The 988,864-nt window shown below is 43.1% G+C and overlaps 2 protein-coding genes across 11 annotated transcripts; both read left to right on the forward strand.

Moving 5' to 3' along the window:
- The first annotated feature begins 192,049 nt into the window (after positions 1 to 192,049).
- LOC137325201 (receptor-type tyrosine-protein phosphatase F-like) lies at positions 192,050 to 713,418 on the forward strand. 8 transcript variants are annotated; one of them, XM_067990027.1, is made up of 35 exons: positions 192,050 to 192,401; positions 258,743 to 258,816; positions 334,519 to 334,671; positions 383,219 to 383,364; positions 387,497 to 387,638; positions 474,074 to 474,262; positions 508,817 to 508,927; positions 531,136 to 531,405; positions 531,958 to 532,539; positions 536,921 to 537,054; positions 538,760 to 538,904; positions 548,339 to 548,644; positions 557,869 to 558,062; positions 568,979 to 569,005; positions 573,535 to 573,652; positions 583,295 to 583,873; positions 584,975 to 585,072; positions 592,421 to 592,674; positions 594,306 to 594,396; positions 595,834 to 596,046; positions 600,760 to 600,917; positions 607,431 to 607,543; positions 623,669 to 623,701; positions 627,435 to 627,532; positions 647,079 to 647,202; positions 662,275 to 662,450; positions 679,352 to 679,471; positions 680,537 to 680,691; positions 684,704 to 684,989; positions 689,804 to 689,982; positions 698,212 to 698,338; positions 701,934 to 702,059; positions 704,327 to 704,481; positions 704,717 to 704,852; positions 711,975 to 713,418. In XM_067990027.1, the coding sequence occupies exons 3-35, from the start codon at positions 334,596 to 334,598 to the stop codon at positions 712,041 to 712,043; spliced, it is 5,730 nt and encodes a 1,909-aa protein (XP_067846128.1). In that variant the 5' UTR covers positions 192,050 to 192,401; positions 258,743 to 258,816; positions 334,519 to 334,595; the 3' UTR covers positions 712,044 to 713,418. The 8 variants fall into 8 exon arrangements, with proteins under 8 accessions (XP_067846128.1, XP_067846127.1, XP_067846129.1 ...); XM_067990026.1 differs by lacking the exon at positions 258,743 to 258,816; XM_067990028.1 differs by lacking the exon at positions 258,743 to 258,816 and having other exon boundaries at positions 600,763 to 600,917.
- A 39,789-nt stretch (positions 713,419 to 753,207) lies between these two features.
- Positions 753,208 to 815,238, forward strand: LOC137325203 (lysine-specific demethylase 4A-like). Of its 3 annotated transcripts, none has more exons than XM_067990036.1 (22): positions 753,208 to 753,318; positions 756,179 to 756,335; positions 759,483 to 759,658; positions 761,258 to 761,372; positions 762,572 to 762,765; positions 767,647 to 767,696; positions 770,423 to 770,526; positions 772,160 to 772,297; positions 775,390 to 775,667; positions 781,660 to 781,868; positions 782,537 to 782,850; positions 788,840 to 788,963; positions 789,858 to 790,036; positions 791,209 to 791,425; positions 797,005 to 797,081; positions 798,419 to 798,474; positions 800,284 to 800,392; positions 803,498 to 803,686; positions 804,837 to 805,007; positions 809,635 to 809,754; positions 810,442 to 810,534; positions 812,188 to 815,238. In XM_067990036.1, the coding sequence occupies exons 2-22, from the start codon at positions 756,198 to 756,200 to the stop codon at positions 812,326 to 812,328; spliced, it is 3,192 nt and encodes a 1,063-aa protein (XP_067846137.1). In that variant the 5' UTR covers positions 753,208 to 753,318; positions 756,179 to 756,197; the 3' UTR covers positions 812,329 to 815,238. The 3 variants fall into 3 exon arrangements, with proteins under 3 accessions (XP_067846137.1, XP_067846136.1, XP_067846138.1); XM_067990035.1 differs by lacking the exon at positions 753,208 to 753,318 and adding an exon at positions 753,583 to 753,777; XM_067990037.1 differs by lacking the exon at positions 753,208 to 753,318 and adding an exon at positions 753,583 to 753,760.
- Positions 815,239 to 988,864: the final 173,626 nt, after the last annotated feature.

A 988,864-nucleotide genomic window follows, 5' to 3' on the forward strand; every position in this document is an offset into this window, starting at 1 on the left:
CATGCGTTGGCCCCACCCAAAAGGATGAGTTTTATATCTGTTGGTGTCAATGTCTATGCTGTTCTACAGCTCAACCTCAAGTAGTGCATAGAATGGAGTGACTGGCTTTCCAGCTTTGTGCTTGCCCATGAGAGCACGGTGGAGATTCAGAAGACGGTGAGAGGGGACCAAGGGCGCAAAATCAATTCTACCACTGCACTATAGTGCATTGGAAAACCAATATGCTCCTAAACTTGTGAGGGGCGATTTTAACCCACCCTCCTGGCAGAAACCGAGCAGTGAGCAGCTAAAATTGGCTAGGTGTCTTACCTGCCGACGTCCTGCACCGATCCTACCATCTTCAATTTTAACTTGCTCTTCTGAGCTGGCGGGATGGATGCTCGCCTGAAGTTAGGAGGGTCCTTCTTTCAATATGCAGATCAGGCTCCGATGATGTAATCGGGCCTTGGCTGCAATTTTACTTCCCTTGTTGAGCCAGGAAGAGCGGGAGTGCTGCAGCTGACCAGCAAATGAGTCCCCAGAGTTAAAATCGCCCAGACCTCACACTGCTGAGGTTAGGTGGGGCTTGGCGCTTGCCTTGCCGCCCGATTCCTGCTCCTGGTTAAAATCGGGGCTGTAATGTTTACTCAGTATGCTTCAACTGTAAAGCACATCATCTGATCTGGGTGTCTTGCTCTGACCTTAGATTGGCATAATTGCAGCATAAATTATTCAATAAATCAATTACAGACATAATGACACACTTAGAACTTTACTTTAGTTGAAAGAAATCCATTAACTGTACAATCACAGAGCAGTAAATCACCCTTTATACCATCGTGCCAGAGAATAGGTTCAATAATCTTGTTTCTAGGGAATAATGTACTGCTACAATGGCACCCCCTTAAAATGCGGACTGATTAAAGCATCAATGCCCCATCGCTGGTGTGTATTAATGTTTGTCTTTTTGATGCATTTGGTGTTACTTTTAGTGAGGCACATCAGGACGAAGAACAGACAACTTTGCTATTTTTACAACAAACTTCAGAATCAAGCATTGCCAGGTCAAGTAAGGAGAGGCTAGAAGCAGGATTAAAGCTCGTTAACCTCAACATCAGAAAGATGCCTTATTATACATTAAACACACACCTTCTTTCTGAGACTGCCAGTTATACAGTGCATTCAAACTCCATGGGACAGATTTTTCCTGTTCCTGTGACGGGGGATATTGAATCACCTGGGTACAGCGAATTGAGGAAAATTAGAAAAGGAGAATCATAAGGAAATAATGGAGGCTGCTTAATTTTCCGTCCATTTAGACGCAATCCTCCTCACCCAATTTTCCAGTATTTGCTGTACAAGGTGATCCAATATGCCCAGCTATAGGAAGAGGAGAATCTGCTCCCACAAGTTTAGCATGTAAACTGGGTGTGAAGACCTGAACTGACTTCAAAGCAGAGTGAGACTCCCTCTTCCAAGTCGGACCTTGGGACAGATTCAGATTGCAGTTGTAGTCTGAATGCACACTTTAGGGTTGATTTTAAGTTCCAAACCCCGCCCAGTGGGAACAGTGGGGATGGGTGGTTAAAGTCACACCCTTCCCGCACCATTTCCGGCCCCCCGGAACTGACCTGTTTCTGGCTGCGTGTCAGGCAAGCAGGGTCCTAATTAAAAGGTCAAAGTCATGTTCCAATGACGTCATTACCACCCGCACTGTATTGAGCAGAAAGAACCCTTGAGATGCTTGTGGCCGGTCCTTTCTGGGTGCACAAGCCTGTGAGGGCCCGGCCGCAGACTGCTGCAACTCAACTGCTGCTGGAGAAGTCTGGCCCAGCTGACTTGCTGGCACCATGGCAGGTATTCATGAGCGGAGCAAATGTGCAGACATCCTGAGAGAGGCCAGCATGTACTGCTCTCATCACATCAATGCCGCTCCCTTGGAACTGAACCTCATCATTTCCAGTCATCTGTGCGAGAGCAGGTTGCAGAAGATGACCGACGCCTCCACTGTGGAGTCCAGCGTCTGCTTGGCAACCCTTTGAGCCTCCACCACAGCTGCAAAGCATGTTAGCATGGATTCCTGCTGTGAGGGCTCCGCTGTAGCATTCCTGGAGGCTACCACACGATCCAGGGTAGACTGGATGTGGTGATGACATGTGAGATGACACCACAGAGCTGGATACGGACTCCTCCACGCTCTCCGCCATTGTGGTGTAACTCCTTGTCACACCTTCCAATACCTTGTTCAGCTGTCTGTTTTCTCCTCATGGTAGGACCCTGGAAGTCCCCATCTATCGTCCTCAGCAGAACTGGGAGAGGGCACCGGTCTCCGACGTGATCTCTCCTGTAATAACTGCCACCAGTTGTTGCTGCTGCCCACTGGTGCTGGGTGCTCCAACAACAACAACTTGCATTTATATAGCACCTTTAATGTATTAAAACGTCCCAAGGCGCTTCACAGGAGCAAATATCAAACAAAATTTGACATCGAGCCACATAAGGAGATATTAGGACAGGTGAAGTAGGTTTTAAGGAGCATCTTAAGGAGGAGAGAGAGGTAGAGAGGCGTAGAGGTTTATGGAGGGAATTCCAGAGCTTAGGGCCGAGGCAGCTGAAGGCACAGCCGCCAATGGTGGAGGGATTAAAATCGGGACAAGAGGTCAGAAAAGGAGAAGCACAGAGAACTCAGAGGGTTGTAGGGCTGGAGGAAGTTACAAAGATAGGGAGGGCCGAGGCCGTGGAGGGATTTGAACTCAAGGATGAGACTTTTAAAATCGGGGCATTGCCGGACCGAGAGCCAATGTAAGTCAGCGAGCACATGCAGACCCCCCGCCAGCTTCTTATTTAGCTCACGCGGATTGCCCATGTTTGAGCTGGTGCCTGGGAGCAATGGAGCGCATGATGCTCAGAGGGATTGTCCTCCTCCGTGGTTCGTTCTTCTGCAGGAGCCTCTTTGTGTTGAGAAGACCCGAGAACAAAGAGAAGAGGAAGAAGAGTTAGGATGGGAAAGAGAAGGTGCACATGATCAGATAGCAGTCTTGAGAATGCAGGTTGAAATTGCAAAGTTTGCAGCATCTGTGCTGAGTGGAATGAAGGAATACAAGTAATATGTAGACACCCTGCTTGGGTATGTCACCAGCCTGGTCCAGTGATCTCCAGGGCTTCTTGCTCTGCCTGTGTGAGTGCAGTGATGTTGGGGACTCCTCCACCCGAACTGTTCCTCTCCCTGGCATTATGTGCTGTCTTGTCCTGTAAAAAGAGAATGCAAGAGTGAGTGTGTGTTGAGAAGGTGAGTGGAGTTGCATGGGGCTTGTGCATAAAGTAGATGTGTTGAGAGGTGTAGAAGAAGCAAGATGGAATGAAGATGGGGAGGTGATGAATGTAAAGGGAAGTGTGTGTGATATGAAGTGAGGAAGGAGTGCTGGGAGGAGTTGGTGGATGTGCAAGTGCTAGGATGCGAGGAAAGAATGATGTTAGTATGTGGTGTGAAGAGTGGAAAGGTGAATGCATTTGAAATGAGCAAGAGAGCTGTCTTAGTGTATCCTTGTGATTGTATGTTAAGAGATAATGGATGAGAGGTAATAGTTGAGAGTGATGGGGGATGAGTTGAGAGGTGTGATGGGTGTGTTCTCAAGTGGTGTTCAGAGAGGTGGAGAGGTGAAGAGGTGTACTCATCCTAACTGTTCTTGTGAGGTCTTTAAACTTCTTTCTACATTGAACCCAGGTTCATGGGCTGATGCTGCTGGCACTGACCCTATCTGCCCAACAGTGGTTTGGGAGATACTCCTCATTTGTTCCACTAGGACCTCTGGGGATACATCAGGAAAGCGAGGGGAAGCCCTTTCACTGATCTTTGCAGCCAGCAAGTATTCCAGAATTGTTCAATTAAAATGCAAGCAGGGGATGCAACCTCGCTTTAAGAGAGAGATCTCCACTTTAAATACAGTTGGGGAACTTGCCAGAAATTGCACGGGTCACGTGGGCGGGCTGCCTGATTATCGGGAGGACAGCTCGCCCTACAAATGTTAATGAGACCCAGCGGTCATAATGGCCCATGCCTCCGGCCTACAATATCATGGGAGCTTGCCACCTGCCCCAACCCTCGCAAGCACAATACCCACCCCCAGTTAAAATCATGCCTTCAGTGCATTAGTGCCAGGTCCCATGCAGTTTTGTGCTGTGGGCGCTGGGAACTGCAGCAAAACTGATGCCACTTAGAATCCATTCAACAGACAAGACTTACATTTGTAAATCTGGACTGGTTTCAAATTCAGAGGTCAAAGGACGGTGTTCTAATCCATTGTACCACCCAGACAATATTTGGCCTCTTTTATACTGTTAGTCCTACCTTAATTAATATAATGAACATAATATGAAGCAGGTGGTTTGGATTGAACTAGTTCACAAATATAAATTGTTTTGCACACACTTTAATATCCACATGCACATTTTCAAAAATTGTTATTTATAGTAATGCAGTACTGAGAAGATTATCGTTATGAAATTTTAGCACTCTGCCATGTGTGAGTCATCTGTATATTATAATTATTTATAATGGGAAAATAACATGGTAAAATGCATCATATCATAAATCTAGCATTACATTTTCAATCGCAATAAAAATATTTGTGTGTCTTAAAAATCATGCATGTTTTAAACCTGGTTTCTTCAATAGTGAAGTCAATGGGGGATCATGATTCCCACCCCCCCACCTCATCCCCCCGCCCCCCCAATCATTTTGAAATCAGCTAACACAGCTTTGGAGAACTGCCTGCATTTCGCTCCCAGGAACCTCCGTCACTCATCTTTGGCCTCCAGGTTCAGCCCACAAGTCTGTGCTATACCCAGCTCGGTCTACGGATTGGGTAAGTCAGCCTTCCCCAGTTCCCAGCTCAGCCTTCAGACTGGGTGAAGCATTCCCCAGTTCCCAGCTCAGCTTTCAGACTGGGTGAAGCATTCCCCAGTTCCCAGCTCAGTCCCCTTCTTGCCAAGTCGACCAAATATTGAGTTCAACTCCCCCGACCACCGCCCCCCCCCCACCCCCCATCCGCCCCCACCACCCCCGGTCGTCCAAACCTCGTTCCGCCACTGAGTTTCTTTGAACAACAACAACTTGCATTTATATAGTGCCTTTAATGTAGTAAAACATCCCAAGGCAATTCACAGGAGCATTATCAAACAACATTTGACACTGAGCCACAGAAGGAGATATTAGGACAAGTCACCAAAAGCTTGGTCAAAGAGGTAGGTTTTAAGGATTGTCTTAAAGGAGAAGAGAGAGAGAGAGGCACAGAAGTTTAGGGAAGGAATTCCAGAGCTTAGGGCCTAGACAGCTGAAGGCACATCATCAATGATGGGCCTTAAATAAGCAGTGGAAGTTTGCACTCATGCTGAAGAACTGAGCTGTGTCTACATTTGATTGGATAAGCCCTCCAACAATGACTAAAGGGGGGTTATTTTAACTTTAGGCGAACAGGTAAAATTAGCTGTCCATAATACACCTCTCCTGATCTTCCTTTCCATTGAAGTCAATATTGACCGTTTTACACTTTCACCAAAAGTTAAAATTCGTGGCATCTATGAGGTTATTGGTGAGTAAGTGCCCCTTGATAGCACTGTTGACGATACCTTCCATCACTTTGCTGATGATTGAGAGTAGACTGATGGGTGGTAATTGGCCGGATTGGATTTGTCCTGTTTTTCGTGGACAGGACGTACCTGGGCAATTTTCCACATTGTTGGGTAGGTGCCAGTGTTGTAGCTGTACTGGAACAATTTGGCTAGAGCATGTGGGCCAGCAGCAGCAGAATTGTATTCCAGCACAATCTGTAACCTCATGGCCTGGCATATTCCTCACTCTACCATTACCAACAAGCCAGAGGATCAACCCTGGTTCAATAAGGAGTGTAGAAGAGCGCGCCAGGAGCAGCACCAGGCATACCTAAAAATGAGGTGCCAACCTGGTGAAGCTAGAACTCAGGACTACATGCATGCTAAACAGCAGAAGCAACATGCTATAGACACGATTCCACAACCAACGGATCAGATCAAAGCTCTGCAGTCCTGCCACATCCAGTCGTGAATGGTGGTGGACAATTAAACAACTAACGGGAGGAGGAGGCTCTGCAAACATCCCCATCCTCAATGATGGCGGAGTCCAGCACGTGAGTGCTAAATACAAGGCTGAAGCATCTTCAGCCATCTTCAGCCAGAAGTGCCGAGTGGATGATCCATCTCGGCCTCCTCCCGATATCCCCACCATCACAGAATCCAGTCTTCAGCCAATTCGATTCACTCTACGTGATATCAAGAAACGGCTGAATGCACTGGATAGAACAAAGGCTATGGGCCCTGACAACATTCCGGCTGTAGTGTTGAAGAATTATGCTCCAGAACTAGCCGCGCCTCTAGCAAAATTGTTCCAGTACAGCTATAACACTGGCACCTACCCAACAATGTGGAAAATTGCCCAGGTACGTCATGTCCACAAAAAACAGGACAAATCCAATCCGGCCAATTACTGCCCCATCAGTCTACTCTCAATCATCAGCAAAGTGATGGAAGGTGTCGTCGACAGTGCTATCAAGCGGCACTTACTCACCAATAACCTGCTCACCGATGCTCAGTTTGAGTTCCACCAGGACCACTCGGCTCCAGAATTCATTACAGCCTTGGTCCAAACATGGACAAAAGAGCTGAATTCCAGAGGTGAGGTGAGAGTGACTGCCCTTGACATCAAGGCAGCATTTGACCGAGTGTGGCACCAAGGAGCCCTCGTAAAATTGAAGTCAATGGGAATCAGGGGGAAAACTCTCCAGTGGCTGGAGTCATACCTAGCACAAAGGAAGATGTAAGTGGTTGTTGGAGGCCAATCATCTCAGCCCCAGGACATTGCTGCAGGACTTCCTTAGGGCAGTGTCCTAGGCCCAACCATCTTCAGCTGCTTCATCAATGACCTTCCCTCCATCACAAGGTCAGAAATGGGGATGTTCACTGATGATTGCACAGTGTTCAGTTCCATTCGCAACCCCTCAGATAATGAAGCAGTCCGAGCCCGCATGCAGCAAGACCTGGACAACATCCAGGCTTGGGCTGATAAGTGGCAAGTAACATTCGCGCCAGACAAGTGCCAGGCAATGACCATCTCCAACAAAAGAGAGTCTAACCACCTCCGCTTGACATTCAATGGCATTACCATCGCAGAATCCCCCACCATCAACATCCTGGGGGTCACCATTGACCAGAAACTTAACTGGACCAGCCATATAAATACTGTGGCTGTAAGAGCAGGTCAGAGGTTGGGTATTCTGTGGGGAGTGACTCACCTCCTGACTCCCCAAAGCCTTTCCACCATCTACAAGGCACAAGTCAGGAGTGTGATGGAATACTCTCCACCTGCCTGGATGAGTGCAGCTCCAACAACACTCAAGAAGCTCGACACCATCCAGGACAAAGCAGCCCGCTTGATTAGAACCCCATCCACCACCCTAAACATTCACTCCCTTCACCACCGGCACACAGTGGCTGCAGTGTGTACCATCCACAGGATGCACTGCAGCAACTCGCCAAGGCTTCTTCGACTGCTCCTCCCAAGCCCCAACCTCTACCACCTAGAAGAACAAGTGCAGCAGGTACATGGGAACACCACCACCTGCACGTTCCCCTCCAAGTCACACACCATCCCAACTTGGAAATATATCGGATGTTTCTTCATTGTCGCTGGGTCAAAATCCTGGAACTCCCTTCCTAACAGCACTGTGGGAGAACCTTCACCACACAGACTGCAGCGGTTCAAGAAGGCAGCTTACCACCACCTTCTCAAGGGCAATTAGGGATGGGCAATAAATGCTGGCCTTGCCAGCGACGCCCACATCCCATGAACGAATAAAAAAAAACTGCATAGAAAACGCTTTCCACCCAAATAGATGTAAGGTAGAATAATCACATTGGCAGAAAATCAACAAAAATGTAGACTTCTGCCAAACTCTAACATTCTGCCTGATGGGAACTTTACCAAAACCTGGAAAAGTGTGCTTTTAATTTCCCCCCACTATCACCACTGAAAATACAGATCATAAACAATTACCAAATGTCTTACAAGGCCTGCATCCAACAAGCTGCTTTGGAAACAAAGTAGGACTGATCGCGGACACTACTGAACATAAAACTCTATGGTTACTGAAATGCTTTGCTGACAGAAACAATAGCAAATCCCGGCAGGGTCAAAAGATTAGATATAAAAACAGAAAATGCTGGAAATACTCAGAAAGTTAGGCAGCATCTGTGGAGAACGAAACAGAGTTAACGTTCAGGTGGATAACTCTTTGTCAGAACTGGAAGAAGTTGAAGGTTTAACAGTTTTTAAGCAAGTACAGAGCCAGGGAAAGTGAGGGAGGGAGGGGAGGGGAGGATAGAACAAAAGGGAAGGTCTGTGATAGGGTGGAGGGCAGGAGTGTTTAAATGACAAAAGGGATGATGATGCAAGGCAAGGAGGGTGGTAATGGGGCAAATAAAGAAAGAAAAGATGAGTCTAGAGGGGCTGTAAATGGCAACAGCAGAACCATTACCAGCACTTGCTATCTGAAAAAATGGGAGCAGTGGTTATGATCTGAAGTTATTAAAATCAATGTTGAGTCTGGAAGGTTGTAAAGTGCCTAAACGAAAGATGAGGTGCTGTTCCTCGAGCTTCCTTTGAGCTTCATTGGAACAGTGTAGGAGGCTGAGGACAGAGAGGTCAGAGTGGGAGTGGGACGGAGAATTAAAATGACAAGCAACCGGCAGGTCAGGGTCACGCTTGCAGACTGAACGGAAGTGTTCAGCAAATACCTCCACCATTTTAACAGTTTCCAGTTCCCCGGCCTTAACTAGCCCTTTTCACCATGGACATCCAGTCCCTCTACACCTCCATCCCCCAACAGGATGGCCAGCGGGTCCTACCCTTCTTCCTTGAACAGAAGCCCAAGTAGACCCCATCCACCACCCCCCTCCTCCGCCTGGCTGAACTTGTTCTTACATTGAACAAGTTCTCCTTTGACTCCACTCACTTCCTCCAAAATAAAAGGTGTCGCTATGGGAACCGATATGGGTCCCATCTATGCCTGCCTTTTTGTGGGATATATGGAACATTCTTTGTTCCAGTACTACTCAGGTCCCCTCCCTCACCTCTTTTTCCGGTACATTGATGACAGTATCAGTGCCGTTTCCTGCTCTCACCTCGAACTGGAAAATTTCATCAACTTTGCTTCCAATTTCCACCCTTCCCTCACCTTCACATAGTCCATCTCCGACTCTTCTCTTCCCTTCCTCGACTTCTCCATCTCCATTTCTGGGGATAAGCTGTCAACCAATATCTATCAGCCCACTGACTCCCACAGCTACCTTGATTACGCTTTCTCCCATCCTGCTTCCATTCTCCCAGTTTCTCTGTCTCATCTATTCTGACGATGCCACCTTCCACACCAGTGCTTCTGATGTGACTTCCTTTTTCCTCAACCGAGGATTCCCCTCCACTGTAGTTGACAAGGCCCTCAACCGCATCCGTCCCATTTCTCGCACTTCTGCCCTCACCCCTTCCCCATCCTGCCAGAACCATGATCGTGTCCCCCTTGTCTGCACCTTCCACCCCACCAGCTTCCACATTCAACGGATCATCCTTTCACCATTACAGCCTATGCATTACTGATCTGTTACAGCATTACAACCTGTTCAGCTGGCTCACTTCATCCTAACCAACCTATGAAATGCTGGTTTATTTCATTTTTCCAGTCTGTGTTCTGGTGGCAAACTTGTGTACTGATTGTGGGATACCTCCCTGTCTGGCAGAAACCATCCTGACAAACGTAACAGCAATGGTAATTTGGAAATACAGTCCCCACTGCTTATAGCGGGTGCATTGGCGTTAACACGATTTGCTATTATTCACAGTAGCCAGTAAAACCATAATTGCTGTAGCAATGAAACAGCGAACGTAGCCAACAGCACATCCACACTGAACACCCCATCTGGCCATCAAGATATGGTTTTGCATGTATTGGAAAAAATTCACATGCAGATTTTTTTAAAAACAGGCTTGATGCAGAACGACTGAGATCTCCACTTTCCAACTGCCTCTCATAATTGTTAACAGTTGCGTCCGAATCAATACCAATGCTAAGAATCTCATCACTAAGGTAATCGCGATTTAACGAGGTGTGAACAGCTGATTGAAACTGCATGAAGACCTGACTTTGCCTGAAATCAGCGGAGCTTTTTAAATCAGTAAGTACAGAAAACTAACGAGGTGCGAAGAACTTATTGAACTGCCAGAAATAGCCGGTGCGCTTAATACATTATAAGCGGCATCTTTGTAATTGAGTCCTATGCTATTGGCAAATGGTTAGTGCTATTTGCCCGATATAGGAGAGAATTTTAGCTATCAGGAAAGATTGGACAGGCTGGGGTTATTTTCTTTGGAACAAAGGAGGCTGAGGTGAGATTTAGTTGAGGTTTATAAAATTATGAGGGGCCTCGATAGAGTGGATGGGAAGGACCTATCTCCCTTAGCAGGGAGGTCAATAACCAGGGGGCAAGTAATTTACCAGTAATTGGTAGAAGGATTAGAGGGGAGTTGAGGAGAATCTTTTTCACCCAGAGAGTGGTGGGGGTCTGGAACTCATTACCTGAAAGGGTGGTAGAGGCAGAAATCCTCATTGCATTTAAAAAGTACTTGGATATGCACTTAAGTGCTATAACCTACAAGGCTATGGATCAAGAGCTGGAAAGTGGGATTAGGCTGGATAGCTCTTTTTCGGCCGGCACAGGCACGATGGGCCAAATGGCCTCTTTCTGTGCCATAAATTTCTATGATTCGATGATAGGCGGCTGCCTGTGATAAGCGTGGATGGAATAAGTGGTGGGAGCTGTACTGTGGAAGCTACGGTTTTCTAATACTGCAATTATCTTTCAGCTTGGACTGTGCTCAGTCAGATACAGACCATAAGCCATTTGTTCATGTCTTGGAAGACTTCCAAGGTATAGAGAAGGTCCATTATATTTCAGTGGTAATTATTTTCTGTTTTAATCTCATTAACAAAGAAAGTCATGCCCAACTCCAATAAATACCAGACTTCATCTATTAAATAACTTGACTGTGCCCCTAACTCATATGATCTATACTTATAATATTTAATGACCCATAATGGAGCCCAGACTTGGAAGAGGGTCCCTCAAGATTGTCAAAGGTACTTACTTTTCCTTGGTGAACAAATGGCAAAAAGCTGAAGTAGGAGGTTGAGGATTACTTGTGTGATAATAACCGAGTAATTAGCAACCAGCATAGCAGCACAAAGGGAAGATCTTGCCTCACCAACCTTCTCGACTATGTTGAGGAAGTGGCATTCTAAGTGGACAGTGGAAACCCTTACAAAATGATGTACCGGATTTCCAAAAATCTATTGAAGAGGTTCTGCTTGCAAAGCTGCATTTAAGCTTAAAGCATTGAGAATTTAAGATAAAACATGGGAATTAATAAGAAATTGTCTGAATGGTGTGGACTTGTAAGGGGAATGATGTTGAAATGTGAGAAGTGCTGAGTGGAGTGCCGTAGAGATTGGTGTTGAGACCTCTGTTGTTTCTAATTTACATTTACACAATGGCAGAGCAAGTGGAGGTGCGGGATTGGGGGTGGGGTCATGAACCCCCACTCACTTTGAGATTGGCCAATTCTGTATGTCAGGACTTGGCCAAATAATTTACTCACTTAAGTTTTAAATTCCCGATCCCGATTACCTTGCCGTTTTGAGTCTGATGCGAAAGCCAATGGGGCATTGGAGGACGTCATCGTGGCTCTGCTAAGTCGGCCAAATCTGGACTTCGACCACAGCCGCCACCCCCCCGCCCCCCCAACACGCACACCCCACTTCTTCGACCTTAGCTCCGCCCCTGCATTTACAATGAACATATTGACATTATTGACCTTACACCGATCCGGCTTTGAGCAGAAAACGAGCATGAAATGTGCGGAATGAGGTTATAGCACGTTTCACAAAGATATACCACTGAAGCTAGGTAGAAGAATGGTATTGTTAGAATCATAGAATGTTACAACACAAAAAACAGGCCATTGGGCTCATCAATTCTGCACTAGTGTTTTGTTGTACATGAGCCACCGGCCAGCGGGCAAGTAGTTCTGGGGGGGGGGGTGGCGAGCCCAGCACGGAATCAGTCAGAAATCTTGTAGAACCTGGAGGAGCAATGAAAATGAAATCAAAAAAGATTTGGGCCTATGTTTTGAAATTATCACCGAGACAAACAGCAGAGTGTCTGCAGTGCATGCTCCGCACATTTGCCCCTTAAAATAGTAATTGGGGTCCGATGCAAATCACAAGATCCCTATTTGCATATTAAAAGCGCCTATCACAAACATGCTCCAGTCACCCATCAGAAGGCCCCTTCCAAGGCGGCAGCAGCCAGCAAGTGGGGCCACTATCACCTCATTTATATTGGGCGGGTTGACTTAAAATCAGCTGCATAATATCAACCAACCACTCCTTTTTTGATGTATCTTGATAAATACATCTTCTCTCCCTTTTTTTAGTCTTGGTATTGTCCTGCACTATGGGTCTTGGTCTATAACCTAGCTTTCTCTTTGTAAAAAATGACCACATATAGCCTTTACTATTTCTTCTTTTATCTCTTTCTTTTCGACATTCCTCACCCCCTCCACTGCTCCACACATTCACCCGACATCTTCTGAAAGATAGGACAGTCAACACTGGATAAATCCTCACTGTGAAGCTTATTCAAATCCCTCCCACACCTTGGCTAATACAGACTTCTAATATTTACTTTGATCACTGCTGTGGTAACCTTTAACTGATTGACACCACGTCTGGACTAAAAATGCTCACTTTTTGATTTGACTGTTTAGTTGTAGAATGCTGCTCAAGTTCCTTATCAATGACCTTAATAAAGCCTTGACAAGCACAAATCTTTTTTCTGAACTTTTCCTTCATATTTGTCAATCTTGATTTAAAGAAGGCCAGTGGAGTTGTGGGATTGAGGAAGGTGAACCCCATCAAGGCAGAACAAGGGTGTCCTGTTAAAGGGGTGACATCTCCATAATTAAAGAAAACAACCGAACAGAAATAACTCAAATTACAAAATTAAAACGGAAAAATAAAATCATGACTAACCAAAATTCCATGCAGTGCCCGCTGAACACAGAACATGTCCAATGAGTCAGAAGTCACTGTGGGGTAGAAATTCGTCTGGGCCCCTTTAGAATCAGTGCTGTGCTCACAGCGCACGCTCCAACTTTTGGGCTGGCCTCGGGCCTCATTTCAATCATTTAGGTGAGCCATCAGCCGGCACCTTTCACACCTTCACAGGCAGCTCGCCCATTACGGCACATGAATGTCGGGCCGCAGCCCTCAGTTAAGTGCCTTGGGTGGGGGGGGTAAGGGAAGCAGGAGGGGGGAGGGTCAATTGGAGCGCTGAGGAGCCAGTGAACTTTTAAGAACCACAGGGTAGATTTTTAACTTGGACCACCTGGCACAATGGGGGCAATGGTAGCATTATAAAACTGTGCAGCATTTATCACCCCATTCACACCAACGTCCCGGCTGCCGCCATCCTGAAAGGGGCCGACCGCTAGGCAGCCCATTTAATATGAGAATCGGGGTCCGATGATGTCAACAGTTGCCCAATTGCCATTTTAGGACTCAACTGGGTGGAGTGTGTCCCTCTAGGCCCGACAAAAATAACCTGGGCTGCTGCCATCCCGAGCTCACCCCCACCCCCAACTTCACGATCGCGAATTCTCTGCAGGACTTACCTTGCTGCCAATATTCTGCCAGCATAATTCAGCGACCTACTTCAGGAGCCAGGAGTCCCAAGATAGTGCGTTACCCAACACTCGCTCTCATGTTCACAGTTAGACGGCAGTTTCCATTAACAGACATATCCTTTATGAACTTCATTCTCCAGTCGCTGGCAAGGCCAGCATTTATTGCCCATCACTAATTGCCTTTGAAAAGGTGGTGGTGAGCCGCCTTCTTGAACCGCTGCAGTCTGTTTTATGAAGGTTTTCCCACAGTGCTGTTAGGAAGGGAATTCCAGGATTTTGACAAAGCGACGATGAAGGAACGGCGATATATTTGCAAGTCGGGATAGTGTGTGACTTGGAGGGGAACGTGCAGGTGGTGTTGTTCCCATGTGCCTGCTACCCTTGTCCTTCTAGGTGGTAGAGGTCGCGGGTTTGGGAGGTGCTGTCGAAGAAGCCTTGGCGAGTTGCTGCAGTGCATCCTGTGGATGGTACACACTGCAGCCACAGTGCGCCGGTGGTGAAGGGAGTGAATGTTTAGGGTGGTGGATGGGGTGCCAATCAAGCAGGCTGCTTTATCTTGGATGGTGTCGAGCTTCTTGAGTGTTGTTGGAGCTGCACTCATCCAGGCAAGTGGAGAGTATTCCATCACACTCCTGACTTGTGCCTTGTAGATGGTGGAAAGGCTTTGGGGAGACAGGAAGTGTGTCATTCACCACAGAATACCCAGCTTCTGACCTGCTCTTGTAGCTACAGTATGTGGCCAGTATGGTCCAATTAAGTTTCTGGTCAATGGTGACCCCCAGGATGTTAATGGTGGGGGATTCGGCGATGGTAATGCTGTTGAATGTCAAGGGGAGGTGGTTAGACTGTCTCTTGTTGGAGATGGTCATTGCCTGGCACTTGTCTGGCGTGAATGTTACTTGTCACTTATCAGCCCAAGCCTGGATGTTGTCCAGGTGTTGCTGCATGCGGCACAGACTGCTTCATTATCTGAGGGGTTGCGAATGGAACTGAACACTGTGAAATCATCAGCGAACATCCCCATTTCTGACCTTATGATGGATGGAAGGTCATTGATGAAGCAGCTGAAGGTGGTTGGGCCTAGGACACTGCCCTGAGGAACTCCTGCAGCAATGTCCTGGGGCTGAGATGACTGGCCTCCAACAACCACTACCATCTTCCTTTGTGAAGATGGTAGTGGTTCGTCGGAACTGTCGATCGACTCATCGATCGACAGTTCCGACGGGCCACAGCAAAAAATCGCATAGACCTCCTCAGGAGACTAACACGGGACGCAACCAACAGAGTACCCTTTGTCGTCCAGTACTTCCCCGGAGCGGAGAAACTACGCCATGTTCTCCGCAGCCTTCAACATGTCATCAATGAGGACAAACACCGCGCTATGGCCATCCCTACACCTCCACTACTCGCCTTTAAACAGCCACCCAACCTCAAACAGACCATCGTTCGCAGCAAATTACCCAGCTTTCAGGAGAACAGCGTCCACGACACCACACAACCCTGCCATGGTAACCTCTGCAAGACATGCCAGGTCATCGACACAGATACCACCATCACACGAGAGGACACCACCCACCAGGTGCATGGTTCATACTCCTGTGACTCGGCCAACGTTGTCTACCTCATACGTTGCAGGAAAGGATGCCCCAGAGCATGGTACATTGGCGAGACCATGCAGACGCTGCGACAACGGATGAACGGACACCGCGCAACAATCGCAAAACAGGAGGGTTCCCTCCCAGTCGGGGAACACTTCAGCAGTCATGGACATTCATCCACCGACCTTCGGGTAAGCGTACTCCAAGGCGGCCTTCGAGACACACGACAACGCAAAATCGTCGAGCAGAAATTGATAGCCAAGTTCCGCACCCATGAGGACGGCCTCAACCGGGATCTTGGGTTCATGTCACGCTACACGTTACCCCACCAGCGAACAAATGTTATCTGTTTTTAATATAACGGGTCAGTTGCTGTCTTTTCTATGTTTCTACCTCTCTATCTCTGTTTTTTTTTGTTTGTTGTTTTTTTTTGGTGATTTGTACATTCTGAGACCTGGCAGGTAACACCTGTCTGTCTGCACACTGATTGCCTTGGCAACGGGCAGTTGAAAAAACTGTCTGTACTCACCAAGCATTGTTCTGTGAATTATAAATGCGATTTCATCTCGAGGATTTCATTTTCACATCGTTCACCTGACGAAGGAGGTAGCCTCCGAAAGCTTGTAAATTTAAAATAAAATTGCTGGACTATAACTTGGTGTTGTAAAATTGTTTACAATCTTCCTTTGTGTTTGGTATGACTCCAGCCACTGGAGAGTTTTCCGACTGATTCCCATTGACTTCAATTTTACTAGGGCTCCTTGGTGCCACACTCGGTCAAATGCTGCCTTGATGTCAAGGGCAGTCACTCTCACCTCACCTCTGGAATTCAGCTCTTTTGTTCATGTTTGGACCAAGGCTGTAATGAGGTCTGGAGCTGAGTGGTCCTGGAGGAACCCAAACTGAGCATCGGTGAGCAGGTTATTGGTAAGTAAGTGCCAATTGATAGCACTGTCGACGACATTTTCCATCATTTTGCTGATGATTGAGAGTAGACAAATGGGGCGGTAATTGGCCGGGTTAGATTTGTCCTGCTTTTTGTGGACAGGACATACCTGGCAATTTTCCACATTGTCGGGTAGATGCCAGTGTTGTAGCTGTACTGGAACAGTTTGGCTAGAGGTACGGCTAGTTCTGGAGCACAGGTCTTCAGCACTACAGCCGGGATGTTGTCAAACCACTTATTGGAAAATAGGTGGGGTGTCCACCGCATGCTCCCGTCACTTTTGAAGGCAGAAAATTACATATCGCCAGACCAGTGCTCACAAGGCTAAACCTACTTGGTGAAATTTATTTACAAGTTAAATAATACACTAAAAGAAAAAGGCACAGTCCTTGAAAACTGCACTTAATAATTGATATACCCATTTCAGAAAATGACTTTTTTCAGTCTCTGGTAACAGCAGTGGCTTTGGACGGAACTATCTGCTTTGTTTTATTCATAGTCCTTCAATGACAACATGAGTTCCAGTTTACCCACAGAATTCATTGCTCTTGCTCAAGAACTGAAAACCAGCTGTGCTTTTATGCCATGGTGCATACACTGCCCCTGGAATTCCATGAGGATTCTGCCAGTCTCCCACCATAATTCCAGCAGAAAACCAGCAGAATCCTCAGTGAAATGGCAGAGACTCAGTTGCACTGGTTCTCCATCATTTTTGGGGGTTTCCTCATTGACTTCTAAGGGACAGAATATCTTGTCCACCAGTACGAAGCAAATGATGGGTGGGGGCAAGGGTGGGGGCAAGGGCGTGGATACCATAAGCCGGGAGTTCCCCTTCCTGCTCCACAGTTGGGTTCTGGCTTTTATATGACAGCTGCTACGGTGAGTGGGTGGAGGTGGACTGGCCTCCACAAGTCACATGTGGGCAAGTTACCTGGACCCTTGAAGAATGTAAAAAAATTGTCCAGATTGACTCCATTGCTCAGAGGGCCAATACGAAAATTACCCCTTCCCCCAGTGGCAGAGCAACACCAGGATCTCCATGGGCATGGGGCAGGCGGGCACCAGACATGCACCCAAAGTGCCCTCCCACTGATCCTGCAAACTCTGGCAGGATCAGTCCTGGAGGGCACTGTCAGGCATGATCCTGGTGCAATCGCCAATCCTGGTATAATCCTGGGATCATAACCCAGGAAATTTCGGAGCCCCTCAATTTTAAAGTAAACTGGCAAGCAAAAATGTTAACCATCTTTAAACCCTAGGAGACAAGGTGCTAATGGCTGCAAATTGCAGCTTCATTTGTTTCTTTCTCCCTGGACTGGGTTTTACAACTTCCAATAGATTTTCCTGATGCCTCAGTACCCAGTGGAATAGGATTGTCTACATCCCTGTCAATCAAAGGGAATTTTTTTATCAGTTAGATTTTCCCCACAGGCTGAATATCTGTCTGCTATTTGGAAACTAAGTGACAGTCTCCATTTTAGACCTAACTATTTGAAAATAGAAATGATTGTTTCTGAAACACCCAGGGGATGAATTTCCTCAGGGCTTTTCTTGCTCTGCCTCAGGAGAACATTGGTGGAAGTTTGGCAGAAACCCCATTCATGTGCATAAACGGGGGGAGGGGGATGGGCAATTTTAACCTCACCCGCCAGTCAGGAAACTGACAGGATTGGGTGCAATGCTGGTTTTACACCCCGCCCAATTTACTCTCCATTAAAATTAATGGAGTAATCGTGGGCAGGGTGAAAACCAGAGTTCCAACCGATCCCATGGGTTTCCCGACAGGTGGGTTAGGTTAAAATTATTCCCGGGGTGTCTGCTGAAGTTATGCGGCCCGAGGAAATTCATGGCCCCAGTTTATGGTCCAGTTTATGATTATTTTATGAGGGTTTTATGTGTTTACCATGTGATAAATTTTATTTTTAGGGATATATGGATTCAAGGGGGGAGGGCTCAGGTGGGGTGAAGTTTAGATTGATAAAGAGAAAAGACAAAGAAGTAGTGCAGGAAAGTGATGGGGGTAATGATAAACAGAGTGTGTCAGGAAGGGACAGAGCGTACAAACATAAGACTGCACTAGCAAATGAGGCCGGGGTAGGAAAGAATGGTAAAAAGACAAAATTAAAGGTTCTTTATCTGAATGCACGCAGCATTCGTAATAGGATAGATGAATTGACGACACAAATAGAAACAAATGGGTATGATCTCCCCTCATTACAGAGACGTGGTTGCAAGTGACCAAGATTGGGAGCTAAATATTCAGGGTTATTTAACATTTCGGAAGAATAGGAAAAAAGGTAAAGGTGGTGGGGTAGCTCTGTTAATAAAGGATGAAATTGGTATAATAGTGAGAAATGATCTTGGCTCAGAAGATCAAGATGTTGAATCAATTTGGGTGGAGGTAAGAAATAGCAAGGGAAAGAAATCACTGGTGGGAGTAATATATTGGCCCCCTAACAGTAGCTACACTGTAGGGCAAAATATAAATCAGGAAATAAGGGGGGCTTGTAAAAAAATGTAATGCAATAATCATGGGCGATTTTAACTTTCACACAGATTTAACAAATCAAATTGGTAAAAATAGCCCTGAGGAGGAGTTCGTAGAATGTATTAGGGACTGTTTCTTAGACCAATACATCAGAGAACCAACCAGGGAACAGGCCATTTTGGATCTGGTAATGAGTAACAAAATAGGATTAATTAATGATCTCAAAGTAAAGGATCCCTTGGGAAGCAGTGATCATAACATGACAGAATTTCACATCCAGTTTGAGAGCGAGAATCTTGGGTCTGGAACTACTGTATTAAACTTAAATAAGGGCAATTATAAAGGAATGAGGGCGGAATTGGCTAAAGTGGACTGGGTAAACAGATTAGATGGTATGATGGTAGATAAGCAGTGGCAAACATTTAAAAAGATATTTTATGACTAGCAACAAAAATATATCCCTGTGAGGAGGAAAGACTCCACAAAAAGGGTGAACCAACCATGGCTAACTCAGGAAGTCAAGGATGGTATCAGGTTAAAAGAAAAAGCATACAACATGGCAAAGATTACTGGTAAGCCCGAAGATTGGGAAAACTTTAAAAATCAGCAAAGGATGACTTAAAGAATAATAGAGGGAGAAAATAAATTATGAGAGTAAACTAGCAAGAAATATAAAAATTGACAGTAAAAGCTTCTACAAGTGTATAAAAAGGAAGAGGGTAGCTGAAGTAAACATTGGTCCCTTAGAGGATGAGACTGGGGAAATAATGATGGAAAACAAGGAAATGGCAGAGGAATTGAACAGATATTTTGTATCTGTCTTCACAGTGGAAGACACTAATTATGTACCAATAATGGTAGAAAATCAAGGGGCAAAAGGGAGGGAGGAACTAAAAACAATCACTATCACTAGAGAAAAAGTACTAGGTAAACTAATGGGTCTAAAGGCTGACAAGTCCCCTGGACCTGATGGCTTGCATCCGAGGGTCTTAAAGGAAGTGGCAACAGATATAGTGGATGCATTGGTTATAATCTTCCAGAATTCACTAAATTCTGGAAAGGTCCCAGCGGATTGGAAAACCGTAAACGTAACACCCCTATTCAAGAAGGGAGTGAGACTGAAAGCAGGTAACTATAGACCAGTTAGCCTAACATCTGTCATTGGGAAAATGCTAGAATCCATTATTACGGAAGTAGTAGCAGGACATTTGGAGACTCATAATACAATCAAGGAGAGTCAACATGGTTTTATGAAGGGGAAATCATGTCTGACAAATTTATTAGAGTTCTTTGAGGAAGTAATGGGCAGGGTGGATAAAGGGGAATCAATGGATGCAGTATATTTGGATTTCCAAAAGGCATTCAATAAGGTGCCACATAAAAGATTACTGCACAAGATAAGAGCTCATGGTGTTGGGGGTAATATACTGGCATGGATTGGCTAACTAACAGAAAAGAAAGAGTCGGGATAAAAGGGTCATTTTCAAAATGGCAATCTGTAACTAGTGGGGTACTGCAGGGCTCAGTGCTGAGGCCTCAACTATTTACAATATATATCAATAACTTGGATGAAGGAACAGAGTGTCTTGTGGCCCAATTTGCTGATGATACAAAGATAGGTGGAAAAGCAAATTGCGATGAGGACACAAAGTGTCTGCAAAGAGATATTGGCAGGTTAAGCGAATGGACAAAAATTTGGCAGATGGAATATAATGTGGGAAAATGTGAAGTCATCCACTTTATTATCCACATTATTTGAATGGAGAAATACTACAAAATGCTGCGGTACATAAGATCTGGGTGTCCGCGTACATGAAACACAAAAAGTCAACATACAGGTGCAGCAGGTAATCTGGAAGGCAAACAGAATATTGGCCTTTATTTCTAGGGGATGGAGTATAAAAGCAGGAAAGTCATGCTACAACTGTACAGGGTGCGTACAGTTCTGGTGCCCTTATTTAAGGAAGGACATACTTGCAGTGGAGGCAGTTCAGAGAAGGTTCACTCGGTTGATTCCGGGTATGGAAGGGTTGTCTTATGAGGAAAGATTGAACAGGTTGGTTCTATACTCATTGGAGTTTAGAAGAATGAGAGGAGATCTTATTGAAACATACAAGATTCTGAGGGGACTCGATAGGGTAGATGCTGAGAGGATGTTACCCCTCATGGGGGAATCTAAAACTAGGGGACACAGTCTCAGAATAAGGGGTCGACCGTTTAAGACGGAAATGAGGAGGAATTTCTTCTCCCAGAGGGTCGTGAATCTTTGGAATTCTTTACCCCAAGATGCTGTGGAGGCTGAGTCATCGAATGCATTCAAGGCTGAGTTAGACAAATTTTTGATCAGCAAGGGAGTCAAAAGATATGAAGAAAAGGTGGGAAAGTGGAGTTGAGGTAAAAATCAGATCAGCCATGATCTCATTGAATGGCGGAGCAGGCTTGAGGGGCCAAATGGCCTTCTCCTGCTCCTATCTCTTATGGTCTCTTATGGTCTAAGAACATTTTAAAGCACAGAAGGTGGTCATTTTGCACATTGTGCCCAAACTGTCGTGGCAGCAAATATGTCAGGAAGAAATTTCTTTCTGGAAATTGAAAATGGGGAGAAAGGTTTTGTGCCTTATGATTAGTGAATAGCAAAAGTAGGAAATAACTAACAAAGAAGAAAAGAATTGACAATCACAGCGTGGGCAACAGACTCAATGACAGATACGAGAAATTTATTAAAAATATGAATCCACTGTTGTCCTTGGATATGAGGCTTTCTAAACGCTATATTTGACAGTAAATGGAACAATCTTAATGGAAAAATCATTCCCAATAAGGCCCCATGTAAATATTAATTTTTTTTATTTGCGCTTCACATCTCAGCCAGTTTTTGCGGGAAATTGGTGTGGTTTGTGCCAGGAGTGGAGAGGGAACTCAAACTTTTGCCCACCTTGCCATGTCATTTATTTGGAAATGATTTCCATAACAAATCAAATCTGTAAATGTTCTACTATCAACCCGTACCTTAATAAGCACAAAATGAAATTAATGAAGAATAATAATTAGCAATTACACTGCAGTCAAACTCTGTTGTTTAAACGAGCAGGTGCTCATTATGAAATCTTCAGTCAATTCAGAGGTAACAGCAGGAGCTTACTTACTAGAGATTGCTGCAATAAAATGTGATGGGGCCAATTATTGTTTTTGGGGGCTCATTGTTTGGGTGATGGGCAGAGCGATGGCATTGCCCACCTGATGAAGCTCGCTGAAGGCCCGAACCACCTTAATGGTCAGGCCTCATTAGAACAATATCATTGAGCTGCCAGCATTGAACGAGCGGTGAAGGGCAGCTCACCAATCGGGTGGTGCCAACAATGCTCTTCTGCACAGCTGAGCTGGAAGTAAGCCCTTAAAGGCGGGGACGGGTGGGGGAGGCATTCTCGCGAGATGGGGGTCCACGGAACGACTGACAGCGGGCGGGAAGAAAATCATTGGCAAAGCGGATTTTTTACTTTTGCGGAGAAGCCTACAGCAGTCCCTTTAAGAATCGCGGCTCACCATTCAGTTCCACTGGACGGAGCATGTCCTTCGACCAGAAGGAGACCAGAATTGCATCAGGGTCCTAAATAAGGTGTATGATGCCGATCAAAATATTCTAATGAGGCTCCCACCTGTTTCAGGCAGGAGCGCTAACTGCCTATTTCAATGCCTGCTCGAAAATCACATCAGGTGGGCCTCGGGCAAGAAGACAGAGGTAATTAATAAAAAAACAATTGTCCCACTACCAACCCGTTCATGCTGAAAAATGGGGCGGTACTGAGATGAAGATCACCTCCACTGTCGCTTTTGTTGTGCATGTGTGCTCATCACAGAGACAAATGAGGAGAATGTCGGGAGCTGCAAGGAAACAAATAAATGTTATTAAAACTTTGTGGTGGTAATCCGTTTACTGTCTCCTGGTACAGAATCAACTTGTACTGCATGCTCAGCCATGGTTGGTTGACTTTAGACTATCTTAAAGGCTGTGTGCATTTGTAATTGAATGGCTGATTAGACCAATAAAGATGCAGGCATGCAGTGATCTTTATAGTCAATGTTTTATGACTGGTGCAAAGCTGTAACCTTTGTATCAAAGATTTTGTTACAGTGCTGCATACTTAAATTATTCCAAAGGGTCAGTTAATAGCAGATTCATTCTTGTAGTTTGAGGGGTGGGGTTTGGGGATTGTACTATTATCTATCCCAAAGCTGTAACAATGGTTCTCACAAGACCTTGTCCTGCATACTGTGAACCCGCAGAGGAGTGTAACTGATGGTTATTGTTGGAAATATGTGATTATTAATGCTACCAAGGGTTGTTAATCCTTCTTTAAAATAATTTCCACAAGTGTGACCGAACATTCAAGCTTTATTATAGGCATAAGAACAACATTCTAATGCGGTTATACCAAACAACAAGTATTTCGATAACAACATTCTAACACAGTTATATCAAATAAACAAGGATGGTACAACCTGTCCTAGGAAGTTTCAAGCTAATCAGGTCTGGTATCGTATGGTGTGTGGGCCTCCGTCGCCCTAGAAGCTGCTTCTAACTGTAGTGGGACAGTGTTCCAGTTTAAAAATCTTTCTGAAGCATATTTGCTTCTGGTAGCTTAACAACATTAGTCCCATGATGTCATCTGTCCCCGACATCCATTTCATTTTGTGCTTATTAAGGTACGGGTTGATAGTAGAACATTTACAGATTTGATTTACAGATTTGATTTGTTATGGAAATCATTTCCAAATAAATGACATGGCAAGGTGGGCAAAAGTTTGAGTTCCCTCTCCACTCCTGGCACAGGGTGCCCATTGCTCCAGATATCTTTATCATTCTATGGTGTTAACTGTTGTCCATTCTATCTATCTTATGTAAGGAATCTTACAACACCAGGTTATAGTCCAACAGTTTTATTTGAAAATCACAAGCTTTCGGAGGCTTTCTCCTTCGTCAGGTGAAGTGTGGGATTCAAATAAAACTGTTGGACTATAACCTGGTGTTGTAAGATCCCTTACATTTGTCAACCCCAGTCCATCACTGGCATCTAAACATCCTACCTATCTTATGGCGGGGGGACATGTCCTTATCTTTCTGTGTATTTGGATTGTTCGGATGCAGACATTTGAGATGTCTCATCCTATGCCAGTCACGAAAATTACCTAATTATGTGAACAAAGCTCCTGCAATTAGCATAACAGGATTAGTCTGTGCCCAGATCCTGAGTCTTTGATTATGCCTTGGGATGTTTTGTTATCTGTTTCTGACAATTGGTCTTCAATGTGACTGTTCACAGCTTTATTGTCTTTGCAATATTCTCAATCACTTTGCCTGATGTCAGACATGTCATTTCCTGTGGGATGCTGGCTCCCTTTGTATTCTCACAGACACAGGGTCTGCCCACAGCCTCGCTTTTTAGCCAAGCACCTAAAGCTTTGCAGGATGGGATATATGACAATGATTTGGTCCAGAAATTGTATTTCTTACAGTTATCAATCACCCAATTGCAATTATCTGTTTACTGAATTTAACATAGCCTCGTACTACACAGCCTAGATGTTTACAGATGTTTCCGGTTATTTAATGAAATAAAATGCAATACAGAATCGGTTTATACCCCTGAGGGGCAAGAACTCTACTTGCCAAAAAAAACAGCCATGGACAACTAAAGAGGTAAGGGACAGTATAAGACATAAGGAAAGGGCATACAAAAAGGCAAAAAATGGCACAGATCCTGGCGAATGAGAAAGATACAAAGATCAACAAAGGGTCACAAAACAGATAGTAAGAGCTACAAAAAGAGAGTATGAAAAGAAACTCACAAGGGATATCAAAACCAATACGAAGAACTTTTATAGTTATATTAGGAAAAAGAGGGTGGTCAGGAGCATTGTTGGCCCCTTAAAAACTGAAAGTGAGGATATTGTCATTGACAACGGGGAAATGGCGGTCATGTTGAACAATTACTTTGCGTCAGTATTTACAGTAGAAAAAGAGGATAGCATGCCGGAAATCCCAAGAAAACGAATATTGAATCGGGGACAGGGACTCGATAAAATTAACATAAGTAAAGCAACAGTAATGAAGAAAATAATAGCACTAAAGAGTGACAAATCCCCAGGACCAGATGGTTTCCATCCCAGGGTTTTAAAGGAAGTAGGTGAGCACATTGCAGATGCCCTAACTATAATCTTTCAAAGTTCTCTAGATTCAGGAACTGTCCCTCTAGATTGGAAAATTGCACATGTCACTCCGCTTTTTAAGAAAGGAGAGAGAGGGAAACCAGGGAATTATAGACCAGTTAGCCTAACATCTGTTGTGGGGAAAATGCTGGAGTCTATAATTAAGGATAAGGTGACTGAACACCTCGAGAATTTTCAGTTTATCAGAGAGAGCCAGCATGGATTTGTGAAAGGTAGGTCGTGCCTGACAAACCTGATTGAATTTTTTGAAGAGGTGACTAAAGTAGTGGACAGGGGAATGTCAATGGATGTTATTTATATGGACTTCCAGAAGGCATTTGATAAGGTCCCACATAAGAGACTGTTAGCTAAGATCGAAGCCCATGGAATTGAGGGAAAAGTACAGACTTGGTTCGGAAGTTGGCTGAGCGAAAGGCGACAGAGAGTAGGGATAATGGGTAGGTACTCACATTGGCAGGATGTGACTAGTGGAGTCCAGCAGGGATCTGTCTTGGGCCTCAATTATTCACAATATTTATTAACAACTTAGATGAAGGCATGGAAAGTCTCATATCTAAGTTTGCCGATGACACAAAGATTGGTGGCATTGTAAGCAGTGTAGATGAAAACATAAAATTACAAAGCGATACTGATAGATTACGTGAATGGGCAAAACTGTGGCAAATGGAATTCAATGCAGACAAATGTGAGGTCATCCACTTTGGATCAAAAAAGGATAGAACAGGGTACTTTCTAAATGGTAAAAAGTTAAAAACAGTGGATGTCCAAAGGGACTTAGGGGTTCAGGTACATAGATCATTGAAGTGTCATGAACAGGTGCAGAAAATAATCAATAAGGCTAATGGAATGCTGGCCTTTATATCTAGAGGACTAGAGTACAAGGGAGTAGAAGTTATGCTGCAGCTATACAAAACCCTGGTTAGACCGCACCTGGAGTACAGTGAGCAGTTCTGGGCACCGCACCTTCGGAAGGACATATTGGCCTTGGAGGGAGTGCAGCGTAGGTTTACTAGAATGATACCCAGACTTCCAGGGTTAAGTTACAAGGAGAGATTACACAAATTGGGGTTGTATTCTCTGGAGTTTCGATGGTTAAGGGGTGATTTGATCGAAGTTTATAAGATATTAAGGGGAACGGATAGGGTGGATAAAGTGAAACTATTTCCGCTGGTTGGGGATTTTAGGAGTAGGGGGCACAGTCTAAAAATTAGAGCCAGACCTTTAAGGAGCGAGATTAGAAAACATTTCTACACACAAAGGTTGGTAGAAGTTAGGAACTCTCTTCCGCAAACGGCAATTGATACTAGCTCAATTGCTAAATTTAAATCTGAGATAGATAGCTTTTTGGCAACCAAAGGTATTAAGGGATATGGGCCAAAGGCAGGTATATGGAGTTAGATCACAGATCAGCCATGATCTTATCAAATGGCATGAGGGGCTGAATGGCCTACTCCTGTTCCTATGTTCCTATATCTGTGTCAGTTTGACTCAGTTGCTAACACTGTTGTCTTTGAAGTAGAAGGTGGTAGATTCAAGCACTGTTCCAGGACTTGAGTACACAATGCAGAGTAACACTTCAGTGCAGTACAAAGTTGTTGCAGATTTGTCAGAGGGGCTGCCTTTTTGGATGGGGTGTTAATCTGAAGCCCTATCTGCCTGTACAGGTTGGTGTTAAAGTTCTTATGGCAGAGAGTTCTCCCAGTATCCCTAAATCAATACGACCAAAAACAGATTACCCGGTAAATTTATCTCATTGTCTGTGGGATCTTGCTATGTGCAAAATAGCTGCCATATATTTGCCTACATAAAACGTCATTTCACTTCAAAGTAATTAATTACAAATGAAGTGTTTCCGAGAAGTATGATAATATCGAGTTACATCGAAACTACAGCTCAGAAACAGGCCATTCGGCCCAGAGTGGTTCCACATTCTTACCATTCTTTGGGTAAAGACATTGCTCCTGAATTGCCTATTGGGTTTATTAGCGATTATTTTATATTTCTGACTTCTAATATTTGGCATTTTCTAAAAACAAAATATATAAACATGCACATAATGCGTAAGTCTGCAATGGATCAAGTACATTTCATAAGACCAGCTTTTGATTATGTTCAAAAGTTTCTGTGAAATAATGAACAAAGTTCTTAGTTCAGCATAAATTCAGCCTCATTCCATCCTCTTTTTCTTGCATCTTCATTTACCCTCAAGCATTGGCTTACTTCTCACAGAACTCTAATTCAGTTCAATAATTTTCAAAATAAACTTCCCTGCTGTTTCTAACTCTCCTGCTTTTAACCTCTTAAGTATTAAACAAATGCATCTATTGACTTCTTTTGATAACAATGATCCCAGATAAATTCAACAATACTTCATGCATATATACAATTAACAATAGGACACCAGATGTCACAAATATAGCGATGATTATCTACATCACTATGTGGAAGATAACAAAAATTTGCACATCTGTTCTGAACACACAGGCCCCGGAAATCCACAGCTGTATCAGTGGACTCCAGAAAAAGAGACTTGTTAGCCTTTCACGACCTCAGGACGTCCCAAATCACTTTACAACCAATGAAGTACTTTTGAAGTGTAATCACTGTTGTAACGTAGGGAAACACAGCAGCCAATTTGGGCACAGTAAACTCCCATAAACAGCAATTAAATAAATGACCAGATCATCTGTTTTAGGTGCTGGTTGAGGGATAAATATAGGACACAGGGAAGAACTCCCCTGCTCTTCTTCCAAAAGTGAGGTATTTTCTGTCCACCTGAGAAGGCAGACGGGACCTCGATTTAACGTCTCATCTGAAAGACAGCACCTCCAACAACAATGTCAACTTGCATTTATCTCGCACTTTTAACGTAATAAAACATCCCAAGGCGCTTCACAGGAGCGTTATCAAAAAAAAATTCACACCGAATCATATAAGGAGGTATTAGGACAGGTGACCAAAAGCTTGATCAAAGAGGTAAGTTTTAAGGAGCATCTTAAAGGAGGAGAGAGCGGTAGAGAGGCGGAGAGGATTAGGGAGCAAATTTCAGAGACAGCTGAATGCACGGCCTCCAATGGTGCAGCGATTAAAATCGGAGATGCGCAAGAGGCCAGAATTGGAGGAGCGTAAAGATCTCGGAGGGTTGTAGGGCTGGAGGAAGTTACAGAGATAGGGAGAGGCGAGGCCTTGGAGGGATTTGAAAACAAGGATGAGAATTTTAAAATCGAGGCTTTTCCGGACCGGGAGCCAACGTAGGTCAGCAAGCAGAGGGGTGATGGGAGAACGGGACTTGGTGTGAGTTAGGATATGGGGCAGCAGAGTTTTAGATGAGCTCAAGTTTATGGAGGGTGAAAGATAGGAGGCCAGCCAGGAGACCATTGGAATCGTTCAGTCTGGAGGTAACAAAGGCATGGATGAGGGTTTCAGCAGCAGATGAGCTGAGGCAGGGGCGGAGATGCGCAATGTTATGGAGGCGGTCTTGGCGATGGAGCAGGTATATGGTCGGAAGCTCATCTCAGGGTCAAATAGGACGCCAAGGTTGCAAATGGTCTGGTTCAGCCTCAGACAGTGGCCAGGGAGAGGAATGTAGACGTTGACCAGGGAACGGAATTTGCGGCAGGAATCAAAGACAATGGCTTTGGTCTTCCCAATATTTAGTTGGAGGAAATTTTTGCTCATCCAGTACTGGATGTTGGACAAACAATGTGACCAATGAGGGACAGTTGAGGGGTCGAAGGAGGTGGTTGTGAGGTAGAGCTGGGCGTCGTCAGCATACATGGGAGATCTGACGTGTTTTCAGATGATATTGCCAAAAAGCAGCATATAGATGAGAAATAGAAGGGGGCCAAGGATAGATCTTTGGGGGATTCCAGAGGTAATGATTTCGGGAACGGGAAGAGAAGCCATTGCAGATGATTTGCAGGCTACGACTGGATAGATGAGAATGGAACCAGGCGAGCGCAGTCCCACCCAGCTAGATGACGGAGGAGGGGCGTTGGAGGAGGATGGTTAGGGTTATCTTTCCTGGAATAGTGAGCAGTTTTGGAAGAGGAGAGCAGGACCTGATAGTGCTTTATGTGGTCCTGCGTGTGTCTGGCGATGAATGGCTCAGCCAGTTGTCCACCATAAACGTTCAAGTCTAAGTTCCTTGGACTTAAGAGGGCGGCGATGAGGTCCATACCAGGGGGAATGACCAGGGTGAGATAGAGTAATGGTTTTTAAGGGGACAAGGGCATCAAAGTGGGAGGCGAGGATGTGATTGAGCAGATCGGTAGCTGCAGAAATGTCATGGTGAAAGGCTAGACTGTTGGGAATTTGAAAATGCTGTTGTGTGACTTGGGGGAGAGTTTTTTCCAGGGGCGAACACAGAAAGAAGTGGGGTTGGGAGGGCGAAGGGGGATGTGGGTGGAGAGGGATACAAGGAAGTGATCAGAGATGGCCTTATCCATGATTGACCCAATGGGAGTAGAGAGGCTACGTGAGATGGCAAGGTCGAGGGGGTGGCCATGAATATGGGTAGTGGAGTTTATATGGAGGGAGAGATTAAGGGAGGATAGGAGGGCAGTGAACTCAGAGGAGAGAGAGTATGAGGAGTTGAGATGGAGGTTGAAATCACCGAGGATGAGAAGTCGCTCGGTGCAGAAGCTGGGGGGAGGAAAGCAGTGAAGATATCTCGGTGGGAAATTTGACGTGGTATTTGGATGGGCGGTAGAGAACGAGGATTTTAAAGGAGAGGTGAGAGGGATGGAATAATGTGAGATGCTCAAAGGAAGAGAAGGTTCCAGAGGAGTAGGGGGACAGACCAAGGTATGATTTGGTGATAAGGGCCACACCGCCACCGCAGCAGTCTCGGCAGAGCAAGTGGTGGAAGATATAGCCAGGCAGGGAGGCTTCATTCAGGGGGAAGATATCATCACCCATCAACCAGGTTTCCGTCAAGGCCATGATGTCAATGCAATCATCCACAATAAGCTCATGGATGGCAAGAGCCTTGTTCACAAGTGAATGGACAGTCTGGAGGGAGATGCGGAGAGGGGCAGTGATAGCTGATCCGCTGGCAGTCAACAGTGCAGCACTCCCTCAGTATTGCACTGGAGTATCAGCCTAGATTATGCGAACCCACAACATTCTGACTGGAAGGCAAGAGTGCTACCACTGAGCCATGGCTGACTCCAGCTGCAACTTTGGTGGAAGACCACTGGAACAGCAGGAAACTAGACCAGGATATGGATACAGAGGCTCCCATGCTTACACATGTTTTGGGCAAGGCCTTGTGAAGGCAGAGCTTCCCCTGTCCAAACGTCAAAGATCCTACACCACAGACCTTCACTGGAATCTGGCATATGGTTGGTATAGGTATACCTGTCGGACCAGGTATATCAGAAACCCACCCTTTGTGAAGGGGAAGCTGGGATGAACTGAACTTAGTTTCCAGGGGAGGGGAGTGGGTGGAGGTAGGCCTCCAACACACTTCATAGCCAAACCATCTTCACCAGGCTTTCCAACAAGCGTAGCAGAGGTCTGGGGCAGGTATATCTTGGCACAAAAAGCTGAGATGTATCATCCTATGGCCACATCAGAGGAGAGTTGCTGCTATCTAAACCAAGGATATAAGTCAATTTGTTTTTTTGATCAAATACACAGGCCTAGAAATTTGGGCGGTGCAGGGTCCATGCTCTGCGCCTGAATGGCAAGGCCTGAGGCACCCCCGATATTGGACCATGGGCGTCATTACACTGGAGCTCGTGTGGCGAGAACAACTCGCCCGCAAAGAGGAGACCAAGATCAGGCACCCATAGCATTGCAGTGGTCATAGGATAAGTGAAACCAGAGGGTCGGATCGGAGGCAGGAGGGGGAGACTATAGGAGGCCGGGGAGAGGGGAGAAGATCGAAGAATGGAGGCCGAGAGGGAAGGATCGGAGACCAGGGGCTGGAGGCCTGCAGGGGTTGGGTGGGGGGTGGGGGGTGTGGAGGAAGGATAGGAGGCTGGGGGGAAGGATCGGACAGAAATACGCTCGTGCTTCCTGCCCACCATATTGAGGGCTTAGTAGGCCAGCTAGCACCCCAAAAACAGACACTGTGCAGTCAAATTTATAGGCCACAATCTTTATGTAAATGAAACAAAAAATCCAAGCTTTGCTGCAGGTGTATTGCCATCCCCTTCATTTTCAATTTTATCACTCAGCTCTTATTTATGCTGTTCTAAGCTTTTACTACAATCATATCGTGTCCCAATCCTGTCCCCTCCTATGAGATGCTACACAATTCTTAAAGTAGTCTTTACGGAGTTGATGTGAACAATTTCAGTGGAATCTCTGGAGAAATGAGATGGTTTAAATGTGTCCTTTCCACTCTGCCTTGATGCTGGTGAGAAGCTAGAAGCATGCCATTATTAAAAAGGTTTTATGTATTTCCAGATTGTTGTTCTTAGGGGAAAAGGCAGAGTACAACTGAGATGGGATGAATGCGCTGACATGATAATTTGTCAGTTTACGCGTAACTGTTTATTCCCTGGGGCCTAAAGAGGCCTTTCAGGACCGCATCACTGCGTCCCACAAGGTCAGCGCTTTTACAGTCTCTTCATAAAACAGGATTAAAAAGGCTGTGTGCCTATTGTCAGGCCCATGGGCTGTATGTAATAACTGTAAAATCACATACAAACTAGAATGTTACATAAATCAACCTCCTCTGAAATCCTCGAGAGGTTTATCTGTACAGCGTCAAAGAAAATGACAATGGCATAAGGAAAATAGACATTGAATCAATGCCACCTTTTTAAATGTACTTTCTCTTGTTTTTCTTCTCATTATTTTATTGATAAAATAAAAATTGTGCCTATCATTTAAATTGAAGGAGACTTGTGCCTTTTTTTCAATCTGGTGGCTGAATTTTTACAACAGTTAAAAACGTGTTCTTCATGTACTTGAAGGCAGTATTGTAGAGTTTAAGACATTTTCAATGTAATCAGTCAAATAAAATGACAGCAACACAGCAGAACTCAGCTAGTTCTGAGTTCCTGATATACCTACAGTTCCAAAACTGAAAAAACCATTACGAGTTGGTACTTAAAAAGAACCTGTTGTGATTTTAGACAGTGTTGAATTTGAATTTTCAGGAGTTAAACATTAATTTAATTCAAGTATCCTAATTGAACACTGTGGTGTTTATACATTTCAAACATTAACTATTGCAATGTGCCACATTTACTTGAATGACTGTGAATTAATCCATACAATTCCATTTCTGTCACCTTCACACAAGATTCCCACACACAGCTCCACTCCTCTCCACATGATTCCTCTCCCTTCAAAATGACTTTTTTCTCCTTGTCCCGATTTATCCTCCAGATAGCACTCTTCCCTTCACATAGCTCCTTCATTCCAGGCAAATCTCTTCCCCCTCCACATGATTCCTCTCCATCTGATTCTGTTCCACAAGATTCTGTCTTCCATTTGACTCCTTCAATTCAATTCCTGTCCCTCAATACATGTACCTTTTACACGTCTCCTCTCCACATGACTACCCTTCTATCAAAGATCTCTCTCTCTCTCTCAGGCCTGTATAAAACTCTTACTTTGTTTCATGTGAGCATGTGAACTTTCGAATAATGAGAGAGAAAAAGATCCTCTGGTCCTTCCAGCCTGTCCCACACAATTGCGATGTCTTGAGGAAGGAGAAAATCTCCGAAAGCTTGTGAATTTAAAATAAAATTGCTGGACTATAACTTGGTGTTGTAAAATTGTTTACAATTGTCAACCCCAGTCCATCACCGGCATCTCCACATCACAAAACGGGAACAGGGAGATCTGTAGGAGTGGTCCTGGGGATGTGAGGAGAGTGGGAGCAGGGAAAGCAGTGGGGGAGGACCAGGGTGTGTGAGGAGAGAGAGAGAGCAGGGAGAGCAGTGGGAGCAGTGGGAGCGGACCTGGGGGTGGGAGGAGAGTGGGAGCAGGAAGAGAAGTAGGAGCGGACCTGGGGGTGTAAGGAGAGTGGGAGCAGGGAGAGCAGTGGGAGCGGACCTGGGGGTGTAAGGAGAGTGGGAGCAGGGAGAGCAGTGGGAGCGGACCTGGGGGTGTAAGGAGAGTGGGAGCAGGGAGAGAAGTAGGAGCGGACCTGGGGGTGTAAGGAGAGTGGGAGCAGGGAGAGCAGTGGGAGCGGACCTGGGGGTGTGAGGAGAGAGAGAGCAGTGGGAGTGAGAATCCCTACGTGGTCAGTTTTCGGTAAAATATTAAAATGCCTACGTGGCAAAGAAGCAGAATGCAAAATGGTTAGAAAGGGTTAATTAGTTAGTAACTGAGATTGGTACAGGTGGCCTGGCCTCCTGCTGGGCCATATGTTTGCGTAGTCAGCAGGTTTGCATTGTCTCATCAATGTAGAGTCTTTGATGTGATTCAAGGACTGGTCTGAATGTCTCCATGTTTATGGCAGATCAATATAGGTAACGAGCTTAGCCAAAGTTGAAAGACATTCCAAGTTGGGAGATAAGGAACAGAAGGAACAGGGAAGAACATTCCAGGTTGGAAGGTGAGGAAGTATCCCCTTTGATGTCTAACAGCAACATGGTCAGCACATGGACGATCTATGATTGGCCGGCAATAATGTAACCTCGTATGGCAACCTGTGCCCGGCTTATGATTGGTGTTGACTCTTGTGTTAATGATGTTCCAACCCCTATCGATCTGTATAAAGGTATGAGTTTTTGTCTTTGTCTTTGTCTCCTTATTCTGTCGATGGTAGTCATGATGTGGAGATGCCGGTGATGGACTGGGGTTGACAATTGTAAACAATTTTACAACACCAAGTTATAGTCCAGCAATTTTATTTTAAATTCACAAGCTTTCGGAGGCTACCTCCTTCCTCAGGTGAACGATGTGGAAAATGAGCAGCGTTCACCTGAGGAAGGAGGTAGCCTCCGAAAGCTTGTGAATTTAAAATAAAATTGCTGGACTATAACTTGGTGTTGTAAAATTGTTTACAATTCTCCTTATTCTGTTAGAATCGTTCGGATTCTCTCAGGAATCTGAATTGAAGCTACAGACTAAGACCTGCTATTAAAGTTGTGATGAACTTTAAAATGTATTCGATTTCAGTTTTTACTGAACCAGACTGAGGGGAAAGAATCCGGATCGTCAGGAGCGGACCTCGGGGTGTGAGGAGAGTGGGAGCAGGGAGAGCAGTGGGAGCGGACCTCGGGGTGTGAGGAGAGAGAGAGCAGGGAGAGCAGTGGGAGCGGACCTGGGGGTGTGAGGAGAGAGAGAGCAGGGAGAGCAGTGGGAGCGGACCTGGGGGTGTGAGGAGAGAGAGAGCAGGGAGAGTAGTGGGAGCGGACCTGGGGGTGTGAGGAGAGTGGGAGCAGGGAGAGCAGTGGGAGCAGACCAGGGGGTGTGAGGAGAGTGGGAGCAGGGAGAGTAGTGGGAGCGGACCTGGGGGTGTGAGGAGAGTGGGAGCAGGGAGAGTAGTGGGAGCGGACCAGGGGGTGTGAGGAGAGTGGGAGCAGGGAGAGTAGTGGGAGCGGACCAGGGGGTGTGAGGAGAGTGGGAGCAGGGAGAGTAGTGGGAGCGGACCAGGGGGTGTGAGGAGAGTGGGAGCAGGGAGAGTAGTGGGAGTGGACCTGCGGGTGTGAGGTGAGGCGAGGGGGAGCGGGGAGAACAGGGGGAGTGGACCTGGGGGTGTGAGGCGAGGGGGAGCAGGGAGGGCAGCAGGAATGGCCCTGGGGGTGTGAAGTGAGGGAGAGCAAGGAGAACAGGGTGAGCGGACTGAGGGTGTGAGGCGAGGGGGAGCAGGGATAGCAGCAGGAGTGGCCCTGGGGGTGTGAAGTAAGGGAGAGTGGGGAGAGCAGGGGGAGTGGACCTGGGGTTGTAGGGTGAGTGGGAGAGGGGAAAGCAGGGGGACCAGACTTGGGGGTTTGAGGTGAGGGGCAGCGGGCAGAGCAGCAGGAGTGGCCCTGGGGGTGTGAGGTGAGGGGAAGTGGGGGAGCAGGGGGAGTGGATCTGGGGATGTGAGATGAGGGGGAGTGGGGAGAGCAGGGGGAGTGGACCTGGGGGTGTGAGGTGAGGGGGAGTGGGGAGAGCAGGGGGAGTGGATCTGGGGGTATGAGGTGAGGGGGAGTGGGGAGAGCAGGGGGAGTGGACCTGGGGGTGTGAGGTGAGGGGGAGTGGACCTGGGGGTGTGAGGTGAGGGGGAGTGGACCTGGGGGTGTGAGATGAGGGGGAGTGGGAGAGCAGGGGGAGTGGACCTGGGGGCGTAAGGTGAGGGGGAGTGGACCTGGGGGTATGAGGTGAGGGGGAGTGGGGAGAGCAGGAGGAGTGAACCTGGGGGCGTAAGGTGAGGGGGAGTGGGGAGAGCAAGAGGACTGGACCTGGGGATATGAGGTGAGGGGGAGTAGACCTGGGGGTGTGAGGTGAGGGGGAGTGGGAGAACAGGGGGAGTGGACCTGGGGGTGTGAGGTGAGGGGGAGTGGACCTGGGGGTGTGAGGTGAGGGGGAGTGGACCTGGGGGTGTGAGGTGAGGGGGAGTGGACCTGGGGGTGTGAGGTGAGGGGGAGTGGACCTGGGGGTGTGAGATGAGGGGGAGTGGGAGAGCAGGGGGAGTGGACCTGGGGGCGTAAGGTGAGGGGGAGTGGACCTGGGGGTATGAGGTGAGGGGGAGTGGGGAGAGCAGGAGGAGTGAACCTGGGGGCGTAAGGTGAGGGGGAGTGGGGAGAGCAAGAGGACTGGACCTGGGGATATGAGGTGAGGGGGAGTAGACCTGGAGGTGTGAGGTGAGGGGGAGTGGGAGAACAGGGGGAGTGGACCTGGGGGTGTGAGGTGAGGGGGAGTGGACCTGGGGGTGTGAGGTGAGGGGGAGTGGACCTGGGGGTGTGAGGTGAGGGGGAGTGGACCTGGGGGTGTGAGGTGAGGGGGAGTGGACCTGGGGGTGTGAGGTGAGGGGGAGTGGGAGAGCACGGTGAGTGGACCTGGGCATGTGAGGTGAGGGGGAGTGGACCTGGGGGTGTGAGGTGAGGGGGAGTGGACCTGGGGGTGTGAGGTGAGGGGGAGTGGGAGAGCAGGGGGAGTGGACCTGGGGTGTGAGGAGAGTACGACAAAATAAAAAAAAAGTTAGTGGTGATGTCTCAGAGGAGCACCAAGGGAAGTCAGTGAGTATTTAGTTTATTGGTAAGTGTTTTTTATTGGTTATTGTGTGGTTAGTGTCTTTAATGGTTGGTAGTGTTCTTCGTGGTTAGTGTGTTCGTGTTTGTTAAAAAGCCTTAAAGCTAAACAAAGAGTTAAAAGGAGCGGGAAACTGGAGGAATTAAACAAACCCAGGGGAAATTCTCAAAAGGTGACATCATAGTCAGCACAGAGGGGGAAGCAGTGGAACCTGAGGAAATTATACAAAGTCTTTAATTTACTAAACGCACTATATTTTTAACTATAAACTATAAATAAATAGTTAAATAATTATTCAGAATAATTACTAATTAATTTCTAATCAAGCTAAAATCCATCCACTAAACAAAATCTAGACTTTAAGTTCTAGAATTAAATTAATATTAACAAATTAATAAATGGCCATGCAGGCTATATGTTGGGACTGTGGTATGTGAGAGTCTGTGGACAGCGAGACTGTCCCAGATTGCCACATCTGCAATCTCTGCCATTGTCTCTGCCTTGAGACATTCCAGTTCAGAGTCCTTAAGCTGGAGTGCGAGTTAGAGACACTCCGACACATAAATCAGCAGGATAAGGGGAACCAAGGAGAGGTAGAGAAGGTGGTCCCGCAGACACTGGTCCTATCGAACAGGTACAATGTACTTGCTATCTGTGAGGATAAGGATGCAGGCTGCGGGGTGGCCAGCTAACCACGGCACCATGGAGCAGGAGGCAGCAGAATAGAAAGGTTGTAGTCATAGAAGTTACAACATGGAAATCATAGAAGTTACAACATGGAAACAGGCCCTTCGGCCCAACATGTCCATGTCGCCCAGTTTATACCACTAAGCTAGTCCCAATTGCCTGCACTTGGCCCATATCCCTCTATACCCATCTTACCCATGTAACTGTCCAAATGCTTTTTAAAAGACAAAATTGTACCCGCCTCTACTACTGCCTCTGGCAGCTCGTTCCAGACACTCACCACCCTTTGAGTGAAAAAATTGCCCCTCTGGACCCTTTTGTATCTCTCCCCTCTCACCTTAAATCTATGCCCCCTCGTTATAGACTCCCCTACCTTTGGGAAAAGATTTTGACTATCTACCTTATCTATGCCCCTCATTATTTTATAGACTTCGATAAGATCACCCCTTAACCTCCTGCTCTCCAGGGAAAAAAGTCCCAGTCTGTCTAACCTCTCCCTGTAAGTCAAACCATCAAGTCCCGGTAGCATCCTAGTAAATCTTTTCTGCACTCTTTCTAGTTTAAAAATATCCTTTCTATAATAGGGTGACCAGAACTGTACACAGTACTCCAAGTGTGGCCTCACCAATGCCCTGTACAACTTCAACAAGACATCCCAACTCCTGTATTCAATGTTCTGACCAATGAAACCAAGCATGCTGAATGCCTTCTTCACTACCCTATCCACCTGTGACTCCACTTTCAAGGAGCTATGAATCTGTACTCCTAGATCTCTTTGTTCTATAACTCTCCCCAACGCCCTACCATTAACGGAGTAGGTCCTGGCCCGATTCGATCTACCAAAATGCATCACCTCACATTTATCTAAATTAAACTCCATCTGCCATTCATTGGCCCACTGGCCCAATTTATCAAGATCCCGTTGCAATCCTAGATAACCTTCTTCACTGTCCACAATGCCACCAATCTTGGTGTCATCTGCAAACTTACTAACCATGCCTCCTGAATTCTCATCCAAATCATTAATATAAATAACAAATAACAGCGGACCCAGCACCGATCCCTGAGGCACACCGCTGGACACAGGCATCCAGTTTGAAAAACAACCCTCTACAACCACCCTCTGTCTTCTGTTGTCAAGCCAATTTTGTATCCAATTGGCTACCTCACCTTGGATCCCATGAGATTTAACCTTATGTAACAACCTACCATGCGGTACCTTGTCAAATGCTTTACTGAAGTCCATGTAGACCACGTCTACTGCACAGCCCTCATCTATCTTCTTGGTTACCCCTTCAAAAAACTCAATCAAATTCGTGAGACATGATTTTCCTCTCACAAAACCATGCTGACTGTTCCTAATTAGTCCCTGCCTCTCCAAATGCCTGTAGATCCTGTCCCTCAGAATACCCTCTAACAACTTACCCACTACAGATGTCAGGCTCACTGGTCTGTAGTTCCCAGGCTTTTCCCTGCCGCCCTTCTTAAACAAAGGCACAACATTTGCTACCCTCCAATCTTCAGGCACCTCACCTGTAGCGGTGGATGATTCAAATATCTCTGCTAGGGGACCCGCAATTTCCTCCCTAACCTCCCATAACGTCCTGGGATACATTTCATCAGGTCCCGGAGATTTATCTACCTTGATGCGCGTTAAGACTTCCAGCACCTCCCTCTCTGTAATATGTACACTCCTCAAGACATCACTATTTATTTCCCCAAGTTCCCTAACATCCATGCCTTTCTCAACCGTAAATACCGATGTGAAATATTCATTCAGGATCTCACCCATCTCTTGTGGTTCCGCACATAGATGACCTTGTTGATCCTTAAGAGGCCCTACTCTCTCCCTTGTTACTCTTTTGCCCTTTATGTATTTGTAGAAGCTCTTTGGATTCACCTTTGCCTGATCTGCCAAAGCAATCTCATATCCCCTTTTTGCCCTCCTGATTTCTCTCTTAACTCTACTCCGGCAATCTCTATACTCTTCAAGGGATCCACTTGATCCCAGCTGCCTATGCATGTCATATGCCTCCTTCTTCTTTTTGACTAGTGCCTCAATCTCCCGAGTCATCCAAGGTTCCCTACTTCTACCAGCCTTGCCCTTCACTTTATAAGGAATGTGCTTACCCTGAACCCTGGTTAACACACTTTTGAAAGCCTCCCACTTACCAGACGTCCCTTTGCCTGCCAACAGACTCTCCCAATCAACTTCTGAAAGTTCCTGTCTAATACCATCAAAATTGGCCTTTCCCCAATTTAGAATTTTAACTTTTGGGCCAGACCTATCCTTCTCCATAGCTATCTTAAAACTAATGGAATTATGATCACTGGTCCCAAAGTGATCCCTCACTAACACTTCTGTCACCTGCCCTTCCTTATTTCCCAAGAGGAGGTCAAGTTTTGCCCCCTCTCTAGTCGGGCCATCCACATACTGAATGAGAAATTCCTCCTGAATACACTCAACAAATTTCTCTCCATCCAAGCCCCTAATGCTATGGCTGTCCCAGTCAATGTTGGGAAAGTTAAAGTCCCCTACTATTACCACCCTATTTTTCTTGCAGCTGTCTGTAATCTCCTTACATATTTGCTCCTCAATTTCCCGTTGACTATTTGGGGGTCTCTAGTACAATCCTATCAAAGTGATCTCTCCCTTCTTATTTTTCAGTTCTACCCATATGGACTCAGTGGGCGAACCCTCGGATATATCCCCTCTCACTACTGCTGTGATGTTCTCCCTAATCAAGAACGCAACTCCCCCTCCTCTCTTACCTCCTGCTCTATCTTTCCTATAGCATCTGTACCCTGGAACATTGAGCTGCCAGTCCTGCCCCTCCCTTAGCCATGTTTCAGTAATAGCTATAACATCCCAGTCCCATGTACCCATCCATGCCCTGAGTTCATCTGCCTTGCCCATCAGACTTCTTGCATTGAAATAAATGCAGTTTAATCTAGACTTCCCTTGGTCTTTGCCCTGCTTTCTCAGACCATCTGTCCGGTCATGTTCTGTACACTCTCCCTTACTGCCTTTTGTTTCTGTCACCACTTTATTTCCCACTGACTTCCTGCATCGGTTCCCATCCCCCTGCCACATTAGTTTAAACCCTCCCCAACAGCACTGGCAAACACTCCCCCTAGGACATTGGTTCCAGTCCTGCCCAGATGCAGACCGTCCAATTTGTACTGGTCCCACCTCCCCCAGAACCGGTTCCAATGGCCCAGGAATTTGAATCCCTCCCTCTTGCACCATCTCTCAAGCCACGTATTCATCTTAGCTATCCTGTCATTCCTACTCTGACTAACCCGTGGCACTGGTAGCAATCCTGAGATTACTACCTTTGAGGTCCTACTCTTTAGTTTAACTCCTAACTCCCTAAATTCAGCTTGTAGGACCTCATCCTGTTTTTTACCTATATCGTTGGTGCCTATATGCACCACGACAACTGGCTGTTCACCCTCCCCCTCCAGAATGTCCTGCAGCCGCTCCGAGACATCCTTGACCCTTGCACCAGGGAGGCAACATACCATCCTGGAGTCTCGGTTGCGTCCGCAGAAACGCCTGTCTATTCCCCTTACAATCGAGTCCCCTATCACTATAGCTCTGCCACTCTTTTTCCTGCCCTCCTGTGCAGCAGAGCCAGCCACGGTGCCATGAACCTGGCCACTGCCACCTTCCCCTGGTGAGCCATCTCCCCCAACAGTATCCAAAACGGTATACCTGTTTTGGAGGGAGATGACCGCAGGGGACCCCTGCACTGCCTTCCTACTCTTCCTCTGTCTGTTGGTCTGTTGGTCACCCATTCACTAGGAGGTTCGATAATTAGGGAGATAGATAGCATCCTCTGAAGTCAAGATCGAGAGTCCAGAAGGGTGTATTGCCTACCTGGTACAAGGGTAAAGGATATCTCAGAGCAACCGGAGAGGAACTTGGAAAGGAATGGGGGAAGTTCCAATTGTCGTGGTCCATGTTGGGACCATAGGGAAGAAAAGGGAGGAGGTCCTGCTAAGAGAATATCAAGAGTTAGGAACTAAATTAAAAAACAGGACCTCATGGGTGGTAATCTTGGGATTACTAACCGAGCCACCTGCTAATTGGCATTCTGACAGATCAGAAAGGTAAATGTGTGGCTAAAAGGCTGTTGTGGGAAGGAGAGGTTCCATTTCATGGGACCAGTACTGGGTCAGGAAGGAGCTGTACCGTTGGGACAGACTCCACCTGAACCAGAATAGGACCAGTGTCCTAGCAGAAAGGATAAACAGGGCTGTCAATAAGATTTTAAACTAGTAAGACGAGGGGAGGGATCTGATGAAAATAACATAAGTCTAAAGATAAAAGAAATAGGAAATGAGAGTAAAGATCAGACCAAGGTAAGGAATAAGGGTAACATAAACAATCAGGCAACAAATACAGTTATAGAACATAAGTACAAAATGACTGTTAAAAATAAAGTAAGAGAAACAATTATTAAAAACAAATTGAATTGCCTGAACTGCAATGTGCACAGCATCCAAAACAAAAGAGTGGAACTGCTGGCAATAATTTGTAGCAAATAACCAGATCTTATTAGCATAACTGAAACATGGTTACATAAGGAATGTGACTGACAGTTAAATATTGCAGGACATAACGTATTTAGAAAGGATCAGGAAGGAAGGGGGGTGGGGTAGCTGTACTAATTAGAGACTGATAATGGCAATAGAAAACAGGGACATAATTAACATTGATAGAAACAGAATCCATATGGATTGAGACAAAGGATAAGAAGGGATTGATCACGTCAATAAGTATATTCTACAGACCACCTAATAGTGGATGAGAAGTGGAGGATGAAATATGTAGACAAATCTATGAAATGAGTAAAAAACATTAAATAATAATCAAGGGAGATAAAACTGGCAAGAAGAGGTAGAGAAAGAGGAATAGGGCATGGAGTTTTTACAGTTAGGACAGGACTCCTTTCTTACTCAGTATGTGAGAAGCCCAACAAGAGGGGAATCACTGCTGGATCTAGTAATAGTAAATGAACCAGAGCAGATAAGAAAAGTAAGCATAAGAGACCATCTAGGCAATTGCGATCATAACATGATAATGTTTAAAATAATGATTCAAAAGGACATAAGTAAGACAAAGACCAAAGTAATAGATTGGAAGAAAGCTAATTTTGAGGGGATGAGAGTGGAACTAGAGAAGGTAAACTGGAAAAAAATTTTGACAGGCATCGAGATAGAGCAGCAGTGGGAAATATTTAAAATGGTGATCAACAGAGTTCAGGAGAAATATATTCCTCTAAAAAACAAGAACGAACTAGCCAACAATGAAACACCATTGATGAATAAAGAGATAAGGGTAAAATTGAAACTAAAGAAAAAAGCAAACTCTAAGTACATAGACAATAAAGGAGAGGATGACAAAAGGGAATATGGAGAGTTTAGGAAAGAAGTAAAAAAAAACAATTAGGAAAGCAAAGAGGAACTACGAAATTAAATTATCAAGGAATAAAAAAAGAACTAGCAAAGTATTCTTCCGACACATAAATAACAAAAGAAAAATCAGGATAGGGATAGGGTCACTAAGGGATGCACAAGATAAACTCATAGGTAATGACAGTGAAATGGCAGAAATTTTGAACAGCTACTTTGCCTCAATGTTTACTAAGGAGACTAACAAGATGGGCATGACATTAGAAGAAGAGATCAAAAAAGATATAAAAACATTTAAGATGGAAAGGAGGGAGATAATTGATAAACTAATCAAATTTAGAGAGGATAAAACCCCTGGTCTGGATGGATTGCATCCACATACATTAAAAGAAGTTTAGGGAGGAGATAGCAGAGGCATTATTACATATATAGAAAAATTCATTAGAAAAGGGAATAGTGCCAGAGGACTGGCGGACAGCTAATTTTATTCCTACATTTAAAAAGGGAGATAGAAGAAGCCCAGGGAACTATAGACCAATTAGTTTAACATCCGTGGTAAGAAAGATAATGGAAACTTTATTCAAAAATGTAATAGAAAAACAGCCAGAAAATGAAAATATAATAAAGAATTGTCAGCACGGATTTCAGAAGGTAAAGTCATGCTCGACCAACCTTACTGAATTCTTTGAAAAAGTAACAGGAAGAGTAGTCAAGGGTAATGCAGTAGATGTAATATATCTGGATTTTCAATAGGTCTGTGATAAGGTACTACATTGTAAACTCATGACTAAGGTCAGGGCATGTGGAGTCAAGGGACATGCAGCAGAATGGATAGAAAGCTGGCTGCAAAACAGAAAACAGAGAGTAGGGGTTAAGGGTAGCTACTCAGACTGGCAAAAGGCGGGAAGTGGTGTTCCACAGGGATTGGTGCTGGGAACACAGTTGTTCACAATTTACATTAACAATTTGGATTTGGGAATCGGAAGTACAATTTCAAAATTTGCTGACGACACCAAATTGAGGGGTGTAGATAATACAAAGGGGGAATGCGTCAAAATGCATGAGGACATTAATAAACTTGCAGAATGGGCGTGTAATTGGTAAATGAATTTTGATATAGATAAGTGTGAGGTGGTGCATTTTGGTAGGAAAAATAAGAAGGTCACATACTGTTTGAATAATAAGAGTCTGAATGGGATAAAGGAGCAAAGGGATTTAGGGGTGCGGATATACAAATCACTAGCAGTATCGACGCAGGTTAATAAGGACATAAAAAAGGCAAATCAGGCTCTGAGGTTCATTTCTAGAAGGATAGAATTGAAAAGCAGAGAGGTTATATTAATCTTGTATAGAACCTTGGTTAAACCAAACTTGGAGTAATGTGAACAGTAAGGGTCTTCATACTATAGAAAGGATATTGAGGCATTGGAGAGGGTGCAAGAAATATTCACAAGGATGATACCAGAACTGAGAGGATATACTTAACAGGAAAGGCTGTACAGGCTGGGACTCTTTTCTCTAGAAAAGAGAAGGCTGAGGGGTGATCTGATAGAGGTCTTTAAGATAATGAAAGGCTTTGATAAGGTAGACGTAGAGAAAATGTTTCCACTTGTGGGGGAGTCCAAAACTAGAGGTCATAAATATAAAATAGTCGCTAATAAATCCAATAGCGAATTCAGGAGAAACTTGTTTACCCAGAGAATGGTGAGAATGTGGAACGCACTACCACAAGGAGTAGTTGAGGCAAATAGTATAGATGCATTTAAAGGGAAGCTAGATAAGCACAAGAGGGAGAAAGGAATAGAAGGTGATGCTAATAGAGTTAGATGAAGTAGGGAGGGAGGAGGTTCGCGTGGAGCATAAATGCCGGCGTAGACCAGATGGGCTGAAAGGCCTGTTTCTGTGCTGTAGTTTCGATGTAACTCGATGCAATTCTACACCCCACCCGAAATCATGTGATCTCCTGGGCGAGACGAGAAACCAGATGAAAACACAGGCTAATTTGGGGAGGAAAATCTGCAAAATTCTCCCCGACCCCCTTATGCGATCGAAACTCGTTCAGGCGATCGCTCTGGCCCTGATAATGCTATGAAGCACCTACCTCTTGTATGAGGTGATTTCCCCCCCCCAGCCAGAAATAGGTCCAGCTCTCGCTTGAAAGAATTTAGTGAAATGGTGCTGGCTGTAGGGCCGACACACCAGTCCCCAAAGTCGGGTGCAGGCTGCATGTTGGCCTCTGACGAAATGCAGTTAATTAGTTGTCACAAATGGGTTTGGTTAATGAGATGCCACAATAAAGTTTGGTTAATCATTTGCTGCATGAGCCAACAGCCTGTTCCACAGATCCATTATTCCTGACATCTACTCCAGATCTGGCCTTATACAACATAAAATTGTGACCCCTGGTCCTCCCTAACCTATTTAGTTGGAACAAACTGTCTACTTGAACACAATCTCGTCCCTTCATCGTCTTATAAACCTCGATCAAATCACCCCTATGTCTATGCTTCTCTAATGTGTAGTGTTCCAACTCTTTTAGCCTATCTTGATAATGAAGATGCTTAAAACTGGGAATTAATCTGGTGGTCCTCCTCTGCACCCTTTCCAAAGATTTCAATATCACCCACCATGTGAGGAGACCAAAACTGGACATGATAATCTAACTGAGGCCTGAGCAAGGTCTTGCACAAGGACAAAAATAGTATCCTTTGTCTTATAGTCAAAACTCGCTCTTCAAGACTTCAATTTAGTGGCCTGATTTCCTTCTGATACACTCTATGAAACCGTTTTTTCTATCACGCCTCTCAACCACATCTTGCTTCTCCCTATTCAACTGTCTTTTCCTTCTCTCTATGTATTACCCTGCATTAATTCCAGTTGACTCCTCTTTGCTTCTCATTGCTCAATTCCTTTTTACTTCATCTCTTGATGAGTAAAAATAAAGGACACTTCACTCTGCATCTGGCCTATATTGTAACCATCGTAGGAGTATTTCATGTTCACAATAGATGCCAAAAGCAGAAAAGTATTCATTTCCCCATCATTGACTTTTTTCATCTCGTTGCACAAAAAAAAACTAAATTTTATAAAAGAAAAATAGGAAGAAATGGCTGTGTTTTTCAGAATGATATGATTTTGATATAATAGATTGCAGTAATATAGTCCATGAATATAACATTTCAACTTGCTTTCAAACTACTGTTCAGAGGTATTTTTAAAACCTACACTTTGCAACTGAATAGCTTTTCTTTTTAACCGACAAGTGGTTTATTTTCTATTTTTGAGAGTTTACCGGTGAAGTTAAATTCTGGAAAGCCTGCCATTCACACTACATTTGTTAATAAGCTCTCGACTCATACACACTCAAGCTGACTTTTGCACAGTAATCAATTTCCCTGTATAAGTAGCTTGTATAAGTAAACTGGAAAAGAATAGCTGATCCGCTTCAGGCCAGACTGCATTAACTTCCATGTGTTCATATTGTTCCAGGTTCAGTACATAAGAATCGATCCACATGCTTATCCATTTCAAATAATCAATACCAAGTCATGCATCAAGAGTAATTGATTTCAAACTCTATATTGATGCTAAATTAGCCTTCATCTTCAGTTTCTGCTTTGTCACAAAGAGAAGTTACAGATGAAGAGAGCCATTCCTCCCATCTAGCTCATCCTTCGACACAAACGTATGACCCTAGTAATTCGTTGGCGACGCATCCATTTTACAGGCGTAAAATGGGCGCCTAAGTATCCAATATGGCGGGAGGTAAGCAGGCGCCCATCCCGCAATGGAAGCGCGCCCTATTGGATCAGGCCACTCTGTAGGCGGGAAGGCCGTGTGCCGGAAGTATTTCAAACGGTAATTAAAATATTTAAATAAGGGTCCTATGCTTGTTATCAGAACCTTTTGTGAAATTGGCTGTCCTGAAATATCTTTTATCAACTTACACCCTTGTCCTACAGTTGCAGTTTAATTTAAAATAATACCACAGATCTACCTATTCTATTCTGCTTTACATCTTATTTCATTCTATATTTCATTTTACTCCTCTTAAGGCGAAAACAAAACTAGTTTTTCCAGCCTGCCCACATGACTCAGTTGCTTGACACAAGGAGTTAGCTTCATGACCCTTCTCTGCAAATCCCCCTGGCCTTCGATGTTTCTCTTGTGCCTCAGTGACCAGAACTGAACACAGTATTCACGGTCTGACCCGACCAGAACATTGCACAATTTCATTTTAATGGCCTCAGACTTGAACTCCACTGATATAACTCAGCATTCTCTTTGCTTTGTTGGTTGCTGCTCACATATGTCTGGACATGGTAAGTGTTGAGTTTATTATCTCACTCGGCCTCATTCAGCATCTCTCTTAGCCAATTCAACTTCATTCATTTAGTAAGTATATCTCTCATTCTTTTTCCAATGTGTAAAAACTTGCATTTATTCATATTAGATTTCAACTGTGATAAGGACTGCTTCAACAATCATGGCTGTAATGACACTGACATTATTTCACTCCCACAAGACTTAGTGCTACAGGAATAGATAGCTGACCTCGCTAAAGCCGGAGCCGGGTGCGTTCAAGGTAGCCCAATTTTGCAAAGGGGGGCCTCAAACTGGCCTTAGGCCCCCTATTTGCATATGTAAAGAGCTTAATGCCTGTTTCAGGCTCAGACACTGGACGCCTCTTCCTGCTTTTACCAATATGGTGGGAGGAGCACCTCCGAGCATAATAAGCGAGCACCGCACCCCGCCCACCATATTGGAAGCTTAGGCTCCTGTTTTGTGTTTAAAAACTGGTGCGGCACCATCAAATTACTAGGCCCAAATGCCTCAGGTGTAATCACCTTTCTTACATCGAGTTACATTGAAACTACAGCACAGAAACAGACCATTCGACCCAACTGGTCCATGCCGGCGTTTATGCTCCACATGAGCCTCCTCCCTCCCTACTTCTTCTAACCCTATCAGCATCCCCTTCTATTCCTTTCTCCCTCTTATGCTTATCTAGCTTCCCCTTAAATGCATCTATACTGTTTGCCTCAACTACTCCCTGTGGTAGCGCATTCCACATTCTTACCACTCTTAGGGTAAAGACGTTTCTCCTGAATTCTCTATTGGATTTATTAGCAGCTATTTTATATTTATGACCTCCAGTTTTGGATTCCCCCACAAGGGGAGATATTTTCTCTACGTCTACCCTATCAAATACTTTCATTATCTTAAAGACCTCTATCAGGTCACCCCTCAGCCTTCTCTTTTCTAGAGAAAAGAGCCCCAGCCTGTTCAGCCTTTCCTGTTAAGTATATCTTCTCAGTTCTGGTATCATCCTTGTGAATCTTTTTTGCACCTTCTCCAATGCCTCTATATCCTTTCCATAATATGGAGACCAGAACTGTGCACAATACTCCAAGTGTGGTTCAATACAAGATTAACAAAACTTCTTTGCTTTTCAATTCTATCCCTCTAGAAATGAACCCTAGTACTTGATTTGCCTTTTTTATGGCCTCATTCCCTCCACAGAAACTTTTCTTCCTCCTCCAAATTTAGCATGGCCATAGGAATGCCAAAGGAATTCCCATTCTGAATAATTTGCTGTCAGCACGACTGTTGTGGGAAAATGATTAAGGGGGAAACATTCTTGCAATGCAAAAAAAAAAGTAATGCCACAAGGACTATGCAGAAATAAATATTTGAAAAAGCAAAACAAAACAGTACCTGAGATTTCCGTGGGGTCCACCAATGGGTAATCAGTGGACCCCTCAGAGAAACAGCATAAATGGCTAAAAAGGGCCATTAGTGCACTTTCTCTGTGTGTTCGGTGCATCATCCCAGCTCAGAATCACTCCTCTAACTGGTTTTTACTGCTTCTCTTTCAGCCAATTCCTGATCCATTTCCTGGTATTATCATGGATACCCATTGCCTTAAGTTTGTTTAGTAGCCTTTCATTCAGAATTTTATCAAAACCTTTCTGTTATTTAGAAACCTGGCCCACACTGTGCATCATTAGCATCAGACTATATACATCAATGAATCTTTCATTTTGGAAGGGGATACATGTTTGCATTTATCAAGATGAAGGATATTAGTCCTGAGAATGGGGCACTTTTCTACTTTTGGCATCTAGTTTTAGTATTAATCACCCATTTTCAGATTAGGTATTGGGGTGGGTGGGGCGGGGGGGTGGGAAGAGAAAGAATTTCCAAAGGCTTCTCCTGATCTACTGCTGTAACTTCAAGATCAACAGAAACCCTGGGGAAGTGGCCGTGTTCCTCCAGGGGTTCTGCTGCATTTCATGGCTGTTATCACTGCCTCCCAGGGCCCACTGCCTTCTTCCCCAAGGCAGCCCCAAGAATCAGCACTAGCACAAACAGAAAGAAGGAAAATCTACAGGGGACCCAGGCCCTGCCCCCCGACCAACATCTGCATGCGGCAGTCCGGGGAAAGAGTGAGTAGTGACGGTCTCAGTGAGGGCGAGGAAGAGAAATTCCAGTCAGAGCAGTGAGAGAGCAGTAGGTCTCAACATTCCATTTCCCTACCACTTCCACCACAGTCCTACCCAATGGGACTGCGGAGGAAAATGCCCCTCTAAATCTCCCACCACACTGCTCAAAAATGTGCTTTAACCCCTGTGTTTGAGAGAATGCCCTTCTGCATCAGTATGAGTTTGCCAGTGGGACACCCTTTAATGGGACAGCCATTACAGATAATGGCTCTGACTTTTCCCCATGGTTACAAATCACATACATTGTATGAAGAAACAAATAAACCATTTAGCCCTGACGGGGGTGGGGGGCTGTCTACCAGCAGTCACTATAAACAAAGGTGAGCCATCATCCATTGAAACTGGCCCCCAAAACTCTATGATGTGGAGATGCCGGTGATGGACTGGGGTTGACAAATGTAAACAATCTTACAACACCAAGTTATAGTCCAACAATTTTATAGTCCAACCCAAAACTCTTAGGTTTTGTGTATTCCTTCCCACACAAAGATAAAAAGAAAGTCTCTTCACAGTACTGCCAACAAATGCCCATTTTTTAAATTGTCACAATACTCACAAATTCATATCAAAAGATAAAAACATAGACTTCCTGACATTCTTCATCAGTTGATCAGCAAGAAAATGCAAATGGGGCTCACGAAATCAGTGAGTAAGCCTTAGGTCTGTTTTTCACCCAATTTCTTCTCCCCATGATTTTCCAGTGACATGTTTAAAAGTGCCCTTGTATATTTTGTGCAAAGCCTAATTATGTATAATATGCAAAAAAATACTACCTGACACAATTCATCACGATCATGTTGTCTACCATCAAAGCCCATTTTGAATGGGTTTTAGGGAAACGTTATGTGCAATGGAGCTCTTAAAGGAACACAGTCTCTGTCTGTTTTTCTTCAAAATTTTTACAGCATGTGTTTAGTATTGTTTTTAACCAATATTTTGAAGTTTTTAAGAAAAATACATGTATTTTTGTGCTGTTTTTCTGCAACAAATTTTAATTAGTCATAAGAATAAAGGAAGAAGAAACACTGCACAAGACAATTGTGGATGAGAAAGGCCATTCAGCCCATCCATCCAGAAAAATTTCAACACCCCATCATAGCATCCAACTTTTTCTTAAATAATTCCACATTCGTCCCCCCATCCCACCCCCCATTACTCTATCTAGAAGTTATGTTACATGCTGATCGCTCTTTGTGTGCAAAAGAATCTCCTGATATCAGTCCTAAAGTTGCATTTTACTAGTTCAATCACATGTACCCTAGTTCTACATTATGTTTTCTGCTGATTCAGAGAGAACAGGAGTAGAGTGTGGCACACTGTCAAGAAAGAGAGAAAGAACTTGCATTTCTAAAGCATCTTTCATGATCGCAGGGCGGCCCAAAGTGCTTCAGAGCCAATGAGTTACTTTTGAAGTGTAGTCACCGTTGTAATGCAGGGTAACTACTATTTCTAGTGCATACTCTAAAAGGTCTAAGGGCTCATTGTTTGCCTTGCAGCCTGCTATCGCAGTCATATTATACATAAGGTCAAGTTTAAATTCTTTATATGTGATTCTTTTTTTAAGTAAGAGTATGTACTTTCTTTAGATATCCTGTTGTCCACTATCTCACCGGAAAAACAACTGTATGTGAAGTACTTTCAACGGGAGGAGGTATTGGCAGTTTTAGCAGGCCTAAAAATGGATAAATCCCCAGGCCCGGACGAAATGTATCCCAGGCTACTGTGTGAGGCAAAGGAGGAGATTGCGGGGGCTCTAACACATATATTCAGAACCTCTCTGGCCACAGGGGATGTGCCAGAGGACTGGAGAACCGCTAATGTAATACCATTATTCAAGAAGGGGAGTAGGGAAAAACCGGGGAACTACAGGCCAGTGAGCCTAACATCAGTGGTAGGAAAATTATTGGAAAAAATTCTGAAGGACAAAATTAGTCTCCACTTGGAGAAACAAGGATTAATCAGGGATAGTCAACATGGCTTTGTCAAGGGAAGATCATGTCTGACTAATTTGATTGAATTTTTTGAGGGGGTGACTAGGCGTGTGGATGAGGGTAACGCAGTGGATGTGGTATACATGGATTTCAGTAAGGCCTTCGATAAAGTCCCCCACAGGAGACTGGTCAAGAAGGTACGAGCCCATGGAATCCAGGGTGCCTTGGCACTTTGGATACAAAACTGGCTTAGTGGCAGAAGGCAGAGGGTGATGGTCGAAGGTTGTTTTTGTGACTGGAAGCCTGTGGCCAGTGGGGTACCACAGGGATCGGTGCTGGGTCCCTTGCTGTTTGTGGTCTACATTAATGACTTGGATATGAATGTAAAAGGTATGATCAGTAAGTTCGCTGATGATACAAAGATTGGTAGGGTGGTAAATAGCGAGGAGGATAGCCTCAGTCTGCAGGACGATATAGATGGGTTGGTCAGATGGGCGGAACAGTGGCAAATGGAATTTAACCCGGAAAAGTGCGAGGTGATGCACTTTGGAGGGACTAACAAGGCAAGGGAATACACAATGAATGGGAGGACCCTAGGCAAGACAGAGGGTCAGAGGGATCTTGGTGTGCAAGTTCACAGATCCCTGAAGGCGGCGGAACAGGTAGATAAGGTGGTAAAGAAGGCATATGGGATACTTGCCTTTATTAGCCGAGGCATAGAATATAAGAGCAAGGAGGTTATGATGGAGCTGTATAAAACACTGGTTAGGCCACAGCTGGAGTACTGTGTGCAGTTCTGGTCGCCACACTACAGGAAGGATGTGATCGCTTTGGAGAGGGTGCAGAGGAGATTCACCAGGATGTTACCAGGGCTGGAGCGCTTCAGCTATGAAGAGAGACTGGGAAGATTGGGTTTGTTTTCCTTGGAGCAGAGGAGGCTGAGGGGGGACATGATTGAGGTGTACAAAATTATGAGGGGCACAGATAGGATGGATACTAAGGAGCTTTTTCCCTTCGTTGAGGGTTCTATAACAAGGGGACATAGATTCAAGGTAAAAGGTGGGAGGTTTAGAGGGGATTTTAGAAAGAACTTTTTCACCCAGAGGGTGGTTGGAGTCTGGAACTCACTGTCTGAAAGGGTTGTGGAGGCAGGAACCCTCACAACATTCAAGAAGCATTTGGATGAGCACTTGAAATGCCATAGCATACAAGGCTATGGACCAAATGCTGGAATATGGGATTAGAGTAGACAGGGCTGATGGCCGGCGCGGACACGATGGGCCGAAGGGCCTCTATCCGTGCTGTAAAACTCTATGACTCTATGACTCTATAACTCTCCAGCAGAATAGATAGAGTAGTGGAGACAAAAGCTGTCAAATCAATTAAGAAAAAATTGGATGCTACAATGGAGGGAAATGGGAATTCGGATTTTTCTGGATGGATGAACTCTTTTGGGCAAATGGCCTTCCTTGTTCGTAATTGTCTTGTGAATAATTAAAATTGCTGCAGAAAAAATATGCAAAAATACATACTTTTCTCAAAAACTTCAAAAATATTGGTTAAAAACAATCGAATCATAGAATCGTTCAGCACAGAAGGAGGATGGAATGGAGGATTGCTGCAATATAAAAGCGTCATGGCAGCTGCCAGGAAAGTGAGAACAGACCTGCATGATGCGTTGATAGTGATCACACACCAGTTGCACATTACTGGAATGGAAGCCCTTGCGATTCATGAAGGCAGTGAGGTCGTGTGAAGTATGCCGCAGTGTGCCATGGGTGCAGTCAGAGGCCCTGGACCTGAGAGAAGCCCACCATCTGTGCAAACCTCAGAGCCCTATCTGACTGCTTCTGGATGTCCATGGAGAAAGTGATGAAGGTGCTTGCTGTAGCAAACGTGCATCAGTTACCTGCTCCAAGCAAGCATGGACTGTAGACTTAGTGATGTTACTGATTCCCCTTTGGCAGCCTGGAATGAGCTGGAGCAAAGACGTTGAGGTGATTTTGACTGTAACAGGCAATGCTGTGCTAGCTGTGGCAGTTAGTTGCAGATCTTGTTGCAAGAAGTGCCATAATGCTGTGACAGTCTCTCCAGAGAAGCACAGCCTCCATGGCCTCATCCCTCCCTGTAACTTCCTCCAGCCCTACAACCCTCCGAGATCTCTGTGCTCCTCCAATTCTGGCCTCTTGCGCATTAACAATTTTAATCGATCCACCATTGGCAGCAATGCCTTCAGCTGCCTAGGCCCAAAGCTCTGGAATTCCCTCCCTAAACCTCGCTGCCTCTCTCTCCTCCATTAAGATGCTCCTTAAAACCTATCTCTTTGATCAAGCTTTTGGTCACTTGTCCTAATATCTCCTTATGGCTCAGTGATAAAATTTTGTCTGATCATGCTGCTGTGAAGCGCCTTGAGACGTTTTATTATGTTAAAGACGCTATATAAATGCAAGTTGCTGTTGATATTCTTATTGTTGTTATACACTGCTCCTCAGAGAACTGCAGGTACATTGGCCTGGGCCTATACACTCTGTTGGAAGATTAAGGATTCTTGCGAGCACACCTCCTTCTATTTGGGCTCCCTGCAGTTGCACTGTGCTTCCTCTTTCCTCTTGCTGCTGCCCCTCCTTCTCTAACAAAGTGTAATTGGTAATTGCCAGGCAGACCTCCATGAAGGAAAAAGTGCATTGCCAGAAGCTCCTTAAGAGTTCAGAATGTTCTACAGCAACTAAAAGCACTTTGAAATCCTCTAAGTAGCTAAATGGCACTATATAAACAAGCAAATAGTCCCCCAAAACGTTCTAGCATTTTACCTCGGAGTAGCTGAGGATCCCTTTAAATATTGCAGGGAATCGCTGTCTCCTGATTTCTACAGCCCATGGTTTGTGGGCAGGGTCAGGAACTGGCAGTCGTAATGTAGGCAGAGACAAATATGTCATCCGGGGTCGTAACTACATCATCTGACTCCAATTTTCATTTATTAATGAGGCCCCTGTCTGAGTCTGGTGAGAGTTCTGGCCACCTGGATCGAGGTCTGTCCGAAAATCGGGACAGGAGGACAAGCAGTAGGTCAATGCTTTAATGCTACTCATGATTTTGGTTTCCTAGCAATCTATTAGTCTGTTTGTTTCTGACATTTGACAGTAGAAATTGAAACTGCAACCTGGGTGGTGGAAATGGACGCAGCATTAAAAAATTGTCTAATCCACTATATATTATTCCACATGTATTAACATTTTAAATAAAAGGTTCCATTTACCAAAGCGACTTTCACTCAACTGATTCCTGATTATTGTATTGGCTATTTACCCTTAAACAGAGTCAGTGGCCCTCCACATTCAATTTTGGTAAGGAAAGACAGCTTCAATTTTTAACCAACTGTATCTTACTCCAACTGACAATAATTTAAAAATACACAGTCCCAATTTACATCTTGATCAAAAGGTTAAATGACTCTCAGGCAGACAAAACACCTCTAAGCAGCCATTTTAGATTTAAGAAGGTGAGTGGAATCCATCTTATTTGGGTTACCATAGTTTTCAGGCATATGGACAAGTCTAATAGGACAACATTTAAGTATGCGTCACACAGAGATTATACCACACAGTGATTTGCCATGAGGTAAAGTGACATTACAAAATTATGATTAGCACACTTTCAGTTAAGTTGATATTTTATCCTGCTCCTTTTAAGCTCTTGTAATAGTTTTGAAATAGTTAAAAAAAAACATTAAATCCATTATTCTATATGCCACTTGGACGTTGGCTTTCTAATACTGGCAGATTCTATCCACTTCTCTTCCTCTGAAACATCTGAGTCATATTCCTCCTCCCCCTCAGACATGATGACAGGTTCTTTGAAAAGTCAGCTATTGTTTGGGATATAGATGAATCATCTGTGAAGATAGGAACACAGAAATGATGAATTATGACTCTGTGGGTAATTTTTTCAAGTTCACTCCCTTGCCTACTGGGAGCATATATTAGAAACATGATTTTCTGTCCATTAAAATTAATATGGCTTCTAAGATGGTTTCATCTCATGGCAAGCCACTGAGTGGTATAACCTCTGTGTGGCAAATAGTGAATTTTGTGACCTGATTGACTTGTACATATGCTTGTAAACTGTGGCAATCCATATATAAAATGGATTCCACGCTCTTAAATCTAAAATGGCAGCTCAGAAAAGTATCTGCACATGTGTAATTTCCTGACATCACTCCTGGCGGGCAAGCTTCTGCACAAAGAGCATACAATTGAAAGTTTGTGTGTCATCTGAGGAGGTTTTTCTTAAAAGCTGATGAATAATACTAGAAACTATTCATTTTATAAAACTTTCTGCAATACAGATATAAGAGGGCAATAAATATGATCAGAAATGAAGGGATAATATGCTGCTTATTGTGTTCTGTGACATGGGACCAGCATTGTAATTGCTCTCAGGTATCAATTATATATTCCACATAAATTTCCTTTTAATTTTTGGGTTGGAATTTAGCTTTTTAATCATTCCCAGAATGTTTTTAATTTGTTCTTGGAATTTGGGTAATACTGGCAAAGCAAACTTTATTGGCCATCTGCTGTTGCCCTGAGGGCATTAAGTGTCAATCACGTAGCATGGAAGTGGAATCACATGTCGGCCATTCCAAGTAGGGATAGCAGGTTCCATCCACTGAAGGACATTAGTGAGCCAGTTAGGTTTTTACAACAAGCTTTTATGGTCATTTTATCTTTTTTTTTATTCGTTCATGGGCGTCGCTGGCAAGGCCAGCATTTATTGCCCATCCCTAATTGCCCTTGAGAAGGAGGTGGTGAGCCGCCTTCTTGAACTGCTGCAGTCCATGTGGTGAAGATTCTCCCACAATGCTGTTGGGAAGGGAGTTCCAGGAGTTTGACCCAGCAATGATGAAGGAACGGAGCCAGTCCACAAATTACCAAACTTATTGAATTCAATTTCCCAACTTAACACAATGGGATTTGAATTTACAGCCTTTGAGTTCCTAATCCAATATTATAATCACTGGTTACCATATCCATGATCTTTAGCCTTTATTTATTTTCTTTTCATTAAGTTAACTTTCTTTTGAAAGTCATTTTTCAAAGCTCTCTTAATTTGGGAATTGTGCCGTTAGATTGAAAATTTGCTATTGTCACTTCATTATTTAAGAAGGGTGGGAGAGAGAAACTAGGGGTATGATTTTATCATGGCTGCAGGATCTCAGTGGTGGGGGAGGGGGGTCAATGGGAAAAAATTCTTACCTCTCTCCACGCGATCATGACATAATTGGGGACCCTTAATGTTGCTTCCGGGTTTCCCACACAACAGGCAGCCAAATTGACAGGCTGGCTACCTATCAGCAGTGAAAGGAACTGCAAATCAGAGAGGGGGGCAGGAGAAAGAGAGAGAAAGCTCAAGGGGCTTGGGAAAAATTGGAGGGGGTGGGGATGTGGAGGGCTATCGGGGAGGGGTCAGCGGTCATTGGGGGGGGTCATGTGCAGCTCAGGCATGGGGAGTTGGAGATCGGAGAATGGACATCGGGAGTTGGAGATTGGAGAGTTGGTAGACATCGGGGAGTTGGAGATCGGAGAGTGGACATCGGGAGTTGGAGATCGGAGAGTGGACATTGGGGAGTTGGAGATCGGAGAGTGGACATTGGGGAGTGGACATTGGGGAGTTGGAGATCGGAGAGTGGACATTGGGGAGTGGACATTGGGGAGTTGGAGATCGGAGAGTGGACATTGGGGAGTGGACATTGGGGAGTTGGAGATCGGAAAGTGGACATTGGGAGTTGGAGATTGGAGAGTAGGTAGACATCGGGGAGTTGGAGATCAGAGAGTGGACATCGGGAGTTGGAGATTGGAGAGTTGGTAGACATCAAGGAGTTGGAGATCGGAGAGTGGACATCGGGAGTTGGAGATTGGAGAGTTGGTAGATATCAAGGAGTTGGAGATCGGAGAGTGGACATCGGGAGTTGGAGATCGGAGAGTGGACATCGGGGAGTTGGAGATCGGAGAGTAGGTAGACATCGGGGAGTTGGAGATCGGAGAGTGGACATCGGGAGTTGGAGATCGGAGAGTGGACATCGGGAGTTGGAGATCGGAGAGTGGACATCGGGAGTTGGAGATCGGAGAGTGGACATTGGGGAGTGGACATTGGGGAGTTGGAGATCGGAAAGTGGACATTGGGGAGTTGGAGATTGGAGAGTAGGTAGACATCGGGGAGTTGGAGATCGGAGAGTGGACATCGGGAGTTGGAGATTGGAGAGTTGGTAGACATCAAGGAGTTGGAGATCGGAGAGTGGACATCGGGAGTTGGAGATCGGAGAGTGGACATCGGGGAGTTGGAGATCGGAGAGTAGGTAGACATCGGGGAGTTGGAGATCGGAGAGTGGACATCAGGAGTTGGAGATTGGAGAGTTGGTAGACATCGAGAAGTTGGAGATCGGAGAGTGGACATCGGGAGTTGGAGATCGGAGAGTGGACATCGGGAGTTGGAGATCGGAGAGTGGACATCGGGAGTTGGAGATCGGAGAGTGGACATCGGGAGTTGGAGATCGGAGAGTGGACATCGGGAGTTGGAGATCGGAGAGTGGACATCGGGAGTTGGAGATCGGAGAGTAGGTAGACATCGGGGAGTTGGAGATCGGAGAGTGGACATCGGGAGTTGGAGATCGGAGAGTGGACATCGAGAAGTTGGAGATCGGAGAGTGGACATCGGGAGTTGGAGATCGGAGAGTGGACATCGGGAGTTGGAGATCGGAGAGTGGACATCGGGAGTTGGAGATCGGAGAGTGGACATCGGGAGTTGGAGATCGGAGAGTGGACATCGGGAGTTGGAGATCGGAGAGTGGACATCGGGAGTTGGAGATCGGAGAGTGGACATCGGGAGTTGGAGATCGGAGAGTGGACATCGGGAGTTGGAGATCGGAGAGTGGACATCGGGAGTTGGAGATCGGAGAGTGGACATCGGGAGTTGGAGATCGGAGAGTGGACATCGGGAGTTGGAGATCGGAGAGTGGACATCGGGGAGTTGGAGATCGGAGAGTAGGTAGACATCGGGGAGTTGGAGATCGGAGAGTGGACATCGGGGAGTTGGTGGACATCGGGGAGTTGGTGGACATCGGGGAGTTGGTGGACATCGGGGAGTTGGAGATCACATCATGAGTTGGACATCAGGGGTCGGACATTGGGGCTCGGACATCGGCGGGGGACGGACAGCGGGAGTTGGGAGGTCAGACATTGGGGGTTGGGGGGCTCAGACATCGGGGGGGGGTGGGGGGTGGGGTCGGACATCGTGGGGGTCCAATCACACTAGGTAGGTTTGCTGGGCCTGGATGAAGCACTCCTGCTACTCTAGGCCCACAAGCAGTGCAATAAAGGCACTGACCTCATGGATCAGGCCCTTCCCACCTGCTTTCACCTGATGTGAATCAGAAGCGATGGGAAACCTGAACAGGTAAGGTTAAATCATTTTAGTGTCCAATACACAAAATATAAAGTACCTTAAGTATGTCAATGAGATACATTGCACCTTTAAGTATTGGCCGTCTGAATTTAAGTGGGGGCGGGACTTCCTGGTGACTGCACACCCACGCAGATCTGCCTGAGTTAAACCCAAAAATGGACCGGTTGGAGGCAGGGTTTCTGCCCACTCTCAAAAACATCGATTTTCTCTGCCTCCTCCACCCCCAACCCACCCAATCTTGGGGGCTAAAATCATGCCCCAGGTAACTATAGGCCTGTCAGTTTAACATCAGATGTGGAGAAGCTACTAGAATCTGTCATTAGGAATAGAATGACTAAGCACTTGAACTGATCAGAGCGAGCCAACAGGCCTTTGTTAAGGGTAAGTCATGTCTGACTAATCCAGTTTAATTTTTAGAGGAGGTCGCTAATAAGGTAGATAAGGGAGTGTCCATGGATGTTATCGAAATGGACTTCCAAAAGGCATTCGATAAGGTTCCACACAAGAGACTATTAGCAAAAATGAGAGCGCACGGAATTGGGTTTTGTCTTGGGTTGGAAATTGGTTGGGAGGTAGGAGACCGAGAGTGTGGATTAAGGGAAGGTACTCTGATTGGCAGGATGTGACAAATGATGTTCCCCAGGGATCTGTTCTGGGGCCTCAACATTTCACCATATTTATATATAATAACATGGATGAAGGAATAAAGAGTTGTGCATCCAAGTTTCCAAAATACACTAAGTTAGGAAGGATAGTAAGTAGTGCAGATGGGAGCAAGAAGTTGCAAAGGGAAATAGACAGATTGGGAGTGATTTTAAACCCCAAGAACGGGTGAGTTGGGGGCGGGTGGGAGGTGAAAATAGTTGTTTTTTGGGTCGCGACTGCAACCCGGCTTTATTTCCAGGTTTAACATCGGCGCATAAAAGTACAGGCTTCCCACTGGGAATGCAAAGTCTGAAAATTTTGTGATTGTGACCCAAAAAAACAACTATTTTCAACTCCCATCCGCCCCCAACACACCCGTTCTTGGGGTTTAAAATCACCCCCATTAAGTCTGTGGGTAAAATTATTGCAAAGATACAAGATTCTGAGGGGGCTTGACAGGGTAGATGCTGAGAGGTTGTTTCCCATGGCTGGAGAGTCTAGAACTAGGGGGCATAGTCTCAGAATAAGGGGTCGGCCTTTTAAGACTGAGATGAGGAGGAATTTCTTCACACAAATCTTTGGAATTCTCCACCCCAGAGGGCTGTGGGTGCTGGGTCATTGAATATGTTCAAGGCTGAGGTAGATAGATTTTTGGACTCTAGGGGAATCAAGGGATATGGAGACCGGGCAAGAAAGTGGAGTTGAGGTCGAAGATCAGCCATGATCTTATTAAATGGTGGAGCAGGATCGAGGGGCCATGTGGCCTACTCCTGCTCCTATTTCTTATGTTCTTAAATGGAGTTCAATGTGGGCAATTGTGAGGTCAGCTACTTTGGACCCAACAAAGCTAAATTGGAGTATTTTCTAAATGGTAAGAAACTAGGAACTGTAGGGGAGCAAAGCGATTTGGATGTCCAAGTACACAAATCATTAAAAGTCAGTAGACAGGTACAAAAAGCAATCAAAAAGGCTAATGGAATGTTGGCCTTTATCTCAAGGGGACTGGAATAGAAAGGGGAGGAACTTATGCTTCAATTGTATGTTCTGTTTTGGGCACTGCACCTCAGGAAGGATATATTGGCCTTGAAGGGAGTGCAGCACAGAGTCACCAGAATTATACCAGGGCTTAGAGGGTTAAATTATGAGGCAAAGTCGCATAAACTTGGCTTGTATTCCCTGGAGTATAGGAGATTGAGAGGTGACCTGATTGAGGTGTTTAAAATGTTAAAAGAATTTGATAGGGTACATACAAAGAAATTATTTCCTCTGGTGGGAGAATTAACAACAAGGGAGCATAATCTTAAAATTAGAGCTAGGCCATCCAAGGGCGAAATCAGGAAGCACTTTTTCACACAAAAGGTAGTAGAAATTTGGAACTCTCTCTCCCAAAGGCTGTGAATGCTTGGACAATTGGAGCTTTCATGACTGAGATAGAAGATTTTTGTTGGGTAAGGGTACCAAGGGATATGGAGCAAAAGTGCAAAAATAGAGTTGACATGCAGATCAGCCATAGTCTAATTGAATGACGGACCAGAACCAAGGGGCTGAATGGCCAACCCCTGTTCCTAATGCTTCTATGTTCTATGTTCCTTACTCTTTCAGTGTTGATAAGGTAAAACCTCCATTTGCAATGCTTTTTCTATACTGAGTTGTTTAGGTGGTTTTACCTATATTCTGAAAGAGACAATTGCAGAGCAAACATGTCTCACCCAGAATCTACCAAGCACCCTTTCCCCAAGTCACTCAAAAAGGAGCAAAAATACAAGTCTTTTGGTGTAGGATTTAGGCACCATTTGCATTGTCACAAATGCCAGAAAAATTGGGCACTTTGGGGCCGATTTTCGGGTGACGGAGCAGGTGCATTGGGGGCTCCTAAAATCGCTAAAATGCCAAGCGGGTTCGGAGCCCGGCGCCAACCCGCCGACTTCCGGGTTCCCCAGTGATGCCTCCGGGTGAGCGGGCGCCTCCCGAATGCGGGAGTTCCATCGGCAATTAAAGTCGGCGGGATGATAATTTGCAGAGTTTGTCCGATAGTTGAGATACTTGACTTCTTGATTGACTTGACATTTTGACAGGGGTGCGATTTTGAAGCATCCTCAGCATGTTTCCCGTGCTGTGGGAAACACTCCCTGTTGCAACAGACGTGTTTCAGCCAGCAGCCAGTGGGAGATGCAAATGCTAATTTGACAGGTGGGGAGAAAACGGCATTTATTGCAGCAGGGTACTCTGTCACTTCAGACAAAGTTTTGGCTGCAAGACCTTTGTGTTTTCACGCAAAATTCTTACTTTCCATCCAAAACTCTGCTGTGCAAACATACTTAACTACTTTGCGGACCCTCTCAAATTCAAACAATCAGGATGGTGGGAGCATGGCTGCATTCACCAGTACATCCGAGGATGAGCAACATCACCAGCTTCACCAGGCATGGCGTCCACCTCCGCCACATGGAGCTCCACAACACGGTGCTGCACCAGAGGCACCTGCACAAGAGCACGGAGGGCAACAACCGAGAGAGCGACATCGCAGGAGGCACTACCCTCGCCACAGGGTCTATAGACCGATGCTCAGCTTCCTGGCCCTCTCTGAGGAGCAGTGCATACGGAGGCTCAAAGTCAGTCGCCAGGTAGTCGCAGACATCTGCAGCCTCCTTCATGCCAAGCTGCTCCCGGCTGGGCCGAGCAGCATCTCCTTACCTGTCACTGTCAAAGTCACCACTGCACTCAACTTCTTCGCCTCTGGATCGTTCTGTGTCTGTGAGGACAGTGATCTGTTGCAACCCCCTCCAGTCCTCGCCCTCTCCCGGGCATTCTGGGCTCTCTTCTATAAGGGGAGAAAGTAGAGAGGCGTAAGTGAGTGATGGTGATGTGACCAACCGATGAATGCATTGGTTTGGGTGAGGCTGACCGTGAAAGAGATGCATCACAGGGTGAGTATGAGACAGAGCCATGACATTGTATGAGGATTGGGTTGAATGGTAGTGGTGGGGTGACTAATGGGGAGGTGAGGAAGTGCAGGTAGCCATGATGTGGAGATGCCAGTGATGGACTGGGGTTGACAATTGTAAACAATTTTACAACACCAAGTTATAGTCCAACAATTTTATTTTTAATCCCACAAGCTTTCGGAGGCTTCCTCCTTCCACACCGTTCACCTGAGGAAGGAGGAAGCTTCCAAAAGCTTGTGGGATTAAAAATAAAATTGTTGGACTATAACTTGGTGTTGTAAAATTGTTTACAGAAGTGCAGGTAAGTTGAGGATGAGCTTTCAGTGGGTGTGAGGAGTGATGTGATTGAGTTGTGTTGGCAGTGCAGAATGAGTTGTGGGGTGGAGGTGGTGATGTGGAAGACAGAATGTAGGAGAATGAGTAAGTGTACTCACTTTTGCTGACCTAGTTAGGTCATTGAAGTGCTTCCTGCCCTGGATCCAGGTGCGGGAGATGTTGCTGCTGTTGGTGACCTCCTCTGCCACCTCGAGCCAGACCTTCTTGGTGGCAGAGGCAGGCCACTTCCTCCTGTCGGCCGGGTAGAAGACATCCCTCCTCCACCTCACCCCATCCAGTAGTACCTGGAGTGAGGCATCACTAAATCTAGGAGCAGCCTTTCCCCTGTGCTTCTCCATTGTGCTGTGTGGGTGTATGCTCCAGGAGCAGCCATTGCAGGACTGCCCCTTTAAGTAGAGCTCCTCCAGCTGACGACCTGTGATGCGGGTGCGCAGTCTCCCCGCCGCGCGGCTTTCGGACGGCAAAGCCAGAAGCCACTTTAAGTGGCTCCAATTTACCTGCGATCACGTGGGGAATGGACAGATTTTATTGGGCGGGTTACCCACGCGCCCAATCGCCCCCCCTCCCCCTGGCTGCCATCCCGCCTCCTTGCCAATATCAGGGCCTTTATGTTTAATCAGTTTAAGGGGTAATGTCACATATTTTAATCTCTTGTTTTTTTTGTTGTTGTTCAGACAAAAGAAAAGAAAAAGGGCAATGCAAGAGGAAAAAAAAATCAATATTTAACACTCAGTATTCAGAGTGCAAGCTGCTCTGTTTGAATAGACATTTGGGCAGACTCCAGCTGAGAGACATTTTTTGCTATGTTTCATTTACAACATTTACTTTTTTCTTGATATCAAAGTAAAAATTGTTTACATCAATGAAGGGAGCATGATGTGGGCTGTTAGCTGAGCTAGGTATTCACATCTGGAGAACTGAATCCAAGTTTTGACTCTTTTTGACTCTTCCTCCTACAAATTTCTACTCCAGCTTCTTACCCAAAGGAAGTGCATGTGCTTATGTTAATTCCAAGTCCTCTGCTGCTCATCCTAGCTGCTTTGAATGACCTGACACTGATCTCCGAACAATACCTTTCAAATCAAAAGAAAATACTGCAAATGCTGGCAGCCTGAAACATGAACAGAAATGGTGGAAATATACAGCAGATCACTCCGCATCTGCAGGGAGAAGAGTCAGGTTAATGTTTCAGATGGAAAACGTCAACAAGTATTTTAATAAAATCAAAAGGGGACACCCCCCAAAAAAACAACAGATATCAAATCATCAAGCCGAAGTTAATGGATTGAATGACCTGCAACCTGTTAAAAGGAATAATAGGAAATTGTTAGATGATATAAAAGATCAACTTAGTGAGACAATGCAAAATGCAATGCAATAAAAATAACAAATGAATATGCTAATAGCAAATAAGACTGATGATGCGTGAAAAGAAAGATTCACAGAAGTTGCACCTGTGTAATATTACCCAGGCGAAAGGACTCCCAAAACCCGGATTTCCTGAGGTCCATGCCTGGGATGCCCAGAGGAAGGGGCAAACCAGCCTCATGGATGGTGGAAGTGGGGCCGACATTGGAGGTCCATGCCTGGATCATGGGCCCAAACCCCAAAAGAGGTAGTCAGTTATCTTTGTGAAACTTTTAGAACAGATCCTTTGGGAAGAATGGGTCTCATATTTCCAGAAGGGCCTCTGACACCTCCATCACCCACCACACATCTCCTACCACATACCAACTCTCTCTCCTCAGCACTGGCAGCAACACCACATTTTGCAGCTTTTGAACCTCCCACCACTACCCCATTACATTATCAGCAAGTTTGTTGAAAACAGTCCTAGGAGATAATGGACAGATGTCCACTACTAATCAAGTACTTTGGTTGATATCTTCCACTTGACACTTTGCATAATACAGGTGCAATTATCACGGGGAAAAGAAAACGTCTTAGTGGACAGTTCTGTTCTGAGCCGCTTTGGCAAAGAGCTGGAAGCAGATCACTTGGAAATAGTGTATGGAAAAGAGAAAACTCTGGAATACAGATAGAGTACAATTACATTGGTGCAGAAAGTATTTTTTAAACAAACAACCTCAACTTTCCACAAACTTTAGTACCTTTATTACAATCCTGTGTTTTTCAAAGTGAATGCAGCATCAAAATACTCATTTGATAAAGAATGGGTTTAAAGTTTTGTTGCACATAATGCACAGAGGAAATCTTCCTCATTGATAATAAAGGAACTGGGACAGGCGAAGGAGGACCAGATGTTGACAAATCCAGTTTGTTCTTTAGCCAGGTTACTGTCTTTTGGCATTATCCAGTTTCTCCTTTGTCTTAGTTCCTAAACATGAAACAACACGTTGCATTTAACAAAACACACTTTGATTTTTAACTGGAAGCTATGTCTAGGAACATAGGAACAGGTGTAGGCCATTTAGCCTCTCGAGCCTGTTCCACCATTCAATGAGATCATGGCTGATCTGTGTCCTAACTCCATATACCCACCCTAGTTCCATATCCCTTAATACCTTTGGTTAACAAAAATCTATCAATCTCAGATTTAAAATTAACAATTCAGCTAGCATCAGTTATGGAAGAGAGTTCCAAACTTCTATCATCCTTTGCGTGTAGAAGTGTTTCCTAACTTCATTCCTGAAAGTCCTGGTTCTAATTTTTAGGCTGTATCTCCTAGTCCTAGGGGGTGATTTTAAACCCCAAGAACGGGTGGGTTGGGTCGGGTGGGAGTTGAAAATAGTTGTTTTTTAGGGCGCAACCACAACATTTTCGGACTTTGCATTCCCAGTGGGAAGCCTGTACTTTTATGCGCCGACGTTAAACCCGAAATAAAGTCGGGTTGCGGTCGCAACCCAAAAAACAACTATTTTCAACTCCCACCCGCCCCCAACCCACCCGTTTTTGGGGTTTAAAATCACCACCCCAGGCTCCCAACCAGCGGAAATAGTTTCTCTCTATCTACCATATCAGTTCCCCTTAATATCTTGAAAACTTTGATCAAATCATAGGAACATAGGAACAGGAGTAGGCCATTCAGCTCTTCGTGCCTGCTCCGCCATTTGATAAGATCATGGCTGATCTGTGATCTAACTCCATATACCCGCCTTTGGCCCATATCCCTTAATACCTTTGGTTGCCAAAAAGCTATCTATCTCAGATATAAATTTAGCAATTGAGCTAGTATCAATTGCCGTTTGCGGAAGAGAGTTCCAAACTCCTACCACCCTTTGTGTGTAGAAAATCACCCCTTAATCTTCTAAATTCCGGGGAATACAACCCTAGTTTGTGTAATCTCTCCTCGTAATTTAACCCTTGGAGTCCAGTAAATCTACACTGCACTCCCTCCAAGGCCAATATATACTTACTAAAGTATGGTGCCCAGAACTGAACAAACTACTCCTGGTGCGGTCTAACCAGGGCTTTGTATAGCTGTAGCATAACTTCTGCCCCCTTGTATTCTAGTTCTCTAGATATAAAGGCCAGCATTCCATTAGCCTTTTTGATTATTTTCTGTACTTGTCCATGACATTTTAATGATCTATGTACATGGACCCCTAAGTCACTTTGGATCTCCACTGTTTGGAGCTTTTCACCATTTAGAAAGCACTCTGATCTATCCTTTTTAGATCCAAAGTGGATGACCTCACACTTGCTTACATTGAAATCCATTTGCCACAGTTTTGCCCATTCACTTAATTTATTAATATCTCACTGTAATTTTATGCTTCCATCAACACTGCTTACAATGCTGCCTACCTTTGTGTCATCGGCAAAGTTGGATATGTGGCTCTCTATCCTGTCATCTAAGTCGTTAATAAATAGTGAATAACTGAAGCCCCAACACAGATCCCTGTGGGGCACCACTAGTCAATCCTGCCAATTTGAGTACCTGCCCATTATCCCTACTCTGTCTCCTGCCGCTCAGTCAATTTCCTAACCGGGTCAATAATTTGCCCTCAATTCCATGAGCTTCAACTTTAGCTATCTGTCTCTTATGAGGGACTTTATCGAATGCCTTCTAGAAGTCCTTATAAACAACATCCATAGACATTCCCCTGTTCAGTACTTTAGTCACCTCTTCAAAAAATTCAATCAGGTTTGACAGGCATGACCTACCTTTCCCAAATCCATGCTGGCTCTCCCTGATCAGCTAAAAATTTTCAAGGTGTTCAGTCACTCTATCCTTAATTCAAGTTGTTGGAGTCATTAGTATATTAGAACAGACACCATGCAGGCAATACCTTTTATAATACATATATTGAAAACCACACTTGAACGTTAGAGGCTGAGATTCTGAAGGCAATCTGCAGTGCAGATGAGCTGGAGTCATTGTGTTAGTCACAAATAATGTGCAGATTCTGTTCGGGATGCCTTTCAGAGAATTGTAATTTGATGAAGTATTCTGCAGCTGTTCAATAAGTCAATTTATTTACAAAATTCTGCAAGATTGTATCACTGATCTCAAAGCTTTTCAAGTGGCAAAGCCCTGATTAACTTTCAGAGTCAGAAACAATATTCATAACTCCCAAAACACCATTTATTGTTGTACCCCAATGCAAAAAAATATTTTTGGTAAGCATCTGGCAGTGAACAATGGGAAAAGAATCAGGTGTGCAAACAAAACCACAAGCATTTTTGATCCTGCTTCTAATATATTTTCACCCTCTTTATTTTATCATGCCAACCCCAACTAAAAATATGTTCAGGAGATTCATTCCCAGGTCTTTGCCAATAGTGCCGTGCAACTACCAAGGCCCAGTCAAGAACATGAACTTGACATATGGGAAAAAGAGAAGCGAAAACATTATGTCATGCCAATTCAAGATGCAAAGCACTGGAACACTAGGAACATAGGGACAGGAATGGGAATAATGCAAGCGGTGAGGCCCATTGCCACTTCACACCTGATCTGTATTTCCCTCCACCTGCTCACGCCAGGACCATCGCTGGCCTCTCCTTCCCCACCCAGCACATGTAAATAGGCCCAGGTCCCCAGAGGATTTCCTTCCCATCCACATTCGTTACCATTGCTTCCCATGGCTGTCATGGTGTAAGTGGGAGGTGGCAGGCCCCAGGAAGGACATGATAATAGCCTTGAGGTTGCCTCATGGAGAGGGCCTAGTAGCAGACTCCTCTCCCCCTTATTCCGGCTCCCAACACTTGCCTGCTGAAGACACCGGTCGTGGCCGAAGCCTTCAGTAGGACATGAACTCTGACCTTTGAGGTGCTTTTGTCCCTTTCAAATCCCTCGCCAACTATTCTGAGGCTGCAGCACCATCGAAATTTGCTCTTCTGACTAGTGGGCTCCCACTTGGTGGTGGGAATCCTCCTGGGAGCCCACCATTCAACTCTGATAACTCTCGACCCAGGGAAATGGGTCGGGTTGGGGGAGATTCAGAGGGGCAGATACAAGTCCTACCCCATCAGAACTCTGCCCGAAGATGAGAATCCTGGCCTATGTCCTGGATTCACCTATTAAAATGAAGGAAGACTTGTATTCTGCTGTAAGACAGAAATCTGCCCACAGAACAACCTCAAACATTCAACATCCTATCGGAAGAAAATTTTATGATTTGGAGGTATTGAGGATACCAATAATTACAGAAAATGAAGATCGAACAATGAACTTTCTTTTTTACAAGCTCTGCAGAGTAAAGCTTCTTAATAGTATTATTTGGAGACACACATTTCAAGTAAGTTATAGTCAGTAGTGTGTTATAATATTTATTTGTTCTATCAGCATGAGTCATAAGCACCATGTCATATGAGAGCGGGTTGTAACAAAGGTGTCCTGGAATGTTACAGAGACTATTTTGTATAGTTTTCCTGTTAGAGAGGAAGCCATAAACAACATGTATTGTAAACGCAATATGGAGATCATGGCATAGGATTTCCTCGTGAGTTCGTAACTCTGGTGAGAGTCTGCTGGAACTTTCTGAAAACAGGCAGAGGCCCAGATACACCGGGTCTGGAAGTTCCTGGTCAGGGCGGAACCTTTGCCCACTCATTACAAGGACAATGACGCCAAAGGGGCTGAGCTGGGGGCATGCTGCAAGCTCCCACCTCCCCAGTCCAGAAAAGACCTACAGAAGGCCGGTGCACCAAGAGAGATGAGGTGTAATGGCCTCCAGAGAAATGCCAATTGGCCTCACTCGAAGGCTCCCAGCCCAAATAAGCAGTCTGGACCCTGAAGATAAGGGGGAAAAACTTAAGATATGGATCAGTCGCCTTACATAGGGGACCAAGAGGGATACCATGGAATGTGTAGGAGGGAGCCTTGGCCAGATATCCTTGCAGTATGTGGCAGGTGGTTGCCGGAGATGTGCCCATAGTTGGCAAAGGCACCTGCCAAAAGTCCCTATTTAGAGTTGCTTATGAAGAATTGCTACTTGGGTAAAGTACTAAATGAGATAAAATTAGTGGGCAATTACAAAGGCATAAGTTAATCAAGGATAGCCAGCATGGATTTGATAAAGGCAAGTCATATTTGACAAGTTTAATAAACTTTTCTGAAGGAGTGAGCAATTTGTATAAAGGGAATGCAGTAGATGTGCATATGGATCTTCAGAAGATATTTGATAAAGGTGTCTTACAAGAAGCTTATTAAAAAAATTCAAGTGTGTGGCATAAGATGAAATGTAGCAGTATGGATAGAAAGTGGGTTAACAAAGTTAGGGTAAATGGCTGTTGCTCGATTGGAGAAGGGTTGAAAATGGTGTATCCCAGGGGTCGGTGCTGTGTCCACTTTTGACTTGGACTTTGGTATAGGAAACACAACTTTGAAATTTTCTGACCACATAACGGAGGGGAGTTTGGCAAATAGTGAGGAGGACCATAAAAGGCTTGGCAGACTGGGCAGACACGTGACAGATGCAATTTAATGTGGAAGACATCGCGGCTAAAGCCAAAGGTGCCTTTGGTCAGCACTATACGGACAATGAGGTAATGCCATTTATTTATTTATTTGTTTGTCTTTTCTCCTAACTAATGGACCAGGAAGAAAACTAAGCACTTCGGAATGGGAAGATAGGATCTGGCAATCCTAGATTCGTTGAGATTTTTCACCAAGAATCGCTGCGTGGAAATACTTTACTGTGAAAACAACAAAAAGAATATTTTTTCAATGAATAGAGAATTTTTTTCATTAATATCTCCTTTGAAGCACCTTGGGACGTTTTACTACGTTAAAGGTGCTATATAAACGCAAGGGGCTGTTCTTGTTGTTGTTGATAAGTTCATCGTCCAGCTGGGTGGGACTGCTCTCACCTGGTTCCATTCCTTTCTATCCAGTCATAGCCAGAGAATCACCTGCAATGGCTTCTCTTCCCTCTCCCACACCAATACCTCTGGAGCCCCCCAAGGATCTATCCTTGGCCCTTCCTATTTCTCATCTACCCTCAGCAACATCATCCGAACATAATGTCAGATTCCACTTGTACGCTGACGACATCCAGCTCCACCTCACCACCACCTCTCTCGACCTATCCACTGATTCTGATTTGTCATGCTGCTTGTCCGATATCCAATATTGGATGAGCAGAAATTTACTCCAGTTAAATATATAGAAGACCAAAGCCATTGTCTTCGGTCCCCGCCACAAACTCCGTTCATTAGCCACCAACTCCATCCCACTCCCTGGCCATTGTCTGAGGCTAAACCAGACTGCTCGCAACCTTGGCATTCTATTTAACCATGAGCTAAGCTTCCGACCCCATGTCCACTCCATCACCAAGACCGTCTACTTCCACCTCCGTAACATCGGGGGTCTCCGCCCCGCCTCAGCTCATTTGCTGCTGAAACCCACATCCATGCCTTTGTTACCTCTAGACTCTACTATTCCAATGCTCCCCTGGCCAGCCTCCCATCTTGCATCCTCCATAAATTTCAGCTCATCCAAAACTCTGCTGCCCGTATCCTAACTCGCACCAAGTCCCGTTCACCCATCACCCCTGTGCTCACTGACCTGCATTGGCTCCCGGTCCAGCAAAGCCTCGATTTTAAAATTCTCATCCTTGTTTTCAAATCCCTCCATGGCCTTGCCCCTCCCCGAATCTGTAACCCCCTCCTGACTTATAATCCTCCGAGATCTCTGCACTCCTCCAATTTTTCCCTCTTGCGCATCCACGATTTTGTTCGGTCCACCATTGGCAACAGTGCCTTCAGCTGCCTAGGCCCTAAGCTCTGGAACTCTCTCCCTATACCTCTCTGCCTTTCAACCTCTCTCTCCTCCTTTAAGACACTCCTTAAAACCTACCTCTTTCACCTGTCCTAATAGCTCCTTATATGGCTCGGTGTCAAATTTTGTCTGATTAAGCTCCAGTGAAGGGCCTTGGGACGTTTTACTCCGTTAAAGGCGCTATAGAAATGCAAGTTATTGTTGTTGTTCTGATGCAGCAACTGTAAGTGGTCCAACTATCACGCACATACAGTAAGAATGTTAGAGAGTCATAGAAATTGAGAAAATTTACGGCATAGAAGGAGGCCATTTGGCCCATCGTGTCCGTGCCAGCTGAAAATGAGCCACCCAGCCTAATCCCACTTTACAGCACTTAGTCCATGGCCTTGTAGGTCATGGCACTTCAAGTGCACATCTAAGTACTTTTTAAAGGGGTTTCTGCCCCTACCATCCTTCCAGGCAATGAGTTCCAGACCCCCACCACCCACTGGGTGAAAAAAAATTTCTTCAGCTCCCCTCTAATCCTTCTACTAATCCCTTTAAATCTATGCCCCCTGGTTATTGACCTCTCTCATAAGGGAAATAGGTCCTTCCTATCCACTCTATCGAGGCCTTTCATAATGTTGTACACCTCAATTAAATCACCCCTCAGCCTCCTCTGTTCCAAAGAGAACAACCTCAGCCTATCCAGTCTTCCCTCATAGCTAAAATTCTCCTCGTAAATCTCCTCTGTACCCTCTCTAGTGCAATCACATCCTTCCTGTAATGTGGTGACCAGAACTGTACACAGTAGTCTACCTGTGGCCTAACCAGTGTTTTGTACAGTTCCAGCATAACCTCCCTGCTCTTATATTCTATGCCTCAGCTAATAAAGGAAAGTATTCCATATGCCTTCTTAACCATGCTATCTACCTGTCCTGCTACCTTCAGGGATCTGTGGACATGCACTCCATGGTCCCTCACATCCTCTACACCTTTTGGTATCCTCCTGTTTATTGTGTATTCCCTTGCCTTGTTTGCCCTCCCCAAATGCATTACCTCACACTTTTCTGGATTGAATTCCATTTGCCACTTTTCTACCCACCTGATCAGTCCATTGATATTTTCCTGCAGTCTACAGCTTTCCTCCTCACTATCAACCACATGGCCAATTTTTGTATCATCTGCAAATTTCTTAATCATGCCCCCTACATTTAAGTCCAAATCATCAATATATATCACAAAAAGCAAGGGACCTAGCACTGAGCCTTGCAGGACCCCATTGGAAACAGCCTTCCAGTCACAAAAAAATGGTTGACCATTACCCTTTGCTTCCTGCCACTGAGTCAATTTTGAATCCACCTTGCCACTCTCCCTTGGATCCTATGGGCTTGTACTTTTTTGACCAGTCTGCCATGTGGGACCTTGTCAAAAGCCTTGCTAAAATCCATGTAGACTACATCAACTACCCTCATCGACCCTCCTTGTTACCTCTTCAAAAAATTCAATCAAGTTAGTCAGACATGACCTTCCCTTAACAAACCCATGCTGACTGTCCTTGATTATTCCGTGCCTTTCTAAGTGATGGTTTATCCAGTCCCTCAGAATTGATTCCAATAATTTGCCCACCACTGAGGTTAGACTGACTGGCCTGTAATTACTCGGTCTATCCTTCGCTCCCTTTTTAAACAATTGTATGTTAGCAGTCCTCCAATCCTCCGGCACCATGCCTGTATCCAGTGAGGATTGGAAAATGATGGGCAGAGCCACACAAAATAATCAATGTTGTAACTATTGCCTTGTAGACCTTAAGTTTTGTTGCCAGTTTAGTGCCCTTTTATCCCATAACTTCACAGGGAGCCTTCTAAAAGGCTTTAAACAATCTGTGATTTACTTCATCATTTAGGAGTACATCGTGACATGGTGCTTCCTAGGTAGGTGAACCTGACAACTGCAGACAGCCTGTGCCCTTCAATGGTAATATATCAAGTGGCACATAATGTTTTCCAGGGGCAGGCTTGTTCAAAACGTACTTCCGTTTGCTTCAATACGTGGTGCAAAGAGTGACTTGCCTTTCGGCAATTAATCTTGTTACAAAATATTAATTGCACAATTTCAGTTTATGTTAATATATTAGAGCTCCCTACGTGTGTCACATAAAATAATCAAAGTTGGTGGTTTAAAACAGTCACACATTGCTTCGGCTACTTACATTACACCAGGCATAGTATCATTATTCCACAGTTGCATGACTCAGTCGATTCAATTTCAACAAAAAAAACTGCAGCAATTTGTGATAATGTATCCATGAAACAAAGGGGGGAAACATTACACACATTTCAAATGTGGTTTAGTGAGTGCACATTAAGTAAGCACTTTTAATGGTAACTAATCATTAACCAGGCGCAGTTATCATTGATTGTTATCATACAACTCACTTACCACCAGCCATCATCTAGGCGATCAAATGGGACGTCTACTGAAATTATTCAGATTTACTGCTGAAACAAACACAAACTAAGCTACTTGACCCGTGCAAAAGATTTTGGCTTATTGTGCTGTGACAATGGAAAGCAGAAAAGTGCAAAGTACAATAACAACCATGTTTTAGGGAGACAGAGCTGTATATTCCAGCAAACGCCTGTATAAAACTGACACCAAATAAAAATGTCTGCCAAATAGGACTGTGAAAAGGCACAGGAAATTGTAGTCCACAAAACCAGTAAAGTTTCAACAATTGCGTGTTGTAAAGAACTTTGAAAAAGCACAAATTGTCTAAATGTTTGTGGCTAGATTCAAAACAGCACATAATGCATAAATAGAGGGCTAAAGGCTTGTCACCGAGAAGGTTGAGAGGGGAAAAAATAGATTGTAAATCTGTACAAAATTGTCAGTGAGGAAGCCAACACGTGCTTTGCCTTTTCAGATCCTAGTAAGTGACATACACTGTTTCTTAATAAAATCGGGGCCATTATATTTGTTTTGCTAGACTCTCTCATTTGTATTAAACAATCCAGAAATAGTCCTGTGAAGGATCCTCAACATCACAGTCAAGAAATTGGACCACAGATTTCTTGTCTTTTGTTGTTCGTTTTGCTAGATGTCTCATCATCATCTTTCCTCTCCTCCTCCCGTGGCCATGGTGCCTTGTAATGACGGTCCTGCGCCGGGGTGAGAAAGGGGCAAACAAGGGCGTAGAATGGGCTGAGTGTACTTACTGGCCCCAAGTCGTTCTGTTTCCGTCTGGTGGCATTTTAATAGCAGGTGAGTTTCTTCAGGGACGAAGCTCTTGCTGCAGACAGACGGGAGCTTCATGAATACTATGTAAATCGAGGTCCTATGATGCAATTCGGACTCCAATGTAATTTTACCTTACAGAACGCAGAAGTCTTGCCCATTAGCAAGCACACCAGGATTGGCTCTCCAGTCAACAGGCTGCCGGATTTAAAGGAGCTGTGACCTGCACCAACTCAGATTCGTTCCAGGTGCTGTAATTGGTCATTTTGTGCTGTGACCTTGTTATTGTGTATTTGGTTGGATTTCTGCACTTTTTTCAACATGCTGAACCAACTGCAGCCTGAAAAACTAAGCATGGATGCTGCAGCACTGTACTGAATGGAGGAGGAGGAAGAAGTGCAGCAACAGGGGACTCAAGAAGAAGCAGGAGGTCTCAGTGACGACAACAGGTGAGGGGTATGCTCGCAAAAGGCCTTACCTACCTCACAGGGTATACAGATCAAGGGTCAGCTTCCTGAACCTGTCCGAGGACCAGGGCCTCAGGGGGCTGAGATTGCCCAGGTGATCGCTGACCTCTGCATCCTCATGGAAGAAGACCTACTTCCTGCTGGAGCGTGGCTCATGGTGGGGGGGGTGCCATGCCATGCCAATGTCACTACAAGTAATCACTACTCTCAACTTTTATGCCTCTAGATCGTTCCAGGCTGCCACCGGGGACATCTTGAGGGTATCTCAGTCAGCCGCCCACAAGTGCATCAGCCAAGTCACTGATGCAATATTTGCCAGAGCCAAAACAGTCAGAATGAGGGAGCCTAGGAACTGCGTCTCCTGGGTTTCTGTCAGGTCAGTCTGGCCCAGCCGGCTGTCAAGCACCATCTCGGGTATTGGTTGAGGGGTGACAAAGGAGCAGACATGCTGACATCCTGAGAGAGGGCAACAGCTACTGCGCCCATAGCATCAAACTCCTGCTCGTGGCGCTGCGGCTCATCATGCCCACTGACCTATGGGAAGAGCAGACTGCAGGAGATGAGTAACGCTTTGAAAGCCACCTATCTATTCGGTTCATCATTTCCACCAAGGTGGAGCAGACGTCGGAGCCCACAGTCTGTATGGCAGCCGTCTGAGCTTGTATCAAAGCTGCAAAGGATGGTGACACGGACTCGTGCTGTGAGGGCTCGGCTGCAGTGTCCCTGGAGGTGGCCACACAGTCCAGGGTAGATTGCAGAGTGGAAATGTCCTGCGATAGCTCCCCACACATGCTGGAAGTGGACTCCTCTATCCTTCCCGCCAGAGTGAACAAAGTCTTTGGTGGGCTTGCCAATACCTCGTCCAATTGCTGGTGTATTCCTCAAACATTTTCTTATTCATGGCCGGGCCCTGGAGTTCCACACATCTGTCCTCCTGAGCAGAGTTAGGGGAGGACGGTGCCCTCCGGTGCTTTGTCCCCTGGGCTGTCCCTCCCACCACTATCCGCTCCTGCTGACGGGCTGTGTGACTCACCAGGTGCAGGTCCCTCTACCTCGCTATCAACCCCACACAGAATGCCAATCTCTGCGCTGGTGCCTGGGAGGGATGTAGTGCATGAAGATGGATCCTCCAAAGAGCCTTTTTCCGCAAGAGGCAGCAGTTGTTCTTGGTGATGAGAAGGACCTGGAGGGAAGAAGGAAGAGAGAAGAGTTAGAATAGTAATGTGAAGCTGGATAGGAGCACATGAAAGGCTTGAGCATACTGGTTAAGGTCTTGAAGTTGGCTGAAGGTGCAGTTGTTTGTGGTAGATGACATGGGAACAAGTGAGAAACGGTCACCCTCCTCAGCGGACCCGCCAGTCTCGCCATCTCCAATGCTGGTAGCGCTGGATGCCCCACTAATCTCGAGTGATTCTTCCTCTGTCTAGGTAAGGGTCACAAACTGGACCGTCCTCCACCAGTTCTGCCCCTCTCCCTATTATTATGCAGTCTCCTCTCCTGCAAATGAGGTAGGAGAGAGTTATAAATGTTTCATGAAGATGTGCGGTGCTTCTCGATGTAGTACATAAGGTGAGAGGGGAAAGATGGTCAGAGAGTGGGGACGTCATTTGTGGGGAGTGTGCAGTAAGTGGTTTGAGTGTGAATTGAGAAGGAGTGATGAGAGGAGATGAGAAGAGGGTGGCACGAGTGGCAGCAGTGAAGGGAGGAAGCGAGAGGTGAGTGTGCATCAAGAGTGAGGGTGAGAGGTGGTCCAGTGTGCAGTGGTGAAGGGGTAGAGGAACTGTGACCAGGTGCACTGCAAGAGTTGGGTAAAGGAGAAGCTGTGCTCACCTTTCCTTACCTAGTGAGGCCATTGAATCTTTTCTGACACTGGATCCTGGTCCTCTGGCTGATGCTCCTGTTGCTCACTTCTTATGCCACCTCCAGCCATACTTTCTTGGTCAGAGTGCTCAGCTTCTTCTTCCCACTTCTGGGGAATAGGACATCCCTCCAGGCCCTCATGGCTGACAGCTGCACTTCCAGGGAGGCATCAGAGAACCTGAGGCCTACCTTCCCTCTCTTGCAGCTTCCGTGTAGCAACTTCCACTGGTATTTCCCTTCAGTCAATGCAGCCTCCCTTTAAGAGGTGCATTCAGGCTTTAAATACTGGCCAGAACTCCCACACGAAATTGTGTCCTGTGGGCGGGTGGGCAGCCTGCAGCCGATGCAATGGGCCCACCCGCCTGCCAATCTTACGGAAATTAGGCCCGGACGTTTATATCGTCTCTCCTGCTTCAGGGCTCATGCGCATCATTCCCGCCCTCCCGTTAAAATCGAGCCAACATTACAGCCTTGGTCCAAACATGGACCAAAGAGCTGAATTCCAGAGGTGAGGTGAGAGTGACTGCCCTTGACATCAAGGCAGCATTTGACTGAGTTTGGCATCAAAGAGCCCTAGTAAAATTGAAGTCAATGGGAATCAGGAAGAAAATACTCCAGTGGCTGGAGTCATACATAGCACAAAGGAAGTTGGCAGTGGTTGTTGGAGGCCAATCATCTCAGCCCTAAGACATCGCTGCAGGAGTTCCTCAGGACAGTGTCCTAGGCCCAACCATTTTCAGCTGCTTCATCAATGACCTTCCCTCCATCATAAGGCCAGTAGTGGGAATGTTCGCTGATGATTTCACAGTGTTCACTTCCATTCGCAACCCCTCAGATAATGAAGCAGTCAGTGCCCGCAAGCAGCATCCAGGCTTAGGCTGATAAGTTGCAAGTAACATTCGCGCCAGATAAGTGCCAGGCAATGACCTTCTCCAACAAAAGAGAGAGTCGAACCACCTCCTCTTGGCATTCAACGGCATCACCATTGCCAAATCCCCCACCATCAACATCCTGGGGGGGGGGGGGGGGTCACCACTGACCAGAAACTTAACTGGACTAACCACATAAATACTGTGGCTACAAGAGCAGGTCAGAGGCTGGGTATTCTGCGGCGAGTGACTCACCTCCTGACTCCCCAAAGCCTTTCCACCATCTACAAGGCACAAGTCAGGAGTGTGATGGAATACTCTCCACTTGCCTGGATGAGTGCAGCTCCAACAACAATGAAGAAGCTCGACACCATCCAGGACAAAGCAGCCCGCTTGATTGGCACCCCATCCACCACCTTAAACATTCACTCCCTCCACCACCGGCGCACTGTGGCTGCAGTGTGTACCATCCATAGGATGCACTGCAGCAACTCGCCAAGGCCTCTTCGACAGCATCTCCCAAACCCGCAACCTCTACCACCTTGAAGGACAACGTCAGCAGGCGCAAGGGAACATCACCACCTGCACATTCCCCTCCAAGTCACACACCATTCTGACTTGGAAATATATCACCGTTTCTTCATCGCTGGGTCAAAATCCTGGAACTCCCTTCCTAACAGCACTGTGGGAGAACCTTCACCACACGGACTGCAGCGGTTCAAGAAGGCAGCTCACCACCACCTTCTCAAGAGCAATTAGGGATGGGCAATAAACGCTGGCCTTGCCAGCGACGCCCACATCCCAGGAATGAATAAAAAAAAAACATATCCATCTCAATAGAAATATATATAGCTTCTTAATCATCCCCAATCCACACCCATAACATGCGGGAACAAAGCACTGCCTGAATACATCAAGCCATTAGGACATGTAGCTTTCTGTAAGTTCATCATTTTCAACAAAACCTTGCATTTATATAGCGCCTTTAATGTAGAAAAACACCCCAAGGCACTTCACAGGAGTGTAATCAGACAAAAATGGACAAAGAAAGAGATATTAGAAGGGATGATTAAAAGCTTTAACATGAGATATACTCATCAGTGCTTTGTACAAAGCAGAAACAAAAGCAAGTCAGCTCAGCTAGCAAGTGAAGCTTACATTAAGGCACTGATTTCAGCTTTCAATATTTTCGATACCCTGTCCGGCTGTCAACATAAACCTCATCCTGCAATGTGTTGAAAGGCTGTGTGTTGGGTCAGTGCTTGACAATTTTGTGCACCTTTATTGCATTTCTCAACAATCCTGTTTAATGTCACATTGAGCTTATGTTTAATGCCAGGATGTGCTGATTAAAACAGGATCATTGCCAGTTATGCAATGGCCTTATTATGTAAAGATAAATAAGTGTGTTCATATACCAATTTACACCACCCATCTCCAATTGTATCCCAAGAGTCATTTATTGCAAAAAGTATCAAACTTATTCTGAACTAAAAGAATAAAAACACTGTTGAATAAACAGTTACAAGTATTATTATCTGTATCATACAGTGCTCTAAAGGCTTTTGAGTGGCATTACTGACATTTCTAATATAATTTCAAACCATTTGACCTGGCACACTAGATTCCTTTCTGCATGTTTTCACTCTAAAAATAAATAACCTCAGCTCTATCCTTTTCCTTTAATGGGTAAGTAATTTGTCACTGCCTTTCTCAAGAAAATCTCACTCAACTCAATTTCACTATTTCCAAAGTTCTCTTCAAATTAAAGAAAAATACAGTTGTCTTTTTAAACATTTTTTCAATTCATCATGCTGAATTCAAAAGTTGCTTCACTGACACTGTGGTGAAATGTCACCGTGCATGGTATTGTAATCTAATGGTGGATTTCCCTGGGTTCTGTGACGATAATGCATGCAAGTAAAATGTAGGCTGGCTACTAATAGGAATTCCATTGACCCAACCTTCTCTAATCTCCTTTTGCAGATTATGGAGCAAGAATCAGAACCTGATCAGATGCACAAGTATCTAATAAAGGTTTTCACTGTAAAGGAGATCTGGTTACCTATTTTCAGTCGTCTTTTGTTGCTTTCCGTGCTTCTAACAAAGTTTAATTTTAAGATGTTAAAATGTTTTTGCTATTATTACTGCCAAATCAGCATTCAATACAATGAAATATTCACGGTTAATGCAATACACAAGTATTTAATCATCAATTAATAATAATTTACAGAGCAGAACAGGCATAAATAAATCTATTAATAATATTGCACCACTTTTAGTGTGCTAATAATGTGCGCAATTAGGCACATTGGAAGCTGGTTTTAATACCTCTTCTTTGTAATAGAAACACTTATGGCCTCAATTTTATTTCTTCCTGCCTGATGGAAACCAGACAAACAGGCAGTTAAAATGAAGTGGGGGACCTACCCACTCCTTTCACTGACTGACTGTAAATTACAGGCGTCAAGAACACCTGCCCCAAACCGACGGGGTCCTCTTTAAATATGCAGGTCGGGCACTGATGACGGCATCGGGGCCCGAACTGTGATTTTAACCTGAGGCCTGAACGGAGGAGCAGTGGTGTTTTCCCCACCAGGCCAAACCTGCCGGGAACAGGAGCCAAGGTCAGAAAAGATCCCATAAGGTAAATATCTTGTTTTGTTTTTAGTTTCCTTGTGGGCCAGGTAGAGCAGGAGTGGCCCTCTGGGCCCCACAAGGAAATTTTGGGCTTCCCCTGCTCTGGGATTTCCTCACCCCACCGCCTATCCACTTACCTTAGTGCCGGGGACCATGCCACCTGGTCCCCTGCGCCTGCCTCCAACCAGCACGATTTTAACGGCAGGGCAGCTGCTTCCCACCAACTTCCCTGCCATTTTGGTCGGGAAGTCAGCAGGCGGCATGAAAATGATGCCCAGCTGTTAAAATCGGCCAAACCTGCCTGTTGTCACTCCTGTACGGGCACACTGCTGGCTTTACTGCGTTCCTGCCTGGGAATAAAAATTGAGGTCTTTAGTCTAGAAGCAGCCAATGTGCTCAGATATATAGGACTATACTAATTCATCAATATTGAATAGGATGCAATCAGAGAGGAGGTTAAGGATTTATAAGCAATGTATGATGTTTATAGCTGCAATGCTCAAATTACATTCCACAGCATGGTCAAAGAGACAAAAACGAATATTACATAAATGGAAAATGTACTTTGTCCAAGCATTTCAGTGAACTAACTAGCACAGTGCAAGCCATCTTCCACACATGCCCATTAAGGAAATGCGATCTCAGAGCATAAAGGCAAATTGTATTTGCCGGATCATTCCAGAAAATTAAAGTGCATGGTAAAGGGCCGCCTTCTAATATTGAATCCACAAGGAGGAAAGATATCTTCTATTCGCGATTTGTTGTGAAATCCTACAAGTGTTCCTTATGCTCATTATTAAGATTTTGCTACAGTGAACAGAGGAAGTCTTCCCCCAACATGCTTTATTTAATTTATTTTGATGTTGGTGAGATGATCTCTCATTGTGAGGAATGAGTATGAGGGGAGATGTGACAAATTTACTTAGCACACGGACAAAATGGCCTTGATATTTTAAAGTCTAAAGGGCATCATCTTTTCTCTTCAAAACAAAAATAAATAAATTGCCTATTTTATTAAAGAAACCTTATTTCCAATTCAAAACTGACAAGGCTTGTTGGTCATGAAGGGGATCCTGAAACACTTTAGTTCATTTTAAACTATCTCATCTCCCACGCTCAGAGGCAATTTTTTTTTCTCTACTGGACCTCCAGTGATGAGGTCAGAGACTACCTCACAGGAACAAAAAAGCAAAGAAAAAGGCAAAAGGAGAAATGCATTGAACTACTGCAGAGAGAAAATCGCTTCAATTACAGCCTGTGAATTAACACAGGATCACATTGAGATACAGCAGCCATTCAGAGGAAGTAATTGACCACTTTTTGTCCAACTATCAGAAACATCTTAGCATCGGATGGTATAATAAATCAAAATTATGGAAATAATTATTCCCTGGGCCTTTGAAACTGTTACAGGAAAACCACAGACCCTCGCAAGCACCAGTGTTATTATAGAATTTCCGCCAGATGAAAGGGCGAGTTGCAAAATGACTTCCTGTGTGGTACAACTGTGAACCAAGCACTTCCGCTGCTGTATCCAAGAAGCACTGGGAAGGAACAATTCAATTACTTTGCAAAACCTCACACCCAAACGTCACAAATTATTAACAGCTTTGTTCACTTGAAAGCGTCGTCTTCAAAATAATGAAAAGCTAACAACCTATGAGTGATTGTAAATTTAGATAGACAGCCCATTTTTCTAATCCCTTTTACATCTCATCATTTAAATTCTCCACCCCACAAATGCAGATCCCCTGCAGACAACTATTCTCAATAAAAAAAATTCTGTAGTTGTTTTCTTATATGTTTCTTTGAACGTTAGCAAACCGTAGTTATTATTTTTGTGTTACTCCATATCTTCTGCCCCACAGATGCGGCCCCGCTCCACATACACACAGCCTTGCACCCAAAACACACTTTAAAAATACGAGGACGCCCGCACAACTCTCTTCGTTGGACCTCACTGTCTGACCATGAACACTGATAACTGAGTGTCATTCATGCGGGCACCAATTGAGTATTGCCATTTATTGTCCCTCCCCTCCCCAAAGGAACTCATTATTAGTGCAGGCGTTACATGTAGTAGGCATAGCTTGGAACTGATGGAACTCAGCGATCTGAGATTGGCTGGTACTTAACATCATAACCTTAAAATCACAAGAACAATGGAATAAAAAATGGCCGTCCAACAAACTTACCCAACTTTTTCAATCTTCTGAGACAAATTGATAACTACAGGTAAAACTTCCAAGAAGAGAAAACTGTGATATATCACCTTCACTCCTAAAGGTAATCTAGCAAAATCTCTGGAACATATCACTTTTACAATGTTATCAAATATCTTACTCACAATCATTTCAATTTAAATTACCAATTTTAACCAATCCTACCCAGTGGAAAAGGGGTGGCTGGAGGCTCATTGCATCCCTCCCGCACCAGTCCTGTCCCCCACTATTTTAACTCACCAGTTCAAGGCGCGTGGCAGGCGTCTGCTCCAGGTAAGAAGGATCCTAATTAAAGTCAGGAGGGAGTGGCCCTGGGAGTCCTCAACATTGACTCTGGACCCCATGAACTCTCATGGCATCAGGTCAAACATGGGCAAGGAAACCTCCTGCTGATTACCACCTACCGTCCTCCCTCAGCTGATGAATCAGTCCTCCACCATGTTGAGCACCACTTGGAGGAAGCACTGAGGGTAGCAAGGGCACAGAATGTACTCTGGGTGGGGGACTTCAATGTCCATCACCAAGAGTGGCTCGGTAGCACGACTACTGACCGAGCTGGCCGAGTCCTGAAGGACATAGCAGCTAGACTGGGCCTGCGGCAGGTGGTGAGCGAACCAACACGAGGGAAAAACCTACTTGACCTCGTCCTCACCAATCTACCTGTCGCAAATGCATCTGTCCATGACAGTATTGGTAGGAGTGACCACTGCACAGTCCTCGTGGAGATGAAGTCCCGTCTTCGCACTGAGGACACCATCCAACGTGTTGTGTGGCACTACCACCGTGCTAAATGGGATAGATTCAGATCTGGCAGCTCAAAACTGGGCATCTATGAGGCACTGTGGGCCATCAGCAGCAGCAGAATTGTATTCCAGCACAATCTGTAACCTCATGGCCCAGCATATTCCTCACTCTACCATTACCAACAAGCCAGGGGATCAACCCTGGTTCAATGAGGAGTGTAGAAGAGCATGCCAGGAGCAGCACCAGGCGTACCTAAAAATGAGGTGCCAACCTGGTGAAGCTACAACTCAGGACTACATGCATGCTAAACAACGGAAGCAACATGCTATAGACAGAGCTAAGCGATTCCACAACCAACGGATCAGATCAAAGCTCTGCAGTCCTGCCACATCCAGTCGTGAATGGTGGTGGACAATTAAACAACTAACGGGAGGAGGAGGCTCTGCAAACATCCCCATCCTCAATGATGGCGGAGTCCAGCACGTGAGTGCAAAAGACAAGGCTGAAGCATTTGCAACCATCTTCAGCCAGAAGTGCCGAGTGGATGATCCATCTCAGCCTCCTCCCGATATCCCCACCACCACGGAAGCCAGTCTTCGGCCAATTCGATTCACTCCACGTGATATCAAGAAACGGCTGAGTGCACTGGATACAGCAAAGGCTATGGGCCCCGATAACATCCCAGCTGTAGTGCTGAAGACTTGTGCTCCAGAACTAGCTGCGCCTCTAACCAAGCTGTTCCAGTACAGCTACAACACTGGCATCTACCCGACAATGTGGAAAATTGCCCAGGTATGTCCTGTCCACAAAAAGCAGGACAAATCCAATCCGGCCAATTACCGCCCCATCAGTCTACTCTCAATCATCAGCAAAGTGATGGAAGGTATCGTCGACAGTGCTATCAAGCAGCACTTACTCACCAATAACCTGCTCACCGATGCTCAGTTTGCGTTCCGCCAGGACCACTCGGCTCCAGACCTCATTACAGCCTTGGTCCAAACATGGACAAAAGAGCTGAATTCCAGAGGTGAGGTGAGAGTGACTGCCCTTGACATCAAGGCAGCATTTGACCGAGTGTGGCACCAAGGAGCCCTAGTAAAATTGAAATCAATGGGAAACAGGGGGAAAACTCTCCAGTGGCTGGATTCATACCTAGCACAAAGGAAGGTGGTAGTGGTTGTTGGAGGCCAATCATCTCAGTCCCAGGACATTGCTGCAGGAGTTCCTCAGGGCAGTGTCCTTGGCCCAACCATCTTCAGCTGCTTCATCAATAACCTTCCCTCCATCATAAGGTCAGAAATGGGGATGTTCGCTGATGACTGCACAGTGTTCAGTTCCATTCGCAACCCCTCAAATAATGAAGCAGTCCGAGCCCGCATGCAGCAAGACCTGGACAACATCCAGGCTTGGGCTCATAAGTGGCAAGTAACATTCGCGGCAGATAAGTGCCAGGCAATGACCATCTCCAACAAGAGAGAGTCTAACCACCTCCCCTTGACATTCAATGGCATTACTATCGCCGAATCCCCCACCATCAACATCCTGGGGGTCACCATTGACCAGAAACTTAACTGGACCAGCCATATAAATACTGTGGCTACGAGAGCAGGTCAGAGGCTGGGTATTCTGTGGCGAGTGACTCACCTCCTGACTCCCCAAAGCCTTTCCACCATTTACAAGGCACAAGTCAGGAGTGTGATGGAATACTCTCCACTTGTTTGGATGAGTGCAGCTCCAACAACACTCAAGAAGCTCAACACCATCCAAGATAAAGCAGCCCGCTTGATCGGCACCCCATCCACCACCCTAAACATTCACTCCCTTCACCATCGGCGCACTGTGGCTGCAGTGTGTACCATCCACAGGATGCACTGCAGCAACTCGCCAAGGCTTCTTCGACAGCACCTCCCAAACCCGTGACCACTAACACCTAGAAGGACAAGGGCAGCAGGCACATGGGAACAACACCACCTGCACGTTCCCCTCCAAGTCACACACCATCCCGACTTGGAAATATATCGCCGTTCCTTCATTGTCGCTGGGTCAAAATCCTGGAACTCCCTTCCTAACAGCACTGTGGGAGAACCGTCACCACACGGACTGCAGCGGTTCAAGAAGGCGGCTCACCACCACCTTCTCAAGGGCAATTAGGGATGGGCAATAAATGCTGGCCTCGCCAGCGACGCCCACATCCTGTGAACGAATAAAAAAAAATTAAAAGATTCAAGTTGCGTTCCGATGACGCTATTACCATCCCCACTGCATTTTCACTCCAAATCGCAGATGCCGTGTCCAGTCTCAGACCCACCAGCAAAACCAAGTGGGATCGGTGTCTGAGAGCTCCTGAAGCCATATAAAAGGGGGCTCTCAGCTGCAGCTCAATGGATCACAGGCTGTCTGGTTTACCAGGTGTGTTTCCAGCTTTCATAGCAGGAGCCATTCTTGCCTCTTCTGGATGGAGCGAGGCTTGGAGTGGGAGGAGCAGCAGCCTCAGCAACCACCACCAACAGCGCCCAGGTGCATAATCAGAAATTGCGCTGGAAATTGCATGGGTTACGGGGGAAGGCTGCTCAATTACAAAGGCGATCGGGAGGGCAGCTCGCCTTTCAAATGTTAATGAGATCCTGAAATTAAAATGGCCCAGGCCTCACACTGACAACATCATGGAGGTTTGCCACCTGCTCCACCACCACCTCCCCCCAACCCCCACAAGATTCCCACTCTGTTAAAATTGGGGCTTAAATATTTCACTGATTCATCCAATAGCATAAAAACAACCTGCATTTATAATGAACCTTAACACCTCCCAGGTAGTCCCAAAGCACTTTATAACCAACGGAGTATTTTTTTAAAATTCTGTCACTGTTGTTATGTAAGTAATAACAAAAATGTGCACAAGGTTAGTAATATAGAACAATTCGATTGGTTTCAGGCTGACTTAGATGTGTTGGATGAATGGACTCATGTGTTACACATGTCATTTAATGTGAACAAGTGCAGTGTTACGGATATAGGTGTTAGAAAAGTTCAGTCATGTCCATACCATGCAGGGATACCCTTTAAAGGAAACAAATCAGGTAAGCGATCTAGTGGTGGTAGTTGACCACTTGTGAGAGATGCATGAGCAGTGTGCCATTGCTACAAAGAAAGCAAATTGAGTTAAGGACATATAAGGTAGCCAAACTTAGTGGGAGGATAGAAGATTGGGAAGTCTTCAAAAGACAGCAAAAAGTAACTAAAGGATTGATTAAGAAAGGGAAGATAGATTATGAAAATAAATTAGCAAAAAATATAAAAACAGATAGCAAGAGTTTCTATAGTTATATAAAAAGAAAAAGGGTGGCGAAGGCAAACGTAGGTCCCTTCGAGGATGAGACCGGGAAATTAATGGTGGGAAACATGGAGATGGGAAAAATGCTGAACAAATATTTTGTTTCAGTCTTTACGGTGGAGGACACTAAGAATATCCCAACACTGGACAAACAGGGGGCTCTAGGGGGCGAGGAGCGAAATACGATTAAAATCACTAAGGAATTGGTACTCAGTAAATTAATGGGACTCAAGGCGGATAAATCCCCTGGACCTGATGGCTTACATCCCAGGGTCTTGAGGGAAGTGGCAGTAGGGATTGTGGATGCTTTGGTAATAATTTTCCAAAATTCTCTGGACTCGGCAAAGGTCCCGGCAGATTGGAAAACTGCTAATGTAACACCGTTATTTAAAAAGGGTATTAGGCAGAAGGCTGGAAATTATAGACCAGTTAGCCTAACATCTGTGGTGGGTAAAATTTTGGAGTCTATTATTAAGGAGACAGCAGCGGAACATTTGGATAAACATAATTTAATAGGACAAAGTCAGCATGGCTTTACGAAGGGGAAGTCATGTCTGACAAATTTGCTTGAGTTCTTTGAGGATATAACGTACAGAGTGGATAAAGGGGAACGAGTGGATGTAGTGTATTTAGACTTCCAGAAGGCATTCGACAAGGTGCCACATAAAAGATTATTGCTCAAAATAAAGAATCACTGGATTGGGGGTAATATTCTGGCATGGGTGGAGGATTGGTTATCTAACAGGAAGCAGAGAGTTGGGATAAATGGTACATTCTCGGACTGGCAACCAGTAGCCAGTGGTGTTCCGCAGGGGTCGGTGCTGGGTCCTCAACTCTTTACAATCTATATTAACGATTTAGAGGAGGGGACCGAGTGTAACATATCAAAGTTTGCAGATGATACAAAGATGGGAGGGAAAGTAGAGAGTGAGGAGGACATAAAAAACCTACAAGGGGATATAGACAGGCTGGGTGAGTGGGCGGAGATTTGGCAGATGCAATACAATATTGGAAAATGTGAGGTTATGCACTTTGGCAGGAAAAATCGGAGAGCAAGTTATTATCTCAATGGCGAGAAACTGGAAAGTACTACAGTACAAAGGGATCTGGGGGTCCTAGTGCAAGAAAATCAAAAGGTTAGTATGCAGGTGCAGCAGGTGATCAAGAAGGCCAATGGAATGTTGGCTTTTATTGCTCAGGGGATAGAATATAAAAACAGGGAGGTATTGCTGCAGTTATATAAGGTATTGGTGAGACCGCACCTGGAATACTGCATACAGTTTTGGTGTCCATACTTAAGAAAAGACATACTTGCTCTCGAGGCAGTACAAAGAAGGTTCACTCGGTTAATCCTGGGGATGAGGGGGCGGACATATGAGGAGAGGTTGAGTAGATTGGGACTCTACTCATTGGAGTTCAGAAGAATGAGAGGCGATCTTATTGAAATATATAAGATTGTGAAGGGGCTTGATCGGGTGGATGCGGTAAGGATGTTCCCAAGGATGGGTGAAACTAGAACGAGGGGGCATAATCTTAGAATAAGGGGCTGCTCTTTCAAAACTGAGATGAGGAGAAACTTCTTCACTCAGAGGGTGGTAGGTCTGTGGAATTTGCTGCCCCAGGAAGCTGTGGAAGCTACATCATTAAATAAATTTAAAACAAAAATAGACAGTTTCCTAGAAGTAAAGGGAATTAGGGGTTACGGGGAGCGGGCAGGAAATTAGACATGATTTTAGATTTGAGGTTAGGACCAGATCAGCCATGATCTTATTGAATGGCGGAGCAGGCTCGAGGGGCCGATTGGCCTACTCCTGCTCCTATTTCTTATGTTCTTATGTTCTTAATGGAATTGTTTTCTGACTCCAAAAGTAACTGAAAAAATCCTAGCCATCACTAGTGCAACTGTTCAATATCCCTTTGACTAATGTCATCTTAGCATTCCTAGCATTGACCTTCAGCTATTCTCAGCTGCTCTTTATACTTGTCACTACTTCTTTGACAATTGAGTACTAAACAAAGAATACTATACTTAGGTTATATGAGGCTCTGGTACGTCCACACTTGGAGCGCTATACCCATACCTGCTGAAGGACAACAAGGGTCTAGAGAGGGTGCAGAGAAGGGCAATCAAGATTATATCAAATTGTCAGGCTCTTAGTAGTGAAGATAGATTCCAAGAGTTAGTGTTATTTACTTTGGAGAAATGCAGACTTAGAGGGGATATAATTGAAGTTTGCAAAATGATAGAAGGCTTGGACTCATTCCAGTTAGATAGGTAATTTGAAATGGATAAAGATTATAGAACTGGAGTTCCGCGTGGGAAAGAGTTCGCTTGGATACCAGCGAGTATTTCTTTTTAAACTGCCGAGATGTGTGGTGAGGGGTCATTGCAGTCTTTTGAAAGGAAACAACAATTTTCTGATAGAAGAGGACATTTCCAGTTATTACGGATTAATTAAAAGTAAATTACTGCAGATGTTGGAAATGTGAAACAAAAACGGAAAGTGCTGAAAACACACAGCAGGTCAGTCAGCATTTGAGAAGAGATCAAGCAAGTTAACATTTCAGGTGCAGGTTCTTATTCTTAGTTGCTTGTTAGTTGAGATTATGGAGCTTGTTGGATTGCCTTGATTTCTCAGAGTATCTCCTGAATTAGCTGCAGCTTCTTTTTGCTTTTTATGCCTCTCCAAGGAACAGGTGATGGGTGGATTTGTGCAAAGCTGCTGCTTCAACCAAATAGGACGGGCCTGATGAGCCCATTGGTCTTCTCTCACATTTTTGGTATATTTGTATGTTCAAAACTGTTGGGTGAAAATAAATTCACATCTAATCTGTGGTAAAGTAAAAGGTGCAGTTAATTAAAACAGAGCTCTGGGAGAAGGGTCTCTGACCCCACGGTCTGTGCCAGCACCTTCTCCCTGATCAACAAAATTCACAAGCTTATATACAGTACAAGACTGGAGCACACCGATAGCAGTTACTACATTATTTATTCCTTAGCCAATCCGGCTCCGTGGCAACATTCAAAAACAAACTAATTATAACTTTACATCGTTAGCTAAGCCCTTTCTTTTAGTTCTGTCTTTTATCCAGTTATCTGGACAGCAGGGTCCATTTTTGCTATACCATGGCTTTGGCCGATCTGAGTCAGTGACTCGTGATTGGACGTGGCTCAAAGGTTAATCAAATATACCCTGCATACACCCACGTGACAGTTGCTACTTCGTAACCCGATTGTTCTGCAAATTTTAACCCCGTCTCCACATGCTTAATCACTTTGTCTCAACTGAAACTAGGTTGTCATGCTGTGTCGCTTGACTGCAACATTCAGCTGGTTCAAATTCCAACCCATCAAAAATAATGCTTGAGCTTAGGACTCAGCCAAGGAGAGTCCACTGCAGAGGAGCCTGGAATGATTGTGCTTTCTCTATGGTCTACAGCTTGATCAGGTGTTCATCCAGCACTGCACAGATGCAAATCGTGGACTCCTCTACAGACGTCCAAACAATGCAGGCTGCTTGGAACAATCTCAAATAATTTCTTGATAGTGAGCAACCAAAACTGTGTTTGTAGGCAGGCCCTCAGCCATGCTTTAACCTCCAGACTCGACTAATCCAATGCTCTCCTGGCTGACCTCCTACCTTCCATCCTCCCCAAACTTCAGCTCATCCAAAACTCTGTTGCCCTGCAGAACTACATTATCGGTCCCATACAAAGTATCCTAACTCGCACTAAGTCCCGTTCACCCATCACCCCTGTGCTCACTGACCTACACTGGCTCCCAGTCCGGCGACGCCTCAAATTAAAAATTCTCATCCTAGTGTTGAAATCCCTCCATGGCCATGCCGCTCCCTATCTCTCTAACCTCCTCCAGCCCTACAACCCTCTGAGATCTCTGCATTATTCCAATTCTGGCCTCTTGTGCATCCCAGATTTCCATGGCCCCACCAATGGGTGCCTTCAGCTGCCAAGGCCCTATGCTCTAGAATTCCCTCCCTAAACTTCTCTGCTTTCCGCCTCTCTCTCCTCCTTTAAGGCGCTCCTTAAAACCTACCTCTTTGACCAAGTTTTTGGTCACCTGTCCTAATATCTCTTTGTGTCTTGGTGTCAAATTTTGTCTGCTAATGCTCCTGTGAAGCACCTTGGGATGTTTTACTACGTTAAAGGCACCATATAAATGCAAGTTGTTGTTATGAGGTCTGATACCCTGCATTCAGCAGCTGAAAGAGCCCTCATGTTGACCAGTATATTGTCCCTCCTCACCTGTGCTTTGTGCTTCACCAAGTGCACCCTCCTTCAATTAACTGACCTCCCCCCAGAGCGGATATTCCTGTCCTTGCCACTATAGATTGAGTGATAGAGGGTGCAGTGAGAGTTCTCAGTTGAGACCAGACATTGGGCTTCATCATTTTGGAATGCCGCCAGTAAGACACCTCTTGAAACAGAGTTTACATAGCAAGACATTGAGGTGTGTTATGCTGCAGTGCTACAGCATGAGCCTGTGCATGAGGGAGTGAACGAGTGAGGAGGTTAAGAATGAAAAACAGTTGATACTAGTCATAAGCATGTGGGAGGCTTCTGACATCATATTCTATCACTCCCTTTATTGTCACAGACTCAAAATTTCCAGGTCCTCCTTCTTGTGAAACATCAATGGTCATAGATTGGGTGAGCCCCCCTCCCCCATTCTGCACATGCTGGCACTTGTTATGAGCTGCCATCTCCAGCAAGTAGATAGAAAAGAGGCATTTGTTCCAATGAAGAATGAGAGAAAATATTTGTCATCCAAGTACCCAGGAGCGGGAGGAGGTATTGGCGGTTTTAGCAGGCCTAAAAATGGATAAATCCCCAGGCCCGGACGAAATGTATCCCAGGCTACTGTGTGAGGCAAAGGAGGAGATTGCAGGGGCTCTGACACATATATTCAGAACCTCTCTGGCCACAGGGGATGTGCCAGAGGACTGGAGAACCGCTAATGTAATACCATTATTCAAGAAGGGGAGTAGGGAAAAACCGGGGAACTACAGGCCAGTGAGCCTAACATCAGTGGTAGGAAAATTATTGGAAAAAATTCTGAAGGACAAAATTAGTCTCCACTTGGAGAAGCAAGGATTAATCAGGGATAGTCAACATGGCTTTGTCAAGGGAAGATCATGTCTGACTAATTTGATTGAATTTTTTGAGGGGGTGACTAGGCGTGTGGATGAGGGTAACGCAGTGGATGTGGTATACATGGATTTCAGTAAGGCCTTCGATAAAGTCCCGCACAGGAGACTGGTCAAGAAGGTACGAGCCCATGGAATCCAGGGTGCCTTGGCACTTTGGATACAAAACTGGCTTAGTGGCAGAAGGCAGAGGGTGATGGTCGAAGGTTGTTTTTGTGACTGGAAGCCTGTGGCCAGTGGGGTACCACAGGGATCGGTGCTGGGTCCCTTGCTGTTTGTGGTCTACATTAATGACTTGGATATGAATGTAAAAGGTATGATCAGTAAGTTCGCTGATGATACAAAGATTGGTAGGGTGGTAAATAGCGAGGAGGATAGCCTCAGTCTGCAGGACGATATAGATGGGTTGGTCAGATGGGTGGAACAGTGGCAAATGGAATTTAACCCGGAAAAGTGCGAGGTGATGCACTTTGGAGGGACTAACAAGGCAAGGGAATACACAATGAATGGGAGGACCCTAGGCAAGACAGAGGGTCAGAGGGATCTTGGTGTGCAAGTTCACAGATCCCTGAAGGCGGCGGAACAGGTAGATAAGGTGGTAAAGAAGGCATATGGGATACTTGCCTTTATTAGCCGAGGCATAGAATATAAGAGCAAGGAGGTTATGATGGAGCTGTATAAAACACTGGTTAGGCCACAGCTGGAGTACTGTGTGCAGTTCTGGTCGCCACACTACAGGAAGGATGTGATCGCTTTGGAGAGGGTGCAGAGGAGATTCACCAGGATGTTACCAGGGCTGGAGCGCTTCAGCTATGAAGAGAGACTGGGAAGATTGGGTTTGTTTTCCTTGGAGCAGAGGAGGCTGAGGGGGGACATGATTGAGGTGTACAAAATTATGAGGGGCACAGATAGGATGGATACTAAGGAGCTTTTTCCCTTCGTTGAGGGTACTATAACAAGGGGACATAGATTCAAGGTAAAAGGCGGGAGGTTTAGAGGGGATTTGAGAAAGAACTTTTTCACCCAGAGGGTGGTTGGAGTCTGGAACTCACTGCCTGAAAGGGTTGTGGAGGCAGGAACCCTCACAACATTCAAGAAGCATTTGGATGAGCACTTGAAATGCCATAGCATACAAGGCTACGGACCAAATGCTGGAATATGGGATTAGAGTAGACAGGGCTGATGGCCGGCGCGGACACGATGGGCCGAAGGGCCTCTATCCGTGCTGTATAACTCTATGACTCTATGACTCTATGACAACAGCCACCTTATATTAATCTGTGAATGTGCAGCATGTCTTGTGTTGGCTGTGCGCTTTGTGTGCTGCTTCCCACATTTAAGTAGCCACAGAACAAACCCAATTCAGAGCCCCCTGGTGAAACCTGGGCATACCTCTTTAATTAGAAAGTACCTGATCAGTTACCAAAGTGCTGTGCATTCTCCCTGTCTGATATTCACCAAGTTTATAGTAAAATGATCTTAAAAATGCATTGGAAGATAACGTGAAATAAAACAAATCTGAGGACACTTATATTGGAAACTTTACAAAAACCAACAGATTACTTCATCACCTGCTTCCAAATTTGGTGCACATGTGAGACAGCATTTACTCTTTCAGTCTACTCCATCCAGGCTGCTCTGACACTGAAGGGTGGCTCTCTGTTCCAAAAAGGACTACACTTCTTTGCCTTAAGTCCAAAGCTGTTGAGAATGGAGCAGTTCTCATGTGTGCCTTTGTTTCAGCCATTTCTCTGTCACTTCAGTTGCAGGACAGCTTTAAGGGTAACAAGCAGCCCTTTAATAGCTACTGGTACCAGATAGTCCAGCCCTGATGCACACCCAGTGTGCCATGTACTGTATGCTGGGAATGCCTCAATAATATATGAATGAGCTGACCTCACATTATAGTGCAAGGTCATGCAGCACTTAAACAGCAGTGGTGCCAGTGCCTCTGCGGCAGAACTACATTATCAGTCCCATACAAAGTATACAAGGTAAATAAGCAGACTGCTTGAAACATAACGAGTAACACGACAAGTGGAAAAGTTCAGTGAAGAAAGGTTTAAAAAAGACTTCGATGCACAATTCTTCTGATATTGCTGAAAGAATTCTGCACCAATAAATTTGTGCACTGCTGCAGGATTCTTTTATTCTTGATCGAAGACATCAAGGATCTTTAGTATTTGGTAAATGTCCCCCAACCTTTCTTTAACAGCAGAGCATTATCTATAAATCAGAGAAGCATTTATTTGAGGTGTCAGATTTATAAAGTGCTAATTTATGGCTGGAAGAATCTAATTGGCGCAGGTTTTACAGCAGTACACGCACAGAACTGTTCCAATCGCCTTGGTTTACTGCAAGAAATTACTAGCGAAAGGCCAGCTTCTACATCACATGTTGTCTGTTGTCATGGTGATGGGTCCATGACATATCTGTGGCAGATTTTATAGTTTGATTCCACTGTGATGCTTAAATATACAGCGAAAATAAACTGTTCGCACATTATTCAGACATTAAAGAAATACGTGTTTTGTAGACACAAAGATCTAAATATATATTAAAGTCTCCATCAGCATTAAACATTTGATACATGGGATGCAATCAGCAGTCAAGGACGGAAGCGGCAAATTTTATTTTATTTCATTTTACAATTTGGTATTTTCTGCATTTTTTTTCTTTTTTTATCCATTAATTTTTGACTATCATTAGACAACTTGTCAGGAGGTGCATTTCACTGGGACAAAAGGCTTCCCTACTTCCCAACCCTCCCCTCCCCCTCGCCCCCCACCTCCTTTGTTGTGCAGCTTGTTCTCCATTCTACAAATGATCTTGTCCATTGGCAGGAACATCAGATACAAGTCTGAATTGTAACTTAGATACAAATTTGGGTCCCAGCTGAGAATTCAACACTACAGCATTTTAGCTCAATCTTAAAAACTGTGAGGCGATCCAGTCTGGCGAACCCTTCACTGCCGCACATCCTCCTCCAGCTGAGAGGGTGAGATGACCCGAAGAGCCTATCTCAATCATACATCTTCCTGCAGCTATTGAATGGGGGAGTGAACACATCCTGCGGAGACACTCACTAGGGTTGAGTTTAACTTGGCCAAATCAGCATTAACGAGGCGGTTACTGCCTCAAAATGAAGTCAACGGAAAGGAAAATCGAGCAGGGTGTATAACGACAGCTGATCTGCAACCACCAGTCTTCTGCCCTGCCCAAAGCAAAAGTTACCCCCGTTGTTTTTAATTGAGTGCTGTTTCCCTTCACATTGTGAAAGGGAAAAGCCAACTCCAGCTGTGATGTATGACTAATGTAATCCAGCAACTCAACAGTGTTCCCAAGTTCACCGGTGAGATTTATCTCTTCTGCATCAGGATTTGGCTTCATTTAACTGCTCAATATTTTACATAAATATTTAAATTAGCAGCAAACTATAGAAAATGATCACGTGACCTAGAATTTGGAAGGAGCCTCAATCGGGCCGCTATCCTGGTGCAGCATGCGCTGCACGCACTAAAGAGGTCAGCGGCAGGATCATGGTAAATTGGTCCACCAGCCTCTCAATTGTTTATTGCCAGTGAGCTGCAGGCGCCAGTCGTGGCCCAAGAGGCAGCTCGCCAGTTGCAGGGGAGGGCAGCAAGTTTTGCCACGGGAATGCCGGCCAGGGACCTACGGTGAGTCCAGGAGGGGATGGAGGCAATCAGCATTGTTCGGCAATGGCCAGCAGTTTTAATGTGGAATCAGGAGGAGCACCCCTGCTCCTCTCGGTTCCACAATCGGGTAATCCTAAACGAAATTAGGCCCGATGCCTGCTGCGTTCAGTGTAAACCAATTTCCAATTTGGGTCCTGGAATTAGGCCTAGCTATTAGGCCCCTTATTAGTATATTTAGGGCTGCCAACTCTGATTGGAGTTATTCCGGGAGGTTTGATCATGTGACATCTGACCACATGACATCTGATCACGTGACATCTGACCGCATGACATCTGCAAATGTTATTGCATTTACCTTATAAAAGTTCAATCCCTTGTTGAGTATCTTTGCTTGTGGTTTCGCGCCAGTGGCTGTTGTGCAAGAAGTTCCGAGAAACAGGGGGCCACCCACGAACAGGCGAAGAAAAGAAACCGAGACAATTCACTTTGCAGCTTATGAATATCTCCCTGTCAACTCCCATACATATACAGAATAGAGCAGCTAAAAGGGATCCTCATTCATACCAGGCTTGGCTTATAAAAATATGAAATTAAAATTCTTCATTTGGACAATCAAGTCTGCTCCTTACAACAAACTACATATAAAATGTGCACTGCTATTGACTCTTGCTTCTTAACAATACACTTCCTTTTAAAAAAAAGTACGACACAGCATGGCATCAATTTTAAAATGGTGGCTGTAGCAGTCTAACATTGCATGGGTACCATTGAGACTCTCTTTGGGCTCAGGTGCAATAGTCACCTAAAGAAATAAAACACAAGTTACAGCAAGGCAGGAGTGCGGTATGCTGAATGGATTTAACTTTCATAGGGGAGTTAAGATGTTATTCTGATGAATAAATATTAGGAAATGTTAGGGAGTGAAATTTATGATCAAAAAGTATGAAACAGATTGCAACCCCATTTGATTATGTGGAGAGGCGTTCATTTTTAAAAGTGGATACATCAAAATAGGTCATATTTTAAGGCAAAGAGTGATATTTAATGGGTCTGCACTCTGCCATGATTATTTGCATTTGTTGACAGTGGTCCCACATAAAGGGGATCTCCTCTTTTGGTCATGGGATAGTGACTCGTTAATTTTGTTATAAATTACTCTTTTAAGCCACAGTCCAGGCCAACAGCATGACATTACAAGGGTCAAACAAGTCTTACCGCCTTCCAATCATTGTCACTAGTAGACATTGACTAGCTGTGTACCTGTTTCCCCAGCCCAGATAACATCAAACCCAATACCATGTTCACCTATGACTCCAGACTCTCAGACCTTCCAACAGTGCAATAGCCATCAGAGGCCACTGAAAAGACAGAAGGATTTCTAGGTATCTACTCAATCATCGAAATGTTATGATGTAAGGCTGCTGCCTAAGTACATTTAAATTAACAAATTAACACTGTATCTATAATTCAAACTAGTCAGGCTGTGCAGATGTGCAGGTTAATTTAGTAAATATGCAACCCATTTGGACAATAAATAAGATGTTAATCCATAAAATTAAAAGCTTTCTATCCAGCACATGTCACACTTCAAATGTATGGTCACATCATAAATCATCCATTAGTTAACCATGCTGATTTGCTCAAAATATTCAATTATCATCAGACAGGAAAAAGACTTCCAATCATGAACCAGCAAGCCTCACAAAACCAACCAATCAAATGCCTGAAAAAAGTTCTCCAAGTGCTTTCAATGCCCGATTCCTTCCCTACAAAGCCCACTCAATACAACTAAAAATAACATTTATAACATAATAAATACATTACAAAAATATAAAAAAAGAAAACAAACCCAGCAAGTCAACCAATGTATGTTGATTGTGTGTGATTCAGGAAACTCCTCTTCTCCACCACCAACCATCTTCTCAGGCTTTCTTCCACCACATCCTCTACACATAGCTCAGACATTACACAGATCATTTTAACCTAACCCGCCCGGCGGGAAGCTGAAGGGATTGGCTCTGTCACCTTTTTTATAACCCGTCCAATTTTACTCTCCGTTGATGTTAATGGAGAGTAAAATCATGCAGGCTGTAAAATGTTCAGCTGATCCAAACTCAATGCCCTTAAATGCAAGAAGCTCATGGACTTCTCATGTCCAAAATCGCAACCATCTGCATAGCTTCCTCTGTTTCCTCATATCAATCCTTTGCCCGCCTCCTTCATCTCCCCAGCCCTCCTTGGCCCTTTCCCTGAACAACCCACAACCATTCCCAAAATTCTACAGTTTCTCCTACAACTCCCCCTCAGTTCTCATTAAAACCATCTCATCCATGAAGCCCCATGATACTTTTCTGCCCCAGTTCCTGACCACCTACCTTTGCTTCCTTAACCCCTTGCTCACCAACATCAACCTGTCTGTATTGTCCAGCATTGTTCCTACCTGCTTCAAAACTCTTGCTCTCACCCCCTCCTCAAAAAAACACCCCCAATTCACTCCAACTATCATCTTATCTCTGGTCTTTTCTTTCCCTCCAAAGCTCCAGAACAATTGTTGCTTTACAACTACACTTCCACTTCTATCAATACTCCCTGTTCACAGCTTTCCAATCTGGCCACAACACTAACACTATACTGATCAAAGCTATAAATAAATCCATACATGATTGTCACTGTGACTAATTGTCTCTTCTCCTCCTTCAACTCTCTGCTGCCTTCAACACCATCAAACATTTCATCTGTTCCAACTTCTTTCCTCTGCAATCTACTGATGTGACTCTGGTTACTCATGGTTCTACTCATACCTGTTGCAAAGTAAACTTTACAGGATAAATTCATCAATCCTGTGCTCCCAATGAGAGTGTGGGTTGGAGGTAGGGCTACAACTCTGAAGCACCAAGGCTCTGATCCATGCTCATCTCTCTGCTGCAGCATGGGATTGGTGAATTTACCTTTACATCTCATCCAAGGGGTCCTCTTCTAGTCCTGACATATTTACCTTTGATGTACGCTAGGATTTCATCCTCAGTCCCCTCCTTTTCATCCTCATTTATATGATACCTTTCAACGATATTATTCAGAATCATGAAGTGAGCTTCCACAGGTATGCTTATGACACCCAGTTTTATTGCTCTGCCTCCTCCATCAATTTGATGCCTGCTGCTATGCTCCCCAAAGGCCTGTCTGAAATTTCCTCCAGCTTAATGCCAATAAATTCTCTGTCTTCCCCCACCATCCATGTACCTCTGGCCTTGATTCCACAAACACCCCTAGCTACCGCCTCAGATTAATTTCAGAGGCTGGCGAAATGGAGGGGTTGCTGCATGAGGTGGATGTGAGGAAGGTTTCCCTGTGTGACATTACAAGACACTCTCCTCAGAGGAAAACAGTGCAGCACCTTCGGCAGGTGATAGTGAGCAGGTTTAGCTGCAGGTATCCATAAAGGAAATGGGAAACCTGCTGAGCCAGAGCCTGCTGAACCAATTCCCCACGGTCATTGTCAAGTAGGTGTCCCAGACTCTGATGCCTAATGATCTCTTTAGAATCATACAGCACAGAAAGGTTATTTAGCCCTTAGTGCCTGTGCCAATTCTTTGAAAAAGCTTTCCAATAAGTCCCACTCCCCTGCTCTTTCCCCATAGCCCTGCAAAAGTTTCCCCTTCAAGTATTTATCCAATTCCCTTTTGAAAGTTACTATTGAATCTGCTTTCCTTTCAGGCAGTCCATTCCAGATCATTACAACACGCTGCATAAAAAAATCTCTCCTCATCTCCCCTCTGATTCTTTTGCCAATAACCTTAAATCTGTGACCTCTGGTTAGTGACCATCTCTTTGGCATGCCTGCTTTCATTTTGTACCACATCAACCATGAAATACAGTATTTGTGTTACTTCAAAAGCCATTGTTAATTTTAACTTGATTTTCGAACTACCTTGGTCTCCATTTAAAATGCTTTGTCATTCCTTGAGCTCCTATGAACGTTTGCATTGTAAGAGTTCCTTTTGTAGCTCTTCTTGTGCTGCTGAAGTCTTGAAAATACTTCAATTGCAGTCAGCTTTCCGATGAATCAGCAGGCAACATTCAGCTATTTTAAATTCCACATAAACATTACCTGCTGCTGAAAGAAAGAAATATAGATGAAAAACATTTCATAAAAAAATCCAACAAAAGTCAATAACACAAGCCAATACTAAAAGAATACTACAAAACTCAGAAAAAAAAGGTTTAAAAGGTCTTGAATCATTTAAGTACTGATGGTTGAAGAGAGTGCCCAGCCCAATTCTGCCTAAAGCAGATGGAAGGTCGTGTGAGGCATCATTTCAATGCATTATAATATTTAAACAAAGCTAAAGCTCTTTTTTGGCAAGACCAATTTAGGCTGGTCTAAAAGACCAGCTGGAACATTCCGTTCACACTAAAGTGGCGCAGATCCGGCTTAACTTATAATAACATAACTTATCCTACTGTTTGGGGAACCACTAAATGGCAAAGCTGTGGCATACAACTCCTTGGCACAGTGCTAAAACATTCCAATTTACTGCATCACAATGCTGACAATTTAATATTTATTATAGAATCATAGAAAGGTTTCAACACGGAAGGAGGCCATTCGGCCCATCAAGCCCACGCCGCCTCAATGCAAGAGCAATCCAGCTAGTCCCACTCCCCCGCCCTATCCCTGTAGCTCTGCAAATTTTTTCCTTTCAAGTACTTATCCAGTTCCCTTTTGAAGGCCATGATTGAATCTACCTCCACCACCGCCTTGGGCAGTGCATTCCAGATCCTAACCACTCGCTATGTAAAAAAGTTTTTCCTCATATCACCTTTGGTTCTTTTGCCAATCATCTTAAATCTATGTCCTCTAGTTCTTGACCCTTCTGCCAATGGGAACGGCATTCTCATTCTCTCTATCTACTCTGTCTAGACCTTCATGATTTTGAATACCTCTATCAAATCTCCTCACAACCTTCTCCGTTCCAAGGAGAACAACCTCAGCTTCTCCAGTCTAGCCCTCATCCCTGGAATCATTCTAGTAAATCTCTTCTGCACCCTCTCATAGGCCTTCACATCTTTCCTAAAGTGCAGTGCCCAGAACTGGACACAATACTCCAGTTGTGGCTGAATCGGTGTTTTATAAAGATTCAACATAACTTCCTTGCTTTTGTACTCTATGCCTCTATTTATAAAGCCCAGAATCCCGAATGCTTTTTTAGCCGCTTTCTGCACTGCCACCTTCAACGATTTGTGCACATATACCCCCAGATCTCTCTGTTCCTGTACCCCTTTTAGAATTGTGCCCTCTAGTTTATATTGCCTCTCCTCGTTCTTCCTATCGAAATGTATCACTTCGCATTTTTCTGCGTTAAATTTCATCTGCCACGTGTCCTCCCATGCCACCAGCCTGTCTATATCCTCTTGAAGTCTGTCACTATCTTCCACACTGTTTACTACCCTTCCAAGTTTTGCATCATCTGTAAATTTTGAAATTGTGCCCTGTACATCCAAGTTATTAATATATACATATATATTATTTAGGGATTTATGGTTGGATTCCATTTCCCATGGTGAACTTTTTGACTTCAAGCCAATCAACTCAATTCATATATATTGTTTAAACACCTTCTACTAAAACAAAGAATGCATATAATGTAACATCTGACAAGTAATTCTCATTTAGAAAACTTGTTATATATTCCTAGTGCAACATTTGTTTTTGGGCCATTTGTTGGTCTACTTTCAAATATTTCCTCCTAAGCTTTCTTTTCCAGTGATTTATTTGTGTTTATCTATGTGAAAGCATGGGAAGGGAGACCAGAGCTGAAAATCTAGCCCAAAACCTCTTCCTGTTTTTGGCAGTCCTAGGTCAGGTATAGCATTTATTAAATGAAGCCCAAAGCTTCTTTTACACTGCTCCAGCAATGTGTCGTAACCCCAACCTCAGAAGACTCCAGTGTTTACTTTTACCCACTTCCCACGCCAGTCAGTTTTGTGCAGTGGGCCCAGACCCACAAGATAAGGATGCACAAAGTCATTTCATATAAGATTCATACAATATCTAGAGAGAAAGAAAGAACTTGCATCTTTCACATCTTCAGGACATCCCAAATTACCTCACAGATATTTTTGAAGTGTAGTCACTGTCATTGTGTAGGCAAATACAGCAACCAAAGTTCCACAAATAGCAACGAGATAATGGGGGTGAAACTGGACCCGGGCTGGGACACAAAGCAGATGGTATTGCATCATTCACCTGTTATATGCTGCTCCTGGTATCCACTTCCATTGACTTCAAAAGGGCTTGAATATCGGGCATTTCATATAACGGTCAGCAAATGCGATTCCGCCTGTTTTGTGTCCCTGTCCATGTCCAAATTCAACCCCCAATTAGTGGTGTTGACTAAGGGATAAATGGTGACCAGGATACCCTCCTGCTCTTCTTCAAACAGTGCCATAAGATCTTTTACATCAACCTAAGCAAGCAGCTAGGGCCTCAGTTTTATTATTCCATTCAAATGTCAGCACCTCTGAGAGTACAGCACTCCAGTATTGCAGTAAAGTGTCAGCCTGGATAACATGCTGAAGTCTCTGCGATTGCAGTGGGGCTTGAACCAATAACCTTCTGATTCAAAGGCAAGACTGCTACCACTGTGAGAGAGAAAGATAAAGGCCCCGAAATTACCAGCGAGGCGGGTTGACAGCGGGGGGGGGGGGGGGCGACTGGGCGCGGGGTAACCCACCCAGTAAAATCAGTGCGTTCCCCACTCGATCGCGGGTAAATTGAAGTTATTTACCTTGGCTTCGGGGTTTCCCATTGGAAACCTGCGCAGCGGGCGGACTACGCACCCGCATCACAGGCTGGAGGAGCCCTGTTTAAAGGGGCAGTCCTCCAATGCTGCTCCTGGAACAAACAACCAAAAGAGCAGCATGGAGCAGACCAGAGGAAAGGCTGCTCCCAGGTTTAATGATGCCTCATTCCAGGTGTTACTGGATGGGGTGAGGAGGAGGAGAGAGATCTTCTACCCGGCGGACGGGAGGAAGTGGCCTGCCTCTGCCACCAAGAAGGCCTGGCTCGAGGAGGCAGAGGAGGTCACCAGCAGCAGCAACATATCCCGCACATGGATCCAGTGCAGGAAGCACTTCAATGACCTAACTAGGTCAGCAAAAGTGAGTACACTTACTCATTCTCCTATACTCTGTCTTCCACATCACCGCCCCCACCCCACAACTCCTTTTGCACTGCCAACACTACTCTATCACATCACTCCTCACACCCACTCAAACCTCATCCTCAACTTACCTGTACTTACTCAGCTCCCCAGTCCTCATCCCACCACTACCACTCAACCCAATCCTCATACAATCTCATGGCTCTGTCTCATACTCATCCTCTGGTGCATCTCTTTCACGGTCAGCCTCACCCAAACCAATGCATTCATCGGTTGGCCACGTCACCATCACTCACTTACGCCTCTCTACTTTCTCCCCTTATAGGAGAAGAGAGCCCAGAATGCACGGGAGAAGGCGAGGACTGGAGGGGGACCGCAACATCAGGTTGTCCTCACAGACATGGAGCAGGAGGCTCTGGAACTGAGCTGCACCCTTGAGTGCCTGTCCGTCGGGGACGCCGAGACTGCCACCCGACTAACGGCTGGTGACAGAACTTTAACATTCAGCACTCACAATAGCAAATGATGTTAACATGCCTTGCCATCTTCAGCACCTCAACATCTGTCATCATGCTTAATATTGCCTTCTGTTCTCTTACAGGGCCTTTGGCGACTGCCGTGACATCTGAGCGAGCCATCCAACAGTGCAGATACACACACCTCGGTGGGTCCCTGCCGTCACTTAGTTGGGATTGCACATGGTGAGTCACCACACATGAGCAGACACTGGTGCCAGGGGCAGCTATGAAGAGTCCGCTTCGGTGGGAGCACTCTTCTCCAGGTTCTGCTCAGCTGGACACAGATGCTGAACCCTGGAGGCCATCCATGAAATGGAAAATGATCGAGGCGCAGCAGCACATTTGCAAGGTGCTGGAATAGGTGCCATGCGCACTCTCCACAATCGCGCAGAGGATGGAGGAGTCCAACTCCTGCATGAGTGGAATACTGTCACAGCGACATGAGGGCATCTCTGAGATAGTGTCACGGGTAAGTCTGCGATGGAGGGAAGGCTAGCCTCCATCGAGCTTCAAGCACGGCTCAACAATGTAGTCATTGAGGACCTGATGACTCAGGGTGAGCAAATTTCTGCCGCCTTAAACAGGCAGGCAGATACACTAGCACTGGCCTTACAAGGCTTCACACATGTCCTCCAAACTGTCGTCCAGCAGATGGTAAGAGTGATGTGGGCCTGGCCCAGGAGAGGGAAGATGGCGAAAAGGGACATGGAAGTGGGGACGCCACTGAACGTGCTTCAACGTCTTACCCGTTGCCCCCCTCTCAACCATTACCCACAATGCTGCCTCCTCTCCAGGTGGGCAAGTCTGCCCCCGCACAGGTGCAGGTGGAGCAGTCTTTGGAGGGGCCCTCACGAGCACTGAAACGCAGAGGGCATCGGCCCAAAGCATCTAATCAGTCAGGGCATGAAGAAGAGCAATCTGCCACTACCTCAGCTGCAGCCACAGGGGAAGCACCACGTAGGAGTAGCTGGAAGCGTAAGGTGAAGGTTTTGTGAGCACAAAGGAGATGCACAAGGGTGTTTGACAGTTTGTCATATTTTTTATTTATATTTGATTTTTTTTCCCACTCACAATAGATCTTATTATCATCACCACTACTGCCACGTCTTGCCCATTCTTGACTGGCTTGTGTAATAAGTCCCTTTCATGATGTTCACCAAGAACACCCACACTTTCGTAATTATTTAATGTTAATGAGAACCTGCACTCCTGTAGCACAGCCTAATTTTCTCTCCCCAAATCGTGTTGCAAAGTGCAGTACAGTGTGCAAGCCTCTGCCAGTGGCAGGGAGCTTCTTAAAATTGGAGCTTATGCTGCTGTCTTTTTGCTGGTTTTGTTGTGTAGTGCAGTTTGTTTAGTTTGAGTATGGCTTATACATCAAATAGCAGCTTTAATTACTGATTTTGACTCATGAATGGAAATAAGCTACTCGCATTTTCAATCTTTGCCAAAAAATGAAAACCAGTATGCACATCAGCATTGTGCATAGTATTGTGTTTTCTGCATATACGTAAACTAGCATCAAATGCTAGGACTCAATTTAGCCTTCTTAAGGAGTTTATGAAAGATTTAACTTGGATTTTACAGCAGCAGAGGATCACCTACCTTCTTTTTTTCCTCTCCTTCCTTGCAATGGATTCACTTTCTCTCATTTTGGTTCTTCCTTTGATGGTACTGAACTGAAATTAGATCACACTAGATAGAATGTCTGGAAATGAAACACATATTAAATATATATATTCATCACATCTAGAAACACTCAGAATTTATAAATCACGCAACTTAGAATCTCATAATATTGACACCACAGGGTTTTTTTTTTAAACTTTATATATTTCTCCAAAAATCATGCAAAGATTTACTTCAAATATAACACTGTTAAAAAATAGAATTACAATCATAGTAGCCACAAGAACACATCAATCTGTTATATACTACAAATGCTCACAGAAGAATATTGGAAATGGCATCATATTTTAGCCTTGAGATCAAAAAAATTAAATACAGTAATTAGGTTCTTTCACATCTACAATGGGACACCATTTCCATAGCATTGTGTCTAAACTGACAAACACAATAACAAATCGCACCTTGATGGAGGTTTTGCATTTCATCAAACATTCTGTCCTAATTTTAAAATTGTAATATGGATTTCATTTTATGATACAGTAGATTTAAAGGGACAATCCAAGAGTTATATCATTTGAATTTCATATTGTCATTTTAGAGTCATAGAGTCATAGAGTTATACAGCACGGATAGAGGCCCTTCGGCCCATCGTGTCCGCGCCGGCCATCAGCCCTGTCTACTCTAATCCCATATTCCAGCATTTGGTCCGTAGCCTTGTATGCTATGGCATTTCAAGTCCTCATCCAAATGCTTCTTGAATGTTGTGAGGGTTCCTGCCTCCACAACCCTTTCAGACAGTGAGTTCCAGACTCCAACCACCCTCTGGGTGAAAAAGTTCTTTCTCAAATCCCCTCTAAACCTCCCGCCTTTTACCTTGAATCTATGTCCCCTTGTTATAGAACCCTCAACGAAGGGAAAAAGCTCCTTAGTATCCATCCTATCTGTGCCCCTCATAATTTTGTACACCTCAATCATGTCCCCCCTCAGCCTCCTCTGCTCCAAGGAAAACAGACCCAATCTTCCCAGTCTCTCTTCATAGCTGAAGCGCTCCAGCCCTGGTAACATCCTGGTGAATCTCCTCTGCACCCTCTCCAAAGCGATCACATCCTTCCTGTAGTGTGGCGACCAGAACTGCACACAGTACTCCAGCTGTGGCCTAACCAGTGTTTTATACAGCTCCATCATAACCTCCTTGCTCTTATATTCTATGCCTCGGCTAATAAAGGCAAGTATCCCATATGCCTTCTTTACCACCTTATCTACCTGTTCCGCCGCCTTCAGGGATCTGTGAACTTGCACACCAAGATCCCTCTGACCCTCTGTCTTGCCTAGGGTCCTCCCATTCATTGTGTATTCCCTTGCCTTGTTAGTCCCTCCAAAGTGCATCACCTCGCACTTTTCCGGGTTAAATTCCATTTGCCACTGTTCCGCCCATCTGACCAACCCATCTATATCGTCCTGCAGACTGAGGCTATCCTCCTCGCTATTTACCACCCTACCAATCTTTGTATCATCAGCGAACTTACTGATCATACCTTTTACATTCATATCCAAGTCATTAATGTAGACCACAAACAGCAAGGGACCCAGCACCGATCCCTGTGGTACCCCACTGGCCACAGGCTTCCAGTCACAAAAACAACCTTCGACCATCACCCTCTGCCTTCTGCCACTAAGCCAGTTTTGTATCCAAAGTGCCAAGGCACCCTGGATTCCATGGGCTCGTACCTTCTTGACCAGTCTCCTGTGGGGGACTTTATCGAAGGCCTTACTGAAATCCATGTATACCACATCCACTGCGTTACCCTCATCCACACGCCTAGTCACCCCCTCAAAAAATTCAATCAAATTAGTCAGACATGATCTTCCCTTGACAAAGCCATGTTGACTATCCCTGATTAATCCTTGTTTCTCCAAGTGGAGACTAATTTTGTCCTTCAGAATTTTTTCCAATAATTTTCCTACCACTGATGTTAGGCTCACTGGCCTGTAGTTCCCCGGTTTTTCCCTACTCCCCTTCTTGAATAATGGTATTACATTAGCGGTTCTCCAGTCCTCTGGCACATCCCCTGTGGCCAGAGAGGTTCTGCATATATGTGTCAGAGCCCCCGCAATCTCCTCCTTTGCCTCACACAGTAGCCTGGGATACATTTCGTCCGGGCCTGGGGAATTATCCATTTTTAGGCCTGGTAAAACCGCCAATACCTCCTCCCGCTCGATGTTAATATGTTCGAGTATATCACAGTCCCCCTGCCGTATTTCTATGTCTACATCGTCCTTCTCCATAGTGAAAACAGATGCAAAAAATTCATTTAGAACCCCTCCTACATCTGCCGGCTCCACACACAGATTGCCATTTTTGTCCCGAATGGGCCCTATTTTTTCCCTAGTCATCCTCTTACCCTTAATATACTTATAAAACATCTTAGGATTTTCCTTTATTTTGCTCGCCAGTGTTATTTCATGGCCCCTCCTTGATCTCCTAATTTCTTTTTTAAGTATCCCCCTGCACTTTTTGTACTCCTCTCGGGCTTCCTCCGTCTTTAGCCTTTTGTATCGGCCAAAAGCCCTCCTATTTTTCCTAATCCATTCTCGTATATCCCCTGACATCCAAGGTTCCCTGGAGTTCTTGGAACCACCCTTGACCTTTACGGGAACATGTTGCCATTGTATGGTCTCAATCTCCCTTCTGAAAGACTCCCATTGCTCCGATGCGGATTTTCCTACAAGCAGCTGATCCCAGTCCATTTTGGCCAGATCCTGCCTTATCCTATTAAAATCTGCCTTCCCCCAATTTAGAACCTTTATTTCCGGCCCCTCCCTGTCCTTTTCCATGACCACCTTAAATCTCACCGAATTATGGTCACTGTCATCAAAGTGCTCACCTACTAGCACTTCTTCCACTTGGCCGGCCACATTCCCTAGAATTAGGTCCAGTACCGCCCCCTCTCTTGTAGGACTTTCTACATGCTGGCTCAAAAAGCTCTCCTGGATGCACGTTAAGAAGTTATGTTAAACTTGTTCCTCTATCTCCCCCTGACAAATTAATTTGCCTTCTATGCCAAACAAAAATCAGGATCAAGAGGATGAAAGACCCGTAGATACGCCAGAACACTCCAGAAACTAAAGGTACAGTGCACAGGGTCACCTTGCAACCTGTTTACTTTTTAAATATGAAATGGTGACTGGTTGCCTCCATCAAAGGGAAAGGGGCTGATTGAAGAAGCGATGAAAAGCAATGTTTCATTCTACAAGTTTTCGATATTTATACAGAGTGAAAGATAAGAGTAGTAGTTTATGGCACTGCTTAATTATACATTAAATTAACATTCTAATCAGTATTGGACGGATGTGTATAAGAACTTGAATCATGTATGCAGCCTCCATATGATCAGTCTCAAAATAAAGTGACAGATCAGTCATGGTGGCAATCAGGCCATTAGTGCTATCAGCTGCCCACTGGAGGACTTCATGGAGCTCAGAATTGGTTCAATCCCTGAACTGCACAGAGGTTGGTACATAGAATTACATAGAATGTACACAGAAACAGGCCATTCAGCCCTACAGGTCCATGCCGGTATTTATGCTCCACACGAGCCTCCTCCCTCCCTACTTCATCTAACCCTATCAGCATATCCTTCTATTCCTTTCTTCCACATGTGTTTATCTAGCTTCCCCTTAAATGCATCAATGCTATTTGCCTCAACTACTCCTTGTGGTAGCGAGTTGCACATTCTAACCACTCTCTGGGTAAAGTTGTTTCTCCTGAATTCCCCATTGGATTTATTCGTGACTATCTTATATTTATGGCCCCTAGTTCTGGTCTCCCCCGCAAGTGGAAACACATTCTCCATGTCTACCCTATCAAACCTTTTCATAATCTTAAAGACTTCTATCAGGTCACCCTTCAGTCTTCTCTTTTCTAGAGAAAAGAACCCCAGCCTGCTCAATCTTTCCTGATAGATATAACCTCTCAGTTCTGGTATCATCCTAGTAATTATTTTTTGCACCTTGTTATAATATGGAGACCAGAACTGTTCACAGTACTCCAAGTGTGGTCTAACCAAGGTTCTATACAAGTTTAACATAACTTCTCTGCTTTTCAATTCAATCCCTCTAGAAATGAACCCCAGTGCTTGGTTTGCTTTTTTATGGCCTTATTAACCTGCATTGCTACTTTTAGTGATTTGTATATCTGTACTCCCAGATCCCTCTGCTCCTCTACCCCATTTAGGCTCTTATTATCCAAGCAGTATGTGGTCCCCTTATTCTTCCTACCAAAATGTAATACCTCACACTTATCTATATTGAAATTTATTTGCCAATTACACGCCCATTCTGCAAGTTTATTAATATCTCCAGTATTTTGTCGCAGCCCTCCTCGGTATCAACTATACCCCCCAATTTGGCGTCATCCGCAAATTTTCAAATTGTACTTCCAATTCCCGAGTCCAAATGGTTTATGTACTGCTCTTATGTAAATGGTGAACAACAGTGGTCCCAGCATCGATCCTCGTGGAACACCACTTCCCATCTTTTGCCAGTCTGAGTAACTGTAACTATCTTCATCCCTTACTCTCTGTTTTCTGTTTTCTAGCCAGCTTGCTATCCATTCTGCTACTTCTCCCCTGACTCCACATGCTCTGACCATAGTCACGAGTCTACTATGTGGTACCTTATCGATGGCCTTTTGAAAATCCAAAGGATTGTAGTCGGCTATTGACCAATGTCGTCAGAAGGCTGACTATTTAGAGAACCTACTCAGCTAATTGTATCCAAGCTACATGTCTGCTATTTGTAAAGATGTTATGTTGTTATGCATTTCCTCTTGTCCAAACCAGTTGACTCATTTTCCTCCACCTCACATAAGATGATAGATTCTTTCTCCAAAGATTCAGATATCTATTAGAAAATATGAGTGTGGTAATTGTGAATTTTATGACTTAGTAATGTGCATCATTTCTACAGAATATTTTCAAAGGCTCCAGCATAAGATTTTCAACTTTTTTAAGGTTCCACCAGTGCAGAAATGAGAGAACAACTAATATTGTATATGTGTTACAATATGTGTTCTATAAAGCAAAAGTAATATCCATCTCAAGTACATGTGGTTGTTCCTTATAAATAGTAAATGTGACAGTACACCTCTACTTTTACATTCCTTTCCAGACTTTTATTACAGGTCACTTTTAAACATGCCACCCTTTTTAGGTTCATTCATGACGTTTTTGCATTTCTCATTCTTTGTTACAATTGAAATTCCTCACCAATTTTGATGTATCTGGGATTTACAATTGGAAATTTGGGCAGAAACCATTTCTGCTGGTTTTCAGACCCAAAATTGATGCACCCAAGTTTACAATCGTGGCTTGGTCCTCCCGAAGATCCATCTGCTGAGTTCCCACAAACCTCGATTAAATAAATTAAAATGAGGGCCAGTGGTGCTGACGCACTAAGGGGGCAATTTTAACCTAACCCGCCATCGGTAAATTGACGGGATCAAGTGCAACGCTGGTTTTACACCTCACCCAATTTTATTGTCCAAAGTCAATGGAGAGTAATATTGGGCAGGGTGTAAAATTGGCGTTCCACCCAATCTCATGGGTTTCCCACCCATCGAGTTAGATTAAAATTACCCCTAAGACTCTGGAAATGTTACTTGCAATGCACTATGGGTAATTTAAGACAAGTTTTCTACGGCATAGCTGAGACTGGCCCACCGTTTTACACCAATGCCTGTACCAATGGTATGCAAATGAGCAGACACAGGAAACTCATGTGTATCTCCCTCTACAGGCCACCAGCAGATGCAACATATTTTTTAAAGTTATTTTGTATTTCTGAACATGAAGCATGGAAGCAATTGGAAGGCAGATTATTTAATATCTGTGTCTTTTGGTCTGCTGAAAAAATGTCAATTTTCTAACAGTTTGCTTATTCAATGATTGCAGTATGGCCAATTCAATGAAAACACTTTGGTGGCAAAAAAATGTTGTTACTGAACTATATTCAGATAACGCCTGTGCTGATCTGAGGTAGAGAGAGAGATACCGTAGAGGAAGGAAAGATAACAAATGCAGAAACACAAGTCAGAGTGCCCATTAGAATTGACTAATTTTATACCGGAAAGTCAAAGTGCCTGATTCTCCCCTTTCCTGTGACACTGCCGTGAGATGAAGCAATGCCAGCACAGGCTAAAGAAAAGAAAGAGCAGTACTGGTGTGTCCTTGAATTGGCAGAGGGGGTAAACATCTACTAGACTGGTGAGTGAGGGTCCACTTCATTCAGCCCATAATTCTTTCCAAAATAATTTTCTTCAGCCTAACCTTGCTCCACATATTAAGGAAGGGGATGACATAGATGGATTCTTAAGAGCACTTGAATTGTTAGGGGTCCATCTTAGACTGGGGAGAGAAGTATGGAGAGAAAGTTTGGTAACGCCGCTTGGCAGAAAGGCAATTACTTTATTTTCTCAAGTAGATCTGATGTGTAGTCCAGCTTATGAAGTAGTAAAACAAGCACTTCTCAGTTCTTTTGACTTTGAGTCAGAAGCATATAGAAGTAAATTTGAAATATTATGGAAAACTCAGGATGATGGTTAAAGAGAACTGCCAATAAAAATGAAACAGGTAAAGAAATTGTGTCTGAGGGAGAAAATATAAAGACTTTTGATAAATTGTGTGAGCTAATCATAAAAGATAATTTTCTGGACGTCCTTCTAGGTGATTTAAGGTTATAGTTGTTTGGCCAAGAGACCAGGACCCTAAGCCAGATGACTGAGAGAACCAAGCATTTTGCAATCTCATGAGTGCCAGGAATCTGATGAATGATGAGAAGACAAATGTACCTAACCAGTCAATTGGCAGGCAATTCACCAAACCTGATCAGCTGACACTTCATGAGCCAGTGATTGTACAACACAAAGAAATAATTCTAGGGACATTAAGGACTGGATTTTCCTTTGAATTACGGCCCATTTGCGGGCAGTTTTGGGGCATTAAACTGAATAAAATTTGGGGGTATGGCCTACCGCCTCAAATCCACCACCAAAAAACTACAGCTGAATTGCCCTCTTTTAAAAAAAAATGACATTCCCCTTCAATGCTCAGCCAGAATTTCCCTGCTATATTTAAGTTGAGATGAGTGGACATGGCCAATATTGCCAATGCATTTTCCCCAGCTTCTGTTCCCCAAACCATACTGTATAAGTGGCAGTATGAGAAATACAGTGGTATCCCTGAGGCAGATACCACATTGAAGAAGCCATTTTACTTACTGGCGCTTTATCTTTGCCTGCATATTGGTTTTAGCTGGTGCTGTGGAGGTTCTGTCAATACTTTTACTACTAAATTCATTTGATGCCGCAGAAAGTAGTTTTGGACTGGGGACATGAATTTCCCAATGGAATTCCCTCTATTCCTATGTTTTGAAGGGGAGAGGAGGAGGAGGATATGGACGATGCTAGATTGGAGGCACATGGAATGAGGCATCACAAAATATGTTTGTTTCCTACGCATAGATACCCACTCATCAGAGTTTACAGGCTAAAAGGTCTTACTTAGATTATTCGCCACCTCATAGTTTAAAAGGGCAATTGGGAGGATAACCTATAGTGCACTTCCAACAGGAGAACATCATGTCAATACCAATCAAAATCAACAATGCCTTGAGTTTTTTTGCAACTGGATCCTTCCAGGCAGCATCTGGTGATCTTTGTCACATTAGTCAGTTAGCGAAGATCACTGATACTTTCTTCAGGTAGGGTCGCACAGTTTAGTTCCTTCTCATTGAAACCAGCTAAATAAAGAAAGTGAGCTATCAAATTCTACAAACTACCTATTTCCTTCATAAGTCAGCATTTCTCCAGCCATCCTACAACTCCAAGAAGTTACAAGCATACACAGAAATGCACTCTGAATTCTGTGGTCAATTTGTGTTTACTTTCCAGAATAACTTTCACCAAAAGGTCCCAAAATATCCATACACCCTATCTATAACTATTTCTTACCACCGTTGGTATTCTTTGCATCAGCTAACTTGCTTGATCTCGCTCCTAATCTACTACTTCGACCAGATGCTCCCTGTGTGAGATGTGATTAAGTGATGGATAGCTGGGAATTCCCCAGGAGCATTAGAGACCTGAGGTGACTCTTGCCAAAGTGAAGCACTCCATCGTATGAAAAACACAAGGCACATTGATGCAGATGTAGACAATTAATATTCTGCTTACTTGGTCCTATTGCAGATAGAATGACAAAAATCGGAATCTAATTAATAGGGAACTGCTTTCCACAGGAGTTTGGCCCATCTCAATTCAGTTCCCATAGGAATGCAAATATATAAACTACCCTCAGGTTCAGATACTCATTTGTCAGTTGCACCAAGGCAGGCCATATGGACAGTTCATGAAATGTTACATTGGTCAGAGTTCTCCTTTGAGCATGGGATTGAGACACATCTGTCAGTTTAGGGTGAAAGTACAGTGCCCTCCTTTTAATCTTTAAAATTATATTATCAGATCGAGGAGTTACTTGAAAATAAATGGTCTAAATTTGAACATTTTGAGTTTAATCATGAAACCTCAAATCTACTTTGCTATTAGAAAAGGAACCACTGAATCATGCTGCTCTGCCATCAGAGATGAACACTCGTAAAGCAATTTAGCAATAGGCATGCTCAGAGTGGCAACATCGAGAGAACGAACATATAATAAAGAATAGTCAGCACGGATTTCATAAGAGAAAGTCATGCTTGACCAAACTTATTAAATTCTTTGAAGAAGTAACAGAAACAGTAGACAAGGGTAATGCAATAAATGTAATATATTTGGATTTTCAAAAGGCCTTTGATAAGGTACCGCATGTAGACTCATGGCCAAGGTCACAGCATGTGGAGTTGGGACAGGTAGCAGAATGGATGGTAAGTTAACAGAGAGTAGGGGTTAAGGGTAGCTACTCAGACTGGCAAAAGGTGGGAAGTGGTGTTCCACAGGGATCTGTGCTGGGACCACTGTTGTTCACAGTTTACATTAACGATTTGGATTTGGGAATCAGAAATACAATTTCAAAATTTGCAGTCGAAACCAGATTGGAGGTTATAGTTAATATAAAGGAAGAATGTGTCAAAATGCAAGAGGACACTAATAAACTTGCAGAATGGGCGTGTAATTGGCAAATGAATTTCAATATAGATAAGTGTAAGGTGGTGCATTTTGGTAGGAAGAACAAGGAGGCCACATACTGCTTGGATAATAAATCTAAATGGGATAGAGGAACAAAGGGATCTAGGGGTACAGATACACAAATCACTAAAAGTAGCGAGGCAGGTTAATAAGGTCATAAAAAAGGCAAATCAAGCACTAGGGTTCGTTTCTAGAGAGATAGAGTTGAGAAGCAAAGAAGTTATGTGAAACTTGTATAGACCACACTTGGAGTATTGTGCACAGTTCTGGTCTCCATATTACAAAAAGGATATAGAGGCATTGGAGAAGATGCAAAATAGATTCACAAGGATGATACCAGAACTGAGAGGATATCCTTATCAGGAAAGGCTGAATAGGCTGGGGCTCTTTTCTCTCGAAAAGAGAAGGCTGAGGGATGACCTGATAGAGGTCTTTAAGATAATGATAGGGTTTGAAAAGGTAGACGTAGAGAAAATATTTCCACTTGTGGAGGAGTCCAAAACTAGAGGTCATAAATCTAAAACAATCACTAATAAATCCAATAGGGAATTCAGGAGAAACTTATTTTTCCATTATGCACGGCCATCACTTTTTCGCATTTGTATACTCAGGAACTCAGGACTATTCCTCCATACACTCTTATATGCATGACTATCTCTCCCTAGAGATTTGTACCAGTGAACATCATTCCCTGCAGCTGCATACACACAACTATTGTTCCCTAACATTAAGTATCCATTGACTCAGTTTGTAGCACTCTCGCTTGTGAGTACAGAGGTTAAGAGTTCCAAATCCCACTCCAAGATTTGAGCATGCAATCTATGGGAGCCACATCAGTACAGTACTGAAGGAGTGCTGCATTGTCAGAGATGCTGTCTTTTGCATAAGATGTTAAACTGAGGCCCTGTCTGGTGAATGTTAAATAGTCCATGTCACTATTTTAAGAAGAGCAGGGATTTGTCCTGGATAACATTCTTCCCTGAACCAACACCACCAAAAACAGATTATCATCTCATTGCTGTTTATGTGATCTTGCTGTGTGGAAATTGGCTGCTGTGTTTATCTACAAATTGCAAAAGTAATTGGTGTAGAATGCTTTAAGGTGTTTCTCTGGGATGTGATAAGGTGTTGCATAAATGTAAATCTCGATTTGTTTCTAATTAGGACAACCCTTCCTGCAATAATATGCAGTCCCTCTTATCAGTCATCTACAAAGGATTCTCTCTACAGCTGTATATGTACAACCACCACTCACTGCAACCATAGACACAGGACCACCTTCAGTCATATATCAAAACTATTCTGACCTACAACCATATATGCAAAATCATCCTGACCAGCCGTTTCATACGCAGGATCATCCCTCCCTATAGCTGTATATTTGGATTATCCCCCTGTCATCATATATGTATGGCTATCCCTTTGTAGTGCTGTTTAAACACAAAATGCAAGCATGCCAATTTTTTAAGGACTATAAATTGGAATGGTGCAATTATAAGGAAGACGACAGGACAATGTGACATAGTTAATGGTGTGAGTTTGTCCACATTGACTATCACCTTGAGATAAAGGGAAATTCAATTGCATTTTGGCCAGTTTTCAGGCATTGAAACAGCGTTTCACATACCAATTTTGCGGTGGGATGTCTTGCGCCGCAAGTGTGCACGAAATACGGTGGCCGCCATTTTGGTTTAGATGCTCCTTAAGCGCCCTAGCAGCTGCCTGAAATGAACACCGGATTCATTTCAAATATTAAACCGGGGTCCTGTCCTATATTGGGACCCTTTTGGGAAATTGGTGCCGAGGAGTGGTTTGATTTTCTGCCACTTGCTCTTCACAATTGTTTTTTTTACAAATTTTCTGCCTAGTTGTCACCCAATATTTGTAGTCACAATGCACATTGGGTATTGTAGTTCCACAAGGGAAGATGAAAAGTACAACTCCTATGATGCATTTCACACATAGACACACACACTCTCACTCTCTCACACACACACGCGTTTTCTCAAAAGAAGCTGGAATCAGTTAAAGAATTGAAGGCCTGCGCATAAGAAATTTCTTACGAACAATTTTAGTGCATATTGAGCTAACTTTTCAATAAATTTAGTGTTTTTCTTCAAAATTGCAATATTTTAATTGCATTTATTGTGGCATGAATTTACTTTTCAGCTATATGTACTGGGATGTGTTAGAATACAAAACACTTGAAGAACTTCAAGCAAATAAGACTATAAAAAAGCTGATGGGATACTGGATTTTATGGCAAGAGGAATAGAATATAAAATTTGAGATGTAATGATGAATTCTTATACCTTCATGATGTGGAGATGCCGGTGATGGACTGGGGTTGACAATTGTAAACAATTTTACAACACCAAGTTATAGTCCAGCAATTTTATTTTAAATTCACAAGCTTTCGGAGGCTTCCTCCTTCCTCAGGTAAATGTTCAGGAGCTCCTCGAAGCCTACGCATTTATACATATAGAACAATACATGGTATTTACAGAATGCCCCTGCAACTGCCCGTTGCCAAGGCAATCACCGTGTTCAGACAGAGAGGTGTCACCTGCAAAACCCCCGAATACACATTCAACAAAAAAACAAACAGGAAAAAAAACAGAGAGAGGCAGAAACATCCAGAAGGCAGAGAAAGCCAGCAAATGACCCATTATATTAAAAACAGATAACATTTGTTCGCTGGTGGGGTAACGTGTAGCGTGACATGAACCCAAGATCCCGGTTGAGGCCGTCCTCATGGGTGCGGAACTTGGCTATCAATTTCTGCTCGACGATTTTGCGTTGTCGTGTGTCTCGAAGGCCGTCTTGGAGTACGCTTACCCGAAGGTCGGTGGATGAATGTCCATGACTGCTGAAGTGTTCCCCGACTGGGAGGGAACCCTCCTGTTTGGCGATTGTTGCGCGGTGTCCGTTCATCCGTTGTCGCAGCGTCTGCATGGTCTCTCCAATGTACCATGCTCTGGGGCATCCTTTCCTGCAACGTATGAGGTAGACAACGTTGGCCGAGTCACAGGAGTATGAACCATGCACCTGGTGGGTGGTGTCCTCTCGTGTGATGGTGGTATCTGTGTCGATGATCTGGCATGTCTTGCAGAGGTTACCGTGGCAGGGTTGTGTGGTGTCGTGGACGCTGTTCTCTTGAAAGATAGGTAATTTGCTGCGAACGATGGTCTGTTTGAGGTTGGGTGGCTGTTTAAAGGCGAGTAGTGGAGGTGTGGGGATGGCCATAGCGAGGTGTTTGTCCTCATTGATGACATGTTGAAGGCTGCGGAGAACATGGCGTAGTTTCTCCGCTCCGGGGAAGTACTGGACGACAAAGGGTACTCTGTTGGTTGCGTCCCGTGTTAGTCTCCTGAGGAGGTCTATGCGATTTTTTGCTGTGGCCCGTCGGAACTGTCGATCGATGAGTCGAGCGTCATATCCCGTTCTTACTAGGGCGTCTTTCAGCGTCTGTAGGTGTCCATCGCGTTCCTCCTCGTCTGAGCAGACCCTGTGTATTCGCAGGGCCTGTCCATAGGGGATGGCCTCTTTGACGTGGTTAGGGTGGAAGCTGGAAAAGTGGAGCATCGTGAGGTTGTCCGTGGGCTTGCGGTAGAGTGAGGTGCTGAGGTGCCCGTCTTTGATGGAGATTCGTGTGTCCAAGAAAGAAACTGATTCTGAGGAGTAGTCCATGGTGAGCTTGATGGTGGGATGGAACTTGTTGATGTTATCGTGTAGTCTCTTTAGTGATTCCTTGCCGTGGGTCCATAGAAAGAAAATGTCGTCGATGTATCTGGTGTATAGTGTTGGTTGGAGGTCTTGTGCAGTGAAGAAGTCCTGCTCGAACTTGTGCATGAAAATGTTGGCGTATTGGGGTGCGAATTTGGTCCCCATGGCTGTTCCGTGTGTTTGGGTAAAGAACTGGTTATCGAAGGTGAAGACATTGTGATCCAGGATGAAGCGGATGAGTTGTAGGATGGCTTCCGGAGATTGGCTGTTGTTGGTGTTGAGTATTGATGCTGTCCTATTGATGCTTATACCTTCATAAGACCACAGTTGAAGTACAGTGTGCAATTTTGGGCATCACACTTTTGGAACAATGTTGAAGCAATACTGAGGGTACAATGCAGATTCACTACGATGCTGCCTGGTATGAGGAAATACAAATATGAAGAAGTAATAGAAAGGCAATACCAGAGTGAGTGATTGAAGCAGAGACCATGTCAACATTTAAGAATAGGTCAGATAGGTTACTGAAGGAAAATGGAATAAAAGAATATGGAATAGATCAGACACATGGGATTAGGACTACTGCTCATGTGGAGGATAAACACCAGCACACACTGGTTAGGCTGAATGGTCGTTTCTGTGTTGTAATTTCTATTTACAAAAATTATTGGAGCAATTTGATTGGTTGGTATTGTGGTAGTTGTTGGTTCCTAATTGTTAGCTTTTTCTACTGGTCTATAATTGACCAAATCAGCATGATATACTTAAGTGATTTTTTTTTCATTAAAATATACTTTATTCATAAAATTTGAAGCAATACATACAATACTGTTGTCATATCACATTCCAAACGTACACAATGCGGATTATACAATTTGCAGGTTACATCAAGTACAGTTCAATGAACACATTGTACATAATTACAGTTCATGACACTCTAGGGTGCCTCATTGCATTACACTCAATACAGATTATTGATTACAGATTCATTACAGGTACATTACAGATTAATTACAGGTACATTACATCAATTTGAATTTCACATTCTGCCCGGGGGGCGTTTTTCCCTGATTGCAGCCCCTCGGTATACAATGGCGGGAAGGCTCTAAATGGTTGTCTTTCCCCACAGAGCCTTTGTGGTGGCTGCACCCAGCTTCAGTGCGTCCCTGAGCATGTAGTCCTGGACCTTGGAATGTGCCAGTCTGCAACACTCGGTCGAGGACAGCTCCTTGCACTGGAAGACCAGCACGTTTCGGGCAGACCAAAGGGCGTCTTTCACCGAGTTGATGGTCTTCCAGCAACAGTTGATGTCCGTCTCGGTGTGCATCCCCGGAACAGCCCGTAGAGCACAGAATCCTGTGTTACGGAACTGCTCGGGATGAACCTGGACAGATACCACTGCATCTCTCTCCAGACCTTCTTTGCAAAGGCACATTCCAGAAGGAGATGGGTGACGGTCTCGTCTCCACAGCAGCCTCCTCGGGGACAGCGCGTGGTGGCGCTGAGAGTCCGGGAGTGCATGAAGGATCTGACGGGAAGGGCTCTTCTCACCACCAGCCAAGCTATGCCTTGGTGCTTGTTTGAAAACTCTGGCGATGAGGCTTTCTGCCAAATGACATTGACAGTCTGCTCGGGGAACCAACCAACAGGATCCATCATCTCCTTTTCCCACAGGGTCTCGAGGACGTTACGTGCGGACCACTTACTGATCACCTTGTGGTCGAGGTGTTTTTTTGCATAAACTTTTTAACGAAGGACAGGTGGGGCGGAACGGTCCAACTGGATGGAGTGTTCTGTGGCAGCGTGGCCAAGCCCATCCTTCGCAACACCGGGGATAGGTAGAACCTCAGCACGTAGTGACACTTTGTGTTTGCGTACCAAGGGTCCACGCAAAGCTTGAAGCAGCCGCACACAAAAGTGGCCATCAGGATGAGGGCCATGTTGGGCATGCCTTTCCCCCCTTTCTCCATAGATTTGTACATCGTGTCCCTGCGGACATAGTCCATTTTTGATCTCCAGATAAAGTGAAAGATGGCTCGGGTGACTGTCGAGGCATAGGAGTGAGGTATGAGCCAGACCTGTGCCAAGTACAGCAATTCCGAGAGCACCTCGCTCCTGATGACCAGGTTTTTGCCCACGATCGAGAGGGATCATCGATCCCACAGTCCCAGTTTCTGCTTCACCTTAGAGATACGCTCCTCCCAGTTCTTGGTGCATGCCCCGCCCCCCCCCGAATCAGATCCCCAGCACCTTCAGGTAATCCGACCTGACGGTGAAGGGGACAAAGGATCAGTCGGTCCAGTTCCCAAAGAACATGGCCTCGCTCTTGGTACAATTTACCCTGGCCCCTGAGGCAAGTTCGAACTGGTCGCAGATGCTCATCAATCTGCGGACCGACAGCAGGTCCGAGCAAAAGACGGCGACGTCGTCCATGTGCAGGGAGGCCTAGACCTGAGTCCCTCCGCTGCCTGGGATCGTCACCCCTCTTATGCCTGCATCCCTCCTGATGGACTCGGCAAAGAGTTCGATGCAGCACACAACAAGATGGAGGAGAGAGGACAGCCCTGCCTGACTCCAGATTTGATCAGAAAGCTTTCTGATTCCCACCCGTTGATTGAAACGGCGCTACTGATGTTTGTGTAGAGCAGTTGGATCCAATTGTGGATTCCCTCCCCAAACCCCATTTTGGAGAGCACGTCCATCATGTACGTGTGGGATATTCTGTCAAAGGCCTTCTCCTGGTCCAGGCTGATCAGGCAGGTGTTCACCCCCTGTCCTGTACGGAGGTGATCGTATCCCTGAGTAGCGCCAGGCTATCAGAGATCTTCCTGCCGGGTACAGCGCAGGTCTGATCGGGGTGAATCACCACCTCCAGGGCTGACTTGACCCGATTGGCGATGACCTTGGACAGAATTTTGTAGTCCACGTTAAGTAGTGAGATGGGTTGCCAATTTTTGATTTCTTCCCTCTCCCCCTTCCGCTTGTAGATGAGGGTGATGATGCCTTTCCGCATGGAGTCTGACATGCTGCCTGCCAGGAGTATACCCCCGTACGCTTCCAGCAGGTCTGGGCCTATCCAGTCCCACAGAGCCGAGTACAACTCCACCGGTAAGCCGTCGCTTCCGGGAGTCCTACTCTTCTCGAAGGAACGGACGGCCGTTGTCAGTTCTTCCAGAGTTAGCGGGTGATTCAGACTCTCCTGCTTGCTGTCGTTTAGCACCTCCGTGATAGACGACAAGAAAGACTGGGAGGCCGCGCTGTCTGTGGGCTTCGCGTCGTACAGTCCGGCACAAAAGGATTTGCAGATCCTCAGAATGTCGGGCTGCGAGGATGTGACCGAGCCATCCTCTTCCTTCAGGCTGCTGATCACAGAGCTCTCTCTGTGCACCTTTTGGAAGAAGAAACACGAGCAAGTCTTGTCCTGCTCCACGGAGCGGACTCTGGACCGGAAGATGATCTTGGAGGCGTCGGAGGCAAAGAGCGAGACTTGCTGGTCCTTCACCTCTCTGAGTTCCTCCCCGACATTGATCCCCATCGACTGCAGCAGGAGAAGATTCTACATGCTTTCCTGCAGTCAGGATGTTTCCCTCGGCCTCTCTCTCGCCTTCTGAACACCTTTGAGGATGAAGAACCTCTTGATGTTCACCTTGATGGCTTCCCACCAGTGCACTGGGGAATCAAAGAGGGGCTTTACGGTTCTCCGAGCTTTGTAATCCCTCTTCAGCTCCTCAATGTTTCCCAGGGTCAACAGTTTCACATTCAGCTTCCATGTCCCCCTGCCCACTCTCTGATCGTCCTGTAGGTGACAGTCGGCCAGGAGGAGGCAGTGGTCAGAGAAGAACATTGTATGTTACTGGTGAGCTGCAGGCACCAGTTGCGACCCTAGAGGCAACTGGTGCTATTTGAGCTAAGCAATAAAGTGTAATATATGCGTTTGAAGAGTAACGTCTTGGATGTGACGCTCTGCATACATTTTTAAGATGTAGGCCTAGAAATTCGATTGTACAGAATCTGTTTTTGGGCGAAAAATTGGTGCTGCAGGGCACAATATTGCATGCGGCCTGCACGCGCTCACTAGGATTGTGCAGCACACCATATTGCTTAAGGCACTTTGTAGTCGCCCAGGGCACACGCCTGAAACTGGCGATAGGCCCCTGATTTGCATAAGCAATTCGCCTAACGCCAGTTTCAGGCCCCTTTGTGAAATTGGTTTGCAACTGATCGCAGCAAGTGCCGTTTTCTCTGGCGCAGAACAGCCAAACCAGTGGTCCTTAAAGGGACAGCTGGAGGTTGCCACCCAAAGGTACGTTAAATGTTTTTTACTTACCCGAATGTAGAGCTAGGAGGAGCATATTCCACATTAAGACTGATGGCTGCTGATGGCCTGCACTCTCCCGCCTCCTGATTGCCTCCCCTGTTCCCCCCGAGACTTACCTTAGGCCCTTGGCTGGTGTTCCAGCATGCGACTGGCTAGCTGCCTCTAGGGTCGCAACTGGTGCCTGCAGCTCACCAGTAACATACAATTTGCTGTGGTCCTGATGCACCTCACTTCGGGCACAATCCAATTTCTAGGCCATGATATCTAGAGCGTAATGTCACTTTTAAGGTGCATGCTAGACAGAAGACTAGTAATTACATAGATATTAATTAATGTGGCTTAAAATTTATGACGTCTGTCCATTTAATGAGGCCTCATGCGTATGACAAGACCTGCAGAGCAATAAGTGAACGAGCTTATCCTAAATCTGTATCACAAGTTGTAAAGCCTGTCTATAAGTTGCATGTTATTGACAGATTTTTTTTTTATTCGTTCATGGGATGTGGGTGTCGCTGGCAAGACCAACATTTATTGCCCATCTCTAATTACCCTTGAGAAGGTGTGGTGAGCCATCTTCTAGAAACGCTGCAGTGCATGCGGTGAAGGTTCTCCCACAGTGCTGTCAGACAGGGAGTTCCAGGATTTTGACCCAGCGATGATGAAGGAACAGTGATATATTTCCAAGTCGGGATGGTGTGTGGCTTGGAGGGGAACGTGCAGGTGGTGTTGTTCCCATGTGCCCGCTGCCCTTGTCCTTCTAGGTGGTAGAGGTCGCGGGTTTGGGAGGTGCTGTCGAAGAAACCTTGGCGAGTTGCTGCAGTGCATTCTGTGGATGGTACACACTGCAGCCACGGTGCGTCAGTGGTGAAGAGAGTGAATGTTTAGGGTGGTGGATGGGGTGCCAATCAAGTGGGCTGCTTTGTCCTGGATGGTGTTGACCTTCTTGAGTGTTGTTGGAGCTGCACTCATCCAGGCAAGTGGAGAGTCTTCCATCACACTCTTGACTTGTGCCTTGTAGATGGTGGAAAGGCATTGGGGAGTCAGGAGGTGAGTCACTCGCCGCAGAATACCCAGCCTCTGACCTGCTCTTGTAGCCACGGTATTTACGTGGCTAGTCCAGTTAAGTTTCTGATCAATGGTGACCCCCAGGATGTTGATGGTGGGCGATTCGGCGATGGTAATGCTGTTGAATGTCAAAGGGAGGTGGTTAGACTCTCTCTTGTTGGAGATGGTCATTGCCTGGCACTTGTCTGGCACAAATGTTACTTGCCACTTATCAGCTGAAGCCTGGATGTTGTCCAGGTCTTGCTGCATGTGGGCGCGGACTGCTTCATTATCTGAGGGGTTGCGAATGGAACTGAACACTGTGAAATCATCAGCGAACATCCTCATTTCTGACCTTATGATGGGGGGGAAGGTCATTGATGAAACAGCTGAAGATGGTTGGGCCTAGGACACTGCTCTGAAGAACTCCTGCAGCAATGTCCTGGGGCTGAGATGATTGGCCTCCAACAACCACTACCATCTTCCTTTGTGCTAGGTATGACTCCAGCCACTGGAGAGTTTTCCGCCTGATTCCCATTGACTTCAATTTTACTAGGGCTCCTTGGTGCCACACTTGGTCAAATGCTGCCTTGGTGTCAAGTGCAGTTACTCTCACCTCACCTCTGGAATTCAGCTCTTTTGTCCATGTTTGGACCAAGGCTGTAATGAGGTCTGGAGCTGAGTGGTCCTGGCATCCTCAGCCCCATACCGCTCTAGACTGTAGCTCAGAAGAAACAGAAAAGTTGTTTTGAGTAAGCTTGTGTACAACATGAATGGTATGGTGCATTATGTTGGCAGGTATATATTCTAGATGACAGACTGTTACAATATGGATTTCCTTATGTGATTTCCCACACTCACCCTAGCCTCAGTGGAGGGGAGCAATTTCCGTTCATAGGAAAGGAAAATCTGAAAGTCATCAATCCACAAGGTCTGTGTGATGTGTTACTGAGCCATGCAGAATAGGAAGATTCTAGAAAGAAAGAAAGAAAGAAAGAGGCTTTCAAGACCTCAAAACCTCCCAAACTGCTTTACAGCCAATTAAGTACTTTTTGAAGTGTAGTCACTGTTGTAATGCAGGAAACATGGCAGCCAATTTCGCACAGCAAGGTTCCACAAACAACAATGAGATAATGACCAGATAATCTGTTTTAGTGATGCTGGTTGAGGGATAAATATTTGTCAGGATCATTTGAGAGAGCTGACTTGATTTAACGTCTCATCTGAAAGATGGCTCCACCGACTACGCAGCACTCCCTCAGTACAGAGAAGCGTGAAGTACTGCATTTTGATTGGAAGAATGAGGAGAGGCAATATAAATGAAATGGTACAATTTTAAAGGGGGTGCAGGAACAGAGAAAACTGGGGGTGCACATACACAAATCTATGAAGGTGGCAGGACAAGTTGAGAAGGCTGTTAAAAAAACATATGGGATCCTGGGCTTTATTAATAGAGACATAGAGTATAAAAGCAAGGAAGTTATGCTAAATCTTTATAAAACACTGGTTAGGCCTCAACTGGAGTATTGTGTTCAATTCTGGGCACCACAGTTTAGAAAGGATGTCAAGGTCTTAGAGACGGTGCAGAAGAGATTTACTAGAATGGTGCCAGGGATGAGGGACTTCAAGTTATGTGGAGAGATTGGAGAAGCTGAGGTTGTTCTCCTTAGAACAGAGAAGGCTAAGGGAAGATTTGATAGAGGTGTTCAAAATCATGAATGGTTTTAACAGAGTAAATAAGAAGAAATTGTTTCCAGTGGCAGAAGGGTCGGTAACCAGAGGATGCAGATTTAAGGTGATCGGCTAAAGAGCCAGAGGCGACATAAGGAAACATTTTTTTTTATGAGATGAGTTGTGATGATCTGGAACGCACTGCCTGAAAGGATGACGGAAGCAGATTCAATAGTAACTTTCAAAAGGGAATTGGATAAATACTTGAAGGGAAATCATTTACAAGGCTTTGGGGAAAGAGACTAATTGGATAGCTCTTTCAAAGAGCCAGCACAGGCATGATGGGCTGAATGGTCTCCTCCTGTACTGTACCTATGATGATACTACACTGAAGTGTCAGCCTGGATTATGTGCTCAAGTCTCTGGAGTAGGACTTGAACCCACAACTATTTTGACTCAAGAGGTGAGAGTGTTATCGACTGAGCCACTGCTGACACATTAAAATGTAGAAGACAAAACATATAGATTGACCTTTTCATAGCTTTGTTACAGTACTAACGCTCACTTTCTCAAGGCAGCTCAGAGAGTAACTTAAAATTAAATCGAATCATCTATAAAGATCTCTGTTTCCATTGTTGCTTTCCTGCACATCAGACTGCAGTTTAATTGACTGTAATGCATATACTGGAATAGGATGTGATTGAATTGGATCAACATGATATGAATTGAATAAACCCCAGGTGCAAACAGTACATTATGTTTACTGATGCATTTGAAGGGTCCATTATCTTTTTATATAAAGTCCTTAGAAATCCTCAGTCGTACTGCTATCACTTAAAAAAGTAAATTGTAGGGGTTTAAGAAATTGCATATTTTAAAGGTCTATGAGACTTAAATCAAACTAGTTTTTCTAAAGAGTTTAAAAGACAGTCCAGGGAAAATGTTTTTTCTGCCAACAGGTGAAAGCATTCAAACTTACTGTTCTGACCACCAATATACCTAAGGTGCCAATGGGTTCTGCTCCTCCTCACTCCCTCCGTCATCACCATGGGAATGGACTTCAGAGAAGAAGCTGAAGGGAACCATTTTTCGAGGTGCAGTCCTGATTGACTTTAATTGGTAAAACTGGTAGACTTGAAACTTTGAGATGTCACTTTTTTTTCTTGCTAGCTGTTACGAGGTATTAAGGGAAATTGATGGTTTGAGACCACACATATAATTTTAGATAAGAGAATGTGTACTGGTACATACATGCTTTTGAAGCCACTGTGCGTTCTATCTGTATCTCTGGATGAAAATCAGTGTGGGTTGTGGAGTCACCCATTCAAACTTCCTGCTGTCTCACCAACCACATCTCAGTCTTTATGTGTGCAAGTTAAGCAACTTAAGTCCTGCATTCAACCAGAGTCCCAATTGAGACAGAAGGAGGAAGAGAGGTTGCATAGCTCCAAATTGTATGTTACTAAACTACTGCTCTTCTCTCTTCCACCTACACTGATGGAGTTTACTGATTGTTGCTTGGTTGGATAATATTGTAGGTCAGACTGAGCAGCAGACAGTGTCTGCAAGTATTTACAAATCAAAGACAATTGTTCACTCCCTATCGCACATTTTTTAAGCATGGTGTTCAGTAAGAGAAGTTTATGATGAGTTTTTTTTAACCTGGTCTGCTTCAATTACATGAAAGGGTTAGAGACACCACATGGGAAAGTGGTGTTAATTCGTCAAAATTAAGGGTTACATTATTTAACTCTACAATATGTTAAAAGTATTACCACCAAGTTATATGTGGACAGTCACTGTTTGGAATGCAGACTCTGCTTGTCCACATTTGAAAATCAGCAAGAGTAACATTCCCATTAAATAACTCACACTCTGGGGAGTTAGCCCATCACTCACCCTTGTTTTATACTTGTACATGGACACCAAAAGATATGATGCTATCAAAAGTAGAGCTCAGGGCAGCCTGATCGTGGCTCCCTATTTGCACTAAGATCTATCAGGCATTTTAAATTGGTTGGGTTTATTGAAATGTATTTCAAATAGAAATACATTACAATAATGTCGGTTCTCAGATCTCAGTTCATAAAATCAACATGGTTATGTACAAAGGCAAATTAGACTTAAACAAAAATGTTTTCATAGATTAAAAGAATGTGGTTCTCTGGAAACAAAGATATTTATCATGAACAATTAAAAGGGAACAAAAGCTGTTATTAGAGCAACTAAAAGGACACTGGAGAAGAGGATAGTAGACAATTGTGGTACCAATGGTAAAAGCTTTTTAAGCTGTATTAGAAGACTGCGTGGGGCCACTGTAAGAGTCCCAGCAACAGGTCCGAATGGACTTCCAGAGGAAAGCAGAAGTATTAAATGATCTTTTCATCTTGAAGACAATTCTCACCTATTACCAGGAAGTTGGTCTGTTAACAATAACATTGTAAATGTTAAAATAGATGAAGATATCATCTTAGACCGAATTAGAAACCTTAAAATAGATCGGGCTGCAAGCCCAATTATATTTAATCGAGGGTCCTAAAAGAGATAGGACATGTGCTTTGCGAGCCCTTTGCCCACATATTTAACAACTCTCTAGAGTCAGGGTCTGTTCCCTCGAACTGGAAGGATGCTCATATAATTCCAATTTTCACAAAGGGTGACAAGGCAGTACCAGGAACTATAGGCCTATTAGTTTGACTTCAGTTATAGGAAGACGCTCAAAGGGATCATAAGAGATGTTATATAGGATCACCGTGGCAGTTAAGGAGTCATTAGGGACTCCCAACACGGCTTCTGAAAAAGGTCATTTCTTACTAATTTGATTCAATTCTTTGAAGAAGTCACTAGGTTGGTGGATGAGGGTAATCTGATGTACATTGTCTACCTGGATTTTCAGATAACATTTGACAAGATATCTTATAATAGGTTACACCACAAGATAGAAAGATAGAATCCTGTGGAATTGGTGGGAAGCTGCTACAGTGGATAAAGAATTGGCTGCATGCCCATAGGTAGAAAGTTGTTATCAATGGTAGTGGACCTGTTTAGAGTCCTGCAGGGATTGGTGTTAAGGCCTTTGCTCTTTACTATCTATATTGATGACCTAGATGAAGGTGTTGGGGGAATGATCATAGGAAAATTTGTGCAAATGTTAGGACTGCGGAGGAAACTAAACAACTGCAAGCAGATCTCAATGTGTTGGGGGAATGGGCCCACATTTGGCAAATGGTATTTAACTTAGACAAGTGCATTGTTATGCATATGTGCAGGACCAACATTAAGCACGGTTACACCTTACAAGGAACTGAACGAAAGTCTGTGGTGAAAGAAAAAGATCTTGGTATCATAGTTCACAACTCTCTAAAGGTTCACTACCATTGCAGAGAAGCTACAGCTAAAGCAAATAGGGTACTGGACTGCATTCACAGGATCACAGGACTATCATTACAAAATGAAACGTACCATTTTGTCCTTGTACAAGACCTTGGTTAGGCCTCGTTTATAATACTGTGTCCAGTTCTGGTCCCCTAACATAGTAGGTGATATTGAGGCTTTGGAAAAGGTTAAGAGGAAAGTCACAAGAATGATTCCCAGTTTAACACCTTAGCTACCTAGATAGGCTTAAGAAGCTGGGTTTATATATTTAGTGATGCGTAGACTCAGGGGCGATTTGATTGAGGTGTATAAAATAATGAAAGGGCTCTATTGAGTGCACACTGACAAATTATTTCAATTTGATAGGTTGGGGAGGACTAGGGGTCATGCAGATAAATTACACAAGGAAAGAAATAGGTTAGAGGTTAGGCAGTTCTACTTTTCCCAGAGAATAATAGATGTGGAACAGGCTACCAGCTTGTGCAGTGATTGCTGATTCACTGTGCGCCAATGAGAGAGCTGGACTGGTTCTTGGCTGGGGCAGTGATCGCATCATGCAAGAGATAGGTACCAATTAATATATCACGGTCTCCTGGACTAGTTCCGATTGCCTCGAGAAATCGAAGAGAAATATTCCAGATTTCTTTCCCCTAATTGGCTTTGGATGTTTTGATCTGATTTTTCACCTCTTCCAGGAGGCTACATGGCACCTAGAGGGTAGGAATCTCTTCACATGATGCACATAAGGCATTATAATTGAAAGAGACAGGCTAGATGGACCAGCTGGTCTTTTCCTGTCCGATGTTTTCATATGTACGAATGTGTGTTCTAATGAATTATAGAAAGTTACAGCATGGAAGGAGGCCATTCGGCCCATCGACTCCATGCCGACTCCATGCAAGAGCAATCCAGCTCGTCCCACTCCCCCGTCCCATCCCTGTAGCCCTGCAAATTTTTTCCTTTCGAGTACTTATCCAGTTCCCTTTTGAAGGCCATGATTGAATCTGCCTCCACCCAACCCCCCAATGGAAAGAAATAAACCCAGTAAACTTTTATTAAAGTCTGTACAGCCACCTTATCTTCATATTTAAAATATTGCTAACACATGCTAAACAAATTTTTGGCTTGAAAGGTAGAATTACAGTACACTCCAAAATGTTGGAAAATGCCCCATATAAAGGCCGGGGTATTCTGATTTTGTGCACACTAGCCAATAATTTTCCGTCCATTGACATAAATAGGAGGAAAAACAGCTGGCTGCAAAGAACAGATTTTGAAAATCATGGTCACGCTGTTAAAAATCAAAAGCCAAAATTCCAGAATCCCCTAGAAAATAAATATTGTGATGTTAGTGCTACCTCTTCAGAAATTTCTAAACCTGATACTACTGCAAACCTCACTTTTATGTATTTTACATAATTGTTGAACGTATTTGCAACTTGAATAGGACAAGCCTGTGTCCCTTTGCACTTTGTGTAACTACTCAATTTCATGGCCTGGAAATTTAGTCACCTACCGCCCATTTTTAAAGCACTAAATGGCTTCCTTAGCCTCCATTATGGAGGGCAGAAAGTGCGTGCACAGTTCCGTCCAGAAGTGAGTCACCCACCATAATGTATAGCAGGAGACCCGACCCCACATTAAAAGAATGTGGACCACTGCCATCTGCAACACCTCCCCCCCACTCCCCGCAGATTACCACCGCTACCCCGTCCCGCTGATCCCCGCCTCCCGCTGATCCCCACCAATCTCTGCCGCTGCCCAACCCCCTCCCCCACCGGTCACCAATCACTCTCCCCCAATCTCAAATCCCCCCAATCTCTACCACCCACCCCCCAGGGGCAGATCTCCATCTCCCCCCCCACCACTGACTTAAGATCACTTCCTGAGCTCCATTCCCCCCTCCCCACCGTGACCTTTAATTACCCAAGGGCCAGGCCCTCAGGTTCACTCTTCGCCGGCGCACCATTCAGGCACAGAGATCGCACCGTGCGTCCCGCACGCGCCCAAAAATGGTCGCACCCATATTTCTAGGCTCCTATATCATAGCCCAATAATCAATTATTTTTTGAAATGTAGTTCCTGGTATATACAGATGATCTGGACTTGGGCATAGAAAATACAATCTTGAAATTTGCTGACAACACAAAAGAAAGAGCAAACAGTGAGGAAGACTAAAAGACTTCAGCATGACGTATATAAGTTAGCAGAAAGAGGGGCAGTGGGACTAGTTTTGGATTGCTCTAACATAGAGCTGATGCAGACACAATGACCAAATGGTCTCCTTCTGTAAACCTCTATTATTCTATGGTTCTGAGCTGGAGGGGAAGAGCCAGGAGCAGAGCTATAGAGAGGAAAAGGGAGGAGAAGCCAGGAACAGTGCTTGGCAGAGAAAAGGGGGCGATACCAATGTTTTGGAAGAGAGAGGGGCGAAGCTTGGAGCAGCAAATTGGTGGGAAAGCTGGGAGCAGTGTTAGGGAGAGGAGAGTGCCAGCATTAAATGATAGTGCAGCCATCAACTGGGGGAGGGAAGAAAGGGAAATGCCAGTATTAACTGGGGTAGAAGAATGACAGCTTGAATGAGGGGCAAAAAATGCTGAGTGAAGGAAGAGAGAGTAATACAAGGTTGAATTGAGGGGGAGAATGAATAGAATGCTAGAATGCATTGGGTTGTGGGGGGCTGTCTCTGGTAACTGGGTGGAGGGATTAGATGGTTTACAGAGGGGTAAATTTTCATCTGGGCTCGTACTCGGGCTGAGACTTGGCGCTGCAGAGGCAGCACATGCCCAAACCGGGAAGCCTGAGGATTGCCAGGAATTGGTCCTCAGCCCTCATCTACATATTTGGGTACAGCTGCCAGTGTCGGTTGTGCCTCCACAGCCAGCTTGCCTGATGAACAAAATCAATTTTTAAGGTAATTGGCAAAAGAACCAGAGGCGAGATGAGGAGAAATCTTTTTACGCAGCGAATTGTTTTGATATGGAACGCACTGCCTGAATAATAACTTTCAAAAGGGAATTGGATAAATACCTGAAGGGTATTTACATGGCTTTGGGGAAAGGGCAGGGGAATGGGACTAATTGGACAGCTCTCTCAAACAGACGGCACAGGCACGATGGGCCAAATGGCCACTTTCTGTGCTGTATCATTCTCTGATTGATTCTATGAATTTTGGACCGCCTGCCTCACCTGCAGCGGCCCTCAGGTGAGTTCCAGGAGGGGCTGAAATGGGCAATGGGATGGGGGGGTGGTGAGGCGATTGCGAGGAGTTGGGAGGAGCGCTCCTGCTCCTCCTGGCTCCACAGAAATGTTTTTTTTAAATCTGCTCATCAGTAACAACAGGCTTTAGGCTCCGAATTTACATAAGCAAGGGGCCTAACACCTGTTTTAGGTGGCCGCCCAGTCACCTAAAAAATGGGCCTGAAAAATTTAGCAGTGGGCCCAAGGCCTGCACAGATTGGACACAAATTGTCCCACTGCTAAATTGGTATGCTTTGCGCCCATTTTACGCCCAGAAAATGGGCACAACTTATTCCAATTTCTACCCCAGTGTCTCTATGAAGTGGCTCTGAATGGAATAGAATACCTCTGTGAATTTATGAGCAGGAAGTTTTGAGGATGGGGGGGTGGGGAGAATGACCGTTGAGGTAGTTTAGAGGAAGTTGAGTCTGGTTTGTCTGCTGAAAATAAAAATGTCACTTTTTGATTAAAAATCTACCAATTGTGAGGTATAAAAGTATTTAAAATTTACCAAAGGGTACCATTTTAATATAAGAATTCAAAATTTTCCAAGAGACCATGCCTACATCCTCCCAAGAAACATAACACCAATTGGTGTGGGGGAGGGAGGCCACATTTGGAAGCACTGTGTACAGTTCTAATTTTGCTGCCTACAATCCTGACTGGAATATTCCTGTGGTTAATCAAACAGCTTTGAATCCTCTGTTTGCTATTTGCCTAATTATTTTTAAAAGAAAATTAATTAAAACGTTTTCCCCCAGTAATAGATAACCTGCTGCTATTGGGAGAAACATGTTTTAAAATTTAAAGAAAAATAATTAATTCTCAAAATGACAAACAGAATAGTTTTCAATAAAACTGAGGAAAAGTTCCTTCCTGTTTAGAGGGGAAAAAATGCAAGGCCCATGTTTCTTGAAGATCTTTACTACAATTATAGGCAAATCTTTTGTCTGATTTTCTTATTTTACTTGGACGTTTATTTTTCCAAGGGCCAGCAATGGGTGTCCAGAATAACTTTTCAGTAAAATGTTGTGTTTTTGCAGGGCAATTTTTGGAGACTTTTCCTCATATGCTTTGGATGACATAATAGTTAGCACAGCCTCAATATCCAATTCAAATTCACCTTTAATACCTTCCAACCAGATGGGGACCACATTTTTGCATTGCCCCTTTCCTGTTATGGAATATTCAGAAAAATGTGTCTCCTCTTCATCTGTCTTACCTTGCAATACGGATTCTTCGTCAGGTTCCTCATTGGAATCAACATGGTGGACACTGGATTTTCGTCTTTTCTTCTGTTGATTCCTCACAATACTATTATAATACTTGGGGCTTCTTTTCTTCTCCCTGCCTCCAATCTGGCAGCACCTGCTGGCTTCCAGCAACACTTGGCTAAATGGCCCGATTTTGGTGAATTATGACATTTAACCTTCTAATAGAAACATCGGACTGGATGATGATTATTTGTACCACATCTCCAACATGGTTAAACAACTCTGTTCCCTCCGGAGCTGTTGGACCCATGCTGTGGAAATCCCTCCCTACACCACTCACCCTCTCCACTTCCCCCTCTTCCTTTAAGACCCTCATTAAAACCCGCTTTGACCTAACTTTTGGTCACCTCTCCTAATATCTTCTTCTTTGGCTAGCATCCATTTTTAACTTATGCCTTTGTGAAGTGCCTTGTGACATTTTTTGACATCAATGGTTGCTATTTGAATGCAAGTTGTTGTTATTAGTCAAATAAACGTTATTCCAGTAGTTAATTTAATTGCTTTTTTTTAAGAAAAACTTTGATGTTGGAGAACTTGTGGAGAATTCTCACAACAAAGATCTTCCATAAGGTCAATTTCAGAGAAGTGTTGCCTTAGCACAGTAATATTCGAGGCTGCCACGATATTAACACAGGGTAGGCTTTCAGCTGCCTAGGCCCTAAGCTCTGCAATTCCCTCCCTAAACCTCTCTGCCTCTGTACCTCTCTCTCTTCCTTTAAGACGCTCCTTAAAACCTACCTCTTTGGTCGAGCTTTTGGTCACCTGTCCTAATACCTCTTCATGTGACTCAGTGTCAAATTTTGTTTGATGATGCTCCTGTGAAGCTCCTTGGGACGTTTTACTATTTTAAAGGGGCTATATAAGTTTGTTGTTATTGTTGTTGTTGGCTGTCAGAGGACTCAAAGGAAGTCTGAATGGCATAATTTATGAGCTACATAGAGAATGTTGATAGTTAGTGGATGAATGCAATCAGTAGATTCATGAGACAGCTACCTACCCAGAATTAATTTACATATTGTAATTTAAAGATTTCATAATACTACTTAGTTGCTGCCAATCTGCACAGCAGTAATAGAATTTACATATCAATAGCACCCTATCATGTCCTCAGGACATCCCAAAGTGCTTCCAATCAATGAATTAGTCTTTGAAGTGCAATCACTGTTGTTACATAGGCAAATGACATTTTACCATCCTGAGCCTTCATGGAACACCTGTCTTTTGCTGCTTCAAGCTGTGGTCAAATGTAAGGAATCTTACAACACCAGGTTATAGTCCAACAGTTTTATTTGAAAATCACAAGCTTTCGGAGCTTTTCTCCTTCGTCAGGTGTGTGAAGGTTTCCATAAAAGCACCACATATATAGTCACAGAACAATGCCTGGTGATTACAGATAACCTTTCCAACTGCCCGTTATCACACCTCTGCATGGATGGTGTTCAGACAGGGGAACGTTACACCCCAGACCACTGAATACGCAAGCGGTCAGATTACAAAGAGAGAGAGAGGGAGAGAGACAAAGAATGGCCAGTTGTCTTAAAAACAGAGAACTTTTTTCCCCCCTGGTGGGGTTACATGTAACGTGACATGTAGCGGGATCTTGGGTTCATGTCACGCTACATGTAACCCCATCAGGGGGAAAAAAAGTTCTCTTTTTAATACAACTGGCCATTCTTTGTCTCTCTCCCTCTCTCTCTCTTTGTAATCTGACCGCTTGCGTATTCAGTGGTCTGGGGTGTAATGTTCCCCTGTCTGAACACCATCCATGCAGAGGTGTGATAACGGGCAGTTGGAAAGATTATCTGTAATCACCAGGCATTGTTCTGTGACTATATATGTGGTGCTTTTATGGAAACCTTCACACACCTGACGAAGGAGAAAAGCTCCGAAAGCTTGTGATTTTCAAATAAAACTGTTGGACTATAACCTGGTGTTGTAAGATTCCTTACATTTGTCCACCCCAGTCCATCAACGGCATCTCCACATTGAGCTGTGGTGTTGAGGGAGGGAGGTGGGAGAAAATCTGGTACTCTTTCTGGTTATGTGAATCCAAGATCCTATTTTGGGAGGTGACCTGGTGGAGCTAAAGTTCTTTACTCTAGGAAGTTACTTATGTTCACTGTCTTGTATCTTTCAAATACTGGATTACATTTGTCAAAGCCATTGGTGTCTATTCTTTCTTTTTCCTTCTCCTCCAAATTTGCATCCTACTCTTCAGGCACAATAACAATGGATGTGTTTAAAATGTCAAACATTGTTTCAAACACATAGCACAGGGCACTCTAAAAACAAGAACATTGATAAAATAAATTTGGGGATCAGGCAGGAAAGTGGAGTTGAGGTCGAAGATCAGCCATGATCTTATTGAATGGCGGAGTAGACTCAAGGGGCCGTATGGTCTACTCCTGTTCCTATTTCTTATGTTCTTATGTTTTTAATACAGCTAGCAGTCAACTAGAGTTGAGGGTTTATGGATTGAAAGCTTATATTCGGCATACATTACAGACAATAAGTAAATAATAGTGGGGTTGTCCAATGGGACATACTTTAATATTCAAATTCCGTAGAGGAATCCCAAATAGACTATGTAGTGCAAGAATGGTTATAATGAGATTGTGGTAGAACATTGTTTTGCAATGCTGGCATTAAAATGGAATTAGGGTGCTACTAGACAGATACTAGAGTGATACTAGGCTTGATTGAGTACAATACAGACAGCTAGAGCAAATAACCTCTTTGCCCTTGTTTTGAACTGACTGTAGGTGTTAATATTCTGAATCCCATCTGATAGAGTATTTCAAAGTGTGCATGCCTGCAAATCAAATAATCTGGAGTCTGAGCAGGTCCCAGCAAGGATTGTGTAGCGAGAAATGTGAAAGCAAGTCAGGTAATTGTGGGTGCATTTAAGTGGGTTTATTCAGCTAAGATGGAATGATTTCCACACAGGAAACAGATAACAAGAGAGAATCTGTATATGAAAAACTCATCTGTATTAAAGCAAAATGGAATTGCTTGCTCATAGGGGTTGATCTGAATGAAGCATGAACATGGAAATGCGAATAAACTGAGTAACATAGACAACCGAGCGCTATCCTTTGAAGTTAGGAACCTAGATTTGAATCCAGCTCAAATTAATGAAATTACATTTTCTTCTCTACGACAGCTTTAAGAGTCTTAATTGAAGTACATTTGGGGGTACTCTCAACCCAGTACCAGGCAGGGCCAAGTCCGTAGCACAAACCAATCAACAAGTTGGCATAAATTAGCAATCTTATTTAAATGGGCACACAAAGCAACTAGGTTATGTGGGAATGGAAATGTGTATTTACAGTCGGTGAGTTTAGGAGATTAGAGCTAAAGTATCCTGCTGGGAACGTGTAGAAAGAATTTATCCAGCATCTAACCTCCGTTATTTCTGATCTGGGAGTTGGTCATCCCGAAAGTAGGTGGTAAAATATTCCATTCCCAAGCAGTAACATCCCTGATGTAAATAAACACAAATATTTTCTTGGAAAATTGAATCTAGAAATGCCATTTGACCTAAATGAAGCGATTGCTGTGACAACTATTTGGACAACATAGTTGGTCTTTGATAATTAAAACATTTGTTCAGTTTATATGTGGAGAACGTAACTAAGAAAATCCTATATTCAGTCAATATAAAATAAAGTACACTGTCAGGCACAAAGTGCCAGTAGAGGGAAAATCACACAAGAACAAACAAGAATTCAATATCTGTCTTCCATTCTTTATGAATTAAATCCAGATGTTTGGTAACAGATGACTGATTCTCTTTGTAGAGACACTATGGATCTTGTGTTAAATTGGGCTCCACAGGACAGTTGTTAACATCAATTTGCTCTCATGCTCTATCAAAAAGGAAGCAAATCAGAGAAATTTAACATAAATTGCTGTGTGTTTAAATGTTTCAGTTATTTGAGTTGATATATTCATATTCCTTAGCAACTGGATCAATTATGTTAAATGGTTGGTTAATCGATCAGCTGCAGTACAGACTGAACTTCTGTTAATCTTCAATCCCTGGATGAAACCTGGGAACCGAATCTTATAAAATCAAAGAGGGTTATTAATGACAGTCTGAGCACTGAGTTTCGTCATTGACTCCAGGAGTCAGCAATACAGCAGCAAGACTGTTAAATGCATGATGTCTGTGCAAAGTAATTTAACGCAATGAAAAGTGTTATGGGTCTGAGAGTGAAGCCCATTATATCAGGAGATGCTGCCTGATACTCGGCATTTTAAATAGTGAGATTAATTTACAGAATTCTTAAAGCATGAGGTGCTTTTACAGGATTTATAAACTGTAAGAATGATTTAGAGGAATTTTTAAATGGTAAAATTAATTGACATGGTTTCTGAAGGATGAGATTTATTTCAACATCGTGCTTTTAGGGGGAAATTTTTAAAACATTATTTTTTTACATGATCCTTAAAGCATGAAATTAGTTTAAAGAGAATGTCTCAACATTAGGATCATTTATAATGAGTGAGATTCATCGCATTCTCCTCCATCTGTGAGAGTAAGATCGCTATGCATCTTTCTCCATGTGGAAGGGTAGGATACTCTACGGTTCTCACTTATTCTCATACTCCTTCAGATAGTCTGCACATTTGATTTATCCATAGCCACCATTGATACCGGTCTATGATCAGATGGTTTCAAATATAGATAGCTGTATTGCATCTATTTCTCCTTCTCCAACACTAGATAAAATAACTAATTGTCATGTGTCAGCGATGTAACCAAGAACTAACAGATCTTTTCCTATGTGATAAAGGAGTCTGAGTTGCAGCATGCTCCGACATTTAAATTTCTCTAGATACAAATTTCCCAATTTTGGAACTCAGGTCTACCCAAATGAGATGTATGAGTCTTAGTAACATGCTGTCCTGGAATTGAGCTCCCACAATGCAGGCAAGCACATCTGAGTAATGCTAAATTGTTCCGAAAGAAACAAATCTTAGAGATAAGCCACTGTGGTATTCAAACTCTTCCAATGGAGGTGAATCTCCATTGATTCTGAATGACAGCCCCATAGGACCTGAACTTCACTACCTGAGGCAGGCAAGTCTAATTGACAGGCTGCAGTGGAACATGAATTCCGCCAACTGTGCTAAGCACCTCTAGCTGAATAAAGCACATCTCAGTGACGGGCCACCATCGAAATCAGACTCCCCTGTAGAAATGACCAGGTCTGAGCAACAGCTGCACTGGACCTCAAACTCACCTAATGTTTGCAGTACCAAGTCCTGCAGTTCAAGCTTCTCCCAACTGAGGCAAATGAGACTGAATGGTGACTTATTCAGGAACTTGAATTTACCACCTCTTGTAGGGAACAAGTGTCCAACCCCTTTAGTTGTTGGGCCAGCAACTGTAAAGTGTATGGGGGAAATTTTTAGGTTGAGTGCCAAATGTTTGAAACATAGGAACGGGCTCAGTATCGGCGAGCAGATGACGGGGGTTGAGAATGGGTTGGCAGCAGACAGGAAGATTTTTGTGGGGCACTCCTACTCCTCTTGGCCCCACAAAAAAAACAAAAAACTTACATTTTGTGAGACCTCCAGCAGTCCCTTAAAGGATTGCTGGTTAAGCCTCTCGACGTCTGGAAAAAGTGAGACTGCCATGTGCACGCCCTTTCTTTCTTGAAAGTTGCAATCAGGGTCCTACATCAGGCGTATCACCCCTATTTTCATATTATAAAAGCCTCCTTGCCTTCTTTGGGTCCATTTAAACGCCTTCTTGAAAGTTGATTCAGGTGGGCAAATGGGTGTATAAGGTCTCAACCAGATCAATTGTGGTTGCCAAGGAATACAAGCCCACCCAATTACTATTATGTTTAACATCCATTTGTAATTGTCAGCAATTAATACTCCAGTCTGTTTTATTATATTAATCCTATTAAGAAGCACAATCCAAACTAATAAAACTACGGAAATTTACAACACAAAAGGACACTTTTCGGCCCCTTGTGTTTGTGCTAGCTCTTTGCTAGAACAATCCAAACCTAATCCCATTGCCTGGTTCTCTCCTCAAAGCCCTGTTTCATCCTTTACTTCAAAGATTTAAACATCTTTTCTTAAAAGAGGCAATGGATTTGGCCTCAACCATTCTCTGTGACAAAACATTCATAATCTCTGTTTAAAGAGATTTCTCCTAATTGCTCTCCTCACTCTCTTAGTAATAATTTTAAATTGATGACCTTTCATCACTGAATCCCTAACCAGAGGAAAATATCTTACCCTATTCACTCTATTAGAACTTTTCATAATCTTGAAAACCTCTATTAAATCTACTCTTAGTCTCCTCTGCTCTAATGGAAATAGTCCCAGTTTCTCAAATCTCTCCTCCGAACTATAGTTCCCCATCCCTTGCATCGTGTTGGTGAAATAATGCTGTACACTATAGCCCCGATTTTAACTGGAGCAGGAACAGGCAGGGCAAGTGACAAATCCCCCTGATGTCATCGGCGGGAAGCCCAGGCGATTATAAGATTAACGAACTGCCCACCCAATTGCTTCAGCAAATGGGAAGCACGCCCATTTTCACTGCAAAATTTCCGACGGGCAGCCCGAGCCCTTTTTAAAGAGGGAATACACCTCTTAAAGTGAGGTTGCAATCCATGCTTTCAGATTTTGTGGCAACTCTGAACACAGTTCTGTAGGCAATAATGAGTTGGAGGGCCACCCCTAAATTTTCTGATGCGTTCCTGGAGATCCTGGTGAAGGAAGTCAGGGCAAGGAGGGAGGTACTGTTCTTCAGCCCCTCAAGAAGATCCCCAGGAAGACCATCCAGCGGGCCTGGACAGAAGTGGCTGAGAGGGTCAGTGCCTGCAGCATTACCCCCGGGGACCTGGGTACAATGTAGGAAAAGGTTTAACGACCTCATAACAGCAGCAAGAGTGAGTACAGTTCTTCATCTCTCTCAACAATGCCTGCTAACATTGTTTCACCCCTCTCCCAAAAATCTCAACAATTCCCTCCCATCCATCACACCCTTCAACAAGGACACATTGCAGCACCTCTTTTTCTCATTCCAAACACAGTCACTTCTTCTTTTTCTGTCTTCACACCAGACACTAACAGCATTCTCTGTGCACATCCTAGCACTTGCAGAACAAGCAACTCCTTCCAGGACTCCTTTCTCACTTCACATTCCACACACTTATTACCTTCCCATCCCAATTCCATTTTGCTTCTTCTCCAATTCTCAGCACATGGACTATAAACACAAGCTGTGCACATCTCCACTTTCCTTTTCAAGAACCACTCACTAACTCTCTTTCTGCAGGACAGAACGGTACATAATTCCAGGGAGAGGAGCAAGATCAGGAGAGGAGATTCTGACATCATAGCCTTCACCCAAACAGAGCAGGACGCCCTGGAGGCCCTTTTCTCTTTTCTTCAGGTCCTTCTCAGCACCTGGGCCTGCAGAAGAAGACCATCAGGCACTGTATCACTCCCAAACTCTAGCATAGAGATTGACAATCAATGTGTGTTAGACAGGGAACTAGATAGGTCTCCACATGGTGAAACACCCAGCAGGAGTGAGCACAAGCAAGTATATGTGGCAGGGACATCCCAGGACACAGCTGGAGGGTGAGTCCTCTCCCAGCTCTGATGAGATAAGAACATCAGAGGCCCAGCGATGAAAAGAAACTGTTTGCCTCCCACAAGCAGTTCTATCAGGTATTGGAAAGGTATCATCTCGCATGGCATCAGCACTCTGCAGTCTTCCTTGGAGAGTGTAGCCACCTCCGGGGTCACTGCATTTGGGCCCTCACAAAGGGAGCCAATGTTATCAGCCTTTGCAGCTTTGGTGGAACTCAAATGGCTGCCATGCAGGCTCTGGGCTCCACATTGGAGAGACAGGTGTCCACCTTGGACAAATTGGTGGACCGAATAGAATGGGGCTTTCAAGAAATCACTCATCTTCTGTAGTATGCTCTCCTGCAGTGGAAGTGATGAGCCCAGTCCCACGGGAGTGGCTGTGGCATTATCTGAGCAGTACATGTTGCCCTCTCTCAAGATGTCAGCCCTCAAACAAAACCCTGCCATGGCGCCAGGAAGTCAGCTGGGCCAGACTGTCCAGCGGTAGCAGAGGTGCAGCAGTCTACAGCCGGGCCCAAAAGTCTCTGGCCATGAGTATCTCAGAGCTCAGGAATGAAATTTCATTACTCTGCTCAAATTGATACTGTCAACATACACAATAGCCCAACTGGCACAGGAGAAAAGTCTGAACAAAGAGATAATCACAGCCTTTTTGTAATTAATTAATTATCTGTTACTGGCTCAAACTGACCCACAGTTACGGTACTAAGTAAATAACTGCAAACACCTGCTTGTAATAAACAGCTAAAATTAAGTAAATTAAAGTAAATTTAAACTCAAAATACAGTAAAATATACAAATAAAAATGTCAATACTCACATCCCAATTACTCCCTTTGAGTCTAAACTCCACGTTCCTTTGGTCTTTCACACTCTCCATTGGCCTCTTGCAATTTGAGATTGAGCTCTCTCTACTATGCTCACGCCTGGTAGTATACCATGGAAATAATGGTATAAAACCATTACACTTCAATCGTATTGTAAAATACCTGTTTAACCTAAGTAAAGCCATTTGCTGTTCTCCTTCAAAGTCCTGTCAAACTCCTAAGATGATTTAAATAATTGTAATCCTAATTATTAAGTGGCAGTGATACTGCCCGCATATTCTACTGTATTGATCCCATTTAAGCAGGACACTTGTGGGAATTTCAAGAACTTGCCTATAAAGTGGTAGAAATGAATTATCATCTTCATTCAAGACTCTGCAGCAAGCAAACTAAAAACCCACCATTCACACACATTTGTGACATGAATCAATGTTTTTTTTTCCCTCAAAGCTGGTGTCGGCTTTTCGGTTTCCTCTACTTCTCTCTCACCCCACAGCAACCCTAGTGTGTCAGACAACAATCCACAGCAAACATACAACCTGTTCCCAGGTAGCTGCCATAGCTGAGGGGGAGTTTGGTCTGTTGGACATTAATTTTTCCTTACCTCCAAATTCTAAGCCGCATTTTGTCTGCTCCAGAATGGACTATATGTTAATCCCCAAAACACCATCATTATGGCACTGAACAATTGGACGGAATTATATTTTTTCATGTTTGGTACCTGGACAAATCTGAGAAGATCCGTGTATAGAATATAAAAGCCAAGAGATAATAACGAACCTATATAAAACCTTAATAAGACCTCAATTACATTATTGTGTGCAGGATTGGGCTGCACACTATAAAAAGGATGTTAAGACTTTAGTGAGGGTACAACACAGATTTAAGTTAGCCTTTGGCATAGTGGTAGCATTCTGCCTCTGAATCAGAAGGTGGAGGGTTTCATCCCCACTCCAGACAGCCCTGGCGATTGGAAACTAGAATATGGGACACGATTTTAAAAGGGTGGCGGGATGGCAGCGGGGGTGGTGAATGGACATTCGGGTAACCCGAATAATAAAAACTTACCGTTCCCCAAGCGATCGCGACTAAATTGGTGGCCATTAACCTTGTTTCCGGGTTTGCTGTCCAAAAGCTGCGCGACGGGCGGACTGCACATCCACATGACCTGCTGTCAGCTGGAGTGTCTGGATTTAAAGAGCATTGCTGCAATGGCTTCTGCTGAAGCAAGGAGCAAAAAGACAGAATAGAGCAGCAGAGGGGTAAGGCAGCTCCAAGATTCAGTGATGCCTCACTTGAGGTGCTGCTGGCCGGGGTGAGGAGGAGGATGGAACTATTTTACCCAGCCGACAGGAGGAAGCGCCCTGCCTCTGCCACCAAGAAGGCCTGGCTCGAGGTGGCAGCAGAGGTCACCAGCAGGAGCAAAATATCCCCACCTGGATCCAGTGCAGGAAACATTTCAATGACCTAACTAGGTCAGCAAAAGTGAGTACACTTATTGATTCTCCTGCATTCCTTGGTGCACATCACCCCTCCACCCCCCCAACTCATTCTGCACTGCCAAGACTTCCATCACATCACTCCTCACACCCGCTTAAGGCTCATCCTCAATTTACCTTCACTTCCTGAACACTTCCTCACCTCCCCATTTGTGACCCCACCACTATCACTCACCCCAATCCTCATCCAATATGATGTCTCTGTCTGATACTATCCCTCTGATGCACCTCTTTCGTGGTCAGCCTCACCTAAAGCAATGCATTCATCGGTTGGCCACTTCACCCTCACTTACTCACACATCTTTCTCCCCTTGTAGGAGGGAGGCCACAACAAATAGTGATCCTCACTGAGGCGGAGGAGGAGGCCCTGGAGATCAGCCGCACCCTTGAGTGCCTGTCCGTCAGGGACACCGAGACTGGCACCCCACAAATGTCTGATGACACAACTTTAACATTCATCACACACAACATGAATTGATGTTAACAGTGATTGGCATGTTGAACACTTCAGGATGCTCATCGCAACATGAAACATCTGTGATGATGCTCAATATTGCCTTCTGTCCTCTTCCAGGCCCTTCAACGCCTGCAGTGATGGGAGAGGGCGATTCCTAAGAGGAGCTTCCGGCCTCTGAGGCGCACCATCACATCTTAGTGAGACATTCACCAGTGCAGATACTCACACCTCAGTGGGTCCTAGTAGTCAGTTAGTTGGGTTGGCATCTGTTGAGTCACCACACACAAGTGAGCACGAGCAGACACTGGTGGCAGGGGCAGCTGTGGGGAGTCCGTGTCGGTGGCCGCACACCTCTCCAGGCTCTGCTCAGCTGGATGCAGATTCTGAACCCCAAGGGCCATCCTTTAAAAGGAGAATGATCGAGGGACAGCAGCAACATCTGCGAGGTACTGGAATGGGTGCCACGCACACGCTCCACAATAGCGGAGAGGATGGAGGAGTCCAATTCCAGCATTAGTGGAGTGGTGGGACAGGTACATGCAGGAATATCTGAGATAGTGTCACAGGGATGTGGCGTAGGTATGTGCAGGAATGTCTGCGATGGAGAGAAGGCTAGCCTCCATTGAGCTTCAGGCAAAGCTCACAAATGAGTCCATTCAGGCCCTGACAACGGCTGTTCGGACTTAGGGTGAACAACATTCTGCCACCTTAAATAGACAGACAGAAACTTTACAACTGGGCTTACAAGGCATCATACGTGTCCTCCAAACTGTTCTCCGGGAGGGTGGTAGGAATGATGTAGGCCTGGACCAGGAGAGGGATGATGGCGAAAGGGGAAAGATGATGGAAGTGGGGACGCCACTCAAAGTGCTCCTACATCTCACCTGTTGCCCCCCTCTCAACCAGTACCCACAATAGTACCTCATCTCCAGATGGCCGAGTCTGCCCCTGCACTGGTGCAGGTGGAGCAGTATTTGGAGGGGCCCTCACAGGCTCCAAAACCCGGAGTGGGGTAGGCCGAAAACATCTAAGCAGTCAGGGCATGAACATGAGCAACCTGCCCCTACCTCTGCTGCAACCATAGGGGATGAAGTAATAGGAAGAGAAATACTAAGGATTTGTGAGTACGAAGGGTGTCTGACAGACTGTCATGTTTTTCATTTATATTTGGTTTTTGTTAAAGTCACATTAAATGTTATCATTCTCACCACTACTGCCACGTCTTACCCGTTCTTGACTGCCTTTTGTGATAGCGCCCTTTCATGTGCTTCATCGTGAACGGCGAGACTTGATGCCACCCAGTGGGTGACTTTACAGTGGGTGCATGTGTAGTTGCAGGACTGTTTTGTGCTGGGGGTGGGGGGAATGGTGTTGGCGCTGCTCTTTCCAGGTGGTGTGAGGATCAGACTATTCTTACTTTGTGATCTCCTTATGAGATTGGTTCAAATATTAGTGACTCTCTGGCCTCACGAGCAGCCAGGTGAGCGGCTGCTCTGCCGATGGTTCCTCGTCCTCCTCCTTCTGCTCCTCCTCAATGTTCATGGCAGGTGTGGATGCTGGATGAGGGCATAGGGCCTCATCAACCGGTAGCCCTCTCTGCTGCGTCTTGTTATGCAGGACACAACACACTACTAAAATTTGACCCACTCTCGCTGGTGCATATTGAAGCGCTCCCCCAAAACGATCCAAGCACCAAAATCGCATCTTCAGCAGTCCTATCGCATGTTCAATTACAGACCTGGTGGCGATGTGGCTGTCGTTGTATCGACGCTGTTCCTCGCTGATGGGGTTCCTCAGAGATGTCATGAGCCACGTGTGCAGGGGCTATCCCTTGTCCCCGAGGAGCCAGTCCTTAAGGCTGTTTGGTGTGTGAAAGAGGGCCGGGATGTTGGATTCCCCTCAGAATGAATAAATCTTGGCAGCTGCCAGGGTATCTCGCACAAACGTGAAGAAATCTTTTGCGGTGGTCACAAACGAGCTGCGCGTTGATGGAGTGATAACCCTTTCTGTTGATGAACAATCGTGGCTCACATGGAAGTGCTCGGATTGCTATATGCATGCAATCGATTGCACCCTGTACCCATGGGAAGCCAACCACCAAGTGGAAACCCACTGCCCTCTCCGTCTAGCTGAGGTCGTCCATGCGGAAGTTGACGTATTGCGACACCCTGTGAAACAAGCCGTCGGTGACCTATCTTATGCACTTGTTGACAGACGACTGAGAGGCCCCGGCGATGTCATCAGTGGCACCCTGGAATGATCCGGAGGTGAAGAAGTTGAGGAGAGTGGTAACTTTAACTGTGGCGGGCAATGAGATGCCGCCAGGCCCAGCCGGGAGTAGCTTGGCATGAAGGAGGCTGCAGAAATCTGCGACCACCTGGCGACTCACTCTGAGCCTCCATATGCACTGCTCCTCAAGAGAGGTCCAGGAAGCTCAGCCTCGGTCTGTAGACCCTCTGATGAGGGTAGTGCCTCCTGCAACATCGGTCCCTCTGCTGTTTCCCTCTCTGCTCTTGTGCAGGTGTCTGTGGCGCACCATTGTGTTGTGGAGCTGCAAGTGGTAGAAGTGCACGCCCTGCCTGGCGAGGATGGTGATGTTCCTCCTCCTTGGACGTACTCATGAATGCAGCCATTGCACCCCCAATCCTGATTTTTTTTAAAAATTTGTTCATGGGATGTGGGCGTCGCTGGCAAGGCCAGCATTTATTGCCCATCCCTAATTGCCCTTGAGAAGGTGAGCCGCTTTCTTGAACCACTGCAGTCTGTGTGGTGAAGGTTCTCCCACAGTGCTGTTAGTTAGGGAGTTCCAGGATTTTAACCCAGCGACGATGAAGGAACGGCGATATATTTCCAAGTCAGGATGGTGTGTGACTTGGAGGGGAACGTGCAGGTGTTGTTCCCATGTGCCTGCTGGCCTTGTCCTTCTAGGTGGTAGAGGTCGCAGGTTTGGGAGGTGATGTTGAAGAAGCCTTAGTTGGTTGCAGCAGTGCATCTTGTAGATGGTACACACTGCAGCCACAGTGCGCTGGTGGTGAAGGGACTGAATGTTTAGGGTGGTGGATGGGGTGCCAATTAAGCGGACTGCTTTGTCCTGGATAGTGTCAAGCTTCTTGAGTGTTGTTGGAGCTGCATTCATCCAGGCAAGTGGAGAGTATTCCATAATACTCCTGACTTGTGCCTTGTGGATGGTGGAAAGGCTTTGGGGAGTCAGGAGGTGAGTCACTCGCCACAGAATTCCCAGCCTCTGACCCACTCTTGTAGCCACAGTATTTATGTGGCTGGTCCACATAATGGTATCAGTTTGAGGGGGTCTGAAAAGTTGGTAAATATGTGTAAACAGAACAATTCTGAGTGTGAACCAAGAATTTTCAACCTAAACACAAAGCTCTCCCAGCCAAAAATTTGTCTGAGAGAACTGAATGCCCTGCTGCAATAACTCACGTTTTATAACCATCTGTCAAACATGGCAGCCGGCTGAAACCCGACTACTTTCCCATGCCGTATTTCACACAGCATGGGAAACACATTGAGGCAGCATTGAAATCACTTGCCATCATTCTTGATTGCATTTATGCACATTTCAAGTACTTTAAGTACTTGAATCGCTGCTTTAAATATCGTCTCACCAGCACTTAAAGCCGGCGGGACTTCTGGATTTGGGAACGGCGCACGCACCCAGATGACTCTGGGTCATGCTCATTTTTCGGCGGGCTGGAGCCGGGATTCCTTCCCGCTCCAGAAAATCCCAATTTTCTTTGCCCCCCACCATCAATGCACCCGCACTTTCATTTTAAAATCATGTCCATGGTCTCTAAATACTGGGTTGACACCCAGCAGGGTACTTGTGTCTGGAATGAATGACCAGTGACTTCGTGGTAATATTCCTGACTCTGTCAGAAGGGTTGGGTTCGGACCTTACTCCAGATAGCCCCAGAGAGCGGTGACTGAAGTGCCAGTTCTGAATACTAGGTTGACGTCTAGCAAGATAGTTATGTCTGATGGATGCGGGTCTCCTCTTATATCATAAAGTGTAGGTGGGGTTCTTTAGCCTTGGTTGCAGTGCACCTAGGAGAACATATGAAATTGATGGGCAGAAATAGATCAGCTGGTTCATCAAGTCTGCACCACAACAGCGATGCCTGGAGCATAACGATTAGACACCTATACCCATCAGCACACCAGCCTACCATCAGTCATGCAATCTCCAGGGAGGGGCAAAAAAAACAGAAAAAAGCCCAAGGCCAATCAAGAAAAAAAAATGACCCTCTTAGACGACCGAAAATAGTCCATGAGGCCACATAGACTACGCATTTAGCACCTGGTATTTTACCTAGCTTTTGTAAGACGTGGGCCCCGATATTACCAGGGAGGCAGGATAGCTGTGGGGGGACAACTGGGCGCGTGGGTAACCCGCCCAGTAAAATTCATCCGTTCCCCACGTGATCGCGGGTAAACTGAAGCCACTTACCGTGGCTTCCGGGTTTCCCGTGGTCAATCTGCACGGCGGGCGGACTGCACACCCGCATCACAGGCTGTCAGCTGGAGGAGCCGTATTTAAAGGGGCAAACAACCAAAATTATAGAATGGAGCAGCCCAGGGGAAAGGCTGCTCCCAGATTTACCGATGCCTCACTCCAGGTCCTACAGTATGGGGTGAGGAGGAGGAGGAATATTTTCTACCTGGCGGACGGGAGGAAGAGGCCTGCCTCTGCCACCAAGAAGGCCTGGCTCGAGGTGGCAGAGGAGGTCACCAGCAGCAGCAATGTCTCCCGCACATGGATACAGTGATCAGCCAAAGTGTGTACACTTACTCATTCTCCTACACTCTGTCTTCCACATCACCGCCTCCACCCCACAACTCCTTCTGCACTGCCAACACTACTCAATCACATCACTCCTCACACCCACTCAAACCTCATCCTCAACTTACCAGCATTTACTCACCTCCTCAGTACTCATCCTACCACTACCACTCAAACCAATCCTCAAACAATGTCATGGCTCTGTCTCATACTCATCCTCTGATGCATCTCTTTCACGGTCAGCTCCACCCAAACCAATGCATTCATCGGTTGGCCAAGTCACCATCACTCACTCAAGCCTCACTACTTTCTCCCCTTATAGGAGATGAGAGCCCAGAATGCACAGGAGAGGGCAAGGACTGGAGGGGGGCCACAACATCTGGTCATCCTCACAGACGCGGAGCAGGAGGCTCTGGAACTGAGCCGCACCCTCGAGTGCCTGTCCATCGGGGACGCCGAGACTGCCACCTGACAAACGGCTGGTGACAGAACTTTAACATTCGGCATTCACAATAGCAATTGATGTTAACATGCCTTGCCATCTTCAGCACCTCAACATCTGTCATCATGCTTAATATTGCCTTCTGTTCTCTTACAGGGCCTTCAACGACCGCCGTGATGGCGGAGGGCAATTCCTCAGAGGACCTGCCAGCCTCTGAGGGGGCACCGTCACATCTCAGCGAGCCATCCACCAGCGCAGAAACACACACCTCGGTGGGTCCCCGTCCTCACTTAGTTGGGGTCGCACATAGTGAGTCACCATACACATGTGAGCACGAGCAGACACTGGTAGCAGGGGCAGCTGTGGAGAGTCCGCGTCGGTGGGAGTACTCTTCTCCAGGCTCTGCTCAGTTGGACACAGATGCTGGACCCTGGGGGCCATCCATGAAAAGGAGAATGATTGAGGGGCAGCAGCACATTTGCGAGGTGCTGGAAGAAGTGCCACACGCACTCTCCACAATCGCACAGAGGACGGAGGAGTCCAACTCCTGCATGAGTGGAATGGTGGCACAGGTAAGGATGGAATCTCTGAGATACTGTTATAGGGACGTGAGGGCATCTCTGAGATAGTGTCGCAGGTAAGTGCAGGAATGTCTGCGATGGAGGGAAGGCTGGCCTCAATGGAGTTTCAAGCACGGCTCAACAATGAGTCCATTGAGGCCCTGACAACGGCCCTTCGGACTCAGGGTGAGCAACATTCTGCCGCCTTAAACAGGCATGCAGATACTCTGGCACTGGCCTTACAATGCTTCACAAATGTCCTCCAAACTGTCGTCCAGCAGAGTGGGAGGAGTGGTGTGGGCCTGGCCCGGTGGGGGGGGGGGGGGGAAGATGGCGAAAGGGGAAATGGAAGTGGGGACCCCACTCAAAGTGTCCCCACGACTCACCCGTTGTCCCCCTCTCAACCAGTACCCGCAATGCTGCCTCCTCTCCAGATGGCCGAGTCTGCCCCTGCACAGGTGCAGGTGGAGCAGTCTTTGAAAGCGCCCTCACGGGCACCGAAACCCAGTGGACGTAGGCCCAAAGCATCTAATCGGTCAGGGCATGAACAAGAGCAACCTGCCACTATCTCTGCTGCAGCCATAGGGGAGGCACCACGTAGGAATACTGGTAAGCGTAAGGCGAAGATTTTGTGAGCACAAAGGGTGTTTGACGCTTTGTCATGTTTTTTATTTATATTTGATTTTTGTTAATGGCACATTAAATATTATTATTGTCACCACTACTACCACGTCTTGGCCATTCTTGACTGGCTTGTGTAATAAGACCCTTTCATGAGGTTCACCATAAACACCCACACTTGATGCCACCCATTGGGTCACTCTACAGTTGGTCTATGTGTAATTGCATGACTATTTTGTGCAGGGGGCAGTAGGGCGGGCTGGTGTGGCCACTGCTCTGTCCAGGTGGTGAGGACTGGACTCTTCACACTGTCTGATGTTCGGAGAACCGTTCACATATCAATGACTCCCTGGCCTCATGAGCAGCCAGGTGAGCCACTGTCCTGTCTGTGGATTCCTCCTCCTCCTCTGCCTCCTCCTCCTCAGCCTCCTCCATATGGGTGGCAGATGTGGATGGGGCCTCCTCCAGCGGCACCCCTCTCTGTTGTGCCATGTTGTGCAGGGCACAACACACGACTAAAATGCGTCCTACTCAGTCTGGTGCTCAGTATTGAAGCGCTCCCCCAGAACGATCAAGGCACCTGAAGCGCATCTTGAGCAGCCCTATAGCCTGCTCAATTGTAGACCTAGTAGCGATGTGGCTGTCGTTATATCGATGCTGATTCTCGGTGGTGGGATTCCTCAGAGGTGTCATGAGCTACGTGTGCAGGGGGTATCCCTTGTCCCCGAGGAGCCAGCCCTTGCAGGTGTTCAGTGCGTGGAAGAGGGGTGGGATGTTGAACTCCCGGAGGATGAAGGAATTGTGGCAGCTGCCAGGGTATCTGGCGCACACGTGAAGGAATCTCTTGCGGTGGTCACAGATGAGCTGAGTGTTGATGGAGTGATAGCCCTTCCTGTTGATGAACAGTCCTGATGGTGTGAGTTTGATGGGGTCCGCAAAGTAGGTAAATGTGTTTGCACAGCAGAGTTTAGGGTATAAATTAATAATTTTGAGTGGAAAGACAAAGGTGTTGCAGCCAAAACTTTGTCTGAAGTGAGAGTGCCCTGCTGCAATAAATACCGTTTTCCCCCCACCAGTCAAATAATCCTTTGCATCTGCCACTGGCTGTTGGCTGAAACACGTCTGCTTCAACAGGGAGTGTTTCCCACAGCACGGGAAACACGCTGAGGATTCTTCAAAATTGCACCCCTGCCAAAATCTCCACTCAATGAGGTCTCTCAAGTACCTCAACTATCTGACTAACTATCTAAAGCAGCATCCCGCCGGCTTTAACTACCGGTGGGAGTCCAGCATTCGGGAGCTGCGCACACACCCAAACGTGTCACTGGGGAACCCAAAAGTCAGCGGGTAGGAGCCGGGCTCCAACCCGTTCCAGGATTCTGCCATTTTAGAAGCCCCCCCGACCCCAACGCGCCCGCTCGGCCATCCGAAAACCGGCCCCGTGATCTTCTTTCCAATAAGAAACTGGTCCAACACTCTCTTGAAGGCACACAGAGGGTTCAATTTTCAAATGGTGGTGATATGGCAGCGGAGGTGGGGGTGAAGGTGCACGTGGCTAACCCTAATAAAAAAAACTTACCGTTTCCGATGCGATCACAATGTAATTGATGGTGATTAAAGTTCTTTCCAGGTTTCGCAACCGGCAGCCAGCCTGATTGACAGGCTGACTGCTGACAGGAGCTGCAACACCGAGGGGCGGGGGGGGGGGAAAGAGAAAAAGAGCAAGATGTCATCCGGTGCTGGTATGGAAGATCGAGGGGGTGGGGGTGGGGGGGAGAGTGGAAGATCGGGGGGAGGGGAGAGTTGAAGGTTACCGGGGGAGAGTGGAAGATCAGAGGGGAGGAGAGTGGGAGATGGGGGGGGGGAGGAGAGTGGGAGATCGGGTGGGGGGAGGAGAGTGGGAGATCGGGTGGGGGGGAGGAGAGTGGGAGATCGGGTGGGGGGGAGGAGAGTGGGAGATCGGGTGGGGGGGAGGAGAGTGGGAGATCAGGTTGGGGGAGGAGAGTGGGAGATCGGGGGGGGGGGAGGAGAGTGGGAGATCGGGGGGGGGGAGAGTGGGAGATCGGGGGGGGAGGAGAGTGGGAGATCGGGGAGGGGGAGGAGAGTGGGAGATCGGGGAGGGGGAGGAGAGTGGGAGATCGGGTGGGGGGAGGAGAGTGGGAGATCGGGTGGGGGGAGGAGAGTGGGAGATCGGGTGGGGGGGAGGAGAGTGGGAGATCGGGTGGGGGGGAGGAGAGTGGGAGATCGGGTGGGGGGGAGGAGAGTGGGAGATCAGGTTGGGGGAGGAGAGTGGGAGATCGGGGGGGGGGGGAGGAGAGTGGGAGATCGGGGGGGGGGAGAGTGGGAGATCGGGGGGGGAGGAGAGTGGGAGATCGGGGAGGGGGAGGAGAGTGGGAGATCGGGGAGGGGGAGGAGAGTGGGAGATCGGGGAGGGGGAGGAGAGTGGGAGATCGGGGGGGGGAGGAGAGTGGGAGATCGGGGAGGGGAGGAGAGTGGGAGATCGGGGGGGGGAGGAGAGTGGGAGATCGGTGGGGGGAGGAGAGTGGGAGATCGGTGGGGGGGAGGAGGAGAGTGGGAGATCGGGGGGGAGGAGAGTGGGAGATCGGGGGGGGGAGGAGAGTGGGAGATCGGGGGGGAGGAGAGTGGGAGATCAGGGGGGGAGGAGAGTGGGAGATCGGGGGGGGAGGAGAGTGGGAGATCGGGGGGGGGGGGAGATTGGGAGATCGGGGGGGGGAGAGTGGGAGATCGGGGGGGGAGGAGAGTGGGAGATCGGGGGGGGGGGAAGAGTGGGAGATCGGGGGGGGTGGAGAGTGGGAAATCGGGGGGGGGGAGGAGAGTGGGAGATCGGGGGGAGAGGAGAGTGGGAGATCGGGGGGGAGGAGAGTGGGAGATCGGGGGGGGGTGAGGAGAGTGGGAGATCGGGGGGGGGAGGAGAGTGGGAGATCGGGGGGGGGAGGAGAGTGGGAGATCGGGGGGGGGAGGAGAGTGGGAGATCGGGGGGGGGAGGAGAGTGGGAGATCGGGGGGGGAGGAGAGTGGGAGATCGGGGGGGGGAGGAGAGTGGGAGATCGGGGGGGGGAGGAGAGTGGGAGATCGGGGTGGAGGAGAGTGGGAGATCGGGGGGGAGGAGAGTGGGAGATCGGGGGGGGGAGGAGAGTGGGAGATCGGGGGGGGGGAAGGAGAGTGGGAGATCGGGGGGGAGGAGAGTCGGAGATCGGGGGGGAGGAGAGTCGGAGATCGGGGTGGGGGAGGAGAGTGGAAGATCGGGGGGGGAGGAGAGTGGGAGATCGGGGTGGGAGGAGAGTGGGAGATCGGGGGGGGAGGAGAGTGGGAGATCGGGGGGGGAGGAGAGTGGGAGATCGGAGGGGGTAGGAGAGGGGAAGGTCAGGGGGAGATCGGGGGGACATTGGGGGAAGAGGGGGAAATCGGGGGGGTAAAGAGGGGGAGATCGGGGGGACATTGGGGGATGAGGGGAAATCGGGGGGGAAGTGGGGGAGATCAGGGGGACATCGGGGGTGGTGAAGATGGGGAGATCGGAGCAGGGTGGAAAGTTAGGTTGATTTTGTGTTTTAACTTTGTGCAATGGTTTGTTATTTAATTTATTTCATTTCTTTTTGCCTGATCTGGTCCTTCACATCTGGTTTCACCAGGCATGAACCAGAAGTCAAAAATTGTTCTAACTACCTAATATGTCACAAGTAAAGTGCCTTAAGTACCTCAATGAGGTACATTTGGTTCTTTAACTCTCATCCTGCCGGCTTTAATTGCCGGCAGGACTTCCGGATTTGGGATGCCCGTGTGGATACAGGTGCGTCTGTGGGAAACTCGGAAGTCAGCAGGTTGGAGCCGGCTTCTGAACCCTCTCAGGATTACTGCAATTTTCGCAGCCCCCTCCCGCCGTCCCCAACGCACCCGCAATTTAAGTTTAAAATTGAGCCCAGAGAGTCTGCACTCACCACATGAGCCAGTAACTTGTTCCAGAGAAAATAAAAACTGTGAAAAAGGCAATGGGAAACCATCTCACTTAAGCACTGGCAGATCTGATAGAACAGCTCCATTCGTAATCTTCATAATCTCATACAGCACTGCTGCAACGCTAAAAGTCAACAATGAACAATTACAATCTAAAACATCATTGTTGAGCTGGGGTCAGGAGGAAAGGATGAGGTGCAGTGTTTTCCTTGCTTCTTTTTCAGTCATGCACTATAAATGGAACAACTTTAATAAATAGACAATTAAAAGTCCACTAATCTGAATGAGCAAGACTTTACAGAGTCCAGAAGCATGTGATAGGTCTTCTCTCCAAACTGTCAAACAGGATGCAAAGTTCTACCATAAGCTTTGTCAGGCCTAAGTAGGTCTAAGATTTCTTAATCTCCTACTAGCTTTTTCAGCCATATTGACCACTTATTTCTTTTAAAGAAAATACCAAACCAAGGATCAAGGTTGGCCCAATTGTGCAAATAGATTTGACTAATCTTTCGAAGCTGTCTTAAAATAATGTTGTTTGAAACTGATTTTGGATTTGAAGTTCTACAAGCACTGCAATACTACTTACAATCTGCTCAATTTGAGCCCAGTTGAAGTCTGAATTTTTTGACTGATAGATAGATGGAATGCTGGTCGGAGATAGCAAATTCCTGCTTGGCACTGCAACATTCAGCCCAACATACAGTCAAACTTCATGGTTAAATTTATTTTAATATAGCAATAAAGGACTACAAGATTATAAATGGTGATTTGTTGAATGTTCACAAGTGATCAGAGAATTCAGTCAATGCAAGATCTAAGTAGTTAATACCTCTGGTTGGAAAGTATGCCAGCTGTAGTTTAATAATCATTATTACCAGGCAACACAGTGTAGATTCTGCAACTGCCCAACTGATGAATATATGTGATACCTTCAATATATTAATATACCTCTATCTATTTCCTGATAGTTTTGCCTTCAATTTCATTTCTTTCAGAAGTCTATGATTTAATTTAGGTTTAGGCACAGAAGGCTGTGTTATTGCTAGAATCATATGGAACAAGGTCCTGGCACTGAAGGAAACTCCTGTAGTGATGTTCCAGTTTACCATCATAAGATTTCAACCTCTAGCTATTTGAAAGAGAACAGCACAAGCTGTAACATAGATTCTATTGCACATCTGTGGTCAAAAGCAGAAGTTCAGTCCAAACCTCTACACAATATGCTAGCTGAGGCGTCAATCTGGATACTTTCATACATATGTTTTGGCTTTGCTTCAAAGTTCCCCTCAAGTGGTCCAGTAATCAGTCAATAATAATGAACGTGATCAGTTCCCAAATTGTACTTGACTGAGGCCCCTTTCTGATAAAGCATCTTTTTAATTACCTTCTGGAGATGCTCACTGCTAAATCAGTCATTTTCATGCTGATTTTAGCTAAAAAGTGTAGATCTTCCCTCTAAAAACCAGTAGTTTAATAGTACATGGAACACTATATAATTAGATAAAATTACCAATGTCACTAGAAAAACAAACAGACCTTTTTTAAAAAAAACACTGGGCACTATGTTTAGAGTTAATGGATGAATTTACAAATCTGATATTCAGTAAGTATGACCCTGCTTTATCAAAATGACAATACTCTGGATCCCCACACCCCTTTTTTCCAATATTTCCCCAGCTTGTAAATCCAGTGACAGATATAGAGCAGATACAACACAGCTCTCTGATCACAGATAACTGTGGGCACTATGATAAAAGGAAAATAAAATATTGATTTCAAATAAACTGAAGTGAAACAATGGAATAGTAAGAGGCTCACATTCAGCTGCTCTTCGCGTATAATTGATGACAGTAAGCCATTTGACAATGTATATACCCTGTATGTTGCAGTTGATTGTTTTGGCACTGTTTAATGTTCTTTCTTCTATGTGTCTCCACCGGAGGACAAAATGTACAAACAATTATAATCTAAAACATCATTGTTGAGCTTGGGGTCAGGAGGAAAGGATGAGGTGGGAAGTGTTTTTTTTTCAGTTGTGCATTAAAAATGGAACAACTTTGATAAACAGACAATTAAAAACGTTAATGTCATCGTGCAGCTGGGTCAAGAGTGAACCAATCGAAAGTGAATCAGTTTGATCCCTCCAAAAAGTGTTTATTTACTTTAAGCCTCAAAGAAAGAAAGAATTTGCATTTATATAGCACCTTTCATGTCCTCAGGATGTCCCAAGATGCTTCACAACCAACCAATTACTTTTTTGAAGTGTAATCACTGTTCTTATGTTGGCAAACACGGCAGCCAATTTGTGCACAGCAAAGTCTCACAAACAACAATGAGATAATGACCTGTTAGTCCATTTTGGCGATGTTGGTTGAGGGAGGAATGTTGGCCAGGATACTGGTAGAACTACCTGATCTTCTTTGAATAATACCATGGGATCGTTTATGTCCACCTAAACAGGTAGACGGGGTCTCGGTTTAATGTCTCATCCAGACATTATTTCCAACAATGCAGGAGTCCCTCAGTACTGCATTGAAGTGTTAAGCATAGATTATGTGCTCAAATCCAGGTATGAGACTTGAACCCAACACTCTGCTGACTCAAACTTAGTTATTGTCTTTTATGCTTATTTGTACAGGATACTTCTATGAAATTATGGGCTTAAAACAAGTTTGAGTCTATGATTCTGCAAGAGGGAATGTACCAATGTGTATACAGGTATAAATTTGTGTCTCAAAATGTTTGAATATGTGTATGCAAAAGTCAGTGAGTGTGCAACATTTGTGTAAGTGTTTTCTGATTCATGTCTGCCAAGCGCTTTGGGACATTTTTCTACATTAAATGTGCTGTATAAATGCAAATTGTTGCTATTGTTTGTAAAATGGTCAGTATAGAATCATAGAATCATAGAAGTTTACAACATGGAAACAGGCCCTTCAGCCCAACATGTCCATGTCGCCCAGTTTATACCACTAAGCTAGTCCCAATTGCCTGCACTTGGCCCATATCCCTCTATACCCATCTTACCCATGTAACTGTCCAAATGCTTTTTAAAAGACAAAATTGTACCCGCCTCTACGACTGCCTCTGGCAGCTCGTTCCAGACACTCACCACACTTTGTGTGAAAAAATTGCCCCTCTGGACCCTTTTGTATCTCTCCCCTCTCACCTTAAATCTATGCCCCCTCGTTATAGACTCCCCTACCTTTGGGAAAAGATTTTGACTATCTACCTTATCTATGCCCCTCATTATTTTATAGACTTCTATAAGATCACCCCTAAACCTCCTACTCTCCAGGGAAAAAAGTCTCAGTCTATCCAACCTCTCCCTATAAGTCAAACCATCAAGTCCCGGTAGCATCCTAGTAAATCTTTTCTGCACTCTTTCTAGTTTAATAATATCCTTTCTTATAATATCTGTATGTGATGCAGTATAAATGTTTGCATGAGTGTGTATGCAAATATGAGTACACAATTTTGAATATGCAAATAAAAACATGTGTGAAAATGCATGCATATGAATATGCGTGTGTGTGCGAGAGAAAAAGAGTTTGGGATTGATATGGTTCAGGATATTTTGACCAATTTTCCACAAAGAATTTGAAAAAAAAGAGTTACTTTAAATTTTGTGTTTTAAAAGCATAATATATTCCTACAAATAAAAAAAGTGTCTGAAATGGTAGGTAGTTAAGATACTAATGATCTAGCTTTGATGTTGTTTCATCATAAACTGTAAACAATATGAAATTCAGTAGCTTGTCTCTGTAATTAATTATCACTTCACACCATTATGTTTGAAGGTTTTTGATCTCTTTCTGACCAGTCAGGAGTAAAGCAGAATGTCAGACACCTTAAAAACTTAGAAAGCAGTCTAGCTTTTGCAACAGAGAAGCTGATGAGGCAGAAAAGCCCCATTAAAGCAGGCTCAATCCGTCAGAATGCAGAAGAGTAAGTCTGTTTAAGTCAAGCAAAGATGACCTACTGAAGTTGGGTAGTGTCATGTGCTCATTATTCTTATGTTATAATGTGCAGGTTAGTTGTATTGATTGCACTAAGTGAATCTGATCATCACTATTGTTCTATTGGTTACCTTACTGTGGAATAATGCAGCTTAACGATTCAAACCAAGCATCACCTCATCCAGTGTCAACTCAGTCCCCCATTGGAGTGATTCAAGAAATGCATATGAAAAAGGCAGGGTTATCCAGTTCAGGTCACAAGGGGGCTCCACTGTTATACCCAGGCCCAACTGTCATACAATTAGATAGAGGGCAGTGTGAAGCCACCCCATTAAAGTAAGACGCTCGGACCCCCCGCTTGCAGAGGCAACTAATGCCACTGAACCGGAGGAGGTATCTACAGCATCCCGAATCTGTAATAGAGAATAAATGAATCTGGTAACAAACTACGTAAAAATAAATTCACAATTTGACTCTTTGCTATTACTAAGATCTCTATGCTGGTAATATCCATATACTATACCACAAAATACATTCACTTTAAAGAGTGAGTTATTCATTCAGATAATTTACATATGATGTAATCTCTTGCTTATTGAATTATAGCACTGTGAACAAGGCTACACCAGTGATTATGTCCTAATCTTTCTTGCATTTACAACCCAAGCAAGGATATAACAGATTCAAATTAAATAAAGAGTAAATGGGGCAAATCAAATTAGCATGGAAACAGAACTCCTCTTCACTGCTTGACATAAAGTATTCATATCTAATACATAGGACTCATATATAATAGGCTATTGCAATCTGAATTTATAGTATTCATACATGAATATGCGGTGTTCATATATGAATATATAGTAATTGTATTTAAGACAGTATTAAAATCTGAATATACAGTGTTCTTTCTGAATAGAGTACAAATCACATATGTATGAGCCCAGCATTATTAAAGGTTCATACATCACCAGGTATAAAACTTTGTTTCTGACTGTTCAAGCATTCAAATCAGAAACAGGGGCAGACTCAACACAGTAATTACAATCTATCCTAGCAGATTCCTACCTTTCTTCTATGTCCCTATTCATTTTCTGCTTCTTGCTTTCATTCCTGATATCATTCTGTCCAAGGTACTGATTCTTGCTCTCCCACCTAACAACATTATGTCCACACTCCCCATCGCCTGCTCTTCCAGCTGCTCTCTTTCCATTGTACCGTCATTAACATTCCGCAGCTGCACAGTGCTCATTTCTTTAAGCAGCCACATCTCATCACTTGTGTATTTCTAGGCTGTCTTTGCATAAAAAGTGCTGTCAGAAAAGACTAAAATATATAATTACCTTAATGTCTTCAAATATACCTCAGTACCACATTATCTGAGATTATGAGTAAGAAATGCAACAGGAATCAGTGGTCTGTGCCTAAAATAACAACCAGTGACACACAGCTTCATAACTCATTTATCCTTTGGGCTCATCAGTTAAGCATCTAATATCATTTAATTTAACCCTCCTGTCGTTTTTTTTGTATAATCACATTTTCACACACATTCAAATTTCGACATGTGCATTCATAATTATACTCACTATCAGGTCCATAGTAATTATTATTCGCTCTTGATTTTCCACATTAGTTTTGGAGTGGTTCTGAGGCTAACTCAAAGCGACCTTTAATATTACTGCAAGTAGTATATTTTTTAGCAAAATCTGTTCAGAAGGAATTGGACTTTTATCTCCAGCAAGATAGGACACCTGTAATTGTGAACAAGTGTTTTTTAAAAACAGGTATATCGCCCATCATTACCATCCTGGATTAAATATAATCATGCACACTCATCAGTGGGTCTCATGATTTCAGTCATAACACAGGTGATTCTCATTAGCAGAGAATTAAAATATTTGTTTTGTATCATCTACTTGAAATAACCTGGGTAGCAAACCAAAAAATTTCTTCCATGTAGTTTTAGTTTATTACTGTGGGAAGAGAAAGAGCAGCTTGCGTTGTTCAATGGGAATTGATAGTGTGTACCAATTTGGAGTTTACTGAAGGTATATACATTTATAAAACATGTGACTGATTAGAGATTTCCTTGAAAAGTCAATTGGATCAGCAATCAGTGTTCAGGTCAATAAGTATACAGTTCATCAGCAGTCTCAAGGGATGAAGAATTTAACAGAAATGTTTTTGAAAATGGAAGAAAGCATGGAATAAAAAAGGCTATTCCTCCGATCAAGTTGATTCTATGCATAGCCCAAATACAATCCACTCTAACATGAACTTTGTCCAACCATTTAATTTCCTGAAGGAAGGTTCTGCACAGTTTCTCCAAATGTAAATCAAATTCCAGTGTATCTATTTAATATCATGCTCCCAGCAGCGCAATAGCCATAATGTTGCACAAAGTATTTGATCATCCCTTGTTGTACTTATCCTTAAAATCTTCAATCGCATCCCTAACCAGATACTTATCCACCTATTTATGTCTGTTAATTGACACGTCACTACCTGCTCTCCTGAAAAGTGACAAAAAGTCCCTCTCCATTAAAAGTCCCTGTTACCCTCTTCATTATGCATTAAAGAAAGTGAAACTATTCAGCCAACCTTTATATCAGTGATATCCTGACAATGCAGACGAACTAGCTGCAATGAAAAAAGACCATATAACAAACTCCCAAATGTGAAAAAGATGATGAATTTATTAACAAACAAAAGATTGAGCTAAAACCTTTTGATACCCAAGTCCTCAACCTATAGTGCTTTTCTTAACAGAAGGTTTCCTCACTCTACTATCCCTACGAGGAGCTTCCCCAGTTGCTTCAACAGAACTGGTGAACGGTGAAAATTGGGCAGGGTGCATAACGAGCAGCCGATCAACTATTACCTTTTTTGCGCCATTTGACAATGGGTCTTCATTCCAATACAATGGGTATGCAGGGAGGAGGAAGAACATTTAGTATGGCATGTTTGCAGGTTAGGAGGAACAAGAGAGGAAAGTTCAGGGTAACACCAACTATAGTAATATCACATAAATAGTAGAGAGACAAGGTTATGATGGAAAGTTATCATTTATTATTTATTGATTATTAATGGCTGTAACAACTCAAGTTTCACCAGTAACAGCCTACAAAGGGAAGGAAATAGATATACCACATTAACAACAACAGCGTACATTTATATTTAGCATCTTTCATATACTGAACATCTCAAGATGCTTCATAGGAGATTGAAGGATATCAAGCTGGAAGTGGGAGAGAAGTTAAAGGTTGGAAGTAACTAAAGAAGTAAATTTTGAGGAGAGGATGAGGGTAATGAGCGATTTGCAAGGCTAAGGAGTTCAGAAGGAACATTTCAGAATGCAAGGGTATGGTGGCTGAAGACGACATGTGCTGGGAAGTAGGGCTGCAGTAGGTTGAGAGGCAGAATGAAGTGAGGCCATGGAAATATTAAAAATGTGAACAAAGATTTTAAAGTTGATGCACTGTGGCATGTGCAGCCAATGGAGGTCAACAAAAGCAAGTATGATAGGTGGGACATAATATGGAATTGAATATGAATGGCAGAGTTCTGGATGAGTTGGAGTTTATGTAAGATGGATCTTGAGAAGTTGGCAAGGGCAGCATTGGAGAAAACAAGCCTTGAGGTGACAAAGGAATGAATGAGAGTTTTAGCAGAGGTAAATTAGGGACATAGGCATCATTGGGGACATACAGTGATCTTTGTGACACACCAGATATGGGGTTTGTAGTCAGCTCAGTGTGGGACAAAACAAGCTTCAGTCTGTGCAAAGTGCTGCCTGTTTTCAGGTGGGAACAAAATAGGAGGGCTTCCATCTCCCATAGGTTGAATTTACTCAGGGCTTGATTTCTGACAGGCAACCAAACAGCAGTCATAGAACAAGGATGGTGGGGGAGAGGCAAAACTGGGTGGCATAGCTAACTTTATGCTTACAGGTGGTGTCAGCCTGGATTATGTACTCAAATAGGATTTGAACATACAACCTTCTAACTCAGAGGCAAGAATGCTACCAACTGAATAATTGAAACAAGCTGACACTTTGTAGTAAATATATTTATTAAAAAGCATTTTGTCCATACCACAGGAAATCAAGTAAAATTATCATGCTGTTTCCTGCAGCAGTTCAGATGCATTTTTAGTTTGTGATGTTGAACATATCTGGTTAGCTGCCTTACATATTCAGAATTCACTGCTGGGCAACACCTTTCCCTGAGGTTTGAATCGAGAGCAAGATGCAATCATGGAAATCAAAACAGTTTATTGGCACAGCCACATGGCTTTCTGTAAGTAATTTATTCTTACAAGGTACAACTTATGCCTGAACTGATACTAGATATATCTATATATATCTATCTATATATATATATAAATGCTCATTACTGAGTATCTCTACATTCTGATCCAACTACATATGATTGAGATTACAGACAGGCAGACACAAAAAGAGAAAGTGAGAGAGGAGAAAATTACACTGAAATATTTCCTTCCCCCCAGTAATTCTTTCACCAGGCAGAGTCCACAAAGCATCAGATTCTACAAATTATAATACATTAAAGTAAAGTGACCTCACCTACATTTATCACTACAAAAGCCTAATGCGCCCATCAGGTTCCTAGTCTTCTGTTCCTGTAGCAGTAATCTCCCTAGCCATGCGTGACAACAATTGTGCATGACAACAGCTAACCAGGCACCCCGGGACAATGGAGGGTGACATACATTTCCTACCACCCATCAAGTAAAAACTTCTTGCTAATTGCATACCAATTGCATCATTCATGAAACAATATAATTCATCTGGAAACAACAATGAGGTTGATTGTATATTCAGGTATTCTGTTACAGGTTAACATTCCTAAGAAGTAAAATTGTATGGCTCATTCTTGTGCTATTTTATTGTGCCCTGATTGGTAATAGCTTGTTGTTATGCGTTAGGTATAATTGGAACTGTCGTTGCATGCAACCCAACTGATTTAGACCAAGCCCTAATCCCCTTTTTGTACCAAAGTCAGAAAGCGTGTATACACAGTTTGGATAAAATAAAGTGTGCTTTTACATTGCTAGTCTGGCATCAGTGCAAAACAATTTCAGCTTCAGACCGATGCTAACTTGCATTGTAAATCCGGAGTCAGGGTTTAACCTTTTTATTTTTCAAAGTTATCAACAGGGAAAAGTAATGACATGCTGCAGGTTACTGAAAGATTTCTGCATCTCTCACTTTATTGGTATACATAGCCTGATTTTATTGATCATACAGTGCAAAGTACAAAATATCAAAATGTTTGTTAGACAAAGCACATTGTCTCTTACTTTTTATTGGACCAATTACATGACTTAAAAAAATAAATGTTGGGTCAGAAGGCAGTGTATTGATAGTCTAACATACTGTAACATGTAAGTAGTCGCACAACACCAGGTTATAGGTTATAGCTTTGCTCCGAAAGCTTGTGATTTCAAATAAAGCTGTTGGACTATAACCTGGTGTTGTGCGACTACTTACATTTGTCCACCCCAGTCCATCACCGGCATCTCCACATCATGGATACTGTAACATGCCATGGGAGGCCAGGACATGGGTCCTCCATTGCAATTCCTCAACAAGGTGAGTTTCTGGTCATGGAGAGGCCAGATGGGAAGCAAAAGGATAGATTTTCCTGGTTCTGTGCCTGACTGCAGTGAATATAGGTAGGGAGGAGCGCACATCCGTAAGGGAGCTCGCCTGATTTTTCCTTCCATTTAAATTCATGAGCAGAAAATTGGACAGGCTCCATTACAGGTGTACACTCCTCCCCATCCAGTTTTTAGAATGTTCATTCTGGGGACATGGATGTCGCTACCAAGGCCAGCATTTATTGCCCATCCCTAGTTGCCCTTGAGAAGGTGGCGGTGGGCCTTCTTCTTGAACAGCTGCAGTCCGTGTGGTGGAGGTACCCCCACACTGCTGTTAGGTAGGGAGTTCCAGGATTTTGACCCAGCGACCATGAAGGAACGGCGATATATGTCCAAGTCGAGGTGGTATGTGACTTGGAGGTAATGGTGTTCCGTAGCACCTCCTGCCCTGGTCCTTCTAGGTGGTGAAGATTTGGGAGGAGCTGTTGAAGATTTTTCTGTATTTGGCCAGTCCAGGCGACGCAACAGGCTCAGGAGCAAGTCCAGGAAAATTTATGCTCATTTGTTCTCTGGAGGGAAGGAAGGAGTTACTGGAGTAGGAGTCATGCCCAGTTCTCTCATAGTAGATGGGTCAAGAGTTGCATTGACAGAGATTGCCAACTGACTGCCTTGGTCGGAGAAAGGTGAGAATAAATTGAAAAAGACCACAACAAAAACAAAATGTGTTAGATTTTAACTTTGGGTCGGTTGACCGGTGGAGCGCACTGCCCGGCCACCTCATACTGCCAATGGGAGGTCCACTCCATTTTGAAGGGTGAGCCTCATTACCCTACCCCTGGCGGGCTAAGGGTAGAAATAGACATTCCGGGTCAGCCCATCCGGCTTTGGGCAGGTGCAGTTTTGGGTAGCACAGAGGCCGGGTCAGTCTGAAGAAAGGTAGGTTGTTTGGGGGGGTGGGGTCCATTCGCAGGCCGGGGTTAACCCAGGTGTAGATTTTAACTCGGAGTAGGATCGGTACGTGAGGGGCCCAAAACGAGCGACACACCTGTAACTCTGAAAAGTTGCGAGGCACAGGCGATTTTAACAGTCAGGCCTCATTTTAATATTTGAAATTGGTGGTAATTGGGGTGGGAAGCTGTCGCTGCTGGGGACCCTAGGCAACAGTCCCTGGCATAAGGTAAGTGCTGGAGGTGGGGTTCCAAAAAGATGCTGCTATAGGGAGGGCTGTGGCTGCTCCTCCTAGCCCCCAGGGAATCCCCCAAAAGAATAAAATATATTATTTACCTTGCTCTCTTCGAGTCACTCTGCTGCATCCTGCCAGGTTTCTCTGGTGGGTTTAATACCGTGTGGACCTCCCCTCCGAGTCTTTGCAATAGTCACATTGCGGGGTTGATGGCATCATCAGGCCACAACTTTTAGATTTAAATTTGGCCCTGCCTGTTTGCAACGGGAGTCTTGGTCGACTTCAAAGTCAGCGAGGATAAAACCAGCCGGTAAATGGACTGGGATGATTTTAATCTAGCTCATGCACCATTCCCACTGGGCAGGAGGGGGATTAAAATCAACCCTTCCCCCAAGTACAGCAGTGACTCAGTTAGTTTTGTGCAGCTTCAAGGCATTCCTGTTCCTCCTGGCTCCATGAAAATAAATCAAAACTTAAAAAAGAGAGTTGGGGATTTTATTCAGCAAAATGACAATTAATCTATAGAATGCTGCTAACCATGAAGCATGATTTCCAATGTGCAAGTATATAACTAAATGATAAATCCGTTCTTTATAAATCAATTTATGGTATAGTTACATGTAACACACAGAGGAAACGTGTGCCTTACTGAGTTCATTATGAAGAAAGATAAAAATATTTTGAATATTCTGAACAAACAAACAAACAAACCATCTAAATTCCATAGAGGCTGTTCTCAATATCCTTGTTAATAATACTTTTCAAGTAGCATTGATTAGCACTTAATTTCTTAGTTGGAAAGCTAATAGCAAGGCAATATCTGCCTTACGCTTTTCGATACAGTCAATTTCCATTATTATTTTACAGGAAACTCTTTATCCTCACCAGCTAAAAGCTTCACAGTTCTGTCCTCAATTGTATTTTCTAAGGAAGAAACCAGCTCCTAAGAGGAAACTATTCAAGAATGATTTAGTTGCTATGGAAACAGCTCAAGCCAGCGGTATGGCAGCTCCACAGGCTTAGTAAACAGATGGTATTGTAAGTGGAAGTGAAGATCTGAATTCAGATGGATAAGTTTAATAATGTATTTACACCTACATCCAAAGCAATTCCAATGTGATTGAAACTAAATACAACTAAGATGAAGACCTACGTGTACGCTGCAGATCTTGGGCTACACACCAGCTCTGTCTTGGACTACAGGTTCCAGGTCTCTCATACTGTCTCTCCCGCTGTCCTCAGTTTACAATCAGGTCATGTCTCTCCTAATCTTTGCCATACCTATGTAACCGAGATTCCTTCTGCATCCATTTGTGTGCACATTTTAGCTGCCACTACAGACCCAAGCCCATTACTTGTTTCTCCCATTTTTTCTTCTCTTGTCCCTCTTGGGTCCTTCTCTTCTGTCTCCTCCAACACCCCTCCCCATTCCTGTCACCCAGTCATGCCACCTTTCATTTCTCCCCTTCCGAGTAATTCCCCCAAATCCCTGCCCCAACCTGTCACTACTCCTCTGTCGTTTTGCTCTCCAGCCGCCATCCAAGGCTTGAATCCCCTTTGATAAGCCCACAGCTACCCTCTGTGCCTCTCTTGGCATTCTCCTAAGGGCCCATTGAGGCACTCGTAGCTGCCTCCTTACAAGCAGCAACCCCAACTTCCCCATCCTCCTCTCTCACCGACCTTAGCGCACAGCGCATCCGCTAGGAGCTAATCTCACCAAACTCCTTCTACTCCCACTCACCCTACCCATCATTGTCACTTTGGACTCTGCCAGCAGATCAACAATCACTGCCCTTTTCCACATTTCCCTACAGAAAGTCGCACACCCTTGCCATGCAATCCTTATTGTGGATGATTGCATTGACATCATGCTTTTGATGGAAATTGGCTCACAGGTGGCAACACCTTGGCTGTTACTAAAGCTTCCCCACCTTGCTTTCATCATCTGTCCCGCCCAAACTGCTGCAGTGGTGGTGTGAGGACCTTATCATCAAATCACACCTTGGTCTCTGTCTCAGTACTCTCATATCTTCCACCCCTCTCATCTCTCCTTTAAAATCCTCATTCTCTGCTGCCCCCCAGCCCCAACCTTTGTTTCTCCAACATATCCTCCCTCCTTTCCTTTCGATTGGTACAACCATTCCCTCACCTCCACCTTTGAAGCCCTTGCCCCCAGTAAAACCCTTACTCTCTCCCACCTTAGTCTTTTCACCTCTGATATGGCCCCCATCTTCACTCCCTTAAGTCCAAGGATCACAGACTTGAGCGTATCTGACAGCTAAATTTTGACTATGCATGTTTTTGCAAGAAGTAAGTACTGAGAATGTTACTTTGTTAGTAGAGTGAAAAATAAAAAGCAGTGAATCACAATGCAGTTGTATACATTGCCCATTTTCAGTTTTCAAGCAGCTAATGATCCCCCAAGGATCTATCATTGGCCCCATCCTATTTCTCATCTACGTGCTGCCCCTCGGCAACATCATCCGAAAAAATGTCAGGTTCCACATGTATGCTGATGACACCCAACTCGACCTCACCACGACCTCTCTCGACCCCTCCACTTTCTCTGATTTGTCACGCTGATTGTCCGACATCCAGTATTGGATGCACAGAAATTTCCTCCAACTAAATATTGGAATGACTGAAGCCATAGTCTTTAGTCCCTGCCACAAACTCTGTTCCCTAGCCACAGACTCCATCCCTCCCCCTGGCCACTGTCTGAGGCTGAACCAGACCTTGGCATCTTATCTGACCCCAAGATGAGCTTCCGACCCCATATCCGCTCCGTCACCAAGACCGCCTACTTCTACCTCTGTAATATCACCCGTCTCAGCTCATCTGCTGAAACCCTCATCCATGCTTTTGTTACCTCGAGACTCGACTATTGCAATACTCTCCTGGCCAGCCTCCCACTTTGCACCCTCCGTAAACTTGAGCTCATCCAAAACTCTGCTGCCCGTATCCTAATTCGCGCCAAGTCCCGTTCTCCCATCATCCCTGTGCTCGCTGACCTACATTGGCTCCTGGTCCCGCAACGACTCAATTTTAAAATTGTCACCCTTGTTTTCAAATCGCTCCATGGCCTCACCCCTCCCTATCTCTGTAACTTCCTCCAGCCCTACAACCCTCCGAGATCATTGCGCTCCTCCTAGTCTGGCCTCTTACGCATCCATGATTTTAATTGCTCCACCATTGGCGGCCACGCCTTCAGCTCCCTGGAATCCCCTCCCTAAACCTCTCCGGCTCTCTACCTCTCTCTCCTCCTTTAAGACGCTACTTAAAACCTAACTCTTCGACCAAGCTTTTGGTCACCTGTCCTAGTATCTCCTTATGTGGCTCAGTGTCAAATTTTGTTTGATACTGCTCCTGTGAACCACCTTGGGACATTTCACTATGTAAAAGGTGCTATATAAATGCAAGTTGTTGTTGTAATGAGCCACTTAAAAGTTAGTGTTGGAAAGTTTGTTAATCCAGCTGCGCAAATGTTTTTGCAGAATGGTATAACATAGCATGAAAGACCTCATTTTCATATCAGACCCCCGACATGCTGGTAAATGTTGATATGGAGAAACCTTTCGTGGGGAAGATGGCCTCCAAATATACAAAGCGAAGGACAAATTTGGCTGTACATCACACAAGCAATCAATGCAATGCTAAAGACTCGGAGGACCAATTTGGGAGATGTGGAAGAAGTTTCATGACTTAAAGGGTACAAAGCATAAATATTTCTCTAAATTAGCAGGACAGAACATGTATAGACAAAACAACATTAGTTATTAAAGATGTAGGCTTAAAAATGCTGCATTGAAACAGAAGAAATGCTAGCAAGGATTTTGTAAATAATGGGTTAAATTACAAGGAGAGATTATACAAATCAGGGTTGTATTCCCTGGAATTTAGAAGATTAAGGGGTGATTCGATCGAAGTTTTCAAGATATTAAGGGGAACGGATAGGGTAGATAGAGAGAAACTGTTTGCGAGGAATCCAGGACGAGGGAACATAGCCTAAAAATTAGAGCCAGGTCTTTCAGAAGTGAAGTTAGGAAACACTTCTACATGCAAAGGATGGTAGGAGTTTGGAACTCTCTTCTGCAAACAGCAGCTGATGCTTGCTCAATTGTTAATTTTAAATCTGAGATTGATAGGTTTTCGTTAACCAAATTAACAACCAGTTCGCAACCAGCTGGACCAGATGGTGCAGAAAATAATCAATAAAGCAAATGGAATGCTGGCCTTTATATCTAGAGGACTAGAGTACAAGGGGGCAGAAGTTATGCTGCAGCTATACAAAACCCTGGTTAGACTGCACCTGGAGTACTGTGAGCAGTTCTGGGCACCGCACCTTCGGAAGGACACATTGGCCTTGGAGGGAGTGCAGCGTAGGTTTACTAGAATGATACCCGGACTTCAAGGGTTAAGTTACGAGAAGAGACTACACAAATTGGGGTTGTATTCTCTAGAGTTTAGAAGGTTAAGGGGTGATCTGATCGAAGTTTATAAGATATTAAGGGGAACAGATAGGGTGGATAGAGAGAAACTATTTCCGCTGGTTGGGGATTCTAGGACTAGGAGGCACAGTCTAAAAATTAGAGCCAGACCTTTCAGGAGTGAGATTAGAAAACATTTCGACACACAAAGGGTGGTAGAAGTTTGGAACTCTCTTCCGCAAACGGCAATTGATATTAGCTCAATTGCTAAACTTAAATGAGAGATAGATAGCTTTTTGGCAACCAAAGGTATTAAGGGATATGGGCCAAAGGCAGGTATATGGAGTTAGGTCACAGATCAGCCATGATCTTATCAAATGGTGGAGCAGGCATGAGGGGCTGAATGGCCTACTCCTGTTCCTATGTTCCTATACCCCACCACCTGTCCCAGGTGGAGAAGTTCCTGAAGAGGAACCCTTTCAACCACAAGGCTGTCAGGCATGAAACATTCTAAGGGTCCTGCAGGGAAACGAGAGGGTGGATCAGACGGTCGAAACCACTTGGCAGAATGTCTCATCGCCGGAACTGACCAACAGGCATCAGGATGTAGCTCGGATGGTGGTGAGAAGGGCCTTTCCAGTGCAGTCTTTCCTGTACGCACGGCATCTCAGCGCCACTGCGAGCTGCCCTCGAGGCTGCAGCGGTGATGAGACCATCGTCCATCTCCTGGTGGACTGCCCCTTCACGCAGAAGATGCGGAGAGAGATGCGTTGGTATCTGTCCCGGTTCATCCCCAACAACTCGGTAACACAGGACGCTGTGCTCTACGGGCTGTTCCCTGGGATGCACACTGAGACAGATATCGCCTGCTGCTGGAAGGCCATCAACTCGGTGAAGGAGGCCCTTTGGTCCGTCCGAAACCCGCTGGTCTTCCAGCTGAAGGAGCTGCCCACGACCGAGTGTTGCTGACTGACACACTCCAAGGTCAAGGAGTATGTGCTGCGGGACACTCTGAAGCGAGGTGTAGCCTATGTAAAGGCCCTATGGGGAAAGGCCACTGTGTAAGGCCATCCCACCTTTGTATTGTACATCATGTATTATAAAATATGTACTGTGTTTTGAATTGTAATATTGGGATCGTATTGTGTACAATCTATATTGTATTGTTTTTGAATTGTATTGCTTTGGAATTATGATATTTACATTGAAGTGTGTGTATCCTTAGATTCTATGAAATAAAGTTTATTTTGAAATTAAAAAAATGTCATATTACTGATGTCATGGATGAATTGTTGGTGGCACCTCAGTTTGCTATTGTGCATGTGGCAACGCGAGCAGAAGTGGAGTACTCAGTTAAGCAGATCATAGAAAGCCCGTCTCTTATGAATGTTCCCAATATTGCTACAGAGGCAATGGGATTCAAATTCTAAAATGCAAACTTACCTGGCTTCAATTCACTTGGAGAACAGGTATCGGCAACTGTGAAGGAATAATTCTAAGACCTCATGTATGCCTACTCTTCTATGCTGAGCTGGATCAACAGGCCTCCAGTGGACTCCACTAGCAGCACACGTGCAGTGGCTTAGGAGCATCCAGTTGAACTTATAACAGTGGCCCTCTGTGCCTTCATTCAGAAAAACACTTGCATTTATATAGCGCCTTTCACAACCCCACGACGTCCCAAAGCGCTTTACAGCCAATGAAGTACTTTTTGAAGTGCAGTCACTGTTGTAATGTAGGAAATGCAGCAGCCAATTTGCACACAGCAAGGTCCCACAAACAGCAATGTGATAATGATCAGATAATCTGTTTTAGTAAAGTTGATTGAGGGATAAATATCAGCCAGGACACCGGAGAGAACTCCCCTGTATAAGTTACAGTAGCTGTTGCTTCTGAAAGCAATAAGCCCATAGCAACTCCAACAAAGGACACCACTGGCACTGTTGCAGGTACATCCAAGTTAGTCACTAATAAAGGTAGCAAGTTGGATGCTTGGCAGTTGCTATGTAACACCGACTTCATTCACTGGTCATTCACTTAGTAATATGGCATATGCAAAACCAGCATGGAGATGCTCATGATACAAAATAAAACAAACATAAAGCACACATTACACAGGTACACCATTACCACTGGATAATTTTATTATCTCTTTCAATTTGTGATTCTCAATGTTTGGAAAAGGAAGTGTCAGATCTCCTAAAAACAAATGATCAAAAAGGTTTGACCTCTGAAATGTCTCCTTTGGATGCCTGGAAGGGCAGTGATGACCTGCTTTTCAGATGGCTAAGTGTCCTTGCAGGTGTTCATGGTCTGGTTGGCACATTTCAGTCACAGCCTCCTTATACACTGCTTCTTTCCCACACCCAGGTAGCTGCCGGTTGTAGTAGATCTGCTGCCTCAGGTAAATTTACTGCAAGCTGTGTTCATCCTTTCACCTCTGTGATCCCAGCCCTCCCTTTCTTCCGTCTCCTCAGCAATATACTTGCCATGTCCACTACAACCATGCTGACAAAATGTACCATTCACATGTCACTGCTATGGTGATAGCTTGAAATCTTCACATTTGTTAAGCTCATTAACTTCAGATCTGATCTGGAGTAAAATACTCACTTTTCTTTTCATTGCACAATCATCAATAATGTCTTTCGCAAGGTTAACAACAAAAAACAGACTTTCTACTCACTTTTCACGATTTTTCGTAAATCCATTTTTGGAATGCTAGAATCCTCAGATCTGTATTTAACAAAGAATAGTGCATTTGCACTTTCTATATATATTTTACCACTCTTTACTCATTTTTTTTTGCTAAACTTAGCAGAAAGGAAAACACGATTAGATATGAAAATGGTGGGTGCATAATAACATTCCACTTCAAAATACATTGAAAAATCCCATGTCGACCTGGCCATATGGATAATATCATTATAAAGGTGTCCCAACTTACCTGCAATACCTGTAGGTGATACTGTGATATGGGTTTAATTTGCTAATCTTATTAACACCATAATGCCTTATCTCAAGAACCAACGTACAGAAATTGGTACCTGTTCTTAAATGAAGAATTCTTGCTATTATAGGTAGGCAAGTCTTTTTTTTAAACAACGGGGTCTCTTCAAACTTTAAATATTGGAACCGCTTGACTGTTTGAAAAATAGGGGCCTATTTATTATACCTTAAAAACGGTAGGAATGTCACAATATTCAATTTCAGAATACATTGAAAAATCCTGTGTCAACCTGGTCCCATGGATAATACCACGATAAAAGTGCCCACATTTTACCTGAAATACCTGTTATGCCTGTTGGTGGCACTGTGAAAGGGGTTTTCAATGCTATACTTTGCAAATGTCATTAACACCATAACACCTTATCTCAGGAAAAAATCTGGACAAATTGCTGCCTGTTCAGAAATGAAGAAATATTTGCAATACATGTGGGCATCTCTGGTTTATATGTGGGCATCTCTGGTTGTTTAAAAAAAAATGGGGCTCCTTCAAACTTGAAATATTGGAACCTCTTCACTGTTTAAAAGACCTATTTATTTTTTTAAATATTGGGGCCTGCGTTCTGGACAATCCGGACCTGTGTTATTTTAAAAATATCAGAACTTCTTCACCTTTACAGGTTGGACATAGTCATGTCAGCTATGGCTCAGTGGTAACACTCTCACCTATTGAGTCAGAAGGTTGTGAGTTTAAGTCCCACTCCAGGGACTTAAGCACAAAGTCTAGGCTATTTTTTTATTTGTTCATGGGATGTGGGCATCGCTGGCAAGGCCAGCATTTATTGTCCATCCCTAATTGCCCTTGAGAAGGTGGTGGTGAGCCGCCTTCTTGAACTGCTGCAGTCCATGTGGTGAAGGTTCTCCCACAGTGCTGTTAGGTAGGGAGTTCCAGGATTTTGACCCAGCGACAACGAAGGAATGGCGATATATTTCCAAGTCGGGATAGTGTGTGACTTGGAGGGGAATATGTAGGTGGTGTTGTTCCCATGTGCCTGCTGCCCTTGTCCTTCTAGGTGATAGAGGTCGCAGGTTTGGGAGGTGCTTTCGAAGAAGCCTTGGCGAGTTGCTGCAGTGCATCCTATAGATGGTACACACTGCAGCCACGATGCGCCGGTGATGAAGGAAGTGAATGTTTAGGGTGGTGGATGGGGTACCAATCAAGCGGGCTGCTTTGTCCTGGATGGTGTCGAGCTTCTTGAGTGTTGTTGAAGCTGTATTCATCCATGCAAGTATGGATGAGTGCAGAGTATTCCATCGCACTCATGACTTGTGCCTTGTAGATGGTGGAAAGGCTTTGGGGAGTCAGGAGGTGAATCACTCGCCTCAGAATACCCAGCCTCTGACTTGCTCTTGTAGCCACAGTATTTATGTGGCTGGTCCAGATAAGTTTGGTCAATGGTGATCCGCCCGGGATGTTGATGGTGGGAGCTTCGGCGATGGTAATGCCGTTGAATGTTAAGGGGAGGTGGTTAGACTCTCTTGTGTTGGAGATGGTCATTGCCTGGTACTGTCTTGTGCAAATGTTACTTGCCACTTATCAGCCCAAGGCTGGATGTTGTCCAGATCTTGCTGCATGCAGGCATGAACTGCTTCATTATCCGAGGGGTTGCGAATGGAAATGAACACTGCGCAATCATCAGCGAACATCCCCATTTCTGAACTAATGATGGAGGGAATGTCTTTGATGAAGCAGCTGAAGATGGTTGGGCCAAGGACACTGCCCTGAGGAACTCCTGCAGCAATGTCCTGGGGCTGACCTCCAACAACCACTACCATCTTCCTTAGTGCTAGGTATGACTCCAGCCACTGGAGAGTTTTCCCCCTGATTCCCATTGACTTCAATTTTACTAAGGCTCCTTCCATCTTCCTTTGTGCTAGGTATGACTCCAGCCACTGGACAGTTTTCCCCCTGATTCCCATTGACTTCAATTTTACTAGGGCTCCTTGGTGCCACACTCGGTCAAATGCTGCCTTGATGTCAAGGGCAGTCACTCTCACCTCACTTCTGGAATTCAGCTCTTTTGTCCATGTTTGGACCAAGGCTGTAATGAGGTCTGGAGCCGTGTTGTCCTGGCGGAACCCAAACTGAGCAGCGGTGAGCAGGTTATTGATGAGTAAGTGTCGCTTGATAGCACTGTCGACGGCACCTTCCATCACTTTGCTGATGATGAGAGTAGACTGATGGGGCGGTAATTGGCTGGATTGGATTTGTCCTCCTTTTTGTAGACAGGACATACCGGAGCAATTTTCCACATTGTTGGGTAGATACCAGCATTGTAGCTGCACTGGAACAGCTTGGCTAGAGGCGCGGCTTGTTCTGGAGCACAAGTCTTCAGCACTATACCCGGGATGTTGTCGAGGCCCATAGCCTTTGCTGTATCCAGTGCACTCAGCCGTTTCTTGATATCACGTGGAGTGAATCGAATTGGCTGAAGACTGGCTTCTGTAATGGTGGGGGGAGGAGGCCAAGATGGATCACCCACTCGGCACTTCTGGCTGAAGATGGTTGCAAACGTTTCAGCCTTGTCTTTTGCACTCACGTGCTGAACTCTGCCATCATTGAGGACGGGGATGTTCACGGAGCCTCGTCCTCACGTTAAGTTGTTTAATTGTCCACCACCATTCACGACTGGATGTGGCAGGAATGCAGAACTTTGATCTGATCCTTTGGTTGTGGAATCGCTTCGCTCTGTCTGGAGCATTTTGCTTCCGCTGTTTAGCATGCATGTAGTCCTGAGTTGTCGCTTCACCAAGTTGGCACCTCATTTTTAGGTACGCCTGGTGCTGCTCCTGGCATGCTCTTCTACACTCATTGAACCAGGGTTGATCCCCTGGCTTGTTGGTAATGGTAGAGTGAGGAATATGCCGGGACATGAGGTTATATGATTGCGCTGGAATACAATTTTGCTGCTGCTGATGGCCCACAGCGCCTCATGGATGCCCAGTTTTGAGCTGCTAGATCTGTTCTGAATCTATTCCATTTAGCACGGTGGTAATGCCACACATGTTGGATGGCGTCCTCAGTGATTTTGTCTTCACGAGGACTGTGCAGTGGTCACTCCTACCAATACTGTCATGGACAGATGCATCTACCACAGGTAGATTGGCGAGGACGAGGTCAAGTAGATTTTTCCCTCGTGTTAGTTTGTTCACTACCTGTTGCAGGTCCAGTCTGGCAGCTATGTCCTTCAGGACTCGGCCAGCAGTGGTGCTACCGAGTCACTCTTGGTGATGGACATTGAAGTCCCCCACTGAGTACATTCTGAGCCCTTGCTACCCTCAGTGCTTCCTCCAAGTGATGCTCAACATGGAGGAGGACTGATTCATCAGCTGAGGGAGTGCAGTAGATGGTAATCAGCAGGAGGTTTCCTTGCCCATGTTTGACCTGATGCCATGAGATTTCTTGGGGTCCGGAGTCAATGTTGAGGAGTCCCAAGGCCAATCCCTCCTGACTGTATACCACTGTACCACAACCTCTGCTAGGTCAGTCCTGCCAGTGGGACAGGACATACCCAGGGATGGTGATGGAAGAGTCTGGGACACTGGCTGAAAGGTATGATTCTGTGAGTATTGCTTTATCAGGCTGTTGCTTGACTAGTCTGTTGGAAACTATTCCAATTTTGGCACAAGTTCCCAGATGTTAGTGAGGGGGACTATTGCAAGGTTGGTTGGGCTTGGTTTGCTTTTGTCATGCCTTGTGGTCCGTCCGGTTTTATTCTCATTATGACTTTTTGTCGCAAGATTGTACAACTGAGCGACTTCCAGGCCATTTCAGAGGGCAATTAAGAATCGACCACGTTGCTGTGGGTCTGGAATCACATATAGGCCAGACCAGGTAAGGACGACAGGTTCCCTTCCCTAAAGGACATTAGTGAACCAAATGGGTTTTTACAACAATCCGGTAGTTTCATGGCCACCATTACTGATACTAGTTTTTTTTAAATTCCAGATTTTATTTAATTAATTGAATTTAAATTCCCCAGCTGCCATAGCAGGATTTGAACTCATGACTTTAGATTACTAGTCCAGTAATATAACCACTATGCTACTGCACCGCTGACACTCCAGTAGGAGTCCTGCACTGTCGGAGGTGCTGTCTTTCAGATGAGACGTTAAACCAAGGTCCTGTCTGCCCTCTCAGGTGTACGTAAAAGACCCCATGGCACTATTTTGAAGGAGAGCAGGGATTTCTCCCTGGTGTTCTGGCCAATGTTTATCCAACACCTAAAAAAACATATTATCTGGTCATTATCACATTGCCGTTTGTGGCTGCCACATTTCCTACATTACAGCAGTGACTACACTGCCAAAGAGTTTCATTGGCTGTAAAGCACGTTGGGACATCGTGAGATCGTGAAAGGCACTATATAAATGCAAGTTCTTTCTTTCAGAAAAATCAGGGTCTCCTTTCCTCCTTCTTCCCCCCCCCGCCCCCCCCACCGCCCTCCACCAAGGTACTTTTAGAGCCTTCCCCGCTGAGGGACTTTTCTTACCACCCCACACTAAAGTAATACCCACCACCCCCAAGCTGAGGTACTTCTACTCACCAAGCAACTTTTCTAACCCCCTGCCCTGCTGAGGTACTTTTCCAAACGCTTCCCACTAAAGTACTTTTTCACCGTGCCCCACTTCTGCTAAGATATTTTTCTACTGCACCCTGCTAACGTCCATTTCTAACACCCCCAACTGAGGTGTCACCCTAAGAACTGTTAAATGAATACAGTATTTGGCAAGTACAAAACAAAGTGTTCAGTTGTTCTTACATTATCAGATATTTTTCTGATCTCCTCCCATTGAGATATTTTTCCAACTCCCCACACTGAAGTACTTTTCAACTTCCCAACTGTGGTAACTTTCACTCACCTTTGTGGAGGTACTTTCCAACCAGCATGCTGAGAAACTTTTCCAACTCCCTCCCCCTGAGGTTCCTTTCCAACCTCCCTCCTCACTGGAGTAGTTGGTTCCTAATCCCTGCTGAGGTACTACTTCTACACTCCCACAGGTAGTTCCCCCCCACTTTTCCAACTCTGCTCCAGCTGAGGTACTTTTCTTTCTCTCCCTCGCTGAGATAGTTTCCCCCACCCCCTCCTCGTTGTCCCTTCCCCTCTTCCTTGGTCGAATTATCCCCTCTGCTTTTTAACCATGCTTAGCCTAAATACAGTACTTGGTCTTGACTATTTGTATGCACCACGGGAGATTGATACATTGTATTTTAAAAATTAGAAAACCATTTAAAATCTGAAAATCCAAAGCTTCCCTATAGAAAAATATTGTTTTTGTTTTTAATAAGTACAAATAAAAACTCCTTAATGAAAATCAGAAAATTTTATTATAGGTAGTTTCATGCCAGATTTAAAATAGATGAAGCTAGTGCTCCCCAGGTGGTTGCAGAGGGAATTCCCAAATGTGTCATGAAACTCAATCATAAGGAAATCCTCTTACCACCTGCACAGTCCCTTTCTTCCAAGTTCAATTCATTAAGAGAGGATTGAAGAGATATGGTGAGAAGATGGAGTTGAGATGAGAAAGAAAAGAGCAGTCTTGTAAGGCCAAATTACTTTTCCTGTTCCCAAACTTTCCCAAGAACTGATAAGGCAAAAAAGGAAAGCTTATGTCAGACACCGAGAGCTCAATACTAGAGAAAGCCTAGAGGAGTATAGAAAGTGCAGGGGTGAAATTAAAAGGGAAATTAGGAAAGCAAAGAGAGGGCATGAAAAAAAAATTGGCAAGTAAAATCAAGGAAAACTCAAAAATGTTTTATAAATACATTAAGCGCAAGAGGATAACAAAGGAAAGAGTAGGGCTTATTAGAGACCAAAAAGGTAACCTATGTGCGGAGGCGGAAGATGTTGGTATGGTTCTTAATGAATGCTTTGCGTCTGTCTTCACAAAAGAGAGGGACGATGCAGACATTGTAGTTAAGGAGGAGGAGTGTGAATTATTGGATGGGATAAACATAGTGAAAGAGGAAGTATTAAGGGGATTAGTATCTTTGAAAGTAGATAATTCACCAGGCCCAGATGAAATGTATCCCAGGCTGTTAAAAGAAGCAAGAGAGGAAATAGCGGAGGCTCTGACCATCATTTTCCAATCCTCCCTGGATACAGGCATGACGCTGGAAGATTGGAGGACTGCTGACGTTGCACCGTTGCTTAAAAAGGGAGAGAGGGATAGACCAAGTAATTACAGGCCAGTCAGTCCAACCTCAATGGTGGGCAAATTATTGGAAACAATTCTGAGGGACAGGATAAACCATCACTTAGAAAGGCATGGATTAATCAAGGACAGTCAGCATAGATTTATTAAGAGAAGATCGTGTCTGACTAACTTGATTGAATTTTTTGAGGAGGTAACAAGGAGGGTCCATGAGGGTAGTGCATTTGATGTAGTCTACATGGATTTTAGCAAGGCTTTTGACAAGGTCCCACATGGCAGACTGATCAAAAAAGTACAAACCCATGAGATCCAAGGGAGAGTGGCAAGTTGGATCCAAAATTGGCTCAGTGGCAGGAAGCAAAGGGTAATGATCGACGGGTGTTTTCGTGACTGGAAGGCTGTTTCCAGTGGGGTTCCACAGGACTCAGTACTAGGTCCCTTGCTTTTTGTGGTATATATTAATGATTTGCACTTAAATGTAGGGGGCAAGATTAAGAAGTTTGCAGATGATACAAAAATTGGCCATGTGCCTGATAGTGAGGAGGAAAGCTTGAGACTGCAGGAAGATATCAATGGACTGATCTGGTGGGCAGAAAAGTGGCAAATGGAATTCAATCCGGAGAAATGTGAGGTAATGCATTTGGGGAGGGCAAACAAGGCAAGGGAATACACAATAAACAGGAGGATATTGAGAGGTGTAGAGGAAGTGAGGGACCTTGGAGTGCATGTCCACAGATCCCTGAAGGTAGCAGGACAAGTAGATAAGGTGGTTAAGAAGGCATACAGGATATGTTCCTTTATTAGCCAAGGCATAGACGATAAGAGCAAGGAGGTTATGCTAGAATTGTATAAAACACTAGTTTGGCCATAGCTTGAGTACTGCATACAGTTCTGGTCACATTACAGGAAGGATGTAATTGCACTAGAGAGGGTACAGAGTAGATTTATGAAGATGTGGCCAGGACTGGAGAATTTTAGCTATGAGGAAAGATTGGATAGGCAGGGGCTGTTTTCTTTGGAACAGAGGAGGCTGAGGGGTGATTTAATTGAGGTATACAAAATTATGAAGGGCCGAGATAGAGTGGATAGGAAGGACCTATTCCCCTTAGCAGAGAGGTCAATAACCAGTGGGCATGGATTTAAAGTGATTGGTGGAAGGATTAGAGGGGAGCTGAGGAAAAAAAATTTCACCAGGGGGTGGTAGGGGTCTGGAACTCACTGCCTGAAAGGGTGGTAGAGACAGAAACCCTCATCACATTTAAAAATACTTGGATATGCACTTGAAGTGCTATAACCTACAAGGCTACGGACCAAGTGCTGGAAAGTGGGATTAGGCTGGATGGCTCATTTTCGGCTGGGACAGACACGATGAGCTGAATGGCCTCCTTCTGTGTCATGGATTTTCTATGATTCTATGAACTGCCTCAGATTCTATTCCCTACTCCAATGGAATCAAATTCTGTCCTCATAGGTGTACAAGTAACGTAAAATCCAGCTGATCTCACCTTAATAGGAAAACAGGCATGGAACCACCATTACTTCTTGAGAAGCTTGGAAACACTGGTTGTACTGTTATTTTGCTAGAACTTTTTAAGTATTTCAAAACCAGTTATTATTCAGTTAACTTGCAATTTAAAATACAGATGTCATCAGACTGAAAGCCTTCTTTATTTGTTTTGTAAATGTTCAATATTTGCAGCATGTTAGAGTATGATGATTGTATACATATCACAATGTATTCTTGTACATATGAATATCCAGTAGTCCTCCTCTGTCCACCTCCATGGATCTTCTACTACATACACATTTTCTGCATCACCCTTCGAAAAGTTTGGTCCCTTGTAAATAAGGCTTTTGATCTCCATGACATTATTCTCGATGAGTCCATCAACATCTGGGCCTTATAGATGGTGACTCCTTCCCTCTTACTGAGACCACCCTTGCATAGCTATACATTCCACTACATCTCCCACTGAAATTGTTATGGCAGTGAAGTGGCCATGTTCCATTTCAAAGTGTCCCCTTACTCATCTGACAGCTATTCTGCCTTTCAATCTGGCAGCTATTCTGCCTTTCTGCCATCTCATCCTTGACTAACCCTTTCACCTCTCCTTCAAAATGCCCTTGTCTAGCACCCTCCCAAATACCCTGGCAAATTCCTAGCGAAAATCTCTCTCCTCTCCTCACTGAACTTCTGTACTGAGAAACTACACATCCTCGGCGATTTCAACATTCGCCTAAATTCCCTTAGGTACCTCTCCTCGATTTCTCTGCAGCCGGACCTCACTCAACTTCATGGTCTACATAAATTCCCTGAGCCATGACCACTCCAAAATTATAAGGTAAGGACAAGTAGCACTAGAGTAAAGTGAAGTTCAGAAATAGGAGGGATTAGACTGGGGGCAAATGCGAGGCAATCTAAGATGAGATTGGAGCACATGTGCGTAAATGCACGTAGCTTGGTGAATAAGGTTGGTGAGCTGCAGGCTCAAGTCACCACACGGGACTATGATATATTGGCAATAACAGAGACCTGGCTTAAAGAAGGGGAGGATTGGGCTACTTAATATTCCTGGCTACAAGGTATTCAGGAAAGATGGGGAAGGAAAGACAGGAGGGGGGCAGCAGTGTTGATCAAAGAATCTATTATAGCACTGGAAAGGGATGATGTAGTTTTGGGGTCAAAGACAGAATCTATTGGGTCGGAAATAAGGAACAATAGAGGAGCTATTACGCTCCTTACAGGTTCCTTGGTTAGAAGTAAGGAACTGTAGAGGAGCTATTAAGGGTGTATACTATAGGCCGTCAAATAGTGGGAAGAAGATAGAGGAGAACATTTACAGGTAAATTACAGAAAGAAGCAAGAACTATAGAGTAGCGACAATGGGGGACTTCAATTATCCCTATATAGACTGGGACAGTAACAGTGTAAAGGGCAAAGAGAGGGAGGAATTCCAGAAATGTGTTGAAGAGAAATTTCTGGATCAGTGTGTTTCCAGCCCAACGAGGAAGGAAACAGTGCTGGATCTAGTTCTGGGGAATGAAGTGGGGCAGGTGAAGCGTGTTTCAGTGGGGGAACTTTTGGGGAACAGTGATCATAATATCATTAGGTTCAGAGTAGTTATGGAAAAGGACAAGGAACAATCAAATGTGAAAACGCTTAACTGGAGGAGGGCAAATTTCAGTGAGTTGAAAAGGGATCTTGCCCAGGTGGATTGGAACCAAAAATTGGTAGGCAAAACAGTAATTGAACAATGGGAGGCCTTCAAGCGGGAGTTGGTTCAGGTACAGAGTAGACACAACCCTATAAGGGGGAAAGGGCATCCAAAGCTAGAGATCTCTGGATGACCAAAGATATAGAGATTAAACTGAAACAGAAAAAGGAGTCGTATGACGAATGTAAGGTTCATAATACAGTAGAGAACAAGGCTGAATACAGAAATTAGAGATCTAAAAAAGGGAATAAGAGGGGCAAACAGAGAGTATAAGAATAGATTAGCAGATAACATAAAAGGGAACCAAAGTCTTTTGTAAACATATAAATAGTAAAAGGGTAGTCAAAGGAAGTTTGGGACCGATTAGGGTCAAAAAAGGAGATTCTCTTGTGGAGACAGAAGGCATGGCTGAGGTATTAAATTAATACTTTGCATTGATCTTCACTGAAGAAGAAGATGCTGCCATTGTAGCAGTAAAGGAGGAGGTAGTAGTGATATTGGATAGGATAAAATAGATAAGAGGAGGTACATAAAAGATTGGCTGCACTCAAAATAGAAAAGTCATCTGGTCCAGATATGCATCCTAGGCTACTGAGGGAAGTAAGGCTAGAAATTGCAGAGACTCTGGCCACAATCTTCAAATCCTCCTTAGGTAGGGGGATGTTGCCAGAGGACTGGAGGATTGTAAATGTTACACCCCTGTTCAAAAAAGGGGAGACAGATAAACTCGGCAATTACAGGCCAGTCAGCCTAATGTCACTGGTGGGGAAACCTTTAGAGGCAATAATCCGGGATAAAATTAATTGGCACTTGGAAAAGTATGGGCTAATAAATGAAAGTCAGCACGTATTTGTTCAAGGAAAATTGTGTTTGACTAACTTGATTGAGTTCTTTGATGAAGTAACAGAGAGGGTTGATGAGGGTAGTGTGGTTGATGTTGCGTATATGGACTTTCAAAAGGCATTTGATGAAGTACCACATAATAGACTTGTCAACAAAACTAAAGGGATTAAAGGGACAGTGGCAGCGTGGATACAAAATTGACTAGGGGAGGGAAAGCAGAGAGTAATGGTGAACGGTTGTTTTTCAGGCTGGAGGGAAGTATATAGTGGTGTTCCCCATGGATCGATATTAGGACCACTGCTCTTTTTGCTATATATTAATGACCTGGATTTGGGTGTAAAGGGTATCATTTCAAAGTTTGCAGATGACACAAAACTCGGAAATGTAGTAAACAATGCAGAGGATAGTAACAGACTTCAGGAGGACATAGACAGACTGGTGAAATGGGCAGGCACATGGCAAATGAAATTTATCGCAGAGTAGTGTGAAGTGATGCATTTTGGCAGGAAGAATGAGGCGAGGCAATATAAACAAAATGGTACAATCTTAAAGGGGTTGCAGGAGCAGAGAGACCTGGAGGTGCGCATCCACAAATCTTTGAAGGTGGCAGGACAAGTTGAGAAGGATGCTAAGAAAGCATATGGGATCCTGGGCTTTATTAATAGAGGCAGAGAGTACAAAAGCAAGGTTTAGACAGAGTAAATAAGGAGAAACTTTTTCCAGTGGCAGAAGGATCGGACCAGAGGACATAGATTTAAGGTGATCCACAAAAGAGCCAGAGGCGACATGAGAAAACATTTTTTTATGCAGCGAGTTGTAATGATCTGGAATGCATTGCCTGAAAGGGTGGTGGAAGCAGATTCAATAGTAACTTTCAAAAGGGAATAATTGAAGGGAAAAAATTTACAGGGCTACGAGGAAAGAGCAGGGGAATGGGACTAAATGGATAGCTCTTGCAAAGAGCCGGCACAGGCACGATGCCTCCTCCTATGCTGTACCTACTGTGATACGATGAACCACAGGCTACCCTTCCGGGTGAAAAACTGCCTCCTGCAACACTGTTCTTCTGCTCACCCTCTTCATTTCAATCTGCAAATGCAAAGCGCTTGTGGATTTCTTTGTCTCAGTGATCTGATCATCAACACAGCTGTGCCCTCCCCCTCCTTCTCACCTATCTAAGACTCACCCCAGCCCTCCCATGCTCTTGTCCGGACCACATACCACCCTACAGCTTCTCCCCAACCTTTCCTCAGTCATTCGCCAAGCTAGATTGATTCCTGGGATGAGAGGCTTAAACTAGAGTGGCAGGGGGATGGGAACCTGAGTGGGGAGTCAGAAGGGAATAAAGTTGAGAGCAGCAAGAGAGGGGAAGACCCAGGGGAAATTTACAATAAAAATAGTATAAACAGTTGTTCAAGAACAAGTGAAAGGGAAAAGCGTAGAGCAACAGAAAGAAAGTGTACTTTAGGCACTACAGATAAAGTGAAAACTAGAAGGCGTAAGACGATTAACCCAGCATCAAAGCTGAAGGTCAGGCTAGGGTGTGTGGCCCAACTAAGAGTTCTAAAAACAAATGCACTGTGTATAAGGAATAAATTAAACGAACTACAGGTTCAAATTTAAATTGGAGGGTATGACGTGATAGCTATTACTGAGACATGGCTGCAGGATGGTCAGGATTGGGAACTAAATATACCGGGTTATAAGGTCTACAGGAGAGACAAGGAAAATGGAAGAGGGGGAGGAGTAGCCTTAGTGATTAGAGATTAAATAATTTCAATGACAAAGGAGGATATAACGAGAGGTAAGCAGCCAACAGAGGCCCTATGGGTTGAACTGAGAAATAGAAAAGGATCTAAGACTATAGTGGGAGTTGCATATAGGACCCCTGGCAGCAGCTCTGAAGTACTAGATTGTATAAATGCAGAGATTAGACAAGCATGTAACAAAGGCATTGTGGTCTTAATGGGGGACTTTAACCTTCACATAGATTGGGAAAAGCAGACTAGCAACTGTCAGAAAGGTAGTGAATTTCTTGAATGTGTCCGGGATAGTTTTCTACAGCAGTATATCTCAGAGGCAAAAAGGGGACAAGCCATATTAGATTTAGTAATGAGTAATGAAACAGATTTAGTTAACAGCTTAACTGTGCGTGAACATCTATCCAATAGCGATCATAACATGATCGAGTTCAATGTAGTGTTTGAAAGGGAAAAAAGTGAATCAGCTGCTTAGATTCTAGACTTGGGCAAGGCCGACTTCAATGGGATGAGTCAGAGACTGTCTGCAGTAAACTGGGCAAATCTGTTAATGGGTAAAACGACTGATAATCAGTGGGAAATGTTTAAAGAAACATTTAACATGATACAGAATCGGTTTATACCACTGAGGGGCAAGAACTCGACTTGCCAAAAAAAAAGCCATGGACAAGTAAAGAGGTAAGGGACAGTATAAGACATAAGGAAAGGGCATACAAAAAGGCAAAAAATGGCACAGATCCTGGTGAATGGGAAAGATACAAAGATCAACAAAAGGGTCACAGAACAGATAGTAAGAGCTATAAAAAGAGAGTATGAAAAGAAACTTGCAAGGGATATCAAAACCAATACAAAGAACTTTTATAGTTATATTAGGAAAAAGAGGGTGGTCAGGAGCAGTGTTGGGCCCTTAAAAACTGAAAGTGGGGATATTGTCATTGACAATGGGGAAATGGTGGACATGTTGAACAATTACTTTGCGTCAGTATTTACAGTAGAAAAAGAGGATAGCATGCTGGAAATCCCAAGAAAACTAATATTGAATTGGGGACAGGGACTCGATAAAATTAACATAAGTAAAGCAACAGTAATGAAGAAAATAATAGCACTAAAGAGTGACAAATCCCCAGGACCAGATGGTTTCCATCCCAGGGAAGTAGGTGAGCACATTGCAGATGCCCTAACTATAATCTTTCAAAGTTCTCTAGATTCAGGAACTGTCCCTCTAGATTGGAAAATTGCACATGTCACTCCGCTTTTTAAGAAAGGAGAGAGAGGGAAACCAGGGAATTATAGACCAGTTAGCCTAACATCTGTTGTGGGGAAAATGCTGGAGTCTATAATTAAGGATAGGGTGACTGAACACCTCGAGAATTTTCAGTTAATCAGAGAGAGCCAGCATGGATTTGTGAAAGGTAGGTCGTGCCTGACAAACCTGATTGAATTTTTTGAAGAGGTGACTAAAGTAGTGGACAGGGGAATGTCAATGGATGTTATTTATATGGACTTCCAGAAGGCATTTGATAAAGTACCACATAAGAGACTGTTAGCTAAAATAGAAGCTCATGGAATCGAGGGAAAAGTACAGACTTGGTTAGGAAGTTGGCTGAGCGAAAGGCGACAGAGAGTATGGATAATGGGTAGGTACTCACATTGGCAGGATGTGACTAGTGGAGTCCAGCAGGGATCTGTCTTGGGGCCTCAATTATTCACAATATTTATTAACGACTTAGATGAAGGCATAGAAAGTCTCATATCTAAGTTTGCTGATGACACAAAGATTGGTGGCATTGTAAGCAGTGTAGATGAAAACATAAAATTACAAAGCGATATTGATAGATTAGGTGAATGGGCAAAACTGTGGCAAATGGAATTCAATGCAGACAAATGTGAGGTCATCCACTTTGGATCAAAAAAGGATAGAACAGGGTACTTTCTAAATGGTAAAAAGTTAAAAACAGTGAATGTCCAAAGGGACTTAGGGGTACAGGTACATAGATCATTGAAGTGTCCTGAACAGGTGCAGAAAATAATCAATAAGGCTAATGGAATGCTGGCCTTTATATCTAGAGGACTAGAGTACAAGGGGGCAGAAGTTATGCTGCAGTTTTACAAAACCCTGGTTAGACCGCACCTGGAGTACTGTGAGCAGTTCTGGGCACCGCACCTTCGGAAGGACATATTGGCCTTGGAGGGAGTGCAGCGTAGGTTTACTAGAATGATACCCGGACTTCAAGGGTTAAGTTACGAGGAGAGATTACACAAATTGGGGTTGTATTCTCGAGAGTTTAGATGGTTAAGGGGTGATCTGATTGAATATTAAGGGGAACAGATAGGGTGGATAGAGAGAAACTATTTCCGCTGGTTGGAGATTCTAGGACAAGGAGGCACAGTCTAACAATTGGAGCCAGACCTTTCAGGAGTGAGATTAGAAAACATTTCGACACACAAAGGGTGGTAGAAGTTTGGAACTCTCTTCCGCAAATGGCAATTGATACTAGCTCAATTGCTAAATTTAAATCTGAGATAGATAGCTTTTTGGCAACCAAAGGTATTAAGGGATATGGGCCAAAGGCAGGTATATGGAGTTAGATCACAGATCAGCCATGATCTTATCAAATGGCAAAGCAGGCACAAGGGCTGAATGGCCTACTCCTGTTCCTATGTTCCTATTTCATATGTTCTTATGTCTTCCACAAGACCCACTTCCTGCAACCTCTACTTCTTCCTGATGCAATTCCCCACCACACAATTGCCTCAAAGCTCGCTGACATCGTCAATGGCTGCCTCTCCTTGGGCTCTGTGCCCCCACCTTTAAAAACAGTCATTACACCCACCTCAAAAAAATACTGCTACCCTTTGTTCTCTCCTACTACTGCTCTATCCACAACTCCGATTTCCTCGAATGTGTTATTGCCACCCAGCCTCAAACAATTCCTCTTCAAATCCGCTCTGTATGTTACTTGACTGTGCCGAGCTTCAAATTCCACATACTAGCCACCATCAAGGCTTATTTCCACTATCACCACCCCAACCTCACCCCACTGCTGCTGAAATGCTTATCCATACCTTTGTGGATGAATTGGTTATGATCTTCCAAAATTCTCTAGATTCTGGAACGGTTCCAGTACACTGGAAGGTAGCAAATGTTACCCCGCTGTTCAAGAAGGGAGGGAGAGAGGAAACAGGGAACTACAGGGCAGTTAGCCTGATATCAGTTGTCAGGAAAATGCTGGAATCCATTATTAAGGAAGTGGTAACAGGGCACTTAGAAAATCATAATATGATTAGGCAGAGTCAACATGGATTTATGAAAGGGAAATCGTGTTTGACAAATTTATTAGAGTTTCTTGAGGATGTAACTAGCAGCGTAGATAAAGGGGAACCTGAGGATGTAGTATGTTTGGATTTTCAAAAGGCATTTGAAAAGATGCCACATAAAAGGTTGTTACACAAGGTAAGGGCTCATGGGGTTGGGGGTAATATATAAGCATGGATAGAGGATTGGTTAAAAGACAGAAAACAGAGAGTAGGGATAATTCTCAAGTTGGCAAGCTGTAACAAGTGGGGTGTCGCAAGGATCGGTGCTTGGGCCTCAGCTACTTTTTTATTCGTTCATGGGACATGGGCGTCACTGGCAAGGCCAGCATTTATTGCCCATCCATAATTGCCCTTGAGAAGGTGGTGGTGAGCCGCCTTCTTGAATCGCTGCAGTCTGTGTGGTGAAGGTTCTCCCACAGTGCTGTTAGGTAGGGAGTTCCAGGATTTTGACCCAGCGATGATGAAGGAACGGCGATATACTTCCAAGTCGGGATGGTGTGTGACTTGGAGGGGAACATGTAGGTGGTGTTGTTCCCATGTGCCTGCTACCCTTGTCCTTCTGGGTGGTAGAGGTCGCGGTTTGGGAGGTGCTGTCGTAGAAGCCTTGGCGAGTTGCTGCAGTGCATCCTGTAGATGGTGCACACTGCAGCCACGGTGCACCGGTGATGAAGGGAATGTTTAGGTGGTGGATGGGGTGCCAATCAAGCGGGCTGCTTTGTCCTGGATGGTGTCTTGCTTCTTGAGTGTTGTTGGAGCTGCATTCATCCATGCAAGTGGAGAGTATTCCATCACACTCATGACTTGTGCCTTGTAGATGGTGGAAAGGCTTTGGTGAGTCAGGAGGTGAGTCACTAGCCGCAGAATACCCAGCCTCTGACCTGCTCTTGTAGCCACGGTATTTATGTGGCTGGTCCAGTTAAGTTTCTGGTCAATGGTGACCCCCAGGATGTTGATGGTGGGGGATTCAGCGATGATAATGCTGTTGAATGTCAAGGGGAGGTAGTTGGACTCCCTCTTGTTGGAGATGGTCATTGCCTGGTACTTGTCTGGTGCGAATGTTACTTGCCACTTATCAGCCCAAGCCTCAATGTTATACAGGTCTTGCTGCATGCGGGCATGGACTGCTTCATTATCTGAGGGGTTGCGCATGGAACTGAACACTGCGCAATCATCAGCAAACATCCACATTTCTGACCTTATGATGGAGGGAAGGTCATTGATGAAGCAGGTGAAGATGGTTGGGCCAAGGACACGGCCCTGAGGAACTCCTGCAGCAATGTCCTGGTGCTGAGATGATTGGCCTCCAACAACCAGTAGCATCTTCCTTTTTGCTAGGTATGACTCCAGCCACTGTAGAGTTTTCCCCCTGATTCCCATTGACTTCAATTTTACTAGGGCTCCTTGGTGCCATACTCGGTCAAATGCTGCCTTGATGTCAAGGGCAGTCACTCTCACCTCGCCTCTGGAATTCAGCTCCTTTGTTCATGTTTGGACCAAGGCTGTAATGAGGTTTGGAGCCGAGTGGTCCTGGTGGAATCCAAACTGAGCATCGGTGAGCAGGTTATTGATGAGTAAGTGTTGCTTGATAGCACTGTCGACGACACCTTCCATCATTTTGCTGTTGATTGAGAGTAGACTGATGGGGCGGTAATTGGCCAGATTGGATTTGTCCTGCTTTTTGTGGACAGGACATACCTGGGCAATTTTCCACATTGTCGGGTAGATGCCAGCGTTGTAGCTGTACTGGAACAGCTTGGCTAGAGGCGCGGCTAGTTCTGGAGCACAAGTCTTCAGCACTGCAGCCGGGATGTTGTCGGGGCCCATAGCCTTTGCTGTATCCAGTGCACTCAGCCGTTTCTTGATATCACGTGGAGTGAATCGAATTGGCTGAAGACTGGCTTCTGTGATGGTGGGGATATCGGGAGGAGGCCGAGATGGAGCATCCACTTGGCATTTCTGGCTGAAGATGGTTGCAAACGCTTCAGCCTTGTCTTTTGTACTCATGTGCTGGACTCTGCCATCATTGATCACGGAGCCTCCTCCTCCCGTTAGTTGTTTAATTGTCCACCATCATTCACGACTGGATGTGGCAGGACTGCAGAGCTTTGATCTGATCCATTGGTTGTGGAATCGCTTCGGTCTGTCTATAGCATGTTGCTTCTGCTATCTAGCATGCATGTAGTCCTGTGTTGTAGCTTCACCAGGCTGGCACCTCATTTTTAGGTACGCCTGGTGCTGCTCCTGGCATGCTCTTCTACACTCCTCATTGAACCAGGGTTGATCCCCTGGCTTGTTGGTAATGGTGGAGTGAAGAATATGCCGGGACATGAGGTTACTGATTATGCTAGAATACAATTCTGGTGCTGCTGATGGCCCACAGCGCCTCATCGATGCCCAGTTTTGAACTGCTAGATCTGTTCTGAATCTATCCCATTCAGCACGATGGTAGTGCCACACAATACGTTGGATGGTGTCCTCAGTGTGAAGACGGACTTGTCTCCATAAAGACCGTGCGGTGGTCACTCCTACCAATACTGTCATAGACAGATGCATCTATGACAGGTAGATTGGTGAGGACGAGGTCAAGTAGGTTTTTCCCTCCATTTGTTTCGTTCACCACCTGTCGCAGGTCCAGTCTGGCAGCTATGTCCTTCAGGACTCGGCCAGCTCGGTCAGTAGTGGTGCTACCGAGCCACTCTTGGTGATGGACGTTGAAGTCCCCCACCCAGAGTACATTCTGTCCCCTTGTTACCCTCAGTGCTCCCTCCAAGTGGTGCTCAACATGGAGGACGACTAATTCATCAACTGCAGGAGGGCGGTAGGTGGTAATCAGCAGGAGGTTTCCTTGCCCATGTTTGACCTGATGCCATGAGATTTCATGGAGTCCGGAGTCAATGTTGAGGACTCCCAGGGCCACTCCCTCCTGACTGTATACCACTGTACCGCCACTTCTGGTGGGTCTGTCCAGCTGGTGGGACAGGACATACCCATTGATGGTGATGGAAGAGTATGTGACATTGGCTGAAAGGTCAGATTCTGTGAGTATGGCTATGTCAGGCTGTTGCTTGATTAGTCTGTGGGACAGCTCTCCCAATTTTGGCACAATTATGGGTACGGTAGCATTGTGGTTATGTTACTGGACTAGTAATCCAGAGGCCTGGACTAATAATCTGAAGTCATGAGTTCAAATCCCACCACGGCAGCAGGGGAATTTTAATTTAATTGAATAAAATCTGGAATAAAAAAAAAACTAATATCAGTAATGGTGGCCAAGAAACTATTGGATTGTCGTAAAAACCCATCTGGTTCACTAATGTTCTTTAGGGAAGGAAACCTGCTGTCCTTACCCAGTCTGGCCTATATGTGACTCCAGACCCACAGCGATGTTGTTGATTCTTAATCGCCCTTTGAAATGGCCTAGCAAGCACTCAGTTGTACAATCTCGCTACAGAAAGTCATAATAAGAATAAAACCGGACGGACCACCTGGCATCGGACCACTAGGCACCGGACATGACAAAGGGAAACCAAGCCCAGTCAACCCTGCAAAGTGCTCCTCACTAACATCTGGGGACTTTACAATCTATATTAATGACTTAGATGAAGGGACCGAGTGTAATGTATCCAAGTTTGCTGATGATACAAAGCTAGGTGGGAAAGTAAGCTGTGAGGAGGACACAAAGAGTCTGCAAAGGGATATAGACAGATTAAGTGAATGAGCAAGAAGGTATAATGTGAGTGGGCAAATGGAGTTAATGTGGGGAAATGTGAGATTACTCACTTTGGTAGGAAGAATAGAGAAACAGATTATTTTTTAAATGGTGAGAAACTATTAAATATTGGTGTTCAGAGAGACTTGGGTGTCCTCGTACAAGAAACACAAAAAGTTAGTATGCAGGTGCAGCAGGCAATTAGGAAAGCAAATGGCATGTTGGCCTTTATTGCAAGGGGTTGGAGTACAAGAGTAGGGAAGTTTTCCGCGACCGGTGGGCACCGCTGGGACTGGAGTGCATCATGGACCCATATAATAAAATAATAATTTGACATTTATTTTGTTTTTTTTTTATTTACTGCACATAAACACACCCTGACCCCCTCTTCTTATAAAAGGGGGGGCCTAAAAATAATTTTTAAAAAGCTGACTGCACGTCCATTCCACACACAAAAAAAGAAAAAAATCAAGAGTCACCAAGAAAAAAAATAAAAAAAAGAGTATGGAAGTGTTACTCCAGTTGTACAGGGCTTTAGTGAGACCTCACCTGGAGTACTGCGGACAGTTTTGGTCTCCTTATCTAAGGAAGGATACACTTGCCATAGGGGCGGTGCAATGAAGGTTCACTAGATTAATTCCTGCGATGAGAAGGTTGTCCCATGAGGAGAGCTTGAGTAGAATGGGCCTATACTTTCTGGAGTTTAGAAGAGGTAATCTCATTGAAACATAGAAGATTATTAGGGGGCTCGACAGGGTAGATGCTGATTTTTTTCCCCAGGCTAGAGAGTCGAGAACTAGGGGGCATAGTCACAACATAAGGGGTCGGCCATTCAAGAATGAGATGAGGAGGAATTTCTTCAAGCGGAGGGTTGTGAATCTTTGGAATTCTTGACCCCAGAGGGCTGTGGATGCTGAGTCATTGAATATATTGAAGGCTAAGGTGGATAGATTTTTGGGCTCTTGGGGAATCAAGGGATACGGGGATTGGGCGGGAAAGTGGAGTTGAGGTCAAAGATCAGCCCTGATCCGATTGAATGGCGGAGCAGGCTCGAGGGGCCATATGGCCTACCTCTGCTCCTATTTCTTATGTCCTTAGTCACCTACAGACTTGATTACTCCAATATTCTCCTTCCAATCCTCCTGAGCTCTGCCCTTTACAAATTGCAACTTGGCCAACACTCTGCCACCTGCATCCTACACTTACTATATCCAACTTCCCTATCATCCCTGTCCTTGCCAACCTTCATTGGCTATCTATTCCCCAATGCATTGATTTCAAAATACTTACTTCTCAAGTCCTTCTGTCGCTTCACCCATCCCTACCTCTGCAACCTCCTTCAGCCATATATTCCTGCATGTGCCCTCTGCTCTTCAAATGCTGCATTCCTTTCAATTGCCCCTCTCCGTCTGCTCCACTATCGGTTGCAGAGCCTACAGCCATGTTGACCTCAGTTTGTAATTATCTCCTAAAACCCCTCCACTTTGCTGCCCTCCTTTTTTCAAGATGCCCCCTTCAAAATCTACCTATTTGATTATTCCTTTGTTTAGTATCTGCTTATTTTCATCTCTGTGAAGTGTTTTAAGCTATTTTATGATAATAAAGGTGCTAGATAATCACACGTTGTTTTACATTATATATGGCACAGTTTCACAAGCAAAATATCATTCTGAATGACTTATGGATAATATTTGCAATTTGTACTATTTAGTATCTATCTGTGGCCACTTCAGTAGGACACCTTGTGGGCTACAGCGGGCAGAAAATTCAGGAGTTTATTGGGATCACCATGGAAATTCTAGTAGGTCCGCCCCAAATGGCGTGATACTTAACTTCAGTTTAGCTTCCCCAGAAGGTGGGTAAAGGTATATCTATAAAGTTGTGCAGGATCGTTGTGCCCTTTTCACCAGATTTTCCAGCTCAATTTTATTTCTGCTTTGTTGGGTCTGTTGTACTTGACTATACGTTTTAAGATTGTATTTTAAAACTACAAATGAACTGCACAAGGACATTCTTTAAAAAATGCTAAAATACTTAACCACCAAACAAAATAGCAGCACAATTTACAATGCTTGCATGTCCGGGAGCCTTTCTGCATCTGCCGATCCGCAGAATATTTAAAGTCATGGATACATCAGGAAGAGACTGAGCAATTGAGTAGCCTGTTATGGAGGTGGAATCTCATCCAGTTCTCTCGAAAGTGCTTTGAAAATTTTCGGTTTATTCGCCTTCCTCGAGGTCTCCCAACCCGGCGACGTCACAGTAGCAGCATTGTTGAAAGGAAGGCGGCGCACGACGTCCTTTTTTTTTGTTCTTTGGGGCAAAGACTTCACCTCCCGCGAGCGCATTCAGTTTGGATGACGCCATAGCGGGCGATGCCGAAGTTTCCCGAAAGCGTTCGGACGGACTCGGCAGTAGGCGACGGTTTGGCTTGGTGTCCGTGGAAAGTGTGTTAAGTAGCGCTTCGGAGTAAAGAGACGCGGCTGGTGCGGGCGGTGAGGTTGAGCGCGCACCGGGTGTGTATGTGTGTGAACGAGGGAGGGGGAAGAAAAAAAAGCACACAAACGCACAGAGGAAAAAAAATAAACTTGAAAGATAAAGGAGAGTTTTTTTTTGGGTGCGGTCCGATCGATCGAGAGGTGAGAGAGACCCGGTTGTGGGTGCCCGTTTGCCTGGGGTTTGAGTTACGGGCATCGTGAGCCGGGCAGCTGGACATTATGCATGGAGCTGAGAGAGACTTGAGGCGACCGTGTGCGGTGAGTAGAGAAGCACAAAGACCTGCGGGAGGAATAAAAAAAATTGGGAGAGTTTGACTTGAGTTTAGTGATTTTTTGTTGTTGTGTTGAATCCGCAAACCCTCAGGTGAACCCGGGCTCCCGTTTCTCTGCAGCTGGCTGCCGCCTGTTGAAATTGAGCTTTTATCCTGTTGTGAGAAACTGATTGTTTTTATTTTGATTGATGGATTTCCAACCCCCACCCCCCCCCCCCCATCCCTCAAATTAACCGCTTTGTTTATTTGATTCGAGGTTTGTCAATTTTTGTTGGTGAAAGAAAGAAAAACAAAACCCCGAACCCAAACTCCGTCGCCTGTTGAAAGCGAGAGAATCGAAGCCGCGGTTGAACATTCAGCCGAATAAACTTAAATTTGAAACACAAAGGGAGCCCGCAAAAATCGTACTGGTAGAAAATAACCAATTTTACCTGCTGGCTTGTTCGGTCTGTAAATCCCTTTTTTGGGATTGGGATATAAGGGGGGGGGGGTGTCCCAAAATGATGAGGTTTAGGAACTGGAGACGACCCGTCTAAGTGTGATTTTAATCTTAACTCTATACTCATGTCCTTGTGAAGGAAGTGGGTTTGTATCATTTTGTTTTTTTCCCCCATCGCGTTTACTAAGTGCGATCAGGTCGTCTTTTGATTTTATATAGACACTGGCTTCAGGCGCCACAACGACAAAAAGGGGGTACAACACTATGCTTCGGGACATTAGATTCTTAATTATTGGAATCAAAAGTATGCCCCTGATTTCAAAATAATTTCCAAGCGAAGAGGCTTCTCGTTGTGTACATGTTTTATTGAGTTTGAGGAAGGGGTATTTTTTAAAAAATGGTGAAAGAAAATGTCAGAATCTGCTAACGAGAGCAACAGCAATATAATTTTCTTTTACGGATTAGCAATATCTGCTCGCTCTTTGCAACCCTGAATTAGGAATGTTGGATTTAAAAAAAAATATTCGCTTAACAAGCGAGAATTAGCAAAGATTTTTAAAGCCTGATTTTTTTGCATTTAGATTGACTGGGTTTGATCTATATTTACAAAGTATTCAGACTTGTGTATGGGTGGTTTAATTTTTGTATTAGAATTGGTAGTGACCCAAGGTTTTGAAGCTGACCGATGCCGTATTTAACCCCGATCTTTGAAGTTTCTTGTTTTTCTTATTAAAATGTGAATTGACCATTCTCATATTTTTTCTGATTTTTAAATTTAGATTTGTGAAGGACTTGATTTTATTTTTCTAGTTCCCCATTGAATTGTAAGTGTGTTTCAAATGGTGGCGTCGGTTCCTCCGTAGAGACCTCAGAGATTGTGAGTGAGCTGGATATGAGAGGTTGTGCAATCGGGGATCAATGTATTTGATCGGTTGGAGACGCTCCTTACTCGGAGACTTGATCCTTTACAAAAGCTTAGAGTGTAATTTTATCCTGCCGTCCAAAGGTTGAATCAAACCCATTTTAAACCTATGGTGAAAAGCGACTTTAGGCGGGTTGGTGTGTTTTGAAAATACATGATGATTTTTGTAAATGTTTTTTTAACGTTCAGGCACCCCTTTAGAAATTTAACGTCGTTCAGTCTGATTAATTTGTGTATTTAAGTTTTTGGTGTGTTCTGTCATTCACATGCACTCAAGTGTTAAATATCATAGGGGAAAGGTAAAAATGAAAGCATTTAGAGTTCTTCTATCCATACACTCTGAGGAGCCTGGTTATATTGTGCAGTAATACTGTACTCTGGTTATGAATTCTGACCTCGCTTTGTGTGAGGATGATCAACTGGTTCGTAAGGATACCTGGTGGAAATGCATTGACTCTTTTTTGTTTAGATTACGTCTATTTGTAGCTGCTGCAGCATTTCATTTTTGGTATTTACCAATAAAAGAAACAGAAGATTTCTATATTTTAAAAATACTTGTCAAATATATAAATGCCCACATTCCACATGTCTCAACACTGTACTAGTATAGCTTATTAATAATGTTCTACTTTATAATTGTCCTGGAAGCCTTTCATACTGTATAATGAATTTTTTCTTGAATTATTAGAATTTTTATCCACTATCAATTAAACATTTTTTTGGAGTGTTGAGAATTGATTTTTGAAAGTCTGATTTTCTGCAATAGACCTTTACTATAAGGAGCCATCTTGTTCTCAACTCATTGCGATTATGTTTGACTTGTATCAAGCTTGCCAAGTACAGCAATTGATTCATACTCAATAAAATGACTTGAGAATGGGATGGTTCTTCAGAGTGTGATGGTGCATTTTTTTTCTCAGTTACAACATTATTTACATTTTTGTGGGCTTTCTTTTAATGAAGTGAACAATTGCATCCACCTCTCCCCCCCCCCCCCCCCGACCATTCAAAGATGAAACACAGTTAGCCAAATAAAATTGATATGTTCTGATTTTGGCATAGTGATTGTAAATGGGATGGTATTGGCCAGAATAGGAGGAGTTCATTACAATAGTGTGTCTTTAGTTCTGGAGTGCAAAATGCACATTACATATCATCCTCTTTCCCCGCCCCCACCCCCCCAAACCACCACCACACTTTTATTTAAAAAAAATGCTTTTGGTTAAAAACTGCTCTCCCAAGTTTGTAAAATGTAAACAATATATGAAAGTATGACATAAACCATTAAGGACATTTTAACTTTCTGAATGTACAGTCCTGTTAATACCTGTGAAGATCAGAGCATAAATAATCTGTTTTCAGACTTTTTCTTCCTAAATTCTATTGAAGTAAAATAATTTTTTCACTTAATATCATCCCTCTAAGTTGCTAGAATAATTCTCATGAAGAACAGCACATTTATGAGTAGTGGTTCATTTTGCTATAGCAGGCTGTTCTAACCTCTCGGGACTTGAACACTTTTGCACACAAACTAGCCTAAAGTAAGTTACTTTCCAGACTTGATCAGCTGAGAGGCAAAACAGCTTGTGAGTATCAGAGCCTTTATCCCTACATCTCTGCTCCTTTTACTATTTCTCTGAGTGCTTTCCTTGTGTGTCTGGTGCTTTTTGGTCTGCATAAACTAGTTGCTGATCTGTACCAAAGGCATAATGTTTTCAGGAATAATTTTCTCTAGTTTTAAAGATCAATTAACATTAATTAGCAGTTAAACAACTTCAATGAAGAGTTAAACATTGAGAAGATTGGAGCCATCAACTTCAGCCCCACCACAAACTCTGTACCCTTGCCACCAATTCTGTCCCCCTCCCAGGTTGAACCAGGCTGTTTGCAACCATGGTGACCTATTTGACCCGGAGCTGAGTTTCTGACCCTCATATCTCCTCTATCTCAAAGACCCCCTACTTCCATCTGTAACATCGACCGTCTCCGCCTCTGCTTCAGCCCATCTGCTGCTGAAACCCTCATCCATGCCTTTGTCACCTCCAGACTCAATTATTACAATGCCTTCCTGGCCGGCCACCCGTCCTCCACCCTCCATAAACTTCAGCTGATTCCAAAACTCTGCCGCCTGTATCCTAACCTGCACCAAAACCCGCTCACCAATCACTCCTGTGCTTGCTGATCTACACTAGCTCCGGGTCCCCAAAAACCTTAAATTTAAAATTCTCATACTCGTGTTTAAATCCCTTCATGGCTTCACCCTCCCTATTTCTGTAACCTTCTCCAGCCCTACAACCCTCCGATAAACCTGCATTCCCCCAACTGTGACCTCCTGTGCATCCTCCACTCACTCTTCTCCTTTTAAGCGAACAATTATGCCTAGACAGCAAAGGTCTGTACAATCAACAGTCCATGACCACGCTGTATGGATTCATTCCAAGCATCACAGAGTTCCAATGGATCATTGCTGATCTGATATAGCTAGGTTAACACAGGACAACTCCATGGCCACCTCCAATCTCTGAGCATCTCCCTTCCTGACCTCGATTGCAATCTTCAGTTCCCAGGTTATGGAAACTTTCTCTGAGATGGACAAAGTAATCAAAGTGTGCTTGGCGGCGACGATTAATGATGCCTTCAGTTTTCTCAAGTTTGGTCCTTATTACATCTGTTGTGGATGAAATCGAGAATGCATATGAAATTCTTCCAATCTCTCGATGTCTCGCTTAAGCAGCGTCCATGTTTCATATCCATAATAAACGTATTGGAAGGACGCAGGTTTGAGATAGGGATTTCGTAGGGATTTTCACCTCTTGACTTCAGACCCTGTGCAGGTTCTTCATTGCTAAGCTAATTCTCCTCTCAGTGTGGGCTGCTCTGATGATAGTTTGCTACCTAGGAGATAAAGTCATCCACTGCCTCCACATTTTGTTAGTCAACTTGAATGTCGTACATCGCAACGTGTGTGCAACACTCTGGACTTTTGCTTTGCCCAAGAAACCAGCAGCCCAAAGGGAGCTGGCTCACCCTGAAAGCTCTTCAATGCCCTCCTGAGATCGCTCATGTCTGGACCAAGGGCAATATCATCTGCATTCCAGATCGGGAAAAATAGGTCTGATCGATGGTAATATCAATATTTGAAGAGATGCAGTCGAGAATCCAGTCCATTGTATAACAAAAAAGTATTGGATATAGGATGTATTCCAGCCTTACTCCAGATCTGGTGTATGAACCTCTCAGACTTGTGGCTCTCCGGTCGGACCCTTACTCCTGGATCGTTACATAGATCTTGACTTCGCCGCAGGAGGATATCATGGACGTCAATGTCAGGCTCTCCTTTCAACCCTCCTTAAAATCCACCTCTTTGACCAAGCTTTTAGCCACCTCTCCTGATATCTCTTGCTTTGACTTGGTGTCAATTCTTGTCTTGTTGCACCTCTGTGAAGCGCCATGGGATTTTTTTTTCTAAGTAAGAGACGTTTTATAAATCTATGTTGTTGCTGTTAATGTGCCAAAACCTGTTAATTTATGTTAGCTTGGAACAGCCTTACTTACCCCTTAGTGAGTAACACTTAAATCTTCTTTCTTGTATTGGCTCTTCACAGGTGTTTGGCTGTGTGCCCAAGAAATAAAGGAAGAACCTTTTGTAATTTCAGTGGGTGGACTTTTGGGACACAATCTTTTTAAACTTAGCCAGCCTTATGCTGCAGGGAACTGGATAAGTACTTGAAAGGAAAAAAAATGCAGGGCTACAGGGATAGGGCGGGGGAGTGGGACTAGCTGGATTGCTCTTGCATAGAGCTGGTGCGGACTCGATGGGCCGAATGGCCTCTTTCTATGATATGTTGTGGACTTAAGTGTGCTTCTGTAGACCAGGGTGTTTCTTTTTTTATTATGGAGTGATGATAATTCTATATCTAACATGGTATTCTCTTTGCAAATTATTTCCACAACGTCTGACAAAAGCTCTTCGACCTGAAATGTTAACTCTGTTTCTTTCTCCACAGATGCTGCCTGACTTGCTGAGCTTTTCGAGCATTTTCTGTTTTTAGTACAAATTATTTAACTGGCTAGCAAGACTTAAGGCAATAAGATTTGGGGAATAAAATGTAGTAAAACCCTGATAAGGAATGAATTAGGATTGAAAAACAGTACTTCTAATAAGACTTTAGTATAATTTAACTAGTTCTCAGTCTGGAACAAAGTTGGATTTCAGATATTTGTTAAGTGGACTTCCAGTCATAGTAATTGAGTACTCTTAGTTTACTGTGTCACATTTGCATATTTGACTACCAACACCATATCATGTTATGGTCTAAAATAAGCTTTGTTGATGTATGAAACTGCAAAAAAATTACTTTTCCTGTGCTCTGGACTAATTCTGCCTGTCCCCATTTTCTCCTTGGCCTGCTTCAGAATATATTTTTATACATACAATTATGCCTCAGCATGAAGTGTGGCTATTCCTACTCCAATGAAGAAATGAAGACTGTTTTCCCCACCTGCATTGGATTTGGTTCATAATTGAACCTGGAAAACAGGAAAGGCAAATTAATTTCAATCACTCCAACACATCTTTAATTGAACCTCAGTAAAATAATACATATTTCCAGGGAAACTTGGTGCTGAGCTGTTTGCCTGCAATTTTCTCTGGTTAGTTACTTTACAATGAGAGCTTTTCTGCATGCATGTGTGTGTATATATCTTTTAACTTGAAAATTCACCATTAGGTTAAACAAGACCAAAAACAATGGAGTGTACTGGGGTGCCGTTCCAAGCCTTCTGATTAGTCTTGATGTTCGCAAATAATCGTATGTATGGTCAAAGAAGAAAATAATTTTCTAACAATATTGGAGAGATGTTATCTGTGACTTATCAATACAGTACAACGTTCCTAGCTATCCTGAGTTGTAAAAATGAAATTTGAAAGGATACTGATTTTATTTTTAAAAAAAACTCAGTTCAGTTGTCTAATATTACATCCTCTTGGTGACAGACTGTTACTGGCAGGCCATTTCTCTTTGATACACCTCATGCTAATTCTGCTGATGAATGGTATACCGTTTCTAAGTAAACTAGTAAGGTTTTTGCCAGTGTTATCAAACAAAAATCAAGCAAAAGAGCCCCCTTTTTAAAGGGGCACAACTAATAAAGAACAATCATGAAAAACAAAGAAAACTTATAAACTTATAATATTGTTGCTAGTATCCAGTATACACTCCAATCCCTGCGGTGCCCACCGGTTGCAGAAGGCCCCAAGCGTATCGGTGGACACCATGTGCTCCTTCTCCAGGGCCACCCAGACGCGGACAAGACCACGGAAGAGAGGCGGGCAGCTAGAGTGACCATCCTCACGGGCCGCATCTAGCCTGGACCTGTAGATGGCTACCTTGGCCAGGCCCAGGAGCAGACCCACAAGGAAATTCTCTGACTTGCCTCCCACCCCCCCACCCCACCTTCTGCACTGGGTGGCCAAAGATCAGGAGCATGGGACTGAAATGGAGCCAGAAGTTAAGGAGCAGCCCCTTCTAATAGTGGAAGAGGGGCTGTAACCTCGCACAATTAACAAAAATATGGAATGCGGTCTTGTCCAGGTTGCAAAAATTACAGGTAGCCGGGGAGTCTGTAAAATAACTTTTAAAAAACCTATTGGCTGGGACTGCTCTGTGCAATTTAGGTGTGAGGGCAACAAGTATTACAGCAGGAATTTAGGTACTGATCACAACATACCAGGAGCAAAGCAAGCATCCTATTAAATGCTTTAGTGAGTGCCATTCAGTTTAGTGAATATATTTGGCCCATGGATTTGCAGTAGCCCTATTGTACAAGGTAGTTTATTAATGAGGTTCAACACCAGCCAATGAGTTCACAGCTTTTATTTTTATTTGTTGTATGGCTCATCAATATTTCACTGTAATATGTTGGGATTAGGGGGAGGTGGAAGAAAACTCTGCTGCCAAGGTTTCAATTGAAGTAAACATTTTGCTCTCTTTTTAAATGCAAAAACTCACTAAAAAGTACAACACTATAAAACACCAACTGTGGGTTTTGTATAGAATAAACATCAACTTGAGCACAGAGGTTGGTAAAGAAGTGAACTTCTAGCGGAGTGAATGAGGACTTTCAACTGGAATTTGGAGGACAAATGTAAGGAGTCTTACAACACCAGGTTATAGTCCAACAGCTTTATTTGGAATCACAAGCTTTCAGAGCTTTCCTTCTTCGTCAGAAGGAGGAAAGCTCCGAAAGCTTGTGATTTTCAAATAAAACTGTTGGACTATAACCTGGTGTTGTAAGATTCCTTACATTTGTGCACCCCAGTCCATCACCGGCATCTCCACGTCATAGTTATTTTGAAATCAAGCTAACTTAATTTATTAAATATAATCTAGATCTCATATGATTCTGTTAGTCCTAGAAATAAACTACTGATTGAATAAATTAAAAATAGAAATTGCAGTACAGTCTGTGTGTCAGCACTGTAATATGTGGGAATTTGTGGACAGTGAGACTGGACCAGATTGCCACATCTGCAGTAAACGTCTCTGGCTTGAGACACTCCGGCTCAGAGCCTTTGAGCTGGAGTGAGTTAGAGACGCTCCAACACACAGGGAGGGAGAGGTAGAGAAGGAGGTCCTGCAGATTCTGGTCCTATCCAACAGGCCCAGGGTACTTGCTACCTGTGAGGATAGGGATAAAGGCTGCGGGGAGGATGCCCAGAATGCTAACCATGGCACCATGGAGCATGCAGCAGTCCAAGGGGGGAGGATCAGAACAGAAAGGTTGCAGGCATAGGGGATTCTATAATTAGGGGGATAGATTGTGTCCTCTCGTGACACAATAGAGTCCAAGTGGGTGTGTTGCCTACCTGGTGCAAGGGTAATTGATACCTCAGAGCAACTGGAGAGGAACTTGGAAAGGGAGGGGCAGGATCTAGTTGTCATGGTCCATGTCAGCACCAATGACATAAGAAAGAACAAGGAGGAGGTCCTGCTAAGGGAATATCAGAAGCTAGGAACTAAATTAAAAAGCAGGACCTCAAAGTGTGGTAATCTCAGGATTACTACCTGAGCCACGTGCTAATTGGCATAGAGATAGGCAGATCAGAAAAGTGAATGTGGCTGAAAGAATGGTGTGGGAAGGAGGGGTTCCATTACACGGGACACTGGCACCAGTATTGGGACAGGAATGAGCTGTACTGCTGGGACGGACTCCACCTGAACCGGAATGGAACCAGAATCCTAGTGGAAAGGATAAATAGGGTGGTGCATAAGGCTTTAAAATAGCAAGATGGGGCGAGGGATCTGGTGGCAATAACAAAAGCCTAAAGATAAAAGAAACAGGAGATCAATGTAAAGGTCAGATCAGGGTAAAGAATAAAGATAACATAAATGGTCAAGGAACAAATACAGTTATAAAACACAAGTATAAAAGGACTGTTAAAAATAAAGTAAAAGGAACAACTATTAAAGATGAATTGAACTGCCTGTACAGCAATGTACACAGTGTCCAAAATAAAACGGGGGAACTGGAGGCAATAATCAGTAGCGAGGAACCAGATGTAGTAGGAATAACTGAAATATGGCTTCAAATTTATCTGGTCTTGACTCGAGAACTATTAGAACCTTCTAGTCTGATACCTTTAGTATTATATTGTGCACTGTATTTACCTATAAGGTCATTGTGAAACTCCTCATCTGAGTTTTATAGACAAGTTTTGTCTTTTCAAATAGCCCTTAAAACTCTTAATCTTTCATACACTACTCAAACCCATGCATTGGTTGAGTTTTAATGAAGTCAGCATGAATATCAGTTCAATAGGCTTGCAGTAGTTTCAAGGAAACCACTCCCGAATATGTGTCTAAACACCAATTCGGGTTTGGACAGAGTTGAATTATGCATTATGAATTAACTCTTGCCAGCATAAATCTGATCCATATCTAGGTTGTTGCGTCTTTACAGCTGGTGCTGATGTGACTAGGTGGCAGTTCAAGCTAGTGATTGTTTTCTGAATGGACTCTTTTTCTGTGTCCTATGAGTGTTGTCAACGTTATGTGTACACATAAACGGAGTACCCATGTGAATTCAACTGTTATCCTAGATCATGGCATTTGACTTCAAATTGAATGATGTATTGGTAGTCTCTTTTTAAAAAAAAATCAAATCAGCTTTTAATCGTTTTAATGTTGTCTCTGTAATTGGAGGAACTGGTTTGGAATGTGAGTCTAATATAGTCATACAGATAGAAAGGAAAAACCGTACATTTTTATAGCGGCTTTCATGATCGCAGGATGTCCCAAAGCGCTTTACAGCCAACGAAGTACTTTTTTTTTGAAGTGTAGTCATTGTTGTAGTATAGGAAACGTGGCAGTCAATTTGTGCTCAGTAAGGTCCCACAAACAGCAATAAGATAATGACCAGATAATCTGTTTTAATGATGTTGGTTGAGGGATAAATATTGGCCAGGACATCAGGAGAACTCTCCTGCTCTTATTCAAATAGTGCCACGGGATCTTTTACGCCCACCTGAGAGGGCAGATATTACATTTCAATCTAAAGACAGCACCTCTGACAGTACATTACTCCATCGGTACTGCACTGAAGTGTCCCGTCTGGATTATGTGCTGGAGTTGGACTTGAACCCTTGTCCTTCCGACTCAAGCGAGAGTGTTACCACTGAGCCAAGGCTGACATCTTATTATGGACTCAGATGCACCCAGAGTCCATAATCATCTATCATCTTTTATATATGTTAATTATGTTCTTCTGCATTGTCAGGCTTGGAACCCAGTTAGTTTTCCTCATGCAATAGGTCCCTGTTTTTTTTAAAATTCAAGCATGTGAAAGATTTCCAAGAAAAGTTGAGAAAGTTAACATATAATTCTTTGGAAATTTCAAAAGGGGTCTTGATAGCTCGCAGTGGGTCAGTGGGTAATTGTATCATGCATTCTTCTGAGCCATTAGGCCAGGAAGTCTCAAACTTGTTCCCTAATTTCTTAGTTAGTTGATGTAACAGTGGGCAACCACAATTAGCCTCCATCTCCCTGAGCTAGAGAGAGAGAGAAACGTCAGGCTGGGTTCTCATTCTTGATGTGCATTCAATACTCCTGGAATGTCAGGTGAGGACAGATTGGATTTAGTTGTGACACTTCTCCCTACCCAACCCCTGGTTCATCATTTAGCCTGAAGTTGTTTGTACCAGTTTACTCATGAAGAATGGTTACTTGATGCAATGGAATCATACTCTAGCATTAGTCAACACATTTGGAGGGGGTGGATCCTGATGGCAAGATTCTCTCCGGAGTGGTAAATACAACAGCTGATCCTTTTCTGTATTTTGTTTCCTCTTTCCTCTTTCCTCCCCCTGTACCCCCCCCCCCCCCCCATCCAATCCACACCCCCATCCCCAAACAATATTTTTACTTAGTAATGTTGATTCTATATATTTAGGTTTAACTAATCAAGATCTGATTTTACGAGCCTATTATACCGAAGCAGTAACACTTCATAATGTTGTGTTGTGCTTTTATAATTGTTTTGCGTTCCTAGGGTGTTTGTTTAGTTGATATTAAGTCTTCGTATGCCCCCTTCCCCAGACGATATTACATTGCAAACTAATTTCAATTTTGGTATAAACTCTATAACCAGACTTCAAGCGCAAAAATAATGTAGGGTTCTCAGAGATCTTTGTAAACACTTGCAGTTGGATTCATTATAGTGAAATAGTGAGCCACACTTAATTTAATAATTTTACCTGGAAGTTGTGGAATCTGAGTTCATACGAACTCAGATTCCACAGCCTTGTACTCCACCCCTGGCTCTGAGGATTTTGGCTTGCCAACATCAAAAGTATAGTATAAAGTTACCAGAGCAGGCTGGAATTGGTAAGCGAGGTAGCTTTCAAGAGATTCTTTTGCATTTGTATTAATTACTGTGAACTTTTTTTTCAATAATTTTAAAACTCTGGCAGCTGGATGTCATACAGTTTCTAAAACTTGCAAAGAGTTGAGTTGAGTTGGGCGGGCTATTTGTGGGCAGAAATAATGGGACCAAAAGTTGTTTGCCTCACTAAATGCACCAGTATACATTTACTGTAATTAGTGCTATACTTTCAGTGATGGGACAACCACCCCTTGAGGTGGACTCTGCTGTTGGAGGCAAAAGTGTTACCTCCTTTGTAGTACACCATTTTAATATGCAGTATTAAATAATTTATATATTTGAGGTGCATAGGGTGAAGATCCTGAATTGTTCTATTCCATGATAGTCAACTGTTTGGAGCAGGCAGCTGGATCCTCATTGAGGGGCTGCATGTGATTAAAATGCTATGGGGTCAGGCAGAAACATGCTTAAATACCATGCCTGACTCAATCAAATCAATATCTGCAAAGTCCAAACCCACAAATGTTAAAATCCAAGCCAGCCACTCTTCCCAATCACAAAACAATGTGAGTGCCCCATTAATGAAAATTCATGCCTTCTCATATGCTAAGAATCTCTTGAAAGCTACCTCGCTTACCAGTTCCAGCCTGCTCTAGTAGCTTTATACTATACCCCCCCCGCCCCATACATTTAAAATTCAAACCCTCCCTCATGAATTGAGATCCAATACAACCTTTCCCATACAGATGCAGAAGTTGTTAATGGTTCTGCCTGTGTGGTAATGATCGCTATCCTAGCCTTGATCCTTTTGGAAAGGGCACATATGTGAAAGTCAGTGGGTACAACATTGGTTTTGGCTGTGATGCCATCTTTAGTTGAATAGCTTGCGAATACTTGCTTTCCGACTACTGCATGAAGCTATTACTTGATCAAGTTACCAGAAGCCTTTAGAACGGAACCCAGTTATAAGAACATAAGAAATAGGAGCAGGAGTAGGTCAATCGGCCCCTCGAGCCTGCTCCGCCATTCAATAAGATCATGACTGATCTGATCCTAACCTCAAATCTAAATTCATGTCCAATTTCCTGCCTGCTTCCCGTAACCCCTAATTCCCTTTACTTCTAGGAAACTGTCTATTTCTGTTTTAAATGTATTTAATGATGTAGCTTCCACAGCTTCCTGCGGCAGCAAATTCCACAGACCTACTACCCTCTGAGTGAAGAAGTTTCTCCTCATCTCAGTTTTGAAAGAGCAGCCCCTTATTCTAAGATTATGCCCCCTCGTTCTAGTTTCACCCATCCTTGGGAACATCCTTACCGCATCCACCCGATTAAGCCCTTTCACAATCTTATATGTTTCAATAAGATCGCCTCTCATTCTTCTGAACTCCAATGAGTAGAGTCCCAATCTACTCAACCTCTCCTCGTATGTCCGCCCCCTCATCCCCGGGATTAACCGAGTGAACCTTCTTTGTACTGCCTCGAGAGCAAGTATGTCTTTTCTTAAGTATGGAGACCAAAACTGTATGTGGTACTCCAGGTGCGGTCTCACCAGTACCTTATATAACTGCAGCAATACCTCCCTGTTTTTATATTCTATCCCCCTAGCAATAAACGCCAACATTCCGTTGGCCTTCTTGATCACCTGCTTACTAACTTTTTGATTTTCTTGCACTAGGACCCCCAGATCCCTTTGTACTGCAGTACTTTCCAGTTTCTCGCCATTAAGATAATAACTTGCTCTCTGATTTTTCCTGCCAAAGTGCATAACCTCACATTTTCCAATATTGTATTGCATCTGCCAAATCTCCGCCCACTCACCCAGCCTGTCTATATCCCCTTGTAGGTTTTTTATGTCCTCCTCCTCACTCTCTACTTTCCCTCCCATCTTTGTATCATCTGCAAACTTTGATATGTTACACTCGGTCCCCTCCTCCAAATCGTTAATATAGATTGTAAAGAGTTGGGGACCCAGCACCGACCCCTGCGGAACACCACTGGTTGCCAGTCCGAGAATGAACCATTTATCCCAACTCTCTGCTTCCTGTTAGCTAACCAATCCTCCACCCATGCCAGAATATTACCCCCAATCCAGTGATTCTTTATCTTGAGCAATAATCTTTTATGTGGCACCTTGTCGAATGCCTTCTGGAAGTCTAAATACACTACGTCCACTGGTTCCCCTTTATCCACCCTGTACGTTATGTCCTCAAAGAACTCAAGCAAATTTGTCAGACATGACTTCCCCTTCGTAAAGCCATGCTGACTTTGTCCTATTAAATTATGTTTATCCAAATGTTCTGCTACTGTCTCCTTAATAATAGTTATGAGTCTGTGTCTTTAGGAAAGAGGTGGGGGTCAGCAGAATCTATCTTAATTATTTTTGAAGAAATCTTATTTGTTGAAGTGTTCATTGTTAAGTTTATGTTTTTATTTAAAGTGACATCATCTTAACTATATGGAAACAGGCCTTTAAGCTTCAAGACTGTGCTGGCATTAGCCAAGCAGAGCTTTGAATCTCTTGCAACCATGTTGAATCAAAATGGCTATTGGAGAGTTTGCGGTCAAGCATGTGTTTTTTTATGACAGGAGAGGAGGATTTAGATCGGGGCAGAAAATGGTAAGTGAACTCGCACAAAGCTTTGAAGCTGAATTTATTTTTTCTAGCTTCAAAGCTGTATGAAACAAGTGATGCCCTGAAGTTCTGAGGCTGCTCATCTTCTCAACCGTGAATGACTCCTTGTGACATTGTTGGCTTGGCAGGCATGCAGCCCTTCCTCTTTTGACTGAAACTAGCCTTGCTCACTTGTTATGATGTTTGACTCTGGCGATTTATTATCAAAATCTAATTTTTTAATACTGTTCTTATTTTGGGAATATTTGGAAAAGTATCTCTTCCCTGGAATAGTGACCAGAATTTCAAACGGCTTAGCCTGCACAACCGAATACGTTGTTGTTTCAGTTTATATTCTTATTTAGCCCATGATAAATGTCACTGGGTTAAATTTTGCTCAACTAATCAGTAGTAAGGTATGTAATAAGTGTTATAACTTTGTAGAATAGGGTGAGGTATGGGATGCTCTTACTGTTATTTCACTAGAGCATCTAGTGACAATTATTGCTATATTTAGTTTTTAAAAGTCCATAGTTATTTTTTAACAGAAAGAACGTTCATAATTGTACTTTTAAACTAGTGCTTTTTGTGACAATTATTGCTATATGTGGTTTCCAAAAATCCATAATTTACTTTTGGTGGAAAGAAAGTTGATAATTGTACTTTCCATGTCTCTCTACTCGAGACCCGTATAATGTGGTTAGCAAGAAGTGCTAGTAAAATATTAATACTGTAGAAGCAATGGAATTTTAAGTGTAGCGACTACCTTTGGGGAGACGCTGCATTAAAAACAGGCTGAAGACATCCATTGCTTCCTTTGCTACATTGACAATGTTGTGTGTGTGTGTGTGTGTGTGTGTTCTCCATCCCATTTCTCGACCTGTCTGCCACTGGTCTGCTGTCACTTCAATCTGTTATTTCTTGCCTGGCATAGTTTTTAGTGTTTAGGTCATCCTAACAATTGTGTGGGTTTAACTTTCTACAGCATCTACCTGTGCTGTAACACAAAATAAATGTTGGTGGGGAGAGAGTAAATATATGCTTAACCTAAAATTAATGTAGCTCTGATCTGCTATAAGCAGCAGCTTACTTCCTAAGTGACAAATGTTGTGATTCAGTCCTAACCGAGCAGTGAAATGTATTGGGATTTTGTACAAAGGGATCCTCTAAACCATGTGTCTGTACTTGAGCAACAGCTTGCATTGCAATTGAGGCTAGTGATGCTTTAATCCTAATATAGCTGCAGTAAAAATCCACTGGGACTTTTTGCAAAGGGGTCTTCCAATACTACATTGTTATTACCTTTTGTGAAAAGTCCCAATGAACTTTCCTGCTAATATAAACTTTGTTTTGACTTGTAATTATTTTTGAAATGGCAGTGTTTCTCTGCTATTTATGTTGAGGGCTGAGTCTGTACTTGTCAGTGTCTCATTGCTCGTTGATTATACAAGATTTTGACAGACCTTGTTTGACACTTTTTTTTCTTTTACATGCCTCACCAGTGGGTCATAACCCACAGTTTGAGAACCACTGGATTATAGTGATGTATTCTGTCACATATACTTTGACATATATATTCTTTTTAAATAGAAATTTCATGGCCAGGTGGTTTTGTGAAGAGTGAAAGAGGAGAAAGAATGCATTCATACCATTGTTTATACAGAAGAATTCAGTATTGGCTCTATTTTCACATTAACAAAAGCAGGGAGGCACATTTTCATCATGTGCTCACATCACTGGCGTATGGAAGGCAGAGTTTCACCCATGTGCATAGTCAAATACATGCACAGAGTGCTGCTTACTGGCCTCCCACTGCCAGTGCAGTTTATAATGATCAGAGGGATCTTAACTTTTTTGTGAAACTCTGCAGCAGCTGATTTTATACAACAGCTAATGCTTATTCTTATTTGTGTAAAGGAAATTTTACATTAATAGTGTGTTGCTGATGGCAGGAGCATAGTACTTCCACTATAGTTGGTACACTAATTTAAAACAAATGAACTCTGCTTCCGATGGCACCTCGGACGTAACTTTGGCCTTCCTCACTCTTCCTCCTCCTTTCCTCCGCAGATAGCAAAAGCTTTGAAGTATTGTGCTATGGGAATTGGGGTTTGATTAGCCATGTCCAATAGAATATACATATCTTTTTAGTCTTCGGGTGACCATGATCGTTTTGAGGAACTACTTGCATTTGTTGTGCAATTTGTAAGCTGGACTCCTGATTTCAGGGGTTTCATTTCAAATTCTTTAAAAAAAAATTCTACTTCTGTCTTTGGACGTTATAAAAACATGTAAGAAGGTGCAACTTCACTAGATGGTATTTAATATTTTCTTTAATGCCAAATATGTGTGCTATGAATTCATTTATTTTTTGCTGTGCCACTTACTGATACTGATATTGATGAGTATATGGGGGCAGTAACATTGAAAAAGACCTATATTATTTCTAAACATTTTTTGTCATAAAAGATGAAAGGATTTTTTTTCAATTGTTCAGGTCAAACATTATTTTTGTTAATATAGTTTGAATATGTTTTTGCACAAATTCTGAAACTCCCTACCTAACAGTACTGTGGGAGAACCTTCAACACACGTACTGCAGTGGTTCAAGAAGGCGGCTCACCACCACCTTCTCAAGGGCAATTAGGGATGGGCAATAAATGCTGGCCTTGCCTGCGACGCCCACATCCCATGAACGAATTTTAAAAAAAGAGCCATTTGCTGTTGGGAACAAAACCAAAAATCTTGTTGAGGCACTTGCATCATGCCATATTACTGTGTGTGTAACATCCTTTCAGTTACTTTTCACAGTTTGTACTATCGTGAGCATGCCCACTGCATACCTCCAAGAAATTAAGCTTTGTTTTTACATATTATTAAGGAAAAAATCTAGGTAGTTCTGAGCGTACAGTTCTTTAGTTCATGGATCTACTGATGTCCATAAATTGATTGAATGTTACAATTATGATTTTTATCATCTAATTGTTAAATTTGAATTACTACTTCCATGAAAGTACACAGCTAGCTAGCTATTACTCTATTTTACTTTGCAGCCATTCAGTACTTTTGATTATTTTTGAAGTTTAAGTGATTGATAGAAAATGTCAAGGTTACATACAACCTTGAATTTATGGTATCATAACAGCCGGAGTTCTTGGGGACTCCAGTCTTTGTCACTTACACGCACAATTGTCTCAGGGATGTGTCTTGTTCTTTTTCTCTCAGCCTATCGATTCCACTCGCATTTATCCTGCTAAAAAGAATTTCAAATGCACAAACTTATTTTGTAGAAGATAATTTACAACAATGCTCTGTGATAATACTGAACTTGGAAGTGGAACATGATCTAAGAACATGAGACATTGGGGCAGGAGTAGGCCATACGGCCCCTTGAGCCTGCCCCGCCATTCAGTCAGATCATGGCTGATCTTCAACCTCAACTCCATTTTCCTGCCTGGTCCCCATATCCCTTGATTCCCCTGGAGTCTAAAAATCTATCCATCTCAGCCTTGAATATACTCAACGATTCAGCATCTACAACCCTCTGAGGTAGAGAATTCCAAAGATTCACAACCCTCTGAGTGAAGCAATTCCTTCTCATCTCAGTCTTAAATGGTCGATCCCTTATCCTGCAACTATGCTGTCCAGCCAGAGGAAACAACCTCTCAGCCTCTACCTTATCAAGCCCCCTCATAATCTTGTATGTTTCAGTGAGATCACCTCTCATTCTTCTAAACTCCAGAGAGTATAGGCCCATTCTGCTCAACCTCTCCTCATAGGTCAACCTTCTCATCCCAGGAATTAATCTAGTGAACCTTTGTTGCACCACCTCTAAGGCAAGTATATCCTTCCTTAAATAAGGAGACCAAAACTGTACGCAGTACTCCAGGTGGGGTCTCACCAAAGCCCTGTACAATTGTAAGACTTGCTCACTCTTATATTCCAACTCCCTCGCAATAAAGGTCAGCATGCCATTTGCCTTCCTAATTGCTTGATGTACCTACATGCTAACTTTTTGTGTTTCTTGTAGCAGGACACACAAGTCTCTCTGGATACCAACATTTATTAGTTTTTCAACATTTAAAAATATATTCTGTTTTTCTATTCTTCCTATCAAAGTGAAGGACCTCACATTTCCCCACGTTATACTCCATCTGCTACCTTCTTGCCCACTCACTTGACCTATCTATGTCCCTTTGCAGACTCTTCGTGTCGTCCTCACAGCTTACTTTCCCTTGTTCTTGTTCATTCTTAAAATTGAGAGTTTGTGTTGTAGGTACAGTATTATAAACTGACTGTGAATGAAAAGAATACATATAATTGTCCAAATATTTTGAAAATTTAGGTTCTGCTGCTCTTTATGACCATACACATTTTTAAGCAAAATTAACGATTAATCACAAGGAACTACATAGAATTTTACAGCACAGAAGCAGGCCATTCGGCCCAACAGGTCTATGCTAGTGTTTATGCTTTACACGCACCTCCTCCCACCTTATTTCATCTCACCCGATCAACATATCCATCTATTCCTTTCTCCCACATGTACTTACCTAACTTCCCCTTAAATCCCTCTATGCTAATCACCTCAACCACTCCATGTGGTAGCGAGTTCTGCATTCTCGACACTCTCTCTCTTGAGCAAAGAAGTTTCTCCTGAATTCTTACTGGTTTTATTAGTGACTGTCTTACATTTACGGCTTACTTTTGGACTCCCCCACAAGTGGAAACATCTTCTCTATGTTTACCTTATCATATCGCTTCATAATTTTAAAGACCTCGATCAAGTCACCTCTCAGTCTTCTCTTTCCTGATAGTTGTACCCTCTCAGTTCTGGTATCATCCTTGTAAATCATTTTTTGCACTTTCACCAGTGCTTCTATATCATTTTTGTGTTGTTGAGACCAGAAGTGTGCACAGTACCTTAAGTGTGCTCTAACCAAGTTCTAAATAAGTTTAACATAACTTCTCTGCTTTTGAATTCCATTCCTCTAGAAATGCACCAGTGCTGTGATAACCTGCATTGCTACTTTTAATGATTTGTGAATCTGTACCCCTAGATCCCTTTGCACCTCTTTCCCATTTAGACTCTTATTTTCCAAGGAATAGGTGGCCTACCAGAATGCATCACCTCACACTTAGCTATATTGAAATTTATTTGCCATTTACATGCCCATTCTGCAAGTTAATCTTTTGTATTTTGTCACACCCTTCCTCAGTATTAACTATACCCCCTAATTTGGTGTCGTCAGCAAATTTTGATATTGTACTTCCGATTCTTGAGATCAAGTCATTTATGTAAATAGTAAACAACAGTGATCCCAGCACCGATCCCTGTGGAACACCACTTCCCATCTTCCACCAGTCTGATTGATCACCTTCAACTCCTACTCTCTGTTCTGTTTTGTAGCCACTTTGCTATCTATTCTGCTACTTGTCCCCTGACTCCACATGCTCTGACCATAGTCGTGAAACTGCTGTGCGGTGCCTTTATCGAAGGCCTTTTGAAAGTCCATGTATATTATATCCATTGCATTACCCCTGTCTACTCTTTCTGTTACTTCTTCAAAGAATTCAGTAAGGTTGGTCAAGCATGACCTTCCCTTTTCTGTGCTGACTATTCTTGATTATATTTTCTGTTTCTAGATGAATTAATGGAAGTTTACCAGAAAATGTGCTGCAAAGATTGTACTGCTGTACAAATCTCTCAGTTTTTATGTAAAAGTTTTGCAATGTAAGGTACCCCATTAGCCCTTTTGCTACATATTTTTTGTGTTTTTTTAAAAATGAAGGTATCTGACTTGTACACCAGTTCTTATTGCTACTTTTCAACTTTTATTAATACTTTTCAACTATTATTAGTGGATCACAGCTACCTGCTAATGAAGTCTTTTCTTTTAGCCAAAGTATATGTAAAACATTTCTTGTTGAAACCAAAGGAACCATTTTGAAGTTTGTAGACTTTTCTTCCTTTCTTTCATGTACATTCCCTTAGAGCTCAGGAGTGCATTGCAGATGAAATAGAAAGCTTGCTGTAAGTGGCATTGCAAGCTTATATCAAAATATAATGTATATATTAATCAAGGAAGAGTAATCTGTATGCAAATTTGTTTTTGTTCTTGGCGAACAAATACTCCATTTATTTTACAGACTTGTCCCCATAATATAAATGATACAGTGCATGTGCCTTTTGGAGGCAGGGAACACAACCTTTTAAAGGTGATTCATTACCTGCTTCTGCCACCAGAAGTAAATAGTTGTCACCAATACTGCCTCCAATTGGGACCATGACTTTGAGGAGTTTTTACATTTTGTTGGGTTTCTGGTCTCAGGAGTGTGACCGACACATGTGCTGCTCTCCTGTGTTTATATGCTTTATTGGAACTGGTCATGATGTAGTGTGTTAACCAGGGTTCAGGGTAAGCACATTCCTTATAAAGTGAAGGGCAAGGCTGGTAGAAGTAGGGAACCTTGGATGACTCGGGAGATTGAGGCCCTAGTCAAAAAGAAGAAGGAGGCATATGACATGCATAGACAGCTGGGATCAAGTGGATCCCTTGAAGTGTATAGAGATTGCCGGAGTAGAGTTAAGAGAGAAATCAGGAGGGCAAAAAGGGGATATGAGATTGCTTTGGCAGATCAGGCAAAGGTGAATCCAAAGAGCTTCTACAAATACATAAAGGGCAAAAGGGTAACTAGGGAGAGAGTAGGGCCTCTTAAGGATCAACAAGGTCATCTATGTGCGGAACCACAAGAAATGGGTGAGATCCTGAATGAATATTTCACATCAGTATTTACGGTTGAGAAAGGCATGGATGTTAGGGAACTTGGGGAAATAAATAGTGATGTCTTGAGTGTACATATTACAGAGAGGGAGGTGCTGGAAGTCTTAACGCGCATCAAGGTAGATAAATCTCCGGGACCTGATGAAATGTATCCCAGGACGTTATGGGAGGTTAGGGAGGAAATTGCGGGTCCCCTAGCAGAGATATTTGAATCATCCACCGCGACAGGTGAGGTGCCTGAAGATTGGAGGGTAGCAAATGTTGTGCCTTTGTTTAAGAAGGGCGGCAGGGAAAAGCCTGGGAACTACAGACCAGTGAGCCTGACATCTGTAGTGGGTAAGTTGTTAGAGGGTATTCTGAGGGACAGGATATACAGGCATTTGGAGAGGCAGGGACTAATTAGGAACAGTCAGCATGGTTTTGTGAGAGGAAAATCATGTCTCACGAATTTGATTGAGTTTTTTGAAGGGGTAACCAAGAAGATAGATGAGGGCTGTGCAGTAGACGTGGTCTACATGGACTTCAGCAAAGCATTTGACAAGGTACCGCATGGTAGGTTGTTACATAAGGTTAAATCTCATGGGATCCAAGGTGAGGTAGCCAATTGGATACAAAATTGGCTTGACGACAGAAGACAGAGGGTGGTTGTAGAGGGTTGTTTTTCAAACTGGATGCCTGTGTCCAGCGGTGTGCCTCAGGGATCGGTGCTGGGTCCGCTGTTATTTGTTATTGATATTAATGATTTGGATGAGAATTTAGGAGGCATGGTTAGTAAGTTTGCAGATGACACCAAGATTGGTGGCATTGTGGACAGTGAAGAAGGTTATCTAGGATTGCAACGGGATCTTGATAAATTGGGCCAGTGGGCCGATGAATGGCAGATGGAGTTTAATTTAGATAAATGTGAGGTGATGCATTTTGGTAGATCGAATCGGGCCAGGACCTACTCCGTTAATGGTAGGGCGTTGGGGAGAGTTATAGAACAAAGAGATCTGGGAGTACAGATTCATAGCTCCTTGAAAGTGGAGTCACAGGTGGATAGGGTGGTGAAGAAGGCATTCGGCATGCTTGGTTTCATTGGTCAGAACATTGAATGCAGGAGTTGGGATGTCTTGTTGAAGTTGTACAGGGCATTGGTGAGGCCACACTTGGAGTACTGTGTACAGTTCTGGTCACCCTATTATAGAAAGGATATTATTAAACTAGAAAGAGTGCAGAAAAGATTTACTAGGATGCTACCGGGACTTGATGGTTTGACTTACAGGGAGAGGTTAGACAGACTGGGACTTTTTTCCCTGGAGAGCAGGAGGTTAAGGGGTGATCTTATCGAAGTCTATAAAATAATGAGGGGCATAGATAAGGTCGATAGTCAAAATCTTTTCCCAAAGGTAGGGGAGTCTATAACGAGGGGGCATAGATTTAAGGTGAGAGGGGAGAGATACAAAAGGGTCCAGAGGGGCAATTTTTTCACTCAAAGGGTGGTGAGTGTCTGGAACGAGCTGCCAGAGGCAGTAGTAGAGGCGGGTACAATTTTGTCTTTTAAAAAGCATTTGGACAGTTACATGGGTAAGATGGGTATAGAGGGATATGGGCCAAGTGCAGGCAATTGGGACTAGCTTAGTGGTATAAACTGGGCGACATGGACATGTTGGGCCGAAGGGCCTGTTTCCATGTTGTAACTTCTATGATTCTATGTAGGTTGGATTCAAAATTGGAAACCCACTTAATTGTGTGAGTGGGTGTTGTCATTTTTGGAGACTCTTGTTAGACTGAAATATTGATTACATGACATCCGTAACATATAACATCATGATACCAGCCTGTAGATGTGCCAAATTTGGCTTCACTCAACTATTGGCAGAACTCAGAAGCTCTGAGAACTGGTGACATATCAGGAGTTGCAGCAAAAACAGGATTTCCAATGCCAACAGATTTACAAAACAAATGCACTTACTTTTAATGCAAAGTCTGGTTTGCAAATCTCGCACAGGCACAATTGTGCTGGTGTTGCCACCTAGTCTGCAAATTTGCCCTGCAGTATAATTGGGATAAATCATGAATACAGGGAACCAGATGATATTGCAGAACTGCATTGGTGGTGGCTCCAAAATATAGCTGGGGTATAATAGAATTAGGTAGGGGTCTATTCGTAACATAATTATGTGAGAATATGGTTTTAAAATTCTTTTATAGTTCAGGCTGGTTTATAGTAGATAGTATTTCAATTTCTTCTGCTTTTGTTGAATTACAAGAAGAGATTTTTTTTACTACAATTCGTTTGTTATTCTATTTGTTGCCATAAGCATTCTTAAATTGTACATTTTACATTCATCCTAGCCAGATACATCTCAATCAGTAGCATTCCAAATCTGAGGTTTAGATGCAGGCTGACTGTCATTTTGGAACAGATGATTGACCGTTTAGTTCAACTTCAATTATTTCTGATTTGGTTTTAAAAAAATCTCTCCTTAGCTTTTAAATGCTGTTGGAAGCTATGGAGGATATCTGCTTTATCATTGCTGTTTACGTTTGTGTTTGATGTATGCAATTCCCAAACATGCAAGTAGGTATCTATGAACACATATATCTTTAAAATACTACGGTGTACTTCAAAAGTCAGTAGCTACATGAAGAATATTATGAAGCTGGTTTATTTAAGAATTCTTGTAGCATTGAGTGTTTTTAAAAGAAATGCAGTTTACTGGGAATCTTTGTTTTGCAGCTAATTTGTAAATTAATACTGGATTATTCTGTTTGCGGTCTTGATCTGCTTTGCTCCTTCGATGACACAGGTGCGAGAAAGGGCCCATTGTTTGCTTTCTACACATTGTGACTTTTGGAAAATTTGTTTTACGGGTCATTGGAATCTCCTAGCAAATAAAGAGAAGTGAATTTGGATTGAACTCTTTGGACGTTCTCCAAGTACTGGGTAAATGTGGTAAAACAACAGGATTATTACCAGGTACATGGGGACCAGTAATGAAGGAAACATTTGATCAAATGTATCCCAGCAGATTTCCAACTTGGTTCAATATATAATGCATTACGTAATAGGCAATTTTAAAAATCTTTAATTTCTGCACAAAAATGCAGATGGAAAAACTTAACATTTGACTGAACTAGAACATTTGTTAAATGCTGCTGGAAAAGAACAACAGAAAGGAGCTGCTGGAAAAACAACTCTTTGGGATAGCACTAGCTACACCAAGCAATTCCACGACAGCTTAAAATTAATTACAGTCTTTTGCCTTCTTTCAAAACATAGTCCTATGTGTATGTTTCCTCCCGCAGGCCTTCTTTTAAGAAAAGGATGTATTTTTCACCCCCCCCCCCCCCCAACTTTTAATATTGCTGAGCCGCGTACCTGCTGTGGACAAAAGGCCAACTTGCTTGCAGGTCTCTGACAGCACATGGCTGAGTTTGGAAACTCAGCAGAGTACAGAATTGAATCTGTGGGCATGATTTTTACTTGGAGCCTGGTAGAGAGTGGGAAGGTAGATTTTTCATGTGGGAAACCCGGAAATAAAGTTGGCGGGTTGGAATGTGTGATCGCGGCCTAATTGAATGATTACAATTTTACTTCTGGATTTCCCACGTAACTGCCAGCCTAATTTACAGGTTGGCTGCCTGTCGGCGGGACAGCAGCAGCTGGGGAGCGGATTCCAGGTAAGTCTGACGTTGCTTTGGGGGACGGGTGTCGGTCAGCCATCCAGGGACGGGGGGTTGGATATCGTGGACGTCAGAGGAAGTCTGTGGAAGAGGGTTGGCGACATTGTGGGGAGAGCCGTGACCAACGGGGATGGGGTGCGGGTGGTCTGCCGGCCGATTGCAGCAGGTAAGCTTGTTGGACCTGGAGGAAACACTCCTCTCCTGGCCCATAAGCAGTGCAATTAAGGCATTTACCTGATGAACCGGCCCTTCTCTCCTCCCTTTACTTGGCGCGATTCATGAGCGCTGGGTGGGAAAGCCATCCTGGAGGCGTTAAATTTAAAGTTTAGTTACATTCATTTATAAAAACGCTACTTAACGTCTTAAGGACATTAAGCGCCCCACTAAATGCACGTCCGCTGGGACTAATTTCAAATGCAACCTCCGGCATTTGGCTGCGCGCATGCCTGCGTTAAATCCAGAAGTGGGCGCGTTGGCAAAAACTAGTATTTTCACCTCCCACCTGACTCCAGCCCACATGTTCTAGGGGGTTGAAATTCCCCCATGTCTCATTACGTTCAGATTCCCCAGTGACTTTCCTTATGAAGTTTCTCACACATAAGATGTGCCTTTTTGCTGCCGTTTATCAATTAAACTGCAGCTACACTCCAATTGATCAGATGTATCCAAATCAATTTTGAGTAAATTCACTAGGTATTTTTAAAAAAATGCTTGATGATAAGCCCATTTCCAAACTGTTAATGGCGTTTAAAATCCAAGCTCAGTAGTGTAATAACTTAGGTGGCTAGTCCCCTAGCTATGTTAATAATTATTATGGGAATAGTGCTGGGATCCAGAAATGCTAAACAGAATGATATATCTGAACTTGTTAGCCACTAGTTCTTTTTAATTTTTTTTGAGATTTGTTTATATGTAAATATTACAAAATTTGATAACTGCATGTGGATGTTGCGTATGCGAAGCTATCAAATCTTTGCTACATTTAAAAAAAAATAAAAACATGAACAGGAAAAAGAGTGCAGTAGGAATTCTATACAAAGCAAAAGAAACTGATACTTGAATGGCAGATGGTCTTTAAAATGTGACTAATTAGTTTCGTTTTTGAATGAAAATATAAAATGTTGGAAACCCTCAGCAGGTCAGCCACCCTGGTCCACTCCTCTATCACCCCTAACACCTGCTCTCCATCCCCCGGCACCTTCCGATGCGAGCGCAGGAGATGCAACACCTGCCTATTTAACTCCTCCTATACCACCGACAATGGCCTCAAAAACTCCTTTCGGGTGAGGCAGCAGTTTCCTTCTACTTCTTCCAACCTGGTATACTGGGATGCTGCTCACAATGTTGCCTCCTCTACATCTGGGAGACCAAATGTAGATTGGGCGATTGTTTGCTGAACGCCTCCGTTCTGTCCCAAGTACAACATTGAGCTCCCAGTCGCTTGTCACTTTAATTCTGTGTCCCACTTCCACTCTGACCTCTCTGTCCTTGGCCATCTACATTATTCCAATTGAAACTCAATGCAAGCTCGAGGAACAGCATCTCCCTCGTCTTTCTACTAAGCACTTTGCAGCCCTCTGGCCTTAACATTGACTTAAACAACTTCAGGCCTTAACCACAGCTCCCATTTTCTCTCTGACAGCAGGTGCTGGTAATGTTGGATGGGTGTACCAACTCTTCTGGGGATGGGGGAGGTTGTGCGTTGGTGCTTGGGATGGGGATCCTCTTTTGGCATATGGCTGGCAGGTTGTGGTCCACACCCTTGCCTTTTTCTTCCACCACACTCCTGGGCCCTTCAAGCCTGTTCCGCCATTCAGTTAGATATTGGCAGACTTTTACCTTAACTCCCTCACCTATCTGTGCTCCATATCCCTTGATACCCTTACCCAACAAAAACGTGTCGATCTCTCAATTGACCTGGCATCCACAGCCTTTTGGGGGAGAGTTACAGATTTCTACTACCCTTTGTGTGGAAAAAGTGCTTCCTAATTTCATTCCTAAATCGCCTAGCTCTTATTTTAAGATTATGTCCCTTGTTCTGTATTCCCCTGCCAGAGGAAATAGTTTCTCTGCTTCCACCCTATCGAATCCTTTTATTATTTTAAAGACTGATTAAATCACCCTTCAACTGTATAAACGCAAGGAAAAACAGACCAAGTTTATGCAACTGCCCTCGTAATTTCACCATTTAAGCCCTGGTATATATGTGAATCTGATCTGTACCTTCTTGGAGGCCAATATATCTTTTCTCGGATTTGGTGTTTGCGAGATGTTCCCTTACAGTCAGCTTGTTAATTAATTCTGGTTCGTTACCACCCAACTTCCCTTCCTGGCCCCCATGTAAGCTGATATTGTTAATGATTCCCTTTCCTCAGGTATTGTCCCCCTCCCCTTCAAGTCTGCCGTCATCACCCCCTCCTTAAAAAAAACACACCCTTGACCCCTCTGTCCTTGCAAACTACCGTCCCATCTCCAACCTCCCTTTCTTCTCCGAAGTCCTTCAACGTGTTGTTGCCTCCCAAATCCATGCCCATCTTTTGTGCAACTCCATGTCTGAACCCCTCCAATCAGGTTTCCTTCCCTGCCACGACACTGAAATGGCCCTTATCAAAATCACAAATAACATGCTCTGTGACTGTGGTAAACTATCCCTCCTCATCCTTCTTGACCTGTCTGCAGCTTTGACACGGTTGACCACACCATCCTCCTTCAACGCCTCTCCTCCGTCGTCCAGCTCGGTGGGTTTGCGCTCATCTGGTTCCATTCCTATCTAAGCGGATTTTCCCGTTACTGTCACAAGAAAAGGGTTATTAGTCCTTCACCAGTAACTTCCGTGTGATTCGGGCCCAAGTGGTTTTTCAACAAGTTTTAATATTGACTTACAACAGAATTGAGCTACAGCTGTTTTCAACATTACGTTAAATGACAAGCAGTTCATACAACCTGGACTCAAGGTGACTCGATCTCCATAGGCTTCCTTTCTGGGCTGTGGACTTCCAACTGTCCTGAGAGTTCTAACTTTTGGAAGGGAGCATGCCCTATCTTTATACTGTTTGGCTGCTTTGTTCTGCACGTAAGTATCTCTGTCCTTATCTCCTAGTTGTTAATTATTCCGTCGTGCTGACGCCATGCTAACAACTCAAGATGAGCTGTTTTACGTAACGTAACTAATGACCTCAACCTTCAACTCTGATCTACAAGCTGTTATTGTTCTAAGGAATGTGTAGTTCCTTCTTTATCTGTATGTCATGGCCTTGCGTGTTCTGTTTTGCTTCAAACACAGAGACACAAACTCCCCACCCAGCATCCCTCTCTTGCCTAGACGCTACATGAGACGGGGTACTTGACCATGCTTATTTCAACCCATATTCTTATACTATCCAGTCATAGCCAGAGAATCATCTGCAATGGCTTCTCTTTCTGCTCCTGCACCATTAACTCTGGAGCCCCCCCAATGACCTACTCTTGGTCCCCTCCTATTTCTCATCTACATGCTGCCCCTTGGTGACATCATCTGAAAACACAATGTCAGGTTCCACATGTACACTGATGACACCCAGCTCCAGGTCTCCACTGCCTCTCCCGACCCCTCCACTACCTTTAATTTGTCACGTTGCTTGTCCGACATCCAGTTTGGGTGAGCAGAAATTTCCTCCAACTAAGTAGTGGGAAGACCGAAGCCATTGTCTTCGGTCCCCACCACAAACTCCGTTTCCTAGCCACCGACTCCATCCCTCTCCCTGGCCACTGTCTAAGACTGAACCAGACTGTTCGCAACCTTGGTGTCCTATTTGACCCTGAGATGAGCTTCCAACCCCAAATCTGCTCTATCACCAAGACCGCCTACTTCCACCTCCATAATGTCATCCGTCTCCGCTCATCTGCTGCTGAAACGCTCATCCATGCCTTTGTTACCTCTCGACTTGACTATTCCAATGCTCCCCTGGCCGGCCTCCCATCTTCCATCCTCCATAAACCTGAGGTCATTCAAAACTCTGTTGCTCGTATCCTAACTCGCACCAAGTCTTGTTCACCCATCATCCCTCTGCTCGCTAACCTACATTGGTTCCTGGTCCGGGAACACTTCGATTTTTAAAATTCTTATCCTTGTTTTCAAATCCTTCCATGACCTCATCCCTCCCTATTCCTATAACATCCTCCAGCTCTGCAACCCTCCAAGATCTCTCTGCTCCTCCAATTCTGGCCTCTTGCGCATCCCCAATTTTAATCAATATACCATTAATGGCCGTGCTTTCAGCTGCCTATGTCCTAAACACTGGAATTCCCTCCCTAAACCTCACAGTCTCTATTTCCTATTTTAAGACGCTCCTTAAAATCTCTTTGACTAAGCTTTTGGTCACCTATCCAAATATTTCCTAATGTGGCTCAATGTCAAATTTTGTTCGATGACGCTCCTGTGAAGTGCCTTTGGACATTTTACTGCATTAAAGGCACTATATAAATACAAGTTGTTGTTATAGAAAACTCTCCTGAATACATTCTAGAAATTCATTGCCTTTATTACTTGAGCAGATACCCTTCTCTGTGAAAATTAATATCTCCCACTATAACCACATTTTTCGCTACATGCTTCCCGATCTCTGTGTTTATACAATTTCTCTCTTCTTCACCCCCCCCCCCCCCCAACCCTGCATCACTACTATCAGGTGCTCTGCAGACAATTCCTACCAGAGCTTTGCATCTTTTTCTGTTTCTTCTCTACCCATGGTGCCTAATCACCCTTACTGTTGCAATTGTGTCTTTTAGCAATATTGCTTCACCCTCCTTTTCCAATTTCCCTGTCTGTTCTAAAAATCCTAAAGACTGGAATATTTTGCTCCCAATCAAGCCCAGCCTGTAGCCAGGTCTCTGTAATGGCCACTATATCATACCCCTGAAGCTAAATTCGTACTTCTAACTCACTTGTTTCATTTATTATGCTAAGTGCATTCATGTACAGAACTCTTAGTTTTGGGTAACTGTCTACATATCCTTTTGGCTTAGGATGGATTTTCCCCTCCCACGTTGCTAACCAGATTAACTTTGCAAGTTTTTCCATGCTTCCCTTCTGCTATTCTGCTATAATTATTCACACATCCTCTGGGTCTCATATATTTTTATTTATCTCATACACCCCCTTTTGTCTTGTTCTATTATCACTCCGGTCATTTAATCATCTCCTGTTTTCCACCTTATCCCTCTACAGATCTTGTTCTTTTCTTGCGTATGTGGTTATTTTTCCCACCCCTTTTCCCTTGTTCTGTCCCCCTTATAAACTGTTCATCTCTAACATCTTTCAGTTCTGATGAAGGGTCATAAGACCTGAAATGTTAACTTTTTTCCTTTCTCCACAGATACTGCCTGACTTGCGAAGTGTTTCCAACATTTTCTGATTTTTATTTCTGATTTCCAGCATCTGCAATATTTTGCTTTTAATTTTTTGAATAGTTCTGAGGTAGAGTAGAAATTCTATTAGTTATAGAATTCATTGAATCAGCATTGCTTGGAGCAGAAGCAGGACAGGTAACTTTTACCATTTCCAGAAATCTCCACCTGGCTTAAGCTTACTGTGTAGTAAGGTAATTTTGTGGGCCTGCCTGCCTTTGAGGAGACCACTGATGTCATCCAAAAGAATGAACAGAATTTTGTTGCTATTTATGACCATGACTGTGTGTGTGTGTGTGTGTGTGTGTGTTTGTGTGTACACACATTCCTCCATCTTTAAATTAATAATATAAGAAGTATATTTTGTTCTTTAAAAAATTCTTGAGATGCACCCTCATTTGTGTGACATCTATATTTTGTTCTTGACCTGAAATTGATAACCATTATAATTTTCACAAAAAATCAGCCATTATAATATTGTCACTGTAACTTCAGTATAACTTCTAAATTTGAGCTATGTTTAAAGGAAGCATTATGAACTGTGTAATACCAGGGAAATATTGTTAGTAATTGCAGAAGTAATTTGAGGTTATGAATTAAGATCTTGCAAAAAGCATGTTGGGCCAAAAATACATAAAGTTGTTTGGTGATCTTAAGATCAGACCATATTGTGATTTTATTCAGTAGTATTTGACTCTGGTAACTTTTTAAAAAAAACACTACTGTCCAGATCACAACTTCATTTATCTCATTGCAAGATTTACTTCAAATGCCATTACTGGTTATATACTTTTTTTCAGCAAAGCCAGTGAGAGACATTGTTTGCCTTGTTATAATTTGAAATGTTTGTTGCATATTTTTCTTCCAAAAGCATATTAGAATAAAATATTGAACATGGGGGTGTGGCGAGGACCAAGAATGTCGACATGTAGTATGTGCTGAGGAAATTTCAGAACAGTTAACGCTGACTGCTTTGAATTGAGTGGGTTGGTTTTGAGGTCGTAGGAGGGATTTCACTCTTGGGATGCAAACTTGTTTGAGGGAGCAGTTAGTGTCTTTTGAGAATATTATAGCACTTCAACTTATTATCTATTGATTGAATTATTTAGGTGAAAGTTGGTGATAGTGTATGCATTAGCATTTAATCCACATCAAAAGTTGATTGAGTTAACATTGATCCTGACTTCTGATGTAAGTTGGGGTGGTCTTTGTTCTGGCCTGGAGGCGTCGAAGGTTGAACAGTTTCCCGCTTGTCCTGTAGGTTAGCTCCACTCCGGCAGGGAGCTTCATGGTGGTGGGGTGGAGTGTTGCACCGAGGAAGATGGGAGAAGAGCGTTGGTGCGATGACGCCCTGCTTGACCCCAGTTTGCACTCGTATTGGGTCTGTGGTGGATCCGTTGGTGAGGGTCACGGCTTGTATGTCATCCGTGGAGCAGGCAGGCAGGTGACGAATTTCTGCGGGCAGCCGAATTTGAGGAGGTTGCTCCACAATCCCTCACGGTTGACCGAGTCAAAGGCCTTTGCAAAATCGAAAAGGCCATGTAGAGAGGTTGATGCTGCTCCCGGCACTTTTCCTGTATTTGTCGCGTGCTAAAGATCATGTCCATTGTGCCCCTTGATGGGCGGAAGCCACTTTGCGACTCAGGGAGGAGCTCTTCGGCCATTGGAAGGAAGCGGTTGAGGAGGATTCTCGCGATGACCTTTCCCGTGGCGGACAGTAGGAAAATCCCTCTGTGATTTCCGCAGTCGGACCTATCTCCTTTCTTGAAGGTGGTCACAATTACGGTGTCTCTGAGATCTCCCGGCATGCTCTCTTCCTTCCAGACAAGGTGATAAGGTCGTGTATTCGTGTAAAGAGTGCCTCTCCGTCGTATTTTAGTACTTCAGCGGGGATTCCATCTGCGCCAGGGGCCTTGTTGTTTGTCAGCTGTCGAATGGCTTTTTCAACCTCAACGGGCTGGGGTTGTGCAGAGATGGTGGCGGGTTGCGGGACGGTGTCGCGGGCACTTATGTCGAGGACTGCGTCTTGGTTGAGGAGGTCCACGAGGTGCTCGCTCCAGTGGGCTTTGACTGCCTCTCTGTCTTTGATGAGCGCCTCTCCATTTTTGGCTCTCAGTGGGGTCGGTCCCTGGGTACTCGGACGGTAGATGGCTTTAATTGTGCTGAAGAAGCCATGCACATCGTGGTTGTCGGTGAGTTGCTGAGTTTCCTGCGCTTTTTCCACCCACCATCTGTTCTTCAGGTTACGGGTTCTTGATTGCACCTCGGCTTTCAGTTGCCTGTAGGCTTGTTTCCTCTCGCTCGAGTTTTGGTGGAGCTGCCAGTTCAGGAACGCCTTGTGTTTGCAGTCTAGGAGATCCTGGATCTTCTGATCGTTCTCGTCGAACCAGTCTTGGTGTTTCCTGGTTGAGAGACCGAGCGTTTCCTCGTAGGTGCTGACTATGGTGGCTTTTACGGCAGACCAGATGCTGTGGGCACTCTGCGGCTCTGGTTCGTTGGTCGTCATCGGGTTGGTTGTAAGGCAACGGCTGAGTAGGACTTCTCGGGCTTTGAGTCCAGCGACATTAAGTCTCCTGCGGCAGAGTTTTTTCTGCCGCTGCCGGTTTGGGGCTAGGTTGATGGAGACGGTAGAGCGGATTAGTCGGTGGTCAGTCCAGCAGTTGTCGGCTCCGGTCGTGGCGCGGGTGATGCGAACATCTTTGCGGTCCCTCGCTCGGACGATGATGTAGTCTATTAAGTGCCAGTGTTTAGAGCGGGGATGTTGCTATGAGGTCTTGTACTTGTCCCTCTGGCGGAACAGGGTGTTTGTTATGACGAGGTCATGTTCTCGGCATTTTGTCAGGAGGTGGACTCCATTGGGATTTGCTTTCCCTACGCCTTCCTTGCCTAGCATGCCTTTCCAAAGGTTTGCATCCCTCCCGACTCTGGCATTGAAGTCGCCGAGAAGGATCAGCTTGTCTCCCTTCGGGATACGGGACAGCGATTGGTCAAGGCTAGAGTAGAATGCCTTTTATCTTGTCTGTTGCATCGAGGGTCAGGGCGTAGGCACTGACGACTGTGGTGTGCTGCTTCTGGGCTAGGGTGACCCGTAGGGTCATGAGGCGTTCATTTACCCCGCGGGGGGATTCGTTGAGACGTGCAACCAATTCGTTTTTTACGGCAAAGCCGACCCCATAGAGACAGCGTTCTTCTTTTGCTTTGCCTTTCCAGAAGAAGGTGTATCCGCTGCTAAGCTGGCCTTCTCCTGCCTGCCCTGTCTCGCTCAGGGCAGCGATGTTGATGATGTAGCATCGGAATTCCCGGGCTATGATGGCAGTGCTGTTGCTGTTGGGATTGTCCATAAGGGTCCTGACGTTCCAGGTCCCGAAATTCATTTGGGTGGGTAGGGTGGGGTTGGGGTGGAAGATGCCTGTGCGTGGATTCTTTTAACGTGGGGTGGTTGTTGCACACCAACCACCACACGGTCCTAGCGGAGCAAGGTCTTGGCCCAGTGGCAGGAAAATCCAATACGTTTGGAGACCAGGCTCTGCTGTAGGACGGAGACTAACAAACACATCGTCCACCAATCCACTGGAGCAGCGGGAGTGGCGAGGGAGGAGCAGCAATGGCGAGGACCTGACCTGGGCAAGGCCAGGCGGCAGCACGGGGCCTACAAAAGACCCACAGGGAGCCAGGAGCAGCGGAAGTGGCGAGGGAGAAACGGCAGCGGTGAGGACCCGATCTGGGCGAGGCCGGGTTAAAAATATGAATTAAATATAACACAATAACCTTAAAAAAAAAATTAAGGTTAAAATAGACTAAATTAAAAAAGAATGCATTTAAATTTAATCAATGAATCTGTTAAAAATAAGTTCAAAAATGGGTTAAAAAGCCACCGGAGCCATGGATAAAAACCCGGCCCCTTTGATGTAGCTGGTGTATAAAACCATGCTGAAGCGCCTGCCTGCGATGGGGGTGAAGGTGAAGACCTTCGGCATCGTCTTCGACAGCAAAGGGGTGAGCAGCTGAAGAGGAAGGGGATGCGAGAATGTTGAGTATACTGGACCTCAAAGCCTGAACCACCTTATACTTTTTGGTTGGTATTGCATAATATTCTGACCTGTGAAACTTTTTATAAACTGTTGATAGTTTTGTTGTTTGTTTGTGCCATGCTAGATGGCACGCATCATCCTCAATTCATTCACATTTTCAAAATGGTAACAGAAAGATCTCCTTTACAATGAGGTTAGTGTGGCTTGTAACAATCGGTGGCTTTTCTTCCCTTCTGCCTTTCTTGTCTCTTCTCTTTCCTTCCCCTCCCCTCTGTGGTAAGCTGTGTAATTGCACTCATAAAATTATTAACTCATGAAATTGCTGTAGTAAATTTAGATAGTTTTCATCTGCAGTTTTACAAGTGATGTATTTTGAAATTGAACTGAATATTATGACGACTATAGTTCTGTTAAGTATGTGATGTAGATTTGAGCCAAGTGCATGCATGCCCTGAGAAAGGACCACCCAAAGCCTTCAAGGGCATATTGTCAATATGGAACATTCATAACCTGTAACTAACTTGGCTGGAAGGTAGAAGGAAACATTTTGTAGAGGTAGATTCAATATATTAAAAAGTAGGGATTGTATGATTTGATTTTTTAAAGAAAACAAGTGGACAGGCACAAGCCTAGTACCTATCCTGTTTCAATTGTAAACAATTTTACAACACCAAGTTATAGTCCAACAATAATAAAATTGTTGGACTTTAACTTGGTGTTGTAAAATTGTTTACAATTGTCAACCCCAGTCCATCACCGGCATCTCCACATCATATCCTGTTTCAAAGCAGTGTAGCTGCAGCTTAGTCTAAAGTATATTGCAAAATTGGTTTCTACTTGTTGTCCTGGACATATTTTATGAGTTTATGATGTCTTAATGTGGATTCACTTCCAGTGATGGAGCCTGGAGAACCAATAAGGGAAAAAAAGTAATAACGCACTTATTAGAGAAAGGAAGAATTGAAGACTTGGATGCAAGACAAAACAGGAAAATGGGAAGGAGGAAGGAGACTTTAAAAAATGCAGTTATATTACTACTGATTATCATTACAACTTAAATCCAGCCACAGAAGTTGACTTTGATATTTGAAATCTTGGAAGCTGAATAACATGTAAATTTGTATCCAGATACATCTTTGAGTACTATATTCATAATGTTATGGACTTCAGACTAAGCATCAACTGTACAGACCTGGAGCAATGATGGAGAGTGCATAGTGACATTACTTCACCCTTTGATGTCCAGATACATCTTAAGAACATCTGAAGTGCTATAACCTACAAGGCTACAGACCAAGTGCTGGAAAGTGGGATTAGTCTGGGTGGCTCATTGTCAGCCGGTGCGGACACGATTGGCTGAATGGCCTCCTTCTGTGCCGTCAATTTTCCATGATTCTATTAAGAAGATAAGAAATAGGAGCAGGAGTAGGCCATACGGCCCCTCGAGCCTGCTCCGCCATTCAATAAGATCATGGCTGATCTTTGGTCTCAACTCCAGTTTCCCACCCAATCCCCATATCCCTTGAATCTTGTGTCAAAATTAGTGTTTCTCTGATTTCAACATGTACCCGAAAGTTCCACACAAAAAATTACTAGTTCAGCTCAATTTGATTTTGACTTGTGTTTTTTTTGCTTTTCTTTTTGCTGATTTGGAATCCAAAAAGCAAACTCTGCATCTGGCATTTTGAAGTCCGCTACCAGCTTAGTATAGATTTCTTTCGTTTTGATAAATTAGTTAGAAGAGCGGGAATGTTTTATTTATTTAACTTGCTGCAGTGCAGTACAGTGATCTAAGATGGCGTCTTGTTGTATGTCCCATTAATCACCCAGGGTGGCTATCTAACTACTATTCAGAGTGACCAGAATAAATGATTGTTACCACTGTGGCTGTGGAATTTACCAGATGAGTGTCTGTTTATCTAACTAGTCTATTTATCTAACTACTATTCTGCCAACAGCAGCCTAGACTTAGGTGGCACTGACGTAAAGTAATGAAGGCAGTGGAGCGCTTGGAGAAATGGAGACGAGCCTGTAACTGTGGTTTTCCTGGATTCCTCCAGCAGTAGCAGTACTGGCAGCAGCACATCCAAATCTGCTACTGGAAGCACAGGCTAATGCTTTCTCTGGCCATAGGTAGCTTAACTGTACAGAACAGCAAAGCTTTCTGATTATGAAGCCTGCTTGCCATCATCTCAACAAACGGGTCAAGTCAGCAGAGAAAAGGAGCCTAGTTGGTATACAAGAAAAACCATTCATACTCTTTCACTAGTTATATATGGGGTCACAGTAGAGTTTTGTAAATGTAAAACATCTTGTTTGTCTTCAACCCTCAACCATCATCCTTCATCGGGGGGGATCTTCCTTCCAATCCTCATTTTCCCCCACCCCTCAGCTCTTTTACAAGGTGTCAGTCTTGGCTCAGTGCTAGCACTCTTGCCTCTGAACCAGAAGATTGTGGGTTCAAGTCCTACTCCAGAGATTGAGCACATAATCTTGGTTGACGCGTCAGTGCAGTACTGAGGGAATGCTGGACTGTCTTTGGGTGCTGTCTTTTGAATGAGACATTAAACTAAGACCCTGTTCTGCCCCTTCAGGTGGACGTAAGAGATCCCATGGTACAATTTGAAGAAGGGCAGAGGAGTTCTCCCAGTGTCCTAGCTACCATTTATGTTTCAACCAACATCATTAAAACAGATTATGTGGCCATTTATTTCATTGCTGTTTGTGGGACTTGCTGTGCACATATTGGCTGCTATGTTTCCTACATTACAACAGTGATTACAATTCCAAAGTACTTCATAGGCTGTGAAACACCTTGGGACATCTTGAGATCGTGAAAGGTAGGCTTATATAAATGCAAGTTCTTTATCAGCACTTTCCTTGGTTCACCATATATTATGATAACCATCTCTACCAATCTGTCTTTGTGTCTACTTTTGACACTTGTCCTGCTTCCTCACAGTTTCTCATTCTGGCTGTTGCTTTGGTTCTGCAACCGCCTTTGTGTTCCTGATCTCTCTCTGGCCAAATTGTCTTATTTCTCAGATTATCCAGGAGGAGAAGTACAATCCCAAAATTCTCTTCACCACTAACTGCCTCCTTTGGTCTCTTTTCCCTTATCCTGGCATCTGGTGTGAGGACCTCATGGATTTCTTTGCATCCAAAAGTAAGGCTGTCTACTTGTTTGCCTTCGGCTTGCTACCAGGCAGTTAAATGGACTTGGACTGTGTAAAGAGATTTGTTGCAAATTTTAATCTTCGTTTTTTTGGTCCTGTATTATAACATTACGTATCTGCTCTAGTGCTAGTTGATAAATTCATCTGTCTTATATTTTGAGCACTGTCGAAAAGTAATGATGTGATCTATCAGCCAAGTTAAATGGCATAACCTGCAGGCAATTGCTGCTAAATTTTATTCTTAGTTCCTATAGAGGTATCTTTAGATCATCAGTATTTACCTTTTTCTGTATGAGGGCTGCTTGCAAATATTAATGCATTCCCAGGGACATTCTGCCTTAACTTTTGAAAGAAGGCAAAACAGTGCTGTTATTGCAAAAAGTGTGTATTATTAGCATATAGCAACAGAAATGCCATCCAGTAAGACAACAAATAAAGAAAAATTCAGAAATCTGGTGATCTCGGGCACCCTCAGATCTGAGGTAGGGTCAGATGATTCATGTTTGAATACCTATGCTCTAGATTTAATTGTTGTCCTATTACTTTTTTTCTCACACCCACCCACTCAACAAAGCAGTTTTAATATTAATGTAGTTAGTCAGCAAGAGCTTCTTGTGCCCAAACAACTGCAAGTGAAGGTGAGTTTGTAAGCTGAAGGAATGTAAGAAATGGACCTATATTATAGAGTTATGAGGCTGTCTGCAGCTGTCAGCATGCTGTAAGTCATGCCACTCTATGAATATGCTTTTCGATGTGCTTTGATAATGGTGGTCCTCTGAGACTGAGGTTGAATTCTTTAAAAGCTGTACTTAGTTTTAATATATGGCTATATTCAGAAGTAGTGCTGCACTGCAATCCAAGTGTACAGCGTTTGCTTTATCTGCTTCAGTTGCTGATAAACAGCTTTGACGAAAACAAAAAATGTTATGAGAGAGAATTGGCACTACTAAATTTTTAATGAAGGCGAGTAGGCTATTTCACAGAGGCAAAAATACTGCATTTTAACTGGACCAGGAATGTTGGAATCAGAATTTTACAGCACTGAAGGAGATGATTATGGGATATGGAATTTGGTAGCAAATTGGATTAAAAATGTTTAGAATGGAGGAAACAAAGTAGGAGTTAAAGACAGGTTCTCAGAGTGGATGGAAATGTGCTGTGGTGTCCCAGAGAGAGTCTGTTCTGGGACTGTTTCTGTGCACTGTGTACAGCTAATGATTTGGATAGAGGGCTAGAAGGTGTGGTTAAATTTGAAGACAATACTAAAATAGGAGACATAGTAAATAATTCTGAGGACCAAAGGAAGCTGCAAGGGGATATTGATGAGCTGCTGGAATTGGGCAAAACAATAAAGGAGAGGATGACAAAAGGGAGTACAAAGAGGTTAGGAAAGAAGTTTTAAAAAAAACAATTAGGAAGGCAAAGGAGAACTATGAAATTTAAATTATCAAAAAAGAAATTGTAAGGTATTCCATAGACACAAAAATAACAAAAGGAAAATCAAGGTAGGGATAGGGCCATTAAGGGATGCACAAGATAAACTCTCAGGTAATGACAGTGAAATGGCAGAAATATTGAATAATTACTTTTGCCTCAGTATTTACCAGGGAGACTAACAAGGTGGACATGACATTAAAAGAGATCAAAAAAGTTATCAAGACATTTAAGGTGGAATGGGGGGAGATAACCTGCTACCACATAGAGTGGTTGAGGTGAATAGCGTAGATGGATTGAAGGGGAAGCTAGATAAGTATATGTGGGAGAAAGGAATCGAAGGATATGTTGATAGGGTGAGACGAAGTAAGGTTGGAAGGAGGCTCATGTGGAGCATAAACACTGGCATAGACCTGTTGGGCTGAATGGCTTGTTTCTGTGCTGTAAAAATTCTATGTAATTCTAACAGTTGTAAATGGAATTCAATATCTGTGTTGAATGGCTAGCCAACTATTGACAGTGGGAAAGATGTTTTTGATTAATGTAATGGTCATGGCTTGATTTAAAAAAAATAACACTTTGTCCCAGAAACTCACCTTTTGTAGTCCTGTCCAAACAACTTGTCTGAGCTGATGGCTTTTCTTGTGTGTTTCCTTGGGTGTTAACTTAAACATTGTTTCTAGAATACAAATTAAAAATTCAACAGATAAATGTTGACTATATTTCCACATTGCACCCCCTTGGAATGTGTGTTTTTTGTCTAGAGAGTAGAGTTGTAATGAGCTGAATATTTTTGCAGAAGAGCACTATGGGCTGAATATAAGAATCCATTTGCAATGTCTTTTCTGTCCAGGTTGGGATCTTTGAGAAATCAATGTAAACTTGTTGCTGGTTCCATTCTGCAAGTCATAAAAAGTCATTTTTGAAATAGGAAGTGGACTAACAAAGAAAATCTGATTTTTCTAATAATTTGTCAAAAAATTCAGAGCATCTGGTATATGTTAAATTTAATCATTGCACTTTGAAATTTATTACCATCCAGTATATTTAAGGTCACAGAACTGTAATCTTTTGTATCAAGCAGTCATTTGTGTGCTGTTAATGAAGTTACTGTTTGATAGCAGAAGCAAACACAGCTGTGTTTTGGAGAAGGTAGCACTGAACATGTAAATCTAATTAGTGTGGATATGGAACAACAATGCATTTGGAGATTGTAATGATTAAGTTTAATTATTTTATATATAGTGGCTGATGAAAGTTGGAACATTTTAGAAATGATGTTAACCGAAATAGTAACTTAAACAAACACTCAGCAATATTTAATACTTTTTTTTATTCGTTCATGGGATGTGGGTGTCGCTGGCGAGGCCGGCATTTATTGCCCATCCCTAATTGCCCTTGAGAAGGTGGTGGTGAGCCGCCGCCTTGAACCGCTGCAGTCCGTGTGGTGACGGTTCTCCCACAGTGCTGTCAGGAAGGGAGATCCAGGATTTTGACCCAGCGACGATGAAGGAATGGTGATATATTTCCAAGTCGGGATGGTGTGTGACTTGGAGGGGAACGTGCAGGTGGTGTTGTTCCCATGTGCCTGCTGCTCTTGTCCTTCTAGGTGGTAGAGGTCGCGGGTTTGGGAGGTGCTGTCGGAGAAGCCTTGGCGAGTTGCTGCAGTGCATCCTGTGGATAGTGCACACTGCAGCCACGGTGCGCCGGTGGTAAAGGGAGTGAATGTTTAGGGTGGTGGATGGTGTGCCAATCAAGCGGGCTGCTATGTCCTGGATGGTGTTGAGCTTCTTGAGTGTTGTTGGTGCTGCACTCATCCAAGCAAGTGGAGAGTATTCCATCACACTCCTGACTTGTGCCTTGTAGATGGTGGAAAGGCTTTGGGGAGTCAGGAGGTGAGTCACTCGCCGCAGAATACCCAGCGTCTGACCTGCTGTCGTAGCCACAGTATTTATAATGGCTGGTCCAGTTAAGTTTCTGGTCAGTGGTGACCCCCAGGATGTTGATGGTGGGGGATTCGGCGATGGTAATGCCGTTGAATGTCAAGGGGAGGTGGTTAGACTCTCTCTTGTTGGAGATGGTCATTGCCTGGCACTTCTCTGGCGCGAATGTTACTTGCTACTTATGAGCCCAAGCCTGGATGTTGTCCAGGTCTTGCTGCATGCGGGCTCGGACTGCTCCATTATTTGAGGGGTTGTGAATGGAACTGAACACCGCAATCATCAGCTAACATCCCCATTTCCGACCTTATGATGGAGGGAAGGTCATTGATGAAGCAGCTGAAGATGGTTGGGCCTAGGACACTGCCCTGAGGAATTCCTGCAGCAATGCCCTGGGGCTGAGATGATTGGCCTCCAACAACCACTACCATCTTCGTTTGTGCTAGGTATGACTCCAGCCACTGGAGAGTTTTCCCCCTGATTCCCACTGACTTCAATTTTACTAGGGCTCCTTGGTGCCACACTCGGTCAAATGCTGCCTTGATGTCAAGGGCAGTCACTCTCACCTCACCTCTGGAATTCAGCTCTTTTGTCCATGTTTGGATCAAGGCTGTAGTGAGGTCTGGAGCCGAGTGGTCCTGGCGGAACCCAAACTGAGCATCGGTGAGGTTATTGGTGAGTAAGTGCCGCTTGATAGCACTGTCGACGACACCTTCCATCACTTTGCTGTTATATAACACTCAACAGAATTACAAAAACTGTATATGAAACATATATTACTTGTTTCTATACAACCTTTGTTAAATTCATGTTATAACTAATACCAATGCCCTCAGCAAATTTGACAGTAAATCTAATAATCGGGGTTTAGATGAACATCAATCAATTTAGTTTCTCAGAATGGCATTGACTGAATTTCTGCTTTATAATTCACCCAGATATTAGAGTACTACATCTTCTCTGTAATTGCAATTTAACTTTTGCAAATCATTTGCTCATTTCAGTTTAAAAATAAAAAAACAGAAACATTATGCAATTAAGGCTGAGTATCAAACTCAAACTGCTATTCTCTCAAAATATATTTGAACAGAAAATGAGAAAATAGCAATAAATATGTAGCTCCTGTAAAAATGGAGCTCCAAATGGATATTAAAATGAAATTGACTTTAAGGCAGCATTTGTCGGCTTGTGACATCAAGACTAGAACCTAGTAAAACTGAAGTCAACGGGGATCGTTGGAGAAAACTCTCCAAAGGCTGCAGTCATACCTGCCACAAAGAAAGATGGTTGTGGCTGTTGGAGGCCAATCACCTCAGCCCCAGGAAATCGCTGCAAGTTTCTCTGGGCAACATCCTAAGTCCAAACATCTTCAGCTGCTTTATCAATGATCTTCCCTCCACCATAAGGTCAGAAGTGGAGCTGTTCACTGATGATTGTACAGTGTTCGGGTCCATTCATAATTCCTCAGATAATGAAGCATTCCATGCCTGCATGCAGCAATACATAGACAACATTCTGGCTTGAGCTGACAAGCAGCAAATAACATTCACGCCACACAAGTGCCAGGCAATGACCATCTCCAAAACGAGAGCGCCTAACCACCTCCCCTTAACATTCAATAGCATTACCATCATTGGGTCTCCCACCATCAACATCCCGAGGGTCACCATTGACCAGAAACTCAAATGGACCAGCCACATAAATGCCATTGCTACTCGATAAGATCAGAGGCTAGGTATTCTGAGGACAGTAGTTCACCTCTTGACTCCCCAAAGTCTCTTCACCACCTAAATGGCACAAGTCAGGGGTGTAATGGAATACTCTCCACTTACCTAGATGGGTGCAACCGCAACAACACTTGAAGCTCTGCACCATCCAAGGCAAAGCAGTCCGCTTGATCGGCACTCCATCCACCAGCTTACACATCCACTCCCACCATCACCTGTGTAGCATGGCTGCAGTGTGCAACGCACCACGGCTTCTTCGGCAGCACCTCCCAAACCTGCGACCTCGACCCCTAGAAGGACAAGGGCGGCAGGTAAATGGGACCACCATCCAAATTTCCCTCCAAGCAACACACCATCCAGACTTGGACACATATCGCCATCCCTTCATCGTCACTGTGTCAGCATCCTAAAACTCCCCACCTATTGGTATTGTGAAAGCACCTTCACCACACAGACTGCAGGGGCCCATCAGCACCTTCTCAAGGGCAACTAGGGGTGCCAACCTTGCCAGCAACATCCACATCCCAGAGAATTAATAAAATAAAAAAGTTTAATGTCATGCCTTCAATCAGGACATCAATTGCCCTGCATATTTGAAGAGGGGTGATTTTTTTTTTTAATTGACCTGAATAATAGTCAGACATTACACTTTTCCACTAAAATCTTTGGGCAGAACTAATGCACTACACAAAGGCTACTAACAGGATATTGCTCTATGTAGAGGGAGATTGTGAGCTTTAATTGTATTGTCAATGATGCTCTGTTACAAATCATTACAGGCCAACGGCACGGTTGGAATTGGTCTGTTTTAACTCCAAGTAAAGGTCTGTTGTAAAAATAGTAAATGATGTCAAATGCAAACCACAAGTTGCAAACAATTACTGTAGCAACAATCCAGACAGAGCTAATTCACAGCAATTATTTTATGCTTTTGTCCAAAGTTTGTGATAGTATAAAGAACTGCCCTTTTCTAACTTATTTTTCGAATCAAGACTCCTCACATAGGCTCCTGCTCTAATTGATTTTTATTTTGCCATGACCTAAAAATCATAGAAAAGTTACAGCACGAAAGGAGGCCATTCGGCCCATTGAGTACGCGCCGGCTCTATGCAAGAGGAATCCAGCTAGTCCCACTCCCCTGCCCTATTCCCACAGCCCTGCAATTTTTTTCCTTTCAATTGCTTAACTAGTTCCCTTTTGAAGGCCATGGTTGAATCTGCCTCCTCCAATCTCTCGGGCAGTGCATTCTAGAACCTAACTAAAAGTTTTTCCTCATGTCACCTTTGGTTCTTTTGCCAATCACCTTAAATCTATGTCCTCTGGTTCTTGACCCTTCTGCCAATGGGAACAGTTTCTCTTTATCTACTCTGTCTAGACCCTTCATGATTTTGAATACCTCTATCAGATCTCCTCGCAACCTTCTCTGTTCCAAGGAGAACAACCCCAGCTGCTCCAGTCTATCCACGTAACTGAAGTCCCTCATCCCTGGAATCATTCTAGTAAATCTCTTCTGCACCCTCTCTCAGCCCTTCACATCTTTCCTAAAGTGCGGTGTCCAGAACTGGACACAATAGTCCAGCTGTGGCCAAACCAGTGTTTTATAAAGGTTCATCATGACTTCCATACTTTTGTACTCTATGTCTCTATTTATAAAGCCCAGGATCCCGTATGCTTTTTTAACCGCGTTCTCAACCTGCCCTGCCACCTTCAACGATTTGTGCACATATACCCTCAGATCTCTCTGCACCTGTACCCCTTTTAGAATTGTGCCCTCTAGTTTATATTGCCTCTCCTCGTTCTTCTAACCAAAATGTGTCACTTTGCATTTTTCTGCGTTAAATCTCATCTGCCACGTGTCCACTCATGCCACCAGCCTGTCTATATCCTCTTGAAATCTATCACTATCTTCCTCACTGTTTACTACCCTTCCAAGTTTTGTGTCATCTGCAAATTTTGAAATTGTGCTCTGTACACCCAAATCCAAGTCATTAATATATATCAAGAAAAGCAGTGGTCCCAGCACCGACCCCTGGGGAACACCACTGCACACCTCCCTCCAGACTGAAAAATAACCGTTCACCACTACTCTCTGTTTCCTGTCACTTAGCCAATTTTGTATCCATGTTGCTACTGCCCCCTTTATTCCATGGGCCGCAATCTTGATGATAAATCTACCATGTGGCACTTCATGAAACGCCTTTTGAAAGTCCATATGCACCACATCAACTGCATTGCTTTCATCTACCCTCTCTGTAACCTCTTCAAAAAACTATCTCAAGTTAGTTAAACACGATTTGCCTTTAACAAATCCGTGCTGGCTTTCCCTAATCAATCCACACTCATCCAAGTGACTGTTAATTCCGGATTATCGTTTCTAAAAGCTTCCCCACCACTGAGGTTAAACTGACTGGCCTATAGTTGCTGTTCAAATAATTGAACTCTTTCCCTTCCTCAATCTTTCCTTTCTTCTACAATTTTCAAAGTTGAAGCCATAGGAACAGGAGTAGGTCATTCAGCCCCTCAAGCCTGTTCCTGCCATTCAATTAGATTATGGCTGATTAGTACCTCAACTCCATTGACCCACTTTCGATCCATATCCCTTAATACCCTTACCTAATAAAGATCTTTCGATCTCAGGTTTGAAGATTTCAATTGACCCAACATCCATAGCCTTTTAGGGGAAAGAATTCCAGATTTCCACTACTCTGCATGGAAAAAGTGCTTCCTGATTTCACTCCTGAATGGCCGGCTATAATTTTAAGATTGTGCCCCCTTATTCTCCCCAGAGGAAATAGTTTCTCTGTATCTGCTCTATTGAATCCTTTTATCATTTTAAACACCTCAATTATATCTCCCCTCAATCTTCTGAACTCATGGGAATAAAAGCCAAGTTTATGCAACCTGTCCTCATAATTTAACTTTGATGAATCTGTGCAGTACTCCCTCCATGGCCAGTATAACCTTTTGAGTTGTGGTACCCAATAGTGAGTGCAATACTCTGACCAAGGCTCTATATAACTAAAGCATAACTTCCTTCCCTTTTGTATTCCAACCCCCTTGAGATAAAGGCCAACATTCAATTAGCCTTGTTGATTACTTTTTATACCTATGCACTAGCTTTTTGTATCTGAACACCCAAATCCTTCCACTGCTCCCATCTACACAACTTACTGTGTCTCTTAACTTTGTGTCACTTTCAAACTTAGATATACGACTTTCTATTCCTTCATCCAAGCCATTGATATATAGAGTAAAACGCTGAGGCCCCAATACAGATCCCTGGGGGAATGCCTCGTGTCACATCCTGCCAGTCACAGTATGTTCCCTTTATCCCTACTTTCTGTCTTGCTACCTGTTGAGAGAGGGAGTAGAAGGGATTTACTAGAATAGTACCAGGGATGAGGGACTTCAGTTATTTGGAGAAGCTGGGGTTGTTCTCCTTAGAACAGAGAAGGTTAAGGGGAGATTTGATAGAGGTGTTCAAAACCATGAACTTTTTTGATAGAGTAAATAAAGAGAAACTGTTTCCAGTGTCAGAAGGGTCAGTAACTAGAGGACATAGATTTAAGGTGATCGGCAAAAGAGCCAGAGGTGGCATGAGGAAACATTTTTTTACTCAGCGAGTTGTAACGATCTGGAACGCGCTGCCTGAAAGGATGGGGAAGCAGATTCAGTAGTAACTTTCAAAAGGGAATTGGATGAATACTTGAAGGGATAAAATTTACAGGGCTATAGGGAAAGAGCAGGGGTTTGGGACAAAGAGCCGGCACAGGCACGATGGTCCGAATGACCACCTCCTGCGCTGTACCTACTGTGATACTATGACAGCTCAGCCCAGTTCCTTCTCATCCCTTCAAAATTTGCCTTACTTAAATTTAAAGTCTTGGTTTCTGCTCTTGTTACTCCCTCTTAAACCTAATATCAGTCATATTATGGTCATTATTTGCAAGCTGTCAGATTACAGTCAGATTGTTAACTAATTCTGGTTTGTTACTCATAACTAAACATCATATGGTATGTTCCCTGATAGGTTCTAAAACTCATTGTTTTGGAAAACTGTCCCCAAGTACATTCTAGAAATTCATTGCCTTTATTACTTTGGCTGAGAAAAGCAGAATAGCTCATGTGAAAACGAAAATCTCCTATTATAACCACGTCGTTTCTGTTGCATGCTTCTCTGATCTCTGTATTTATACATCTCCATCCCGCTTCTTCCCCCCCCCCCCCCCCCCATTACATCACTACTTTGAGGTCTATAGACAATTCTCCTTTACATAATTGCAACCTTTACTGTTCCTTAGTTCTACCCATGCTGTTTCTACTGCTGTAATTGTGTCTTATCAATTGCTACTCCTCCTTTCCCAATTTCCCTGTCCAAGCTGAAGATCCTACAGCCTGGAATATTTAGTTCCCAATCATGCCTAGCTTGTAGTCAGTTCTCTGTAATGGCTACTACATCATGCCATTTAAGCTGAATTTGTGCTTGTAACTCATTTGTTTTATTTCTTGTGCTACATGGATTCGTATTCATAACTGTCCCTATCCTATCCCCATATGCCATGATGGTGTATTTCCCACACTTTTTGACCTATCACACTTCTGGTTGCGGATGTTCAGTACATTGCTATACAGGCCATTTAATGTTTTTTATTTTTTATCACTTGTTTTATTATTACTTCTTATAACCTTTTACTATATTATCTTTATCTCCTTTTGTACCTTTGCTCTTTTGCCTTCTTTTATCTTTATTATTTTTTTCTGCCTGGACACCCCCCCCCCCCCCCCCCCCCCCCCCAAACACCTTATTGGTTTAAAGTCCTTTCTACAATCCTATTTATCCTTTCCACTCGGACCTTGGTCCCAGCCCAGTTCAGGTGCAGCCTGTCTCAGCTCCTTTCTGTCCCAGTACTGGTACCAGTGTCCCTTGAAATGGAACCTCCTTTCCACATCAATCTTTCAGCCACTCATTTACTTTCCTGATATGGTCTCCATATTATAAAAAGGATATGGTGGCACTGGAGACAGTGCAAAAAAGATTTACCGAATGAAACCAGAACTGAGAGGTTATACCTATCAAGAAAGATTGGGCAGGCTGGCGCTCTTTTCTCCAGAAAAAAGACTTGGGTCTTTAAGGTTATGAAAGGGTTTGATAGGGTAGACGTCGAAGATATTTCCACTTGTGGGGGAGACCAGAACTAGGGGCCATACATATAAGATAGTCACTAATAAATCCAATGAGGAATTAAGGAGAAACTTCTTTACCTAGAGAGTGGTTAGAATATGGAACCCGCTACCACAAGGAATAGTTGAGGCAACTGGCATAGATGCATTTAAGGGGAAGCTAGATAAACACATGAGGGAGACAGGAGTAGAAGGATGTGCTGATAGGTTAGGTGAAGTAGGGAGGGAGGAGGCTCGTGTGGAGCATAAACACCGGTATGGACCCTTTGGGCTGAATGGCCTGTTTCTGTGCTGTAAATTCTATATAATTCTATGTTTATCCCAATGCAAATTAGCACATGGCTCAGGTAGTAATCCAGAGGTTACTACCCTCGAGGTCCTGCTTTTTGATTTAGTGCTAGCTCCTGATACTCCCTTAGTAGGACCTCCTTTTTGTCCTTTCCTATGTTATTGGTTTCAACAGGTCACAACAACTGGTTCTTCCCCCTCCCTTTCTGAGTTCCTTTCCAGCTGATTTGAGAAATCCCTCACCCTGGCAACACACACTCTTGGAGACTCTATCATGACTGCAGAGAATACCCTCCTATCCCGCTAATTATTGAATCCCCTATCCACTACAACCTTTCTAATTCACACTGCTTAGTGTTCAGCATTTCTGTACAGACGAAACCTAGTTTGTTGCAGAGCCACCCAGTGATGGGTTGTTGTGCTGAATAGATACTTAAAACTCCAGTCTGGAAAAACAGGTGTACGTAACATTACATGACCTGTTAAAACAATTATCTTTGCTCCACCTACAAGTGTTACAGGTATGCATAGATTTCTGTGACCCACCTACCTTTTCAATATCGATGAATAGATACAGATTTATTTCTCTATAAACTGTTCCTGTCTCAATTTTGTACTCGAACTGTTTTAATGCTTTTTATCCTTTGTATTTGTATTGCTATTACTTCCCCTATTCCTTGGAGATCTGTTTTGCTAGGATCTTCCTTCACTTTAGCTGAAGCATAGGATGGGTCATAGGATCTTATATTCTTTGTAGTCAAAAGGTTATGGGTTCAAGCCCCATTCCAGGACTTGAGCACATAATCTTAAACTGACAATCCAGTGCAGCACCAGGAGACTGCTGCATCGGTTGAAATGCCGGTCCTTCGGACGGAATGTTAACCCGAGGCCCTGTCTGCACATGCACATAAAAACAACATGGTACTGTGTCGTGGGTTGTTTTACACCCACCTAACAAATCATTTTGAGATGATCTCTGAGGACCTGGTATCTAGGCCAAAATTCCTCCTTCAACCAACATCAAAAACAGATTAACTGGCCATTCATCCATCGCTGTGTCTGTTTGTGGGATCTTGCTATGCACATCTATGCTGCTGTGGTGTGTTTGTTTATATAATAATGATGATAACACTTCAAAAATAATTTAGTGGCTGTGAAGTGGTTTGGGACATCCTAAAGATGTAAAAGGTGTAGTATAAATGAAGTTTTTTTTGTAGTCAGTTTCCCATAATTTAGTGCTGTTTACTTATAAGATGTGTTCTAACTTGCTTCTGCATGTCAACACTTGCTCTGGCCACCTTGTTAATAGGTGATTTAATTCTCCACCCTTCATTCTATCCCTTAAAAAAAAATATTCTTAAATCACTGAGTGATTGATTGATTCAGTGACTAAAGGATATGTTTTAATTATAGGTTCAAATTGAAGAGATGAAATGCCTTGTTCTGAAGGGCTTGAAGTGCATTGTGATAGGTGACTGACTCCCTTTGGATCACTCAAACTCTCACAAAGCAGTGAAAGGCGTGTTCATTCAGCTTGAGGTTGTGTGAGGTCCCGCACACAATCTGTTTTAAGAGCTATTTATAAGGAAACCCAGAGCACCAGCAATACTGGAGACTGTTTATTGTGTTTACTAATACCCAACTTGAAGTTAGCAAAGTTGTGTGGAATACAAAATGGAATCCTTGGGAAGTTATTAGCCTTGTTACATTTCCGTGGTGCTTTTTTGTGGCTCTCCGGATCTACCTCTTCCATGGGTTCAGTTAGCAGTAGGACACCTGTGACAGACTGCAAATATAAAAGCAAGAAGAACATTTTGTAATGCAGTCCCAGGACTTGGATTGCAGTGAGTCATACCATATTAGTGCCTTATAATGAAACAAGCTAATCTGCTTTTATAGGTTTATGTAGCGCTGGGGAAAGTCCAACATAATTCTATTTCATTCTGTCTTTCTAATTATAAACCTGAAATAATACAAATTTCACTAGAAGGCACTTGAAGTTTTGTGTCTTTTTCAATGGTGGAGGGAATTGTTAATCATGACAGAAATATGATTGCAGGATGTATTCTTTGGAATAATTTGACAGTTGGGAAAGTATCAGATGCTATAATCCCCAGAATAGTTTTATTCTAATTATTCCACATAAAAGAAAGGAAGAACTAACTAACCTTGATATAGCATATTTCATGACCTCGGCGCATCCCAAAACGCTTCTCAGCCAATGAAGTAATTTTGAAGTGTAGTCACTGTTTTAATGTAGTGAAATAAGGCAGTTAAACTGTGCACACCAAGGTCCCACAAACAGCAATGACATAAATGAGCAAATGATCTGTTTTTGGTGGTGTTGGTTGAGAGATAAATGTTACAGCACTGAAACAGGCTATTCGGTCCAACTGGTCTATGCCGGCGTCGATGCTGCACACGAGCCTTCTCCCACCCCTCTTCATCTAACCCTATCAGCATATCCTTCTATTCCTATCTCCCTCGTGTGCTTATCTAGCTTTCCCTTAAATACATCTATGCTATTTGCCTCAACTACTCCATTAAGGAAGTGAGTTCCACATTCTTACCACTCTTTGAGTAAAGAAGTTTCTCCTGAATTCCCTATTGGATTTATTGGTGACCATCTTATATTTATGGTCCCCAGTTTTACTCTTCCCCCACAAGGTGAAACATTTTCTCTACGTCTACCTTATCAAGCTCCTTCATAATTTAAAAGGTTAGGTCACCCCTCAACCTTCTCTTTTGTAGAAAATAGAGCACCAGTCTGTTCAGTCTTTCCTGATAAGTATATCCTCTCAGTTCTGGTATCATCCTTGTGAATCTTTTTTGCACCTTCTGTAATCTTTCTATAATATGGAGATCAGAACTGTTCACAGTACTCCAAGTGTGGTCTAACCAAGGTGCAATACTAGTTTAACATAACTTCTATGCTTTTCAATTCAATCCCTCTAGAAATTAACCCCAGTGTTTGGTTTTCTTTTTAGGGCCATATTAATCTGTGTCGCTACTTTTAGTATTTTGTGTATCTGTACCCCTAGATCCTTTTGCTCCTTTATCACATTTAGACTCTATTATCCAGGCAGTAAGTGGCCTCCTTATTCTTCCTACCAAAATGTAACACCTTACACTTATTTATATTGAAGTTAATTTGCCAAGTACACGCCTATTCTGCAAGTTTATTAATGTTGTCTTGTATTGTGTCGCAGTCTTCCTTCGTATTAACTATACCCCCCACGCCGTGACACCAGAAGAGCTCCCCTACTTCTACTATTGCTGTGGAATTTTTTTACATCCACCTGATGGGGCCTTGGTTTAACAGCTCACCTGGAAGAGGGCATCTTTCACAAAGCAGCACTCCCTCAGTGCTGCGCTAAAGTGTCAACCAAGATAATGTGCTCAAATATCTCGAGTTGAGCTTGAAACCACAACTTTCTGACTGCGATGTGAGCATGCTACCACTGAGTCAAATCTGAGATTTCATTTCTCCTCTCCTGATGGCAGCAATTCATACTGATGCAGTTCCATGGTATCACACCCAAGTAGCCATTTTTTTGCGATGCTGCGCTAGGCTGTTGGGTAATGAGATTTCAAAACTGTAGATTGTGTACCCAGGCCACAAGGTTCAGCTGATTCGTCCAAAAAAAATCTATTGCGTTTCAAGAAACTAGATTGCAGCTTTCTGAAAAGGGTGTCTAAATCCCATGTGGACTGATTATAGTGTTCTCATTTGCCTCTTGTGCTGTTTAGTATTTTACTTATGTTTTCACTTCTATCTTTTATTTGTTAATAAGTCTAGAATGGTAATTTAGCCTGTATAAAGTATAAATATTATTACAATGTAATAATTTCCATTATCTAGATTGTCTGAAGACAAAGCTCGAATCATACATATTTTCTAGTAAACCTTTTACCGAAATGGGCTTGATTGTCAGATCTGTGCTAAACCAAATATGACAGACCTCTGGCTGCTTATAGAAGCTGTCGTTAAGTTGGCTGCTTACATGAGACAGTGTTGGAGGAAGGGGCCATGAATTGTAACAGGTTCAGTAACATACCCTCCACAAAATATGTTTTGTTTCATGGAGATAATGTCACACTTAAGAATGGGTAGCACTGTGGAAAAAAGTTCAGGGTAATGTCACTGGGACCCATCTACAGATCAATTTGCATCTAATTTTGATATTTATTATCTAATTTGTGCTATAAATAATATATGCTGAGGAATCATTCGTTACTATCTGTCGAGTTGTCAGTTTTCAGTAAAATGTAATGGAGTGCAGCCATCTACCTAAATATAAAGCAGTGCTTTCATAGCTCTAGGTTTTATCACTTCTGATTATGAAGAATTTTTCTCTCATAAGATAAATTATGTATCTTCTTGGGAATGGGATGACATAGTGGGTTAGCATACCTTTTCCACCTCTTGATCCTGGGCCCAAATGAGGAAAAATACTCCTCTCTCTGCCAGCTGTAATGGTTTTACTTGAAATTATTTTGGCAGACTCGTTCCTAAATTGATGATGTGATCTGCAGTAAGAGGATGGGGGCAAGGTGAGGACATTTTGGTAGATTTCTTTTGTAATGTTTTTGTTATCTTTGTTTTTCCATTCCTTGCCTTAGTTTGGCAAGAGATCTTTGTAGGTCACTCTTCTGTCTTGAGCGGGTCCATTTTCTGCACAAATGCATAGTCAGCAGCAGTGGTGATTTAAAAATTACAGAAGGGGGATACGAATGCTGAAAGCATAAGAGTTGCTTTTTATTGTGACATTCTCCCCCACCCTCCAAGGTATGCCCCATCCAAAACAAAAGGATAAATGTAACAACCAGTTATCACCTTATCAGATTCCTTCCAATCATCAGTAATTTGATGAATAGAGTCATCAATAGTCCCATCAAGCAACATCTACTCACCAATAACCTGCTTACTGATGCTCACTTCGAGTTCTGTCAGAACCACTTGGTTCCAGACTTCATCCATGGCCTTCATTCAGACACCCCCTTGATTTGGGAGGAATCTGATAGGGTGGTAATTGGTTGTTGCATTTATCCCTTTTTTCTGGATGGTACATACTTGGGCAATCTTTGACTTTGTCAGTTAGATGCCAATGTGTGTGGGTGTAGAGGAAAGTAATCAAGATGGTTACAAAATCTTAGAGCTCTTTGCTGTGACAGTAGGCGCCAAGAATTAGGGCTATTTGCTTTGGAGAAATGCAAGGTTAGAGAGGATGTGATTGAGGTTTAAAAATGACGATGGGATTGATAGGTTATTTGAAATGAATAGGAATAAAATAGAGTGGCTAGAGATCATGCCCATAAAAACTGCAGTTTGAGAGTTGGGTTAGATGCACACAAGTATTTCTTTTCACAGTTATCAGTCTCTGGAGCAAACTGCCAAGATGTGGTGAATATGACATTGCTACAGTCGTTTCTGAAAAGGAAATTGATAAAATCCTGAGAAAATAGGGTATTTGTAATTATAGAGGACAAGTTGCTAGTTAGTTGAGATTGTGATGAATCACCAGCATTCACTGGTCTTCTGGAGCTTGCTTGATTGTATTAGGGAGTATTACGTAGAATTACATAGACTGTACAGTACCGAAACAGGTCACTTGGCCCAACTAGCCTAGAGTCGGTGAAATTCTTGAGTTTTTCCTTAAGGCACTTTTTTTTGTTTGTTTTTGCCTGTCCGAGAAGATAGCTTGGTCAGGGAATGGTGAATGGCAGGAAGCTGCACTTCTGACTGGATGGAATGGGTTTAATGACTGAAGATTGCCCCCTGCCTCCCTTCATCTGTTCCTACTATGACTAAAACATGCAATATTTAAAGCTGAGTATCCAAAATGTGTATATACAACTTGTAACAATGCTTATTTTTCACACGCTTATTCCACTGAGGGGATCCTATAGTAGCATCAGGTCAAAATGCATAAATTTCCCTCTAGTGTTCAAAATGTGGGAAACCTGCCTCTGGAAAAGACTGACACTCTTCCTTTTGTTAGGATTTTGTGATTCTTTACACACAGGCTGCCTTGTTCAAAAAGCAAACTGAATTCCAAGTAGGACTTTGAAATGGAACTGCTGTACTGGTGTCATCTGCCCTGCATAGTTGATACAAGCAAACAAAAAATAGTGACTGCTTTACAAAGCAACTCTGAGACTTGACCTCAAGCCTTCAGCAGCCAACTTAATGAAATTCCAGCAGCCTCTATGGAAATGGCAGCAAATGTATGGGAACCGGATGTTGACTCTTTTATGTGTTGAGCGATAAGTATAGATAGATTTTGTTGGTTACTGCTTGAAAAGTAGGGTTCCAATTTCTACCAGAAAACACCATTTTAGCGTAGAATGCAAACCAAATTTTGGAACTAATATGAAAAAATGAGATGTAAACTATGAAAGGTGATTGAATTATATGCCTTCTGGTGAAGGTGGGATTGTTTTCTGTAGTTACTATGCCTAAATCAATGACATGATATATTTGATTAACGTAGGTTTTTCTGTACTACAGAAGGACTAAATCTACCATTAGTTTTGCTTCAAACTATAATTACTCATTGTTGGCTGCGATCTGTCCATGGGTACGAGGACTGTATGATATTTGAGATGTGAGATTTTTTGTTCTTGTGTATTTGTGAATTATCACTTTCAGTACTCCATAAAACCTCATTTGATTAGCCAATGTGATTTCATAATGCTGTTGTGTTCTTTGTGAAAATCAGTTATTCCTTTTTTAAGCCAGTGATTATGCTACTTTGTGCCCAGGAGAAAACTCATTCCTTTGCCATGAGGTAATGCAACTTGCTCTGCACCAGGTGAAAATTAATTGTTTAGGAGTTGGAAGTTTAGTGTCATCAAGTATTAAATTTCTGGCTTGAGTGGATAAAATTTATGATTAACTTTATAAAATATAAAAATGAATTGGAGTGAGATGCAATTCTAGAACATGTCTGATTACAGACATGGGTGTTCTCTCAGTTTATTTAAATTGCCTGGTTTTAACTTTGTACTCAAGTGCTCTCTTCATTTTCCTTTCAAAGTGTAAGTACACATGTGCCTAAAAGTGTAAGTACACATGTGCCTAAAATTGTATTTATTTGATTTCCTTGAAATGGTATCTGTCCAGTGTGACATTTTCAAATCTAGTTGACATATAATTATTGCTTTAAAGAAGAATCCTGTGCTCTCAATGACCAAGCAGGTCCTGGAGATAGATTAAATTTGCACAGTGCGCAGTACCCGATTAGAACTATGTTGATTGGGGAGGGACTGCCTGGAGATTGTATTGTCTCCCAGTAAGTGGTAGAATAATATTGGAAAGAAGAGTTACATCTGGGTGGCCTCAGTTCCTGTTGGAAGCTGGTTACAGCAACAATAACAGTAACCTAGAAGCAGGTTGTGTACCAGCTCATGTGGACAAAGGGGGGAAATTCATTTACCAAAGAAAGGTGTGAAGGCAGTGTTGTCCAATAGAAATCGCTGACTAGCCATAGGCATGGCTATGGCGACATCATTTTAGCCACATGCACTAATTTTAGTAGAAAACACTGTACATATAATACAGGTAAATGTTCTTCACTTGTATATTTACTTAATAAACATCTACCACCATTCAGTGTGAAAGTTTGCAGTCTTTCTCTCTCTAAAGTTTGGAATTCCGTCATGAATTTATCAGACACAGCACAACTTAGTGCAGCTTCTAGTTTTTTGTCTAGCCGTTGCAAGCAGTAATTTGATTTCATCAGAGTAATTGCTGAGAATGTTGGCTCGCACGAAAGACGCACCAGACCTGCCCCTGCTCTCCATCCAGAACGCGGTTGGATGCTACTTGTCCTTTGCTATTACATGCCTCGTTGAAGCTGCTTGTTAATGGTTTGGGGCTTGTTTTCTTCTGCTGGCCTGGAGTGGTTATTTCAATTGGCTGAGCTGACCACGCTGACCTGCATACAATGTTGCTGGTAATTCCATGGTTCTGAAGTCTGGTGTTTTTACCTGGTTTGCACACCAATTTAGCAGATAACCAATAACCAGTAATGAACGAAATAGGGCACACACAACAATCAAAAAACACTCGCACACTGCTTTTTGTCTTGCCATTTTATGAAATACACAGAAAGGTGAAAGTACATGTGCGTATAAGTATCAAGATCACCTGTCTAATCAAAAATGTAATGAGCCATATCAGAATTCACAGTGTGCCACATAGTGGCTAAACTATTGGATAATCCGATGTTAAGAAGACTTTGGTAGTCTTGGTGATCTACTCAGAATTTCAGTTTTTGCCATTAATTCCCATTAAAACTCTTAGGATTTCTTCTTTTCTAGGTTGGAAGAGAAGAAAGAGGGGATGGAAATTTTCCTCTGTAAGTAACTAGGTATTTCACTGGAATACTTTGAGAAGCACTTGACCAGGCTAAAGGTAATTGGAGGCATAGACCCAAAAGTGATCTTCCTGCACATATTGCTTGATGCCCTGTCCCTGTCAAGAGTGGGTGGGGGGTAACCTTGTACCAGTCTCATCAAAATGAAGTGGCAGTTCCTGACAGTATAACCAGAGGATACTGTTACTATACTTGTACTCATAAATGTGGTTTGTTTTCGACATGCAAAGAGCCTGCTTTAGTTCATAAAATAATTTTGCAGGATTATATCCACAAAAAACATTATAAATGTGCAGAGTTTTCTATGGAGATTATCCAACTGAGTATTAGGTTATAGTAAAGTATTTTAAAGTGCATAGCACTGCCGTTGGTATATACTGTTCTCATATCTCTAGTATTGTGACTAAAAATTTCAGTGAAACATGGTGCAATTGTGAAATTTTTGTACGGTAACAACTTGAACTGTGGAAAAACACCCCACACTACAGTTACAACTTGTGGAGAAAGAATTTTGAGTTGTATAGTGTGGGAAACTAGTTATAGGTCTGTCACAGGTGGGAACAATTTAAAGTGATGAATAGTACCAGCCAAGAAACATATCATACAGCATTAAGGTACGTTAGCATAAGCGCAGTTTTTTTTCTGCAGCATGTTAGTACCACTTCACTAAATATGTTCAATGATGACAATCCACTTTTCTCCTCCCACCCCCTTTGACCATAAACACTAAGATCAGTTGCAGTGAGTGTTACATTATTTCTTGACCTGAAAAACCTAGCAAATATATTTTGAATTTTTTCCAATCAACATTATATTCCTTTTCCTCTCAAGTCCTTGAACGTGTTGTTGCCTCCCAAATCCATGCCCATCCTTCCCGCCACTCCATGTTTGAACCTCTTATATCAGGTTTCCGGTCCTTCCACAGCATTGAAACGACCCGAATCAAAGTGACAAATGACATCCTACGTGACTCTGAGCGAGGTGCACCATTCCCCCTCATCCTTCTCGACCTGCCTGCAGCCTTTGACACGGTTGACCACACCATCCTCCTCCAACGCCTCTCCTCCATTGTCCAGCTGAATGGGACTGTCCTCACCTGGTTCCATTCTTATCTGTTCAGTTGTAGCTAGAGTATCTCCTGCAATAACTTTTCTTCCTCCTGGCACAGTTACCTTTGGAATCCTCCAAGGATCTATCCTTGGCTGTCCTCTTCATTTACATGCTGTCTCTTGGCGACATCATCCAAATACACAGGTTCCACATGTACGCTGATGACACCTAGCTCTACGTCACCACTACCTCTCTCAACCCCTCCACTGCTTTTTGTGTTGTCGGGCTGCTTTTCTGATATCCAGTATTGGATGAGCAGAAATTTCCTCCAGTTAGACATTGGGAAGACCGAAGCCATTGACATCGTCCCCTCTTTCCCCCCACCCCCGGCCACAAACTCCATTCCCCAACCTCAGATTCCATCCCCCTCCTTGGCCACTGTCTCAAGCGGAACGCGACTGTTCGCAACCTCGACGTCCTGTTTAGCTGAGCTGAGCTTCCTACCCTATATCCTCCCCCATCACTAAGATTGCCTACTTCCACCTCTGTAATATTGCCCGTCTCAGCCCATCTGCTGCTGAAACCCTTATCAACGCTTTTGTTACCTCCAGACTGGACTATTCCAATGCTCTCCATGCTGGCCTCCATCTTCCACCCTCCATAAACTTGAGCTCATCCAAAATCCTGCTACCCGTATCCTAACTTGCACAAAGTCCTGTTCACCCATCACACCTGTGCTTGCTGACCTAACCTTCAATTTAAAAATTCTCATCTTCGTGTTCAAATCTTTCCATGGCCTTGCCCTCCCCATCTCTGAAACCTCCTCCATCACTACAACCCCTGTGAACTCTGTGTTCCTCCAATCTGGCCTGTTGTGCATCTCCTACTTCCTTCTCCTTGCCATTGGTGGCTGTGTCTTCAGCGGTCTATGCCCTAAGTTCTGGAATTCCCTCCCTAAACCTCTTTGACCAAGCTTTTGGTCACTTGTCCTAATGTCTCCTTTCGCTCGGTGTCTTCTATTGTCTGATTATGCTCCTGTGAAGCTCCTTGGGACATTTTACTATGTTAAAAGCGCTATATAAATGCAAGTTGTTGTGTTGAAAGGGCTTTCAGTGTGGCTGCCAAGTCTTTCTGGAGAAGCGTGTTTCTTTTTATTCGTTCATGGGATGCGGCTGTCGCTGGCAAGGCCCTTGAGAAGGTGGTGGTGAGCCGCCGCCTTGAGCCGTTGCAGTCCGTGGTGAAGGTTCTCCCACAATGCTGTTCGGTAGGGAGTTCCAGGATTTTGACCCAGCGACGATGAAGGAACGGTGATATATTTCCAAGTCAGACTTGGAGGGGATCGTGCAGGTGGTGGTGTTCCCACATTATGTAATCACATGTTAGGTGGAATTATTTAAGGGACCTCCCACCCTCAGGTAGTCTCAAATTTTAAAATTGTAAATGTAATTAAATATTTTAAAAAGTAGTACAAGTAGAACATGTTGTGTTCAGCCTTATCATATGATTTATTACCAATTGATAATAGGTTTGCCGACTTTGGTTGGATGTATTCCTGCAGGTTGGATCATGTGATCAGATGATATTCAATCATTTGACCACAACCTCAGAACCACCTTGATGAAGGTAAAGGTTTAGTTAAATTCCTGTGAACTCAAAACAGAGGCGATCAACGTAAAATATGCAAACAAACTGAGCCAGACGGACCAGGAAGGTCAACAGTTCGATCCCTGCTCTCTGACGAGTTGGCTCAGATGAGCCAGGGTGGCGGGGGGCCCTACACTTAGCATCAGCTGCCCTGGGTTAGGTGCCAAGACATGACTTCTATCCACCAGAGAAACTGGAAAGGGCAAGTCAGGCTGAGAGAAAATTCCTTAATACTTAAGTTGTAACTGATGTTCTCAAAAGGTGTATAAAGTCAAAGGTATCTGCTGAAGCACAGAGCGAACGGAGTGCATTGAGAACAGAGTGGAAACTTGAGAATTTGGTGAGGGGGGAATTAGGTGTTATGGGGGAAGGACGAGCTCTGAGAGCAGCTGAGGTGGGGACCAGAGTGGCAGAAGCAAGTAAATAAAACTCGGGGATCGAAGGCTTCAACTCACTCGAAGCAGCGGAGGCGGTAAGCCTTCAGGATAAATTCGGTGGGATTGAAAAGAAAAAATCAAGGAGTGACGTCACAGGATGATTTAGGTGATTTATTGGTGAATATTACTGTTTTTTCTCTGTTGGGGCGGGGTTTAACTAAGAGCTTGAATCAATAACATAAACTGCATAAATTAATTAGTTAATAAAACTAGGAATAGCGAGAGATTAAAAAGTCTAATGAAGTAAATAAATAAATTCTGGTTCGACAAGCCTTGACAGGGCAGGTGGTGTGTTATAACTGCAGTATGTGGGAGTTGGTGGAGAGCAGCATGATCCCAGTCAAACACATCTGCTGTAAGTGTTTGCAGCTCGAGGAACTTAAGCTCATGAGTTGTTGAGCTGGAGTCTGAGCTGCAGACATTGCGATGCATTGGGGGGGAGGAGGAGAGGTACCTGAACACCGATTCAGGAGGCAGTCTCACCCCTTAGATTAGATAGTAGTTTAGATTCATTCAATGGTAAGGGACAGAAGGGTGTGATAGCGAGTCAGGCAGGTATGGGGACCCAGGATCTAGTGATAGAGGAGCCTCAGCCCTTGACCTTGTCCAACAGGTACAAGATACCTGCTACCTGTATGGATGAGAGCAAAGACTGCAGGGAGGATGGACAAACTGACCACGGCACTTTGGTACGGGGGGCCATTCAAGTGGGGGGAGTAAAAAGGGATGTAGTAATGGTAGGGGATAGTATAGTCAGGGGGATAGACACTGTTCTCGGCAGCCGCGGCTGAGAGTCCGGAAGGCTGTGTTGCCTGCACGTGCCAGGGTTAAGGACATCTCCTCGCGGCTGGAAAAGAACTTGGAGCATGAGGGAGAGGATCCAGTTGTCGTGGTCCATGTAGGAACCAATGACATGGGTAGAACGAAGAATGGGGTTCTGCTGAGACAGTTTGAGGAGCTAGAGTTTAAATTAATAAGTAGAACCTCAAAGGTGGTAATCTCTGGATTACTACCTGAGCCATGTGCAAATTGGCATAGGGACAAACAGATCAGAGAGTTGAATGTGTGGCTCAGAGTTGTGTGGGAGACGGGGGTTTCGATTTATGGGGCACTGGCACCAGTACTGGGGAAAGAGGGAGTTGTTCCATTGGGACGGGCTCCACTTAAACCAGGCTGAGACCAGTGTCCTGGCGAATCGAATAACTAGGGCTAGATAGGGCTTTAAATTAAAAAAAGGGTGGGGAAGGGGTCAGGTGAGGGAAAATTTAGAAATCTAGTGAGAAAAGTCAAGGCAACAGAGCAGTGTAGTGATTTGGGTAAAGACAAAGCAGTGTGTGGCAGGAAGGGACAGAGTTTACCAATAAGAGAGAATCAGCAAATAAGGTCAAAGCAGGAAAAAATGGTGGAAAGTCAAAATTAAAGGCTCTTTATCTGAATGCACAGAGCATTCGTAACAAGATAGATGAATTTGTTGCACAAATAGAGATAAATAGGTTTGATCTAATAGTCATTACAGAGACATGGTTGCTAAGTGACCAAGATTGGGAACTAGATATTCCAGAGTATATGACGTTTAGCAAAGACAGGCAGAATGGAAAAGGAGGGTGTGTAACCCTAATAATAAAGGATGACATAAGGACAGTGGTGAGAAAGGATCTTGGCTCGGAAGATCAGGAAGTAGAATCAATATGGGTGGAAATTAGAAATAAGAAAGGTCAGAAAACACTGGTGGGAGTAGTTTATAGGCCTCCTAATAGTAGCTATACTGTTGGACAGTGTATTAATCATGAAATAATAGGAGCTTGTAACAAAAGTAATGCAGTAATCATGGGGGACTTTTAATTTTTATATAAACTGGGCAAATCAAATTGGCAAAGATAGTTTGGAGGACAAGTTAATGGAATGCATTTGAAGACTGTTTTCTAGAGCAATATGTCATGGAACCAACCAGGGCACAGGCTAGTTTAGATCTAGTATTGTGTAATGAGACAGGGTTAATTAGTAATCGCACAGTAAAGGATTCTCTGGGAAAGAGTGATCATAAGATAGAATTTCACATTGAGTTTGAAAGTGATGTACTTCAGACCGAAACTAGAGTCTTAAAATTAAATAAAGCCAATTACATAGGTATGAGGGGCGAGTTGGCTAAGGTAGATTGGGAAATTAAATTAGAGTATGATGGTTGAAAAGCAAAGGCATACATTCAATATTCTCAACAAATATACATTCCATTGAGAAATAAGAACTCCATGGGAAAAGTGATTCACCTGTGGCTAACTAAAGAAGTTAAGGATAGTATTAGATTAAAAGAAGAGGCCTACAATGCTGCCAAAAGAGTAGTAAGCCTGAGGATTGAGAGAGTTTTAGAAACCAGCAAAGGAGGACCAAAAATTGATTTAAAAAGGGAGAAAATAGAATATGAGAGTAAACTAGCAAGAAATATAAAAATAGATTGTAAGAGCTTCTACAAGTATGTAAAAAGAGAGTAGCAAAAGTAAACATTGGTCCCATAGGGGCTGAGACAGGAATCAGGAAATGGCAGATGCGCTAAACAAATATTTTGTACCTGTCTTCACAGTAGAAGACACAAAAAGCATCAGAAATAGTGGAAAAAGCATCAGAAATAGTGGGGAACTAAGGGGCTAATCAGAGTGAGGAACTTAAAGTAATTATTATCAGTAGAGAAAAAGCACTTGAGAAACTAATAGGACTGAAAGCCAATAAATTCCCTGGACCTGATGGCCTACATCCAAGGGTTCTAAAAGAGGTGGCAGCAGAGATAGTGGATGTATTAGTCTAGAACGGTCCCAGCAGATTGGAAGGTAGCAAATGTCACCCTGCTATTCAAGAAAGGAGGGAGAGATCAAACAGGGAACTACAGGCCAGTTAGCCTGACGTCAGTCGTCGGGAAAATGCTGGAATCCATTATTAAGGAAGTGGTAACAGGGCATTTAGAAAATCATATGATTAGGTGGAGTCAATGTGGATTTATGAAAGGGAAATCGTGTTTGACAAATTTATTAGTTTCTTGAGGATGTAACTAGCAGTGTAGATAAAGGGAAACCTGTGGATGTAGTATGTTTTGGATTTTTAAAAAGGCATTCGATAAGGTGCCACATAAAAGGTTGTTACGCAAGAAAGGGTTCATGGGGTTGGGGGTAACATATTAGCTTGGATAGAGGATTGGTTAAAGGACGGAAAACAGAGAGTAGGAATAAACAGGTCATTTTCAGGTTGGCAGGCTGTAACTGGTGGGGTACTGCAAGAATCAGAGCTTGGGCCTCAGCTATTTATAATCTATATTAATTACTTGAATGAAGGGACCGAGTGTAATGTATCCAAGTTTGCTGATGATACAAAGCTAGGTGGGAAAGTAAGTAGTGAGGAGGACACAAAGAGTCGGCAAAGGGATATAGACAAGTAAAGTGAGTGGGCAGATGGAATGTAATGTGGGGAAATGTGAGGTTATTTACTTTGGTAGGAAGAATAGAAAAACGGAATATTTTTTAAATGGTGAGAAACCATTAAATGTTGGTGTCCTGAGAGACTTGGGTGTCCTGGTACAAGAAACACAAAAAGTTAGCATGCAGGTACAGCAGGCAATCGGGAAAGCAAATGGCATGTTGCTTTATTGCAAGGGGGTTGGAGTACAAGAGTAAGGAAGTCTTACGACAGTTGTACAGAGCTTTGGTGAGACCTCACCTGGAGTACTGCATACAGTTTTGGTCTCCTTATTTAAGGAAGGATATATTTGCCTTAGAGGCGGTGCAACGGACGTTCACTAGCTTTTAATTCCTGGGTTGAGAGGATTGTCCTATGAGGAGGGGTTAAGTAGAATGGGCCTATACTCTCTGGAGTTCAGAAGAATGAGAGGTGATCTCATTGAAACATAAGATTCTGAGGGGCTTGACAGGGTAGATGCTGAGAGTTTGTTTCCCCTGGCTGGAGAGTCTAGAACTAGAGGGCATAGTCGCAGGATAAGGAGGTTGACCATTTAAGACTGAGATGAGGAGGAATTTCTTCACTCAGGGTTGAGAATCTTTGGAATTCTCTACCCCAGAGGGCTGTGGATGCTGAGTTGTTAAGTATATTCAAGGCTTGGATAGATAGACAGATTTTTGGACTCTTGGGGAATCAAGGGATTGGGGATCAGGCAGGAAAGTGGAGTTGAGGTGGTAGATCAGATATGATCTGATTGAATGGTGGAGCAGGCTTGAGGGGCCGTATGGCCTACTCCTGCTCCTATTTCTTATGTTCATGGTAATAAATCAATTAATTGCCCAAAGAATATCTTTAAATAGGGTTTCATTCTTCACTCAAAGATGGCAGCAATGTAAAGAAATAATATTTTATCGATAGAAAAGAACCAGACTTTTCCTGAAATATTTTTTGCATTAAAATACAAGTCTGAGACGTTTCCTCAAAAGGAATCTGAATACATTTTTCAGTAACTGTTAAAATACAGATACGAATGTTACTCAGTGTTTTAAAATGACACGCAATACACTTCCAGTAATAGTCACTGGTCAGGTGATACGAGGAGATAGTGAGGTGCTGGCACTGTGATTTTGTTTTAATCTTCCCTCCCTCTTCAATTTTTTTTAGAAGTGAAATTTGCTGCACTCTTTCTCCCTCAGACAGTTCTGAGTCCTCGGTTGATGGGAATGACTGAGGCAGAAGACAGGCAGGCTTCTTGAGCACCAGGAAGGTAGAACACTGGGGGCGGGTAATGTAGCTCCAGCCTATAGAGATGCACAGATGTGGACTGCCTGTTAAAAGTACTTATTTCCCGGGCTTCTAGCAACAGCGCGTGGAAGATCGCTCCTCCAGTTCCCGGAGACTCCTGCCCTTTCCGGGAGGGTTGGCAACCCTAATTGACAGGCTGACACAACTTGGTAAATATTTTGAATGCCATTACATTGCTGCTTTTCATCTTCCCTTGTGGGCTAGCAATTATAATATATGAAATAACTGTTTAATTATTGTCTGAACCCCAGCATATCATAATTTCTCCAGGGTGTGCATGTGAATTTTAAAATGTTTTTTAAATGCTGACCCCAATAGTAAAACATGTTAGTGCAGCTGTATATAGTTTAATTGGAAGTGGCGGGTGGGGTTAGAAGGTTGCACGTTCAGTCCCCTATGCTATTAAGTTCCAAACTCAATATCACTCATTTGGAATAGCATTTGGGAAGGCCAGGTGTTCCCTGTGGTGGAGAAGTTAGAGGGAAAATTGGTTCTGCATGGACAAGTTGCTCACCCCTCAGCCATAGTTGTTTAGGAGAGAAAGTAGGATTTGAAATCCTCAAAAAAAAAGCTGAAGCTGAGCGTATTTCACGCTTGTCTGATTATAACTTGATGTGTTGGACAACTTCCACACTTAAGGATTAAAAGAATTCATTTTCTGTTATTTGCTAATATTAGCAGAAATGCCTGTATGAGTATAAAGCAAGTTTCCCCACTTGACACTCGGACTTTGCTACATACTTTATAATGAAAAAGTATGGCAATATATGTAATGCAATCACTGCATTGATGTGGAGTGCATGGGTTGTCCTTATCAGTCCTATTGCATTCACAGTGTAAAGGAGGAGATTGCAAAGGTTTGGGGATCTACAAATGTTGTAATTGTATTCAATTCAGTTTCAAGCTAAATGTGATTTCTAATGATTGACACTCGAGCTGCACAAATTTGTTTTCTTTAAATTACAAGCCGGTCTTTCTCTGTAAATCTCGTGTAATTTTTTTTTTCACCAACTTAATATTGAGTTGATATTCAATGTTGAGAGTTCAGGTAAGTTACTTTGGATCACTAACCAGATGAGTAAATGTATTACACTTAATCATTAACTGCAAATGAGCTTCAGATTTATATTGTACAGTTCTGCTGTTCAGTTGTAAATGAGGTTGTACAGACTCTGGCCTGAAGATGATTTAAGTCTCTGTCCTTGATTGGTACCATTTCACATTTTAAATGACTGTTGATGGACAGCTACTTAATTAAATTTGTAGCTGTATCGAATTAGTTTGATTGTGTAAGATAACAAACAGTGCAATTTGTTTACTTCACCTTAATATAGTTTATTCTTAAAATGTAAAAAACACATACACATTCAATTTTTCATCCACTCATTTGAAATTGGCTACTGGATGGACAGTTAAAAGACTAAGTTTTAGACCACCAAATTTGAATGTAAGTGGAGTATAAACATCAAATAACTCACAATCTATTTTAAAATCTATTCCACAGACTCCTTTCAAAATGTTCCACCTGATCACCTAGTCGTCACCTTGGGAGTTCCCCAAGGATCCATCCTTGGCATCCTTTACCTCTTATTTACATTCTGGACCTTGCCCACATTATCCACAGACATGGAGTCAGCGTCCACACATGCACTGACGACTCCCAGCTCTACCTTTTCATCTTCTTTCACCACCCCTCCACGGCCTCTGTGCTGTCAGACTACTTGTCCGACATCCAGTCTTGGATGAGTTGAAATTTCCTCGAGCTTAACATTGAGAAGACCAAAGCCATTCATTGTATTCGGCCCCTAGCACATACTTCGTACCTACAACTGACTCTTCACTTTGCCGGTCACGATCTTGGGTTGAATCAGACTATGCGCAACCTCAGTGCCCTGTTCAATCCTGAGATGACATTCTGACCCCATATTCTCTCCATCACAACTATTGCCTACCTTCATCTTTGTAGCATCGCCTGCCTCTGCCCATCTGTTGCTGAAACCCACATCCATATCTTTGTCACCCCCACACTCAGCTATTCCAGTACACTCACAGCCAGACTCTCATCCTTCACCTTACGTAAAGTTCATCTTATCAAAAACTCTGTTGCTTTTTCCTATTCTGCACCGTTAGCCCGTAGTCCTAGATGACATGTCTTGCCTCTGAGTCCCCCAATGCCTTGATTTAAAATTCTCATCCTTGTGTTTAAATCCCTTCATGGTCTTACAACCTACATCTGAACATTCTGTTCTTCTGATTCTGGCCTCGTGGACTCCCCCACACACCTTCTTCACCCCATGATTGGCGATGTGGATTCAGCCGCCTAGCCCTCCTCCCCATTCTGGAATTCCATCCCTAAACCTCTCCATCTCCCTTTCCTCCTTTTAAATTTCTCACTAAAGCCCATCTCTTTGACTAAGCTTTTGGTCACCTCTCCTAATCTCTTTTTGGCTCGGCTCCCACTTTTTTCCTTGCATCTCTGTGTCCTAGGACCTTTTACAATGTTAAAGGCGCTGTTTAAATGTCACTTCTTGTTAGTTGAGTGAACGAGGCTTTTGTGGTGCAATTTTTTTACAGCTATTTTTACTTCTCTGCAGCAGACAAGGGATGCTACAGGTTAGGTGATCTGGCGGCCTAAGAATGTTGACTGTTCTAAGAGCTGAGCTGAGAACAGGTAAACAATCATTGGGGGGGCAAATAAGTAAATGTCAAGTGAAACTCTGATTTGAAATCCAGATCCCTTGTTTAGTGCCAGCAGATTTTGTTGTTAAATCTACTATGTCAGCCTATGTTTGTTTACCATGGTGCATGCAAAGAGCAATAGGGCAGAGAAAATGTGGATGTTGAATACTTAGAAAGATTAGGAACTTATTTTTGTTCTTGAAGTGATAACTGATCCTGTAGACTCACATCATGGGTTGGAGATGAAATTGTTTTTTTTCCCCTACCATAATTATATTGCAAGGCAGAGTTATTGAGTGTCCTTAAATTCTGGCCTGTGGGTTAATGTGAACTGGATTACCAGGAAGTGCCAAATTTGTGTCTCATTAATATTTTTTGTTTTGTGTGAATGGCCCAATATTATAGTTGATGGAGATGACCCATTCATTATATTGTGCTTATTTTAGTTTCCCCTTCCCATCCCTGTCCTTAACTCATCCAATTAAAAACAGGTTCTGTCTCCCTTGGGTTGGTTGCTTTGTGATTTTTGCATTACTGGCTGTTATAAATGGCATTTCATTTACTTTACACAACAAAGCCCCAACTGTCCCTTCTGCCACTATTGCAAAGCAAGCAGGCTTTTGAATGGCAACCATGGTTGGTAAATGGACAACCAGGGACACGTTCATCTGTTGATACAATCAGAGGAACCAGATGTTTTACTGCACACATAGCATGCTTAGAAATGATGGCTGTAATTTTTATTCAGTAGTAGTTTGCTGTTCTTAGTTTGCTGTAATGTGTGAGCTTTACTACATTTTGATGTTTGTTTTCCATTTTAAAATAATCAGTGATGCACTTAACTGGCTTCCAGATGCTTTTCACCACAAGACATCTGTTTTGAGGGAAATTTAATTATTTTTCCTGGTGTGGACCAAGGATTTATGGCAGTTTTAAAAAAAATCAATTTTGGGCTCATCAGGTGATTGTTAGTCAAAAGCAAAACACTCCGGATGCTGGAAATCTGAAATAAAACCAGAAAATGCTGGAAATACTCAGCAAGTCAGGCAGCATCTATGGAGTGAGAAACAAGAGTTAATTTTTCAGGTCAGTGACCCTTCGAAGGTTCATCGATCTGAAACCTTAACTCTGTTTCTTTCTCCGTAGATGCTTCCTGACTTGCTGAGTATTTCCAGTATTTTCTGTTTTTAGGTGGTTGTTAGTGCTGGAAATGGAATTCTTCCCTTGGAAGGTAGCAAATGTAACCCTGCTATTCAAGAAAGGAGGGAGTGAGAAAACAGGGAACTATAGGCCAGTTAGCCTGACATCAATAGTAGGGAAAATGCCAGAATCTATTATTAAGGACGTAGTAACAGGGCACTTAAAAAATCATAATACGATCAGGCAGAGTCAATACAGTTTTATGAAAGGGAAATCATGTTTGACAGATCTATTAGAATTCTTTGAGGGTGTAACTAGCAGGGTAGATAAGGGGGAACCAGACCATTGGATGTATTATATTTGGATCTTCGAAAACTATCTACAGGTGGCCAGTCAGAATAGGAACATCAGGTTCAATAAGAATATTCCACCCCAAGTGATATGGATGGGACACAGTACAGGGCATTGACACTGGGGTGATCCATTCTATGTTTACAGCAGACTGGAAATAATATCAATAATTAGCCCACTTGGAAATTGGCCTATAATATATGTGTATGTACTCTTAGGGGATATCTATGGACTGTGTTCAAATGGAACCTAAACCTAATGGGGAAGATGCAGAGTTATGAGGTTGTTACACAAGGTTAGGGCTCATGGGATTGGGGTTAATATATTAGCATGGGTTGAGAATTGGTTAATGGACAGAAAAGAGAGTAGGGATAAACTGGTCATTTTTGCGTTGGCAGGTTGTAACCAGCGGGGTGCTGCAAGGATCAGTGCTTGGGCCTCAGCTGTTTACAGTCTATATTAATGACTTAGATGAGGGGACTGAGTGTAATGTATCCAGGTTTGCTGATGATACAAAGCTAGGTGGGAAAGTAAGCTGTGAGGAGGATGCAAAGAGGCTGCAAATGGATATAGGCAGGTTAAGTAAGTGGGTGACATGGTGGCAGATGGAGTATAATGTGGGGAAATGTGAAATTGTCCACTTTGGTAGAAAGAATAGAAAAGCAGAATATTTTTTAAAACATGGGAGACTAAGACATATTGGTAGTCAGAGGGATTTGGGTGTCCTTGCACACGAAGCACAGAAAGTTAGCATCCCAAGCAATTAGGAAGGCAAATGATATGTTAGCCTTTATTGCAAGGGGTTGGCGTATAAGAGTAAAGAGGTCTTGCTACAATTATATAGAGCTCTACCACACTTGGAGCACTGTGTATAGTTTTGGTCTCTCTACTGAAGGAAGGATATACTTGCCTTCGAGAGGGTGCAATGAAGGTTTACTAGATTGATTCCTGGGATGGGAGGGTTGTCCTATGAGGAGAGATTGAGTAGAATGGGCCTATATTCTATGGAGTTCAGAAGAATGAGAGGTGATCTCATTGAACCATACAAAATTCTTAAAGGGCTTGACAGGGTAGATGCTGAGAGGTTGTTTCCCCTGGCTGGAGAGTCTAGAATTAGGGGTCATAGTCTCAAGATAAGGGGACGTCCATTTAGGACGGAGATGAGGAAAAATGTCTTCGCTCGGAGGGTTGCGAATCTTTGGCAATTTCTACCCCAGAGGGCTGTGGATGATCAGTCGTTGAGTATATTCAAGACTGAGATCGATGGATATTTGGACACTAAGGGAATCAAGGGATATGGGGATAGGGTGGGAAAGTGGAGTTGAGGTAGAAAATCAGCCACGATCTTATTGAATGATGGAGCAGGCTCGAGAGGCCCATGTTCTTATGTTCAGACATCTGGTCTTGGCACGAGCATTCCCATGTTGTTGCTGTGCTACACGTAAACTTTTTAAAAATTCGTTCATGGGATGTGGGCATCGCTGACAAGGCCAGCATTTATTGCCCATCCTTAATTGCCCTTGAGAAGGTGGTGATGAGCCGCCTTCTTTTACCGCTGCAGTCTGTGTGGTGAAGGTTCTCCCACAGTGCTGTTAGGGAGGGAGTTCCAGGATTTTGACCCAGCGATGATGAAGGAACGATGATATATTTCCAAGTCAGGATGGTGTGTGACTTGGAGGGATCGTGCAGGTGGTGTTGTCCCCGTGTGCCTGCTGCCCTTGTCCTTCTAGGTGGTAGAGGTCGCAGGTTTGGGAGGTGCTGTCGAAGAAGCCTTGGTGAGTTGCTGCAGTGCATCCTGTGGATGGTACACACTGCATCACGGTGCACTGGTGGTGAAGGGAGTTAATGTTTAGGGTGGTGGATGGGGCACCAGTCAAGCGGGCTGCTTTGCCCTGGATGGTGTCAAGCTTCTTGAGTGTTATTGGAGCTGCACTCATCCAGGCAAGCGGAGAGTATTCCATCACACTCCTGACTTGTGCCTTGTAGATAGTGGAAAGGCTTTCAGGGAGTCAGGAAGTGAGACACTCGCCGCAGAATACCCAGCCTCTGACCTGCTCTTGCAGCCACAGTATTTATATGGCTGGTCCAGTTAAGTTTCTGGTCAATGGTGACCCCCAGGATGTTGATGGTGGGGGATTCGGCGATGGTATTGCCGTTGAATGTCAAGGGGAGGTGGTTAGACTCTCTCTTGTTGGCGATAGTCATTGCCTGGCACTTGTTTGGCATGAGTGTTACTTGCCACTTATCAGCCCAATCCTGGATGTTGTCCAGGTCTTGCTGCATACGGCACGGACTGCATCGTTATCTGAGGGGTTGCGAATGGAACTGAACCCTGTGCAATCATCAGTGAACATCCCCATTTCTGACCTTCTGATGGAGGGAAGGTCATTGATGAAGCAGCTGAAGATGATTGGGCCTTGGACCCTGTCCTGAGGAACTCCTGCAGCAATGTCCTAGAGCTGAGATGATTGGCCTCCAACAGCCACTACCATCTTCCTTTGTAAACAATTTTACAACACCAAGTTATAGTCCAGCAATTTTATTTTAAATTCACAAGCTTTCGGAGGCTACCTCCTTCCTCAGGTGAACGATGTCCTTCTTCACCTGAGGAAGGAGGTAGCCTCCGAAAGCTTGTGAATTTAAAATAAAATTGCTGGACTATAACTTGGTGTTGTAAAATTGTTTACGATCTTCCTTTGTGGTAGGCATGACTCCAGTCACTGCAGAGTTTTCTCCCTGATTCCCATTGACTTCAATTTTACTAGGGCTCCTTGGTGCCACACTCTGTGAAATGCTGCCTTGATGTCAAGGGCAGTCACTCTCACCTCACCTCTGGAATTCAGCTCTTTTGTCCATGTTTGGACCAAGGCTGTGATGAGGTCTGGAGCCGAGTGGTCCTGGCGGAACCCAAACTGAGCATCGATGAGCAGGTTATTGGTGAGTATGTGCCGCTTGATAGCACTGTAGGCGACACCTTTCATCACTTTACTGATGATTGAGAGTAGACTGATGGGGTGGTAATTGGCCGGTTGGATTTGTCCTCCTTTTTGTGGATAGGACATACCTGGGCAATTTTCCACATTGTCAGGTAGATGCCAGCGTTGTAGCTGTACTGGAACAGCCTGGCTGGAGGTGCAGCTAGTTCTGGAGCACAAGTCTTCAGCACTAAAGCTGGGATGTTGTTGGGGCCTATAGCCTTTGCTGTATCCAGTACACTCAGCCGTTTCTTGATATCACATGGAGCGAATCGAGTTGGCTGAAGGCTGGCTTCTGTGATGGTGGGGATATCGGGAGGAGGCCGAGATGGATCATCCCTTCAGCACTTCTGGCTGAAGATAGTTGCAAACATTTCAGCCTTGTGTTTTGCACTCACGTGCTGGATGGGCTCTGCCATCATTGAGGATGGGGATGTTCACGGAGTCTTCTCCCATTAGTTGTTTAATTGTCCATCACCATTCACGATTGGATGTGGCAGGACTGCAGAGCTTTGATCTGATCCTGTGAGTGCTTGCTGCTAATAATGGGTAGCTAAAATGGTTAGAGTTTCATTTCCAACACCAACATTCTTCGTCCGATGAACATAGAAAGTCAGGAATAGCATAGCAGCAACATGCCTCAGCCCAACCCAAGAAGTGTATCTGCACCAATGTGACATTTTTTTCCACTTCCTATCCTGTAGCCTCTCTGAATAAGATTGCACAATTGGTAACGATTTTGTGCTGTACGCCAATGCCAAGTGTGAACTGGATTGAGATTGGCCAAATTAATTTTACATGCGGCCCTTTACAAGCAACAGACAGAAGATATTTTTCATCCGTCAGTGTGGTCATATAGTTTATATTGCTATTTATAAATCCCAAAATGCTGTTGACCTTTTTATGGCTTTAGCTACCTCTTGCTCTCAAGGAATTATGTATTTGCATCCCTAGGTCTCGCTGTTCCTCCACAACTTTCAGTATCTTTCAGTTGAGTTCATAGTCCCATTACTTTTATTTCCTTTCAAATACATTACCTCAACTTTGCATTAAACAGCATCTGCCACCTGTCTGCCCATTCTACTAACCTGTTTGCCAACCCTTCTGAGCAACCCTCAAGTCTAACCCTTTGTTTCTTGTTCTTCATTGAATTTACTATACATGCTGTTGCATTTCCTCTTATACTGTGGGCCTGAAACATTCTGACAAATCACCTTTTAAATTTGTATACTCTACTACAATTGCATTTCCTTTACCTATATAGTCAGTCATTTCTTTAAAAAACTCTATTCGTCAAACATGTTTTACCTTTAACAAATCCGTGCTGGCTGTTATCCCACGGTATCTCTAAATGCTCAGTAATTTGATCTTAAATTATGGCTTCTAAAGAGTTTGCCTATATGACATTTGACTAACTGGTCTATTACCTTGTTTATTCATCTCTCCTTTTTTGAACAGAAGTGCTTCATTGAAATGGAGTCAAATGTACAGCTTGACTAAGCTTCAAAAAATCTCTTCAAAACAGTGACTGATGCTTGGGTGCAGTTCTATAGGCACTAGCAACACTTTCGTACCGGGTTTCAATGTCCATTCCTCACGTGTGGGCCTAGGCAGTGAGTATGGGTAGGAAGAGTTTCATAGCTGACTTTGATCTTGTCCTTATTTGACGTTCACAATGTATTTTCCGGCAGGGACCACTGGAGAGCATGTTGGGAGTGGCCGACTGTGGCTATAACTTAGTCACAATTCCCCATCCTTGCAGTGAACAGGCCAAGAGTAGTGACCACACTGGTGAAGAACCATCATCCCATAGTTCAGTAATAAACTTTTCAGAATCAATGGGGGAGCTCAAGTAAAACACTTTTATTCATTAAAAAAGTGTTACAAATTTCAGGTCTGTTAGATATTCTCTAGTTCATTGGCGCTGGCCATTTCTCTAAATGGTCCCCACCTCTTGCGTTCAGGCTGCTGTATCCTGGATATAGACCTGTGGTAAAACTGTCTCAATGGGTCTGCAGTCATGATAAGGGAGACTGATTTAGTATCAATGCTGGGAGCTGACACACATACACCAGCCTCCTGGGATCTGAACTAAAAGTGGCTCTAGTTTTACAGATTGACAGTTTTTGAAGGAGCATTGCATCTGTTGTTGTGTATTCTTTATACAGAATAGTTTTGTCTTGCTCCACAAGTTGTTACTTTTTTTGGGGTGGGGATGCGAGATTGAAAGAGAAGGAAGGAAGGGAAACTTCATTCCACCGCTATCACCTCTTTAAGTCCTCATGCTGTGCACCATCATCTGATTTGAGGTAGTGAGCAGAAGACCTATTCTGAGACATCTGAAAAAGCTGCTGAGAGAGGCAGGGAGAGGAAAATATTTCCTTTTTTTGTGTCACATTCAGTGGCATATTGCATTGATGGATCAGTGCCTTGTGTCACAAGATATTTGTTGTTTTCTTTTAGTGTTGAATATTAAAGCAACTCCGTTTAAAGGTAATGGAACAAGTTGCAAATCTGATTTACTTTTTGCTTAAAAATTTCAGAATTAAATCTTTCCAGTTGTGCTAAACGAATGGGTTGAGCTTGTCAGCCAGCTCAGCGTCGGAGCCGGTCAAATTCCTCCACTCCCCGACTGGCGAGTTGCAGTGGGGCACCTGTTTAGGCCTGCAGCTTGCCACTGGTATTTGAATAAGACCCAAAGCCGAATTTGGCGCGGGCCTCCGGCCAGCGTGGACCAGCGAATGAAGCCTTCGCTCTGACAACTTTGTGCCCATTTTGGGCGCAAGTCGACCTTCTCTCCCATTGTGGCTTCTGTTGATCTCTGCCTTGGGTCTAGTTATGTTTTTTATCTGATTCATTTCAGTATGTGCAAATGGTTCATTAAATCCCTGTTTACACTGGCATAAAAATCTCCTTTCACTCTGATGAATTTGTAGAAAATTACCAACCAGAATGAGAAGCGCATTATTGTGGACCCTTTAATGTGATGTTCTTTTTGAACTTCTGCAGAACTTAACAAAACCTCTGGTTTGCAGTTTCTTTTATTCACCAGTAATTACTGTAACGAACTTCGTATCAGGCTCTCTTGTGATTACAGTCTGCCTTAAAGAAAAAAAAGTATTGTGGATAGCTGACCTTTTGAAGTTGGCTGTTTTAGTATAGGTATGAATGATAACCTTGATAAGCTAGTTCTGTATTTATATGCTGCAAGTCAGGCACACTCATCGCTTTATACACTGATTATGGCAGTGTCTGGAAAACGACAGTAGTCATATAATGGAGAATCGGTCGGGTGAAGTGCAGAGCATCAAACTTAACCGTTATAAGTATTTTACATATCATTTAATCTTTCTTCAAACAACCTCCCATGCTTTCCTGAACACACATGACAGTATGTCAACTGACAATAATTTGACCCCATTGTCCTTGAAAACTACCGCACAATCTCCTTTGTATGCTTTGTTTTGTAATGTATTGTCCTGTAAATACACCCTCGCACCTGTTCATCCTAGCTGTCGCTTCACGGCATTCATGTAGAGATCTATGCAATAGAAAACCCAGATCTGTCTTTTTCCACCGGCTTTAGTTCTTTTCCCTGAAGGATGTATGTATATTCAGCATTCTCACTGCCCAAATGTATAACACTGCACTTTTCTAAGTTAAACATCATTTGCCAGTGACGGGCCCAATCTCCCAGCACATCTAGATCTGCTTGCAGTAGTCAAGCATCATCTACAGTCCTCACTCTTACACATATCTTAGTATCATCTGCACCCTTGCAGATCATTCCCCATCACACCTACATCTAGATCATTAATGAAAATAGTAAATAGCAGTGGTCCGAACACTGATCCCTACGAGCAACAATGGTGACCGATCTCCACTCGGATCCAAATCTATTTACAACTACCTTCTGCCACAGACTTTCAGCCAGTTCTCAATCGAGCATAGTAGATCGCCACAATATGCGAGGCTTCAGTCTTGTAGAGAAGCTTCTTATGCAGTATGTTATCAAAAGCTTTTGAAAGTCTAGGTAGACAATGTCTACTGGGTTTCTGTCATCCACTATCTTGATGACTGCTTCAAAAATACAATCAAATTAGTAAGGCAGGACCTCCTTTTTCTAAAGCCATGTAGATTGTCCCTTCTCTGTCTAAGTAGTCATATAGTGCATCCCTCATGATTCCATTGTGCATCTTCCCTGTTACTGACATCAAGGTAAGGGGCTTATAGCTACCCGGATCCATCCTTATCTCCCCTTTAAATGATTGCAACTACATTAGTATCCTTCTAGTCTAATGGAACAGTCCCCGACTCCAGCGAGCTATTAACGATACGGGCAAGAGGCACGCAAAGCCCTGTCCCGTTTCCTTCAGAACCCGTGGCTAGATATCATCTGGACTGGCTGCCCTATTTATTTCAAGGTTCCTAATTATATCTAAAACAATATATCAATTTATTTTAATAACAGTTTTATTGTTAACATCATTAAATTCTGCCAGTTGAGTATAATCTTCAAGAGTGAAGATTCGTTTAGTATCTCTGCCATGCCCTGAGAGTCCTTTTTAACCTGTCCATAAATGTCTTTTAATGGCCCAATACATCTTTGACAGCCCTCTGACTCTTCACATAACATCTTCAGCAGTGGAAGCTACTTGATAGCAGTTGAGAATTTATTTTTCTCCCTCCCTAATCCTGGGATGCTGAGGATATTTGAAACCCCTAATATACTTGCTGAGACCTAATTCAATATAAACTTTTCAATTATGTATTGCCAAGATGCACATTTGGCAGACAATTTACCAACTGAGTCACCAGTACGTAACCTTAAAATCAGAGCCAGGCCATTCTGGAGAGAAGTTAGGAAACACAACTTCACTCAAAGACTTGTGGAACTTTCTCCCACAAAAAGCAGTAGCTGCTTGCTCAATTAATAATTTTGAATCTGAGATTGAGAGATTTTTGCAAGCCATGGGTATTAAGGTATATGGAGTTCGGGTACAGATCAGTCATAATCTCATTGAATGGCGGAACAGGCTCGAGGGGCTGAAAGGCTTACTCCTACTCCTGTTCTATGAAGCTCCCAAGAGAAAGTTCCTGAAGGTTAAGAATCATGGGGAAATACTTTCGTTCAAACTGCTCTTTCCCCAGCTCTTATTTTGTTGTAGCCAAAATTGGTAAATCAAAAATCCATTTTTTTTAATATAGTCTGAGTGGCACACAGTCCTCTTGGCTGCTTTGTGTTCTCACTGATGCAGAGTAGCCCATTATCCTCGAGCTGAAATGTCTCTGGCATGGGAAAACTACAACCATGAAAGCTTGCAGTGCCAAATGGAAGTTTTGTGCACAGGTGCTTAGACCATAATAGTAACCACTGAGATGTGTTGCTCAATAAGGGACTTTAACTTGGTAAGTATTTAGGCTGTTGGTGGAAAATCCATTTGGGAAATAGCACAAGGTATGAAGATTCATGAAAAACACCTGGAAGGTGAGCCATTCATTTGGTAGTTAACTCCTGCCTGGGATTTGAATTTGGTTCTGAGGTTTGTTATAATCTGAAATTTTTTTTAAATTGCAAAATTGTTACTTTGACTCTTATTTTTAACTTGGAGGTTGAGAGAATTATATGGATTTTGGTTAGATTTATATGCTTAGCACATGGATAGAACAGGTATTGTAACCACAACATTTTTGCTGAAAATTGAATTTCACTTATCTTAAGAAATACTTGAAATTTTATCTGTTAGTTCACATTTCTTCCATTGAAACAAAGTGCATAGAGCTTTTGCTTTGTTTTCCCAAATGAAGAGTATTCACTGAACAAAGTAACTTTTCTTTGGTTTACCCAAGGACTTTTCCCCCCAATCGTGAAACAAATTAGCATATTGGAAGTAGAAAGGTTACTCTGACAATGCAGGAAGAAATTGGAGTTCACGAGTTTTATTGTAGCTACTTTATAAGCCAATGTACAGAGCGCTTCTCTTGACACTTGGAAGCTGTCTTGCAGCTTAGAACAATTTACATGCTTTCACCAAACATCGTTTTCTTCAACTGAACACTTTGGCTCTGAAGTGCTCCCAGTGAGCCTTACAAATGAAGTCACCTGAGCCCTACTTCCTGTTTTTGCACTTTCTTAGTACACTATTATAATGTACGAAATAGAATACTGGATTACTTGTATGGTTTTCCTCTCTCTTTGAAAAGGATACAGTCTTCACATGCAGACTTACCACTTGTTGTTATTTCTCTTTCTGATTTAGTCCTAGTTAAAGAAATTTCGTGTAAAATTTTGCTTGTCATGATCTGAGGTCCTTATATTTCCAGATAAAAAACTGAAACAAGGCTTTGGATACATTGGTGTACATCACAAACACTTGACCATAATTGTAGTGGGGGAGTGGAATTTTTGAATGAGTTGCTGATTTCCCTCTTTCTTGCTCTCTTTCCCCCCCCAGAACGATTGCAAATTCCAATTGTTCATGATATACTTTCAAAGTGTAACGAAGCTTCCTACTTACAGTCGGTAATATTTTTAAGGTCCATGTTCTTTTGGTGGTTAAACACTTTCTTCGGCTAGAATTTCATAGAGCAACAATTTTTGTGTGACATGCTCCCCTTTTGGAATAGTAAGACTAACTGCTGGTATTTTCTGGGACTGAAGCATGCTGTTACTTTTGCAAATTGTGGCTGTAGCTGGGCACTCCCTCAATTATCCTGTGTTCACCAGCTTAAATTCGATAGATGTTTACAACTCCCTCACTGCCAACCTTGAACACAAGATCTCATGAGAGTTGATCTCATGCACCATTGTTAACAGCAAAATGCTGTGTGGGTTTGCTACAAATGTGGAGTGATTTTGTTGAGTCTGTGTGACCTCCACTGACTCTGATGTTTCCCTGTGAGCACCCCCTCAGGCAGCTTGAAACAAAAACAATCTACATGCTGTGAAGCGTTTTGGATAATGCTCTAATATCTCATTTATAATAAAACAGAATGTGCCATTCAGCTGCTATTTGCCAATATTATTTGTGCAGTCTTCTACAGTGCGAATGTCCAAAGAATGAACACAATTCCTAGACTTTGTTTTTAGCATAGCTACCTTTTACCATGGGAGGAAACAAAGACAGGAGAAACCAAAAACCTGGTTGCCTGAAGGCTTATTTTCTCCCCTACTTCATTCCTCTCCGTTGATTACATCTCATCTACATGCTGCCCTTCAGCGACATCATCCAAAAACACTACGTTAGGTTCCACATGTACGCTGACGACATCCAGCTCTATCTCACCACCACCTCCCTCGACTTTCCACTGTCTGATTTGTCACACTGCTTGTCCGACAGCAAAATTTTTTCTCCAACTAAATATTGGGAAGACCGAAGCTATTGTCTTCAGTCTCTGCCACAAATTCCATTCCCTAGCCACTGACTCCATCCCTTTACCTAGCCACTGTCTGAGACGGAACCAAACCGTTTGCAGCCTTGTCGTCCTATTTGATCCTGAAATGAGCTTCCGACCACATATCTGCTCCATCACCAAGACCGCCTACTTCCACCTCCGTAACATCGCCCGATTCCGCCCCTGCGCCAGCTCATCTGCTGCTGAAACCCTCATCCGTGCCTTTGTTAACTCTAGACTTGACTATTCCAATGCTCTCCTGGCCAGCCTCCCATCTTCCACCTTCCATAAACTTGAGCTCATCCAAAACTCTGCTGCCCGTATCCTAACCAGCACCAAGTCCTGTTCTCCCATTACCCCTGTGCTCGCTGACCAACATTGGCTCCAGATCCGGGAATGCCTCCATTTTAAAATTCTCATCCTTGTTTTCGAATCCCTCCATGGCCTCTCCCCTCCCTATCTTTGTAACCCCCTCCAGACCTACAACCCTCAGAGATCTCTGTGCTCCTCCAATTCTTGCCTCTTGCACATCCCCAATTTTTAATCGCTCCACCGTTGGCTCGGTGCCAAATTTTGTTTGATAACGCTCCTGTGAAGTGCCTTGGGATGTTTTACAACGTTAAAGGCGCTATATAAATGCAAGTTGTTGTTGATTATAGGGTAGGACATTCACAGTTAGCTATATGATCATTTTCAGATTAAAGTGGCTTTGCAGTTGCAAATGAGTTTTTTGGTGGGGGGGGGGGGGGGGGTGGGTGTGGATGCTACAGTCCAAAATCTCAATGCCTAATTGCCTACAGAATAAAAGCTGTGCTGTATTTTTGTAATCATCCCATTTTTTTCCCCCTTTCTGATCTCTTCCCCTTCCACTTCCCAAATCTTGACTCCTTCTGGGTAAAGTTCCATGGGTGACAGCAATCCTTCAGTCATTATTCATGTATGAGCCTAGATGGTGTGTATTCAACTTTGGGATCATGGCAGCCAAGTCCAAACAGGTTTTTTTTTAATATTCATTCATGGGATGTGGGTGTCGGTGGCGAGGCCAGCATTTGTTGCCCATCCCTAATTGCCCTTGAGAAGGCAGTGGTGAGCCGCCTTCTTGAACCGCTGCAGTCCGTGTGGTGAAGTTACTCCCACAGTGCTGTTAGGTAGGGAGTTCCAGGATTTTGACCCAGCAATGATGAAGGAAAGGCGATATATTTCCAAGTCAGGATGGTGTGTGACTTGGAGGGGAACGTGCAAATGGTGGTGTTTTCATGTGCCCTGCTGCCCTTGTCCTTCTCGGTGGTAGAGGTCACGGGTTTGGGAGATGCTGTCGAAGAAGCCCTGGCAAGTTGCTGCAGTGTATGTTGTGGATGGTAAACACTGAAGCCACGGTGCGCTTGTGGTGGAAGGAGTGAATGTTTAAGGTGGTGGATAGGGTGCCAATCAAGTGGGCTGCTTTATCCTCGATGGTGTCGAGCTTCTTGAGTGTTATTGGAGCTGCACTCATCCAGGCAAGTGGAGAGTATTCCATCACACTCCTGACTTGTGCCTTGTAGATGGTGGAACAGCTCTGGGGAGTTGGGAGGTGAGTCACTCGCTGCAGAATACCCAGCCTCTGACCTGCTCTTGTAGCCACAGTATTTGTGTGGCTGGTCCAGTTAAGTTTCTGGTCAATGGTGACCCCCAGGATGTTGATGGTGGAGGATGCGGCAATGGTAATGCCGTTGAATGTCATGGGGAGGTGTTTAGACTCCCTCTTGTTAGAGATGGTCATTGCCTGGCACGAGTGTTACTTGCCACTTATGAGCCCAAGCCCGGATGTTGTCCAGGTCTTGCTGCATACGGGCACGGACTGCTTCATTTTCTCTAAGCCATATGTCCATTTCCATTAGGGCTGCTCAATATTGATCAGTAGTGTTTGGCTTTTCTTACATCTCCCCTGCCTCCACAACCAGAATCAGTCATGCCAGTTCTAGCATACACTGCCTCCTTAATTAACCTTGCCTAACAGCACAGTTCAGAAATTGATCCAAGCTTCTTCTTGACCAGTATAGCACATTGGTGCAATTGTTATTGGAGGAGTGCATTGATGCATTCAGGTTCCTTGAATTGACTGCTTACACTTAAGAGCAATGTAGCTCAAGAGCTCAAGGAAGCTTATTTGGTCATTGTTTCTGGGATGTAGTTAGACCTGGGATGGATTTGGAGGACAAAGGCCCTGCAGACAAGTGATCATCTTAAAGACATGCATTTATATATGCATATATATATCGGGATGTCCCAAAGCACTTTACAACCAATGTAATATTTTTTAAAGTGTAGTCACTGTTGGACTGTAGGAAACATGGCAGTTAACTTGCGCACAGCAAGGTGCCACAAACAGCAACGAGGTCGAAGATCAACCATGATCCGATTGAATCTTATGTAATGAGATAATGACCAGATAATCTTTTTTTTAGTGATGTTGGTTGAGGAATAAATATTGACCAGGTCACTGGGGATAACTCCCCTGCTCTTCGAAATAGTGCCATGGGATCTTTCACGTCCACTTGAGAGAGCAGATGAGGGCCTTGGTTTAACGACAGTACAGCACTCCCTCAGTACTGTACTGTCAGCCTAGATCATGTGCTCAAGTCTCTGGAGTGGGACTTGAACCCATGGCCTTCTGACATAAGGCAAGAGTGCTACCAACCAAGCCACAGCTGACACTTGTGTCAGTTGCAGTTGTTGCCTTTTCTGGTTGCTGTGCTGTCATATTTTGAAAGAAATTCTTCAAGTAACTCCATGATTTTGAAGTGCTTGTTTTCAATCTAGAAGATTTTTAAAAATCTTCCCCACCATGCCACTAAATGATAACCTGTTTCTCCAGGTCTCTACCAATGATGAAGTGAACTGGTAACTAGATGTGCCATTGGTTGATTTATCCTCTGCCAAAAGACATGGGAAATACTATAGTGAATTCCTGATCAGTTGAGACAATAGCAAACACTGTGGGGGGAACTACTCTGATAGTGTAATTCTGAAGTGGATTGGGTTTGCAGTTTTAAAAAAAAATTAAAAAGGTAAATTGTATTTTAAGTATCAGGGAATATTTTTATAATCTGAAGATTATTTGTAAATTGAAGGACAGTTGTTTTGGTGAGAATTTATTGAGGATCAAGTAGTACTGATGCAGGTACATGTAAATACAGGATGTATGTACTGTAATAGTTGTCTCTTAAACTGTTCAGTGGGAATGGAACAGCTTTAAAATTAGTTGCACTCTTTCTTGTAATGGTCAGGTTATGCTGGATTTAACGTGAGCGATAACGGTATTCGATGAGCTGAAGTTTGCGGAGGAGGATAGGAGGCCGGCTTGGAGACCATTGGAGTAGTCCAGTCTAGAGGAGGTGGGTGATGCTGCGGAGGTGGAAGTAGTATCGCCCACCTCAGCCCCTACCGAACCCCATTTGCTGCTGCAACCCTCTGTTATAAAGGTTTTGTGATGGATGGGATATGCCTACAGAAGCTCAGCACAGAGTCAAATAGATCAACAAGCCACATCAAACCTCTAGAGGTATCTGTGCCTCTACATTTATGTTACCTTGCTGTCTCCAGAGGTAGTTTAACATAAATGGAGTGTGACAAAAATGAAGCATTTTGTACAAGAATTAGCATGGTAATGGCTTCTTCAATTCTGTCCTGATACACAAGGGTGAGAAACGAGTTTCACTAATGGAAATTATATCCCAACTTAACTTGATGCAGCTGGTACACATTTTATTCTTGTCTGTGCCTGATGTCCATGAACGCGGCCCTGCCATTCAACTCAAATGCAAGCATCTTTTGGCATTTGCTCAAATATGTATGATATAGCATTTATTTTTTTAAATTAACCTGACAGTTATTTAAAACTACTTGGCCCAGACACTTTTTTGGAAGGTGTTTATCAGCCTGTCTTCAAATTGGTGAGTATCTATTGCCTTTGAAAAAGGATAATCAGACCAGATTCGCAGGGCCTGTCCATAGGGGATGGCCTCTTTGACGTGGTTAGGGTGGGAGCTGGAAAAGTGGAGCATCGTGAGGTTGTCCGTGGGCGTGTGGTAGGACAGGCCCTATGGACAGGCCCTGCGAATACACAGGATCTGCTCAGACGAGGAGGAACGCGACGGACACCTACAGATGCTGAAAGACGCCCTCGTAAGAACGGGATATGAGGCTCGACTCGTCGATCGACAGTTCCGACGGGCCACAGCGAAAAATCGCATAGACCTCCTCAGGAGACTAACACGGGACGCAACCAACAGAGTACCCTTCGTGGTCCAGTACTTCCCCGGAGCGGAGAAACTACGCCATGTTCTCTGCAGCCTTCAACATGTCATCGATGACGACGAGCACCTCGCTAAGGCCATCCCCACACCTCCACTACTCGCCTTCAAACAGCCACCCAACCTCAAACAGACCATCGTTCGCAGCAAATTACCCAGCTTTCAGGAGAACACCGTCCACGACACCACACAACCCTGCCACGGTAACCTCTGCAAGACATGCCAGATCATCGACACAGACACCACCATCACACGAGAGGACACCACCCACCAGGTACATGGTTTATACTCCTGTGACTCGGCCAATGTTGTCTACCTCATACGTTGCAGGAAAGGATGCCGGAGCATGGTACATTGGCGAGATCATGCAGACACTGCGACAACGGATGAACGGACATCGCGCAATAATCGCCAGACAGGAGGGTTCCCTCCCAGTCGGGGAACACTTCAGCAGTCAAGGACATTCAGCCACCGATCTTCGGGTAAGCGTTCTCCAAGGCAGCCTTCGAGACACACGACAACGCAAAATCGTCAAACAGAAATTGATAGCCAAGTTCCGCACCCATGAGGACGGCCTCAACCGGGATCTTGGGTTCATGTCATGCTACACGTAACCCCACCAGCGAAAAAAAGTTATCTGTTTTTAACACAACGGGTCATTCTCTGTCTTTCTCTTTCTTTCGGATGTTTCTCTCCCTCTCTCTTTCTGTTTTGTGTTCTGGCCGTTTGTGTATTCGGTGGTCCTGTAGGTAACGTCACTCTGTCTGAACACTTTGATTGCCTTGACAACGGGCAGTTGGAAAGATTATCTGGAATCATCAGGTATTGTTCTCTGAATATAAATGCGGTAACCTTCCATGGAATCCCACACTTGCTCACCTGACGAAGGAGAAAGCCTCCGAAAGCTTGTGATTTTCAAATAAAACAGTTGGACTATATAACCTGGTGTTGTAAGATTCCTTACATTTGTCAACCCCAGTCCATCACTGGCATCTCCACATTCTAAGTAGAACAGACTAAGGACAGATCTAGCAGTCCAAAACTGGGTGTTCACAAGGTACTGTGGGGTATCATTTGCAGCAGAATTGTATACCACCACAATCTGCAATCTCCTAACCTGGCCTATCAAATCAGGAGACTTATGCTGGTTCATTGTGGTGTGCCAGGAGCAGCACTACTTTAGAATGAGGTGCCAATGTAATGAAGTTCCTACATAGGGTTAACATGCTAACTAACAAAAGCAGCAGGCTATAGACAGAACTAAGCTGTCCCACAACCAACATATCAAGATTTTGTAGCCCAAGCACATCAAGTTGAGCATTGTGGTGGACAACCAGGCAATTAAAAGGAGGAGGAGGCACCATGAGCATCTCCATCCTCAACCATAGTATAGCTCAGCATGTGAGTGCAATGGACAACGCAGATGTGTTTGCATATGCCTTCGGCCGAAAGTTGAAGACTTTGCTGACGATCCTACTTGAACTCTTCCCAGAATCTCAACCATCGTAGATGCCAATTCCCATCCAATTTGGTTCATCAGTTGAGTGCACTGATGATACAGTAAAGGCTATGGGGCCCTGATCAGATCCAGGCTGTAATGCAAACCTAGCAGCTCCCCTAGCCAAACTGTTTCAGGACAGCTTTGACACTTCGACACCCAACAATGTGGAAGATTGCCTGGGTATGTACTTTCCACAAAAAGCAGTATAAATGTAACCCAGCCAATTGCCATCCTATTGGTCTCCTTCCAATCATCAGTAAACAGATGGAAGGAGTCATCAATCGTGCCATCATGTGACACCGATTCACTAATAACGTGCTCACTGACACTCAGTTTGGGTTCTGACAGAACCACTCCGCTCCAGACCACATCACTGCCTTGATTCAAACATGGACACAAGAGCGGAATGCCAGATGGGAGTTGTTGCCCCCATCATCAAGGCATCATTCGACTAAAGATGGCACCAAGGAGCCCTAGCAAAACTCAAGACACAGTGCGTCAAAGGAAAACCCCTTTGGCGGCTAGAGTCATACCTGGCACAAAGGAAGATGGTTGTGGTTGTTGGAGGGCAATCATCGCAGCTCCAGGATGTCGCTACAGGAGTTTCTCAGAAGCATCCTCAGCCCAACCTCTTTCAGCTGCTTCATCACTGACCGTCCGTTCATCATACGCTCAGGTATCGGGCTGTTCACTGATGATTCCAGTGTTCAGCTCAATTCATAGCTCCTCTGATAATGGATCAGCTAAAGCCAGCCTATAACAGAAACTGGATAACATCCAGACTTGGGCTGACATGCAGCAGGTAATGACCATCTCAAACAACAGAAAGCTCAACCACCTCCCCCTGACCTTCAATGGTGTCGTCACTGAGATCCCCATGATCAACATGTTGGCGGCCACCATTGACCAGAAGCTTAACTGGACCAGCTACCTCGATGCTGTGGCTAAATGAGCAGGGTAGGGCCTGGGTGCTCTGCGATAAGTGGCTCATCTCTTGACGCGTTATAGCTTCTCCACCATCTACAAGTATCAAGTCAGGACTGTGAAGGAATAGTCACCACTTGCCTTGATGGACGCAGTGAAACAACAATCGAGAAGCTTCATGTCACGACCATGGCTGTTTTATTTGGTGAGTCGAGCTCTTGCCCCTTAGGGGTATATTCTGGTCCTGTATTAAGCGAAATTCTTTTTTAAAGAACTGTAGTTTTACCCGGTAACAGTTTTGACCAGTTTGCTGTTGTCAGTATCTGTCACGTCCTGTTAAAGATAGCCACATCAAAATCTAAAATCTTAGTAACTGTGTTACATTCTCCTTCACAAACCTAATATTGAATGCGATCATATTATGATCACTGTTAGATAAATGTTCTTTTACGGTTAGATTATTAACTAAGTCTGGCTTATTACTCATTACTAAATCTAGTGTGGCCTGCCTCTTGTTGGTTCTAGAACACATTGCTCCAGAAAAGTATCTTGAATGCACTCAAGAAATTCACTACCTTTCTGACTTGAGCTATTCCGCTCTTTCCAATCTGTATGAAAATTAAAGTCTCTCATTAAAACAACTCTGCTTTTGCTACAAGCCCCTCTAATCTCTGAATTAATACATCTTGCCACTTCATTGCTGCTATCAGGGGGCCTGTAGACAACTCCCATTACGGTGTTAACTCCTCTTTTATTCCTCAATTCTAACCAGTCTCCACTGATTGATTTCCCATACCTATGTCCTCTCGTAATAGTATCCTTAATCAATAAGACTAACCCTCCTCCTCATCCAGTTTCCCAATCCTTTCTAAAGACCTTGTAACCTGGAATATTTAACTCTCAATCATGACCAGCTTGCAGCCATGACTCAGTACTGGCCATCATGTCATACCCTCTAAAAAGCCGTATTTGTGCCAGTAATTCACTCAATTTATTTCTTATACTCCATGCATTAGTATATAAAACTCGTATTGGGCCGTGAGCCCCTTACCTGTCCTTCTGCCCTGATGCTGTCTTTCTCTCGCCATTTAATTTCATAGAATCATAGAAAGGTTACAGCATAGAAGGAAGCCATTCGGCCCATCAAGACTGTGCCGGCTCCTTGCAAGAGCAATCCAGCCAGTCCCACTCCCTGCCCTATCCCCACAGCCTTGCTAATTTTTTCCTTTCAAGTATTTATCTACTTCCCTTTTGAAAGCTACGATTGAATCTGCCTCCACCACCCACCCCCCCCCCCCCCCCAGCCCCGGCATTGCATTCCAGATCCTAACCACTCGCTGCGTTAAAAAGTTTTTCCTCATGTCACCTTTGGTTCTTTTGTCACGTTTCTTTTTTAAACGTTTCTTAAATGTATTAAATGTGAACAAAAAGAAAGATACTGCAGATGCTAGAAATCTGAAATAAAAACTGGTCAGGCAGCATCTGTCGAGAGAGTGGTCTGCAGTTTTGGCGACTACCTGCTTTTTCTTCCATCAGACTCCTACGTGTGCTCCACTTTGCCAGTTATTCATGCTTCCCTTTCTGCTTACCTAGCCCCTTTACCTTTTTTTGTTTGTGGTTTTAAATATAATGCTTTATGGCATGTATAGTAAGAGTGACGCATGATCGACCTTTTTTTCTCCCAACCGTGTAATTTTCCTCAGTCCTGTGGTATTATTGTATCTGCCTCCCTCCATGGGAACTGCTTGGAGGCTGACTGTCAAAGTCTGGAATGCTATTAAAGCTAAACCCCGATTTTATTTTTTACAAACAAAAAGGCAGTGGAGTAAAATAGGTTTTGTCCTTAATTTTGTGTCATATTGTGTATTTGGAATCAGCCTGTCTTGTGGAATTGTTGGTGGCGAGGTTGGGTAGAGTTGTCCTTGGCAACGAGAACAAAGGGTGCGTGTTTAGTTTTGTTTCTGTGACTTGGTTGCTCTTTACTCGTTTTCAATTGCAGTATACATTCACTCTGGTCTGATGTCACTGAATAGTTCCTCCTCCTTGGTGCTCTGACTTTTTTTGTATGCAGTCACTGCTTGGAACTTGTCAGAGCGAACATGTATTTTTGTATTTGCATTAAGGACATGTTTGGACGCTCAAGACTCAGTTAACTCTAGGAACTGCAACGAGCTGTTTTCTCTAGCTGTCATTCTGGAACTATCAGGAAAGTGACTTCAGTTGCATTACTCAGTCCCCTTACCCAAGGCATCTAAAGTACTCATAAAGAATTTTTAAAAGTGCATTGTACCTGTTGAGGGTTTTTACACCAATGGATTTATAAAGACTGACAAATTCTAAACATTAATTCAAAGAAGTATGAGAAGATCTTTCTGTAAGGTTGGTGCTTTCAACTCCAAACTAGGATGTGAGTTAGATAATTGATTTATTCTGCCTGGACCTACCATAATTTTAATTGAACTGGAATAAAAGTGTGGAAACTCGCAGCTGCTGAACGCTGTGCCACTTACTGGCAATTTACATGTGCTTTCCTGTTCTGGTTCTGTAGAATAATCTTGGGGCATTGCCCAATAGGTGATCCAGAACCACTATGTTCAGAGTTAATTTTTAGCTACAGAGCAGCTTAAACGAAGTATTAACCTATTCTAATGCAGGATCAGTATGCTTAATGCCTACAGGTTATTGGCATGGTATACCAAATTTTGTGTTTTTATTCATTTTTGAGACTTCTCCTGGACACATTGGAGGTAAGGTCAATATACTTTGCTGCAAAATGTCTGGAGACATCCTTTTTTTCCTCCCTGTAGTTTTGATACTGCAAATAGCTTTCAATCAGCATTGACTCATAACAATGACATTTACTGAATATTGTTGAGTTATTCCTGTGTTACCAATCTGGAAAAAAAAATGAGGAAGCAACAGTGAGGCATGTGTACCCTTAAACACTGCCAATTGTTAAGACTGAACTGTTTGGGATGCTTTTCTCGAGGACGGAGAGGTGACTTGAGTGAGGCCTTTAAAATTACGAAGAGGTTCGATAGGATAGACATAGAGAAGATGTTTCCACTTTTTTTTGGGGGGGGATCCAGAACTAGAGGCCATAAATATAATACAGTCACTAAGGAATTCAGGAGAAACTTCTTTGCATAGAGAGTGGTGAGAATGTGGAACTTGCTACCGCATGGAGTAATTGAGGCAAATAGCATAGATGCATTTAAGGGGAAGCTAGATAAGTACATGAGGGAAAAAGGAATAGAAGGATATGTTGATAGGGTGAGATAGGAAGGTAGGAAGAGGCTTTTGTGGAGCATAAACACTGGCATAGACCTGTTGAGCCAAATGGCCTGTTGATGTGCTGTAAAATTCTAAGTAATGCTTTGTAAATTAAAACCTGCTTGTTTTGGCAAAGTAATTACAATATGTTCTCCCTTTAAAGATATTCAGGGACTTTCAACCTTTTTTTCTTTTGGTCAGCATATAAGCTGCCAGGCTTGAAAGTCTCCAAACCAAGCTACTGTGAAATCCATACAGGCAGAGTATTTGCTTGTTCAATGTGGAGTACACACTGTCTTTCCACAAGGAGATGGATTGAAGTCCAGAGAGCCTGGGTGCAGCTTGGCACTGAACTTAAATGGGGTTTCCACTGCATTTTAAGTGAAGTTACGGCAGTGAAGCAGGAATTGCCCCAAGGAAATTCCCAGCCAATGCTTAGGGATCGGTAAGCCACCGGTGGAATTAAATCTCCTAAACTACAGAGCTTACCAGTATAGGGTGTTCCTAATACACATCACAGGTCACATGACACGCCATGTTGGCGTGCAAGCGTGTTGTATCTGCAAATGTTCTTTGTTATCACTAAAAGCAACATGTGTGATTCTTGTATAATTGTTCACAGCATTGCCTTATCTGGTCAGCATTCTGTCAATTATTCTCAAACTAAATACACCATTTAACTGTTACCCTGGTCATCTTGTACCATTCTCAAAAACTGCCCGTCCATTCGGCAGGATTAAAAGTGAGGTAGAAAAATGTCACCTGATGTGCAAATGGAGAGTTTAAAATTTTGCATGTGCAAATTTGCCCATCCGGTGTTTCTGTCATAATTGACTTTTATTTGACAGGTTCTTTTTTAAAAAAAAGAGTCCATTCTGTGCGAAACTTTCCAAAAACTAATTTGTGAAATCTGTCACTTGAAGCGCTGCCCGCCACTGATGAGGTGCTGGTTAGCTTGTAATTAAGAATATTAGCCTTCCCTTGTTTGCTACTTTTGTAAAGAAAAATGTTACATTCTTTAAATAATGTAACCACCCCGCGTCGGTTTTTGGGAAGCACACACATTACCATCCTAACTCTGATAAGTCCAAGTTTATTTTTCAATATAATAGATCTGACCTCCAATTTGTAAAACTCCGCTAGTACGATGTAAAAGACATAGGATTTCTGCTCAGTCCCCCTTTAATTGTGAAATAACACTGAAATATCTGAAGTGAACTAAAATGCAAGAGTGCTGTGAAAATTAGCAGTAACGTTATACAATTATGGAGTGGGTTATTATGATGATCATAATCTAGCAGAAACTATTTTTGGTATTTTAACTCACGACACTAGAAGGAATTGGGTTTGCAGTTTAAAATAAATTTGCTTAAGGTCCTGCCAAAAAAAGTAATTTACTTTGTTGAGAATTACATCTTTAATCTTTTTAATCACATTTAAAGCATGCACTTCTTATTTTGTAAGAGATTTGTTCTGAATTTGAAATCTTCCTCACTAAACACATGTAGGATGACTGGCGCTTTAATGTATACACACAGCCTGAAGTGGTGCTGATTTTGTGCACTTTCATTTTTGGTTGTTGCAATTTATTGTATGTGTCTTGCAGATTTGGTGTTCATACATTTCTAATGAATTTTTGCTGTAAGTATGCTTTATTAAACACCCCTAACTTTTGCAAACTAATATTGTTGTAAAATATTTAACTGTACTGTGAAGAACTGATCTCACCACCTTAAACAAATTCAGGACAGTTATTTTGAATCTGTATTAGGTTAAAAATAAATAAAGGTTTGGCACAAACATTTTCCTACCTCAGCTGTATATCTGTGTATGCTTTCTCTTGCACTTTAAGTTTTAAAAAAACAGTAGTTACTGATTTCTGCAACTTTACCAAATAAAATTGCCATCACACAGAACATAATACTTTGTATGATACTGAATGGAAATTGATTACATTTTGTTCATTGCCTATGAATGGGTTTTTTTCTTCTTGACAACCAACTGTTATATTAATGTGAGAAGCAATTACAATTCATTGTATTACAAATAATTGAATGATTTTGTAATGGTGACATGTTGTCAAAATGATTTGAACCAAAGGTAACTGGATGCCTTATAAGCAGTCAACTGTTTGGAAAAGAAAATAAGGAATTAAATGCTATAACTCTGTATGATTGAATAGATTCAGTTGTCCAGAAGATCTTGCTTAATTCAATGTGCCATGCAATGGCCCAACCTAACCTCCAGTCAACAAAATAATACACACAACTGTATTTACATTATCACTCTCCAGACACACATATGGTAGCAAATCCAAAAAACTGGACATATTGGGAATTTGGTCCAATATATGTCCAACAGAATCATAAAGATAGTTCTATTAATTATGATTTAATTATTTTAACTCTGGCTAACCGTTAGCAGTATATCAACATAATGTACATTTTTAGAAAGTTATGTGTTGCAAAGTAACTTCTTTGGGCAAAAGTGAGAAATCACAATCATGCCGATAATGGAAAGCTTAATTTTAGTTTTTCTTTTAAGAACAGATGTCTTCTTCATTTAAATCTTGTGTGAACTGAACGTTAAGGGAAAATTTACTCCTCTGAATGTATTGAGGAGAAGCGGCAATATACAGTGATGTTGCGCCTGCCTAAGTCAATGTATCATAACGCAATTTTAATATTTCAGCATATGATCTATATACAGCTTCTGGTTGTAATTCATTTTTAGCATCATATTGTCTCATGCGCGTAAATTTCTCGGCAATTAATAAAACAGTTGGAAAAGTGGCACTGGTAAGAATCGGTCTGATTTAGTTGCTTTTCATTGATCTTTATTCTCTTCACCTTTTGTTATGCTTTCCTTTACGCGCATGAGACAATATGATGCTAAAAATGAATTACAACCAGAAGCTGTATATAGATCATATGCTGAAATATTAAAATTGCGTTATGATACATTGACTTAGGCAGGCGCAACATCACTGTATATTGCCGCTTCTCCTCAATACATTCAGAGGAGTAAATTTTCCCTTAACGTTCAGTTCACACAAGATTTAAATGAAGAAGACATCTGTTCTTAAAAGAAAAACTAAAATTAAGCTTTCCATTAACGGCATGATTGTGATTTCTCACTTTCTTTTAAATGGAAAATGAGAGTTTAACTAGGATACAACTTTGTCCTTTTAAACTTACTCTTTTCAAGATGTTTTCATGGGTTCCTTCAGACACCTCGGATTTAACGCTTGTAATCCAACATGGCCACTGGAAGTTATTGAGTGACGTCATTAGGAACACCCTACAAAGAACACTGGTAAAGCTTCCAGCTGTTTTCTTATCTGATTGGCATGCAGGCTTATCTGAAGTGGGAAGAATATCAGCCCTCCGTGTCAGATCTACCTCTCCAGATTCCATTCGTGAGCTAGGCTGGTTGGTTCATCATTGATTGTGCCTTGAAGTACTGCAGACCTGTCTGGATCAGGTATCCATCCATTTAATCCATGATGAATTTTTAAAATCACAATTCCTGTTTTACCAATCAGCAAATTTAGCTGCAGGGAGAGATAAACAAGTAAAGTGCCACAACTTGTTGGAATAATTAGTAATTTCTGATGGAATTTCAGGTTTGCTGAAGTGATAATGATCAGATTATTGTCTCAAAGGGTTTATTTGGTTTCAATCTTTCATGCCCGGACATTTCATCTTAAGAGAAGTCTGATACAAGCAATCCCATTTTACCTCTGCTTCCACAAGGAGACGGCCACTAGTTGATTATACTTTGGCAATGGATTCAAAAGCTCGGGACCTGGACAAGTGGCAAGTAACATTGGCGCCAGACAATGACCATCTCCAACAAGAGAGAGTCTAACCACCTCCCCTTGACATTCAACAGCATTACCATTGCCGGATCTCCCACCATCAACATCCTGGGGGGCAGCATTTACCAGAAACTGAACTGGACCAGCCATATAAATACTGTGGCTACAAGAGCAGGTCAGAGGCTGGGTATTCTGCGGTGAGTGACTCAACTCCTGACTCCCCAAAGCCTTTCCACCGTCTACAAGGCATAAGTCAGGAGTGTGACGGAATACTCTCCACTTGCCTGGATGAGTGCAGCTCCAACAACACTCAAGAAGCTCGACACCATCCAGGACAAAGCAGTCACCTTGATTGGCACCCCATCCACCACCTAAAACATTCACTCCCTCCACCACTGGCGCACTGTGGCAGCAGTGTGTACCATCTAAAAGATGCACTGCAGCAACTCGCAAAGGCTTCTTCGACAGCATCTCCCAAATCCATGACCTCTACCACCTAGAAGGACAAGGGCAGCAGGCGCACGAGAACACCACCATCTGCATATTCCCCTCCAAGTCACACACCATCCTGACTTGGAAATATATCGCCGTTTCTTCATCGCTGGGTCAAAATCCTGGAACTCCCTACCAAACAGCACTGTGGGAGTACCTTCACCACAAGGACTGCAGCGGTTCAAGAAGGCGGCTCACCGTCACCTTCTCAAGGGCAACTAGGGATGGGCAATAAAGGCTGGCCTCGCCAGCAACGTCCATATCCCATGAATGAATGAAAAAAAACAAATCTACTTCTCTATATTGAGGTTTGATTGATACAATTGTCTTTGTTTTCTTAAAGCTGAAGATGGAAACCATACAACATTACTACTATACCTGCTTTTAAAATCCCACAAATTGTTGACTGAAATTAAGCTGCTGTAACTGTGGTGTTGCTAAGTGGCTGACATTTATGTACTTCTGCTTGCATCATAGCATTGTCTCAAAGTGAGAAAGTACTTTCTATATTTATGATGTCCAACACAAAAAAACACGGAGAAGTTGTAATGTTATTTGGGAGTAAATGAAATGGGATTATCATGGTTTGGTGGCAGTGGGAGAGAGATATAATAGAACTAGGGGAAGTCCCGGGTGGGAGGGGGGCCCCGGGATTTGGCAGGGCCAACAATGTTACTACTTCTCCCAGTGTTCTCACATCACACAACCCTCCTCCTGGTGCTCTCTGATCTTTGGACCTCCCTGCAACACCACCAACCCACAGTGCCATTTCCTCAATTTCCTAGTACTGCTACAAATAGTTCCTACAGCCTAGATGGTACCTACTGGCAAGATCTTCTCTACCATCTACTTTATCCTGTATTTCAACAAAAAACTTGAGCTAAAATTAACTAACTATCATTAACCTAACTTGTAAACTTTAATACCAATCAAGGCCAATGATTTACAATTTTCACACAGAATTTGAGCCTGAAATTATCACAAACCATACTGTAATAAAAATGCAATTTGTCTTATTCATTCACTGTATATCTTTGGCCCTGGTAATATATTGTATGTTACATAGCAACTCATTAAGCAGCACCACAGGTATCCGCTAATAAGTTATATTTCCCAATGCTATTCCATTACTTTGTTTTACTGCATAGAAGAATTAAAACTCCCTACTTTTAACTTGGTCTGGTACTGGTCAGTTCTTCATAAGATTAACCCTTGATAATGATGGTGTTGATCAGCGTGACTTGGTAATGTTTGACTAGTCATTTAGCATCATGAGATTTTTAATATATATAAATAATTAATTTTCAAAATAGTGTTGGTGGAAGCCTGGTAATAGGCCATCCTTTGGATGTGCGTACCCTTGGATAATCAGCAGATGGGTAATTAAAAGAAACTCAAAGATAATCCGGATTAATCACTTACGAGGTGATAGAAACAATTTTGTGTCTATTAATTGAAAATACTGACCATATTTTTATTTGTAATTGTGCACGTTCAGAAAGAGCTATTGTACTTGACTTCATTTTTTTGAGGGTGCTGAAGATAAACCAGAATATTTTCTTCGACAAGTTTTGTGAATGCTATTCAGTAATGGGACAGAGACCATGGCGAAGCAAGAAACTAATCTAGTGAGTTGACATATTTTGTATGGCTAGGATAGTGACTGGTTTTGCTGAAATAGGGCTGACCAATTCTGAACTGTGCTGACTGACCAGTGTGCTCAGCAAAACTAATCAGCATTCTAAATGCGGAAGTTGAGACTTGGTGAGTCCTTTGTCATTCACTGACATTCATTGCCTTCTAATTGCTAACTTCAGTTAGGATGCTTAGGGCCAACTCACCCGTTCTATAAGGGCTGCAGTTGCATTTCTGCACTGCATTGCTAAAGATGACAAGGTTAACGGCATTTACTTGGCAAATGTTATTGAAAAAGTAAAATTTTGCTCATCAAAATACACAGGGCTGTAATTTCCTCGATCCAACGTGCGCTGAAACGAACACTGATTTCTACTAATCTTGCCAACGGCAACTTATGTTGAAATTTCCTGAGAATCTCTTCAGCGTATGCTGTAAAAAAATAAGCATAAACAGTCGAGGCCCAAGGAAAGCGAGGAACATACGCCATCTTCTCCTTTTCACTCCCTGTTTATCCTATTCATGTTATAAAAATTTAAGTTTGAAGCCATCAAACCATCATTTAGACATATTAATCACAATATGTTTCAGAAAATGCAATTGTGCAAGTTTTGGTAGAAATGGATGAAAGCAATTGATCGAAATTTGGCAGTCAAAAGTGGGAAAAGGTAACACTTAAACGGAAACCCAAGGCCACCGTGCGGCACTCTCCCTGGTTCACATAATCACTAACTGCTGCCCGTTGGAGGCCTATTTGAAGGGGGGGAGGGAGGAATCATTGCGTTATGACACACACACAAAACATTGCAGCAGAGAAACAAACATTTTGAGTCCATGTATGTAGTTTAATTCGTGTCAGCTTGGTTCGTCTGGTGACATTGTCACGTCTGATTCAGAGGTTGTGGATTCACGCATAACTCCACGACTTGAACTCTACGTTGACACTCCAGAACAAAAAAAATTGCATTATCAGAAGTACCATCTTTTGGATGAGACATTAAGCCAAGGCCCCCATCTGCCTGCTCGGGTGGACAAAACAGATTCCGTGGCACTGTTTGATGAAGATCCGAGTATTCTCCTGGTGCGGACCAATGTTCCCCTTTCAACCAATGCCACCAAAACAGATTAACTGGTAATTTATCTCATTTGTTGTTTGTTGCACCTTGCTTTATGCAAATTGGCTGCCATCTGCACTTTTAAAAAATTAACTCCACAGATATTAATTGCTTGGCGATGTACTGAGGATGTGATGAGGTGTGATATAAATGCATGTTGTCTGTTCATTCTTTTAAAAATTTGACAATTCTGTTTGGTTTTGTGTTTTGCATATGAAATTAATGTAGCTCAAATACAGTTAGTACGTAAAGCCAGTTCTGTGTAGCTACGTGCTTGCATTATGATCCGCTGATTATACAACAGATCACGACACTCTGATGTCCTTGGAATTCTGGAGGTCACATTGTTCATATTTGCTGTGTGAACAATGCATTCGCTATCAACAGATTATCAAGGCAGAAGTACCTAAAATGGGTGTTGAATTGTTCAAATTGATTGGGAATATGGCTCACTACTTAACAGATCTTTGTTGAATTCACAGTTGGGAAAGGCAAATGTACTTGTCTAGAGCGCCTCGTAGTTTTGAGATTCTGTACACTTATATAAAAATTGGCCTGTAGCATGCAAATCCTTTTCCATAGCTGTAGAACACATAATATTGTATGTGTGTATATGAGTATATAGGAGGATGTGGATGGTGAGTGACTCAAGGAAGTGGTTAGATTTGGCCTTGCCTGTGATTGTGACTGTGAGTAGAGGGGCCACAGGTGATGGCAAGGTAAAGGGGATATTCATGTAAAACTCTGCTGCAGGTATCCTATGCTGCACCACTGTCTTTGCTGACCTACTTAGGCTCCCTGTACCCCATAAATTTAAAATTCTCATCTTTGTATTTAAATCTCTTCATAGCCTCGCCCCTCCCTATCTTTTATGTCCTCCAGGCCCCTCCTGCCCCCCAAATTCTCTTGCCTTTAAAATAAAACAGAAAATGCTGGAAACACTCAGCAAGTCAATCAGCACCCATGGAGAAAGGAAAGTTGGGTTAACATTTCAGGTCTCTGACCCTTTGTTGGAAGAGTCAGAGACCCGTTAACCCTACCTTCCTTTCTCCAGAGACTCCCTGACCTGTTGTGTTTCCAGTACTATCAGCATTTTTCCCCAGATTTTCAGCATCTGGATATTTTGCTTTCTGCTCTCAGTTCCTCCAACTGTGGCCTCTAATGCACCCCCCCCCCCCCCGCCACACCCCTGCTTCACCTCATCATTGGTGGCTGTGCCTTCAGCCATCTAGGCCCACTGCTCTGAAATTACCTCCCTAAACCCCTCTACCTCTCCACTTCCCTTCGTCCTCTAGGACCTCCTTATAACCCATGTTTTTGGTTGCTGCCCATAATATTTCCTTTGGCTCAGCACCATATTTTTCTGAATATTCCTTTGTGAAGCACCTTGGGACATTTCACACTCAAGTTGCTATATAAATGCAATATTGCTTTTGGAGAAGATCGGTGAATGGGTTTAAATTATTCAAGAGTACCATGCTGAGCCTGAGGACATAATTCCTGTTCTGTTGCCTGGATATACAAATTTTTAAACCAACTGGTTTACCTGGCCGGATGAAGAAGGGTGGGCTTTACAGTGAGTATGAGCCGAAAGCCATTTCCCAATGGAAGATAATGGTTGTGATTAAGTGCACCTGGTAATGACCTCACTACACTAAAGATACTTGATCCACTTTCGTGTATTGATTGCAAAGACAGGCTTGTATTACTAAGAACTCAGATCCCTTCTACAAATCATTTGTCCTTGATGAAAGTAGAGCAGATGCTGAAAGAATTGCAGCTTCCTGTTTGGATGTGACCACAGAGCTGTGTTGCGCAGGGCTGGTGATGTAGGGAATAAAAACAGAAAATGCTGGAGAAGCTCAGCAAGTCAGGCAGCATCTGTGGAGAAAGAAACAGGGTTAACGTTTCAGGTCGAAGACGTTTCGTCAGTACGGACCCGTTTCTCAAAAGGTCTTCGACCTGAAACATTAACTCTGTTTCTTTCTCCACAGATGCTGCCTAACTTGCTGAGCTTCTCCAGCATTTTCTGTTTTTATTTCAGATTTCCAGCAGCTGCAGTATTTTGCTTTTGACTAGGTGATGTAGGGAACCTCTCCATGATCTGTTTTAAGTGCAAGGATTCTTACAACACCAGGTTATAGTCCAACAAATTTATTTTAAAATCACAAGCCTTCGTCAGATGAATGAGTGAAAAGGTTCTCAAATCGCATATCTTATACTAGGCTGGGACAGCATCACACCAATCAAAAGGTGTCGTTGTTATTCAAACAGGCCAGTCACGGAGAACAGCACGTCCCAGTACACTGGATATACATTGTGTCAATTACACAGACAGACAGAAAGAAACCCAAAATGGCAGAGAGAGAGAATATTAAAAAACATAATTTTTTCCCCCCTTTTTGCTGGTGGAGTTACGTGTAGCGTGACATGAACCCAAGATCCCGGTTGAGGCCGTCCTCATGGGTGCGGAACTTGGCTATCAACTTCTGCTCGACGATTTTGCGTTGTCGTGTGTCTCGAAGGCCGCCTTGGAGAACGCTTACCCGAAGATCGGTGGCTGAATGTCCTCCGCAGCCTTCAACATGTCATCGATGACGACGAACACCTCGCTAAGGCCATCCCCACGCCTCCACTACTCGCCTTTAAACAGCCACCCAACCTCAAACAGACCATCGTTCGCAGCAAGTTACCCAGTTTTCAGGAGAACAGCGTCCACGACACCACACAACCCTGCCACGGCAACCTCTGCAAGACATGCCAGATCATCGACACGGATACCACCATCACACAAGAGGACACCACCCACCAGGTACATGGTTCATACTCCTGTGACTCGGCCAACGTTGTCTACCTCATACGTTGCAGGAAAGGATGCCCCGGAGCATGGTACATTGGCGAGACCATGCAGACACTGCGACAACGGATGAACGGACACCGCGCAACAATCGCCAAACAGGAGGGTTCCCTCCCAGTCGGGGAACACTTTAGCAGTCAAGGACATTCAGCCACCGATCTTCGGGTAAGCGTTCTCCAAGGCGGCCTTCGAGACACACGACAACGCAAAATCGTCGAGCAGAAGTTGATAGCCAAGTTCCGCACCCATGAGGACGGCCTCAACCGGGATCTTGGGTTCATGTCACGCTACACGTAACCCCACCAGCAAAAAGGGGGGGGAAAATTATGTTTTTTAATATTCTCTCTCTCTCTCTGCCATTTTGGGTTTCTTTCTGTCTGTCTGTGTAATTGACACAATGTATATCCAGTGTACTGGGACGTGCTGTTCTCCGTGACTGGCCTGTTTGAATAACAACGACACCTTTTGATTGGTGTGATGCTGTCCCAGCCTAGTATAAGATATGCGATTTGAGAACCTTTTCACTCATTCATCTGACGAAGGGGATAATCTCCGAAAGCTTGTGATTTTAAAATAAATTTGTTGGACTATAACCTGGTGTTGTAAGATTCCTTACATTTGTCCACCCCAGTCCATCACCGGCATCTCCACATCATGTTTTAAGTGCAGTATTGTTGTGCTGCAAGTGGTAATTGATAGCCTGAGAGTGGCTTGTGCTACGAGTAATGCTTGTCTTTCATTTTGATATAGTGGAATTTTGTATGGGCAATAGGCAGGAGCTATAGGGAAGAGATTATCTCAGCTGAGCAAACCGTCCTCATAGCTGCATTTGCTTCAATGTAAATTTGCCAACAGATGAAATGAACAGCTTTTAAAAAAAATTGCTGAACTAGCTCATTTTAATAAATGCATTTTCTTTTAAAATAAAAGATGTTCTAGGCACAAGTATTTGATCTTGGTAATTTGACCACCTCCTCTTCTTTCGCACCCCTTTTGTATACTAGGTGGGATAATAACATTGTACATCTCTCTTTGTTGCACTATGAATGATCTTGGTGGTTGTGGAAACTCTCTACCTTGAATATGAAGAAATCCATAAGCACCTCAGAATTGGTAAGAGGTGAGGGTGAAGTAGGGTTTAAGGAGTTGGTTGGTAGTAGAGAAAAGAAGCATGGGACTATCTTTGCCCTCAAGGTTGACCCTAGAATCATGAGTGGCTTTGGCAAAGGAGACTAAGACCCAATAGAATTTGATGTGGTCAAACCAGATCTGGTGATGGATGGCTAAGCTAGTTGTATGCTAGGTATGTTCAAGTTTGGACCGCTTGGATTTGTGGGAGTGAAGATTGGTACTAGGGGAATGATTGAGATGGGAAATGATGAATGTTTTGCTGGCGACAGGGGCATCAGAGGTGGAGGGGAGAGAGTGTTTGAGCAAATCGATAGTTGCAGAAGCATTGTGGTGAATGAAGGGTCAAAAGTCTGGCCAGCTCAGATATAGAAAGTGCAGTTGTAAATGGCTTGGGGGAGAGATTTTTCCACAGGCAAATGTAGAAAGGAATGGGGTTGAAGGAGGGGAAGGAAATTGCATGATGAGGGCTACAAAGAAATGATCAGAGATAGCTTTGTCAGTGTTCATGTCAATCAGAGTGGAAATGGCAATGTTGAGGGGATGGCCATGAATATGCATAGAACACTTATTTGAAGAAAGGTTTAGAGGTAGGAAAAGGGCAGTGAATTTGAAGGGGAGCTGAGATGGAGATTGAAATCACCAAGGATGAGGAGTTGCTTGGCACAGAGGCTATGGGAAGACAGAAGGGATAGTATCGGATAAATTTTGCATGGGGCTTGCAGAGGCAGTGGACAACAAGGGGTTTAGTAATTATGAAAGGTGTGTAGATAAGTGGCTGGTATGGGATCCATAGGAGAGATATCTGTAGACGGACTAAATAGAAGGAATCAAGGGATATGAGGATCAGGCAAGAAAGTGGAGTTGAGGTTGAAGATCAGCCATGATCTTATTGAATGTTGGAGCAGGCTCGAGGGGCCATATGGCCAACTCCTGCTCCTATTTCTTCTCCACTACTTAAGAACATAAGGTAAATTCAATTTTCATTGGAGGGAAGTCTAATAGAGGCCACAATGGGTTACCATAAGGAGGGCAGGGGATAAGAGAGGCAAGAAGAGCAGTTCAGAAATGGCACTGGAGAATCAGGCACAGGCACTCCTGGATGCCACGTGAAAATATCATGAGGTAAATGAATAATATTGGTTTTGCTAAGTGAGATAACTGAGCAGCGATGAAATGAGGGTAGTTAGAGAGAAACTAGTTCCTCTGGTGGCGGAATTCAGAATAAGGGCGCATAGCCTTAAAATAGAGCTAGGCCATTCAGGGCTAGGAAGCTCCTCTTCACATAAAGGGAAGTTGAAATCTGGAATTCCTCCCCCCCCCCCCCCCCCCCCCCCAATAAAACCTTTTGGGGGCTAGGTAAATTGAACATTTCAAAACTGAGATTGATAGATTTTTGTTAAGGGATATGGAATCAAGGTGGGTAAATGGGTAAGTGGGTAAGATACGGATCAGCCATGATCTAATTGAATGGCAGAACAGGCTTGAGGGACTGAATGGGCTACTCCTGTTCCTATATTGCTATATGTAGGGCCACTGACTTGCATGAAAACTTTTTGATATTAGAAGAGTGAATGAGAAAAGGAACAAGGGAGATTTCCACTCGCCCACAGAAACTACGAATGCCCAGGTGGGAAGGACTGTAAGCTCATCAAAATAATGCATAGCTGCTTTCTCATTCAAGTGAGTCAGGGAGCCTATGAGAACAGCTTTCTCCTGGACTCGATTCACTTGGATCAGACATTATTCAGGCAGAAGAAGCAACGTAACCAGTGGGGTAATGATCATATTGTAATCATATACATTGTAACTTATATTTGTCTAATGTAAGTCATGCCTTTAAACTGTAAGAGTATTTGTTGGTGTTAGTTATATATTTTGAGCTTTTAAAATGAATTGTATGCACATGACACGGGATTTAGTGAGGTATAAATTTGTCTTGGGCGGTAGTGCAAAACAGGCAATAGCGGATCAACGGATTTGGGGATAGGGCGGGAATGTGGAGTGGAGGCAGAAGATCAGTCACAATCTTATTGAATGGTGGAACAGGCTTGAGGGGCCGTATGGCCTACTTCTGCTCCTATTTCTTATGTTCTTAAAATCAAGTGGAGTGCAAAACAGGCAATAGCGGATCAGCAACCTGTTTTGCACTCCACTTGATTTTAAGAACATAAGAAATAGGAGCAGAAGTAGGCCATACGGCCCCTCAAGCCTGTTCCACCATTCAATAAGATTGTGACTGATCTTCTACCTCCACTCCACATTCCCGCCCTATCCCCAAATCCGTTGATTCCCTCATTATCCAAAATTCTATCGATCACAGTCTTGAATATAATCAAGGTTATATAAGGTATTGGTGAGACCGCACCTGGAATACTGCATACAGTTTTGGTGTCCATACTTAAGAAAAGACATACTTGCTCTCGAGGCAGTACAAAGAAGGTTCACTCGGCTAATCCCGGGGATGAGGGGGTGGACATATGAGGAGAGGTTGAATAGATTGGGACTCTACTCATTGGAGTTCAGAAGAATGAGAGGCGATCTTATTGAAACGTATAACATTGTGAAGGGGCTTGATTGGGTGGATGCGGTAAGGATGTTCCCAAGGATGGGTGAAACTAGAACAAGGGGGCATAATCTTAGAATAAGAGGCTGCTCTTTCAAAACTGAGATGAGGAGAAACTTCTTCACTCAGAGGGTGGTAGGTCTGTGGAATTTGCTGCCCCAGGAATCTGTGGAAGCTACATCATTAAATAAATTTAAAACAGAAATAGACAGTTTCCTAGACGTAAAAGGAATTAGGGGTTACGGGGAGCGGGCAGGAAATTGGACATAAAGCTGAGTTCGGATCGATCAAGGCCCTGTGGGTGGCGGAGCGGGCCCAGGGGCTGAGTGGCTGGGTCCTGTTCCTACTTTTTGTGTTCTTTAGATTTGAGGTTAGGTTCAGATCAGCCATGATCTTATTGAATGGCGGAGCAGGCTCGAGGGGCCGATTGACCTACTCCTGCTCCTATTTCTTATGTTTCTTATGTTCTTAAGACTGAGCATTTAAAGCCCTCTGGGGTAGAGAATTCCAAAGATTCACAACCCTCTGAGTGAAGAAATTTTTCCTCATCTTGGTCCTAAATGGCCAACCCCTTATCTTGAGACGATGATCCCTAGTTCTAAAAGAAAATAGGGCGGAGTGCAAAATGAGCTGCTAATTCGCTGTCGTCCATTTGCACAACTGCCCAGGATGAATTTATACCCCAAAATTGTCTTCAAGAAAGGAGAAGAAGGAAGGGGAAAAGTGGAGAGAGAGAAAAGTAAGTTTATGCTTCCTCTGATACTGGCCTGAAGCGGTAGCTTTCTTTTGCCTTTTTTACCAGGATGCCAAGTTGCAGTATAAAAACAGCATAAAAATGCCTTTGTGTTGTCGTCATTGTTGTTTGTTTCAAAGTTCTGCATATCCTGATAAACAGGGCGGGCCTTGCTCTACAGGTACGAGATAAACCAACTACATTTATGGGGCTAACTTTAGTGACATTACGTCATTCTTACAGTATTTACAGATACTTCACACGTTCCAATATTAGGGGATCTGTGGATTAATATTAGTTTCCCTTTAATATACCTGTAAACATTGTAGTAAACACCTGAGAGGTACTTTTGTACTTCAGAAACTTTTCCAGTAGAGAAAGATGGAAGGTATGTCCTGTTCCAGGATACCTAAATCAGCCCAAATGTCCCATAAAGTCCCCACTGGAGAGCACATGTCTTCCATGTTTACAGTGTGTGGATAGTTGACTAGTGTCTCAGATTTGTAATGCCAATAAATGGCACAGCAATTTCTGATGCACCCATCACTAAAGTGGCACTTGTGTATTTCCCAAAATTTCTGCATCAGCATTTGATGTTTGGTGATGTTACATATCTGATGGAAGTAACTGAAAACCTCTGGCATAACAACATGTACAGATCCAAAGACAGCTTTTTAAAATCCATTCCAGTGATGCAGGGTTGTGATCTTCTGTAAAATATTATAAATTTGTTCAAAACAGAATTTTTTCACTATCCAATACTTGTTAAAACCTACTGATTCTGTAATATATTTGCTGTGTTGATAGTAAGGCTCTTATAATTCGCTTTTCCTCTCTCAGGTATTGGTGTCTCTGTTTAGCATTCTATTTGATTGAGCTGTTCTGCACAGGGACTAGGGTCTTGTCTAATCAGTTTGGTTCTGATTGCTTCCATATATCCGCAGGTTGTGTCTTCTGCTTAGTGTTTTGCATTTCAAATTCATTCTCTGGAGACGGGAGAATATATACACCATCTGCTGCATCTAGTTTTGGCCCTTTCAATGAATTCTGTTAACAGGTGAATTACATCCCACTGAGATGAAAGCTAATATGTCAGTGAAGGATCGAAGAGGTATGACTGTAGTTAACCAACACCTACTGTTGTCAGAAGGGCATTTTCCTGTCTCGTTTACATTTATGTTTTGGAGAATCACTTCCTGAAGCAGTTGCAGATAGTTGAAACGGCTCTTGGGCTGGCAGCTCCTTAATTTAGCTTCTCTCCTGTACAACTCTATCCATGGGCGTCCTTTACCCTTTTCCCCCAGTCTCTGCTCCTCCACTGCTAAAGATCCTCTGGCCCTAAAAGTGGGTGAATTTTACCCTAAATTACAAGTTCAAGCTACAATTTAAATTGTCCATCCCCCGATCCTGCTTGTTTTGTTTTTACTGTGCTCTTTTCTACGTCTGAAACTCTGCTCAAATTTGATTTCACGGACCCGTGGATTCTTCTTCTGTCATCAGGATTACGTTACTGTGCTGAACTACTGTAAGACTCAGCTGACGTGACTCTGCTCTGCTACTCACTTGCTTCAAGTCTTAAGGTAACCTTTTCAAACCTACAGCCACCAACCACCTCCGCCCCCCCCCAACCCTGCTGCTGTTATCTGCTGAGCTTCCGACTGTACTTCAGTGAACTGCTGGTTTCTCCGATTTACTTGCTGCTGTGTGTGTCCTGGACAGAAATCCACTTTCTCCTGGGCCGAAGTCCATTAACCGCTGACTTTGGGACCTTGTAGTGACCTACATCGTCACTGCCGCTTTCTACGGAGACTGCGTTCTCTGCTCGGCTGCTTCTATTCTAGTACCTGGCCTGCTCGTGCATCCTCAGTTTTCTGCCTTCGGCCGGTAATTTTTCATTATGCTGAGCCACCTCAGGTCTGCTCCTGCGGGTTCCCATCCTGCTCTTGATTCTGCTCCAGTTCTGGTGAAAGATCTTTACTTTGTTGCTTTAAGCTTGTTTCCCATGCCCGTTGACTCCACTCGTTCTTCAGAACTCCTCCGTCGTCCTTCACTGGACTGGTTGGAACCGGCTACTCAAACTCCTACATCTTGTGTGCTCCTCATCACCCTACAGCTGTTCCTTGGACCAGATCTCTCATCTGCACTGATCCTGTGGATTTACCTTTAACCATTCCATGAGCTTTGTTGCTCTAGGCCCTTGGGTTTCACTCCCACTGCTCCTCACTCCTTTGTTGGTATATTGGATCTGCTGGTGTGCACTACTAATCATTGGGGCGACTACTCCTCCGCTGGATCCCTGGATCAAACTATGTTGACTCATGGTTTACTCTCCACACCTCCTTGGCTCTCTGTTTTCCACAGGACGACTTCCAGCAGTGAACCCACTAATATTCTTGCCCCTCAAACAGCTCCTAGACTCGCTTGCCCTTCACAGCTGTCTCTGAACCTGGACGTCGGTTTGTTGATGCTCCAAGCTGACTCCACAAGTCAACTTCATCTCACCACAGGACCTTTTGACTTTGATTTTGGAATCTCTCTTATTGTCTCCTCCCTATCTTCTATTTAGAGCTAGGATACATCTATCTTAATCTTTGCCATGCCTCTGTAACCTAAATTCTCTCTGTGTCCATTCATGTGCACATTTTGGCTACCACTCTGGACCCAATCCCATCACTTCAATCTCTTTTTTTCCTGTTGCCCTGGGCCCTTCTACTCCCCTTCCTGTCGTCCAGTCATGCCACCATTCATTTCTCCCCTCTCTGATACTCCCTGACCACCGCCCCCACCCCCCCCCCCCTCCCCAACCCAACACTTATCCTCTGCCTACCTACTCTCTTGCCACTGTCCCAGGCTTGAATCCCCCTTTGGATGAGCCCACAGCTACCCTATGTGTGTCTCTTGGCATTCTCCAAACAGCCCCATCCTCCACTAACGCCAATCTTCCCACCCGGGAGCTAATCTCATTAACTTCCTTCCCATCCTGCTAACCACTCCCAACACTGACCCCTGGATTCTACCAGTAGATTAACAATTACTGACCATCCTGCATTTCCTTCCAGAACGTCTGTTCATTTGCAAACAAGTCCTTTGCTATCCACAATGTTAATGTGGTTGATTGCATTGACAGTGTGGCTTTGACAAAACTGGGCTTACAGCTGGTGACACCTTGCCCCTTGAAGCCTCCCCGCCTGGCTAAAATTTCCACCACCTGCCCTGCCCAAACCACCGTGATGGTGGTACAGCCATTATCACCAAATCACACCTTCAATTCCATTGAAGTCAAAATCTAACCCAAGGAATTTGACACCGTCCAGGACCAAGCTGTTCGCTTAATTGGTGACCTTGCTACTGGAATCAATATCCTCCTCATCCATCACCGGTGCATTGTGGCTGCAATTATGTATACGAACTACTGGATGCACTGCAGCAACTCACCAAGGTTACTTTGACAACATCTCCCTCCCCTGCTACTACCAAGGAGAACAAGAACAGCAACATTGTGGAAACACCATCTCCAAATTCACCTCCCAAGTCATACACTATCCTGTCTTGGGCATATAATGCCATTCCTTCTTAATTGTTGATCAGAATCCTGGATTTCCCTACCTAACATTATTGTGGGAGTAGCATCACCGCAAGGACTGTAGTGGTTCAAGGAGGAGGCTTGCCACCATCTTCTCAGGGAACTAGGAATGGACAATAAAATGTGGCCATGCCCACGTTGCCCACATCCTGAGAAATTAAAAATAAGGTTAAGACTGTTGACTTTATATGTTGTGGAGGGAGATATTGAAGCAATGGGAGGGTGGAATAGGGAGGATTGCATTCATATTTATGATTTTCTTTTTTGGTTGGCTGAATTATGCAATTGTTTATATTTCATGGTGTATTGTAAGATTGTTAAGGAACTGTCACGGTGGCTGTATTGTGGAAAAGGAGAGAAACTTTTGTTGCAATGTGATTGGGCAAAAAAGGTTACGTTAACCTGATTGGCCCAATTGACACGCATTCACTGCAGGTAAAACATTTTAAAAATGTTTATAGAAGTATATCGCTTTGTGATTTTTTTGTTTAGGTTACTAAATTTCTCCAACCTGAAACTCAGGACCTGATCTGTGTAGAAAACATCAGACCAGCAGGAAAGCTACTACATTTGGTTCAGTTCTCCTGGGCTGGGGAGAAGAACAGCAGCTGGGGTTCCTGCTACTGATTTATGTTTGATGACCATTCCTGGAATGTCATGGGAGGGGCGGATTTTATTTGACTGAATGCCCTCTTCTTTCCTGCTGGTAGTTCTGATCTAAATTCGCACCTAAAGAATGGTTATGTTGGCAAGTTACTGGAAGGCTGCTTGTACTCCTCAAACTCTAGGTAAGCTTAGTTGATGATTATGGGACAGAAGATGGGAGAATCATGGACTTTTGGAGTAAATTAAAATTAGATGTCTTCAGGTAATGTTGTTTCCACTCATCTCGTCATGTTTTACATATTTCTTTTAAAAACTGTGTTGTTTGGTTTTGTTCAGTGTCTTTGTGCATGGAATTCTTACTCGTATTCATTACTAAGTGAGAGGGAGAAAGAAAATACATTTGTCATCTAAACATGATGATGCAAAGGTTAGATATCACTGGCTTTGTGCCAAGTCATTTACATAGTCTGAGGTTGGAACTGAAAATCCATAGTTCAATTTTAAATGCAGTTGCAGATTAAATGGTTTCCATTTTTTTAAATTAAAACTTTTCTGACTTATTATTACCTTTTGAAGAAAAAATGTTTTAAAAATGTTTCCAGGTGATACAATTGAATATTTTTCTTTACCAGTTTGCTTTGGTATAAAGCATGCTTTTAAAGGGAAGAACAAAATAGACTAAATTGAGTGGATTATTCAAGAGATTGTACATAAAATGAAATTGAAATCTCTTCTGTAACTCGATTCAAATGTAGATCAAGCATCCCTTATATTTGTTAACAAATTATAAGTCACAATGATTTTATTTTTTCTTGCGTTTTAAAAAAAAGCCAATACATTACAAACAGATTACGAGTTGAAACAGGAAAACTGTCGTATTTAACAATTAATGGTCTGGATATAAACAATCACATTTTTAAAAGATAGTGTGGTAGCATGAGGGTGAAGCTCTTTTGTGTAGCCACGATTCTGTGAGTAATAAGAATATAAGAAACTTGAATTTTCCTACCCCTTGCTTGGTCTGGCATTCTGAATTATTGCTTACTAAGTAATTTATTTGATTTCCCGCAAGGTCATTTGAGCAACACACCATTCCAGAGGTCTGCTAATGCTGTTGCACTAGCCACCAGTTGCAGAAAAAAGCCTAGTCTTCAAGACTTTTCCATCTCTGGCAAAGCACCTGGTACCTCCCTGTGATCCCAGGCAATTAGCCTTGTGGTGAATCATAAGTGCAAACCCACATGCTAGCAATTTGTGATGGAGTGCAGTGTCCCCACAGTGCTCTGCATGCCAAGTAAATTAAGTAATTTGAAATTTTCACGTCATCTGAGAAAATCCTTGATGACCAGATGCTCATAATTCCAGTGATTGATTTGACCACTTTGTCTGTCGAATAATTATTGGCCATTTATGTCTTTTCAAGACCTATAAACATATCATCATACAAGCAAGTAATTAATTCTTTTCAGTCAGGTATGCTGGATGTTGTCTTTCACTGGCTTTATACACTGCAGTTTCATTAGACTGCATTTGGGAGGATAGTATATTGCAAGCTGTAATATGGCTTAATTTATGTAGTCCATAGTCTAGTTTGAAATGTCACAGTGCAGGTAGCTGTATAATGAGAGTGGGATGTTGTTACTATTTATGTTGAAAGAAACTGGGGGCAGTTGTTATCGTGCCTTGAGAGGTAGCTCTGTACTATAAATGAGACAACATGCCTACCTCCAAAAGCAGTAAACATCATCTTGTAAAGATAGTTTCATTCTCTCCTAGGGACAAAATGCTAGTGGCAAGAAAATTAAATGGTCATTCCACTGGTCTTCGCTATTTGGTCAAATTTTGCTGTGGTCACTGGTCTTAACCAGAGTTCTTAACCAGGCCTATGTTCCACATTGGTAGCTTATCTGGACCTTTCAATGTTTGGAGATGGTCCAGGATCAAAATGTGATTTTTGAGCAACTGGGCATGCATAAGATTGTGTATGTTCAATTGTTTGAAAGTTGCCTGAAACACATGCAGATGTTCCATGGTTGCTACTGCTGCCCTTGATTCATCTTGCAGTGAAAATGGGGAAAATTCAAATTACAAACAGCCATTTCATAGTGGAACAAAGGCAAAATACTACAGATGCTGGAAATTTGAAATAAAAACAAAGTGCTGGAAACACTCAGCAGGTCAGGCAGCATCTGTGGAGAGGGGAACAGAGTTAACAGTTCAGGTCGATGACCTTTCATCGGAACTGGAAGATGCTAAAGAAGAACTTTAAGCAAATACAGAGGCGGGGAAAAGGGGGGCAAGGAAAGAACAAAAGGGAAAGGTCGGTGATGGGGAGAAGGGGAGGAGTGATTAAATGACAAAAGGGATGATGGTGCAAGGGATAATGGGGCAAACATGGAAACAAAAGATGGATCCAGAGGAGGTAAATGGTTACAGAAGGTCCAAGAGAAAGTGAGAGCAGTGGTTAAGATCTCCATATCGGACACTGTTTTGAAATACATGCTGCTTTCATATTGTAAGATTTGTATTCGAGATATTGGCTCCCAGTGCAAATCTTGTGCAGCTAGCTAAGACCTGAAAGTGAACATTAGGATTCGCTAATGCCAGCAATACAGAGACCCAGTAAACAGTTTTCCCTGATGGAGGCATTGTGAGGAGTTACATTCTATAAAGAAAAATTTAGTGCTGAATAGGTGGAACATTCATTGTGTTCATAATACAGATTTACAGTGGTACACTGAGAGAAGCTAGCTAGATTAAAGGCTTTTGAACACAAATAGACCTTTACCTTCTTTAGTTTTTTTTGGCCAGTTGGCAGAAATATAAAATATTTGAGAGTTTGTCTCCAGCATTGCCAAAAGTTGAGATTCTAGAAATTCCTGCATAACGCTTGCGGGTTGGCACTGCATTACTGTAAGAATGAATCTTAATCTATCTACCTTAGCAACCAACTCAACCATGCAGATAGAAACACACACCCGTTGCTAAATTGTGACCGTGTTTAGCTGTAGGCAAGAGAGGGTTTCAGAACTTTTTTTGTGACCTTCAATAGATGATGAAAGGAAGGCGTTCATATTCCCTGGGATTTACTTGAATGAAGATCTCCAGAAATGAGTGATATAAGAATCGAAATAATGTCTTGTCCATGTTTTTGAGGTATTTTTATGGGACATATCAAAATGCATCACTTTCTTGACATTAACTGCTTGATGCATTATACAATGGCTTATGTTTCCCATAGTAAGGAATGCAGTTGAATTCTTTGCTTAGTAATGCATTTTAGACAGAGTTGTAATAAATATTGGACAAGTGCAGTGACTTACTGATAAAATTGAAATCTCTGCTGTCCCTTTCTGACCTATCTTATCCTCTGTAGTGGATTGTAGAGGTCATATGATGGGCATATTTTTTCACTCAATCAGGTACGTCCCAAAATGGTAACTTTGCATTTTTACTTAAAATTAGAAGCAAATTTGTTGTTTGATATCTGGATTTTATATGAAGTGTCAATAATAAAATGAAAAATGGTGAATGTCTTAACATTCCAACAGTATTGCGCTCGAAGTTAGCGCAGAAAGCATAATGTTACGTGACAGAACCACCAAAAGCAAAATTGGAAAGCTACTTATGGTATAATGCAAGGGGGGAAGAAAGAAAAATGGGGAAAAGGTTAGTTTAAAAGTTGATCCTTATCTTAAGAAAATGAGCATATATTAGAACGGTGAAAAGATTGAGAAAGATAATTCAACGAATAAGATGAAAGACATTGGCCGGCTGTGACCGTGCAAGTCCTAACAAAGGACGGTCGCGTTGTACATCATAACTGGAAGTTACTTATCTGTAGAGCAAGAGAGAGAGTGGAGGATAACAAGGAAGATAAAGAATAATTCCAGGTTACTGCGGACTGCACCACAGCAGTTTTCACGAGACTGGGCGCGGGAAGGGTTTGGTTTCAGAAGCTGTTGCACCTTACGCAAGAAGTTCTTAGAACCAGGAGGCATGGGCAGATGGTGAACTCTACCTCCATATTCTCTTACACACCAGAGTTTCTCAGAACCCGCTTTCTGCGTTGTGCTTCCTTGACAGTGAAGGATCAGTGATGAAAAACCCTTGGTTCATATTCGCGATCCAGCTCTCAAACAACTCGGGTTGCTTGCAACAGTGCCCGGAGATCACAAGGCCCCATATTTAGCTGGGGCTCCTGGGTACAGGCCCTGTAAGGCTGTGTGTTAATCTGGCCTTGATAGAACGAAAATAGTGGGTTTTAACAGGACCAACCCAATGACTGCAACGGTGAACCCTGCTAAGAAAACATTGCAAAGCACACCTGTGACCTGTTCAGGAGTAGAAACACGAACACCCCGCCCCCTGCCCCATTGAATCATAAAAAGGGATCGAATCCCCAAAGTTGAGGCAGTAAACTGGCCACTTCAAGACTTAAACCTACGGGTAAGACAGAAATCGGAGACATAGAACTTCCCATAGCTGAGCCAGAAAAAATGTCTAAATTGCTCCCCTCTGGCTGAAGCAGAAATTGGACTTCTGACTGCACATTTCCCTCCACACCCCAGCAAAGGCAAAATTTGATGGCTGAAGCCCCAGACTCCTCAGAAGCAAACGTTGAATGCTGCACCCCGTCTTCTCCTATCCACATTAATGAGACAAAAAGTGAATGCCAGCACCTTCCCCTCCTCACTCTCCTCCTTTCGTCCCCTCAGCCTCCCTCTCATCCTAACCCACTCCTCTGCTCTATTCTGACGCTGAAATTGGATGCCAGACAACCCCATCTCCTCCCATCCCAGGTTAAGCCAGACATAGGATGCCATTGACACTTTGTCCCCCTCGCACCTCTCTCCTCCTGCCTCCCTCTCCCTCTTTCCCCCTCCCATCTTTTCTCTCCCTCACCCTTTCCTTTCTCTCCCTCACCCTCTGCCCTTCTCTCGCTTACCCTCTGCCCTCTCCTCTCATCTCTTCCTCCTTCCCTTTTCTCCTTTCCTCCTCTTCCTCTCCTCCACCCTCCTCGCTCTCCTTTCCCCTCCCATCTCTTCCAATCTGTCTCCTCTCCTTTCACCTTTTTTCCCTCCAGTGCTTGATTCAATTATCTTCCTGCAGTTTATCCTAGTGCGCTTGGTCTTGACTCCGTGTGTGCAATGGCACAGGAGATCAACTAGTGTGTTTAAAAATTGGAGAAATACACATGTCCAAGCCATGATTCTTAGTAACCTAGACTCATCCCGGTGAATAAAAATTGTCAGTGTTTTGGTGGTAGGAATGGTCATTGTGACAAAAATGATACATTTTTGTCTAATGTTGTTTCAGTTGCTTACTTTAACACTCAAGTCATTCTGCAAAGGGAATGTAGCAGCCAACTAAAGCCAAGTCTGCAAAGTTTATTATCGTCTCCTTAGCAACACAATTTTCAAATAAGCACAGACCAGGATTGGTTCAGTTTGCCTTTGACTGACTCAGTTCCTTTTCAAATTTGAATATTCAAAATCCAAATTCCTGGTAATTTGCAGATATGGAAAAGAGACTATTCTTAATCGGAGGCAGTTGGAAGGTTCTGTGAAAAAAGTTAGTTGGAGAATCTCGAAGACGTAATTTGGAAACCTTAGAAGAGACAGGTTTATATTCAGGAAAGTTAAAGAAGAAGCACTGTCCTAAAGTTAAAAGTCAAATTAATTCTTAGAATTGCAATGTATTTTTTTGTCTACTCAAGAAATTAAAAGGCATCCTATTGTAAATATAAAACTTAAGTCATGGTTAAATTATTTACTTGTTTGTTATATGTTTAATAAATGAAATTCATAATTTGAGGTCTGCTGTAATATTCTACTGCTTTTGAAGACTTAAAGTGGGCTAATGCAGGCATAACAATCCATTACATACATAAACGCGATTACCAAATGGAGTTTGCTGTTCACTTGTTTATGCGCATTACTGAACACTTAGATCTCAAAGTAAAGATAGACATTCTTGAAAGTTTAGGGAGTTGGCACTCACCCATGAGAATGATTTAAGACGCAAGAATGAAAATAAACTGGGATAAAAATGTTTTAAAAGCCCCCAAAACACACACGTCCTCAATTCCAATATCCTATTAACCACTTCTACAATACTCTGGTACGGAAGTGTCAATCCATTTGGGTGGAGGACTGACTCCTGTGCCGCAACTAGTTAACGAGCTGCATATAATTAAATTGCTTTTGAATCTTACAGAATCTTGATTTGCACAATATTGCTTAATTAGTCAAATTTAAAAAATACACTTCTAATTTGTCACTGGATTGAATTTTACTTATTACTTTTTGTTTTTTGTAACTACTGCTGCGTGTCTGGAAATCAGTATTCAACGTGTTGAGTGATTTAAAAAGACACACATTACTTTAGTTTAGAACATTGATGCATTGGATGTAATGGAGGATACAAAATAAGTTTTTAGACTTGCTACTTAAAATGAATTAATGTTCAAGGGTCTGTTTGCTGACAAATATATTTTATCTAAAAACTGCTTATTACACACAATTTTAGTAATTGCACAAATTGAATGTATAATATACTTATCCCAAAGCATAATTACAACATTAAAAGATAGCTAACATTTATATTTCTGGTCTATTACTGGACAATCATAATAAATTCCTTGGTTGTAGGCAATCAACATGAATTCAGAAGGGGAAGATTCTGTCCGACTAATCTCTTTTGACTTTTTTGAGGAAGTGATATTCCTGTTGTGCTTTGGGAAAACACTTAATATGTGATGCACCTAGACTTCCTAAATGTATTTGACAAAGTCTCCACGAAGGTTTACTGTTTAAGCTCAAAGTGTTGGGGATTAGAGGTAAACCATGGGGTCAGTTTCCACATGTACACCACTGACACCCAGCTCTACCTCTCCATGGCCTCTCTCAGCCACTTCACTGCTTCTGTGTGGTCAGACAGTAGTCAAAATTCAGTGTTTGATGAGCCACAATTCCATTAAACACCAGGAAGATCGAAGCCATCATCTTCGGCCCTTGCTAAAAACTATATACCTTTGCCACCGATTCCATCCCCCTCCCCAGCTACTGTCTCTGGTTGAATCCGACTGTTCGAACCCCAGCTGAGCTTCCAAACCCATCTTTTCTCCATCACAAAGATACCCTAATTCCACCTCTAACATTGCCCGCCTCTGCCCCTACCTTAAACCCTCTCCCCCCTTAATGCTAAAGGGATCAAGGGATAGGGGGAAAAAGCGGGAACAGGGTACTATCAGCCATGATCATTATGAATGGCGGAGCAGGCCCGAAGGGCTGAATGGCCTACTCTTGCTCCAATTTTCTATGTTTCTAGAACACTGTTAACTCTGATTCTGGTCTTTTATTCGTTTCCCCCCCCCCCCCCCCCCCCCACCTTCGCTCCACCATTGGTGGCTGTGCCTTCAGCTGCCTAGGTCCCACGCTATGGAATTCCACGCTGTGGAAAAACAGAAATGCAGAGTATTTCTTAGATTGAGAGATTGGGAAATGTTGATGTTCAAAAGGACCTGATTGTCTTTGTACATAAGTCACTGAAAGCCAACATGCACATGCAGCAAGCAATTAGGAAGGCAAATAGTATGTTGGCCTTTATTACAAGAGAATTTGAATAGAGGAGTAAAGATATCTCACTGCAATTATATAGGTCCTTGGTGAGACCGCACCTGGAGTATTGTGTACAATTTTGGTCTCCTCACCTAAGAAAGGATATACTTGCCTTGGAGGGAGTGCAACAAAGATTCACCAGGCTGATTCCTGGGATGGTGGGATTGTCTTGTGAGGAGAGATTGAGTAGATTAGGCCTGTATTCTCTGGAATTTAGAAGAATGAGAGGTGATCTCATTGAAACATACAACATTCTTGCGGGGCTCGACAGGGCAGATGCAAGGAGGATGTTTCTCCTGACTGGGAAGTCTAGAATCAGGGGCCACAGTCTCAGAATAGAGGGTGGGCCATTTAGGACTGAGATGAGGAGAAATTTCTTCACTGAGGGTGGTGAATCTTTGGAATTCTCTACCCCAGAGGGCTGTGGAGGCTCAGTCATTGAGTACATTCAAAACAGAGATCGATAGATTTCTAGATATTAAAGGCATCAAGGGATATGGGGATAGTGCAGAAAAATGACGTTGCGGTGGAAGATCAGTCATGATCTTGTCGAATGCGAAGCAGGCTCGAGGGGCCGGATGGCCTACTCCTGCTCCTATTTCTTATGTTCTTATATTCTAATTTGATTATTTAGAAGGATAATCTTATAGGTTATTGACTGCCCTGCAGCAGAAGTGGATGCCATGACATGGAAGCATTTTTAAAAAAATCAAAGATTGTATATTTGTTTAAATACTGGATTAGAAATTATTACACTAACATTTGTTAATGGCAGTGTCAATGATTTTTCGTTTGTTTTCTTTAATTTTACAGTAAAGCAAAGTGTTGCTGAAAGGTAGCTAAGGCAGCCCCTTTTTCATTTCTGAAGCTCTGCAGTAAAACTGTTTTATACTGTAATTATTGTTGGCTGTATGCCAGAGATATGGGAATAGGATTTAAATTCCTCAAAAGAATACTCACCTATGAAAAACATAAAACAATTCCATAAAATTGATAGGAAGATGTTAACCCTTTGAATGCTTCTATTGTTTTAATGCTGTCAAAATATATATTGCAATGGATAGGATTCACTGCATGTCTAAATATTGGGACTCTACCAGTAAGATAATCATGATGTGGAGATGCCGGTGATGGACTGGGGTTGACAATTGTAAACAATTTTACAACACCAAGTTATAGTCCAGCAATTTTATTTTAAATTCACAAGCTTTCGGAGGCTACCTCCTTCGTCAGGTGAACGATGTGAAAATGAAATCCTCGAGATGAAATCGCATTTATAATTCACAGAACAATGCTTGGTGAGTACAGACAGTTTTTTCAACTGCCCGTTGCCAAGGCAGTGTGCAGACAGACAGGAGTTACCTGCCAGGTCTCACAGAATATACAAATCACCAAAAAAAACAACAAACAAAAAAAAAACAGAGATAGAGAGGTAGAAACATAGAAAAGACAGCAACTGACCCGTTATATTAAAAACAGATAACATTTGTTCGCTGGTGGGGTAACGTGTAGCGTGACATGAACCCAAGATCCCGGTTGAGGCCGTCCTCATGGGTGCGGAACTTGGCTATCAATTTCTGCTCGACGATTTTGCGTTGTCGTGTGTCTCGAAGGCCGCCTTGGAGTACGCTTACCCGAAGGTCGGTGGATGAATGTCCATGACTGCTGAAGTGTTCCCCGACTGGGAGGGAACCCTCCTGTTTGGCGATTGTTGCGCGGTGTCCGTTCATCCGTTGTCGCAGCGTCTGCATGGTCTCGCCAATGTACCATGCTCTGGGGCATCCTTTCCTGCAACGTATGAGGTAGACAACGTTGGCCGAGTCACAGGAGTATGAACCATGCACCTGGTGGGTGGTGTCCTCTCGTGTGATGGTGGTATCTGTGTCGATGATCTGGCATGTCTTGCAGAGGTTACCGTGGCAGGGTTGTGTGGTGTCGTGGACGCTGTTCTCTTGAAAGCTAGGTAATTTGCTGCGAACGATGGTCTGTTTGAGGTTGGGTGGCTGTTTAAAGGCGAGTAGTGGAGGTGTGGGGATGGCCATAGCGAGGTGTTTGTCCTCATTGATGACATGTTGAAGGCTGCGGAGAACATGGCGTAGTTTCTCCGCTCCGGGGAAGTACTGGACGACAAAGGGTACTCTGTTGGTTGCGTCCCGTGTTAGTCTCCTGAGGAGGTCTATGCGATTTTTTGCTGTGGCCCGTCGGAACTGTCGATCGATGAGTCGAGCGTCATATCCCGTTCTTACGAGGGCGTCTTTCAGCGTCTGTAGGTGTCCATCGCGTTCCTCCTCGTCTGAGCAGACCCTGTGTATTCGCAGGGCCTGTCCATAGGGGATGGCCTCTTTGACGTGGTTAGGGTGGAAGCTGGAAAAGTGGAGCATCGTGAGGTTGTCCGTGGGCTTGCGGTAGAGTGAGGTGCTGAGGTGCCCGTCTTTGATGGAGATTCGTGTGTCCAAGAAAGAAACTGATTCTGAGGAGTAGTCCATGGTGAGCTTGATGGTGGGATGGAACTTGTTGATGTTATCGTGTAGTCTCTTTAGTGATTCCTTGCCGTGGGTCCATAGAAAGAAAATGTCATCGATGTATCTGGTGTATAGTGTTGGTTGGAGGTCTTGTGCAGTGAAGAAGTCCTGCTCGAACTTGTGCATGAAAATGTTGGCGTATTGGGGTGCGAATTTGGTCCCCATGGCTGTTCCGTGTGTTTGGGTAAAGAACTGGTTATCGAAGGTGAAGACATTGTGATCCAGGATGAAGCGGATGAGTTGCAGGATGGCTTCCGGAGATTGGCTGTTGTTGGTGTTGAGTATTGATGCTGTCGCAGCGATGCCGTCATCGTGGGGGATACTGGTGTATAGTGCCGAGACGTCCATCGTGGTGAGAAGTGTTCCTGGTTCAACTGGTCCGTGGGTACTGAGTTTTTGTAGGAAGTCTGTAGTGTCGCGACAGAAGCTGGGGGTTCCCTGTACGATGGGTTTCAGGATGCCCTCGATGTATCCAGAGAGGTTCTCACACAGGGTTCCGTTGCCTGATACGATAGGACGTCCGGGTGTGTTGGCTTTGTGTATCTTTGGGAGGCAGTAGAAGTCTCCCACGCGGGGAGTACGTGGGATGAGAGTGCGTAGGATGCTTTGAAGGTCTGGATCGAAGGTCTTGATCAGTTTGTTGAGCTGGTGGGTGTGTTCTTTGGTCGGATCTGCGGGTAACCGTCTGTAGTGTTCCTGGTTGTCCAGTTGTCGGTATGCTTCTTTGCAATAGTCCGTTCTGTTCTGTATGACTATGGCTCATCCGCTTCATCCTGGATCACAATGTCTTCACCTTCGATAACCAGTTCTTTACCCAAACACACGGAACAGCCATGGGGACCAAATTCGCACCCCAAAACGCCAACATTTTCATGCACAAGTTCGAGCAGGACTTCTTCACTGCACAAGACCTCCAACCAACACTATACACCAGATACATCGACGACATTTTCTTTCTATGGACCCACGGCAAGGAATCACTAAAGAGACTACACGATAACATCAACAAGTTCCATCCCACCATCAAGCTCACCATGGACTACTCCTCAGAATCAGTTTCTTTCTTGGACACACGAATCTCCATCAAAGACGGGCACCTCAGCACCTCACTCTACCGCAAGCCCACGGACAACCTCACGATGCTCCACTTTTCCAGCTTCCACCCTAACCACGTCAAAGAGGCCATCCCCTATGGACAGGCCCTGCGAATACACAGGGTCTGCTCAGACGAGGAGGAACGCGATGGACACCTACAGACGCTGAAAGACGCCCTCGTAAGAACGGGATATGACGCTCGACTCATCGATCGACAGTTCCGACGGGCCACAGCAAAAAATCGCATAGACCTCCTCAGGAGACTAACACGGGACGCAACCAACAGAGTACCCTTTGTCGTCCAGTACTTCCCCGGAGCGGAGAAACTACGCCATGTTCTCCGCAGCCTTCAACATGTCATCAATGAGGACAAACACCTCGCTATGGCCATCCCCACACCTCCACTACTCGCCTTTAAACAGCCACCCAACCTCAAACAGACCATCGTTCGCAGCAAATTACCTAGCTTTCAAGAGAACAGCGTCCACGACACCACACAACCCTGCCACGGTAACCTCTGCAAGACATGCCAGATCATCGACACAGATACCACCATCACACGAGAGGACACCACCCACCAGGTGCATGGTTCATACTCCTGTGACTCGGCCAACGTTGTCTACCTCATACGTTGCAGGAAAGGATGCCCCAGAGCATGGTACATTGGAGAGACCATGCAGACGCTGCGACAACGGATGAACGGACACCGCGCAACAATCGCCAAACAGGAGGGTTCCCTCCCAGTCGGGGAACACTTCAGCAGTCATGGACATTCATCCACCGACCTTCGGGTAAGCGTACTCCAAGGCGGCCTTCGAGACACACGACAACGCAAAATCGTCGAGCAGAAATTGATAGCCAAGTTCCGCACCCATGAGGACGGCCTCAACCGGGATCTTGGGTTCATGTCACGCTACACGTTACCCCACCAGCGAACAAATGTTATCTGTTTTTAATATAACGGGTCAGTTGCTGTCTTTTCTATGTTTCTACCTCTCTATCTCTGTTTTTTTTTTGTTTGTTGTTTTTTTTGGTGATTTGTATATTCTGTGAGACCTGGCAGGTAACACCTGTCTGTCTGCACACTGATTGCCTTGGCAACGGGCAGTTGAAAAAACTGTCTGTAATCACCAAGCATTGTTCTGTGAATTATAAATGCGATTTCATCTCGAGGATTTCATTTTCACATCGTTCACCTGACGAAGGAGGTAGCCTCCGAAAGCTTGTGAATTTAAAATAAAATTGCTGGACTATAACTTGGTGTTGTAAAATTGTTTACAATTGAAAAAATGAGAGCAGTGGTAATGATCTGAAGCTATTGAAATCAGTGTTGAGACCAGAAGGTTGTAAAGTGCCTAAACGAAAGATGAGGTGCTGTTTCTCGAGCTTACGTTGAGCTTCATTGGAACAGTGTAAGAGGCTGAGGACAGAGAGGTCAGAGTTGGGAGTGGGACGGGGAATTAAAATGGCAAGCGACCAGCAGGTCAGGGTCACGCTTGCGGACTGAGCGGAGGTGTTCAGTGAAGTGATCATCCATTCTGCGTTTGGGCTCCCCAAAGTAGAGGAGACCGCATTGTGAGCAGCGAATACAGTGTGCTAAATTGAAAGAAGTACAAGTAAACCACTGTTACACCTGGCAGGAGTGTTTGGGGCCCTGGATAGTGGGAACGGAGGAGGTGAAGGGGCAGGTGTTGCATTTCCTGCGCTCACAGGGGAAGGTGCCGTGGGGAGGAGAGCAGGTGTTGGGGGTAATGGAAGATTGGACCAAGGTGTCGCAGAAGGAGAGGTCCCTTTGGAATACTGAAAGGGAAGGGGAGGGGGAAGATGTGTTTGGTGGTGGGATCGCACGAGGTGGCGGAAATGGCAAAGGATGATATGTTGAATGTGGAGGCTGGTGGGGTGGAAGTCAAGGATGTCGGGGACCCGATCATGGTTCTGGGAGGGAAGGGAAGGAGTGAGGGCAGAAGTGCGGGAAATAGGACAGACACTGTCGAGGGCTCTGTCAACTACAGTGGAGAGGAATCCTCGGTTGAGGAGAAAGGAAGACCTATCGGAAGCACTGGTGTGGAAGGTGGCACGTCAGAACAGATGTGACGGAGACAGAGAAACTGGGAGAAGGGAATAGTCATTGCAGGAAGCAGGGTGGGAGGAAGTGTAATCAAGGTAGCTGTGGGAGTCGGTGGGCTTATAATAGATATTGGTTGATAGCCTGTCCCCAGAAACGGAGATAGAGAAGTTGAGGAAGGGAAGGGTCGGAGATGGACGACGTGAAGGCGAGGGAAGGGTGGAAATTGTTTTCTTTTGTTTTTTGAAAGGTTACAGCATGGAAGGAGGCCATTCGGCCCATCGAGTCCTGCCGGCTCTATTCAAGAGCAATCCAGCTAGTCCCACTCCCCCACCCTAGCCCCATAGCCCTGCAAATTTTTTCCTTTCAAGTACTTATCTAGTTCCCTTTTGAAGGCCGTGATTTAATCTGCCTCCACCACCCCCTTGGGCAGTGCATTCCAGATCCTAACCACTAGCTGTGTAAAAAAGTTTTTCCTCATGTCACCTTCAGTTCTTTTGCCAATCATCTTAAATCTATGCCCTCTGGTCCTTGACCCTTCTGCCAATGCGAACAGTTTCTCTCTAACTACTCTATCTAGATCCTTCATATGTAAGGAGTCGCACAACACCAGGTTATAGTCCAACAGCTTTATTTGAAATCACAAGCTTTCGGAGCTTTGCTCTTTCGTCAGGTGCCACTTCACCTGACGAAGGAGCAAAGCTCCGAAAGCTTGTGATTTCAAATAAAGCTGTTGGACTATAACCTGGTGTTGTGCGACTCCTTACATTTGTCCACCCCAGTCCATCACTGGCATCTCCACATCATAGATCCTTCATGATTTTGAATACCTCTATTAAATCTCCTCACCACCGTCTCTGTTCCAAGGAGAACAACTCCAGCTTCTCTGGTCTATCCACGTAACTAAAGTCACTCATCCCTGGAATCATTCTAGGAAATCTCTTCTGCACCCTTTCTAAGGCCTTCACATCTTTCCTGAAGTGCGGTGCCCAGAACTGGACACAATAATCCAGTTGTGGCCGAACCAGTGTTTTATAAAGGTTCTATGCCTCTATTTATAAAGCCCAGGATCCCGTATGCTTTTTTTAACCACGTTCTCAACCTGCCCTGCCTCCTTCAATGATTTGTGCACATATACCCCCAGATCTCTCTGTTCCTGTACCCCTTTTAGAATTGTGCCCACTAGTTTATCTTGCCTCTTCTCACATTTTGCTAGGAAGAACATCACTTCGCATTTTTCTGCGTTAAATTTCATCTGCCACGTGTCTGCCCATGCCAACAGCTTGTCTATATCCTCTTGAAGTCTGTCACTATCCTCCTCACTGTTTACTACCCTTCCAAGTTTTGTGTCATTGGCAAATTTGGAAATTGTGCCTTGTACACCCAAGTCCAAGTCATTAATATATATCAAAAAAAGCAGTGGTCCCAGCACCGACCCCTGGAGAACACCACTGTCCACCTCCCTGTAGTCCAAAAAACAACTGTTCATCACTACTCTCTGTTTCCTGCGCCTTCGCCAATTTTGTATCCATGTTGCTACTGCCCCCTTTATTCCATGGACTGCAATCTTGATGATAAGCCTACCATGCGGTACTTTATCAAATGCATTTTGAAAGTCTATATACACCACATCAACTGCATTGCCCTCATCTACCCTCTCTGTTGCCTCATCAAAAAACTCTATCAGGTTAGTTAAACACGATTTGCCTTTAACAAATCCGTTCTGGCTTTCCCTAATCAATCCACCCTCGTCCAAGTGTCTGTTAAGTCTGTCCCGGATTATCGTTTCTAAACGTTTCCTCACCACTGAGGTTAAACTGACTGACCTATAGATGCTGGGTTTATCCTTACACCCTTTTTTTGAACAAGGGTGTAACATTTGCAATTCTCCAGTCCTCTGGCACCACCCCTGTATCTACGGATGTGTGTAAGATTACGGCCAGTACCTTTTGGAAGCAAAGTTAAAGAAATTTTCCCATTCATGGCAAGAACAGGAAGCAGCACCGACTATAGTCATCATTGTACCAGAAAAAGAGGTGAGGAGGATTCTGAGTAGGACTGCAACAAGGAATGTTCGACGTACCCCACAAAAAGGCAGGCTGGGACCCATACGGGTTCCCATAGCGACACCTTTTATTTGGAGGACATGAGTTGAGTCAAAGAAGAAGTCGTTCAACGGAAGAACAAGTTCAGCCAGGCAGAGGAGGGTGGTGGTGGGTGAGGACTAGTTGGACCCCTGGTCAAGGAAGAAGCGGAGGCCGTCCTGGTGGGGGATGGAGGTGTAGAGGGACTGGACATCCATGGTGAAAAGGAGATGGTTCGGGCTGGGGAACTGGAAACTGTTAAAGTGGCGGAGGGTGTCGGCAGTATCGCAGATGTAGGTTGGAAGAGACTGGACAAGGGGAGAAAAGTAGAGTCGAGATAGGAGGAAATAAGTTTCGTGGGGCAAGAACAGTCCTTTTATACTGTTATTTGTTTAGACAGGATTCTTCGAGACAAGTATCTATGAGCCGGCTGCGAGCATTTAAACTAATTCTGACTTTCTTGTCTCGGCATCAGAGTTGTAGGCCTAGTTTTTTGTGGATCAGCATTAAAAAGTACCGTGAAAGTGGCTTATAAATTGCATCTGCTGAATAGGTGTTGGCTGTGGCTCAGTGGGAGCACTCTCACCTCTGAGTCAGAAAGTTGTGGGTTCAAGTCCCGCTGCAGAGACTTGAGTACATAATCTAAGCTTGCATTCAGTGCATTTCTAAGTGCTGCACTGTTGGAGGGATGAGACGTTAAACCGAGGCCCTGTCCGCCCTCTCAGGTGGACATAAAAGAATCCACGACCCTATTCGAAGAAGAGCAGGAGAATTCTCCTGGTGTCCTGGCCAATATTTATCCCTCAACCAACATCACTAAAACAGATTATCTGGCCATTTATCTCATTGCTGTTTGTGGGACATTGCTGTGCGCAAATTGGTTGCCGTGTTTCCTACATTACAACAGTGACTACACTTCAAAAGTCCTTCATTGGCTGTAAAGCGCTTTGGGACATCCTGAGGTCATGAAAGGCGCTATATAAATGCAAGTTCTTTTCTACTTCTTTGTTGGCATGGGGGAGGGGTGTCGTGATTGCTGCTTGTTGCAAAGCAGTTGATTAAAATAATTGTGTTTGGCCTTAATCACCTGGCTTGCAACTGAGTATCCAAGTGAAAAAAAATAAAATTAAGGCATTGAATGCATTTCCACAAGCTGCAAGTCACATAAACAAATGTGTTGTGGGCAAGCGTGAGCATCACGATTCCACGTGGGCAGTTGTTACTTTGCAAACCTAGAAATCACTGGACATAGATTTATAGTAATTAGAGCACAGAAAGAGGCCATTTGGTCCAACATACCTGTGCTGATGACAGGTCAAGTATTGAAGGATAAAAATCATGTAGCATGCATTAGATTGTGTTCAAATCTAGTTGGAGGAATCATTATGGGGTAGGGGGAAGTAATGAATGGAATGCCCTAGGCTGCTGGGACTGCTTTACTACTTATATTAATAACTTGGATTTAGAATCTCAGTGCAAAGTGGCTATCTTTGCAGACAATATCAAACTAGAATGGGCAGCCCAGAAAATACTGAATGACTTAAACAAAATATGTGAGTGGGCTGAACAATAGCAGATAAAATTTAATGCTAACAATTGTAAAGTACTGCACATAGGAAGGAAAATTGGGCAACATACAATCACACATGAATAGCATTGAAATAGTTAAGAATGAAGTTGAAAGAGACCTAGGAGCCTTGGTAGACTCAACACGTCCAACCAATGGAGAGCAGAAGACAACAGTCAATGGAATGTTGAACTGCATAGCCAATAGTCAAAGGAACTTGTGATCAAACTATACAGTGCTCTGGTCAGTGCATACTGTGTCCAGTTCTGTTCGCCAAGAAAAATAAAGGGATACATTAAAGCACTGGATACAGGCAGAGAAGAGCCATGAAGCTTATCTCTAGCGTTCCGAGATCTGAGTTATGAGGTAAGACCCGAGAGAAATGGGATTTTCAGCAAAGAAACACGGCATCTGAGAGGTGGGCTTATAGAAGTATATAAGATTGTAAATAGTATGGAAAAGGTTAATCCAGAATACCATTAAACTGTGGGCTGGGACACAGATTCAAACTAATAAACGTTCATTTTAGGACTAACACTGGGAAGTTGTTCTTCATGCAGACAGTGATTAACACTTGGAATGGATTTCCAGAAAGAGTGGTAGAGACAAAAACCCCTGGAATCATTCAAGAAACAATTAAATGCAGCAGTGGATGGAGGGGGGTGGGAGGAATTGTTGGATCTTTCTGGATGAATGAAGTCAGATGGCCTTCCTCATACTTAAATATCTTGTAAATGAACACCGTAGCCAAGTGTGATCCTGTCTTCACTTAGCTTCTACATATGTGCACTGTCCAGCAGGATTCATTGGATATTCGGAGTGGAAATCTTAGGTCACTTTTTTCCACACGAGCTTCCTATTGTAAGGCCACAAGACAATTGTAATGCCCCCACCACTGGCTGAGATCAGATAAACTTAGCACAGATTAAAACTAGAATCTCTCTGGGTGCAGCAGTGGTGTATTCACTCACTGAGCTGCAGGAAAGGTGATGGCATGCAGCTATTTTAAAATCAACGCTTCATAAATTTTATGATTTAGTTCCTAGTCTCCTAGCCTACAAACTTCTTCTGTAGAGGATTTTCTATTTGTGCCACTGTAAAGAAGAAAAAGAACTTGAATTCATATACTGCCGTTTATAATAGGGCACGCTATCGCATTTTTTAGGCATTAGTGACAGCCAGTTTACGTGTAGCAGGGAATCTCAAACAGCAGTGAAATGAAAGACCAGTTAATCCTGTTTTGGTGGTATTGATTGAGGGATAAATGTAGGCCATGTTACCGGGACAACTTTGCTCTTCTGAGAAAAGTGATTTGGGATCTTTTATGTCCACCTGTACAAGCAGATGGGGTCTTCTTTAACATCTCATCCGAAAGATAACACCTCTGACAATGAAGCATTTCCTCAGTATAGCAAGCAATTAGGAAGGCAAATGGTATGTTAGCCTTTATTGCAAGGGGGTTGGATTATAAGAGTAAGGAGGTCTTGCTGCAATTATATAGGGCTCTAGTGAGTACTGTGTATAGTTTTGGTCTCCTTATCTAAGGAAGGATGTACTTCTCTTGAAGAGGATGCGATGAAGGTTCACTAGATTGATTCCTGGGATGAGAGGGTTGTCCTATGAGGAGAGATTGAGTAGAATGGGCTTATATTCTCCGGAGTTTAGAAGAATGAGAGGTGATCTCATTGAAACGTATAAAATTCTAAGAGGGCTTGACAGGGTAAATGTTGAGAGGCTGTTTCCCCTGGCTGGAGACTAGAGAACTAGGGGCCATAGTCTCAAGATAAGGGGGCGGCCATTTAGGACCGAGATGAGGAAAAATGTCTTCACTCCGAGGGTTGTGAATCTTTGGAATTCTCAACCCCAGAGGGCTGTTGCTGTTCAGCCGTTGAGTATATTCCAGACTGAGATCGATGGATTTTTGGACACTATGGGAATCAGGGGATATGGGGATAGGGCAGGAAAGTGGAGTTGAGGTAGAAGATCAGCCATGATCTTATTGAATGGCAGAGAAGCCTAGAGAGGCCGTATGGCCCACTCCTGCTCCTATTTTTATGTTCTTATGTACTGCACTGGTGTCAGCCCAGATTATGTGTTCAAGTCCTGGAGTAGGGCTTTAATTCTCAATATTCTGACTCAGAAGTGAGAGTAACTTTCTGCTAGAATACACAGTAAATTAAGTTTACCAGCAGTTTATTTTAAAAGATCTGGATATTGTGCTTTAGTAGTTCTTTTTATGCTAGTTCTGACTGCTGTACCCTGAATAACAGCAAATACCAAAAGCAAATACATTTTTTAAGAGGCCTTTTTAAATGTTATAACGGTAGAAATGTTGCATTGTTGATATTTTATACTGATGATATATGAGGAGAGGAAAATGATTGTATGAGCTCTCTTGTTGATTAATTCTTATTACTTCCTCAGCAAGGTAGTAAAAAATGTAGTTAAGAAGCCCCAATTGTCCCTGACACAAAACTGCTGGTAGGCATGCTTGCAAACAGCAAGTAGAGGACAAAATTTCCCATCTGTCAACAACCATTTAATTTTTAAATGCCAGGGGGTGTCATTGAATAATTCTCCCATACTTTTATACACCGACAAAATATAGATCTCAGTGGAACTGAGATGTACAGTTGGTCCTTTAAAATATAAGTCTGCACTGTCTGTGTTACAGGTTCCAGTCAGAGCTGGACACAGTGGATAAATTAATGATGTACATTAAAGGTGTAATAGAAACAAATTAATGTTTTTTTCTGCAGAATTTGTATGCTAATTGGAAATGAGTGGACTGCATTGATCTCCAGTTTCCTATTTTAGCAAAGGTTCAAACAGAAAGACAGCAAACAACATGAGCACAAATAATGATGGCCCAAATTAAATGACAGGTAGTTTAAGACTAGTAAATCTACTGGTATTATAAGCATCTCCCTGTCTTTAATGACACTTCCAAGGGAAACAATTCCACAATAAAGCAAGTGCAAGATTCTCAAGTCCTGTCCCTATCTTGACGTATGCAGAAAACTTTACTCAGTCGTTCACTAGATATTGATCTGGAGCAGGGACTCTCTTTCTCCACTACATTGGCTCAGATCATCTTGGAACCAGTCTGGTCTCTAAATGAGTACACAATCATTAATTGAATTTGTCCACTGATCCACAAAAAGCACCTAACTGTTCTTTAATGTCACTGCTTTGCAAATAATTATTTAACATTTGTTACTCTGGGGATAGTCTGGAGATAAAGTTTTTTTTTGATGCACATTGGGAAGTGTGACAACAAGTATATACAGATAATTTACTGGAATGATACGCGGGATGAGGGAATTCAGTTATGTGGGGAGACTAGAGAAGTTGGGATTGTACCTCTTAGAGCAGAGAAGGTTAAGGGGAGATTTAATAGAGGTGATCAAAATTATGAAGGTTTATGATAGAGTAGATAGGGAGAAACTGTTTATACTGGCAGGAGGGTCGGTAAACAGATGATGCCGCTTATAAGATAATTAGCAAAAGAACCGGGCCGGGAGGGTGGGGGGGCAATGAGATTTTTTTACGTGGCGCGTTGTTATGATCTGGAATGTAACGCCTGAAAGGGTGGTGGCAACAGAGTCAGTAGTAATTTTCATAAGGGAATTTGACACATACCTGAAAAGGAAACATTTGCAGGGATATGGGGAAAGAGCAGGGAGTGAGACTAATTGGAAAGCTCTTTCAAAGAGCTGACACAAGCACGATGGGCCAAATGGCCTCCTGTGCCATGAGATACTATGGGGGTGATTTTAGATCCCAAGTACGGGTGGGTTGGGGGCGGGTGGGAGTTGAAAGTACTTGTTTTTTGGGTTGCAACTACAACCCGGCTTTATTTCCGGGTTTAGTGTCAGCGTGTAAAAGTACAGGCTTCCCACTGGGAATGCAAAGTCCGAAAATTTTGCGGTTGCGACCCAAAAAAACAACTATTTTCAACTCCCACCCACCCCCAACGCACCCGTTCTTGGGGTTTAAAATCACCCCCTATGTGTGTATGTAATATGTATATAAATAGTGTAAGGGAAACTTACTTATAGAAGTGCTGTTGCAATGAACAGTTGGCACCAATGGATTGGAAGAGAAGTAGCAAAATTATGATGCTAGTTATTTTAATGTCGAATTACATAACAGAAGTTTTACTTGGAAGAATTATTACATTGTATTTTTATGGTTGTATGTTTTGCACTTCAAGCTGCTTGGTGTGACTAGTGGCCTTTATGTGTGCTCCAAATGTGCATTTTTGGCATTAATGTGCTCGTGATTAGAACACGATATACCAGCAGTTTCTTTCCCAGTAAATTTTGTTGGACGTTCCAAAGAGAACTCATGTTTCATGCTCTGTTTTTATCCATTATAACATTATTATAAGGTCCTGTTAAGAGAAATGGGTGCCTGACCCACTGCATGTATGTACACTGTGGTAAATTTCATTTCCATGAGTCTTTTTAGCTGCTCAACATGACAAATTGACCCTCAGAAAGGGCAGGTGTTTCTACCAAGTGCTTTATGGGGGTGTTAGGGAGAAATGCAAGTTTCTCATAGAAGATGGCAACGTGCAAGATATATTAATAGTGGTCAATTTTGCTATCACTGAAATACCAATCCTTTGGGAGCCTGTAGTGCTTCTGGAAATGATGCAACAATCTGGCATCACATTTCCAGTGCCGAACTATGTCTTAATAGTGTTTTCAGTGAGCTAATGTCCTCAGAGAACAATGGACCTGTGTCTCAGATGAGATGGTACTGCTCTGTGGCTCTTAATTCCTCTTACACTGCATAATAGGGTGAGGAGAAGTTTAGGGCTATAGTTGTAATTGATTTAGACATGTTGGATGAAATTATTGCTTGATTTTCCATCCTGGCTCGAATGCAATATGCTGAATGTATAAAATGGAAAACGTGTTCTTGAATTCCTGTTTGCAATGCACACAAATACGATCCAATGGTATGATTAACATTTTTTAAAAAAACACACCCAGTGGAACATATATATGGGTCATGTTTATCTTCAGCGATGAGTGCAGCTCACGCGTGCTAAGCTTCCTTTATCTGGCTCATGGACTTGAACAAGTGCATGCATTGATGCTTTGTGGCAGTATCTAAATGTGTGTGTATGCATAAAGTATAAAAGTGTGAGCGTCTTTAATTTTTCATATGCTTTATTGTCGCTGTGTAATAGCTCAATTCATCAGATTAATGAAGTCAATCTACCAGTTCGCTCTCTATTTACACATTGCCCTTCCACGCAGTACTGTAATATTGCAGTGCAGTGCTTCATCGAGTGGGCCATTGAGATAGCAGACCTTGAATGTTAATTGAAATTGTACATCCTGAGTTTGGAGTCCACTGGGGTAAATCTAAAAAAGACTTTAGTTCCAGTTGAGCGCTAAATAATTTAGTTAGAACAGAACTTCAATTCAGTAGTACTTTAGTCACAATATTAAATGTTGGATAACCAAAGGATATGATTAAATTCTCTTGACCACAAATGCTGTTGCTTAATACTCGATAATGCTTTTCAGGGGTGTAATTTGCAGAAACTTCTTGCAGTTCTTTTTCTTTAGATTATTTTGGGATAGAACTGAATTGAAAGTGTTGACTTAGTAGTTTTCATTTGTTCTCTTCAACAATCAGGCTCTTTACCATTTTCTCATAGGGCAAAATTTTTGTTAAGTTTAGTAAACAATCAAGTAAATCGAGGCATGGTAGGGCAGCTCACACCTTCGAATGCACGGCCTATGCCAAGTGGGAACTCCAGGACGCTTCCCGTGTCCTGGACAACCAAAGGTGCAGGAAGTGTCGCCAGCTGGAGGAACTCGAGCTCTGGATTTCAGAGCTTGAGCAACAGCTGGCATGACTGCAGTGTATCCGTGAGGTTGAGAGCTACGTGGATAGCATGTTTCAGGAGGTGGCCACCCCGCAGCTTAAGAAAGTGCAGGCAGAGAGGCACTGGGTGACCACCAGAAAGACAGGGAGGACCAGACAGGTAGTGCAGGAGTCCGCTGAGTGCGTCTCACTCTCTAACCAATATTCGGTTCTCAATGCTGTTGGTGGAGAGGGTTCGTCTGGGGAGTGCAGCCAGAGCCAGGTCCACAGCACCGTGGATGGCTCAGTGTACGGGGCGGGGAGGATAAAGGTCAGGAGAGCAATAGTGATAGGGGATTCCATTGTTAGGGGAGCAGACAGGTGTTTCTGGGACCGCAGATGTGGTGCCAGGGCCATGGATGTCACTGAGCGGCTGCAGAATATTCTGGGAGGAGAGGGTGAACAGCCAGAGGTCGTGGTCCATATCGGTACCAACGACATAGGTAAAAAGAGGGATGAGGTCCTGCAGGCAGAGTTTAAGGAGTAAGGAAAGAGATTAACAAGTAGGGCCTCAAGGGTATTAATCTCCGGATTACTCCCAGTGCCATGCGCTAGTGAATATAGAAATAGGAGGATAGAGCAGATGAATGCATGGCTGGAGGGACGGCGCAGAAGGAAGGGCTTTAGATTCCTGGGGCATTGGGACCGGTTCTGGGGGAGGAGGGACCTGTACAAGCCGGACGGGTTGCACCTCAACAGGGCAGGGACCAATATCCTTGCGAGGAGGTTTGCTAGTGCTGTTGGGGAGGGTTTAAACTAACTTGGCAGGGGGATGGAAATCTGAGAGGAGATTCAGAAGGGAGAGTAACAAAGCTGGAAGTGGAAGGCAGAAAAGTAGTAAGTGAAATTGGAAGGCAGTGGAAACACAGGCCAACAGCAAATAAGGTCAAAATAGGAAAAAATGTTAAAAAGGCAAAATTAAAGGCACTTTATCTGAATGCATGGAGCATTCGCAACAAGGTAGATGAATTGATGGCACAAATAGAAGTAAATGAGTATGATCTAAATGCCATTACAGAGACTTGGCTGCAGGGTGACCAAGGCTGGGAACTGAATATTCAAGGATATTCGACATTTAGGAAGGACAGGCAAAAAGGATAAGGAAGTGGGGTAGCGCTGTTAATAAAGGATACGATCAGTACAATAGTGAGAAAGGATCTTGGCTCAGAAGATCAAGATGTAGAATCAGTTTGGGTGGAGCTAAGAAACAGCAAGAGGCAGGAAACATTGGTGGGAGTTGTTTATTGGCCACCAAACAGCAGTGGTAATGTAGGGCACAGTATAAAGCAGGAAATTAGAAGTGCATGTAACCAGGGTAATACAGTAATCATGGAGGACTTTAATCTACATATAGATTGGGCAAACCAAATTAGCACTAATACTGTGGAGGACGAATTCCTGGAATGTTTGAGATGGTTTTCTAGATCAGTATGTTGAGGAACCAACTAGGGAACAGACTATTTCAGATCTAGTATTGTGCAATGAGAAAGGGTTAATTAATAATCCTGTTGTAAAAGAGCCCTTAGGGAAGAGTGACCATAATATGATAGAATTCTTCATTAAGTTTGAAAGTGATGTAGTTCAATCTGAAACTGGAGTCTTAAATCTAAATGAAGAAAACTCCAAAGGTATGAGTGAGGTGCAAGTTGGCTCTGGTTGATTGGGGAACGACATTAAAAGGTATGACAGTAGACAGGCAATGGCTAGCATTTAAAGAATTAACACATAATTTGCAACAAATATATATTCCTCTAAGGCACCAAAACCCAACAGGAAAAGTGGTCCAACCGTGGCTAACAAGAGAAATTAAAGATAGTGTTAAATCAAAGGAAGAGGCATATAAAGTTACCAGTAAGCCTGAGCATTTTAGAATTCAGCAAAGGAGGACCAAGAAATTGATGAAGAAAGGGAAAATAGAATATGAGAGTAAACTAGCAAGAAACATAAAAACAGACTGTGAAAGCTTCAATAGGTATGTAAAAAGGAAAAGATTGGCGAAGGCAAATGTGGGTCGCTTACAGACAGAGACAGGAGAATTTATAATGGGGAATAAGGAAATGGCAGAGAAATTAAACAAATACTTTGTTTCTGTTTTCACGGAAGAAGACACAAAAAACCTCCCAGAAATACTAGAGAACCAAGGGTCTGACGAGAATGAGGAACTGAAAGAAATTAGTATTAGTAAAAAAAAGTACAAGAGAAATTAATGAGACTGAAAGTCGATTAAATCCCAAGGACCTGATGATCTACATCCCAGGGTTTTGAAAGAGGTGACTACAGAGATAGTGGATGCATTGGTTGTCATCTTCCAAAATTCTATAGATTCTGGAACGGTTCCTGCAGATTGGAGGGTAGCAAATGTAACCCCACTATTTAAGAAAGGAGAGAGAGAGAGCAAACAGGGAACTACAGACCTGTTAGCCTGACATCAGTCGTGGGGAAAATGCTAGAATCTATTATAAAGGATGTGATAACAGGACACTTAGAAAATAATAATAGGGTTTGGCAGAGTTAACATGGATTTATGAAAGGGAAATTATGTTTGACAAACCTATTGGAGTTCTTTGAGGATGTAACTAGTAGAATAGATAAGGGGGAACCAGTGGATGTGGTGCATTTGGATTTTCAGAAGGCTTTCGCTAAGGTCCCACACAGGAGGTTGGTGAACAAAGTTAGAGCACGTGGAATTGGGGGTAATATACTGGCATGGATTGAGAATTGGTTAACAGACAGAAAACAGAGTAGGAATAAACAGACCTTTTTCAGGTTGGCAGACTATGACTAGTGGGTACCGCAGGGATCGGTTCTTGGGCCCCAGCTAGTCACAGTCTATATCAATGATTTGGATGAGGGGACCAAATGTTATATTTCCAAGTTTGCTGATGACACAAAACTCGGGGAGAATGTGAGTTGTGAGGAGGATGCAAAGAGGCTTCAAGGAATATAATGTGGAAAAATGTGAAGTTATCCACTTTGGAAGGAAAAACAGAAATGCAGAGTATTTTTTAAATGGTGAGGGATTGGGAAATGTTGATGTTCAAAGGCACCTGGTTGTCCTTGTACATGAGTCACTGAAAGCTAATATGCAGGTGCAGTAAGCAATTAGGAAAGCAAATGGTATGTAGGTCTTTATTACAAGAGGATTTGAATACAGGAGTAAAATGTCTTACTGCAATTATATAGGGCCTTGGTGAGACCGCACCTGGAGTATTGTGTACAATTTTGGTCTCCTTACTGATGAAAGGATGCACTTGCCATAAAGGGAGTGCAACGAAGGTTCACCAGACTAATTCCTGGGATGGCGGGATTGTCATATGGGGAGAGATTGAGTAGAGTAGGCTTGTATTCTCTAGAGTTTAAAAGAATGAGAGGTGATCTCATTGAAACATACATTCTTACAGGGCTCGACAGGGTAGGTGTAAGGAGGATGTTTCCCCTGGATATTGAAGGCACCGAGGGATATGGGAATAGTGCAGGAAAATGACGTTGCGGTAGAAGATCAGCCATGATCCTGTTCAATGGTGGAGCAGGCTTGAGGGGCCGGATGGCCTACCCCTGCTCCTATTTCTTATGTTCTTATGTTCTAATTTGATTATTCAGAAGGATAATCTTATAGGTTATTGACTGCATAGTCTTTTTAGTAACACATTTTGAATGTTTGGCTCTTTACCTTACATGTGGAGCAGATGGATTTTTCTCCAGATGCCAAAACTAAAGTAAGTTTCGTTCCTTGCAGGTGGCCACATTAGGGGTTCCAATGGCTTTTAAATGAAAATCAGTATTCTGCTCGTGAAATTATAAAGTCATGAATGACATTACAAATATGTCGTCTAACCTTCCCCAAGTTGGTACTGCTGTTTTATCCACTCACATCGTGCATTTGTGAAGCATCCACTTTTGAGTAGATGCATGTGCAAATGAATTACAGAAGTGAGTACAATTAACTAAACTGAATCAAGGATATTAGGCCATGCCTCAAGAAATCTCTTAGCCCGTGGAAAGAATTCTACCAGTCCTGATTGGAGCACAGCTTGTGGGTTTCAGTTTTGCCCATCATTTGTGCATCATTTATCTCTTGGACGTCACCAAAAGATTCCCAAGTTTTTGTCTTTTACAGCCATAAAGTTGGCATGGTTCCAGAAGCACATGCACGAATGTGTTCTGTAGAACTCAGTATGATCCGAAGTATTTATCTGCATGGCTTTCACTCGTTCGTCACAAGATCTTTGTTCAACTTTTTTTTGACTGGTTAATTGATGTAGGATTTACTGCTTATGCCAGGAGATATTTCCACATATCTACTCCATATTTTCAGTGAAAGCAAGGTACTTTTTGTAGCCCTGTATTCACAAGTTAGAGCACTTGGTCCAGGGATCTTCCTTTTGTCTTTTCGAGTTTCTTAGTGCATCAAGGTGCTTTTGAAGGCACAGAGCCACAAATTACACCCAAATATTCTGTGTGGCTTTAGTAATATTCTCTCGAGGGTTTCAATCTGTTTTGATTTGGATTCAAATATCTCTGATGTATCTCAACACTGATGAGTGTGATCTGTATCCATAATGCTGTCTTCAAAGCACATGCTATGTAGTATGTTTGGATTTAGAATCATACAAGGTTTTCAGCACGGAAGGAGGCCATTCGGCCCATCGAGTCTGTGCCGGCTCTATTCAAGAGCAATCCAGCTAGTCCCACTCCCCGCCCTAGCCCCGTAGCCCTGAAAATGTTTTCCTTTCAAGTACTTATCCAGTTCCCTTTTGAAGGCCATGATTCAATCTGCCTCCCCGTCCCCCACCCCCCCTCATTCCAGATCCTAACCACTCGCTGCCTAAAAAAGTTTTTCCTCATGTCACCTTCAGTTCCTTTGCCAATCACCTTAAATCTATGTCCTCTGGTTCTTGGCCCTTCCGCCAATGCGAACAGTTTCTCTCTATCTACTCTGTCTAGACCCTTTATGATTTTGAATACCTCTATCAAATCTCCTCGCAACCATCTCTGTTTCAAGGAGAACAACTCCAGCTTCTCAAGAAAACTAATAGTGAATCGGGGAAAGGGACTCTATAAAATTAACATAAGTAAAGCAACAGTAATGAAGAAAATAATAGCACTAAAGAGTGACAAATCCCCAGGACCAGATGGTTTCCATCCCAGGGTTTTAAAGGAAGTAAGTGAGCACATTGCAGATGCCCTAACTATAATCTTTCAAAGTTCTCTAGATTCAGGAACTGTCCCTCTAGGTTGGAAAATTGCACATGAAACTCTGCTTTTTAAGAAAGGAGAGAGAGGGAATCCGGGGAATTATAGACCAGTTAGCCTAACATCTGTTGTGGGGAAAATGCTGGAGTCTATAATTAAGGATAGGGTGACTGAACACCTCGAGAATTTTCAGTTAATCAGGGAGAGCCAGCATGGATTTGTGAAAGGTAGGTCGTGCCTGACAAACCTGATTGAATTTTTTGAAGAGGTGACTAAAGTAGTGGACAGGGGAATGTCAATGGATGTTATTTATATGGACTTCCAGAAGGCATTTGATAAGGTCCCACATAAGAGACTGTTAGCTAAGATAGAAGCCCATGGAATCGAGGGAAAAGTACGAACTTGGTTAGGAAGGCGACAGAGAGTAGGGATAATGGGTAGGTACTCACATTGGCAGGGTGTGACTGGTGGAGTCCCGCAGGGATCTGTCTTGGGGCCTCAATTATTCACAATGTTTATTAACAACTTAGATGAAGGCATAGAAAGTCTCATATCTAAGTTTGCCGATGACACAGAGATTGGTGGCATTGTAAGCAGTGTAGATGAAAACATAAAATTACAAAGCGATATTGATAGATTAGGTGAATGAGCAAAACTGTGGCAAATGGAATTCAATGTAGACAAATGTGAGGTCATCCACTTTGGATCAAAAAAGGATAGAACAGGATACTTTCTAAATGGTAAAAAGTTTAAAAACAGTGGATGTCCAAAGGGACTAAGAGGTTCAGGTACATAGATCATTGAAGTGTCATGAACAGGTGCAGAAAATAATCAATAAGGCAAATGGAATGCTGGCCTTTATATCTAGAGGACTAGAGTACAAGGGGGCAGAAGTTATGCTGCAGCTATACAAAACCCTGGTTAGACCGCACCTGGAGTACGATGAGCATTAGTCTGGACACCGCACCTTCGGAAGGACATAATGGCCTTGGAGGGAGTGCAGCGTACGTTTACTAGAATTAAAAACCGGACTTCAAGTGTTAAGTTACGAGGCAAGATTACACAAATTGGGGTTGTATTCTCTAGAGTTTCGAAGGTTAAGGGGTGATCTGATCGAAGTTTATAAAATGTGGAGATGCCGGTGATGGTCTGGGGTGGACAAATGTAAGGAATCTTACAACACCAGGTTATAGTCCAACAGTTTTATTTGAAAATCACAAGCTTTCAGAGGCTTTCTCCTTCGTCAGGTGAGTGTGGGATTCCATGAAGGTTACTGCATATATAGTCAGAGAACAATGCCTGGTGATTACAGATAATCTTTCCAACTGCCCGTTGTCAAGGCAATCAGACAGAGAGACATTACATACAGGACTACTGAATATACAAGCGGTCAGAACCCAAAGACAGAGAGAGAGAGAAACATCCGAAAGGAAGAGAAAGAGAGAGAATGACCTGTTGTATTAAAAACAGATAACTCTTTTTTCGCTGGTGGGGTTACGTGTAGCGTGACATGAACCCAAGATCCCGGTTGAGGCCGTCATCATGGGTGTGAAACTTGGCTATCAATTTCTGCTCGACGATTTTGCGTTGTCATGTGTCTCGAAGGCCGCCTTGGAGAACGCTTACCCGAAGATCGGTGGCTGAATGTCCTTGACTGCTGAAGTGTTCCCCGACTGGGAGGGAACCCTCCTGAATGGCGATTGTTGCGCGGTGTCCGTTCATCCGTTGTCGCAGTGTCTGCATGGTCTCACCAATGTACCATGCTCCGGGGCATCCTTTCCTGCAACGTATGAGGTAGACAACGTTGGCCGAGTCACAGGAATATGAACTATGTACCTGGTGGGTGGTGTCGATGATGACGAACACCTCGCTAAGGCCATCCCCACACCTCCACTACTCGCCTTCAAACAGCCACCCAACCTCAAACAGACCATCGTTCGCAGCAAATTACCCAGCTTTCAGGAGCACAGCGTCCACGACACCACACAACCCTGCCACGGCAACCTCTGCAAGACATGCCAGATCATCGACACAGATACCACCATCACACGAGAGGACACCACCCACCAGGTACATGGTTCATACTCCTGTCACTCGGCCAACGTTGTCTACCTCATATGTTGCAGGAAAGGATGCCCCGGAGCATGGTACGTTAGCGAGACCATGCAGACACTGCGACAACGGATGAACGGACACCGCGCAACAATCGCCAAACAGGAGGGTTCCCTCCCAGCCGGGGAACACTTCAGCAGTCAAGGACATTCAGCCACCGATCTTCGGGTAAGCGTTCTCCAAGGCGGCCTTCGAGACACACGACAACGCAAAATCGTCGAGCAGAAATTGATAGCCAAGTTCCGCACCCATGAGGACGGCCTCAACCGGGATCTTGGGTTCATGTCACGCTACATGTAACCCCACCAGTGAAAAAAGAGTTATCTGTTTTTAATACAACTGGTCATTCTCTGTCTTTCTCTTCCTTTCGGATGTTTCTCTCTCTCTCTGTCTTTGGGTTCTGACCGCTTGTATATTCAGTAGTCCTGTATGTAATGTCTCTCTGTCTGATTGCCTTGACAACGGGCAGTTGGAAAGATTATCTGTAATCACCAGGCATTGTTCTCTGACTATATATGCAGTAACCTTCATGGAATCCCACACTCACCTGACGAAGGAGAAAGCCTCTGAAAGCTTGTGATTTTCAAATAAAACTGTTGGACTATAACCTGGTATTGTAAGATTCCTTACAGAAGTTTATAAGATATTAAGGGGAACAGATAGGGTGGATAGAGAGAAACTATTTCCACTGGTTGGGGATTCTAGGAGAAGGGGGCACAGTCTAAAAATTAGAGCTAGACCTTTCAGGAGTGAGATTAGAAAACATTTCTACACACAAAGGGTGGTAGAAGTTTGGAACTATCTTCCGCAAACGGCAATTGATACCAGCTCAATTGCTAAATTTAAATGTGAGATAGATAGCTTTTTGGCAACCAAAGGTATTAAGGGATATGGGCCAATGGCAGGTATATGGAGCTAGATCACAGATCAGCCATGATCTTATCAAATGGCGGAGCAGGCACGAGGGGCTGAATGGCCTACTCCTGTTCCTATGTTCTCTGGTCTATCTACGTAACTGAAGTCCCTCATCCCTGGAATCATTCTCGGAAATCTCTGCTGCACCCTCTCTAAGGCCTTCACACCTTTCCTGAAGTGCGGTGCTCAGAGCTGGACACAATACTCCAGTTGTGGCCGAACCAGTGTTTTATAAAGGTTCATCATGACTTCCATACTTTCGTATTCGATACCTCTATTTATAAAGCCCAGGATCCCGTATGCTTTTCTAAACTGCCATGTCAACTTCAACGAATTGTGCACATATACCCCCAGATCTCTCTGTTCCTGTACCCCTTTTAGAATTGAGCCCTCTAGTTCATATTGCCTCTCCTCGTTCTTCCTAGCGAAATGTATCACTTTGCATTTTTCTGCGTTAAATTTCATCTGCCACGTGTCTGCCCATGCCACCAGCCTGTCTATATCCTCTTGAAGTCTATCACTATCCTCCTCACTGTTTACTACCCTTCCAAGTTTTGTGCCATCTGCAAATTTGGAAATTGTGCTCTGTACATTAATATAGATCATGAAGAGCAGTGGTTCCAGCATCGCCCCTGGGGAATACCACCGTATACCTCTCTCCAGTCTGAAAAGCAACCATTCATCACTACTCTCTGTTTCCTGTCCCTTAGCCAATTCTGTATCCATGTTGCTACTGCCCCCTTTCTTCCATGGGCCACAATCTTGATGATAAGCCTACAATGCGGCATTTTATCGAACGTCTTTTAACAGTCCATATACACCAAATCAACTGCATTGCCCTCATCTACCCTCTCTGTTACCTCGTCAAAAAAACTCTCTCAAGTTAGTTAAACACGATTTGCCTTTAACAAATCTGTGCTGGCTTTCCCTAATCAGTCCACACTCATCCGATTACTGTTTCTAAAAGTTTCCCCACCGCTGAGGTTAAACTGACTGGCCTATAGTTGCTGGGTTTATCCTTGCACCCTTTTTTGAACAAGGGTGTAACATTTGCAATTCTCCAGTCCTCTGGCACCATCCCCATATTTACGGATGTTTGGAAGATTATGGGCAGTACCTCTGCAATTTCCACCCTTACTTCCCTCAGCAACCTAGGATGCATCCCATCTGGACCGGGTGACTTATCTACTTTAAGCACAGCTAGCCTTTCAAGTACCTCTTCTTTATCAATTCATCAGTTTATCTTCCAGCATTAGATGGAGATGCTTTGCATTGTATGAGACCATCCTGCAGAAGTGAGACTGAATTATAAATTGCAGAAGGACTTTGGTCACTAAAATGAGAGGCCCAATTCTTCCCAATGCATCATTCCTGTTCTGGTTTGACTTCCTTAGCACTGGCTGATGCTGCATGTCATTTGAGTTCCCATGACAGCTGCAGCCTGATATATAAAGGGCATATTCAATTCACATTTCATGCTTTCTTGTGCATGCCATTACATCCTTCCCATTTCCAATGACTGTTGTTGACAGCCTCGTATTTGAAAATGCTTTGGCGGCGATCAGTGCCAAGTACCAAACGTGAACATCTTCTTAGTATGTGGCCTGATAACACCCGGAAGGTGGGACCTTTTTCCAAAAAGATATTAGCTGCTCCATCTCCCCCACTTTCCTGTGCTGAACTGTTATTCAAATCTTTCTACCACCACCTAAGACTTTTGAATGTAATCACCTTCATAACAGCTTTGGACTCCAGAAAGAGGTGGTGAATCCTTGGATCATTCTCCATCATCAACTCCAAATGTTGATGGTTTATGGAATTGGCTGTGAACGTTATCCTTTTGGTTCTTTCTGTTACTAGAGTTGCAAAGCCCTTGCTGAAAGTAGAATCAGAAAACCTCCTTCCATTCTCTGCAAATTCAATGGGATTGGATTTTTCTAACCAGATCTGAGGAGGACTTTCCCTTTCTTCTTGAGCCCCTTTAATGACTGCTAACTTGGTCATTTGACACATTTTAATGCAAAAGTTCCCAAAAACTGAATGTGTTTTACCCTGGAAGGTCCTGCCTCAGTTGTGGACTTTCAAACTCTCATCATTCTCTTTTGCTTTCAGACATTTGTTTTGTTGCTCTATTTTTGCAGCTTTTTCAATGTACCAGTATCACAAGAAAGCAGAGAATAGAAAAATAGAATACTTGGTTAAATTGGACAGAAGACAACGGAGCACTAACACATACAGGTGCAGCAGGTAATCCGGAAGGCAAACGGAATATTGGCCTTTATTTCTAGGGGGATGGAGTATAAAACCAGGGAAGTCATGCTACAACTGTACAGGGTGCTGGTGAGACCGCACCTGGAGTACTGCGTACAGTTCTGGTGTCCTTATTCTTATACTTGCATTGGAGGCAGTTCAGAGAAGGTTCACGAGGTTGATTCCGGGTATGGAAGGGTTGTCTTATGAGGAAAGATTGAACAGGTTGGGTCCATACTCATTGGAGTTTAGAAGAATGAGAGGAGATCTTATTGAAACATAAAAGATTCTGAGGGGACTCGATAGGGTAGATACTGAGAGGATGTTACCCCTCATGGAGGAATCTAAAACTAGGGGGCATAGTCTCAGAATAAGGGATCGCTCGTTTAAGACAGAAATGAGGAGGAATTTCTTCTCCCAGAGGGTCGTGAATCTTTGGAATTCTTTACCCCGAAAAGCTGTGTAGGCTGAGTCATTGAATACATTCAAGGCTGAGTTAGACAAATTTTTGATCAGCAAGGGAGTCAAAGGATATGGGGAAAGGCGGGAAAGTGGAGTTGAGGTAAAAATCAGATCAGCCATGATCTCATTGAATGACGGAGCAGGCTCGAGAGGCCGAATGGTCTACTCCTGCTCCTATCTCTTATGGTCTTATGTAGTGGCCCCTTTCTTTGTATGTAAGACCATGTAGGATTACTTCATCATGTATATGATCATTGTGAGAACTGGGTGTTCTACAAAAGTTAGCAGAAAATAGCCACTTACTACTGGGTCAGACACGCACAATATATGGAGGAATGCAAAATGAAAATGTACAGTTACCTTGCTTGTAGAGTCTTCCTCATTCATCAAAGAAAGCATTTTTCTATGGATCAAAATCCCGTACAGAAGATTCATTGCATGTGGTCATGATGTTTTCTGCTTGTCTGGAAAAGAACTGATTAGCTGGCCTTTCCTTGTACTGTTGTCACGAACGTCAAAAATGCCTTTTACATCGAATTACACTGAATGTACAGCACAGAAACAGGCCATTCAGTCCAACAGGTCCATGCTGGTGTTTATGCTCCACATGAGCCTGCTCCCTCCCTACTTCATCTAACCCGATCAGGATATCCTTCTATTCCTTTCTCCCTCATGTGTTTATCTAGCTTCCCCTTAAATGCATCTATGCTAGTCGCCTCAACTATTCCTTGTGGTAGCAAGTTCCACATTCTAGCCACTCTCTGGGCAAAGGAGTTTGACCTGAATTCCCTATTGGATTTATTAGTGACTATCTTATATTTATGGCCCCCGGTTCTGGTATCCCCCACAAGTGGAAACACCTTCTCTACGTCTACTCTATGAAACCCTATCATAATCTTAAAAGATGGGGGAGAAACTGCTCCTCATCTACAAGTTTACAAGAGCCCAAATTCAAGAATAGGGGTGAGACTGATGACCTGAAATGGTAACTAATGAATGACTTCTTTTTGTTTTAAAAAAAACAAGTAACACGAGAAAGGCCTTTATTTCAGTTTTTATTTTATGACAAATAATGAGCATGGAACTGGAAAATGTCCAGGATTTATCAAAACATCATTTTGAAAAATCTCAAAAAATTAGCTTTGGATGAAAGTATATATACCACTTGTAGAGAAGTTACTTGAGTATTTGTGTAACCATAATCAAGTTCATTTAAGATTTAGTCTGAAGGAAATCTAGTGCTGTTATTTTTGCATTTTGAATTGAGATTCGTATTGAATCAACTCAAGTCTGCCATCTTTATACCGTTTTCTTCAATCCTGTTTGCATTTTGATTTGAGATTCAGTTCAAATTATCATGTTAATATTCTGTAACAGCAGATACAATACATGGAGATTAATGCTGGCTAGAAAGATATATTACAGTTTCTGAACATCTTGGCTTTAGCCTGGAAGTCACTATAGCTTAAAGGCTGCTTGATAATCAGTTACCATAAGTAATTTATAATAATCTATTACATTTTTATGTGCAGGTATGAGCATCTGAAAATCAACAACTGGAAGGATTGGTACCTGGACTTGAGTAAAAGGACTGTCCCCACCCTGGAATATGGTACCTCAGTGTTGGACAGCGCTACCAGTCATGGTGATCCTAAGTTATCTGGCACAATACATCCAGGCAGACAGTGAGTAAAATTAAGTTCTGTTACTAATTTTTCTCTTTAAACTACCTTGATATGTGTGAATTTGTTTGAATGTAGCGGATTGATAAATATGAACACTAACAACTTGGAAGGAGAAAAGAATTGCAACATATGGTCACTGCAAACTTGTATGGTGGACTCCTCAGATTTAAAGGGTACTCTGAAATGACACCAACAGCATAAGCAAAGTAGCAAAACAGAAATCTTGTCTGAGTGGGTAATCTTTCCCTTCCACAATTTTTATGTGTGAAACCATTCATGGCAGTCAGTGGGAAAAGTAGAATGACGACAAACTCGAAGTAATGAGAAGAGTTTGCAGCAAACATATGTATCATCAAAAACTACCTTTTCTTTATTACAAAGAGATACTTAAAATTTACCCGGAAAGGGCTTGAAAAGATCCAGTTTGTTTTGAATGTGATTAGCTGTACACTTATCACTTTGAGATTTGAGAATTCTGAATGATAATGGCAAAATAAATGAGGCTTTCACTTGGGATGGGAAGAGGGCCTAAAGTTGAGAGAGGTCAACTATTTTAAATTAATGACTGAATTATGGCATTTAATAATGGCTCTAGTTGGGCAGTCTAAGCATTGGTCTGATTTTGGGTTCTGGCTGTGAAGAGGTGGGTAAAATGTTATTTAAAAAATGATGGGCAGAGCCTGAGTAATATGTAAATATAAAGTAGAAAATTCTTAGTGTACACACTGCAAACATGAGCACCTATACTCTTTTAATGCTGGTCAGATAAGTTGGGGGTTTCTCGAGGTTTTTAATTACAATGATTTTTTTTCTAGGTTGAGCTGTTAAATCTTTAGTGAAAAGAGCTGTTATGCCCTATTTTTAGATGTTGGAAAATCTTGATATAAAAAATGTCACCAATTACACACTTTTTAAAGGTTCATTTTCACTTTTCATTCTTGAATACATGATAATTAATCTTTGTGTGTCACCTATGCTATATAATTCTGGCAAAATAATATTTACTATTATGAGGGAAAAATAAGCAGAGGGAATGGTGTTTATAGGGTTGTACTGAGCTGCAGTATTTCAGATAGATTCTGACTGCTTGTGGCCTGTCTTCCTTGACCTTTTTTTAGCTGTAATTAAGAGCCCAAGATGTTGTGAGCCGAGACAGTAGATAAATGGTGATCTGTCCAATTCTTGAATTGCACTACATTTGGTGTTGCATTCAGTTGCAGTTAAGTTACTGGGAATACAACATAATTTATTTATGAAGGAGCCAAAAGTGGTTTTGAGAGTTTGTAGCTTCTTCCTACTGGTGAAACCACACTGTTCATGCTAGAGGACAGTCTCAGCAACTGGAGCAGGAGAAAAGATGGGGGCCAGCACCATCCTTCTGCTCCTCCTCTTTCTATTGGCCATACCACAATTAAAACAGGACATAGTCAAAAGCAAAATACTGCGGATGCTGGAGATCTAAAATAAATACAGAAAGTGCTGGAGAAGCTCAGCAAGTCAGGCAGCATCTGTGGAGGTTCTGACGAAAGGTCTTCGACCTAAAACGTTAACTCTGTTTCTTTCTCCACAGATACTGCCTGACATGCTGAGCTTCTGAAGCATTTTCTGTGTTTATTTTAGAGAACTTAGTATGGCTCCTTTCTCTATGTTCATATAAAGTAGACAATCATGAATGTTTCCAAAAATATATAATGAATGACAGTTATAACTAGACTGGAGAACCATGATGCTCAAAATCCCAAAAAGAGCTTTTGATTATAGTGGATGCTGGTAGTATTCATGTTTCTGGCTGCTGCAAACTTTGCCTTTGACAACCAAGTTGATTGTAGAGGAAAAGTGAAATTAACATCACTTTAGACACATCTTTCTTTGCTGGATATTCATACTTCTTTCATCAGAACTGGAGAACTGCTCTTGTTTTTTAATTAGTGGGTTTGATTTTCACATCTGTGAGGTTTTAAACTTGTGGGAAATAAAATGGATTACAGTACCTGTGGAATAAACTTGGCCCCAGGACGTGGTTATTGGTAATATCTGTGTGAAGATCTGGTTGAATAGTTCCAATTTCAATATTAGGCTCTCTACTGCCAAGCTAAACTATTCTTAGTTATGATTGGTGGATTCATTGCATCATCTGTCAGTACGAAACAATTGTGTGCTATGCTTGAAGAAGCTCAGATCCCAAATTATAGGGTGGTAATAGTAGGGGACTTTAACTTTCCCAACATTGATTGGGACAGCCATAGCATTAGGGGCTTGGATGGGGAGAAATTTGTTGAGTGTATTCAGGAGGAATTTCTCATTCAGTATGTGGATGGCCCGACTAGAGAGGGGGCAAAACTTGACCTCCTCTTGGGAAATAAGGAAGGGCAGGTGACAGAAGTGTTAGTGAGGGATCACTTTGGGACCAGTGATCATAATTCCATTAGTTTTAAGATAGCTATGGAGAATGATAGGTCTGGCCCAAAAGTTAAAATTCTAAATTGGGGAAAGGCCAATTTTGATGGTATTAGACAGGAACTTTCAGAAGTTGATTGGGAGAGTCTGTTGGCAGGCAAAGGGACGTCTGGTAAGTGGGAGGCTTTCAAAAGTGTGTTAACCAGGGTTCAGGGTAAGCATATTCCTTATAAAGTGAAGGGCAAGGCTGGTAGAAGTCGGGAACCTTGGATGACTCGGGAGATTGAGGCCCTAGTCAAAAAGAAGAAGGAGGCATATGACATGCATAGGCAGCTGGGATCAAGTGGATCCCTTGAAGAGTATAGAGATTGCCGGAGTAGAGTTAAGAGAGAAATCAGGAGGGCAAAAAGGGGACATGAGATTGCTTTGGCAGATAAGGCAAAGGAGAATCCAAAGAGCTTCTACAAGTACATAAAGGGCAAAAGAGTAACTAGGGAGAGAGTAGGGCCTCTTAAGGATCAACAAGGTCATCTATGTGCAGAACCACAAGAGATGGGTGAGATCCTAAATGAATATTTCACATCGGTATTTACGGTTGAGAAAGGCATGGATGTTAGGGAACTTGGGGAAATAAATAGTGATGTCTTGAGGAGTGTACATATTACAGAGAGGGTGGTGCTGGAAGTCTTAACGCGCATCAAGGTAGATAAATCTCCAGGACCTGATGAAATGTATCCCAGGACGTTATGGGAGGTTAGGGAGGAAATTGCGGGTCCCCTAGCAGAGATATTTGAATCATCGACAGCTACAGGTGAGGTGCCTGAAGATTGGAGGGTAGCAAATGTTGTGCCTTTGTTTAAGAAGGGCAGCAGGGAAAAGCCTGGGAACTACAGACCGGTGAGCCTGACATCTGATATGGGTAAGTTGTTAGAGGGTATTCTGAGAGACAGGATTCTCAGGCATTTGGAGAGGCAGGGACTGATTAGGAACAGTAAGCATGGTTTTGTGAGAGGAAAATCATGTCTCATGAATTTGATTGAGTTTTTTGAAGGGGTAACCAAGAAGATAGATTAGGGCTGTGCAGTAGACGTGGTCTACGTGGACTTTAGCAAAGCCTTTGACAAGGTACCGCATGGTAGGTTGTTACATAAGGTTAAATCTCATGGGATCCAAGGTGAGGTAGCCAATTGGATACAAAATTGGATTGACGACAGAAGACAGAGGGTGGTTGTGGAGGGTTGTGTTTCAAACTGGAGGCCTGTGACCAGCGGTGTGCCTCAGGGATCGGTGCTGGGTCCGCTGTTATTTGTTATTTATATTAATGATTTGGATGAGAATTTAGGAGGCATGGTTAGTAAGTTTGCAGATGACACCAAGATTGGTGGCATTGTGGACAGTGAAGAAGGTTATCTCGGATTGCAACGGGATCTTGATAAATTGGGCCAGTGGGCCGATGAATGGCAGATGGAGTTTAATTTAGATAAATGTGAGGTGATGCATTTTGGTAGATCGAATCGGACCAGGACCTACTCCGTTAATGGTAGGGCGTTGGGGAGAGTTATAGAACTAAGAGAGCTGGGAGTACAGGTTCATAGCTCCTTGAAAGTGGAGTCACAGGTGGATAGGATGGTGAAGAAGGCATTCAGCATGCTTGGTTTCATTGGTCAGAACATTGAATACAGGAGTTGGGATGTCTTATTGAAGTTGTACAAGACATTAGTCAGGCTACACTTGGAATTTTTTCACTCAAAGGGTGGTGAGTGTCTGGAACGAGCTGCCAGAGGCAGTAGTAGAGGCGGGTACAATTTTGTCTTTTAAAAAGCATTTGGACAGTTACTTGGGTAAGATGGGTATGGAGGGATATGGGCCAAGTGCAGGCAATTGGGACTAGCTTAGTGGTATAAACTGGGCGACATGGACATGTTGGGCCGAAGGGCCTGTTTCCATGTTGTAAACTTCTATGATTCTAACGCGGTAATTATGCCGTAGCTATCTGGCTCCAAGGAGCTCTGAGCTTGTGTGCTTACATGTATATGCGGAACTCCCCTCTCTGTGGTTGTTAAAATTATGTTTAGATTATGAGAAGTAACATCCACAATTTGTAAATATTGACGCTGCCTTCAGGTCAGACCCACAGCAATGTGGTTGATTCTTAATTGCCCTCTGAAATGGCCTAGCAAGCCACTCAGTTGTAAAATCTCGCTATGAAAAGTCATAATAAGAATAAAACCGGACGGACCACCCGGCATCGGACCACTAGGCACTGGACACGACAACGGCAAACCAAGCCCAGTCGACCCTGCAAGGTCATCCTTACTAACATCTGGGGACTTGTGCCAAAATTGGGAGAGCTGTCCCACAGACTAGTCAAGCAACAGCCTGACATAGCCATACTCACAGAATCATACCTTTCAGCTAACGTCCCAGACTCTTACATCACCATCCCTGGGTATGTCCTGTCCCACCGGCAGGACAGACCCACCAGAGGTGGCGGTACAGTGATATACAGTCAGGAGGGAGTGGCCCTGGGAGTCCTCAACATTGACTCTGGACCCCATGAAATCTCATGGCATCAGGTCAAACATGGGCAAGGAAACCTCCTGCTGATTACCACCTACCGTCCTCCCTCAGCTGATGAATCAGTCCTCCTCCATGTTGAGCACCACTTGGAGGAAGCACTGAGGGTAACAATGGCACTGGACTTCAATGGACTTCAATGTCCATCACCAAGACTGGCTCGGTAGCAGCACTACTGACCGAGCTGGCCGAGTCCTGAAGGACATAGCTGCCAGACTGGGCCTGCGGCAGGTGGTGAGCGAACCAACACGAGGGAAAAACTTACTTGACCTCGTCCTCACCAATCTACCTGTCGTAGATGCATCTGTCCATGACAGTATTGGTAGGAGTGACCACCGCACAGTCCTCGTGGAGATGAAATCCCGTCTTCGCACTGAGGACACCATCCAAAGTGTTGTGTGGCACTACCACCGTGCTAAATGGGATAGATTCAGAACAGATCGAGCAGCTCAAAACTGGGCATCCATGAGGCGCTGTGGGCCATCAGCAGCAGCAGAATTGTATTCCAGCACAATCTGTAACCTCATGGCCCGGCATATTCCTCACTCTACCATTACCAACAAGCCAGGGGATCAACCCTGGTTCAATGAGGAGTGTAGAAGAGCATGCCAGGAGCAGCACCAGGCGTACCTAAAAATGAGGTGCCAACCTGGTGAAGCTAAACTCAGGACTACATGCATGCTAAACAGCGGAAGCAACATGCTATAGACAGAGCTAAGCGATTCCACAACCAACGGATCAGATCAAAGCTCTGCAGTCCTGCCACATCCAGTCGTGAATGGTGGTGGACAATTAAACAACTAACGGGAGGAGGAGGCTCTGCAAACATCCCCATCCTCATTGATGGCGGAGTCCAGCATGTGAGTGCAAAAGACAAGGCTGAAGCGTTTGCAGCCATCTTCAGTCAGAAGTGTCAAGTGGATGATCCATCTCGGCCTCCTCCCGATATCCCCACCATCACGGAAGCCAGTCTTCAGCCAATTCGATTCACTCCACATGATACCAAGAAACGGCTGAGTGCACTGGATACAGCAAAGGCTATGGGCCCTGACAACATCCCAGCTGTAGTGCTGAAGTCTTGTGCTCCAGAACTAGCTGCGCCTCTAGCCAAGCTGTTCCAGTACAGCTACAACACTGGCATCTACCCGACAATGTGGAAAATTGCCCAGGTATGTCCTGTCCACAAAAAGCAGGACAAATCCAATCCGGCCAATTACCGCCCCATCAGTCTACTCTCAATCATCAGCAAAGTGATGGAAGGTGTCGTCAACAGTGCTATCAAGCGGCACTTACTCACCAATAACCTGCTCACCGATGCTTAGTTTGGGTTCCGCCAGGACCACTCTGCTCCAGACCTCATTACAGCCTTGGTCCAAACATGGACAAAAGAGCTGAATTCCAGAGGTGAGGTGAGAGTGACTGCCCTTGACATCAAGGCAGCATTTGACCGAGTGTGGCACCAAGGAGCCCTAGTAATATTGAAGTCATTCGGGGGAAAACTCTCCGGTGGCTGGAGTCATACCTAGCACAAAGGAAGATGGTTGTGGTTGTTGGAGGCCAATCATCTCAGCCCCAGGACATTGCTGCAGGAGTTCCTCAGGGCCGTGTCCTTGGCCCAACCATCTTCAGCTGCTTCATCAATGACCTTCCCTCCATCATAAGGTCAGAAATGGGGATGTTCGCTGATGACTGCACAGTGTTCAGTTCCATTCGCAACCCCTCAAATAATGAAGCAGTCCGAGCCTGCATGCAGCAAGACCTGGACAACATCCAGGCTTGGACTCATAAGTGGCAAGTAACATTCGCGCCAGACAAGTGCCAGGCAATGACCATCTCCAACAAGAGAGAATCTAACCACCTCCCCATGACATTCAACGGCATTACCATCGCCGAATCCCCCACCATCAACATCCTGGGGGGGTCACCATTGACCAGAAACTTAACTGGACCAGCCACATAAATACTGTGGCTACGAGAGCAGGTCAGATGCTGGGTATTCTGCGGCGAGTGACTCACCTCCTGACTCCCCAAAGCCTTTCCACCATCTACAAGGCACAAGTCAGGAGTTTGATCGAATACTCTCCACTTGCTTGGATGAGTGCAGCTCCAACAACACTCAAGAAGCTCGACACCATCCAGGACAAAGCAGCCCACTTGATTGTCACCCCATCCACCACCCTAAACATTCACTCCCTTCACCACCGGCGCACTGTGGCTACAGTGTGCACCATCCACAGGATGCACTGCAGCAACTCGCCAAGGCTTCTTCGACAGCACCTCCCAAACCTGCGACCTCTATCACCTAGAAGGACAAGAGCCGCAGGCACATGGGAACAACACCACCTGCATGTTCCCCTCCAAGTCACACACCATCCCGACTTGGAAATATATCGCCGTTCCTTCGTTGTCACTGGGTCAAAATCCTGGAACTCCCTTCCCAACAGCACTGTGGGAGAACCGTCACCACACGGACTGCAGCGGTTCAAGAAGGCGGCTCACCACCACCTTCTCAAGGGCAATTAGGGATGGGCAATAAATGCTGACCTTGCCAGCGACGCCCACATCCCGTGAACGAATAAAAAAAAGGTATGTTATATTTTTTAAAAACCAGGACATCCAGCTGAATCAGTTTGGGACCCAACTCCAGATTTATACTGCAAATTTAGATCTACCTCAAGAGGATATAGACAGGTTGGTGGCATGGCTGGACATGTGGCAGATGAAATTTAATGCAGAAAAATGCGAAGTGATACATTTCAGTAGGAAGAATGAGGAGAGGCAATATAAACTAGAGGGCACAATTCTAAAAGAGGTACCGGAACAAAGAGACCTGGGGGTATATGTGTACAAATCATTGAATGTGGCAGGGCAGGTTGAGAAAGCAGTTAAAAAAACATACAGGATCCTGGGCTTTATAATTAGAGGCACAGAGTACAAAAGTATGGAAGTCATGATGAACCTTTATAAAACACTGGTTTGGCCACAACTGGAGTATCGTGTCCAGTTCTGGGCAATGCACTTTAGGAAAGATGTGAAGGGCTGAGAGAGGGTGCAGAAGAGATTTACTTGAATGATTCCAGGGATGAGGGACTTTAGATACGTGGATAGACTGGAGAAGTTGGGGTTGTTCTCCTTGGAACAGAGATGGTTGCGAGGAGATTTGATAGAGGTATTCAAAATCATGAAGGGTCTCGACAGGGTAGATAGAGAGAAACTGTTCGCATTGGCGGAAGGGTCAAGAACCAGAAGACATAGATTTAAAGTGATTGGCAAAAGAGGAAAAACTTTTTCACACAGCAAGTGGTTCGGATCTGGAATGCACTGCTCGAAGGGGTGGTGGAGACAGATTCAATCATGGCCTTCAAAAGGGGACTGGATAAGTATTTGAAAGGAAAAACTTTTCAGGGCTACGGGACTAGGGTGGCGGAGTGGGACTCGCTGGATTGGTCTTGCATAGAGCCGGTGCAGACTCGATGGGCCAACTGGCCTCCTTACATGCTGTATCCTTACTATGATTCTATGAACTTTCGTATTGCATTGAATACTTCGATGATTTGAAGGGATCGGTCCAAGGCAGTGAGGATATGAAATCTAACAGCTCCGAAGTTCTTTTGATGAGTTTAATTTCTTTTGTATTTATTGATTGGTCCATTGTTAATCATATTCCTTAACCCAAAAAAATGGCTGGTATGAAGAATTTTTTTTAAATGGAAAACTTTTCTGACCGTAAAAGCATTATTGAATTTCGAAGTCCATGATGAGCAGCTTTTTAAAAAATAATTGCCTCCCCCATTTATATTGTATTTCTCATTTATTTAAAGGATATTTTTGCAAAGTAGTAATATGGTAAGCAATGCTTAATCTGTGATTCAATTTCTTTTTAAACGCACATTTGGTCCAATAAGTGTTGATTTAGAATCATGGAAACGAGTGGTTTTAAATCACTTCTTACTGGACCAAAAGTTATTTGGGGAAGAAAACTGATGTGTGAAATGCCAACTGTCCTGGGCAAAGGTGAAGAAAAACTGACCAAGAATGTGAAGATTTGCAACACTGCAATGTCATAATGCAATCAACTATTAACCTCCATACCATAAGAGTAAAGGCTGTTTTTAAATGACTTAACTTCATATCTTAGCAATTGATATAGAATTGGAGCTTCCAGCATTGATTTATAACATTAGTCTAACTTACAGTAAAAAGCAAATGTGTTGCTTAATTATTCATGGACGATGTATTATTGCAGGAAATTAAGATATCAGGAGCAACTAAAAACAGTTTAACAAGTGAGCCAATAAACAGATGATACAGGACACCTGAAATTGCTCTGCTAAAATGGACTCGATGTTTTCACATTAATATTTTACAGCTTAACAAAATGTACATAAAGTTACCACTGAGTGTTTACCTATTTACCTACAAGCTGGTCACGTTCAATATTCTGATCTAATAAGGGATCCCTTGTTGGCAGGTTGGCAAAGCTGGAATTACAGCAGGCTTGAATTTCACAATTGTCTTCAGGTACTGCACCCATTCTTCACGAGTGAGTTTAGGCTTTAAGTATCGATGGACTGTTTTATCACAAGTAGTCTGTACACATAGATATACTTTCCAACAGATGGAACTGGATAGTAGTTGGGAACAGGAAATTCAGCTGTTTTTTTTTCTGAACCTTCATTTTGCTTACCCCCTTGCCTAGGGACGCTGAGACCAGCGGTAGCCTCCTTATTGTCACCTCAACTAACAATTAACTTGGTACTGGGATTGAAACTGGGGTTTTACTGATCTGTGTATGTAAGAAACCAAAGTGCAGGCCATCTCTAAAGTTGAAGAGGCAAGTTTCAGGAGCTAGGAAGGAGACTAAAGAGCAGAACAACAACAACTTGCATTTATATAGTGCCTTTAAAGTAGGAAAACGTCCCAAGACGGCTTCACATGAGCGTTATCAGACAAAATTTGACACCACGCCACATACGGAGATATTAGAATAGGCAACCATAAATTTGGCCACAAAGGTAGGTGTTAAGGTGCGTCTTAAAGGAGGAGACAGAGGTAGACAGGCAAAGAGGCTTAGGAAGGGAATTTCAGAACTTATGGCCAAGACAGCTGAAGGCATGACCACCAATGGTGGGGTTAAGGAAATCGGGAATGCACAAGAGGCCAGAATTGGAGGAACGCAGAGTTATCGGAGGGTTGTAAAGGTGGAGGAGGTTACAGCGATAGGGAGGGGGGATTTGGACCAACAGGTGAGAATTTTAAGTTTGAGGACCTCAAAAGGTGGTAATGTTTGAATTACTCCCAGTACCACGCGCCAGTAAATGTACTAACAGCAAGTTAAAGCAGGTTAATGCGTGGCTGGAGAAATGGTGCAAGAGGGAGGGCTTCAGATTCTTGGGGCATTGGGACCAGTTGTGGGGCAGGAGGGGTAGACGGGCTGCACCTGAACAAGGCTGGGATCAATGTCTTCAAGGGGAGGTTAACTAGTGCTTGGGAGAAGGTTTAATCTAATTAGGCAGGAGGAGGGGGTCCAGGATGAAGCATCAGAGAGAAGAAGCAAGGTGCATCGAGGACTGGGAGAGACAAACAACATTAGAATAAAGAATAGCCCAGAAAGAGGATGGATCAGACAGGGGAGAAATACAAAAGCAGACTAAGGCGGGTTTGGTGTGCATGTATGTAAATGCACGGAGCGTGACAAATAAGGTTGGTGAGCTGCAGGCGCAAGTTGCCAAATGGGGACTCTTGAGATGCTCGTGGCCGTTGACTTCTGGAAGCGTGAGCATGAGAAGACTGACTACAGACTGCAGCAATTTAACCTGGTGCCGGGATAGTCTGGCTCAGCTGGCTTTCTGGCCCCATGTTTGGTATTGGTTGAAAGTGTGGTGTGGGAGCTGATGTGCTGACCTCCTGAGAGAGGGCCGCTTGTGCCGTTCCTGTTGCGCCACTGCCACTTCCATGGGGCTGGGGCTAATCACTTCCACTGATCTGCAGGCAAACAGATTGCAGAAGATGAGTGACTCCTTGAAAGCTACATCCATGTAGTCCACCAATTTGTTATCTAGGCTCATCATTCAGTAGAGGTTTAATGTAACTAAATTTAGGGAGGGAGAAATGAGCTGGGATTCTGGAAGCTGGGTACAACCAAGTGAGGCCAAAGTGGTTTAGGCCGGGTATAGTTAATTGAAGCAACATGGAGTAACACTCATGCTTTCCTGCGTGTTTCAGAAGAGATTTTGGTTCATAGTTGTCATAGAGGGGCTTGGTGAGAGAAAGAGAGCAAAGTACCGAATTGTTGCTATTTCTGCTGTAGGAGTAATGAGTAGTGTCTGCAGAAAATAAGTTTGTCATCTTTCAGTCTTCCACCATTGCTCCCTTTGTTTTAATGGGCACACAAGAAGTTCAGAGATTGTAAGTAAATAATTAATACTTGCACACTAATTTGGGGATTTTTTTTTCTGAATATAATGCTTGAAATAAAAATTATAGCAAAAAAAATGTCAAAGCAATGAATTCTTCATTTATTTATAGCACTCAACCAGATGAATTGCTGGGGATCAAAACTTCTAAAGTAGAGTCTGTTCAAATTATTCATTGATTTTTAAAATCCTTGTCAGTAGACTAGCCCTTAAATTCAGCAGATATTTTTTTGGTTGGATACAACAAAAATATTAACCCAAAGTTTGAAGTCTTTCCTGTCGTGGACCAGTGGACTGCTTTCGGATCACTGAATCAGAATTTCTACTTCAGTGTTCGAAAGCTATTGATCTCCTTTTATTTATATTTTACGCTTCACATTATTGTCTGCTAATTTGCTAAATGGTTGGTTCTCCAAGACACAAAAGAGGGATTTTAACACGTGGATATGGGTAATGACAACAAAATGGCAGAAATATTGAATAGTTATTTTGCCTCCATATTTACCAGGGAGACTAACGAGGTGGGCATGATGTTAGAAGAAGAGATCAAAAAAGATATTAAAACATTTAAGATCGAAAGGGGGGAGAAAATTGATAAACTAATCAAACTTAGGGACAGACTTCAGAAGGGAAACTCATGCTTGACCAACCTTACTGAATTCTTTGAAGAAGTAGTAGTAAAAGTAGACAAGAGTAATGCAGTAGATGTAATATATTTGGATTTTCAAAAGGCCTTCGATAAGGTACCACGTTGTAGACTCATGACTAAGGTCAGAGCATGTGGAGTCAGGGGACAGGTAGCAGAATGGATAGTAAGTTGGCTACAAAACAGAAGAGTGTAGAGGTTAATGGCAGCTACTCAGACTGGCAGCAGGTGGGATGTAGTGCTCCACAGGGCTCTGTGCTGGGACAGCTGTTGTTCACAATTTACAGTAACGATTTGGGATTCGGGAATTGGAAGTACAATTTCAAAATTTGTGAATGACACCAAATTGGGGGTGCAGTTAATACAAATGAAGAATGCGTCAAAATGCAAGAGGACATTAACAAATTTGCAGAATGGGCATGTAATTGGCAAATGAATTTTAATACAGATAAGTGTGGGTGGTGCATTTTGGTAGGAAGAATAAGGAGGCCATATACTGCTTAGATAAGAGCTTAAACGGGATAGGGGAGCAAAGGGATCTAAGGGCACAGATACACAAATCACTAAATGTAGCGAGGCAGGTTAATGAGGCCATATACAAGGCAAATCAAGCACTCGGGTTAATTTCTAGAGGGATAGAATTGAAAAGTGAAGAAATTATGTTAAAGTTGTATAGAACCTTAGTTAGACCACACTTGGAGTACTGTGCACAGTTCTGGTCTCCATATTATAGACAGGATATAGACATGATGTGGAGATGCCGGTGATGGACTGGGGTGGACAAATGTAAGGAATCTTACAACACCAGGTTATAGTCCAACAGTTTTATTTGAAAATCACAAGCTTTCGGAGATTATCTCCTTCGTCAGGTGAGTGAGTGAAAGGTTCTCAAATCGCATATCTTCTATTAGGCTGGGACACGATCACACCAATCAAAGGTGTCGTTGGTGTTCAGACAGGTTAGCCACGGAAAACAGTACGTCCCAGTATACTGAATACACAATGGGTCAGATTACAAAGCCAGAGCGAGAAAGAGACCCGAAAGGCAGAGAGAGAGAAAGAGAGAGAAAGAATGTCCAGTTGAGAGAATGTCCAGTTGTATTAAAAACAGATAACTTTTTTTTCCTGCTGGTGGGGTTACATGTAGCGTGACATGAACCCAAGATCCCGGTTGAGGCCGTCCTCATGGGTGCGGAACTTGGCTATCAATTTCTGCTCGACGATTTTGCGTTGTCGTGTGTCTCGAAGGCCGCCTTGGAGTACGCTTACCCGAAGATCGGTGGCTGAATGTCCTTGACTGCTGAAGTGTTCCCCGACTGGGAGGGAACCCTCCTGTCTGGCGATTGTTGCGCGGTGTCCGTTCATCCGTTGTCGCAGTGTCTGCATGGTCTCGCCAATGTACCATGCTCCGGGGCATCCTTTCCTGCAACGTATGAGGTAGACAACGTTGGCCGAGTGACAGGAGTATGAACCATGTACCTGGTGGGTGGTGTCCTCTCGTGTGATGATGTGTCAATGATCTGGCATGTCTTGCAGAGGTTGCTGTGGCAGGGTTGTGTGGTGTCGTGGACGCTGTTCTCCTGAAAGCTGGGTAATTTGCTGCGAACGATAGTCTGTTTGAGGTTGGGTGGCTGTTTAAAGGCGAGTAGTGGAGGCGTGGGGATGGCCTTAGCGAGGTGTTAGTCGTCATCAATGACGTGTTGAAGGCTGCGGAGAACATGGCGTAGTTTCTCCGCTCCGGGGAAGTACTGGACGACGAAGGGTACTCTGTTGGTTGCATCCCTTGTTTGTCTCCTGAGGAGGTCTATGCGATTCTTCGCTGTGGCCAGTCGGAACTGTCGATCGACGAGTCGAGCGTCATATCCCGTTCTTACGAGGGCATCTTTCAGCGTCTGTAGGTGTCCATCGCGTTCCTCCTCATCTGAGCAGATCCTGTGTATTCGCAGGGCCTGTCCATAGGGGATGGCCTCTTTGACGTGGTTAGGGTGGAAGCTGGAAAAGTGGAGCATCGTGAGGTTGTCCGTGGGCTTGCGGTAGAGTGAGGTGCTGAGGTGCCCATCTTTGATGGAGATTTGTGTGTCCAAGAAAGAAACCGATTCTGAGGAGTAGCCCGTGGTGAGTTTGATGGTGGGATGGAACTTGTTGATGTTATCGTGTAGTCTCTTCAGTGATTCTTCGCCGTGGGTCCATAGGAAGAAAATGTCGTCGATGTATCTGGTGTATAGCGTTGGTTGGAGGTCCTGTGCAGTGAAGAAGTCGTGCTCGAACTTGTGCATGAAAATGTTGGCGTATTGGGGTGCGAATTTGGTCCCCATGGCTGTTCCGTGTGTTTGGGTAAAGAACTGGTTATCGAAGGTGAAGACATTGTGATCCAGGATGAAGCGGATGAGTTGTAGGATGGCGTCTGGAGATTGGCTGTTGTTGGTGTTGAGTACTGAGGCTGTCGCAGCGATGCCGTCATCGTGGGGGATACTGGTGTAGAGCGCCGAGACGTCCATCGCGGTGAGAAGTGTTCCTGGTTCAACTGGTCCGTGGGTGCTGAGTTTTTGTAGGAAGTCTGTAGTGTCGCGACAGAAGCTAGGGGTTCCCTGTATGATGGGTTTCAGGATGCCCTCGATGTATCCAGAGAGGTTCTTACACAGGGTTCCGTTGCCTAATACGATAGGTCGTCCGGGTGTGTTGGCTTCGTGTATCTTTGGGAGGCAGTAGAAGTCTCCCACGTGGGGAGTACGTGGGATGAGAGCACGTAGGATGCTTTGAAGGTCTGGGTCGAAGGTCTTGATCAGTTTGTTGAGCTGGTGGGTGTGTTCTTTCCAGCCTAATATAAGATATGCGATTTGAGAACCTTTCACTCACTCACCTGACGAAGGAGATAATCGCCGAAAGCTTGTGATTTTCAAATAAAACTGTTGGACTATAACCTGGTGTTGTAAGATTCCTTACAGGATATAGAGGCATTGGAGAGGGTGTAAAAAAGATTCACAAGGATGATACCAGAAGGGATGAGGATATCCTTATCAGGAAAGCCTGAACAGGCTGGGGCTCTTTTCTCCAGAAGAGAGAAGGTTAAGGGGTGACCTGATGAAGGTCTTTATGATAATGATAGGGTTTGATAGGGTAGGCATAGAGAAAATGTTTCCACTTATTGGGGAGTCCAAAACCAGAGGTCATAAATATAAAATAGTGGCAAATAAATCCAATAGGTAGTTCAGGAGAAACTTCTTTACCCAGAGAGTGGTAAGAATGTGGAACACACTATCACAAGGAGTAGTTGAGGCAAATAGCATAGATACATTTAAGGGGAATCTGGATAAGCACATGAGGGGGAAAAGGAATAGAAGGGTATCCTGATAGGGTTAGATGAAGTATGGAGGGAGGGAGGAAGTTCGTGTGGAGCATAAATGCCGGCATAGACCATTTGGGCCGAATGGCCTGTTTTGTGCTGTCCTTTCAATGTAACTCGATGGGTTGTTTTATATGAAGTTTCAAATTCCCACTGCTCCTGAATTTTGGGCCAGCTGATTAGAGTGTGGGATAGCTTATTTAATCACCCTGAGCTTGAGGGACTATTTATTAAAATCCATTTTAATTCTTTCTAATCTTGGTCTAGTTAATGTTTAATTGCTTGCTTTATTTCATGTGTTTGCATGCTGTTTCTCACGCACCCTCTGCTATTCTTTGTGAGGAGGTTGTTCAGTTGCCTCCTAAAACGGCTAAAGTGTATATGCAGTTAAGAGAAAGTGGGGAACAAGTGAATATTTTTCTGGACCTTCAAAAATCACTTACGCACCCTGAAAAGCACTGGTTCTGGAACAGTCCCAGTTTCTCAATTCCACACACTATTAAATAAGACAAAGAATAATATGTGTAACAGTTGCACTTCAGTTTATAGATGAGCTATTAATTTCCGATTATTGCACAAGTCAAATTACATTTGTTACATGCGATTCTGGAACTTTTATATTTTAGGGATTGCTTTCTGCAATTCTGTCCATTTACAGCCAGGGGTATTGGTTTATAGTGACTAAATAGGACATATTCTATTATTACATGGGATTCTGGGCATTTTGCTATCGTTTTAGGGTTGAATTCTGAAATTCTGTCAATTTTTCCATGAAAAGTGCAAACCAGTGGCCTTGTATGTAGGAATAATTGTTGCTCGATGGGAACATGGAACAAATGACATCCTTGACATGTTACCTCTAAGTCTAATGTAGACCCAATTATTTATTTTTTAATAATTTAGGCATGTAGAAGTGAAGCCAGCTCAATTAGATCTGGGGAAATCATGCTGAGCATTCACATAAATTGGAGATAGCGGGTGCCACATGTGGCCTCCCATTCCTCTCCTACATCATAAAAGCACCATTGTACCTGTTCAGTTTTCCCCAACTTTCTGCTGTTTGCGTCCTACTTCTCACTGTTAAATTGAGAGAAATTTTTCAGTCTCTCCACAGAAGTAAATTAGATTAGATGTTTATTATTCAGTTTTCTCCTACATTTACAGTTTTCTTCTACATTTTGTTCACAACCAACTGGTTCATATTTTATTCTTTTCAAATTTTATTGTAGGAATTAGGGTATTGGCATTAGTTGCCAAGTCTTTAGATCAAATATCAACAAAAGCAATGCTGTTGTTAGGGACGCTATGAATACAAAGAAAAAAAAAGTTTACAGGCTCAGCTGTGACAACTGCTTTTCCCAGGTTATGTAGCAACAACTACTGACCAACCACATGCCCTGCAGGTGGCCAAATGAAAGGGACCCATAAAATCAGACACAAAGAAACGGCACATATAAGGCGACTGAGACACAAAATTTGAGTTTATCACTCGACTCGGAGAGCTCCCACCTCAGATGTTCTGTACATGTGCTGGCACTGACCTATTCATTAGTCTGCCTGCAAAAAAATAAAGTCAACTATTTTTACAGTTGGGACAATGGATCGATAACAGCTTCAGCCAAGATTTTTTTAAATACTATGCAAAATGCAATTGCCTATTCATAATTGCAGATGAGCACGATTTATGTATAAAATGTTTGTCTGCCATATTTGCCTACTGTTATAAAACCCGCGAAGAACTACTAATCTGTTTGATTCGTATTATTCCCCCCCCCCCCCCCAAAATAAATTTAGCAAATCAGGGGGTTAAATCTGGACTAGCCAAGCTCTGCATTTCTAGCCAAACCCAGTTAGGCATTGTCAAGAACTCACCAGAACCAGTCGTATCATAAAAAGTCACTGTACACGCTTTCTGCCCCTGAGGAAGAGGACTCTCGAGCGAAGAGATTCTGGTCACAGCCAGAAAAAAAATATTGGCTTCTCTGATAATTATTGGATACCTTTTGGACTATTCACCCACAGAGATGGTCCAAATACAATGTAAAACTAAACATAAATATCCCTTGTGAAATTTATCCTTTGTGAAAGAACTGAGAGAACCACTAAACCACTCGTGAAGGGATCTTTTATAAATCTAGCTTAGTCCTAGACTGAGTATCCTATAAACTGAGAGTGAGAAGCACTTGTAGATTCATTTTTTGAGCTTGAAAACAATTTTAACCTAGCATATTTTTCAAGATAATATGCATTGAGGTCATTGAGGTGCATCTCTCCATGCACACTGCTGACATGCTCTCTCCAGTTCCTAAATGAAATCAAAATCCAAGTAAAAGTCCTCAGTGGGGTAGCCAGATTTCTACAGCACACCCTCTCTGCACATATGGCTTTAAGCATTTCATGAAATCCATTAATCCTCTAGCACATTCAGCTGGAGCCATGATCCCTCCTGTGGGTGGGGTGAGATTAGCTACACTTTCCAACCAGTGAATCCATGGAGGTCCACTTGGGAGTTTCCCTATCAATTTGCAAATAATTGGGAACAACAGTTGCTTGTGGAGATGAAAGACTGTGCCAAACTCTCCGAATTCCAAATTGATAGACGTTCAATGTGTGGGTTGATCCAAGTCTTGTATTCGATTTAGGGGTATATGACCCTGGAATAGATTGCTTCCTTCAAATCTTATACAGCATGCACCAGATGACTCATAAGATTTTTCATTCCCACATCCTTTTTTGGCTACAGTCATGGCTGTCTGGGATGGTGCATGTAAGTGACCAGGATCTGTCCCCAAAATAGATAAAAGTTTCTTGGATTCACTGGGAATCAACGGCACCCTTACACAGCGGAAAATTTGGCATAAGTTCTGATATTTCGTGGCATGGGAAACCCATTACAATGGACATTCATCCCAAGCTCCCCGACTGTGCTTAACTTATGGGGCACTCAGTTGATAAATCGATCTCCAAGGACGGCAACCGACCAAGTCCCTTGGGCAGAGTTTATTGAGTAGAGGACCATGCTATTGTAGATAACCACAGGGTAGGTGACTGAATTCTTTCATAGTCAACCATTGTACCTCATCAAAGACCAGATGCCATGGACATGGTGATTCATATCTTTGGCACAAAGTACCATATCTACACCTGTCTTCACATCCATAAGAGTTACCACATCAACTGATGCATCTACCTTTAATGGGAAGGGTATCTTTTGCAGACAGTGGACAATTCATTTGAAGCAGAATTTGCAAACAATTTCACAATGGCTATGAAAAGCAGAAGGCTTTGTGAAAATATTTCTTGGTCCAAGCGATAGGTTATAATGAATCCTAATGCACTAACGGCCCTTTTGTGGCACTAATGCTTCCAAGTCCCATAGCCAAGAAGCTCCCACTGTAGCTCATGCCATATCTCTGAATCTTTCCCAGCATCAAACCAATAACTCCCTGGAAATTACCAACCCACCCAGAACTCAGGCGGATGGGGAGGAATTACTATGGATAGAATATGGATACAAGTCCTAGAGACCTTTGTTGAATGACAACTATTTCAGTTCACAAGCACATCAGAGGTTTTGCCTGTTAACGATGGGTGCCTGCTGAGATTGACAGATTGCTCGCAATTATGAGTAATTGTAAAAGTTCCCCAAGCAGGAGCAAACCAGGTTCTAATCCTGATATTCCGTTGTCCTCTGTCTGGTACCAAATCTGAGTTCTGAAACCAGTTCCTTTAAACAGGAAAAGTTCAAAATAATCACACTGCCTCAGATTATGCAGCCAGTAAATCGTCTGTAAACCGAAGGATGCCAACTTCAATCTTGCAAGTCCTGTTGCAAAATGTTAAATATTGACGTAAAAGCACTAACAAAAATCCTAACAGGAGGTAAGGAAGTTCTAGGTGGCCTGCTAAGTAGGCTGTTGTGGTCATCCATCTGCACTCAACTGTCTCCTTATAAGTGGACACCTCGGGAGTGATTTTAAACCAAAAGAACGAGTGGGTTGGGGGCGGGCGGGAGTTGAAAACAGTTGTTTTTTGAGTCGCGACTGCAACCCGACTGTATTTCTGGGTTTAGTGTCGGTGCATAAAAGTACAGGCTTCCCACTGGGAATGCAAAGTTTGAAAATTTTGCTGTTGCGACCCAAAAAAACAACTATTTTCAACTCCCACCCGTCCCCAACCCACCTGTTCTTGGGGTTTAAAATCACCCTCCCGATCTCAACAAGGACAAGTCCATTATCATCATTAAATGTGGTGGAAGCTGTCATATGGATTCCCCTGCAGGATATTGATCTTGCGATCACAAGGTTGGATCCAGAACCAAAACCTTATCAGTGCTATGTGTGAGGAGGCCAATGACTCAGAAAGCTCAACTGAAGTAGTTGCAAAAACAAATGACACAGAGAACTAGAATGGTGGATGGATGCTGCCTTGAGGCCTCATATCCATAAATGGTTTTTCACGGAGCTTCACATCCCTTCTATAAAGGGAATAATAGATTCTGGAACATCACGCAAGATGGTCTAGAATCAGAAAGACTTTTTGCTGGATAGTTCAGAATGACACCATCCCCCCACCCTGCCAAAGAACATTAGATTTGGCATGTGTTATAGCTGAGACTTCTAATTGACTAAGAAACCTGGTTCCTGTTCAAATAAATGGTTCTGGTGAGCCAATCATATAGATAGAGATAAACATGTCGATGCTGCATTTTGAGATGCACCTCAACCATGGATAGGCACCTGCAATGGCATGAACCAGTTCACTCACTCAAAGTGCTTTTTCAAAAAATGTTGCTTGCCATTTTTAACTCCGTAACTTGTGCTCATTTTCCACCTCCCAACTTCAAATCCATAAATTGAGGCCAGGTGTGGTTGACCGACTACAGTCCCAGCTGAGGTAAGCTAACTTGGCACAGACCAGTAATTGAATTTAGGACCGGCTTGGTCTGTATGTCTCAATACTGTATGGGACATTTAGCCACTGAGTCATCAAGAGAGCCAACCAGAAGTTTTTGTTTGTTTGGCTTTCATTATAAGAAAGAAAACCAAACTGTTGGCGAATATGCTATGCGCAACATTGTAATTTGAAGTAGTACTGTATATATTACTCCTGGTCTCAAAACATCAAAATTAGTTTCTGAACATCTGTTTTGCTATTCGTGAGATGGCTTATCTTGTTAAATATTTCAAATTGAACATATTTCATCTGTTAATGATTGCTGATGTCTTCATTTACGATTTTAACAGTAATGTTTGTGGCAGGATTGATAGTCCACCTGTCTTAAGACTACACAAATCAGCACAGTCCAAACTCAGGTTATGCATATGGTACAAATTGAGTTATTAGGTGTCTAATTTAAATACATCCTGCTTTAAAGAAAAATGTAGATTGCATTGGAAGCTATTTAAAGAGTAGTATTGTCATTTATCCTGTTAAACTTTTTTAAAAAAGTGATTCAACCTGCACACAGCAGAAGAAAAGGTCAGTTAATGCACAAAAGTTATTTATGCCTTAATTCCCCATTGGCTGTATTACCTCTTTATTAAGCTATTTCATCTGTCAGCACTTGCCAACTCTCTTTCAGTAGTATGTTGTCGGAGCCAAGAGCAGAGACAGCAGTATCAGCTTCGAGAAAATGGGCCTATATTGGATTGTATAATTTGTCTGATAAATTGATTTATGAGTGTGTTGAATCTTTAGGTCATTATGTAGTTTGCACTTCAGTCTTCTGCTGGCTGCTGTTTCTTCTAGTAATATCCTGTTGGGTTGCACGCTTTTAGTATCACGTCACATTAAACATATCTCAGTCATGTAGATACAGTGTAGAATTAGTGATCAGGCAAGTGTCAGCAATGAGTAGGAGACATAAATTTTTCCAGACCGATCAATGTGTCTGTGCACTGTCCTTGAAGATGGAATAATCCAATGTGAATTTGAAATGACTTTGTATAACACTGTGTGAATGGCTATACTTCAAGATGAAATGTGTATGTTCAACTATTGCCTCTTTGAAGATACTTTAAGGTACATTTGCTCCAGATCTTGGGAAACAATCTATTGTGCCTCTCCCCCATATCTTGCACAATAAGGTGGAGCCACCCTTCCTATAGATTATCTCCTGAAATGGAAAACCACTGTTTTGCTCGTGGAGAAGAACCTTTAGCATACAATGAGCTTTTGAGTACTGCACATGCATGAATGTTTTAAGTTTAGCATCACAAAAACCATCTTTGACACTGCATGCATTATGACACATAACTATTATGATATAAACATAGATACACTGATCTAACTCAGCATATTTACAAGGCAATTTAGGAAACTGAATGCTAGCAGTAGGTCTGGAGACCGTGAAAGTTTGGGTTTCCATGACAGCTTACTCAACGTGGGCCAATAGCTTTATCTTTGATAGAGTCATTAACTACATCGTATCATCATATTGGGAGTTAATTTTGCAGTAACATAAAAGCTGGGAGTGTAGTGGAAGATGAAGTTTATATCATGTTTGTGTTTTGTTCTCTTCCTTATTCTTTGATTATTCACTTTTACTTATTGGGCTGAAAATTGATATTGCAGATCGGCTTGCAGTTTGGAGTTGGAATCACCATACAGTGGTGAAGTGCAGGGTACCTAAAATGCAAATCATTGTCCAGTTCTAGACTGTGAAGCTATTTTGTTTCAAATTTACAGGGTTGTAAGGTAGGCTCACAGATCTGTGGTTGTGTATAGAGCCAGCTTGAGCACAGGTTGATTAGCCTGGATATAGGGTTTTTGTATGAACGCTTTCATGAAGGTCAATATGATAAATGACTGGCGATTTCTAATAATGACTAAGTGGATCTCCCATTTTATTGCTCACAGTAAGTCAGGGAATGTGAAGTTTTATAACAACAGGAGCGTTTACTCTTTAATGCATTAAATTGTATACTACTAAGTGTTTCTGTCTCTAACATTTCCTAATGGTATAAAGAAAATGCTTTCATAAAACTGCCAGAGTAGATCAGTGTTTAACTAAGTTGTCTCTTTAAGGCCACAAAATGTACTTCCTGTGGGAAAGTGCTCTAATTAGGCACACATTGAAGTCAGAGGCTAATTGCAGTTGCTGAGGAAAGTTTTGTCTCGATTTTCAGCTGCTTTTAAATTCCCACCTTGGAGAGAGTCCAAGTTATTAAAGTCAGTACAATTCACCAGGAAACTGCTGGCTTTCTCTGAGATTGTTCAGTTATGATTTGCTATTTTACAAATGATATCAGGTACAAGTGTTTTTTTAAAAAAAGGCCTTGTTTACCATAGTATCATAGAAGCTTACAGTCCAAAGTAAGTCATTCGACCTATCTCATCTGTTCAGGCTTATTGCCGTGTACAAATTTAACATAACCCCATGACTCTTGTACTGTATACAACAACAAATTGCATTTATATAGCACCTTTTAATGCAGAAAAACACCCCAAAGCACATCACAGCGATATAATCAAAAAATGGATGCTGAGCCAAGGAAAGACCTGTTAGGAGGGGTGAAGATGTGGGTTTTTAGGAGGGTTTTGGTGGTTTAGTGAGGGAATTTTAGAGCATGGGCATGGCGGCCACCAATCATGGGGCAAAGGAATGTTGGAGGCACCAAAGGCCAGAGTCAGAGAAACACAGATTTCAGGTGGGGGCGTGTTGGGACAGAGGATGTTACAGAGATAGGGAAGGGCAAGACCATGAAGGGATTTAAACATGAGATTGAGAATTTTAATTTTGAGACTTTGGAGTGGCAAGAGCTAATGTAGGTCATTAAGGATAGAAGTGATGGAGAGAGAGAGACTTATTGCAAGGTCGGAACAGAGTTTTGAATAAGCTGAAGTTCACGAAGGGTGGAAAATGGGAAGCTGGTCAGGAGAGTATTGGAATAGTCAAGCATGGAGATGATGGTATGGATGAGGATTTCAGTGGAAAACAGGCTGTTTCTTTTCATAAAAGACTATTCTTTAATATTTCTTTATCAGAATTTCTTTATGGTGTCTTATACTCGACACAGACCTGCAGATCCTCCCAACTTCTGCCAGGCTCCAGTTTTTGTGTACCAGCCTGCTATAAAGTGGGCAAAGCAAAGCTTTTCACAGAGGTAGCTTGGACCAGCAGCTGAATAATATTCCTTGTATTCCTCATCACCCACATCTCCTGCCCCTTTGAACCCCACTTCCTTTTGCATCATACTTGGGGGAAAATGACTCCCCCCCCCCCCCCCCCCCAAGTCATTTACAACTGTACTTTCAAACTCCCAACTGCCCAGTCTTTGGCTTTCCATTCACCATGCTACATCTGCAGCTGTCGATTTGCTCAACCACTTTCTTACCCCCACCTTTGATGCCCTTGTCCCGAGCAAAACCTTTACACTCTCCCTTTCTGGTTGTTCCCTTGATATGGCCCCCATCCTTTCTCCCTTAAGTCTAAGGGGCACAGACTTGAGCGTATCTGAAGTACAAGGGGTCTAGCCATCCATCATCAAATCTGGCTGGACCACATCAAATGCTATTAAGGCCTCATCTCGTCTGCCAAAACCACCCAATACTCTATCACCCCCGATTTCCTTTCTACACCACTAACTGTGTCCTTAAACCCCTCTCCCCCGCACCTTCACCTCCAACATAAAGTGCGTGGACCTCATGTACTTTTTTGTCACTAAGACTAAGACTATCCATTCAGTTGTCTCTGCTGCTTTCCCCCTTTCCCCTTTCCCATCAAGCCAAACGTCTCAACATATTCCCTGTCTTAGTACTGAACCTACATTTCTCTCTATCTACTTTCTCTCCCATCTCACCTCATGCCCTTTATGACAGCCATAGCATTAGGGGCTTGGATGGAGAGAAATTTGTTGAGTGTATTCAGGAGGAATTTCTCATTCAGTATGTGGATGGCCCGACTAGAGAGGGGGCAAAACTTGACCTCCTCTTGGGAAATAAGGAAGGGCAGGTGACAGAAGTGTTAGTGAGGGATCACTTTGGGACCAGTGATCATAATTCCATTAGTTTTAAGATAGCTATGGAGAATGATAGGTCTGGCCCAAAAGTTAAAATTCTAAATTGGGGAAAGGCCAATTTTGATGGTATTAGACAGGAACTTTCAGAAGTTGATTGGGAGAGTCTGTTGGCAGGCAAAGGGACGTCTGGTAAGTGGGAGGCTTTCAAAAGTGTGTTAACCAGGGTTCAGGGTAAGCACATTCCTTATAAAGTGAAAGTCAAGGCTGGTAGAAGTCGGGAACCTTGGATGACTCGGGAGATTGAGGCCCTAGTCAAAAAGAAGAAGGAGGCATATGACATGCATAGACAGCTGGGATCAAGTGGATCCCTTGAAGAGTATAGAGATTGCCGGAGTAGAGTTAAGAGAGAAATCAGGAGGGCAAAAAGGGGACATGAGATTGCTTTGGCAGATAAGGCAAAGGAGAATCCAAAGAGCTTCGACAAGTACATAAAGGGCAAAAGAGTAACTAGGGAGAGAGTAGGGCCTCTTAAGGATCAACAAGGTCATCTATGTGCGGAACCACAAGAGATGGGTGAGATCCTGAATGAATATTTCACATCGGTATTTACGGTTGAGAAAGGCATGGATGTTAGGGAACTTGGGGAAATAAATAGTGATGTCTTGAGGAGTGTACATATTACAGAGAGGGTGGTGCTGGAAGTCTTAACGCGCATCAAGGTAGATAAATCTCCGGGACCTGATGAAATGTATCCCAGGACGTTATGGGAGGTTAGGGAAGAAATTGCGGGTCCCCTAGCAGAGATATTTGGATCATCGACAGCTACAGGTGAGGTGCCTGAAGATTGGAGGGTAGCAAATGTTGTGCCTTTGTTTAAGAAGGGCGGCAGGGAAAAGCCTGGGAACTACAGACCGGTGAGCCTGACATCTGATATGGGTAAGTTGTTAGAGGGTATTCTGAGAGACAGGATTCTCAGGCATTTGGAGAGGCAGGGACTGATTAGGAACAGTCAGCATGGTTTTGTGAGAGGAAAATCATGTCTCACGAATTTGATTGAGTTTTTTGAAGGGGTAACCAAGAAGATAGATGAGGGCTGTGCAGTAGACGTCGTCTACGTGGACTTTAGCAAAGCCTTTGACATGGTACTGCATGGTAGGTTGTTACATAAGGTTAAATCTCACGGGATCCAAGGTGAGGTAGCCAATTGGATACAAAATTGGCTTGACGACAGAAGACAGAGGGTGGTTGTGGAGGGTTGCTTTTCAGACTGGAGGCCTGTGACCAGCGGTGTGCCTCAGGGAGGGACCAAAGAAATATGAAATTGTGAGTACATGGGATGTAGTTTCCTACCGCAGCAAGCACAAGTGGGTCGAGCAGAATAGTATAATCACGTGGAAACTGAAATTCCCTTTAGTCTGGAAACAACATGAGAGCCGATATGAGTATGGACTAATGGTGAACTGGGATGCTCAGATGGAATAGAAAAAGACCCAGAGAATGGACATGTAGGTATTAGAACTCATCAAGCACTGTATAATGTGTGTTATGAGATTGTACCAGTAATTTTTAATCTGTCAGCTGTAACTATGCAGAACTCCAATGTAATCCATTGTATGAATATTATTTTATGATTCAGGAAATTGTGCATGAATTTAATTGGAGAAATGCAGGTAGAGATTTCTATGAACCATGTCCTCCAATTTTGAACGGAAAACAAAATTAGTGATTTAGGAGTTTGCTTAAGTATAAAAACTACTGCTTGAATCTGAATTGAATCATTGTAGGAGCATGATGAGGCAATGCGGACTTCTGAAGGGTATACACGCTCAGTGATCGTATAACTAAATGGCTAAAACTTGTGTTATGAATGAGGAGTTTCTTGGTTGCTTGTAAGGGTAGAATGCCCTCCTGCCCTGTGGGAGCAGCAAATGATGTCACGAGGGAGCAGCTATGGGTGGGGACTCAAGATAGAAAAGAAACAACGTAACTATATATATTGCCTTTAACGTAGTAAAACATCCTAAGACATCAACCTCAGGACATCATAAAGTGCTTCAGATAGTGAAATGTACTCACTGTTTTAATGTATGGAAACGAGGTACCAAATTTGTGCACTACAAGGTCCCACAGAACAGCAATGAAATAGACGAGCTCATCATCTGTTTTTAGTAGTGTTGACCAACACACTGGTAGGATTCTCTTGCTCTACTTTTGAATGGTGCCATGGGGTTCTTTTACATCCATCTGAGAAGGCAGATAGGACCTCGGTTTAATGTCTCATCCGAAAGATGGCATCTCTGACAATGCAGCACTCCCTCATTACTGTACTGAAGCGTAAACCTAGATTAGGAGTCAGTCGTTCTCTCACCTTGGGCTCGTTTGGGACCCAAGGGGCCGAGGGGAATATGGCTGGAGTGGGGGTGGGGGGGAGGATCTGGGTAATCATCCCCCCCATCCACCCAGGAAATGGTAGATTCCAGGTACCTACACAGGCAGGTATCAAAGGTAATGCTTGTAGTGTTAATTGTGCCCTCCTGCTCCATGCTGATTTGTTGCCTGATGGCACTGTCCCATCAAACTCCAGCAGGATCAGTGCTACAGAGCAGCAGTGTAACTGCTGGGATCACACCTGAGAAATTTTGGTCCCGAGTCTTCAGGAGAAGAGGGATAAGGAGAGGAAATGGTAGGAGAGAAAGATTAGAACAATCATAGTTAAAACTGACTGATGTGTATGCCATATAGTTCAGGATCATTAGTTGAGTGCTCTTACTGATGCATCGTACCATCAGGTGATTCTTTGCTTAGTTTTGTTGAATTCTGACAAGCACACTTGAATTGCCAAGAAATGTTCTGCCTTGTTCACAATATACAATTATCTATAAGGAGACTCACATAACACCACCCCCTTTCAAGCCCAAAAATCCCTTCAAACAATAGCAGATTCAGATTTCTGCAGAAGCTCACTTTGCTACACTGTGTCCTCTCCTTTGGTGTTGTGTCTCTTCCCCCTATTTCTTTATTTATTTTCTTTTTCCCTTTTTTTCCTCCCTCATTTTTTATTTAACCCCCCGTCTGCTCTCTTGCCTAATTATGCTCGGAATATGGCTTGGAACAGTCTATACATCACTAAAATCAACTTTCCCATTCTTTGATTAGTCACACTACAGTAGCTAGGAGGATGACAGCAATGGGAAAATCTTGCATTCGTCCCTCCCCAAACTTTCAACCCCTTCAATAGTAACTTAAATTTCACATCCTGTATGCAAGTAGATGTAGTTGGAATGTGTGGAATGGTAGAAAGTGGTAGTGGTGTAATGAATGATGTCATTACTTTGTAAGTGAAGTTTTTTTTGTCCCCACCCCACCCATTTTCCTCTTTTGTCCTGACTCTGGTTTTATCATTACAAGTGACTATATTTCAAAAGTACTTGGTTGTCTGTGAAGCACTGTAGGATGTCTTGAGGCTGTGAAAGGTGCTGTATAAATAATGCAGGTTTTCCCTCCCCCTTTTTTTCTCCATTTCTTTTTCTTTCTTTCTTGCTATCTTTTGTCCTGAAACATTATTCTAAGGATATTAGCAATCTTACAGAACCAACTCCATTTTTCATATGTGAGCCTAGACGGTGAGTGGCGAGTTCTTTGAAGTGATGGCAGCCCAGCCAAACCATATCTTCTCACTTTTTCTTGTTTGGTGTTCACGCAGTTGCACTTTTCAGTGGTACGAGGTAGTGATCAGGAATAGGAACTGTGGTTCATTATTTTTGTATTCCTTTGTTAGTCCAGGGACACTGAGGTGAATTGTAGTATCTCCACCTATGCCTTGGTTTAGATCAACGAACTCAGCACAGAACAGGGATTAAACCTCAACCTTCCTAGTCTTTCCCACATCACGCAGTGCATTTAGCCCTCGGGGGAACCTTTCCTATTTGCTTGTGATACTGATGTACTGTGTCGAGCCCAACCCAATGTTGGATGTTTCCTCTCCTGCTGCTTTAGAGTCTAGCATAGCAAAGCACCAATTGAAGTAAATCCATTTACCTAAAGTGGATCAGCACGTGTTTTCTCTGTATGAAGCAGAACCTGTAATTTTCCTAAAAACATTAGATGTGATAAGATCCAGCTGTTGCCTTCGAAAGTACTCATTTGATGGCCAGCTGTGTTATTTACTTAAATGGCTCAACTTTTCAGCTGCTGAGCAGCTTGTCTTTGTTATGCTAATCCACAGCACTCAGAGTAATCAGATTGGAGATAGTGCTATCTTCATAGAATCCAAATTCCCTCTGAGACTCTGATCACTTGGATTTCTAGCCATTATCCCTTTCTGTGGTGGTACATGTCCTCTAGCCCATTAGACGTAATTGATCAGGAGAACCAGCTGATCAGAATCTCTTTTACAGCTGTATTTTAGATGTATTGCTGCACTTTGTTAGCCTTCAGGCGTACTTTCTGAAATCCTAGGTTTTGGAAACCCGACATATGCTGCTTCTATATTTGTGCAAGATGTGCTTGTGCTCCTGGCTCTGAACACGCGAGTCTCGTGTAGCTGGTGGCAACCCTAAAATAAAGTTGCTGAAGCTTCTTAGGCCAGTTTTAAAATGTAAAACGATCTTCTGGCTGCCAGCATTAGTGAACTTGACAAGGTTGCATAAGACAGAAGCTGGCGGCACTAACACAGTATTAACCCATTATAAAAGAAGTTTTTACATTTTCTTGCTACTGCTTTCCTTTTATTCCTATCTTTCAATTCCATCTCTCCCTCCCACCTTGACCCACAAAAGCATTTACAGTAAAATAAAAAGGAAAAACTGCAAATACTAGAAATCCGAAATAAAACAAATGACTGGAAATACACAGCAAGTCTGTCAACAGCCTCCGTAGAGATTATGATGTTTCAGGTGTGTACCCTTAATCAAACTCATGAAGTACATGCAAGTCTGATGAAGGGTACACAGCTGAAACGTCATAACCTGCCTTTTTCTCGACAGATGCTGACTAACCTGCTGTGTATTTCCAGCATTTTTTATTAAATCTCCCCTTAACCTTCTCTGCTCTAAGGAGAACAATCCAGCTTCTCCAGTTTCTCCACATAACTGAAGTCCCTCAACCCAGCAAAAACTATTTGCAGGAGTGACTACAAAATGTTTAATAGTCATAACTTTTTTTTTGGATTTCATGCATACAAAACTATTTACAGTGCATGCTGATGATTGAAGTTTCCCCCCAGCAGGCTTACTTTAAATGTCTGTTCTGGTCAGCCATTACACATTATTTAACCATCTCCATCTACTCATCAGTGGGAATTCATTTTTATCAGTTGCTGTCATGCTCCCTATCATTGCTTCACTGTAGTGCAGTAGTGGCGGTTACTGCTTCAGGATACTGACTCAAGCAGTAATATTCAAATTTTGAGTCTGATTTTCCTGGACCTAAGGAGTCTATAATGGAGTTCCTACGATCATCAGATTTGTGTCTTTTTCTCTGTTTGTTGACTTGCTTGTTAACTTAATATACTATAAATTGAATATTAATGTAGAAAAAAGATTCAGCAAGAATAACAATTTTCCTTTTAGGTAGTTGACATCTTATAGAAGTTAGGACAACGTGAGTGTACCAAGATTTACAGGCGGTCTCTCAGATAAGTTTGAAAACGATCGATGTAAAGGCAAGATTTCTTGATCTTTGATATATTCCCGATCAAAGAGGAAGATTTCCTAATTCATTTTCTTATCTCTAGTTGTGAAGGAGGAGGAAATATTTTAAATTGTTTCTGACGTTGTTTGTATACCTAACCCTGCTCTGTTCTAAGAATGTCCACACAATTCTGAGCATATACACAGATGCTTCACATTTCCATATTGGCTCAACTGCTAGTAAAAATAGATTACCAACATCTCACTGAGGTGGAGGAGGGAAAAGAAGAGAAAAGTCGTAATTCAAATCCTTTTGTAACCAGGTTATCTTCCTCAATCTACTCTAGGTCCTCAGTTCTTTTTCTCCTGTTGTGAATATTAGAGCTTTTCATTGTCACCTACACCGGACAAATTTAATCAAACATTGAAGTTGGTGATGTCATGAAGCAGAGATGCAATCTGGCAGGTCTTCAAGTAAAGATTTGATGATTTATAATACAGGGTACAGATACTGGTAAGTCTGGGGGCAAAAGATAATTTCTCCTCCCATTTTCTGTCTTTTTCTCTGCCTCATCTTTATTTCTCTTTTACTGATGCTTCCCTTTTGTGTATGCCTTCCACACTCCTTCCCTTCTGTGTGTGTCTCAGCTTCCATTCTTTTTCTTTCTTTCCCTCTCTCTCTCTTCCCTAATATCTTCACTTCTCTGTGTTTCTCTCTGCTCCTTGTCTTTTGTTATCTCTCTCAACTCCTTGTCTTCTGTCATTCTCTCAACTCCTTGCCTTCTGTGTGTGAATCTCTTTCTCTCTCCCTCCTCTCTCTCTTTCCAGTTTGCTTTTCATCCTTTCCTGGTTTGCCATTTTCTCTGCCTCCTCCACTCTGTTTCCTTTCTCTCTCTCTGGTTTGTGCTTTCTCCCCTTTCTGGTTTGTCTGTCTGTGTCTCGCTCGCTCTTGCTCTTTCTCTTCTCGCCGTTCACTCTTCTCCTGCCATCCCATTCTCTGGTTCACTCTTCGCTTTTCTGATTTCCTTGGGCTCTCTTCTGCCTCACCCTCCACTCTTCTCTGCTTATCTCTTCTCTTTCCCCATCCCTATTTCTTATCTCTGCCGTCTCTTTATTTCTTCATGGGCACTGCGGGGTAGGAAGAAAGCTGGCTCTTAAATAAGAAAGAGAAAGGGCTAGAACGCGGGGCAGCAGTACGAACTAGCCAGGACTGTTGTTGGAAGAAATGCTGACGAGGGGAAGAGCTAACCATGAACCTGATTTGCTGTCAATCCAATAATATACAAACTCGAATTTGTGACAGCAATCCCAACCTTACAATGTGTATGAGCAGGCTGTTAGATTGTGGGGGGCATCACTGCCAAAGCCACCATCCTGCCTTCACCGAGCATAAGCACACTTCTAGTAGGGTTTCTGGATTACAGTTAGGAGGGGGAACCCTAGCTGTTCCTCCTCCCCCCTTCCCTACCCCAGTGACAAAGTACTTTGGTGGTTCTTTTTTCAATTAGCCTCATTTATATAGTACCTTTCATGTCCTCAGGATGTCCCAAAGTGATTCACAGCCAATTAAGTACTTTTGAAGTGTAGTCACTGTTGTAGGGAAACAGCAATGAGATGATGACCAGATAATCCATTTTAGTTATGTTAGTTGAGAGATAAAGATTGTACAGGATACCAGATGAATTCCCCCGCTCTTCAAAATAGTGCCATGGCATCTTTTACATCTACCTGAGAGAGCAGATGGCACTTCGGTTTGCTGTCTCATCCGAAAGACGGCACCTCCGACACTGCAGCACACCCTCCAGTACTCCAATGAAATGTCAGCCTCGATTTATATATTCAATTCTGAAATGGGGCTTGAACCCACAATTTTCTAACTCAGAGGTAAGAGTGCTACCACTGAGCCAAGACTGACACCTAGAGTCCTTACTGCTACACTGTACACAGACCAGGGATTGAATCTGAGACTTTTCTGATCTGTATGGCTCAGTTACTCACTGAATAAATCTACTTTACTGTTGCGGATGCTCGAGATAATTTTATGAAGATGTAGTTTTGAATATAGAATACTTTGAATTAAAAACTACTCTTTCATTCTTTCCTCACATTTAAGAGATTATTGAGCTGCACACTTAATCTTGTTTGCTGTATATCAAACATGAAATCTAAGAGTAGATTTTGAGTCTTCGCCTATGGCAAGATATTTGGTTCTCCACGAGCGCAGATTCAAACCAATAGAAGGAAAATTGCAGACAGCACACTTGCAATTTTACTTGCAGCACGCCAGGTACTTTGCCATGGCCGAGGGCTCGGAAAATCTACCCTCAAATCTGATCCATCTTTTGTACTGAAGATTTATCCAAGCTTTATTTGTCTAAGAAATGAGTGCTGAATTTTTATCCATGACCTCACATTTCTATCATTGAAGTAGACGTGCACAGGGCTTTAACCTTTTTATGTAAATGGAATGAAAGATTTTTCTCAGTCAGTAATCTAAACCGCAGCTGCTTGTGATTTGTGTTATTAGTTTTATCATTTGTAGACATGACCTGTTTTAGTCCTGAATGACTGTATAAATAATACTACAGGTTGCTTCACCTATAAAATATGATGCCATGTAGACAGCACTGCTTTTTTATGGCCAGTTTGGTAGTCTGTTGAAAGCTCACTTTTAGTTATGATTGCTTATTATATTTTTTGCTTAAATTGAATTTTTAATCCACTTATTGAATATAAGCCATCTGATGTGGGTATGATGTAGTATGGTAGAGATTTTAATCTGTTCAGACCATTTCAGTATTGGGTGTAATTTGTTACTGTAATCCCACAGAATGGATTTTAATAAATGCATTACAGTTGGACATGCGAGCAGCCAGGAAGCTGTACTATTTACTGAAACTGATTCTTCAATTGAATACTTCAATAATGGATTGCAATGTTTAGTATTTCAGTCATTCTCCAAGCAGAAGTCTGAAAAGTCTACTTTACATGTAGTTTTGGATCTCGCAATTTACCTGCAGTAAGTTGGATGAGTAAAGACCTAGTGGCTAGATTTGTTGTTTGCCACTTCTTATGCAGCTTTTCAGACATTTTTCAGATTATTAGTGCCCTATAACCTATAAAGTCAGTTGTAGACTCTGTTAGGAATTTTACATTTTGGTACATTCCTTTTTGCTCTTTGCTTTCTTTCTATTACTCACGTCAATTTAAAAAGGAACATACAAAACTTTGCTGTGTTGGAGATAACATTTTTATCTTCCTTGAATACCCAGTTAATTACACTTTCCTGTACCTCCTTAATCTGACAGACTTGAGCTGGATGTTGCATAAGTAGAAATAGCAAAGACATCTTTCAGTAGAAGTTTCTGTTATTCATCCATAGGCCTAGGAGCTTGTGTGTTCCGCCTAGAAGAAATAAACTCACGGGCCCAAATATTTATTTGGTGGTGGGGGGGAGAGGGGGGACTTGTAGCGGCCGGGAAAAGTGGAGGTCCTACCGAATTTAACGCAGGACTTCATTTGATTTTTTTTTCTCTCCATTTCCGGGCTGCCTGCAGCACAAGGCTGCAGCCGGGGACCGGAGGGGAGGGAGGGAGAGATCACAGGCGGGAAGAGATCTTGGATCGGCCTGGGAGGAGGACTGGGCTCAAAGGTAGTGACACTTTGCCCCTTACTGAAGCCACCCTGCTTGGTTAAAGTTTCCACCACCTGCTGTGCCCAAACCACTGCGATGGTGGTGCAGCAGTTATCACCAAATCGCACCTTCAATTCAATTGAAGTTGACAAAAACAACTTGCATTTATGTGGTGCCTTTAACATCGTAAAATGTCCCAAAGCGCTTCACGAGCGTTATCAAATAAAATTTGCCACCAAGCCACATAATGAGATATTAGGCCAGGTGACAAAAGCTTGGTCAAAGAGGTAGGTTTTAAGGAGCGTCTTAAAGGAGGAGAGGGAGGCAGAGAGGTTCAGTGAGAGAATTCCAGAGCTTAGGGCCTAGGCAGTTGAAGGCACGACCGCCAACGGTGGAGTGATTAAAATCGGGGATGCAAGAATTGGAGGAGCGCAGAGATCTCGGAGGGTTGTAGGGCTGGAGGAGGTTACAGAGATAGGAAGAGGTGAGGCCATGGAGGAATTTGAAAACGGATGAGAATTTTTAAAATCAAGGCATTCCGGACTGGGCGTCATTGTAGGTCAGGGAGCACAGGGGTAATGGGTAAATAGGACTTGGTGCGAGTTAGGATACGGACTGCAGAGTTTTGGATGAGCTCAAGTTTGTGGAAGGTGGGAGGCCGGCCAAAAAGATTAACAGATGATTTGAATTAAGAGGGATAGTCTGCATTTAGTGTCCCCAGTACATATTTACCCAAGGTAGTTAAGTGTATAACATTTTGCATTTTATCTTTATTATCAGGGGTCCGTGCCCATTTTTGGGGGATCTAAAAGGCCCATGGCCCAAAATGCAGCACGTTACACTTGTGTTTGTGAAATGTTTATTGATACTCTCTTTCATCTCTAATGTTTCATTTAAAGCTGAGCCGAAAATGGTGTCAAACCTGAGAGGCAAGGTCTGATGGTGGTTAGTGACATAAAGGTGAGTCTGGCAGAGACTTCCCTTGAGTGCACTCACCTTCACAGCTGTCGTGGTGTATAATAGACATAGTTCTTTTCCTGTCAAAAGCTTGTGATCATGGCTTTTTCTCCCACAACATACAGTGCTGTCAGTGGTTTTAAACAGGAATACATCTATCTGACAGCAGTAATCATGTTTGAAAAGACTTGGAGAGTAAAATTGAGGAAAAAAATCTACCTGGTAGAAGTTATCCTTAATTGATTCCCGTTTTCCTCTCTTTCTTCCATTCCCTAGAGTGGAGACACACCCTTTTGAATTTGGAATGACTGCAGGTAACACCTCCAAAGAAAGACCCTGGAACTGATCCTGAAAGTAATGGAGCATAAAAAAAACTCCAAAATGCAGATCTGTTGCCACAACTTGTGGTACAGGTCAATTTGTTGCAATGTACCATTATCCCAGTGTCAATTGACAAATGGGCACCACTCTTTCAGACTCCAAATCATTTACCTTGCCAGGAAAATGGGGACACCTGAAGGACTTAAGAGCAGGCACAAAACCCTGACTCTATGCATAATTAAATGAATGTGGTGTAGTGCCATCAGCTACAGGGTGTAGCATCATTGATGATTTGGTGCTACAATTGAATAGAGTTTGAGGTACTTTGCACAGTACAAGAGAAATTTAAGACCACCTGAATTTATATATGTCCTAATGGATCTCCTGTGTTTTTGGCTATGGTGAAAAATGTGACTGTTTATGGAAATTTAAATTTATTGTAAAAATTGAACTGTTTCTTTTCTTGTGTAATTTCTTCCCTTTTTTCCCCACTGTTTTTAAGTTTGCTATTTATTCTTCATTGAGTTTATTGAAGCTTTCTTGACTATTTAATTTAGCTAGTTCAGTTTATTTGCTTTGTCTTTTCACTTTATTTCTATTCTCTGGTTGCAGTTCTGGCCCGCTGTAAATCATTGTTTTAAGCTCATCATTACTGAGAGCAGAGCAGGAGCTGATGCTGAATGGGGGTGGTGATACTGCAGGAGGCAGTACTCAACAACTAGAGCTGAAGCTCGGTGGGAGGGAGCGAAAGAGATGGCAATCAGTTTATGCAGTACCATAGCAATCAATGTAGGAAGAGAATGCAGCAGGAGCTAGTACCCAGTGGCAATCTGACCTGAGCAGCGAGAACTGAGACTTTAAAGGGGGATTGGAAGCTGATCCAGGGAGGGAGATTGAAACAAAGCTGGGGATGATGAACGATAACAATCATTAAGAGTGCAAGATCCATACAGGTCTCCTATGTTGGCGCTTATTGAGGTGTTCATTATTTTCAAAGCATTAGAGAAACACAGGGAAGGAAAGAAAAGAGGGAGGTGGCAGTATTGATCAATGAAACTATTTTGGCATTGGAAAGGGATAACGTAGTTGAGGGGGTCAAAGATGGAATCAATTTGGTTAGAATTAAGGAACAATAGAGGAGCTATTACGCTACTGGGTGTATACTATAGACCACCAAATAGTGGGAAGAAGATAGAGGAGCAAACGTGCAGGCAAATTACAGAAAGATGCAAGAACTATAGAGTAGTGATGATGGGGGGTCTTCAATTATCTAAATACAGACTGGGATAGTAACAGTGTAAAGGGCAAAGACGGGAAGGAATTCCTGAAATGTGTACAAAAGAACTTCCTTGATCATTGTGTTTCCAGCTCAACAAGGAAGGAAGCAATGCTGGATCTAGTTCTAGGGAATGAAGTGGGGCAAGTGGAGCATGTTTCAGTGGGGCAGCATTTGGGGAACAGTGATCATGATACCATCAGGTTTAGAATAGTTACGGAAATGGACAAGGAACCGTCAAGTGTAAAAATACTTAACTGGAGGAGGGCTAATTTCAGTGAGTTAATAAAGGATCTTGCCCAGGTGGATTGGAATCAAAAAAGGGTAGGCAAAATAGTAATTGAACAATGGGAGGCCTTCAAGGAAGAGATGGTTCGGGTACAGAGTAGACACATATTTCCACGAGAGGGAAAGGCAGGGCATCTAAAGCTAGAGCTCCCTAGATGACTAAAGTTATAGAGATTAAAATGAAACAGTAAAAGGAGGCTTATGACGAATATAAGGTTCATAATACAGTAGAAAACCAAGTTGAATACAGAAAGTACAGAGGAGATCTAAAAAAGGAAATAAGAGGGATAAAGAGAGAATATGAGACTAGATTAGTGGCTAACATAAAAGGGAACCCAAAAGTCCTATATAAAGTTAAATAGTAAAAGGTTAGTGAAGGGTGGGACCGATTAGGAGATCTTCTTGTGGAGTCAGAGGGTATGGCTGAGGTACTAAATGAGTACTTTATATCGGTCTTCACTAGAGAAGAGGATGCTGCCAATGTAGCTGTAATGGAGGAGGTAGTTGTGATATTGGATAGGATAAAAACAGATAAAGAGAAGGTACTTAAAAAAAAATAGGCGGTACTCAATGTCACCTGGTCCAGATGGGAAGCGTCCTAGGCTACTGAGGGAAGTAAGGGTGGAAATTGCAGATGCTCTGGCCACAACTTCCAATCCTCCTTAGATATGGGGGCGTGCTAGAGGACTGGAGGATTGCAAATGTTACACCACTGTTCAAAAAAGGGGAGAGGGATAAACCCGGCAATTACAAGCCAGTCATGCTAACGTTGGTGGTGGAGAAATTTTGAGACAATAATCTGGGACAAAATTAATTGGCACATGGAAAAGTATGGGCTAATAAATGAAAGTCAGCACAGATTTGTTCAAGACAAATCGTGTTTGACTAACTTGATTGAGTTCTTTGAAGTAACGGGGAGGTTTGATGAAGATAGTGTGGTTGATGTGTATATGGACCTTGAAAAGGCATTTGATAAAGTACCACATTATAGAGTTGTTAGCAAAATTAAAGCCCATGGGATCAAAGGGGCAGTGGCTGCGTGGATATGAAATTGGCTAAGGAACAGAAAGCAGAGAGTAGTGGTGAATGGTCGTTTTTCAGGAGGGAAGTGTGCCATGGTGTCCCGCAGGGGTCGGTATTAGGACTGCTCTTTTTGATATATATTAATGACCTGGACTTGGCTATACAGGGTATAATTTAAAAGTTTGCAGAAGACACAAAACTTGGAAATGTAGTAAACAATGTGGACGATAGTAACAGATTTCAGGAGGACATAGACTGGTGAAATGGGCACTCACGTGGCAGATGAAATTTAACGCAGAAGTGTGAAGTGATGCATTTTGGTAGGAAGAATGAGGGAAGGCAATATAAACTAAATGGTAAAATTTTAAAGGGGATGCAGGAACAGAGAGACCTGGAGGTGTGTGTACACAAACCTTTGAAGGTGGCATATAGGATCCTTGGCTTTATTAATATATGTACGGAGTCATACAACACCAGGTTATAGTCCAACAGCTTTATTTGAAATCACAAGCTTTCGGAGCTTTGCTCCTTCGTCAGGTGAGTCTCACCTGACGAAGGAGCAAAGCTCCGAAAGCTTGTGATTTCAAATAAAGCTGTTGGACTATAACCTGGTGTTGTACGACTCCGTACATTTGTCCACCCCAGTCCATCACCGGCATCTCCACATCATGTTTATTAATATAGACAGAGAGTACAAAAGCAAGGAAGTTATGTTCAACTTTATAAAACACTGGTTAGGCCTCAGCTGGAGTATTGTGTTCAATTCTGGGCACCACAGGAAGGATGTCAAGGCGTTAGAGAGGGTGCAGAAGAGATTTACTAGAAGGACTTCAGTTATGTGAAGAGACTGGGAAAGCTGGGGTTGTTCTCCTTAGAACAGAGAAGGTTAAGATGAAATTTGATAGAGGTGTTTAAAATCATGAGTGGTTTTGATAGAGTAAACAAGGAGAAATTGTTTGAAGTGGCAGTGTCGGTAACCAGTGGACACAGATTTACGGTGATTGGCAAAAGGACCAGGGGTGACATGAGGAAACATTTTTTACGCAGCGAGTTGTTATGCTCTGGAATGTGCTGCCTGAAAGGGTGGTGGAAGCAGATTCAATAGTAACTTTCAACGGGGAATTGGATAAATACTTGAAGGGGAAAAAAATTACAGGTCTATGGGGGAAGAGCACGGGATTGGGACTAATTGGGATAGCTCTTTCAAAGAGCTGGCACAGGCATGATGGGCCAAATGGCCTCCTTCTGTGCTGTACCATACTCATAGAGTCATAGAGTTATACAGCACGGATAGAGGCCCTTCGGCCCATCGTGTCCGCACCGGCCATCAGCCCTGTCTACTCTAATCCCATATTCCAGCATTTGGTCCGTAGCCTTGTATGCTATGGCATTTCAAGTGCTCATCCAAATGCTTCTTGAATGTTGTGAGGGTTCCTGCCTCCACAACCCTTTCAGGCAGTGAGTTCCAGACTCCAACCACCCTCTGGGTGAAAAAGTTCTTTCTCAAATCCCCTCTAAACCTCCCGCCTTTTACCTTGAATCTATGTCCCCTTGTTATAGAACCCTCAACGAAGGGAAAAAGCTCCTTAGTATCCATCCTATCTGTGCCCCTCATAATTTTGTACACCTCAATCATGTCCCCCATCAGCCTCCTCTGCTCCAAGGAAAACAAACCCAATCTTCCCAGTCTCTCTTCATAGCTGAAGCGCTCCAGATCTGGTAACATCCTGGTGAATCTCCTCTGCACCCTCTCCAAAGCGACCACATCCTTCCTGTAGTGTGGCGACCAGAACTGCACACAGTACTCCAGCTGTGGCCTAACCAGTGTTTTATACAGCTCCATCATAACCTCCTTGCTCTTATATTCTATGCCTCGGCTAATAAAGGCAAGTATCCCATATGCCTTCTTTACCACCTTATCTACCTGTTCCGCTGCCTTCAGGGATCTGTGAACTTGCACACCAAGATCCCTCTGACCCTCTGTCTTGCCGAGGGTCCTCCCATTCATTGTGTATTCCCTTGCCTTGTTAGTCTCTCCAAAGTGCATCACCTCGCACTTTTCCGGGTTAAATTCCATTTGCCACTGTTCCGCCCATCTGACCAACCCATCTATATCGTCCTGCAGACTGAGGCTATCCTCCTTGCTATTTACCACCCTACCAATTTTTGTATCATCAGCGAACTTACTGATCATACCTTTTACATTCATATCCAAGTCATTAATGTAGACCACAAACAGCAAGGGACCCAGCACCGATCCCTGTGGTACCCCACTGGCCACAGGCTTCCAGTCACAAAAACAACCTTCGACCATCACCCTCTGCCTTCTGCCACTAAGCCAGTTTTGTATCCAAAGTGCCAAGGCACCCTGGATTCCATGGGCTCGTACCTTCTTGACCAGTCTCCTGTGCGGGACTTTATCGAAGGCCTTACTGAAATCCATGTATACCACATCCACTGCGTTACCCTCATCCACACGCCTAGTCACCCCCTCAAAAAATTCAATCAAATTAGTCAGACATGATCTTCCCTTGACAAAGCCATGTTGACTATCCCTGATTAATCCTTGCTTCTCCAAGTGGAGACTAATTTTGTCCTTCAGAATTTTTTCCAATAATTTTCCTACCACTGATGTTAGGCTCACTGGCCTGTAGTTCCCCGGTTTTTCCCTACTCCCCTTCTTGAATAATGGTATTACATTAGCGGTTCTCCAGTCCTCTGGCACATCCCCTGTGGCCAGAGAGGTTCTGAATATATGTGTCAGAGCCCCCGCAATCTCCTCCTTTGCCTCACACAGTAGCCTGGGATACATTTCGTCCGGGCCTGGGGATTTATCCATTTTTAGGCCTGCTAAAACCGCCAATACCTCCTCCCGCTCGATGTTAATATGTTCGAGTATATCACAGTCCCCCTGCCGTATTTCTATGTCTACATCGTCCTTCTCCATAGTGAAAACAGATGCAAAAAATTCATGATACTGTGATGCATAAAGTATTCACATAATATGTAAATATTTTTACTTTTGGATACACTGGATCCCAGTTTGCAGCACTCAAAAGATTATAATGAATTTGCAAATGTGCTCAGGACTAAATACAGTTGAGTCTAACTAACTCTGTTGGACTGGACAAAATTATAACATTATACATTAAATAACTTTCCTTATAAACACTTAGAAACACTTCCAGACTATTTTGAAGGCATTTACAATTTCACGGATAAGAAAAATACATAAAAAGTGCTATATTTGACTTTAATCACTGCAATAAAGATTTTTTTTGACTGTTTTGTCTTCAAAATTGTATCACAAACTCTTGTTTCTTGAATTTTTGCCAGCCCAGCCAACATTTGTGAGTAAAACAAATCGCTAGACGAGCATTGCACATAATATCAAATGTCAGAGAGCATCTTGAGACAAGCTTTTGGAGTTGAAGGATCAGGAACAACATTCTTCAAAATTCTCGCTTTCCTCACTAATTTCATGATTTAATTCTGGGTCGGGGCAGCTCAAAGCTTTGATGGTAGGTTCAGGCGATCAAAGAGTCATCAACTGTGATATAGTCAGATTAAGGAACAGCAGGGAACAATTCTCCTTGCTGAAGTCTCACCGAAATCTTAATGTCGCCTTTAATTTCTTTGAGCTCCACCAAATTCTTCTCTTCTTTACTGACCATACGTGTGTGGTGAAAACAGTTTGCATTGTTGCTCTCAGTCACAAGAGCCCAACTTCTCCATTTATTAGGCCAGAAATTACAGGATGTGCAGGGTTCTTCTCTATAATAATTAACATGCTTTTACCATGGGCTCAAAAATTTTTGTCCAGAGATCGAATGTACTCCTCAAATTGTAGAAGTCTTCCAAGATCATTGATTGAAGCAGTAAATGCTACCTGCAGGGACAGGTCAAAAATTTTTGAAACATCTTGGCTGCTCACTTTTACAGATGAACAGAAGAAGCTGTTTCTCAGATACAATAACAGCAACAATTTGTATTTATATAGTGCCTTTAATGTAGTCAAACATCCCAAGGTGCTTCATAGGAGCATTATCAGACAAAAAATGACACCGAGCCAAAGGAGGCTAAAAGCTTGGTTAAAGAGGTGGGTTTTAGGGAGTGTCTTTAAGGAGGGGAAAAGAGAGGTTTAGAGAGTGAATTCTAGAGCTTAGGGCCTAGACAGCTGAAGGCACAGCTGCCAATGATGGGCGAAGAAAGTGGGGGATGCACAAAACGCCAGAGTCGGAGGAACGTAGTTCTTGGAAGGTTCTCGGGCTGAAGGAGGTTACAGAGGTAGGAAGGGACAAGACCATGGAGGGATTCAAACATAATGATTAGAATTTTAAAATCAAGGCATTGGTGAACCGGGAGCCAATGTAGGTCGGTGAGCACAGGGGTTATGGGTGAATGGGACTTGGTGCGTGTTAGAATAGAGGCAGCAGAGTTTTGGATGGAGGAAGACAGGAGGCTGGCGAGGAGACCATTGGCATAGTCGAGTCTGAAGGTAACAAAGGCATGGATGAGGTTTCAGCAGCAGTTGGGCTAAGCCCAACGTGGAGATGGGCGACATAACGGAGGAGGAAGTAGGCGGTCTTTGTGATGGAGAGTATAGGGGGTCGGACGCTTAGCTCAGGGTCAAATAGGACGCCATGGCTGAAACAATGACTAGGGAGGGAGATGGAACTGGTGGCTAGAGAAGAGAATTCGTGGCGGGGGCTAAAGACAATGGCTTCAGTCTCCCCAATGTTTAATTGGAGGAAATTTTGGTTCATCCAGGACTGATGCCGGACAAGCGATCTGACAACACATCCGTCCAAAAATGCATGTATATATACTGAGTGTTTCCAGCATTTTCTGTTTTTATAACACATCTGTCCATATTGGTGCCTAGAAGAAAAGTCATGAACTCTTTCCTGTTCCCACCAATACACTTCCTGTCGTGAAAGTTGTGAGTACCCCCTGGTAGAAGCTTTTAGGAAAGTCCTGTTTCATCAAGTTTGAACACATGACAAGACTGGAGTAATGAAAGCTATTCGTTTGTCAATTGAGGGGTTACTTCAATGGCTTTTCCAAACATTTTCTTATGAGTTATGGCATGAACTTTTTCCATCTCTTGATCCACCCCAAGTTGACTTCAGATATATATATATCCACTTAAGTATGTCCCAGCATGAGCCATCACCTCCGAGAAGAGAAAAGGTGACGGAACCAAATTTGGGTGGGAGAGATTTGCTTTGTAGTCTTGCTGGAGGTTTTACAAGTTTGTACATGCATCTTTTTGCCTTGTAATCACAATTTGAGTTAAATAAACCAGTTATATCCACATAATAAGTGCCTTTCTGCTTTAACCGTTTACTGAATTTATATCTGATCAATCTCTGCTCTAATCAGGATGTCCCATCTATCAACCTATTCTTAGTATATTTTTCTTTAGAATTTATATATTTATTTGTTTTTCTGTTTTTCAAAGTGAGAGCGTGGTTAGTGCTGGGGAACAGAACAGATTTCCATTCTGGGCACTCGTTTTCATCATTAAGCATCCTGTAATCAGAGTTCTGACAAAGGGTTATGCATGAAGCTTACAACTTGGCTTTTCTCTTTACAGATGCTGCTAGACTTTCTGTGCATTTTCAACAATTTGTTTTTATTGCTGGAATCAAATGCCAGCTTAGCAGAGTAATTGCTCCATCTACCTTGCCTCAGCTTCGCCACTGCATGAACGTGAATCTTTTCACTTTCCATTGGCTTCTGCAAGTGAGATTGCAATTTGTTCTCAACTGTGGATCAGCACCCCTAATTCCATTATCTATCCTCAGAATTGTTTTGAGTTCTAGAATCATCTTTGTTGTCCCTCTCTGAAATATAACATCCTTTTCAGAATAAGTGGGAATATTTGCACATAATATACAAAATTAGTTAGATTTTAGCATTTTCTCATTCCAGACAGAATGTTCAAAGCTGGTACTTATGTATTGAATCTATTCCTGCGGCATGTATATGGCGTATATTGCACTCCTGACTTGCTAAAGGACGTGTGTATGTGACACAATCAATTTTTGCTTATTGTAATAATTGTAAAGCATCAGATCCTGCCCTTGCGTAAAGGAGCAGCTTTTTCTTTAATTATTACGATGAGCTTGTATCTTGCAGTATACAGTCCTGGTCTGTCTATTCAGGCATTCGTGGCCTTTTACAAACACTGCTTGTCCTTTTCGGAATGAATAGTAATTATGTTTTGCAAACATTTCATTTCTAATGCTGTCCCTGGAGATATTTTTGTGTTTATTGCTGTGGTTCCAGTGTTTCAAAATCTTTTAATGTTCTTTATTGGGTGATGGGGGCGAGGAATGAGTGATCATTCTTTCTCATTTGTATTTTGCCGTGTTTAACTGACATGCTCTTGAAAAGAGCAAGGCACGTTTTAAAGTTTATCATACGACTGTTAAATCTGATTTTGAATAAAATATATAAAATATTGGAAAGGTCCACATTTTACTCTTTCACTCTCAAATTTTCAAACCTCTACCATTTGAGGCAGTTCTGCAATGTGCTGTAACTCTTGCTGGCCTTGAGTTCACCCTATTTAAATTACAGAACAGATTTAAGATAGCTGTGCATGTACAACCTTTATAGCCAAACCTGATGACTGCATATGTGCACTTTTCCTTTATTTCACATTATTTCCCTTTTCACCCGTGTCAGAGTTACTTTCCTACTCGGCCGTCAACCAAGTCGAAGTGAAGAAAAAAATCTCTTCAAAACACTCCTGTTTTCTCAATACACTTTTCCTTTAAATAATTCTTTGTATTTTAGCCCTTTCCATACAGTATTTCATCACCTCATGGTCTGCTTTACTGAACTCCAATTTCTTAATAGCTTTTATCCAGTATGTCCTCATTTCAACTTTTAAAATGAATAACTTTGTTTACTGGATTCCAAATGTTCCCTTACTTGAACTTGACTTACTATTCCCTCATTAGTTATGACCCTTGCGGGTTCCTTCTTGAAGTACTTCAATAAACTCCCACTTGCGTACAGATGGTCTTCACTGGAACTCCCAGTCTATGTCAGGAAGTTTTAAAAAAAAACCTATGCAAGAAGTTTCTGCTTGCAAAGAAAGAGCTGCAAGACCAATGGCAAGCTACTGCATATGCAGTGATATGGAATATGCAGTAATATTCTCTGTTCTGATGTGCACTCAACTGGCACTGAATTTTTTTCAGAAAGCGTTCAGAATAGGAAACGATGCTGATCTCCATTATTTCTTCTGGATCATTTTCAAGGAAGTCAAAAAATAATGAAACTTCAAATCTTGTGCAGGTCCATCAAAATTATAGTTTTGATTCTGGACATGTGTTGTGTTAGCTGATTTCAGCCAGTGCAACAGTGAGGATGCTTTTTTTTTTATTCGTTCATGGGATGTGGGCGTTGCTGGCAAGGCTGGCATTTGTTGCCCATCCCTAATTGCCCTTGAGAAGGTGGTGGTGAGATGCCTCCTTGAACCGCTGCAGTCCGTGTGGTGAAGGTTCTCCCACAGTGCTGTTAGGTAGGGATTCCAGGATTTTGACCCAGTGACAATGAAGGTGATGAAGGAAATATGCAGGGCTACGAGGAAATGCTACAATTGGCCTCAATGTCTCTAGGCTAGAGTGGGCAAATATTAGCCAGGGCTGCTGATCCTGATTGCTGTTTCTAGTAGTAAATGCATTTGTGGACATTAGGGACAGAATTTGAACTCTGAAAAATGGGTGGGGCTGGGGGGAGCATTGAAAATTGCAACAATTTGCGACCTGCCTCCAACCCACCCATTTCCAGTCTTCACCGGGGCAGGACGAGGGGCGGGCAACCAACCTGCTCTCAGGAGGTGGGTCAGTTGCTATAACCTTTCAAGAAGGCTGCAGGCCTCCATTTTGAAAGGTTTTGTGATTGCAACCCCTGGGGACCAGGATTCACAGGCCGCCTCCTTCACGCCATGTGAGAGGAGGCAAGAAAGCCCGAAACTGCAGGTAACTGCCTTTTGTGGCACAGCTTGTGGGCCCGGAGGAGCAGGAGTGCTTCCTCCAGGCCCAAGAAGCCTAGCAGCAGCAACCACCCACCCCCACCCCCAATGATCGTGGACCCTCCCCTCCCGATCTCTGATTTCTCTTCCCCCCCCCCCCCCCCCCTCCCCAAACGATCACGGACCACTACGATGGCTCATCGGTCCCCCCATGCCCCCCCCACCCTATTCATATGATCTAAGACTTACCTTTCCCCATCCTCTTCCTTGCTCTGCTCCCATCCGACTCAGGCCAGACTGTCAATCAAATCAAAATCATAAGGACATCCGAGAAACCCGTACCTCTGGGTTTCCCATTCGCGATTTGACCCGCCCCTTCCCGGCTCCGGATCAAAATACTGGCCGAGGTGAGGACAGGGTCTGGCTCTGGCAGATTAAATTAAATAGGTGGATAAAAGAAAAGGAGATGATAGGATTTGGAACAGGGTGGGTAAAGGTTATTGGGGTTATTTGCTTATGTGGAGAGTGAAGAATGATACCGACTGGTTGGGCTGAATGGGTTGTTTCCGTGTTGTAGCTTCTATGTATTTCTATGTATATATAAAAAATGGATACTTGGGCGAGATACCAAAGAGGTGCTGCTACCCATGGAGCTACAGCCTAACAAGAGCTGCTACCTACAAAAAGAACTTGAATTTATATGGTGCTTTTCATGACCTCAAGTCTTTCCAAAGCACTGCACAGCCAATGAAGTACTTTTGAAGTGTGTAGTCACTGTTGTAATACAAGGGAAATGTGGCAGCCAATTTGTACTCAGCAAAGTCCCACGAACAGTAATGTGATATTGCTTGAGGAATAAAAAATTCTCAGGTCACAGGAAGAATTTCCCTTTGCTTCTTGGAATAGTGCTTTGGGATCTTTTATAAGATCTTCTGAGAAAAAAGACAGGGCCTCGATTTAATGTCTCACCCAAAAGGTGGCACCTCCAATGGTGCAATACTCCCTCATTACTGCACATTAGTGTCAGCCTAGATTGTGTGCTCAAGTTTCCAGAACCCACAATCTTCAGACTGAGTCAAGGGATTGACGCTGGAGGGGAGAAATATTCAGGGAAGGAAGGGAAACTTTTTTATTATTATTATTAATTCTTGGGATGTAGATATAGTCGTGAGAGGGAGACTGCTATGTAATGACTTGATTTTGGGAGTGAAGGCTCCCCCTTAGATTTAAAGTACTGTATCTAATCAGAAGTGGATTTCTTTTTCTCTTCTGACCATTTGGTTATGCAAATCTTAAACCATTCAACTGGAGACAACATTTTGACACATTTGCCAAAGAAATTTGTCACAGGGAATTCATCAAACGTTTCTGTTACAATAATCTAGGTATTTTATAATTCACAGCTATAATGACAAACAGTAAGTTTTATACCATGTAGCTGTCTTCAAATGGAATTGCTGCTTTAAAAAAGATCCGAACAACCCAAAAGTAAATGTGTTGAAGCATTTGCAGTTTTAGCATGGGTTTGACTAATTCTTTATACATCTAACTTAAATGGTTGAATTTTAGCAGTTCATAACCAAAGCTCATAAATCAGTAAAGTGACATTGCTTAACTTGGTACACTTGAATTGTACCTTTTTGTTAATTCATTCGTGGGACGTGGGCATTGCTGGCAAGGCCAACATTTATTGCCCATCCCTAATAGCCCTAGAGAAGGTGGTGGTGAGCACCTTCTTGAACCATTGCAGTCCGTGTGGTGAAGGTTCTCCCACAGTGCTGTTAGGTAAGGAGTTCCAGGATTTTGCCCAGCAACGATGAAGGAACGACGATATATTTCCAAGTTGGGATTATGTGTGAAATAGAGGGGAACGTGCAGGTGGTGCTGTTCCCATGCGCCTGCTGCCCTTGTCCTTCTAGATGTTGGAGGTTGCAGGTTTGGAAGGTGCCGTTAAAGAAGCCTTGGCAAGTTGCTGCAGTGCATTTAATAGATGGTACACACTGCAGCTACGGTGCGCCAGTGGTGGAGGGAGTGAATGTTTAGGGTGGTGGATGGGGTGCCAATCAAGCGGGCTTCTTTGTCCTGGATAATGTCGAGCTTCTTGAGTGTTGGAGCTGCACTCATCCAGGTAAATGGAGAGTATTCCATCACACTTCTGAATTGTGCTTTGTAGATGGTGGAAAGGCTTTGGGGAGTCAGGAGGTGAGTCGCTCGCCGCAGGATATCCAACCTCTGACCTGCTTTTGCAACGACAGTATTTATGTGGCTGGTCCAGTTAAGTTTCTGGTCAATGGTGACCCCCAGGATGTTGATGGTGGGGGATTCGGCGATGGTTGAATGTCAGGGGAGGTGGTTAGATTCTCTCTTGTTGGAGATGGTCATTGCCTGGTGCTTGTCTGGCATGACCTTTTGACAGTTGATCTCTAAAACAAATTGTTTTCCTAATAGAGATCAGCACAGACCCAGGATTGAACTGTGGACCTTCTTGGTCTGTAAGGCTCAGTGCAGCACTGAGCCATCCAATCCCAAGTCCTGAATTTACATATCCTTTATCTCCTTAGAGCAGAGATGGTTAAAAGGAGATTTGATAGAAGTATTCAAAATCACGAAGGATTTAGATAAAGTAAATAAAGAGAAACTGTTCCTGTTGACGGAAGGGTCAAGAGCCAGAGGACACAGATTTAAGGTGATTGGCAAAAGAACCAAAGGTGACATGAGGAAAATCTTTTTTATGCAGCGAGTATTTATAATCTGGAATGCGCTGCCTGAAAAGGTGGTGGAAGCAAATTCAAAAAGGAATTGGATAAATATGTGAAGGGAAAAAATATGCAGGGCTACGAGGAAAGAGTGGGGGAGTGGGACTAACTGGATTGTTCTTACAAAGAGCAGGCGCAGGCTCAATGGGCTGAATGGCCTCCTTCTGTCCTCCTGAAAACCATTCTGTGATTACCATAGTGATTGCTTTAATGGGGATCATTCTACTTGCAATGTTCTTGATTCTAATTCTACATGAACGACTTGTGTTTAGGTTCTAAGGTAGAATCTCGGCTGTTGGACTAATCTGCAACACTGACATTTTGCAGCTGTGCCAAGTTTTACCCGAATCCCTGTGGATCAGATTGGAATTTCTGGAGGAGTGGCGTCATTTGTGTGCCAAGCTGTAGCAGAACCTAAACCTCGCATCACCTGGATGAAGAAAGGGAAGAAAGTCAGCTCTCAGCGCTTTGAGGTAAAACTATGTACCTTAAACAATTATAAATTTTTTTAAATGGTTGAAAGAAAACAGACTGAACCACTTGGGAGAGCCAAACATACAGAATGTTAAGTTACGTGGTGGAACTGTGACAGTAACTGCCCCTTTTTGGTCAGCTGAGTGATGTGTAGAAACCTATCACCATATTTAACAGTCTCCAGATCAAGTTACTATGAAACCTAAACCCAACTAAAGTGTTTGTTCTGCCCAATATGGAGTACACAATATGAATGAGTTGTATTTAGGTTTGCATATGTTTTAAGGTAGAATCTAGGCTGTTGGACTAATCTGCAGCACTGACATTCCACTTAACAAAGTCCAGAAAATGTAAGTTCAGGTTGGCAGAACCTGAGACTTAGGGACCCTCAAGTGAGTGCAGAGGTACTGCTGGCATTTGACCAGCTGAAACAGTACAGCTTACCAGAGCTGCTTCTTGCTGCTCATCCAACTAGGACCACCCTACACATTGGGACATTGGCTTGGAGGATTATCTGGAGCCAAGTGTGAAAAATCCCAGCCCCCTGTGACTGGTTTATCCTTCCATGTTCCATTGCAATTAAGGACCCTGTGGGTCAAAGGCACAAGCATGGTGCTATTGCAGAATCATTACTTGTGCTGCAGGGGGAGTGGGAGTTAGGTGAGGCAGGTCGTGTTGTTGCTCAGTAAAATGACCAGGTTATTATTGACTGTCAGTACTTCGGGAGTACACTGGTTGGAGGCTGCCCCTCCTAACAATGGTGCACTCTTACTCTTTGGAAAAGAAACTAATTGGTAAGGTCAGGGTTGCCTAATAATGAAGGCATGGGCACACAAGCAATAGAATATTTTCAGACAAGTGAAACAAGACAAGCTTAAACAATCTCCATGCAGATGGGTCCTTACTAAAACCTGTTAGGTTAGATGGCAGCTCCAGCCCTCATTGGCCTGTTGGAGAACATCAGACTTGTCAGTCATTTGCACTAGACCAGAGGAACTGGTTGGCAGGCTGTAACTAGTGGGGTGCTGCAAGGATCGATGCTTGGGCCTCAGCTATTTACAATCTATATTAATGACTTAGATATGAAGGGACTGAATGTAATGTATCCAAGCTTGCTAATGATACAAAGCTAGGTGGGAAAGTAAGCTGTGAGGAGGGCACAAAGAGTCTGCTAAGGGATATAGACTGGTTAAGTGAGTGGGCAAGAAGGTGGCAGATGGAGTATAATGAGGGGAAATGTGAGGTTATTCACTTTGGTAGGAAGAATAGAAAAACAGAACTATTAAAGGTTGGCGTTCAGAGAGACTTGGGTGTCCTCGTACAAGAAACACAAAAAGTTAGTATGCAGGTACAGCAGGAAATTAGAAAAGCTAATGGCATGTTGGCCTTTATTGCAAGGGGGTTGGAGTACAAGAGTAGGGAAGTCTTACCACAGTTGTACAGGGCTTTAGTGAGACCTCACCTGGAGTACTACGTACAGTTTTGGTCTCCTTATCTAAGGAAGGATATAATTGCCTTGGAGGCAGTGCAACGAAGGTTCACAAGATTAATTCCTGGGATGAGAGGGTTGTCCTATGAAGAGAGGTTGAGGAGAATGGACCTATACTTTCTGGAGTTTAGAAGAATGAGAGGTGATCTCATTGAAACATATGAGAGTATAAGGGGGCTTGACAGGGTAGATGCTGAGAGATTGTTTTCCCTGGCTAGAGAGTCTAAATCGAGGGGGCATAGTTGCAGGATAAGGGGTAGGTCATTCAAGACTGAGATGAGGTGTAATTACTTCACACAGAGAGTTGTGAATCTTTGGAATTCTCTACCCTAGAGGGCTGTGGATGATGAGTCATTGAATATATTCAAGCCTGAGATGGATTGATTTTTGGACTCGAGGGGAATTAAGGGATATGGGGATTGGGCGGGAAACCAGAGTTGAGGTCAAAGATCAGCCATGATCCGATTGAATGGCGGAGCAGGTTCGAGGGGCAGTATGGCCTTCTCCTGCTCCTATTTCTTATGTTATTATACTAGGTTCGTCAGAGATTAGTCAGATTCACAAATCCATGACTCCCAAGTGGAATAATCCATTTGAAAATTATTTGTCTTTCAACTGCTGCTTTTGTTGTTCTGATTCCTTCTGTTCAATTATGGAAGTCATCACAGCCAAGCTTGATCCTGTTCTCACCCACAATGTCCACATACAAGTACTTTACAGCAGATATCACCGGCTAGCAAGCAAGAGTGAACTTCAGAATGTTGAAGCTGTGGCTGAGGCAGTTCCATTACCCACGAATCCATTAAAGGGCCAATAATCCAGAAATGGTCTAAACCAATTTTTATTGCTGATTGCACATGTAGCCTAACGAGCAATGTTTCAAAGTGTTTGCTGAACATATCGCTATACAAAGCCACCAGCCCGTGTTGATGCTTGGCTAAAGTTGTGAATAATTTAATAGAATAATAGAAAAGTTACAGCCCATCGAGTTTGTGCCGGCTTTATGCAAGAGCAATCCAGCTAGTCCCACTCCCCCGCCCTATCCCTGTAGCCCTGCAAATTTTTTCCTTTCAAGTACGTATCCAGTTCCCCTTTGAAAGCCATGATAGAATGTGTCTCCACCACCCCTCGGGCAGTGCATTCCAGATCCTAACCACTCGCTGTGTGAAAAAGTTTCCCCTCATATTACCTTTGGTTCTTTTGCCAATCACCTTAAACCTGTGTCCTCTGGTTTTTGACCTTTCCGCCAATAGGAACGTTTTCTCTGTATCTACTCTGTCTATTCCCTTCTTGATTTTGAATGCCTCTATCAAATCTCCTCTCAGCCTTCTCTGTTCCAAGGAGAACAACCCCAGCATCTCCAGTTGATCCATGTAACTAAAGTCCCTCACTCTGGAATCATTCTAGTAAATCTTTTCTGCACCCTCTAAGGCCTTCATATCTTTCCTAAAGTACGGTGCCCAGAACTGGACACTACGGCCTTGATTTTCAAAGGAAATTGTGGGGGCAGGGGGGCTGCGAAAATTAGGGAAATCCCGAGCGGGTGAGGGAGTCGACCGCAAGCCCCCGTCTTTCGGGTTGCTTGCGGACGCGTCTGTATGCGTGCGTGCCTCACGAATGCGGAAGTCCCACCAGCAATTTATTTCTGACGTATATAGTTAAAACAATTTTAAACTTATCAGGGTGGCTTTCCCATGGCGTCCGATTCACGCCTGGTGAAGGGCCAAATCAGGCAAAAATAAACAAAATAAATTAAATAAAAAAACCATTACACAGAATTAAAAAAACAAAATAAACCTACCTTTCCACCCTCTTCCGCCGTCCCCCCGGTCCCCCTCTCAGCTCCCACCTGCCCCCACCCCCCCGCTGTCCCCCTCTCCACCCCAATCTTCAGCGCCCTTCACTCTTTGTTCCAGTGCCGGATGACATCTCGTGCTCTCTCTTTCTCTTTCTGTCTGTCCCCCCTACCCTCCGGCATTGCAGCTCCTGTTGGCAGTCAGCCTGTCAATCAAGAGCTGCCGGGCACGAAACCCGGAAATAACTTTAATCACCATCAATTACATGGCACGAGATGCGCATTCCACGGGAGTGAGGTACCCTGCCATTCCTCGATTTATTATATTAAAAAAAAGTCTTAAAAGAAGCACGCATCAGCTATTCACCAATCAGCTCCTTCCCGTGTGCTGTCGTCACTTTTTGTTTTTTACTTTCTCCCTGACATTTGCGCTCCGACTCCCTCTCCTCTGCTCTGCCGCCTCAGCTAATCTCAGGCCTCCAACTCCTGCCTTTTTACGGACCGCTCCCTCTCCTGCTCTGCCGCCTCAGCTGATCTCAGGCCTCCGCCTCCCGCCTATTTATGGGCCATTCCTTCTCTCCTCTGCTGCCTCAGCTGATCTCGGGCCTCCGACTCCTGCCTTTTTATGGGCCATTCCTTCTCTCCTCTGCCACCTCAGCTGCTCTTGGGCCTCCGACTCCCGCCTTTTTGTGGGCCGCTCCTTCTCCTCTCCTCTGCTCTGCTGCCTTAGCTGCTCTCGGGCATAATATTGAAGGAAAATCTTTGCTCAGGCTCCAAATAGAGAGGTCACCCATCACCCCTTCCATCAGTTCTGCATTTAATTAGATGTTGTTTAATTGATTTTTAGGTTATAGAATTTGATGATGGCACTGGATCAGTGCTTCGAATTCAACCGCTAAGGGCACCACGAGATGAAGCAATTTATGAATGCACAGCAACAAATAGTATTGGAGAGATAACAACAAGTGCCAAACTAACAGTGCTAGCAGGTAAGAACTTTTTTTTTCTTGTGTTGCAGTGTTTAATTTATTGATGCAACATCAAATCTCATTATGGTACCAATAGATTCAGTATATCACTGAAGTGTAGTTGTTAACCTGACACAGGGGCCACACAATTAATGATGTGAGTGGTTAGTTAAAAAGAAAAGATTGAACTTGGTATAATAATGGGATGTTATACAGAATTCAAAGGAGACAAGCTTATTAAGGACAGAAATTAAAACCATGAAAGCAACAGAAGAGACAGAAAAAGGAGGATTCTTCCTGCTCCGTTTTAAGAACATAAGAAATAGGAACAGGAATAGGCCATATGGCCCCTCGAGCCTGCTCTGCCATTCAACAAGATCATGGCTGAACTTCTACTTCAACTTCACTTTCCCGCCCTATCCCCATATCCGTTGATTCCCTTAGTGTCCAAATATCCATCGATCTCAGTCTTGCTCATGTACTCAACGACCGATCATCCCTAGCTCTCTGGGGTAGAGAATTCCAAAATTTCACAACCCTCTGAAGAAATTTTTCCTCATTTTGGTCCTAAATGGCTGACCCCTTATCTTGCGACTATGGCCCTAGTTCTAGACACTCCAGCCAGGAGAAACAGCCTCTCAGCATCTACCCTGTCAAGCCCTCTAAGAATTTTATATGTTTCAATGAGATTACCTCTCATTCTTCTAAGAGAGTATAGGCCCATTTTACTCAGTCTCTCCTCATAGGACAACCCTCTCATCCCAGGAATCAATTTAGTGAACCTTCATTGCATCCCCTCTAAGGCAAGTACATCCTTCCTTAGGTAAGGAGACCAAAACTGTACACAGTACTCCAGGTGTGGTCTCACCAAAGCCCTGTACAACTGCAGCAAGATTTCCTCACTCTTGTACTCCAACTCCAGGTGTGGTCTCACTAGAGCCCTATATAATTGCATTAAGACCTCCTTACTCTGATTTTCCAACTCCCTTCCAATAAAGGCTAACATACCATTTACCTTCCTAATTGCTTGCTGTACCTGCATGTTAACTTTCTGTGATTCGTGTACAAGGACAGCAAATCCCTCTGACTACCAACATTTCTTAGTCTCTCACCTATTAAAAAAGTCCTATGTTTGGTGCTACAAGGGATCTTACAGCAGGAGTGTCCATTCACATTGTAAGCTGTTCAGCCTGTTCAGATTGCACAGATTACCAAGATATCTAAAGCTACTTTGACCTTATTGACTGTATGGAGCTAACCTCTATTATTTAGTTCATCTCTGAGAATTGTACTTTCTAGTGATGCGTTCATTGATTTGAATGTATGAGCCCATATCAAGAATTTGGACTCATTGCATGGAGTCTACATGAACATGTATGGAGTTAGCTTGCAGACCAAGCTGGGGACCTATTGCATTTGTATATATGTAGTTGTCTATTGTATTGATGATGTTTTCATAGTGAGAGGTTTAGGTATACAGGGCAGCATGCTTTGTGGCCTATCCAGTTTAAAAATATGGAGTATACTTCTCATGCATGTGGATTAGAATGATGTTTGATTTGAGTTTTTGCATGTTTACTCCAATTAAAAACAATGCTTAACAATATTAAACAAGAGCAGAAATACACAACAAATTAGTCTGCATTTACAAAGCAAATGTAAATAGGTGAACTTTCCAGGTGAAAAGCTTTGTGGGGTACACCTGAAATGTTAACTGATGTTCTGTGTATTTTCAGCATTTGTAGTTTCTTTTTTTCTTCTTCTTTTTATTTCAAACAGTAACATCCTTTTTGTTAACTTCATTCTGGGACTGATTTGGAATGCAAGCATTTTCCTTTTATGTTGCATGTTGGTGATTGTCCTTAGCAGACATTTGGTCAACTCTGACTTCTGCTTGTATAAACAAAGCATTCCATTTAATTCAGGGATTTAGAATTTAAGATCACACATTGCTGAAGTGAATAACAACTGTACTTGTATTAAAAAAAGTATAATTTATTCTTCATGAACATGCATTAGTTTTGTCCTTTGAGTTTTACCTGCAGTTATTTGCCTTTTTGAAGTGACTGAATAAGATGAGGAAGTCACAAGATAGATACAAATGAAGGCAGCCACATAACCCACCTTATTCATAAAGAAATACAATCCCCAATTGTAGCATCCACCTGTTAAATGAATTTAGGTCCACTGTCCTACCCAGAAGTCTATTCCAGCCATTGATCATTCTTTGTGAAGATTTGAACTTGTGCCCCCTTCACCTGCTGTCATGATTTAGTTTGAAGTAATGTTCTGTATTTATCTTTTCTATGCCATTTGCTATTTTGTATCGCTTTATGAGGTCCCCTCTCAGACATCTCATTTCAAAGTTATTCTTTGTTTCTCCTGCCTTTCCACATAACTCAGTCTTCAGATACTAGGGAACATTCTCATGACTCTCCTGCTTGAATATCTATCTTGTGTCTCTGTGACCAGAACTGAAGTAGTACTGAGGGTGTGGTTTGACCAGAGCACTGTTCAGTTTAAGCACAGCTTCTCTGACTCTACTTCTTTGGCTATGTAGTTCAACATTCTACTTGCTTTATTGATTGTTGCTGCACAGTGACTTGGCATGTTAAATGCAGAGTCTACTACTGGCCCTAGGTCTTTTCAATTTCACCCCCTCCCATTTAACCACCATTCATGTAGTAATTATGCCATACTAAATTTCATCTTCCAATATTGTGTCTACTTAGAAGTTTTATTTAGGTCTCTGGCCACCATCTCTCAAATTTTACTAGTTTGCATTGAGCTTCAGAGTTCAAGTTGTTAACATTAATTAGATGCTGTAGGAGTCCCAACACCAATTCCTGTACACTGTCCTGAGTATGGGTTTATAACCTGCATTTACACTGAAAATGCAGGAGGGCACAGTTTGTCATAACTTAAGCTGCAGGTATAGCCAAAGTTTCATAACTTGCACAGCATAAGATTGTAGCATAAATTGTGGGGTTTTCCTCCATTTCTTGGGGAGAAATTGCAGGCTATTGTGGATATGTATTGGCACTCTCATGCTAAATCTGAGTAATTGTTTATACAGTGACACAGTGAGACAGAGGTAGCTGTTGTCTTTCCCATCCCACTCTGTACAGTTCATGATGGCACTCAGTCTCCATCCCATCCATTCATACACTCATTGTTCTCACAATTCCTCTCAGTTCATGCTAACACTTTTTTCTCCTCCTCTAGGAACATAAGAACAAAGGAACAGGAGTAGGCCATTTAGCCCCTCGAGCCTGTTCCACCATTCAGTGAGATCATGGCTGACCTGTGACCTAACTCCATATACCTGCCGTAGCCTCATATCCCTTAAGATTTTTGTTAACCAAAGATATTATCAATCTCCGATTTAAAATTAACAATTGAGCTTCCATCAACTGCCGTTTGCGGAAGGGAGTTCCAAACTTCTACCACCTTTTGTGTATAGAAGTGTTACCTAACTTCACTCCTGAATGTCCTGGCTCTAATTTTTAGGTTATGTCCGCTAGTCCTAGACTCCCCAAACAGCAGAAATAGTTTCTCTCTATCTATCCTATCAGTTCCCCATAATATCTTGTAAACTTCGATCAAATCACCCCTTAATCTTCTAAATTCCAGGGAATAGAACCCTAGTTTGTGTAATTGCTCTTTGTAATTTAACCTTTGGAGTCCAGGTATCATTCTAGTAAATCTACGCTGCATTCCCTCGAAGGCCAATATATCCTTCCTAAGATGCAATGCCCAGAACTGAACACAGTACTCCAGGTGTGGTCTAACCAGGTCTTTGTATAGCTGTAGCATAACTTCTACCCCCTTGTATTCTAGTCCTCTAGATATAAAGGCCAGCATTCCATTAGCCTTTTTGATTATTTTCTGTACCTGTTCATGACATTTTAATGATCTATGTACATGGACCCCTAATTCTCTTTAGATCTCCACTGTTTCGAGCTTTTCACCATTTAGAAAGTACTCTGATCCATCCTTCTAGGTCCAAAGTTGTTGACCTCACACTTGCTTATTTCCTTCCTTCTCCCCCCCCCCCCCCCGGAACAGCAATTCACACTGTCACTCCTCTTCCGAGTGTCGGCTTAGCTTGGTGATAGCACACTCAGCTCTGAGCCACAAGGTCGTGGTCAAAATCCATTCTAGGACTTGATTGCATAATCTAGGCTGAAACTTCAGCCCAGATGAAGATGTCATCTTTAAGATGAGACATTTAACCAAGTCTTGATCTGCCTGTTCAGGTGGCCGTAAGAGTCCATGGCACTATTTGAAGAGCAGGGGAGTTCTGTCAGTATCCTGGCCAACATTCATGCCTCAACCAATACCACTTAAAACAGATTATCTGGACGTTTATCTAATTTGCTGTTTATCGGAGCTTGCTATGTGCAAATTGTCTTCAACTTTTGCCTATTGACTGTTCAAGAGTAATTTATTGGTTGGGAGGTGCTTTGGGACGTTCTGTGGGGTAGGCTTGATAGACTAGCTGATCCTTTTCCTGCTCGTTAATTTCGTATGTCTTGAGGATGTGAAAGGTGCTTTATAAATGCAGGTTCGTTCTTCTCCCCACCTCAGTTCAAGCTATCACTCTTCTCCCCTTCCCCTCAATTAACGCTGTGACACTCTTCTCCCCCCTTCCCAGCATTCATACTGCCCCTCCTAACCATACCCCAGTTTATGCTGGCACTGTACTCCTGACACACACACACACACACACACACACACACACACACTTTAGTCAGATGTGTTCAAACTTAGCCTGCTTTGGTTTGCATGCTATAGCGTCTAAGAACAACTCTTGAATGTTAATATGCAGCCCAGGGAGATTGCTACTCAAATGGAGATCCATGATCTATGTGTACTGCATTGCCTGTTTGTCACTGCTCCTGAACAAACCTCACCATTGCAAGTTAAGTAGTAACCAATTGCAGCTTATGAGATTGACAAAACATGTGAGTCTTTCGTGCATTTGAGACTCCTGGGGTAATTTTATACTATTGTGCTGTCAGTGGTGAAAGAGCCATGTGCCTTTTGTTTGCAGCACTCTTAACATAAAAGTGCCTTGTGTTTACATCTATGTTTCACTTTGAGTAATGGATGTTTGTAACTCTCTTTGATTGATCTGTGGATCTGGCCACTATTGGGGATTTATTGTTTGTTTTTTCCTTTGGTTTCGTTGTATATGCTTTAACTTTTCTGAATTTGCTTTGTTGAAAAAATATAAGTTTAAAGTTATTTTTAAATAAAATTGTAACAACCAAAAATAAATGAAGTTTCTTCAATACTAGTATGACCCAACTGGTACTATAGTCATTCTTAAATGCTGCTGCTTGTGTGCTGCTGGACCCATAATCCTGTTAGAAAATGCCTCCATACGCAGTTGACCAAAGTATCAGATGATCTGCACTGATCAGGTGATGCGGGATGCCTGAAATTGTACACAAGGGAAAATAACGTTTCAAATACATGTGTGATCTGCAGTTCAAGCTTGACCTGGTGGAAATTAGCTATATTACCGGACAGTTCTGCTGAGGTGCTCACCCTTTGTGTTAGTGCAGAATGACTGTTGGTGCCCCCTTGTGGACAGAGAGGGAATCTGCTTTTTTTTCCAGACTGGAGGAAACAGTACCATAAAGTTTTAAAAACTAAAACAAAATTTAAGTTGTGACTTTTTGTGAGGGGTGGGGAGTTTAAATACTTCTACATTCTTCAAGGTAAAAGTAAGAAATGTTTATCGTATCCAATTCTGCAGCACAAAATGTATTGAATAGATTGATTACATTGGGCAATGCATTCTATTTGGTTATTTCAAGCCCTAAAGTTTTTTTTCAAAAACAAGTATGCTGTAAAGCTATGAAAGTGCAGATCAACAATGCAAAGTTGATCTGTTGTGTCAACAAAAAGAGTGAGACTTGGTCACCAAACTTTGCCTCAACGTCATGCATATCTGACACTGAATTCTATAGATGTGTTAACCCAACACCTTGGAAGGGAACAGAACAAAGCATGACTGTTTTGATTTGAAAGCTTAGGGCAAGCCTGCTCTAGGGCGCTGCTATGCCCAAAGCTGGCCTAAAGATGATTGTGATCCTCAGAACCCCTTTGCCAGTTTTTGTAGTACTTTGGCACTTTCCTATTTGCACATGGAGGCTCAATGAATGAACATATTAGATTACCAGCTGTAGGTTTGGCCATTCTCTTTTGGTGAAAGAAGTTCAACCTTTGTATATAAAATTTCGCCTCAGTATACTTTTTGATTTTGTTGTTGATGTAACTTGGAGCTTTTCTGTTTCACTTTGTTATGTTTCAGTGTGCTTATTATCTGCAATAACTGCCACTTCCACATAAAAGATTGAAGACTTGGTTCAAATCAGGTCCTTAATACTATAGAGGGGGAGACTGCACAAAGAGTGAATATCTCAATTTTACTTTGTCCTCCGGTGGTGGTTTTCTCCTGTGGTATAACAGCAATATTTTATTTGTCTTCCAAAGGATGAAAAATTCCATTCCACAGTAGGTTAACTAAAATTAATTAATTCTGCTATTGTCACCTCTGGATTCCATATTGTGTACCAGTTCTCTTTGTGTAGGCAGATTGTTCCTTTTGCTAACATCCAAGTTGAAGCACATTGTGTTGCAAGGAAAATAATGAAGTATGGTTATTTATGAAGTTTAAATTTGCAGTCTTTAAGTTAAAATCGTTAGTCAGCTGATTACACCCTATCAATGTCCCTGCCTCCAAAGGTGAGTGTGCATCGTGATTACATGTTCAGTTAACACTCTCTTGTTTGGGGTAGTTTTAAAAAAAATATTGGTTATGCATGTTGCAGCTATATCATTTGCAACCTGTTTTTTTGCTGTCCAGAGGAGGTAGGAACATTACGAACAGAAGTAGGCCATTCAGCCCCTCGAGCCTGCTCCGCCATTCAGTTAGATCATGGGTGATCTTTGCACCTCAACTCCATTTATCTGCCTTTGCTCCATAATCACCTAATACCCCTTCCCTAACAATATAGAAAGCTCCAATTGTCCTAGCATCTGCATCCTTTTTGGGGAGAGTGTTCCAGATTTCTACTGCCCTCAAACTTTATCATGTTATGGTCACTGTTTGCAAGATGTTCCCTTACTGTCAAATTCTTAATTAATTCTTGCTCATTACTCATTACTAAATCTAGTATGGCCTGTTCTAAAACATATTGTTTCAGAAAACATCCTGGATACACCCTAGAAATTAATTGGCTTTACGATTTGAGCTGTTTTGCATCTCCTAGTCTATGTGAAAATTAAAATCGCCCATTATAACTACTTTTCTGATTCTACATGCATCTCTGCTCACTATATTTATGCATCCCACTAGTCCGTCACTGCTGTCAAGAGGTCTGTAGATAACTCCCACCAGAATCTTGCATCCCTTGCTTTTCTTAATTCCACCCAGAGTGTTTCCACTGTCTGATCTCCCTTACTGATATCCTTTCTTTCAATTGCTGTAATATTGTCTTTTAGCAATATTGCTACTCCTCCTTTCCCTAGTTCCCAGTCCTTTCTAAAGTCATGCACAGTTTGTAGCCAAGTCTACTGGCTACTATGCTATGTGCTTTGAGCTCAATTTGTGTTTCTATTTCTCTTGTTTTATTCTTTACACTACATGCATTTGTGTAGAGAACTCGTTTGGTTAACAGTCCCCGCCCTGCCCATATGCACTGATGGTGTTTTCCTCACAGTTTGTAACATCACATTTTTTCATATTTTGCACATTCCTGTTTTATTTATATCAGGGTGTATTAATAATTTCTGTGCTATTATCTGAACTTGAATTATTTATATTCCTTTTTGCACTCTGACTTTTGCTTTCATTGCTTTTTCTCATCTTTTGGTTGTTATCAGTTGGACCATTATTTCTAGCTGAACCGGTGTCTTTCCCCCCCCCCCCCCCGCCCCCCCACCCCCAGCTACTTGATTGCTTTGTCCTTTCTACAGCCCTATTTATCCTTTTAGCTAGGACCTTGGTCCAAGCCCAGTTCAGATATCTCAGTGGTACAGCTTCTTCCTGACCCATTTCTGGTTCCAGTGTTCCATGAAATGGAATTCCTCTTTCTCACACCAATCTTTCAGCCACGCATTTACTTTCCTGATCTGTTTGTCCCTATACGAATTAGCTCGTGGCTTGGGTAATAATCCTGAGATTACTACCCTCACGGTCCTGCTTTTTAATTTAGCTCCTAGCTCCTCATGCTCTCTTAGCAGGACTTCCTTCGTGTTCATTCCTATGTCTTGGTCCCTACATGGACCACGGCAACTGGTTCTTCACCCTCCCTTTCCAGGTTCCATTCCATTCATTTAGAGATATCCCTTACCCTGGCACCAGGTAGGCAACATACCTTTCGGGACACTCAATTGTTTTTTGTAAAAAGCTGCGCATTAGAAATGAAGCAATTGTGACTCAGATGTTTTGTAGAATTACACAGGATTTTTTTGAAAGCAACACACCCCTAGTACATGTTCATGCAGGCACAGCAATTGAAATAAAAAATATTGCATGCCATGCAATATACCATAATGGTCTTGACATCAACATAATTATCAGTCAGACCTATTGTGCTTGACTGGCATTAAGTCCAATTGACTGATCAGCTTTTGCAGTAGAGGCACTGGTTACTCTGGCAACAGCATGCACTGTTACCTTTTAATAATACATAACAGCAGCTGTAATGAGTGAACTTTTAGTGAATTGTGTAAATACGCTCCAAGAGATTACTCTGATAAGATACTTTCACACGGGATGAAAACATAATTTGTAGCCTGTAAAGATTAAATCTGTACCATGTTTTCAGAAAGCAGCAGGGTTGTGGGTAAAAATCTTTAACCTTTAGTTGACTGCTGCAACAGAAGAATTCATAGGATTAGCAAGGTTCAGAAACTTGATTGTTTCTGCATTCACAGCTTGCATCTATTTGGAATGTTCTAATTATACATGTTATCTTACAACATTTTACCAATGAGCCTTTCAGTGATTCCCGATGAAAAGGGAAAGTACTTAGGGTATGTCAGGGACATAGCCCGCCATTGAAATGTCAACATGAGAAAGGTCTATAGAATGTAGGGAATGGATACTACAGTGAAGTGGTGACTCCTAATAATGTACTACTTGTCAGCAAGTTCCTCACAGTTCTGTGTGCATACCAATTCAGAAACATTTTTTTCCTCAAATTTAGCACCAGAAAGACTTTCCCTGTGTGTGTCTCTAGTGGCTTTCTAGTGCATAAGGCCCAATATTACAACAATATGAAAACCTGCATTTATCTAGTGCATATTAGTAGAACATGTCCACTTTTCAGCCAGTTCTCTCAAACAACAGCTTCCAGGACTGTACTGTGGATTCCTTGTGTTGGTGATTGTTTTTGAGTTGTGTTTTAGACTGTGTGACAAGAAAAAAGCTTTTTTGTTTAAGATTTAGTATGGTATTGGCATCTTTAATGGTACTAAAGGCATTAAAAACCAGCTTCAATCACAGAAATCATATTCCAGTTTAAAATACAAAACATACAAAAATATAATTTAACCGTTATTTAAATCTGCTCGTCTATGTAGCCAAAACAGTAGAATATAAGTTATACAAATTAATGATCAAACTATACAGTGCTCTGGGAATACCACACCCTGAGTACTGTGTCAGTTTCTGGACACAAGGCAGACATTCAAACATTGTTAACAGTGCAGAAAAGAACCACAAGCCAGATCCTTAGTCTTAGTTATGAAGAATGATTGAAGAAATTTGAGCTTTTCAGCCTTGAAAGGTGCGAGGTGGTCTTATAAAAGTTTAGAAGATTGTAAACACAATGGAGAAGACAAATCCAGAAAATTACTATAAATTCAATTGCAAGTGTAGGACAAGGGGCTACAGGTTCAAACTAAATGAAGGAAAATTTAAGATTGAGGCCAGGAAGTTCATCTTCACATAAAGAGTGATCATCACGTGGAATAGACTCCCGGATGCAGTAATGGAGGTGAAATCAAATTGGGTGCTGCATTGGGGGTGGGGAACTTTTGGGTTATTCTGAATAGATGAATCTAACATGGGCGGAATGGCTGTCTTCATCTGTAATATTGTAAAAAGAGCCACTATAAAAAAATTACTTGCTGCATAGTCTAGTAGTTTAGCGCAATAGTTGCAAACCATTTGCTGTTTTCTATCACATGAAGAGGAGCTAAGCTTAGCAACTGCTGTAAAAATATAAATTGTGTTTCTGTTACTATTCTTTTATTATTTAATACATTTGTTCGTCAGTTAAAGCCTAAGTTAAAGTCTAGTGTAGTCTTATTCTGCCGCCTTCTGAAGTCAAGGAGGATTACATGAAAGCATGGGATAAAACCAGTTAGCTGAAACAAATTTGAGGGTTCTGTTTTGTTACTTGGGTATGCTACAAATTGACCTTTATTTGTGCAAGGGAAAACACTCCCTCTGGGACATAAGGAGCTGGGTTCCCCTATGAGAGTAGTCTGCAACACAGAACAACATCTTGAACAAAAGGCAAAAACATCTAAGTGAAGAAATTTCACAAATGTAACATTGTACCCTCTACAAGGATTTTATCTTTAGCTACTTTTTCTCTTAATTATACATCATTGCTGCTATTAAATGCACAAGGAAGATCAGTTACGTATTACAAATGGTGCAATATTATTCATAAGAAATATATGTGCCTGCTTTGAGAATTAATTTATTTTGTGCTGTTGACCATGGTCGGTGCTTTCAATGAGAGAGAAAGATGTTTTGAAAAAGTTAGCTTCAAGTTCAGATGACTTTTACGTCAATTTGACACAGTCTGAATAGAAATAATGGCCTGGTAGGTAGAGGTTAAAGTTCTGTTTACACAACAGAAGCAAATTTATCTTTGTGTCAAATTTACAACATATTTTAAGCTGATCTGAATAAACCTGTGTGTAACATTAAGAGCTGTTGGGTGGACGAAAATGTTTTTGCCTTGGTATGTTAACCGTGTTCTAAAGTAGCTGTATTCAAAACTGGTTAAGTTTACAACATGCTTTGTGTTGTGCTTATATTATATAGAATTTACAGCACAGAAACAGGCCATTCGGCCCAACTGGTCTCTGCCGGCGTTTATGCTCCACACAAGCCTCCTCCCACCCTACTTCATCTCACCCTATCTGCATATCCTTCTATTCCTTTCTCCCTCATGCACTTACCTAGCTTCTCCTTAAAGACACCTATGCTATTTACCTCAACTACTCCATGTGGTAGCAAGTTCCACATTCTAACCACTCTCTAGGTAAAGAAGTTACTCTGAATTCTTTATTGAATTTATTAGTGACTATCTTATATTTATGGACCCTAGTTTTGGACTCTCCCATAGGTGGGAAAATCTTCTCTACGTCTACCTTATCAAATCCCTTTATAATTTTAAAGACCTAATTTAGGTCACCCCTCAGCCTTCTCTTTTCTAGAGAATAGAACCCCAGCCGGTGCAGTCTTTTTTTGATTCTTGTAACCCCTCAGTTCTGGTATCATCCTTGTTAATCTTTTTTGGGCACCTTGTCCAGTGCTTCTATATCCTTTTTGTAATATGGAGATCAGAACTGTACACAATACTGCAAGTGCGGTTTAATCAAGTTTCTATACAAATTTAACGTAACTTCCCTGCTTTTCAATTCTATTCCTCTAGAAATGAACCCCAGTGCTTTGTTTGTATTTTTATGGCCTTGTTAACTTATATTCTGGTACAAACAATTCTGTAATATGCTGTGCCCCCCTGGTACTGTTGAATCTGTTTAATCCATTTTTGGACAGATTCCATAGCAGTATTTGCAACAGATAAAACAGATATTCACCTGCATAGTTATTTAAAAGTTGCGATTTGAGATTTTACTTCTGACTACTGGACCTTTCCAGAGGCTTCGGGATGGTCTAGCAGGCCAGCAGACAGGAAACAATATTGCTCGCCTGTAAGGGTAGACAGAGTCCTCAACCTATTTGCTGCAGAAAATGTGGCAACTGACACAGCCAGCTACATTTATTTTATTGTTACTTTAGAAGTCACTTGGGAAACAAATTCTTCAGTTTTTTTTGCATTTCTGGAAACATTTTCTCATTTTCTTTACAGCGTTATCTCTGAAGTCGTGGCTGTGGTTAGTTGTAGCAGCACTGTGAGGTGAATACAGCATCACTGATGACACTTCACAGCGTATATGCCAGAAAATAATTTCAGAGGCAGAGCCAGCGCCAGATATATCAGTCCTCTCCTTCCAACAATCACTTACAATGCTCAGTTGCTGTTTTTCGTAGAGTACCTAAATCAGCATGTCTACGTTAATCTCAATAAGTCTGCAGTTAATGTCATGCGTAAAGCATCCTGTGATAAGCAGTGCAAACAATCAGATTTGAGTAAATCTAGCCTATTTTGTACCATTATGTACAGTAGAAATGATTTGCATAGATGTTTAATTTTGTTCAGATTGTACTTTATGGCAAGGAATGTTCTTGGTTTAAAAGCATTGCATGATATATGGATAGCAATAGAATGTGTGATTTGAATCGAGGCCATGCATATAGTGATGGTAACTCTTGATCTTGGTGTAAAATATTTTTTTTAAGCTAGTGTTTGCTCATGGATTATTTGTGCAATGTCATTGGTGGCAATTAATATAAAATAATCTGATTTAGTAGTTCCCAAAATGTTTAAATTAGCTCTCTGTACTTGTTAATACCTTTCTTTCCTCCTTCCTTTCTAACGCATCTTCCTTTCTGTCTCTCTAACCTCCCCTGCCTTCCTCTCTCTCTTCCCCCTCCCCTACCCCTCGCCCCCCTTTTTCTCCCAGTCTTCTTACATAAGAACATAAGAAATAGGAGCAGGAGTAGGCCATACGGCCCCTCAAGCCTGCTCCACCATTCAATCAGATCATAGCTGATCTTTGACTGCAACTCTGCTTTCCTGCCCGATCCCCATATCCCTTGACTCCCCTAGAGTCCAAAAATCTAACCATCTCAGCCTTGAATATATTCATGATGTGGAGATGCCGGTGATGGACTGGGGTTGACAATTGTAAACAATTTTACAACACCAAGTTATAGTCCAGCAATTTTATTTTAAATTCACAAGCTTTCGGAGACTTCCTCCTTCCTCAGGTAAATGTTTCAGGAGCTCCTTGAAGCCTACGCATTTATACATATAGAACAATACATGGTGTTTACAGACTGCCCCTGCAACTGCCCGTTGCCAAGGCAATCACCGTGTTCAGACAGAGAGGTGTCACCTGCAGAACCCCCGAATACACATTCAACAAAAAAACAAACAGGGAAAAAAAACAGAGAGAGGCAGAAACATCCGGAAGGCAGAGAGAGCCAGCAAATGACCCATTATATTAAAAACAGATAACATTTGTTCGCTGGTGGGGTAACGTGTAGCGTGACATGAACCCAAGATCCCGGTTGAGGCCGTCCTCATGGGTGCGGAACTTGGCTATCAATTTCTGCTCGACGATTTTGCGTTGTCGTGTGTCTCGAAGGCCGCCTTGGAGTACGCTTACCCGAAGGTCGGTGGATGAATGTCCATGACTGCTGAAGTGTTCCCCGACTGGGAGGGAACCCTCCTGTTTGGCGATTGTTGCGCGGTGTCCGTTCATCCGTTGTCGCAGCGTCTGCATGGTCTCGCCAATGTACCATGCTCTGGGGCATCCTTTCCTGCAACGTATGAGGTAGACAACGTTGGCCGAGTCACAGGAGTATGAACCATGCACCTGTTGGGTGGTGTCCTCTTGTGTGATGGTGGTATCTGTGTCGATGATCTGGCATGTCTTGCAGAGGTTACCGTGGCAGGGTTGTGTGGCGTCGTGGACGCTGTTCTCTTGAAAGCTAGGTAATTTGCTGCGAACGATGGTCTGTTTGAGGTTGGGTGGCTGTTTAAAGGCGAGTAGTGGAGGTGTGGGGATGGCCATAGCGAGGTGTTTGTCCTCATTGATGACATGTTGAAGGCTGCGGAGAACATGGCGTAGTTTCTCCGCTCCGGGGAAGTACTGGACGACAAAGGGTACTCTGTTGGTTGCGTCCCGTGTTAGTCTCCTGAGGAGGTCTATGCGATTTTTTGCTGTGGCCCGTCGGAACTGTCGATCGATGAGTCGAGCGTCATATCCCGTTCGTACGAGGGCGTCTTTCAGCGTCTGTAGGTGTCCATCGCGTTCCTCCTCGTCTGAGCAGACCCTGTGTATTCGCAGGGCCTGTCCATAGGGGATGGCCTCTTTGACGTGGTTAGGGTGGAAGCTGGAAAAGTGGAGCATCGTGAGGTTGTCCGTGGGCTTGCGGTAGAGTGAGGTGCTGAGGTGCCCGTCTTTGATGGAGATTCGTGTGTCCAAGAAAGAAACTGATTCTGAGGAGTAGTCCATGGTGAGCTTGATGGTGGGATGGAACTTGTTGATGTTATCGTGTAGTCTCTTTAGTGATTCCTTGCCGTGGGTCCATAGAAAGAAAATGTCGTCGATGTATCTGGTGTATAGTGTTGGTTGGAGGTCTTGTGCAGTGAAGAAGTCCTGCTCGAACTTGTGCATGAAAATGTTGGCGTATTGGGGTGCGAATTTGGTCCCCATGGCTGTTCCGTGTGTTTGGGTAAAGAACTGGTTATCGAAGGTGAAGACATTGTGATCCAGGATGAAGCGGATGAGTTGTAGGATGGCTTCCGGAGATTGGCTGTTGTTGGTGTTGAGTATTGATGCTGTCGCAGCGATGCCGTCATCGTGGGGGATACTGGTGTATAGTGCCGAGACGTCCATCGTGGTGAGAAGTGTTCCTGGTTCAACTGGTCCGTGGGTACTGAGTTTTTGTAGGAAGTCTGTAGTGTCGCGACAGAAGCTGGGGGTTCCCTGTACGATGGGTTTCAGGATGCCCTCGATGTATCCAGAGAGGTTCTCACACAGGGTTCCGTTGCCTGATACGATGGGACGTCCGGGTGTGTTGGCTTTGTGTATCTTTGGGAGGCAGTAGAAGTCTCCCACGCGGGGATTACGTGGGATGAGAGTGCGTAGGATGCTTTGAAGGTCTGGATCGAAGGTCTTGATCAGTTTGTTGAGCTGGTGGGTGTGTTCTTTGGTCGAATCTGCGGGTAACCGTCTGTAGTGTTCCTGGTTGTCCAGTTGTCGGTATGCTTCTTTGCAATAGTCTGTTCTGTTCTGTATGACTATGGCTCCTCCTTTGTCCGCTGGTTTGATGACGATGTTGCGGTTGGTCTTGAGAGCGTTGATGGCATTGCGTTGTGCTCGGGTGACATTCTGGACTGTCTTCTGAGTGCGGCTGATGAATCTGGCATTGACGCATTTCCTGACAGCTTGAGCATACATGTCCAGCTGAGGGCAGCGACCCTCCGGAGGAGTCCAGTTTGACTCTTTCCTCTTCGGTTGCTGGACCGCGGATCCCTCTGTCTGCTGTTCCGGATCGTCGATTGTCTCATTGGGTTCGCTGCTGAAATCTTGGGGTTTGTGGTAGAATTCCCGGAGCCTCATTCTCCTGATGAATTCCTCTGTGTCCGCCGCGAGACTAGTGGGGTCCATTTTGGTAGTGGGGCAGAAATTGAGCCCTCGGCTGAGAACTTCGATTTCGTCTGGTTGAAGGGTGTGGTCGGATAAATTGACAATAGACTTCCCTGTGGTTGCAACCGTGGTACCAGGGGAAGCTTGGTCGTTGCTGGTGGTGATGCCGAGTTTCTCAAGCTTCCTGCTCTTGGTTTTCATGCAGGCAGCGTAGTTCCGTTGCCTCGTCTGTTTGGCGGTATAACGTAGCTGGTCTGCTGTGTCCTGAGTACAGGTTGAGAGTATGGACTCTATCTTGGTTTCGAGGTTGTGGCGTCTGCTGTAGAGTTGGTGTATGAGATGGTTGCGGAGTGTGCGAGAGGTACGGCGGCAGAGTCTCTCAGCGTAATCCGAGTTGTATGTGGACTTGAGTGGGTTCGTGATCTGGAGTCCTTTCGGGATCTTGTCTGCTTTCTTGCAGCTCTGTAAAAACTTGATGTCTGTGTCTAAATGCGCGATCTTCTTTGATATCCTTTCCACTGTGAGCCGGCAGTTTGTCGTGTCGATGGTAGTCATGATGTAGAGATGCCGGTGATGGACTGGGGTTGACAATTGTAAACAATTTTACAACACCAAGTTATAGTCCAGCAATTTTATTTTAAATTCACAAGCTTTCGGAGACTTCCTCCTTCCTCAGGTAAATGTTTCAGGAGCTCCTTGAAGCCTACGCATTTATACATATAGAACAATACATGGTGTTTACAGACTGCCCCTGCAACTGCCCGTTGCCAAGGCAATCACCGTGTTCAGACAGAGAGGTGTCACCTGCAGAACCCCCGAATACACATTCAACAAAAAAACAAACAGGGAAAAAAAACAGAGAAAAAAAACAGAGAGAGGCAGAAACATCCGGAAGGCAGAGAGAGCCAGCAAATGACCCATTATATTAAAAACAGATAACATTTGTTCGCTGGTGGGGTAACGTGTAGCGTGACATGAACCCAAGATCCCGGTTGAGGCCGTCCTCATGGGTGCGGAACTTGGCTATCAATTTCTGCTCGACGATTTTGCGTTGTCGTGTGTCTCGAAGGCCGCCTTGGAGTACGCTTACCCGAAGGTCGGTGGATGAATGTCCATGACTGCTGAAGTGTTCCCCGACTGGGAGGGAACCCTCCTGTTTGGCGATTGTTGCGCGGTGTCCGTTCATCCGTTGTCGCAGCGTCTGCATGGTCTCGCCAATGTACCATGCTCTGGGGCATCCTTTCCTGCAACGTATGAGGTAGACAACGTTGGCCGAGTCACAGGAGTATGAACCATGCACCTGTTGGGTGGTGTCCTCTCGTGTGATGGTGGTATCTGTGTCGATGATCTGGCATGTCTTGCAGAGGTTACCGTGGCAGGGTTGTGTGGCGTCGTGGACGCTCTTCTCTTATATATTCAATGACTCAGCATCCACAGTCCTCTGGGGTAGAGAATTCCAAAGATTCACAGCCCTCTGCGTGAAGAAATTCCTCCTCATCTCAGTCTTGAATGGCCAAACCCATATCCTGCGACTATGCCCCCTCGATTTAGACTCTCTAGCCAGGGGAAACAATCTCTCAGCATCTACCCTGTCAAGCCCCCTCATAATCCTATATGTTTCAATGAGATCACCTCTCATTCTTCTAAACTCCAGAGAGTATAGGCCCATTCTACTCAACCTCTCTTCGTAGGACAACCCTCTCATCCCAGGAATTAATCTAGTGAACCTTTGTTTTACTACCTCCAAGGCAAATATATCCTTCCTTAGATAAGGAGACCAAAACTGTATGCAGTACTCCAGGTGAGGCCTCACCAAAGCCCTGTACAACTGTAGTAAGACTTCCTTACTCTTATACTCCAACCTCTTGCAATAAAGGCTAACATACCAAGTATACTATTGCTTTAAGAATTCACATGTATTTAAATGACTAATTTTGATAGATCCGCCTTCTTTTTGTCCATTAAGGTAAACCTCACCTTGAATTAGTGGCTGTGGTTAGGTACAATGTGTAATTACCAGTAATTAACTTAAGTAGTTCAGGGTTATTTTTTCAATTGTCTGCACAAAGCAACAGTTTCTGCTTCCTGTACTTATCAGCTGAATTTGTAATTTTTCATTGCATAATAGTAAACCCCAGGCAGAAAGCATTGCATAAGGTTAGAAGCTGGTGCACCATTCTGCTTTAGATCAGCCCTTTCACCAGTTAATCTGTTAACACCACTTTATGAAAAATCTCAAAACTTTGTTTTTTCACCATCCTTTGGGGCATCATCTCTACTATTTAATAATAAAAATCCAATTTTTAAAAAAACTTTTCAATGCTGATGAATTTTTCAATTGTCCTTTAGGTTCCTCACTGTATGCCATTCCACCGCATAGGGCAAAGTTTGCCCCCAAGCCTTCAGTGTAGAGAAGTTGTAAACATACTCATTATGAGCACATTTTCAATTAGTGCACAGAGGAGATCTTCGTCACAGAGAAGCAGGCAGGCTAACTGCTCCTTGGCTTCTGCCAATACTGCAACCACCACTGGGAATTCACTGCCGTTCAATTTTTTCTCCGAATAAAATATTTTTTCCTCCAAGCGAAGTGCCTAGCTCTCAACTGACTTCCTCTCCATTAAGCATAAAAGAAATTCTGATTTACTTTCACTGTAACAGTGTTGAGATTGGGTAACTCTTCATGTGGAGAATCACAAGTGTGAACCTTTATCCACTGCTTTGTGATGCACCCTGTTGGCACACCAACCCTCCTGACTGCCTTGCAGTTTACGTCATAATCTGAGAGCATTTCTTTGCCCTTGCATCTATTTTTAAGTTGTACTGACCCTTTTTTTTAACCTTCTCCTCTCTTCTTGCGTAATGTTAATGTATACATGGTAGAATTATGGAGTTGAATTAGCAGTTGCAGATTTCATTGTTAGTGATAACTCATTGCAACTGCATTGTACTTTTACTGTGGTTATTAGAAGTTGGACACACAAGATCAATAGAAATGAAAAATGGGAATAGAGGGAAGGAATGGATATGCAGAAGCATTTATATATAAGAAATTCTGATTTACTTTCACTGTAACAGTGTTGAGATTGGGTAACTCTTCATGTGGAGAATCACAAGTGTGAACCTTTATCCACTGCTTTGTGATGCACCCTGTTGGCACACCAACCCTCCTGACTGCCTTACAGTTTACGTCATAATCTGAGAGCATTTCTTTGCCCTTGCATCTATTTTTAAGTTGTACATTTACCTGAGGAAGGAGGAAGTCTCCGAAAGCTTGTGAATTTAAAATAAAATTGCTGGACTATAACTTGGTGTTGTAAAATTGTTTACAATATGTAAGAAGGGTTGAGTTGGTTCCATGAAGTATCTGTTAGAAATATCGATTGGTACAAAATTTAACATTTGTGACCAATGATGTTGAACCCAATTCTTTGTAAGCTTGGATGTCTATTTCTTATAGGTGAACCTGTGATACATTCTGACCCCTTTGTCTTATCCAAATTTAACATTTCAGATGTCAACAGGTCCAGAAGATATCAATTTTCAGCTCATACAATGTCATGTTGAAACTAATATTTCAGTAATAAAGCTATTCAACTGTCGGGAGTACTTTCAGTGCTGTAATATTTAACCTAAACTACAAAATAAGTACCTAAGACACAATCTATATATTAAAAATGGTGTTGCCATGGAGCAGAATAATATTCTCTGCCTCCAGTGTTGTCAATCATATTGGTACGGGCTAGTTAAAAATGGATGGTAGGAAATTGTAATTACAAGTTCAAATCAGCATTGTAAAAGTTTCCTCCTGTAAAGCTTAAATGGAGACTTCCTATTGGATATTTTTCCTCCAAGCTCCCCTCATGCCTTGGATTCCTGTTTTTATCCTCAGACCTTTGGTCCCGCTCAGAGATCCTTGCCTCTGAAAAGGTCACAGTCAAGGTGGTGGGCCTGCCATCACTCTGTAGTATATAATCGGTGCCAACTCCACTGTCTGGTCTTCCAACTCACCTTTGCAGGCCTCTTCTGCAACCCCACAGAGGGCTCTCCAACTCCCCACCCAATGAGCAGCAAATGCATCTTTCCATTAAAAATGAAGTGTGTAATAATTTTCCTCATTCCATTGAGATTACAATTGGAGTCTTTGTGGAAAAAGTTAAAATTCCAAAGCAACAATAACTTACTTTTATAAAGCACCTTTAATGAAGAACAACGTCCTAAGGTGTTTCACAGGACAAGTTTTATTATTTACTTCTGAAGGCTACCAAATACATCCACTCAGGAAATGTCATTCACTGGCATGAGAACATGAAACATGTTCAACCACAGGTAAGTATTCCTCATTGGGTCCCCATCTGTCACACTGTATGTACAGTGAACTTAAAGATCAGATAGATGTCCATATCACCCTGAAAAATATTAGTAAGTAGTGGCTGGAAGGAGCATTATTTAACACAGCCCTTCTGTGTCTCAGAACCATTTTGTGAATCGTACTGTATGTTCTATGCAATCTTTACCATCACTACCTCCTCGAAAATTCAGTAAAACTGCAGGCCCGAGTAGAGGTAACTGTAATCTTGCCCTCCAGCTGATATTCGGCATCCAGAAGGAGGTGAAAGCCTTACCCCATCTTCCCTTGGGAAGAAAATAAGGGGCCTACAAGAGTAAGATCTGTCATATCGCATCCCGTATGAGAGAGTTTGCCAGCCCTCACTGCCTCCCCTTATTTCACACATCCCCTCCTTCCCAGTATCACCTATACTCCTCTTTTTGTGTCAGTTCAGAGGTTAAACGCACCATGATCTATGGTATTAAACCATAGAAACTAAATACATTTAGGATTGTCACCAGGATATTGATAAAGCATAGTGATCAGCATTGCCTGAAGTTGCACATCACCATCCATTGTTGGAACATTTTATATTTTTTTGAGTATTTGAACTCAAGGCAAGGTAGTTGTTTAGGTCATTTAATCTTTCTGTAACAATACTGTTTCACATGAGCAGCACAAAACTGCCTTTCTTTTAACGTTCTCTGACCTAAAAGTTACATTTTGTTTTCGCCTACAAATGAGACCTGTTGTTTTTTTTTGATAACTTTATAATGCATGCTTCCATCATCGCTGGGTCAAAATCCTGGAACTCCCTACCTAACAGCACTGTGGGAGAACCCTCACCTCACGGACTGCAGCGGTTCAAGAAGGCGGCTCATCACCACCTTCTCGGGCAATTAGGGATGGGCAATAAATGCTGGCCTTGCAGTGACGCCCACATCCCATGAACGAATAATAAAAAAAAGAAAATCTGACAGGACATTTAGCACTGCATGCTAGTAATTTCAATGAAAGTTGCTTACCAGGCACTCTCTTTTTAAATTTAGCATGTTAAAAAGTAGACACCTTGCTCTGATCACCAATTATCTTATTTATTTCCCCCCCAACTCCCTCCTTCCCCAGATCCTACACTTAATCCTTCATTGAAGGCTCTGCCTTCCTGCTGGAGTACAATTCCACAGGAACCAGAAGCCCCCAGTATTTCACCCATGTGGCTATTATTCATGCAAGAATGTTGACAGTGTCAGCAGACTGTTTGACCGTGGGAGCATCACAGCCAAGCCCAGTACCATCCTCGTTTCATGTCCATGCACAGGTGCTTTCAGCTGAACAGTAGTGAGAAATGGGGGAACTCTCGAATCCAGTAGTGCTGATACCTAATGTAGCCCCCCCCCCTCCCAAAATTATTATCTGGCCGAGATCAACTAATGCAGCACAGACCGGGGATCAACTCTGTACGGCTTAACTCACTGGATTAACATATTACATTTTTAAAAATTCTTCACATGCCTCAATACAAAAACAGTGCAGTCAATGTTCACCAACCATTCTGATGACTGTGTGTTGCAATGTAAGACATACTTAAGTGGAAGTTGCGCTAGGCAAGTAGTCTTATACCCCTGCTACATATATTTCTCTCTACCTTTGCTCTTATGAGCTTAGTATTAAATATAGAAATGCTAAAGCATATCTTTATGTTGTATGAATCAGGATGTGTTCTGAAGCGTTACAACCTGTAATTCAATCTTGGGGTCCAAATAACAAACAAGGTGCTTGAATTTGTTGTCATCGTTTAAAGTGTTACTTGAGCTCCTTATGTAAATCCAGTTCTATGCATCTAGTATCTTGGATAGGTTTCTTGTTTTGCATTGTCTGAATTACATTTTCTGAGGTAACCTGAAACTGCAGTGATAGAATTATTCACTTAGTATGAGCTGGTAGATGTAAAGTTACTTGTCCAGACTAGCTAAAGATCAATCAGTGGTCTTACCAGATAATGAGGACTTCTGTTTATTCATTACTTTGAAGTGTAGCTCGTCGTGTAACATAGTTTTGTGGTGCAAGGCTAGACCAGAACCATTAATGCTTTGAGAGAAGCCATGTTAGAAATCCATGGGTTTTTTGTATTCATTACACTATTCGCTGGAGTGACTGGTGATTGGGAGAAAATGCAGAACACAACACTTAACCTTGTTTGTTAACTCATTTGTGCCACACATTTTAAGTTGGCACACAAGTACTGCCAAATAGTTTACAGTGCTGCCTTCCTTTATTGTAGTATTTGACATCTGTATGGCAAACTGTGATTGATTTACAGAGTAAGGTTATGCTATTCTCTGATTTGTGTGTTAAACTCAGTTAAAAGCTCCACACTTAAATGCCCCCTTTTCCTTTTTATGGAAGCCTGTTCCGTTAATTATGTATTACCACTTCTCTAATATTTTTTATTTGCCTTTTTTGCAGTTCCTTTCCCAATTCTTCCTATTGTATATGTTCAATTGTATGCAGATAAACTACATTCAAGCACTTAGAATCATAGAATGATATAGCACAGAAAGAGGACATTCTGCCCATCATGCCTGTGCCAGCTCTTTGAAAGGGCTATCCAATTAGTCCTATTCCCCTGCCCTTTCCTCATAGCCCTGAAACTTTTTTCCCTTTCACGTATTTGTCCAATTCCCCATTGAAAGTTATTATTGAATCTGCATCCACTACCCTTTCAGGCAGTGCATTCTAGATCATAACAACTCGCTGCATAAAAAATATTCTCCTCACCTTGCCTCTGGTTCTTTTGTCAATTACCTTAAGTTAGAGTAGTAAAACGTGAGGGTCTTTGAGTTTGTGCTGCTGTCTGGTTCATTAGAGGAAAGAGGTGAGCAGAGAGGCTCTGAACTTATTTTGACCAGAAAATGGATCTTCAACAAGAAAATAGGTTTATATAATGTATACCATCTTGGTTTCATCAGAAAATGACCTTGAACAAAGTAAATAACTGGTGTGGACTGCATTCTGATGGCTTGAAGAAGGTTTAGTTCTTAAGCTGAAAGTGATTGCACTGGAAATATGTCGAAGAACACTCCCACATGACAGTGAAAGCTGAATAATTGCACAGGCTTTTGATGTTTGTTTAAGTTTAGCTATACAGAATTATGCTAGGCATCAAACATTCTGACCAGGCTTGCAACTAACAATTGTACCAGCTTGTTGAATTGAGTGTTTTGGCCTGTGTGGACTCCACAGGTAAAATTGCTGTGTAGTGTATTGCCTGCTATGTGGCAAATCTTACCAATAAGCCCGCCTGCGAATGCTGGAAATCTGAAAACACTCTACATATGCCTACATAGGAACATAGGTAGCTTACCTTATACCAGCTAGTATGTATAAAACTAATTAATTGATTTCCTGTAACATTGCATGTGGGAGTCATGACCATCTTCAGTATTTAGGTCAATCAGGTTAGAAGGTGGTGGGAAACTAAACCCAGGTGGGGGTGGAAGGTCAGGAAGGAGGAGATAGATGGGAAGGGAGAGAATGGAGATGGATGGAAGAGGGCAGGAGGAGGGGGTGATGGAGAGGGATCAACAGATGACAATTAAGAAGAATGTGACCGTTGGGCCAAGGCCCATTTCTTCACAGTAGACAGGGAAGGGGAGATGGGAGGTGGATAAGAGGAGGAAGTGGATGGAAAAGTGGAGGGGACAAGCAAAAGTCGATGGGGATGGAGGAGTGGGAACAACAGTGGCTAGGCAAGGAATGAGTGGTATTGAGCTGGGGCTAATTTCCCTCAGTGTGAGGAGGAGCTACATAGACCAGGGACCAATTGCATTTCCTTAGGAGGAGGGTGGAACATTACTGGGGTTAGGTTTTCTGAGCGGAGTGGGAGGTGATGGAGTTATTTCTGGCTTGGGGAATTTGCTTCTTCTTGGGTGCTGGGTGAGTTACTGCTCATGGGGGAGAAATATGCCAGAATTTGTTCTGTGCCGGGGGTGGTTAGGGGGAGAATTACTTCTTTGCGGGGAAGACTCAGTGGGTGGAGGGGGAAGGATGCTTGTAGGGTGGGGGCTGAGTTTTTCTCAGTGTGGGGTGGTGGGACAGGACAGTCTTTGTCCTCAGTGCGGGGTGGTGGGGGAAGGATCGTCTTTGGCTTCAGTGAGGAATGGGGAGGAAGGCCAGTTTTAACTTTGGGGGGGAGCTTTGTTCTCAGTGGGAGGCAAAGAAGGCTGAACTTGCCCTCAGTCGGGGAGAGGGTTTTATTTTCTGGAGGAGGAAAGAGGGGAGGATGTTGGTTGGTGCCAGAGTTTGAGCTCAGTGCAGGTGGTGGTAGCCGTGGCATAATTCCTGGTGAGTGCTGGGGGTTGGGGTTAGTGCGATTGTTTCTGCTGGTTGGATGAAGGTTGATGACTATATTTCCGCTCAATTGTGTGCGGAGTTGTTGGTGACCAGATTTCTGCTTGGTTCAGGCTGGTGCCTCCGATTACTGTGCTGGCATTGGGGTGGAGTTGTCCCAATTTTTGCTCTGTGCAGAAGGGGAAGGTACCAAGATTTCTGCTCATATGATTGCAGAGGGTTTGTGCCATGATTTTTGCTCATTGGAGAGAGTATGGTTTCTGACATGTTCTCTACTCAGTTTTCAATGGGGTGGGGATTTATGTCATTTTTTTTCTGCTAAATGGGTTTTTGGCTGGGATTCATACTTAGTCGGGAGCGGAGGAGTTATGCTGTGTTTTCTCTTGTGGGTGGTTTGCTGCCATTTGCTTTTATGGGGATGATAGTGAGTTATGCTCACTGGGTTCTGTATACTGCAGGTATTGTGTTGTACCATGATAGTTCATGTTCCTTTGGGTCCATGTTTTACACTTTATTATCTTTGGTCCAGAGGGAAGGCTACTGAGTCACTATTGCACTTTTGTGTCTGGATTCTTCCACTTCCAAATTTTTTACACTTTTTTATTCTGTGCTCGATTACATTTCGTTCAATGGCACACCTGTTTTTGTCACAATTTTTCCAATTCCATCACGGCTCAGCTCTGAGGCCACGTTCAGTAGATTCTCCAACAGGCAACCCAGGATTTATTTTCATGTGATTCATATTGTTCACAGGTGAAGGCTAGCGAGTTCTGACTACACAGGTTGTTTTACACTATTGTCTGCTTGGCTGGCCCCTTGGAGATAGCAACCCCATTTTTTTTAAAGGAGTACCTGGGAATTATTGGGGTACATTTCTGACTGTCACATAACGTTGGGTGCTGCTCCATTGTAGTCAGTTAGTCATATAACATTACAGTTAAAGTACCACCTGCCGGTACATACCTTTGGACTCTGAGACTACACGTTTTCAATATATAAACAGATATATTAAAAGTCTTGTTTATATGTGCATTTTCTGTAACAATTCCCAATCATGTTGCTTCCAGCATGTCTAAACTATACCTATCTACAATAACAACTACTTGCATTTATATTGTGTCTTTAATGTAGAAAAGTATACCAAAGAGTTTCACAGAGACATAATCAAAAAAAGAAATGCACCCAGAGCCGAAGGAGATATCAAGAGGGGTGACCAATAGCTTGGACAAAAAGGTGGGTTTTAAGGAGGGTCTTAAATTAGAAGAGGCGAAGAGACTTGGGCAAGGAATTTGTGTGTGTGCCCAGGTGGCTGAAGTCATAGCTGTCATTGGTAGGGCGAAGGGAGGGGAGGATGCACAAGAGTCCAGAGTCAGAGGAACGGAGAGTTTAGAGGAGGTTGTTGGGCTGGGGAAGATTACAGAGGTAGAAGGCCATGAAGGGATTTAAACACAAGGATGAGAATTTTAAATTTGAGGCGTTGGGGAACCAGGTATCAGTGTAGGTCAGTAAGGACTACATATTTAATTTTGAATCATTCAAGCTTCTGTCTCCAAGGTTGATGGCATTCTGCTCAATCCTCGACTTCTCTCATCACCCAGCTCCCTCTAGCACCAGCACCTACGACCATGCCAAGACCCCATCAGATCATACCCACAACAGCTCCTGAACCAACACCAGGTCCCAACAAATAGCTAGTATGGGGAATTCCTTTAGGGAATCCCACCTGTGCAAGAAGAGATGCTGTGTTCCTGGTCATGAGAAGCCAGAACCATTACTGTTCTTAAATTTTTTGCTCACAATATCCCACTATTTTAATATAAATGAATGCAACTTCTTCCTTTCCTTTATCGTACTTTGCCCATTCCCGGAGAAGTCTGCCTTTCTTGAGCCATTGCCAAGAAATGTGCACTATTACCACTTCATAAATTTATTTGCTGCTGTTTTTCCCTATTCTGTGTAAGGACTTCTTCAATTTATGAAGCCCACTTATTTATTAAATTTTTTCTGCCAGTTTTAAAAATAATTTCACCTGATTCTCTGTTATCACTTTTTAAAATTTATTAAGACTGTGTTTAATTTAATTTACTAGTTGCTGACTTTTACACCCCATATCATTTAAATTATTTCACCAAATCTTCCATAAAAAGTGCTCTAATTCATTATAATTGTTTTTAAATATAAAAAAGGCCACAATGCTTTACACAGAATAATGCAGCTTTGAAATTTAATTCACAAAACACCACAAAATCTCACAATACATGTAATGAATGTGGAATTTCATTTATTCAGTATCACGAATCAGCATCCCTCATAATACCCCTATTATAAAGCACCATATCCTCCAATTCACTGTGAGCAACATCACAGGAGATCTGCTAGTGTGTACATAATGTCTTGTCTCTTTTTAGTCCCCCTTAATTACTACTTCTAATCATGCTAATTTTATCGCGCCGGGCTGTCATGCTTCTAATTCATTTTTACACTTGTACCTTCCATTTACATCTGCCTAGCAGCGTCTCCAAGGCAGGTGGTGTTCCACAACACCAACGATTCAATTTAGCCTCTTACACGCCTTGATATTGGCACAGGATTCCCAGGGTGAACCAGTGGCAGGAACCCAGCTTTTGTTCGTACAGGGGTGAAGTTCCCACACGAGGTAAAAGCCCAGTCTTATTTCAGTCTTTTGGGGGATGGAAGCCCGAATTCTCTTTCACCTCTCTTCCCCTTCTACTCACTTTTATCCTCACCCACCTGAGCGTCCAAACTTCTCCCCTATCGTCTCTCGGCACCCTCCACACCCACTTGCCCTGAGCATCTATGCCTTCCCCCCTCCCCATTGGCTCCTCCTGTGTCTCACCAACCCCGTGCGCAACATGCCATCTCCTTCTCTGTGCTCTCTCGTACTATGTCTTGCTGCTCCTGTATGACTGCCCTTGCTTTTTCCCATTCCTTGATGCCTCTTTCACCTCTCGTCCCCACCCACTCTTGATTCCCGTGCACTCCCTTCCATGCCCCCTCAGTGCTTCATGTTCCCTGCTGCCCCTACGTAAACCTCCATCCCAAACACCAAAGCTTCCTCACCTGCTCCATTTCACTGCTCTTAGCCACCATCTTCTACCCTCTCCACCAACCTGTCAGTGACATAAACTCCTTCCCAAATGTTGCCAGATGCCACGACCGCTCTCCCATTTCTCAAGACCCGCACACCCAGCCCAATGCTTACATGTCCCTTTACCCCCATTCCCAAAATGTTGACCTTTTCAGTACTACTATACCCCAGTCCCAGATGTGAACACCGCATCCTAGCACCAGCTTTTCAGCACTGCTACAACCTGCATCTCCATTCATACCATTGCTAAACCCTGACTAGCTAATTCCGGACTTCAGACCCCAGCAGTCCTTCCAAAAGCCATCACCAGTCACTCAACACAAACACAGCCTTCTCCCCAGCAAACAAACTGCCCCCCCACATAAAATTTCATAAATATTTTTGTTCTATCTGTTTATAAAATACAAATTCTATTGAATACACAGATTTAAAAATATTTAATATACCAACAAAATACAGTATATAACCCCCCCCCCCTCATTATCAAAACTGACTACAATGGAGCAGCACCCAATGTTGTGCGATAGCCAGAGATGTGCCCCCAATAATCCCCAGATATCCACACGATCATTTGAGCGTGATAGTATCACTAACACTCTCATAATGCTCACAGTAAAAATGCACTTTGAATTATTCAGTCATCTGAGATCAGTGACCCAGATAAAATGTTGTATGTTACATGGGATAATGCAATGTATCCTTCATCTCACCACATGCAAAAGCCATGGGAGATGTGTATATACTGTACGACCATATTTTTCCCCAGACAGAGATGTACTTTGAACAGCATTCCCCAGAGGAGACTTTCTTTCCCCTTTGAAGAAATACCAGATACCTGTAAGTCTTGTGAATATAATTTGTGTGTGAATGAGAGGTGATCTCATTGAAACTTGCAAAATTCTTACAGGGCTTGACAGGATAGCTACAGGGAGGCGGTTTCCCCTGGCTGAGGAGTCTATATCCAAGGGTCACAGTCTCAGAATAAGGGGTAGGCCATTTAGGACTGAAATGAGGATAAATTTCTTCACTTCGAGGATAGTGAATCTTTTGAAGTCTCTATACCAGCGGGCTGTGGAGGCTCAGTCATTGAGTACATTCAAAACAAAAATCGATAGATTTCTAGATATTAAAGGCATCAAGGGATATGGGGATAGTACAGAAAATTGGCGTTGAGGTAGAAGATCAGTCATGATCTTGTTGAATGGCGGAGAGGCTCGAGGGGCCGGATGGCCTACTTCTGCTCCTATTTCTTATGTTCTTACCTGGAGCAAATATTCCTTTCAAGAGGAATGTGAAAGACATTGCCTTTCTTTGTTTAAAATGGGGATCAATATTAACAGCTTGAGGCGACCACAATATCACACCGACGACTAACTTTACAACAATAGAAGGATTTTACGAACAATAGAAGGATTTGTCTAGTAAAGAACCAACATCTGTTCTATGAGTGCCTTTGGTTTCCACAATAACTTTAAATTTCGAGTTAATACTTAACATGTACTTAAAATGGGAAGGTGCCAGGAGAAGGAAAGAAGATAGTAGGATAATGGAAGAGTAAACCAGGGTGTGAGAAGGAACATCCCCTTTGAAATGCTGAGGGCAGTGGAAAATGTGTTCAGTGTTGAGATTGATTCGGAGCCCACTTTCGCTCACCTACCACCCTACTCACAACATGATCAATTCCTGTGCTGCTCTGAACTCCATGCCAACTCCGTATATTTGATGAGCCTCAGGAAGGAAGCGCAGGGATTTACATCACCTATAAAGCTCCAAGTCTGACATATTCCAATCACCCATGAGTAGCAATGGACATTGCAAGGCCATCTAGCAATATACTTAGTCTTTAAGCTCCTTTGGCATTTAGCACCATGCAGCTTCTGAGTTCTGTAAATAGATCCTGCAAACCAAGGCCCAAACCCAATAGGATTATTTTTGACCAGACAAGATTGGTTGAGCACTTCACAGATTTCACTGCAAGCAGCTGTTGATCGGTGATCACAATTATATCTGGGCTCTTCAACTACTTGGAAATCATGGAACCTTATGTGATGATTATTAACCATTTCACAGGTTTTCTGTGGGCAAGCACATGAATCCATTCCTGAGAAAGAAGTGTGAACTCAGACTCCTTGCCACCCAAGGAGTTGTAATTTTTTTAATTTGTTCATGGGATGTGAGCGTCGCTGGCAAGGCCAGCATTAATTGCCCATCCCTAATTGCCCTTGAGAAGGTGGTGGTAAGCTGCCTTCTTGAACGGCTGCAGTCCGTGTGGTGAAGGTTCTCCCACAGTGCTGTCAGGTAGGGAGTTCCAGATTTTGACCCAGCGACGATGAAGGAATAGCGATATATTTCCATGTCAGGATGGTGTGTGACTTGGGAGGAGAACGTGTAGGTGGTGGTGTTCCCATGTGCCTGCTGCCCTTGTCTTTCTAGGTGGTAGAGGTCACGGGTTTGGGAGGTGCTTTCGAAGAAGCCTTGGCGAGTTGCTGCAGTGCATTCTGTGGATGGTACACACTGCAGCCACAATGCGCCGGTGGTGAAGGGAGTGAATGTTTAGGGTGGTGGATGTGGTGCCAATCAAGTGGGCTGCTTTGTCCTGGATGTTGTTGAGCTTCTTGAGTGTTGTTGGAGCTGTACTCACCCAGGCAAGTGGAGAGTATTCCATCACACTCCTGACTTATGCCTTGTAGATAGTGGAAAGGCTTTGGGGAGTCAGGAGGTGAGTCACTCATCCAGAATACCCAGCCTCTGACCTGCTCTTGTAGCCACAGTATTTATATGGCTGGTCCAGTTAAGTTTCTGGTCAGTGGTGACCCCCAGGATGTTGATGGTGGGGGATTCGGTGATGGTAATGACATTGAATGTCAAGGGGAGTTGGTTGGACTCTCTCTTGTTGGAGATGGTCATTGCTTGGCACTTGTCTGGCGCGAATGTTACTTGCCACTTATCAGCCCAAGCCCGGATGTTGTCCAGGTCTTGCTGCATGCAGGCACGGACAGCTTCATTATCTGAGGGGTTGTGAATGGAACTGAACACTGTGCAATCATCAGCAAACATCCCCATTTCTGACCTTATGATGGAGGGAAGGTCATCGATGAAGCAGCTGAAGATGGTGGGGCCGAGGACACTGCCCTGAGGAACTCCTGCAGCAATGTCATGGGGCTGAGATGATTGGCCTCCAACTACAACTACCATCTTCCCTTGTGCTGGGTACAACTCCAAGCACTGGAGAGTTTTCCCCCTAATTCCCATTGACTTCAATTTTACTAGGGTTCCTTGGTGCCACACTCGGTCAAATGCTGCCTTGATGTCAAGGGCAGTCACTCTTACTCCACCTCTGGAATTCAGCTCTTTTGTCCATGTTTGGACCAAGGTTGTAATGAGGTCTGGAGCCGAGTGGTCCTGGTGGAACTCAAACTGAGCATCGTGAGCAGGTTATTGGTAAATAAGTGCCGCTTGATAGCACTGTCGACGACACCTTCCATCACTTTGCTGATGATTGAGAGTAGACTGATGGGGCGGTAATTGGCCGGATTGGATTTGTCCTGCTTTTTGTGGACAGGACATACCTGGGTAATTTTCCACCTTGTCGGGTAGATGCCAGTGTTGTAGCTGTTCTGGAACAGTTTGGCTAGAGGCGCGGCTAGTTCTGGTGCACAAGTCTTCAGCACTACAGCCGGGATGTTGTCGGGGCCCATAGCCTTTGCTGTATCCAGTGCACTCAGCTGTTTCTTGATATCACGTGGAGTGAATCAAATTGGCTGAAGAACGGCTTCTGTGATGGTGGGGATATCAGGAGGAGGCCGAGATAGATCATCCACTCGGCATTTCTGGCTGAAGATGGTTGCAAACGCTTCAGCCTTGTCTTTTACACTCACGTGCTGGACTCTGTAAATATCCCCATCCTCAATGATGGCAGAGCCTCCTCCTCCCGTTAGCTGTTGAATTGCCCACCACCAATCACGACTGGATGTGGCAGGACTGCAGAGCTTTGATCTGATCCGTTGGTTGTGGAATCGCTTTGCTCTGTCTATAGCATGTTGCGTCCGCTGTTTAGCATGCATGTAGTCCTGAGTTGTAGCTTCACCAGGTTGGCACCTAATTTTTAGGTACACCTGGTGCTGCTCCTGGCATGTTCTTCTACACTCCTCATTGAACCAGGGTTGATCCCTTGGCTTGTTGGTAATGGTAGAGTGAGGAATATGCCTGGCCATGAGGTTACAGATTGTGCTGGAATACAATTCTGCTGCTGCTGATGGTGCACAGGGCCTCATGGATGCCCAGTTTTGAGCTGCTAGATCTGTTCTGAATCTATCCCATTTAGTACGGGGGTAGTGCCACACACCACGTTGGATGGTGTCCTCAGTGTGAAGACGGGACTTCGTCTGCACGGTGCTCACTCCTACCAATACTGTCATGGACAGATGCATTTGCGACAGGTAGATTGGTGAGGACAAGGTCAAGTAGGTTTTTCCCTCGTGTTGGTTCACTCACCACCTGCTGCAGGCCCAGTCTGGCAGCTATGTCCTTCAGGACTCGGCCAGCTCGGTCAGTAGTGGTGCTACCGAGCCACTCTTGGTGATGGACATTGAAGTCCTGCACCCAGAGTACATTCTGTGCCATTGTTACCCTCAGTGCTTCCTCCAAGTGGTGCTCAACATGGAGGACGACTAATTCATCAGCTGCGGGAGGGCGGTAGGTGGTAATCAGCAGGAGGCTTCCTTGCCCCATGTTTGACCTGATGCCATGAGATTTCATGGAGTCCGGAGTCAATGTTGAGGACTCCCAGGACCACTCCCTCCTGACTGTATACCACTGTACCGCCACCTCTGGTGGGTTTGTCCTGGCAGTGGGACAGGACATACCCAGGGATGGTGATGGAAGAGTCTGGGACGTTGGCTGAAAGGTATGATTCTGTGAGTATGGCTGTGTCAGGCTGTTGCTTGATTAGTCTGTGGGATAGCTCTCCCAATTTTGGCACAAGTCCCCAGATGTTAGTGTGGAGGACTTTGCAGGGTCGACTGGGCTTGATTTGCCTTTGTCGTGTCCGGTGCCTAGTGGTCTGATGCCGGGTGGTCTGTTCGGTTTTATTCTTATGACTTTTTTTTGCGAGATTGTACAACTGAGTGGCTTGCTAGGGCATTTCAGAGGGCAATTAAGAATCAACCACATTGCTGTGGGTCTGGAGTCACATATAGGCCAGACCGGGTAAGGAAGGCAGGTTTCCATCTCTCAAGGACATTAGTGAACTAGATGGGTTTTTACGACAATCCGCTAGTTTCATGGCCACCATTACTGCCGTGGCGGGATTTGAACTCATGACTCCGGATTATTAGTCCAGTAACATAACCACTATGCTACCGTACTCGGTATTGCAGATGATAAGAGGCCAGATCTTAGAAAGAAATCTTTATGATTCCATGATAATGTTATTTGAAGCAGGTTGTGAATGTCAAGTATAGTGGATGCTGGACAGTAGTGATCAGAATGCACGACCAGCTGAGATTAGGAAAAACTCCATTAGTGCTTATACAATAGGGCTGCAGTAATGAGGCAACCTCATTGATCATATGGAGAGGGGTCCTGGAACAGACGTCGACATATGATAAAACACATCAGAGAAAATCCCTGAGAACCCTACTGACTCCAAAGCAGTTCTTACCCCTGGTGTTGTGATAAAAGCATCTGGCAGTAGCGAGTCATGCATTCTTGATGGTTATTGAGTCTAATTGAGTGTGCATCGTTGTGAGAGGAAGTGAATTTTTTCATTTCTGTATTTTCAGACTTAATAGATTTTTACTTTTGGCCATCTTTAGTGGAGTTGACTGTAATGCCTCAAAGTAGTTTTGAATTTTGTCACCTGGTGTTGCTGCAGGGGAGTGGGCAATGTCATCTGTGATCATTCAGCCATTGTATAATGGTGACAGTGTGCAGATGCTGTCATAGTTGGATCTTTCATCATCTTTGCAAGGCTGGGCACTGTCTCTTTCTTCACTGATCACAAGCACAGCACTGCTGCTATGCGCTCCAATCTGCTGTAATTAGAAGCGGGAGATGGCTGGCACGGCTGCATCTCCTCCCGTTCACTAGTCAATCAACCTCCCTATTAGAACCTATCAGACTCTGTGTGAAATACTGAGATGGAGAGAATTCCGCTGCCAGCTCTTGCCTCTTGCGGTCACTCTCAAGCACACTGCTGATCTGATTGACAATTTACTGTATGCAGCAGCATGTCTGTCCCACTTACAAAATAAAATAATAGCTGTGTTCAGAGGTAATACTGTGTCAGTTTATTGTTCTCAGTGGGCTGCAGCATTTGGTCATAACCTTTTCAAGATGAGATGCATTCACTAGTACATTAAATTTTGTTTATATAAAAAATTTGACCAGGCTAAGCACAGAAAATTTTAGTGCTGTGTCAGTAAAATAAAGTTGCACCAAAATATTAATTCCAGATTCTTCTTCTGCTCAGCCTCCACCTACAAAAATATATTGCCATTGTTTAGAAGGGAAAATCACTTCTAAGCATTGTTCCTTTAAAAAAATATAATATCTTGCATGGTCAAGTGATCTTTCCTTGCTGCAGTGTATTATAAGCGAATTTTCGATTTCCATTAGTTTGGTCACTCACCAACTGGTACAATTGGGCAGAGTGTGCATGTTTGTACCTGAAAATTGAAAATTTTCAGAATGGGCGGGAGGGTAGTAAAAAAAAAAATTGTTGATTTCTTCAGTGGAATCAAAACCCGGCTCCAACGTGCCGACTTCCAGGTTCAACCGAATCGCGTTTGGATGTGTGTGCGTGGATCTGAAACCCAGACGTCGTGTTTCCTATTAATGCCGGTGGGCAGAGTGTTAAAGGAGCAATTTACCTACTTCAAATACTTAGGGCAGCTAATTTTTTGTGGATTCTGAACCTGAAACCAATGTAACCTTACCTGCACGAGTTTTCCATGGCTTCTCAAACTCGCCAATGAAACGGAGGCGAGATTCATGCAGAAGTTGATTTGGCCCTTCAAACCTGTGATTGAAACATCGTATTAAAGCTCAAGAATTGCAGCTTGTCTCTCAGTTCTCTCAGGCAAATGTTTGCCTGAGAGTTCTTACGAATCATAAGAAATACAAACAGGAGTAGTTCATACGGCCCCTTGAGCCTGCTCTGCCATTCAATAAGATCATGGCTGATCTTCGACTTCAGCTCCACTTTCCCGCCCGATCCCCATTTCCCTTGATTCCCTTAAAGTCCAAAAATCTATCGATCTCAGTCTTAAATATACTCGACAACTGAGCATCCGCAGCCCTCATGGGTAGAGAATTCCAAAGATTCACAAACCTTTGAGTGAAGAAATTTCTCTTCATCTCAGTACTAAATGGCTGACCCCTTATCCTGAGACTGTGCCTCCTAATTCTTGACTTTCCAGTCAGGGGAAACAGCCTCTCAGCATTTACCCTGACAAGCACTTTCAGAATCTTATATGTTTCAATGAGATCACCTCTCATTCTTCTAAACTTCAGAGAGTACAGGCCCATTCTACTCAATCTCTCCTCATAGGACAACCCTCTCATCCCAGGAATCAACCTCGTGCACCTTCGTTGCACTGCCTCTAAGGCAAGTATATCCTTCCTTAGGTAAGGAGACCAAAACTGTACACAGTACTCCAGGTGTGGTCTCACCAAAGCCCAGTACAATTGCAGCAAGACTTCCTTACTCTTGTATTCCAACCCCCTTGCAACAAAGGACAACATACCATTTGCCTTCCTAATTTTTTTAAAATTCCGTTCATGGGATGTGGGCGTCGCTGGCAAGGCCAGCATTTATTGCCCATCCCTAATTTCCCTTGAGAAGGTGGTGATGAGCCACCTTCTTGAACCGCTGCAGTCCGTGTGGTGAAGGTTCTCCCACAGTGCTGTTCGGTAGGGAATTCCAGGATTTTGACCCAGCCACGATGAAGGAACGGCGATATATTTCCAAGTCGGGATGGTGTGTGACTTGGAGGTGTTGTTCCCATGTGCCTGCTGCCCTTGTCCTTTTAGGTGGTAGAGGTCGTGGGTTTGGGAGGTGCTGTCAAAGATGCCTTGGCGAGTTGCTGCAGTGCATTCTGTAGATTTTGCTGAACCTGCATGCTAACTTTGTTTTGTGTATAAGAACACCCGCATTTAATAGTTTCTCACCATTTAAAAAATATTCTGTTTTTCTATTCTTCCTCCAAAGTGAATAACCTCACATTTCCCCACATTATACTCCATCTGCCACCTTCTTGCCCACTCACTTAACCTGTCTATATCCCTTTGCAGGCTCTGTGTCCTCCTCACAGCTTACTTTCCCACCGAGCTTTGTATCGTCAGCAAACCTAGAAACATTACACTCAGTCCTTTCATCTAAATCATTAATATAGATTGTAAATAGCTGAGGCCCAAGCACCGATCCTTGCTTCACCCCTCTAGTTACAGCCTGCCAAACTGAAAATGACCCGTTTATTCCAACTCTGTGTTTTTTGTCCTTTAACCAATCCTCTATCCATGCTAATATATTACCCCCAACCCCATGAGCCCTTATCTTGAATCACAACGTTTTGTATGGCACCTTATTTAATGCCTTTTGAAAATCCAAATATACTACATCCACTGGTTCCCCCTTATCTACCCTGCTAGTTACATTCTCAAAAAACTCTAATAGATTTGTCAAACACTATTTCCCTTTCATAAAACCGTATTGACTCTGCCTAATCATATTATGATTTTCTAAGTGCCCCGTTATTACTTCCTTAATAATGGATTAGAGTATTTTCCCAACGACTGATGTCAGGCTATAACCAGCCTGTAGTTCCCTATTTTCTCTATCCCACCTTTCTTGAATAATAGTGTTAGATTTGCTACCTTCCAATCCATTGGGACCGTTCTAGGATCTTGGGAATTTTGGAAGATCACATCCAATGCATCCACTGTCTCTGCAGCCACCTCTTTTAGAACCCTAGGATGTAGGCCATCAGGTCCAGGGGATTTGTCACTTTTAGTCCCACTAATTTCTCCAGTACTTTTTCTTTACACTGTGGGAGAACCTTCACCACATGGGCTGCAGCGGTTCAAGAAGGCGGCTCACCACCACCTTCTCAAGGGCAATTAGGGATGGGCAATAAATGCTGGCCTTGCCACCGACGCCCACATCCCATGAACGAATTTTTAAAAATTAATTACTTTAAGTTCTTCACACTTATTAGACCCTTGATTCCCCACTATTTCTGGTATGTTTTTTGTGTCTTCTCCTGTGAAGACAGACACAAGGGGCCCGATTTTACCAGGGGTGCGGGTACTCGGCGGGTAGGCCAGCCGCGCCCGGTGAAATTAGTGGGTTGCCCGCGCGATCGTTGCAGGCAACACACTGATTGGATCCACTTACCTGCTCCTCCGGGTTCCCCGATGCTGATCTGCGCGTTGGGCGGGCTGCGCATGCGCAGTAAGATCTGTCAGCTGGAGGCGCTCTATTTAAAGGGGCAGTCCTCCACTGACAGATGCTGCCACGAACAGCAAAAATTACATCATGGAGCAGCCCAGGGGGAAGGCTGCTCCCAGTTTAATGATGCCTCACCCCAGGTATCATTAGATGGGGTGAGGAGGAGGGGGAGGACAGAGATCTTCCCCCCGGCGGGCGGGAGGAAGCGGCCCACCTCTGCCACCAAGAAGGCCTGGCTCGAGGTGGCAGAGGGGGTCACCTGCGCCACCAACATATCGCCCACCTGCATACAGTGCAGGAGGCGCTCCAATGACCTCAGTAGGTCAGCAACAGTGAGAACACGTAGTCTTTCCCCTACACTACGCCTGCCACAACACTGCCCCCACCCCACATCTCCTTCGGCACTGCCAACACTACTCTGTCACATGACCCCTCATACCCACTCAAACCTCATCCTCAACTTACCTGCACCTACTCACCTCGCGAGTACTCACCCCGCCACTACCACGCAACCCAATCCTCATACAATCTCATGGCTCTACCTCATACTCACCCTCTCATGCATCTCTCTCACGGCCAGCCTCACTCAACCTGCCACCACCTGTGCTGCAGCCACAGGGCATGCATCACATATGTGCAGTAGGCAGCGTAAGGCAAACGTGTCGTGAGCATGAAGGGGATGCACAAGGGTGTTTGAGGGATTGTCATGGTTCTTACTTCAATTGAATTAAAGAACAACTCACATCACACATTACATTGGCACCACTACTGCCATGTCTTCGCGAATCCTGTCCGGTTTGTGCAATAATGCCCGCTCCTGGGTATCCCTATGAGGACCCACCACTGATGCCACCCAGTGTGTCACTGCAGAGTGGGTGCAGGTGTATTTGCAGGGTTCTTCTGCGCAGACGACTGAGAGACATCGGGGATGTCCCCGGTTGCAGCCTGGAAGGCTGTGGAGCAGAAGTTCGGGAGGGCAGTGGTGACTTTGACAGCGACAGGTAGGAAGATGGTGCACGGGCCAGCCAGGAGCAGCTCGGCATGAAAGAGGCTGCAGATGTCCACGGCTACATGTCGAGTGACTCTGAGCCTCCGTGTGCACTGCTGCTCAGAGAGGTACAGGAGGCTGAGCCTCGGTCTGTGGAACGTGGGGCGAGGGTAGTGCCCTCTGCGACGCATCTCTCTCTGCGGTAGCCCTCCCTCCTGCTGTGCAGGTGGATGTGTGACAGCACTCTGTTGTGGAGCTCCACGTGTCAGAGGTTGACGGCGTGGATGGCGAGGCTGGTGAGGCTGGCGATGCCGTTCGCCCTCCGAGGAGGTCATGACTGCAGCTACGGCGGCCCCCATCCGCAAGATGTACATCTGAGGGGGTCCGCAATGTAGGTACATGTCTCCGGACCCCGGCGTAAGTGTGCAGGTTGGTGACTTCGACCATCAGGAGGAGGGTGGTGGAGGCCAAACTTTGTCCCAAGTGACAGAGCGGCCTCCTGCAATGGCTGAGGGTCTCCCCCCACCCCACCTGTCAAATGGACCTTTGCAGCTGCCACAGGCTGACGGCTGCAACACGTCCATTTCAACTGGGACTGTTTTCCCCCAGTGTGTGAAACAGTCCCATGTTTATCCAAAATCACACACAGTCCCTTAATCAGGTCAGTTAATGACCTGAACAACCAAAGTTAATACACTCAAGTGGCATCCCGCTGGCTTTAATTGCCTGCGGGATTCCCACCAGCGGGGGCTGCGCAAGCACCCCCGCACGTCAGCGCGGAACCCGGACGTGGGCGGGATCGAGGCGCGATCCGGTCACGTGCCTGGATATCGGGATTTTCGGGGCCCCCCCGCTGGAAACCCACAGGAAACCCGACGGTAAAATCGAGCCCAAAATATCTGTTCAACGTCTCTGCCATTTCCTTTATTCCCAATTATAATTTCTTCTGTCTTAGCCTCTAAGGGACCCATGTTTACTTTCGCTACTCTCTTCCTTTTTACATACTTGTAGAAGCTCTTACAATCTGTTTTTGTACTTCTTGCTAGTTTACTCTCTCTTTTCTCCCTCTTCATCAGTGTTTTGGTCATCCTTTGCTGGTTTCTAAAACTCTCCCAATCTTCAGGCTTACAACTCTTCTTGGCAACATTATAAGTCTCTTCTTTTAACCTAATACTATCCATAACTACTTCAGTTAGCCACGGATGGATCACTTTTCCCATAGAGTTTTTATTTCTCAATGGAATGTATATTCGTTGAGAATAATGAAATATTTCTTTAAATGTTTGCCATTGCTTATCTACCGTCATATCTTTTAATCAAATTTCCTAATCAACCTTCGCCAAAGATTGACAATGACCCAGAGAACAGCAGAGAGGGTGCCAACGTCACAGGTGGCATTACCCACGTGAGAGGGTATACATTGCAGAGGCTGAGCTTCCTGGACCTCTCTGAGGAGCAGTGTCCACACCGGCTCAGATTGAGTCGGCAGGTGGTTGCAGACATCTGCAGCCTCCTTCAGGAAGAGCTGCTCCCTGCTGGACCTGGTGGCCATGCATTGCCCATCACAGTTAAAGTCACCACTGCCCTTAATTTCTTTGCCCCTTATACCCATATAATTGGCTTTGTTTAAGTTTAAAACTCTAGTTTTAAACTTAAAGTTTGTCGCTCTCAAACTCAATGTGAAATCCTATCATATTATTATCACTCTTCCCCAGAGGACCCCTTGCTATGAGATTACTAATTAACTCTGTCTCATTACACAAGACAAGACCTGAAATAGCCTGTTCCCTGGTTGGTTCCACGACTTATTGTTCAAGGAAACTGTCTCGAATGTATTTTTTTTTATTCGTTCACGGGATGTGGGCGTCGCTGGCAAGACCGGCATTTATTGCCCATCCCTAATTGCACTTGAGAAGGTGGTGGTGAGCCGCCTTCTTGAACCGCTGCAGTCCGTGTGGTGACGGTTCTCCCACAGTGCTGTTAGGAAGGGAGTTCCAGGATTTTGACCCAGCGACAATGAAGGAACAGTGATATATTTCCAAGTCGGGATGGTGTGTGACTTGGAGGGGAATGTGCAGGTGGTGTTGTTCCCATGCGCCTGCTGCCCTTGTCCTTCTAGGTGGTAGAGGTCGCGGGTTTGGGAGGTGCTGTCGAAGAAGCCTTGGCGAGTTGCTGCAGTGCATCCTATGGATGGTGCACACTGCAGCCACAGTGCGCCGGTGGTGAAGGGAGTGAATGTTTAGGGTGGTGGATGGGGTGCCAATCAAGCGGGCTGCTTTATCTTGGATGGTGTCGAGCTTCTTGAGTGTTGTTGGAGCTGCACTCATCCAGGCAAGTGGAGAGTATTCCATCACACTCCTGACTTGTGCCTTGTAGATGGTGGAAAGGCTTTGGGGAGTCAGGAGGTGAGTCACTCGCCGCAGAATACCCAGCCTCTGACCTGCTCTCGTAGCCACAGTATTTATATGGCTGGTCCAGTTAAGTTTCTGGTCAATGGTGACCCCCAGGATGTTGATGGTGGGGGATTCGGCGATGGTAATGCCGTTGAATGTCAAGGGGAGGTGGTTAGACTCTCTCTTGTTGGAGATGGTCATTGCCTGGCACTTGTCTGGCGCAAATGTTACTTGCCACTTATCAGCCCAAGCCTGGATGTTGTCCAGGTCTTGTTGCATGCGGGCTCGGACTGCTTCATTATCTGAGGGGTTGCGAATTGAACTGAACACTGTGCAGTCATCAGCGAACATCCCCATTTCTGACCTTATGATGGAGGGAAGGTCATTGATGAAGCAGCTGAAGATGGTTGGGCCTAGGACACTGCCCTGAGGAACTCCTGCAGCAATGCCCTGGGGCTGAGATGCTTGGCCTCCAACAACCACTACCATCTTCCTTTGTGCTAGGTATGACTCCAGCCACTGGAGAGTTTTCCCCCTGATTCCCATTGACTTCAATTTTACTAGGGCTCCTTGGTGCCACACTCAGTCAAATGCTGCCTTGATGTCAAGGGCAGTCACTCTCACCTCACCTCTGGAATTCAGCTCTTTTGTCCATGTTTGGACCAAGGCTGTAATGAGGTCTGGAGCCGAGTGGTCCTGGCGGAACCCAAACTGAGCATCGGTGAGCAGGTTATTGGTGAGTAAGTGCTGCTTGATAGCACTGTCGACGACACCTTCCATCACTTTGTTGATGATTGAGAGTAGACTGATGGGGCGGTAATTGGCCGGATTGGATTTGTCCTGCTTTTTGTGGACAGGACATACCTGGGCAATTTTCCACATTGTCGGGTGGATGCCAGTGTTGTAGCTGTACTGGAACAGCTTGGCTAGAGGCGCAGCTAGTTCTGGAGCACAAGTCTTCAGCACTACAGCTGGGATGTTGTCAGGGCCCATAGCCTTTGCTGTATCCAGTGCACTCAGCCGTTTCTTGATATCACGTGGAGTGAATCGAATTGGCCGAAGACTGGCTTCCGTGATGGTGGGGATATCGGGAGGAGGCTGAGATGGATTATGCACTCGGCACTTCTGGCTGAAGATGGTTGCAAACGCTTCAGCCTTGTCTTTTGCACTCACGTGCTGGACTCCGCCATCATTGAGAATGGGGATGTTTGCAGAGCCTCCTCCTCCCGTTAGTTGTTTAATTGTCCACCACCATTCACGACTGGATGTGGCAGGACTGCAGAGCTTTGATCTGATCCGTTGGTTGTGGAATCGCTTAGCTCTGTCTATAGCATGTTGCTTCCGCTGTTTAGCATGCACGTAGTCCTGAGTTGTAGCTTCACCAGGTTGGCACCTCATTTTTAGGTACGCCTGGTGCTGCTCCTGGCATGCTCTTCTACACTCCTCATTGAACCAGGGTTGATCCCCTGGCTTGTTAGTAATGGTCGAGTGAGGAATATGCCGGGCCATGAGGTTACAGATTGTGCTGGAATACAATTCTGCTGCTGCTGATGGCCCACAGCGCCTCATGGATGCCCAGTTTTGAGCTGCTAGATCTGTTCTGAATCTATCCCATTTAGCACGGTGGTAGTGCCACACAACACGTTGGATGGTGTCCTCAGTGCGAAGACGGGATTTCATCTCCATGAGGACTGTGCGGTGGTCACTCCTACCAATACTGTCATGGACAGATGCATTTGCGACAGGTAGATTGGTGAGGACGAGGTCAAGTAAGTTTTTCCCTCGTGTTGGTTCGCTCACCACCTGCCGCAGTCCCAGTCTAGCAGCTATGTCCTTCAGGACTCGGCCAGCTCGGTCAGTAGTGGTGCTACCAAGCCACTCTTGGTGATGGACATTGAAGTCCCCCACCCAGAGTACATTTTGTGCCCTTGCTACCCTTAGTGCTTCCACCAAGTGGTGTTCAACATGGAGGAGGACTGATTCATCAGCTGAGGGAGGACGGTAGGTGGTAATCAGCAGGAGGTTTCCTTGCCCATGTTTGGCCTGATGCCATGAGATTTCATGGGGTCCAGAATCAATGTTGAGGACTCCCAGGGCCACTCCCTCCTGACTGTATATCACTGTACCGCCACCTCTGGTGGGTCTGTCCTGCCGGTGGGACAGGACATACCCAGGGATGGTGATGGAAGAGTCTGGGACGTTGGCTGACAGATATGATTCTGTGAGTATGGCTATGTCAGGCTGTTGCTTGACTAGTCTGTGGGACAGCTCTCCCAATTTTGGCACAAGTCCCCAGATGTTAGTAAGGAGGACCTTGAAGGGTCGACTGGGCTTGGTGTTTTGCCGTTGTTGTGTCCGGTGCCTAGTGGTCCGATGCCGGGTGGTCCGTCCGGTTTTATTCTTATTGTGACTTTTCGTAGCGAGATTGTACAACTGAGTGGCTTGCTCGGCCATTTCAGAGGGCAATTAAGAATCAACCACATTGCTGTGGGTCTGGAGTCACATATAGGCCAGACCGGGTAAGGGCGGCAGGCTTCCTTCCCTAAAGGACATTAGTGAACCAGGTGGGTTTTTACGACAATCCGGTAGTTTCATGGCCATCATTACTGATACTAGTATTTTAATTCCAGATTTTTATTTAATTAATTGAATTTTTAAAAATTAATTAATTGAATTTAAATTCGCCAGCTGCCGTGGCGGGATTTGAACTCTGGATTTTAGTCCAGGCCTCTGGATTACTAGCCCAGTAACATAACCACTATGCTACCGTACCCGTATTCCATGAACTCGTCCTCTTCACTACTTTTGCCAATTTGATTTGCCCAGTCCATATGAAGATTAAAGTCCCCCACGATTACTGCATTACCTTTGTTACAAACTCCTCTTATTTCTTGGTAATACTCTGTCCGACAGTATAACTGTTAAGGGGCCTATAAACCACTCCCACCAATGTTTTCTGACCCTTGTTATTTCTTATCTCTAGCCATACTGATTCGATTTCCTGATTTTTCCGAGCCAAGATCCATTCTCACTACTGTCTTTATGTCATCCTTTATTATCAGGGCTACCCCCCCTCCTTTTCCATTTTGTCTGTCTTTTTGAAAAGTCAAGTACTCTGGAATATTTAATTCCCAACCTTGGTCACCTTAAAACCACGTCTCAATAATGGCTACTAGATCAAATGCATTTATCTCTATTTGTGCCAGTAATTTGTCTGTCTTGTTACGAATGCTTCATGCATTCAGATAAAGCGCCTTTAATTTTCACTTCTTACTATTTTTCCCTGATTTGATTTCCTTGATTCTTCGTGTTGAGACTGAGAGTTCTTTGTTGAGACAAGATCTGGATGGGGGGCGGCCGCAATGGATGTATTGCAGAGTACACCTGAGGAGGAGGAAAATGAACATCTATGTCAGCCACCTCGTGCTGTGTTGGGATTTGCTGGTGCACAAGACGGAGGTGTGCAACAATGACCCAGAGAACAGCAGAGAGTGTGCCAACGTCGCAGGTGGCATTACCCACGCGAGAGGGTATACATTGCAGAGGCTGAGCTTCCTGGACTTCTCTGAGGAGCAGTGACCACACAGGCTCAGATTGAGTCAGCAGGTGGATGCAGACATCTGCAGCCTCCTTCAGGAAGAGCTGCTCCCTGCTGGACCTGGTGGCCATGCATTGCTCACCACTGCCCTCAATTTCTTTGCCTCCAGATCCTTCCAGGGCGCTACCGGTGACAACTCCAGGGTGTGTCAATCGTCTGCACATAAGTGTATAAGGTGACGGATAGCTTGTTTGTCAAGGCATCCGACTACTTGAACTTCCCCTGCAACGACACTAGCCAGTATGAGCGGACAGTGGGTTTCACTTCTCTGGCTGGCTTCCCACGGGTGTAGGCGCAATCGATTGCACACGCGTGGCAATCTGAGGACCATCATGTGAGCCAGGAGTCTTCATAAACCGAAAGGGCTATGACTTAATCACTGTGCAGCTGGTGTGTGACCACCAGAAGAGATTTCTACAGGTGTGCACCAGATTCCCTGGCAGCTGTCCATAATTCCTTCATCTTGCGCCAGTCCAACGTTCCAGACAGGAGACAGACTTAAGGGCTGGCTTGTTGGAGACAAGGGATAGCCCACTGCAAACGTGGCTCATGACACCTGTGGAAAAACCCCACCAACAAGGCACAACAGCAGTACAACCAGAGCCACATGACCAGGTGTGTCATTGAGCGAGGTGTCCAGAATAATCGTGATGTGCTGCGTCCTGCACAACATTGTGCAGCAGAGAGGGTTACAGGTGGAGGATGACAATGGCGCTCATCAAGCATCCTCTGCTGACAGCAACATTGAAGAAGGAGGAGCAGGAGGAAAATGAAGATGTGGTACCCATCGTCAGACCTGCCGCCCACATTGCTGCCCGTGATGCCAGGGATGCTCTCATCTCTAACAGGTTCTTATAGTGAGAGATGTAAAGAATTTGAGATACTCAGACTGCCTGGAACAACCACCACCAGCACCACCTCCCCAACTCTCCCACTACTCCCCCTTCCCTTTGCACAAAACAGTCCTTCAACCACGCATACGCCCATTGCACACCCTGCCAATGAGTCCCATCATGTCTTGGCAATCATGATAAAGCAAATGAAAGGGTGACTTCACACTCAGGACGCAATAATGGCCAAGGTGTGGAAGAAATATAAGAAAAATGATAAATTAACTGATGAGGTAGCAGAGAGGGGTGATGAGGGCAATGCGGTTGATACTGTGTTTATGGACTTTCAAAAGATTTGATAAAGTGTCACACAATAGGCTTGTCAGCAAAATTGAAGCCCATGGAATAAAAGGGGCAGTGGCAGCATGGATACGAAATTGGCTAAGTGACCAGTTGTTTCGTGGACTGGAGGGAGTTGTACAGTGGTGTTCCCTAGGGGTCAGTATGAGGACTGCTGCTTTTTTTGATATATATTAATGACTTGGATTTGGGTGCACAGTGCACAATTTCAAAGTTTGCAGATGACACAAAACTTGGAAGTGTAGTAAACAGTGAGGGGGATAGTGATAGACTTCACGAGGACATAGATCGGCTGGTGGAATGGGCAAACACATGGCAGTTGAAATTTAACGCAGAGAAGTGCAAAGTGATACACTTTGGCAGGAATAACAAGGAGAGGCAATCCAAACTAAATGGTACAATTCCAAAGGGGGTGCCGGAACAGAGAGACCTGGGGGTATATGTGTACAGTCGTTGAAGGTGGAAGGACAGGTTGAGAAAGTGGTTAAAAAAAGCATATGGGATCCAGGGCTTGATAAATGGAGGCATAGAGAACAAAAGCAAGGAGGATATGAAGAACCTTTATAAAACACTGGTTCGGCCACAACTGGAGTATTGTGTCCAATTCTGAACACCGCACTTTAGGAAGGATGTGAGGCCTTGGAGAGGGTGCAGAAAGATTTACTAGAATGGTTCCAGAGATGAAGGACTTCAGTTACTTGGATAGACTGGAGAAGCTGGGGTTGTTCTCTTCAGAGCAGAGAAGGTTGAGAGGAGATTTGATAGAAATGTTTAAAATCATGAAGGGTTTATCTAAAGTAAATGAAGAGAAACTGTTCCCATTGGCGGAAGGAAGGTTCAAGAACTAGAGAACATAGATTTAAGATGATTGGCAAAAGGACCAAAGGTGACATGAGGAAAAACCTTTTTAAGCAGCGAGTCGTTATAATCTGGAATGCGCTACCTGAAAGGGTGGCAGATGCAGATTCAATCATGGCTTTCAAAAAGGAATTGGATAAATACTTGAAGGGAAAAATTTGTAGGGCTACGGGGAAAGAGCGGGGGAACGGGATTAACTGGATTGCTCTTATAAAGGGCCAGGATGGGCCGAATGTGCTGTAACCATTCTATGATTCTATGAACGACGTGATATTTCTTCAAACACTCTTGTGCATACCCTTGGTGAACTACAATTGCTTAACCTTACACTTTCTACCGCTTCTATATGGTGTGGAAGGTTGCTCAGATACCTGCCCTGACTGCTCAAATGCTCTTGGCCTATGCCCTCTGGGTTTTGGTGCTCTTGAGGGCCGCGCCAAAGATTGCTCCACCTGCACCTGGGCAGGTGCAGACTCGGCCATAGGGAGAGGAGGCAGGTACTGGTTGTGGTGGGGGGCAGCGGAGAGACGTGATAGCGCTTTGAGTGGAATTCCCACTACCATGTCCCCTTTTGCCATCCCCATTCGCCACATCACTCCCACCACTCTGCTGGACAGCAGCTTGGTGAACAAATGTGACGCCTTGTAAGGCCACAGATACTTTATCTGTCAGCCTGTTTGAGGCAGCAGACATGTTGGCATCCAGAGTCTGCACGACCGTCGTCATGGCCTACATAGACTCATTTGAGAGCCATACTTGAAGCTCAGTGGAGGCTGCCACTCTCTCCATTGCTGACATTCTCGCACTTATCTGCGACAACAATCCACTAGTGTTGGAATTGGACTCCTCTATCCTCTCCGCTATTGTGGAGAGTGTGAGTGGCACATTTACCAGCATTTTGAAAAGGTGCAGCTGAATCTCAATCATTCTTCTCAATGATGGCCCCCGGGGTTCAGCATCTGTGTCCAGCTGAGCAGAGCTCGGAGAGGAGTGCGCCCTCTGACGTGGACTCTCTGCAGCTGCCTCTGCCACCAGTCTCTGCTTGTGCTCGTTTGTGAGTGGTGAATCACCAGGTGACAACCCAACAATCTGGCTAACAGGATCCAGTGAAGTGCCAGTATCTGCACTGGTGCATGGCTGTATGTCACGTGATGGTGCACCCTCAGAAGGAATGAGGTCCTCTGAGGAATCGATGTCTTCCATCTTACCTAATTCTTCTTGAACTTGTGATGGCCCTGGAAGAAAACAGAAAGCGATATTAATTATTCATCGGAAAAGTGACAATCTTTCTAGTGACCATACTGAGGTCTGTCACAGTTCACTCATATAGAAATAAATTCATCATGTGTGTGAAAGATGTTGAAGGTCTGTCATCAGCCATCTGCAAGTTCCCAGTCCTCCTATCTCCGATGGATAGGGATGCAACTGTCCCACTTATTTCCATGGCCTCCTCCTCCGCATCTGTTAGCTGTACTATCTGTGGTCAACCACCTCCAGTTCCCATCCTCTCCCTTGCGTTTTGCATTCTCTTCTCCTACATTGCTTTGACAACGGGTAGTTGGAAAGATTATCTGTAATCACCAGGCATTGTTCTCTGACTATATATGCGGTAACCTTCAAGGAATTCCACACCCACCTGACGAAGGAGAAAGCCTCCGAAAGCTTGTGATTCTCAAATAAAACTGTTGGACTATAACCTGGTGTTGTAAGATTCCTTACATTTGCCTACAAGAGGAGTAAGAATAGACCTGTGAGTGACTGAAGGTGCCTTATTCACCTGATGAATGATTGCTTTCGTTGAGGCTGACTACGAAACAGATTCACCAGAGGGTGACTATCAGACAGATGCATCACATTGCATCAGGATTGGGTTGAGTGGCAGTGGTGGGTGAATAAATGGGGAGGTGAGGAAGTACATAGAAAGTGAAGAATGGTTGATGCTGAAACTTAACTATGTGTGAGGAGTGATGTGATGGAGTAGGCATGTCAACACAGAGTTGGTGGGGGTGGGGGGGGGGGGGGGTTGCACATCACAGGATGTGGGTGAATTAGCATTTGTACTCACTTTTCCTGACCTGATCAGGTCATTAAAATGCTTCCTGTACTGCAGCCAAGACATGGGCAATACGCTCCTGCTGCTGACCCCTTCAGCCACCTCCAGCCAGGCCTTCTTGGTGGCAGAACCAGGCTTCTTCCTCTGATCAGTTGGGTACAGTACCTCCCACCTGCTCCTCTCAGCACCCAGGGGTACTTCAAGGGATGCGTCCGAGAACCCGGGTGCTGCCTTTCCTCTTAGTGCTTACATAATGTTATTTCCTCCTTTCTCCTCTAAAATCCATTTTTGTACTGGCTTTTTAAATAATGGAGTTCAGATCGTGTCATGCGGGTGTGCAGTACGCCCACTGTGCAGCTTGGAGACACAAAACCCGGAAGTAAAATTAGGTGCCTTCAGTTTAGTTGCGATTGCAGATTTTGACCCGCTCAGATGACATCCGGGTTTCCCACACAATTATCTATCCACCCGCTGAGTTCCCACTTCCAGGTCAAAATTATGCTCAGTGTCACTACATTCGGTGTAGGACACCAATTTCAATATGTAAGCAGGTGCGCTGCTCGCCCATTGCATTAGGCAGGCCTTGTGCGGCTGAGGTGCCCCACCTGATTTTCAATCGCTGGCTGCCCGTTTTTCAGCTGAGAAACGGACAGCTGACAGTTGAAAATCAGCTCCCATTCAGTGCGCGATGGACCCACCTTGCTGGGTATATATGGAATTTCTCAGGTTCTGTCTTTGCTAAGATTGAATCTGAGTTCTGCTTATCTCAAGAGATCACATTGCTAAAATTAGAATCATAAAGTACAGGAGGAGGCCATTCGGCTCATTGTGCATATGCCGGCTCTATCCAATTAGTCTCAATCTCATGCTCTCTCCCATATCCCTGCAAATTTTTCCTTTTCAAGTATATATCCAATTCCCTTTTGAAAATTACTATTGAATCTGCTTCCATCACCCTTTCAGGCAGAGCATTCCAGATCATCATAACTCGTTGTGTAAAGAAAATTCTTCTCATCTCCCCCTGGGTTTTTTTGCCAATTATCTTAAATCTGTGTCCTCTGGTTACCGATCTGCCTGCCAGTAGAAACAGAGTAGACAGGGAGAAACTATCAAAACCCTTCATAAATTTTGAACACCTCCCTTAAAACTCCCCTTAACCTTCTCTGCTCCAAGAACAATCCGAGCTTCTCTAGTCTCTACATAACTGAAGTCCCTGATCCCTGGTACTAATCTGGTTCACATGCACAAATAATGCATGTGAACCTCTGGGTCTCTCTGTTCCTGCGTCCCCTTTAAAATTGTATCATTTTGTTTATATTGCTTCTCCTCATTCTTCCATCCAAAATGCATCAATTCACACTTTTCTGCATTAAATTTCACCATCTCTGCACCCTCTACAAGGCCTTGACATCCTTCTTAAAGTGTGGTGCCCAAAATTGAACACAATATTCCAGCTAAGGCCTAACCAGTCATTTAGAAAGGTTTAGCATAACTTCCTTGCTTTTGTACTCTCTGCCTCCAGTTATAAAGTCAAGAATCCCATATGCTTTTTTAACAGTCTTATCAACTTGTCCTGCAACATTCAAATATGTGCATGTGAACCCCCAGGTCTTTCTGTTCCTGCACCTCCTTTAAATTGTACCATTTCATTTATATTGCCTCTCCTCATTCTTCCTTCCAATATGCATCACTTCACACTTTTCCCATTTAATTTCACCTGCCATATGACTGTCCATTTCACCAGTCTGTCTGTGTCCTCCTGAAGTCTGCTACTATCCTTCTTACTGTTTCCGACATTTCCAAGTTTTGTGCCTCCTATACCCAAGTCCAAGTCATTAATATATATCAAAAAGAGCAGTCATCCTAATCCCGACTCCTGGTGAACACTACTGTACATTTCCCTCCTGTCTGATAATCTTACCCAATTTTGTAGCCATGCTGCCTCTTTAGTCCCATGGGCTTAAATTTTGCTAACATGTCTATTATATGGAACTTTATCAAAACCTTTTGAAAGTCCATATGCACAATATTAACTGCACTACCTTCATCAACTCTTTTGTTATTTCATCGAAGAATTCAATCAAGTTTGTCAGACATGATTTGCCTTTAACAAATCCTTGTTAGCTGTCAATTGAAAATTGATAGTGAATTGTTCTTATTGCAGCAAACTGTTAAGACCCTGTTTGTAACAAATCTTTTCCTTTTGCACATTACCTCACCACTGGTTATCCATAATCCATTAAGGGAAGTAGGTCCGAAACCTCAATTTAAAAATTGGTTTACTTCACAGGTTTGTAATAATGTTGAACTGTTAGGTGGCCTAAAGTGAAATAGTGATGGTGAGTGCCATACTATTGCTTGGAGAAAAAAAAAAGAGAATTTAAAGGATATGGTGAGCAAGTTTGTGCTGTAACATTCTATGATGGCTGCCACGTTTCTCTGGATAAGAACAGTGATTGAATTTAAAGTATCTAATTGTCTCAAAGTGCTGCACATACAATGTGATAAGGCATTATGTAAATCTAAGTTTCTTCCTTCCAATTATTAACTCAAACACTGTACTTCTATGGACCTAGTCTTATGTTAAATCTCGGACATGTTGAGCAGCATATAAGCATACAAAAAGATCACAAAGATAAGTACAGGTTAGAGAGGCCATCTACCTATCCTAACATCCAGCCGCTATCTCTTCCATTCCCCCCACCAGTCATAGAAATACGGAAGTTACATTACGAAACAGGCCACTAGGCCCAACTGGTCCGTGTCGGCATTTAGCCTGCATGCGAGCAAATAATCCGATCCCATTTACCCATTCTGTTCCCATATCCTTTCAAACCTTTTTCCTGCATCCACCAATCCAATCTAATCTTGAATGTTGGCACAGTTTCTGCCTCAACCAATAACCCTAGAAGTGAATTCCACAGCCCCTCAAGCCCCAGTGTAAAGCAGTTTATCCAAATCAATGATCAATCCCAGAGAACAGAAGTGGCCCTGGAACTGAATCCTGTGGGCACCACTACCCACTTCCAACCACTCTAAATTAAAACTGCCCCTAACTCCTACTCTCTCTCCCTTCTAACCAATTTTTATCCTGTTCACTCTCCTCCCCATTAATTGCATGCCCCTTAATCTTTTCCACTAATGTCCACTGTTGTCAAATGCTTTCCTAAAGTACACTACATCCACTGCATTTCCCCATCTACCATGCCTTTTAACTTCCTTAAAGAATTCTGAGGTTTGTTGAGCATGATCGGCCCTTTTAAAATCCGTGCTGACTGTTTCGAACTATTTTCTCTTTATCTAGATAGGTGGTCATTTCATCCTTAATTAAAGACTAACATTTTGCCTATCACAGATGTTAAGCTAATCGGCTTGTAGTTACCCAGATGAGCGCTCTCTTCTTTTTTAAAATCAGGTACAACATTGGCCAGTTTCCAGTCCTCCAGCATATATCCAGACTCAATAGAACCCTGAAATGTGAGGCTTCGGCAATTAGCGCTCTCCTTCAGGATCCTAGGATGTTTTCTATGGGCCCTGGCGCTTTGTCTTCCTTTAGCCTAACTGACTTATCTAAAACAAATTCTTCTATCTGTCATAATATCACACATCTCACTCTCAACCTCGAAAGGATTCATCTCCTCTCCGATATCCTTCTCTTTAGTAAAGATCAACACCAACACAGCATCTAATTACCTCGGATGATTTATTGCTTCCACTGTCCACTCAGAAGAATAGTCCAAGTATGAATCACTCTTTGCGTGAAGACATGCCACCTGCCATCGGTTTTGAACTTATGTCTCCTTGTCCTGGTTTAACTTTCTATTCTATTGAGTATCTTGCACACCTCTCTATTGGCCCCTCTCCTTTGTTCAGTTTTGAGCCAAATTAGTCTGCTTTCTCTAACCTTTTCTCATGACTCAGCCCTCTAACACTAGAGATTAGCCTCATGGCCGTTCTGAGTATTGGATCCAGAGCTTCGACATTTCTGTTGCGCTTTGGTGATCAATTCTGAATGTAGTACTTAAGGTGTACCCTGACCAGCGTATATTACAGCTTTAACACAATGCCCACAGACTTGGACTGTATTGGTAAGTGTTGCATATGTTAAGTGTTGAGTCTGCTATTACTCTCAGATCTCTTTCAGCCTCTTTGCTAGCTGGTTCAACACCATTCATTAAATATCCTTCCTATTTTTTCTTCCAATATGTAACATTTTATTTGTACTGAATTTCAGCTGCCGTGGTTCCAGCAGTTTGCTAATTATGAAGTTCCTTGATTGCTTCATCAGATGCGACAAAACTCCCACCCACCTACCACAGCCAGGTTCAAGTTTATTTTCATGTGTATTTAACCAACATGCATTAAATTGCTGAACCCAGGACCTTTATGTTGATTAGAGAGAGTAAGGGCCTAGCTCCACTCAGTACTCCACCGCCCCCCCCCCTCCACCCAGCTGACATCACTCCCATAAAAAGTGCTCATTATTTCCTCTCCTTCAGCCAATTACTTATCCACTGTCAAGTTTTTCCTGATACCCACTGTCTTAAGCATGAAAAGCAGCCTTTCATATGTAAAGATCTGAATCAATCAAGCAGCTAAGCTAAGAAATAGTAGATAGATTTTAATATATATCTATATAAATGTATACATATTGGAAATGACATATGTTAGGTTTTCCTTTAGGTTTTCCTTAGTGGTTCAGGGGGCCATTCAAGTGGGGGGAGTAAAAAGGAATGTGGTTGTAGTAGGCAACAGTATAGTTAGAGGGATAGATACTGTTCTCTGCAGCCAAGAACGAGAGTCCCGAAGACTGTGTTGCCTACCCGGTGCCAGGGCTAAGGACATTTCCTCAGGACTGGAGAGAAACTTAGAGTGGGAGGGGGAGGATCCAGTTGTCGTGGTCCACGTAGGTACCAACAACATAGGTAGGACTAAGAAAGAGGTTCTGCTGAGGGAGTTTGAGCAGCTAGGAACTAAATTAAAAAACAGAACCACAAAGGTGCTATTCTCTGGATTATTACCTGAGCCACGAGCAAATTGGCATAGGGTCAAAAGGATCAGAGAGATGAATGCATGGCTCAAAGATTGGTGTGGGAGAAGTGGGTTTCGATTCATGGGGCACTGGCACCAGTACTGGGGAAAGAGGGAGCTGTTCCGTTGGGACGGGCTTCACCTGAACCATGCTGGGACCAGTGTTCTGGCAAACCGAATAACTAGGGCAGTAGAGAAGGCTTTAAACTAAATAGAGGGGGGAGGGCTCAGGTGGGGCAAAGTTCAGATTGATAAAGAGAAAAGGAAATAGTACAGGAAAGTGATGGGGGTAATGATAGTGTGTCAGGAAGGGGCAGGGCGTACAAACATAAGACTGCACTAGCAAATGGGGCCGGGGTAGAAAAGAATGGTAAAAAGACAAAATTAAAGGTTCTTTATCTGAATGCGCGTAGCATTCGTAATAGGATAGATGAATTGATGGCACAAATAGAAATAAATGGGTATGATCTCGTGGCCATTACAGAGACGTGGTTGCAAGGCGACCAAGATTGGGAGCTAAATATTCAGGGTTATTTAACATTTTGGAAGGATAGGAAAAAAGTTAAAGGTGGTGGGGTAGCTCTGTTAATAAAGGATGAAATTGGTATAATAGTGAGAAATGATCTTGGCTCAGAAGATCAATGTGTTGAATCAATTTGGGTGGAGGTAAGAAATTGCAAGAGAAAGAAATCACTGGTGGGAGTAGTATATAGGCCCCCTAACAGTAGCTACACTGTAGAGCAAAAAAAAAATCAGGAAATAAGGGGGGCTTGTTAAAAAAAGGTAATGCAATAATCATGGACGATTTTAATTTTCACATAGATTGGACAAATCAAATTGGCAAAAATTTCCGTGAGGAGGAGTTCATAGAGTGTATTTGGGACTGTTTCTTAGATCAATACGTCGGGGAACCAACAAGGGAACAGGCCATTTTGGATCTGGTAATGGGTTACGAAATAGGATTAATTAATGATCTCAAAGTAAAGGATCCCTTGGTAAGCAGTGATCATAACATGATAGAATTTCGCATCCAGTTTGAGAGCGAGGATTTTGGGTCTGAAACTACTGTATTAAACTTAAATAAGGACAATTATAAAGGAATGAGGGCGGAATTGGCTAAAGTGGACTGGATAAACAGATTAGATGGTATGATGGTGGATAAGCCGTGGCAAACATTTAAAAAGATATTTTATGACTCGCAACAAAAATATATCCCTGTGAGGAGGAAAGACTCCACAAAAATGGTGAACCAACCATGGCTAACTAAGGAAGTCAAGGATGGTATCAGGTTACAAGAAAAAGCATTCAACATGGCAAAGATTACTGGTAAGCCCGAAGATTGGGAAAACTTTAAAAACCAGCAAAGGATGACTAAAAGAATAATAGAGGGAGAAAATAAATTATGAGAGTAAACTAGCAAGAAATATAAAAACTGACAGTAAAAGCTTCTACAAGTATATAAAAAGGAAGAGGGTAGCTAAAGTAAGCATTGGTCCCTTAGAGGATGAGACTGGGGAAATAATAATGGAAAACAAGGAAATGGCAGAGGAATTGAACAGATATTTTGTATCTGTCTTCACAGTAGAAGACACTAATAACATACCAATAATAGTAGAAAATCAAGGGGCAAAGGGGAGGGAAGAACTAAAAACAATCACTATCACCAGAGGAAAAAGTACTTGGTAAACTAATGGGTCTAAAGGCTGACAAGTCCCCTGGACCTGATGGCTTGCATCCAAGGGTCTTAAAGGAAGAAGCTAGAGAGATAGTGGATGCATTGGTTGTAATCTTCCAGAATTCATGAGATTCTGGAAAGGTTCCAGCAGATTGGAAAACTGCAAACATAACACCCCTATTCAAGAAGAGTGAGACAGATAGCAGGTATCTATAGACCAGTTAGCCTAACATCTGTCATTGGGAAAATGCTAGAATCCATTATTACGGAAGTAGTAGCAGGACATTTGGAGACTCGTAATACAATCAAGGAGAGTCAACATGGTTTTATGAAGGGGAAATCGTGTCTGACAAATTTATTATTGTTCTTTGAGGAAGTAATGGGCAGGGTGGATAAAGGGGAACCAATGGATGCAGTATATTTGGATTTCCAAAAGGCATTCAATAAGGTGCCACATAAAAGATTACTGCACAAGATAAGAGCTCATGGTGTTGGGGGTAATATACTGGCATGGATAGAGGATTGGCTAACTAACAGAAAACAAAGAGTCGGGATAAAAGGGTCATTTTCAAAATGGCAATCTGTAACTAGTGAGGTGCCACAGGGCTCAGTGCTGAGGCCTCAACTATTTACAATATATATCAATGACCTGGATGAAGGAACGGAGTGTCTTGTGGCCAAATTTGCTGCTGATACAAAGATAGGTGGAAAAGCAAGTTGCGATGAGGACACAAAGTGTCTGCAAAGAGATATTGACAGGTTAAGCGAATGGGCAAAAATTTGGCAGATGGAATATAATGTGGGAAAATGTGAAGTCATTCACTTTGGGAGGAAAAATAAAAAAGCATAATATTATTTGAATGAAGAAATACTACAAAATGCTGCAGTACGGAGGGATCTGGGTGTCCTCGTACATAAAACACAAAAAGTCAACATACAGGTGCAGCAGGTAATCCGGAAGGCAAACGGAATAATTTCTAGGGGGATGGAATATAAAAGCAGGGAAGTCATGCTACAACTGTAGGGTGCTGGTGAGACCACACCTGGAGTACTGCGTACAGTTCTGGCGCCCTTATTTAAGGAAGGACATACTTGCATTGGAGGCAGTACAGAGAAGGTTCACCAGGTTGATTCCGGGTATGGAAGGGTTGTCTTATGAGGAAAGATTGAACAGGTTGGGTCTATACTCATTGGTGTTTAGAAGAATGAGAGATCTTATTGAAACATACAAGATTCTGAGGGGACTTGATAGGGTAGATGCTGAGAGGATGTTACCCCTTATGGGGGAATCTAAAACTAGGGGGTATAGTCTCAGAAAAAGGGGTCACCCATTTAAGACGGAAATGAGGAGGAATTTCTTCTCCCAGAGGGTCGTGAATCTTTGGAATTCTTTACCCCAAAAAGATGTGGAGGCTGAGTCATTGAATACATTCAAGGCTGAGTTAGACAAATTTTTGATCAGCAAGGGAGTGAAAGGATATGGGGAAAGGGCGGGAATGTGAAGTTGAGGTAAAAATCAGAACAGCCAGGATCTCATTAAATAGCAGAGCAGGTTCGAGGGGCCGAATGGCCTACTCCTGCTCCTATCTCTTATGATCCTATGAAAGTTGGTGAAGGAAAAGGATCTCTGTGATAATTGATCATTTATTGTTTATTAAAATTGCTGAGTGGGCCGCAACATTCCATCTGAAACTGTATTGAAAACTCTTCGGTTTTGTGAATGGGAAAACACAATATCACAGTGTCAACATGTAGCTGCAGTATCTGTTACACTTGTACGTGATGCTGTGGTGAGTTATTTTAATGTTAAATATGTCACTTAATGTTAGGTACAAATATAATATATTCTGATTATTGTGAAACTCCATGTGGTTTTCCATCCTGGCCACTGGGTGTACTGTGCTACCGAAATGTCTTCATTACAAGTCGTCGTATTTGAGCCTGAAATAGTGCTATGAAGGAAAGTAATAAATAAATCTAAATTAATGTTTTTGCTCGATATTCCTGCCTACCCAACTTTCAGCATGATAATCCATATAAGATAATGGTTGATGCCATGAACCCCCCCCCCCCAATCTTTGAAAATGGCCAGTAACTAATCAATTTGTGGGCCCTAAGTAAACCATCCACGTTGATCTATTGTTGGAGAAGTCTGCTTCTTCTCTGGGCCCAGCATTGGAGGGTCTAGCAGGACATCACAATGTCATAAATGGCACTAGTCACCTCTCCTACAAGCCTTCACCATACTGCATTTCCCCCATGTTGGTCCTTGTTAGCAGAGACTTTTGCAATCTCTTGTCTGTGGTCGGGTTTTGGCTGGTTTATTGCCCACATTCACCTGTTCTGGCGCCTTACACCTCTATCATTTGGCCTCAACGGATTCATGAATATTTGGTATTGGTTCAAATATTCTGAGTTCAGATGGTGTTAGCTGATGCCAGTATTGTGATTGATCTCCAGCTTGTGAGTTTTTGTGTTAACAACTTGCATCGTTCATCTGCATGTGAAAAATGCAAGGTGATTAATACATGGACATTATTTAACTAATTGATCTCAGCCCTTTGACTGGTTTTGCATAAACTTTAAGACCAGTTCAGTGGGCCAAGTGTGCAAGGTTTAAAATGCATAGGAATTAGAAGGTTGATGTCAATGAACATCATTTGGAATCGGAATGCAAAATAACGGTACAGCAAGTATTTAACATCTAGCTGTCTTAACTAGCTAAAAAGTAAGATTAGACAGCTAGATGTTTGGCACAGTTTGACTATAAACAGCTAAGCGCCACATGGGCATTCAAAGGCAAAGTACAGCAAACTACTTACATTTTTTTTAACGTCCAATTTTTGCATTAAAAAATGCTGGAGGTTGGCATTGTTTTAATAGAGTTTTGTGGAAAAAAATTATATTGAGACTGAGAATCTCTAAACCCTGGACAGACTTTTTGCAGAATGTATATTTTCATGGTGTAGAATTTGGATAGGGTTGACACAGACTTCCACCTTGAGATGCCAGAGATTTCTAGGCACTCTGATGATAGGGTGGATTGTATATGACCTGGGGAAGGAGCAGATTTAATGAGTTGAATTGTTTTCTTATTTTATGCTTTTATGATCTCAAGAAATCTATCTATTCTTGCTTTCAGTTTCAAATCTACGAGGCTAATCTGCTACTGGGTTGAGAGAAAATTTACCACAGTTAAATGCCTTCGAGCTACTGCCTAGTTAGGCAGTGGATTCAAATTAGAGTTTTAATCTGCTTAAGGGATTTGCTCAATATTGCTTCAGTGGATAGATGTTGAATTTACAGGTGCAGGAGTAAATCTGTTTGCATACCATGGGAACTGAGGAAGAGAAAGATTTAGCCAACTCATCTGTCCACAAAACTAATATGAAATTTATCACCTACAACTCCCAGAACAGTCTCCTGAAGTTAGAATAATTGCATGCATTTTGGCCCACCTCCAACTCATTGCTGGTTAAGAGATAATTTGAGACAGTCCCACCTGAAGTGTGACTGCATGCTTGCAAGTAGCTGTAATCACTGTTAACTGCACTAGTAAGTCAACATCTACCTTATATCAAAGGCTACCTGTCACAAATTGTTTTTTGAGGGCGTGTTAAAATAAAGATTTGGATCAAGCAAGATGGGGTAAATGAGCAAACGCTGTGGATGTGGTTTAGATAGATTTTTAAAAAACATTTGGTACGTTATTACATAGATTTATAGTAAAGATAATGTTACATGAAATTGAAGGATATGTGGCCACATGGTTAGAGATCATTGGCAGGCAGAAAGCTAAAGGTAGGGGTATAATATTTTGTTTCTGTCTTCGCAGTGGAAGACATAAAAAAACATACTGGAAATAATGGGGAACCAAGAGTCTAATGAGAATGAGGAACTTAAAGTAATTAATAGTAGTAAAGAGAAAGTACTGGAGAAATGAATGGGACTAAAAGCTGACAAATCCCCTTGACCAGATGCTCTACATCCTAGGGTTTTAAAAGAGGTGGCTGCAGAGATATTGGATGCAATGGTTTTGACCTTCCAGAATTTCCAAGATTCTAGAATGATCCCTTTGGATTGGAAGGTAGTAAATGTAACCCCACTATTCAAAATAAGAGGGAGAAAGAAAACAGGGAACTATAGGCCAGTTCGCCTGACATCAGTAGTGGGGCGAATGCTGGAATCTATTATTAGGGACGTAGTAACAGGGCACTTAGAAAATCATAATATTCGTAAACCGAGTCAACACAGTTTTATGAAAGGGAAATCATGTTTGACCAATCTATTAGAGTTTTTTGAGGGTGTAACTAGCAGGGTAGACAAGTGAGAACCAGTGGATGTAGTATATTTGGATTTTCAAAAGGCATTCGATAAGGTGCCACACAAGAGGTGGTTACACAAGATTAGGGCTCATGGGATTGGGGTAATATATTACCATGGATTGAGGATTGGTTAACGGACAGAAAACACAGGGTAGGAATAAATGGTCATTTTCAGATTGGCAAGTTGTAACTAGTGGGGTGCTGCAAGGATCAGTGCTTGGGCCTCAGCTGTTTGCAATATATATCAATGAATTAGATGAGGGGACAGAGTGTAATGTATCTAAGTTTGCTGACAGTATAAAGCTAGGTGGGAAAGTAAGCTGAGAGGAGGACATAAAGAGGCTGCAAAGGGATATAGACAGGAAAAGTGAATGGGCGAGAAGGTGGCAGATGGAGTATGATGTGGGGAAATGTGAAATTATCCACTTTGGTAGGAAGAATAGAAAAGCAGAATTTTTTTTTAAAAAGGTGAGACACTAAGAAATGTTGATAGTCAGAGGGATTTGCAACCAGAAAGTTAATGTGCAGGTACAGCAAGCAATTAGGAAGGCAAATGGTATGTTGGCCTTTATTGCAAGGGGGCTGAAGTATAAGAGTAAGGAGGTCTTGCTGTAATTATATAGGACTCTGGTGAGACCACACCTGGAGTACTGTGTACGGTTTTGGTCTCCTTACCTAAGGAAGGATATACTTGCCTTAGAGGGAGTGCAATGAAGGTTCACTAGATTGATTCCTGGGATGAGAAGGTTGCCCTATCAGGGGAGATTGAGTAGAATGGGCCTATATTCTCTGGAGTTTAGAAGAATGAGATAATTTCATTGAAACAAATAAAATTCTTAGAGGACTTGACAGGGTAGATGCTGAGAGGCTGTTTCTCCTGGTTGGAGAGTCTGGATCTAGGGGTCATAGTCTCAAGATAAGGGGTCAGCCATTTAGGACTGAGATGAGGAAAAATTTCTTCACTCCGAGGATTTGTGAATCTTTGGAATTCTCTACTCCAGAGGGCTGTGGATGCTAAGCCATTGAGTATGTTCAAGACTGAGATCGATAGATTTTTGGACATTAAGAGAATCAAGGGATATGAGGATAGGGCAGGAAAGTGGTGTTTAGGTAGATGATCAGCCATGATCTTATTGAATGGTAGAACAGGCTTTAGGGGCCGTATGGCCTATTCCTGCTCCTATTTCTTATGTTCTTAAAAGGAAGTTTCTCCAACGTGAAAGATGAGTCTATTGGGATTGCACTTATTTACATCAATTATCTGGACTTATAAATTCAGGGAATAGTATCAAAGTTTGCTGAATGACACTAAGTTGGGGGGGAGGGTATGGCAATCTCTGAAGAGGATTGTGAAAGCTTGTTGGATGATATAGTTACGCTAGCAAATGGGCAAATGGTGTTCGATATATTTCAGTGTAGAAAGATATGAACTAATACATTTGTAAGTAAGAATAAGTAAATGAAATATGCCTAAATTATAGAATTGGAGTAGAGGACATTTGTGTGCAGGTGAAATCCTTAGTTTTGTATCTAATGGCACAGAAAAGCAATGAGGTAATGTTGACCTTATACAAGACCTAAGTTAGGCTACAGTTGGAGTATTGTGTACGGTTTTGGGCACCACAGTGTTGGAAGGAGATAAAAGCAATGAAAGAGATACACCATAGATTCACTGGGTTTTTACCAGGAATGAGGTGTGACAATTATGAAGAGAGACTTGAAAAGTTGGGGATGTTTTCACAAGAGCTGAGAAGGTTAGAGGGTGATCTTTTGGAGGTCTTCGAGATAATGAAGGGTTATGATAAGATAACCTGGTGTTAGATTGTTTCCACTTACCAGCGAGATAGTAACATGAGGGTGCAATTTTAAGGTAATCATAGAAAGTTACGGCATAGAAGGAGGCCACTCGGCCCATAGTGTCCATGCCGGCCGTAGAAGAGCTATCCAGCTTAATCCCACTTTCCAGCACTTGGTCCGTAGCCCTGTAGGTTATGGCACTTCAAGTGCATATCCAAGAACTTTTTAAATGAGTTGAGGGTTTCTGCCTCCACCACCCTCTCAGGCAGTGAGTTCCAGATCCCCACCACCCTCTGGGTGAAAAAATTTCTCCTCAGCTCCCCTTTAATCCTTCTACCAATTACTTTAAATCTATGCCCTCTAGTCACTGACCCGTCTGCTAAGGAAAATAGGTCCTCCCTATCCACTCTATCTAGTCCCACCATTATTTTATATAACTCTATTATATCTCCCCTCAGCCTCCTTTGTTCCAAAGTTGTACAGGACATTAGTAAGGCCACACTTGGAATACTGTGTACAGTTCTGGTCACCCTATTATAGAAAGGATATTATTAAACTAGAAAGAGTGCAGAAAAGATTTACTAGGATGCTACCGGGACTTGATGGTTTGACTTATAGGGAGAGGTTAGATAGACTGGGACTTTTTTCCCTGGAGAGTTGGAGGTTAAGGGGTGATCTTATAGAAGTCTATAAAATAATGAGGGGCATAGATAAGGTAGATAGTCAAAATTTTTTCCCAAAGGTAGGGGAGTCTATAACGAGGGGGCATAGATTTAAGGTGAGAGGGGAGAGATACAAAAGGGTCCAGAGGGGCAATTTTTTCACTCAAAGGGTGGTGAGTGTTTGGAACGAGCTGCCAGAGGCAGTAGTAGAGGCGGGTACAATCTTGTCTTTTAAAAAGCATTTGGACAGTTACATGGGTAAGATGGGTATAGAGGGATTTGGGCCAAGTGCAGGCAATTGGGACTAGCTTCGTGTTATAAACTGGGCGACATGGACATGTTGGGCCGAAGGGCCTGTTTCCATGTTGTAACTTCTATGTTTCTATGTTTCTAAAACAACCCCAACCTATCCAGTCTTATAGCTAAAATTCTCCAGCTGTGGCGACATCCTCGTAGATCTCCGCTGTACCCTCTCTAGTGCAATCACATCTTTCCTGTAATGTGGTGACCAGAACTATACACAGTACTCAAGCTGTGGCCTAACCAATGTTTTATACTGATCTAGCATAACCTCCCTGCTCTTGCATTCTATGCTTCGACTAATAAAGGAAAGTATCCCATATGCCTTTTTAACCACCTTATCTACCTGTCATGCTACCTTCAGTGATCTGGTGGACGTGCAATCCAAGGTCACTTTCTTCCTCTACACCTGTCAGTATCCTCCCATTTATTATGTACTCCCTTGCCTTGTTTGCCCTCCTCACATGCATTACCTCACACTTCTCCGGGTTGAATTCCATTTGCCACTTTTCTGCTCACCTGACCAGTCCATTGATATCTTCCTGCAGTTTACAGCTGTCCTCCTCGCTATCAACCACAGGGCCAATTTTTGTATCATCTGCAAACTTTTTGATCAAGCCCCCACATTCAAGTCCAAATCATTAATAAATACCACAAAAAACAAGGGACCTGGTACTGAGCTTTGCAAAAATACCCGTCAACCGTTACCCTTTGCTTCCTTCCACTGAGCCACTTTTGGATCCAACTAGCCACTTTCCCTTGGATCCCATGGGCTTTTACTTTTTTGACTAGTCTGCCTTGTCAAAAGCCTTGCTAAAATCCATGTGCACTACATCAAACGTACTCCCCTCATCGACCCTCCTTGTTACCTTCTCAAAAAATTCATTCAAGTTCGTCAGACACGACCTTCCCTTAATAAATCCATGCTGACTGTCCTTGATTAACCCGTGCCTTTCTAGATGACGATTTATGCTGTCCCTCAGAATTGATTCCAATAATTTGCCCACCACCGAAGTTAGATTTACTGGCCTATAATTACTTGGTCTATCTCTTTCTTCTTTTTTAAACAACGGTACAATGTTAGCAGTCCTCCAATCCTCTAGCACCACGCCTGTAGCCAGGAAGGATCGGAAAACAATGGTCAGAGCCTCCTCTATTTCCTCCCTTGCTTCTTTTAACAGCCTGGGATACATTTCGTCCGGGCCTGGTGATTCATCTTCTTTCAAAGATGCTAATCCCCTTAATACTTCCTCTCTCACAATGTTTATCCCATCCAATATTTCACATTCCTCCTCTTCAACTACAGTCTCTGCATCGTCCCCCTCTTGTGAAGACAAACACAAAGTATTCATTAAGAACCATACCCACATCTTCCACCTCCACACATAGGTTACCTTTTTGATCTCTAATAGGCCCTACTCTTTCCTTAGTTATCCTCTTGCTCTTTATGTATTTGTATAACATTTTTGAGTTTTCCTTAATTTTACTTGCCAGTACTTTTTCATGCCCTCTCTTTGCTTTCCTAATTTCCCTTTTAATTTCACCCTTGCACTTTCTATACACTCTAGGCTTTCTGCAGTATTGAGCACTCAGTGTCTGACATAAGCTTCCCTTTTTTGTCTTACCTTACAATTACCTTAATTGCCTTAATTACAAGAATTAACAGAGAAATGAGAAAAAAATTCTGTGGATAGAGGATGGTTAGAATTCTCTACCATAATGTTACTGAAGTAGAGTTCATCAGTTCTTTTTAGAGGAGATTTGAATAGTTGCTAGAAAAAGAGGAACATTAAAGAATATGGGGAGCAAGCAGGAAAATGGGATAAGATGAGATGGCTCGTAGAGAAAAATAGTTGCACATACTTGATTGTCGTTGGGTATCAAGTGGGTACTGTTGTAAGTTGACCCTATGTGTGTTGATAATTTTGCCAAGGGATAACATAATAGCTGAGGAATTGGAGGAGACCAAGGATGGAACCAAGTCGGTCCGGCTGAAGAGGATCCTCAAGTTGAGTTTTGTGTGGCCGGGAGCACCAGGAGTGCATGAAAGTAAATGCGTAGCTGAAAGACTGGTGTGGGAAGATGGGATTCCGTTTCATGGAACATTAGTACCAAACAGGAAGGAGCTTTTCCGCTGGGATGGGCTGCACGTGAACTTTAAACCAATAAAGAGAAGGGAGAGTCCAGGTGGAAAAAATAATAACGTAAGGATAAGAACAACAGTCAGAGTGCAAAAGGAGATAAAGGTAATATAAAGACTCCAGGAACAGAAAAGGTTATAGGAAGTAATAACAAAATACCTATCAAAAATGAAGCAGGAATGATGAAAAATAAAAAAAAATCTTGTTGCCTGTACAGAGCATCAGCAATGAAAAGCGTGATAGGTCAAAAATTGCGAGAAATGCACCATCAGGGCATATGGGCTGGGTGGACAGTTACCCAAATAAGAGTTATGTAAACGACTGCAGGTAGCATAAGAAATAAAACAAATGAGTTAAAAGCACAAATTCATGTTAAAAATATGATGTACTAGCCATTACAGAGACATGGCTACAAGCTGGGCATGATTGGGAACTAAATATTCCAGGCTATAGGATCCTCCAGAAAGGACAGGGAAATTCAAAAAGGAGAAGGAATAATAATATTGCAAAAAGACACATTCACAGCAGTGGAAAGAAAAGATTCCAGTAAGGGTAAACATGCAGTGGAAACAGTATAGGTAGAACCAAGGAACAGTAAAGGATGCAAGACTCTGGTGGGAGTTGTCTACAGACCTTCTGCCAGTAGTGATGTAGTGGGGAGATGTATAAATATGGAGATCAGGGAAATATGCAGCAGAAACAATGTGGCTGAATTGGGAGACTAATATTCGCATCAACTGGCAAGTAATTGCAATGATTTTCTGAAATATATTCGGGACAGTTTTCTGGAACAATGGCCCTGATTTTCAAAGGAAATTGCAGGTCCATTGGGGGTGGGGGGGCTGCAAAAATCGGGGAAATCCCAAGCGGGTGAGGATGCCGGCCCCAACCTGCTTACTTAAAGCCGATGGGATGATAGTTAAAGAACCAAATGTACCCCGTTGAGGTTCTTAGGGTACTTTATTTCTGACATAATTGATAGTTAAAATGATTTTAAACTTACCTGGGCAGCTTTCCCATGGCATGAAGGGCCGGATCAGGCAAAAATAAACGAAATAAATAAAATTAAAAAATCATTGCACGAAGTTTAACAAAATCAAAATAAACCTACCTTTCTACCCGACTCGGATGTACCCCTCTCTTCTCCCCTCCCCCCCCCCCCCCCCCCCGCAATGTCTCCCTCCCTGATCTTACCCTCTCTTCCTCCCCTGATCTTACCCTCTCTCTTTTCCTCCGCCCCGATCTTCCCCTCACTCTCTCCTCCCCCCGATCTTCCCCTCACTCTCTCCTCCCCCCGATCTTCCCCTCACTCTCTCCTCCCCCCGATCTTCCCCTCACTCTCTCTCCCCCGATCTTCCCCTCACTCTCTCCTCCCCCCGATCTTCCCCTCACTCTCTCCTCCCCCCGATCTTCCCCTCACTCTCACCTCCCCCGATCTTCCCCTCTCTCTCTCCCCCGATCTTCCCCTCTCTCTCCCCCCCGATCTTCCCCTCTCTCTCCCCCCCGATCTTCCCCTCTCTCTCCCCCCCGATCTTCCCCTCTCTCTCCCCCCGATCTTCCCCTCTCTCTCCCCCCGATCTTCCCCTCTCTCTCCCCCCGATCTTCCCCTCTCTCTCCCCCCGATCTTCCCCTCTCTCTCTCTCCTCCTGCTGATCTTCCCCTCTCTCTCCTCCCCCCCGATCTTTCTCTTTCTTTCTCTCTCTCTCTCTCTCTCTCACCTCCCCCCGATCTACCCCTCTCTCTCTCCCCCGATCTTCCCCTCTCTCTCCCCCCGATCTTCCCCTCTCTCTCCCCCCGATCTTCCCCTCTCTCTCCCCCCGATCTTCCCCTCTCTCTCCCCCCGATCTTCCCCTCTCTCTCTCTCTCCTCCCGCTGATCTTCCCCTCTCTCTCCTCCCCACGATCTTTCTCTTTCTTTCTCTCTCTCTCTCTCTCTCCTCCCCCCCGATCTTCCTCTCTCTCTCCTTCCCCCCGATCTTCCTCTCTCTCTCTCCTACCCCCTGATCTTCCCCTCTCTCTCTCCTCCCCCCGATCTTCCCCTCTCTCTCTCTTCCTCCCCCCCCGATCTTCCCCCTCTCTCTTCCTCCCCCCCCGATCTTCCCCTCTTTTCCTCCCCCCCGATCTTCCTCTCTCTCCCTCTTCCTCCCCCCGATCTTCCCCTCTCTCTCTCCTCCCCCCGATCTTCCCCTCTCTCTCTCTTCCTCCCCCCCGATCTTCCCCTCTCTCTCTTTTCCTCCCCCCCGATCTTCCCCTCTCTCTCTTCCTCCCCCCCGATCTTCCCCTCTCTCTCTTCCTCCCCCCCGATCTTCCCCTCTCTCTCTTCCTCCCCCCCGATCTTCCCCTCTCTCTTTTCCTCCCCCCCGATCTTCCCCTCTCTCTCTTCCTCCCCCCCGATCTTCCCCTCTCTCTCTTCCTCCCCCCCGATCTTCCCCTCTCTCTCTTCCTCCCCCCTGATCTTCCCCTCTCTCTCTCCCCCGATCTTCCCCTCTCTCTCTCCCCCGATCTTCCCCTCTCTCTCTCCCCCGATCTTCACCTCTCTCTCTCCCCCGATCTTCCCCTCTCTCTCTCCCCCGATCTTCCCCTCTCTCTCTCCCCCGATCTTCCCCTCTCTCTCCCCCGATCTTCCCCTCTCTCTCCCCCGATCTTCCCCTCTCTCTCCCCCGATCTTCCCCTCTCTCTCCCCCCGATCTTCCCCTCTCTCTCCCCCCGATCTTCCCCTCTCTCTCTTCCCCCCGATCTTCCCCTCTCTCTCCTCCCCTCCGATCTTCTCTCTCTCTCTCCCCTCCCCCCGATCTCCCTCTCTCTCTCTCCCCTCCCTCTCTCTCTCCCTCCCCCCGATCTCCCTCTCTCTCTCTCCCCTCCCCCCGATCTCCCTCTCTCTCTCTTCCTCCCCCCTGATCTTCCCCTCTCTCTCTCTCCTCCCCCCCGATCGTCCCCTCTCTCTCTCCTCACCCTCAATCGTCCCCTCTCTCCTCCCCCCCCGATCGTCCCCTCTCTCTCTCCTCACCCCCAATCGTCCCCTCTCTCCTCCCCCCCCGATCGTCCCCTCTCTCTCTCCTCCCCCCGATCTTCCCCTCTCCCTCTCCTCCCCCCCGATCTTCCCCCCTCTGATCTTAGCCTCTCTCTCTTCCCCCCTGATCTTAGCCTCTCTCTCTTCCCCCCCTGATCTTACCCTCTCTCTCTTCCCCCCCCTGATCTTCCCCTCTCTCTCTTCCCCCCCCTGATCTTACCCTCTCTCTCCTCTCCCTGATCTTCCCCTCTCTCTCTCTCTCTCCTCCCCCTCTCTCCTCCCCCTGATCTTCCCCTCTCTCTCCTCCCCCCGATCTTCCCCTCGCTCTCTCCTCCCCCCGATCTTCCCCTCTCTCTCTTCCTCCCCCCCGATCTTCCCCTCTCTCTCTTCCTCCCCCCCGATCTTCCCCTCTCTCTCTTCCTCCCCCCCGATCTTCCCCTCTCTCTCTCCCCCGATCTTCCCCTCTCTCTCTCCCCCGATCTTCCCCTCTCTCTCCCCCGATCTTCCCCTCTCTCTCCCCCCGATCTTTCCCTCTCTCTCCCCCCGATCTTTCCCTCTCTCTCCCCCCGATCTTTCCCTCTCTCTCCCCCTGATCTTCCCCTCTCTCTCTTCCCCCCGATCTTCCCCTCTCTCTCCCCCCGATCTTCCCCTCTCTCTCCCCCCGATCTTCCCCTCTCTCTCTTCCCCCCGATCTTCCCCTCTCTCTCCTCCCCTCCGATCTTCTCTCTCTTCTCTCTCTCTCTCTCCCCTCCCCCCGATCTCCCTCTCTCTCTCTCCCCTCCCTCTCTCTCTCTCCCCTCCCCCCGATCTCCCTCTCTCTCTCTCCCCTCCCCTCGATCTCCCTCTCTCTCTCTCTTCCTCCCCCCTGATCTTCCCCTCTCTCTCTCTCCTCCCCCCGATCGTCCCCTCTCTCTCTCCTCACCCCCAATCGTCCCCTCTCTCCTCCCCCCCCGATCGTCCCCTCTCTCTCTCCTCACCCCCAATCGTCCCCTCTCTCCTCCCCCCCCGATCGTCCCCTCTCTCTCTCCTCCCCCCGATCTTCCCCTCTCCCTCTCCTCCCCCCCGATCTTTCCCCCTCTGATCTTAGCCTCTCTCTCTTCCCCCCTGATCTTAGCCTCTCTCTCTTCCCCCCCCTGATCTTACCCTCTCTCTCCTCTCCCTGATCTTCCCCTCTCTCTCTCTCTCCTCCCCCTCTCTCCTCCCCCTGATCTTCCCCTCTCTCTCCTCCCCCCGATCTTCCCCTCACTCTCTCCTCCCCCCGATCTTCCCCTCTCTCTCCTCCCCCCGATCTTCCCCTCTCTCTCCTCCCCCCGATCTTCCCCTCACTCTCTCCTCCCCCCGATCTTCCCCTCACTCTCTCCTCCCCCCGATCTTCCCCTCACTCTCTCCTCCCCCCGATCTTCCCCTCACTCTCTCCTCCCCCCGATCTTCCCCTCACTCTCTCCTCCCCCCGATCTTCCCCTCTCTCTCTTCCTCCCCCCCCGATCTTCCCCTCTCTCTCTTCCTCCCCCCCGATCTTCCCCTCTCTCTCTTCCTCCCCCCCGATCTTCCCCTCTCTCTCTTCCTCCCCCCCGATCTTCCCCTCTCTCTTTTCCTCCCCCCCGATCTTCCCCTCTCTCTCTTCCTCCCCCCCGATCTACCCCTCTCTCTCTTCCTCCCCCCCGATCTTCCCCTCTCTCTCTTCCTCCCCCCCGATCTTCCCCTCTCTCTCTTCCTCCCCCCCGATCTTCCCCTCTCTCTCTCCCCCGATCTTCCCCTCTCTCTCCCCCCGATCTTTCCCTCTCTCTCCCCCTGATCTTCCCCTCTCTCTCTTCCCCCCGATCTTCCCCTCTCTCTCTCCTCCCCCCCGATCTTCCCCTCTCTCCTCCCCCCCTGATCTTCCCCTCTCTGCTCTCCCCCCGATCTTCCCCTCTCTCCTCCCCCCCGATCTTCCCCTCTCTCTCTTCCTCCCCCCCGATCTTCCCCTCTCTCTCTTCCTCCCCCCCGATCTTCCCCTCTCTCTCTTCCTCCCCCCCGATCTTCCCCTCTCTCTTTTCCTCCCCCCCGATCTTCCCCTCTCTCTCTTCCTCCCCCCCGATCTACCCCTCTCTCTCTTCCTCCCCCCCGATCTTCCCCTCTCTCTCTTCCTCCCCCCCGATCTTCCCCTCTCTCTCTTCCTCCCCCCCGATCTTCCCCTCTCTCTCTTCCTCCCCCCCGATCTTCCCCTCTCTCTCTCCCCCGATCTTCCCCTCTCTCTCCCCCGATCTTCCCCTCTCTCTCCCCCCGATCTTTCCCTCTCTCTCCCCCCGATCTTTCCCTCTCTCTCCCCCCGATCTTTCCCTCTCTCTCCCCCTGATCTTCCCCTCTCTCTCTTCCCCCCGATCTTCCCCTCTCTCTCCCCCCGATCTTCCCCTCTCTCTCCCCCCGATCTTCCCCTCTCTCTCTTCCCCCCGATCTTCCCCTCTCTCTCCTCCCCTCCGATCTTCTCTCTCTTCTCTCTCTCTCTCTCCCCTCCCCCCGATCTCCCTCTCTCTCTCTCCCCTCCCTCTCTCTCTCTCCCCTCCCCCCGATCTCCCTCTCTCTCTCTCCCCTCCCCTCGATCTCCCTCTCTCTCTCTCTTCCTCCCCCCTGATCTTCCCCTCTCTCTCTCTCCTCCCCCCGATCGTCCCCTCTCTCTCTCCTCACCCCCAATCGTCCCCTCTCTCCTCCCCCCCCGATCGTCCCCTCTCTCTCTCCTCCCCCCGATCTTCCCCTCTCCCTCTCCTCCCCCCCGATCTTTCCCCCTCTGATCTTAGCCTCTCTCTCTTCCCCCCTGATCTTAGCCTCTCTCTCTTCCCCCCCCTGATCTTACCCTCTCTCTCCTCTCCCTGATCTTCCCCTCTCTCTCTCTCTCCTCCCCCTCTCTCCTCCCCCTGATCTTCCCCTCTCTCTCCTCCCCCCGATCTTCCCCTCACTCTCTCCTCCCCCCGATCTTCCCCTCACTCTCTCCTCCCCCCGATCTTCCCCTCACTCTCTCCTCCCCCCGATCTTCCCCTCTCTCTCTTCCTCCCCCCCGATCTTCCCCTCTCTCTCTTCCTCCCCCCCGATCTTCCCCTCTCTCTTTTCCTCCCCCCCGATCTTCCCCTCTCTCTCTTCCTCCCCCCCGATCTACCCCTCTCTCTCTTCCTCCCCCCCGATCTTCCCCTCTCTCTCTTCCTCCCCCCCGATCTTCCCCTCTCTCTCTTCCTCCCCCCCGATCTTCCCCTCTCTCTCTTCCTCCCCCCCGATCTTCCCCTCTCTCTCTCCCCCGATCTTCCCCTCTCTCTCCCCCCGATCTTTCCCTCTCTCTCCCCCTGATCTTCCCCTCTCTCCTCCCCCCCGATCTTCCCCTCTCTCTCTCCTCCCCCCCGATCTTCCCCTCTCTCTCTCCTCCCCCCCGATCTTCCCCTCTCTCCTCCCCCCCTGATCTTCCCCTCTCTGCTCTCCCCCCGATCTTCCCCTCTCTCCTCCCCCCCGATCTTCCCCTCTCTCTCTTCCTCCCCCCCGATCTTCCCCTCTCTCTCTTCCTCCCCCCCGATCTTCCCCTCTCTCTCTTCCTCCCCCCCGATCTTCCCCTCTCTCTCTCCTCCCCCCCGATCTTCCCCTCTCTCTCTCCTCCCCCCCGATCTTCCCCTCTCTCCTCCCCCCCTGATCTTCCCCTCTCTGCTCTCCCCCCGATCTTCCCCTCTCTCCTCCCCCCCGATCTTCCCCTCGCTCTCCTCCCCCCGATCTTCCCCTCGCTCTCCTCCCCCCGATCTTCCCCTCGCTCTCCTCCCCCCGATCTTCCCCTCGCTCTCCTCCCCCCGATCTTCCCCTCGCTCTCCTCCCCCCGATCTTCCCCTCTCTCTCCTCCCCCCGATCTTCCCCTCTCTCTCCCTCTCTCTCTCCTCCCCTCCGATCTTCTCTCTCTCCTCCCCCCGATCTTCTCTCTCTTCTCTCTCTCTCTCTCTCCCCTCCCCCCGATCTCCCTCTCTCTCTCTCCCCTCCCCCCGATCTCCCTCTCTCTCTCTCTTCCTCCCCCCTGATCTTCCCCTCTCTCTCTCTCCTCCCCCCCGATCGTCCCCCCTCTCTCTCCTCACCCCCAATCGTCCCCTCTCTCCTCCCCCCCCGATCGTCCCCTCTCTCTCTCCTCCCCCCGATCTTCCCCTCTCCCTCTCCTCCCCCCCGATCTTCCCCTCTCCCTCTCCTCCCCCCCGATCTTCCCCCTCTCTCTCCTCCCCCCCGATCTTCCCCCCTCTCTCTCCTCCCCCCCGATCTTTCTCTCTCTCTCTCTCTCTCTCTCTCCCTTTCTCCCCCCGATCTTTCTCTCTCTCTCTCTTTCTCCCCCCGATCTTCCTTTCTCTCTCTCTCTCCCCCCCCCCCCCCGATCCCTGTTCTTCCCCCCTCTCTTTCTCACCCCCCCCCCCCCCATCTTTCTCACCCCCCCCCACCGCGGCGTTGCAGCTCCTGTCGGCAGCCAGCCTGCCAATCAGTGCCAGGTGCACTTCCCCCTCCCCCCCCACTGCCAACCCACCACCATTTCAAAATTGAGCCCAATATGTTTTAGAATTGACAAGAGATAAGACCATACTAGATTTAGTGTTCAATAACGAATCAGAATTAGTTAACAATCTGACTGTAAGGGAACATTTTGCAAATAGTGTTCATAATATGATTGAATTTGATATTAGGTTTGAGATAGTGAGTGGAGAGTCACAAACCAAGTTTTAAATTTAAATAAGGCAAACGTCAAAGGGATGGGAAATAAATTGACCATAATAAACTGGGCTGACCTGTTAATGGGTAAACTTACAGACAAAGGGCTCGATATTAGCACCCGCTATCGGGTGCGTTCCTGGCGGGAGGGCTCCGAAAATCAGGGAATCCCGGAGTGGGTCGGGAGCCCGGCTCCAACCCGCCCACTTCCAGGTTCCCCACAGACGTGCCGACATGCGCGCGCAGTCCCCGCATGTGGGACTCCCGCAGGCAATTAAAGCCGGCGGGGTGCCACTTAACAGTATTTATTCTGGTATTTCAGGTCGTTAACAGACCTGATTAAGGGAATATTTCAGGAGGGGTGGGATTTTAAGAACATAAGAACATAAGAAATTGGAGCAGGAGTAGGCCAATCGGCCCCTCGAGCCTGCTCCGCCATTCAATAAGATCATGGCTGATCTGATCCCAACCACAAATCTAAAGAACACAAGAAGTCGGAGCAGGACCCGGCCACATAGCCCCTGGGCCCTCTCCGCCACCCACAGGGCATTGACCGATCCGAACTCAGCTTCATGTCCAATTTCCTGCCCGCTCCCCATAACCCCTAATTCCCTTTACTTCTAGGAAACTGTCTATTTCTGTTTTAAATTTATTTAATGATGTAGCTTCCACAGCTTCCTGGGGCAGCAAATTCCACAGACCTACCACCCTCTGAGTGAAGAAGTTTCTCCTCATCTCAGTTTTGAAAGAGCAGCCCCTTATTCTAAGATTATGCCCCCTAGTTCTAGTTTCACCCATCTTTGGGAACATCCTTACTGCATCCACCCGATCAAGCCCCTTCACAATCTTATATGTTTCAATAAGATCGCCTCTCATTCTTCTGAACTCCAATGAGTTGAGTCCCAATCTACTCAACCTCTCCTCATATGTCCGCCCCCTCATCCCCGGGATTAACCGAGTGAACCTTCTTTGTACTGGGGGAAACACTCCCAGTTGAAATGGACATGTTGCAGTTATCAGCCTGTGGCAGCTGCAAAGGTCCATTTGACAGGGGTGGGGGAGACCCTCACTCATCGCAGGAGGCCACTCTGTCACTTTGGACAAAGTTTGGCCTCCACTACCCTCCTCCTAACAATCAAATTCACCAACTTGCACACTTACCCCGGGGTCCAGACTCATGTACCTACCTTACGGACCCCCTCAGATGTACATCTTCCAGATGGGGGCCGCCGTAGCTGCAGTCATGACCTCCTCGGAGGGCGAACAGCATCACCAGCCTCGCCGGCCGCGCCGTCCACCTCTGACACGTGGAGCTTCACAACACAGTGCTGTGACACATCCACCTGCACAGCAGGAGGGAGGGCAAAGGCAGAGAGAGAGATGCATCGCAGAGGGCACTACCCTCGCCACAGGGTCCACAGACCGAGGCTCAGCTTCCTGGACCTCTCTGAACAGCAGTGCACACGGAGGCTCAGAGTCATTCGACATGTATTCGTGGACATCTGCAGCCTCCTTCATGCCTGTCGCTGTCAGTCATCACTGCCCTCAACAACTTCTCCTCCGCATCCTTCCAGGGTGCCACTAGGGACATCGCCGACGTCTCTCAATCGTCTGCACAAAAGAGCCCTGCAAATACACCTACACCCACTCTGCAGTGACACAATGGGTGGCATCTGGTGTGGGTCTTCATTGTGATCCTCAGGAAAGGGCATTATTGCACAATCCAGACAAGATTCGCAAAGACGTGGCAGTAGTGGTGCCAATATAATATGTGATGTGAGTTGGTCAGAAATGAAATATAAGTAAAAACCATGACAAACCCTCAAAAACCCTTGTGCATCCCCTTCATGCTTATGACACGTTTGCCTTACGCTGCCTACTGCACATATGTGATGTATGCCCTGTGGCTGCAGCACAGGTAATGGCAGGTTGAGTGAGGCTGACCGTGAAAGAGATGCATGAGAGGGTGCATATGAGATAGAGCCATGAGATTGTATGAGGATTGGGTTGAGTGGTAGTGGCGGGATGAGTACTGTCGAGGTGAGTAAGTGCAGGTAAGATGAGGATGAGCTTTGAGTGGGTGTGAGGGGTGATGTGACAGAGTAGTGTTGGCAATGCAGAAGGAGATGTGGGGTGGGGGTGGTGATGTGGCAGACGGAGTGTAGGGGAATGAGTAAGTGTACTCACTTCGGCTGACCTACTTAGGTCATTGCAGTGCCTCCTGCATTGTATGCAGGTGGGCGATATGTTGGTGGTGCAGGTGACCTCCTCTGCCACCTTGAGCCAGGCCTTCTTGGTGGCAGAGGCAGGCCGCTTCCTCCTGCCCGCCGGGGGGAAGATCTCTGTCCTCCCCCTCCTCCTCACCTCATCCAATGATACCTGGAGTGAGGCATCATTAAACCTGGGAGCATCCTTCCCCCTGGGCTGCTCCATGCTGTAATTTTTCCTATTTGTTGCAGCATCTGTCAGTGGAGGACTGCCCCTTTAAATAGAGCTCCTCCAGCTGACAGACCTTACTGCGCATGCGCAGTCCGCCCGATGCGCAGCTCAGCAGCGGCGAACCTGGAAGACTAGGTAAGTGGATCCAATTAGGCTGCGATCGCGTGCGGGGCAGACTGATTTCACGGGCACATTACCCACGCGCCCATTCGCCCCCCCCGCCGCCTTTCTAATATCGAGCCCAAACAGTGGGAATTAGTCAAAGAACTATTTGGTACAACACAAAACCAGTACCTACCCCTAAAAGGCAAAAGTTCCAGTTGAGCAAGCATGACAAAGTAAGAGACGGTATTAAGCCAGAAGAAAAGGCTTATGCAAATGGAAGGAAAAGTAGAAATCCAACAGGCTGGGAGAGCTATAAAAAAACAACAAAGGGATACAAAGAAAGTAATGAGTTGCAAAAAAGGAGCATGAACAAAAACTTGCAAGAGATATTAAAGCTAACAATATATTTATACAAACTTTTATTAAGAGAAAAAGAGTGGTATGGGGGAATATGGGCCCATTAATGACAGATGCAGATGATACTATAATCGATAATAAGGAAATAGGAGACTTGTTCAATGAATACTTTGTATTCGTTTTCACAGTTGAGGATTTGGTCAAAATACCAGTGGTACAAGGGAACCTAAAAATAAGTCAAGCAGAGAATCTTAATTTATTTAATCTAAGTTTTAAAAAAATGGTAATAAAGAAAATAACAGGACTTAAGGCAGACAAATCTCCAGGTCACGATGGTTTCCACCCTAAGTTATTAAAAGAAACAGATGGGGAAATTCCAGATGCGTTAGTCATAATTTTCCAAAGCGCTCAACATTCAGCAATTGTGTATTTGGATTGGAAAATTGCAAATGTCACTCCATTATTTAAGACAGGAGAGAGGGAGAAACTAGGAGGCTATAGACCTGTCAGTTGTGGGGAAGTTCCTGGAATCTATCATCAAGGACAGAGTGACTGAGAATTTGAACAAGAATGAGCTGATCAAAGAGAGTCAGCATGGATTAGTGATGGGTGAGCCATATCTGATTAATCTAGTTGAATTTTATTGAGATGGTTACTAATGAGATGGACAGGGTAGTGTCTGTGAATATTATGTATATGAACTTCAAGAAGGCATTTGAGACGGTTCTGCACAAGAGATTACCAGTAATAATGAGAGCGCATGTCACGTGGTAGATGGTTGGGAGGTAGATGACAGAGTAGGGATAAAGGGAATGTACTCTGATTGGTGGAATGTGACAAGTGATGTTCTCCAGGGATCTGTACTGGCGCCTCAGCTTTTCACCATATATATCAATGACTTGGATGAAGGAATAGAGAGTTGAACATCCAAGTTTCTAAATAACATTAAGTTAGGAGGCACAGGATGTTACAAAGGGACACAGACAGATTAACTGAGTGGGCAAAACTGGGGTTCAGTGTGGTGGAAATGTAAAGTCATCCACTTTGGATCTGAGAAAGACAAATCAGAATATTTTCTTAATGGTGAGACACTGTGGAGGAGCAAAGGGATTTAGGTGTCCATGTACACAAATCTCTAAGAGTTAGTGCATAGGTAGAAAAAGTAATTAAAAAGGCTAATGGAATGTTGAGTCTTTCTCTGAAGAGAGTTGGAATACAAAAGGGAGAAAGTGATGCTTCAGTTGTACAGCGCCTTAGGCAGGCCCCATCTGGAGTACTGCATTTGGTTTTGGCAACAAATCTCAGGAAAGATGTATTGGCCTTGGAGAGGGTCTTGCGTAGATTCATCAGAATGGTAACAGTGCTTAAGGGTTAAGATATGAGGACAGGTTGCATAAACTTGAGTTTATTTATATATATATCTCGCTTGAGTGTAGACGGTTGAGGGGTGACCTAATTGAGGTGTTTAAAATTATAAAAGGATTCGATAGAGTAAAGAAAGAACTTATATTTATATAGCGCTTTTCACAAGCTCAGGCGAGTAGATACAGAGAAGCTATTCCCTCTGGTGGAGAATCCAGAACAAGGGGGCATAAACTTAAAATTAGAGTTGGGCCAGTTAGGAGAGAAATCAGGAAGCATTTTTCACACAAAGCATCGTGGAAATCTGGAACTCTATCCCCAAAAGGCTGTGGATGCTGAGTCAATTGAAGTTTTTACGGTTGAGATCGATAGATTTTTGTTAGATAGGAGTACCAAGGGATATGGAGAAAAGGTGAGTAAGTGGAATTGAGGTACAGATCAGCCATGATCTAATAGAATGGTGGAACAGGCTCGAGTGGCTGAATGGCCTCCTCCTGTTCCTATATTTGTAATGAAACACACGACTCCTGCCAGTTTTATGTTTACTACAGGAGACCCTCAGTAATGTTAATCCAATCCAGTCTTGAGCACGTAATCTAGGATGCAACACTGAACTGAAGGAGAGCTGCCCAGTTGGAGGTGCCATCTTTTGAATGAGGCATTAAACCGAGGCCTCATCTGCCCTCTTGAATGGATATAAAAGATCTCTCAGAACTATTCGAAGAAGAGCAGGGCAGTTCTCCCGGTGTCTTGGCCAGCATTTATCCCTCAACGAACACCTAAAACAGATTATCTGGTCATTTATTTCATTGTTGCCATGAGCAAATTGTCTGCTGCGTTTTATACATTACAACAGTGCCTACGCTTCAGAAGTACTTAATTGGCTATAAAGCATTTGGGATGTTATGAGATCATGAAAGGCGCTTAATAAATGCCACGTTCTTTCTTTCTAGTCTACTGCCCTTAGTTTCACTGACTTCACCTGACAGTTAAATTCTATATTTTTAATCTGTCATGTTTCTGCTATTTTATAAATCTTAACAAAACAATAATTGAGTGAACATAAAGCCTAGAAGTGCAGATGAAAATATCCCTTTTCTGTCTTCCTCAAGGTGCAGACTTATAATGGGGCATGGTCCCACAAACATCAACAGCACTCTGATACTTTATCCAAGTGGTTCATTCTTCAGCTATGAGCACTAGCAACACTTCTGAATGTCGGAAGTGTCATAGTCAAGCCTGATCCTATGTAAACCAAACATCCCCACAGGCATTTTCCTTGAAGGATCAATGGATGCAACCAGGACAGGCTAAAGTGGTGACTAAGTTTCCCGCTCCCCCCCCCACCCCCCGGCCCGTGAATAATTGTAACACATAACTGCCCAAGCTGAGATTAGCTCACTTGGCACAGACGAAAGATTGAACGTGGGATTTTCCTGGTCTATCTAGCTCTGTGTCAAATTAGGTGGTTCATCTACTTTTTTCAGCAGCACACCAAAATTCCACTACTTCAACACTCTCTCCCACCACTTTAACACCCCCCCCCCACAATACTTCTACATTCTAACACCGCTCCAGTACTCTACACCCCACTAACCCCTTCCGCTGTTCCGCTACCCTTAGACCAACCTTCCTACACTAGAAATAGGATATCAACCCCCAACCCCTCATGTTGCTGTGCCTGCCTATATCCCACTTCTGGTGAGGACAGCAATTGGAGAGAACCCTGGCATGTCCTGATTTATGAAAGATGCTTCGAAAGTGTTATCTTTTGTTTCTCAGATTGTTATTAAGTGGGATTTGAATTTGATTCTGAGCAAATTGTAGAATCATAGAAAGGTTACAGCAAGGAAGGAGGCCATTCAGCCCATCGAGTCCGTGCCGGTCCTATCCCCGTAGCCCTGTAAATTTTTTCCTTTCAAGTACTGCCTCCACCACCCACTCTGGCAGATCCTAACCACTCGCCGTGTGAAAAAGTTTTTCCTCATGTCACCTTTGGTTCTTTTGCCAATAACCTTAAATCGATGTCCTCTGGTAATGTCAGAATTCTTTGAACTTGTGGATTCTTGTAAGTATAGTTTTCACTCAAAGCACTTATTTTACTTCATAAGAGCAGGGCGTTATTGAACTGCGTGCATCGCTGGTTGACTGTCAACTGGAGTTAGAACTCACTATTTGTGCACTTGACCACTTTTTTGAGTTTGTCTCATGCCCATTGGCAAAACGGTGACTTGAAGCAGTTTACATGCTTTTACTAAATTTTTGAACGTTGGAAGATGATGAGCACTTCATCACTGCTGTACTCTAAGCTAACTGAAAATACAGATGCTCAGAAGTTCACCTGCAATTTTTGTACTACTTTAGTATACTCCATTTTGTGTGTGGCAGGTTGGGAGAATGAATAAATGTTAATTGCAGTAATTGGTATCTTCCTAATTCTTTGAAAGAAGTTCAGTCTTGCAAACAATACTTCCTCCTATTCCAGCATGTTTGCTTCCTGACCTAATGAGCTTTTGGAGTTGTCTTACCATTTTGCAATTTTTGACTTATCTTTGTTTTTTGTTACAAATATGAATGTTTTACTTATTAATGTTTCAGTGTGCTTGCTGATTTCTTCGGTCTCTTCACTGCCTGTTGGGCATAGAACTGAGTGGCTGCCTTATAATAAGCTCCACGGAGACATCAAAATGAGTTGTACTCCACTGGTTCCACAATTATTTGAAAAGAGGACTAATTACAAAAGGGTAAAAAAAAACGGAATGAATTTTTTTTTAAAAAGGTTAACTACATTTCACAGCTCTTGCCAGCAATCAGAGTACTTTGGTAAGATGTTGAAGGGCTCGATTTTAGGATCGTGTTTCCGGCGGGTTCCCAGCGGGGTGCCCCCGAAAATCCCGATATCCGGTCACGTGACCGGATCGCGACGAAATCCCGGCCACTTCCGGGTACCGCGCTGACGTGCGGGGCTGCGCGCGCAAGCCCCGCTGGTGGGAATCCCGCAGGCAATTAAAGCCAGCGGGGTTCCACTTGAGAGTACTTACCTTGCTCGTTGTGGTCAGTTAATGAGCTGAAGCAGCTGTCAAAAGAGGAAGTGTGGGATTTTCGGTTCAAGGCAATGAGTTTCCCACACTGGGGGAAACAGTCTCCCTCCAACCAGGCGTGTTGCAGCCAGCAGCGTGTGGCAGGTGCCAAGGTGCGCTCCACGGGGGAGAGCCCTCACCCACGCAGGAGGCCACCGCGTCACATAGGGCAACCCCTGCCCTCCACCACCCCCCGCCAAGCCAGAGGACAGACCGACACGAAACCGCAGCCCCAGTCCGAGGAACCACACACCTACCCTGCACAACCCCTCAGACCAACACCTGCCAGTTGGGTGGTGTGTGGAGACCCTCGGAGGACGAAGAGCATGACCAGCCCCAGCAGCCTCGCAGTCCACGCCATCCGCCGCAGAGACGTGGATCCCCCCAACACGGTGTTGTTGCACGCCCACCTGCACAGCAGGAGGGAGGGCTACCGCAAAGAGAGACGCGTCACAGAGGGCACTACCCTCGCCACATGGTCCACAGACCGAGGCGCAGCTCCCCGGACCTCTCCGAGCAGCAGTGCACAGGGAGGCGCAGATTCGCTCGACATGTTGTCGTGGAGATCTGCAGCCTCTTTCATGCCGAGCTGCTCCTGGCTGGCCCCAGCACCAACTGCTTACCTGTCGCTGGCAAAGTCACCACTGCCCTCCACACCTTCTCCTCCGCATCCTTCCAGGGTGCAGCCGGCTACACCGCCGATGTCTCTCAGTCGTCTGCGCGGACGAGCCCTGCAAATACACCTGCACCTACTCTGCAGTAACACGATGGGTGGCATCAGTGGTGGGTCCTCATAGTGATACCCAGGAGCGGGCATTATTGGACACAACGGACAGGATTCGCGGAGACATGGCAGTGGTGGTGTCAATATAATATGTGCTGTTTGTTGCTCTGAAATTCAATATGGGTAACACCCATGACAAACCCTCAGACACCCTTGTGCACCCCCTTCATGCTGACGAGACGTTTGCCTTACGCTGCCTACTGCACATATGTGATGCATGCCCTGTGGCTGCAGCACAGGTGGTGGCAGGTTGAGTGAGGCTGGCCGTGAGGGAGATGCACGAGAGGGTGAGTATGGGATGGAGCAATGAGATTGTATGAGGATTGGGTTGCGTGTTAGTGGCAGGGTGAGTACTGGCGAGGTGAGTAGGTGGAGGTAAGATGAGGATGGGGTGTGAGTGGGTATGAAGGGTGATGTGACAGAATAGTGTTGGCGGTGCCGAAGGAGATGTGGGGTGGGGGCAGTGTTGTGGCAGATGGAGTGTAGGGGAAAGACTTTGTGTTCTCACTGCGGCTGACCTACTGCGGTCATTGCAGCGCCTCCTGCACTGTATGCAGGTGGGCGATATGTTGGTGGCGCAGGTGACCCCCTCTGCCACCTCGAGCCAGGCCTTCTTGGTGGCAGAGGCAGACCGCTTCCTCCCGCCCGCCGGGGGGAAGATCTGTGTCCTCCCCCTCCTCCTCACCCCATCTGATGATAGCTGGGGTGAGGCATCATCAAACTGGGAGCAACCTTCCCCCTGGGCTGCTCCATGCTGCAATTTGTCCCATTGGTTGCAGCATCTGTCAGTGGAGGACTGCCCCTTTAACTAGAGAGCCTCCAGCTGACAGATCGTACTGCGCATGTGCAGCCCGACTGACGCGCAGGCCAGCGCCGTGGACCCCGGAGGAGCAGGTAATTGATTCCTATTAGTGGGTTGCCTGCTACGATCGCGTGGGCAACCCACTAATTTCGCCGAGCGTGTTGACCACGCTCCCGGAGGACCACCCGCTGGGAACCCGCAGGCCTGCTAAATTCGAGCCCGAAGTGTCACAGAAAAGTACGGCTACTAAAATAGCAGCAGATACGATAGATTGAAGGAGAACTTGCATTTGTATAGCACCTCTTATGTCCCAAGGTGCTTTTTACCCAATGAATTACTTTTGAAATGTAGTCATTGTTGTGATGTAGGTAAAATTAGGTGTTGCAAAGTAGCCCATGAACTGTAGCCTCAGTAACTCCAATTAAGGGTAGTCTGATTTCACTAATGATGTCTACCTTGGTTCTTGACTGAATTTCCACAGTTTCCTGCTTTTTTACTGTGCAATTCCTATTCAATGGGAACAATCAGTTCAGCTGTAAGAGAGCTGAGTATTTGTCACCTTATTTTCCGAATGACATTATATTTGATAAGCCATGACTGCAAAGGGCGATAGTCTTGCCAACATAGACTGCAACATTCTGAACAGACTGAATAGATGCCAGATAACTATTATTAGCAGCAAGACTGGTGCAATCTGAAAATAAATATTTTAGCCTCATTTTCTCCAAAACCCTATAATTTTACTCTTTAAATATAATTCTGTAATCAATGGTGCATAACCCATTTTTGATGTTTTTCTTGAACAGTAATCTATGCCAAGACACCTTTAATGATTAGGAATCAGACTGTTGTGCAGCAGAATGGGGCAATGATTATCAAATTTGTGATATTGGCACATTGGGATGACAACAATACTTATTTGTTGTAGGGGTTGAACTTCTTTCAAAGAATGACTACATTTTTACATGTACTCTAACATTGTGCAGTTGGGTCCTTGTGTCAGACATCCTAGATTAACTAGGAATTTGTCATTTTCAAAAATGTATGCATCTCATACTGAATGTTTTCAGTATCTTGTAGAGTATATATTTGTATATTCAGTGATCAGAATGATCAATTGGGGTGTAGCTGCAGAAGTCTTAGCTAGGTTACTAGTCAGCCATCTTCAGTGTTTAGTCTATTCCTCAAAAAAAAATCACATCAGTTTCGGTCTATTGTGATCACACATTCTTGGAGATGTTGACAGTACTTGTTGCCTTAGTTATGGAGATCATTATGAGCTGGTGTATTAAAGAATTATTACCGTCAATAAATGTTCTGTCATGATTGTGCGGATTTTTCAAAAAACAATCACTATCTCTATCCTTGGTTCTTAATCATGTTGTGTCCATGCTGAATGAAGGGTATCTGGAAAATTCATCTCTCTGGTTTAATGACTTTGGAAACAAGTTAGAAGTTGGGTTTCTTAGCAGGTCCTGGCATGCATAGTAGGACTCAGTGACCCAGAATATCTCAACAACAGTGCATTATGGGAAAGTGAGCAGTTTTAATAATCCATCAGTGAGGCCTAACATGCTGGACGCTAATCTGGGGTTAAACACCAGCACACTGGAGGATTTGGGAGATAAGTGCGTACTGGTTCACCTCTGTATTGCCTCCTGAGCTCAAACAGAAATATTTATAGCTTACCTGAATTATGCTTTTGGGTTAATCAGCAAAGGAGCAAAGTCTGCTATTTAGAAAACCACTGTGGATATTAAGCAGATTTTAATGGTGAATTATGAATACTAATACCCACTATGCACACAAACATTAAGGGTTTAATAGAGTGGATATTAGCAGAAAGATATTTGCAGTGGTTTTAATTTCAGCTGTCAAAATGATTTCTTTGAGGTTTAATTTGGGAGGTGGAGGGGGAGCGGGGGAAGAGAACATCTTCCAATGTTTTCTTAAATTTCTGCAAGGGAAGCCTCTGAGTCACAGCAGTGGTGTGTGAAATGAATGTATAAAATGGTGTGTCAAAGTTAAGCAGGTTATTGCAGTTGTGGGGCATTGCCCTTAAAATTATCACATTTGGGCATTTTGAACTGAAATTCCTAAAAAACAACAAAAATAGACTTTTCTGTAGTTTGGTGGTAATATTCCTGTGAGGCTACATAACATAGTTTATCAACAACAACAGCTTGAATTTATATAGCGGTCTTTAACATAGAAAGATGTCCCAAGGCGCTTCAGAGAGGTGTAATCGGAACAAAATGGATTCCAAGCCAAAGGGATAGCTATTAGGAGGGGTAGCTTGGTCAGAGTTGGGTTTTAAGGAAGATGTTAAAGTAGGAGAGGATGGGGAAGAGGCAGAGAGGTTTTAGAAGGGAGCTCCAGGGCATAGGATCTGGATGGTTGAAGGCATGGCTGAAAGTGTGGGGCAAAGGAGGAGGAAAAGAGAGTTCTGGAGGTTTGGAGTACGCTACCGAAGTGGGAGGGCATGGAGGGCTTTAAACACAAGGATGAGAATTTTAAATTGGAGGCATTGGGGTTCCGGGAGCAATGTAGGTCAGCAAGGCATAGATTGAGCAGAACTTGGTGCCGGATAGGATGTGAATAGCAGAGTTTGGATGAGCTGAAGTTTAGGAAGGGTGAAGGATGGGAGGCTGGCCGGGAGATCATTGGAATAGTCAAATATTGCATGTTAGACAATGCAAACATGCAAATATGGGCACAGATTTGGGAGGTAACAAGCCATTCAAGGACTTTGGAGAGGACAAAGAGGTTGGAGATGGGACGAATGGAGGGCCAAAGGCTAGGCAGTAGTTTGCAAAGAGTTACGTAAGTGAATACAGCACAGGATCAGGCCATTCGGCCCAACTGGTCTTTGCCAGTGTTTAAGCCACCCCTCTTTATCTAACCCTATCAACATATCCTTCTATTCCTTTCTCCCTCGTGCTTATCTAGCTTTCCCTTAAATGCGTCTATACATTTACCTCAACTACTCCATGTGGTAGCAAGTTCCACGTTCTAAGCATTCCCTGGGCAAAGAAGTTTCTCCTGAATTCTTTATTGGATTTATTAGTGACAATCTTATATTTATGGCCCTTGTTTTGGTCTCCACCACATGTGAAAACATCTTCTCTACGTCTACCCTATCAAACCCTTTCATAATCTTAAAGACCTCAATCAGGTCACCCCTCAGCCTTCTCTTTTCTCAAAGACCCCCAGCCTGTTCAGCCGTTCCTGATAAGTATATCCTCTCAGTTCTGGCATCACCTTTGTGAATCTTTTTTGCACTTTCTCCAATGCCTCTATATCCTTTCTATAATATGGAGACCAGAACTGTGCACGGTACTCCAAGTGTGGTCTAACCAAGGTTCAATACAAGTTTAACTTCTCTACTTTTCAATTCTATCCCCCTAGAAATGAACCCCAGTGCTGGGTCTGCTTTTTTTTTATCACCTGATTAACCTGTATCGCTACTTATAGTGATGTGTGCATCTGTACCCCGAAATCCCTTTGCTCCTCTACCCCATTTAGACTTATTATCCAAGCAGTATGTAGCCTCCTTATTCTTCATACCAAAATGTACCACCTAAAACTTATCTGTATTGAAACTCATTTGCCAATTACATGCCCATTCTGCAAGTTTATCAACGTTGTCTTGTATTTTGTCACAGCCTTCCTCAGTATTAACTATACCCCCCAATTTGGTGTCGTCCACAAATTTTGAAATTGTACTTTGGATTCCCGAATCCAAATCGTTTATGTAAATTGTGAACAATAGTGGTCCCAGCACCGATCCTTGTGGAACACTACTTCCCACCTTTTGCCAGTCTGAGTAGCTACCCTTAACCCCACCTCTCTCTTTTCTGTTTTGTAGCCAGCTTACTATCCATTCTGTCATTTGTCCCCTAACTCCACATGCTCTGACCTTAGTCATGAGTCCTATGCGGTACCTTATCGAAGGCCTTTTAAAAATCCAAATATATTACATCTACTGCATTACCCTTGTCTACTCTTTCTGTTACTTCTTCAAAGAATTCAATAAGGTTGGTCAAGCATGACCTTCCCTTTTGAAACCCATGCTGATTGCTCTTCATTATATTTTAGTTTTCTAGATATTTTCCTATTACATCTTTGAGTAAAGATTCCATTATCTTTCCTACCACCGACATTAAGCTAACTGGCCTATAGTTCCCTCGGCTTGTTCTATCTCCCTTTTTAAATATAGGAATAACATTAGCTGTCCGCCAGTCCTCTGGCACTATTCCCTTTTCTAATGAATTTTTTATATATATGTAATAGTGCCTCTGCTATCTCTTCCCTAACTTCTTTTAATATGCGCAGATGCAATCCATCCGGACCAGGGGTTTTATCCTCGCCAAGTATGATTAGTTTATCAATTATCTTCCCCCCCTTTCTGTCGTAAATGTCTTTATCTTTTTTGATCTCAGAGGGATTGAGGGTGGATTTTTTGAGGAAGAGGATATTAACAGTTGTGACAGATGATGAGGGGGATGGTTTTGAAAGGGAGGTAAATAGTACATGAGAAGGAACCAAATACAATGTCAGCTAATGTGGGGTTAGGAAGCGAAGATGGGTGCTCATCAGTTTAGCGGAAATTGTGTCAAGGAGACTGGAAGTGGGTCCCTTGAACCAGATGAGCTCAAAGAGGGCATGAGGGAAGATAGAAGAGAAACTAGAGAAAGATGTGAATTTAGGACTATGGCAAACAGGAGCCTGGGTGAGATTTATCTTGGAGAGCATAAGGAAGGGACAGTTGAAAGGAAGGTCTCGATCTTAGTGACAAAGAAATCCATGAGCTCCTCACAGATTGTTGGAGGTGAGGGTGGTGGGGGCAGGGGAGCGAAGTATAAGAAGATGATTGGTAGTGGAGAAAAGAAGCCAAGCATTATGTTTGCTCTCCAGAATAATCCTGGAACAGTGGGCAGTTTTGGCAGAGGAGAATGAGGCCTAATGACACTTGATATGTCCAGGCAGATCTGGTGATGGATGGCTAAACCACTTGTATGTCAGATATACTCAAGTCTTCCCCTGCCTTTGACTTGAGGGAGCAAAGCTGGATGGGAGTAAAGGTTTTACTGAGGACAAGGGCTTCAAAGGTGGAGGAGAGGGAATGGTTGAGCAGACCATTTATTGCCCATCCCTAAGGCAATAAAGGCCAGCATTTATTGCCTTAGGGATGGGCAATAAATGCTGGCCTCGTCAGCGACGCCCACATCCCATGAACGAATAAATAAAAAAAAAAGACCAACAGCTGCAGAAGTATTGTGGCGAATAGAGAGCCAAAGGCTAGGCAGTTGACAGCTTGAAAGTGCAATTGTAAAGGACTTGGAGGTACAATAAGGTGGTGGAAAGTATAGCCAGGTGGAGAGGCTTCAGTAAGGGGTAAGTGATGCCACCCATATGGCAAGTTTCAGTCAAAGCAAGGACATCAACGCAGTCATCCACAATAAGATTGTGGACGGCAAGACCCTCGTTTGCAAGTGAATGGAAGTTTCGAAGGAAAGTGCGGAAAGGGGCGGTGATTGTTGATGCGCCGGCAGAGTCCGTGGTGCTCAATGGTAGGTTAAGTGGGATGATTGGATTGGTGAGATTAGCCCCATTGGGCGCTCTGGGTAGTATGGTCGGCGGGGGAGGAGAATGGGGCGCGGGGATGCTGCTTGTAAGAAGGCAGTGATGGGAGCCTCGATGGGCATTTCGGAAAATGCCCACAAAAGCATAGAGGATAGCTGTGGGCTTATCCAAGGGGCTTTCAATCCTGGGACGCCAGCAGGGCAATAAGAAGGAAGGCAGTGGAGTAGTGATGGGTTGGGATAGGTAGTGGAGGAGGGGGCAAAGTATTTGAGGGGGGAGACAGGTGACAGGAAGGGAGGTGACAAAGATAAGGAAGGGTCTGAGTGGTAACAGTATTTCTGCCTAAAATATGTAGAATGGCAAAAGAGGTAACATTGCAAAAAATGTCTTCCAATTGTTTCTGAGGTTAACTATAATGCTGAATATCACTTGTGTTTTAACAGAGGAACAACTGCCTCATGGATTCCCCACCATTGACATGGGCCCACAGCTGAAGGTGGTGGAACGGACCCGCACAGCTACAATGCTCTGTGCTGCCAGTGGAAACCCCGACCCTGAAATCACATGGTTCAAAGACTTCCTGCCAGTAGACACCAGCAACAGCAATGGACGAATTAAACAGCTCAGATCTGGTAGGATGTTTTCCTATCAGCTCTTTATTGATCAGGTTGTTTATGCAGAGGTTGGTGTTTTTACATACAGTTAGAAAGTTGATATTGCACACTATTTATCTAATTATGTTTAATGTTATATTCAAACCATTGTTGATGTATTTTTTTAAATAACTATTATTGGGCATTTTTACACTCCATGCACTTGACTGTTTTACCTGACAATCCATTGGGGTGCATCCAGTGATGCCATTATTTCATTCCTTGTCCACTGGAGGTGAGCAGAAGCGAGAAGTTCCCTATGAAAGTTGTTTAAGGAAAGGTGAAGTATTGCTGAATTTTGTTTGCCCCCTCTCTTGCTGATGCATGGTGGTGATCAGTAGTGACTTAATTGAGTTTTGGCACAGGAAATTAATGGTCTGCTTATCCAGTGGCTAGTTTTTATAGATATACATTTGCTCAGGAGCAGCTTTATCTTATAATTAAAAAGTGGTAGGTAACTGATGAATCGAATCCTATTATATTCATTTTTTGGAGCACAGTTGACATACGAGGAAACCCTTCACCATGTTTGAGTTTTTCATGCAAGATGCTGAAAAATCTACACCCAATATAGAGGTCGTGCACACTCACTGTAGGGACATTGCATATCCCACTTACCGAAGTGCAGAGAGTTTACGTGCAGGTTGGAAGAGCCGAGCCTTCCCCCTCGAACCAACTGTGCACATGGATACTGTTGGATTTTAATCAGCTAAAACTGTGCAGCTTACCAGAATAGATCACTAGTACACTGCCCACTGTGCCCACCTTACCTTTTTGGGGTTTTGGACTAAAGGTTATCTGGAGCCAAATGGGATGAATCAACAATGCCATGGCGTACTGCTTGGCTCAAGTATTCAACTACCAAGTCTGCCACAACGAGTTGACTTGTTTCCAAAGCTCCATTGCTAGACATGTCCTCATGGAGCCACCTTGACTCCATAAAGATATTCTATCTATCTTTTTCCCACCTTCTCCAAGGAGGTTAGTTCTGTGCTATATTAATATTAATTTCTAGAAATGTAGTTATTTTTAAAGCTGTGTTTACATTCAAATTTAATTGTGCTCAATTCAGTTGTACTTGCCATGTAAAATTAATCTCCAAAAGATTCCTTTATCATTGGTAAAACCAATTTTGCAGATTTCAGGTACCATCTCCTCCACAAAAACAGATTTTTAAAAGGTTTTTTTCCCCCCACAATGAATGTTCACTGTTGGAATTTTACATTTGACTTGAGAGGTTCAGCTTTGAAGACATTCACCATGTCAGATGTCTACATAGGAGGTACTCAAAAAAAAAAATTGTTTTGAAAATAAATGACTTCTGTATAATTGCTATTTTAAAAAGGTAACTTTTCTAATAATATGTTGAATTAATTGAAGAAAGAAAGATAGCTTTGTACCTTAAATAATGGAATTGATGTCTGTTATGGAAGAAATAGCCACTTGTATTTTAGTTGCCATTTGATAGTCTGGTCTTTTCCTGCAGCACACAAATACTCACTACCAGCAATTTGAGTTTTTTTGTAAAATGTGTTTGCTTGTGATTTATTTTGGTAAGTGATGGTGTGCAACAGGCATAGACATGTTCAAAATGTATATAGATGTTTATATTGATGGACTATAGTATGTAGTGGCAACTCTTTTATTTGTAAAGCTACAGAATCCTACAATTGTTTATGCTAAAAATCATGATTACACTTTGGGGAAAGAATAGAAATCCAAATCCAAAACAGTCCTAAAAATGGCTGAATATCATTTGAAAAATGTTCTAATTTTAATGGCAAGTCACTTTACGCCACTCTACCTTTCCCTTTGGTTAGGTGCGTCTGAGATACGTGCTTCTGTCAAAAGGTAGATGGGCAGGCAGTCAATTCCTAAACATCTTGAGCACCAGATTGGAATAATGCAGATTTTAGAAAGGTGATGGGTGGGCTAGCTGAGGTGAGGTGGAAAGAGATATTTGTACAGAGGATTGTAGATCAACAATGGGATATTTTTTAAAAGGAGATTGTAAAGTTGCAGAATAAATATATACCATTTTAAAAAAAGGAGACTACTTCAAATTTCAAAATGCCATGGATAAATGAAGGGATTAGAAATAAACTAAAATTGAAGAAGAGGAGGGCATATGGGGCCCCCAATAGGAATTATTTAAAAAATGATAGCGAATACAAGAAAATAGATTAAGAAAGGCATAAGGAAAGCAAGGAGGCAGATGAGTGAATCTCCATTTTTAAAAAAAAATTATAGTAAAGGATTCTGCAAATATATCAGTAAAAAGAGAATTGTTAAATGTAAGGTTAACCCCTGAGAGAACAGGATAGTGAGTTAGTGGAGGATAAGCGGAAATTAGTGGGGGTACTTAATAACTATTTGCTTCAATGTTTACAAAAGGCAATGGTATTGTAGAGGAGGTGAATCTTGAATTGGTTAAAAACGAGAACAGAGATATTATAATAAATAAAAATAAATTATTAGAGAATTTAGTTAAGCTAAAGGAGGACAAGATGCCAAGGCCAGATAGGATACATCCAAGCATCCTGAGGGAAATGGGAGTAAAAATAGCGTAGGCCCTAGAAATTATAATTCAGGGATCTATTGTTTGTAGATGTGAGCCAGAGGACTGGAGAGTTGCCAGTGTAACACCCATTTTCAAAAAGGAAGACAAAGCTAACCCAGGTAATTAAGAGCCAGTTAGTTTAACATCTGTGATAGGGAGCATTTTGGAACCTTTAATTAAAGATGAAATTACTAAATATCTAGATGTAGAGAAATTAATTGGAAGCAGGCAATGCAGATTTCAGAAAGGAAGATCATGCTTGACAAATCTGTTAGAGTTCTTTGAGGAAGTGACAAATATGGCAGGTAGGAGTAATGCAATGAATGTGGTGTACATAAACTTTCAGAAAGCCTTTGATAAGCTATCACGCAGGAGACTATTGGAGAAGATGAAGGGGATGGAATTTGGGTGTGGGTAGCAAATCTGATTTAAAAACTGGTTAGAAAGGAGGAAACAGAATAGGAGTTAATGACAATTTGTCTGAGTTGGAAGTGGATAAGTGTCTCACAGAGTTCTGATCTGGGACTGCTTCTGTGCACTGTGTATATCAATGATTTTGATTATAGGGTGAGTGGTGTCCAAATTTGCATCCAAAACTATAATAGGAGGCATAGTAAATAATTCTAAGGACCAAAGGAAGCTGCAAGGGGATATTGATAAGTGGTACAATTGGAATAAAGTGTTGGAAAAGTAAATAATTTATTTTGAATGGGAGAAAGATGGGTGACGTGAAAGAGCAGAGAGATATTGGGGTTCAAGTGCACAAGATGTTTAAAGCAGTACCTCCTCAAGTGGATAAGGCCATTAAAAAAAACTAATGGAATACAGTGTTTTTTATGGCAAGAGGTATAGAATATAACAGTCAAGATGTAACGGTGAGTCTATATAAAACCTGGGTAAAACCCACAGTTGGAGAGCTTTGTTTAGTTTTGGGCTCCAAACTATAGAAAGGACATTAGGGAATGAGCGGGTACAGCACAGATTCACTCAGATGCTGCCAGGATGCTGTTCCACTCTACTACTGTTGGTTGTGCATAAACCTGAGGCGCAAACGTTTTAAGGTCAGAAGCTGGGTATTCTGCGGCGAGTGACTCACCTCCTGACTCCCCAAAGCCGTTCCACCATCTACAAGGCACAAGTCAGGAGTGTGATGGAATACTCTCCACTTGCCTGGATGAGTGCAGCTCCAACAACACTCAAGAAGCTCGACACCATCCAGGACAAAGCAGTCCGCTTGATTGGCACCCCATCCACCACCCATCACCTTTCTGCAGTATGTACCATCCACAGGATGCACTGCAGCAACTCGCCAAGGCTTCTTCGACAACACCTCCCAAACCTGCGACCTCCGCCACCTAGAAGGACAAGGGCAGCAGGCACATGGGAACAACACCACCTGCACGTTCCCCTCCAAGTTGCACACCATCCCGACTTGGAAATATATCGCCGTTCCTTCATCGTCGCTGGGTCAAAATCCTGGAACACCCTACCTAACAGCACTGTGGGAGAACCTTCACCACTCGGACTGCAGCGGTTCACCACTACCTTCTCAAGGGCATTTAGGGATGGGCAATAAATGCTGGCCTCGCCAGCGATGCCCAAATCCCATGAATGAATAAAAAAAAGCTAATGATTCCCACGTTGCAATTACAGGTGTGTTTATCCAGTGTTAGTCTGCAAAGTAGTTACAGACTTCATTTTCCTCAAATGAACTTACTGAAGCATGCCAAATGTGAACGCTTATTTACTTCAAGATTAGTTACAGATGCTTTTTTTGAGATATGATAGATCTTACCCAGTGTGGATGCTTTAACTGGCTTTACTTGAGCATTCTTGTCACTGCCCTTGTGGAATTGCCAGGGATTAGAATCAAAATAAGACATAGGATTGATGTGGTGCTGAGTTTTACTTAATTTTAAAATATCAAAATGAGATTTCCTTATTGAGGATATTGTTATAGTGTACTTCTGTATTGTGTGATGCAGACTATTGGCTTGTTTGTGGGTGAATTGTAATGCCTAGTTATGTTTTGTAATTTTGAAAGCCATTTTCAGTTTGTTTACTTGCTCGTTGTGGAGGTCCATATGTTACCATACGATAACTGGGGAGAGAGAGCTCAGATGATCCATATTAGAGCAGTCAGCATCCGTGGGAAAACGCCAGGAGTAACATTAACGATCACAAAGTGTATTGTAGATTGCAAATCTCATTCTGGAGGCGGTCAGTCAAAACCCAAAGTTCAGCTTCCTGTGACTGTTGCTGCAAACCGTGCTTTAATGCACGTGACGTTTGTTTTAATGATTGCAACATGTGATGACTTTAATTTCCAGCACAAATAAAAAAAAAACCTCTTTGACTGAGTAAAAAGAATAATCTCAGCTAGAAATTACTATTGGCGGACAAACATATGACACATTTGTGGTGTTTATCTGCAATTTTGTTAATCTGTTTGTTCTAACAGACATGTTAACACATTTAAGACAGTCAACAGAACAATGTCATAAAAGTACATTAAGCATTTTCCTGCATTCATCATCAACAACAGTAACTTCTAACTATTTGTGATTTAAGGTTTTAAAGATAGAAAATGATTGAAATTCACCGCAGGTTGATCCGCATCTAAAAGAATAAAAACAGGCTATGATTCTGGTGTGACCCTTCATCAGAACTCAGTTCCATGGTTTCATTTCAGTGGTATTGACTCCCACTTATCCCTCTTGAAGCTACTTGAAAATAAAATGTGTTCATTTAAAATAGTATAATCAATATGCCCTCAACCCATGATCCTCCATCTGCCTCAGGGCTGCCATGGGATCCAGAACAGGAACAAATGTAACAGTTTGTCTTGTAACTGGAACACACTGCTGTTTGGGATTATAGTTGTGTGCTGTAAAAAGTTTCAGTTTACAAATGAACATGAATCTCAGGTTAGATTCCCAGTGAAAGAATTTACACCGTATAAAGTTGTACCGAAGAACATAAAACTGCTTTAATTTTCGTATTTAAAATTTTCCTAGAGAAGTTATTTTGGCTTGAAAGTCAGAATCAAAGTTGGCTTCAAATTGCTGGGAAAATGTACTAAATAAGGTGCCAAAAATAAGCTTTCTGAAGCAAAGTGCACTTCAGTATACTTTTTGTCCTACTGTGCAATAAAAGTGTTTTTTTAAAGAATTTTTATCGGAGGAGAGAAAAATTGCGCATCAAATTACTAATGGAGGTGGTGGAACAGAAAACCGTGGCAGAAATATAAAAAAGGACCGGATGGAGTTCCTATTAGAAAAGGGGAAACATGGCTCGTGGTTAGATTCACAGTAAGGAAATGTATAGGAGGTTCAGAAGAGTAAGTTAGATGAACCAATTGCCTTCTCTGCCCAAAACATTGCTGCAGTCCGACCCACTTATCACAACATGTGGGGGACCTTTCTGATTTTGTCGACATAGGCAGACAGAAAAGATACAGAAGCGGTGTCAAGTGCACTGGAGTGAAATTATAACTAATAACTTAATTTTTTTAAATAACTTTTAATGATAACTGCTTTATAGGTTGGATAGTAAGAATTGGAAAGTAAGAATTGTTGTGCTGTCCAAGCCCTTTACCTGCTTACGGCGGAGAGCGGCTGTGTCACAAAAGCCCTTTATTTGCCCCAAGTGAGCGGGAGCAGAGAATGTCTTTGTCACCCGAGCTCTTTATCTGCACCAGGTGAGTGTGTGGGCGCAGATCCCAGAGCAGATTCCAGCCGGGCCCATGGCATTTACCATCACCATGCTTTCTAGCCGAGTTAATAGTTCCACTTTCACTTTGCAGAGAAAAGGAATCTGTATAAGTGGAGAGCACAGGTGCATAAATATTGATTCTGTAACCCCCCCCCCCCTGCCGCCACCCTGTTAAGCAGCTATAAGTTCAGATTCTCATCTAGAAGTACAAAAATCGTTCCTCGGAGCTCAGCTTCCATGAACCAGGAGCATTTCAATCAGAACTATCACTGAACTGGGTACCGCAAAAAATGTAAAAGAAACAGAAAGGCCTGTTGACATAAGCAGCCTTTATTGCTGTTCGACAGTTTTAAAAAAAATTGTCAGTTTAAATGTGCTAGAGTTTATGATGACATTAATATAAAGTGCGGAGAAGGGACTGAGTCTACTTTTTTGTCAACGTATGCAGGATGTTGACATAAGCGGATTCTCGATAAGTGGGTAGGACAGTTCTACTATGATGAACATTGGGTATAGAGCAGCTCATTATCGGAAAGCTCGTACCAATTGCACTTTTAGTGTACCTCCTTATTTTTGTGTCATATATTCAGGACTGTTTTTCAGCTGTCAAATTCATCGGGACTATGTCTGTGTTTCTAAAGTTATTTGCTAGCTTTTGCTAATTTTCTAGGTTGGCATGTGTGCTAGCTTCTGACAAATTAGGACATGGCAAGGATCAACAAGTTGCAAGATCCCACGCCCTATCCCTTTCAGCGTAACATCTTGCCCATAAACTAAATGAATAGATTTAAATTGTAATTTTTCCTGCAGAAGGAAAAGTAGGGTCCCGCAGTTTTTAAAGTATCACAATTATGGGATGCCAAAATTGGTATCTACTTTGAAAAATGTGAAAACATTTAGGGCTAGAAATTTGGCCATATAGCGCCTGTTTTGTAGGTGCTACGTGACCTACTGAAGTCCCAAAATGGCGTCCGGAATGCATGCACGTGCTTCTAGCGTGACCTGCGCTGGACACCATCTTGTTAAAGGGGTTCACACAGGCGCGGATAACTAACACGGGCGGCATGTAAAGTAAGGAGAATATGCGTTAGATCAGTGTGCAATGCTGATTTAAAGGGATAGATATCATTTTGGCACTCAACACTACAGCCAATGCATTGTCTTAACCACGATCAGCTGAACATGTGGTAGACGGCCTGGAGGACCCCTCACTGGCGCTATTTAAAGGGACCATGCAGGATTTACAGGTTAGTTGCTGGATTAGTGCTTCTGACTGCTGATGCATTTATACCTGCTCTTGGACGTCTCCTATACTTGAATACTATTACGAGGGGACATAGCCGAACATTTAGAGCCAGAACTTGCAGGAGTGCAGTTGGTAATGCTTCTACATGCAAAGGGTGGTAGAAGTTTGGAACGCTCTCTGCAAACAACAGTTGATGCGAGCTTAATTGTTAATTTTAGAACTGGGATTGATAGATTTTTGTTAACCAAGGGTATTAAGGGATATGGGGCTAAGGCAGATATATGGAGTTAGGTCACAGGTTAACCACGATCTCATTGAATGGCTGAACAGGCTCGAGGGGCTAAATGCCACTGCCACTTGCTGCCTCATGTTTTGCGCCACCTTCTTCTGCAAGAAAGTGGGAGGTGTGTCAGTGAGTGTCCTGCAGGATGATTGGGTGATATGCCTGTCATGGTTGTATAGCTGCCAGTGTGGGTGTGCGGCTTGCAACAGTAGTAATGTGTGAGGGTGAGAGGAAGCATCTGATTGGAAGAGCAGAGAACCTTGGTGCACGCTGTCCTGCAGGCCTGGGACAAACTCAGATCGGCAGATTGGTGAGGTCTGGTGTGCAGATTGGAGGATGTGGGATTTAGTAGTGCACAACCTTTATTCACTGTTTTAACATAACTCATCAGTTTGTAAACATAGGGACGGGACCGGCACCTGTATTTTACATGTGCAATGCCTGATCTCCGTTCAGACTCCGTGCGGACCTGTATCTTATGTTTTGCACATAAGGGGTGCAGGCTGCCTTTAAGAGGTGCGAGCAACTCACGCGATAGCTGGGCCTCACTGCTGGTGAGAAGTTGGAAGCTGGTGAGAACTTTGCAGACAGGCCTGGCTGCTGTGCTACAATCAGATAAATGACCAGACAGCACGAATCTCACGTGCTGCCTGCATCGGAACCACCGGACGCGGGTTAATCGCATACTGCGATGCCTGCGCCCGGATTCGGCGGTTAAACAATTTAACCCCCTTAGATTTTGATTTGAGACAAGCATATGACATCAAACCTCAAAGAAAAGATAAGTAAAAAATAAGAATTGAGTGACTGAGTAACTCACCTCAACGTTTTGCTGTGCAGGCCACCCTACTATGTCTGTCCTTGCTGTGCATGACGTACATGCAGCCTGCCTTATCGTCCTGCCATATGTGTTCTCTTGCGCTGGCTTTTAATCCATTAAACTATGTTCATAAAACCACAGTTGCAAAAGTGCAAAGCATTTAATGTCTTTTTTTTATTAATTAAGATCTAAACCTTTATATTTCTCACAGTGATAGGAAAGAAAGCAGCGGGTGTTGTGATTCTTCCTTGGTCATATTGATTAGCACAGATCAGAAATGCACGTCATTGCTGTAAAAGCAGCAGACTTCTTGAGTTGAATATTTTTACTTAGTTTCTTTTCTTCAACTTTTTCCCTTCCCCTTTTCCCCTTCATTCCTCTCCTGAAGGCACTGCCTTTAACTGGGGTCTGTTTCTACCATTCTGTCAGCCATCCATTACCTCACCAAAGTAGTGATTCTTTTTGTGCGGGTCTATAAGTAAGTGCTGGCAGACTGTTTGGCCATGCAGATCATTGTAGCCAAGCTGATCTCATCCTTGCCTAATATCTGTGCACAGGTACTGTCCAGCAGAGGTCACACATGATGATTAGATGCAGGAACCCTGTCTAATCTGCCCCCGCCTCCCCCCCCCCCCCCCCCCACTTCTCTAGAGGCACTGAGATGGTGAAGCACTGCAGCTACCACCCTGGCTGAGCTGAGTGTTCTTAATGATTCTAGCCTTTTGGTTTTCTTTAGCTGGGATGGTGAGCAGACTGTTATATGAAGGAATGTTCCAGAAAGCTTCTGGCTTCTTATTTTGGAGCAGCGAAGAAAGAATTTGGCTAGTTGGATTGTGGATTTAACTAAACCCTGAGCAAATGCTTACGTATCATTTTCAGAACCCTGAAGTAGCTGCTAAGGAGATGCAATTGACTTTCTTTTTTGTTTTTTTAAATTTCTCTTCATCTTCCATAAAGGTGCCTTCTAGATACTGTCGGCCAAGATTGGGAAATAACTATGGTGAAACATGACGGAGATTGTATCTTGCTAATTTGTTGCTCAACATGTCCTTGTTCTTCCACGCTGCCCAGCTGCAGCTGCTAAACACAAATCATTCTGATCCTGAGGTTCTTTTAGAAAATTTATACAGTGGAGTAAATAAAAAGTGGCGTGGTTCTTTGGAACTTTATACAGTGCAGTAAATATGGAGGGAAAAAACATGGAAAATGCTGGAAATACACTGCAGGTCTATCATCATCTCTAAAGAACATACTTGGGTTAACATTTTAGGTGTAAACGCTTCGTCATAATAGGAAGCTGGAAGATAAAGATTATTTAATGGAATAACAACAACCACTACATTTATACAGCACCTTTCACATAGAAAATTGCCCCACGGTACTTTACAGAAACATAATCAGACAACAATCAATGCCAAACCAAAGAAGGAGACATTAAGGAGGGGTGATTAAAAGCTAGATAAAAAAGGTGGGTTTTAAGGAGGGACTTAAAGGAAGAGATACTATATATATGGTATTGCACATGTTAATACAGGCTTAAAAATATCTTGTGTGTGCGGAGCTAGTTCGCTTTTGAAACTTTTCAGCTGATAAGTTCAATAGCAATAAAATAAACTTTTCAACATAAATGTTTCAATCCAGAAATATTCTCTATGGGGAAAAAATGGCAATATAGATTGGAAATTGTTTATAATAAATACACAAGACTTATTTGGTCTCCTTTTCTCTTTCCTCCCCACTGCTCAAAAAGCTACTTGAGGTGTTTTATTTCGCCATTCCTTCGTGTGCAAGATCGATGGAAGCTTACATTTGAACTCAAAAGTGTGCCATCAGCTGATGTTGGGGTTGGGTATTGCCTTTTTTACTGGATGATATTTCTCTTCCCCATTCCCACTCCAGTCATAGACAGCTCCAAACTATTTGTGGCTGGTCTTTCCTGTGTGCAGGGGCTCTTGAGAAACAATTCTTCTCTCCTTCCCACCAGTCCCTAGTTTTTTTTTTAAGCATATGTACCTGGTTGATATGGGAGTCCTACCTTGGGAGAGGTTTGTTGGTTTCCATGAAGATATTTGTCAAACCTTATTAATGGAATAAATGTTAAAGAACGTGGTACTGTTTGTTAGTGTACAGATATCAGTTTGTTCCTTCCAATGACAGTGACAAGAATGGGTGCTGATGTGGGCTGGTGCATCCAGATGCTTTTGAAGGACAAGTTAAATGTTTACAAACAGTTACATACATAGAAAATTTCAGTTTTGTGACAAGGGTCGCGAACCAAAGGACACAAGTTTATGGTGATCGGCAAAAGAACCAAAGGCGACATGAGGATAAACTTTTTTACGCAGCGAGTGGTTAGAATCTGGAATGCAGTGCCTGAAAGAGTGGTGGAAGCTGGGTCAATTGTGGCTTTCAAAAAGGAATTAGATAGGTACCTGAAGGAGAAAAATTTGCAGGGCTATGGTGAAAGAGCGGGGGAGTGGGACTAGCTGGATTGCTCTTGCAGAGAGCCGTCACCGACTCGATGGTCCGAATGGCCTCCTTCTATGTCGGAACCATTCCATTATTCTGTGTGCACTGAAATTGCTCACAGCACTTACAGCAAGAACATGTCTTTAAATATGAGAGCCAGCCATATGTTGAGCTTCTGATAAACATTGCCCTTTTATGTGAGTAATCCGTAGTTATGACCTGATATAATTGTAATAACTGCATGCTGGTGGTGACAGTGCTCTAAGATGGCTGGAATTGTATGCCAAGTGTGCATACGTTAAGTAAAACTCAGTCTAAGGATGGAGAATCGCGCTAGTTACTTCTAATAATTAATTATGCAGTTGTCCTATGAACTTTGTAATATTTGAGAATATCTGGTTACAGTCAAGTCTCATGCACAAAGGTTCCACTATCTAAGCCTATACAGACTAAATAGAACACCTAGTGTATATTTTTGATACTGCTGGTGATGTGATTGACCTAGTGGGCAATGGGGTTGGGCACCAGGATGTAGCATTGGAAAAGAGAAACAAGGTGCACAAAGGATTGGGAGAGACAGATAGCTAGACTAAGAAATAGTATGGCATTAGATGGGATCAGACTAAGATAGAATACAAGAAGGTCTAAGATAGGTTTACAGTGCATGTGTGTAAATGCACGAAGCGTAGTAAACAAGGTTGGTGAGCTGAAGGCGCAGTCAGCCACATGGGAATTTGATGTCGTGGCGATAACGGAGACCTGGCTCAAAAAAGGGCAGGATTGGGTACTAAATATTCCTGGATATAAAGTGTTCAGGAAAGATAGGGGAGGAAAGAAATGAAGGGGGGGGTGGTGGTGGCAGTATTGATTAAGGAGAATATTGCAGTGCTGGAGAGAGAGGATGCCCTGGAGTGGTCAAGGACAGAATCTATTTGGCTAGAGTTAAGAATCAATAAAGGTGCCATTACACTACTGGGTGTATTCTATAGGCCACCAACTACTGGGAAGGTTAGAGGAGCAAATTTGCATTTAGGAAACAGCAATCATAGTATCACAAGGTTTAGAATAGCTATGGAAAAAGACAAGAAGCAATCTAGAATAAAAATACTCAATTTGAGGAGGGCCAATTTCAGTGGGATGAGAACGGATCTGGCCCTGGTAAATTGAAAACAAAGATTGGCAGGCAAAACTGTAATTGAACAATGGACAGGCTTTAAAGAAGTGATGGTTCAGGTACAGTCTAGGTACATTCCCACAAGGGAGAAAGGTAGGGCAACTAAAGCCAGAACTCCCTGGATGACGACATAGATAGAGAGTAAGATGAAGCAGAAAAAAGGGGCATATGACAGATGTCATGTTGATAATACAAGTGAGAACCAGGCTGAATATAGAAAGTTCAAGGGGAAGTGAGAAAGGAAATAAGAGGGGCAAAGAGAGAGTATGAGAATAGACTGGCGGCTAACATAAAAGGGAATCCAAACATCGTCTTTAGGCATGTAAACAGTAAACTGGTAGTAAGAGGTGGGTTGGGACAGATTAGGGACCATAAAGGAGATCTATGCATGGAGGCAGAGGGCGTGGCTGAGGTACTAAATGAGTACTTTGCATTTGTCTTTACCAAAGAAGAAGATGCTGCCAAAGTAAAAGAAGAGGTAGTTGAGATACTGGATGGGCTAAAAATTGATAAAGAGGAGGTATTAGAAAGGCCAGCTGTACTTAAAGTAGATAAGTTACCCGGTCCAGATGGAATGCATCCTAGGTTGTTGAGGGAAGTAAGGGTGGAAATTGCGGAGGTGCTGGCCATAATCTTCCAATCATCCTTAGATACGGGGGTGGTGCCAGAGCACTGGAGAATTGCAAATGTTACACCCTTGTTCAAAAAAAGGTGTAAGGATAAACCCAGCAACTGCAGGCCAGTCAGTTTAACCTCGGTGGTGGGGAAATTTTTAGAAACGATAATCCAGGACAAAGGTAATAGTCACTTCGACAAGTGTGGATTGATTAAGGAAAGCCATCACAAATTTGTTAAAGGCAATTTGTGTTTAACTACCTTGATAGAGTTTTTTGAAGAGGTAACAGAGAGGGTCAATGAGGGTGATGTGTATATGGACTTCCAAAAGGTGTTTGATAAAGTGCCGCATAATCGGCTTGTCATAGAATTGAAGCCCATAGAATAAAAGGGGCAGTGGCAGCATGGATACGAAATTGGCTAAGTGACAGGAAACAGAGAGTAATAGTGAATGGTTGTAATTCGGACTGGAGGGAGGTATACAGTGGTGTTCCCCAGGAGTCGGTACTAGGACCACTGCTTTTCTTGATATATATTAATGACTTGGACTTGGGTGTACAGGGCACAATTTCAAAATTTGCAGATGACACAAAACTTGGAAGGGTGGTGAACAGTGAGGAAGATAGTGGTAGACTTCAAGAGGATATAGACAGGCTGGTGGCATGGGTGGACAAGTGGCAGATGAAATTTAGTGCAGAAAAGTACAAAGTGATACCATTTTGGTAGGAAGAACGAGGAGAGGCAATATAAACTAATGGGTACAATTCTAAAAGGGGGGCAGGAACAGAGAGATCTGGGGGTATATGTGCACAATTCGTTGAAAGTGGCCGGGCAGGTTGAGAAAGCGGTTAAAAAAGCATAGGGCATCCTGGGCTTTATAAAAGAGGCATGGAGTACAAAAGCAAGGAAGTTATGCTGAATGTTTATAAAACACTGGTTCAGCCACAACTGGAGTATTGTGTCCAGTTCTGGGCACCGCACTTTAGGAAGGATGTGAAGGCCTTGGAGAGGGTACAGAAGAGATTTACTCAGATGGTTCCAGGGATGAAGGACTTCAGATATGTGGATAGAGTGGAGAAGCTGGGATTGCTCTCCTTAGAGCAGAGAAGGTTGAGAGGAGATTTGATAGAGGTATTCAAAATCATGAAGGGTCTAGACAGAGTGGATAGAGAGAAACTGTTCCCATTGGCGGAAGGGTCAAGAACTAGAGGACAGAGATTTAAGGTGATTGGCAAAAGAACCAAAGGCGACATGAGGAAAAACTTTTTTACACAGCGAGTGGTTAAGATCTAGAATGTACTGCCTGAGGGGGTGGTGGAGGCAGATTCAATCGTGGCTTTCAAAAGGGAATTGGATAAGTACTTGAAGGGTAAAAATTTGCAGGGCTACAGGGAAAGGGCAGGGGAGTGGGACTAGTTGGATTGCTCTTGCGGAGAGCCGGCATGGACTTGACGGGCCAAACTATCCTCCTTCCGTGCTCTAACCATTCTATTATTCTTTTTAATCTTGCCCAACACAAGATTCTTTGTCACAATATAATTATACATCCCAACAGGCTCTTTCTACAACTGGGAAATAGATGAACAACAATACTTGTAGATATTTTAATATACTTAGTACTTATGGCTCACCTGAAAACCACTTTCTTTACATCTTATTAGTAACTTGTTAAGAACATAAGAAATAGGAGCACCAGTAGGCCATACACCCCCTCAAGCCTGCTCCGCCATTCAATAAGATCATGGCTGCTCCTCTACCTCAACTCCACTTTCCCGCCCTATCCCCATATCCTTTGATTCCCTTAATGTCCAAATATCCATCGATCTCAGTCTTGAATATACTCAATGACTGAGCATCCACAGTCCTCTGGGTTAGAGAATTCCAAAAATTCACAATCCTCTGAGTGAAAAAAAAATTTCCTCATCTTGGTCCTCAGTGGCTGACCCCTTATCTTGAGACCATGACCCCCAGTTCTAGACTCTCCATCCAGGGGAAACAGCCTCTCAGCATCTACCCTGTCAAGCCCTTTTTAAGAATTTTATATATTTCAATGAGATCACCTCTCATTCTCCTAAACTTCAGAGAATATAGGCCCATTCTACACGATCTCTCCTCCTAGGAATCAGTCCAGTGAACCTTCGTTGCATCCCCTCTAAGGCAAGTATATCCTTCCTTAAGGAGACCAAAACTGTACACAGTACACCAGGTGTGGTCTCACCAGAGCCCTATGTAATTGCAGCAAGACTTTTTTACCCTTATACTCCAACCCCCTTGCAATAAAGGCCAATATACCATTTGCCTTTCTAATTGTTAACTCGTTCACTTTGAAATTTCAATGAACTCTAATGAAGTCTTTCCTTTCTAACTTAGCAAAGTGATCACGATCATTAAGACCAAATAACATACACTAGCAGACCTTAAAGCGGGCGCAGTCATGATATGTGGTGCAGTTAGAATGTGGCAGCAGAAGCGAGAAAGCTGGAGGGAAAATAGCTGATCAAATAAGGGAAGAAAAATGGGAAAAGTACAGAAGCCAGAAAGGTCACTCTAAGAGAGCAAGACACAAAACCAATTTGGGAGACGGAGAGGGGAAAAGTGCTTAAAAATTTTTATTTTTGAGGGTTTTTTCTGATTTTTTTTTTTCAAATTCCAAGATTTTGATGTTTGTGGAGATTTTTTTCAGCTTTGTATTTTTATTTTGCCAGCTATTTTTTCCTTATGAACTGTGAAGGAAGACGACTAACAGCAGCAATGTTACATGGTCTATCTTGTGACCATTGAAAGTGATCCCTTAAAAAGTGGATCATGCTGTCCCTGAGACTATGAATAAATCAAGGTAAAAAGACAAAAGCACCCACTGCATATTTTGTTCCCCTTCTATTCCGAAGGTGCTGAGTCTGGCTCAGGTATGATTCTGTGAATGCCAGCAGCTCTCCAGTAAGCCCTCACACTCTAATAGCTGACCAACACGATCTCAGCTCACACTGAAGTATTGATTTTTCATGTATGAGCTGAGACTGTGTTTGTTAGCTATTCGAGTGTGACGGCTTACAGCTAAACCTCACCCTGACATATGTGCAGTTTTCAGCAGAACCCACTGGACAATAAGCAAAAATTTGGCTTTTGAATGAGCTGTCAAGAAATTTGTGAACTGTAAACCAGATACCCAAATCCTGTTTATTAAAGTCGATGATTTTCCACTTAATAGTTATTCCCTCCATATTACAAATAAGATGTTTATCAGCAGCAAAACAAGCACTAGAACTCGAACAATGATCCCTGCCCTATCTGGCATTGAAAAAATGTGGAATTGTGACTTTCTTTGTCCCCTTTTCTAACTCAAGAGATGCTAACGCCAGCTCTAACACCTCAAATACGACCCCAGGTTGAGAGCAGGTAAAACAGCATAGACTGGAAATAGAACGTGGGACCTTCTGGTCTGTATGGCTTTGTGACATGCCATGCATTTATCCACTAAGCTATTGAGGGAATCTCAGCAATTTTTAAAGCCAAAGCAGCACAGCAGAGTTTAAAATAAATATACAATCATGCTAAAATATAACAGGTCATTTACAATATGACCTTTGATTGTAGGATGTGTTTTGATTACTGAGTGAGTTTGGTTAAAAGGGGAAAATTCCATGGCTCAGATGAAATCCTATGCTTACAGTTGGTAGATGTACCCATTGTTGGTTCCTCAAATAAATCTAGTGAGTGTGCATAATTGTTTTAGGCCCACATATTTTTAGAACATTTACCTCAAGGGTAGTAATCTCTGGATTACTCCCAATGCCAAGCGCTGGTGAGTATAGGAATAGTAGAATAAGACAGGTTAATGAGTGGCTGGAAAAATGGTGCAGGAGGGAGGGCTTCAGATTCCTTGGTCATTGGGACCAGTTCTGGGGCAGGAGTGATCTGTTCAAGATGGACGGGATGCACCTCAACAGAGTTGGGGCCAATGTCCTCGCAGGCAGGTTAACTAGTGCTGTGGGGGAGGGTTTAAACTAATTTAGCAGGAGGATGGGAACCAGGATGATACATTAGAGAAGAGAAACAAGGTGCTCAGAAGACTGAGAGACACAAATAGCACTAGGGTAAAAAATAGTTCAGAAATAGGAGGGATCAGACAGGGGCAAATGCGTGGCAGTCTAAGTTGAGTTTCGAGTGCATGTGCATACATGTACGTAGCGTGGTAAATAAGGTTGGTGATCTGCAGGCTCAAGTCGCCACATGGGACCTGGCTCAAAGAATCGGGAGGATTGGGGACTTAAAATTCCTGGCTACAATGTATTCAGGAAAGATAGGGAAGGAAAGAAAGGAGGGGAGGTGGCAGTATTGATCAAAGCAACCATTAAAGCACTGGAAAGGGATGATATAGTTGAGGAATCATAGAAAGGTTACAGCACGGAAGGAGGCCATTCAGCCCATCGAGTCTGCGCCAGCTCTATGCACAAGCAATCCAGCTAGTCCCACTCCCTCGCCCTATCCCCGTAGCCCTGCACGTTTTTTCTTTTCTAGTACTTATCCAGTTCCCTTTTGAAGGCCATGATTGAATCTGCCTCCACCACTCCCTCAGGCAGTGCATTCCAGATCCCAACCACTCACTATGTAAAAAAAAAGTTTTTCCTCGTGTCACCTTTGGTTCTTTTGCCAATCACCTTAAATCTATGCCCTCTGGTTCTTGGCCCTTCCACCAATGGGAACAGTTTCTCTCTACTCTGTCTAGACCCTTCATGATTTTGAATACCTCTATCAAATTTCCTCTCAACCTTCTGTGTTCCAAGGAGAACAATCCCAGCTTCTCCAGTCAATCCACGTAATTTAAGTCCTTCATCCCTGAAATCATTCTAGTAAATCTCCTCTGCACCCTGTGCAAGGCCTTCACATCCTTCCTAAAGTGAGGTCCCAGAACTGGACACAATACTTAAGTTGTGGCCGAATCACTGTTGTATAAAGGTTCATCATATCCTCCTTGCTTTTGTACTTTATGCTTCTATTTATAAAGCCCAGGACCCCATATGCTTTTTTAACCGCTTTCTCAAGCTGCCCTGCCACCTTCAACGATTTGTGCACATATGCCCCCCTCTGTTCCTCTACCCCTTTTAGAATTGTGCCCTCTAGTTTATATTGCCTCTTTTCATTTTTCCTACTGAAATGCATCACCTCGCATTTTTCCGCGATAAACTTCATCTGCCACATGTCCGCCCATGCCACCAGTGTGTCTATATCCTCTTGAAGTCTATCACTATCCTCCTCACTGTTTACTACCCTTCCAAGTTTTGTGTTATCTGCAGATTTTGAAATTGTGCCTTGTACTCAAGTCCAAGTCATTAATATATATCAAGAAAAGCAGTGGTCCCAGCACTGAGCCCTGGGGAACACCTCTGCAAACCTCCCTCCAGTCTGAGAAACAACAGTTTACCACTACTCTCTGTTTCCTGTCATTTAGCCAATTCTGTATCCATGTTGTTATTGCCCCCTTTATTCCATGGACCGCAATCTTAATAGCAAGCCAACCATGTGGCACTTCATCAAACGCTTTTTGAAAATCCATATACACCACATCAGCTGCATTGCCCTCATCTACCCTCTCTGTTACCTCATCAAAAAACTCTATCAAGTTGGTTAATCACGATTTGTCTTTAACAAATCCGTGCTGGCTTTCCCTAATCAATCCATACTCGTCCAAGTGACTGTTAATTCCGTCCCGGATTATCGTTTCCAAAAGTTTCCCTACCACCGAGGTTAAACTGACTGGCTTATAGTTGCTGGGTTTATCTTCACACCCTTTTTTGAACAAGGGTGTAACATTTGCAATTCTACAGTCCTCTGGCACCACCCTTGTATCTAAGGATGTCTGGAAGATTATGGCCAGTACAGGATGCACTGCAGCAACTCGCCAAGGCTTCTTCGACAGCACCTCCCAAACCCGCGACCTCTACCACCTAGAAGGACAATAGCAGCAGGTACATGGGAACAACACCACCTGCACGTTCCCCTCCAAGTCACACACCATCCCGACTTGGAAATATATCGCCATTCCTTCATCGTCGCTGGGTCAAAATCCTGGAACTCCCTTCCTAACAGCACTGTGGGAGAACCTTCACCACACGGACTGCAGCGGTTCAAGAAGGCGGCTCACCACCACCTTCTCAAGGGCAATTAGGGATGGGCAATAAATGCCGGCCTCGCCAGCGACGCCCACATCCCATGAACGAATAAAAAAAAACCTCAGCAATTTCCCCCCCCCCACATATTTCCCTCAGCATCCTAGAGTACATTCCAACCGGACCAGATGACTTATCTATTTTAAGTACAGCAGGAGTCAAAGATAGAATCTATTTGGTTAGAATTGAGGAACAATAGAGGAGCTATTGTGTTACTGGGTGTATACTATAGGCCACCAAATAGTGGGAAGGAGATAGAGGAGCAAATTTGCACACAAATTACAGAAAGATGCAAGAACTATAGAGTAGTGATAATAGGGGACTTCAATCATCCCAGGAGACTGGGATAGTAACAGTGTAAAGGCAAAGGGGGGAGGAATTTCTGAAATGTGTACAAGAGAACTTTCTTGATCAGTGTGTTTCCAGCCCAACGAGGAAGGAAGCAGTGCTGGGGAATGAAGTGGGGCAAGTGGAGCATGTTTCATTGGGGCAGCATTTGGAGAACAGTGATCATAATATCAATAATCGGGTTTACAATAGATATGCAAAAGGACAAGGAACAATGAAGTGTAAAAATACTTAACTGGAAGAGGGCTAATTTCAGTGAGTTAAAAAGGGATCTTGCCCAGGTGGATTGGAATCAAAAATTAGTAGGCAAAACTGTAATTGAACAATGGGAGGCCTTCAAGGAGGAAATAATTCGGGTACAAAGTAGACACATTCCCACGAGGGGGAAAGGAAGCACATCCAAAGCTGGAACTCCCTGGGTGACTAAATATATAGAAATTAAAATGAAACAGAAAAAGAAGGCTTATGACAAATGTACGGTTCATAATACAGTAGAAAACCAAGCTGAATACAGAAAGTACAGAGGAAATCTAAAAAAGGAAATAAGAGGGGCAAAGAAGGAGTATGAGAATAGGTTAGCGGATAACATAAAAGGGAACCCAAAAGTCTTTTGTAAACATATAAATAGTAAAAGAGTAGTCAAAGGAAAGGTGGGGCCAATTAGGGACAAAAAAGGAGATCTTTTTGTGGAGGCAGAGAGCAAGGGCTATTGCACTAAATGAATACTTTGCATCGGTCTTCACTAGAGAAGAGGATGTTGCCAATGTAGCAGTAAAGGAAGAGGTAGTAGCGATATTGGATAGGATAAAAATAGATAAAGAGGAGGTGCTTAAAAGATTGGCAATACTCAAAGTAGAAGAGTCACCCGGTCCAGATGGGATGCATCCTAGGTCACTGAGGGAAGTAAGGATGGAAATTGTGGAGGCTCTGTCCACAATCTTCCAATCCTCTTTAGGTTGGAGGTGGTGCCAGAGGACTGAAGGATTACAAATGCTACACCCCTGTTCAAAAAAGGGGAGAGCGATAAACCCAGCAATTATAGGCCAATCAGCCGAATGTCGGTGAGGGGAAAGTTTTAGAGACAAAATTAATTGGCATTTGGAAAAGTATGGGCTAATATATGAAAGTCAACACAGATTTGTTAAAGGAAAATCGTGTTTGACTAACTTGATTGAGTTCTTTGATGAAATAACAGTTGATGAGGGTACTACGGTTGATGTGTATATGAACTTTCAAAAGGTGTTCGATAAAGTACCACATAATAGACTTGATAGCAAAGTTAAAGCCCATGTGATTAAAGGGACAGTGGCAGTGTGGATACAAAATTGGCTAAGGGACAGAAAGCAGAAAGTAGTGGTGAGCGGTTGTTTTTCAGACTGGAGGGAAGTATACAGTGGTGTTCCCCAGAGGACAGTATTAGGACCACTGCACTTTTTGATATATATTAATGACCTGGACTTGCGTATACAGGGTATAATTTCAAAGTTTGCAGATGACACGAAACTCAGAAATAATGTAAACAATGTGGAGGATAGCAACAAACTTCAGGAGGACGTAGACAGACTGGTGAAATGGGCAGACATGTGACAGATGAAATTTCAAGCAGATAGGTGTGAAGGGATACATTTTGGTAGGAAGAATGAAGAGAGGCAATATAAATTAAATTATACAATTTTAAAGGGAGTGCAGGAACAGAGAGACCTGGGAGTGTATGTACACAAATCTTTGATAAGGCTGTTTTAAAAAAAAAACCTTATGGGATTCTTGGCTTTATTAATAGAGGCATAGAGTACAAAAGCAAGGAAGTTATGCTAAACCTTTATAAAACACTGGTTAGGCCTCAGCTGGAGTATTGTGTTCAATTCTGGACACTGCACTTTAGGAAGGATGTCAAGGCCTTAGAGAGGGTGCAGAAGAGAATGGTACCAGGGATGAGGGACTTCAGTTATGTGGAGAGACTGGAGAAGCTGAGGTGGTTGTTCTTGGAGCAGAAAAGGTTAAGAGGAGATTTGATAGAGGTGTTCAAAATCATCAACGGTTTTGATAGAGTAAATAAGGAGAAACTGTTTCCAGTGGCAGAAGGGCTGGTAACCAGTGGACACAGATTTAAGGTGATTGGCAAAAAAAACAGAGGCGACATGAGAAAACGTTTTTTTACGCAGCGAGCTGTTATGATCCGGAATGCACTGCTGGAAAGGGTGGTGGAAGCAGATTCACTAGTAACTTTCAAAGGGGAATTGGATAAATACTTGATGGGGAAAAATTTACGGGCTTTGGGGAAAGAGCAGGGGAGTGGGACTAATTGGATAGCTCGTTCAAAGAGCCGGCACTAGCATGTTGGGCTGTGCTGTACCATACTATGATATATTTTTAAAAGTCACTAGGTATCATTAACCTAAAAATGTCTTTTATGGGAGATGGGACGGTGGAGCGTGCATATTTCGGACTCTATTGTAAGGCTTTACATTTGAAACGAAGCGGTGTTGGTGTTATGGTTTTGTGTTCTTGCTGGGATCCAATCCGACCAAATCTACATACATATAAGCCGTTTTTATTGTTAATTTCCTCCTACTCTTTTCCTGAAGGTGCTGGACTCTGGTTCTGTAGGCACCCTCCAGTACTTTGTTCAAGTGGCCATTCTTCATGTGTGAATCTAGGCAGTGAATATTGGCAGGCTGTTGAACTATGGCGACAACAAACCTTATCCTGTCCTCACTCAATGCTTTCTTCATCCCATGTCAACACATACAGATCATTGTGTAGCAGTCAGTTGTGGGAATCTGGCTAATTTTCACCTACCTACTAATTTTGGTTTTGGACATAGTGGGGAATTAATACACAGGGGTGTTAAACTTCTTCTGTAAATCAAAGGGAACTCTGTAAAGAGAATGTAGAGTATAGGGAATAACTAGTAACATTCGCGCCAGACAAGTGCCAGGTAATGACCATCTCCAACAAGAGAGAGTCTAACCACCTCTCCTTGACATTCAACGGCATTACCATCGCCGAATCCCCCACCATCAACATCCTGGGGACCACCATTGACCAGAAACTTAACTGGACCAGCCACATAAATACTGTGGCTACAAGAGCAGGTCAGAGGCTGGGTATTCTGCGGCAAGTGACTCACCACCTGACTCCCCAAAGCCTTTCCGCCATCCACAAGGCACAAGTCAGGAGTGTGATGGAATACTCTCCACTTGCCTGGATGAGTGCGGCTCCAACAACACTCAAGAAGCTCGACACCACCCAGTACAAAGCAGCCCGCTTGATTGGCACCCCATCCGCTACCCTAAACATTCACTCCCTTCACCACCGGCGCACCGTGGCTGCAATGTGTACCATTCACAGGATGCACTGCAGCAACTCGCCAAGGCTTCTTCGACAGCACCTCCCAAACCCGCGACATCTACCACTTAGAAGGACAAGAGCAGCAGGCACATGGGATCAACACACCTGCATGTTCCCCTCCAACTCACACACCATCCCGACTTGGAAATATATCGCCGTTCCTTCATCGTCGCTGGGTCAAAATCCTGGAACTCCCTTCCTGGCAGCACTGTGGGAGAACCTTCACCACACAGACTGCAGCGGTTCAAGAAGGCGGCTCACCACCACCTTCTCAAGGGCAATTAGGGATGGGCAATAAATGCTGGGCTCGCCAGCGACGCCCACATCCCATGAACGAATAAAAAAAGCTACTACTGAGTTTTGAAATAATAAATGGTTACCGAAGTGTTTTTAGAAATGAGACGTAAGAATGTTTTACAGAGAATTGTTGCATATGCTGCTAATGCGTTTTAACTGTGAAATTATTTCAAAATGTATTGCACATTGGGGGAGGGGAAGTTAGCAATTGGTGAAACATGAACTGTATTTTAATGACTATAAATAAAGATGTTGCACTGTGTACTTCAACTTTATTAAAATCTTTCTCGGCTCACTGACAGATGCAGAGATTTGGCCCACGCCACTCTTCCTTGGCACAGGCTATATAGTGGCATGTTTGTTAATTCTTACACCACTTGTTTGAGAAAAGGGACTTGGGTATTCAGTGTGGCAGCTTGATTCCTGAATCGTAACACTCATGTTTTCTAATCCTAGCACTAGATACACATTCACCAACCTCTTGTGTTAAATCCTTATCTATCAATAGTTTTAAAAAGTCTCACATGGCATGGTGTGTCCTATTTAATTCTGTTTTCTGTCTCTCAGTTGAACTTCTCAGAATCCTTTGGTAAGTGCTTGGTGTTCAGACTGCAGTATGCGTAAAAGCAGTGGTGCATGGCATTCTTCTACTAACTGAGCCATACACACTCCCTCACCATGTCTAATAACTAGCTGCGTATCACAGCATAAAAAAACCATCTAATAAACCCTGACCAAATGATACATCCCTCTTGCTGTCCAGGAAAAGGTTTAAAATCTGATGCAATGGTTGATGTGATGTTTTAATGAAAAGGATTGAAAAATATGAACCCTTTTCCCTAATTTTCCGCCTGCAGCACAGTGCTGTCTGAGTGACTTACTCGCTGAAGACTGATTGTTAACCCAGAACTTGGACAAGTCCAGGCACTTACATGGATGCTGCACTGCTGAGAACAGCTTTACTAACCTTCCTAAGAAATTGCTCTGACTTGTTAATTTGCATCAGCCTTTTCTGTCGCTTAAAAAGAAATATATATATATTATATATAATAAAAATCTAATTCTTTCCTGTTTCTTTTGATTTTCTTTATATTTTCCTTTCTCTCCTCTGTACTAATGCTTCTCTTTAATCTTATTTGCATTCAAATTACCTCACCAGGTGGTACACCAATCAGAGGTAAGAATGCTGAACGTGCTCAGAATCATCGTCCTCACTCCATTCCCCCCCCGACCCCCCCACTTCCTCCAGTGTTCTCATTTCCTAGCACTCTCTTGGCCCTAACACTTCGCTTTTTGCCCATCTTTCCTCTTCTCATCCTCAAACCACTGGCCCATCTATTTAAACTTCTCAGTGTACCGTGGCTTTTGTTCTCCTTTGTTTTTATATACCTTTTTTTACACAAAATGGACACAAATTATCATTTGTCAGAACCACTTAATCACCTGGATAAAATCTGATGAACACATGTTTTTAATTTAGAGATGTGCTTGAATCTGGTTCTGGTGTGTAGGAAATGAATGTCTCCAGGAGTACTGACCCTTACGATTATGAATGAAAAGCTGATATTGATCAGAACTGCTGCAAGATGCTATGTCTTGGTCACACCAGCATAAAACATATCTCCATGATTTTTACATTCTGATTAGCTAATATAGTTATGTCACACTCTGGTTTGTAAGCTATAATCGTTTGCTTGACCTATACATCAGTTTATGGTCATTTTGATTTAAAAATATATATAGATATATGGTAGGGGAGTGGGAAGGGAAATTCACACACAGTTGAATGTTAAAATCGGTTACTGTCCCAGTGTTTCTTACCTTGTCACTGTGCAAATAAATCTGAACTAAGAATGCTGTATACAAGGTAAATTTGTAATCTAAGCAAAACCTTTTCTGATAATGGTGGATAACAGTTTTCAAAGAGAGTGAAACGCTGAAAACCTGCCATTTGGATCAACAATGTTGGGGTGAAACTGATTTAAATGTTTTTAGATTTTGGATTTGGATCACAGTATGTTTATCTGGAATACTCTGCAGTTAATCAAAAATCCACCAATTTAGGTGCCTCAAACATTATAAAATTATGAAAAGGATGGCACTCTCCTGACCAGTATGCTGACTGTGTGCAGTGTAAGTTGGCCACTGATAGACTTGTCAGTATCTTGGATTAAATACATGGACTCTCCTGTCGTAATCCTGACACTTTCTTCCTTTCGCACTCCTCCCCCCACAATTCACACAGCCTCTTAAGGCCTATATCAGAGCTGCCACAACTTCAATGGACTTAATCAGATCTTCAAGATTGACATGTTTCCTAGTGACACATTCCAATAACTCCTTAGTCTGTATTAGTCCACCAGATGCACATTCCTTTGCTGGCCCATTTCAGTTGTCTGCATTTCCTTTCTGATTGATATGGCTTCAACTTGCCATTATTGCCTATATCAGGTATTCAAAGGCCCCTCTTTCTGTTCCCCTCAATTCATACACTCCTACTGACCAGTATTGGATATATTCCTTTTTCCCCTTCCTCCAGATTCATACGATACTTCCCATCTTATATTGGACCCCTCATGGTCTGGATCAGGCCATTCAGACTTGAGTATCTCTAGCCAGGTTAGCCCCACCACTTTCACACTTACACCTGTGAGCCTGTATCAGATGTTTGTTTCCACCCCTCTTCCCATGAGCTCTAAATTCACATCCCAATTCCAACATTCCTGACTGGATGGTGCAGTTTTGCCGGGGGTGGGGTGGGGGTGGTGTGCAGGAACAGAGAGACCTGGGGTATGTGTGTGCGGGTCTTTGAGGGTGGCGGAACGGGTTGGGAGGGCGGTTGGGGGAGCATGCGGGATCCTGGGCTGTGTAGGTGGAGGCGTGGAGTGCAGGGGCGGGGAAGTTGTGTTGAAGCTTTGTGGAACGCTGGTTTGGCCACAGCTGAAGTGTTGTGTCCAGTTCCAAGCGCCGCACTTTGGGAGGGATGTGGGGGCTTTGGAGAGGGTGCAGAGGGGGTTTGCTCGAGTGGTTCCAGGGATGGGGGACTTCAGTTGTGTGGATGGACTGACGTCCGGGGATGGGGGACTTCAGTTGTGTGGATGGACTGACGTCCGGGGATGGGGGACTTCAGTTGTGTGGATGGACTGGGGTCCGGGGATGGGGGATTTCAGTTGTGTGGATGGACTGGGGTCCGGGGATGGGGGACTTCAGTTGTGTAGATGGACTGGGGTCCGGGGATGGGGGACTTCAGTTGTGTGGATGGACTGGGGTCCGGGGATGGGGGACTTCAGTTGTGTGGATGGACTGGAGTCCGGGGATGGGGGACTTCAGTTGTGTGGATGGACTGGGGTCCGGGGATGGGGGGACTTCAGTTGTGTAGATGGACTGGGGTCCGGGGATGCGGGACTTCAGTTGTGTGGACTGGGGATGGGGGACTTCAGTTGTGTGGATGGACTGGGGTCCGGGGAAGGTGGGACTTCAGTTGTGTGGATGGACTGGGGTCCGGGGATGGGGGACTTCAGTTGTGTGGATGGACTGGAGTCCGGGGATGGGGGACTTCAGTTGTGTGGATGGACTGGGGTCTGGGGATGGTGGGACTTCAGTTGTGTGGATGGACTGTGGTCCGGGGATGGGGGACTTCAGTTGTGTGGATGGACTGGAGTCCGGGGATGGGGGACTTCAGTTGTGTGGACTGGGGATGGGGGACTTCAGTTGTGTGGATGGACTGGGGTCCGGGGATGGGGGGACTTCAGTTGTGTGGACTGGGGATGGGGGACTTCAGTTGTGTGGATGGACTGGGGTCCGGGGATGGTGGGACTTCAGTTGTGTGGATGGACTGGGGTCCGGGGATGGGGGACTTCAGTTGTGTGGATGGACTGGGGTCCGGGGATGGGGGACTTCAGTTGTGTGGATGGACTGGGGTCCGGGGATGGGGGGACTTCAGTTGTGTGGATGGACTGGGGTCCGGGGATGGGGGACTTCAGTTGTGTGGATGGACTGGGGTCCGGGGATGGGGGACTTCAGTTGTGTGGATGGACTGGGGTCCGGGGATGGGGGGACTTCAGTTGTGTGGACTGGGGATGGGGGACTTCAGTTGTGTGGATGGACTGGGGTCCGGGGATGGTGGGACTTCAGTTGTGTGGGTGGACTGGGGTCCGGGGATGGTGGGACTTCAGTTGTGTGGATGGACTGGGGTCCGGGGATGGGGGGACTTCAGTTGTGTGGATGGACTGGGGTCCGGGGATGGTGGGACTTCAGTTGTGTGGATGGACTGGGGTCCGGGGATGGTGGGACTTCAGTTGTGTGGATGGACTGGAGTCCGGGGATGGTGGGACTTCAGTTGTGTGGATGGACTGGGGTCCGGGGATGGTGGGACTTCAGTTGTGTGGATGGACTGGGGTCCGGGGATGGTGGGACTTCAGTTGTGTGGATGGACTGGGGTCCGGGGATGGTGGGACTTCAGTTGTGTGGACTGGGGATGGGGGGACTTCAGTTGTGTGGATGGACTGGAGTCCAGGGATGGGGGACTTCAGTTGTGTGGACTGGGGATGGGGGACTTCAGTTGTGTGGATGGACTGGGGTCCGGGGATGGGGTTGTTCTCCTTGGAGCAGAGAGGGTTGAGGGGAAATTTGGTGGAGGTGTTTGGGATCATGGAGGGTTTGGATGGAGTTGGTGGAGAGAGGCTGTTCCCATTGGCGATTGGGGGGGGTTGAGGACCAGAGGGCGCGGTTATGGGATGGTTGGGGGGGGGAGCCAGGAGCGACATGGGGAGAGACCTTTTTTGCGCAGCGAGTGGTCGTGGTCTGGTGTGCTGCATGGAAGGGTGGTGGAGGCAGATTCAACCATGGCTTTCGGGGGGAATTGGCTAAATACTTGAAGGGAAAAAAAATTTGCAGGGCTACAGGGAACAAGTAGGAGAATGGGACTAACTGGATTGCTCTTACAAAGAGCTGGTACGGGCCCGATAGGCCGAATGGCCTCCTGTACTATAACCATTCTATGATTCTATGATCCTATAGAAATCCTATATTCGCCTGTTTGAATGCATTCCTCCTCCCTGTGCTATTCACAAATCTCCTCCCAGACTATTTTGAAATCTTCAGCCTGTAGCAGACTCCTCTGGCTTCACACTGCGCTGGCCTCCTTGGCCTTGCCCCCACTTGTATTTTGTGTCAGCTAACACCACATTTACATGCTGCCTCGCGTCCGGGACCTGTTTTGACCCAACCATTTTCGCATAACACTTGACTTCTGAGATCCATCAAAATCTCCCAGTTTCCCTTCTCCTCTCTCTTCCATGCACCCCCACCCCCTCCCTCCCTCTCCAAATCATCTTGGCCTATATTGGATGTCCTTTAATAAGATGCCATATAGATATCGTAGGCTCCTTTACAAAATTAATGCAGCATAGAAAGGAAGTTGATTAAAAGACAGAAAAAGGCAAATGGTTAATGGATTTTTTCCAAACTGGAGGGATGTAAACAGCGATATAAACAGCGGAATCAATGTTGGGACCATTGCTTTAATCAATATATAAATGATCTGGACTTGGGTATATATGTCACAGTATAAAAATTTACAGACACAAAAATAGATTAACTGAGCTGTATGCGACTTTAGGAGGACTTAGGTTAATAGGCTGAACAGACAGAAGTCAGTAAAATTTAATGTGAAATGATACATTTTGGGTGGAAAAATAAGGAGAGAAAACTTACACTAACTAATAAAATTTTAAAAGGAGTGAAGAAGAGATAGTTAGGGGTTTAGATGTGGAGATCTTTAAAAGTGAGAGGACAGGTTGATACACCTTTCAAGAAAAGCAAATGGGATCCTAGGTTTTATAAATAAGATGCATCAAAAACAGAGAGGCAATGAGAAACCTATACAAATTATTTATTAGGCCACAGTTATAATATTGTGACCAGTCGTGCTTCATTTACAAGGAATGTCAAGAGCATGGAGAGGATACAAAAGAGAATTGTTAAATTGGTGTCAGAGCTGAGAGTCTTTAGTTATGAGGAGAGATTAGGAAACTAGGACTCTTTTCATTAGAACAGAGAAGGTCAAGAGGAGGTCTGATAAAGGTGTTCAAAGTCATGAAAGCTTTGGATAAGGTAAATAGGGTAAAACTATTTCCACTAGTCACTAATTTGGCATAAATCTTAATTCATCGCCAAAAGAACAATAGGAGAGGTTAGGAGATTTTTGTTTGCAGAGGGTTGTTCGGACATGGACTACCCTGCCACCAACGGTGGTGGAAGCACAATCCATAATAATAGCTTTTAATTTGGAAGTGGGTTAATATTTGAAAAACAAAACTTTGAAAAGGACAGGGGAATGGCACTAAGTGGATAGCTCTTTCAGAGAGCAAGCACAAACACACGGGGCGAATGGCCTCTGTTTGTGCTGTAATGTTCTGTGATTCTTCTTATCTTCCTCCCCCCAACACAGTTCGCATTGGGCCTCTTGCTCTGTTTTAAACCTACATCAGACATCCGTTTTCCATTATTACTTGGGCTCTATTGATTTTTTTTTAAGGACATGTTGCTTCTAGCGTATTATTCAGCTAAACATTTAAACTGTATCAGATCTCACTACTTCCAATTCGCACAGCGTATAGATCATTACTTTCTGCTGCCTTTGTTTACTTACAGCTCACTGTGGTTGAGATAACTCCAGTGCTTCAGATAGGTTAGTAACTTGGTTTATTTGCACATCCAAAATGTGTACAACATTTGTAATCAACTCTGTATGGGCACAGATACACACTGTAGGTTCTGGTTTTACCAAAGTAAAGGGTGAATTTCACATCCCAACAGCCATGAGGGGCTATTGTACGGAAGGTTTATTACGAACTACATATGTAATCTGTGAGGATGATGTAATTAATTTCAGTGCTTTAGTATTGGGGTCAAGCACTATTGCTCCATCTCCTGGTGACATTAAAGGGTCTAGGCACCGGAACCATTCAACCATCGTTTGCACGTCCTTAATAAAATCAAGCATTACTTCAATTAAATCATCCATTTCATTAAAGCATTATAAAATATTTCTCATTTGAATTTTAATAAAGGAATTGAAATGTGCTTTACATGAATTAAAACATATTTGTCCTGTTTAAATTAAGCAGAAATAATTTTAAAAGGGCACTTATATTGATGGAACTGTCATAATAATAGCCCTGGCCTGTTTCTGTGCTGTTAATTAAGTTATTTTAAATCTAAATACAATTATAAAACCCTTAACAATAAAAGCTAAATTAAGGATGATAGATAATATTCAATGAAAATCTCAGCAGGTTCTTGATATCAGTGTTTTTAACATGTCTAAAAGTCACTAATTTTCTTGTTTTAGAAGTTGCAGTATCCTCGCATGGTAACCCTGTGCAGGCTGTATTTGTAAATACACAAAGAAAAAGTGGATCAAATCATAGTATTTGGACAAAACAGTATCTTCTCTAGACATTTGGTTATGAAAACATTTCTCTCGTCTATAGAAAAGTTCACAAATCTGGTAAATCGCACATCTAATTTAATGTGAGGCATCAGTTGACCATACGAATACTAAACTTATTATTTTCTTATTGAGCAGGGATGTGGAGAGAAGTGAGAGCTGTGACTGTTACTCTAATGAGCCGACGATTAGCGTGCTTGTTGCAGCCACAGCTGAGTGTCAAAACTTTCTATTTATGTAGGGGGAAAAAGTTTCTATTTCCAATATTTTCTGGAGTGATCTGGGCCCTGGACATGTTCAGCTTTGTCTAGTTAGCACCTGCATGTGCGCATGACTTCCATTTTTGATATTTCTGTTTTTTTTTAACTTGAGCAATATAAAGTTAATGAATTATGGAGTACAACATTGAGCAGCAGTACCTCATTTATCTTCCAATGTATGCTCAACAAGGCAGGCTAAATTTCAGTAGAAAGGGTTTAGGGCTCATGGTGTAGTCAATCCATATCAGTTTCTTTCACCTTCAGAACTTGGATTTTTAATCCAGCCCAGAATGATGGGATGAAAGTCTCCTTTCTCTGCTGGCTATCAGGATCCTCTGTGAAATGAGTAGAGACATTCTTACCCAGTTCAAGGTTGCTGCATTCACATTGGCACAAATCTGGCAGTCTCTGGACATAAGATGACTTAGTTGGGAAATACAAACGTCTCATTAATGCAGTTTGGTGATATTTTAAACTACATCCAGTTTTTAACTTGAGAGTACTTGATGCTGGCCGCAGGTATCAGCAGTGGAAAATACTACCATCACCCAGCAATTGATATCCCTTGATGAGCATATAATGGTTGATTGAGCGGAACTGCTCAATTTACTCTGTTTGATCTCAGCAGCATCATTTAACACTCATAAATAATCTTTTATATATGTCCAAGGATGTATGCATGTGTTAACTTTTTTTTTTAAATGTATACATGCCTGAAGTTGTTTGGCAATTATTTAAACTTTTGCAAAATAGCTCTCAACATGACACCCAAAGAAAAAAATCTAAAGTAACGTTGCAGCCCTGTTATGGCTAGGCCATTAACGAGTAAATGATGCTTTTGTTGATGCATCAAGATTGTATCCCAGATTTGGTCTTTGCTTCTGTTTTCTTTTGGGATGGGCTGATTTATTTTTATGTAAGTGCAACTTATGTAGGACACTACCTCAGGATACTGCAGCTTCTTTCCAAAAGCCTTTAGTTGTTCCAACTATGTATATGTTTTTTTAAAAGTCCCAATTTGCACTTTAAAATATAACTGGTCTGCAATATATTTAAATATAATATTTCAGTATTAACTGCTAGGTGTTACTTAGTCTGGTTCTGACCTGCTAAATTTCTGTCCGTTTGAAATATCCTGCATTTTTTAGCTATGTGTTCTGTGCTGGAGCCTTTCGTCAGCATTCTATTGGTCAGCAACTTTGCCAGTTTAGACCTATGAAATCATGAATTTCACTCCTCTGATGAAACAAACAATGTTTTAGTTCCAAGACATGTGCACATTTGAATATCTCATTTACACTACTGGAATTGTGAAATAAGATCCCAAAAAAATGGATAAGACTTGCTAAGCCCAAATGGGAGGATGAATGGGTTTACCGGGAGTTTCTCCTATTTCTATAGTAATCTCACAGTTGCACTATATTTGGGGGTTATTTTATCTCCTAAAGCTGCAGTTTCCTTTTTGTTATATTTTATAGTCTAAATAGGACTGATCCAGTTATCCTGGTTTGTAGAATTTACAAAATACTGTACTGTATTGTGATTCAAACTTGGTTAATTCCCAGTTCATGGACCCAAACTTGTGCACTTTGTAAAGTGTGTACTCACCTTCGTTATTGATTCTTAATGCGCTACGGAGTAAGAGCTAAATCATTAACGTTGCCAATTACTGTGTAACAATTTACACCGTTTTTATTTATCAGTGGGATAGAAATTAAATCATTAGGACCTGTATTTGTTTAACAGCATACTGTGCTCCTGTTCCACAGGGTAGTGGTTAGGTACACAAGAGCTGTGATCTTTCAGTTTGTACAAACTCATCTGTGTTCGGAGATGATTATAATATTATGGTTATTTACCTATGCAAGAGGGCTGCAAGCAATCTAGGCCCCAGTTTGGGATTTAAATGAAGATAACTTGGATGCTGTATACCTGGGTTTTATTTTAGAGTCCTTTCCAGCAAAATAAATAGAGAATAATGCTTTGCTTTAGCTTTTCTTTCTTTGTACATTCTTCCCTTCCCCATCTCACACAAACAGGTAAAAATCCCCCCAAAATATTGGTTTGCTGTACAGCACAAACTGTGACAAGATTCAATTTTCAGGATTTTAAATACAGCTTCAAAAAGGATACTGCAGCTGAGGTGAACCATGAGCATTTCGAAACATCCTAAAGTAAGATTAGCTTTCTGATTTGGGGGATATATTTATAAGCTTATTTCTGAGCCTTTTTTACAACTGGGTGTCGGTGTATGGACAGTGCAATAAGTTTCTGTTAAACCCATTTGTAATGTTACACACAAATCATTTTGTAATTGTTATATTTGTAATATTTTGTTATAAAGAGTTTTGAAATATAAAAAAATGGCAACTGCCAGTGAGGAAGAGCTCCCACAACTGACTTGAGTGATCAGCTTTTCCTCACTTGTGGAATAAATCCTGTTCTCAGGCCCTCAGAGTTGTCCCTATACAGCTAGTTGATAAAACATCTCAAATGCTATATGGGTTGTTAAAATACCTTTATAATTTTGTCTGTGTAAAACTGTATTAAAATATTGACTGCTTTTGCTAGTGGTAGAATAATTTGATCATTGGATTGTAACATTGATCTGCAGTATAACCAACTGCAACAAGAATGTTTTTGTAGTTTAGATGGCTGGTCAATCCCTGAGGACTGATGTTCTAGCCAAATTGCAAACACTGCAGTCAGTATTTTCTTTATTATACTCTTGGGCTACATTTTCTTAAAAATTCAGAAGAAATTGGGCATTCTATTCAGCAAAGCAAGCCTGCATTTTGTGGTACAATTTGCTTATGCCTGTAGTGTATTGATGAAATCATTCTGTTTTGTGTGAAACAAATTTGTAGCCACACACATGTAATTAAAATGTTTTCCTTAGTAGATTTTGGCTGTGAACATTTTGAGGCTGTTGAGTAAAGCTAGATGTCCACCAACTTTCTGGTGTGCATTATATGAAACATGATAGGAAGCAGAAAAGTACAATTTTCTGTACAACATGGAGTGAAGTAGTCTTCAGTCAAAGCTTTTTTTAAAGTAACAACATTAAGTTTGCTAAAATTCAGTTACATGTTGACTACAAATTATGTTGACTCTGAATTTCTCAACTGCTGGATACAGCATGTGCGTTGCCATGCACTCCCTCATTAGCAGGGTAAGGAATATAGTGCTCTTCACCCATTTTATGTAACTGCATGAATGTTTTGGTTGTTCATCATGTAAGGGTTGAAGTACCAGCCATAGCATGCACTGTTTCAGTGTAGGATAAGGACTGAAGCACTAGGCATGTTGTTTTAACAAAATTCATTCATGTTTATTCAGTCAGGTAAGATCCACTCCAGCATGGAATTGTGCAGCTGGCTGAGGGTTAGTGGGGAGAGTAGAGTCCTATTTCAAGGTCAGTTCAGTTTCATGAATGGAAAAGTTTACCTTAATGGGGATGTGATCTTTTTTTAAATCAATCCTTAAACACACTTCACTTCACTGTTCTTTTCACAATGGTGAAATGATTGTAGGTTCAATAGCAGTTTTAAAACTGAAGATATTAGCCCAAGGGTGCAATAAAATATTACTGAAATATATGTTTTCATTTCATTCTTTCACACTTTGGGGGAAGGCACAAAAGGGAAACCTTTACTTTTTGCATTTGAAGACCGCCTTATTCTTTTCCACCCACTAATGTCTCACATTTTGTATGTCTCAAATTTGGATAGCTTGTTGGGTCAGAAATAACCAGAGCTGTCTGTGTTTTGATACAGGAGCCTTGCAGATTGAGAACAGTGAAGAGTCTGACCAGGGCAAATATGAATGCGTATCAACTAACAGCGCTGGAACACGTTACTCTGCTCCAGCCAACTTATACGTCAGAGGTAGGAAGTGGGTTTCTTCAACTTGTTCCACATTTCAGCATGCTGCTACAAATGTCTAGTTTGTGTGAGAAATTCTTTGGGTTGTTATGCACTTAAATGAACCCCTTTTGTACTCTAATGATTGGTAGTTGCATATTTTAAATGTTGAGAATTTACCCACCTTTTTTATAATTAAAAACATACAGGATACCAAGAACAACTCTACCAAGCATCTACAGGGGTTGCTTTCACTGTTCTAAGCAACCAGAATATCGTTTGAGTATCTAAATGAAAGGTGCAATGATTCTGCTTTTGTTTTTTGTTCTTTGTTTTTTTCTCTCCTGAGGTTTCTGTTTTATCAAAAGAAGATCTGAATGGACACTTTGTCAGGATACCAGCAGACTAAGGTTTCCAGACTTATGTTGGTAATGTAAATGATGGATAGATTCCATTTAAAGACTTTATCCTTTTCAAAGTGAGTGATTAGTACTTTTGCTAGATCTTCACTTGTATTTTGACCTTTTTCTAAATGGCCTTTGCTAATTGAACATTTCTAATTAGACTCATTTATTTTTAATATGGATAGAATCCGCTAAATTTCACTTCAAGAATGTGTCATCACATACGCTTTATCATACAATTTATCTTGTATTAGCGCAATCCTAGAACACAGTCAGAAACCTGAGCTTCAAGAATGTGGAATACAGCTACAGTGAAGAAATTGAGGCAGCGATTTTGGTCTCCTTACTGCCCTGTTTGCACTTGAAAATGAGGCACTAGCAGGCAAAAAATGGAGTGTTAGTTCCTCCTGCCCAGTTTGCAATGGTTTTGGAACTTGCCTGATTTTCCTTGGGTTGGGGGGTTCGAAGTGGCCAGAGCTTTCATCTGAACAGGCAGTAGCCGAATGTATGCATGCAGATCATGGTTGCTTGACCTTATTAGGACGCTGACAAGATTTCCCGACCTTAACAACTGACTAACAACAATTCCTGCTCCCACCCACACTCCATGGGTGGTAGGAGTTATTAGGTGCCCATTTCAAATGATATTTAAAGGGTTTCTCGGGTAAAACTGTGTGAAGCTTTTGGCTCCATTTTTCTGGGACTAGCTTGTGGGTATTTTGGGGGGAAAATTGGATAAGGGCCATGGTAGCACGATGCGCTACTACCCAGCGCCCAACGGACCCTATGCAGTTCGCATGAACTTCGCGCTGCCTGCTACTTACCCTGAAATCTCCGTGCAGCAAGTGCAGCCCTCGCTGCTGAGAGGCTGCACGGAGAACGAGGAAGTTGGAAATGGGGCTTGGACAGTGCACATTATCAGCTGCCTGCACTTCTTAAATGTGCAGGCACATTTCCAATGGCAGATACACAGCCAAAGAGGAGAAGGGAGAATGGCATCACAAGTAGCTGCACCAGCAAGAGAGCGAGCACCAAGATTCTCCAACGATGCTCTGGAGGCCCTGGTGGAAGGTGTGGACCAGAGGAGGGCAGCCATGTACCCGCAGGGTGGCCGGAGACCGTCTAGACTACAGCTGCATAGGCATTGGCAGGCCGTGGCACAGGAGGTGAATGCGAGGAGCACTGCACCACGCATGTGGGGGCAGTGCTGCAAGAAATTTAATGATTTGACACGAGTGGTCAAGGTGAGTGAGTGCAAGTGTCAAGTGGCACATCCTACCAACTGCACCAATAGTCCATGCACGACACCTCCCGTCACCCACCCGCCCACCAACAAACACTGCCATCCATACGCAATGCTGCATCTCACCCGCACATAATACCACACTTTCAGGCCACGCAACCACCACTCAAGTCACACAAACTGGCAGCTATTTGACCATGACAGGCACATCACCTACACACCTTGCAGGACGCTCACTGACACACTGTCCTCTGTCTTGCAGGAGAAGGTGGCGTATAACACCCTCCAGCAGGAGGGACCTGAGGCTGGACGGGCATGTCTACATGTCCTCACCCACCCTAGAGGAGATGGTGCTGCGGATTATTGGGCGTGCCATCGCTGCAGCCTTTAACATCGTGCCGCGCCGGAGGTCCCAGTCAAGGAGGTCTCTGCATATCTAATAATCCTTCTCCTTTTCCACATCTCCCTCCTCCCGTAATCTTTTCTGACTCACGTGCTGCACATGCTGCCAGCACACACCTCTTGCTCCTCTCCCCACTCCACAACTCAACCTATTTCCCTTTGTCATTGCAGATACCCAAGAACACCTGGCGGCACCGGAGGAGGAGGAGGAGTCTGAAGCCACACCGTCACTCAATCTGACACTTGCTTCCACCAGTTCAGAGACCGACACTGCGCGTCCTTTAGAGGTTAGGTTAGAGGAGGGATCTGCACGTGGTGAGACACCGAGCACAAGTGTGCAGGAGCCGGGGCAGAGGGAACGGATACCACAGGAGCCAACCCGCCGGAGGGCGAGGTCGCTCCCTAGTTCTGCCGCAGAGGAGTCAGATGAGGACTTCGATGGGCCAGGCTACAAAAGACGGCTGATGGGTGTGCACCAACAAGTGCTTGGGGCACTGGAAAGCCTGCCAGAAAGCCTGTGCATAATGAGAAGGGGCATGGAGAAGTCCAGCTCCAACTTGGTGCAGGGCTTTGTACAGAGCTTGGAGCCCATCCTTTCCAACATGGAACGGGTGGTCACCTCCATCAGCGCACCTGTGGAACCCACCATGATGCAGCGTCTTATGACTGATGTCACAGCATCCATTACAGCACAAACATCTGCCATCCAAGGTCTGACTGCTGCATTTGCAGCTCAGACTGCTGCATTGGAAGCTCAAACTGCTGCTATCATGGCTCTGGGTACCACTGTGGAACGGGACTTCCAGGGCATTACAGCATTCCAGCAATCCGTTCTCCAGCCGATCACCAGGAGTGCTGAGGCACCGCCCCGGGAGAGTGGCAGTGGCGCCATGGCAGTCAGACCTGCTGTCCTCTCTCAGGACGACATCATTCCTGCTCCCACTCCGCCAGTGCCCCTGTTGTTGCCCGTCGGCCAGCCAGGCCAGACTGCTGCAGCCCATGCTGAGATGATGCAATCTGAAGCCGGGCCCTCCAGGCCCAGAGCTGCTCGAGGTCGTCCTCCAAGGCCATCTGGACGTTCCTCCATTGAAAGCCAGCAGCCTTCCACCACCCATGCTCCAGCCACTGGGGAAGTACCTTGTAGGAGCACTAGGATAGGTAAAGGCACATGGACAACAGGCACTAAGGGAATGCACAAGGGTGAATAGTTCTGTTATGTTTGCATATTTTCATTTATTAATCCATAAATGAGAGTTTGATTTGGCATTTGGTGGTGGTTTTTATTCATGCAGTGAGCTGAGAGGAATACCAATGTGTAATGTGATGGAGGGCGATTTGATTGTCTTGTGGGAGGGGAAAGGTGAGGAATGTAGGACTGTTGGTAAGTTGGGGGATGTAGTTCCAAATATTGATAGTGGGCACGGATCAGAAGAGCACGCACAGCCCTTGCAGACGAGGTGTGTGGTTCGTGCTGCAACCTTGTGTCTTCCTCCACCTCCTCTTAAGGCTCAACCCCCTCCTCCTGCTCCTCCGCCTCTTCCTCCTCAGCCTCCTCCTCCACCTCTGGCTCAGGATCTTCTGCAGTCATTGGTGGCAAAGGCTGGTCCCTCATGATGGCGAGGTTGTGCAGCATGCAGCAGACCACCACAAATCTGCCCACCCGCTCAGGGGAGTACTGCAGGGCTCCTCCAGACCAGTCCAGGCAGCAGAAGCGTTGTTTGAGGAGGCCTATGGTGTGCTCCAAGATGTTGCGTGTGGCAGCATGGCTTTCATTATAGGCCTGCTGTGCACGTGTGCATGGATTCCTGGCCGGTGTCATGAGCCATGTTGTGAGGGGATAGCCCTTGTCACCCAGTAGCCAGCCTTTGACTTGCTGAGTCGGATGAAAGATAGCTGGCATGTTGGACTGCCACATGACGAAGGCGTCGTGACTACTCCCAGGGTAGCGGGCATCGACCTCCAAGATGCGATGTATGTGGTCACACACCAACTGCACGTGGAAGCCCTTTCGGTTGACGAAGACAGCCAAGTTGATGTGCGGGGCACGCAGCGCAATATGTGTGCAGTCCATGACACCCTGCACCGTGGGAAGACAGCAATGCGGGCGAACCCCCGTGCTCGCTCGTTCTGATTGTCTCTGTCGAGAGGGAAGGTGATCAACCTGTTCCTCGTGGTACAGTGCATCTGTGACTTCCCTTATGCAGCAGTGAACTGCATACTGTGAGATGTTGCACATGTCGCCAGCAGAGGCCTGAAATGCTCCTGAGCCATAGAAATTCAGTTCCACGGTGACCTTCACAGCCACAGGCAATGCTGTGAGGCTGCAGTTATGGCCGCACCAGTTGACAGATCTCAGTGACGGCTTCCTTGGTAAACCTCAGGCGTCTGATGCAATCTTCCTTGGTCATGTTGAAGTAAGAGAATTGATCCCTGAAGGCCCTCATTGGGTAGGGCCTCCTGCTCAGTGCCCCGCGCCTCCTCGTCCTCCGTCTCCCTGCAGCTTGACCTGCTGGGCGTGGCCTCTCTGCATGCTCCCAGTCATGCTCAATGTCCGATGGGAGCCCTAGCAGACCGCCCATGGTTGGCAGGAATGTTATTCCACCAGGGTTGTAACTTCTGATCCGTAAGGCAATACCTGCCAAAGCACTCTCAAAAGTAGTGTAGGAACGCTCAATAAAAATAGGGAGCTTTAAAAAACACTTCCTACTCCTCCAGCAGTCAGAAGCAATAATCCAGCAACTAACCTGCAATACCTGCATGGCCCTTTAAATAGCACTGGTGGGGGGGTCCTTCAGGCATGGTAAGAAACGTTTAGATGGTCGGGGCTAAGACTGTGTGTTGAGTTGAGCATTAAGGTCCAAAATTGTGTGTATCACTTTAAATCAGCTTTGTTTTTCCAATGAGGCAGTGACCAAGTTGTGAGTTCACAGCCAATGAAGTACTTTAGAAGTGTAATCACTGTTGTAATGTAGGGAAACACAGCAGCCTATTTGTGTACAGCAAGGTCCCATAAACAACAATGAAATAAATGACCTGTTAATCTGTGTTAATTATGTTAGTTGAGGGATAAATGTGGGCCAGAACACCTGGAGAACGTCCCTGCACCACTTCAAATAGTGCCTCGAATCTTGTACATCTACCTGACAGGGCTGAGGCAACAGTGCCACTAGTGAGCCAAGGCTGATGCTAAGCCTTGATGGTCACAAAGTGTTGGTGTCATGTGTGAAAATCTCATACAAACCGGGAATGGATTCCACCATCCTAGACATTTTTTGGATACTCCCTGGGAGGCAATTGCTAGTGCACAGAAATCATCCTTTTTTTTGAATGCTAGACCCCCAAAGTCTGCATTTCTGTTATCAGCAGAGCTAAGATGTGAGCTGGCCCTATGGTTAGCTCTTTCTTGGGCCTTTCTTGCCACCACCTCCTGCTCCTGGTCACACGTGTTTGTTGAATCCCCCAGTGCACTCCCCTCAAACTCTCTATTTAAGTTACACGGGAGTGGAAACGGTAGATATGTGCCTGGAGCAAGGGCTTTCAACCCTTGCCAATTATGTGCCAGCATACCATAGTGTGTATGATGCCAGGAAGTAATAGCAAGTGTGACCAAGAAGGTGAAGTGATCGTGAGGGCTGTAGTAGTTTCTGAGTGTTTGAGTGGGACCAGAAAGGAGGTGCACTTGGATGCACTGCTGACTTTTTAACCTTTACTCTGTCGATGAGTTCAATCTTGGACAGAAATCCACTTTCTCCTGGAATGAATTCAATTTCTTTGCTGGCTTTTGGCCTTTACTGCGACCTCCAACTTCACCGCCACTTTCTTTTAAAACTTAATTCTCTGCTGAACTGCCTCTATTCCAGTACCGAGTCTGATTCCTCTGCCTCAATTTTTTGCTTCTCTGCTGGGACTTTTCACTCTACAGTGAGCAGGCTCTGATACATTTCTGCTGGTTCCCATCCTGTGCTAATCCCATGATGCTGAATGTTCTCTACTTTGCTGCAATTGACTTGTTTCCCGTTGCCGCTAACTCCATTTATCTTTCAGAACTCCTCAGTCACCCTACACTGGACTAAGTAAATCTGATTTCTCATGCTCCTGCTGCTTTTCCTAATCTTGTGTACTTCTCAGCACCATACAGCTGTTCCTCAGACCAGCTTCCTCATCTGAACTGATCCAGTGGATTTACCTTTCACCCACCCCGCTCCCTGGACTTCACTACTCTTGTTCCTCGCGTTTCGCTCGCACTTATCCTTACTCCTCTGCTAGTATATTGGAACCACTAGTGCATATTGCTAACACAGGCCACTATGCACCTCTGCTGGATTCCTGGATCTACCTCTACAGGCTCATGGTCGACTCTCCAATCCTCCTCAGTCTTCTGATTCCACTGACAGTCTCCAGCAGCGCACCCAGTGATACTCTGCTCCTTGCACTGTTTCTGGATCTACTTTCTCCACAACTGTCTCCGAAATGGACACTGGTTTGTGAATGCTCCAAGCTGACTCTACCCTTTCTACAAGTCAACTTCATAGGACCTCATACTTAAACTTTGGAGTCTTTCATATCGCCTCCCTGTGACCATTTGCGTGCATGTTTTGGCTGCCACTCCGGACCTGAGCCCATTACTTCTATCTTCATTTCTCTTTTCTCTTCGTACCATTCAGTCCCTTTTCTCTTGCCTCCTCCCCTTCCTGTCACCCAGTCAAGCCACCTTTCATTTCTCCCCTCTCGGATACTTTACCCCCTCCTCCAATCCCAACCCCAACCTATCACTGCTCTTCTGCCTTGTTGCCCACCTGCCACCATATCAGGCTCAAATCCCCCTTGAATAAGCCCACAGCTACATTCTGTGCCTCACTTGGCAATCTCCAAAGGGCCCATTGAAACACCAGTCACTTCCTCCTTACAAGCAGCCCCAACCTCTACTCTCACTGACCTGCCCACCAAGTGCGCCTGCTTGGGGCTAAACACATCCTCATCATCCCACCCACCACTGCCAGAGGATCAACAATCACCACTCCTCTCCACATTTCTTTCCAGAATATCTGTTTACTCATAAACAAGGCCATTGCCATCCACAACCTTATTGTGGCTGATTGGATGGACATCCTGGCTTTGACTGAAATTTAGCTCATGGGTGGCAACACCTTGCCCTTTACTGACACCTCCCTACCTGGCTATACTTTCCACCACCTACCCGGCTAATGTCTTGTTCTCTCCTCTTACGCCTCTATTACCTTTTACTTCTTTGAGCAACTCACCTTGTTCCACCCCTGTCACTTGGTTGTCATGCTCCCTCAAGCACCACCCTGAATTTCTCACCAAGATATCCTCCATTCTTTAGTCCCTCAGCCTCTGCACTGAGCAACTCCCCATCCTCTATCAATCTCTAACTCAACTCCTCTTGCCCCTATATTCTGAATTCACTGCCCTCCTGTCCTCCCTTAACCTATTCCACCATTTAACTCACCTACTCATATTCTCGGCCACCTCTTCGACCTTGCTGTCTCCCGTGGCCTCTACGCCTATGGTCTCGATCGCATACAAAGCCATCTCCAACCACTGGCTAAATCCTTCACCACTCACACCCCCAACTTCTTTCTGCATTGGCCACAAAGAAAACTCTCCCCCAAGTCACTTACAACCACAGTTTCAAACTACCAACTGCCTAGTCTTTGCCCCTCCATTCACCATAGTACTACTGCAGCTATTGATCTGCCCAACCACTCCCTCACTCCCATCTTCAAGGCTTGCCTTAGTAAAACGATTGCTCGATCCTATCCCAGTCTTTGCCCAATGAAGCCCCCCATTTCACTCCCACAAGTCCAAGGGGAGCAAACTTGAGTGTATCTGGCATACAATTGGTTGAGCTATCTATCAACAGATCTGGCTGGAGTACATCAAGTGCTGTTGGGCTTTGCTGTCCTCTTCTAAAACCGCCCACTGCTCCAGGATCATCCTAGAGACCAAAGATAACCCCCGGCTTTTCTCCACTACCAATCATCTCTTTAAACCGTTCTCTCCTGCCACCTCCACTCTCACCTCCAACAACAGCTGTGGAGAGCTCATGGACTTTGTCACTAAGATTGAGATCATCCACCAGCTTCCTCGGATGCTTATTCCCTTGTCCACCAAGCCCGGAAACTGCATCCTTCTCTAGTTTCTGTCCTATCTCCCTTCATGCTCTCTCCGAGCTCATCTTGTTTATGAGACCTGCCTTCTCGCTGAAGCGTTTCGTTGAAGCTAGAAGCCATTCTTTACAGTCCCCACTGCAAACTCCATACTTCTTCCTGGGCACTGTCTCAAGTTGAACCAAGCTGTTCGCAACCTTGGCATTCTATCTTCTCTATCGCAAAGACCATCTACATACACCATTCTAATATTGCCTGCCTGTCTCCTGCCTCTGCCTCAGCTTGTCTGCTGCTGAAATTCCCATCCATGCCTTTGTCACCTCCAGAATCGACAATTGCAATGTTCTCCAGGCCAGCCTGTCATCCTCCACCCTCCATAAACTTGAGTTCATCCAAAACTCTGCTGCCTACCTCTTATCCCACACTAAATCTTGCTCACCAATCACTCCTGCCCTTGCTGATCTACTTTGGCTCCCAGTCCCCCAAAGCCTTCAATTTAAAATTCTGATCCTCACATTTAACTCCCTTCGTGGCCTTGCCCCTTCCTATCTCTGTAAACCTCCACTAGCCCTACAACTACCACTCGCCACAAACTCTCCGTTTCTCCATCTCAGCTAAAACAGATGCTAGTTGGTCAGCATAACTGGCCTATTTAAAAGAGGAAGAAACTACAGCTTTGTTGTCTTTTTAATGTGTGGATTGTTAAATGTTGATCTGGTGTTCTGCAAGATCTCTAAACCAGCAACATATTAAGAAATTAGATGACAGGTTAACTAATCACATTAACAATCAGCTAACTGATTAATGTATTTATCAAACAATATAGTCCTTGGGTGTTTCTTTGCTTTCTAGCCTCTGTTAACTTACTCACTTTTTTGATATTTTTGCAAAAAAACACGAAGCATAATTCAAGCTTACTTTCTTTAGTGCAAACAACAAAAGTTAACAAAAATTTTTTCAGGATGGCTGAACATGTTCATTACACATAATGTTTCAACTGCCGCTGCTTTTCAAACAATGCATTTTGTAATGGTGCCTGTTTTAGACAAAAAGGATGAAGTTAAGCCTGTGACAAAACTTAATTAATTTGAATTTTCATTTAATTTACTGGTGGGTGGGGTTGGAAGTAACTTAGCAGGTTTTGTGCTCAATATATTTTTTGTGTTCTACATCATAAAATTGTTAGCACCCGTTGTCCATGACCCACATTCCTGCTTTGGAGAATTTGCAGACTACCTTAACAAAAGAGAAGCTATTTAAACAGCTTACTATCTGGTTAGTATTATTAATCATCAGTGTCTTGGTGAATTATAAGATGGTTAAGATCGAATATGAATCATAAATTGGTCTTGTAGTTTATTATTTTGTAGAACCACAAGATTCAGATTATTGATTTGTGTCATTTACAGCTATCAAATGGCCTCTATATTGGTATTTTTTATAGCTGGTATGCCACTGGTAGTAGGCATGCAATTCTGTCACTGCCGCTGGCGTGCTGTTATATAGGAAAAGAGCTTCATTCCCCAGATTGGCCATCAGAGGCAGCACAAAACAGAGTAGTACCTATTGGCCATTCAGTGGGCCCAGTTGGAACAGCGGCCTGCCATAGGGTTAACTCCCTACCTAACAGCACTGTGAGAGAACCTTCACCACATGGACTGCAGCAGTTCAAGAAGGCGGCTCACCACCACCTTCTCAAGGGCAATTAGGGATGGGCAATAAATGCTGGCCTTGCCAGTGACGCCCACATTCCATGAACAAAAAGTGGCACTCATCCTGTGCTCCAGCAGCAATATAAAAGCACTTTAAAAAGCTGTACGGTTCTGAGGTACTAATACAGAGGAATGTTAGCATTGCAGTGAGCACATCTGGTGTTTGTTGGATAATTGATAAAGCAAGTTATTTGTCATGGCATGACAGCCCATGGTAAAAACCCAGTAATTTTCTGTATTTAACCCATGTAGTATGATTTTCAAAAAAAGTCCTGAGGCCATTGAAAAATGCTGTTTTCTGGCTCTATCCGTGCTAACCATGATGTATTTTCTCTCTGCATAGACACATGTGATTTTGATGTGAGCACTTAGTTTCTGCTGGGTGCAATCCAATGATGCAAGTCTGCCCATTGAAATGTTAATCCAACAGGTGGAATAAAGTCTACAGTAACAGTATTCACACTTTCCAGAAATTCAACCAAACTAGGCCTAATGATCACCACATTAAGAATGTACTGTAATCCAATAAATGGGGAATTTCCCCAGACCGACCTGCGTGAATTTTCTGATTTTTCTCTCCTTTGCCCCATAACTGTTCCATAATTTACAGCTTTTTTTTGCCACGACAAATCACTTGTCTTACTATTGATAGATATATTGGTTGAATAATGTGAACTACACAAACCAATGCTTTATGACATCACCTAGTTGCTGTACAAAACACCAAATTTGCATTTAGCTCAATATTTGCACCATCTTTATGATGGTGTTAATCTCCTTGATCATTTCAATAATTGATATATTTCATTGCAAAAAAAAATTCACAGTCATCTGCATAATTGTGAGAATGTTGTTCTTGCCATTAGGAGGCCAGAGGCCAAATGTCCAACCCTTTTTGCCAGATACACCAGGTACATAGCACATAAAAAGACCTTTATGTACTGTTCTGCATTTATTATGTCATTTGCTTTCATGCAGAAGCCCAGGTCTCCATATTCCAAATCTGCTTTCACTGTCCCCACGTATTTTTTTTAAAATTGATTTTGGTTGTCCTAGGCACATTATAGTAAGCCTGGAAATTGACACTGAACAGTTCCATGAGTCAGTGTGCTTGTGTCATTATGCTATTTTGCTACGCTACTACATCAAACTGGCTCAGCACATCTAATTGGTCAAAGGAGGAGGAAGTTCATCTCAAAGCAGACTTCAAGATTTGCAATAAATTGGGTCTGTCCTACACTTGGTTTTACGTAGGTTAGATTGTTCATGTTAGGGAGTGCTGTCAACGACAGGAGAACTGCATGTTGGCATTCAACAGCACTCCATTAAGGTGAAAGGAGTAGCAGTCATGATTTATCTTTGGAACTCCAACCCTTTGGGGAGAGGGGGAAGCTCTCTGCATTATTCAGACAACTTTCCTCAGACCAGTTGGGGGAAACGAGGGTCAAAATGGAATATGTAAAAACAAAAGCGGATTTTGGATATTGCCTTTATGCCTAAGATATTGGAACCAGTGATGTTGAACTATTTCAGTTATAGTTCATTGTGTTTCTGTTAAAACTGAGAAACCCTAAATGTAGTACAATACACCGTTGTGGAATGAATGCCCAAATACTTGTTTTGCTGTAAATTAATTTTCTTCATTTTCATTCTCTCACATCTCAATTTCACAGATCCGTGGCCTAACCCCTTTTCCCCCTTTGAATTTTCAGAGTTTTTTTTATTGCAGACATCTGACTGGAATAACTATGGTAACCTGGTTCAGAAAAACAGGATATTTCAACTGTGTGTGTTTCTGACACAAATTTGCCTGCCATTAACAATGTTTCTATCCTGAAGTGTTTGATCAAAACACAGAGCCATTGTGCTGAACAACCTGTTATTACACTTTAATTTTATGTGTCCTTTTTAAGTATTTTGTACTGCATATATGTGAAGGGCTGGGAAGTGAAGCAGAGAGAACGAAAACACACCATATAAACACATAATGGCAACATGCCAAAATGTCAAAACTTGATGCATATTCCAAGTACAATTAGCACTACCCTACAGTGGAATTCCAATCATAATTGAGTCCTGGCAAATACATGTAATATAGTATTCCTTCTGTTTACGCTAAAGAAAATGGGGACAAATTTCTTTAAGATGTCTTTTATCCCTAAAAACTTTTTTTAAGGGGGAAATCAGTTATTGTTTTTAATTGCCATATAATATTGCAAGACCCAAGGGTTATTTTCATATATGTACCGGTTTGAATTTGTGCTGTATATAAAATTACATCTATGTACACTGCTGAAATGGTTGTCTCTTGAAAATGTTTTTTCTAATTGTAGAGACCATCACAACACTTCCCAGCCTGGACTTAATGGATTTACTTTGATATTTTAATCATTTCACAACTGTTCCAACAAGGGTGCAGTTGTGGTAGAATCAAATATCCTCATGTACAGAATTGTGGTTTTTATTTTTTTCTTTAAGAGGTGTGATACAGGGTGTCATTATAACAAGACACGTAATCTTGTGCTGTGTGTGTGTGTGTGTGTCTGGTTTATGAATGTGTGTGTGTGTGAAGCGGGAAAGCCACCACGCTGTTGTCTTGTCTTGTTCTTTCAGTGCTGTGAGGATTGATGAAGCCTGGCCTGTTTTTACTCTCTGTGTTTTTCCTTGTCTTTTTATTCCCTCCTCATCCTCATTGCACTCTACCATCAAACCCTTCATCTCTCAGATCAGCGAGAAGGTTGGTCTCTTTCACTTCTTATCCACCTACGCCACGCCAAACGACTTTCCTGTAGTGAGACAGAGGAGAGCTGGGGTTTCTGGCTCCCTGCCAGGCACGGCCTAGCCCTACCTGTTGGAATCTAATGACTTTCTGCTTAAGTGTCTTTAAAACCTTGTGGAAGTGTCGGCGTGCTGCATGTTAATGTTGGTTCCTATTCTCAATCACTGGTTCTGCTCTGTGCCGTGAGGAGAATCTTAACTGCTGTCTGCTTCTTTCACAGTTGGTAGCTGCATGAGTATTACTTTGAAATAGTAATCCCAATTTCACCTTTGGCTTTCAAAAATGTTGAGGTGTTTGTCCAAATTTCACATTTGATCATCATAAATACCAAATGCTATTATTTCAGATTTCTTAAATCATATCATCCATTCTGAAATTATGCTCCATTTTAAAATATACAATTTATCACATCCTATTGTAATAATTAGCCAACCTAAAAAGCTTAATTAAGTTTGGCACAAATAAATCGATTTTATAAATATGTGAGCAATGTTAGTAGTCTAGAACATTGAAGTTAACATTCTTTAGGTAAATGTAATGAATAGACAGGCTGCTGGAATGGGCAGACACATGGCAGATGAAATTTAACACAGAGAAGTGCGAAGTGATACATTTTGGCAGGAAGAATGAGAGGCAAGATAAACTAAATGGTACAATTCTAAAGGGGGCGCATGAACAGAGAGACCTGGTATATGTGCACAAATCTTTAAAGTGGCAAGACAGGTTGAGAAAGTGGTTTAAAAAAGCACACAGGATCCTGGGCTTTATAAATAGAGGCATAGAGTGCATAAGCAAGGAAGTTATGTTGAACCTTTATAAAACACTGATTTCGGCCACAGCTGGAATATTGTGTCCAATTCTGGGCACTGCAAGTTAGGAAGGATGTGAAGGCCTTAGAGAGCGTACAGAAAAGATTTACTAGAATGGTTCCAGGGATGAGGGACTTCAGTTACATGGATAGACTAGAGAAGTTGAGGTTGTTCTTCTTAGAGCAGAGAAGGTGAGAGGAGATTTGATAGAAGTGTTCAAAATCATGAAGGGGTTTAGATAAAGTAAATAAAGAGAAACTGTTCCCATTGATGGAAGGATCGAGAACTAGAAAACAGATTTAAGGTGATTAGCCTTAAATCATGAGACATGAGGAAAAACCTTTTTACACAGCGAGTAGTTTTGACCTGGAATGTGTTGTGTGAAAGGGTGGTGGAAGCAGATTCAGTCATAATTGGATAAATACTTGAAGGGTAAAAATTTGCAGGGCAATGAGAAACAGCAGGGGAAGGGACTAACTGGATTACTCTTACAAAAAGCTGGCAGGGCTCAATGGGCCGAGTGGCCTCCTGTGCTGTAAATATAGATTACTTTTGCAGCAGTCATACCAACTATAGTGTCTGAACTGGGGCTTTTACCTATTCGTAACGTGCTGGTATCCCACTAACTACAGTGGTCAAACTGGGATTACTATAGTATGAAACGTAGCCCTTCCGAAGTACAAATTCTCTGGGGTTTAGTGAAATTGTTACTGATTTTTAAGATTTCTGGGTTTTTGGGGGAAAAAAAATATTATAGTTTCTTACAAATAACCAGGTTTCCCACTCCAGTTCTCTTTACTCTCACCCTTTTATAAAACAATGACAGCATGCCACTTTAACTTCTATATAGCTGTGTGAGATGTTAGGTTGTGATATGTGATTGGAATGTTTTAATAGAGACTAAAACTCAATCTTTAATGACTGCAGAAAAGACAAAGCATATTCATGGTTTGGAATAGGGAGTTCGCTCATTTTCAAACATTCAAGTTTTGTGTTGCATATGCACATCCGGAAGTTGTTTTGATCAGGTCCTGTTTAAAATTACATAAATCATTTTTGTATGTCCTGTGGATACAAAGCAGAAGCTAGGACAGAGGGAGATATTTCACATACTGTGGAAAACAGCTGTGAATTGGGGAAAATCTTATTTCAGTGTACCAAACTCCAAACTCCCCAAACCCCTAAGCTGCTTTTACTCATACTTTTCCAGACAATATTCTGTATTTGCTACAATGTTCATTATGCCGATAATTCTTTGATTTGACTGTTTGAATTTTGTGGGTCTTCTGTGCCCTCATTGGTGAAAATTTAGACAATCAAACAGAGCAGCATTATACATCACAGCACATACAAGCAGTGTTGTCTATACGAATTTGAGTCAGTCACTCTGAAATTAGGTGCAATCTACCAAATGGAACCAGGTCTTGCTTTTCTTTGGGAGGTTCTACTGCACATGAGGCGATTAGAGATGGGCAGTAACTGCTGATCTTGCTAATGACGCCCACATCCTGTCAACAAAATATTAAAAAACAAAGTGATAGTAATGGTGAAGATTCATGCTGGCCTATGTCTTCTGCCTACTTATATGATCACTGTGATATGAATGGTGTTGTGGCCATTTGGGCATCAGTTCCATCTTATTATCTAGTGTAAGTTGAAAGGCGAGAACAGGGAGGAACTGCATCCAAGCCAATAGAATAGGTTCATGAAAACTTTTTTCTTCCCAGCTTTCGCCCATTTCTTCCTCTCCTAAAGGTATTGCCTCTACAATAACCCTGATGGGCCCCGTTTCTGCCTCCACAATGACCCTGGTGGGCCCCATTTCTCCCTCTACAGTGAACCTGGTGGGCCCCAAAAAAACTGTGGGTAACACAACTAGTGCAAGGCAATACATAATCATAAATTAATACGGTGTAGCTGACGACCATAGTGCTTAAGAGGCAGAGGGTCTTGGCAGCGGGTTGCAAATCTCACAATAAGAACAAGAAGCAGTATTATAAAGTACCCAATAATGTAAGAACTAAAACTTCAACCATTGCATGCCAGATATACATTTAGTTTCCCTGAATGAGATTACTAATTTAGGAGCATAGGAAATGCTGGACAAAGAAAGAAACGGTCCATCTAGTTCGCCTTCCACCATCCTGGTAGTCGCATGATACAACAATAATGGAGTTGTTGACCAATCATAGCAATCAATCTCTATCAATTAGTCTACAACAGACCTAGACATGACGTGAGGAAAACCCCAGTGGTGGAGAGCTTGGGGAACTTTGGGTCAATTATGCCAAATTAGGGATAGTTTTGTGTTGTGAGAACTGGGTTGGCTCGGCGCTGAATTTGATAGTCACTACATAGCATATTCAAGGTCCTAAATAAACTTCAGAATAACTTCATGGAACAGTAAAACTAGTGAGACACCTACCTCTCAACCTCTGAAACAACCAATTGGGGACAAAGCTGACAAAACTCTGCGACGCTTCTTTTTGATTGCACAAATTCAATACACCTTAATTCTGTCTTCTACCTCAATTTACACATTTCCGTGTGCAATATAGTAACCCCATTTCTTAAACCAATAACTCTTGCAAGAGGTCAAATTTTTGTATTACATTGCAGCTTTACTCTGCATTTTGACATCAGTGTGACGGCCTTGGGTACAGAGACAGTGCCAAAAATGAGGTATAAAATGGGAAAATGCACTTCAGTACACGATTAATGAAGCCATATGGAAAAGAGACACAATGGCTAAAGGATAGGCAGAGGCTGTGGTATAAAAGCAGCAAGCGTGAAGGACCATTAGAAAAAGTAAGCTTTTAATGTGAAAAACAAAGTAACATGGCCTGCTGTACAACCGTTGAAATTTCAGAGGTTGAGAAGTGCTGATAAGGTAGGAAGCTCTTTTCAATCATTAAAATAGCACTATCAGCAGGAGGTCATTAACAGTGCTTCATGTATACATTTAAATAGGTATGTGAACCTCTGCTTCCACAGCTTCACAACACTATGAATAAATATTGAAACATGGCTTCCTGTTTGCATCATTGTGAAAATACACACAATACTGCATCCTTCAGAGCAGCATAAAAGTGGTATGAATAAAAACAAAAATTGTGTCAATAATGTACTCCTCTTCTATTATGTCCTTGACTTTTTCTCCTCTTTCTCCATTCACTCTTTTTCGCTCTTTCCTCACCCACGTACAATTGTTGTTAGGATAGTCTTGCCTCTCTAATATTCTCTTTATTTCTCTCACTGGAGAGTGAGAGAATGAAGGAGAAAAACACATCTGATTGCAAGCCTGGGAAATACCAGTGTAGTCCACATTGGGACCTCCAGCTTTTTCACCACTGGAATCAAGTCATAATGAGCAATCCATGGTAGGAATATCTTTTGAATTTAACCTCTGAAAGTGCAAGTGATAATAACCTTGCTTTTTTAAGCTTGTTTTCTTCCCCAAATTTGTATTGCTTAGTTGGCAACATCATTCAGACACATTTACTTTGTTAATGCAAAACTGGAAATCCCAGATGTTAAAACCTTCCTTGTAAATTGGTTTTGAGTTCACTGGAGGAAAGATAATGGCCTAATTCAAAGCCATTAAACAATATCAGCTACCAACGTGAAAGGGACAGAGCAATCAATAAATGTTCTATGCTAATGCTACTGTGAATGTGAGTCAGAGCATGTTGAATTATTAATCTTTTTTCCCTCCCTTTATTTCTTCCTTTGTGAATTTGAGGTTAATAGATACTATTATAGATTCTTGCATGCTGTTCGTGGAAGAGCTTGGGGTATTACCCCAACATCCTGACTTGCATTTCATTCTATACATAACATCCAACAAATAGAAGCGTCACCACTGCTGCAATCTCCATTCAGGAATGTTCTTAAGGGATTGACTGATGTCTGGTTTTATCATTACTACCAACACTGGTATCTGAAACCTTCAAATCAGGTGATAAGGTTAAACAGAAAAGGGAAAGGTGGTGCAGAATTGAAAGATCTGGAATGAAGGGCTCCAGCTGCATAGCAATATAAAACTTATCATTTGTATTTGAAAATATAATCTGATTTGTTAAACTAGTCTTTGGGGGAAGGGCTGCTTCAGTGCCTGAGTGCTTCTGTTGACTGACGCAGTTTCTACACCATTGAATCTTGTGTTTTTTTGCCAAAACTCTAAATTGCTTTCAAAGCAACGTAGCTCCCGTAGTCCTATATGCAGAATGCCGTGGTTGGCTATTACCGTAATATCGGCACAATGCTGACACCAGTATCAGTTGACCTCTGATTTCCAGTGGGACTGGGATGGATGGGGAAAAAATTCTAACACTGAAATTGACCGAATTTGAATCCTCTGTTTAATAATGTGACGATTTAAACAAAATGTGGCATGGTAGTAGATAGTGAGCTGTATTTTTTTTTAAAAAGTAGTTGCTAATAGTTGAGATGGCAAGTGTGCCCAAACTAGATTAAAATGTTGTGTAAGGGCCAGCATAACAATATCTTTGGCCATCAGGTATGTTGACTTGGTGGCTAATTAACTTTTGTGAATAAAAGTTACTTTTTATTTTCTAGTCATGCACTGTGTTGCACATGTTTTGCCTGCTCAGTGCATGCTGGCATCTGCAGCTAAGTAAAGCAATAACTCTCATATATTTTGTTAAGTAACGTGCCTCCTGTAACTGATGCAATTTTATTTATGAAGGCCAGAATCTGAGTATCGTGTTCTCATTTTTAGCAACAGCTTTTATTAGTAAGAACTGCTGTCATATTGGAGGCTGCAAATCTATCTAAAATTTGTTAAACTGGAATATTTAATTTTCTGTCTTCAATTGTTTTGTATATTCTTTGTGAGGAAAATGGAGCACATCCTTACTTCCATCCCATTTGTAATTGGTTACAGAATGACATTTGCAGAGATCTCAGAGCCATGCAACTCATAAAATGAAATATTAAAAATACTGAATCACTATACTCTGTGCAGTAGCGATATGTTTGGTTTGAATTCTCTTGCTAACCTTGGTGGTGGGAAATTCAGATCATTTTCTCAAATGAAATCACATCAAGTGACACTTTGCCTATTCCATGCAAGTGCTCTGATTGGTGTGACACAAAGGTGCACGACAAATAGAACATCAAGGAACAAGAATTTGGAAAAAGTGTCCATGTAATAAGGGCTATGCAAAGCCTTGACACTGGACTAATCCAACTATTGCAAAATTAAGTAAAGTATATACCAATTATATATGGAATCCAGCTGTAAATCTTACTGGTATAGCTTCATTTAGTCTGCTGTATTTTGAGAACGAAAAAGCAGGCATCAAATACAAAGCATATGATAAGAAAGGGGCTTTATGGTAGTTCCATTTCCTTACACTGCATTTTGTATGGAAATGGAGTTTTGAATATCCATCCCAGTTCTGATACTAAATATCAAGTGTTGTGTTCTACACAGTTCCATTGCTAACATCGGAAGACATAACTATGCATCTGTGACGTGATCTGTGAAATTGTATGGCATGCCTTACTCTAGTGCATGCTTGTTTGTTGTATACGTGTGGGAGTTTGTGCAAACCATTTTATTTCCACATTTGACTCCAGCAACTCTTTGTGTTCCCTCTTACACTGGTTCTTGACCTTTTCTTGCATTAAACTGCATGGGAGCTGTAAGCCTGATGCATGCTGAATGAATGTAAGCACACTGCATTTTAAGCTTATGAGCCAAGCTTTTGCAAATTGGTCACTGCAAATTTTCAGTGCAGTGGAAACAAACTCCCCATTATCAACAGTTTATCCGAAAACTCTTATTTAAAAAGTGGTGTTTCATTTCTGTAAAACAAGACTGATGTGGTCAGAATTTAATAGTCTGGAGATGTTCAGTTTGATAAATCGCCATCATGTTGAAACCATTTCCATTCCCATGAGTAATGGCGGAGTTATTCTCCGTAACTACTGGCACATTAAATAGTAACAGGAGCAAAACATCTAGTCTGGAGAGCAACAGGCAAGCTTCATAACACTACAGCTAATCTGAACCAGACACAATAGTCTCAAACAGATAAAATATCATTGATGATCAAAATGATGTTTACATGTACTGAAGAACATTTTTCTCAGAGAATCTACATCTAAATAACTAAATTGTATTGATACAGAAGCCATCTATTATGAGAGATTTTTCTTGCAGTACATTAGCTATTACATCTCGTGTCATCAGGGTCATTAACTCAAAAGGCTGTTTTGCCATTTAGAATTCTCTCAGTGCAAGTGGCATGAGGGTTTGTGATTTTAAAATACTGTTACCATGAGAATTCCAAATTGCAAAATTGGCAGTTGCAAGCACCCCACCATCATCCAAACATTTTTTTAAAGTATTTCTCATCATGTTTGATTTTTCTCCCATTGCAGCTTGTAGTGAAGGATGATCTGGACTGGGTGATTAATTCACAACTTGTGTTATCATTTTGTGAATGGCCAGCAGTGGCATAGTTTCAACAGGGTGAGGTACACAGTTCTTTTTCTTCTTTCTCCCACCCTGAGACACAAAGTGGATCATGCAGGACTTAGCAGTCCTGGGAAGAACTAATCAATTGAACCCAGCTGAGCTGGGCAAGTACAGGTGATGAATACTTCTGTAACTCAAGCCAAGTGTATCTAACAAAAGAAAATGATTAAGTAACCTGGTCCAGGCACCTGATTGATGGTCAACTGCTACAGCCTCAGCTCTACTAATTGCCAAACAAAATTATGAAGGAAATTTTCTCTCCAGGAAAACCTGCATTGAAAGATACCTGTTGCAAAATTTTACCAGAGCTTACACGGATATTTATTACACAAAACACTGCAGTATCCCTAAATGAAAACAGTCAAAAGCAAATACAAATAGCATTTGAGCATAGATTTTTTTTTTGATATTCAGCTAATGGTTTGAACTACAATTTTTTGTGTGTAAAAGTAGACGAACAATAACTTCTATGGCCCACTCTGCTGGTTCCCAAGATGCTGTTGGCTAGCAACAGATCGAATTCAGTTGCATTTGTAAGATTATCAGAATATCTTGCTAGATATTAGTGCACGTTGAAGATTAATTGTAGACCACTGCTAACCATCACCTTTGAGTATTTGTCAAGATTTATTTTACCGTCTGGGTGTAATGTTGTGAGATGGGACCTAGCTTTTGTACGTCATGACCTTAGAGCGTTGAAAATGTTGGGTAAATAAGCCTCAGCAACCCACCACCCTTCAAAATTCCCTCGTCCCTTTGTTGCTAGACTTTCTTTCATTTGTTTCCCTCCAACTTGCCATACAGATAGAGTTTGAGTTTAACTTGCCATATCATGACACTTCTTTTAATAATCAAAAACAATTTTTACCTAATTCTCCTAGCCAATTCCTACATTTAAGCATTGTGCCACATACCTTTTGATTTAGGCCAGATATTAAAATTAAAAGCAATATAAAATTTGAAGGGATTTTCAAATTTCAGTTTTGTTATATTTTTAAAGACCACAGGCATTATTTGTTCAATTTATTAATCAACTATTTATTTGATATTATAATTATGTTTATGCCCTTCCAAATATTTTACTGCAAATCTAATTCTGTATCAAAAACTTGAGAACAAAGTTTAGTGTTGTACGATTTTGCCCCTTTTATAGAATTTGCCAACCATCTGGAGGCATATATTTAGTTGAAAACTGCAGTGCCATTTTAAAATGTTACTTTTTTTTTTAAAAATGAGTGATACTCATTTTATGTTTGAGTTTAATGTTTTGCGTTCCCTGAATTCTGAGAACAACATGACACATGCATGGTTGCGAACAGCCATTCTTCTTGTTACTACTGTATGCTGTTCTTCACAAGTGTTTGGCTCTGTGCACACTATCGAAGTAGAAGTGATGCACAATCTATGCCTTGTCCAGTCAGAACCAAATTGTTCTATATTCTGGATTTGGAGAAATGATATTTTGTTGTATTCACGACTACATGTCCCTCTCCAAGTTGAGGGAGAGAATGAATTATTATTATGCTGATTTAGAGAATGCTGTAAGTGAAGGTACTTGGAGGGATAAACACACACTGCATTGTTCCTGCAGCTCTCCACATGAGTGAGTTATCAAAGTTAGCTTAGCTGCCTAAAGGCTAAAAAATCGAGTCTAGTTGCTTCCCCAAGAGCAAGCACTCCCTCTCGATGTGTATCATAGGGTAACCTGAAAAAATGGAGAATTAGGAATAACTTACATAGAGATTTGCTGCTTTTGCATGTTTGCTGTATGGCCAAAACAGACCCCTACATTAAATCTGCAGTGGATGTTTTGGACCCAGAATTAAATATTGAAGAGGACTCCCTGATATCTGATATTGCCTTTTAATTTAAATCTATTAATGGATTTAAATGACAGCAACTCTACATTCTGATCTATTTCATTTTCAAATACTAGTTGCGATTCAAATGCAGGATGTGTTTTTTGCTCAATCACATATCACCAAATAGAGGAGAAATCTGTTCTGTGCTTTCTGTTTTTCTCATTTAATTTACAGCATACACTAAACATTGTTGTCTGGTGCTTGCATTATTTAAGCATTGGCCACATAGATTTGATTTTATTACTGCTATTTTCTCCGTGAAGCAGCTAATTTTTACCAAGGTACCTTGGTGTGGTGGGTGGATGTGGCTTGTGCACCCTGCATGGTAATAGTTGAGACTTTTGGTATTTTTTGATACTAACAGGAATATCTTCCTTTTCAGTCCGTCGTGTCCCCCCGCGGTTCTCTATCCCACCCACTAGCCACGAAGTGATGCCGGGGGGCAGCGTTAATCTCACCTGTGTAGCCGTGGGGTCACCGATGCCCTATGTGAAATGGCTGGCTGGAGCAGTGGAACTGACACCAGAAGAGGACATGCCTGTTGGACGGAACGTTCTGGAGCTGGTTAATATTAAGGAATCTAGGAGCTACACATGTGTTGCCATGTCTTCACTGGGTGTTATTGAGGCAACAGCACAAATAACAGTAAAAGGTAAGCCAATATAAGAATGACTATAACATTCATAGTCACCTGGTCTCATTAATTAGAGATGGACAACTTATTTGGTCGGGGTGTGTTGATACTTATCTCATCTTCTCTCTTCTCTTCCTTTCCCCCCCAAAACAAAATTAGGGAGTGGGTTACAGCTGTGGCTCTGTTCATCTGTGCCCAAATGATAAAATAATTCTCTTAATAGCTTCACAGAATTTTCTCAACTATAGTCCAAGCTTCCAGTGCGTGGATTTCTCTCTTTTCTGAGTTGGGTTTGGTCTAGTTAAAGTCCAGAAGGCAACACTTCTAATTGGAATCCAAAGTTGTAATAATAATTTGGCAGGCAGCAAATGTTGACTAGGATTTAAGGTGCAGCATGTAGTCAAGGCTGCTGAATTTTTCTAGTTCCTCATTTTGTGATATCTACTCAATTTTCAAATTTGTTTGGTCAGATTTGCAAAATGCATTTACTTTTTATTCAGTTTACTCATTTGTATGTTTATATTGCACTTTTCAGTAACTTTACTAAGTTTAACTGCTTGTGCATTCTAGCTTTACCAAAGCCACCTACTATGACGAGCGTTACAGAGACAACTGCTACCAGTGTTACGCTGACATGGGAATCAGGAAATATGGAAATGATACCATACTATGTGATTCAGTATAAACCAAAATCCTCCGATGGACCCTTCCAAGAGGTGGATGGAGTTGCCACCACAAGATACAGTATTGGAGGTCTCAGCCCATACTCGGAGTATGAATTCCGAATCATTGCAGTAAACAATATTGGCAGAGGCCCTCCCAGTGAAATAGTGGAAACCCGGACAGGCGAGCAGGCTCCATCCAGCCCACCTTTAAAGGTTCAGGCACGTATGCTGAGTGCCAGCACCATGTTAATCCAGTGGGAGGAGCCAGAAGAGTCTAATGGGCAGATTCGGGGTTATCGGGTATATTATACTACAGACTCCAGGTTGTCCTTGAATATGTGGTACAAACATAACTTGGATGACAGTCGTCTAACAACCATCGGTAGCTTAATAACAGGAACCACATACAGCATCCGAGTGTTGGCATTCACCTCGGTGGGGGATGGACCACCATCTGAAATTATACAAGTTAAAACGCAGCAAGGAGGTGAGTCACAAAATTTCCTATCTATGGCTACATAACATTTTTATTTTTAAAACCAAATGAACGGAGGGGAATTGTCTGAATGGAGCTTGGTGCATTCCTGTTTTAAGATTTAATCTCTCAGAATGTGGTATTATAGTGGGTTAATAGACTATAGTTTTACCCCATATTACATGGAAGGCATAAAAATCCCTTCTATTTCTGACAGATCTCAAGTCCAAGTGAAGTAAGTTTGCGCTAGTTTCAAGGAAGCTATCAGTGGATGCAAACTCCCTAACACTAAACTAAGCTTAATTGGTACTAGTCATCTGGTGTTTAATACGGAAGTCATGCTAGTACTGTAGTGGTTACTATTGTCAGATTGGATTAGGTGCTTTGTTGGGACAGTCCTAGAGGGAGCTCCATTGCTCCTAGTCATAGCTTTAAGTGCCCTAAGGGTGCTTTATTTCTGTTTTTCAAATTTTTATGATTCCTCTCCAGATGGGTGCTGACTCATCTTCAATGTAGTTTCACAGGTGTTAGCAGTCTTCCAGTACCTCACACAAGTTACTCCTCTTAATAAGTACACTTAGACATTGAGTTAATAGACTGTTGACCATGTAAAGCCCAACGATCTTGCATGCATTTTTCAGCAAGGGTCAGTGAATAGTAAATAACATTGAGTCCGATTGTAACTTCCCCTTTGCCACTGCAGCTGAGATCAGCTGATTTAAAAAGGACAAGATATCCCTTGTCATTAAAGCACAGTTTACAGTGTAATTACATGGGGTAGCCGATGCATAATTTAGTCCAATACTGAGAAAAGGACTGGAAAGGTTCCCATGATGGCACAGCAGAAAAGGTCAAATGCAACTGAGGAAGCAGACTAGGTGATCTAATTTATGGTATCTGGTCTGTACTGAGTTAGCTGATCTCGGCCAAAGTAGTACCAGAGGTGCTACAATTGGCCTCATTGCCTTGGGCTCAGGGGAAGATAAGCCTGGCTCCCACTCCTTATCGTTGTCCAGTGACTGCTGGAAAGTTCATGCTTGGGTGTTGGCTGAGGACAGGTTTCGACTTACCTGTGATGTCACATGGTAAAATAGTCTGCCAACACTTGTTTCCTAGGCTCAAGCACTGGCTATCTAGGCTCAAACATGAAGAACAGCCTCTTGGGTGACCTGACTCCAGTGTGAGTCAGGAAAGTAGGGGAAGAAAATTAGAAAGCAATATTTTTTGAAGAAGTAATCCCCTTAACCATACACCCTGATGGACACAACATTTCTCTTATCTCAACTCTGCTACACAGATATAAAAGTAACCTGTTCCTGTTGTTTTCAGAAATCTGTAAAGCTTCTGTGGCTTTGGATGAAGACTTTAGTCTCTTCTTTTTTCTAGACACTGGCCCCAAGCTTTTATTTCATGTAGCACGCGTAGGTGGCAGAGTTTCCCTTGGTTTCAGTATTTCTAATTCTATGCATGTTGCCAGCTGCTCCTCTTCGTGATCTAAGGGTTTTAGATGTAATTTCTAAAATGTATGATTTTCTTAAATACAGAACCAAAATGTTTAATGTTCACTGGCTTGACCGTGGTCTGAAATGTTTTCATGCTTATAAAAGTGAATTAGCATTTGGAAGGGTGTTTTTAAAATTCCAAATAACCTTGGGGTTTATTTTGACAGCACATGCTGGCTTGTTAGACTGAACTTGTTAAACTGTGACTATTGTATTTATCAAATGTGACATATGCTTGCACTGCTCACGTGCACCATCTGGTACACCAAATAAGCAACAATACTGATGGCTTGTAGCATCTATGAAGACAATATCTATGGAACATAAGGTCACTGCATCAGGTTATATTACTTTGTTCCTCAAGTATATCCCTTAAGTATGTGTTCAAGTACAATTTCTTCATTGTATGTTCTCAAACAGAAGATCATTATATGCTCCTTCATCAATTCTAAACTAATTTTTGTTTATTCGTTCATGGGATGTGGGCGTCGCTGGTGAGGCCGGCATTTATTGCCCATCCCTAATTGCCCTTGAGAAGGTGGTAGTGAGCTGCTTTCTTGAACCGCTGCAGTCCGTGTGGTGAAGGTTCTCCCACAATGCTGTTAGGAAGGGAGCTCCAGGATTTTGACCCAGCGACGATGAAGGAACGGCGATATAGTTCCAAGTCGGGATGGTGTGTGACTTGGAGGGGAACATGCAGGTGGTGTTGTTCCCATGTACCTGCTGCTCTTGTCCTTCTAGGTGGTAGAGGTCACGGGTTTGGGAGGTGCTGTCAAAGAAGCCTTGGCGAGTTGCTGCAGTGCATCCTATGGATGGTGCACACTGCAGCCACAGTGCACCGGTGGTGAAGGGAGTAAATGTTTAGGGTGGTGGATGGTGTGCCAATCAAGCGGGCTGCTTTGTCCTGGATGGTGTCGAGCTTCTTGAGTGTTGTTGGAGCTGCACTCATCCAGGCAAGTGGAGAATATTCCATCACACTACTGACTTGTGCCTTGTAGATGGTGGAAAGGCTTTGTGGAGTCAGGAGGTGAGTCACTCGCTGCAGAACACCCAGCCTCTGACCTGCTCTTGTAGCCACAGTATTTATATGGCTGGTCCAGTTAAGTTTCTGGTCAATGGTGACCCCCCCCCCCCAGGATGTTGATGGTGGGGGATTCGGCGATGGTAATGCTGTTGAATGTCAAGGGGAGGTGGTTAGACTCTCTCTTGTTGGAGATGGTCATTGCCTGGCACTTGTCTGGAGCGAATGTTACTTGCCACTTATCAGCCCAAGCCTGGATGTTGTCCAGGTCTTGTTGCATGCTGGCTCGGACTGCTTCATTATTTGAGGGGTTGTGAATGGAATTGAACACTGTGCAATCATCAGCGAACATCCCCATTTCTGACCTTATGATGGAGGGAAGATCATTGATGAAGCAGCTGAAGATGGTTGGGCCTAGGACACTGCCCTGAGGAACTCCTGCAGCAATGCACTGGGGCTGAGATGATTGGCCTCCAACAACCACTACCATCTTCCTTTGTGCTAGGTATGACTCCAGCCACTGGAGAGTTTTCCCCCTGATTCCCATTAACTTCAATTTTACAAGGGCTCCTTGGTGCCACACTCGGTCAAATGCTGCCTTGATGTCAAGGGCAGTCACTCTCACCTCACCTCTGGAATTCAGCTCTTTTGTCCATGTTTGGAGCAAGGCTGTAATGAGGTCTGGAGCCGAGTGGTCCTGGCGGAACCCAAACTGAGCATCGGTAAGCAGGTTACTGGTGAGTAAGTGCTGCTTGATAGCACTGTCAACGACACCTTCCATCACTATGCTGATGTTTCAGAGTGGACTGATGAGGCGGTAATTGGCCGGATTGGATTTGTCCTTTTTGTGGACAGGACATACCTGGGCAATTGTCGGGTAGATGCCAGTGTTGTAGCTGTACTGGAACAGCTTGGCTAGAGGCGCAGCTAGTTCTGGAGCACAAGCCTTCAGCACTACAGCCGGGATGTTGTCGGGGCCCATAGCCTTTGCTGTATCCCGTGCACTCCGCCATCATTGAGGATGGGGATATTTGCAGAGCCTCCTCCTCCTGTTAGTTGTTTAATTGTCCACCACCACTCACAACTGGATGTGGCAGGAGTGCAGAGCTTTGATCTGATCCGTTGGTTGTGGAATCAGTTAGCTCTGTCTATAGCATTTTGCTTCCGCTGTTTAGCATGCATGTAGTCCTGAGTTGTAGCTTCACCAGGTTGGCACCTCATTTTTAGGTACATCTGGTGCTGCTCCTGGCATGCTCTTCTACACTCCTCATTGAACCAGGGTTGTTGGTAATGGTAGAGTGAGGAATATGCCGTGCCATGAGGTTACAGATTGTGCTGGAATACAATTCTGCTGCTGCTGATGGCCTACAACGCCTCATGGATGTGCAGTTTTGAGCTGCTAGATCTGTTCTGAATCTATCCCATTTAGCACGGTGGTAGTGCCACACAACACGTTGGATGGTGTCCTCAATGCGAAGACGGGACTTCGTCTCCATGAGGACTGTGCGGTGGTCACTCCTACCAATACTGTCATGGACAGATGCATTTGCGACAGGTAGATTGATGATAACTGTTACATATAGACTAAAAAGATAATGTTTGTTGTAAGTGGGGGTTGAGATAAAATGGAGGACTTTGTTCCTGATGGAGGACCACATATTTGAAGTTTGTACGATACACTAGTTATACAGTTCTGACAGACTACTTCAGCAGAAATGTTATTAGGAAAATTATTTGAGAAAAATAAAATTTGTTTTCGAAGATTTTAAGTAGGATGGGGCTATATAGACCATTTACTGAAAGGGTTGAGTATAGGATTGTTCCCTTTAGCATATAACGATTGTTTACTCTCGATTCCCTCTTTCTGCAGTTCCCGCTCAGCCAGCAGAGTTCCAAGCTGAAGCAGAGTCTGATACCAGCATTACACTTTCCTGGGTGTTACGTCAGCAAGAGAAAATTACCAAATATGAACTGATATACTCTGAGGAAATCAATGGCAAAGAGGTATGATAGAATCCAAATGTAAGGGGGGAAGAATAATAAAGGGACATGCAAGACTCCTACTGAGTTAGGCGGTGACATAGGTACGAATGATTCCTGCTTTGCAATCTCCAGTGTTCTATCCAATTTCAGTATAATTTAGAGATGAAAGTTCAGTGAATGCAGAAAATGACAGATTGCCTACTGTACCTATCATCTTACTGATTGCTTGAATTACAAACAATGCTCAGTTCTTTTCCTCCTCACTCCTCCTTTCCGCAAGGCAGTGACTTTTGCTGGGGTGCGATTTTTATTGGCAATGATAGACCAACAGTAACTTTTCCAAGTGACTATTTTCAAATGTGAACTTGAATAGTGAGTATTTGGCTATTAAATTATGGGAACAATCCTAACTGAGCCTAATTCTAGCCTCTGCTGACTGGAGGGGTCTTTGGATAGGGATCAGGGAATCCTAACTATGTTTTTCTCTTTCTCGCCCAGGAGTGGTAAAGCAAATTGTATCATCCTCAATGGTACCTAACTACCTAACCAGGGTTTGAACCTGATACCTTCTGAAGGAAAATGGAGGCAGGAATTAATGTAGTTTTAAATAATATCTTTGTACGCTCACTAAATTCAAGAGAAGATCATAAGTATTGGAAAATAGCTAATATTTTAAAAGGGTCACGAGAAATTAGAGCAAAAGAAATAGGAGTAGGCCATACGGTCCCTCGAGCCTGCTCCGCCATTCAACAAGATCATGGCTGATCTTCTACCTCAATTCCACTTTCCTGCCCTATCCCCACATCCCTTGATTCCCTTAGTGTTCAAATATCCATTGATCTCAGTCTTGAATATATGCAACGACTGAGCATCCACAGCCCTGTGTGGTAGAGAATTTCAAAGATTCACAACTCTTGAGTGAAGAAATTTTTCCTCATCTCTGTCCTAATTGGCCAACCCCTTATCTTGAGACTATGACCCCTAGTTCTAGACTTTTCTGCCAGGAGAAACAGCCTATCAGCATCTACCCTGTCAAGCCCTCTAAGAATTTTATGTTTCAATGAGATCACCTCTCATTTTTCTAAACTCCAGAGAATATAAGCCCATAATGAAGTAATAAATTGGTATGTTTAACTAGTTGTGTGGAAAATCTTTGAAATGATTAAAGAATCTACTAAGTTAGAAGACATAAATTATTAAAAGATGGCAAAATTTAGTAAGGAGAGGTCACACTAAATTAACCTGGAAATTTTTGAAGAAGATATTGGTATGCGAGATAATGCAAATACAATCGGTATGCACTTGAATTTTCAGAAAACCTTTGCCAATTTTCCACCTTGGTGATTAATAGCTCAGGGATGGGAGGTTAAGTACGTCGCTAGGTAAATAATCAGTTTAAAAGGAGGAAAGCCAGAAATAGAAACTTTTATTCCCATTAGATTTAGCATTTATTTTCTATTTTTTCCTAGATTTAGGAAATTAAATTAGGTGCCATGTAATTTATGTACCAGCAGCTCAACTAACTACAGAAATTTTTGTAGAAAAGCATTACCCAAATACTTCTTGTCCACCCCTCAGACTAAATATATATAACAATTTTTTTTTAATATTACTCTGTATTGTACTTTGGCATGTGCAGCATAGGATTCATCGGAAATCCCAGATAGGAGCAATAGATCAATTAATATTTTCAAAACTCACTGTATTTTCATTGCATTATTTACAGGAACAAGTGATCTTTGACCCTAAATCTTCATACACTGTGGAAGGCCTGAAGCCAGACAAAAAGTACTACTTTCGTTTAGCAGCGCGCTCAGAGCATGGTTCAGGAGCATACACACAAACAATTTCCACAAAAACCATGCAATCCAGTAAGTGTTTAAATCTCTATCGTGGGTTGTGCCGGTTGCAAGTGGAGGGAACGCAGTGAGCAGGAATGGTAGGCAACTGGGATTTGATATACTGCTAAATTTGTTTATTTAACAGAAATACATTCTTAGTCCATGATTTTAACTTGGAGCCGGGAACACAGCAGGTGGGTGGATTTGCATGTGGGGAACACGGAAGTCAAGTGTGCGCATTTCAATCTGCGATCGATCATATCTCGATTGCAGGCAATTATCTTTGCTTTCCGGGTTTCGCGTCTCCAAGCTGCGCAGTGGGCCTACTGAGCACCCGAATGACGCGATTTAAAACCCACTATTTAAAGGGCTAGTCCAAGAATGGATTTTGAAGGAGAAATGGAGTCCAGGAAAGCAAAGGCAGCCCCTAGATTTAATGATGCCTCCCTGGATATACTGCTGGCTGCAATGAGACCCAGGAGGGAGGTAATATTTCCAATGGATGGCAGGAGAAAACCTGGCTCTGTAACCAAAAATGCTTGGCTGGAGGTGGCAGAAGAAGTGAGCAGCAGGAGCCTGGTGCCCAGGTCTTGAGTTCAGTGCAGGAAACGTTTTACTGACCTAAGCAGGTCAGGAAAAGTGAGTACAGTTGCTGACTCATCCACATCCTGAGTTGTTCAACACCCTTCCTCCCCTCCCCTCCGTCTGTGTTGGCACATCTACCCCATCACATAACTGCCTCACACTCACTTAAGTGTCAGCAGTAGCAACCATCCTTCACTTTCTATGCACTTCCTCAACTGCTCATTTATTCACCCACCACTGCCACTCAACCCAATCCTGATGCAATGTGATATATCTGCCTGAAAGTCACCCTCTAATGCATCTCCTTCATGGTCAGCCTCACCCAAAGCAATGCACTCATAGTGTGAATATGTCACCTTCAGTCACTCACAGGTCTGTTCTTTCTCCCCTTGTCGAAGAAGAGAGCGCATAACGCAAGGGAGAGGAACAGAACTGGAGGTGGTCCACCACATAGTGAAGGTGACAAGTGGAGGAGGAGGCCGTGGAAATAAGTCGGACCGTAGCATGCCTATCCATCGGAGATGGAGAGACTGGTAACCCGCAGGTGGCTGGTGACAGAACTTTAACATCTTTCAAACACATGATGAATTGATTTTATCAATGATGTAACTGTGCCAGACCCCAATATGGTCATTGGAAATATTGTCACTTTGCAATCAATCATTAATACCGCTTTTTGTTGTCTTCCAGGGCCTTCACAAGGAATCAACAAAAATGGGAGAAAGCGATTCCTCAGAGGAATTCATTCCTTCTGAGGGTGCACCATCACAGGATATACAGCCATCCGCCAGCGCTGACACTCGCACTTCGGTGGGTTCTGTTAGACAGTTAGTTGCGTTGTTGCCTGGTGATTCACCACTCACAAGTGAGCACGAACAAACACAGGTGGCAGGGGCAGCTGTGGAGAATCCGTGTCGGGGACACGCTCCTCTCCAAGCTTTGCTTATCTGGACGTAGATGCTGAACACCGGGGGCCATCGTTGGGAAGGAGAATGATAGAGGTGCTGCAGCAACTTTGCGAGGTAATGAAAAAAGTGCCACGCGCACTCTCCACAATAGCGGAGAGGGTGGAGGAGTCCAACTCCATCGCTAGTGGATTGGTGGCACAGGTAAATGTGGGAATGTCTGCCATGGAGATAATGGTAGTCTCCGTTGAGCTTCAAGCACGGCTCTCAAATGAATTCACGCATGCCATGACAACGGCCGTGCGGACTCTGGATGCCAACATGTCTGCCGCCTTAAACAGGCAGACAGATATTTTAGCTGTGACATCACAACATGGCACAAATGCTCACCAGCCTGCTGTCCAGCAGAGTGGTGGGAGTGATGTGGCCCTGGCCCAGGAGAGGGATGATGGCGAAATGGGACATGGAAGTGGGGACTTCACTCAAAGCGCTCCCACGTCTCACCTGTTGCCCCCTCCTCAACCAGTACCCGCAATGCTGCCTCCTCTCGCAATAGCCGAGTCTGCCCTGCAAAGGTGGAGCAGTCTTTAGCGGGGCCTTCACTGGTTCCAAAACCCAGAAGTCGTAGGCTGAGAACATCTCAGCAGTTACGGCAGTTTAAAAACCATCAACGGATGAGTAAAAGAATAATAAAGAGGGAGAAAATAAATTATGAGAGTAAACTAGCAAGAAATATAAAAACTGACAGTAAAAGCTTCTACAAGTATATGAAAAGGAAGAGGGTAGCTGAAGTAAACATTGGTCCCTTAGAGGATGAGACTGGGAAATAATAATGGAAAACAAGGAAATGGCAGAGGAATTGCACTGATATTTTGTATCAGTCTTCACAGTAGAAGACACTACTAAGATCCCAATAATAGTAGAAAATCAAGGGGCAAAAGGGAGGGAGGAACTAAAAACAATCACTATCACTTGGGGAAAACGTACTAGGTAAACTAATGGGTCTAAAGGCTGACAAGTCCCCTGGACCTGATGGCTTGCATCCGAGGGTCTTAAAGGAAGAGGCTAGAGAGATAGTGGATGCATTGGTTGTAATCTTCCAGAATTCACTAGATTCTGGAAAGGTCCCAGCGGATTGGAAAACCACAAACGTAACACCCCTATTCAAGAAGGGAGTGAGACAGAAAGCAGGTAACTATAGACCAGTTAGCCTAACATCTGTCATTGGGAAAATGCTAGAATCCATTATTAAGGAAGTAGTAGCAGGACATTTGGAGACTTATAATACAATCAAGGAGAGTCAACATGATTTTATGAAGGGAAATCATGTCTGACAAATTTATTGGAGTTCTTTGAGGAAGTAACGGGCAGGGTGGATAAAGGGGAACCAATGGATGCAGTATATTTGGATTTCCAAAAGGCATTTGATAAGGTGCCACATAAAAGATTACTGCACAAGATAAGAGCTCATGGTGTTGGGGGTAATCTACTGGCATGGATAGAGGATTGGCTAACTAACAGAAAACAAAGAGTCGGGATAAAAGGGTCATTTTCAAAATGGCAACCTGTAACTAGTGGGGTGCCACAGGGCTCAGTGCTGAGGCCTCAACTATTTACAATATATATCAATGACTTGGATGAAGGAACAGAGAGTGTCTTGTGGCCAAATTTGCTGCTGATACAAAGATAGGTGGAAAAGCAAGTTGCGATGAGGACGCAAAGTGTCTGCAAAAGGATATTGACAGGTTAAGTGAATGGGCAAAAATTTGGCAGATGGAATATAATGTGGAGAAATGTGAAGCCATCCACTTTGGGAGGAAAAATAAAAAAGCAAAATATTATTTGAATGGAGAAATACTACAAAATGCTGCGGTACAGAGGGATCAGGGTGTCCTCGTACATGAAACACAAAAAGTCAACATACAGCAGGTAATCCGGAAGGCAAATGGAATATTGGCCTTTATTTCTAGGGGGATGGAGTATAAAAGCAGGGAAGTCATGCTACAGCTGTACAGGGTGCTGGTGAGACCACACCTGGAGTACTGCGTACAGTTCTGGCGCCCTTATTTAAGGAAGGACATACTTGCAGTGGAGGCAGTTCAGAGAAGGTGTTCACTAGGTTGATTCCGGGTATGGAAGGGTTGTCTTATGAGGAAAGATTGAACAGGTTGGGTCTATACTCATTGGAGTTTAGGAGAATGAGAGGAGATCTTATTGAAACATACAAGATTCTGAGAGGACTCGATAGGGTAGATGCTGAGAGGATGTTACCCCTCATGGGGGAATATAAAACTAGGTGGCATAGTCTCAGAATAAAGCGTCACCCGTTTAAGACGGAAATGAGGAGGAATTTCTTCTCCCAGAGGGTTGTGAATCTTTGGAATTCTTTACCCCAAAAAGCTGTGTAGGCTGAGTCATTGAATACATTCAAGGCTGAGTTAGACAAATTTTTGATCAGCAAGGGAGTGAAAGGATATGGGGAAAGGGCGGGAAAGTGGAGTTGAGGTAAAAATCAGATCAGCCATGATCTCGTTGAATGGCGGAGCAGGCTCGAGGGGCCGAATGGCCTACTGCTGCTCCTATCTCTTATGGTCTTATGCTCTTATAGGGCAGGGATTTGAGCAACCTGCCAATACCTCTGCTGAAACCACGGGGGATGCACCACTTAGAAGCAGTTGAAAGAGAAAGGCAATTGTAATTCACCAAGGGCATGCACAAGATTGTTTAATGAGCTGTCATGCTGTTAACTTATATATTTTTTTTGTTATGGCACATTAAATTTAATTATCACCACCACTGCCACGTCTTGGCCGTTATTGAGTCTCCTTTTGTGAATTCGCCCTTTCATGTGCTGCTTCATGAATGACGACATGATGCCACCATTGAGCGCGTGTGCAATGGGTATATGTGTTTGAAGGACTGTTTTGTGCAATGGTAGGGGGGTGGAGTTGGTGGTGGTGGTTGTTCCAGACGGCCTGAGTATTTCAAAGTCTTCAATTTGCACATCTCATTTTGAAAACCTGTTAGAGATAAGGGCAGCAAAATGCGCGGCTGCTCTGGCGAAGAGTTCCCCATCTTCATTTTCTATTGCACCCCCCATCCTGATGTTGTCGTTTTGAGGGGCTCCAAAATGTAGGTCAATTTGCCTGAACACAAGAATTCTCAGTCTCAACAAAGAAAACTCGGTTTAAACTCAAAGGACTCCCAGCCAAACGTTTGTCTGAGAGAATTGAGTGCTCGGCTGCAATACCTCACCTTTTATTGAGATGTGTCAGTCGCTGGTTTAAAGGGCCAAATGAACTTTGGCTGCAACAAGCCTGCATTTCATTGACGTGTTTCAGAAGCCAAAGAAGACCCATTTAGGAGTGGTTAAAACTGTTTCTGTTGTAGAATCCACAAAAAGTTAAGTAGCTAAAGTGTTTCAACTACCTGAAATAGGCCCTTTAAATATCAGCCCGCCGGCTTTCAGTGGGGACGGGACCTCTGGGATTCTGTTGTGTGTGCCCATCCAAACACGCCTGGGTTAAACACGTAAATGGGCGCGTTGGAGCCAGGATGTGGTCCCGCTCCAAAAAGCTACTGCTTTAACCTCCCACCCACCCCCAATCCACCCGTTCTTGGGGGTGAAATTTATCCCCATTGCCTAAGGAACCACTCATTAATAGTTGTATGATTATTCCAAGAGTATCAATTTTTTCATTTGGAGTATATACTCTATACACCCCTCCCAAAAATTAAATCAAAATCCAAATGACATAATTAAATTGAATATTGCATTAAAAATAGAAAAATAGCTGCTTGGTAATGGTTACAAAGCTGTAGCATAATGAATGCACTTTAATATTCTAAAAGTCATTCAAAACCTAAGATTGTTCAATAAATGTAACACATTCCAAGCCAGCTATTTTTATTGCTTTTTAATATGCACAATCTTCAGTTTTATCATTGAAGTTTGGCTTTCCAGATAGTGCAATATTTTCCTGTTCGAGTTCTGCTGTCTTGCCAATGTAGCTGTCATTATGTCATAAGCACTAGGAGTGAGTGTGGCAGGTGATGGTGAAACATATAATTTGTTGCATCACATTAGTAGGATTTTCACATTGTGTATATATTTTTATGTCATTTATTTTTTGTATGACTTGCTGGTTTGTCATTAATGAGTGTGTAACTTTTATGCAGGAGGGGATAAAGGGAAAGAGTTATCTCTTCCTGTGGAATGGTTGCCATGGCTGGGTCATTAACATTGAAGAGCTATGCTAACAATAATTTTCCTTAGTTTTGTGTTTGAAATTGGCTGAACTTATTGTTTTACTATCCACTTTCTATTGGCAGAATTGTCTTTACATGACTACTGTGATGGTAATGTGATGTAACTTCCTTGTTGTACTATCTTCTTCCAGTGTCAAAAAAAACACCATCATCTTCACCGAATTGTTGCTTATCTTAAGAGGTGCATTTTGGAGTTTTGTAACTGTTTTAACAATTTTCTTTGGTGGGAGAGGGTTCAACAGGTTGTAACCCATTCACAAGAAAGAACTCCATGGGACTTAATGTTATTTTTGATTGGTATAGCTTGGGGCTGCTTAATATGAAATGGTTTAAACGAGTTTGCAAAGTCCTGTTGCAGCCGTATGTTGATTTAAGTGTATAAAATGGTGTATGAGCATTTATAAAAGAGAGGAACATTTTTCTATTTAATACCATCTCTGAAGTGGAGGTATGCAGTCTAACATTGGCATATGTACTATGTGTTACTTGGGAGTAATTTAGTTTGAGAGTTATTTCACTTTGGGTAGATGTTTTTCTTTGTTCAATGTGACAAAGATTTTGAGTAACAATTGCGTCTCTGGTAATTTGGAGATTAAAAGTTTAGTTATTATTAGTTATTACTCATTAAATTTTATCAGTCCAACGAAGCAGTTTAGTGCCCAAGTGTATATGTCCGGTTGAGATCACAAATCTGATTTTGTAACATTTGTGAATAAGTCGTTGTTTAATGTCTATGTTTTTGAATAAAAAGTCTTCCAATAGGGAGAGGGAGGAAAGAAAGGAAACAACCGGGACGTTGTCCAGTTGGGAGGTTACTGTCACACACAGGAGTACCATGAGTTTTCTTTAGACCTTATATGGCCTTTCTAGTATTCCACCTCTCCAGTCATCAATTGCAAGTCAATCTGGTACTAGCGCAATTTTTTCATAGTTTAATTTGTTATTTCATGGGTAAATTGTATTAATAGTAGCGTATAGTTTGTAAAAGCTTTTTCAGAGTCTTTGTCTCCTGCACACATACATCAGTGTTGGTTGCCAGTTTCAAAACACTTATGGCCTGAAATTACCGGCACAAGAGAGGTAGGTATTTGTGCCATTCTGCCGACACAAACTGCCCCAGTCCAGAAGTCAACTGATTGCTGGATGTTTGTACTCCAATTCATTAGAATAATTATGCATAGCTGCCTACGCAATGAAATGGAATTTCTGGCTATTAAGTCCAAATTAAAGGATGTGTGCACTTAAAGGCCAGTGCCTGCAAATGAGGACTCATATTTTGTTTCAGATTTATCGAGCTTCAAAATCAATTTCAGATATTTGTGAGCATTGGATAAGTCTGGAGGGAGAGGGGATTGAGAAGTATCAGGCATAAATAAAGTGAAAGAAGACCCAATAGAGAAGCACAAAATCGAGTTGGCAAGTCAATGAGTTGTACACCAGCAACAGGTATGGCTAAGTGGATATGCAGCTGCATGAGGTGGTTTAAAGAGTGCTTCCCAATTTTTGACTTCCAAGGCACCCTTCCCAGAGGACACCAGGGCACCATACATGGCAGCAGTAATAAGCAGGCTCAGTGCTGGAAGAGAAGACGTCACCAGCACATAAAGGAATCTGGAAAGGAAACCATATCTAACCATACCATGTATCTCTCTGGTTATTTGCGGGAAAGTATTGTCTGTTCCAAGTGTACTCCTTACCCATTCTCAGCCCTCATGCAACATTATTGCTCATTCTTTGCATTCGCAGCCATACCCATGCCTCAAGATAGCTTGCCTTCAAGATGCAATGTAGAATCGGAAACTTTGTCACACTTACATTTTTCAAGTCATCTTAGAACAACTTAGCTGCATGATGCAGTCAATTAAGGGGTGGTTTAATTGAGGTGTTTAAGATGATTAAAGGATTTGATGGGGTAGGTAGAGAAATACTATTTCCTGTGGTGGGGGAGTCCAGAACAAGGGGGCATAACCTTAAATTTGGAGCTAGGCTGTTCAGGGGTGATGTCAGGTAGGACAGCTTCTCACATGGTGGAAATCTGGACCCCCCCCCGCAAAAAAAGCTGTTGAGGCAAGGTCAGTTGAAAATTTTGAAACTGGGATTGATAGATTTTTGTTGAGGAATGGGTATCAAGGGTTACGAAACCAAGGCGGGTAGATGGAGTGAAGATAGAGATCAACCATGATCTAATTGGTTAAAAGCCTGGTGCAGTCGCTGAAAATGATCTAGCTTGCTTTGATACACAATCAAAACAAAACCAAACAGGATTTTGTCAGCCGGGAGAAGCCAGACCTTTCTATTCAAATGCAAGCATCTTGTGGGTTTTATTTCTACACTAGTGAATCTGCGATGAAAGTACTCATAATTAGTTGGAGAAAATAGTTGGGGGGATTTAACTATCGGGCACCAGTGGAGGTAGTGGTCTATTTTGGGAGCTGGGCCTCATTAACATATATCCAGTGAGCTGCGCACCCACTGCAGCTCACCGGCTCCATCCAGGCCAGCACAATATCAGGCAGCTGGAGGCTAACCCAGCCTGCACAAAGGTAGGTCTGGAGGGGGTGCGATTTCTGGGAGGGTTGGGAGAGTCTGGGGTGGCAGCAACCCAGATTATTGTTGTAGAGTCCCTTCCAAAAAAAAATTGAACTTTTTGTCTCTCAGTCTTTCATTCCTCCTACAATTCAAGGCCAAGTTTACATCATCTAAGCACTATTTCTTCATTTATCTTGATTTATCTCTTTTCAAAATTTCTGCCATCCTACTAAAGACCTTGAGTTTTCACCTAAGTTTCTCAATTTAAATAAAAATCAAATTGCTATTTCTGGTAGGGTAATGGGAGGCAGTGAGCAGTGGGGATTGCTGGCCCAAAGCCGTGTTATAAATCATGTTTCAATATCTAGCCTGGTAATCAATGAGAAGCTGGCAGTTCCAATTTGGAGGCCAGCTACCTCATAGTAATTAAAAATTTACATGAGGATAAATCCATTATAGTGCCTTATCCTGGAGTATTCCTTTAAGCTGGTGAATGGTGCAAACAAGGTAAAGTACTAACAACCTGGATTTGGTGGTATAGTTATCACTTATGCAGAGAGGTGATAGTTTGTTTGGTTCACAGGACGATCCAAGTTCTGACAGTTCTGTATTAATAGTACACAGTTACAATGGAATGTCACAGAATTGTTGCCCTGCTGTCGTCACACCAGGACAGGATGTAGCTTTATGTTCCGGCTTAACCAGTGGTACATGCCATCTACGTGGACCAATTTAAAGAATGTTGTTCCACTTTTTATTATTGTGAATAGACATATTGGTCCTGTTTGAAATGCATGACTAATTGCATTATACGTACACAAGAAACACAAAATTTCCATAATAAATGCGCTGAATCATGCTACTTTAGCTGTGAATAAAGCTCAGAATAATTAATTATGCATTCTGTACAACTTAAGGTAGGTACTTTGCATGAATGTGCAGCATTTGTTTTCTGTATTCTTTACCCGACCATAATATTATTTTACTGTATTTATGCATGATTCATGTTATTAGAATTTATTAAGTTTATACATTTGTAAAAATTTGAATTGTGTTTTAATGTTAGTTTATTTTTGTTGTCTGCATGTATTTTTTGTCCTAGTATGCATTTTCTGGTTAGTCTTTTGCCACCTTATTTCATTCATTACCCTTCATCCCCCTCCATTTATCCACTAGCACCCTCCGCCCCACCTCAAGATGTCCATGGATTCTCCATCAGCTCTACCAGCATTCGGGTAAGTTGGCGTCCACCGCCAGCGAACAGTCGTAATGGCGTCATTACCAAATACTCCATTATATATCAGGCGATGGATAGTGAGGACAACGTGAAACACGTTTTGGACAACATTGAGGCAGACACAACCAGCTCGCTAGTTGAGGGTCTGGAGAAGTGGACTGAATATCGGGTGTGGGTAAGGGCTCACACCAACGTTGGGCCAGGTCCGAAGAGCACACCTGTGAATGTCCGCACAGATGAGGATGGTAGGTCATTTGAAAATAAAGTTCAATGAGCTTTAATATTGTGGTACCCCTTTCATCAACTTTTCGAAGACAAAAGTTTTACCAAACGATTCAAAGGCAAGGTTGAAATTCAGATGGAAACCTGCTATAATTTTTGTAATCATTTTAATGTAATAGTATTATTAAGTGTACAGGCAAAATTTGATGGTAATAAATGAATTTATTGTAGAATGTTATGATCACAGCCTGTTCTGGAGAAATAAGATAATACTTCTCCCACTTATTCCAAGAAACAAAAAACATAAGAATACTTGCTGTCCGCAATAAATGCTGCTTTTCAGAGTTATCTTTGTCCAAATTATATTCAAAACTATTCTGTTAAACTAGTGACCAGCCTGTTAGCAAAGGGGTACCGCAGTTCCTTACATAGAAATTGTAGCAATTATGTCTTTAATGGTTGAAGAAATGTTTGTGCTATTTTATTTATATATATATATTTATTTTATATATAATATGAATGAATCTCACCCCACAAAAATGAGAAACACAATTTCGTCAGCGGCATCATGTAAAACACCAATATTCTATTATCTATTGCCTATTCATTTAGAATTGAAAGTGATGCAGTGGATAGATTGAACTAAAAATCTTAGTCCCCAACTTGTGTCCTTGGTGTCTGATCTTTCCAAGTTGGCACACCTGAACGTGAAGCAGAACTTAGTGTCGTTAAAAACTCCTCTCTGAGAATTGTAGTATCTAAAACTCTTGAATGTCTATTTCTGTACCTGCTTTACGTTTTTCTTGTGGAACATAGGGATGCTGAAAAGACACTGCAGATTCTCCATCTGGTTCCAAAAACTAATACCCCTCAATCACCTACCTTCTCAATATCTATCCAATTCTCCCTTAAACATTTCCACACTGTCTGCCTCCTTGGCCAGTCCATTTCACATGCTCATCACCTTCTGTGTCAAGGAGCTAAATATTTCAGCACCTTTCCTTTTTTAAGCTTGCAAACATGAGTTTGTGGTGATGTCTAACATATTATCAGGGTTCAATTTATTTATCTCAATTATCTTGAATACTTGAATAATGACACCCCTTAGCTTTCTCATCTCCAGAGAAAGAAGATAGAGAAGGTTTGGGGGATAGATTTTGGTGGGGGAGGGGGTGGAGTGCAAATTACTTGAGACGGGAGAAATGAAAGGAGACACGACTGGGTAACAGGAAGGTGAGGAGTCAGGAGAAAAGTGCCCAGAAGGGGTAAAGAGAAGAGAAAGAAAAAAGGGAGATAAAAATAATGGGCATGATAAAGATTAGGATAGGTATGTCCTGGTTGTAAACAGAGAATAGGGATGAGGCAATAAGAGAGAGTCTAAAGTTAAAGTCAGAGGTCGCGTGGTGAGATGAAGTTGAGTTGTAAATGGGGTGAAGTCAGCTTGGAGCACCAATGAGCTGATGTCCAGATTCAGTGACAGGTGTGGAGGACAAGTGAGTTCAGGAGCTGTTTGAGGGGCAGAGTATCAGTGGGCACACTGGTAGAGGTATTTCCATGGAAAATGGAGAATTGACCATGAGCTAACATAGGTTGATCCAGGGATCCAGTGGAGGTGAGCCATGCCCTTTGTGATTAGGAGTACACACCAATGGATCCAGTATACCAGCGACGATGAATGAAGTCAGCTACAATGGGAAGCAGGCGGAAAGCGATGGAGCAAAGGTCATTCGGCAGCAGTGGAACAGAATTCATAGCAGGATGGGTAACAGCAGAAATAGATCAAAGCTAGCTCAGCATAGAGTGAAAAATTCCTGGCAGTAGAGCAGAAAATTGAGGATGCAACAGCAGGCCAGAGACTAGAATCAAAACAACCTAGTCTCTGTAGAAAACAGCGGCGATGTTGAGGTCACTAAGGTTCAGAAGCAGTGGAGAAATGAACTTTGGCCCAGGAGAAGTGGATTTCTGGCTAGGACCCACACAACAGCAAAATAAAGCTGAGAACTAGCAGTGCACTGAAATACAGCTAGTAGTTCAGCAGATAACAGTAGTAGGTGGCTGTAGGCTAAGAAAAAGTTACCTTGAAACTTGAAGCGACGTCTGACAGTGTAGTCCAGTAGAGCAGTGTAGTTCGCTCAGAGTAAGATGGCAGCTTCGCTACCTGAAGGGCAGTGCCAGCTTGGTTCTCTCTGCCACCGTTTTACCACTGTTTATTTCTTTTTCCTAGTCTCATTACTTTAAAATTTGTGCAAATCAAGAATCGTTTGCCACTCATCAGCCCATCTTCCCAATCTATCCAGATTTGTGCGTTCCCTTATTGTTTGAACTCCCTCCCCCAATTTAGTGTCATCTTCAAATTTAGAGACAACTCTGTTTCTGTCTCTAGCTCCAAATCATTTGTACACCCTATGAACAGCAATCGACCTAGCACTGATGCTTGTCGCATCTTGCCAGTGACTTATTTCCAATCACAACCACTTTTATTTCTGGTTTAGCCAATTTCCAAACTTTCCTCTTATTCCATACCTTCCCACTTTGTGGACTAATCACTTGTGTGCCATGATATTAAATGCCTGACTGAAATCTGTGTATAGAACTTTCACTGTCAATTAGGTCCGTCATTTCTTCAAAGAATTCTATTACAATGCTAACTTTCTCTTACGTTATCATACCTATCTAGGTGTTAAATTATCCCCTCTCCAATAATACCTTCTAATATTTACCCACAATAGAATTTGGGCTCAGTGACCTGTAGTTTTCTGGATCATCCATCTATCCCTTGTTAAAGATTGGTGTTATGTTAAATACTTTTCAATCCTTAAGCACTATTCCTGAAAAAATAGTGGCATGGCAAGACTGATTTCATTAGCCACTTCTCCAAGTGCCTTTTCTATGAATTACATCTGGGCCTACTGCCTTGGCCTCCATTAACTTTCTTAGCCTATCAGTGACTGTCTTATGACGTTTCTATTATTTTTAGTACTTCTACCATTTCCACCACCACCCCCCCACCCCCCCTCCCTCTCCACTCTGAAAATTCAACTTCCATGCTGGGGAGATTGCCATGGTATGCTCTATCATCACATAGATCTACAGGGTATTCTGGAGGGGGAGGGTGAACAGCCAGTAGTCGTGGTCCATATTGGTACCAACGACATAGGTAAAAAAAGGGATGGGGTCCTGCAAGGTGAATTTAAGGAGTTAGGAGATAAATTAAAAAGCAGGACTTCAAAGGTAGTGATCTCAGGATTACTACCGGTGCCACATGCTAGTGAGTATAGGAACAGGAGAATAGACAGGATGAATGCGTGGCTGTAGGGATGGTGTAGGAGGGAGGGATTTAGATTCCTGGGACATTGGGACCGGTTCTGGGGAAGGTGGGACCTGTACAAGCGTGACGGGTTACACCCGAGCAGGACCGGGACCAATGTCCTCGCGGGGGTGTTTGCTAGTGCTGTTGGGGAAGGTTTAAACTAGAGTGGCAGGGGGATGGGAACCTGAACGGGGAGTCAGAAGGGAATAAAGTTGAGAGCAGCAAGTGAGGGGAAGACCCAGGGGAAATCTACAATACAAATAGTACGAACAGTTGTTCAAGAACAAGTGAAAGGGAAAAGCGTAGAGCAGCAGAAAGAAAGTGTACTTTAGGCACGACAGATAAAATAAAAACTAGAAGGCGTAAGGCGATTAACCCAGCATCAAAGCTGTGGCAGGGGGTTGGGAACCTGAGCAGGGAGACAGAGGAAAGCGTGTCAGGAAGGGACAGAAGGTATGGAGTAAAAGGTAAAGTGTTAAAAAAGGAAAAAGCAGGAACTAAGTGTCACAAAACATATTTGAAAGTTCTTTATCTGAATGCACGTAGCATTCGTAACAAAATGGACGAGTTAACGGCACAAATAACTACGTATGGGTATGATCTTGTGGCCATTACAGAAACATGGCTGCAGGGTGACAACGACTGGGAATTAAATATGCCAGGGTATTTAACAATCAGGAAGGACAGGCAGGAAGGAAGGGGAGGTGAGGTGGCTATGTTAATAAAGGAAGGAATCACTGTAATACAGAGAAATGATATTGGGACAAAGGATCAGGACAATGAAACAGTTTGGGTAGAGATAAGGAATAATAAGGGGAAAAAAACACTAGTGGGCGTAGTATATAGGCCTCCTAATAGTTGCAACTCTGCTTGAAGAAGTATTAATCAGGAAATAGTCGGGGCATGTAATAAGGGAACAGCTATAATTATGGCGGATTTTAACTATCATATTAACTGGACAAATCAAATTGGGCAGGGCAGCCTTGAGGAAGAGTTTATTGAATGTATTAGGGATGGATTTCTTGAGCAGTATGTAACTGATCCTACAAGGGGGCAGGCAACCTTGGACCTGGTCCTGTGTAATGAGCCAGGATTAATTAATAATGTCCTAGTTAAGGATCCCCTTGGAATGAGTGACCATAACATGGTTACATTCCATATCCAATTAGAGGGTGAGAAGGTTGGTTCTCAAACAAGCGTACTGAGCTTGAATAAAGGAGACTATGATGGTATGAGAGCGGAATTGATTAAAGTGGACTGGGAAAATAGATTAAAGGGTAAGACGGTACATGAGCAGTGGTGTTCATTTAAGGAGTTATTTTACAACTTTCAAAACAAATATATTCCACTGAGGAAAAAAGGGTGTAAAAGAAATGACAGCCATCCATGGCTAAGTAAAGAAATTAAGGATAGTATCCGACTAAAAACAAGGACATATAAGATAGCCAAACTTAGTGGGAGGATAGAAGATTGGGAAGTCTTCAAAAGACAGCAAAAAGTAACTAAAGGATTGATTAAGAAAGGGAAGATAGATTATGAAAATAAATTAGCAAAAAATATAAAAACAGATAGCAAGAGTTTCTATAGTTATATAAAAAGAAAAAGGGTGGCTAAGGCAAACGTAGGTCCCTTAGAGGATGAGACTGGGAAATTAATGGTGGGAAAATGGAGATGGCAAAAATGCTGAACAAATATTTTGTTTCAGTCTTTACGGTAGAGGACACTAAGAATATCCCAACACTGAACAAACAGGGGGCTCAAGGGAGGGAGGAGCTAAATACGATTAAAATCACTAAGGAATTGGTACTCAGTAAATTAATGGGACTCAAGGTGGATAAATCCCCTGGACCTGATGGCTTACATCCGAGGGTCTTGAGGGAAGTGGCAGTAGGGATTGTGGATGCTTTGGTAATAATGTTCCAAAATTCTCTGGACTCGGCAAAGGTCCCGGCAGATTGGAAAACTGCTAATGTAACACCCTTATTTAAAAAGGGTAGTAGGCAGAAGGCTGGAAATTATAGACCAGTTAGCCTAACATCTGTGGTGGGTAAAATTTTGGAGTCTATTATTAAGGAGACAGTAGCGGAACATTTGGATATACATAATTTAATAGGACAAAGTCAGCATGGCTTTACGAAGGGGAAGTCATGTCTGACAAATTTGCTTGAGTTCTTTGAGGACATAACGTACAGGGTGGATAAAGGGGAACCAGTGGACGTAGTGTATTTAGACTTCCAGAAGGCATTCGACAAGGTGCCACATAAAAGAATATTGCTCAAGATAAAGAATCACTGGATTGGGGGTAATATTCTGGCATGGGTGGAGGATTAGTTATCTAACAGGAAGCAGAGAGTTGGGATAAATGGTTCATTCTCGGACTGGCAACCAGTAGCCAGTGGTGTTCTGCAGGGGTCGGTGCTGGGTCCCCAACTCTACAATCTATATTAACGATTTGGAGGAGGGGACCGAGTGTAACATATCAAAGTTTGCAGATGATACAAAGATGGGAGGGAAAGTAGAGAGTGAGGAGGACATAAAAAACCTACAAGGGGACATAGACAGGCTGGGTGAGTGGGCGGAGATTTGGCAGATGCAATACAATATTGGAAAATGTGAGGTTATGCACTTTGGCAGGAAAAATAAGAGAGCAAGTTATTATCTTAATGGCAAGAAACTGGAAAGTACTGCAGTACAAAGGGATCTGGGGGTCCTAGTGCAAGAAAATCAAAAAGTTAGTATGCAGGTGCAGCAGGTGATCAAGAAGGCCAACGGAATGTTGGCGTTTATTGCTAGGGGGATAGAATATAAAAACAGGGAGGTATTGCTGCAGTTATATAAGCTATTGGTGAGACCGCACCTGGAATACTGCATACAGTTTTGGTGTCCATACTTAAGAAAAGACATACTTGCTCTCGAGGCAGTACAAAGAAGGTTCACTCGGTTAATCCCGGGGATGAGGGGGCGGACATATGAGGAGAGGTTGAGTAGATTGGAACTCTACTCATTGGAGTTCAGAAGAATGAGAGGCGATCTTATTGAAACATATAAGATTGTGAAGGGGCTTGATCGTGTGGATGCGGTAAGGATGTTCCCAAGGATGGGTGAAACTAGAACTAGGGGGCATAATCTTAGAATATGGGGCTGCTCTTTCAAAACTGAGATGAGGAGAAACTTCTTCACTCAGGGTAGTAGGTCTGTGGAATTTGCTGCCCCAGGAAGCTGTGGAAGCTACATCATTAAATAAATTTAAAACAGAAATCGACAGTTTCCTAGAAGTAAAGGGAATTAGGGGTTACGGGGAGCGGGCAGGAAATTGGACATGAATTTAGATTTGAGGTTAGGATCAGATCAGCCATGATCTTATTGAATGGCGGAGCAGGCTCGAAGGGCCGATTGGCCTACTCCTGCTCCTATTTCTTATGTTCTTATATGTTTACTATCATTTGGTCACTTGAAATGTCACCTTTCGGATCTTTCAATAGTGAAAACATTTTTTTTTCACTGCTGTATCCCTAGAAATGCTTGAGATTTCTTTTGCTATTTCCTGCCTAATCTCACTTTCTATTTTAGCTTGCTTAACCAGTTTCTTAACCTCTTTTACCTTGTTTTATATTCATCTCGGTTACACTAACACACATAACACGGCCACCAATTCCTTTTCAGGCCAAATTTGTTTCCTTCTCTCAGCAAAAACTCTGTTGTGTTTCACATTTCTGGCTGACAGAGTTTGAAATCACCTTTTTCTTTCTTTTCGCAGGAATTACTATTTTAAACTTTTACTTCCTCTTTCCACACATTTGAAGGGTGGTATAAATCCCAATATTCAGTATTGTCAATTCTTTAAGTCTCCAGTTTAGATCTATACTAATATTGAACATTATCCCTCAGGACCTTCTATTCTGATTTCACATAAGAAGCTTTAGTACTTACTGAACAATATTATATTTCAACCACTGCTTTGCATGTGTACAGGACAAATTGTACTCCATATTGAAAGTAGGAACTACATTGAAAAGCAATTAAAGATACTTCATGCTAATCTTTCACATAGAGAGCTGGCATAGGCACGATGGGCCGAATGGCAGCCTCCTGTGCTGTATCAGTCTATGATTCTAATCCATCAGGGCTTACATACTTACAGGACCTATGGAAAGAGGAATCCTAAATCCCACCTGTTTGATTTTTTTATGTTCTATTAAGTTTGTCTACCTATTAAACTGAACATTTTTTTTAAAATTTAGGTCTGTATGGCTGGCTGTCAACAGTGCAAGGTGACATTGTACCACTAATGTCACACAATGCAAAGAGTGATATCACGAAGGCACATCAACTAACACTGATAAATTTAAAGTTCCTCCTGTTAAAGAGTTAAATGTTTAGTCATCGTGTCTGAGGGCATTTATGTCCCTTTCCGATGATAAGTTGGATGTCTATGGATTTAAAAAGAAATTTCTTCCCTACCTCTCCTTCCTGAGTGCATAATTTTTGAGAGCAAAATTGATGTTTAGAACTAAATTTGTGGGGATCTGGAGACTTAAAGGAAAAAGTAATTTTAGCAGGTATTCACGTAAAATAATTGTTAATTAGTTAGGGGGTTCTTCGAGTAGACAGCGGATAGATGTTTTAATTCACAGCAGGTGCAAAACAGACATTTTTGCTGACACTGGGTAATGGGATTCATGCACATCCAGTTGGACAACATCAGCTGCTCAGTGGCTAGTCTGTCTGCAGACTGATATACACCTGTCATTTTGCACAATCCCTGAACACAGCAAAACATGTTGGTTTTGTGTTAAATAGAAAATGCTCCTGATCTTTTTGTAGACACACCAACTACATGGCAGTTAATGTTAACTGCCAGCTGTGATTTATTTGCAGCACGTCTGTATTCAGAAAATATATACCATACAAAGCTTTGAAAAAATATATATCATGAGCCCAACCTCAATTGCTAATCTGGTAAATGCACCATGTGGTGTAATACTGAGTCATATAGACAAGTCTGCATTGTTCATAAGTCGTAATAGTGGGAAGCATGACAGTTGGCCTGGGATGTCCCCAGGCTACGGAGGGGAAAATTAGCCACTCAATCACTATCCAGTGCTATCTGCTGAAAGGGAGCTTATGTGAATGTAAAGTGAGGACAGCATTAGATTCAGCTATGATGGCCCCTTAGTTAAATGGCCCACCAACATACTCACTGTCCAGTTCACACATGGAGAATGCAACAGAAGCTGCATTAAATGCATATAAATGGGAGAAATTGCTTAAATGCAGTATAAACTTTGCCTCCCTTCCCCCCACACTTGTGTGTTCATTATATTTCTTGGTTAGGCATGTGTGAAAATTAGGATATCATTTTACATTATTTATCATTGAGAATTCAAGTCTCAGAAGTCAATTTGTGATGTTTCTGTTTATCATCAACTATATTTCTGCCTGGAATGGCTCCACAGTAGTGATTTTTTATATGGAGAAAAAACAAGTAGAATAAGGAGCAGTGACCCCATGGGTTGAAGCAAATTGGGAACTGGGTAACACTGCTTTGGGAACTTTGTATGAATCCAATAGAAATTGTGGAATTAGCGTCTCATTTACTGAAGGCAGTTAGTGGATGTGTTCAATGGATTTCAATTTTGTCCATATTGAGTATGAATCCATTGCACAGAATCTTTACCCCCACCACCCAACCCCAAAGTGTTAGTTGTTCTGTAGATGTTTTTGTTTTTTGGGAGGGAACTGCTCATATCTAGTGCACATGTGTTTTTCAGAGGGGAATCCCTCTGTGAGTGTGATACTGCATACCATAAGCCTGTTAAATCTTTACAGTGGGTGGTGGAAGAAGATGCTTACTATAAAGCATGTATTAGTTTTAGGAGTTCTTAAATCAATCCTAAAAGAAGTTCTTGCAGGTAATCACTGTACATTTTGTCATAGTGCCTAGTGCTCCACCACGGAAAGTGGAAGCAGAGTCAGTAAACTCAACAACAATCAAAGTCACGTGGAAGCCCCCAGTGTCTAACAAGCAGCATGGACAGATTCGTGGATACCAGGTCACTTACGTACGTTTGGAAAAAGGGGAACCACAAGGACATCCAATCATTAAAGATGTGATGTTAGCAGAAGAACAGGTAAGAGCAGTTAGTTGCTGAGAGCTGAGTTATTAAAAATTACTGATCATGAGAGGAAGAAAGGAATTACTGTACAATATAAAATACATTTATGAAGTACTGAATGAAAGCAAAATGGGCGACTAGTTGTCTCAAATGTAGCCTTCTAAAAATATATATCATTGATATTGTTTAGTCAAAGTGCTTTGCCTTACTGGTGCGTGTTGATTTGTTGAGTCTGAGCTTAAACTTGCGTGGTTTTCAGACAATGGCTATATTTGGTTTATCTACAATTGCCCAGAACAGACATTTGTTTTGTATTGATCTGGTACTGATCTCAGTCTAATGATGATTATTTATAATATGATTTCTAAATGTTTCCCTTTATCCTCCTTAAATGGTGTTTGGAACATACCACATAATTTTTTCCCGCTGCACTAATGCAAGCAGAACATGAAGAATGGACAATTTGCAAACCCTGCTATTATTTTTTTTCATGTTTTAGAAAAATGTCCCCTAAAAGAGAAATCCAACTCAAGTTTAAAGTCGGAAAACAACAAAAGCAAAATGTAACGGTGTGCACAGAATCAAAACTTCTGTTTATTTTTCATAAATAGGGCAGAAGTATTACTGAAGAATTAATGTTTATTTTTCTGCTAATCTCTTTTTATGGTTTGTTTTTGCGGTGTTTTTTGTATATTGCTCGAAGCTCTAACTGGTAAGTTATTTTGCTGTTAGTAGTAACCATCAGTGGTAGATTTTCTTTACTGCGAGTGAAACCAGTTGGAATCAAAGTAAAGCTGATCAAACAAAATCACGATTGATTTGAAGATACTGAGTGGTTAGCTGATGGCCTTTGCAAGTGGCTTCGAAAATTCAAAAATCATCTTGCATTTTGTTACTTTTACTACTAACTAATTTCTTCCAGGTTGTCAGTAGTATTTTGGTGTGTTGTAATGGTGGGTGTCATGCTGTTGCATATTTTGTTTCCCTTCTAATTTTTTTCTCTCTTTCTCTTGCATTTGTTTACATTACCTGTCTTGCTTCCACACCTATACAGGTTGAGAGAGAGTTTGTTTCACACCAAAGGGTGTAGAACTTACCTATATTGCTAAGCAAGAAGGAAAATGCTCAATAAACATATAGAGATTGCAGAAGTCTTACTCTTGATTAAACTCCATCAAACAGGTGGAGTTCACCCATAATCCTCAGTGAAAATGAACACAACCTATAATTAATAAGTTATCAAGCACTTTTGTTCATACTGAGCAATCAGGGTAGGCTCTGTCTTTATTACTACCAAACTAACTCACGATCTGCAGTGACAAGAGGCATACTGCTTTATTATTGAAGCATATTAGGCCATTTGCAATGTTGACTAAAGTGTGTCTGTACAATTATATTCTGGATTCGTTGTTAGCAACTTGTGAAAAATAAATTTAGGCTAAAGTTGCAGAACCAAAAGCTTTTTTTTTTCATTTTGATGATCTAAAAGCCCTGGTAGGATTGATGATGTACTGTTGTCTACGAACAGTTGCATGTTACATCGGAACAGGAGTAGGCCATTCAGCCCCACGTGCCTGCTCCGCCATTTGATAAGGAAAGGGTGAACAGGCTGGGGCTCTTTTCTCTAGAAAAGAGAAGGCTGACGGGTGACTTGATAAAGGTTTTTAAGATAATGAAAGGATTTGAGAGGATGTTACCTCAGTAAATAGTTTTTTGGAAGTGTGGGTACCTGCAAACACCTCCAAATTATCTGGTGCAATCAGGCATCATATTTAAGATATAAAAACATAAAATGCTAGGAACACTCGGCAGGTCAGGCAGCATATGTGGAAAGAGAAACAGAGTTAACGTTTCAGTTCGATGACCAGTTCTGCTGAAAGGTCATCGACCTGAACGTTAACACTGTTTCCCTCTCCACAGATGCTGCCTGACCTGCCAAGTGTTTCCAGCATTTTATGTTTTTATTTCAGATTTCCAGCATCCACAGTATTTTACATTATGATTACATCGCATCTACACAGATACAGGCCATTCAGCCCAACTGGTCTATGCCTCCGTCTATGCGCCGCACGAGCCTCCTCCCTCCCTACTTCATCTAACCCGATCAGCATATCCTTCTATTCTGTTCTCCCTCGTGTGCTTATCTAGCTTCCCTTTAAATGCATCTATGCTATTTGCTTCAACTACTCCTTGTAGTAACGTGTTCCACATTCTTACCACTCTTTGGGTAAAGAAGTTTCTTCTGAATTCGTTATTGGATTTATTAGTGTCTATATCTTATATTTATGACCTTCGAGTTTTGGTCTCCTCCACAAGTGGAAACATTTTCTTTACGTCTAGATTTAAGGTGAGAGGGGAGAGATACAGAAGGGTCCAGAGGGGCAATTTTTTCACTCAAAGGGTGGTGAGTGTCTGGAACGAGCTGCCAGAGGCAGTAGTAGAGGCGGGTACAATTTTGTCTTTTAAAAAGCATTTGGACAGTTACATGGGTAAGATGGGTATAGAGGGATATGGGCCAAGTGCAGGCAATTGGGACTAGCTTAGTGGTATAAACTGGGCGACATGGACATGTTGGGCCGAAGGGCCTGTTTCCATGTTGTAAACTTCTATGATTCTATGATTCTATCAAATCCTTTCATTATCTTAAAGACCTTTATCAAGTCACCCGTCAGCCTTCTCTTTTCTAGAGAAAAGAGCCCCAGCCTGTTGACCCTTTCCTGATAAGTATATCCTCTGAGTTCTGGTATCAGCCTTGTGAATCTTTTTTGCACATTCTCCAATGCCTCTATTTTGTTTTTATAATATGGAGACCAGAACTGTGCATAGTACTCCCAAGTGTGGTCTAACCAAGGTTCAATACAAGCTTAACATAACTTCTCTGCTTTTCAATTCTATCCCTCTAGAAATGAACCACAGTGCTTGATTTGCCTTTTTTATGGCCTTATTAACCTGCATCGCTACTTTTAGTGATTTGTGTATCTGTACCCCAAGATCCCATTGTTCCTCTACCCCATTTAGACTCTTATTATCCAAGCAGTATGTAGCCTCCTTATTCTTCCTACCAAAATGCACACCTCACAATTATCTATATTGAAATTCATTTGCCAATTACACGCCCATTCTGAAAGTCTTCTTGCATTTTGACGAGTTCTTCCTTTGTATTAACTACACCCCCCAATTTGGTGTGATCCACAGATTTTGAAATTCTACTTCCGATTCCCGAGTCCAAATAGTTATTATAAGTTGTGAATAACAGTGGTCTCAGCACCGATCCCTGTGGAACACCACTTCCCACCTTTTGCCAGTCTGGGTAGCTACCCTTAACCCCTGCTTTCTGTTTTGCAGCCAGCTTGCTATCCATTCTGCTACCTGTCCCCTGACTCCACATGCTCTGACTTTGGTCATAAGTCCACAATGCAGCACCTTATCCAAGGCCTTTTAAAAAATCCAAATATATAACATCTACTGCATTACCATTGACTTCTCTTTCTTTTACTTCTTCAAAGAATTCAATAAGGTTGGTCAAGCATGACATTCCCTTCTGAAATCGGTGCTGACTATTCTTTATTATGTTTGTTTTCCGGATGTTTTTCTATTACATTAAAAGATTCCATTATCTTTCCTACCACAGATGCTAAACTAACTGGTCTGTAGTTCCCTGGACTTGTTCTATTTTCCTTTTTAAATATAAGAATAACATTAGCTGTCCGCCAGTCCTCTGGCACAATTCCCTTTTCTCATGAATTTTTATATATATGTAATAGTGCCTCTGCTATCCCTTCACTAACTTCGTTTAATATGCGCAGATGCAATGCATCCGGACCAGTGGTTTTATCCTCTCAAGTTTGATCAGTTTATCAATTATCTCCCCCCTTTCCATCTTAAATGTCTCTATATCTTTTTTGATCTCTTCTTCTAATATCATGCCCACCATGTTAGCCTCCCTGGTAAATACTGAGTCAAAGTACTGACCCTATCCCTATCCCGATTTTTAAAAATTATTTATGTGCCTGTAGAATACCTTACTATTTCTTTTTGTATTCCTTGATTTAATTTCGTAGTTCCTCTTTGCTTTTCTAATTGTTTTTTTGACTTCTTTCCTAACCTCTTTGTATTCCCTTTTGTCATCCTACTTTACTGTCTATGAACCTAGAGTATGACTTTTTCTTCAGTTTCAATTTTACCCTTATCTCTTTATTCATCCATGGTGTTTCATTATTTTGCTTTTGTTTTATCGTATTTAAGGTGTTTGATCAGCCTGATCAAACAGCTCAATTTTCCCAGTTGGGAAGCATCATCTAAATATTTTCATCGGGGAGAGAAAGAAAAGAGATAAGGAGAGAAGGGGGAAAAGCATAAGACTTAATGCTTTTTTGTCATATACGAGGTGTTCAGATTGGTTCCAATCCCAGCCTCCGTGGCATTTCCTCCACGCTACCCTTATCTTACATCCACTTGCAACTCAGGGCAAGTTGCTGGATCTCAGTTGGATCATTTAGCACAAAATGCTTGTACAAAGCAGCTTTTGTCAGTTATTTGCTCTTGATTTCATTCTATATTTTGCCATCATTGTGGACCACCTACCAATTGAATTTTTACAAAATTTAATAAGTAAGAACTTCCATCAGAATGAGGAGAGTGCTGAATTTTGGTTTGCTTTTGTGGCGTACGTGAAAAAAATGGTCCCTTTTAATGAGACTGTATAAATAATATTCCTCCCTCCACCGCCCCTGCCCCCGTGAATATGACCACCTCCTGTCTCCAGCCTCCCTAATCCTTCTGAACACCTCCCTCTAGCTTCTTGTCTTCTCTCAGCCTCTCCATTGAGAGCTGCTGCTGTGATATTGGGCATCAATTTCTATACTCCCCTTCTTACTGTAATCTGCGTCCCTCTGGACTTGTAGGTGTTGAAATTGAATAGCGCGGTAGAGCGGTTGCAAGGATTGTGTTCCACTATTCACCCGCGCTTATTGATTGCAATGCAGACAGCACGTATAATCCGAGCTGCCTGCTGATTACCATGATTGCTGCGTGCAGCCAACACTACCCGCAAAGTTCATTGACTGCAATGAGGAGGGGGCCTGATCTGGGGTGTGCACAACTTTACTTAATGGCTGCCAGCACCTCTTAAAGGAAAAGTGCATTGTAGCTGCAAATCGACTGGAAGTCGTCTCAGTGAGGTGAAATGGCAGAGAGCAGACATCTTGATTTTTGAATTCTGCACTGGAGGCCTTGGTGCAGGAGGGAGACAGGAGGAGGGACATTCTCTATCCCCAAGGCAGCAGGAAGCTTTCCAGGCACCTGATGCGCAGGCAGTGGGAGGAGGTTGCCGACAAGGTGAATGTGAGGAGCATAACTCCTCGGACATGGATGCAGTGCAGGGAGAAGTTCAGTAATCTGATGAGAGTTGTCAAGGTAAGATCAATCTTCAAATGGCATCTCATAACAGCTGGAACGCTTACGGCCTCATTAACTGCTGAATTCATAGCACTCCAATCCTCCACCTACCTACAATCTGTAACAATCAGTGCAGTTCACTTCACCCTCACACACACTCAGCGCTATTACAAATTTCACACCCACAACTCTCATCTCACACACATACACTGACAGCTATTCAACCATGCCAGCCACTTTACCCAAACATCTCAAGACTCTCATTAACACACTTCCCTCTTTCTTGCACAAAACGATGCCATGGAACCTCAGATGGCTGCCATCATGGCTCTATGTGTCACTGTTGGAAGGGGCTTCCAGGGCACACAGCAGTCCAGCACTCTATTCTCCAACAGAGCACTAGGGAGTGCTGATGCACAACCCCAGGACCGTGGCATTGGTTCCATGGAAGAGGTACCTGTTGTCCTCCCTCAGGATGACAATATACCTGCTCCCACACCTGCCACACCACCAGTGCCTTTGCTGGCTCCAGCCTGCTGCAGCCCAGGCCGAGATGGTGCAGTCTGCAGCCAAGCCTTCTAGGCCCAGAGCCGCTTGAAGTCGTCCTCCAAAGCCATCTGCAGGCTCCTCAATGGAAGCTTAGCAGCCTTCCACCTCCCAAGCTGCAGCCAGTCTTCAGCCAATTCGATTCACTCCAGGTGATATCAAGAAACGGCTGAGTGCACTGGATACAGCAAAGGCTATGGGCCCCGACAACATCCCGGCTGTAGTGCTGAAGACTTGTGCTCCAGAACTAGCTGCGCCTCTAGCCAAGCTGCTCCAGTTCAGCTACAACACTGGCATCTACCCGACAATGTGGAAAATTGCCCAGGTATGTCCTGTCCACAAAAAGCAGGACAAATCCAATCCGGCCAATTACTGCCCCATCAGTCTACTCTGAATCATCAGCAAAGTGATGGAAGGTGTCGTTGACAGTACTATCCAGCGGCACTTACTCACCAATAACCTGCTCACTGATGCTCAGTTTGGGTTCCGCCAGGACCACTCGGCTCCAGACCTCATTACAGCCTTGGTCCAAACATGGACAAAAGAGCTGAATTCCAGAGGTGAGGTGAGAGTGACTGCCCTTGACATCAAGGCAGCATTTGACCGAGTGTGGCACCAAGGAACCCCAGTAAAACTGAAGTTAATGGGAATCAGGGAGAAAACTCTCCAGTGGCTGGAGTCATACCTAGCACAAAGGAAGATGGTAGTGTGTTGGAGGCCAATCATCTCAGCCCCAGAACATTGCTGCAGGAGTTCCTCAGGGCAGTGTCCTAGGCCCAACCATCTTCAGCTGCTTCATCAATGACCTTCCCTCCATCATAAGGTCAGAAATGGGGATGTTCGCTGATGATTGCACAGTGTTCAGTTCCATTCGCAACCCCTCAAATAATGAAGCAGTCCGAGCCCACGTGCAGCAAGACCTGGACAACATCCAGGCTTGGGCTGATAAGTGGCAAGTAACATTCGCGCCAGACAAGTGCCAGGCAATGACCATCTCCAACAAGAGAGGGTCTAACCACCTCCCCTTGACATTCAACGGCATTACCATCGCCGAATCCCCCACCATCAACATCCTGGGGGGTCACCGTTGACCAGAAACTTAACTGGACCAGCCATATAAATACTGTGGCTACAAGAGCAGGTCAGAGGTTGGGTATTCTGTGGCGAGTGACTCACCTCCTGACTCCCCAAAGCCTTTCCACCATCTACAAGGCACACGTCAGGAGTGTGATGGAATACTCTCCACTTGCCTGGATGAGTGCAGCTCCAACAACACTCAAGAAGCTCGACACCATCCAGGACAAAGCAGCCCGCTTGATTGGCACCCCATCCACCACCCTAAACATTCACTCCCTTCACCACCGGCGCACTGTGGCTGCAGTGTGTACCATCCACACGATGCACTGCAGCAACTCGCCAAGGCTTCTTCAACAGCACCTCCCAAACCCACGACCTCTACCACCTAGAAAGACAAGAGCAGCAGGCACATGGGAACAACACCACCTGCACGTTCCCCTCCAAGTCGCACACCATCCCGACTTAGAAATATATCGCTGTTCCTTCATCGTCGCTGGGTCAAAATCCTGGAACTCCCTTCCTAACAGCACTGTGGGAGAACCTTCACGGACTGCAGCAGTTCAAGAAAGCGGCTCACCACCACCTTTTCAAGGGCAATTAGGGATGGGCAGTAAATGTTGGCCTCGCCAGCGATGCCCACATCCCATGAACGAATAAAAAAGAAATAGAGGACTGATGCAGAATGAGAGTCGTGATTGCTGCCAGGATAGCGGGCACAGACCTGCATAATGCACTGCCTATGGTCGCAAACCAGTTGCACGTTGAGGGAGTGGAACACCTTTCGATTGAGAAATATTGCAGGGTTCTCATGGGGCGCACTCTAGGCAATGTGCATGCAGTCAATGGCACCTTGCACCATGGGGAAGCCTGCATCGTGTGCAAAACCTTGTGCTCCCTCCTTCTGTTTCTCTCTGTCAATGGGGAAGGAGATGCAAGTGCTTTTCTTGGTCTGTCGAGCCTCGGTGACTTCTCTGATACATCAGTGTACTGCAAACTGCGAGATGTTGCTAATGTCACCAATTGCAGCCTGAAAGGAGCCCATGCCATAAAAGTTGAGAGCAACAGTGACCTTTAAAGCCACAGGCTGCGCTCTCCATGTCCTGGCTTGAGGCTGCAGCAACTGACATAGATCAGTAACAACCTCCTTGGTAAAGCGAAGGCACCTCATATATTGCTCCTCACTGAAGTTGAGGTTGGAGAAGTGCACCCTGATGACCCTCTGTGGATATGGCCTCCTGATGAGTGCCTTGCTCCTTCTCCCCCTTCTGGCACCCTGTGGTGTCTTCCTTCATGCTGTCAGTCATGCACAATTCCCAGAGGCAGCGCTACCAGGCTCCCCATGTCTGGAGACAGATAATTTGTGATGGCAACAACAGGAGTGCAAGAAGAGCCGGACCCCTCTCTGTCCAGACAAATTAAACTTTGAACAGCTAGAACTCAGCAAAAACTACCTAGAAGTCAAGCAACAGCCAAAAGTAATAACCAGCAACTTAGCTGTAAATCCTGGATGATCCCTTTAAATACGGCTGGCGAGGGCTCCTTCATGCCGGGTACCAAGGTCAGCACGTGACAGCATTCTGAGTGCTTCTTATTTCATCCTTCGGTTGTTTTCCTTTGTTTCATCACCATGGGTATATGTTGGAACTAATGCAGCACAAACTCCGTTTCCTAGCCACCGACTCCATCCCTCTCCCTGGCCATGGCCTGAGGCTGAACCAAACCATTTGCAACCTTGGTGTCCTATTTGACCCTGAGCTGAACTTCTGACCCCATATCCTCTCCATCACCAAGATCGCCTACTTCCACCTCCTTAACATCGTCCGTCTCCACCCCTGCCTCAGCTCATCTGCTGCTGAAACCCATATCCATGCCTTTGTTACTTCTATTTTCATCGCTCCACCATTGACGCCATGCCTTCAGCTGTCTAGGCCTTAATCTCTGGAATTCTCTCCATAAATCTCTCTGGATCTCTACCTCTCTCTCCTCCTTTAAATCCTACTTCTTTAATCAAGCTTTTGGTCACCTAATATCTCCTTATAGAATCATAGAACGGTTACAGCACGGAAGGAGGCCATTCGGCCCATCAGGTTCACGCCGGCTCTATGCGAGAGCAATCCAGCTAGTTCCACTCCCCGCCCCAGCCCTGTAGCCTTGCAAATTTTTTCCTTTCACGTACTTACCCAGTTCCCTGCAGCATAAGGCTGGCTAAGTTTAAAAAGACTGTGTCCCGAAAGTCCACCCACTGAAATTACAAACGGTTCTTCCTTCATTTCTTGGGCACAAAGCCAAACACCTGTGAAGAGCCAGCACAAAAAAGAAGATTTAAGTGTTACTCACTAAGGGTAAGTATGGTTGTTCCAAGTTAACATAAATTAACAGGTTTTGGCACATTAACAGCAACAACATGGATTTATAAAGCTTGTGGCTTGGTGTCAAATTTTGTTTGATAACGCTCCTGTGAAGCGCCTTGGGACATTTTGCTACATTAATGGCACTATATAAATGCAAGTTGTTGTATATAGTTAATTTTGGTGTTGGTGTTTTTACTGCTGACAGATGTGCAAATTAGGAAAAACAGAACAATTTGATTCATTATTTGTTTGTATTGCTGCACAAACATTACTAGACAGAAGTGGAATAATATTTCAACCTTCTTGTCATATTATTGCTCTTGAATGATGCAACAAAGTTATATTGAGAAAATTATGGGAACCTGGTAGTGATCTAATGTAGGCAATGATCTAATTGAAAGCTTCAAATGATGGTTATAAACAACTCGGGCTAAATTGCAAAAGCAAAGATTATCTGCTGAACTCCAAAATTAGCTTGCAACCGAAAAAGAATTTGACTAATTTTTGTGTTGACTGAGCGTGTTTATTTTCTTCATTTGTTATACTTAAGATTAGTAAACTTGATGTGATTACGAGCAGTTTATCAAGAAACTTTCTACAATTAATTACTGGAAAATTCATTATGGATCATATATTCAATTTGTGCTTTTATTGCCAACAAACATGGAAAGTCATTTGTGAACAACCTGGGGCTACTGTGTTGGCCTGTCCCTTATTAGAACACCAAGTTATAGTCCAGCAATTTTATTTTAAATTCACAAGCTTTCGGAGATTAGAAGTGGAGTAGCCCCAGTGGTAGAGTGCCAGTGTAAATTTGGCGCCTTGCGGCAGACATTGATCCACATACTAAGAAACTTCATTCTGACAAAATCTTACTACATACTGTGTACAAATAAGCATTTTCCCTTGCTCTTGGCTAAAGTTCCATTGTGCTTGAGATGGGAATTGATGAGCTGATTAACTTGTCTCCTATATTTATAACTGTATGTGTCACAATTTCAATAATAGATAATCATTTTATGTCATGGAATTATGTGAATAGTTTACATGCATAACAGGTGTATATCAGTAAAAAGAGTCGAAATGAACAGAAAATAAATGGAAGGTGACTGTGACATTGTGATTGTATGCTGTTCTAGATGTCGTATGATCATATGGATTTGGTGAAAAGGTATTATATCATATGTGTGTGTGTAACTTTTAGACTTTATTTCTGTATTGTATCTCTGATTTTGTATTAGATGTGGCATGAAATAAATGGTACATGGCAGCCAAGAGCTTTATGCTATAAGAGGTAACTGTTAAACAGTGGATAAGTAGCAGGTATTAATGTGAGCAGGACCCAAATCCAATGCAGATGGCTGAATCTTGATTTTGGTTTTGAAGAGATAAATACTAATTGTTGTGCAAAGCAGTCTGAAAGTTGCTATTTTAAAATGTGTTCCTTATTATTTTATCCATTCATAGTTAGCATGTGTCCTTACTAATCCAGCCTAGATCGTCTTTCCTCTAATCCCTTCTTTCTAATTGTCTTTGTTTTCCCCAAACCCATCCATTCAGTGGGAGTCTGAGGACACCCAGGACTATGTGAGTAATAAACATGTGCAAGTGTGGGCATGGGCTTTCTATCACAGGTCATCAGAGGGATGTCAAAGATGAATGTAACAGAGATGATTTAAATAGAGAAGAAATGTAATGTGTTGGGTCTTAATGAAGATTTAAGAATTCAGTGTACAGTACCAAAATTAGCCTTTTTATCAGTCACTGTACTAAAGGAAGTCTGCAGTACATCCCTTGAGGCTGATGTCAAAACTACTTTGTGCTCAACCAAGTGATGGTGCTGACAGCATCTGTCTTGCCTTGTGGCAAACACGGTGCCTCCAGGCTTAAAGTGAACAGCATTAGAGTCAGTGATCAAGGTCCTGATAAGACACAGATTTTATTGGACTAGTCAATAAATGGAGTCACCATAATGTAAATTCAACAAGCCTGCTTTTTTCAGTGCTGACTGATGCAGTAAATCTAAAGCCACTTTTGCATAAACAAAAGCAACCCTTTTTTCCAAAAAAAAGCTGTGGACAGTTATGTCGTTTGCTCAGACCTTCTCCATTTACAATAACATAAAACAATTGGAATCGGGATGGTGATTTAAGAGTCTCTCCTGTTAATGGTAAAGCTATCTTTGGAACTGCAAGTGCTTTGCCAGGCTCATTGAGAAGCATTATTTACAACACAATCCCACAAGGGAAGAATTGCAGTGTAGTAATCCAAAGGGTTTCAATCATTTTAGCACTCAAAGTAAAATTCTGGTACATCACAACACTTCCCATTCATCTAAATTGTAAAATTGCACGTTTAGCAGGACCACTTGGTAATGAAGGCTGCAGCTTATTCACCTGTCCTGCTCGCTGAAGGTCACTGTGGATATGGGAGCACTTAATAGAAAAATCAAGGGAGGAATCAGCAATATCATCACACTTGTTTTGGTGGATTGTGAAACTATTAAAAGTACAATTTGTACACACTTCTGCTTTATATCACTTTCCACTGTAACATTAGTGCCATTTTACGCAAATTATAATCAAAGTTACTTTGATTCCTGCCTTTAATCTCAAATCCGTGCAAAATCAGATTGCTGGATTTCCAAAAAAAAAAATTTGTTTTCAACTAATTAACACCCAGTTTGCCTCTGAATGTTAGCAGTGACAATAAATATATACTTGTACACATCTATAAAAAGGTACAATGTGAGATAGTGTGGACATGCTAAAAAGGAACAGTAGAAACAGTATTCGGTTGTTGAGTCTTTGCTTGGGAATTAAGAAAAGAGAAATAATGTGCAGTGTACACCTTTGTTGATCACCTCTCTTTGACATCCCTGCATTACCATTTTGCATTGAGCTTTCTCTGCTCTCTCTGAATTACACAGTTGCATGGGAAATATACTTGCTGGGAGAATCTAATGGGTATTCTATTTGTACATGCAAATGTACACCGTGTAGCCTGTTGCAATGGTGCTGGCATAATGAGTGCTTTTTCCCTCCTTCACTATGTTGCGTGTGATGTGTTGCTCGTTGAGACTTGTTTTGTACTGGTTTCATGTAAACCAATAGTGCTGGATCACTAAGCTGGGCAGTTCTCCAGATTGTCTGGGCAACAAAGCCTGATAAAGATCAGCCTGTCTTGTTTTTAACATGCCATGAAAGATTTGAGATAAGAAATGGAAAGGATCAGTGAGAGAACAAAGCCCACAGTCAACTATCAGAGGGCTAGCAGGAAGAGACTGCGTAAGGTATCTTGTTTTGTATGGAGATTTCTGCCTCCTTGCCTGAGGATATTTTTGAGGACATATTCTTCTCAAATACCCTTTATTAATTGGATTTATTTGTAAACTCTAAATTACGAGATGATAAAACTCTACGAGCTGGATAGCAATGGAAGAGAGAGAAAAATTGGGTGGCAAGGCTTACTGCCACCTCATTGCGCAAAACTAAATTTCCCTCACTGTGCCCCTGCTGGGACTGTCGCTGGCCACTCCTTACCTGCCCACTTTATGCAAATGTCTGCAGGTGGTTTGGGGCCTGGGCTCCCAGCCTATTTCCTTACCTTATGTCCCTTGTCCTGATGCTCCCTGGAACTTCCCGTTGAAGCCTGGCATTAGTTCCAGAGGTAGCGGTGGGAAGGCTCTGAAGTCCCTTGATGGAGGGAGAAGACCTTGTAGCTGCCCCTTCTCCTTCAATCTCACTGCCTTGCGCCAAAAAAAATGGCCACAACTTGAAGAGCCTTCCCGAACCAGCGCAATCGGCAGAATCTCCCAAACACGTATCTGTTGATGGCCGAGGCCTTGTCCTTCAGTTGAAGTCTTTGCGACTTTTCTGCCCCTTTTAATGCTGCTCCTGCTTCTAGTGTGGCAGCACCACCCAGTGTTTATTCAGGGCCACTGGCAGACTCCCACTTACTGAAAGATCCCACTGGGAGCCCAGCTTAATGACCCCCAGTTCAGAAAAATGGGCCAGGGTCGTGGTGTGGTGATGTCAGGTCAGCGGGCAGGATGAGGGAAATCTACCCATCCATGTTTAAATTAATAATTCCACTCCAGTCACTGAAGTTAGTGAGATTGCTATAGACTAGAAACACAAATCAACATCCCCAGCCCTGTGGTATATTTAGTTGAATGAGGTGGATACAAGTATTGACCCAAAGTAGTGTATTTGTTTTCCAAACAGAACAATTGGTGGTATCATTTTTCAAATAGCAGTGATTCCCTTTTCTAATTTCGGAAAGGGACAAGGCAACAATATGATTTTTCAGTTTAATGTCCAAATGACAAATTTGGTAAAATCATAAATCGTGTTAGTGTATACTCAGTCCATAGATGGACATTTCCAGCTGTGTGAGCAGGCTACATCACAGAGAGAAGAAAAGCTGACTCTATTTTGTCCTGAACAAAGGGCATTTCCTATTATTTCAATGAACAGCTTTGCTGAGTGTCCTGGATGAATCAGAGCCTTATTCACTTCAAACAATTGACTCTAGGAGTTTGGATGGAGGTGGCAGTTTGTACAGCTGTGTGCATGTGAAAAAAGTGGTTTGCAGTGGCATTGGTGTTGCTTTTTGATTTCTACTAATTATTGCCGTAGTTAATCTTCTTTGATTTTTTTTCTATGCATTATTTCCTTTACCTGTTATCAACTTATATGATGTGTTTATTGTTATTTCTGTGGTTTGTTGAATTCAGTTAGAACATGCTAGAAGATATACAGTTGTTTCATTTGGATTACACACAAAAAGAATGCACCTCGTTTAATTAGCTAGGATGCAAATTTTATTACAATCATTAGTGCATCCTAACAAAATGCAGTGCAAAACTTGACAAAATTGCAATGACTTCTGATCATTTTCTCTAAACAATCAACTGTGATGTACATTTTGAGGTAGAGTTTCCACTTTGGGCACAATCAGAAAATTAGGTCCAAAATGCGCTTGAAATTGTGCTAGTTAAGTCGTACATCAAGTTTCCGCTAAAATTCATTTACGCAATCACAAACTTAAAAGCTTCCATGAACCTGCGCAATCGGGCAGTGTAATAGAATGTAATCATTTTTTTCCCTTTCCATTAAAAAGTATTCCATAATGTATTTAAAAGTGGTAACTTGGTGCAATTTTATTAATACAGCTGAAAATGGGTTTATCACCAAAAATAAGCATTTTTAATAAGAGTGTCCAGTCCTCCACCTGTGAGCAACCTGATTTAAAATCACTGAAAATGACTTTTTTAAAAAAACTATGCTGAAACATTTACTAGTTTCATTAGTGCACACTAGTCAGTTTCTGAGTAAATTAAATAATTTTTGATAGGAAAATCTTTTAAAACGTGCCTACTAGTGCCTGTGTGCCGAACAAAAAAGGCCGCAACTTGAAGAGCCTTCCCGAACCAGTGCAATCGGCAGAATCTCCCAGTTTTGACCTCAGGGCATGGCCAGTTTTGTAGGCAGGGCCTTATCCAGGCAAATTGAATCTTGAACGAGCATATAAGATCGCGAAAAGCATGAATGTAAGTAGTGTTGGGCGTAACTCACTTAGGTTTAAAATTCCCTGATCTTTTGTGTGGTTCGGCCGATTCCGCCTGGATTGCGTGATGGAAATAAGCGGAAACTCGACCCCTTTATGTTTATTCCTTTAAATTAAGCTGTTAATATTTTCTGGAGTCGAGAGACTGTAGTCACACATTCTTTAAAAGCATTATGATTTCTCATAACATAGATTAAAAAAAAACATATAAACCCACGCCAATTTCTAATCAATTGGTAAAGAACATATTTATGAAAAGCATGGGCTCCCTACATAGCATGCTGGCATAGTGCACTGGCAAGGCCCTGAAAGTATTTTCTTATCCTTTTTTGATACAATATGCTGGTTCGTGTTTTCCCCTTTTGTCTTGTATAGGTCAGGCCTCAACGCATGCTCCCCATCTTTTGCATAGCCCATTGGTCAGGCCTCCAAGTGCCTGCTGTGCAGCATCCTGATTGCTCTTTATTAGCTTGCATGTAACGTTGGGGTTCTTTGTGGACAGATAAACATTGTAACCTATTTGTTTTTGATGCATTTAATAATAGGAAACTGCTATTGGGGGACTGATGCCTGAAACAACATATTCCATTACTGTAGCAGCATACACCACCAGAGGGGATGGAGCTCGTAGCAAACCCAGGCTGGTTACTACTTCAGGAGCTGGTAATTAGGAATGCACACCATGTTAGCCATAGTCTGTGTTTCTTTACTCAGAGAAGTTCTTCCGACAGTAGAAAGAATTCTCAAGAAAAGTAGCATGTGGAGTCGGGACAGGTAGCAGAATGTGGCTACAAAACAGAATGCAGAGAGTAGTGGTTAAGTGTAGCGACACAGATTGGCAAAAGGTGGGAAATGGTGTTCTACAGGGATCAGTGCTGGGACCGACGTTGTTCACAATTTACATTAACGATTTGGATTCAGGATTCGGAAGTAGAATTTCAAAATTTGGGCGACACCAAATTAGGGAGTGTAGTTAATACAAAGGAAGAATGCAACAAAATAGAAGAAGACATTAATAAACTTGCAGAATGGGCGTGTAATTGGCAAATTAATTTCAATATAGATAAATAGGTAGGAAAGAATGGTAAAAAGACAATTAAAGGTTCTTTATCTGAATGCGTGCAGCATTCGTAATAGGATAGATGAATTGACGGCACAAATAGAAACAAATGGGTATGATCTCATGGCCATTACAGAGACGTGGTTGCAAGGTGACCAAGGTTGGGAGCTAAATATCCAGGGTTATTTAACATTTCAGAAGGATAGCAAAAAAGGTAACGGTGCTGGGGTCACTCTGTTAATAAAGGATGAAATTGGTATAATAGTGAGAAATGATCTTGGCTCAGAAGATCAAGATGTCGAATCAATTTGGGTGGAGGTAAGAAATAGCAAGGGAAAGAAATCACTGGTGGGAGTAGTATGTAGGCCCCTAACAGTAGCTACACTGTAGGGCAAAATATGAATCAGGAAATAAGGGGGGCTTGTAAAAAAAGGTAATGCAATAATAATGAGCGATTTTAACTTTCACATAGATTGGACAAATCAAATTGGCAAAAATAGCCCTGAGGAGGAGTTCATAGAGTGTATTAGGGACTGTTTCTTAGATCAATACGTCGGGGAACCAACTAGGGAACAGGCCATTTTGGATCTGGTAATGGGTAACGAAACAAGATTAATTAAGGATCCTTTACTTTGAGATCACTTGGGAAGCAGAGATCATAACATTTTCACATCCAGTTTGAGAGCGAGGATCTTGGGCCTGAAACGATTGTATTAAACTTAAATAAGGGCAATTGCAAAGGAATGAGGGCGGAATTGGCTAAAGTGGACTGGGTAAACAGATTAGATGTTATAGAAACATAGAAAATAGGAGCAGAGTAGGCCATTTGGACCTTCGGGCCTGCTCCGCCATTCAAAATGATCATGGCTGATCGTCTAACTCAGTACCCTGTTCCCGCTTTTTCCCCATATCCCTTGATCCCTTTAGCAATAAGAAATATATCTGTCCCCTTCTTGAATACATCTAATGACTTGGCCTCCACTGCCTTCTGTGGTAGAGAATTCCACAGGTTCACCACCCTCTTGAGTGAAGAAATTTCTCCTCATCTCTGTTCTAAATGGCATACCCCGTATCCTGAGACTGTGACCCCTGGTTCTGGACTCCCCAGCCATCGGGAACATCCTCCCTGCATCTCGTCTGTCTAGTCCTGTTAGAATTTTATATGTTTCGATGAGATCACCTCTCATTCTTCTAAACCCTAGTGAATATAGGCCTAGTCGACTCAATCTCTCCTCATACGTCAGTCCTGCCATCCCAGGAATCAGTCTGATAAACCTTCGTTGCACTCGCTCCATGGCAAGGATATCCTTCCTCAGATAAGGCTACCAAATTGCACACAACACTCCAGATGTGGTCTCACCAAGGCCCGGTATAACTGCAGTAAGACATCCCTGCTCCTGTACTCAAATCCTCTTGCAATGAAGGCCAATATACCATTCGCCTTCCCAACTGCTTGCTGCACCTGAATGCTCACTTTCAGCGACTGGTGTACAAGGACACCCAGATCTCGTTGCACCTCCCCTTTTCCAAATCTATCACCATTCAGTTAATAATCTGCCTTTCTATTTTTACAACCAAAGTGGATATCCTCACATTTATCCACGTTATACTGCATCTGCCATGTTCTTGCCCACTCACCCAACTTGTCTAAATCACATTGGAGCCTCTTTGCATCCTCCTCACAGCTCACATTCCACCCCAGCTTTGTGTCGTCTGCAAACTTGGAAATGTTACATCTAGTTCACTCATCCAAATCATTGATATATATTGTGAATAGCTGGGGCCCAAGCACTGATCCCTGTAGTACCCCACTAGTCACTGCCTGCCACCCAGAAAAAGACCCGTTTATTCCTACCCTCTGTTTTCTGTCTGTCAACCAATTCTCAACCAATGCCAGTATATTCCCCCCCAATCCCATGTGCTTTAATTTTGCACACTAACCTCTTGTGTGGGACCTTATCAAAAGCCTTCTGAAAATCGAAATAAACCACATCCACTGGTTCTCCCCTATCTATTCTACTAGTTACATCCTCAAAAAACTCCAGTAGATTTGTTAAGCATGATTTCCCTTTCATAAACCCATGCTGACTTTGTTCCATTCCGTTAATGCCTCCAAGTGTTCTGTTATCACATCTTTTATAATAGACTCTAGCATTTTCCCCACTACTGATTTCAGGCTAACTGGTCTGTAATTCCCTGTTTTTTCTCTCCCTCCTTTTTTAAATAGTGGGGTTACATTTGCCACCCTCCAATCTGTAGGAACTGTTCCAGAGTCTATTGAATTTTGGAAGATGATCACTAATGCATCCACTATTTCCAGGACCACTTCCTTTAGTACTCTGGGATGTAGATTATCAGGCCCTGGGGATTTGTCAGCCTTTAGCCCCATTAATTTCCCTAGCACTTTTTTTTAACAATACTGGTTTCCTTCAGTTTCTCCCTCTGACTAGACCCTTGGTTCCCTAACATTTCTAGCAAGTTATTTGTGTCCTCCTTTGTGAAGACAGAACCAAAGTATGTGTTTAATTGTTCTGCCATTTCTTTGTTCCCCATTATAATTTCCCCCATTTCTGACTGTAAGGGACCTACATTTGTCTTCACTAATCTTTTTCTCTTGACATATTTATAGAAGCTTTTACAGTCAGTTTTTATGTTCCCTGCTAGTTTACTCTCACTCAATTTTTCCCCTCTTAATCAATCTTTTTGTCCTCCTTTGCTGAATTCTGAACTGCTCCCAATCCTCAGGCTTGCTGCTTTTTCTGGCAATTTTATGGAGTGATGGTGGATAAGCAGTGGCAAACGTCTACGAGATATTTTATGACTAGCAACAAAAATATATCCCTGTCAGGAAGAAAGACACCACAAAAAGGGTGAACCAACCATGGCTAACTAAGGAAGTCAAGGATGGTATCAGGTTAAAAGAAAAAGCATACAACATGGCAAAGATTACTGGTAAGCCCAAAGATTGGGAAAACTTTAAAAACCAGCAAAGCATGACTTGAAGAATAATAAAGAGGGAGAAAATAAATTATGAGAGTAAACTAGCAAGAAATATAAAAACTGACAGTAAAAGCTTCTACAAGTATATAAAAAGGAAGAGGGTAGCTAAAGTAAACATTGGTCCCTTAGAGGATGAGACTGGGAAATAATAATGGAAAACAAGGAAATGGCAGAGGAATTGCACTGATATTTTGTATCTGTCTTCACAGTAGAAGACACGAATAACATACCAATAATAGTAGAAAATCAAGGGGCAAAGGAGAGGGAGGAACTAAAATCAATCACTATCACTCGAGAAAAAGTACTACGTAAACTAATGGGTCTAAAGGCTGACAAGTTCCCTGGACCTGATGGCTTGCATCTGAGGGTCTTAAAGGAAGCGGCTACAGAGATAGTGGATGCATTGGTTGTAATCTTCCAGAATTCACTAGATTCTGGAAAGATCCCAGCGGATTGGAAAACCACAAACGTAACACCACTATTCAAGAAGGGAGTGAGACAGAAAGCAGGTAACTATAGACCAGTTAGCCTAACATTTGTCATTGGGAAAATGCTAGAATCCATTATTAAGGAAGTAGTAGCAGGACATTTGGAGACTTATAATACAATCAAGGAGAGTCAACATGGTTTGATGAAGGAGAAATCATGTCTGACAAATTTATTGGAGTTCTTTGAGGAAGTAACAGGCAGGGTGGATAAAGGGGAACCAATGGATGCAGTATATTTGGATTTCCAAAAGGCATTCAATAATGTTGACCGGAAGTCACCGGTTAACGGTTTTAGCTTAGTACACAGAGGAAGAGTCAATTCTCTCTTAATTCTCAATTCGCTTTATTAACGTTATTAGATCATGTACATACCGCTTATACGTCTAGTTAGATATAGGCATGTAGTTTACAGCAGGTTATACAGGTTTATACTCAAACTAGGATTTAAACGCACACCCACTAGGTTTCTCTAGTAATACTCCCCGAGTATCAGGCTTTAAACGCACACCCACTAGGTTTCCTGACGACACTCCCAGAGTGGTCCCAGAATAGAAAGGATATTATATTACCCGGAAAAGAGAGACGCTGCTGGCCAGGCAATTCTCCCTCTTACTCCCGACGTCGTCTCCACGTCCTCGACGCAGTCTTTGCGTCCCTGACATAAGGAATTCACTTCCACGAGGGTTAGTCTCCAGAGTCTCCTTCACAAACAAAGACACACCAACAAAAACACACACACACACTCTCTCTCACAAACAAACAAAGACACACACTGAGCCCAAGCCAGCAACTCTTCAGTTTTTATTCCCCAAGTCTGTCTTTTCGAACGATGCTGTCTTCTCCGGTTGGCTCAAAGTTGCTGGAGTGACCGATGTCATCCCCTGATTGGCTCTGTTCCAAGGGCTCAGGTAGCATCACCGTTCCTTTGTCTCTCTAAGAAGCGGAACGAATTCAAACCGGTTCTGGCCAGTTCAGACCAGTGACTGAACTCCAGGTCACCTCAGTTCAAAAGGTCAGTGTCTTTGTTAGCACTTCGAATTCAGCTCAGCAGTCTTCTGCAGCCTCTGGCCAACAATAAGGTGCCACATAAAAGATTACTGCACAAGATAAGAGCTCATGGTGTTGGGGGTAATATACTGGCATGGATAGAGGATTGGATAACTCACAGAAAACAAAGAGTCAGGATTAAAGGGTCATTTTCAAAATGGCAACCTGTAACTAGTGGGGTGCCGCAGGGCTCAGTGCTGAGGCCTCAACTATTTACAATATATATCAATGACTTGGATGAAGGAACAGAGAGTGTCTTGTGGCCAAATTTGCTGATGATACAAAGATAGGTGGAAAAGCAAGTTGCGATGAGGACACAAAGGGCCCGATTTTACCAGGGGTGCAGGTTCCCGGCGGATGGGCAAGCGGGCGCGTTGGTAACGCGCCCGGTGAAATTAGTGGGTTTCCCGCGCAATCGCAGCAGGCAACGCACTAATTGGATCCACTTACCTGCTCCTCCGGGTTCCCCGCTGCTGATCTGCGCATCGGGCGGGCTGCGCATGCGCAGTAAGATCTGTCAGCTGGAGGCGCTCTATTTAAAGGGGCAGTCCTCCACTGACAGATGCTGCAAGAAATAGCAAAGATGACTGCATGGAGCAGCCCAGGGGGACGGCAGCTCCCAGTTTAATGATCCCTCACCCCAGGTATCAATACATGGGGTGAGGAGGAGGGGGACGACAGAGATCTTCCACCCAGCGGGCGGGAGGAAGCGGCCCGCCTCTGCCACCAGGAAGGCCTGGCTCGAGGTGGCAGAGGGGGTCACCCGCACCACCAACATATCGCCCACCTGCACACAGTGCAGGAGGTGGTCCAATGACCTCAGTAGGTCAGCCACAGTGAGTACACGTAGTCTTTCCCCTACACTCGGTCTGCTACATCACTGCCCCCACCCCACATCTCCTTTGGCACTGCCAACACTCTGTCACATCACCCCTCATACCCACTCAAACCCCATCCTCATCTTACCTGCACTTACTCACCTCGCCAGTACTCACCCCGCCACTACCATGCAACCCAATCCTCATACAATGTCATGGCTCTATCCCATACTCACCCTCTCGTGCATCTCTCTCACGGCCAGCCTCACTCAACCTGCCACCACCTGTGCTGCAGCCACAGGGCATGCATCACAAATGTGCAGTAGGCAGCGTAAGGCAAACGTGTCGTGAGCATGAAGGGGATGCACAAGGGTGTTTGAGGGTTTGTCATGGTTGTTACTTCTATTGAATTTCAGAACAACTCACATCACACATTCTATTGGCACCACTACTGCCATGTCTTCGCGAATCCTGTCCGGTTTGTGCAATAAAGCCCACTCCTGGGTATCACTATGAGGACCCACCACTGATGCCACCCATTGTGTCACTACAGAGTGGGTGTAGGTGTATTTGCAGGGCTCTTCTGCGCAGACGACTGAGAGACATCGGCGATGTCCCCAGTGGCACCGTGGAAGGATGCAGAGGAGAGGTTCGGGAGGGCAGTGGTGACTTTGACACCGACAGATAGGAAGATCGTGCACGGGCCAGCCAGGAGCAGCTCGGCATGAAAGAGGCTGCAGATGTCCACGGCTACATGTCGAGTGACTCTGAGCCTCCGTGTGCACTGCTGCTCAGAGAGGTCCAGGAGGCTGCGCCTCGGTCTGTGGACCCTGTGGCGAGGGTAGTGCCCTCTGCGACGCATCTCTCTCTGCGGTAGCCCTCCCTCCTGCTGTACAGGTGGATGTGTCACAGCACTCTGTTGTGGAGCTCCACGTGTCAGAGGTGGATGGCGAGGCTGGTGATGCTGTTCGCCCTCTGAGGAGGTCATGACTGCAGCTATGGCGGCCCCCATCCGCAAGATGTACATCTGAGGGGGTCCGCAAGGTAGGTACATGTCTCCGGACCCCGGGGTAAGTGTGCAGGTTGGTGACTTTGACTGTCAGGAGGAGGGTGGTGGAGGCCAAACTTTGTCCCAAGTGACAGAGTGGCCTCCTGCAATGAGTGAGGGTCTCCCCACCACCCCCCCCCCCCCCCCCTCAACCTGTCAAATGGACCATTGCAGCTGCCACAGGCTGACAGCTGCAACATGTCCATTCCAGCTGGGAGTGTTTCCCCCAGTACGGGAAACAGTCCCATGTTGCTCAAAAATCACACACAGTCCCTTAATCAGGTCAGTTAATGACCTGAAATAGCAAAGTAAATAGCGTCAAGTGGCATCCCGCTGGCTTTAATTGTCTGCGGGATTCCCACCAGCGGGGGCTGCGCGCGCACGCCCGCGCGTCAGCGGGGAACCCGGAAGTGGGCGGGATCGAGGCGCGATCCGGTCCCGCTCCTCCATTTCGCAATTTTCGAGGCCCCCCCGCCGAGAATGCACCCGAGAGCGGGTGCTAAAATCGGGCCCAAAGTGTCTGCAAAAGGATATTGACAGGTTAAGCGAATGGGCAAACATTTGGCAGATGGAATATAATGTGGGAAAATGTGAAGTCATCCACTTTGGGAGGAAAAATAAAAAAGCATAATATTATTTGAATGGAGAAATACTACAAAATACTGCGGTACAGAGGGATCTGGGTGTCCTCGTACATGAAACACAAAAAGTCAACATACAGGTGCAGCAGGTAATCCGGAAGGCAAACGGAATATTGGCCTTTATTTCTAGGGGGATGGAGTATAAAAGCAGGGAAGTCATGCTACAACTGTACAGGGTGCTGATGAGACCACACCTGGAGTACTGCATATAGTTCTGGTGCCCTTATTTAAGGAAGGACATACTTGCATTGGAGGCAGTTCAGAGAAGGTTCACCAGGTTGATTCCGGGTATGGAAGGGTTGTCTTATGAGGAAAGATTGAACAGGTTGGGTCTATACTCATGGGAGTTTAGAAGAATGAGAGGAGATCTTATTGAAACATACAAGATTCTGAGAGGACTCGATAGGGTAGATGCTGAGAGGATGTTACCCCTCATGGGGGAATCTACAACTAGGGGGCATAGTCTCAGAATAAGGGATCACCCGTTTAAGACGTAAATTAGGATGAATTTCTACTCCCAGAGGGTCGTGAATCTTTGGAATTCTTTACCTCAAAAAGCTGTGGAGGCTGAGTCATTGAATACATTCAAGGCTGAGTTAGACAAATTTTTGATCAGCAAGGGAGTGAAAGGATATGGGGAAAGGGCGGGAATGTGGAGTTGAGATAAAAATCAGAGCAGCCATGATCTCATTAAATAGCGGAGCAAGTTCAAGGGGCCAAATGGCCTACTCCTGCTCTTATCTCTTATGGTCTATAAATGTGAGCTGGTGCATTTTGGTAGGTAGAGTAAGGAGTCTACATACTGCTAAGATAATATGGAGACCAGAACTGTGCACAATACCCCAAGTGTGGTTTAACCAACGTTCCATACAAGTTTAACATAACTTCACTGCTTTTCAATTCTATCCCTCTAGAAATGAACCCCAGTGCTTTGTTTGCTTTTTTTATGGTCTTACTAACCTGCGTCACTACTTTTAGTGATTTGTATATCTGTACCACCAGATCCCTCTGCTCCTCCACCCCATTTAGACTCTTATTTTCCAAGGAGTATGTGGCCTCCTTATTCTTCCTATCATAATGTACCACCTCACACTTATCTATATCAAAATTAATTTGCCAGTTACACACCCATTCTGCAAGTTTATTAATGTCTTCCTGTATTATATCGCAGTCCTCTTCGGTATTAATTATACCCCCTAATTTGGTGTTGTTTACAAATTTTGAAATTATACTTCCGATTCCCGAGTCCAAATGGATTATGTAAATAGTGAACAACGGTGGGCCCAGCACCGATCCTTGTGGAACACCACTTCCCACCTTTTGCCAGTCTGAGTAGCTCCCTTTAATCCCTACTCTGTTTTCTGTTTTATAGCCAGCTTGCTATTCAATCTACTACTTGTTCCCTGACTCCACATGCTCTGACTTTAGTCATGAGATTACTATGCGAAACTTTATCGAAGGTCTTTTGAAAATCCAAACATATTACATCTATTGCATTACCATGTTACTTCTTCAAAGAATTCAATAAGGTTGGTCAAGCATGACCTTTGCTTTTGAAATCCGTGCTGACCATTCTTTATTATATTTTTGGTTTCTAGATGTTTTTCTATTACATCTTTGAGTAAGGATTCCATTATCTTTCCTGCCACCGACATTAAGCTAATTATTATATAGTTCCCTGGACTTGTTCTATCTCTCTTTAAATGCAGGAATCACCTTAGCTGTCCGCCAATCCTCTGGCACTATTGTCTTTTCTAATGAATTTTTATATATATGTAATATTGTAATTAGGTATTAGTGGAAATTGGATAAAAATAATCAAACATGGGACTTTCATCTTTATGGGTTAGTGCAACACCAGGCAATATCTTTATCAGCTAGGCCATTGAAGAGCTTAATAAATTAATTCTGTTAATATTTTCTACAATTAGACAAGGAATGAAAAGATGAAATTTCAATCAACTCAGTAACATATCAGGAATTTTACCAATACAGTGAGGGAGGAAGCAAAAGCGAATGCTAAAACAATCAATAATGTGTTAAAACTAGTGATTTAGACTTACCCTCTTTTTCATTGTTGCCTGAATCATTAGTTTCTGTGATATCTAATTATTTTAGAACTGATGGCTGAGTAACCAGTCACATGTGTGAGTTAGATAGAGATGTACTCATTAGTTTACCATAATTCTGCTTTGTTCTTCAGTCCCGGGCAAGCCTGCAATGGTTATCAGTGTCACTCATATGAGCACAGCACTCATTCAGTGGCAGCCACCACAACAAATGGTGGATGATCTGCTCGGTTTCCGACTGCAGTACAGCCGGAGCGATGAAGACAAGCCAAACATCATTGAGCTGAGTAAGAAAGACGACCATTACACAGTTATGAACTTACACAAGGGGACCACCTACACCTTCCGGTTGTGTGCCAAAAACAAAGCTGGATTTGGTGAGGAGATGGTGAAAAAAATCATAACACAGGAAGATGTGCCAAGTGGGTTCCCACAAAACCTGCGTGTTGTGGGACTTACGACATCCACCACTGAGCTTTCATGGGACCCACCAGTTCTGACAGAGAGGAATGGGAAGATGATCCTCTACACAGTGTTGTTCCGTGATATCAACAGCCAGAAGGACCTCACCAATACTACTAATGAAACTCAAATAACACTGAGCAGCCTGAAACCAGACACCACTTATGACATCCGAGTGAGAGCGCACAGTTCCAAAGGGCATGGTCCATACAGTCCTAGCATTCAGTCCCGTACCATGCCAGTTGACCAAGGTAAGGAAATTAGTGTAGAACAAGACCATGAGCACATTTACGCAGTGAGTGATGATCTTGGCACTTAGCAAATGATGGCTACTGGTCAGCAATGGGCCCAAAATTCCAGGGTCTTTGCTTCATTGTTGGAAGCGTAATGGAGTGAAACACCTGGCCAGCTGCAGTGAACACAGACCGTGCCCCAAATCACAGGGATGGGGTCATTTGCAGCAGGCAGACTGCAGTTCTAGAGGTGCAACGAAGCCATATGTTCCTGTGAGCAGACAGTAGCATGCAGGGACACCGAGGCCATGAAAAGCCCAAAGAAAAATGGCAAATGATTTTTTGCCTCTGGAATCGGTTACCTTTAGGGCAGACTTGGGGTCTTCGTAAGATCCAGTATGGCTCTTAGCTGGTGTAGGTCTCGTTGGGCCTGTCAAGTGATATACTGGTTCCCAGGAATATTCTGCCCCCCACCCCCACCTGACACAACCCCAAAGGTTGCTATAGACGTACGGATGGTGGGGGCGGCGGTTGGGGGGGGGCGGGCGCAGCATAACATTCCCTCTACCAGTTGGAATTTTTCAAAGTTGCATGGGCCCCAGATTGCAGCCCTCCTGCTCTACCACCCTTCCCAACCCCTGGAATTTTGGATTTAGTGCACTCATCTTGAGGCTTTGTTACTGATTAAGTTTGCCAATGTGTGTATTTCACTGTGAATTTATCTTTGTTGCATGGTACTTTTAAAAAATTGTTGTAGAAAAGCACAATTTGAGGCACAGGTCTGCGAGTTGCTGCACCCACGTCTCCTATTTGTCAGTTAAAAGTGGCACTGGTGGAAACCAGAAATAAATTGCCTGCCTCCTCATCCACATGTGATGTGTTGTGCAGAGTCGAGGATATAGCGTAGGTTCTTCACTCAATGTAGTAGAACTTGAACCTCGGAATGAATAAGCTTGTGTCCAAACATGGGATAAAACCACTGGCTGTGTCACTGTACAGCCTAGAACCATACAGAAACCATGCCAGTAATGAAGGATTTATCCCACATGAGTTGTTACAGAAGCCATCTTCTGGAAAATCCATCTTCGTTGATGTGAATCCCCCTGACCTTTTTCATAGTGTTCGCTAAGAATTTTCGGGTGAAGGCAGTAATGAAGACATCAGTGTTGCTGAGCTGGGAAGTGCCAGAAACATACAAGCCAGGAGTGTCTTTTAAGGTAGGTGCAGCATTTTAATTTGGCAGTTTGATCAAATAAATCTTGTAACTTGATAAGAGCTGGAAGAATTTTTTCCTTCCTTCATGCTGCACACAATTTGCTATCCTAAAGGACTAGATCCATTCTCTCCCTTTCAAGCTCATCCCCAAATTCATAATGAGAACGCTTAACCTTTGCCATATTATCAGGATGAGGTTAAAAATATGCTATTGAAAAGAACTTTTACACGATGAAAATTCAGCCAATATCAGATATGTGATTCTTCTTCTATTGGCTGCCCTTCCAAATGCAAACAATCTGAGGTTCGGTAAGCTAATAGCATTGTAACCGCACAAAAATGTGGATCTACAAGTCTGTTGTCTGATTGTAGCTGCCTGCTCCTGCAATATAAATACAAGGAGCAGGTCCCCCATTTTCGACCTGTCAGTGGGATGGCCCTCAAGTGAGTTCCTAAAGCCCCTGCTACAGTAGGATCATAGTGTAACCTGTGGTTTCCCATAGATGAAAATTTGTGAGCTGCTTCAGTTTTAAAAAAAAAGCCCTACCAACTGTCCTTGAACAATTTTCCCATGTATCTGGCTAATAAGGATTTGCAACAATTCTGAATTTGGAAATTATGTAGTGTGTTCCCAGGCTTGCCCATGAGCTGGTGTCCAATAGGACTACATGGAGACCAAAACAATGCACCAGTATAAACCTTGGTCAACAGTGCACAGAGCTCAACAAAAATAGTAATGTAAAAAGACCTTTTCTCATCTTGGGTTTTCTTGTCCTTCAGTGAGCTTACCTGAGAGGCAATTCATCATTTGAAATGTTTGGCATATTTTTGCTTACTGCCTTTAAATGTATTTTAAAAACTTAATATTAATTTTCAGATATACAGTGCACATACACCTCTAACAATTCTACTTTTTTGAGTATTATTAGTATTATTACAAAAATGATTTACTGCACTGCTGGTTTCGTCAGTAATTTTACAATTTTCCTCATTTAGCAATTCTGTAATGTAATTTGATATGTAAGTTTTCACAGTGAATTGCAGGTTTGTTTCTAACTTTATCATTAGACAGTGGGCCAAACAGCCTGAAATCTAGTTATAGAGAATATTTACCTTTTTCTTGCTGTATTATGCAACAATAAATTAGTATAATTAACAATTAGATCACAGTGTATATTGTGGTTTAAGAGAGTGGGATTTCACATGTGGGGGTAGATTTTCAACTTGCCGCCTGGGCATAAAACTGGCATTGCAGTTCGATCGCTAGTTATAGAAATTGCCGAATGAATGGAAATGAAAATTGGACGGTTTCCATAACAGCCAGCTGATCCGCAATGCCAGTTTTATGCCCAGGCAGCAAGTTGAAAATCTATCCCCTGATTTTTAATGTGTTACGGCTCTTTCACATTTAGCACTCTGTAGTTCAGATCCATGGAGATGAGGCCTCTGCGCTGGTTATCCTAGCAATTGATTGTCGATCTTCATTTTCATGGGTGTACAATTTTACTATACGGATAAGAGAGCCAGCAGGTGGATGCAAATTTCCCCATGATCCAAACTAAAGAATTGCTAAAAGTTCCTTTGACAATCAGAGATCTGTCAGTTTTTAATCATTAAAAAAGTTTATATTTTTATAGGTCTATATTGAATTTCATTGATGATAAAAATTGTAGTGCTTGCTGCTGTAACTGAGCAATTTGGCAGTTGAAATGCACACATTCCCTGACTCAAGCTACGTAAATAAAATGTATTTGAATTGCTTTTCTTATTTGATGTTATCCGTTACATGTGAAGAAATATGTAGATGAGCACCAGACAGTTAGAATCTTAGTTTTTACTACCCTATTGTTTATCAAGTGGGAGAAACACCAATTTGTTAATATGGATCACTAGGGCTCTGATCTGCCCAGATTTACTGTTGATTTCATTGATGTACTATTGTATCAAACAATTAAAGGGCTGGCATCTGTGATCGCTGTCTCATCAGCGGAGCTCCAGTTGTCGGACACACAGCTCAACTTGGTCCAGTAAATGAATGAAGGGCTGGGTACAGACTCCTGATCTGGTATCTTTGAAGTCAATTTTTGATTGTGAACTCTAGCCAGACGTTGCTTGATTGGGATACAAGTGTGGCATGTTTTTCCCAGTTCACTAGTTCTTCTTTTATTTGTTCTGCTTGGTTGAAGGCAAATGGGGAACTCTATGGGCTCAATTTTGAAATGGTGGCAGGAAGGGGGTGGGGGGCGGTGAAGGTGCGTGTGGCAAACCCGAATTTTAAAAAATCTTAGCTTTTCCGACGTGATCGCGATGTAATTGATGGTGATCAAAGCTGTTTCCAGGTTCCGGGCCCGACAGCCAGCCTGATTGACAGGGGAAGTCGGAGGGAGCAGGGAGAGGGGAAGATCGGAGTGGGAGACATCGGGGGCTGAGAGGGACATCGGGGGGAGGTCAGGGGGACATCAGAGAGGGGGACATCGGAGCAGGGTGGTGCAGGTGACATCGGTGGAAAGGTAGGTTAATTTTGTTTTTTAACTTTGTGCAATGGTTTTTTATTTAATTTATTTCGTTTATTTTTGCCTGATCTGGCCCTTCATGCCTGGTTTCACCAGGGGTAAATTGGAAGCCGTGGGAAAGACCCAGGTAAGTTTAAAATCATTTTAACTATCTACTATGTCAGAAATAAAGTACCTTAAGTACCTCAATGAGGCACATTTGGCTCTTTAACTATCGTCCTGCCGACTTTAATTGCCGGCGGGACTTCCGCATTCGGGAAGTGTGCGTGCATACAGGTGCGCCTGTGGGAAACCCGGTAGTCGGCGGGTTGAGGCCGGCTTCCTCACCTGCTCGGGATTTTCCCGATTTTTGTCGCCCCCAATGAACCTGCAATTTGATTTGAAAGTCGGGGCCCGTGAATTTGTCTTCCTCACATAAAAACATTTCATTAAGGAGACAAGTTGTTTAAAGTACAGAGAGCTGAAGTATTCTTGACTTTTATTGCTTTGAAAGGGACACTGGGAAATAATGTAAAGGACAATAATGTAATGAAATCTGCTGTTTGCTCTTGTTTCTGTTTAATTTTACACAATAAACCTACTTTATAGCCAGAGGTAAGTGGCATGTCAGGTTGTTTTTGTCCATCAGTCAGAGAGAGAGAAGAGTATGAGAAGGGTACTATTTTTATGCAGCTTGATGGGTTTATCATTCACACAGGACATGCTACGTTCCAGATTACTTCACGCCTAAGATTGGATTTCAGTAAATAGTAAGCATGGGCTTGCCTGTGAAAGGAGTCCTTTGTGCTAGGCACAAAAAACTATCTGGAGAGCGCCCAAATCATGAAGCGTCTTCATAGCATCGTAGAATGATAGAGCACGGAAGGAGGACATTCGGCCCATTTGCCTGAGCTGGCTCTTTGAAAGAGCTATCCAATTAGTCCTACTCCCCTGTTCTTTCCCCAAAGCCCTGCAAATTTTTCCACTTCAAGTATTTATCCAATTCTCTTTTGAAAGTTATTATTGAATCTGCTTCCTCCATCATTCCAGATCATAACAACTCGCTGCGTAAAAAAATGTTTCCTCATGTCGCCTCTGGCTCTTTTGCCGATCACCTTAAATCCCTGGTTACTGCCCCTGCTGCCACTGGAAACAGTTTCTCCTTATTTACTCTATCAGAACCATTCATGATTTTGAACACCTCTATCAAATCTCCCCTTAATCTTCTCTGTTCTAGAAAGAACAACCCCAGCTTCTCGAGTCACTCCACGTAACTGAAGTCTTTCATCCCTGGTAACATTCTAGGAAATTTCCTCTGCACCCTCCTAAGGCCTTGACATCCTTCCTAAAGTGTGGTGCCCAGAATACTCCAGCTGTGGGCTAACCAGTGTTTTATAAAGTTTTAGCCTAACTTCCTTGCTTTTGTACTCTATTCCTCTATTAATTAAGCCAAGGATCATGTATGCCTTTTTAATAGTCTTCTCAACCTGTCCTGTCACCTTCAAAAACTTGCGTATGTACACTCCCAGGTCTCTGTTCCTGCACCCCCCTTTAAAATTGTACTGTTCAGTTTATAATGTCTCTCCTCACCAAAATGAATCACTTCACACTTCTCTGCATTAAATTTCATCTGCCATATGTCTACCTGTTTCACCAGTCTGCCTATGTCCTCCTGAAGTATTGTAAACAATTTTACAACACCAAGTTATAGTCCAACGATTTTATTTTTAATCCCACAAGCTTTCGGGGGCTTTCCCCTTCCTCAGGCGGTGTGGACACCGCCTGAGGAAGGGGAAAGCCCCCGAAAGCTTGTGGGATTAAAAATAAAATCGTTGGACTATAACTTGGTGTTGTAAAATTGTTTACAATTGTTAACCTCAGTCCATCACCGGCATCTCCACCTCCTGAAGTATGTTACTAACCTCTTCACTTTACTAAATTTCCGAGTTTCATGTCATTTGCAAACTGTGTGTCCAAGTTCAGGACATTAAGTGGATCCAACACCGACCCTTGGGGGACATCACTGCATACTTCCCTCCAGTCTGAAAAACAACCGTTCACCACTGCTTTCTGTCCCTTAGTCAATTTGTATCCACACAGCCACTGCCGCTTTAATCCCATAGGCTTCAATTTTGCTAACAAGTCTATTAAGTGGAACTCTATCAGATGTCTTTTGAAAGTCCACATAAACAACATCAACCGCACTACCCTCATCAACCCTTTCCATTATTTCATCAAAGAACTCAATCAAGTTAGTCAAACACAATTTTCCTTTAGCAAATCTGTGCTGACTTTCATTTATTGGCCCATACTTTTCCAAGTGCCAATTAATTTTGTCTCAGATTATTGTCTCTAAAAGTTTCCCCACCACCAACATTAGGCTGACTGGCCTGTAGTTGTCAGATTTATCCCTCTCCCTTTTTTTGAACAGGGTGTAACATTTGCAAACCTCTAGTCCTCTAGCACCACTCCCATAGCTAAGGAGGATTAGAAGATTGTGGCCAGAGGCTCTGCAATTTCCACCCTTCCCTCAGTAACCTAGGATGCATCCCATCTGGACCTGTTGACCTTTCTATTTTGAGTGCTGCTTCTTTAGTGAAGACAGATGCAAAGTACTCATTTAGTACCTCAACCATGCCCTCTGCCTCAACAAGATCTCCTTCTTGGTCCCTAATCGGCCGTACCCTTCCTTTGACTATCCTTCTACTATTTATATGTTTATAAAAGACTTTTGGGTTGCCTTTTATGGCACCCGCTAATCTATTCTCATAAACTCTCTTTGCCCCTCTTATTTCCTTTTTCACTTCTACCCTGTACTTTTTGCATTCAGCTCGGTTCTCTACTGAATTATGAACCTGACATTTATCATAAACCTCCTTTTTCTGTTTCATTTTAATCTCTATATCTTCATTCATCCAGAGAGCTCTAGCTTTTCCTTTCCCCCTCGTGGGAAAGTGTCTAGTCTGTACCCGAATCCGAATGATCTCCTCTTTAAAGGCCTCCCATTGCTTGATAACTGTTTTACCTGCCAATCTTTGATTCCAGTCCACCTGGGCCAGATCCCTTTTCAACTCACTGAAATTAACCCTCCTCCAGTTGAGTATTTTCATATTAGACTTTTCCTTGTCCTTTACCATACGACTCTAAGCCTAATAATATTGTGATCACTGTTTCCCAAATGCTCTCCCACTGAAACATGCTCCACCTGCCCACTTCTTTCCCCAGAACGAGATCCAGCTCTGTTTCCTTCCTCGTTGGGCTGGAAACGCACTGATCAAGAAAGTTCTCTTGTACACATTTCAGGAATTCCTCCCCCTCTTTGCCCTTTACACTGGTATTTTCCCAGTCCATATTAGGATATATAATCTGAACATGTAAGAGGCATACAGCAATGGAAATGTAGTTCTAAATATAAGTTCTATTTGTACAATATTTGCTTTTCCAAAAAATGTTGAACAGCTCCCGTGCAAAATCAAGCTAAAATTGGTAGAAATTAAAGGCCTCGATTTGAACTCTGGGCTTATTTTCAGCAGGTGGGTGATGAGGTGAGTTTTCCCACTGCTATAGAAATCATGCCCAGGCTACTTTAACTCCCGAGTCTCATTTAAATCCCAGCAGTCGACTTCCTGCCCTGAAACTGGTAGAAAATCACGTGGCCCAGAGGCCACCGACCAACGCGAGTTAAATGGCAGGAAAAGGATATTTTGAGCAATGAGATACAGTGATGGCTTGACATTTTTGTATGTGGAGGCTGATCTAACATTTTACCAGTTGCCTAGAAAGGAAAGTGGTAGGTGAGACTTTTACACCATGCAATTAACACACATTTTTGTGGTTTTTTCACATTGTGACTGAACACAATGGTTTAATTGTGAAACTGCAATGCAGTAATTGTAGCTAGTAGTAAACTGCTGTAGACTTGTTTTACAGCCAGGTGGAAATTGCTGTTCATTCTAAGACAAAAATTTGATCCGCAGCACCCGTTTCTTGGACGCTAAACGGCCTCCTAAGCCTCTAATATGGCGGGCAGGAAGTGCACCCTCATTACAAGCTAGAAGCATGTGCAGATAAAGGGCCTAATGCTAGTTTAAGGCCCGTGGTGGGGGGGAGGGCGGGGGGGGAGAAGATTGATTTCCCCTTAGGCCTGTTATGCTGCATGTAGACCTGGTTTTCCTAACAGGTGGTCTTTAAGTTTTTTAAATATACTTGACTGAATGGAGCCGGGAGAAGCAGGAGTAAGAGAACCCAAATGATGGCCAGTCTCTTCCCAGCCCTCCGTCCTGATCGCCCATCCTTCCCAGTCCGATCATCTGCCCTTCCTCACTTATCTAAGGGCCACTGCTTGCATCGCAGCAGCCCAATCTTCAAGTACGCTTTCTGGGCAAGCTGCCGCTTAATCTCCGCAGCTCGCCAGCTTCGTGGAAGTGAGGCCCGAGGTCTCAGACCACATCATTCGTGGAAACAGGTTTGTACCCTGCGCCCACCGTGCACCCAAAAATGAGCACACCTGAATGTCTAGGTAGGTAATCGTTGCTGTTGATTGCAAAAGTTAATACTTTTTAAAATAATATCTAAAACTCTGAAAGGGAATTTTGGATGCAGCTGTACTGAAAACCGCTGATTGATTTTGCCCACTTATTTCACATGTTCTGTATTTGAGAAGTTATGTGCCTATACTGGCAACTGTTAACATAGATACAGGTCTTTCATCAAGAGGCTGCAACCTACCATACTGCCTGTTTTTATTGCTTACTTGGATGTTGATCACCAACTTTGATGGAAAACTAACAGAAATGAAGTTAAACATGACCTTTTAATATCAGTTTATTTCCAGTCACTTTTCTTATTCCTTCCTCAGATCCTGTACAATGGCCAAAGCGTAGAGGTAGATGGACAATCCATGCGAAAACTTATTACAAAGCTTCAGCCTGATACTGAATACTCCTTTGTATTGACAAACCGTGGGAATAGCGCTGGTGGGCTACAGCAGGTGGTATCGATCCGTACCGCTCCTAACTTGCTGCAGACAAAACCAGTTGTGTACAGCAAGAACATCCAGGATGGCAAGTTGCCAATCAACTTGCCTAAGGTCCAGACCACAGCCATTGTCAAGTAAGTTGTGAGCTTATTTAAGGATGAATTCACTGGATTTGTGAAACTTGTATAGATGTGCTAACCCATTTCTCAAGGACCATTTTTGTAAACCATATTAAAAAGTCTGTTATGAGAGATACAATATGGTGTTGGTAATGTTATATTGTAGTGATGGCTTGTTCATTCATAAGCATTGCATGTTATATTGGCTGTATCCGAGTAGGAGGGAATGTTACTGAACTTAAAAATTCTTAATCAGACCAGATCGATTGTTGCACATCAAGCCAAATGTCACATGATTATGCTAAAACATTGCACTGTCTGGTGTATTAAGGTCTGAGTTAAACATTTTAAATTGGAGGACTTTGTTGTTGCTTATAAAACTTAAAAGCAGAGCGGGGTTTTGTTACATAGTAACTCTCTGATTCCAAGGAGCCTTAAAAAAAGACAAAACTAAAAGCCATTAAGACATAACTGCAAAATGGAACATGAAAATTTAGCTCTTAATTCTATGTAGTAGAATCTCATAAATCTGCTATACTTGCTAGTGAATAAGAAGAATTACATTAATTTATTTAGAGAAACATTAGGGAGAGGGGCAATGCATACTTCTTCATAGAACACAGTAATCCTATTAGCAAACTTGCCTGAAAGAATATGTACAGTTTCGCAGCTTTTTTTTAAAGAAATGGACACAATGGTGTTAAACTATTATAATCTTCAATCTGGTGCCTCTGGTATCATAGGTTTTTCTATGAATGATAAATTAATTCTTCCCTGGCTCTGATGCCCTTTCAAACCAGAGCATTGTGGATTGGCCTCCTCATTTTGTCAATGAATTTTTTTACCTCCATCATTTGTAGGAATTATTCATCTAAATTGATTTTATTTTTGTGTGTATGTATTCACAGCTCAATTGTATCAAAATGTACAGATTGGCACACAACAATGCTTTTGTGAGAGTCTGCCACAAAAGGCTGTAAAGCCATACAAGTCTTCTTGTGGTAAAGGTTGAGGACTATAGTGTGAGCCATTTCATAGTTACCTGACCCTTTTGTGATGTGACATCACTGTAGCCTGTGGGAACCAGTGTGCCTATCGCTATTAAAAATGCATATATAAGGTGTTTAATAGATTAATATTTAAATATTAACTATTCTAGATTGCAATTCTGTCTCCAAATTAGAAATTTGGGAATGTTGCAATTTGAAATTGTACGGTGTGTTTTACGGAACTGGATGTTGTGATATCACTTCCTTATAAGACATGGTTACATGGGACCTCCCAACATGCCATTGAAATTGGTAGATCCAAGAGACATTCAGAAGCAGCACCATGTTGGAAACTGTGTGGGCCTTCGTCATGCCCACAGTTAAAATGGCATGTGCGTCCCAATCGCATCATCGGGTTGCGGCATTGCCATTTAAATTAGGCCTCCGCTCCTAAGGTATGGTCTTCCCGTGCCTGAATGCAGACAAGTAAAAATTTTGGGTGGCAGGAACCTGTTGTGAATGCTGCGGGACCCCCCCTCCCATCCGCCTGCACGGTTCCTGCCAGGCGATGGAGGTTAAAATTGGCCCTTATATTTGTTTCTAAAATGTGGCTATCTTACACTTTTTCATCTTATCTATGTAATTTCTCTCTTTCAGGTGGTATTTTATTGTAGTGGTACCACTCGATAGGACACCACGTGCTGTTACAGACAAATTGCAGAATCCTGAGGAGATGGACCTTGATGATGTACGACTTTGTAATCCAAACCCCTGTAGTAGTTGTATTTCCTGCAATTGTGATGTTCTGTCATTCAGGTCATTTATTATTGGTGAATTGCATGACCATGATCATTTAAATTTACAGTGAGGCAGATGTGTACAAAGGCATCTGTCTGATAGTTAATGGGACAATATCTAATTTTACTCCTTTCGCAACCCCCCCCTCCCCCCCAAATCAAAATTTGAATGGCAACTTACTTATTTATATGCAAGGGCCAACTATCCTGACCGAATGAGGAAATTGCAACAGTGCAGAGTCCAACATTCTTGTTCGGTCTTCAATCTGTAGATACAAATAAGATAATCCACCCATCTGTGAGGGAAAAATGTACCCCAAGATGCTGTCCTGTTAAATCTCAATGCAATCCTAGGACCTTCTCACTCACTTGTATATCAACTCACATTTAGAACAAGTTCTTAAGTCCTCAGCAATGATTAACATGTGGGAAAGTCCTCCATTTGTACTGTTTTTTTATTTTGTTCAAGTTTTATGAAAGTTAATAGTGTAGAGATGTTTTTTTCTTTCTGTTGTTTTGTGCAAAATTCTAAAAGGCTTATGCAATCTTCATTCAGTCAGTACCTGTGGGCTTGTATAGGGTCAGTGCTGGTTGACTAGATTTTCATTGCTGGTTCATGTCAGCACCAAGATTCAAAATCTGTGTTAAATTTATGGTAATAAAGAGCCATATTCTTAAGAAAACAATCTTCTAGGTCCAGAGTGGTGAAAGGGATCATTTGCTCGAACCTCTGTCCAAAAATGCACAGCTAAATGATGCGTACACATTCCCATTGTTTAGTTTTTCTCCCCAGGCTGTGCGCCATTATTGGCCATGATGACAGCCAGGTGGACTCCCAAGCTTCTGGCAGTATCTGACTATATACTCAAGAGATGTACAAGTATATTGACTTACCATCCAACTTTTGTCTTCCTTACCTGTGGGGAAATATTTAGGGGGTGATTTTAAACCGCAAAAACGGGTGGGTTGAGGGCAGGTGAGAGTTGAAAATAATTGTTTTTTGGGTGGGGACCGCAACTCGGCTTTATTTCGGGGTTTAACGTTGGCGTGTAAAAATATAGACTTCCCACTGGGAATGCAAAGTCCGAAAATTTTGCAGTTGCGACCCAAAAAACAACTATTTTCAACTCCCACCCACCCCCAACCCACCCGTCCTTGGGGTTTAAAATCACCCCCATGGTCTTTGATACTTCCACAGTCCACATAGCAGAGAATGGGAATTATGTGTGATTTTATTAACTTGATTTTTGCAGTGATGAGCAGGACTGCACTCCCTTTGTAGCCTAGGACTAGGGAATCTGTGTTGTGTTGTATTGTGACTAGGTAGAATAGTGTTTAAAAAAAGAATTAGCAATATTTCTAAAATGCATTTGTGTGTATATGTTTAGCTGTTTGAAGGGATAAGCCAGCCTTCACATGGCATCCGGCAACGACGTCAATCTGAGAGACTGAAGCCGTATATCGCTGCTCAGCTGCAGAAACTACCAGATACATTCACGCTTGGAGATGAACAGAACTATGGAGGGTTTTACAACAAACCACTCTCTCCCAACCACAGTTACCTGTGCTTTGTTTTGGCAGCGCTGGAGGAAAAGGATACCGTAAGTATGCCTGTGGTGTTCTGGAATTTTTTTCAGAAGTTTTTAATTTTCTTGCTTGCTTGGATAGGATTTCTGGATACTTCCTGAGATAAGTTCAAATGAAAAACCTGTGTGCCAAATACAAGTGGTGCTATTACTAAATGAAACCCTAATGTTGTATAAGTCACTTCTGAGCTTTGACTGTGCCCTTACAAAAGAAAACAAAACATCCAACTTGAATTTTTGTACTGTTTTGTGAAGCCTGGACTTCTCCGCGAAGGTTGTATTATTGCGTGAGTCCAGGTGTGACTACGAACGCCCTGTATTGAGTATGATGAGTTTCAACAGCTTTTCTTAACACCAATAATAAAGTAAAGCAGAAATATTGTTTTGCAATAAAACTGTCCTGAAATGAAAACCATAATTTTTAAATCTGCTGCTGGTCTTGGTCTCACCAGCTTGCTGTGGTTACTGCAGCCATTCCTGTCTCTATGATTATGTGGCCCTCAAGCATCCACTTCTTTACAAGGAATGCTACGTCCCCGAGCTCCCCTCTTGGTGCCACTTTGTTGACTTCTGGAGTGCCAAGTAAGGATGTAGCTTTTCTCCATAAGTTGGTGAATGATTTAATTAAAATAATGCTCAGAATAATTTCTACTACTTTAATGTTTTCACTGCCTTGTGCTGTGTAAATTCAATTCTGGATAGTAAAGTATTGAATCAGATTATATTCCACTCATTACAATACTTCACAATCGTGAGTTCATCCTTATGTCTGTCAGTAAGTTTCTGTACAATATTTTACTTTTCAGAATCAATTTATTATGCTTTGTGGTTTTTCTTAGTGAATCATCGCAGCTATGTATTTTCTTGTGTATGCGGTTAGAATTCTGAGAGAATTTTTTGTAAACTTTTTTTCATGAATTGTACCCTTGGACAAGATAAAAACAATCCAAAAATGGGGAATTCTCAGCAAACAGTAAAACGGTAAATTTGCAAATCAGAAGAATATTAATTAGGAAATCTCAGTAAAGCACAGTGCTAAAGGAGGTTGAGTATTCATTTATGCAGCCATCACAATAAGAGAATGTTAGTGCTTTGATTTATATCAATGTTTACAAAGAGTTATACCTGCTGCAGTTGTAAATGTTGTGTAATGAGAACTCGCAAAAAAACCTTTATGTAGATATCAAGATGCTAATTTTCCGATAAGATTCTTAACAGGTTCACACGCTCGTTTTTCCATATTGGCTCATTAGAATTGGTCAAACTCTTCATTATTCATCAGCCCAGAATGCATTCAGTGTAGGGTCATGCAGCACCAGAGAAGAATTGGACACTAAATTTATCTGACAGCAAGAAAAAACATTCTTTCTGCATTGGATCACAGTTTAATGTAGTCATCTTTCAGGGGCGATCATCTTGCACAGGCTATTAGTTCTGTAGTGTGAAGTAATGCTAAGGAAAGTGGTTTTATATCACTCTCGAGGTTTATAAATAAGGGAAATATAAAATCAGTTGATGGGTTTTTAAGTTTATATAAACATTGTAGTAATTTGGCGCTGTGAGGACTTGTTGATTATTATGAGTGGTTTAGTTCCTTGCTTAGAGAGACCTCATAAAGTTGCATTATCTCTGACTTTTTGCCTAGATTGCCCTAAAGGACTAAAGATTAATGTCCAACTGTAAACCTGTAGCAGTCAGATATAGCATCTGTTAGCTGGGAAACTATTATTATTTCCTCAGTATTACCAATCTACTTTTCCATCTTTTGGTGTGTTTTTCAAGATTCCTATCTCCATCGTAATTAGGAAAGAATTATGGTTAAATCCTAATTTTAGCTAAGAACTTATTTACCAACTCATTCAATGCTTAGATGAGATTTCTATAAATTTAAGGGAAGGGAAAAATTATATTACATTATTTGAGCAGGACTTCTGCATACTGGGAGGATACACTCATTTGTGGATCAGAGTTCTATATAATGAGGGGGGGAGGCAATAAGAAAGTATGTTCAATTTCTGCGTTTAGATTGTGTGTTTTGCTGTTCCTCATTCTACAAAATGTACAAGTCAAGACTTGATGTTACACTAGGATTATATTACAACTTTTTGGGAGTCAGAAGTCTGTATAGTGTTGAATAATGTTTTGGACAACAAAAAAGGAATATTTTGTTTTGTATCAAAAACTGCTAGCTTTAATAATCATTAAGTATTAACCCTTCTTGATTGAGGGCTGTTACAACAATTGAGGTGTCCTTAAAATCTGAATTGATACAGGCTGGATTTTGAGATGTCCACACAATCAGCAGTCATGATGCATCACATTCCTTTACCCAGTCTTAAGTATTATATTTTACATTCTTTAGGGTGTACATTTTACTGCATAATAGAGCATTTTTTTTGACCTAGTGTCCATATCAAACACAGGTGAGATTGAGGAAAGATTAGATGCAGGATAAAGATTCTTCTATAATTTCGAGCAATGTACCTTAACTCCAACTTCAAAAGTATCCCCTGGTGTACCTACACGAAATTCCATTTCCTACATTGACAGTCCTTGGGATTACTTTGAGTGGGACTGGTCAATCTCATCTCAGTTTTGTGCTGTAGCTTCATGCTCATGTTGATGTTTCTCTCTGAAAGAGCTATCCTCTGACCTTGTCCCATACCCTTCAAAAAAAAAATTATTTTGAAATATTTACCTACTTCCCTTTTAAAACTATAATATGGATTCTACCCCTATCATTGTTTCTGGTAGGGCATTCATTGTCCTAACAATCCTATGTGTAAAGAAAATAAATTCTCTTAACCTCTCCCTTCATTCTTTTGGTGATTATCTTAAATTTATGCTCCCTAATCACTGACTCATCAAACATTGTAAATATTTTTTCCCCATTTACCTTAGCAAAACCCTTCATAAGTTTGAATAACTATCAGATCTCACCGTTGTTGTAATGAAAATAGTCCCAGTTTCTCTAGACTTTCCTCATAACTCAACATTCTCATCCCTGTTATCATTTTAGTGAATCTCTTCTGCACCCTTTCCATGGCCAAACACCCTTCCTAAAGGAAGGCACCCAAAACTGGAAACAATATTCTAACTGTGGACTAACCAATGATTTGTATAAACTTAGCATGATCTCTTTGTTTTTGTACTCTATGCCCTTCTTTATACAGCGAAGGATACGATATACTTTTTTACGGCTTTATCAACACCCACTTTTAAAGATCTGTATTTGAACCCCAAAGCCTCTCTACTCCTTTAATGTTTATTGTTTAGTTTATATTTCCTCTCATTATTTCTCCCAAAATGTATCATCTCAAATTTATCCGCAATAAATTTCATCTGCCATCTATCCGACCAAACTACAAACCCATCTATAATCTCCTGAAGTCGCATACAATCCTCATCACTGTTAACCATGCTCTGTAGCTTTGTGTTGTCAGCAGATTTTGATATTGTAACCCCATATCCATGATCATGCATGTAGGTGTGTCCATGTATGTACACATACATACATACATACACATGTACATGCACAGACACATATCCGTAGAGAGAGAGGAGAGCAATAGTCCTAAGGCTAACCTTGGAGGGGAGATTGGAGGTGGGGGGTAATACTGTTTACGTTGCTACACTCCAAAAAAAAATTTATTAACCACTACTCTCTGTTACCTGTTAAAAACCAACTTGTAATCCATGCTACTATATTCCCTTCAATACCATGGCCAGGATTTTGATCTGGAGCCGGGAAGGGGGCGAGGGGGGGGGTGTCGAATCACGGACGGGAAACCCGGAAGTACAGATTTCCCAGACGTCTTTATGATTTTGACGTAAGGCCATTTTTTTTTAATGGTTTCCCGACCAACAGGCTGGCCTGATTGACAGGCTGGCCTCAGTCAGACGGGAGCAGAGCAAGAAAGATGACGTCTTCAGGTAAATGTTCAGGTAAGTCTTAGATTGTATGGATGGGGGGGTGAGGGGCAGGGGGGATGGCATCAGTGGGTCAGTCATCTGGGGGGGCGGGGGGGGAGGTCAGTCATTGGAGGTTAGGCACTGGGGAGTCAGTCACTTACCTGCAGTTTCGGGCCTTCTCGCCTCCTCTCACGCAGCGTGAAGGAAAGGGCCTTGGAATCCTGGCCCCAGGGGCTGAAATTGCAAAACCTGTAAAATGGAGGCCCTTAGCCTCCTTGAAAGGTTTTAGTGACCAACCGGTCTCCTGAGAGTAGTGGTGAAGCTCTGCAGTTGGCTTTAGTGCCCCTGAGCTACTGAGGGCAAAAATCCACCAGAGTCCCAGAGTTTTCACCCACTGACCCCTCATTAAGTGTGCAGAAGTACGGATAAAAGGGGACATATCCCCCCCTCTACCACCCCTCCCCCCCCCCACCCCCCAAATCACATAACTTACTCACATTCATTGTGTTGGATCACAGGAGAAGATTGCTACTTCAGGCACCAGAGTGCTTCAACAGTCTGTGGAACCATATCCTAATGCAAATTCCTGCCTTTGGGAGAGGAACAAATTTAGAAAAATATTCAGCTGTAAAAACGTTGTTTTTCACTAATAGTTTCCTGTTTACCTCTGTGGGGAGCTGATGCTCTTTTTCATGTTATTTAAGCATCTTGTCTTAAACTGACAATAGGTAGATAAAAAAGTAAAGTGACCCGAGTCAAATGATTTAATGTGGTAGTTGATAGTAATATTTCTTTTTTTATTCTTTTTCTCTTCAGCAGATGTATGCTGCTAGCCCCTACTCTGATACAATCCTGGTGGAGGTAACCACTCCATCAAATGCACAGGATGATCCTGAGATGCTGTGGGTGATGGGACCAGTACTTGCCGTCGTGTTAATTATCATCATTGTCATTGCTATTCTTCTGTTCAAAAGGTGAGATTACCTCAAAGTTGTGTGTAAAATACGAGTGTGTCATCAGGATCGATGCTGAAACAATTTAACTTTACAATGCAATCTCTCAAAAGGGACAGTAATCTTAAATGTTAATTCAAACTGCTCATGAAGTGAAAGCTGCAGCCAGAAATGTGCTGCAAAGATTTTTGTATTTTAATTGACGGTGCGAATGATATTACGATTCTTTGATGACTCCTCACTATCTTTCAGCCAGGAAGATGGAATGATCTGTGGGCCCTAGACTTACTGATACCCATTTATACCATTCTTTGTTAACCTTGGGATGGAAAGCTTTGTGGGGCACAATGAGTTCTGTTACCAAACGTAACCAGCTTCTGAATTGTGCTCTATCTATTTCTGAGGCCAAGTACTGGGGGGAAAAGAACACAAAAGGGTAGCCAGATTAAAACCTAATTTTTCTGAATGGGAATTTCAATGCTAAAGATACTGAGTTATGACAGTTGAGCTCATGATTCAAACTTTATACCATAGAAATGTCCCTACAAGCTTTCAAATAACATTTTAACATCTGTCAATTTATGCTTATAATGTAATTACAGTATCTATAAAGTTATAACAACTTAGTTCTTCCATAACTGACTTTATCTGCTTGTCTGTTCCTCTGTCTCACACGCACTTTCTTTATTTGTCTGTGACAATTTCTCATTCTTTTTCTGAGGGAAAAAAAAGGGTAGATGATACCCTTGAGGTAAATCTATATCACCTTGCTGTGGTCCAGTTAGAGTTGATGTGACAATGTTTGTGAGGGCTTCTGCTCACATTTTTTCACTAAATATTCATGCATATCCACATATATTACTTTATGTGATTTTGTTCCTTGCTACTTTTAATCAATCAAGACTATTGCTCATCCTGTAACAACTGACAGCTTATATATTTTATTGATTGTGCTTTCCATTTGCCATTTTATTTCAAAATATTTGAACTATTTCAAATGACCACAGCCAATAAGGATAACCATTTCTCGTCCCTCCAAATTCCTATCAGGTGATTAATGTTTTCTAATGTTACAAACTGCTATGATTTCATAATGGAAGTATCATAGTAGGTACAGCGCAGGAGGAGGCCATTTGACCCACCATGCCTATGTCGGTTCTTTGAAAGAGCTATCCAATTAGTCCCATTCCCCTGCTCTTTCTCAATGGCCCTGTAAATTTTTTCCCTTCAAGTATTTATCCAATCCCTTTTCGAAAGTTACTATTGAATCTGCTTCCACCACCCTTTCAGGCAGTGCATTCCAGATCATTACAACTCGCTGTGGAAAAAAAATGTTCCCTCCTGTCACCTCTGGCTGATTTGCCGATCACCTTAATCTGTGTCCTCTGATTAATGACCCTTCTGCCACTAGAAAAGCTTTCTCCTTATTTATTTATCGAAACCGTTCATGATTTTGAACACCTCTATCAAACCTCCCCTTAACCTTCTCTGTTCTAAGGACAACAACCCCAGCTTCTCCAATCTCTCCATATGACTGAAGTCCCTCATCCCTGGCACCATTCCAGTAAATCTCTTCTGCACCCTGTCTAAGGTCTTGACATCCTTCCTAAAGTGTGGTGCTCAGAATTGAACACAGTACTCCAGCTGAGCCTTACCAGGGTTTTATAAAGGTTTAGCATTACTTCTTTGCTTTTGTACTCAATGCCTCTATTTACAAAGCCTAGGATCCCATATGCATTTTTAACAGCCTTCTCAACTTGTCCTGCCACCTTCAAAGATTTGTGTATGTGCATCCCCAGGTCTCTCTGTTCCTGCACCCCCTTTAAAATTGTACTATTTCGTTTATATTGCCTCTCCTCATTCTTCCTACCAAAATGTATCACTTCACACTTCTCTGCGTTAAATTTCATCTGCCATGTGTCTGCCCATTTCACCAGTCTATGTCCTCCTGAAGCCTGTTACTATCCTCCACATTGTTTACTACATTTCCAAGTTTCTTGTCGTCTGCAAACTTTGAAATTATACCCTGTATACCTAAGTCCAGGTCATTAATATATAGGAAAAAGAGCAATGGTCCTAATACTGACCCCAGGGGAACACCTCTGTATACTTCCCTCCAGTCTGAAAAACAACCGTTCACCACTACTCTCTGCTTTCTGTCCCTTAGACAATTTTGTATCCGCGCTGCCACTGCCCCTTTAATTCCATGGGCTTTAATTTTGCTAACAAGTCTATTATGTGGTACTTTATCAAATGCCTTTTGAAAGTCCATTTACAAAACATCAACCGCACTACCCTCATCGACCCTCTCCGTTACTTCATCAAAGAACTCAATCAAGTTAGTCAAACACGATTGTCCTTTCACAAATCCATGCTGCCTATACTTTTCCAAGTGCCAGTTAATTTTGTCTTGGATTATTGTCTCTCAAAGTTTCCCCACTGACCTGTACTTGCTGGGTTGATCCCTCTCCCCTTTTTTGAACAGGGATGTAACATTTGCAATCCACCAGTCCCCCGGCACTGTCCCCATGCCGAAGAAGATTGGAAGATTACGACCAGACCCTCCATAATTTCCACCTTTATTCCTTCAGTAACCTACGATGCATCCCATCTGGACCGAGTGACTTTACTACTTTGAGTACTGCCAATCTTTTAAATACCTCCTCTATCTATTTTTATCCTATCGAATATCGCTGCTACAATGGCAGCATCCTCTTCTCTAGTGAAGTTGGATGCAAAGTATTTATTTAGTACCTCAGCCATGCCCTCTGCCTCTACAAGATTTCCTTTTTGGTTCCTAATTGGCCCTACCCTTCATTTGACTACCCTTCTACTATTTATACGTTTATAAAAGACTTTTGGGTTCTCTTTTATGTTAGCCACTAATCTATTCTCATACTCTCTCGTTGCCCCTCTTATTCCCTTTTTTAGATATCCTCTGTACTTCCTGTATTCAGCCTGGTTCTCTACTGTATTATGAACCTTACATTTGTCATAATCCTTCTTTTTCTGTTTAATTTTAATCTCTATTTCTTTAGTCATCCAGGGAGCTTGAGCTTTGGGTGCCTTTCCTTTCCCCCTCTTAGGAATGTATCTATTCTGTAACCGAACCAACTCCGCCTGAAAGTCCTCCAATTGTTCAATTACTGTTTTGCCTGCTAATGTTTGATTCCAATCCACTTGGGCCTTTTTAACTCACTGAAATTAGCCCTCCTCCAGTTAAGTATTTTCACATTGGATTGTTCCTTATCCTTTTCCATAACTATTCTAAACCTAATGATATTATGATCATTGTTCCCCAAATGCTCCCCCACTGAAACACGCTCTACCTGCCTAGTTCATTCCCCAGAATTAGATCCAGCACTGTTTCCTTCCTCATTGGGCTGGAAACATACTGATCAAGAAAACTCTTCGGTGCACATTTCAGGAATTCTTCTCCCTCTTTGCCCTTTACACTGTCAATGTCCCAGTCTATATAGGGATAATTGAAGTCCCCCATTATCACTACACTATAGTTTTTGCGTCTTTCTGTAACTTGCCTACAAGTTTGCTCCTCCATCTCCTTCCCACTATTTGGTGGCCTATAATATACACCCAGTGGCATAATAGCTCCTCTATTCCTTTATCCTTACCAAATAGATTCTGAATTTGACCCCTCAACCACATCATCCCTTTCCAGTGCTATAATAGTTTCTTTGATCAACACTGCACCCGCCCCCCCCCACCACCTTTCATTCCTTCCCTATCTTTCCTGAATACCTTGTAGCCAGGAGTATTAAGTACCCAATATACCCAAGTGTGTCAGTGAGAGGGTTAACTCTTGGCAAATTATATCTAGTAATACATGAGATCGAGAACTGATGGGAAATAACGATCTTTCTTGATGTAGAAAATGTAATAAACGTAATAGTATTCTGGTACTTTACGTAGTTAAATTAAGACACAGCAATACTGGGGATAATACTTGAGCAATTTGTTGTTCATTTAAGATGATCTCCCAGCACTGCCTCCCAACTTGTGAGGCGGCAGAGGGAGAAAATTATGCATACAGTGGAAATAAGGAGCAATCACTCATTTCTGATTTTTCCTCCATTTTTGCCATCTTATGGATGCAGTAAGCAGGAAAGGTAAGACTCATACTAATAACAGTAGTGTTGTCTTAAACTGAACACTCTGGACATGCTTCCAGTTCCAGCATTCACATGTGCTCTTCCTTACCCATCAAAGAAGGCAAGCAGAAGACTTGCTTTTAAGCTTCTTGCATTACTTTCATGACCTGGCAAATCAGGCATTGGGATTTGTGAGAGAACGGCAACCCAGGATCGATCATTTCTAACTTTTTGTTCCCTTCCTTTGTATATCAGGGGAGGGGATAATGCTTCGGGTCTAATTATGTCTCTCACTGCTGAGATTGGCATGATTGGTATATGGGGAACTGTGGGCAGGAGCTGACATTCTACTATTCTGTGGCAGACTGTGTTGAAGGAACTGTGCCATCCTTTTCTTTCATTTTTAGAATTGGAAATATTACATATATAGCTGAAGAATATACAATCTGACAGATACCAAAAGAAAGTGGTATCTGGTGATTATAGCAGCCTTGATTTTGGGTCATATTAAGCAAATTTGTTCAGTTCTGATGTTTGTATTAAATTACAGTGAAGCTTGCTGGTATGACTGGTTGTGTTATTGATAAAATAGTGTTTAAAATTTATGGTAAATGCTGAAAATGCACAGCAGGTTCATCAGCAACTGAATGGAGAAAAGGCAAGTTAACATTTCAGGTGGAGAACATATGTCAGAACTTTTCTTCGAATCATACAGCACAAAAGGAGGCCATTCAGCCCATCATGCCTGTGCAGGCTCTTCGAAGGAGCTATCCAATTAGTCCCACTTGCCTGCTCTTTCTCCATAGCCCTGCAAATTTTTCCCCTTCAAATATTTATCAAATTCCCTTTTGAAAGTTATTGTTGAATCTGCTTCCACCACCCTTTCAGGCAGTGCATTCCAGATCATAACAACTCGCTGCGTAAATTTTTTTTTACTCATGTCGCCTCTGGTTCTTTTGTCAATTCCCTTAAATCTGTGTCCTCTGGTTACTGACCTTTCTTCCAATGGAAACAGTTTCTCCTTATTTACTCTATCAAAACCAGTCATAATTTTGAATGGCCCTATCAAATCTCCCCATAGCCTTCTCTGCTCTAAGTAACTGAAATCTTTCATCCCTGGTGCCTTTCTAGTAAATCTCTCCTGCACCCTCCAAAGGCTTTGACATCCTTCCTAAAGTGTGGTGCCCAGAATTAGCCACAATACTCCAGCTGGGGCCTAACCTTCAAAGAACTGTGTACATACACCCCCATATCTCTCTGTTCCTGCACCCCCTTTAAATGTATCATTTATTTTATATTGCCTCTCCTCATTCTTCCTACCAAAATGAATCACTTCACACTTCTCTGCGTTAAGTTTCATCTGCTACGTGTCAACCCATTTCACCAATCTGTCTATGTCCTCCCGAAGTCTGTTACTATCCTCCTCACTGTTTACTACTTTTTCGAGTTTCATGTCATCTGCAAACTTTGAAATTATGCCCTGTATACCCAAGTCCAGGTCATTAATTATATCAAAAAGGGCAGTGGTTCCACAGCGACCCCTGAGGGACACCACTGCACACTTCGCTCCAGTTTGAAAAACAACTGTTCGCCATTAATCTCTGCTTTCTGTCCCTTAGCCAATTTTGTAGCCACTGCCCCTTTAATCCTATGGGCTTCAATTTTGCTAACATGTCTATTATTAAACTTTATCAAACACCTTTTGAAAGTTGATATACACATCGACTGCACTACCCTCATCGACCCTCTCCATCCATAAAACCTTCTGATGAAGGGTCTCCATCCAAAACATGTCTGCTGTGAAATTCCAGTGTTTTCTGTTATTATTTCTGGTTTCCAGCTTTCACGGGTCTTTGTTTTTAAAATTTACAAATTTGCTTTGCATGTGTAACTGGTTGACATGTAAAAGTTAAAGGGGGAAAGTGTTGATATGGTGGTCAAACTGTGTACATTAATGTATGCCTTGTTTATGAATAATGAAATATATAATAGTATTTCAAGTAGGATGACACATATTAATGATTTCTAATTACAGCTAATTTACATATGTGTTTAATTACAAAAGATGTTTTTCTAACTGAAATACAAATGCCTTAAAAGGAATAATACAGGTGGTTTGCCATGGTACTGCTGTTTTTATAGCACTTTCACATATGCTGCTGGTATTGTAAAAGGGCAGTATTCTGTCTTTGAACCTCTAGATGTGTGGTGTACAATGTACTGGACTAGGGATTATTCAGTATCCGCTACTTTGACCAAAGGGAAGTTTTCTAAGAGAATTCATGCATGGTTGAGCAGAAACGCAGTATTTAACTATGAATCAACAATCTGCTTTCTATAGGTAGATTACAACATTGTAAGTAAATAATACTTTGTGGAAATTAGTACAATTCTATCATTAGATAATGTCATGTGGTTGGTTCAGGAAAAGAGCAAGCTCTCCATCTGCCAAAGACGACGTTCCTGGTGGAAAAGACCCATTGCTGGCACACTCTTCAGACCCTGTGGAAATGAGGCGACTAAACTACCAAACTCCAGGTAAACATTCGAGTTTGAAACTCAAAGAAATCACTGTTGGATTTCTGATTAGCTAATCAGAACAAACTATGAAAAATCCAAATTGAATGATTCTTTGCTATTTTTGTTACTAAGTTAAATCCATGTAAAATTGGTTTCCGCCATTCTAGGGTCACATTAAAAGGTTTCAGTTTTGTTCGTTTGCCTTTCTAATTCCCCTACTTAATGGAATATTTTATTTCAACTGACAGTGGTGAATTTATATTTTTATGTTCATCTCCAAAATTCAATTGCATTTTCTGAAAAAAGCCAAAAAAATCTCTCGTAGCTAAATGGTTTAATGGAGTGTGGTACTGAACCATACAGACAGAAACTGATCGCAACCAAAGCAGCAGTTCAGATAGTACAATTTGTCTTGATACCTCTGGGCTAAGGAAGAGAAAAATCAGCCAAGGGATCGGAAGGCTACAAAATCATAGTAGCTGCAGAGAGAGAATATATGTAGTTGTCCGGATTACAGAGGAGATAAATAGATGGAGCAATGGTCTTTTCTCATTCCTTATTTTCTGATGACATGTGGAACATCCTTGTTCCTAAAGATCTGTGTGAACCCCATCAATCCAATCCAAATCAGATGATACTGATAACGTAACAAAATTCTGCCCTAGGTTTAACAAATCTTACATAAACAATATCAAAGTATAGGTCTTCTGAATGATCCCATTTTCCAGAATAGTTTCAAAAATGAATTGATTATAGAATTGTCTATTTAAAAATAAATTTAGTTTTCCTAATGGATAAGTCCATTCCAAACCCGTATATAAAACTTCAAACTTCTTCCATTATAGCACATAGAAACATAGAAAGGTTACAGAAACGGAAGGTTGCCATTTGGCCCATCGAGTCCGTGCCAGCTCTATGCAAGAGCAATCCAGCTAGTCCCACTCTCCGCCCTATCCTTGTAGCCCTACAAATTTTTTCCTTTCAAGTACTTATCCAGTTGCCTTTTGAAAGCCATGATTGAATCTGCCTCCACCACCCCCTCGGGCAGTGCATTCCAGATCCTAACCACTCGCTGTGTAAAAATGGTTTTCCTCATGTCACCTTTGGTTCTTTTGCCAATCACCTTAAATCTATGTCCTTTGGTTCTTGACCGTTCTGCCAATGGGAACAGTTTCTCTCTATCTACTCTGTCTAGACCCTTCATGATTTTGAATACCTCTATCAAATCTCCTGTCAACCTTCTCTGATCCATGGAGAACAACCCCAGCTTCTCCAGTCTATCCACATAACTAAAATCCCTCATCCCTGGAATCATTCTAGTAAATCTCTTCTGCACCCTCTCTAAGCCTTCACATCTTTGCTAAAGTGCAGTGCCCAGAACTGGACACAATACTCCAGTTGTGGCTGAACCACTGTTCTATACAGGTTCATCATAACTTCCTTGCTTTTGTACTCTATGCCTTTATTTGTAAAGCCCAGGGTCCCGTATGCTTTTTTAACCGCTTTCTCAACCTGTCCTGCCTCCTTCAAGATTTCTGTACATGTACCCCCAGATCTCTCTGTTCCTCTACCCCTTTTAGAATTGTGCCCTTTAGTTTATATTGCCTCTCCTCATTCTTCCTACCGACATGTATCACCTTGCATTTTTCTGCATTGAATTTCATCTGCCACGTGTCCGCCCATGCCACCAGCCTGTCTTGAAGTCGATCACTATCCTTCTCACTGTTCACTACACTTCCAGGTTTTGTGTCCTGCAAATTTTGAAATTGTGCCCTCGACACCCAAGTCAAAGTCATGAATATATATCAAGAAAAGTAGTGGTCCTAGTACCTACTCCTGGGGAACACCGCTGCACACCTCCCTCCGAAAAACAACCGTAACTCATGATAATACAAACATACAAGTTAAGAGCAGGAGTAGACCATTCGGCCCCTCGAGCCTGCTCTGTCATTTGATAAGATCATGGCTGATCTGATTGTTATCTCAACCCTACTTTCCCGTCTACCTACGATAACCTTTGACTCCCTTGTTAATCAGGAATCTATCTAACTCAACCTTAAAAATATTCAATGACCCTGCCTCCACCACTCTCTGGGGAAGGGAGTTCCACAGACTCACAACCCTCTGAGAGAAAAAATTTCTCCTCACCTCCGTCTTAAATGGGAGACCCCTTATTTTTAAACTGTGGCCGCAAGTTGTAGTCTCTCCCATAAGGGGAAACATCCTCTCAGCATCTACCCCTTCAAGTCCCCTCAGGATCTTATATGTTTCAATAAGATCACCTCTCATTCTTCTAAACTCCAATGTATACAGGCCCAACTTGTCCAACCTGTCCTCATAAGATAACCCCCTCATCCCAGGAATCAGTCGAGTGAACCTTCTCTGAACCACCTCAAAAGCAATTATGTCCTTTCTTAAATAAGGAGACCAAAACTGCACACAGTATTCTAGATGTGGTCTCACCAATGCCCTGTACAACTGTAGCAAAACATCTCTACTTTTATATTCCATTCCCCTTTCAATAAATGACAACATTCCATTTGCCTTCCCAATCACTTGCTGTACCTGCATACTAACTTTTTGTGATTCATGTACTAGGATACCCAGATCCCTCTGTACCTCAGAGTTCTGCAATCTCTCTCCATTTAAATAATATACTGTTTTACTATTCCTCCCGTCAAAGTGGACAAGTTCACATTTTCCCACATTGTTCTCCATCTGCCAAATTTTTGCAAACTCACTTAACCTTTCTATATCCCTTTGCAGTCTCTTTATGTTCTCTTCATAACTTACTTTCCTACCTACCTTTGTGTCATCAGCAAATTTAGCAACCATACATTTTTTTTGTTCAGGGGATGTGGGCGTCGCTGGCAAACCCCAATTGCCCTTGAGAAGGTGGTGGTGATCCGCCTTCTTCAACCGCTGCAGTCCATGTGGTGAAGGGTCCCCCACAGTGCTGTTAGGTAGGGAGTTCCAGGATTTTGACCTTGCGACGATGAAGGAACAGCGATATATTTCCAAGTCGGAATGGTGTTTGACTTGGAGGGGAACGTGCAGGTGGTGTTGTTCCCATGCGCCTGCTGCCCTTGTCCTTCTAGATGATAGAGGTTGTGGGTTTGGGAGGTGCTATCAAAGAAGCCTTGGTGAGTTGCTGCAGTGCATCCTGTGGATGGTGCACACTGCAGCCACTGTGCACTGGTGGTGGACGGAGTGAATGCTTAGGGTGGTGGATGGGGTGCCAGTCAAGTGGGCTGCTTTGTCCTGGATGGTGTCGAGCTTCTTGAGTGTTGTTGGAGCTGCACTCGTCCAGACAAGTGGAGAGTATTCCATCACACTCCTGACTTGTGCCTTGTAGATGGTGGAAAGGCTTTGGGGAGTCAGGAGGTGAGTCACTCCCCACAGAATACCCAACCTCTGACCTGCTCTTATAGCTACAGTATTTATGTGGCTGGTCCAGTTAAGTTTTTCTCAATGGTGACCCCCAGGATGTTGATGGTGGGGGATTCAGCGATGGGAATGCCGTTGAATGTCATGGGGAGGTGGTTAGATTCTTGTTGGAGATGGTCATTGCCTGGCACTTGTCTGGCATGAATGTTATTTGCCACTTAGCAGCCCAAGCCTGGATGTTGTCCAGGTCTTGCTGCATGTAAGCACGGACTGCTTCATTATCTGAGGGGTTGCGAATGGAACTGAACACTGTGCAATCATCAGCGAACATCCCCATTTCTGACCTTATGATGGAGGGAAGGTCATTGATGAAGCAGCTGAAGATGGTTGGGCCCAGGACATTGCCCTGAGGAACTCCTGCAGCAGTGTCCTGGGGCTGAGATGATTGGCCTCCAACTACCACTACCATCTTCCTTTGTGCTTGGTACGACTCCAACCACTGGAAAGTTTTCCCCCTGATTTCCATTGACTTCAATTTTACTAGGGCTCCTTGGTGCCACACTCGGTCAAATGCTGCCTTGATGTCAAGGGCAGTCACTCTCACCTCACCTCTGGAATTCAGCTCTTTTGTCCATGTTTGGACCAAGGCTGCAATGAGGTCTGGAGCTGAGTGGTCCTGGCGGAACCCAAACTGAGCATCGGTGAGCAGGTTATTGGTGAGTAAATGCCGCTAGATAGCACAGTCGACGACACCTTCCATCCCTTTGCTGATGATTGAGAGTAGACTGATGGGGCGGTAATTGGCCGGATTGGATTTGTCCTGATTTTTGTGGACAGGACATACCTGGGCAATTTTCCACCTTGTCGGGTAGATGCCAGTGTTGTAGCTGTACTGGAACAGTTTGGCTAGAGGCAAGGCTAGTTCCATTTGTTCCCTTCATCCAAGTCATTGATATAGATTGTAAACAGTTGAGGCCCAAGCACTGATCCTAGTGGCACTCCACTCGTTACATCTTGCCAACCTGAAAATGACCCATTTATGCCTACTCTCTGTTTCCTGTTAGCTCACCAATCCTTTATCCATGCTAATATGTTACCCCCTACACCATGAGCTCTTATTTTGTGTAGTAGCCTTTGATATGGCACCTTGTCAAAAGCTTTCTCGAAATCCAAGTATACTACTCCGCAGGATCCCCTTTATCCACGTTACTTGTTATTTCCTCAAAGAACTCTAATAAATTAGTCAAACACAACTTCCCTTTCACAAAGCCGTGTTGACGCTGCCTGATTGCATTGAGATTTTCGAAGTGCCCTGCTATAATCTCCTTAATAATAGATTCTTGCATTTTCCCTATGACAGATGTTAAGCTAACTGGCCTGCAGTTTCCTGCTTTCTGTCTCCCTCCTTTCTTGAATGGAGGAGTTACATTCACTATTTTCCAATCTGATGGGACCCTTCCAGAATCGAGAGAATTTTGGAAAATTAATACCAATGCATCTACTATCTCTGCAGCCACTTGTTTTAAGACCCAGGGACTTGTCAGATTTTAGTTCTAATTTTTTTCAGAACCCTTTCCCTGGTGATTGTAAATATTCGAAGTTCCTCCCTCCCTTTCACCTCTTGATTCACAATTATTTCTGGCATGTTATTTGTATCCTCTACAGTGAAGACGGATGCAAAATATCTGTTCAATTCATCCGCCATTTCCTTATTCTCCATTATTAATTCCCCAGGCTCACTTGAGAGGACCAACGTTCACTTTACTTACTCTTTTCCTTTTTAAATACCTGTAGAACCTCTTACTATCTGAAACATAAAAAATAGGTGCAAGAGTAGGCCATTCGGCCCTTCGGGCCTGTTCCGCCATTCAAAATGATCATGGCTGATCATCTAACTCAGTAGTCTGTTCCTGCTTTTTCCCCATATCCCTTGAACCCTTTAGCATTAAGAAATAGATCTATCTCCTTCTTGAATACATCTAATGACTTGGCCTCCACTGCCTTCTGTGGTAGGGAATTCCACAGGTTCACCACCCTCTGAGTGAAGAAATTTCTCCTCCTCTCGGTTCTAAATGGCATACCCCATATCCTGAGACTGTGACCCCTGGTTCTGGACTCTCCACCCATCGGGAACATCCTCCCTGCATCTAGTCTGTCTAGTCCTGTTAGAATGTTATATGTTTCGATGAGATCACCTCTCATTCTTCTAAACTCTAGTGAATATAGGCCTCGTCGACCCAATCTCTCCTTATTCGTCAATCCTGCCATCCCAGGAAACAGTCTGGTAAACCTTCGTTGCACTCCTTCCATGGCAAGGACATCCTTCCTTAGATAAGGAGACCAAAGCTGCATACAATACTCCAGATGTGGTACAACTTCAGTAAGACTCCTGAACTCAAGTCCTCTTGCAATGAAGGCCAACATACCATTCACCTTCCTAACTGCTTTCAGCGACTGGTATACAAGGACACCCAGGTCTCGTTGCACCTCCCCTTTTCCAAATCTATCACCATTCAGATAATAATCTGCCTTTCTGTTTTTACAACCAAAGTGGATAACCTCACATTTATCCACGTTATACTGCATCTGCCATGTTCTTGCCCACTCATCCAACTTGTCTAAATCACATTGGAACCTCTTTGCATCCTCCTCACAGCTCACATTCCACCCCAGCTTTGTGTCGTCTGCAAACTTGGAAATGTTACATTTAGTTCCCTCATCCAAATCATTGATATGTATTGTGAATAGCTGGGGCCCAAGCACTGTTCCCTGCACTACCCCACTAGTCACTGCCTGCCACCCAGAAAAAGACCCATTTATTCCTACTCTCTGTTTCCTGCCTGTCAACCAATTCTCAAACCATGCCAATATATTCCCCCCAATCCCATGTGCTTTAATTTTGCACACTAATCTCTTGTGTGGGACCTTATCAAAAGCCTTCTGAAAATCCAAATACACCACATCCACTATTCTACTAGTTACGTCCTCAAAAAAAAACTCCAGTAAATTTGTTAAGCATGGTTTCCCTTTCGTAAACCCATGCTGATTTTGTCCAATTCCGTTAATGCCTTCCAAGTGTTCTGTTATCACATCTTTTATAACAGACTCTAGCATTTTGCCCACTACTGATGTTAGGCTAACTGGTCTGTAATTCCCTGTTTTTTCTCTCCCTCCTTTTTTAAATAGTGGGGTTACATTTGCCACCCTCCAATCTGTGGAACTGTTCCAGAGTCTATAGAATTTTGGAAGATGATCACCAATGAATCCACTATTTCCAGGGCCACTTCTTTTAGTACTCTGGGATGTCGATCATCAGGCCCTGGGGATTTGTCAGCCTTTAACCCCATTAATTTCCCTAGCACTATTTTTTTTTACCAATACTGGTTTCCTTCAGTTCCTCCCTCTGACTAGACCCTTGGTTCCCTAACATTTCTGGGAGGTTATTTGTGTCCTCCTTTGTGAAGACAGAACCAAAGTATGTGTTTAATGGTTCTGCCATTTCTTTGTTCCCCATTATAATTTCCCCCATTTCTGACATTTGTCTTCACTAATCTTTTTCTCTTGACATATTTATAGAAGCTTTTAGTCAGTTTTTATGTTCCCTGCTAGTTTGCTCTCAAAATCTCTTTTTCCCCTCTTAATCAATCTCTTTGTCCTCCTTTGCTGAATTCTAAACTGCTCCCAATCTTCAGGCTTGCCGCTTTTTCTGGCAATTTTATATGTCTCCTCTTTGGATCTAATACGATCCCTAATTTCTTTTGTAAACCACGGTTAAGCCAGGTTAAGCCACCTTTCCTGTTTTATTTTTGCACCAGACAGAAATGAATAATTGTTGTAATTCCTACACACGTTTTTTAAATATTATCCATTGCCTATCCACCTTCATCACTTCCAGTAAAGTTCCCCAATCTATCATGGCCAACTCGCGCCTCATACTTTCATAATTTCCTTTATTTAGATTCAGGACCTTAGTTTCTGATTCAATGACTTCACTCTCCATCTTAATGAGGAATTCTATCATGTCATGGTCACTCTTCTCTGAGGGATCCCGCACAACAAGATTGTTAATTAATCCTTTCTCATTGCACAATACCCAGTCTAGGATCGCCTGTTCTCTAGTTGGTTCCGCAACATATTGGTCTAGAAAACCATCACGTACACACTCCAGGAATTCCTCCCCCACAGTATTATTGCTAATTTGGTTTGACCAATCTATATGTAGATTAAAGTCACCCATGATTATAGTTGTACCCTTCTTGCGCGCGTCTCTAATTTCCTGTTTAATGCCCTCCCCTACATCTCCACTACTGTTTGGGGGCCTATAGACAACCCCCACCAACGTTTTCTGCCCCTTGATGTTTCTTAGCTCCACCCATACAGATTCCACATCGTGATTTTCCGAGCCAGTATCCTTCCTCACTATTGCATTGATTTCCTCCTTTACTAACAACGCTACCCCACCTCCTTTCCCTTTTTGCCTGTCCTTCCTAAATATTGAATACCCCTGGATGTTCAGTTCCCATCCTTGGTCACCCTGCAGCCATGTCTCCGTAATCGCAACTATATCATACCCGTTACTATCTATCTGCATTGTTAATTCATCTAGCTTATTGCGAATGCTCCGCGCATTAAGACACAATGCCTTTAGACTTGTCTTTTTAAGATTGCTAGTCATCTTAGTTTTATTTTTCATTATAGCCCTATTTGTTTTTCGCCCTTGTTTTCTCTGCCTTCCACTATTGCTTCTTCCCTTTCTGTCTTTTGTTTCTATCCTTGTTTCCCCCTCCTCTGTCTCCCCGCTCAGGTTCCCATCCCCCTGCTATTCTAGTTTGAACCTTCCCCAACAGCACTAGCAGACACCCCTGCTAGGACATCAGTCCCGGTTCTGCTCAGGTGTAACCCATCCCACTTGTACAGGTCCTACCTTCCCCAGAACCGGTCCCAATGTCCCAGGAATCTAAATCCCTCCCTCCAACACCATCCCTGCAGCCACGCATTCATCTGGTCTATTCTCCTGTTCCTATACTCACCAGCACATGGCACTGGTAGTAATCCTGAGATCACTACTTTTGAGGTCCTGCTTTTTAATTTATCTCCTAACTCCTTAAATTCACCTTGCAGGACCTCATCCCTTTTTTTTACCTATGTCGTTGGTACCAATGTGGACCACGACTACTAGCTGTTCACCCTCCCCCTCCAGAATGCCCTGCAGCCGCTCCGTGACATCCTTGACTCTCGCACCAGGGAGGCAACATACCATCCTGAAGTCACGTTTGCAGCCGCAGAAACGCCTATCTGTTCCCCTTACAATTGAATCCCCTATCACTATAGCCCTGCCACTCTTATTCCTCCCCTCCTGTGCAGCAGAGCCACCCGTGGTGCCACGAATTTGGCTCTTGCTGCTTTCCCCTGATAAGCCATCTCCCCCAACAGTATCCAAAGCGGTATATCTGTTTGAGAGAGAGATGGCCCCAGGGGACTCCTGCTCTACCTGCCTAGTCCTTTTACACTGCCTGGCGGTCACCCATTTCCTTTTTGCCTGCGTAATCTTTACCTGCGGTGTGACCACCTCACTGAACGTACTATCCATGATAATCTCAGCATCGCGGATGCTCCACAGTGAATCCACCCACAGCTCCAGCTCCGAAATACGGTTAGTCAGTAGCCTCAGGTGGACACGCTTCCTGCACACTTGGTCGCCTGGGACACCTGTAGTGTCCATGACTTCCCACATATTGCAGGAGGAGCATATCACGGGTGCAAGCTCTACTGCCATGACTTGCCTTAGATTTACACTGCGTTCACCTCTCAGACTCTCTTCCCGCTCTCGGACTCTCCTTTTATGTTAGGCTCACCTTTCGGACTCTCCTTTTACACTGCACTCACCTCTCAGACTCTCTTCCCACTCTCAGACTCTCCTTTTATATTAGGCTCACCTTTCGGACTCTCCTTTTACACTGCGCTCATCACTCAGACTCTCTTCCCGCTCTCGGACTCTCCTTTTACACTGCACTCACCTCTCGGACTCTTCCCGCTCTCGGGGCTCTCCTTTTACACTGCATCTTTTACATCAGTTTTTATATTTCTAGCTAGCTTTCTCTCGTATTCTAATTTCTCCCTCCTTATTATTCTTTTAGTCATTCTTTGCTGTTTTTTATATTCCGTCCAATCTTCTGACCTGCCACTAATCTCCGCGGAATTGTATGCTTTTTCTTTCAATTTGATACTATCTTTAACTTCCTTAGCCACGGATGTTCCGTCCTTCCCTTAGAGTCTTTCTTTCTCACTGGAATGTATCTTTGCTGAGTGTTATGAAATATCTCATTAGAGATGCAGTGCCAGACATTTACTGACCTATCCCTTAACTTAATTTCCCAGTTTACTTTAGTCAGCTCTGTCTTCTTGCCCTCATAATTGCCCTTATTTAAGTTTAAAACACTCGTCTTAGACTTACTCTTCTCTTCCTCAAACTGAATGTGAAATTCAGTCATATTGAATCATAATGTGCAAGTGCTTAGTTCCTGAGAGCTAATTTGTGCACTTATAAATTATTTAATTATCTAATTATATCAATCTTTGCACAGAGACTAAAATTATATGAAATAAATTTGAACTCTAACACCCTTAGTTAATGTGCTGATCTTCATATGGGACAAGGCACTCATAAACTGAGAATCTGTACAAATGAATGTATGAACTGTATGAATAAATATATGTAATAAGACAACCTCAGCACATTTCCTGCCATATAGAAATATAAAGTGACTCACCCTTTTTGCAGGAGCGGGGGTGAATTATTAGTGAAGCAGGAAATCTTGGTTTTGTGGTATTTCTAATGGGAAATTCAAGTCCAAACTGGATTGGTCTGACCCCTATCGATCTGAGTGACTTAATTATTGAAAGTTATTGAAACTTCACAGTGATGTATTAGTACTTGTAATTGACAACAGTGCAATGTGTTGATAGGAGGATAACCTGCTATTATCAGAGATGACATAGAATATTAAAATACTTATCGGCCATTCATGTTCTAAACCTACACAAAGGAAGATATTTGTTCTCACATCACTCTGAAACTACCTCATTCACTCACTCACTCAAAACTGGGCTTTTCACATCTCTTCGGATCAGAGGAATGAAGAGCAACCAGGAATGGTAGGCTATTAAAGAATTGTAAAAGATTTAATTTAAAACCACAAAGGCAAATGTCCCAAGACAAATTATATTCCTGTATCCTTGTGCTCCTGAGTTTAATGTTCATTTAATGTAATAATCCTAATAGTATGCACTTTTTAATTCTAATGATGGCTGTGACCTGAGATCATGTAACACCAGCATTACTTCTGGGTTATGTAATAAATGACTGCAAGCCATTGCATCTAAGAGGATGTGTTGTATAATTAAACAAAAAAATCCTTTTAGGGTAGGTATGAAACAGTGAAATCCAGGCACTTTGGATAAATAATAGGATTCCAGTTTAAAGAATTTGTACACTAGGAGAAGGTTGTCATGTCTGGTTCACTTAAGGTTCTAATTCAACATTCTTGTCCCAACAAATATCTCAACTGATAATTTGAAGTCTTAAGACCTCTACGTTATGTTTACCATGTGTATTTGATTCCTACAACTGCCTAAATATCACACCTACATAGATTAAATTGATTTGTTACATAACAAGGCAATTCAGTCCCTAATCACTTGCAGGAACTTTAAAAGTATTTTTTCTTTATTTTAAATTTTTCAGTTCTCATTATGTATATTTGGGTCACACATCATTCTCTGGCTGAAAGCAGCCAAGTGACCTGATTTCCTGGTCTCTCCCAATGGAACTCTTGAACTGACAGCAGAGAGTGACCCAGATGACTCGATACAAGATTTCTCTCCCTGCCTGTAGAAGAGTGCATTGTCTCTGCTTAGCACCTCCTGATGTCGCATCTGAGATCAGGAGCTCACTGTATTAGGAGTTGTGGTTACAAACAGTGCAGTCGTCATGGATCACATTATTATCATATGGGGGTCTACATCCAAGTGCTCAATCTGGTGAATATATAGTGTAAATCAGAGAAACATGGACCTATGTTCAATGGCCACCTTGTTCCACAATAATATCTAATATTTTACTCAAAATTCAAGATTGGCTGCTGAGCACATTGTCAGGGAGCAAATGTCCTGCACCATGGCACTCAAAGTGTTAACACACTATGGTTAAACTCTTCTCAAAGGACTGTGCAGTATGTGTGGCACTCATTAATACTTACTGTACTGAGAACAAATCCAACTGTTTCACAGTGACCGTGAGCTGTGTTTTACAATGGACATGCTTTACAGAAAATCTCGGTGCTTGCTCAAACAAATGAAATGTCGAGTCTTAAATTCCTTTGATTTCAGAGCGGTGGAATTGAAAGCAACAGAGGACCTCAGACAAAAGCTTTTTGTAGTCAAAACATCTTATAAGAAGTTTTTCTTGCACTGTCTGACTTGGCAGACAGCTATTTCTTTTTCCTGTAAAAGTTGTTTACCAAAGACTTTGAAGTTGGGATATCAAGTCTTCTTTGTGCACCTGTGTATTGATGAAAACAACTGAAGAATTATTGGAATATTTCCACATTTCTAGTGAAGTAGTGCACCCTTCCATTTTCATCCTAGTTCCCTTTATGTGAGATTACCATTTTAATCATAATTTGTGCTGGGGACTTATTACATGAGTCTGGATAAATGAACCCTTGGAGCCCAAACTAATCTGATTTCAAAATTCAAATTTGTAATCCTGACTTCAGTGGAATTGCCCTATTTGCTTTCAACACATTTGTAAACTTCCTACACGTTTGCACTCCCGGTCTCTGCACTGGGTGTACTGGAATTATGCAGTGCACTTGTTTGTATCTATACTTTTTTCATATGGTCTAATTCCTTAAGATAGTTTCTCTTGTCAGCTAATACATCTGATTATAATAAAAGTGATACTCATGTAAAAATGTATTTTAATCTGAAATCAAAGCAATAATGATGGAATCATCATGGAGTTAGAATCGTTTACCATGGAGGTGAGCATGAAGAAATGCTTGTTTGAATTTGAGAAATCATTTTCAAGTGTGTCACCTGTGCACTCATACTCAAAAAAAAAACTGCCCACCACAGTGTGACTTTTATGCTGGTATAAGCACATTATTTAGAATCATTTTGCACCAGTCAGCACATACCAGATTAAACTTTCACTTTAAATTGGGTATTGGAAATGCTCAGATAGGACGTTAGTTTTGAGGGCTTTTGAATTTGATAGTAAAATTTACAGTGGACTGATAAGTTAAACAGCTACCTGTCTGGTTTTGACTGTTTGTGAAATGGTCTCTAAATTGGACAAAGCGGACCCATGCCAGTCTGAACTTATTGTATGAAAATGTTCTGGGTTAGAAAAGTTCCTATCCTTTACTGCAGTTTAGTTCCTATGTTCATTCATTTGGTGGAATTGTTTTAATATTTGTTGTTTTAGGCATGGTCACCGAATATATTTTCCCACCAAAAAATGAGTCACCCATACTATCTCTTCACAGTACAGATAACTGAATGTTCATTCACTGCTTTTCTCCCGCTAAATAGCTGCTTTTAATTTATTTTAGATCCACATTGCTTATCTTCAACATTGATATTTACTTAGTTTGGAATGGAAGGTGCTTAAGGGGATATTTATGATACTTTACAGTTGACCACACATTGTAATATCTAATATTCAGTTCAAACAAGTCATGTCTGCAAAACAGTTTCTTGATAGTCTAAGTAATGGAAAATGGGTCAGAGGTCACAGCTTTTTAAAAAAATATTTTCCTTGTATTTTTCCCCCTCATATGGCATTTTGCCAAGTTAACACAGATACCTTTCATGGTCTGATTAAGTTGTCAAGAGAAACCTTTATGTCTATTAGCACTCTGTCAACATGCAGTTCAGGAGCTTAGCAATTTTTCCATCAGTAGAATAGGGTGGGGAATGTACCAGCCTCTTATTGTGCATTGTTGGTTTCAGAGGTAGCATTATTAGGAAAGGAGTAATGTATTTGAGAAATATTTGGACACTGCAGCAGCTGCAGTAAGATGTTGGGGAGGTAAATAAACCAACACAGATCTGTACTGTGCACACAACTGCCTTACAAATTTCCTCTCCTACCTGTGGGGAACAATCTGACACTGCAACTAATTCTACTGGCCCAAATTTATATCTTGCCACTGCATTAAAGCACCAGCACCCTCTATTTTGCCAACCTATACTTGGTCAGACAGCTAAACTCTTACAGGAAGTTTATAGCAGTTGAATAATTTTGCCCATATTTTTTTTTAAAACCTTCCAATGTTCTGGCTTATAATTTTGATTGCATAATGAGCTAATATTTGAAACAACTTGAACTGATTACATTTTCACAGTTCTACAAATAAAGGAAATATATCTGAACATAAAAAGAGCATGGGGGAAAATGAAAAGGATGAACTAAAATAAGGATAAAGTAAAATCAAAGATTGAATTGATGTAGTCAGAAGTTGATAGGGAGAGTAAATTTAAACCAGTTACTGTAAATGAGTGAAAGAGCAGAGCCATTCCCGTCACTGCCATTGTTCGTTGCAAGTCAGTTTTTAAAAAAAAGTTGTAGACAAATTGAGTAGTAGAGGAGCCATTATAAGAACAACATATCATTTTTAAAGTCTTCCCACTACAGAGAAGCAAACTTCATACCTTTTGTCTGGAATGGATTCAAAATGTGGTCCCTATGGTGAAATGAGTAAAATGAGTCAGTCACCTCCAAACTAGTTTTGTGTCAAAATCCTGGAGGTAAAAAGAGAATGCTCTGACAGACTTACCTCTTCAGTGGAGGCATTCAGTTCTAAGATGTGTAATAAAGAAGGTTACTTGAATGGTACAAGGGTGGGGAAGTTGTCTCCTTTATCTCATCAGGTTTGCGTTGTGACATGGAGCCATTCTCATCTGCTGAACTTTTGCGTTGGTTATTAGTAATTTTTTTTCATCGAGACATGAAACCGCAGGATGATAATTAAAAGAAATATCTCAACTGTCTGAAAGACTGCATAATTGGCAATCAGGCATAATAGTCTTGCAAATGAGAGAGATAACAGGTGAAATTAGCAACGTGCAGTGAGAGTAACAAATAAGCAAGATACGAGTTAAAATTAGCATAACGCTGTGTAATTATCACGTTTCAGTGTTCAAATTAAAGTTACAGTATTATTTCCCCACCAATCTGGATCTTTCATTTTAACTGTCCCAAAGTTCTAGTGTGAACAGCTGGTAAATAAATGCTTTGGTTGTCACCAAATTGCTGTTTATCAAGCGATGAATCTGAACATTATCACTACTTTCTGGAAGCATGGTAGACAATTTAATAGTGCATGAATCAAGTGTTTCAACTTGTATGATTGCTTCATTGATGGTGGTAAAAGATTTAGAAAATTCACTAACTGTCTAGATACTACTACATACTATAACAATAGAGGGTTGGGCAGCTCTGGAAGATGAGGAAACAATAGAAGGGAGCTGAGTAGACGCCTAAAGGGGACACTCTGTCAGAGGCTGGTGGGAAAACACCACAGCAGTGCTAAATAAAACACAGGGTTATACCAGCATGGGCTAAGCAGAAATTTGGAAAATGTTTTCAAAAAGAATGGGGTCAAAATGATTTCCAGACCAATCTGGCTCCATTTGAATATTAGTCTTAAATTTCACATTTAAAACAAAATACTAGTTAGTGCATCAGGGGCATTGATCAACTAAAGCATCATATGATAATGACTAACTTATTAACTTGAAAGCAGTATCTTGGAATATGGTTGTTCCCCTCTATACTTCCAGCTGAGTGGGATTCCATTTCACTGATCAACCTGCAGAATGGCCCCAGTAACCAGTTTGATGCTTAATAACTTGACCTCAAAACAATTTTTCTCAAAATTTGAACTTGTTTAGGACTGAATATGCGGCTGAGCACACTTGCTCACTAGACAAAACAGCAACACTGATATAACCATAGAGGTATATGTGAGCTGGACTGTCCCACCCCCTCCAAAGAGAACGGCGGCTTGCATGGGTTTATGGAGGGAACAGACAATAAAACTCAAAATAATCACCTGTGACACTTATTACGATTTCATGTGAACATTGTGCGTTGGATGGAATTTTTCTTGCTAAAGCAGGACTTATTTTACGTAACTGTATGAAATGCAATATCAAAGTAGGACTGCAAAGAAGTGTCTGTATTAAGGTTAATTCCTGTTCAATTTCTTGTTTCGTTTTTCTTTTTGTATTGACGTTCTCTAAACAACTATACTCAGGGGTTCAAATAAGGAGTCAGATCGGAGTGCTACATTGGACTAGAAGACATTAACCGTAGGGTGCACTTCCCTACTTCATGGACAAGTAATAATACAAAAACACTGAATATATATTATCTTTCCCTTTACTTGAATGAGGCAGTGTTTTAAAAGGTTTAAGCCAATTAGTTCAAAAAACTGAAAAGATAATATTCTACGGTTCTGAAAGGCTTGGTGCTTCAGTTCCCAATATCCATGTGATGGAAGTATTCTAAGTCACAGAGTTAGCTGCTCACTGGAGGAAATACTTAAGTGTTATTTGAACCCCTGAGTATATAACTGTTCCTTCACCTATTTAACTCTGAAGCTGGTCTCTTTTCCTCTGGTAAAAGCTAATTTGTTTTTTTCCCCCTTTTTAAAAAAAAATGTTTCTGCCCCATTTTCTTCACAGGTCCAAGTGTCCCCAGTTGCCCAAACAACTCAAGTTAGTTTAATTGTCCTGTGTCTTTTCTGCATTTTTTTTTTCTGTATATTTCTTCTTGCTGTGCCATGAAGGTCATTTTTGCTCAAAGAAGCTAATCTCAGTTCCAATCTGACTAATTGAGCAGTATCCCCTTTGGTTATCTACACAGCCTCAATTTCCATGGTATATGTGTATATATATATTTTCCAAAGTTACCATATTCACATTTTTTTTTAAAAACCCAAACGTATGCAGTGTTCTCAAAACCACCCTATCACAAAATGCATTGCAAAACATTTTGGTGGGCACACTGGCTGTCAAAATCTCAAGCCTCAGGAGCCTCTACTATAATACTGAATTTCTGCTACGAGAGGCTTTCGGTAATGCGTAGGAATAGTAGTGACCCCTTTTGAGTTTTAGAAAACTGTAGCATTTTAATTTACTTCATGGGTCCAATGGGTTTATGGTCCTGACCATTATAAAACAAAAAAGTTCTACCTCTTTGCCCTTTTCCACGCCTATAATTAAATAAAAGCTGTATCCTGTTCAAGCAGCGAGCATTTCAAGAGCCTAGAAAAGAATTTCCAACTTCACAAAACAGCATTTTTGGCTGGAGATCCTTCTCTTAAGACTGCTTAAAACAAGATTTAAAACAAGATTGCTTTAAAAAATGTAAAAGTGGATTCAATTTGCCTTCTACTGTCACTAAATAGACTGTTCCAACATTAGAAGTGTCTTTAATTTATAAATGTTACGAACAGGAATAATTAGTGCAATACTGTCAATAAAACTTTTTACATCATATTCTTTATTTAAAAGTAAAATTATTAATCAGTTTTTTCAATCAATGGCAGTATTCATTTTGAATTGGCAGTTAATCTTTGAGTATTCCTCCAGAGTTTCTGCAGGGAGCGAGTACAAATTGCTAAGCTCAAATGCAGTTCTAATAAAGTTGGGGGTGAGAGTAGATCTCCAATGGTTTTAATAAATGCAGTGAAGAACATAAGAAATAGGAGCAGGAGTAGGCCATGTGGCCCCTCGAGCCTGCTCCGCCATTCAGTAAGATCATGGCTGGTCTTCAACCTCAACTTCACTTTCCCGCCTGATCCCCATGACCATATAGAATGTTCGCAATAGTGGTGTACATTGGCTAAAGAATTGCAGAGCAGTGCTCAGTGGTGTGCTTTAAACTATGTAAGTAGAGGACAGATAAGAACTTTTGATTAAAAGATATAATCCGTTTAAGCATGCCATCTGTTTCAATGTTGGTGTACCTAATTAGTCTGGGATTTAGCTGAATTTTCTGCCAAATGTGTCGCCCAATAAATGGCTACTCAAGGAATTAGATCACGCAAATAACCAAGGGTCCAGGATAGTTGACATTCCTATAAGATGCTATAGAAAGAATTCAATGCCAAAATATTGGTGCAGTGATGATATTCTGCCATCAGATGGCACTTGTCATCAAAAATCACAAAATAAATCACTTGTTTTTCTTACTTTTTATAAAAAGTTGTTGTAACTTTATTTGTTTATCTCAAAAACTTTCAATCCCCTCATCATTAATTTGTTCTGCTCCAAATGCCCCCAGTGCTTGGCTATGAGATCTAGCAAATGGCCTGCTCCAAGGCTCTTTTTAATGTTATTCTACAAATGTCCATTAAGAGTTTCACAACACCTTTAACCAAATGGCCCTCATATTTCTCTCACTAATCCACTAGAGTAGTATCAAATTTCAGTTCAGTACCTATCATGATATTACACCAAAATCAGGAATTTACCATGTTGAGAATCGCAACTGCAAAAGCATCCTACCATACGATGGCAAAAATCAGAATATTAAATGACATTCTTATTGCGTTTTTGTTACATAGAAACTTAACACTTTTTAAAAACTTTTTTAAAAAGGCTGTTTGATGAGTTTTGTATGCTGTAGATTGATCAATCATATTGTACTTACAGGACAAGCTGTAGACATCTAGAGATAGAACAACATTACTGCACCAATTTAGCCTCCACTTCAACTTTTTGAAGATGGTATTAGTTAGGCATCTGAAAATTGAATCTCGGCATCTGTATAGAAACTAAAGTTTCAGAACCCTGGCTCTTACTAGCAACTGAAGTACTGTATTCCTGTGGAGTAGCTGGTCTGAATCCCATTCGAGGTTAACGTATTGTCTTTCATTTCTGTAGTGTACTCCAGGGAGTGCTCATAAAAATCATGTTTGTGAGCCTTCACTTATGAACTGCCGACTATTGAGATGAAAAATTACATTTATGGTATTTTTTAACCTTTACTATGCTTCATTTTGTAATGATTTGGGGCCTGACTCTCACATTGGCATCAGTCAGGTTGTAGCCATTACCCTGGTCTCACCAGCGCTCCAAAATAATGTGTGATGATGTAGAAGTGCTGGACCCAAATTTAGGTGCAGAACTGAGTGAAAAATGACAACAACCATTCTTCATGGACAGTGGAAAAGTAATGTCTATTTGGGTAACAGAGTAGTTATGCAATAACATTGTTAGTGTGTGGATTTATGCAGACATCAGAAAGTGGACTCTGAATCCAGCATTACCATGTCATTGCAAGTCATTTTGATTGCTAAAATGAGCATGGGGGGTGGAAATGGTATAATGACAGCAGCCATCCTTTTATTGAATGGCAACTTAACTAAATTATTTTTAAAAATAACAAATCTAAGTTTAAATCTAATTTTTCACCTTAATGTATGGTGACTGGTAAAGGACTTTTGTGTGCCTTCCCTAGAGTAATTTCTAAATTTTATTTAAACATATACGGACAGAATTATTGACTGGTAGATGAGTTTGTGACCTTGAGGATTTTTAGAGCTGTAATAAACAAACACAAAATTAAATAACTAATCAATTGCTGCTGATTCTCGATACTTTAAAGACTTATTTTTTTATTTAAGTTACACGGGAAAGATTGTCAAACTGGTAGGGTTGTTTTGAGCTGCTGCGTCTTTTTACCTTCCCAAGGACCAACAAAATTCAATTTGGTTGCATTGAAAGTAATATTTTCCATTTTAAAACAAATTAGTCTTTCTAATAAAGAGTACTATGTAAAAGACAAAGCAGAATTTGGAGTACTCTAGAGGAAGTGTTAATTCCTGTGTGCCTAATAATTGCAATAGTGACCAAAGAATGCGAAAGCAGAAAAAAATTATGTACCACTTCCTCCAGTTCCCCCCCCCCCCACCCCCCCAGCAACTTGAGTGAGTAATACTTTCGGAAAAAGAGAAAGTCAGAAGTAAGAATTCTTTTGGGTACTCTTGCGAGATTGATTACTCTCTTTCCCTCTCCAAACAGAAACATGCACTATGGATTAGATTATCAACCTCAGCCTGTGTAGATGAGAAAAAGGGAATGCTGCATTTTTAACAGCCTTTATTGTCTTTCTCATTCAAATCTGCCTTGGTCATCACTTTTCTGTATGTAACCGCATATGGGCTGCTTAGAAACTGTGTGCCATGTGATCAGTGACTGTTGCATCTGAGCATGTTCACTAGAGAACAGTTTCAACCATGCAGTTATATTTTTAAAAAATCCACAAATTTTGGCGCATGTTATATTGTAACTCCAGTGTTTTTGGTAATGTCACACATAACCTTTCTACATGCATAATGCATATGTGCTTTTAACACTTATTTCATTTTATTTAATTTGTTTTAAAAATTGTCATGTTCAGTAATCGTATACCTCACTGACTTTGTGACTCTTATTTGGTTAGGCATGAGAGACCATCCACCAATCCCCGTCACTGATCTTGCTGACAACATTGAAAGATTGAAGGCCAATGATAATTTGAAGTTCTCACAGGAGTATGAGGTGGGTTGAGCCTCAAAATAATACATATCTAGCCAAACAATCATTTTCTTTTTACTTTGAGCATATTTGAGTCCGTGAAGGTGCTGGAAATGATCATGTATTAAGAATGGAACATATTTATTTCTTTGCACCCATCTTCCACATCAGGAATTCCCAAATCAGATACATTACAGAATTTCCTCTAATTATCTTGACAATATGTCTCAGACTTGCATCTGTAAGGAAAGAAATCCCAGCACCGGTGAGAGAAATAAAATATCACATTCAAGAGACTCAATGTACAAATTCTGTTTATACCCTGGTTATGTTTTTCCAAAGGCAAGTTTTTTTTTTAAAGATTTTGGGTTGTGCCACAATTGCAATACCAAGTTATAGTCCAGCAATTTTATTTGAATTGCTGGACTATAACTTGGTGTTGTAAAATTGTTTACAATTGTCAACCCCAGTCCATCACCGGCATCTCCACACAATTGCAATAGTTATTTCAACATAAATACAGGCTACCTTTGTAACACTCTGTGAAATAAAACTCAGTGGCACTACAATTTGAATTGTGTGGTACAATCACTAGAGCTTGCTATCAATTTGAAATGGAACATCTTGGATTGAGTCATTGTGCTGAAAAGCAATCATTTCATTAAAATTGCTGAAATTCCTGATATGGGGGTAGAAGAGAGAAACCAGGACAGAATTAACACAACTAAACCTGAGATGTGTCACTACTTTGTAGAACTTTAGTAGCTATATGCGATCCTTTATAAAATTAGTACAGTATATACAAGTTTAATGCTATTCCATATTTGTGTTTGTAGTGCAGTTTTTTTTGTTGTAACAGTTCTAAAGTATAAACAGCAATTAGTACTTGTTCAGCCAATAGGATTCCTGGGGTACAATAATTTATCTACTATAATATGTTGTAAGTATTAAGTGGGCTGCCGTTCGTTAAGGAATTATTTAATCTCAAACTAGTTATCTGGGCTCTTTGCAATCAAATCTCTTAACTGTACAACATACTATAGTAGATAAATGATTAAATTGCAGGAATCCTATTGGCTGAACAAGTACTGCTTTCATTTCACTCCACTCGTGTTTTGGCATTTGGGAATTCATCAGTAGCTGCAGCGTGTATATCAGGAATAACAACAACAACAACTTGCATTTATCTAGTGCCTTTAAAGTAGAAAAACATCCCAAAGTGCTTCACAGGACAAAAATTGTCACCGGATCAAACAAGAATTAACACCGAACAAAGAAGGAGATATTAGGAAGGGTGACTAAAAGCTTGGTCAGAGGTAGGTTTTAAGGAGAGAGAGGTGGAGAGGTTTAGGGAGGAAATTCCAGCGCTTCGGCCCCATACATCATGGCCACCAATGGTGGGGCAAAGGGAGTTGGGGTGCGTAAGAGGCCAGAGGGGAAGGAAGTTAGAGTTCTTGAAGGGTTAGGGCTGGAGGAGGTTACAGAGATAAGGAGGGGCAAGGCCTTGGAGGAATTTGATTCCTGCTGCTGTGGAATATGCTTTGTTAAAGTGGAGGGCAGATTCTATTATATTAGAACAACATGAAAATAATTGTACATACACAGTTGTTCCTAAGTCACAATATTATTTTCTGAGGGTAGGTTTTTTCCAGCTGCTCAATCCTTTAGCAACCAAAAAGTTACAACCTTGCTCTCTGGCATAGTTCATATTATTGCCTCCAGAGAAAACCCCTCAAAGGAAAGCATTTATATAGTGCCTTTCAGGTCCTCAGGACATCCAAAGCACTTCACAACCAGTTAAGTACCTTTTGAAGTGTCTTCACTGTTGCAAGCGTGGTAACCAATTTGCACACAGCAAAGTCCCACAAACAGCAATGAGATAAGTAACCAGATAACCTGTTTTTAATGGTGTTGGTTGAGGGATAAATTTTAGCCAAGAGAACAACAACAACATGCATTTATAAAGCACCTTTAATGTAGAAAAATGTAATGGTGCTTCACAGAGGAGTAATCAGGCAAAGTTGATGCAGAACCAAAAAAGGAGAAATTAGGACAGGTGAAAGAAGTAGGTTTTAAGGAGAGTCGTAAAGGAAGACAGTGGTGGAAGGGCTTAGGAGGGGATTCCAGTGCATGGGGACTAGATGGCTGAAGTCTGCCAATAGTGAGGTGAAGATAGGTGTACAAGAGGCCAGATTTAGAGGATTGGAAAATTCTTGGGGATTTGTAGGGCTGGTAGAGGTTGTAGAGATAAAGAGGAGCATGGCTATGTAAGTATATAAGTACAAGGATGAGAATTTTAAATTGGATGCATTGGGGGACCGGGTGCCAATGTAGGTCAACAAGGATAAGGGTTTATCGGTGAGCGGAACTTGGTGCGGGATAGCACACAGGCAGTAGTTTTGAATGAGCTGAAGTTTACAAAGCGTGGAACCAGCCAGGGGAGCATTGGATTAGTCAGGTCTGAATGTGACAAAGGATGAGAGTTTCAATGGCAAATGGGCTGAGGTATGGGTGGAGATGAGCGATGTTACAAAGGTGGAAATAGACTGTCTTTATGATTGAGATATAGGGTCAGAAACTCAGCTCGGGATCAAATAGGATACTGAGGTTGTGAATAGCCTGGTTCAACCTGAATCAGTGGCCAGGGAGAGGTATGGAATTGGTAGCAAGGGTATTATGCTTGCGGCGGGGACTGAAGAGGATGGCAGAAATTGCATCTCATCAAGCCTTGGGTGTTGGACAAGCAGTGTCACAGCACAGGGGCAATGGAGGGGTAGAGAGAGGTGTGGAAAGGTAGAGTGGAATGTCGTCCACGATCAAGTTGAAGTTGATAATTTTGGTAAGCATGTAGAGGAGGAAGGGCCGAGGATAGAATCTTGAGGGACCCCAGTGGTAATGGTATAGGGGTGGAAAGAGAAGGCATTGCTATAGCGGCTCTGGCTATGATTGGATAGGTAAGAGTAGAACTAAGTGAGAGCAGGCCCACTGAGCTGAACAACAGAGGAGAGGAGTTGGAGAAGAATACTGTGGTTGACCGTGTCAAGGCTGCAGAGGTCAAGGAGTGAAAGTGCACCACGGTCACAGTTGCAGAGTATATCATTTGTGACTTTTATTAAGATTGTTTCCGTGCTGTGACGGGCAGAAACTCTCATGCTGCTCCTCGAATAATGCCATGGGATCTTTTATGTCCACATGCGAAGGCAGATGGGGCCTCAGTTTAATGTCTCACCTGAAAAACAGCATCTCTGACAATTCAGCACTCCCTGCACTGAAGTGTCAGCCCAGATTATGTGCTCAAGTCTCTGGAATGGGCCTCGAACCCACAACCTTCTGACTCAGAGGTGAGAGCGCCATGACTGAACTATAGCTGACACCTGTATTCCTCAGACTTCTGGAATACAGCAGCACAAACTTATTTACTTCATCAGTAGCATTATCTTTTGCACAGAGGCGAAAACCTAAACACCTCAAAAGCCATCTCTCAAGTTCACACTCTGATTAGCTGTACAGAAACAAAAACACAAAAGCAGGTCAGGCAGCATCTGTGGAGATAACAAACAAGTCAACATTTCGATTGTGCAAACTCTTCAGAATGGGAAGATATTACAGATGAACAGCATTTAAAAAGGAGCAGGAAAATGGGAAGGGGGAAGCAGGAAAAAAGAAACACATACAGGAAAAGAAATAGAATGACCTGTCAAGTGCTTGAGTGGAAAACAGGAGATGGTTAAATGGCTGAAGTGATATCAGCATGAGGCAATAGGAGTCACAATGAGAAAAATCAAATAACTAAAAGACAAAGAAAGTGTGTGAATAGTTAAAAGGAACGGGGATAGGCAGGTGAAAGGGAAACATGAAAAACTGACAAAAAGGAAGTAGATAGCAGCAGGTATTGTTTTGGCTGTCCCTCCTAATCTTTGGCGTGGCATCTGTTTTCCTTGTGCTCTGGGAAGTAGCTTGAGATATTTTTCTACATTGAAGATGCAATTATAAATGCAAGTTATTGTTTGGGACACGACAAAGAGCTTTTGAGACGACATTGTATCATCTTATTGCTGCTGCTGAATTCATTACAAAGATGGTTTTTCAATCGACCGCTGGAGAACATATTACATTTTCAGTTTTCACAATTTTAATGTGGTGGAGTAGGATCAGAAATCCAATTTATCCAGTATTCTGCTGAATTGTGGATCCCAAATAGGTTTACCATCTTGTCAAGTTAATATGTTATACGATATTGATGAGGCCTTTTTCGAGTGAATGAGACAAAAAGTTCTGCCTTTCCCTTATATAAAAAAAGTTGTATTTTTATCTCCAATTTTTAAAAAAATTGTCCTCCACGTTCAATTTTCTTTGCTCATATCCTGTAATTCTCTGGCCTGTTCTGGGGTTTGATGGGTGCCAGCATGATCTGGTACCCCCACTTAAATGGCAATTTTTCAAATGCATCTAGACAACAGCTTGAATGTATATGCTGCCTTTAATGTAGCAAATGTCCGAAGGCTCTTCACAAATGGGATTTGGGAATGAACACCAAGCCAGGAAGAGAGAGATTAGGAGATGAGGCAGAACGCTTAGCTAAAGGGGTGGATTTTGAAAAGGTTTTTAGAGTTGAAAAGAAAGATGGAGAGGCAAAGTGGTCTAGGGAGATTGGTCTTGCTCTCTTGAACAATGCAACTGATGGCTGTACCATCAATGGTGAGTTAAAGAGAGAGGGGAAGTAATTGAAGGCCAGAATCATAGGAATCGTGCATTTGGGAAGGGTTATAGGGCTGGAGGAACTTGCAGAGGTCGGGTAGAGCAAGGCCACGGAGGAATTTATAAACAAGAATGAGAATTTTAAATTTAGTACATTGGATAATGGGGAGCCAGTGAAGGTCAGCAAAAATGGGGACGATGGACAAATGCGACCATGCCGGAGAGCTTGGGATATGTTGGATTTTCAGAGCAGGGAATGTGAGAGCAGAAAGGAGGGCATTGGAATAGTTGAGACTGGAAGTGACAAAGGCATGTATAAGGGTTTCAGTAGCGGAGGGGCTGAGGTAGGGGTAGAAGCGGACAATGTTGTGGAGATTTAAAGCTCAGCTCAGGATCGAATATTACACTGAGATTATAAGCGGTCTGGCTCTGCCTCAGAGAATTACTGGGGAAGGGGATGGAATCATTGGCAAGAGAGTAGTGTTTGTGACGGGGGCCAAAGACAGTGGCTTTGGTATTACTGATGCAGTGCTGGAGAAAATGGTGACTCATCCAGGATCTGATGTCAGACAAGCAGTCTGACAGCACAAGGGCAGTTGAGAGATGAAAAGAAGTGGTGGAGAGGGTGTTATCAGTATGTATCCAATCATAGGGGTTTGTATTACAACAGAGCCTGATCCCATCTTCATTCGATATCCACCAGAACATTTTCCAGCAGGGATCCCTGGATCAGGAACTAGAATGCTATCTCATTTTTCCCTTTTTTAACCCGCAAGCACTTTGGTTAATTGTAACACCCTTACTGGAGTACGTCTATTTTAAAGTAAAATCAATGTATCTTTGCTCTACAGCACAAAATGTGTTTGTGGCCTCTCTTATGTTACTATTACATGAGTTGTTAAAATATGTAAATCTGTGCATGAAGTTTGTTATGAAGCAACCAGACATTAATGTGTGTTCTCTTAGTATACCATATTAATTTTAATTTTAGTGTTTCTCACTTCACCACTTCCAGGGTGACATTATAATGTAGTCATTATTGTGCTCTCTGAAGATATGGTTTGTGTCCAATTGAAAGTGAATCTTCCAGCAGACTCCCATCCCATCGTCCCCATAATTTATAGTCTGCCATTTAATCACTGACTATTTTGCTGCAAGAGTCTGACAAATGTTAGCTTTATTTACTCTTGAACCTTATATTTTTGAATCTTCCAACTGAAAACCAATCATTAATCATTCGGCCCATCATTCCTGTGCAGGTGTTAGCTCCACTCTCAATTACCAGCTCTAATCCCATTTTTAAAAAATTCTCCTTGAAGCATTTAGCAAATTCCCCTTGCATATTATGATTGACTTGGCTTCAATAGCCACTTGTAATACAACCCTTTTTATAATTACTATTTGAATTTTAAAAAATGGTCTTTCAACCACCTTTATACTTCTGGTGCTAATCCTATATTTATATCCCCTTGTTACCAATTCACCAACAAGTGAAATAATCATTTGCTGTTTACACTCTTAAATCCTTTCAAATCTTAATACTTCTATTACATTATCGGTTTTACTCGGATGAAGCACTTTCACATTTTCAGACACTCATGTATTTGGACATCCAGCTCTACCTCACCACCACCTCTCTCAACCCCTGCACTGTCTCTGATTTATCACACTGCTTGTCCAACATCCAGTAGTGGATAAGCAAAAATTTCCTCCAACTAAATATGGGGAAGACAAACCCATTGTCTTCTGTCCCTGCCACAAACTCCGTTCCTAGCCACCGACTCCATCCCTCTCCCTGGCCACTGTCTGAGATTGAACCCTGAGATGAGCTTCCGATCACATATCTGTTCCACCACCAAAACTGCCTAGTTCCTCCTCCGTAACATCGCCCATCTCCGCCTGTGCCTCAGCTCATTTGCAGCTGAAACCCTCATCTATGCCTTTGTTACCTCTAGACTTGACGATTCCAATGCTCTCCTGACCGGCCTCCCATCTTCATAAACTTGAGCACATCCAAAACTCTGCTGCCCATATCCTAACTCGCACCAAGTCCCGCCCATCACCCTTGTGCTCACTAACCTACACTGACTCCCGGTCCGGCAACACCTCGATTTTAAAATTCACATCCTTGTTTTCAAATCCCTCCATGGCCTCGCCCCTCCCTATCTCTGTCACCTCCTCCCGCCCTAGAACCCTCCGAGATCTCTTCGCTCCTCCAACCCCTATTGCTCATCCCCAATTGTAATCGCCCCACATTTGGCGGCCGTGCCTTCAGCTGCCTAGGCCATAAGCTCTGGAATTCCCTCCCTAAACCTTTCTGCCTCTACCTCGCTCTCCTCCTTTAAGACTATCTTTTTGACCAAGCTTTTGGTCACCTGCTCTAATATCACCTTATATGACTCCATGTCAAACTTTGCTTGATAACGCTCCTGTGAAGTGCCTTGGGACGTTTTACGATGTTAAAGGCGCTATATAAATGCACGTTATTGTTGTTGTAATAAAGCCTGACTCCAGAACTTGAGCACGTAGTGTAGGGCTGACATGCCAGTGCAATACTGAAGTGCTGCTGCATTGTCAGAGCTGTCATTCTTCAAATGAGACATTAAACTAAGATCCTGTCTACCTGTTCAAGTGGTTCAAGTGGGTAAATAAGGTCCATTGCCCAATTCAAAGGAGAGCAGGGAGTTTTCCCAGTGCCGTGGCCAACGTTTCTCCCTTAACCAACAATACTAAAAATAATTGCTCATTCATCTCATTGTTTGTAGAACCTTGCAAAGTGACTGTTATGTTTGCCAACATGATAGTAACAGCACTTCAAAGGTATGTGATGCACTTTAGGACATTTTTAAGAGGTGTGTTGAAGTCCTTTATAAATGCAAGTGCTGGATTGGTTGAAGTAAATAGCATTGACACATTTAAGGGGAGGTGTGATGCATACATCAGGGAAAAGGGAATAAAGGAATATGGGGGCAGGGTGGGAAGAGGTAATTAGAGTGGAAAGAGGCTTGTATAGGTTACAAACACCGGCATAGATCAGATGGGCCGGATAGCCTGTTTCTGTGCTGTAGATTCTATGTAATTCTAAATGTTGTCCATCTTTGCCACCACCACCACCCTGTTTCACTTCCTGGCATGAAGCTGACAGCACTTGGCCCAACTTAACTAAATTTGAACGATAGTCAGACCCAAAGCTTAAACTCATTATCTCCTGCCTTTATACACATGTGGCTGGTGGTTCTGAAGAAATTCACAGCCTTGATCACCATCCTGCCAACCTAAAAAGATAACCAACAGCTTCAAAAAACTGACATAGACCAAAAATACCCTGAATACAAGCCTATGACATATGAAAGCAAGTAATTACATAAAGTGTAGTGAGACAACGTAAAGAAAAAAGGAAGACTTGCATTTATATAGCGCCTTTCACGACCCCAAGACGTCCCAAAGCACTTTACAGCCAATGAAGTACTTCTGAAGTGTAGACACTGTTATAGGTAACGCAGCAGCCAATTTGCGCACAGCAAGATCCCACAAACAGCAATGTGATAATGACCAGATAATCTGTGTTTTAATGATGTTGGTTGAGGGATAAATATAACCACCATGCTCTTCTTCGAATAGTATCTGAGATCTTTTACGTCCACCTGAGAGAACAGTCTCAGTTTAATGTCTCATCCGAAAGAAAATGCAGCCCTCCCTCAGTACTGCACTGAAATGTCAGCCTAGATTTTGTGCTCAAGTCTCTGGAGTGGGACTTGAACCCACATCCTTCTGACTCAGAGGAGAGTGCTACCACTGAGCCACAGCTGACACCTAAGCTATGGGTACACTCAACACGACGCAAGTCAGGAGTGTGATGGAATACTCTCCACTTGCCCGGATGAGTGTAGCTCCAACAACACTCAAGAAGCTTGACACCATCCAGGACAAAGCAGTCCGCTTGATTGGCACCTCGTCTACCACCCTAAACATTCACTCCCTTCACCACTGGAGTACTGTGGCTGCAGTGTGTACCATCTACAGGATGCTCTGCAGGAACTCGTCAAGGTTTCTTCAACAGCACCTCCCAAACCCACGACCTCTACCACCTAGAAGGACAAGGGCAGCAGGCACATGGGAACAGCATCACCTGCACGTTCCCCTCCAAGTCATACAACGTCCTGACTTGAAAATATATCACTGTTCCTTCATTGTCGCTGGGTCAAAATCCTGGAACTCCCTACCTAACAGCACAGTGGGAGAACCTTCACCACATGGACTGCAGCGGTTCAAGAAGGTGGCTCACCACCACCTTCTCGAGGACAATTTGGAATGGGCAATAAATGCTGGCCTTGTCAGCGAATCCCACATCCCATGAATGAATTTTTAAAAATTCCTTCAGCTGTATTGGAGGGAAAAAAATTGCCTAAGTACATAAAAGCCCAAAGGGCGATGCAAGTGTAAAAAGCACAAGATTTAAGTTCTAGGTTTAGTTGGGCCAAGTGCTGTCAGTTTCATACCAGGAAGTGAAACAGAGTGGTGGCAGTTGCAAAGATGAACAACATTTAAAATGACATAGAATCTACAGCACAGAAACAGGCCATTTGGCCCAACTGGTCAATGCCAGTGATTGTAATCTACGCGAGTGAACAAAATATTTTCTAGTATTTAGAAATTTACACTGATTACAGGCATTGCATTTTTTTAATGTATAAGGGAAGGGATTTTTGCTTAGTTTTATTAAAAACTACTAATTCCCATTTGGGGAAAGAATTGTTTTGCTTTATAATTTTTTTCCAAAGTAGCATCAGATAATCTATTACCAGGAGAAAAAAGTTTTAATGTTTTTGAATGCCTAATGAGAAATAGCAGATTCAAATCTGAACTTGTAGAAATATTTCAGTTGACTACATTTGCAGCAACATCAATTACATGCAGCAGGAGCACCAGGAGGTGAAACGTGGATACTGCCCCTGAAATACTAACTGTACACGTCAATCACGGACAATTGGCATGTATGCTGATTTCCAAATTGTGGAGGAGGGGGAGAACATGGAAATCTGTTGGATGTGTATATAATGAATTCCTGGAACATATTTGGTTTAACATACCTGTTTTTGTTGACATGCTGCTTGCTTTGTGCCAAGGCCTCTTGATCTGTATTCCTCACCTTGTTCTCGGAAGATAATTAGTTTAATGTTACATTGGTACTGCCGTGCCTCTGAGGTTAAATTAGAGGCAGCTCATATTTTAGAGATGGGACTTGATGGAAGCCTGAAGGTAATGATCTTGGGATGTTTTTAATCGGCTCCCAAAGCTAATAGTCAAACTGATGATATTAATTAGTATAACATTGCATGATTACCTGAAGCACTAGGCTGCAACTGTATGTGACCATCTCCCCATCTGATGGATTCTTTGTATGATTTACTTGATCCATCTGTTTGTCATTTTTGGTGGCAAAAAGAATGAGAGTTCATCTAAACTCAGGGGTGTTACATTTTTCTGTACATGAAGAATGATTTGATATGATTATTTAAACTGGAATCAGTTTTATTTTCACCTAGTCTTTAAAGAGAAAAGAAAGGAAAGGGGACACTGGATAGCTGTTTGGGCTGAAACACTATGCTTTCCCAAATGGAATTTGGTTTTGAAGATAGCCCAGGCTTCTGGGATAGAAGTTTCTGTTCTCTTCTATCTATATAGGCCCTTATAGTTTGGGAGCATCTTTAATCCAGTTTATATTAGATACAAGACTGCAGCACAAAACTCCCCATAATTCATGAACTGTCAATCTGATTCAGAAGCCAAAGGGCTCGCTGTTGTCCAATTGGAAATGTCACACAAAATATCTGTACTCCTACTATGGCCTACCAACACTTCACTTCTAGTCCTTAACAGAATTGCCACTCCATGGATGTGCCTTCCTCTTTGCATGATCCATAGCTGTCTGAACTCATCACTGCTGGGATTTAGTGCTGTGCGCAAGAAAAAGTAAGCGCACACTTTTAGAAACCAGGGCTAACCCAGCATCTGCAGTGCAAATTAAATGGGTCCATCAGAATGAGTGCTTCTATATGTTTAATGCAGCTTTCACTGGTGTGTGGAAGTTGATCTAATTGTACCTTTCATTAGCATTCTCCAATTGGAGAGCGAGAGTGTGAATAAAACTGACACTGTTCCAGCTACAATAGATGCCAAGAGAGACAGGAAATAAATGGTAGATGGATAGAATTTTTCTTCCCACCTCAGTAATTTGCATTTCACCTCTTGAATTCTCTCTCCTTATTTGCACCTTTAACATGTGGGAATAGGCTGGAAAACAGTACCAGGTTTCTGCCAGTGCCACTGTGTAGCCAGTCACTAGGCAGTGTACACAAGTGACCCAGGCTGACTGGCCAAATTATTTTTTGTCAGTTTCTTACGAGAAGCACTTGGCCTTTACTCGGCAACTTCCCACAGCAACAGTTAAGACCAGGAGGATATTACAAAAAATAAGCCATTTTGTCTGATATATCCTGTTATTGGACTCTCTCTCTATCTCCATCTCTCTCTCTCTCTCTCTCTGTCACTCTCTTACTGTGTGTCTCTCTCTCTCTCTCTCTCTCTGTCTTGATATATACAGGGTTAAAAACCAGGTTCATTTGCAGAAAATGGTGCAGCTTGTTTCGATACCCAACAACCTGCGAACAAATGTTATATCTGTGATAGGTGCCCAAGAGAGGGTCAAGCCATTCACTTCAAGTTCAAGCGTCTTGTGGGTTCTGTTCGACTATATGTTTGATTGGTGACTCTATTTGAGTTTGAGACACATATTTAACTTTCCTTTGTCCCGGTCAATTTTCAAAGTACATATTGGTCTGTGGTTCCAATTCAGTAGCACGTTAGAAGCCATCTGAGAGATACCCTAAGGGCAGTGAGACTTGAACAGTAAGCAGCGAACACCCAGAAAAGATTAATGTTCAGGAACCTTTGTCAGTTGTAGTTCACATTGAAGTTTAGTGCAGCAGACGTGACTGTTACTTTGTATCTTCTGAGGACGGTTAGACAACTATTGTAAATCTACAGTTTGTAATTGCTGCAATTCCATTTACAGTTTAATAAATCTGTTTGACAGTTTATGGCTTAAGCCACAATCAAGTGAAGTGTTTCTTTTACCAACTTTCAAATTGAACAAGATCATGCAAGGGCACAAGATGTAACCAGTAAGCTGAAATAAAATGACGAGGGGTTTCTGTTCAACCTCTAGGCTTGCTGCAAGTAACTTAGGTATTGGGTGAGTATAAGTCACATTCTGGTTTGTAGCGAGCAACAGCCCATCTAGAGGAATGCTCTGTGACACTGCAGAAAAATATCTAGAGTTAAAAACCCAAAAATGCAACACATAAAGAATTACAGGCACAGATGTGTATCATCACAATGTGATGAATCATGTTGGAAGATTAATGAGTGGCCCTTCAAAATGACACTGCTTGAGATTCTGCTCTTGGCAAAGAGCAACCTACACTGTACTTGTAAAATATGGTGTGCTCTTCTGAATTTGTGGTGGTTGCAGAGTAAAAGAAGTTGTTCACTCTGGTTTTGGTCCGTACTCAACTTGACCACCTACCTGATCAAAAAGTGAAAATGTTCCATTCATACATACCATCAGTCAGTTTTCAAGCTGACAGTCAACATTTCAATCCACCTTTACATAATTTAAACAAATGACACTAATGACATATTTAGGATTTTAATATTGCTGTGATGGGGACTATTGGCTTGTTCGTGCTCAAGCCACAGTACCCAGTTATGGTCTGAAATTTAGCTCTTTTCATTTCATTTACAAGTGTTTGAGGTTCCTTTGTGACTGAAATAGCCATAGGATCATAGAAAGGTTACAGCACGGCCCATCAAGTCCCCGCCGACTTTGTGCAAGAGCAATCTAGCTAGTCCCACTCCCCTGTCCTATCCCCATAGCCCTGCAGTTTTTTTCCTTTCAAGTAATTATCTAGTTCCCTATTGAAGGCCATGATTGAATCTGCCTCCACCACCCCATCAGGCAGTGCATTCCAGATCCTAACCACACGCTGTGTAAAAATGTTTTTCCTCATGTCACCTTTGGTTCTTTTGCCAATCATCTTAAATCTAGGCCCTCTGGTTCTTGACCTTTCCGCCAATGGGAACAGTTTCTCTCTATCTGCTCTGTGTCGACCCTTCATGATCTTGAATACCTCTATCAAATTGCCTCGCAACCTTCTCTGTTCCAAGGAGAACAACCCCAGCTTCTCCAGTCTATCCACGTAACTAAAATCCCTCATCCCTGGAATCATTCTAGTAAATCTCTTCTGTACCCTTTCTAAGGCCTTCACGTCTTTCCTAAAGTGTGGTGCCCAGAACTGGACTCAATACTCCAGTTGTGGCCAAACCAGTGTTTTATAAAGGTTCAACACAACATCTTTACTCTTGTACTCTATGCCTCAATTTATAAAGCCCGGGATCCTGTATGCTTTTTTAACCACTTTCTCAACATGCCCTGCCACCTTCAATGATTTGTGCACATAATACCCCAGATCTCTCTGTTCCTGTACCCCTTTTAGAATTGTGCCCTCTCATTTATATTGCCTCTCCTCGTTCTTCCGACCAAAATGTATGACTTCGTATTTTTCTGGGTTAAATTTCATCTGCCACATGTCCGCCTATGACACCAGCATGTCTATATCCTCTTGAAGTCTGTCACTATCCTCCTCACTGTTCACTACCCTTCCAAGTTTTGTGTCATCTGCAAATTTGGAAATTGTGCCCTGTACACCCAAGTCCAAGTCATTAATATATATCAAGAAAAGCAGTGGTCCCAGCACCAACCCCTGAGGAACACCACCTCCAGTCCGAAAAACAACCATTCACAACTACTCTCTCTTCCCTGTCACTTAGCCAATTCTGTATCCATGTTGCTAGTGCCCTCTTTATTTCATGGGCCGCAATCTTGATGACGCCTACCGTGCGGCACTTTATCAAACGCCTTTTGAAAGTCCATATATATACATCATTTGCATTGCCCTCATCTACCCTCTCTGTTCCTCACCAAAAAACTCTATCAAGTTAGTTAAACATGATTTACCTTTAACAAATCCGTGCTGGCTTTCCCTAATCAATCCCTACTTGTCCAAATGACTGTTAATTTTGTCCCAGATTATCGTTTCTAAGAGTTTCCCCACCACCGAGGTTAAATTGACTGGCCTATTGTTGCTGGGTTTATCCTTACACCCTTTTTTGAACAAGGGTGTAACATTTGCAATTCTCCAATCCTCTGGCACCACTCCTGTATTTAAGGATGTTTGGAAGATTATGACCAGTGCCTCTGCAATTTCCAAACTTATTTCCTTCAGCAACCTCGGATGCATCCCATCCGGACCGGGTGTCTTATCTACTTTAAATACACCTAGCCTTTCTCATACCTCCTCTTTATCAATTTTTAGCCCATCCAGTACCTCAACTATATCTTCCTTCACTGAAACTCTGGCAACATTTTCTTCTTTGGTAAAGACAGATGCAAAGTACTCATTTAGTACCTAGGCCATGCCCTCTGCCTCCATGAGTAGATCTCCTTTATGGTCCCTAATCGGCTCCACCCCTCCTTTTACTACCCGTTTACTGTTTACATGCCTGTAGAAGACTTTTGGATTCCCTTTTATGTTTGCCGCCAGTCTATTCTCATACTCTCTCCTTGCCCCTCATATTTCCTTTTTCACTTCCCCTCTGAATTTTCTATATTCAGCCTGGTTCTCACTTGTGTTATCAACCTGACATCTGTCTATGCTCCTTTTTTCTACTTCATCTTACTCTCTATCTCTTTTGTCATCCAGGTAGCTTTGGCTTTAGTTGCCCTACCTTTCTCCCTCGTGGGAATGTACCTAGACTGTACCTGAACCATCTCCTTCTTAAAGGCCGCCCACTATTTAATTACAGTTTTGCCTGCCAATCTTTGATCCCAATTTACCCAGTCTAGATTTGTTCTCATCCCACTGAAATTGGCCCTCCTCCAATTAAGTATTTTTACTTTAGAGTGGTCCGTATCCCTTTCCATAGCTATTCTAAACCTTATGATACTATGATAGCTGCTCCCTAAATGCTCTCCACTTGGCCCACCTCATTCCCTAGAACCAAGTCCAGCAGTGCCTACTTCCTCGTTGGGCTGGAAACGTACCGGTCAAGAAAGTTATCCTAAACACATTTCAAAAATTCCGCCCCCTCTTTGCCCCTTGTATTATTATTATCCCAGTCTATATCAGGATAGTTGAAGTCCTCCATTATCACTTCTCTATAGCCTTTGCACCTCTCTGTAATTTCCCTGCAAGTTTGCTCCTCTATATCCTTCCCACAAGTTTGGTGGCCTATAGAATACACCCAGTAGTGTAATGGCACCTCTATTGTTTTTTAACTCTAACTAAATAGATTCTGTCCTTGATACCTCCAGGACATCCTCCCTCTCCAACACTGCAATATTCTCCTTAATCAATACTGCCACCCCCGCCCCCCTTCCTTTCTTTCGTTCCCTATCTTTCCTGAACACCTTGTATCCAGGAATATTTAGTGCCCAATCCTGCCCTTATTTGTGCCAGGTCTCCGTTATCGCCATGACGTTGTATTTCCACGTGGCTATTTGCACCTGCAGCTCACCATCCTTGTTTACCATGCTTCATGTGTTTACACACATGCATTGCAAACCAGTCTTGGACTTTCTTGTACTCTCTTAGTCTGCTCCCACCTAATACCATACTATTTCTTGCTGTAATGCTATTTTTCTCTCCCGATCCTTTGTGCCCCTTGTTTCTCCTTTCCAATGCTACATCCTGGTGATCATCTCCCTACCAAGTTTAACCCCCCCCCAGCACTAGTGAACCTCCCCGCAAGGACATTGGTCCCAGCTTCGTTGAGGTGCAACCCGTCTAGCCTGTACAGGTCCCACCTCCCTGCGAACTGGTCCCAATGCCCCAGGAATCTAATGCCCTCCCTCCTGCACCACTTTGCCAGCCACGCATTCATCTGCTCTATCCTCCTATTTCTATACTCGCTAGCGCGTGGCACTGGGAGTAATCCGAAGATTACTACCTTTGAGGTCCTGCTTGTTAATCTCTTTCCTAACTCCTTAAAGTTTGCCTGCAGGACCTCATCCCTCTTCCTACCTATATCATTGGTACCGATATGGACCACGACCTCTGGCTGTTCACCCTCCCCCTCCAGAATGTTCTGCAGCTGCTCAGTGACATCCTTGACCCTGGCACCAGGGAGGCAACATACCATCCTAGAATCACGTCTGCAGCCGCAGAAACGCACATGTGCTCCCCTAACTGTAGAATCCCCTATCACTATTGCTCACCTGACCTTTCTCCTCCTCCCCTGTACAGCTGAGCCACCCATGGTGCTATGGTCTTGGCTCTGGCTACACTCAGAACTGAATACTGGTTAGAGAGCGAGATGCCCTCAGGGGTCTCCTGCACTACCTGCCCGGTCCTCCTTATCTGTCTGGCGGTCATCCAGTCCCTCTTCGCCTGCACCAGGAGAAGAGCCCACAACATCCATTTACGAGTGATCAAATAAAAAGGAAAAAGTGCAAATGCTGGAAGTCTGAAATAAAAACAAAAAATGCTGGAAATGCACAGCAGGTCAATAAGCATTTGTAATGGGAAACGGCTGGTTATGATGTTTCAGGTGTACCCCCTGATTTATGGCCCCATGCACCCAGATCCCCCTGGGAATAGATCTCATGCTTTCAACACTTAACTACAGTCCTCTTCAGTAACTTTTAAATCCATCACTGTTGGATACACACACTGCACTTTGCTGTGTTTTGGGTTTGTTTCCCCTACAATAAAAGTGCAGTTTAAATTATGATCTGCACAAGTCCCACAGAAGTTTCAGTTTAAGCACTTGTTTTTCCATGTCATAGCCGATATTCGGGGCTGTTTTTAAGGTTTTCTGGGGCTGTGCCAGTTTTTTTTCGAAGTTGTTGATCTGCTTTTGCTGGCGATTTTCTAAGTTTGCACGTCTCTTCTTGATCCAGCATCAACATCACCTACTGTAAAATAAATCATACTAAATTACAAGGGAATTTCCAAGCCATGAAACTAATGAGGTGTGACAAAGTTCTGATAGGCTAAACCTTCAAGCACACACAGCTAAAAATTGTACCCATAATTGATGATAATGTAGATATCCTGTGGTGAACCTCATTATCACAGTGGCACTTGGCCACTGAATGACCACCAGTTGCAGCCCTTCATATTTGCCAATGGATACCTATTTCCATTACGAAGTTCTGCTGGGCTACTGAATAACTCTCAATACCGGCTCCTCTCTGACATATTTCTCTACCACATTACCCCTTCCACTAGCTCTTCTTTTCTTAAAGCTTTCCTATTGCTGCCACATACTTATGAGAGCAACAAGTGTTCTGTAACCTCCAGTATCCATGCTCTTCTGTAATTTCAGGCACATTATTAGGCAGTACTCATCCTGATTGACATCATTCAGTGAACTAAGCCAGAGTCAAGTTATCTGTTGACTTAAGAATGCAACTTCACAACTTTATGGTTTGCAGCTCGAGGGCCAAAAGTTTTGAGTGGCCGAGGTCTCCTTTTGAAATTTGTTAACCTCATGCTTAAAAAGTGGTGAAGTGGTAGCAGCAGGCTTAAGCAAGTATTCTCGTACAGAACAGGAATGCTAGACAGATATTCCAGAATCTGGATCTGTATAGTACTAAGTGGGGAATTTGCTGTTCCTTCCATGATTTGGGAATACTGTTGTCTTGCACAGTATATTTCAGATATATTTCAGCTTCAATGGGAATTATTAAACTTTTCACTAGCATAAATCTTTAAATAAAAATTTGATGAGCTTTTTTTTCAGGACTTGGTGATCCTGTAGTTAAATACTTGGGCTTTCATTTAATTTTGAGTGATCATTAAAATGTTAGCATTCTGTAAATTAAGTAAACATATTAAATTGAATCTGTTTCAAGGAGATTAGAAGTACAATTTTGTAGGTTTACATTTACTGTAACATCTCTTTGTTGCATTTCTCACATTTGAAATGGAAGAATCGATTTGAACTGGGAACACATTCGATACAAGGTGGAAAACCCCACAGGGAACTCAGCATGAGGCCAGATCCGCTTTTGCTCCAGTTCTTAATTTAAATAATCCAGGACAGTCTCCCACCCGAAACCAGCGGGTGTGATATTGGGGTCAGTGGTCGAGAGCCTGGGGACCCAAGTGAACGGCCCCCAGCATAAAGGTAGTGTTGGGCAGGGGCTTTGGCGGCTGATGCCAGCACTAGGATGTAGAGGCAAGGCTGGAGTTGAGGAGGCCCAAGGACTCTTTGCGAGGCCCGGAGGACCAATTCTACTCCTCCTGGCCCACAAGGATTCTACAGAAAAGTGATTGTTTTCTGGCCACTATGCAACTCCCATCATGATTCGGCTGTCAGGCCTCCCGAAAACGGAAATTAAATGCCATCGCGGTGCCAATAACATAATCAGGCTACATTATACAATGTAAAGTAGGCCCCCACCTGATTGGGTGGGCGGCCCTCCCAGGCCTGTAAGGCAGGGTTCCCAACCCTCACCCCAGCAGCCCAGGAGATCAGTAATTTAAAATTCCCGCCGTAGATCGCGCCCCCCACCCCACTCAGTGACGTCACCCGCAGAGCCATGACCGAGTGGAGTGCAGTTTGGAGGGGGCTGGAGAGTCAGGAATCGGGGAGTTTCAGCAATCATGGGGGGGTTCTCTGAAATGAGGGGTTCCTCAGTTTCCCCTCTTCCCTACCCTCGGTGTCCCCTGTTCCCCACCCTCAGTTTCGTGTCATGTGATCAGGCAGCACATGATCAGATGTTACGTGGTCAGAATGTCACATAATCAAACCTCCAGACTGCCTCCAACCAGAGTTAGCAACCCTACCGTAAGGTAAGTGAAGATGGCAGGAATGCAGCACGATCCTTCTCTTCCCCACCTCCTGCACTCCCCCCTACCCCCCCCACCACCACCACCACCACCTGCACAATTTCCAATGGTCGTTGGGGGGGGGGGATTAAAATCCAACCCAGAATGGTTGGTGTAAAGACTTTACTGTCAGAGGAATAAAAACTGCACATTAAAGTGAATATAGTACTTGGCCTTCATAATGTCTGTCTGAACCAATAGATTTTTCATTCTTCCCTATGACAGAGAATGCTGTGTGGCTAATTTATTTTTGATCTTGGTGTTTTTTTAATTCAGGTTTAATGTGCTTACCTTAAGGTGAATAACTTCACAAGGACTGGAGGAAAAACTTTGGCCTGCCCTGTAGCAGCCATTCAAACATGGTATTGGCAAAGGCTCAGATACAAGTTGCCTTCCTTGGGACATTATATGTAGTAGGGGTTGGGAGGAAAGGAGGAGGGGAAAACAAGAAAATAAAGTTTGAATTGTGAGCAATCCTGTTACAGGTATAGGTTATGAATGGCAAGCCTTACGGGATTAAAAGAAAATTTTTATTCAAATCCTGTGATGTTATTCCGAATAAATTGTTCATTATCACTTGTTAAACTTGCAGTGGTTCTGTCACAGTTGTCAATTCTTCAGAGTGCATGCCAATGTGAATTATCTATGTATAGCACTCTGGCTATCAATATCCACCTTGATGGGCACGACTTTGAAAAAAAAAATGGACGAAGAGTCTTTCGTCCCCCCTCCCCCCACTGTGATAAATACCCGAGAGTGATGTCAAAGGGGCTGTAGGTACAGATGACAAGTTTTGACGCTGCATTTATACAGTTTGCCAGCATCTGAACTCTTTGGAATTATCGCCTTGTACTCAATTATTCTCTGTGTAATCTTTTCTTTAATTTTTATCTATTCCCTTTATTCTCTTTTAGTCCATTGATCCTAGCCAGCAGTTCACCTGGGAGAACTCCAACATGGAAGTGAACAAACCGAAAAACCGCTATGCCAACGTCATTGCCTATGACCATTCAAGAGTTATCCTCACCTCTGTCGATGGCAAGTATAGCTACAGATCTTTGAATTATTGTAACCACACCTTATTTGGAACTGATTGCCACAATGTATTAGAAGAATTTGTGTGGCTGTTAACATGATCAGACTGCTTTGTGCAATGATTCTACACTGGAAACAGAATCCATAATAATTTTTTTAATTAATTTTCAAAAATATCTATTCATACAAATACTACATGAAGTAGTTGTACATTTTCATCGCATGGTGCTCATGGGAGGAGTGTATTGATGCATCTAGGTTTCTTGGAATGACCATGCTTGTGTTGGGAACGATGTGATTCAGTGGGTTGAGGCAACTTGTTTTCTGGGGATCAGTTGGAACTGGAAACGGGAAAGGGGGATGGTCCTGCATAGTAGCGATCATGTTAATTTGGGTTGTTGCCCTTTATGGCCAGTAGGTGAGCTGCTGTGTTGGGGTCATTTGTGCTGAGCGAGCCCCCAAGAATGGCCAAGACTGCTTCGTATTTTCCAAACATACAAAAAAGAACAACAAGTAAAGACCAGCTGGTCTATCAAGCCTGTTCCATCCTAGCATGGTGTAATTTCTGCACACCATCATCTTCATCCCGACTCCCAGCCATGCAGTCTCCAGGGAGAGGCAAAAAATTGTTGGCCAATTTAGGAAAATTTGGGGAAATTCCTGTCCAACTCCCAAAAGCGATATAAAATTCTAACAGGACTGGACAGACTAGATGCACCCCCCACGATGTCCAATTCACCTCTCCCCCCATGATGTCCGACATACCTGGCTGCTTTCCAGCCCAACAGACAGCCTGGCTGTCAGGCGGGAAACCTGGGTTTCCTGTCCAAAAATTCCGCCCAACCTCCCTCTTTCCCCCCCGCCTCCCAGCTCTCTTCCCAGCTCAGAATAAATATCAGGGCCCATATCTCTCACCATTCCTCCTCGCATAACAGATTTTAAAGGGGAAACAGATAACTATTTGAAAGAAAAATTTAAAAGGAAATGGGTAAAGGACAAGGGAGTAGCTGTTCAGGAGAATGAGTGCAGGCACAGTAGGTTAGATAGCTTCTTTCTGTGCTGCAAAATTCTCTAAGTGAACTGGACTGTCAGTTCTTCTCTCTCCTTGCTCCAGTCCACTTTATTTTTGAAAGGCTTTCCATTTGGAGGCCAGCCTGCTTGGCAATTGGCAAAGCTAATTGAAGCTGATGTGGCAGATCAAAGTGTCAGTCCTCAAAATAAAACGGTCGGCTATCTGGTGAAGTATATGCTATGCTACCATATGACTGTAATGGCCTCTGATATTTGATTTTCTTTGCCATTTTGACTGTCTTAGTCAAACCCAATATGTAAATCTGTGCAACTTCTAGCAAATTTCTTATTTTGGATAGTCATTACTAGAACGGTGTTAGCTAGTTCTGTTTTTTACAAGTCTGGTTATAAGCAGCTTGCTTTCTTTTTCTGTCCTGAAATATTATGTATAACCGGAACTGTCTTGGACAGCATCGATAATTCCTGTGGCTGATCATGATTGGCTGTGACTGGAGATCATACTTCAGTTTCTTTGTTTGCACAAGTAAGCAGAATAGAACTCCACTTTATTTGAGGTCTGAATTCCTGCCCCTTTCTTGACAAAGTATTACAGCCTGATTTAATTGTATGCCACCTCCACTCATCCTAGGTACCAGTTTAAGCAAATTACTAACATCTGGAAATGTCACACTGCCATCTGGCGTAAAAAAACAGATGAAACTTCATGCCAATAGCTCGAGGATTCATATGACGGACAGCATTGAAGCTAAATGGTTGGGTTTTGGACCTTTCTATGACCAGTACAACTGGGCAGGCATGCACAAGGTTTTTCCTAAAATAGTTGTACCAGTTTACCGATTATCTGTGACATGCAAAGCCCCATTAGGTATCTGCTGTATCCATTCAGACGTTGTCTTAATAGTGTTGACAGTGCAGTTAAAGACTGATAGACAAAGAACAGCAATTGATACTAGCTCAATTGCTAAATTTAAATCTGAAATTGATTGCTTTTTGGCAACCAAAGGTATTAAGGGATATGGGCCAAAGGCGGCAGGTATATGGAGTTAGATCACAGATCAGCCATGATCTTATCAAATGGCGGAGCAGGCACGAGGGGCTGAATGTCCTACTCCTGTTCCTATGTTCCTATGTAAGTAATTAACCAGGAAATTATTAATACATTTAGCGTCTATGCTTTAAAACAGGACTTCTGTGTAATATGAGTTGATGGAAATGGTACATTGGAATTCTCTGCTAGCTTGGATCCAGAATGCCTTATCCGGTCTCATAATTGTTCATTTATATCTCATCAATTCTTCAGCCTCATTATATAAATTATTAGCTGCATAATGCAAGTACACTAATGGTGATTTTTTTTTAACACTAATTACAGAAGCTTTCTTTGTCCCCTGTGTGGTGGTGGTTACAGATTTAATTTGTCCCACAGCACCATTTAATTGACTTAGGCTGCTGGGGAAGTTGGCTGCTCCCATCCAGGTTAAAACCCATCTCTTTGCATTATTGTAGAGTAATGCTCTGCAACATTAGGCTTGCATCCTACAGCAGTTAATGGGAGATCTAATGTTTGTAGAGATCATTTTTCCTCTTAATTTCACTTTTATTTAGGGTCACACTTGTTTAATCTGAGCTTGCAAATCTTAGGTATGTATTTGTCTTGCATGTTCAGCTCAATTCTTTTTAAAGGTGTTCAATTTGTCTTGTACTGAAATATTGTCCTCCAACCCATTTGTTTTAATTTTTCACTCATTCCTTTGAATTTAGCCCTTTTTAAGTTTTAAACCTGGTTCCAGGTCTTTGATGTAACTGAATTCTAGATCATGTTCAATTTGATCATTAGATAAGAACATAAGCAATAGGAGCAGGAGTAGGCTACACGGCCCCTCGAGCCTACTCCACCATTCAATCAGATAATGGCTGAACTTCGACTTCAACTCCACTTTCCTGCCCGATCCCCATTTCCCTTGATTCCCCTAGAGTCCAAAAATCTATCTATCTCAGTCTTGAATACACTCAACAACTCAGCATCCACAGCCTTCTGGGTTACAGAATTCCAAAGATTCACAACCCTCTGAGTGAAGAAATTTCTCCTCATCTCAGTCTTAAGTGGCCGACTCCTTATCCTGCGACTGTGTCCCCTAAGTTCTAGACTCTCCAGCCAGGGGAAACAACCTCTCAGCATCTATCCTGTCAAGCCCCCTCAGAATCTTACATGTTTCAATGAGATCACCTCTCATTCTTCTAAATTCCAGAGTATATAGGCCCATTCTACTCAACCTCTCTTCATAGGACAACCCTCTCATCCCAGGAATTAATCTAGTGAACCTTCGTTGCACCGCCTCCTAAGGCAAGTATATCCTTCCTTAGATATGGAGACCAAAACTGTACGCAGTACTCCAGGTGAGGTCTCACCAAAGCCCTGTACAATTGTAGCAAGACTTCCTTACTCTTGTACTCCAACCCCCTTGCAATAAAGGACAACATGCCATTTGCTTTCCTAATTGTTTGCTGTACCTGCATGCTAACTTTTTGTGTTTCTTGTACGAGGATACCCAAGGTACCTCAAAATCCTGGAACTCCCTCTCTAACAGCACTGTGGGAGAACCTTCACCACACGGTCACCACCACCTTCTCAAGGGCAGTTAAGGAGGGGCAATAAATGCTGGCATCACCAGCAACACCCACATCCCATGAACGAATTAAAAAAAATGTTTTTAAAAGTCTCTCTGAACACCAATATTTACTGGTTTCTCACCATTTTAAAAAATTCAGTTTTTCTATTCTTCCTACCAAAGTTAATAACCTCACATTATATTCTATCTGCCACCTTCTTGCCCACTCACTTAACCTGTCTATATCTCTTTGCAAACTCTTTGTATCCCCCTCAGAGCTTACTTTCCCACCTAGCTTTGTATTGTCAGCAAAGTTGGATACAGTACTCTCGGTCCCTTCATCTGAGTCATTAATATTGACTCCCTACTCCCTACTCTCTGTTTTTTGTCCGTTAACCAATCCTCTATTCATGCTAATATTTACCCCCAACCCCATGAGCCCTTGCGTAACAACCTTTTCTATGGCACCTTATCGAATGCCTTTTGAAAATCCAAATACACTACATCCACTGGTTCCCCTTTATCTACCCTGTTCGTTACACCCTCAAAAAACTCTAATAAATTTGTCAAATACGATTTCCCTTTCATAAAACCGTGTTGACTAATCATATTATGATGTTCTAAGTGTCCTGTTACCACTTCCTTAATAATGGATTCCAGCATTTTCCCGACAACTGATATCAGGCTAACTGCCCTGTAGTTCCCTGTTTTCTCTCTCCCTCCCTTCTTGAATAGCGGGATTACATTTGCTACCTTCCAATCCGCTGGAACCGTTCTAGAATCTAGAGAATTTTGGAAGATCATAACCAATGCATCCATTATCTCTGTAGCCACCTCTTTTAGAAACCTAGGATGTAGGCCATCAGGTCCAGGGGATTTGTCACTTCTAGTCCCACTAATTTCTCAAGTGCTTTCTTACTTTCTACTGATATTAATTACTTCAAATTCCTCACTCTCATTAGCCCCTTGGTTCCCCACCATTTCTGGTATGTGTTTCGTGTCTTCTACTGTGAAAACAGATACAAAATATTTGTTTAACGCATCTGCCATTTCCTGATTTCCCCATTATAATTTCTCCTGTCTAAGCCTCTAAGGGACCAACATTTACTTTTGCTACTCTCTTCCTTTTCACATACTTGTAGAAGCTCATACAATCCATGTTTATATTTCTTGTTGGTTTACTTTCATATTCTGTTTTCTCATTTTTTTAATCAATTTTTTGGTCGTCTTTGCTGGTTTCTAAAACTCTCTCAATCCTCGGGCTTATTGCTCTTCTTGGCAACATTATCAGCCTCTTTTAATCTAATAATATCCTTAACTTCTTTAGTTAGCCACAGATGGATCACTTTTCCTGTGGAGTTTTTATTTCTCAATGTAATGTGTATTTGTTGAGAATATTGAAATATTTCTTTAAATGTTTGCCATTGTTTATCAAACCGTCATACCCTTTAATCTAATTTCCCAATCTACCTTAGCTAACTCACCCCTCATACCTATGTAATTGGCTTTATTTAAGTTTAAGGCTCTAAGTACGTCACTCTCAAACTCAATGTGAAATTCTATCGTATTATGATCACTCTTCCCCAAAGGATCCTTTACTGTGCGATTACTAATTAAGCCTGTCTCATTACACAATACAAGATCTAAAATAGCCTGTTCCCTGGTTGGTGCCATGAAGTATTGTTGCAGGAAACCATCTCTAATGCATTCCATGAACTCATCCTCCAGACTACCTTTGCCAATTTGATTTGCCCAGTCTATGTGAAGATTACTGCATTACCTTTGTTACAAGCTCCAATTATTTCATGATTAATACTCTGTCCAAGGTTTAGCTACTATTAGGGGGCCTATAAACTACTGCTACCAGCATGTTCTGCCCCTTGTTATTTTTTATTTCCACCCATATAGATTCTACTTCCTGATCTTCCGAGCCAAGATCCTTTTTCATCACTGTCCTTATGTCATCCTTTATTATTGGGGCTACACCCCCTCCTTTTCCATTTTGTCTGTCTTTTCTAATCGTCATCTACCCTGGAATATTTAGTTCCCAACCTTGGTCACTTTGCAACCATGTCTCTGTAATGGCTATGATCAAATCCTTTTATCTCTATTTGTGCAACTAATTCGTCTATCTTGTTACGAATGCTCCGTGCATTCAGATAAAGAGCCTCTATTTTTGACTTTTTACCATTTTTTTTCCTGCTTTTACCTTATTTACTGATGCATTATTATTGGTAAACTCTCTGTCCCTTCCTGCCACACTCTGCTTATCTTTACCCAAATCACTGCACTGCTTTGTCGCCTTGACTTTTCTCATTAAATTTCTAAATTTCCCCTCAACCCCCCCGCCCCTGCTTTTTCAGTTATTTGATTCGCCAGGACGCTGGTCCCAGCCCGGTTTAAGTGGAGCCCGTCCCAATGGAACAGCTCCCTCTTTCCCCAGTACTGGTGCCAGTGCCCCATGAATCAAAACCCCTGTCTCCCACACCACTCTTTGAGCCACGCATTTAACTCTCTGATCTGATTTTCCCAATGCCAATTTGCGCGTGGCTCAGGTAGTAATCCGCTTATTAATTTAGACCCTAGCTCCTCAAACTCCCTCAGCAAAACCTCATTCTTAGTTCTATCTATATCATTGGTTCCTACATGGAACACGACAACTGGGTCCTCCCCCTCATGCAGAGGGTTGTGAATCTTTGGAATTCTCTACCCCAGAGGGCTGTGGATGCTGAGTCATTGAATGTATTAAAGGCTGCGAAGGTTAGATTTTTGGACTCTAGGGGAATCACGGGATATGGTGATCGAGCGGGAAAGTGGAGTTGAGGTCGAAAATCAGCCATGATCTTATTGAATGGTGGAGCAGGCTCGAGGGGCCATATGGCCTACTCCTGCTCCTATTTCTTATGTTCTTATGCTCCAAGTTTTCTCCAGACGTCAGGAGATGTCCTCAACCCTGGCACCAGGCAGGCAACACAACCTTCGGGAATCCCGGTCACGGCTGCAGAGAACAGTGTCTATCCTCCTGACTATACCATCCCCTACCACTACCACATTCCTTTTCACTCCTCCCTCTCAATTGCCTCCTGTACCATGGTGCTGTGATCAGTTTATCCATCCTCCCTGCAGCCCTTGTTGCTGTCCACACAGGTAGCAAGTACCTTATACCTGTTGGACAAGATCAAGGGCTGAGGCTCCTCCATCACTGCATCCTGGGTCCCCGTACCTACCTGACTTGCAGTCACATCCACCTGTCCCTGATCACTTAACGAATCTAAACGCCTACCTAACCTAAGGGGTGTGACTGCCTCCTGGTAACTCTCCCTCTCCCGGATGCATCGCAATGTCTGCAGCTCGGACTCCAGCTCAACACGTCTGAGCTGAAGTTCCTCGGGTTGCAGATACTTACTGCAGATGTGGTTGCCAGGGATCTCGCTGGTCTCCACCAACTCCCACATGCTGCAGTTACGACACACCACCTGCCCTGCCATCCCAATGTCATTTTTTTTAATGAATTACTTAAAGTTTTTATTCAATCTATTATTTTTAATTTGATTAGTTAATATGGATTAAGTTATTAATTTAGTAAACTAATATCAAGTATATTTTTTCAGCTCTTAATTTAACCCCTGACCTAACTTAAAGAGCAAATAAAACAGTGAAAAAAAAACAGTACAATCACCAACCAATCTCCTATTTGCTCTCCTGTGATATCACTCTTTGAAATTTCTGCCTGTATAAGTGAAATAGAATCATAGAAAATTTACGGCACAGGAGGCCATTCAGCCCATCGTGTCCGCGCCGGCCGAAAATGAGCCACCCAGCCTAATCCCACTTTCCAGCACTTGCTCCGTAGCCTTGTAGGTTATGGCACTTCGGATGCATATCCAGGTACTTTTTAAATGTGATGAGGGTTTCTGCCTCTACCACCCTTTCAGGCAGTGAGTTCCAGACCCCCACCACCCTCTGGGTGAAAATATTTTTCCTCAGCTCCCCTCTAATCCTTTACCAATCACTTTAAATCTGTGCCCTCTGGTTATTGACCTCTCTGCAAAGGGAAATAGGTCCTCGAGGCCCCTCATAATTTTGTATATCTCAAATAAATCACCCAGCCTACACCAGTCCCAAAGAAAACAACCCCAGCCTATCCAATCTTTCCTCATAGCCAAAATTCTCCAGTCCTGGCAACATCCTCGTAAATCTCCTCTGTACCCTCTCTAGTGCAATCACATCTTTCCTGTAATGTGGTGACCAGAACTGTACACAGTATTTCAGCTGTGGCCTAACCAGTATTTTATACAGTTCTAGCATAACCTCCCTGCTCTTATATTCTGTGCCTTGGCTAATAAAGGAAAATATTCCCTATGCCTTCTTAACCACCTTATCTACCTGTCCTGCTACCTTCAGGGATCTGTGGACATGCACACCAAGGTCCCTCACTTCCTCTGCACCTCACAGTATTGTATATTCCCTTGCCTTATTTGCCCTCCCCAAATGCATTACCTCACACTTCTCTGGATTGAATTCCATTTGCCACTTTTCTGCCCACCTGACCAGTCCATTAATATCTTCCTGCAGTCTACAGCTTTCCTCCTCACTATCAACCACACGGCCAATTTTTGTATCATCTGCAAACTTCTTAATCCTGCCCCCTACATTTAAGTCCAAATCATCAATATATATCACAAAAAGCAAGGGACCTAGCACTGAGCCTTGCAGGACCCCATTGGAAACAGCCTTCCAGTCACAAAAACACCCATCGACCATTACCCTTTGCTTCCTGCCACTGAGTCAATTTTGGATCCAACTTGCCACTTTCCCTTGGATCCCATGGGCTTGTACTTTTTTGACCAGTCTGCCATGTGGGACCTTGTCAAAAACCTTGCTAAAATCCATGTAGACTACATCAAACACATCACCCTCATTGACTCTCCTTGTTACCTCCTCAAAAAATTCAATCAATTTAATCAGTCACGACCTTCCATTAACAAATCCATGCTGACTGTCCTTGATTACTCCATGTCTTTCTAAGTGACGGTTTATCCTGTCCCTCAGAATTGATTCCAGTAATTTGCCCACCACCGAGGTTAGACTGACTGGCCTCTAACGACTCGGCCTATCCCTCGCTCCCATTTTAAACAACGCTACGACATTAGCAGTCCTCTCATCCTCTGGCGCCATGACTGTATCCAGGGAGGATTGGAAAATGATGGTCAGAGCCTCTGCTAGTTCCTCCCTTGCTTCTTTTAACATCCTGGGATACATTTCAGCCGGGCCTGGTGATTTATCTACTTTCTTTCTCACTATGTTTATCCCATCCAATATTTCACACTCCTCCTCCTTAACTATAATGTCTGCATCGTCCCTCTTTTTTGTGAAGACAGACACAAAGTATTCATTAAGAACCATATCAAGGAAGATCAAGCACTCACCTCTCGGACTCTCCTCTCGCTCCCGGGGCCTCCTTTTAAGCTGCACTCACCTCTCGGCCTCATTCATTGATCACTGTATATTGTCTGTCTGGGTAATGCATGAATTATGAGAGACAATGCTCATCTTATGCATTGAGTTGTGAAGCAGTCATGCATTACCTTTAGCAAATCTGACTCTCAGCCACTTGGATCTTCCAAATTTATATTTGGTTGGTTGAATTCTTCATTAAAATAACTTTCCTGTTCTCATATACCTTCATCTCTTCATAAAGCAAACTGTCCTTTTTGTATTGACCTGGTGGACTGTAAATATACGCCTAGTGTTAGCTTAGATTTTTTATTCCACAGATTAGTTCTGTGGAAAACTCAGGGGGTAGCGTACCCCCTCCCATAGGATCAATGTCATTTACCTCCCAGTTGTCCCTGACATATAGAGCTACAATACCTCCTTTTCTGTCCTTTCTGAACATTATACAATAGCAACTTGCATTTATAATTCACCTTTAACATGGAAAAATATTTCAAGGAATTTCACAGAGGTGTTAGGAACAAAATGGATGCCGAGCCAAAGAAGGAGATATGATCAAAGGTTTTGTCAAAAAGCTGGGTTTTAAAGATTTAAAGAGGGCCATAAAGGAAGAGAGGGAGATTCTGAAGTGAATGAGTTGAAGGACGGAATTTCAGATTGTGAGGTTTAAGCAGCTGGAAACACAGCTGCCGTGACGAGGTGAATTGAGGTGGGGAGGGGGGATGGAATCAGAACAACCGAGAGTTCGTAGAAGGTTGTTGTGCTGGAGGATACAGAGATATGAAGGAGCCAGACCACGGAGGAATTTAAACAAGTGGATTACATTTTTAAATTTGAAATGTTGGGGACTGGGAGCCAATGTAGATCAGCAAGGACAGAGATGATAGAAACATTGAAAATAGGAGCAGGAGTAGGCCCTTCGGGCCTGCTCTGCCATTCAAAATGATCATGGCTGATCGTCTAACTCAGTGCCCTGTTCCCGCTTTTTCCCCATATCCCTTGATCCCTTTAGCACTAAGAAACATATCTATCTCCTTCTTGAATACATCTAATGACTTGGCCTCCACTGCCTTCTGTGGTAGAGAATTCCACAGGTTCACCACCCTCTGAGTGAAGAAATTTCTCCTCATCTCTGTTCTAAATGGCATACCCCGTATCCTGAGACTGTGACCCCTGGTTCTGGACTCCTCAGCCATTGGGAACATCCTCCCTGCATCTACTCTGTCTAGTCCTGTTAGAATTTTATATGTTTTGATGAGATCACCTCTCATTCTTCTAAACTCTAGTGAATATAGGCCTAGTCGACTCAATCTCTCCTCATACGTCAGTCCTGCCATCCCAGGAATCAGTCTGGTAAACCTTCGTTGCACTCCCTCCATGGCAAAGACATCCTTCCTCAGATATGGCGACCAAAACGGCACACAATACTCCAGATGTGGTCTCACCAAGGCCCTGTATAACTGCAGTAAGACATCCCTGCTGCTGTACTCAAATCCTCTTGCAATGAAGGTGAACATACCATTCGCCTTCCTAACTGCTTGCTGCACCTGAATGCTCGCTCTCAACAACTGGTGTGCAAGGACACCCAGGTCTCGTTGCACCTCCCCTTTTCCCAATCTGTCACCATTCAGATAACAATCTGCCTTTCTGTTTTTACAATCAAAGTGGATAACCTCACATTTATCCAGGTTATACTGCATCTGCCATGTTCTTGCCCACTCACCCAACTTGTCTAAGTCACATTGGAGCATCTTTGCATCCTTCTCACAGCTCACGTTCCACCCCAGCTTTGTGTCGTTTGCAAACTTGGAAATGTTACATTTAGTTCCCTCATCCAAATCATTGATATATATTGTGAATAGCTGGGGCCCAAGCACTGATCCCTGCGATACCCCACTAGTCACTGTCTGCCACCCGGAAAAAGCCCCGTTTATTTCTACTCTCTGCTTCCTGCCTGTCACCCAATTCTCAACCCATGCCAATATATTCCCCCCAATCCCATGTGCTTTAATTTTGCACACTAATCTCTTGTGTGGGACCTTATCAAAAGCCTTCTGAAAATCCAAATACACCACATCCACTGGTTCTCCCCTATCTATTCTACTAGTTACATCCTCAAAAAACTCCAGTAGGTTTGTTAAGCATGATTTCCCTTTCATAAACCCATGCTGACTTTGTACAATCCCGTTAATGCCCTCCAAGTGTTCTGATATCACATCTTTTATAACAGACTCTAGCATTTTTCCCACTACTGATGTTAGGCTAACTGGTCTGTAATTCCCTGTTTTTTCTCTCCCTCCTTTTTTAAATAGTGGGGTTACATTTGCCACCCTCCAATCTGTAGAACTGTTCCAGAGTCCATTGAATTTTGGAAGATTATCACCAATGCAGCCACTATTTCCAGGTCTACTTCCTTTAGTACTCTGGGTTGTAGATTATCAGGCCCTGGGGATTTGTCAGCCTTTAGCCCCATTAATTTCCCTAGCACTTTTCTTTACTAATACTGGTTTCCTTCAGTTCCTCCCTCTCACTAGACTCTTGGTTCCCTAACATTTCTGACAGGTTATTTGTGCCCTCCTTTGTGAAGACAGAACCAAAGTATGTGTTTAATGTTCTGCCATTTTTTTGTTCCCCATTATAATTTCTCCCATTTCTGACTGTAAGGGACCTACATTTGTCTTCACTAATCTTTTCCTCTTGACATATTTATGGAAGCTTTTACAGTCAGTTTTTCTGTTCCCTGCTAGTTTACTCTCATACTCTATTTTTCCCCTCTTAATCTATCTCTTTGTCCTCCTTTGCTGAATTCTAAACTGCTCCCAATCCTCAGGCTTGCCACTTTTTCTGGCAATTTTATATGTCTCCTCTTTGGATCTAATACTATCCCTAATTTCTTTTGTAAACCACGGTTGAGCCACCTTTCCTGTTTTATTTTTGCGCCAGACAGGAATGAATAATTGTTGTAATTCCTGCACACATTCTTTAAATATTAGCCATTGCCTATCTACCGTCATCCCTTTCAGTAAAGTTCCCCAATCTATCATGGCCAACTCGCACCTCATACTTTCATAATTTCCTTTATTTAGATTCAGGACCCTAGTTTTGGATTCAGCTACTTCACTCTCCATCTTAATGAGGAATTCTATCATGTTATGGTCGCTCTTCCCTGAGGGATCCCGCACAACAAGATTGTTAATTAATCCTTTCTCATTGCACAATACCCAATCTGGGATCGCCTGTTCTCTAGTTGGTTCCCCAACGTATTGGTCTAGAAAACCATCACGTACACACTCCAGGAATTCCTCCCCCACAGTATTATTGCTAATTTGGTTTGATCAATCTATATGTAGATTTAAGTCACCCATGATTATAGTTGTACCCTTCTTGCATGAGTCTCTAATTTCCTGTTTAATGCCCTCCCCTCCATCTCCACTACTGTTTGGGGGCCTATAGACAACCCCCACCAACGTTTTCTGCCCCTTGGTGTTTCTTAGCTCCACCCATACAGATTCCACATCGTGATTTTCCGAGCCAGTATCCTTCCTCACTATTGCATTGATTTCCTCCTTTACTAACAACGCTACCCCACTTCCTTTCCCTTTTTGCCTATCCTGCCTAAATATTGAATACCCCTGGATGTTCAGTTCCCATCCTTGGTCACCCTGCAGCCATGTCTCCGTAATCGCAACTATATCATAACCGTTAATATCTGCGCTGTTACTTCATCTGGCACAATGCCTTTAGACTTGTCTTTTTAAGATTCCTAGTCATCTTAGTTTTATTTTGCACTATGACCCTATTTGTTTTTGGCCCTTGTTTTCTCTGCCTTCCACTATTGCTTCATCCCTTTCTGTCTTTTGTTTCTATCCTTGTTTCCCCCTCCTCTGTCTCCCTGCTCAGGTTCCCAACCCCTTGCCATTCTAGTTTAAACCTTCCCCCACAGCACTAGCAAATACCCCCGCGAGGACATGGGTACCGGTCCTGCTCGGGAGATGGGCGAGCAGGAGAGTTTTGGATGAACTGAAGTTCATGGAAGCTGGGAGGCTAGCTTGGAGAGCATTAGAATAGTCGAGTCGGGAGGTGACAGGCATGGATGAGAGTTTTAGCAAATGATGGACTAAAGTAAGGGTGGAGGCAGCTGACGTTATGGAGATGGAAGTAGTTAGTCGTTGTGATGGAAACAATATATAATTGGAAGTTCAGCTCAAGGTTAAATTGCATGCCAAGGCAGCAAATAGTCTGGTTCAGCCTGAGACAGTGATTGGGAGGGGGACAGTCAATGGCAAGAGTACAGAGATTGTGGCGGGGGCCAGACGATCGTTTTACTCTTCCCACCGTGGGGGAGTGGGGGGGTGATTGCGATTCCTGTGGAGTCGGATGAGCGCTCCTGCTCCTCCTGGCTCAAGAGAAATGTTTTTGTGAAAAAAAACTCAGCTGCCAACCCTAAAGAAGCAGCACTACAAATTTAGCAGTGGGATCAATGCCTCTGCAGACTGGGTACAGGTAGTTCCACTACTAATTTGATCTGCTTTGCATCCACTTAACAGCTGAAAATGGTGAGGTGCATACCAATTTCTACCCCTGATTGACCTGAGCTTATGTTTACTTAACAATTAGTCTGGTATCTGACTCAGCTCCACCTGGGCAGAATATTATATTGTTCATTACATGATGTAAAATTCCTGTTCTTATTAAACACTATATCATCTGACTTACCATGAGCAACACCATGAGAGATCCACTAAATAATAAAATGTTACATCTGTGCACACAGATGTCACACTTTGTTATAGTTGCAAAACAATCTTAAAATGCTGCAATCTGAAACTTATGAGCACATTCCAATCTCCACAGTTCACTGAGCAAACAACAATTAAACTGAGTGAATTCTCAGCCAGTGTTCACTTAATAACAATTAGTTTTTTTAAGAGAAAATCTTTTAAAATCATCCCAAGCATTCATTTATGAATATAGAGCGACTACAGACGTAAAATAATAAAGTACTACATTTTAGCAACAGAATAATAGATTGTACATTATAGTTTAATGCTTCTATCCTTATAGAGCAGCATGACCCGAGACCTACAATACTGATATCCACTAATAATGTGAAAATGGTATGCCTAACATGCGCTGCTGTCTTGTCACATTTCTCCATTTCCGTCAGTCACCATTCTCCATCATATTTCTTTTTGCACTCAAATCTCTATTTCAACGTTTTCTTTTAAAGTATCGAAGAAACAAGGCATTATTTTGGAATGCATAGAAAAACTCTGCCAGATTAAAAAATAGAGTAGTCAGAATGTCTGCAGCCTCTTAATTAATCTTAACAATAAAACTTTTTAAAAAGCTGGGGTTCTGACCTGCAACCTAGATAAAATTAAACTAAACTTAACAACAATTAGGTGGCCATAAATGTTCCTCCAAAGGCATGACTAATAAGTGCACTGCATATTGCGGTGTACTGGCCTTACAGGTAGTGAAGTCCCAGGCTTGATCCCTGATCTTTGCTGAGTTAGCTGATCGCAGTTGGGGTGATAATAGGGCAGCACCTCAGCATGGCCTGAGTTAGGGATGAGAAAAATCAGCTGGAGCTCTGGATCCTATTTATTATTGATCTCTGCTGGACATGGGTGAGGAAAGGATTGAGTGCAACTGTGATGCTCCCACAGTTGAATAGCCTGTCAACACTCTTTGTCTGAGGGTGAAACATGAAGAATGGTTATTTTTAGCAAGCTAGCAGAGTGCTGCTGGCACATGTGAAACTGTGTCGCAATGAGTCAATGTTTTTCAGAACAGTGGGGAGAAAATAGTGAATCAAAATGCATTATTGTGTCATTTACATGCACATTGCAGTGATTTCACATGATGTATAACTCTTTTCCTCTGACAAGATTTGCCAATATGTTTTTTCCACCGTACAAGATTTTGCTACATGGACCAAAAGTATTTTAACAAGTGTTGTCTACTCTTGCAGGGGTACCAGGCAGTGACTACCTCAATGCCAATTACATTGATGGGTACAGGAAACAGAATGCCTACATTGCCACCCAGGGCCCACTTCCAGAAACACTGAGTGATTTTTGGCGAATGGTATGGGAGCAAAGGACTGTCACCATCGTAATGATGACAAGATTAGAAGAAAAATCGAGGGTAAGCCGTATTGTACTCGGGGTTAATCTAAGCGGGTGTTCAGAGAAGCTCATTGTCACAATGGTAATAGATATTGGGGGGGAAAATTCCATAGGGCCTATTATTGGGCGCAGGGAGCTTGATCCACTATTACCCCTCAGTGCTCACTGTCAAGCTGCGTTGAAATCCAGGCCTTGCACATCGATTCAGTGCAGTCTGTACTTTCCACCAGCAGGGGAAGCCCGAATCACCTAAAAGGAGGATGTCTCTTAAAATTTCTTAAAGGTAGCCAGTACCTGTTATTTGCTAAAAATATAACAGTCTACTGTCTGCACAGAGTCTGAACGGAGCTCAGGTCCCATCGCTATATTTACACACTGATGAGTTATGTTAAAACATTGAATAAAGGTTGCGCACTACTAAATCCCACCTCCTCCAATCTGCATGCCAGACCTCATCAATCTGCCGATCTGAGTTTGTACCAGGCCTGCGAGAATATGTGCACCAAGTTTCACTGTTGATGCACAAGAGGCCTTGGTGCAAGAGCTGGACAGAAGGAGGGACATTCTATATCGGTGGGGGAAGGGGGGGGGGTGCAAGAGGCCCTCCAAACATATGCTCAAAAGGCTGTGGGAAGCAGCGGGGGACAAAGCCAATGCCAGGTGCACAGCATCATGAACATGGATGCAGTGTAGGAAAGAGTTCAATTCTTTGACACGAATGGTCAAGATGAGTGAGGTCAAGTGGTAACTCCTACCAACTGCACCACTAGCCGTATCCACTGCTCCATGCACTACACCCCCCATCACTCACATACCAACAAACTCTTTCCATCAGTACTTAACTCTGCCAACCAGATGCTTCCTTTCACCCTCATACGTTACCACTGTTGCAAGCCGCCCACCCACAACTCACAGGCCACACATACTGGCAGCTATTCAACCATGACAGACCCATCACCCAGATACACGTCCTGCTTTCTTGCAGGCGAAGGTGGCGCATGTCAGGAGGCAGCAAGTGGCAGTGGCATTTAGCCCCTCGAGCCTGTTCCACCATTCAGTGAGATCATGGCAGACCTGTGACCTAACTCCATATACCCGCCTTAGCCCCATATCCCTTAACACCCTTGGTTCACAGAAATCTTATCAATCTCAGATTTAGAATTCATAATTGAGCTAGCATCAACTGCCATTTGCAGAAGAGCATTCCAAATTTCTACCACCCTTTGCTTGTAGCAGTGTTTCCTAACTTCACTTCTACACGTCCTGGCTCTAAATGTTAGGCTATGTCCCCACGTCCTAGTATTCAAGTATAGGAGACCTCCAAAAACAGTTACAAATGTATCAGCAGCCAGAAGCAATAATCCAATAATCTGTAAATCCTGCATGGTCCCTTTAAATAGCACTGAGGGTGTCCTACACTCTCATGAACATATCAAGCCTCTTAGCGACTACCATAAAACTGACACAACAAAAGCTTTTCATTGAAGGCTACCATTATGCTGCCACTTTCTATTGCCCACATTCATACTGCATCATTGCAGCATTGACTGCATCAATCAATTTACAAGAACTGTATTGAGACAGAGACAGAGACCAAATGGCATTTTTAGTGGTGACTTTGTTATGGGTTTAACTGTGATCCATACTTAAGAAAAGACATACTTGCTCTCGAGGCAGTACAAAGAAGGTTCACTCGGTTAATCCCGGGGATGAGGGGGCGGACATATGAGGAGAGGTTGAGTAGATTGGGACTCAACTCATTGGAGTTCAGAAGAATGAGAGGCGATCTTATTGAAACATATAAGATTGTGAAGGGGCTTGATCGGGTGGATGCGGTAAGGATGTTCCCAAGGATGGGTGAAACTAGAACTAGGGGGCATAATCTTAGAATAAGGGGCTGCTCTTTCAAAACTGAGATGAGGAGAAACTTCTTCACTCAGAGGGTAGTAGGTCTGTGGAATTTGCTGCCCCAGGAAGCTGTGGAAGCTACATCATTAAATAAATTTAAAACAGAAATCGACAGTTTCCTAGAAGTAAAGGGAATTAGGGGTTACGGGGAGCGGGCAGGAAATTGGACATGAATTTAGATTTGAGGTTAGGATCAGATCAGCCATGATCTTATTGAATGGCGGGGCAGGCTCGAAGGGCCTATTGGCCTACTCCTGCTCCTATTTCTTATGTTCTTATGATTTGTGACTTTCCCAAATTAAGCCAGACTGTTGTTTTGTAAATTACTGGTCAAAGTCCATAAGAAATGAATACTTACTGGTGCACTAGATTTTGCCATGACTTTTCAGTTATAATCTCCAGAGACCAAAAAGCAGCAAACACTTCACTATAAGGAGCAGCAATCTCCGAATGAAACTTGGGCTGAAAATGACTTCAGTGCATGTATATTCAATTTGCTTTTCACAAAGTATAATTTGTCTGTAACAGATGCTGTCCATTTCTACTAAGTACATGTTGTGGTAGTGTTGTCAAATCATTGTATGATTGAGGAGTCTGATTCTGATCAGTGCACCCAGACTTAAGTTTATCCCATTAAACCTGTCAAGTTTAGGCCACTGTACACTGATTCAAATCAGGCCCGAGCCTGCCGAATTCTTAAATCGTTCTTCAACCCATCCAACACAAACTTTTTCTTTAAGATTTTCTTCAGATTATTGCTAACTAGCTTTCCAGTGGTTTGCTTTGTTCTATAAGAGATAAAGGCCATGTAAGAGAAAAAGGAAGGAATAGAAGTATGCACAAAGCCCAATTCACTCCAGCACTGAATTTGTGTAGGTCTGAATCATTTTTGAAGATGATATTTTTAATGGTGTTCCAATGGTTTAAAATTGGCTGATGCAGCAAAATACACAAGGGGACATAACAACCTTTAACCAAGGTCACTTTACTTACTCCTGCAGGAGTAAATTCACTGTTGTCACTTGCTGAAGAAATCATGCTGAGAAAAAAGTCACAATTTAAAGATATACTATCCAGACAAGGAACCAGAAATAATTTATTAGTCAAACTAATAATCAGAAAATAAAGAACAGGCGTTCTGCAGTAGATGATGCAATGGTATACGCTAACATAGTAAATATTACATAGCCTTTAATCGCAATCCCTTTAACATCCTCAAAGAATGAGTTCACAGGTCAGCCAAAATCTATTTTAGTGCATTATTAATTTATCTAATAAAATTAAATTGATAGATTCAGAGCTTCAACCAGCATAGGGTTCAACATGCAATGGATTGTCATTCAGCCACAATATTGCATGCACTTGGATTTATTCTGATAGAAGTGACTGATTAATGTGGTAAGCACCCCCAACTTTATCTTCTCTCACTTTGTTAGATTCCTAAACATCATTATGACCAATAGGGTGCACAGCCAACTTGTTGCCAAGCCTCTTCACAATGCCACTGTTTATCAACTGCTGAAAAGCAACAATTACCTTTTTTTTTTCTTTTTGAAGTTACCAATTCCCTCTGCTTGAGACCCTAAAGTTGGAAATGAAGGAGCATAACGAGCATTCCATTTCTTTGTGGCATAGGTATTGATGCTCCACCTCCTGGCCCTTTGAATTCCCATTTTGTAAAACGTTGCTGATACTCCAATAACAAGATTCAGAAGCTTTTAAGATTTACCTATCTAGTTGATTGAAAGTCTCTGGAGAAGAATGTAATACAAATGAAATGCACACAGTCAGTATAGTGTCTACATAGAAGACACTAAATCCATAGCTCGACTGAGCTACATATCAGACTTACACGTAACCAAGAACTAGGACAGGTTTTGTGATGTCACGATTGGACCATATTTACAATTATAAAACAAGAATGTATCTGTGCATTCTTTTCAGAGAGGCGCATTTCTGCCAGTGGCCCATTATCTCGTTAACCCTGAGACTGTTGGCAATTTCAGAGATATCTCTCTCTCCTTGACCTGACTAGTTTAGTAACTTTAGAGTTCATCCACAGTAATAAAGCTATTGAATCATCATCACTCTAAACTATAAGATCACAATTTTACTTAAAAAAATTATAAATCTTTACCAGTGCCTGCCTTGTTCTCCACTATTCTACCTTATTCTTTCTGCCCTATTTTTAACTTTACTTTCACGCTTTTTACAACTAATAGACTCTAATACATAGTCGAACCATTTTTTTCTACTTTTCAACTTTAAAATATTTAGCTTTCATTTATTCTTCAGCTTCCATGTTCTCACCATCCATTTGGGAGGTGTGACCACCTTGAAAACAAATTAACATTTAATTTTTTTTTAAAAAGACCCAAAGAAAACTTGCCCATTGTACACTAAAGGTTAACTGAGATCTGGCCTGCAAACCAAGTTTTAGAAGTCTACCTTGGTATTCCATTTAATGATTGAACTGTTTTAAAACACAAATGGCTGCTAGCCATTTTTCTTGGTGATGTTGCAAAAATAGTTGATTGACAGGCCTCAAGTGGTACTGAGACCTTTTGCATCCTGCAAAGGTTATAGCTCAAAGTCTTTTAAGAGACTCCCATTGTGTGCCCACCTCATCACAGTAACTGTCAAAAGGTCATCATCATAATTTGGGGGGGGTGGGGGGTGCTGCGGGGGTACAGTGCAATGCTTTTTTTGGGCAATAGCCAATTGACTTCCACGGGAAAAATGTTGTAAGATGTGATAGAGCTCATTTTTTGGCTTATTTTTTTAAAAAATCCCATTGAAGTAGCAGCTCTGAAAATACTACATACAAGTAGTTGTGTACATGTGCCTAATTCAAATTTTAATACAACCTCAGAAATTGAAAATAGTTTAGATGCATTTTGAAGACATCATAATATTTGTGCATGCAACCACTAAGCCACAAAAAATATAGAGGGACACAATCCAGCTGCAATACATATTTAAAAATTCATTCTCAGCATGTGGGCGTCGCTGACAAGGCCAGCATTTATTGCACATCCCTAGATGTTCTAAGAAGGTGGTGGATATGTTCACAATAGTATAATATGCAACGAAGATTTAGCAAAGATATTGTACATTTAAATAAGCAGCACTCTTTGAATGGCATGCAGAGTGATAAAATCTGTCAATTTATAATAGATTTAAAAGGTAAATTGAATCCAAATCTTATTTTCTGTAGATTACGATTCCTATTACCATGCTGGGCCCATTGCTTTCAATATGGGCGGTACTGAGGAAACTGTAGTGGTACGTTCCCAGTGACCTGATACTGTTTATCAGGTTACCCTATGGGATAGTGCCAAACATGATAAACCGACTCCAGCTGATCTTCTGGGAAATAGGACTTGCTAGGCTAGAGTGTACAAAAGCAATGATGGAGGGAAGCAAGCTGCAGATCGGCGGTGGGGGTGCGGGGGTTGGTTGGGGGAAGTCTGCGATCGCAGCAGGGACTAGAGAGACTGCGATCAGCAGAAGGGAGGCCGAAGCCTTCCTTGAGAGGCCAGGGGGAGTCCTTCTGGCCAGCAAGGAGTGCTTTAAAAGGCACATTCTGGAGCCGTCAGCTCCCGCCTCCGTTTCACTGCCGGGTTTCCTTCATTTAAATCAGGCTCCCAATTGTACTGTGGGTGCCTGATTTAAATATGTTAATGAATTGTCCCGCCTCTCCTACCCGTCATGCAGGGTTAATATCGAGGCCGAAGTGTTTCCAAGAATAGTCAGATCTTCTCTGTTTAAATAATCTGATAACTTGTCATTTTGGTTTGACTGTGCAGTTAAAATATTTCAGATGAATTCAGACTGCTCCTAATAAATTTGTCAAACTGTCACAAAGAGTGAAGCCATCTTTTCAGAATCTTGTCATTCGAGCTTCTCAAGGCTGAACGAGTACAAGTGTCCCAAAATCATGTTGCGTTTTCTCAAATAAGCAACGGGGATAGGGGAGAAGATACTGTTGAAGTTGAGTGTGATTCCCTTGTAGCAAGGTCTATCCTTTTTCACAGACAGTGCAGTCAAGCTGCAGAAATCCATGGCAGAACCACATTTCAATTAGAAAGTGCAGGTTTATTGATTCCACATTAAGCTCATTGTTTAACTGCTCACACTTGAAGTGAAAGATAAAACCTAATGAGTCTTTTCCTACAGCTGTGACATTTGTGTAAGTTCTTCACCAATTAACCCTTTCGAATCCTAAACATTCTGTACCATTTAATCCCCTAACATGAAGTTAGTGCATTGAACAGCTGTACAGAATTGCCAACAAAGAACAAATTCACAGAACTTTTGTCGAAATAAATCTAAATTTGAGTACAGCTCTTTGAGGTCGAACCTTTTAAAGTACACCAAAAGCATAATTATTTGTAAGTCTATGAAAAGGAAATATCCAAAGACACTAGGACAAATTCTATTGCTATCGTGGCACCATGGAATTGCATTGCCTCTATTTCCTGACACTCTAGAGACGATTTTAATTCTGCCCGTCCGGTGGGAACTGGACATGTTGTTAAAATCGCTGCAGAGGACTTGCGTCGCTCCGTTCCTGCCAGCTGCCATTTTACCCATGCAGTTATTTTAGTTGGCTGAGACACCTGCCAGAGACAGGCGGGGCCCTTGTGAATACCTGCAAATCAGGATCCTATGATGCAAATTAAGGCCCTGGCACATTTTAACTCAAAATCACAGGAGTCCCACCTGCCAGTAAAACCAAGCAGGATAGGCTTCTCAGAGCTATTGCAGCAGTATTTAAAGAGGCACTCAGCTGTAAGTAATTGAATCAGAGGATCTGTGTGCCATTTGGATTACCAGAAGAGTGACAAGCTTCCAGATCACTTTTTTTCCTGACAATTTTGCATTACTTACCCTCAGTAAGCTCTATCTGCTTATCATGGGTGGTAGTGCCAGTTCCATTTGGATAGAGAAACTGTTGGAGGAAGAGGAGCAGCAGCCTTATTGGATGAGGAAGACCAGGATGAATAGAAGGAAGCAGCAGAAGGAGGGTAACCTCAACACTTTGCAGCAAGAGTTGCAAAGGATGAGTTAATTGCTTAGCAATTCTGATTACCTGCTCATTCCCCAGCCCTGAAAACTTACACAGAGCCCCTCTGCATTAACAGTCCTAGTTACATCCTTCACCAGTCCCTTAATCCTGCATAAAAGAACATTGAAACCATTCAGCCAACTTCTATGTGAATGACATACTGACAATGCAGATTCAGAAGCTGCTGTAAAACCACACTGCAGACCAAAGTGCCAAATGTGATGATGGTGATGAATTTAATTCCCAACACAATAATTGCCTTCCATTCATTTTTCACCCGAGTGTCAACACATGGTGCCTTTCTTATAAGAAGGTTTCCAGACTCTACCACTTACATGAGGTGCTCCTCTAGTGGCCTGAGCAAGGCTGGTGGAAAGCTGCTGTTGCTCCTGTTGGGACCCTTGAGATGGTTGTGATTGATGACCTCTGTGCTTGAGCCTGAGAGGGCCCAGCTGCAGACTGCTGCTCTTCGTCTGCTGCTGGGGCATTTTGGCCCAGCTGATTTCCTTTCACTATGATGGGTATTGGTTGATGGGGTGGCAATGGAGCAGGCATTCTGACACCCTGAGAGAGGGCAACACATACCGCTCCCATTGCACCACTGACATTCTCATGGGGCTGCAGCTCATCACTTTCACTGATCTGCAGGAGAGCAGACTGCAGAAGATGAGTGACTTTTTGAAAGCGCCTATCTATTCAGTCCACCAATCTGACCAAGGGAGACACCTGTCTCTACAAGGTGGATCCCAGAGCCTGCATAGTAACTGTATTAGCTTCTGAAATAGCTGGTGGCATTTGCTCCTTTTGTGAAGGCCTGGCTGCAACATCCCTGGAGGTGGCCACATTCTCCAAGCTAGACTGCAGAGTCCTGATACCATGTGAGATTAAAGTACTGTGGGAAATAGCTCAGTCTAAAACAAAATCATGCACTCAGGTTGAATCAGGAAAGGGAATTCCTCATCATTGACCTACCAACCATGGAGGTCCACACCATGTACATCTCCATATAATTAGAAACATTAAAAGCTGTGCATTTTTCAAGTTTAAACAGTTTAGTACATGGTTAGACCTATAATAACAATTCTTTAAATCCCGTGTCCCAGCCTAATACACTTAACAGCAGAATAGCTTGCCACCTGTTATACTGAACTATTTTTCTAATTATAAAATGCAAATTAAGTAAACGGTTAAGTTTGTATAAATTTTGTACTGAACCGTAATGCTGTATCTATAAACAAATGATTATTCATGAATGCTAACTTGTGCTTTGCACAGTGAGTTTTATGTGTAGCCACTTTTGTTTTAAAACCCAGGAGCTTAGAGTTGTGTAGCAAATTTTATAAGTAAAATCATATTTGCTATGCTTTACTGTTCATATTTACATTTCCCAAGTGTGTGGTACACTCCAAATTACTTGGAAGGCAAAGGAAAATATATTTATGTATCTTTTCTGAAGAAATGTAATTATGTTTGATTGACACATGTGAGGCTTCTACTTGTGTAAGTTTAACTTATCAAAGATGTCTTGAAAGCTTTGTGGACTCTCTCATCAATTTTTCATAGTTTAATTAAACTCAGTTGCTGTACTTAAGGAACAAAAAGTTCCCCTTATCTCTGATTTTAAGATGTGGAGATGCCGGTGATGGACTGGGGTTGACAATTGTAAACAATTTTACAACACCAAGTTATAGTCCAGCAATTTTATTTTAAATTCACAAGCTTTCGGAGACTTCCTCCTTCCTCAGGTAAACATTTACCTGAGGAAGGAGGAAGTCTCCGAAAGCTTGTGAATTTAAAATAAAATTGCTGGACTATAACTTGGTGTTGTAAAATTGTTTACAACTCTGATTTTAAAACATTGCTATGTGGGGACCCCTGCAAATATTGACACACTCCCAGGGATCACCTGCCCAAACTTTGGAAAAACTTACCAGTTACCCAAAGGAAAACAGTGCTGTCATTGCAAACAGTGTGTGTATGAATATGTGCCTGTCTCCCTCTCACTCACTCACTCTCTTCCTCACCCCCCCCCCTAATTCCGTCATGCCTGCGAGTTAGTTTTAAGCTGTAAGGTATGTAAACTTACCTTTCTGTCCACCCAAAGCTATTATACTACCTATCATTCATAGATATACACAGAATTTTACAGCACAGAAACAGGCCATTCAACCTATCAGGCCTATGCTGGTGTTTATGCTCCACACGAGCCTCCTCTCACCTTACTTCATCTCACCCTATCAATATGTCCTTCTATTCCTTTCTCTCTCTTGTACTTATCTAGCTTCCCCTTAAATGCATCTATACTATTCGCCTCAACCACTCCTTGTGGTAGTGGGTTCCATATTGTCACCACTCTGAGTAAAGAAGGGATATGGGGAAAAAGCGGGAACAGGGTATTGAGTTCGACGATCAGCCATGATCATTTTGAATGGCGGAGCAGGGCCGAATGGCCTACTCTTGCTCCTATTTTCTATGTTTCTAAGAAATTTCTCCTGAATTCTTTATTAGATTTACTAGTGACTGTTGTAATTGTGGGCCCTAGTTGTAGACTCCCCCACAAGTGGAAACATCTTCTCTACGTCTACCCTATCAAACCCTTTCATAATTTTAAAGACCTCAATCAGGTCACCCCTCAGTCTTTCCTTTTCTAAAGAAAAGTGCCTCAGCCTTTTCATTCTTTCCTGATAATTGCACCTTCTCAGTTCCGGGATCATCCTAGTCAATGTTTTTTTTACTTTCGCCAGTGCTTCTATATCCTTTTTGTAATATGGAGACTAGAACTCTGCACAGTATTCCAAGCATGGTCTAACCAAGGTTTGATACAAGTTTAACATAACTTCTCTGCTTTTGAATTCTGTTCCTCTCGAAAAGAACCCCAGCGCTTTGCACTTTTTATGGCTTTGTTAACCTGCGTTGCTGCTTTTAATGTCCACCATTTGACTTCGAGTCCTCCAAACTCTGAGACCTGCGGATAAGTTTTGATTCATCCTTTCTATTTTTTTTCCCTTTCTCTGTGCTTTTATTTCAGACAATGCTTCCCCCTCTTTTTTTCCTAACCCCCTGCCACCAGCACAATTTATTTTCCACTAATTTCCTGGCATAGTCTCCTGCTTTCGTCCTCTGGCCTCCTATTCTCATCCCTGCTCCCAGGCCTGCTGCCTCCCCTTTGCACTTTTCCTGGCAATGCCTCCTCCCATGAGACCCTCATCTTTGCTCCCTGCCCCTAAACCTGCTGGGGTTCTCCTGTTCTGTGCCTGCTGTCTCATCTTCACTGGTTTCCCAACACTTATGATGTATCTGCCAACTGTACAGTTGCTAAATACATTATAAGCACCAAGTACACTTTTGAAAATTAAACACAGTTCCCTGGCTCAGTGGTGGGAAACCAGTGAAGACAAGCCATAATGCTGGGCTCAGAGTTTTAGGGCTAGGGTTCTGTGCTAAATGAGGGATGGAAAAAGAAATTGAGAGGAAAAGGAGTACGGGCAATATGGAGGGGAAGAGGGCTGTGACTAAACAGGAGAAGCATAAGCAGAAGGTGGTTAAAGGCAGAGGGGACAGGAGAGATGACTGCGAAAAGGAGCAGGGAATTGGATGGGTAACACTAAGTAAATGGGTCATTGTGAGAAGAATGCACATAGTGAAGTTGAAGGGGAAGCCATGGCGTCTGGGGCTTTGGAAGCAGTCCTCGCAAGGGGTGGAGTGCCAACCCATTCGCATTCCTTTCCTCTTTCACTGCAACCTACTACCCATCACCCAAAACCCAAAGAGTTGCCTTGAGCAACACCACAAGAGAACCACTATTCAATAAATATATGTATTTTAGCAGATCTTCTGTGGATTTGTTCACGGTTGGTTGGAGGTTATGTTGTTTTATGATAATAGGGATGTAACCTACAAAGTGTGAGGAGGAAAGTGTTACAAAAAGTAAGTGTGGCACTTGGAGGCAATGTGTGCTATATGCAAGACTAAGTGAATCTCTTGTGAGCTTGCTCACAGTTAGTCGGAGGAAATGGTATGTCATTTAGCTATGTTTGTTGTGATAGAAAAAAAATGGCAAGCATACCTGGGTGACTTGCAGCACAGCACCAACATTGAGGGGAGTAGTGAATAAAAGGCATTCGTGTTACCGATTGAAAGTAATGGAAGAAAGCATTATCTTTAGACTTTAGGCGTTACCTTTAGCCATTACCAATGTCACAAATCATGACTGCAGGAAAAAGGCTTGGCAAGCAGGAAGTCTCAAGAATATATATAATGTAATATGAGAGATATGATAGTTTGAATATTTCTCATTTATCATGAAAAATAAAGTGCTAGTGAATAAATAATATTCGAAAAATTCAGAAATCTGGTGACTTTAGAAATTCCTTGATCGGACCCTAAGGTCCAGGGACCCCAATTTAAAAATGTATACCTTATCTGTAATGCAGTATCTAATTACAAAACACTAAAACTGCATCAATAAATCAATGAATATTTGAATAATGCAGTCTCAATTTTTGCCCATGTCTCTGTGGTATGACAGTGGTCTTTCCACCAACAGCACATTAGTCTGTTCATGGTTTCATATGTATTCCAGTTCTCACACAGAACATTTAAAATATTGATCAAAAATTTGCAGACCTTTATTTTTATGGATGCAAACTTAGGTAAGCTAAGATATTTACAACAGACACTTATCAGTACTCATAGGGCTAAACTTAATCTAAATGGCTAACAGAAAATATTTTCAAATTCCAGCATACGATGGATCACATATTAAAATGATAATCATCGGTTTGAAAACCTGGATATATCCACCCATTAATGGGTGGATATATCCACTTAGCCCACCAGTTTAAATTGCAGTCAGCGCCCGATGACGTCACCGATCTGCATGTTTAAAGAAGAACCCCGCTGGCTTCAGGAGGTGTCCTTGGTGCCTGCTCAAAAGAGCAGGTTAAAATTCCAGAAAGCCAGATTGGTGTGGGACGTCAGCGGATAAGTCAACCGACCAATTTTAAGTGCCCACCCACTCGGTTTCTTGCCATGCGGGTAGGGTTAAAATCGCCCCATCTAATCTGCTTTTAAATTATATAAGCAAATGGATCCAGTGTGCATTTAGCTGTCTACCCATTAACGAAAGTCTGCTTCATTGTTCATACAGAAACAGTGTTGACAAGTGCCAGTATGTCACCTCAGCACATGTTGCCTATCTAATTTATATAGGTGCAGTGTTAGAAATGTTGTAATTTCATTGCACTGAATATTTTTTAAGTTTCATTTTTATATGGGTGTTGACTTCACAGTAGCAAATGATGCAGCCCAAACCTGGTTCACACAAAGAAGCAAATATTTAGAATTTAACATTTTTGACTGGGGTTGCGAAATATATTTTGGGTTTACTGAGTTTAAGTAACAACTTGGTGACCTCACCTCATAGCTAATTTAAATCCATTTTTTATTTCCACTTGTGAGACTGCTCCTGAGTCATGAGCAGCAGTCATTAACGATTAAGACACCTCACTTCAAGATGTAAAATCCATGCCTTGCAGATCTCCAGGAGGCAGCCTTTTTCACTGGCTCATTTTTGTAGTAGACTCTTAAGTAACTTGAGAGTTGCATATTTTGCCCCTCTCATAGGTGTTCAAAGCTTTTAGGTTTAGCATGATAGATTGTAAAAGCAATTATTGTTCCTCCTGAGAAAATAATTTTTGTTTTTCCAACAGATCTGAATCATCTGTTTATGTGTGATCAGTGGTAGTCTGGAACTATGAAGCACTAATTATGAAGCACTTCCTCTGTTTAGAAACATTTCTACAATAATTAAAGTGCAATTTACTAAAATGCCAGTAAAATTACGCTAATCATAATTAGCGTTGGCACTAACACAATGTAACCACCACATTCTGGGTAGAGAGCAGCTCTTCTTAAAACCGCACACATTCTGTAAAATCATTACTTTTTATTTAATTATTAAACAAGCATAAGAAAAGTGTCTCCCCTTTTCCCCTCCATATTTTGGGGGGTATGTTTTCAACTTGCCACCCGGAATTAAAACTGGCATTGCGGATTGGCCGGCCATTTTAGAAACAGTCCAATTTTCATAACGGACAGCCAATCTGCCGCACCAGTTTTCCGCCCAGGTGGCAAGTTGACAATCTACCACTTTGTCTAAATGATTTGGTATATCCCAGAAATTTTTGCATGGGACCCAAGGCTATTGTGTGCAGGTTTATTTAAAAGAATAAGCCTGGCCTTGTATTTAGAATGACAATGCTATGTATTTTTCAAATAAGAGAAAAACTGCAAATGCTATGTGTTTACCCCTTACGCATTCTGTTCTGATTTTGTTGAAATAATTCTGGTTTGCATTTTTTTGGGAGACAGGAAAGTTGCAAAGTTCTAAAAAAACTCTTGTCCATTCAGTCTTACTGTTTCTCGATGCTGAGGGTGTGAAATTCTATTGCTATCTTGTGGCAAATAGACTGTGATCTTGTATCTGAATTGTATCAAATTCCATTGCAATTATTCATGATAGTTCAGATCTCCCTCTACCAAAGAACTGCAGGGCCTATCTGAATTTAACACTTTGCTGAACACGAAGGCAAATGAGACATTCACTCATCCTAAACTTAAAGCGCACTTCAATAAAATGCAAGTGTCTTACTACTCTGCCAGAGCAATAAAATCCTAGCTTTGGAGTGTCCTCAAGGCCTAGATCTTCCAAATCCCTTTGGCTTTCTGTTTAGGAAAACAGTTGCTTTTTAAAAAATAATCTCTTCCCTTCTTTAGGCTAGGATTATTTCTGTGTGAGTGCGGCAGGCCATCTAGTACGGTTTATGTTCTGCGAGAGACACTCTGTCAGTAGATTGTGAGACTGGTTATATAGGATTAGACAACATGCAGCTGAGTGTTCATCACACTGCCATAGGAACAGGAGTAGGCCATTTAACCCCTCAAGCCTGTTCCACCATTCAATGAGATCATGGCTGATCTGTGACCTAACTCCGTATACCTACCTTAGCCCTATATCCTTTAATACCTCTGGTTAAAAAAAAATCTATCAATCTCAGATTTAAAATTAACAATTCAGCCATCATTATCTGCTGTTTGTGGAAGAGAGTTCCAAAATTCTAGCACCCTTTGTGTGTAGAAGTGTTTTCTAACTTCACTGTTGAATGCCCTGGCTCTAATTTTTAGGCTATGCCCCCTAGTCCTAGATTCCCCAAACAGCGGAAATAGTTTCTCTCTATCTACCCTATCAGTCCCCCTTAAGATCTTGAAAACTTCAATCAGATCACCCCTTAATCTTCTAAATTCCAGGGAATACAACCGTAGTTTGTGTAATCTCTCCTCGTAATGCAACCTTTGGAGTGCCTGATTCCTTAACCCTTTGAGTGTCAGCATGATTACTGCATTTTCATTGCAGAGATTCAATGTGTATTAAGAGTATCCACAACCACAAATAAAGATGAGAAAGGCTTAATTACTGCATTAGGAAACATTTTCTCCCTGTGTTTATTTACTGCCTGTTGCTCAACTGTCAATCTACTGAAACAGACTTTTAAAGTCATACCTGCTGATGCTATTGAAAATGAATGAAAACTAATTGTTGCAGGATAATCCTGTTCATTAGGTTTCATAAAGAAACGGAATAAAAGCTGCAAAATATTCTCTATATAAGACTAAGCAAATCTTGAATGGAAATCTGCAGTCCATCTATTTTTTAAAACAATAGGGGTTAGTGCAGGCGCAAATAACGCAATCTGGAATCATGTAAAGTAGGGAGAAAATGGCGTTCATCAGTGTGAAACGCTGATTTAAAGTGATAGACATCATTTTGGGACTTAACGCTTAACTCAACGTACAGTCTTAACCCCGACCATCTGAACGTGTCTTAGAGTACCTGGAGGACCCCCCAACCAGTGCTATTTAAAGGGACCGTGCAGGATTTACAGGTTAGTAGCTTGATTATTGCTTCTGGCTGCTGAGACATTTGTAACTGTTTTTGGAGGTCTCCTACACGTGAATACTAGGACGCGGGGACATAGTCTTAACATTTAGAGCCAGGATGTGCAGGAGTGAAGTTAGAAAATGCTTCTACACGCAAAGGGTGGGAAACGTTTGGAACGCTCTTCTGCAGATGGCAGTTGATGCTAGCTCACTTGTGAAAATTAAATCTGAGATTGATAGATTTGTGTGAACCAAGGGGGCTAAGGCAGGTATATGGAGTTAGGTCACAGGTTCACCATGATCTCATTGAATGGCGGAACAGGCTCAAGGGGCTAAATGCCACTGCCACTTGCTGCCTCTTGATATGCGCCACCTTCTCCTGCAAGAAAGCACGTGTGTCTGGCTGATGTGCCTGTCATGGTTGAATAGCTGCCATTGTGTGTGGCCTGTGAGTTGTGGGTGGGCGGCTTGAAACAGTGGTAATGTGTAAGGGTGAGAGGAAGCATCTGGTTGGAAGAGTTGAGTACTGATGGAAAGAGTTTGTTGGTATGTGGGTGATGGGGGTGTAGTGCATGGTGCAGTTGGTATAAGACACCACTCGCCACTTGACAGTTGACCTCACTCACCTTGACCACTTATGTTAAAGCATTGAACTTCTTCCTGCACTGCGTCCATCTTCATGACACTGTGCGCCTGGCATTGACTTCGTCCCTTGCTGCCTCCCACTGCCTTTTCGATATATGTCTGTAGGGCCTCTTGCCCCCCGCAGATTTCGGATGTCCCTCCTTCTGTCCACCTCTTGCACCAAGGTCTCTAGTGCATTAGCAGAGAACTTTGGTGCATGCACTCTCGCAGGCCTGGTACCAACTCAGATTGGTGAGGTCTGGTGTGCAGATTGGAGGATGTGGGATTTAGTAGTGCGCAACCTTTATTCGATGTTTCAACGTAACTCATCAGTGTGTAAACATAGGGATGAGACCTGCATTTGCGTTTTACGTGTGCGATGTCTGATATCTGTTCAAACTCCGTGAAGACAGTAGACTGTTATTTTCAGCATATAACAGGTACCAGCTACCTTTAAGAGATTGCTAAGAAGCATCCTCCCTTTACGAGATTGAGCTCCCTCTGGTGGTGGAAAGTGCAAATTGCATTGATTCCACATGCAAGGCCCGGAAAGGAACACTAATTGCAGGTAAGTCCTCCAGCGGGCATCCTGCATCCTGCCTGCGCACGGGCCATTGGGCGTAGGGTAATAGTACATCATGCTACCTGTGCCCAAAAACGGCCCTTATCCAACTTTTCCCCCATTGTTTACCTAATTAATAAATTTACCAAATGCCAGCATTTGGGCAACAGTTTTGTTACATAAGATAGTGCCCTTGTATTGCAGCACTCAAAATGAGATATCCAGCACAGCATGAGTTACAAATGTAGGAGCTGCCATACTAAGAGTGGATTTGCTGAGAGTTACTTTGAGAGTTTGTTTATAAATGGCTAAATCTGATGTGATTTTAGCTTCTTGTAGTTCATTTAACAAGAGGTATTCCCTTAAGGGCCTAATCCCACATAATATAAGTAACACATGCAAACTATTTTACTTTTAAAAAATAAAACTAAATCTATTTGAGTGGACATTCAATGTGTACTGGATAAATGGTAATGAATCACAAACAAAGAAGATGTGACCTTGAATAGCTTATATGTGTATCCATGTTAACGCCTGTACATACATGGATGTGCCTGTGTTGTACGATATATACATGAGCAAATATCCATTATAGTAGCATGAAATACACATTAACGTTGCATTTTAATGTGTGTACTGTAGTTATTTTTTACATTGCTTCGGTCATTGGTTTAAGTTCCACCTCTAATTGATAGACAGCAGCTATATATGTCAGGAGTTTTATCAAACTCTAAGCTATGTTGATTGCTGATCACTACCTCTTTCCTCCAGGTCCCCTGTGCTTTTGTTTTTATTGATCATTTGATATTTTCCACAGGTGAAATGTGATCAATATTGGCCATGCCGTGGCACAGAGACTTATGGAATGATTCAAGTCACCATATTGGACACGGTGGAACTAGCGACGTACTCTGTCCGGACATTTGCACTATATAAGGTACAACATCTCTTTTTGTGTTCTCTGTGTGTGTCTGTTTATATGAGTGCACAAAGTAAGTAGATAAGCAATAGGCATGTCCTCTACTCTGCTCCCAAATAGCACCTAAATTATGGACGCAATGCAAATTTAAAGGAGGTGCTAATCCTTTTGACCTATTCTGCGCCTGAATAGAGGTGCTCCCAAGCTTCCTCTATGGTTTCTCTGGTGTCTGCACCTGAAGAGGACACAGCAATTTGAAATACATGCAAATTGATGACAAATGACTCTGCACCCAGAGTGGTGAGGGATACAAGGAAGAGATCAGAGATGGCCTACACTTCTGCTCAGTACTGAAGGATTGCTGCACTTTTGAGGTGCCATCTTTTGGATGAGACATTAAATCGAGGCCGATGTAAAAGACCTCATGTCACTATTCGAAGAAGAGCAGGGGAGTTCTCCCTGTGTCCTGGCCAACATTTATCCCTCAACCAACATATAAAAGAGATGATCCGGTCATTTATTTCATTGCTGTTTGTAGGAACTTGCTGTGCGCAAATTGGCTGCTGCATTTCCTACATTACAACGGTGACTACTTCAAAAGTATTTCATTGGCTGTAAAGCACTTTGGGGTGCCCCGAGGTCATGAAAGGCGCTGTATAAATGCAAGTCTTTCTTTCTTTGTCTGTGATTGAGACAATGGGAGTAAAGAAGCCACGTGAGATGGCAAGGTCGAGGGGAAGGCCGTGAATATGGTTAGGAGTGTTTATATGGAGTTTATATTAAAGTGAAACTGAAAATCAACCAAGGAGAACGTAGCAATGGGTATCCTGGATTTTTCAGTTACTAAAGGACCAGCAGTAGATGCTCCTCAACAATGATCAGTTCTCTTAACCCTTGCCACCCAAAATTGCCCCTCTTATATTAGCCTTCAGGTACTGCACCTGTAGAAGGATAAGATAAATAGTGTTGGTTAGAGATCCTGAATATTGGAGAAACTCTATTTTCTGTAGTCTTACACCATATGTACATACTTTTAGATAGATTCATTCATAAGTCAGCTTAGAAATGCTCTTTTCTCAACAGAATGGCTCAAGTGAGAAGCGGGAAGTGCGTCAGTTCCAGTTCATGGCTTGGCCAGACCATGGCGTTCCAGAATACCCTACTCCAATATTGGCCTTCCTGAGGAGAGTTAAAGCATGCAATCCCCCAGATGCTGGTCCCATGGTGGTTCACTGCAGGTATGCAGAGTTGAAATATTTCTAGAACTGAAATGATATACATCCAATTATTATAAAATGAGGTGAATAATTTGGACGTTCTTGTATGACCTTGTGTTTAAATATATAGGATGTGCCAGCCATTTGCGTTTCACACTGACTTTCAGCTTTTTAGGAGCCGAGTCAGAATCAGCCCTAGGCCCACTCCTGCTATTGCACCAGTTTTTCCCCTCAGCGTTACTCCAAGCTCCAATGGTTGACATTGAGGGAGGGATCTGAAAACTATAGGGGTAAACAGGAGCTCCCGTCTACCGTATATATGAGCCACAATCCCTGTCATTAGCACTGGGACTGACCAATTGGCAGAAAATGGATGTCAACCACGATGGGAGATGGAAATGGATGGCAGTGGAGGGAAATGGATGGCAGTAGAAATGGATGGTAATAGTGAGAACCAATTGTTAATAAAAGAGGAGGGGGGAGAAAGGGGCCTGATTTGGGATGGGGTTAACTGTGGGGAGGGGCGAGGGGAGGCACGTAGCGAGAGGGTGTCTGTGAAAGGGTAGGAAGTTCGATGGGATTCTTTGTCTCTGTGAACTGAGTCCAGATGGCGTGGAGTGAAGTGACAGTCTGGTTAATCTGTTGACAATCCAAATGTCACTGACTTTCCTTTTTTTTAAGATTAACAATGTATCAATTGCGAAGTACAAAAGTACATAAATATTCACTATTGCTAATGCACCACCAATTTTGTGCTTTCAACATTTGATTTTTCCATCATCCATCCATGTATTTCTGGTTTTTTTCTCCAACACAAGAAAGAGAATATTGTATATACTCACAGCTTAAGTTAAGCCCAAGTATCTACTTATTCAGGGCACGCAATTGTCAGCTGGGGACTCACCGGCTTTTACTAATTTTCTTGGTTGACTTGTACTTTTATGGGAAAAAGCTGAAGAGACTATTTTATTGAGAATCTATTTGGTCCATGTACAGTTTTCTGCAGTTATTTCCATGTCACAACCTTAATGTTACAAGCCACCTGCTCTGCTTATTAAATTTTTGATCTATGGTGATGCACACATTGATGCCAACTAAATGTGTTACTCAGCTGAGAAAACAGCTTACTTTTATTTTTAAATTTACTGCACTAAGATGTTCTGTTAGTGCAGTGGGATAAAAGAATCACTGCTTATTTCCTACACATCAAGCTTTCGAACTCAGTTGGAGGGGGGAGAACTGAGTGGGGAAAAAATGAGGTATTTACTCAGAGATGGGGGGAAAACAAAGAACAAGTCATCCAGCACCATGCTTTTGCGTCTCCTAATCCCAGTTCCAAAGGGGAGCCCTGGGACCTGAGTGCCTACCTTTATAGCCAAGGAATGGTTCATAACATATAAGGTAGGCTAAAAACGGTGCCTAAGCAAAACTGAAGAATAGTGAGTTGGGGGAAATTATACAGCATCCTTCCTTGTTCTGTGCTTTGTAACTTGTCTGATGTTCTGAAGTACTTTTTTTCTGCGCATTAGTCTTTTGAAGTGACAGTATAACTGCACTATTTATTAAAAAAGATATTTGTTTCTGTAGTAATTTACTTCACTACAAAATTTGAGATTCCTATTAATAGTAGAGATGAGAATTATTAATATGCAGTGAGTGGTTTGCATTGTTTCAAAAAACAAAATGCTGATAATAGACAGCACAAAGTTACCAGCCCATGAAGATCTGAGCAACTAGGTTAATGTTTCCGCTTGATAAGCATTTCAGGTAGAGACCCTTTATTATAAGGAGAGGACATGCATTTAGATTTTGTTTATTCATTCTGGGAAAATGAACATTTATGGCTGGTATTTATTGGCCATCCCTAGTTTCCCTTGAAAGTTGATTGTGGGTCTCCTCTTTGAACCACTACAGTCCTTTTGATGGTACTCCTACAATTCTGTTAGGTAGGGAGTTCCACGATTTTATCTCAGCGACAATGAAGGAATGGCAATATACTGCCTGAGTTGATGGTGGAGGTAGATTCAATCATGGCCTTCAAAAGGGAATTGGATAAGCATTAAAGGAAAAAAAATTGCAGGGCTACGGGGATAGGGTGGAGGAGTGGGACTAGCTGGATTGCTCTTGCATAGAGCCGGCGCAGACTTGATGGGGCGAATGGCCTCTTTCCGTGCTGTAACATTTCTATGATTCTATGATATCCAAGTCATTATGGTGTTCCCATCCTCCTGCTGCCGTTGTCCTTCCAGGTGGTCGAATTTGGGAGGTGCTGCCAAAGAAGCCTTGGCGAGTTGCGGCAGTGCATCCTGTAGATTGTACACACTGCAGTCACAGTATCTCAGTGGTGGAGGGAGTGGATGTTTCAGTTGGTGGGTGGGGTGCCAATCAAGCAGACTGCTTTGTCCTGGATGGTGTCGAGCTTTTTGAGTGTTGTTGCAGCTGCACCTATACAGGCAAGTGTTCTATCACACTCCTGACTTGTGCCTTGTAGATGGAGGAGCGGCTTTGGGGAATTAGGAGGTGAGTCACTCACCACAGAGTACCCAGCGTCTGACCTGATCCAGTAGCCACAGCATTTATGTGGCTGGTCCAGTTGAGTTTCTGGTCAATGGTGAGCCTCAGAATGTTGATAATGAGGGATTTGACAATAGTAATAGCATTGAATGTCAAGGGGGATTAGGCGCCCTCTTGTTGGAGATGGTCATTGCCTGGCACTTGTGTGGCGCAAATGTTATTTGCCACTTATCAGGCCAAGGCTGGATGTTGTCCAGGTCTTGCTTCATTATCTGAGGAATTGCAAATGGAGCGGAACACTGTGTAATCATCAGCGAACAGCCCCACTTCCAACCTCATTGATAAATATAGGGAAGGCAGTTGGGCCTAGGACACTGCCCTGAGGAACTCTTGCAGTGATGTCCTGGGACTGGGATGATTGGCCTCCAACAGCCACAAGCACAACCATATTCCTTTGTGCCAGGTATGATTCCAACTACTGGAGAGTTTTTCCCCTGACCCCCATTGACTTCAGTTTTACTCGGGCTCCTTGGTGCCAAACTTGGTCGAATACTGCCTTGTGGTCAAGGGCAGTCACTCTCACCTCACCTCTGGAATTCAGCTCTTTTGTCCAAGTTTGGACCAAGGCTGCAATGACGTCTGGAGCCGAGTGGTCCTGACGGAACCCAAACTGAGCGTCAATGAGCAGGTTATTGGTGAGTGGGTGCCACTTGATAGCACTGTGGATAACTCCTTCCATCACATTGCTGCTGATAGAGAGTCGGCTGATGGAGTAGTAATTGGCCAGGTTGGATTTGTCCTGCTTTTTGTGGACAGGACATATCTGGGCAATTCTGTGCATTGTTGGGTCGATGCCAGCACTGTTGCTGTGTTGGAAAATCTTGGCTAGTGGCTCGGCTAGTTCTTGAGCACAGGTCTTCAGCATTAAAGCCTAAATGTTATTGGGACCCATAGCCTTTGCTGTGTTGAGTGCATTCAGCCGTTTCTTGATATCAAGCGGAGTGAATCAGATTATAGTACTTTTCTCATCCGCAGGATGTCCCAAAGTTCACAGCTAATTAAATATTTTTGAAATGTAGTCACTGTTGTTATGTAGGCAAACACTAAAGCCAATTTGTGTACAGCAAGGTCCCACAAAAAGCAGTGAGATAAATGAATGGTTAATCTGTTTTAGTGGTGTTGGTTGAGAAATAAAAGTTGACCACATCAGGAAAGCTCCAACCCAAACATTTAATTTAATTTAACATCTCAGTGAAAAGGCAGCACCTCCAACATTGCAATACTCCCTCATTACTGGATTGAAGTATCGGCCTAGATTGCATGCTCAAGTCTCTGGAGTGGGGCTTGAACCTTACTCAGAGGCGAGAGTACTACCACTGAGCCAAGGCTGACACCTAAAGCACTGTTGCAGTTTTTTTGATTGTTTATGGAGGTTGAACTTCTTTCAAAGAATGAGGACAACCATACTTGCCATAGGTGATTTAATATTTCATGGTAACTGTGTATTCCTTCTGCACAGTGCTGGCGTGGGTCGAACTGGCTGCTTTGTCGTGATCGATGCCATGCTAGAACGAATGAAACATGAGAAAACAGTTGATATCTATGGTCATGTCACCTGCATGAGAGCACAGCGAAATTACATGGTGCAGACAGAAGATCAGTATATCTTCATCCACGAGGCCCTCCTCGAGGCAGCAACATGTGGAAACACTGAGGTTCCAGCAAGAAGTCTCTACGCCCACATACAGAAACTCAGCCAGGTTCCACCAGCAGAGACGGTCACAGCCATGGAGCTGGAATTCAAGGTCAGTGTTGCAGCCAGCTTATAAGTTGCATACATTGACATTATATTTAGTGTGATCTGAAAAGAGATGGGCAAATGAGCCCTTCAAGTAGCCATTGAAATCAGTCTTAAGCTTGTCTTTACAGAAACCATTAAAATACATTCAAAAATATTAAGTGTATGATATTTCCTAATTTGCATCCTTTTTGATGCTTCCCCTTTCTCACTTCACTTCATGACTGTTGCCAAGCCTCAGCAAACACTGCTCTTGAGCTACAACTGGCCTGGTGGTGATTCATTCATTCTGTGATTTTTTTTTTCCCCCCTCCTTGTAAGGCCGTCATTCAGCATATCCCTGTAGCAACATGGCGGAGAGCAAGAAAGTAACAGGGTGGTTATTGAATCTGCACCCTACACACTACCTGTGCTTGTGTCAGTCCTGAACATGTTATGCTGCTTTATATTCTAAATATGTTTTTTTCTCAAAACAAAAAAAATCAGAAATTTCAGTAGAGAAGGTGGCTATTTAATCCATCATGCCTCTGTCGGTGCTAGATTAGAGCTATTCAACCTTATTCCATTTTTCTCCTTTTCCCCACTTTAACATTTTTATTCTTCATATATTTATTTAATTCTCCTTGAATTGTAGCGATTGACTCAGCTTACAATTGTGGTAATGCATTCCATAGTCTAATAACCCTCTGCATGAAAAAAGTCTAATCTCCACCTTTGTGCTTCTAGTACACATCCTAAATTTATGTCCCCGTATTAGTAATTCACTGGAGATAATCTTTCACTATTTTGCTTCTCACACCCATTCAAAAATTTTTGATACTTGTATTAGATTCCCTCCTTAATGTTTTCTGCTCCACTTAATACACCCCTAGATTTTCCAATTCTGGCATCATCCTAGTGAATCTAAAGGCCCTTTTAAATTGTGTCAGTCAGTTGTTCGTGCTGCTGGTTCTCAAAGTGCAGGTTTTGTGCAGGCTGCTGTAAACTGAATGTAAAATTGCCAGGGCTCAGTAAGAATAGCAGCGTGGAAGACCCTTTTTGAGCATAGGGAGAGGGCTCTGTCCATGAAGGTTTAACTACTTTCAGCAGTCAGCAGCTAATCTAACACAAATTAAATATACACCCTCTTATCACATGAAAAATTCTCAAAACACTTGGCACAATTAATTATATTTTGACTGTCAAATATTTTTATGTAGGCAAAAGATTTAGACAGTTGAAAAACCCCAACCTTGCGTGGCACGGTAGGTTTCAAAAGTATTTCCTTCGAGTCATTTCATCATATTTAGTTCTTTTTTTAAAAAAAATATTGTTTTTAAAAGTTAGTGTATAAGTAACCGTTGACAGAACATGAAACAGCACAGCTGAGGGAAGGAAGAGGCTGTAAGAAGGATCATATTGAATGACAGAGCAGGCTCAAAGGGCCGAATGGCCTACTCCTCCTATTTTCTATGTTTCTAATCTAAACAGTGGGTTGTGTACCTGGGACTTCACTTAGGAAGAGTCAGCAAACTTAAAACAAATCATACAGGTAGCTTTAAGGGTTAATAATGCTGTAATGAAAACTTAGAACAATGTGCGGAGCCGAAGCAATGTTTCCTTGATCAAGTGTCGAGCAAAGAGCTGAAGAAATCTTATTTTTCTGCTATTGGTTCAAGACCGGTAGTTTATTTAAAAGGTTGTAATGCACTGCACTTTATAACTGCATCTATATATATATATAGATATATAGATAGATGTATAGATATATAGATAGATGTATAGATAGATATAGATATGTATAGATATATGGATAGATATAGATATGTATATAGATATAGATAGATAGAGATATATATAAAAAAGCAAGACCAAGAAGCAGAAAAGCCATTAAGCTACTAATTAGTGAAATCTCAGTGAAACAGCAGTTTGAAAAATTCCAATGTTCAGTGCATCAAGAATCTTTGATAATGTTGAAGCCTGGAGAAAAATTCCTTAAAGCTTTGCAGAAACAGTAACTAAAGTATTTTATACTTATTTTCTGTGTTTCATACTGTTGAAATGTGAAACATTCCCACTACAATAGTTAAGTGTTTTTCTCATAACCTGCTTGGTGTTCATACTTAATGACTGAAGAAACTATTTAATTGAAGAAAAACCCAAATGTTAGAGAATTTTTACAGATTAAGATGGCAACCATTGATATTGATACATACATGCCAACCATGCACATTTCACTTGAACAGCGAGTGTTTTTGGGTATGCTAGACCTATATTCAAGGGTGTTTTTGAGTTGTCAGCTTTTTTTGGAGCTGTTGATCAAGTTTTACAAGTTGATCTGTATGTTGATGCCTCGAGTGAGTAGTCAGGGTGGGGCACATGGCTACAGATTCATGTTCGACTCTGATTACAGAAGCCTGCAGCTGGAACTTTTGGGTATTAAGTTGTTTAAAAGAAAGGAAAAGTTGTCTTCCATATTACTGTTCAAATAGTTACATTGTGAAAAATGCCACTGGAAAAACCCTTCAAATTCTAGACCTCCTGTTGTGTGAAATTGTATACCTTTACATCCAACACCTCAAAAAGCAGTAATGACCATCATTTCAGTTAACTCTTATCTGATCACGCTTAATATAATGCAAGAATGTTGCAATGTCTTTGTTATTTAACGTTTTTGTTATAATTCTGAGCACCTGGAACTGAGTTGGAAGCTGTAATTCAGTTTCAGGATTCAGTTAATAATTGACCACTTTTAAGTTTTACCCTCATGGCTTCTGTTTTCATTTGAACCTTCCACCTGAATTTACCCTTTCTCCCCCCCCCCCCCTCACTCTTGAGAGTCAGTGACTCAAGCTGACATTGTGATGTCCTTCCAATACTTTACCCAAGTAGCCATTCATCACACATCTGCTTGGGACAGTGAGTGTTGTTAGCCTATTTTATCGAATGGCCTTCACAGCTAATCTTATCATTCATAGTATCATAGCAGGTACAGCACAGGAGGAGGCAATTCGGCCCATTGTGCCTTTGCCAGCTTTTTGAAAGAGCTATCCAATTAGTCCCATTCCCTTGCTCTTTCCCCATAGCCCTGTAGATTTTTCCCCTTCAAGTATTTATCCAATTCCATTATGAAAATTACTATTGAATCTGCTTCCAACACTTTTTAAGGCAGTGCATTCCAGATCATTACAACGCGCTGCGTAAAAAAAATGTTTCCTCAGGTCACCTCTGGCTCTTTTGCCGATCACCTGTATACTCTGGTTACCGACCCTTCTGCCAGTGGAAACAGTTTCACTTTATTTATCCGATCAAAACCATTCATGATTTTGAACACCTCTATTAAATCTCCACTTAACCTTCTCTGTTCTAAGGAGAACAACCCCAGCTTCTCCAGTCTCTCCACATAACTGAAGTCCCTCATCCCTAGTACCATCCTAGTAAATCTCTTCTGCACCCTGTCTCAGGCCTTGACATCCTTCCTAATGTGTGGTGCCCACAACTGAACACCATTCTCCAGCTGAGGCCTAGCCAGTGTTTTATAAAGGCTTAGCATAACTTGCTTGCTTTTGTACTCAATGCCTCGATTAATAAAGCCCAGGATCCCATATGCTTTTTTAATAGCCGCCTCAATTTGTCCTGCCACCTTGAAAGATTTGTGTATGTGCACCTCCAGGTGTCTGTTCCTGCACCCCCTTTAAAATTGTACCATTTAGTTTATATTACCTCTCCTCATTCTTCCTACCAAAATGTATCACTTCAACTACTCTGCGGTAAATTTAACCTGCCATGTGTCTGCCCATTTCACCGGTCTGTCTATGTCCTCCTGAAGTCTGTTATTATCCTTCACATTGTTCACTACATTTCTGAGTTTCGTGTCATCTGCAAACTTTGAAATTATACCCTGTATACCCAAGTCCAGGTCATTAATATATATCAAAAAGAGCAGTCGTCCTAATTCTGACCCCTGGGGAACACCACTGTACACTTCCCTCCAGTTTGAAGTAGTTCACCACTACTCTCTGCTTTCTGTCCCCTAGCCAATTTTGTATCCACGCTGCCACTGTCCCTTTAATCCCATGGGATTTAATTTTGCTAACAAGTCTACTGTGTGGTACTTTATCAAGTGCCTTTAGAAAGTCCATATACTCTCATCAACCCTCTCCTTTGTTTCATCAAAGAACTCAATCAAGTTAGTCAAACACAATTTTCCTTTAACAAATCCGTGCTGACTTTCATTTATTAGCCCATCTTTTTCCAAGTGACAATTAATTTTGTCCCGTACTATTGTCCCTAAAAGTTTCCCCACCACCGACTGGCCTGTAGTTGCCGGGTTTATCCCTCTTCCTTTTTTTGAACAGGGGTATAACATTTGCAATCCTCCAGTCCTCCGGCACCATCCCCTTATCTAAGGAGGACTGGAAGATTGTGGCCAGAGCCTCTGCAATTTCCACCCTTACTTCCCTCAGTAACCTAGGATGCATCCTATCTGGACCAGATGACTTTTCTACTTTGAGTACTGGCAATCTTTTAAGTACCTCTTTTATCCTCATCTTGCTTGTGTGCATGCATGCATACACACATATAAATGCACAGACACACACATGCAATTCCTAAAGCAGTCACTGGATAGCAATCAAGTGTGGAAACCCTGAATGATGCAGCAGCAGCTGAGACTTGGTTATTGTTGTAACATTCTATAATTCTGTGAACAATAGCCTTGTAATTTACTCCCAGATATGTTGTTGGATTTTTATATTTTCTGTAAGTTTGTATGAAACAAGGAATGCTTCGGTAACCCATCTCACATTTGTTAGGCTGACCCATTTTATTGTTTATTTGCAGCGCCTGGCAAACTCCAAAGCACATACCTCACGATTCATCAGTGCCAATCTCCCATGTAACAAGTTTAAGAACCGACTTGTGAACATCATGCCATATGAGTCCACCCGAGTCTGCCTGCAGCCAATCCGAGGGGTTGAGGGCTCTGATTACATCAATGCCAGCTTCATCGATGGATACAGGTACTATATTTTACCCCTTGCAAAGCTGCAGTTAAAGCAGTGACCATATTTATTCCATACCAAGTGTTCAATATTTTCTATTACCGTCAAAATATCTTCCCTCTTATAAGAAAGAAAGAAATTGCATTAATATAATGTGCTTTACCACCTCAGGACATCCCAAAGCACTTCACAGCCAATTAAGTACATTTGAAGCGTGGCTACTGTTGTAAGGAATTAATGCAGCCAATTGTGGGCAGGTCCCACAAATAGCAATAAAATAAATGACCAGATAATCTGTTTTCGTGATGTTGGTTGAGGGATAAATGTCAGACAGGACACCAGTTGAACTCCCTTACTCTTCTTCGAATAATGCCATGAAATGTTTTAAGTCAACCTGAGAGAGCAGATGGGGACTCAGTTTCACGTCTCTTCCGAAAGGTGGCACCTCCGATAGTGCAGTATTGCACTGGTGTCAGTCAAGCTTATGTGCTCAAGTTTCTAGGCACAAAATCCAGCATTATTTTCTGCAAGATAACAGCTGAGATGCTGGAGACTTTTTTTAAAAACCTTTTAGGAACAAGGCAGGTATATACAAACATTTATTACTTTACAGTAAACCCCGCAGGCTTAAAGATTTTGAATAGATGAACAAACTGTCTTATTTAGGGGCCAGAAAAATGCACATGGTGCAAAAACTGTAGTAATACTGTCCAAGTGCATTCTGTTTATCTGCCAATGGAACAGTGGTGCCTACCCCACAAAGGTATGGCTCAGGAGCATTGCAGCAATTTACTTTTACCTTGTCTGCAATGCATCACTGTCAATGTATACTGACAGGTACAGAGAAACCAGAGTCAGGCAAGACGACTTGTTACAATACCGATATAGCGTAGATTAGTTGTTGCGTAGATCAATAAAGCATGCTTATTATATTAGTTGTACCTTATAGCACAGTCCCAGTTCTGTAGCTATCAATATTCTGCTGTATTGGAGATGTTTACACATTTGCAGAACTACAGGAGAGTACAGTACAGTAAATAAAAAGAAGTGTTCATCCAAGTGCTATTTATTATCAGTTTGACAAAAGAAAACATGACAACTGAGAGTTCCCTACTGGATTTTGCACTGCTTGGCGTGTTTTTATTTATTTTTGCATTCACTATCCTGACACTCTGCAGCAATATGGTTCTTTCCCCAAATCAGCTAAATAAATTCCATATTACATATTTTTGAATTCTTTGTTAAAGTTATGCAATTTTAGCTCCCAAATGCAAAGTTAATCTGTTTGATATGAATTTTAATTTCTTATGTAAGCTAGCCTTGATATCTGAGGCCTTAGTTACATCTTTAACAGAAATCATGTGTGTTACAACTTTTTAAAAATTATTTAGACTATCACAGAAACTTATCTAAAGCCATGTTATGATCATTTGAAGTCCTTACCTTATGAAGCAGATTGATTATGCACCATTAATAGGAAGGAGAAATTATTGCTGAGGTAGATGTTGGTCAGATAGGAGTGTCTTTTGTAGAGCACAGGCTCCATCTGGTGGAGTAGTGCATGATTTTGAACTAAGTAAACTTGTTCTATCATCATCTTTTCTAACTTTTTGTAATGTCTTCAGAACAACATCTTAAATATATTTATTTTAAGATTTACAGTATTGTTTTCATGTTATTTTGTTTGTGGGGGAGGATAAGGATTAAAATATATTTTGATCTGATTTTAAGTTGATACATTCAAGGCTTCCCTTGCTTTTGAGGACAAATTTGTATCTTGTGTCCTTTGTATTATTAGAAACTGCTAATGTCTGTAATCGATACTTTGTGAGACTGTGCATAGTTTGCTTGAGATGCTTTTTGCAACAGCTCTTGTTTGGGAACAATACCCTTTGCATAAAAATTTTACAACTTAAGATGGACTGATTTATTTAAAAATGATTGTGAAATTGTTTATTAGAAATGCAGCGTGGTTGATAGTGTTGGCATACCATTAAGCAATAGATACAGGTTCATAGTTTCTTATCTGGAAAGATTTCGATCTTAGTTGGGTCATTTCAAGAGATGCATTGAGAGATTTAAAGTGATTAGTAGAAGGATTAGAGGGGAGCTGAGGAAAACATTTTTCACCCAGAGAGTGGTAGGGGTCTGGAACTCACTGCCTGAAAGGATGGTAGAGGCAGAAAATCTCAACTCATTTAAAAAGTACCTGGATGTGCACCTGAAGTGCCATGACCTACAAGGCTACGGACCAAGTGCTGGAAAGTGAGATTAGGCTGGGTGGCTCATTTTCGGCTGGCATGGACACGATGGGTCGAATGGCCTCCTTCCGTGCCGTAAATTTTCTATGATTCTATGAGAGAAGATTCAGTTGCTTTTCAACAGGGAGAAAGGGAAAATTAGAGGGTGAATTACTTTCTACTAGTGCTTATGTACTATGACTACATTTAAAGGAACAACGACCAAACAAAACTAAACAAAAATACTTCATTTTTGTAACCATGTGTACTTTGGTACTGTGGGTAAGCAGCTGTAACTCGAGGTTCAAAATGCGATCACTTGAACGGAAATACTCTGATCTTTTTTATTCACTTTGAAATTCAACATTTTTCTCTATCAGATCTGTTCTAAATGAAGAAAAGGATAACAACACATAATTTTTTTCTGTATAACATAACCACTGTTTTTGAATCTGATCTCTGGGACTGTTGCCAGGCAAAGCCACTTGCTATGAGCCTTACTGTGCTAGCTAATTAAATGGCAACTCTGATTTCCAATTTAGTATTCAACACCAGAGGTGCTCTGCAGGATTGTGTTCTGGCTGCACTATTTCAAAGCTCTAATACTTGGGGTGTGCTGAGGCCTATCTTTATACTCTACTCGAAAGCACAATTTAGTGTGTCCAATTTCTTAGATGACCAAGTGCTTTTGGACCATACTACATATATCAATTTTGCCTTCTATCAGCTACTAATAACAATCCTAACCACTAATAGGGGACTATTAATTGAAAATTGATATAAGCAAGTTAGTAAACAACAGCCAACATGTATTTAAAGGTGGAAGATCCTGACTTTCCAACCTCCTTGACTTGTTTGAGGAAGCAACTTCTCATGTGGACTGTGAAAAGTCCTATGATGTGCTACCTAGACATCTGAAATGCAAAATTAGCAAATTTACACATGAAGGCTCAAGATGATGTGGATTCAGGATAAAACTTGTAAATGAATATGAAATTGTACAAACAGCGGAAATACTGAGTACTTATTAGAGAAGTTATGTTATGTGTGGAATGTGTTGAGTACAGTGCTCCATGGTCAGTTTTAATGTTCCTGCTGTTTCTAATTTACTTCAGTGACTTGGATTCAGAAATTTTTCTGCATGGGTCAGATTTGCACTTGATACCAAATTTGGAATGTCAGTTGATTCAGAGGAGGCAACTCAGGAAATACAAAATCAATTGGTTAAAATATGCAAGTGGGCGAAACAATGACAGATGAAATTTAATATGGGCAAGTGTAAAGTACTGCACATAATGATTTTGAAATAGATGAGACATCTACAGGTCAAAGAAGGGACATTCAACATGTCCAACTAATACAGAACAGTGATCAATAGAGCAAATAGAATAGTGAACTGTATAGCCAAAACAATAGAGTTCACATCAAAGGAAGTCATGCTCAAACTCTTACAGTGCTTTGGCCAGACCATATCCTGAGAAATGTTTCCAGTTCTGGTCACAAGATGAAAGGGAGGAAATCAGGCTCTGAAGGCAGAGGACTGAGGTATGAGGAAAGAACTGAGAACCCTGAGCTTTTCAATCTTGAAAGGGGTGATGGGAATTGACCTGATAGAGGTATATAAGATGATAAACAGTATGGAACAGTTAGATCTGTAAAATTACTTCAAAATAAACAGAGAACAAGGGGACATAGGTTCAAACTAGTAAGAGGGCAAATTTAGGACTGACATCAAGTAGATCTCTTTCACACAAAGAATGATCAATACATGGAATGGAATCCCAGATGGAGTAGTCGAGAAAAAAAAACTGAATAATTTTAAGGAACAATTGAATGTCATGATGGAGGAACTATAATGTCCTTCTGGATGGATGATCTAAGATAGACCAAATCGCCTTCCTCGTTCATATTTATTTTGTGCTCTCAGAATTTTTCACATTGCTTATCTTTTTTACTTACTATAAAATCATGGAAGATGTGTACAAAATACAACATTGATTAGAGTGACTTTGAAGATTTCAGTCCAATATTTTATGAGAACAGGCTGCCAGTCCAAGTTGGCAAATTAATAATACTTATATTTGTCCTAACATTTGGGTATATGGTACTCTCTTGTAAAATGGGATGTTGTATCTCCAAAGATGCTGCCCTACAGAGTTGACTAAGTTAGGGACCACAGTAAGTTGTGTAGATGAGAGTGACTGCCCTTGACAGCAAGGCAGCATTTGACTGAGTGTGGCACCAAGGAGCCCTAGTAAAATTTACGTCAATGGGAATCAGGGGGCAAACTCTCCAGTGGCTGGAGTCAGACCTAGCACAAAGGAAGATGGTAGTGGTTGTTGGAGGCCAATCATCTCAGCCCCAAGACAATGCTGCAGGAGTTCCTCAGGGCATTGTCCTAGGCCCAACCATCTTCAGCTGCTTCATCAATGACCTTAAGGTCAGAAATGGGGATGTTCGCTGATGATTGCACAGTGTTCAGTTCCATTCGCATCCCCTCAGATAATGAAGCAGTCCGTGCCCGCATGCAGCAAGACCTGGACAATATCCAGGCTTGGGCTGATAATTGGCAAGTAACATTCGCGCCAGACAAATGCCGGGCAATGACCATCTCCAACATGAGAGAGTCTAACCACTTCCCCTTGACATTCAATGGCATTACCATCGCCGAATCCCCCACCATCAACATCGTGTGGGTCATCATTGACCAGAAACTTAACTGGACCAGCCACATAAATACAATGGCTACAAGAGCAGGTCAGAGGCTGGGTATTCTGCAGCGAGTGACTCACCTCCTGACTCCCCAAAGCCTTTCCACCATCTATAAGACACAAGTCAGGAGTGTGATGGAATACTCTCCACTTGCCTGGATGAGTGCAACTCCAACAACACTCAAGAAGCTCGACACCATCCAGGACAAAGCAGCTCACTTGATTGGCACCCCATCCACCACCCTAAACATTCACTCCCTTCACCACTAGCGCACCATGGCTGCATTGTGTACCACCTACAGGATGCACATATAAAAAATGGAAGCTGGAAGTTACAAAAGGATGTCGATAGATTAAATGAGTGGCCAAAATTGTGGCAGATGGAGTACAATGTAGGGAAGTGTGAGGTCATGCACTTTGGATCCAAGAAAGACAAATTGGAATATTTTCTAAATAGTGAGAAACTAGTAACTACAGAGGGGCAAAGTGAATTGGGTGTCCACTTGCACAAATCACTAAAAGCTAGTACACAGGTACAAAAAGTAATGAAAATGTTAATGAAAATGTTGGCTTTATCTCGAGGAGGCTGGAATACAAAAGTGAAGAAGTGATGCCTTGGCCAGTCCCCATCTGGAGTACTGTGTTCACTTTTGGGCACTGTACTTCAGGAAGGCTACATTGGCCATGGAAGGAGTACAGTATAGATTCACCAGAATTATAACAGGGCTTACAGAATTAAGTTACAAGGGCAGGTTGCATAACCTTGGCTTGTATTCCCTTGAGTTTAGATGATTGAGGGATGATTTAATTGAGGTGTTTAACATGATAAAAGGATTTGATAGGGTAGATTTGGAGAAGCTATTTTCTCTGATGGAGGAATCCAGAACAAAAGGGCACTGTCAATATTAGAGCTAGGCCATTCAGGAGTGAAAGCAGCATGCAGTTTTTCACACAGGAATTCTTTTCCTCAAAAGGCTGTGGATGCTGGGTCAATTGAAATGTTGAAGACTGAGATCGGCAGATTTTTTGGGGGGTAAAGGGTATCCAGGTATAAGGATCAAAGGCAGGTAAATGGAGTTGAGGTATAGATCAGCCATGACCTAACTGGAGGAACAGGCTCGAGGGACTGAATAGCCTAATCATGTTCCTATGAGGAGCAGTCAAAGTAGCACACCAGTGGTAAAGTTATTGATGAAAAAGTAGACTGAACTGCTCCATCAAAGATTGTTCCAGGATTCTTCACACTACTGGCACTGTTACGGATTGAGATCAGTATTTTGTATTACATTCCAAGTGCTTCACAGCCAGTGTTACTAAAGTGTGGTTACTGTTGTAATATAGGCAATGCAGCAGCCAAGTTGAGCACAGTAAGGATCCACAAACAGAAATTAGATAGATTAAAAGATGATCTGTTTTAGTGGTGGTGGTTGAGGGATAAATATTGGCCAGGACACCAGAAGAACTCCCCTGCTTTTTTTCACATAATGCTGTGGGATCTTTTATGATCATCCGCGCAGGAACGGGGCCACAGTTTAGTGTCTAATCCAAAAGATGGCCCCTTCAACAATCCAGCATTCCCTCCATACTGCACTGGTGTCAGCCTAGGTTATATGCTGAAGCCTCTGGAGAGAAACTTGACTGACACCTAATATGGAGAAAATTGTCCAAGTTAGTTCAGTCTCAAAAAATATATACTTTGGCTAAAATTTTGAATTTTTGCCAAATTTCTGCCGGTCCTGATCATCAACTTCCTGTTTAAATTTCACAACCACGGGGCAATTTTTTTCTATTATTGGCGCTGTCATCTCCGAATCAGAAAGTTGTGGGTTCAAGTCCAACTCCAAAAACATAATCTAGGCTAACACTTCAGTGAAGTACTGAGGGAGTGCTGCACTGTTGGAGGTGCCGTCTTTCAGATGAGACGCTAAACCAAGACCCTGTCTGCTCTCTTAGATGGACATAAAAGATCCCACAGCACTATTTGAAGAAGAGCAGGGGAGTTCTCCGGGCGTCTTGGCCAACATTTATCCCTCAACCAACACCTAAAGCAGATTATCTGATCATTTACTTCATTGCTGTTTGTGGGAGCTTGTTGTGCACAAATTGGCTGCTGCTTTTCCTATATTATATCACTTCAAAGGTAATTCATTGGCTTTAAAGTGCTTTGGGACATCCTGAGGTCGTGAAAGGTGCTGTATAAATGCAAGTGTTTCTTTTTAACAGCTGATAATTTACTCACCTTCAAGTCTTCAGCTTGCCCCCAAGACCCCCTGTTGCCCGTATAGTTGGCATGGGTTCTGGGGCAGCTACAGTGCCATGTTTCTGGACACCCCTGCACCAGGGCACCCAGTCAGTGGGCGCACTGGAAAATGAGATGTGAGGCCCCTTTTTCCTCACCTTTGTGCCCTGGGAATGGGCATTCCCTAGGACCGAGGGTCAGGAAAGTCACCCCTCAATCCCAAAAAAAAAGCACCGGAAACGAAAAACTAATCTGAAGCAGTGTTTTAAACCAGGCAGATAAGGGCCACCCTGAGCTCGGCCGGCATCAGTTTTTTTTTTTCCCCCCTTCTTTGGAGCATCTTGGTCTTGCACAGTGAGTTTCCTCCATTTAGCTGTTCAGTTTAGGTTGTTGTGTTCTCTAGTTTTCTGGTGTTGTAAGTAATGTTTTATTTTGGTTGCATATTGCAGTTTTCATTGTGTGAGTCTTTTTGTGCCTAGAAATAAATGTTTGATCTTGGCAAACTGTTTAACAATCACTGCACACTACTGTTGAAAACTTAGGTTTATATCACGTGTCTGCTAGTTCTGGTCTTTGCCACTTGTGTGAAATGGAAAAACTAATAAGTCAGAAAGCACCTCACTTTTGATATTTTAAATTATAACATGTCTGTTTTGATTGACTGTTTTATTTTTCCTGCTAGTAGGTTTGTGCTAAACCTTTGCAGGAAACAATATCAACTTTTTTTTAAAGTTAATTTATAAATAAATTTAGACCTTCAGAAAAATAGATGAATTTTTTAATTATTGTATGTAAATCTTCATGATTGTGAAGAGTTTTACATGGAATTATCCTTTAATTGCTTCATTATTCATCTTGGTTAGATTCTTTTACATTGTAACGATTGGGCCAAAGCATCATCCCTCCTCTCTCCTATGGGCAAAGTCGGAACATCATGATGAGAAAAGGAGCAAATGCCTTGCTCTATTGACTATTATTGATAAATGACAACAACTGGGATGAAGAATGTGTCATGTGTTTTTTATTTAAACCTGCCTTATGTTTACTCAATGAACAGGCAACAGAAGGCATATATTGCCACGCAGGGACCCCTTGCAGAGACCACCGAAGATTTCTGGCGTATGTTGTGGGAGCACAATTCCACGATTGTAGTAATGCTCACAAAACTGCGGGAAATGGGTCGAGTAAGTAACACTCATCAATCATACTCCCAATTGTAAAATAAACTACCTACAGGGAAAGTAATTTGCTGACAATATGCTAGTTAACAGCTAAGATACTCAATTCACAATCCTGTGATTAGAAATATGAGGCCCAGGATTGACAACCTGACTCTTTTCATAGTATCATAGTAAGTACAGCACAGGAGGATGCCATTCAGCCCGTCGTGCCTCTGCCGACTCTTTACAACTCGCTGCTTAAAAAAATGTTTCCTCATGTTGCCTCTTTCTCTTTTGCCGATCACCTTAAATCTGTGTCCTCTGACCCTGGTTACTGACCCTTCTGCCACTGGAAACAGTTTCTCCTTATTTACTCTGTCAAAACTGCTAATGATTTTGAACACCTCTTTCAAATCTCCCTTAATCTTCTCTGTTCTGAGGAGAACAACTCCAGCTTCTCCAATCTCTCCACATAACTGAAGTCCCTCATCCCTGGTACCATTCTAGTAAATCTCTTCTGCACCCTCTCTAAGGCCTTGACATACTTCCTAAAGTGTGATCCCTAAAATTGAACACAGTACTCAAGCTGTGGCCTAACCAATGTTTTATAAAGGTTTAGCGTAACTTCCTTGCTTTTGTATTCTATGCTTCTGTTAATAAAGCCAAGAATCCCATTTGCTTTTTAAACAGCCTTCTCAACTTGTCCTGCCACCTTGAAAGATTTGTGTATGTGCATCCCCTTTAAAATTGTATCATTTTGTTTCTCTTGCCTCTCCTCAATCTTCCTACCAAAATGCATCACTTCACACTTCTCTGCATTAAATTTCATATGCCAGGTGTCTGCCCATTTCACCAGTCTGTCTATGTCCTCCTGAAATCTGTTACTATCCTCCACATTGTTTACTACATTTCCAAGTTTCGTGTCATCTGCAAACTTTGAAATTATACCCTCTATACCCAAGTCCTGGTCATGAATATATATCAAAAAGAGCAATGGTCCTAATACTGACCCCTGGCGCACACCACTGTAAACTTCCCTCGAATCTGAAAAACAACCGTTCACCACTACTCTCTGCTTTCTGTTCCTTGGCCAATTTTGTATCCACGCTGCCACTGTCCCTTTAATCCCATGGGCTTTAATTTTGCTAACAAATTGGCTCAGTGGCAGGAAGCGGTGTTTTTGCAACTGGAACGCTGTTTCCAGTGGGGTCCCACAAGGCTCAGTACTAGGTCCCTTGCTTTTTGTGGTATATATTAACGATTTGGACTTGAATGTGGGGGACTTGATCAAGAAGTTTGCAGATGATACAAAAATTGGCCATGTTGTTGATAGTGAGGAGGAAAGCTGTAGACTACAGGAAGACTGGTCAGGTGGGCAGGAAAGTGGCAAATGGAATTTAATCCAGAGAAGTGTGAGGTAATGCATTTGGGGAGGGCAAACATGGCAAGGGAATACACAATAAATGGGAGGATACTGAGAGGTGTAGAGGAAGTGAGGGACCTTGGAGTGCATGTCCACAGATCCCTGAAGGTAGCAGGACAGGTAGATAAGGTGGTTAAAAAGGCATATGGGATACTTCCCTTTATTAGCCGAGGCATAGAATATAAGAGCAGGGAGGTTATGCTAGAACTGTATAAAACATTGGTTAGGCCACAGCTTGAGTACTGAGTATAGTTCTGGTCACCACATTACAGGAAAGATATGATTGCACTAGAGAGGGTACAGAGGAGATTTACAAGGATGTTGCCAGGGCTGGAGAATTTTAGCCATGAGAAAAGATTGGATAGGCTGGGGTAGTTTTCTTTGGAACAAAGGAGGTTAAGGGGCGATTTAATTGAGGTATATAAAATTATGACGGGACTAGATAGAGTGGATAGGGAGGACCTATTTCCCTTAGCAGGGAGGTCAATAAGTAGGGGGCATAGATTTAAAGTAATTGGTAGAAGGATTAAAGGGGAGCTGAGGAGAATTTTTTTCACCCAGAGGGTGGTATGGGTCTGGAACTCATTACCTGAAAGGGTGGTAGAGGCAGAAACCCTCATTGCATTTAAAAAGTACTTGGATCTGCACTTAAAGTGCTGTGATCTACAGGGCTACGGACCAAGTGCTGGATAGTGGGATTAAGCTGGCTAGCTCTTTTTCGGCCGGCATGGGCCGAATGGCCTCCTTCTGTGCTGTAACTTTCTATGATTCTGTGAAATCTATTATGTGGTACTTTATCAAATGCCTTTTGAAAGTCCATATACATAAGATCAACTGCACTACTCTCATCAACCCTCTCCGTTACTTCATCAAAGAACTCAATCAAGTTAGTCAAACACGATTTGCCTTTAACAAATCCGTGCTGACTTCATTTATCAGCCTATACTTTTCCAAGTGCCAATTAATTTTATCCTGAATTACTGTCCCTAAAAGTTTCCTCACCACCCACATAAGGCGAGCTGGTCTGTAATTGCCGGGTTTATCCCTCTCCCCTTTTTTGCACAGGGGTGTACCATTTGCAATCTTCCAGTCCTCCGGCACCCTCCCTATATCTGGGGACAATTGGAAGATTGTGGCCAGAGCCTCCGCTATTTCCACCCTTACTTCCCTCAGTAACCTAGGATGCATCCCATCTGGACCAGGTGACTTTTCTACTTTGAGCACTGCCAATCTTTTAAGTACCTCCTCTTTATATATTTTTATCCCATCCAATATCACTACTACCTCTTCCTTTACTGCTACAAAGACAGCATCCTCTTCTCTAGTGAAGACCAATACGAAGTATTCATTTATTGCCTCAGTCATGCCTTCTGCCTCCACAAAATAATCTCCTTTTTTGTCCCTAATCGGTCCCTCACTTCCTTTGACTACCCTTTTACTATTTATATGTTTATAAAAGACTTTGGTTCCCTTTTATGTTATCCGCTAATCTATTCTCATACTCTCTCTGTTTTTCCCTCTTATTCCCTTTTTTTGGATCTCCTCTATTTTCTGTATTCAGCCTGGTTCTCTGCTGTATTATGAACCTTACATTCATCATAAGCCTCCTTTTTCTGTTTCATTTTAATCTCTATATCTTTGGCCAACATTGATTTTTTTTTTTGCGGTTGTTGGGGGGTGAAGACAGGAGAGGACGGTTCGAAACATTAGACGAATAATGACAATCTGACACCGAATGTATCTGACTGAACTGTGAGACTTCTTTCTACTAGTTATTGTTGTTGTTTGTAGCTAGCCCCCAATATCTGTCAATCACAGATCAGTCACCCATTGCAGAACATCAGTTGCAGTTGTCTCAGACGCTGGAATGTTTGTAGTTATCGTGGCCTCACTCTGACATGAATGTGATCAACCTTCGTGAATAGTTTGTTCAAAATAAAGATGCAAATCACTTTTCGTGTGTTTTTGCATATACTTGCAAGGACAGATTGTTTGTTATCTCAGAACTGAAAGCTCCACTGAACCTGAGACACATTGGGTCAATCAGAAGATGAGATGTTAAATACAGCTTTAGTCACAGTAAATGAGGTGTGAAATGCCACCTGTTTGTAAATAATTTGGTTAGAGATGATGTACATAAGGAGCTTCCTGTGTGTTGTGCTCAATGTTGCTGATCCGTTGTTTTATTCTCATTAGGAAAAGTGCCACCAGTACTGGCCAGCAGAGCGCTCTGCGCGGTATCAGTACTTTGTGGTAGACCCCATGGCTGAATATAGCATGCCACAGTACATCCTGCGGGAGTTCAAAGTAACAGATGCCAGGGTAAGTGTGAAGTGGAAGCCATGTTAATGTTTTTTTAAACAATTTTACAACACCAAGTTATAGTCCAGCAATTTTATTTTAAATTCACAAGCTTTCGGAGATTTTCTCCTTCCTCAGGCAAATGTTTTTTTAGTGTGCATGTGACTAATAATAAGGCTTATGCTCTCAGATTAAACTGCAGTTACGATCCTGTAAGATGCCAATGAATGATAACTTCAAAATGTCACTGTACCATGGAAGTAGGGTGTAGATTTGTGCCTAATATTCCTCAGAGCAAGTTCCTGATCTCACCCATACAATCATGAGCAGATGCCCAGTGGAGGACAAGTTTTTTTCCCATAGGAGAGGAGGGACAAGAAAGTAAAAGCTGCTGTTCCTGATCTGCCAAAGATAAAGCTAAATTGCCATCATGCCAAGGATGCTACGTGGTGCAGGGAGACCACAGATGATAAAGTCTGAACTTCTGTCTCAACTCTTCACAGCACTAGAAGTCACCTTTCTGTGCTATTGGTCAAGGAATGGTGCCGGGGCTCCAAAACAAGGCAGAAAGCCTGCAGTCCACTTGGTCATTTGTGCAGCTAAATGTAGTGGACATGTTGATAAGTTTCTGAATCCTCTTGTCTATATTGCATTGAGAATTTACACAATGATTCCACAGCAACCTCACTGAGATGTTTACTGTGCTGTGCTGATAAGTTGCCATGCTGCCTGTAGTATGTGTATTGACCTTCAAAATCGGGTTTACCAATTTCTACTGATAAATTGCTGGATTTCTTTTGGACAATGTAAAATCTGATTTCCTACATAATTTGAAGGGGGAAATTCTGAAATTTCCCATTGTTTCCTTACCAAAAATCAGGTCCAGAGATGTGTGCGTGTTGCATCCATAATGTCAGGGTGCATGTTGAAGAGCCTTGATAATTACTACAGCTATATTATTATTAACAGAAAAAGCTGGAAACACAGCAGGTCCAGCTGCAAGACTTGCTGAGTATTTCTGGCATTTTCAGTTTTTATTTCAGACTCCCAACATCTGCAGTATTTCACTTTTTGATTTATTATGTTATTATCAAAATGGATACACTGCATACAATGATCACAATATACCATTCATAGCACATACTGCAAAATTAAATTTTAGCATAGACTATTTCATATTTCAGTCAGACTTTAAAAATATTTGGGCTTCACAATAGTATGGTGGTGATGCACTATTTTAAACATTAATTTTAGCTGTCACCATTTTGCAGCACACTGTCCATTCACAAATGTCATAAATGTAATTTACTGTTAAAATAGTTTGACAGTAAAGTGTGACCATGGAAACTTACGTTACTTTTGGAACTGGCATTGAGGCCATAAAAGTGGTGTTTGTGAATGGTGCGAATAATTGTATGTTGTCTTTTAGCATAACGATGCCTTGTTAGTCCTTTTACTTGTTTTCTTAAGGTTTGGTGACCTACAAATCAGAAACTACTTTTCTGAGTTTCTCAGAAATTACGCTCTTATTTTTTCCCCTGATTACCTTCTGGTTTTTGATTATTAAAAATAGAAACTGAAAAAAAAGTTTTTAAATCAGTAATAAAAATTGACTTTAAGGGTCCTTCAGTAAATGCAAGCACTTAGCACTAGGTACTGTATCTTTCATACATCTAATATACACGGAAACTGCTATGTAAACTAGCTTCAAGGAGGCTTGAAATGGCCTCTGAATGGTATTATGAAAATACACTGTAATAGAAGAAGGTTAAGGTTTTAACTGACTCCCTCTTACCCGTGTACTCCCACTCCCATTCCTCCCTCTCCCTTACTCTCTCCCTTACTCTCTCTTACCCTCTCCCTCTCCACCTCACCTAGAAACCCAACAGATATCTAGGGGGTGATTTTAGGAGGCAAATGCGAGTGCATTTGTCTTCCAGTCCAGCGCCGGATGACGTCTGGCTCGCTCTCTTCCCCGCCCCGCCCCCTCCCCGCATTGCAGCTCCTGATGGCAGCCAGCCTGTCAATCAGGCTAGCTGCCGGGCGAGAAACCTGGAGAGGACGTTAACCACTATCAATCGTGGTGCGATCGCGTCGGAAACGGTAAGTTTGGTTCATGTGGGTTTGCCACGTGCCCATTCCCCGCCCCCCCCCCCCCCGCTAATATCGGGGCCCTAATCCTAGTTTCATTATTCTCAGTCTATGTTAGAGACAATTTCAATTAAAATGTGGCCCAGTCGCCATTTGTGCTAACAGTTTTCAAATATATACCTTTGTTTTTGACATAGGATGGTCAGTCTCGAACAATCCGACAGTTCCAGTTCACTGACTGGCCTGAACAAGGAGTGCCAAAAACAGGAGAAGGATTCATTGATTTCATTGGTCAAGTACACAAGACTAAGGAACAGTTTGGACAGGATGGACCTATCACTGTACACTGCAGGTAAGGAGGAACAAGCGGTCAATACTTTTCACATTGTTGATAAAATTGGTTGCATGAATGCATAAAATTACCACAACCAAGCAAATTTCCATTACCTATTTGCATGCATTTTCCTTCAGCAGTGTTCTTCCATCTCAGAAACTCCTGGAAAGTAAGTGCAACAGGACTGAATCCAACATAGCTCTGAAATGTACAGCCATGCAAAAATCTGACAAAAGTTTCTCCTGTCTTCTAGCGCTGGTGTGGGGCGGACTGGGGTGTTCATTACTCTGAGCATTGTGCTGGAACGGATGAGGTATGAGGGAGTTGTGGACATGTTTCAAACGGTGAAGACCTTACGAACACAGCGGCCCGCCATGGTTCAGACAGAGGTGGGCTATTTCATCATCATTAAGCTAGAAGAAATGCAAAATGCCTTAAAAATAACATACGTATCATTGTGGTTTGCTGCCTTGCCATTTAATCGCAGAGTCAAATTGGTGGGGATTCTGTATAAATCTTCAGCTTAACCAGTCCACCTGCCAGGTTGTTAGACATTGAGAAGTTCAGTGGTCCCTTTGAACATGAATTGTGATGCAGGCATTCACTGGTCTTTTTCTAGATCAGCCATGATCTGATTCAGTGGCGGAGCAGGCTCAAGGGGCCGTATGGCCTACTCCTGCTCTTGTTTCTTATGTTCTAGAATCACTATCAGTCGTATCCATCAGATGAAGGGGGTGAAATACATCTTGGACAGTAGCATAAAACAGGCAATAGCGCATCAGCGGCCCGTTGTACCACTCTGTTTAAAGCAGGCAATAGCGCATCAGCAGCCTGTTTTACCACTTTGTATAAAGCAGGCAATAGCGCATCAGCGGCCCTTTGTACCACTCCATAAAACAGGCAATAGCGCATCAGCGGCCCGTTGTACCACTCTGTATAAAGCAGGCAAAAGAGCATCAGCGGCCCGTTGTACCACTCTGTATAAAGCAGGCAATAGAGCATCAGCGGCCCGTTGTACCACTCTGTATAAAGCAGACAATAGCGCATCAGCAGCCTGTTTTACCACTTTGTATAAAACGGCTTCCAATGCGCTCTCACCTATTCTGTGCTACTGCCCAAAGCGGATTTCATCCCTGAAATCTTTACTGATGCTGAGCAGAGTTGATATTTAGGCTGTACCAAGGATTGTTACATTGTGTCATTTGCTTGAAAACTGTCGAGCATCTATATATTTTCTGAAGATAATTGTATCCTCACACTGGGTAAAAATGTTTATACCACATTTAATGAAGGTGCAATGAAATATTTTTTGCTGATAACCGTTTATTTCTGATGTGAGCATTTACAGCAAACTTGTATCATTTTAGTTCCAGTTACTTCCCTGACATGCAGAATCTATAAATTCTTTCAAAAGTGAGTAAGATAGTTTCTTGAAAAGGGAATGTTGAAGTGTATGAGCAGCAAGCAGGAAAGTGGGATTAGACTAGGTGGCTTGAGGAGACAAACACCAGCACGGACTTGAAAGGTCAAATAACATGTGTCTGTGCTGTGAATTTCCACTGATTCTATCAGCGCGATATAAGCAGAACACTTGATTAGGAAACAAGAGGTTTGATCTGCAGGTTTTTAAAAGTGGAAGAAAAAACAACTTGACTTTTGTTGACTGCCGCAATGGCCACTGAAGAATACTGAGCAGCGCAGGCTTAACCCCTCATTTACATAATGGGCCTAACGCCTGTTTTAGGTGGCCGCCAGGGTAGGGTTGCCAACCCTCCAGGATTGCCCAGGAGTCCCCCGGAATGGGGCATGGATCTCCCTGCTAGCAGCCCAGGAGATTGTCGTGCTTTAAATTTCCTGCCACGGTGGTGGTACTCCACTCCGTGACTTCACTGGCTGCTGCCCAGAAAAGGCTCCAGATCGGTGGCATTACTGCCCAGAGCTGCAGAGAGCCCGCTGAGATTTGAGCAGCCAGTCAAGAGATGAGTGAAACCTGGGGACTTTACTGTGGGTAATTAAAAGCGCTGATAGAATCAGATTGTTTCCACTGGTGAGCGAATGGGGAGCAGGGGGACTGAGGATCATCACTGGAAGAAGGGAGAAGGAAGGTTTTTGAACTGAGGGCTATGGGACCATGGGGTGCTTCACCACAAGTAGCTATTGAAACAGAAATTGGAACATAATTTATAAGGGAATGGGAGGAATATAAAAGGATTTGGGGGAAAATGGAATTACAGGAGAGAGTGCACGGGAACCTGGAGCCGAACAGCCTCCTCCTGTGCTGTAATTTCTATCATTCTATGAAAACCAGTATTACTCTTAATTATCGGTGCAATTTCATTGAGTTACTATTAGATACTGGTGAAATCAAAGTTCGTCCCAATTCTGGTTTTCCCCCGGCGAATCCCTCCCCCACCCTCAGTTTTCTTTCTTCGCCTGCTTGCAGGTTGTCTCTTGGTTCTCGGAAATTCTCGCAGAACAACTGCTGGCGCAAAACCATAAGCAAAGATACTCAACTACGGGGGACACAACTTTTATACGATACATACAATAACACTTGCCTGGATGGGTGCAGATGCAGCAACTCTCAGCTCGACACCATCCAAGACAAAGCAGTCCTCTTGATCGGCAGCCCATTCACCACCTTAAACATCCACTCCCTCCATTGCCAGCGCATTGTGGCTGCTGTGTGTACTATCTACAAGATGCACTGCAATAACTCGCCAAGGCTTCTTCGGCTGCACCTCCCAAACCCACAATCTCTACCACCTAGAAGGACAAGACAGCAGGTGCATGAGAACAACACCACCTGCACGTTCCCCTCCAAGTCACACACTATCCCTACTTGGCCATATATCGCCATTCCTTCAATGTTGCTGGATCAAAATTCTGGAACTGCCTACCTAACAGCAGGGTAGCACCTTCACCACGCAGTCTGCAGCGTTCAAGAAGGCGGCTCACCACCACCTTCTCAAGGGCAGCTATGGATGAGCAATAAATGAGGCCTTGCCTGTGATGCCCATAGCCAAAGAATGAATTTTTTTTAAAGATGTCACGTGATCAAACCTCCAAGAATACCTGCTATCAGAGTTGACAACCCGACATCAGGGACACCTGGGGGTCGATCTTAGGATGGCCAAGCGGGTGCGTTCGTGGCGGGGGTGGGGGGAGGCTCTGAAAATTCGGGATTCCCGGGGCGGGTCTGGAGCCCAGCTCCAACCCGCCCACTTCCCTGTTCCCCAATGACGCGCTTAGATGCGCGCGCAGCCCCCGCATGCATGCGGTACTCCCACCGGCAATTAAAGCCGATGGGATCCCACTTAAGGCCATTATTTTGATTGTTCAGGTTATTTGCAGACCTGATTGGGAGGATATTTTAGGAGGGGTGGGATTTTCATATCAACTAAGCGTGTTTCCCATACTGGGGGAAACACTCCAAGTTGAAACGGATGTGTTGCAGCCACCAGCCTGTGGGAGCTGCAAAGGTCCATTTGACAGGTTGGGGGGGAGACCCTCACTCATTGCAGGAGGCCACTCTGTCACTTTGGACAAAGTTTGGCCTGCACCACCCTCCTCCTAACACTAAAATTCACCAACTTGGAACCTCAACCCCGGTATGCAGACACATTTACCTACCTTGCGGACCCCCTCAAACGTACATCTTCCAGATGGGGGCTGCCGTAGCTGCAGTCATGACCTTCTCGGAGGATGAACAACATCACCAGCCAAGCCGTCCACCTCTGACACGTGGAGCTCCACAACACAGTGCTGTGACACATCCACCTGCACAGCAGGAGGGAGGGCAACCACAGAGAGAGATGCGTCGCAGAAGGCACTACCCTCACCACAGGGTCTACAGACCGAGGCTCAGCTTCCTGGACCTCTCTGAGGAGTAGTGCACACGGAGGCTCAGAGTCACTCGACATGTAGTCGTGGACATCTGCAGCCTCCTTCATGCCGAGCTGCTCCCGGCTGGCCCGAGCACCATCTTCTTACCTGTCGCTGTCAAAGTCACCACTGCCCTCAACAACTTCTCCTCCGGATCCTTCCAGGGTGCCACCGGGGACATCGCCGGCATCTCTCAGTAGTCTGCTCAAAAAAGCCCTGCAAATACACCTACACCCACTCTGCAGTGACTCAATGGGTGGCATCAGGTGTGGGTCTTCATGGTAGTCCTCAGGAAAGGGAATTATTGCACAAACTAGACAAGATTTACAAAGACATGGTAGTCGTGGTGGTAACAAATTTTAATGTGCTTTGCAAAACAAACTAAACTAAATCAAAAACATGACATTCTTCATACACCCTTGTGCATCCCCTTTGTGCTCACAAAACGTTAGCCTTATGTTTACGGGAACCCCTACATGGTGCTACCCCTGTGGCGTCAGCAGAGGTAGTGGCAGGTTGCTCTTGTCCATGCCTTGACCGATGAGATGCTTTGCGCGGACGCCCTCTGGGTTTCGGTGCCCTTGAAGGCCTCTCCAAAGACTGCTCCACCTGCAACTGTGCAGGGGCAGACTTGGCCACCTGGAGAGGAGGCAGCATTGCGGGTACTGATTGAGAGGGGGGCAATGGGTGAGACGTGGAAGCGCTTTGAATGGCTTCCCCACTTCCATGTCCCCTTTCACCATCATCCCTCCCTTGGCCCAGGCCCACATCACTCCTTTCACTCTGCTGGACGACAGTTTGGAGGACTTGTGTGAAGCCTTGGAAGGCCAGTTGTAATTTATCTGTCAGCCTGTTTAAGGCGGTAGAATGTTGCTCACCCTGAATCCGAACAGCCATTGTCAGGGTCTGAATGGACTCAATTGTTGAGCCGTGCTTGAAGCTCGATGGAGGCCAGCCTTTCCTCCATCGCAGACATTCCCGCACCTACCCGCGACACTATCTCAGAGATGCCTTCACGTCCCTGTGACAGTATCTCGGAGATACCCTCCTGTACCTGTGCCACCATTCCACTCATGCAGGAGTTGGACTTCTCCATCCTCTGCGCGATTGTGGAGAGTGCACGTTGCACTTGTTCCAGTACCTCGGTAATGTGCTGCTGCCCCTCGATGACTCTCCTTTTCATGGCTGGCCCCCAGGGTTCAGCATCTGGGTGCAGCCGAGCAGAGCCTGGAGAAGAGTGCTCTCACCGACATGGACTCTCCACGGCTGCCCCTGCCACCAGGGTCTGCTCGTGCTGACATGTGCGTGGTTACTCACCATGTGCAAGCCCAACTAAGTGAGGACGGGCACCGACCAAGGTGTGTGTATCTGCGCTGGTGGATGGCTGGCTCAGATGTGACGATGGACCCTCAGAGCCGGCAGGTCCTCTGAGGAATCGCCCTCCACAGTCACGGCGGTCGCAGATGGCCCTGCAAGAGAATAGAAAGCGATATTAAGCATGTGGACAGATGTTGAGGTGCTGCAGATGCCAAGTGATGCTAAGATCATTCGCTATCATGAGTGCTGAGTGTTAGATTTCTGTCACCAGCCATTTATGCGCTCCTAGTCTCTGCATCCGCCACGGACAGGCACTCCAGCGTCCGGCTTAGTTCCAATGCCTGCCGCTCCGCATCCGTTAGAGACCACCTGGTTTGGTGGGCCTCCTCCGGTCCTTGCCCTCTCCCGGGCATTCTGGCATCTCTTCTCCTATCAAGGCAAAACAGAGAGAGGCGTGATTGAGTGATGGTTGCATAGTGACCTGCTGCATGCATTGGTGTGGGTGGGGTGACTGTGAGGGAGATGCATGGGAGGTTGCGTTTGAGACATAGCCATGAGATTGTATGAGGATTGGGTTGCGTGGTAGTGTTCGAATGGGAACTGGGGCGGTGAGTAAGTGCAGGCAAGGTGAGGATGATGGTTGAGTGGATGTGAGGAGTGATGCAAGAGCGTTGTGGTGGCAGTGCAGAAGGAGTTGTGTGGTGGTGGAGGTGATGTGGAAGACGGAGTGTGGGAGAATGCGTAAATATTCTCATTTTGGCTGACCTGGTTAGGTCATGAAAGCGCTTCCTGCACTAGACCCAGGTTTGGCACACATTGCCGCTGCTGCTGATCTCTTCAGCCACCTCCTCCCATCAGATGGGAAAAAAATTTCCCTCCTACTCCTCACCCCATCGAGCAGCACCTGGAGTGAGGAGTCAGAGAACCTTGGAGCAGCCTTGCCTCTGGCCTGCAACATGCTCCTAAATTGGTTCTTTGCTGCAGATGGAGCATTGGAGGACTGCCCTTTTAAATAGGGCTCCTCCTGCTGATAGCCTGTGATGCGGGTGCGCAGTGCGCCCGCTGCGCAGGTCTGGAACGGGAAACCTGGAAGCACACGTAAGTACCTTCAGTTAGACTGCGATCACGTGCGGAGCATCCCGATTTCACTGGGCGCGTTACCCATGCGCCCAGTCGACCCCCCACTGCCAACACGCCTCCCTCCTAATATCGGGCCCCTGGTATCAGACCCAATATCAGGATGTTGTTCCCGGAAAATTGACCATCATTGTGCTAGTCCAGTTTCTACCCCATGACATCTGTGAGGACCTTTTAAAAACAATTTTTACCAATTTGCACTGATAAATTTCTGTATTTTTTTTTGGATCAATGAACTAGTAAAATCTGATTTCCTCCAAAATTTGAGGGGAATAAAGGCTGAAATTTCTTACCAAAAAATCATGTCCAGAGATGGGTGCTAATCCATAAGATCAGGAAGCATGTTGAAGAGCCTTGAATAATCACTACAGCTATGTTATTATCAAAATGGATACACTGCACGCAACGATTACAATATACAATTCATAGCACATACTGCAAAATTACCATTCAGCACAGTCTATTCACAAATAATATAAATGTAATTTGCTGCTACTGTGTTTTTAGTCATTTTCACAGAAATTACCCTTTTTTGGCTCTTAACTTTTTCCCCCTGATTTTCGATGCTACAAATAAAATCTGAAAAACACCTGTAAAAACCTAAATCAGCAATAAAAACTGACTTTGAAGGACCTTTAGTATCTGTAGTACTCAGTGAATATTTGATTAATTCCATGAATTTATAAAACTGAGCCCTGAAATTGATTTGTACCAGTCTCTCACTGGCGAAAACACTAGATAAACGGCTGACAACAGTCAGCGTTCCACTGGAGTTACAATGGGAGACTGGTAAAACCCTGTGGAATTTCAGGGCTGTACTGCTTCCTTATTGAATTTTAGTTGGGGATGTTATGAGCATGGAGCAGTCTTTACTCCAGTATTACCTAGAACTATGTAAGATGACTTTCACCTCCCTTTAGAGGTGTCTGGCCATCATGTTTCGACTCCACAGTATATCTTGTATCAAAAGAGTTATTATTGTATTCACCTCTATGCTCATGTAAGAGAGTGCTCCATTGGAAGGAATGAAAGTAATATGTCATGTAATTTATAGAATTCTGTTTAACTTGCATAAATATTTAATCCATCTTTTGAATTCAATTTTTAATGGATGGCACATACATTGTGGTAAACAGATATCGTATTGAACACAGCTCTGTCTTTGTCTACAGGACCAGTACCAGTTGTGTTACCGAGCAGCGCTGGAGTACCTCGGAAGCTTTGATCACTATGCAACGTAACTTCTATCACCCAATCAGAACTTGTGACTTTCAGGACCCAGAAAGTGATTTTTCGAGCCATATCAAATCAAATCATTGTTCAGTTATCCTGTACAGCGAGTTGTCAAGGATGCAATGATATCAGCAACTCAGAAATTCTATCATGATTCTTGGACTGATCAGGAACTAAGTTGACTTGTTTTAATTCCAAACCAATGGGATAATAATTTACACATCTCAAATCCTCTTCACTCTGCATGGGATTCCCTTTTTTTGATTATAATTTTAGCTCAAGTACAATGCATCAATTTACTTTTGGGTTTAACTGGGGTGCCATTTACAATTTTATAAATCTTTTTATTAAAATTGGTAATTTTTTTCTGAAGCTAAATTGTTTTGCTTAATGGCAAAACAGAATTCCTTATGCTGTAAATGCATTTTTTTTATTTTATTATAATTGGTTAAGTTTTTATATTCTCCTTTCTGCTGATTTAAGGGTTCTTTATGTTTGCAGCAGAGCTGCCCATTTTAGTGCAGTTCTGTATTTAATCCTGGTGACTGGAATCTTAACCACTGTTCTGATTATAGCTGCTGTATCTACTCCTAGGGATAGACAAATCGAACTGAAGTTTAATCTCTTATATGAAAGTGTCTTCTCTTCAGATACTGTACAATACAAAACTATTAATACTGAATAAAGCAGGAGCCTGGTGCTGTTAGATGAATTTAATAAAAAAAAACAAGGATGCATTTTGGTTTTGTACAGTTTCTTAATATGACCGATTTGATCCTTTCCTTGTTTTAAAAAAAATAAAAAAAGTTAGAAAAAATACTCAATATCCAATATTCTGTTCAATCTATTGGAGATAAATTTAAACTGGATTGCAACCAACTTGATGTAAACACTGCAACGCACCTTGCTACAAACCTTCAATCACCTACCCAGAGAAGAGCTGGGAGCAACAACACTTATTCCTCACCCATCAGACCAGTCGGTCTCAGTTTCACATTGACTATTCTGTGGGAGTTAAGACTGCTAAACGTTCCCTCACAAATAGCCTGAATTTTCCAGTGAGCTATTATGGTGGGTTAACGTTCTGTGATGGTATAATCTTCTGTAATTCTATGGAGCTAATGCAGTAGAGAGGCTGGGTGTGGAATTGGGGAAGGTGGAGGATGAATGCCAAATATAATCAATTAGTCAGAATGATATTGACTGTAACCTGATTTGAAGGGGTTAAATTGTTTGGAACGCGCTCATTTTTACCTTGTGTATGCATAGTGCTGTAGGGGTTACTCTGTTGTATACACAGTCTGTTTTCTATTTGTTGATAAATGATATCATCATTGGAAAAGTCTTGATGTTAATAAAGTTGAATAATCGGGTTTTATACAATGTGGTTTCATTGGGGAATTTTTACTTATTTTTCCACTCTTGGCAATCAAGGACCTATAATCATCAATCCACCATTTTGGTCTGTGTGCAGATTTAAGTACAAATTTACCAAGAGCGGTTGGTGTAGAAAAGAAGTAAGACCATTGCTGGTTAAAAACAAATTCATAATTAAGGAGAAGTTTGGGAGAGGGCGACAATGGGATAGGAACTCCAAATGATTTCTGGAAGGATTTTTGTGATGGTACTTAATTGATTCAAATACATTATTGACTTCACTGAAAACGAATATTGTCATACTACAGTTGTGGAAATGACATTAGACCCACCCACAGGCCAATTTCTAGTGGGAAGTAGTGTGACCCCATCAAAGATGTATGATCGCCCTTCATTTCAGTTTCCATCTCACAAATGGCCATCATACTGCCACTTGCAGTTTTCCAATTTTCTTTCCATCTCTCCTCTTTGGAAGGGACTTACTCTTGCTGGGATACAGATCCAAGGGCTGACATTCCTCCTGTACGTTTCCAAGTGCCCATTCTCCATGTGCGAATGCTCAAAACAGTGAGTAGCAGTAGGCTATTTGACCACGGTGCATTCCACAGCCAAGCCTGAATCTATTCTCAATGAACATCATTCATGCACTTTCTAGCAGAGGTCACGGATTGGCAATCAGGAACTAACTTTCTCATCCCACGGCAAAAGCTATTGAGGCCAATTATAGCACCTAAGTGAGATCAGCAAACTCAGCAAAGCCCGCGAATAATACCTGGAATCTTTTGGTCTGTATGAATCAGTGCTAATGGTACCTTAAAATACTAGGCCATCAGGGGAGCACTATACCCTTCCTTAGAATTCATAAGCAGCACCTAATTTACTTAAATGCATATTGTAATAACAAAGGCAGCACGGCATTAATTACTTTTAAAATTTCTGTTTTTATAATATCCTCCACACACTATGGGCGTAAAGCACTTGCTTAGTATTCATGTGAATATGTCAATGTGATGCTGCTGGTAGGTGGTACTACACTAGCTCCCATGTTCCATAACATCACAGGACCTGCACCAGTTTGTCCCCCAACTGAAAAGGTTGCTTCTCATATCGGACCTCACTGTTGAATTTAGACAAAGCCTGCAGTCTTTCAACGGAAACGGTTGCATTAAAGAGTCATGCAGTCTTTCACCTTTTGCAAGTCTATTTTATTTGCAACCAGCCTGTCCGTGTTCTCTTTTTCAGATTTTTATCCCAGGATTCAAGGCAACGGCGGCAGCTGACAAACCTCTAGAATGAACGTCAACAAATCAGCACTGTTCCTATTTGGACGCATTTATGAATAATGAAAAATAATGTTTCCAGGTGTAGCAGCGAAATCATAAGTCTGACTGGGAACTGTCCGATATACCATTCCTGTAGAGGGCTTTAGAGAGGGTGCAGAGGAGATTTACTAGAATGGTACCAGGAATGAGGGATTTCAGTTACGTGGAGAGATTGGAGAAGCAGAGGTTGTTCTTCTTAGAGCAGAGAAGGTTAAGGGAAGATTTTGTAGAGGTGTTCAAAATCATGAAGGGTTTTGATAGAGTAAATAAGGAGAAACTGTTTCCAGTAACAGAAGGGTTGATAACCAGAGGGCACAGATTTAATGCAATTGGCAAAAGAACTGGAGGTGAGAGGAGGAGAAATTTTTTTAGGCAGCAAGTTGTGATGATCTGGAATGCACTGCCTGAAAAGGTGATGGATGCAGATTCAATAATAACTTTCAAAAGGGAATTGAATAAATACTTGAAGTAGAAAATTTGCAGGGCAATGGGGAAAGGGCAGGGGAATGGATAGCTCTTTTAAAGAGCCGGCACAGGAACAGTGGGCTGAATGGCCTCCTTCTGCTGTGTCACTCAATGATCTACGATTCTATGAGTTCTTATCTCATTGGGTACTTTATAATACTGCTTCATAAACCACACAGCAGCACACACGGTACAAAATGGGTCTCTTGGGGCAGCAAAGCATATTTTGCAACAGAAGAACAAATGGTTGATCTGGTTATGAATGAGGCATGGACCACCAGTCAACAAACTTTGATAACACACTGAATTCCTATCCCTTTCTTTCACCACTAACACCCACCCCCCCCCCAATCCCCCCACCAAACAAAAAAAGAATGCAGACAGGTAAAAAGAGATTGTATAGGAGTTTCTCCTGATGGGTCAGTATATGTATGTACTTTGTGGTGAGATGGTAAGCCATACTGACCAGGAAGTTTATAGGTTCCATCTCTGGTCTGTAGAGAGTTAGCTTAACTCAACAGATGTAGTAATGGGCTGGAGCGGGGCACAGTAAAACTGAACACAGATAAGGGGAAAATTATCCAGGTTTCCATTGCTTATTGTTGGTAAGTGCCAAACGTGTGAACATAAGGTGAGGTTAGATTAGGTTCAGCTGTGACGTCCCCAAATGTCCAATAACTTGCCAATACTCCATGGCTAGACCCACATTTGAATAACAATCACTTGGTTGAGGTATCAGAGGACTGTTGCCACTTTTGGATCTGTGCCCCAACATGGCTGAATGTAAGAAAATATTTAAATCACATGAAGACTGCTGGAGACTGTTTAATAGCAGTACTGGTGGAGCAGGACCTTTGACTTTAATCAAGCCAACTCCCAGTGAGGAGAATGTGAACCATCTTTCCTCCTCAAAAGGGAATTGTTTTTTTTGTCTTTTCATAATTCTGCGATCTGGATCAAACCCCAATGCCGCCTCCACTCCCAGCACCTCCTGCTCCTGTAACTGCTGAGAGAGAGCCCTTCTTGCCGGCTGTCTTGCTGCCACCTGTGACCGGGCTGAAGCCGGATTTTTTGGGCAGGACGCTGCCCTGGGTGGGCGATGGTAACTCTACCCAGCAGCACATTGAATTCCTCGTTGTTACGGATGGCGAGCTGCAGGTGGCGGGGTTAACGTGCAACTTCTTGTCCTGCGGCATGTTGTCCGCCCGCCAGCTCCAGGATCTCGGCCATCAGGTACTCGGACGGTGGCCAAATAGACTGGGGCTCTGGCCCTCATGAGGTGGGCGGAAAAGGTGATGGACAAGGCTGACTTGCAACTGAAGGCCAGCCCGAGATAACATGTCTTGTCTTTCCCATTAGCTTTACTGCCGCTGGTACTTTTAACTCTTCGTGATTTGGGTGGCATGCAAGACACTTTCTGTTAAATGTATATCAGATTATATTTTCCAAATTCACGTGCTAAAATGGTCAGGGCAATTAGAATAGAGCATTACATGTTTAACTTTTGATGCTTACATTACATATGAATAGAGACTCAGTTGTGCAGACCAACGTCAGTTATTTAGTATATGTAGCACATTCCCTACATGAACACAAGTATCATCAGTGAATGCATTGGCTGCAAAGATTATCTGCAGATAAGTTTGGGCAATCGGGCTGCAAGAGGTGACATCCGTAGCCAACACAAAAGGGCACAAATCGCTCCTGGAATATTGGAGAGCTAAACAGCACTCTCCGTTGTTAGTGGTGAATTGAAGGAGCAAGTTCCGACATTTGCGCATGCTCAGTGAAACACGGAAATCTAGATCTTGCTCCCAGTGGTTCGCTGGCGATATGACAGCTTTGAATTAAAGGGCCATCGCACACTGCAATCAGGGAAATCATGAAAAAAGTGCAAACTTGCTTATCTGCCCAGTTGAAAAGTAACTAATTACGCCACCAAACAGGTATGCTTAAAAATACCAGGTCTTAAATAAGTTTTAACAGCGCCATAAGGCTTAACAACTGACAAAACAACTAAAAATTAACTTTTAAAAATGTGGAGTCTCATATTACTCCTTATTTTAATAGTTTTTGGTCATTCAAAGAAATTTAAATTTAAAATCTTATTTTTTACTTTTCCCTTTTGTCTTTTATTTCTTATTAATTCAATTATTTCTTTGGCTTTTTATATATATAAAAAAATTAACATTTTACTTACAATTACATACAGAACATTAACTTTGAACGAATTAAGTCTGCTTGCCTGTTTGAGCAATGCAGGCTGAATCTGGGGGGGACTTCTCTTCCCTACAGATTTTATGGGCGTGTCTTCTCCTCTCAGACTTTTCCAGCTGTAGCAACTCACGCTGCTCAGAGGTTGAGTTGATAGCGCACAATTTTTTTAAAGTTCAAAATCAAGTAATTCAACACTGCAGAGCTCGCAGTAAGTAATTTTGTTAATTTAATTCGCAGGAGCGGCGTTGACCGTCGCCTTGCCGTTTGGAATGATTTCTGGCCCAATGAAGCACCAACAAGAACATTACAACCAACGCCTGAAGCACCAGCTTAAGGTATTTGGCACCATCACCACCACATTAACAAATATTACTTCATGTGCAGACTTCTGTAGGTCTTCCTTATCAGATCACTGATCCATTGTTTAAAGCATGACTAGATTGTAATATTGTGCAGCACACCAAAAAAGGCACATTTTGCATGCTGAGAAATAATGCAAACAAATGAATCTCTGCTTCAGTAGCTTGAATCCTGCAATATAAAATATTTTTTAAAAAAGAGAAAAAACTGCAAATGATCAAAATTTGAAATGAAAGTACCAAATGTGAAAGTGCACATCAGATCTTTCTTACTAATCTCCTTTTTTAATGCCACTTCTTTCTGGCAGCCTGTTTGCCAGCAGCTGAATCTCTGACCCTGAATGATGTTTCCTCAGCTTCCCTCTCCTGCGCCCTCACTTCAATGAATTCCAAGGTTAACGATGCTGAGTTCTACTCTGCCTTTGCCTCTACCTTTTCTGGCCAGATGGCACCCTTGTAATTCTGATTCCTTTTGTTTCCAGCCTCCCTGAGCCTCCTTGACCCTTTCCTCTGGTCTTGCTCCCTCCTTCCATCTTTTCATTGGGACTGCAGCCATAATATTGATTGTTTGAATTTCTTACTCCCTTTATTCATCCTAAACTAATCTGTCTCCTGAACTTCTAGCTCTCCATTCTTTTAGTTTCAACCCTAACATTGCCATCATTGCCATCTGACAAGGTTTATTCCACTGTTGTGTGCTGCTAAAGCCTCTGCATGGTTGAGGCTGAACAACACTGAATGACTCCTCTTCCTATCTTCCCTGATGATAACCCCACTAACAAACAGTAAGCCATCACTTCCCAAACTGTCACTGATCTCATCTCTTTTCCTTTCTTCCTGCAAAGACTCCATCCCTTTATTTCAGTCTCCATCTCTATTGTATTTGCAGGAATGAATCATGAAACCGTAGAAATTTACGGCACAGAAGGAGGCCATTTGGCCCATCATGTCCTTGCCAGCCGAAAAAGAGCTATTCAGCCTAATCTCACTTTCCAGCTCTTGGTCTGCAACCTTGTAGGTTATGGCACTTCACGTGCATATTCAAGTACTTTTTAAATGCGATGAGAGTTTCTGCATCTACCACCCTTTCAGGCAGTGAGTTCCAGACCCCCACCCTGTGGGTGAAAAATTTTCTCCTCAACTCCCCTCTAATCCTTCTACTAATTACTTTAAATCTATGCCCCCTGGTTATTGATCTCTCTGCTAAGGGAAATAGGTCCTTCCGATCTACTCTAGGCCCCTCATAATTTTATACACCTCAATTAAATCTCCCCTCAGCCTCCACTGTTCCAAAGAAAACAACCCCAGCCTATCCAATCTTCCCTCATAGCTAAAATTCTCCAGTCCTGGCAACATCCTCGTAAATCTCCTCTGTACCCTCTCTAGTGCAATCACATCTTTCCTGTAATGTGGTGACCAGAACTGTATGCAATACTCTAGCTGTGATCTGACTAGTGTTTTATACAGTTGTAGCATAACATCCCTGCACTTATGTTCTATGCCTCGGCTAATAAAGGAAATTATCCCATTTGACTTCTTAACCACCTTATCTACCTGTCCTGCTACCTTCAGGGATCTGTGACCATGCATTCCAAGGTCCCTCCGTTCCTCTACACTTCTCAGTATCCTCCCATTTATTGTGTATTCCCTTGCCTTGTTTGCCCTCACCAAATGCATTACCTCACACTTTTCCGGATTGAATTCCATTTGCCATTTTTCTGTCCACCTGACCAGTCCATTGATACCTTCCTGCAATTTACAGCTTTCCTCCTCACTATCAACCACACGGCCAATTTTTGAATCTTCTGCAAACTTCTTAATCATGCCCCCTACATTTAAGTCTAAATCATTGATATTTACCACATAAAGAAAGGAACCTAGCACTGAGCCCTGCGGAACCCCACTGGAAACAGCCTTCCAGTCACAAAAACACCTGTCGACCATTGCCCTTTGCTTCCTGCCATCGAGCCAATTTTGGATCCAACTTGCCACTTCCTTTTGGATCCCATGGGCTTTTACTTTTCTGACCAGTCTGCCATATGGGACCTTGTCAAAAGCCTTGCAAAAATCCATGTGCACTACATCAACGTACTACCCTCATCGACCCTCCTTGTTACCTCTTCAAAAAATTCAATCAAGGAAATCAGATACAACCTACCCATACCAAATCCAATGCTAACTGTCCTTGATTAATCCGTTGGCTTCAGTTTTCAAAGCTTTTGAAATGTCCTTTTTCTTCAGTGAGCCGCACATCAACAGGGGTCTTGCTTCCAATCTCATCATTCCCTAACCCTGCAATGTCCATTTCTACCTCCTCGCCAAGATTCACAAACAGCACTGTCCCAGCACACCCATTGTTTCGGTTTGCTCTGTCACACAAAGCTTGTCTCCTCTTGACTTTATTCTCACTCCCTTTCTCCAGTTTCTATCAATCTACATCTGTTACTCTTTTGATGCTCTCTGCTACTTCAATTACTTTGTAATTTTCTGCCCCCAATCATTTCCTGTACATCTCCATCTCTCACCAGGATGGTTTCTGTTCCTCCCACGTCTTCCTTGAGTAGCACTCCAGTCCTGCTATTTTTTTCATAATTGTTTACTTTTCTACAGTTAATTCTATCAATTGTTCCATCTCATTTCCACCAGAATTTGTAAACACCAATGCAAAATATTTATTTCATATCTCCAACATATCTTCATCCTCCACAATTAGACTCCCTCCATCTCTGTGTGGTCTTTAACTGTTCTTATATTTTTTATGCACTTAAAGAAACCTTTATTATTTCCTTTTGTATTATTATCTGCTAGTCTTTTTTCATGTTCCCTTTTAGCCCTTCTAATCACCCTTTTTACCTCCTTACTTTCAATATTCCTTGTGATTATCTTTAGTATTGTTCGCTGTAACTTTATTATATGTCTCCCTTTTAAGTTTCAGTTTAATTTTAATCTATTTATCCGCTAAATTCTATACTTTGATGCACTCCTCTTTTGCTTTACAGGAGTATATTTATTTTGTACTCTATGCATCTCATATTTCAAGGTTTCCCACTGCTGATCTGTCGACCTGTTTGCTAACGTTTCTGTCCAATTAGTTTGGGCCAGATACCCTTTCATCTCGCTGAATGTTGCCTTTTTCTAATCCAACACCCTTACCTTTGACTCTTCATTATCCTTTCCTGTTCTTACATTGAACCTAACTGTGTTGTGGTCATTATCTCCCAATTGTTCTCCTACTCTCACATCAGTTATTTGTCCCGATCAAATAATGCTTCTCCCTTTGTTGGACAAAAACATAACTGATCTAGGAAGCAGTCCCTGGATACATTCTAAAAAGCTTTCCCCACATTGACTACATTTATTCCATTTTATTTTGGGATTGTTAAATCATCCAGTATTATTGCCCTGTTGCTCTCTGAAATGTCTCCTGATCTTCACCTCGATCACATCTCCAATGTTTGGTGGCCTGTAATGCACACCAATAATATTACACATTCCATTCCTATTTCCCTACTCTAATAATGTGGGCTCCATTTTAACACAGCCTGCTAGGACATCCTTACATTCTAGCTGTAATCTGCCGTCATCACCCCCTCCTCAAAAAACCATCCTTGACCCCTCTGTCCTTGCAAACAACTGTCCCATCTCCAACCTCCCTTTCTTCTCCAAAGTCCTTGAATGAGTTGCCGCCTCCCAAATCCGTGCCCATTTTTCCCGCAACTCCATGTATGAACCCCTACAATCAAGTTTCGCCCCGCCAGAGGACTGAAAATGCCTTTATCAAAGTGACAATTGACATCCTATGTGACTGTGACCGTGGTAAACTATCTCTCCTCATCCTTCTCGACCTGTCTGCAGCCTTTGACACGGTTGACCACACCATCCTCCTCCAACGCCTCTCCCCCATCATCCAGCTGGGTGGGACTGTGCTCGCCTGGTTCCATTCTTATCTATCCAGTCGTAGCCAGAGAATCATCTGCAATGGCTTCTCTTCCCACTCCCGTACCGTTACCTCTGGAGTCCCCCAAGGATCTACCCTTGGCCCCTCTTATTTCTTATCTAGATTCTGCCCCTTGGCGACATCATCCGAAAACGCAACGTCAGGTTCCACATGTACGCTGACGACATCCAGCTCCACCTCACCACCACCTCCCTCGACCTCTCCACTGACTCTGATTTGTCACACTGCTTGTCTGACATCCAGTACTGGATCAGCAGAAATTTCCTCCAACTAAATATCGGGAAGACCGAAGCCATTATCTTCGGTCCCTGCCACAAATTCCGTTCCCCAGCCACCGACTTAATCCCTCTCCCTAGCTACTGTCTGAGGCTGAACCAGACTGTTCTCAACCTTAGCATCCTATTTGACCCTGATATGAGCTCCCGACCACATATCCGCTCCATCACCAAGACCGCCGACTTCCACCTCCGTAATATCATCCATTTCCGCCCCTGCATCAGCTCATCTGCTGCTGAAACCCTCACCCATGTCTTTGTTACCTCTGGAATTGACTATTCCAATGCTCCCCTGGCCGGCCTCCCATCTTCCACCCTCCATAAACTTGAGCTTATCCAAAACTCTGCTGCCCGCATCCTTACTCGCACCTAGTCCCGTTCACCCATCCCCCTGTGCTCACTGACCTACATTGGCTCCTGGTCCGGCAACGCCTCAATTTTAAAATTCTCATCTTTGCTTTCAAATCCTTCCACGTCCTCGCCCCTCCCTATCTCTGTAACTTCCTCCAGCCCTACAACCCTCTGAGATCTCTGCGTTCCTCCAATTCTGGCCTCTTGCGCATCCCCAATTTTAATCGCTCCACCATTGGTGGCTGTACCTTCAGCTACCTAGGCCCTAAGCTCTGGAATTCCCTCTTTAAACCTCCCTGCCTCTCGACCTCTCTCTCCTCCTTTAAGACACTCCTTAAAACCTACCTCTTTGACCAAGCTTTTGGTCACCTGTCCTAATAGAATCATAGAAGTTTACAACATGGAAACAGGCCCTTCGGCCCAACATGTCCATGTCGCCCAGTTTATACCCATAAGCTAGTCCCAATTGCCTGCACTTGGCCCATATCCCTCGATACCCATCTTACCCATGTAACTGTCCAAATGCTTTTTAAAAGACAAAATTGTACCCGCCTCTATTACTGCCTCTGGCAGCTTGTTCCAGACACTCACCACCCTTTGAGTGAAAAAATTGCCCCTCTGGACCCTTTTGTATCTCTCCCCTCTCACCTTAAATCTATGCCCCCTCGTTATAGACTCCCCTACCTTTGGGAAAAGATTTTGACTATCTACCTTATCTATGCCCCTCATTATTTTATAGACTTCTATAAGATCACCCCGAAACCTCCTACTCTCCAGGGAAAAAAGTCTCAATCTATCCAACCTCTCCCTATAAGTCAAACCATCAAGTCCTGGTAGCATCCTAATATATCTTTCTGCACTCTTTCTAGTTTAATAATATCCTTTCTATAATAGGGTGACCAGAACTGTACACAGTATTCCAAGTGTGGCCTTACTAATGTCTTGTACAACTTCAATAAGACATCCCAACTCCTGTATTCAATGTTCTGACCAATGAAACCAAGCATGCTGAATGCCTTCTTCACCACCCTATCCACCTGTGACTCCACTTTCAAGGAGCTATGAACCTGTAGTCCTAGATCTCTTTGTTCTATAACTCTCCCCAACGCCCTACCATTAACGGAGTAGGTCCTGGCCCGATTCGATCTACCAAAATGCATCACCTCACATTTATCTAAATTAAACTCCATCTGCCATTCATCGGCCCACTGGCCCAATTTATCAAGATCCCGTTGCAATCCTAGATAACCTTCTTCACTGTCCACAATGCCACCAATCTTGGTGTCATCTGCAAACTTACTAACCATGCCTCCTAAATTCTCATCCAAATCATTAATATAAATAACAAATAACAGCGGACCCAGCACCGATCCCTGAGGCACACCGCTGGTCACAGGCCTCCAGTTTGAAAAACAACCCTCTACAACCACCCTCTGTCTTCTGTCGTCAATCCAATTTTGTATCCAATTGGCTACCTCACCCTGGATTCCGTGAGATTTAACCTTATGTAACAACCTACCATGCGGTACCTTGTCAAAGGCTTTGCTAAAGTCCATGTAGACCACGTCTACTGCACAGCCCTCATCTATCTTCTTGGTTACCCCTTCAAAAAACTCAATCAAATTCGTGAGACATGATTTTCCTCTCACAAAACCATGCTGACTGTTCCTAATCAGTCCCTGCCTCTCCAAATGCCTGTAGATCCTGTCTCTCAGAATACCCACTAACAACTTACCCATATCAGATGTCAGGCTCACCGGTCTGTAGTTCCCAGGCTTTTCCCTGCTGCCCTTCTTAAACAAAGGCACAACATTTGCTACCCTCCAATCTTCAGGCACCTCACCTGTAGCTGTCGATGATCCAAATATCTCTGCTAGGGGACCCGCAATTTCTTCCCTAACCTCCCATAACGTCCTGGGATACATTTCATCAGGTCCCGGAGATTTATCTACCTTGATGCGCGTTAAGACTTCCAGCACCTCCCTCTCTGTAATATGTACACTCCTCAAGACATCACTATTTATTTCCCCAAGTTCCCTAACATCCATGCCTTTCAACCGTAAATACCGATGTGAAATATTCATTCAGGATCTCACCCATCTCTTGTGGTTCCGCACATAGATGACCTTGTTGATCCTTAAGAGGCCCTACTCTCTCCCTAGTTACCCTTTTGCCCTTTATGTATTTGTAGAAGCTCTATGGATTCTCCTTTGCCTTATCTGCCAAAGCAATCTCATGTCCCCTTTTTGCCCTCCTGATTTCTCTCTTAACTCTACTCCGGCAATCTCTATACTCTTCAAGGGATCCACTTGATCCCAGCTGCCTATGCATGTCATATGCCTCCTTCTTCTTTTTGACTAGGGCCACAATCTCCCGAGTCATCCAAGGTTCCCTACTTCTACCAGCCTTGACTTTCACTTTATAAGGAATGTGCTTACCCTGAACCCTGGTTAACACACTTTTGAAAGCCTCCCACTTACCAGACGTCCCTTTGCCTGCCAACAGACTCTCCCAATCAACTTCTGAAAGTTCCTGTCTAATACCATCAAAATTGGCCTTTCCCCAATTTAGAATTTTAACTTCTGGGCCAGACCTATCATTCTCCATAGCTATCTTAAAACTAATGGAATTATGATCACTGGTCCCAAAGTGATCCCTCACTAACACTTCTGTCACCTGCCCTTCCTTATTTCCCAAGAGGAGGTCAAGTTTTGCCCCCTCTCTAGTCGGGCCATCCACATACTGAATGAGAAATTCCTCCTGAATACACTCAACAAATTTCTCTCCATCCAAGCCCCTAATGCTATGGCTGTCCCAGTCAATGTTGGGAAAGTTAAAGTCCCCTACTATTACCACCCTATTTTTCTTGCAGCTGTCTGTAATCTCCTTACATATTTGCTCCTCAATTTCCCGTTGACTATTTGGGGGTCTGTAGTACAATCCTATCAAAGTGATCTCTCCCTTCTTATTTTTCAGTTCTACCCATATAGACTCAGTGGGCGAACCCTCGGATATATCCCCTCTCACTACTGCCGTGATGTTCTCCCTAATCAAGAACGCAACTCCCCCTCCTCTCTTACCTCCTGCTCTATCTTTCCTATAGCATCTGTACCCTGGAACATTGAGCTGCCAGTCCTGCCCCTCCCTTAGCCATGTTTCAGTAATAGCTATAACATCCCAGTCCCATGTACCCATCCATGCCCTGAGTTCATCTGCCTTGCCCATCAGACTTCTTGCATTGAAATAAATGCAGTTTAATCTAGACTTCCCTTGGACTTTGCCCTGCTTTCTCAGACCATCTGTCCGGTCATGTTTTGTACACTCTCCCTTACTGCCTTTTGTTTCTGTCACCACTTTACTTCCCACTGACTTCCTGCATCGGTTCCCATCCCCCTGCCACATTAGTTTAAACCCTCCCCAACAGCACTAGCAAACACTCCCCCTAGGACATTGGTTCCAGTCCTGCCCAGATGCAGACCGTCCAATTTGTACTGGTCCCACCTCCCCCAGAACCGGTTCCAATGGCCCAGGAATTTGAATCCCTCCCTCTTGCACCATCTCTCAAGCCACGTATTCATCCTCGCTATCCTGTCATTCCTACTCTGACTAGCCCGTGGCACTGGTAGAAATCCTGAGATTACTACCTTTGAGGTCCTACTCTTTAGTTTAACTCCTAACTCCCTAAATTCAGCTTGTAGGACCTCATCCCATTTTTTACCTATATCGTTGGTACCTATATGCACCACGACAACTGGCTGTTCACCCTCCCCCTCCAGAATATCCTGCAGCCGCTCCGAGACATCCCTGACCCTTGCACCAGGGAGGCAACATACCATCCTGGAGTCTCGGTTGCGTCTGCAGAAACGCCTGTCTATTCCCCTTGCAATCGAGTCCCCTATCACTATAGCTCTGCCACTCTTTTTCCTGCCCTCCTGTGCAGCAGAGCCAGCCACGGTGCCATGAACCTGGCCGCTGTCACCTTCCCCTGGTGAGCCATCTCCCCCAACAGTATCCAAAACGGTATACCTGTTTTGGAGGGAGATGACCGCAGGGGACCCCTGCACTGCCTTCCTACTCTTCCTCTGTCTGTTGGTCACCCATTCACTATCTCCCTCAGTAATTTTTATCTGCGGTGTGACCAACTCACTGAACGTGCTATCCACGACTTCCTCAGCATCGCGGATGCTCCAAAGTGAGTCCATCCGCAGCTCCAGAGCCGTCAAGCGGTCAAACAGTAGCTGCAGCTGGACACACTTCCCGCAGGTGAAGGAACCAGGGACACAGGAAGGATCCCTGAATTCCCACATCCCACAAGAGGAACATGACACGGGTCCGGGATCTCCTGCCATGACTTAACCCCTAAGTTAGCTTAACAACAACTACAATGTCAAGAGAAAAAAAAAGGAAAGAAAAACTACTTACCAGTCACCAGCCAATCACTTACCTGTTGGCTGTGACTTCGTGCCTCCAGCAGCTGCAGTCGCTCGATCCTCCTCCTCGTCAACTTGCTTGCCCTCCACACAGGGACCTTGATTCACTGAACCTACTCACCAATCAGCTGCCTCCCCTGCGCCGCGCCCCTTTTTCACTGGTGACGTCACCTCTGGAACTCCGCCGCTGGTCCCAGTTTATCCGCCTCCGATCTCACTCAGCTCAGCTCTCCCGCTCTCGGGCCCTCCTTTATCCCCCTCCGATCTCACTCACCTCTCCCGCTCTCAGACCCTCCTTTATCCCCCTCCGATCTCACTCAGCTCAGCTCTCCCGCTCTCGGGCCCTCCTTTATCCCCCTCCGATCTCGCTCAGCTCAGCTCTCCTGCTCTCGGGCCCTCCTTTATCCCCCTCCGATCTCGCTCAGCTCAGCTCTCCTGCTCTCGGGCCCTCCTTTATCCCCCTCCGATCTCACTCAGCTCACCTCTCCCGCTCTCGGGCCCTCCTTTATCCCCCTCCGATCTCACTCAGCTCACCTCTCCCGCTCTCGGGCCCTCCTTTATCCCCCTCCGATCTCGCTCAGCTCAGCTCTCCTGCTCTCGGGCCCTCCTTTATCCCCCTCCGATCTCACTCAGCTCAGCTCTCCCGCTCTCGGGCCCTCCTTTATCCCCCTCCGATCTCGCTCAGCTCAGCTCAGCTCTCCCGCTCTCGGGCCCTCCTTTATCCCCCTCCGATCTCACTCACCTCTCCCGCTCTCAGACCCTCCTTTATCCCCCTCCGATCTCACTCAGCTCACCTCTCCCGCTCTCGGGCCCTCCTTTATCCCCCTCCGATCTCACTCAGCTCACCTCTCCCGCTCTCGGGCCCTCCTTTATCCCCCTCCGATCTCACTCAGCTCACCTCTCCCGCTCTCAGACCCTCCTTTATCCCCCTCCGATCTCACTCAGCTCACCTCTCCCGCTCTCGGGCCCTCCTTTATCCCCCTCCGATCTCACTCAGCTCACCTCTCCCACTCTCGGGCCCTCCTTTATCCCCCTCCGATCTCGCTCAGCTCTCCCACTCTCGGGCCCTCCTTTATCCCCCTCCGATCTCACTCACCTCTCCCACTCTCGGGCCCTCCTTTATCCCCCTCCAATCTCACTCAGCTCACCTCTCCCACTCTCGGGCCCTCCTTTACCCCCTCCCTCCGATCTCACTCAGCTCACCTCTCCCGCTCTCGGGCCTTCCTTTATCCCCCTCCGATCTCACTCAGCTCAGCTCTCCCGCTCTCGGACCCTCCTTTATCCCCCTCCGATCTCACTCAGCTCAGCTCTCCCGCTCTCGGGCCCTCCTTTATCCCCCTCCGATCTCGCTCACCTCTCCCGCTCTCGGGCCCTCCTTTATCCCCCTCCGATCTCCCTTAGCTCACCTCTCCCGCTCTCGGGCCCTCCTTTATCCCCCTCCGATCTCCCTTAGCTCACCTCTCCCGCTCTCGGGCCCTCCTTTATCCCCCTCCGATCTCGCTCAGCTCAGCTCTCCCGCTCTCGGGCCCTCCTTTATCCGCCTCCGATCTCACTCAGCTCACCTCTCCCGCTCTCGGGCCCTCCTTTATCCCCCTCCGATCTCACTCAGCTCACCTCTCCCACTCTCGGGCCCTCCTTTATCCCCCTCCGATCTCACTCAGCTCACCTCTCCCGCTCTCGGGCCCTCCTTTATCCCCCTCCGATCTCACTCAGCTCACCTCTCCCGCTCTCGGGCCCTCCTTTATCCCCCTCCGATCTCACTCAGCTCAGCTCTCCCGCTCTCGGGCCCTCCTTTATCCCCCTCCGATCTCACTCAGCTCAGCTCTCCCGCTCTCAGGCCCTCCTTTATCCCCCTCCGATCTCACTCAGCTCAGCTCAGCTCTCCCGCTCTCGGGCCCTCCTTTATCCCCCTCCGATCTCGCTCAGCTGCTTCTGTGGCTCAGTGTCAAATTTTGTTTTATAATGCTCCTGTGAAGTGCCCTGGGATGTTTTATTACATTAAAGGCACTATATAAATGCAAGATGTTGTTGTTGAGACCATGGAGGGATTTAAATGTGTATAAGAATTTTAAATTTCAGGTGGGAGTTAATTGAGATCAGTGAGGGTAGGACTTGTTGTTGGGTAGGATACAGCCAGCAGAGTTTTGGATGAGCTGAAATTTATGGAGGGTGGAGGTTGAGAGGTTGGCCAGGAGAGCATTCAAATCGTGAAATCTAGAGGTGACGAAGGCAGGGATGAGGGTTTAAGCAGCAGGGTTGGAGGCGGAGATGTTATAGATGTAGAAGTAAGCGGTCTTTATGAAAGAGAGAATTATGGGGTTGGAAGCTCAGCTCAGGCTGCAAATATTCCTCCATAATTATTAATGCTTCCAACTCCAATTTTGTTCCGAATGCTTCATGCATTCACAAACATACCACTCCATCCTGAATCCCAGATTTTTTGGAACATTGACCTAATTCTTTTGCCTGGTTTTCTAATGTAATTTTTTGTTATCCCTTGCCCCTTTCTACAACAGTATCTTTCTCTACCTTATAATCTGCTTCTTTCCTTTTCTTCTCAGAGTATTTTCTCATTACTTCTTTCCGCTAAGCCTTCTGCTTCTATTCCAATAGCTTATCCTACTCTCACTCTCTAGTCTCAAAATCTTGAGTTTCCCCACCCCCTTGTCTAATTATCATTTCCACTAGGACACAGGTGTCACTTAGGTTCAGATGTTCTTTCACCATAATCTTCCCTTGTTCCATAAATTGCTACAGTGCCCCAAGAGTGTAAAACCTTCCCTTTGGAAACTGCCCTGCAGCAATGCATTGACCTTTCTAATCTTCCTCAATTTAATCTTTCCAGCATGAGGCACAGAAAGCAATCCAGAGAATACCATGCTTGAGACCTTTACAATCCAGTGCCTAATTCTTTAAGCTCCCTCTGCAAGACCTCAAACGTACTTCTATCTATGTCATTGGATCCAACGTAGACCTCAACTTTTGTCTGCTCATCCTCCCTTTGCAGAAGTTTTTCCACCTGTTCCATTATGTCCTTTAACCTGACTATAGAATCCTCTTCCTCCCACCACTCTCCTATTCTTGTAGTCTAGCTGCCTCTCACCCCTTGAGTAGTGCCTTTCTCAGGAGCATCCTCCTCTGAGTCGCTGGACCACTGACTTTCATAACTACCTTCCTTAAGTTTGGACCTCAGGTTTATGACAACATCTCATACAATATCGACTCTGGAGGTATCACATCCTTACATAGAATTAATAGCATAGAAACAGGCCATTTGGCCCAACAGGTCCATGCATCCTACTTGCCTAATTAGTACTAATGTGCTAGTAATTTAGCAACAACTTCTATGTAGCGCCTTTAATGTAGTAAAACGTCCCAAAGTGATACAGAGGAGCCCTAACAAATGAAAATTGACACAAGCCAAAGAAGGAGACATTAAGATAGGTGACCAAAAGCTTGGCCAAAGAGGTAGGTTTTAAGGAGCATCATAAGAGGGCAGAGAGTTTAGGGCGGAAATTCCAGAGCTTAGGGCCTAGACGGCTGAAGGCATGGCCGCCAATGGGAGGGCAAAGGAAGAGAGGGATGCACAAATGAACAAAACTGGAAGAATGCAGAGTACTCAGAGGATTGTAAGGCTGGAGGAGGTTACAGAGCTAGGAAGCGACGAGGTCGTGGAGGGATTTGAACATGAGGATAAAAATGTTTAAATCGAGGAGTTGGTGGACCAGGAACCAATGTAGTTCAACGAGCGCAGGGGTGATGGGTGAACGGGATTTAATAATGTAGCGGTACAGGTGGCACTGTGTGTGGTGCATCAGTTCTCTGTATGCTTGATAGTCCAGGTTCATCTGTGGATTTAAAAAAAGGGTATATATTATTGGGGTATTATTGATCATGTAGGTGCTGAAAAGCAGACCACGTTGCATATAGAGCAATTATAGGTAATGGCATGTTTTCCAATTATCATTGGTTGAACCTCAAATTAGTTAAGGTGTGCTAGGCATCATGGGGAAGAATTTCTTTGTGGTTCTCCCAATCTCCCCCAATACCTTGGTGAAAGATCGATGGAAATCCTGGAGAAATAGCATGAATGGCCATGTTTAGCATTTATGCAATTTCCCTGGGGTTCTGCAAAAGTTACAGCAGTAGAACCACCATGGAAATCCCAGGTGCACATTGAAGAGAAGGCACAACCCGGTGTCTGAGGCTTTTCAGCCTTTTTGTTTTGTTGTACATTTTAAGCATGGGCTTCTATTATTAAAACAATATGCGGGTTATATTGGATAACCCCGAAAACGGGTGCTGGGATCGCGGTGCGCAATTAACCCACGCCCATTGGTTGCAATGCAGGCAGCATGTAACATTCGTGCTGCCTGATGATTTCAGTGATTGCTGCGTGCAGCCAGCGCTACCCGTACTGTTCAATGGCTGCACGCATCAGCAGGGGGCCCCAATGTCGGGAATGACTAGCGTTACTTGAAGGCAGCCTGCACCTCCTTAAAGGGGAGGAGCACTGTGGCTGCAGGAAGTGGTGTGAGAAGTGATTCCTGGGCTCTGATAGTTGAAAGAATGGCAGCGTCTGTGTGAGAGCGTGCACCCAGGGTTCTCGGATGATGCACTAGAGGCCTTGATGGAAGAGGTGGACAGAAGGACGGGCATCCTATATCCACAGGGGGGGTAAGGCCCTCCAGACATATGCTCGAGGCAGTGGGACGAGGTCAATGCCAGGAGCAGAGCGCCAAGAACATGGATGCAGTGCAGGAAGAAGTTCAGTGATTTGGCACGGGTGATCAAGATGAGTGAGTTCAACTTTCAAGTGGCATCTCCTAGTGGTATCACCAGCCTCATCCACCGCTCAACACACCACACCCCCCCAACACCTGCCTACCAACAAACTCTTTCAATCAGTACTCAACCCTTCAAATTAGATGCTTCATCTCACCCTCACACATTACCACTGTTGTAAGCTGTATACCCACAATTCACAGGTCATGCACGCTGGCAGCTATTCAACCATAACAGCCACATCACCCAAACACCTTGCAGGACACTCACTGACACACGTCCCTCTTTCTTCAGGAGAAGGTGGCACACAACAGTAGGAAGCAAGAAAGAACTGGAGGAGGAAAGGGTTGCTTACTCATCCTAACTCCCACGGAGGAGACAGTGCAGGCCATCATTGGAAGGGCTATCGCTGAGGCCGTGGCCACTGGTGGTGCTGGAGGGATCGATGATGAGGGTCTCTGTATTCCTAACCTTCCTTCTTCTCTCTTCCCACTTCTCCTCCGGGGGGGTGAGGACGTGTAGATGTGTCCCTCCTGCTGGCGGGTGTTATATGCCACCTTCTCCTGCAAGACAGAGGACAGTGTGTCAGTGAGTGTCCTGCAAGGTGTGAGGGTGATGTGTCTGTTATGGTCGAATAGCTGCTAGTTTGTGTGACTTGAGTGGTGGTTGTGTGACCTGCAAGTGTGGTATTATGTGCGGGTGAGATGCAGCATTGCGTATGGATGGCAGTGTTTGTTGATGGGTGGGTGGGTGACGGGAGGTGTCGTGCGTGGAGTATTGGTGCAGTTTCTAGGATGTGCCACTTGACACTTGCGTTCACTCACCTTGACCATTAAATTTCTTGCAGCACTGCCCCCACATGTGTGCTGCAATGCTCCTCGCATTCACCTCCTGTGTCACGGCCTGCCAATGCCTATGCAGCTGTAGTCTAGACGGTCTCCGGCCACCCTGCGGGTACATGGCTGCCCTCCACTGGTCCACACCTTCCACCAGAGCATAGTCGGAGAATCCTGGTGCCTGCTCTCTTGCTGGTGCAGCTACTCATGATGCCATTCTCCCTTCTCCTCTTTGGCTGTGTATCTGCCATTGGAAATGTGCCTGCACCTTTAAGTAGTGCAGGCAGCTGATGACATGCACTGGCCACGCCCTATTTCCAACGTCCTCATTCTCCGTGCAGCCTCTCAGCAGCGAGGGCTGCGCTTGCTGCACTGAGATTTAATGGTAAGTATCAGGCTACGAAGTTCACGTGCTGCCTGCGTAAAGTCCACTGGGCGCGGGGTGGAAGCACATCGCTACCATTGCCCACAACGGACCCTTATCCAATTTTTCCCCCACAACCTCCGATTCAGTTTCTATCTACCCTGTCCTATCCTTTCACATCGCCTCATAATCTGCATTGTTCGAACAAAAAAGCACCAATTTTCAAGTCTTACTTCATATTTGTATTTCCTCATACCAGACAGCATCCTAGTGAATTTGCATTGTACCTTCTCAAAAACCTCAATATCCTTCCTATTGTTTAGAGCCCAATACTACACACAGTAGTCTAACTGTGGTCTTATTAAGGTGGGAATGGATATATGGGGGGGCAAAATTGGCCCATTTTGTAGGCGCTATGTGGACACTTAAGCCCTGAAAATGGCGTCCAAAGTGTGCGTGCACACTTCCGATGTGAAGTGCGCAGGATGCCATCTTGGTAAAGGGGTTTGTGCGCGTGCACCTAATGTGCGCCGGCAGCCAGTAGAGTAAGGAGATTATGATGCGAATCAATGTGCAACGCTGATTTGAAGAAGCCGGTGACATTTTGGAACTCCACGCTCCAGGCAACGCACTGTCTTAACCTCACACAGCTGATCAGGACTTCAACGGCATGAAGGACCCCCCACCAGCGCTATTTAAAGGGATCATGCGGGAGTTACAGGTTAATTGCTGGATTATTTATTCTGACTGCTGGTGCAATTGTATGTGTTTTTAGAAGTTTCCTATACTTAGTTAAAGTTTCAATATTCTAGAGAGAGTGGTGTGGTTGGTCTTGCAGTACTTTTAGTGGCATTTAAAATATTGTGCTGAAAAAAGTTGCTTTCAGACATGGGTGGCCTGGTAGGGCCTCCTCTGCGAATTGAACATGACTGGGAGAATAAAGAGAGGCCACGCAGAGCAAGACAAGCTGCTAGAAGAAGGAGGAAGGGGTGGGGGGGAATGATGAGGAGGAGGAGCAGGGCACTCAGCCAGAAGCCGTATCCAAGGAGAGTCTTCAGGGACCAATTCCCTTACCTCAACTTCAGCGACAACCAGTGCATCCGACGTCTGCGGTTCACTAAAGAAATTTGTCAACTGCTGCAGCCTCAAAACTGGGCAAGGACAACATTGCCTGTGGCTGTCAAGGTAACCATAGTGCTTAATTTTTACAGCTCTGGCTCCTTTCAGGCCGCTGCTGGCGATATGAGCAACATCTCACAGTTTGCAGTGCACTGCAGTATAAGAGAGGTCACTGAGGCTCTGTACACACTCAGAAACAGATTCCTCCTAGCCAGAGACAAGCAGCAGCAGTGAGCACGAGGATTTGCTCACATTGCAGGCTTCCCCATGGTGCAGGGTGCCATTGACCACACACATATTTGCCACGCGTGCTCCACGTCTGAACTCGGCCATATTCAAGAACAGAAAGGGATTCCACTCCCTCAATGTGCAGCTGGTGTGCGATCACACGCAGCACATCATGCAGGTCAATGCCCGCTATCCTGGCAGCAGTAATGATTCCTTCATCCTGCGGCAGTGCCACCCATATTTCAACCAGCACGGCAAGTCAAAGGCTGACTACTGGGCAACAAGGGTTATTCCTCATGAAGTGGCTCATGATTCCAGTCAGGAACGCACGCACACATGCACAGCAGGCCTACAACGAGAGCCATGCTGCCACACGGAATATCATAGAGCACACCATAGGTGTCCTCAAGCAACATGGACCGCTCTGGAGGAGCCCTGTTGTACTCAGCTGAGTGGATATCAAGATTTGTCGTTGGATGCTGGATGCTGCATGCTGCAGAACCTGGCCATTATGGGGGAGCAGACCCTTATCACCACCTCTCAGGCGGGAACCTGAGCAATAGGCAGAGGAAGTGGATGAAGAGGCAGGGAGGCCTTCTATTCCTCCTTCTATTCACCCTTGTGCATTCCCTTGGTGCCTGTTGTTCGTGTGCTTTTATCTTTCCTAGTGCTCCTACAAGGTGCATCCCCAGTGGCTGGAACATGGGTGGTGGAAGGCTGCTAACCTTCAATTGAGGAGTTTGCAGATGGCCTTGGAGGACGACCACGAGCAGCTTTGGGCCGAATGGGCCCGGCTTCAGACTGCACCATCTCGGCCTGAGCTGCAGCAGTCTGGCCTGGCGGGCTGACAGGCAATGGCAAGGGTACTGGAGGAGTGGCAGGGGTGGGAGTAGGAATGCTGTCATCCTGAGAGAGGACAGCAAGTTCGTTTTCCATGGCACCACTGCCACTCTCCCGGGGCGGCGCCTCAGTAATCCTGGTGATCTGCTGGAGAACAAATTACTGGACTGCTGTAACACCGTGGAAGCCCCATTCAACAGTGGTCCCCAGAGCCACAATAGCAGTAGTCTGAGCTCCAAATGCAGTAGTCACACCTTTGATGGCAGATGTTTGTGCTGCAATGGAAGCTGTGACATCGGTCATCGGACGCTGCATCATGGTGGGTTCCATCGGTGTGCTGATGGAGGTGACCACCCATTCCATGTGGGAAAGGATGGGCTCCAAGCTCTGCGCAAAGCCCTCTGCCAAGTTGGAGATCAATTCCTCCATTGGAAGCTCATACTGCTGCTATCATGGCTCTGGGGACCACTGTGGAACGGGGTTTCCAGGGCATCACAGGACTCCAGCAATCCGTTCTCCAGCCGATCACCAGGAGTGCTGAGGCACCGCCCCGGGAGAGTGGCAGTGGCGCCATGGCAATCGGACCTGCTGTCCTCTCTCAGGATGACAGCATCCCTGCTCACACCCCTGCCACTCCGCCAGTGCCCCTGTTGTTGCCTGTCGGCCAGCCAGGCCAGACTGCTGCAGCCCATGCTGAGATGATGCGGTCTGAAGCCGGGCCCTCCAGGCCCAGAGCTGCTCGAGGTCGTCCTCCAAGGCCATCTGGACGTTCCTCCATTGAAAGCCAGCAGCCTTCCACCACCCATGCTCCAGCCACTGGGGAAGTACCTTGTAGGAGCACTAGGATAGGTAAAGGCACATGGACAACAGGCACTAAGGGAATGCACAAGGGTGAATAGTTCTGTTATGTTTGCATATTTTCATTTATTAATCCATAAATGAGAGTTTGATGAGACTGTTGGTGAGTTGGGGGATGTAGTTCCAATTATTGATAGCGGGCACGGATCAGGCGGGCACGCACAGCCCTTACAGACGAGGTGTGTGGTTCGTGCTGCAACCTTGCGTCTTCCTCCACCTCCTCTTAAGGCTCAACCCCCTCCTCCTGCTCCTCCGCCTCTTCCTCCTCCTCCACCTCTGGCTCAGGATCTTCTGCAGTCATTGGTGGCAAAGGCTGGTCCCTCATGATGGCGAGGTTGTGCAGCATGCAGCAGACCACCACAAATCTGGCCACCCGCTCAGGGGAGGACTGCAGGGCGTTGTTTGAGGAGGCCTATGGTGTGCTCCAAGATGTTGTGTATGGCAGCATCTCATTATAGGCCTGCTGTGCACGTGTGCTTGGGCTCCTGACCGGTGTCATGAGCCATGTTGTGAGGGGATAGCCCTTGTTGCCCAGTAGCCAGCCTTTGACTTGCTGAGTCGGATGAAAGATAGCTGGCACGTTGGACTGCCGCATGATGAAGGCGTCGTGACTACTCCCAGGGTAGCGGGCATCGACCTCCAAGATTCGATGTGTGTGGTCACACATCATCTGCACATTGAGGGAGTGGAAGCCCTTTTGGTTGACGAAGACAACCGAGTTGATTGGCGGGGCACGCAGGACAATATGTGTGCAGTTGGTGGCACCCTGCACCATGGGGAAGCCAGCAATGTGGGCGAACCCCCGTGCTCGCTCGTTCTGATTGTCTCTGTCAAGAGGGAAGGTGATGAACCTGTTCCTCATGTGGTACAGTGCATCTGTGACCTCCCTTATGCAGCAGTGAACTGCATACTGTGAGATGTTGCCAGCATTGGCCTGAAATGCTCCTGAGCCGCAGAAATTCAGTTCCACGGTGACCTTCACAGCCACAGGCAATGCTGTCCTCACCCTGCTGTGAGGCTGAAGTTGTGGCTGCACCAGTTGACAGATCTCAGTGACGGCTTCCTTGGTGAACCTCAGGCATTGGATGCAATCCTCCTCGGTCATGTTGAAGTAAAAGTATACCGTTTTGGATACTGTTGGGGGAGATGGCTCACCAGGGGAAGGTGGCAGTGGCCAGGTTCATGGCACCGTGGCTGGCTTTGCTGCACAGGAGGGCAGGAAAAAGAGTGGCAGAGCTATAGTGATAGGGGACTCGATTGTAAGGGAATAGACAGGCGTTTCTGCGGACGCAACCGAGACTCCAGGATGGTATGTTGCCTCCCTGGTGCAAGGGTCAAGGATGTCTCGGAGCGGCTGCAGGACATTCTGGAGGGGGAGGGTGAACAGCCAGTTGTCGTGGTGCATATAGGCACCAACGATATAGGTAAAAAACAGGATGAGGTCCTACAAGCTGAATTTAGGGAGTTAGGAGTTAAAGTAAAGAGTAGGACCTCAAGGGTAGTAATCTCAGGATTGCTACCAATGCCACGGGCTAGTCAGAGTAGGAATGACAGGATAGCTAGGATGAATACGTGGCTTGAGAGATGGTGCAAGAGGGAGGGATTCAAATTCCTGGGACATTGGAACCGGTTCTGGGGGAGATGGGACCAGTACAAATTGGACGGTCTGCATCTGGGCAGGACTGGAACCAATGTCCGAGGGGGAGTGTTTGCTAGTGCTGTTGGGGAGGGTTTAAACTAATATGGCAGGGGGATGGGAACCGATGCAGGAAGTCAGTGGGAAATAAAGTGGTGACAGAAACAAAAGGCAGTAAGGGAGAGTGTACAGAACATGACCGGACAGATGGTCTGAGAAAGCAGGGCAAAGACCAAGGGAAGTCTAGATTAAACTGCATTTATTTCAATGCAAGAAGTCTGATGGGCAAGGCAGATGAACTCAGGGCATGGATGGGTACATGGAACTGGGATGTTATAGCTATTACTGAAACATGGCTAAGGGAGGGGCAGGACTGGCAGCTCAATGTTCCAGGGTACAGATGCTATAGGAAAGATAGAGCAGGAGGTAAGAGAGGAGGGGGAGTTGCGTTCTTGATTAGGGAGAACATCGCGGCAGTAGTGAGAGGGGATATATCCGAGGGTTCGCCCACTGAGTCTATATGGGTAGAACTGAAAAATAAGAAGGGAGAGATCACTTTGATAGGATTGTACTACAGACCCCCAAATAGTCAATGGGAAATTGAGGAGCAAATATGTAAGGAGATTACAGACAGCTGCAAGAAAAATAGGGTGGTAATAGTAGGGGACTTTAACTTTCCCAACATTGACTGGGACAGCCATAGCATTAGGGGCTTGGATGGGGAGAAATTTGTTGAGTGTATTCAGGAGGAATTTCTCATTCAGTATGTGGATGGCCCGACTAGAGAGGGGGCAAAACTTGACCTCCTCTTGGGAAATAAGGAAGGGCAGGTGACAGAAGTGTTAGTGAGGGATCACTTTGGGACCAGTGATCATAATTCCATTAGTTTTAAGATAGCTATGGAGAATGAAAGGTCTGGCCCAAAAGTTAAAATTCTAAATTGGGGAAAGGCCAATTTTGATGGTATTAGACAGGAACTTTCAGAAGTTGATTGGGAGAGTCTATTGGCAGGCAAAGGGACGTCTGGTAAGTGGGAGGCTTTCAAAAGTGTGTTAACCAGGGTTCAGGGTAAGCACATTCCTTATAAAGTGAAAGTCAAGGCTGGTAGAAGTAGGGAACCTTGGATGACTCAGGAGATTGAGGCCCTAGTCAAAAAGAAGAAGGAGGCATATGACATGCATAGGCAGCTGGGATCAAGTGGATCCCTTGAAGAGTGTAGAGATTGCCGGAGTAGAGTTAAGAGAGAAATCAGGAGGGCAAAAAGGGGACATGAGATTGCTTTGGCAGATAAGGCAAAGGAGAATCCAAAGAGCTTCTACAAATACATAAAGGGCAAAAGAGTAACTAGGGAGAGAGTAGGGCCTCTTAAGGATCAACAAGGTCATCTATGTGCAGAACCACAAGAGATGGGTGAGATCCTGAATGAATATTTCACATCGGTATTTACGGTTGAGAAAGGCATGGATGTTAGGGAACTTGGGGAAATAAATAGTGATGTCTTGAGGAGTGTACATATTACAGAGAGGGAGGTGCTGGAAGTCTTAACGTGCATCAAGGTAGATAAATCTCCGGGACCTGATGAAATGTATCCCAGGACGTTATGGGAGGTTAGGGAGGAAATTGCGGGTCCCCTAGCAGAGATATTTGAATCATCGACAGCTACAGGTGAGGTGCCTGAAGATTGGAGGGTAGCAAATGTTGTGCCTTTGTTTAAGAAGGGCGGCAGGGAAAAGCCTGGGAACTACCCACCGGTGAGCCTGACATCTGTAGTGGGTAAGTTGTTAGAGGGTATTCTGAGGGACAGGATCTACAGGCATTTGGAGAGGCAGGGACTAATTAGGAACAGTTAGCATGGTTTTGTGAGAGGAAAATCATGTCTCATGAATTTGATTGAGTTTTTTGAAGGAGTAACCAAGAAGATAGATGAGGGCTGTGCAGTAGACGTGGTCTACATGGACTTCAGCAAAGCCTTTGACAAGGTACCGCATGGTAGGTTGTTACATAAGGTTAAATCTCATGGGATCCAAGGTGAGGTAGCCAATTGGATACAAAATTGGCTTGACGACAGAAGACAGAGGGTGGTTGTAGAGGGTTGTTTTTCAAACTGGATGCCTGTGTCCAGCGGTGTGCCTCAGGGATCGGTGCTGGGTCCGCTGTTATTTGTTATTTATATTAATGATTTGGATGAGAATTTAGGAGGCATGGTTAGTAAGTTTGCAGATGACACCAAGATTGGTGGCATTGTGGACAGTGAAGAAGGTTATCTAGGATTGCAACGGGATCTTGATAAATTGGGCCAGTGGGCCGATGAATGGCAGATGGAGTTTAATTTAGATAAATGTGAGGTGATGCATTTTGGTAGATCGAATCGGGCCAGGACCTACTCCGTTAATGGTAGGGCGTTGGGGAGAGTTATAGAACAAAGAGATCTAGGAGTACAGGTTCATAGCTCCTTGAAAGTGGAGTCACAGGTGGATAGGGTGGTGAAGAAGGCATTCGGCATGCTTGGTTTCATTGGTCAGAACATTGAATACAGGAGTTGGGATGTCTTGTTGAAGTTGTAGAGGGCATTGGTGAGGCCACACTTGGAATACTGTGTACAGTTCTGGTCACCCTATTATAGAAAGGATATTATTAAACTAGAAAGAGTGCAGAAAAGATTTACTAGGATGCTGCCGGGACTTGATGGTTTGACTTATAGGGAGAGGTTAGACAGACTGGGACTTTTTTCCCTGGAGAGTAGGAGGTTAAGGAGTGATCTTATAGAAGTCTATAAAATAATGAGGGGCAGAGATAAGGTAGATAGTCAAAATCTTTTCCAAAGGTAGGGGAGTCTATAACGAGGGGGCATAGATTTAAGGTGAGAGGGGAGAGATACAAAAGGGTCCAGAGGGGCAATTTTTTCACTCAAAGGGTGGTGAGTGTCTGGAACGAGCTGCCAGAGGCAGTAGTAGAGGCGGGTACAATTTTGTCTTTTAAAAAGCATTTGGACAGTTACATGGGTAAGATGGGTATGGAGGGATATGGGCCAAGTGCAGGAAATTGGGACTAGCTTAGTGGTATAAACTGGGCGACATGGACATGTTGGGCCGAAGGGCCTGTTTCCATGTTGTAACTTCTATGATTCTATGATCCCTGAAGGCCCTCATTGGGTAGGGCCTCCTGCTCAGTGCCCTGCACCTCCTCATCCTCCGTCTCTTCGCAGCTTGGCCTGCTAGGCGTGGCCTCTCTGCATGCTCCCAGTCATGCTCAATGTCCGATGGGAGCCCTAGCAGACCGCCCATCGTTGGCAGGAATGTTGTTCCACCAGGGTTGTAACTTTACAACCCGTAAGGCAATACCTGCCAAAGCACTCTCAAAAGTAGAGTAGGAACTCTCAATAAGAATAGGGAGCTTTAAAAAACACTTCCTACTCCTCCAGCAGCCAGAAGCAATAATCCAGCAACTAACCTGCAATACCTTCATGGCCATTTAAATAGCGCTGGTGGGGGGTCCTTCAGGCACTGTAAGAAACATTTAGATGGTTGGGGATAAGACTGTGCGTTGAGTTGACCATTAAGGTCCAAAATTGTGTGTATCACTTTAAATCAGCGTTGCACACTGATTGCAGCCATTTTCTCCCTACTTTACATGATTCCAGCGTTCGGGATTAGCGCTTGCGCTAACTCCTATACCAAGATGGCGTCTGGCACACGTCATGCAGGAAACGTGCGCGTGCATCCAAGACGCCATCTTGGATGTCGGAGAGGCCGTGTAGCGCCGAAACAACGGGCGCTACACGGCCCAATTTAGTGCCCTGTATCTCCACTGCCCAGCAGAAATCGGGCAACAGCAAAGGTGGTCAACTTACTGCCCCTTTCCCACTCCGCCACCATTTTAATTCAGGCCTTCCGCTAGGCGGCCCAACCACTTGTGTGAATCAGATGGGAGCCTAATTAATCTGCAAATCCCTCCAGCAGTTGCTCGATCATCGCTGGACTGTTTCCAGTAGCTGAGGGGTCAAGAACTCGGTATCATGGACACAAGATTAAATGTAAAAGATTTAGAACAGAGGGCTGGAGAAACTTATTTATACAGAAAGTTGTTAGCCTATGGAATTTACTTCCAGGATTAATGGTTGAGGCAGAAACTATAGATTGGAACAGTGAATGAAGAAAAAGGAGTTGAAAGGAAATGGGAAGAGGGTGGGTAAATGTGGTTAGAACTATTTGCTCACGTGGAGGGTAAATGCCAACATGGACTGGTTGAGCTGAATGGCCTGATTCTGTGTTGTAGCTTCAATATATTTCTATGTATTCCCATCCAGGCCACATTTGCCACTCGGGGGGATTGCTGCAAAATTATGCAAATTAGCTACCAAGGAGTGTTAGCCCATAAGCCAATATAAATTTCACTCCAAAACTGATGTCAATGGCCACATGCACCCAAATTTCCAACAAGCAATTTCAGGGGCAGAAATTAAGCTGTGCGCCTGACACATGCAGGACTCATTTAAATTGAATGCCTGAATTTGCAACTGTGAAAGAGGGATCATGGCTGGTGTGCTGTTCATCCTGTTGAAATGGGTGCACTGGGGATCTGGAGTTTGGCCTGTTCAAGCAGACCTCTTAAAGGTCGCTGTTCTCGTGGTCATTTGAAATTTTTTTGCGTTTTCTGGTAAATGTCGCTACATTATGCCCCATGTATTAGTTGCTCTTGCTGGAAACTTTGCCATTTTGAGCTTTCTTTTAAATTCTGCTGGCAATATTTTTCTTCATCTCTCTTGGTTTTTCTGGATATTTAAGTGACACTGTACAGAGTGGTAAACATCGGCATTACTTGCTGGATGCTTCACAGGAGGAAGAGCAGTTCATGTAGGGCCATCAAAAGGAGACACAATGACACCTGGGTCATTCTGACTGCACCCATCAGCATCCCAGGACCTGCTTTTATGGACCTCTCCACGTGTACCTCAACATGTCAGAGGATTTTGGTCTTTATTTCATTCTCTTCACACAGTTGTACCATCTGATGGAGGATGACCTGCAGTCAAAGTGTGAGCAAGGACGCCTCTTCCTGTAGAACTGAAGGTTACTGCAGCATAAAGCTTTTATCGTACTGGATTCTTCCAAACCACCCCATGGACTTGTGCCACATCAGTTAGTCTGCAATGCCCACTTGTATCAAGCAAAGAACAGTTAATGCATATACAAGGGACGTTCCCCTGGAAAGAAGGCATCAGGTGGACAGACTTTTGACCAGGTTTTGACTTTTGCAAGTAATTTTACAGCAAAAACAAATGAACGTGAAAGTGAAAACCTAAGGAAGAAACTTTTGTTAAATGTACATGGCTATAAGTACCAAATAAATTTGTGTTCTTGATATATTTTGTTGCTGAAATGTAGCACGAGGTGTACATCTGATGTCCTGCTGTACACACAAACTCTGGGACTTTGGAAAATTTTAAAAATCTGAAAATATAATAAAAATACAAAATCATACGGCCACCTTACAGCTTTGCCGTAAAGCAGAAACCATTCGACAGCAACATAACAGTGGCAGTATAACTGCTGCCTCAGAAGCAACACTAAAAATAGATGCCAATTTATCATACCTAACACGGAGACTGAGCTTTTCAGTAAAATCCGGCTGTCCAAATTATCTCCCAGTTTCTCTTTAATTTCCAAAACTCAAGTTCTGGAAATTTGGAAAAGAAAAACTGCAAAACAATTCAGCCAGCTGTTTTCTCCTGAAAAGCTCTAAAGGGTTAGTTTTATGATCGCTTCAGTGCGCCCCACACCACGTACTCCTGGACCTTGGAGTGTGCCAGTTGGCAACACTTGGTCATAGCAAGCCTGAGGATTGGGAGCAGTTTAGAATTCAGCAAAAAAGGACCAACAGATTGATTAAGAGGGAAAAAATAGAGTATGAGAGTAAACTTGCAAGGAACGTAAAAGCGGACAGTAAATGCTTCTACAAGTATGTAAAAAGAGAAAGATTAGTGAAGACAAATGTAGGTCCCTTACAGTCAGAAACGGGAGAATTTATCATGGGGAACAAGGAAATGGCAGAGCAATTAAACAAATACTTGGTTCTGAGGTCACGGAAGAAAACACAAATAATTTCCCAGAAATGCTAGGGAACCAAGGGTCTCTTGAAAAGGTTAAAATTAAAGGAAATTAGTATTACTAAAAAAAAGTGCTGGAGAAATTAATGGGACTGAAAGCCGATAAATCCCCAGGACCTGATAATCTGCATCCCAGAGTACTAAAAGAGGTAGCCATGGAAATAGTGGATGCATTGGTTGTCATCTTCCAAAATTCTATACATTATGGGACAGTTCCTGCAGATTGGAGGGTGGCAAATGTAACCCCACTATTTAAAAAAGGAGGGAGAGAGAAAAGAGGGAACTACAGACCGGTTAGCCTAACCATCAGTAGTAGGGAAAATGCTAGAGTCTATTATAAGGATGTGATAACAGGACACTTCGAAAATATCAACGGGATTAGACAAAGTCAACGTGGATTTATGAAAGGGAAATCGGGTTTGACAAACCTACTGGAATTTTTTGAGGATGTAACTGGTAGAATAGATGAGGGAGAACCAGTGGATGTGGTTTATTTGGATTTTCAGAAGTCCTTTGATAAAGTCCCACATAAGAGGTTAGTGTGCAAAATTAAAGCACATGGGATTGGCGGTAATATTCTGGCATGGATTGAAAATTGGTTAACAGACGGGAAACAGAAAGTAGGAATAAATGGGTCTTTTTCGGGATGGCAGGCGGTAACTAGTGGGGTACCGCAGGGATCAGTGCTTGGGCCCCAACTATTCACAATTTATATCAATGATTTGGATGAGGGAACCAAATGTAATAATATTTCCAAGTTTGCTGACAACACAAAACTAGGTGGGATCGTGAGTTGTGAGGAGGGTGCAAAGAGACTTCAAGGCGATTTAGACAAGTTGAGTGAGTGGGCAAATACATGGCAGATGCAGTATAATATGAATAAATGTGAAGTTATCCACTTCGGAAGGAAAAACAGAAAGGCAGCGTATTATTTAAATAGTGATAGATTGGGAAATGTTGATGTACAAAGGGACCTGGGTGTTCTTGTACACCAGTCACTGAAAGCAAACATGCAGGTGCAGCAAGCAGTTAGGAAGGCAGATGATATGTTGGCCTTCATTGCAAGAGGATTTGAGTCCAGGAGCAAGGATGTCTCACTGCAGTTATACAGGGCCTTGGTAATACCACACCTGGAGTATTGTGTGCAGTTTTGGTCTCCTTACCTGAGAAAGGATACACTTGCCATAGACGGAGTGCAACGAAGGTTCACCAGACTGATTCCTGGGATGGCAGGAGTGTCGTATGAGGAGAGATTGGGTCGACTCGGCCTGTATTCACTCGAGTGTAGAAGAATGAGAGGGGATCTCATTGAAACATAAAATTCTGACAGGGCTAGACAGACTGGATGCAGGGAGGATGTTTCCCCTGGCTGGGGGGTCCAGAACGAGGGGTCACAGTCTCAGGATATGGGGTAGGACATTTAGGACTGAGATGAGGAGAAATCTCTTCACTCAGTGGGTGGTGAACCTGTGGAATTCTCTACCACAGAAAGCTGTGGAGGCCAAATCAGTGAATATATTTAAGAAGGAGATAGATAGATTTCTAGACACAAAAGACATCAAGGGGCATGGGGAGAGAGCGGGAATATGGTATTGAGATAGAGGATCAGCCATGATCATATTCATAGAATCATAGAAGGTTACAGCACGGAAGGAGGCCATTCGGCCCATCGAGTCCGCGCCGGTTCTATGCATGAGCAATCCAGCTCGTCCCACTCCCCCGCCCTATCCCCGTAGCCCTGCACATTTTTTCGTTTCAAGTACTTATCCAGTTCCCTTTTAAAGGCCATGATTGAATCTGCCTCCACCACCCCCTCGGGCAGTGCATTCCAGATCCTAACCACTCGCTGTGTAAAAAAGTTTTTCCTCATATCACCTTTGGTTCTTTTGCCAATCACCTTAAGTCTATGCCCTCCAGATCTTGACCCTTCCGCCAATGGGAACAGTTTCTCTCGATCCACTCTGTCTAGACCCTTCATAATTTTGAACACCTCTATCAAATCTCCAGTCAACCTTCTCTGTTCCAAGGAGAACAATCCCAGCCTCTCCAGTCTATCCATATAATTTAAGTCCCTCATCCCTGGAATCATTCTAGTAAATCTCCTCTGCACCCTCTCTAAGGCATTCACATCTTTCCTAAAGTGCGGTGTCCGGAACTGGATACAATACTCCAGTTGTGGCCGAACCAGTGTTTTATAAAGGTTCATCATGACTCTCCTTATTTTTCCTACTGAAATGCATCACCTCGCATTTTTCTGCGATAAACTTCATCTGCCACGTGTCCGCCCATGCCACCAGAGTGTCTATATCCTCTTGAAGTCTATGGCTATCCTCCTCACTGTTCACTACCCTTCCAAGTTTTGTGTCATCCACAAATTTTGAAATTTTGAAATTGTGCCCTGTACACCCAAGTCCAAATCATTAATATATATCAAGAAAAGCAGTGGTCTCAGCACCGACCCCAGGGGAACACCACTGCGCACCTCCCTCCAGTCCAAAAAACAACCGCTCACCACTGCTCTCTGTTTCCTGTCATTTAGCCAATTCTGTATCCATGTTGCTACTGCCCTCTTTATTCCATGGGCCGCAATTTTAATAGCAAGCCTACCATGTGGCACTTTATCAAACGCTTTTTGAACGTCCATATACACCACATCAGCTGCATTGCCCTCATCTACCCTCTCCGTTACCTCGTCAAAAAACTCTATCAAGTTGGTTAAACTCGATTAGCCTTTAACAAATCTGTACTGGCTTTCCCTAATCAATCCACACTCGTCCAAGTGACTGTTAATTCTGTCCCGGATTATCATTTCCAAAAGTTTCCCCACCACCGAGGTTAAACGGACTGGCCTATAATTGCTGGGTTTATCTTTACACCCTTTTTTGAACACGGATGTAACATTTGCAATTCCCCAGTCCTCTGGCACCACCCCTGTACTCATTTTAATACCTCAGCCATGCCCACTGCCTTCATGAGCAGATCTCCCTTATGGTACCTAATCGGCCCCACCTCTCCTCTTACTACCCGTTTACTGTTAACATGTCTGTAGAAGACTTTTGAATTTTGAATATGTTGGTCGCTATTGAATGGTGGAAACGGCTCGAAGGGCCGAATGGCCTACTCCTGTTCCTATTTTCTATGTTTCTATGTACAGCTTCTTCAGCTGGTTTCAGGTGGACCAAAGGGCCTCCTTCACTGAGTTGATGGTCTTCCAGCAGCAGTTGATATCTATCTCGCTGTGTGTCCCATGGAACAACCTGTAGAGCACAGCGTCCTGTGTTACTGAGCTTTGGGGATGGACCAGGACAGATACCAATGCATCTCTTGCGATTGGGCAATCCACCAGGAGTTGGACGACGGTCTCTTCCCTGCTGCAGCCTTGAGGGCAGCTCACAGTGGCGCTGAGGACTATCCTTAGAAAGAAATCTCACCTTTAGGTTTTCCACAACACTTAGCACCGAAGAAGTGTCTATCGAGTTTTGGCAAGCCAGCTAAATGGAGCTGTAGGGCTACATTATCTTCCATGGTTGGTTTAAATAGAAACATAGAAAATAGGAGCAGGAGTAGGCCATTCGGCCCTTTGAGCCTGCTGCGCCATTCAATATGATCATGGCTGATCCTCTATCTCAATACCATATTCCCGCTCTCTCCCCATACCCCTGGATGCCTTTTGTTTCTAGAAACCTATCTATCTCCTTCTTAAATATATTCAGTGGCTTGGCCTCCACAGCCTTCTGTGGTAGAGAATTCCACAGGTTCACCACCCTCTGAGTGAAGAAATTTCTCCTCATCTTAGTCCTAAATGTCCTACCCCATATCCTGAGACGATGACCCCTCATTCTGGAACCCCCAGCCAGGGGAAACATCCTCCCTGCATCCAGTCTTCTAGCCCTGTCAGAATTTTATATGTTTCAATGAGATCCCCTCTCATTCTTCTAAACTCGAATGAATACAGGTCAAGTCAACCCAATCTCTCCTCATACGACAGTCCTGCCATCCCAGGAATCAGTCTGGTGAACCTTCGCTGCACTCCCTCTATAGCAAGTACAGTTTATGCCGTAAGTGCACCGGGACTGAACTTCCAGCCATCTGTGTGACACCAGCCAATTTTTCTGGGTTAATTTCATTTTAATATTGTTGGCAGGTTCCCAGTAATATTTGTGCCCTTTAATGGGAGCTCACCTCTGGGTGGCGGCGGAGGAAAATCTGGTGTTGCTGCATTGTTAAACTGGTTGCAGCCACTTTAAGGGGCGTGGCATTTTGAGTGAAAGAAGTTGGATCTCCATAATTTCTGGGGCACTGAACGTCCATATTTGCTGATTTTTTAGTTGAAATGTTGTTGGCTGAAATTGCGCAAGGGAGGGCCCATTTTTTTGGTGCTGTGGAAAGGAAGCCAGTGACTGGCATGATTCAGCTTCAGTTGAAGAAAGTGGCCTTGGTAATGTGCTAACTCAAGGCTATTCAATGCCAAAGAAGTTCAATGGCCTCACCAGGTTAGATAAGAGGAGGCAACAACAACTTGCATTTATAAAGCCCCTTTAACACAGTAAAACGTCCCAAGGCGCTTCACAGCTGTGTTATCAAACAAAATTTGACACTGAGCCACTTAAGGAGATATTAGGACATTGGTCAAAGAGGTAGGTTTTAAGGAGCATCTTAAAGGAGAGAGAGGTGGAGAGGTTTAGGGAGGGATTTCCAGAGCTTAGGGCCTAGGCAGCTGAAGGCACGGCTAGCAATGGTGGAACAATTAAAATCGGGGATGCGCAAGGGACAAAAATTGGAGGAACGCAAAAATCTTGGAGGGTGGTAGGGCTGGAGGAGGTTACAGAGATAGGGAGGGGCAAGGCATGGAGGGATTTGAAAACAAAGATGAGAATTTTGCCGGACTGGGAGCCAATGTAGGTCAGTGAGCACAGGGATGATGGGTGAACCGGACTTGGTGTGAGTTAGGATACGGGCAGCAGAGTCTTAGATGAGCTCAAGTTTATGGAGGGTGGAAGATAGGAGGCCAGCCAGGGGAGCATTGGAATAGTCAAATCTAGAGGTAACAAAGGCATGGATGAGGCTTTCAGCAGCAGATGAGGTGATGCATGTGACAGAGACAGGCGATGTTACAGAGGTGGAAATAGGCGGTCTTGCTGATGGGGCAGATATGTGGTTGGAAGCTCATCTCGGAATCAAATAGGACGCCAAGGTTGTAAATGGTCTGGCACAACATGAACCAATGCAATGTTAACAGCATGATTCACATTTCCCTCCTTGTCTTGAACATCATGTACGACTTCTCTAAAATATCCATGAGGGACTATGAGACACTTCACAGCCCCTTCCTTTGCCTGCCCCTTCATTCACAACCTAACATGTAGGGAGGCATATGATATACTTTTGTTAATTTCTTGCACCTGTAATCATCCCCAGTAAGAATGCCTTCTAACACTTGGGTTGTGTTCCATATGGCAAGCAAAGTGCCTTCATACTCGACCTTTTTGTGAAAGGCGAAAGTGGCCAAAAACAATGAATTGCCACCTCAATCCCCAAGGTTCCTGCTGAAAAGTATTAGACAACCACCTCAGAACCGCCTTCCACTGAGGGAGCACCAAGAAGAAATAGAAGGCTATGGTGGAAAGGGCACACAATTGTAAGCACCAAGGGGAGGAGCAGTGGCAAAGAACAGTCGGCAGGCATGCAAATTTGTTTCCGTTAAAATATTTTTATCGCTGATAGGATATGTGTGCAATAATTGGGGGATTGCCTGCAAGAAAGAGTAGCTGAATGGTTTCCAAATAGGAGCCTTGGTAGTTGTGCAAGAGAGCTACATGTCCATAAACGAACGAGTTGATGTAGTTGCTGAATGGAGACTGTGATGGAAGGGCTGCTTTTGCAATGGGGACAGATCTTACGTCGGTATGATGTCCCTTCTGAGCTGCATCCACAGATCTCTTGCAACTGACCATGCTTGACATTTTCTTGTAGTGTGACCTAGGCTGCATGCTCATCCAACTGTCCTCTTCACCTTCCTTTTCCTCCTCGAATGCATCTTGGCAGCTTTCTGGGCCTAACAAGCCACAGAATTACCGCCATCTTCTCAGGGCATCTTGGGATGGGTACTAAATGCAGCCTTGCCAGTGTAGCCCACATCGTGAGAAAATATTTTTTAAGATGTTGTGGAGATGAAATTAAGCAGTCTTTGTCTTGGAACCAGGTCATGGTCGAACAGGACGCTAAGGTTGCAAACAATCTAGACTGTTTACCAGACTGATTCCTGATTCCTGGGATGGGAGAACTGACGTATGAGGAGAGATTGGGTCGACTAGGCCTATATTCACTAGAGTTTAGAAGAATGAGAGGTGATCTCATCGAAACATATAAAATTCTAACAGGACTAGACAGACTAGATGCAGGGAGGATATTCCCGATGGCTGGGGAGTCCAGAACTAGGGGTCGCAGTCTCAGGAGATGAGGAATGCCATTTAGAACCGAGATGAAGAGACACTTCTTTGCTCAGAGGGTAGTGAACCTGTGGAATTCTCTACCACAGAAGGCAGTGGAGGTCAAGTCATTAGATGTATTCGAGAAGGAGAAAGATATATTTCTTAATGCTAAAGGGATCAAGGGATATGGGGAAAAAGCGGGAACAGGGTACTGAGTTGGACGATCAGCCATGATCATTTTGAATGGCGGAGCAGGCGCGAAGGGCCGAATGGCCTATTCTTTCTTCTATTTTCTATGTTTCTATTTTAATCTAGTTCAGCTTGAGACAGTGGCCAGGAAGAGGGAGGGAATCAGTGGCATGGGAGCAGTGTTTGTGGCAGGGAAAAGGTGGCTTTTGTCTTCACATTATTGAGCTGGAGGAAGTTATGAGTCACCCAAGACTGGATATGCAACAAGCAGCCTGACAGGGCTTAAGCAATTAAGTGGTTGAAAGAAGTGGTGGAGAGGTATAACTGGGCGTCAGCGATGTACATGTGAAAGCTGACCCCGTGCCTGCGGATGATGCCGCTAAGAGTCAGTGTGTAGATGAGGAAGAAAACTGTAATTGAACAGATGGGCTGAATGGCCTCCTTCTGTGCTGTAACCTTCTATGATTCTATGATCATTCGGTGATTCTATGATGTTCATGAGGGTGATCTTTGTCGCTACTTCTGTTAGCCAAGAATGAACATGGCATTTGTGAATTGAATACACTTGTCTGTTTTTCCAAGATCTTCATTATGCCTTTTTTTGTGGCAGTGCCATTGGAATGAAAGCTTTTGAATGGTTTTCCTGCTGAAGAATGGCTTGTATTGAATATGTTGCATTATAGATTCTATATAAATGCAAGTTGGCATTGAATGAGAAGTGTGAAACCGATGAACACCATTCCTAAAGAGTAAAACTTTTTGATTGTCTTTTATTATCCCTTTCAGTTAAAAATATGACGATTGTTTTTTAAAAAATAGTAAAACCTGCTTTCCAGCTGCAAGATCCACACCGTCCAGCGTGAAACAGTTTCTGGGCTCTCCACCCCTCGCCCCGCCCCCTCTCCTTCCGCTCCGCCCCCCTCGTCACTCGCCCCGCCCCCTCGCCCCGCCTGCACCAAACCGCAGCCGGCGGTGGATGTGCAGAACCGCACGCAGCCAATGGAAGCCGCATGCTACAATGCGATTGGACGAAAGCGACCTCACGCCTCTCGCTGGTTGGTCGATAATCCTGGTCCCTGATTGGCCTGAAACGCGGACACTACCCGCTGTTGATTGGATGATAGCGGATTCGAGTCCGTTCACCGATTGGTCGGTGGCGGACCGACCAGATTCCGATTGGTGAGTTGATGGCGAGGAAGATGATTGGCTGAAAATGTAATGACGTCCGCCCTCCCCCCCCCCCCCATCGCTGCTTTGAATCGCGATTATAAAATGTCGGGTCGGCGCTGATTGACTTGGAACGTGAGAAGAGAGAGACTGTTGTCGGATTTGATCTCAATAATTCAATAGAGGGAATAATTCAGATTCAAATGGTTACCCCCGGAGAAAGGAGTCATGGATTGGTTGGTTGGCGAGAATCCAACCTGTTTATTGGCGCTCAGGGGGGAAAATGATTGGTCACAGACGGGGAGGGGGAAGGATCAGGGATCCGTTCAGACCAAAGGTCGTCGACCTGAGACATTAAACTCTCCGAAATATTAAACTCTCCGAAATATTAAACTCTCTGAAATATTAAACTCTCTGAAATAGTTAAACTCTCCGAAATATTAAACTCTCTGAAATATTAAACTCTCTGAAATATTAAACTCTCTGCCCTCAGGGGCTGCCTCACCTGCCGAGAGTTTTCAGCAGTTTTTGTTTTTATTTCAGATTTTCAGCATCCGCAGTATTTTGCTTTTGAACAAAGAGCAATTCCGGGAATAGACGGGCTGGTTGGCCGGGGGTGGGGGGGGGGGGGTCGAGGGGCTGGTTGGCGGGGGGGGGGGGGGGTCGAGGCGCTGGTTGGCGGGGGGTGGGTGGGGGGGGGGGTCGGGGTGATGGTTGGCCGGTGGCTGAGGGTCGGGGTCTGGTTGGCTGGTGGCGGGTGGGGGGGGGGGGGTCGAGGTTCTGGTTGGCGGGGGGGGGGGGGGGTCAGGGTGCTGGTTGGCCGGTGGCGAGGGTGGGGGGGGTCGAGGTGCTGGTTGGCCGGGGGCGGGGGGTGAGGTCGAGGGGGTGGGTGGGGGGTTCAGGGTGCAGGTTGGCCGTGGCGGGGAGTTGGGGTGTTGGTTGGCCGGTGGCGGGGGGGTCGAGGCGCTGGTTGGCCGAGGGTGGGGGGGGCGGGGTCGAGGCGCCGGTTGGCGGGGGGCGGGGTCGAGGCGCTGGTTAGCCGGGGGGGGGGGCGGTCAAGGTGCTGGTTGGCCAGTGGCGGGGGGTCGGGGTGCTGGTTGGCAGGGGGCTGGTTGGCCGGTGGCGGGGGTGGGGGGGTCAAGGTGCTGGTTGGCCGTTGGCGAGGGTGGGGGGGGGGTCGAGGTGCTGGTTGGCCGGGGGGGGGGGGGGGGTCGGGGTCGAGGCGCTGGTTGGCCGGGGGTGGGGTCGAGGTGCCGGTTGGCCGGGGGCGGGGTCGGGGCGCCGGTTGGCCGGGGGTGGGGTCGAGGTGCCGGTTGGCCGGGGGGTGGGGGGGTCAAGGTGCTGGTTGGCCAGTGGCGGGGGGTCGGGGTGCTGGTTGGCCGGGGGCGGGGGGGGGTCGAGGTGCTGGTTGGCCAGTGGCGGGGGGTCGGGGTGCTGGTTGGCAGGGGGCTGGTTGGCCGGTGGCGGGGGTGGGGGGGGTCAAGGTGCTGGTTGGCCGTTGGCGAGGGTGGGGGGGGGTCGAGGTGCTGGTATTCCGGGGGCCGGGGGGGGGGGGGGGGGGGTCGGGGTCGAGGCGCTGGTTGGCCGGGGGTGGGGGGGGGGTGGGGTCGGGGCGCCGGTTGGCGGGGGGGGGCGGGGTCGAGGCGCCGGTTGGGGGGGGGCGGGGTCGGGGCGCCGGTTGGCCGGGGGCGGGGTCGGGGCGCCGGTTGGCCGGGGGCGGGGGCGGGGTCGGGGCGCCGGTTGGCCGGGGGCGGGGTCGGGGCGCCGGTTGGCCGGGGGCGGGGCGCCGGTTGGCCGGGGGCGGGGTCGAGTTGGCGGGGGGCGGGGTCGGGGCGCCGGTTGGCCGGAGAAGGAGGATCGAAAGATCAGGTTTTTTTTAACCAAAACAAATGAGGACGGCGAGCGCGCTCCTGGCAACGAGAACGCGCTCAGAAAAACAATCCTGCAACTCTCGTTATTCGTGCGCGTTCGTAAGTTTCTCCCGATCGCTCGAAGGATTTTATTTACTCTGAAGCTCGATTCCCGAGAACTTCCGATTTTTCTAAAATTAATAATAAATTAATGTCAATTTCCGGTTATCGTAACTTGTTGCAACTTAACTTGCTGAACAATGGGATGACTGACAGGCCGAACGACCAATCGGGTCGACGCGCTGCGCCGACCTCGCGGTGCTATTGGTGTAAACGGCGTCCTGCGGCCCAATCCGCGCCGCCAGGGGGGCGGGAGGGCGGGGCGAGGGTAGGTTTGGTTGACCCACACGACCCGTCGCGCGTCGGGGACGGCCGAAAGGAGACGGCGAATTGTCCGCTTCTCGCTGTTTGACGGCGGAAAAGGGCCCGAGAGAAATGCCCCAGGCCTGCGTGTGACCAGGACCGACCCCCCGGAGTCTCCGTTATCAGTGGGTCCTCCCGAGTAAGACGCTGAGCGAGGTGACAGCTTTTTAAACAATAGAAGATGGGCCCTGAACAACCCCCCCGCCCATCACCCACCGACCGGGCCCTCACCGTCCGCCGCGGCCACAGAGAGAACGGGGAGAGATTTAAAGAGCCCCGGGCGGCCTAAAAATGTCAATTCTCCGCGTGTCTCAGGCCCGTCGTCTGGCACGGGAGAGCGGTGATGGTGCGTTCGGGCCGTGAGGGAGTGAAGTCGGCGGGGAGGTTGTAATCCGGACCGAGTTGAAAGTGAAAATGAAAGCGGGGAGGGCGGCTACGTCCATTGAAGAGACGGACGGCTCGCCCTGTAGCAGACAAAGGGAGATGGCGAGCCCCTCACACGGTTCAATCCCCCTCCACCCCCCGCACAGGGTTTAATCCTCCCCCCCCCCCCCCGGACAGGGTTTAATCCTCCCCCCCCCCCCCCCCGGACAGGGTTTAATCCTCTTTCCCCCCCCCCCCCCCGGACAGGGTTTAATCCTCTTTCCCCCCCCCGGACAGGGTTTAATCCTCTTCCCCCCCCCCCCCGGACAGGGTTTAATCCTCTTTCCCCCCCCCCCCCCCCGGACAGGGTTTAATCCTCTTTCCCCCCCCCCCCCCCCGGACAGGGTTTAATCCTCTTCCCCCCCCCCCCCCGGACAGGGTTTAATCCTCTTTCCCCCCCCCCGGACAGGGTTTAATCCTCTTCCCCCCCCCCCCGGACAGGGTTTAATCCTCTTTCCCCCCCCCCCCCGACAGGGTTTAATCCTCTTCCCCCCCGGACAGGGTTTAATCCTCTTCCCCCCCCCCCCCGGACAGGGTTTAATCCTCTTCCCCCCCCCCCCCGACAGGGTTTAATCCTCTTCTCCCCCCCCCCCCCCCGGACAGGGTTTAATCCTTTCCCCCCCCCCCCCCCGGACAGGGTTTAATCCTCTTCCCCCCCCCCCCCGGACAGGGTTCAATCCTCTTCCTCCCCCCCCCCCCCCCGGACAGGGTTTAATCCTCTTCCCCCCCCCCCGGACAGGGTTTAATCCTTCCCCCCCCCCCCGGACAGGGTTTAATCCTTCCCCTCCCCCCCCCCCCCCCCGGACAGGGTTTAATCCTTCCCCCCCCCCCGGACAGGGTTTAATCCTCTTTCCCCTCCCCCCCCCGGACAGGGTTTAATCCTCTTTCCCCTCCCCCCCCGGACAGGGTTTAATCCTCTTTCCCCTCCCCCCCCGGACAGGGTTTAATCCTCTTTCCCCTCCCCCCCGGACAGGGTTTAATCCTCTTTCCCCTCCCCCCCCGGACAGGGTTTAATCCTCTCTTTCCCCCCCCCCCCCGGACAGGGTTTAATCCTCTCTTCCCCCCCCCCCCGGACAGGGTTTAATCCTCTCCTTCCCCCCCCCCCCGGACAGGGTTTAAGCCTCTCTTCTTCCCCTCCCCCCCCGGACAGGGTTTAATCCCCCTCCCCCCCCGGACAGGGTTTAATCCCCCCTCCCCCCCCCCGGACAGGGTTTAATCCCCCCTCCCCCCCCCGGACAGGGTTTAATCCCCCTCCCCCCCCGGACAGGGTTTAATCCCCCTCCCCCCCCCCGGACAGGGTTTAATCCCCCCTCCCCCCCGGACAGGGTTTAATTCCCCCTCCCGATCATCATCTCTCAGTTGCTGGGTTGCATCGATTTCCAGTGCATTTGATGCAGGGACGGTTTACATTCCGCAGTCACCCAGCAGCGTCCTTTGTTGACAATGTCTGGTTCCCTTTTTCTATTAACAATCGACAGGAAATCGAAGCTTGCATCTCGCGGTTTATATCCTGTGACGTTTATGCAAAGTGTTTTTTAATTGTTTTTGCTTAAAAACCGATGCAAAGTTTCATTTCCTATTTTAAGAATATTTTGATCATAACGGCCCTTGTGGCAATATAGCAAATATCATTTGACTCCCAATTTTTGGCCTATTGTTTATTACCGAAGGGTTCCGGTCGGTTTATTTATCTTGTATTTTAATTTGCTTCTAGTCTTTGATATATATATATACACACGTGTGTGTGTGTGTGTGTGTGTGTGTATTTATGGCTTCCTCCTTGAGAGTGATCTGTAATCCAGTCGTATAGATCTATTTATAATATTTCAAGCTTTGTAATGATGCTGAACATTTTAGACATTCTACTCTATGTTCCACCATCTATTTGGGTATCGGAATTATACAATAGATTTTGTTGGTGCTTATCAATTTTATAAATCCTATAGAAATGGGATGTCTTGCTATAATTCTGTATTTCTGGATACAGTAGTGGGAATGTTTGACACTGGTATCTTTAGGTTGAACTTTTTTTGGTAATTTGTTACTGGCCACTCTTTAATATTTGTAAAAATACATTTTATGTATAATCTCAGGTGGCAAAATGTAAACTTTTGTGTAAATTTTTGCATTGTAGGTGATTGAATTTGACAACCATGGCGTCGGAGTCCGGACTGTCCAATCCCAGCTCTCGGATAATGACCTTTTATCCTACAATGGAGGAATTCAAAAATTTCAGCCGTTACATTGCATATATAGAGTCACAAGGAGCCCACCGTGCTGGACTTGCAAAGGTAACTTGACAAATGTACATAACTATAGTTGTATTTTCCTTTAGATAATGTCTTCTACTTAATTTCCAACTCTTAAGGATGATTATCTCAAGTTGGAGTAAAGCTTGCCACTGTGGCACTGTAGGGACAGATTTGTATCTGACATTTGCTGGCTGCAGGGGCTGTGTAATCCGTGCTATTGCACAAGGTCCCAAGCCAGTCAGGGGTTTCTAAGCGCACACTTTGTTATTCTATAAACTGGAGAACTGTTTCCAATTTGCTGGTATCAAAACAGCGAGACCGACAAAAAAAAAAACCCAAAAAATAAATGCCCACAATCTGTGTCCTAAACAAGTATTGATCCTAATGAAAATGTCTGTCCCAATACTCCATCCTCATTTGTTCGAAGTAATATCACTTTTACTCTCAATCTGCTTGCCATGACAGCTGGGTGTGAGGACATTTTTTACATTGGCCGCCCATGCATCAATTTTTGTTAGTTAATCTCTCTCTTTCATTCCCACTTTCAAGACCTTTATAATCGTTCAATGCCATTTACTCTTGTGTTTTATATTACCTATTGCAAACATGCCTTTTCACAATTGTACATGTGCAGATTTGACACCAGAGTAAATGGTAGTATTTAGTAACATTGTCTAGAAGGGGCCTGAAACCAAAAATCCGCACGGGGCCCCTGCAAGGCAATCACCGTGCCAACTGTTCATGACCTGGTAGCACACGATGCAGCTGCAACCTGGATGTTTTGCAACACTGTTACCACTCCCCTCTGTACAGTAGTTCTTTAAATGGTATGTGTTTCTAATGCACATTCAAATGAATGATAATGTTACTTAGCAAAACCAACAGATATAATGCAAAACTATTTTAAATGACATTTTTTAATTTGCTGTTATGGTATTGCAACTGTGAATAAGACAGGCCTTTTGAATGTCGCCAGTTTGCTCAAACCATGTACCAAAATAGGTTTTCAAAAATGGGTACCATGATTGTATAATACTGCAAGAATTGTTTTGTCTTCAGTTTTCTCTCTAGTTTATTCTCCTTAAGTCTCTTCGTAAAGTGATGACTCATGCTGAAATGTGGTTCACGAGGTACTGGCGGTCCTCTGGTACCTCACCTTAGTGGCCATTATTCATGAGTGCACCCAGAAAATGTAAGTGGGCTATTATAATGGAGGGAGCATCACACTTGAGCCTTGAGTTTACACAATGCCCTTAAACCAAGGATTGCTAGATTCTGATCAAAGAACCATGACTAATTATTCTTCATTCCCCTTTTTGTCTCTTTCCCTTTCACTCCCCACCCCATCCTTCCTGCAGCCTAGGGATGCTGAGCTACCTGTAGCATCCCTATGGGAACATTGGCGCACTTAGAGATCTCAGGGATGGAACCCGATTTGTATGACTTATTACCATGACAGATGTTGCCTGTTCAGGTTAAAGGCACCATATATAACAGCAATTAATATATCTAAAGCTGTTTTCTCTGGGAAATGTGAATAGAGAGTTTTGAATACAGATTTCCCCCAAAAAGTCATATTTGGCTGCTTTTTAATAGTTTCACATTACTTTTTGAATTCTCAAAAACTTCTTTTTGACTTGCATTTCAAGTCTGAGGTCTCTGCTTAATGAGGTTTGTGATATTCAAACTTTGCATATGTGGCAATTAAAATGTAAGTTGGAAGTGAAAAACAAGTCACAATATTGGAATTCGGTGACTGACTAAATAATGCATCTTCAGTAGAATACTTTGGAGAGAAGATTGGGGAAAATAACTGATAGCATTCCCACTAAGATTTGATCATGAGGATCCAAGTAGATTAGCCTTGTGTCCAGATCATGTGTTGCTGTTTGAGTAACAGTCACAGGTGCTTATTGCACTGTACTTTGTGATGTCACATGGGAGAGTAGGCATTTAAAAGAAAGTATATTTGTAAGAAAAGTGATAGTGCAGCTGAGTTTAGAGCTTCATATAGGCTCATACAATATACAACAACTACTTGCATTTATATAGTACCTTTTAACATAGTAAAACGTCCCAAGGCGCTTCACAGGAGTGTTATCAAACAAAATTTGACACCATGCCACATAAGGAGATACTAGATACCAGGTGACAAAAAGTTTGGTCAAAGAGTTAGGTTTTAAGGAGTGTCTTAAGGGAGAAGAGAGAGAGGCAGAGGGATTTAGGGAGGGAATTCCAGAGCTTAGGACCTACGTAGCCGAAGGCACAGCTGCCAAAGGTGGAGCGATTAAAATCAGGGATGAGCAAGAGGCAAGAATTGGAGGAGCAAAGAGATCTCGGAGGGTTGGAGGAGGTTACAAAGGTAGGGAGGGGCGAGGCCATGGAGGCATTTGAAAAGGAGGATGAGAATTTTAAAATCGAGGTGTTGCTGGACAAGGAGCCACTCTAGGTCAGCGAGCACAGGGGTGATGGGTGAACAGGACTTGGTGTGAGTTCGGATATGGGGAAGAGAGTTTTGGATGAGCTCAAGTTTATGGAGGGTGGAAGATGCGAGGCCGGCCAGGAGAACATTGGAATAGTCAAGTCCAGAGGTAACAAAGGCACGGATGAGTGTTTCAGCAGCAGATGAGCTGAGGCGGGGCGGAGACAGACGATGTTACGGAGGTGGAAGTAGGCAGTCTTGGTGATGGAGCGGATACGTGGTTAGAAGCTCATCTCAGTCAAATAGGACGGCACAGTTGCGAGCGGTCTGGTTCAGCCTCACAGTGGCCAGGGAGATGGATGGAGTCGGTGGCTAAGGAACAGAGTTTGTGGCGGGGACCGAAGACTATGGCTTCAGTCTTCCCAATATTTAGTTGGAGGAAATTTTTGCTCAGTACATAGTTACAATTACCCACTGATCTCAGCAGTTTATAAGTAGCTACAGTTACCTGGATTTGCCTATTTAGAGCAGTGACCTTAAAGACACAGATAAAGTTAGCAGTTAAATATCATAACAGTGTTCCTGACTGAGAAGTCACAGGAGATCTGCTAGTATGTTACAATACTGTTGACTTCACTTGGCCTAGATCTTAAAAAGCAGCATTGCACAAAACTAGATGTACTTTTGTTTTTCCTCAAACATACATAGAAATTTGGAGCTTTGAGTTGTGAGTTTACCAAGCTAATTATTCTTGTCCCTAACAGGTGGTCCCTCCAAAAGAATGGAAGCCTTGTCAGTGCTATGATGACCTTGATGATCTGGTGATTCCAGCCCCGATTCAACAGGTGGTGACAGGCCAGTCTGGGCTCTTCACGCAGTACAACATCCAGAAGAAGCCAATCACTGTACGCGAATTCCGAAAAATTGCTAACAGTGACAAGTAAGAGAGCCTCTCTTCCGGTATCCCTTTTTATAGGGGATTGTTAGTAAAAACCAATTTGTTAGCCAAATTGTATGATACTAAACTAGAAGCCAACAAATGTATTTTCTTAAAAGCATACAAAATGTGTTTTTGTGGTTTGCTCAAGTAACTAACAATTCTTCGGGTGTATCATAATTGTGTCCTAACATTTTCCATTCAGATTCTGGTTTAGAGCTGAAGTTGGGAGTCTGCGGCCTCAGCATCCAGCAAAACCCATGGTGTTTGCTCAATATTTGAGTGTTCTAGCATTTCAGCAATGAACAAGAGAACACAGTCAATAGTTGTAGCGATTTTCATATATGGCAAGATATCAAACATAGATGACTGAATTAAGTAACCTAAAGAATTAGCAGATACTGGGAAGCATGTTTGTAAATAGTTTTCATGATCCTTCCCTGAAGTATTGTTTTAAGTGGATTATAAAATGTCGATGACCTTCACTATGTTCCACTAAGCATACATTATATAAATATATCTATATAATAAACATACAGTGTATATTGATAATGGTAAGTATAACTTTAGATTTAGATTTTTAAAAGAACTCTCAGGCAGTGTTGTGAGGTATAATGTGACCATGTAAAAATGCATATGGTTTCCTAACAGATGAGTGAGATAATCTCTGCATTCAGGTCCCTTCAGCTGTGGGCGCTAAAGAGTTGAAATGGGAGATTTTAGTGGCATCTCTTCATTAAACGTGTGAAGACTTAATATGCTTGAAAATAGAGTGCCAAAAATTAATGCTGTAGAGGAGTTAAGACTAGATTAAAGGATTTGTTAAAAGATCTCAAAATCACTTGAGTACTTGAATTTGCAACTCCTGTGAACTTCCATGAAGATAGTTAAAGCAACAACAATCCAATATAGCCTTAATGGTCGAAGTGCTGGAGTTAATAGCATCTGAAGGCAGTCAAGCTGCTTGCAAAGTATGAGATAACTTGTCCTGTGGTAGCGCTTTGTGGTTTGATGCTCAAATTAACCTAGCTGTGTCCTGGCCCTTTGGAGCTTAATTGCCCAATCATCCAATCTGGAGCTTAGGCAGTCAGACTTTTTAAGATGTTGGTTCTATCTCTAAAATAGGTGGTGGGGGGCAGAGGCAGAGGGAGTACAGGCATGTGAAGTGTTTAGGGGAAGGGGTGAAAGATGTGTAGTACATTATTTTAACTAATAATGTAAAAGTAAAGTTTAAAAAATTGAGATGACAAACAGAAGTGTTTCAATTTTATTTTAATTGTTTTTTAAATGTAGTTGTATTGGGTTACTAGTATTGAAGCTATTGCTGACATTTTAATGGTGTTTTATTACTCTAATTATTTTTTTTGCCAGTGTGTGAGCTGAAAACGTGGGGTGGGGAGGGGATTTCTCTGGACCTGTCAGCACAGTAAGGATTAAAAATAAATATTTGAAATATGCTATTCCTCCTCCCAGATTCTCACTTGCAATCCAGCTGATGAACTCTAGAAGTTAAGCATAGCTCATTTCAGATCTAATTTGAAGTTCTGGTTAGGATTATTCCCTTTTTTTTTGGGCTGTTAAATGTGTATGTACCTTTTTCAGATACTGCACCCCTCGCTATACAGACTTTGATGATCTCGAGCGCAAGTATTGGAAAAATCTCACATTCAATGCACCAATCTATGGTGCAGATGTCAATGGTACACTGTACAATAAGGTGAGATATAAATAAGTCCCACACTTTTGATTACCATTGTGGTTCCCAGATACATTTAATGAAGCAGTCTCATTCTCATATGGTGCAACTCACTTCAGTTTGCCCCAGTTTTTTCCTTCTCTCCTGCTCCTGAAAATTTTATTTTAAACTGAATGGATTCTGAGCTGTGTATTTTTGTAATATAACCGGAGCTGATGAGAACTGTACTTTGTGATTGAGGATGAGTGAGAGACATAGTTTCACTTCTGAGCCTGTTGTTACTTTTACAAATCAACATGAGCAAATTACAGAATGTATATTTTCATAATTCAAGTTAGAGCAGCATAAAAATGCTAGAAAGATTCCGATTTATGAATATTCCCACTTTTTTAGGTCTTCCAGGAGAGCATGCGTTTAAGTTGTTCAAATTGACAGTGTCAGTCTTCAGCTGCCTCTGCTCATTGCCTTTATTTTCTCCTTTCTTCCCCTGCGAGTTGAGATCTGGAGCTCTGTGTATGAGTAGGGTGTTGCTGTGCTTAGTTTCAGTAATATACTCTTTTTCCAGAGAGAGCATGGGGCATGGATGCTTTCTCGGGGTGAATTAGCATAAGTGAATAGAAGTCCTGAAGAGGCAGAGTTTTCTTTTCCTTTTCTCCTTGCCTCATTGCCTTTGTCTGAGATGATGGGTCAGATATCTACTTCCAAATCCCTTTGACAGTGCTGATCCATGCTTCCTAGTTGTGCCTGAGTTGCATGGCTGATTGATCAGTTGTCTCTCTCTTCCCTCACCAAATATGGATGTGCCCGACCTCTTGGCAACTTCCAATTGAGATCAGGTACATGCTGATTAAAGAATTGTAAATACAGAACTGTGACTCATTGGAGCATTTGTGTGGGTTATTGTAAATCAAAACACCACTTGGGACTCTGTCCTTTGACAAAAAGTTACTGATTAATAGCAGTTTATTTTTTTTTCCTCATGGTGCACCTAAATTTCCAGGACAATTTGTGGTTTGGAGGGGGGAGTGAAAAGGTTGTAATAATCCCTTCCGTATCGGAAAGAAAGGTTGGATTGTCTCCGGACTCTTTCGTATTCCCACAGGATTCATGCATTAGTTTACACCTTTGTAGTTAAAACAGTTTTAATTTTGCACATTTCCAAATACAGTATTTTTTAAACACAATATTTTGCTTACAGATATAATTTCCTGTTTGTTTAGGGTGTGACTGAATGGAACATTGGGCATTTGAACACCATCCTAGATGTGGTGGAAAAAGAGAGTGGCATCACAATTGAAGGTGTCAATACTCCGTACCTCTACTTCGGAATGTGGAAAACCACCTTTGCTTGGCACACTGAGGACATGGATCTCTACAGCATTAACTACCTGCACTTTGGCGAACCCAAATCCTGGTAACAGGCTCAGATTTGGCTTGCACTCTTCATATTTGCTTCTAAACACTATATCTTAGATTTAAAATGTCCTATCATAATGACGTAGCTCAGACAGATCAGTGCTTTACTTCAAACACTAATATGATTAGTCAACAACTCCATTATTGTAGCATGCGGTTACCAGGATGGTAGAAGGCAAACCAGATGGACCTTGGTCTTTTTTTGTCGAGCAACTCCTATGTTCCTATGGAGTTCCTTGTCAAATCCTAATATGGAGCTCCAAGTAGAAGTGAGCTGATCTATTTTGGAGAAGGGGTGGAGTGAGAAGGAATTGACTTTGATTACATAGTCACTGCTTGACTTGTGTTTTTTGCTGATTAATTGTATGGTGTTCATACAAATGTTGAAAAGATTGTGATTAGATTATGTACTATTAGGGCTTGAAGCAATATTAAAAGAAAAAGCTTATGTTTATTAGTGCCTTTCACATCATCAGAATGTCCCAAACTGCTTCATGGTCAGTTAGCTACTTTTGAAGGGTAGTTGCTGTTATGTAGGCAAATGCAGTCAGTTTGCATTCAGCAACTAGCTAAATGACCAGTTAATCTGTTTTTAGTGGTGTTGGTCAAGCAGTAAATGTTGGCCAGGACACAGAGACCACCTGTACTGGAAAAACTGTCCCTGATCCCGATGTTGTCTGCAGCTTGTCTTGTGAAATGGAGCAGTAAAGACATGTCTCCTCTGATGTGTCCAGCTATGCATGGAGGGCGCCTGGGTCTTGAAATTTGGATAGAATGCTTTGCGTGTGGCTATCACTTTTTTTTTTATTCGTTCGAGATGTGGACGTCACAGGCAAGGCCAGCATTTATTGCCCATCCCTAATTGTCCTTGAGAAGGTGGTGGTGAGCCGTCATCTTGAACCGTTGCAGTCTGTGTGGTGAGGTTTCTGCCACAGTGCTGTTAGCCAGGGAATTCCAGGATTTTGACCCAGCGACGATGAAGGATCGGTGATATATTTCCAAGACGGGATGTTGTGTGACTTGGAGGGGATCGTGCAGGTGGTGTTCCCATGTGCCTGCTGCCCTTGTCCTTCTAGGTGGTAGAGGTCGCGGGTTTGGGAGGTGCTGTCGAAGCCTTGGCGAGTTGCTGCAGTGCATCCTGTAGATGGTACACACTGCAGCCACGTGCGCCAGTGGTGAAGGGAGTGAATGTTTAGGGCGGTGGATGGGGTGCCAATCAAGCGGGCTGCTTTGTCCTGGATGGTGTCGAGCTTCTTGTGTTGTTGGAGCTGCACTCATCCAGGCAAGTGGAGAGTATTCCATCATGCTCCTGACTTGTGCCTTGTAGATGGTGGAAAGGCTTTGGGGAGTCAGGAGGTGAGTCACTCGCCACAGAATACCCAGCCTCTGACCTGCTCTTATAGTCACAATATTTATATGGCTGGCCCAGTTAAGTTTCTGGTCAATGGCGAGTCCCAGGATGTTGATGGTGGGGGATTCAGTGATGGTAATCCTGTTGAGTGTCAAGGGGAGGTAGTTGGACTCTGTTGTTGGAGATGGTCACTGTCTGGCGCGAATGTTACTTGCCACTTTTCAGCCCGAGCCTGGATGTTGTCCAGGTCTTGCTGCATGTGGGCACGTACTGCTTCATTATCTGAGGGGTTGCGAATGGAACTGAACTGAACACTGCAATCATCAGTGAACATCCCCATTTCTGACCTAATGATGGAGGGAAGGTCACTGATGAAGCAGCTGAAGATGGTTGGACCTAGGATTGAATCATGGAAAGGTTATAGCACGGATGGAGGCCATTCAGCCCATCAAGCCTGTGCCGCCCTATGCAAGAGCAATCAAGCTGGTCCCACTCCCCCGCCCTATCCCTGTAGCCCGCAAATTTTTTCCTTTCAGTACTTATCCAGTTCCCTTTTGAAAACCCCATGATTGAATCTGCCTCTACCACCCCCTCTGGCAGTGCATTCTAGATCCTAACCACTCGCTGTGGGAAAAAGTTTTTCCTCAGGTCACCTTTGGTTCTTTTGCCAATCACCGTAAATCTATGTCCTCTGGCTCTTGACCCTTCCGTCAATGGGAACTGTTCCTTTCTCTCTACTCTGTCTAGACCCTTCATGATTTTGAATACCTCTATCAAATCTCCTCTCAACCTTCTCTGATCCAAGGAGAACAACCCCAGCTTCGCAGGTCTATCCACGTAACTGAAGTCCCTCATCCCTGGCATCATTCTAGTAAATCTCTTCTGCACACTTTCTAAGGCCTTCACATCTTTCCGAAAGTACGGTGCCCAGAACTGGACACAATACTCCAGTTGTGGCCAAACCAGTGTTTTATAAAGGTTCTGCATGACCTCCTTGCTTTTGTACTTTATGCCTCAATTCATAAAGCCCAGGATCCCGTATGCTTTTTTAACCGCTTTCTCAACCTGCCCCACCACCTTCAACGATTTGTGCACATATACACCCAGATCTCTTCCTGTACCTCTTTTAGAATTGTGCCCACTAGTTTATATTGCCTCTCCTCGTTCTTCCTACCTAAATGTATCACTTCGCATTTTTTTGGGTTAAATTTCATCTGCCACATTTCCGCCCATGCCACCAGCCTGTCTATATCCTCTTGAAGTCTTATTACTATCCTCCTCACTGTTCATTACACTTCCAAGTTTTGTGTCATCTGCAAATTTGGAAATTGCGCCCTGTATTTCCAAGTCATTAATATATATCAAGAAAAGCAGTGGTCCCAGCACTGACCCCTCCCTCCGGTCTGAAAAACAGCCGTTCACCACTACACTCTGTTTCCTGTTACTTAGCCAATTCTGTATCCATGCTGCTACTACCCCTTTTATTCCATGGGCTTCAATCTTAATGACAAGCCTATTATGCCTTTTGAAAGTCCATATATATACATCAACTGCATTGCCCTCATCTACCCACTCTGTTACCTCATCAAAAAACTCTCTCAAGTTAGTTAAACAAGATTTGTCTTTAGGGAAAGCCAGCATAGATTTGTTAATCAATCCACACATGTCCAAATGACTGCTAATTCTGTCCTGGATTATCGTTTCTAAAAGTTTCCCCTCCACTGAGGTTAAACTGACTGGCCTGTAGTTGCTGGGTTTATCCTTACACCCTTTTTTGAACAAGGATGTAACATTTGCAATTCTCCAGTCCTCCGCACCACCCCTGTATCTACGGATGTTTGGAAGATTATGGCCGGTACCTCCACAATTTCCACCCTTCCCTCAGTAACCTAGGATGTATCCCATCTGGACTTGGTGACTTATCTACTTTTAAGTACAGTTAGCCTTTCTAGTTCCTCCTCTTTATCAATTTTTAGCCCATCCACTATCCCAACTACCTCTTCACTTACTGAGATTTTGGCAACATCACCTTCCTTGGTAAAGACAGATGCAAAGTATTAATTTAATACCTCTGCCTTCATGAGTAGATCTCCTTTTTCGTCCCTAATGGGCCCCACCCCTCCTCTTGCTACCAGTTTACTGTTATACATGCCTATCGAAGACTTTTGGGTTCCCTTTTATGTTGGCTGCCAGTTTATTCTCATACTCTCTCTTTGCCCCTCTTTCCTTTTTCACTTCCCCTCTGAACTTTCTATATTCAGCCTGGTTCTCACTTGTGTTGTCAACCTGACCTTCATCTAAAGCATCCAGCATATTTGGAAACAAGCGAGGAGTGTCTATACGAACTACTTGTACAGTGTGTGCCCACAGCAGCCAAGATTATTGAAGAAAAACATTGGTGTTTTTTTTTAAAAAAACAGCAAAATGTAAAACCCACAGAGTTTCCAGCAAAAACTAATACACAGAGAAAATACAGCAATGTTTACTGGAAAATGTTGGCAGGGGTGGGGGGTGGCGGAGGAGAGAGTGGACTATTTCTGTAGATGATCCCAACATCTACCTACCTTTTTAAGAGCTCTGCTTTGAGCAAGACAAGCTCCATGATCCCCAGTGCTCCCATTTGAACTGGGTTGGGAAGCAGCACACTGTGGGCACTCTCTTGCTGACTGTTGGAAGTTCGGGTGAGGGATCTAATTTTGTACGTGTATATCACCAAAATTACCGGTCAGGAAATCTGGCGACCACAGGCCTGAATTTCCAAGGCATGCCTGCAAAGCTCTGCACCCCAGCAAGACCTTGGATAGTTTTCCTCGCTGTTCCTGAAGTTTGTGTTGAGCTTGGTTGGAGAAGTGTACAAAGTTCAAAGATGGAGTGGTCAGAGTGGAAATGAGAAGTGAAGTTCAAGGAGTTCAGTCACTGGTTATGTGTATGTCTGCCCAATATAGAGGAGAGTGCACTATGATGGTTGGGGGGTTAAAGCAGATTGAAGGGGTCTTTTTTTATAGGCTGTGCTATAACTTACCTAGGAGTACTTGATACTGACATAGGTCACTCGACGTGGACACGTTTTCAATCCCTAGCATTAACATCACTTGTGTTGACTTACTTTTGTACAAAAAACATACCTGCACAAAAAATTATTAAAGCAAATCATTTATTCTAATAGAATATATCTGGTTTGCTAATTTAAAATGTATTGTTATTAATCATTATTTTTGGATATGTTTTATTGCTTTTCCACCTGAAATAAGGCAGCATCGTTTGATGGTGACCTATATAGACAACGTGCGTCATGGCTTTTTCCTTGGAAAGTCAGGACAAAGAGAGTTTCGCTCAGTGCATTAGTGATGCTATAGGTATGGGGATCTGCAGCTTCTGGAACTCGGGAAGCTCTAACTAGTGGTAGAATTGTGCAGCTGCAGGTGTGTTTTTTGTCACAGAATGGTGGTGCCCAAATAAGGAGTTTACAACATATATAGCAAATGTAATATATATAAATAGCTAACTGTGTATATTATATTCTTACAGGTACACTGTTCCTCCAGAGCATGGAAAGCGACTGGAACGCCTGGCTAAAGGTAAAAATTTGTATTGTAATCTGTTCCTACCTTCTGAATTTCTACCTTGAAATAACTTAACTTGGAGGGCATGTTCTAGAATCATAGAAATTAACGGCACAGAAGGAGGCCATTCGGCCCAACGTGTCTGTGCCGGAATCTATTGTGCCGTTCTATTGAATGTATTCCCCCATTTTATAATTGGAGGGAGGTTGGTGAGGGCTGGAAATGTTCCCAGATTTTGTTTGATTTCTTTTTAAGGAACCATCAACTTTCTTACTGTTAAGAACACAGGCAAGATCACATTTCCGTCCTTGCTGGCCACTTCGTGACGTCACTCTGGAATATCCTGGAGCAGTTGTGACTTTCAACAATTCTGAGAGCCAATCAAGCTGCATGACCCTGGGAAACCAGTGTTTGGATTACGGCTCCAGATTGGAGTTGTCTTTCTCGCTCATCTTTCTTACCCCCCATTATTGTCTTCTAATGCAGTCACTCCAAAATCCATTCTGTTGGTGATCTCATGGGAAAGGCTTGAGCTTTTTAAAAGTCAAATCAAATTTTCTCTCTTTTCAATATATAAAATAGAAGGGGGGGGAGGAGGGGTGCTACTTATACTCTTTTTTTTTTTCTCTTCTCCCCCATCCCTGATTTGCCGCTGCCTTGAAGGGACAATCTTTTGGGACCCAGACAAAAAAAGTATTTTCATGCATGTAAAAACCTGCCATTTAGAGCTCTTACATTCCTGGATGAGTATCTCTGGTGACAAAAGCTGTAGGGGCACATTCTGGAGTGATTCCAGTGAGTTGGTGCTTCCTACTGGCCTGGAGTCTGATCTGTAGTTGCCCAATCCAATACAGAGAGTGATTTCACCAACTATTCATGCTCTTGGCCTAAAGGGGTCTGAGTATCTTATTTACTGGTTGGAAAGACACGAGTCTGTTACTTTGAAAAGTCAATCTCCAGTTTGTTTTAAAGTCTTTTAGAAAAAGCAAAGAAATTCAATAATCCACACAGCCTCTCTACTTCAACTGATAAATCTGATGAATACCAGGAAGTTTTGCAAAGCGCAGTTGTTCAGAATACGCAGATGTAGTCGGTAGCTCCTTTCAACAGTTTTTTTTGGCAGCCCAAGTTTTTGAAATGTGCTTGAATTATAAACTTTAATGAAGGTGTTAAAAGCATAAACATTCGTAATCATGTTATTGAGTAAATGTGTAACTTTTTTGTTTTGTTTAAAACCTTATTTTGGACATTCTACATTTCAGTTTCTGAGGAAAAGAATGGTGGTCAAACATTTTTTTCATAAAGCATTTTGATTCAATTTATTTATCTTTTTCTTATTAGTATGTTTTTCTGACTGGTCATTCATGATTAGTTGTTTCCTCAAGTCCTTAGTAGATTCTGATGAGTAGTTTTATGGCTATTTTTCTTATTTTTGATTCATGCAGTCCCTACCTCTTCAGTTCTAATTTTCGACTATTTTACTTTGAAACACAATCAATGAAGTGTGATTGACAACAAAAAGTGGCAGGAAGTGTTAGATTATAGGAAATGCAAACATCTCAAGACTTCAAATATATAATAAAAATCTATTTAATTTCATTGTTTTCCTAATGTTCATTCAAGTTATTTTTAATTCTTGTTCACAGAAGTGTAACAAAAGCACTTCATTTATATAACTACATTATGTGAAAATGCACAGTTATTTACATACCAGCAATGGCAGGCACCATTTATCTTATGTTATAAACATTTTTATCATTCAGCAATGCCACTGGAGATCCATTTCAAATTATGTATGCACACTTCCTGAGTCACACTTTACCACCTAACACCCTTGTGGGAACACTATCACCACAAGGACAGGAGCAGCTCAAAGTCCAACAACGCCACCAACTCCAGGTCAAGTAACATGCACAATAAATGCAACATTGTCAAAATCACCCATATCCCATGAACAAATATAGTTTTAAAAAAAAATTGTTACTTTGTAACTCATTCAAATTTTACTGCTTCATTGTTTGAAAATTTGTATTCACATTAAACGGTGACAAGTCACAACTGAGCACACAAATGCTATACCAGTCATCAAGTAGCAAGCCACCAAAGAATAGCTGCAAATCAAAAATGAGTGAACCTTTAGTTCACTTTTTCCTCCACAACTTCAAATATACAACATTTAAAATTTCTCATTATTATTTGGAGGTCTGAGCCCCTCAGATCTGAGGCTATGCATTTTCTTTTATGCTGAGGCTTGGATTCCTTTCCTGGGATTTTTTTTTCATCAACTGCCAGAGCAAATTTATTAAACAGTTTTTATTTAAATGTGAACAGCAGCAATGGCACAGTATCTGTTTTATAGTAGTGCTTAAATGCAATTATCTCCTTGAATAAGTAGAAAACAACAATCGTTACAAGTGCCTCTTTAAACTATAATGTATTCTTGCATGACTTTTTTCCCCTCAGTGTCCATAGGTACAGGAGAGTTTAAAATGAGTGAAAAGCAATTTTGAAACCGATATTAGAAAATATTTCTTTCTTTAAAGGATAGTAAGTGTCTTGGAGTGATTTATCAGGTGAAGTATTAAAATCAGAGGTTTTGGAGAGTTCAAGGTACTGTTGGTGCTAGGCTGAGAAAACGAGAGATGAGCTCAAATGAGCCAAATAGCCTTTCTTTGCCCTCGACTTTGTCTTGTTTTGTGGATTGGTTCATAAGATGAATTGCTAAATCTTTTTTCAAACAGGCTTTTTTCCAGGTAGTGCTCAGAGCTGTGAAGCTTTTCTGCGCCATAAGATGACTCTGATATCCCCTTCTATTCTGAAGAAATATGGAATTCCGTTTGACCGGGTATGTACAAGATGCTATTGGGATATTGTACATTATACTGCAGTAATGAGAGTTATATATTCTAGTCTGTATGTTTCCTTGGGTGGTAGGTTTGCTTTCGTTCTTGATGTGTGGGGGTGCAGTGGTGGGGGGTGCCGGCTAACATGCCTGTGCTACTGTTGCATTCTAATTCATGGTTGACTGTTCCAACTAGTTTGCTGTTGGAGCTTGTTGATCAAAATGCACTGCAGTGAAGTATGTTTAGAACTAATGCTGAATATGATAACTATAATTTACTATGCAATCAATCTGCATTTTCATTGATTTCTTAAGGCATTAAAAACTCTAGAATATGTAGAACAGACAGCTATATCAGGTGCAGCGAAATCTTCAAAAACATACTGATCCTTCTGCATGATAGGGGTACTTAGAGTTGCATGGCTGTCAAACAGTCGATGTTTGACAACTTCACAGTAGTTCAAATTAAACTAACAGAATTTTTTTCCTAGATATGTTGTCTATTCATTCCAGTTGTTGGATAGTGAAACTTAATTGCAAAATAAATTTGCTGTAGAAATGTTCATTTCAAACTGCTTTTCTCGGGCCACCAGCATTTATAGCAATTTCTGTATTATATTGAATAAGGAAAGAATTGTTAGTAAAAGAAGTTGCTCTTCTGTTTTTGAACAAGGAGCTAATATTAGGGAGATATATTTACTACCCCTTTGGTGCTCTGTTGTCTAGATCCCACTTTGTTTAAAAAAAACATCTTTCCTTCTCTTCTAATAAGCTCCATACTAAATTGCTGATCCCTGTTTCCTCCTTTTAATTCTTTAAAAGGGCTTTTTGACATGTGTTTTTTGGTTTACTTGTATTTTATGTGCCTGCCTCACCAGCAGAGCAGTGAAGTGCTTGTGGATTTCTATTGTCCACAAGCAGAATATATCTGGAATATTTAATGTTTCTGCTTACATTGACTTCAGCTGTATTTATACTCTGTTACTAGTGTGAGGATGGTAGCTTCAGAATTGACTCAACACTTAGGCAGTACCTAATTTGTATTGCACTCTTTAGGTTAGGAAAGATCTCTGCTTGCTTACATGCAAGGTACTGCTCCTCTCAGTAAATTTTAAATATTTTGAGAGCAGGAGTTTTATCAGACTACCTTGCAAAACAAAAACTCTGCTTAGGCTTTGAGCACTTTATAAAACTTAACAGACCTGCTGAACTTGCTAAACTAGTCTTGACACAACAACTGGTCCCTACAATTTAGGACTATTTCTAAAATCCCTGTTGTTCTACTGTTTTGATTCTTTCTGCCCTTATACCAAGTGCTCTGTTACCAGAAACACTCGGTTTACAGATTGTGCGCAGTGCACTACAGACTGGTCAAACTTTAATCATTACAAATCTCTATGCTTTGATAGGGGGGAGAAGAGTGGACAGAGAGATTTTTCCCAGCAGTTAATTCTCAGCCATATCTCTTTCTGTCCAATTGATTAGTTAATATTTTGATTTTTCACAATTTAGTTTTTGCTGTCATAATTAGTTGTTGGAATTTGTCTCGTTGTTTGTACCAGTAATGTATTCGGGATGTATTCATTCTAAGAAAATATTCACCTTTTACCCAGCCTTCTCATTCATTTATTCATAGGTAACTCAGGAGGCAGGGGAGTTTATGATCACATTCCCCTATGGTTATCATGCTGGCTTTAACCATGGCTTTAACTGTGCTGAATCAACAAACTTTGCCACACTTAGATGGATAGAGTATGGGAAGCATGCTGTTCTGGTATGTACTGTTCTTATATTTTATATTTTATTATTGACCTCTGGAGGTGACACTGGTTTTTATGATACCAATATGTTAGCCAATAGGTACAGATTAAAATTGCATGTCATAGTGAGACTGTTAATTGGTTTAGAATTACTATTAATATACAGTTTTCTACATTTAATTTTAAAATCTGTAGCAGGGTTTGAAAATAGTCACTTTTATCTGCTGGGTAAAACACTTTTTCATAGAAGAGCAGTGTCGCTCAGTTAGCATTTGAATTGGAAAGAAAAACTCCTTTTTAATAGTTTGACACGACAGACTTCCAGTGGCAAGTCTCTTAATTGGGGCACAGTTGTGATGTTTAGCTGCTAGCCTGTGATGTTTAGCTGCTAGCCTATGCCTTTAAAGCTGCAACTATAAAAATCTGGGTAATGCAACTAATTATAAAATGCCGATGTCAGAGAGCAGTTGTAACTGCTTGTAAATTTCTTAGGCTCCAGGTTCAGTTGTTGGCTTTTTAAAAAAATATATATATTTTGCATCTGTAACAAAGTGTGCCCTTTAGTGTGGGGACAGATGTGTACACATAAAATTATCAAATAGTTATAGCACAGAAGGAGGCCATTCAGCCCATTGAGCCTATGCCGGTTCTATTTAAGAGCAATCCAGTTAGTTCCCCGTAGCCCTGCAAATTTTTTTCCTTCAAGTATTTATCCAATTCCTTTTTGAAAGCCATGATTGAATCTGCTTCCACCACCCTTTCAGGCAGCGCATTCCTGATCATAACTACTCGCTGTGTAAAAAAGTTTTTCCTTTGGTTCTTTTGCCAATCACCTTAAATCTGTGTCCTCTGGTTCTTGACCCTTATGCCAATGGAAACAGTTTCTCTTTCTTTCTTTTATCTAAACCCTTCATGATTTTGAACACTTCTATCAAATCTTCTCTGAACCTTCTCTGCTCTCTTCTCCGGTCTATCCATGTATCTGAAGTCCCTCATCCCTGGAACCATTCTAGTAAATCTTTTCTGCATCTTCCCTAGGGCCTTCACATCCTTCCGAAAGTGCAGTGCTCAGAATTGGACATAATACTCCAGTTGTGGCCGAACCAGTGTTTTATAAAACGTTCAACATAACTTCCTTGCTTTTGTACTCTATGCCTCTGTTTATAAAGCCCAGGATCCCGTATGCTTTTTTAACCGCTTTCTCAACCTGTCCTGCCGCCATCAAAGATTTGTGCACATATACCGCCAGGTTTCTCTGTTCCTGTACCCCCTTTAGAATTGTACCATTTATATTGCCTCTCCTCATTCTTCCTACGCAAATGTATCACTTCGCATTTTTCGGCATTAAATTTCATCTGCCCGTCCATTTCACCAGCTTGTCTTTGTCCTCTTGCAGTCTATTACTGTCCTTCTCACTGTTTACTACACTTCCAAGTTTTGTGTCAGCTGCAAATTTTGATATTGTGCCCTGTACACCCAATTCCAAGTTGTTAATATATATCAAGAAAAGCAGTGGGCCTAGTACCAACCCCTGGGGAACGCCACTGTATACCTTCCTGCAGTCAAAAAACAACTGTTCACCGCTACTGTCTGTTTCCTGTCACTTAGCCAATTTCGTATCCATGCTGCCGCAGCTGCTTCCGCTTTTATTCCATGGGCATCAGTTTTGCTGACAAGCCTGTAATGTGGCACTTTATCAAACGCCTTTTGAAAGACCATATACACATCAACTGCATTGCCCTCATCAACCCTCTCTATTACCTCATCAAAAAACTCAATCAAGTTAGTTAGACATAATTTGCCTTTAACAAATCCGTGCTGGCTTTCCTTTATTAATCCACACTTGTCCAAGTGACTATTAATTTTGTCCCGGATTATCGTTTCTAAAAGCTTCCCCACCACTGAGGTTAAACTGACTGGCCCGTAGTTGCCAGGTTTATCCTTGCACCCTTTTTTTTTGAACAGTGGTGTAACATTTGCAATCCTCCAGTCCCCTGGCACCACCCCTGTATCTAAGGATGATTGGAAGATTATGGCCAGCACCTCTGCTATTTCCACCCTTGCTTCCCTCAGCAACCTAGGATTCATCCCATCCGGACCGGGTGACTTATCTACATTAAGTACAGCTAGCCTTTCTAGTATCTAATCTTTATCAATTTTTAGCCCATCTAGTATCTTGACTACCTCCTCTTTTACTGTGACTTTGGCAGCATCTCCTTCCTTGGTAAAGGCAGATGCAAAGTACATCACACATACATATAATGTTCTTTGTAATGGCATAAGAGGAGGTGATAGCCTAATGTTGTAGCAAACTGATGTAGAAAGTGTACTGTTTGTGTGGCTAAGTTGACTAAACATCAAAGAAAGTAAGAGCAAGAGAAAAAAACCAAACAATTGATTATGGTATCTGGAATATTGGTTTACATGGAGCAGCGTTAATCAGAAATTAATTTGCAGTCCTGTACAGTGGAACAAGTTGGCTGGAAATGAATTCCATGTTTTTTTTTCTCCACTTTGTCTGTTGTAGTACTGTTGCTAAATATTAAATTTTCGATAGTCAGCTTGCAATATAAAACTCTTCAAAGCTAGTGATCTTCCCATTTCTTTTGGGGAAATTTGATGAAAGTGAACAAGTTTTCCAGAGAAAGGAAGGTCCCTAAGTATCATGTTGCTAATTTTGTTCTATATTTTTGAACCCAGTACTTCAGACATTGACATATCTGCCTTGTGGACAGTGCCAAGATTTTTCATGCTGCATTTGACAAGAATAGTTACAATATTACCAGTTTTGGTACAGAACCAATTACAGTGGAACCTCCATTATCTGCATATCTAACTGCCAGAAATTGTTTTTTTTGTATTGTACTTGCCTTCATTCCCATTTCTAATATAATGCAAAGGGATTTTCATTGCATTATGGTAATCATTACAACTTCAGTGAAATCACCATTGTCAGTTCCAGAAATATACAAAATGTACAAGTGTGTATTCTTAATCCATAATGCAGTACATTGTGTTGAAACATTAAAAACCCTGCTGAAAGTTTTGATATTACTGCACTAGTTTCAACTATCTTTTTTCACCATATAATTTCTCTTCTATCCAGTGCTCATGCAGGAAGGATATGGTAAAAATTTCGATGGATGTTTTTGTGCGCAAGTTTCAGCCTGAACGTTACAAGTTGTGGAAAGTAGGAAAAGATACAAATTTTATTGACCATACACGAGCCACACCAGAAGCAGTTGCATTTTTTGGTGAAGAATTAAACTCTGTAACTGCAAAGAGTTTGGAGGACCAGGATGCTGATCCAGTTGAAATGGAATCAGACAACATTGCTGAGAAAAAAGTGTCCACTGAACAGGGAGACACTGGTGAAATAAAAAGGTAGAATTTTTCCGCTGCATATATCTCTTAAATGCTGAACTGGATAAATCCAGTATTCTGAAGTGAAATGTCACCTTATTTTGTAAAAAAAACCACACACATACCACATAGGAGCAGTAACTTTATGTTCCCGCCCATTTTTGAAGGGAGAAAAGCTAGATGAGAGTTGGTCTGTAGCATCAAGACAATGGGTGTCTTTTCACATAACTGTAAATATTAGTTTGTAACTTTGTGCGTGTGATGCTTGTAAGTTTTTCACGTGAGAGAATGTATTTAATTTTTTAATTGTCAAGATCTTTTGCATTGGGATAGCTCAGTAAATTTCTGTCAAAATCGTGATTCCATGAATTCTTTTTACTAACACATTATTCCTACAACATCACTAATAGTGTATCAAAAGTAGTTAGTTGACTAATCAAAGATACTGGCAGACAGTTCCTGTCGACTGCAGTTTGAATTTTCTGTTCAGCACCATATTTAGTATTCTTAGCATCATGTTTATTTAACATTTAGTACCAGACATTTTAACAGAGGACCTTGCTTTAACAATTGAATATTTTACAGTAATGCTTCCAGTACAGCCACACAGATTGTTACACAAGATTAGGGCTCATGGGATTGTGGGTAATTTCTTGGCATGGATTGAGGATTGGTTAACGGACAGAAAACAGAGAGTAGGAATAAATGGGTCATTTTCAGGTTGGCAGGTTGTAACTAGTGGGGTGCTGCAAGGATCAGTCCTGGGGCCTCAGCTATTTACAATATATATCAATGACTTAGATGAGGACACCGAGTGTAATGTATCCAAGTTTGTTGATAATACAAAACTAGGTGGGAAAGTGAGCTGTGAGGAGGATGCAAAGGGCTTATAGACAGGTTAAGTGAGTGGGTGAGAAGGTGGCAGATGGTGTATAGTGTGGGGAAATGTGAAATTATCCACTTTGGTAGGAAGAATAGAAAAGCAGAATATTTTTTAAAAGGTGAGAAACTAAGAAATAAGACCATAAGAGATAGGAGCAGGAGTAGGCCGTTTGGCCCCTCGAGCCTGCTCCGCCATTCAATGAGATCATGGCTGATCTGATTTTTACTTTGACTTCCTTGCTGATCAAAAATTTGTCTAACTCAGCCTTGAATGTATTCAATGACCCAGCCTCCACAGCCTTTTGGGGTAAAGAATTCCAAAGATTCATGATCCTCTGGGAGAAGAAATTCCTCCTCATTTCTTTCTTAAATGGACAACCCCTTATTCTGAGACTATGCCCCCTAGTTTTAGATTTCCCCCATGAGGGGTAACACCCTCTCAGCATCTACCCTATCGAGTCCTCTCAGAATCTTGTATGTTTCAATAAGATCTCCTCTCATTCTTCTAAACTCCAATGAGTATAGACCCAACCTGTTCAATCTTTCCTCATAAGACAACCCTTCCATACCCAGAATCAACCGAGTGAACCTTCTCTGAACTGCCTCCAATGCAAGTATGTCCTTCCTTAAATAAGGGCACCAGAACTGTACACAGTACTCCAGGTGTGGTCTCACCAGCACCCTGTACAGCTGTAGCATGACTTCCCTGCTTCCATCTCCCTAGAAATAAAGGCCAATATTCTGTTTGCCTTCCGGATTACCTGCTGCACCTGTATGTTGACTTTTTGTGTTTCATGTATGAGGACATCCAGATCCCTCTATCCCACAGCATTTTGTAGTATTTCTCCATTCTAATAAAGTGGATGACTTCACATTTCCCCACATTATATTCCATCTGCCAAATTTTTGCCCATTCGCTTAACCTGTTAATATCCCTTTGCAGACACTTTGTGTCCTCATTGCAACTTGCTTTTCCACCTATCTTTGTATCATCAGCAAATTTGGCCACAAGACACTCTGTTCCTTCATCCAAGTCATTGATATATATTGTAAATAGTTGAGGCCCCAGCCCTGTGGCACCCCACTAGTTACAGATTGCCATTTTGAAAATTACCCTTTTATCTCGACTCTTTTCTGTTAGTTAGCCAATCCTCTATCCATGAGCTCTTATCTTGTGCAGTAATCTTTTATGTGGCACCTTATTGAATGCCTTTTGGAAATCCAAATATACTGCATCCATTGGTTCCCCTTTATCCACCCTGCCCATTACTTCCTCAAAGAACAATAATAAATTTGTCAGACACGATTTCCCCTTTATAAAACCATGTTGACTCTCCTTGATTGTATTATGAGTCTCTAAATGTCCTGCTATTACTTCCTTAACAATGGATTCTAGCATTTTCCCAATGACATGTTAGGCTAACTGGTCTGTAGTTACCTGCTTTCTGTCTCACTCCCTTCTTGAATAGGGGTGTTACGTTTGCGGTTTTCCAATCCACTGGGACCTTTCCAGAATCTAGTGAATCCTGGAAGTTTACAGACAATGCATCCACTATCTCTGTAGCCACTTCCTTTAAGACCCTTGGATGCAAGCCATCAGTTCCAGGGGACTTGTCAGCCTTTAGACCCATTAGCTTACCTAGTACTTTTTCTCTATTGATAGTGATTGTTTTTAATTCCTCCCTCCCCTTTGCCCCTTGATTTTCTACTATTGATATGTTATTGGTGTCTTCTACTGTGAAGACAGATACAAAATATCTGTTCAATTCCTCTGCCATTTCCTTGTTTTCCATTATTATTTCCCCAGTCTCATCCTCTAAGGGACCAATGTTTACTTCAGCTACCCTCTTCCTTTTTATATACTTGTAGAAGCTTTTACTATCAGTTTTTATTTATTGCTAGTTTACTCTCATAATTTATTTTCTCCCTCTATTATTCTTTTAGTCATCCTTTGCTGGTTTTTAAAGTTTTCCCAATCTTCGGGCTTACCAGTAATCTTTGCCATGTTGTATGCTTTTTCTTGTAACCTGATACCATCCTTGACTTCCTTAGTTAGCCATGGTTGGTTCACCCTTTTTGTGGTGTCTTTCCTCCTCACAGGGATATATTTTTGTTGCGAGTCATAAAATATCTTTTTAAATGTTTGCCACTGCTTATCCACCATCATACCATTTAATCTGTTTACCCAGTCCACTTCAGCCAATTCCACCCTTATTCCTTTATAATTGCCCTTTATTTTAAGTTTAATACAGTAATTTTAGACCCAATATCCTCGCTCTCAAACTGGATGTGAAATTCTATCATGTTATGATCACTGCTTCCCAAGGGATCCTTTACTTTGAGATCATTAATTAATCCTGTTTCGTTACCCATTACCAGATCCAAAATGGCCTGTTCCCTGATTGGTTCCCTGACGTATTGATCTAAGAAACAGTCCCTAATACACTCTATGAACTCCTCCTCAGGGCAATTTTTGCCAATTTGATTTGTCCAATCTATGTTAAAGTTAAAATCGCCCATGATTATTACATTACCTTTCTTACAAGCCCCCTTTATTTCCTGATTTATATTTTGCCCTACAGTGTAGCTACTTTTAGGGGGCCTATATACTACTCCCACCAGTGATTTCTTTCCCTTGCTATTTCTTACCTCCACCCAAATTGATTCGACACATTGATCTTCTGAGCCAAGATCAATTCTCACTATTATACCAATTTCATCCTTTATTAACAGAGCTTCCCCACCACCTTTACCTTTTTTCCTATCCTTCCGAAACGTTAAATAACCCTGAATATTTAGCTCCCAATCTTGCAACCTTGCAACCACGTCTCTGTAATGGGGGGAGATCATACCCATTTGTTTCTATTTGTGCCGTCAGTTCATCTATCTTATTACGAATGCTGCGCGCATTCAGATAAAGAACCTTTAATTTTGATATTTTACCATTCTTTTCTACCCCTGCCCCATTTGCTAGTGCACTCTTATGTTTATATGCTCTGTCCCTTCCTGACACACTCTTTATCATTACCCCCATCGCTTTCCTTGTCTTTTCTCTTTATCAATCTAAACTTTGCCCCACGTGAGCCCTCCTCCCTCCCCCCCCCCCCCCCCCCCCCCCCATTTAGTTTAAAGCCTTCTCTACTGCCCTAGTTATTCGGTTTGCCAGAACACTGGTCCCAGCATGGTTCAGGTGAAGCCCGTCCCAACGGAACAGCTCCCTCTTTCCCCAGTACTGGTGCCAGTGCCCCATGAATCGAAACCCACTTCTCCCACACCAATCTTTGAGCCACGCATTCATCTCTCTGATCCTATTGACCCAATGCCAATTTGCTCGTGGCTCAGGTAATAATCTGGAGATTATCACCTATGTGGTTCTGCTTTTTAATTTAGCCCCTAGCTGCTCAAACTCCCTCAGCAGAACCTCTTTCTTAGGTACCAACAACATAGGTAGGACTATGTGAACCTATGAAATGTTGGTAGTCAGAGGGATTTGGGTGTCCTTGTCCATGAATCACAGAAAATTAACATGCAGGTACAGCGAGCAATTAGGAAGGCAAATGGTATGCTCGGCTTTGTTGCATGGGGTTTGGAGTATAAAAGTAGGAGGTCTTGCTGCAATTAAATAGTACTCCAGGTGTGGTCTCACCAGAGCAGTGTGTTCAGTTTTGGTCTCCTTGCCTAATGAAGGATATACTTGCCTTAGAGGGGGTGCAACAAAGGTTCACTAGATTGATTCCTGGGATGAGAGGGTTGTCCCATGAGGAGAGATCGAGTTGAATGGACCTATGTTCTCTGGAGTTTAGAAGAATGAGAGGTGGTCTCATTGAAACGTATAAAATTTTTTAGAGGGCTTGACTGGGTAGATGCTGAGAGGCTGTTTCCCCTGGCTGGAGAGTCTGGAACTAGGGGTCATAGTCTCAAGAAAAGGGGTCGACTATTTTGGACCGAGATGAGGAAAAAATTTCTTCACTCAGAGGGTTGTGAATCTTTGAAATTCTCTACCCCAGAGGGCTGTGGATGCTGAGTCGTTGACTATATTCAAGACTGAGATTGATAGATATTTGGACACTAAGGGAATCAAGGGATATGGGGATCGGGTGGGAAAGTGGAGTTCACGTCGAAGATCAGCCATGATCTTATTGAATGGCGGAGCAGGCTCGAGGGGCTGTATGGCCTACTGTTCCTATTTTTTATGTTCTTACGCTTGATTAAATTATCTCCATTGTCCATTCTGCTTGTAAGTGCATTAGTTTGTGAATAGTTTCATTCTTGTTTGAGCATTTATAGAAATTAGATGATTCAATTTACAAACAAGCATCTTGAGCTTATTAATTGTATGCAACATGTCAATATTTCAACAGCAAGGAGATGGCAGTTGTACATATGAGACCTCCTTTGCAGAGATGATATCTGGTGTAAGCTTAGAAATGTTTTATCATTGCAGCTCAGAACCATTGTAGAAATATGCTCGGTAGTGTCCCAAGTAAGAAGTCCCATTTTCATTTAGATTCCTGAATACTTGGTGTGTCAATATTTTATGTATTTAGAAACTTAATTTGAAGTGATTTCATGTTGCTGCTTGGACAGCTGTTAAGTGATACTTCCTCCAAGGTAATATATATTTTTCTTAAAAGTAACAAATGCTTTGTATGTTCAAAATGTATTTAAACATGATATTGCTTTTCCTGCTTTTAATGAACCATCATGGGAAAAATTTCAATGATAGTCTTCAAATTATTTGTCCACTCCATTGGATCTGTTCGTGCGGAGGAGGAAATTTAGATTTGGCAATAACCATCATTTGTCAATTCAGAATTTTTGGCTTTTGGGCTCCCTGGTGGGTAGAGACACTGGTACAGCATTAAACCATACAGGCCAGAAAGTCTCTTGTTCTATGCTACATTTCCTTCTACAGTGGAATGGCCTGGCAATGCATAAAGATTGGCAACCACACTCCATAGAGAGTGAGTATCTTGTGAAAAGTAGGCGAGAAAATTGGGAAAGCAAAAACAAGTCTTTTTTGCTGTTTAGTGGAGAACTGAATTTTGCATTTGGTGGCTGTCAATAGACATTTTCAGAGTGCACATTGTTTTTTATAATTTACTAATGACCACTTTTTTTCATTATCCAGTCCAGTAAAACATCGAATAGGAACAAAGAGACACAAGGTTTGCCTGGAGCTGCCGCAGGAGGTGAGTGAAAGTGCTGCGATCCTGAAAGAGGGGGATGAGAGTAATCCTGCTCCACTAAGTGAGTGTGAAGACTCTAAGAGAAAGCTGAAAAAGGAAGAGGAGGGATGCTGTGAAGCGGCAGCTGACAGTGCCGATCTGATTGTTCCAGGTAGGACTTTGGAATCTATTCCAGTAACTAGTCAACAATCAACATTAATTTTTCTTGCTTTCCTGAATGGTGTGACTTTTACTGTAGCTGGCTGTTCTTCAGTATCTTGCCAAAATGGCCATTTTTATGTGTGAACCTAGAGAGTTACAAGCAGCTGTTTTACTGGAGAGATGGAGGAGGGGCAAACGCAGTTGAGCCTTGACCCTGTTCTTGCACAAGCACTTTGAAGCAGAGATTAATGAATAGCAAGCAGAAGCAGGATCCATGGTTGTACTTTTTCTCTTCCTCCACTACCTAACTCAGGAGTGCTGAGGGCAACTGTAGTTCACCCATCACTCCCCTCACCATTGTCTCAACTCAAATCAACAAACTCTGCAGACTAGCAATTTAACTTCTGGTTCAGTCCCATGTCCTGGACATACCCACTGAGCTATTGTTAAGCCTGTGTATATGATTTTTGAAACAACAAAATTAAATATGGTACGAAGTAATGGGTGTTGTGAAATTCTGCCAACATCTTTGAGGTACTGATGGTTTGCTTTGGCAGTCAAATATAAGTATACAAATTATACAGCTGTAATTTCCATATACTTTTTATAAAATGTTTGATGACATCACAATTTTTTTTGCTGTTTCTAGTGCATCTTTTTCAATTTTTTTTGTTGCAGAACCTGCTCCAGTAAAGGTTGAGACAAAATCTGAAAATGCTCCACTGGAAGAGAAGCTTACATTGAAGCCAACCATGTCCAGCTCAGCGGACACTGCTGTTACAGTGTTAAACTTCTCCGTGGCCACTCCTTCCCAAAATACTCCTATCCCGTCCGTGAAATCATCTGACTCCAGCTTGTCAGATTCAGAGACTACAAGCACTCAAAGTTCAAGCCAAGAGAGTGCTGCAGAAGACTCTGATAACAGTCCAGATTGGAGTGGAACAATTAAAACAAACGTTGGAACTAGCCTCAATGAACAAGACCTTGCAGAGGTATTTATATATCAAGTAATTTCATATTGTTTGGGTGCACTTCCCTTTTACTGCGTGATGCCTCAAGCACTCTCCCACTCTACCCTATGAAACAATGTACATCAGTCAAACTGATACAATTTTATGTGAGCAGAGAAGGGAAATAGTTAAGAAATTACATTAAGTAAACAGGGGAAGTACCTCAAACCAATCACCTTATAAACTGTTAATCTACAGGTTGAAGGAGTCTTTTAACAGTCGGCAAGCTTAAAATGTGGATAAGTTTGCATCCCTTTTGTGAATACTTGTTCCAGCTGACAGAGCAGTGGTTGTTCAGTGTTTTCATTAGGAGATGCATTCCAATGCATTGATGAGGATTTTTTTGCATGTCATATATTCGTATGCACAAGAGTGCACCTGGAATCATTACATTTTTACAGCACAGAAGGCCATTCGGCCCATTATTACTGTGATGGCTCTTCCAACGAGCTATCCGCTTAGTCCATTTCTCCATTCGTTTTCAAATTTTTTTTTTCCTGTGTGAATGATTCCTATTTTGAGTATTTCTGGGGTATTATTCTTCATCAAACGCAAGAGACCTGTGTCGACTTATTCCTATTTAAGCTCTCGTCAAACAGATGGTCAACATTTGAAGATGGAAGGTACCACCTCTATAGGCTTCTGCACTCGCTAGCCCACGATTTTCTGACCATTCACTTTAATGGTCTACCTTGCAACAGTTCAAAGCATGATCAACCCTAGGGTTCTGCAATTGGCCAGTGCTGCTAAACTCTACTTTGGAATGAGTGAATAGAGCTTTGAAGTCTTGATGCTCAGGCAATTTTATTAGTGTTTATATTAATACTAATGCATGGCAGGAGGATACAATAAGACCAAGTAGTGTCTGAGGAAGCCTTGCTTCCTGAATGATTCCTTCAATATTGTGTTTTCAGCATATGACTAATTCTCTGATTGTTGCCGTACCTTATCCCTTATACCTTATTGCTGTGGAACTCCCTTCCCCAGAGAGCGGTGGAGGCAGGGTCATTGAATATTTTTAAGGTTGAGTTAGATAGATTCCTGATTAACAAGGGAGTCAAAGATTATAGTAGGTAGACGACAAAGTAGGGTTGAGGTCACAATCAGATCAACCATGATTTTATCAAATGGCAGAGCAGGCTCGAGGGACTGAATGGCCTACTCCTGCTCTTAATTCATATGTTTGTATCCTACACACACTACCTGCATTACCTCCAGAATAGTTTCCTGCTGATAAGTATATTCCAGATCTATCGTAGCTGCATTTGCAGTACAGACACTCCCAGAATTTTAGCTCCCTCTTCCTACGTTGCAAGCCACTACAGTTTGGGAGAACTTTAGCCGATCAGCACCTCCAGGCATCTTTACTGTCTTAACCTATTGCTAATTCTTCAGTGTGGAAACAAAGTAAGAAAGTTACATAAACAAAGCAAAGCTCCAGTCCCCTTGGAAGCAGCTAAGCAATTTAATGCCTGTGTGAAGGAAACTGTGTATGCACATTTCATTCTGCAGACAAAGATAATCTCTTGCCAGGCTCACCAGAAGTAGTTCACACAAAAAAGTAAAAACTAGCTTTGGTGCTGTACACTTGCTAGTAGTCAAAGGGAAAGTGGTGGTGAATTTGGTCAATATTGCACTATCAGCAATGAGCATCATAAGCCCATTTTTAAAAATAAAACAGTTGGCAGTACAGCAGCCATTTAGTTTCTAATTGAGAATATCTGACTCACCTATTAGTTCTTCTTAGACGGGGGTATGGTAGCATAGTGGTTATGTTACTGGACTAATAATCCGGAGTCATGAGTTCAAATCCCGCCACGGCAGCTGGGGAATTTAAATTCAATTAATTAAATTCAATTAATTAAATAAAATCTGGAATTAAAATACTAGTATCAGTAATGGTGGCCATGAAACTACCGGATTGTCGTAAAAACCCATCTGGTTCACTAATGCCCTTTAGGGAAGGAAACCTGCCGTCCTTACCCGGTCTGGCCTATATGTGACTCCAGACCCACAGCAATGTGGTTGATTCTTAATTGCCCTCTGAAATGGCCTAGCAAGCCACTCAGTTGTTCAATCTCGCCCAGTCGACTCTGCAAAGTCCTCCTCACTAACATCCGGGGATTTGTGCGAAAATTGGGAGAGCTGTCCCACAGACTAGTCAAGCAACAGCCTGACATAGCCATACTCACAGAATCATACCTTTCAGCCAACGTCCCAGACTCTTCCATCACCATCCCTGGCTATGTCCTGTCCCACCGGCAGGACAGACCGACCAGAGGTGGCAGTACAGTGATATACAGTCAGGAGGGAGTGGCCCTGGGAGTCCTCAACGTTTGACTCTGGACCCCATGAAATCTCATGGCATCAGGTCAAACATGGGCAAGGAAACCTCCTGCTGATTACCACCTACCGCCCTCCCTCAGCTGATGAATCAGTCCTCCTCCATGTTGAACACCACTTGGAGGAAGCACTGAGGGTAGCAAAGGCACAGAATGTACTCTGGGTGGGGGACTTCAATGTCCATCACTAAGAGTGGCTCGGTACCATCACTACTGACCGAGCTGGCTGAGTCCTGAAGGACATAGCTGCCAGACTGGGCCTGCGGCAGGTGGTGAACGAACCAACACGAGGGAGAAACTTACTTGACCTCGTCCTCACCAATCTACCTGTCGTAGATGTATCTGTCCATGACAGTATTGGTAGGAGTGACCACCGCACAGTCCTCATGGAGATGAAGTCCCGTCTTTGCACTGAGGACACCACCCAAGGTGTTGTGTGGCACTACCACTGTGCTAAATGCAATAGATTCAGAACAGATGTAGCAGCTCAAAACTGGACATCCATGAGGTGCTTTGGGCCATCAGCAGCAGCAGAATTGTATTCCAGCACAATCTGTAACCTCATGGCCCGGCATATTCCTCACTCTACCATTACCAACAAGTCAGGGGATCAACCCTGGTTCAATGAGGAGTGTAGAAGAGCGTGCCAGGAGCAGCACCAGGCATACCTAAAAATGTGGTGCCAACCTGGTGAAGCTACAACTCAGGACTACATGCATGCTAAACAGCGGAAGCAACATGCTATAGACAGAGCGAAGCGATTCCACAACCAACGGATCAGATCAAAGCTCTGCAGTCCTGCCACATCCAGTCGTGAATGGTGGTGGACAAGTAAACAACTAGCGGGGGGAGGAGGCTCTGTAAACGTCCCCATCCTCAACGATGGCGGAGTCCAGCACGTGAGTGCAAAAGACAAGGCTGAAGCGTTTGCAACCATCTTCAGCCAGAAGTGCCAAGTAGATGATCCATCTCGGCCGCCTCCTGATATCCCCACCATCACAGAAGCCAGTCTTCAGCCAATTCGATTCCCTCCACGTAATATCAAGAAACGGCTGAGTGCACTGGATACAGCAAAGGTTATGGGCCCTGACAACATCCCGGCTGTAGTGCTGAATGCTTGTGCTCCAGAACTAGCTGCGCCTCTAGCCAAGCTGTTCCAGTACAGCTACAACACTGGCATCTACCCGACAATGTGGAAAATTGCTCAGGTATGTTCTGTCCACACAAAGCAGGACAAATCCAATCCGGCCAATTACCGTCCCATCAGTCTACTCTCAATCATCAGCAAAGTGATGGAAGGTGTCGTCAACAGTGCTATCAAGCGGCACTTAATCACCAATAGCCTACTCACTGATGCTCAGTTTGGGTTCCGCCAGGACCACTCAGCTCCAGACCTCATTACAGCCTTGGTCCAAACATGGACAAAGGAGCTGAATTCCAGAGGTGAGGTGAGAGTGACTGCCCTTGACATCAAGGCAGCATTTGACAGAGTGTGGCACCAAGGAGCCCTAGTAAAATTGAAGTCATTGGGAATCAGGGGGAAAACTCTCCAGTGGCTGGAGTCATACCTAGCACAAAGGAAGATGGTAGTGGTTGTTGGTGGCCTATCATCTCAGCCTCAGGACATTGCTGCAGGAGTTCCTCAAGGCAGTGTCCTCGGCCCAATCATCTTCAGCTGCTTCATCAATGACCTTCCCTCCATCATAAGGTCAGAAATGGGGATGTTCGCTGATGATTGCACAGTGTTCAGTTCCATTCGCAACCCCTCAGATAATGAAGCAGTCCGAGCCCGCATGCAGCAAGACCTAGACAACATCCATGCTTGGGCTGATAAGTGGCAAGTAACATTTGCGCCAGACAAGTGCCAGGCAATGACCATCTCCAACAAGAGAGAGTCTAACCACCTCCCCATGACATTCAACAGCATTACCATTGCCGAATCCCCCATCAACATCCTGGGGGTCACCATTGACCAGAAACTTAACTGGATCAGTCATATAAATACTGTGGCTACAAGAGCAGGTCAGAGGCTGGGTATTCTGTGGCGAGTGACTCACCTCCTGACTCCCCAAAGCCTTTCCACCATCTACAAGGCACAAGTCAGGAGTGTGATGGAATACTCTCCACTTGCCTGGATGAGTGCAGCTCCAACAACACTCAAGAAGCTCGACACCATCCAGGACAAAGCAGCCCGCTTGATTGGCACCCCATCCACCACCCTAAACATTCATTCCCTTCACCACCGGCGCACAGTGGCTGCAGTGTGTACCATCCACAGGATGCACTGCAGCAACTTGCCAAGGCTTCTTCGACAGCACCTCCCAAACCCGAGACCTCTACCACCTGGAAGGACAAGAGCAGCAGGTACATGGGAACACCACCACCTGCACGTTCCCCTCCCAAGTCACACACCATCCCGACTTGGAAATATATCGCCGTTCCTTCATCGTTGGTGGGTCAAAATCCTGGAACGCCCTTCCTAACAGCACTGTGGGAGAACCTTCACCACACGGACTGCAGTGGTTCAAGAAGGCAGCTCACCACCACCTTCTCGAGCAATTAGGGATGGGCAATAAATGCCGGCCTCGCCAGCGACGCCCACATCCCATGAACGAATAAAAAGTAAAATTACAAAGCTCAGCAGTTGTTAGAGGCTGGTGGTCTTTGTCCTGTGTGTGTGTAATGGTGCAGTGTAGGGGTAGCATTTCTGATCAGTGTGCAGCCACATCCTTTCGGCCATTTGTCTGCACGCTGCACTGAGCTCATTGGTGGCTGAAAGTGTATTTTCTGTGCATCCTCCCCCCCCCCCCCCCCCCCAGTCAATAGTGATGGGAATAGATAGTATAACTGGAACTGCCTATTGGCATTGCTGCAGTTATGCTACCAGTAGGGGCATTAGATTATCTACTATGGGTATGGCCTACCTCATTCTTTTGAAGAAATGCAACCTCAACATATAAAACTCACTGCTTTCCCCTCACACTCACATCTCTCTCTGACCTGGTGCTACTTGAAGTTGTTTTCGTTTGTATACATTAATAGTGTAGATCTTATTGACAAGTCATTGCTGCTTCTAGTTGAAGAAGGAAGGATGGGTTTAGTACTCGGCTTTGCATACAACTGATTGGGACGTTATCACCTGAAGTAAAGGGTTATGTTCAGTTTAAATTTGGCAAGGAAGTGTAAGAAAAGAAGTGTTAGATGGTGCATACTCACTCATCACCCTCTCCAGTCATTAAAAGTGTTAATTCCTGACTGGTCAATTTCAGGAAATTCTTCTGATTTCCCCAAGGCTGCCAAGCAAGCTGCAGGAAGCCATGGTTTCCCATGACACAAATTTTAACCCATTTTCCTCCAACCCCAAATGTGTCCCAATGTCTTTATTTTGTATTTGAGAAGTTACCCTAGATTGACAGAGATCATCAACTTTTTTTTGTAGTAATTATGCTGGCATTAATTACATGTACTTTGAAATTAGATTGAATTTTGAATGAATTATTTGTTAACGGAACACTTGCAAAAAGGATTGCAGTGACCATGTGCCAGTTTCCCTAATGCTAAAATATCCAACCCGCCCCCCCTGTTTTTGTGAGGGAAGTGTTACAGTTCTACTGTTTTGTATTTCACAGATGGCTGAGCAATACATGAAAGAGATGAAATCCAAGAAGAAAGCAAAGAGTCGACGTCAGCCTCTGAGTAAACCACCAAGGCACCATGCCATTTCTGTGGTAAAGGACTGCGTTAGTGATGAAGGTTTGTAACCACTAAAGGGTTTAATATGCAGCCCTATAAAAAAGACATTACTGTTGAAGCAGGCCTTTTTGGGGACTGGATTCTACATTAGACTAGTTCATGTTCTGGGGTCAAGTATGTAGCAGATAAACTTTTTTTTATCTTGAACGTCACAATTTGTAGGCAACAGCTGTGTTCTTTTGCAGCTGTTTGCTCTTCAATATTGCCTCTATTTTGTTAATATATCTGTAGTACTAAATCTATGTTGTAGGTAAAATGTGTGTTTATAGTAGAAAAACAAACTTGTAAAAGCTTGTCTTGTTTTGCCAGGTTTAGGTGTGTCCTATAGATTTATACTCTGCAAGCGAAACTTTTCACTCCATGTCTTGGCTGTTCTATGACTCTTGATTAAAGACTTGAGCTTATTTCAGTTCATGTTACTGAGCTAGCATTGAGCAATGCCTGATGGCTGAGGTATGATGAGAAAGACTGAGAGTTAAAGCAGGCAATGCAAATCTCTAATTTATTTGGTAAAAGAATACCATTTACAATGCTGTTGTCTGTTAGTATGCTATGCGGCAGAACAGCAGCATATAGGATTGTTTATCGAGTTCTGGAACATTTGGGAGAGAGGGAGGGTCCTGCTGTGCCACACTTGTTGGTAGCTAGCTTGAGTGCTATTGCAATAAGTGTGGAACTGGTTGCTGTTTGGGGAATGAATGGGAGGAAGAAGGGTAATAGAACTACGAGAAGCAACAAGTAAACTCCAAGACATCATGGAAAGACCATCGCCAATCAGAAGTCACTAGAATAGCATATCTGACCATACCATTTACTTTCATTTAATAGTGATCTGTTAGTGGCTCGTCACTGTAGTGTACTTGATTCTCATTAGAACTGATCTTTTTGTGACAGAAATGCCAGACTTGTTGTCAGTAGAAGATGATCCAATGGAGTCAGAACCATGGGCAAAACCACTTGCTCACCTGTGGCAAAACCGGCCCCAGAACTTTCTCGCAGAACGAGAATACAACAGCACAATGGCACAGTTGACTCCTTACTGCTCCATTTGTGCACTCTTCCAGTCATACCAGGTTAGGATATTTTTCAGTTTCCTCTCCAGTGTTTGAAATTGGGCTAAAGCTTTCCTTTCCAAATTACTGTGCTAAAGATTACTCCAGATAGCAGTAAATTGTACAATTTAGAAAAATGAAGAGAATATTAGTAGAATGACCATAGATTGTGAAAAATGAAACAACATTTTTTATTCTCAATTAATTTTGAAGATGCTTTAGTGCATTTGTAAGTTGTCATTGCAATCTACTTTGTAAATAGAGACCACTGTTGCACTACAATACCTGAATTATAGAGTGCAGTTGCTGTCACTGGCTGAAATTTTGTTTATAGTAATGTTCCATATTGCATATTTGTTGTTGAATATAATGAATACAGGATACTATGAAGTGAAAGTTTATTGGAGGGTAATGCTTCGTTTAGCATCCTCCAAACATCAAATAGTTTGATAGTTTTTAAGATGTTGGGAGTTTCTCATTTTCTCCCCACCCCACCCACCCACCCCACTAGCACCAGTGGCAATATAAAGATTATGCTCTATCCAGACCACCAGTTACTTTTTCCCTAAAGGTAGAAAAGTTCCTTTTTATGCTTCATTCTTTTTTGAGGTAAATCACTTTCAAACTAATTTTCAGCTTCCAAAGTATTTAGCAACCCTATTTTCTTAAGTTTTTGATCTCTTTTTGTCAATGTCTTAAACTGTTTCAGCACTGACATACCAACAGGCATGGAGTAATAGTTTCCTATCCTACTGGGTTCAAACATCATGGGAAGAATTATTCCAGGCTGCCACTGAGGGAGTACTGCAATGTCAGAGATGACATCTTTTTGGGCGAAACATTAGACTCAAGGAGGAAGTAAATAATCCCATAGCACTTTACGAAGAAGAGCAGGGTAGTTCTCTCGGTGTCCTTGCAAATAGTTATCCCTCAAACAACACAATCAAAAATAGATTATTGGTTATTTATCTTCCTAGTAGTTGAACAATGAGGAATCTTCATCCAGATCTCTCCTTTCCTTTCTGTGCAGCTGGCTAAAACTTTTAGTACCCAGGGAAAGAGTATGCTTTGGATGCTGCAATTTGATTTTAGTAGACCCTCAAGTACAGGTTTTATCTACTTTATTCTTTCATGAACGTTCCAATGTGTTTTTCTACCCTTATCTTTCTCCCCTCCCCCCTTCTTTTTTACAGATAGATTGTCAGGAGGGTCATGGTTCCAGAAACAAAAGCCAACCTTTGGACACAGGCAAACCCAGAAACCAAATGAAAAGCAAGCCATTGGTCCCAGAGATGTGCTTCACATCTGGAAGTGACCATGTAGATCTGAGTCTTCCCACCTCTTACATTGAAGAAGATGGAACAAGCATGCTTGTCACATGTGCAAAGTGCTGTGTATGTGTTCACGCAAGTAAGTATTATATGGGCTCTTTTGTGGTAGAAGGAAGAGGAAGCTCAGTTTGAAGAAGAGCAGGGGAGTTCTCCCCAGTGTCCTGGCCAATATTTATCCCTCAACCAACATCACTTAATCAGATTATCTGATCATTTTCTCATTGTTGTTTGTGGGACCTTGCTGTTCGCAAATTAGCTGCCATGTTTCCTACATTACAACAGTTCAAAAAATACATCATTGGCTGTAAAGCGTTTGGGATGTCATGAGGTCGTGAAAGGCACTATATAAATGCAAGTTCTTTCTTTGTTCTGGCGAATTGGTGGCTGGTTGCCCTGTGCATCGAACCTGGAATTCCTGAGTATTCAAAATCTTAATCATTACCATTGACCAAGGCTTTCACCCTTTAGATTCCCCTATAATTGAAGCCTCTGGAACTTGCATTTATGGGTGTTGGTTCTTTGCTCTGTGGAGCTGCAGTGACTTATGGGGAGACTTCCGAGAGACAGGGAGTTTTGATTTTATTGCATGCTGACTGTTCATGTGTGGTGCTGTGTACCAACACAATCTGGGAGTGGGACACCAGGAAATATTTTGTTGAATCCTTTCTTGCAGCAAAGCCACTTGTAAGTAAAGATAGTGATGTGAAGACTTGTAGCAGTTTCATATATTAAAGAGAAAGAGGTGTGGGAGACTAGGAGCCTGAAAGACCATTGTAGTAGCAACCTAAGGTATTAACATCATAAAGTTTTGATGAAGCAATTTTCATTTGGCCTATTAAGAGGCAAATTTTGTTTGGTTACCTAAAAACTCCCAAAATTGGTCAACTATTTTAGGTTCTGTCATCTGCTGTATGAAGATAGGCCTGCTAGATATTGGGGCCACATCTGTCTGCAACTTGGACCCTGATCCCCTATACAATTGTTTTTTTTTCCCCTGTTTTTGAATTAGAAACTTGTTAGGGGAGTGGTCTGTTTGTATGTGAAGATATATGGTATTTGTACAGGTTTATATCCACATTGTATACAATTTAAAGCCGTGCGTGGCTTCAGTACTGAGGGATAGAACTTGTGGTACTCCAATTTGGATACTTTAGATTAATTACACATCAACTCTAATGTGTACAATACCAAACAGAAACTTACATTTCCAATTGTAAACAATTTTACAACACCAAGTTATAGTCCAGCAATTTTATTTTAAATTCACAAGCTTTCGGAGGCTTCCTCCTTCCTCAGGTGAACGTTGGAAATGCTTACATTTCCAAGGCATTCTTGGCATTTATCCAGTCTTGAGTTCACAGGATCAAGGTAATATTTTCAAGCTGAACCTTCCGAACAACTCGAGCTATATGACAGAATGGTAAGCTATAAGGTTGTATTTATGATTTCTTCATATTGTTTGTTACTGTTTTCACCCAGACTGTCTGGGGAGGTAATAAATGGAGACAGCCACCGTTCGCAGTATTGGTTGGAGAAGTCAATTCTTGTTTTTGCACCTTGTTAATGGTTCATGTGGCATTGACAAAAGCTGTGGTAGAAAGTTGGCTTCCCCAAAATTGAGCAATTGACACATCTGAGTGGGAGAATAACCATAGCCTAACTTCAGTTAATGGAATTATGTTGTGCATTGCAGGTGGGTCAAGATGTGGTACACTTTGAATGAAAGAAAGAAGTTGCATTTATCACAACCTGTAGTGCTTTACGGCCAATGAAATGTTTCTTTTTTTGAAGTATGGTCACTGTTGTGGGAATGTAGGACACACAGCAGCCAATTTGCTCATAGCAAGGCCCCACGAATGTGCTGAATGAAACAAATGACCAGACCTTATGTTTGAGGTGTTGGTTGAGGGATAAATCTTGGCCGGGTCACAGGGAGAACTCCCCAGCTCTTTTTTGACTAGTGCCATGAGATATTTTACATCCACCTGAGATGGCAGATGGGGCCTCAGTTTAATGTCTCATCTTAAAGACGGCACCTTTGACAGTGCAGCATACCCTCGCTGCCAGCCGAGATTCTGTGTTTAAACTGCTGGAGTGGGACTTGAACTCACCACCTACTGACTCAGAGGTGGAAGTACTATCACTGAGCGAAGGCTCATCCTCAAAAAATTTGTCGACAAGGACGTAATCATGAAACTAACGTATTGAAAAATTGAATTACCATAAAGTATTTAGTTCATAGAATGCTTAATTAGGTGCTAAATCTGAGCATCCACCTCTTTTCATCTTCTCAACATCCTTAGATACGGGGGTGGTGCCAGAGGACTGGAGAATTGCAAATGTAACACCCTTGTTCAAAAAAGAATGTAAGGATAAACCCAGCAACTACAGGCCAGTCAGTTTAACCTTGATGGTGGGGAAACTTCTGGAAATGATCCGGGATAGAATTAGCAGTCATTTGGACAAGTGTGGATTGATTAGGGAAAGCCAGCATAGATTTGTTAAAGGAAAATCGTGTTTAACTAACTTGAGAGAGTTTTTTGATGAGGTAACAGAGGGTAGATGAGGGCAATGCAGTTGATGTGGTGTATATGGACTTACAAAAGGCGTTTGATAAAGTGCCCTTTTCAGACTTGTCATCAAGATTGAAGCCCATGGAATAAAAGGGGCAGTAGCAGCATGGATACAGAATTGGCTAAGTAACAGGAAACAGAGTAGTGATGAATGGTTGTTTTTTGGACTGGAGGGAGGTGTATAGTGCTGTTCCCCAGGACAACTGCTTTTCTTATATGTTAATGACTTAATATTAAGTCCTTGGATGTACAGGGCACAATTTCCAAATTTGCAGATGACACAAAACTTGGAAGTGTTATGAACAGTGAGGAGGATACTGATGGACTTCAAGAAGACGTAGATAGGCTGGTGGCACGGACAGATACGTGGTAGATGAAATGTAACACGGGAAAATGCGAGGTGATACATTTCGGTAGGAAGAATGAGGAGAGGCAATATAAACTAAAGGGCACAATTCTAAAAGGGGTACAGGAACAGAGAGATCTGGGGATATATGTACACAAATCGTTGAAGGTAGTGGAGCAGGTTGAGAAAACGGCATACGAGATCCTGGGCTTTATAAATAGAGGCATAGAGTACAAAAGCAAGAAAGTCATGATGCACCTTCATAAAACACTGGTTCGGCCACAGCTGGAGAATCGTGTCCAGTTCTGGGTACCGCACTGTAGGAAGGATGTGAAGGCCTTAGAGAGGGTGCAGAAGAGATTTACTAGAATGATTCCAAGGATGAGGGACTTTATTTACATGGATAGATTGGAGAAGTTGGGGTTGTTCTCCTTTACGGTAGAGGACACGAAGAATATCCCAACATTGGACAAACGGGGGGCTCTAGGGGGGGAGGAGCTAAATATGATTAAAATCACTAAGGAATTGGTACTCAGTAAATTAATGGGACTCAAGGCGGATAAATCCCCTGGACCTGATGGCTTACATCCGAGGGTCTTGAGGGAAGTGGCAGTAGGGATTGTGGATGCTTTGGTAATAATTTTCCAAAATTCTCTGGACTCGGCAAAGGTCCCGGCAGATTGGAAAACTGCTAATGTAACACCGTTATTTAAAAAGGGTAGTAGGCAGAAGGCTGGAAATTATAGACCAGTTAGCCTAACGTCTGTGGTGGGTAAAATTTTGGAGTCTATTATTAAGGAGACAGTAGCAGAACATTTGGATAAACATAATTTAATAGGACAAAGTCAGCATGGCTTTACGAAGGGGAAGTCATGTCTGACAAATTTGCTTGAGTTCTTTGAGGATATAACGTACAGAGTGGATAAAGGGGAACCAGTAGATGTAGTGTATTTAGACTTCCAGAAGGCATTCAACAAGGTGCCACATAAAAGATTATTGCTCAAGATAAAGAATCACTGGATTGGGGGTAATATTCTGGCATGGGTGGAGGATTGGTTATCTAACAGGAAGCAGAGAGTTGGGATAAATGGTACATTCTCGGACTGGCAACCTGTAGCCAGTGGTGTTCCGCAGGGGTCGGTGCTGGGTCCCCAACTCTTTACAATCTATATTAACGATTTGGAGGAGGGGACCGAGCGTAATATATCAAAGTTTGCAGATGATACAAAGATGGGAGAGAAAGTAGGAGAGTGAGGAGGACATAAAAAACCTACAAGGGGATATAGACAGGCTGGGTGAGTGGGCGGAGATTTGGCAGATGCAATACAATGTTGGAAAATGTGAGGTTATGCACTTTGGCAGGAAAAATCGGAGAGCAAGTTATTATCTCAATGGCGAGAAACTGGAAAGTGCTGCAGTACAAAGGGATCTGGGGGTCCTCGTGCAAGAAAATCAAAAGGTTAGTATGCAAGTGCAGCAGGTGATCAAGAAGGCCAACGGAATGTTGGCTTTTATTGCTAGGGGGATAGAATATAAAAACAGGGAGGTATTGCTGCAGTTATATAAGGTATTGGTGAGACCGCACCTGGAATACTGCATACAGTTTTGGTGTCCATACTTAAGAAAAGACACACTTGCTCTCGAGGCAGTACAAAGAAGGTTCACTCGGTTAATCCCGGGGATGAGGGGGCGGACATATGAGGAGAGGTTGAGTAGATTGGGACTCTACTCATTGGAGTTCAGAAGAATGAGAGGCGATCTTATTGAAACATATAAGATTGTGAAGGGGCTTGATCGGGTGGATGCGGTAAGGATGTTCCCAAGGATGGGTGAAACTAGAACAAGGGGGCATAATCTTAGAATAAGGGGCTGCTCTTTCAAAACTGAGATGAGGAGAAACTTCTTCACTCAGAGGGTGGTAGGTCTGTGGAATTTGCTGCCCCAGGAAGCTGTGGAAGCTACATCATTGAATAAATTTAAAACAGAAATAGACAGTTTCCTAGAAGTAAAGGGAATTAGGGGTTACGGGGAGCGGGCAGGAAATTGGACATGATTTTAGATTTGAGGTTAGGACCAGATCAGCCATGATCTTATTGAATGGCGGAGCAGGCTCGAGGGGCCGATTGGCCTACTCCTGCTCCTATTTCTTATGTTCTTATGTTCTTATGTCCTTGGAACAAGGAGATTTGATAGAGGTATTCAAAATTATAAAGGGTCGAGACAGAGTAGATGGGGATAAACTGTTCCCATTGGCAGAAGGGTCAAGAACCAGAGGACATAGATTTAAGGTGAATGGCTAAAGAGCCAAGGATGACATGAGGAAAAACTTTTTTTACACAGTGAGTGGTTATGATCTGGAATGCACTGCCCGAGGGGGTGGTGGAGGCAGATTCAATCATGGCCTTCAAAAGGGAACTGGGTAAGTACTTGAAAGGAAAAAATGTGCAGGGCTACAGGGATAGGGCGGCTGAGTGGGACTAGCTGGATTGCTCTTGCATAGAGCCGGCACAGACTCAATGGGCTGAATGGTCTCCTTCCGTGCTGTAACCTTTCTATGATTTTCCCTCTTCCCCCACCCTTATGGTCTTTTTAGATTTTAGAAATGAATTAGTTTCATGTTCAATTAAATGTTTCCCTTTTTCAAAGGGTAATACAATTGCAAAATGCTGCATGAATTGAAAAGCTTGTTCTATGTGTTAAACTAAATAATTCCTGAATTTTCTGGTGTGTCTTCTAAAGGCTGTTATGGAGTGGCTCCTGAAAAAGTAACTGATGATTGGATCTGTGCAAGGTGTTCAGCTAATGCTTTAGCAGAGGTAAGTATTTTGTTCTCTCGATCTTTTTATCATTGGCCTAGTCGCTATAATACAAGACGTTAATTACCCTTTTTACTAGGGGACATGAGTCCCATTGTAAAGCCACCTTTACAATGGGACTTATATCCCCTAGTAAAAGTATTGTACAATCCTTTTTTTTAAAAAAAAAGCATTGTACAATAGTCCATACTCATAACTTAATTATCTAATTGTTCCATGTTCCTGGACAGTGGTATGGGGACCAAAGGGAAACGCTGCCATTATTTTATGTTGTGAATTCTAACAGTAATACCGCTTTTGCACTGGAGCTCGTTTAGTTCTGGGACACTAGTATCCATAAGCCAACTCCCTGAGTTACACTCCTAACTCTAACTCAGTTATTCTGGTGGCAGAATCGTAGACTCTGTTTTTTGGAGGGGGAGGGGTCGGTAATCCTGCTGTCAGGATAAGGAGGCTGGATTTAACAGTGTAAAAGCAAAGACACTAGACTCCCAGAATGCAATATGAGCAATGTAAAAGTAGCACATGACAATTAGTGATCCTGACCGCATTGAATTTTGATTTGGTCAGACTTGATGTGGGGTCTCTACATACAGCAGTGGCGAGCCAACTTTACCATGCCCAAAACCAATGTTTTATAGAGAATCAGCGGAGCTATTTTGACACACTATAAAAATATAAGAAAAGTCAGGGATGAGAAGAAGTCATTTGCCTTACTACTGCTCATCCCTCTAGCATATTAACTCTCCCACCAAGACTTCTAATTGTAATTTGAATATAAAAATGCCTAATAATATTTTTGCTTCTGTTAACTTGCTTGGTAAATTTATTCTAAAAGTTTCATTTGCTCTTTTTTTGAATGAAGACATTTTTCTTGCTTTGTTGTAAACTTGTTTTTTACACTCTGCCTCTGCTCCTCTTAATGGTATACTTTTGAATTAGCAATCATGTTTTACCTTGCCATTTAATATTTTGTATTCTTTGATGCCCCCTCCCTGCATTCATTCTAGACTAACCTTTTCTAAACTTTCTAGTAATGCAACACTTGGAATCAGTCTTGTTACTGAGATAAAAAATTAAATACAATATTGTAAGTGTGATCCTATTGTACCACCTTGGCATAACTTCAGCAGACTTGTACTAGTTATATTTCCTAGCACTGTATTAGCTTTTTTTAATTGCTATACCAGATTATGTATCGGGACATTGAAAGTGAGGTCTGGTCACTGCCAGATTCCTTTCTAACACTTCTATGCTAATTGAACTCTATTCTTTTGTGTACTTATGCCCCAGAATTTTTGACCAGTGTATAATACTTTTCCCTTGCATATGTACAGGATTGTTGTCTCTGTACCCTTCGGGGAGGAGCACTTCAGAAAACCACCGACAACAGGTCAGATTAACCAATAGCCCAACACAGTGTGCTTTTTATTTTGTAAATTATGCTAAATTCTAATAAATAACTTGGTTGCAATGGAATGTTCTCTAGAAATCTTAATCTGAACAAAAATGTCTCTTATTAAATTAGAGAAATAACATTTTTTGAAAAAAAAAAGAAAGGATTAATGCAACACAACTGTAATTTGAGTGATCCACCTGAGGCTGTCTGGATAGAGCTGCATTGTTTGCAACTTCTCACTGTCCGCTTTAAGTTTTGTTTGTTGCTATAACTCGAATTCACTGGACCTGGCTCTGTCCAGGCCTTTTGAGAGGGTTTCTTTTCAGCTGGGTCATCGGAGTATGGGAGTGACACAAGTTGTCTCTAAAACTCCTTTCTTGGGAACCCACTCCCTAATCAATGAAATACTTTCTGCCATGCTGCTATATGTTCCTAGGGCTGATACCACCATTGTTATTTGGACACCATACCCATCCTTGGGTATATTGTCTTGATTGTTATTAAGTGTGCTGATATGAAACATTTTTTATTTATCCACGATATAGCCTTTGTTATATGATTGCTTGCTGACTGCTGAGACTAATTGTCCTTAGCCATCTGGTGTTGATTTGTTTAATTAATCTGGAAATTTAGTTTATAATACAAGTCTAGGACTGCTTAAAGACAAAGTTGTAGAATGTTAGAAATTTTTTTTTGGACTGCCTTTCTTGCTCAGTATTTCATAGAATCATACAGCACAGAAGGAGGCCATTTGGCCCATCATTCTTTTGAAAGGGGTATCTAATTAGTCCACTCTCCTGCTCTTTCCCCGTAGCCCTGCAAATATTTCCTTTTCAAACATATAGTCAATTCCTTTTTGAAAGCTACTATTGAATCTGCTTCCACCACCCTTTCAGGCAGTGTATTACAGATCATAACTCGCTGCATAAAAATCTTTTCCTCCTCTCCCCTCCGGTTCTTTTGCCAATTATCTTAAATCTGTGTCTTCTGGTTACTGACTCTTCTGCCAGTGGAAACAGTTTCTCCTTATTTACTCTTATCAAAACTCTTCATAATTTTGAACACCTCTATTAAATCATCCCTTAACCTTCTCTGCTCTAAGGAGAACAACCCCAGCTTCTCCAGTCTCTCCACACAACTGTAGTCCCTCATCCCTGGTATCATTCTAGTAAATTTCTTCTGCAGTGTCTCCAAGGCCTTGACATCCTTCCTGAAATGTGGTGCCCAGAATTGGACACAATACTATCACTGAGGACTAACCAGTGATCTATAAAGGTAACTTCCTTGCCATGGACTTAAATTAAATATTGGCCAAATCACGGAACTTGACTTGGGAATGGTTACTAGCCACTGACATTGTAAAAAGGCCGAATCAATGTCAATAATTCTGAGCCCAGTACTTTGATGATCTTGTAACTTCAACTGTGTATTCATTCCACTTCCTCACAAAGTTTGGTTCAGTAACTTCTATCAGCTAGTGAAAACATTTTTGGGAAAAGAGACCTATCTTGTGCCATGGTGGAATATCTTTTTGCTATCTGAGCGAAAAGGTATTTAGAAAGTATTGTTAGCAGTCAACAATCTTTGAGAGATCTATAGCCAGAATGGGAAGGGGAATAAATGGAGAACAAAACTCCTGTGTTATGTAACAGCGTTGTCACTTGCATTTCTTATAGCAAAATTCTTTAAAATATTCTAAAGAGTATTAAAACTAAAGTGTGCACTAAGGAACTTGTTTGAGTAAGAACAGTCCTTCTCGTCACTGGATCTGTCCCGTTTCAATTATTTTTTAATCTTGTACAGGTGGATTCATCTAATGTGCGCTGTTGCAGTGCAGGAGGTACGGTTTGTGAACGTTGCAGAACGCAGCCCTGTGGATGTCAGCCCAATACCACCACTACGCTGGAAACTGGTATGGAAACATGTCGTTTGAGTGAATTAATAAAACTGACTGGCAAATGTCAAATTGACATTGGCACATCTAATGAATGCGCTAGTTTCCTGTACTGTATGGTCTACTTTGGTCACCTGCCCCAGACAATTTGCATCTAATCTGCACCACCATAAGTGAAATAATAGGTCATTCTTAGCTGACTAACTGCAGACTCCACTGTTTAAAAGCATTTTCAGTTTTGTTGGGGACTGGTTGTTGGTGCTAGTTAGAACCCTGCTCCTGGGTCATATCCAGCCCCAACAAATGGGAGGAAAGCTTGTCCTATCCATTGGGGCATGGGTCTACGGCAAACAATTTCTGCTGAAGGAAATGGCCTTCCAGAGGAGCAGCCCTATTTCATGGCATGAGGACAGAACACGGTTGAGGCCCTTGCTGAAATCCTCAAATAGTTTTCATCTTGTATCATGGATAAGTTATTCCATTGTTTTGCCCCACTGTTTAAAAGTGGTTTAAAAAATTGAGGATTTTCTTTTGGATTGTAAGCTCTTGGTTTGCCCATCACTAAACAGACTGGTGGCATGCACTTTTGATTTTGATCAATTGGAGAGAGAATATTCCCAACCAGTTAAACACCATGTTATCCCACTAAAATAACTTTTTGGTGGAAATTATTGTTTGAGATGCACCAAGAACTGGTTATATGTTATTGGTAATAGTTACCAAACAAAAATACACAACAGTAAATGACAAATCATTAACATTTTTCTCCATGTTGCACTACACTTGACATCATTACCATCACAAGTGACAAAACTACTGAGGTAAAGTTGTTCAATTTAACAGTAATTTTAACTTTTTTTGGGTCAGTTTTGAAGACTCTGCCTGCAAAAGTGGTGCAACATGGAATATTTAAACTTTTTACTGTTCCTTTTTTATTGTAGTGTTAGCATGGTTCAGTGATGGCATTCTCACCTCTTGAGTCACAAGAGTCCAAGCCCCTCTCCAAAACATGAGCACAAGTTCTAGGCTGACACTCCAGTACAGAACTGACTGAGATGTCAAACTAAGTCGTTGTTTGCTTTTTCAGTTTTCAGGTGGATGTAAAAAAAAATCTCATAGCACTATTTAATGAAGAGAATGGTTTTGACCCTTGGGGGTAAATTTTAACGTCGAGCCAGGGAGGGGGGGAAACAGAATTTCCAAACGGGAAACCCGGAAGTATGGGTTTCCTGGATGTCCTTATGATATTGATGTAAGGACGTCTTTCAATTTTTTCCAGTAGGTTTCCCGCCCGACAGCCAGCCAGATTGACAGGCTGGCTGTAAGTCGGACGGGAGAGCGGCCAGGGAGCGGATGCCAGCAGGTAAATCTCGGATCGGGCTGGGGGTGGGGAGTCATCAGCATTGGCGGTCGTCAGGGGATCGGGGGTGGGGGGGGGGGTCGGCCAATCGCACATGTCGGATCGCGGCAGGTAGGCTTGTTGGGTCTGGAGGAAACACTCCTGCTCCTCCAGGCCCACAAGCAGCGCAATAAAGGCACTCACCTGTTGATCCGAACCTTCCCACCTCCTCTAACGTGGCGTGAAGCCGAAGGCCCAGGAATCCCGGCCCCCAGGAGTTAAAAATTAAAATGCTGTTAAAGTGGATGCCCGCAACCTCCTTGAAAGATTTTACCACCTCCTGAGAGCAGGTTGGTCGCCGGACCCTCGACCCGCCTCCATTAAAACAGGAAGTGGGCGGGTTGGGGTCGAGTTTTACTTTTACAATTTTTAGCTTCCCACCCGCCCCCAACCCACCTGTTCTTGGGGTTAAAATTTATCCCATGACCTTTAGCAGAAATTGGGGTTGAATGGAAACCATTGTCTTAAGTATCTAACATCTTCTGGTGTCTGGGCCAACATTTACCCCTCAACCATCACCACCAAAATGGACTAATGGATCATTTATCTTGTTGCTTTTTGTGGGATATCATTGTGTGCAAATTGACTGCTGTGTTTGCCAACATAAAGTAGTAGGCACTAATAAATCCAATCGGGAATTCAGGAGAAACTTCTTTACCCAGAGGTTGGTTAGAATCTGGAACTCGCTACCACAAGGAGTAGTTGAGGTGACTAGCAAAGATGCATTTAAGGGGAAGCTAGATAAATACATGAGGGAGAAAGAAATTGAAGGATATGTTGATGGGGTTAGATGAAGAAGGGTGGGAGGAGGCTTGTGTGGAGCATAAATACCAGCATGGACCTGTTGGGATGAATGGCCTGTTTCTGTGCTGTACATGCTATGTAATAAAGTGAATACACTTGGCAGGTGTGGATGAAGAGAAAAAAAAGTTATCTTTTTGGGGCACTTTCACTCAATAAATGGGAACACCTTATCTAGATACCTCACAATTATCCAGCTGGTCCATCTGTCTTTTCCAGAAAACGTTTTTCTTTTATTCATTTTTATTTCCCCTTCATCATCACGTAAACAGTGAGCGTGCTTTCCACTTTAAGAATATTCTGTAAGTTAAATTTTTTGTCCCCCCACCCTATCTCTTCATTACTTATGTTAGAAATAGCTTTGGGTTATATAAAGAAAGAATTGCTACAGTGTCATAAACTAGTTCAATTCCTAGCTTGCACCTATGTTTCAGTTTTTTTTCCACCCTCTGTTTTAGATGTTCCTTTACAGGAAAGAAGGAGAGCAGCCTTCAATTGTTAGGAATATGATGAGATTTTAGAAGCCACAAATGTGAAACAAAGAAACAAAAATATAAAAGGAACAATTTCTCATTCTTTTCTCTATACCCTGGAACAAATTAAAATTTGCTGTTAGAATCGATTTGAGGGAAAAAAGTCAAGGAGGAAGTTGCAAACAGAAATATTTATCTTTTGGCGTCTGATTGACTGTCAATTAATTTGTTTCCATAAGTTGACATGCTTAATGAGTGTGATGCAGGTATGAATTTGTTCCATAAACCAAAATACAAGTTGCAGATATGTAAATTTCAAATATGTGTTAGAGCATCTCTTGAGTGATATACATTAAAGCAAATCAGCCAGTGTTACCCAAATATCTCAACCATACTGCTCTCCTTACAATTTGATGTGCTTTGTCAATGATGTAACTTTGGCCATTACAGAAATGCTTCTACTGTAAGAAGCGAATGAAGAAGACCGGTGGTTGCTGCGTGCAGTGCTCCCATGGCCGTTGTCCCACTTCCTTTCACGTGACTTGCGCCCAAGCCGCAGGAGTGGTGATGCAGCCTGATGACTGGCCATTTGTGGTCTTCATCACCTGCTGCAGGCACAAGACACCCAGCCAAGCTGAGGTAGGCTATGTTTTAAGAGTAGCAACAAAATATTGCTGCCAGATTGATTGCTGCCCACCCACTTCTTGTCAAGTGAATTAACTGTATTTTTCCTACCTGCAGTTAAAGGCAAAGTATCTTGCTAATGTGATTTTTAATTTTGAAGATATTTATATTTTAGTAGTGGCGATTGCTAATTAGAACCCTTTTTTTTGGTTTGGTTTGAACCCTTGCTCTTAACGCTTAATCCATGATTCGTAAAATTAGCAAAAATTGGGGTTGAATGGAAACCATTGTTTTCAGTATCCACAACTTGTTTCTTCTTTGATGTTAAAATGCAAATAACATCTTATTGCTTCTGGGATGCCTTGTTCTTAATGCATTCTCCTTCCCAAATCTGCAGATAATCTTCTTTACCACTATTCTGTCCATGTGAAACCTAATAATGGGGCACTGCAGCTTCAAAGCCATACAAGTGGTAGTGGGCTTGAGTGTTGCAGACTTCACCTGGGCGACTGCTTAAATAATGAAAAACCGAGCCTGCTCTGAATGAGAAGATAAAACACTCAGAAATGGCAATTTATGTTTCCGTTGAAAATTCTGGTGTTCAGTAATGACACTGCCAATCATGGCTAGTAAGCTGCTGATACTCCAAATTTTTTTGCACACTTCCATTTTGGTGTGAGTTGTATATTGTCTTTCTAATTCAATTTCTAGATTTGTCTTCTGATGCTTCCTGTGCAACTAGTCTTCCACAGTCCCCTGATCAAACAATCAAACACAGAACACCCAGTACTGTGAATTGCTAAACCTATTCAGCCTTGCTTCTCAATAACTTGAGTGTTTTGTGGCGTAGTCATAGTGGTTTTTCTCATTGTGCAGTTAATAGTATATATACTTGTATTCCCCCAATTATTCTTTCACCGGCATTGAAGGAAGGGACATCATTCGTAGTGCAAGAAATCACTGAATTTTAAATGCAATTCTAATACAGTTCAGTCCTATTGTAATTTAGTAGAGTAGATATCGACTCTACAGTAAAGTATTATCTTGTCCTAATTATTAACATGGCATGCAAAGCAACTTTAAATGATTTTGGGCGTGTTCTTTTTCTGAACAGTTAATATCAATGCCGTTCTTATAAAAGATTCTGATGACTAACTTTTCACAGCGTGCCAAATCAGCTTTGAATGATATTGAAATTGGGCAGAAGGTCATCTCCAAGCACAAGAATGGACGCTTTTACCAGTGTGAGGTGGTTGGATTGAGTAAAGAAACATTCTACGAAGTAAATTTTGATGATGGTTCCTTCAGTGACAACTTATATCCAGAGGACATTGTGGTAGGTGGAGATTTTTTTTTCGTTACGAAGAACAACTTGTGACTGAAGTAATAGGGTTGTCGTGCATCCAATGCAAGTTAGTGTTGCAGATAAAATTTTCAAGCAATCCGCAGCACAACTCTCAGATCTTCACTCTTGTAAATCTGGATCTAGAACTGGCTATTGAAAACTTGCCTGATGTCACAGAATGAATATTGGGGGTGGGGGGTGGGGGGGTTTGAACTAAGTTCTGTTTAACAGTCTTTGTTATGGTCATAAGACACTGCACTAAAGTGCAGACTAAGGTAGATTTCCAATGCACTCTTTTCATATTTAAGCTTTGAGCACAGAACTTGGTGAAAGTTGGGTTGGCTTGCTAAACGGAGTGGCTTGCTATACGGAGTGGCAACGTGGTGCTAGGTAATTTAAACCAAGGAGCAGCAGTAAATATATAAATAATCTAATTAATTAGATCTACGGGTTTTAAATTAACTAAGTAGAGGATGCCAACATTAAAGGGATATGAATTGCATTAAATAAAAATCTGATAAACATAAATACTAAAATAACAACATATAAGTAGATAGACTTTTAAGCAAAATGCCTGGAAAGCTGAGACCCGTGGCCTGCAATTCCTGTGGCATGTGGGAACTCCAGGACGCTTCATGTGTCCTGGATCACCATGTGTGCAGGAAGTGCCTCCATTTGCTCAAACTCAAGCTCAGGGTTTGAGTTTGAGGAGTGGCTGGAGTCACTGTAGGACCTACAGGAGGCCGAGATTTTCCTGGAGCGCACGATCTAGGAGGTGGTTCACCCCACAGCTGCAGAGAGCTCAGGAGGATAGTAAGTGGGTGGCCATCCGGCAGGGAGGGAAGAGGCAGACAGTGCAGGAGTCACTCCGGGAGTGTGGCACTCTCAAACCGGTTTTCAGTGTTGAAAACCGATGAGGGGGACAACACCTCGGGGGAGTGCAGTATAGAGCACATCAACGGCATCGTGGGGCAAATGACTGCACGGGGGCACAGCGAAGTGTGGAAAGGCAGTGGTCATAGGGGATTAGATAGTCGGGGAGAGACAGACGTTTCTGCAACCGCCAACGTGAGTCTCGCGTGGTATGTTGCCTCCCTGGTGCCAGGATCAGTGAACAGGTACAGAACATTTTTGCGGGGGGGAGGGGGAACAGCCAGAAGTCATGGTCCATGTTGGAACCAATGACATAGGTAGGAAAAGGGTTGGGGTCCCACAATCAGTTAAAAAGCAGGACCTCAAAGGTAGTAATCTCTGGATTCCTCCCAGTGCCACAGTAAAATAAGACAGGTTAACGTGTGGCTGGAGAAATGGTACAGGAAGGAGGGTTTCAGATTCCTGGGGCATCTGAGGAGGAACCTGTACAAGATTGCACCTCAACAGGGCTGGGACCAATGTCCTTGTGGGGGAGGTTAACTAGTGCTGTGGGGGAGAGTTTAAACTAATTTGGCAGGGGGAGGGGCACCAGGATAAAGCATTGAAGTGGCGTATAAAGAGAATAACGATTAGTTCAGAAATAGGAGGAATCAGACAGGGGAAATGTGAGGCATACAAAGATGGGTTTAGATTGTATGTGCGTAATGCACGGAGTGTGGTAAGTAAGTTTGGTGAGCTGCAGACAGGAGAAGCCATATGGAATTATGATATAGTGGCAATAACTGAGAGCTGGCTCAAACAAGGGGAGGAATGGGCACTTAATATTCCTGGCTACAATGTACTCAGGAAAGATAGGGACGGAATAAAGGAGGTTGAGAGGGTGGCAGTATTGATCGAAGATACTGTTACAGCACTAAAAAGGGTTGATGTGCTTGCGGGTTCAAAGCCAGAATCTATTTGGTTAAAATTAAGGAACAATAGAGGAGCTATTATGTTGCTGGGTGTATACTATAGGCCACCAAATAGTGGGAAGGAGATAGAGGAGCAAATTGCAGAAAGACGCAAGAGCTTTAGCGTAGTGATAATGGAGGACTTCAATTATCCTAATATAGACTAGGAAAATAAGTGTAAAGGGCAAAGAGGAGGAGGAGGAGTTCCTGAAATGTGTACAAGAGAACTTTCTTGATCAGTATCAACGAGGAAGGAAGCAATGTTGGATCTAGTCCTGGGGAATGAAGTGGAGCATGTTTCAGAGGGAGAGAATTTGGGAAACAGTGATCACAATATCATTTGCTTTAGAATAGTAATGGACAAGGAAAAATCAAATGTGAAACTACTCAACTGGAGGAGGGCTAATTTCAGTGAGTTGAAAAGGGATCTGGCCCAGATGGCTTGGAATCAAAGATTGGCAGGTAAAACAGTAAATGAGCAATGGGAGGCCTTCAAAGAGGAGATGGTTCAGGTATAGAATAGGCACATTCCCACGAGGGGGAAAGGAAGGGCATCCAAAGCTAAAGCTCCATGGATTATAGCGATTAAAATTAAACGGAAAAGGGAGGATTATGATAAATGTCGTGTTCATAATTCAGTAGAGAACCGAGCTGAAAAAAAAGTATACAAATGAATGCCAAGAACTGAAAAAGGAAATGAGGGGCAAAGAGCATCTATGTGAATAGATTAGCAGGTAACATATATTTAGTAAAGGGGTAGTCAAGGAAGGATGTGGCCAATTAGGGACCAAGATCATCATCATCATCATGTGGAGGCAGAGGCCATGGCTAAGGTACTAAATGAGTACTTTATATATGTCTTCACTAAAGAAGAGGATGCTGCCAATATCACAGTAAAGGAGGAGGAAGTAGAGAAATTGGAAAGGATAAAATAGATAAAGAGGGGGTACTAAAAGGGTTGGCAGTGCTCAAAGTAGAAAAGTCACCCGGTCCAGATGGGATGCATCCTCAATTGCTGAGGGAAGTAAGGGTAGAAATTGAGGAGGCTCTGGCCGCAATCTTCCACTCCCCCTTAGATATGGGAGTGGTGCTAGAGGACTGGAGGATTGCAAATGTTACACCCCTGTTCAAAAAAGGGGAGAGGGATAAACCAGGCAACTACAGGCCAGTCAGCCTAACATTGGTGTTGGGAAAACTTTTAAAGACATTATTCAGGGACAAAATTAATTGGCACTTGGAAAAATATGGGTTAATAAATGAAGCCAGCATGGATTTGTTAAAGGAAAATCTGGTTTGACTAACTTCATTGAGTTCTTTGAAATAATGGAGAGGGTTGATGAGGGTAGTGTGGTTGATGTTGTGTATATGGATTTTCAAAAGGCATTTGATAAAGTACCATATAATAGACTTGTTGGCAAAATTGAAGCACATGGGGTTAAAGGGGCAGTTGCTATGTGGATACAAAATTGGCTAAGAGACAGAAAGCAGCGAATGGTGGTGAAAGGTTGTTTTTCAGACTGCAGGGAAATATACAGTGGTGTCCCCCAGGGGTCAGTTTTGGGATCACTGCTCTTTTTGATATATATTTATGACCTGGACTTGGGTATGCAGGGCATAATTTCAAAGTTTGCAGATGACACAAAACTTGGAAATGTAGTAAACAGACTTCAGGAGAACATACAGACTAGTGAAATAGGCAGACACGTGACAGAGAATTGTGAAGTGATTCATTTTGGTAGGATGAATGAAGAGAGGCAATATAAACTAAATGGTACAATTTTAAAGGGGGTGCAGGAACAGAGAGACCTGGGGGTGTACGTACACAAATCATTGAAGGTAGCAGGACAAGTTGGGAAGGCTGTCCTTAAAAAAAAAAAGGCATACGGGATCCTTGGGCTTTATTTTTAAAAAAAAGGCATAGAGTACAAAAGCAAGGAAGTTATGCTAAACCTTTATAAAACACCGGTTAGGCCCCATCTGGGGTATTGTGTCCAATTCTGGGCACCACACTTTAGGAAGAATGTGAAGGCCTTAGAGAGGGTGCAGAGGAGATGATACCAGGGATGAAAGACTTCAGTAAGTGGAGAGACTAGAGAACTGGGGTTCTCCTTAGAGCAGAGAAGGTTGATAAAGGTGTTCGAAATCATGAAGGGTTTTGATAGAATAAATAAGGAGAAACTGTTTCCAGTGCTGAAGGGTCGGTAATCAGAGGACACAGATATAAGGTAATTGCAAAAGAACCAGAGGCGACAAGAGGGAGTAATATTTTACGCAGCAAGTTGTTATGATCTGGAATGCACTGCCTGAAAGGGTGGTGGAAGCAGATTCGATAATAACATTCAAAAGGGAATTGGATAAATACTTGGTGGAAAACTTTGCAGGGTATTGAGAGAGAGCAGGGGAGCAATTGGAAGACTCTTTCAAAGAGCTAGCACAGGCACGATGGGCCGAATGGCCTCATTTTCTGATATTCACAAGGGTGATTTTTGTTACTACTTCTGTTAGCCAATAATGAACATGGCACTTGTGAATTAAATACACTTGTCTGTTTTTCCAAGTTCTCAACTATGCCTTTTTTGTGGCGGTGGCATTGGAATGAAAGCTTTTGAATGGTTTTCCTACTAAAGAATGGCTTGTATTGAATATATTGCATTATAGTGTTACATACTGTTCTAAGCAATTGGAATCCTTTACCTATTGTCAATACATTTCCATTCTTCTGAAGATGAACCTTTATTCCTCAGCACACATGTGAGTAGAAGTTTTTGATTCTTGTATTTACTGCTAATTTTCAGAGTCGTGACTGCCTTCGTTTGGGACCTCCTCCAGGCGGAGAGGTAGTACAAGTCAGATGGACCGACGGACTAGTATATGGAGCCCAATTTGTAGCATCGCATGTTATACAGCTCTACCAGGTAAGAAACAAATCACTTAATGTATCATTGATACTATTTTAAGCAATTAGTCTTAATATAGCTGTCCGTATGTAGAACTTTTGGGGCATAAAATGGTTATTGTGGAATACTTGATCCAATGATTAGTCATTTGGATCAGAATTATACTTTAAGCTATTTGGCTTAATTGTAAAACTGAATTTTGGGCTGCTCGTTTGAACTAGTTGATGTGCAACCAGGTTATTGTCTGCATGTGTTTAGTTGGGCGACAGTCATAGGAAATATTTTTCCCCTTTTGCTCGTCAATGTTAAATAAATTGCTGATGTAGTATATCAAAGCTTCCTTCTACACTGCACAAATCTAGGCAATTGGTTTAGTAATGCCAAACTCATTTTATATAAAGGTTTGTACTTGGTGCTGAATTTTGAATAATTCATTAGTTAGTTCAAAATCGTGACCAAATTGAGTGAGATCTCTTCAAAACACAGGTTTTCTATATTTTTTAAAATCTCTTAGCCCTCGGTACACAATGTGTGTCTGTGCGCACGTGCCAATGTCCTATAAAGCAAGTTTTCAAAAGTCAAAAAATATTAAATGCATGTGTCTTTCTATCTCTACCTTGTCACTCCTGGGGCTAAAATTTTGACTAAGTTGCTCTTTCTCCATTTCCCAGTGCATAACTGACTGTGATTTGCTTGTCCATTCAGGTGGAGTTTGAAGATGCTTCTCAATTGATGGTCAAGAGGGAAGACGTGTACACTCTTAATGAGGAACTCCCCAAAAAAGTCAAGTCCAGGCTGGTTAGTATGTTATCATTCAATTATTGCAGCAATGTGCAATTTTAGGAGCTATTCTGTGAAGTTTGTATAAATTTAGACCCAGCAGAGATAGATTAGACTTTGTTTTGAGACACATTCCATGCCAGCCACCAGAGTACAGTTTACACTATTATGGATCCCACTCAATTTATTCGTCCCCTGCAGGAAGTGAATAACCACAGGCAATATTTTCCATAAGACATGTCAAAGGTTCCACTTCATGTTTATAGAAAATATATATGTCTATACTTTATAACCTTCAATCAGGTTAACTTAATTTTTGTTTGTTTAGATGATAAAATGGGTAGCGATGCAGAAAATAGCTGATGAGAATCTATTCCAAATATTGAGTATATTTGGGAGGAATTTGTTCGTATGTGTAGTTTTGCCTGAAGCTTGCTGGCTCTTAATGTGCAGCCATTGATTTCACAATCTTTGGGATCCCTTTTTTGTTTTCAACTTGAGTCAAATATCAGCCTTTTGAGACAAATATCAAACTTCCATGAATGCCAAAGGAGGAGTTAGACAGCATAAAAATAATGTAATGTAGGAAATGCAGCAGTTAATTTGTACACAAGGTCCCACAAATAGCAGTGAGATAAATGACCAGATAATCTGTCTTTGGTGCTGGTTGAGGGAGAACTCCCTTGGTCTTTGAATGGGACCAGCATCACTTTTTAAAAAAAAAACGATTATCTGGTCATTATCACATTGCTGTTTGTGGGACCTTGCTGTGCGTAAATTGGCTGCCGCGTTTCCTACATTACAACGGTGACTACGCTTCAAAAAGTACTTCATTGGCTGTAAAGTACTTGAGACGCTCTGACATCGTGAAAGGCACTATATAAATGCAAGTCTCTTTTTCTTTTTCTTTCCACTGTATAATTTGTGCTGGGCACAAGTGGTACATTTTATTGGTTAGCTAATCAATTTCATTATGAAGTAGACAGCTAACAGACCCAAGGCTTCAGAATGTTGGTGTTCAGAGCTACAGAACCAAGTTTTTAAAAACATTTTTGCTAATGTAACACCCTGCAAAGGATCCTTTTTTGAATTATCCATTCTTCTAAAATAGATGGTTCCTAAAGCATATCTTCAAATAGAACACCTATTTGTGATGTGTTGTAATACATTCGGTTGACCCTAAAATATCCATTATTTTTGTTATTTTCACATTTTACATTGAATTAAGACTCCAGTATGAACATTTGGAAAATTTTATGCCTGTATATTTAAAAACTTTGCAGTGCCTACGTTTGTGTGGGCACAAACAAAAATGTCCTTGTAAAAAGTACCTGGATATTTTATTCTTGTCACTACTATGCCCAATGTAGCTCCATCTGTTCTGTCCCATTCCTCATTCTTGTTTCGCGTATAGTTTGGAAACCTACCTCTTCTTGCTCCCCACCCCAAAATGAGAATTTCACAGCTTCTGTCATACTTGTTCTTTTGTCCTGAGTCTGCTGATTGTAGTTATGAAAACAGGACCTGTACAGAAGGCAATTTAGGTTTTACCATTTCAAAGTTTATTTTGTTCAAAAATATTGAAATAGATTTAGATCACATGTCTTGAGTGTCCATAAAGCCCTTTTACTTTTTAAAGTTTTTAAAACCTTTCTTTTGTTTGTTTGGCAGTCTGTCGCATCAGACATGCGCTTCACTGGAATTTTTGCCGAAGAAGAAGTCGCCCATGTGTCAAAGCGACAGCGAGTTTTGAACTCCAGATATCGCGGGGACTATGTTGAGCCATCTCTGTACCGTGCAATTATGGAATAAATGACAGTCACTGCAGAAACTGTTTGGAACTTCATCCATGGAAGCCAGTGGGACAGATTGGTTTTCATATAGGGTTGTATTGTAGATACGTGAAAGCAGTTGAGATGCAGTTGAGTTCTAATCCCTCTGGCAACAAAGCTACTCTTCATCACCAAGAGTACCTCACTAACAACACTCCCATGGAACTTAAATATCAGCTATCTTGGGATTTCTGCAAAACTGTTTTCATTCTTTGGTCTTGCTTCGAACTCCTGCTGCATTGTACACTGCAGACTAATCTGGATCAAGGAATGCCTTTAATGGAGTCTTCAGTGGGCTAGGAATAGGATTGCAAAGAATGTCTGTGGATTAGACTTCAACACTAACATCCATGTTCAGAATGAGAAATGCATTTACATTTTAATATTGCCAGTCACTCTGTTGCTGAATTTTGTTAACATCCGCATTAGACTATCAAATGAAACCTATTACATACCTGGTCTGTGGTACACAGATGTACTAACTTATTGTACAGTAAGATTGATTGACATATGGCTGTTTCACCATAGACATAGAAGCAATCTCTCTGTATACAGGCTGTGAAGTTTTCTGGAAGATGTGAATGGATTTTCACTATATTCAGTCATTATCCCAAAATCAGGGCCATCACCGGTGCTTGGAGTTAAAACTCTTAGCTGTATTTATAGGGAAAGTCTAAGACTATAGGTTGGCTCATGTGATTAGACACAAGGTTTCCCCCCCCCCCCCCCCCCCTAAATGTAGTAGTTCATTCAGTGTTCACAATGGAAGTAAATAGAAAATTGAGTCCTTGAATGGAAAAGTATTGGTGATGAAGTAGCACATGATTTGATGGCCAAATGAGTATTTGTAAAGGTAAAAGAGAATCAAACTGGTCGCATCCCCCCCTTCACTCCCTTCCAATGGTGTGCCCACCTTATGTGAACCTCTCGTGTATTGGACTTCTGTGCAGTTTTAACCTGTGCCACAAATTATATTTGCTTAGTCAATGAATTATTAATTTTTATTGCAATAGTCATAAACTTAATTGCAATGTAAACTGTTCCTTTAATTGTTTTATTGGTTTGGTGTAGACTGTAGAACCGGACATTGGACAACACACACCACAAAAAAATTATGAATTTGAGTTGAAACCATTGGTAGACTTTTAATCTGGGCAAAATTAAATGCATAATGCAAAATTGTACTCAAAAGTTTAGTTGAACCAGCTACAATAGATATAGATGCAATGGACCATTTGGAGTTGACTTGTTCTGGATATATATTGGGTTATATCAGTGCCATTTGCTGCTGTTGAGAAAACTTGAAGGAACAATAGAACTGAATAATTTGATTTTAAAAAAACAGGTGGTGAATTTAAGAGTAAGATAGAAAGAATTACAAAAAACACAATTGCCCAGTGACAGCATTATATTGATATATATACTGAAACATTTTTCTTGTCTCCCTGACTGAAAAGAAAGTGCAGCAACAGGAATCTAAGTTGTTCCCTTTCTTTTTAAAGAGAATTAGAAGTCCCTATGAATACCCTTTTGAGTCTTAGAACAATTGGGAAATTTCTAAATTTAATTGACTGGGGAAAAAGTAAATGCAATGGTGGTTTTAGCTGTATAAAGTAGTTAGCTGGTATAAATCAGATGACCCCTCCCCAGAGAACAGTGAACTAAAAAGCCTTTTAAAATACTTTTATTTACTTTGGGTTTTTTTATTATTCTAGTAGTGCCCTGTATTGTGGTTTTTATCCTTCACCTTGATTTCTCAATTTAAAAAATATAATTTTTTTTTCCCTCCTTCCAAAATGACGAGTCTCCAGTCTAACTGGAGGGATCCAAATTGTCCTGTGCGTTACATTTTTGAAGATGCCCTAAAGTGACTGTCATGCATGTTATGTAGATTGTCTTCTCGAGGCACCTGGGTGCTCCATGGTTTCTTGTTCACGCAACCAGTGTGGGAATCTTGTTTTAAATCTGAGTTTCAATGGGGTTACAGATGTGGAAATGCTTTACTGTTTTCCATTGTATCATGAGCTGTTTCTCCAAAGCATTCTGTTGGTCCTGAAAATCCAGTAAACTGAGATTGGACATTTAAACTAATGTACCCAAATGTTATTTATCATTTGCATCAATGCAAGCTTGACTGTTTAGTTTTAAATTCAGCAAATTTGCTGCTACTCAAACATCAATTCCTTCTGATGGCCTGTAGATGGCATTACAACTGAGCCACCTTTTCAAAGTTAGTTTGGAAAGGAAAAAATAATTGCATCTTATGAAACTTCATTTCTCTAGTGCAATTTCTCCAAAGTCCAATTTAACAGCTCTTCAGCATATTTTTTAGAATATATGCACTATTGGCTTTTTGAATTAAAAATACTATTCCACTAGTCTAGTTATGTATTGCATCTCCCCAGGAAAAAAGAATTTCCATCTAAAACCTTAGACCATAAGACCAAAAGAGATAGGAGTAGGCCATTCGGCCCCTCGAGCCTGCTCCGCCATTTAATGAGATCATGGCTGATCTGATTTTTACCTCAAATCCACTTTCCCTTCCTTTCCCCATATCCTTTGACTCCCTTGCTGATCAAAAATTTGTCTAACTTAGCCTTGAATGTATTCAATGACTCAGCCTCCACAGCTTTTTGGGGTAACCCCCTCATGGGATTGTTTCTCATCTCCTCCAATAATGTAACAGTTCTCTAAACCATTGTGTCTAATCTGAGAGACCTACAGTCTACACTATAACCACCTCAGGAGTCTGTACAGTAATTGTATTGATCTATGAAAATGACTATTGGTTCAAGCAAACATGAAGTTTAAATGGCTTGCTGTGATTATTTAGGAATATAAGACACATTGAAATGATTTACAGTTAATAAATGTCTTTTTTTGTCTTTAATTCTGCTTTGTTCCAATCACCGTAAATCTCAAGGCCATAAGATGGTGAAATGCCACTCCTATAGCATAACTTTCCAGTAGCACTAAAAAGCAGAGATTTGCCTGCTTTTTTGCTTTCCTTCTGTTTTTTCAAGAATCCTGGCAACACTAGGGCTAGTTAAAGTGTCACATTTTCCTGCTACGGAGAGAGGGAAGCAGTCAGAGGAGGAGAGAAAAAGACTGAATGAATTGTACAATAGAAACTGCATCTTCTGACATGAGCACACCGGCACCCGCTAGAATTGAGTTTGCCAAGGCATTTACTGCTGAGAATTCCATAGCAGCTTCCCTTAACGTCTCATGAAATAGCAATCTCATGTTACTAAGAAGGATACAAATATTCTCATGTCCTGGATAGATATTTCTCTGACACCATTAACTTATAGGTCAGGGAGAAGATGTCACCTTGCATAACTACCACTCTTTTTACTAACATGAATCCAAGTAAAGAAAGAACAAACTTGTAGTTTTATAGGCACTTGACCCATCCTTGAGACATCCCAAAGTACTTCATATCTAATGTATTACTTTGGAAATGCAGTTGCTGTTTTATGTAGCAAGATTCAGCAGCCAATTTGCACACAGACAAGAGTGTGCAGTGTCACTATAATACGTTTATAACATGGTAAGATCCCACAAACAACGAATGAGATAAATTGTGGTAAGCAAGGGAGGAATGTTGTGCCAGATGTTTTATTGGGGGGGTGGGGGTGATGCCCTATTAACATGATTCATATTGAATTAAGGATGAGCCATCTGGTAAAGTCAATCCTATCATTCCTGGCGTAACTTGAGTAGGTGGCGTAAAACTACTTCCCTGCCACCCTATCAAGAAATTAAGACGTGGGATGGGGTATAGATTGACCCTGGTATCAACTGAGGCAAATTCTGCCCTCATTGCCTTATTAATTGTATAATGTTTAGTTATTGAGTATGGGACTACAGAATTGAGCCTGCTTCTCCCATAGCATTGTAAGCTAGCCTTCACTTGTTTTTGCTAGTATGTGAAATTGAGCAAGTTGAGGCCCATAGTGTAATAGATGACCTTGTTCATTGTGTGTTGGCAGAAGGAGTCTGACAACAAGGATGTTGTTTATATTGATTGGCACTGCAACTCCCTGCCCCCTTTGAGGCTGCACTATCCAGAAGTGAATAAAACATCTCATTCCCTTGAAAACACAGACAAATGGAAAACCACAAATGAAAAAGAATGTCCAGCAATGATACCACAACAACTTGATGTATTATTGAAAGTGTATAGAATCAGTTCTCACCACGAGTTTGTGGTGAGAACTGATTCACCAATTCCACCCAGGGTTGGTGAAGGAGATGGTCCTGTAGAGCAGGCACATTCAACCTCCAATGTCCATTCAAAGAAGGTAATTTGAGGGAACTGCAATTGACTGACTTCAATAGATATCTGACTGCTCCCTCCAATGACGGAAAAAGTGCAGAGTGAGTGGAAAGAGTTGGCATTCTGATGCCTAACTCGTACATATTTGAATGTGCTTTGTGATGTACCATTTAATGGGAAATAATAGGAAACCAAATGAGCCCATCACCAATGGGAGTTCTGATTGATGGCTGAAACTTTTTATTTGGATTTTTTTTATTATGTCGCAATATTTTTTCTCCTTTTATATGCGTCTTCATGAACTGCTTTTGATCTTTGAGAGGAAAGATATAGTTTAGCGGAGCGATGCCCAGATCAGTCTTTCAACTGGTGCTCAACTGTTTTTCCTCCCCCAAACCCCCAATTTAGCATACTTCAAGAGGAGCATAAGTATATTCTTAGGAACAATTTTTTTTTGAGTCTTGTGGCTCAACCTGATAATGGGATCTGCTGCTGGCAATTCTCATCAGTAGTGCTGTCAAGTTCTTCCCTTTTATCCTTAGTACTGAAAAGAAATCTTGTTTGCGTCCTGGAGGGGCATTATTTTCATTTTCAAAATAGTACTTCCAACACTAAAACTGTCTGATTCAGGAACCTCTCTGACAAAGAGCCACGTCAGTAATATTTTCACTTCAATGGTAAGCACAAGGATGGCATGCATTAGCCACTACTGTCTGGTATTTTGATTAGACTTTTAGTTGTTGGTTGTGCTTTTTTTTTTCTTTTAAGCTGGAACTCCACATTGAAGTCTGTGTATATCTGTTTTGGTGAAATGGAAGTGCATGGAGCAAAGAGGTACTTACAAGATTGAAAACAATGAGTCTGCTTTATTTATAATCTGTTAACAGGCCATTCTTTTTTTTTCTTATTCAGGGGCTGAATGGCCCACTCCTGTTTCTATACTATTTGCATTCCTTCTTTCTGTCTACCCAATCTCGAGGCCAGAAATTCTGCATGTTGCAGGAGACTATTGAGGGAGGGGCAAGATATACATCAATGCTTTTACAAAGTAATGCCCTTTTTGCAGTGATATTTCTGCATCTGTGTTTCATCCTCGGGCCTTATTAGGTTTTCATATGTTTTCCCAACACATGCATCTTATTTGATTTTTTAATTTATTGAACTTGCTTAATAACATTTTTTGGTGCTCTGGTAAGAGGTGATTGTGCTGACACTTGATGCACCCAAAAAACGTCTTGCCATATTCTATCCAAACACTGCTCAACACTAGAGGGAGCCCAGTAACAGCAGGAATACGGACCAGCTGATAAAAGTGAATAGAGTTTCTTTAAAAATGCTGGGATCTTGGATTTCGAAGACTGCATGTTAATATATTATTCAGCATGTGATATGCATATTTAGGGCACATTGTGATTAAGCACTTCGCACCAATTCTCAATGTACAATGCTGCAATTGGAGTATCAGGATGTTAATTATATTTGTTCTGAATTTTTCATACAGTAATAGAATCTTCAGCTCACCACCTTAAGAACAGCCGTGCTGATTCCCACAGTTAAAGAAAGAAACTTGCATTTACATAGCACCAAATGTCCTCAGGCCGTCCCAAAGCACTTCTCAACCAACAGATTACTTTTGAAGTGAAGTCACTTGTGATCTGAGCACAGTGGCAAGCTTGCATGCATCAATGTCTCACAAACAGCAAATGTCCTGAATGACCAGATAATCTGTTTTTGGTGGTGATGGTTGAGGGAGGAATGTTGGCCAGGGTAGTGGGAGAGCTCCCTGGTTTTGAATAATGCTAAGGGATCTTTTACGTCCACCTGAACATGCAGAGCAAGCCTCAACTAAGGTCTCATCTGAAAGACAACACCTCCCAACAATACTGGACTCCCCTCACTGCAATCCTGCACTTAGCTTAGATTATGTGCTCCAGTCCATTGTGAGTCTTGAACCCATGGCCTGCTGACTTAGAGGTGAGAGTGCTATCAACTAAGTCAAGTCAGACTGTAATTCTTGATTATCTTGAATTTATAAATGGACTGGACAATTGGCCAACAGTGGAAAATCATAGATAATTGGCCCTATTAAAAGTTTAAAATGGAGTAAATGTGCATTATTCCAATTCTTTCCCTTCCCCATTTGCCCAAAATATAAGTACGATTTGGGCAAATTTTCTTTTTCCCTCTCTTCTGTCCAACCCTACTTAATTCACTGCTTTTCTTACATTTCTTAGTTTCTGTTTTTTTTTCTTCCTGTGGTTTTCCTACACAGTCTTTCCCAGGTGAGAAATTGAGCTGTAAACATGGCAGCAACCTTCCACCAATTCCATTCTTTATTCTCTCTCTGGCTATTAGGAGGTGCGCAAGTGGCCCAAACATTGCATGATAGTAGTCTGGGAGCTCTGTCTGGAAATTCAGAGTGTGATCCTGCTAGAAAGTGGTTCAGCAAATTTCAGTTCCCATGTACTGTGCTGTCTTCAGGCTTTTATCTCACCTTGACACAAATAGCTAAAATTGACAGTGCTATCAAAGTCCTCTGTCCTCAGTTATGATCTTTCTGAGAATGTATTAGGAGTAATAAGACTGGCAGATGCCCAAAAGTGTAAAACAAACATGGCAGTCGTGAGTGATATTTCTACTCAATATGCAGTGATCTATGACTCTTGTGTTTAATCCTTTCATGGAAAATAGTCCAAGTAAGCCTGAAAATCAGCCCATATTGCTGGCAGTGACTTAAAAATCTTACTAGAGAAATCAAGATAGTTGTCCTCAATAATCTAATCCTTAATTTATTCATCACCAGTTTTCTCATGGTGATTGTGCAGCGCTTCTGGTTACTATCTTCCATTATATATCACAGAACTCCTAGTGGTGCTCAACAGCAGAGATCTCTTTAAGATAATGCTCTGTGCCTAACAAGGAACCGCTTTTGCTTTTTGATATGTGATTTCTTGCTGACTTATTCTGCTTAGAATTTCAGGAGAGCACAAAGCCACAGAAAAGATACAGCACAGAAGAAGGCCATTTGGCCCATCGTGTCCACGCAGGCTCGAAGAACAACCAGGTGCCCATTCTAATCCCACCTTCCAGCACCCGGTCCGTAGTCCTGCAGCTTACAGTACTTTAGGTGCAGGTCCAGGTACTTTTTTAGAAGAGTTGAGGGTTCCTGCCTCTACCACCAATTCGGGCAGCGAATTCCATACACCCACCACCCTCTGGGTAAAAAAGTTTTTCCTCAAGTCCCCTCTAATCCTTCCGCCATTCAGCTTAAATCTATGTCCTCTAGTTCTTGAACTCTCTGCAAGGGGAAACAGGTACTTCCTGCCTCCTCTATCTAGGGTCCTCATAATTTTGTACACCTCAATCAAGTCACCCCTCAGTCTCCTCTGCTCCAAGGAAAACAACCCCAGCCTATCCATTCTCTGGAGCTGCAATTTTGAAGCCCTGGCAACATTCTTGCAGATATTCTCTGCACCACTTCAGAGCAATTATGTCCTTCCTGTAATGTGGTGACCAGAACTGCGCACGATACTCCAGCTGTGGCCTTACCAGCGTTTTATACAGTTCCATCATTACATCTCTGCTTTTGTATTCTATACCTCGGCTAATAATGGAGAGCATTCCGTATGCCTTCTTCACAACCTTATCTACCTGTACTGCTGCTTTCAGGGACCTGTGCACATGCACTCCAAGGTCTCTCACTTCCTCTACCCCTCTCAATATATTCCCGTTTACTGCGTATTCCCTTTTACTGTTTGCCGTCCCTAAGTGCATTACCTCACGCTTCTCCAGGTTGAATTCCATTTGTCACTTTCCCTCCAAACCACCAACCCATTGATATCTTCTTGGAGTCTACAGCTATCCTCTTCTACCAACTACATGGCCAATTTTTGTGTCGTCTGCAAATTTGTCAATCATGCTCCCTACATTCAAGTCCAAATCATTAATATATACCACAAACAGCAAGGGACCTAACACTGAAACCTGTGGCACACCACTGGAAACGGATTTCCATTGAACTGATAGGTAATGGTACTGTACAGCTTAGTACTTAGCCTAAAAGGTCACACGTTTCATTCATGGTCTTTGATCTCTGCAAGGGCAGCAGTTCAGGTGCTACAATTGGCATCAGCCTCCCTGGACTAGGGGAAACAAATATTAGGCAGGGCTTCCGCTTCTGATTATTGTTTAGTGCCTTCTGCTGAAAGTAAATAAGAGAATTGATTGGGCTCTCCTGTGATTGACAGTCACTGTCTGGGCTCCCACATAAAGAATGGACATTTGGTCTGGGTTCTGGTGCATTGTTGTCACCTGCGGAACAACACCCTAGTAAAAGTCAGCAACTTGAGGGGGGATAGAGAGGGAATAAAGGAAGGAGAGCTAGCAGTATTAATTTGAGACAATATCAGAGCAATAGAGTGTAAGGATTTAAATTGAGTAATAGTCTAAGCAGTCCCTTTGGATTGAGCTAGCAAGGGATTGGTCGCATTGCTGGAAGTATGTTATAGACTGCTGAATTAGCAGAAGGGACGTTAGGAACATCGGAATTGCTGATGAAAAAAGACCATGGTCCATCTAGTTTGACTTCTACCATCGTGCTGTTATACGATACAATGATAATGGTGTTATTGACTAATCACAGCAATCAATCTCTATCAATTAGTCTACAATAAACCCAGACTTGATGCGAAAAAAATTCAAGTGGTGGAACGATTTGGGAACCGTACATCCAAAGTCACTCGTTCCTCCCGAGCATGCTACACTTACTATATGTCATGTCTCAAATTACTCATTTACTGTATCCCAAAATATCATTGCCTGAAAGAAATCTATCTAATTTGCATTTGAATGAATTAATACTAACTGTTTCTACTGTCTCCCTAGGGAGCTTGTTCCATAGATTGACCACTTGCTCACCGAAACGTTTCCACAGATTAGTTTTGAATTTATCCCCCTTCAAGTGCAGGCCATGTTCTCTGGTTCTACTATTCCGGACAAAGTGAAACAGCTGGTCATGGTCTACCTGGTGAATTTTTCACGTGGAAACCGTGCAAGGGCGCGGGACCGGGTCCTCAAACCTGTGCGAGAGTGTCGGGGCCGGGTCCGCGGGTACCCAATGGCTGAGATCCTGGAGCTGGCAGGTATCGTGGTATGGGGCAATGAGAAGTTAGTACAGGCAGAGAATGCGTTAAACTTTAAACTTAAATTTTAAACCTGATTATAAAACAAAGCCTGGAATTTTTGACAGGAAATAGGGAATAACTGGGATGGTAAAGAAAGATTATGCGAAGAGCTGTTTGAAATGCCTGAAATAGCCAACGCGCTGAATATGGTTTGAGCAGCCCCTTTGTAATTGACGCCTATGGTAATGACAAATGGTCAGCAACATTTGCCCGATATAGGCGGCTGTCTGGGTTAAACAGGGACGGTGTAAGTGACTGTATGGGGAGCAAGCGGGAGAATGGGATTAGACTAGGTGGCTTGCAAAGAAAAATACTTGATGGGTATATTTAAGGACTGAATGGCCTGCTTCTGAGCTGTAACGTTATATGATCTCGTGAAACTATTGATTCTGTGAAAACTGAATTGACTTTGGCTGGGTGTCAAGAACTGGTGTAATTGCTTAATCTCATGAACAGGCTTTACAGTGTAGAAATAACATGAAAGAATATTATAGCAGAATTTTCCCCCACAAATCATTAAATTACTCCTCGCTTACTGTGTGACACTTCATATGGCTCCCTACTCTCTGCATGTAACCATTTCCTCTGTTCCGATTGGTCAGTCATTTGGAGAACTGCATTATTTTTTAAGCAAAATTCTTTATAACTTGAGTAAAATTTACAATGCACAGAATGCAAGTACTAATGTAAAAAATATGAATTTCTTTAACAGTGCAGTGTGTCCTTGGACTTGGAGATTAGAAATGTTTAGTAATAATAGTGTAGTTCAATAGTCCCAGTACCCTCTGTTCTTTGTGAAATTTCCTTGTTTACTATAAACTTTTTTGAGTTCCAGCTTGAAATCTGAAGTGAACTGTGCTGCAGAATAGTGCAGTCAAACAGTAGGAATGGCATCTGTCTTTCACTGTGGAGTAGAGCTGCAACAAAGCATAAACGCTGTAATTTTGTGTAGAGCAGCGCCAAATACATAATGATTATCCCACTACAATTAAACATGGTGCCAGTCAATCACAGAGCAGTTTCTAAAGTCATTTTGTGATCTGAATTGGAATAATTTGGATCTAATTTGACAATTCAAACTTCCTGTCGAGGTACAGATTTGGATTGGAGAGTCAAAATTCACAGTCTGCAAATTTCATCCAAATTGGAGCATTTATTCGTGCGGTTTGATGGAAGGTTTGGAGAAATTTAATTTTTTGGATTACCCATCTCTTCCAGCTGGATTACAGATAGACAACCAATATTTAATATTTAAAAGCTCATTCTTCCACATTGATTTGTTTTTTTAAAAAAAACCAAATCAATGTAATTTCATCCCCTTCAATGTTTAAGGTTTTGTGGGTAAGGTTAAGACATACAGCATTGGCTGTCGAGCCATTTCTACGATAGAAGAGGGTCTTGGAGGGGACATGTACACTTTATTTAATCCTGGTATATTTAACAATGATACATCACTGATCATTTGTTAAATGGACTTTGGGAAAGAGATGTCCAAAATTTGCTTCAATTTTAAAGAATTGCTACAATTAAAAAGGATTGACATCAAAATATTTTGCAATTAGTAAGATCTGTAATGAAAGAAAAAGAAGCACTATAAGCACAAGAGAGCCTAAGTGAGTTATGAAAATTGTTGGAGGTGAATTATGAAACAGCATCAAGTTATGCAAGCAGAACAGATTTCAACTTTCCATATAAACCTAAGATCAAATTACTGTTTGTATGTCTACAAAAAGATCATTAGATGCTCTAAATCACTTTCTTCAGAGTTTGAACAAAAAATAATAAAACATTCAGTTACTATGATTGTTATAACAGAATGACCGAGAGATGGTACATTAAAATATGCATTCCCTAACCTTCCAGTTCAGGCTACCGTTCTTCTCCCTCTCAGTCTTGTTATCTCAGAAGGAAATGGAATTGAACAGTGAATGTGGGGAGATGGCAAGGAAATGGAGGAGAGGAAAGGCATAATCTTCTGTGGCGAGGTTTCTCACTCGTCCGCACTACCCCCAAAAATTAAGTTTGCACTTTCATCCAGGATGTTAGAGGGAAGCTCTCGTAGAGCTGAAGGAAAAACAATAGTTGAGTTCACTCACAATACCCTTGCATGCTTATTAGCTTTATTCTTTGCTGCTGCCAAATATATTCCTATCTGCTTTGTTTTTTTTTGCTTTCCTCTCCACCGTCTCTCTTGGCCCTTTCAGTGCCTATATGCTGTCAGACTACTTGTCCAAGATTCAGTCTTGGATGAGCTGCAATTTCCTCCACCTACAAACTCTGTACCCTTGCTCACAACTCCAGCACGCATCCCAGCTAGTGTCTCTGGCTGAATCATAGAAAGGTTACAGCACGGAAGGAGGCCACTCGGCCCATCGAGTCCGTGCCGGCTCTATGCAAGAGCAATCTAGCTAGTCCCACTCCCCCGCCCTATCCCCCGAGCCCTGCAAATTTTTTCCTTTCAAGTACTTATCCAATTTCCTTTTGAAGGCAATGATTGAATCTGCCTCCACCACCCCCTCGGGCAGTGCATTCCAGATCCTAACCACTCGCTGTATTTAAAAAAAAAAAAAGTTTTTCCTCATATCACCTTTAGTTCTTTTGCCAATCACCTTAAATCTATGTCCTCTGGTTCTTGACCCTTCCGCCAATGCGAACAGTTTCTCTCTATCTACTCTGTCTAGACCCTTCATGATTTTGAATGCCTCTATCAAATCTCCTCGCAACTGTCTCTGTTTCAAGGAGAACAACCCCAACTTTTCCAGTCTATCCACGTAACTAAAGTCCCTCATCCCTGGAATCATTCTAGTAAATCTCTTCTGCACCCTCTCTAAGCCTTCACATCTTTCCTAAAGTGCGGTGCCCAGAACTGGACAGAATACTCCAGTTGTGGCCGAACCAGTGTTTAATAAAGGTTGATCATGACTTCCTTGCTTTTGTACCTTATGCCTCTATTTATAAAGCCCACGATCCTGTATGCTTTTTTAACCGCTTTCTCAACCTGCCCTGTCACCATCAACGATTTGTGCACATATACCCCCAGATCTCTCTGTTCCTGTACTCCTTTTAGAGTTGTGCCCTCTTGTTTATATTGCCTCTCCTCGTTGTTCTTACTGAAATGTATCACTTCGCGTTTTTCTGCGTTAAATTTCATCTGCCACGTGTCCTCCCATGCCACCAGCCTGAGTATATCCTCTTGAAGTCTATCACTATCCTCCTCATTGTTTACTATCCTTCCAAGTTTTGTGTCATTTGCAAATTTAGAAATTGTGCCCTGTACACCCAAATCCAAGTCATTAATCTATATCAAAAAAAGCAGTAGTTCCAGCACCGACCCCTGGGGAACACCACTGTGCACCTCCCTCCAGACCAAAAAACAACTGTTCACCACTACTCTCTGTTTCCTGTCACTTAGCCAATTCTGCATCCATGTTGCTACCGTCCGCTTTATTCCATGAGCCGCAATCTTGATGATAAGCCTACCATGCAGCACTTTATCAAACTCCTTTTCAACTGCATTGCCCTCTCTGTTATCTCATCAAAAAACTCTATCAAGTTAGTTAAACACAATTTGCCTTTAACAAATCTGTGCTGGCTTTCCCTAATCAAACCACACTCGTCGAAGTGACTGTTAATTCTGTCCCAGATTATCATTTCTAAAAGTTTCCCCACCACTTGAGGTTAAACTGAAACAGACTGTTCACGACCTCACTGTCCTATTCGACCCAGAGATGAGCTTCCGACTCCATATCCTCTTCATCACAAAGACTGCCGACTTCCACCTTTTGTAATACCACCCGCCACCATTCCTACCACAGCCCATCTGCCACTTCTTTTGTCACCTCCGGTCTCGACTATTCCAATGCTCTCCTCACCAGTCTCCCTCTTCAGCTCATCAAAAACTTGCTTGTGACCTTTGTCCTTGCTGACCTATATTGGTTCCTGATTTTCCAACACCTCAGATTTAGAATTCCCATCCTTGTGATTAAATTCCTTCATGGCCTCGTCCCTCCCTAACTCTGTAACCTCTTCCAGCCCTACAAGCCTTCCTGAATTCTCCATTTCTCTGACTCTAACCTATTGTGCATTCCCCCTCAGATTAGTCAGCATCTGTAAAGAGAAAAGACAAATTATGATATTTTGGGTATATATCCTTCATTGGAACTCAAGATTGAAAGATAGGCATTTTAGAAAGTTGAAGAAAAAAAATGAAGAGAAAATGGGGGGGGGAGGGGCACGAGAGAGATACAATAAATTCACCAGTTACAAAGAGGAGGTGGGTTAAATGACCTGCAAACTGCTTAATAGAAAACAATTAGTTGATATAAAAGGTCATCAGTACGAATGCAAAGATGTAAAAAAGGACAAAAGAATGTGCTTAATACAAACTCTGGTTAGATTGTTGTCTTCACAAAGAATTATTGGTTCAAGAAATGCTTTGCCATAAGAGGCAGAGTCTAGATCATTGTTTAAAATGGAATTGGATAAGTATTTAAAAAAGGAAGACTACTAAAGGATGTGAGAAAAGGGCAGGGAAATGGGATTGGAGAAAATAGCTCCTGTTGAAAAGCTCTGAACATCCTGCTCTTAACCTCTTATTTTCTCTTATTCTCCTTTAGTTTTTTCATTATTTAGTTTTTATCAAAGATAAATTGTACTTTTGTGGAGAAATTTGGACATTTTGAGAGGAAGAGATACAGACATAAAAAGAATGAGAAATTGAAAGGAAGGAACATAATGTAAAGAAAAGGTATGGATTCTGGTGTGGAAATACATACTGGCAAGAAACAGAGAAAAATAATTTGCAGAAAAGCTGCAGTTTTTATGAGTCAGAGTGATTTTCAGTCTTTATTGTGGTGGTAGATGAAGAGGCCCTGCAGCAGCACCGGTGAAGGTTATGTGAATTCAGCCACTCTTGGCTATTCATAGGCTTGACCTTGGCAGTGCTGTCTTCCTCCTCTCATTGGCTGGCTTCAGCGCTATGGTGATCATTGTATGAATACACTCAAGATGCTCAGCCTGCAGTAGGGGGCTCATACATATTGATGCACAGTCCCTTCTCAACCCGGCACTGTGCAGCTGGCATTTTTGGAACACTCAATCCATGAGCAAAACGTCAGGGGTCTGTAAAACCCGGCAGGGGCTCTGGGGACTTTTGAGTACCTGGGGAGAAAGACAGAGCAAGGACCTGAAAAGGACCAAGTAGTCTGTGCGAGTGCGCATGCGTTTATGTGCGTACCCGAGACAACATGAGGCTACAAGACCGAAGATTTCAGCGCCGAATTACCTGGGATTTTATCTTCATAAGTCTTTGAAAAGCTCAACGCCCAGGCTGTGAAGTGTGATACAGCTGTGAGTACCTTAGTTTTTGTTCTTGCCTTGCAGCTCAGTAGAAGCGAGAACTGTTAAATGCCAAGAAGCTCAGATCACATTAACCCCTTGAGGACTGAATAACGAAACTGTGTTAATTATTGAGGCAATTGTGTCATCCAAAGCGAGGTATAGACTGTGGACTGATCACTTTTGTCTCCTCGTTGTGAAAAAATAGATTTAGATTTGGAACAATTTTTAATATTAGGATCTTGTTAGCTCTCGACTGTAACAACGATTTAGAAAAAGTTATTGTGAACTCGCTGTTTTCACTCCATGTGCTTCCTGAATTGTGTGATGACATTCAGTGTTTGGAAAGAATGGGGTCAGATCTGGGACTGTCATGTGCTGCACAGATCAACATTTTTTGTAAACAGCAAATAAATTAAGTACTCAGAGTTAACTTGGATGGGACATAAAGACAAAAGGTTTGATAGGTGTGTTTCCTTAATTTCCCAACTATTTCTTTTATATTCCTATTTTAGTGCATTTTGTGTGAAAGCATTTAAAATGTGCTTCAAATTTCTAAAAGTGAATCGATCATGTTGAATATTATGGAATTCCAAATTATGCGTGAATCTAGATATATAATACATGACATTATTTCGTACCAACCGTACATACTCTGATCATTAGCCAAGAAATCGATAAGTGAGAGAGATGACCTCAAAAGGCTTTTCAACAATTCCTAGCTCAGCAGGTTCTGTAAGATGATCAATAGTACATGAAACCTATACCAAAGCAGGGCTTCATGATGGCTACAAATATCACTGTCCATCCTACAATCTGTACAACCTTTCCTTGCATATTTAGATGCCTGCCTCCACTGTGATTGAATTGAATTAGGTAATTGGTGCTGAGAATCTATGAGTCATATATTAGATTTTCAAAGGAAAAAAATAAAAATTGGTCGTTTGAGTGTGTGCTGCACTAAACCATTCAAATAGTTTAGATTGTGCTGGATTTTTCTGTGGGGGTTATAATGTTGGTATCTTACTCATTTCCACTAATATCACCTCAACTAGCTTCAGGTTAAAAATTCAGATAGCTAGTATGCTAGGGAAGTGTATAATGTGAATTTACAGTGAAATTCTTGGAACCTATTCAATAAAGGCAAGTTGCTAATCAGTGGGAAAAGCTTTTTCAGTTATATGAAGAGTCAGAGGTCTGTCAGACTGTATTGGGCCATTGAAGGACACTCAAGGACAGGTTACAAAGGAATCACTGGGTATGGCAGAAATATTAAATGAATACTTTGCAACAGTCTTCACTCTTGATGATGCTCAACTGCTACAATTTAATAATAAAACGAGTAATATTAACATAGATGAATATATTGTTTTAGATAGAATTAAGAACTTGAAAATAGATACAGCAGCCGGGCCACATGATATCAACCCGAGGGTCCTCAGGAGATGGGACATGTGCTGTGTGAACCACTTGCCTGTATTTTTAAAGTTCACTGCACTCTGGGACGGTTCCCGTAGACTGGAAGGAGGCTAATGTAGTCCTCATCCTTAAAAAAAGGAGACAAGATGGACCCGGGTAATTATAGGCCCAGTAGTTTGACATCAGTAATAGGAAAGATGCTTGAGGGTATAATAGATGATATAATAATATATAGGGATAAAATACATGATTACTTGGCTAGAGAGGGACACATTGGGAACATGCAACATGGCTTCAAAAGAAAAAGGTCATGTCCAACAAATTTTGATATTTTTTGCAGAAGTCACCAAGATGGTGGATGAGGGTCCCGTAGACATTGACTACTTAGAATTCCAAAAAGTGTTTGGCAAGATATTCTCTACAAGATGGAAGCTTCCGGTATTAGTGGTAATATATTGAGCTGGATTGAGAACTGGCTGGAAGGATGTATGCAGAAAATAGTTATAGATGGATTTGAATCCGAGACCGGTGACCAGTGGTGTCCCAAAGGGATCAGTGTTAGGACTGTTGCTCTTTACTATTTTTATTGATCTAGATGTGTCATAAACTGGATAGCCAGGTGGTGAAGGATTGAATACTGGAGCCTGGTCTTCAGTTGCTTCCAAGCCTTTATTCACAGAGATCCACATTAGTGTTATGCATGTGAGCAGGACAAATGCTCAACATACATACACCCTTCAGGGAAAAGCGTTAAAGCAGGTGGAGAAAGAAAGAGATCTGGGTGTTCTAGTGCGTAGATTGTTATAAATTCGATAGCCAGGTGGTGAAGGATAGAATACCAGAGCCTAGTCTTCAGTTGCTTCCGAGCATTTATTCACAGAGCTCCAAATTACACCCAAACCACACCCTAAATCAGCTCTCTGATAAATGGATACAAGAGAGTTCCCAATTGATACGCACCACCTCAATACACTATTAACACTATTGATATAAATCACATAGATACAATTAACATAGATCTCAAAAGGTTCATGAACAATGCCGTGAAGCGATAGCTAGAGAAAAAATAGGGTGTTGGGGTGCATTTATAGGACAATGGACTATAAGACAAAGCATACTATTTTGTCCTTGTACAAGACCTTGGTCAGGCTTCATTTGGAATACTGTGTCCAGTTTTGGTCTTCTCACATGATGGGTGATATTGAGGCTTTGGAAAGGGTGCAGAGGAGGGCCATTAGACTAACCCCCAGCTTAAAGCATCTTAGTTATCAAGATAGGGTAAAAGAGCTGGGACTCTACACTTTAGAGAAGCGTAGACTTAGAGGTGATCTGATTGAGGTTTATAAGATGATGAAAGTAATAGATTGTGTTCCAGTTGACAGGTTGTTCCAATTAAGTACGTTAGGGAGGACCAAGGGTCACAATTTTAAGTTGTACAAGGCCAGATCTAGGAGGTGTCAGGTGGTGGTTCTTTTCCAGAGAATAGTGAACCGTTGGAACAGGCTGCTGTCTTTTTTTTATTTGTTCATGGGATGTGGGCGCCGCTGGCGAGGCCAGCACTTATTGCCCATCCCTTATTGCCCTTGAGAAGGTGGTGGTGAGCCGCCTTCTTGAACCGCTGCAGTCCTTGTGGTGAAGGTTCTCCCACAGGGCTGTTAGGAAGGGAGTTCCAAGATTTTGACCCAGCGACGATGAAGGAACGGCGATATATGTCCAAGTCGGGATGGCGTGTGACTTGGAGGGGAACGTGCAGGTGGTGTTGTCATGCGCCTGCTGCTCTTGTCCTTCTAGGTGGTAGAGGTTGCGGGTTTGGGAGGTGTTGTTGAAGAAGCCTTGGCAAGTTGCTGCAGTGCATCCTGTGGATGGTACACACTGCAGCCACTGTGCGCCGGTGGTGAAGGGAGTGAATGTTTAGGGTGGTGGATGGGATGCCAATCAAGCGGGCTGCTTTGTCCTGGATGGTGTCGAGCTTCTTGAGTGTTGTTGGAGCTGCACTCATCCAGGCAAGTGGAGAGTATTCCATCACGCTCCTGACTTGTGCCTTGTAGATGGTGGAAAGGCTTTGGGGAGCCAGGAGGTGACTCACTCGCCACAGAATACCCAGCATCTGACCTGCTCTTGTAGCCACAGTATTTATATGGCTGGTCCAGTTAAGTTTCTGGTCAATGGTGACCCCCAGGATGTTGATGGTGGGGGATTCGGCGATGGTAATGCCGTTGAATGTCAAGGGGAGGTGGTTAGACTCTCTCTTGTTGGAGATGGTCATTGCCTGGCACTTGTCTGGTGCGAATGTTACTTGCCACTGATGATCCCAAGCCTGGATATTGTCCAGGTCTTGCTGCATGCGGGCTCGGACTGCTTCATTATTTGAGGGGTTGTGGATGGAGCTGAACACTGTGCAACACAGGGGTGTGTCTATATTGTGATACACAAGGTATCACAATTGTGTAGGACTAGCTGGATGGACCAGAGGGTCTTTTCCTGTCCGTCATTGTTCGTATGTTCCTAATTCAAGTGAGGAATATGGCGATGCAATTTATACCCTGATTGCAGATGCAGAGGTTATTTTCACCAGTAGTGATCATTTTTCAAACCACATTTATACTTGTACTTAGATCTGTTCCAAGTAACCTGTGCAGAAGACTGGGAGCATAGCATACCTGTTTCCATTATGACTTGTTCTGAGCTCCAGGTAAGAACTCAAGCTAATTACAAATGAGGAAGGACATTTAGTCCATCTTAATTCAGCCATCCAGAGAGATCCTAACACGCCCCCATATCATGGCAGATAAAAACCTACATTTTTTGAACCTGTGCTGGTGGGTGCCGTTACAGACACAGAAAATTTACTGGAAGCAACAGAAGTAGAAACTGAGAATATAGAAAGATAACAGCATAGATTGATCAGTGAGAACAGAGAGTATGAGAAGAAAAAGAACAACTGTGAGAGAAAGGGCATGATCGGGAGTATAGTCACTCATACTTTAGTGAACAATTGATGTGTGTTCTGCCGGGACAGTGGGAATTTTGTCTGTGGAATTCAAATAGTAAGTGTTGAATGATATAGATTGCAATGCTAGATTAACATCCTGGAATTTGTGCTGAGTCCACTGTTGTTCACCATTTACATAAACAATTTGGACTCGGGAATCGGAAGTACAATTTCAAAATTTGCGGAAAACACAAATTTGGGGGTTATAGTTAATACCGAGGAGGATTGCGACAAAATACAGGAAGACATTAATAAACTTGCAGAATGGGCGTGTAATTGGCAAATGAATTTCAATATAGAAAAGTGTGAGGTATTAAATTTTGGTAGGAAGAAGAAGGGGGCCACATTATGCTTGGATAATAAGAGTATAAACAGGATAGAGGAACAGGGATCTGGGGTACAGGTACAAAAAGCAGCGACATAGATTAATAAGGCTATAAAAAAAAAGCAAACTAAGCACTGGGGTTCATTTCTAGAAGGGATAGAATTGAAAAGCAGAGAAGTTATGTTAAGATTGTATTGAACCTTGGTTAGACCACACTTGGGAGTACTATGAACAGTTCTGTTCTCCATATTATAAAAAGGACATCGAGACACTGGAGCAGGTGCAAAAAAGATTTACTAGGATGATACCAGAACTGAGAGGTTACACCTATCACGAAAGATTGAATAGGCTGGGGCTTTTTTTTAGAAAATGGAAGACTGAGGAGTGACCTGATAGAGGTCTTTAAGATTATGAAAGGGTTCGATAGGGTAGACATAGAGAAGATGCGGAGGAGACCAGAACTAGGGGCCATAAGTACAAGATAGTCACTAATAAATCCAATAGGGGATTAAGGAGAAACTTCTTTACCCAGGGAGTGGTTAGAATGTGGAACTCTCTACCCTAAGGAATGGTTGAGGCGGCCGTATTAGATGCGTTTAAGGGGAAGCTAGATAAACACACGAGGGAGAAAGGAATAGACGGATATACTGATGGAGTTAGATGAAGAGGGGTGGGAGGAGGCTCGTGTGGAACATGAACACCGACCGGAATGGACCCGTTGGGCCGAATGGCTTGTTTCTGTGCTGTACGTTCTATGCAATTCTATGGGGATCAAGGAGATTATTCAGAGTTTTCTTGAAAATGTTGGTTGTGATTATTCATTTCCCTCCTGAGATTGAATAAGATGAAGAGAATTTGTGACAGTCTGTTGAAAATGTGTTGAAATGACTTTTTCTTATTTCATTCTTGCTTGGATGTTCTTAAAGTATTTGAGTAGTCACGCCTGAGACCTATAAAACACTGCTGTATTTTTTATTTATTTACTTCCACAAACTCAGGGTCAAGCGTCCTTTTATCCTAGGCTTATGGTACACTACATTACTGCAAAGCATCAGGACTCGGGGTTGTTTCTTTTGTTCTTTTTGTTCTTATTTTAAAGTTAACTTGTTGCCCATTTTAGATTAAGAAGCATGCTTTGACTTGGCAATAAAGATAAAGCTAGTTTGATGAAATCAGATGAGATTGTTTATCAAGTGACCTAGTAATATATTAAAAATGATGGCTCCCATAGTTTTCATGCAGTCAGTCTTTAAAATAATGCAGTAAAGCACTGCATTAAAACATTGTACATAATGTTAGTCTGATGGAAAGGGTGTGCAAATGACTTTGGTAATCCCACTCTTTGAATAGTGTTTGTCTTCAGCATGGGGATACCCTGCTCACAGATTTACTTCCCTACTTGCCTTTGCTCAGTTCTTCCCCCAAATTCCCCCTCGTGGCCTGGTTGAGATTCAGATCCCAATGTGTGGAAAATTGAGCGCTGGAGACTGTATCCTACCGTTCTGTGATGTAACAGTTTTTTTTTACTGGATCTTTCTGGCAGCAGTGTGAATTTGCAAGTCTATATTGGGATTACCAGCAGTTGCATGAGACCTGTACTTTGGGTACAAATAGAACATAATCCCACTGCCACCAAAGTAAAAGCAGTTTTGAGCACCAATACACTACTCCAAGACGTCCTCATTAGTGATTATATTTTCATTGTTTCAGGTTTAAGCAACTATCAGATCTTTAGTATAAATGAAGTGCAATAGGTTAATCCTGTTGAACATGTCCTTGTTGCACTTTTGGAAGGATTGTTGAAACAAATATTACAAACCCGGTTGTTAATACACAGCTAGCTCAGTGTTGCTGGGCACATCACCACTCCAGTCTAGTCAGAATAACTGTAGAAAATTCAAAACAACTATGAAATTTTAACATTTTATTTTTAAATTTTGTTTGTATCGGCAACCTGAGCAACCTCCACTTAGTATTAAGTTATCTTGTAGATCTTTCTTGAACATTGTATATCGGGAAAGATTTCATTTCTCTCCTTTGCCAATTTTCTCTACTCACAGTGCTGACTTATGCTGGGTATAGTTCTTTAGGCAGTGGCTACCTCCCCGCACCCTGTCCTAGTGATCATTCTTTATGGGTAAACTTGAGCAATGAGTGATAACGGTCTGTTCAGCCACAGCCTAGCTTCATTCCACCATTTGTAGTGCCCGACTGCTGAGATCAGCTTGCACAGCACAGACCGATATCGAACCTGGGATATTCCTGATTGTATGGCTCTGTCCCAGACTGCGCAGTGCGTTTGACAACTGATCCATTGGGAGAGCTCCTGTTTGTTTGATATTTTACTTCCTGCAGGAGTGGTGGGGAGAGATTTCTTCTGCATAAATTTGAAATGAGTAGAGAGAGCTTAATGTCAAGCTGTAAGAGGCCAGTTGAGTGTGAAAGGCCAGCACAGCGTGGAGTTTAACCTCAACAGGAGTTCACCCTTGAGGTGTCATTGGACAGGAATTTTTTTACATAGAATGTACAGCACAGAAATTTGTATCCTGAAGTTAATATTTTGAAGTAAGTAAGAGGAATTAGATTTATGTGAACGTTTGGTGTTAGTGGGAGTTCAGGCTAAGATTTTTTTTATTTGTTCATGGGATGTGGGTGTCGCTGGCAAGGCCAGCATTTATTGCCCATCCCTAATTGCCCTGGAGAAGGTGGTGATGAGCCACCTTCTTGAACCGCGGTAAAGGTTCTCCCACAGTGCTGTTAGGTCGGGGGTTCCAGGATTTTGACCCAGCGATGATGAAGGTACGGCGATATATTTCCAAGTAGGTTAGAAACAGAGCAGTGGCCATGCAGGGAATACTTGTGACGTGTGGAGTGTGATATGGGGACCATCATGGATCCTCAATGTATCCAGTGACAACACATTTACATTAAGTGTCGGAAAATTGAGTCACAGAAGCAGAAGATTTCTGTGGTCGAACAGCAACTGGTCACACTCCACAGCATCAGAGAGGATGAGAGGTTTCTGGATTTTACTGTGCAGAATGTAAGCGTTGCTGGACAATTCAGGACTCCGGAATAATGTTGAAAGAGAGAAGTGGGTGACCATCCATACGGGCAGTAGAGAGAGACACGACTCACAGGTGCAGGGAACCCCTGAGTTACAATCTGTAGTTCGTGTTGGACAAGTATGAAATGGACAGTGACAGCAATTTAGAGGAGAGTGGTCTTGAGCAGTGTTGCGGCACCATGGAGCAAGGGACTATCCAAGGGGGTGAGAGACAGGTAGGCTAAAGAAAATTAGAGTTGTATTAATAGGGGATTCTATAGTCACGGGTATAGAATGCCTTTTTTTGCAGTTGGGAGCGAGAGTCCCGACTGTTACGTTTCCTCCCTGGTACCAGGATGAAGGACATCATGAAACTGGTGGAAATACTTTTGGAAAGGGAAAGCAGTTAGAGGTATGCTTAAGAACGTTAAGAAATAGGAACAGGAGTAGGCCATACGGCCCCTTGAATCTGCTCCGCCATGCAATAAAATCATGGCTGATCTTCTACCTCAACTCTACTTTCCTGCCCTATCCCCATATCCCTTAATTTCCTTAGTGTTTGACGTCTTGTAAAAAGATTTTAAGGAGTTGGATTAAAACAAAACGTCGAGGGTGGTAATTTCTTGATTGCTTCCTGTGCCATGTGCTGGTCAGGTTAAGGAGATGAAGATTAGGAAGGTTAACACATAGTTGCAAGGCTGGTGCAGGAGGAAAGGGTTTACATTCTTAAAGCATTGGGGCGATTGCTGGAGTGATTTAAACTAATATGGCTGGGGGTGAGGAACGTCTAGGTTTGAGATTAGAGAGGAGAGCAGGATTAATAAAGCTCGAATAGAAGCAGGAGGCTTAGCTGAAATAAATTGTGAGAAAATACTATCAGAGGAGAAAGGGTAAGAAACAGACTAAGGTAGTGAGAGATAAAAACATCATTGTAGAAGGGGCAAGGGATATAAAAAATTAAATGAGAAAACCAGGAAAAAGAATTAGGGTCAGACAGGAGGGGAGGGCATGAGAAAGAGACTTGCTGCTGATCTCAAGAAAAATGAGAATGGGAGAAGAAAAAAGGGATGGTTTGGAGGATGTGGATGGACCACATCACCATCTAACCATGCTGCAGCTACTGCTCCCCCCCGCACCCCCCCACAAACCCAACAATGCACCACACTGTTTATGGAGAATTTTAAAATCTTGTTTCCTCCACATGACCTTCACCACAATGAAAAACCATCAAACAACCAAAACCACAAGTCATCATCACCAGCAACATATGGTTGTCTAAGATTCATAATAAAATGCCATGCACTTCGCTAAAAGCTGTGCTATTACTGTTTGAAGCCAGAAGCAGTTTTTTTGTTTCTAATTCCACTGTTTTCAAATTTTAGCCTTCCAATAAGTTCTTTACAAGCTGCAATATGGAGCACTTCACAGGTAAGACTGAACAATGGAAATAGACAAGTTAAAACCAGTAAATGCTTGATATACGCAGTAGGTTAATCAGTACTGGTAAAGAGGAAAGATGGGTTGTGAAGTTTTGCGTGTTTACCCTTACACCTGAAACGTCATAAATTATTTTTTTCTCTTTACAGATTTTGATTCTGTGTATTTCCAGCATTTTCTGTTTTTATTTCAGATTTCAGCCATTGCAGCTTTTCTGTTTTATTTTAAATAATTACATTATTCCATCAGGTCCTCAAATCCGAACCAAATGTAACAGGAAAGTGAAGGAAAAGGATGGAAACTTGTTCTTAAAATTGCAAATTATTTTCATTTTATCTTTCTTGCTTTTTCACTTCAACTATTGGGGGGAAAAAACTTGCTTAATTTTATACATCATGCTTGTTTTTCTGGGATCAAGCCTGAACTTTGTAATCCTTGAAATATTCAAGATGGATGAAATCAATCCATCACAAGATTCATGGTTTGCAGAAATCATGTGGATGTAGATTGGCTCACGTGTTGGAGCCACAACAACAACAAAAAAGCTGCAGGCTGACTGGTACACACAGACTGTGGTGCCTGTTACAAAGCTGTGAACCCAAGGTTCTTGAAATTATACCATGGGATGCTAGTAAACAATTGATTAATGCGTTTGTCTGAAATTCCTCTCCAGTATTTTACCGGAAGCATTAACCCATTTATTTAAAGCGACTTAATATCTACACTAAAATAGTGTCAAGAGAAATTTCAGAGCAACACAGTGTATTTTCTCATAACGTAAGGACTATGTGTAAGTGTATTGGTGTTTTGTGCTTTGCATGTTGATGTGCAGAGGCACTCATCTGTACTTGCTGAGAGTGCACCGTTGCAAATAGCTCTACAAAAAACTGACATTTGCTGTACAATTCTAAACTGTGTAAATTACAATGCACCTAGTCCTGAAATCAAATTGTCCACTTTGAAACTGGAGAGGAGGTCTCCCTACTGGTCTTTGGTTATGTTACATGTTTTCTCTTTGTGTTGCCTAACAGCATTGGTACTATCAATTTGTGATGGGGTAGATTTTGCTTCAAACGTACATCGTCCCAAGGCGCTTCACAGGAGCGTATTCAGATAAAAATTGATAGTGATCCAAAGCAGCAGACGTTAGGACAGGTGATAAAACATTTGGTCAAAGAGGTAGTTTTTAAGCAGCATCTTAAAGGAGGAGAGAGAGGTGGAGATGTGAACAGGGAGGGAATTCCAGAGCTTATGGCCTAGATGGCTGAAGACATGGCCACCAATGGTGGGGAAAAGGAAGTGGGGGATGCACAAGAGGCCAGAGTTGGAGGAACGCAGAGTTCCTAAAGGGTTGTAGGGCTGGAGGAGATTACAGAGAGAGGGAGGGGCGAGACCATGGAAGGATTGGAACACGAGGATAAGAATTTTAAATTTGAGGTGTTGCTGGACCGGGAGCCAGTGTAAGTCAGCGAGCACAGGGGTGATGGGTGAAGGGGACCTGGTGCGAGGTAGGAATCGGGCAGCAGAGTTTTGGATGAGCTCAGTGGATGATGGGAGGCCGGCCAGGAGAATATTGGAATAGTGAAGTCTGGAGATGACAAAAGCAAGGATGAGGATTTCAACAGCAGCTGGACTGAGGCAGGGGTGGAGATGGGTGATATTACAGAAGTGGAAGTAAGCAGACTTTGTGATGGAGACCATATGGGGTCAGAAGCTCAGTTCTGGGCTAAATAGGATGCGAACAGTCTGGTTCAGCCTCAGACAGTGGCCAGGGAGGGGGATGGAATCGGTGACGAGGGAAGGGAGCTTGTGGCAGGGGGTCGGTGACTATGACTTCGGTCTTCCCAATGTTTAATTGGAGGAAATTTCAGCTCATCCGAGATTGGATGTCAGACAAGCAGTTCGACAACACAGAGGTAGTGGAGGGGTTGAAAGAGGTAGAGTTGGGTATCATCAGCACACATATGGAACATGATGTGTCTTCGGATGATGTCGCTGAGGGGCAGTAAATGAGGACCAGGAGAAGGCCAAGGATAGATCCTTGGGGAACTCCAGAAGTAACGGTGCGGGGGCGGGAAGAGAAGCCATTGCAGGAGATTTGTCATTGTAGGAGGAGGGATCTCTATTAACCTCTTTTCTCAGGTGGTCATGCTGAGTATCTCTAATGATCCCATCCAGCAACTTTCCTACAACCAAAATCAATGCCAATGTGCTTGTATCTGGCAGAACCAGGAAATTACAACTGAGTGGCTTGCTAGACCACTTCAGTGGGCAGTTAAAAGTCAACCACGTTGATGTGGGATTGGAGTCATAAATAGGCCTGACTGGTTAAGGACGGCTTGTTTCCTTTCCTAAAGGACATTAGTGAACCAGTTGGGTTTTTATAACAATCTGTCAGCTTCATGGTCACTTACTGATACCAGCTTTTTATTTCAAGATTTTTTGAACACGCGTTCCTAGATTATTAGTCTAGACCTCTGGATTACTAGTCCAGACCTCTGGAATATTAGTCCAGTAACATAACCGCTATGCTATCGTAGTCTATAAAAGTATTTCTCTTTAAGTTTGATTTGTCCTTGCACATGACCAGTTAGCTACTTTAGCTTTGACTTATCATGTGCCCTTCCTTTGACTAGTGACACACGTGGCTTTCTTTTGCATTAAAGTTATTCCATTGTTTCTTCTGTGTTGGCAATTTCCCGACCTGATAGGGTTGCCCAATTGACCAAATTGAAGTCCAGTGCCATCTTTGCCAATCTAGCCCTCTTGTAATTTGGAACTCACATTAAACTTTTGGGAACTTTGGTTTCGCTGACCAAGTTGAATCTAATAATATTGTGGTCATCGTTACACAATATTCATACTTTGCTTGGAGTGCTGATTGATAAAACACAAGGAATTGTGAGGGTTTAAACTAATTTGGTGGGGGACGGGCACCAAGATGCAGCATTGGAAAATGAGAAACAAGGTGCACAAAGGATTGGGAGAGAAAGATAGCACTAGAGCAAGAAATAGTACAGTAGTAGATGGGAACAGACTGAGAGAGAGTACAGGAAAGTCTAAACTAGGTTTGCAGTGCATGTGTGTAAATGTACAAAGTGTAGTAAACAAGGTTGGAGAGCTGCAGGTGCAATTAGCCTCATGGGAATCTGATGTTGTGCGGATAATTGAGACCTGGCTCAAAAAAGGGCAGGATTGGGTATTAAATATTCCTGGACATAAGGTGTTCAGGAAAGATAGTGAAGGGAAGAAAGGAGGGGGAGCGGGTGTGGCAATATTGATTAAGGAGAATATTGCAGTGCTGGAGAGAGAGGATGTCCTGGAGGGGTCAAGGACAGAATCTATTTGGTTAGAGTTAAAAAGCAATAGAGGTGCCATTATACTACTGGGTGTATTCTATAGGCCACCAACTAGTGGGAAGGAGATAGAGGAGCAAATTTGCAGGGAAATTATAGAGAGGTGCAAAGGCCATAGAGTTGTGATAACGGGGGACTTCAACTACCCTAATATAGACTGGGATAGTTATCAAGGAAGGGGAGGAATTTTTGAAGCGTGTTCAGGATAACTTTCTTAACCAGTACGTTTCCGGCCCAACGAGGAAGGAGGCATTGCTGGACTTGTTTCTGGCGAATGAGGCGGGCCAAGTGGAGCAAGTGTCAGTGGGGGAACATTTCGGAACAGCAATCGTAGTATCAAAAGGTTTAGAATAGCTATGGAAAAGGACATGGACCACTCTAAACTAAAAATACTCAATTGGAGGAGGGCCAATATAGAAAGTTCAGAGGGGAAGTGAAAAAGGAAATGAGAGGGGCAAAGAGAGAGTATGAGAATAGACTGGTGGCAAACATAAAGGGAATCCATAAGTCTTCTACAGGCATGCAAATGGGCAGTAAGAGGAGGTGTGGGGCCAATCAGGGACCAAAAAGGAGATCTACTCATGGAGGCAGAGGGCACGACTGAGGTACTAAATAAGTACTTTGCATCTGTCCTTATCAAGGAAGGAGATGCTGTCTGAGTCTCAGTAAAGGAAGATGTAGTTGAGATACTGGATTGGCTAAAAATTGATAAAGAGGAGGTACGAGAAAGGCTGGCTGTACTTAAAGTATGATGTGGAGATGCCGGTGATGGACTGGGGTGTACAAATGTAAGGAATCTTACAACACCAGGTTATAGTCCAACAGTTTTATTTGAAAATCACAAGCTTTCGGAGGCTTTCTCCTTCGTCAGGTGAGTGACCTGACGAAGGAGAAAGCCTCCGAAAGCTTGTGATTTTCAAATAAAACTGTTGGACTATAACCTGGTGTTGTAAGATTCCTTACATTTGTACTTAAAGTAGATAGGTCACGCGGTCCAGATGGGAAGCATCCTAGGTTGTTGAGGGAAGTAAGGGTGGAAATTGCGGAGGTACTGGCCGTAATCTTCCAAACATCCTTAAATACGGGGGTGGTGCTAGAGAACTGGAGAATTGCAAATGTTACAACCTTGTTCAAGAAAGGGTGTAAGGATAAACCCAGCAACTGCAAGCCAGTCAGTTTAAGCTTGGTGGTGGGGAAACTTTTAGAAACGATAATCCGGGACAGAATTAGCAGTCACTTGGACAAGTATGGATTGATTAGGGAAAGCCAGCACGGATTTGTTAAAGGAAAATCATGTTTAACGAACTTCATAGAGTTTTTTGATGAGAGAGCAGATGAGGGCAATGCAGTTGATGTGGTGTATATGAACTTTCAAAAGACGTTTGATAAAGTGCCCCATTATAGGCTTGTCATCAAGATTGCGGCCCATGGAATAAAGGGGGCAGTAGCAGCATGGATAAATTGGCTAAGTAACAGGAAACAGAGAGTAGTGTGAATGGTTATTTTTTGGACTAGAGGGAGATATACAGTGGTGTTCCCCAGGGAACTGCTTTTCTTGATATATATTAATAACTTGGACTTGGCTGTACAGGGCACAATTTCCAAATTTGCAGATGACACAAAACTTGGAAGTGTAGTGAACAGTGAGGAGGATAGTGATAGATTTCAAGAGGATATAGATAGGCTGGTGAAATGGGCAGACACATGGCAGATGAAATTTAACGCAGAAAAATGCGAAGTGATACATTTCGGTAGGAAGATTGAGGAGAGGCAGAACTCTAAAAGGGGTATAGGAAGAGAGAGATCTGGGGGTATATGTGCACAAATCGTTGAAGGTAGCAGGGCAGGTTGAGAAAGCAGTTAAGAAAGCATACGGGATCCTGGGCTTTATAAATAAAGCCATAGAGTACAAAAGCAAGGAATTCATGATGAACCGTTATAAAACACTGGTTTGACCACAACTGGAGTATTGTGTCCAGTTCTGGGCACCGCACTTCAGGAAAGATGTGAAGGCCTAAGAGAGGATGCAGAAAAGATTTACTAGAATGATTCCAGGGATGAGGGACTTTAGTTACGTGGATAGACTGGAGCAGCTGGGGTTGTTCTCCTTGGAACATAGAAGATTGAGAGGAGATTTGATAGAGGTATTTGAAATCATGAAGGGTTTAGACAGAGTAGATAGAAAGAAACAGTTCCCATTGGCGGAAGGGTCAAGAACCAGAAGACATAAATTTAGGGTGATTGGCAAAAGAACCAAAGCTGACATGAGGAAAAACTTTTTCTCTCAGCGAGTGGTTAGGATCTGGAATGCACTGCCAGAGGAGGTGGTGGAGGCAGATTCAATCATGGCTTTCAAAAGGGAACTGGATAAGTACTTGAAAAGAAACACATTTGCAGGGCTACAGGGAGAGGGTGGGGGAGTGGGACTAGCTGGATTGGTCTTGCATAGAGCCAGCACGGACCCGAATGGCCTCCTTCCATGCTGTAACCTTTCTATGATTTTATTCTATGATGAACAAACTTCTCTGTATGCTGCCCGACAATAGTCTTGGGACAGATTATGAGAAGGATTTGTGAATATGTTACAAGTGCATTTGAAGTGTTTGTTTAATACTAAAAATGGTTGTTTCACTCTGTGATTTGAGCAATAGGTTTGAAGAGGGAGGCAAGTAGGTTTATTTCGGGAAAGTGATTGCCCAATTGGAACAGAAAATTGATTTATAAATCGGTTTATATATCCAGATGTGTTTTCCCTGCCTACTTAGTATCTCTACGTTTATCTCGTAGTGTGGAGTTCCTTTGCTAATATTTTGCAGACCCAGAGCATAGGAAGAATGTATGATTTGAGCCAGACCTTGGTCTACCCTGGACACTTATTGATCGTATGTTCCCTGCTTAACATCTCCCAAGCTATGCGATCTATTAAAATAAATATGGAAATTTCTAAGGGTATGAAGGTCGTCTGTACCTGCTCACTGAAGAATTTCAACACAGACAGTTCAAGCTTTAATCATGGAGAGTTTTGTGTATTGGCACACGCAGTGTACATATCGCCTTAACTTTCTGTTCTTTTTCCTTTTTGGTGAGGTGGCATCCACTGCATGGAGATCCCACACAACCTATAGATCTTGGATGTAAAATGCCATCATTTGGAAAACTGCTGAGGATCTTGAAATCCCAATGCAATATTATCTAGGCAGTATCATATATGCTGATTTGCCATTAATGTAATGTAATTGCTATGGGAGCACCATCATTTCACTTGGTTTAAGGTTGTGTGGTTGCATGTGTAGTCTAAGTATCAGTTAATTCATAACAATTCATTACTGATTAAATGCAGCCTATGCAGCATAGTAATCACATTGGATTGGCTATACCATGTACCTTGTATACTAAAGTACAGTAACTAAAGAACAATGGTAACATTTCAGAAATGGGATGTAGCAGCTCAAGAACAACTCATTTCTACAATTAATATGATGTTGAGGTTCTCCTACTTAATTATTAACCTCACTATATATGAGAGTCAACCTGATCAGACTAGGGATGGATTTGGAATGAATTGTACTAAAATGGGAATGTTTGTAAACTTGTGTTCTGAAGTTTGATATTTTAACTTACTATTTAACAGGGACAAATGAGGTGCAGTGTGGATTGAGCAAAACTTATTTAAATATTGCACATAACAGGTCCATCTAGATTTTTTTGAAAGTGTATGCTGGCCACCTTTTGTGTGCAATTCTTTTTTTGTTCCCTGGCTATGAAGGATGCTGGCAAGGCTGCATTTATTGCCCATTTCTAGTTGCACTGAGAAGGTGGTGGTGTGCCTCCTGCTAGAACTCGAACCTTCTGGTGCTCCTACAATGTTGTTAGGTAGGGAATTCCAAGATATTGACGTAGCAACGATAAAGGAATGACATATGTCCAAGTCAGGCTGGTGTGTATCTTGGAGGGGAACTTGAAGGAGATGGTGTTCCCATGACATTGCTGCTCTTGTTCTCCTTGGTGGTAGAGGTCACAGGGGTGGGAGGTGCTGTTGAAGTAACCTTGGTGAGTTTGTCAGATTGGTATTTTTATCCTTTATTGAATCACCTTGTTTTCAGCAAGCTCTGCTTCCTTGGAAATTATTTTGAAATTTCCAAGGAGGCCTAAAACATAAACAAATCTGTACCGAAAGCTGTGGTGCGATTCACTAAAGGGCATTGCCAAGAAATGCATCCCAACAGTAATGATCCAAATGCTTTTAAGCTTATTTTTTTCTCACTGTTATTGAGATCTACAATTGGGAAAGTAATGCCAGGGTCTACACTTCAACCTGAAATAAATGTAAATTCAAATGAACAAATGCTGGACACAAATGAAATGTGCTTGATGGTGATGCAGTGTGGAGTTTCATGTTTTAATAAGAGACAGCTGTCTAGAATTCCCACGGCCAGAATACTTCACAGTTTTGCCACTTTCTTGAATTTAAGTTTAGAATTTTTTTAAATTTCAAAATATAGTTTATTTCACTGAACTGTGTGTATCTTTAAATTCTATGTAAAAATCACAATTTCAAACCAGTACAATTCAAACCAATACATCATACACAGTGCGATCTCAATATTACAATTCAAACACAGTATATTCCTTATGACTCATGGTGTACAATACAAAGGTGGAGCGGCCTTACATGGTTGCCTTTCCCCATAGAGCCTTTGTGTAGGTCGCACCTCACTTCAGTGTGTACTGCAGCACACACTCCTGGACCTTGGAATGTGCCAGTCGGCAACATTCGGTCATGGACAGCTCCTTTGGCTACAAGACCACCAGGGCGGACCAAAGGGCCTCCTTCACCGAGTTGATGGTCTTCCAGTGCAGGTGATGTCTGGCTCTGTGTGCATCCCAGGGAACAGCCCATAGGGCACAGCGTCCTGTGTAACTGAACTGGGACAGATACCAGCGCATCTCTCTCCAACCCTCTGTGCGAAGGGGCAGCCCATCAGTCGGTGGACGACTGTCTCCTCCCTGCTGCAGCCTCGAGGGCAGCTCATGGTGGCGCTGAGATTCCTTGCGTGTTAGAAGGACCGCACTGGGAGGGTCCTTCTCACCACCATCCAGGCTGCATCCTGGTGCCTGTTTGTCAGCTCTGGGGATGAGACGTTCTGCCAAATGGCATCGACCATCTGGTCGGGGATAAACCAGATCAAGTCCACCCTCTCCTTGCAGGACTCTCGGGTTGTTTTGTGTTGACCACTGTCTGACGGCCTTGTGGTCGAAGGGGTTCTTTCTCTGGAACTTTTCCACCTGGGACAGGTGGGGAGGGACGGTCCAGCTGGATGGGAGGTCTTGCGCCTGCTCGGTCAGCGTAGCCAGACCCAGCCTTCAGTGTGGTGGCTAGATAGAAACTCGGAACGTAGTGACACTTGGTGTTCGCGGACTGGGGCTTTACACACATCTGAGGCAGCCACACACAAAGGTGGCCATCAGGATCAGAGCGGCATTGGGGACATACCTCCCCCACTTTGTCCGGGGGCTTGTACGTGGTGAACCTGCGGACGGGTTCTACCTTGGACCTCCAGCAAAGTGGGAGATAGCTCGAGTGACTGTGATGGCGGAGTTGTGGGGAATGAGCCAGACCCCGGCCACGTAGAGCAACACCGCGAGTACCTCACACCTTATTAGCAGGTTCCTGCCAGATATGGAGAGGGCTTTCTCCACCCACACACCAAGCTTCATGACACCTGGAAGGAAACTGCTCAGACAGCCAAATAAGCTGCTATTTCACAGTGGATGGTGAGATTCCATTCAAACACATTCAATAAATTTACTTAGTCTCTTTCTCTCCAGTTGAGCAAACACAAGTTGACCACAGATTTGTAAAATAATGTTGTGAGCTTTCTAATCTGTAAAAGGGCCGTGTGTACAATCAGTCCTCTTTCAGTCACACTTTGAATATTTTACTTGTATATTCAGATTGTTATAGATAGTTATAGATTGCAATAGCATTCCTCTTGTTAAAACTTTAGTAAAAGAAAATATATTTTGTAGAGAAACATCCAACTAACGTTGAATCGGCTCCAGTCTAACAGAAGGTGCCGACACAATGCTCCAGAATTCATTACTGACACTCGTGTTGCCATTACTTTTTTAAAAAAACAGCAAAAACACTTCACTGCCAGCACCATTTGAACAAGTTGCAGGAAAGCTTTACCCTCACTTCCCCATAATAGTCATAATCACTAAGTTAACTAGTGGCGTCCAAGGACCTGCTAAAAAAAAATAATTTTTATAAGATACAAAGACTAACAATAAAGGAACGTTTGTGGAAAGTGCCTGTTTCCTACACTTTTCCATAAGTAAATGGGTCATGTGTGAAAGCAAAATTAATTGCAGTGCACAAGGGATGAGTAAATCATGCAAAGTACATAATGCAGTGCTCAGAGTAGTACGTTTCAAACTGCAACTGGTGAGAAAAAACATAGACAAAGGAAGATCAGTCCAAACAAATGAAACTGTAACAACATTTAATTCAATTCTGTGAATAAAGGAGGGCTAGGTGATGGCACATATATCGTGCAGTGCCCAATGCTTGAGGTAAGCTTGTAATTATTTTCTTAATGTTGCTGCAAATACTTTCCTGCTTAGTTGTTGTACCTCTTCAGGTGAGAGACACATTGCTAATAAACTCTAATAACCTTTAAATACTCCTGCTCTTGTAAAACAATGGGACTAAAGTTTGCTATTCACATGTAATGTTATAATAGCTATGAATATGGTCTGTGTGTTGTACAGGTAGCCACATAATAATGCAATAAAAAGTAAACCTGTGGCAACGAAAAAAAATATTTTGACTATTCTTGATTTCAGAATTGGCTGAACCTCAAGTGGAACTTTCTGTTCTATGAATCTTACTGCTGTAAATCAAGGAGCCGAGGGGATCTGAAAGGCTACTGTTTTCTGGGACTGGGCATAATGTGTACTATAAACACAGTGGGGGTAATTTTAACCCCCCAAGAAAGGGTGGGCTGGGGGCAGGTGGGTAGTAAAAATTGTTGAATTCTTCAGCCGGACCGCATCCCAGCTCCAACGTGCCCACTTCTGGGACCCAGGTGCGTTAGGATGCGCGCGGGCAACAGAAACCCGGAAGTCCTGTCCCCACTTAAAGCTGGTGGGCTGACACTTAAAAGGGCAGTGTACCTCATTGTGATGGTTGAGGCACTTAATTTTTAGTGTATTGGAAATGTAAAACGAATTTAACCTTCCCTGTTTGGGTTTCCCATTGCTTCTGATTCACGTCAGGTGAAAGCAGGCGAGAAGGGCCAGATCCATGAGGTGAGTGCCTTTATTGAACTGCTTGTGGGCCCGGATGAGCAGGAGTGCTTCATCCAGGCCCAGCAAGTTCACTTGGTGCGATCGGATCCCACGATAGGCCAACACTATTCCCCCCACCCCAATCTTTTCCAAGGCTCACCCGATGTCGTCCACGCCAACACCCGCCAAACCCCCCCCCCCCCCCCCCCCCCGCATTTGTTCTATGGCCCACGATCTCTCTCCCTCCCTCCCTCCCTCCTCTCCAATTTGCATCTCCTTTTACTCCCGACAGGCAGCCAGCCTGGCGTGTGGGAAACCCTGAAACACACATACTCACCTTCAATTGTGTTGCGATTGCACAATGCAACGCATTCGCTTGCCCTCCAGGTTTCCCATTTGAATATCTTCGCACGTGCTGGGTTCCTGGCTCTGAGCTAAAATCATGCCCAGTGTCTCAACATTTCTGCTTCCTATATGCTTTTTTATTTTTTGGCTTGCTCACTCTTTTTTTCTATTGCTCTATATGAATAGAAAAGCATTTTCTGCAATTATTGTAGCAATTTTTTTCTGAGCCACTGATACTTTCTTTCAGATGTTTAGAGAAGGGTTTCTCGGAGTATGTTGGTATTTGCAGAGGGTTTCTGGGAGTGTGTCAATATTTCCCAGCAAAAAAAAAGTTTTTGAAAACCACTATATCAAAGAAACAATTTGTAGCAGTCATTTTACTATGGCCCGCATGTGCAAACTAAACTTCCCCTCTCCTAAATAGGAGTGAAACAAATGCTAAAATAATAAACAAAAATAGAAAAGATGCCCTAATCTATTGAGCTGTGGTGTTCACACCTGTGATTCCTCATAAAAGGCTGGAGGCACTTGAAGTTTATTTCCAGTCAGTAGATCATCAACTTGTAATTATATCTATTTATCACCATTGGTCATTGTACACTGAAGAGGACCTGAACCAGCCTGAAAGTTGATGTTGCTCCTTTTGTTTAACAGTGTGAAAAGCATGTCACAGTGCAATGTGCTGATAAATTGCAGTTTTCAGCTATGAAAGTTTTGTCAATTGTTTTGAAATGATTAATCAAATATTGAAATTAAATAATGATTGATGGCATAATCTATCTTTGTACAGTATTGCAGCTTTTTCAAAAACAAACTGTTGTAACCATGGAAACACAGCAAGCAAATCTGTTTTCTTAATTGCTTAATTCCTCAACCAGGAAAAGCAGTGTTTTAAAAAGATTCTGTACACACCCTGATTGTGGAGTAAACCTATGTTCTTTTTAACGAAATTCACCCTTCGGCGGCTGCTTCTCGGATTATTGTGCATGTGATTTGTTCATTTGAAAATTAGGCCAAAGTGAGAGATGGTAGCAAATGTTAAGTAATTGATTTATATTTCCGAAGGAGAGGCCTCGAGTTTAGTTCATGCAGTATAACTAGTAGAACTCAATTGGATAAAGCAATGAAAAAGAATAGATCCCCCACCACAATTCTATGCAGTAATAAACCAAAACAAAAGTCACTACAGAATATAAATTATTTAACCCTTTACATATTCAATATGATTTGCAGTTTTCAAAACAGAAAAATATATAACAGAGGTTATGATGTTTGTTTGAGTGCCTTCTTTGATATTATACACACTCAAAGATTCCTTGCTATGCAGGTGACATTTTTATATCAGTAATTATCTGTCGGGATGAAGATTAATTTATCAGTTTGTGTGATAATTTATTAATCTCAAAAAAATTATATGAAAATTGTATTTTAATTCCCTCTCTTTGAAGGTACTAGTGTGCCATACACCCTTCCCAGTCCCAGGCTAAAATCACTTAAACAAAACAAATGAGTAGAATGTGCATAGGTACATTGCAGGTTGACTTGCTCTTCAGTTCCCTCCCACCCCCCACCTTTCTCATGTGATAGGTGTTTAATCCAGCTGAGATTTCGAGCTCACCAAACTTGAAACTTTGCCATGATGTGGAGATGCCGGTGATGGACTGGGGTTGACAATTGTAAACAATTTTACAACACCAGGTTATAGTCCCAACAAATTTATTTTAAATTCCACAAGCTTTTGGAGGCTTCCTTCTTCCTCAGGTGAACGGTGTGGAAATGAAATTTTCGAATCCTTCGCATTTGAAAATCACAGAACAATGCCTGGTGATTTCTGCCCGTTGCCAAGGCAATCACAGTGAGCAGACAGAAAGGTGTCACCTAAAAGGCCACCGAATATACAAACCCCCAAAAAAAGAGAGAGAGAGAGAAGGAAGACAGTCAATGACCCGTTATATTAAAAACAGATAACATTTGTTCGCTGGTGGGGTAACGTGTAGTGTGACATGAACCCAAGATCCCGGTTGAAGCCGTCCTCATGGGTGCGGAACTTGGCTATCAATTTCTGCTCGACGATTTTGCGTTGTCGTGTGTCTCGAAGGCCACCTTGGAGTATGCTTACCCGAAGGTCGGTGGCTGAATGTCCATGACTGCTGAAGTGTTCCCCGACAGGGAGAGAACCCTCCTGTTTGGCGATTGTTGCACTGTGTCCGTTCATCCGTTGTCGCAGCGTCTGCATGGTCTCGCCAATGTACCATGCTCTGGGGCATCCTTTCCTGCAACGTATGAGGTAGACAACGTTGGCCGAGTCACAGGAGTATGAACCGTGCACCTGGTGGGTGGTGTCCTCTCGTGTGATGGTGGTATCTGTGTCGATGATCTGGCATGCCTTGCAGAGGTTACCGTGGCAGGGTTGTGTGGTGTCGTGGACGCTGTTCTCCTGAAAGCTGGGTAATTTGCTGCGAACGATGGTCTGTTTGAGGTTGGGTGGCTGTTTAAAGGCGAGTAGTGGAGGTGTGGGGATGGCCATAGCGAGGTGTTCGTCATCATTGATGACATGCTGAAGGCTGCGGAGAACATGGCGTAGTTTCTCCGCTCCGGGGAAGTACTGGACGACGGAGTGTACTCTGTTGGTTGCGTCCCGTGTTAGTCTTCTGAGGAGGTCTACGCGATTTTTCGCTGTGGCCCGTCGGAACTGTCGATCGATGAGTCGAGCATCATATCCCATTCTTACTAGGGCGTCTTTCAGCGTCTGTAGGTGTCCATCGCGTTCCTCCTCGTCTGAGCAGACCCTGTGTATTCGCAGGGCCTGTCCATAGGGGATGGCCTCTTTGACGTGGTTAGGGTGGAAGCTGGAAAAGTGGAGCATCGTGAGGTTGTCCGTGGGCTTGCGGTAGAGTGAGGTGCTGAGGTGCCCGTCTTTGATGGAGATTCTAGTGGGGTCCATTTTGGTAGTGGGGCAGAAATTGAGCCCTCGGCTGAGAACTTCGATTTCGTCTGGTTGAAGGGTGTGGTCGGACAAATTGACGATAGACTTCCCTGTGGTTGCAACCGTGGTACCACCTGCATCAAAGACGGGCACCTCAGCACCTCACTCTACCGCAAGCCCACGGACAACCTCACGATGCTCCACTTTTCCAGCTTCCACCCTAACCACGTCAAAGAGGCCATCCCCTATGGACAGGCCCTGCGAATACACAGGGTCTGCTCAGACGAGGAGGAACGCGATGGACACCTACAGATGCTGAAAGACGCCCTCGTAAGAACGGGATATGATGCTCGACTCATCGATCGACAGTTCCGACGGGCCACAGCGAAAAATCGCGTAGACCTCCTCAGAAGACTAACACGGGACGCAACCAACAGAGTACCCTTTGTCGTTCAGTACTTCCCCGGAGCGGAGAAACTACGCCATGTTCTCCGCAGCCTTCAGCATGTCATCAATGATGACGAACACCTCGCTATGGCCATCCCCACACCTCCACTACTCGCCTTTAAACAGCCACCCAACCTCAAACAAACCATCGTTCGCAGCAAATTACCCAGCTTTCAGGAGAACAGCGTCCACGACACCACACAACCCTGCCACGGTAACCTCTGCAAGACATGCCAGATCATCGACACAGATACCACCATCACACGAGAGGACACCACCCACCAGGTGCACGGTTCATACTCATGTGACTCGGCCAACGTTGTCTACCTCATACGTTGCAGGAAAGGATGCCCCAGAGCATGGTACATTGGCGAGACCATGCAGACGCTGCGACAACGGATGAACGGACACCGCGCATCAATCGCCAAACAGGAGGGTTCTCTCCGTCGGGGAACACTTCAGCAGTCATGGACATTCAGCCACCGACCTTCAGGTAAGCATACTCCAAGGCGGCCTTCGAGACACACGACAACGCAAAATCGTCGAGCAGAAATTGATAGCCAAGTTCCGCACCCATGAGGACGGCTTCAACCGGGATCATGGGTTCATTTCACACTACACGTTACCCCACCAGCGAACAAATGTTATCTGTTTTTAATATAACGGGTCATTGACTGTCTTCCTTCTCTCTCTCTCTCTCTCTCTCTCTCTCTCTTTTTTTTGGGGGGTTTGTATATTCGGTGGCCTTTTAGGTGACACCTTTCTGTCTGCTCACTGTGATTGCCTTGGCAACGGGCAGTAATCACCAGGCATTGTTCTGTGATTTTCAAATGCGAAGGATTCGAAAATTTCATTTCCACACCGTTCACCTGAGGAAGGAGGAAGCCTCTGAAAGCTTGTGGAATTTAAAATAAATTTGTTGGACTATAACTTGGTGTTGTAAAATTGTTTACAATTGAAACTTTGCAGCAGTGAAGCCCAGGTCTTGCTGCTTGATGATGCAAAATGTTAATCACCTGACCACAGAGGGAATGTTTCACATTTGTAAAAGTGAAACTTCAAATGGAAGCTCTCCTAATGCATGCAAAGTTACATGTTGGGCACGTAATTGGAACATCTGTTATCAGGAGTTAACGTTGGCAGTAGACTTCTAGGGGGAAAAATTCGATAGGGGCCGTTTTTGGACGCGGGTACCATGATGTGCTATTACCCCACGTGCAATGGCCCCTGCGCAGGCAGGACGCAAGTTTGGACCCACCAGAGCACTTACCTGCAAATCGGCGTGGCGTTCCGTTCCAGGCCTTGCATGTGGAATCAATGGAATTTACACTTTCCACCACCAGAGGGAGCTCAATCTCTTAAAGGGAGGATGTTTCTTGGAAATCTCTTTAAGGTAGCTGGTACCTGTTATTTGCTGAAAATAACAGTCTATTGTCTGCATGGAGTCTGAACGAAGATCAGACATCGCATACGTAAAACACAGATGCGGGTCCCATCCCTATGTTTACACACTGATGAGTTATATTAAAACATTGAAAAAGGTTGCGCACTACTAAATCCCACATCCTCCAATCTGCATGCCAGACCTCACCAGTCTGCCAATCTGAGTTGGTACCAGGCCTGCGATGCACTAGAGACCTTGGGTGCAAGAGGTGGTCAGAAGGAGCGACATCCTATATCCGCAGGGCAGGGGGGGGGGGCAAGAGGCCTTCCAGACATGTACTCAAAAGGCAGCGGGGGACGAAGTCAATGCCAGGCGCACAGCATCATGAACATGGGTGCGGTGCAGGAAGAAGTTCAGTGCTTTGACATGAGTGGTCAAGGTGAGTGAGGTCAACTGTCAACTATACCCCCATCCCCCACATACCAACAAACTCCATCAGTACTCAACTCTTCCAATCAGATGCTTCCTCTCACCCTTACACATTACCACTGTTTCAAGCCACCCATCCACAACTCAAGGCCACACATACTGGCAGCTATTCAACCATGACAGGCACATCACCCAGACACACGTCCCGCTTTCTTGCGGGAGAAGGTGGTGCATATCAAGAGGCGATAAGTGGCAGTGGCTTTTAGCCCCTCGAGCCTGTTCCGACATTCAGTGAGATCATGGTGGATCTATGACCTAACTCCATATAGCCGTCTTAGCCCCATATCCCTTGGTTCACAGAAATCTATCAATCTCAGACTTAACATTCATAAGTGAGCTAGCATCAACTGCTGTCTGAAGAAGAGCGTTCCAAACGTATCCCACCCTTTGCGTGTAGAAGCATTTCCTAACTTCACTCCTGCATATCCTGGCTCTAAGTGTTAGGCTATGTCCTTGCGTTCTAGTATTCAAGTCTGGGAGACCTCCAAAAGCAGTAATCCAGCCACTAACCTATAAATCCTGCGTGGTCCCTTTAATCACCTAGCGCTGGTGGGGGGTCCTCCAGGCACTCTTAAGACACGTTCAGATAGTCGGGGTTAAGATTGTGCGTTAATTTGAGCGTTAGACACCATTTTGGGACTTATCACTAAATCAGCATTGCACACTGATTGAAGCCATTTTCTCCCTACTTTACATGATTCCACATTCGTTATCTGCGCCTGCACTAACTCCTATACCAAGATGGCGTCTGGCGCAAGTCACGCGGGAAACGTGCGTGCGCATCCAAGACACCATCTTGGATGTCGGAGAGGCCGTGTAGCGCCCGTTGTTTCGGCACTACACGGCCTAATTTAGTGCCCCTAGTATGTACATAAGAATTTCTAGGAATAGAAGGCGGCCAATTGTTGAATGGAGCACAGTAGTAGCTTTGTGTACTTTGTTTATCAAGTAAAAATCTATTTAATTACGAGGATAGGAGCTGATCTCAATTGGACAATTTTGATTTAATTCATGAAGATCCAATATTTGTTCAATCTAGAGTAGATCCAGTCTGAGGTTGACCTGTATTTATAAGGTTACCGTGGTAACTCTCAGATAGTCCAATGGTGACGACATCTGTTTTTGTCCTAGAGTTGTAAAAGGGACTCTCTATCCCTGTTTGGGGAGTGATGTATGTGCATTAATTCTCCTAGTGAATCAAAAGCAAAATACTGCAGATGCTGGAACTCTGAAATGAAAACAGAAAATACTGCGGAAGCTCAGCAAGTGATGCAGCATCTGTGGAGAAAGAAACAGTTAATGTTTCAGGTCAAAGACCTTTCGTCAGAACTGGAAGATGTTGAAGAGTTAATGTTTTTAAGCAAGTACGGAGGCAGGGAAAGGCGGGGAGGAAAGAACAAAAGGGAAGGTCTGTGATAGGGTAGAGGGCAAAAGTGATTAAATGACAAGGGATGATGGTGTAAGGCATGGAAAGTGATAATGGGATAGGTTAAGAAACAAAAGATGGGCCTGGAGTAGCTGTAAATGGCAATAGCAAAACCATTAGCATCACTTGCAGTCCGAAAAAAATGGGAGCAGTGGTTATGATCTGAAGTTATTGAAGTCAATGTTGAGTCCGGAAGGTTGTAAAGTGCCTAAACGAAAGATAAGGTGCTGTTCCTCGAGCTTACATTGAGCTTCATTGGAATAGTGTAGGAGGCCGAACTTAGATACCAACACCCTCCTGATCCTTCTTCCCCTTCACTTTCCTCTGACCCCATCCCTCCCTCCAATCTCACCCTTTGTCGTGTTTTCACTAACCCCCCTGACCTTCCTCTCTCTGACCCCGAACGATCAGTCCTCAGCAAAGGCCTTAGCTTCATACCCTTACGGCCCCACCTCAATGAATTTCAAGCTCGACACGATGCTGAGCTCTTCTTCCTTCGCTTCCGCGCCCACTTCTTTAGCTAAGAGTCTTTCCCCGCACAGTGGACCCTTTCTCTCTTCTTCAGAATTCTCGTTCCACCTGGACCCCTCCCTCTGGCCTCTTACGCTCTCTCGATCTTTTCATTGCGAACTGCTGGCGTGACATCAGCCATCACAATTTCTCTACTCCCCTCACTCACTCTACCTACCTCCCTCTGCACTTGCAGCACTCCGTTCTCTCGTGTCCGACCCTGACATTGTCATCAAACCTGCTGACAAGGGCGGCGCTGTTGTTGTGTGGCGGACGGACCTCTACCTTACGGAGGCTGAACGCCAACTCTCCGACACCTCCCCCTACCTCCCCCTGGACCATGACCCCACCATCGAACATCAAGACATAGTTTCCCAGACTGTCACTGACCTTATCTCCTCTGGAGATTTCCCCCCCCCCCCCCCCCCCCCCCCGCACGACCTCCAGCCTCATAGTCCCCCAACCCCACTTCTACTCCTTCCCAAGATCCACAAACAGGACTGCCCTGGGAGATCCATTGTTTCAGCCTGTTCTTGCCCAACGGAACTTATTTCCTCCCATTTTGACTTTTTTTCTCCCCTCGTCCAGTCTCTTCCGACCTACATCGCGACTCTTCTGGTGATCTCTGCCACAGTTTCCAGCTCCCAGCCCTAACCGTCTGCTTTTCACCATGGACGTCCAGTCCCTCTACACTTCCATTCCCCACCAGGATGGCCTGCGGGCTCTCCGCTTCTTCCTTAAACGGTGGCCTAACCAGTCCCCATCCACCACCCCCCTCCTCCGCCTGACTAAACTTGTTCTTACATTGAACAACTTCTCCTTTGACTCCGCTGACTTCCTCCAAATAAAAGGTGTCGCTATGGGAACCCCTATGGGTCCCAGCTATGCCTGCCTTTTTGTGAGATACGTCGAACCTTCTTTGTTCCAGTCCTATTCAGGTCCCCTCCCTCATCTTTTTTCCCCTGGTACATCGATGACTGTATCGGTGCCATTTCCTGCTCTCGCCCCAAACTGGAAAATTTCATCAACTTTGCTTCCAATTTCCACTCTTCCCTCGCCTTCACATGGTCGATCTCCGACTTTTCCCTTCCCTTCCTCGACTTCTCTATCTCCATTTCTGGGGATAGGCTGTTAACCAATATCTATTATGAGCCCCCTGACTCCCACAGCTACTTTGATTACACTTTCTCCCACCCTGCTTCGTGTAAGGACTCTTCCCTTCTCCCAGTTTCTCCATCTCTGTCACATCTGTTCTGACGATGCCACCTTCCACACCAGTGCTTCCGACATGTCTTCCTTTTTCCTCAACCGGGGAGTCTCCTCCACTATAGTTGACAGGGCCCTCAACTGTGTCTGTCCTATTTCCCGCACTTCTGTCCTCACCCCTTCCCTTCCCTCCCAGAACAATGATAGGGTCCCCCTTGTCCTCACCTTCCACCCCTCCAGCCTCCACATTCAAAATATCATTCTCTGCCATTCCTGCCACCTCCAGTGCGATTCCACCACCAAACACATCTTCCCTTCGCCTCCATTTTCAGCATTCCGAAGGGACTACTCCCTTCGCGACACCATGGTCCACTCTTCCATCACCCCCAACGCCCGCTCTCCTCCACACGGCACCTTCCTATGCGAGCGCAGGAGATGCAACACCTCCCCCTTCATCTCCTCCCTTCCCACCGTCCAGGGCCCCAAATACTCCTTCCAGGTGAAACAGCAGTTTACTTGTACTTCTTGCAATTTAGTACACTGTATTCGCTGCTCACAATGTGGTGGTCTCTACATTGGGGAGCCCAAACGCATATTGGGTGATCGCTTTGCTGAACACCTCTGCTCTGTCCGCATGTGTGACCCTGACCTGCTGGTTGCTTGCCATTTTAATTCCCTCTTCCACTCCCACTCTGATCTCTCTGTCCTTGGCCTCTTACACTGTTCTAGTGAAGCTCATCGTAAGCTCGAGGAACAGCACCTCCTCTTTCGTTTAGGCACTTTATAACCTTCCGGACTCAACACTGATTTCAATAACTTCAGATCATAACCACTGCTCCCATTTTTTCGGACAGCAGCTGCTGTTAATGGTTCTGCTGTTGACATTTATAGCTACTCCGGCCCATCTTTTGTTTCTTAACCTGTCCCAATACCACCCTCCTTGCCTTGCACCATCACCCCTTTGTCATTTAATCACTTTTGCCCTCTACCTGATCACAGACCTTCCCTTTTGTTCTTTCCTCCCCTCCATCCCCAACCCCCCTTTTCCCTGGCTCTGTACTTGCTTAAAAACTTTAACTCTTTAACATCTTCCAGTTCTGCTGAAAGGTCTTCGACCTGAAACGTTAACTCTGTTTCTTTCTCCACAGATGCTGCCTCACTTGCTGAGCTTCTGCAGCATTTTCTGTTTTTATTTCAATTTCCCTAGTGATCTGGCTACAGAATGGACTTCTGTTTTCTTTGCCAGTGCTGTCAATCTCATCTCATCTCCTCTCTCCCTTTCCCCCATTCCCCCATCATTTTTTATTTGTGCTCAGGATGTCAAAGATGCAGGTACAGCATATTTATTGCACATCCCTAGTTGCGTGAAGGCATTAAAAGTCAACCACGTAGTGGGGGTCTTAAGTCACATGTAGGCCAAACTGTGGGGTGGCAGGTTCCCTTCCATGAAGAACGTTAGTGAAACATTTTTTTCTGGTGCCAGCCCACAAATTACCAGATTTATTGAATTAAATTTCACAACTTGCCATGGATGATTGAACTAATGAAGTCTGGGTTGCTAGTCCAGTACAATAACCACTACACTACCACATAGCTGTAAGAAAATGTAACAATTCTAATTAATATATAAAAAAACACAGGAAAAAATTAGAGCTTTTCAATCTGCTTCAAATTCAACTTGTTTTCTTAATTTAGAAAAAAAACTCAAATTAAGACAATGGAAACAGTTTGTGCATGTGTGTGTTTCTCTCTTTTTCTGTCCCTCTGTGTCTGACAGCTGTTCACTAATAAATGTAAGCATTCCAATTACTGTCAGTAAAACATATTAGTTTGATAATTAGAGGCTTTCCATCTGCTTTCAAGATTTAATTCATGCATGTTTTTCGAAAAATGAATTCAAACGAGGATGAGGAAAGACACCCTGTGGTAAATTTTAACCCCACGAATGGGTGGGTTGGGAGCGGGTGGGAAGGTAAAAATCATAAAAAAACATAAAACCTGACAATCTGGCTGGCCTGTCGGGTGGGAAACCTGCAGAAAAAAAAGAAAGATTTTCTTATATCAAAATCATAAGGACATCCAGGAAACTCGCACTTCCGGGTTTCCCGTCAGGAAACCCCACCCCCCCCCCCGCCCACTTCCGGGCTCCCCGTTAAAATTTACCCCCCCTGTGTCTCTCTCGACTTAATATGCTTTCTAAAATTCATAGTTCACAAAACAAAAGCTACGATAGGTGTGTGGGTCAAGAAAGTCTGTGTTTTTCTCTCATACACACACACACGCACACAGAACGCCTCTGTTTTTAAAAAACATTCAATATATACTTTACTTCAAATTTTGAAATTTGTCCTCTAGCTCTTCAAATAATTGAGAATTAAACTGAACAAAAACTGTTAGAATCTCAAAGCAATATATCAGTATATACCTAATGGTATTGATGCACCCTGGGAAGTTGGGTATATTGCACATACTCAGATGGCAAAATTTGCATTCAGCGAGCAGAGCCACAGCTCTGGGTGAAAATATTGGTTCAATATTTTCACGGGCCTTCTGATGCACTGCTGTCGTGAGACCTACTAAGGAAGGCAAGTGTGGAGCCTATATGGAGGAAAAGGAGGCCACTATGAGACCTTAATCTCCCTTCATTAGGGTCCTTAGGACTATTAACGCTGCTTCCTGGGGGCGATAAGCACCTTCCATATGGCAGCCCATGGGAAGTGGTGATGTGGACCCAACACCGGGAAAATCTTCAGGGTCTCCGGTCTTGCCAGCCACCACCATTTTCATGAGATGGCACTCTAAACCTGTTCAAAGTTCTGCTTATCACCATTCCTGCCCTGGTTAGAAATGTATTAAACTGAACAGGGCAGTTTATGTTACATGTAGTCCTGATCCTGGCACACACGTTTCCATTCTGACAACTCTAGCATACACATTTCCATTCCCGTTCCAACTGGTTAACGCAGTAAAGTAACTTGAATGCATCAACTTTCTTTTTGCATTAAGGCTCAAAAGAGTTCTGTAGACTTTTTTGGGAAATTGTGCGCTTGCCGACTGCTTTAATACCAAACAGATTATGCCATCATTCCAATATTAGATACCTTGAAACGTGCTGAACTTCATCTGGAGTTTCAAGATTTTCTAGAATTCTTTTTGGCACTTAGAAGGAATGTAAAGTTCTCATGAAAATTTACCCAAAAACCTAACAAATAAAAACATAAAATACAATATCTGCATGTCAGGGGAAAGAACCAAGTGACTTCCCTGTAATGTTGCATCCATTTTACTTAATTAACTCACTACAATCCTTCCCAGCTGGGACAGGCTAGATAACGCTGCGCTGTTAAAGGCACTGCCCTTCAGAACAGAAGTTAACTTTGCAGTGGCTGGGAATGGTCATTCTTTGTCATCTGTTCTAACTCTTTAAGTACAAGTAGCAATTGACCATCTCATCCCATGAGGGAAAATCACCTGGGAAACAGTCCTATTAAACAATTAGTCCCTTTGGTAGTCATGCAGTGATTTCCACGCTACTATGTAACAGCCTTATTCTGAGGAAGCCATTTAGTTCTGTGTTTCTCTCATTGCCAGCAGCCTAGTTCTATTGTTGCTGTTATGATTTGGGCTTTCACCTAACACTATTAGCTTGGGCTCACAGCAAAAGTTTCCATAAGCAGACCAAATCTCCTATGAACTGAAACTCCACCCTTATACTTGCCATGAGTGGGATAGCATACCACAGACTAACATTACCTTTTTATTATGGTGCAACACACAGGAGACCACATGGGATGCATATCACACTCTCATATCCACTCTGATAGGTGAGAAATACCACTGTCAGGTGGTCAGTTTTTATTTACAAGTAAGGTACATAACAAAACAGAAGTAGAAAAAGGTAGAAAGAAGCGAACAGTACAATTCACTTACACAATATGTGAATTTATTTAACATAAGAATCTAAAATCCTATTGGGTCTTTTCAGTAAAGCTGCACTTAGCCCCATCATGTGGAATAGGCAATGCAAAGCAGGAAACTGAGGACCCCATGGTTGCTGTCCCATAGGAATTGTGAAATGAAAAAAGACCAAGGCCCATCTAGTTCGCCTTTTACCATCCTGGTAGTCACATGATATAACAATAATAGCTCATAAGCAAGCTACACTTGTTATGTCTCAAATTCCTTATATACTGTATCCCAAAATGTTATTTTCTGAAAGAAATCTATCTAATTTGCATTTGAATGAATCAGTACTAACTGCTTCCACGGTCTCCCTCGGGAGCATATTCCATAGATTGACCATTTGTTCACAAAAGTATTGTTTCTGCAGATTAGTTTTGAATTTACCCTGCTTCAAGCGCAGGCCGAGTCCTCTGGTTCTACTGTTCTGGACAAGGTGAAACAGCTTGCCACAGTCTACATTATCTAGGTCCCTTGAGAATCCTAAAAACAGCAATCACATCACCTCTCAACTTCTCTTTTTCAGTGAGAACATACCCAATTTACATAATCGCTCCTCATAATCCAACCCCTACATCCCCTCAATCATTCTGGTTGCTCTCTTCTGTATCTTTTCAATAACTGCAAAATCCCTTTTGTACTGTGGCAACCAGAACTGTACACAGTATTCAGTTGACTGCATATCAGACAACCTTTTTTGCATCTTTTAATTGCAGTAAGAATGGGATTGACATTTCTTTTCCAATTTTCTTCTCACTTTTTTTCCTGAAGGTGTGACTCATGCTGGAGTTTGTTCTATGCTTGTCAACAGCCAGCTGTCTGACACCCTGCCAAGTCGACTTTATTCATACGGGACAATTACTGAAGCAGCCTTCAGTGCCAATGAAATTGATAGCCAAGTTCCGCACCCATGAGGACGGCCTCAACCGGGATCTTGGGTTCATGTCACGCTACACGTAACCCCACCAGCGAAAAAAGAGTTATCTGTTTTTAATACAACTGGTCATTCTCTCTCTTTCTCTTCCTTTTGGATGTTTCTCTCTCTCTCTCTCTCTCTCTCTCTGTCTTTGGGTTCTGACCGTTTGTATATTCAGTAGTCCTGTAGGTAATGTCTATCTGTCTGATTGCCTTGACAACGGGCAGTTGGAAAGATTATCTGTAATCACCAGGCATTGTTCTCTGACTATATATGTGGTAACCTTCATGGAATCCTACACTCACCTGACGAAGGAGAAAGCCTCCGGAAGCTTGTGATTTTCAAATAAAAATGTTGGACTATAACCTGGTGTTGTAAGATTCCTTACATTTGTCCACCCCAGTCCATAGAATCATAGATAGAATCATAGAAGTTTACAACATGGAAACAGGCCCTTCGGCCCAACATGTCCATGTCGCCCAGTTTATACCACTAAGCTAGTCCCAATTGCCTGCACTTGGCCCATATCCCTCTATACCCATCTTACCCATGTAACTGTCCAAATGCTTTTTAAAAGACAAAATTGTACCCGCCTCTACTACTGCCTCTGGCAGCTTGTTCCAGACACTCACCACCCTTTGAGTGAAAAAATTGCCCCTCTGGACCCTTTTGTATCTCTCCCCTCTCACCTTAAATCTATGCCCCCTCGTTATAGACTCTCCTACCTTTGGGAAAAGATTTTGACTATCTACCTTATCTATGTCCCTCATTATTTTATAGACTTCTATAAGATCACCCCGAAACCTCCTACTCTCCAGGGAAAAAAGTCTCAGTCTATCCAACCTTTCCCTATAAGTCAAACCATCAAGTCCCGGTAGCATCCTAGTAAATCTTTTCTGCACTCTTTCTAGTTTAATAATATCCTTTCTATAATAGGGTGACCAGAACTGTACACAGTATTCCAAGTGTGGCCTTACTAATGTCTTGTACAACTTCAATAAGACATCCCAACTCCTGTATTCAATGTTCTGACCAATGAAACCAAGCATGCTGAATGCCTTCTTCACCACCCTATCCACCTGTGACTCCACTTTCAAGGAGCTATGAACCTGTAGTCCTAGATCTCTTTGTTCTATAACTCTCCCCAACGCCCTACCATTAACGGAGTAGGTCCTGGCCCGATTCGATCTACCAAAATGCATCACCTCACATTTATCTAAATTAAACTCCATCTGCCATTCATCGGCCCACTGGCCCAATTTATCAAGATCCCGTTGCAATCCTAGATAACCTTCTTCACTGTCCACAATGCCACCAATCTTGGTGTCATCTGCAAACTTACTAACCATGCCTCCTAAATTCTCATCCAAATCATTAATATAAATAACAAATAACAGCGGACCCAGCACCGATCCCTGAGGCACACCGCTGGTCACAGGCCTCCAGTTTGAAAAACAACCCTCTACAATCACCCTCTGTCTTCTGTCGTCAATCCAATTTTGTATCCAATTGGCTACCTCACCTTGGATCCCGTGAGATTTAACCTTATGTAACAACCTACCATGCGGTACCTTGTCAAAGGCTTTGCTGAAGTCCATGTAGACCACGTCTACTGCACAGCCCTCATCTATCTTCTTGGTTACCCCTTCAAAAAACTCAATCAAATTCGTGAGACATGATTTTCCTCTCACAAAACCATGCTGACTGTTCCTAATCAGTCCCTGCCTCTCCAAATGCCTGTAGATCCTGTCTCTCAGAATACCCTCAAACAACTTACCCACTACAGATGTCAGGCTCACCGGTCTGTAGTTCCCAGGCTTTTCCCTGCCGCCCTTCTTAAACAAAGGCACAACATTTGCTACCCTCCAATCTTCAGGCACCTCACCTGTAGCTGTCGATGATTGAAATATCTCTGCTAGGGGACCCGTAATTTCCTGCCTAACCTCCCATAACATCCTGGGATACGGTTCATCAGGTCCCGGAGATTTATCTACCTTGATGCGCGTTAAGACTTCCAGCACCTCCCTCTCTGTAATATGTACATCACTATTCATTTCCCCAAGTTCCCTAACATCCATGCCTTTCTGAACCGTAAATACCGATGTGAAATATTCATTTAGGATCTCACCCATCTCTTGTGGTTCCGCACATAGATGACATTGTTGATGCTTAAGAGGCCCTAATCTCTCCCTAGTTACTTTTTTGCCCTTTATGTATTTGTAGAAGCTCTTTGGATTCTCCTTTGCCTTATCTGCCAAAGCAATCTCATGTCCCCTTTTTGCCCTCCTGATTTCTCTCTTAACTCTACTCCGGCAATCTCTATACTCTTCAAGGAATCCACTCGATTCCAGCTGCCTATGCATGTCATTTGCCTCCTTCTTCTTTTTGACTAGGGCCTCAATCTCCCGAGTCATCCAAGGTTCCCTACTTCTACCAACCTTGCCCTTCACTTTATAAGGAATGTGCTTACCCTGAACCCTGGTTAGCACACTTTTGAAAGCCTCTCACTTACCAGACGTCCCTTTGCCTGCCAACAGACTCTCCCAATCAACTTCTGAAAGTTCCTGTCTAATACCATCAAAATTGGCCTTTCCCCAATTTAGAATTTTAACTTTTGGGCCAGACCTATCCTTCTCCATAGCTATCTTAAAACTAATGGAATTATGATCACTGGTCCCAAAGTGATCCCTCACAAACACTTCTGTCACCTGCCCTTCCTTATTTCCCAAGAGGAGGTCAAGTTTTGCCCCCTCTCTAGTCGGGCCATCCACATACTGAATGAGAAATTCCTCCTGAATACACTCAACAAATTTCTCCCCATCCAAGCCCCTAATGCTATGGCTGTCCCAGTCAATGTTGGGAAAGTTAAAGTCCCCTACTATTACCACCCTATTTTTCTTGCAGCTGTCTGTAATCTCCTTACATATTTGCTCCTCAATTTCCCATTGACTATTTGGGGGTCTGTAGTACAATCCTATCAAAGTGATCTCTCCCTTCTTATTTATCCATCACCGGCATCTCCACATCATGACCCTAAAACAGGCATTTTGGCCCAAAAATTGATAATTTCATATAATGCTTTAAAGCTGAATCAGGGCCGGCACAATGGCTTCCTTCTGTGCTGTATGATTTTATGAACCAATTGGGAATTGTGGCAGAAGCCGAGGTCTACCTTCTTATAGTTTATTGTGATGGTTTCAGTGGTTGCGACTTGATGAATTAAGCATGATTTAGAATGTCTGCCCTTTGACATCTTCACCTTCTGCGTCCTTTGCCTGCTTGCTTTCGTCTACCTTACTGAATGAGATAGTACATGATGTGGAGATGCCGGTGATGGACTGGGGTTGACAATTGTAAACAATTTTACAACACCAAGTTATAGTCCACCAAGTTATAGTACATCTAATTGGTTAGTTATCATATGCCTTATAATGTGGATTGGAGGTGCGACCTCGTCCACAGGGCCACAATGGAAGTTAGCTTTCAGCAGCTTACTGAGGTCTACACTGCAAAAAGTATAAAATAAATGATGGCATTGAGTTAAAAATAAATTGAGGTTTGAGGGATTATATAATCGTCATTAACATTGTGAAATCAGGAATTATTTCTACACAAGGACCACAGGTGTGCTTCCCAGTCGGATTTCTCAAATGTTTAAATCGCTTTGGAATAAGTAACTATTATTAACACTCCACGGTCTCAACTCTGCAGCATTCAGTATGTTTTGCATTTCTGTCTCATTCTCACCCCCACCCCCCATCATCCCATCTGCTGCTTTCTTCTTTGGGGATAGTTCGGGGATTTTGAAGTTGAAGAATTTTGGATTAGTGTATGATTATCACATGGTTGTCACATGTATGTATACATTTGCCCGTGTTTTTTTTGTATGTCGGAGGCTGTGCTGACTGCGGGACGTTCAGTCGTGGAGCGCAGGCGTTCTCAACTGACACACTCCGTTTTCATTCAGGTCAGGTTTAACCCAGCTCCGCAACTACTGACCACATGATTGCCGCTGTGGTCAGAGACTAACGTTATTTCAAGAGACTGCGGATCGCTTTTAAAGATTGAACTCCAGAGAAAAGAGGGACGGCAGGAATGTTAACGTGAAACAACGGCACTGACTAACTGGTGAGTAGAATATAAACTGATTTAAATTACTCTATTTGCAAGTTTATATTTCTCTAAAAATATTTAAGGATAAATAAATAAAAAGACTGTCAAATCAAAAAGTAACACTCGTTCCAACAGTTCCATTCCGTTTTCCCTTGTGGAACTCCAACCTGCCTGTTGTAGCCTTCGGCTGTTATAAGTACATGAGAGTTTAGTTTAATGGTACCAGCAAATGCTGGTTATGTTAAATTAAAAAAAATCCAGCGAAAGAAAAATATGACACATGTTAGGTCTGCAGTACACACTAAGTAAAAGGGAGCAGTGAATTCTGGTCTGGTACTATATGTTGTATTGTTAACCGCCGTACAAGAATTAATTTGCTTCAAGTGTGTACAAATTTCTGTATGTGTGTAATACACACTAGTTTAAAATGTTCACTTTTACTGTGTAGAGTTCAGCTTATGTATTACTATCATTCCTTGGGCATGCATATTTTGTGTAAAAAGAAACAATCCACTGTGCTCTTGTATTTTACAGCTCCTCTCCATGCACAGTATACATCAGATTTTTAAAAAAATCACTGCTGTTTTAGTGTCAACTCCTGCAGCTGTACTACAGTGGTGTGTCCGAGAACCCAAAGGGATTTTGTTTTACATAATTTTATTATGTTAGGTGTGAAGTCCATTAAAGTGTTCCAATGCATTTGTACTCTGTTTCTTTCAGCTGTGATGTCGTAGAAATCAGTCTGCGCCTCCAATGGGATATTCCAACAAACAGTTTGATTTAAATATAACTACAAGTGAGAATCTGGCATTTTTCATCTGAAGTAAAAGCAAAAAATGCACAGCATATTAGTCAGCGTCTGAAAGAGAAAGATAGGTCAGCATTTTGAGTGGGACTCTCCATCACCAGTTCTGGTGACTTTTCTCCTTTTAGATGCTGTGATGCTGATTGACCTGCTGCATGTTAACAGCAGCTTTTGTTTTTAATTCAGATTTCCACCATTCCAGTAGTTTCTGAATTTATCTCCACCATTTAAATCTGGAACTATAGTTCCAACAGTGCACAATGGTGAGAAAGAGCATGAGCAAGTTTGGGATTGATGTTGTTCCTTTTCCAATTTTCTTCCCTCTTTTCCTCCCGTTTTTACTGAAGATGTGACTCATGCTGGAGTATGTTCAATGTTTGTCAATAGCCAGCTTGTCTGATACTCTGCCAAGTTGACTTTATTCATGTGGGAGTTGCCCAATGTTGCCAAGCTATCTGATCATGGGAAGCTTCACAATATCCTGGCCCCATCACATATCCACACGTGCACATTTTCCAGCATAGGTTTTGTATAATAGCCAGTGGTGAGAGTCCTGGCTAATTTTTTTTCCCTTCCAGGGAGGCAAATTGTAGCATTTGCACCAGTACAGCAGCAGGAATTAGCTAACGCAGCACTAACCAGGCATTGAATCTGGAACCTTCCTAACATGGGGCTGAAATTTCTGTTGCTATTTTTAGTAAAAGAGTTGGCATGAGTACCAAATTTGGTTGTTGACAGGGGGAATTTCATACCCCATGTGGTTTATTAATCCACTGAAACATCTAGAGCTTACTGGATGTTTTTGCCCAATTGGGACATGCTACAGCTGGATTCCTTCATTGTCTGCATCAAGATTCCAGCTTCAAGTTGGACTGATTACTGCTCATGACTTGGTGTTGGAAATCTAAGCAGTTGGTGATTACTGATTCACAAGTTGTTCAGAAGAGCCATTATATTGGCTTGCTGGGGTATTGAGTGGAATGTGACCCATTTAACACAAAGAAGCCAAGCTCTATGCTGTGTTGTGAACTCAAGGCCTGAAAATTTGCATCAATTTCCTATTATAAGGCATATGTGTGATGCTTGCAGACCAACATGTTGCTATATGAATGTGAACCATCGATAACCAATTAGACCAGTGTTATCCAACCCGAAGGCCAAATCTGGCCGACTTCCCGATGTTATCTGGCCCACAGAGATCACTCTTTTGATCCCTCTCACTTCCCATTGGTTGAAACAGTTTATCAGTCTGCGTGCACTGCTTGACATGCAGTTCCTGCACCCAGCAGCGCTGTTCTCCTGCTTCAGTTGGGACCTGCCTCAGGAATTCACAGTAGTGCAGGTCCCAACTGAGTTAGATAAGCAGGCGTTACATGTCAGTCCAGTGTACTCTTGTTGACAAAGCTGATCATGCTTTAGAAAATCCCACAAACTCACCAGTAGGTCAGCTGTTGCCATCAAGGGAATTTCATTCCAATGGTGGCAATGAAATTCCCATCATTTCCCATTAAATGATGGGAACTTATCATTTAATAGTGTTCATCTCACTTATTAGTGGCTCTGTACTGGGTATGGAAGCAGGCAGAAGGCTCGTCCCCTTACAGCAATTAATTAAGCCAGACTCTCAAAGGCTGGGCCTGAGGATGCCAGCAGCCCTTGCTCCAATTACACGACCACCGAATGAGAGACTCTCGGACCCAGTCCCCAACATACTGGTTACTGGTAACCCTTCCCACCATGCCCCAGCAGCAGTAATCACCTCCAATCTGCCTACCCACCTGAGTCCTAATGTTGCTGCTTTTACTCATTGCCTGAGTCCCTGCCTGCTGCTGCCACTAACTCGGCTACTCGTCTGATTGCCAACTACCCCCTATAGTTGAAGCGTCAGAGGTAAAACAAAAGGAGAGAAAAAAAGAAAAGTGCAAATAGAGGTTTGGGGATGTGGGGAGACAGTAATGAGAGCAGAGAGAAAAGACAGAAATGAATTCTGAGAGAGACAGATAAAGGAGGAGAGAGACTGAAGGGAAGGAAGCGAGAGCAATTCATGGTGCATTTATGAAACACCTTTAGTATCTGGGCAAAGCAATTTCTGCTTCAGATCCATGCTAATAAATGCATTCTTAATATGTGGCTCACTCACCAGTTGCATCACAAATATCTGGCCCATTGTTCCAAAAGGTTGTATATCTATGTGCAAATCTATGGTTTATCTCAATAATTTGCTTTGTTGCTGTTATAGTTCATTGTGTGAAATGTTTTTGAGACATTTTGACACTGATAAGGCACTATGTAAATGGAAGACTCTCTTTTCCATGACTATGGTGTTGTATTTCATTGGAATCTGGTGGAACGATTAGGTTAAACACGAATGCTAGACCTGCAAAGGTAAATTTTCTGCTTGTTGTCTCTCAGCATAGAGCCTTGCCTGCTGAGATTGCATATTGGAAAATTGCATGTGCACAGCGCTAAATTTTTCATCCATTAACTTTGATGGACTGAAAATCATGAGTTGGGAGTGCGTGCTGGCTTATGTGCTCCTGGCAGAACGACTGTGTGCATTAGTGGACAAGTGGAAAATTTACCCTGTGATGTAAGCCTCGTGTACCCATTGTACATACTGGGTAAAGGGAAATTGTTCATACATGTCGGGTGCTGTATGAATTATGTTTGATTTACTGCAAACTCCTCCATTTGTAAGCCTAAATTCTCTTGAGTCTCGGCTTGTAGAAAAATATCTCCCCTACTGCCGACACGTATAAGAAAAATCAATGGTCAGAAAATTGTGGGTAAAATGCCCATAATTTTCCAATATGCACTGGCTATGAATGGAATACCTTGCCACTGATCAGGAATAAGAAAATTTTCCTTTAAGGTACGCTGCAAGTTTACAAAATCTATTTTAATGGTACTAGGATGGTAGGACTGACGTATGAGGAGAGATTGGGTTGACTAGGCCTATATTCACTAGAGTTTAGAAGAATGAGAGGTGATCTCATTGAAACATATAAAATTCTAACAGGATTGGACAGACTAGATACAGGGAGGATGTTCCTGATGGCTGGGGAGTCCAGAACCAGGGGTCACAGTCTCAGGATACGGGGTATGCCATTTAAAACCGAGATGAGGAGAAATTTCTTCACTCAGAGGGTGGTGAACCCGGGCAATTCTCTACCACAGAAGGCAGTGGAGGCCAAGTCATTAGATGTATTCTAGAAGGAGATAGATATATTTCTTAATGCTAAAGGGATCAAGGGATATGGGGAAAAAGCAGGAACAGGGTACTGAGTTAGACGATCAGCCATGATCATTTTGAATGGCGGAACAGCCCCGAAGGGCCGAATGGCCTACTCTTGCTCCTATTTTCTATATTTCTATGTATGATTCACATTTGTCTTGGTATCAACACTTACATAGAAATACATAGAAGTTACAACGTGGAAACATTCGACCCAGCCAGTTTGTGTCAGTGTTTACCCTCCATGCGAGCAAATCATTGTAATCACATTTACCCACCTTGTTCCCACATCCCTTGATGCCCTTTCCTTCATCCACCTATCTAATGTGATCTTGAATGTTGGTAGTTTCTGCCCTAACCTGGAAGTGAATTTCAAAGCTTCGCAACTGTGTGCGAAGAAGTTTCTCCTGCTCTCTGTTCTAAATCTCTTGTATTTAAACTTGTACCTAGGGCCCCTCATTCTTGGCCTCTCATTCTTGACCCCTCAACTATTGGAAACAATCTGCTTCTATATACTTATCCTATTCTTTCAGAATTTTAAACATTTCTATTATATTACCCCATACATTGTGTTGTTCTAATGAAAACCTCAATAGTAACTTTCAAAAAGGAATTGGATATATACTTGAAAAGGAAACATTTGCGGGATAATTGGGAAAGAGTAGGGGAGTGGGACTAATTGGATAGCTCTGTTGAAGAGCTGGCACAGGCATGATGGGTCGAATAGCCTCCTTCTGTGCTGTAAGATTCTATGATTCTATGAATCATGGTCTTAAGCATATCTTAGCTTTGGTATTACTGTACCAGCAGGTGTTACATTTAACACAGGCTGTGCTCATCAACACTGGAGCTTGTCTAACTGGCAGGTTCTGTATTGATTTAAAGTTAGCAGTTCCACAGTACTGATCTCAGCCTGTGGGAATGCTAGAATTGAGTGCATGCTGCCTTTTATTCTTGTCTCTGTAACTCATGCCTGTGGGTGGTGTCAGAGGAGAATTTTTAGGTGGCTTTCTTGTGGTAGGTGCAGCAGATCTGCTGGCACTAAAATAGCTGATCAGAACTTCTTCATTGCTCTTCGCTTGTCCAGGAATGGTGCTGGAGAAGATCTAGATGGGGCGAGAACTGATATGGGCGTATGAGGAGAGGCACCTCATTCAAGGCTCAGAGTATAAATCAGCAATATAAATTGGGACTTCTGATTATATGCCAAGTTTTAATATTCATCAGGGGAATCCCCTCAGTTATGATGGATAGCTCAAGTTCATATGTGCTATTTTGTATCACATGGCTGACTAATGTTATTGATAGTTGCTAACATTTGGAAAGGCTTGTTCTAAATTATGAAAGGTGAAATAAATAGGCAACTACCTGTATTTGTATGTGCCCTATTAATCGGCTGGTTTATTGATCGTTGTGATTGGGTCCTTGTGATGTGTGAACATAAGAAGATAAGAAATAGGAGCAGGAGTAGGCTATGCGGCCCCTCGAGCCTGCTCCGCCATTCAATACGATCATGACTGATCTTCGACCTCAATTCCACTTTCCTGCCTGATCCCCATATCCCTTGACTGCCCTAGAGGCCAAAAATCTATCTATCTAGCTCAGCCTCGAACATATTCAATGACTCCGCATACACAGCCCTCTGGGGTGCAGAATTCCAAAGGTTCATAACCCTCTATGTGAAGAAATTTCTCCTCATTTGGACCTTCTGGAGACTGCGGTTTTTATATTTTGGTCTTTTTCAATAAAACATTTGTGCAACTTTTTAATTTTAAGTGTTTTCTGATTTGTGTTTTGTCGTTTGATGGTTTTCTTAGTTTATATTGAAATTTTGACTTGAGATCAATAGCAGCAGAAAGCAGGGCATTTTGAAGGGGAGAAATTAAACTCTGAACAATTTCAGAGGCGATAATGACTGGTTTTAAGTCCTTAAATTGTCAGCAGATTCTTGGAAATTCTAGGTGCCCTGGCCATCTTTTTTAACAGCTTTAGATTGCACAAGGTGGTGCTGAAACAAATATTAATACAACAATAAAGGTACTTACATTTTTGGAGTAGCTTTGTTGTAATATTAACCATATTCAGCTAAAGTAGATAGTTAACAGATTAAATAAAAATGAAACTTATTCTGTCTTTTCCTTGTGCCCCAATTTTCTCTTCCATTCTCTCTTTAATTTTTATTATTTCAAATGTACTTTTATTTTTCTTTCTTCTAATCTCTTATTCTTAAAGTTACAACTTTACGTACCTTTTTTTTCTATGTCATGTGAATACCAACGTCTGTTTTGGAGCTCGGAATAAGGTCCGATAAATTGGCCTCAGGTTAGTTGCAACCTGACTCAAGAAGCTATTTGGCTGAAAAAAAATCAATTACCACAAGTCTAAAGATTGACTTGGTGTTGTCATTCTTGCCTTCCAGTGATACTGCAACATTTAGTAGATCCTGTCATTGCAAAGGTTACACAATAGAAAAATAACCTAAAGAGCTACTCAGTACTGCTCTCCCCATTGTAAATTTGTTTTTCTTATTTTAGGGTCACCTGTACTAAGCATCATTCTGCAACTCTCAGATCTCTGTCAACACTGTCTGGATCCAACTGCTAGAAGGTATGTGGGAACAGTTGGCGCAGTGACATTCTCCACTTCCCTTCCCTCCATGTGGAGAATTGTCTAACCTCTGCTTGGTATCACCTCTCCAGTGGCATAGCCAAAAGCACAATCATGGATGCTAATCTATGCCTAGGCACTGCATAGCACAGATTGTTTGGATCATTGATGTGCTGCACCGGTGCTGTTTATCAATAAATTAATAGAGCCAGAATTCTGAAATTATTGGAAATCATGATTTTAGTTTAGAACTGTTCAAAACATTCTATGAAAATGTTGACAAATTGCATAGCTGGTGCGGTGTTGAATACCCTTTTGGTGTGCTTCGATCAGACTTTGTGTTTATAACCTGTCTCTTTTGGAATTAGCATTTCTTTTAAAGTTGATTCTGCGCCTTTAAGGGAAGTTGGTGTGGAGTAGAGTCATAGAGTCATAGAGTCATACAGCACGGATAGAGGCCCTTCGGCCCATCGTGTCCGCGCCGGCCATCAGCCCTGTCTACTCTAATCCCATATTCCAGCATTTGGTCCGTAGCCTTGTATGCTATGGCATTTCAAGTGCTCATCCAAATGCTTCTTGAATGTTGTGAGGGTTCCTGCCTCCACAACCCTTTCAGGCAGTGAGTTCCAGACTCCAACCACCCTCTGGGTGAAAAAGTTCTTTCTCAAATCCCCTCTAAACCTCCCGCCTTTTACCTTGAATCTATGTCCCCTTGTTATAGAACCCTCAACGAAGGGAAAAAGCTCCTTAGTATCCATCCTATCTGTGCCCCTCATAATTTTGTACACCTCAATCATGTCCCCCCTCAATCTCCTCTGCTCCAAGGAAAACAAACCCAATCTTCCCAGTCTCTCTTCATAGCTGAAGCGCTCCAGCCCTGGTAACATCCTGGTGAATCTCCTCTGCACCCTCTCCAAAGCGATCACATCCTTCCTGTAGTGTGGCGACCAGAACTGCACACAGTACTCCAGCTGTGGCCTAACCAGTGTTTTATACAGCTCCATCATAACCTCCTTGCTCTTATATTCTATGCCTCGGCTAATAAAGGCAAGTATCCCATATGCCTTCTTTACCACCTTATCTACCTGTTCCGCCGCCTTCAGGGATCTGTGAACTTGCACACCAAGATCCCTCTGACCCTCTGTCTTGCCTAGGGTCCTCCCATTCATTGTGTATTCCCTTGCCTTGTTAGTCCCTCCAAAGTGCATCACCTCGCACTTTTCCGGGTTAAATTCCATTTGCCACTGTTCCGCCCATCTGACCAACCCATCTATATCGTCCTGCAGACTGAGGCTATCCTCCTCACTATTTACCACCCTACCAATCTTTGTATCATCAGCGAACTTACTGATCATACCTTTTACATTCATATCCAAGTCATTAATGTAGACCACAAACAGCAAGGGACCCAGCACCGATCCCTGTGGTACCCCACTGGCCACAGTACTAATTATTAAAAGAAAAGTGGAGTCTTTTAAGTGAAGCTGATTTTATTTATTGATTCATTCAGGGTTTTGTGTGATTTTTACTACAGAATTTCTGAGCACTTTATTTATTGGCCATGTAAATGGTATTGGATTTGTACAAATCAAACCCCCTTCTCTTTTTGGAATAGTCAGATTATCTGCAAAACGGTACTATCATAGATTCAGTTTTATTTAATTCTGAAGCAGATGAATCCTTTTGAAGATGCTTCTGCTAAGAGGATTAGTATAGCTGTTGGCAGCTAGTTCCTGCCAAATCTCTGTTTGTGATGTCCAAAAGCTTGTCTGTGACTGCCGCACAATTGTTGATATTTAACACTTCTGAGTAGCCACTCAAAAAGCCTAAGCATAAATGGTTCCGAATGTGTTATTGCTATTGTGAGGTCACAGTTTTGGACTTAACTGTTTTCTAAACTGTTGTTTGTTAGCATTTATGATTACTGCAAGTAAAACCCTAGTCAGAATGGTGTGATTGAGATTTACCAAAAGAGGGCCAGTCCTTCTATGTTCCAGTCATACCCACTGTAAGCACTGAATAAAAAAAATGTTAGTGGTTTGTGTAGAATGTAGGTATTAGCTCCATGTACTTCAGTATGGAGTCAATGCAGAGCATGAATGAGCCTGCACAGAATGTCTGCTGGCACACCCTCCACCAGTCAGATTACTGATGCACCTGTCATAGAATCATAAAATATTACAGCACAGAAACACGCCATTTGGCCCATCAAGTCTGCTGTGGTATTTTTCTCCTGAGCCATTCTCCTGTTTGATCCCTGTACCCTTTTAATATTCCTTTTTATTGCAACTATCTAATTCCCTTTTAAAATAATTAATGGACTCTACTTTAACAACCGTTTGTGGTTGAAACCATCCTCTGTATATAAAAAAAAATTCTATTCTCCCCATTAATTATTCTTATGATTTATCTTAAATTTGTGCCCTCTTGTGACTGTTTCCATTGGATGGCAAGACAATTTAACACTATTTACCTTATAATTGAAGGCCTCTGTCAGGTCACCCTTAACATTTTGATAAGAAGTTAGGTCTTTTTTCACTATTGAAGTGTCTCTTTATAACTGTAACACCACTTCCCTGGGAACATCTCAGTGAATCTACACTGCACCTTTTTTTGGTGCTTTTTTATCCTTCCTATAACCTTGTGCCCCAAGCTTCTCACACTACTCCAATTCTGGGCTAACTAAGCTCATACATAAATTCAAAATGATCTCCTTGCTTTTGTACTCTAGTCCTGTCACCCCCTCTGCAAAATGACCATTCGACTACTACCAGTCTTAATACCATCCACACACTGACCCTCTTGAATGACACTGCTCTAATACATGGAGATTAGGGATGGCAGTGGAATCCAGGGCACTCCGTAACAGTGAAGTATCTGGATTTGAATTGTTGCTGGGGGGTGGGGGAAAGAGGGTGCTTGCTGGTTCTGAGTGGGGTATCTGAAGATGTGTGCTAAGGGCTTTCTGAATAATAGGATAAACTGCTGGCTGGAATTTAGGCCTCTGATGGCTAGCATCAGTTCCTAGTTTCTAGTGATCTGTCTGAGGAAGACCAAAGTACATCACTAAGAGAAATCTTCCTTCATGATTAATTGCATCCTTTCTCTGAGACTGTCCAACCCTTAGATAATTCAGCCCATGTGAGACATAGTGACAGTCAAAATGTCTGAAGAGATACCCTATGTTGCTTAGTCCCTGCTTACAGATGTTTATACTGCAACTCCTTGGTGAATGGCAGTGCAGCCAATCTTCAGTCCAGCAAACTATATTAAAATAATACTTGCATTTATTTAGTGCTTTTCACAATGTTGAATCACCTCAAGACGCTTTGCACAGTGAATTACTTTTGGAGTGTAGTGATTGTTGCTACGTAAGAAAATGGAGGTAGCCATATTGTGCCAGCAACATTTCTCTCACATACCAATGAAATGAATAATCAGTGATATTGGTTGAGGGAGAATTGTTAGAACACAAGGAGAACTACTTGCTCTTTGAAAAGTATTACAGGATCATGAACATCCTTGTCAATAAGCAGATTAGACCTTGGTTTATCATCATATTGATCATCGCAAATTAGAAAAGGAGGTTCAGCCCGAGGAGACTCCTTTTTGAGCTCAGGAACTACAAAATGAGTTAGACAAATTATGAATGGACAAATATAAAGTACTGCGTAGTTAGAAAAATTGAACAGCTTTAAACACTTTTTCCTAAAAAGGTCAAAGGAGATTCAATTTAAAACAAAAGAGTTTAAGGGTAAAGGCTCACGAAAAGCATAAGCAGGATTTTGCCTTGTACGTTACGAATGAAGAGAACATGTCACCGTTCTCATTCTAACAATATTGTAGAATAGGACTGTCAAATTATAGCAGGGTAATTGGTAGTTCAAATATAGCACAAATATAGCCAGTTTTACCACTAGTAATTAGAGCCATCAGCAAAACTGTGATCACCAGTTAAAGGCACATGAACGTAAGTAGTTTTACTTTGTGGAAGTAGATCTTATTTATTAATTTTGGACAACTCACAGTTGGTTCAGGTGATTAATAAAAAATAATTCACTTCATTGAACCCTAAGCTAAGAGTCACCGCTTCAAGCTAAGACCAGAGGGAATGGAAACACAAGGCTGTGGTACCTCGTGGTAGAAAGTCAGAGGGCCGGTACAGTAGTTTGAGGTTAACTGAAGAGAAGGATTTATTAGAACATGAGGAGAAAGGACATGTGGTTTTAGTGAGTAACACAGTGGAGGATTGCTGCACCAAAATCCACAAACACAACCACAACGCTACCAGATGTGACAAGAATGAATTTTTTTTTTGTCTGATGGATTATTTATTGGATTTCTTCTGGCTGTTCACAGGATAAGATCAGTTATTGCTCTCTTTTTGCAAGCTGTTTTGCAAGTTTTATCACCTCCTGTGATGAAACCTAGAACTCTATTAGCTTTTTTTTACAGCCCTGTCAACCTGAGGTGCTGCCTTCAACGTTCTGTGACCCTGCACCCCCAGGTCCCTCTGCTCTTCTACAGCACTGAGCCTATTTCCATTCAGAGCATAATTACTGCTGTTATTTATTTACTAAAATGGATCACCTCGCACTTACTGACATTCATAGAATTCATAGAATCATATAGCACAGAAGGAGGCCATTCGGCCCATCGTGTCTGTGCCAAGCTCTTGGAAATAGTTATCCAATTAATCCCACACCCCTGTTCTTTCCCCATTGCCCTGCAAACTTTTTCCCTTCAAGTATTTATCCCATTCCCTTTTTGAAAGTTACTATTGAATCTGTTTCCACCACCCTTTTCAGGCAGTGCATTCCAGATTATAATTCTCATCTCTCCTCTGGTTCTTTTGCCAATTACCGTAAATCTGTGTCCTCTGGTTACCGACCCTTCCACAATTGGAAACAGTTTCTCCTTATTTGCTCTTACCAAAACCCTCCATAATTTTGAACACCTCTATTAAATCATTGAATTCCATCTGCCACGTTTTAGCCCATACCCCCATCTTATCAATAACCCTTTGCAGTTTCCTTTGGTCGTCTAAAGAATCATCCATCCTATTTTGGTATCCTCTGCAAATTTTGACACCACTCTGACTAGACCTATATCCAAATCATTGCTATACACAGTGAACAGAAGTGGCCCCAGAACTGAACCCTGTGGGACACCACTACCCACTTCCAACCACTCTGAAAAATTGCCCGTAACGCATCATCTCTGTCTTCTCCCTTCTAACCAATGCTTTATTCTGTTTGCAATCCTTCCCCCTAATTCCATATCCCTTAATCTTCTCTACTAATCTAGCCTTCTCAAAGGCTTTCCTAAAGTCCATGTACCTACATCCACTGCATTTCCCCCATCAACCATGTTTGGTTCCTCCTCAAAAAAAAAAATTCTATGATGTTTGTCAAGCACGATTGTCCCGTTTAAAATCCGTGCTGGCTACTTCTTACTGTTTTCTCTTCATCTAGATATGTGGTCATTTCATTCTCAAAGATGCTAAAACTTCCTTAGCACAGATTTGAAGGTAACTAGCAATAATTACCTGGATTAACTCTGTCTCCTTTTATAAAAATGGGCTCTACATTTTTTCATCTCCACAGATGGCTCGATACCTTCTCACATGAACACTTTTTCTAACAATTGGGAGTGAGGAACCCTGGCTGATTTTCTCCCTCTATCCAAACCCACTTCCCTTCAGCCAGTCCCAGCCTCGTCTGGGGTGTTGACATCTGGGGTATATAACGCAGCACAATCTAAGGATCAAACCTGCAAGCTTCCTGGTGTCTCTGGCTCAGTTGCACCTTTAATGTGAAGGATGAGCGCAGCCTGGGTGCCATTGTGAGGCTAATCAGAAGTTAAGTCCTTTCCTTCCACAGGGTTAGCAGGAAGACTCGTCTGTCCCTGACAGCTGCTGCAACCCAAATCCACACCTTCACCTCAAGGACCAACCTCATCATTGGTCTCCTGATATTCACAAACTTCAGCTAATCCAATACTCCATGGCATGTGTCTTCTAACACAAGGAATCATGTCCACTCATAATTCCTTGTGCCCTCATCTTCAAATTCCTCCTTGGCTTCACTCAACTATATCTGAATGATCTTATCCACCGATACCTTCTTGCTCATACCTTCTGCTCCATTATCGATCATTCACGCTGCCCACTTTTTCCTCACTACCTCCATTCCTGCCTTCAAAAGCCTTGCAAAAACCCTTCTCTTTGATCATGCTTTTGATCGCCCTGTTCCCAATGCCCCCCGCGCCTAATATCAAAATGTTAACATTGATGTCCTTTAGAGAGTTCAACAATGCTTTGAATGCTTATGAGAGGCATAAACCAGGGAAAGGGAGGAGAGAAGATAAGAATGGGGAACAAAGTGAGGCAGGGAGAGTGGACATTGTTCATCTTCAAACCTGCTTCTAGTTTTTATTAAAACAGGCCTTTTCTGTTGATGCACACAGGCAATATCTTTAATATCATTGCAAAAAATATATCCGAAATCCATCTTTGTGATTCACATCTTCCCCAAATTTACTGTAGTATATTTAATTTGTGGAGCACTGATAAAATGGGATGCAGCCTCTATAACAGATGTCTTCATTAGTTTTCAACAGCTCATTTTCTGTGATCATTGTGACGAAAAAGACAACATGGAGGAGAGCAATTAGGTAGCCTATTATATCAGATTTACGCTTGATAACTGCTCCAAGGTCGTGGAGATATCCACTTTGAAGTAGATGTTTCTGTGTGGATTAAATAGTAAAGATAAATTACGGTGAGATTTTGGACTATTTTATACAGAGTAACCTGAACAAATGGACACCCCCAAAAATCAGATGCTTGCAAAAAATGGAAACTTATTGACAATCCCAAATAACTTACATTGTAATAGATACAAGCTGCACCTTGAAACCACAGACACTCGCAAATTACAAACTACAGACGGCCTTCAATGCACCAAGTATGTTTACAACTTAAAACGTAGGAAATGCTGGTAAGTGTGAGGCGGCAGCGGGTGAAAGAAACGGCTTTTGTGAAATGGGGATCTCTTTACCCAGCATCCATAGCGGCAGAGAAATTCTCTATCTCTAGGAATAAATGGTTGGACGGCTCTATCCCAGGAATAGAGCGATTTCTGTGCCGCTGTGGATCATAGAATCACAGAAAGTTACAGCACAGAAGGAGGCCATTCAGCCCATCGTGTCCATTCCGGATGCTGGGTTAAGAACTCCGGCCGCTGTTAGAGAAGCCTCCGGCTTGGAGACGTCACACACTAGAGAGCCACAACCTCGCGGAGGACAGTTGGGAAGAGGCTGAAGAGTCAGCAATTGGGGGTGGTCTCTGAAATGGGGGGTTTCCTTGGTTTCCCTTCTTCGCTTGCTCACGGGTGGCCTCCTGGTTCTTGTATCTTGTCGCACAACAGCTGCTGGCACGAAACCACAAGCAAAAATAGTCAACTACAGAGGACCCAACCTTTATACAGTAAATGCAATAACATTTGTAGAAGTCACATGGTCAAACCTCTGGGAATGCCACAACAACAACTACTTGCATTTATATAGCGCCTTTAATGTAGTAAAACACCCCAAGGCACTTTGGGAGCGTTTTTAAACAAAATTTGAAACCGAGCTACATAAGGAGAGCTTGGTCAAAGAGGTAGCTTTTAAAGAGGGCGGAGTGGTTCAGGGAGAGAATTCCAGAGCTTAGGGCCTAGGCAGCTGAAGGCACGGCCGCCAATGGTGGAGTGATTAAAATCGGGGATGCGCAAGAGACCAGAATTGGAGAAGTGCAGAGATCTCGGAGGGTTGTAGGGCTGGAGGAGGTTACAGAGATGGGGAGGGGCGAGGCTATGGAGGGATTTGAAAACAAATCGGACCCGGAGCCAATGTAGGTCAGCGAGCACAGGGGTGATGGGAGAACGGGAGTTGGTGCGGATCAAATAGGATGCAAGGTTGCGAATCGTCTGGTTCAGCCTCGGACACTGGCCAGGGAAAGGGATGGAGGCGGTGGCTAGGGAACGGAGTTTGCGGCAGGGAAGAGAAGCCATTGCAGGTGATTCTCTGGCTATGACTGGATAGATAAGAATAGAACCAGGCGAGCGCAGTCCCATCCAGCTGGACGATGGAGGAGAGGCGTTGGAGGATGATGGTGTGGTCAACCGTGTCAAAGGCTGCAGACAGGTCGAGAAGGATGAGGAGAGATTGTTTACCATGGTCATAGTCAGATAGGATGTCATTTGTGACTTTGATAAGGGCCATTTTAGTACTTTGGCAGGGGCACATGGTTGGATGCCTTGGCGCGTTTTACTACGTTAAAGACGCTATATAAATGCAAGTAGTAGTTTTGTTGTGGCATTCCCGGAGATTTAACCACGTGACATTCTGACCATGTGACATCGGACCATGTGATCTGAGTGGAGGGATTCAAACATGCGGTAAAGATAGGCACGGATTTGGGAAGTGACAATAGGTTCAAGGACTTTGGAGAGGAAAGGGTGGTTGGAGATGTGGCGGTAGTTTGCAAGGACAAAGAGGCCAAGGGTAGGTTTTTTGAAGAGGGGGGTGATGACCGCAGATTTGAAGGGGAGGGTGACAGTACCTGAGGAGAGGGAACCATTAACAATATCAGCTAACATGGGGGCCAGGAAGGGAAGTTGGGTGGTCAGCAGTTTGGTGGGAATAGGGTCGAGGGAGTAGGAGATGGGTCTCGTGGTCAAGATGCACTCGGAGAGGGCAAGAGGGGAGATAGGAGAAAAACTAGAGAAAGATGTGAGTTCGTGGCTAGGGCAGGGGGACCCTTAGGGGAAATTTGGCTTGGTGGGCTAGAGGAAGGGAGGAAAGTGGCAGAGGCAGCTGAATGGATGCCAACCAGAGTTGGCTACCCTAGGAGGGTGGGGGTCCAGACAGGGGTCTGCAGGACGTTAATCCCCCTCAATTTGGCTGGGATCACCCAGGCACTCCGGCCCTACAGCAGCCACCTCGCCCTGTGCAGGCTGCCAATGTAGCAGATCTCAGGATCAGGATATCCCTCCCTCAATGGCAATGAACTGGAAAACCCAATGAACAGAAAATGAACTGAAATCACATCCTGCTGGCAGGGCTGCAGAATTGGGCACGATCCCAGGTGAGGGCGAAAAAAAGAAGGAACGCTGTAAGAGATATAGCCAATCTTGGGATATTTGGCTCATCCGGTTTACAGCATATACAATGACCATTTTGAAAATATGGATTCCTGCAAATAAAGGATACCTGATGCAAGCCCATTAGGTGCCACTAATATACAGGTTTCACTGTATATCATCATAGAGAGCATGGTATGTGTTTTAAAATAAGTTGCTTAGAGATTGAAAAACAAATGTAGTTCAATACCAGTTTATTCACAGAAGATTGCGAAGGTTTATATCAAATCAACCTTTGTAAATGATTTTTTAAGTCTTAAGAAAATGAGCTTTCTTTTAAAGGGTTAAATTAAACAGGTTTGCAAAAGACTATTCAAACAGAAGAACCCATTGACTGTTAAGCTTATATAGAGACACTTTTTCACCAGTGTATAAAAGATTAATTAAATGATGAGAGATGGGAGCACAAAGGAGAAATGCAACTCTCTGAAATGGTTGACTTCCGCAATAAGCAACTGGCTAAAGACAAATAGTAGTGGGAGCATAAAGAAGTTATTTTCTGTGTCTCTCTGGGACAGGTTAGCTATTTACACGCTGCATAAAGGATCACTTGTACCCAGCTGCTTCTGTCAGTCAGCCAACTCCTTGGTTGGGGAGAGACTATTCCTTGGCCTATGCAGGCAGTGATTCCAGTTTCACAAGCACCAAATCTACTTGGTTAACTTGCCCTCTACCCAGCCATCTCACCCTTGCAGACATTTTTAAATACAAAAAGATTTATACTGTCAAATGTTTCTTACTGTGAGATAAAAACTTTGCATTTTTAAAAATTCAGTTCTTCGCTATAAAGATGAAGGGTATCAGTGCTGGGGACAGGAGATTTTTTACTTTTTGAACCATATATCAGTATCAAGAATTCTCTGGTCAGGCCTAACATGGATTACATGCAAGGTAAATCTCTCACAAAGTGCCTGAATCCCAGATTCTGGCAATCATACAGTCCTGCATTATTATGGCATAGTAATTTTGTTATCCACAGAGCCATGTTTGTAGCTTTTGACTGAAACAATTTCATGGGTTTTTTGCCACCGCTACTCCTACCCGTATGTCCATTACACATGTTGGTCGCCCTCTGAAGAACTTCCTGACATTGGTCCTAAATTTGCCTTTTACTAGTATTGTGTCGTCTTGTCCTACTCTCACAATTTAGTTTGAAGTAATTTTCCAGATCTACCTCTTCCATACCTTGTACGAACATAGGTACGAGCAGGAGTAGGCCATTCGGCCACTCGAACCTGCTCTGCCATTTGATTAGATCATGGCTGATCTGATTGTGACCTCAACCCTACTTTCCCGTCTACCTACGATAACCTTTGACTCCCTTGTTAATCAGGAATCTATCTAACTCCGCCTTAAAGATATTCATTGACCCTGCCTCCACCGCTCTCTGGGGAAGGGAGTTCCATAGACTGACGACCCTCTGAGAGAAAAAAAATGTCCTTTTTACTTTTTGAACCATATAGTATTCGAGGGGCCGAATGGCCTACTCCTGCTCGTACGTATGTTCGTACAAGGTATGGAAGAGGTAGATCTGGAAAATTACTTCAAACTAAATTGTGAGAGTAGGACAAGACGACACAATACTAGTAAAGAAGTAAAAAATCTCCTGTCCCCAGCACTGATACCCTTCATCTTTATAGCGAAGAACTGAATTTTTAAAAATGCAAAGTTTTTATCTCACAGTAAGAAACATCTTAAATGGGAGACCCCTTATTTTTAAACTGTGTCCCCTAGTTCTAGTTTCTCCCATAAGGGAAAACATCCTCTCAGCATCTACCCCTTCAAGCCCCCTCAGGATCTTGTACGTTTCAGTAAGATCACCTCTCATTCTTTTAAACTCCAATGTATACAGGCCCAATTTGTCCAACCTTTCCTCATAAGATAACCCCCCCCTCATCCCAGGAATCAGTCGAGTGCACCTTCTCTGAACCGCCTCTAAAGCAATTATGTCCTTTCTTAAATAAGGAGACCAAACTGCACACAGTATTCTAGATGTGGTCTCACCAATGCCCTATACAACTGTAGCAAAACATCTCTACTTTTATATTCCATTCCCCTTGCAATAAATGACAACATTCCATTTGCCTTCCTAATCACTTGCTGTACCTGCATACTAACTTTTTGTGTTTCATGTACTAGGACACCCAGATCCCTCTGTACCTCAGAGTTCTGCAATCTCTCTCCATTTAAATAATATACTGCTTTTCTATTCCTCCTGCCAAAGTGGACAAGTTCACAATTTCTCCATCTGCCAAATTTTTGCCCACTCACTTAACCTGCCTATATCCCTTTGCAGACTCCTTATGTCCTCTTCACAACTTACTTTCCTCCCTAACTTTGTGTCATCAGCAAATTTAGCAACCATACATTGGGTCCCTTCATCCAAGTCATTGATATAGATTGTAAACAGTTGAGGCCCCAGCACTGATTCCTGTGGCACTCCACTCATTACATCTTGCCAACCTGAAAATGACCCATTTATGCCTACTCTCTGTTTCCTGTTAGCTCACCAATCCTTTATCAATGCAAATATGTTGCCCCCTACTCCATGAGCTCTTATTTTGTGTAGTAGCCTTTGATGTGGCACCTTGTCAAATGCCTTCTGGAAATCCAAGTACACCACATCCACAGGATCCCCTTTATCAACGTTGCTTGTTACTTCCTCAAAAAACTCTAATAAATTAGTCAAACACGATTTCCCTTTCGCAAAGCCTTATTGACTCTGCCTGATTGCATTGAGATTTTCTAAGTGCCCTGCTATAACCTCCTTAATAATAGATTCTAGCATTTTCCCTATGAAAGATGTTAAGCTAACTGGCCTGTAGTTTCCTGCTTTCTGTCTCCCTCCTTTCTCGAATAGGAGTTACATTTGCTATTTTCCAATCTGATGGGACCTTTCCAGAATCGAGGGAATTTTGGAAAATTAATACCAATGTATCTACTATCTCTGCAGCTACTTCTTTTAAGACCCCAGGATGAAGTCCGTCAGGACCTAGGGACTTGTCAGCTTTTAGTTCTAAAAATTTTTTAGAACCCTTTCCCTGGTGATTGTAAATGTTTTAAGTTCCTCCTTCCCTTTCACCTCTTGATTTACAGTTATTTCTGGCATGTTATTTGTATCCTCTACAGTGAAGACGGACACACAATATCTGTTCAGTTCATCCGCCATTTCCTTATTCTCCATTATTAATTCCCCAGACTCACTCTCTAGAGGACCAACGCTCACTTTACTTACTCTTTTCCTTTTTAAATACCTTTAGAACCTCTTACTATCTGTTTTTATATTTCTAGCTAGCTTTCTCTCGTACTCTAATTTCTCCCTCCTTATTATTCTTATAGTCATTCTTTGCTGTTTTTTATATTCTGTCCAACCTTCTGACCTGCCACTAATCTTCGCGGAATTGTATGCTTTCTCTTTCAATTTGGTACTATCTTTAACTTCCTTCGTTAGCCATGGATGGTACATCCTTCCCCTAGAGTCTTTCTTTTTCACTGGAATGTATCTTTGCTGAGTGTTATGAAATATCTCATTAAATGTCTTCCACTGCATCTCTAACTGACCCTTCCCTTAACCTAATTTCCCAGTTCACTTTAGCCAGCTCTGTCTTCATGCCCTCATAATTGCCCTTATTTAAGATTAAAACACCAGTTTAGACTTACTCTTCTCCCTCAAACTGAATGCGAAATTCAATCGTATTGTGATCACTGCTACCTAGTGACTCCTTTATGATGAGGTCATTAATTAATCCTGTCTCATTACACATTACTAGATCTAGAATAGCCTGCTCTCTGATTGGCTTTAGAACATGCTGCTCTAAGAAACTGTCCCGAAAGCACTCTATGAACTTATCTGCCAAGCTACATTTGCTAATCAGATTCTTCCATTCTATATGTAGATTAAAATCATCCATGATTATTGCTGTTCCTTTCTCACAAGCCCCCATTATTTCTTCCTGTATACTCTGTCCTACAGGTGACATCTTGCCTTTGCTATTTCTTATCTCTACCCAAACTGATTCTACATCTTGGTCTTTAAAACTAAGGTCATTTCTCTCTATTATACTCATGTCATCCTTAATTAACAGAGCTACCCCTCCACCTTTTCCGAGCTTCCTGTCCTTCCGAAATGTCAAGTACCTTTGAAAATTCATGTTCCAGCCTTTGTCATCTTGCAGCCATGTCTCTGTAATGGATATCAGATCGTACATATTTTATTCTATTTGAACTGTCAATTCATCCATTTTGTTACGTATGCTATGCGTATTCAGATACAAAGCCTTTAGTGCTGTCTTTTTACTATCTTCGTAACCTCTAGCCTTATCTGCTGGCGTACTCTCAAGTTTGCATGCTCTGTCCCTTCCTGCCACTCTCTGATTATCATTTCCCTTATTGCTACCTTACTCTCTTGCCTCGACTTCTTTCTTTAATTTATCACATCTTCTCTTACTAAATCCCTCGGCCCCACTATTTAGTTTTTTTTTCCTTTTTATTCATTCATGGGATGTGGGCGTCGCTGGCGAGGCCGGCATTTATTGCCCATCCCTAATTGCCCTTGAGAAGGTGGTGGTGAGCCGCCTTCTTGAACCGCTGCAGTCCGTGTGGTGAATGTTCTCCCACAGTGCTGTTAGGAAGGGAGTTCCAGGATTTTGACCCAGCGACGATGAAGGAGCGGTGATATATTTCCAAGTCGGGATGGCGTGTGACTTGGAGGGGAACGTGCAGGTGGTGGTGTTCCCGTGTGCCTGCTGCCTTGTCCTTCTAGGTGGTAGAGGTCGCGGGTTTGGGAGGTGCTGTCGAAGAAGCCTTGGCTAGTTGCTGCAATGCATCCTGTGGATGGAACACACTGCAGCCACAATGCGCCGGTGGTGAAGGGAGTGAGTGTTTAGGGTGGTGGATGGAGTGCCAATCAAGTGGGCTGCTTTGTCCTGGATGGTGTCGAGCTTCTTGAGTATTGTTGGAGCTGCACTCATCCAGGCAAGTGGAGAGTATTCCATCACACTCCTGACTTGTGCCTTGTCGGTGGTGTAAAGGCTTTGGGGATTCAGGAGGTGAATACCCAGCCTCTCACCTGATCAATGGTGACCCCCAGGATGTTGATGGTGGGGGATTCGGCGATGGTAATGCCATTGAATGTCAAGGAGAGGTGGTTAGACTCTCTCTTGTTGGAGATGGTCATTGCCTGGCACTTGTCTGGCACAAATGTTACTTGCCACTTATCAGCCCAAGCCTGGATGTTGTCCAGGTCTTGCTGCATGCGGGCTTGGACTGCTTCATTATTTGAGGGGTTGCGAATGGAAATGAACACTGTGCAATCATCAGCGAACATCCCCATTTCTGACCCTATGATGGAGGGAAGGCCATTGATAAATCAGCTGAAGATGGTTGGGCCTAGGACACTGCCCTGAGGAACTCCTGATGTGGAGATGCCGGTGATGGACTGGGGTTGACAATTGTAAACAATTTTACAACACCAAGTTATAGTCCAGCAATTTGCTGGACTATAACTTGGTGTTGTAAAATTGTTTACAACTGAGGAACTCCTGCATCAATGTCCTGGGGCTGAGATGATTGGCCTCCAACAACCTCTACCATCTTCCTTTGTGCTAGGTATGACTCCAGCCACTGGAGAGTTTTCCCCCTGATTCCCAATGACTTCAATTTTACGAGGGCTCCTTGGTGCCACACTCGGTCAAATGCTGCCTTGATGTCAAGGGCAGTCACTCTCACCTCACCTCTGGAATTCAGCTCTTTTGTCCATGTTTGGATCAAGGCTGTAATGAGGTCTGGAGCCGAGTGGTCGTGGCGGAACCCAAACTGAGCATCGGTGAGCAGGTTATTGGTGAGTAAGTGCCGCTTGATAGCACTGTCGACGACACCTTCCATCACTTTGCTGATGATTGAGAGTAGACTGATGGGGCGGTAATTGGCCGGATTGGATTTGTCCTGCTTTTTGTGGACAGGACATACCTGGGCAATTATCCACATTGTCGGGTAGATGCCAGTGTTGTAGCTGTACTGGAACAGCTTGGCTAGAGGTGCAGCTAGTTCTGGAGCACAAGTCTTCAGCACTACAGCCGGGATGTTGTCGGGGCCCATAGCCTTTGCTGTATCCAGTGCACTCAGCCGTTTCTTGATATCACATGGAGGGAATCAAATTGGCTGAAGACTGGCTTCTGTGATGGTGGGGATATCGGGAGGAGGCTGAGATGGATCATCCACTCGGCACTTCTGGCTGAAGATGGTTGCAAACGCTTCAGCCTTGTCTTTTGCACTCACGTGCTGGACTCCGCCATCATTGAGGATGGGGATGTTTGCAGTTCCTCCTCTTCCCGCTAGTTTAATTGTCCACCACCATTCACGACTGGATGTGGCAGGACTGCAGAGCTTTGATCTGATCCGTCGGTTGTGGAATCGCTTAGCTTTGTCTATAGCATGTTGCTTCTGCTGTTTAGCATGCATGTAGTCCTGATTTGTAGCTTCACCAGGTTGGCACCTCATTTTTAGGTACGCCTGGTGCTGCTACTGGCTCTACACTCCTCATTGAACCAGGGTTGATCCCCTGGCTTGTTGGTAATGGTAGAGTGAGGAATATGCCGTGCCATGAGGTTACAGATTGTGCTGGAATGCAATTCTGCTGCTGCTGATGGCCCACAACACCTCATGGATTCCCAGTTTTGAGCTGCTAGATCTGTTCTGAATCTATCCCATTTAGCATGGTGATAGTTGGATGGTGTCCTAAGTGCGAAGATGGGACTTCATCTTCACGAGGACTGTGCGGTGGTCACTCCTACCAATACTGTCATGGACAGACGCATTTGCGACAGGTAGATTGGTGATGACGAGGTCAAGTAAGTTTTTCCCCTCATGTTGGTTCGCTCACCACCTGCCGCAGGCCCAGTCTGGCAGCTGATGCCATGAGATTTCATGGGGTCCAGAGTCAATGTTGAGGACTCCCGCGGCCACTCCCTCCTGACTGTATATCACTGTACTGCCACCTCTGGTGGTGGGTCTGTTCTGCCAGTGGGACAGGACTATACCCAGGGATGGTGATGGAAGAGCCTGGGATGTTGGCTGAAAGGTATGATTCTGTGAGTATGGCTATGTCAGGCTGCTGCTTAACTAGTCTGTGGGACAGCTCTCCCAATTTTGGCACAAGTCCCCAGATGTTAGTGAGGAGGACTTTGCAGGGTCAACTGGGCTTGGTTTGCCTTTGTCGTGTCCGATGCCAGGTGGTCCGTCCGGTTTTATTTTAATGACTTTTTTTCGCGAGATTTTACAACTGAGTGGCTTGCTAGGTCATTTCAGAGGGCAATTCAGAATCAACCACATTGCTGTGGTTCTGGAGTCACATCTCGGCCAGACCGGGTCAGGACAGCAGGTTTCCTTCCCTGAAGGACATTGGTGAACCAGATGGGTTTTTACGACAATCCGGCAGTTTCATGGCCACCATTACTGATATTTGTATTTTAATTCCAATTTAATTTAATTAATTGAATTTAAATTCCCCAGCTGCCATGGCAGGATTTGAATCATGCCACCGGATTATTAGTCCAGGCCTGCTGGATTACTAGTCCAGTAATATAACCACTATGCTACCGTACCCACTAGAGTTTAAAGCCCTCTCTACTGCCCTAGTTATACGATTCGCCAGGACACTGGCCCCAGCCCGGTTCAGATGAAGGCCATCTGAACGGTACAGCTTCCACTTTCTCCAGTACTGGTGCCAGTGCCCCATAAATCAAAACCCAATTCTCCCACACCAGTCTTTGAGCCACGAATTTAACTCTCTAATCTTTTTTACCCTATGCCCATTTGCTCGTGGCTCAGGTAATAATCCAGAGAATATTACCTTTTTAGGTTCTGCTTTTTAATTTAGTCCCTAGCTGCTCATACTCCCTGAGCAGAACCTCTTCCCTCGTCCTACCTATGTCGTTGGTACCTACGTGGACCATAAAAACTGGATTCTCTTGTCTACACTTCTATAAGGTGACCTCTGAAGTGCCTGTTGTAGTAATGCTACACCTCCTGAGCCACTTAAGTGCTTGTGTGGCGATGATGTAATGGAATTTATCATAGATGCCATAGTTGCTGTACTAGTGCTTAAAATACCAGGGCTTGTACTACATGGCACTGCTTGTGGTGTGTTTTGTGTTTGAACTCCAGATTTATGGAGAGAAGCAAATTATTAGTTTAGCAGTGCTTGCATAACCACATCTGCAGCTATAAACAAAATGTGTTTATTAAAAAATTACTGTATTGAATAATGAATTACATTCAGTGTACTTTTGATAGTCAAGTTTTCATACATGTACAAGAAGCACATGCTTGGGAAAACAATTACCAGACACTGGTGTGAAGATATTTTAACTTCCTAAGTTCCTTTTAAAATCTCAAGGCTGGAAAAACTGCACCACATTCTTTTGAACTTGAGAGCTCCTTTAGCTCTCAAGAAGTCCTCTGGTTTATCAAATTAACACTTGCAGGAAAATATACCTGATCGACCAGTTCACTTTTTCATTAGTCACTGCACATTGTTTCAGTGACATCACCACAGTGATGTGATGACATAGTGTCACCGTCTGATGTCCCACTGTGACAGAACTGCATTCTGTCTCTGTGCAGCCACTTGATAGAAACCATCTTTATTCAACACAGCTAGATTATGATGTCATCTTGTTTGCTTTTGAGATCAATTTATTAATTAAAGCTGTATTTGATCGTGAATGAATTGAGAAAATTGGTTCCTGAACTTCTGGTAGACGCTGCTTCCTTTTCAGATTCTATCTGTTTGCTAAATCTAGAGAAGTGGAAAAGTTGTATTGGTAATCAATATGGCTTTATGTAAAGCAGAAATTATGGCTTCTACCCCATAGTATAAAACTGTGAACAGAGTTGTATACAATATTGCAGTTATCTTGGGTCGATGCTGTGTCTGCTAGTCATACCTGCACTGATAACCTTTAGAATGTACTACAGTCATATTTTTCTGCTAACTTACATATTATGTGGTCCTTACTGCTACATATTTCTAATTCCTTGCATGAAAACATTTTCAAGGGTGCTTTAATTAGGATCTGATGGTCCAGCTGCTCTGACAGTTGTCAGGATGCCCTGATTGGGATTTAATAGTCCAACTGCTCTGGTAACTATTGAAAGTGGGTGCACTGATTTAGGGACTAATGGTCCAGTGGTTCTGGTGAAAGTTTATTAATTTAAAACATAATTACAGTATTCAATATTCTGAGTCTATTGTCAGTGCCCAGTTCCTTTCACTACCTGGTGGTGGAGATGGCATCATTATGATGTGTAGAGTGTTGCTATGGCTACAGATTGGGCTTAACATCTTATTGCAGCTGAAGTTGGTACTATTAACTCTGAATAATGATTGCTTTGAGCTGGGATTTTCAATAGATGCTTTTAAAATTTTACTTGTGGAAGATGCTGAAACCTTTGTATTTAGTTGGTAATATTCTGGCAGGATAATTTGTTTTCCTTGCCATTTTCTCCTGTCCATTTCTTTCTCGAAGCTGTTAACTCCTTGCAAAGGTATGGTTCCATGTGTGTTGATTTCCCTCCGGCACTTTGACCAAGTAGCTATTCATGTGTCAGTCTTGACAGTGAATGTTAGTTGGCTATTAAACCATAGAGATAGCATAGATAATTCTGATCCTGTCCCTCGTTGATGTCTGCATACATGTACTCCCAGCAGAGGATGTTGATTGACATTTACAGCAAGGATCCTGGCTGTTTTCTTTTTCTCTCTCCCCACCCTCCCCAACACAGGGCACTGCAGCTAATTGTAGAACCCCTACGGCCCTTCCAACTGAGCTCAGTGAACTCAGCACAGACAGGATATTTCTACAACAACAATAACTTGGATTTACATAGCACTTCAACATAGTAAAACGCCCAAGGTGCTTCACATAGGCGCAATCAGAAGAGTGTGACCAACGTCCTGGTCAAAGAGGTGAGTTTAAAGGAAGAGAGGGAGATGGAGATGAAGAGGTTTAATCAGAGAATTACAGAGCGTGGGGCGTAAGTGGCTGAAGACATGGCCGCCAGTGGTGAGACAAAGGGATGGAGGATGCACAAAAGGCCAGAGTCAAAGGAACAGAGAGTTTGGGGGGGAGGGGTGGGGGGCAGTCAGATGTAGGACTGGAGGAAGTTATGGAGAAAGGGAGGGGGCAAGGCCATAAAGGGATTTAAACATGAGCGTGAGAATTTTAATTTGGAAGCACTTGGGAAACTGAGAGCCAATGTAGGATATGAACAGCAGAGTTTTGGATGAGTTGAACTTTATGGAGGGTATAGGATGGGAAGCTGGCCAGGAAGCATTGGAAATGTCGAGTCTGGAGGTGACAAAAGCATGGATGAGGGTTTCAGCAGCAGATGGGCTTGAGGCTGGGGGGCGTGGAGGTGGGGGAGATGGATAGTGCAATGGAGGTGGAAGTCGGCGGCCTGTGTGATGGAGAGCATATAGTGTCAAATAGGATGCTAAGGTTGCGAACAGCCTGGTTTAGCCTGTGACAATGGCTGGGTAGGTGGTTGGTATCGGTGGCAATGGTACGAAGTTTTTTTGTGGGGACCTGAAAATGATGGTGGTTTCTTCCCCTCCACACTTATTCATTCTCTTTCTTTCTTTCTTTCTTTTTCTCTCTCTCTCTCTCACTCTTGTCTATCTGTCTCATTTACTTATTTAGATACATACACAGTCTTGCCCACTTGTATACTCATCCCCATGCATATTCAGGAAGGATTCTGCCTGCTGTTCACAGATCTCTGTTCACAGATCTCTGTTTAGTGTTTGTAGGTAATACCACAGGAATTTGCAAAAAATAGAGTTGCAGAGCCAGTGAGATAGGGTAGAGTTTGGAAGGAAACATACAGAGGGACAACAGAACAGACATGCATAAGTGATATTGAGAAGTTATAAGATGGCTAGAAGCTGTTAGGAAAATGGGAAGAGCACGGTAGAACAACCCAAGATCAGTGGGATACAAACAAGATATGAAGTACTAAATGTTTGAAAGATAAATAAATCAAAGGGAGGGACAAACAGGGAGTTAACGAGGAAAAGGTTTCCAAAGAGCAACAGATTAAAAAGATAGAGACCAACAAATACAGAAATGGAGTGAGCCGAAGAATATGAAAGACAAATAGAAAACAACAGAAAAAAGTACATCAATAGAAAAAGCTCAATTAACCTCTGAAAGGAAAGTGAAACAGAACCAATGGAAGGACATAGGGAGGACGTGAGATAAATATGAGGAAGCTAGAAAGAGAAAGGCAGCTAAGATTTTAAAGGGAGAAACCCTTTTGAGTGTGCATGCAGCTGATAGGCAGACTAGGATTTGGAATTAACCATGCAGTAGTTCTCAATACATTGTGTGAATAAACAATATTGTATGGAGATTTCTGAGTACGTAGGACGGGTATGTGGAAAGTTTCTCCTTATGGGGAGAGATAATTGCTTATTCGCTCTACAGTTAATCACGTCCGAAGGTATAAAATATTGAAAACTGCTTTAATGTTTAGAAGACCTTTCCTCATCAGTTTATGTATGAAAATAATGTACTAGGTTCCATCAATTAAATAATAAAACCAAGCTGCAGTTCAGTGAGGAGCTTGTGTATATTTCTAGCTGAGAAACTCAATCAAGTACTGGTAAGAAAATCTAAATTCTAAGCAATTTTTGTTTTGTGCAAGCTGTGAATGGAGCAGCTAAGTGCCTCTGTTTGAATCTGATTTCTATCTAAGCCTTCAGTCTTTGTTTAACTCACTACGGAGAGCAATTGGTTTCTATATCAACACAGAAAAACTGATCTAGCCTGACTAAACACCTTGAAGCTTGGTGAAATTCTCAAAAAATGTGGCTACAAAGCCTTTTCCAGTTTGTTGGAGACCAGGGAATTTTTGACCTTTATTCCTGAAATTTTTAGAATTTGTTTTTTGCAGAGGTTTGGTACAATGGGATTTATGTAGGTGCATAAAACACACATGTTCTTTGTGCTAAGAAAGCTTACAAGATTGGTGAGTCAGGCATGGGTGGTTCATGGATTACTTTGCCTGTACTCTCATGCTAGTTGGCAGCATGCTTTTAAGATTTGGGGTATTCACGAGTATGAATTTCCCTGGCGTGATTAAAATTCTACCTGAGACCCTGAACAAATGCCGAAACGATTGAAGCAGATGGGAGTCCTGAAGTCTGCACATGTTTTACGCCTGACTAGTACTAATAGTTCTCTCTCACTCTCGAAGGCCTAGTTCTTTGACTTTAGCCCAAAACGATGTGGGAGGGTGGGAATTGGCCTGCTGTCATACATCATGTAGTAGTAGTAATAATTGTAATGAAGCCTTGGACTATTGTTGAGGAGATGAAATGCATTTTTATAAACTGACTACCTGATCATAAAAGCAGAAATTGCTGAATGTACTTGGGTCCATCAATGATCATTAGCAAGAAAAAGATCAATTCGTATTTCAGGTGTGATCCTTCATTGGAACTTTAGGGAGGAACAGTGATGTGAAAAAGAGAAGAACCTCATACAAATTATAATTATTCTACTGAAGGACAATAGTTTGCATAGAGACCTAAATTGTAATGATTCTAAGAAGGAACAGTGATGGAGGATAGATCATATTTGTTCCAAAGCAGATTGTTTACTTATATGACAATAATTGATCCCAATAGGCAATTAAGCAGGAAAGATTGAATGAAATAAAATTCAGCTAGATATTTGTACTTTTTTAAATTTTCAAAAATAAATATTTCAACTAATGAAATTGTAGAGAGAATGATACTGATAAGATAATATAACTGGCAATTTAGAATGGGATTACAAAATATTTTTTAAGGATATTATCTGTTACAACAATTTAATCCATTGCCCTGTTTGTCATACTACCTTCTTAAATTTAAAAAAAACTGCAATTAAATTGGCATAAAATTGTGATATGAGTTAGATGCTGCAAGGAGAGCATATTGGAGGGTACCTAGAATAAGGCCTCAATAGGAGTGAGAGAGATCAGTCAGTAATAGTTGTCTTTGACTTGCGGCTTGTCTTTTAAAACTATCTTTATTTCATTCGGTTACATAAATTTAGATTTACATAGAATGTACAGCACACAAACAGGCCATTCGGTCCAACAGGTCCATGCTGGTGTTAATGCTCCACACAAGCCTCCTCCTGCCCTACTTCATCTAACCCTATCAGTATAGGGTTCTTTCTCTCTCCTGTGTTTAGCTGGCTTCCCCTTAAATGCATCTATGCTAGTCGCCTCAACTACTCCTTGTGGTCGTGAGTTCCACATTTTAACCACTCTCTGGGTAAAGAAGTTTCTCTTGAATTCCCTATTGAAGTTAACATCTTATATTTATGGCCCCTAGTTCTGGTCCCCCCGCAAGTGGAAACATCTTCTCTACATCTACCCTATCAAATCCTTTCATAATCTTAAAGTCCTCTATCAGGTCACCCCCGCTTGAGAAAAGAGCCCCGGCCTGATCAATCTTTCCTGATAAGTATAAGCTCTCGATTCTAGTGTCATCTTAGTAAATCTTTTTTGCATCGTCTCCGGTGTCTCTATAATCCTTTTTATCATATGGAGACCAGAACTGTTCACAGTACTCCAAGTGTGGTCTAACCAAGGTTCTATACAAGTTTAACATAACTTCTCTGCTTTTCAACTCTAGCTCTCTAAAAATGAACCCCAGTGCTTGGTTTGCTTTTTTTATGGCTTTAGTAACCTGTGTCGCTACTTTTAGTGATTTGTATCTGTACCCTCAGATCCCTCTGTTCCTCTACCCCATTTAGATTCTTATTATCCAAGCAGTATGTGGCCCCCTTATTTTTCCTACCATAATGTAATACCTCACACATCTATATTCCCAGATGCAAATATACAGTGTTGTGAAAAAATATACAGTATTATGTTAGGAAAATACATTATGGAATGAAGTGGTTTGCTTTTCTATGGTGGTGCACAGTAATTTTATTCACACAGGGTTGCTTTTGTTGCCACATGGAAGCATTGAGTACATTTTCACTAATCCCCTTGTTGAAATGTGTTACTCAAGCCCTAGAGGTACCGAAATAGTCAGTTACCATGGCAATGTCTACTTACTATAAACTAATTCATGATTTTGTTTCTATGAATGTCAAAACTTAAAGAGTACACAGTTAATTAGATATGTTGTCTAATCTGATATGAGGTGGGGGAGGGTTGTTAACCTGTCACTTTGACTGCTAGGAAACTGTTATTTATAGTTAACATGTTTGCTTTCCCTCTGCCCTCTAAAAGAAAAGGCTTACACACATGCAAGGAAAAGTGTAAATCCAGCAGACTAGGAGAACCATAAAAAGCAATAAAGGGATACAAAGATATGGCATAAGGGAGTATGAAAAATACTTGCAAGGGATATCAAAGCTAACAGTAGAAGGTTTTTATAAATATATCAAGAGAAAGAGTGGTAAAGGCAATGTGGGCCCATTAAAGATAGAAGCAGGTGATATTATAGTGGATAATAAAGAAATGGCAGACATATTAAATGAATACTTTGTATCCGTTTTCACAGTAGAGGAAGAGGTCAAAATACCAGTGGTACTAGAGAAACTAAAAATAAGTCAAGTGGAGGAATTTATTAGATTTTCATATCATTAAGAAAATGGTAATGGAGAAAATAATGGGACTTAAGATAGATAAATCTCCAGGACCCGATGGCTTGCACCCTAGGGTATTAAAAGAAACGGCTGGGGAAATTGCCGATGCGTTAGTCATAATTTTCCAAAGCTCTCTAGATTCGGAAATTGTGCATTTGAATTAGATATTTGCAAATATCACTCCATTATTTAAGGAGGGAGGGAGAAACCAGGAAACTACAGGCTTGTCAGTTTAATGTCAGTTGTGGGGAAAAAAATGGAATTTATTATTAGGGACAGAGTGACTGAGCACTTGGGCTAGCATCAGCTGATCCAAGAGAGTCAGCATAGATTTGTGAAGGATCGGTCATGCCTGACTAATCCAGTTGAACCTTTTGAGGTCATTAACATGGTGGACTATGAATGTTGTCTGTATAGACTTCTGGACGTTATTTGATAAGGTTCCGCACAAGAGATTATTAGCAAAAATAAAAGCGCATGGAACTGGAGATTACCTTGTGATATGGGTTGGTAATTGGTTGGGAGGCAGGAGACAGAGTAGGGATAAGGAAATACTCTGATTGGCGAGATGTGACAAGTGGTGTTCCCCAGGGATCTGTACTGGGGCATCCACTTCACCATGTACATCATTGACTTGGATGAAGGAATAGAGAGTTGTGTCATCTGCAAACGTGGATATACAAGTTAGGAGGCACTATAGTTAGGCGGGAGTAACTATGACATTGTTATGAGGGAGACTCTCCAGAATTCTCGGTTTCCAGTGTCATACCTCCACATGGTCTTGCTGGGCAACAACTTGTGCTCGTTTGAGTTATCTGTTGGCTAAGTCAACGCTGTTCTCAGAATTCAACATGGTCTGCAGAGACTAAGTATCCAGCAGAAGTGGGGAAAATGATTGCAGAAAAGACTTGAGACAATCTTTCGGGGTATCGAATTCTGGTTGGGATGGCTCGGGCAAACAACCTCCCCACTGTATTGTTCCCAGCGGCAAACGGTGTTAAATGTGCATGCTGGGATAAGGCCAGCCCTGCTCCTGTCAGGATGGCCATGATGAACTCGTACATGCAAACTAATGAGGAGGAATTTATTCATATATGTCCTATAAGACTACCCATTGGGGTTCCATTTTTTAAGGCTAACACCTTGCGATGAAGAAACTGATCGGGAAGGATTTAGCTGAGTACGTTGATGATTGCTCCCCCAGATCAAGTACTGACGGGAACAGCCGTTCGATCTGTACTAAAACTTTTTACAATTCGAATCTCATAAATTAATTGGAAAAGTGGAGTACTGAAGTAGGAGACGCATACAGTAATAATTGCGCAATATCTAATAGTAATACATATTGTGAAGCAGTAAGAATCAACCCCATGAATAAACAAAATGAAGTTACTATACAGTACCCTAATGATAGCCTTCTATGTCTACAATGCAATGAACATTTGAATTCGTATACCATTTTCAAAAATCATATGAAAATTAAACATCCGATTACTATATGAACAAAATGTAATGAAAATGGCATTTAGCACCCAATTGCCTGCCATTATCCGAAATGTAAGGGTAAACATCATCCAGTTCCAGCAGCCCAATTCGGATGCACACTCTGTCCTCTAAGCTTCAAAAGTGGCCCGAAGTCAACATGAAAGACATAGGCACCCTGAACTTAGGAACAAGAAGCGATTAGAAGTGATTGTTCCTAAAAAGAAAACCAATAAAAAAATCGATATGGTCTGAGGACGAAGTGTGGAAATTAATTGAACTAGAAGCCAAATTTAATGGCTTCCGAGATATTAATAAAAAGATCAGCAAAGAATTGAGGTCTAAAACCAACAAACAGATCTCGGGTAAAAGGAGATGGCTCGCACTCTCTGCTAAACGGGAAAGGGAGGCAATTGTTAATAATCCCAATGCAACTACTGAAATGAACAAATCGGTTAGTCTTGAACATAACATAAGAACATAAGAAATTGGAGCAGGAGTAGGCCAATCGGCCCCTCGAGCCTGCTCCGCCATTCAATAAGATCATGGCTGATCTGATCCCAACCACAAATCTAAAGAACACAAGAAGTCGGAGCAGGACCCGGCCACATAGCCCCTGGGCCCTCTCCGCCACCCACAGGGCATTGACCGATCCGAACTCAGCTTCATGTCCAATTTCCTGCCCGCTCCCCATAACCCCTAATTCCCTTTACTTCTAGGAAACTGTCTATTTCTGTTTTAAATTTATCTAATGATGTAGCTTCCACAGCTTCCTGGGGCAGCAAATTCCACAGACCTACCACCCTCTGAGTGAAGAAGTTTCTCCTCATCTCAGTTTTGAAAGAGCAGCCCCTTATTCTAAGATTATGCCCCCTAGTTCTAGTTTCACCCATCTTTGGGAACATCCTTACCGCATCCACCCGATCAAGACCCTTCACAATCTTATATGTTTCAATAAGATCGCCTCTCATTCTTCTGAACTCCAATGAGTAGAGTCCCAATCTACTCAACCTCTCCTCATATGTCCGCCCCCTCATCCCCGGGATTAACCGAGTGAACCTTCTTTGTACTGCCTCGAGAGCAAGTATGTCTTTTCTTAAGTATGGAGACCAAAACTGTATGCAGTATTCCAGGTGCGGTCTCACCAATACCTTATATAACTGCAGCAATACCTCCTTGTTTTTATATTCTATCCCCCTAGCAATAAAAGCCAACATTCCGTTGGCTTTCTTGATCACCTGCTGCACCTGCATACCAACATTTTGATTTTCTTGCACTAGGACCCCCAGATCCCTTTGTACTGCAGTACTTTCCAGTCTCTCGCCATTAAGAAAATAACTTGCTCTCTGATTTTTCCTGCCAAAGTGCATAACCTCACATTTTCCAATATTATATTGCATCTGCCAAATCTCCGCCCACTCACCCAGCCTGTCTATATCCCCTTGCAGGTTTTTTATGTCCTCCTCACTCTCTACTTTCCCTCCCATCTTTGTATCATCTGCAAATTTTGATATGTTGCACTCGGTCCCCTCCTCCAAATCGTTAATATAGATTGTAAAGAGTTGGGGACCCAGCACCGACCCCTGTGGAACACCACTGGTTACTGGTTGCCAGTCCGAAAATGAACCATTTATCCCAACTCTCTGCTTCCTGTTCGATAACCAATCCTCCACCCATGCCAGAATATTACCCCCAATCCCGTGATTTTTTATCTTAAGTAATAATCTTTTATGTGGCACCTTGTCGAATGCCTTCTGGAAGTCTAAATACACTACGTCCACTGGTTCCCCTTTATCCACCCTATACGTTATATCCTCGAAGAACTCAAGCAAATTTGTCAGACATGACTTCCCCTTCATAAAGCCATGCTGACTTTGTCCTATTAAATTATGCTTATCTAAATGTTCCGTTACTGTCTCCTTAATAATAGACTCCAAAATTTTACCCACCACAGATGTTAAGCTAACTGGCCTATAATTTCCAGCCTTCTGCCTACTACCCTTTTTAAATAACGGTGTTACATTAGCAGTTTTCCAATCTGCCGGGACCTCTCCTGAGTCCAGGGAATTTTGGAAAACTATCACCAAAGCATCCACAATCCCTACTGCCACTTCCCTCAAGACCCTCGGATGTAAGCCATCAGGTCCAGGGGATTTATCCGCCTTGAGTCCCATTATTTTACTGAGTACCATCTCTTGAGTGATTTTAATCGTATTTAGCTCCTCCCCCCCGAGAGTCCCCTGTTTGTCCAGTGTTGGGATATTCTTAGTGTCCTCTACTGTAAAGACTGAAACAAAATATTTGTTCAGCATTTTTGCCATCTCCATGTTTCCCACCATTAATTTCCCGGTCTCATCCTCTAAGGGACCTATGTTTGCCTTAGCCACCCTTTTTCTTTTTATATAACTATAGAAACTCTTGCTATCTGTTTTTATATTTTTTGCTAATTTCTTTTCATAATCTAACTTCCCTTTCTTAATCAATCCTTTAGTTACTTTTTGCTGTCTTTTGAAGAATTCCCAATCTTCTATCCTCCCACTAAGTTTGGCTACCTTATATGTCCTTGTTTTTAGTCGGATACTATCCTTGATTTCTTTACTTAGCCACGGGTGGCTGTCATTTCTTTTACACCCTTTTTTCCTCAGTGGAATATATTTATTTTGAAAGTTGTAAAATAACTCCCTAAATGAACACCACTGCTCATGTACCGTCTTACCCTTTAATCTATTTTCCCAGTCCACTTTAATCAATTCCGCTCTCATACCATCATAGTCTCCTTTATTCAAGCTCAGTACGCTTGTTTGAGAATCAACCTTCTCACCCTCTAATTGGATATGGAATTCAACCATGTTGTGGTCGCTCGTTCCAAGGGGATCCTTAACTAGGACATTATTAATTAATCCTGACTCATTACACAGGACCAGGTCCAAGGTTGCCTGCCCCCTTGTAGGATCAGTTACATACTGCTCAAGAAATCCATCCCTGATGCACTCAATGAACTCGTCCTCAAGGCTGCTCTGCCCAATTTGATTTGTCCAGTTAATATGATAATTAAAATCCCCCATAATTATGGCTGTTCCCTTATTACATGCCCCGACTATCTCCTGATTAATACTTCTTCCAGCAGAGTTGCAACTATTAGGAGGCCTATATACTACGCCCACTAATGTTTTTTTTCCCTTATTATTCCTTATCTCCACCCAAACTGTTTCATTATCTTGATGCTTTGTCCCAATATCATTTCTCTGTATTACAGTGATTCCTTCCTTTATTAACATAGCCACCCCACCTCCCCTTCCTTCCTGCCTGTCCTTCCTGATTGTTAAATACCCTGGCATATTTAATTCCCAGTCGTTGTCACCCTGCAGCCATGTTTCTGTAATGGCCACAAGATCATACCCATACGTAGTTATTTGTGCCGTTAACTCGTCCATTTTATTACGAAGGCTACGTGCATTCAGATAAAGAACTTTCAAATCTGTTTTGTGACGCTTAGTTCCTGCTTTTTCCTTTTTTAACACTTTACCTATTACTCCATACCTTCTGTCCCTTCCTGTTACGCTTTCCTCTCTCTCCCTGCTCAGCTTCCCAACCCCCTGCCACTTTAGTTTAAACCCTCCCCAACAGCACTAGCAAACACTCCTCCTAGGACAGCGGTCCCGGCCCTGCCCAGGTGCAGACCGTCCGGTTTGTACTGGTCCCACCTCCCCCAGAACCGTTTCCAGTGTCCCAGGAATTTGAATCCCTCCCCCTTGCACCATTCCTCTAGCCACGTATTCATTTGAAATATCCTCCTATTTCTACTCTGACTAGCACGTGGCACTGGCAGCAATCCTGAGATTACTACCTTTGAGGTCCTATTTTTTAATTTACCTCCTAACTCCCTATATTCTGCTTTTAGGACCTCATCCCCTTTTTTACCTATATCGTTGGTGCCTATGTGCACCACGACAGCTGGCTGTTCGCCCTCCCCCTCCAAAATGTTCTGTAGCCGCTCCGAGACATCCTTGATCCTTGCACCAGGGAGGCAACACACCATCCTGGAGTCTCGGTTGCGGCCGCAGAAACGCCTGTCTATTCCCCTTACAATTGAGTCCCCTATCACTATAGCTCTGCCACTCTTTTTCCTCCCAGCCTGTGCAGCAGAGCTACCCGTGGTGCCAGGAAGTTGGCTGCTGCTGCCTTCCCCTGATAAGTCATCCCCCCCAACAGCATCCAAAGTGGCATATCTGTTTGAGAGGGGGATGGACACAGGGGACCCCTGCACTACCTGCCTGCATCTCTTACTCTTCCTGGTGGTCACCCATTCACTTCCTGCCTGTATACCCTTTACCTGCGGTGTGACCAACTCGCTAAACGTGCTATCCACGAGTTTCTCTGCATCGCGGATGCTCCACAGTGAGTCCACCCGCAGCTCCAGCTCCGAGATACGATCGGTCAGTAGCTGCAGGTGGACACACTTCCCGCACACATGGTCGGCAGGGACACTGGTAGTGTCCATGACTTCCCACATCTTGCAGGAGGAGCATATCACGGGTGCGAGGTCTGCTGCCATGACTTGCCTTAGCTGAGTTACCCCTTTTAAATTACGTTGAAATTAGAAAATGTTAACTATACTAGGGACCTAGGTTCACTAAAAAAAAAACACTATCTGCTATAAAACCTGCAGATCTTCCCTTTCTTATTACTTTACTTACAGTAAAATGGTAGAAATACTCACCTGAACCTACTCACCAATCAGCTGCCTCCCCTGTGCCGCGTCACTTTCTGACTGGTGACGTCACCCCGAACTGCCGCTGGTCTCAGAGTCTCGCTCTCAGAGTAAGCTCTGGTCTCGCTCTCTCCGCGCTGTTTATATCTCCGCTCTGGTCTCGCTCTCTCCCGCCGCTCACCGACTGGACTCTCGCTCTCTCCGCGCTGTTTATATCTCCGCTCTGGTCTCGCTCTCTCCCGCCGCTCACCGCTCTCAGGTCCACTACCGCTCTGCAGGAAAAGCAAGGCAAAGCAGCACCTCCTTCCCCCAACTCCCACACGTACCGAACTCTCAGCACACTGTGTAATGTCCGCACTGACAGGCCCCTGTATTTCTACAGTTGAGACTCAGATGAGTCAGGCCTGCCCCACCTTCAGGGACCAATTGAATCTAGCTAACCAATTAACTTGCTACAGCAGCTCTCTGCTGAAGCCTGACAGAAACTTAGAAATTTAAACTTTTAAATTGACCTTAAACAGTTGAAGCAATATGCACTAGATTTAAAGAGATTAACCCTTCAACTCCCACACCTGACAGAAACTTAGAAATTTAAACTTTTAAATTGACCTTAAACAGTTGAAGCAATATGCACTAGATTTAAAGAGATTAACCCTTCAACTCCCACACCTGACAGAAACTTAGAAATTTAAACTTTTAAATTGACCTTAAACAGTTGAAGCAATATGCACTAGATTTAAAGAGATTAACCCTTCAACTCCCACACCTGACAGAAACTTAGAAATTTAAACTTTTAAATTGACCTTAAACAGTTGAAGCAATATGCACTAGATTTAAAGAGATTAACCCTTCAACTCCCACACGTACCGAACTCTCAGCACACTGTGTAATATCCGCACACCGTGAAGTAGATCATGAATCAATAAATCAACACATTGATACTAACAGGATTATAATCAAAAACCCCTCAAAGGGTAATAAACGGCTATGTGATATAAATAATATATTTTTAGATTCCGAAAATCTACTGAGAGGACAGCTGAACTCTGCGGCGGAAGCCCAAGTTATTGGTTTTATTGAAGACATCACCAAAACAATTTTGGACACAAATAAAGCCATACCATCTAGCAAAAAGATCAGAAGTAGTAAGAACAAGACTCAACCATAAACCAACCGTTAAAAGGAATCCTGGCGCAACTAAACGATACGTCAAGAAGAAATCACTATACAAGAAAATGCAAACCCTTTTCAAGAAAAATAGAAGAAAACTTGCCAGGCAGGTAATGGGCGGACCAATTGAAACTGAATGCCCACTGGGTAATGATGACCTTGAGTCATGCTTTACAAATAAATTATCAATTAGTAATTATAAAGCAGACATTGGAAAGTTCACCAGGTGTACACAAATAGCAAACAACATGAATCTAATGGGAGCGATTCGTGACACGGAGGTAAGATCTGCCATCGATAGTATGAAAATTCGACGTGTCCCCAGCCCCTGCGGTGTCACCGTTGACTATTTCAAGGGGCTCGAAGTAGAAGACCCAAGTCTACTATCAAGGCTCCTCTCACTGGCTTAAAACATCCAATGTTCCCAAAGTATTAAAACAGAGTGGAACTGTCCTGACACCCAAGAGTGACGACATTGAAACTCTAAAAGATATCGACAATTGGAGACCGATAACTATTGCTCCAGTGTTATTCAGGCTGTTTAAAAAAAAATCATGGCTAAGAGACTAGAAGATGCAATTACATTAAACCCAGTACTTTCATTGCAGCAACCCGCGGCCACAATGAAAGTATAACTATTCTCTAAAATATCATGAAAGGTGCAAAATATAACAGAAAAACACCTGGCTGTTGTCTTTATTGACCTAACCAAGGCTTTCGATTCAGTGGGACATGGATTGATTTCTAAGGCACTGGCAAGGATGGGACTGTGTAAAAAAAAAATGTATCAAACTAATAGAAAATATATAGACAAATACAACAACTGTTATTGAAGGCGCAGGATTTAAAACAGATCCAATTAAGATTAGTAGGGGTATAAAACAAGGTGATCTGCTGTCACCACTTTTATTTAACATTGCTTTGGACCCCCTACTCTGTTCATTGGAGAAGACCGGATCCAATGTTTTAATGAATGTCAGTGATGGGAAGATCAAATGCACATCATTGGCCTTTGGCCTTTGCTGATGATATTGCTATACTCAGCGACTCCCACATGGGAATGGAACAAAATCTGAGGATCGTGGAACCATTCTGTAAAAGAACTGGCCTCTCGATCAATATAGGAAAAACTGCTGGTTTCTATATGCCCACCAAGAGAAAAACATTACTCTATAATCACAGTAAGAACTGGCAACGAAATAGGAAAGATCTAGCCTTTATTGATCCCGGTAACATCGAGAAATATCTTGGAGCCCGTATTGATCCTTGGGTGGGAATATCTGAAGACAATTGGGCAAGAAAGCTTGAAGATTGGATTAAAAAGTTAAAAAAGACAGAACTGAAGCGAAATCAGAAAATTGAGATTTTTAAAACATTTATGATTCCTAGATTTTATTTCCATTTAATTCTAAAGGAAGCCTCACAAAATACACTGATTAATATGGACAGTATAATTAAAAGATCAGCTAAGGAAATATTACACTTACCAAACCACATCATGCTAAAAACAGAGACGGAGGTCTCGGTTTACCTAAGTGCGAAGTCCAGATTCCTTCAGCAATCGTGAGGAAGCTCGAGGCATTTGAGGAATCTTCTGATCCGGTTTTAAGAGCATCTTTCTTGTTCTGCGGTCAGAACAGTCTCAGTAACATTGAAAAATTGAAGAACCTTAATGTTCTAAAGGGAATAACCACCTATTCCCAATCATTAAGTAAAACATTAAATACTTTAAATCATCCAGTTACACCGCAACCAGACCAGAAACTTGTGATATTAAAGAACAAGTGGGAAACTTGATTCCCCTCGAGCTACAGAGGAAACATAAGAAAATACCGAATATCTTTGCCGAGTGGAGGAATCTCGAATTTCATAAATGGTCCACGGCACAGTATCAGGGTTCTGGTATCCAATATTATTATAACGATAAAATTTCAAATAACTGGATCAAGAATAATTGTGGCTTAAAACAGTCCCAATTTATTAATATCTTATTGATGAGATCTAATCTATATCCCACTAGGTACTCCTTATCACTTGGTAATCCCATGGTAATAACAATCTGTAGGAAATGCGAATTGGTCAAAGAAACTATCGCCTACTTTTCTGGTAGATCTCCATCTGTCAAAAGTGCAAGGATTAAAAAGCATAATGTCATCCTTGAGCAACTTAAGAACGAGGTGGGCGCCCAAGGTTGGGCTACCTACCTAGAACCAAGAATAAGATCAGCTGACGGTAACTTGTGGAAACCAGATTTAATTTTCACAAAGGGAAAGATGTCGCTGTCGTGGATGTAACAATTCGCTTCGAAGATAATAATAAATCACTTGAGACGGCATGGACAGAAAAAAAGGAAAAATATAGAAAGTTAACATCTGCTATTAAAGAACTGACAGGCGGAAAGAATATCAAATTTTTCGGATTTGTCATGGGTACCAGGGAAAGTGGCTTGAATGTAACAATACATTGATGAAATTCCTCAAAATCGAACATTGCAAGACGTTTGTGCATAGAATATTGAGATTGTCAATACAACTTACTCTCAATATTCTCCGCATTTTTATGGACTCTTAACATGTTTTACATGTTCTCTCGAGCACTTCATAATTTTAGCTTTTGTTTATAGTATTTTAGTTATTTTAATCAGGTTTTAAAGTTTTGTTTTTAGATTTTTTTTATGTTGTTCTTTTTTATATTTTTATTCTATTAAGTTTTTTTTTCATAGATTTTACTTTTTCTTGTCCCTATAGGACTCCAACACTTGGTGAATTCTGTGAATCAAGAGCTTTTATTAACATCTAGGGCCCCCACACCCTTTTAACATCTTGGGCCCCTTTCGCCTGTGGTTTATCACTGGATATGACAACAAGTAGATGAGCTACTTAAAAACACTCATTTAATGGACCAATAATTTGATCCATGAGTGTATTTAAAATAAGTTGTGCAGATGCGAGCAGGAAGTTACAAAGGGACATAGGCAGATTAAAGCAGTAGGCAAAACTGTGGCAAATGTGGGGAAGTGTGAGGACATCCACTTTGGATCCCAGAAAGACAAGTCGGAATTTTTTTTAATGTGGAGGAGCAAAGGGATTTGGGCGTCCAGTGCACAGGTATAACAAGTAATCAAAAAGTCTAATGGAATGTTGGCCTTTATCTAAAGGGGGCTGGAATACAAAAGGGAGGAAGTAATGCTTCAGTTGTATAGAGCCTTGGTCAGACCCCACCTGAAGCACTGCGTTCAGTTTTGGGCAATGCACCTCAGGAAGAAAATATTGGCTTGAGAGGGGGCACAGTGCAGATTCACCAGAATTATACCAGTGCTTAGAGGGTTAAATTATGAGGTCAGGTTGCATAAACTTGGCGTGTATTCCCCAGACATTAGAAGGTTGAGGGGTGACTTCATTGAGGTGTTTAAAATGATAAAAGGATTCGCTAGGGTAGATACAGAGAAGCTTTTTCCTCTGGTGGAAGAATGCAGAACAAGTGGATACAATCTTAAAATGAAATCCGAAGCACTTTTTCACACACAGGCTAGTGGAAATCGGGGACTCTCCCGCAAAAGGCTGTGGATGTCGGGTCAATTGAAATTTTGAAGACTCAGATCAACAGATTTTTATTAGGCAAGGGTATCCAGGGATATGGATGAAAAGCAGGCAAACGGAGTTGAGGTACAGATCTGCCATTATCTAACTGAATGTCAGAACAGGCTCGAGGGGCTGAATAGCCTACTCCTGTTCCTATGGTTCCCCACCTGTAGTTTGTTTTAAAAGCTGTTTCCATTCTTACGAAGGCATTGTCTACATTCCAGGGCTAAGAAAACTAATTTAGTCCTAGAATGTAGACATTGCACTAGATTGCCATCACCTGCATCACCAACTTCACATTATTTGGCTGTACAACATAGTGATAGTTTATTTCACATACATGTACAGTTCATTTTTTATGTATAGATCATATTTAAATACTGTACATTCCCTATTTATATAAATAAGGGGCAAAGAAGGGGAAGGCAGTTGAACATAAGAAATAGGAGCAGGAGTAGGCCATACACCCCCTCGAGCCTGCTCCGCCATTCAGTAAGATCATGGCTGATCTTAGACCTCAACTTCACTTTCCTGCCCGATCCCCATATTGCTTGATTCCCTTAGAGTCCAAAAATCTATTGATCTTAGTCGTGAATATACTCAACGACTGAGCATCCACAGCCCTCTGAGGTAGAGAATTCCAAATATTTATGACCCTCTGAGTGAAGAAATTCCTCCTCATCTCAGTCCTAAATGTCAGACCCCTTATCCTGAGACTATGAGCTCGATTTTCAGACGTCCGAACGGGTGCGTTCGTGGCGGGGCAGCTCCGAAAATTGGGGATTCCTGGGGCGGGTCCGGAGCCCGGCTCCAACCCGCCCACTTCCGGGTTCCCCAGTGACGCGCTTACATGCCCGCAATTAAAGCCAGCGGGATCCCACTTAAGGCAATTATTTTGATACTTCAGGTCGTTAGCAGACCTGATTTGTAGGATATTTGTAGGATATTTTATGAAGGGTGGGATTTTCATCTAAACTGAGAGTGTTTCCCATACTGGGGGAAACATCCCAGTTGAAATGGACGTGTTGCAACCACCAGCCTGTGGCAGCTGCAAAGGTCCATTTGACAGGTGTAGGGGGGAGACTTTCACTCATTGCAGGAGGCTACTCTGTCACTTTGGACAATGTTTGGCCTGCACCACCCTCCTCCTAACACTAAATTTCACCAACTTGCAACCTCAACCCCGGTGTGCAGACACATTTACCTACCTTACGGACCCCCTCAAACATACATCTTCCGGATGGGGGCCGCCGTAGCTACAGTCATGACCTCCTTGGAGGATGAACAGCCTCGCCGGCCACGCCGTCCACCTCTGACACGTGGAGCTCCACAACACAATGCTGTGACACATCCACCTGCACAGCAGGAGGGAGGGCAACCACAGAGAGAGATGCGTCGCAGAAGGCACTACCCGTGCCACAGGGTCTACAGACTGAGGCTCAGCTTCCTGGACCTCTGAGGAGCAGTGCACACGGAGGCTCAGAGACACTCGACATGTAGTCGTGGACATCTGCAGCCTCCTTGATGCCGAGCTGCTCCCGGCTGGCCCGAGTACCATCTTCTTACCTGTCGCTGTCAAAGTCACCACTGCCCTCAACAACTTCTCCTCTGGATCCTTCCAGGGTGCCACCGGGGACGTCGTCGGCATCTCTGAGTCGTCTGCACAAAAGAGCCCTGCAAATACACCTGCACCCACTCTGCAGTGACACAATGGGTGGCATCAGTTGTGGGTCTTCATTGTGATCCTCAGGAAAGGGCATTATTGCACAAGCCAGTCAAGAATGGCCAAGGCGTGGCAGTAGTAGTGACAATATAATATGTAATGTGAGTTGATCAGAAATCAAATGTAAGTAAAAACCATGACAAACCCTCAAACACCCTTTTGTATCCCCTTCATGCTGACGACACGTTTGCCTTACGCTTCCTACTACACATACGTGATGCATGCCCTGTGGCTGCAGCACAGGTAGTGGCAGGTTGGGTGAGGTTGACCGTGAAAGAGATGCATGAGAGGGTGCGTATGAGATAGAGCCATGAGATTGTATGAGGATTGGGTTGAGTGGTGGTGGTGGGATGAGTACTGGCGAGGTGAGTAAGTGCAGGTAAGATGAGGATGAGGGTTCTGTGGGTGTGAGGGATGATGTGATAGAGTAGTGTTGGCAGTGCAGAAGGAGATGTGGGGTGGGGGCAGTGATGTGGCAGACGGAGTGTAAGGGAATGAGTAAGTGTACTCACTTCGGCTGACCTACTTAGGTCATTGAAACGCCTCCTGCACTGCGTGATATGTTGATGGTGCTGGTGACCTCCTCTGCCACCTCGAGCCAGGCCTTCGTAGTGGCAGAGACAGGCCACTTCCTTCCGCCTGCCGGGGAGAAGATCTCTGTCCTCCCCCTCTTCCTCACCCTATCCAGTAGGACCTGGAGTGAGGCATCATTAAACCTGGGAGCAGCCTTCCCCCTGGCTCCTTTCTGCAGCATCAGTCAATGGAGGACTGCCCATTTAAATAGGGCTCCTCCAGCTGACGGCCTATGATGCAGGTGCGCAGTCCACCCGCTGCGCAGCTTTCCAGCAGGAAACCCGGAAGCCAAGGTAAGTGGCTTCAATTTACTTGCGATCGCGTGCGGAGCACCCCGATTTCACTGGGTGCGTTACCCACGTGCCCAGTCGATCCCCCGCTGCCAATCCGCCTCCCTCCTAATATCGAGCCCTATGTCTGCCAGTTCTAGACTCCCCAGTCAGGGGAAACATCCTCTCAGCATCTGCCCTGTTAAGTCCTCTTAGAATCTTATATGTTTCAATGAGATCACCTCTCATGCTTCTAGACTCCAGAGAGTATAGGCCCATTCTACTCAATCTTTCCTCATAGGCCAACCCTCTCATCCCAGGAATCAACCTACTGAACCTTCGTTGCACTCCATCTAAGGCAAGTATATCCTTCCTTAGGTAAGGAGACCAAAATTGCGCACACAGAATAGAATCATAGAAAGGTTACAGAACGGAAGGAGGCCATTCGGCCCATCGAGTCCGCGCCGGCTCTATGCAAGAGCTATCCAGCTAGTCCACTCCCCTGCCCTCTCCCTGTAGCCCTGCACATTTTTTCCTTTCAAGTACTTATCCAGTTCCCTTTTGAAGGCCATGATTGAATCTGCCTCCACCATTCCCTCGGGCAGTGCATTCCAGATCCTAACCACTCGCTGTGTAAAAAAAGTTTTTCCTCATGTCACCCTTGGCTCTTTAGCCATTCACCTTAAATCTGTGTCCTCTGGTTCTTGACCCTTCTGCCAATGGGAACAGTTTCTCTCTATCTACTCTGTCCAGACCCTTCATGATTTTGAATACCTCTATCAAATCTCCTCGCAACCATCTCTGTTCCAAAGAGAACAACCCCAACTTCTCCAGTTTATCCACGTAACTAAAGTCCCTCATCCCTGAAATCATTCTAGTAAATCTCTTCTGCACCCTCTCTAAGGCCTTCACATCTTTCCTGAAGTGCGTTGCTCAGAACTGGACACAATACTCCAGTTGTGGCTGAACCAGTGTTTTATAAAGGTTCATCATGACTTCCATATTTTTGTACTCTATGCCTCTATTTACAAAGCCCAGGATCCCTTATGCTTTTTAACCGCTTTCTCAACCTGCCCTGCCACCTTCAACGGTTTGTGCACATATACCCCCAGATCTCTCTGTTCCTGTACCCCTTTTTAGAGTTGTGCCCTCTAATTTATATTGCCTCGCCTCGTTCTTCCTACCTAAAATATATCACTTCACATTTTTCTGCGATAAATTTCATCTGCCACATGTCTGCCCATGCCACCAGCCTGTCGAAATCCTCTTGAAGTCTATCACTGTGCTCCTCACTGTTTTACTACCCTTCCAAGTTTTGTGTCATCTGCAAATTTTGAAGTTGTGTCCTGTACACCCAAGTTCAAATCATTAATATCGATCAAGAAAAGCAGTGGTTCCAGCACTGACCCCTGGGGAACACCATGTACACCTCCCTCCAGTCTGAAAAACAACCGTTCACCACTACTCTCTGTTTCCTGTCATAGAAACATAGAAAATAGGAGCAGGAGTAGGCCATTCGGCCCTTCGAGCCTGCTCCGCCATTCAAAATGTTCATGGCTGATCCTCTATCTTAATACCATATTCCTGCTCTCTCCCCATACCCCTTGATGCCTTTTTGTGTCTCGAAATCTATCTAGCTCCATCTTAAATATATTCAGTGAGTTGGCCTCCACAGCCTTCTGTGATGGAGAATTCCACAGGTTCACCACCCTCTGAGTGAAGAAATTTCTCCTCATCTTAGTCCGAGATGTCCTACCCTGTATCCTGAACCTGTGACCCCTCGTTCTGGACCCCCCCCGCCCCCAGCTAGGAGAAACATCCTCCCTGAATCCAGTCTGTCCAGCTCTGTCAGAATTTTATGTTTCAATGAGATCCCCTCTCATTCTTCTAAACTCGAGTGAATACAGGCCGAGTCGACCCAATCTCTCCTCATACGACAGTCCTGCCATCCCAGGGATCAGTCTGGTGAACCTTCGCTGCACTCCCTCTATGGTAAGTATATCTTTTCTTAGGTAAGGGGACCAAAACTGCACACAATACTCCAGGTGTGGTCTCACCAAATCCCTGTATAACTGCAGTGAGACATCCTTGCTCCTGTAATCAAATCCTCTTGCAGTGAAGGCCAACATATCATCTGCCTTCCTAACTGCTTGCTGCACCTGCACGTTTGCTTTCAGTGACTGGTGTACAAGAACACCCAGGTCTCTTTGTACATCAACATTGCCCAATCTAGCACCATTTAAATAATCATCTGCCTTTCTGTTTTTCCTTCTGAAGTGGATGACTTCACATTTCTCCACGTTATACTGCACCTGCCATGTATTTGCCCACTCACTCAACTTGTCTAAATCGCCTTGAAGCCTATTTGCATCTTACTCACAACTAACGATCCCACCTAGTTTTGTGTTGTCAGCAAACTTGGAAATATTACATTTGGTTCCCTCATCCAAATCATTGATATTTATTGTGAATAGCCGGGGCCCAAGCACTGATCCCTGCGGTACCCCACTAGTCACTGCCTGCCACCCCGAAAAAGACCCATTTATTCCTACTCTCTGTTTCCTGTCTGTTAACCAATTTTCAATCCATGCCAGTATATTACCGCAAATCCCATGTGCTTTAATTTTGCACACTAACCTCTTATGTGGGACTTTATCAAAGGCCTTCTGAAAATCCAAATAAACCACATCCACTGGTTCTCCCTTATCTATTCCACCAGTTACATCCTCCAAAACACTCCATTAGGTTTGTCAAACATGATTTCCCTTTCATAAATCCATGTTGACTTTGTCTAATCCCGTTGATATTTTCTAAGTGTGTCCAGTTATCATCCTTTATAATTGTCCCTTAGTCAATTCTGTATCCATGTCGCTGTTAACCCCTTTATTCCATGGGCCGCAATCTTGATAAGCCTACCGTGCGGCGCTTTATCAAACGCCTTTTGAAAGTCCATATACACCACATCAGCTACATTACCCTCATCTACCCTCTCTGGTACCTCATCAAAAAACTCTAACAGGTTAGTTAAATATGATTTGCCTTTAACAAATCCATGCTGGCTTTTCCTAATCAATCCACCCTCGTCCAAGTGACTGTTAATTCTGTCCCAGATTATCGTTTCTAAAATTTTCCCCACCGCTGAGGTTAAACTGACGGCCGACAGTTGCTGGGTTTAACCTTACACCCTTTTTTGAACAAGGGTGTAACATTTGCAATTCTCCAGTCCTCTGGCACCACCCCTGTATCCACGGATGTTTGGAACATTATGGCGAGTACCTCCGCAATTCCTACCCTTACTTCCCTCAGCAACCTAGGATGCAACCCATCCGGATCTGGTGACTTATCTACTTCAAGTACAGCTAGCCTTTCAAGTACCTCATCTTTATCAATTTTTAGCGCATCCAGTATCTCAACTATATCTTCCTTTACTGAGACTGTGGCAGCGTCTTCTTCCTTGGCCTCCATGAGTAAATCTCCTTTATGGTCCCTAATTGGCCCCACCCCTCCTCTTCCTACCCGTTTACTATTTACATGCCGGTAGAAGACTTTTGGATTCCTTTATATGTTGGCTGCCAGTCTATCCTCATACTCTCTCTTTGCCCCTCTTATTTCCTTTTTCACTTCCACTCTGAACTTTCTATATTCTGCCTGGTTCTTACATGTGTTATCAACTGTACTCTAGGTGTAGTCTCACCAAAGCCCGATACAATTGCAGCAAGACTTCCTTACTCTTGTACTCCAACCCCCTTGCAATGAAGGCCAACATACCATTTGCCTTCGTAATTGCTTGCTGTACCTGCATGTTAACTTTTTGTGTTTCTTGTATGAGGATACCCAAATCCCTCTGAACACCAACTTTTAATAGTTTCTCACCATTTTAAAAAATATTCTGTTTTTCTATTTTTCCTACCAAAGTGAATAACCTCACTTTTCCCCACATTATACTCCATGTGTCACCTTCTTGCCCACTCACTTAACCTGTTGATATCCCTTTGCAGACTCTTTGCGTCCACCTAGCAACTTACTTTCCCACCTAGCTTTGTATCGTCAGCAAACTTGGATACTTTACAGTTGGTCCCTTCATCTAAGTCATCAATACTGATTGTAAATAGTTGAGGCCCAAACACTGATCCCTGCGGCACCCCACTAGTTACAACCTGCCAACCCGAAAATGACCTGTTTATTCCTACTCTTTGTTTCCTGTCCGTTAACTAATGAGCCTAATCTTGTGTAACAACCTCTTATGTGGCACCTTATCGAATGCATTTTGAAAATCCAAATATACTACATCCACTGGTTCCCCCTTATCTACCCTGCTAGTTACACCCTCAAAAAAACTCCAATAGATTTGTCAATCACAATTTCCCTTTCATAAAACCGTGTTGACTCTGCCTAATCATGTTATGATTTTCTAAGTGCCCTGTTACTACGTCCTTAATAATAGATTCTAGCATTTTCCCTACTACTGATGTCAGGCTAACTGGCCTGCAGTTCCCTGTTTTCTCCTCCCCTCCCCCGCCCTCCTTTCTTGAATAGCGGGGCTACATTTGCTATCTTCTAATCCACAGGAAATGTTCTAGAATATAGGGAATTCTGGAAGATCAAAACCAATGCTTCCACTATCTCTGCAGCTACCTCCTCTAAAACCAGTTTTGAACCAGTAATGGTAATACATTGGGGCCAGTAATATCATGGAGCACATGTCGGAGGAACTTAAAGAATATAAAGATATGTTGAATAAGTTTAAAGTGAAGAGTAGAAAGATGGTATCAGAGTTATATTCTTAGGGTACAGAGAAAATAACTAACTCGAGTGACTGGATGCTAAAGTAGTATGCAAATGAGGAAAATGACTTTGTAGGTGTCTGGAAAGCTTTGGGGACAGAAGGAACCTTTTATAGGATGGATTTTTTCATAACCAGATAGGGAGCTAAGCTGTTTGCTTAAAACAGAACAGTAATTAATATGGGCTTCAGCTGAATTTGGTGCGGGGGACAGATAATGCTGTATTTACCTTGCCTTGCAGCATTGCAACTAATGACATCACTGACTTTAGTGGCAGTGCAGTAAAGCAAACAAAGTTGGGCTGCTGCCTTCGGAGACTCCATAAGCCACTAAAGAGGTTGTTCAGATTTGTCTTGTTTCAAATCACAAAAGACTATATATTTTAAATATTTTGTTATGGGAATTTATAGCTTGGCAGTATGTAATGAGTTTAATAGTCTCCTTTGCTTTCTGAAAAGCCTGTCTGTGACTCTTTATTGGGTGAAATATATATTCGCTGGCACCTGTGCAAATTTTCCTTCAAAGGGGTGAGTCACTTGTGACAAGGTGGATTGTTTAACAGATATCATTGATAATTGCTGTTAACTGAGGCCAGTTATGCCACCAAGAGGATTGCATTGTTTCTGTGTCCATGAATATTTGTAAAAGCTATCTTTTGATATTCCTTTTGTCTTCATTAGGATTTGAACATGGAGCATGGACATAACTTGTCCTGTACCTAGCATCCTTAGTAAGTTTCTGCTTTTTTTTTATTCGTTCATGGGATGTGGGCGGCACTGGCGAGGCCAGCATTTATTGCCCATCCCTAATTGCCCTTGAGAAGGTGGTGGTGAGCCGCTTTCTTGAACCGCTGCAGTCTGTGTGGTGAAGGTTCTCCCACAGTGCTGTTAGGAAGGGAGTTCCAGGATTTTGACCCAGCGACGATGAAGGAACGGCGATATATTTCCAAGTCGGGATGGTGTGTGACTTGGAGGGGAACGTGCAGGTGGTGTTGTTCCCATGTGTCTGCTGCCCTTGTCCTTCTAGGTAGTAGAGGGCGTGGGTTTGGGAGGTGCTATCGAAGAAGCCTTGGCGAGTTGCTGCAATGCATCCTGTGGATGGTACACACTGCAGCCACAGTGCGCCGGTGGTGAAGGGAGTGAATGTTTAGGGTGGTGGATGGGGTGCCAATCAAGCGGGCTGCTTTGTCCTGGATGGTGTTGAGCTTCTTGAGTGTTGTTGGAGCTGCACTCATCCAGGCAAGTGGAGAGTATTCCATCACACTCCTGACTTGTGCCTTGTAGACGGTGGAAAGGCTTTGGGGAGTCAGGAGGTGAGTCACTCGCCACAGAATACCCAGCCACTGACCTGCTCTTGTAGCCACAGTATTTATATGGCTGGTCCAGTTAAGTTTCTGGTCAATGGTGACCCCCAGGATGTTGATGGTGGGGGATTCTGCAATGGTAATGCCGTTGAATGTCAAGGGGAGGTGGTTAGACTCTCTCTTGTTGGAGATGGTCATTGCTTGGCACGTGTCTGGCGCGAATGTTACTTGCCACTTATGAGCCCAAGCCTGAATGTTGTCCAGGTCTTGCTGCATGCGGGCTCGGACTGCTTCATTATTTGAGGGGTTGTGAATGGAACTGAACACTGTGCAATCATCAGCGAACATCCCCATTTCTGACCTTATGATGGAGGGAAGGTCATTGATAAAGCAGCTGAAGACGGTTGGGCCACGGATACTGCCCTGAGGAACTCCTGCAGCAATGTCCTGGGGCTGTGATGATTAGCCTCCATCAACCACTACCATCTTCCTTTGTGCTAGGTATGACTCCAGTCACTGGAGAGTTTTCCCCCCGAGTCCCATTGACTTCAGTTTTACAAGGGCTCCTTGGTGCCACACTCTGTCAAATGCTGCCTTGATGTCAAGGGCAGTCACTCTCACCTCACCTCTGGAATTCAGCTCTTTTGTCCATGTTTGGACCAAGGCTGTAATGAGGTCTGGAGCCGAGTGGTCCTGGCGGAACCCAAACTGAGCAGGTTATTGGTGAGTAAGTGCCGCTTGATAGCACTGTCGACGACACCTTCCATCACTTTGCTGATGATTGAGAGTAGACTGATGGGGCGGTAATTGGCCGGATTGGATTTGTCCTGCTTTTTGTGGACAGGACATGCCTGGGCAATTTTCCACATTGTCGGGTAGATGCCAGTGTTGTAGCTGTACTGGAACAGCTTGGCTAGAGGCGCAGCTAGTTCTGGAGCACAAATCTTCAGCACTACAGCTGGGATGTTGTTGGGGCCCATAGCCTTTGCTGTATCCAGTGCACTCAGCCGTTTCTTGATATAACGTGGAGTGAATCGAATTTGCTGAAGCCTGGCTTCTGTGATGGTGGGGATATCGGGAGGAGGCCGAGATGGATCATCCACTCGGCACTTCTGGCTGAAGTTGCAAATGCTTCAGCCTTGTCTTTTGCACTCACGTGCTGGACTCCGCCATCGTTGAGGATGCGGATGCTTACAGAGCCTCCTCCCCCCGCTAGTTGTTTACTTGTCCACCACCATTCACGACTGGATGTGGCAGGACTGCAGAGCTTTGATCTGATCCGTTGGTTGTGGAATCGCTTAGCTCTGTCTATAGCATGTTGCTTCCGCTGTTTAGCATATATGTAGTCCTGTGTTGTAGCTTCACCAGGTTGGCACCTCATTTTTTTTAGGTACGCCTGGTGCTGCTCCTGGCATGCTCTTCTACACTCCTCATTGAACCAGGATTGATCCCCTGGCTTGTTGGTAATGGTAGAGTGAGGAATATGCCGGGCCATGAGGTTACAGATTGTGCTGGAATACAATTCTGCTGCTGCTGATTGCCCACAGTGCCTCATGGATGCTCAGTTTTGAGCTGCTAGATCCGTTCTAAATCTATCCCATTTAGCACGGTGGTAGTGCCACACAACACATAGGATGGCATCCTCAGTGCGAAGACGGCTTTAGTAGGCAACTGATGAGATGAGGCCAGTGGTACACTCTTTGAAATATTCAATTTCTTGTATAAAATTAGCATCACAGACAGAGGTCCAAACCAAAAGTGTTACTTTCCTGAGTTCTGAGATGTTTGCCAGTTTTGGAACAGGGATTGTAATGTAAAGTTTTGAAAACTATTTCAAAGCTGCTATGTTACTTCAACAACCTGCTGTTACTGCTTGCTTCTATAAATGACGATCTGTGAATTAACCTATTTTGGTACTTTAGTTTGTTGCAAATGTGTATGGTGTGACTGATATTAGTTGTCGTTAAGTTTGCCACCCCTCGCAGATTGTTCGGGAGTCTAAAGGAATGGAGGATTGGTCTCCCGGGCACTGCTGTTGGCTGCCAGTCTATTCTCATACTCTCTCTTGGCCTCTTTTATTTCCTTTTTCACTTCCCCTCCGAACTTCCTATATTCTGTCTGGTTCTCACTTGTGTTATCAACCTGACATCTGTCATACGCCTCTTTTTTCAGTTTCATCTTACTCACCATCTCTTTTATTTTGAGTATAGGAACAGGAGAATAGATCAGATGAATGCGCGGCTGCAGGAATGGTGTCGGAGGGAGGGATTTAGATTCCTGGGACATTGGGATCGGTTCTGGGGAAGGTGGGACCTGTACAAGCGGGACAGGTTACACCCGAGCAGGCCCGGGACCAATGTCCTCGCGGGGGTGTTTGCTCGTGCTGTTGGGGAAGGTTTCAACTAGAGTGGCGGGGGATGGGAACCTGAGCAGGGAGTCAGAAGGGAGTAAAGTTGAGAGCAGCAAGTGAGGGGAAGACCCAGGGGAAATTTACAATAAAATAGTACAAACAGTTGTTCAAGAACAAGTGAAAGGGAAAAGCGTAGAACAGCAGAAAGAAATTGTACTTTAGATACTACAGATAAAGTGAAAACTAGAAGGCATAAAATGATAATCCCAGCATCAAAGCTGAAGGTCAGGCTAGGGTGTGTGGCCCAACTAAGGGTTCTGTATACAAATGCACGGAGTATATGGAATAAATTAAATGAACTACAGGTTCAAATTCAAATTGGAGGGTATGACATGATAGCTATTACTGAGACATGGCTGCAGGATGGTCAGGATTGGAAACTAAATATACCGGGTTATAAGGTCTGCAGGAGAGACAGGGAAAATGGAAGAGGGGGAGGAGTAGCCTTAGTGATTAGAGATGAAATCACTTCAATAATAAAGGAGGTTATAACGAGGGGTAAGCAGCCAACAGAGACCTTATGGGTTGAATTGAGAAATAGGAAAGGATCTAAGACTATAGTGGGAGTTGTGTATAGGACCCCTGGCAGCAGCTCTGAAGTGCTAGATTGTATAAATGCAGAGATTAGACAAGCGTGTAAGAAAGGCATAGTGGTCTTAATGGGGGACTTTAACTTTCACATAGATTGGGGAAGGCAGACTAGCAACTGTTAGAAAGGTAGTGAATTTCTTGTGTGTCCGGGATAGTTTTCTACAGCAGTATGTCCTAGAGGCAACAAGGGGGCAAGCCATACTAGATTTAGTAATGAGTAATGAACCAGATTTAGTTAACAGCTTAACTGTGCGTGAACATCTATCCAATAGCGATCATAACGTGATCGAGTTCAAGGTAGTGTTTGAAAGGGAAAAAAGTGAATCAGCTGCTAAGACTCTAGACTTGGGAAAGGCCGACTTCAATGGGATGAGACAGAGACTGTCCACAGTAAACTGGGCAAATCTGTTAATGGGTAAAACGACTGATGATCAGTGGGAAATGTTTAAAGAAACATTTAACGTGATACAGAATCGGTTTATACCCCTGAGGGGCAAGAACTCTACTTGCCAAAAAAACCAGCCATGGACAACGAAAGAGGTAAGGGACAGTGTAAGACATAAGGAAAGGGCATACAAAAAGGCAAAAAATGGCACAGATCCTGGCAAATGGGAAAGATACAAAGATCAACAAAGGGTCACAAAACAGTTAGTAAGAGCTACAAAAAGAGAGTATGAAAAGAAACTTGCAAGGGATATCAAAACCAATACGAAGAACTTTTATAGTTATATTAGGAAAAAGAGGGTGGTCAGGAGCTGTGTTGGCCCCTTAAAAACTGCAAGTGGGGATATTGTCGTTGACAATGGGGAAATGGCGGACATGTTGAATAATTACTTTGTGTCAGTATTTAGAGTTGAAAAAGAGCATAGCATGCCGGAAATCCCAAGAAAACTAATATTGAATCAGGGACAGGGACTCAATAAAATTAAAATAAGTAAAATAATAGTAATGAAGAAAATAATAGCACTAAAGAGTGACAAATCCCCAGGACCAGATGGTTTCCATCCCAGGGTTTTAAAGGAAGTAGGTGAGCACATTGCAGATGCCCGAACTATAATCTTTCAAAGTTCTCCAGATTCAGGAACTGTCCCTCGAGATTGGAAAATTGCACGTCACTCCGCTTTTTAAGAAAGGAGAGAGAGGGAAACCAGGGAATTATAGACCAGTTAGCCTAACATCTGTTGTGGGGAAATTGCTGGAGTCTTTCATTAAGGATAGGGTGACTGAACACCTCGAGAATTTTCAGTTAATCAGGGAGAGCCAGCATGGATTTGTGAAAGGTAGGTCGTGCCTGACAAACCTGATTGAATTTTTTGAAGAGGTGACTAAAGTAGTGGACAGGGGAGTGTCAATGGATGTTATTTATATGGACTTCCAGAAGGCATTTGATAAGGTCCCACACAAGAGACTGTTAGCTAAGTTAGAAGCGCATGGAATCGAGGGAAAAGTACGGACTTGGTTAGGAAGTTGGCTGAGCGAAAGACGACAGAAAGTATGGATAATGGGTAGGCACTCACATTGGCAGAATGTGACTGGTGGAGTCCCACAGGGATCTGTCTTGGGGCCTCAATTATTCACAATATTTATTAAGGACTTAGATGAAGGCATACAAAGTCTCATATCTAAGTTTGCTGATGACACAAAGATTGGTGGCATTGTAAGCAGTGTAGATGAAAACGTAAAATTACAAAGGGATATTGATAGATTAGGTGAATGGGCAAAACTGTGGCAAATGGAATTCAGTGTAGGCAAATGTGAGATCATCCACTTTGGATCAAAAAAGGATAGAACAGGGTACTTTCTAAATGGTAAAAAGTTAAAAACAGTCGATGTCCAAAGGGACTTAGGGGTTCAGGTACATAGATCATTGAAGTGTCATGAACAGGAAATAATCAGTAAGGCTAATGGAATGCTGGGCTTTATATCTAGAGGACTGGAGTCCAAGGGGGCAGAAGTTATGCTGCAGCTATACAAAACCCTGGTTAGACCGCACCTGGAGTACTGTGAGCAGTTCTGGGCACCGCACCTTCGGAAGGACATATTGGCCTTGGAGGGAGTGCAGCGTCGGTTTACTCGAATGATACCCGGACTTCAAGGGTTAAGTTACGAGGAAAGATTACACAAATTGGGGTTGTATTCTCTGGAGTTTTGATGGTTAAGGGGTGATCTGATCGAAGTTGATAAGATATTAAGGGGAACGGATAGGGTGGATAGAGAGAAACTATTTCCGCTGGTTGGGGATTCTCGGAGTAGGGAGCACAGTCTGAAAATTAGAGCCAGACCTTTTTAGGAGTGAGATTAGAAAACATTTCCACACACAAAGATTGGTAGAAGTTTGGAACTCTCTTCCGCAAACGGCAATTGATACTAGCTCAATTGCTAAATTTAAATGTGAGATAGATAGCTTTTTGACAACCAAAGGTATTAAGGGATATGGGCCAAAGACAGGTATATGGAGTTAGATCACAGATCAGCCATGATCTTATCAAATGGCGGAGCAGGCACGAGGGGCTGAATGGCCTACTCATGTTCCTGTGTTATTCAGAGAGTTCAGGCTTTAGTTGCCCTACCTTTCTGCCTCATGGGAATGTCCCTGGATTGTACTCGAACCATCTCCTCCTTAAAGGCCGCCCACTGTTCAATTACAGTTTTTGATTCCAATGTTTGATTCCAGTTTACCTGGGCCAGATCTATTCTCATCCCATTGAAACTGCCCCTCCTCTAATTGAGCATTTTTACTTTAGAGTGGTCCGTGTCCTCTTCCATAGCTATTCTAAACCTTATGATAGTATGATCGCTGCTGCCTAAATGCTCTCCACTTGGCCCACCTCGTTCCCTAGAACCAAATCCAGCAATGCCTCCTTTCTCGTTGGGCTGGAAACGTACTGGTTAAGTTATCCTGAACACATTTCAAAAATTCCTCCCCCTCTTTGTCCCTTATTATTATTGTTATCCCAGTCTATATTTGGATCGTTGAAGTCTCCAGTTATCACAACTCTATAGCTTTTGCACCTCTCTGTATTTTCCCTGTAAATTTGCTCCTCTATATCCTTCCCACAAGTTGGTGACTTATAGAATACACCCAGTAGTGTAATGGCACCTCTATTGTTTTTTTTAACTATAACCAAATAGAGTCTGTCCTTGACCCCTCCAGGACATCCTCTCTGTCCAGCACTGCAATATTCTCCTTAATCAATATTGCCAACCCCCCCCCCCCCACTTTCTTCCTTTCCCTATCTTTCCTGAACACCTTCTATCCAGGAATATTTAGTACCCAATCTTGCCCTTTTTTGAGCCAAGTCTCCATTATCGCCACGACATCGTATTCCCAGGTGGCTATTTGCGTCTGCAGCTCACCAACCTTGTTTACCATGCTTTGTTCGTTTACACACATGCACTACAAACCAGTCTTAGACTTTCTTGTACTCTCTTAGTCTGATCCTACCTAATACTGTACTATTTTGTGCTTTCGTGCTATTTTTCTCCCCTGATCCTTTGTGCCCTTTGTTTCTTCTTTCCATTGCTACATTCTGGTCCTCATCCCCCTGCCAAATTAGTTTTGAACCTCCCTGCGAGGATATTGGTCCCAGCTTCGTTGAGGTGCAACCCGTCCAGCCCGTACAGGTCCCACCTTCCTGAGAACTGGTCCCAGTGCCCCAGGAATCTATATGATTGGCAACTTGTTTTTTTCCACTTTTATAAATTGGGATATTAATGTTGCCACTTTTAATGATAACTAATACAAATACTAACTACTTCAATTTCTGCTGGATGAGTTTGGCCTAGACTATAGGATTTCTTCAGCCTTACCAGCAGACATCTTGCCAATCAGGACTCACCTGTAATAACACTTATTTTGCACTTCTCAAGTGGTTTGATGGCCTCTTAATGATTAAAATCATGGCCAAGAATGTTAATCCTCCTCTGAACAGCAGGAAATCAGTTAAGCATAGCATTGAGCTTGCATAGCCTGATTAAAGGACAACACTGTTCCTCTGATTTTGAAAGACAATTTTATTATCTCAGGTGCTGGACCCCAAGTATTTACTCTCATGCGTAATCATGTCTGATTTTGAAATCAGAAACAAAGATTAAACTGTAATTCAAGTTTTACAAATTGTACGCATTATCTACTTGTGTAGGTTATATTAAAAACTGTGGGCTAATAATGCAATAAGATTTGCAAACTGCGGGCTGATGTCATGTGAACAGATGCCACGTGACTGGCCAACATATGATCAGATGTCATAATATCAGATCTCCAGGAATATGTTAAACCAGAGTTGGCAATCCTAGTTGTCGTCTGAAGTGATGTGGGAGCGTAGAAAAAGATCTCCATGTTAATTCGGGGACAGGTCTGTTGTCCACCCAGTGCATGCTATCTGAAATTACTTTGTGTACAAGGTTTCGCTTAAATTCATAGGAAGTGTGGACCTGCCTATGTCAGCTCATTTTTGTGCTCTGTGTGAGGAAAAGTACCTGGAGAAACCTGAACTGTAAAAAGCCATTTTAGAGATTGTTAAGCAATGTTTTGAACATTGTGTTCAATTTTGTGTGTGCTACTTTCAAAAACACATTACCTCGTAGAGAGTTCAGAAAGTGGACATAATCACATTAAAATTTTTAACATCTTTCACTTCTGTTAATTGAACCATTTAGAATAAGAACCAGTTTTGCACTCTGTCCGACTAATTGTTCATGGAATGTCGGGGTTCTGACATTCAATATACACAGCAGATGTGGGATACAGCACAATAGAAATTAAAGGAAAATATTTGATCTTATATCCCTGCTTCGGCTTTTGTTTTTGTTTCCTTTCAAAGTTCAAGATGTGCCTTGGCCTGCCTAGATTGTTCACTTCCGGTTATATAGGTTACGTCGTCTTTAAGGACACAGGCCTGTTTATAAGTTCTCAGCCTCAGTTCTCTTTGACTGAAGATTGAAGTTGAAAAGGAATTAGCACTCTGCAACTCAAGCACAGAGGACCTACTTTGTTATTGCAGCCTGGATTTGGGCAGATTCAAAATGTTAAAAGAACATGAGGGCTCCGTCATGGCAATGCTTTGTCATGGGCCAACACGTACCGCAGACATATTTTCACAATATTTTTATTATATGACGTTAACACGCAGTTCCCACTTGATGATTGTCACGTCTAACATAATTGCTGCCATTCTGAATTTTTCACATTGAACTAAATACAGACACAATAAATAAACACACAATGGCCCAGATTTTCCCACATCGGCGATTTTGGCGATGAATGCCATAAATTGGATTGTTGTGTGCCCCAATCCTCCAGTGGTGAATTGATGTTAAATTTTACTGTAAAACTGATTTGAATATGCCACAGCGAGCAATGGCCAATAAAGGGATTTAATTTTACAGAAGAGAACTGATAATGGCCATCTTTATTTTTCTTCATTTAAAAAAAATCATGAATGTGGAATCATGCTGAAGCAGGACCAGAATCTAAACGTTTACGTTGGAAGTTGAATGAATTGATCACAAGGTTCATTTTTTTTTAGAGAAGCTACTTTGGATTGTAATTTTCATTAAGCTGCTTCACTTTTTATAATTATAGAAAAAAAATATAAAAGTCAGAATCTTGAGGCTTGCTAGTGCTGCATTTTATCTATTTGGTTTTATTTTCATTGGGCAATTGTGAGTTTCACCCGAGTTGTAAGGTCTATTGAAATCTCAATTTCGTACCTTTCTGCACCCATGTTCATGCTGTCAATAGATGATTGAAGGGAGGATACTTCGTACTATAAGTACAAAATTTTCTGCTGACAAGGAGCTGTGTGTCCAGGTGCTGAATATAAGAGAGATGTGAAGTTGTTATCAATAAAGTTGATTGGATGCTGGGATGCATTTCTAAAGTATTTCATTATAAATTAAAACAAGTTATTCTAACCTTATATAGATTGTTGGGTATGCCACATTTGAAATAATAGAGGCGATTCTCCGTTTTGATGTTCCCGGCGCATACTGGGCATCCATATCAGGAAATTGTATGTTCCAGCCCATGATTTTCCATCCATTAAAATTAATAGATGAAAAATCACGGCCTGGGGGTGCACAATTTCCAGATATGAGCTCCCAATGTGTGTCAGGAGTGCCAAAATTGAAAATTTCTCCTAAATATATGAAGTTTTAGGCACCTTCCTTCAAAGGAGCATTGATATATTGGAGAGAGTTCAGAAAAAAGTTACCAGGTTGATTGCAGGACTTGGGGCTGGGTTCTGGAGAGAGGCTCACAGAACTAAATGTTTTTATCAGAGAAAGGAAAATTAAGAAGAGACATGATCCAAGTTTTCAGTAATACTGAGATGAATGGGTGATATAAATGCGAAACAGTTAATTAACTTGGACTGTGACCAAGGCATCAGCCTTCACTCAGTGGGGCATTCTTGCCTCTGAATCAGAAGGTTGTGGGTTCAAGTCTCAATCCTGAGACTTGAGCACATAATCTAGGCTGACACTTCACTGCAGTATTGAAGGATTACTGCAGCGTCTGAGGTGCTGTCTTTTGGAAGAGACATTAAACTGAGGCCCCGTCTGCCCTCTCAGGTGGATGTAAAACATCCCATGATACTATTCAAAGAAGAGCAGGGGAGTTCTCCCTGGTGTCCTGGCCAATATTTATCCCTCGACCAACATCACTAAAAGAGATTATCTGCTCATTATCTCATTGCTGTATGTGGGACCTTGCTGTGTGTAACACGTTTCCACATTACAACAGTGACTACACTTCAAAAGTACTTCATTGGTTGCAAAGCAGTTTGGGATGTCCTGAGGTTGTGAAAGGTGTTATATAAATGCAAGTCTTTCTTTGTTACAATAAAACTAGAAGGCATGAGTATAAAATTAACAAGCCTCAAGGAAGGCTTCATTTAAAATAATTTTTTGCCCCACAGTAATTTTGTGGGGTAGGCTGCCACCTAAAACTGTTATTCCTATGCCATTTAACAGTGCTAGATGAGTATCTAGCTAGGAACAGGATTGTTAGTTATAAGGATAGGTCATAGAACTAACTGAATGTTGTGTGGAACATAATGTATCCTGATTGTCTGGGAGTCAGTTGATCGTGTTAGTATTCCTATGTTGAAACTTTCCTCGGGATATTAAAGGGGCTAAGTTGAATCCATAGTAGAGTGGATTGTACGAGGGTAAATTCAATAATTCTGTGATCCCAACAAGTAGTTATATTCGAAGGGAGATGGGTCTCCAATACTAAGGTGTTGATCTTCTGATCTGCACTCCCTGTGAAAGTGCAGGATTCTTGATTTACAGTATGGTGCATGGAAGGAACAAACTCAGTGGGCCAACTTGGCTTTTCTTGTCCCATGCTTTCATGTGTTCATTTGTTTTGACATTGTTGAAACAAATTCTGATATCCTGCCAGATTCTTTTATTGTGACAGACCTTGTAACTTAGCACCCTCAGCCATGTTTTTTTTCTGCATTTGGGAGTTCGTCATGGTGTAAATATTTGATTCCTATCTCTTCTATACCTCCTACATAGTTAATCTACCTTCTGTTCAATATGGACTGAGAATGTTGGAAATACATAGCATCTGTCAGCAAATGAATGTTCGACCCAGAACATTAACTTATCTTCTCTCTTCAGATGCTGATGAGCCTGCTGCACATCTCTGGTATTTTTTGATGTTATTGCCAGTATTTGCAGATTCTTTATATATATATAAAAATATCATTCAGTAAATTATAGCTTCCTGAATTTTTCAGATAAATGTAGTTGGTTAAAGATACCATTTTCCATAATAGGAATTTATCTAGTTTAAGCCAATGTTTGAAAACTTGTTGTGAACTATTATTGGTGAAAATTTGGCAGAAAATATTACTGAGTCTTGGTGCAAATAAATATGTATGCATAAGTACTGCTAAGGGAGAGATGGAGCTCTACCTTTTAGACAATCATGAATTTCCCAAACCAGAAAAAATATGGTTTCAGATTGCTAAACTGACACAACAATCACAAATTTATATAGTACGCATGATGTAGAAATACATTTCAGTGTGCTTTATAAAGGGAGAGAAGAGCCCAAACAGGAGATGACCAGGGATTTGGCAGAGGGGACTGAAGGCACAGAGAAGAGATTTGTTTTAAGAAGGTTTTGAAAGAAGGGAGAAAGGTATCAAGACAAAATGATTTGGGGAGAGAATTTGTGGCAGAAATGGATCTATGCCTATGTTAAATTTTTGAACTTTTGTATTGCTAAAAAACAGCATATGGTTGAATAGGTTAATGCCCAATGTCACAGAAAACATCTTTTCAGCAGAGATCCATCAATTCAAAACTGACAAATTGTCTGGAAGGATTGTACAAGGTGCAAATTTTTTTTTAAAAAGAGTCCACACAATGGTTTTCTGAAGTGTTAATTGATAAATCAACCCAGAGCTATGCCACCTGGACACAGATCAAAGGATAGGCCCCAGCCTGTGGCTTTCACAGTTATATGACATTTAAGGAGTAGACAGGATAATTGATTGGCTGGAGTCCTCATTGACGGGCGGCTCAATAGCCAGAGACCACTTCTTACAGAATAATAATTGTAAACAATTTTACAACACCAAGTTATAGTCCAGCAATTTTATTTTAAATTCACAAGCTTTCGGAGGCTTCCTCCTTCGTCAGGTAAATGTTCAGGAGCTCCAGAACATTTACCTGATGTTCACGAGCTCCTGAACATTTACCTGACGAAGGAGGAAGCCTCCGAAAGCTTGTGAATTTAAAATAAAATTGCTGGACTATAACTTGGTGTTGTAAAATTGTTTACAATTGTCAACCCCAGTCCATCACCGGCATCTCCACATACAGAATAATAGTGGGAGTCAGCCTCCAGGAGAAACCAGGAGGAAGGTCACAGTCGGTTACCTCCATGCACCCGGCAGCCACCATGGTTTACAGCGAAGTTACTGCCAACAAACAGTCTTGCCTGCCATATTCATTTAAAGGGGAGTTTTAGAAAGGTTTTGCAATTATAAATCATCAAGACCGCCTACTTCCACCTCCGTAACATCGCCCGTCTCCGCCCCGCCTCAGCTCATCTGCTACTGAAACCCGCATTCACGCCTTTGTTACCTCTAGACTTGGCTATTCCAATGCTCTCCTTGCCGGTCTCCCATCTTCCATCCTCCATAAAGTTAAGCTCATCCAAAACTCTACTGCTCATATCCTAACTCACACCAAGTCCCATTCACCCATCAGCTCCCGGTCTGGTAATGCCTCGATTTTAAAATTCTCATCCTTGCTTTCAAATCCCTCCATGGCCTTGCCCTCCTTATCTCTGTAACCTCCAGCCCTACAACCCTCCATGATCCCTGTGCTCCTCCAATTTTGGCCTCTTGCACATCCCCAATTTTCTTCGCTCCACCATTGATGGCTGTGCCTTCAGCTGCCCAGGCCCTAAGCTCTGGAATTCCCTCCCTAAACCTCTCCTCCTCTCTATCGCTCTCTCCTCATTTACAATACTCATTAAAACCTACCCCTTCCTGTCCTTATGTGGCTTGGTGTGAAATTTTGTTTGATAACGCTCTGAAGCCCTTTGGGACGTTTTACTACGTTAAAGGCACTATGTAAAACAAATTGTTCTTATAAACACATTATAAACACAAAGCTGCAAGACCAATAGATTTGTTCCATTTATAGCTGTATGCACCCTCCCCCCCCCCCCCGCCCCCACCAAAATGCTAGAGAACTTTCCAAATCTTTATAAACCTCCAAACATTCAAAAACAATCTAAGGCACACTCACCTAGATAGCAATCAATCTATGCACCAATAGCGAGGAGAAGCCCACATACCAGTGACCAAGCCATATAGGTGAATGAGAAATTGAGAATCCTTGTGCTCAATTTAAAAGGCAGCGGGCTTACAAAGGCTGAGCAGGGTAGTTCAGTCAATTGACGCTTCCTGTTCAAATCTTAATTCCACCAGCACAAGGATATTCAGCAGGTTCAGAAGTCTATGGACCGGATGAAAATGTTCCGCGGGCTGTATGTTTGACACCCTTGATTTAGAAGGTGAGGGTGAGGCGGGCAGAGAAATTGAAGGGGAATGGGCAAGATGAGTTCGCATGTAGGTTCAAGTCTCCAAGGATTAAAAGCTGCCTTGCGCAGAGGTTGAGAGAAGCTGGAAAAAGGATGATTTCAGTGAGGAATGCACAGGAGGACCATGAGGGCAGCAGATGATGAAGATTTTGAAAGAGGGATGGGTATAGGCTGAGTGAGACTGGGCGATGTCTTCTCATGCTCCCACCATGAGAGAGGTTGTGATAAGAAGTGTAGATAAGCAGTGTGGGCTCAGTAAGAGGGAAAGAGTTACCATTGATAAGTCAGGTCTGTGGTGTCCATCTGTCCCTCTAGGATGAGGTTATGGATGGGGAGAATTTTGCCTGAAGAAATGGACTCTTTGTGCAAGTCCAATTTTACTGAGATCTAAAATTGGGGCTCATGTGACAATTGCATTCTAAATTTGATTAGATTAATTTTTATGATTGAACTATGAATTGTAGAAAGTATTTGTCATCAAACAAACATTCCTAGGTTTGCTGGATTTGTATATTGGTGCTGGAAGACATTTATTCGGCACTAATGTATTTGCCTTGCCTTCTCGTTTCCTTCATGTATATTTTAGATCTGGAAACCATGAGGTTTATTTGAGATCAGTCCAAGGCTTGTGTTTAATCAATGAAGAAATAGGAGCAGCAAGAAAGCAATGGTGTTTGTACACTATATGCTGCCTTTTGATTTCAAACACTCGTAAATGTACCAACAAGTTGCCGTATGATTTTATCAGTGGTAGTGTATATAGAACGACACAGAAACTACAACACAAACAAGCCGTTTGGCCCAACTGGTCCATGTTAGTGTTTATCCTCCACACAGGCAAACATATTGTATTGCTTCATGATTTGACCATAAGTAGTTATACCAATGTGTTTTATGAATCTAATGTGTTTTTCGAATCAAGCACTGATACTTGTACGTAATGTTTTGAATTAGGAATGGATCGTTGGTGTTTATGCGCAACACATTGCCTCATGATTCAAGCGTTAGTTTTGGTACACAATTTGCTGTCACATTTCAACATTTGCCTCTGAATCATGATATTGCTTATTAGATGCAGACACTAATGTATACATAATGTGCTGCTTCAGATTTGACTTGAAAGCTGTACTCTACTGCTTCATGAATCAAACATTGATGTTTAGTGCTAATCTGCTAATTCTTAATTTGAATATTGGTATTCACACACATGCTTATTTAGTCTGAAAGTCAAAAACTATAAAAATAGCACATTGTAGCTGAGATTGTACTATTGATGAAAAACAGATGAACAGCAATCTACTGTACTAATAAAACTGTGGTGATATTTGTCACCTCATGGTTATGTGAGGCACGAACAGACCAGAGCACAAATGTAATACAAGGCAAGCTAGAAAACAAAGTCTGAGTTGAGTCGGATCAAAATGCACAGGATTGGATTTTCCCATTCCCTTACAAGATAGACAGCAATGTTACCTTTCTGTATATTGTTCATATCCTGCAGTTTGCCTAATATACACCCACCGTATCGAGCCTAAGCATCTGCATTGCTTGATTTCCCCAAAAACATTCAAGAGTATATTATATATTTTTTAAAAACTGGCAAATGTTTGAAATGTCTATACACCCAAAACAAATTATGATGTAATGTTTAGTGATTTTTAACTGAATGCTTTTATACAAACTAACCACTTCCCCTTCTCCTCAATTTGAATGTCGCTCACTTTGCAGAAGTGATGCAGAAATGGAAATCTTGCAAAAACAACTCCGTTCTGATTGAGGAATCTGTGTCTTTTCTGCTTAGCCAATTCTTGGGTGTTGTGACAGAACAGAAGCATGTGAATCATTTAGGACTTGCACAAAATTTGTATAGCAGCTGATGCGATTATTAGATTTAAAAACTCTATCCGAACTGCTAACTTGTTAATTTTTTGCAGCTGATTGGCTTCTTGGTAGGGCTTGGTGTCTTCCATTCATGTAATTTTCAGGATAGCTACCTTTTGAGCAGGCTGGGAGAAGACACACAAACCAAATTGATTTCATTCTCAAAGCTATGGCATACTTCCAGCATCTACCTGTTGCAATCAGCATTCAATTGTAAGGAGAGCTATCAGTTGCCGTCACTATAAAGAATAGAGTAATTGTGTTCATTTTCCCCCATGGAGCAAACCTTTAGTCCTCAAACAGCTAATCAAGTACTTTATCTGTGTGGAATTCTATAAATACGTTTCAAGAAGACTTTTGAACAAATGGGTCTATGGGGGTGATTTTAAACCACAAGAACGGGTGGGTTGGGGGCGGGTGGGAGTTGAAAATAGTTTTTTTTTTGGGTCACAACCGCAAAATGTTCGGACTTTGCATTCCCAGTGAGAAGCCTGTACTTTTACGCGCCGACGTTAAACCCAGAAATAAAGCAGGGTTGCGGTCCGCGCCGACGTTAAACCCAGAAATAAAGCAGGGTTGCGGTCGCGACCCAAAAAACAACTATTTTCAATTCCCATCCGCCCCCAACCCACCCGTTCTTGGCGTTTAAAATCACCCTCTATGTTCTGTCTTGGGTTTGAGTTCAAATAGAGTAATATGCATCAGAAAACAGTATAGTTGGTTGTCAGATCTGCAGGGGAATTCTCCCAGGAATCCCAACCTATATTCATTTGATGTAATAGGAGTGTGAGAAATGTCGGGAGAGAACCAACGTTGTCAGCTTTTCCTTCTTCTCTAATATCATTGTCACTCTCTTCAAAATCACTGCCATTATCTTCTAAAAACCAAACTTCAACCCCTGCACCCATTCAATTACTCTCATCTCCAAACTGGCCTTCCTTTCCAAGGTTCTTGAATACATATAATCACCATATTCTTGAAGTGCCAGTAAGGCAGCATTTATTGCTCCTCCCTAGTAGCTCTGAGGGCATTTAGAGCCAACCAATGTGTGACTGGAATCATATGTCGGCCAGACCAGGTAGGGATAGCAGATTCCATTCTTTCAAGGACATTAGTGAGCCAGTTGGGTTTTTACAACATTCTGGCAGATTTCATGGTCATTTTTTCTGGTGCTAACCCACAAGTTACCAAATTTATTGAATTCAGTTTCTTAACTTGCCATTGTGGTATTTGAACTCACAACCTCTGGGTTGCTAGTCCAGTGTTACAATTACTGGGCTACCGTACCCAAGCTCTATTTTCTCTGAGGAATCTTCTCCAGTTGTATGCCCCGACCTGTATCCTCTTCACCTCTGACTTTCACTTAACTGCTTATCATCCGGTTCCTTCTGCTCCACTATTGGAGTCTGTACTTTTAGTTGCCCCTATCTGGTTGTACCCTCTATTGACCATTTTGCTTTGCTACCTTTCTCTGATCCTTTCAGGAGGATTGAAATTTAAAAGCCAGTCTCTTCCATTGTGTTGCGCACTGAATGGTGGTAGATATTTGTTAAGTAAATATTTACATTAAGTGCATTTACCTGTATTGTGTGTAAGGAGTTTACTACTGAAATTAATGCATGTGGCTAAAATAGTGTTGTCGTAGCCACATCTATGGCTAGTCTGTGACATCTATTGGACAACACTGGCCTAGAGTGAGTGGGATCTTCTTGGAATTTAGACTGGGACCTTGTTAGAGATGTGTCCATCAAGGTAAACTGTACCAGGAGTATGAATCCCTGAGGGTATGGCTCTGTACTTCCTCAGAACACATAGGCCTTTCTACCATCATCAAGGTAGCAGTTGCACAGAGTGTACCAGCTGGAAAGAGGGTGCCAAAATGTAATTCACAGTTACATTACTGCCATTTCTTCCCTCCTGTTACCAAGGCAACTAAATTCTGCCTGGATGAAATCAACAACTTTTCATCTCAACTGGAACTCTTGTATGAAGTGGGATTTTGAATCACTGTCTGCAACATGTATGACACCAGCACATGTAAAATCACTCTCAGATGTAACTGCAGGTTGTCCCTTCAGCACCACACATGAATTATTTCTTCACAACATACCTGAATTGGATTTGACAAAGAAATTGAGAATGCCATTAAGTATCTTTTCATAAAACCCTAGACAGATGGTTAAACATTTGGGTTCTACAGTACAGATTGATACCTCCTATTATTTTTACTTTCAATGATTTGGCTCAGACCTCATTAATTGTGGTTTCAGTGTGACCCAATATGCATCTCATTGCACGTTTGGCAGCCAGTTTCTTCTGATTCATTCCAGAGTTAGTTCTCAGTGTAACATTTCTCCTGACTCTGAAACTCATGTAAATCGCCTGGAATTCAAATGCGCGGTCAAGCGTTGCCTGCTGAGCCAGCAGGCTAAAACATGCATTTGGCCATGGGAAAGTTCTGGGTTTGCCCATTGGCACACAGCACAAATTTTCTCAGTCTTTTTGTGCTAATAGCAATCTTCAGCAATGCTCCTGTAACAGATGTTTCCAGCTTCATTCTTGTGCTGCCTAGAATTGAAATTCACAGCCATCGCACTTGTGCCAGCTCTCTGATAGAACTATCCATTTAGTCCCTGTCTTCATGCCCTTTCAAAATTTTCTTTTTCGAATACTTATCCACTTCACTTTTATAACAAAAACAAAAGCATGTTGCTATGATTTTATAACAGCAGTTAGCTGGCTCAGTAATTCTCAGTTTCAAACATGAGCTTTATAGCAAAACAGGTCAATAGCAAAAGAACAACAGGATTTCACAGTTCACTCTGAATAATTGGAGAGTCCAAAGCTTAATTTTGTGTGTTGGAGGCAGGGAACAGAAAGAGCCTTCATTGTGTCAGGTGCTGAATTTATTTCTGCTGGACTTTAAGGGGTCAATTTTTCTTTGCCTAATGTTAGTATGCGCAGTTCCTAGAGCATTAGTGAGATGAAAAAGTGACGAGACCCATAACACTTAAGTCCCTGCCCCGTTAAGAGCTAAATACACTTTTCCAATGGGCTGCTGGATGGACGGAGGAAGCTCCCACTTGAAACACCTGAGAGATTATAACATTTAAATGATGCAGGTATGACATTCTGATGTCTCCTGTGTCTTTTTCCATCCTTAACACTGGTCTTAAGGCAATTAAATTAATGCCACTTGTAACTTGGTGTCCAGGTTTGCTAGGCGCTGAGCAGCACAGGTAAGTCAATTTAAAGGACCAAAAAGATTCTTTCAGTTATTTTGAGACCATTTCTGGCTTGTTTCTCATGACTTAAAAACTTAGGTTCTAATGAACCTTTGTGCCGATTGTTTTAATTTCTCTTTTGAAACACCATTTCTCCTATCGGTGGGTTTTCCAACAGGAATCCTTCTGTCTGAGGTGCTGGTACAATGAAGAGGTTTCACCAATGTGATGCCCAAGGGTCAGGATGACCGAAAGTGCTCTGTATTTACCTGCCAGTATGCCCATACACACAGCAGCAGACAGAGGTGACCAGAACTCACTTTGGTTGATGATTAGTGCATGTGGACGATCCAAATCTGAAAGTACCAGGCTTGATGGCACAGACACATGTGAAGGCCTGACTAACAATTAAGCTGGATAGTTCTTCAGAAGCACCCCAATCACAGCATGTCATGCATTATGTGGTACTTCATGAAAGAAGGCATGGTTATGGTCTGGTTGCATCTGTCAGGATGTCACCAATCATATGTGTAGGCATTGTTGTAGCTACCTGAGAGAGAATATGGGAAAGTGTCTTCACAGAGTCTGGGCCAGCACACCGCCAAATGCATCTGTTGTATGGCCACTTGCTGCTAACATACAGCATTGGGTTTCGCAGCTAGTGACCGTACCAGTCAGCTGTAGCCTTAAGCCTGCATGTGGCGCGCTGCTTTTCCCTTTGGCTGTTACTTCTTAATCTCTTGTCCCTTCTGCCTTGGCAAAGGCTGCTAATGGGTTGAGATGCCTTTTTGAGTGTTCCTGAAGGTTTTGGGGATTTTTGTCCCATCCCAAATTGTGACACTTCCCCTTGCAATTGTTCGCATCCCTTTCAATTTCATTTACGGACAGTTTTCCTGCTCCCGTGACCAGTTTGAACCTTAAACTTAACCCTGTTTGCACCTAGGTCTACGAATAATGATGAAAATGAGTTGACATGTGAAATTTGAGTGCTATTAGCATATTTTTGTTCAGGTGGGATTAACACCAATGCCTAATCTTTTAGACATAATTTGCACTAGTGGTGGAAAATCAGCCCTGAGTGATTTTCTCCTGAGAGGTAATGGCTTGGCTACTAATTGGAAAAGTAACACATTTTAAGAACTGTAAATGTAATGACCCTTTGCGTTATATCCTTTCGAATAACGTTGATTACAAACATTTAATTCAGTAAATGCTGAAGCTTAAAATATTTTGCTTCAGGCTGTTACAATATTTTGGTTGCCAAGATATCTGAAAAAGCCATCTGAGCATTATACCTATTAAAATTACCAAATTGTTTGCAATAGTATTATGTTAGAAACCTCCACTTTAATACATTTTAAGAAGTTATTGCCTGGATTGTCCCTGTGTGTGGTTGTGTTATTGTAGATTTAAAATTTGTTGTGTGTTATTATTGGTGGTAATGTTGCATGCTTATGGTAATTACTGATGCTCTGCAATTCCTAGGAATGATTAAATCTTCCTGTAATTGGATACAGAACAATTATTAAAATATTTATTAATGCAGTTATTAGGAAGTGAATCTAAATAAATTAAACTTGGGACAGTATTTTCTCGAGTTAAGAAGTGCAGTGAGAACAGCACATTGGAGCAGCAACATATATGGAGTGGAATGGCATGGGTGTGTGCACACAATCACCCATACTAATAAATTCCTGATCTCAGTCATTATACAAGCAAAAACTGGGTTCTTCCTTCCAATGAAGGGGGAAAATGGGAGGGAGGGTTCACTTTGACCATCCTCGTTGTAAGTTTAAGATAGGGCTTTCAGTATGAAGTACTCCCATCTATATAATTTTATGAACCAAAACAAATATCTCTTACTTTGTAGAAAATAGCGCAATTCTTCTTAGTCTTTGACACCTGAATTGACAAAAGTTATTACGCTGTACTAGCTTTGTATCTCTATCACTGATGTTTCTCATTTTGGGCACTTCTAAGTTAGAATCTAGTTTGTCAATTTTCTGGTTAAATTTGGAGAATCTCCTGAGTTTATGAGAAACCTGAAATGGTGGCTGGTGATGGGAGGGAAAATGGCTAACAAAAATCTTCTATAACGTACAAGTTGGATGATATTTACTTTGATTTTTAAAATTACATAGGGGTGTGTACTTCATCTGGAAGTACCATGCCGGACACTTTCCTTCTCTTAACAAAAGTGGTGTGTACTTGTTGTATATGTTTCTAATTAATGAGGTCGATGACTCCCTTCTCAGTATGTGTTTAGGACTCTTCTGTGTTGCTAGTACTGACAGTCTTCATAAGAGAGCCAACACATACATTCATACATTCACAGGAGAGACTGAGAAGGGAAATTAAGTCAGACGCTGCCTACATATTTTGATTACAGACATGTGGAGGAAGCCAACTCATTCCTGACTGAAAGCATTTTAATAATCATCTAACCCCTATTTGCGTAGCTCCTTGACAGATCCCATCTGTAACTGCAGTCATTCAAACTGAGTACAGTCTACCCCTGTTAATTCAAAGTCATCCTTTGCTTAAAAAAAAATCAAATTCTCCACTTGGAATTAAGCAATTTAACAGGAGGTATTTTTTGCATGATTTCAATTCCAATTAACAGATACTCGAATTAAGAAACTTTGAAATAAGTGGAGTAGACTGTGGTTCTTAGGATATCAATTGCACTTGCAGCTTTGGTTGCTCTGCGGAATTTTTTCCCCATACGACTTGCAATATGTTTTGTAGCATGCTGGTGGCTGTTCTCCAAGTGCAGCTAATGAGGTCTCTTGTGACTGTTGTGCAGCTACACTTGAAGTGAAACAAAATGATAGCCTCTAACCACTGGAGGGCAGCAATCCTTCATTACAAAACCATGCTTTGCAATCAGGGGGCAGAAGACCACGTCCCAGCTCCATATAGACAAGATTGAAGCTGAGAACGTTTTTATTGTATTGTGCAATTATAAATAGAGTAACTATGTGTGATTTCTAGAATGGGAAAAATCACACAAAAGTATGTGGGGGAAAAATTGGATAAGGTCTATTATTGGGCGTGGGTAACACAATCTGCTATTAACCCATGTCTGATGGCCCCTGTGCAGGCAGAATGAGAACTTCGTCCGGCCTCAGTACTTACCTTCAAGCAGCGTTGAAATCTAGGCCTTACGCGATGATTGAAGTAAATGCGCACTTTAAAGGCCCTCTAGACACGCTCAAAATGCAGTAGGAGACGAAGTCAATGCCAGGCGCAGAGCACCACGAACATGGATGTAGTGCAGGAAGAAGTTCAATGCTTTGACACGAGTGGTCAAGGTGAGTGAGGTCAACTGTCAAGTGGCGTCTCCTACCAACTGCAACACTAGCCGTATCCACTGCTCCACATACTACAGCACCTACCCCCCCCCCCCCCCCCCCCAATCACCCACATTCAAACAAACTCTTTCTGTCAGTACTAAACTCTTTCAATCAGATGCTTCCCCTCACTTTACACATTACCACTGTTGCAAGCCGCCCACCCACAACTCACAGGCCACGTACACTGGCAGCTATTCAATCATTACAGGCACATCACCCAGACACACGTTCTGCTTTCTTGCAGGAGAAGATGGCACATATTAGGAGGCAGCAAGTGGCAGTGGCATTTAGCCCATGAGCCTGTTCTGCCATTCAGTGGTTCATCTGTGACCTAAATCCATATACGCACCCTAGCCCCATATGCCTTGATTCACAGAAATCTATCAATCTCAGATTTAGAATTCACAATTGAACTAGCATCAGCTGCTGTTTGCAGACGAGCGTTCCAAACTTCTCCCACCCTTTCCATGTAGAAGCGTTTCCCAACTTTGCTCCTGCATGTCCTGGCTCTAAATGTTAAGCTGTGTCCCCATGTCCTAGTATTCAAGTAAAGGAGACCTCCAAAAACAGTTACAAATGCATCATAAGCCAGAAACAGTAATCCAGCCACTAACTTGTAAAGCCTCTATGTTCCCTTTAAATAGCACTAGTGGGGGTCGTCCAGGCACTCTAAGACATGTTCAGATGCTCGTGGTTAAGATTGTGCATTGAGTTGAGTGTTAAGTCCCAAAATGGTGTCTATCACTTTAAATCAGTGTTGCACACAGATTGTATCCATTTTCTTCTTACTTAACATGCTGCCGGCGTTGGGTATTTGCGCACGCGCCGGAAACGTGCGTGCGCAGTCAAGACGCCATCTTGGCACTTCGAGAGGCCGCGTAGCTCCAAAACAACAGGCACTACATGGTCCAATTTCTAGCCCTATATATTTTATATAATTTTGGTGAATTTGGGTACGCCAAAATAGTACAATTCTACTGGTCCATGAAGAAACAGAATTTTTTTTTAAAGAATATTCATAAACTTTAAAAAGGATAATGACTTGCATTTATATAGCCCCTTTCATGACCTCTGGACATCTCAAAGCACTTCACAGCTAATGAAGTACATTTGAAATGCAATTCCTCTTGTAATGCAGGAAACGCGGCAGCTAATTTGCGCGCAGCAAGGTCCCACAAACAGCAATGAAATAAATGAACAGATAATCTGTTTTAGGTGTTGGCTGAGGGATAAATGTTTGCCAGGAAAACTCCCCTGCTCTTCTGTGAATGGTGCAGTGGGATCTTTTACATCCACCTGAGAGGGTAGACGTCTCATTGGAAAGACGGCACTTCCAACAGTGCAGAACTCCCTCAGTATAGAGTTGCGAACTCTGGTTGGAGGCATTCCTGGAGGTTTGATGACGTAACGTTCTGACCACATGACCTCTGACCGTGTAACTGATCACATTTCTTCTATAAATGTTATTGCATTTACCTTTTTATAAAGGTTTGGTCCCCTGTAGTTTAGTATTTTTGCTCCAAGAACTAGGCGAAGAGGGGAAACTGAGGGTGGGGAAGGGGGAAACCGAGGGCCCCTGCCACCCCATTTCGCCCAGACTCCACCCCCCCTCCAATAAATTGGATAGCCAGCTGGTGAAGTATAGAATACTGGAGCCTAGTCTTCAGTTGCTTCCAAGCCTTTATTCACAGAGCTCCACATTACCCACTGTGCACACCCTAGATCAGCTCTCATATAAATGGTTCCGAGAGTCCCCAATTTAAACGCGCCACCTGAATACAATTAACACTAATTGATATAAACATGGATACAATTAACACCCCCCACCCCTCCCCGTTTCACCCAGACCCCCCGTTGTGTAGGCGCTATGCGGACTCTTAAGGACCGAAAATGGCATCCGAGATGCGTGAGCACACTTCCGGCGTGATTTATGCAGAACGCCGTATTGGTAAAGGCATTTGAGCATGCGTACTTAACGAACGTCAACAGCATGTAAATTAGGGAGTTTATGCAGTAGATCAGTGTGCAACGCTGATTTAAAGGGACAGATGCGATTTTGGAACTCAGTGCGTCAACTGACGCACTATCTTAACCTGGCACAGCTGACCAAGTCTTAAACAGCATGAAGGACTCCTCCCACCAGCGCTATTTAAAGGGATCATGCAGGAGTTACAGATTAGTTGCTGAATTATTGCTTCTGGCTGCTGATGCATTTGTACCTGTTTTCGGAGGTCCCCCAAACTTGAATACAAGGACAAGGGGATATAGCCTAAAAATTAGAGCCAGGACTTTCAGGAATAAAGTTACGAAATGCTTCTACACGCAAAGGGTGGCAGAAGTTTGGAACTTCCGCAAATGGCAGTTGTTGCTAGATCATTTGTTAACTTTAAATCTGAGATTGATAACACCTTTGGTTAACAAAAATCTAAGGGATATGGGGCTACGGAGTTAGGTCACAGATCAGCCACGACCTTATTGAATGACGGAACAGGCTCGAGGGGCTAAATGGCCTACTCCTGTTCCTATATTCCTACAATAAAGTTTCAGTACTCTACAGGGAGTGGGCTGGCTAACTGATAGGCACCAGCAAGGGCACTGGCGGAGTGGTAGGGGTGGGACAGGAATGCTGTCATCCTGAGAGCAGGTACCATAGAGCCGCTGCCACTTGCTGCCTTCTTATTCGCCACCTTCTCCTGCAGGAAAGCGGGACGTGTGTCAGTGAGTGTCCTGCAAGATGTTTGGGTGATGTGGCTGTCGTGGTTGAATAGCTGCAAAGTATGTGTGACCCTGTAAGTTGTGGGTGTGCGGCTTGCAACAATGGTAATGTGTGATGGTTTATATGAAGCACTTGATGGAAGAGTTGAGTACTGATTGAAAGAGTTTGTTGGTATGTGGATGATAGGGGTGTATTGCATGGAGCCGTGGATACAGCTAGTGGTGCAGTTGGTAGGATATGCCACTTGACAGTTGAACTGACTCACCTTGACCACTCATGTCAAATCATTGCACTTCTTCCTGCACTGCATCCATGTTCGTGGTTCTATGTTCCTAGCATTGACCTCGTCCTCTCTACTGCCTCGGAAGCATATGTCTGGAGGGCCGCTTGCCCCCACCCCGGGGATATAGAATGCCCCTCCTTCTGTCCACCTCTTCCACCAAGGCCTCTGGTGCATTGTCAGAAAACCTTGGTGCATGCTCTGTGGGTTTACTAGGCTGCCTTCTCCTTTTATGATGTGGGGATGCCGGTGATGGACTGGGGTTGACAAATATAAGGAATCTTACAACACCAGGTTAGAGTCCAACTGTTTTATTTGAAATCCTCAAGCTTTCTCCTTCGTCAGAGTGATTCTCCATGGAAAGGATACCTACGCATTTATAGTCAGAGAACAATACCTGGTGATTACAGATAATCTTTCCAAACTGCCCCTTGTCACCAGGTATTGTTCTCATTATAAATGTGGTAACCTTCCATGAATCCGAATCCCACACTCACCTGACGAAGGAGAAAGCCTCCGAAAGCTTGTGATTTTCAAATAAAACAGTTGGACTGTAACCTGGTGTTGTAAGATTCCTTCATTAAATCCTTTTATGGAACTGTAAATGTCAACACTTAATGTATGCTGTAATTCACTTGACTGAAAGTATCCAGTCATTGTGAGGATGTAATCAGATGTGGAGATGCATCTCAAAGGCAATTGATCTTAAGTTAAAACAGATTATTTTATCCCTGGTATAAATAAATCATTGCCAAAGCCCCATTGGAATATTGTTTGCAACTTTAGGCATTTTGCCTCTAAAAGGAAATTAATGCTTTGGAGAGGTTTTGGAAAAGAATCACAAGATTGATTCCAGGATTTAAATCTCTTAAATTATAAAGATAGACAGATGAACTTGTTTACATTAGAGAAAAGATTAAGAGGAGATGTGATCAAAATCTTTAAAATGCTAAATGAATGAATAATGTTGTCGTAAGCAGATTGTTAATATAGTCACAAAACCAGAATAAACAAAATTAACAAACTTAAGCAAGCCAGTGATTTGATTTTAAAAAATGTCATAGAATGATCAGAAAGTACAGGACCGGAAAAGACTCTGAAGCCAGGTTGCAGAAACTACTCTCTCTCAATTGCTTACTGCTTAAAAATATCTACTCCAATTCTCCTTTCAGTTTTTTCCACACTATCTTCTTTTGTTGCCTCCACACATTCACCACCCTCTGTGTAAAGTGGTTAACTTTAGCAGTATGTATTTTCCCTAAGTCAGTGTCCCTTGGTTCTTGAGTTTGTTTCAATCTCTTAACATATTATCGTGGTTTTATCTATTTTCTTAAGAATCCTGAATACTTCAATAAATCAACCTTGCAGCTTTTTTCCCAGAGTAAACAATCCTAGTCTCTTCAATCTCTCGAAAGGCTCAGATGCTTTAAGCGAGGTGTCCATTTGTTTGCTCTGCCCGTGAGTACTTAACTAAAACAACAACAACTTGCGTTATGACAGGGCCTTTTAATGTAGGAAAACGTCCCAAGGTGCTTCACAGAAGTGTAATCAGCTAAAAATTGACACCAAGCCAAAGAAGGCGATAGTAGGAGAGGTGACTAAAACCTTGGTCAAAGAAGTTTTAAGGCAGTGGATCTTAAAGGAATAGATTTTGCCACTGCTGAATGTTTTTGTTTAATCTTAAAAGGCCCCTTTGAATTGCTGCAGGCATCTGTCTCTTGTAGCAGTGGCTATTTCCTGTATGTCCCCCACTTTTCCTGTGGCATGTTTGAAAGCGTAGGCAGGAATATCATCAGGAGCCCTGGGAAGTTCACCAGACTCACCGGCAAGTCAGTCAGACAAATGCAGATCCTGCTTGCCACAGTTCTGATGGTGTTGCTATTGGAGAGAAAAATCCCACATCTCATCCACAGAATTTCTGTTTTCAACAAGATCTGTGATTTCCTGAAACAACTCCAATAAATTTGCTAAGCAAGACCTCCCTCCCACAAATCTATACTATACTATACCATAATCATACCATAACGAATAAAAAAAAATCAGTCTCAGTATTTCATTTGTTCCCTTTTTTTAAATTCATTCATGGGATGTGGGCGTCCCTGGCAAGGCCAGCATTTATTACCCATCCCTAATTGCCCTTGAGAAGGTGGTGGTGAGGCACCGCCTTGAACCGCTGCAGTCCGTGTGCTGTTAGGTAGGGAGTTCCAGGATTTTTACCCAGCGACGATGAAGGAACAGCGATTTATATTTCCAACTCGAGATGGTGTGTGACTTGGAGGGGAATGTGCAGGTGGTGTTGTTCCCATGCACCTGCTGCTCTTGTCCTTCTAGGTGGTAGAGGTCGCGGGTTTGGGAGGTGCTGTCGAAGAAGCCTTGGCAAGTTGCTGCAGTGCATCTTGTAGATGGCACACACTGCAGCCACAGTGCGCCGGTGGTGAAGGGAGTGAATGTTTAGGGTGGTGGATGGGGTACCAATCACGCGGGCTACTCATCCAGGCAAGTGGAGAGTATTCCATCACACTCCTGACTTGTGCCTTGTAGATGGTGGAAAGGCTCTGGGGAGTTAGGAGGTGAGTCATTCATTGCAGAACATCCAGCGTTTGACCTGCTCTTGTAGCCACAGTATTTATGTGGCTGGTCCAGTTTAGTTTCTGGTCAGTGGTGACCCTCAGGATGTTGGTGGGGGATTCGGCGATGGTAATGCCATTGAATGTCATGGGGAGGTGGTTAGACTCTCTCTTGTTGGAGATGGTCATTGCCTGGCACGAATGTTACTTGTCACTTATCAGCCCAAGCCTGAATGTTGTCCAGGTCTTGCTGCACGCGGGCATGGACTGCTTCAATATCTGAGGGATTGCGAATGGAACTGAATACCGTGCAGCCATCAGCGAACATCCCTACTTCTGACCTTATGATGGAGGGAAGGTCATTGATGAAGCAGCTGAAGATGGTTGGGCCTAGGATACTAGTCTTTCAGGACATCTAATCTTTACCTGTAACATAGGAACAGGAGTGGGCTATCCAGCTCCTCGAGCCTGTTCCACTAATCAGTGAGATCATGGCTGATCTGTATCCTAACTCCATAAGAACATAAGAAATAGGAACAGGAGTAAGCCATATGGCTCCTCAAGCCTGCTCCGCCATTCAGTAAGATCATGGCTGATCTTCTACCTCAACTCCACTTTCCTGCCCTATCCCCGTATCCCTTGATTCCCTTAGTGTCCAAAAATCTATCGATCTCAGTCTTGAATATACTCAATGATTGAGCATCCACAGCCCCCTAAGGTAGAGAATTCCAAAGATTCACAACCCTCTGAATGAAGAAATTTTTCCTCATCTTGGTCCTAAATGGCCGATACCTCATCTTGAGATTATGAGCCCTAGTTCTAGTCTCTCCAGCCAGGGGAAACAGCCTCTCAGCATCTACCCTGTCAAGCCCTCTTAGAATTTTATACGTTTCAATGAGATAGAATCATAGAATAGAATCATAGCAGTTTACAACATGGAAACAGGCCCTTCGGCCCAACATGTCCATGTCGCCCAGTTTATACCACTAAGCTAGTCCCAATTGCCTGCACTTGGCCCATATCCCTCGATACCCATCTCACCCATGTAACTGTCCAAATGCTTTTTAAAAGACAAAATTGTACCCGCCTCTACGACTGCCTCAGGCAGCTCGTTCCAGATACTCACCACCCTTTGAGCGAAAAAATTGCCCCTCTGGACCCTTTTGTATCTCTCCCCTCTCACCTTAAATCTATGCCCCCTCGTTATAGACTCCCCTACCTTTGGGAAAAGATTTTGACTATCTACCTTATCTATGCCCCTCATTATTTTATAGACTTCTATAAGATCACCCCGAAACCTCCTACTCTCCAGGGAAAAAAGTCTCAGTCTATCCAACCTTTCCCTATAAGTCAAACCATCAAGTCCCGGTAGCATCCTAGTAAATCTTTTCTGCACTCTTTCTAGTTTAATAATATCCTTTCTATAATAGGGTGACCAGAACTGTACACAGTATTCCAAGTGTGGCCTTACTAATGTCTTGTACAACTTCAACAAGACATCCCAACTCCTGTATTCAATGTTCTGACCAATGAAACCAAGCATGCTGAATGCCTTCTTCACCACCCTATCCACCTGTGACTCCACTTTCAAGGAGCTATGAACCTGTAGTCCTAGATCTCTTTGTTCTATAACTCTCCCCAACGCCCTACCATTAACGGAGTAGGTCCTGGTCCGATTCGATCTACCAAAATGCATCACCTCACATTTATCTAAATTAAACTCCATCTGCCATTCATCGGCCCACTGGCCCAATTTATCAAGATCCCGTTGCAATCCTAGATAACCTTCTTCACTGTCCACAATGCCACCAATCTTGGTGTCATCTGCAAACTTACTAACCATGCCTCCTAAATTCTCATCCAAATCATTAATATAAATAACAAATAACAGCGGACCCAGCACCGATCCCTGAGGCACACCGCTGGTCACAGGCCTCCAGTTTGAAAAACAACCCTCTACAACCACCCTCTGTCTTCTGTCGTCAATCCAATTTTGTATCCAATTGGCTACCTCACCTTGGATCCCGTGAGATCTAACCTTATGTAACAACCTACCATGCGGCACCTTGTCAAAGGCTTTGCTAAAGTCCATGTAGACCACGTCTACTGCACAGCCCTCATCTATCTTCTTGGTTACCCCTTCAAAGAACTCAATCAAATTCGTGAGACATGATTTTCCACTCACAAAACCATGCTGACTGTTCCTAATCAGTCCCTGCCTCTCCAAATGCCTGTAGATCCTGTCTCTCAGAATACCCTCTAACAACTTACCCACTACAGATGTCAGGCTCACCAGTCTATAGTTCCCAGGCTTTCCCCTGCCGCCCTTCTTAAACAAAGGCACAACATTTGCTACCCTCCAATCTTCAGGCACCTCACCTGTAGCTGTCGATGATTCAGATATCTCTGAGATCACCTCTCATTCTTCTGAACGCCAGAGAATATCGGCCCATTCTACTCAACCTCTCCTCATAGGACAACCTTCTCATCCCAGGAATCAATCTCGTGAACCTTCATTGCACCCCCTCTAAGGCAAGTATACCCTTCCTTAGATGAAGAGACCAAAACTGTACACAGTACTCCAGGTGTGTTCTCACCAGAGCCGTATATAATTGCAGCAAGACCTCTTTACACTTATACTCCAACCCTCTTGCAATAAAGGTTAACATACCATTACCTTCCTAATTGCTTGCTGTACCTGCATGTTCATTTTGCGTGATTCATGTACAAGGACACCCAAATCCCTCTGAATACCAACATTTCTTAGTCTCTCACCTTTTAAAAAAATATTCTGCTTTTCTGTTCTTCCTACCAAAGTAGATAATTTCATATTTGCCCACATTATATTCCATCTGCCATCTTCTCGCCCACTCACTTAATCTATGTATATCCCTTTGCAGCCTCTTTGGGTCCTCCTCACAGCTTACTTTCCCACCTAGCTTTGTATTGCCAGCAAACTTCGATACATTACACTCAGTCCCCTCATCTAAGTCATTGATACAGATTATAAACAGCTGAGGCTGAAGTGCTGATTCTTGCGGCACCTCACTAGTTACAACCTGCCAACCCGAAAATGATCTGTTTATTCCTACTCTGTTTTCTGTCTGTTAACCAATCCTCAATCCATGCTAATATATTACCCCTAATCTTGTGTAACAACCACTTGTGTGGCACCTTATCGAATGCCTTTTGAAAATCTAAATATACTACATCCACTGGTGCTCCCTTATCTACCCTGCTAGTTACATCCTCAAAAAAAATTCTAATAGATTTGTCAAACACGATTTCCCTTTCATAAAACCGTGTTCACTCTGCCTAATCATATTATGATTTTCTAAGTGCCCTGTTACTACATCCTTAATAATAGATTCTAGCATTTTCTTTACTACTGATGTCAGGCTAACTGGCAAGAAATATAAAAACGGTTTGTAAGAGCTTCTGCATGTATGTAAAAAGGATGAGAGTAGCAAAAGTAAACATTGGTCCCCTAGAGGCTGAGACAGGAGAAATTATAATGGGGAATCAGGAATTGGCAGATCTGTTAAACAAATATTTTGTATCTGTCTTCACAGTAGAAGACACAAAAAGCATACCAAAAATAGTGGGGAACCAAGGGGATAATGAGAATGTGGAACTTAAAGTAATTATTATCAGTAGAGAAAAAGTACTTGAGAAACTAATGGGACTAAAAGCCAATAAACCCCCTGGACCTGATGGCCTACATCCGAGGGTTCTAAAAGAGGCGGCTGCAGAGATAGTGGATGCATTGGTTATGATTTTCCAAAATTCCCTAGATTCTAGAACGGTTCCAGCGGATTGGAAGGTAGCAAATGTAACCCCACTATTCAAGAATGGAGGGATAGAGAAAACCGGGAACTACAGGCCACTTAGCATGACATCAGTCGTCGGGAAAATGCTGGAATCCATTATTAAGCAAGTGGTAACAGGGCACTTAGAACATCATAATATGATTAGGCAGGGGCAACATAGTTTAATGAAAGGGAAATCGTGTTTGACAAATTTATTAGAGTTTTTTGAGGATGTAACTAGCAGGGTAGATTAAGGGGAACCAGTTGATGTAGTATATTTGGATTTTCAAAAGGCGCCACAGATAAGGTGCCACAGAAAAGGTTATTACACAAGATAAGGGCTCATGGGTTTGGGGGTAATGTATTAGCATGCATAGAGGATTGGTTAACGGACAGAAAATGGAGAGTAGGGATAATTGGGTCATTTTCAGGTTGGCAAGCTGTAATGAGTGGGATACTGCAAGGATCGGTGCTTGGTCCTCAGCTATTTACAATCTATATTAATGACTTGGATGAAGGGACTGAATGTAATGTATCCAAGTTTGCTGACTATACAAAGCTAGGTGGGAAAATAAGCTGTGAGGAGGACACAACAAGTCTGCAAAAGGATATAGACAAGTTAAGTGAGTGGGCATGAAGGTGGCAGATGGAGTATAATGTGGGGAAATGTGAGGTTATTCACTTTGGTAGGAAGAATAGAAAAACGGAATATTTTTAAATGGTGAGAAACTATTAAATGTTGGAATTCAGAGAGACTTGGGTGCTTTGGTACAAGAAACACAAAAAGTTAGCATGCAGGTACAGCAGGCAATTAGGAAAGCAAATGGCATGTTGGCCTTTATTACAAGAGGGTTGGTGTACAAGAGTAAGTGAGTCCTACTACAATTGTACAGGCCTTTGGTGAGACTTCACCTGAAGTACTGCGTACAGTTTTGGACTCCCTATCTGAGGAAGGATATACTTGCCTTAGAGGCAGTGCAATGGAGGTTCACTAGATCAATTCCTGGGATGAGAGGGTTGTCGTATGAGGAGAGTTTGCGTAGAATGGGCCTATACTCTCTGGAGTTTAGAAGAATGAGAGATGATCTCATTGAAACATATAAGATTCTGAGGGGGCTTGACAGGGTAGATGCTGAGAGTTTGTTTCCCCTGGCTGGAGAGTCTAGAACTAGAGGGCATAGTCGCAGGATAAGGGGTCGGCCATTTAAGAGTGAGATGAGGAGGAATTTCTTCACTCGGGGTTGTGTATCTTTGGAATTCTCTACCCCAGAGGGCTGTGGATGCTGAGTCGTTGCGTATGTTCAAGGCTGAGACAGATAGATATTTGGACTCTAGGGGAATCGAGGGATATGGGGATCGGGCAGGAAAGTGGAGTTGAGGTTCAAGATCAGCCATGATCTGATTGAATGGCGGAGGAGGCTCGAGGGGCCATATGACCTATTCCTCCTAGTTCTTATGTTCTTAAGGGACCCATGTTTACTTCAGCTAATCTCTTCCTTTTTACATAGTAGTAGATGCTCTTACAATCTGTTTTTATATTTCTTGCTGGTATCCTCTCATATTCAATTTTCTCCCTCTTTATCAATTTCTTGGTTGTCCTTTGCTGATTTTGAAAACCCTCCCAATCCTCAGGCTTATTTCTCTTCTTGGCAACATTGTAAGCCTCTTTTAATCTCATACTATCCTTAACTTCTCTAGTTAGCCAGGTTGGACCACTTTTCCCATGGAGTTTTTATTTCTCAAGGAAATGTATAGGCGTTGAGAATTATGAATTATTTCTTTAAATGTTTGCCATTGCTTATCTACCGTCATATCTTTTAATCTAATTTCTCAATCTACCTTAGCCAACTCACCCCTCATACCTATGTAATTGGTTTTGTTTAAATTTCAGACCCTAGTTTTGGACTTAAGCACATCACTCTCAAATTCAATGTGAAATTCTATCATGTTATGGTCTCTCTATCCCAGAGGATCTTTAACTATAAGATTACCGATTAACCCTGTCTCATTATGCAATTCTGGACCTAAAATATCCTGTTCCCTAGTTGATTCCTTGACATATTGTTATAGAAAACTGTCTTGAATGCACTCCATGAACTCGTCCTCCAAACTACTTTTGCCAATTTGGTTTGCCCAATCTGTGTGAAGATTTAAATCCCCCACAATTACTGCATTACCCTCGTTACATGCTCTTCTAATTTCCTGATTTATTCTCTGTCCAACACCATAACTACTGTTAGGGGGCCTATAAACTACTCCCACCAGTGCTTTCTGCATCTTGTTATTGCTTAGCTCCACCCATACTGATTGTACATCCTAATTTTCTGGGGTAAGATCATTTCTCATTGCAGCCTTTATCTCATCCTTTATTATCAGGGCTACCCCCTGCACCCCCCCCACCCCCCCACTCCTTTTCCATTTTGCCTATCTTTTCTAAAAGTCAAGTACCCTGGAATATTTAGTTCCCATCCTCGGTCATCCTGCAACTATGTCTCAGTAATGACTACTAGATCAAACCCATTTATCTCTTATTTGTGCCATTAATTCATCTATCTTGTTACGAATGCTTCGTGTATTCAGATACAGCGCCTTTAATTTTAACTTTTCACTATTTTTCTCCGATGTGACCTTAGTCACTAATGCCCTATTACCGTTGTTAAACTCTGTCCCTTCCTGACGCACTCTGCTTGTTTTTACCCGAATTGCTGCTCTGCTCTGCAGCCTTGATTTTTCTCTTTAGGCTTATAAATTTACCCTGGCCTGAACCTTCACGTCCTCCCCACTTATTTAGTTTTAAGCCCTATCTACTGCCCTAGTTATTCTATTTGCCAGGACACTGGTCCCAGCTGGTTTAAGAAAAGCCCACTCCAAAGGAACAGCTCCCTCTTTCCCCAGTACTGGTGCCAGTGTCCCATGAATTGAAACCTCTGCTTCCCACACCACTCAGCCATTCATTTAACCATCTAATCTGTTCGTCCCTATGCCAATTTGCATGTGGCTCAGATAGTAATCCAAAGATTATTACATTGGCTCCATATCCCTTAATACCCTTGGCTAGCAAAAATCTATTGATCTCAGATTTAAAATTATTAATTGAGCTAGCATCTACTGCTTTTTGTGAAGTAGTGTTTCTAACAGGTGTTAGGCTCACTGGTGCATAGTTTCCTGGGTTGTGCTTGTGCTCTTTTTTAAAGGCTGGCATTAGCTACTTTCCAATTTTTGGGCACCATTCTGATTGATTTTGTTGGCCATTTCTTTCGCTTGTATGAAGCCCATCTGAGCGCAGGCTTTGTCGTCCTTTAACTTCCTCAACCAATGACTGCCTTACCTGATACTACTAATTCTATAAACGCTTCATCTTCCATGCTGGGAAGGCTGCCATGGTATCCTTTGTGAACGTAGAATATAAGAATCTATTAGTTTATTTGCTAGCCCTTGGTCACTTGTGATATGACTTGAGGGATTTATTATTAATAACCCGAAGGTTCCCTTTTTCACCTGATTGCTGCAAATATATATGTAGAGAGGTTTGACATTTCTTTAATATTCTCTGTTACCCTAACCCCTTTTTTGCTTTAACTCTCCTGACCAGTGTAGTCAATTTGACTCTCTGTTCAATTGTTTGAAACTGACACCATAATGGTTAATAGCCACATGACTTTATTTAGCACAAGCAAGAATCAATACATTACAGTATTTAAGCAGTCGTTTACAAAGCACAGTTGAGAATTATATTACCCTGTTGTCCTTGGGTAGAAGCCGTGACCTCGTTCCCCATCCCTTCATCCATGTATTCTCGTTTACCTGCCTGGTACTTTCTTTTCTGTCATGTGCACTAACAAGTTTCAGATCTCGCCAGTTATACCCCAAAAAACGGAACTGTGGCAAAATGCATCCAATCAGATATTTTCCCAAATACTTCCCTTAGTTTACCCAATCAAATGGACAACATGTACTTGTCCAGATGATACAGTGCCTTGTGGCCCCCTTATCTCTCCTTATTCTCAATAACAAGATTCTTAGCACAATGTTTCCCTGTCCCTGAAGTGGAGGAATCATCCTGTAGGCCTTGAAGGTAACAGGAGAACTAGCTAGCTTCAGCATTCCAGTATGTCTGAAGGAGTGGGGGTACCGTTATGTCCCTCCCTTAGTTTGCAATAACAAGATTCTCATGGCTGTTAGTGCCTGCAGCTAGCCGTGACTAATTAACCCTTTCGAGCCTGGTTCCCCTAAATACCTTCTAAACCTATATTTCCTTACACCAGTTTTTAACTTTGTTTACCTTGCTTTTATATTCATCTTCGTCCACCGTGCTACCCGCAACTTTATACTTTAGGAGCAAACTTTTTTTGCCCTCATTCTCTGCACTCTTTCATTTGTTGCACACGATCCCTCGGCTATCACTGTTCACCACAGAATAATAGGTCTCCCATTAAAGCAGTTAGTACTGTGTTATTAACTACTGAAAGCACAGCCAGAGAAATATCTGGTTATGAACAAGATGGAAGGTCACAGAGATGACACAGGTATGATACTGGGATCATTGAAATGTCATTTGCGGAATGCAGTCAATCAAGATTAAATATTGTAGATTGTACTATTTGATATCCTGGAGTCCCGTTAGATTGAATGGAGGTGGGGGGAGGGTGGTATTTGATAGACTCTATCTTCTTGGCAGTGTGATTCACATCTCTCATGAGATTAAATGAATTGGTGGAAATCCCAGAATGAGCAAATTGCTCATGGTCTGTTCAGCGAAAACAATCTGGATGAGCTCAATGACCATATCTCAATCTTGTATTGTCTTACATTCTTTTGATTCTTTTTGGGTGCTTCTTATTCTTTCCACTGTCTCTTATCAGCCTCAGGCTGATCGCAATTTTGCAAGCATTCCTGAGTTGGCGGAACCAGAAACATTAATGGATACAACGGTTGTCTGTGTTACTTCAGTTTCTGATGTTCGAATGAAAACTTGAAGGTTAGATTTTGCATTTGGTTTCTTTGTTTCATTTTCAACCTGAACATGGATGGAATATGTTTCTTTTCTTAATAGAAAGATCAAATAAGAAAAGGAATGCTGTGAAGGCTTAACTTATTAAGGCACATATAAGTAAGAAGTAAAATACAAAAGCGAAATAAGAAAAATTAAACTCTATAGAACCTGCAGGGAGAATGGTGAATGAAACCACTGAGAAGAATACAGGAAACCACCAAAAATATTTTTTTAAAAAGGCAAGGCAGAGAGGCAAGAGGGAAATAGGAATAAGGACAGCTTTAGAAGCCAATGGCAACAGTAAGAAATTCTTCCAGTATTATAACAGCAAGCAGGTTATCAACAAGATTTGAGATCCTTAAAGGATACGAGCAGGCTTGAAGCTGAAGATGAACTAAAAATAGTTAATTTACTAAATAACTATTTACTCAAAATGTTTATCAAAGACATTCATATCATGCCACTCATTGTAGGAGGTTCTGCAACTAAAATTAATGACTTTTAAATCACTTGCATGGGCACCCTAAATAAGTTTAAATTGCTCAAAACAATACATTCTCAAGGGCGGATCAGTATATCTGATGCTAAGTGGGACACAATTTACGAATTTTTAGTCATGAGAGAGTCCGTGAATACAAAGGAGAACTCACTGAATTGGAGATAGTTTTTAAGAAAGGCAATGCAACAAATCTGGGTAACTGCAGACCCACAACTCTTACATTGGTAAGTGATTGGCAAAATAATGTAATCATTAAGAATAAAGTTGAGGATTATCTGTGTGAAAATAACCTAGTAAGTGATGGTCAACACTGTTTCAGAAGAGGTGAATCCTGCTTCAACAACCTTGAATTTTTCTTGAGGAAATTGCATCCCAAATGGTTATTGAGTGGAAAGCCCAATGAAATAGTGTAGCATGATTCAGAATCATGAGGGCCGTAATTCCAGGAGTGGAGCCAGTGGTAGACCGTGCCCCATATTGCAGGGTCGGGGTCATTATATTCGCTGTCGGTGGCCGGTAACTGTAGAGACGTGAAAGCGTTGCCTCAAATTCAGAGCAGCCCCTAGCAGCTCCAAGAGGGACACCACCCAGGCCATTTGTAGGCCAAATTTTTTTTAAATTTTGTCTGCAGCTCACAAGGGAGCCAAAGGCCTTGAGTTAAATGGCAATTGATCCCCTCTGTTATACACCCCACCTGATTGAAGTTAGTGGAAAGAAAAATCAGGCAAGCAACTGATCCACAGCTGCCAGTTTTCGACTGGGCCCAAAGCTTTGCTGCTCAACATCCTGCTTGTGAGGCGCTCGCTGTACCTGCTGAACATCTAGCCAGGGATCAAAAGCATGGCGATGGGTTTCCACACGCATCAGGCACTTGGCTGATCAGACTAATTTACTGCCCACCCTTGTATAGAATCTCAGTAATGGCTTGTTCAGGTGTTAAACTGATTAATGGAACCTTTTTATCAAGTAGATCCTTAATAATCACTTGGAATAAGGTACATCAATGTATTTCAGAAAATATGTCTGACAGATTAGATAAGACCTGTCTTGTTTCATGTAGATTTTATATATTTCTTTGAGAGCTTGAATCTGTGACCACTTTAACTTGATTACTGGTTGCTGGGAATAGCTCACTTCATGCATGAAAGGCCCCAGTCTTTGATTTCAACATCACTTCTGTTCAGGTGAATGTCCAACGAGTGTTAGATGTAAACTTCTTGAATGTCTGTTTTCCTCACTGATATGTATTCCAAGTTTTGAGAATTATCATACTTTCAAGACATTATTATTTTTGAAATGAGGTTAAAGTACTGATGAGAAGTCAAGTATTAGTGTGATCTAATGACGCTGCTGCATTTTGCTCTTGTACTGTCTAAGAGTACATCTGACTAGATGTGCCCATTATTCACATGTAAAACAGAGGACCTCCCCCTGGTCCCAAAACTTTGGTGAGGTCAGCGACAGAGGTCCCAGGCAAGCGCATCCTGGTATGTGGTCCCCTGAATCGCAGCTTGTAGTCAGTTATACAGGGAATACCCCCCTAGATCCAAAGGCCTTGTATCCATGCTGCTACTTGGATTATTATTTCCCCCAAAACTACTGATGAGTAAAAACAAAATTCAGCATACAGGCTTAAGCATGTTCCAGTAATCACTGCAAGTTATTCCTCAGCAAACTTAAAAGCAATTATATGTCACAATTTGTAACCCTCATTTTGTGTGTAACATCACAGGTCAACACAGCACATTTGATGTCAGTATGATTTTCTTTTTAAGTTAGTAGGTAAGGGTTATTTCATTGTTATCTGTATGGTCTTCCTGTTAATTTAGCAGCATGATAACTGCACCTTGTAACTAATGGAGTTCTTTTATTCAGCAGGGTAAACAGTTGTTCATTTTTATGTTTATTCTTCCAGGTTATACACTGTATAACTCTCTTTGGAGTTTTTGTTCATTCAGGAAGGTAACGGCTAAACCTAAATTATACCTAGCATACAGACAATCTTTATCTCGGGAGTACTCTATGTGCTAAAACTCTTTCTTATTGGAGTCTCTAGTCTGTAGGAGATGTAAAGCATTGGCTGTCCCAGTCTCCCAGGAATCCAGGCATGTCTGCAGCCACAGTTTAATTTAACCTAATAAGTGATCTCATGCATTGAATTACTGGGTGTATGCAGTTGAATGTATTTTGGAGAGCATTGGTAGAGCATGATGTGTTTGATTCTCCTAGTTTGGAAAAAAAATACTGACTCACCTTCAAAAGGTCTCTACCCCACTTTCCCGTTATGATCAAAGACGGTCTAATGCCCCATTCCTTTCTTACTGAATTAGCTCTGTACATACTGCAGAGTAGTTTTGGCAACAACAAAAACTTGCATTTATATAGCACCTTTAACACAGTAAAACATCCCTAGGCGCTTCACAGGAGCGATTTTCAAACAGAATTTGACACCGAACCACAGAAGAAGATATTAGGACAGTTGACCAAAAGCTTGGTCAGAGGTAGGTTTAAAGGAGCGACTTAAAGGAGGAGAGGTACAGGTGCAGAGAGATTTAGGGAGGGAATTCCAGAGCTTAGGGCCTAGGCAGCTGAAGGCACGGCCGCCTATGATGGAACGATTAAAATCGGGGATGCGCAAGCAGCAAGAATTGGGAGGAGCGCAGAGATCTCGGAGGGTTGTAGGGCTAGAGGAGGCTACAGAGATAGGGAGGAGCGAGGCCATGGAGAGATTTGAAAACAAGGATGAGAATTTTAAAATTGAAGTGTTCTGGGAAGCCAGTGTAGGTCAGCGAGCACTGGGGTGATGGGTGAACGGGACTTGGTGCAAGTTAGGATACAGGCAGCAGAGTTTTGGATGAGCTCAAGTTTATGGAGGGTGGAAGATGGGAGGCTGGCCAGGAGAGCATTGAAATCGTCGAGTCTAGAGGTAACAAAGTGCGAACAGAACGGTGTGCGGATACACGGTGTGAACTGAGTTTGGTGAGTGTGGGAGTAATCTCTTGTGGGAGTTTAAGGGTTAATCTCTTTAAAATCTAGTGCATATTGCTTCCAACTGTTTAAGTTCAATTGCTATTAACTGTTTAAGTTCAATTTTAAAGTTTAAGTTTTTAAGTTTCTGTCAGGCTTCAGCAGAGAGAGCTGCTGTAGCAAGTTAATTGGTTAGTTAGATTAAACTGGTACTTGAAGGTGGGGCAGGCCTGACTCATCTGAGTCTCAACTGTAGAAATACAGGGGCCTGTCAGTGCGAACAGCACGGTGTGCGGATACACAGTGTGAACTGAGTTTGGTGAGTGTGGGAGTTTAAGGGTTAATCTCTTGTGGGAGTTTAAGGGTTAATCTCTTTAAAATCTAGTGCATATTGCTTCCAACTGTTTAAGTTCAATTGCTATTAACTGTTTAAGTTCAATTTTAAAGTTTAAGTTTTTAAGTTTCTGTCAGGCTTCAGCAGAGAGAGCTGCTGTAGCAAGTTAATTGGTTAGCTAGATTCAACTGGTACTTGAAGGTGGGGCAGGCCTGACTCATCTGAGTCTCAACTGTAGAAATACAGGGGCCTGTCAGTGCGAACAGCACGGTGTGCGGATACACAGTGTGAACTGAGTTTGGTGAGTGTGGGAGTTTAAGGGTTAATCTCTTGTGGGAGTTTAAGGGTTAATCTCTTTAAAATCTAGTGCATATTGCTTCCAACTGTTTAAGTTCAATTGCTATTAACTGTTTAAGTTCAATTTTAAAGTTTAAGTTTTTAAGTTTCTGTCAGGCTTCAGCAGAGAGAGCTGCTGTAGCAAGTTAATTGGTTAGCTAGATTCAACTGGTACTTGAAGGTGGGGCAGGCCTGACTCATCTGAGTCTCAACTGTAGAAATACAGGGGCCTGTCAGTGCGAACAGCACGGTGTGCGGATACACAGTGTGAACTGAGTTTGGTGAGTGTGGGAGTTCGGTGAAGTGGGGGAAGGAGGTGCTGCTTTGCCTTGCTTTTCCGTACTTTTTCCGCAGAGCGGCAGTGGACCTGAGAGTAGAAGACTGAGATTGGGGAATAAAAAGCAGCAGCAGACCTGCAACAAGAGACAACTACTGTGCGACGTCACAGGTGAGGCAGGAGAGTCCGAGAGGTGAGCACAGTATAAAACGAGAGACCTAGAGCGGGAGGAGAGTCGGAGAATCTAAGGGCAAGTCATGGCAGCAGACCTCGCACCCGTGATATGCTCCTCCTGCACTATGTGGGAAGTCATGGACACTACCAGTGTCCCTGGCGACCATGTGTGCAGGAAGTGTGTCCAGCTGCAGCTACTGGCTAACCGTCTTTCGGAGCTGGAGCTGCGGGTGGACTCACTGTGGAGCATCCGCGATGCTGAGACTATCGTGGATAGCACGTTCAGTGAGGTGGTCACGCCGCAGGTAAAGAGTACGCAGGCAGAAAGGAAATGGGTGACCGCCAGGCAGAGTAAAAGGACTAGGCAGGTAGAGCAGGAGTCCCCTGGGGCCGACTCCCTCTCAAACAGATATTCTGCTTTAGATACTGTTGGGGGAGATGGCTTATCAGGGGAATGCAGCAAGAGCCAGGTTTGGGGCACCACGGGTGGCTCTGCTGCACAGGAGGGGAGGAAGAAGAGTGGCAGGGCTATAGTGATAGGGGATTCCATTGTAAGGGGTACGGATAGGCGTTTCTGCGGCCGCAAACGTGACTCCAGGATGGTATGTTGCCTCCCTGGTGCTAGGGTCAAGGATGTCACGGAGCAGCTGCAGGGCATTCTGGAGGGGGAGGGTGAACAGCCAGTAGTCGTGGTCCATATTGGTACCAACGACATAGGTAAAAAAAGGGATGGGGTCCTGCAAGGTGAATTTAAGGAGTTAGGAGATAAATTAAAAAGCAGGACTTCAAAGGTAGTGATCTCAGGATTACTACCGGTGCCACGTGCTAGTGAGTATAGGAACAGGAGAATAGACAGGATGAATGCGTGGCTGCAGGGATGGTGTAGGAGGGAGGGATTTAGATTCCTGGGACATTGGGACCGGTTCTGGGGAAGGTGGGACCTGTACAAGCGTGACGGGTTACACCCGAGCAGGACCGGGACCAATGTCCTCGCGGGTGTGTTTGCTAGTGCTGTTGGGGAAGGTTTAAACTAGAGTGGCAGGGAGTTGGGAACCTGAACGGGGAGTCAGAAGGGAATAAAATTGAGAGCAGCAAGTGAGGGGAAGACCCAGGGGAAATCTACAATACAAATAGTACAAACAGTTGTTCAAGAACAAGTGAAAGGGAAAAGTGTAGAGCAGCAGAAAGAAAATGTACTTTAGGCACGACAGATAAAATAAAAACTAGAAGGCGTAAGGCGATTAACCCAGCATCAAAGCTGTGGCAGGGGGTTGGGAACCTGAGCAGGGAGACAGAGGAAAGCGTGTCAGGAAGGGACAGAAGGTATGGAGTAAAAGGTAAAGTGTTAAAAAAGGAAAAAGCAGGAACTAAGTGTCACAAAACATATTTGAAAGTTCTTTATCTGAATGCACGTAGCATTCGTAACAAAATGGACGAGTTAACGGCACAAATAACTACGTATGGGTATGATCTTGTGGCCATTACAGAAACATGGCTGCAGGGTGACAACGACTGGGAATTAAATATGCCAGGTTATTTAACAATCAGGAAGGACAGGCAGGAAGGAAGGGGAGGTGGGGTGGCTATGTTAGCAAAGGAAGGAATCACTGTAATACAGAGAAATGATATTGGGACAAAGGATCAGGACAATGAAACAGTTTGGGTGGAGATAAGGAATAATAAGGGGGAAAAAACACTAGTGGGTGTAGTATATAGGCCTCCTAATAGTTGCAACTCTGCTGGAAGAAGTATTAATCAGGAAATAGTCGGGGCATGTAATAAGGGAACAGCTATAATTTTGGGGGATTTTAACTATCATATTAACTGGACAAATCAAATTGGGCAGTGCAGCCTTGAGGAAGAGTTTATTGAGTGTATTAGGGATGGATTTCTTGAGCAGTATGTAACTGATCCTACAAGGGGGAAAGCAACCTTGGACCTGGTCCTGTGTAATGAACCAGGATTAATTAATAATGTCCTAGTTAAGGATCCCCTTGGAACGAGCGACCATAACATGGTTACATTCCATATCCAATTAGAGGGTGAGAAGGTTGGTTCTCAAACAAGCGTACTGAGCTTGAATAAAGGAGACTATGATGGTATGAGAGCGGAATTGATTAAAGTGGACTGGGAAAATAGATTAAAGGGTAAGACGGTACATGAGCAGTGGTGTTCATTCAAGGAGTTATTTTACAACTTTCAAAAAATATATATTCCACTGAGGAAAAAAGGGTGTAAAAGAAATGACAGCCATCCGTGGCTAAGTAAAGAAATTAAGGACAGTATCCGACTAAAAACAAGGACATATAAGGTAGCCAAACTTAATGGGAGGATAGAAGATTGGGAAGTCTTCAAAAGACAGCAAAAAGTAACGAAAGGATTGATTAAGAAAGGGAAGCTAGATTATGAAAAGAAATTAGCAAAAAATATAAAAACAGATAGCAAGAGTTTCTATAGTTATATAACTATAGTTATATGGCTAAGGCAAACGTAGGTCCCTTAGAGGATGAGACCGGGAAATTAATGGTGGGAAACATGGAAATGGCAAAAATGCTGAACAAATATTTTGTTTCAGTCTTTACGGTAGAGGACACTAAGAATATCCCAACACTGGACAAACGGGGGGCTTTACGGGGGGAGGAGCTAAATACGATTAAAATCACTCAGGAGATGGTACTCAGTAAAATAATGGGACTCAAGGCGGATAAATCCCCTGGACCTGATGGCTTACATCCGAGGGTCTTGAGGGAAGTGGCAGTAAGGATTGTGGATGCTTTGGTAATAGTTTTCCAAAATTCTCTGGACTCGGCAAAGGTCCCGGCAGATTGGAAAACTGCTAATGTAACACCCTTATTTAAAAAGGGTAGTAGGCAGAAGGCTGGAAATTATAGACCAGTTAGCTTAAGATCTGTGTTGGGTAAAATTTTGGAATCTATTATCAAGGAGACAGTAGCGGAACATTTGGATAAACATAATTTAATAGGACAAAGTCAGCATGGCTTTACGAAGGGGAAGTCATGTCTGACAAATTTGCTTGAGTTCTTTGAGGACATAACGTGCAGGGTGGATAAAGGGGAACCAGTGGACGTAGTGTATTTAGACTTCCAGAAGGCATTCGACAAGGTGCCACATAAAAGATTATTGCTCAAGATAAAGAATCACTGGATTGGGGTTAATATTCTATATTAACGATTTGGAGGAGGGGACCGAGTGTAACATATCAAAGTTTGTAGATGATACAAAGATGGGAGGGAAAGTAGAGAGTGAGGAGGACATAAAAAACCTACAAGGGGATATGGACAGGCTGGGTGAGTGGGCGGAGATTTGGCAGATGCAATACAATATTGGAAAATGTGAGGTTATGCACTTTGGCAGGAAAAATCAGAGAGCAAGTTATTATTTTAAAGGCGAGAAACTGGAAAGTACTGCAGTACAAAGGGATCTGGGGGTCCTAGTGCAAGAAGATCAAAAAGTTAGTATGCAGGTGCAGCAGGTGATCAAGAAGGCCAATGGAATGTTGGCTTTTATTGCTCGGGGGATAGAATATAAAAACAGGGAGGTATTGCTGCAGTTATATAAGGTATTGGTGAGACCGCACCTGGAATACTGCATACAGTTTTGGTGTCCATACTTAAGAAAAGACATACTTGCTCTCGAGGCAGTGCAAAGAAGGTTCACTCGGTTAATCCCGGGGATGAGGGGGCGGACATATGAGGAGAGGTTGAGTAGATTGGGACTCAACTCATTGGAGTTCAGAAGAATGAGAGGCGATCTTATTGAAACATATAAGATTGTGAAGGGGCTTGATCGGATGGATGCAGTAAGGATGTTCCCAAGGATGGGTGAAACTAGAACTAGGGGGCATAATCTTAGAATAAGGGGCTGCTCTTTCAAAACTGAGATGAGGAGAAACTTCTTCACTCAGAGGGTAGTCGGTCTGTGGAATTTGCTGCCACAGGAAGCTTTGGAAGCTACATCATCAAATAAATTTAAAACGGAAATCGACAGTTTCCTAGAAGTAAAGGGAATTAGGGGTTACGGGGAATGGGCAGGAAATTGGACATGAATTTAGATTTGAGGTTAGGATCAGATCAGCCATGATCTTATTGAATGGCGGGGCAGGCTCGAGGGGCCGATTGGCCTACTCCTGCTCCTATTTCTTATGTTCTTATGTTCTAAAGGCATGGATGAGGATTTCAGCAGCAGATGAGCTGAGGCAGGGGCAGAGATGGGCGATGTTATGGAAGTGGAAGTCATCTTGGTGATGGAGCAGATATGTGAAGAAGATCAACTGTGTCAAAGGCTGCAGACAGGTTGAGATGGATGAGGAGGGATAGTTTACCATAGTCATAGTCACTTGGGATGTCATTTGTGACTTTGATAAGGACTGTTTCAGGGACGGAAAACTGAGGGTGGTGAACCTGTGGAATTCTCTACCACAGAAGGCAGTCATTAAATGTATTCAAGAAGGAGATAGATATATTAATGCTAAAGGGATCAAGGGATATGGGGAAAAAGCAGGAACAGGGTACTGAGTTAGATGATCAGCCATGATCATTTTGAATGGCGGAGCAGGGCCGAATGGCCTACTCTTGCTCCTATTTTCTATGATTCTATGATTGGAGGGATTCAAACATGGAGTTGCAGGAAAACAACCAAGCAAATGTATGTGAAGTTACTCGGAAGTGGCAAACCTGACTTTCAGACAACTGCAAATTCCCAAATGTTGCACATGTGCAGTTAGTACCAAGTCACATTTGTAGCTTTGTTGATGTGGCTGGAACTTGCCTCAATGTCAGGGGAAGTCCTGTACAAGGCAACACTGTGAAAGCTCATTCCTGGCCTGAATGGGCCACCTGTGGCTTGAGACCTGTGGCTGGGGTGAAGTTGTCAGACCTGAAATTACTTTTACTTTTGCTGCCACCGGTATTCTGCGATCAGACTCCTAAAGGATTTCTGAGGGCACTGCCGCCATCTCATTTATTTTACAGAGATGTCTCCAACGGTACTCTCTATATTGGATACAACCCTGTAAAGTAAATGAAGTATAACCACATTTCTTGGCCCTCTTCCTCCTCCCTCCCTCCCATCAACATGCTGCCTCTAGTTTGAACTGCCAGTAACTTTCCTATCCAGTTACAATGGTTAGAAACAGTTTTTAATGTCTTTGCAGGACCAGAAAAAACAACTGATTTCAGGGCTGGCTGAAAAATCCCATAATACATTACAAAAGGTACTGCTCCGGTCAATGAGATTAAAAAATTGTACAAGGCCGTATGTTGATGACCAGGAAGTTTGTTGGGTTTAAAAACAATGCTGTGGATGGAAACCTTTTTATCAACATAGCTCATTAGTCTTTACAAAGTAAATTGCAGAAGCCAAGAGTTTTTTTGTAAGAGGAATTTAGAATGAGGCCTGATGAATGTTTTAAAATATTGCATTTTGCTCACTGCTAGTTCCAGGTCATTGCAGCCTCACTTGGACTGGCAGAAATCATGGTTCATACAATCCTAAAACCCTTTTTGGATCATTTTCTAAATAGCTCTTCAGCCGTTCAGGGCTTGAGATTCCCTTTCACGTGATTCCAGGTGAGGTTTGGCAGACTTGGTTGCCTCGTCCTAGTCTGGAATGTAGGTCAGCATCCCAGCATTGACTTTAAACTCTGAATTCTTCACAATCTCCATCTTCTCATTGTCCTTCACTATGTGGCCCTGCTGCCCTCGCTTCTTTACATTTAAGGTGGGGAGCACGAGCAGCCAACTGCTCAATATGGTCCCTTGAGTACATCTGCATGTGTGTTGCAAAGCTCTGCACAGGGAGCAGGTGGTAAACCTAAAAATTCATTTTTTATTAGTATGGAAATTTAAAAAAACAATGGCAGAATTCAGGGACATAGGGATTATACTGTATGGAGGTAGGATTACAGCTCAAAGCATTCAATATTTGAAACTGTGTCTTTTGCTAGTTTTAGCTTCTTGTAATATCCTCAAGCTCTGCAATGATGGATGAGAGGGGTGATGCGTTATTGATACTAATGCATGCATTAGTTGGTGTTACTTTTGATTGAAGCAGACAAAACCTTTAATGTGATTGGTCAGAGGACCTCAAATTGCCTCTGATAAATGCGCCTTTTTATTTGTTCGTAAGATATGGACGATGCTGGCAAAGCTGCTATTTATTGCCCATCCTAGTTATCCTGAAAAGTGGTGCTGGGCTGCCTTTTGAAATGCTGCAGGCTTTATGATGATAGCGCTCCCATGATGGTATTAGGGAGGAAATTCCCGGATATTTATCCAGCGACGATAAAAGAACGTGATATATGTCCAAGTCAGGATGGTGTGTGACTTGGAGGTGAAGATTTTGCTGATCTTGTCCTTCTTGGTGGTCAAGGTTATGGGGCTGGTAGATGCTGTCAGATAACTTTGGTGAGTTGTTTGTGTATCCTGTAATTAGTACATGCTGCAACCACAGTGTGTCAATACTTCACAGCTGGATATTGAATCTAGTGGTAGGGTTGCTGAACAAGCAGACTGCTTTGTCCTGGATGTTGGCGAGATTCTTGAGTGTTGTTGCAGCTGCCAGTGAGTGGTGAGTTTTACGTCAAAGCAACAACAACTTGCATTAATATAGCACTTTTACCGTAGTAAAACATCTTTTGGCTTTTCACAGGAGTGTAATTAGACAAAAATTGACATAGAGCCAAAGATTAGGACGGGTGACTAGAATTTGAGTCTTTACTAAAAATTCAATTTGACTTATTTTAATTGCTGACCATACATTGTACATTCCATGGCATATAACAGCATATCTTTTGACCATATAAGCAGTGCTATGGGACATCCACAATATATTGATATTGCTCACAGTAAGTTGGATGTTTTATATGGAGATAAACATTCTCCAGCATATGTTGAATGTATTATTTTGATGTGAGGTGTGCTGTGATATTGACTCAAAATTTTCTGGAGGCTGGCACCATTGTATTGGTGCATCTACATTGTAGGGTCCCATCCGTAAGTGCCATATCATAATTTCCTGGGACCTTTGCGCCACTCCGCTGTTTGCCTCATTGAAACAGTGAACAGTTAATTATAATAACCCCCCCGCCCCCCCTAATTAAAGTCAATGGCGATCACGAATTTGCTGAATGAACGCTACTTTGATTGCTGCTATTTAGAGCATCAAAGAATGGCACTATGTACTGCTGTACTAACTGTGAGTGCATATACAGCTGATTATTGGGAGTTTTGTATGAATGCCAAAAATAACGGTCAGTCCTCTGGAACGCTTTTTTCATACCAATTCCGAAGCCAGGTGAAAGACAGCGTTGCACATTTCCAATATTTTATAATTCTCAATGAATTGAGTTAATTTCAAAGCAAATGTTTAAGAACTATGTTTTAAACAAGTAAAATTATAAACATGAGATGTGCCTAATAAAAACTAATGCATGTTGATGTTTCTACATGGAAAGATTAAGCTGATTTCCAATTTTATTTCTGTTTTCGAGGCGAACAAAGAACAGTAAAGATCTTGTTTGAACTTCAATTCAATCTTTGTTTTGTTTTAATAATGTGGAAATGACAAAAAAACTAGTTTCCCTAGCTTGACATGCAGTTCAAAAATTATACTGTCACAGTCCACACTATGACATGATATCCATAATTTATAACAAAATGTTTCATTGGGCTCGATATTGCCAGGGCTGCGGGTTCGCGGTGCGGGGGGCTATTGGGCGCGTGGGTAATGCGCCCGGTGAAATCAGTCTGCCCCGCGTGCGATCGCAGCCTAATTGGATCCACTTACCTGGTCTTCCGGGTTCCCCGCTGCTGAGCTGCATGTCGGGCGGACTGCGCATGCGCAGTAAGGTCTGTCAGCTGGAGGAGCTCTATTTAAAGGGGCAGTCCTCCACTGACTGACGCTGCAACAAATGGGAAAAAATACAGCATGGAGCAGCCTAGGGGGAAGGCTGCTCCCAGTTTAATGATGCCTCACTCCAGGTGTCATTAGATGGGGTGAGGAGGAGGGGGAGGACAGAGATCTTCCCCCCGGCAGGCGGGAGGAAGCGGCCTGCCTCTGCCACCAGGAAGGCCTGGCTCGAGGTGGCAGAGGAGGTCACCTGCACCACCAACATAACGCCCACCCGCATACAGTGCAGGAGGCGCTGCAATGACCTAAGTAGGTCAGCCAAAGTGAGTACACTTACTCATTCCCCTACACTCCATCTGCCACATCACTGCCCCCACCCCACATCTCCTTCTGCACTGCCAACACTACTCTGTCACATCACTCCTCACACCCACTCAAAACTCATCCTCATCTTACCTGCACTTACTCACCTCGCCAGTACTCATCCCGCCACTACCACTCAACCCAATCCTCATACAATCTCATGGCTCTATCTCATACTCACCCTCTCATGCATCTCTTTCACGGTCAGCCTCACTCAACCTGCCACTACCTGCACTACCTGTGCTGCAGCCATAGGGCATGCATCACATATGTGCAGTAGGAAGCGTAAGGCAAACGTGTTGTGAGCATGAAGGGGATGCACAAAGATGTTTCAGGGTTTGTCATGGTTTTTACTTATATTTAATTGCTGACCAACTCACATCATATATTATATTGGCACCACTACTGCCACGTCTTTGCGAATCTTGTCTGGTTTGTGCAATAATGCCCTTTCCTGAGGATCACAATGAAGACCCAAACCTGATGCCACCCATTGTGTCACTGCAAAGTGGGTGTAGGTGTATTTGCAGGGCTCTTTTGTGCAGACGGCTGAGAGACGTCGGCGATGTCCCCGGTGGCACCCTGGAAGGATGCGGAGGAGAAGTTGTTGAGGGCAGTGGTGACATTGACAGCGACAGGTAAGAAGATGGTGCTCGGGCCAGCTGGGAGCAGCTCGGCATGAAGGAGGCTGCAGATGTCCACGACTACATGTCAAGTGACTCTGAGCCTCCGTGTGCACTGCTCCTCAGAGAGGTCCAGGAAGCTGAGCCTCGGTCTGTGGACCCTGTGGCGAGGGTAGTGCCCCCTGCGACGCATCTCTCTCTGCGGTTGCCCTCCCTCCTGCTGTGCAGGTGGATGTGTCACAGCACTGTGTTGTGGAGCTCCACTTGTCAGAGGTGGACGGCTTGGCCAGGGAGGCTGGTGATGATGTTCGCCCTCCGAGGAGGTCATGACTGCAGCTACGGCGGCCCCCATCTGGAAGATGTACATCTGAGCCGGTCCGCAAGGTAGGTACATGTCTCTGGACCCCGGGGTAAGTGTGCATGTTGGTGATTTTGACTGTCAGGAGGAGGGTGGTGGAGGCCAAACTTTGTCCCAAGTGACAGAGTGGCCTCCTGCAATGAGTGAGTATCTCCCCCCCCCCCCGCCCCACCCACCCACCTGTCAAATGGACCTTTGCAGCTGCCACAGGCTGATGGCTGCAACACGTCCATATCAACTGGGAGTGTTTCCCCCAGTATGGGAAACAGTCCCAGTTGTTTCTAAAATCCCACCCCTCCTGAAATATTCCCTTAATCAGGTCTGTTAATGACCTGAAATACCAAGATAAATATTGTTAAGTGGCACCCCGCCGGCTTTAATTGCCTGCGGGAGTCCCACATGTGGGGGCTGCGCGCGCACGTCGGCGCGTCTGTGGGGAACCCGGAAGTGGGCGGGTTGGAGCCAGGCTCCCAATCCGCTCCGGGATTCCCCGATTTTCGGAGCCCCCCCCCCCGCCAGGAACGCACCTGATAGCGGGTGCTAAACTGGAGCCCATTGTGTCTGAAAAATTGTTTTAAAGTGTCAGAGAAAAACATTAAAGGTCCACATTAATTTACAGAAATCAAAATGATGCGAATAGCAATGGTATTATCTATGTGAAATGTACTCCAAAAAAACTTTGCAACATTGTTTTTCATAAAATGGGTGAAAGGGTATAAAATACCAACAGAAAATGACTGCTGATACTGATTATTTTTAACCTCAGCAAGATACAATGGTATCTCAGAAAAGAGAGTTAAATAATTTATACTGTTACAAGGCAAAATATTTTGGATGGCAACTTCTACTACTGCAACTTAATTACAGTTTGTCAATAATCATGATATTTGTGATACCACATTATTTCTTCTTACAATAGTCAGTGACTTGTCAGTTGTATTCATTTATATTGCTACATTTGACTCGATTTACATGAAGGAATCTGTGTCTACTGATGAAACATCGAAACAGTGCAAGGTTAATTTCAATTAATTTAAATAGTTATGCATTGCATATTTTATCAGGAAATTTGTTTTATTAAATCCTAAGTAGAATACAGTTATTACAGAATGTATTAGTTCAACTGTTACACAAAGTGTTTCCTTTTAATACAGTATTTTTCAAAAACTAGTGAACTGTTTCTGGAGAGAATATTTAAAGAAACTCAATCTCAAGAATGCTTTTGGCCTTTCTCTCTTTGCTGCAGAGATATCTATTGGCAGCGTCGCTTCTGATTCGTCCATATGCTTCTGATGTGCTCATTGCGCTATATTCCAGCACATTTTGGTGCAAATTCACCAGCCACTATGGCGTACAACGGTCTAACTTATAGCGCTCGTTGCTAATATTGCCGTTGCAGGAAATTGTTTTATGTTGTCTTTGTTGAAGTCCTCTGCCATTGTGGTCAATGAGGTAATTGTTGGTGTGGGAGTTTGAGAGGGTTGCAACACTGTGGAGTGCAGGTCAGATGGAGGGAATTGGTGTTGTGATATTGGTTGAAATATTGCTGAATTTTATGAAAAAGTTGGAGAAGTTGAGTGAGTGAAAGAAAGTGAGATGTGAGGGTGGATAATGTGACAGTGGTTGCCTGCTCATGAGGCATACAATGCATCCGAGGCACTCAGCACCCTGGTACGGGTCCTGAGTGCTCATGGAATTTATAGACCAAATAACCCTATCACACAATGTATGCTAGGCAAACAAGATGTTCCACGCAAATAATGCTGCACTTCAGCTGCACAGTGCCCATTTTGAATGGAAGCTGAAGGACTGGCCACCATTCCAATTTATAAAGAAGATTCAGGCACTCTTGCCCTTTGACATCAGAACCCAGTCCCCTCAACCCCCACCCCCTTACCCTCTGTATCAGCCTCTTGATGCCATGAAAGTTCTTGGTTCAAAACTGGCATTCAGCAGTCCTTCACTCATTACTGAAACATCATAAGCAATGTGCCCGGAGTGGCATTAATTTATTCAAATAGTCTGACCACAATTTATGTGGCGAGGTCAACTTATTTGGGGAGGGAATGTCAGTGCCCATGGCATTATCGGCCCCTTAGTGTTGGTGATGGAGAGAGTGAGCATGAGGAGGTGAAAATGTGAGAGCGAGGATTGGAGAAGTTATTGAGACTGGTGTCATGGACTTGGCAATGGCATCAGCTGTAGAATGTGCTGCTTGAATATTTTCTATGGTATCAGTAGCAGTTGGTAGCAAAATAATGCGATGTTTAAATGAACTTTGGTGACTGAATGCAGAGTACAAAGGTGAACTTGTGTTGTGGAACTAAAGTGTAGAAGTTTTGGTGGGTAGTTTGGGTGTTGGTGCCATTGATATAATGGGCCAGATTTTGTTGAAAAAATAACGGCATCTGAATGATGCATGCAGCAACTTGTAGCAATGAAGAAATACCCCCTTCTCCCCGTGATTTCCATGAGGCTGCTACATTAATTGCCCATTAAACTCACCGCAGAAAGTTAAGTCTTGTAATTAACAGTGTACGTACCCTTTTAATGACATGATAATTGTTAATGTCTGTCAAATCAACCTCTCTTGCCCAGAAAGTAAACAATTTTAAGCGTGGAGCCTCATTCCTTCAAGTTGTGAATTGTTTTCGGAGATTTTAAAAATGTCAAATTTTTAATTTTAATTTTTTTTCTTTCTTTTCCTTTCTGTCACTCTCTCTTAATCCAATCTTTCTTTCCTTCTCTTTTGTACCTGATTTGACATTGAATTCACCCACTCTAATTCATCTTCCTTCTCATTCCTTCCTCTGTTTATTTCTCAATCCTTAAATCTCATTGGTTAAGGAGATACACTGATTGTCCCATTGTTCAGATGCCCTGTTGTCCTCGCTGTGCTGTTATCAGCTCGCGCTTCCAGCAGCTTTGTGGGCAAAAAATGTTAGACCTGTTTGTGCACGTTTAGGTTTAAACGAATGAGGCATGCCGCGAGATGCCCTGCTCGAGCAAAATCTGGCCTAGTATCTTTAAATTAAAAGTCATATACCTGGAATAATTGTATTGATAGTTTGATGGGGATGATGGTAGCATGTGTGTGTTTGGGCACAAAACTATTCATGAGCGATTTCTGCGAGGCTATGAATAGTCTTTTGGGGTGACTATTTGTTTCTGTGGCACTTGGATTGAGCCAAAGGCTCCTGTGGTGGACCATGTCATTGAAATGGCTTCTTGGTGTTGGTTACTACAGGTGGGTGTATGTCATGGAGGAGTCAAAATTGTAGCTAGCGCTTATTCTTGGGATTTTGAAGTTTGCTGTTTGTAGAATCATAGAATCTTACAGAACAAAGGAGGCCATTTGGCCCGTTGTGTCTTTGAAAGAGCTGCTCAATTTAGTCCCACTCCCCAGCTTTTTTCCCATAACTCTGCAAATTATGTACATGTTCAATTGCCTTTTGAAAGTTCCTATGGAATCTGATTCCACCACCCTTTTAGGTAGTGCATTCCAGATCTCATCAACCCTCTGTGTGAAAAAATTTATCCTCATTTCCCCTCCAGTTCTTTTGCCAATTATTTTAAATCTATGACCTCTAGTTACAGAACCCCTTGCCAGAGGAAACAGTTTCTCCCTACTTGCTCTATCAAAACCCCTCATGATTTTGAATACCTCTATTAGGTCTCCCCTTAACCTTCTCTTTTCTAAGGAGAACAATCCCAGCTTCTCCACTCTCTCCACATAACTGAAGTCCCTCATCCCTGGAATCATCTTGGTAAACCTCAGTACCCTCTCCAAGGCTTTGACATTCTTCCTAAAGTGTGGTGCCCAGAATTGTACACAATACTCCAGCTGAGCCCTAACCAGTGATTTGTAAAGGTTTAGCATGACTTCCTTGTTTTTGTATTCGGTGCCCCTATTTATAAAACCAAGTATCCTGTACGCTTTCTTAACCGCCGTATCAACTTGTGAATATGCACCCCTGGGTCCCTCTGCTCTCGCACCCCCCTCAAAATAGTACCATTTAGATTATACTGCCTCTTCACGTTGTTCCTCCCGAAGTGCATTACTTCACACGTATCCGCATTAAATTGTATCTGCCATGTGTCTGCCCATTTCAACAGTCTGTCTACGTTCTCCTGAAGTCCGCTACCATCCTCCTCACTACTATGTTGCCAAGTTTTGTATCATCCGCAAACTTCAAAATTGTACTCCCAAGTCCAGGTTATTTATATATAACAAGAAAAGCCATGGTCCTAATACCGACCCCTGGTGGACCCCATTGCATACTTCTCTCCAGTCAGAAAAACATCCATTCACTAAGACTCTTTGCCTCCTCTCCCTTAGCCAATTATGTACTCAAGTTACCACCGTCCCTCTAATGCCATGTGCTTCTATTTTCCAAATAAGTCTGTTATGTGGTACTTCATGAAATGCCTTTTGAAAGTCCATATATACATCTACTGCACTACCTTCATCAACCCCCTCTGATACTTCATCAAAGTACTCAATCAGGTTAGTCAGACGCGATTTGCCTTTAATAAATCCATGCTGGCTGTCCCTTATTAACCTATGCTTCTCCGAGTGAGAATTAATTTTGTTCATGACAATGGTCTCCAGTAGTTTTCCCACCACTGATGTTAGACTGATTGGCCTGTAGTCATCAGGTTTATCCCACTCCCCCTTTTTTGAACAGGGGTTTAACATTTGTAATCCTCCAGTCCTCTGGCACCACTCCCATATCCAAGGAGGATTGAAAGATTGTGGTCAGAGCTTCTGTTATCTCTACCCTAGCTTCCCTCAGCAACCTAGGATGCAAGCCATCTGGACAGGGTGACTTGTTAACTTTGAGTGATGCCAACCTATTTAAGAACATAGAAATAGGAGTAGGCCATACAGCCCCTTGAGCTTGCTCTGCCATTCAGTCAGATCATGGCTGATCTTCAACTTCAACTCCACTTGCCTGCCCAATCCTCATTTATGAGCACCTCCTTTCTATTTATTTTTATCCTATCCAATATCTCTACTCCCCCCATCTCTACTGTGACATTTACTTCATCCTATTCTTTTGTGAAGACAGATGCAAAGTACTCATTCAATACCTCAGTCATGCCCTCTGCCTCTACAAGAAGATGTCCTTTTTTGTCCCTAATCAGCTCCACCATTCCTTTAACTATCCTTTCACTTTTTATGTTTGTAAAAGGTTTTTGGGTTCACTTTTATGTTACCCGCTAATCTTTTCTCATATTCTCTCTTTGCCCTTCTTATATCCTTCTTCAATTTCCCCCTGCACTCTTTGTATTCTGCCTGGTTTTCGACTGCTTTCTGTACCTGACATTTGTCATAAACCTCCTTTTTCTGTTTCATTTTAATCTCTTATTTCCTTTGTCATCCAGGGAGCTCCAGCACTGGATGCACCATCTTTTTCCTCCTTATGGTAATATGCTTGGTTTGTACCCGAACTATCTCTGCCTTTAAAACCTGCCATTGCTCATTTACTGTTTTCCTGGCCAATCTTTGTTTCCAGTCCACCTATGCTAGATCCCTTCTCAAATCACTGAAATTGGCTCTCTTCCAGTTGGGTATTTTCACCTTCGATATTTCTTTCCATAACTACTTTAAATCTAATTATATTATGATCACTATTACCCAGATGTTCTCACACTGAAACATATTCCACTTGCCCTACTTCATTCCCCAGAACTCGATCCAGCACTGCTTCCTTCCTTGTTGGGCTAGAAATATACTGATTAAGTAAGTTCTCCTGAACACATTTTAGGAATTCTTCATCCTCCTTGCCCTTTACTCTTTTTTTTCCCCAGTCTATATTAGGGTAATTGAAGTCCCTACTATTACTGCTCTTATTTTTACATTTCTCTGAAATTTGCCTACAGATTTGCTCCTCTGTCTCCTTCTCACTATTTGGGGGTCTATAGTAAACACCCAGCAATGTAACAGCTCCTTTTTTGTTCCTTAACTCTAACCAAATAGATTCAGTTATATAGACAGAGCTAAGCGATTCCACAACCAACGGATCGGATCAAAGCTCTGCAGTCCAGCCACATCTGGTCGTGGATGGTGGTGGACAATTAAACAACTAACGGGAGGAGGAGGTTCTGTAAACATCCCCATCCTCAATGATGGCAGAGTCCAGTATGTGAGTGCAAAAGACAAGGCTGAAGTGTTTGCAACCATCTTCAGCCAGAAGTGCCGAGTGGATGATCCATCTCGGCCTCCTCCCGATATCCTCATCATCACAGAAGCCAGTCTTCAGCCAATTTGATTCACCCCACGTGATATCAAGAAACGGCTGAGTGCACTGGATGTAACAAAGGCTATGGGCCCCGACAACATCCCGGGTATAGTGCTGAAGACTTGTGCTCCAGAACTAGCCGCGCCTCCAACCAAACTGTTCCAGTACAGCTACAAAACTGGCATCTACCTGACAATATGGAAAATTGCCCAGGTATGTCCTATCCACAAAAAGCAGGACAAATCCAATCCGGCCAATTACCACCCCATCAGTCTACTCTCAATCATCAGCAAAGTGATGGAAGGTGTCGTCGACAGTGCTATCAAGCGACACTTACTCACCAATAACCTGCTCACCGATGCTCAGTTTGGGTTCCGCCAGGACCACTCAGCTCCAGACCTAATTATAGCCGTGGTCCAAACATGGACAAAAGAGCTGAATTCCAGAGGTGAGGTGAGAGTGACTGCCCTTGACATCAAGGCAGCATTTGACCGAGTATGGCACCAAGGAACCCTAGTAAAATTGAAGTCAATGGGAATCGGGAAAAATCTGCAGTGGCTGGAGTCATACCCAGCACAAAGGAAGATGGTAGTGGTTGTTGGAGGCAATTCCTCAGGGCAATGTCCTAGGCCCAACCATCTTCATGCAGCAAGACCTGGACAACATCCAGGCTTGGGCTGAGAAGTGGCAAGTAACATTCGTGCCAGACAAGTGCCAGGCAGTGCCAACAAGAGAGAGTCTAACCACCTCCCCTTGACATTCAATGGCATTACCATTGCCAAATCCCCCACTATCAACATCCTGGGGATCACCATTGACCAGAAACTTAACTGGACTAGCCACATATATACTGTGGTTACAAGAGCAGGTCAGAGGCTGGGTATTCTGCGGCAAGTGACTCACCTCCTGACTCCCCAAAGCCTTTTCACCATCTACAAGGTACAAGTCAGGAGTGTGATGGAATAAACTCCACTTGCCTGGATGAATCCAGCTCCAACAACATTCAAGAAGCTCAACACCATCCAGGACAAAGCAGCCCGCTTGATTGGTACCCCATCCACCACTGGCGCACTGTGTCTGCAGTGTGTACCATCCACAGGATGCACTGCAGCAACTCGCCAAGGCTTCTTCGACAGCACCTCCCAAACCCGTGACCTCTACCACCTAGAAGGACAAGGGTAGCAGGCACATGGGAACAACACCACCTGCATGTTCCACTCCATGTCACACACCATCCCGACTTGGAAATATATCGCCGTTCCTTCATCGTCGCTGGGTCAAAATCCTGGAACTCCCTTCCTAACAGCACCGTGGGAGAACCTTCACCACACGGACTGCAGCGGTTCAAGAAGGCGGCTCACCATCACTTTCTCAAGGGCAATTAGAGTTGGGCAATAAATGCTGGCTTTGCCAGCGATGCCCACGTCCCATGAACGAATAAAAAAAAAGTTTTTGAACCTTCTAGCATATCGTCCCTCTGTAGAACTGCAGTATTATCCTTGATCAATACTGCCACCGCCCCCCCCCCCACCCTTTTTTCCTTCCCTATCCCTCTTGAATACATAGTAGCCAGGAATGTTCAGTTTCCATTCCTGCCCAAGTTTAAGCCACATCTCCATTCTAGCCACTATATCATAACCGCATGTGGCAACTTGCGCCTGTAGCACATCAACCTTATTTGTAACACCCCTCACATTGACACACATAGATTCCAATACCATGCTGGTCGGCTTTGCTATTTGCCTGCATCTCATTCCTGCTCTTTCTACACTATTCTTTGTTCTGTTGCTGAAAGTCCCTCCTAGTTTTCGATGCAACTTGTCTCTCCTCTCTGCTGCTGCGTCCTGGTGTGCATCCCCTTGCCAAATCAGTTTAAACCCTCCCCTACAGCACCAGTTAACCTCCCCGTGAGGATATTGGTTCCAGCTCTGTTCAGGTGCAACCCGACTGGCTTGTAAAGGGGTCTCCTGCCCCAGAGCTGGTCCCATTACTCCAGGAATCTGAAGCCCTCCCTCCTGCACCATTTCTCCAGCCACGCAGTCACCTGCATGATCTTCCTGTTTCTCTACTCACTAGCACGTGGCACTGGGAGTAATCCAGAGATTACCACCTTTGAAGTCCTGTTCTTTAATCTTTTTCCTAGCTCCTGAAACTCTGCCTATAAGACCTCAACCTTTTCCCTACCTACGTCATTGGTTCCAACATGGACCACGACTTCTGGCTGCCTCCCTTCCCCTCGCAGAATGTCCTGCCCCGTTCAGTGATGTCCTTTATCTTGGTACTAGGAAGGCAACATATCATTCGGGACTCATGTTTAAGGTTGCACAAACGCCTGTCTATCCCCCTGACTATCGAATCCCCTATAACTACTGCATTTCTACACTTTTTCTTGTGCTCGCCTGTTCAGCTGAGTCTCCCACGGTGCCATGGATTTGCTTCTGACTGCTCTTCCCTGAGGTGGGTCATCACCCTCACTGGTATTCAGCACTTTGTGAGTGCCACACTCCCAGGGGATTCCTGCACTGCCTGCCTGTTCCTCCTAGTCTGTCTGGTTGCCACCCACTCCCTCTCCTCCTGAACTTTCTGCAGCTGCGGAGTGACCATCTCCTGAAACGTGCTATCCACAAAACTCTCAGCTACTTGTATGCACTGTAGTGATGCCAGCTGCCCCTCAAGCTCAGAAACTCCAGAACACTTTGTGTGTCACCAACTCATGCATGTGACGGGTCCCAGCTGTCCGGCCATGTTAGCTAATAGTTATTTAAAATTGTTTTTTTAGCTTTAAGGCTATTTAACTGTTTAGGTGGTTAGTGTTTAAGTGTTAGCGAAAGAAAACCATTAACCACTACTAAATACACTAACCAATAAATTTAAATACTTATCTGTAACTTACCCCCGCTGCTCCTCCTTGTGTTGTGATGTCACTTTTTGATTTTTTTGTCTGTTTCAGATTTGCCGCTTTATACTCTCGGGTCTTCGCTCTCTCCGCTTTATACTCTCGGGTCTTCGCTCTCTCCGCTTTATACTCTCGGGTCTTCGCTCTCTCCGCTTTATACTCTCGGGTCTTCGCTCTCTCCGCTTTATACTCTCGGGTCTTCGCTCTCTCCGCTTTATGCTCTCGGGTCTTCGCTCTCTCCGCCTTATGCTCTCGGGTCTTCGCTCTCTCCGCCTTATACTCTCGGGTCTTCGCTCTCTCCGTCTTATACTCTCGGGTCTTCGCTCTCTCCGCTTTATACACTCGGGTCTTCGCTCTCTCCGCCTTACGCTCTCCGGGTCTCCGCACTCGCTGCTTTATGCTCTCCGCTCGTTGCAGTATATTTTTCAGGTTGTTAATGTTCTGTTACAGAGTTCATCTGTTTTACAGGCAAGTAGATGGGGCTGGAGGTTCCTGCAAAGTGGCATCTATGCTGGTGAAAGGCTTTTTTTCGGTATGGGCATTGCTGGCATTCATGTGGCAGGAGTGAAGAATTAGAGGTAGCATCTGCTTGTGCAAGTTTGAACATTTGGGGTTTTACAGCATGAGGTTGAAATTTGGGCACTGTCACCGGATGGGAAATGTAGGAAAAGCAGACGGGTATGGAGTTTTGAGCAGTCCTGTCTGGTCTGGGCAGCTAATCTAAGATGTGAAAGGAGCCAGCATGTTCCTGGAGGGAGGGAGCTGAAACAAACAGAATTTCAAGATTCCTTTGCATCTTTAAGAGAGGGAGTTGAGTGCAGCAAGTAGAAAATGTAAATTGTGCTAATTGTGAGAATCAATGTTTAAAAAGTTTTAAACTTTCTTACATTTACACCTAGATTGGGGCTGTTCAGTTCTTTTAGTTTGTTGCAATTTACTTGCCAGCGGTCTGCTGCAGCTCTTGAGAAAGTCAAGGCTTGGAGTCAGTCGTGGAAAGATTAACCCAATGAAGTGCAGTAGAATAAATTTGCCTAGGTTAGAATAAGTTAGTTTTATTAAACATGCTAATTAAGGGATTAAGTGGCAGAATTATTTACAATGGGACCTGGTTTTGAATTAAATCATGCAGGAACTAGTTTAAATTTGAAATCAGATTTATGATAGTAAATGTTTTTTTTAGTGGAACTGCATTAAATTAATTTAAGACAGACCCAATTCAGTTCTTAGAAAGCTCCTAGTAGACGTAAGATGTCACAATCCAAAACTGCCCATAATTCAGCACAAATTGATACTAATTTGTATGTCTCACTTTGAATACCCTAAAATATGACTGGTATGCAAAAAGGAAATGTTAGAAAATATTTTAAGGTAGTGCAGAATGAGTTTCAGTCTGCATCTAACTATTACTGTTTCTGACCTAGGAGTGCTGGCACTAAGATCCTTTACCTTGAGCACAAAAATCACCATGATGGCTTAGTGGGTAAATGCACTTCGTGCTGTGGTATTGAGCCACATGGACCAGAAGATTTGATCCTTGCTCTGTGCTGAGTTAACTGACAGACTTCAGTTAGCTTCAATTTCGGTGGCTCAGTGAGGTTTTAGTTTGTTGTGCTATTCATAGGATAATAGAAATGTAGCTTGATGAAATATATATTGCAAGTAACTTGTTCTGTCATATAGTTTTTTAATTAATACATATCTAAGCTTGACAGGAATCTTTCCTTCAGTGTTCATTTCAGGTTGCTTTACTTCTGTTTGGCTTTCAGATGTGTTGTTGAAGTAATTGAGTATTGGTTCCAGTTTCACACAATGCTTTTAGCTTGTAGTCATTTTTTTACATAGAGATAAGTTTGTTTAGAGTAGTTCTTAGTTCTCGTAGTGGCATTTAATGGATTTCAGTTGTTTGCTAAAAGTGATCTGCCATTACAGGTTTTATATTATCTATTAGGAATTGTTCCATTTGTTAGAATTTACTAGAATGGTACCAGGGATGAGGGACTTCACTTTTGTGGATAGACTGGAGAAGCTGGGGTTGTACTCCTTGGAGCAGAGAAGGTTGAGAGGAGATTTGATAGAGGTGTTCAAAGTCATGAGGGGTCCAGACAGAGTAGATGGAGAGAAACTGTTCCTATTGGCAGAAGGGTCGAGAACCAGAGGACACAGATTTAAGGTAATTGGCAAAGGAACCAAAGATGACATGAGGAAAAACTTTTTTACGTAGTGAGTGGTTATGGTCTGGAATGCACTGCCTGAAAGGGTGGTGGAGGCGGATTCAGCCGTGGCTTTCAAAAGGGAATTGGATAAGTTCTTGAAGGAAAAAAATTTGCAGGGCTACAGGGAAAGGACAGGGGAGTGGGACTAGCTGGATTGCTCTTGCAGAGAGCTGGCACGGGCTCAACGGGCTGAATGGCCTCCTTCTGTGCTGTAACCATCCTATGATTCTATGTTCGTCAGTAAATTATAGGTGCTTTGATTAAAAAATTGTCTTGAGTTGGTATTGATTGCGTTTTTCTCCAAAATTAGTGTCAGTTAATGTTGGAGATAGATGGGTGATGCTTGAAGTATGGATATTTCCTTCAGCAGGTTCTGTCATTTCAGTGTTGAAAATTTATTAAAGAAATTCTGCAGCAAAATTGAAACTCAAGTTATAGTTACCAATCAATTTTTAGATTGTGAGCTTGTTGAAAAGGATAGTGTGAATATATTTGTTTGTATATGGGAGATTATATGGTGATGGTCATGGCTACGTTTTTTTTTATTGAGAAAACATTTGAGACAACAACAACTTGCATTTATATAGTGCCTTTAACATAGTAAATCATCCAAGGTGCTTCACAGGAGCAATATCAAACAAAATTTGACACCAGCAGTTTATTAATATGTGAACCTATATTTTCCAACAGGGTCCACCGGATTTAAAGACATCAGGCAGACCTGATCGGAAAACAGGGCAGAGTTCCATTTAAGCTGGATCTCCCCCAGCTTTTTTGCCTGCCCCATTTTCTAGCTATCATTTCCGGCACCTGCATGAAATGCCTATCCATTTTTGTTCAGTTGCATACAAATGAGATGAAATATCTGAAACAATAAAGAAACATTTAACGAGATACAGAACTGGTTTATACCCCTGAGGGGCAAGAACTCTACTTGCCAAAAAAAAACAGCCATGGACAACTAAAGAGGTAAGGGACAGTATAAGACATAAGGAAAGGGCATACAAAAAGGCAAAAAATGGCACAGATCCTGGCGAATGGGAAAGATACAAAGATCAACAAAGGGTCACAAAACAGATAGTAAGAGCTACAAAAAGAGAGTATGAAAAGAAACTTGCAAGGGATGTGAAAACCAATACGAAGAACTTTTATAGTTATATTAGGAAAAAGAGGGTGGTCAGGAGAAGTGTTGGCCCCTAAAAACTGAAAGTGGGGATATTGTCATTGACAATGGGGAAATGGCGGACATGTTGAACAATTACTTTGCGTCAGTATTTACAGTAGAAAAAGAGGATAGCATGCTGGAAATCCCAAGAAAACTAATATTGAATCGGGGACAGGGACTCGATAAAATTAACATAAGTAAAGCAATAGTAATGAAGAAAATAATAGCACGAAAGAGTGACAAATCCCCAGGACCAGATGGTTTCCATCCCAGGGTTTTAAAGGAAGTAAGTGAGCACATTGCAGATGCCCGAACTATAATCTTTCAAAGTTCTCTAGATTCAGGAACTGTCCCTCTAGATTGGAAAATTGCATATGTCACTCTGCTTTTTAAGAAAGGAGAGAGAGGGAAACCAGGGAATTATAGACCAGTTAGCCTAACATCTGTTGTGGGGAAATTGCTGGAGTCTATAATTAAGGATAGGGTGACTGAACACCTCGAGAATTTTCAGTTAATCAGGGAGAGCCAGCATGGATTTGTGAAAGGTAGGTCGTGCCTGACAAACCTGATTGAATTTTTTGAAGAGGTACTAAAGTAGCGAACAGGGGAATGTCAATGGATGTTATTTATATGGACTTCCAGAAGGCATTTGATAAGGTCCCACATAAGAGACTGTTAGCTAAGATAGAAGCCCATGGAATCGAGGGAAAAGTACGGACTTGGTTAGGAAATTGGCTGAGCGAAAGGCGACAGAGAGTATGGATAATGGGTAAGTATTCACATTGGCAGGATGTGACTGGGGAGTCCCGCAGGGATCTGTCTTGGGGCCTCAATTATTCACAATATTTATTAACGACTTAGATGAAGGCATAGAAAGTCTCATATCTAAGTTTGCTGATGACACAAAGATTGGTGGCATTGTAAGCAGTGTAAATGAAAACATAAAATTACAAAGGGATATTGATAGATTAGGTGAATGGAATTCAATGTAGACAAATGTGAGGTCATCCACTTTGGATCAAAAAAGGTTAGAACAGGGTACTTTCTAAAGGGTAAAAAGTTAAAAACCGTGGATGTCCAAAGGGACTTAGGGGTTCAGGTACATAGATCATTGAAGTGTCATGAACAGGTGCAGAAAATAATCAATAAGGCTAATGGAATGCTGGCCTTTATATCTAGAGGACTAGAGTACAAGGGGGCAGAAGTTATGCTGCAGCTATACAAAACCCTGGTTAGACTGCACCTGGAGTACTGTGAGCAGTTCTGGGCACCGCACCTTCAGAAGGACATATTGGCCTTGGAGGGAGTGCAGCGTAGGTTTACTCGAATGATACCCGGACTTCAAGGGTTAAGTTACGAGGAGAGATTACACAAATTGGGGGTGATCTGATCGAAGTTTATATGATATTAAGGGGAACGGATAGGGTGGACAGAGAGAAACTATTTCCGCTGGTTGGGGATTTTTGGAGTAGGGGGCACAGTCTAAAAATTAGAGCCAGACCTATCAGGAGCGAGATTAGAAAACATTTCTACACACAAAGATTGGTAGAAGTTTGGAACTCTCATCCGCAAATGGCAATTGATACTAGCTCAATTGCTAAAATTAAATCTGAGATAGATAGCTTTTTGGCAACCAAAGGTATTAAGGGATATGGGCCAAAGGCAGGTATATGGAGCTAGATCACAGATCAGCCATGATCTTATCAAATGGCGGAGCAGGCACGAGGGGCTGAATGGCCTACTCCTGTTCCTATGTTCCTAATGCAAGGTCATAGTACCAGACTCCCCATTTCCCATCATTTGTGTCTCATTTGAGCTGGTTCCTCCTTTTGCCCATGTTAAACAGGGGTCCAGGATTGCTCGCCATGGGAGGGAATGTACTGAAGAATTTAAAGAGCCTAGTATAAGCAGTTTAAAACTTATTTCTGACATTTTTGGATTTTTTTTTCACTTGTTAACTGCTTTGACATCTGCCTTTGTGCCATTTGCAGAGGGCACAATGAGTTTCCCATTGGGAGTTGCCCTGCATCTTTGTTTTATGGAAGAAGAGGAAGAGGAGCAATGGAGATTAGTCAAACTGGTCAAGGAGCACCAAAGACATACGAACCACCCACACCAAAATATAGAAGCAGAGACACACATACTTGCATTTGTTAGAGTAGCAGTGCCAGTGGGGGCTTTGTATACCAAAGAAGCCATCACCAAGTTATGCCATATGCTACCAGTGGACCTACAGTCTGCCTGCACCACAGGCACTGCACTATCCATGACCGTAAAGGTAATGTCTTTATTTTTCTGTGGTTATTTATTTTTAATAGTGTAGGTGTCATTAAAGAAATAGTTAAGGATAGGGCACTAAAATGGCCATACTCTCCTTGAACGTTCATGGTAGAAATACCCCCATCCCACATTTTTTGCACTTTTTCCACCCTCTATTTCTGAATGGGATACAGATGACAGCCCTTCAATAACACTCTTAAATGGCAATTCTGCATGTGTGAGCTAGGACAAGAAATTTTGGCAGGCTATTTGATTGTAAGAGCCATCACAGCAGAGCCTGATCTTCCCCTCACCTGACTTCCATACATTTTCATCATGTGACACTGGATAGCAATCAAGAATTGGAGCCAAAGCCACTTGTTTCCCTTTCAAGCGCAGTAATGTTAAGGCAATTGCAGCACTCACAACCACCCACCTGAAATTGGCTAGCTGAACACAGACTAGGGATCAAGCATGGAACCTTCCTTGTATATCGGGCTCTGTGCCACATGAAAGTGAATTTAGTTACTGACCTCTCATATGTAATCTTATAAAAGAAAAGAATCGTGGTGGCTGCCCTCTTGATCTGTGTTACTAAACTGTTTGAGGTTAGTACAATGAAACATGGCATTTCAATACTCCTCTTAGATCCCAACACTCTCCTATCACCCCTCCATCTCCCATCTAGTCCTTCTCCCATCTCCCACCACCAGTGCTGAGTGGCATTGAACATCTAGGCTAAGTGCAGAAATGAACTAATTTTGCACCTCTCCCCATACACATGAAAAACGTGACTTACAAATAAACTAAATCGGAGTAATTTCGTGTGTGTGTGTGTGTGTGTGTGTGTGTGTGTGTGTGTGTAAATAAAAAAAATCCATACTTAATGTGAGATAGCAAACATATTACATTCTATTACTGGCTGCATATGTACTGTAATATTTTTGAATACAGTGTTTAGGCAATACTGTACTATGGATGAGCTTGTGAATTATGCAGTAAATAAAATGTGAGGTTGTGAAATAGATTATTAAGCCAACTAAAGATTACATAAACTAATGCTAACTAGCTTAAGCATCAGAAATTTAAATATTTGACTTGTGAAGAAGAATCTCACTTAATTTTCACTTCAGTATATCCTCAGAATGATGTACAAAAATAAAATACAAGGAATGTAAGAAGACATTCTGTAACTTGTAAAACTGAACTCATGGCCCAAAACAAACTGAAGGGGGAAAAAGGCAAAGAAGGAGCTGTGCATTCTAAAAGCAAAATACCCTGATGAAAACAGGGTGGTCCTTAATTCAAACTTTTTGATAGAAGAGATGACTCAACCAGATGGCTCCCCTTATTTTGGTCAATTGCTGTACAATACCTATTGCATCATCTTCACTGTACACAGACATCAAACACATTCAATGTACGGTAACATCATAGCTGGTGATTTCATTTTATATAGTATTTTTATAAAAGTGCAATACTCATACATCTGCGATTTATAAATTTGAATTGAAAGGTTTCTGATCAAACCTGTTTTCTTCAAATATGATTCATGGATAATATGTTAAAAGTAATAAACTCACACTTAACAGACAACTCAGTAACATCCTAAATCATGGAAGCCTCTTTTGAGATAATCTGAGTTCATTAAAGTGAAAGTCTGAGAAGTAGAACCGAGCCCAAACATTTCCAAGGCAGGAAACTTTTACAAGGTCATCTCTGAAAATGTATCTGGAAGGAGGCAACAGTAAGAGAACAAGGCACACATCAGTCACAGTCGCCAGAAGCCTGACCCTCAGACCAGCCCAACAATTCCAAAGACACAATAAAAACAGAAAATGACCTGAGAGTTCAATATACTGAAATGTAAATTTTACTGTGCAGTGCCTTTTCCAAGAGCTGCACAATAACAATGGGCTGGAAATTGCTCTTTAAAAAGAAAGTGAGCTCAAAAGCGCTAATTAATGGCCAAATGAAAGAGCATGTTCCGGTGTCCGCACATGCACTGTCAAACGTGGAAATCCGGAACTTGCTTTTCCTGGTTCGTCGGCAATGTGACAGGTTCACGTAAAAGGGATATCGCCGGCTGCAATCAACAGAATCAATGGACCAGGGCCAACTTGCTCTTTTGCCCAGCTGGAAACAAACTAATATCGCCGCAAAACAAGTACGTTTAAATATACCAGGTCGAAACTAAGTTTTAACAACACAGTAAGTCTTTAATGACTGCCAAACAACTAAAAATTAGCTTTTAAAAATGTGGGATCTTATTACTCCTTATTTTAATAGTTTTTGGTTATTAAAATTTTTTTTAAAAAATCAAAAAATTATTTTTCCTTCTGTCTTTTATTTAATTCGATATTTCTTACCCTCTCTTTTTTCACTGTCTATAATTGTTTTTACAAATGATTTTATTGTAGCTTTCACTTCCTGTTTTTTTACATTGCAACTCGTACGTCAAGGTTTTGACACTTTGCGGCGTTTCAAGGATGCTGCAATCTGGTTGAGGGGAGAGATCGATCCTCTCACGGGTCCGAGCTTCGCTGGAGTTAACGCTGGGCTCTTCTCAGCTTCCTATTAGAGGAAGTTCTCGCAATAAAGACTGCGGTAAGTTAGTGGGTGAGTATAAATCTATGGAGCGCCGGTCAGAGCAATTTGCAGGCCTTTATTTGCTCATTTCATATAGAAAATGGATGAACGTAGTTAACCTAATAGATTGTGGATCATGGACTTGACACCTTCTCCCTCTCCAGTGAATCTGGTAAATGTCACATTATTTTATCAAATCCATTACTTTATACTGTCTCGGCTGTTGTCATTATACGTTGTTTAGTATGCATTGAAATTACATGTAATTAAATCCTTCAAAGAAAATATAAATGTTCCTGGTCTATAATTGATTACTTTTTCATAAGTTCAACACAATCATCCTTGATCATGAACTAAGTACATTTTTTATCCTTGTATCTCTACAGACAATTCTTGTACATCTATGTCCTTGGGCAAATTGTAATCTCAACAGAGGAGGATGTATCTGCACAGCACAAAGAATCTGGTCAGGAAATGAGATTAGACCTGGAACTTTATACTCAAATAAGTGAAGCATGTCAAAGATCAAATGTATTTGTTATGGGAGACTTCAAATTACCAGAAATAAATTAGGAGGCTTATTGTGGGAGTAAAAATGTTTCTGGATACAATACTGTACTGATATATGATTTAAATGGTTAAGGAACCTTCACAGAGGGAGTTGATATTGGACCCTGATAACGATGTAACAGCCAAAGATAGTAGATGAGGCTACAGGTAGAGAGGACAATATAATTGAGTTTAGGTTCAGCCTTAAATTGGAGAAGGGGTGAGTACAGCAGAGACCCTCAACTTTATGCTGGGGATTTTGAGCAGATAAGGAGGGAATGAAGAAGGTTGGAACACATTATTTGAATGGAGGAATGTGGAGAAAAATGCAATACCTTTAAGAATATATCACAGAGAATACAAGGTAGCCACCAGGAAAGGGTAGGAGAGGAAAAAGAAAATCCATATTGGCAACAAGGAAAGTAATATGAATGATGAGGATAGAAATAAACATTTCCCAAGTATAACCATAGAAATAGAACCAAAAATAGAGATGAACATAAGAATAAGAAAGAAACAACAACTTGAATTTATATAACACCTTTCACATCCTTAGGATGTTCTAAAGTCAATAATGTAGTCACTGTTATTTTGTTGGCAAAATAAAATTAAATAGAAACAAAAGATGAAGTTATGGAGAACATAAAACAAAATGTGAAAAGCATCTGTAAATATATTCAAATTATACATTTGGTCAAGTACACAGTAGGACCCATGAAGGGATGGCAGATATACTAAGTGACTTCTTTATATTTGTATTCAAGAAAGAAATCTTGGGCTGTCTTCTCAATAGAAAAGTAGAATTTCCAAGGCAAAACAAGGAAATATTCATAAAAATAGAAATTACAAATAAAGAGTTGACACAGGTTGAAGGCACTAAAAAAGAACAAAACACCCGGCCAGGATGGACTGCACACGAAGGTACTTCAGGTGGTAGTTCGTAAAATTGGTCACACCCAACATCCAACTTTAGTTAATCAATGGAATCAGGATTGTTGGCCAAACATCAGGGAAGAGTGAACATAATGCCAAATTATAAAAAAATGCATTAAAATAATTCTGGGAACTACAAGCTGGAGAACCTGACATTTGTATTGGATAAAACATTAGAGAGCATCCTGAAGGAGTAAATAAGCACCTAGAGAAGTATGGAATAACAAGAGAGCCAACATTTGGAGGGGATGGGACTTCAGAAATAGTTATGAAATTGGCTGAATCGAAGGTCAGCTGTACGTGGAACTGCATCAACATGGAAGGAGGTGACTGCAGCTGACTTGAGGATTCATCCTGTTTCAGATTATATGAAATTATTAGATATTCATTTGAATTTGCAGTTGTTAATATTGCAACAAGTTTAAAATGGCCCCTGTGACTGCATTCTGGGAGAAATTTTCTACAGTGTGTATAAAGGGAAGTTGGAAAGTACACATCCCTGTCCAGTGTGTTGATGCCTGCTTTGAAATAGGTTTGACATCTGGAATCATACAGCACAGAAGGAGGCCGTTCAGCCCATCGTGCCTATGCTGGCTCTTCTGTAGAGCTATCCAATTAGTCCCACTCTCCTGCTCTTTTCCCCATAGCCCTGAAATTTTTTTCCCTTCAAGTATTTATCCAATTCCCTTTTGAAAATTACCATTGAATCTGCTTCCACCACCCTTTCAAGCCGTGCGTTCCAGATCATGACAACTCGCTGCCTAAATTTTTTTTTTCTCATGTCGCCTCTGGTTCTGTTGTCAATTACCGTAAATCTGTGTCCTGGTTACCGCCCCTTCTGCCACTGGAAACAGTTTCTCCTTATTTACTCTATCAAAACCGTTGATAATTTTTAACACCTCTATCAAAATGCCTCTTAACCTTCTCTGCTGTAAGGAGAACAACCCTAGAGGCAACATGGGGGCAAACCATACTAGATTTAGTAATGAGTAATGAACCAGATTTAGTTAACAGCTTAACTGTGCGTGAGCATCTATCCGATAGCGATCATAACATGATCGAGTTCAATGTAGTGTTTGAAAGGGAAAAAAGTGAATCAGCTGCTAAGATTCTAGACTTGGGTAAGGCTGACTTCAATGGGATGAGACAGAGACTGTCCACAGTAAACTGGGCAAATCTGTTAATGGGTTAAACGACTGATGATCAGTGGGAAATGTTTAAAGAAACATTTAACGTGATACAGAATCGGTTTATACCCCTGAGGGGAAGAACTCTACATGCCAAAAAAAACCAGCCATGGACAACTAAAGAGGTAAGGGACAGTATAAGACATAAGGAAAGGGCATACAAAAAGGCAAAAAATGGCACAGATCCTGGCGAATGGGAAAGATACAAAGATCAACAAAGGGTCACAAAACAGATAGTAAGAGCTACAAAAAGAGAGTATGAAAAGAAACTTGCAAGGGATGTGAAAACCAATACGAAGAACTTTTATAGTTATATTAGGAAAAAGAGGGTGGTCAGGAGAAGTGTTGGCCCCTAAAAACTGAAAGTGGGGATATTGTCATTGACAATGGGGAAATGGCGGACATGTTGAACAATTACTTTGCGTCAGTATTTACAGTAGAAAAAGAGGATAGCATGCCGGAAATCCCAAGAAAACTAATATTGAATCGGGGACAGGGACTCGATAAAATTAACATAAGTAAAGCAATAGTAATGAAGAAAATAATAGCACGAAAGAGTGACAAATCCCCAGGACCAGATGGTTTCCATCCCAGGGTTTTAAAGGAAGTAAGTGAGCACATTGCAGATGCCCGAACTATAATCTTTCAAAGTTCTCTAGATTCAGGAACTGTCCCTCTAGATTGGAAAATTGCATATGTCACTCTGCTTTTTAAGAAAGGAGAGAGAGGGAAACCAGGGAATTATAGACCAGTTAGCCTAACATCTGTTGTGGGGAAATTGCTGGAGTCTATAATTAAGGATAGGGTGACTGAACACCTCAAGAATTTTCAGTTAATCAGAGAGAGCCAGCATGGATTTGTGAAAGGTAGGTCGTGTCTGACAAACCTGATTGAATTTTTTGAAGAGGTGACTAAAGTAGTGGACAGGGGAATGTCAATGGATGTTATTTATATGGACTTCCAGAAGGCATTTGATAAGGTCCCACATAAGAGACTGTTAGCTAAGATAGAAGCCCATGGAATCGAGGGAAAAGTACGGACTTGGTTAGGAAGGCGACAGAGAGTAGGGATAATAGGTAGGTACTTACATTGGCAGGATGTGACTAGTGGAGTCCCGCAGGGATCTGTCTTGGGGCCTCAACTATTCACAATATTTATTAACGACTTAGATGAAGGCGTAGAAAGTCTCATATCTAAGTTTGCCGATGACACAAAGATTGGTGGCATTGTAAGCAGTGTGGATGAAAACATAAAATTACAAAGGGATATTGATAGATTAGGTGAATGAGCAAAACTGTGGCAAATGGAATTCAGTGTGGACAAATGTGAGGTCATCCACTTTGGATCAAAAAAGGATAGAACAGGGTACTTTCCAAATGGTACTCCAGCTGCAGCCTAACCAATGTTTTATAAAGATTTAGCATAACTTCCTTGCTTTTGTACTCTGCCTCTATTAATCAAGCCAAGGATCCCATATGTTTTTTAACAGCCATTTCAACTTGTCCTGCCACTTTCAAAGATTTGTGTACATATACCCCCAGCTCTCTGTTTCTGCACCCCCTTTAGAATTATACCATTTAGTTTATATTGCCTCTCCTCATTCTTCCTACCAAAACGTATAACTTCACTTTTCTCCGCGTTAAATTTCATCTGGCACGTGTCCGCCCATTTTACAGTCTGTCTATGTCCCCCTGAAGTCTTTTACTATCCTCCTTCCTGGTTATCTCTGTGTATGTTGCTAAATAAGTGTTAGGAAACTCAGGTGATTAAAAATAACTCCTTGATTAACACGCTATCAACTGATTATACTATGTCTATTGCATTGGCAATTATATTTGGTCTCTGTAATGGCTCATCCACCATCAGGTTCTGTGAGCAAGACTCGCACAGTTTTGCTTTGTCCTGAAAGAGTGTGAGTTGCTTGAGTCAGGATTTTGGGAGATCATTCTTATATCGTTGAAATCTAAGTCTTGATTAATTGCGAAGCTACCTTTTTTTAACCTTCTTTTGTACTAGCTTGAATGTCAAAGGGAAAAGAGGCATATAATTTCAGCTGATAAGGATATACTTGTCTTAGAGGGGATGCAACGAAGGTTCACTAGATTGATTCCTGGGATGAGAGGGTTGTCCTATGAGGAGAGATTGAGTAGAGTGGGCCTATATTCTCTGGAGTTTCGAAGAATGAGAGGTGATCTGATTGAAATGTATAAAATTCTGAGAGGGCTCAACAGGGCAGATGCTGAGAGGCTGTTTCCCTTGGCTGGAGAGTCTCGAAATAGGAGTCATAGTCTCAAGGTAAGAGGTCAGCCATTCAGGACCGAGATAAGGAAAAGTTTCTTTACTGAGGGTTGTGAATCATCGGACTTCTGTACCTCAGAGGGCTGTGGATGCTCAGTCGTTGAGTATATTCAAGACTGAGATCAATGGATATTTGGACACTAAGGGATATGGGGATAGGGCGGGAAAGTGGAGTTGAGGTAGACCAGCCATGATCTTATTGAATACGGAGCAGGTTCGAGGGGATGTATGGCCTACTCCTGCTCCTATTTAAGTTCTTAGAGGCTTGTAGGATGTTCTATGAAGGTTCAATCTTGTCTAAAACTTGTCATGACGTATGCATTGGTCACGATTATCAAGTAGGATTTTGGAACTTTTATTGTTTTTAAACCAGATGGAATAAAGTTAAGTGGAGTACTGTAATCTATCTAAGTTTGTTTTTGCTTCTGTTTAATGTTGCTACTTAATAGATAATTGTAAACAATTTTACAACACCAAGTTATAGTCCAACAAATTTATTTTAAATTCCACAAGCTTTCGGAGGCTTCCTCCTTCGTCAGGTGAACGGTGTGGAAATGAAATTTTCGAATCCTTCGCATTTGAAAATCACAGAACAATGCCTGGTGATTACTGCCCGTTGCCAAGGCAATCACAGTGAGCAGACAGAAAGGTGTCACCTAAAAGGCCACCGAATATACAAACCCCCAAAAAAAAAAGAGAGAGAGAGAGAAGGAAGACAGTCAATGACCCGTTATATTAAAAACAGATCACATTTGTTTGCTGGTGGGGTTACGTGTAATGTGACATGAACCCAAGATCCCGGTTGAGGCCGTCCTCATGGGTGCGGAACTTGGCTATCAATTTCTGCTCGACGATTTTGCGTTGTCGTGTGACTCGAAGGCCGCCTTGGAGTATGCTTACCCGAAGGTCGGTGGCTGAATGTCCATGACTGCTGAAGTGTTTCCCGACAGGGAGAGAACCCTCCTGTTTGGCGATTGTTGCGCGGTGTCCATTCATCCGTTGTCGCAGCGTCTGCATCACTTAATAGATAGGAATAGTTTTAGTTTAAGCTAAGGGTCTGTCAGTGTGTCAGGCAGCATCTGTGGAGAAAGAAACAGAGTTAACATTTCAGAACTGACGAGAGGTAATTTCCAGCATTTTCTTTTTTTCAGTTTTCCAGCATCCGCAGTATTTTGCTTTTGGTCTGTCAATGTGATGTTTTATGTCAGTTGGAGAGGAGTGTCTGATAGTCACTAATAAATCCAATGAGGAATCAGGAGAACCTTCTTTACTCAGAGCGTGGAACTTGCTACCACATGAAGTAGTTGAGGTGAATAGCATAATGCATTTAATGGGTAGCTAGATAAGTATATGAGGGAGAAAGGAATAAAATGATATGCTGATGCGGTTAGATTAAGGTGGGAGGCAGCTTGTGTGGAGCATAAACACTGGCATAGATCTTTTGGGACGAAGGGCCTGTTTTTGTGCTGTAACTTCTATCTAATTCAAGTATTTAAAAAAAACACTGAAAATTCTCTGTTCAGAATAAAATGTTTATATCATTCACTTTTTGTCCTTGATTTGTGTGTATGTTTTTGGCAGTGATGGTTTTCCATTCACATTTTGTGTAAGTACTCATGATCCCAACTTGAAGTACAACCTGTTGTGTGGTTATTCAAGAGTTCGTAGAAACATGTCTCATGTGACCCTTTTTATACTGTGGATTGTACCTTCATTTACATATAAACATAACTTGAGTGGGCTTTCAAATTATACATAAAACATAATTACAAAAGAGTAATTGTCCCATCAGCTTTTTCCTAATGTTAAATCTTCAATAGCATTTGGATGCTTTTGGGCAGAGCAGCTCTGCTTTGCTTTGCCAGAACAAAGCTGATTTAGTAGTGTAATTTTGGCCATTTGGCAATGCACTGTTTAAATCATGTATTGGTCTCAAATTGGCATCTGTGGTATAACTGTTCCACTGGAATGATAAATGCAAGCAGCAAAGTTTTTTTTTCCTG

The sequence above is a fragment of the Heptranchias perlo genome, chromosome 9, assembly GCF_035084215.1.
Source record: "Heptranchias perlo isolate sHepPer1 chromosome 9, sHepPer1.hap1, whole genome shotgun sequence".
Taxonomy (NCBI): Eukaryota; Metazoa; Chordata; class Chondrichthyes; order Hexanchiformes; family Hexanchidae; genus Heptranchias; species Heptranchias perlo.

What these genes read in the sequence shown, in the direction of transcription:
- LOC137325201 (XM_067990027.1), top strand. Translation starts at nt 334,596, where the DNA reads ATGGTACCTCAGTGTTGGACAGCGCTACCAGTCATGGTGATCCTAAGT. An exon ending in AGTTAAAACGCAGCAAGGAG is followed by an intron (nt 532,540 to 536,920) that starts GTGAGTCACAAA and finishes CTCTTTCTGCAG; the next exon opens with TTCCCGCTCAGCCAGCAGAG. An exon ending in AACTGCGGGAAATGGGTCGA is followed by an intron (nt 698,339 to 701,933) that starts GTAAGTAACACT and finishes TATTCTCATTAG; the next exon opens with GAAAAGTGCCACCAGTACTG.
- LOC137325203 (XM_067990036.1), top strand. Translation starts at nt 756,198, where the DNA reads ATGGCGTCGGAGTCCGGACTGTCCAATCCCAGCTCTCGGATAATGACC. An exon ending in TTTGGCGAACCCAAATCCTG is followed by an intron (nt 762,766 to 767,646) that starts GTAACAGGCTCA and finishes ATATTCTTACAG; the next exon opens with GTACACTGTTCCTCCAGAGC. An exon ending in CACTCTTCCAGTCATACCAG is followed by an intron (nt 790,037 to 791,208) that starts GTTAGGATATTT and finishes TCTTTTTTACAG; the next exon opens with ATAGATTGTCAGGAGGGTCA.